Below are 1,153,433 nucleotides of genomic sequence, written 5' to 3' on the forward strand. Positions count from 1 at the left end.
TGATAGGTTTGATTTGGAGAATTTTATTTTAGCTTTGCAGTGCCTCTCAAGTACCATCGTAAATGTCCTGCACCAAATTCAAACCCTTTTTAGCCCAGTCCTCCCAAAAGAGAAGTCCACAGTCATCCTTTAGAGCCGGGTTAAACCAAAACGATGATAGGTTTGATTTGGAGAATTTTATTTTAGCTTTGCAGTGCCTCTCAAGGCTGAGTAGAGCCCGCTTAGTGTTGAGAAATATATATTTTGATTGAGTAAAGGCCGAATAATCCATAGTCAATATAGCGGATAGTGGCAGGCTGTTAATGATGGATTTTTCCACATGAACTCACACAGGAATGTATTCTTGTTGATTAAGGAACCAATTTGCTCCTTGCTTTCACAAGAATGCCGTCTGGTAACATCTAAAGTTAGGTAGCCCTACGCCCCCCCCCTTGTCTTTTGGCAGTTGAAGTTTTTACAGGGAAATTCTCGGTTTCTTATCCTGCCAAATAAAATTATTGAAGAGTTTATGTACCCTGGAAAGGAAATCATCCGAAAGCAACATGGGTAACATGCTGATTAAATAATTTACAAGGGGCCTAATCATCATTTTGAGGGTCTCCACCCTGCCCCACCAGGATAAAAACTTCGGGGACCAGCCTTCCAGAAGTGTGGATATTTTCTTAAATAATGAGGTCTCATTCATTTGAAGTGTACTAATTAAGTCCTTTTCAAAATCAATCCTTAGATATTTAAAACTCTTCTGTTGCCAGCAAAGGCCTGTATCACCCAGGACACTCCTATCATCGATGTTACTAAGCAGTTTTACTTCAGTTTTGTCCTTGTTGAGTTTATATCCGGACACTGCCGAGAATTCTGCAATAGTGGACAACAAAGCCGGTATGGCCTCGTCCGCCTTTTTGGACACTACCAAGACATCGTCTGCGTTAGCCGAAATTTTGACTACGGTTCAGTTGAAGTCTATGCCTTTAATTAGGTCGTTGTTCCTTAGAGAGAAAAGGAAGGGCTTAATTGCCAGTAGAAAAAGTGACGGAGAAAGGCGACAACCTTGCCTGGTACTTTGTTGCAAGGAAAAGGAGTCCGACAGGCATCCACCGGCTCTAACACGCGCGGCGGGGTTGGAGTAAAAGGCCGTTGCCATGTGTATGAAATTCGCGCCCGGATTAAATTTATGTAGAGTGGCTTCCAAGTAGGCCCAGTCAACCTTAGCAAAGGCCTTCTCGGCGTCTAGGGTCACGGCCACGGTGGGGGAGTCGGACGATTTAGCTCTCTCTAAAATGTGCGCAAGGGTTCTAGTGTTATCACTCGAAAGACTATTTTTGAGGAATCCCCCTTGTGATGGATGTATCAGCTGGGGTAAGACTAGTTGGATCCTTTTTGCCAGGACCGCGGCATAGATCTTGCAGTCAAGGTTGATCAGTGATATAGGCCTATAATTCTTGGGGGCGGACGGGTCTTTCCGGTCTTTTGGCAGAACCGCAATTATGGCTTCTGCCGGCGTACCAAGGACCTGACCACTGGTGCTGAAGTGTTCGTAGAGGTCCTTGAGTGGTTCCGTCAGAACATTTGAGAAATTCTTATAGAACGAAGCATTGAACCCGTCAGGGCCCGGAGCTTTCCCTGTTTTGAGGGACTTAATGGCCTGTAAAATTTCTGATTGGGATATGAGGCGGTTGAGTGCGACTTGGTCTTGAGCTGAGAGAGCCGGGAGTTCACATTTATCAAGATATGTCCCTACCTTGGAGCTGTCAATATCTTTGTTTTTACTATATAGGTTGTTGTAGAATTCCTTAAATAAATCGGCTATTTTGTTGGAATCTGAGTGGGATGTGCCTAATTTGTCTACTATGCATTTGATAGTTGATTGCTGTAGTTTAAATTTTAGATAGGCGGCAAGACTTTTGCCCGCTTTGCTAGTTTGGCACAACCTAAAATTTTTGTGATGTTGAAGGCAGACACCTGCTCTTTCACTAAGGATTTTATTATATTCGTGTTTTTTATTCAATAAGGCATTGTGGACCGAAGGCTAATATATGTTTTTTGTCTAGGGCAGTTAGCTCTTCTTCTAGTCGTGACAGGGTAGAGCTCGCGTCTTTGTTCATGGCCGCACGTATTTTGGTTATTACCCCTCTAACCGTTGATTTAAGCGCTTCCCACCTTGTGAGATCTGTGGTGTCTCTTTTTTGATTGTGGCTAAGGTAGTCAGTGATTGCTGCTTCTATGGCAGTCCTGTGTGCTTCTTTTTTTAATACTCATCATTGAATCTCCACAAGGTCGTTTTCCTACCCGTCTTGTGCAATGCCAGAGTCATTGTAATGCATGAGTGATCGGAGATCACGCGCGCTTCTATAGATGTGTGTTCAATATCCCCCTTTGAGTGCACTGATGTGAGCAGGTAATCTATACGTGAGTATGAGCCATGCGGTGGAGAGAAGAAGGTGTATTCTCTGCCTGTCGGGTTCATCAGCAGCTGTTTCAGCTCGTTAGGCCTGTCAAGGTTGTAGGTAGCAGGAGAAGGCCCGATAAGCACATTCCAGGAGGGGTGCGGGCGGCCTGTCCAGAAGCTGGCAGAAGGGAGTCACCCGTTCGACCTTGCTAATCTAGGATGAGCTAAACCAAGAGCGCTTTGTCTGCCATATATGGCCTTTCCTTTTGCACCAACCTGTACCAACCTGTATTTTTCCATCTTGGGCAATGATTCTACAAATGCAACTGTATATATGTGATGTACTGACCATGTGCCAGCAGTCTTCTTGGCGAACCTAGTGGGGTTAGGTCGCAAGGAGCTCCTCTGGCAGAGTTTGTTTGTCTAATAAATGCTTGGACCTTCTACACTGCCAACTGACTAATTATTGGTAATGGGAATGGGATTGGTTGTGAATATGACTATAATTGGGAGGTGGTAAATAATTTCCGGTACTTCAGTTGGCGACTCCACCAGGACTCCGCGTTGGGGTCGTCCCTCTGTATTTCAGAAAATAATCGGGACATTGAAAGGGGTGCTCCAGATCGGGGGGTGGGGGATTGCAGAATAAACCAACGAGAATTTGGGGTTTTACTTTACCCTCCCGATTGCGAGGACCTCAGCTGCTAGTGGCCCCACGCCGGAGTCCTTCGGGTGTGACCCGAGAACCAACCACGTCGAATTTAGCAAGAGTTGGAACATTTTCCGATAACAGTCTTATCCCTAGACTGCCTGGAGATAGTCTACACAGGTTTCTAAACCACAGACCAGCCTACAGGCCATCCAACAGCATTCATGGTTCACCTCCCTGACTATGCTGGCTGAGCCCGCTTTTTCAAGCGCCGCCCCAGATCTGTCCGAGCGCTACCCAATCTCAACTGTCGGCATTCCAGAGAACAATCCGGCCGAGTGAGAACCGCAGTCCTCACGAAAGGCGTATAGTCACTATCTCCAGTTTTCCGTAAGGTTGATCTGGACAAGCTAACCGCTTGCCGGCAGAAAAAGGATGAGAGTGTGTCTGATTTCTTCACTAGATTCGAAGGAGTTTTCATTGACTTCAGTGGGCAGGAGTTGGCTACGAAAGGTGGAATTAGGTTGTTCGTGAATAGGTTCGTTACAAACTTGGCTCCGGAAATTTCAGCACGTTTAAAAGCAGCCGAAAGTACTTGGACTACCTCTACCCCTTCTGTAATTTTGAGCATGGCCCAGTACTATGAACGTAGGGAAAATAAATGTAAGGAGAAAGTGGAAAAGAAGACCAAGGACCTTAAAACACGAGTATTGTTACAGCAGGTAGTCCGGGGACAAGGAGGGGGAAGAGGAGCTAGAGGACCCATGTCCAGAGGGGCGGGTACAGGCCGAAGCACGGGCGGGGCTCCAACTGTGGGTTTGAACCAGTGCTCCTATTGTAGAGAGGAGGGGCACTGGAAAGCACAGTGTTCGTTGTTGCTTGCCCAAAACGGAGCAGTCCAAGGGCGAGGACGTGGACGGGGAGGCCCCGAACGGAGTGATATGCGCAGAGAAGAAAGATCAGGCAAGTCTGAGCGTAATCATTTTGATAATGATCAGAGCAAACAATACTATCACAATGATTATGAATATGAAGACCAGGATACATATGTACAAGCATAGGACAGCCAGGGACAGAGTAGGGGCCAAGTGTCGATCCCGGTCAATCAAAAGGGACCCTATGTAAAAGGGGAAGTGATGGGGACTTCTGAAAATTTCCTAATTGACACGGGAGCAATGAATAGTTCAGTTGCTCGATCATTGGTTCCAGGGTCGGCTCTGTCCGGGCAAAATAATGTCTCAGTGGGATTCTCGGGAGTCCCAGTTGTCAGTCCCACCTCCAGACCTCTCCCCTTCTCGATCGGTCCCGCCACTATTGACACTCCTCTTTTATTGACCTCACACTGTGGAGAGAACTTGTTGGGTTTGGATATGTTGAAAAAATTAAACGCGACAATACATTGTTCTGCTGACGGGGTCTATTTGACAATTCGACCCTGCACTCAACACATGAAACAGTGCTTTGCCAAAAATTAACCCCTTGCCCCGGAGTTTGATGGCATCCCAGCCCCGCTCTGGGCTACAGGGGATGCCGATGTGGGTAAGTTGGACATTCCCCCGGTTCACATTACGCTGAGACAGGGTGCCAAAATACAGCGCATCCCGCAGTACAAGATAGCACCTGCAGGGGAGCCGGCTTTGCTGTCAATTATTCAAGATTTGATCGACAAGGGAGTAGTGGAGGAAACAGCTGCTAATGTTTGTAATAGCCCAATTCTTCCGATTTTGAAAAGAAGTCCTGATTCCGGTGAACCGGGTCAGGAAGCTGCTTATCGTTTTGTGATTGACCTTAGAGCTGTCAATAAAATTGTGGTGCCACAGTATCCTGTAGTAACTGACATCACCACGATCCTTACCATGATTCCACCGACTGCCCAGTACTTTTCGGTCATTGATCTGAAGAATGCCTTCTTCAGTATTCCCATTCACCCTGACAGCAGGCAGATCTTCGGATTCTCGTTATCTGGACGTAGCTTCCGCTTCTGTCGCGCACCCCAAGGCTATACTGAAAGCCCGAGCATATATAGCCAAGCCCTTAAGGCTTTACTGGATGATCTGGACTTGCCGGAGGGTAATGTTCTACTGCAATACGTGGATGACTTACTGATTGGCTCAGATATGGAAGAAGGTTGCAAAACTGCGACCGTTAAATTGTTGCACCATTTGGCTGCTAACGGAAACAAGGTGTCTTTGTCAAAATTTCAATACTGTCGACAGGAGGTGACCTACCTCGGTCATCTACTATCGAAGGAGGGTAGACGGCTTACACCTGAACGAATTACTACTATTGCTAAAATGTCTGTTCCTTGCACGCAACGCGAAGTTCACGCTTTTCTTGGCATAACCTCTTACTGTCGCCAATGGATACCTAACTTTTCTCTTCTTGCTAAACCCTTGTTGCATCTGACTACTAAGGATGTGCATGAACCCCTCCCCTGGATGGATGAATGTCAGCACTCTTTTGATTCCTTAAAAACTGCTTTATGTTCCGCTCCCGTCTTGGGCACTCCTGACTACCGTAAACCTTTTGTACTGTACGTGCATGAGGTCGACGGTTGCTCACTTTCGGTGTTAACGCAGGACTTTGATGGTGAGCAAAGACCTTGCGCTTAACTGTCAGCTACATTGGACAATGTCGCAAGAGCACTTCCAAGCTGCCTGAGGGCCACAGCAGCTGTTGCAGTGGCCATACGGCAATCAGAAGGACTCGTTCTAAATTCCAACCTGACAGTGATGGTGCCGCATGCTGTGGACACATTGCTAAACAAAACAAAAACACAGCATCTCACAAGCGCACGCCTCACTGGATATGAGCTAACATTATTTGCACCACATATTACGATCACCCGATGTGCAACATTGAATCCTGCCACGTTGTTACCACTACCTACGAGTGAACTTAATGATGACATACATGATTGCATCTATCGCACTGCAGAAGAAACTAAGGGCAGGATCGACCTGACAGACACTCCTCTAGCTGAACCCCAAGGGGAGTTATATGTAGATGGGTCCTGTTTTAAACTAGCAGATGGAACAACAACAGCTGCATATGCATTTACGACTTTGAAGACAGTGGTCGAAACATTCCGAGTCCCTCACCGGTCAGCACAAGCTGCTGAACTTATGGCTTTATTGCGAGCCTGTGAGCTGAGTGAGGGACTTGAAGTCAATATATACACAGACAGCCAATACGTCTTTGGCGTGGCCCATAGCTTTGGGTGGCTGTGGAGGGAGCGGGGGTTTCTTACTTCCCATGGTCAGAAGATCCAAAATGGCCCCTTGGTGTTGCGACTGTTAGACGCCCTCACCTTGCCCAAGAAACTAGCCATCATTAAATGCAGCGCGCACAAAGCAATAGTGGATGAGGTGGGGGAAGGGAATGCCTTCGCAGATCAGGTGGCCAAACAGACAGCACAGTCCCCAATGTCAACGATGTTTGTGAACTCTTCCGCAAGGTGGGTGGAGGAATCTGAATTGTTCGATAACACCATGGAGAGCGTGAGAGTATTACAGAAGGAGGCTACACCCGCAGAATTAGAAAGATGGGAGAAGGAGGTAGGAAGACTGGATGAGAATAATTGTTGGGTTGATCTGACAGAAAAGCAAAGATGGTTGCTGCCCAATGCACTAGTACAGGCCGTTGTGACTATGGCGCACGGTCCTGCACACATAGGAGCGAAAGGTATCTGTGGGCTTCTGGATCCAGTTTGGAACAACCCTAATATTCAAAGGACGGCTGTCCGGTTGGTCCAATACTGCATGGTTTGTTTGCAACACAATCCGGGGAAGGGAGAAAATGTCTTGAGTGGGAATTTTGCACCCCCGACGCTGCCTTTTGAAGTACTCCAAATGGACTACATTCATATGGAGCGTGTCAACAACTTGAAATACGTTTTGGTGGTAGTTTGTGCTTTTAGCAAATGGGTTGAGGCCTACCCCACTAAGGAAAATACTGCCATGGCCACAGCTAGAGCCCTTCTCAAAGAGTTTGTGCCCCGCTTCGGTTTGCCCCGCTTGATCTGGTCGGACAACGGGGGGCACTTCCATGGGGCCCTCGTCAAACATATCTGTGAGGGCCTACAGATTAAGCAAAAATTCCACGCTACCCGGCATCCACAATCAGCAGGGCTCGTGGAGAAATATAATGGTATTCTCAAACTCAAAATGGCCAAAATACAGGAAAGCACGGGGTTGAAATGGCCTGACACCTTGCCTCTAGCCCTTATGTCACTACGTGTTACCCCACATTCCCGATCTGGCCTTTCTCCTTATGAGATTATTTTCGGTAGGCCAGATAACGTATGGGGGTACCCAGGCCACGGTCTTTTTCTGACATTGAATATCCTATGTTGGTTGATTACCTCTATGCTTTGACTAAAGACCTTCGTTCTGTTCATCAGCAGGTAGCCTCCGTACTGCAGCCGCTGCCAGAGGGCCCCGGACATCGGCTACAACCCGGCCAGTGGGTACTGGTGAAGAAATTTGAGCGAGACACCAGCCTGGCTCCAAGGTGGTCCGAGCCCCGGCAGATCCTCCTGGCTACCCGGACGGCGGTTAAAGTGGATGGGAGAAAGCATTGGATACATGTCTCCCATCTGAAGAGGCTGCGGTTTCCACTTCCCTATGATCAGCAACGCTCAGGGGGAATTCTGACGTAGGAGAGTGAGAGAGCTGCTGCATTTGTACCCTTTTCTGACGCCTGTGAGATTGAAACAAGGATAGAGAAGGGAGTGGCGAGACCAGACGACTTGGTCTCTACTGAATCTGCAAGCGCTTTGAATCCTGTTCTCAGTACCCCTGCAAACTAAAATTTTCATGTGCAAAAAGTACCTGGTGTACTATTTCCTGATCAGGAAGTGCCAGGTAATGTGCGATACAACCTGCGGCCAAGAAAACAGAAAAACGGTGCCTCAGACCCCAACATCAGGAGATAAGGAGAGACTCGATTGCATAGATAGGGCTTGCTAGCTTGCTGGTCTGAGGTGCTGAGCGAGACACTGGACTGAACTCGTTGAGAGCTGGAACTTTGATCACTGTGCTCTGTTCATAAAGAAAGACTAACGTCAGCAAAACGCCAGGTTGCACCACAGAATAATTCTGACCACCCAACTTCGGTTCTCTTGGAAATGATAGGAGCCTGCCTGTGAGGCTCTGACGGACACAGGGAGAAGAACGCTCTGGCAGGATGGACTGCTAGACCCAAGTTTATTTTTGGACTTTTAGCTAGGAATGTACCCTTTTGGCCGCACTGTATTAGAGGAAGAAATTCCAATTGCCCCACGATACATACCGTTTTATGAGCCAATGTTTTCCACATGGACCACGAGGGTCAAAGTGGCGTTTGTAGTGGTTATAGCTGTCATTATAGCTGTGTTTATGGGTTTATTTGTATATCTGGAACATAAGTACCCTTTGCAAGATTTCCTACCGACCACTGTTGCCCCCTCTGAGCATTTGCTGTATACCTTAGCACCTCACAAAGAACGACATCTCCAGACTTATGCCAAGAATGTGTTCGTTGAAATACTTCACCAAACGCACAGTGTTGCCAATGTTACTGACTGCTGGGTTTGTGGGCTCTTGCCATCTGTAGTACACAACCACGATTTGTTTCTCTCGCTACCCTTGTCCTATATAGGAAGTTGTGAGGCTTGGTTCGGACTGTTTTCCGCCATATATCGTTACTGGGGTAATAATCACAGGGATTCTGAGGTGAAAGAATTTAATGTGGTTATGTCCTTTATTGATGAGCATGCGGGTTTTAATCAGTCTGGAAATGGGGGGCGAGGAACAATAGACCCGCAGGCATGTATGAACAGATACATGGTGGTTAGGAATAATACTTGGTTGCAGGAAGAACTCAAAGATTTCAATGATTTCAATGCCACTCACTATTTCCAACTTTTCGTTGCACGAAATGTAACAGGAGATCGCATTGTGCCCATTCCTATTTTGAATGTTTCCTCTGAATTTTGTGTGCAAGGGATAGGCCGTGTACGGGTTAGAGATAGTGTCTGCAACTACACCTTTCGTATGAAGAAACGCATTAGCCCTGCATTAGTTACGCCACCCAATGTGTATTTTGTTTGTGGAGAAAATGCATATACTTGGTTACCACGCAATTGGGCTGGGCACTGTTACTTGTCCTTCCTGTACCCACCTGTGTATATTGCACCATCTGATTATCACAAGACACACCAGCTGCACCCTGTACAGCCACAACATGTAAGCACAGCCCCCACCGCGCTACCCAATAGACGACGAAGACAGCTGGACATGACCGAAGTCGATCAAACTGACACCTCTCTGCAGCAATTCACAGATTTTAGCAAGGGTTTAGTGCCATTCTGGGGACCCATCTTCAATAGCAGAGAGATAAGGAGATTGTCCAGGATAGTCGAAAATGTCATCAATATAACCACTGACATTCTAACAAACCTTACTGTTGAGCTTCAGGCGACGAGGCTCGTTGCGCTCCAAAACCGAATGGTTTTAGACGTCATTTAAGCTGATCGAGGTGGAGCATGCCGCGTGATTGGCAGCTCTTGCTGCGTATATATTCCAGACTCCGCCCCCTCTGTTCATCTGGCCATTCAGAAATTGCATCGCATTGCCTCTGAGATGCATGCCGATAATGGGTCCTGGTCACTGTCTGGGTGGTTATGGGGGCTCCTGTCCACCTGGGGATGGAAGATATTGTTGATCCTGGGCGGAGCAGCCGGTATCATCTTTACCTGTTGCGTTTTGATACAATGCGGCCCGGCTTGTTGCTCCTATTGTGCTTCCCGGATCACTACCCTGTGTGTGCCGGCCAAAGCCCCATCTAAAGCTCAGATGCTGCAAAAAGAGATCCATGAGTTGATGGCCATTAACGAAGATATTTTTGATGATTAGCATCTCTGTCCTCCGTATTTAGCTACACCACGCTAAAAGGAGGGTTTGAGGAACTGGCATCGATTTCCGACTACATCGTATCTATAATCAATATTTCAATATTAGCATGATGTATCTAAATGCTTTAACATATACACGCAAACATTAGCATAAAACCCTTTTGATATGTTTTAGAGCTCTAGCTTGCACCACTCTCAGCATTTTACACTTCCTTGGCCTGACCGGCGCCATTTTGTGGCCTCGTTCGAAGCCCTGCATTAACAGACCCCCATCCATTACTTTTTGCTAAAGCGTTCTCCTGAGAAATAACCCAACTGTTGCAGAATTGCTGTTTCAGCTCGTTAGACCTGTCAAGGTTGTAGGTAGCAGGAGAAGGCCCGATAAGCACATTCCAGGAGGGGTGCGGGCGGGCTGTCCAGAAGCTGGCAGAAGGGAGTCACCCGTTCGACCTTGCTAATCTAGGATGAGCTAAACCAAGAGCGCTTTGTCTGCCATATATGGCCTTTCCTTTTGCACCAACCTGTACCAACTTGTATTTTTCCATCTTGGGCAATGATTCTACAAATGCAACTGTATATATGTGATGTACTGACCATGTGCCAGCAGTCTTCTTGGCGAACCTCGTGGGGTTAAGTCGCAAGGAGCTCCTCTGGCAGAGTTTGTTTGTCTAATAAACGCTTGGACCTTCTACACTGCCAACTGACTAAATATTGGGAATGGGAATGGGATTGGTTGTGAATATGACTATAATTGGGAGGTGGTAAATAATTTCCGGTACTTCAGTCGGTGCCGGTGTGTAGTGTGTTGCTGCAAGAAGACAGGAGAAGGAGAGGGGAAAGAAACAAGAGAGAAGACGACACAAAAGGAATCACACTTAAAAGAACCAAAAACCCAGCCCTACCCCCTCATTCCCAACCCACCCCTCCCACCCAAACAATGCATGGCGACCAGGGAGAAGCAACCACAGTGGTTGCCCTCCTCCGTGGCACAAACTAGGAGCCTGCTCATAAGTGTAGGCAAAACAGTGTTAAGGAATCAAACTATGTAAACAAACGTAACCAATCAGTAGTTCGTCTGAGACGTAGAGTCTCAAGATGGCACACATTACTAACAACATTATTTAGCTACCCCATTATATACTAAAACGAGGTCTAAGGGCTCCACCAGCATATAACAGACTAATCAAGGCATAAGATGACCAGGTTGAAGTCGTATTTGGAGTGACATATATAATCCACTGACCCAACTTTGGACAAATATCAAACAACTGTCCCGAACAAATAGTAAGCCTTCGAAGATGAAGATCATAACAGTAAAGCTCTATCACAACAGTAATAGGGTTTGCACATTATTGCATTAGTTAGATGTCTGTTAGATGACTGTGTTAAACATCACATTGGAGCAACAGTTATTCCTATCAGTACCATACAATTAAATACCTGAACAATCATAATCCCACATTATAATATATGCATATCATATGTCAGTGGCAAGCATTCTGTAGCGCCAGCAGTCCTTCATCCTACCAAAAGAAGTTCAAGGCCAGATTATAGCCATTCAGTGCACAATGTGGGTCAAAGACCCCTATAAGTATATGAACGCTGGAACATGTAAATAGGAAGTAAATCGTCCTACCATTCCTCCGGAAAAAACTCCAACCTGAGATGATGAGAACAGTAGCAGTTATGACGCTTCTAGGGGTATAAATGGATTGTGATGTAGACCACAGCTCTCCAAGACAAAATTAGTCAAAACAAGGGTCCATGACCTTCACGCTGACCGGGCTTGCAAGAAGGCTGAAAAGCTGGGCATCGGAGAACATGGATGAACATGTACGTACAGCATGGTCAAAGAATGGAACAAGAGTTAATCGTCCTTTCCCTGTGTGATTGGCGCTGCCGCAGTGTCCATTTTCAATTCTTCAGGGCCATCGAGAAATCTCTGTAGATGTAAGGGTCCGAGAATACTTGGGGGACTCCTTGTACTGTTACACGAAAGCGTGCAGAGCCCACAAAGCCGTATTGGTAGTCAAGCTGGCGAAGCCTCTGGCGAAGGGCCAGGAAATTTTTCCTCAGAGCAACAGTCTCTTTGCAGTAATCCTGGGATATGTACACCTTATTGGTCTTCCAAAGGATGTGATTGTGTTTACGCATGAACAACAGGATTTGTTCTACATGCTGATACCTAAGAGGCTTACATACAATTGGTCTGGGACCCCTCTGTTGAAGAGTGAGGCCAGTAGGGACTCTGTGAGCTCGATCGAGTTCCAACTGCGCACTAAAGGAAAGGTTGGTGGCCTGAGGAAACCGTGATTCCAGTAATGTTATACAGTCTCCATCTTTCCCTTCAGATCCTTCCGGAATACCAAAAATTCTCAGATTTCCCCGCCGATTTCTGTCTTCTAACTCCGAAAGACGGTGTGACATTGATGATGTAGACAGGGAAAGATCTTTTAGAGATTTGCTCACTTTTACCACCAAAACTTCCAATTGGCTGATCCTAGATTCAGTTTCAGAAAGTCGCATATTGGTGTCCTTGATATCTTGCCTCACCGCAGCAATTTCTTCCCTGGTGGACTTCATGATTTCATGTACCTCCGCGAGCTTGAGCAGAATCGCGTCTAGAGTGGCGTTCATGTCCCTTGCTCCCTTGACAGGCGAAGCTGGATTCGGTGGCTCAGCTTTGGCCCTTTTAAGATTTTTGGCTTCCTTATCTCCCATTTTTGTTGGATGGGGTGTAACAGCACAGGCGTACAGAAGCAACCCCAGATAATGCTGGTACCAACGTGCAAACCGTGCAGACGTGCAGACCGGAGTGATGTGTAGAGCTGCTGAGTGCCCTTAAGGTGTTCTTATAGTGGCCTCGAGGGAATGAGTAGACAAAATGCAGTAAGTAAGTAGATAAAACGCAGTAAGTGAGTAGATAAAACACAGCTAAATATGCAAATATGTAGATAGATATGCAGGCAGACAATTATGCAGGTAGAGATCAATTGGTATTCGCCTCAGAGCAGACCTCCAGGAGCTGGGATGTGCCTGGACTGGCAGAAATGCAACATCAACTGTTTGTCTTAGGCAGTGTTCCAATTGTAGGCCAACCTAGGGTCAGGCAGTGTAGTGGAGATCCTCTCTATTGCTGGGCCCATTAGGTTCACATTTAAGCATATGGGTTAAGCTCACCGCAGAGAGGGAGCACCAGGGCTTGTCCGGGGGTCAAGTGGCAACATTTAACATTTCCCCATGCCAGCCACGAGTTTTACAGGGGCTACCGCCACATCGAGCATATCAGTAGTACAAATTGCCATGTCTCCCTTAATAATAGCGACCTTTAGGGGATGAATAGATCCAGCACATCTCCTAAGCCACAGCAGTAGTCAGCGCTTCATGGGAAAGCTTCGGGGAAATCGGGAGTTTAAATCTGGTCGGCTCAGAGAGTTGCGGCTGCCATTTTGACCCTCGAGATGCCGTACCTGTCCAAGAGAGCTTCTCTTCAAATGCCTTCCTTCTCGTGCAGGCGCTCTCATCCGCTCATGCCGCTACGGTCCATTGTGTCAGGGGACGGCTCTCACCCATCTCTCTGCTGCCAGGGGTGGATGCGGAGCCCCGCGACAAAGGTAAGACAGCACTCACTGTTGCGGGCAGGGGCGCGCGCCGCTCTCCATGCGGTCGTGCCCCGTGACGAAGAAATCAGCCGCTCCAGGACATCGTCCGTCTTCACAGAGCTTCAAACTGGTCCCCGGTGTCTTCCGCCACTTTGCCTCACCATCGGAGATATCTTAGGCAGCAGGAATTCACCATAAATGTTATTATGCTTGGCACCACGGGAGAACTAAAAAGGCATCTAAGATGGAAGAAATCATAGTGAATGTCTATTTAAAATGTTATTCTTTTAAGTGCTAATGTTTTAATGGCTTTAGCTAACTACGCAAACATAAAATAAACTTAAACTTAAACAAGTTATGGTCTGAAGTATCTTAAGCCTGATTCCAGGGAGCAGATTAGGAGATAGTTTGGATTAATGATTGTGGTTGCTAAATTGTCTCATGATTTCTGAGTTATAGGCTTCTCTGTCCTGTATCACAATTCCTCCTCCTTTGTCAGAAGGTTTAATTATGATGGAATCCTCAGTCCTCATTTTGTTTAGAGACCTCCTCTCTCTGGCCAGGATATATTGTATGGAGTGTAAGATCTTGATGTTCTAAGACAATTAATGTCTTCTAGCACCACTTTTTCAAAGGCTATAATTTCAGTAGGCATCATTAGATTCAGAGGGAATGAATGAAGATAGAGGTTTAAGTGGGGATGCCGAAGAAACAGTGGAGATAACTCTGTCTGATTCTTCAAAAACATTTATGAATTTCAGTTTGTAGTCTAAAAATGTCAATTCTTTCAGTTTTGACAAAGGAGTACCCCCTTCTGAGTAAGGTGATCTCTTCCGAGGATAGCAGGTAGATGGATACGTTGAAGATGGGAATGCTTTGTGAGGTGGGTGGAGTAGTGAAAGGAAGGATCATACACTCTCTGTGCACTCTCATGAGGTCATTACACTGTGTAGTGTTAGGCTCCCTACTGTTAATATTTTCATGGTTTTCTGCCCTTCCAGGCCCCACTTGTAGTACTTTCTACGAGTTTGGTGATCGCCTGAGTACTGATTCCATGGTCTCCCTCAGTTCACCCTGTTGCCTCTGCCTCTCTTTCATGATCCTAAAAAATGGTTTGGGCTTGGATTGCCTTAGCTACTGCTAGTAACTTCTGCGCGGTCTTCTGAGGTTTCTGACCCTCCTGAGGATTCAGAAAAGGTGACTAATCTCTGGTGCTTGTATCTACCCCAAGTGTTTTCTCTTCGTGTGGGCTGTGTTTGAGTGTAATATTCATCGTGAAGGTATAGGTATGCCTTGTCCTTACTAAGTTCTTGATGTCTTTTTGGACATTGTCTGCCTTCTTCTTTAGCTCACTGGTGTTACATTTAGGAATGGTTTTGTTAAGCATGTCCAGAGCAGATTTTGCCTCATCTAGGTTGTCACAGCGGTTAGAGCATGTGATGGCTATGTGGCTGAAGCCCCTTTTGGATTTTTCGTCTTCAGGGAAGATGCCCAGGACGTTACGTACTTGTAGTCACATGGGTATTACGTCTGCCTTTAGATATTCCATGAGTATACGGGCAACAGTTGAATAGACAGAGCCTTGACAAAGTCTCATTGGGGACGATATATGTTTTGGCCGTGAAGAACCGGGTTTTAGAACCCAGCGGCACCAGGGGAAACGCCCGAAGTCTTCGAGTTCTCCTGTCTTGGAATACAGAGACACGGGATACTTCTCGGTGGCGTCAAAGATCAAATTTATTGGCTGCAACCAGGAACAGAACTTCTACGAAGTACGACTCAAGTAGGTTCGTCAGAATCTGCTCAATGTTCGTATTGCGAGACATCGTCTTTTATGCCAAAAATCACATTCCTGACAAACACTCATTATTTACGAACTGCCCAATCAAAGGTAACATTGCAAAAGGTATTGCATGACGACAAGCCCACTTTTCAGTTGTCCAGCCCACCATCAATTACACGGGAAAACCCAACATTCTTGCTCGGACAGGCCGGACAAACCCATAATAAAAAAACCACAACCCAAACCATAAATAGTCCATAAAAGAAGGACCAGAAATTGATGAGAAGCAAGATAAAGGGGTGTGTGTGTGTGCAATAAACTCAGCAATGTCCTGCTCTTTGATCTCTATCTCAATCAAGTACCGGACAAGGAACTGGCTTAGCAAGGTTAGCTTCAGGCAATGGGGTCAGTTCGCTCAGGTCACCTAGAAGTCAGCTAAAGTGTACGTGTACCAAAGACTCGTTCGGCCGTAGTCATCGGCCTATGTGAGGGCAACCACAAAATGGCTGCCGTACACAAAATGGAACCCGAAGGTTCAGAACGAAATCCTTAAATACGTAGTGAATCCATCGATCGAACATGGCGAAATCACTCATACTTGCCGCACTCGCTATTTACGGTTCGCTACCACCAAATTCGTAACGATACCATGACCTTTATGAACGGGTTCAGAATTCACGGAACCTTGAACCCTCCTTTTGCCCTTACATAGGCAATAACCTAAACTCACGTCAATCTGAATCCAGGCCTATATTCATCAGATCATCAAGATGTTGCTGGAGCATAATCCTAGTACTTAGTACCGCTCTCGTGACAGGTCTCCTTGCACACGAAGTAGCACAAAGGCCACATATAACAGGAGCACACTGTACACAAAGACAGAACTGGAAAAGAATAGCTAAAACCATCCCAATGATCATCAGAATATTCCATCCCCAAGTGTATAACAATTCCCAAAACCATCCCATTAACGACCAATCTCCTTCGTCCGCATGTACAGACTCGGAGATCTTATGTAGCTTGGAAATGGCTTGGTATACTGTTGGAGCATTGTCTGGAATGAAAATGCAGCAGCTCGATTGAATCAATTTACAAACCCCTCCTCTATCTGCAAGTATGACATCTAACGCAACTCGAGTCTGCAACGTAATAAGACGATCAGATTGGAGCTCAGCAGTCAAATTACTAAGGGCACCGGCAGTCTCAACTATGGTGAACTCAACCACTCTTATCAATTGCCGTATGTTCCTACTGTTGACCATAGGTCCCCAAAACGGCAGAAAACCCTTCAGAAAATCTCCTAATACTTGTCCTGCAGTATCTTCCTTACTGAAGACACCTCTAGCAACTCTCGTTCTGTGGTAATCTGCCGCAGCAGTATATGTAGGGGGCAACAGGAACAAAACATAACATGTTCCCGAAAAATCAGGGGGCAACCATGTATATGCTCTATCGTAGCAGACAAAATATGTACCCTTAGCTGCTAAAAATGGTGGGGAAGTCTGGGGCGCAAAAACATACGTCTCAGTGCAAACACTCTTCCCTAAATGAGCTCTCGGATTCTTGCCATTACCTTGCAGACAAAAATGACCCGATGGGGTACGATCCAAATCGGAGACGACTTTTTCCCTCGCTGCTTTTCACCCAGACTAATACCATATCCAGCCACGTTCCATCCAATATAAGCTAGTGTCTCATCTCCAGGAATAGTCTCATGGGAATTAATTCCTCTAATCATGTGTATTATTCCTTGGATTGTCTTTCACAGAACGCAGGGGGTAAACTTCACGGGCATAGATGAACATCGTCCTATATGCCCACACAGAACCATTATAGCTGAATGGCAGAACCAGATAAGGAATACCTTTATCCGTAGTACGAGGCATAAGCCCACACACCCAGCAATTAGTGGTGTTCACTACTAACTGATGCTGATGCAGAAGTTGAACAAAGGAGTTATTAGCGAATTCCAATCTTCTAATGGACTCATGTTCAGGCAAAGGATGAAAAGAATGCAAAGAAATAGTATGAAAAGGCATGGGTTGTGTGGTGGGTGCAAACGTCACTTGAAAAGAGAAGATAACATAACCCACCAAAAACATCGTCATGCTAAGTAACATCAAAAGACACATTATCAAAAAACATTTTCTACTCATTACTTTACACAGTTTCGTCTTAAAGCTCGTTTCTTCAACAGCTCTCTCAATCTCAAAAAACTCCATCCTCTAACTGTGCTGTTCGCAGCAGTTGGTTCTCTTCTGCTCAAGTGTACCTCTGAATGTCCCAGGGAACGCCCTAGAACAAACCAGAACTGTCAACCTTGTGTCTACCAGCTGTACCCTCGGAGTCTTTATACCGCGACCCTACAGCTGAACCCGGATGGCGGTTCGAAAAAGAAAAATAGGTCAAAACAGTTTTCCAGATGAGAGAGCGTAGCTTCAAAAGCAAAAAGGAATTACTTATTTATTTGTCCATCGACTCTTGGTCGTAAATTATAGCGGCCTTTACCAGGCAATGTCTGATCGCGAAACAACAACTCAGGCTCAGTAGTGTTCAATCGGACTGATGGAGGCACAGCTTCTTGCAGAATGTCGTCGTTCTCACGCTCAGAGCTTGTCCCAATCAAACGTGCATCGCTGAACGTAATAAAACGTGGCACAGTCTCAGTTTCTGAATCACCAACACCCTCCTGGACCCACTGGTCATACGGCAGAGGCAAAGGGGCCCTATTACAATGTACGCCGTGGATCCAGTTCTTTTTTCCGTGCACTCTCACTGCAGTACGCGTAGCCAACAGGACCTGAAAGGGGCCAGTCCAGCGGGGCTGATCATTCTTTGTCCGCTGAAAATTCCGAATCAACACCCAAAAGCCAGAATCATTGGCGTGTCCTGGATCTTCAGATGCTTGTGGCAATGTATTGTGAACCTGTTGGTGGAAGACACGCAATTTAGCCGTCAAATCATACAAATAATCAATCAGTACAGGATGTTCAATCTCGCTAAATTTCGTCGGTCTCGGCACTCCCCATATGTTTGCCAGGCGACCAAAAACAATCTCATAAGGACTAAGTCCCACTCGAGAATGTACTGTTGTTCTGGTTGACAAAAGTGCCAATGGCAAAGCATCAGGCCAATGGAGACCAGAGCTCACCTGAATCTTGGCTAGTTTGAGTTTCAAGGTGCCATTATAGCTTTCAACTAAACCAGCTGATTGGGGGTGATTTGCAGCATGGAATTTCTGTCTTATACCTAAACCCTCACACACTCTCTTCATAACTTGACCCACAAATTCACTCCCGTTATCACTCCACACCATCCTTGGCAAACCAAACCTAGGGAAGAATTCCTTGAGTAGGGCTTTGGCTGTGGACAAGCGGGTATTATCTTTCAGGGGGTATGCTTCTACCCATTTCGAAAAGGCACAAACAACTACAAGGACATATTTCAGGTTATTACATCTCTCCATATGGATAAAAACCAATTGCAAAACCTCAAACGGATACGTCGGAGGCGCAAAGTGACCAGCTGGAGTTGGAGTTCCCTTGCCAAGATTATACATCAAACAAACAATACAATTCTTAACCAGATTCTCCGCACACTTAGGAATTCCAGCATTCTGCCATACTGGAGCCAACAACTTACAAATCCCTTTCACACTAATGTGAGCCATTCCATGTTCCATCGTAACCACTGCAAGCACATACGCATCAGGTAACAACCATTGCTGATGTTCTGACAACTCAATCCAACAACCAGTCGAATCCAATTTTCCGGTACTCTCTCTCTATACACTCAATTCTTTCTCTGTAGCTTCAGCCTGAATTGACTTCACACTCTCTATCATATCCTCACACATTCCTCTATCCGGAACCCATCTTGCTGGACCCACAACATACATTCGACTCATCACAACTTTCGCCACATCTTTCGCAACTTCATCCGCAAACGCATTACAACGACCAACGTCATCGGTAACCTTCTTATGTGCACTGCATTTCACGATCGCAACTTGCATCGGTAACGTAAGTGACTCAAGAAGTTAATTCACCAACTGACCATGCTGAATTTTTGTTCCATGAGACGTCAGGAACCCACGTTCCTTCCACAAGCGACCAAAACTATGAGCTACACCAAACGCATACTGGCTATCAGTATACACAGTCACTCTCTTTCCTTTCGACAACACACACGCTCTCGTCAGTGCAATCAACTCTGCTGCTTGAGCTGAATTTTGTGGAATACGTGCAGCTTCAACAATCGTATGCAAAGTCGTAACCGCATATGCTGCAGTCGTATCACCATTTGGAAGCTTAAAGCATGAACCATCTACCCATAGGGTACCATCAGAACTCGCAAGCGGAGTGTCTTTCAGGTCGATTCTACCTTTTGTTTCTTCCTCTGTCCTAAGAAAGCAATCATGCTGTTCCTGAACATCTGTCTCTACAGAAATCGGCAACAACGTAGCTGGATTCAATGTGTTGCATCCCTTTATATGCACATGACTCGCCAAAAGTGTCAACTCGTAACATGACAATCGAGCACTAGTCAAGTGCTGTGTCTTGGTCCTGTTTAACAAAGTATCCACTGCATGTGGAACCATCACAACCAACATATTATCCATTACCAAACCAGCAGACTGTTGAATAGAAACAGCTGCTGCCGCTGTGGCTCTCAAGCAACTCGGTAATGCTCTAGCTACCGGATCCAAAGTCGACGAGAAATAGCACATGGACGTTGTTTATCGCCGAACTGCTGAGTCAAAACTGACAATGCACATCCTCCTCTTTCATGGACATAGAGTGTAAAAGGCTTATTGTAGTCGGGAGTACCCAACACAGGAGCCGAACACAATGCATCACGCAACTCAGAAAAACTCTTCTGCCATTCGACAGACCTAGGAAGAGGATTCGGAGTATCCTTAACAGTAAGTGCTAACAAAGGTTTCGCAAGTAGCGAAAAGTTTGGAATACATTGCCTACAGTACGAGGTAATACCCAAGAAAGCACGCACTTATCTCTGTGTCGTTGGCACATTCATTTTCGCAATCTCTTAAATTCGTTCTAGAGTCAACCTTCTTCCCTCCTTCGATAAGAGATGACCTAAGTAGGTCACTTCTTGTCGACAATACTGCAACTTCGAAAGTGACACTTTATGATGAAGGTCAGACAAATGTTGTAACAAAGAAAGAGTAGCTTCTTTACAAATCTCCTCATTATCAGCAGCAACTAACAAATCATCAACATACTGAATAAGAGCAGCACCATCAGGTAAGACAATCGTATCAAGCTGTGTTTTCAGAGCCTGACTATAGATGGACGGACTCTCACAATAGCCTTGAGGAGCGCGTTTGAACCGGAAACTTCGGCCTTCTAAAGAGAAGCCAAAAATATCTCTACTCTCCTCGGCAATCGGGATGCTGAAGAAAGCATTCTTCAGATCAATCACCGAAAAACAGGTAGCTGAAGCTGGAATCATAGTCAGTAAATCAGCAATGTGTGGAACAACAGGAAACTGTGGTACGACAATCTTGTTTACTTCTTGAAGATCAATCACAAACCTATACACAGGCGGCTGAGAAGAATCAGTACGTTTCAAGACAGGCAAAACCGGACTATTGCACACATTTCCTCTCGTCTCTTCAATCACACCTTTCTCAATCAGATTATAGATAATCGCTAAAAGTGCTCTTTCGCCATCACTAGAAATCCTATTTTGGGGAATACGTGGCAATCTAGCATCCGCTTTCAGCGTCACAACATAGGGTGGAATCTCCAAATGACCCACATCATTAGGACCAGTAGCCCAAAGAGTATCAGGGAGAGAACGCAATTCCAATGGAAGCCAATCCTTAGACAAATACATCGGAGAGATCACTCTCTTATCCAATGTAAGCTGTACTCCTGAAGGAGAGCAATGCAATGTTGCATGCAATCTCTTCAACAAATCCAATCCCAACAAATTCTCACCACAACCTGTCGTTAAAATGAGGGGTGCTTTCAATTCACGAGGTCCAACAGAAAGAGACAAAGGACTAGAAACCGGATTACGAACTGGGGCGCCAGAAAAACCTACCGAAACATTCATCAAGCCAGACAAAGGTGCGCCAGGGAGTTTAGAGTGCATGATAGAACTCTTCGCAGCACCAGTATCCAACAGAAAAGGCTCTGACACACCTGATGTAATCACTTCAACATAAGGTCCACTCTGATCTACTGGAACTGACACTACTCCCTCTCTTTGTCTATGGCTGTCCTAGCAATCATTACCGTCCGCATTCTCACTCTCAACATAGTAGTCGTCAGCATAATACTGAGTCGACCTACCAGACGCAACATTCTGCTGATCAAAACAATTGATCGTACTCTGTGGAGGAAAGGAACGTGCATTCTGGGGGAACACACCACGTCCTCTACCTCTAGGAACTTGCTGAACACCTCGACCTCTCACACCAGACGCACCATTCGTATGTTGTAACAGAATTGGACAACTACTCTTGAAATGCCCTTCTTCTCTACAATACGCACACTGATTAGGGCCTGGAGGAACATGCTGCTGAAAAGACTCGGACCTTTGAGGTCCTCTCTGAAACTGCTGAGGTTGCTGAAACTCGCGCTGATTATAACGAGGCGGATACGCCTGTTGCAAAAGAACCTTCGTCTTTAAATCCTTCGTTTTTCTCTCTGCTTTATCTTTCTCATCTTTATCCCTATTCTCGTAATATTGTGCAGTAGCCAATATCTGGGCAGACGAAGAAACAGCCCACGAACTCTCTGAACCCTTTAACTTATTACACAACTCGGGAAGCAAGTTATGCACAAACTTATCTACGAACAACCGTTGGCCACCTTCCGTACTCATATCTTGACCACTATAGTCGATGAACGTCTCTTCAAACCTAGTGAAGAAATCAGACACACTTTCATCTTTCTTCTGCTTGCATGCAGACAATTTATCCCAATTCACTCGCATAGCAGGCATTAATGTCATCATAAAATTAATAATCCTACCGGGGAGTTCCGCAACTAAAGGCTCAGGTTTAGCTCCACCACCTTGATGACCATCTGCAGCAGCAATGTTAGCCCATGTATCGCCTAACTCTTGTGCATGATTCTCATGACGAATCTTCGCCCATAAAGGCTGAGGAACCACATTACCAAACAACATGTCTATATCGGCTAAATTCATAATGCACGATTCAGCTGTCTGCGACAACTCCTTATAGTACCCTGCAAGATTCTTTCGGGGATCAGGTAAAGTCAGCTCGCTTCCAAGGAACATGTACCCAAACACGCTGAAAATGAGCCGGTACAGCTTGAATACCCAGAGGAACATCAGCCTGAACTGCATCCTTCCATACCGGAGGAACCTATCTCATAGGATACTGTAGCGCTTTTCTCCTAACAGAAGAATCAGACTCAAACAACGACTGAGAAGGACGCACACTCCTAAACGAAAGCAACTGCTTTCTCAACATCGAGACCCACTATTGTTCCTTTCACAAACTCGGACTGTACACGGAACAACTCTGATGGAGTCTGACCCAACTCACCATCTTCCCATTCCTCACGAAGGAAAGTACACATCATATCAAAGACATACCTCTGCTTTGGTGCTTCCCATTGACGGAAGACATCCATAATCGACTCTAAATTATATCTCAAGGGATTAGTAACCCATTTACGAGCCAAATGATCCAACACTGCCCTCTTCGGGACCAGGAATCTGGCTAAGCAACTGTTTACGCGCAGAAACAGGGGTCATACTCAATGACCCAAAGAAAGGAGACAAAAGACCAGTAACAGTATCAGTCATTCTCTTACGAACAGAAGGAAAAGCTGTCATAAGGACAGGAGGCAAAGCAGGTTGAGATAAAACATACGTAGGAGCAGTAGCAGAAGGAGTAACAGAAGAAGTAGCAAATACAGGAGAAAAGGTCGTAGGATTTGGAGACGGATCGGTTAGCAAAGTTGGCGGCCCTAGAGAAGGCTGAGCCAAAGGAGGAGGAACCAGCTGAAGAAGAGCTGGCGGCTGTGCAACAACAAGAGGCTGAACAGCTAGAGGTTGCGCAACTAAAGGTTGCGGAGGTGCCGTAGCACTCTGCACATAAGGGGGTGGTGAACTCAACATGTGTGACATCAAAGGATCCTTTTCAGGGTCCTTCATTGCACCTTGTGGAAGAGGTGACAAAGCTGGATAACATTTATCGATGGCCATTTTATGTTGCCTATGCAACTGCTCACTCACTTGTTCTTCTTCATTATCTTTAAACTGTATAGCAGCCTGCATTATCGATATACCCTTCTCTCTTTTATTTCTTTTCGCCAATTTAATTTCTCTCTGTTTGGCTTCCTTATGCTAAAGGCGGAAAGAGTCAAACATTGCCGGCCGGGCTTTCTTCTTGAATAGTTTAACTTCCAGATTATCTAAAATCGCTGTGTCATAGCTACCATGTTGGGGCCATTTTAGAACACCGTCTTTCCTAGTGTATCGGGCCCACACTTCATTATACGTAATGGGGCCCACACCATGTTTAGAATAGAGCTCATAAGTCGGAGTTCCAAACGGAGGTATCGGACACAAGTCCTCCAATCGGGAATCTCTGTTACAACTACAACAAAATATCTTTCCAAATTTGCTAAGACCAGGCATCTTCGCTCACTAATCTAGCTTTAAACTTCAAGGGATTACCAAACACGATAGTCTCACAAATATACGAGTCCCTCGGCTTTGGCACTTGCAAGTTCCAAATCAAAGATCCCGAAGGAAACAAAAAACTAAGGACTGGGAGCGACCCGCATATACTTAACTGAAGTATTGATCACGTCACCAGAAGTCCTGTCTATCGTCTCACTCTACAAATCGTCACAAAAGGGTCCAAGACAGGGCGACAGTCAGGGCAGCAGTCCTTCGTAGCCGTCGGAAAGTGGGGAAGCCTCGCAGCAAAAACCTTCGGACCACGACGACATACAGGGGTCGATGAAGTGGTTGGCCTTCCTCCAGAATTTTCTCACGAAGCTCCTCACGATCTTCAGGCTTGGACCGGTACCATTGATGTCGCCCTACGTTGGGCGCCAACTGAAGAACCGGGTTTTAGAACCCAGCGGCGCCAGGGGAAACGCCCGAAGTCTTCGAGTTCTCCTGTCTTGGAATACAGAGACACGGGATACTTCTCGGTGGCGTCAAAGATCAAATTTATTGGCTGCAACCAGGAACAGAACTTCTACGAAGTACGACACAAGTAGGTTCGTCAGAATCTGCTCAATTTTCGTATTGCGAGACATCGTCTTTTATGCCAAAAATCACATTCCTGACAAACACTCACTAGTTACGAACTGCCCAATCAAAGGTAACATTGCAAAAGGTATTGCATGACGACAAGCCCACTTTTCAGTTGTCCAGCCCACCATCAATTACACGGGAAAACCCAACATTCTTGCTCGGACAGGCCGGACAAACCCATAATAAAAAAACCACAACCCAAACCATAAATAGGCCATAAAAGAAGGAGCAGAAATAGATGAGAAGCAAGATAAAGGGGTGTGTGTGTGTGTGTGTGCAATAAACTCAGCAATGTCCTGCTCTTTGATCTCTATCTCAATCAACTACCGGAAAAGGAACTGGCTTATCAAGGTTAGCTTCAGGCAATGGGGTCAGTTCGCTCAGGTCACCTAGAAGTAAGCTAAAGTGTACGTGTACCAAAGACTCGTTCGGCCGTAGTCATCGACCTATGTGAGGGCAACCACAAAATGGCTGCCGTACACAAAATGGAACCCGAAGGCTCAGAACGAAATCCCTAAATATGTAGTGAATCTATCGATCGAACATGGCGAAAACACTCGTACTTGCCGCACTCGCTATTTACGGTTCGCTACGACCAAATTCGTAACGATACCATGACCTTTATGAAACGGGTTCAGAATTCACGGAACCTCAGCCGATGATCATGCACTTGGTTGGAAGTATGTAAACATAATAAAGAGGACAAAGATATATATGGCCTTTGACTTATGGCTTGACTTCCTGGCTATTTGTCCTCAAGCAGTGTTTTATGAAAAAAAAACTGTTGGTGTTCTCCAGTACATTGTTTTATGATTTAGTGCTTTATTATTCTTTGGAGTAACACCATCATTGACCTTACAAGTAGCAGGGGAGTATACTGTGATAGCACTAGTCTTTGAACAAGTCTTCTTTCTGTAGACTTTCTATTCTAACTAGTCGAGTACTTTGTGACATCTTTTAGCTATTGTCACAGCTACCTATCTGTATATAACATAAATTCAGAATGTGGTTGTGTAGCTCAAAGTCTCATTGTACAACAACCGATGATATCCTGCATTCTGATTTAGCGCAGAAAACTCACCTGGATCTGTTTACTTCAGTAACCCAGTCTTTAAGGATAGAAGTGATCTGTCTCTCCAAATTGATCGCTTTGGATTGCATACATAGACACTGATGAAGACCTAGCTGAGTAATGACTGTCAGGGAAACACTTGATGAGGGACTCTCATCCCTCACTATGAGCTAAGCTCACTTCAGTTTATCGAGTTCTGCTTCACCTTGGCAACACACATGGAGTGCACACACCACAGCACACAAGACAGGGGCAGGATGATGAGCTTTTAAGTAAGGTGAGGAGGCACTGGTGTGTTTCTATCAGATTCCCATGCTTCAAAGGAGCAGTGAGTGCAGAAAAACAGAGATGGTTTGCCTATGTCAAAGGTCATGAAGAACACACCACAGCACACTGGTATCCAGCTAGCAGTCACCAAGCAACTGTGACTGCAGTAGCAAGGCTGTAGGAAGCTGGTATGCTCTATTTAGTGATAGTGTGGGCGAGCAGTTTAGGCTTATCAGAGGGTAGTGTTAAGCATTTGTTGAAAACACACAGTCAATAAATGAGAATCACTCAAGAAGCAAATCAAGACGAATTTAGAGAAATAACAGATTTTTTAATATATTTTTTTCAACGCAACGAACTTCGTAATTGGGTAAGTATTTTTTATGTTATCAATTTGTATAGTTAAGTAAAAGTGTCACACCAATGTGTTTTTACGATGTAATGCTTTCCTATGGAGACAGAAACATACACTTCATACAGGTATTTTTTTTTATAATCAATTTTTTTGATTTTGAGAAAGAAAATTTACAAAGGAAAAAGAAATTAACCTTTACATTAACATTGCAGCACAGATGATCATCGTGACTGGATTTGCAGAAGATGTCTGTATGGTCAGCGCGTATACATGCATATAAACTACAAACCACGCTACTTATCCAGTGTTGCCAAGGAGAATGTATAGACATAGAGATTTTGTCAACCTAGTTGTTGCAACCATTTAACCCATATCCTTTCATGTTTCTTTGATCAACCTCTGGGTATGAACAGGGGTTTCTCTTGGGCAGCACACCAGTCCACCCCACGGTGCTTTGTAGCTATTCTTGGGGGTCAGATTGACCATATTGCTGCAATATCGCGTTTGGCCAATATGGTGGCCGTTCCCATGAACAATTTGTCTGCCCGGGACCCATCTAGGCCGTCCATAACTCCAAGGATAAGGTATAGTGGGTTGTGGGTTACCAGCCAACCTAGGACAGTTGTAAGTTCAGATTCTACCCTACTCCAGAACATGGTGTTCGGGGACAGGACCAAACCATGTGAAAGAAGTCTGCTGAAAGTTGCCCGCAGAGTGTACACTCTGGTGAAATACGTAGGCCTGCCTTATGAAGACGCTTGGGGGTGAGATAGGTGGTATGCAGGGAGTGAATTAGTTGGAGTTTCACGGAAGTGGTAATCGTCTTGGGGGCCATAAGTGTGTCCCTCCAATCCTTGTCCTCCAAGGGGCCCAACCATTCCTCCCATCTGTGTCGGATTGAGTCGAGTGATGCGGGGCCATTGTTAGTTAGGGTGCGGTATATCCATGATATCCCTCCCTTACCCAGGTTTCCCATCATGATTTGCACCTCTTAAGGGCTAAACTCGGGGAGCCCAGTGTGAGAAGTTAGCCTGGCTATGATGTGCACTAGTTCTAGTGGGCAAATTGCACCAGTCTAATCAACCGTTATTGGTGGTGGTTGTAAAGTCAACCTTATAGAAAGCTATCCTAGTGGTAGCATGGACCATAATGCCTTGAATACCAAATGAAAGGACACCACACAAGGTATATATCAAATATATATGTATTTATTCTAAACACAACCCCTCTGCACTCTTTATGAGGTCAGAGGTAAAAGTACATCAATCATTACTCAATTAGCATACGATAAGTTGCACAATATATAGTAATGCCGGTATACAACGTTTAGCACGCATTTTTTACCACGCACTACCACTACAACGCAGGCATTACCACGCATACCATTACAACGCATTGCGCTGGGGGGCGCTCTAGGATAGGGAATAAGTATAATTTTATATCCAACACCTTCCCTAGTGTCCACGGGGACTGGAGTTGGAATATAAAATTATACTTACCACTATCCAGCACCTCTAAGCGCTATGCGTTGTAAAGGTATGCGTTGTAAATACCGCGTTGTAATGGTATGCGTGGTAAAAGTATGCGTGGTAACGTCATACATCCGTAATGCCCTAGGGGCCTCACGAACCATATACTAAGAAAGTGGTATAAGAACCACGTTGGAAATAGAGAGTAGGCCTAGGGCCTAGGGAATCGCTGGGGTTACACTAAACAACCAAAGGTTAGGAAGTAGGAGGCCCAAAGCAGACGCGTGCAGTGTCTAAACACAGTCACGATTTACCATTGACTTAGAATGGGAAACGAAGAAGTTACAAAGTTACTGTTTTAGGACACTTCCTGATGGACTAAGATGGAACCCTTTTAAACTAGGATACTTTGAGAGTCAAGACCCACGAGAGCACTCGTGTTACCTGACCCAGGGAAGCCCGGTGCGTAGGTGTCTTTTCGTGTCGGATTTCGTTGTCGTTTCCTATGGAGATCTGCAAAGAAGTGCTGCAGGCGACCAGAGGAAAAGTGTCCGGGTGGATCCAAGGGTGGATCTGTGATGTGAAGAACCTGAAAGCAAAGGGGACAGAGTCTGGGTCACTAGCCAGTGACCAGGAAGGAACCAGGCGATGTTGCGTGCTTGAAGGTGAAGAAGGTGAGTTTGTCTCTTCAGCCACGAGGTCCAGGAGGCATCGACGATGACCAGGCGCCGGATTCAAGCTGTCCCATGATGGATCTAGATGACTGCAGTGTCAGTATCCGATTGGACCCGACAAGCCTTGGCAACCGCAACCCACGCAGGATGTCGAGATTGACTTTGTTGCAGACCAGCAAGGTCTGTGGCGCTTCTCTTTTTCAGGGAAGATGTAGCAAGCCTGGAGCAACCAGGAAAGCAAAGCAATTTCAAGATGGCATCTTCAGGGGGTTCACTAGCCAACGGGCAAGGAACCGGGAAGAAGCGTTGAGCTCAAATGCAGAGGCAGGCCCACGAGACACTCACGGAGTGTGGGGGCCTGGGCTTCGGTGCAAATGGTGCTCGGGCTGGGGCTTCTCGTACCCCAATGCACAACTTACTGAGGCTTCAGGAAAGGAGTGCAGGTAGCAAAATGCAGGATGTCCAAGATGTCCGGTCTCACGTCTCTCGTGTCCGCCACGGATCTCACCTTTGCTGTGGATGTGGATCGGGGTCAGATAAGTCTGGAAGTCCAGTTCTTGAGTCGCAAAGTCTTCGGGTTCCGACGGGAGCCTTGAAACTGCAGACCGGCGAAGTTGCTGTTGGTGCCTGTTTTGACAGGGTGGTTACTTCTTGACCACAAGGGAGATGTCTTCCGTCTTCCAGTCAGAATGGAATGTCAAAGGTCCAAGATATGTCTTTCAAAGATTCGTCCAGGATAATCTAAAGTACTGGGGACACAGCTCCTATAATTATACTAAGGATGGGGGCTGGATTACCTGGATAGGTCCCTCCTATGGGTGGACCTGAGAAGGGGGTGGTTACACCCCTTTCCCTTTGTCCAGTTTTGCTCCAGAGCTGGGGCTGGAGTGCCCCAGCAACTGATTTGAACCAGGCTATGCATGGAGCACCTTGTGTGCCCCAGGCAGTGTCTAGATGCATTCAGTGAATGCAGCCCTCCCTGCCCCAATACACAAAACCCCTGTCTGGGGCGGTGCTGGCACCTACCTGGACAGGAAACCTACGGTCCAGGCTGTCCTTGCTGGAGTTTCCCCCAGCAACCGGAGGTCAGACTCGAGTCTGTGGCAGCAGCATCCATTTTGTGATGCTGAGGCTCTGTTTAACTTTAACCGGGTAAAGCAGTAACATACATGTCTTTTCCCTAAAGAAGGGTGGAATGCTACCCCCGCTGCCAGAATTGGCGGGGGTAGAATTCCAAAGTGTTTGACACCTTACACGACATGTTTTGATGAAGCCAAACCAAAGTTAGCATTAACCGCGAGGATTATAATGCACTTAAGAGTATATGGTATGGCTATATCATAGAACAGCTTTAAGGAGATGGTTCCGAAAGCTGCAGAGGGGCTCGGCTCATGCTAGGGCACCATCTCACATAAAACCAAGCACTCTGCCTCCAGGATTGTCGAGGCCTACCATAGGAGTGGCTTATTGGTGTATATGTGTCTATATGTAAAGGTAGATATAAGTATTCTATATCTAAGTAAGGGGTGATTACACCACCTTATCCAGGCTGTGTGAACAGACCTGTGGTGTCAGTTTGTAAGGCAAACCAGGGGTGGCACAATAGATGCTGCAGCCCCTGGTAGGTCTAGCATACACCTTTTCCCTGGGTACCTATGGTACACTATACAAGGGCTCACAAGGGTGTCCCAGTAACCAATCTGGTATGTACCTAAAGTACATGGAGTCCATTTTATAGAGAATGCAGATAGTCTGGGGCCCTGAATAGCAGGTTCCCAGGCCAACTAAGTCGAGAACCAGCAAAACACCAGGAAAAAAGTTGGGGTAACCATATAGTCAGATTCCACCTTCCTACAGGCAGTGCCTGTGGATATGTGGGTGCTGAGGGCATGCCACGACTGTAGATACTTATAAAACTGTGAGGTATGGAGGGTGAAGTGCTATTGTAAGTCTTGGAATGTCCTGATGTGATCACTCATCCAAATGTCCCTAAGTTGTGATATACTGATGTGGTCCCATCCCCTGAAACCCTCCAGTGTTGCCACGTCACCCAACCATGTGCCCTGCTGGAGAGGTATTTGTTGGGCCAATTTGTTGTCCAAGTTTGTGTGTTGTAGGGCCGAGCGCCAGGCCAACAGCACCGCCCGGTTCACCGTCGGGAGTGCACTGGGTATAGGGCAGCCATATAGGAGAGCCTAGATGTCGGGGAAGTCCATGCCCCTCAATTCTGTTTTGTAGGCCGGGTCAGACCAAGCCCTGTGAACCAATCGTGGAGGTCAAGCAATAATAAATGCAGCGATCGGTCATACCCATGCTTCCATCAGGGTGGGATTCAACATCGGGCTAATATGCTTTGCTCCACCCCATAGAAACCTGGTAGCCATGCTATCGATCTCTTTGAACCAACTCCATGGGAAGTGGAAGGGGGTATTTTATAATATATAAAAAACGGGGGAGAATCATCATCTTAAATAGCGCAACCTTCCCAAGTGGATTAAGTGGTAGATTTTGCCAGCGCCGGAGATCTTCCTTGGCTTTTTTAACAAGGGGGTTATTGTTAGGTGCCCAGTGGTTTACATACTCTGATTATGGAGGAGTGTGGCTCAATGGTTAGAGTGGCAGACCCTGATGCAGAGTTCTGGCCCGGGACCAGGGTTCAATTCCCGCTTCGGAGGATTTTGGGCTCAATTTCCTCGGACCTGACAATTCTCGCCTCGGTGCCTATTCTAATCATGGGCCCCACGCTGCAACTCTGGGCAATAGCTTGCTTAACCTCCACACTGTCCCCAATAGCGCTAGGATGCCTGGCTTCACCCTGGGGGGCCCAGAAGTGGACACTTCACAGGGAAAGCCAGGAAGGGTTCCACAGCGGTATGAGTAATAGCACCAGGAAACCGTATGGTGGCAGTGCGCTCTACAAATACCTTGACATTTACATTTACATTTTACATTTATGGAAAACATCGAATTCCCCAGTCTCTAAGTCCCACCATCTCCTCAAGAGATTGCAGCATTTAGAGCTGAACTATTACAACAAGCCATAGAGGATATTTGCTCTGATCTCATTAGGGATGTATATTGAACCTTTGAGCTGTAAATAAGTTTCTTGAAAGAAGATAACATAGGCCAGAGTGGAAGAAGAATAAAAGTAGGGACTTTTTCATTTAAAAGATGGTAGAGGGCTAGAGAGGGCTTCTAAGTTGCACAACTACTGTGCAAAGCACTGCTACAGAATTCTCCAAGGTCCAAAAGAAAGCTACTCAAAGATTTGTGTTGCATATAAATAAGAGAAGGAGAAAAGAGACTGTGTGTTGATCTTCTTCCAGCTTGAATCCAAGCCACTTTAAAAATGGAGTCTGGAAATTCAAATCATAGGCACAAATGTATTATAGGCACACTAACTGTAGGGGTGATCATAGTAATGGTGGTTGTCATTACTGAGTCCATTTTAAGTGCACACAAAGTCGAGAAACAGGGTGTGGGGGTATATGGGACATCCACATCTACCACCGCTGCCTCAAAGGAGGGTACATTAGGATCTGATAAAGTATTAATAGAACAAACTAGTCACTTTCTGCATGTAGATTTGTATAAAGGTGATTACACTCCAAATGCTTATCCTAAGCTGTTGAACGAATAAGTGAACACTATGTATGTGAGAGATTGCGATGTGTGTATGCAGTTGCCTGCTTCAGTTGAGGAAGGGATTAGGTATCACCACCTGCTTCGGATTTAAGGCATTACATGTAGTTTGCTCCTTAGCCTTTTTTATGGATAGGGTCATTATGAGTACTATTTTGCGGATTTTGATTTGGTACTTTCAGAGATACCAGTCTATAAATGCCTGAACAAATATGATTATTACAAGCAATATAAGAGAATGGGAAAGTATTTTGTACCCAAAGTAACACTAGATACAGCTTAGGCACATAGGCATAATTTAAGCGGCACATTAACAGATATATTAAAGACATTTAAAGATCAAGTAGAGGATAGGCATAGAGGTTTAACTGCTAAACTCAACAATAAGGAAGGAAACTTTGAATGGACCAAGGAGGAGTAAGCTCATAAGGCTAAGGAACGCTATATATGGTCATATAGCACTATATTCGTGGGACAGAGTGAGTGTGACCACATCTTTCTGATTGTGCTTCTTCAAAGAAGTTTCTCCAAGAGCCTGTGCAAGTGGTCCCAGGAGTATATTTTGTGTGTGGGAAGATGTACGGCATCCAAATAATTGGTACAGTACCTGTTATGTGGCAGTTGTTTTCAAAAATATATCATGTGGAAGATCTGCAGACATTGGAGGGAAAATCGAACCATAGAGAAAACATGAACTAAGTGCTGGTGAATTTGTGGGAGACATATTTGGAGCGATGATACCTAGTTTGGGAGTAGTGTTGAATGGCATCAAGATTAAAAGGTTGTCTACCATTGTGGATAAGTTGTCGGTTAACACAGATCAGTCATTGTTGCTCATAGATGGAGAAATGGTTTTGATAAGGGTGTAGGTAATGCAATACCATCTTGCTTTAGATGTGTTATTGGTAAAAGAGGGTGGACTTTGTCGGATGCTGAAGGTCCAACAGTGTTGCACTTACATTCCTGATAATAGTAAGGATCTGCGAGGATATATAAGTGGTATCATTGAGATACATGACTTAGCAACCGAGGGAGTCTGGGACAAGATTGTAAAGGGAGTTGGAGTAGTTGGGAGTTAGTTTGCTAACCTAGGTAAGGGAATTCTGGGATGTATCTTGAAGCCAATCATAATTGTTGTGATCTGTGTTATCATCTTGTTAGATATGATAAGGGCACACAAATGGCACAAGGTGAGGCAAATGGAGAACTCTGTTAGGGAAAGAGAGAGAAGGGTGGAAAGATGGCAGTCAGTATGAGAAGCTGAAGCAGTTGGAGGAGTTCAGACAGAAGAGACTAGCTGCGATATCTGTGTACATTTGTCCAAGGTATAGAGATGAGTGTTTTATGATTACCAAACGTCATCAGAAGGGGTAGCTGATGCTGCGAAAATCACATCTTATTTGTAGGGGTGCATTATAATCACATGTGTAAAGCGCGCCTGCATATAATCTTTTGCCATATTAACATGAAGTGTTAGAATCTTGAAATACAATAACAAGAAATGTGATGTGTCTAGGCCATTGGAAAATAACATGAAGTACTAATGTAGAGAGTGAATGTTAATAGAAGAAAGTTTTCAAAAGCTGCAAAAACAGGCAGTCATGTCCTACTCCAAGAGGGTTTAAAATCATAGTAATCACATTTGAAAAGCTCAATTTCCCACTGATTTATATCTTTTAAGATGGCCTGATTTAGAGGTAGGGGATATAGTAGGAAACCACAAAAATGCTCTGCATAAATCACAGTCACTCTCCGTCCCCACAGTACTGCCAAGTTCCACAAATCTTTTGGTAGCCTAACACATTTACTGAATTGTTTCCGCATTACTGCAGTGCCCCGAGACTTTCACACAATGAATTTCACTTGGCAGGGCTGGCACAGCTGGTCAGTAAATCTGAGCATTGAGCTGTGTCTTGCTGTTTCTAGACACAGCCTGGTTCTCGCTCCCCTTATTGAGTGATGTTGCACAGTGGGGGGCCAATTAGAGATGATAGTATGACTGATTATGCACTCATCATCCAAGCTTTACTCAGCCCTCATGGAATGCTGCCCTGAGTTTATAAGGCCCCTCCCACTCATTGAAAGGCAATTCAGTGTAGCAGTACCAGTGCTCATGTGCACTCTCCCAGCATGGACCTGAAAGATGGGTTCCTGCCCTTGTCCCAACTGCTGGCCATCAGATGGCATAGACGTTTCAGACAACTTAGTCCCTCTGGAGGCTTTTCTACCAGGTTAGTTGAGATCACCAGTCGACGGAGGGAGCAAAGTGGGAGATTCAGCCACATTGCACCTTGATGAATGTCTGACTATAGGGCACTATATCCCCGGGTTTGGACTACGATCACTGAAACTCGAGTTCGCCATTTGGAAAGTGTCTACTAAGGTCAAGTATGGCTATTGACACCCTCCCTCATGTATGGTGACTGACTAGGAGGGAGTGCAATAAAGATTTAAGGAATCTGTATCCAGAAGAAGGCCTTTGACCCTGTTGGGCAACAATGATAGGCTGAAACATGTCGGTGCAGCAGACAGGGTAATGGAGTTGTATGTTCTTACATATACCCATTTGTAATGAGTTTTTAATCCTGTCAAGAGGGACGCATAATAAATAGATAGGCAGGTACCCACTTAGATAGTTGGAATCTTATTTGTTTTCTGCACTTGGGATCATTAGTTTGAAACCATTTGGTTTCATTTTCTTCTGGTGAAAATAATATCGCTATACCCTGAACGTAGACTTGCGCCAGGGTGTGTTAGTGGCCTTATGATGAAGCATGCCACTATCTAGTGGGTGAGGGCAATTTTCCAAACCCATGGGGTTTTCAAGACTGACTTGAGAGCTGCTGGGCAGTTGGGGTAGCTAATGCCAGGAATTTATTCAGCTAGGTCTTTGACTTTCCCTCTTTTTGGTTGGCCCCCTCCCTGTTTGGTATGTTTAGTTTAATTTAAATTTAAATTTTTGTCTGTATATAGATGTCTTGGGAGAGCGAGAGAAGGAGTAACTCTTGTCCCTCTGGGTAGTCAGTTTAATAGTTTAGACCACCACCTGCAGGCTGCCTTGCCAGGCTTTCGCCAGTGGCTTACCGGACCTACTCTAACTCAGCACAGTGCATGCTCCTGCAGTGGTCTTTCACCCCAATGTAACCTGGGCCCACACGCATGACCACCTGAGTAAATCTTTTTTTTTATTTGTACCAGTTGCATGTTGATTAAACATGATACACATTGTTTGTTTGCCCCTTAAAGATTTTATAATAAATTGTAAAATGTGAAGTTCTCTAGCCCATGGTTTGCATGAAGCAGTCACACTCTCACTTCAGCTCGCGGTCTCAACACACATCACAACAGCAGTGTATAAGTGAACAATCAAACTAGAGTTCCTGTACAACTGTACTGAAGAAAGATGCCAGGGTTCACACAATGCAGAAGTTTGCAGACCAATACCCACCTATAAATACATGGAATCATACTGAACTCTCTGCACAACTCAATGCACATACATCTCAGCCGATGCCTGGAAGTACACATATCTACCCTCTTATAGGACACAACAGCCTTCAAATTCCCCAACCCGCATGCCATCTTCCGTCCATCTTACTCTTATGTGCTGTGTAATCAAGGGTTACAAATATCCAGATCATTCTCACCCAACCCTATGCCCATAGTTAATTTACATCTCCACTTATGGATAGGCTGATGCTAGTTCCGGCCTCCGTTGGCTCATGCAGATCTGAAAATTTTCAATATTGACATCTACCTCTGCTATCCCCGTCTCAGACTCCGGTGTCTTTCCCTCATGTCTGGTGGGAGCGCAGAGGCATGTACATCGTCCAATGCTATACAATCTCTCCACTGTGGAAAAGATTACAATGCATTTCTTCTACTCAGCATGCCCCATGCAACTCCCACCCAATGTCTCAAAGCCTATCTATCTAGAATGGCCAGCCCCAACACATGGTCAAATGATGACTCCAAATAGGCTGTACATCATCACAGCTGATTTATCATTGTCAGCTTTTTAGAAGGTGACCCAAGATGACTGCAGAAGAAAACAATGTCTCCAGACTTGGATTAGGTGTTCAGATAACCTCTCTCAAAATACCAAGTGGTCTACCTCCATTGCCATAGCTGTCAAGTGGCTACGTCATGTTAGACACCTTAGCATGGCTTTTTAGTGAGAGTTACTTTGTACATATAGCATTAACACTCAAAAAGAAAAAGTTAAATTATGAGTCCCAGAATACAACATGATGTGTGTTGAAAAGCGTGAGGTTGTTGGTAGGGACTCATCGCTGTTTGCTGACATTAGCCGTTTAGCAACTAAACATTATATAACAAAGAGCTTTGCACTTAACAAGTGGATGGAGCACTAAATATGAACATGATTTACAAGGAGTACTGAAAGTAGAGAGGAAACAGAGGAAAAAAGAAGGAAAGTGGTACAAATGAAAGAGAGAGGGAAAAAGAAGGAGGGATAATGTTTGAGAAAAAAGAAAGGGTGAAAGAAGGAGGAAGAGAGGAGAGAGTGGCAAGCCGTGAAGGGAGAGGAAGAGTGATAGAGCAAAATTCCTCATTTTTAAAAATGAAACACATTTATTAACAGTACAATTTACAGTGTTAGATAACGTGAACATTTTATGCATAATTTGTAGTAGGTAATCACGCTTAGCTATTATAAGCAAATACTTCAGTTACCATGTTGTAAAGAATTAAGTTCGCTTAAATATTAATGCCATTTTGAATGTCGATTTTATTCTTTTTTAGGGATAAGAACTCTGTCACGTACTTACTCAGTTGCTTTGCACGAGATGTGTACCTTTTCTTCCTACTGCAGATGCTGTATTTTTCCAGAGCCTTCTTTTAGCTGGTGAAAAGGCATTTGATATGTATTAGACAACTGATATTGAGGTTCTCATCATGAGGATAGTAAGATGCCAGTAAGTGCGACTTTTGGGAAGAGCTGTCTGAGCCAGATTGTGTTCAGTATAACAACTCATGGACATAGCCATGTATGAACCATTGTAAAGACATGAAACTGGGAAGTTTACCTGCTCCCAACATTTGGAAGAGGTTCCTGAGAGTAGGAATGAGTTGCAATTTTGCAACTAGCATTGTTTGAATTATAATAGTGTATGTTCCTTAGACTAGTTAGAAGCAGATCTTAGAGATGCTTGCTGGCTTCGAGCTGAGAAGACCCTTCTAGCCTCTGCTAATCCAGTGCTAAGGTTTCGGGCCTACTCATTCTTATTCTCTAATTGTAAACCTTCATCTAGTTTCCTTTAGCTGACACCTTACCTTACATGGCTGAATTTAAATGCCATTCTCACCCAAACCTTCAATACTTTAGATTAGAGCTTTTCATTTATGGGACAAGCTTTTTGCATAGTCTGCATTCTATCTGTAATTCTTACCAATGTGCTGTTTTATCTTATTTTGAAATATCAACTTTTACATTATTTGAATCTGCAAAAATATTTACTAAAATGTCAATATGCATAATCAAAAGTGAGAGAGAGAAGGGTAGGTGAGAACTTGTTTATCTTCCCACCCAACCAATAATGATTACAACCAAAAAAGAATGAGTATGCTACCTATTTTACTGTTGTTCCAGAGATGGGTTTCTCATAATACTTAGGCCCAGAGTACATTGGAACTCAAAGGGTGGTTTTTTTTAAATTCTTTTTATTAACAGAACAGAAACAGTGGTGGTTGTCACATAAGATACAGTACATTGCATATATTGATTTCACTTGGAGCCCGTTAAGATAAGACATATAATTACGATCACATCTGTTACAGCTTATCACTGTGCGTGTAGTTCACCCAGTTGGTCGTCAACCGGTGTGACCTGGGGGGGTTCACAGATATGGCCCCTGTACTCATTCCATTGGGACCATACAGCTGCCCATTTCCGGGGACAGCCCTTGGCAACATAGACCGCTTGCTCCTGCAGCTTACACCAGTCCATGTCTGTTTTCCATGAGCCCAGTTTCGGAGTCTCCACCGCTCCCCACAGCCTATCTATATTCCTCTTCGCGATTGTGAATCCCAACGTGGCCCACAGCCTACCATGAGTGGACAGGTCATTAGGCTCCCAACACCTCTTTGCCTCAACCCTGAGGTCCACCTCCCACACCTCTTGCATGCATCTGTGTATACGGTGTCAGTTGGGCTGGAGCAATGGGCACTCCCAGATTATGTGGAAGAATGTCCCCACCTCTCCACACCCGCTCCTGCAGAGCCCATTCCCTCCACGACCCATAAGCTTCAACCTGGTTCCAGAAATATAAGTTCTATGAAGAATTTTGAGCTGAATCAGCCGCAGTCTGGCCGATATGGCTACTTCCTTCGGGGATGCTAGAGCACTTCTCCACTCCTCTTTGTCAATTTCCAGCACATCCGCCTCCCACTTCCTTTTTAGAGGTTGTAGTAGGTCTGGGGAGTTATTGATAATTTTCTTATATGTGAGGGATATAGCATGTTCGTGTAAATGGACGTCAAGTAATCTGTCCTCCAGGGGGGAGGCCGACGGGGGGAGAGTTCCCCTGGGAATGTTAGCTTGGAGGGAGTGCCTGACTTGTAGGTATCTGAAGTGTTCTGTGTGAGCGAGCTCATAGGTGCGCTCAAAGGGTGTTTTTAAAGAAGCCTCTCTCATGAACCTAGTTGATGACATGCTTTATCATTGGGTTCCCACAAGGATCGCCAAATGCTTCCAGGGTGTGCTACGACACCAATCGTTTTTTCAAGTTTTGCAGTTGTTCCTGCCGGCGGGTGGAGTTTTACGCCATGCACTTTTAGTGTTTCTAAAAAGATTATTTTTATGTGACCACAACAACCTGGTTCCGATCAGGAAAAAATTGTCATCAAAGTTTCACACATAAGGTATTGAAACGTTACACATAATCCCACTGCAAACAGGGGAGATGACGTGACTTAACATCTAGAGTGCTGACCTTGAAACTGGGGAACCAGGTCCGGTCTGGCGGGAGGCTCACACATCTTGCGATTCTGGGAAAATCACTTATTCTCCTTGTGCCTTGAAATGAATGTGTCTATCTGTAATGCAACTGGTGCTCAAGTAAACCACTCTGATACCTTCGGTCGTCTTTGCGCTATATAAAACTGCACTGCAAAAAAAAAAAAAACTTGGGAACACGCAAACTGAAAACTTAACAGCTATGTTCTCTAAAAATGTCTACTGGCGCCTCTCAAAGTGTTTCCAGGTGAGCAATGCACTGCCCGGCAAAGTGATTAAGGAAAGTAGCCTTTGCCAGCTCGAGGTGGAAGGACAGAGGAGGAGCTGCGGCTTGATGTGGAGGTTGGTGTGCTCAGGGTGTAGACCCCACCGGCCTATGCGGCACTTCTGCCTGTCCGAGTAGCAGCAGCAGAGAAATCGTGGGAGCAGCAGCCCCATGGGAGGTGCGCCCTGGGGGTAAGGAGTGCGGACAACTTTCCTTCCCAATCGGACAGATTGGGGAGCGACCTCAACAGGCATGAGGGCCAGCAGCAGAGGGCGATCTGGCAGGCAATGGGAGCATAGAGCGGACAAAGGGCGATGAGGACATCTGACCCATCAAAGCCATCAAGCGGCGCAGTCTGGCCGGCTCCCTCTACCCCAGTTTCTCTCCCACAGTACTTCCTTTCCTCCATTCACGTACTCACCTACACCGGCTATGGAGCTTTCTTGCCCTACAGCGCCGAGCTACCCCCTTCCCACAGCTAGAGCCCAGCACTAGCTCAAGAACAGCCCCGGGAACCAGCATGCCACCTCCACCTACCACCCAGCCGCTGCAGGTAGGAGCGGTGAGGCCAGCTGGGGGGGATTTAGAGCGACGACCAAGATGGAAAATTAAATAAATAATTCATTTTCCTTCATTGTCGTCTCTCGAAATCCCCTCAGCCGACCCCACAGCTCTCACCTGCAGCGGCCGCGGCTACCACCACCACCTGGCCTTCTACCCCTACGCCCATCACCAGCTCGGGGATTCCTCCAGGCCCAAGATCACCGAACGTGAGTGCAACAGCACCCTGAAGGCCTAGCTGTACAATCCCCGCAAGAACCCCAGCAATGGTAAGATCATGCTCTGTAAATATGTAATATATAACTGTCCAACCCTAATCGCTTCAACTCTTCTTAAAATGTAATCTTGAATGAAATTTCAACTTGTATATATGTAACTCTAACCACTAGTATCTGTAGTAGACTTATGAACTTACTACCATACTTGTGTGATTTTTTCAGTTTGTGTCTGTTATGTTATTCATGTATTCTGAAGTCGTTATGTAATGTAACTAGTTCTATTGTAAAGCTCTCTGACACCATCGGGTAAAGTTCGCACAACATAAAAACGCATACAAAAATAAATAAATACGATACTTCAGAGCTATGTATATTAGGTCTCACAGACAGCACTTAACCTGGAGAATGCGCACCGTGCTAGTCTTACGTCACACGTCACGTCAGCACCGAAAGACTGTTGAGCTTTCCCACGTCAGCACTTCTACAAACCTATACCTGTGTAGAAGAAACCAATAGGCACAATGAAAACTTAAAACAGCACTATCTTAAAGTCAATGTTATGGAGTCAAAAGAATGTAGAAAATTCGTTCTTGTTAAAAAAATATAAGAAATAACGGCTCATATTTTTAAATGCTTAGGTTTGAAATCTGGTTTACAACTTTCATTTGCTTTTTTATCAAAAAACTTAAGCGCTTCGAGTACAATTATGACGACTTTTGGTAATGTAATTTACTTGGTTAAAAATTCGTGTGGTGAGACCGTCTGATTTTCGTGGTGATGGGTATTTCTTGCAGGTAGTGATTTCGGTGCAGCCATTTAGCAAATATTAACGACCTTTCTCCTTCTTTATGTAGGTGTTGCGTGTTTCGGGTTTGTTCTTGTGGGCGATTGTGCTTGTTCGCCACATTGGACCCGGTCCCGGCATCAGTGGCAGTAAAATGGAGGAGAGCACCCCCCCAGAGGTACAGCGCTTTCCTTTCTGGGGAGTTCTCCCTTAAGTATCAGTCTTGGGGGTCTTGCAGAGCCGTGGGCTGATGAGGGTGTGGCGGGTTTGCCAAAGAGGAGGGGGCTGGAGAGCCTAGGTCTGTTGAATCCCCATGTGCCCTCAGTTCAGTGGCTCATTGTGGCAGCTGCTCAGCTGTAGTTCCACTCCCGCTTTGCCTATACGGTGGGATTTTCGTCAGCATGGCCAGCCCCCCTTGAAGTGCAATGGGTTTTGCTACTCTTTGCAGTGAGCTGGGTAAGGTAGCCTATGCAGGGGGAGGCTGGACCTTTGCAATGCTGTGGGTACGGTGTTTTCAACTCTCCCGAGGCTGCAGTTAATAGAGGCACATCTGCTCTCGCTGCCAGAGAGACTTTCTGGATTTAGAGTTTGGTGCTGAGCTGTGCTCACCTCCCCTGACACCTAAGGGCATTCGGACTCCCCGGAGATGAAACAGTGAATGTCGCATCAACCTGTGCACCAGCGTTGTTCGGAGTTACACACCTGCACCTGTCTGAATGTTAAACTGTGTAGTTGATCCAAAGCGCCAGTGGCGCTAGTTTCAGATTATAATTATGGTATGGCCGTGGCACTTGGAATGCAAAGATTTCAAGTTGCTTCATTGCCAGGTGTAAGCAGATTTCAAAGTTCTGTTTTCTTTTTTTGCTTTCTGGTACAGAGCAAGTCACTTGTTTAGTAAACCACATTAAACGCGCAGCAATGTAACGAAACTGCAGGACAACATACTTGCTTCCTAAACGGGACAAGTTTTGGCATTTGAACTCGTGCTCTATTTTCATTATGTAGTAGCTCCTTCATATTAGGTTGATACCACTCAGCATATTTTCTGGGATTATTTAATCGACCCAGTAAAATCATGCTCTACTGTATTTACAGGAGAACTTTAGCAGCAACATTTAACATAACTGGATTCCACATGGATGTAAACGCTTCAATTTGCCAAAAATAAATATGTGCAGATTTTTATTTTCTCTAGTTTTGGTCGTTTTTGAGTTGTTGGCTGCTTTGTGTAACATCTTTTATTACTGTTTTATAGTGCATTTTAGGTACTTCAGAGCAAGGGAGGATAAAGCAACACTGTATCTTTGTTTTACCTAAAGCTCTTTGGTTAGTATCTACAGAGGAACATATCTCTCGTTATAAACAGGATTATGAGTGGGGCAGATCCTGCCAGATCTGACACCGGACTGTTATTAAAAACCGATTTTGAAACCGGTCTCCACAGGGCCCTATATTTATAATCTTAACCTTACAGGCAGAACACTGATCGTTTACTTAACAATGCCTGTCAAATCCATTAAAGTAACCCATGTTAGCAGCCCAGTCCCAATTTACGTTTTACATGTTTTATTTCACCTTGCATTAGCTAAGAGTACTTGTTTTTCTAGATGTCTTTGTCATTTATTTCATGCAACATATGCCTCTTGAATAGTGTATATTGTGAACTGGATAAGTTTAGTTTGTGGATGGGTGTTCTTGACTGGGCATTACTGAGAGCTCTGGAGCAGATGCTGAAGACAGTGCGAGCTTCTCACATTGTCTGTCAGTTGGTCATAAAGGTGTTAAGACTTCACGCTCATCCAGTCCTGTGCCTCTCTGTAGAACACACAGAATAATGGTCACATACATATCGGTTGTAATTACATTTTCTTTGAGAATGTGTGAATGAGGTAGAAAGTTGTTAAAAACATTGTCACTTATTTCATCTGATATGGCAAAGAAGCATTGTCAAAGCCAATAGGTCTGGCTTTCTTTAGCCATATGTTCTTTGTTGTGTGATATGCCCATATATCATAACAGAAAATCCACAGTGATACACTGTGTGTAGCACAAAATATAATTTCACAGTTTAAACAATGCCCTTCATTAAATAGACCATGCTTCTTTTGAAACTATTCCATTTGCTCCTCTTTGTACCCACTCCTTTTACCGAAGCCCCCTACTTTTTTTCATCCCACATAAAGCATTAGTTTTGAGGCCTTTTTTAATGTAAGTGGATACATTAGGTTATGAGGTGTGGCTGCTATGGTGTAACATAAGAGTGATGCCTGGCTTGCCTGGCGCCCACTACCTCCTTACCAATAGAACCTAAAACACTGAGGGCTTGACTCACAGAAATGCTTTCGAGGAAGATATTTGATTTTCTTCTGGAATTTCAGGAGTACTACCGGAGTTGAACACACCTGCTCACAGAAAAACTGCTTGTGAATATGGCAAACACTTATGCCGATATAAATCATTTACATGGAATGTGTCTCTCCATTAGTTCTCAGATATCATACTTATGCTTCATACCGCTGTGTGTCAAGCATGTACAATCTTAAATTCAATGCTTTGTAAGCCTTTTAGGTCTCGCCTGAGCCAATGCGCTTGCCTCCAGCGAGATTATAGTAAGCGGAAAAGAAAAGTCTACCAAAACTGCTGCGGATCGCATACAGTTCATGTGATCTATGCGCGTGCACACTATCGCCAGCCACATAACACACCATTTGTCTGTGCCTCGGCATCAGACTTCAAAGGCTTCCACTCCCTCGCCCACGCCACAGCAATGCAGAGAGCTTGTTTCTGGACGAAAGTGAAAGCCTACCATGCTTGTTTACAGTAGCCTTGCTCCTCAAATGCTGGTGCTGTGTTGCCATCTCTCTAGGGACACTCAGCTTGAAAACACTCTACTTGCTAGCTGCAATGCTACATCCACTATGCTTTGCCTCTAGACACGTTGATCCCTCGCAGACTGTGCTGACTCTGCCCCTCCTGATTCTGAAACTGACCAACGCAGTCACCACGCAGTCTCTTCTCTCTGTCTTATGATGTCTGCCCTGCCACCATTTACTTCGGACCCTCACCCCCTCACCCTCACACACCTTCACCCCCCACCCTCACTCACCCCCCTCACTCTCACAACCCTTTCACCCTCACAACCCTCACACACCGCATCACTCAGGGACACCACCGCATCACTCAGGGACACCACCGCATCACTCGGGGGCACCACCACATCACTCGGGGGCACCACCACATCACTCGGGGGCACCACCACATCACTCGGGGGCACCACCACATCACTCGGGGGCGCCACCACATCACTCGGGGGCACCACCGCATCACTCGGGAACACCACCGCATCACTCGGGGGCACCACCGCATCACTCGGGGGCACCACTGCATCACTCGGGGGCACCACCGCATCACTCGGGGGCACCACCGCATCACTCGGGGGCACCACCGCATCACTCGGGGGCACCACCGCATCACTCAGCACAACCACATCATCACTCAGCACCACAACAACACTGTCCTTGCTTGCTACCAACAAGCATTGCCCTAGCCAATAGGACTCGCACCAGGAAAGTGTAAGCTATTGGCTTTGTGAATAACAATGCTATTAATTTATATATTTTCAAAGCCAACACATATTAAAAAAAATTGTCATTTACAATACCAATAGCTCACACTTTCCTAATGCAGACCTATTGCATTGCAAATGCTTGTTTTGAAATGTATTTAACCACAAATCTGTCAAGGGCCCTTATGGCAGACTACATATTATCACATTCATCCAAAGGATCTAGCGGGAGAGGCCCAACCAGATATGTACTACTCCCTGTATATCAACAAACTCACAAAAAGGTATTTCTGGTCAATAAGCAGAACAAGCATTGGCATGGCCAAAAGGTCTCACCTTTGGGGCCTTATTATTGTTTAGCCAGAGCTATTGCCTTTGCTTATGTCTTTAAGCTGTGCTGTAGAAAAGTGTGGCTGCTGTGCAGCATGCTGAAAAGTTTTAATGAAAAAGTGTCAGAAGCCTTTTTGTTATCCTTATATATGCCCAAGAAGGCATTATGTACAACTGAAAGACCATGTTAAAAAAATTATTTACAATAAAAAATGTCCTCAGTTTTCTTTTGTTCTTGCAATGCTGGAAACGTGTTTCTGCCTATTCCAATGGTTGTTTGTTAAAGCAATTTTTTTGGGGGGCATAAACAGTCTGAGGGTGAAGGTTGGGAACTATTACCTGTATTATAACACTAGCAGCAGCCAGACGCTAGGGGAGAATCAACAGATGCCAGATTCCGAGAGCAGGCTGAGGTGGTGCTGAGTGATGTTGAGGTGGTGGTGGTGACGACTGGTGCGGAGACGATGCTGAGGTGATGCTGAATGATACTCCGGTCATGCTGAGTAATGATGATGTGGTGGTGTACTAGTGCAAAGGCGATGCTGAGTGATGCTGTGGTGGCGCTGAGTGGTGTTGTGGTGACACTGAGTGGTGCTGTGGTGGCGCTGAGCCAAAGGTCTTGCCTTTGGGACCTTATAAGTATTTAGCCATGCCGCACATTATACTGGGTGCTACAGTATCTACTGCGGTACAAAAGGGGGTGGTGGTGGACGGAGCATCTGAATCAATCAAACACTCACCCAGTCAAAAGAGCTGGGTTTAATCCATTACCGTTCTTTAGCCCACTCCAGACATGGCTATATGCAAATCAGTCTGACCCTGTGCCTCATGGGAACAGTCCAGCCCGAACTGCCAAGCCATGTCTTCCCTGGACCGGAAACAAGCTTCCGAGGACCGGTTTCTGGCATTCCAGCTGTCTTCAGCCCGGCTTGCTTGAATCCAGTGGCAAAGTGAGCAAGGGACTCACGTCTGAGCATGCCCTGCCACACTTATGGCGGCCAAAAGCGGTACAAAAGGGGGTGGTGATGGACGGAGTATCTGAATCAATCAAACACTCACACCCAGTCAAAAGATCTGGGTTTAATCAGGGTCAGGGTGACGTCATCGGTAAGTTTACCTGACCTCCACCGCCACTCTGCTACGCCAATTCATTCGAGGTGAAGAGATTGTTGGAGGTTGAGGACGGTTTGGGGCATGTAGAACCGGCTCCTTGGAGACCTCTCCCCACTGGAGAGTCAAAGTCAGCGGTGTAGGGGACACCTAGAATCTACGGGTTCTTCTTGCTTAAATCATACATTACCTAATAGACTAGGACAACCAGCCGTGGAGGGAAGTAAGTTATTTATTAGCTTGAGCTAAGGACAGGGTCCCAGATTTGTACAAAGACAATTCTACGGAGACTGCTGCTTTACTCTGCAGCGCACACAACTTATAGCCCTAGCCACGCTCATTTGCACAATACAAAGTTCCACATTTTGACAAGCTCCTCATCAGACAAGTTCTTTTGTGGCCAGGGGACATCTGTCTCTGATTGCACAATGTACACAGCTTCGTGCTTCCTTGCCCAATTGTGTGGTCACGGGGCGCAGCCTCGTGCTTCCTTGATCAGATGGTGTGGTCACGGGGCACAGCCTTGTGCTTCCTCGACCAGATGGTGTGGTCACGGGGCACAGGAGTTGGTCATGACAGGCTGAGTTACCAATGGTGGGCAGGATGTGGCTAAGTCTCTGGCACAACTGGGGGTGAGGTACACAGGCAGCTTCTCGGAATCGGCTCGACCACAAGGAGTGGGGTGGGGGGGGGTTGAGCAAGTTTCAACAGGGATGTTGAAAGCAAGTCTTCACCAGTTTGCCGAGAGCATGGCAATACAAAATGGAGTCTCGTGGGTCATTTTAATTACAGTTCAACAGTCTCTCCTTTTGCCATGCAGAGGCAACAATCATTCGTCATATAGGTCAATGTCCATCATCTCCTGGACCTCTTTCTTGATCATCATCATGGCATTGTGATGGTGTGAATTCACTTGTTTGGGTGCCAAAGAGGTGGCACAGAGGCCACACAGCGCGGGCATGCATTGAACACACAGGCAGCAAGAGAAAAATGTGGCTGCAATGATTGCAATGAAAATCATTATCTTCCATCCCCACTGAGATACCATGCTCCAAAACCAGCCGGTTAGGGACCATGAACCCTCATCCTGATGGATGTCGGAAGCAATCTTATGGAGCTTCTGGATTGCTTGATAAACGGTCAGTGCATTATCAGGTATGTATATACAGCAGCTTGTTTTGATCAATGTGCAGACTCCGCCACAGTCTGCCAGTATTATGTCAAGCGCCATTCTGTTCTGTAATGTCACGAGGCGGTCTGCTTGAAGTTCAGCCGTGATGATACTGAGGGCACCGGCAGTCGCATTGATGGTGGCCTCTACCACCCTGGTGAGGTGTTGGAGACTGCGACTATTGACCATAGTGCCCCTAAAGGGGAGGAACCCTTTAGCAAAGTCACCAAATTCTTGCCCGGCTGTGTCTTCAGCATCAACCACACTTCTCTTCTGGATGTGGTGTGTTGCATCGGTTGTGTAGGTGGGGGGAAGCAACCAAGCAATGTAACAGGTGCCGGCCCAAGACTTGGGCAGCCAGGTGTAGGCCTTGTTTCCACACACAAAATATGTATTCAGTGAAGACACCAGAGCTGGGCGAGTCAAACCATTGAGCTGAAGTGTGTAGGCACAGTCACTTTCTCCCACCCATACTGTTCCACTGCTCTTCATGCAGTATTGTCCGGGATGTGGGTAGACGGGGAGGTCCCTGAGGGGTGGCAGTCATTTCTTTACCTCACCACTGGAGAGGCTCGATGGATAGAAAGATCCATGATTGTTCTCATATTCATCCTTTTCTGGTGAAGCCTTATCCATATTTGGCCTCTCCTTAGCCATAATGTGGTTAAATGCTTGTCTGCTACTGATCTTCCCCAAGGATTGTGTGGATGTGCCACCTGAATAGAATTCGTCAAAGAATACGGTATACCATCCGTAGGCTGAACCAGTTCGAGAGAAAGGAGCAGGTATCAGTGACATTCCGGTGCTCGCAGTATGGGACAGCAACCCACATACCCAACAGTTTGTTGTGTTCACCACATGCTGGTGCTGGTGTAACATTTGAATGAAAGTGTTGTTGAAGAAACCTGTCCTTCTGTTCTTCTAATGGGTGGGCAATGACAGATGTTAATGAGGTGACTTTGTAGAGGTAGGAGACTCGGGTGCTGCAAAGGCAGCGTGTGTTACCCACCAGAGGCAGGCCAGTACCAGTGAAATAGTCATGAGTACGAGCAGACAGATCAAGTACCGGCCATGTATTGTCTTTAGGTACTTTTGTTTTTTACTTTCTTTGTTTTTCAAGATTTCAGCATTAATTTTCTTTGTCACTGTCTGCTTCACCTGGTCTTCCCTAGTTGCTGCCTGTGATTGGTGGTTGCTTCACCGGTCAGTGATTCCAGGCAGTCCTATGGACACACTCCAGTCTGCTGTACCAGCTCCGATCAAATGCGCCAGTTTATCACAGCCCTGCAGCGAATGTCAGGCCAGTGCAAGCAGAGGGCAGAGACCTTCGTCTCTTCAGTCCTTTTTTCTGGGTCGGAGGTTGTACCGGGTGGACCTGGGCGTTGTTTGATCAGGAAACAAAGGCTCTGATTGTTGAGTGTCCCGCCACCTCAGATGCGGAGGAACAGCCGATTGCAGGATGTCGTCGTTCTCGCGTTCAGATGAAGCCCAGGCAATGTTGGCGTCACTGAAGGGTATAAAGCGTGGGACTTTCTCACATTCGTCGTCTCCCAGGCCCTCCTTGACCCACCGGTCGTATGGTAGTGGTAGAGGCACCTTTTTACAGTGCACTCTGTGAATCCAATTTTTTCTTCCTGCATGCTTCACTGCGGACCTGGTAGCCAGCAACACTTGCTGGGGCGGTTTCCACCTCGGCTCCAAATTCTTGGTTCTCTGGAAATTCCGGATGCAGACCCAATACCTGGCTGGATGGTGTGGCCAGGGCGCTCAGGTTTGGGTGGCAGGATGTCCTGTACCTGACGATGAATGAGACATAGGTTAGTGGTCAATTCATTTAAATAATCAATCAACAATGGGTATGCAATATCAGAATATTTCTTTGGGCGGGGTACTCCCCAAACATTTGCTGGGCGACCAAACACTATCTCATAGGGTGATCGTCCGGTACAGGAATGTGCCATGGCTCTAGTTGATAGGGCAAGGGGCAGGGCGTCCGGCCAAGGCAGTCCTGTGTCAGCCTGGATTTTTGCCATTTTTAATTTGTGTTCCATTGTGGCGCTCAACCAAACCCGTTGACTGGGGGTGATTGGTGGCATGGAATTTCAGTCTGATCCCCATCCCTACACACACTTTCTTCATTATTACCCCTGTAAAGTGGATTCCGTGGTCGCTCCAGATAATTCTGGGCATTCCAAATCTGGGAAAAAATTCCTTTAACAGTATTTTGGAAGTGCTGATAGCAGTGTTGTCCTTAAGGGGGTATACCTCAATCCACTTACTAAAGGCACACACAACCACTAGGACATATCGGAGGTTGTTGCATCTTTCCATCTGTATAAAATCTATTTGGAGCACCTCGAAGGGGTAAGATGGGGGCGCAAAATTCCCAGCAGGGGTTGGTGTACCCTTACCTGGTTATACATCAAACAAATCATGCAATTCTTGACTAACCTCTTGGCATATTTTGGGATGTTCTTGTTTTGCCATACTGGAGCTAGCAATTTGCAAATACCTTTTGCACTAATGTGAGCTGGGCCATGAGCCATAGTGACCACTGGCAAAACATAAGCATCGGGTAACAACCATCGCTGTTGTTCAGACAGATCCGTCCAACAGCCATCCTTTTCCTCTCTAGTTGCTTTCGCCTGTATTTCTTCACATTTTCAATAGTATCCTCATGCATCCCTTTCTCCGGTACCCAATTTGCGGGGCCAGCTGCATACATACGGGTAGAGACATCCTTAGCTGTTACCTTTGCAGTCTGGTCAGCAAATGCATTACCCCATCCTATGTCATTAGTTACTTTCTTGTGGGCGCTACATTTAACCACAGCAATCTTTGAAGGAAGAGTCAATGTGTTTAACAGCCTGCTGACCAGCTGACCATCTTGTATCTTAGTTCCATGAGAAGTTAAAAATCCCCTCTCTGCACATAGTCGCCCAATATTATAGGTTACTCCATAGGCGTATTGGCTGTTCGTGTAGATGTTGACGGCCATCCCTGTACTCAGTTCACAAGCTCTAATCAGTGCCACTAACTCAGCGGCCTGGGCTGATTGATAAGGTATTCTCTCACTCTCCACTACTGTCTGTAACGTGGTATAGCATTGTCAGCAGTTGTGCTACCATCAGGTAGTTTGAAGTAAGAACCATCCACATACAGGGTACCATCAGGGTCAGTGAGGGGTGTGTCAGTCAAATCCACACGGCCTTTAGTCTCTTCCTCCGTCCGGAGGACACAATCATGTGGATCAGAACTAGTGTCACCATCAACAAAGGGTAACAATGTGGCTGGATTTAGCGTAAGTGCAGCAGCGGATGGTGATATGACTGGCTAAGAGAGTCAATTCATATCTGGACAAACGTGCACTAGTAAGGTGTTCAGTTTTTGTCCCATTTAATGAATTATCAACTGCGTGAGGAACCATAACTGTAAGTGCAGTGTCAAGGACCAGGCCAGCAGATTGGGGAATGAATATGACAGCTGCAGCTGCTGCTCTCAAGCAACTGGGTAGTGCGCGGGCCACGGGATCTAGAACTTCAGAAAAATATGCACAGGGGCGTTGTCTGTTGCCAAAGCTTTGTGTTAGCAGTGATAATGCGCAACCATCATGCTTGTGTACAAAAAGAGTGAAGGGCTTCTGATAACTAGGGGTGCCTAGCACCGGGGCCGAACACAAGGCTGTTTTTAGTTCTTCAAATGCATGTTGGCACTCATTTGTCCAAGGGAGTGGGTGAGGAACATCTTTGTGTGAGGGTCAATAAAGGTTTAATGAGTAAAGAAAAATTGGGTATCCACTGGCGGCAGTAGGAGGTGATGTCAATGAAAGCACGGACCTCTTTCTGCGTCTTTGGTGGGGGCATTTTACTGATTGTTTGTATTCGTTCAGGGGTGAGGCGGCGTCCCTCCTTCGTCAGGAGATGACCTAAGTAGGTCACCTCATGTCGACAATATTGGAGTTTGGAGAGGGAAACTTTGTGATTGAACTGTGCCAGATGCAGGAGCAATTTTATTGTAGCTTCTTTACATAACGCCTCAGTGTCTGCCGCTATAAGCAAATCATCAACGTACTACTGGAGTAGTGCGGTACCTTGAGGTAGGGACAGGGAATCAAGTTGGCCATTGAGGGCCTGACTATAAGTTGAAGAGCTCTCTGTATATCCTGTGGAGCTCTACAGAACCGGAAACTTTGTCCTGCCAATGAGAATCCAAAAAGATCCCAACTCTGTTCATTTACGGGTATACTAAAGAAGGCATTTTTTAAGTCAATGACGGAGAAGAAACATGCAGACGGGGAACCATAGTGAGAAGAGTGGTGATATCTGGAACCACTAGAAACTGGGGTACTACTATTTTGTTTATCTCGCGCAAACCAATGTCAAAACGATAAACAGGGGTCTTGGAAGGATCAGTGCTTTTCAGGACAGGCAAAATTGGGCTATTGAACACATTTCCTCGTGTCTCTTCAACCACACCCTTGTCAACAAGTTCAGAAATTATCTGGAGTAATGCCCTTTCCCCTTTGGGTATTTTGTATTGGGGAAGTCGGGGAGGGCAAGCATTTTCCTTCAGTGTAACAGAAAAGGGGGGTATGGACAAAAGGCCGACATTAGTATCACCTTGGGCCCAAATAGCACGTCTGTTAATATTTTAAAGTTAGATGTCAATGAGCAATATCCACAGGACGACGGAATTGTGAGATTCTGTGGCCGTGGTGTTTCTTACATAATTATAGATTTGCACACTTATCACATCACATATTCTTTCATCGGCATAAATTCCAGATTTTAACATACAAAAATGTTTCCAGATCAAAAGGTTCTAAAAACACTGTCACCCGTGTCGTGTGCAGTGGTAGGTCATCTTTCAGTTGTATTTGGGTGTTAAACTGATACTGATAAGGTAAAGACTACCCAGACATTGTTCTTATGGGTAAAAATGACAAGATAAATATGCTGCTATGTGTGCCTCACAATGCCAGATATTTTGCCGTTTCATGCTACATAATTTAGTTGCTGCATAATTTGCTCCACCCTATTACATAAATCCAACCAGTTATCGGGTTTGAACTGCCTACCAGCCGAAAGTGTAGGTCTTGCACAGAAGTCTTCGTTTCTCCCGCTCCTTTGTTCTTTTTGCATAGGTCACTTTAAAACCACTGCCAGATGATGATCATGAAATATATTATAGTACGGAATTCGTTATAAAGAACTAGTTTCCATGCAACACGCTCTCTGTATTAAGCAGTGTGAGGCGTTAGCGCAATTTGGCCTCCAGATGTCAGTGTTCCTCCACTTTTGAACGGTGTCGAATCATTTAGAGGAGCCGCTGACGGAAAATCAAACGGAGAGGGAGAAATCGAGAAAGAAAAAGAATGAGTTGCCAGGGAGAGAATGAAAAAAACGAGAGGTAATGCAAACAAGTGAAGTTAAAAAACAGTGAGAGTTGGAAAAACTGAATATAGGTCAAAATGAGGAAGAAAAGGGAAACTGGCAGATCAGAGATATAGCGGGAAGGAAAGGAGGAAAGGCGGCAGCACAGGGAGTAAATGGAAAAACATGAGAGAATGTGAACGCTGAAGCGAAGGTGATGATAAAATAAGGGAGTGCAATAACAACCAGAGGGAAAGAAGAAGGGAGGGATAGCGCGAGCAAGACATAAAGGCGGAGCGAGGCGAGCGCACTCGGGAGAGCGAGAGGAAAGCCAGATGGTGCCTCTGCTCGTAACTGTGTGCATAACCGCACGCTCTATGCCACCCAAAAAGCTGTGGTCGACTTTTTAAAGCCCACTCACTAAATGTCTCGCCAGAGCAGCGCATGCACTGGCTCAGGCGAGACATAAAAAGCACAGCACACACCTATATAGTCCTATATGTAGCATGTTATATAGCTGACAGAAGAGAGCTTCATTAAGGACGAGAAACCTCACACACCATAAGATGACATGCATCATCATTGGGATCCCTCCTCACACCTAGATTGCAAGGTCCTTCATGGAGGCTACAACTCCCCAATGGGGAGGAGCTGAGGTGTTTTAAAAATGAGCGATGTTAGAGGGCCAGAAAAAGGTCAGCCTGGACAATAAGGCGATGGTCCTATGTATTCTAGGTCAACCATCTCTCTACACTGTCCACTCGCAAGCCAGTGGGTGCGTCTCTACCGCAAATCTGCTGTAATCAGAGCAGGATCTGCGGGACGTTTCTGCGGGAATCGGACCAGACTGCATTTTTGTGGCTAGTATATCTTGATTTAATATCACCTTCTTTTGAGCAGAGTGACTCATTTTCCAGGTCCTGATTAATGCCCATGAACCTGTTTGGGGTCAACAACTGGCAGAAACATGTTAACCATCTATAGAGGCATATTTGATTAAATTATATGAAACAACAAGAGAGTAAGGGTATATCTAAGACCACTCTTTTACCCCTTCTGAAATGTTTAATAATCAACAGAAGAGTGTCAAAGTAAATTATATAACAAAGAACAAGACTCAAAACCCATTGATGTCAAATAGACAGGAAGGGAATTACCACCGTCTAGAGAAACAGAAATTAAGTAAAGAAATAAGGTGCATGTGCTCAGTGAAGAAAAAGAACCCTCAGGCACCGCCTGTAAAGGTCAGTAGCCAATTGTCTTCATTGGGTCCAAAACAGTAGGAAAAACGAAGTGGTGATAAGGAAGTGCTTTAAAAAGAGCGTGGGCTACTCATCACACGATAAATTTTATTAAGAGGGTAGCTCTAACTCTAGTAAAAAACAGTGCAAATTAAAGGACTGGTGATTGGTTGGGTTAGTTTGAACCAACAAGTCCTTACTGGAGTGACAGGAAAACAAAGATGGTCAACATGTTTCTGCTTAAGAGCCAAGGATCGGCTCAGCATTCGTCAGGACCAAAGAACTCTATCATATACCTTAATGGGCACTCACTAGGGTGTCCAAAGCTAAGGTGTAGAGAAATAGATATAAAAAACTAATACAACCTGATTAGTGTAGACTTCCTATATTGGGTAAGTCTTCCAGCAGTCTCACCCCTAAAGGGGAGACAAAAAATATTTGTTAACCCTCAATAGGACCTCATGGGCTGGCGGTGGGGGGAAAACCTTCACGCTCGGTCCATTTGATCCGATGCGACTCCCCGCCTACGGACCTATTCAAAACCGCGACCGCCGCCCGTAACATCGATGTTACGGGCGGCGGTCGCGGTTTTGAATAGGTCCGTAGGCGGGGAGTCGCATCGGATCAAATGGACCGAGCGTGAAGGTTTTCCCCCCACCGCCAGCCCATGAGGTCCTATTGAGGGTTTACAAATATTTTTTGTCTCCCCTTTAGGGGTGAGACTGCTGGAAGACTTACCCAATATAGGAAGTCTACACTAATCAGGTTGTATTAGTTTTTTATATCTATTTCTCTACACCTTAGCTTTGGACACCCTAGTGAGTGCCCATTAAGGTATATGATAGAGTTCTTTGGTCCTGACGAATGCTGAGCCGATCCTTGGCTCTTAAGCAGAAACATGTTGACCATCTTTGTTTTCCTGTCACTCCAGTAAGGACTTCTTGGTTCAAACTAACCCAACCAATCACCAGTCCTTTAATTTGCACTGTTTTTTACTAGAGTTAGAGCTACCCTCTTAATAAAATTTATCGTGTGATGAGTAGCCCACGCTCTTTTTAAAGCACTTCCTTATCACCACTTCGTTTTTCCTACTGTTTTGGACCCAATGAAGACAATTGGCTACTGACCTTTACAGGCGGTGCCTGAGGGTTCTTTTTCTTCACTGAGCACATGCACCTTATTTCTTTACTTAATTTCTGTTTCTCTAGACGGTGGTAATTCCCTTCCTGTCTATTTGACATCAATGGGTTTTGATATTTGATTAAACCCCAGAGTCCTCTCGTTTTAACCCTGTCCCAGAGGACCATTGAATAAAGCTGATTTGGTCCTCTGGAGATAGTTTTATTCAGAATGTTCGTTGCACTCTGCCCCTCACTGAAATCAGTCTTGACCCTGTGCCTCATAGGAACAGTCCAGCCCGAACTGCCAAGCCATGTCTTCCCTGGACCGGAATCAAGCATCCTAGGACCGGTTTCTGGCTATCAGCCAGGATAGCTTGACTCCAGTGGCGTAGTGAGCACGGGACCCACATCTAGGCATACCCTTCCCACATAGGGCGAACAGCAAAACACACAAGCCTGGCTGAAGAAGGGCGACATACCCTGAAACCGGTCCCAGGATGCTTGTTTCCGGTCCAGGGAGGACCTGGCCTGGCAGTCCGGTCTGGACTGTTCCCATGAGGCACAGGGTCAAGACTGATTTGCATATGGCTGGGTCTAAACTGGGGTGGCGTAGTGGGCAAAAGAACGATGGATTTAACCCAGATCTTTTGACTGGGGAGAATGTTTGCATTGTCAGCATTCCGTCCATCATTTGTTTGCTTTAACACTTTTCGCCCTAAGTGGGATGGGTATTCCCAGACGTGGGTCCCTTACTCTCTGTGCTACTGGATTCAAGAAAAGCCTGGCTGAAGAAGGGTGACATACCCTGAAACCGGTCCTAGGATGCTTGTTTCCAGTCCAGGGAGGACCTGGCCTGGCAGTTCGATCTGGACTGTTCCCATGAGGCACAGGGTCAAGACTGATTTGCATATGGCTAGGTCGAAACTATGGTGGCGTAGTGGCAAAAGACAATGGATTTAACCCAGATCTTTTGACTGGGGGAGAATGTTTGCATTGTCCACATTCCGTCCATCATTGTTTGCTGTAATAGTGTCCACAAACAAAGCACCATTTTACCCCCCCACAGGTACCGTGGCAGACAGAACTGGGTTGAAAGGGATCCTTGTGCACTTCGGAGAGTTGCTTTGAAGTCACCCCCTACATCAAAGGTACTTTTGGGTATTAGTAATAGGTCTCTTGCCCCCTGAAATCAGACACTCGTGCATGTGAGAAGGAGAGCCTGATTCTGCCTTCCCTCCAAGTGATCCCTAAGGGCTTTCTGACTTGCCTCCTGTTTTCTGAAATCATGTGGGTACAAAAGCCTTCCTGCAATTCTGCTGGCGGGGCGGGACTCCGCCTGTGGTGAGTCCCACTCTTGCTTCAAATACCCCCTCCAAGCTCTGGGCCTCAGACGTGGGTTCTGCAGCTGTTTTTGTCAAAATCGACGCATTTTCACCACTGTGCCGATCGGAACCAGGGCATCACCCTTCGGCGTCGACGCAAAGGCTGTTCAGCAACAGTGGTTCTACAGCCTGCACGGCTCGACGACGAAGCATTGCCTTCACTTTCGCGAAACTCGACGGCGATGCAGCACCCTGACTGTGTGAAAAAGATTGCATCGAGCCCTCGGCACCAATGCTTTGCTCCATCCAAGGTACTTTCTCATCAGGGCCAGCATGGGTCTTGTAGCTGGCCTTCCCTCTTTTGTGGTCGGCCTGAACATTGGATTGGCAGCGTTCCCCAGCGACCTCAAGTAATCTTTTAAGAGCTAGTGACTTCTAAGCACTTATTTTGCATTTAATCTTTATAACAAATCATATCTCGACTTCTACTGATTGGATTTTTTTCGTTTTGGTCTCGTTTTACTCAGATAAATATTCATTATTTTTCTAAACCAGCATGGAGTCTTTTTGTTGGGTATTCATTGTGTTACTGTTCATGTGTGTGTGTGTGTTTGTGTGTTGCACAAATACTTTACACATTCCCTCTTTAGATAAGCCTGACTGCTCTGTGCCAAGCTACCAGAGGGCGAGCACAGGTTACATTTTAGTGTGTATCTAGCTTACCCTGATTAGAGTCGTGTTCCCTACCTGGCTTTTGTGCATACCTGGAGAAACCCCATTTCTAACAATGGGAATTAGCACTTTAAAGAGGGGCCTGATCTTTGTGACCAATATGTATGCATTTGTATCTATCTGTCTGTCTGTCTGTCGTGCGTACCTAGCTTTGAAGCATAAATGAGGAGATCAGGAAACGATCTAGATAATGTATATCAAGTGGGATTTAACAGAAAATTCACACAATGAGTCACAGGGAGATTCAGTGATTTGCCCAGAATCACACAGTGTTGAGTCTCGTGCCAAGGCGGAATTCAAACCTCTGTCTTCAAGGTCCAAAGGTGATAGCTCGAGCCTCTAGACAACATCTCCACAAATAGCATTCCTTAAAAATTACATTGTACTTATCATGTCTCAACTTTCACTCAGGCCTGAGGGGCACGCTGTGTAAGAAGTTTTCCATAGCAAAATGTTAACCAATTGTAGTGAGGTAGTCTGTTCAATAGTTTCTTAGCCTAGGATTGTAGATGGATGTTCTCTTACAGATTCATGTTAATAGTTAAGCTTGTGCTTGAACTTGTTACTTTTGAGCCTAGACTTATGAGTCTTTCGCTCCTGATGTTTGAACTTCTTCAGCCCACACCTCTCTTGTTCAATAAATGAACTTAGTATGTTGTTTGTAATATTTGTGCTATTCTGCTTGTACTTAATGCAACTGGGGCTTCCTAATAATTGCGTACCTATTTTAATACTAACTCGTGTTGCTACAATGATGAGCTTTTGCTTGTCAGTTTACTACGATATGCATACAAGAGTTTATTGAGATCTGGCCAATAGATAGTAGTTATCACTTTTTGCACTGGCTGGTGTAGCATATGGCCACAGCAATAATTCGACTTACTCAGTCACTAAAGATGTGAAGACTTTAAGTAAACAGCCATTTTCTTGGAATCTCACAATAAAAGAACCATTTTTAGGTCTCGACTCCAGACAGTACATGTCTTGAAAGAGACCTGTTGAATATACTTTGTGGGCTTCAGCCTGTCCCTAAGCTTCCCATTTGCTCGCTCCATCGTTGCTCTTCTGTTCTTTCTCCCCATTTGTCCATGGCATGCCAAGTGGATACAAATAGTTGTGCCAGGTGACTAAGATACGTGTTGCTGGGAGATCTGAAAGTCAGATCTTGGTTCCCTCACCCACCTGTTAGGGTGTTATGCTTCATCATTGGGCGCTCCTCGTCTGCTGGCGCTGCAATGCCTGACGGGCCTGGGGGCTTCTTCATTGGAGATCTTTTGATCTTGAGATACCGTATAGATGAATGCAAGTGAGGGAATAGATGGGTTTGGTGAGTGCATGGTGGTTAAAATGCTACTGGTGTTATGCCATCCCCCAGAGCATGGACCAATTACTACTATCCATCCCCAGCTCCCTTTTTAGCAAATTTTTCTGAACTACTTTTTTCTTTGATTTGGAGCACTTTACACAAACACTTGTTTTTTCACGATCCGAGCTTCGTTGCTCCGTTTCTGTAAACAGGGCTATAAATCTTGTTTTTATCTCGTCATAAATGCTGCTGCTCTAAAGATTAATACATTTACTAGGTCGCGCTTTAGTGTAACTCGTGTTATTGTTGTGTTGCTCTAAATAATCTGTGTCCATGTATTTTTGTGCAACGTTTGTTTTCCTGTGGAATAGTGCTTCTTTTGCCAGGATTTGAACTGGTCTCCTTTCATTCTGTTGCTTGCCGAAGCTACAGTCGCAGTGCATTCCCACAACCCTCTGACCCAACCCCCCCAAAAAAAGTAAGGGGGAGAGGCACTATACCTAAAATCAGTTTGAACTGGGGAGCCACATCAGTGCATTTTATGAGCCCGAGTTTCTCACTGCCCCCTCTCAAAGAAGAAAAAACACAAATAGATTAAAACAATGTGTCTGCCTCCCCAGGGGCAAAATTGATCCCTCTCCTATGTCGCAAGGGCCAATTGTAACAGTAAACAAACATGGATGCACTAAAAAAGTGTGAGACTACGAGGCCCCTTTGCCAGCTCCAGACCATCAGACGTGACTTGGTATCAGACCGCAGCCTACCCACAGAACATTGGGTTGTCCGTATGCTGATCTTGCGTAGTCTGCTGCAGTGTGAACAGACACATCTTTTGGCATAAACCCTGGGAGCATGAGCTGCCCATTAGCTCTTCGAACTGCCCATGTGTTTTTGTCCACTGAGATGATTTCATTAATGTATAGTGCGGGCCAGATGTTGCCCCTTGTGTTTACATTTATGTGACCCTCTTGAAATGCCATTGCAAACATACTCCATGGCAGGGGGTCACTTTCAAAACATATCAGCTCATGAGGAAGATCTGGGATGTGTGTGTCCAAACTCAGGGTTTTATCCCCGTCACTGTTTGAATTTACCCCATAACTCTGCAGACCTTATAGATCGCTCCATGACCCCATTAACCCAGTTTTCATGTTTACGCACTATATTTCCAGCCATGAAATTCTTGTTCTTTTACTCCATCCCATGTTCACGTTTGTCCATCTAATTTCACATTATGCACACTATGCAGGTGGCAGCCACCTGCATAGGCCTTCTAAGGAACCTCAGGCCCATACTTGGGCTCTTCGACTCTAAGGCTCGCCAGTTAATCGTCCAGGCCACCATCCTATCGCGCCTGGACTACGCTAACGTCCTCCTTTTGGGAGCCAATAAAGCGGAAACAACTAGGTTCCAACGTATCCAGAATGCGGCAGCCAGAATGCTGGTCGGCCTCCCACGCAGATGTTCAGCCAGAGCTACCATCCGTAAGCTCCACTGGCTGCCCGTGGAACTCCGAATTAAATTCAAGGCCTTAGTCACGATCTTTAAGATCGTTAAACAAGGAAATCCCCCTCTGCTTCGTAGCCTTGCCCAACCTTACGTTCCTGGCCGTGCTTTGCGCTCTTCCAACCAACTCCTCCTGACAATCCCTAGGATTCGACTCTGCCGAACTGGAGGCCGTTCCTTTAGCGTCCTTGGCCCCAAATTGTGGAATGATCTCCCCCTTAGCATTCGTTCCATTGATTCCCTCCCAGCCTTCCGTAAAGCAATTAAGACTCACCTCTTCCCCGCTCCCTAGATTCCCCTTTCCCCCCTCCCCCTCTATCCTCAATCTGTGTGCCTGTTTCTTAGCGCCGGGACACCCCATTGCTGGGGCAGCTGTTGCGCTTCACCAAAACCAGAAATAGAAATAAAAAAAATTAATTTCCTGCAAGACCCTGTGCTTCCAAAACCACATGCAAGGGTGTGGAATTTACTAAAATATCTATTTGTCCATGGGACAGGTTGCTTCTTTAATCTACTTGTCCTGTAACAAAATCTGCTTGTCCCTTTGGTGCCATGAAGTGCGGCGTCAAATTATGGCAGCAATCTCATTATACAAGAGCTCTGATAATAGCCTCTCCGTTTATGCCAGAGTTCAATGCTTGAATACTAGCAATTTCCTTATTTGGCCACCTTTCCGGAGATCTGCATACTGAGACTGGAGGTAGCGGCTAGCAATTGTTCCAGGGTTGGAATGCCCTTTTGAGTCTGTTCAAACCTACTAACTTGAATATTGTAGGGGGTTTCACAGCTCTTCTCTAATCTTTTCCCATACTGAGAGAGGCTGGAAATGTAGTCCTTGACAAGGGCAGAAGTAAAGCTTCTTCCAGGGTTGGAAACAATTGGTTGGAGGGAAAGTAAATTTGTAAAAGTTTAACAGGTTTTCGCATGAGCATATCTACACAGGCATATTTGATCATGCTAAAATGGAGTTCACAAATATTTTCTAGGAGTATGATTTACTGGCCTACTTCTGTAAATTCTTGTGAATTACTGGAAGCCGTAAATCTGCACGAATGCAAGGGCATATACTATGGATGCACCTTCATGACTTTCTTTAAGAATTGGGTATCTAATTTGGTATTGTGTTAATAAGGATCATCTGTTTTATTTAAATTGTATCTTTATCTATCGGCTGGCTTCACTGTGACAGTATTCTGCTCTTTCACAGGGAGCATATTGTCATGCAAAGATTTGTTTACTGCCAGGAACTACTGTCCCAATGAGTACTTTTTGAAACCAAAAAGTTTTTGCCAATGTTTGTTATAATAGTGAGGACCTGACTGCTCCCACAACAATAACATTATACAAAAACTATGTCAAAACAAGATGCGCATTGATAAAACCAAAAGGCTAACCACCAATGTCAGACCTATTGGCTTTGCCAGCGCTCATTTATTTTCATCTTTCTCATCTTGTTAAATCTGGTTACAATGATCTTCGATTATGAATATTTATTGGAAATACTAGCATGTATCAACACATTTTACTAAATTATGGTTCAAAGAAATGGTAACCATAATTTTAGCAAAACCTATTTTTCCTAGTTGCATTTGTTTGTGAACATTTTTTTAAAGCAAATAATCATCAATCTTGCTTTCAAGCATCTGCAAATATTTGCATCTAATATGAGAGCATTATTCGTAGCCTCATATTGTTAAACTTTGCAAACGTGTTAACATTTATATGCTGTAGCCACTGACAGTAGTATAGTCCGAGCTAACATTTCCTTAGAGCACTCACCCTAATAGTAAAGGCTTTGCCTTAATGAACCATAACTACTCGTTTGAACAGCATTAACACATGGACACTATTACTACTTTAATAGCAGACAATACCCTTCCCTGATCCATAATGCGTTACTGTAAACTGGCAGCCAAAAGGTTTGTGCTGCAGGGGGTTTGGCCTACTTCATCACAGCTTCTTACTGTTGTGTGGCTACAGCCTGTCAGTTATTTGGCCTGTATACCAGATGTAATATTATTCTTGGAATCGGTGAATCATTACTTGGAATTTATATGAAATCATCTAGAATCATATAAAGCCCTGAAGAAGCGAATGTTTTTCGCGAAACACGTGTTGGCTTTACTGTGTACAGTATACTTTGTCAATGAAGATTCTTTATCAAGTCTGATGTTTGAAAATAATGAAGAAGAATTCTTGGAAGTGTATCAACGGAAGAACGCGTAATAAAAATATGTATTATTGACATTTGCAGTTGTAACGTGTTCTTCCCAGCACATGATTTATTGTATGGATTCTTCCCTGAGAGGAAAACGGGAAACTGAGAAGTAGCGCCAGGCATTTTTTCTCTGTTCTTCCTACTTTTGAATATTTGTATACAAAACTGTTGTCCTTGATCCCAAACAATATGTCCTGGACATCGGGCTATAGGAATTACACACCCCTGTACAGGCTACCATTCCAATATAGTTAGTTTCGCACCAGGACACTGTTTAGTAGCCGCACACTTTAAAAATCCATTCATTCATCAACTATTACCATTTAGTTAGTCTGTGTGGCAGGTTAGTCAACTTGACACTTGGCGTTCCTGGAAAATCTGATCTAGTTATCTCTAACTTTCTTTTTAAATATGCACCCTTACTTTTAAACAATTCCAGTCGTTGTGATGGGCATGTTAAATCATACACACAGACGTGCGTCATGCTGTTCCATGTTTGCTGGTCAATGTATATTGAGAGTTAACATTGCTACTTAAAGCACGACGAAGCCCTCCTGTGGACATAGCTTCGTGCTATAGCAAGAACTTTGAATAAAATAAAAAGGAATTTGCAATTGCGCTCCTATTTACCCAGTGCTCCAAGTAACCCACCCCATTTCCTAATTAACCTGCTTCATGTTCCCATTTACTCACTATGTGTTTCGAAATTATAAGAATTAGCCCCACCCCTAAAGATTACCATTCACCCTTTCCACGTTTTAATTCTGTTTGGTTAACATTCTATTTGACCACTTACAAATGTGTTATGCAGTTTTAATGGCGGTTGCGTGGAAATCACAGCTCAAAAGTTTTTAAAGCCTTTCAGAAATTGAGATGGTAATAATTCCAACTACTGTTCTGGAATTACATTGTATGTAGAATCTCGCTTAGTTCGCATTTTTTGATGTTTGCTCATAATATATAGATTAACTATTTCTATAGCATTAATTTGGTTCCATGGAACTCCATGAAATGTCAGTTCTTATAAAGAAGTCTTTCACATAAATATAGTTCTAAACTATTCCTGTTCATATCTATAACTTTGTAGCATGTTTTTCACTGAATCAAAATAAATTGAGCTCATTTCTGAAATTGAATAGTTTTTTCGTTATCATTTGTACATTATTGTCCTTCAGAATAAATGCTCCTGGAATATTTTCTGAATGTATCTATTGAAGTTCTCTGGCAGCAGATTTATATGATCTAGTTACAGCAGCTAATGCAGTCAAACCACGATGAATTTTTGTATTTGTTTTAGACATTTAAGATGTGTCTAAACATTAACGTTTTCATGGAATTTATTTATGTGGTGTTTTTGATGAGAAATCATTCACCTACACTCGACAGTTTTCTCTATTCTCTAAGTATCGGTGTGCACTCTATAATACCTAAGGTCTTTTTTATTACCCAATGGGTTTGTTAATCTTTTAGCAAATCTATTGTAGCATTCATTTGTTTGCAAATTCCAAACACAAGTTATCCCAGATTCAGGAGATACATTTCTTTAAAGTACCACTCGCAAGTAATGCTTGCTTTCCATCCTAACACAACGCTCATTCCCAATTCCCAATTGAGAAGTGAGAATAATTTTCTTTAGGCATTAAAGGTGTTAGCAATTCATTAATAGTAGCATAGCTTGCACACCTTACCTTTTGAATAGTGTTATTCTAAAATAAAAAATATTCTGGGAAAAAACATGCTTTAAGCAAGGTATCTGCTCTTTGAATCTGCTAACTTTCTGTTCCACATAGCCATTTTACTGGTATGGTTGTCTTCCAAGCGAAATATCTTTTTGCAGCATATTGATCGACAAACTCAATCAAATAAACCACCCACCTTGTGCCTAGAAATAAACACACATGCGTGGATTGTTGCAATGTGGTTAAATGAATACATTTCAGCATAATGTTTGTGTTTAGGTGGAAATTTAACCCTTTCACTGTGGTCGCGATTTTACCGCTGTGCGGTAAACAAAAGAACAGGGCGGAGCCGTGACGAACCCCAGCCGTCATCAGCACACGCCCACCACGGGGCGTGACGGCTCGGTTTCGTCACCAGCATGGAAGGGGTTAACATACAGAACTTTGCTTTAAACCCAGTTTTACTTCTGTTACCAGAACCAGGCACTGTTTCAATCTTTGGCAATATCATGTTTTCGTTGAATTCAATAAATGTCGATACCAGTCATTCAGTATATTTAGATGCCAATCAGTGTATCGATTGTAGCAGGACATTCGCTTGTAATTATGCACATTGAGCTGAGGATCAGGGTTTTATATTAAAGTATGTGTCTGTAGTTCCATACAAAAATATTTTACACTGTGTCTGTCCCCAGGTGTGGAGGCAAGATGTAATCTAAATCAGGAAGAAACGTGTGTGGTATTTGGACAGCATGTTGTGACCCTAGAGTTTATTAATTTAATTTGTGACTACCATTCTTCTTGGAGATGCTTCTCTAGTAACTCTGAGTGTTTCGTTGTGGCTGTTTACCATTTTAGGTGCTGTCTACATCTGGCCTTTATTCTTCATGCAACATCTTCAAACTCCATTATAATCCAAGTCATTAGTTAATATTATGTTACTGTAAGCCAGACATGGTTACAAGGCAGTCTTATTTATTCTTTCATACTATCTTTAAATGTACTCCATTTATTTTATAAAGATGGCTTTTTATTAGTTTCTTTTATTTGGTAGAATCTCCAACATGAGGTCATTCAAGGGAATAGTCTCATGTGCTGAGTATTCTGCATTTAAACCTGGGAGATAAAGATTGTAGAAAATTCAAAATGTTCAGGTGATGCAGTTGGTAAAAGTGTATTGTCAGCAGTTCTTTCAATGCTTACCGCTTGTTGATATGTGCTCTGGGCTGATAGTACCTTAATTCTCTGAGGGGAATGTGACTGGAACACGTTCTGCGACAGAGTTGTCGGTTGCACCGTCAGTATTGGCTTCTGATGTTGCGCAGGTCTGCTGTATAGGATGGGCCACATAATTTGGTTTTACTGTTTTCACCAACATTAGTCTTGTCTTTTTTCTGCCAGGCAATGGTGGCAGCATCATTGTTCTGGTTTCTTTCATCCTCCATACCAATAGAAGAGCTTGATAGGTTTTAACAAATGCTCCTTGAATTCTAATCAATGTACAACAAGCTCACCAACCTTCGGCTGGATATCGTGTTGAAGTTTTAGTGCGGCATACAATATCCCGGGCTCTCTGTAAACCCTGCACCAGAAAAAGACATGATTGATCATGGGATCTTCTTGTCCTGGAAGTTCTTGTAGCTATATTTTGACTCTGAACAGCATCTTTTTCGGTGTGTGGTTAGATAGAATATGCCATGGAATATTTTTTAATGCTATTTGTGCACTAAACCGTTTATAAACCCATGAACCTCCATTGTCTCCTCAAGACAAAGCTTGTTTTAATGTGGCATTAGCTTTCTCAATGTGTTTAAACTGGGCTTAAATAGATGTGAGAACTGTAGACTTCTACCCACTCAGCTAGTGCCTCTGGTAGTGCTTTAGAGGTAAAAGCTGACCTTTTATCTGAATGAAATGTATAAACTCCACCCATCATTACTAACCCTAAAAAGTCTTTTATGACATCATGAGCTGTAATTTGGCGTTAGGGCCATACCTATAAGAATATATTTATACCTCTCTACTGTCTGAAATCCACCAATATGTGTTCAAGTACACCATTTGGAACGGGTGCGCTACTTTTCCCCAGTAGAGTTGGAGGGGGTTACACAATCCTAGAATGTTTCACATTGTAGTATCCACTGCCACTGGTAATGCTCTTTTAGGATGCATAGACTAGCAGACTCTCCAGCAAGAACAGAGCCTATTATTTCATGAACAGCTTTTTATAAGTTTAATTTGATTCATTTGGTATGTTTGTTCTCCGCTTCTAGGTACGCTGACTGTAGGGAACCCATCTTATACCAGGAAGTCATTGTACTTTTCCAGAAAGATCGGAGGCAGGGTTTTTTTTTTTTTTTTACATTTTTATTTTTGTTGCAAAAATCAAATAGCATCATCATCATCAATCACATAAATGCTTACATTCGTGAGGCCAGCTCATGACACAGGGTAAATATAAAACAGTAGGTATGTTCCCGGCCATTTTCTGGTCGTGTAGCAGCATCATTAAGTAAAGTGATCAGATGAACGGAGCGTATAAATGTACCGTAAAAAATTACAATTTGCGTTTTGTGTTTTTTGGTAGAACAGTGAACATAAACTAAAAGAAACTGCACACATGAATCAGCATGTCATTAAGGTAAATTCGATACAGCATCTAGCATCATAGTTGTCATGTGAGGGACCAATCAAACATTTCCCGTACCCTAAGCCCCACCCCATCCCCCCCGCCACAGACCCTCAGCACATACCCATCCCATTCCTCCATACGTACTGCCCATCAACCATCCCCATTCTCCATTCAGTGTTCTTCTTCATCATCAGAACCCTCAAGATCCTTCTCAACCAGTGGCTCACATATGTCTCCCCTATATGAATTCCAAGGCTGCCAGACCCCGTTCCATTTACGAGGATTGTCCCGTAGTTTGTATACTGCTCTTTCAGTCAGCATGAGCATGTCCATATTTCGGATCCATTGCGCCAATGTGGGGAGGTCAGCCGACCCCCATTTCTGTGCTATGTCTCGTTTGGCCGTGACCAGCCCTATCGTGGTCCACGCCCTTGCGTAAAAAGTAAGGTCAGTAGGCCCCCACACATTCAGCAAACACAACCGCGGGTCCAATGTGAGTGAGGTGTGAAGTGTCTGTGCGATGGTACGTAGAACCCGCTGCCAATAACTAACAATACACGGGCAGTCCCACAGCGTGTGTATAAACGTGCCCTCTGCCCCGCAGCCCCTGAGACAATAGGGATGTTCTGCCCTTTGCAGTTTATGTAGTGTCGTGCGAGTGTAGTAAATCCTATGTAGAATCTTTAACTGCACTAGGCGGAATTTGGAGGATATACCTGCCTCACGAGGAGACGCCATGGCTGCATTCCAGTCGGATTCGTCTAAATCTCCGACGTCAGTCATCCATCTGTCCTTCAGCGTCTCTAGTGGATCAGGCATGTTATTAATCAATTTGCGGTAAGTCAGCGAGGTTGCCCCCTCCTGTAAGAAGTCCGTGAGCAGACGGTCCTCTAGCGGAGAGGATTCTGGTGGGGATGTGTCTGGCGGAATTGCCGCTTGTAGGGCGTGTCTAATCTGTACATATCTGTATAGTTCGTTATCCCCCAGCTCATACTGTTCCTGAAGAGTTGCAAAAGGAACCACCCCCTCTCTCGTCCACAGGTCCCCCACAGTTGAAATCCCGATGTTATCCCATTGGGTAAAGCCCTTAGTGCGTCGCAGATGTCCCAGCGCCTTCGAGTTCCATAAAGGTGTAAGTTTTGTGATGGTCCCATCCCATTTCAGTTTTGCCTGCGCCTTGTACCATAGGTGAACAGTGTGTTTCGTGGGTCCCATGAGCTTCGCCGCAATACCGCGGTGGTACAGTGGGGCCAACAGACTGTTCGTGCCCAGTTGTGCCCTATCTGCCTTGAACGCTGGATCCTCCTGCGGGGCATGTATCCATTGATTAAGGATCTTAAGCTGGGCCGCCCAGTAATACAGCCGTATGTTGGGCAATGCGATGCCCCCATCGTACCAACTCCTGTTCAACTTTATGTGTGAGATCCGGGCTGGCCGGTTTCCCCAGAGCAGGCCCGTGAGCTGTGCCGTTATCTTTTGGAGGAAGCTGTCCGGTATCAAACGTGGGGCGTTTTCAAGAATATACAAAAAGCACGGCAAGGCCATCATTTTAAAGAGCGCCGCCCTTCCCAGCAATGTTAGTGGGAGTTCCTTCCAATGCAGCACGTCATTACGGAGTCGGAGCAAGGGAGGCTGTAAATTAAGCCGTGCAAACTCCGCCTCGTCGCGGGTAATATGGACCCCCAGATATTTAAAAGACGAGGGTGCTATCTCCAGCGGACAAGAGTCCGGGAGTGGCGGAAGTGGCCCTTTGAGCTCAAAGATTGTCGACTTTGCCCAGTTGATGGTGTAGCCTGAAACTCGCCCATGTGAATTACATAGAGCCAGGAGATTGGGAAGGCTGTCCTCCAAGTCCGTGAGGTATATCAACATGTCGTCCGCGTAGAGGGACACTCTATCCTTCCATTGCGGATTCCATTGGATCCCTTTCAGGAGCTGCGTGGTACGAATAGTAACCGCCAGCGGTTCTAGAACCAGAGCAAAAAGGAGGGGCGAAAGCGGACATCCCTGCCGCGTGCCACGTCCTAGGTGTATGGTTCGAGAAATATGGCCATTAGCTACTACTCTGGCTATGGGGTCTTTGTAGAGCATACGTATCCAGGAGATAAACACCGGACCAAAGCCCATGAGGCAGGGTTTTTTTAACAGTGAAATAACTGGACCGCTTAGGATAGGGGACATCCAGGTCGGTCCTTTTTTTCGTCCAGGTTATCACTGCTAAAGTGCAAACATGCACAGCAGATTTTGCAGCCTGCTTTATGCAGAATTGCCTTGAGAGTGGTCTCCCTCACTTTGATGTTTCAGCTTTCGCTGGATCTCCAATAATGCAAGCTGTTGTCCGAGGGAAGCTGTTCAAACCCAAAGCTGTATAGATTGTACTGGCTTTCCCCTTGAGTTTTTGTAATCATTGGCCTCTCAATGCAAAGCAACTTTGTTTCCTTGCACACAAAATGTTGAATTGGTACAATTAAGGTAGGAACAGATTGATTTGTCAGTTTTTTCTGAAAGGCTAAGAGAAGGGCATTTAGTTCTGTATTTTGAGCAGTTGGGCACCCAAGAGCTTCGCATTTATGTTTTCCATTTTGATTTCTTAACCTTAAAATCTCCCTTGCACTGATGCACAACTCCCGGAATACTGCTGGTCCATCCATAGTACAGAAACGGCACTCCTCACCGCCACAGACTTCATCCACATAGTCCTTGACAGAGGAAACCCTGCAGCCCTCATTCTCTTGAACCTCTCTGCAGCATTTGACATGGTCTCAAACCCCATCCTCATCAGGCGTCTTTATGAGATTGGCCTCCTAGGACCCACTCTGTAGTGGAACTGCTCCTTCTTAACAGATAGAGCACACACTTTCTGCCTGCACCTTACTCCCTGGAACCCAGAAAACTCTTCCGTGGAGTGCCTTAAGGTTCATCCCTCAGCCTCTTACTCTTCAGAGCATACATGGTCCCTCTGGCCAGCGTCATCCGCTCACACAAAATCAACATCCTCTCCTACACCAACACCAAGCAACTCTTACTCTCCCTCTCGGACAAGACTCCCAGCATAAGAAAAAAGTTCACCGTCTGCATAAGGGAAGTCACTATGACCAAAATCACTAACTGGATGAAAGCCAACTGTCTGAGGAAGATCTTCAAATGACTCTCATCCAATACTAGAAAAACTGTCACTCATGCCCTCGTCACCAGTGCTTTAACCCCCCCCTTCACACACACACACCTCAGAACTCATTGACACTCATCTGCCGTGTACCTTAAGGATCATCGCTCAGCCCAGCACTCTTCAACGTCTACAGTACACCCCTGGACACGTAAGTCCATATTCACGACTGTCTAATGGCTTAGCCCCTCTGAACTACGTCTTACTTACAGGCTGCATGTAAATTTTTACTTTTATCCTGACTTCCATAAAATATCACATTTCATTTCATGCTGGACCCTTATCAATGGTTACTGTTTGCTGTACACCAGTTACTCACACAGCGGAGGCGGGTACCTCTGCCTAAACCTAAGGGGTACATCTTTCCTGATTGTTAGGTTAAGTTCTGGAGCAATATTCCATTTATGTTCACAGGAACATCATCATTTCTTAATTACATCACCTTAAATTATTCGGATGTTCTAGCGCACTGTTGACATCTAATGTGCTCATACCTGTGTCCTCAGCACACACATTAGCATGTATCAATTGATGTGTAATTAAGTGGTGTATCTATTTATGTTTTTAATAACATACACTAAGTTTTGCCTGTGTATCACCATACCAGGAGCTCTATAATGACCATGATGTTGCACATGCCAGTATCTAAAAGACGCAGGGGCTAGGCCCCCTATGAAGATTACAAATATATCTCTTTTGTTTCTCAATAAGTGGATTCAACCACACTGCATTGATTCAGGTGCAGTATCATCTACTGTAGTGGGCACCCTAGATTTGATGGTGTGCCCACACACAAAAATTAAATATATAGGGTAGGAGCACACGTCTTTTTGGTCCTGATGAAATGCTGTTTAACCCTTCTGGCAACCAAGGCATTAAACATGTCGACCCTACTATATATTTCCCACATGTTAGCTATTAGGGTACATTGTGACCTCAAAATAGCATCTTTGGTTTTACTGTGTCAAGGGACCATTGCCCCATAAAACTTCCTCTGCTTCCCTTAGACTCTTTTACTCACACTTCTTCCACCACCCTATTCCTATGACCCTTGCAGCACTCATCTAATGGCACACTCAGATCAAAAGATCTCCGCTAAAGAGCCCCCAGATCAGTCGAGCATTGCAGTGCCGGCCTGACGAGGAGCACCCTATGGGTGTGTGAGGGCATTAAGATCTGACCATCTTGATCGTCTGTGAACCCCTTGGTCAGTACTAGTGATTCCACTTTGATTAGGGACCCAACTGACCCATAACAGGAAGTACCATAGTGCTGTGTTTCGTTACATTAGTCTAGGGGGAGTGCAGGTGTAGGACCTAATTAAATAAATATTTCTCCTCGTCCCCCTTGTTGATTGCATACAAAGATGGAGGGATACATCCTCCCTATGTAACTACTCATGGCCTGAAAAGCATCCCCTCTACACAATCTTGGTACGTGCAAGGATCCTGTCAAACCTAAGCTCCACTCTGAGAGTGAGGAAAGGCAAAAACATTTTTATATAACCCTTACCCACTCCAGTATTGGCATGCTTCATCATCTGGTTTACCCTGGCTCCTAAAGGCAGGGTGGGTTCAATCTTATGCCAGGAAGCACTTAAGTAAACTGTTAAAAAAGGGGGGCGTAACTTTAAAAAATCCTCATCTACTCCCAGGTATCCCTTTGTGTTGGGGGGGGGGGATGGGAAGGGTTAAAAAACTATATTAGGTATTGAAAGGATATAATGGTCCTATGACCCTAAAACATCAACATTTTGCAGCCATATACTGATGGCCTCATTGGTTCTGGGCTTTCTTCTTGATGGATTCATACAACTATTGCCTCCCCAAAGTATATAACGCTTGCTTTTGTGTATAACATGCAAATGCATTCAAGGCATGCACAGGCAGTGCTAATACTTGCCAATATGGGTAGTATCCAGAGCAAATGGAGAGTGCTACCTCCACCGGGGCACGAGCCAGTGGCCCTGTAGTCAAATCTACGCCAAGGGTCCGAACTCACTTTCCAACCTACTCGGCTTAGTTCCCCTGCTCATGGCCTCGAACAGGGGAACCAAGCCAAGTTGGTTGGAAAGTGGGTGCATGACGTACACAAAAACATGCTTTATATACATTTGTGGGGGTGATGTATGCATATACGCTCTCTCTCTATTAGTATTAGTATTAGCTGAATGAGTAGTAATCTCTCCGGCTATTTTATGCAAAGCCATGTACTTATCTACTCATCCTCTTTAAACCTAGGAAGTCTGTCAGCCCGCAGTCTGATAATATGGTGCTCTGGTATCTCCACTTAAGCGAATCAGTCTTTGTGTCTGCCCGTTCTACATTCCTGTGTCTCTTTATATCCTTCTCTCCAATGAATCTTTTTGTCGAGTGGAGAAGGAGTTGCTGTGCAGTCTTTCAAATCTGAACTTTAAAGTGTGAACAGTGCCTCAGTGAGAGACGTCTTCAAAAGACAAGTAAATGTATCAAACTCTGCTTCCTTCACTCATCCCGATTTATTCTGTTAGAGGTCAGATTGTATTGTTTAGTTCTTAAAGCTCTTTCTCACCCCATGCACCCAGGCAGAGGACACACGCTTGACCCCATTTTCACTGCCAGCAACAGTGAAGTGAAGTCATATGGACCAACACCTTCAACACATCCCACCCTGACACCGCTCCCAACCTAGATCAAGCTGTCAAGGACTTCACAGACTGCGTCATCAGTCTCCCCGTCAAGTCCAGCAAACGCAAAAGATCCACCAAACAGCCAGATGGTACACCATGAAGCAATCAACTAGAAAGAAAATGGCACACCAGCAAGGAATCTGCAGACACAGTCACCTTCAAGACTGCCTTCAGCCACTACCGCTAGCTCCAGAAGGAGATGAAAAAGAATGCCCTGACGGACCGCAGCGAAGCCAGATTCAACCACAGCAAAGAACTCTTCAACGTCGTCTTACAGAGTTCTCCAGCCCCTCAGCCACAGAACATATCATCACCCCTTCCCTGGAACTTTGCGACACCCTGGCGGACTCCATGACACGATCTCCACCATCTACAAGAGCATTGAACCCCAGCACTCCCCCTCAGACCTGTTTAGTCATCTCAGCTCCAAAAAAGCAAAACCCCACCTCATGCTCCCCACCTGGGATTAGCTTATGATGCAGAACGCCACAGGAATCTTGAACTCTGCCACTCAGGAACACCACATACTCCTGTCCCCAGCACATTTTCTACCTTGGGAGCAAGAAGATCAGCAGCAAGCTCACCACCCTCTTAAACGCCTCCATCGCCACAGTCACCTTCTCCAAACAACCCTCAGAAAAAATGGTCCGCCGACCCCTGTAAACTCAAAAACTACTCTCCTACCTCTCTGCTCCTATTCCCTGCCAAAGGACTTGAAAAAGCCATCAATCGGAAAAATCACTGACCACCGTAAGAACAACCACCTTGTGGACACCTCCCAATCCGGATTCTGCACCAACCACAGCACCAAAACCACCCTAATTGCGGACACAGATGACATAAGAACCCTCCTTGACCGAGAAGAAATGGAGGCCCTGATCCTCCTTAACCTCTCGGCAGCATTCAACACCAAGTCTTACCACACCCTGATTGAAAGACTACATCACATCGGAACCCAAGGAGAAGCACTCGAGTGGATTTCCTTTTTCCTCACCGGAAGAACACATAGAGTCCAACTACCACAGTTCACCTCGGAATCCGTGAACATCATCTGCGGCATTTCTCAAGGTTTGTCCTTCGGTCTCACTTTGTTCAACACCAACATGGTCAGAGCCCATGGATTAAACACCATATCCTACACAGGCAACACCCAGCACATCCTCTCCCTCTCCGAAGAACTCTCAACCACGAGAGCAGGCTTCTGCAGGTGTATGACGAGCATCACCAACTGGATGAAAAACAACTGCCTGAAACTCAACACAGACATAACTGACTTGATGATCTTTGGAACGACTCCTGGTGGCCACCGGAACTAAGACCCTCACCCACACAGACAGACCATGCTTGCAAATTCTGAATTATCCTGGGCAGCAAACTTGCCATGAAAACCCAGATCAACGCAGTCTCATCTTACTGCTTCCTCACTCTTTGAATGCTCTGGAAAATCTTCAGCTTCCTCCCCATCAACACCAGAGTCACTGTCACTCAAGCTACTAGGCGCCTGCACTACTTCAACGCACTCTACGCAGGAAACACCACTAACCTCCTGAAGAGATTGCAAAAACATACAGAACTCCGTGGTCAGACTCATCCTCAACCTTCCCAAATGGACCCACAACACCCCTCACCTCAAGAAACTCCACTGGCTCCCCATGACGAAGAGATGTCAATTCAAGATGCTGATCCACACCTACAAAGCCCTGCACAACCAAGGGCCAGCCTACATTAACCACTGCCTAAACTTCCACCATCCCTTCAGATACCTGCGCTTCGCCTCCCTCTCCCTCGTGCACACCTCTTGCATCCCCCGAAGCAACAGTGGACGCTGCTTCTTCTCCTACCTTGTGGTAAAATTCTGGAACTACCTTCCCCTGCACCTCCAGATCTCCACCTCTCTCCTAGAATTCTGAAAGCCACTTAAGATCTGGCTGCTCAGCTGAAGCCAACTGAAGCAGCAACAACCTCTGTGCCTGGATACCCTCACTGGTGATTATAAATTCAGCTTGATCCATCCAGGTCTGCACTGAGACTCATCAACTCTTCTTTGTATTCTTAAGGTTGTTTGGTTATTAGACGAAGATAAGGGCAAACCTCCTGAATATGTGATTCTTACCACAGTCATACTTCATTGAATGTGTCATTACCATGTGCAATTTGCCATTGTGAGAATCACATTATTGCAATGGAGTGCAAGAGGACTCTTTAGAGCTGCTGCCTGCATGGCTGTACTCAATCTTTGCATTTCACACTATAGCAACGTTCATGCCTGTTCCAGTGTTGTAATTCCCTACCAAGTGCTTGTTGGAAGCAAAAGAAGCAATAACAGCCATGCTTGCCATCACTGCCTTTAACACTGATTTTTTCACTGACTGTCACATTTAAGACGTTGCAAAACTTCCTCTCTTCGGCCTCACTTCTCTGCATTCTCATTTCCTTTACTGTTCCTTTTCAGTGTTCTGAAGTTGCATGCTGAACTCTTGCTAATATTTCTTCCGTGCCTTGCCTTCCTGTACAGTCTTCGCTCGAAGCATGTCCAGTTAAAAATATCGACTCTATAACAACTATGAAGTGGAGTACCGAAGCAAGAATAAGGGGTTGTAGATCAGTACTCTAATTTGGAGCCTGATTACTCTCTGTCCAATGTCTGGTCCTGCCCTCAAGATAGGACCATATATAGTTATAGAACTGAAGCTATTTTTTTTAGTTCTTCACTATAATTGTCGCTATAACTCTGCACGTGTTTATGAGCTCCTCCACAGTCATGGGCCTCAGCAAAGACTTCTGTACAGTTAATCATTGCTTAACTGGTGCTCCTGTCTAAATCTACTGAACTTTATTTGTTGGTATCATGCTTCTTGAAATCCGAAACCGAGAAATCTTTACAGCTTGCCCAACAAATGTGAGACTTTTTACTGCATTCATAGCCAGACAGTGGTTACTGGCCATTATTAATGGTGTATTATTGTTGTTTTCCACTGGAGGAAAAGCACTGGATTGGATTTGCTCATTTTTGAACAGCCAAAAAGAGTTGGGGGAGCTTGTAAATTTGGAAATGATTCCGGATTGTTGAGTAGTGATATATGTCAGGGTAGCTTGTGATTTGGCACCTTCTCTAAAGTCAGCTTGATCCCAATAATTTAGGCAGTCAAGAAACGCAGCCTGGACTGACTGTTGTATGCTAACGACACCCAGCTTCATCTTTCATTATCTTATCATCCTAAGAAGAAGCTGTGCTTCAAGGGGAAGAACAAGGATGCAACAAACATCTATTGATCTCCAACACTGGATAAAGTCAAAGAGCCTAGGCTTTTCGTTGGTTAGGATATGTTCTGTAACCCTACAGAATCAGCAGATGGTTAAAAAATGGTTTCTGATCAAACTAACGTAAAGGAGATCCTTCCTTTTCGATCAAGGAAACTTTGTGCAGTTGCTACAAGGACTATGATTGACCACCAGCTTTATTAAAGAAGAGCAGTGGAGGTATGCCATATGGTGGTATAATAAAGAAGAGGAACTCTAAGCTATAGAACATTGGGAATGTGGCTGTTATATTATCCAGCAGTATAAGCATTCCAGTTTATTAATTAGAGTTAATTTTTGGTCTCCCATCATTGGAACTAAGCACTAACCAGAATGTTATTTAGTATCACATATGTTGTGTCTGCATTTTGTTGTAATTTATCAATGGAACTAGGTGCTAGAAAAGATAAAATGTTTTAAACATTCATTCAACTCTCTCCTTTCTATCTGGCATACACAAGGGGTGTTGATTATTCACTACAGAACTCTTAAACTCATGTTTTGTAGATTTCTATAAGGAACCAGTTTTCTAGCAATTTTAAAAGGGAACCAAATCTCTTATGTTCTGGTGAATATGTCCTCCCCTTTATGCGGTGAACCGTTGTGCAGCACATAATTTCATGATTACATATAGTGCACTATAAATAAGTATTAGGTCAATAAATCGCCACCCAAAATCAACTGGGAATCCCATGAAGGTTCCAGCATACCAGTGACTGGGGGCATGTTAAAAAATTGACAGTTTGGACCTCCAGAATGAGATCCAAAACGAAGTACAGACCTCTCCCAATGCAAGACAAAGGAAGGATGTAAGAGATACTTCGAAATCTATAGGATAAGATTGTGACCAAAAGGGGAAAGAGAAGTTTTAAGGATCCCTGATACTGTCCCGCTACTCCAGTTGTTAAACACAATGAGGTATCCTACAGTTTGTGAGTCAGCTATGCATGTCACTATAAAATAAAATGAAAAGAGCAACTTGCACACTTTGTTAGAACCTTAGCCATTCGGTTTGAGGCATATTTTATCATAAAGTCTCATCATGGTCTCTATAAAACAGGATGGGCTCAACCATTTTCCAGGGAGCACTTTTAATAATTTTCCTGTCAGGGTTTTTTAAAAGCTAAAAATACCTTGAGATACCCAGGTGGCTCTTTTAATAATGAATGTTCATGGTATGGATAAAAATTATATATTAGTAGGGTGTTAGGATATGATGACCCTACACCCTCTTTTTAGTCCACATATTTCAGCCTTTATTTATAGGACCATAAAGTCCAGGACTTTCGTGAGGAACGCAGTTGAAGCCCCGGGATCTCTATTAATATTTTTGAGATGGGGTTGTCCTCCCGTCGGTCTGTCTAACGGTACAACATAGAACTTATATTATGCACACAAAAGGTCTACTCGCGTTGTGTTTTTTTACCCCTTGTCTTTGTTCTCTACTTTGGGATATACCTGTGCGTCAAAAAACAGGGTGATGCCATTTTTACACATGATGCACACATGCGCACACTCAACATTGAGTGGTTCACTTGTTAACCTATCTCTTCCTGTTCTTCATGGTGTAGCCTGTGAAACATGCTAGTACTGAATGTCAGCACTATGTAAGCCCTACTTATATACATACAAACAAAGGAATCAGATTGGTCATTGACACTCACATGTTTAGGCATAAGCTGGCCGTTCCAAGTGGAAAAGAATGTTGGGGCACATACAGTGACATGCAAAATATTCACGACTGGCGTTACCACGGCTCTACCAGCCTTTCAGAGGTACTTGCCAGGTGAGACTTCTATTGTGATACTTTTTAAAAAATTTTATAATTCCTCACAGCATACAACCTCAAATATAGGTTTTCTAGCACTGGAAAAAAGTGTTGGTAGGCTCAGTACCAACTTAGCAACTGGAGCCAAGGATCCTGCTGGTCAGTAGCCATGAACCACCAAAGCATTACATGAGGATGGTGCATTCTGAGTAACAATAAGTCCTGTAACACATCTCAAGACAACATATTATTAGTTAGTTCCAAATCTCTTTTCACCGTGAATAGACTCAAGAAAGCACAATAAGGATATGTTTTATGATTTTTATATAATAAGTGTCCTATCCTAGTGCATAAAATGTGTATAGTTCGAACTATAGAAATGAACAAAACATTTTCAACGAAAACAATTTATAAAGGAGTATTAAGAAAAATTGCCATATTGTACAGTGGGTCAGAATTATTTTGCTTGAAAAGATGGAGTCTATCTCTATCCTGCAACTCTTCCCTTTAGCTAAGTTGTCTTAGCATTAAAAGGGCCTGTGAGAGTTTCCAAGTAGCCTCTCTCCCGCATACCTTAATGGAACAACAGAAGTTTTGCTCTATGTGAAGATGGTCATTGTCGTTCTGTGTTCTATAGCTATGGCATCCCAGCGAGCCGATAAGTCCAGCTGGTTCAGAGAGGACTGTCTGTGGCCGCTCAAAGAATGTTTACAGCTTCTGCTTATTATATTTTAGAGTCTCCCAGGAAGTCTCAGACTTCCTCTCGATCTTCTACTTGTCTGTACCCAGCTTAAATACACTTTTCTTAATATTTTGAAAAGAACAGGTCTCACATTGAAGATGTTAAATGAAGAAGTGAGATTTTAATCTGGTGGCCCTTTCACTTCCTTTTATAAAGCATTTTACATCATGTGAATACATGTATGAGTTATTGCTGAAGTGGCACACGTGCAAACAACATTAAATGCACTGTGCGTTTATAAATGAGAAATATGCTCTCAAATAAATGAACATGGAATATATGAAATGAAATGCAATGAAAGGGGTACATACGCAGAAAATGTGACGACTATGTCAATTGTTTTCTCCACAGGCCAACACACTGGGGTTTAGTGACAATGTTTGTGATTATAGTCTGTGGTAACCATGGTTTTAATAGCCACTCTCTTCACATATGCACATTCTGCTATCCTAGTTAATTTGTTATACCATCTGCTCATCAGATGCTTTACCTACCAATGTTGGAAATGCATAGAATAGTACTAAATGCTGGTGTATAAAGATATTAAATATGCATCACTTAACAGGACTGGAGCTGCTACATTTATTCAGCTGTGGGGTGCATTCAGTGTATGGCGATAAACAGTGTTTTTCATGTTGTATTTAAGGCAAAGAGCCTAATGCTGCATGTTGGGTCTTGTAAAACCTAAGTAACATATGTATAAAAAAAACAAGTAGCATATGTTCTCAGAAATGTTTTAGACGGAGGTAAACTAGTCTATGAATAGTCAGGGGTAGCTGAGGCTCATTCATTAACAGGCCAGGCAATCGCATGTGAATAGCTTCAATATAGTCCTGTCAAACTTTTGGAGTCGGCAACATGTTGGTTAATCTCATGATTTTCCTTGGGCCTGCAAGCCTCTGCTTTGTAGAATATAGTCTAGTGGCCAAGTTAGGGACTGCATTCTCATTTCCTTTGGGTTCTCGTATTAAAGTTCCTTCTTCTGCAACTCTCTTTACCTCAATGCACTTTACTTTGCTGTCAAAATTAGGAGTTCTTAATTGGATAAATGCCAATTTTAAGCTGTATATATGAAAGGGGAAAAACCTCTAACATTAATTTCTTGACTTATGCTTGCACATATTCAAATTTTTTTTACCAGTCAGTTGGCTGTACTATAAAAGTTATGAACATTATTATTGTATTGTTCAGTGGTTACTTCTCTAACATCAAGAGAGATTTTGTTAATCGCTATAGAAAGAAACTGAGATGAAATGGTGTAAGGAGCACAAATAATCATGATACTGTATTAAAGAGAAATGGATCACAAGTGATTTCTATACCTTTTAAAACATGATCACCACAAAACAATGCATCTGTCTTCTATGTGCATTAAAAACATTGCCTTTATATTGAAGAATATAATTAGCTATATGTGACGACTGCAACATTTTGCTGGATTATGGTCTGGTCAACTCTAGTGGCGAGAGACCGCTCTGTTCATTTAAAGGAAGTTGCAAAGACTGCCCTTGCCAGTTCTAGGCAATTAACTGATAGTTTGCGACATACCTAATGACCTATAATTGTGTGAATGGCATGGTGTATGATCTGCTTAGCTCTGAAAGCTTGTAGCCTGCATGCACTGGTAGTTGTAGTGATTCTTCACCAGTGTAGTTGTGTTGAAGGATCCCATGTCCTTTTTTGTTGAATTTTTCTCAGTAATCTACCAGCCATTCTCTTTCCTTACACTGCCTCCTATCAACTTTCTGTCTAACAATGATGGGTTTGCCTCTAATCAGTAGGGCTGAGCCTCATATCAAACAACCTGTAACCTTGCCTGTACTGATATTTAGTTGAAGAAAAAATCAAATGGATACTAGAAATCTAATCAATGTCACCCAATTCCGATATTTATCAAAAATATATTTTATTCGATTTCATGGAAAAGTTAGCATTCATCATTCATTAAAATGCAATTATCTTATTTCCAAATTGTACGCAAAATACCACAAACCAAACTTGAGACCCGGAAAACATTCACTGAATTACGGTCTGTGATACAGATCATGAAATGACAACATTAATATAAACAACTCATACACATGACTAGGACAAAACATATAACATATAACAAACAACCCTTGCTCAGGTGGTGTAACACTTAATTTAGACCCCTTTTGACAAGAACCTCGCAATTGAGCAAATACGAACAGTGTGTTTTTTTTAACAAAAAACAATTCCTTCACTGAGCCAGATATTGCACTGAATTTACAAAGTTGTTCAACCAGGCAGAAAAGACATTTCTCTAATCACACATGTTTGAAAACAACAAGGTCGACGCGTTTCAAACCCTACGATTACTAGCTGAGGGCTCTCTTCAGGACCAAACACTAAAAAAAGAAGAAAAAGCAAGGGGAAGATTTACTCATAATGCCCAAGCTTCTTTCGTGTAACTGTCGTGAGACAGCAATCAATGACTCCTCCCAGAAGTTAGTTTCAATGCGACTTTATTGATTACCTATTAGTAGAGATCTGCTGATCTCGCTCAAGAATCAGTGTAAAGTTCTCTTTGTTCTAATTTGGAAGACAAACAGAAAAACAGAAAAAGAAACACAGTATGAGTTTTCTCGTCTCATTCAAAGTCTGGGTAGTATAGAGATTAAATCAAATTTAGGGGGGTTTGACTTACTCAGTGTCCAGATGGAAAGAACCTTTCTGTGTTTGTGGTTAGTGATGATTTAAATAGGCACACCTAAGGTGTGAAGAAACGTGCAATTATTACTCCCATCAATCGCTTAGAACGTTTATATTTGATCTATATTGGCTTTAACATACCTTACAATCTCATCTTGTGTCAGTGCAGTGGGGCGCTTTCTTCGACTTTAGAAGAAATCTGTGTCAGGAAATGATAATTGGTATTAGAGTCATGCGCTGGATGGGAACGTCTAATGAAAATTTAGGAATTAACCTCAAGGATTGCAATTTTACATTGACCTTACTTTAATGCAGAAGTGGCTTCCCTTTGGAATATCTAACCAAATACTAACGCTCGATTACAACCAGCCTTTTAACCATTGTGGGGGAGTCTACTAGGTCTAAGATATTTATACAAAGCGCTTTCATACCTTTTTCTGTGGATTAGGCTGCATCGCGTCCCTTCTTACAATACCCGGAGTACATCGCGTTCAGAGTTGTTGCGGCTCTGATCTCTTCCGGTCTCCAAAAATTGTGCATAATTGATTCCCGGTTGAATTGTGGGAGCTGTAGTTCTTAATTTGAAGTTTGAATCAATGAACTTCATACTTTCCTTGATTATCTCAATATTTATGGAGAAGAGAAAGGAAAATTCAGTTGTTCTTAAGCGCAAATTATCGTCCACTTGAAGTTCATTGTCAAATTCTTCATTTAATTTAAAGAAGCCACGTCTTGCCTTGAGTGGCTGTGTTGGAATGGAAATTCGAATTACATTGCGTTCTTATAATCTTTAAATTTCCGACAATTCATTCAGGCCATCTACATCTGTATTGAATTTGACTATAAGCAAAGCTTCTCGTTGAATCAGTTTTTGATCTAAATCCCCTCCTCGAGGGTCTTGTTCCACTTTTGAAATTATTGTCCCCGTCAAATCCTATTCCAGATGGGTATTGGTCTTCCAATGATTAACCAATGGGGCTGATTGTTGATTTATGTTGAGCGATCCTATTGTGGTCCTCCTGATTAGTTTTGCCAATGTACAGTTTAGGACAAGGACATAAAATTCGTAAACAACATTTTGGTTTCACAATTGGTGTAAGCCTCATGTTTCCAATTTTTATGGGGAAAAAGAGCGCCTTTCAATAGATTTGTTGCAGCAAGTACAAGTTCCACACTTGTGGTGCCCTACAATTGGAGGTAACCTCATTTGGTCACGTGAGGTATTCTTTAGTGGTATTTTCGGTAATGCAGCCCGTACTATTTGGTTTGAAATACTTCTTTCTTTTTTCAAAGCAAACAGAGGGTATGTTGCAAATGATGGGTCAAGATTTTCAATCCAATGCCATTTCTGATTTATAGTTCTTTTTAACAAGTTAAAGTTCGGGCAAAATGTTGTTACACAAACCACTCTGTTTGTGGGTGCTTTTTCTTTTTTCTGCAGTAGGGACTCTAGTGGTGTCCACCATGCTCTTTTCATGGCATTTTTTAAGACTTTTTTTTAGGATAACCCCTATCCATCAGTCTTTCCAGTAAATTGTTGGCTTGACACATATACTCGTCCTTAAAAGAACAATTACGTTTAATTCTTAGAAATTGCTCATAAGGTAGGTTTTCACGCAAACGGCACGGATGATTGCTAGTAAAATGAAGTGCTTTATTTCCATCAGTTGACTTTTTGTAAAGAGTTGTTACCGGCCTATTTTCTGAGGCATACACCTCGACATCTAAAAAAAGTCATTCTTTGCCCTGCATAGTTCAAACTGAATTTAATGTAGCTGACCTTGCATTTAGCCATCCAGGAAATTGAAGCAACTGTTGTTCATCTCCAGGCCATACCAAAAATATATCTTCTATATAGCGTACCCAATTTGAAATGAATTCTAAAAATGGGTTGCTATTATAGATGTACTTCTCTTCAAATTTGGCCATGTATAATACTGCCAGCTAAGGAGCAAATGGACAACCCATTGCTAAACCTTTTATTTGGAAGTAGAAATCAGTTCCGAATTTGAAATAGTTTTTTCGTAATGCGAAGTATGCCAATCGCAAAATGAAATCTGTAGGTACTCTTTCAGGTTTACCTCTTTCGTTAAGAAAAATTTCAGTGGCAGAGAGCCCATCTTCCTGTGGTATCTGGGTGTAGAGTGAAACTACATCTCAAGGATGTTACTTCCTGTCTCAAAATTCATTGATTCAACTTTGTTGAAAAATCTGTTGTGTTACGAATGTAGGAAGGGACATCTTTCAGAAATGGTTTAAAAAAATAATCCACGTACTTCGAAATGCGTTGACCTTGTTGTTTTCAAACGTGTGATTAGAGAAATGACTTTTCTGCCTGGTTGAACAACTTTGTAAATTCAGTGCAATATCTGGCTCAGTGCAGGAATTGTTTTTTGTAAAAAAAAAAAACACTGTTTGTATTCACTCGATTGTGAGGCTCAAAAAGGGTCTAAATTAAGTGTTACCCCACCTGAGAAAAGGTTGGTTGTTAAATGTTATATCCTAGTCATATGTATGAGTTGTTTATATTGATGTTGTTATTTCATGATATGTGTCATAGACCCTAATTCATTGAATGTTTTCCGGGTCTCAAGTTTGGTTTGTGGTGTTTTGCGTACAATTTGGAAAAAAGATAATTTCATTTTAATGAATGATGAATGCTAATTTTTCCATGAAATCGAATACAAAATATTTTTGATAAATATCGGAATCGGGTAACATTGATTAGATTTCTTGTACCCATTTTTAAAAATTATTATTTCTAAAAAGATTTCTTTTACCCATTTGATTTTTTTCTTAAACTAAATATCAGTACAGGCAAGGTTACAGGTTCCTATCAACCTGCAGCTCCTTACATCTTATATCCTTCAGCGAACAGGTAAGTGGATACTATAATATTTCTAGGTATGTATTGTATTGAGCATTGTTTTAACTGCTAAGTGTTAATCCACACCTCCCCCCTAAAGTTTTGGTAGAATTTTTGGCAAGCTTTTGATTTGTCTGGCTGAACCCATGCATTTAGCCTGCCTTAGCAGCATGGACCATGACTCTGACCCAGTGGTGTTACTGACTACAGCTGTAGAGGGCCCACAGCTGGGTTGAACTATCAAGTAAATCTTACTCTGGAGTGGCCAACTGCTCGGAACACAGATTAACGTGTTGCTTGTTTATGGGAATTATCCAGTTACTTTGAACAGTCCCTTGTCATCAACATAAGCATTGTTGGCTACTTGTGCTCAATTAGTGATTCCGACTCCTCTGAAAGTTTTTAGGAAGCGTTAATAAAGTATATACCTCATTTAAGCAATGTAACCTCCACAATTTACAAGTGTGGATTATTAATTGAGGTGGGGGAATAATAGTAATAAGGTCAAAATGCAAAACAATAAAAATTCCAAAGTAATTAAACTTCTGAAATAAAATGTAATTAACAGAATTACACAAAAATGACAAAAAACCAATAAGGGGAACCGTGGATATGATTTAATTTTTTTTAAGTGGTAATAACACCAAGAAAATTAAAGTGCAGTTGATAGTTAGTGGTCACACTAGTCTGTGACCTATGTGCAATTTGAGACTGGACGCAATGGAGCATGGATCGACACACTAACCAGGTTCATCCCTATCAAAGATTTTACCTTCTGACTTTGTACTTTAAGTCCCAATCCACCTCAGGAGGACACTTTTAAAGCTGATTGGGAACCTCAGGGGAGACACTTAGAGACTCGCAGGGTGTCAGGCAGAGGCCACTCGCAGGTAGCAGTCAAAATCCAGTTGCTGCCGGGCCGTTGCAGGAAGGACCTCCTGTAGCTTGTTGTATCTCTATAGCTTGAACAGGAGGTCAGCCTTATGAGCCTTGAAGTCCACCGCTGTCCTGGATACCAGAGAGAGCAGGTCCAGTCCCACAGGCCTTCTCTTAGGTAACAGATACCAGGTTCAGTCCTCTCCTGTTTTTTTCTCTGGTTCAGCAGTGTTCTGAAGAGAAAGGTTGGAGATGCCATATTTATGCCTTGCTTGAGCTAGTGGGTGGGAATGTGGCCTATGCATGTTCTAACCAATGGTGTAAAGGTCTTAGGGGCCAATCTTACCCACTTTAGGCATTTTCCAGTGACAGTAGTCTTTGACCACAACAAACATGGGCTCTGAGGGTGTGTGTGGGATGTGTACTGTGGTAATCCTAGTGTCCTTCTGCATTCAACACTAAAATCCAGTGTGAAGCAAGCAGCAACTGTATCCCCAACAAACTCCAATCCAGAAGTCTGGTAGGACAAAAGGAGGCTTCTTCAGCAAACAGACAGTAGGTACAGAGGAATTATCCTGGCATCCTGTTCTCTCCTTGCTACTTGCTAATGTTGCATGTGGCTCAGCAGATGTGCCAAGAAGGATTTGACACTGTGCTGTCAAAAGGAGGCCCACAGTTCACCCTGCTTATACTGTGGGGTTTAGAATAGTTATCTCTGCTCATTCAGGTCAGCCTATTGTTTGTCCCTGGATGGTATTTCAAACCTATTCAAATTATAATCACGAGGCTGAAACGCAAATGCAAATTAGCCTCCAGCAACCTCAAGTAGGGAAAAGGTAACTTTCTAAAACTTAATTTTCCGTAACATTTATTAAAATCGGACTTCGCCATTGAATTGGAATTTCGTTAACAATTAGATATTGTTTCATTATATTTCTAGATGGTCTCATTCCCAAGATACAATATTAGTATTTTAATCTGCACTTTGGTATTCTATGTTGGGCAGCTAAGCCTGCTAAAGTGAAAATAGCTTTTGGGGGCTAGTCAACTGTAAAAAAAAGGTAACATTACATTACTACACGTCCTTATTTTAAGAACTATTCACCCTGCCTTTTGGGCTACAAGGCCTACCTACATAGGGGTGAAGTGTTAATATTTAAAAAGGTGGTTTTGACCTGTCAAAAGAGTATATTTTGACAGGTCGAATTGCTGGTTTTTACATTGCTACAAGCAGGCTACAATGCTAGGCCTTAAGCTATGTTTGCACTGCCACTGTAGTGAATGGTGTAATAGGTGCCAGTGGAACCAAGCTATACCATGACTGAAGAGTCATAACTAGGGCGAGACTGGTCCTAGATTGCCTATATTCCGGTTCCGGGAAGGCCTGGCCTGTCAGGATTGGACTTTTTCCATGAGGAGCAGAGTCAAGACTGATTTCCATATGGCTGGGTCCAACCTGAGGTGGCATGGGGGACAAAAAATGATGGATTGGGGTGTGGCTCGAGCATCTGCCAGTGGCTGAGATTAATTCAAGCATTCCTTACATCCCCTTGTTGTTTTTGCAGTCCACTAGAGGCATTCAACTTCCAGGCCCTGAGTGCATCTTGTACCATACACTAGTGCCTTATATGTAAGTTAAATGTACCAATTAAGAATATGCCAATTCCAACAGGTTTATAAATGGAGCACAGGCACTTTACTTCTGGTTATCAGGCATAAAGCGCATGGAGTTCTAAAACCAGCAAATATATCGGGTCCTGCAACCGGTGAAAACTCCAGAGTGACCTATAACTAGGTTGCCTTTCTTTTATGTCTATGGTGAAATGCTGCTACCTGAAACAGCCATTTACTGGGAAAAATGATGCTCTCTTTCATAACTTTTCCCCCAAATTAACAAACATATTTCATACTAGCAGCCCGATCCGACGTTGTCCGGGTATGAGTTGCTACCGGCCAGTAGTATATTGTTTTGTAGGATTTCGTTTTGATAGCATTTCTTATCTGTGACAGGCCTGTGAAATGCTCTGATTCACAGTGCACTGCTGACGCACTTAAGAGTGCGGGCTCAGAAGTGTGTGAACTCGAGTTTCCCTACTTTATTTTTCCTTGCAATATTATATAGCGCGAACTCGACAACATGGCATGAGCACAATTTACATTACAGAAGAACACATTCATTTGTGGTAGGCAAGGGGAGACAAAGCGATTTGCCTGGAATCACAGGATGTTGAGCTGATGCAGAGATTTGAACGTAGCTCCCCAGCTCTAAAGTTTGCAATTCTAGAACTTGTGGCAGGAGGTGTGTCTAAAAGTGTATTTCGGTGCTGGCCATCAATGAGCGAGACCTGTTCCTTTTTCAAATGGGTGGTGAAAAAATATGAGTTTGTTGCTGGAGATGTGGGCCGCCGTGCCACCAATGTACTTACCGGGGGAGGGTAGACACCCATTATTCCGCAACTTTTTTTTCCGCATACCATCACTCCGCATACTTTCTTTACGAAAGTACCATGACTCTGCAATGCCATTATAACGCATGGCATTACATTTTATATGCTTTTACCACGCATACATTTACGAAATTTGTTGTAAATGCATGAATGGTAAAAGCATGTTTTTTTTAATGTTTGGATAAGTTAAGTATGGGTATAGAGGTATATGTTTTGGGGTACTGAGGTATATGTTTTGGGGTGTTTGGGTATTTTAAGGGTTCAGATATAGTTTTGGGTTATGGGGTACAGGGGTAGTTTTAGGGTTTAGGGATAGGTATGTGTTTTGGGGTACAGGGGTGTTTTTAGGGTTCAGGGCTAGGTTTGGGTTTTGGGGTATAGGGGTATTTTTAGGGTTCAGGGGTAGGTTTGGGGGTACAGGGGTATTTTAAGGGTTCAGGGCTAGGTTTGGGTTTTGGGGTACAGGGGTATTTTTAGGGTTCGGGGCTAGGTTTGGATTTTGGGGTACAGGGGTATTTTAGGGTTCAGGGGTAGGTTTGGGGTACAGGGTTATTTTTAGGATTCAGGGGTAGGTTTGGGGGTACAGGGGTATTTTAAGGGTTCAGGGCTAGGTTTGGGGTACAGTGGTATATTTAGGGTTCAGGACTAGGTTTGAGTTTTGGGATACAGTGGTATATTTAGGGTTCAGGGCTAGGTTTGGGTATTGGGGTACAGGGGTATTTTTAGGTTTTAGGGATAGGTTTGGGTTTTGAGGTACAAGGTATATTTATAGGGTTAAGATGGGTTAGTGTTTAAGGGTGTTGGGGTATTTTAAGGAGTAAGGGCAGGTTATGATTATGGGGTGCAGGGGTATTTAAAGGGAGCAGGGTGGGATTAGCACAGGATATGAGACATGGCATGAAGGGCGGAACGTACCACACGCCCCAGCGTTTGTCACTCCCCTAGCACACGCCTACAGCACAACGCAGACACTCCCACAAGGGACTACTTTGCTAGCACGGTTCTTTTACCTTTTAAATGTATATAGTGGGTGTCTGCATAGCCTATGTCCTTCTGCTGCAACTGCACTTTCCAACGCTGTATTGGTTGTTGTGATTGGTGCTGTGGTTCCTGAGAGTACCTGCCTCAAAGGTTTGGGCTCTCTCTTTATTATATTAGTATAGATTACCCAGCAGTAGCCAAATAAAGATTTATTCTTGTTCAATCTGAAGCAAACACCCTTTAACATATGTGACCCATTTCGGTTGGTTGAAGAGATTGCTAGACCTGCTTCAAAGATTTTCTTTTGAGTGCGTAACAAGCTGAGAGATCTCAGGTACTATACCATTGCAATCTATGATCTATTCCATCCTGCTGGAATTGTCACAAATGTGCCCTCACCACATATTCAACAAAGCCAGCGCCACCATCGCACCCCTTCTCCGAAAGGCCATCAACATCTCCTTCGAAACCGCAACCTACCCTGAGAGCTGGAAGCATGCCGAGATCAATAGCCTGCTCAAGAAACCCAAGGCAGACCCGAGGGACCTCAAGAGCTTCCGGCCCATCTCCCTGCTCCCGTTGCCGGCGAAGGTCATCGAGAAAACTGTCAACAAACATCTGACCCGCTACCTCGAGGAGAACAACATCCTGGACCCTTCCCAGTCCGGGTTCCGCAGCAACCACAGCACCGAAACGGCCCTCATTGCTGCCACCAATGACATCAGGACCCTGCTGGACAACAGCAAGAGCGGGGTCCTCATCCTCCTGGACCTATCAGCCGCGTTCAACAGGGTCTGCCACCACACGCTACGCACTCGCCTCCACGATGCAGAAATCCGAGGCAAAGCACTGGACTGGACTACCTCCTTCCTCTTCGGCAGAACACAGAGCATCCGCTTACCCCCCCCCCTTACGATCCGAAGCCTCCAAGATCATCTGCGGCCTACCCCAAGGATCTTCCCTCAGCCCGACGTTGTTCAACATCTACATGGCCCTGCTCGCCTAAGTCACCAGACTGCATGACCTCAACATCATCTCCTAAGCTGACGACACACAACAGATCCTCTCCCTCACCAAGGACCCTCTCACCGCCAAAACCAACCTCCACAAAGTTATAAAAGCCGTCACAGAATAGATGAAGAACAGCCGTCTGAAGCTAAATTCGGAAAAGACGGAAGTCCTCATCCTCTGCTCCACCCCATCTGCCTGGGACGACTCCTGATGGGCGCCAACTCTGGGAGCAGCACCAACGCCCACCGACCACGCACGCAACTTGGGATTCATCCTCGACTCAACACTCTCCATGGCCAAGCAAGTCAACGCCATCTCACCATCCTGTTTCAACACCCTCCGCATGCTCCGAAAGATCTACAGGTGGATCCCCACCAATACCAGAAGCACGGTCACCCAGGCCCTCGTCAGCAGCAGACTGTACTATGCAAACGTCCTCTATGCAGGAGCCCCGGCCAAACTGAAACGACTGCAACGCATACAGAACGCCTTTGCACGCCTGATCCTCGACATCCCCTGCCACAGCCACATCACACCCCATCTGAGAGACCTGCACTGGCTTCCCGTCAACAAAAGGGTCACCTTCAAGCTCCTCACCCTCGCACACAAGGCACTCCACAATGCCGGACCAGCATACCTCAACAAACAACTCGCCTTCTACACCCTAAACCGCCAGCTGCGCTCCGTCGACCTCGTCGCCGTCCCCCGCATCCGAAGAGCGACCACCGGCGGCAAATCATTCTCCTACCTCGCCGCCAAGTCCTGGAACACCCTCCCAATCCTCCTACGGCAGACCGAAGACCTATTAACTTTCAGGAGGCTACTCAAGACCTGGCTGTTTGGCAGTAGCAGCCCCCCGTGCCTTGAGACCCTCACGGGTGAGTAGTCCGCTTTACAAATGTCTTGATTGATTGATTGATTGATAAATGGTCATTGAGATGAAAGAGGTTCTGGATAGGAAAAATCTATTAGATTTTTTTTTTTCTGTTGTTTTGATAAAGCCACTTCTGAATTGCCATGTGTGTATCCCAGTATCTGAGCCAGCGCTGATTGGTCCAATGAAGCCCTTTGTTTAAGGAATAGCAGGAGTGCCAATGACTAGACACAGTGTCTGTTGCAGTGAATCTAGACAGCATGAGCCAGTGCCCATGTAAAATGTCATGTATTTTTTTTTTAAATGAGAAGGTTTTACCTTAAGTTGAAAGACTGCATCAAACTGGTATATATCAAGCCGCAGAACCATTGCCAATATTGCAGTGGCCCTTTTAACGTTCAATATACACACCTATTTTGAGGGACTGCAAATTAAGTCACCCGCTACTCTGGGTGGGTCCAGAGCTACTAAAAACCCAGTTGACATTAAAAAGTGCACAGGACATTCAGATTCCATTGTTGCAAAAAACCAAAGTCTGTAATGGATGTGGAAGGCTTAGAAATACCCTCTTGGTGTTCTTGAGCTGATTTCCTACCATTATATAGGGTTTGACCTAATGGATTCATTATACATTGATAATTCAAGGTGCGCTCTGGCTAGTGTAGCATTATCTGTCAATGATTGCAATCCTGAAACAAATGTTCTTCCTCAGTACTTTGTAAAGAGCTATGTTTTGCTGCCACTACTGCCCTATAAGCTTGGCGTTCGCCTGCAACCATTGTTACGGTTTGCCCTTTCTATATAGGTCCTGAAAGCTATTTTACCCAAAGTCTACCAAGATTTTTGCAGATGTCTTGAAAAAAGTAGAAACTGCGAATTCTGACCATTTCATTATTAGATCAGCTTCCTACTGGGGAGGAGGTTCCTGGTGTTAAGGAATGTCAGTTGTTAGCTTGCAGATAATTATATCGGCAGCAGTTTCATTTTATGTTATGTTATGTTATATCTACTTTTATAGTGCACAACTCTCTCGGGGCATCTCGGCGCTTACCTAGTGAAAGAGGGGGGGACCAAAACCGTGAATGTATAAGATTCAGACTTCAACAAAGAGAGAGATAGGGTTAAGAATCACTCTTCATCCCCTTACAAATACATTTAAACAACAAAAGAGTGACCGAGGATGTGGACCTAGGTAAGATTAATGGTTACACCCGCAAAAGAAAACCGGGGTGAGAAAAAGGGTATGTGAAGAAAAACTATTTTTTAGTAAAAAAGAACCCTCCCTCACTGACCTGGTCTGTGACATGCTTCATCATAGGGTTCCCACCGGGAAGACCGAATTTCTCCCTGGTGTGCTACGACGCCTGTTGTTACAGCGGAGCTGGTTTTTGTGTTTGAGGTGGTGATAAGTGATGATTTATAAGAAGGCAGCCTGTATCCAAAAATAATTTTAATAAAGGATCAGAATGCGTTTGTTAAAAACAAGTGGGGCGGACACCTAATGGTTTTAAAATTGAATCACTTGTGTCCTTAGTGTGAAAAAAGGATCGACAAATAGTTTTTCTTCACATACCCTTTTTCTCACCCCAGTTTTCTTTTGCTGGTATAACAATCTTACCTAGGTCCACATCCTCAGTCACTCTTTTGTTGTTTAAATGTATAAGATTCAGAACAAAAAGGTTTTTAATTGTTTCCTAAAAGCAGTATATGAGGAACATTCTCACAGTGCAATGTGCAGGTGGTTCCAGTACCGTGGGCCTAGGTACGAGAAGGCTTTACCTCCTGTGCGACTGAGACGTATTCTAGGGACTTTTAAAAGAGCTAAAGAATTAGATCTGAGGTTACGACCAGAGACCTGTTTAGTAAGTTTCTTTTGTAAGTAGTAAGAACCTTTACCATTTAATGCATTAAATATGAGGCAGCAATTTTTGCAATTGGATCGCTTCTTCACTGGTAACCAGTGGAGCTCTCTCAGCACGGGGCCTTAGGGAGAGCCTGGAGGATGATTTAAAATCATTCTTGCTGCGATGTTTTGAATCACCTGAAGTTTAGTAAGCAACGTCTCACCTACTTCAGCTAAAAGAGCATTCCCATAGTCCAAACCACTGATCATCATCGCCTGGATGGATTTTACCCATTACACCGGGAGTACGTTATAATTTTTTCGGAGTATTTTACCACAGGCAATGTGATAAGTATTGTTTTCTTACCCATAGACACTTATATTTTTATATGAGTGTGCGTAAGTAAATGTGTGTGTGTGTGTATATGTATAAATACATTATTAAACTTATTAAAATTATATTATAATTTGTAATTTAATTAAATGTAAAATAGAAAATACAATTCAAATTAATTGTGTAATCAATTCTTAATTTGAATTGATATTAACTCAATATCATTTAATATTAATACATACACACATATATGTATATAAAATGTACTTCTCAGTATTAATGGGCAACAAAACCCTCTTTGATTTAAAAATCTTTCTTTTATTAAGTGTTTATTATATTTTAATGAATTACATACATTTCTGTGTAATATTTATCTTTTTTTTTTAGCATACATTTTCTCAATGTCAAAAAATTGTTTAGGCTGTCATTTTCCAGTTCTGTGTGGTCTCCCTTTTTAAATAGTAGATGCAGTATCTGTACCTCATGAGAGAAACAAACCATTGCAAATAAAAAAGCATTGTGTAAAAAGGGAAGACACATATGGTTCAATAGCAGGTGTTTACCTTAAACGCAACGCTTGACAGTCTTTCAGGACTGGACGCAGTCGAGCTCCGATGTGTATTTAAAATGTTTCCCACGCTATTATCAAGCCGAAAAGGCATGTAAGCACTCATCTCTATGGATTCCTCCACCCTGTGACCCGGGCCAAAATATTCAGCCTGGAATGAAGAGTTCCCAAATAGTAATGTTATGTGGCAGACTCATTTAGAGCCCTGAACTACACAGAAAGCACTCATCCCATTAATTATATCCAAAGAATATACAAATGTCAAGAATCTCCTGTAGTCCCTAAATTGTCGGAGATTAGTGCTTTTTAGGTCTCGTCCTATTAATCGCGCAAGCGAAAATAGGACGAGAGTATTGAGGGCAAAATAAGCTCTGAAACCACCAGGCGGATTACATCGAGTGCATGTGCTCCTCGTGAACGCGCTTACCAATTGCTCCCGGAGCCACCTGCCTCCGAGAGCTTCACTACAAAGGCATCCGCTCCCCGCCCCCTGCTTGACACTTTTCGCGGCCGCCAGGCCGTGTCTCGCACTTCTCCTCCTCCCTCCCCACAGCAATGCTACTCTTATATGCCTGTAACTTAACAAAATACTGTTACTCTTTTCCTAATACAGCCATTTCCCTGTTAGTACAACTTTAATTTTGACAGTGATGAATGTTTTAAGCTTGAAATTACTTATGAAATTCTCTCCAGTAAACATTTCATTTGGTGCACGACGCTCCCTCATTCTTCTCTCGTTGTGGTGGAGTCCGGGCCACGGTTTATTGTTGTCCCCCCCCCAACCCTGGTGCACTCCAGTTCTCTCCCGTGGTCGACATCTGCCTCTCCCCACATCACTATTGTTTGCTGTTCCGGACTAGGTTACTTTTTTCGTCAGCTTTGGTACGTTTTTCAAGCCCTCGGATATTGTGCACGCGATGACGTGCTCTCTTCCTGGTTTCACTACAGCCTCTCATTTCCTTCCTGCACTTTCCTTACCTTTCCATTTCTCAGAGTAAGTTCCCGGCGCATCGGTTGAGCAAAGCGCTGCACGTTACAGTGGTCTGGCCGACCCACAGTCCGCATTAGCCAGGCCTCCGGGGAGCGCAGGGAGGCAGTGGTCAGCTGGCTAGAGAGGCTGCTGCTGTTATGTTATGTTATGTTATGTTATGTTATTATCATTTATTTTGCGCACAGATGCTCCAGCTAAGGAGCGTCCTGGCGCATGGAAAAGGTGAACATAACACAACGCAGAAGGAAACAAAAAGTGCAGAGATCAGTGTGAGGGAAATTAAAACAAGTGAGTTTTCACGGCCCTACGGAATGCTAATAGATCCTCTAACAGGCGGATTTCCAAAGGGAGGGAGTGCTGCAGAGATTCAACCACGGTGAGTGTTGGCTACACTGATGCGTGTATATGGGGGCGCTAATCCCAGGCCACACGATGTTGCTGCTGGGCGCAAAAGTGGGGCTTTTACATCTGCACACTTAGCTGCACTGCAGGCGGAGGTATTGCTCGCCACCAACTGAACAATTGCGCCAGCAAATTCAGGTGAGATTTTTGGTGGAGTACATTCACATACTGTACGATTCACCTGACCCTGTGGGAATAAAGATCTTGCCCTAGCTTCTTGTATGCATGGCGGGGAAAGCTGTGACGAGTCCAGGGAACTTCACTATCGGGGTAACTGAATAACGAGAGAAAGCTGGGCGGATTTAAGCATCGTAGTTCATCCAGTCACAGACAGATGACCCGCATCGTATATAACGGCCTCAGCCCGCCTTAACTGTGTTTGTTTGCAAATCAGTAGAATAGATAGGGAGGAGAGGCATTTTGTTAGCTTCTTAAGTAATGACGTGTCCGCCACTTACCTGAAGGCTCGTCATTAGGTAGTTGAAAGTAGACAGATTAGGGCAAAGTCTAAAAAACAGTTGTGTATAGAGTCTCGATTGGTGGTTAACCACAGGTAAAGTGGAGATTATTGAGGATTACCAGAAGGGTAGGAGAAACCCAAGAGTCCGTTGATCACATATTGGGCACATGAACGTGGTCATGTTTTTGCTCTTTTGGTGCAATACGGTGCTCTGCAGAGATGTTAAAGTTCTGTGGAAACACGTCACAATAAAACCAACTAGGTTCTTATTAACATTGGGAGACTCCATCTGGAGAATACAACATCTGCACCAGATCGATCAGTATAAGCTTGCATCAATCGAATGATAGCTGTCTGATTAGAAGGATAGTGGTAAGAAGGAAACCGAAGGTGAACCTCCATGCAGAGACAACTGCTTCCACACAGGTTGTACTGGAAGGTCGCAAGACCAAATGACCCTTCAAACTACCCACCCACAACAATCTGTGGCTCTGTTTTGAAACCAGCACTGGCAAAGCCATTCAAAAAGAATGTCAAAGGCTAAGAAGCTGGTATATGTGCATTGAATGCACACATCTGGATGCAGCCTGGAGAGTACTATTTGAAAGTCTGGAAAAGCACAAACAGCCTTTCATCTTTACTTGTTGGGGCATTGACATTCTATTAAGGAATACATTTTATGGCAAGCGCTATTTAAGTACTCAAACCAAACCTAAAAAAACTAGGGCTGGCTTTTCACACCCACCTCCTGATTTTTTTATTATTCGAAAGCACCCGTTTCATGCATTTCTGTGTCTGGGCAGTTACCTAAGCACATAAAATAAGAGTGACATTTATTAAATGTATTACCAGAAGCAACCAACATGTGGGGGTTAAAATGAGAGCCGGTCTCTGCGTGAAAGTGTAGCAGTCTACTACATAGTAACACCCCAACACAAACTGCTCAATCCTGGGAAGGATCGGCCACAGTTGTGCGTAAGTGAAAACTCTTGTTCCATGGATCTTTGGTGGCCCATGATGCAGTGCCTAATTTCTGACTTTGTTTGCAGGTAGGGCCCACCAGCATTTATTTTGGGGATCGTAACTTATTTTTCATCATCGACCTTTGGCCCACTGTGTAGGAAAGTAGAATCTGCTTTCATGGTTGCCCCCACTTTTTGCTGGTGTCATTCTGTTTTTCGGACTCATCTGACTGGGATCCTGCTATTCAGGACCCTAGCCTGCGTTCCTCCTCACTAAATTGAACCTTGTTGAGTACTTCGGTACCCCCCAGATTGGCTGCTGGTGTACCCTTGTAAGTCCCTAGTATATGGTACTAAGGTACCCAGTGCATAGGTATGCCAGGGGCCCCCATGGGCTGAAGCATTTATTATGCCACCCTTAGGAGACCACTCATATTGGGAGTACATGCATGCCATTGCAGCCTGTGTAAGCTGGTGCTACACTTAAAACCTATAAGTCACCCTTAAGGCAGGCCTTTCAATCCTGAAGTCAGGGTGCTTGGTTATTAGCGTGAGGGTGATCCTGCATGAGCAGGACACGCCTATAATCCTCCGAGTCCGTTCTCCAGTGTTGTAAGTGTATCAGCCATTACAATACATATAGTGGCCAAGCGTCATTACTCTAAACTGGCTGTAACAAACCCTGATGTGTTTGGTATCAAACATGTTGGAATCATACCACAACAACGTAAACGGAGTTGGAATTATTACATGCACTGTGGGGCCCCTCTGCGAAGTCCTCAGTGACTTACAGAGTCTGACAGCAAGCTGTGGCTGCTGCCAACTACAGACACGATTCTGCCCTCCTGCTGCCGAGCTAAGCTCGAGCAGGGGAAGTCAGGACAATAGGTTTCCTGTCACAGGTAGGTGGATCCTTGGATTCCACCAAACTCTTTCAGCTTCTTTGCCAGTGGCGTCTTTACTGAAGTCCTCCATTGTGGTCTACGGCATTTTCCCTAAGCCACTTTACACCTATGAACCTGGCTTCCCTGATGTAGGTATCCTGGCCCCTGGGGTATCCACGCGTGGGGTGACTCTCCAACTTTACATCTTCCACAGGGTTTCTTCAGAGACACCTAGGAAGGGTCTTTCTTCTTAAAAACTGCAACCGCAACTTCCCCATTGAGCATGTCTACGTCTTCTGGGTCCAGTCTCGACTTAGCTACTGAGTCACATTCCACTTTCTTAGTATATGGTTTGGTCTCCCCTTGGAGACCACTTTGAATTTGAGCTACTTATGTGTTCTTTTACTAAAGTATTGTGATTATATCTCTGATGAGGAGGTATTGCAATCTGTTAGTGAGTGTTTATAATAAACACATATTTTTTTAACTATACTGTGTGGTTCTTTTTCACTTAGCCTAAAGTATATGATTAGTGCTGGTAAAACAAGCTACTTCACACTCCTTCTGGACTAGGGCTGAAGACTCCTTTCCACAGCTACCACTTAGAGTGCTTTCTAAGATTCTCTAAGACCACTAAAATCACCATAAGGGTTGTCTGGATTAGTGCAGGGTGCTCCAAATAAAGTGTTCACCATATACTAAGCCTGCCGCAAGAGCGGAAAACACATACTAGTGGGAAAAGAAGGAAGTGGAAAAAGATGTCAAAAACAGCCAAGTATTGGAAACTAAAACCTGCAAGGGTGAGTGAGATAAAGGGACAGGCAGTGTCTGGTGATGGATTACGAAGGTGGAATGAAGACTAAGCAGTCTATGTAATCAGCAGCCTGACCTTCAATAGTCCAGGGGCTCCTCGGCCCCAAGCCAGCAGCTTTTAGTATTAAGAGGTTATTACAGAAAACTAAAATTATTATGATCGTGTGACTAGCCGTCAGCATCAGGGTTACCAAGCTTTACAGCCAGCGCTCAACCCACTTTCCGATCTCATTACTATTTTGTTGGACATACTATCTGCCAGGCAGCCCTGTCGCTTTAAGCCACTCCCATGTTGCCAAATGTATGGCAGTCCCCAGACACTTCCCCACCAAATCTTAACAATAAATTACACTTCTCCAAGAATTATCACACGTGAATGGAATCCCCTAAGTAAGGATCTCCGCACTACATCACGTGCAAAGAGGCCGCTGGCAGCAGTGAGGAGCCAACCCTCCAAATAAGTCTCTAGGGCACCGAAAAAAGACCTGGGTATTAGCAGGTTAAGTGTCGTCATCTTGTGATGTGATCAGAAAAGGACAACTGGCTGTTCCATGTAAAAGTCCACACACAGGAACGCCACATGAGTGACATCAAATGCCCCATCCCCGCCAATTCGACAGTGTCTGTCATCACAACCGTCGTAAATTGTGTTTATTGGAAAGCCAGCCTTTTCAAACTGACGCATTTGTAGGAACCTTCTGTATCGGAGCACCCTTCCTTCTTCTAAAAGTTCGTTATAAGGAAGATGTGATATTCTTTGGGCCCTGTGTCCGAGTTCTGTTAATTTAACAGCATACAGATCTACAAAGAACAGCTCACAAGGGTTTGATTGCTGTCATTTAATTACAAAATATTTTAGGCATACTGACAGTTGGTTGCCCCTTCAAGAACTTAATATTTAGTTAGTCAATAGTTAAGTGTGTGTAATTTCCCCTTTACAGACCGATGAATGTAAATGTAAATTGATACTTGTACAGCACACTACTCACCCGCAAGGGTCTCAAGGCGCTTGTACGAATACCGCTGTGGAACCCGTCCTGGCTTTCCCTGTGAGGCGTCCACTCCTGGGCATCCCCAGGGTGAAGGCCAGGCATCCTTAGCGTTGTGGGGGCCGTTGTGGAGATTAAGCAAGCTATTGCCCAGAGTTGCAGAGTGGGACTCTATGATTGGAATAGGCACCGAGGCGAGAATTATCGGGTCCGTGGAATTTTTGAGCCCAAGACCCGCCGAGGCAGGGAATTGAACCCTGGTCCCGGGCTAGACCTCTGCATCAGTGTCTGCCGCTCAAACCATTGAGCCACACTTCTCCACTCATGAATCATGATACCAACTCCCTCCCCCTTGGATCTAATCTTGTAATTCCTGAAATTCCCACTGCCCCATCTCTGAAACATTACATTTGTGACGTGCGTTCTGCCACCCTGAAATGTTAATTTCTGTATTCCCAGGAAATGCCCACTGCCCCAGCATGATACTACTGAAAGTGTTACCTGCCCATTGCTCGCACCAACTCTTAAACCAGCGTGGCACGGCTGCTGCCCTCCCCTAACTCCGACCTTTGCACCGTGCATGTCCCGGTTGATGCCTGTGGGTGGTCTAGCCGCTGAATGGCCGTAAGCACGCTGTCTTTTTCCTTACTTATGTTGTGTTATAAAATCATTTAAAGAAGTGGCCACAGCTGACAAATTGGTAACAGGCAAGTAGTGACCTGGGAGGGGGGTTGGGGGTGGGGGTGGGTTGTGGAGACAGGTAAAGCTGCTGGCTGGGACACAGGAGAGTGGCGAGAGCACGATTGGAACCGCTGGCAGTAACCAGACTGCACTTGAATTTCAGTTCCTTTGCTGTCCATATGTAAGGTCTGCGTGCGCGTAGCTGCTCGTTCCCACTGCAGTACTCCAGGGGAGTTAACGTTTTAAAAAAGGTGGGACATGCACCTACCATTAGCCATTTGGAGGCTGCGATTTTTAAATGACACAGAAAAAAGCCAATCCAAAGAATGGGAGTAGTCTGACCCCACAAAGTACATACAACAGATCACCTGGAAGCGCAAGCGCTGTCTGGGCTCGACCTAATAAGTCAATCCTGTGTAGGAGATTATGGGCATAGATGTGGCTGGCCAGATAGGTTTAGGAAGACAGAAACATGTAACACGTCATGATGTTCTCAAGCCTAAAGCGATGATTAGTAATACTAAGCCATGAAAACCTAAATTATTCCTTAATTAAATAGTGTGTGCTATATGGAGGAGAGGATGTGGCGCCGGGGCTAGAGCAGCCTACTTTGAAGCTGGGAAACTGGGTTCGAGTTTGATGGGAGGCTCAAACATCCTGTGATTCTGGGCAAATCCCTTAATTCCCTGTGCCTAAAAAAATGAATGTGTCAGTCTGTAATGCAACAAGTGCTCATGTAAAGCGTTTGGATACCTTTGGGTCGAGTTCGCCCCATATAAAACTACAAATCAAATATATATTTGATTTTTCATCGAGATCAATACTGTTCATTCCGGCAAGCATGTCCCTGAAGAAAATAGTGGATCGAAAGCCCACTACATATTGTGATTGATTCATAACCAGTGCAGTAAACTATATTACCATGTGTGATTATTTTTTTTTCTTCTGGACCATAATTGAGATTTTCTCTTTTTCGAGGTTGATGTTCCCAATCCCCAACCTTTCAATGCTTCACTATTGTGTAAAAAATGTTGGTTAAGTGGTGACAGAAACTGAATCTTTCAACTATCTGAGCTTTGTAGAAGCACTGAAGATTTGAATTGTTTACTTCATTACTATTTAGCATTTCTGCTGCCTGTGTCTTTGGTAGTGCGCACGACTTTTTGCTGATACCTGTACCTATATTGGTTCGGGTGATTACACACCAATTGCATTATATACTGCAACATTTACAAGTTCCGTACTTGGACATTTCAAGTTATAGACTAAATAAATGGAAATTAGATAAATGGGCCAAAGGTCATAATGAAGGTTCAAATCCCTGTGGTATTGACGAACATGCTGCTGCTCCAGTACCAGGGCTCCGATCACCCAGAAATCTGATGAATAGTACAACAATGCAACAAACGTTACATTTTATAGCTTGTAGCAAAACACAACTATTTCCATTCCTTGTAGGTTACCAACCACAGCACAAAAACTAACATACAGAGAGGCATACAACGACCTACTGTGAAGAATGCCAGGTAACCCAGGTTTAATTAAATCCATGAAAAGGCATAAAGGAATTGTGTTAACGAAGTGCCGAAACCAAGACTCTCAGCCAGTCGAAACGTGCAAAGGCTATGCACTACAGAGCCTAATCACATCAAGATCAGTCTCCCTTCAGGATATATTGAATCAGTCTGTTGACTACTAGTACTGTCGCGTGTTTTTTTTGTTTTGTTTTCGCAGAGGGTGATCAAAACGATGGATCTAAAAAGGACATAGCTTATTAACCAAAATGAAAAACTCTCAACTGTCATATGGTTACTACGTTTCTATATATTGTGTTAAGTTAGCATGAGCTTATTAAATGTTTAAACGCCATATTTTCTTTCTGCTTCAGTTTGCACACGACACCTAATTGTTATTATAGCTTTCAACCTAGACGAAAGATGTGATTTATTTGAGAATAATATGTTATTGCTCTGGTATCAGTCGTGCTTGGTACACTTGGTACAACTGTCTGCACACCGAGAACTGCACACTCTAAGAATAACCTAACACAAGGTTGCTGAAGGCCTGATCCTCGCACCACGTTAGACATAACACAAATAATGTTGCTGCCAACATTGGGCTCTACGTGGGTTTAAGATAGAGTTACAGAGAAGGAAAAACACACTTGATGCTTCACATGCAGAGAGCTGGTAGCTGTTGATGTGATCTCCTCCTACTGAGAATTAGAGGTATGGGCCTGCCCTGCTAGAACCCAGATGAGACCTTCTTAGATATAATATAATATACTGAATAGGGTGCGTGAAATATAGGTGATACAGAATTCTATAGATTTTTGCATCATAACATGCTATCACCTTTTGCTTATTATGGATTAGTGACTATGCTGCTGACACTGATTTTTATAATATGTATGTTGATATTATACAAGATACTGCGTTTGAGAATGCTGCATTGAAAAATAAACCTTTCAAACTTGCACGTGTGTTCTTGGCCTCCCAGTTTCGGTTTGTAATGATTATAAGAGTGTTCATGTGTTCCACGATACCTGAGGTACCCTAAGTTCATGTTCTGGATTGTCTAAGTCATTGGTAAGTTATTACTACCGATGAGACACTGTAGCTAGCTTGGTAAGGGGATTTCTGAAACAAAGGTGAGTTTTGGGTCATCCTAACTCACCCAGGTTCTAGATCTCTGTGCACAGTTCTGTGGGAGAACGGAAACCCTGCGACATGGCGCCCATACGTTGTTGGCCTTATATCATGACACTCGAGTAGTATATCATTCAAACCTTAACGCCTTCATTCCCGTTTCCGGAAAACGGCAGTGTCGGAAAAACCTACCTATTTTTGAAATAGGTCTTTTTCAAGCTTGAATCTATCTGTAAACGGTTTCTTTGAATTACTACCCAGTTGTGCTACAAAGTAATCTTTGTTTTTTCACTTTCCTGTGCTGACATGGCACAAGCCGTGGACATCCCGCAGCATAGTCGCATTGCGGTGCGTGACCATTTGCGGGCTTATGATGTTCCTGTGGAAGGCTTGGCTGTCGTTCTGGTAGTGAGTGCGGAACATGCTTACCCGCACGAACTGTTTTATTCGTGGGTGACATTTCCGCCAGTGGACGCTAATTCTGGAGTGTTCCATTCATACACTGCTTCAGCTGTACCGGCTGCGTATGCTCCGTACAGAGCACTGGAGGTTCCTATAGATGCTTGGCAGCATGGATTTTGGTTTGGTGGCGCCCTACCACACGCTTTAACCGCTCCGAGGTTAGGTCCTTTGTCCATTCCGGGCACACCTTGGCCCGCTTTGGCTGGATTCACTCCTCACCCTCATCGCGCCACTTGTAACGTGGCAGATCTGCGGCGGCTTCATGAAGTCGCGGTGGAAGTGATTAGAGCGCTTGTTCATTACACTAGCCGTAATGTTCAGGACGTAGCCCCTAGGGGTGCTCAGCTTCGTGCAGAACATGCTGGTCTGAAAATCAATCCGGTCATGGTGAATTCCGTGATGGGTAAAAAGCCCCAGGACAAGGATGATTTTCCGTTCTGGCTTGCTGAGAAATTCGGCCAGCTGGAGGCTGTGTTTCCCAACACGAGTCCGGGTGATAAACACCGGACTCTTACACTAAGTTTACCGAAAGATTTGGCACCTGAACTTGTTGACTGTGAGACCTTGGGTAAGACTTTTGCAGCGGTCTATTCGAGGTGCTATGGAACCCCGTCTGTGACCAATCTGGGTGCGGTCCTTAAACGTGTTCAAGACGAACACGGACCGGAGTTGGCGGTTGAATTGGGTATGCGCCTGTGTGGCACCTTTGATGTAGTTTGCGATCTGATCCTTGCGAATGTCAAGGGGGATGCAGTGAACTTTCAGGTTGCTAACGCATTAGCGTTGGTTTCTGAGGCCGAGAGACCCCGACGGTTGGCAAGGATAATTGTGGCTGCTTATAAAACGGTTGGCCGCAATGCAAAGGGGCTTAAGGCTTTTCCTGATAAAGAGAAAAAGCAGCCCCAGAGTCAGACATCGGAAACTAGTGGTCAACAAAAGTCCAAGAAACAAAATTGGCCTAAAAAGCAGAATCAGGGTAAGCAACAACAACAACAAACACAGGTTTCTGCCCCTGCGTCTCCGTTGCCTGCGCAGTCGGATCGAGTTTATGATTTGCGCGACCGCGCGATGATTAAATCGCCTGAGAGGTTTCAGGCTTCTGACCAACACTCTCCTCGTTCCTTTCAGGACTCATCGGCTCCGTCAACCGGTGGTGGAGGGAGCGGCAGGGGCCGGGGTGGCCAGCAAGGACGTGGTCAGCCCCGCCCGCGTAACAGTGGAGAGCAGCAGGAAGGCTCTACGCCCAAGAGACCACAGTTTGCCACGAAGAAAGTCGCCGCCCTGACAGCGCATCGTTATGCCCCAGATAGTGAGAACGCGGCTTCGGAATCTGACGTGGGCTCTGACCTTGCTGGACAGCGGAGCAGAGATTACCATAGTGAGAGAGGCCCTCCGTCCACTGTTGAAGGTGACAGCGACTGATACTTATGTTGTGATTGAAACTGCTGATACGCATGTTGCTCCCCCTGAACGTCTTTTTGAAATGGTCCTGTTAATTGAAGGTGACATGCAGCGAACTGTAAAAGGGGTATTTTGGGAAAATCTCTTGTCTACGTATGACATTTTGCTTTCGGAGGCTGACTGGCCCCCACCTTTTGTTCTCGCAGCTCCGCGAGGGGAGGAGGTAATCCTACCCAGTTTCGCGCACACTGTACCGAGAGTGGAAGCCCTGCATTTTGCAGAAGAGTGGGCTCTGGCGCTTGCGCCGGCTGTGTACCGCAATCAGTGTGGCTGGGATAAATTGTCACCAAGCCACGAGATTCCTTTACGGTCTCAGCCGCAGCCTCAACCTCAATATCCCATACGGCGTGAAGCCAAAGCTTCAGTCGCGGCTATCCTTGAACAATTGGAATATCAAGGTGTAATTAAAACGTGTGTGTCACCGATGAATAACCCCCTTTTTACTGTAAACAAGCCGGACGGCTCATTTCGTTTGGTTTTGGATTATAGGCATTGCCGTAACTGCGCAGTACAGAATACTCATGGCTCTGCGTTAGTGAATAGTCTTGAGCGTAAACGGTTCAAAACCACGCTTGACATTTCCAATGGTTTTTATGGCCATAGATTAGACGGTCTAAGTTCCCAATGGACCAGTTTTACATGCGGCGGTGTAAAAAAAATGTTTCGCCGTCTCCCAATGGGCTATAAGAACAGCCCTGGAGTATTCTCCGCCCGCATTGTCTCTCTTTTGGAGGGCATCGACCCAGTTGCTTGTTCGTATGTGGATGACATTTATCTCACAGACGACGATCTTTGGGAGCATCTGTGTCGAGTAAATAGCATAATTTGTAACTTTGCAGACATAGGTTACAAGTTTAACTTTGCAAAGTCGCACATTGCAGAGTACACAGTGTTGTTTCTAGGTTACGAGCTTAACAACGAGGGGAAGGGTTTAGCACCCCACTTCCTGGAGAAGTGTGCACAGTTGCGCTCTCCGACCACACTGAAAAAATTACAATCTCTACTGGGCTTTTTGAATTTCGGGAGGACTTGCATTCCGGAATATGCCCAGCGTATCAAGCCTTTGTATGCTTTGATACAACCATCTTTTTCCAAATCATGCTGGCTGCCTGAGCATTCAGCCATTTTACAGTCTTTGCAGGCTGATTTGCTCGCTTCTGAATACTTACAGACTCCTGATAACCAGACCAACCTGGTGATAAGAATTATCCCTGGGGCGGTGGGTTTCACGTACCTGACTTTTAATGAAGGAGATACAGTACCTATTGCTTACAAGTCACACTTGTACACTTCGGCTGAACTGCGCTTTTCCACTGTGGAAAAAGTTTTAACGGCTGTGCAGATGGCGATTCTTAAGGAACGTGCCCTGTCACAAGGAAAACGCATGTTGGTTGTTACCCCGTGTCCTGCCTTAGAGGCGGTTACGAAAGCCAGTGTACCTAATTCCAAAGCTTTGCACCCTCGGTGGATTCAATGGGCTGCGTCCTTGACGTCCCAGGATGTCACGTTTATTTTTGACGCCACTTTACGGTCGCAGGAGTATTTACAGTATGAATTTGTTCATCCTGCTCCATTAGCAATGCGGCCGTTGGAGGACTTCCATTGCATCATTTACACTGATGGTTCGGCGCAGGTTGCGCATGGCTCTAAACATGCCTACGTTTCCGCTTGCGCCATTGTGGTCGGTGCCATGGTGAACGATGAGTTCAAGTCCAGTGTCGTGCACACGCAGACACTTGGGGACTGCACCGCACAATTAGCAGAGCTTCGTGCTCTGATGCTTGCATTGGAGTACGCAGATCCTGGTGTGACGACTTTAATCGTAAGTGATTCTTACTACTGTGTCCAGTCTTACAATGAGAACTTGTTCTTTTGGATCCAGAATGAATTTCGTGACTCCAAAGGTAGCACAATAAAACATAAAATGATCTGGGTCCGAGTGGCGGAACTTAAAGAGAAGCTGCCACTCGTGTTTGTGATTCATACTCTCGGTCATTAGCGCGTGGGGGTCCACGCTGTTGGAAATTCGCTTGCTGATGAAGCAGCGAAGTCAGCGGTATCAAAATACTTAGTTGCAGCAGTCACGAGGTCCAAAAGCAAAATAGATGATGACATCTTGGCAGCAGTTGCTGCAACAGAGAAGGGAAGTAAATATCCTGCGGGGTTCCCTTCTAAATACACATACCACTCAAGTCCCGATAAGGTTCCTTATGTGAAAATCCCTGATGTTGGCGAACGTCTAGTTCCCAACTCGGATCGCAGGGCTACTTTGATTACAGCGGCTCATGAAGGTGTGGCGTCTGCGCATGCGGGCGTCTCAGTAACTCAGCTACAACAAAGGTTCTGGTGGCGGGGACTGTACAAACAGACGATCGATTTTATTCTTCATTGTGACATTTGCCAGCAGATTAAGCCTTCAACTGCTGCGCGTCCGCCTCAGACACAGTTGTACATCTCGAATAAACCGCTTGGATGCGTTTATTTGGATCACTGCGGTCCATTTTCTTCTGATACTGCATACAAATATATCTTAGTAGCAGTTGACTCATGCACAAGCTTTGTGTGGGTATGGCCACATCGGAGCGCTGATTCACGTACTGCCATTAAGGATTTGCGAGTCTTTGTGGGAATTTTTGCCTGTGGTACCTTCCATTCGGACCAGGGTCCGGCTTTCGCCTCTAAGGCGTATAAGGATGCTATGGTTTCGATGGGGGTCCAAGTCAAGTTTTCGAGTCCCTACAGGCCCGAGGGCAATAGTGTAGTTAAACGAATGAACCGCGACTTAAAGCAATCTTTGACAGCTCGAGTTATAGGCACTGGCAGAAACTGGTTAGCCCACCTCATGGGCGTGCAGCGTGCGCTTAATCTCCCTAGAAGGTCTCTGGGTGGGCGGACCCCGTACGAAATGCTCTTTGGTATCAAGATGTATGTCCCTGACCTCGATGGGCTAGACTGCAAGGCCCAGGCCAAGGCCTTTGACGTAGATGAACATTGCAATGTTTTACAGAATCTACAAAAGACCAGAGACAGTCTTGCAAAGGAACATTTGCCCTCCACATCAGATGATGCGCTGCAGATCCCGGTATTTGGCTGGCTACCCCAAGTTGGAGAACTGGTTCGAGAGAAGATCGATAACAAGAAAGAGTTTGGTCCCTCATATCGTGCACCGGTTCGAGTTCTTGGAGTGAAGGGCACAAGAACAGTCATTTTACCACCACTTCCAGGTCGTAAGGAAAACAGATTTATTTCTATTGACAATGTCAAGACACACAGGGTGGCCGATTCTTCATAGCATGACACCGGCTGTATCCTGTCCTTCCATGGTGAGGCACTCTGTGCTGGCTATTACATCTGGTGCAGAACATGAGGTGTCCCTCGAGATGCCTGCCATATCCAGTCCTTTATTAAATACTATTCCTGTAACTAACATTGATGAGTTGAACTACACCTATGCTGCTGATTTATCGATGCCCGATTTACAAACTCGTTTGGCTGACCAGTCCAGATTCTCTTTTGACTCTGTTTCGGAACTTTCAAGGAAACCCTCAACTATTGCAAAATATGCCACGTTGTTTAAAGAACATTTTTTAATTCCCCCTTGGACATACATTTGGTTAATCTTATTTTCATTTTACCTTTTTATGTCTATTGGTTTTGTGTTTTATTTTTTCCGCCTGATCGATGGTCACTACGTTAAAGAAAGAACAGGAATTCGGTACCTTAATGGAACATTGGCCCCTCTTTCCTCTTCACATTCAGCGCACAGACTGAAACGAAACTTAAATACAGTTAACATTACTGCTTGGCCTGTCCTTGATGGGATTGTGTGGGAAGCGGTTAGGTTTCAGATACATGGACCCACTGAAGTGATTAATGTTCCAAATGTGCTTAGAGTAAACATGGGAGATGTGATTAAACAAAATATACGTTCTGACGATTGGGATATTCAGGCCGTAGAAGCATTATTCTCTGATTTGAAATACTATGCAGCCTTCGATGCTGAGGATCTTTATTTAGATTCTATTAATTATGGTGATTTGTTTTGTTTTCAACATTATGGTAATCATTTTTTGCATAAGACAAATTCAAGGAGGGTTGCTGTAAATTATACACAATGGGAACATTGCCCTGCTCCATTAGGTGGCAGCTCCAATACGTTTCTGAAAAAATACACATATTTCACAGACTTTAATCAATCAAATCCTGAGTCATTTTATTTCAAAATGACACAAAAGTCCATGTCCAAAGTTAGACTTACCGATACAAAATTGCTGTATTCGAAGTCCTTTCTAGACAGGTTGGCTGTAGATGGCTACGAGTTATGGAAAGGAACAATTGACCTTAAATCGGTTTGGGGTACCAAAGATTGGCAGGTACAAGGCACTGAGGCTTTGCACCGTGCATGTCTCATCCCGAATCACATGTTGTTTCTAAATTCATCCATTTTCCAAACAACATGCTTTGGATTGGCTTCTGCTAAAAAATTAAATACACCAATCATACCTGATTTAGAGGAATATTTAGGTTGGGGTAATTATACTGAATTGTCCATTCATGAGTTGCAAGCTCTATTGCACAATTCATCCTTTAACATTTCCAGCTTGGATTCCAGGGGTTGGCTGATGTGGCATAGGAGTGCTGATTCTTGCCAACGTCGCTTTCTGGGTTTGGCTGATGGGTTCACAGAAGTCAGACATGATCCCCGTTTTGAAGAAGATTATACTGTCACAACTTATTCTGTTGGGAAGCTGTGTCAAAATTGGTTGCAACATTCCACATTAGCTGCAGTTAAACTACATCTGTCTCAATTAAATGATAATGTGGATTTGAACGATTTTATAAAAGGCCCAGCTAAAGGTAGATCTAAAAGGTGGCTGTATGCGATTTACAATGAAATTTGGAAAGTTTCCCAAATTGAGGCTGCTAAACGCCTGAGAGCTATTGATCAAGCAAATTTAGAAAAGGTGCTTGCAGTTGTCGATAACAGTATTAACACGCTTTCTTCCCGAATTTACACGTTGAACAATATTGTGTCTTCTGTTGTTGACATTGTACATGATGAAGTGTCCGTGTTATATCATGGTCAAAATCAATTGCGTTCTGTGATGCAGTTTGCTTGGACACTACAGACTCTGAAGTCTGGTCGAGTGCCTTGGAATTTTATGAACGTCTCATCACTATTTGCCCCATTTAATTTGACTGAAAAACAGCGCATGCTTTCAATGAGAGATGCATCATTTTCTATGTTACACATTGAAAAATTGGAATCCTTGCCCTTTTCTGTGGCTGAGGTAACTGCTGCTGCATGGCTTATCCATGGTGTTATTACCTTACCTTTTGCTCTGTATAAATTTACAAATTGTATGAAATATATGGCTATAGGGCGATATGAACCATTAGGCAGTACTTTCCTCCATGAGACATGGTCTTTACCATACACTTACAGATGCCTAAAAGAGGGGAATGAAGTGAATCTGAATGGTGAAGAATGTACATAGTCGCCTGACCGCTCACTAATATGCAGACACATCCAGTTGCATGGTTCTTGTAATCAGGACAAGCCTAATTTGGCCTGTGTTTTGAAAGGGACACCGGTTCCTGCAATAGTTCCCACGTTCACTTTATTAACCAACGGTAGTTATTTACTTTTGAATAACGAACTGTGTTGTGGGTTACAGGTCGGTATCGCTTATGTGGTAACCGTTTCAGAGAGGGTGGTTTGTTGCAAGAATGTGTTATATCCACCCACGCATGGGAATTCAGATGTTTCAATTTGGCCACAAATACCAACCTTGAAAGCAGAGTTCAATGGTTTAAGCCGTATAAGAGCCCTATTGTCTCAAAAGCCAGTGGCCCTGAGCTCTGCCCGCGAAACTTATGTCCTTCACATAGCTAACACAGGCACAGAGGTGCAGGCACTTTTAAGTACTGATTTGCCGTTTCATTTCTCCGAGCTGGTTCATCAAATCTTCAATGCCTCCTCCACAACAGGCCTGGCTCATTTTTTTAAATTGGTTAGCAGTGGTCTTGTGACTACATTTGAAAAAGTATTTGGTATTATCCCTGCGTTCTTTCATTCTATATTCGCAAGCTTGTTTGGCGGATTTCCTGTTTTGCTGGATTTGGCTGCAGGCGTTCTGATGATATTTTGCTTTCTAAAACATGGATGCCCATCCTGCGCAAGGAAATGCTCAGCCCCTACTGATGCAGTTTCGCAACCGGATGCTTGATTACTATGGCTCCTTGCCGCTTGCGACTTTAAGCACGGCTTTTGGATTATCGTTCAGATTTTCCTATTTCACATGTGTCCAGCCCATGTTTCATTGCCTGAGCTGTGATTTCGACTGGGCCATTGATTTGTGTCTCTGCTTACCGACTTCTCCTGACGTCAATTTTGATCAGCTGATGAGCCCCGTAGTTGCTCACGAGTTGGTTTGTTCTGGCGAAAGGGTTATGGCTGTGGCAGCGATGCATGGACTAATGGGTCAGTGGGACATATTCGCAGCGGCGCATGACTTTCTGGCACATAGCGTACTCGAGAACCCACTGATTGGCCTCTGATGTTGCTAGAGGAATCGGTGTTGGAGGAGCACGTATGTTCTTTCCCATTGCTTAATTGGATGGCTGAGCTGTTTTCGGATGATGACGGTGATTTCATGTTGGAAGCTGTAGCTACCTATTTTGCATATTCATTCAACCCATGAGTGACTTTGAAGACTTTCATTATTATGGCACGTGACTTTTTAGTAATTCTGAATGGTGCCTTTTTTAACACGAACATTCGACTTTCATATGTTCTGGGCCTATGAACTGGGAGTAGGCCTTAAGTTCGACTTTTTATATTTTGTGTGGCCACTATAGGCATTCGTACATATTTTTGTTATTAAAATCTTATATAAATTTACATACATTTAGCTTGGCTCAATATCATTGAACTCTGCTTTCATGTTTTGCCTCTCATAGAGTATTGGTTTATATTTTTTCTTTTTTAACCGTCCTCGGATCATTGGGGGGGGGTGTCATATGGTTACTACGTTTCTATATATTGTGTTAAGTTAGCATGAGCTTATTAAATGTTTAAACGCCATATTTTCTTTCTGCTTCAGTTTGCACACGACACCTAATTGTTATTATAGCTTTCAACCTAGACGAAAGATGTGATTTATTTGAGAATAATATGTTATTGCTCTGGTATCAGTCGTGCTTGGTACACTTGGTACAACTGTCTGCACACCGAGAACTGCACACTCTAAGAATAACCTAACACAAGGTTGCTGAAGGCCTGATCCTCGCACCACGTTAGACATAACACAAATAATGTTGCTGCCAACATTGGGCTCTACGTGGGTTTAAGATAGAGTTACAGAGAAGGAAAAACACACTTGATGCTTCGCATGCAGATAGCTGGTAGCTGTTGATGTGATCTCCTCCTACTGAGAATTAGAGGTATGGGCCCGCCCTGCTAGAACCCAGATGAGACCTTCTTAGATATAATATAATATACTGAATAGGGTGCGCGAAATATAGGTGATACAGACTTCTATAGATTTTTGCATCATAACATGCTATCACCTTTTGCTTATTATGGATTAGTGACTATGCTGCTGACTCTGATTGTTATAATATGTATGTTGATATTATACAAGATACTGCGTTTGAGAATGCTGCATTGAAAAATAAACATTTCAAACTTGCACGTGTGTTCTTGGCCTCCCAGTTTCGGTTTGTAATGATTATATAACGAAAGAGTGTTCATGTGTTCCACGATACCTGAGGTACCCTAAGTTCATGTTCTGGATTGTCTAAGTCATTGGTAAGTTATTACTACCGATGAGACACTGTAGCTAGCTTGGTAAGGGGATTTCTGAAACAAAGGTGAGTTTTGGGTCGTCCTAACCCACCCAGGTTCTAGATCTCTCTGCACAGTTCTGTGGGAGAACGGAAACCCTGCGACACAACAGGATCTATGCAAGAATTAATTTAGGATAAAATCTAGTCTAGGCTCTGGAGAGCGTGCTTCCCTGCCCTATGTTCATCTCCTGACAAGTCACTTGAAAGTTCTGTAGGTTGTCATGCTCACTGAGGTAGTGATCAAGAAAATCACACTTGTCCGCTGAGTGTCTTCATGTTGACATGGAAGGTAGCATGTATAGTACACCCTTCTTTTACAGAGAGTGGCTACCGCCCTCCATATCCAGGCTGTGGTAGACTGCCAGTGGTGGCAGCATTCATCTCTATACTCTCGGCACCTGTACCCTTTACGAGGGGCTGCCGACGAGCCCCCTCCTAGTATCAATCAGTGCAGTCTCCCTTTCCTGGGTTCTTTTCTTAGTCTTTGGTATGTGGGACGTGTGTATGTAAAGCCGATGTGTTTAGTGGGTGAGGATGGTGAGCCATTATGTTCAATGTGAGCCGAACTGGTATCTGTTCTGCTGGACATTCTATCTCCCTGTGTCCCTCCCTATTCTTAGTAGACATTTGGTGAGTTGCGGAAGGTACTAGCTGTTATCTATATTTATCTAAGACTCCCTCTGCTGGGATGACCTCCTCCCTTTCTGCTAGGTGATGGTCAGGGATTCCTGTTCTGGAGTTAATAAAAATTCTTCTCTGGGCGATAGGACAGACCGGTACCAAGAGGCTGGGTAAGCCCTCTTCACTCGGACTGATCACAGTATGAACGTAGTGAACATGCAGGAAATGTGCCCGAGGATTGGACGTGCTCCCTGGATGCAAAAGAAGTAGAATCTTCTGATTGTAGTAGCCTGTCACTCAGCGAATGATGGAAGTCTGGTCTCATCCGCCAGATGTTTGTTCAAGGCTGTTCTCTTTTCTGGCAAGGGACCCACATGGGGTTGCCGAGGAATTCGACATTTGGTAATGGAGTCCAGGGGTTGAATTGTCATTCTCCTTTCAGACCCGGCGATAAGATTTGGACTTGAGACAGTATCTCTGTGGCAGATTACAGGTGAAATTAATTTGCTAAGCTGACAAAAGGAGCAGGGTTGCAACCTAAGCAGAGCTAGAGCTCTCTGAGGCTTGTGGAAGCTTCGGAACACAATGAGATCCCAGAATGTTGCTCAAAATAAGGAAACTTGCTGCACATAATCATTGAGGGAGACTGGGGAAGCTCTATGTTGTCATTGAAGGTAAAACTGCTTCTCCCTAGAACCCACCCCTGTGCTCTGGGAGTCTGTAGATGCTTCCAGTTATCGTCTGTAGCTGGGGAAGATCTCCCTGTGGAATACCTTACCATTTGAACCCTTGGTTCCTGCCCCAGCTCGTGCATAGTCCCCAGCTTTGTTGTTGCTTGTCCTGCACTAGTAGCAAGCACTGTTGCCCCTGGCTGCCTTGCTAGTTGAAAATCTAGACTGAGACCAGTGGGCTTTGTGGTACAGGCCTCCACTTCTTTTGTGTCATCTGAGGGTATCAGGGTAGACTGGCACCCTGGCCAGCCACTACCTCCCTACAGCTAGCATAGTGGCTTCTGTTCTAGTGGGCTCCAGTAACTGTTCAAAGACATTTGGTAACCACATCCAGACTCCTGTCACCCCCAGAGCGGTGTTCTCGCCAAGGAAGGGTGAGCACTTTTGTTGGCAGGACAGTGGTTGGACCAGGAACATTTGACTTTATATCACCTTCTGAAACCCTAACTCTGCAATATAAATAATGGTATTAATGGTCTAACTTTGAAGAGTAACCCAGTGCAACGTGATTTGTTTAATGCAATGTCAACCGAGTTTTTAGTGCTTAGTGTCAAGGTGCTGTTTACTGTTTGGAGTCAAAACTCTGGATCAGAGGGTGGTAGAATCGTTTGATTTTCATAGTTTATCTTAGTTTTATGTGATGTATATTTTATTTGTGTTTGTGTTTTACAGTAGTAGTGTAGTAAAGTCTTTTGTAAAGTAGAGCACTGACTGGACATTGATCTCATCAGCTGATATTACTGTGCAAACTGAATTCTGAATGTCTAACCCACCTTGCCTCCTTGACTAATCTTTGGACTGCTCTGTCTCGCTACCCTGAGAGAGTCAAGTGCTAAAGAGGAGTACTTGGTTATCCAGTTGGGTGTCTAGTAGTACTGTGGCCCTGGGACCCCATCGGCAAACAGCTCCCATTGATGCACTAGAGCCCATTAACCACTGACTGCCTTGGTGCCGCAGGAACCCTGTTGTCACAATTACCATTTTTCGGCTAGTCCATAACTAATACCACTGATAAAACATTTTATGATATGAGAAATTAGAAACAACATTGATAAGCTGTTGTTTATATGGTCTACAATGAAGATGGTCATCTAAGAGACAAGGGTTGTTCGAAAAGGTGCTCCAGCCAGTAAAAAATAAGACATTTGTCATTGTTTGACTTAGATTCAGATGTGCTAATGTAAAAAGAAATTATAATAAACAGAAGATAACCAACGGAAAATATAATCACAAGTGCTTGTGACTATTCGGAAAAGGGAACAGTGGATAGATAGGTACACTTTTACATTAAAAAAACGAGTTATCCTCACGGTTTTACTGATTCACCTTTGATTGTGGAATATATATAATTACACCACACATGGTTGAGATTGGTCTACAAACAGTTGAAGAATTTTGTACTGGTTGAGTAATTAACTAGCATAGAACCTGTTTTTCTGGCAAGAAACCGGATGCAGACTTGGCACACAGAGTTTTGTCTAGAAATAATTCACTATGAAGAGAACACGATACACCAGGATTGGCACATGAAAGAAATGTTAACTGTCAGAAAGTGCTTAGGGATATTGAATTCCAGGCATTGACCAAACGTATATCAGCTTAAACAACTGTGATCCTAGCAAATAGCGTTTATAGTTGTTTTCAGGTATTTAGTTGAAATAGAAGGCAAATACATATACACAAAGTTGGGTCTGAATATTTTCATGACCAAGTATAAGTGCATCACAGACACAGTTCAGAATATTAGAAATAAACACTAATGACATCTTTCATCTGACTCAAATGTGTCATTCGATAAAGCAGTTACACTGCAAGTCCAAGTTTTATTTGAATCCTAGCCCTTAGTAAATTCTTTTCGTTTCACGTTTGCACTGTGTAGGGGAAGGACTTTTGTCTCCTTTCCCTGGTTTGCGACTTATAGGCAGTATGCTACTCTTACAAGCTGTATTTGATTGCTTTGACTATGCTGTCCTTTTATGTTACCTGAAGTACATCCATATTGGCAGTGTGCGGCCTTTTTGGTGGCTCTCGGACAATTGATGGTCGTTTGATTGTACCTATGATGAGTACTGTATATTGTAGATGTCCTTGTGTCACTAATAACTTCGGTTTGCTTGGATAACCAAGCTCTTGACTCTCTATTTGCAGAAAAATCAAACACTCCAGGCTAAGATACAGAAAGTCACAGAAACTATATGGCACAGTAAAACAAAAAACTGAAAGCCCAGGTGATGCTATAATACCTATGAATAATAGCAGTTTACTAACACGTAAGTAAAATGGAATAGTTCGATATATTGCAGGCTTACAAACGGAGATGCAAAAGAAACAATTGATGGACGGAATGCTGGACAATACAAACATTCACCCCAGTCACAAGGATCCGGGTTAAATCCATCGTTCTTTTGCTCACCACACCACCCCGGTTTGGACCCAGCCATATGCAAATCAGTCTTGACCACGTTGCTTGTGGGAGCAGTCTAGCCCAAACTGCCACGCCAGGTCCTCCCTGGACCGGAAACAAGCATCCTGAGCCCGGTTTCATGGCATCACCCTTCAGCAGCCAGGCTAGCCTGAATCCAGTGGTGTGGTGAGCATGGGACCCTGGTCTGGGCATACTCTTCTCACTTAGGGCGACATATGCAAAAGAAACATTTGATGGACGGATTGCTGGACATGCAAATATTCATCCCCAGTCACAATGATCTGGGTTAAATCCATCATTCTTTTGCTCACCACACCACCTCAGGATGCTTGTTTCCAGTCCAGGGAGGACCTAGCATGACAATTCGGGCTGGACTGTTCCAATTGGGCGCAGGGTCAAGACTGATTTGCATATGACTGGGTCCAAACTGGAATGGCATGTTGAGCAAAAAGAGTCCCAGATCTCTGTACTGGGGTGAACGTATGACATTGTTCTGCAGTCTGTCTACCAATTGTTCTTTTTGCATTAGAAACAGAGATGATCACAAACCCGAATACCATGGTGCCAGAGGGTCAATGTTATCCAAATGCTGTAATTCGGAATCATCAATATAGTTTATTAATGTAAGCCTAAGGGCGTAGTCAGGTTTGAGGGATTTAAATGTAGTTTAAAGGCATTTTAGTTAATGGTGCATAGATGCTAGGTTAAGAGAAGCAATATCTTTTCAAGTGAATTTGATATGTTTTCGCTAGTGGATGCCCATCTGGAAAATCTCTTTCTGCCTAGCTAAGTGTCTTGCAAAAATCTCCTAAAATCTCTTTACAGAAAGAAATCCACCTCTCAAAAAAGGAACAGCTGGCCACCGAGGTTCAAAGGACTTGGATAGTTCTTTTCTTGGTGAGCAGCTAATGAGGCTTCCAGATGTTTGGGGTTAAAAATCTATTGCACCTTCAAATTATGATATCTCTGGAACTGTAAGCCATATTGGGATGATTGCAATGATTCCACATTCAGGTCGACCACCTGCAGCTGGATGGACACAACCCTAAGGCCTGGTGTGAAGCATAGCCTTTGCTTTCCAGTGAGAATAGATGTAGGCAGATACTATTGTACGGTGGAGGTTGGAGAAGGTGCTTGTTCACCAGTCATGTCTTCCTTGGAATTGTTTCACAAACTCCTTAACATCTGGCAGTGCTTTGTCGGGTTTTGATAATTCCTCCTCGTTAGACTACAAAGGTCTCATGTCTATGGGTGACTAACACCCTCAATTCTTCCTTCATGCAGAACCTTAATCAAGTGGACCAGGGTTTGGTCTTCCTCTCGGCCATGGGGCCTGCTTCTAGACTCTGTGGGCCATTGAACATACTAATAGTATGTCAATGATGCAGAGTTGCTCCAGAGTCCTGCTCCTGTGCCTAGCTCCTAAAATGGGCAGTCAACAGGTAAAGAGGTATTCTTATCTGCAGATATCAGTTCAACGCTGGTGTGCAGAGTTTCATCAAAGTCTAGATGAAGGATAGAGTTCTTGGTACAAAATACAACTATTTATTCTTTTTTTTAGGGCACTAGCAGGAATTAGTTTCATAGACCCAGTACCCTGAACAGTGGGACAATAGGAGTAACCATCCAGGATGGAAGAGATATGTCTGTCGTAAAATATAGTTGTGATTCTCACACATAGTGCTCCAAATAGACATCAGTCCCATTACATGGATTCTTGACCAACTGCACTACATGCCAAATGAAAAGGAAAGACCTCAGTTATGGAGGCTTGATCAGTGCTAACATTTTGAGCAGGTAAGCAGCATCTTATCAAATGTACAAGCAAAAGACATGGTACCACTGGAACTATAATCCTATGCTAATCACCTCATAACCCTGTATGATGGTGCATTTCCAATATCGTTATTGCCAACAGTAGATTTGGTGCACTTCTTATAAGACGCTAATGTTCAGTGCTGATGATGTTATAAATAAAACTGGTGCACCATCAGTGAGCTCTTAGATTGTTGACCACCATAAAGAACATTGTAAACTTAAGAAAATAAGCACATGGAGATTTTTTTTTTTGTATTTCTTTTTTTATATTTGCATATCATACATTTGCCTCCCACACTTTTAGGGAACCCCAACATTACTTATGTTTGCACATCTGTTCTTATCTTTCAACAGCAGCTCATCGCATCTTTTCTTTTACTCAAATAATTTTTTTAATAATTTCTAATAGTCGACCTTGAGCATTGGAATTTGGGTAGATCACTCAGTTTGCATCTACATCAGATTGCTGTTGAGCCTCCTCCAAAGATGATTCATTTTGATGTTCTCATTTGGTCAGCACCATTTCCCAGATCCTAATTCCGTTGACCTCCCATGTCTCATATTTCAGTTGTTTCCTATCCCCACATTTGGCACTTAACCATTTCATCATGCTTACTTTTCATATTTCATACTCTGGTGCCCTCCGTTATTTCTTCTGTATGCAATTCTTCATTTAGCTTATGTCAGCCCCAGCTCCACTATTTTTGATATTGCATGGCTGCCCTTACTGCTTGGTACCAACCACAGTAAGCACTGGTGTATAGATGGGTGCAGAGCTATCCTGGTTATGGTTCTCAACTTACATGTCACTTCTTGACTCCACGCGTCTCCTCAATCATTTCCAACACATGTTATTGTACATGCTGGTGTTTGTCATGCATTTTAGGAAGGTTGTGTTATTCTCTGGGCTTATTTTATGCACCATTTAGAGCATCATATATATCCAATACATACATGAAATGGTGATTAATTAAAATTTGACATTTCTGGTGACATTGCAGTTCATAAATATCTTTTGTAATCATTAATTCCAAATGTGGCTCAGAATTTCACAAATCCTGTTAATCAATTCGCTCAATATCTATTTTACAAATGTTGGGGCTTTGTCTCTTTATGGCCTACCTTCATAAAGTTTGGTATGTTAGGGGAAAGTAGTGCGCACCATATTGTCATTTGTGGCATACACCTGAATTTATAACTTTCCTATCCTACGGTTGCGTCCCATGCCCTGACTATGCTTTGCACATGAAGGAAGCCATTTAGCTACTATCTTTGGTAGGGCAGTTAGTGCCATTGGGTGTGTCATTATATGGATTAATTTGCTTGTCAGTTCATTGACTTCTGTTCAAATCTAGTGCACCACATACTGGATCTGTATACCACATACTAGAGTACACTCTAAAATCTGGATCTAGCATTCATACCTCCCTTCTCCTAACACAGTCTCGTTTTTTCTAGTCATGTTCTAACTCTACTCCGTTCCCAATAGAGTTGCCTCATCATTGTGTCTAACTTATGGAAGCTCTTCTCTGGGATGGGCCTTGACCTTTGTTGCATCACACATAGCAAGGGATTACTATAATTTTAGTTATTGCTATCTGTCCCATTAAAAACATTGGTAACGTTAATCATTTTGTTAAACTCTCTACAAGCAATGTCAACAGTATCCCCACTTTTTTCATATGCTGCATCATAATATAAGCTCATTTGTATATCTAGATATTTAAATGATTTCACTTGCACCAAAAGCGATATTTCACTGAAACCATCTGGATCTGCACCTGTTATAGTTTACTTCACCGATTTCATTCAATTTAATTTGAGGGCGAAGACTGTTCTCACCTCTCTCAATGCATTCTGTTTCCTACTTAATTTTTCTGTTGGGTTTCTGAGTGTAAATAATATTTTGTCAGGATATAATATGGACTGTGTTCTTGACAATTAAGCCATCTCTCGTGTCTGATTCTTCTAATTTGGGCCAGGGTTTTAATTGCGAACTCAAAAACTAATAGTTCTAAAGGACTTCTCTTTCCTGTTTCTTTTTTGATCTTCCAGCAGTCGTATATATATTATTTCTTTTTTAAACATGTTTTTATTTAAACATTTGTATAATACAACATTTGCATCTTATGACAGTAAGCATACAATCACGCTACAGTAGGCCGATAGAGATTGCTTCAACCACTATCTCGCATTAGAGCTCGTGCAGTGGAACATAAAAGAATTAGGCATTTCATTCGGAATTAAGATAACAATTATCTCTCCTGATTTACGTCGATTTAGCCTGTATCCTGAATGTATCACCTCTCTAAACCTCATCATCATCGTCATCTGAGCTTTCTAGGTCTTCCTCTGGCAGTGGTTCACATAAGTCCCCTCTGTAAGCGTTCCACGGTGCCAAAATCTTGTTCCATTTGCGCGGACTTCCCCTGCTTTCATATACTGTGCGTTCGATTACCATGATTAAATCCATGTTCTTGCATCACAATGCTACTGTGGGGGGAGGGGTCTGCCGTGCCCCATCTCTGCGCTATGTCTCTCTTCGCTACTATGCACCCAAGCTGGCCGTAGCGAGTGAGATCAGTGGGGTCCCAGACATTGAGGAGGCATTTTCGTGGCTCGGGCAGAATGGAGAGTTCTAACGTTTGTGAGACGGTGAGTAGGACCGCCAGTATTCTACTATAAAAGGGCATTGCCACAGAGTATGGTATAGTGTGCCTTTCTTCCCACACCCCCTGAGGCAGAACGGGTGTGTTGCGCGGTGTATCTTGTGTAGGTTGGTCCTGGTGTAGTATACTCTATGTAGTATTTTTAGTTATACAAGTCGGAACTTGGCCGAGATGCCCACCTCCTTATTGGACGCCAGGGCAGCTAACCACTCTGATTCATCCATTTCTCCCACCTCTGTTACCCAACGGTCTCGGAGTTTGAGTGTGGGGTCGGGCATATTGTTAAGAAGTTTACGGTAAGTGAGGGATGTAGCACGCTGTTGCATGAAGTCTGTGAGCAGACGGTCCTCCAATGGCGAAGCCTCTGGGACTTCGGTATCCGCTGGGAGCGCTGTTAGTTACGCCTGCCTAATTTGCGCATATCTAAACGTTTCAGCCGGCGCTAAATCGTATTGTTGTAGTTGTGAAAATGGAATCACCGTTCCTTTATCCCACATATCTCCCACCGTGGAAATTCCAATATTATCCCATTGTGTGAAACCCTTACTGTTTCTTAGTTGCCCTAATGACTTGGTGTCCCAAAGCGGGGTGAGTTTGGTAATGATTCCCTTCCACCCCAATTTCACCTGTGCCGCATACCATAATGCCACCGTCTGCCCCGCGGACCCTATTAGTTTTGTGGCCTGACTTCTATTATACAGTACCGCCAGCATGTTGTTCGTGCCTAATTGTATTCTGTCTGCTCGGTACGCCGGATCGTCTTGGGGAGCATGAATCCACTGGTTAATGGTTTTAAGTTGTGCTGCCCAGTAATACAATTGCAGGTTCGGTAGTGCAATTCCGCCGTCATACCAACTCTTATTCAGTTTAGTTTGGGCTATGCGCGGCGGCAAGTTGCCCCATAATAGGGCCGAAACCTGTGCCGCAGCTTGCTTAAAATATCGTGATGGTATTGGAAATGGCGTGTTATCGAGAGTGTAGAGGAACCTTGGTAGAGCCATCATTTTATATAAGGCTGTTCTACCCAGTAATGTTAGAGGCAGAGACGCCCAGTGTCTGACGTCACTTTTTAGGCGCTGTAGAGGAGGTGTCAGATTGTTTTTGATGAAGTCTGCGGCTTCCCTAGTGACATGTATACCCAGATATTTAAAGGAGTCGCTGGCTATTATTATCGGGCAGTCGGCAGGGAGTGAAGGATCTGGACCTTGTAAGATGAATAGTACCGATTTGGACCAGTTTATCGTGTATCCTGATATGTGCCCATGTGTATTGCAGAGTTCAAGAAGTTCGGGTATACTATGGTCAGGATCCGTCAGGTAGAGCAGCATGTCGTTGGCATAGAGGGAGATACGATCTTCCCATCCCTCCGTCCAACGAATGCCTTTCAGTAATGGGGTTGCTCTAATTAAAGTGGCCAATGGTTCCAGCGCCAGTGCAAACAACAATGGCGACAACGGGCAGCCCTGGCGTGTTCCCCTGGTAAGCCATATAATACGTGATATAGGACCATTGGCTGTTACCTGGGCCACTGGTTCAGCGTAAAGAAGTTGTATCCAGGCCTGAAATTTAGGGCCGAAGCTCACATGTTTGAGGACCGCGAAGAGGTATTGCCATTCCACCAGATCGAAAGCCATTTTGACGTCTAGGGACATTATCACTGTAGGCTCCGAAAGTGTCGGAGCACGCGCCAGTATCCCATTTACCCGCCGGAGGTTAAGAGCGGTGTTTCGGTGTGGCATAAAGCCCTATTGATCCGGGTGGATCAGCTGATGAAGGTGGGGCATTAGTCGATTCGCCAGTAATTTTGCTAAAATTTTGGTTTCCGGATTAAGGAGGCATATTGGGCGATATGAGGCACACTCTGTTGGGGGTTTACCTGGCTTGGGAATCGCCACAATCGTGGCTGTGCGCTGGTCAAGCGGGAGCATAGTGGCCTTCAGGCTATCATTATACATTTCCAACAGCGGTGTACTTAGCGTGTCAGACATAAGCTTATACCATTCTATGGGGATCCCGTTAGGGCCCATCGCCTTCCCAGATTGTAGGGTTCCTATAGCAGACTGCAGTTTGTCGGCTGTAAGTTCTGCTTCAAGTTCCGTGACTGCCTGTGGTGGGAGTGTGCGGGTTGCTATGTGGCCAAGTGAGGCGAGGGCCTTAGGCTCCGTGATTTCCCTTTCTGGGGTGTATACGCTTTCGAAGTGATCCGCCAGGGTATGCACTATCTCCTCCGGGTGGGTCTGTAAGACCCCTACCTTAGAGTACAACTTTTGTATCCCTCTGGGCCCCTCTCGTTTGCTATCCAGCCATGCCAACATTTTCCCCGCTTTATCCCCAATGTCGTACACTCTGTGCGCTGTTGCAGTGATGTAGTTTACGGTCTGGTGTTTCAAATGATCTTGGTAGCCCTGCTGCTGCAGCTGTAGGTCATGGGCCGAGTCTAGGGAAGGATTCGCCATGTGCGTTATATGTGCAGTGTGTAGGGCGAGCTCTATTTCAGTCAGTTCCTTTTGTTGTGATCGTTTATGCCCCGTGACGGAGGCTATAGCCTGCCCTCGGAGGACCGTCTTATATGCCTCCCATAATGTGGATGGTGAGTCTACGGAGTCGGTATTTTCAGCAAAGAAGTGTTTAGTGGTGTTTTTAAGTTCTTTCCGTATGCCTGGGATTTTTAAATAATTAGGGTAGATGGGATAAATCCGCCTGCGTGATTTCTCCTTGCAAGAGAGGGTCAGTAAGATAGGTGAGTGATCTGAGATGCCTCTAGGCTTGATTTCTACTTCTTCGACGTTTTGTAGCCTTGACCCCACCATTAGAAAGTAGTCAATCCTCGATAAACTATTGTGTACTGCGGAGTAGTATGTGTACTGGGTCCCTGCTGGGTGCATGTGGCGCCAAACGTCTGTTAATCCCATTGCCTCTGCAAAACCCTGGAAGCGGGAGCAGCCCGACACCTGTGGCTGAACTTGAAATCTGTCTACTGTTGTGTTCATGGTAGTGTTGAAATTACCCCCAGAATGAGGTCCCCTTCCGGTAGGGTTAAGAGAAATGCCCCCAGTGCAGGCCATGCCACTGATTGTGGTGCCGGAGGTATGTACACCGAGACTATGTTGAGAAATTTCCCTTCCCATTGGCCTTGGATCGCTGCGAAGCGACCCTGGTCATCTATCTTAGTCTGCAGTGGTATAAACAATGAGGTTTTTTTAAGGAGAATATCTGTCCCCCGCGAGCCTGAAGTGAACTCAGCGTGTGCCGCCATCTTGTACCCCCGTCTGTCCAGCGCTTGACAAGCTTTGCCTGTGAGATGAGTCTCCTGTAAAAGGACTATTGTTGGGCTATGTCGTTTCAGAGCCTGTAGTACCAGGCCCCTCTTTATTTTGTCACCCAGACCCCTCACATTCCATGTCAGTATTTTCAGGGGTGGTACAGAGGACTCATGCGTCGCATCGGAGCGGGCATTATCTCGTGGACTGTGCGTCATGGAATGCCTATCGGATGTCGGGGATATGCTGCCGTGTGCTGACATCTATACGTCTGTGGTGTTGTTGCTGTCCCACCGCTTGTGCTCCTACTGTCTCAGTCATATTGCAACTATTTGTCCTTTGTGATTGTAGCATGCGCCCGCCATCTATTCCTGTCTCAACATTAGAACATGAAATAACCAAAACTTTCCCATCCCTCCACTCCCCCTCCCTGCTTCCCTGCTCAATGGACTTAGAACTGCCGCCACCCCAACTTGGCAGAGTGCTTTACCCCATCCCAAACCATAGTACTTGCTTGTCGGGGTTCAGAGGCAACCCTCCTTGCATTTCCCCTGGGTGTGCCTCTGTCCAGAAGCTAGAGTCAGGCCATTTCAAATAGGCGGTACAGTGTTTGGATCCAGCTGGAGACCAAAGGTTTGTTGGTCATTGTTCCAGTCTATCTTTATCTGTCTCCGGTCTTGGTGAGCGGCTCGATCCCTCTTGCTCATGCACCTGGGTTCCCACGTGGTCGCCTTCATGCTGCTGTTGTTGGTGCGTTGCTGTGGCACCACCTGCGGCCATCCCTCCAACCAGTCATACGCCATGTCCGGTGCGTCTAAGAACCATGTTCTACCGTCGGCTACTACTCTGAGCCGGGCCGGGAACAGCATGGAGTAGGGCAGGCCACGTGATCGCATTTCCTTCTTGACTTCCACGAAGCTTCTCCTGCGACAGGCTACCTCTGCCGTGTAGTCTGGGAAGTATGCAAGTGTAGAGTTTTGCACACGGATTGGCTGGGATGTTCTTGCTGCTTGTAGGATCGCGTCCACAATTGAACAGTCTGGCCAGCACCGGTCTTGGGGGCGCCCCTCGTTTTGGTGTACCTCCCGGGACTCTATGGGCCCTTTCAACTGAGAAGAAGTGGGAAAGACCCTTAGGTTTTAATTTGTTTTTAATTCGTTCTTCCACATATAGGTCCATCGCCTGAGTTCCTTCCGTTTCGGGAAGACCAAGAATTCGTACGTTGTTCCGTCTTGATCGCCTTTCCTGATCATCCAGCTTTTCTTTCAATAGTTTATTTTCTGTCTCCATCCGTGTTTGTAATTCATACTCTTGGTCACCAGCGTGTCAAAGTTCACGCTGTTGGCAATAGTCTTGCTGATGAAGCGGCCAAGACAGCAGGTGCGACATTCTCAGTAGCAGCAGTTACACGTTCCAAAAGTAAGATTGATGATGACATCTTGGCAGCTATTCCCGCAACAGAGAAGGGAGGTAATTACCCGAAAGGTTTCCCTTCTAAATACTCTTATTATTTAAGTCTTGATAAAGTTCCTTATGTGAGAATTAACGACAAAGGTGACCGGTTGATTCCCAATGCGGATCGCAGGCAGACTTTGATTACAGCGGCACACAAGGGCATGGCCTCAGCACATGTCGGCGTGTCAGCTACTGTATCTGTCGTACAACAGCGTTACTGGTGGCGCGGCTTGCACAAACAGACGCGTGATTATGTCCTGCATTGTGACATCTCCCAGCAGATTAAACCTTCTACTGCTGCACGCCTGCCCCAGACACAGTTGTACAGATTTAATAAACCACTTGGTTGTGTTTACTTGGATCACTGGGGTACTTTTTCCTCTGATACTGGGTTTAAGTACTTCTTAGTAGCAGTTGATTCTTGCACGTGCTTTGTGTGGGTGTGGCCCCAAAGGAGTGCTGATTCTCGAACTGTTGTAAGGGATTTGCGTGTCTTTGTTGGAATTTTTGTATGTGGTACCTTCCATTTGGACCAGGTTCCTGCATTTGCCTCTAAGGTATACAAGGATACCATGTGTTCAATGAGGGTCCAAATAAAATTTTCGTCTCCATATCGGCCTGAGGGCAACAGTGTTGTGGAGCAGATGAACCGTGACTTAAAGCAATTCCTGACAGCTAGGGTATTAGGTACAGGCTGGAACTGGCTAGCCCTCCTCAATAGCGTTCAGCGTGCACTTAATAATCTTCCTAGAAGGTCTCTGGGTGGGCGGACCCCATATGAGATGCTCTTTGGTATCAACATGTTTGTTACGGACCTTGAAGGTCTAGACCAAGAGGCGTCTGCCGCTCCCTTTGACGTAGATGAACATTGTACTGTTTTCCAACATCTAGAAAAGACCCATAACAGTCTTGCAAAGGAAAATTTGCCCTCCACATTTGATGCTGCGATGCAGATCACAGTAGTTGGCTGGCTATCCCAAGTTGGTGAATTGGTCCGAGAAAAGGTAGCAAACAAGGAGTTTGGTCCCTCATATCGTGCTCCAGTTCCTGAGCTTGGCGTGCAGTGTACAAGAACAGTCATTTTACCTCCACTTCCTGGTCGTAAGGGAAACAGGTACATCTCCATTGACAATGTCAAAGTACACAGAGAGGCTGATTCTTCTTAGTATGACACCTGCAGTCTTTTGTCCAGCCATGCTTCGAAACTCTGTTTTTGCTCCGAGACCTGCTGCCGGACCTGATGTTGCCATCGAGATGACTAAAGTTACAAATCCTTTATTGAATTCACAGGCTGCTGATCCTCTTGATGATACTGAGTATACTTATCCCACAGATTTCTCCATGCCTTATTTAGAGACCTGTGTGGAACAATCACATTTTTCATTTGACACTAATTCTACCACATCAAAGTCTCCCTCAAAAGTTTCAATTTTTGCTGTTTGATTTAAAAAAAGAATTTTTTGATTCCTCCTTGGACTTACATTTAGCTGGTGCTTTTTCCATTTTTTTTGTTTCTGTCCATTGGATTTGTCGTGTATTTTTTCCGTCTTGTGAATAGCCAATATGTTAAGGAAAGAATTACAATTAGACTAATTATTGGAACTTTGGCACCCCACGCCTCATCACACAGAATGAAGAGGGACCAGACATTCGTGACTATCACTGCTTGGCCTGTCTTAGATGGGATTGTATGGGATGCTGTCAAATTTCAGATTCACGGACCTACAGAGGTTATTAATGTCCCTAATGTACTTCGTGTTTCAATGGGGGATGTGGTTAAACAAAATATACGATCTGATGATTGGGACGTCCAAGCCTTAGAGGCTTTATTTTCTGATTTGAAATATTATGCTGCCTTTGGTGTTTAAGATTTGTATTTAGATTCTGCTAATTATACTGATTTGTTTTGTTACCAACACTATGGCAATCATTTTCTGCACAAAGCTAACACATTTAGAAATGTGGTTAATTACACACAATGGGAACCTTGTCCCACTCCTGTAGAAGGCAGCTTGAAGACACTCTTGAGAAAGTTTTCATAATTCACTGATTTTAATCAATCAAAACCTGGTGCATTCTATTTTAAGATGACTGAAAAGTCCTCTTCCAAAGTTAGACTTACCCACACAAAATTATTGATTTCAAAGTACTTTATTGACCAATTGGCTGTTGAGGGCTATGAACTGTGGAAAGATACTATTGATCTTAAATCTGTTTGGGGTTCAAGACATTGGCAAGTGCAAGGCACTGAGGCTTTGTTTCGTGCATGTCTCATCCTGAACCATATGTTGTTTCTGAATTCTACTAGTTCACAAACCACCTGCTTTGGATTGGCAACGTTTAAAAAATGAAATGCTCATTCTATTCCTGATTTAGGCGACTATTCCAAATGGAATAATCACACCAGTTAGGTCCCTTAGTGAGTTACAGACTCTGTTACAAAATTCATCCTTTAACATTTCCAGTTTGAATCCACAAGGCTGGTTATTACGGCAAAAAGTTCAGATTCGTGTCAACATCGTTTTCTTGGTTTAACACCTGGCTATACACAGTTTAGGGTGGATCCCCGTTTTGAGAGCGACCATTCTGTCACTATCTATTCTGTAGGCAAGCTATGTCAGTCCTGGCTCAAGCACTCCACCTTAGCGTCAGTTAAACTCCATTTGTCTAAATTGACTGATGCAGTTGACTTGAATGACTTTGTAAAAGGTCCCGCAACAGGCATGTCCAAAGATGGATTCATGCAATTTACAACAAAGTTTGGAAACTGTCCCAAATTGAAGCTGCTTCTAGGTTATGAGCTATTGATGAGGCTAATTTAGAAAAATTGCTTGCGGTTGCAGATAATAGCATTAACACACTTTCTCCCCGAATTTACACATTAGATAATATTGTTTCTTCTGTTGTTGATATTGTGCAAGATGAAGTCTCAGTCCTGTACCATGGTCAAAATCAATTTCTTCTATTATGCAGTTTGCATAGAATTTGCAAATGTTGAAGTCTGGGAAAGTGCCTTGGGATTATATGAACACTTCTTCACTGTTTTTAACATTTAATCTGACTGTTAAACAACAATTTACGTCAATGAAATATACTACATTTTAACTTTTGCATATTGAAAAGTTAGAACCCTTACCATTTTCTGTGGCCGAGACAAATTCTGCAGTTTGGCTTATTCATAGGTTAATAATGCTACCATTCCCGCAGTTTAAATTTGAAGCTTGCATGAAACACAATGCCATTGGCAGGTATTGACCATTGGGTAGAGCATATCTCCATGAGGTTTGGTCTCTTCCTCTCACCTATAGGTGTCTGAGGGAGGGAAAAGATGTTTACTTAAAAGGTGAAGATTGCACTCCCCCCATCCCCCCCGATCACTCATTGGTCAGTAGGAATTTACAATTGCATGGTTCCTGTAATACAGACGCCCTGAATTTGGTCTGTACTTTAAAAGGTAAACCAGCCCTGGCTATTACACCTACTTTCACGTTATTAGCAAACTGTAGCTATTTACTTATAAGTAATGAAGATTGCTGTGGTGTGCTGGCAGGGATTCCGTACATAGTGACTTGTAGTGTAGTTCCTATATTCCCAATAGGCTCTGTGCATTGGAATAATATATCCTATAGATTTGACGTAGGACTTATGTCTACTAGGTCTCTATCAAATATATTAAACTTAATTGTGAGTGCCAGCTAACTCAGAGGTCCCTAGAAACTTTCTTGAATGAAGAAGGGATTAGTTTCTGACAACCCCATAAACATGACAACTTTGTTTCCCCAAGAATAAACATATCTTCAGAGTTGTGGAAACAATAGATAGATATTTTATTCAGTCAATCGTGCACGCTTCGTTTAATCAGAGGTGCAGAGAAATAGAGAGACAGGAGTTTTTAGTAAAAGGATTTATTGAACAGTCTTCTTTTTCATGCAAGTAAAGTGAACTGCTACAATGGTAATACAGGCTGCAAAGTATAATGCGTACAGCAAGAAGAGTATTATGAAATAATACTGTAAAAGCATTGTGTGGTTTCTAAACCATATATAAATTCATACATAAATAAGAAAAGATAAACGTACTCAACTGGTACTTCTAAAATACGCCTACCCCAATGTACCTAACCTAAGTCTAGTACAAGGGAAGATGTAAGTGTGGTGTAGCATAGGTTTAGTTTCTTTGCCAAGAATCTATCCAAGATTTCTCTTTAGGGCCTAATCAGCTCCATACCTTAGTTTAGAATGAAGGAGGTCTGGTATCTCTGTCTCGGGACTCGATTTCTCAACACCCCGCAAGGGGAGCTTGGAAACACTGAAGCTGGATTCTCAGTGAGAAAAAGAACAGCTTCTCGATCAGTGCGTCAGCTGGAGGGTCGGTATCCTTCGGCACTTGCTGTAGCGAGCTGTGTCGGGCAAGTAGATAGTCGAGCTGCTCAGAACCACTGTGTGTTTGCTAGAGCAAGTGAAGGCATATTTATACCTTGAAGGTGCCTAGTTTGATGTAAAGTCGGGCATAATAATGTCATAAAAAAACCCCAAGGGAATGGTAGTTCTTTGAAAACTCCATGAGTTCTTGGACAAATCAATATTCAAGCAAGGGGATGTCCCTGACTGCTTAAGCCGATTTTCCAAGAAATCGTTGTGGCTTTCTGGTACGGGTGGAAGTAGCCATGACTGTATTTGGACTGCATGGGCTAAGTCTAAATATGGGTATGATTTCTATGCCTATATTAGGGCAATGTGAATTGTACCTATATAAGGGCATAAATCGGGAAATTTCGCTCGGATCCTAAAACGCCATACAACAGACTGTTTCCCAACGTCTTGTCTGCTGTACGTATGTCCTGTTTCCTCCTCCACATGGGAAGCTCGATATATATCCATCTGGCCTTCCATTCCGACCTTGAATGCAGAGTTCAACAAGATGAGTCGAATAAGGGCTCTTTTGTCTCAAAAAGAAGTCGCCCTTACATCTGCGCGTGAAACATTCGTCCTTCACGTGGCTAACACTCGTACCGAGGTACATGCCTTATTAAATACTGATCCCCCCCCCTGCATTTTGGGGTGTTAGTTCACACTGTATTCAATGCCCCCTCGACCATGTGCTTGGCAATATTTTTTATAGTAGTAAGTTCTGGCCTTGTGACCTCATTCCAAACTGTATTTGGTGTGATACTGGCATTTTTTCATTCTATTTTTTCCAGCCTCTTTGGCGGTTTCCCGTTAATTCTCGCCTTGGCCGCCTGTGTATTGCTGTTGATTTGCTTACTCCAAAATGGTTGCACATTCTGTGCCCCACGACGATCTGCCCCAGCTGCTCCAACTTCGTAACTGGATGCTTGATTACTATGGATCGCTACCTCTGGCGACTCTGAGTGTGGCATATGGATTATCTTTCAGATTTTCATATTTTACATGCGTGCAGCCACTTTTCCACTGCCTGGATTGCAGTTTTGAATTGGCTCTGGATTTTTGTCTCTGCAACATGGTGTCTCCTAACCCAGATTATGATCTACTAATGAGCCCCTTAGTTGATCATGAATTAGAGTTTTCTGGAGCCGGGATTATGGCCTGCGCAGCGGCTCATGGAGTCCTAAGCAATTGGAATATTTGGACTGCTGCCCGTGACTTCTTGGCACGCAGTTATCTCAAAGAACACCCGAGTTGTCCTCTGATGGTGCTAAAGGCTCCAGCTGTTGATGAAGATGTGTGTTCTTTTCCATTACTGAATTGGATGGCTGAAATGTTCACTGACGAAAACAACGACTTCCTATTGGAGGCCCGTTGCAATGCACTGTGCCTACACGCTGTTGGATTGAAATTATAAATTTTTTCTGCTTCAGAGACAGGTAATGGACTGATTAATTTTTTTCCCTTAATTTTTTCTTTTTTTTTCACTTCACAAGTTACAAATGTTTTGACACCTTATACCCCTGTTGGGCTTTACACTTTTTATGGTTCCTAATTCGGATTTTACTCCCAATTATCCTGTTTGGTGAAATTTTGAACTTGGTTCGGTCTCATTCGAACTTGAACTCTGCGTTCTAAAAATTGCCCCCGCTATTGTGCTTTCTCCGATCAAGGGAGTGTGTAGTGAGGGCTGGGCCTTGTTGCGCTCATTGCTATGTTCGCATTGGCTTATTAGAAGTTTAAATGCCATTTTACCTTTTTGCTGCTTTTGCACACGACACTACATATAATGTTGTTGTAAGTTAGGCTTCGTGAAATGCTTCACATGACAATGGCTTGTTTTCAGCATCCCATGACTTACATTGAGACTCTAGTCTGCACTCTGTGTTCTAAAGCTTCCAAGGTTATCATAACAAGGTAGCTGTTGTTCGGGCTGATGGGCTCACATTTTAGCCATAATATACATGCAGCTGCAGCCAACGTGATTCTGGGGCCTTTAATAATGCACTGCAAGCATGATTTCAGGCACTTGGAAGACTCCCGTTTTTCCAGAGAGACAGAGAGCTTTTGCAGAACCTAATGTGATACACTACTGCTGATCGTAGAGGTATGGGGTCCCCCAAATAAGCCTAAGAGACCTTCTATATTTTATAAAACATAGTCCCTAGCTAGGGAGGGTGTTCTAGGCACTATAAGACCAGTTTTCACAATCATTGTAATATGATTTCTCCTTTTGTGCTTTATGGATTTGTAACAATGCTGACCATATTATTTCTAATCGTATAGCTGCTTATGTTAGCAAAAATACTGCATCTTAGAGCACGTCGTTAAAATAAATATTTTAACCTTTCCTATGTCTCTTTTTACTCCTGTTGTGGACTGGTATGAGAGTATAACGAAAGAGTGTTCTTGCTTCCCAACATTCCGGAGTATAACCTAAGTCGCATGTTCTCGGTTGTCTAATCATTGGTTCCTTTGCTATTGGACGAAGAGCTAATGTGACACTGATGCTAGCTGGTTAGGGTTTCTAGGCACTCCGGTGAGCTTTTTGGTACACCACAATTCACTGAGGTCCTGGGTCTCTGTGCACAGTTCTGTGTAGGAGCAGAATCCCTGCGACACTAAAACAAAGCAGTATGTACATCTTCTCAGAAAAATATAGTGCAAGCACGAATGTATAAATTAACATTGTTAAAGTGATGTGAGCCTAAAAAGTATAAAATGTAAAACTATAATGGAGAACCAAAGTGGGCCCAAGAAGGGTCCCAGGGTCCACTGCCTGTTTATAAAAGAAAAAAATGAAATATATATATATATTTTCTTTTTTTAATTCATCACATATTCCTTTATGGAAAAAGGGCTGCATTAAAAAAAATCTTTATTTAAAAGCATTCACCATCTTTGTGATGGCAGCGAATCTTAGTGGGTCACAAATTGTGACCTACTTCAATATTCATGGGGTATTTCTATTTGTAACCCACTACGAATCCCTAATTTGGAAATAAGGGCCAGATGGGTCTGCCAGACTCCTAATACATTTTACAGCATTGAGAGGCTTCTAAGCAGCCCTTACCTCTCCCTGCTGTGTGGCAGCTGAGAATGAGTCAAACATGGTTAATGAAGAAGCGAAATGGTACTCAGGCCTGTGTAAGTTAAGTCAGAATGAGCCCCCATGGGAACATGTTGGCACAGTTTATCAGATTGTAGCATACAGTAACACTAATGCCTGGGATCCTCCAATATATAACTGGGTCTAAGATCGAAGCTCTCTCTTTCTATTGGAGGACGTGACCCATGGAATAATTTTGTTCTCTAAAGCCTCATACTGTTCGTAGACAGGACAGTTTTACAAAAGAGTTGTCAGGCGCCCAATCAAAATAATAGTTTCAGTAACTTTTTTGCTAGTGAAGTTGCAGAACTGCATTCCCCCATTTTCGAGGAGTTGGTCAAGTGGATGTTTTGTGCTCCTTCAGAATTGAGCAAGGGTCCGCCTTCCAAGGAAAACTGTGGTTTCCCAGTGCTACCTATGTCAACCTATGATAGGATCTGGAAATGTCACTTGCTCAGCCTGTCGACTTCCTCTGGCGTTTAGCGAAGTTGTTGAAGTCGGTAATGATCTTTGTAACACCTAATAGTGTTGCATTATTACCTATCTGGGTGATGTTCTGTTCAAACCTTAGAGACTGCCATTGATGGCATTGTTCCTTAGATACCTGAGTTTGTATTATTATTATTATTATTACATTTCTTATATAGCGCCAGAATCGACCCCCGAAGGGGTATCTCCGCGCTTGCCTTGGGAACCCGTCCTGGTTTTTCCCTGTGAGATAGCCCCTACAGGGCATCCCCAAGGTGAAAGCCAGGCATCCCGCCGCGGGGGGGGGCCATTGTGGAGATTAAGCAAGCTTAATGCCCAGAGTTGCATCAAGAAGCAATTATTGGTTCAGTTTCAAACATTGCAATTGTGAGGCTTCTTTGTGGATTCTACTAAGTCGGTGATCATGGAGGTCCAAGACTGGTACACCATGCACACCTGCATCGTTTTGTTCTTGTAAATAGTATACAATGTTACTGTATCCTGCATCTAGGACCTTCTCTCCTTGTTTACTAGTTGAATGTTGACCTGGGGCTATCTTTAGTCCAGACTAGACCAGTCTAGACCAAAGCCTTTAGTTGCTCCTGAGGCGGAAGCCGGGAGCCAGTGTTAGCTGCATTCACTGTTTTTAAACCTTTGACTCCTTGCTTTGCATTTAGACTTTGTTTGTTTTAAAATTGAGATCTTCACCAACCGTGTGTTTTACCTTCACTTTGAGCGCTTAGGCTCACCTCGAGTTTCGCTATACTAGGATCCCTTATCTTACCTTCTCAGCCGAGTAGGAGCTGAATTGGTTCGAGGCATAGAGGGGACGATCACTTTGGCGGCCATATTGGGTAGGAGCAGGTTGCTGCTCTAGTGTTTGGCAAGAGGCGCCTGTTACGACGCGCTCAAACACTTGAAAGTAGATGGTCTCTTTACGCGCAGCGTACGCGACAGCGGACGCGCCTTCCCGCGCCAAAGGAGCGCCTAAGAAAGCCCGTCTGTGCCCGTCCGTGCCAGGCCCGGCCAGACGGGACCCGGGGCTCTAATGATCGGTCCTTCGCCCTCGGAAATGCGGCGTTACAGTGGTAAGCAGCTACGGGAATTAAGAGATATGGCAACGATCCACTGTCCTATTAAGACTCCGTTAGAGGAGGTAAGGATACCTTGTCCTCTATGCAAACATTTAAAGTCAGGACCTGGCTTTCTGCAATCTTACTCCTTTGCCCTTTTAAACTGCCGATCCCTTCCGAGGCATGTGGTAGAAATCCGCCTACTTCTGGAGGAATAAGATCCAGACGCCCTGTTTTTAACTGAAACATGGCTTACAGAGTCATCTGATCCGGATATAGTTCTAGCGCTCCCTTCTGGTTATTCCATCTGCAGGCAAGACCGGCAATCAGGAAGAGGAGGAGGAGTGGCCATTATTTTCAAAAATTCCATTAGCTGTTGTACCTCTGAGAGTCCGCTCCTAGACTGCGAGAGTTTAGGTTTTTCCATATCCTTTTCCCCAACCTGCACCTTTTCATGCATTCTTGTTTATAGGCCCCCTGGAGATTATCATGGGTTTTGTCTAACCTTGTGGATAAGATTACTCTGTCCATTAGTAGCAACGCCAATTTTTCCATCTTGGGGGTCCTCAATATACAACTTGACGAAACTGGAGCGTCTTCTGCGCAGTGTTTGCTGGACACCCTGGGGTAGTACAAATGGAACAAATTGTCGTAGGCCCTACACATAGAGCAGGCCATCTGTAAGGACCATTTTTTTACGAATCTGGATAATATCATCTGTAACTCGCCCAGCTTTGTCCCATGGTCAGATCATGCCCTGCTTTCATTCGTTTGGACTCCTAGTGTTCAAAGCCATACAGTTAGTCTTTCAAATAAACTCTGTCGCACATGGTCCAGGTTATCCCCGGAGGATTGGGAGGCTGCCTTGAGGTGGTCTCCTCCGACTCCTTATGATGACCCGGTCCGTGCCAATGAGGTGCTTAACAAATGACTTGAGTCCACTTTAGATTCCATCCTCCCAAAAAAAGTAGTCCGTCATCGGACTGGTCCAAATAAAAAACCCTGGTATTCGGGGGATCTCAAAGTACTTAAACAACAATGTAAACGCGCGGAAAGGAAATGGAGGAAAGATTTCTCCATCTTGGCGAAAGAGGAATATATGGCATTGCTGAGATCCTATAAAATCCAGCTGAAAGCTGCGGAATCGGCATACTTCCAGGATAAAATATCGGAAGTTGCCAATAGGCCAAGGGAAATATTAAAAAAATTTCAAGAGTTGGTTACCCCTTCCCTGGCCACTAGGTCCTTAACTGATCCCATGAAACGGTGTGAAGACCTTGCATCCTTCTTTGCTGCCAAGGTCACTAATATTTACTCTGGTTTTTACGCCAGTAAATCAGTTGGCTTGCATTAGGGAGAGTGAGCGGACATCTGAGGAAGTCAGTGTGGACCCTAGCAGACGTCTTGATGCTTTCCCTCTGCTGGATTTGGCAACTACTGAACGACTTCTTAGCAACCTCAAGTCAGGATCTCCTAGTCTAGGACACCCCCGCGCCGCACGGCCACCAGCTGCTGCGTGTGCCTCCTCGCTGCCCCTGCTGCCGCCGTGTGACCACGCCCCCTGCCACCGAGCGGCGTGGTCCCCTGCGTGATAGCGCTGTGCTCCTGTACCCTGTTCTCCTGTTGTATGCCCCCTGATTGCTGAGTGTATTTTTGTTCAATTGTGGTCTTATTGTGTTCATTTGTACTGTACTCGTTAGTTCGCCGGTCCCCCTGTCTCTCGCTGTCCTCCCTGCCCGCTTCCCGCCACCGCCGCTAACCACGCCCATTTTTCTTCTGTAACCTCCCCGCTTCCGCCTCCCAGCTGCTCCGCCCTCCCTCGCACTTCGCCATATATGGCGACCGTGCGAACGCGCAGCGGTCACTCGCAGCGGGCGCGCCGATTGTGCGCCGAAGGCGCGCCAAAGGTAAGCCCGTCTGCGCCCGTCCGCGACTGGACCGCGCCCAGCGCCAGGACCCCTGGCCCCCACTGACGGATGACGACCCGACTCTCCTACAACGCCACCGAACTCACCGCTCTCAACACCGGCAGGATCTCTGGATGCTACCGAGCCACCCCGAGGCGCACCCACGGACCCTTCAGCTGCCACGCCTGCAAGTTCACCTGCATCCGGACCTGCCCCACACCATCACCCGCCAAGCCGAACACCAGCAGCAACCACCTCAAGTGCATCCTGCTCAACACCCGCTCCGTCCACAGGCACGCCGTCGAACTTTGGAACCTACTCGATACCACATCTCCTGACGTCGCCTTCCTCACGGAAACCTGGATGAACGACTCCTCAGCGCCCGACATCACCATCGCCATCCCAGAGGGCTACAAGATCACCGGGAGGGACCGCTCCGCCAACCAGATGGGAGAAGGCATCGCCATCATCCACAGGGACACCATCCACATCACGACCAACATCGACGACACCCTGAAAACGGCCGAACACCTACACTTCCAGATCCGTACCGACCCGAAGACCACCCTCAGAGGCACCCTGATCTACCGACCCCCGGGACCACGCACACAATTCAGCGAGGACATCGCCGACTTCGTCAGCCCGCACGCCCTCCCCTCCGCTGACTACATCCTCCTGGGGGACCTCAACTTCCACCTGGAAAACAACAACGACCGCAACACCATCACCCTGCTCGACAACCTCGCCAACCTCGGACTCAAGCAGCTGGTGTCCACCCCCACCCACCTCGCCGGACACACACTCGACGCCGTCTTCTCATCCAGCAAAGACATCGCCTTCAGCCACGCCACTAAACTCCACTGGACGGACCACAGCTGCATCCACTTCACCTTCAGAAGAACGACGATCCACCACCACCAGCAACCGGTTGCTCGAAGAAGCTGGAACAAGATCACAGCTGACCAGCTCGCCGCTTCCCTGAGTCAGCACCCTCCCGCCAGCTCAGCGAACCCCAGCCAGGCCGCCGACAACCTCACGAAGTGGATCAGCAACTGCGCGGACGAACTCGCCCCTCTGAGGACCCCGCCTAGCAGACCCGGTAGCAAGAAGGCCCCATGGTTCACCGACTAACTCAAGAGCTCCAAGAAGAACTGCCGAGCCCTCGAGAAAGCCTGGAGAAGGGAACCAACACCGGACAACATGACCGCCCTCAAGCTTGCCACCGGGAAGCACCACCAACTGATCCGCGCCACTAAGAAAACTGCATTCAAGGACCGGCTGGACAACAACGCACACAACTGCAAGGAACTCTTCAACATCGTCAAAGAGCTCTCCAACCCCAACGCCGGAAACAACGACATCACCCCATCGCAAGACCTCTGCAACTCCCTCGCCTCCTACTTCCACAACAAGATCGCGGACATACACAACAGCTTCAGCAGTCAACCGACGCACGCCACAACCGAACCACCGCCCTTCACCACCACCCTCCGCGCCTGGACTCCGACCAGCACCGAAGACACCATCCGCTTGATGAACTCCATCCATTCCGGATCTCCGACCGACCCCTGCCCTCACCACGTCTTCAACAGGGCCGACGCGGTCATCGTACCCCACCTGCGGGACATCATAAACACCTCCTTCGACACCGCCACCTTCCCGGAGAGCTGGAAGCACGCCGAACTCAGCGCTCTACTCAAGAAACCTACAGCGGACCCCACCGGACTCCAGAATTACCGCCCCATCTCGCTCCTCCCGTTCCCAGCCAAAGTCATCGAGAAGACCGTCAACAAGCAGCTGGCCGCCTTCCTCGAGACGAATGGATCCCTCGACCCCTCACAGTCGGGCTTCCGAGCCAACCACAGCACCGAGACCGCACTCATCGCTGCTACCGATGACATCCGAGCCCTGATGGACAACGGAGAAACAGCGGCCCAACCCTCTTCAACGTCTACATGAGCCCCCTCGCGGCCATCGCACGCCAACACAACCTGAACATCCTCTCCTACGCTGACGACACCCAGCTGATCCTCTCCCTGACCAACGACCCCGCCGCCGCCAGAGCCAACCTTCACGAAGGAATGAAAGACGTAGCCGAGTGGGTGACGACCAGCCGCCTGAAACTGAACTCAGACAAGACGGAGGTCCTCATCCTGGGCTCCTCACCCTCCGCCTGGGACGTCTCCTGGTGGCCCCCCGCCCTGGGCAGCGCACCCAAACCGACTGACCACGCACGCAACCTGGGCTTCATCTTGGACTCCTCCCACACCATGACCAGACAAGTCAACGCCGTCTCCTCGTCATGCTTCAACATCCTGCGCATGCTACGGAAGATCTTCCGGTGGATCCCCACCGAGACCAGGAAGACGGTCACCCAGGCCCTCGTCACCTGCCGACTGGACTACGGCAACGCCCTCTACGCCGGAACCACCGCCAAGCTCCAGAAGAGACTCCAGCGGATCCAGAACGCCTCAGCCAGACTCATCCTCGACATCCCACGACATAGCCACATCTCCGGACATCTGAGAGACCTGCATTGGCTTCCCGTCAACAAAAGAATTACCTTCCGCCTCCTCACCCACGCACACAAAGCCCTACACGATCAAGGCCCCAGCTACCTCAACAACCGCATCAACTTCTACGCTCCCAAACGACATCTCCGATCAGCCAGCCACGCCCTCGCCGCCGTCCCCCGCATCCGAAGAATGACAACGGGAGGAAGGTCCTTCTCCTACCTGGCCGCCAAGACCTGGAACTCCCTACCGACCGACCTGCGCCTGACCCAAGACCACTTCTCCTTCAGGAAGAAGCTCAAGACCTGGCTATTCGAGCAGTAGCAGCACTCGCCCCCCCCCCACCCCCCCAGCGCCTTGAGACCCTCCGGGTAAGTAGTGCGCTATATAAATGCCTATGATTGATTGATTGATTGATCCTCTAGATGTCGCACCACCATCGGCTCTCAAATAGGTATCCGGAACGGTTTGTCCGGCCATAATGCATGTCATCAATACCTCCTTGGAGACGGGAGTAGGGCCCCCTACTTGGAAACAGGCGAAAGTCAAGGCCCTCCAAAAAAAAACTAATCTTGACCCTGAAGATCTTGCCAACTATAGACCTATTTCCTTACTACCTGGACTCAGTAAGATAGCAGAAAAACATGTGAACCTAGTTCTCTCCTCATCCATAGAGACTACAGGTGCCCTCCATCCCTCCCAGATGGGATTTAGAGCCAAGCAGGGGACTGAGACCGCGTTGGTGGCAGTGGTGGAGGCGACCAGGAGGATTGTGGATACCGGAGGCTGCGCTGCGGTGGTCCTGTTGGACCTCAGCGCAGCCTTCGACACGGTCAATCACCTCCTCCTGCTTCACCGGCTCCGCCTCGTCGGGGTCTCCGGAATGGTCCTTAAATGGTCCCACTCCTTCCTTTCGTAGAGATTTTTCTCCGTCTTCGAAGAGGAGGTGTCATCAGACCAACTCCAAATGTTTTAACGGCGTTCCCCTGGGATCCTCACTTAGCCCCACCATCACCTACGCCGATGATACACAGTTGGTCATCTCCCTGGCGAGGGATGATGCCACAGACCAAGGGACCAGTAATTTGAACCCTTGCCTCACCAAAGTGATGGAGTGGATGACCTCTTCTTTTTTAAAACTCAATGGGTCAAAAACTGATATTATGCTTCTGGGCTATAAAGCCCCCCTCAACCTTGACCTTTGGTGGCCAAACTGTCTTGGTCCTTCACCCCCCCTGAAGACCCAAATAAAGAGCCTAGGGGTATGGCTCGACTCATCCCTGGGATTTCAAGTCCAGGTAAAGAAGGTGGCAACGACCTGTTATGGATTGATCAGGATTCTCAGGAAGGTTTTGATCCTCCTTCCTTCTGAGGCTAGACTCATGCTAGTCCAGTCGTTGATTTTGTCACGACTGGACTATGCAAATGCGGTCTACTATGGGGCCCGAGCAGGTTCCATCCAAACCCTGCAATCAGTACAGAATTGTGCAGCTCGGCTGCTTATGAATGTACCCCGACGCAGCTCTGCTAAGGTCGCTCTGCAGCTCCTCCACTGGCTACCGATTCAGGAAAGAATTAAGTTTAAAATCATGTGCATGGCGCACAAGTCCATCTCGAATGGCGGTCCAACCATCCTTCAGCCCTTGTTTCGCCGCCATCAATCCTGCAGATTTTTAAGGTCCAATCAGCGTAATCTGCTTGTAGTTCCTAGGGTGAAGCGAGCCCGAATGGGCGCTCGCCAGCTTTCCTTCCTAGCAGCCAAGTGCTGGAACAACTTACCAGACAATATCAGGCTGGAGAGCAATCACCTCGCCTTCAGAAAGCAACTGAAGGCACTTCTATTCCATTGAGTGTCCATGGTCAGCCCGCTGGTTTTAGCGCTGGGGTGCCTCAGGGTAGCTATGTGCTCTATAAAAGCGGATTCATTCATCATCAGAGTTTTAAAGGAACAGTGATCGCCCTGAAGAATACTCATTTTGAAGCATTTGACTTCTTTGCATATAATTTTAGTTTGCACAAACCAAAACGAATGCTCACCAAATCTGGCATTTCATTATGTACCAGAAATAATTTTTGGAGGCCCGGTACTTTCTGGGCTGTGGCCAATGCCTGGGACGCCTATCTTTTATTCACTATGCTGAAGCCTTCTTACTTAACTTTAGGAAGCTTCCGAATACTTTTTGACCACTAACTGGCTTAGTTAGCTAATCTTGTGGTTGTTTTTAAGTTCTGGTGTAATGATTTTCGCCATTCACATTAGGTACTCTTCCTTTGCTGCCCAAACATTTTCTTTGTTCTTCCTGTTAGTTTTATTTGCTGTTGTGTCCTCCGCGCTTGTAAACGTTTGTGCAGAAGCACATTACAAACAAAGAATAGCTCATACATCCGCATCACATGGATCTCAAATACATACATACCTAGAATCTCATGGACAGAGACCATTTTACCATTTTGTGGAAGCAAACAATGGTGATGGGCATGCTCTCATTGCCCCTCACACGGTTTTCTGGTATCGATGCAGGCGCTCCATGTCCAAGCACTAGAGTGCAGGGTACTGTACAGCTGCACAGACTTGGTTATTTTTGGCATAAGCTCCGTTTTCATCCTACAGGCTGCACTTTAAGCAGCAGCCCATTTAAAGCACTGCTTTGACTAAACAACTTCTTTTACAAGTGTTGGAAAGAGGGCAGCAACCTGTTCTGCAGCGCATGGATGATGTCATGGTGGTTTGTTACATCTATTGTCTTGTGGAAACCCTCAGTAGCACTGGATGAAGGAACGTTTGGCACTATTACCAGCGCAAAACAAATGGAAGCGTGAAGATGGGAATGGCTGCTCTGCCTTGTAGAGATAGCATCTTGTTGTTCATAATAATCCACTTTATAGAAGACACGCGGAGGAACTGGCCGAACTGACTAAGCATTTGAATGGTTTTGCACTGAAGTGGGGTAATATTGATAAAGAAGCCACAACAAAAAAAATTGTCACAAACAACCAATCGGATATAATTAACTGCTTGGACTCCACCACCCACCCTAGTGAAACTATAGTAAGTTTTCTATCAATTACAACAACCATACAAAAAGAATTGACTAAAAAGCACAAACAAAGGCCCCAACCGAAGAAAGGATGGTTTGATACAGCATGTACTAAAGCATCTACCCGCCTAAAGGAAGCTCTGAATAGTAAACATAAGGACAGAGTCGAAATCATCAGACTCAGAAAAGAGTATACAGCCGCCCTAAAAAACAGGAAAAAGGAAGTAAAAGCTGAACTATGGTCAAAACTGATCCAAAGCTCGAAACTAAATGACAGTGCTTTGTTCTGACAGATAGTTCGTTCCCCACTCCTAACAGAGAAATCCAACTCTCCATCAATTGACGTAGCTATAAGCCAACACGAATGGGTGAACCATTTTACTAAAGTCTTTGCCAAAGATCCGACCGAAGACACAGATCAGCCTAAACTTCTGCCACATATTGTCTATCCGTTAAATCTTCACTTTTCCCACAAAGAGGTCCAAAAAGCTTTAAAATCTTCAAAAACAGCCAAAGCACCAGGCCCGGACGGCGTTCCGGTTGACGTATTTAAACACCTCCCAGATCTTTGGACCCCGCTATTAACTAACGTCCTGAATGCTACCACTGAAGTAGGTATTCTGGAATCCTGGAAAACATCAACCTTGGTACCTATCTTCAAGAAAGGAGATCGAAATAGTCCAACATGCTATAGGCCGATCTCCCTCCTGGACTCACTAGGCAAAATGGCAGGACGAATACTACTTGACCGCCTCCAGGAGTGGGCCATGGATCACAAAATTATTTCTGATCTACAATATGGTTTCCGGGAGGGACTAGAAACAATTGACCAGGCCCTAAACCTGTCCCTACTGGCGAGCAAATACCTGGACGCCAAAGGGTCCTCATTCCACATGGCCTATGTCGATCTTTCCGCAGCATTTGATTGCGTGGCACACTCAATGCTGTGGATTACAATCTTGAAAATGGGCGTTCCCACGCCAATTGTGGATTTCCTACGTGAACTATATACAGGCACCACGGGCAGGGTAAGATTCGGGACAAAGGGCGAGCTCACTAACTCCTTCAGAGTGGAAAAGGGGGTCAGGCAGGGGTGCGTATTGGCCCCCTTCCTATTCACCCTCTACACGAATGGCCTAGAGGCTGCCATGCTACAAGGCAGCAAGGACCTCCCGGCAACAGCTCGTCGGCAGATACCAGCACTTCTATATGCCGACGATGCTGTTATCCTAGCAAGAACATCAAACGAATTACAAATGGCCCTGAACAGATACTGTGATTTTATGGCAAGTTTAAACCTGAAACTAAACGCAAAAAAAACGTACACAATGCACGCAGGGGAGAAAAGAAATGTAAGACATAGGAAGCTAATGGCGCAGGGCGAACACCTGGACAGGACTAAAACCTACCCCTACTTAGGGATTTTCATGGACGAAAAATTCAATTGGACCCCAGCCATTAATACAAGAAAATTGATTTTCCTCCGAGAGACATCATCGCTAAAAACCTTCTCGCAGAGATTGGGGCAGAGACCAATTAAAGAACTAGTGCAAATATATAATGCAAAATGTTTAAGCACTGCAACATACGGGGCGGGGATTTGGGGTTTTAAAAACGTGGACTCAATACAAACAATAGAGAACTCCTTCCTTAGATATTTGCTGGCGGTGCCCAAAACCTGCTCCACCTATGCCTGCCACACTGAGCTGGGCATTGACTACATCACTGACATCATAAAACTACAACCAATAATGCTGTGGCGCAGAATATGGGTTACCGAGCAATGCCACTTGACCAGGACGATTATACAAGACATTTTAACGCTAGACCACGCTAAGAAAATTAAATGGCTGTCGTACGTCAAAGCGTTATTGACAGATCTTGGATATAGGAAATACTTTGACCACCCATCGCTGATAGCGGAAATCCCAAAAAAGACCTTAAAAAGGGAGTGTCTAACTCACCTACGTCAGCTACGCTTATTATCCGAGGTCCACAAGCCATCAGTCCAACATTCCCTGCTAGTTCAGACTGCGTTCTCTGCTGAACCTTACCTAAATTTTAAAATAACACAGTTTGAAAGAATGCTGCTTACCCGCTTTAGACTTGATCTGTTCCATCTACTAGTTGCATTTCCTGAGCAAAATGCCAGGACCTCTACTGCCTCTATCTGCCCTTGCGATTTGGTATCGCCACAATCAACGATACACACAATGCTATTTTGCAAATTCTATAGCGAGCCCCGGAAGCGCTGGATACTCCCTATCTTGAAGTTCTGGGGTCTCCGTCAATGTCGCCCAGCGTATTTGGCACTACAATTCCTGGAAAATGAAAACTATGCGAAAGCGATTGTATCTTACCTTAAATTCTGTATACGCCATCGCACAAATTTATAACCTCGAACAACATCGCTTATACATATTAACGAAGGGATTGAGATAACAGAAAAACTGTACGTCTTTGCACATGTGGGAAAAATTTGCCCTAATGAAATTGAGATGCACCTGTTACCTCCATGTATTTTTTTTTAAACAAAAGGTACATTTAATAATCTTTTTAACTTATTTCTCATACAATTGTAACTGTGTTTTTATCTTATCTGAACTTTTATGGTGTTTTTACAAAACTACCGAATAAAGTTGATATTGAATTGAATTGAATTGACTAAGCATTGTTGGCGCTATTACGTGAACTACAGTATCCCCATGAGGATAGACATACATGACGCCCCGACCTCAGGTGGCCGACTCGCCATTTTTAAAGCACAAATGTCCTTATTTTAGCTTTCTGCACCTTAGAAAATACCCCCCTTAAATGAAAACAAAAATGGAATTTCCTCAATGTTCTCCCTAAATCTGCCTCTTCTGTGTTTTCAACTGTTGGCTGCCAAAACTGGTAAATATGGCTTTGGTCCGATCTTTGTCACCTCCCCCTCTGGGAATCAAGTGACTGGAAAGAGAACAACTCAGTCTTCGTAGTCATGCGAGTAATGCTGCCTTCAGTTTTTTCATTCAAATGGTGTTTTCTCGGCGACCAAAGCTAGGTAAAATTAATTTCCTGATTTTAATGGCCATTATATGAATAGTGTTTGCAGTGGGCATAAGGTTTTGCTGTGAGGAAGAAAGTTACCTGCGGGTCACTTTTCTATGACGTCATCCGCATTGTTTATACCTGCTGCAATAGCAGATGTTTTAAAACAGGATTTCAGTGACATTCAGCCATGTAAGCAGCACTTTTTAAGTACAGTCTGGGACCTTTGAAAATGATAGTTGAGGTATGTAGACAGCTTTTAAAACACTTGAGCAGGGGCCTAAATTCAGTCGCACCTGTGTGTTTGAATGGGAGACATGGCTACTTATTTCTTGTTATTTCTTGCTGTAGCTTTTTGTGAAAGCTCCTAAGACTCTACAGAGTAAACCCTCATAGTCCTTTCAATCTGTTTTCTTTTAACAAATAAACGAAAATGTCTTCTAACATAATGGTTATTTCAACCTCCAAACTTTATTAAACATATATATTTTCGCATGATTGATTTTTCAATGCTGCTCCAAGGTTAATATGTCTATATAATCGTTTGCTGCTATCTCATGTGTGTATTTTACCCACCATGGGACAGGTTCACCCCCACAATGAATAATATATGCTAGATTCCCCGCGTTCCAAAATTTGCACCTGTATGTTCATAGTTTATAACACAATATAAAAGAGAAACTTTGCTTCGTTTACTGAAAAGTTTAGGGCGTTGACTGGAGTGAGGGGCACATATATTTCACCTTTTTGTTTTAGCATGTAGGCAACCGCTCATCCTATAGATGTTATGGGTCTACAAACATCGCCAGTAAACTAAATGGTTATATTTTACTGTGATTCGAACACCCTTTGGATCCTAGCTTGTAGAGGGAGCAAGTTGTATGCACTTTATTGAGTGCCGTTCGTGTATACTTCTGCAGACGCATATACTGATGATAAAGCCTGTCAGCATTATCTGGTAGCCTATTTCTTAGCCTACTTGATTTGATCAATCTTGTGCTTTTATATTCCCATTTTTATTGTAACCTTTAGCAGGTGTATTTTATATTTTCTGAATGTCCCTGGAAAATCTAAACTCCTGATTTCTTAATCTACAAAAGCATGTCCACAGAGATGACCTCCTCTACTGCGCTCACATAAACGAGGCATTTATACATTTCACACCTGTTATCTTCATTCAGCCTTTCTCCTAGACTTTATGCCAACTATTGAATGTCTTTGGCTTCAGATCTTGCTCCTATCTGACTGACCAGCACACCATATCTGGTGGATCTCATCACACCCGACCAAGGACAAGGTGGATGAATTACAAAAAGTAAAACAAAAGCAATAGGTCGTTTCATCTTTGAACACTGTGCCACGACAGTGAAACAGTCCGGGAAACAGCAATTACAACGCAGCATTACCAAGCACTACCTTACAGTGTGATCATTGCAACGCAAATGCCTTTACCACGCATGTCTTTACCACAAATTTTTTAACACACATATACCTTTACCACGCATGCCTTTCCAATGAAAATGCAACCAGTCAACAAGTGAACGTATGTGTATTTGTTTGTGTGTGTGTGTGTGTGTATATATATATATTATATATATATATATATCTCACAGCACTTCTTTTGACAAGGATGATGACGCCACGTGTAGTTGCTTCTCAAAGCTTCAATCGGCCCCAATGAACACGTTTCAGCTGCATAGCAGCCTTGCTCACCAATGCTCGAGGCAAAACAAAAAAACATTTAAACACTTTTTACGTAAGTGAACATGGGAAAACTATAAAAGAAACAATAGTGAAGACAGACTCGTAATTTGCATATACTATTTCAATTCATTGTCAATCATAGTGATTGTTTTATTTCAAAATCAGTACCATTATTCATCATCGGATGATGATTTTCACCAAATTATTTACCATGATCTATGAAATGCTTATGGGATTAGTACCCCATTTTTTTCATTGATATAAATGTATTTATGCATCTCAGGTTCATTTTATGATATTATAATTAATTTTGTTCCCAATTATGGAAACTCAGTGGAAATGCATCATATCCTATCAAACTTTTCCGTAATTAAGCCCAAGTGGGCATATTTAGGTACTGCAAGTGTTCTCCATTCTGCTTGTCTGGCTTATATAAAATGCACAGAGTTAAAATCATACTAATGATACAAATAAAATCATTACTTGCGATCTTGGAGGGATATCTCAGTCGAGGTATCTTATTACAAGTGCGTGTGAAAATCTTCTATATTTAACCCCTCAGGGGTTTTAGAATTCAACTCAATGATATATCAAGACTCTAGTCTTATTAATTTCTTCTCTCTGCCCGACTTGAATATCAGGTGCCACTGCATCCACCACAAAATATGTCAAGCCTTTAGCATCTTTATTGTGGAACACCAAAATATGTCAAGCCTTTAGCATCTTTATTGTGGAACACCTCAAAATGGCGAGCAAATGGATACATCCCATCACCATTCTAACCCCTTGGCCGCGGGGCTGATTCCCTCGCTGGGCGGGGGGCGCGCACAGCGCCCCGGTGCTCATGACGAGGTCAGCTCGTCATGAGCCACGGTACTCTTGTGCTCATGACGAGCTGAGCTTGTCACTGCAACACCCGTTTCCTTAGAACGCTCAGCACAGCAGGGGAATTAGCCCCGCTTGTGAGCGTTCTAACGGCCATGACGAGCTCAGCTCATCATGAGCACACGAGCACTGTGGCTCATGACGAGCTGTCCTCGTCATGAGCATGGGACAGGTTAATTGCTCTAAGATGCCGTAATATCCGTTTATGGACTTCCAGAATTGTCCTACTCACGTACCGCAGGCCATAAGGGCACTGCATTACGTAGACAGCAAACTCTGTCTTACAGTTGTATTTTCCTTTGATCTTTCTCATTTTACTAGACAGGCCTGGTTTGTTTTGCTCTGTGTAAATTCCGTACCAACATGCCTTGTACTTAGAGCATTTTAAAAATCCCTGCCTTCTGCTCAACCATGTTGTTTTAGGTTGGGCTTTTAAAAAAATTGTTCCTAACTAGTGATTGTTTGAAAGATCTGACTTGTCTAAAAGTGTGACTTGTGGTTTACTTGGCACTACTTTTCCCAAAATTGGATCATAATAATATGCCACTGTTTAAGGAGAATGCTCTTTACACTGCTCTGTTGCTTGCTAAATGTAGTTATTAATCTACACTGTTCTTTAGTAGCCTTCTCCTGTTTGACTTGGTTTTCATCTTTTTTGAAAATAATTTCTTCTCTTCTCTTTTTTGAGGCTCAAAAAACTGCAGTCTCAATACATTCCTTCGAGTACCCTCTGGCCTTGAATCTATGTTTTAGATGGTTGAGCTCTTTTTTGGTTTCTGCTTCTTCACTACAATTTTGTCGTCTCGTTCTTAGACACTCATCATAAGGAATAGTCCTGATTAAATTAATCGGACGGAAACTAGTTGCATGAAGAAACGTGTTTCCTGATGTTGGCTTCCTATATAATCTTGTTTCCAGTTTTCCTTCTTTGATGTATATTGTGAGGTCTAAGAAATTCCCACTCATGGATGGCACTGATGTCTCTTGTACATTTTAAATTTAAATCATCCTCTTGAATTTTGTTTAGGAAGTTCTCTGCATCATCTACCGAGCCCCTCCACACCAAAAACAAGTAATCAATCAAACGTCTCTAGTGCATAATGTGATTCTCCCATTAATCCTGGAACTGCATATGGATCACCTGCTCCTCCCACCAGCCCATATGCAAATTCGCATAGCTGGGGGCGAAGCATGTGCCCATCGCAGTCTCGCACTCTTGATGGAAGAGCTCTCCATTAAACAAGAAGAATCTTGTGAGACACTTCTCGACCAACCGTAGAAGCATTTAAGTATGTGACCATAACCTTAAGGGTCTTGCTCCAAAGAAGTATTCTATGGCTCTAAGGCCATCCTTGTGTCTAATGCTGGTATACAGCGTGGACACGTCAATGGTAATCAATATGAAATCCTCTTCCCAAGGAAGATCATAGATCCTTCAAAGTAAAACTCCTGTGTCCTGTATATAGGAAGGCAGTGACTTGACCAGATTACACAGAAAATATATCAATATACATGGAAGTGTGTTCAAAAGCACTCCCTATAGCTGAAATAATGGGGCGCCCTGGTGGGTTAACTAAGTCCTTGTTGACTTTTGGAATTTAATAGAGGACTGGTGTGACCAGTTTCTCTATCTTCAAAAACATATACTCATCGTGGCTAATTAAGCATTGGTCAAACCACTGCTTTAATTCCGCATTGTAACTCGGATGGCCATATATACAGATGTTTTTTCTTTTGCCAATAACTTTGGCGTTGTTTGATAAATCCACACGGAATTTTCAAACGAAAAGCCCTTTCCCCATGTTAATTTCCGTAGGAAACTTTTGACACAGCTACAGCCCAGAACTTCTGAATGGAATGACACCAAATTTGGCAGAAAAGTAGCTGTTGGTCCAGGAAGCGCCCTTTTTAGGTTTCGCACTGCGAACCGATTGCAACAGTTTCGCAGCGGCGATCGCTTTGCGATCGTTTCTGCTTTCAAGGAGTCAAGGAAGACAAGAGACAAGTGATGTGCACACGCGCGTAAACGGATCAGGTCACGTGCGCTTCCTGTCTCCCATGGCTCCTTTGAAGCACACACGCACGCACGCACACACACACATAGAGACCCCCCGCCACTGCGCATACACACACTCACACACACACACATAGAGAACCCCCCAACCCCCCTGCTGCCACTGCGCATACACACACGCTCGCACACACACATAGAGAACCCCCCCGCCGCCGCGCATACACACACGCACACACACACACACACACACATAGAGAACACCCCACCCGCCGCCGCGCATACACACACACACACACACACACATAGAGAACCCCCCGTCGCCGCGCATACTCATACGCACGCACACACATAGAGAACCCCCCCACCCTCCGCCACTGCGCATACACACAAACACACACTTCCGCCCCCCGACTCACCTGGCTCTTTTGTCGCGACTCCCGAGTGGAAGCGGACGTAGCGTCCCCAGTGCACCCCTTGCCTGTAGCAGCCGCCTCTTCTGACCCGGAATCCGAGAGAGACGTACATACAATACTGCACACATTTGTTAACATCAGTCTGTCAGGAGAGGTTTCGCTGCTTCCTGTGCTGTACTTTTCTCCTCATGTGCCAGATAAGCTTGCACGGCTTCATCCTGTTTTCCCTGGGTGCGATGGAACCTTGCACTACTGCTGCCTATACTGTACTGTATCTGCCGTGTGTGAGGAAGTCTGTGCTTAAACGTCTGGTGTAGTAAGCGAATAGAGTACTTCTCTTGCCCATAGTGAGCCTCTTGTGCAAGTAAAACATGTGATGTCGATGTGTTAGCGGCACCGGCTGTAAGGGAATCTTGGACTCTGACTGCAATTTTCTGTAAGGGGGTGATTGGGCGGCGGATGGATGAAGGCACCGGTGGTGGGTGGATGGAAATGCAGATGTGTGGATGAATGTAGGGATGAACGGGTGACTGGTTGGATGGTTCCACATCCCTCTCTGCAAAAAAATAAATAAAAAGGGGGCAGTGTAGAATCACCCTGACTCCATATGCCCTCTTGGGGGTGGGGTAGAAGGGTCCCACAGGAACTGTGAAGGGCCAAAAATGCTTTATTTAAAAAACTATTTTGGGCTGGATCCTCAAATTCTGCAGAATTTTATTTTTTTAAACAAACCACAATCTCCTGCGCTCTGTTTAATTATTGGCCCCCAGTGGGCCAGATCTGGAGGGCTTTATGCAAAAAACGAGGGGGTGCCAAGCTCCCCTCTGGGGTTTATGCCTCAGGAACCACCACCTTCCCTGGGCTGCTTTTTGTAAAAAGTGCGGAGGTGGGGAACACCACTTCCACAGCGCTTAATATTTACAAAATGTGGCGGAGCCTGCGGGCCTCGCCACCTCCCCAGTTCGGCCCCCCTCCTGGATCCATAGATTGCCCTGGGGACCCCTACACCCTAGGGCTCGCTCCTGCTATGTCTCCTGGGTGCTCACCCACGGGACATACCTGTTTGCTATGGCTTGGCAGGAGCTTTACAGCTCCCGCCAAGCCATAGCAAACTGTGCTCGACTTTGAGCAAGCAAGAGCAATTGACTTCAAGCTCTCCCTGCTGTCCCCAACAAAGTGGGTGCCCTGGGTGGGACCAGGGCACCAACAAATGAGGCCCGGCTTTGGGGGATGGGTTGTATCAGTAGCTTTATGGGTAAGTGAATGTTTGGGTATGTGGCTGAATGAGTGAGTGGCTCAATAGAGGAGTGAGTGGGTGTGTGAGTATGTGTCTATGAATGTGTAGGTGAGTGAGTGGGTGGGCATACGAGAGGTTGTATGGGGGTACAAGTGGGTTTGTGAATGGTTCTGTGGATGATATCAGTGATGATATTTGAGATATCATGAGTGTTGTTATCAGTGATGTCACTGACTATCATGATTGATGTAATGTGTGTGAGGTCATAAGCAGTGCATTGCAGGGACGTGAGTCATAGTTAACACAGCTAACTATAACAGCTGAATGTGTCTGGTTTTGTTTGAGTAAAATCTGACCCTAACTATAACATCCCTGTAACCTTTGTTTTGTGTGTGAATATATATATATATATATATATATATATATATATATATATATATATATATATATATATATTCACTGAAAAAACCATTGGTTATAGACCATATATAGTTAGGGATTAGCATTTACAAAACCTTAATTTACTCGCACAAAACCATAGAAATTCGCATATATAGTTAGTTGCAATAACTATATATCGCGCACCCGCAATCCACTGCTGATGATGTCACATATTACATCATTCATGACATGGTCAGTGACATCACTGATGACATCACTGATAACACCTCAAATGACATCACTGATGACATCACAAATGACATCACTGACATGTTCCAAGATGGCGCGCCCGTTTAACTGAGGTAGTCCGTCTACCATGTTTATGATTGTTTTGCCGCTATATCCCAGGCATGACCTCACAGTGTAACTGACACTGAGGAAGGCGTAATGCTGAAACGCGTCTGTTAACTGTTTGTGATTAAACTTATGGTGTGAGCACCGCAAAGCCGTTTGGCTCCACGAGTGCGGTTCTTTGGAGAGATGGGTGGGTTTTTCCCATGTGGGAAATGTAAGGCCTGCACGGGATGCAAAAGAGTAAGGATATATGACATCCCGGGAACAGATATCACCAAACCCATTAAGAAATTCTTAACCTGCAGCACGAACTATGCAGTCTATTGCCTGATCTGTCCATGTGGGCTAAAATATATCGGGAGTACGATTCACCAACTCAAGATCAGGGTACTTGAGCATCAAAGGGCAATAGAGAAGGCGGATCCCGCATACCCAGTTGCGAGACATTTTGATCTGGTTCACCAAAGGGACAGGACCAAACTACAGTACTTTGGCTTGGATTGTGTACCTGAAAACCCTAGAGGAGGGGACAGGTTAAAAACATTGAGACGCCTGGAATCAAGGTACATAATCGACCTCATGACCAAAACTCCTAGGGGGCTTAATCATGGGGAGGAACTGGCAGTACATTTGGGGAAATAATCAATGAGCGAATTAACCTGACATTTTCCCGTGACTCCACACATAGCAGATTTTGTAAAGACAGCAGCACGTTGTTTGATCTGATAAACTGATCCTAAGATGGGTGAAGGATGAATGGGGACACTGTATATATTGTGCACTGGAGGAAAACTGGAATATAGAACTTGCCAATACATGGCATGATGGACTGTGGAAACGTTGGCCTGGGGCTTGATTTTAGAGCACCCAACATCCTCCCCGGATATGTATACACGGGTACTATGCCGATCCACGGCAAGATTTGATTTGTTTCCACACTGGGTTAATTTGCACCTAACTGTGAACTGTATTGACATGTTCCAAGATGGCGCGCCCGTTTAACTGAGGTAGTCCGTCTACCTGGTTTATGATTGTTTTGCCGCTATATCCCAGGCATGACCTCACAGTGTAACTGACACTGAGGAAGGCGTAATGCTGAAACGCGTCTGTTAACTGTTTGTGATTAAACTTATGGTGTGAGCACCGCAAAACCGTTTGGCTCCACGAGTGCGGTTCTTTGGAGGATACAATCTCTGAGGCTGAGCTGAGTATTAATGCGGGTACCCATTACCGCAAACCGCACCCGCCCGCGAGTGCCCTGACTTTCCAGTGGGGCAGGGAGCGTGATATATATATATATATATATATATAACAAGATGGCTGCCAACACTTCCTGGTTTGGAGTGTTGAGAGCCAATTAGCATTCAGCTTGTGCTTGGGAAGGTACAGAGTACAAGAAGCTTACGGTAAGCTCCTATAGATATACTTATGATTTTCTCAGGAACTACTGAACGGATTTACACCATTTAACAAAAAGCGTGATCTGCGAACCAAACTATATGTTTTTTGCCAAATTTTGTGTAATTCCGTTCAGCCGTTTAGGCTGTAGCCCGGGCTAAAGGTCCTATGGAAAATTGCATGGGGAAAACAAGTTTTGGAACCCCCCTTTTTTCTCGGCCCCTGCTTCACGAATCACCCCAAACTTTCAGGGAAGAAGTGGAGCAGAACAGGCCATTTTCTTGGAGAAATTCGCAAAGATTCGTCCACCGGCGCCAAAGTTATTTCAAATAGAATGTTGTGGATTTCCTATGGAAACTAGGTCCTAACTATAACTACCTACTGGCGACTGCCAGTAGGAGATATATATATATATATATATCTTGAAATCCTGCACGGCCGCCACCTATTCACTCACGCGATGCCAGCAAACAGGACACGGACCCAAAATTCGTGCTTTAAATTTTATTCACCCAAGAGTCAGAGACGCGTTTCGCAGCGCGAACGCCGCTTGTTCACTCGACAGTTTGTTTAAACTCGGGAAGCATTTTTAAAGGGACAGTGCATTGATTCAATGAATCACGTGAGTTACTTTCACTATGGATATAGACAAAATACTCTTTGCGCTTCTCATGTATGCGCTGTTTACCAACTGTGCGATCATTTTGTTGAATACATAATTAACCATGATATAATATGCATGTAATTACATATATATATATATTGAGACTTCATTTGATACATAAATATCCGTAAAATACATTAATATACATTTTGTACCATTTTAGTCCTCAATAATACCGTTTTTTTTTTAAAGTACATGTAAAATACATAAGCTTGATTTCAGTTGTTTGTTTTTTTATATAAGTTTGTCATCTTCCATAGCGAATATTTCTATATCGTGCTTAAATGTGCTCGTGATGTTAAAATCATATCCATTGGTATATCGTTCGTGCCATTTTTTCTCAGACCTAATGAGCCTAAGCTCGCTAATATAATCTATATCCCCATATTTGTATATAAATACATTCACCTATCATCATTGTCTCATCAATTTTATAATGTCATGCTCTGTCTGATACTATTATCACATATCAATATCATATACAATCTACATCTATTGGGGTTTACAAAAATGTACTTGTATCAGAGGTTCAAGATAATCTGATGCTTTCAAGTATTTTGTGTGCTAATCACAAAGTCAGAAAATTTCATATGCAAATTGATAACTATTTAAAAACACCAGTACAAAAAGTCATAAAAATTATTAAATAAATAGACCTAAAATTCATCTATGTGCATCATATCTATTTTCTGAAAAGTGCTGAGTTGTAGGTAGTGTTGTATTGAACACTGATTACCATACCACAGGGCAAGTGAACAGGAAGTCTGTTGATCCAATCATATTTATTCTAGACAAGTGTATAGATCTTCAGTCAGATTCTAACCATGAGAGTGTTTCGAATCTAATAATAAAATGTACCTGGTTTCCAACTTTCGTAGTTTGTTCTCCCTATCTCCTCCGCGCCTGTTGGGGGGAACTGCGTCTATTAAATAATAAGACAACCCTTTGTTGTTAGATCCGTGGCGTTCCTTAAAATGTCGAGCCACCGGATAGGTGTTGTCCAAATTAGTTATGGCGCGGAGGTGTTGGAGTATTCTAACATGAGCTTGTAATTTAGTACTGCCCACGTAGATAAGACCACATGGGCATGTTAGAAAATATACTGTGTATTCAGTTTTACAGGTTAACATTTTATTTATTGTATACGGTTTTGTCTTGAATGGGCTAAAATATATTTTTGTATTGACCCCGTGGGTACATGCCTTGCATGTTGTGCATTTTTTGAAACCCTTTAACCTCTTGGCTGCTAATGACAAGGGTAACTCGTCATGGACTTTCCATTGATTTTAATGGAAAACAAAGGGGCCTTCAAATGTTGCCTTAGCAGTAAAGGGGTTAAGTTCTGATACCAGGTTGGTTTGTTTATTATTTCTGGATCAGGTACCACCAAGCAGTCTCTCATTGAGGGAGCCCTACTGTACATAATGGACGCCCTCTGCGGTAGCAGGGGTCCTAATACGGGGTCACTGAGAAGTTTAGACCACTCTCCCTGAATTTGGAGTGCCTTATGTTGTTTACTGTATCCAATTATAAGGCGAAAGCTCTTATAATCATCTGAAGCTTTTGCTAGGCTTTGACACTGATCTTTTTGTTTGTTTTTAACCAATAAAACTCCCCTGGCTAGTGTCGCTGTTTTGGCAATGGCTTGATCTATTGTTTGTCTAGAATAGCCTCTTGCTTCAAATCGTTCCTTGCTAAGTTGTTGGGCCTTCTGTAGTTCGTCGTGTGTACTGCAAACCCTCTTAATTCTAAGCATTTCGCCATAAGGAATGCTATTCACTAAATGGCGGGGTGAGAACTAGAGGCGTGTAAAACCCAATTTCCTGCTGTTTTCTTCCGATACAAAGTGGTTTCCAATTTGTTTTTACTGATATACACTTTAGTATCGAGGAAATTTACACTGGTGTCACTGATTTCTGCTGTGAATCTTAGTTTTAGATCATTGTTGTTAATTTGGACCACAACACTTTCTGCCTCCTCTCTAGTTCCATGCCAAACTACAAAAAGGTCATCAATAAACCTAAGCCACAATTTCACCTTAGTTGACATTATATCTCTGTATGTCCCCATGAGGACCAGCTTCTCCCATTTGCCCATATGCAGGCAAGCATAACTCGGGGAGAAGCTGACCCCCATGGCCACTCCTTGAATCTGGCAATATAGCAAATGATTGAACATAAACATGTTATTATAGGGGCAACATTTTATCATTGCCAACAGCATTTCGTTGTGTTGCTTGTAGATTGGTTCTCTGTTTTTCAAATAGTATTCCACAGCTTGTATGCCATCCTCATGTACTATACTTGTATATAGTGAAGACACATCCAGTGCCATCATTATATAGTCAGAGTTCCATTCAAAGTCCTTTACTTTGTTTATGAAGTCGCTTGTATCTCTTACGTACGACGGTAAGGATTTCACATAGTCCTGCAGGAAATAGTCAACGTATACTGACGTTTTTTCTAAAATGCTATTTCTAGCACTAATATTAGGACGTCCTGGTGGTCTTTTGATGTCCTTATGGATTTTTGGTATGAAATATATCGTGGGTACAGTTGGAGTGTCATTTTTTAGATATTTGTACTCATTTTCACTTAATTGCTTATTTCGCCAGCCTGATAGTTTTTTGTAATAAGTTCGATACATTTCTTTCAGTCTCGTGACATCAGTACGTGTATAACATTGTCTATCATTTAGTTGGCTCATGGCCTCCTTTATGTATTCATCATGTGCCCACAGGACTATGTTTCCTCCCTTATCACTGTTTCGTATCACAACTTCTTTGTTATTTTTTTATTTTTTCATCAGTTGGATATGCTTATGATCTTGATTACGGTGTTTTTGGATGCTCATACCAATTTTTTTGTTTAATTTTTAGATTTTTCTTGTGATGACTTTGTGAAAAGTGTCTATGGAGTCATGCAGCATGATGGGGCAGTATTTAGATTTCGGTTTGAAGTGTGTCAAACCAGCCTCTTAGGTAGAAGTGTTGGTAACTAGAGGAGATGCCATTCCAGCCGGAGCGTTTTCTTGATTCCACAGCTCCTCTAGATCTGCCTCTGTATTAGATCCCAATGGTGTTCCTTCCACTTGCGGATCATCAATGTCTTCTCTGATGGTTTGTTTGCGTTTCATAGCACATAATTTCTTAAATTTCAATTTTCTTACTCCTTTATATATATTCATCCGGATATTTGGGTAATCAAAGTTGTTAGGGGGACAGTAAGACAACCCACGACTTAAGGTATTCTCTTCTTTACTGGTCAATGTTAGATTGGACAAATTAACCACAGTCTGTTTTACTTCTTTCTCCAGTAATTTCTTTTCCTTCTTGGTTGGTTTTGATTTTGATTTGCGTTTTGCTGCGTTGCGTCTCTGTTTGCGCTTGATGTGTGCCTGCTTCCGTGTGTTTGCGAACGGGTCATTGGCCTCAAAGTTGCCAGTCTTTGGGCGGCTAAAATTTTCATTTCTTCCCCCGGCGATGGTCTGGACCCAGCTGAGCCGCTTGGGGTATTTCTGAGTTCGGAATCGTCTTCACTGTTTGATGTTAACTGATCACTGGATGTTGTAGCTGCATCCTCATCCGCCCTCCTTTGACGATTGCTGAATTTATTGACGGTTCCTTGGCCTTGTTTCTGGTGCGTTTTACGAACAGCACCATATTTACGAGCAAACGTAAAAATTTGTCCCACTTCATAATCAACTTTGTCGCGTTGAAACTTGTGAGTTTTCCGGTCCTTGATTTTCTCCTCATCTTTCTTCAATCGGGATGTCATTTCTTTGCGTAATTTTGCTATTTCCTCGTCTTGTCCCATGGCAGCCAACTCTTCATTGAGGGTGTCTATTTCTGTTAGAAGACGAGCCCTATCGATGTCTGCATATTTAATTAATAATAGAGTCAGTCTTCGTGAGGAATCTAAGTTTACTTCTGCCCACTCACGTATTAATTCAGGGTGCGGTTCTTCGTAAGAGGGGGCGGTCAGAATACGAAGGCCTCGTGGGATTCTACCCACCTCGATGTAGCTTTGTAAGGACCTTGATTACCACCATTTAAACATCTCCATTTTCATTTTCTTTTCAAGAGTTTTCATTTTAAATGCCACTGAATCAGGTTTGGGTATGCTAGCGGCTTCATTAGGTCTTGCAGTTGAGCTCACTTGGGGGATATCTTTAAACATCCCCGTTGCTGCTGCCTCCCTCTCTTTTACAATGTCGCTCGACATCTTGGGACTTATACAGTTTTATTTAATGTGGCTAAGTTTTTAGAAACGGGTTCCTTGAATAAATTTCACTTTTCACTTCGCCACGTTTCTTGAATCAGCCTTGCACACTCCACCACCCTGCAATCCCGATTGAGCACTCGAACTCCTTGTGCGAGCGGGAAACTTGCACCCAGACGGTGTCCTCGCGCTGTAGCCTTCGGGTATTCTTCGGTGCAGGGGGGCCGCAGTAATTCCTTCTCGGACTTCAAATGTCTCCTAGGTTGCCCCAGATGACGATTCCGTTTTTCGCCGCTGGCCCAATGTCGGAAGAGGGGTCCTGTGTAAAACTGGTTTCGGAACTGCCAGTTGATTTATATCTTGAAATCCTGCATGGCTGCCACGTATTCACTCACGCGATCCAAGCAAACAGGACACAGACCCAAAATTCCTGCTCCAAATTTTATTCACCCAAGAGTATATATACACCACAATTGTCCGGTTGCTCCTGGCCTCTGAATTAGCTGCGATCCTGCGTGGGTGCCAGTCACCCTTTCCAATTATATTCGAAGTTTCTCCTCCTCCAAGAAGACAACAACGCAGGATACTTCTGGATGCTGAATAGTTTTTATTAGACAAAAAGTGGAAACTGCCTACCGACGCATTTAACTAGTTACGGCTTGGTCACGGTAAAGCTGTTATCGTGAGAGTGCTATTTACATACAAGTTCATAAACATGGAAATAGGGCTGGGCTCCGCGGCCAATGTGATAATAGCAGACCTGTTAAGCTAGTTCTTATCATACATTCGGCTGATAATCAACTTCACACTGCCTTTTCTTCACAACTATCAATGTGATATATATCTCATCAATAAAAAGGATATTATTTACATTTTATAAGAATTCTTTAACCATTCTTATTACTTAATTTCTGCTGTAACGTGAAATTTACATGCACATATCATTCGGCAGTACATATGCTTAATGATCTCATTCCATTGTTTGTACTCCATTGCAGTCTAGCCCAAGTGGGCAAACAAATTAAGTTCATTACAAATCAGCCCAAGTGGGCAAATTGATCAATGCAGCCATTATTGGACCCTTCCAGCGGTGTAAAGTCGTGATATTGTTTATGGTCCCATACATTTTTAATCGCCCTAAGCTCCAAAACAAACAAACATAAGTGTAAAAAAGTGTAAAGTGCAAGTTAAAAACAATTTTTCTTTTGGTTTATAGGTACGTTTAAAATATTTTACAATCTTTGAATCTGTTTCATTGAAAGAAGCATTCTAAGCCAGATCATTAACATGTCTCTTAATCACGCTATATGTACTGCTAATTCTTCATTGGAATTCATGCCTACAGGTTGTGATGTTTCGAAGTCAATAATGTATCTAGACTCCAATATTCTTAACTGATGTTGTCTGTCCCCACCTCTCACTGACTGTTTGACAGAATCTAACACCACGTAGGCTAACAAATTATCATTTTGGCCATGATGAATTTTAAAATGCGGAGCAACCGGATACTGCTCTTTATTATTCCGAATTGCTCTCTTATGCTCTTATACTCTTATCTTTGCCCTGTGGATCGTGCTACCGATATAATATTTTTGGCAGGGACCGATAAGACAGTATACAATTGTATTGCAATCAAAGGGCCCTTTAATAGCAAATACTCTTGTGCTGTTGGGTACTTTAATACTTGCACAGTTTTTACTTCCTTTACATGCTTTGCATTTCATACAGCATTCAAATCCCCCTGAGATTTTGTTAGGCTTACTCAACAATGATGAAATCGCATTCTTACTTAATTCGTCCTTCAGTGATTTTTCTTTCCAGAAGGTGATTTGTGGGGTATCATTCAAGCATTTTTGCAAGCAGCCATCAGTTTTTAAAATTGGCAAGTTTTGTGTTAGTATTTTACGCACTTTGTAAGCCTGTCCTGATTATGTGGTGATAAACCTTACTGTATTTGTGCTTGCCTCTGAAGTTCTTTGTTTCGGTATCAGTAGATCTACTCGCTCTACTTTGTTAACCTTTTCAATTGCTTGATCAATTATCTTTTTAGTATACCCTCTCTCTATGAATCTGCCACACATCAGTGCTTTCTCTTTCTCCAATTCTTCAGCAGTACTATTATTCCTTTATGCTCTTAGTAATTCCCGATAGGGGATGCTTTGAATTACGCTATATGGATGTTGCCTGCTGTTGTCTTCCTGTGGAGCTTAGTTACCAATCTATGATTCTGTACTTCTACTTCAACATCAAGGAATACCACCTTTTTCTTGCTGATATGTGATGTCAATTCGATATTCCAATCATTTACATTTAAGGAAGATATAAAGGTTTTTACACTAGACTCGTCACCTCTCCATATCAAAAATATGTTGTCTATGAATCTAGTCCAAAGAATCACCTGCTCTCCATGGAAGTCTTGGCTACTAGACAACTGCTCCTCCCACCAGCCCATGAATAAATTTGCGTAGCTGGGGGCAAAGCAGGGGCCCATCGCCGTGCCCTGTGTCTGCCTGTACAGTTTGTCATTGAAGAAGAAAAAGTTGTTTGTCAAACAATAATAAGCCATATCTACTAACATCTCAGTATGTAGTAATGTTGTTATGGATCTAGCCCTGAGAAAATGTCTCATAGCCTGTATGCCTAAATGATCGATGTATACAAACTTGTTACATCAAGTGTAACCAATAAAAACTCAGGTTCCCAAGTTAAGTCAGTCATTGATCATATTGAGGAAATGCATCGTATCCCTTAAATAGGCTGGGAGGGAAACTATATATTTTGATGTCATCTCCAATTGAGACCCCATTGATGACACAATAGGCCTACCTGGTGGTACTTTGGCATTTTTGTGGGGTTTTGGAACTAATGCTTAATACATGAACACAGGACCGGTGGATATTGAAGGATGATGGTAGAACATTGATGATAAAAAAGTCACAATTAGTGGAATAAAGCTGTACATATAAAAGATAAGCATTCGATTGGTAGTTAGGCTAAATGGAATAGGGGTTCTCCACTGACAAGTTAAGTAATGTTTATGTAAATTTTGCCATAAGGATGCCTTTTACTTCCAGTTTGAAGGAAGGGATGGAAGGGTTTCATCTAATTTCTGGTGGCAGGGCATTCCATATCCTGGGTACCATTCCTGAAAAGGAGCAATTATAATTTTTTTTCTTCTTGAATTATTGTGGTTTCAGAAGGAAGTTTTCCGCACTTCTTGTTGATCTTGATCCTCCAGAAATTTTGAGTTTTTGTGTGAGATAACTTGGTGCACTATGATGTAGGGCCTTGTGCGTCATGCAAGCTTTTTTCAGGTGGATTCTGGCTTCAAATGGCAGACAATTTAAAGATTTCAAATCCGGGGAGATGTGTGCCCTTTTTTTCGAGCCAGTGATGAGTCTCGCTGCGGCGTTGGTGGAGGTTCGAAGAGGAGCTGTGGAGATTTTGGGAAGACCGCATAACGAGACACTGCCATAGTCCAGCCTCGGTAGAACTAAGGCCTGCACCGCTAACTTGAAGTCAATTGGGGGTAGGAAGGGCTTAAGCTTCCTTAGTGTGTTGATCTGAAAATTTGCTCCCTTCGTTGCACTACTAATATGCTTTTGCATATTGAAGTTACAATCCAAGGTTATACCCAGTGATTTCGCCGAGTCCACAATGGTTGGTTGAACATCTAGTGCTGTAAGGTGTTTTATCATATTGTGCATATTGGGGACTTTGGCGGGGGGAGCAATAAGGAGGAATTCAGTTTTTGAGGCATTCAGTTTGAGGTGATTCACAGCCAGCCAGGTTTGGGTGGTCTTAAGAGTATTGTTGAGCAAAGTAATGTCGTCCAAGGTATTGATCTTGAGGTAGAGTTGGGTATCGTCTGCATACATGTGGAATTGCACATTGGATGTTTGTAACATATCGGTAAGAGGATCCATGAAGAGGTTGAAGAGTGTAGGGGATAGTGAGGAGCCTTGTGGGACTCCTAGCGTGACTAGAACTGGTTTGGACAGTGTGTTGTTGATCTTGAATTTTTTAGTCCGGTTTTGCAAAAAGGAGGTGAACCAATCGAGCACTGGATCTGAAAGACCCATTCTGTTTTTCAACAGATCTATCAAGTGTTCGTGTTTGACCGTGTCGAACGCTGAGGAGAGGTCTAATAGGATGAGGAGACCTGCTTGGGTACGATCAAGGAGTTGAAGTGCATCATCAATGATGTGTGTAATAGCTGATTCAGTGCTGTGATTTGCACGGAAGCCCGATTGGTGTTTATTTAGGAGGTTGAAGTGGTCAATATGTTTTGTAAGTTAGTGTTGAACACATTTTTCCAGAAGTTTGGCCACGGTGGGAATATTGGAGATAGGGCAGTAGTTGTTGAGGTCCATGGGGTCAGCTGGGGGTTTCTTAAGGATGGGAGACACTTGTCCTATCTTTAGGGAGTCAGGGATGCAGCCTTGTTGAAGAGAGCTGTTGATGATCTTGGTCCATAAAGGTAGTAACATCGGCGTAAGATCTTTAACCACCTTTGCGGGGAGAGGGTCAGTGAGGTGATTGGAAGGTTTCAAGACACTGAGAATTTTGCCTATAGCTTCTTCAGAATAGGAGTGAAAATATGCTCATGTAGCATCATTTTTCACTGTAAACTTGGATAGTATTTGTTGAGACGCTTTTGGGGATATAGGGGAGGATTTGGTGAGGGGGCAAGAATGAGAAATGAGTTCCTTGAGGAGATCTTTCTTGATGTTCTCAGTCTTTAGGTTAAAGTGGTTAGAAAAGTCATCTCAAGATGGTTGTGGGTGAGTTAGATCAAGAGGCCTTTGAGGTTGGTCCTTAGATTGTGATTTGATTAATTCAAAAAGGTTTTTTGGTCGATTTCTTGCCTGGTCAAGTTGTTGGCTAAAGAAGTCTGCTTTAGTGCGTTTGACCTTACGAAAATAAGCATTTCTCTTTCTTTTTAGAATCAGGAGGTGCTTGGTGGTTGGTACTGATCGGTATGCAACTGTTACAACGAAGTTTTTACAACGCACTACCATTACAACGCAGGCATTACCACGCATACCATTACAACGCATTGCGCTGGGGGGCGCTCTAGGATAAGGAATAAGTATAATTTTATATCCAACACCTTCCCTAGTGTCCACGGGGACTGGAGTTGGAATATAAAATTATACTTACCACTATCCAGCACCTCTAAGCGCTATGCGTTGTAAATACCGCGTTGTAATGGTATGCGTGGTAAAAGTATGCGTTGTAACCTCATACATCCGTACTGATCTCCAGTTGCGTTCGGCAGTTCTGAGAGAACGTCTGTCCTCGTTAAGGAGACCGTTGAACCAAGGTTTTAGAGTCTTTAATGGAGACTCTCTTTAGTTGCAGGGGAGCAAATTTGTTAATTATCGTGGTCATGGAGTTTAGGTAGTGGTTGGTGAGGTCGGTTACGTTAGAAGTTCCAGCAGGGGGTAGAAGTAGTTTCTTGCTAGAGACGGGTAAAGTGTTTGTGTAGAGCTTTTTCCAGTCCCTTTTCCAAACGTTAGGTTTTGTTGCTTGGGCAGAGGTCAGCCTAATTGATTCATTGATGAAGAAGGTGATGATGTATGATCAGACCAGTCGCAAGGGAGGATCGATTCAAGATGGGTGGAATCAATCTTAGAGATTATTAAGTCCAAGATTGCGCCTTTGTTGTGTGTAGGACAATTGCATAATTGAATGAGGTCTAAGGCGTTGAGGAAGTTTTTGAGGCTGTTGACCACTGTGTCACTAGGGTCATTCCAGTGGAGGGTAAAGTCACCAAGGAAAATTTGTGTATTTCGTCAACCGGTGAGTGATGTGATCAGGTGCATGAGATGTTCGATGAATAGTAGGTTATCTCCAGGTGGGTGGTATATGATGTGGAGCGAGCAGACCGGTTTACCATTACTTTTGAGGTTGAGGCTGAAGTATTCACAGCAAGGGAGTAACAGGGGTATAGCTCTGTTTATGGTGATGTTGCTCCGGTGTATACATGCAATACCCCCTCCACTCTTGCCCCCTTCTCTGTCTAGTCTGATGATGTCATAGTTAGGGGAACTAGGATGTCGATGAGGGGGAGGAAGAATCTGTATGCCATGTTTCAGTGAGAATGATGAGGTCAAGGTTAGCCGAGGTAATGAGGTCGGCTATGTCAGTTGCGTGTTTCGATGCTGATCAATTCAGGAGTGAGCATTTAAGACGGGGTTGGCAAGGGATGAGGTGTGTGTGTTCCTGGGAGAGTAGGACATTACAAAGATGATTGACGATGACTTCTCTGTTGTTGGGAGTTGAGTGCCTGTGGGGGTTTGCAAGTATAGAAGGGATGAACTATGTGTGCGAGGATCGGTGGTAGTAGAGGGCGGTTCGTATAAGAGCAGGAGAGAGAGAAGATCGGTCTCGGATGGGCGGGAGGGTAGGTTGCGTGAGGGTATTGATAACCATCTAGGAGCCATGTGTTTGGTGCTATGGGGGTGTGAGGGGGACTTGTTAAGAATGTTGGATCTAGGGAGACATGGATTTTTCGAAAGCATAATTTTAAAGGCGTGGAGGTCTTCTTTGATTAGATGAAGTGTGGAGTTGTGCGATGAATGCCGGTACAGTGAAGCAGCTTTACAAGCAGCCTGAGGCGTTTCAGGTTTCCTCTTTCTCAAAGGCTTGTGGTAAGTTTGTGCTGCGGTGTGCAGCAACTCCCATAAATGCGATAATGTCACGTTGTAGTGCACAAATATTCACTCCGTATTTTGGCGCACAGATGACTGCTGTCGATAGAGCCCCCACTAGCTCATATATGTATGTATGTATGTGTGTGTGTGTGTGAGTATATATATTTATACGTATATTTAAAAGCCTTATACTTACCTGGGTAATACTTACATTTTCTTTGGACTGGCATGCGTGGTTAAAGAAATGCGTGGTAAGGCATTTGCATTGTAATTGTCGCTTTCTAATGGCATGCTTGGTTCCATCATACATCCAAATAGTCTGCATCCACTCTCCGATCTCAGTTACCCTTCCATTACCTTTTGGCTGTGCTTGCCTTCAACCCTGTGTACTGTGCTAGTGCTGCTTGTCTAGTTTCTCGCTATAAAAGTACTATATATATACATACGGTGTGGTTGGCTACCATCCTCATCTTGACAAGAGTAACAACTGGTAGTAGCTGAATATAATAGTGAGGTACAGTCCTTATTTTAACCTGAACCCCAGTGGGGACAGTGCCTAGCGACCGCCTCTAGTATGTTTGTGCTATATGCCCTGACAAGACTCCCTCAGTCTCCCTAATTGTATGTGTAATATGTTTGTACAAGCAGATGTCAGCTTGTGTAATGTGATGTGGTGCATCTATGTTGGCATGCTCCCTGATGCCCCATAGAACTAGTAGTTGGCTATAGCTATCTGCTAGAATTAATTGTAAGGCAAGTGCAGAGTGTGGTTTTGAAATATCAGCCCAAGGAAGAAATGTTAGTTTCAGATCACTGGATCCAAAGCACTTCCAGTAGGCAAGGTGTGGCCTGAGTAGATGACAACACTTGGACATAAGCTGTGGCCTGGAAGCCTGACCTGGCGCACACTTCTCATAGAAAGACTTTTGCCCTTGGAGCATCTTGTGATTTTTTGTTGTGTCAAATGTACTGCCTGAAATTCACAACAGGGAAGGTGGAAGTGCTACCTCTACATTGGGCCAACCAAAAGGAAAATGCGCTTCAACATGATTCTTTCCCCGAGAAAGAATGGTCCTAAAGTTGACCTAGATTAGATTTTTAGAAGCACCAAAAGTCACCACATCTGGATGTAAGCTAGTCCCTACAGCATAGACATTGTTCACCTTTCCCCTTTGAGAGCTCTGCACCGCACTGTAGAGAAAGTCAAGAACTAGAAGCAGAAGCCATCCCTCTCACATTTTTTAAGAGAAAGGACTAGCCCTGTGGTGCTGAGAATAAACTATTGTCGCTGAAGAACTCTGGAAATAAACCGCCTCATGTAGCAAGAATTTGTCTGTTCAGCAAAAGGCTGAGCTCTGAGTGAGAGTCTTGCTATTCGGTGGTTGGAGAAGCAGTCTTCTGAGTCCTGGAGCAGCGAACCACTGCTGAGCAGAACTGCTTCCTCAAGTGTCTGCATCCCAAACGTGACATGCTTTAACTTTACCTGTGCCTGATGATTCTGAGAGGCCGTTGTGCCTACACCCTGGCCTGCTATCAGTTGGGGGATATTTCCCTGAATATAAATTGTGTTCAAGCATATCAGTCGGAACACATTCAGCTAGAGCAGTTGTCTCCAACCAGTCCATCGCAAGCTACCAGTAGCTCGTTGACACCTTCAGAGTAGCTCACAGCCTTAAGTTCAATTTTAAAGAAAGCACAGTGTCACAGTTTTCTTTTAAAGTTAAGGGAAAACTGTGTTTCTTTTATATTATCATATTCAGGGTGCAGATAGTAGGGACTGATAAAGAGCAGTGCCGGAGTGAGATTTATGACCCAGGGCACAAAGGTGAAGAACTGAAGCACTGAGTTATTTAACTCTTTTTAAAAAAAATGTTAAACATATTTTATTGGGTGTCTGCCAAAACATGTAACAAAAATCACATTTCCATTACATTTCCAATATCGCCCTTTAATTATGTGCAGTCTTCAATTTCTTGAGTCCATTCAACAGATTTGACCATCACTGTGTTTCTAGTTACGGTACATCTCTCCCTTATCTAATCTAATATCCTAACTACTATCCTCCCACCCCACTTCACAGACGCCTACCAGACCAGACTTTTATGAACATACCATATAGTTGCTTGTAGCTCCTCCGCCCTCTGCCTGTGTTCCCAGGTCCCCAATCCTCCTGTGTCAACCTAGGATTGCGTTAAATCATTACAACATTAATGAAGTTCTGTGTCCTCCCCTCCCCTGGTGTTCTGGGCTTCTCTATTGGGACCCCCTCTCTGAAGACGTCTCCGCCGCCTCTGGTTCTGACCAGAGCTTCCCAAGCCCTGGCTCGCTCCAGTGAGTTCCATCCCTTCGCAGGCTGCCCATTTGCTCGGCCTTCCACATAGTAATTCTGGGACTAGCAGGGGATTTTCAGTGTCACATGATTTCACTCTTAACTATAAGCAAGGCTAGATGATCTTGGAACCTGCTGGTAACCCATAGCTTGGAGCTATGTGGAAACAATCCCAGGAGGCAATATGCAGGGGTGCTTGGAATTGGGTACTTATTACCTCCCCTATGGTGGCAGATATTGCTGTCCAGTAATTCTGCAGTTCTGGGCATGCCAGCATCATGTGTAGAAGTTCCGCCCCACCTCTCCGCATCTTGTGCATTTCGCATCATCTTTCCCAAAAACTGTATTGATCAGTCCCAGAGTGAGTTATCCCCTGTGCAATATGAAAAAGTTAATGAGTCTGAAACTGGCATTTCTCGAGGTTCTGGGAATCCCTATATTGTTCCATGGGTTGCCTTCCAGTGGGAATTCAAGTCTTCTTCACATCTAACTCGAAGTGTAGTCAGTGGTTCTATCGTATCCCTGCTCAGGGCACCATATAGGCATGTGACTGCTTCAATTGTGCCCCCTACCCCGCTGCCCACATAGCCACAAGTTGCGTGTTGTGGGGGTTCAGCTGCCCCAGTCTCCAATGCACACAAATCACCGCTAGGATCCTTGCGTGTAATAAGAAGTGCCCCTGTGGCAGATCATACACCTCTCTAATGTTTGAATGGCATGAGCTCCCCACTGTTGTGCAAGTCTCCTAGTCTTGTCACCCCTGACAGCTCCCAGTCCTTGAGGCCCGTCCAAGCTGCTCCGCGCAGGAGCACCCTTAATATGGTTATGGGTAAGTCAGGAGAAAATGGAGATTTGGTATGTGTCTTGCTGAGACTTCGTCTCCAACATCGACTTGCCACTTGCACTGCATCAGATTTCCCAGCTGTGGCTCTGTCTATACCTAGTAGCAGTATCCATAGTGTTTCTATACCTGGCGTTAGCAGGTCTACCTCTCGTATCTGGGACTGAAGGTCTCCCACTCATCCCTGTAATTGAGGGGCTAGATAATATTGCTCGAAGTCTGGGACTGCTTGTCCACCTTCCGTAGTTGGTCGCGCATCGTTTTCAGAGCTACTCATCTACAACTTGCGCCCCACAAGAAGGACTTCATTATGGAGCGTAGGGCCATGTGCCATTTCGGGGGAATCCATATTGGGAGTACCATAAAGAAGTATAACAGTTGTGGTAATGCCACCATCTTTAGAAGGGCCACTCTCCCGGCCAAAGATAGCAGGCGGCCTTTCCAGAATTCCATGTTGGTCTTTAGAGATCTCAGGGCTATTCCCAAGTTATCCTCAAATATGTCCACATTGGAATGTTATATTTTTACCCCTAAGTATTCTAAGCAGCGAGGCTCCCGTTTAAGAGTTCCCAGATCAGCCGGGAGAGATGTGTTGACTGTCAGCGGAAACAGTTTGGATTTTTGCCAGTTAATTTTCAAACCGGACATCTCTCAGAACTCCCCCATCAATGTCTTCGCCCCCGGTAGGTCCTCCTCTTTTTCTGAGGAAGAGCAGAAGATCATCAGCATAGAGGGCAATGTGATGTGTACTAGTCCCCAGGCGATTCCACCTGTATCGTACTCCTGTGCGGGCCAGGAATACCAAAGGCTCCATGGCAATCGCGAACAGCAGTGGAGAAAGGAGGCAACCTTTCCAGGCCCCCCTCTCAACTACGCAGCTGTCCGATATGGTCAGACCTGTTCTGATCCTCGCCACTGGTCTCGTGTATAGCAGCCTTACCCAGTTGGAAAAGCCCTGTCCCATTCTCTTTTTATCGAAAACGCCGTATAAAAACTCCCATTCAGGGCTATCAAAAGTCTTCTCCATATCTACAGTAAAGACCACCTCTTCACCCATCCTTTCATCTCCTCTTTTCATAAGTGCCATGAGTCGTCTGACATTAAGAGCTGTATTGCGCCTTGGGATGAATCCCGCCTGATCTTAGTAAATGAGGTCAGTCATTAGCGGTTGGAGCCTCGTGGCTAATATTTTGCTTAGTACCTTAATATCTGAATTTAGCATTGATAGTGGTCTGTAAGCCTCGCAATCAGTGGGAGTTTTGCCTGTCTTGAGTCGAGGGACTATCAGTGCTTTCAGGTTGGAGCTCGGGAGATGACCCACCTCCAGAGCCGTCTCATATACCCCCACTAGCTTGGGTGCCAATTTTTCAACATGGGCAGCGTAAAGCTCTATGGGCATCCCATCTGTTTCGGGCGTTTTGCCCCTAGCCACTCCCTTGATTGCAGCTCTTATTTCCTGTATATCTATGGGGGCCCCTAGTGCATCTGCCACCTCAGCCTCCAAGGTGGGAAGTGGTATATCAGTCAGGTATTCTCAAATTGTGTTTTCTCCCTGTCTCAACCGGGATCTATATAAACCTCCTGTTTATTTCCTCTTGCGGGTATAATATATGTCCTTTGGTATCCCCAATTTCAAGAATCGGAGGGCCCCTTCAGGCCGGGTTAGCCAACCAAGCCAGCACTGTTATGGTTTTGTCCCACTCTGCAAGTGTGCGTTCCATGTACCGTTTATAATCATAGCTAGGCAGCTGCTCCTTTTGTTTGGCCACTTCCTTCTTGGCATCCAGTAGGGCATGTCTCAATTCTGGATATCCTGACCTTTGTATCTCCAGTGCCCGCAGTGCCCTATCTGCGAACTCATGGTCAGCTTGAAGGGAGCACCTTACTCTCATAGAGGTCCCCATGCATTTACCCCAGAGCACTACTTTAAATTTGTCCCATTCTGTCAATCGGGAGTTAGTTGTGTTTTTATTTATATTAAAGTAGTTCATAATACATTCTCTAACTTCCTTAAGGAACACCTGGTCTTCTACAGCCTCAGGTTTGATGCGCCACGCTAGTATTCTTTGGCGCAGTTCTCTTCACCTCAGGTAAAGGCAGGCTGGATTGTGATCAGACAAAGCGCATGTTAAGTATTCCACTGATTGAATCGGGTGTGTATGTCTGGGGAACATAAGAACGTATCTAAGCGAACATGTAGATCATGTACTGAGGAATGAAAGGAGTAGTCCCTGCCCTCAGGGTTCAGGGGTCTCCAGGAGTCTATTAAGCCCCATCTGTCCTGCTAATCTTTGAATGTCTTCGCTACTCTATTTGTTTGGACATCCCTCAATGGTGGGTGTGGTCAGTCCTTCTGAGGGTCAGCTATGCAGTTAAAGTCGCCTCCGATGATTGCAGAGTACCCGTGATCCTAGCCTAGAACGTTCCCTGATCTACGTTAGGGCCATATATATTCACAATCGCTATATCTTGCCCATCCAGTCGGCCCATCACTGCCAAATACCGGCCATCTGGATCTATCCTTTCCTCAGTACAATGGAGCGGGACAGCCGCCCTAACCCAAATCAAGACCCCCTAGCAAAGGCGGAGTACGATGTGAGATGTGTAATACAATTGACCTCGCTATCTACGTCGAAGAGCTGCTCCCTCTTTCGCAGACAGGTGGTACTCTTGTAATAGAGCTATATGGACCCACCGTTTGTTTAGAAAAGATAACATTTTATACCGCTTGGACATGGTGTGCATCCCTCTTAATGTTCCATGAGATTATCTTGTATGATTGGGGATCAACCATTGGTGGGTGGCAAGTGCAATCGCCGACAGGCCTCGAGGGCCCGCAGCCCCCTGTACTTGCAGGCGAGAGCGCGGTTTAGGCTCTAACCTTTTCACTGACTGTTCTGCGAGATCTGCAACCCCCATAAACTTGAACCAATAACATCCCAAACCCCCTTTCCCCAGGGCAAGCGAGCAAACGCTCCTCATCCAAACATTCAAGAACAACACCCAACATTTGAGCATATATGGTACAGCTGGCCCTCCTCTCATCTGGTGGATCTGACGTTGTGGCCCTGCCACCCTCTCACTCAGTGAATAGTTCAATCGGTAAGTGTTCCTAACCAGGGTGTATTCCTACCCGCCTCTCCTCAGTTGCAAAAGTTTGTTTGTGGGAATCTTCCCGCCCCTTCCACTCATCCTTTGTTAATACTTGTAATTGTTTGCACATTGTTTCGTTGGCGCCAGGATGCTCCTTTCGGGGCGATAGTTGCGCTTTACAAATAAACAATACAAATACAAATACTTGCAGCTTTTTGGGGGTCATTCAAATAATCTCATCTGCTGTGGCAGAGGTGCCCACTGGCATGTCTTGACTGGCACCTTCCTTCGTGCTGGTGCTATGGTCTCAGTCTGAATCCCTTGGATCGTCTCTTACAGGAGAAGATGCACCACTGGAACCAGTCGCACTCGGAGACGCCACTGCCACCATGGCTTGTTCATGTTTGCACTGCTTTTCGGCCTTGAAAGGGGCTGCTGTAGATATGCTGTGTTCTACTTGTGATTGGGTGCCCTCTCTCTTCTACTTCTCTAGAGGGGCACTTCTGGAGGCCTGTTTATCAATCCATTCTCATGCCTCTTGCGGTGAACTAAAAAATAGGGTGCCCAAGAGGGCCACAATTCTCGGTCTGGCCAGAAAGAGCATTGCATAATGGACTTTCATTTGCCGCAGCTTCTTCTTGGCCGCCAAGAATGATGATCTCTGCCGTTGAACATACCTAGAGTGTCGCAGGGTTTCCGTTCTCTCACAGAACTGTGCACAGAGATCTAGAACCTGGGTGAGCCAGGGTGACCCACAACTCACCTATGTTTCAGAAATCCCCTTACCTAGCTAGCTACAGTATCGCATCGGTAGTATATACTTCCCAATGTCTTAGACAATCCAGAACATGAACTTAGAATACCTCAGGTATCGTGGAACACATGAACACTCTTTCGTTATATTATCATTACAAACCGAAACTGGGAGGCAATGAAAACACGTGCTAGTTTGAAATGTTTATTTTTCAATGCAGCATTCTCAAACGCAGTATCTTGTATAATATCAACATACATATTATAAAAATCAGAGTCAGCAGCATAGTCACTAATCCATAGTAAGCAAATGGTGATAACATATTATGATGCAAAAATCTATAGAATTCTGTATCACCTATATTTCGCGCACCCTAATTAGCATATTATATTATATCTAAGAAGGTCTCATCTGGGCTCTTAGCTGGGCGGACCCATACCTCAAATTCTCAGTAGGAGGAGATCACATCAACAGCTACCAGCTCTCAGCATGTCCAGCATCAAGTGTATTTTCTCATTCCCTGTAACTGTATCTTGAACTCACGTAAAGCCCAAAGTTGGCACAAACATTATTTGTGTTATGACTAACGTAGTGCGAGGATCAGGCCTGCAGCAACCTTGTGTTAGAGTGTGCAGTTCTCAGTGTGCAGACAGTTGTACCAAGTGTTCCAGGCACGACTGATACCAGTACAATAATATATTATTCTCAAATAAATCACATCTTTCGTCTGGGTTAAAAGCTGTAATAACAATTAGGTGTCGTGTGCAAACCGAAGCAGAAAGAAAATATGGCGTTTAAACATTTAATAAGCACATGCTAACTTAACACAATATATAGAAACGTAATAACCATATGACACCCCCCCCAATGATCCGAGGACGGTTAAAAGACAAAAATATAAGCCAATACTATATGAGAGGCATGACATGAAAGCAGAGTTCAATGATATTGAGCCAAGCTAAATGTATGTAAATGTATGTAAAAATCAAAAACACAAGATTATATGTATGAATGCCTAAAGTGGCCACACAAAGTATAAAAAGACTAACTTGAGGCCTAACTTTTAATAACAGGCCTAGAACATATGAAAAAATCGAATGTTCGTATTGAAACTGGCACCATTCAGAATTACTAAAAAGTCACGTGCCATAATGATGGAAGTATTCAGAGTCATTCCTCGTTGAATGAATATGCAAAATATGTAGCAACAGCTTCCAACATGAAATCACTGTCATCATCTGAAAACAGTTCAGCCATCCAATTAAGTAATGGGAAAGAACATACGTGCTCCTCCAGCACCGAATCCTCTAGCAACATCAGAGGACAACTCAGTGGGTTCTCGAGAACGCTCTGTGCCAGAAAGTCATGCGCCGCCGCGAATATGTCCCACTGACCCATTAGTCCATGCATCGCTGCCACAGCCATAACCCTTTCGCCAGAACAGACCAACTCATGAGCCACTACGGGGGACATCAGCTGATCAAAGTTGACGTCAGGAGAAGTCGGTAAACAGAGACACAAATCAATGGCCCAGTCGAAATCACAGCTCAGGCAATGAAACACAGGCTGGACACAGGTGAAATAGGAAAATCTGAAGGATAATCCAAAAGCCGTGCTTAAGGTCGCAAGCGGCAGGGATCCATAATAATCAAGCATCCGGTTGCGAAACTGCATCAGCAGGGGCTGTGCGTTTCCTTGCGCATGACGGGCATCCATGTTTTATGAAATAAAATATCACCAGAACGCCTGCAGCCAAAGCCAGCAAAACAGGAAATCCGCCAAACAGGCTAGCGAATATAGAATGAAAGAACGCAGGGATAATACCAAATACTTTTTCAAACGTAGTCACGAGACCACTGCTAACCATTTTAAAAAAATGAGCCAGGCTTGTTGTGGAGGAGGCATTAAAGATTTGATGAACCAGCTCGCAAAAATGAAACGGCAAATCAGTACTTAAAAGCGCTTGTACTTCTGTGCGTATGTTTGCTATGTGAAGGACATAAGTTTCGCGGGCAGAGCTCAGGGCCACCTGTTTTTGAGACAAAAGGGCTCTTATACGGCCTAAACCATTGAACTCAGCTCTCAAGGTTGGTATTCTTGGCCAAATTAAAACTTCTGAATTCCCATGCGTGGGTGGATACAACACATTCTTGCAGCAAACCACTCTCTCTGACACGGTAACCACATATGCGATACCGGCCTCTAACCCACAACAAAACTCGTTATTCAAAAGTAAATAACTACCGTTGGACAACAACGTGAACGTGGGAACTATTGCAGGAACTGGTGTCCCTTTCAAAACACAGGCCAAATTTGGTTTGTCCTGATTACAAGAACCATGCAACTGGATGTGTCTGCAAATAAGTGAGCGGTCAGGCGACTGTGTACATTCTTCACCATTCAGATTCACTTCATTCCCCTCCTTAAGGCATCTGTAAGTGTATGGTAAAGACCATGTCTCATGGAGGAAAGCGCTGCCTAATGGTTCATATCGCCCAATGGCTATATATTTCATACAATTTGTAAATTTATACAAAGCAAAAGGTAATGTTATAACACCATGAATAAGCCATGTTGCTGCAGTCACTTCAGCCACCGAAAATGGCAGGGATTCTAATTTTTCAATATGTAACATAGAAAATGTAGCATCTCTCATTGACAACATGCGCTGTTTTTCAGTCAGATTAAACAGGGCAAATAATGATGATACGTTCATAAAAGTCCATGGCACTCGACCAGACTTAAGAGTCTGTAGCGTCCATGCGAATTGCATCACAGAACGCAACTGATTTTGACCATGATATAACACGGACACTTCATCATGTACAATGTCAACAACTGAAGACACAATATTATTCAACGTGTAAATTCGGGAAGAAAGTGGGTTAATGCTATTATCAACTACTGCAAGCACTTTTTCTAAATTAGCTTGATCAATAGCTCTTAGGCGTTTAGCAGCCTCAACCTGGTTAACTTTCCAAATTTCATTGTAAATCGCATACAGCCATCGTTTAGATCTACCTTTAGCCGGGCCTTTTATAAAATTGTTCAAATCCACATTATCATGTAATTGAGACAGATGTAGTTTAACTGCAGCTAAAGTGGAATGTTGTAACCAATTTTGACACAGCTTCCCCACAGAAGAAGTCGTGACAGTATAGTCGTCTTCAAAACGTGGATCGGGCCTGAGTTTTGTGAACCCCTCAGCCAAACCCATAAAACGGCGCTGGCAAGAATCAGCACTCTTTTGCCATACTAGCCAACCCTTGGAATCCAAACTGGAAATGTTAAAGGACGAATTGTGTAAAAGAGTTTGCAACTCTTGAATGGAGGAACCAGTGAAATTACCCCAACCTGTATATTCATTTAAATCTGGGATGGTCGGTGTATTTAATTTTTTAGAAGTAGCCAATCCAAAGCATGTTGTCTGCAAAATGGTCGAATTTAAAAACAACATGTGATTCGGGATGAGACATGCACGGTGCAAAGCCTCAGTGCCTTGTACCTGCCAATCTTTGGTACCCCAAACCGATTTAAGGTCAATTTTTCCTTTCCAGAACTCGTAGCCATCTACAGCCAATCTGTCTAAAAAGGACTTCGAATACAGCAATTTTGTATCGGTAAGTCTAACTTTGGAAATGGGTTTTTGTGTCATTTTAAAATAAAATGACTCGGGATTAGACTGATCAAAGTCTGTAAAATAGGTATATTTTTTCAGAAATGTATTGGAACTGCCACTGAATGGAGCAGGGCAATGTTCCCATTGTGTATAATTTACAGCAACCCTCCTGGAATTTGTCTTATGTAAAAAATGATTACCATAGTGTTGAAAACAAAACAAATCACCATAATTAATAGAATCTGTATACAGATCCTCAGCATCGAAGGCAGCATAATACTTCAAATCCGAGAATAATGCTTCTACGGCCTGAATATCCCAATCATCAGAACGTACATTTTGTTTAATCACATCTCCCATGTTTACTCTAAGCACATTTGGAACATTAATCACTTCAGTAGGCCCGTGTATCTGAAATCTAACCGCATCCCACACAATCCCATCAAGGACAGGCCAAGCAGTAATGTTAACTGTATTTAAGTTTCTTTTCAGTCTGTGCGCAGAATGTGAAGAGGAAAGAGGGGCCAATGTTCCATTAAGGTACCGAATTCCTGTTCTCTCTTTAACGTAGTGACCATCAATCAGGCGGAAAAAATAAAACACAAAACCAATTGACATAAAAAGATAGAATGAAAATAGGATTAACCAAATGTATGTCCAAGGCGGAATTAAAAAATGTTTTTTAAACAACGTGGCATATCTTGCAATGTTTGTGGGTTTCTTTGAAGTTTCCGAAACAGAGTCAAAAGAGAATCTGGACTGGCCTGCCAAACGGGTCTGTAAATCAGGCATCGATAAATCAGCAGGATAAGTGTAGTTTAGCTCCTCAATGTTAGTATCAGGAATAGTATTTAATAAAGGACTGGATATGGTAGGCATCTCGAGGGACACCTCCTGTTCTGCACCAGATGTAATAGCCAGCACAGAGTGCCTCACCATGGAAGGACAGGATACAGCCGGTGTCATGCTATGAAGAATCGGCCACCCTGTGTGTCTTGACATTGTCAATAGAAATAAATCTGTTTTCCTTACGACCTGGAAGTGGTGGTAAAATGACTGTTCTTGTGCCCTTCACTCCAAGGACTCGAACTGGTGCTCGATACGAGGGACCAAACTCTTTCTTGTTATCGATCTTCTCTCGAACCAGTTCTCCAACTTGGGGTAGCCAGCCAACTACCGGGATCTGCAGCGCATCATCCGATGTGGAGGGCAAATGTTCCTTTGCAAGACGGTCTCTGGTCTTTTGTAGATTCTGTAAAACATTGCAATGTTCATCTACGTCAAAGGTCCCGGCCTGGGCCTTGTAGTCCGGCCCATCAAGGTCAGGTACATACATCTTGATACCAAAGAGCATTTCGTATGGGGTCCGCCCACCCAGAGACCTTCTAGGGAGATTATTAAGCGCACGCTGCACGCCTATGAGGTGGGCTAACCAGTTACTGCCAGTGCCTATAACTCGAGCTGTCAAAGATTGCTTTAAGTCGCGGTTCATTCGTTCTACTACACTATTACCCTCAGGTCTGTAGGGACTCGAAAATTTGACTTGGACCCCCATCGAAACCATAGCATCCTTATATGCCTTAGAGGCAAACGCCGGACCCTGATCCGAATGGAAGGTACCACAGGCAAAAATTCCCACAAAGACTCGCAAATCCTTAATGACAGTACGTAAATCAGCGCTCCGATGCGGCCATACCCACACAAAGCGTGTGCATGAATCAACTGCTACTAAGATGTACTTATATGCAGTATCTGAAGAAAATGGACCGCAGTGATCCAAATAAACACAACCAAGCGGTTTATTCGAGATGTACAACTGTGTCTGAGGCGGACGCGCAGCAGTCGAAGGTCTAATCTGCTGGCAAATGTCACATTGAAGAACATATTCACGCGCCTGTTTGTACAGTCCCCGCCACCAGAATCTCTGTTGTAGCTGAGTTACAGTGGCCGAGACGCCCGCATGCGCAGACGCCACACCTTCATGTGCCGCTGTAATCAAAGCAGCTCTGCGATCCGAGTTGGGAACCAAACGCTCGCCAACTTCAGGGATTTTCACATAAGGAACCTTATCGGGACTTAAGTGGTATGTGTATTTAGAAGGGAATCCCGCAGGATATTTACCTCCCTTCTCCGTTGCAGCTATAGCTGCCAAGATGTCATCATCAATTTTGCTTTTGGACCTCGTGACTGCTGCAACTAAGTATTTTGATACCGCTGACTTCGCTGCTTCATCAGCAAGCGAGTTGCCAACAGCGTGGACCCCCACGCGCTGATGACCGAGAGTATGAATCACAAACACAAGTGGCAGCTTCTCTTTAAGTTCCGCCACTCGGACCCAGATCGTTTTATGTTTTATTGTGCTACCTTTGGAGTCATGAAAATCATTCTGAATCCAAAAGAACAAGTTCTCATTGTAAGACTGGACACAGTAGTAAGAATCACTTACGATCAAAGTCGTCACACTAGGATCCGCGTATTCTAATGCAAGCATCAGAGCCCGAAGCTCTGCTAATTGTGCGGTGCAGTCACCAAGCGTCTGCGTGTGCACGACACTAGACTCGTACTCATCGTTCACCATGGCACCGACCACAATGGCGCAAGCGGAAACGTAGGCATGTTTAGAGCCATGCGCAACCTGCGCCGAACCATCAGTGTAAATGATGCAATGGAAATCCTCCAACGGCCGCATTGCTAATGGAGCAGGATGAACAAATTCATACTGTAAATACTCCTGTGACCGTAAAGTGGCGTCAAAAATAAACGTGACATCCTGGGACGTCAAGGACGCAGCCCATTGAATCCACCGAGGGTGCAAAGCTTTGGAATTAGGTACACTGGCTTTCGTAACCGCCTCTAAGGCAGGACACGGGGTAACAACCAACATGCGCTTTCCTTGCGACAGGGCACGTTCTTTAAGAATTGCCATCTGCACAGCCGTTAAAACTTTCTCCACAGTGGAAAAACGCAATTCAGCCGAAGTGTACAAGTGTGACTTGTAAGCAATAGGTACTGTATCTCCTTCATTAAAAGTCAGGTACGTGAAACCCACCGCCCCAGGGATAATTCTTATCACCAGGTTGGTCTGGTTATCACGAGTCTGTAAGTATTCAGAAGCGAGCAAATCAGCCTGCAAAGACTGCAGAATGGCCGAATGCTCAGGCAGCCAGCATGATTTGGAAAAATTTGGTTGTATCAAAGCATACAAAGGCTTGATACGCTGGGCATATTCCGGAATGTAAGTCCTCCCGAAATTCAGAAAGCCCAGAAGAGATTGTAATTTTTTCAGTGTTGTCGGGGAGCACAAATGTGCGCATTTCTCCAGGAAATGGGGTGCTAAACCCTTCCCTTCATGGTTAAGCTCGTAACCTAGAAACAACACCGTGTACTCTGCAATGTGCGACTTTGCAAAGTTAAATTTGTAACCCATGTCAGCAAAGTTACAAATTATGCTATTTACTCGACACAGATGCTCCCAAAGATCGTCGTCTGTGAGATAAATGTCATCCACATACGAACAAGCAACTGGGTCGAAGCTCTCCAAAAGAGAGACTATGCGTGCGGAAAAAACACCAGGACTGTTCTTGTAGCCCATTGGGAGTCGTTTAAACATTTTTTGCACACCGGCGCACGTAAAACTGGTCCATTGGGAACTTAGACCGTCTAATCTATGTGCATAAAAACCATTGGAAATGTCAAGCGTGGTTTTGAACCGTTTACGCTCAAGACTATTCACTAACGCAGAGCCGTGCGTATTCTGTACTGCACAGTTACGGCAATGCGAGTTCAAATGCCTATAATCCAAAACCAAACGATATGAGCCGTCCGGCTTGTTCACAGTAAAAAGGGGGTTATTCATCGGTGACACACACGTATCAATTACACCTTGATATTCCAATTGTTCAAGGATAGCTGCGACTGAAGCTTTCGCTTCACGCCGTATGGGATATTGAGGTTGAGGCTGTGGCTGTGACCGTAAAGGAATCTCATGGCTTGGTGACAATTTATCCCAGCCACATTGATTGCGGTACACAGCCGGCGCAAGCGCCAGAGCCCACTCTTCTGCAAAATGCAGCGCCTCCACCCTCGGCACAGTGTGCGCGAAGCCGGGTAGGATTACCTCCTCCCCTCGCGGAGCTGCGAGAACAAAAGGTGGGGCCAGTCAGCCTCCGAAAGCAAAATGTCATACGTAGACGAGAGATTTTCCCAAAATACCCCTTTTACAGTTCGCTGCATGTCACCTTCAATTAACAGGACAATTTCAAAAAGTCGTTCAGGGGGAGCAACATGCGTATCTGCTGTTTCTATCACAACATAAATGTCAGTCGCTGTCACCTTCAACAGTGGACGGAGGGCCTCTCTCACTATGGTAATCTCTGCTGCGCTGTCTAGCAAGGTCAGAGCCCACGTCAGATTCCGAAGCCGCGTTCTCACTATTTTCGGCATAACGATGCGCGGTCAGGGCAGCGACTTTCTTCGTGGCAAACTGTGGTCTCTTGGGCGTAGAGCCTTCCTGCTGATCTCCACTGGTACGCGGGCGGGGCTGACCACGTCCTTGTTGGTGACCCCGGCCCTTGCCGCCCCCTCCACCACCGGTTGACGGAGCCGATGAGTCCTGAAAGGAACGAGGAGAGCGTTGGTCAGAAGCCTGAAACCTCTCAGGCGATTTAATCATCGCGCGGTCGCGCAAATCATAAACACGTTCCGACTGCGCTGGCAATGGAGACGCAGGAGCAGAAACCTGTGTTTGTTGTTGTTGTTGCTTACCCTGATTCTGCTTTTTAGGCCAATTCTGTTTTTTGGACTTTTGTTGACCACTAGTTTCCGATGTCTGACCCTGGGGCTGTTTCTTCTCCTTTTCAGGAAAAGATTTAACCCCCTTCGCATTGCGGCCCACCATTTTGTAAGCATTCACAATAATCTTTGCTAACTGTCGGGGTCGGTCGGCTTCGGGTACCAACGCTAATGCGTTAGCAACTTGAAAGTTCACTGCATCCCCCTTGACATTCGCAAGGATCAGATTGCAAACTACATCAAAGGAGCCACACAGGCGCATGCCCAATTCAACAGCCGCCTCCGGTCCGTGTTCGTCCTGAACACGTTTAAGGACCCCACCCAGATTGGTCACAGACGGGGAGCCATAGCACCTCGAATAGACCGCTGCAAAAGTTTTTCCCCAGGTCTCACAGTCAGCAAGGTCAGGAGCCAGATCTTTCGGCAAACTCAGTGTAAGAATCCGGTGTTTATCACCAGGACTCGTATTGGGAAACACAGCTTCCAGCTGGCCGAATTTTTCAGCAAGCCAGAACGGAAAATCGTCCTTTTCCTGGGGCTTCTTACCCATCACGGAATTAACCATGACCGGGTTGATTTTCAGACCAGCATGTTCTGCTCGAAGCTGAGCACCCCTAGGGGCTACGTCCTGAACATTACGGCTAGTGTAATGAACAAGCGCTCTAATCACTTCCACCGCGACTTCATGAAGCCGCCGCAAATCTGCCACGTTACAAGTGGCTCGTTGAGGGTGAGGAGTAAATCCAGCCAAAGCGGGCCAAGGAGTGCCTGGAATGGACAAAGGACCCAACCTCGGAGCGGTTAAAGCGTGCGGTAGGGCGCCACCAAACCAAACTCCATGCTGCCAAGCGTCAATAGGAACCTCCAGTGCTCTGTACGGAGCGTACGCAGCCGGTACATCTGAAGCAGTGTATGAGTGGAACACACCAGAATTAGCGTCCACCGGCGGAAATGTCACCCACGAATAAAACAATTCGTATGGGTAAGCATGTTCCGCACTCACCACCAGAACCACAGCCAAGCCTTCCACAGGAACATCATACATCCGCAAATGGTCACGCACCGCAATGCGACTATGCTGCGGGATGTCCACGGCTTGAGCCATGTTAGCACAGGAACTAGAAAAAACAAATTATACTTTGTAGCACAACTGGGTAGTAATTCAAAGAAACCGTTTTAGATAGATTCAAGCTTGAAAAGGACCTATTTCAAAAATAGGTAGGTTTTTTCCAACACTGCCGTTTTCCGGAAACGGGAATGTAGGCGTTAAGGTTTGAATGATACACTACTCGAGTGTCATGTTATAAGGCCAACCAACGTATGGGCGCCATGTCGCAGGGTTTCCGTTCTCTCACAGAACTGTGCACAGAGATCTAGAACCTGGGTGAGCCAGGGTGACCCACAACTCACCTATGTTTCAGAAATTCCCTTACCTAGCTAGCTACAGTATCGCATCAGTAGTATATACTTCCCAATGTCTTAGACAATCCAGAACATGAACTTAGAATACCTCAGGTATCGTGGAACACATGAACACTCTTTCGTTATATTATCATTACAAACCGAAACTGGGAGGCAATGAAAACACGTGCTAATTTGAAAGGTTTATTTTTCAATGCAGCATTCTCAAACGCAGTATCTTGTATAATATCAACATACATATTATAAAAATCAGAGTCAGCAGCATAGTCACTAATCCATAGTAAGCAAATGGTGATAACATATTATGATGCAAAAATCTATAGAATTCTGTATCACCTATATTTCGCGCACCCTAATTAGCATATTATATTATATCTAAGAAGGTCTCATCTGGGCTCTTAGCTGGGCGGACCCATACCTCAAATTCTCAGTAGGAGGAGATCACATCAACAGCTACCAGCTCTCAGCATGTCCAGCATCAAGTGTATTTTCTCATTCCCTGTAACTGTATCTTGAACTCACGTAAAGCCCAAAGTTGGCACAAACATTATTTGTGTTATGACTAACGTAGTGCGAGGATCAGGCCTGCAGCAACCTTGTGTTAGAGTGTGCAGTTCTCAGTGTGCAGACAGTTGTACCAAGTGTTCCAGGCACGACTGATACCAGTACAATAATATATTATTCTCAAATAAATCACATCTTTCGTCTAGGTTAAAAGCTGTAATAACAATTAGGTGTCGTGTGCAAACCGAAGCAGAAAGAAAATATGGCGTTTAAACATTTAATAAGCACATGCTAACTTAACACAATATATAGAAACGTAATAACCATATGACAAGAGAAGTCAGGGGGAAACCTGACCGTGCTTTTGTCCACCACCAGGGGCTCCTTCTTACGGGCCTGTTAGAGTATATGGTCTCTGTCCTTGTAAAACAAAAGGCGGGCCACCACTGGTCACGGTTGTCCTCCAGCTGGAGGGGGCCTTGCATGCACTCTGTGTGCTCTCTCCATTGCAAAGTATGGGGACAGGCCATCTGGCCCCACCTCCTCCCTGAACCATTTCTCCAGGAATGCCACTATATTCCTTCCCTTGCTTTTCTCTGGTAGCCCTGTTGGGCGCCCATTGTTGTGGCGGGACCTATTTTCAGCGTTTTCGGCCCACATTGTCAGTACCTTGACTTGGACCTCCACCACTCTCAGTTTGTCTGCAGCTGTTTTTACAATCGGTTTCAGGTCCTCAATATGCGTTTCTGTTGTGGTCACGCTGCCAACCTGAGATGGTCGGCTCGTAGGAGGCCCATTTCCTCCCTTACAATATCTAATTTGATCTCCACAGCCAGCCTCAAGGCAGTTATGACCCGTAGAATGTCTTGGACCATTGGCGTTGTTGGTGTATCTATTTGCACAGCATTAGAGGGGGCCTGTGCTGAATTGTCCTCCGTGCCCATCGAACTTTGGGCCAGGGGTTCGACCTCCCATCTCCTGCTTGTTTTCCCCATCCGTTCTCTGGGCTTATCGGGCGGATGTCTCCAAGGTCTCCTTCCAGCCGGTTCGCTCACAACCAGTAAGCAAGGAATCTCGTTGGGGGGGGGGGGGGGTCTTGCCTATCCCCCTGAGGTCTACTTTCCCAGCATTTCATGCTGCACCCAATGTCAATTACCCAGTCTCGATGGCCTCACCATGTTCCCAACTTGACCAGGTGCGCTATCAAGGAAGGATGCTCCCTGCTTGCCCGCCCCCTCTTCCTTCTGATAAGGTGATGTCTGGGGCCCCCTGTTATTCAAGGCCTTCCGGCTGTACCCGCGTGCCTGTCCGCATATTGGGCCTTTATGAGAGACCAGCCCGCCCCATACTATCAATCTCGGGGGGGGGGGGGTTCTGCTCTCCTATGGTGTGCTCTAAAATATATGTTGCCCCCAATTCAGTCGCTGGCACCTGAGGCACACCCCACTTCTCAACAGGGTTAGTTGTCCTCCGCACTGTGGGGCGCCCTTCAAGGATCCTCAGATTCAGTTCATGATGGCCGCTTCAACCTGCTCACCAAGACTTATATCGGCTCCTCCTGCTATAGGCTGTCCGCCTTCCTGGATTACTGTGCAGGGCTTCTATCCTCTCTCGGCTGTTTCCCCTGACAGTGTCCTTTCTCCGCTCATAGCGTGGTTTTAGCCAGTGTGCTCCCGGCCCTGCCCCTTAACCTGCAGCCAGTCTGGATCCACCTGAGCCTCCCCAGATGCTCATCTCTACCTCAGCATCCACTTCTGGGAGGTCCGGTCATCGGGGATTCAGCCAGTGTTCTCTCGTCACACTCTTCGGTCTACAGGCCACCGGAATCCGCTGGATCCTCTCAGCCACTCACCGCTACCTCCGCTGCTGTGGGGGTTTGGATGTCGCGGCTGTCTGCCAGGTCTGCTGGGTGTCTTCTAACCACTCCCAGTGCCGAGGGCCTCTCCCGAGGTGCGCGTCCCAATGACCCTCCACAGATTTTGCATCCACTTCTGAGGAGGCTAGTCAGTCCATTTCTCTGCCTAGGCAGCAGGGCATCTCCTCACCGCCCTCCGCGCTGATGGCCCTGCCCCTGATTGTATCTCGAGAGAAGCTCGTTGGAGCTCTGTAGGAGCCATTCACCAGCAACACTGTCCCTTCCGGAGGTCCCGTTGAAGCGATCCACCTCTGCGGCGGTGCCAATCCTCATATCCTCCTTACATCGACCTGGATTCCTCCGGAGCACTTTACTCTTGAGTGCGCCATAATTTGGGGTCCCGGCCACGAGGCTCTCGCAGCCACGGTTTTCGGATCGCTCTGCTTTCCACGGCTCACAAAGACGGGTGTTTCGGGTTCGCAGTGTTCTGAGTTATTTAACTCTTAAACAAGTTCTTGCCAACTCATTATTGGAGTGTGAGAACAAAATGATGTTTCTGAATGCTTTTAAATGGTACGAAATTTATATGAAAAGTTACCTTAATGATCAAGTTAACTTTTCATTTGAATTTTCTCCCATTTCAAAATGATGGATTTACAGACATCACGCCTTTTGCTCCCATTAGCCGGTAGATACTGTGCCATATTTATAATTGAAAAATACAGTCCTCTTTTTTTAGATGGGAGAAATTTAAAGTCAAGAAAACTATTTCTATGAACATTGTCTTAATGTTTTTCTCTACTTTTAATTAAACCAATTACTTCTTAATGTTTTCTGAAGAATGTTTCTTTACTTTAAATTCCTCCCATTTTAAGAAATGGCTTTATTTTTCTGTTATAAATATGGCACCTTGTCTACACGTAACTGGCAGCCAGATACCTGGTGTTGGTAAATGTCACCTTTGGAAATTTGATTAAATTTAAATTATGAGTTTTATGGAATCCATATAAACATAAAGTTAACTCTTTAGTTTAATATTTTCCATTTTTAATGTGTTGCCTTGACACACAGCAGGCATTTTGCTCCCAGTATGTGGTAGACAAAGTGCCATATTTATAACTGAAAAATACAGTTATTATTTTAAGTGGGAGTAATGTAAAGAACAGGAAAATGTTCCATATCACAGACATTCCCGTAGAACATTTTCTGCACTTAAAATTTCTCTCATTTAAAAAAAATATTATATGTTTGTATTATACAAGTAAATGGTGCCATATATGACGAAAAACGTATTCCCGTGCCAAAAGTACATACAACACAAGCTCCCAGTCACCCATACACATTTATCCCATTCATATGCACACATTTTCATACATCTCCAAAGACCACACTCTCACTGATACACCTGCAAGCCCTATACCAGTGCCCCAAGACAAAGTAATTAGTTGAAATCCTAGTGTCTGGTTGTATTGACATTAGGCTTAAAGTCAATGGAGCTGGGCGTGAGGGTGTCTGGTAACAACGCGCGAGTTGCTTAGCCTTCAGTAGCGTATGATGATTGTCACTGATCATGATTGTCACTGATCAGAAGTAGCTTTCACTACAGAAAAGGTTGGAGACCCCTCAGCTAGAGAGCAACCTACAGTTAAACTTTGTACATTTACCAAGCATATTTATTTAATTACACTAAAACTCTTATCAAGTGCTTGGGTAGTATATTTATTGTAAGCGCTCCGTGCAGACCTCGCTACCCAGTGCTTCAAAGCCTTAAGGAAGTTCATTGGAATTTCAGTGAACTCTTGGGTCGTACCTGGTTTTTTGCCTTTTGAGACATAACAGAATAGCGTTTACCAGGGTTGCTTATCTGCCTCTCACATGTGCTGGTCCTGGAGAACTGGTCAAACTGCACCCGTGTTTTACTCCTTTTAGATGAGAGTACACTGTATCATCAGTGTACTGTAGCCGATGCTGAGGAACAATACATTGTTGTCACATGGATGTGAAAAGAAGATAACTTTTCATTCATTATGTTAATAATAGCATAGTGTATATATTTTGTAACACTGCCGCTCAAAAAAAACGAATCTATTTTCCTTTTTATCTTTTAGTGGTGTGAGTCAAGAAGGACAACACGGCGGCCTCTAGATCAGGAAAAAGAAAAGCCATCATACGTCGTGTAAGTTTTTAGATCATTATATTAATACTGTTGCTTTTTAATAGTTATGACAGCAGGAGGTGCCTTAATTCTTGATGTACTCGTTTAAGTGCTAAAGGCATAATTGGAACCTGCTTTTGAAGGTGTTTTCCTTGCTTGTGCTTAGTGCTTTCACAAATCTATTAACCTATATACCGTTTGCAGGCTTGTAAGTATTTTCAGTGCTGAAAGGCACCCTAGAATCCCGCTTCTTCTGCTAAATGTACCTTTGCCCCGAAAGAAACGTAGTTAAAATGATTAAACATTCGCGGCAATGCCCGCTCCATGCGTTTGTAATAGTGTATTACCTGCTGCTGCTCATTTATATCCTTCCATTCTTGGATTCCTTTCAATTTACACTCTGGCTACGAGTAGAGCTGGGCATATGATTAGCTGGGCAACCTTCAGACCAAGTATATTGATGGCCAAAGCTGGACAACAGTTTAATTGGTTATTACTCATCTAACCAGGTTTTCAGCTCAAAGAGAAGCACGCTTATTCCTACACACCAAACCCAGGCACACTTGGAAGATGTTGGGAGGATTTCCACTCAATTTGTATAACTCAATGACATACAAAAAGTTGGGAGAACATGATTTTTTTTAACTTGGGTCAAAAGAGGCAAAAAGTAATGTCTATTGAAACAACTCTGTAGTAACTGCTGACGACCTCTTATTCTGTAAAGGGGTTCCATACTGCGAAAGAATCCTACTGATAATTGTAAGTATCCTTTGTATGCATTTTAATGGGTAAATGTGCACTTTGTTCAATGAGGTGGAAGACGTGATACAGATACTGTGTGTGCAAGCTCATCTGTGCCTGCCTAGCAGACAGTTTTAGGAAACAATAGGAGACTGTTAAGGTAATGCTGATAAGGTAACACAGTACAGTCCCTCATGGCCCATGTTCCTCCATTTGTGAAAGTGTTGGTTAGCACTATATCGTAGAAACCTGGAATTATTATCAATTAATCTCATGAAAAGAAGGGAACTGTAGGAAAGTGCCCCTTTTTGCATGGTTGCCCCCCACTTTTTGCCCAATGTTGCTGTACTTTGACTGGGCGTGCCCTGGGTTCCTGCCAACGAGGTGCAAGGCCTGTGCTCCTTTACTAAACTGTACTGTTGCAAAACCTAATTGTCAACGCTGGCCGCATTTAAGACCCTTGTAAAAGGTGCCATAGGTATCAAGGGCACTGTGATCATGGAAGACTTATTGTGCCACCCTTGGAGGTCCTGTACTTTTACACACACACTTCCATTGCAGGCTGCCTGTTTTGGTGCAGAACAAAGTGAAGAGTTGACATGGCACACATCCCTGTGTGCAATGCCCACATCCACTGCCCGGGCATAGGTAAGCCCCCTCAAGCTTGGTGCCCTATAACAGTGGTCATCACACTTTGCATCTTGCATGCCCTTGTGGGAGGAAAAACAACAAAGTGGACATGGCACCCGGCCTGTGTGCCATGCCAGCCAGCACTGTCTTTAGATATAGGTAAGCCACCCTCTAGTAGACCTTACAACTCTAAGGTAGGGTGCCCTATACCACTATGAGGGCATTTCTGCCTAAGCAGATATGCCCCTACAATACTTCAGTCTGTTCTTAATTATTGCAAGTGCCAGGGAAGCCATAAGTAGTACACGGGCTGGAAACTGGGCAACTCAAATTCCCCAGCACCTTGATGGCTTTCCTGAAATAATAGTGTTTGGTACCAAACAGCTCCTTGTAATAAATCCACACTGATGCCAGTGTGGGATTTATTAAAACATGTAATCAGATGGCACCTAAGAGGTGCCCCCTGAAAACCTTCTGATCCTGGTGTGGGCAATTACTGACTTTAGGCAACCTGCAAAACATAGACATGTTCCTGGACCCCTGGATGGAGAGCCTCTGCTCTCTGGAACTAGAAACAATGCACATCTTGGGCGGAGGTGTCCAACTTCCCCCAAAAAGATGGGCCAGTGTTCGAAGGGGAAGCTTCAAAGGCCTGCCGCCTTTGCAATGGGACCCCCAGTCTCTGATGCTAGCAGCAGATGGCAACCCCGGTTTACACCCTCACTTTAGGTGGGATGCATTGGGTGCCTGATGGCAAATTGCACCCTTAAAGTACCTGCCTCTGTGCCGATGTTTGATGCTGCTTTGTGGCCTTTCTGTGCTTGCCTTAACCCCAAAACATTGTCCTCGTTCAACCGATCTACATACCTGCAAGCAGTATGGCTTCGAGCATCCCATTCTCCATTGTAACACATTTAGCCGAACTCCGATTTTGACCTCTGCACCCGGCAGCCTCTGTGCTGCTGGTGGTGCAGTTTTAGTACTCACCTGACCTTTACACCTTGCTGACATTTGGGCACGAAGACTGGATTTGAAAGTACCTGTTAAGCCACATTATTGTTTTGCTCCGTAGAATGACATTGAACTGTTCCGAAATTGCACTAAGTTTTGACTTTTTATAGTAAAATGGATTTTTGGTTAAAAACATGCTTACTTTATTGCGAAGCTCTTAGTCTTAAAATAAAATGCAAACAAAACGTATTTTTCTAAAATTGGTGTGGATTTCCTTTTTAGGTCTCGCCTGTCGATGCGCATGCGCATCGAGCAAGCGAGACTATGGGGGCTTATCCACTCTTTATCCAACTTGCAAGGAATCGTGGCGATTCCTTGCAGTGCCCGTGACTTTTAAGCTCAATGCGCATGCGCATTGAGCTTAAAAGCGCGTGCACATCAGTTCCCTCAGCCGCACTAGGCCCCCGCTCCGCCCCCTCCCCTGCCCGCCGTGTCGCATTTCTCCTCCCCCTCCCCTTATCTGCCTTCCCTCCGTCTGTTCCCTCTCCCCGCTCCGCCCCCTCCCCTGCCCGCCGTGTCGCATTTCTCCTCCCCCCTCCCCTTATCAGCCTTCGCTCCATCTGTTCCCTCTCCCCGCTCCGCCCCCTCCCCTGCCCTAAGCTACCATGTTTGCCACCTGCCTAACATCAACATTTAGGATCTTGTTGCAGTCAGTCACTCTGTCCGAATCACAGACCTGAATCAGTGCCTCTTTCCTCCCTGCCACATTAAGTATACATGTGCCCTGTATTGCTCTCTCTGCCGTGACTTCTCTACAACGCCTCCCCAACCTCTGCTGCAACTCTGCCTCCTGTTCCAAATTGGCACACTTTTCTATCCGACGTATGTCTTCGGTATTTCTAAATCCCTAGCTCTCCTGTACCTCACTTACCCTCCGTTTACTCAATCGGTTAGCGATAACATCCTACGCATTAACTTTCCGGATCCAGGCGGAATGTTCCTGCATGTAAGCCTTACCTGAAAACTTCCAAATGAAGATCACAAACATCCGGGCGTCTCTACTTTAAGTCCATTTCTATTAAACTTCGATTTCCAAAACAAGAGAAGATTATCGGAAAACTGGTGTTAAACAGATTGACAGGATGATAGGCGGAGCTTGGAGAGTCTTTGTGGCTGTATTTTCCAGTTTACCCTGCCATTGGTTAGAAAACACATAACCCGCCCCAAAAAAGGTGGGCCAGCCAACCTTTCTGCAGCGGAAGAGGTCTCTCTCTAGCTGCCCCGGAACTGACCCTTGATTATCAGGAAAGAACGACCCAGCCGCACAGGGCCGGCGCACGCTGAGGTCTGCGCTGCCACGCACCACTTCCTGATGAATGGTCCTGTGGACTCTGGCATGCGGGAGGGCATTGGGCGTTCTTGTATAGAGGTCGATTAACTCACCGCAGCGAGGCCTCCTGAAGTGCACTGGGAGCTGCTGGCTTCCCGGTGCTTCTCTCGTTCCCTCGCTGACATGGTAGCTGGGGCAATATTCCCGTAAGCTCCCAAAGCGTCAGTGATAGAGTGTCTGACTTGGGACTAAGAGCAGTGTTTAATTTATTTTAAAAACAAGGGCCATTCGTCAGGAAGTGGTGCGTGGCAGCGCAGACCTCAGCGTGCGCCGGCCCTGTGCGGCTGGGTCGTTCTTTCCTGATAATCAAGGGTCAGTTCCGGGGCAGCTAGAGAGAGACCTCTTCCGCTGCAGAAAGGTTGGCTGGCCCACCTTTTTTGGGGCGGGTTATGTGTTTTCTAACCAATGGCAGGGTAAACTGGAAAATACAGCCACAAAGACTCTCCAAGCTCCGCCTATCATCCTGTCAATCTGTTTAACACCAGTTTTCCGATAATCTTCTCTTGTTTTGGAAATCGAAGTTTAATAGAAATGGACTTAAAGTAGAGACGCCCGGATGTTTGTGATCTTCATTTGGAAGTTTTCAGGTAAGGCTTACATGCAGGAACATTCCGCCTGGATCCGGAAAGTTAATGCGTAGGATGTTATCGCTAACCGATTGAGTAAACGGAGGGTAAGCGAGGTACAGGAGAGCTAGGGATTTAGAAATACCGAAGACATACGTCGGATAGAAAAGTGTGCCAATTTGGAACAGGAGGCAGAGTTGCAGCAGAGGTTGGGGAGGCGTTGTAGAGAAGTCACGGCAGAGAGAGCAATACAGGGCACATGTATACTTAATGTGGCAGGGAGGAAAGAGGCACTGATTCAGGTCTGTGATTCGGAAAGAGTGACTGACTGCAACAAGATCGTAAATGTTGATGTTAGGCAGGTGGCAAACATGGTAGCTTAGGGCAGGGGAGGGGCGGAGCGGGGAGAGGGAACAGATGGAGCGAAGGCTGATAAGGGGAGGGGGGAAGATCGAAGACTACTGATTTCAAAGCTACCCCCCAAAAACCGATTTGAACCCTCACTCACCCTCACTCACCCTCACTCACCCTCAACCCCTCACCCTCACTCACCCTCACCCTCACTCACCCTCACTCACCCTCAACTCCTCACTCACCCTCCACCCCTCACCCTCACCCTCACTCACCCTCAATCCCTCACCCTCAACCCCTCACTCACCCTCACTCTCACTCCTCACTCACCCTCACCCCCTCACCCTCACTCACCCTCAACCCCTCACCCTCACTCACCCTCAACCCCTCACCCTCACTCACCCTCAACCCCTCACCCTCACCCTCACCCTCTCACCCTCACTCACCCTCAACCCCTCACCCTCACTCACCCTCACTCACCCTCACCCACCCTCACTCACCCTCAACCCCTCACCCTCACCATCACTCACCCTCACTCACCCTCACCCTCACTCACCCTCACTCACCCTCAACCCCTCACCCTCAACCCCTCACTCACCCTCACTCTCACTCATCCTCACTCACCCTCAACCCCTCACCCTCACTCACCCTCAACCCCTCACCCTAACTCACCCTCAACCCCTCACCCTAACTCACCCTCACCCTCACTCACCCTCAACCCCTCACTCACCCTCACTCACCCTCAACCCCTCACCCTCAACCCCTCACCCTCACTCACCCTCACCCTCACTCACCCTCACCCTCACTCACCCTCACCCTCACTCACCCTCACCCTCACTCACCCTCACCCTCACTCACCCTCACTCACCCTCACCCTCACCCTCACTCACCCTCACCCTCACTCACCCTCACCCTCACTCACCCTCACTCTCACTCACCCTCAACCCCTCACCCTCACTCACCCTCAACCCCTCACTCACCCTCACTCACCCTCACTCACCCTCACCCACCCTCACCCTCACTCACCCTCACTCACCCTCACCCACCCTCACCCTCACTCACCCTCAACCCCTCACCCTCACACAGTGCAATAGGTCTCGGAGCATTTGAGTTAGAGCTTTTAGAAATGTTTATGGCTTTTTTTATTTGTAATTCTTTAGCATTGGCTACAGGAAACAAAAATGCTAAAGATTTACAAAAAAACCCCATAAACAATTCTAAAAGCACTAACTCTAATGCTGCGAGACCTATTGCATTTCCAATGCTTGTTGAGTCATGTGTTCATTATTGGTCAATGTTGTGCAATAAATGTCTTTCACTCCTCTGTGTTAGGCCTAAGGCTGCTCACCCACACTACCACCAATAGAGCACTATTGGTTTTACATTGAGCCCTGTACACTTTTGGGAAACCCCTGGACTGTGTGCACGGTATAACCAACTAGTGGTTTCTACAAACTGAGGCCGCTTTCTACAACAAGTGAGAAAGCACATTGCATTTCCTTTTTAGTATGGACTCTGACAACGGCCATGGCCCGGATGATGAGTTTGCTTAACCTTAGCCGGATGATATTTGGTATGATGACTAACAGGAGGCTGGTGGCCTTGATCGCCCAGAAACGAGCCGAGTCTCACCCCATGGACCAGCCACCGAGCAATCATTTTCCTAAGGCATGGCTATGTGTAGGGTGGCTGAAGTTCTTCACCTCCAGCTTCTCACCTCGGACGTTAAGACTAATGCATTAACAGAAGTCATCCAATGGAGGCAAACATCTTCTGATCCTTTTCTTCCCTTTAATGATGCACTGATAATTACCTTGTCGGGGTCACAGCCCAAACATTGTTCTGGACCCCAATAAGAAAATTTCCCTGCTCCACTTTAGCCTGTTTTTTGCAGCACGCTTTCCCTGGCCACTCCATGGACAGGTAAAATAAGTGGATAAAAACATTTAGGTGACAAGTCTTTTCTTCTACCAATCTTGCATTCCGATCTGTTAACACCAGCTGCTTGTTGGGACGCTATTACCACGCCCACATAGATTCGGTGGCACAAGTACTCCCTTGTGTGCTAAATAGCTCAGACCTCTTCTCACTTAGGCATTCAAGGCAGTTATGATGTGGTCAAGTTCATGATTTGTTGTGGATTTAACACCAGCGATTCCATCGGGTGGGCCATTGGCACCACTGTTTCCATTCGCTTTAATGCATGGTTGAGATTGACTTGTGTTCTCTGGTGATTTCCACTCCTCCCTGATGGATATACCCTTTGATGCACTCGTCTATTTGGGGACAAGGCTGAATCCATACTAAAGCATTTTTAGGGAAGCAGGGCTACTGCCCCTTTCTGGGCCTGTCCACTCCACCCTGGCTATCACAGCAGTTCACCTGCTCCATTTGGGATTTGGTAGAGGTACCCTACCTATACCATCAGCTATCAAGCCTCCACAAGGAAACCAGCAGTTTCGTGGTCTAGGGCTGTGATGTCTACTGCCCCAAGGTCATTGGGTCACTCAGTCCGTCCTTCCGTCTGTAGTCCCACATGCCACATCTTTTTAACATACCCTTACAGGAATCGGAGGAATATTTTCCATTTGGCAGACTAATTCATCAGACAGGTGGGTCCTACAGATCGGTTGCAGGGAGTAAAACTTACTCTTGCTCACCACACCTTCTGCCATTCTTCCAGTGACTGATGGAAGGCCATCTCTCCGTTTTGCAGCAGTAAGTGCAATTCCGTCTGGCCAAAGGGACTGTTTATAGGGTGCCAGTGCCAGAAGTAGGATGTGATTGTTATTTCTGCTACTTTCTAGCGCTGAAAATAGGATCAATCAAGTAGCTTGTGAAGTGAGACTTCCCCTCCCCCTCCCCCCAAAGGGTCTCAAGGCGCTGGGCGGAGAAGGAGGGTGACTGCAGATCTGTCGCCAGGCACTGTGGTTCAGTTGAAGAGACAGGTCTTGAGCTCCTTCCTGAATTGAGGCAATGACGGTAATTGCCTTAAGGGGAGAGGCAGGGTGTTCCAGGTCTTTGCTGTGAGGTAGAAGGAGGATCTTTCCCCGCCCGTGGTCTTGTGGATGTGTGGGATGGTGACCAGGGCCAGTTGAGTTGATGTCTCTTTTGGGTGCGGGGAACAAGAGGCGGTGATTGAGGTAAGCAGGTCCCCTGTCATGTAGGGCATTTTAGGCATGTGTGAGGAGCTTGAAATTGATTCTTTTGTTGAGTGGGAGCCATTGGATGTCTCGCAGGTGGCTGGTGATGTGGCTGCGGCGGGGATGTTAAGAATGACTCTAGCGGAGGCGTTCCGGATGCTTTGCAGTTTCTGGAGGAATTTCTGGGTGATGCAGGCATAGAGTGTGTTGCCGTATAAGAGTCTACTGCTGATGTGTGCATGGGTGATGGTCTATCAGGCCTCAGTAGGGATCCACCTAAAGATCTTTTGGAGCAGGCTTAGCATGTGGAAGCAGAATGTTTACATAGCGTTGATCTGGTAGTTCATGGTGAGCGAGGAGTCCAAGATGATGCCAAGATTTATTGTGTGGTCTGTGGGTGTGAACAGGTCACTAGGAGTTGTCCTAAGCAGAGGTAGTGAAGCCCAAGATGAGGACTACAGTCTTCTCTGAGTTTAGCTTGAGGCAGCTGCCCTTCACCCAGGGGGCTACAGCCCTCATCCCGTTGTGGAAGTTGCTCTTGGCGACTGTGGGTTCATTGTTGAGGTAGAGGATCTGCTGGGTGTTGTTGGCGTAGGAGACGATGTTTAGTCCGTGCTTCGTGATGACGGCTGCGAGCGGAGCCTGGAGCGGTGCCTGGGCAAGGATGGAGACCTACAGACTACCTGTGCCCTCTAAATGTCTTCCTCCAGAAGGGAAAATTCAGAATGCTCACCCTAGCCCAGGTCTGATTTGCTCTCAACCCCAAAGACTGGATGGTGGCTTTGGTGTTGCAGTGTGTCTAGTTCTATATACTTGTCCTACCAGCCGTCCTGCAACTACCTGCAGTTTGTAGGGGGACAGGAGCACTTTCAGTTTGTGGTGCTCCTCTTTGGTCTTACCAGTGCACCTCAGGTATTTACAAAGGTGTTGGCCTTGGTAGCAGTGCACCTTCAAAACTGAAGGTTGCCAGTCTTCTCCCTATTTCCATTACTGGCTGTTAAAATTTGGGTCGCCCCTGACTGTCGACAGCCACTTTCAGACGACAACGAGCCTCCTGTCATCCTTGTGGTTCAATATACACATGCTGAAGTTAGACTTGACTCCTTCTCAGATGTCTAGACTATGATCATAATTTCTAAGCACTGTCCTGGATTTCATTGAGGTTGACTCTGATGCTACTAGCACTGATGGTCTCCTGCATCGTGCTGGTCGAGTATACCAGGTGTCACTTGCAGGCTGTGCAGTGGGCTCTAATGTCCCAGTAGGCCCAACATCAAGGCAACCGCTCAGACTGCGCTCACATTTCAGAGGAGACTGCGAAAAACCTGCAGTGGTGGTTGCTGGACCGCAATTCTCTCTAACCCACCCAGAGGTGACAGTGGTGACCATACATCGCTTCTGGTTTGGGACGGCCTTCCGACAGAGGTGGAGATCAGAGGTCTCTGGCCCCCGGGAGTGTCCTGGCTACATTTCACCCTTCTGGAACTCCGGATCCTCCATTTGGCACTAAAAGCCTTCCTACCATCCATCAAGGTGAGGCTAGTTCAGGTGGTCACGGACAACACCACTGCCATGTGGTATTGCAACAATCAGTGTGTGCCGTGCCTCTAGAAATGGCTGGACCACCAGGAAATGTTCCTAGTGGCGAACAACCTGAAGGCTTTTTGAACAACATGGACAAACTCAGCGGTCAGCTCCTACCAGATCACAAGTGCCAATTACACCCTGAGGTGTAATTGGCACTCTTCTGGGATGGCAAGGCCTCTTTCTGAGATGAGGAGAACCTTTGATTTGATTCCTTCTACACTGCCGACATCTCGCAATGTCAGTGCTTTTGCTTGTTGGACTTTCCAAGGCATCTTTCGCTCCGAAGTGCTTTCCACCTAGAGTGGAAGCCGGTGCTTCTGTATAGCTTTCCACCAAGATACTACTGCTCTGAGTTCTCAAGAAGATAAGGACTGACTGGGCTCAAACTAACCTAGTGGTTTTAAATTGGGCACAGAGGGTGTGGTATCCTGAACTCCTGGGTTTGAGCATCTGTCCTCTGTGTCATTTGTTTTCTCATACATTTTTTCTAAACAGATATTTGTCCAACATTGTTGGTGTGGATAATTGGTACTGACCGTGTAGGGTCAGACAATTTGCATTCTTTGTTCTGTGTTTCTGTCAAGGAAGCTGGGCCTCTTTTAACATAAAAATTGGGACGCAGCGCAGTGAAGTACCCCCTTATAAACTATAAGGGATTGGAATAGTTATCAGTACATTCAGACTGGCCTATTTCTGAGTAACTGACACATGTGGATGTCCATTCGACAGGGTCTTTTGTTGTAGGTCTAGTTTTGAGTGGAGGGCGACCCTGTTTGATTCCCTCTGTGCTCCCATTGATAGTTGCTCAAAGATCTGCCCAGAACAAAGCCCACTTGGTTCTTGTGCACTAGTAGTGGCTTGGACATTAAACAAGATACCTTTGGGTGAGTGTGCGCTTTACAATTATACCATATGTTATGTTACATTATTGTCAGTCTTGTGGCAGTATTTTAGCTATTATCAAAATGGCTGTAATAATCAGCAAAATGGGTCTATAACTAGAGCTAAGATGCTGGTCTCTGGTTTCTATAGTAAGGAGAGAAACACCTTATTCTCAAGTCTTAAGCCATCAGTAGATATGGCATTGACAAAAATCCTGCTCCGCAACGGCACTCTAGTAGGGCAGTAATCATATAGAATTCAAGAGGTAGTCTTCTCCAGGAGTTTTGCAGGCATTTCTTTAATTGCTTCTAAAATATTCTGTTCCGTGACTTCCATTTCTAACAGTTCTACTGCTATTTGGGTCAGCCGTGGAAGGCGCATGGTGTTGCATTGTATTGTCAGATGTGGATGATTATAAAGAAGAGTGATATTCCTTGAATGTTGCTACAATATCCTTGAGTTAAATAACAAGATTCCCCGTGGGATTTGTATTGCTGGGATAGTTCTGAAGGCTGTGTCTTGTTTTAATTGTCACACTAGTAATTGTAAGACTTTTTCTCCTTGTTCATAGTTCTTATGTTTAAGTAAGTCAAAACAAATTTTGTCTTTGATGTGACTATGGAGTTAAGCTCAAACTTTGCCTTTAATATTTGTTTTATTAAGTCTGGTGTTGGCTGCCTGAAATGCCCACAGCCAGAGCTCCTGGAGAATACTTCGTACCACTGGAATGCTATAAAATCAGCATGCAGAGTTCTTTTTACCAAACAGTAGCATTTATGTCCCTGGATTGAGGGTTGATTAGTAATTGATCAAGACAGGAAGTCGACCTAGGCTTCTAAAATAAAGGATTCTGCTGATTAACAAATATCTGCACAGTCAATGTTACCTACGTCAAGACGACAGCCTTTGTGTGAAAGTGGATGTACACAACACCAGTCGTGAGCCTGGGAAAGACTTAAGAGCCATGAGATGAGGTGAATTGCTCCATTCTGTGTCTGACTTCTAGGAGTTCAGATGCTAGATTTTGATTTACTTTTCTTCTTTTTATATTTACATCTGGCAGCACCAGGTACCACCCATACTCCGTCATTTCTGCAAGGTCGCAGGGAAACCAGGTAATGCTCCAAAAAACCGTATCCACCTTGAGAGTAAATGCCAGCGTGGGTTTGTGATCTGGGGGAAGGTGGGAAGATGAAAAGATGAAATCGGTGCTATCGTCTGTGTACGATCACAGCAGAAATTGCCTTGGCGGCACATGTGTTACCATTTAAGGCGTAAAAGAGGATCTCAGTGAAGGCATGGGTTTTAGTGGTGCGTGTTCGACTGGTCGGGTGTCAGTCACTACAGCCACTTCTGCCCAGTTGGTGTTGGATCAGCAAGTTGGCTCTGAACGATTGTTGAAGGCGGGTATCTTTTTCGTGGCCAAACTCTGCCTCTTTTTTTAAACAGATTTTTATGAATGTAAACAGCAATCATCAGCATTGTTGTTCCTATAGGAAATAGGGGGAGCAGTGCTATCCATTTCCACTTCGCCCAGCACAACAAAACATCCACCTTCCAGCCCTCCAAGTGAGGTCCCTCAGTGCGTTCACAGAGCATAGTAATTCTACGCTTAGCCCACACAAGAGTAAGATCAACGAAACCGTTAGTAACGCTATGTTTAGCAGGGTGAGGGAAGAGACCTAGGAGGCGAAAAACGGGGTGTGGAAGTAAGTGTGCGATCTGTGGCCTCTGGAAATAAGCGCACCACCTCAATACAATAGGAGGTTAACTGGGGGTAGACCCAGAACATATGAAGGATATCTCCTATGGCAATATGACGGCGCAGGTAATCAGGAGGAGTTGGCAGAAAGTAGACACTAAGCTTCTGGAGCGTAAGGTATGCCCTATGGAGGACGTAACAGTGTGTTTATCTGAAACAAGCATTTCAGAAATTTTTAGGCTTCACCGCCCACTTTTTGGCTAAGTCTCAGTCTATCAGGAGGGGTCCCAGGACTGTTTCCCAACGATCCCGTTTCACCGAAGGGGGGAGGCAAACATCTTCACGCAATGCGCTATACAATCCCGAGACTAGCCGGCAGGTATTAGACATACCACAGAGGTAGCGGTAGCTGTGGAAAAGCTTGGGATCCACTCCGCCCCCCCCTTGAGCTCGTGTATAGCCTCAGTCAGGGTGCCATAAAGTTTGAACTGACCTGCCGGGATGTCGAACTCCTTGCACTAATCAGAAAAGGGCTTTAACATGTCGTTTGAAAATAACTCACCCACTGTATTTAACCCCACCTCTTCTCAGTTTTTAAAACTACTTAAATTGACTCAATCTACTTTGCTCTTCTCTCCCTTAGTTTCTCAACCCATTAAAAATTCCTCTGCTGGCCAAACAGAAATCAATTCAAACACACCTTTTTGTTTCAACGGTTTCAACATAGGGTAAAAGAAAAAAGTCTCAATCAGCATTTCAGAAGCATTTGGCACTAAATAAATACAATGTACTCTAACACAACAGGATGTACTATCTGTTAGAGACTTCTAACCTCAGACTCCTTACCTTAGAATTATCCCTAGACATCACACTGGATCCGGAAATTATAGTGAGCAGTCCCCCTGCATGCCGGTAGGTGGTGTCATTCAGCACCACATGGCGTCGTACCCGCTGGAAGTGACATTCGTGATGCCTCTATAGGCGCCACCCTGGCGCACTGATGTCAGTTCTTTTCTTTCCACTCCAGGCAGTGCAGATCCAGAAAGAGCTTCCGCTTTGTAATTTCTTGACTAGGTTTTTTTGACGTTTTGTCAAAAGTTTTTTGAGGGTTTCCTGGTATGGCAGTATTTCATCGAAGAAGGCCAGCTTTAAGCCCTGCAGTGCCTGCCACGGATAGATATCGGCGATGGACCTGCACCTTGTATTATAATTAAGGCTCCCGGTTTTATGGTATTTATTTTTTGTCCATTTCTGTCTGTATTTATCCATATTTATTTTTTGGGCATTTTTTCTGTATTTATCCACATTTATTTTTGCCACAAGTAAGACCGACGACACAGCTAGTCTTTTTCCACATTTATTTCAGTCCCAAAAAAACACATGTGCAACTGCTTGTGCACGGACACAAGAGCTGAAGGTTTGTCAACTGTGTTTTCACCATGGATCGACTGACCATCCAACTATTCATTTATTTATATAACACTTTAGACATGGCTTCCAACAGTGAATATAATTTGCCATGTGATTAAATGAGAGGGACATTTTTTGGGGGTTTGAGTTTAAAAGCGCTGCTGCATTTATTTTGTCTGTGTTACTGAAGCTTGCACTGCAACCATCTGGCTATGGCTACCCTTTGCCTTTCGAACACCTATGACTGGTGGTGTCCATGCATTCCTTTCTTCTGAGGGCAAATTGTCTGATATTAAAAAAGACAAAAGTACTGCCGGAGGCAATGTTGCTTACTATTTACTGATGTAATTTCGAGCTTTTAAGCCCCTTTTTTGAGAGACGATATCCCACACAAAGTATTGGTTCACAGGTGTATTGCACAGTCAGTATACCAACAAACAAGGCCTCTGGACTTTTAACGAACAGAACAAAAGCTCTAAAAATATCAACCAGCACCTCTCCTCAGAAACATCGGATCATTAGTTCACTCTGGTGAATTAAAGGTCATGGAGTTGTCTTTTCTTAATCCTTGTATCTGGTATTTCTTTGGCACCGCATCCCTATTTATTTCCCGAACTCTGAAAGCCTGGTGTCTGAGGAAGCCTTAATAGCCATACACGTAAATGATCAGGTAGTAATAGTGAACAAAACAGGCAGGATGTGAACTGAGCGTTCGTTATTTCAAGGGCCAAACTAACAAAACTATTAAATGTATCATCTTGACTATTTGAAGGCACAGCTCGCAAAATACAATGCACAATCCATGAGCTGCAGTTCTCCTAATCCGTCACATCAATGAACGTTAATTGCTGTTTTAAACAAACAAAAAAACGATACCAACCCCCCTGGTGACCTATTCATACGGGGTGGGGGGCCGGAGCCAGAGTCCGAGACTGCAGTGGGACAGACATTATGCGGAGCGGCATTCAAGGGGTAGTGTCCTGGGTCGCTGTGAGGCCGTCATTAATCTGCCCCCGGAGGCCACAGAAAAACACTTAACTTGCGAAATAGCGACTGGCTGGCACAGAGCTCACACGAGCAGCGGAGCCCTGGAGTGACGTATTCAAAAGAAGGGCTGGGGCAGCAAGAAAAGGAACAGGGGTTTAGCAACTCTGGGCTGAAGCACGGCAGCGCGGTCAAATTTACTAGTATTTTGCCGTTTCTACATATAAATACAGACAACGGAAAAATCATTTTCCGTCTGTATTTATATGTAGAAATCCGTTTAAACGGAAAACCGGGAGCCCTAATTATAATCAAAAGCATATCCCCCACATACCAATTTCTAAACCACTTTGGAATATTCACACATTCATCATAACTAACATACTCTCTAGTCTCACAACACTGAACCCAAATGTATGCAAAAATGTCTAAAATTTTTATATTATCTGAATGTACATATACATGACAGTTAAAACAATTTAAAAATCCTACTATTAGACTTAGATATTTGATTTTACTTTCCACGTTATCTCCTATGTCCTTCTAGGGTCACTACTTGCTCTCTATTGGAAAGGAAGGACCTGATTAAATTGAGAGCTGTCCCTTTTATGCCCTGGTTTCGAGATGGTTGACAAGGGAATGATGGCCAACCATATCAAATTTGGCAAACAAGTCCTGTAGGACTAAGGATGCCCTATCACCTCTGTCGACAATGGATCTTATCTCTTCAGTGGCTGCCAATAGGGCAGACTCTGTACTGTGTCTAGGCCTAAAGCCTTGTTGTGCAGAGTCAATACATTTTTTTTAATCTAGGAAGGTGATAATCTCTTGATTCATTGCTCTCTCCAATACTTTTGCCGGAAGTGGGAGACAAGAGATAGGACTGTGATTTTTCACTTCAGAAGGATCAAGAGGGTTTTTTGACAAGCGGCAAAATTGAGGCTTTTTTTCCAGGCCGTCGAAAAGCAGCCTGTGTCCAAGATCCTATTCATATTTAAGGCTAGGTGGATAGCAAGGTTTCATAAACTGGATGAAGTACCTCAGAAGATGAGGGATCTGCAGGGAATCCAGACTGGTTTTTAGAAAACAAACCACTTTTTCTACTGAAAGATGTGTTAAGAAGCTTAACCTGGAGTAAAGTCCTGGAACTTTTTTAACCAGAGAGTCCATCATCTGTGGCAGTTGTAAGAGTCGGAAAAAGACTGGTGCTTGTATTTTTAAAATCTTGAAAAATAGTATTAACTTTGGAAAAGAAAAAATTGGCTAATTGATCACAGAAATTTTGGCTAGGTGTAGCCCTGTTTCTGTTTCCAAAGGATGATAATAATTTAACGTCTTGAATAATTCCGTAGAGTAGTTGCTAGCTGCTTTGATCTTATCAGTGAAAAAGTTTATTTTGGATACTAAGGTTTTGTAGTCCTTTAATACATTTTTATATTTTAGTTTTTCTTCTGGACTATATTGCATCCTCCATTGCTGTTCTTGATGTCAGCATTTTTACTTTAGCTCCTAAGATCCTGCAAAAAACCATGGCGCAGAAGGCTTTTTCCGATGGTTTGTTCTATTTTGAAGGGGGGCAAGCTGGGAGACAGCTGCATTTATCCAAGAGTCACAGCAGACTGAAGCTTGCTCCAGGTCATCATTAACTGGAGGTGTGGACTCTTTTAATAAGGCATCTAGAATGTAGGAGTTCATTTTTGTCCATGTTTACTTATTGCACACCTCTGGCGCTCTGCTTGGCCAGGGCTAGGAATAGGGTCTTTCAGTTTAAACAAGATGGCAAAATTGTCTACTCAGGCTCCTTACATCAAGATGGCCTTTCTCGGAGCAATAAAATCCGACCGGAAGGTCAGTGAGCTGCAGGCCTTGTAATCCAAACATACTTATCTTAACATGTACTCAGACAAACTGGTGCTTCGTACAAGAGGTTCCTTTCTTCCAAAGGTGGTCACTCCATTTCACGTTGGACAAACTATCACTCTGCCTACTTTTTTACAATCCTCCTCATCCCTCCAAAAAGAGTGTTGTTACTTTACCTTGATCGTACACAAGAGTTCTTAGTGGAAGACCAACTCTTCGTGGGGTATTTCGGAGTGAAGAAGAATAAGGGTGTGCAGAAGACGACCATCTCCAGATGGACCGTGCTCTGCATTAAAATCTGCTATGCATTGGCTAAGAGACAACCCCTTGAGGGTTTGCGTGCTCATTCAGTCAGAGCTCAAGCTGCAACCACTGCGTTAGCTGCAGGCAGCAACGTGGGCTTTCTTGTGCACAGTTACCAAATGCTACTGTCTTGACAGTCCAGTCTGTAGGGATGGGGACTTTGCCTCTTCAGTCCTGCAGGACTTATTCGTGTGAAATCAGTCCTCAGACCCACCTCTAGGGAGGAATTGCTTGGGTATCTCTTCTACAGTATGGAATCTATGGCTCGAAGTCTCTGTCAGATGAACAAGTTATCCAGTATTTGGGTGTCTTTCATAGATTCACATGCCTGAATCATTCCCCGTCGTCGAGACGGGAGCCTCCGGTACATAAAAAAGTAATGTCCTAAGACATACATAAAGAGAATAGGTCTAAGGGTCTAACCTTAGTAACCTATCTAGGTCCTTATGCAGGAAGGACCAAATAGAGTAGGCTCCAGGGTCCCACCTTGGTAGCCTATCTGTGTCCTTTTGTAAAAAAAGGACCAAAACAAAAGGAACAACCAATCAGCTACTACCTCCCTCTAGAACCTTCCTGTGAGGAGCCTCAGTCTCTCAGATTTTCTACCGCACGTTGTGCTAGGGAGTCTCCACCTGAGTTCTCCTCAGGAATATCGTATTTTCTCCAAACTTCACAGTTTTTTCGACTTTCTACTATGGCTGACGTCAAGAAAAGAGCACTTTTCCGTCCCTGTGCCTCCTGTGGTAAACTAAGGCTCCACGTGGACGACGAACATGAGGAATGCCTGTATTGCCTCTACCCTCACCACAAGACCATCGACTGCAAGATTTGCCGTAAGTTCTCCGTCAAAACCCAGAAAGACCGGGAAGGGAGACTTCTTATCTGGCTGAACAGGCTCAAAGACAAACCGACCGACCTCATTTCCGAGGGTGGGAGCATGTCGGTCGCCTCACAACTTTCCCTGAAGAGGCCTAGGGCTTCCTCGCCTGGCCACTCAGCGACCCCTCCTAAGAGGTCTAAAAAGGCTTCAGAGGGCAAGCCTGCCGTATCTAGCAAGGACCTTCCTGTCCCTAGGAAGCAACCACTGCTTACGGTGACGACGGCGCAATCGGCGACCACCTCATCGCCTAAAACCGTCTCAACATCGACGACGACGGTATCGACGACGATGGCATCGTCGGCGTCCTCCTCATCGACGACTCTAACCTACTCGTCGTCAGCAGGACGACCGATTTCATCCTCCGCACCGTCGACGACAAGACCGTCGACGAGGACATCGACGACGGCACCGTCGACGAGGGCGTCGACGACAGCACCGTCGACGAAGACGTCGACGACGACACCGTCGACGAAAGTCACACCGTCGACGAAGCCGTCGACGAGGGACACTCCGTCGACGAAGGGCGCTCCGTCGACGGCGGCGCCGACGACGAAGCAGTCGACGAAGGAAACGCTGCTTAAAGCTCCGTCGACGAGAGGGTTGTCGACGGATGCACCGTCGACGAAGACTATACCGACGGCTACTGGTACCTGGAAAGAATCCGAGCTCTTGTCACACGCAATGGACGCTCAGACTTCCCATGTCTCCATTAGGATCACCAAAAGGCAGATCACTCCGGAGATGACCTCACCTAGTAAGGTCCAACAGCTGACACCATCCTGCTTCTTACAGGACCAGGAGCCGGAGGAGGAGGAGGAGTTTACCCAAGCCACTAGTCCTTCCGACCTAATTGTCAAGTGCCAGAGTACGGACGAAGAGCAGGAGGTTGAGGAATCGACCCCTCCAGTAGTGCCTACCCAAGTCCACACCCAGGTGACCCCAATGGTGTGCTTGCCGGCCTCATTGGTTGCAGACTTGAGCTTTCTCGTCCAAGACTACAAACTGCGGTTTCCGCAGAAAGCCACCCCTACTGTCCCACCAACCCCGCAGCCATCTGTGCCCGTTCCTGCACAAGGGACAAGACCTAGGCCCCCTCCACTGGTCCTTCCTAGGACACAGGACCCTGCTCAAGACCCTATCTCGTCCGAGGAAGAGGACAGAGAACATGAAGAAGGGGAAGTCCGAGATGATGATACGGACGTGGATGCGGACCAGGACTATGTTACTCACTCTCCAGCCTCTCTGGAGCCACAATCTTCTGAGTCTCCACCTGCTGATATTGGAGGTTTCCATAACCTCATGGAAAGGGCTGCCAAAAGGTTCCATATGTCAATGGAATCTCAGGAAACTGAATGTTTCCTCTATGACTTTAAAGAACCAACTAAGAAAACTACTAGATCGATTCCGATCATTGATTATCTACTCAAACAGGGCAAGCAGCTCATGCAATCTCCAGCTTCCCTACAGGTAATCGTACCCAAACTGGATAAAAAGTACAGAGCTACGTCTTCAGCTCCAGCATGCCTCACGGGTCACCCCAAGGCGGACTCTGTGGTCACCCAGGCGGCGCAGAAGAACTCGCGTAACCCTGCATCACCTTTATCGACACCACCAGATAAAGAAGGCAGGAAGTTAGATGCAGTTGGGAAACGCTTTTCCACTACCTCTGCGACAACGGTGAAAATTGCCAATTCCATCGCCCTTCTTGGGCGTTACAACCGCCAACTCTGGGCGGACATCGCGCCCTACATTGCCGACCTGCCGGAAGATGCTAAAGCGGAGGCACACTCGCTCCTCCTTGAGGGCCAAACATCGGCCTCAGAACTGATAGACTGCGCCATTGACGTGGCCATGACTGGATTCAGACAGCTGGCGGGAGCCGCTGTCCTGCGACGCCAAGGCTGGCTTAAAGCCACCTCTTTCAGACAGGAGGTCCAGACCAAGATCTTAGATATGCCCTATGATGGCGATCACCTATTCGGCGAGAAGATTGACGAAGCCCTCACTGCAATTAAAAAGGACACTGACACAGCCAGAGCCCTGGGCACTCTGCAATCTCGCACTCAGTCCTTTCGTGCCAACAGGGGGAGGGGACAATCCTCCTATAGAGGATCTTATCAAAACAAGTCCTCTTACTCTTACTCTCAGGGTAAAACGCAATTTCAACAGCGCCAAAACCAGTCGGGACGTCAGTCCTCCTTCAATAAATCGTCCTACAGAGGGAAAGGACAGAAGAGACCAGCAGGCAATCGACAATGACTTTTCCAATTGGCCAGCCCCTCCACCATCGCTTCCCTTGCGACTTGGAGGGAAGCTTTCCTTTTACCTTCAAAACTGGCGGCAAATAACGACAGACCGGTGGGTTCTACAACTCCTTCAATTCGGCCACTCTCTAGAATTCCTCTCAAACCCTCCTCAGACACCACCTGTCAAGCGTCCTCACAGACACCTGCGGCTGCTTCGGCAAGAACTAACATCCATGCTCCAGAAAGGCGCGATAGAAAAAGTTCCACACGCCCAGATGGGGGAGGGCTTCTATTCCCACTTCTTCCTCATCCACAAGAAGGGGAAGAAATGGCGTCCAATTCTCGACTTAAGAGCCCTCAACGTGTTTCTCAAGAAGCAATCGTTTCGAATGGTCACGCTACAGGAGATCCTGGGACTCCTGGAAAAAGGCGATTACATGACATCACTCGACCTACAGGACGCCTATTACCACATCCCTATCCTCAAGGGTCACAGAAAGTTCCTAAGGTTTGCAGTCGCAGGGATACACTACCAATTCCGCGTACTCCCCTTCGGCCTCAAATCTGCTCCAAGGATCTTTACGAAATGCCTTTCTCCGGTCGCAGCCTATCTCCGCCAGCAGGGACACCAGGTCTTCCCTTACCTGGACGACTGGCTGGTAAAAGCTCCGTCGAGAGCAGCCGCAGCTGCATCTTCCAGCGCCTGTCTGCATCTTTTCCGCCGCCTTGGACTGACCCTCAACAGGGAAAAGTCATCCCTGACACCAGCTCGAGTCATCACCTTCCTAGGAGCTACCCTGGACACGGATTGCACGAAGGCCTTTCCATCACAGGAGAGAAAGTCGAAACTCATCTCCTTGGCCAAGTCAGTGGCATCCAAACAGTCTCTGACCGTCCGCCTCTTCAAATCGCTCCTTGGCATGATGTCGTCATGTATCCTTCTCATCCCTCACTGCCGCCTAAAAATGCGCCCCCTTCAGGAAGAACTGTCAAAACAATGGACACAAGCGAAGGGATCCTTCGAGGACCGCTTACGAGTCACTCAACATCTAATCAACAGTCTACAATGGTGGACTTCAGACAAACACCTGTCGCAAGGACTACCGTTCCTGCTTCCGGCGCAACCACATATCATCACCACGGATGCATCCTTGGAGGGCTGGGGTGCAGTCCTACAAGAACTGCAGACCAACGGAAAATGGTCGCCACAGGAGTCCAAGCTCCACATCAACATTCTAGAGCTACGGGCGGTCTTCCTGGCGCTCCAATCGTTCCTCCCGCGCATCAGAAACTCCCCAGTGCTAGTCAGGACGGACAACACCACGACTATGCACTACCTGAACAAACAGGGTGGGACGCGCTCGCTATCTCTCTCTCGAGAATCTCAGAGAGTTTGGAACTGGCTTCTACAACATGGCATCACCCTCAAAGCCGAATACGTTCCAGGCAAGGACAATGTCCTGGCGGACGCCCTCAGCAGAGAACAGTCCCTATCCCACGAATGGGAGTTAGACGAGAGTGCATTGAACCACATCTTCACGAAGTGGGGGACACCACAGATAGACCTCTTCGCCACCAGGGAGAACGCCAGATGCCCAAGCTTCGCAAGCAGGCTTCCCCAACCAGGAACTCTAGGGAATGCATTTTCAATAGCTTGGCAGAACGTGTTTGCTTACGCCTTTCCGCCATTCCCACTGATACCCAGAGTAATCAGGAAAATGAAATCGGAGCCCTGCACTCTAATCCTCATCGCCCCATCCTGGCCGAGGCAGCACTGGTACACGGAGCTCCACCGTCTATCCGTCCACCCACCTCTTCGTCTTCACAGTCACCCAACCCTGCTCACGATGTCTCACGGGCAGGTTCTCCACCCGAACCTGGGCCCTCTGAAATTGTCAGCCTGGCTCCTGACTACCGTGAGTTCAGCCATCTAAACATCCCACAAGAGTGCAAAGATGTCCTGTCCAACGCCAGAGCTAACAGCACAAAAAAGACCTATACTCTCAAGTGGAAACGCTTCTGCATCTGGTGTGAAAAGGAGGGTCTACACCCCTTCCGGGTCACTCCCCAACAACTCCTGCCATACCTTCTACACCTGGCGCACTCAGGCCTGGCCCATGCGTCCATCAAGGTCCACTTGGCAGCGATTTCTAGGTTCACTCGAACTTCTAGGGGCCCCTCTCTGTGGGCGGACAGACTCATTAAGCAATTTCTGAAAGGCCTCTTTAGGTCCTTCCCTAGACCAAAACCTGTCCCTCCAACGTGGCAGCTCAACATAGTTCTTCACCAGCTGATGAAACATCCCTTCGAACCTATCCACAAGTCTGACATAAAATTCCTGTCGTGGAAGACAGCCCTCCTACTTGCTCTGACCTCGGCCAGAAGAGTAGGCGAGCTACAGGCCCTTTCCGTCCAGGACCCATTCCTTCAATTCAAGGAGGACAGAGTCATCCTGCGTACCAACCCACGTTTCATACCCAAAGTCCCTTCGGACTTCCATCTTAATGAGCCGGTGGTTCTTAAATCATTCTTTCCGAACCCATCTACCCCGGCTGAGAGATCACTGCACTCTTTAGACCTTCAAAGATGCCTAAAATTCTATCTTGACAGAACAAGACAATTCAGGAAGTCATCCCAACTCTTTGTCGCATTCAGCAGGCCTAGGAAAGGCATGCCCTTAACTAAACAGAGCATATCACGATGGATCTCCTCAGCCATAACTCTCTGCCACGAGAAGGCAGGAAGACCTCTGGACTCACGGGCCAAAGCCCACTCCACCAGAGCCATGTCTACGTCTGCGGCACTATTTGCTGGAGTGCCACTCCTAGACATATGTAGAGCGGCGACCTGGAAGTCCCCGCATACCTTCACCAGGCACTACTGCTTGGACGCTGAGCTGACGACAGACGCAGCAGTGGGCAGAGCAGTGCTTCGCCATCTATTCCAGTGAGGTGAGCCCTCCTACTTCCCACCATCCTTGACTGGTATGCACATTTCTTTGTTACTAGATTCTGCATGACATTGTATGCTGTTGTTTTTTTTTCCTACAGTCACAAATGTTCATTTCTTGCAGTAATATACTGTCTGTATCTTCACAGAATGTGCATATTGTATTGCTTGCTACTCTGATTCAGGCATGTGAATCTATGAAAGACACCCAAATACTGGATAAGAAATGCGTTACTTACCTGTAACTGCAGTTATCCAGTATTAGTGTCTTTCATAGATTCACATGCACCCTCCCGCCTCCCCTGGAAGGACTCACCTCTCTCTACAGGTTTACACCTATCCAACTTGGTGCGTACGAAAATCTGAGAGACTGAGGCTCCTCACAGGAAGGTTCTAGAGGGAGGTAGTAGCTGATTGGTTGTTCCTTTTGTTTTGGTCCTTTTTTTACAAAAGGACACAGATAGGCTACCAAGGTGGGACCCTGGAGCCTACTCTATTTGGTCCTTCCTGCATAAGGACCTAGATAGGTTACTAAGGTTAGACCCTTAGACCTATTCTCTTTATGTATGTCTTAGGACATTACTTTTTTATGTACCGGAGGCTCCCGTCTCGACGACGGGGAATGATTCAGGCATGTGAATCTATGAAAGACACTAATACTGGATAACTGCAGTTACAGGTAAGTAACGCATTTCTTACTTACCTTCGGTAACGCCTTATCTGATAGTGAACTAGCTGCAGATTCCTTATCAATCTACCCATCCTCCCTGCTCTGGGAACGGATTTCTAGGGACAGGGCATTCCCCCCTATCAGGTCCCTAGCTTTCCATACCTGAACATCACTTATGGCGCAGACAATGCTGATGATGTCATGAGGAGCTGAATGAATCCACCTACCTGCGTGCAGGAGTACTGTTCACAATAAATTTCCGGATCCAGCCTGACTCCTGGGGTTAACTGTGTGGTAATGAATCTGCTGCTAGATAGAGTCTCTACCAGATAAAGTGCTACCGAAGGCAAGTAACTTGTTCGCTAGTAATGTAGTGCTGAAATTATTTTTTATTTGTTGTATGTTGTTGAAATCCAAATATTTTTACCAACATGAGGACACTTTAATTTGCATAGTGTTGAAGAAATAACCTTTGTTCTTTTCCAGGCTACTATACCTACATTTTGAAAGTAAGCTCACCAAAACTGCAGTATTCAGCACAAATGATATGAACTGTGTATGGCTCAGCCCTAATCTGGTGTACCAGGTTTATCACTGCATAACTATTTAATGATTATACTGAAATCTATTTATTTGTAGCAAACATGATTGTATGGAATTTACTACCAATACACAAGGTTCTCTATGAGAGGATGGGTATAAGTAATTCTAGTGAATATGCAATAAGATTGAAGCATGTAAAAGTAATTCTTACAAAAATAACAACTGGTTCCATAATTTGATAAATTGTTTCTAAGTGATTCCAGGTCCTCAGACTCCGATTCTCCTGAGGATGATGATGAGTGGGAACCAGAAAAAAAGAAAGTTGCAATTAAGAAAAAAACTACTGTAGCAAAAGTTCCGAAACCAAGAGCACCAGCAAAGAAAACACCAGTGAAAAGGAAACCTGCTGCTGCCAGAAACAGAAAAGTAAGGTTATTCTAAATAAAAGCTATTTACAAGTGCTCTATATGGTAAACCCTTTGAGTCTATCATCCACGTAGTTCTGGGAATTTTTCTTTTCTTCAATATTATGATGCTATGCCTATGACTAACACTTTTGTAATTTTTTGGATGTTTCAAAGTAATTAATTTTAGATGAACCTTCCACACAACATCCATGAGATGAACCTTCCACATAACATCCATGACTCACCTGATTATCAAAGCCCCCCTGCTTGAATATTCTTAATCTATTTTAATACTCACAGGATGAAAGTTCTACAGGCACTGAAGGTCTTTAAGCAATCTGATTTAAGTATTTAAGTATTAAAGAATTTCATGCGGAGTATTCCAAAATATCTTTCTTGAAGCGTTAATGTTTAACCCCTTCGATGCTGATGACGAGCTCAGCTCGTCATCACCCACGGGTGGCGTGTGCTGATGACGAGCTGAGCTCGTCATGTATCGCGGTAATTTTAAAATTGCCGCACAGCGCAAAAATCGCCGCAGCAGCGATGCGGTTAATATCCTTTGTTGAAATGTGTACATTAAAATCTGCTATTCTGAATGGCCTACTGAGTTATTGTCATCTCAATACAACAATCCTTACATTGCCTTAAGTCACAAAGAAAGTGTCATTCAAAGTGCTATTGTAATGGTGTTTCTATTGCAATGAGTAGTTTTCAGCTCTAGCTTCCATTTTCCATGTTTAATGAACTGTGTTAATGCGCTGCTTCATAATCAAAACCTAACACTGGCATACTGTTTCTTGAGTGTGGAACATTACCTTTTCGTCCTGATCTGCTGTTGACCTCTACATATAGGTTCTCAAAGGACGTAATCCCACTTTGCACCGGTAAATTGTAAATCATGGCACTGTCTTGCTGTCTCAGGTTCTGCTGTCCTCATTGCCTTTGTTTGTTCTTCCGATATCTGAAGTAGTAATAGGGAGCCTGCTAAACTTCTCTTTTTCCCACTCCCCGGACTTCTTTCAACATGCCGAATTATTTTATATCTCTAAGACTCCGTTAGGGTATGCTTCTTCCCAGACCCTTGTCTGTAGTACTTCTTACGTACCGGTACTGCTTCCTAAACTGGGGCATCTCAATCTCCTCATCCATTATTTAGCTGCCCAGTAGATATTATTTGAGACCTGCAGTGAGTGAATTTTGGGGGAAACAAAATAAGAAATAACACTGGAGACCACTCCCATTATTGCATGGTTTTATATCTTTATATCTGTTCACACATTAGTACTGCAAGCGACAAATGCGTGCCAAGCTTAATTTTTATTGGTAGATCCCATGGATTACATGAAGTCATGTAATTCTATTTTGTAGCCTAGTGGGTGTCCAGACTTTTGTTAGTTTGGTAATTTTATATTACCTCCTCAACCCATTTTATTGTGCCAATAGTACAGATGCCAGCTAATTGGCTGTGGGAGTGTCTTAAGGTGATCATTAATCCAGGGGAGGTGGCTTCTGTAGGAAAGAGTTGACTCCTCGAATTGGAGGGAATTGAGGGCGATGTACCTAGCACTTTGTCACTTCTCTCATACTCTGATCCAGACAGAAGTCTTGGAAAGAATGAAAAACTCTGCTTAATCTGTTTTCCAAAATACTGTCCTTCCGCCAAATGTAAGTTGTTGAAAGGGACAGTAAATGAGTTTCAACCCAACTGACTATTTGAAAGGCAAGATAGGAAAAACAATGGGACTCTGTCCCAAAATGTTGGCTGATATGATTTTGTGACCATGTTGTCTGTCCTTTACTAGGACAACCGGATTCACCAGAAAATGAGAGAAGTGACACATCTATTCTTCCAGATCACATGATTTTAGAAAATAAGAGAATTTGTTTGTCTATTTGGTGTTCTCGGTCATGGACAGGCGGCTTCTACCCTGAGTAGGTGGATTAAATCATTGATTTCTATTGCCAGTTGTACACAAAATGTGCAGGTGCAGAGTTGAGTTTAGGGAAGATCCACTTGTGGAATGGCAGCTTCCTGGGCGGAGTTGATGGAGCTTATGTTATGTACATTGGTAAAGTAGCCACTTGGGCCACTCCATCTACTTTTGTCTCTCATTATAGGCTGCATTTGGGAAGTACAGATTCCTCAGACTTTGGGTCTAGGATTTTGGCTGTTGCTATTTCTTAAACTATTTTTACTTTTTCAGTTTGCAATAAAACAGATTTTGTTTGCCATAACCAAGAGTTTGCCTGATTTATTGAGGATTCAGGTTCTTGCTCAGCTATTGTATATCTTCATAGGACTAAGTAGTGGTACGAGGAAATCGGTTAAGGAGGTAATAATTCAATTTGTTACCGGTAATCTTCATTACTCTGAATATCTTTCTTCTCGTACCATTGCTTGTGTCCTTCCCAGCCAGTACCCATTTCACATTTCAGCTTGGGAAGATGCAAAATGTGTTTTGGACTCTGACTCTCTTTATCAACAGTATGGTGGTAAGGGCTTGGGGAGGGATGGAGAGAAAGTTTTTCTCTACACCTTCTGGTTTGTTCGAGCTAGGTCATGTGTTTCCTGGGAAGTGGTTGGACATGTCATAGGAGTAAGTATTGTTATGAGAAAAAATGTATTCAAAGTAACGAATATTACTGAGAAGTAATTGCATCATTTCATGCACTCGCATTCCAAATCCTTGCAGTGGCAATATGAGTCACGCAACCATGAATTCTCCAGTGTGTTTACTCTTCAACATTTTTTGGTATTGGTAGCATCCCCTGGGTGCCATAAATTAAATACCTTCTACAGCCCTATCTTGAATATGAACAATGTTTTTTTTTGTTCAAATCAGACTTTACCTGGCTGTAAATCTGGCCACACTTGTCCTGTTATCAATAGATTTAGAGTGGGAAAATGGGATGATGTCATCTGTATGAAACTATTATTATTTTAAGAGGAGCGATACCTTACCAACTAAATAAACACAATCCAGTTAGATCACAACACAGTTCCCTACCCTTAGTGGCAATGGTATATGAAACAGGCAATTCCCCAAAGGAATGTGTGTTGAGTTCAGGCAAAAGAACACAACAAGTGAATTGCCCAACCAAATTAGAAATCTAAAGAAAAAACTAATCATCAAGAAGGCACAAAACATTTGACAATTAATATGGGACCCTTACATGGGGTGTGTTAGTATTCAGGGAAAATGCTAAAAGAAAAACCCATATAAACAAACGAGATCTTAAGGCCCCTTTCAGTCTATGTAATTTATCCAAAAATGGCTACCAGAGGTCAACAGCAATTAACATAAGGAAAAGTTACCCTGAAAAACTTTGTGCCTCGCAGATGTCGATTCAGCATCTGTAATCTACAGTGGTACACTCCCATGCTTGCAATCACCAAGTTAATCTTCAAGGGGACTTCAGTCACAATTCCCATCTTGGACTTTTCCATGCTGATCTGTGTTCACCTTGACAAAAAATCAGTACCAGGGATGCAGATATCCATGCATCTGGGGCACTTGGGGTAGGGGTACACGTCCAGCACTGTTCAGGGAACTTTTCTGTCCAAACACCTGTTAATGATGCGATGTTGCAATAGTAATCTTGTTCAGTACTAGAGGAACAGCACATTCGGACATTTGGTGTATGTGCTTGGCTGAGGAGCCAGTGAAGTGAAGGTATCATCTTTGGGATTATGACTGAACACCTCTAAGTCAGCATTCTCTCTACACCGTAACAATCCTGCAGTGCTGTGGAGTCTCATTCAACTCTCCTTTCTTCGTAAGATGCATTCCACTACCCAGTTCCATGTTCCATATTACATAGAAACATTCCACAACTCTACACTAAGCATAGACGGAAAGGGGCCACCCCAATTACCCTTAGTGCACTGCATGTTTGTGGCACACCTGGTGCTAAATCATTTGTAGATGACCCGATTCTGGTACTTTTCAGCCTGAGGAGCTCTTTTCGGATACTCTGCCTCATGGAGGTCCAGCATATGGACCATAGGCCAGACCTAAAGGATCGCTGGCCTGGGGTCCTGGAATAGCTTTCCACCCCACAGAGACTGGCCATATTCTTAGTTGTATGTGGCTACTAGGACCCTTGCAAAATCTGGGAAAAGCAACTAATTTACCTGCAGGTGGCCCACACCCTTGTCCTGCTGCTACAGAGGTAGCTCACTACTGATTCTTGTCTCTGTACACCAAGTGACAGAGGGGGACATTGAGAAAACGTACCCGGCATCCTGGAGCCTTGACTGACCTTGAAGCCTCAAATGAGCTCTCATCGAGACTTCCAGAGCAGCTTGGAATTCCGGACATGGAGTCACAGCCTGAAATGACACCTTTTATTTATTATGTTCAGTGTCACCAATTGCACTGCCATTTTGCATAATTTCTCACACCCGTAATTCCAATTTTGCCCAAACCTAATCACAGCCAGGCTATCATGATGCTCTCTGAAGCTTTATATTTTTATTTGTGGGCGATCTAAGTGCACGCAGCAGCCCGCATATCAAATTTTAACTTTCATGCCATTGGTTCAGTTTCTTAGTCAATCTACAAAAACAGCCTTTCTAGAAGTTTAAATATGCTAATTGGGTGCATACAGTTTTAGATTACAGTTTTAAGGACAGAGCAAACCCACTGTTGCACTAAACGAAAGAGTTACATTGTACAGTCATGCTACAGATAAATGCAGAAAAACCTACTTGTGCACACTGTCCTCCAGCTTCTAGGGCATTGTGAGTAGGAGAAAAGTGTGCAAGCCGAAGAGGCTAGCTGTTATTGAGTTCTGTTGGACTTTAACATTTCAAAATTGTATTTTGTGAGGCTGCAATTTGCTAATAACTGCATCCTGGTCACATCCAACAGATTTCAGTAAAAACGAACCCAATATATCTGTAGTTTTGACATTTTCTCAACATTTGAAGTGTGGCAACCGGTGTGTGTAGTGGGCTGCTTTAATTGGAAGAAGTAGGAGAATGTCAGATGATCTTAATTTTATTGGCAGTGTCTTTCAGTAGGTGTTCAGATATAATTTTTAGGGGAAGCCTTATTTTTTAATCAGTGTATTGTAACGTCCTTTGCAGTTGGTGGTTGTGTGCAACATAGTGCAGTTTGTGGCGACTTGAGGGTAGGACAGCCTTGTACATGAAGTAAAAATCACACCTTCATGAATTTCTTTGTTTGTGTGTATTACTAAATTGATGAATTTGCTTTACTTTACCAGAGTGCTCACTTGTCCTGCTGTGATGTACCCACTTGCAGTAATGTTTAATGCCATAAATGGAAACACCTTATCTACTGCTTGGGCAATAAGCTGTATCAGGCGACATAGTTTTTACATATGGCACTGCTGCTTTGGGTAATATTCCTTGCAAGCATTTACATACATTATAATTGTAAAACTGGTACTCTATAATAATATTTTTTTATGAAACCCCGTACAACGGCACAGAGTGGTTCTTATTCTCAGTTTTTGGCTGGTGGATAAATGATCGTCACGTGAACACAATTTTGTATGTTTTTAAAATGTGGCTCACCTGCCCTGGTATCTGTAATGTTGTTTAATTATTTCCCAGTGCTCCTTCGTGGGTACACAATGAGAAGATATTTGGACTCCTGTCTCCGTTGGTAACTCTGGGTATATTCTAGTTTGTTTATTGCTTCCCTACCCTTTTCGCTGGCTAAATGCAAACAAATGAAAAAGAAAGAATGACCACGTAGCATTAAAAAGAAAAAAGTGAATTTTTCACTTTATTTTCAAAAGAACAGGTGAGTGGTGTTTAAGAAATAGTTCACGGACGACGCCCAGCTGATTGTTATGCAGTCGCCAAATAAGGACTCTGTTTCCATGAGACTCAAGAGCTGCTTAGCAAAAGTATCTGACCGCATGGCAGCCAGCTGGCTGAAATGTGATGGTGGTAAAACCGATTTTCTGGTCCAAGGAAATAATCCACCACTTTGAGATCAGATCATCTGGCCATCTCCCTTAGAAGATCGCCTATCGCCTAAGTCAGAAGTCAAATGCCTAGGGATGACCCTGGATAGCCAACGAATCCCAGGGCTAATCTTGTCCCTCTTTGGATATGACAACTCGATGTATCTAGGCAGTCCAAAATCAGAGATAAATAAACTTCAGATCAGTCAAAATGCCTCTGACCAGATACTGTTAGGTATTCCGAAAACAAAATCGGCTGACACTATACTTCAAAAGCTTCACTGGCTGCCCATAAGTTGCAGAGTACAATTTAAAGCACTATGCATTTTAGATCAGACAAAGCATAACACAGGCCCATCTGTTCTGCTGCAAATGCCATCCCCTTCAATGCTAATAAGGACCTGCGATCAAGAAATTGTGGACTTCTTTTTGTCCCCAGAATTAAGAAAGCTAGAAGTAGGGACAGGTCTTTTGCCTACCTCGCACCTAGGCTTTGAAACTCTTCCTACCAGCCTCAGATTGGAGGACATTTTCACTAGGTTCAGGAATAAAATGTAAGACATATCTTCTCTTAACTCTGTCCTACTCTCCTCTAATTCAGTAACTCATATCATTACATTAGGGCTGGGAAGCACAATTTGGGTAGCCATACGCTTTATAAGTTCTGTTCTATTCTACAAAATAGAATATCGTTGAATCAAATTTCTGAAGAAAATACACTATTTTGATGGCATTTTATTGGCATGTTAAAAATAAATAATTTGTCCAATTGTGGCAAAATTCGGAAAATTTTCAAAAGCATAACTTCCACGATATTCCCCGCATTGTATACATGTGTGTTCCCCTGCCTTGAGTACAAAACTGCATGTTTATCCGGTATCCTGATTTATTTTTTTGGTCATGATTTCACGCTAATATAAGCAGGTGTGCAACTGATTATGAGAGGACTGCGACCTGTTATGTGACCTGGAGGAGTTCACTAATTGTGCCCTTAGAACTGACAGTGAACTACTGTCCCTGTTGTGGGTATGTCGCGTACAGCGTTGATGGCTGCATTCCCTGATTAGGAGTAATCTGTATTGAAACCGGACGTTTTTATCTGGATCACTTGGGTTGAGGCCTACCGGCCCACCTGTGTAAAGTTCCCTTTCTGTGTGTGTCCCTGGGCCTTGTACTGACATCCCGTATGCTTGTCTGTATGTGTAGCGAGTGCAGCACGTGTATGGTGAGTGGTTGAGGTCGAGTCATGGAAATCAGTGATACTCATTCAGGCCTGACCTGGACTCATTCAGGATTATGCTCAATTGAAGTCTATTGCTTGCATTCCTGTAGCAGGAGGGAGGAAACTAAGACTGAAGTAAAAGAAAAGGAGACATGCCTGCCTTTAGAAATATTTGGACACTTTTGGTTAATAAATAGCTGCTGATTAGTCTTTCTGAGCACTGTCAATTGGTGGATGGTATGGTTGATGGATGAGACTGCTGACTCTCTTGGGTAAGGCAGGAAAGTCAACAGATAAGGCCTCCCCCTTAGCTTTTGCCTGATTACCCCTTCAGTTTGGCTGTTGACTGCCAGTTGCAAAAACCTTATACCTCTTTGTGCCTATGTTTTGGGGGCTCCATTATTAAGTCTGCCCCAGTGCTACCTGCTCTGAGAAACCTCACTCCTGTCTGATTGTGTTTGGAAAAGAGTCTGGAGAAAACAGTTGAAAGGAGAACCACCCCAAGCCAGTTCTCAGTTTGAGACACTAGTTCCAAATCCCTTGCCTAGGAGTTGTACATAAAAGTGGGACCCGAACTACCCCAGTTCCAAAGTCCTTTATGACAAAGGAACGGAGTTCTCTGCAGAGTACTCAAATGACAGCTGTGCACTCAGGACTGGTATCTCAAGGGATGGGTAGGAACTATGCTAGTGTAGCTGTTGACCTGCATGAAGGTAGTCTACCTCTTGCATGCCTGCTAAGAGAGGGAGGAAGTGTGCCTGTCTTCACAGGAGGAGAGAATATTCAGGAGCGGAAAGGCCCTATGCGTTCCTGGTGACTGAGGGAAATCCTAGAAGAAGCAGACAGTTTGAGAACGATTTCGGCGAAGCCTAGTTCCTGTGGACCCTAGTGTCTCACCAGGTTCATGTCAGGAACTGCAACACAGTGCTCCTTATTGTCCTGATCGAGGCAGCATATTCCAGAGTGACAAAGACCCGAAGGAGGGCTACATCTACCAGACTGAGCAGAGGTCCCTTTTATCTGTCAGACTGCTGTGGACCCGTCTGGGTCTACTCCCACTGTTAGGCCATACTTGGATTGTGAGTAACTTAGACTGCTGGCCGACAAATCGCGGGCCTTACCTGCTCAAAGAAAACTGCATCCCTGAAGGACTGCTATGGCCCAGGCCCATGTCTACTTGATCGAGGCCAGGCACCGCAACTTGGGGGACACCCTGCTTGATGTGACCGGGACTACAAGTATGTTGGCTCACTGTGGATCCCTATAAATTATGCCGAGGGGCAGAGCGGGTACAGAACAGTTCCTTAGACCCTTGAAGTATATCTTCTATCCAAGGAGGAGTGAGATATTGCAAAAGACTGAGAGCAATTAAACCATGGGCGTTTTGTTGATTGCATTAGAGCCTAATTCATGTCATTCTGATTGCCAGTGACAACCAGAGCTAAAGGGAATACCCGGGTAAGAGTAGAGATGGAGCGAGGCAGGTGCACAGCCTATAAGGAGTGCGATCGTGATGACTGACTTTTATATTCCTTGAATTTTGTAATATTTAATTGATGTGTAATGTCATTGAAGTACTTTCTTTCTATATTCTACAGGCAAGTTCTCTTCTGGACCGTAACATTATAGTGTCTGTTGGTTGATTGTTGTGTCCTAAGCAGGACCTCCACACTAACTTCCATAAAAGCATGTGGCTGCTTAACCTCCACACGTTGCGATATGCTGTACTTGGCTCACTTTGAAGAACAATGGTAGGGCAGTTCCTGGGGCGTTAGTAGCAAATCACCTCAACCCCCATGGTTGAAGTCCAGTAGCCCTGACCTACCGTATGGCCTGTGAACGCGGTCTGATAAGGATATTTATATATAATTTCCATCTTTGGGGCTACAGGCCAGGGCCGGACTGGCCGTAGCGGGCACCGGGCAATCCCCCGGTGCGCTGAACGGGTGGGGGCCGGTTTGGGGCCCCTGGGGGCCGTTTTTGTTACAGGGCCGTTTTTGCAGCATAGCTGCAAAATCGGCCCTGAAACAAAATCGGCCGAAAAGAGCTCGGCGACACCCCACTCTCCCCCCCACCCCGGGGGGGAGGGTGGCAGAGCACTTTGCCAGGACCGGTTTTGGTTCCCAGTCCGGCCCTGCTACAGGCCATTAATTGACCACTAGTTTATTTGATACATAGAAACTGTTAGAAAGGTTTTCATGTGAGCAAACCAAATGCCTTTTCTTTGGTGGTAATATCTGTTGTGAAAGCACTGTAACAATTATGATGTGAGGACTCTACCAGCATGCCTCAGATTATTTGGATGAGGTGATTCAACTTGTTTTTTTAAACTTGCCATACATTTCTTTTTAAGGGAGGTTTAAAATGTGATGAAGAAAGTGTCGGCGCACATTTAACAAAGCCAGGACAATTATTGACCTGTGAAAATGCAGATAACATACAAGATACTTCTGCTGATGGACAACCAAGACCACCAACTGTCAAAGAAGAGGTACTGTTTACTAATTTACTTATTATTGACAATGGTGATACTCAAACATGGATGTCTTCATAAATAATAAATAAATACATTAAAAAATGTATAATAATTCTTTTAACATAGCACAACGTTTCTCAATGCAATCCAGATATTATTGTGCTTGCATGTCCTTTTGCAGTAAGTCTCTTATGGAACCATTTTTACAACAAACATGTAATCTCAAGTTGTATGTGATGAATAAGGCCCGCTAAACAGTACAATATCGGAGAAATATTTATCACTCAAGGAGCATATTGCTAAGTATGATCGTCCCTGAGTAACAATCTTTGTGGTTTTCAGACAAGCCTCCTGGCTTTGTTTGCCTCCTAACGTAGGCAGCCATGACTGGCAAACACTTCTTTGTTTTAGTAATGTAGATGCTTTTTAAATGGAAAGGATTGTGAAGTTTGGCTTCAAAACCCTTTCTGAAATCACACCCCAAATCATTCTAATGCATTGTTTGCACTTACGAAAATCTGTGTAAAATATTGTTGTAACCTCTTGTTTCTCAGTAAGAGAGTTAAGTCTTATGATATTTCAGCTTCATCTCAGTACTTTAGTTTTTTCCAAAAAAGAAAATAGGAATAGAATGGTAGTCTTTCTTCTTGACCTTTTCAGGTGCTACTTACCGTTCCTAAGACGTGGACATACTAGCATGAGTTGGTAGTAATGAGGGATGACCCTTCTGTGATGTGAGAGGGTCTAGGTAGGGTAAATTGTAAACGTAGTACCTGCCTCCAACATATTCCTGTTTGAAATGTTAGTCTACCAGTTGAAAAGAGCCTACACATTTTCCTAATGATGGGGTATACTGTCCTCAACAATGTGGGTAATGTGGCTCAGTGGAATAATGCACCCATTTCATTAGGCTATGTTCAACTTAAAGGTATTAACTTAGAGGAGGAATGCCACTAATATAAGAGAGATTTGAAAAAGAACTGTGGTTCTCATGGGCATCATAATATCTCAAAATTCATATGATTTTAGAAGCAACAATAGCTATAAACAATTACCGTGCTAACAGGAATCCTTTCAATAGCACCAAAACTATTTCCGAACAAATGTTGGTAATAATATAGCCATCACTCAAAGTCATTAGTTTCGTGATATTTTGTAGCATATTACTACAGTATATATGAATACACAAAGAAAATGATAAAGTGCACTGTGTCCCTTGTGAAGAAAGAACCACTAATGTGAATAGTTATAGTTTATACATATTTACAACAAAAAAGGGAAAAGAAACAACAAACAACCATGAGTACTAATTTGTCTAAGGATTATGGTGAATCTGTGCCTGAGTTAGGCTTTTAGCAGGTTTGTTTGCGTATTTGATGCCGGTGGCGTTTTGATCTTTTTGTGGAAATAGAGTCTCATCAATGCAAATCAATATTGGGACAACCTTGAAATGTCACCTTCACTGTAGTACACAAACAATACCAGTGAATAACACCAAAGGTGCTAAAAATAATAAGTGAAATACTCACTCAGGGACCCAAACAGGATATCCCTCAGTTAAAAACACGGGCAGATAACCTAAATAGGTTAAACTTATTGCAAAGGCCTGAGGACAGGTCTTTTCAATGTCGCTGGGTCTTAACAATAATATCCTTGGGATTGGAATCTTAAAGTATTCTCAGATTTAGCATCTTGGTCAGTGTCAGTGCCACTGCCTTGTCCCTTGATCAAGAGTCTGTCTATTGTAAATATGCACTGTTGCTGTAAAAGAAGGAAATGCAAAATGAACAATTGATGGACAGAATGCAGAACAATGTCATACATTCACCCCAGTACAGAGATCTGGGTCTAAATCCATCGTTTTTTTGCTCACCATGCCATTCCTGTTTGGACCCAGCCATATGCAAATCAGTCTTGACCCTGCACCCAATGGGTACAGTCCAACCCTAACTGCCAGTCCAGGTCCTCCCTGGACTGGAAACAAGCATCCTTGGACCGGGTACGGCTTTCAGCCCTCATCAAACAGGATAGCTTGACACGAGTGGCATAGAGAGCACCGGACCCACGTCTGGGCATACCCGTCCCACTCTGGATGACAAATGCAAAAAGAACAATTGATGGACAGAATGCAGAACAATGTCATACATTCATACCAGTACAGTGATTTGGGCCTAAATCCATCGTTTTTTGCTCACCATGCCATTCCAGTTTAGACCCAGCCATATGCAAATCAGTCTTGACCCCTTGTGACTGGGGGTTGAATGTTTGCATTGTCTAGCATTCCGTCCATCAATAGTTTCTTTTGTATATGTCTGTCTGTTGTGTTTTGGTTAAATATTAAGTTTCCCCTGACTTACAAACATGCTGGTGTGAGACAAAGAAATAACATGCACATCAATAGTTTCTTTTGTATATGTCGCCCTATGTGGGAAGGGTATGCCCAGACATGGATCCTGTGCTCACCCCACCACTGGATTCAAGTTGGCCTGGCTGATGGAGGGTGATGCCCTGAAAACCGGTCCCAGGACACTTGTTTTTGGTCTAGGGAGGACCTGACTTGGAGGTTCGGGCTGGACTGTTCCTACAAGGAACCGGGTCAAGACTGATTTTCATATGGCTGGATCCAAACTGGGGTGGTGTGGTGAGCAAAAGAATGATGGATTAAACCCAGAGCTTTGTGACTGGGGGTGAATGTTTGCATTGTCTAGCATTCCGTCCATCAATTGTTTTTTTTGTATATGTCACCCTAACTAGGAAGGGTATGCCCAGATGTGGGTCCCGTGCTCACCACACCACTGGATTCAAGCTATCCTGGCTTATGAAGGGCGATGCCCTGAAACAGGTCCCAAGATGCTTGTTTCCGGTCCGGGGAGGACCTGGCTTGGCAGTTCGGGATGGACTTTTCCCACAAGTAACAGGGTCAAGACTGATTTGCATATGGCTGGATCCAAACTGGGGTGGTGTGGTGAGCAAAAGAATGATGGATTAAACCCAGATCTTTGTGACTGGGGGGTGAATGTTTGCATTGTCTAGCATTCCGTCCATCAATTGTTTCCTTTGCGTAAAAGAAGGATGGATAGACAAAACAAGATTTAAGATGAAATAATCTGAATGTAATTAACAGAATACAGACACCAGAAATTAGAGGACTTTGAGCAGCCCATGAGAGTATATCTACCCTGGCGAAGAATGTCAAAGATAAAGGGAAGGGAAAGAGACAGAGCAGAGAGAAAGAAAGAAAGACAGGGCAGGAATTGTGTTAAAAGGGGAAAATAATAGAAGTTTATTTTCAAACTCCCATGGTCAACGACCAACCTCTATCTTAAATTAACTTAAAGGGGTTAGAATCTCAGTTTGATAGTGGTCTGTCTGTTGTGTTTTGGTTAAATATTAAGTTTCCCCTGACTTACAAACATGCTGGTGTGAGACAAAGAAATAACATGCACAAGAAGAAACATGTTGCCACGCTTTTAGGGCTGAATTCGTTACACCTATTATTGAGGCACACTTACGGATAAAATATAATTTCTATTTTTATTGTAAAAATATACTTGAAAATGTCTTTGGCTGACCAAAAATACATCAGCTTTTTTGTTGAAAATATTTTATTTCAAAGAATAACATAAAACAAAAAATACAACAAAAAAAGGTGCAGTACAACGCATCGATCTTAACTTCGAATAAACGTGACATACAGTACAGATACAAGTTCAGGCATTGAGTTATAGTACAAGAGGCACATATCATTGTTCCATATGTAGATCGTTTAAATATCCTCGTCGTCCACCACATGGGAAGGAGGGAGGCTGACAGGAGTACATAACAAACCTCTACTCTCATTCCATGTGCCCCAGATTTTTGAGGTCGCTTGATAGGGGATGCAAGCGTGAGTAATATGGGCGAGTGATCTGAGTAAGTGCAGGGAAAGACCTCGCAACTCCTGATCCCGCTAAAAAACAATAGTCAATTCTAGTTTGTAAGTTGTGCGTATGAGAATAATGCATGAAGCCTCCCATCCCAGACCAGTGAGAGCGCCAGACGTCTACCAATCCTAGCACCATCATGGCATTGATAATGACCTCAGGAGCCATGGAACGGCGCCGTGGTGAGCCCCCAGAGCAGTCCAAATCCGGATTTAGAACACAGTTGTAATCGCCCCCTACCCCACTCCCCTCCCCCTTCCTTCCCCCATATCTGTGGTAAGCGAGATATGGCCAAAACATCCTGGAAGAACTGCGGCTAATCATGATTAGGGCCAAATACATTAACCAGTATGCATTCCATGCCTCTCCCCTTACATTTGGATATGACATATCTACCGTCAACATCAGTATGCATTTCCTGTAGAGTGAGTTGGGCTTTGGGGTTAATCCAGGTTAGGACACCCCCGAGCATGCATGGTGAAGCCTGCAGCATGCAAAGTGCCACAAATCCTACCTTGGGTTAGGGGAAGGTTTGCTACTGGGAGGTGCGTTTCCTGTAGAAGCACTGCATCAATGGTGTGTCTAGTGAGATACGACAGAACCTTTCTGATTTTGCGTTGGTTATTGAGTCCCCAGAATAAGAGCCTCAACCTATCTTCCATGTATTATAGGAGAATGGAAAGAAATGAGTAGCTATGGTGTCCAGTCCTGCTCTAATTATAGTGCTTATAGCCAGATTTCGTCGTCTTGCATTGCTCATTGTGTGTGCCATAAACATAAGCGTCATCGTTAGCCAACAAAAAAACAAAAGCATTAAAATCAAACATAGAATCTCAGAAATCCCCCCCATTCCCCCTCCCACGCAATGCTAACCCAATTTGAGCACAGTCGGTGTTCTCCCCCCTCCCTCCCTTAGAAAACAAGCATTGGAAATGCAATAGGGCTCGCATTAGGAAAGTTTGAGCTATTGGTCTTATAAATGATTTTTTTTTATTTGTGTTATTTTTTAAAATAGCTAAATTAATAGCTTTGTCACTTACAATGCCAATAGTTATAACTTTCGCAAATGTGACACCTATAGCATTTGTAATGCAACATGTTTTGTATTTACGTGACTTAGATGTATTGATATTACAAATAACAATGGCTTTCAATTTTTTAAAATAATTAATACTTAAATAATTTATTTAATTTGTAATGGCAATAGCTTAAACTTTTGTAAATAACTTTTGTGAAGATTATGTTCAGTGTTTTTTATTGTGACGAAAATCCAAGAACAGAAGTGAAATATTAACATCTTTTTGTGATTTGTAATAAAGCGTGAAAGCTTGAAAACAGCTTGAAACATTGAAAGAACATATTTGAGCCAGTGATGCTGTGGTTGCGCTGAGTGATGCTGTGGTTGCGCTGAGTGATGCTGTGGTTGCGCTGAGTGATGCTGTGGTTGCACTGAGTGGTGTGTGCATCAGTGGAGCTTGGTGGGTGCATTGGTGGAGCTGTTTGGTGGGTGCATTGGTGGAGCTGTGTGGTGGGTGCCTCGGCTGAGCTGTGTGGTGGGTGCATCGGCGGAGCTGTGTGGTGGGTGCATCGGCGGAGCTGTGTGGTGGGTGCATCTGTGGAGCTGTGTGGTGGGTGCATCTGTGGAGCTGTGTGGTGGGTGCATCTGTGGAGCTGTGTGGTGGGTGCCTCGGTGGAGCTGTGTGGTGGGTGCATCGGTGGAGCTTTATGGTGGGTGCCTTGGTGGAGCTGTATGGTGGGTGCCTCGGTGGATCTGTGTGGTGGGTGCATTGGTGGATCTGTGTGGTGGGTGCATCGGTGGAGCTGTGTGGTGGGTGCATCGGTGGAGCTGTGTGGTGGGTGTCTCTGTGGAGCTGTGTGGTGGGTGCATCGGTGGAGCTGTGCGGTGGGTGCATCGGTGGAGCTGTGTAGGTGGAGCTGTGTGGTGGGTGCATCGGTGGAGGTGTGTGGTGGGTGCAGTGGTGGAGCTGTGTGGTGGGTGCCTCGGTGGAGCTGTGTGGTGGGTGCCTCGGTGGAGCTCTGTGGTGGGTGCATCGGTGGAGCTTAGTGGGTGCATCGGCGGAGCTGTGTGGTGGGTGCATCGGTGGAGCTGTGTGGTGGGTGCTTTGGTGGAGCTGTGTGGTGGGTGCATCTGTGGAGCTGTGTGGTGGGTGCATCTGTGGAGCTGTGTGGTGGGTGCATCTGTGGAGCTGTGTGGTGGGTGCCTCGGTGGAGCTGTGTGCTGGGTGCATCGGTGGAGCTCTGTGGTGGGTGCATCAGTGGAGCTGTGTGGTGGGTGCATCGGTGGAGCTGCGTCAGTGGAGCTGTGTGGTGGGTGCATCGGTAGAGCTGGGTGGTGGGTGCATCGGTGGAGCTGTGTAGGTGGAGCTGTGTGGTGGGTGCATCTGTGGAGCTGGGTGGTGGGTGCATCAGAGGAGCTGTGTGGTGGGTGCATCGGTGGAGCTGTGTGGTGGGTGCATCAGTGGAGCTTAGTGGGTGCATTGGTGGAGCTGTGTGGTGGGTGCATCGGTGGAGCTTAGTTGGTGCATCAGTGGAGCTGTGTGGTGGGTGCATCGGTGGAGCTGTGTGGTGGGTGCCTCGGCGGAGCTGTGTGGTGGGTGCATTGGTGGAGCTGTGTCAGTGGAGCTGTGTGGTGGGTGCATCGGTGGAGCTGGGTGGTGGGTGCATCAGTGGAGCTGTGTAGCTGTGTGGTGGGTGCATCAGTGGAGCTGGGTGGTGGGTGCATCAGTGGAGCTGTGTGGTGGGTGCATCGGTGGAGCTGTGTGGTGGGTGCATCGGTGGAGCTTAGTGGGTGCATTGGTGGAGCTGTGTGGTGGGTGCATTGGTGGAGCTTAGTTGGTGCATCAGTGGAGCTGTGTGGTGGGTGCATCGGTGGAGCTGTGTGGTGGGTGCCTCGGCGGAGTTATGTGGTGGGTGCCTCGGCGGAGCTGTGTGGTGGGTGCCTCGGCGGAGCTGTGTGGTGGGTGCCTCGGCGGAGCTGTGTGGTGGGTGCCTCGGCGGAGCTGTGTGGTGGGTGCCTCGGCGGAGCTGTGTGGTGGGTGCCTCGGCGGAGCTGTGTGGTGGGCGCATCGGCGGAGCTGTGTGGTGGGTGCTTCTGTGGAGCTGTGTGGTGGGTGCTTCTGTGGAGGTGTGTGGTGGGTGCATCTGTGGAGCTGTGTTGTGGATGCATCTAAGGAGCTGTGTGGTGGGTGTATCTGTGGAGCTGTGTGGTGGGTGCCTCGGTGGAGCTGTGTGGTGGGTGCATCGGTGAAGCTGTGTGGTGGGTGCCTTGTTGGAGCTGTATAGCCGGTGCCTCGGTGGAGCTGTGTGGTGAGTGCATCGGTGGAGCTGTGTGGTGAGTGCATCGGTGGAGCTGTGTGGTGAGTGCATCGGTGGAGCTGTGTGGTGGGTGCATCAGTGGAGCTGTGTGGTGGGTGCCTCGGTGGAACTGTGTGGTGGGTGCATGGGTGGAGCTGTGTGGTGGGTGCCTCGGTGGCGCTGTGTGGTGGGTGCATAGGTGGAGCTGTGTGGTGGGTGCATCGGTGGAGCTGTGTGGTGGGTGCATCGGTGGAGCTGTGTGGTAGGTGCCTCGGTGGAGCTGTGTGGTAGGTGCCTCGGTGAAGCTGTGTGGTAGGTACCTCGGTGGATCTGTGTGGTGTGTGCCTCGGTGGATCTGTGTGGTGGGTGCATCGGTGGAGCTGTGTGATGGGGGCATCTGTGGAGCTCTGTGGTGGGTGCATCGGTGGAGCTGTGTCGGTGGAGCTGTGTGGTGGTTGCATCAGTGGAGCTGTGTGGTGGATGCATCGGTGGAGCTGTGTCAGTGGAGCTGTGTGGTGGTTGCATCAGTGGAGCTGTGTGGTGGGTGCATTGGTGAAGCTGTGTCGGTGGAGCTTTGTGGTGGGTGCATCGGTGGAGCTGTGTGGTGGGTGCCTCGGTGGAGCTGTGTGGTGGGTGCCTCGGTGGAGCTGTGTGTTGGGTGCCTCGGTGGAGCTGTGTGTTGGGTGCCTCGGTGGAGCAGTGTGGTGGGTGCCTCGGTGGAGCTGTGTGGTGGGTGCATCGGTGGAGCTGTGTGGTGGGTGCATCGCTGGAGCTGTGTGGTGGGTGCATCGGTGGAGCTGTGTGGTGGGTGCCTCTGTGGAGCTCTGTGGTGGATGCATCTGTGGAGCTGTGGTGGGTGCATTGGTGGAGCTGTGTGGTGGGTGCATCGGTGGAGCTGTGTGGTGGGTGCATTGGTGGAGCTGTGTGGTGGGTGCCTCGGTGGAGCTGTGTGGTGGGTGCCTCGGTGGAGCTGTGTGGTGGGTGCATCGGTGGAGCTGTGTGGTGGGTGCATTGGTGGAGCTGTGTCGGTGGAACTGTGTGGTGGCTGCATTGCTGGAGCTGTGTGGTGGGTGCATCGGTGAAGCTGTGTGGTGGGTGCATCGGTGGAGCTGTGTGGTGGGTGCCTCGGTGGAGCTGTGTGGTGGGTGCATCGGTGGAGCTGTGTGGTGGGTGCTTCAGTGGAGCTGTGTGGTGGGTGCTTCTGTGGAGCTGTGTGGTGGGTGCCTCTGTGGAGCTGTGTGGTGGGTGCCTCTGTGGAGCTGTGTGGTGGGTGCATCGGTGGAGCTTAGTGGGTGCATTGGTGGAGATGTGTGGTGGGTGCATTGGTGGAGCTTAGTTGGTGCATCAGTGGAGCTGTGTGGTGGGTGCATCGGTGGAACTGTGTGGTGGGTGCCTCGGCGGAGCTGTGTGGTGGGTGCATTGGTGGAGCTGTGTCGGTGGAGCTGTGTGGTGGGTGCATCGGTGGAGCAGGGTGGTGGGTGCATCGGTGGAGCAGGGTGGTGGGTGCATCAGTGGAGCTGTGTAGCTGGAGCTGTGTGGTGGGTGCATCAGTGGAGCTGGGTGGTGGGTGCATCAGTGGAGCTGTGTGGTGGGTGCATCGGTGGAGCTGTGTGGTGGGTGCATCGGTGGAGCTTAGTGGGTGCATTGGTGGAGCTGTGTGGTGGGTGCGTCGGTGGAGCTTAGTGGGTGCATCAGTGGAGCTGTGTGGTGGGTGCATCGGGGGAGCTGTGTGGTGGGTGCCTCGGCGGAGCTGTGTGGTGGGTGCCTCGGCGGAGCTGTGTGATGGGTGCCTCGGCGGAGCTGTGTGGTGGGTGCCTCGGCGGAGCTGTGTGGTGGGTGCATCGGCGGAGCTGTGTGGTGGGTGCTTCTGTGGAGCTGTGTCGTGGATGCATCTGTGGAGCTGTGTGGTGGGTGTATCTGTGGAGCTGTGTGGTGGGTGCCTCGGTGGAGCTGTGTGGTGGGTGCATCGGTGGAGCTGTGTGGTGGGTGCCTTGGTGGAGCTGTATAGTGGGTGCCTCGGCGGAGCTATGTGGTGGGTGCCTCGGCGGAGCTGTGTGGTGGGTGCCTCGGCGGAGCTGTGTGGTGGGTGCCTCGGCGGAGCTGTGTGGTGGGTGCCTCGGCGGAGCTGTGTGGTGGGTGCCTCGGCGGAGCTGTGTGGTGGGCGCATCGGCGGAGCTGTGTGGTGGGTGCTTCTGTGGAGCTGTGTGGTGGGTGCTTCTGTGGAGGTGTGTGGTGGGTGCATCTGTGGAGCTGTGTCGTGGATGCATCTAAGGAGCTGTGTGGTGGGTGTATCTGTGGAGCTGTGTGGTGGGTGCCTCGGTGGAGCTGTGTGGTGGGTGCATCGGTGAAGCTGTGTGGTGGGTGCCTTGTTGGAGCTGTATAGCCGGTGCCTCGGTGGAGCTGTGTGGTGAGTGCATCGGTGGAGCTGTGTGGTGAGTGCATCGGTGGAGCTGTGTGGTGAGTGCATCGGTGGAGCTGTGTGGTGGGTGCATCAGTGGAGCTGTGTGGTGGGTGCCTCGGTGGAACTGTGTGGTGGGTGCATGGGTGGAGCTGTGTGGTGGGTGCCTCAGTGGAGCTGTGTGGTGGGTGCATCTGTTGAGCTGTGTGGTGGGTGCCTCGGTGGCGCTGTGTGGTGGGTGCATAGGTGGAGCTGTGTGGTGGGTGCATCGGTGGAGCTGTGTGGTGGGTGCATCGGTGGAGCTGTGTGGTAGGTGCCTCGGTGGAGCTGTGTGGTAGGTGCCTCGGTGAAGCTGTGTGGTAGGTACCTCGGTGGATCTGTGTGGTGTGTGCCTCGGTGGATCTGTGTGGTGGGTGCATCGGTGGAGCTGTGTGATGGGGGCATCTGTGGAGCTCTGTGGTGGGTGCATCGGTGGAGCTGTGTCGGTGGAGCTGTGTGGTGGTTGCATCAGTGGAGCTGTGTGGTGGATGCATCGGTGGAGCTGTGTCAGTGGAGCTGTGTGGTGGTTGCATCAGTGGAGCTGTGTGGTGGGTGCATTGGTGAAGCTGTGTCGGTGGAGCTTTGTGGTGGGTGCATCGGTGGAGCTGTGTGGTGGGTGCCTCGGTGGAGCTGTGTGGTGGGTGCCTCGGTGGAGCTGTGTGTTGGGTGCCTCGGTGGAGCTGTGTGTTGGGTGCCTCGGTGGAGCAGTGTGGTGGGTGCCTCGGTGGAGCTGTGTGGTGGGTGCATCGGTGGAGCTGTGTGGTGGGTGCATCGCTGGAGCTGTGTGGTGGGTGCATCGGTGGAGCTGTGTGGTGGGTGCCTCTGTGGAGCTCTGTGGTGGATGCATCTGTGGAGCTGTGGTGGGTGCATTGGTGGAGCTGTGTGGTGGGTGCATCGGTGGAGCTGTGTGGTGGGTGCATTGGTGGAGCTGTGTGGTGGGTGCCTCGGTGGAGCTGTGTGGTGGGTGCCTCGGTGGAGCTGTGTGGTGGGTGCATCGGTGGAGCTGTGTGGTGGGTGCATTGGTGGAGCTGTGTCGGTGGAACTGTGTGGTGGCTGCATTGCTGGAGCTGTGTGGTGGGTGCATCGGTGAAGCTGTGTGGTGGGTGCATCGGTGGAGCTGTGTGGTGGGTGCCTCGGTGGAGCTGTGTGGTGGGTGCATCGGTGGAGCTGTGTGGTGGGTGCTTCAGTGGAGCTGTGTGGTGGGTGCTTCTGTGGAGCTGTGTGGTGGGTGCCTCTGTGGAGCTGTGTGGTGGGTGCCTCTGTGGAGCTGTGTGGTGGGTGCATCGGTGGAGCTTAGTGGGTGCATTGGTGGAGATGTGTGGTGGGTGCATCGGTGGAGCTTAGTTGGTGCATCAGTGGAGCTGTGTGGTGGGTGCATCGGTGGAACTGTGTGGTGGGTGCCTCGGCGGAGCTGTGTGGTGGGTGCATTGGTGGAGCTGTGTCGGTGGAGCTGTGTGGTGGGTGCATCGGTGGAGCAGGGTGGTGGGTGCATCGGTGGAGCAGGGTGGTGGGTGCATCAGTGGAGCTGTGTAGCTGGAGCTGTGTGGTGGGTGCATCAGTGGAGCTGGGTGGTGGGTGCATCAGTGGAGCTGTGTGGTGGGTGCATCGGTGGAGCTGTGTGGTGGGTGCATCGGTGGAGCTTAGTGGGTGCATTGGTGGAGCTGTGTGGTGGGTGCGTCGGTGGAGCTTAGTGGGTGCATCAGTGGAGCTGTGTGGTGGGTGCATCGGGGGAGCTGTGTGGTGGGTGCCTCGGCGGAGCTGTGTGGTGGGTGCCTCGGCGGAGCTGTGTGATGGGTGCCTCGGCGGAGCTGTGTGGTGGGTGCCTCGGCGGAGCTGTGTGGTGGGTGCATCGGCGGAGCTGTGTGGTGGGTGCTTCTGTGGAGCTGTGTCGTGGATGCATCTGTGGAGCTGTGTGGTGGGTGTATCTGTGGAGCTGTGTGGTGGGTGCCTCGGTGGAGCTGTGTGGTGGGTGCATCGGTGGAGCTGTGTGGTGGGTGCCTTGGTGGAGCTGTATAGTGGGTGCCTCGGCGGAGCTATGTGGTGGGTGCCTCGGCGGAGCTGTGTGGTGGGTGCCTCGGCGGAGCTGTGTGGTGGGTGCCTCGGCGGAGCTGTGTGGTGGGTGCCTCGGCGGAGCTGTGTGGTGGGTGCCTCGGCGGAGCTGTGTGGTGGGCGCATCGGCGGAGCTGTGTGGTGGGTGCTTCTGTGGAGCTGTGTGGTGGGTGCTTCTGTGGAGGTGTGTGGTGGGTGCATCTGTGGAGCTGTGTCGTGGATGCATCTAAGGAGCTGTGTGGTGGGTGTATCTGTGGAGCTGTGTGGTGGGTGCCTCGGTGGAGCTGTGTGGTGGGTGCATCGGTGAAGCTGTGTGGTGGGTGCCTTGTTGGAGCTGTATAGCCGGTGCCTCGGTGGAGCTGTGTGGTGAGTGCATCGGTGGAGCTGTGTGGTGAGTGCATCGGTGGAGCTGTGTGGTGAGTGCATCGGTGGAGCTGTGTGGTGGGTGCATCAGTGGAGCTGTGTGGTGGGTGCCTCGGTGGAACTGTGTGGTGGGTGCATGGGTGGAGCTGTGTGGTGGGTGCCTCAGTGGAGCTGTGTGGTGGGTGCATCTGTTGAGCTGTGTGGTGGGTGCCTCGGTGGCGCTGTGTGGTGGGTGCATAGGTGGAGCTGTGTGGTGGGTGCATCGGTGGAGCTGTGTGGTGGGTGCATCGGTGGAGCTGTGTGGTAGGTGCCTCGGTGGAGCTGTGTGGTAGGTGCCTCGGTGAAGCTGTGTGGTAGGTACCTCGGTGGATCTGTGTGGTGTGTGCCTCGGTGGATCTGTGTGGTGGGTGCATCGGTGGAGCTGTGTGATGGGGGCATCTGTGGAGCTCTGTGGTGGGTGCATCGGTGGAGCTGTGTCGGTGGAGCTGTGTGGTGGTTGCATCAGTGGAGCTGTGTGGTGGATGCATCGGTGGAGCTGTGTCAGTGGAGCTGTGTGGTGGTTGCATCAGTGAAGCTGTGTGGTGGGTGCATTGGTGAAGCTGTGTCGGTGGAGCTTTGTGGTGGGTGCATCGGTGGAGCTGTGTGGTGGGTGCCTCGGTGGAGCTGTGTGGTGGGTGCCTCGGTGGAGCTGTGTGTTGGGTGCCTCGGTGGAGCTGTGTGTTGGGTGCCTCGGTGGAGCAGTGTGGTGGGTGCCTCGGTGGAGCTGTGTGGTGGGTGCATCGGTGGAGCTGTGTGGTGGGTGCATCGCTGGAGCTGTGTGGTGGGTGCATCGGTGGAGCTGTGTGGTGGGTGCCTCTGTGGAGCTCTGTGGTGGATGCATCTGTGGAGCTGTGGTGGGTGCATTGGTGGAGCTGTGTGGTGGGTGCATCGGTGGAGCTGTGTGGTGGGTGCATTGGTGGAGCTGTGTGGTGGGTGCCTCGGTGGAGCTGTGTGGTGGGTGCCTCGGTGGAGCTGTGTGGTGGGTGCATCGGTGGAGCTGTGTGGTGGGTGCATTGGTGGAGCTGTGTCGGTGGAACTGTGTGGTGGCTGCATTGCTGGAGCTGTGTGGTGGGTGCATCGGTGAAGCTGTGTGGTGGGTGCATCGGTGGAGCTGTGTGGTGGGTGCCTCGGTGGAGCTGTGTGGTGGGTGCATCGGTGGAGCTGTGTGGTGGGTGCTTCAGTGGAGCTGTGTGGTGGGTGCTTCTGTGGAGCTGTGTGGTGGGTGCCTCTGTGGAGCTGTGTGGTGGGTGCCTCTGTGGAGCTGTGTGGTGGGTGCATCGGTGGAGCTGTGTGGTGGGTGCATCAGTGGAGCTTAGTGGGTGCATTGGTGGAGATGTGTGGTGGGTGCATCGGTGGAGCTTAGTTGGTGCATCAGTGGAGCTGTGTGGTGGGTGCATCGGTGGAACTGTGTGGTGGGTGCCTCGGCGGAGCTGTGTGGTGGGTGCATTGGTGGAGCTGTGTCGGTGGAGCTGTGTGGTGGGTGCATCGGTGGAGCAGGGTGGTGGGTGCATTGGTGGAGCAGGGTGGTGGGTGCATCAGTGGAGCTGTGTAGCTGGAGCTGTGTGGTGGGTGCATCAGTGGAGCTGGGTGGTGGGTGCATCAGTGGAGCTGTGTGGTGGGTGCATCGGTGGAGCTGTGTGGTGGGTGCATCGGTGGAGCTTAGTGGGTGCATTGGTGGAGCTGTGTGGTGGGTGCGTCGGTGGAGCTTAGTGGGTGCATCAGTGGAGCTGTGTGGTGGGTGCATCGGGGGAGCTGTGTGGTGGGTGCCTCGGCGGAGCTGTGTGGTGGGTGCCTCGGCGGAGCTGTGTGATGGGTGCCTCGGCGGAGCTGTGTGGTGGGTGCCTCGGCGGAGCTGTGTGGTGGGTGCATCGGCGGAGCTGTGTGGTGGGTGCTTCTGTGGAGCTGTGTCGTGGATGCATCTGTGGAGCTGTGTGGTGGGTGTATCTGTGGAGCTGTGTGGTGGGTGCCTCGGTGGAGCTGTGTGGTGGGTGCATCGGTGGAGCTGTGTGGTGGGTGCCTTGGTGGAGCTGTATAGTGGGTGCCTCGGTGGAGCTGTGTGGTGAGTGCATCGGTGGAGCTGTGTGGTGAGTGCATCGGTGGAGCTGTGTGGTGAGTGCATCGGTGGAGCTGTGTGGTGGGTGCATCAGTGGAGCTGTGTGGTGGCTGCATCGGAGGAGCTGTGTGGTGGGTGCATCGGTGGAGCTGTGTGGTCTGTGCCTCAGTGGAGCTGTGTGGTGGGTAAATCTGTGGAGCTGTGTGGTGGGTGCATCGGTGGAGCTGTGTGGTGGGTGCATCTGTGGAGCTGTGTGGTGGGTGCATCGATGGAGCTGTGTGGTGGGTGCTTCGGTGGAGCTGTGTGGTGGGTGCATCAGTGGAGCTGTGTCGGTGGAGCTGTGTGGTGGCTGCATGGGTGGAGCTGTGTGGTGGGTGCCTCAGTGGAGCTGTGTGGTGGGTGCATCTGTTGAGCTGTGTGGTGGGTGCCTCGGTGGAGCTGTGTGGTGGGTGCATCGGTGGAGCTGTGTGGTAGGTGCCTCGTTGGAGCTGTGTGGTAGGTGCCTCGGTGGATCTGTGTGATGGGTGCCTCGGTGGTGGATCTGTGTGGTGGGTGCATCGGTGGAGCTGTGTGATGGGGCATCTGTGGAGCTCTGTGGTGGGTGCATCGGTGGAGCTGTGTGGTGGTTGCATCAGTTGAGCCGTGTGGTGGATGCATCGTGGAGCTGTGTCGGTGGAGCTGTGTGGTGGTTGCATCAGTGGAGCTGTGTGGTGGGTGCGTTGGTGGAGCTGTGTCGGTGGAGCTGTGTGGTGGGTGCCTCGGTGGAGCTGTGTGGTGGGTGCCTCGGTGGAGCTGTGTGGTGGGTGCATCGGTGGAGCTGTGTGGTGGGTGCATCGGTGGAGCTGTTTGGTGGGTGCATCGGTGGAGCTGTGTGGTGGGTGCATCGGGGGAGCTGTGTGGTCGGTGCCTCTTCGGAGCTGTGTGGTGGGTGCATCTGTGGAGCTGTGGTGGGTGCATTGGTGGAGCTGTGTGGTGGGTGCATCGGGGGAGCTGTGTGGTGGGTGCCTCTTCGGAGCTGTGTGGTGGGTGCATCTGTGGAGCTGTGGTGGGTGCATTGGTGGAGCTGTGTGGTGGGTGCATCGGTGGAGCTGTGTGGTGGGTGCATCGGTGGGGCTGTATGGTGGGTGCCTCGATGGAGCTGTGTGGTGGGTGCCTCGGTGGAGCTGTGTGGTGGGTGCATCGGTGGAGCTGTGTGGTGGGTGCATTGGTGGAGCTGCGTCGGTGGAACTGTGTGGTGGCTGCATCGCTGGAGCTGTGTGGTGGGTGCATCGGTGAAGCTGTGTGGTGGATGCATCGGTGGAGCTGTGTGGTGGGTGCATCGGTGGAGCTTCGTGGTGGGTGCATCGGTGGAGCTTCGTGGTGGGTGCATCGGTGGAGCTTCGTGGTGGGTGCATCGGTGGAGCTGTGTGGTGGGTGCTTCTGTGGAGCTGTGTGGTGGGTGCTTCTGTGGAGCTGTGTGGTGGGTGCTTCTGTGGAGCTGTGTGGTGGGTGCCTCTGTGGAGCTGTGTGGTGGGTGCCTCTGTGGAGCTGTGTGGTGGGTGCATCTGTTGTGCAGTGAGATGGGTGCCTCGGTGGAGCTGTGTGGTGGGTGCATGGGTGGAGCTGTGTGGTGGGTGCATCGGTGGAGCTGTGTGGTAGGTGCCTCGGTGGAGCTGTGTGGTGGGTGCCTCTGTGGAGCTGTGTCTTGGGTGCATCAGTGGAGGTGTGTGGTGGGGTCATCTGTGGAGCTCTGTGGTGGGTGCATCGGTGGAGCTGTGTCGGTGGAGCTTGTGTGGTGGTTGCATCAGTGGAGCGGTGTGGTGGGTGCATCGGTGGAGCTGTGTCGGTGGAGCTGTGTGGTGGTTGCATCAGTGGAGCTGTGTGGTGGGTGCATCGGTGGAGCTGGGTGGTGGGTGCATCAGTGGAGCTGTGTGGTGGGTGCATCTGTGGAGCTGTGTGGTGGGTGCATCTGTGGAGCTGTGTGGTGGGTGCCTCGGTGGAGCTGTGTGGTGGGTGCATCGGTGGAACTGTGTGGTGGGGGCACCGGTGGAGCTGTGTGGTGGGTGCCTCGGTGGAGCTGTGTGGTGGGTGCCTCGGTGGAGCTGTGTGGTGGGTGCCTCGGTGGATGCCTCGGTGGAGCTGTTTGGTGGGTGCATCGCTGGAGCTGTGTGGTGGGTGCCTCTGTGGAGCTGTGTGGTGGGTGCATCTGTGGATCTGTGTGGTGGGTGCATCTGTGGAGCTGTGTGGTGGGTGCATCTGTGGAGCTGTGTGGTGGGTGCCTCAGTGGAGCTGTGTGGTGGGTGCATCGGTGGAACTGTGTGGTGGGGGCACCGGTGGAGCTGTGTGGTGGGTGCATCGGTGGAGCTGTGTAGGTGGAGCTGTGTGGTGGGTGGCACTTTTTATAAATCATTAGTAAAAGAGATCAATGAAATTCAACTAAAACCCATATTTAGCAGAAGAGGAGAAAGCTCTAGTAACGGGATTCAGTATGAATGTATTCCCTTGAAGCAAATCGCCAGCATGTGAAAGGTGTAAAATAGCAATCAGCATAAAACGAAAATGCCAGCAAAAGACTTTATAAAATTCTGTGTGGCCCTGATAAAATATTTAGAGCGTTTAATTATATCATGACCAACAACGGTTATTGTTTCAAGAGCAGCGTGCGAGATGGTTAGGCTGCAATATAAACAAGCCCTCGGCATTGCTGTGGTGGGAAGGGGGTGCGGGGAGAGGCAAGAAGGGAAGAATAGAGGCCGGGAGCAGCAGCCTTTGATGTGCCGGCCGGCCGGCCGTGCAGTGAATAATTAGGGGAGCAGAAATGCCGGCTGGGGGAAGCTTGAGATGCCTGAGGAGGCTGGTGGCTTTGATGTGCACGCGCTCTCGGGCACTGCAACAAATCGCCGAGATGGTTGAACTCTGTTTAAGCCATAATATAGCTCGCCAGCTATGCGCAAGCGCATCAGCAGGCGAGCCCTAAAAATGGCAACAAACTATGTAATGTGTAACACGCGGGAGGATGTTACCAAAGCACTACGAATACCCATCAGCATTGATCTGCACTATAATGAACGTGTTAAGACAATCAGACCTAATTAAGGAAATAACACTACTTGCAAGCATTTGGGAAAAGAAATACAGCCTAATGTAAATAATTGGAAAGAATATCTGCACCCAGCAGTACCTGCATATACACTAGGGACAATGCTGGTCATACAAACAGGAAGTGAGCATCCCCCCAACTGTTTAAAGTCCACAAAAACTTGCAAGAGTTCTGAGCGACAGCGTCGCTCTGTTGGGAGATCCGCTGGATCCCATGGATGCCAGGGGCCAACAGCACTGCAAAGTTGGGCCCAGATGAAACAAAAAGGCATGTAGTAAGTGTCAACTTGCCAGGCCCCAGGAAAGGGCGCCTTCAGTTCTGATGGCTTAGTCAGCATCATCTAGACGGCCCTCCGGTGGTCCGTCTTCCATGTCGAGTAAACTCTCCCCCACTGCATCTCGTTTTGCCAGTTTGGAGAAATCTCTGAGTGCCTTTTGCAGTGCTTTCGGGAGTTGTTGTTTGAGGGTATTAAATTGACGTCTCCCTTCTTGTACTTTCACCGTGAAGTCTGGGTAGAGCGAGATCGCTGAGCCCTCATATCGAAGCTTCCCAATTCTCTGGCACGTCACAGGGCTGAGTCCCTGTCCTGATAATTCAGCAATTTGTCTATCATCGGGCGAGGAGGTGAACCACAGCAATCAGTGGGCTCTTTCGACCACAAAAATATTCGAGAAGGTACCGCGGCCCAGTAAGGTTGTGAGGAGTTTTTCTATGAATTGTTCGGAGTTGCCTATTGAAGTAGATTCCAGAAGGCCCGTGATACGAATGTTGCACCGACAGGAGTGGGCTAACAAGTCCTCTGCCTTATCCTGGAGCGACGTGAGAGCCTTAGCCATCTGTTTTTGTATAGTCTGTTTCAGACTGCGCCTCCTCAACCTCTGTGATTCTGCGTTCCGCTTGCTTATTGAGCTGTTCCGTCATCCTGTCCATACGAAAGACCAGAGACTCGATTTATCCATTGATCACCGACAGGCTTTTCTGTAACACTGCAAACTTTTGTTTGACCTCGCCTGTTTCTTCCTCCGAGTTACCTGCTTGGGTGTCTGTGGCTCGGGCCCCCTGTCTCTCTAGTTCTGGAGCGCGTTGAGTCAAATGGGAGCTTTGTCTGCATTTTATCGATCTTGGCCATGATGCCAGCCACTCGAGGGTGAGGGGAGTAGCGTTGCTCTTGGGTAGGTTTTGGCGGTGTATGGTGGGGTGGCGCGGCATTAGCCTGCGACTTCAAGGCTCACTAGTTACGTTGCATCCAGCCTCAGCAGTCCAGTGGCATTATTCACATCTAGGATAGGTCTTTAATTGAGGTGCGTAGTGCTGTAGGCGTCCTTGCAGGGCAGGCAGGAAAATGGCGACTAGGCCAAGGTGGTTAGGGTCTTCCACGAGTTGTGCTATGCGATTTCGGCCAAGTTCTCTCCTGGGAGCGGTATCTCCGGAAGGCCGTCGTGCTCAAGTATCTGCCTGCCGTAGTCAAAGAAGTGGGTCGCTCGCGACAGAGGTCCTCTCTTAAGCAGTATATCGCTGGGGAAGGTGAAATCCCTGCTACAGGAGAGCGATTGGCGGGGCCGGGTTCGTCAAGGTGCAGCGACCTCATTCATCGGGCCCTGAGAGGATGCATTTCTCCACGTAGGCCACAACTTCAGCCACGCAATGCAGATGACCCAGCATCATGGGGCATCAGGTCTGCCGGTTCAGTCGCGTTCCAAGCCTGGACTCCGAGGCTCCCCCGCGGCTGATGGGCGGGCGTCGCCCTGGCGCTTCAGTCCGCAGCAGTTCCTCCTCCTCAGGCACCCCCCAACAGGACGGTAGGCCCCGGCTAGATCGGCCTCCTCCCAATGGGGGTAGTAGGCCATGGGGAACAGCACCACCCCACCAGTTCACCTCCGCAAGCAGCAAGGGCGCAGGTCCAGTTTTGGGTTACGAAGGAACCCCAGGCGTCCACTGGTCACTGCAATCAGTAGGCGGGAGCTGGTAGGCGGGAGCTCTTCCAGGTTCCGGGAGCAGGGCGCGAGGCACGAGAGGGGCAAGCAGGGAGGTGTGGGTGATATAGTGCCAGAGAGCGCAGTGCACCGGTAGGCACGGCACGGAAACCAATCTTCGCAGACGCGATCACAGCAGCTCACTGTGTGTACGGGTGAAGCCAAGGGTCCAGCGGGCTAATCCGGGCGTGCACCAGGCCGTCCCGCCGTGCTGTCTCCGTGCACCTCCGACCCGCTGAGCCGGATCCACTGCAGGGGCCGGCCTCAGCACCAGGTGAAAGCAGACAGTGGGTTGAACCGCAGTGTTTGTTGGCAGCAGGAGGGCCCCAGCTTCTCAGAGGGGGGAATCGATGGGCGCTACTGGGCAACGGCACCCGATATAGTGAAGCCAGGCCTGGGAGCTCCAAGGTCTGGGCCGCCCCTCTCCCACGCAGCAAAGGCCTGTTGCGTCCGTTCCGGGGTAGACTCCACCTCAAGAAGGATATCAGCAGAGAGGTCTTGTTCAGCGCTGTTCAAAAGTGTAGAAAGCGTTGGAGTAGCGGTGCCGATTGTCAGGATAAGTGACAATTGGCAGTGCTGATGGCTCACAAAGCTCTTCTGTTACGCGGCCATCTTGCGCTGCAGCAAGCTCCGCCCCCCTCCCAAACACAATAATTATTCACACAACAGCAACTGGGCCATGACAAAAACCGAGATGAGGAAAGAGAAGAGCAAGAGTACCAATTGGAGCTCACTAGTCTTCCTGTTGTAAAGCAAGATATTGGAATGGTGACATGCGTCATCACAGCACCTAGCCACACCCTGGTAGGATGATACCCCTAGGGTGGACTCAACCAGAAGATGGTCTCTGGGAGTTCTTAGATGAAATAAAACCAGATAAAGCAAGGATCTAGAGAAGAGTAGTGCATAGTGAGTAAAAATACCTCACAAGAAAGTCTTTTATTAGTAGGGTACTAGGGTTATAATAAAAAAAGAGTTATAACTCAGTTAACCTTGATTTTAAGGAATGCCAGCACGTGTTGGACCTCACAACGAGTTCAAAATGGATCTGGGGCCTTATTCAGGGCAAAAATCATGTCCCTGCTTGAAAGGACTACACATTCATTCTTTGTAAATGTAAAAGGCCTGTAGCTCTCACCTGAGTTTATGATACGTCTGTGAATTCTAAAGCTCCTCTCACTAGTGAACTCAAATATATAGTGAACTTCTGGATACCATGTGAAGTTAGTCTTACTTTTCCATTTTACTCTAGACTGTATGACTCTTTAATTATTCTTATCATGTTTCATCTCTAAACAATCTTGCTGATGTGCAAAAATATTCCTTTCCCAGTATTTGGCGCACACCTCCCAGCGATCATGTAAAAAACAATGTGTATTTTTTCCAAAAACAAGGGGAAAACATTGTTCATGCATTAAAAATGGAGATAACCAACATATTTCTTAACCTGATTATGGGCTAATTAGGAATTATTTGTGGCTGGCACCTGGTGCCATCCTGTAGTCACACTGGTTATAAAGGGAGAGACAATCACAACTTTTTACAGCTCATCTGAAATTCTTAAGGTGGTCACTTGCTTTTTTTCCTGCTACATCACCAGTTTCTCCGTGTGGCAGAAAATCGATATTGTGAGGTACGCATCCTTGTGATCCAACTGGACCATCCAATTAATGGGACAAAGGAGGTCACAGAGAAGATGAATCCCCTCCATCATGAAGTGGCGGTATACCAGCCAATTGTTGAATTCCTGGAGATTGATCACCGGGCTTTGCCCCCATCAGTCTTCTGCACCAAATACAGAATCCATAGGGATGAGGAGTGGTAGGACACATTCCTTCCTTGGTGAAGAGTTCCTGAACCTCCTGTTGAATGTGAGTAGCCTCCAGGCCGGAGAAGAGGATTGGGGGGTTCGGGGGGTTGCTGAAAGGGGACCCATAGAACTCCATGTGGAACCCTTGCACCATTTGAAGCAGCTTTAAGAGCCCGCCAATTGTCTATGAACTTTGCTAGATGACCCCCCCCTACATCAAGCAAGTGCATGAAACAATAAGTAAAACTCATTGTGGGAGTTGGCGGGTGTAGGAGAGTAGGATCTGCTTACTATGGTTACCCCCACTTTTTGCTGGTGTTTCACTGTTTTTCGACTTTATTCTGGCTGGGGCCGTGATATCCAGGACCCCAGCCTTGCTGCTTCCTCTCTAAATTGATTGCATGTACTTTAGATACACTCCAGATTGGTTACTGGGTTACCCTTGTGTGTCCCTAGTATATGGTACTGTAGGTACCAAGGGCATAGGCACCCCAGAGGCCTAACTGGGGCTGAAGCATATATTATGCCACCCTTGGGAAGCCTTCCAAAATGGCGCCACGGGTCTGCTGCTGCAGCCTGGGTAAGGTGGTGCATGCACCCCTTACTAAGATATAGGTTACCTATATCTACCTTTAATCACTGACACATATAAATCTATAAGTCACTTCTATGGCAGGCTTTATCAATCCTGAAGGCAGAGTGCTTGGTTTTGTGTGAGAGGAGAGGGTGCCCATGCATGAGCAGGACCCCTCTGCAGCTTTCGAAATCTATTCTCTGAGGCTGTTCTGTGATGCAGCCAGACCATATACTCTTAAGTGCATTATAAACTTGCCGTAAATGCTAACTTTGGAATGGCTGCATGGAAACATGTTGTGTTTGGTGTCAAACACTTTGGAATCTTAACCCCCCTTCCAACCCTCCCCCCGAGCCAGACACAAGTGTGACCTCCTGCTGCTGGACTAAGCTCCGGCAGGGAAGTCCTGGACAATAGGTTTCCTGTCACAGGGAGGTGTAACCACCTCCCAGACAGGCTTTAGTGTATTGGGGCTGGGTGGGTGCATTCATAGAATGCTTTTCAGACAGTGCTGGGGGCGCACTTGGTGTCCCTGTGCATACCCCAGTTGAAACCGGTTGGTTGCAGGGGCACTCAGCCCCTGCTCTGGCGTGAAACTGGACAAAGGGAAAGGGGTGTAACCACCCCCTCCCTGGATCCTCTCATAGGTGGGACCCTAGAGTAAGTCCAACCCCTAAATTTAGTATAAGTATAGGAACCCAGTCCTTCGGACTTTAGATTACACCTGGACGAAACTCTGCAACATATATCCTGGAACTTAGACATTCTATTTCAACTAGAAGACAGAAGAATCTCCCTTGGGGTCAAGGAGTGACTCCCCTGTTCAAACAGGTATCAAAGAAGCATCCGGCCGGTCTGCATTTCCAAGGCTCCCCCCCGGATCCTGACGGATTTGTGACTCAGGCACGGACTTCCAGACTTCTCAGAGGCCGACATGAGATCCCAGCAAAGCTGAGACCCGCAGCCCTCACGAGTGACGTGGAACCGGAACTCCTGGACACGGTGCACATTTGCAAGTGCATTGACTTCCAGAGGGTGTGTATTGGGCTACTTGTAGTCCAAGCCCCGAGCACCATTTGCACCGAAGATTGTGGGCCTACACTCCACGAGTGTTCCTTGGGCCCGCTTCTAGCATTTCCGCTCGAGGCTCCTTTGCGATGCTCTTCTTAGGGTCTTTGATGTATTTGGCTAAGAAGGTGTTCATACAAGAGGCTATCTTGGGCATCAACACCACCTTATCCTCCAAGGAAGGCCAGGGGCATTCTACCATGAGACGGCAGCAGACCTCTTGGTCAAGCGGCTTGTATAGTCTACTGGCCACATACCTGGCCACTTTATCACATGGGACCTATTCCAAGGAGCGAAGGTGCAATAGCTCCTTGGGCTCTAGGAGGTCTGACTAGGCATCCCCAGTGCGTCTGGAGGGCTTGGATGGAGAATGGGGCGCCAGGACCGGTCATGGTCGGAATCCCTGTCTGACTCCACAGGGAAAGTATCAAGACATGACTCGTCTGCAGATGAAAGGCCGGCCACGGTCTCTGGCAGAAGGGGTGGTGTGGCCCCCAGAAAGGCCTTGTTAAGCCTACTGAAGGTGTCTAGGTCCCCCCCCCCTGCTGGAAGTGAACCTTGTGTGGACTCTCAGAAGGGTGATTGGGGTAGCAGTCGGCTTTTGAGGTCTTGGAGCCAATGGCTCTAGAAGGTCTTACCTCGGTGCGAGGGGGTTGTAGCCTTCGTTGTGCCATTTACATAAGTCTCTTCTCCATTGCTTCCGAGACCACCCTGACTTTGGAAGTGTCACCCGCATCATAGAAGTAGGGCGTGACCAGGAAATAAGCTACGTCCTCCTCTTCTTCATATTAGTCCCCAAACTCCTCCATGAGGTAAGTATAAATCGCTCTGAACCTTGCTTTAGAAGGTAGAAATGGGGAACAATGGTCACACACCAGGTAAGAGGGATCAATGTGCCTAAGGTGTGCCACAGAAATTAGTAATAAGAACCACAGACCTTGTGAGGTCTTCAATAAAGTTGGCACTTTCAGCCCTTGTAAGGGTGTTAATAACCCAGGGTCCCCAAACCTTACAGACTCCAGCAAAGGGATGAAGGAACCCTAACAGGAGAGGCTCTGAAGAGTCAATGCTTTCCTAGTAATGCTAGTAGGACGGAGGCAGACCAGTCACCCTTAAAGTAAGGCATGGGAACTACAAAAGGAATAACATAGTGTGGGCCACATATGCCTACACGCTGGATTATTTTGCTTCTGCCGGTCTACCTTGAAGGGTTTCACTGCTCAAGGCTGGTGAGGAACACAGCTCGGCAGTACCAACGCCGGCGGATGCACTCCGCGAAAGCTGTGACGGACGCACTCTCCTCTCCGAGATGGCCATGTCTTGATTTTGACGTAGGAGATGCCTGCCTTCTAGTGGCCAGCGGACCACCACGCACCTTGGCCCCGGTTCCCTGAGAAAGAAACTGATCAAGGAGCTGCCCAGAAGGAGCCACACAACATTCCTACGGCCATGTAAGCGAAGCAGATACTTCGCAGTCCCAGATACCCATGAACACAGCAATGAACATGCGCAAAACAGCATTATTAGAGAAAAGGAGATCAGGATCCCACTACTCATCGGACAAAGCAGTAAGCAGAGAAGAAATAGGAAGCTAGTATGATCATCTAGCTTCCTATTTCTTCTCTGCTTGCTTTAGCCTTGGCTAGGGCAAGCTTATGAGCTTACCCTAGCCAAGGCTGCTATTAATGATAAATTGCAAAGAGAGTAGTTGAAAAATATCAGGCTGGGAGGCATGAATGTTAAGAATATAGCGAGCGTGTTGAACATCTTTTCGCAATTCGTAATAGGAAAAAAGTGTCTGCAGGGCAAATCGCCAAAGTTAGTAATCACCAAGGCAATAGTGTAATGGACTTTAAAGGGATCCGGGAGATGTTCTGGGGGTTCTATGAAGGACTTTATTGTGTTTAGGGGATGCCAGAAGAGGAAAGCATAATGCAATATCTGGATGCAATACCTGTCGATAGAATTAGCCATGAAGCCTGAGATTTTCGAGATTCACTGATCACTATGGAAGAAAGCCAGGCTGCGCTCAAAGATATTCCATCTGAGAAGGCCGTGGGAGCTGATAAGATCACGTTCGAATTTTATACTTTTTTTTACTGTCTTAGGTTCTGAGCTGTGGTAAATGATTTTGCAAGTGCAAAAGGGACAGTTGGCCACCGGATTCTTGGCCGTTCACCAATATTGTGTTTTTTCTCAAAAAAGAAAAGTCTCTGTGCAATCCTAGGTCTTGTAGACCAATTACCTTAATGAACAGCAACACCAAATTATACAAAAAAATCCTCCCCACACGTTTAAGCCAGATTTGGTATGGTGGTCTCTGCAAGACAGCATGGCTTTATTCTGGGCTGGGGCACAACGGACCATATCTGGCAAGTTATCGCACGTTTTGATGTAGCTGCTGTGTCTGGAGATCCCATGGGTTTATCCCTAATATATGTGAGAAAGCATTTGACAGGGTAACCTGGGAGTATCTGTGGGCGGTTATAGGTTGGTTTGGAATTGGTATTAGGTATATTAAGGCAGTCCAAGCAGTGTATCGTAAACCCATAGCCTGCCTACAGCTAAGGCGGGGGTCAGGGGTGCAGTTGGGTCAAATATGAATCGAGAGATGCACAAGACAGAGGTGTCCCTGTTCACCTCTAATATTTGCGTTAAATATTGACCCTGTGATCTGAAAACTTGACGCCAATATGTAAAAAAGAGCCTTACAGTTTCACTGCTGGGACACTCACGCTTATGACATTGCATTTGTAACATCTGAGCCAGATGAATCAATGAGAGCAATAGAAGAAGAGGCACTGTCTTTTGGCAAATCTTCCAGCTAAATCGAAGTTAATCCCAATTGGTAGAAAATAGCCTGATACAGTCATCTGATGCATGCATTGTTGATCAAGCAGTATATCTGGGAGTTAATGTACGTGCAGAAGTGGACTAGAGAGTGGAATCAAACTCACTCAAGTTATTCAAAAGGCAAAATGAACCTTGTGAAGGATGAATAATTTACATTGGTCAATAGTCGGCCGTTGCAATGTGGTAAAAACTTTATTTTTGCCAAAGGTCTTATATATTTTTAGGGCCATTCCTCTTGAGTTTGGGAACCATTGGTTCAATATAATCAATCGATCAAGTAGTACTTGTAAAGCATGGCTTATCACCCGAGAGGGTAACCAGGCGCTTACTGAGTGTCTCAGTCGAAGATCCAGGTCTTGAGCCAGGTCCTGAAGTGGGTCAGTGCAGATGCGTTGCGGAGGGGGAGAATGAGGGGGTTTGTGTTCCAGGCTTTGGTGGCGAGATGGGAGGAGCATCCTCTGGCGCAGCAGGGGTGTATGGCAGAGGTCTGTGAGAGGGTGAGGTCTGGGGAGCTGAGGTTCCTGGGGTGGTCGGTGGAAGAAGTATAGGCGGTGGTTCACGTAGGCGGGTCCGTGGTCGTGTAAGGCTTTGAAGTTGTGAGTCAGGAGCTTGAAGTGGCATCGCTTCTGGACCAGGAGCCAGTGGAGGTCTATCAGGTGCTGGATGATGTGAGTTCTCTTGGGCAGGTCGAGGATCAGTCTGGCGGCTGCGTTCTGGATTGTACTCACTAGTAGTATTATCCAGCAATGCTTTCCTGGTACTACAGAGCGTTGCCTTTGGGTGTTTTACTTGCAGTGCATAATTAAGTGGCCTGCACTGGCTTACACACTGTACATACTTGGTGGACAGTATGGTCATGCACTATGCCTTTTATTGCATCCACCCCAAGGGTCTATTTCCTTATGGCGGTGAATGAGAGTGGTGACTGATGACAATTAGCTCCTATGATTTTTGAACACCTTACTGTATTTGCACTATGAATTATTTTACCTTAGCTTAATTAATTATTTTTCTTATTCACATTGGGCAACCGTGCTGAATTGTTGATTGCGATTTGAGTGAATGTGTTAAAAAAAAAGTGGATTGCTTGAACTTTCTGCATTTTATATTGTTAAACAGATTCTGATCACACAATTATCCAACAAAACTAAATGCACCAAAACTTTAAAGTTTAATGTTGGCCAAAATGTTTGGAACATCAGCCTTTGTGCTGTGTTGGACTTCTTATCCCATTACCCACTACTCCTAACAATGTGCTTTACTTATAATTGTTCAGATGCATGTTTGGATGTTGGTAAATTCAATGTCGCTATAGTTTCACATTTCATGAACATGTTTGCAACTCATTTATTTTATAGAGATTGTCTGTTGGCATTGCCGACTTAGACCTGAAAACAATTCAAGATGGGTTAAAACCTGAGCCGGAAGGAACACCAAAAAGAAAACCTGCAGCAAGAAAAACAGCAACGCCTGCAGCAAGAAAAAAAGCAACGCCAAAGCCCAGGAAACCAAAAGGGGCGAAAATGAAGAAAGAGGAGGAGGAGGAGGACGACGATGACTACCCCTCAACCAGTGACCCGCATTGCAAGCGAATGAAGGGCGAAGATGACTTTACATTTGGTGAACCACCACAAAAAAAGTTGAAATCCGCACAGCATCCTGACGGACTAGGCCGTTTCAGTAAAGGCAACAAAATGCTCGGAGAATTTCAAATGCACTGGGATTTGACACAGGTATGACATTTGTAAAATTGTATAATTTTCTGAAGAAGGGGGCAATACTACTGCTTTCATTTGATTTCAGTCCTTTGCGAGTGAGTAGGTGAGAGTAAGTTGGATGATGATTTTATGGCAAGAATGGAAGTTTATATTATACTTTCTAACTTGCTGTCTTAATAGCAGCATATTGTGTACCACGTTAACCAGAAAACTACTGAAAATGTATAGTGACAGCAAATCACATTGCAGCAGGGTACAATGCTTCTTATTGCACACATCAGGGCAGAGCCCTTACCTCGTAACCTTTATGTGCGCTATAAGATTGTATATTTCATGTTCCGGAGCAATTGCAATTTATATTTCGTAGAGTATTCTCTATTTCTCTCTCATCACTGAGTGTCTTCTGTGGGGTTTCTACTGGGAGAGGCACTTTTTTAAAATCAATTTCTTTGTATTGAATTTCAAACATTGGATACTTACATAATCATTATGAGCGGTCATAGTAGCTTTTGTCCCTCTTCCATCCCACCCACAAAAGTAACACCAGCAGATATGGATCGAAGAACATCAAGTAGTACATCTGTTGCAGTTTGCAAAAGGGGAATTGCAAATTCGGAGTCAAAATTCCAACATTTAGAGAAACAACACCATTGTTTTCCACTCAGGAGGGCATGCTGTATACGGGGGGCCGCAAGTCGGATATTTAAGCAGAGGTTTCTAAAAGTGAATTCTAATGACATTGCTCGTTAGTTTTCCCTGCATGAGGCTATTCCCTAGCCTGTGGTGCCATAGCACTAGAGAGGGTGAGACTCCCCTTTTCACAAACCCTAATGAATCCAAGGGAAATGGATATCCTAGCATTTCTTTCAAAGCTTCTGCTTCCCCCCCAAAATGATAATATTCAGGGGCAGTCTCGCCATAGATTAAGTGTCGCCCATCTTAGCCCCTTCAACTATCTTGTGTAGTAGTGGGCATCGTTGTGGCAAAGTCACCATTGAATAGACTGGAGAGTAAGGGGTGGGGAATGTTGTGGCCACCATCTGCACTGCCAGTTTCTCTCATAATTGGAGATGTTTGACTTGACCACTGAGGTTCTCAAGTGTAAGTTGAGACACATTTTAGCTTCATGTTCATTAAAGGATGTCATATAAAATATAGTTCGTTTAATGAGAGTTTGATTTCTCAATGTCCATCTCAAGCAGTTCCTCACCCAAACATTGGCTTTATAATACATTACTGGCCAGAACACTAGTAAGAGTGACATAGTGTGGAAACATAAAATAAAAGGAATTCAATAACCAAGGGCTGCCGGAGATGCACACATCATAGTCTATATTCAGCATGTAAAAAGACAGATATTAGATAGCTGTATCCAGTGCACACAACCAGTAGCCATTTAGCTAATTGCATGTTCCTAACAATGGTGACGGGAATAGGAGTGTGTACCATGTAAGTTATCTCCCCATTCCAGCAGAGAGGTTGGTAACAAAATTGATGGAGGAGGAAGAATAAGGAGAAGAACAGTAAAAGGGGTAACCAAGCAGGATGGGAGACAAGGATAAGCACAAAAAAATTTGATTGGACCCTTAGGCCCCCCCATCTCACTTGTGGAGTGAGGGCAAGTAGGTGGACTGTGAATGTCTAGTTCCTACATTAGGAGAGATGGACAGTTCCTTTTCACAGTATCCTGAAAAGCCACTCAAAATTGGCATACAACCCTTTAGGTTGGTTTCAGGTTTCTGGAATTCCTCCAACTATTGAATAATCCAGAGGTGGACAAAGATTCTTATCAGGAGGGGAAATGGTTGACTCTGCTCAAGTCGTAGAATTCCCTAAGTTGCCCATCTTCTTACAGATGTATAGCTGTTCCTAATTCTGATTATAAGATTATTGGAAAGGCCTTGGCCACTCTCCTCAAGCCCCTTCTTCCCCTGGTGATCCATCGGATTATAACAGGTTAATTCCCTATAGAAACCACTTCTTGAATCACCAATGTCTTTACAAGGTTCTGGAAGCAGCTCCTTTGCATTGTACGAGATATGCGGACATTTGCAACTGTGTTAATTGCCAAATATTCTTTTTGTTTTAGAAGGATCACAAAATTAACCCGTCTGTCATGAGTCCTGCCTGGCTCTACATCCCAATAGAGACACTATTCTGTGCTCAGCAGGCATGTGAAAACACCTGCAGCTGCCGGGGGATGCGGTCAATAATCTGTTGGCCCAAAAAAGCAACTTCCTTGGCTCTGGTGTGAGAGAGCACTTGGATGATACTACATGTTTGTTCCCCAGTCTCTTGGTGACCAAGTGCAAACACATCAGTTTGTTGAAAACTGCAACAGGTGCTGCACGTCCATGTGAGAGATAAAAGGTGTACCCTTAGGGTTTCGGACATTTAAGGCTTCCATACTGGTAAGCTTCCCTCAAGGAACTTGAAAGAGTACATGAGTGCGCTATTTACCTCGCTCATTAAAGCACAATATCACAAAAGGAAAGCAAATGTTGTGCTAAGCAAAATGGAGTTCATTCTGTTGCCAGTAGATTTGAATAGAACGAACCAGAACATTTTAGACCTCATTTCCATGCTTTGATTGAGAAATATATGGCTTTGTCTGTGCAAAACACAGTCTTTTGCCATGAAGTCACTGGTAAGGGACTTTTTAAATCTTTTGCCACTGGGCTCTTTCAACCTCCAAGATTTCGCCTCTGCTGGTAAGAGGTCAGTTTCCTTGAAGTCAAACCCAACCCCCTACCCAAATCATTTATTCAATTGTCACGGAAAGCAGTGTTTCTGTAAAACTAAAAAGTAAAACCTCAATCTGCTTACATTATTCTTCCTGCCTCAGGCTCCTCAGGTATGATTTCTGGCACTTTTGGACACATGATGCACTATATAAATTTTTTGAGTGATATTCGTTATCAATCCAAATGTAGCTGCTCATAGCGGTAGACAAGCAGGTAAAAGAGAGCGCTCCTTGAAACATAACACTTATAGTGACCAACAATGCTTTGTATAATCCGGACACAAGCAAAGATGCTTTGAAGAGGAAGGATCACCAAGAAATTATCCAAGAGAACTAATGAGTCCGTTAATCTTTTTTATTCAAAACATGTTTTAAAAACTGACACACAGCCAACACGTTTCATTCCTTTGTGCAAAAGGAACTTCATCAGGGCTTAAAATGAGATGTAGAATTATAACTATTGAAACCAATAATGCACATCAGTGTAGTCCGAGAATTCAAATCGTGTTGAGGGGAGGTTGTATCAGATCCCGGCTAGATGTGTCACCCCGGAATTACACTCTCAGGGGGGAAAATAATCTGATCCCCGCTTTACAATCTGGCCGTAGTACTAATACAGAGTGGTATTTAATTTGTGTCAGCCCGGTTATACCACAAATTTCCTTCACAGAAATGTGAGAAAAATGTGATTCTTTTTCTCAGCTAAATTTCAGGTTTGCAGCGAATTCTGGGTAGGAAAACATTGGGGGATCCACACAAGCCACACTGCCCTGGACCCCCCTGGGTGTTTTTTCCAGAAATGTCTGGGTTTGGAGGGCTTCCTTAGCTGGCCGCCGAGCCAGGGACCAAAAACACTGGTGACCCTTGCAAAATCAGGTCATTTAATGATAGATTGGCGGGTACCTGTGCTTTTTGCCCCAGGCTTGCAAACATCTAGAGGAACCTAAAAACCCAGACATTTCTGAAAGCTAGACACCTGGGGCAGTCCAGGGAATGTGACCTACATGGATTCCCCAACGTTTTCTTACCCAGAATCCGTTGCAGACCTCTAATTTAGCTAAAAAGTCACATTTTCCTCTAATTTCTGTGTGGGAAAGTTATGGGATCGTCGCACGGCACCAATTTCCTATCACTAAGTGTTCCCCCCGGTCTCCCAATAAAAATGATACCGTTCTTATGTGGATGAGCCAAGTGCCTGTGACATAGAATGGATACAAATGTGTAGAGATTGAGGGGGACCCAAAGCGGGTCCAAAAGGGTAGTTTGTTTGTACCTTTTTGAGACGACTCTACTTTGGACACTCACACAAGTGAGGTATCATTTTTCTCGGGAGACCAAGGGGAACACTGACTGGTGGGATATTTGTGGCTGTGCGGTGATCCTACAAGTTTCCCACAGAGAAATGTGAGAAAAATATGACATTGTAAGTACATTTGAGGTTTGCAGCAATTTCTGGGTAAGAAAACGCTAGGGGATCCATTCAACCCACGCCGCCAACCAAGACACAGGCCACGCACACCACCAGCCAAGCGCTATCCTTGCTCACTGTCAGCCAAGCACCATCCATGCACACCGCCAACCAAGCGCCATCCATGCACCCCACCAGCCAAGCACCATTCACATACACTCCCAGTCAAGCCCCTTCCACACACACCACCAGCCAAGCGCCACCCACTCACTCTGCCAGCCATGCACCATCATTGCCCGCCAAGCACCATCCATATACACAGTTAGCCAAGCTCTAGTCCACGTACACCGCCAGCCAAGCGCCACTCCACGCACACCACCAGGCAAGCGCCAATCTACACACACCATCATCAAGCATGAGTCCACACACACCATTAGCCAAGTGCAAGTCCACACACAACCAAAAAAATGCAGACTGTCAGCCAAACTCTAGTTCACACACACACACACCAAAACTTTACCTGGTTTCTAGTGGCTTTCTGCCCTCTTTGGGAGGGGGCAGATAAGGGCCTATTGCCCCACCTGCCTTCCGGGGAGGCCGAAAGTCTGTGGCTAATTTATTTGGTGGGTGGGGGCATTGGCTTGGCCATTTTGGGCAGGCCCCACACCTACTTATAAAAAAAAAAAAACATAATCCCTGCTGCTTAGTGGGTTCCCCCCCTCTCCCCCCCCCCCTCCCCCCTGGTGGGGACAGATTAGGGGCTATTGCTCCCATCTCCCTCTCGGGGAGGCAGAAAGACTATGTCAAGTTCTTTGTGGGGTAGGGGCATTGGAATAACATAATCCCTGGTCGGCTTTCTCTCCCCCCTCTGGGTGGGACAGATTAGGGGCTATTGCTCCCATCTGCCTCCCGGGGAAGGCAGAAAGACTGTGGCTAATTTTCTTGGGGGCATTAACCCTGCTGCTTAGAGAGCTTTCTGACCCCCTGGGGGCCCCCATCTGCCTCCGGGGGAAGGGGCAGAAAGACTGTGGTAATTTTTTTGGGAGGCATTGACATGCCCATTCTGAGCAGCCCCCACCCCTACATATAAAAAAAGCATAATCGCTGCCCCCTGGTGGCAAATTAGGGGCTATTGGGGCAGAAAGACTTAGGAATTGTTTTGGGAGGGTTGTGGGCATTGGCATGCTAATTTTGGGCAGCCCCCACCCCATATACTTAAATTGAAAAAATCCCTGGCGCCTAGTGTGCCTAGGGGCTCTTGCTCCCATCTGCCTCCCAGGGGGGCAGAAAGACTGAATTTGTGCCAAAACATTTGTGGAGGGGGGAGCAAAAGCCCTCGCCCAAGGGGCCACTCCCTCCTCCCTGGTGTCGAGTGGTGGATCCCTTCTTGGGGATCGCCCTCTTGCGTTGATCCCCAAGCAGGGATCCACTAGGGAGGGGTACCCTAAGAAGGGGGAGATTCTCCCCTTTCCAATGATACCTCTTACGTCTGCCTACGTGCTCGAGGGTCTGAGCTAGCCCCACAAGCACATAGGCAGTGAAACTGTAACAAGCCGATCAGCTTGTTTTAGTTTCGGTTTCAGTGTAATGCAGTCAGCACGCCATGCGCGCTGATCGTCATTTTACTAAAAGCATCAGAACAGCCTTGGTAGCTGGGGTGTGACCTTCCCTAGCCTGCACCGGAGGGATTTCCTTTGCCATGTCGTCAGAGGTGCGGGAGCCAATCGACGCACATGAGCACTTTCGAGTCTGACGGCTTCCATGTGTCCAATACACCAAAGGGGTTACATTTTGTACCAACTCCTCAAAACCAGGGGAATTAATCATCAGAATAAACCTGATTATTAATCATCTGACGGTCCGTATAAATAGAGATGAAACTAAATAGCTTCAGTTCATTTGGAAACAAATATTTCAGTTCACCCCCTTCAATTCTGGCTGTCTTCAGTTCCTTGCTGTTTCACAAAGCTGTTAAAACCATTCAGGACTAATCTTAAACCACAAGGAATTTAATGTTGTTTTTTGGAAAACTGAAAACTACTAATCTCCCAGGTTGAAGAACTTGTATATTTCCTGCACAATCTGGGGTTCACAGTAAATCACAAAAGATCAAATCATTTTTCTTTTACTCAAATGAAGTTTCTAGGGTTTCTGATGGTCTCAGTCACTTTTATATTCGTACTTCCACATACCCAAATACCCTTAATAAAGGATGTACTACAGTCAGTTTTATGGAAGGCATGTTCCTCCCTCATGGGCATAGCCAATAATCGGTATACTCTTCGCTCTTCCATAAATAAATGTTTCCGAGTGCACTTCGTTGCTGTGCTCTCCAGAAGTTGTCATGCTTCATTTAAAATATTTACTTTCTATTTCTGACATATTTGCTTTAGATCAGGAATCAAAGGAGGAGGTTCCCGCATGCCTACAACTCCTAGATAGAAGGGGATGTAGAGCAATGTTCAGTTCTTTCCCCAGTCTATAATGAGTCGGATGCAAATTTGTTAGCTTGAGGAGCTCATTGCACCTAATTTGTGAGTGGGGCTTAGCATCAAAGATCCATAAAAAAAATTTCAGCACTATTAGCCTATCCTTTGCGTACAGAATTTCACAAAAATGCAAAGTAAATTGTCCTCTGAATGGACAGTCAAAAAAGGTTCAAAGTACAGTATAGCATTCACTAATGGGTACCTGATTGAAAGTCAAAGCAAATCAAGCCAAATATTTTTGGAGGTGTTGCCAGAAGCAGTAGTATATCTCCCACGCAGTGGTCAGACTGGCAGTCTAGAAATCTTTTAAATTACAGTGATTGGCATCTTTACAAGTCAGTTTTAAATCTCTACACATCTATTCAGATCCAATTGGGTTCCTTGTATTATAGAATCATTATTTTACTATCGATCTCTTTACATCATGGCTCTGTAATCTTTTTTTCCAATCGTCCCAAATTATGGATTCTCAGGTGTTTAAACTAGTATGAATTTAGTACAAGCTCTCAGAGATTATCCTGTATATGTGTGTTGCTAATCTCTTTGAAGTTTAGTTGGATGAAGTGGATTTTACTATAAACTAGAATATATATTATGACATTTTCCAGGCTACTGAGCAAGCGACTTTACTTTCAAGAGATTTTATTGCAACTGGTTGAACACGCCTATGTGACTGTAGTCAGTATGCATTAAACAAACATAATAGTAGCCTCTGGTCTTTCCAAAAAGTTTGGTTTTTATTTGCTATTAGTAAAGGAAGGTCCCCCCTTTTATAAACTCCAGGGAGGCGAGTATTCTCCTGCCTCCTTGTTGTTTCTTTCGATCTGATCTGCCAAAACACTCCCTCCCTTTTTGTCTTTATCTAATGGGTCATGAGCTAATTTTTCTGTTTTAAAACTTCCAGCGTCAGTTCCACAAGTTTCTGCATGGATGCGGAGGTACACGGACAGTCCCAGATTGGAATCCTGAATTCTACTATGTTGGAGCTTCCATTCTACTATTATTGGTTCTCTTGGTCACTTATTGGTGACTGCATCAAGAAAAGAAGCCCAGCGTGTTGAATTTCGGAGCTCTTTAGTGTTGCTACGTGGTTGACTGTCACTGTAAATGTTTTGGTAGTTCTTTTTACTAGGAATTTTCAAAGCATTACGATGGTGCATTGAAAATTCATAGAACTTGCTGCCATTAAATAAACAGGAAGTTAAGAAGCACAACACTAGCTTCCGTGTCTTTAATGAAATCAGGATATTTTACTGTGCTTGGAAAATCTGGATGGCCCTGCACTGAAATAATTTGAAAGTGAACCAGATTGATAGCTGAGCACTATAATGTTTAGGTTTTTACCTAGTAATGACAAGCGTGACTGAAGAGCGTGGGAAGGGTTGGTAGGGCCTTGAGACCGAGTATGGAAAGGTACATCAAATCGAAGAATTTGGAATAGGAAAGAGCATGGGCGAATTGAGTCAAGGTAGTCCTTGCTAATGAAAGATTTGGCGAAGGTTTGTTAGTGTCCTTTTAAAAAGGTCAAAGTCTTTATTATTCTTGGTGCTGCTGCCCACAGATTTAAAAACTTCCTACTTGGAGTTAAGATAAATCCAAATATAGATGATCCTATCTAGCACCCTATCCCGTTTTGAAAAATGCTCCATACTTTATTGAGAGAAGTGGTTTAAAATGTGTTTTCTATAATTTGTATTATGCTCATGCATTAATTGTCTAAAATGTATTGTGCTTTTCTATGTTCATCATAAATACATTAATGGTTGTTCCTTAGTTTAAAAACATTCATCGTTTTGTTTCCATTTTGAATAGATTTTCATTTAATAACCATTTCCAGTTCCTACCTGAAGTTTTGCCATGCCAAGGTTATTAATTCAAAATAAACATTGTTGTGGATCGTAAACCATATATATGCATTAATAGTTAGTAGCTTGCCCTTTGTTGTTATGCAGCAGTCACTGTTCTTGTCTGTGATAATGCAAGGGAACTGTATCTTCAGTTTTGTACAGTCCCTCAATTATATTACTATGAGATTTAAGGTCAGGGTGAGTATGGCAGCAGAGTTTTAGACTTTTTGGAACCTGTTGACCTGGTATTTTAAGAAGCCTATGTACAGTACATTGGCATAGCTAATGCTGACGCTCATTAGCAATCAATGAAACCATCTTTCTCAGTTGTCTCATCTGTCAGAGAGTACTCTAAGTGATGGCGCTGACATACTCTGGGTATTCTCATATGAACACCAAGTACTCATCAGTGGGTGTAGGTCTTGTCTGTTTAGAGTTTGTTCAGATTACGATCCCTTTTTGCTTGTTTGAAAAAAAGATCTCTTTCTCCCATTCACTTCTTTAAGATGGTTGTTTTAAATTTGGGTCTCTAGTTGGCAGAGGTAGTTACCTTTGTCCAAGTAGGGACCCTACTTCCTAGTCGGGATAAGGGGAATACGCTTCTAAAATAACCCCTGCTCACCCCCTGGTAGCTTGCCTGGAGCAGACAGGCTTATCTCTGAGGCAGCGTGTAAGGCATTTGCAAACACATACAGTAATACAATGAAAACACTACAGATGGCAAGCACACCAGTTTAGAAAAATAAGTAATCTTTATCTACACCAAAATGAGACCAAACAACACAAATCCACAATACAGTAATAAAGCTATGACTTACAAATGGGAGAAATAGTTCAGTTCAATGCAAATTACCGGTGCAACACTTTTCACACAAAGTACCTTGGATGCGTCGCGCACGCAAACAAAAAGGGTCGCAGGGAAGGTGATGCGTCGGTTCCTTACACTCCGGAAAGCTGATGTTTCAGTTCCTTGCTCCGGGGGAGATGATATGTCGGTTCCTTACTGCTGAGCAGAGGAAGTGATCCTCTGTTTCTTACTGCGTGGGAAGGTGATGCATCGGTTTCTTACTGCATCCCGCAGTGGTGCGACAGACTTGGCACCTCGATGCAATGCGACGATCTGGGTCGATGCGTGGATTCATGCAGCCGCATAGCAGTCTTTGCGTCTGAATCGGCATGGTGACCTCTGACTTCAAAGACTGGTGTACTTGATGCGGTGTGCAGCGGTTTCTCGAGCCACGGGCAAGTGCTGAGACGATTTCTTTGACAATGCGTCGTAAACGGGTGTGGATGCATAACACTTCTTCAAGTTGCGTTACTTTTCCAGCTCCCAGCGGCAAACAGCCTCCAGAGGTCCCAAAACAACAGCAGGTACCTCTTAGCAGGACAAAACTCACAGCAAGGAAGTTCAGGGGAGCTGGTGGTGAAGTCTTTGTATCCCTGAGACTTCAGAACAGGAGGCAAGCTCAGTTTCAAACCCTTGGAGATCTTCCTCAAGCAGGGGACACAGCAAAGGCCTTTTCCCTTTCCTTGGCAGAAAGTTGCCACTGTAGGCCAACCCCAGACAGCAAACCGCACACGAGCAGTATTCCCCCTCAGTTTCTCCATCTCTTCTCCTTGGCAAAGGTTCCTCTTAATTTCCCAGAAGTGATATAAAATTTATTGGTCTGGGTCCCTCTTTTTATACAATAAATCCCTCTGTTCTCTGAAGGCAGAGTGTGTCTGTGGCCAGCCAGAACCAGTTCTGTCCTCACTGGTGCAGCTAGCTGTGTGGAAGGCAGACTAGACCCATTCAGGTGAAAGGAAATCTCCTCCCCCCATCCCTAAATCCAGCCTATGTCTATTCAGCCAGGCCCTAACTCCTCCAGACTTAATGGAGCCATTGTACCTCCTCAGCCCCTGTCACACTAAAGCCAGACAGTCAATACACATCCTGGCAGAAGCACACTGGATGGCTAAGCAGGAAAATACCTACTTTCTTAAAGTGTTTTTTTTTGTTTAAAGTCTTTTTTATTAAACATAAACAGGCTTCAATTCAATACCCATGTAGAAGTGGTATTAAAGGAGAGATAGCCGAGACAAGTTCACAGTAAAAAGTGATGTTTTTAAACACAGAATGTAAAAATCACCCTCACTAAAAGATGCCTCTTAACATTCTGAGTTCAGGCATATAAATCCTTATTTCCCTATCTTGTTCCCTGGGGTAGTTATGTTTATAAGATGTTATAAGCAAACTCCCCATTCTATCCTATTAGAACAGATAGCCAACGAAATTGGCTCTATTTCACTATCAGAACTTGTCACACACATAGGATAGGGCATGTCCTACCTTTCACAGGGGTACCTTGGGCCCACCTTAGGGGTGACTAACATCTAAGAAAAGGGAAGGTTGGGGCCTGGCAAGTTGGTGCACTTGCCAAGTCGACATTGCAGTACTAGACTGCACACAGGCAATGCAATGGCAGGCCTAAGTTACATATACCGGCTGCTTATGTGGGTGGCAGACTTTGATTTTCAGGCCCTGGGAACACACAGTGCACTGTACTAGGGACTGACTAGTAAGTCAAATATGCTAATCATGGAATCACCAATCCATAACAACAATTTACAGAGGGGGCACTTGCACTTTGGCACTGGACAGCAGTAGCAAAGTGCCTAAAGCATCTAGACCAGCAAAACGAAGTCCAACACACAGCAAAAACACAGGAGGCAAAGGCAAAAATGCAGAGGGTAACCCACGCTAATGGTGCCAGCTCTAACACTGGTCATATCTTTAATAATATTGTTTGGAGAAGGGTTTTCTAGTAGATTTAGAGACATTTTTCTTTTCCATGTTGAAGTTGTTCTATAAGGTTTCGAATCAGGATGCCCTCATCTGGATGAGTGCAAGGTGAACACAAATGAAGTTGGGAATATGGATGGAGGTTGATGGGAAAGGAGCCGCCAAATAATTTGCGTTGAGGTGATATTGAAGATATAGGAGGAATTTAAAAATAATGTGGACTACCAAATACTTTGCATTGAGGAGAAGGGTATTCAAAGCAGCATCTGCAAATTTGATCATGGGAAGGTGGTAGAGCTAAGAAAAGATCTCGGACCAATGTGAAGAAGTGTTCAGAGAAGAGGTTTGCTCTGGGTTTGAATGGGCTGCAGATAGAGATGCTCTTTAAATGTTAGCAATGGCAAACAGTATTGTCTTATCTAGAGCGCACGGTTGGTGTTTTTGTGGCATACAAGACTGTGAGAGTGGCTTTTATTATGAGTGGGAGATCAAGTTGCATTAGTTTGTTCAGTGTTAAATTTTTTACCACCAAGAGTTTTTCTGACTTGACAGCCACTATTCCAGTAAGCTCACCAAGAATACAAGGGAGACTTGGTTGCTTGCCAGAGGGTGACAGAGGAGAAGGGTCCTCGCTTAGGAAATAGAGTCAGCAAGGGATATTTTGAGGCATTGAGAATGAGTTGTCAACAGTGGGTGACTTGACAGTGATCCTTTCTTTTTTTGCAATTGGTGTTTTTACTTCCTTTGGTGCTGGACTGGTTGACTATCTTTGTGCTGTTGTTGGGTGAGTGGGCTAGGTTAGAAGGCATCAGGGCTGCATTTGATGTGTTTGTAGCAAAGGTTGCTCTAGGAAAAGAAAGTCAATTTAGTTGGGATCTGGATGTGTGGGACAAGGAGTGAAAGCCAGGCAAACAGTGCAAAGTGGCTAGGCAGTTTAAAGAGGACATAGATTAGGCGCACTGCTCTCATCGTGCTACTATTGTACCACATATTAAATGGAGGGGTTCAACCCATGTAGTCAGTGGGACCTGGGTAATACGTTTAGGATATATAAAGGGGTCCCTGACTAAACACACAGCACTTACAGAGCATTGCTTAGTTAATTGAGTAAGACACAAATGATGGTAACCAGTGTTTTTATTATCACTGTACCAGTAGTGAAAAAGCATTAATATCACGATTGTTGGTGCAATATACAAAAATTCAAAAAAGCACCCACCAGGGAGGGGGGGGGGGGGGAGAGTGCAAGGGAAGGGGTTGTTTTGTACAGAAAATTAGTTAACTTCACTAATCAAAAGGTTCATTAGGCACCAATACACAGCTGGAAAACATTATTGTTGATCCATACTTTTGAGATCAAGGGAAACACACATGTTAAACAACAGAACATATCATATGCAACAGAAACTCCCGTGATGATTATCATTATCAGATTTGGGTTGAGGAGTTCTTGAAGGTAGATGGTAGTCTACGTTTCGACCCAAAGGTGTAGGATACTTGATCCTTACTCGCGGGTCTTCATCAGGACGTGGGGGGAAGTGGAGGAGAAAGGAGTGGGGCTGTGTCCTGGTTATAGACGCCAGGGCAGAATATATAGATTATACGATTATGGCCGCATTTCTGGGGACGCGAGCGTCCGTCCAGGGAGATAGAGACATCAAACTCTCACGAAGGCGCAGTCACGGCACATCGCCTCGGTAAATGAAGTATGATTTTCTGAACGCGTCCACGGCGTGGATCGCGCAAAAAGGACCGCCGTCCGTGGTCGGTCCGCGAGAAAGTCAACGCGTGTCTGACGGGAAACCAGGAAGTGTTACGTAAATGCGGCCATAATCGTATAATCTATATATTCTGCCCTGGCGTCTATAACCAGGACACAGCCCCACTCCTTTCTCCTCCACTTCCCCCCACGTCCTGATGAAGACCCGCGAGTAAGGATCAAGTATCCTACACCTTTGGGTCGAAACGTAGACTACCATCTACCTTCAAGAACTCCTCAACCCAAATCTGATAATGATAATCATCACGGGAGTTTCTGTTGCATATGATATGTTCTGTTGTTTAACATGTGTGTTTCCCTTGATCTCAAAAGTATGGATCAACAATAATGTTTTCCAGCTGTGTATTGGTGCCTAATGAACCTTTTGATTAGTGAAGTTAACTAATTTTCTGTACAAAACAACCCCTTCCCTTGCACTCTTCCCCCCCCCCCCCCCCTCCCTGGTGGGTGCTTTTTTGAATTTTTGTATATTGCACCAACAATCGTGATATTAATGCTTTTTCACTACTGGTACAGTGATAATAAAAACACTGGTTACCATCATTTGTGTCTTACTCAATTAACTAAGCAATGCTCTGTAAGTGCTGTGTGTTTAGTCAGGGACCCCTTTACTATTGTACCACAGCAGCACCATGCTCCAGCTGAGTCTATTAAGGAGGGTAGCGCAAAAATCATTAATCACATTGCACCCAGGTCTAAAATAGAGAATGGGTGAGTAGGAGGTCAGCTCTGTTCAAGGGGAGCACCGTATGTGAGTCATCAAGGTGGTGCAGGATGGGTGAAGTTGTTTGCTTAATCCCTGCTGCAAAAGTAGGTGGTGGGTGGTCCCTCTACCGCATCCTAACAATGTTCACTTGTAACTGGAGACTCCTGTGCACTCATTCCATTGGTCCAACAATGGGAGAGTGGCTATAAATGCCACATTGAAACATGATTTTTCAAGCCCTTTCAGGGCTCCTTCGCAGTATCAAAACTTATGCCTGAGAGAACCTTTGCCCGCAGTCACAGACAGAAATTTTTTTTAAGGCACTCAAGCATCGTTTCAAAGAAAAAGCAAGCATTCCAGTGCATTAGCAAATGTAACATTAACTTTTGAAATCATATTTTATAGAGCAAACCTATTTCTTCTGCGTTATAGAGCGTTGCTCTTTGTTTTCTTTTCGTATAGGTAATCAACACAGTCATAGTATGAAATGTATATTGGCTGTCTTGAAATTTTGGTAATGCCCACACATGTGAGCGATATATTTACCAAAGCACTTAGTGCCTCATTTAGACCCTAGTGGCCGTGATACCTTTGCCAAAAGTTAATTCCTTTCAATGACAGAATCACTTTAAGCAATTATGAATGCCGGGCAGCCCGCCATGGAGGTGGCTGTTCATTCTTTTTTTTCACCAGAACCGGTCACCCAAATCGCTGTTTGCTTTTGCTTTTGAAACCAAAAGGCTTCCTCATAGAGGGAGAATTCTCCCTATCTATGGCGAATACCTTCCCTGCCCATACAAGGAAAGACCGATACAGGCCAGTAAAGAGGCCTGTCCTAAAAACTGCAAGCCTTTCCACAATCACTGATTGCAAACCACTTGCGTATTTCTGCCTGTAGTGGCTCCCCCTTATCCCCCTAAATCACAAGTTAGGCGTGGCTCCCACTCCATCAATATGAAGAACCGGATTAACCCACTTACTGGGTCTCGGCGGCTGAGAAACCGCCCTAGCCTTCCATACCCTCCATACTTAGTAAAAGGAGACACAGGAGCCTTCGTCTGCAGGAGGAACCCAGATTTATTCAAATAACCCGGGCTATGGAACAGAGTCCCAAGCTCGTCAGAAACAAGACAGAGGAGGCTGCTGCTTTACTCCGCAGCTTACAAGCCTTTTATACTTTTTCATCTCAGTCTTTTGTCTGTTACTTCATTGTTCAATCAGGGCAGTGTTTGTAGTTGATAACCAGATCCAGACGACGTCTTTAGATGGTGACCTGGTCAAGGCTTGGTACACAAATCATTGTTCACTCGGCTTGATCAAGGCTCAGTCTTTCAGGTTATTGTTTAATCATCTTGATCAAAGCCCGGTCTTTCAGGTCATTGTTTAATCACCCTGATCAAGGCCCAGCAGTCAGACCATTGTCCAGATAACCTGATTACGGTGTCAAGGATGTTTACCAGGCTGGGAGCAGGAGATGGAAAACAAATAATTTACACAGGGTGTGAGTGTCTCATGGCTTTCTGTTGAACTGCAAGAACGATGGGGGGTTGGGTGTGCGACAGTTCCTGGGCAGAAATACAGGCTGCAAGATGGCTGTTGTCGTGTTAGTTAGATTTTCCTCAGGCATCAGCAGAAACGACCAGGTGGGTCGTGTGGAAGTGTTTGGCACGAGATGGCAATGAAAAAGCAAAGGAGTCTCGTTACAAATGATGCCGATCAGAAGAACACTTTTCCTCAAATATATGGCAGAGCTGCTGCATGACCAAACTCTAAATGATGCCCTTCATACATACCCTGGGCAATTTTAAATTCTCCACCAACCTTTGGCTCATTTTTCTTTCACTCTACTAATTACATCACATCTAAATTGTTCTCTCCCTAGTGTGTTTTTTTTTCTAACACCGATCTAGGTGACACGTCTGCCAGCCCATTCTTGGTGCTTATTACTGTAAAACATGACAGATATATCTAAAGTTATCTTGTGGTTACAGTTGAGATATGGAGGTAAAGAGTTAGGGAGACATGGTATTCGTTTTTTTTTTACTAGTTGTCACACACTTAGCTCTGCACCTCACAACCCTTGAGGGTTCACTTAAGCATTCCCATGGGATATTTTAAAATACAGTGCTTGAGTGTGACAGCTGGTAAAAAGTAAGTCATGTTTATCTTTGAGTTTTTGAAGGTATTTTTGAAAGTTAATATGAGGTTGCTATAAAAAAAAAGTTGTCTCAATTTAGTGAAAGTATTAGTATGTTCTGTTGAGGGGCCTGCTATACTTTCTTTTAACATGAGTGTAACCTGTGGAAAAATTCATTCCAGAGCAAGAGTTTCCGGCTAATTGGCATTTCTGTTTAGGTGTTGTCAGAGAGAACCAATATTGAAATGTGGGTATCAGCCAACATAATTAACCTTTTCCAAGATGAAAACACAATCCCTTTCATTGCCCGATATCGAAAAGAGCTTATCAACAATATGGATGCCGATGCGTTGCGTGAAGTACAGCAAGCGTTAGAAGAACAATGGTAAGAAATGTAATGCAGCATGTGCAAACTTCAGCAATTTTGTTTTCTAGAAACTTATATGTACTTGCTTTTTACTGTTGATATGGCTGTTTACACAAGACATATGGTCCCTGATTTTGAGGTATATTTTGTTTTCTAAACTCTAGCCTCTTTTCAAATGGCTGTTTATGCTCGATCGTAATTCTGTGTTTAGCAATAACATACGCACCCCACATTATTTACCCAAAAGCTTTAATTACAAATCTCAATTTCTATTAGCACATTATGTTAAAAAATGGTAAACTTGCATTGCAGTCTGAACTTTTACTTGGTCCTGAGTTTAATCATGGTCATGTGTCCATGTAACGGTCTCTCTCTCCTTTTGGTAGCTCGTTATGTCCGTGTAAAACCTCTAGGTTAGACCTATGCTGGTCAAGCAAAGAACAATTTTTGTTCAAATATCATGTGAAGAATTGTCTCATTGGAACGTAGGACCTCTACAATACAAATGAACTGTTATAAATTCATCGGCTTGAGATAGGAGACTTGATTGGGTACAGGCCATTTTAATGCCCAAACCCAGAATGAGTATTTCATGTAAAAAGATTCAGGCTGGTACTCACTGACAGAGCCACGAAAAGTGATTATGGCATGGCAAAACATGTGACTTACTGCAGTGGGTAAAAGATCACAGGTAGGGAATTGTTTTTTCCCCTATTTCTATATCTCAAGTCTGTACCACCTTGCCATCCCAAACAAGACCTCGACCTTGTGGTGCTGATTTTGCTTTTCTTGTGTTTTGTTCCTCATAAAGGACTACTGCCAGACCGATCCCTAAGGGCCCTGTAGGTTAGTGTTGATCATTAGTCCCTTTCCTGATCACCACCAGTTCGCGGCCATTCAATTTAAAGGACAGTGGATGGAAGGATGCCTCCTCTACCCTACTTTGTCCTTGGTTTTATAGGAAACTTCCATCATAAGGCTTCTTAATTGGCCATGTAAAGAACTGGATTGTGTATTCTATTGGATGTTAAGAATTTAAAAAATAGGTAACGTCAGCCATGTTAGAACCTGTCACTACTGGAACCATGGGAGTACTGAACTAATACAAAAATGTCACAGATGTTTATCAACCGGACACACTATGCTCAGGCACTTTCTGTAACTAGGAAAACCTGCAAAAAGTTTTAGAAACATAATAGAAATTAACATTAAAATAAAAATAAATATTATATCCAAGTGTAAATGGAAGAGAGGTACAGTAAAATGGTCTTGATCATTACCTTTTCTTCTGCAAAGTCATAAATTCCAACACTGGAAAATGCGTAAGCTGGAAAGACCCGAAACTGGAGTGTTTATGTTCCCTTACACTTGTATTGTAAAGTAGGAGATGTTATCAAAGTTGAGTGGTAGAATGTCATCTACTTAATCCTGTATGCCATTATTTTGAAACACATATGAGGGAGACTGGAAGACATAAACAGGACGTTCATTTTCCCATCATCTTGCTGGTGTTGAGGAGGGGATTTTATGAAGGAGAAAGCTAAAACACAATTTTTCATAAAAAAAGATTGTTAGCCCCCGAACCTGAAGCAGCTTTTTTAAGCGGTATGTTGAATCCGCAAGGAGGGTGAACTCCGATTCAAGCCAATGGTGCCATGAGGTCAATGAAGATGAACAATTTGATTTAAAGATTTTTATTATATTCCAATGGCAATGTGTAGGCAAATATGAGAAATATTGAGTTTAGAAAAGATTGCATAGTCACCATGTTCCAGGAACTTTTTTTTGTGGAGAGAAGTTAATTCAGTAGATAATCACTCGGATAAATTACTCTGGGTCACGGTTCTTTCATTTTTAAAGATGACTTGAATGAAGGCAATAGACCCTCTGAACTTCCCACTAGAAATCCCAAGTAACAAGTTCTGGAAAACCATTAGATAGTACTTTCGCTATTGATTTCTGAGGGTTATCCCACTCTGGAGTCACAAACCACTTTCAGTTTGATCGTCTGTGCTATTGACTAGATCTTGAGCTTCATCCTTAACTAAGGACAGTATGGCAATATGGAACTCCACACAGCCTCCTTGACCGCCATTGTGCCCTTCTGATCACTTTACTGTCCTTTTGACTCATTTAATCTGTATTTGATTTTAATAATCTGAGAGGTTGTTTGCTGGATTAAAGATATGAAGTGTTTTTATGATCCTTTCTCAAATTAAATTTTTTCTTTTCAATTGACTAGTTTCCAGTCTTGACCTGTTGGCAGAGATCGTTAACAGTCTTTATTGGTGTCTCTGAACCATTCCTCCCTTCCGCTTCAGTGGGACCACCAAAGCCCGGCAAGATAGTTTGCGGTAGATGCCTGAGGATAGCTCATCCATGATTCACTTATTGCTATTAATGCCTCAAGTTGTCAAAGTTGAATAACGATTGGTATAGGAACTGAAGACTAGTTTAAAATCTTTATCTGAGGCTAGGAATCCCGGTTTCCTTCCGATGATATTGATCTCTTATTTATAGACCTTTTCATAAATAAATTCTGCAGGCACAAATTGGAGTCCAGAACGGGGCATCACATACATTTAGGTTCTACAACATAAGATGTGTGCATATAGGTCTCACCACCTCTGGCTTTGTTGAAAGAGTACCTTGTAGGTAAGGCTGATCATTATGTCCACTAAGACCCTGAGGAGTTTCCTGTTGCATGGGTGGATCTCACCTATATCACAGAAATGAAGGAAATGCAAAGGATGCTGAACAGCAGTCAGTCCACTAGAACATGTGGTCCAATTTTGCTTAGATTCTGCTGAAAAATATCTCAGTAGAGAGCAAACAACGATGGTCTCAAGCGTCAGCCATCTTCTCCTCACACTGAATTGTATCGTAAGTAGCTTAGTCTAATCTGAAGCTTCAGTCTTAGCTGGTTCAAATCCTTTTGACAAATTACACTCTATGAAATTCATCTTCCAGTTTCCTCTCTACCTTCACTATGTTCCTCTCCCAATCCCATGCTCTTAATTGGCTATGTAGCTCTTCTGGACAGCCTCATCTGGTCATTTGGTTTAATGTTAATTTTTTCTTTTATCTTCTGCTGAGTACATGCAGACCATCATCAGAGTAAATGCATATATTATTGCACTGGCGAGTTTAAATCCCCATTGTATGTGGGTAATATCCACTTGGGTCAGGGGCCGTCCGACCCATCCTAGGGTTAATGAGTCAAGGTGGCTGGGGAACGCTAAGGATTTAAGGGAGAAAGTTTCTCATGAGAAAGGTTTTAGTTTCAGTTTTGAACGTTGACCTAGAAGAGATTCTTCTGATGCTCGGGGGGGGGGGGGGGGGGGGGGGGGGGGAGAGAGTTCCAAATTCTTGGTCCAACTCCGGAGAATGCTCTATGAAATGTTTTTTTCTTGCTGAAGCACAAAGGTTTTAAGAGCAGATTGTCGGAACTTCTGTTTTGACTCGTTAGCGTACGTTTCTGGGATGGGTATTGGGGTGTTTTGTAGTGTAAGGCTTTATGAGTGATGCAGGCCTTCTTTAGCTGTATTCTTGCTTCGTAGGGCTGCCAGGTGAGTGCTTTCAGGTGTGGCGAGATGTGGTCAAATCTTCAAGAGCCTGTTAAGAGTCTTACGGCTGCGTGGAGGCAAACTGTGGAGATCTTGGCAGGACCAGATAGTGTTGTAATCCATATTCCAGCCTCTAGATGACTAACTATTGAACTGCAGTTTTGAGGTCCGGGGTCTTGATGAATGATTTCATTTTTCTGATATAGCTGAGGTTAAAACGGGCAGTTTTAGCTAGCATGTGGTGTATGTTTGCATGTTTAGGTTCTTATCCAGCGTGATTCCAAATGATTTTTTTTTTTAAACCTTTTTTTATTGGAAGACAAGCAAAAGACAGTAGTGACGCATATACAAAGCATACAAAGATTCAGGGATAGTGCAATGCAGTAGCGTACATGGAAAGTCCAGGTGCCAAGTCCAATCGTGTAACAAGGTAGGCAGGTATGGGGTCACGATATCAGCAAATACATGAGGTGCAACACATCTGTACAGAACATACAAGTACATCAGTAGTGTGGATACAAAGCATACACCCTTACATGAAGGAGAACAGCATCAGTACAGTGGGTACACACCCATAGTTCAACAGTCCCTGAGTTGAGGTATTATAAGCATCACCGCAGAGGAGCAGGCAGTGATCCCCCGCCTCCCCCCCAATGACCATACAGTGTAACCCACGCAAGTAACCAAGCAGTAGTATAGAGAGATCTCCCCATTCGCTGTGTCATATGGCGTTTGGTAGACAGAGGTGGATTCCCATCAAACGGTACCCCGTCAACCTACCCCAACCCGATCTTCACTGTCCGAATCAGAATCCTGCACAGCCCTGGTAAGTAGGTACACCTGTAGCGGGCTCCAAAAGTCCTTAGGCCTACAGCGCACATGCATCATTTCTGCGTATACATTATATTGGTCCTGACAATAAAGGACATCCTTCAGCCAGTCCCCGAACCGCGCTACCCTGCCCCGCCCCCAACAACAGGCCACTCGCCGTTTCGCCAACAATAAAGCCACATCCACAAATCTACGATAGAGTGCCGGCACCTCCTTGGTATATCCTAATAAGAGGACCATAGGGTCGAACAATACCCCCATCTCAGTCATGACCTGAAGGGCGTCATGAACCTGCACCCAGTACTCTGAAATGGCCCCACACTCCCATGCCAGGTGAAGGAAATCGGCACCCGTCGCATGACAACGAGCACATCTATCGTCTTCCGCTAGCCGGAACCTGAGTTTCCTAGCTGGAGTGTAATAGAATCGTTGTATGAATTTATAGTGTATGATTTTTAAACGGCAACTAGAGGAGATATTGGCAGTCACACCGCAACAGTATGCCCATTGTTCATCAGAGATAGAAATTCCGAGCTCAACATTCCATTGTTCACGTACCCGACTAGACGACATAACCCGCTGTTTCCTGATGGCACCATACAACCTAGAAACCAAATGACGCCCATCAGAGAGTAACATCACGTGAAGCGGTAAAGCCACGCCTGGCTCCCTGGGGAACTCAGGTAGCAGCGTCCTCAGGCCTTGCCGTAACCGGACATAATAGAACATTTCCAACGGGGAGTATTCCCCACCACCAAAAAATTGCTCAAGGGTACGGAAGGTGCCCTCACGAAAAAGGTCCCACCAAGTAAGTATCACAAGACGTTTGCACAGGCGTTGGAACCCTGTCTCCTGCAACAAGGACAGGGCAGGGTGATACACCAGAGGTAGCGCAGGTGAGTAGAGGAATGCAAGATCCAGCGTCTTTGTAACTCGTTTCCAAGCATCAATCGTACAGGTCACCGTTGTCTGGGGAGTATCTATGTCCCCAACATTCCCCAGTACCATGCCCTCCAATGGGAGAGGATGAGCAACCCACTGTTCAGCAGCTACCTGAGGCATAAACGGTGTGGGGCGCATCCAGTGGTACGCATAGTGCGCCTGGGCGCTAACATAATAAAGTTCAAAATCAGGGACGTCAAAGCCCCCATCGACATAAGGCAACGTTAATGTAGACCATGCCACTCGCGGCTGTTTGCCCCCCCAAAACAGTCGAATCAGCTCCGAGCGGAGACGTGTGAAAAAGTACGCCCCAGGGTGATATGGAATATTCTGAAACAGGTACAGGAAGCGGGGCAACACTACCATTTTTATCAGAGATGCTCTACCCGCCATGGACAGAGGCAAAGACATCCATCTCGTTATGTTATCTGCCAGTTTAGTTATGGCGACGCCATAATTAAGCCTGATCGTCTCTTCCTTGTGCAAAGCCACCACAACACCAAGATACCGTAGCTCCGAATCACACCACTCCAGAGGGTAGTCCAGTGGGAATCGATGAACCGCTGCAGTGAGCGGAAAGAATTGGGATTTCTGCCAATTGATATGTACTCCAGAAATACCGCCAAAGGCAACAAACTCACGTAGTATCGCGTTAAGATTCAACAGCGGATCTTTCACATAAAGTGTAACATCATCCGCATACAGAGATATCCCAATTTGACGCTGAAAACAATTAAACGCACTCTGTTGATGTAATTGGCGAACCCTACACGCAAGAAGCTCTATGGCAATGGCAAACAGGAGGGGAGAGAGAGAGGACACCCCTGCCTGGTCCCCCTCGTGATTGGAAAAGGGGAGGAAAGCACACCATTCACAACCACCCTCCCCACCGGGTCAGTGTACAGCAATTTGACCCATGAGATAAATATCCGAGGAAACCCCATTCTGCATAAAACATCCACCAAGTAACCCCATTCCACTGAGTCGAACGCTTTCGTAGCGTCTAAAAAAACAGCAGCCACCGGGACCTCTGGGGCTATTGTCGGAATTAAGGAGAATAGTTTTCGAAGATTATGAGATGTTGCCCGGCCAGGCACAAATCCGGACTGGTCAGGTAAGACTATAACGGGCATAAGCTCCGAGAGCCGCGCCGCCAATACCTTCGCCAATATTTTAACATCACAGTTAAGCAATGAAAGAGGCCTGTAGGACCCTACGTCCAGGAAATCCTTTCCAGGTTTGAGCAACGAGGTGATAGCAACTTCCCTCATAGACCCCGGCAAACTCCCCACCTCAAGGTATTCCTCGAATACCTCCCGGAGCACCGGAGCCATAATATCCACGTAACATTTATAGAATTCGGCGGGGAGACCATCCAGTCCTGTAGCCTTTCCATTATTAAGAGACATAATGGCACTTCTGATTTCTTCCACCTCAAGGGGTCTACCCAGAAATGCCCTATGATCGTCCGATAGCCAACAGAGCGCCAAATCGTCCAGAAAACCCCCATATCTTACATCTCCCGAGTGCTGTGAAGTGTATAAGTGTGTGTAATGATGTATAAAGTGTCCTGAATTTCCTTCGTGTCTCTACAGCGCGTGCCATCAGGTAAAACCAGTTCCAACACATCTGAACTATGCCTCTGATGTCTCGTAAGTGCAGAAAGTACCTTCCCAGGTCTCTCACCCTTGCAGTACCTCCTCGCCGTCCAGTATTTCCCCCTATGCTTCGCCTCCCTGGCTGCCTCCTCCTCGTACTCTGAGAGTTTACCCCTAAACTGATGCATGAGGTCAGGATCAGGGCCATCCAGCATCCCGCGTTCTAGCTGTTGTAAATCAGCCTCCAAGCTTGCGAGCATACGAACAATGGTCCTAAGTACCCCACAGCTCTTGGAGATTGTGACCCCCCGAATTGTAACTTTAAATGCCTCCCATATCACTTCCACACTATCTACAGAACCCTATTCCTCGGGAAAAAAGCCTCCACTTCCTCACCTAGCTCCGCCTTAAAGATGGGATCCAACAGGGCAGAAGGGAAAAGTCTCGAAGGTAGCCGTGGTCTGTGCAGTCCAGGCACCGATAACATAACCCTAACTGGACAGTGGTCTGAGTACGTCCTGGGGAGGTGTGCCACACCATGTAATCCCGCCACAAGTCTCCTGGAGAGGAAGACATAGTCCAGTCTCGCCCAGGTACGGGCTTGTGCTGTGAAATGAGTGCCCTCCCTCCCTGTGGGGTGTACATATCTCCAACTATCAATCAAGCCTGCCTCCTCCACTATGCCCAGCAAGACATCCCTGGCTTGGACATTGTACTGAGAGCTCCCCTCCGATCTGTCCCCAAGAGCCCGCATTGCCAAATTGAAATCCCCCCCCCCCCATACAATATGTGAGGCGTCTACTGCAAGAACATGGCCCCATAGTGTAAGAAAAAAAGCAGGTGTATCAATATTCGGTGCATAACAATTCACAAAAAGTACAGTGACCTGCCCAATCCTCCCCCACAATAGCACATATCTCCTGTCTGAGTCTACGCGTGACCCCAGCTCCTGGAATGAAAGTGATTTCTTGATCAGTATAACAACCCCACGTGCGTAAGATGAGTATGATGAAAATTTCCTCACTGTGGCCCACCTCCCTCCGAACGCATGTGCAGGCGCTTGGCGCAGATGCGTTTCCTGTAGCAACGCCACCTGTATAGCATGTCGATCCAGATAGTGTAGCACATTACGACATTTCCTGGCATCATTAAGCCCACGCACATTCCAAGACAAAATCGATATCCTCTCTAACACCTCGACTGACATCACTCATAAGGAATGTGCGAAAGGGCATGCTGAAACACTGCACCAGGCAAAGTCCCTGAGTCGAAGCAGTGGAACGTTACCGCTGCATACACCGTCCCCCCCCCCCCGCGTACCGCACACCACATTCATCCATGCCGTCATCCATCCACAGAACCAAACACCCCCCTACCCAATACAAATAAGAACAACCGTGCAACAGGCACGCGATACATCCAAACAACAACGCGCGTCCAGCACAAGCATCAAGTGAAAGATAAACTGTCAGCGCAGTCTCCCCTCCCCCCTCCCATCTGACCAACCCCGAACTGTCAGGACCCCCTACCACCCCCCCTCCCCTCACACCATTCATCCATCCATCCATCCAGAAAGTCAGTCGTACAAAGAAACTCAACAATAGTCGGGTATTCCCGGTGGGGTGCCCACCAGAGGTGCACATTACCACCCTCTCACACCATGCCGATCCTCCAGCCGCAGGGCGAAGATCCGACTCAGGCGCAGTGTGGGAGTGGGTGCCCGGAGCAAAGTATTACCATCAACCATCGCCCCCACGACAACCTCAAATAGCGGACTCCCGGATCAGACCGGTGACCCACACATCCGCCCTCAACAGTACATGCCTGGGGAAACCCAGACTCCAAGGGCAGCCATTCAAGTGTCAGTGCAAAGTGTGTATCACAGCCTCCATGCCGCTAGAAACCTGTTCAGACGTCCTCCTCCTCCCCGGCCGAGCGGTGGCCATCCTGTCCTGCCCCGTCCTGGCGGCCAGCAGCAGCCCGTTCCCTCCGGAGACACTTCACAAAGTCCTCCGCCTGCTGCGGATTCGTGAAGAAAGTCTGCTTCGCCTGATGAGTCACCCTCAGCTTCGCAGGGTATAGCAAGGCGTAGTCCACCTGCAGGTCTCTAAGCTTTTTCTTAACTGCCAGGAATTTGCGTCGTTGCTCCTGCACCATCGGAGTGAAGTCCGGATATATAGTGAAATTGACCCCCTCAAAGGAAAGCGAGGGGGTAGTGCGAGCCGCACGGAGAGCAGCGTCACGATCCCGATAGTTCCGGAAGCGTGCAATGATAGGACGCGGTGCCGCGCCTGAGGCCGGCCGCGGCCCAAGGGATCGGTGTGCCCGCTCCACAATAAACTGCGTGGAGAACGCTTCCGCCCCAATTGCACCAACCAGTAGCCTTTCCACATACGTCTCCATTTTCCCCACATTCGTCGTCTCCGGCACACCTACCACGCGTATGTTATTACGCCGACTTCTCGCCTCCAACTCCTCATTCTTAGCGGCTATTACCCTCAGGATATTGTCCATCCTCGCCAACTGAGTGGTATGGGTGGCCGCAGTGTCGTCATGATCCGAGATGCGCTGCTCCGCCGTGGTCAGGCGCTCCTCATGGACATCAAGTTTTTGCACCACTGCGTCCATGCGCGAGGATAATTTGTCCACTTTGTCCACAATGGTGGCGAAGCCTTGCCGCATTTCTTGCATCATCTGCTGGAAATCCGGGGTGGTGGGCTGCGGACTAGCATCAGCGACAGGCGGGGGGGGGGATCGCGAGCTCCCTGCCTCTTGTACCAGGCGAGCGCCCCTCCTAGAAGCTGTAGAGTCAAATGAGAGCTTAGGCTGCTTATTGTCCGGTTTCCCCATGATTACACACACAAATCTCTTTCCCACAGTAATGTACAAGGAAAGGCGAAGGGATCCCCGGGTACAAGTCCACGGTCATCAACCAATGTTATGCACCAAACAGAACACGCAGCACATCAAAGTCCAAAATTGGGGTTCATTGTTCTCATATCCACGCCGTATCGCCAGCCCCCTCCAACAGTCACAGCTCGCAGCCGCCTCCGGGGTGACAGAGGGCAGCCACTATAACAGCAGACGAAAGGAGTCTAAAAGGGCACAACAGTGGCCCAACATAGCACACCACAGAGCAGAAAGGATAGCGCCACTTACGAATTGCGACAGGGGTAGTGCGCTGGTACCAGCACCGACGTCGTCCTCCAATGAGCAGGGCAGTACAAACCAAGACAGCGTGGCATATGATGCACAGCAGGAGGTAACAGTTGACAGCGCATTCAGATGGGTCTGGCGCTATTATAGCCAATGGAGCACCCCGCCGCAGTATACAGCACGGCAGGCTCCGCCATACATCAACCGCTGCGATGAAAATGGCGCCAAATGGTGTAAAGGCGGCTTCCCAGCAGTGCGGCCAGCAATCCCTTCTATTAGCCGTCTCCTCCACTACAGTCCACCTCCGCTCGTACCTGCCAGAGTCCAGGCGGTCAGGAAAGCACCACAGACGGGGGCACGAGCAGGCATGGACGCCCCGCCACTCCCTTCTGCGCAATGGCCGTCACTCAAGTCAGGGGGTAAATCGGCGCCCCCGCTGCAGCTCCTCCGCCGCAGTCAAAGGTGACACCTGTAACGGCGCTGCACACACGGCTCCACCGGACACGAGCCCCATGCACAGCCGCCGGCCGCGTCCAGGCGGGCAGCTACGGAGAGTCCCTGAGGGGGAGGGGATCGGGCCTCCACCCCACGTGTGAAGCAGCGGACTAGAGTGGGCTGAGACGCCGGAGCGCCCGTCCTCCAGAGCGCCCGGCGGTGAATCCTCCGGGACCTCTAACTCAGGCCAGCAACCTCCGATCGGCGCAGGAGTTGGACCGAGTGCGGTCAGCAGCCAACCAAGGCAGAATCCAGGGTCAGGGCAGGGAATGGTGACGATCAGCAGGATAAATGGACGGATGAGAGCTCCGGGCTGCAGGAGCCTCACGGCAGTGCGGCCATGCTGCAGTGCGCCCTCTAGCGCCCACCGTGATTCCAAATGATTTGGTGTAGTCCACTAGGATCGGGGTACAGTTTAGAGCAGTGACCATCTTGGTCCAGTCCATCAACATCGCAGATTTGTTTTAGGGGGAAATTAGAAGGAATTCCGTTTTTGCGAGTTTAGCTTAAGGTGGTTGGTGGTTAGCCAGTGGGCTGTCTTTTCAAGAGCATGATTCATCAACTTGATCTCTTCAAGGGTGGTGACCTTGATGTACAACTGTGTGTAATCTGCATACATATGGAAGGAGATATTCGATCAGTTAGGGGTTCGACGTAGAGGTTGAATAGCGCAGGGGATAAGGTAGAGCCTTGTGGTACTCCAAAAAGATTAGGAGATGGAGGAGATAGATGCTTGTTCATCATAAACCTTTGCGTCCTGTTTTCCAAGAAGGACAGTCCCTGATTTCTAGCATCTCTAGAATTTTGCAGTGGTTGACCGTATTGAAGGCGGATGAGAGGTTGAGTAGCTCTAGCAGACGAGTTTCATTCCGGTAGAGTGCTAATAGTGCGTCGTCTACAATGTGTAGAATAGCCGTTTCGGTGCTGTGTCCAGGTCTGAATCCAGATTGGCAGTCGTCCAGAAGCTTCAAATTTGTGATGTGTTGGTTTAATTGTTGTTGAACACCTTTTTCCAAGACTATGGCTAGCATGAGAATGTTGGTTATTGGTCGGAAGTTATTTGGGTCAGAGGGGTTATCTGAAGGTTTTTTCAGTATGGGGATGACAACCAATTTCTAGGCAATTCGGGATGGATCCTTGCGAGAGAGAAGCATTGATGATTTTGGTCCCGAGAGGATTGATGATGTGGTAGATAGGAGATCGGCAATTAGAGGAGAGAGGGACATTGAAGTGGTTGTTAGGTTTGATAGTCAATAAAGATTTTGAAATATCATTGAAATCGTAAAGCTTAAAGGATGACCATAGATCGTTTTTTTTGGGCGATGGCAAGGTAGGTTGGATTAGAACATGGGCTTTATGTTTCTGTGGAGTAGCTGAGTTGATTGTGGCTGTCTGAAGATCATTCTGTAATGCGTTGGCTTTGGCTGTGAAGAAGGAAGAAAATTCTCCACTGCTTAGCTGCGATTTTGAGGTAAAGGGTGCGGTTTTGGCCAGTTTGTGTGATTGTTGTTTTAAAAAGTCGAATAGTTTCTTCGGTCTGTTTTTAGCATTGTCAAGTACCGAGCAAAAGAAGTCTTTTTTTAGATTTTTTTAAATACGTTTGTTGTAGGAGTTTCTGGAGTTTCTTAGCAGTTTGAGATGAGGGGAGGAGGGATGTTGTCTCCATATCCACTCAGTTAGTCTCAGTTTGTTCCTTTCTTCATTAAGGGTTTAGTTGAACCACGGGGTTTTGTCTTTGTTCAAGAATTCTTTTGAGTTTAGGTGGGGCAAGGTGGTCAATTAGTTTGGTCATCGTGGAGTTGTAATAATCAGTGAGTTCATGACATCAGATAAGAATGGTAAAGGGGTATGCATGGCTGAGTTTGCCACTCCTCCAACCCCCCCCTCCCTCATCGTGAACCTAACCCTTAACATACACTACCCCGACATCCTACCACCCCTGTGCTGTCCCTAAAACTATCTCTACCCCTTCCACTACCCTTAGGCCTAAAACCCTAACCCTTACTTTAAAAACTAACCCACCCCCCACTGAGCCCTAAAAACTATTCCCCCTCCCCTATGCCCTAAAACCTACCCCAACTACCCATTCCCCTCCCCTGAGCCCTAAAACCCTGCCGCTCAACTCCCCGACTCATCCCAGCAGGGCCGGACTGGGAACCAGAACCGGCCCTGGCAAAGTGCTCGGCCGGCCCCCCTCTCCCCCTCGGGAGGAGAGGGGAGGGGGGAGAGGTGCCACCGCGCACTGTGACAGGGCCGGTTTTCGGCCGTTTTTGTTACAGGGCCGTTTTTGCAGCATAACGGCCCTGTAACAAAAACGGCCCCAGGGGCCCAAAACCGGCCCCCAACCATGCGGCCCACCGGGGGATTGCCCGGTGCCCTCAACGGCCTGTCCGGGCCTGCATCCCAGCACTGCCCCTTACACTACTCCAACCCCTTCCACTACCCACAGGCCTAAAGCTTTAACTCCTAATCTAAAAACTACCCTACCCCCCTCGAGCCCTATTAACTACTCCACCGTCCCCCTAGCGCTGAAAACTTCACCGACCTGCTCAGCCCTGAAAACTACTCCGATCTCCACAGCCCTGAAAATTACCCGACCCCCAGCCCTGAAAACAATCCCTGAAGCCACCCCCCCGCCCCCCCCCCCTCCCCCCCCCCGCCCCCAATCACTGAAAACTACCCCAGCCCCGAAAACTACCACCCAGCACAGCCCCACTTACCTCACCGCGCCCTCTGCATCTCTTGGCGCAAGGTTTTCCTGCTTCCATCCGTGCAGCAGCCAGCAGCTAGACCGCGCACTGCGTTGTCGAAACCAGCGTGGCTGAGGCCGTGGTGTTCCGATTGTTTCCCAAAAATAATACATTCCCTTTCATTACATTGTCTCTGTATTGATTTTTAGTTTCTGGCAGTGCAGGGGAGTTTTTTCTGCTTATAATGATATAGTTAATTTTCCCTACACTGGTGTTTACAGGTTTAAATTGCAGCTTAATTGTATTTAAATTGAGAATTGTGTTACATCAATTCACTCTTATCATTTTTGGGTTTATGGATATACACTGAAAGGTGTGCAAATGTGCTTCCAAGGGATGGCAGTTTCTTTTGTTAATACTTTTGTTATTAAACTTTCATTTTTATTTTCAGCAATGTTGCAAAGAAGGCACATTTAGCAATACAGAAATTACAAAAAGAAGGGAAGTTAAACATCCATTTACACAACGCCCTGTTGAACAGTCGAACCCTGGATGAAGTAGAATATGTGGTTAGTATATGCCCTATGTAGTAAATGTTTTTATATGCATTGTAAGGCTGCCATTTCAGTTTCAATGTCTTTAAGCCCAAAGTATTCATCTTTTTGTTATGATCCTTTATTCAGTATGCTCCATTCAAAACTGGAAGTAAAGGCACCAAAGCACACAGGGCCAGACAGCTTGGATTGGAACCAGCAGCAATTGCACTTATTGAAACCCCGGCACAACTGAACCTTTTTTCCTTTATAAAGCCCGAAGTTGAAGGTATGGATTATTGTGCTTTATAAAGCAACAATTAGAAAAGAAAACTGTTTATCAATGTACTCTTTAATACATATGACTTGGGGTATTTTCTAATTTATGTTAATCTTTTTTCGTATGATAATATATAGATATACTTGGAAATGATCATCAAGATCAAAAACAATAACCTAATATGTCTTGTTAAAAGATCATAGGATATGTGTGGCACCAGCAGTCAAAGACTTGTTAACCAGTGTTATAAAACCTATTAATTCGGAACTAGTCACATACATCCTAAAGAAGGATAACGGAATATACTTGATCACATATCACAATCAGGAATCCTGACTTAAGGTACACAGGAGATAACCTGAAAGGGAGCATAATGAAATGTGAAAAAGTAGATGGGAGCAACCTGCTACAAAGGGGAAAAAATGATAAATATCATAGAAATACTTGTGAAGTAAAGAAGTCATGAGAAACCTTCTAAACTGTATGCTCATAATCGGGGTCTGTCTGGAACTGTACATTGATTTTCTAAAGTAGATCAATATGCGCTTGGATGTCCATGTTCTCAGAATCACTGTTTTAGCCTGGAGGGGTCTCTGGAAAACGTTTCTAGTTCATTCACATCCATGTAGAATAATGTTGTGCTACCAACTGAGTTGAATTTTTATATTAGAAAGTATGATCAAAGCTTAATATTTAGAAAACATCTGACTTGTTAATGTCAGTCACAAAACCAGAAAATATTCACCCATTTAGTTTTCATCAGCTCAATATATATTTATCTTAAATCTACCAGCAGTAATGTATCTGTGTAAGAGTAGAGTGTCTTTAAAACCTTTGCAATAAATCTTTTAATCCATGTCTGTAGAAGATCTGCAGCAAATTTTGTAATATGTGGCCGCATTTTAGCATTGAGCTGAATGTTTTGTTCTTTAGCCCAGGAATTATTTATGCCTTCATGTTTCTGCTGGCCCTAGAGTTTACTAAGAATCTCCCAAAAACTGAAACTAAGAAGACACCAGCCCTTCACACTTTTTTTATTTTATTTATTTTAATCCTCATTATGCGATTGTTTAAATAAGGAGGCTTCAGGAGTCTGAGGTCCCGGGTTCTGTGCCTTCACTGCCCCGTTATGTTCGACTAAGTTTGGGGAGTATCCCTTTGGGAGTTGTGACCATTCAGTTATCTCCATTGCTCTTTATCTTTATCAATAATTCCAGAAGTTGGAGGGGGAGCTAGCCTTCCTGGCTACTCGACAGAAATGGTTTCTGTCTGGAATTATTGTCATCGCTTTAATCATTGGAATTTGTTTTCTGGAGACCCGAAAAGAGTTAAAGGCCCGTCTGAAAATGCTGTTCCCATATTTCCCAGAAATTAACTCTCTTGGAGCTTTTCCCTTTCTTGTCAAGTTTATTATGTCTTACTACAGAATTTAACCAGTTTGCGTGTGAGGGTGGTGTTGGTTTAACCCAGTTTATACAAATCTCCCTCCTCGCTAGCAGTATTAGTACGAATAGGAGGTTTTCTTGTTTTTTAGTTAGCTTGCCCGTGCCCACCTCACTGATGTTATATGTCCCAAAGATAATAAGAGGAGTACTTACAGTTATCTGTATTCCCAATACCGTGGTCAACGTCTTACCAATCTCATGCCAGTAGGAGCTGAGTGCGGGGCAGTTCTGGAACATGTGGGTGTCATCCGCCTTCTCCTCACTACATTTGGGGCAGGACTTCATGCTTGTTCCTTTAAATTTTGATAGTTTTTTTGGGGTCCAATATGCCCTGTGTATGGTGAACATATGATTTCTTTTTAGTGTAGCCGGTTTTATACAGGACCAACATTTTTCTAGAGATCTTAGCCAGATGGGTCTGTAAGTCTAGTTCTTGGTCCGGCATGTCTTTTCTCCATGTTGCTTCGGGGACTAAGAAATCTTCTTCTCCGGCCCCTATGAAAGCCCAGTACCATTTTGATATTTCTTTCTTTACCGGTGATATTTTTATCATTTCGTTTTCAAGATCCTCGTTCCCCTTTTTTCTTTCAAGTAAAGTGTTAGCCCAACTGGTTAGTTGATAGTATTTGAATTTTGATAATTTAGCTTCAGTAATTACATATAGTTGATCCCACGTTATTATAGAGTTATCTACCATCAGCTGGCCCCATCTTACAATTCCTGCTCTTTTTAGTGGTGTTGCCAGTGAGTCTTTCAAACATTCTGGCGTCCCAGGAGAATCCCATATCGGGGCCATGGTACTGTAATACGGTGTATTTACATTGTTTCTAATCTGGTTCCAAAGCCTTACCGCATTATATACGATCTTTAATTTTATTTTATTTTTAAATTTTGGCTGGCCAAACTTATATAAGAAATGGTCTGATCTGTCCGTCAAATTCTGTAGATAGTTTGCGTAAAATTGATTTTTCTTTAACAAGGTTCTGAAATTTTTTAATTGAAATGATCTGTAGTACTCATATAAATCAGGACTTGCTATTCCACCTTGCTCTTTCCTCCTCCTCAATTTATTCCAGGCTATTCTCGTGCTTTTAGAAGCCCAGATAAAGCTAGCTATTTCCCCCTGGATTTTCTTCAGTATATCTTTTTTAAATTCCAAATTCCAAAAGGTTTCTGCTGGCCCCAGAGTTTACTAAGAATCTCCCAAAAACTGAAACTAAGAAGACACCAGCCCTTCACTCTTGTACACATAGACATCAGGGATTTAATATTACAATCTGTTTATACTTCTCCATATTATGTTTTTTAGAATAGTTGGAAATTGAGTTACTAGTGGAGGGCGAGAAAACCCTACTCAAGCAGCGACCACAATCCTTGTCAGGGTAAAGTCACAAGCGAGCCCCAAATTACTCTGTGCTCAATCCTCTAGTTGCTTGGCACAGTCTGGCTTAACCTAGAGGCAATGTGTAACGTATTTGTGCAACACTTCAAACCGTAATAATGTTAAAAACACAACACAAGAAGGCTCCCACACCATATTAGAAGAATAGACAAAGTAACAAGTTCAGGCTGACCACGATGGAGTGCAGGCTGGCTACAGGGACCCAGGTACGCCTGCTGCACAAGAGTACCTTAAAACCTGGTTGCAGACCGTTGCGAGGCCCCAAGTTGAGGAAGCGTAGATTAGCTGAGGCGATTCCAAGTCCGGGTCGCAGATGCGTCACACAGCGTTGGTTCCAGAGATGTGCGAGGCTGTGATGCGAGGCCCTGCATCATCATCAAGGAGCCAGTCAATCAGGGGCTTGTGATGCGAAGCCCTGCACAAGCCCCGCATTGAAGATGCGTGTCACACCAGTGGTTCAGATGAGGCTACGGGCTACGACGGCAATGTGAAGTCTTAGTTATGTTACGTTGATTTGTATAGCACACTAATGACTCAAGAGGGTATCCAGGCGCTTGTGTAGGTGTGTGGTCCCCAAGGTGCTTATACTAGGAGCCAGGCCTTCAGCTTCTTGTGGAACTCAAGAAGTGAGGAGGAGGCTCTGATGTGTTGAGAGAGGTTGTTCCGTGTCTTAGGTGTGATGTCGGAATATGAGCGACCTCCAGTTTTCCTTTTCCAGATGCAGTGAATGTGTACGAGTGAGAGTGAGGCGGAGCATAGGTGTCTGGCGGGCTGATGAGTGTATGCGGTTTTTCAGGTATTCTGGTTCTGTGTTGTGTAGGGCTTTAAATGTGTGCACAAGAAGTTGGAATTGTATGTACTTGTGAATGGGGAGCCATTGAAGCTTCTTAAGATGGGTGTGATGTGAATGCGATGTGGGAGGACGAGTATGAGTCTTACAGTATTGTTCTGGATGGTCTGGAATCTGTGTAGGGTTTGTTTGGAGATTCCGGAGTTAAGAGTGTTGCCATAGTCGAGCCTGATGGTGATGAGTGGCTTGTGTGATGGTCCTTCGGGTATTCTGAGACAATAATTTGAAATTCTCCAGTAGCATGTGGGAGCAGGAGGTGCACACTGCGTTGACATGAGCCGTCATGTGTAGCTTGTCGTCTAGGATGATCCCTAGATTGCTTGCTTAGTCTTTGGGTGTTGGTCTTCACTTTGACGGCTACCCGGTATGGTTCCATGGGGAGGTCTTGTTGCCAATGACCAGTTCTTCTGTCCTGTCGGTGTTGAGCTGCAGGCAGTTTGTTCGCATCCAGTCTGCTACCATTGTTATGCAGTAGTTGTAGTTTGTCCTGCTGGTGGTTGTCTTGTCCAGTAGGGAGAGGATGAGGTGGGTGTCATCGGTGTAGGAGATGACAGTGATGTATTGTGATCGGATGATGTAGGTGAGTAGTGTCATATATATATTGAAAAGGATGGGGCTGAAGGACGATCTGTGGGGGACTCCTCATATCATTCTCTCGGTCTCTGATGTGAAGAGTATGCATGTTTGGGTGGCAGTAGATTAGAAGGGAGTAAACATACCCCTGGGTATCAACATGTATGTACAAACAACACCAGTCTTCTTATTCTTTATTTGACTATGGCATGCTCACCACTAACAACTTCTGCTGTACCAATCTGGAAGACATTTGAACTTGTCAACCTTTGGACACTACTTAAGGTTTTTCAAACCCAAATGGGATTTTATAGCACCAGTTTAGATTTATTATTTTGTTTCCTGCATCACCATTCAAACTTTCGTCATGACTGGTAGTTCTGATTTTCCTCAATTGCTGGTAGGCTTTGGTATAGCTCTAGGACCAATATTAGCTTCCTTGTTTTTATTCTGTAGGTGGGACGAGTGGGACAAATAGTGTCCAAACTGAAGCATTAGGCGGATGACACACAGTGATACCTGCAGGTATTGAAGATCTTTGTGTCCTGAAGTACTACTTTCAGAAGAACAGAGCCTTTTTTGACAGTTAATATTTTATTAATCCAACTTCTTCACGAAAACATATTACACATGCATTGCTTATTTTTCTTGGATCGTACATATATACCATTATGTTTCCACCTTGCAGTCAAACCTGTAACAGTGGAGGGAAACTTTTCCTCATATAACACATTGATGATTTGATGGTCAAACAATATTGATTTTAGAATACGTTACTGAAAACCATATTAGATTAAACTTAGTATTTGATGAAAGAGTGTTGAAGGAGAAGAACGTTTGTGAAGTACAAGGTTGGGGAGATATCGGGTTGTGGAACGGATTAAGAGGAATATTCCTGGGCGTACCAGTTTGTCTATTGCATTCTGTGTTCGGTAAATTTTACTGGCACATTTGATATCCACAAAGATGAAGCTATCATCCCTGTGTGTAGGATTTGGCAGCATTGCCTACTAGCTGGTTATTTGTATTGTATTGTAACTATATAGCTCTTGCTACCCCTGAAGAGGCATCAAAACTCTTTATGCCGGGCAGCCCACTGCTCCGAGAACCAGGGTTGATGGTTAGTTCAGTGTAATTGGTTACGGTTTGTTATTTATTGGGATTCGTCTTGTGCACTCAAAGCAAACCATTCCACTCAGTCATTTCAGTTTGTTTATTGTGGACTACAGTATTAGCGGGAGGTCGCAATCAGTAGTCAGAGGGGTGAACTCAAACACTTGGTTGGTGGGATTAATGCAGGAGTTAGTGGAGATTAGATATTGTGGGGTTGCATAGATACAACCTTGAGCAGAGGTAGGAGAGATTATGATCTTGTAAATGAGTTGTGGGAAATTTGCTGAAATAAAGAAACGTCAATGGTGCATCTGTCAGAGTAGGTTGTGCTCAGACAGGGGAGGCATGCTGAGGATGGAAGGTAAGGCGAGGGACATTTCAAAGAGAGAAGACAAAAGGAGAGGCGATAAGCCAAAGTTTTGATTAAAGAACAGTTTTTTCCAATGCTAGATTTAAGGAATGTAGTGAATAATTTTGAGACGGCATACAGTTTAAAGATGCAACATATAGAAAATTATTTACTTGTGAAGATTGTGGTATATTAGACATTTTAATTGGTACTAGAAACAGGTAAACCATTTCTCCATTACTAGACTACTGCTAGACCACTGATACAGCCAAGTCAGTTGTTTAGCTCAAGGGCTGAAAGAGAAAAATAATGGCTGGACGCATTTGTCGAGAAAATACATGGGAAATAATGTACACATTGAAAAAGAGGTTCTGGGATCATTCTCAGGTTTGACTAAGTACTAATTATACAGCAGAGTGGGATACATTTAAATGCCTCTGGTATGCATTGGCACCAGATGTAAGATGAGGACCAGTTCCCAGGCAGTGGAATAGTATTACCTTCATTCCATTGGCTGGCGGGCTGGGGATGCAAACACTGGTGACGTGTGAGTGAGGAGGTGGTGAAAGGGCTCCTTTTACAAATTCAATGAACACTTTGTTAGCAAACAGCTGCTGATTAGACTTCCTGAACCAGTGCTCTTTTTTGTTGATGCTATGGGCGAGTAGTGGTGAAGCTGCAGGTTGAAAGAGACCCTTTTGGTGAGGCCAAGCATCTGTCTACCTTAATGACTCTTCAGTGCAGATCCCTGTGCATCCGATGTGGGTGCTCCAGTCTGGCGACAGTCCTTTTATGAGGGGCATCACTACACAAAGGCTGTGTCTGGAGCACAGACTGGAAGACATTTGAAATGTAAACTTATTGAAATCTACCTTTCCTTAACACTGAAATGAGAGAAGATCCTATGCCAGCAACGCTTTCCTTTAAATATTCTCTCTGTTCCTCCAGTCCGCCGCCAATGCAGTGCTGTAGTCTCCTCTGGTGGTGGCTGCGGAAAGAGAGGGGCAGCTCTTGAAAGTTTGGTGCTCCGCTAGAGATGGCAGGCTGCGAAGCTGTGAGACAGAGAGCAAGCGTCTACAGTGTACTCTCTGGAAGTGCATTGCACATAATGGGCCTTTGTTGACTATGCTTGGGACCCGTAGCTCCCTGGACGTGACATGCGCTGCTTGGGGGAGCAGGTGACCTTTAGCACAAACTGCAAAATACCATCATAATAAAATACGCCAAAATAGATTACTAAATAAAAAATGCATGTAAAATAAATGCGTGGACTATATATTGTTGTAAGCCACCAACCCAAAGTCCTCAATCGGGTTAATAATTCATATAGTCCAATTGTTTGGGAGTTACTCTGGATATAAGATAAACTGGAACAAATTCCTCCTCTACGTACTAGCCGAGGGGACCCCCAAGTCTACCATCAAGTGCTAGTTCCCTAGTAATAAAAGACAAATTCAAATACCTTGGCATAATAATCTCAAAGTCAGGTAGTGAATTCCTAGAAGGCAACCTAAATCCCCAACTGGACAGACTGCGCAGAGATATACTACACTGGAGGAAACTTCCACTGTCTTAAATGGGAGTGGGCTGCCTTATTCAAGATGATGGCTTTACCAAGATTTCTATACATTCTACAAAATACCCCTTGTAAAATACTGAATAACTTCTTTAAGAAGATAGATAGTGAACTAAGGAACTTTTATGGAAGGAGGGCAGTCTAGATTCGCCCTACATAAGCTGCAGACTGGCAATTCCCGACATTAGAAAATACTATTGGGCAGCGCAATTAGTAACTATAAATGGGTGGGTGTTCACGGGACAGGAGGAACCGGCATACAGAGTTGACCATCATTACATGGGACAGAGAGGTTACTTAGCTGCGCTATACTTTAGATGGGCATGAAACACACTACATATACACACACAAACAACGGTAAGCTTGTGGAGGGAAGCAACTATATTCCTAGGCTGGAAAGACAAATTGACGGGACAGAAACTGCTGTGGGACGTGACCTGCTGCGAGAGGTGGGCCAGGTAAAGGTATTTCATAAATAGCAGATCATAGGGATCGAAAATCTAGGGGATCTATGGAGGGGGCAAACTTTGACGTCTAAGACCTAGTATAACATCACTGATTCAAAATTCCTCCGATACCTACAACTAAGACATGCTTTAAGGAGACACATTCCAGACTGAGAGCAATTAGCGGAATACACTCCACTCGAAGATAGAATACTTATTGACCCCATGTTGGAGAACGCCACTTCCCTAGTACATAAAAAGATAATGAATCTCCCCAGACCTCCTAACGGCTCTCCGCGAGGCCTGGACAAAGGATCTGGGTACACCTGAAGATGATGACTGGATAGAAGCGATAGAGAGTCCAAGGGAGGTAGCAATCTGAGCAAGGTTTCGCCTCATACAGCTGCGCATATTACACAGATCGTACATCTCAAGGGTTTTACCACCTCGTACAGGCAAAGTTGCACAGACCAGTGTGTAAGGGGCTGTGGGGTGGTAGGCACCTTTTACCACATACTGTTAGTAGTGTCTTCGTTAAGATAAGTGCCAGACGAGATATTCTGCATTTTTGCTTATTTTACTTAGTACAGGGCGTTGGGTTCAGTAGACAGTTTTTCAGGTTATTTTCTATTTTTATGATAACCACGTCCTCATTTGTTTGTATGACATGTTCCGATGCAAGTTCATCATTTTAGTGCATGTCCAAAATATGTGTACTAAATTAGCATGATTTGCAGAACACCTTGGGCATTAATCATAGATTATTTGATACATTCTGTGTAGCCAATTTTGGGTTCAGGTAAGACAATGAAGTATGTTGTGTTGCATTAACTTGGATTTAGCGTTTCTTGATACTATTTTGGGGAATTGATCTCACTCTTGCTCTGCATCAGTCGCCAATCTCTCCCTTAAAGTTTGTAATTGGGTATGGCCTTCTTTTGATTTTAGGGGATATATACTTAATTACCCAGATCAGTGTGTTAAATGTTATGAATTGGCCAGCCGGGATGCAATATTGTTGTTGCTTAGATAGAAACGTGTGACCGTTCTCACCCTTCTACCAGTTTCCTATAGCTTGTGATGCAGGCACCAGGATCCCATCCCAGCTAATACACATGCACTACAAATAGGGGCAGAAACACGGCATAGGCTGGTATATTTTTAGTCTTCTGTAACTTCCTATGCCAACAGCGCTTTGTCACCATTAAAGCATAATGTTTTCTTGTTTGACGCTTGAAGACCCTGGTTAACAGTGTTGTTTCCTCCTTGTACCTCCTATAGATGTAATGCCTCTGGGGACATCATATCTGCAGACCACTGTGCTATTCACTGCAGTTCTGCATCTGGCCTTTGTTTCCCCATTTTACACTACTCCGGCTTTCATCTGTTTTGGTAAAAACCTTTTATGAGGTCACACTGGTATTGTTTCAAAAAAACAAAAAACGGGGCATCAGTACAAACGTAATGATGGCTCTCCAATTACTGAAATGGGAACTTTATTCAAAATGGCTACTACACTCTGGTACTAGCAACAGTTCTATCTAGGTTTCCATATATCCAGCCAGGAATTTGTTGGTACATTCTAATATCCAAGTATTTAATGTGGAATGTTCCCATTCAAGAGTAAAGTTGAGGAGTTGTAGGATGACTGAATCAAGAATTAATTTAAGCTAAAAAAGGCCTGACGACTTCTTATTGACATGTAATCCCAGGACAATGTTGAATGTTTCAAGAGCTCTCAGTACACTATCAAGGCTATATTCTATGTCTTAGAGTAAAATGTCATAAGCATTTAGGGAGATAGTGTGGCTTCCCCCCTCTTTGTAGATTCCTTGTTCTGCACCTGTATTTCTAAATTTCTCAACCAGGAGTTCCATCGCAGGGGCAAATTAGAGTGGGGACAATGGACCCTCCTTTTGCGTGCCCCTTAGTAGATGTATTGGCTCAAAGATTAACCTCATAGTTTTTACGCTGGCCATGGGGTTGGTGTTTAAGAGTCTGATTGAGTTATTAATCTCCGGACAAAGTCCGATCTCTTTCCAGATCCCAATTCAAAAGTGTTCTCCATCGCCACTGCTGCAACTGAAGATATACCCTCCGTCAGTGGTGCTTCTACTCATTACATGGACAAGACATCTTTGTAGAATTACCACGATTGGCCTGGGTGTATTAGATTGCTTATTAGGGGTATAATTCTGTTTGCTAATACATTGCCAAGAAGCTTGCTATCTGTATTAAATATGGAGAGGGGGTGAGTTGATGATTCAACCAACAGGTTTTGGGGGATTTCTGGTAATGGAACCAGTAGTATTGCTTACCTACAAGTCTATGGCAGTGTCCCAATCGTCTGTGCATCTTGATATACCTGAAGCCGTATTCAACAGCATGTTTTAAAAAATGTGGGTTGGAATCCGTCGTGACCTAGTGATTTTCGTGCCATTCGTTCATTTATTTCTATGTTGATCTCCCCTGCTCTGAGATTCATCTAGTTCTGTAGTTTGTGCTAGTGAAAATTTCCCCAAGTTTACCTGTCTTAAGTGCATATGCATGATGTCATCATGGGATTCTTGCGGTGCAGTGTATTTCTTTTTAAATACAGTATAAAGTCCCCCCTGTCATATATTCTAAGGATATTACAAGTTACTGAGTTCAATGACCATATAAAGGAATGTGCCCAAGGGCAGAGTTTCTTTATAAGGTTATGGAACTCTGATGTGACTTGCAGTATCCTTATCAAGTATGCAGGGGGTACTTTATTCCCTAAAATACATGGCACGAAATCACCTTGCCACAGAGCTCTTAAATCCTTGGTGCGAAGTTCTTTCACGTGAAATAGAGAGAATGATGGCAAACATGTAGAATAAAAATAGAATCTCTAGAGCAAAATTAAACGCTTCAAAAAGCTGTAGATATTTATTGCAAAAAGATATTACAATCAGTTTAATACAAGACAGTTTTTCCTCAAAAAATACATTAGCTCGAAATGTGTAGAAGCATGTAGACAGATTCTAACTTTTCAATATCTACATAAGGAGTGCAAAAATAAAAAAGTTGGCATAAATATCTCCTTTCTGCTGGTCACTGGACAGCTGGACAATTAGTGCAGAAAAAAGAATAGTCACGTTTCGGTTGCCTTCTTTAAGCATCTACTTTATTGTGCTCCATGACCTGACCTGCCTTTCCCATTGGCTGCTGGCTCTGTGAGCAGGCAACGTGAAGTCTGGACTCGACTGTAATAAGTTGATATAGTAGCGCTACTAAGTTATTTCTTTACAAAAGGTGATTCGGTGTGTCACAGATTGCCTATCATCAACACATTAGAGTCTGATTTATTTCAGAAGGATTGCAGACCTCTTATATTATAATATACTTGCACAACTTTATTTCCTCCTACTTCTGTGTTGGCCGTTTCACCTTCCATAGTCCTCAGCGCGGAAATGGGATTGTTTGCCCTTTTTAATTTTTTTGTAAGTCTTTTTACTGACAAAAAGGAACATACAAAGCCAATAGAGCTCTACATACCGTAAAAGGATCTTAATACAGTAGTGGATGACTGGACTCCCTTCTCCCCTTACATCAGCAGCTTGCACTTTCTGGGAAACACTTTGCACTTTGTAGCGCACCTGCACCTCGCCCCATCTTCAGTCTTCTGTATGATTTCCAGCATGACCAGATGTTGCATTTATACACATGCCTCTCAGAAAAGTCAGTATGTAATCCTAGAATCCCACTCCATTCTTGCTAGCAGTACCATTCTTCTCTTTAAAGTATTGATCTGTGTATGGCTTACCCGCCGCCCGCCCCCCAAGTTGATTATAATGGAGGCACTGTGATTGTAGTCACCAGGAGAAGTAGTTGTCAAGTGGCGGCTTATTGCTGCTGCTTGTACCATGGCTATCACAAGTTTAGCAGTGATTCTCTCAGAACTGTGTTTTGTCCTAAGCAGAGAGTGTTTATTGACTTGGTGAGGCTGTCCAGCCATCCCAAATTAATAAACCCATTTCTGGCAGTAGGACACATAGAGTTGCAGTTGCTAGGGGCCTGACGTCATCCTTGACAGTTAAGATTAACACTTAAAAGGCTGAGTTTTTCCCCTTCTTTACTGTTCATAATTAGAAATATTCATCAATCTTTAATTTCCTGTCTTGACAACACACGGTATTTCCACTATATTAGTAAAAAAAAAAGGCTGAGTTATGGAAAAACTACTTGTTCTCTCAGGCCTGCACCGCTAGAGGAAAGGATTCTGTAGCAGTTCATCAGCAGACATATTTCATTTAGCCTCTTTTTTTTGATGTTCCATACTCTGCAAAGGATGATTTTGGTGTGATTTCGGTGATGGACTAATTTTCTCATCCAACATGCTCCCAAGAGATCATAGAGCAGAAGAACACAGTTCAGAGTGTGAAGAAGGGCATCATTGTTTGACGGAATCTCCCTGAACTGAAAGTACTCTTAGAACCATATCTTTGACGCAACTTTAATTTGACGCTTACATCATGATCCCCCCTCGTCTCCGCAGTCTTTTTTAAATTATTGGAATGGCAGACTCCATGGCTCATCAACTTACACAGTATTGCACCTCTTGTTTCTGCCATTTCAAAGTCCTTATTTTCTAAATAGTAATGTCTCTTTTCCGTTACTTGTATATATGATTTATTTCTGCAACAGTACATCCCGGTTCTCTATTTCAGCCGTCTTCTCTCCATATTTAGCAATAGTGGTATCTGAGGTTTGCTCCTTAATGTTCGAAACGTACCCCTTAGCAAGATATTACTTAAATGAAAATAATACATCTGTTTTAAATAGGCTTTATGACGTTTTTCTAGTGATTCTTCTCCGCAATAACAACCTTTGGTATCCCTTCAAAAGAAATCATTAGGTATGACCGGAATCCATACCAGTGCATGACGAAAACATTAAAGCAAATGGGCGGTTTGCACCAGAAGAATAGTCTAAGTAAAGGAGGTGCTCCTCTGGATGCGTTTTGAGGGTTAATGACTTGTGTTTTCCCGTTTAAGACCATGTTAAGCATTTTACAACCAGTATGATGGGCCTTTGATAGTGAATTATAAAATGTTGTCACTTTTTGTCTGATTATAGGATTGGCTTCCTTGCTTGAAGTGCAAACAGGAGTGCAGCATATTTTAGCAGACATGGTTGCTAAAGATAAAGATTCTTTGGAACGCATCAGAAAAGCGTAAGTATTGTTTTTAAAGGTTCTAATCTACCCCTGGTACCTTAGCCTCCTTCCTTGGAAAAAAACACATTTCTGTTGGCTCTCACCTGTGCTTTCTGCAGTCAGTGTTCACTGATTGTATTCTTTGGAAACAGTACCCATTTGTCTTGATCAATTGGAATCCTGATAATGTTCCCCTACCATGTATCATCCTACTGCGTGGGAACCTGTCACCCATTTTATGTCTGAACCATAGGTGTTTTTAGCTGTCTCACCAGACTGTTTTCCAAATAACTCTTAATAAAATTGCGTATATACTTGCATTGGCTTTTGGTAAGTTCCCTTCATGCATTGGTCTGTTGAAATGTCAATCACATCTTGCTTCTGCCGACACAACATACAGCATGCAGGCTGTGGGTTAGCCCACCTCAACTACTCTTCATTGTGAGTGATAGCATTTAGCTTGTGTACATCTGTCTAAAATGTAGTCCCCTAATGTGAGAGGGCTGGTAGGCCAGTCCGTTTTCTATTTTTTGCTTTTCTTCCATGTTATTTTTTTAAATGTATTTTTGCAATTCGTTATTTAGTACTTTTTTTCTTCGGCAAGAACTGGACAAAAACATTTTTTACGTTTTATTCCTACTGCACTTTTAATACCTATGGCCTATGTTTAATAAAAATAAATTTAAAGTATGCCGGATTTTCAAGGTCCACTCTAGAGTCTTTCCCAGTGTTTGTTAATATTGGAGACAGAAGATATATTGAAGTAAAGTCTTCCTTGATGTGCCTTTATTATGACAATCTTTAGGCTCTACTATTGTCAGCACCAACCCTTTATCTCTTCTATTTCTTTGGGTCCTGGGGGAGAGCACGTGTACTGGGCAGTGTCTATGTTTTTATTTTTATTTCAGGGCTCTCAGATGCTATTTGAGGGATGTAATTTAAATAAAAACTCAATATCTAGTGTAAGATGTGTCTTTGGAAAGAAATAGGTCTTTGTTTAGTGGAATGAAAGATATCGCATTTAAAATGATCTTACATATAAAGCCACAAGGCACTATCACCTCTTCAGGTCAGTCTACACACCAACTGCTGTTATAGCACTTAGGCAGTAAGGCACTGCTTTAACATAATATGTAACCCCATGGCAAATGGCCATCTATGAAAAAGAGTTTGCATACTCTACATAAACTTTGAGAACTTTCACTTTTTGCATAGTCTTTGTTTTACGGCCTGCAGTCTTTGGGTCAGTTGCTCCAGACAGTGTATCTAGTTTGCTCTGGTAGATTTGCCCTTTGGCCTACTTTTTCAACCGATGTGTCTGATGAAATTCAGGAAGCCCAGTCAATCGGTACATATGTCCTCATTGTACAGTGGGATTTATTTGCTGGAACAACCCATTTGGGGGTGACCAGGCCTCCCATCAATCCAATACAACTGCTTACCAAGTTAAGCCTACAGGAGTACCGGACTACAGGAGCTAACATCTTGGAACTAAGAAGTACCAGTTTTAGGTTAGTTGGGCCGCCCATGTGACCGAGGGCATCTACACAATTTATTTTTTATTTATTTCGAAAGTTTTATATAGCGCGAACAAGATCTTTACAGATATCAGAGCGCTTAACAAAAAACAAGGGGAGGAAAAAAACATGAGTGATAATCAGTCTTTTGAGCACAGAGTAGCTGTAGAAAGTAGGTGGGTAGCAAGATAGGGTAGGTACATCAAAGAGTTGTAGAAAATAAGATGATAGATACAACAAAGAGTTGTAGAAAATAAGAGGGTAGCAGATTAGAGTAGGGACATCATAGAGCATAGACGGTTAGACAAAATGAATGGTACAAGTAGGTGCACAGTCTCAAATAAATCCAGTGTAAATGTTCAGGTGAATTTAGCCATGAGGATAGCTTTTACTTCCTTCTTGAAAAATGCAGAGGAGGAGATAAGTCTGGTTTCTGGAGGGAGTGGGTTCCAGATCCTGGGTGCCATTCCTGAGAAGGAGTGTTTATAAGTTTTTTCCTTCCGAAATCTTCGAGGTTTCAGGAGAAGATTTTTTGTGCTTCTAGTGGCTCTTTAGCCACCTGAGATAGAGAGCTTCTGAGTGAGGTAGCTAGGCGAATTGTGGTGTACAGCCATGTGCGTCATGCAGGCGATTTTCAGATGGATTCTGGCTTCAAAAGGTAGCCAGTTCAGGGATTTAAAGTCAGGGGAAATGTGTGAGCATTTCTTTGATCCAGTGATGAGTCTCGCTATAGCGTTCAGGGAGGCTCTTAGGGGTGCGATTGTTGATAGGGGGAGTCCGCAGAGGGCGACGCTTCCGTAGTCTATCCGAGGAATGACTAGGGCTTGTATTGCAGTTTGGAAGTCCTTAACTGGGAGGAAGGGTTTAAGTTTCCTCAAAGTATTGATTTGGAGATTAGCTCCCCTAGTTGCTTTGCTGATATGAAGTTGCATATTGAGATTGGAATCAAGGGTTATGCCTAAGGAATTTGCGGAGTCTACAATGGTAGGTTGGACATTGAGTGCAGTAAGGTGCTTAAGCCATGTTTGAGTGGTGGAGGCTTTCGCGGGGGGTGAGATCAGAAGGAACTCGGTTTTCAGTGCATTGAGTTTGAGGTGATTTTCGGCCAGCCGTGATTGGGTGTTTCTGAGCGTTGAGTTCAGAAGTTCGATGTCTTCGGGGGATTGTAATTTGAGATAGAGTTGGGTGTCGTCAGCCTACATGTGAAATTGTACATTAGATGCCTGTAACAGCGTGGTGAGTGGCTCCATGACTAGGTTAAATAGTGTAGGGGATAGGGAAGATCCTTGTGGGACGCCTAATGTTACAGGCACAGGTGGGGACATCAAATTGTTACTCTTGAATTTCTGGGACCGGTTATGTAGAAAGGAAGTAAACCATCTGAGTACAGTCCCTGATAGACCCATTCTGATATTCAACAGCTCGAGTAAGTTCTCGTGTTTGACTGTGGAGAGATCAAGTAGGATGAGGAAGCAGCTATCGTTTTGGTCTAGACTTTGGAGGGCATTGTCAATTATGCTTGTCATGGCTGTTTCCGTACTGTGTCCTGCACTGAAGCCTGATTGATGAGGGTTGAGGAGGTCAAACTGATCAATGTGTTCTGTTAATTGGAGTTGTACGCATTTTTCCAGCAGTTTGGCCAGGGTGGAGATATTTGTAATAGGACGGTAATTGTTTAGGTCAGTAGGGTCGGCTGTTGGTTTCTTGAGTATAGGCGTGACTTGTCCCACTTTGAGGGAGTCGGGTATGAGTCCTTGTTGAAGTGAACTGTTAATAATTTTGGTCCAAAGTGGGAGGAGCAGTGGGGAGAGGTCTTTTACAGCGTTAGCAGGAAGGGGGTCTGTGAGGTGATTAGAAGGTTTCAGTGTTCTGAGCAGTTCGCCGATTGTTTCTTCTGAGTAGGTGTCAAAGGACGACTATGTGGCATTGTTTTTTGGTTCAGTGGGTATTGTGCAGTGGGGGCTAGAGTAAAGTCTTGCGTCATTGAGATCGCTCCTGATGTTATCAGTCTTTAGGTTAAAGAAAGCAGAGAAGTCTTCACTGGATGGTGATAGATGTATATTGAATAAGGGGAGCTTCCAGCCCCTGTGCTTCTCCAGATTCTGTGTGTTGTCCTGACCTGGAAGGAAATTGCAACGAGCATGGACCTGTTTCTGATAAAAATTTCTCCGGCTGGAACACAGTGCTTCTTTCAAGTCCAATTGATGCACAACTTTTGGTTGGAATGGAACACTATTTATCCTTCTTTACCAATGAAAAAGCCAAGGCAAAATAAAACAAAAGCTTGGTGAAAATGTGTCCAGTCAGGGCACTGCGCCTATTTTGCTTTTTTAGGTTGGCGTTGTGGATTAACTTACTGCAGATGCCAGTAACGGTCTGCCAAGATTGCAAGTTACTAGGTGACACCTCGTACTCAGTAGAAGGCGAGAGAGCTCGAGTACATTGGCAGGCAAAAACCTTTGGGCAATGACACAGATCTTTATTCTAAAAGACTATTCGGAGATGTTCAATGTAGATACTCCAGTAATGTGTACATGAAGCATGTGGCGTGGATAGCGGAAGTATGAATACACACCAAATATCAAACACTCTGGACTTGCAACACAAATTCTAATAAAGCCTCTACCCCACTTGACTATGCACTTTTCATTAGAAATTGAGTGTCTGAAAGCTGGTTACTGATTAATGGTGTGCACCTGTACAACAGAGACAACTCATGGGCGCACTAAAGACATGACAAAATCAGGTACTCTGTTCTCCCCTTCGTGTCATGATGGGGATATATAAACCAATCTTATTTGTAGGCATGAGTGAATGGAGAGAGAAATGTTATCACTGAAGTGTAGTGAAAGGATACTTTCATAAAAATGAAGTAACACTGGTGCCGTGCCTGAACCACTGTTTTATGTTGGTGCTATCCCTACATAGTAGATCTAACCGTTCTCTTTCACACCCTGAACGAGAACTAAAATTGTAGTTAAACAGCAATCAGCCATTGTCTTTTATTACACTCTGTACAAATTAATGACATGTTCCTGACCACTCCATGGAAAGTCAGCATGTTTCTCTGTCATTAGTATTGTTGAAAGAGTAATGTTAAGGAACGAAACACGTTGGTTGTGTCCTTGTTCGTCTTTCTTTGTGGAAACAAGAAATAAAAGAATGAATATTGAGACTATACACAGCTTTTTTGAGGCTTATTGATGTTTTTTACTTGATACTGTATTCATTCATTGTGGGTAGAAAATCTCATATGTTTAAAACCCATTAGACTTTCTATATGACCTTTCTTCAAATTGAGTGCTCCTCTCATTGTTTTCTATTGTTGAAAGAGTCACGAGGAAACCGCGACTTAAAACAGCAAGATCCTGGTCATGTGAGAGGTGTTATCAATAAAAATTCTGTGATACCACTGGTGACTGTATAGCATAATGAAACATGTTTACATGCCGAAAATAGTTCAAGTATCATAAAACTAAAGTGGCGTACCTTCCCTTATCCTAAACTATATATTGGCATACGCACACTTGCACCCTATTGTATTACTGAGATTCAGGATTTATTTGAAGAAAACCATGGCTGGGAAGTGTCGTTTTGGCATTAAACTTTATATAAAAAGATTTATGTACGCAGCCATCAGATGTCTCTCTGAATTCATCTCCCACAAGAATGAATGAATGAATGAATGAAGGGGCAGTTATAGAGCGCCTGGTTACCCAAAGGCATCCCAGTGCTAAGGACACTAAATCAGGATCATAACCTATCATATCAGGGTAAAAGAAAAGTTTTTTACTGTTTCTGAAAACAGTGATGATTAGATTGGGAACGAATATGGAGGGGAAGACAGTTCCACAGTTTGGCAGCAGAATATGAAAACATACGGCCACCGCTTCTAGTAAGTTTAACTCTTGGAAATACTAGAAGGTATTTGCCCTCAGATCTTATGGCTCTTTTGGGCTGATAACGACGGATCATAGCCTGAGCCAACCTGGATCCCTTTCCTTCCAGTGCCTTATGTATGATACACATTGCTTTAAATTGAATCCTTTCACAAATGGGAAGCCAATGAAGTGAAGCCAGAGCAGGATTGGCTGAGGAGCGTTTGGGAACATTTAAAAGAAGCCGAGCTGTGCAATTTTGAACAGTCTGTAATATATTAGTGGTGGATATAGGAGCTCCAAGATAAATAGCGTTTGCATAATCCAACCTAGATAGGATCAATGCTTGAATTAATAGTCTTCTGGCCAGGAAAGGAAGAATAGGGAGGATTTTTCTAATCATCCGCAAAAGGCCGTAGCAAACGTCTGCCACTTTCCTCGTCTGTTCCTTGAAGTCTAGATTAGCGTCCAATGTAACTCCTAGACTTTTTATTTACTTTTTTGGGAGGGGAGCGGGTCCTAAGTTGTTGGGCCACCAAGAGTTTATGTTAGATGGAGCCATTTTGCCAAGAAGAATAATTTCAGTTTTGGCTCCATTAAGTTTCAAAAAGGAGATATCCATCCACCTCGCCACTTTTTTCAGACAGGACGTAAGGGCCCCTTCTGTGTTGTCAGTTTTATTCAGTGAAACGACTAACTGAGTGTCATCTGCATAGGTGACAATCTGCACCCTAAACGGGGTGACAATATGTGCCAGAGAACTCATATAGACGTTAAACAAGGTGGGACTTAATGCCGATCCTTGAGGGACTCCACAGGTTAGAGGCACTGGGTCGGAGATGCAGTCTTCTTCAAAAACCAAGAAGGCTCTGTCTTCCAAGAAAAATTCCAGCCACTTCAGGGCTCCTCCCATGATCCCTACCTCCCGAAGTCTATTAATCAAGAGCGAGTGGTTGACTGTATCAAAGGCTGCGCTGAGAACACCATTTGCAATCAAAACACTGCGGAAAGATATGATGGTCATTTACTTCTGCAAAAATCAGGGAAGACGAGTGAAATATGCAGGGAGGAGAGTTTAATTAGACTCCGCTGATCATATTACTGAGGATAAAGGCCAATGCTTATTGTCAACAGATGTTTACCTATGCACACAGTTAATAGATGGATGCTCCAACTTATACCTGCTACTAGGAGTCTGAGGTACTGACGGATGACACTCTTGAAAGAATGCTGTCCAGGTATTAAATAGAGCAGTAGTCTCAATACTAGCCACAGCCACATAAGGCTTAAGCATGAACTGATTTCAGCGCAGCTGCCACTTTGAAGAAATTGCAGAAAACAAGGAGCCTGGGACTGAGTTTTCTGTGTAACATATTCCAATCTATTGAATGATTCCAATCTTGGGTTCTGATTTTTTTCTTTAAACACTAATTTCTGCCCCTTAAAGAATAGAATAGTAGCAAGGTTTTCAACACTTCTAGCAGGATTTACTTGTGCCAACGCAGTCCACCTGATATCATGAAGGAATTGATTAGGTAAACAAAAATGTGACATAAGTTTGGTACTGAGTGTCTTCTGACGGGCATGCACCTATGTTTCTCTATGCAGGTTTAGCTCAGTGTATGGTCTTATTTTTGTTCCATAGATTTCTGTTAGAGACTTCTACCCGCAGATTCCTCACTTCTTTCTGAATATTCCCCAGGTGGCAGATTCTATCCAGAAACTTTTCAGAAGTACCTCTGCGTGCCCATAAGTGGTTCTGGGCAGCTCCCACTGACACCGTTCCACTCTGCAAATGACGTGTGGACTCACTGATGTCAGTTCCTCTCTGCGCCACTAGACTTGGATTCAGAGCTACCTCTCATCTCTTTGAGGTCCTTACCTCAATTAAAAAACTGTTTTACAGCATGCAAAGCATGTCAACGCCCTAAACAACAGGTTTGAAGCCCTGTAAGGACTGTTGGAATCAGATATATCTGACAGAGCCTCACGAGATTTGCTAGTGGTGCCTGGGGTCGAGCCACAACTCTGTGCAGGGACTGCATGTTGATAACCCCGAAGGCCATATGAGACCACAAGGCAAAACTCTACATCTCCAAGCACCGTAAAACTCAGTGACAAAACCGGTCCAAGTACGATCGTCCAATCAAGCCCTCGCCGCGATTCCACGCATCCAAAGATCCACCATGGGAGGAAGATCTTTCTCCTACTTAGCGGCCAAAACGTGGAATTCTCTCCCCACCCACCTCCGCCTTACACAGAACCACCTATCCTTCAGAAAACAACTCAAAACTTGGATATTTGATAAATAACGTACCCCCCCTCCCTCAAGCGCCTTGAGACCCTCTGGGTGAGTAGTGCGCTATACAAATTTTAACTTGACTTGACTTGAATCAAGATCCAGAAGTTGCCAGGGTCGTTTATAGGTCATTCTTCATCTCGATCCAGGTCATTGGGTGATTTGAAGACAAACCACAAGAAATCTAAGCAGGATTTGTCCCCATCCCACCTCTCACACCCCCCTGGGAAGGTGCAGGGGAGACACCTTAAATCTAGATCTCGCTCACGAAGTGTTTGACTTCAAAAGCCGATCGCGCAGCTTGTTCTGGCTCAATCTGAAATTCTGGGGCCATCCATCACTACTTAGCAGATTGAAGAGTTCCAGAAGGCCATGCTGTGAGTTCTCAGATCTTTTACTGACCCCGTATGGCGTGCCTGCGGGCCCCACAGAGCAGAGAGATTCTTCACCTGGGTGACTGCAGTTGGTTTCTCCCTCTGCACAAGCTGGACACTAGGAGCTTATAACGGGCACCTTTAACTCCACTCTCGACTCCACGTCCAAGCCATGTTCCATGCCGGTTCCTGCCTCATTGATGTCAATGCAGACTCTGTCGACGCTGGAAGACGAGGCCCCATTGTCCTCTGTGATGTCCAGTCGGAGCCAGTTCACCCTCCATTGAATTTGCACCTGGGCACCATTGAGGCTCCATTTCTTCCACTTTAGCACCACACCCTGCATTCCCTGTTTAGCATGAATTTAGAAATTATTATGATGCCGCTGTTAAGATTGGCCAACCTTATCACATGGTGAATTGGTATGATGACCTAAAGGAGGCTACTAGCCTTGATACCTGGCCCTTCCACTGAGGACAGTGCTTCCTAAGCCACAGTTATGCGTAGTGTAGCCAAAGTCCTTGTCTGCCATCTCTCTTCCCTGGAGGTCAAGAACAATTAAAGTGGTTCTCGGCTGAGGCAGACGTTTACTGAGCCCCTCTTAACATTTAACTAGGCTGTCACTTATACTTTGTTGGGGGCATGGGCCAAACCTTGCTCTGGCCACCCGGTCAACTGCCAAATTCCACAAAGCCACCTCCCTGCCCCAGGCGACCTAGCATTTTTATCTCCGCACCCGTGACCTTAAAGCTGGGTGGTGTAGGCATTTTAAAGCAAGACTAATCCCAATTAATTCCCAACAACTCCCCTTGATGGGGATTAGAAATGGGCGAGACGTTTGTGAAAGGGGTTTCTCATCAACCAGCTTGGTACTTTGCTCAAGAATGCCAGCTGCCTGCTGGTGTGCTATTTTCACATCCTTTGAGACTCTTGACATCATCCCAGGTATCCCTGACAATCTTTGACCGTTCCTCGCCAGAGGATGGTCATAACGCAGCCACGTACAAAATTCTTTGTCTGGTGGCACCAGTTTCATTGGGCGGGCCGCTGGAACCGTGTCACCATTCGAGGTCACGTGGCTGCGGACTACCAGTGTTTGAGGCAATTTCCATTGTCCCTCAGAGACATGCCATTTGAGGGGACTCACGCGTTTGTGGACAAGTCAGACTCTTCTCTCAAGCAATTTAAAGAAGAGCAGGACCACGGCACACTTCTTGGGCATACCTGCCCCAACATGCCAACGACAACAGCCCTACCTTTCCTTTCGTGACTTTGGCATAGGTACCCCATACCGTCAGTCAATACAACCACAGCACGGCACACAACAGTTTCAAGGTCTTGGTGTGGTGCCCACCACCCCTATGGTCAAGTTTAATGGGCCACCCAGTCCACTACCTCCTAATAGCCCTACCTGCTAAGCCCCTTTAGCGTGCCCTTAGTGGAGCAAAGCTACCCAAAAGGAGGCTGTATTTGACACTTCTTGCTGGGTTGGCAGGCCATAACATCCGACAGTTAAGTCCTGTAGATTAAGTGGAAGGGCTACGTCCTACCTTTCTCCTTTCTTCAACACCCTCTCAGTGACTGGCAGAGGACCATCTTTCCTTTTTGCGACAGGAAGTGCATGGCCTTTTGGCCAAAAGGGACATTGAGAGGGTGGACATGTTTGGTATTCCCGCTGTTTTCTGGTGCCAAATAAGGACTAAGGCCTTAGCCCGATTTTAGACCTGCGTCCTCTGTCTGAGTGGGTGGAACTCACAGTTTCCCTCCATTGAATTCCATGGAGCTCCATTAAAAACTCTGTGATGTACAGCGGAGTTCTGCAATAGGGTGAAGTTAGGCTTGTTGCTCTGCTTGTGCTGATTTTTAGCACCGGGAGCTTGTTCCATGCTGAAAAATGAGCATGAACAACAGCACGCCGTGCATCAGAGAGCTCTGCCTCTCAGTTACAATTTGCTGCTGCTCAAGTGGATTTTCTATAAGAGCAGCAGCTTTCTACCCGCAAACGGTTGCGACAGCCCACGACCACCCGCGTTTGCGAAATATCACCAGGGGCCCTCCTTGTCACTGAACATGACGCTAGAGGATGCCAAATTTCACTTGTGCTCGCCAACTTACTGTTGATGAGCCGCACGCAAGAAAAAACTCTGCAAGATGGCAGTTGGCGTAATTTGGCCAGAACCCCACATTACATGCTTAAAGTGGAGTGGCCAAAACTTCACCAACTCTGCCGGAGGAGAGGAATTTATCCCCCACCCCTAGTCCTCTCAACACCTTCCTCCAGTAGGAAAAATTCAAAATGTTCATGCTGGCCCAGGTCTTATCTGCCCTTGATCCTCGAAATTGAACGGTGGTATTGGACCTGCAGGATGCCTATTCCCATATGCCGGTTCTGCAGGCCCATCTGCCCTACCTATGGTTTGTGGTGAGACAGGAGCATTTTCAGTTTTTTGTTCTCCCCTTTGGTCTCACCAGTGCTCCTCGCGTGTGTAGGAAAGTGATGGCGGTATCTTCGGAGGTCAGTGAGGCCATTCTTTACCTAATTCATCCACTGGTAGTTGAAGGCAGGCTAGCCCCAGGTGCTTGTCAACCACCTCCACACTAGGGCGATACATGTGTTCACAGATAACACCACCGCCATGCAGTGCTGCAACAAACAGGATGCGGCAGGGTCATGGACCCTGTGCTAGGAAGCCGTGTGATTCTAGAAATGGCTGGACCACCAAGGAATCTTCTTTGTGGTGAATCATCTGACAAGATCATTGAATGCCAAGGCAGATGAGCTCATCTGTCTGCACCTAGCGGATCACAAATTGCAGTTACGTCCGGAGGTGGCACACAGCCTCTTCCCCGAATAGGGAGAACCTTTGCTTGATTTGGTCACTGCCATCCAGAACTCACAATGTCAGTAGTACTGCATGTTGGAGTTTCTAAGGCGTCTCGTGTTCAGAGCCGCACTCTGCCTCGAGTGGAACTCAGGTCCTCTGAATGCCTTTCCACCATTACCACTCCTGCCCCAAGTTCTCAAGAAGATCAGGACCGACCAGGCCCAAGCCATCCTAGTGACATTTGACTGAACATTGAAATAACACACCTAGAATTCCTGGGCATGAGCATCTATTCTCAGATCAGGGTGCCCCTCTGGTAGAATCTGCTGTCGAAGCAGCTAGGCAGGGTTCTGCAACCGGGCCTTCCCAATCTTCACCTTCATGCTTGGAGATTGAGCAGCGACAGCTAAACACCTTTGATCGTCTTTCGAAGTTTTTTAATGTCATCTTAGGAGCCAGGCGTCCTGTCACAAAAACTACATACACCTGTCATTGGGTGAATTTTGTGGCTTGTTGTGGTACTCAGCAGATAGACCCTCTTCAGGCAAAGTGATCTCAATCAGTCAATCAATCAGTCAGTATTTGTATAGCACAACACTGTCACCCCAGGGTATCAGGACATTAAAAGTGCAGCGTCTCAGTTAAACAGCCAGGTCTTGAGTTGCTTTCTGATATCCTTCAGGGACGGGTGATGTCCAGAGGTGGAGGGACACGTTGTTCCAGGCCTTGGTGGCCATATAGGAGAAGGAGCGCACCCCTCCACCTCCTCCTCCTCCCCCGCTGCAGCTGCAATGGATTCAGAGCAGTGTGCGAGGGCGGCGGAGAGCAGGTATCTTATGAACAGGTATAAGTTCAGTGGATGGTTGATGTAGGAAGGTCCTTCGTTATGTAGAGCTTTGTATGCGTGCATGAGGTTCTTGAACTGGCATCTATTCCTGATGAATAGCCAGTGGAGTTCTCTGGTGTGAGAGGTGATGTGTGTCCTTTTAGGGAGGCACAGGATGAGTCTGGCTCTGGTGTTCTATATGGTCTGCAGTCTTTTGAGGAGCTGGGCGGAAATTCCGGCATAGAGGGCGTTACCATAGTCGAGGCAGCTGGTGATGAGGGTCTGCATGACTGTTTTTCTGCTGTTAATTAGGGTCCATCTGAAGATTCTGTGAAGCATGCACAGGGTGTGGAAGCAGGAGGAGGCAACTGGGTTTCTTTGTCGTTTCATGTTTAGTTGGCTGTCGAGGATGATGGCAAGGTTGTGTGGGTGTTGGTCCGAGTTCTTCTGGCTACAAGCTGAGCTGTGGTCCTATTCAGAGGTGTCTTTTCTGGAGCTTAATTCTTCTCTTTTGTCACAGTTGAGTGTGAGGCCGCTGTTTCTCATCCATTTGGCTACATCAGTCATGATGTTGGGGAAGTTGGTTTTGATGATGGAAGGGTCTTCATTGAAAGGGAGAATGAGTTGTGCCATCAGCGTAGGAGATTGTGTTGAGTCCATGGGATCTGACGACATCTGCGAGGGGGACTATGTATACATTGAACAGGGTGGGGCTGAGGGATGAGTCTTAGGGCACACCGCATATGTTAGACGGATGCTCTGTGTGCATCCTGAAAGGAAGGAGGTGACCTACTTGAGGACGTGTTACTGTATGCCGATGTTGTGGAGTCTGTCATTGAGGATGTGATGGGAGACGGTGTTGAACACCACAAAAAGGAGGATCAGGGCCACAGTCTTTCCGTTGCCCAGGAGGATTCTAATGTCATCTGTGACAGCGATCAGTGCAGTATCAGTGCTGTAGTTAGCCCTGAACCCTGATTGTCAGAAGTCTATTAGGTTGTTTCATTCCAGGTAATCAGTGAGCAATTGGTTGATGACTTTCTCAAGTTCTTTGGCTGAGTATGGGAGCAGGGAGATCAGTCGATAATGTTTTAGGTCGCTCTGGTCAGTAGAGAGCTTCCTTAGGAGGGTTCTGACCTCTGCGTGTTTTCATTTGTCTGGAAAGGTCGCTGTGGAGATGGAAGCGTTAAGGATGCTGGTAAGGTATTTTATGCTTGATTTGTATATGGCTTTTTTTAATATCAAAAAGATATACAGATATCAGGGGATATCAGGCGCCGGATGGTGCACAAGGAGGTATGTAGAACTAAGGCACACGCGTTTGAGTGTTTAAAAACGTTGTTCCTTTGGTTACATTCTTTGCATGGCTTGTGCCTTATTTATTGTAGAAATTAACCACAAGTACAGCATAACGCCCCTCGCGTCGATACTAATGAAGATACCGCCAGCCTAAAAGATAAAGGTAGATTTTTGATGATTCCACAAGCTGTGGGTGACAGTGTTGAGGCGTACAGGTTGTCAATAAAACTTTATTGTTTTTTGCATCCTATACAGACAATTAACAAAGCCCTGATGAGGGTTCGAGAACTGGTTCCTCGAACCTGAAACGCGTCGGCATACCAACAAGAGTTAACTATATCATTGAGTGATATATCAAAAACAACTATATACTACTTTACTCTTGTGATCAAATGTCGCTTAGCTTGTCTTTAATAAGAAATTGATTTGTAAATATGAATGAAATGCTTTTTGTAATGTTTAATGTTTAGTGTTAATTGGATGCACTGTTGATTTTTGATTTATGTTCTGTTTGTCAAATGCTTAGTTTGTAATATCATGTATATGTTTTAAATGTACATTCTTTTTCGCCTATGAAAAATAAGTTTAAAAAAAAAGGATATAAACAAAAAACACGAATAATTGGTATAAATAAAAGTACCTGACCAGGTCTAATTAATTGGCATTTGGTCTTGATGAAATAACTGTATGACTATGATATGAGGTTTGGGCACCTCCCCTTTTTTCTGTATCGGTATAACGGTCCAGCCCACCCTCAGTCCCGCTAAGGACCTAACTCCTTCCTGTTCCAAATTGGATGAATGACATGATGGTTTTGGTGGTCTGAGTGGTGAGTGGAGTCCAGGTTATTGGTCGCATGGTGTTCGCTGGTTGGTTGAGGTTGTCGAGGCTGAGAGTGGTGGGTTGGGGGTCAAAGTTTTTGTAGATGGCAATCTTGCTGTGGAAGTGGTCTGAGAGGGTGTTGCAGAGTTGTTGGGATGGGTAGACTGTGTTCTCTGTGGCTGCCCGGTTGGAGAATTCTTTGACAATCCTGAAGAGTTCCTTCATGTGGTTGACCATGGTGTTGATTCGGTTAGTAATGGCTGCTCTTTTGTCCTCCTTGATGCACAGGTGGTAGATGCTGAGGGCTGCTTTGTGAGCTGGTCAATCGGAGGAGTCCTTGGTGATGCTCCATCACTTCTAGAGTCGGTAGAAGTTTTGCTTGCTGGTTGTGAGCTCTAGGTTGTACCAGCGGATTTTCTTTAGGCTTTGTTGGTATTTGCCGGCTTCAGTAAGTCGACTCTGTTGGCGTATCTGTAGATCCAGGGTGAGCAGTTGTGGATGCCTGGTCAAGATCAGCTGCTGGTGGAGCTGAGCGTCTGAGTCCATTGGGTCTTGGTTACCTTGCCCCAGCTGCAGTGGTTGGTGCTGTGGTGCTTGGTGATGGTCTGCTGGATTTTGGGGATGGTAAAGTGGACAATGACATGGTCGGTCCAGGTGGGCTCTGTGATGTGCGTGAATTTGATTCTGTCGCTAGAGGTCAAGATTGCGTTGACTTTGTGTCCGGCTTTGTGCATAGGTTCGGTGACTAATTGGGTGAGGCCAATGTTGTTGAGGTTCTCCAGGAGGGAGGTTGAGTTGGCGTCCTTAGTGGGTCGACGTGAAAATTAAGCTCGCCGAGCAGGACGTAGTGGAGGTAGTCAATGGCTAGGGGGGCGATGAGGTTGGAGATGGTGTTGCAGAAGGCTGGTCGGGGCCCCGGGGGTCTGTACTCAAGGGTGCCTCCTATTGTGGTCTTGGCATTGATTTGCAGTCGGGAGTTGAGGTTTCCTTGAGAGGCATTGTGTCATCGTTTGTTATGGTGCATCGAATGGATTCCTTGAAGATTATGGCGATTTCCCCTACTGTGTTTATTGATGCGGTTTCGGTGTATCATCTTGTAGCCATCGGAGCTTGGCAGTGGCAATATCTGGTGTTTGAGGTGGGTGTGAGCCATGTCTCTGTGATGAAGGCCATGTCCAGGGTGAGGGTGGTGATGGTGCCCCAGATTTCTGTGGCGTGTTTGCTGAGGGATCGGGTTGGATGCAGTGGAGTGGTTCCGGGTTGTTAGTGGTCTTCTGAGCGGTAGCGGTGCCTGGTCCAGCGTGGACTGGAGGTCCTGTTTCGCAGGAGTAGTGGCAGTGATGGCAGGTAAAGGATCACTTAGTAGATCATGAAGAGGATGTGAATCAAAGGGTTGTTGCAGCGTGTATGGTTCAGGGTTAGGAGCCCCATTTTGGTGTTGTGGCTAATGGTGAGAGGACCTGAGGTCCTGGCGCTGGGTGCGGTCCAGGTGCAGACGGGCTTGTCTTAGGTGCGTGTAGCGATCTCCATAACTAGTCCTGGGAGGTGGGAGGGGCTTTTGGGGAGTTGGGATGGTGGTGAGGCAGGGGCAGGAACAGCGTAAGAGCAGGAAGAAACAGCGGGAACGGGAGGGTGGGACACCGGTGAAGCTCAGTGAGTAAATGAGCTAACCAAACACTAATGCAGTACCAGTAATCAAATTAAAACCCAAAGGAGACCAAATCAGGTCAATACTTGGAGATTACCAGCAGTAGGTAAATACATTAATAAAGCTCCTACTCTTAACCAGGCAGACCTGTGAGCAGCAGGCTCGAACTGGGGGCAGCGGTGACAGAGCGCGGTCGCAGGAGAGCTGTGAGCGGCATCGTTAGAGTGATGCTGGTACCAGGGAGGGGTCAAGGGCTGCCTCCGACCACACAGGGTAGTCGGAGGCAGTAGCCATCCTCAGCTGTGGGTGTGGATGTGCTTTGGGTGCCACCTCTGGTGAGCAGAACCGTACCTTCTTGGAGCTACTCCACTGGGCTCACAGATTGCCATTTTGACTGTGGAACAAATTACAGGAAAGGCCAGAATAGGCAGACGGGTGCAGGGCGCACAGCTTCTACAGCCAAGAAAGGTCTTTTCGTAAGAGTGAGAAGTGGATGGCCTGGTAGGAGTGATCACTGATCCCAAGGTGCCTTCTCCAGCCTCTAGCTCCTGTTCCTACCACTGATGTTTCATGTGCCAGCAAGGAAACAACTCCTACCTTTGCCATTTTCAGTTTGCTGTTCTTATTTTAGTTTTGCAAAGGCAGCTCGACTATTACTTCATAGACAACCTAGAAATTGAGTCTCAGGTTTTGTTTTCCTTTTTTAGTCTTTCTACCTTGTCTTATATAGTCTTCAGAGATTATCACCTTTGACAGTCTTTAGCTTCTAATGCATTTGTACAGTGAAGGAGCGGGCATGGTTACTGCGTAGGAGGTTTCATGCTCTTCCCAGCCCTTGCTTCTCATTCACCCTGCAGAATATTTATTTATTTTATTTTATTTATTTTTTTGCACTTATAATGCGCGCAGATACCCACAAAGGGTTTCCCGGCGCCAAGATTGGGAGGCTGAAAACACAGAAAGCGCAGAAAGCAACGCGGTCAAAGACCGCGATTATTTATCAAAGAGCCAAGTTTTAACGCCTTTCTTAAAGCTGGCAAGATTTTCCTCCTTACGCAGGGCTAAGGGAAGGGAGTTCCAAAGGACTGGTCCCAGATGGGAAAAGGACTTTCCCCCCATACGGGCCAGTTTAAATCTAGGAACCACAAAGTTTGCTCCATTTAAAGAGCGGAGGTTGCGTGCAGGAACGTAGGGCCTAACCAGTTTTTGCAGGTACTTTGGTGCGGTTCCTGCCTTGATCTTAAACATGTAGGTCAACGCTTTGAACCGAACCCGGTTCTCAACTCTAAGCCAGTGCAGGTCCTTTAGGTGCTTCGAGATCCTAGCTGTCCTAGGGATCTTACATAGCAGCCTGGCTGCGGAGTTCTGGACCAGTTGAAGCCGCCTAATCACAGCTAAATTGGAACCCAGATATAAGATGTTACCGTAGTCAAGCCTAGATGTAATCAGTGCATTGACTACGGTCTTCTGGGTATCCACAGGCAGCATCCAGATGATCTTCCGCAGCCATTTGAGGATAGTGAAGCACGTACCAGCTACTTTATTGACCTGCTGTTTCATCGATAAAGAATCATCGATGCATACCCCTAAGTTTCTGACCTGGGTAGCCGGGCTGGGAAAAGCACCCAAGGATGGCGGCCAATGGGTATCCTGCCACAGATCTCTCTTTTTACCTAGGAGAAGAATCTCCGTCTTCTCCCCGTTGAGCTTCAGCTGATTTGTTGACATCCAGCTGAAGACTTCGTGAAGACCTAATTTCAGCGCAGAGGGGGATGAAGGCTTTGAGTTGGTAAGAGAAAAAATAATCTGCGAATCATCCGCATATGTCATGAGTTCTAGACCTACTCGCTCTGCTAAATCGGCGAGAGGGCGGAGATACAGGTTAAAAAATAACGGACTCAAAATTGAGCCCTGAGGCACGCCATGGGGTGAGAAAAAGGTGTCTGACTGAGCTTGCGAGGACGAGATCTGAAACGTCCGGTTGCTCAAGTAAGACGCGAATATAAGGGGAGAGTCAGCAGTTCTGTCAATTGAGCAACTTCTCACAGCCTAAACATCTTTTCTCTCTCCTTCCATTTGACTACTTGGTAGCAGGGGCGAGTGAGGCCTCATTCTATCAGTCTGGCATCTCCTCGGTGACGATGAGACGGTGCTGCTTATATCCTGTTTGTGTTCGCCTGTAGATTCCACCTCTAAATTGTGACTAGGTAGGAAAATTGACCCTCTCCCTCGAGGCTCTTGATTGATAGCACGGCGGATATGAGCCAAAAATCTCCACCCCCTACATCATGAGACTCTGCCGCTTTCAGTCATTTCTCTGATTGGGAGATGGAAGCTCTGGTGTTTGCCTGTGTATGGGGGATTAACCCTGCAATAGCACAGCCCTTGCAATATAGGTAAGTATACTATGAGGTCCCTTGCTATGATGGTACTTCTCGATGCGTCTAAACGGGTTGAACCGGTGATCCTTTCGCAAACTACCTGAGAGGGCTGGAACACCCTTGACTTTATCTGAAATGGTTGCAGACAGTTACCTACCTTTAGAGGCCACTGCCTCATCCGTGGGACAGGTGAGACTCCAATCCCGATATGAAATAAAGAGCGGTGTTCTGGAGGGGCTGTTACATTACATGCCCCTGTCTAAGTACCCCCTTTGGGGCGCATGCAGGGTTACACTCTCAGTAAATGGCCAAAAAACATAGGGTGGGAGTGTGGTAAATAGTAATTTACCGTCTGAATTTCTATGCGGTAAAGTTCAATAATAATAACTCAATCGGAAATAAAGAGACACAAAGTCCGTGGCAGCTGAGTTTCAAAGTGGGTTTTATTCCATGAAATGGAATGGTTCGAACATGGATATCATGTTCCTGTCCCCATAGAGGATCAGGAAGGGATAGAGCATACTTTATTGACAGAACATAACTTTTATAGTTAATGTACAGAATGGAGGCCAATACAGAAGGCGTAACAGCTGAGAGAAAACGTGATAAGGACACATGTGCATAGCAAAACGTAATCAGAAGGCGTGCACTAGGGCGTACACAGAGGCGTGTGCTAGGGAAACGTCACATGAAAGTGTCACAAGTGGGTGGATACTTAATGGAATTTTGCAGTGTCAGCAGGAATCTGTGGCAAGGATGCGCGCGCAGCAGCATGACGTGTGACTGACGTGAGACTGGAGGGTGCAGGGGACTTGACATTTAGCCCTAGAGGGGAGAGACAGAAGTCTGGCATGTCAGATCAACTCGTTCCTAAATCATATCTGATATCTTATGTTTAAGGAACCATATTATCTAGAAGGAAAAGGTCTCTCGGGCAGAGGCTACTCTATACTGAGTGCATATGTGCCTACGTGTCTGCGTGTAATGAGAGGAGCCATAGGCCTACCATGGTAACAGAAGCAATGAATTACTTGCATGGAGACAGAGAGGCCGGGCCCTTTGCTCTGCAGCCGGGGAATTGTTTATCTACTCTGCTAGACTGGAATGTGTTTTCGAGGAGCTGAACTCGGCTATACTGATAACTTGAAGGCAAAATACTGTCTTTGGCAGGCAAGCAGGCCGAGCTGGGCACCGCTCGCCGCGCAGGGAGTAGGACAGAGGTCAGGGAGCATCCCACGTTGAAGCGTTTCAGGAGACGGAGAACAGAAGGGCTTGATGGCAGAAATCAGGGCCTAGCCCTGACTAGGGAAAAACGTGAGAGTGCATCATGTAAAGACGTTGGCAAGGTATACTTAGGAACTGAATTATCGATCCATTCATGGCGGATCTGAAAGAGGACATGTTAACGTTGGACGCAAATGTATTTGCGTCTTCATAGCTGGCACAGGAGGGAAGTTACATGCACTTTAACTCGTACATGGAGACGGTGGGGTACACGTTAGGGAACATTTCTGACCATAAAATTTTATATTTCCTCATTCCCTCCTTGTTCCCTACGGACCCTTCATGATACATCAATCCTCATTAGTCCATCTATTTGTTCATATAACATCATTTGCTCTTCTTTTTTTAGACGGGATTTAGAACGCGGACTTGGATGAGGAAAACAGGATGTGGCGCACAGACCGCAAATCGCCGGCCCACATTGTATACATAGGCAACAACTGAATACTATGAGAAGAGCTATTCCGAGGAAGGATAGGACCTTCCATCCCCAGGCTGACAACACGCTCCAGAACCAACCGGACCAAGTCCAAGTACCTGGATTCTGGTGTATCTGACTTGCAATCTTATGGAGGCGTGTAATGGCTTTATATACTGATGGTGCATTATTAGGAATGAAAACACAGCAACTCGATCCGAGAACTTTACAGGCCCCGCCCCTATCGGCCAGGATGACGTCAAGGACGAGACGATTTTGAAGAACGACAAGTCTCATAGCAGACTGTTCCTCGGTCAAGTTACCTAGGGCGGAAGTAGTTTCATTCACTACTGCTTCAAGGGTTCTGGTCAAGTGACGTATAGACTTACTATTAAAAATGGCACCTAAATGGAGAAAGAAACCTTTATTGAAATCTGTATATTGTTCCCATGCCGTTTCAGTATAATCAACAAGCGGGAGATCTCTCTTGGGTCTGTTAGGCACTAGTCGGGAGTTTCTATGATAATCAGGTGAAGCTAGAAAAACAGGTGGCAGAAGGAATGCATCCCAATCTAGTGGCAAACGTATGTAGGCTGTATGACCACAAACGAAATAGGAGTGACGGGTATCCTTGAATGTAGACTGGCCTCTGTCACTGAATTCGATCACAGTAGTACATTTACTATGACCTAGAGGTACTGAACCATTCTTTCTGACACATAATTCACCTTTGACAGGTAGTACTGACATAGAGGGTAAGTCTGGTCCTGTATCAGACTGAACATTTAGAATCATGAGGTTGAGTGTATAATTACCTAATCCATATACTTCATTTTCTAGGTCGGTCCCTGTCCTTTGTGGAAGACCCTCCTTGTTAGGATAACATGCTTTATGCAGAACTGTATTCAGATTTCCCCATATCCAACTACCTTTGTATACTACGGACTCAGAGTCTAAGGAATTTATTAAACTAAACCATGCACCACAGGAACCATTATGTGTGAATGGATACGGGAAAAGAGGCAAGACTCCATTGTATTTCTGATAGGGAGGAAGTCGGCCACATATCCAACAATTGGTAGCATTGCTAGTCTGATGAGAATGATGTAACATACTGATGAAGGTATTGTTGCGCAGCGCAAGTCGGTAAGACAATTCATGAGGGGGTAGTTCACTGAAAGTATGCTCGACAGTGCTGTTTGAAAAGAAATGTGCATGTACGGAGAGAGGGAAATACATATGCAATAGAATACTTGCAGCAATAATCGTAAGACTCAGAAAAAACATAATCAGTAATGTCACTATACAGTGACTACGAAGAGATTTACAATATTCTCGTTTCTTGAGCTGTTTCTGTCTATCTCTCTCTCTAATGGGGTCTAACGGATACATGTCAGAAACTGTCTAACCGATTCACCTAGGGGAGGACTTAAACAATTAAACTGTCTGACTTGCTAGACCTCAGCTTTAACCGATACTCTTGTTGAGGAGTTTTCTCTACCAGGGGGAGTTTAGAGTCACTAGAATCTGGGCAGTCCTTAGAGGGGGAGGATGAGTCAGTCTCTGGCGGTGTTCCGTAAAGTTTTTTAACGTGACTCATATGGACCCATCCTTTGCGGCCCTCCAGCTTCACTGCCGTCCTCGTTGTCAATAAGACGAGCTTCGGCTCCTGCCAGCGGGGCTCCAGCGGGCTTTTCCTGTCAAAATTGCGCACGCAAACGAATGTTCCTGGTGTAATCTCGTGCGGCTTCACCTCGGTGTTGTCGGGAAAGGCTGCATCTACCTGTGAACGACATGATTGTAGTGCAGACATCAAGGAGGCAAGGTAATCTGTCAACATATTACTATCAACATCAGTTAATTTTCTTGGTATAGGCGTCCCCCACATATTCGGTGGCCTACCAAAGACCACCTCATACGGAGATAGCCCCGTTCTCGAGTGCGCAACCATTCTCATGTAAAATAATGCAACTGGCAAGGCGACTATCCAGTCGACCCCTTTTTCGGCACATATTTTCGCAAGACGGGTTTTCAGTGTCTGATTGTGGCGTTCCACGAGACCTGCTGCCTCGGGATGTCGGACGCAGTGGAATTTCCACTGATATCCTAGCAAGAGGGAAACCTGCTTCATTAATTCAGATGAGAATGGCTGGCCGTTATCTGAATACACGACACGAGGCAAACCGTACCGTGGGAAAAATTCACGAACCAGCTGCTTGGCAGTGGTCGGAGCAGTATAATCTGGGACTGGATATGCTTCTGTCCAACGGGAAAGTGCACAAACAACTACGAGGACATATTTGAATCCTCTACATCGTTCCATCTGGATATAATCCATCTGGAGGACTTCAAAAGGGTAATCGGGAGGATGAAATCCACCTTGCTCTACGGGAATGCTTTTGCCTGGATTGAACTGACAACAAATCATGCAAGTACGCACTTTCTGTTTCGCTGCTGCTCGTAAATGTTTGTTGTACCAGAGATTCTGTAAACTGTCTAACATAGCTTTTTCTCCCAGATGTGCTGGACTATGTGCAGTATTGATCATAACTTGAACCATAGAGTCGGGGAGAAACCATGTGGCTTTTCCCTTCGTCATCCACCCCTGATCTGTCTGGACTCCTCCTAGTTCAGTCCATTTCTTTATTTAGTCTGGAGTAGCATGTGTCTGTATGTCAATTACATCTAGTGCGGGATCCTTAACTGTCATGCAATGTGTCGATGTCGGAACTATTGTCTTTGTTATATCCGCTGCAGATGAATGAGTCAGAGCTGTGTGTTTCGCGGTTTGATCTGCCAGGTCATTACCCTGGGAAATGGTATCGGTAACTTTAGTATGTGCTTTACATTTCATGATGGCTATGGCTGAAGGCAGATGTATTGCTTCTAAAAGTGCTTGAATGAGGGGACCATGCTGTATTTTTGCTCCGTGAGAGGTCAAGAAACCTCTCTCCTGCCAGAGCACACCGAAGTCGTGTACGACTCCAAAGGCATAACGTGAATCTGTGTATATGTTAACATTCCTATTTTTGGCTATTATACAGGCTCGGGTCAGAGCAATAAGCTCTGCAGCTTGAGCAGACAGTGTATCAATACGGTGTGTTTCTTTGACTTCAGTTTCAGTAGTCACTGCATATGCGGCCACTAATTCTCCTGTGCTTGTTCTCATACATGAACCATCCACGTAAAGTGTCAGGTCTGGGTTAGTCAGTGCAACATCTGTCAAGTCTCGTCGGGGCTTTGTTACTGCATTAATGATCTCTATACAATCATGTGGAGCTGGATCTGTAATGTTTGAAGGTAACAGTGTGGCAGGATTGAGTATGTTACAGCGTCTGATTTCTATGTGTGGCTGGAACAATGTCAATTCATAACCTGTCAGTCGTGCTATAGTCAAGTGTTGAGTCTGTGTTCTGTTTAAAAGAACTTCCACAGAGTGTGGATTTTGTACTGTCAGAGGGTGTCCTAACACTATGGAATCACTTTGTCGGATTGCTAAGGCTGTTGCAGCAACTGATTTTAAGCATGCAGGCAGAGCCTGGGCTACTGGGTCTAGTGTACTTGAAAAATAAGCACAAGGCTTATGTGAACCTGCTTGATCTTGTGTGAGGACAGACAATGCTGTACCATCACGTTCTGTAACAAAGAGTGTAAAAGGTTTGCTGTAACAGGGTGTTGCTAAAACTGGTGCCTGACATAATGCTTTCTTTAATTCTTCAAAAGCCTGTGTATGTTCCTGAGTCCAAGGGAGGACAGTCGAAGTCGCTGCCTCCTGTGTTGTCAACTGTATAAGTGGCTTGGCTAGGAATGCGTACTGGGGAATCCATTGTAGGCAGTAAGAGGTGAGGCCAATGAAGGCCCGCACTTCCTTTTGTGTCGTGGGTTGCGGTAAGTGTGCAATTAACTCGATGCGGTCAGGTGTTAGCTGTCTCCCCCTCTTGGACAGCAAGTGCCCAAGGTACACCACTTGCTGAACACAGAATTGTAATTTTGAAGGGGAAACCTTGTGTCCCTTGTCAGCTAGAAAGTGTAAGACTGTCAGTGATGCATGTTCACATTCAGGTTCGCTACGAGCGGTGATCAGCAGATCATCGACGTACTGCAGCAAGGCAGTGTTAACTGGCATTTGAATACTGTCAAGTTGTCTTTTTAAGGCTTGGCTGTAGATGCTGGGGCTTTCTGTGAATCCTTGAGGTGCGCGTGCAAATTTGAAGCTTCGTCCATTTAAACAGAATCCGAAGAGATATTGGCTTTCCGGATCAATGGGGACACTGAAGAAGGCGTTCTTAAGGTCAATTACAGTAAAGAACGTCGCCTCTGAATCAATAGCAGTCAATAGGGATGAGATGTCGGGGACCACAGGGTACTGCGGCACAATGCATTTATTTAGTTCTCGCAGATCAATCACCAACCGATAAACAGGTGGTGCATTTGGGTCAGTACGTTTAAGAATCGGAATGATAGGGGAATTACATAGATTGGAGTCGGTTTCGACAACCACTCCCTGTGCAATGAGCTCTTCAATGATTTCCAGTAAAGCCACTACAGCATCGGGTGGTAAGTTGTATTGTCGTATTCGGGGCAGAACGACACCTGGCTTGAGTGTAACACGGTATGGTGTAATGTGCATACAGCCTACATCAGTTGGCCCTTTTGCCCATAAATGCTTTGGTACATTTTTCAATCTGTCATCAAAATCTCGTAATACATAGTGACCCTTAAAGTCACGCAGAAATAGTCTAACTCCTTCCGGAGAACAACATATGACCGCTCCTAGAGCCTTCAGTGTCTTAATACCTAACAAGTTTTCTGGACATGACTTCGTGAGTAATAAGTCTGTAGTACGTGATAATGGACCAACTGCTAGGGGGACGGGTTTCGATACTTCATTAACAATAGGCTGTCCTGAAAAACCAAGGGAAACATTCTGTGTGCCTGAGAGGGGTGCCCCTGGAACCTCATTGTGACTTATCGTTGTTTGACTTGCCCCTGTATCAATCAGAAACCTTCTATCCTTTCCTAAAACTTGACTATGTACATAAGGACCATCTTGATCTACAGGCACTTCAATAAGAGGCAAGCCAACTTCCCTCTCTAGGCTGTTTCATGTGTATCGCTGATAATCGGGATAATCAGATTGGGCATACTGGTACATCTGTTGTGAAACTTGCTGTGCAGCGGCAATAGGCCGAGGCTGTGGTACTGCTACTGTCTGTACTGTCTGTTGGGGAGCATGCATCGGCTGTGTGTTCTGTGGAACATGTTGCTGGACCTGATGTTGGATCTGGTCCTGTCTAGGCTGACGGGGTCTCTCTTTAGTTTTACCTGTGGATATGTTGTGTTTCAGAACGGCACATTCATTTACATAGTGACCTGGCTGTTTGCAATAGTTGCACGTCCCTTTAACGGAGGCTGCCACATTACTAGACTGTGTCACTCCCCTTTTCTGACCGTCAGCTGGGACTGACTGGGCAACTAACATTTTCATTTTCGTATCTTTCATACGTCTTTGTTCATGATCTTGTTCCTCTCTAATCCTGTTCTGGTGGTACTGTAACATTTGTAACATTTGGGATGGGGAATTTGCTTGCCATGTACTCTCGACTTTATATACACGGTTCTTAACCTGGGGCAGGGAATTCTCGACTAATTTGGTTACAAAAAGGTGCGGGTATGACTCGCTACTTGGTTTCAGACCACTGTTAATAATAAAACATTTCTCGAATCTAGAATAATAATCACTAGTTTCTTCATCGTGTTTCTGTTTACAGGCTGAGATTGCATCCCAGTCTTCCTTTTTCGTTGTCCATAATCTTGGCAGAACTTGTACAATTAATCCTGGTAATGCTTTAGCTTTTTCCCCAAGGCCTACCCCTGGAGTACGACCATTTTCTTCGTCCTCTATTTCGGTCCAATTAATCTTTTTATCTCCCACCTCCCATTCTTTCTCTTTGAGTTTCTCGTAAATGCCGGCTGGCAACAGTACTTTTAACATTTTCATAATATCTGAATATGTGTAGTCACCCATGAGTAGCATATCTTTAATTTCTCGGTGAAAACCTGCAGGGTCTTTATCGTGACAGGGTACTAGTTTCTTCATCTCTAGCAATTCTATTTTTGTGAGGGGTGTATATACATACACACGTTCTAGTGTGTCATCTTCTTTTCTTACTGGATGTACTTCTCGTAAGGGGTTCTGTCTGTCGAAGTAATACATTTTTCTTTCTTGGGGCGATGGAGCTGACATAAACTGTGGTTTCAGGAACGTATTATACTTGAGTCTTTGTTCTAAAATTTCTTTAATTAAATCGGTACCTAGACCTCTCCATTTATTGGAGAGTAGTTCTACCAATATGTCCGGTAAGGGACCTGGATCAGAATGTTGGCTTTTAAACAGACTAATGAGATGCTGAATCATGTATACACTAGCTAATTTCTGTTCATCAGGGGAAAGGCTCAAGAACGTCTGAGCTACTACATCATCATTGTACGTACTAGAATTGTCGGCCCATTGTACGTCGGACCGAGCTAGTTCTTGTTCATCCATAGAATTGAGTACATGGTACCCCATTCGATCTTGAAGTATTTTATCGGTAGCCTGAAACAAATGTTCAGGAGTCCTTGGATTTGACATGGCTGCTTGAAAAACTCTCTTACTTTCTGGACGTACTGGACGCATATTATTATTAAAGTATCTTCCCTTACCTACATAAGCTATCACTTCTTTAGCTGGTAATTGCAATGTTTGTGTCACTGTCTCGGGTTGCTCCTCTTCTCCCGAGGATTCATTCTTGTCTGAATCTATTCCTATTTCACGTTGTCTTCTTTCGTGTATTTGTACTACTGCTTTTCGGATCTTTTTGTACATGCTATTTATACAATTCTGTTTATCATGTTTCCCATCTGCTATATTCTGACCCCATTTGTTAAGTGCATTCATCTCATCTTGGTCTACACCGGGCCTGTCTTGATCTCTTATCAAGCAGTTTATGAAGAAACGTAATATCATACCTTGGATGTCAACTTTCTGATATGCCAGGGCCTCGCCAATGCTTTCAGGACCTACCCCCGTTTGGACAAAATGATATATTCTGTCTAGATGATCAATCATTCCTGGCAGTAACATTAAGTGGTTGGCAACTCGCCGTAGACGTACTGATGCTAGCATCATTCTGTCGTCTTTACCGGGCACTGGATCATATCTACAGTCTGTGAGAGGTTCCTTAAGTATGTCATAATTCACTGTCTGGGGTGTACGTTGGTGTGCTAAATCCCTATAAGTCAGTCTATGTGCTTGTGGTGGTGTCTGGAAACCTCCTGCCGCACCTCCTGAGGTGCCAAGTAAAAAGGGATTCAGTGGATTCGTGCCAGGAATAATAGGTGCAGGAAGAACGGGAGCTGGGAGCACAGGCGCAGGATGTAGAACGGGAGGAGGAGTTTGTTGTTGCGGAAGTGGTTGGTCATTTCGGGGCGGAGTGCCATCAGCGGGTGGCGCCTGGACACGTGGATTTGTATATGCGGGAGCTACATCGTCTAAATAGGATGAAAGGAATATGTCCTTTGCAGTCTTGTGGCGTACTTTGGTCGGAACTAATGGAGGGGGCAGGTCTTTCGGTATTTCCGGGGTGGCCTTAGGTAAACCCTCGGCCAAGACAGGATACATACCATTCGCAAGAGTATTTCGCTGTCTGTCTACCTGTTCTGCTTTGACTCGTATACCCTCCTCAACTAATTCATTTTCTCGGACTTTTTCGGAATCCTCCCTATGTTTCTCGGCTTTCCTGAATTCTTTTTCTGTTCGTTTATGAGATTCTTTACGCCATAATTCTATGGCGTCTTTCTGTGATTGTCTAGCTTTCTTTTTCCACAGTGCTTCCTCTACTCTCATGATGCAATCTGCATCCCATGTCCCTGTAACGGGCCACCTATATTTCTCTTCCAGATGTTTGGTGTAATCGGCCCATAAATCTAGGTATAATATGGCCTCGAAGCCATGTTTATGGTACATAAAATTTCCAGGAGTGTCCCTAGGGGGGACAGGAATCGCTTCCTCTAATATCCCTTTCCTAGTTCCTATCTGTCTCAATTTATTGGACAACGGCATCTTGATATTTGATACTTGATACTTACTTGAACCTGAACACAGTAACTACAATAAACACAGTAATGAAGATCGAACAATCACTCATACCACGACATTTAAAACACACTGAAACATTTTTAAACATGAATAATAATGATTAGAGTGAAACTAGCTAACTGCATACTGGATATACTGCTAAACAGTACAGATACACCGCTAAAACAGTGCATACCGGCACAAATTAATGCGCTCGTCTAGATGCGTCCCCAGCAACGGTACTCACTGGGAAGCACGGAACAGAAGGCCTCGGAAACTCGACTGGGCTGGACCGGACTCGACTCGTGACGTAGGTACTTCGGAACTGGTGGGCCTCTAGATACCTCGGACCTTGTTCTCTTTGGCTGGGCTCTGGTCGGGATCCTCCGCACTCCTCACCGCCTCGTCTGGGTGCTGATCGCAGTCTCCGTCACCTCCGTAGGCCTGAGGGAGATACAGGAAATCCTGCGGGTACGCGTAATTGTCCGTCTTGGCTGGAGCAGGGGGCGAAGCCTGCAACGCACCTACCGGCGCGTGGGGTGGGGGAGGGGTCCCTGTTCGGGCGCCAAATTATGTGGTAAATAGTAATTTACCGTCTGCATTTCTATGCGGTAAAGTTCAATAATAATAACTCAATCGGAAATAAAGAGACACAAAGTCCGTGGCAGCTGAGTTTCAAAGTGGCTTTTATTCCATGAAATGGAATGGTTCGAACATGGATATCATGTTCCTGTCCCCATAGAGGATCAGGAAGGGATAGAGCATACTTTATTGACAGAACATAACTTTTATAGTTAATGTACAGAATGGAGGCCAATACAGAAGGCGTAACAGCTGAGAGAAAACGAGATAAGGACACATGTGCATAGCAATACGTAATCAGAAGGCGTGCACTAGGGCGTACACAGAGGCGTGTGCTAGGGAAACGTCACATGAAAGTGTCACAAGTGGGTGGATACTTAATGGAATTTTGCAGTGTCAGCAGGAATCTGTGGCAAGGATGCGCGCGCAGCAGTATGACGTGTGACTGACGTGAGACTGGAGGGTGCAGGGGACTTGACATTTAGCCCTAGAGGGGAGAGACAGAAGTCTGGCATGTCAGATCAACTCGTTCCTAAATCATATCTGATATCTTATGTTTAAGGAACCATATTATCTAGAAGGAAAAGGTCTCTCGGGCAGAGGCTACTCTATACTGAGTGCATATGTGCCTACGTGTCTGCGTGTAATGAGAGGAGCCATGGGCCTACCATGGTAACAGAAGCAATGAATTACTTGCATGGAGACAGAGATGCCGGGCCCTTTGCTCTGCAGCCGGGGAATTGTTTATCTACTCTGCTAGACTGGAATGTGTTTTCGAGGAGCTGAACTCGGCTATACTGATAACTTGAAGGCAAAATACTGTCTTTGGCAGGCAAGCAGGCCGAGCTGGGCACCGCTCGCCGCGCAGGGAGTAGGACAGAGGTCAGGGAGCATCCCACGTTGCAGCGTTTCAGGAGACGGAGAACAGAAGGGCTTGATGGCAGAAATCAGGGCCTAGCCCTGACTAGGGAAAAACGTGAGAGTGCATCATGTAAAGACGTTGGCAAGGTATACTTAGGAACTGAATTATCGATCCATTCATGGCGGATCTGAAAGAGGACATGTTAACGTTGGACGCAAATGTATTTGCGTCTTCATAGCTGGCACAGGAGGGAAGTTACATGCACTTTAACTCGTACATGGAGACGGTGGGGTACACGTTAGGGAACATTTCTGACCATAAAATTTTATATTTCCTCAGGAGTCCACAGCTCTTCTTTTTAAATTCCCTTCGGTTGTTTTCCTTGAGAAAGAAAGGATTGGAGGATATGTGAAAAAGTGGATGGCTGTGGTGAATGGGAGATGGGATAGGCAGGGATAGGGTGAAGGGGAGTATTTCCTAAATGCATAGAGGTAATGAGAGATCAAAATTCACCAAATTATTGAAATTAGGATCAGTTGAACAGACTTGAGTAAAAGAGAGATCTAGAATAGAAGCAAATTAAAGAGAGCAAGTTCACTGAACTGAGTGAGAGAATGATTAAAGGCGCAGATGTGACATACTTTATCCACAATGGTGAATAAGAAAGAGAGGAATGACTGGGAGGGTGAGCAGGATCCAGACCTCAAAGTGACAACTATTCATTAGTGAAGTGCGCACAACTTTGCAAACACATGCCCAAATCTACCCAAGTGCTTCAAAAATGAAGAAAACATTTTCTTTTCGTTTTTTTATCCTTGTGGCTCCTACTTCAGTATTTAGGTGTCTTATATACATTTTTATTTCCATATGCTGATGAATACTTTTAACTGCGAATTTGTCACTTGTGAACGTACCCCAGGCGCCAGACTGGATCTGGAAAACTCTAAAGCAGTACTATGTCATGTGGCTCTACGTCAACTTTGTTCTGCGCTACAAGTGACAATGGAGTTGCACATAGGCACCACCCATGCACACTGATGCCAGCTCATTTCTTCCCGTACCTTCAGACACGGATCTAGAGCTCTACTTCTTCGTCTAGAATGAGATTTTCTTATCTTTCATTTTCAAAATGTAAAAGTGTGTAAAGAAACTGTCTAATCCTTTAAAAACAAAAAAAACAGGGTTTAAACATTGTAGGGCTTGTCACATGAACATGTCTGTGACAGAAACCCTGTTTCGCCTTTCCTTCACCACACACGTCTTTATATCGCAGATTTTACAGCATATACCACTACCACACATTTACATTTACTCGCATTAGAAACACCTTCACCACGCATTCCTCTACCATGCATATTTTTACCACGCTTTCTGTTTCTGGAAAATCCTGTCAGTCTAACACTGCCACCTACTGTTCATAAATTACACATTCATTATTAATGCATTTTTAATTGCATTTGTCGTTTACTGGTTTGGTACTATTTAGAAATGTTATATTTTTCGGGGGAGACCAACCAAGCTCCTTCTTTTAATTGCCCTCAAATGTGTGCTTTTGTCTTGCATTATAAAGACTTGCGTGCCAACAGTCTTTACGATGTGAATAATGGGTGTAAAATGTAATACGAAGTAAAAATTTAGGATTAAAGGCTGTTTCCCCCACCAAGTAGGTCTTTGGTGCTCGGGGTCAGAACTCAACTTCAGTACCTGCAACAACTATACCCAGATACACCCAAAGGCCATAAGGGATCGCAAAGCGAAGTGCTATCTTGATAAATGCCACCGGACTTCAGTGACCGGTCGAGGTAAAAAGGAAGGTCCTGTTTCTGCAGCAGATCTTGGTTGTGTTCGAAGTCTATGGGTAAGTCCAAATAGAGCCGTAAGAAATCTAAGTGGGAATTGGCTGCTTGCTGCCCTCTTGGTCTTTAGAGACAGTGCAAGGGTGTCAGTGTGCAACCCTGTCTCACTCCTAAACTCCTAAGGAGCTGAATCTGAGACTGAGAAATTCTGGTACAGTCGGTGACATAACAGCAAGTTGAGGCCTTCGGGAAGGCCCTGGTGGTTGTTTTTGCTGCTTCCAATTCCCTCTGGCACCTCTTTGGGCCCCAAGGAACCGCAGGGGCCTTTGGTCAGACTTATACCAGCAGGTTTACTCTTGGTGCCATCTGTGCCTCTTGAACCCGCTTCTTGTTCTGTACCAGTTTTTCGTCCTTTTGACATAGATGCTGGCTGCAATGCCAGAGGAGGTCGTTTTGCAGGGATTATGTTTAGAAACAGAACCATGCCTGGGATCACAGAACGTCCGAATGTAGGGTCCCACTACCACAACAAGCCCAGATCAAAGAAGCTCATAGTACCTTACCTGCCCTCCTTACCTTCCTAGAGTATCAGGTAAATTAGTAACCCGGAACACAACTCTCATGCAAGTCCATAATAAGCAAAAGAAAGACATGAGGAAAGCTTACAATATTTATTGAAACTATCAGGCTCTATCATGAAGCTACAGTGCTGCAATTAGAAAACATATACCAGTGAGCAAAGTAATCCGCATGACAAGCAAACTTTATACAATGAAAAGCCCTACCATGTTGAATAATATATCTCCCATAGCTTTTCCTCACTACATTAGCTCAGTGATATATCAGAGATCTCTGGGATTTGAACCGGAAAACATAGCTGGCATTTGTAGTTAAGTGGACTGATCTCAGATTGCGCCAGGCTAGTGCGCCCATTCCAGGACCTTTCCCTCTGCCAGAGATCCTTCTCTCTGTTTTCAAAGAGGCAAGTTTTTGTTTATGGCAGCTGCACCCCTGTGTTGTGTCTAAATGTTAGAATATGTTTCTGGCGGACCGCAGAAAAACAGGGCATGATGTTGTTTGACCTTGTACAAAATGTTCAGACTGAATCCCAGGAAGAAATACTGAATACCTAAACGGAACTTAATACTGTTGCGGACCCTACAGTGGTCTCCAATTCCTAGCTGAAATCGTCTCTACCTCAGCTGAGGTCTCGCTTCGAATTCACAGAGCCCTGCCTATTGGAAATTCTTTTGCCACTTCCTGTGCCTCACGGCTGTGCACACATGCTACATCGTCTCTGATTAGATTTTGATAATATCCAGCACTATGACGATGGGGACAAATTTGTCCCACAATATGAGTACAATTGGTGTAAGGGATTACAAGATGCTAGTGAGTTGGGTTCCTCCCCAGACACAGTCCTTTTTTATCCCCGGGCCCTGAGACAGAAGAGGATGCATCTTTTGCATTTGTGATCAAATGAGCTGCAGAGTTCTTAACCTGCAGCTCCACACCATGGAGTTTAAGTCTAACGTCCTCCCTGAACTTCTTCCTCCCTTAGTGAATCTCATGGTCTTTAGCACTTGGACAAAACCCTGTTTTGTCCCCTGCTCAACAGATAGGTTGCTCGCCGCCCAGCCCAGCTCCGGGACACCCTGTATTTCTCAAGCATACACAGCGTCAGAGAGCTTAGTGATTCAGGCATCCACCACTAGAGTTAATCTTAATGCCTTCCCTACAGCCCCACTTGACAGTGAATCAAAATCGATGGAAGCATTTGGTAAATGCATGTTTTCTTCTGCCAGCTGTGCCTTAAACTCAGTGAATGTCGCTCGCTTTTTGACTCCTACACCCAAGCTTTATGGGGCATGGTAGGTATGGTCTTACCAGTGCGCCCAGAGGACTTTACGATTCTTATTCCATCTAGCCTTGATACAACCATTGGCTTTAGTCGGCTATTAGCACAAGTATGATGCTTTCGTGCCATGCCTGGATGAGGTCTACTGGCTTCTCAGGGGATTTCCAGACATCCTAAATGGAAATGCCATTTGATGAAAAAGCAGATTTGCCCCTAGAGCGATTCAAAGAGAGTCGCACCAAAATTCATTGTTTGAGTATTTCTATACCTACTAGATAGTTTTCACAACAATGTCATCGATTTTGGGGATAGGCCAGGGATTTCCAATTCTGTCCATGTCAGACCCTGCTGCTAGCACAGCAAACTTCTTAGCCCTTTCGGGGTTGAGGACGTGTCACCCAGGTCATCAGGACCACTCAGTGCCCCACCCTCCATCACCCACAACTTCAAAACTGGTTTATTGTGTTCTGTCTGGCACATAGTCACCCATTTTTTTACAAGACTGTCAAGCCATTACGTCTGACAGATGGGTTCTTCAAATTGCCCAACAGGGTATGCTCTCCCCTTTCTTTCAACTCTGCAGCACTTTCGCTCTCCATCAGGTTTACTGATGGAGAATCACATGTCTGTTTTGCAGCAGAAAGTACATGTTATTTTGGTCAAAGAGGGCCATACAGAGGAATCCTGACTCTGAAGCAGGATCTGGTAGTTAGTTCGGCTACGTCCTTGCGCCTTAAAAGAACAGTGGTCTCCGGCCTATCTAGGGCTGTTACCCTCTCAATACCTTTCTGCAAAAATACAATTTCAAGATGCTCATACTGGTCCAGGTTCTTTCTGCTCTGGAGACTGGATGGTAGCATTGGACCTGCAAGGATCTTTTTACACATTCCGTCTTACAAGCCCACAGGCATTATCTACAGTTCACAGTAGGTCAGAAGCATTTTCTGTTTGCAGTGCTCCTGTTTGCCTCACCAGTGCCCCTAGGGAGTTCACAAAAGTGATGGGAGTAATTAGTAATTATTTTGCCCACTATGCCACCTCAAATTAAACCCAGCCATATGCAAATCAGCCTTGTTCTTGCTCCAGTAGGAACAGCCCAACCCCAACTGCCAAGCCAGGTCCTCTCTTACCCGGAACACAAGCCACCCAAGGCTGGTTTTGCACTGATTTAGTCTCAGTTGGGTGTAGATTGGTTCTAGTGGCACAGAGATCACAGGACCCATTGATTTGCATATGGCTTGATTTGCATATGGCTTGGTCCAAAACTGAGGTTACAAAAAGATAGTGGGTCATTGTGTTACCCAAGTGCTTGCCAGTGGTTAGACTTATTGCAAGCATTTCTCACATCACCTTTTGTACATTTTTTAAATCGAAGACCAGTTCCAGATGCCGGTGAATCTTCTAACATCATTAGTTTTCACTACCAACGTGCCAAAGTCACACCTCACTCTTTCACAGATGCTTCTGTTCACTTATCCCATATACAGTGCAGTTGTGTGCCTTTCCCCCGCAGTGGAGAGTCCAGAACAATCGGCTATGGCCCTGATGTTTCAGCCTTTGTCCTGGACTTCGGTGACTTAGACTCTGAGGCGACCAAGGCTTTTGGCCTCTTGCATCCTGCTGGTCAGAAATGCCGGATGGCACAGGCTGACTTTACAGTGGATTTCTGAGATTACCAGTGGGCAAAGCATCAACGGAAGCGATTGGATTCCATTAGTGTTTCGGGGAGACTGCAAAAGCTCAGCAGTGGTGGCTGCTTGACTACGATTGGGCCGGTCGCGGACACCTCTCCTTAGCCCAATCAGAGCTGATAGTGGTGATGTACACATTGCTGCTGGGTTGGGAAGGCCATTGTGGAGAGGTGGAAATCAGAGGACACCTGTCATTGGTGGAAACCAGTCTCAACATCAATCTTTTGGAATTTAGGGTGATCCACTATGCATTCAAGACCTTCCTGAGAACAATCAAATAGACGCTGGTGCAGGGTTTCACTGACAGCACCACTGTGGCACTGCAATAAGCAGGGATGTGTGGCGTCTTTGGACCTGTGCCATGAAGCCATATGCCTTTGAAAGTGGTTGATTTGCCAGGGCATTTCTCTGTTGTGCACCCTGGCGGGGTCTCTAAATGCCAAGGCAGACCAACACGGTCACCACTGCTTAGCAGATCACAAATGGCAACTACATCAAGGAGGTGGTCCAAGGTATCTTCCAGCAGTGGGGACAACACTTCCTAAATCTTTCCGCCACTGCTGAGATTGGGCAATGTCGACACTTTTGTATGTTAAGTTCTCAAGAAAGCTCTCCCAGAGACTCTTTCCACTTAGACTGGAGCTCGAGACTCTAATATGCCGTCTTTTTTCCCCTGCCTCTACTGGCTGGAGTTCGGAAAAAGATCAGGACTGCGTTGGTCTAATTCATCCATCCTATTTGCCCCAGATTGGGCTGGAAGTCCTGTTCATGATCATCTGCCCTCTGAACAAGCTGCTGCTTTGGGAGGATCTTCTGTCACAGCAGCAGAGCAGGAACGTTTCCCAGGGTTTGAGAAACCTGCATCTTCATTCATAGAGGTTGATCAACAGCAGTAGTTGGTTCCATTTCATCTTCGTCCCAAGGTCGTCGTCATCCTGCCAAAGAGGTGGCCGTCCACAAAGTCAGTGTATGCCCACTGCTGGGACGAGTTTGTGGCTTGGTGTGGCTACCACCAGTTGGACCCATTAGGGGTCAAACTGTTGGATGTTTTATTATTTGTTTTATCTTCGGCCCAGCCTTGCATTTGGCCCTGTTAAAAGTTAGTTCACGGCTCTACCTGCTTTTTTATTGTTGCCGGGTCAGCCTTCCTTGTTAAAATCACCTTTTTTGATGAGCTTTCATAAATCTTTGCAACATATGTTCCCTCAAGAGCTTTTTGTGATGCCGCAGTACGACTTGAATTTGGTTCTTACTTTTCTAACGTGTGGCCCTTTTGAGCCAATGCACAGTTGCACACTACTCCTCTTTGCCCTGCAAACGGCCCTTCTAGTTGCGGTAGCATCAGCTCGTCCCATGAGTGAACTGCAGGCACTCTTAGTCCAGCTGCTTTACTACATATTTATTCCAGACAAACTGTTGTCGAGAACTCAAGGTGCATTTCTACCAGAAGTAGTGACACTGGTCTATGATGGACAGGCTGTCACACTTCCAACTTTTTTTGGCATGCCTCACCCCTTGAAAGAGAGACTGTACTGTTTGGACCCAAAGAGAGCCCTCAATTTCTACATTGATTGCACCAGGGACCATTGGATGAATCATTAACCCTTTCAGTGCTTCTCTGGAGTGAAGAAAGGCAAGACAGTGCAGAAAGAGTCCTCTCTTGGTGAATAGGCCTCTGTATTGAAATCTGCCTCTTGTTAACTAAGAAGCAGTCTCCTTAAGAATTAAGGGCTCAATCCAGGCAAGCCAAGACTGCTAATACTGTGCTGCCACACAGCGCGCCTGTCCTGGATATCTATTGGGCTGCAACATGGACTTCAGTGAATGTGTTCATGAAGCTCTATTTCCTTGTTAATTTGGTCCATCCACACGGCCATTTCACCAGATCGTTCCTGCAGGACTTGTTGTTCTGAGGCATTCCATAGACCCTCCACCTGGGGAGGTACTGCTTTGGTATTCATTCACAAGGTGTGGAATAGCGCTTAGAAGTATATATCAGAAGAACAAGTTACTTACCTTCGATAACACAGTTTCTGATAAAATCTCTGATCTAACCGTAGATTCTTCTCCACAATCCCTCCTCCCTGTTTAATAGAATAGACTTCTTTACATGTAAAAAGTTCCCAATCTAAAAATCTGTACTCTAGCCATTCTGGTATGCTGATGGACTCTCCATCTGAGGGTACATATGAGTCTACTGATGTCAGCATGCACAGGTGGGGCCTACATTCAGCACTGTAGCCACTTCCGGAGTGAAATTACATCGACATAGAGCCATATGATGACACCTATTGGTGTCCAGAAGAACTGCTTTTGAGATCCAGTCTGACACCTGGGGACAAGCCACAAAGTGAGGAATCTGCATTTAGATAGATTATCCACCAAAAAGAGCATTACCGTAGGTAAGTAAGTTGTTCGTCCATACATAACAATATAGCAGCAGTTCTTAACCTGTAAGCTGGAGATTAGGGTCCGCGACACACATTCCGGAGGCCCATGACTGCTTAGTAAATAAATAATATTAACAGAATAATACAGTGTGTATAAATAATGAAGCACTATGTAAAAGTGTTAAAACAGTTCTCAAAATGTTAAATAATTTGAAATTGTAGGCTAAAAATTAAGTTGGTGACCTCAGATTGATTTGTTGGAATAGTGTAAATGCGTCAAATACAATGCAGTATGGACAATGGGTGGCCTCAGATCTATTTAGAGAATCCCCAGCCTTCTCATTAAAATGAAAACATTGTATTTTTTTTTAAACATATTTTATTTAAAGAAGATTGTACAAGAGTCGCAGGGCTCTGAACTCCAGAGGTCACTGCAGTTTCAATTTATACATATGTAAGACTGCATCCGACTTTTTTTGTTTAAAAAAAATAAAAATCAAATAAATCATCCACAAACGATGGCTTGAAAGATTCGTAGGATTTAAACCCCCCCCAACTAACCCCTCCTTCCCCCTTACCCACCCCCTAGTTGCGCAACATCTACTGAGACCAGTCCATACCCATGAACCATCAGACTGGAAAACACATCAAAGGCAATGAAAGAGAAAATGCTGCAACAGAAAATCCCAATCTTGACACACACACCCCCAAGCCACCCCGACCTCCCTCGTGCCACACCCAGCAAACACGCACCAGCCCTCATTCCACTGGAAGATCATCCACCTCATTTGGAGGCTCCAGCCACAGTCCCCTATTGTCGACCCACCTCTTCCATATTTTATAATGCTTATGCGGGCATCCCCGGGCCACAAATATCGGCTGTTCCAGCCCCATGGAGAAATCAAGGGCATTTTTACAGGCGGCCAATGAAGGGGCCCGTGCATCTTTCCACATTCTGGCTATATTGCGTTTCGCCAACGTAAGACCCAACAGCATAAGATGTAATTTGTACACGCTGCCCCCAATCCCATCCATCACATACAGTAGGGCGATCTGTGGTGTGCGAGGAAGCGACCACCCCAGAACCTCCGAGAGACAGGAGAATACCCCCCTCCTGAAACAGTCGAGTGATGTGCATTGCCAGACGGTGTGCAAGAATGTGCCCTCCTCCCTGCCACACCGGAGGCATTCCGGGGAGGCAGTCAAACCCGCCCGCCACAATCGTACCTGAGTGAGATAGACCCTATGGAGGTACTTAAATTGTATAAGGCGGAGCCGCATCGCTATGGCCGCCCCCCGGGGGGCCTCTAAGGCCTCCCTCCAGTCCTCCTCCTCTAGCGTGCCCACGTCCTCCCCCCACTGCCCCGAAGCTTCTCAAGCGTAGGCGCGCAGTGGATGACCAGGGATTGATATATCTGCGAGATCTTCTTGGTTTCCAAGTCCCCCATAAAAACTTTTACCTCTAGTGGGATAAACTCGGGCAGCGAGTCGAGGCCCTCCAGGCTAGGGGAAAGCGCGTGGCAGAGCTGAAGGTACCGATAAAACTGGGACCGGGGCAGGCAGTATTCCGCCTGTGGATCCCAGAATGACCTGAGGGACCCGTCCGGCACCACGTCCCCCAGGGTGGAAATGCCAATGGCATCCCACCCCCTGAAGCCCTGTAAGGCCGCCAGTCCTGGCATGCGCCCATTGTGCCACAGGGGAGTCTCCCCAGTCAGGGTGTTCCACCACCCCATTCGCTTCAATGACTGTTGCCAGATTTGAAAGACAACCTGTGTCGCCGGTGGTAACTTACTGTGCAGCGCCGCTGCATAGAGTATCGTGTGCAGGGTGTGAGGCCCCATAAGGTGTCGCTCCAGCGCATAAGCCTGATTCCCCCTGCCCCTACACCACCACTTATTTAGAACTAAGAGATGCGAGGCCTGGTAATAAGAAAGAATATCTGATGTCGCAAGCCCACCACAGTAGGTGGAAAGAAAGCAAGTGTGTAATGCTACGCGCGCTGCCCCCCCACACCCCCCCCCAAGAAATTGCCCCAAAACGGAATTCACCAGCCTAAACCATTTGGGCGCGATCAGATATGGATGATTCTCCAACTGGTACAGCGGGCGGGGGAGCGCAGCCCTCTTAAAGATAGACGACCTACCATATATTGTTAAGGGCATACGCTACCAGGTCTTTATATCTGGACGAACACGCTCCCAAACCGGCACCAAGTTCCGTTCCCAAGAAATGGCTGGCACATCTGACTGGAAGGCACCCAGATATCTGAGACCCCCACTACCACCTGCAACGCTGATGCCCATGCGCCCCATACCCCGGAGCCCCCACAACCCACAACGTGGACTTTCGGGGGTTCATATACAGCCCAGTCGTTTCCCCGAAAATTTGCATAATCTGCAATATTTGCGGCCGGATCTATCCAACGCAGTTAAAAAGAAGAGAACATCGTCCGCATACAATGCGATCTTATCAGAGAGACCCGGAGCCCACGCAAGCCCCTTTAGCTGCGCATCGATGCGCACCCAGGCCGCCAATGGTTCCATGGTCAGGGCGAATAAATATGGCGACAGGGGGCAACCCTGTCTGGTGCCCCGCCGAATCGGGAAGCTGGACGAGACTGCTCCCGCCACACGCACCGACAAATCAGTGTAAAGAAGCATCAGATACGACAGAAAGCGTGAGCCGAAGTTAAGGCGACGTAGAAGGGCAAACAAGTAAACCCAACTCAAGGAGTCGAAAGGCCTGTCCATGTCCGCTAGCAAGTGTGCAGCCTGCTCCCTGTTTCGCCGCCAGTGCCACGTGCGCACGCCTGATATTGTGTTGCGTCGCCCTCGGGCATGAATCCGGCCTGATCCGGGCGCACCAAGGCCGATATATGTGGCAGGAGACGGTTAGCCAATGCTTTGGCCAGTGCCTGGGGATGGAATGCCCCCTGACAGAGCCGATGTAGCATCTTACTCGACTTGTCGCCCCATTGACAGATTCTGCTCTGTGATGCCAGGCATACCTGTCGGGCCTCATCCAGTAATTGCGAGGTGTAGGACTGCTGCGCCTGAAGTAATAGTCGCACCGCTGGCCCCCCATCCTCCTCTCGGCTCCAACGCTCCAACGCTCCAACGCTACCACTTCGGCCTCAGCCCGAACTAATTCCTCGCGCCGCCTCCTACGGGCCTCCATGCAATGTCAACCCACGCAGTGTGGGCTTCAGCGCCTCCCACAATGTCACGGCGCTGGATACCGACCCCACATTGGCGGTGAGATAGTCCGCGACTGACCCCCTCATGTGCCTCTCGCATTCCCCACTTCGTAGGTTCCACACAAGGAGGCACCACCAGAAGGGCTGCCGACACCTGCAGCTCAACAGCAACCGGCGAATGATCCGACAGCCCCCGGGGGAGGCTCTCGGCAGAGACCACATTTGCAACGTCGCCCGGGGAACGAAAACACAGTCAATCCTAGAGAATGACTTATGGACCGCCGAAAGGTATGTAAACTCCCTCTTTTCCCTGTACATGTGCCGACAGGTGTCTACCCAGTCGAGGCTCGAAACCAGTGAATGTAGTTTCGTGGGTCGAGTTCCACCGCGACCCCACATTCAGCACGTAATTCCAATTCCCAACCACCACGGAGGCCACATCCGGCATGTCAGCCCACAACGTAAGTAGCCGCTCTACCAAAGACCACTGCAACGGGGGGAGGGGCGTATACACAGCTCAACACTATTGGGTCTCAACCAATCGCGCCTCGGAGAAAAAGATACCGTCCCTTTACATCCAGCCACTGCTGCTCATGTACGTATGGGACCCTGCAGTGTATTAAAATTGATACTCCCCTGGATCCCTGTGTGAATCCCATGTGAAAGACCTGCTGAAAACCAAACCCCTGTAAACACAGGACCTTGGAGCCCATTAGATGGGTTTCCTGCAAGAAAAGGACATCAGCTTTGGCCCTCTTCGCCTGACACAGGACAGTCCCACGCTTTATTTTGTCCAGGACCCCACGCACATTCCAGCTGACAATGAGGAGGACACCCGGGGACACCAGCCCTGCTACAGCCCCACTAGCCATCGAGTAGCTTGTAGTAAAATGAAACGGAGACCGGGACCCTTAAGGTGGTGTGTGCATCCTAATGTACCAGTGCAACTCGTAACCCCCATCCAACCCCTTCCCCCAACAACAAGCCCCAACCCCAACCCCTCTCACCTCCCTCCCCATACCTCACAAACATTGAAGTATCTGTTGCGGCAGGACTAGTCCCCAGACCCCAACGAGAGAAAGAGGACCGCCCTGACCAATGGATCCCCAACTCACAGCCCACGTACTCTGGGCAAACCTCCAACCAGCACTAGCTGGAGTGAGAGACCAGCCCCTTACTTGACTCCCCACAACAAAGACAACAATAGCACCGGAGCACCCCTAGAACTTCACTCATCAGGGTTCAAGAGTACGAGTCCCCAAGGTAGAGTTCCCCCTAGAGGAAATGCTGCAGGACTGGAACCTCCGCCGGGACCTCGATTATCTGCTGCCTGTCTGTTGCTGAGTCCGGAGGCCCCTCCCTGCCCCCGCGCCTGAAGAGGAATACGAATCTCTTCCTGGAGGCGTATGCGGCTGCACCCCCACAGTCTCATCTGTCCTCTTGAAGACCTCCTCAGGGGTGTCGAAGAAGTGAGTGCGTGATTGGAAGACCACCCGCAGGCGTGCTGGGAATAGTAAAGCATATGGAAGCTTAAGGTCATGCAATCGGGCTTTTGCCGCCTCGAAGGACTGGCGCTGCTTCTGGACCAACCTTGTGTAATCTGGAAAGATAAGGTTGCGCGCGTTTTCGCATTGCAGGGGTTCTTTGATCATCGCGTGCTTCAGGCTAGCGTCCCGATCCAGGTAGTTCAACATCTCGGCAATTACAGGTCGGTGGCGAGCCCCCACTGGAGGCTTCTGCATGAATGCTCTGTGGGCCCTCTTCACTATGAAACATCGGGGCATGGCCTCCGGGGGAAGCCAGCTCTCCAGCCAGCTGGTCAGAAACTGTGCCATGTTGCCCTCCTCGCAATCTTCCAGGAACCCCACGAAACGGAGGTTGGAGGCTATAAGAAGTCAGTCACGGAGCTGCCCTGCCTCCCCTCCCCGGCCTGACCCAGCCGCCGAGCCTCCTTCGCCACCTCCCACTGTGGGGAGGCCGGCACTAGCACACCCAGGATCCCAAGTCAGAAAGGGGGGGTTGGGGGGGGGGGAGAGAGACCACCCCTCAGAGGTCAGTTGCCAAATCCTAGAGTTCTGCCCCCTGCGGCCCGATATCACCGCCGGTCCCACTCTGTGCCCCCAAGGACACGTGGGCCTCAATCAAGCACCAGGCAACAGTCACAGGTCTCAGAGGCAGGGGCGCCCAGAGCCAGCCAAGGGCATTTAAAAAATATATATTTATTCATGAATTAAATAAAATATTTCATCATTTGTGTATTTGCTTTACTAATGCTTGTTTTTGTATTTTTTTGTATTGTTTTTAAGTTCAAATCATCAAAAATGCTTTAGGCGGGCTTCCCTGTTTTTAAGTCATGACTCTGAGAATGTCCCGTATTCCAATAAGGATTCATTAGGGGTCCCCAGATTCCATTAACTATTTTGTGGGGGTACACAAAAGTCAAAACGTTAAGAATCACTGTTAGGGCTGCATTACCTCGTTTTTCTTGTGAGCTTGTCTCCAAATGTTTTGGATTTTCGGTAAATAATCATTTGACTGCCATCTTCTGCTTCTTTCTAATCAGTATCAACGTAGGTAAAGGTCAGTAGTTCATTACATTTGTCTTGCCTTGTGTTTAGATGTATTGTTATCCATTATAAATCTTATTGCATTGCAATTATTATTCATATACATCTTTTTTTGTCTTCTGTTTAAATAGCAGTTGATTTGGTTGTTTGGAGTTTGCTCTTAGGAAGACTTCCTTCTACACAGTTTATGGAGCCTTCTCTGGGCCTCAATTCTTCGGGGTTGAGCTTTGGGGTTTTGAGCCGCCTGGACTATTGTAATGGCTTACTCCTAGCTGCCAATGAGGGAGTGCTCAATAAACTACAGGTGGTGCAGAACACCGCAGCACGGCTGGTGACCAACACCCCCCCCAGAACACCGTCCCTCCCCCTCCTTAAGGCCCTTCATTGGCTTCCTATCCGGAAACGGGTAGAATTCAAGATCAGCTGTGTGATACACAAAAGTTTACACAATCTGGGACCACATTACTTGACAGACAAATTTGTTTACCACCGCCCATCCCGCATCCTCAGGTCCTCTAACCAACAGCTGCTTCAGGTTCCTAGACATTATAAGACCAGACAGGGAGGCCGTGCCCTCTCCATCATGGGTCCTCGTCTATGGAACAACCTCCCCCTCTCCCTCAGAGAATGCCAGAGTCACTCAGCTTTCAGGAAACGCCTAAAGACTGTACTATTCTAGGAGGAGCTCTTCGACCTGTTCACCTCACAGCACCGCGCGGAGATACACCTTCGGGTGTGATGCCGGCGCGTAACAAGCCTATAAATAAATAAATTCTTACCATACGCCATACTCCTTTTTATATATGGTGTATGATTATCCCCTGTACATAGCATATTGTTAGTGGCTGTGTCCGGTGAATCAATATTTGTATCTTGCCATTTTCAATTCTTATCTTCACAGCTAAGCATATTGCTTCTCCAGTGTAGGCTCTTAATTGATTATCCTAAATTTTAGAATTACTGTCACCTGCATGTGAGGATCCTTGAACACTTCTTATGATTGAAGAGTACAAATGGCAATATGAAATGCACATAACCACAGCACACCCTATTTAGGATCAACTTGGCACACCCTATTTAAGATCAACTTGGCCATATTTCTTTTTAATATGCGAAGATCAATTCAAGGGAAAAACATTGCACAAGATAACACTGCTTCATAAGGCTTAGTGTTGTTGCTCAGGCAAAACACGTATACGCTAAAGAAAGTGAAGGAAAATACAGCCAGATAGAGAGCACTGCAATATAGACTAACATAATTAGGCTGTCTCTTTAGGGAGCCAGAAACTTCACTACCCAGCAGGTCTTGTACTGGCAGTTGTTTCATAGGGTAAGTTTTTTTCCCCCTTGCTTTTCTAAAATTTTTTAGAATCTATTTAATATCCTACATTGAGCAAATTTGCTCCGAAATTCTTATTTTTTATAACTTGCCCACTAGAAGAGATAGCATGGTATCCACCTCAGTGAGAAGTTGGAGAACCTAAAGCCCAATGAAGAATATGAGACATGGAGACCAGGGAAAGTACCCTTCTATTGCATTCCTAAATTCTCCTCCGAAAGGGGGAGGAAGTTTGTGGGAATCACAGTAATTACTGACTTTTGATGTCAACGAGACCAACATTGAAGACTGGAACAACTGCTACATGCTTGCCCATTCAAATCAGGTACAGATTATTAATGTTTATCTTTGGGGAGAAAGCAGATACAGCATTGAATCATTTGTCATAAAGTGGAGTTTAGAGTTCAGGGAAGGGTAGCATTTCAGGGTAGTAAGTGTTTTTTAGGGTTCAGGGCTTGGTAGTATTAAGGGACACGTGGAGGTTTTTGTGAATCAGTTAGCACCCCAAGTTAGGAGTTAGTAACTGATCAATGGTTTATGACCAAAATTACAGTTACTAACCATTCAAATATATGGTAGAAATTTGGATGGAATGCGTGAAAAGTCCTCCTTCTAAATTACGAGCCGTTAACCAATTCTGAATCCATTTTTCGATTCAGTTAAAATCTTACCAACTCGTAAAGTCAGTTTAGTATATTAGCAAAACGCTTTTTATCAGTCGCAAATCTTGTTTAGCCCATCACCATATTACTGACCGGTGAAACTCTTTGTTGTTCTGACCCTTATTATTTTGTTAATTGTTCTATACTGTTGGGATTGTAATTTTCACTGAATAACAGAGTGCCATACCTGTAATGCTGCTGTTATTTACTGTTGCAAGCAAATATAACGCTGGTGTCACTTTGGACAACAATCCCTAAAAAAAAATCAACATTTGGTGTCCCGGAAAACAAGACAATTTTTTATTGGTTAACATTTTGGCATTCATCTTTGAGAAGTTGTTTGTAGTTAAGAGACTATGAGTCAGATGTATTAAAGAGTTTTACTCATTCTGTGTCTATGGCAAAAAGTGTTTGTACATGTGCCCCAATGTTGTCAAATCACAGATGAGTAGGTATTTTGTCCATTGCGAGCCCTGTTAGCTGCGTACATGTGGTGTTAAAATTCTTTAAACTAATCCTGTAATCTGTTTATTAATGCTTGATGCTGAAGCATGTTCCTTTTTGGCTTAGTTGAGGCTAATAGTGTCAAACAAATACAAAAGGCTAGAAAAACCGGGAGGAGATAACACACAAATAATATCCATTGTTCAATGTGTTAGACATTAGTAAAATTCAGATTGGATATTCATCCGAGTGAAAAATGCACAACATGCATGTGTTAGAGACTGAATGGAGAACACACACAGAAAGGCTACAAGATGTGTAAATCACGTTTGTATTTAGCATCATTTAAATTCCAATCAAACTTTAGTGTCAGAAAATCTTAAATCATCACAATCATCAGAAAATATATATTTTTTAAAATGTTCATTATCAAACTTCAGAATTTATAGTAGTTTGATGTGGCAGTTTTGGTGCCACCATTTTAGTATAAGATTGTGCGAAAAGGAGCAAACACATTTTATGGTGTTGGCAAGAAAGCCAGTTTTTCCCTGCTTGGAGCTTTATGCCACACTGAAAACCGGTGAACTGGGACTTTGTGGTAAAGGTATCTGGCCTTGTAGAGCCATGCTGGAAAAGTTTAGAACCACAAATGTGACTACTTTTAGGGTAAAAGCATGGACCAGAGTGAGACAAATCTATCGCAGTGGAGAAGCCACCTTGGCATTACCAAATCCAGCTTTGTCTCACTAGTAGCATGGGGCATGCCTAAAGCAATGGCTTCAGGAGGATCATGGCGAGAATGTGCTTAACATCAAGAACCCTTTGCCGACTAAAGTCTGGAACTTGCCTCACAGGAAGACTTTGATCTCCAAAAGTAGACTAAGTGAGAAGGTAAAAACATTGACCTGAACATTCTGCTTTATGTTTCGGACCTCTGTCTTACTCCAGTCAGCCTGAAATATCATCAAAGTCCTGATGAATCGCAAAAAAAGACTTTACCTTGGTGCTTTACTTTTTCTGGTCGCTTCTTGGTTAGAAGCTTTTTTATTATTTCATGCTTTTGTATTTTTGTAAATTGGTTTGGTAATTGTATTGTGTTGTCTGGAGTTGAAAATTGTTAGTACTGCTTGAGCTGTCTGGGGTATTGTCTTCTGCTAGTTACCAGGGTTTGACCAAAGTTTCTATGAGACTTGGGATTAGACCTAACTCAAGGTGTGTATTAGTTTAGTAGGGATTTCTCCTTCCCAAATTAATTGCAGTCTTCCTGACAGAAAGGAACTTAGTTCTGGTAAACAAGAAAGCATCTTCTTTAGCTCAGGTTATAAAACACATCACAGATGGCATATTTCATGCCCTTATTTATAAAATATATAAATAATAAAAACTGACTGTCGTATCTTACCATGCCTCCAGAACTCAAGACAAATCAAGCTGACTGGAGAAGGGTTGTTACGATCATTGCTTACACAAACAACTCATAATTAAATCTTTACTCAATCCTGAGAGACAAATCCTCATATGCATATGGACATATACATTCTTGCATAGGCATCACAGACACAGATGTTGGCATCACTACCATGGGTTGCATGACAGATTGATACTAATCTGTAAGAACTCACTTGCAAGTAGGTCTGATTTTGCTGTCTGGCGCAAACGTGTAGCACATCTGCAGTTATCTTTAGCTTTAAACTGCAAGCCATGTATTGAAGCAGCTTTCAAAACAAAATGTTGTAATTGTCATGGTTTACTGGTGAAATTGCGTGCAATGGGAAAAAATGGAGACTAAGACTCCTGGTGAAAAAAATGTTCCAAGTCTACCTTGAGGTAGAAAATTAAGAAAACATAAGTTAACTAATCTAAAAAACAGATGAATTAAGCCTTGTCAATGCCAATAGGTATCTTTGTAACTGGTGTCTATGGCCATACAAACTTCAAACCTATTCACTTTGCCAGTGCTTCTTACAGCATTGCTGATTGAGCAGTGATGGACAAAACTATCTGAAAAGTGGATGTTAAGGAAACAAACATTGGCAATGCCTACAGGGCTGGCTTATGAATGAAAGTGCCTTTTCAGACATTGATGAGTTTAGGCACTCCATAAATCATCAAACATGCACTCAGTCACTCATCACTGCACTCGCACAACTATTTATTCACCCACTGACTCCTTCTTGCATACACCCACTAGCACAACCACACTGAAATACTCACACACACTCAAAGCATATGTATTGTTAGTATATGCTTGCAATAAATAAAATGAAACATTTCAGTGGGTAGCTTCTTTACAGTGATATTGTCAGTTATTTTAAAGTTCCACCATGACTGCCATTCCTAAAACCAACATGTTAGCCACTGCAAATAGTAAAACAATTATACACTATGGGCAAAAAACTACCACCAGTTCCTTGATGGTTTACTGGTTTATAGGCAGTGGTAGCACAGTATGCCGTATGCTGTGGATGGAATGAGTGGCAAGCAAGCAGCACCTTAAGAGTGTCTGGGGAGCTGGAGTATGCTCTAATAAAAGAAAATAGAAAGAGAAGGAAAGAAATTAAAGGGGGTATATAAAATGAGAAAGTAGAAAACTGAAGGAATGGCCCTCTAGCCCTGGCACTAAACACAGGGAGTAAAATGTGTGAATGTGATCAGACAAATTACACAGGGCAAGAGACATATGGTTGAAATGGACTGACCCATTACTCCATGCTACCATGGATGAAAACTGAGCGTTAGTGACACTCATACAGACCAATGGCTAGAGAGAGCTGATACAAGCTTCTCCCTGTATGTGTGACAGACAACAATGCCTGCCGGGCCCTCAGAAAAAGATTCTAGCAAGAATTATTATTGTGAAAATCTTCTACCCAGAACTCTATACAATCCTTGGCTATAAAGGTAATCTGTGAAATTTCTTGTAGCAAAATATGTCTGCAAGCTTTAACATAATGCAGTAACAATCCATGGTTAAAAGCCAGTTGGCTTTTGCTTGTATGTTTCATAAGAAATAAGCCAGACCTACTTCCTTTGTCGTACGTTTCCTTAGACTTTTGGCATCTCAAATAACTTTTCCCAATGAGCCGTTCAGGATATACCCTTTATAGTTGGCTTTTCAGCATGTTCAACTCAGACCTACTGTTTTGAGCGTTTGCTTTACAGTGAGGCATTCATCAGGTATTCCTTAGTAAAATTACAAATATGTTCAAAATTACAGTTGTCAAAACAATGTAATCTCCCTGCTGAGAATGTTAAAAATGATTATCATAGTGCAAATATCTGGTCTTCTAGGATTTGTTCAAATGTGTAATCACCACCAAACCCCTTGCAAACTACATTCATCTTTGAGATTCCGTGTTTCAAAATACCGGCCTTCTGGCTATTTCTTTAACACATGCCTTTCAAAATAAATAAGTGTTAGTAATAAACAGATCAAACCTATGACATTCCTTTTTCCCAGTGAACCAATACGCCTGCAGCCTTTACCTCTGGCTTGACACCATCTCCAACAACGGCCTGAAGAAGTGTGAATACATTGACATTGATCATACCTATACTTATTAAACAAATAAGGACAAAATTACAGTTAGTAAAACATACTGTTCCTTCAAAGAGACCCGACAAGGATTTTCTATAGGAAAATCTTTTACCCCAAGAGTTCATCAGAGGTGGTGAGCAACACCAAAACCTTTGCCTAGCCTATCGCAGTAATTTGTGAGATTTCATTCAACAAAGTACCTGTCTACATCTTGTAACACAGTGTGATATCACTTTACTGTTAGAAAACTATTTTCTTTAAATAAGGCTTTTCTTAAAGGGTCAGTAATGCCTACTGCTTTTGTCAGACCTTTTCCTAATAAACAGATCAGACCTATTGCATTGGACATAACATTTCCAGTGAATTAATCTGGCCTATTTTCATTATCATTGACTTGTCACCGTAACCAGCTCAGGCCTTCTACGTTGAATATAAGCGCTCCCATAAGACAACAATCAGGCATATAAAGTTATAAAATGACTAATGTACACATCAGACGGGGTAACCAATACCAAACCCTTGCCTAATGCAGGAATCTGAGAGTTTCCATGTAACCAATACCACTCTACAGGATCTGATAAAGAGCAAAAATAATGCACTTTTAAATGCTTATTGGCATTAACACATGCTTTTCACTATAAATGCTTGGCCTATTGTCTTTATTGTAACTTTTCATAATAAATGGATCTGACCTAAAGCCTTGATCATTTGCTTGCCACCATAACCAACTCGATATTACTGTATTGAGCGTAAGCTTTCCCACAAAGAAAAAAGTGTAATATGGTCACTCTTTTTATGTGGAAGTACGCAATGTCTGCCCATACTTGTTTAAAGGTAACCATATTGAACAAAAGAGAAACCCATATGCTACTGGGCACTGGGTAGCCGTACATATAGAGATCAATGGTTCACCAATGACTCTATTATTAAAGACGCAAGAATTTGAATAGTAATTGAAATGCAATCAATGAAATACAAAACCACAGACTAGCCTCTGTGTGTGCTGGATTCCATTTAATTTTGGATACAGTGCACAGTGACTAACCAAAATAAAATTTAATCACACATGAAGAAATCAAGAGTGCCTAGTGTCCGCAGTGAACACACAAACAATGTAATAAAACTCTAAGTTCATGTGTATATACAATGAGCTAATAGGTTTTTCCGGGGGTGTTTCAGCAATCTTGTATACTTTTGTAAGAGTGTAAAAAATGAGTATCTGTAGGTCTAATTGTCATTTATTTACTCACTTTGAGACTCAAAGGAATTTTAACCAGCCAGGCTTACGTTGTAGGGAACAAAGGTTGTTCCATTTTTAAGGTTGCCAAATCTTTAAGGACCAGGTTCTCAAAGGTAGTACTTTTGGTAGTACCAACGAGTTAGGGGGAGGAAAGTATGAGGGGGGGGTATGAGATTGGTGGTGGCCGGTTGTGTGGTGTGCTCATTAGATGAGAAAAAAAATCAGTCTTGTCTTTTTGAACAATTGTAATATATTGGTATGTAGGAGAAAAAAAGCAGGTGTTTTTCTGTGATGACAAAGGATAGGCCTTTATTAAGTAAGGTTGTCTCACTGGATGATAATGTATGGCTTGATGAACTGAACGAAGGAGTGGTGGTCAGTGGGTACCTTATTTATTTATTTATTTATTTATTTATTTATTTATTTATTTACGGGTTTATACCGCGCTAGGATCGCCTCCCGAAGGAGTATCTCCGCGCCTTGAACACCTTTACAGCTTGTGGCAGTAAGTACACAGATATCACTAGTTGGAAAATAGGAAGGTTTTTAACAGTTTTCTGAACGGGAGATAGTCCTGGCATAGTCTCAGAGAGAGAGGGAGGCTATTCCACAACCTTGGTCCGGCTATGGAAAGCGCCCTTCCACCTTGCCTGGTCTTTCTAGCTCTTGGGACCTGTAGTAAGGCTTGGTCACTAGATCTCAGGGACCGTACAGGTTTATAGAGGGAGAATCTGCTGTTTAGATACTCAGGCCCTCTGTTCTGGAGACTCTTATATATAGTACATCCAATCTTGTACTTCACCCTTTGTTTAATGGGTAGCCAATGTAAGGTGTTCAAAAGAGGCTTCGATGGTGTACGGGGTGGCTGATTTAGTACAAGACGGGCCGCTGTGTTCTGGACTACTTGCAATCTCGCAATAACTCCCTCATTTGCTGATAGGAGCATCCCGTTGCAGTAGTCCAGACGACTCAGTATTAGGGCCTGCACTAATGTTCTCCTAGTTGAGTCAGGGAGTATAGGGAAAACTTTCCTCAGCATGGCGATCACATGGAAGCATGAGCTCACCACTTGGTTGCTGTTTTGTTTCAGGGAGAGCTCCTGATCCAGGCGCACGCCAAGATTTTTTACCACCTGCTTTGGCTCTGGGACTGGGCCTAGATCTTGCGGCCACCAGTCTGGGGACCATAGGAGCTTTGCCTCACCGAACAGCATCACTTCCGTTTTTGCAACGTTACATTGCAAGAAGTTAGATGCCATCCAGTGGGCCACTGCCTTCATCCCCGAGGAGAAAGAGTTCCTGACCGTCTCAGTGAGATGTTTGAACGGAAAGAGGAGTTGGGTGTCATCCGCGTATGACATAGGGATGAACCCATGAGATCTCATGATGTTTGCCAGGGGGGCCACATAGATATTAAAGAGGGTCGGGCTTAAGCAAGAACCCTGTGGCACCCCCTTTGAGATCTCCAACTCCTCTGACCGGTGGGGACCCAGGATGACTGTCTGGGTGCGGTCAGTCAGAAAACTCCTTAACCATGCCAGAGCTCCACCTTCCAGACCGATGTTCACAAGTCTGGTGGTCATGATGTCATGTGACACGGTGTCAAACGCCGCAGACAGATCCAATAGAACCAGGATGACGGAGTAGCCCCCATCCTGGTACATATGTAGGTCGTCTGCGACTGACAGCAAGGTGGTCTCGGTGCTGTGGCTTGGCCTGAAACCCGATTGAGAGGGGTCCAGGCCATGTGTATCCTCAACGAACCTGGACAGATGTCTGTTAACATATTTCTCTATTATTTTACCCATAAAAGGGAGAAGAGAGATGGGGCGTAGGTTGGCAAGATCCGTCCAAGGAATGGTGGTATTTTTCCTTAGCGGTCTTACCAGAGCCCGTTTCCAATCTCTCGGAACTTCTCCCGTATTTAATGATAGATTAATTAGTTTCTGGATATCAGGACCAAGAGTTTCAGCTAACATGGGCATGATACGGGCGGGAACAGAGTCCTGCGGACTGCCGCTCTTAATCACTTTTGTAAGGGCGATGACTTCCTCTAAGGAAATAGGGGGAAAGTTTTTTAATTGATTGGCCTGTGTGTCCCGCTGCGGACTTTTGTGAGAGGGAGTATTAGGATCGGCCACTTTAATCGATTTAGCGGCCAGTATCTTTGCATAAATTAAATCGATTTTGTTCATGAAGAAGTGTGAGATCCCATCACATAATTCTTGTGAAGCAACCTCCACCGTCTCGCATGCTACAGGCTTGGTGAAAGTTTGCAGGATTTGAAAAAGAACTTTAGAGTCCTTCCCAGCCTCTGCAAGTTGCATAGCAATGTGACTTTTCCGGGCCATCCTTATGGCTTTATGATAAGATCTAAGGGATGTTAGATAACATTGTTTGTCCTCCTGACTCCGGGATTGTCTCCACACTTTTTCCAGCTTTCTGGACTTTTGTTTCATATGTCTCAGGTCTTCAGAGTACCAGACTTCTTGTCTGGCTGCTTGACGGGGTTTATACACTTTCAGCGGAATAATGCCATCAATTGTTTCATTGACAGCATTTACAAACCGATTGAGCTCAGTTGACATCATTCCCTCATGCTCATTAATCATAGGGGCTTGATAAGCTTCTCGAAAAGTGTCCTGTGTTAGTTTGTGCCAAGGTCTTCTCTTGGTGGCTAAGGTGGTCGTTACTTTAGATTTACCCATGGGCTTAGTGTAGAATGTTAAAATGAAATGATCTGTCCATTCTACTTGAGTGGAGGGTGTACACATATATAAAGGTGAGTTGGAGAACACCAGATCCAACGTGTGACCTGCCTCATGTGTGGGTCCCTGATTCATCTTTTTTAGACCAATGTGTTCCATATCCATAAGAAGTGTTCTGGCCTCCAAGCATGTCTCTAATTCACTGTGGAAATTGAAGTCTCCCACTAATAGGAAGTTCTGGTCATTTAGGATAAACGGCGCAAGAACCTCCATAAGTGAGATTGAAAAATCCACGCTTGAACCTGGGGGTCGATATAAAACCGCACCCCTTCTATTCTCCCCAGAGGCGGAACAGAGTTTAAAAATCATTAGTTCCATCAGAGGGGTGCTGATTTCCTCCAATATTGTGACAATTAGTTCCTCCCTATAAACAATGGCTATTCCACCACCTATTTTTTGTGGACGATCCAGTCTAGAGACCTTATAGCCCATCGGAATGCCCAGAGTGATAGCTGAGATTGAATGAGGCTTGAGCCAGGTCTCTGTTAAGAAGCAGAGATCAGGCTTCTCTGTAGATATCAGGTCCCACACCTGTGATGTGTGCTTTGGTAATGAGCGCACATTACATAATAGATGTTTGCTTCCTATGGGGGTGGGATCCTTGATAGTTTTTACGGGGCCGGTTTTATATGTGGACCATAGCGGTTTGATAGGAACTCGCAAAGGAATGTTATCCACTGCCTCGAGGCCAAAATGTGTATGACAGTAAGAGCATGTAAAAGGCCCTTCAAGAATAGAATGGAAAGTTACATCACAAGTGGAACCTATACTGGGACGTAGATCCCATAGTACCTGTGATGAGTATGTTAGATGGCCAATATCAGGGGTACTCGTGATGGTAGTTGGGACAGCCATGGTCTCCTGCCCCTGGCCCCGTCCAGGCCCGGACGGGCACAGACGGGCCTCTCTCTGGCTTGTCTCAGGCGCGTACTCTGGCGCTTCCCTGCGCGTGATCGCTGCGCGCTCAGGGTGACGAGAGGGCTAAGTAGCCCCTCCTAACAATAGTCTAGAGCGCTAACCACTCCGCTAATGCAGAAAGCGGAAGTGGTGTAGTCCCGTTGAAACGCGACCCAGTGTTCCCCCAACAATAACACAAAGAGTGCAGCAAGCTGTATGTTCCAAACCAATTGTTGTGATTTCGGTCGTGTGCAGCAGGTAAATCCCAATTTAAAAAGTGCAAGTACAATTTTTGCCAATTCCGATTTTAAAAACGTTCTCTCTATTAAAATACTGCTCGGAGCTCTGTCAGGCGTCAAGTGGCTCGGTCAACACTGCCACTGTCTCCCTTACCACCGTCGGCGGCCGGCTCCTCGCTGCCTAAGTAGCCCCTCCTAACAATAGTCTAGAGCGCTAACCACTCCGCTAATGCAGAAAGCGGAAGTGGTGTAGTCCCGTTGAAACGCGACCCAGTGTTCCCCCAACAATAACACAAAGAGTGCAGCAAGCTGTATGTTCCAAACCAATTGTTGTGATTTCGGTCGTGTGCAGCAGGTAAATCCCAATTTAAAAAGTGCAAGTACAATTTTTGCCAATTCCGATTTTAAAAACGTTCTCTCTATTAAAATACTGCTCGGAGCTCTGTCAGGCGTCAAGTGGCTCGGTCAACACTGCCACTGTCTCCCTTACCACCGTCGGCGGCCGGCTCCTCGCTGCCTAAGTAGCCCCTCCTAACAATAGTCTAGAGCGCTAACCACTCCGCTAATGCAGAAAGCGGAAGTGGTGTAGTCCCGTTGAAACGCGACCCAGTGTTCCCCCAACAATAACACAAAGAGTGCAGCAAGCTGTATGTTCCAAACCAATTGTTGTGATTTCGGTCGTGTGCAGCAGGTAAATCCCAATTTAAAAAGTGCAAGTACAATTTTTGCCAATTCCGATTTTAAAAACGTTCTCTCTATTAAAATACTGCTCGGAGCTCTGTCAGGCGTCAAGTGGCTCGGTCAACACTGCCACTGTCTCCCTTACCACCGTCGGCGGCCGGCTCCTCGCTGCCTAAGTAGCCCCTCCTAACAATAGTCTAGAGCGCTAACCACTCCGCTAATGCAGAAAGCGGAAGTGGTGTAGTCCCGTTGAAACGCGACCCAGTGTTCCCCCAACAATAACACAAAGAGTGCAGCAAGCTGTATGTTCCAAACCAATTGTTGTGATTTCGGTCGTGTGCAGCAGGTAAATCCCAATTTAAAAAGTGCAAGTACAATTTTTGCCAATTCCGATTTTAAAAACGTTCTCTCTATTAAAATACTGCTCGGAGCTCTGTCAGGCGTCAAGTGGCTCGGTCAACACTGCCACTGTCTCCCTTACCTTGGGTATCGATATCCCGATTATGTGAATGAATGAATGAAATGTATCTTATCATGCGCAAACTTAGCCCGCATGGGCGTCAAGGCGCCTACTTCAAGTAATACAGCTCGCCAAGTCAGACAGCAATCTCTCATTGGTAGGCTCTAACGAAGAACCAAGTTTCAAGAGCCTTTTTAAACAGATCACTTGAGGGTAGGGTTTTAATCTCAATTGGGAGGGAGTTCCAGAGCTGAGGAGCGGCTGCAGAAAAAGCCCTTGCTCCCCATCTGGCCAGCCTAGTACGGGGCACTACGAGTTGAGAAAGGCCGGCAGATCTAAGGCATCTTGTTGGAACATAGCGGGTGAGCAAGGTACCAAGTGCATCATCGGGGCCCGCCATCAGTGCTCTGTAGGTCATACATAGGATCTTAAAAGAGATTCTATACTGAACAGGAAGCCAATGGAGGTCTTTCCTAGCAGTCGTGGCTGATGATGCCATAGGAAGGGCCAGAACAAAGCGTGCAGCGGCGTTCAGCAAGATTTGCAATCGATGTATAAGGCCCTTGTTGAGCTCTACATACAAAGAGTTGCAGTAATCGATTCTGGAGCCAACTAGAGCGACTGCAATCTGTTTGCGCGCCTGAAGGGAAAAGTAGTTGCGTATTCTATTTAGGATCCTAATGACACCCCAGCACGTAGCCACAGTCCTGTTCACTTGGAGAGTCATAGAGAGTGAGGTGTCGAAGACAACACCCATATTTCTGGCTGATTGGGAGGGAGTGGGCAGGTGCCAAGAGATAGAGGCCACCACTCGCTCGACCACACATCTTGGTCTTTCCCGAAGACCAAGACCTCTGTTTTATCGCCATTTAGCTTGAGGGAGTTGATGATCATCCACTCTGCCACATGCTGCATGCATGACCTAAAGCTAGAGGCGGATGTACGGACAGAGGAGTGAGCCAGCGATACCATGATCTGGGTGTCGTCTGCGTAAGACACCACCTCCATCCCCTGTGATCTTACTAGTCTAGCAAGGGGGGCCACGTAGATATTAAACAGGGTCGGACTCAAGGCCGACCCCTGTGGCACCCCGCATTGCAATGACTTGGCAGGGGAAAGGAAATTTCCGAGCATTACTCTCTGTTCTCTCCCATGGAGAAAGGAGTCAAGAAGGCTCAGGGCCGACCCAGTGACCCCTGCCTCCCTAAGCCGAGATGTTAGAATGGTGGGAGACAGGGTATCAAAAGCGGCTGTAAGATCCAGTAGGACCAGAACTGTGGTTTGGCCACTATCAACTTTGCGGCAAATATTATCTACCACAACAGTGAGGGCGGATTATGTGCACTTATCATGATTACCGAAATAGAAGTTCTCCGCAGATTCTCGGGGATTCAATTATACAGTTTCTGTCTTGCTGCCCACTCCTCGATTCTGGTTTTGGTAACGGCCAATGCTTTTCTTTCCTTTTTGTCATCTGTCTAAAAAAGTAAGTGTTGGCCTTGAGTGGAAGAGGCTAAACTTGTACCCTGTAACGTGTCTGTCACTCGATGGTTTTGAGAACATGGCTGACCTCTGGTTTTTGTACCATCCCCTGTGCTGATTTCAAATATGATAGTTGTAATCAGTTTGGGTGTAGTATTCATCAAATAGACCGAGCTAAGTTTTTTTTCTTTACTGCAATATCTTTTGTTACTTTGTCAGGCATTTTTCTTCAGTTCAGTTTGGTTGAATTCAACAATGATTTTGTTTAATTTTTGTAGGGCCAGTTTAGCATCAGCTTTTGCATCAATGTCTAGAAACTGGTTGCTAGACTGTTGCAGTATTATTAAATGAGCCCTTAGTGAGCCATTGCACTCAAATTAACCTTCATGTGGGCGTAGCGTAAGCCCCTCTCAGTTGTTCAGAAAACTTGTTTTCTTTCGATCATATAAGGGCTCCAAGAGCTGTGCCGCCAAGCCAAACCTATAATGGATTAGTTTTGTTTCTGTAGCATCCATTTTTCAGATGCTTTTGACAGTCCTTACACCTCAGTTCTACCGGGTAGCTCTTAGACTGATTTCTAATGCTAAATAGGTCCTCATGCATTCTAGCGGAGGGAGAAGAAAACACCCAAACCGTGATTGCAGAAAACCATGAGACTAAATGCCCCTGTGGTCTGATCCAAGATGAGGTTGACAATGGCCTAAAGATCTAGACTAGTGCAAAAAAGTTCACTATGAGAGGATTGGTAACTCAGTGTCCCTAAATTATACAATGCAACGTACAAGTTGCATTTAAATGCCATAGCCAGAACTTATGAAGAAACAGGTAATATTAATGAGGAATAAAACAGAGAGAACATGTAATAATAATGTTTAATATAGATCATAAACATGAGGTTGAGAATGGCGATTCTTCAATTGTTGTGAAAAGAAAATCAAGATTGCATTAAAGACATGGAGGCGTATATTATGCATAAATTCTTTTAATGCCACTCCTGCCGCAGCTTTAAAGAAATACATTGCTTCAGTAATAATACAATCCAGAATTAGAACACTCATAACCCATAAAATGTCCCCATGTAGAATGTTCATCTTCTTATAAATGTCCAAAAACTCCAGTGCTCCATAATCCTTAAAACCTTCTTGTGCAGAACAATCTCCAAAACTTCATCTTGTCTCCCTCAAGATTATCTAAAAACAGAAACAAGTTGAACTTTAAATTGTTTTAAAGTAACAAATCAACATCCTGCAGAAAGAAAACATATCTTCTAACAACAAACTATTAAGCCATAATTACACAATAAAATTTTCCTTTCCCTTTAATGTATTATTCTCTTTTTGTATATAAATGAGAGAGGTTGGAGGGATAGTGGTAGCCTCCATGTCTTTAATGAAATCCTGATTCTCTTTTCATAATTGGAGAATTGCTTTTTCATTACAAGACCAGAGGCTACCATTATGCATGTTGCAATCCCTTCAAACCCCACACTTGCCGTATGCAAATGTTTTCGCATTAGACTAAACAGCCACCTTCATAATCTCCTCCAATCAGGCCTAAAAGCTTTATTTGCCTTTGCCACTCTCATAGAATGTGCTTTAAATCTGCCAACACTTACTCCTGCAGATTCCATAACCGACTTAAAGTATCTAGCAATTGTGGAAGAATTCACTACTCTTTAAAGTCTAATCCTTGATCTCCTATCCACAATAGTATTTACTTGATCCAGCAAATGCTCCGCTCTCAAACTTATTTTGTGTTCCAAACAATAAAACCAGAACTCTTTTCTGAAATCCGATAACCAGATTCATCTCCCTTATACATATTATTACATAACTGCTATTCGTACTGTGGATTTTTTTCGTAAGGTCGTGTGATAATTATATAAAGATTACTTATTTTTTATACATCCCGGTGTGGTGTCCATTTGTAGTGGTTCATCTATATTACTGTATGTGTTCACAAATACTTAATACACTGCCTCTGAGATAAGCCTGTCTTCTCGTGCCAAGCTACCAAGGGGGTGAGCAGGGTTATCTTCAGCGTGTAATTCCTTTGCCCTGACGTAGAAGAAGGGGCCCTAATTGACAAAGGTGCATACCGTTGCCAACTAGAGACTCCGGGTTCTAACAGATAGACTTTTCAAGTGTGGTGTCTCTGGACTCAAAATTTAAAATCACTACTTATAGTAATGTTGGATTTTAAGTTCCAAATCTGAAAATGCCACTTTTAGAAAGTTGGCATTTTCTTACTTTAATCATTCTGTGCCTTCCGCCTGTCTCTGAATACACGTCTGGGGTGGGCGACAGCTGGGCTTTGTGCATTCCCTCCAGAAAGCCACACATAAACGGAGCTTAAGTGTGACTGATGGGCCATCAACATCCTGAGCAGGGTGGGAAGGAGTAGCTGACACTCACACCTGAATAGCTGTGGCTGTCCCCACACAAAGGGCTGCATACCCCCTAGTAGTGAGTCTGGAGCCAGGGCAGAAACTCTGTGCACTCAAAAGGCCTCTTTGACGTGTCCCAATTTCAAAACACAAATGGGTATACGTCCTGGACCCCCAGACACCATCACTTCAGTACACTTCTGACATGTGGATACTCAGGCAAGAAGAAGGACTGCTGTGCTGCTGAAGTGACTGTCACTCGGCTGGACTCCTGCTCTGCTGTGCCTGCCCTACTGCCCTCTCTGCCTGGGAGTGAGAAGGACTGAACCTGTATGTCTACAACCGAGAACCAAAGTGACTCCAAGGGTTTGCTGGTGTGCCTCCTGTTCTGGAGTCTCAGGGGCATCAAAGACTTCCAACAAACCTGCTACAGCACCTAGACTCTGCCACTTGTGTGTCTTGCCCTTCCAAGTGGTGCCAATCCAGTCCTGGCCTTTCGGAAGTGGGTTTTCTGTACTGCACTGAACAACACACATTGCTGTTGTTGCGCTGGTCGAAATAAAATCAACTCCTTCGGTGCAGACGCATCGCCTGCTTTGAGGACATCGCATAGCCGGCTGCGCAGCTCGACGGCAACACATCGTCTACATCGGAAGAAGCCGCCATATCTAGAGCTGCTCAGCTCTGAACTGACGCATCGCCTACATCCAGAAGGATCGACGACGCATCTCTCCTCTGCTCCATGCATCGGGCCCCATCGACAGAACAACAAGGTACTTTTTCAGTGGGACACGGTTTGTCCCCGAATCCAACCTGCGCTCCATCGCCATCAACCTGAACATTTGGATTTGACTCGGTCAAACACAACCAGATAGCCCTGGTTGGCGCTTTATGCTTTTAAGCACTATGGGCCAGATGTAGGTGGCCATTTACCGGCCGGTAACGGCCGATTTCCGCCGTTACCGACCTGTAAATGGGTTATTGGGATGTAGGGGGCCAATTTTACAAATCGGTAAATTTACCGAATCGGTAAACTACCGAATCTGTATTTTTACCGATTCGGTAAATTCTAGATGTAGGTGTGACTCTTCTGAGTCCCAAAGGCCTTTCAGATTCGGTATTTTACCACCCAATCCAATGGGTGGTAAAATACTGAATCCAGGTGTGCATGCGCACCTATGCCATGTGACAGACAGACATGCCACATGGCACACATGCCTGTATTTGGGGTGCTAGAGGGTGACAAAGTGACACCCCCTGCACCCTTGCTGGAATCGGTATTTACCGATTCTGTAATACCTACACCCCCCCCCCCCCCCCCCCCCCCCCTCTATTTTACCACTTCTTAAATACCGAATCGGTAAAATTCGGTATTTAAGAAGTGGTCAAATAAAATTACCTACATCTAGGCCTATATTTGCAAATAATCTCTAAACATTCATAACTCCGGTTCTACTTATTAGATTATGCAATTTTTATCTTGTTTTGATCATTACATTATGCTCCACTTCTGCAACCTGATTTGTATTCTTTCTGTGTGGTGGTTTCACTATTGTACGGTTTTAAGTGTTGCACAATTACTTTGCACATTGCCTCTTAATTTAAAGCTGACTGCTCTGTGCCAAGCTACCAGAGAGTGAGCACTTGTTAATTTAGGGTGGGCATCTGACTTACGCTGACTAGGATGTGGTTCCTGCTTGGACAGAGTGCATACCTCTGCCAACCAGAAACCAAATTTATAATAGTACTCTACATAATTGTTTTTCTTTTATATCTTGAGTGTGCATGCAGATTGCACCAAAATATAGCCTTGGTTAAGCAGGAAAAGAACCGATCGACTTTGACTGGGGGGCACTACTAGCTAAATCTGTAAATGTGTTAGAAAATGTCTTAGAAAAATGTACAAACACAAGTATCCTGCAAAGATTGCCCATGAACTGTCAGGAAATCAGTTTGGTTGCTCCCACTCACTGTAAGTTATAGTAACCATGTAAATTGACTACAAATTCAACTTTGATTACATTTTAAGAAGTTGACCTGCCTGATCCTCTTTCCAGTAATGAATAAGCGTGTAATGTATAGCTCCTTCATTAACGCCTCTCCTGATAATGGTGTCGCATTACCACTTTGTGAGCGCAACATATATTGTATGGACTATAGGTATGCTCTGCCACTGACTAGTTGCATTTAGTAGCACTAATGTCAAGTTTAAATGTACTGTTTTTTGGTCTGGCACCGATTGCTTTAGCTGTCAATCATAACAAAATCATCCAAGTATAACCCGTGGAGAGGGGCACTGAGTTGGCCCGAGTTGGCCATTACATGTTGCTAGTGTTATTTACATTTTGGCTCAGCCCACCCAAATGCCATCTGAACTTGGAATTCTCAGCCGTTGCGGATAGTTTCTTCTCTTGCCTGTTTGACTCCGCAAGGCAAATGAGTTCCTCTTTCGGTTCACAGCTGATGTGGTGCATGGTTATGGCCGGGCCACTGGAATTATTCGATGACACGACTTTTTCCGAAAAATTTATGTAATTGCCACATAATCCATCATCTGCTGCATAATCTTCAGTCTTTAATAAAGAAAAATCTGGCGCAGACTTATTAAAAATATGGTGACGTTGTTTTGCGCGCAGTGGGAGGTCGTTTTCAAAGGTTAACTGGTCATCTTTCCGTTGCTTCTTTCTGTATTTGGTTGTTGAACTGGTATTAATTAGATGAAATCGTTGCCCACTCAGTATTACCTTGTGTATTAGTTACAACATTATTAATTAATAGTATTAAAAAGTGTGCCACATTATGCTGCATAATTTGCCTTTTTTTGACTTTACGCCAAATGTTGTCAACCCTTCTGCATACGTTGGTGCTTTTCTGTGTGTTTCTAAACATATGCTGCAGACTGTTATGTTTTGAAAGTTTTTACCTTTTCCCCGTGAAATCTTAAAAAGACAGGAGAGTGTTTTCGGTTCCATTTGTTTATGGTATACGTTTACATCATCCTAGCTTTTCTCATAAGTGGGTGACGAATCACGTGAGATGATATATATCTTTTAAACAAACAACAAATTAACACCGTCCCCTACATTATGTTTTCATTTAATAAACTGAACATCTCCATTATTGTTATTTCAAGTTGTTTACGTGCTGCTAACATATTGCGTTTGCTTGTGTTTAGATGCCAGCACAATTACATTACTCTCCAGTCAGCCCTGGCTAAATTGACAGCAAAAGACGGACCTGTTAAAGATGTTGACAAGTTCCACCTGTACCACAACTTTACTGCCAATATAAATCGAGTCCAACATCATCAGGTCAGAAGTTAAGCCAATTCTCATGTTAAATATTTGTTTCAGGTGTATGCCTTTATTCCAAACCAGCTAATACGAGAAGATTGACATAGATACATATTTAGACTTATTGACCCTGATTTCTAGGCTCTACTACTCTACACAACTATTTTTCTTTCATGTATTTGTACGTTGGGAGGTGTAGGCGTGGGAGGGGGGCTGGGAACGCTCTCTATGCTGGGAACAGGTGCTGCAACAGTAACAGGCTGACCACTATATTTCTTCAGACTCGGTTTTATTTTTATGGTACGCCTGGTTCTGAACGTCAGTCTCTCTCTGGCAAACTCCTGTTTATCCGTGATGGTGGTGTCTTGTGACCGGGGTGTCTTCAGAGGTCGTCTTCCCGGGTGCAGCGTCTCCGGAACCCAAGGAGAAAGAAGACCAACAGAGGGAGGCCGTTAGTTATTTGTCTGATACTTTCGTAACCCCAACGGGACCCGGTGTTTGTGAGGGAGCACCTGTGCTTTATACCATTCCACACGTGTTCGTGCTCGGGCGAGGGAGGAGTGATGTGAGGAACGTAGGTAGGGGAAGGGAGGGGTAGTGGGAATCGGGAAAGACACAGGAAAGGCACGCACAGGGGTTTTTACACTATTTACACGGGGCGCTCTTTCTCCCCACCCAGGTTGCCCAACGCCACCGTACCTGAGAGAGCCACACTTCTCCCTCGGGAGTGTGGCACGGCGGATCACGGGGTCGTTGGCCTCCTGGCTCTCCTCCGCTCTCGGTTCTCCCGTCCTCTCCGCCTTCTCCTTGCTTCGCCTTCGGATTCTCCTCGCCTTCTCCGTCCCTCTCCTCCGCCGCAGTGACGTCACACGCCGCATACAGGGCTTCCCCCTCTTTCATCCATCCAGGTCCTCCTACGTCAGCCGGAAGCGTGGTCTCGCCGAAGTCATCGTACGCCCAATTAAAGGAGCCGATATTATTTTCCTTTTCCGGTTCCGGCTGTGTTCCCCATTCATCCCTCGATGTGCCAGTCTGTGGGGAAGGAGGGGAGTTAGGGTCAGGGGTCCACCAGTCTTCCCGGCCTCCCGTCCCGACCCCGTTACAGGAGGATAGTAACATTATTTGACTATTCTATCAAGAGTTCTAAAGCCTACTTGCATATAGATTTTCGTTAAAAAGTTGTAAAACTTTTTTTTGTAAGGTTTACCTTGTTACTTTAAGAAAACTGATACTACCTATGTTGTTTTTGAAATATTTATAAAGTGTTTTTCCGCCATCTATTTCCTCATCTGGAAATCACTTTTTGTATGTTACTTGATTGTTAATCTTGGGGACTTTTGTGTTGAACGTCAAGAACGGTTCTAAAATAGGAGGCATTCTTGATCATTTTATAAAAATCATTTAGCACTAGATCGATATCGGCATAGGAAATGTGGTTTTTGCCCACAAGCCTCAAGTGTTATTTTCTGAAGTTCTCTCCATTTTATGTTCATTTTATGTATCTGAAGTTTGGTCTCACACCCAATGAAGTGGGTACTAATGTATTCTCCAATATTTAAAAATAAATGTTAAAATAAGGGTAGATAAGTTACAAGCTTAGCAGAACCACAGAGTGAATAGAAACAGTAAGCATCATGCAAAATGCAGGATCTGGTACTCCTGTAATGACTTCTCCAAGCTAATGAAAGTGCCAGCAGTGCTTCTTACGACAACAGTGACAATATTTTTATTTGTGTGAAAACGTTACTCGTGGTTAAGATAATCAGCAAGAATGAATTGCCTCTTGCAAAACTCTGTCAGAGCTCGCCTATTGTCAGGCTTTTATTTGGATCTTTGGGCTGTCACAGGTTACTAGGAAACACTGTCAGAATGACTGGTGCCAGGGCCTTGGGTACTCTTTCACTGTAAATGGATAACCAAGTTACTCCCTTTGTCATCTCTACTCTTCTATGTGCATTCGTTGAGTAGTAAAACCTAATTCCAGGAGATGGTTCTAGGTTTTCAACTTGAATAAAGTAGCCTGATACGGAATCTAGTTTCTGATCGAATGCTTAATAAAATGCAAGCTACATATAATTTGTTCACTGTCCACAAAACGACTATTCGGATGAAGGCCAAACGAACGTAAAAATAGGTGCATCTCACTACCGGCTAAAATTGTTTTTCTAGTAAGGCCGCTTCTTGTTGAAGATTATAGGGCCCAAACGTGTACAGGCTATGGTGGGGGACAAACTGGACCACTGTAAATCCTTCCTTATTTGCACCATAAAATGCAACCTATCTACTTTGTAGGGAAAACCGCAGTTAGACGTGACACATTTTTCCATTTGTGGTAATTCTTGCAAGTTTGGAATGTTATTCACTCCTTTTGTGTAGAGACCAGAGTAACATTCGAAACCATTAAAATCACACATAAAAACAATTTACAGTAAAGCTTTTTATGGTAATGGTCCTAATTACCTAAAAAAAAAACCTGTGCTTTGTACAACTCCAATAGGTCTCTTCATAGAAATGGGAAACAATTCCTTGAAACAATTCCTTCATCATCCTAATGACAGCAGAGTCCAGGAGTGAGGATAGGTGTTTTGAACAATAACTTGTAATCTCTGTAATTTACCACTCAACTGTTTACAGCTCCCGAACCTTTGATCAGAAAACTATTTTCTTTTAAGGACTCACATTTTCAGCTCAAAAGCTTAGTTGCTTTTGGGTCTTACAGCTAGATTCATCATAGTGCCGTTTTGCGAGTCCTTAATAGCGATTATTAAGGAATCACTATTAAGGACTTGCAAAACGGGATTCATGTAGGAATCGCTAAATAAATTGCGATTCCTACACATTCCTTATTTGCGATAAGCAAATTGCTAATCGCAAATAAGGAATAACTCCCCATTCATTCCTATGGGCCTAATGGCCCATAGGAATGAATGGGGAGTTATTCCTTATTTGCGATTAGCAATTTGCTAATCGCAAATAAGGATGCGATTTCAAGGGTGCCAGGGGTGTCCAAAGGACACCCTGCAGCACCCTTGAAATGTAATCTACATTGGTGTTGCGCACACACATGTCCAAAGGACATGTGTGTGTGTAACATGCAACTTAGAAAAATGCATTTAAATGCATTTTTCTAAGTTTTCGCTATTTACCACGAGGTTTGACCTCGCGGTAAATAGCGGCCCAAAATTGCGAATTCGCAATTTTAAAATGGTTCATGAATTGCATTTAAGGAATCTCAAATAGAGATTCCTTAAATGCAATTCTTCGCAATTTAGCGATTTCGCAATTAGCGATTTCTGCATTTGGGATGATGAATCCCAAATGCAAAAATTGCGCTCGCAAAGGGCCAGATTCTCAGAATCTGGCCCTTTGCGAGCCCATTTTTCTTTGATGAATCTACCTATTAATTCCTAGGAGCTTGATGAGGATTGACCGAGTAATCACATGTAAGAAACTCAATGATCTGTCAGAGCCGTTATCTTTAAAGAAATGTATGTCTTTGTTTACAGTTAGATAAAATAGGTAAGTTAGAATGATGATCATCCAATAAACTCAAGAACTTAAATCTTTCTTGGGCAGATAAAGGTCCTCGGAGTGTTTACAGCATTTACTGAGACCGCTCCATAATTGTGTGTGTGCTTGTAGTTTATGGGCATTGTTAGCCTATGGAATGACAAGTCCTAGGTATTCCCTACACATCTTTGAATTTCATTTGTTTTTCTATAGACTCTGTTTCTCTACAAATTTCGGTGAAAATAAAATGTGACAGAGTATACCACATGTTTGTTCCTCAGTGGACCCAGGTGCGTGTTTGTTCAAATTACTTGGACCAAGACAGCTGACAATCTGCCTAAAACACAAATCTCATCACTCAAAAGTGTTCTCGGATTCCCAACTCATATATTGAATATTTTCTGCTTGACGGATTGCAACTGCTTCCAATTAAAAACCACAAATGACCAGTTAACGGGGTAGCCATGGGCAATTGAGCATGTACAAAGGACCAAGGGATTTCTCTCAGCATGAGTGAAGCATGGTAAGGGCTTACACTAATTCTAGTGTGTTAACGAGCAGTGCTGGTTCTCCAACTGTTAAAGTCCTTCAATAATTGTAACACATCTGCGACCGCCAGGTGAAGCAAATGTCATCAGATTGTTTATGACTAAGGGTGAAGTTCCTTGCAGCTTTAGGAATATACACCGTTCCTCAGATCCCCTTTCCACAAAACTCAATCAGCTGTACTTTCTTGCTTTCCCTCCAGGTCAGGTCGTGTCAGTACGGATCCTCTACCCTTCGCAGCCCAGCAACTGCTTGTCCAGCAGGGCAAAACTACTGATTTTAAGGTCTCTCTGGCGTATTTCCAGCCTTGTTAGGAGGGTGGGTTTGGCAGTAATGTCTTTCTTGCCTTGAACATTAGACCTTCTTCTGAAGTCGGAGCAAATAGAAGGAACTAGCTCTTGAGAAACATTTCTTATACAGTACATGGGAGTCTCTCGAGAAGCTGTGGTAGAAACCAAATTATGTCAAACTAAGAATTTATAGTTGCATTGAACTAGAACAGGACTTATCCTCCGTACTTTCACCAAATAGTCAAAGTCGATAAACATTACAGAGATGTAGTGTAGACAACCTGAACAGGTTCCCTCCTGTTTTCAGAAAGCTTTTAACACAACAAGTGGAAGGTCACAAAGAGCTACGGGGTAGTGTATTCAGAAAGACTTCTGAGCAAAGGTAGGCAGTTGCTGGGCTACAAGGCTCACAGCCAGAAGTTACATGCAGGTTGTTAGATACTCAAAGACAACTAGAAGGAGAGCCTCCATCTTGTTATGATCTCATCATGTTCTCACGTGAAAATCAGTGCACCAAGCACATAAACTCTAAAATCTGCTCACCTCACATACATATCCTATGTATGACAACCCTGGCATGCATGCAGAGGAAACTGAACTTCCCCACTTTTAAGCACCTAAGAGGATTTTCCGCATTAACCTAGGTAGACCCTCTCTCAGGTATACCTTCTATCATGTGCCTCTTATTTTAGATAGGGAATCTTGGCCTCACAGCAGTAGTGGTTACTCTGCTTGGAGAGCTTCTCTAGTGGTCATGGTTCAACTGAGGCAAGGGTCAGCTAGTAGACCAGAGAGGGCAGTAAATGATTAGCACGGCAAAGTTTACTACCCTTGCAAGGACTTACATCTGTTAACATAGACATTTTCTAGAGTATCTGTCAGACACCCTGCCTTTCTTCATATTTCATGCAGATCTCTTTTCCCGTATGGCAATAGACTATAATTCTATATACGCAGTTTCCAAACTTTTGGATCGTGTTTACAAAGTCAGAATGAGTGTGATTTTGTAATTAATTCATCTGATAGAGACATCTAGCTGCAAATTCCTTAACTTAGAATACCCCCAGGCATCAGACTGGATCCGGAAAACTTTCAGGAGCGACACCTCTGCGCGCCGGGGGCGGCACCGCATGGCTCCGCCCTGCCGTCGTCCACAGACGTGACATCAGCGGACCCATATATGCCCCCCCACCCCTGCCGGCGCACTGATGTCAGTTTTTCTTCTTTTCCGCGTCCCAACGCGGATCCTGGAAAACCAGTGGTTCCTTGACCTGTTTTACGGGTCTTTTCAACGCCTTTGGCGTCCCGGAACAGTGTGCGATGCCTTCGTACTTTAAGGTGTGTGAGACCTGTGCACGTCAGATGTCCGTGACGGACCCGCACTCCATCTGTATGTGTTGCCTTTGGGTTTATCACGACCCGAAGAGTGTGACGATTACGGGAGCATCGGATGAAATTGCTGGCCGCACGGCCGTCCGGTCCTGCGTCTTCGAATCACAATGCACCCTCTCGGGATCGAGCTCACTCCCCGAGGTTGTTCCGGCAGACGTCGTTTGGAAGGTAAACACAAACGTAAGTCCAGTAGGTCTTCCTCCCCTACCCATGACGCTGACGCTTGCTCCTCTCGCTCCCTGCCGGGGACGGGCGTCTGGCGGTCGTCTCCTCGGTACCCCCCCTCTCCGGGTGCCGGAGCAACACAAGCCCAAATGGAGGCTTATTCTGAAGCACTCCGCTCCTATTTTGGGTCAACCCTCTCCCTGGTGCGCCTTCGTGTCCCATAGAGGTGGAAGGCACTCATGTTGGGTCTTTGCCGGCGGATTCGTCCTCTGCTCCGGCAGTGTGCATCGACTCCGGTTCCGGAGCTGATTTGACGCCGACGGAACACGGCCCAGTGGGTCCTCCCAGTCGTCCGTCTAGCCCACCCCGTCAGACTCCGCAAAGCCCTGAGAGGCTCCTTGCGTCGATGTAGATGTCGGAGTCGGCGCCAGGCTCAACGCCCTGTTCCCCACATGTTGCTGCGGTTCAACGTCGGACGGCGCCCAGCCCGAGTCCCCCTTGTAGGTCATCGACATCCAGACGACTCCGGCTCGACGTCCATCAACGCCGGTATTGACGTCCACGTCTCCTCTATTTCGGGAGGTTGATATTCCACCCCACTCCTTGGACGTCGATGCGACTCCCACGCGGCGTTGGTCGATGCCGGTGTCAGCACCCATGTCTCATCTTATGCCACACGCTGACGCTCTTCTGGACTCCCCTGATCTGCGGCCATTTTGGCCCATGGTGCAGGTACCTTGTGTGGCAGGGGCTCCAGATCAGCCCCTGTCTCCTCCACTGCTGCTGTCTAGTGGACAGGTTAGTCTCCAGCCATCCCTTATGGATGGGTTATTGTCAGCTCCCCGCATGGCAACTGAGGCTAGTGCTGCCTACGCACGGGCTATTCCCAGGGCGGCTGCTATTCTTTGTTTTCAGCCCCCTGTGGTTTCTCTGCCTTCTGATCCTTTGTTGGATCTTCTCCATATGGAGCCGGTTGAAGTGGAGCCTTTGCTGTCCCTTGGGGCATCCCTGTTTGACATCATGCTGGGCACATGAGCAAGGCCTTCCTCGGGTGACCCTGTTGATCAGGCCATACCTCGTCGACACCCTCCTGCCGCTAATGATCCGCTCTGTCTGTCCCTTCACCCTAGGCCTCAAGGCCTAGTTGTTCAGGCAGCCTTCGACTTAGTCTTCCTCCGCCCTGCCTCTGTTGCCTCTCGCCAGGGAGTCTAGGTGGTTAGACACATTTGGTCGCCAGCCTTTTGCCTCTGCCAGTGCTTGCATCCGCGCCTTGAATTCAGCTTGCGTGTTCGCGCGCGCATCCTCTTCCCTTTGGGACTTGGTCGAGGCTCTTCTACCTTCAATTCCAGAAGGCCCGTGGGTTGAATTAAACCGCCTTCTGCATGATTGCAGGGGCATGGCGCAATTCTCCCTCCGCTTTTCTCTTGATGCCACTCACTCAGTGGGACGAGCTCTTTCTCTGTCGGTGGCTTTGCGCTGCCATGCTTGGCTGCGTGACAGTCGTTTCCCAGACAATGTTCGGGATGCTCTTAGGAATCTGCCTTTCAATGGCATGGACCTTTTTGATAGCCTCGCAAATTCAGCGGTCTCCCGCGACTCTTGCTGCACGCTCTTTTTGCCTAATCAGGATTCTTTTATTCTGCGTAGGCGATGTTGCCTTGTTGGTCTGATTTCGTACATGTCCCGGTACTCTGCGTACCGGGAAATGTACGAGGGTAGTGTAGGCGGTGGTTACGACATCTCAGTATTCTGTACGTGCAGCCGTACAGCTGGCTCTGTCTTTCCTTTCAGTCCTCTGAATGTGTACTTTGCCCAAGAGGACTCCCCCTCGCAGGGGTTGACACTTACCCTATGTGGGGTATTCATAGGCTATTCGGTGATTGTTCGCTCCTATGGAGTTTTTCGCCGCAATCTTGCTGTGGGCTTCTTTTTTATGCCGTTCTGTGATCCTGACATTTGCATCGCTCCATTACACCTTTGGTGCAGTTGGCTCTGGAAATTCTTCACTACCTCGGTATGGGTTCCTTAAAGTATGGCTTCTGCCTCGCCTGTATTCACGAGGCATTTTTCAGCGTCACTGTGATCCTATGCCCTTGATGGCTGCTCTTCTTTTGCCAATCACTATCTTAGGGCCTTGTTTTGTTCAGTTCAGGCGCAGTAGTCGCCACTGACGCCCTATCCTCTTTTTGCTCCAAGATACAACCATTGATGGTACGCTTCTTAGTGTTGATGCAACCTGGGAATGCACCCTGGTATGATTGCTATCATAGGGTGTTTGCATTGAATCTTCCACTTCTGTGGTGCTGGTTCTCCCCTCCCCTTTAAGAGCTGGGGTAAATAATTTTTGTCGTACTTCAGCCATTACTGGGCTTGTCTTTCAAGGTGGCGATTTTGCCCTGTACCACTCTACTGTACCTTTCCTTGTGCCCTCGTGTTCGGGGCACTTTCCCAACTGGAATTTTTACACATGTCCCTGCTGCTTTCAGCACAGGTGTTTTACACACTTCTGCTTGGATTTCTGCTGTACCCCTCTCAAGGGTAGTGTTCTCCTTAGGATACTCGCTTCTTGAGACCTTGGACCATTCGATTGGTCCTGACTGTTTCCGACTGTCGTGTCTAGCTCCGTCTCCTCCTCTATCTTGCGGGGGACCATTGCTCCTCCCGGGTGCAGGACTAATGTGTTCTGTCTACTTCTGCTTCATCATCCTCTGTCTAACGCTTCATTTTTGGGCATATTTCTTTGCTTCTATTTCTGCTGTGCTGTTACACAGCAGAATAGTGCTATCAATGTTCCTTCATTCGGTGTCCATGGTCGTTGCCCCGGTTTGCTCGTCTAAGTGCTCTTATGTGGATGTCCAGCTTTCTTGGTGCCCTTTTTGCCGGTTACCTTCTTGCTATTGCGTCTCTCACATCTGGGCTGCTCACACAACCCTACATTAGTGTTCTTAATCTACTTTGTGTGGTTCTACCGTGCGCACAGTGTGCTTCTGTTTCGTCCAGTCTTCCACTTGACTATCATTCTTACTGTAGTCCTGTTTTGGGTGCTTCTGATGGTTGCCGTCAGCCCTTTCACATGCCTCATAACAGAGTGACTCTCCAACGGCATGTCTTCTGTTTTGACTACTACTGGCACTTTATGTCTTTATGTTCATGGATCGGCATCCTACCAATACGGTCTTACGTATTTGGCTGATACAGGATTCAACTGTGTTTTTTCCACTGTTGTGCATACTGGACCGGTATGTTTTGATTCTGTCATACCTGTTGTCTTCCCTCTGGGTTTTATTTACGGTCAGCACATCAGATGCTGCGGATCCTTCAGTCCCTGGGTTCAGTTCCACTTCTTGCGAAGTCATGAACTTTCCCTTTCTCACAGACATATCTAGCGTATGTTTTTTTTCTCTCACCCTGTATATATACAGGGGTTTTCATGCTGTTCTTTGACGGCTTGTGGTACCTTTGCTTCCCAATGCTTTTCGCTCTTTCTGACCTTCATGGTCTAGTATGGCTGCGCTGGTTGCGGTCCCCACCGTGGGTCGTCGCCTTGTTGACAGCTATGTTGCCTCGGCAGCTTATTGGAGTTCAGTCGCAGACCCGCCTCCTCTATGGGTATGGCTTTGGTATCTATTCTAAGTTAAAGAATCTGCAGCTAGACGTCTCTATCAGATGAACGAGTTACTTACCTTCGGTAACGATGTATCAGGTAGAGACATAGTCTAGCTGCAGATTCCTTAACCCCCGCTCATCCCCCCGTTCTGCGAGGACCTTTTCAGATTGGGCTTTTGTACTCTCGCCTCCCTCCGGGTAGCTTGATCCTTCTGCAGGGTGACTCTTTCATTTCACTCCAACACGGGATGCTGATACTTCATTCTGTTTTCATAGCTCTACTCCACCCGGGCAATTAATTGACCGGTATGCTCATGTGTCATGTATTCTTTGCACCACTACAATCTGGGATGTACAGTGTGGTTCTATTCGTATTTTTTCTCACCCCCGCTCTCCCCTTTTCTATCGCCTTGGGGGCTCTTACCACACCTGTGCTCCATTGGTTTGAAGTCTATTGGCTCTGCCACATTTTACAGGTCTCTTATTGGGGATACAACGTCTCTTTCTGGTGACGTCTTCTGGTCAATTGTCCTGGCTCCTGTGTTCCGGACTTGTTGTCCTTCACAGTTAACAAAAATTGACGTCAGCACGCCGGGGAGGGGGGCCGGGATATACGGCTCCGCTGACGTCACGTCCGTGGACGTTGTCAGGGCGGAGACGTGTGGTGTCGCCCCTGGCATGCAGGGGTGCTGCTGCGAAAAGTTTCACAGATCCAGTCTGACGCCTGGGGATATTCTAAGTTAAGGAATCTGCGGCTAGACTATGTCTCTACCAGATACATCATTACCGAAGGTAAGTAACTCGTTCAACAGCCTGATTTACTAGACCTTACTAAATTATCTTTTACTGATTTCAGAGTGTGACTACAGGGGTCCCTCAATTCCTCACTTCCCATGGGACATCCCAACCCCTAACTTGGGGTAAGATTGTGAGCTGGACTCACAGTATTCGTTTACATGTGCACCACGTTTGCAGTGACATGTGTGTCCACACCTACATGCATTATAATGATTTTCTACATGATACAAGTCTAATTCTTATTTTTTAAGCTTTATTTGAAACTGGGCTAAACCTTTACCTTTACAGGTTACGAAGTAAAGTTAATTGAATTCTCATCACACTATTTCCGTATCTTTTCTAATCTCAATTGATCCTACGTACTGTTGTACCAGAGATCCCTGGATCATGCTGAAAGTATTGCAACCTAAAATCACAGGTTACGTTTTAGATTTGAAGGCATCTTGACCACTATGGTTAGTGGAGTCAGCTGAGCTCCCCCACTGTATGAGCTTGTTAAATTGCTAGTTTATGTTATGCATTTTAAATGTTGTTGGATGTCTTGGTTATGCTCTGCCTTCATTAGCCAAAGTGTTTGGAAGACATCTGCAGTGCCAATGGTGCCTCTCATACAATGTGACTCCCGTACCTACCTAACTGTAGCAAACTGACAATTATATTGGAATTAGTCATAAATTCAAGGGATTGGGTATTGTATCAGTCACTTTCTTTTTTTTTGTTTAAGATATCTTTATAAGTTTTCACAAGAAGAACAAGAGCCTGTGCGCTCCGCAAACATCGGGAACAACCCGGCATAGTAGGATTGTGCTTCTGGCAAAGAAACAGTAAATGCAAACACAGAAGACAACTCCCCAAAACCAACAAACCCAAATGAACAGTCATAGGTGGAGTTCACAAGAGTCCCAGGCAGCCGCCTGTGGTGAGACATGGGATGGATAGCAGGGGTGCCCGCCGCCCCCACCAAGCCGGTGCCCACCCCACAATGCTAGGTCAGTCCCACCGAAACTCAAACTAAGAGGCATAGGCGGACAGCATGTCGGCAACAAACATCTGAATCAGTCAGCGGAGGTAAGAGTAGAGTCCTCCGACAAAGAGCGAAGGACCGCTGATCTTTCTTTAGCCATAGTCTCGGTGTCCGGGCGAAGAATCGGCCTCGAGCTCTCCACTTTTTGCCAGCGGCCACTATCCTCGCGTGGAGCGGGGCTTGCAGAGGTCTCGGGAGCACCACCGGTCGCCTCCGGGATGCGAAGGAGAGAAGATGCTTCTGCCACTTTGCTGACCTGACGGAGCCTACCCTCCGACTTGATGATAAGTCTAAATGGGTGCCCCCAAGAGTAGGCAACGTCCTTGGAGCGGAGAAATGCAGTGACGAGCCGGAAATCGCGTCTCTTCTGGAGCATGGAGGCAGCCAGGTCCTGATAGAAGAGCAGCTTACAGGAGCGGAACTCGACCGGGTGTTTCGTCCACGCCTCCCGCAGGATATGTTCCTTGAGCTTAAAGTCATGCACGCATGTCAGGATATCAGGAGGGGGAGCCGTCGCCGACCTCCTGAGGCCCACACGGTGCGTGCGATCTGGCCGGATCTCCAAGTCAGGAGGACCTCCCAGGACGTGCCGAAACAGGTCTATGACAAAACCCTCTATGTCCGGAGTCTCCAGACCCTGCGGGAACACGCGGATCCTGATGTTGTTTCGACTGGAGCGGTTCTCCAGGTCTTCCGCATGGGTCTGGAGATCTAAGTGCTGCTCACGGAGGCGCAGCACCTCTTGCTGAAGCTGAGTCAGTTCTTCATCTCTGGCTGCGGTCTGGTTCTCGAGGTCATCCACACTTCCGCCCACTGAGTCCAGATCCCTACGCATCTCTCGGATCTCCGACATGAGATCCCTTTTCATGGGTGGAACTCTTTGGTGAGGCCTGCGAAGAGCGACTCCAAGACCGAGCGCGTGATTGGACCGTCGATCTCTGCCGGAGCCTGCTTGTCGGCCGCCTCGGCGATCTGCGACGGAGTGTCTGCCCTTCCCATGGCAGATTTGAGAAAAAAATGGTCCTTGACCGTCCTGTCCTTCCGATTCCTGGAGGTCGCCATGGGGGCGCGATCGCCGAGAGAGAACAAAGGAATCCCAGTTGTCCTCGGATGGCGCCCCCACACCGCACTAAGCCAATGTCAAGGAAAAAGTAGCAGTGCTCTCACTCACGCACCAGTGACGATCTATGTCGCAGGTAGTAGTAGCAGTCCCGGGGAGACCGAAGATGAGCTCTTCCAATGCTGGCCAGCCACAGAGCAGGCTGTGGGTGTGCAGGATCGCAGCCTGTATGTAGCTAAGCCCTTAGTACAGCGTCCGGGGCTCGAAAATCCTGCTTGTGCTCTCAGATACGGCAGCCGGTTATCTGCTGTGTCCACCCCGTCGTGTAGCAACCCCCGCTCCAGGAAGCTCCCAATCTGTACCGCCGCTCCGGGTGTAATGCCACCAATCAATCACACTAACTGGCTGTGGAGAAGCCAGCCGTTCTCCTAGGGGGAACACAAACGCACCGCTCCACCCCCCCCGTGCGCGGGTTCCTGTCAATGGCCTCACTTGGCTCCTCACACCACTGCCAGGTACTCCACGTCTGTCCGTGCCATCTTCCTTGGCCACAGGCTAGGCTCAGGACGTGAGCCCCACACCACTAACGCCTGCACCTCACCACAGGGGCCAGTAGCTATGCGCCGGCAGGCCCGTCCCCACCTGGCCCCTCAGGCACCACCAAGCTCTCTCTGCCTCTGCAGTAGTGGCAGGCCTGCTGGTTCCTCCGCTCTCCTCCTCAGGTCAGTCGGGTCCGCCTACCACACACCGCTGGACCACCCACCAGGGCAGCAGCAGCAATCTCCTCAGTCGAGCAGCAGCCCAGCACGTCCCAGACACTCCGTCTTCAAACAGGCACCACAGCTCTCAAACCGCTTAGTGCTCGGCCGCCATCTTAGCGTGGACTGGGGCTCGGCACTTCAGCAGCTCGGATTCCGACCCGGACAACGGCGACCCCCGTGGGGCCACCAAGACTCACCGGGGCGGCGTCCAGTCACTGCGACGCCTTCCGCTCCGCTCCGCGCCTCCGCCGACACCGCTGCTCTTCAGATGCGGATGGGGGCTGCCATCTTGTCCCGACCGCCGGGACCCACCGCCGGCATGCAGGCTCCACAGGATCTCCTCAGGTAGGTCCCCGCAGCAGGGCTCCGGATTCGCACCTCAATATAGGATCAATAGGGCTGTCTGGAGCGACCGCGGCACCTTCCGCCACCACTTGCCGACAAACGCTGGAGCTGCCAGGAGCCACGGACCGCCTCAACGCGGCCGCCTCGGAGCTCAGGCGCGAAAGCCAGATGTCCGCCTGCCGTTCTGTGATTAGGTAAGGATCACAAAGTATCCTCGTGGAGTTATTTGCTGAGGGGTGACACTCTAGGCAAGGCTATGCATGGAAGGCCACGGGCAGGAGCGGCGAGCAGGAACGTCCTACTCGTCCGCAATCTTGAACATGCCCCCATCAGTCACTTTCTTAAAGCTTCATCTTCCAAAAGCATTATTCTAAGTTTTAAATGATCTCTTTGATTGCTACACTAAGCGCTGTCAAATGTAATGTGCATGCTTTGTGAGATAAATTAGCTACATTTTGGGACAATTATTAAAAAAAGACTTGCACCAAATTATTTTATTAGATTCCTACAATGGCCAACATCATACACCCACACAAAGCTCTATGCTGGATACATTTAACGACTCCACCCCACATCTCCTCTGCATAGAAGAGCTGTTTGACCTCAATCGATTTGGAAAATGTTCCCTTCAAACATTTCGGAGGAAATAGCAACTGTTCAACTGCAGATTTGCATTGATTATGTGGATATTTTATTTTTAATCCGGTTTCAAGGAATCAGAGGGGAATGAGACTCCCCTTCTTGGTGTTTGACATGTGCTGGTGACAGCAATATACATCATTGTGGGACCACTTTACATCATTTTTGTTGAATAGCGAGTTGTGTAATGTCAGATGGTGTGCATTCTGACTCGTTCCCTGTCACTTGTGGAATCCTGAAGGGCTTGGTCTTATAGTCTTCACTGTTTAATAATTTATCTATAGTCTCTGTAGGAACTGCTCAGAGCTTATCGGGTTTGTTTGCACACCTCACACAACCAATTTTGGATTATGTGAATTCTTGGCTGATCTTTCGCATTTTCAATCTGAGGATGGTATAATTCACAATTGGATCAAGGCAAATTGGTTTAGTGTAAATGATGCTAAGATACAGTTCTTACTGTGTTCCACATCACAAAAATATTTGGGCTGCATTGCCTTGTTTGTTGGATTCTCTGGTTTCAGTGGTCATGAGTCCCTTAGCAGGAAACAGATGTAAACAGGGCTCACAGGAGACTGGTGAAGGCCTAACAGTGTCGAAAGTAGTCAACAGGGGACAAAGCGTGCTTGCTGTCACGTCCACTAATCAGTCATTGTGGTTTTTCAACTTGAGTGTTATGCCAGGTCCTTAAGATAATTAGTTAACTACTGCATTCACTTACGCATACATTTAGATTATTACTTCATCTTTTCTGTTGTATGAAACCTTTTTTTCTTTCAGGCGCATGTGGCCATGATTGATTGTGCCTTCAAAGGCATATAACTCGATCATAACAATGACTTGTGTTGCACCATTCCCAAAATCTTTTGCTTCGTTTTTAGATGCTGCAAAGCAAATGATGCATATGCGCCCTGATTGGCGGCTGGAAAGCTAGCATTACAATAAAAATGTTGGCACTGACCTAGCGAGATATATATGACAAAGTCATACAGTATCTTAGACAGAAAATTTTCCTATATAACCTTAAGTGAAATCCATTGGAAGGTTCTTTCTGAAAGTCCCACAGTGTAATTTTTCTCGATCACTTGCCAAGATATTTTTCTGTTAGGCAGCCCAGTGCTAGAATGATTTTCAAGAGTTTGTTGAAAATGTCTTAATCTCACAGTTCTTCAACAGGCAAATGAAGACTTTATTGCTCTAGATGGTTCCTTCTCTTGTCCTTCATAATGTTTGTTTGGTGCTTGGATGCCATTTGCAAGGTCCTAGAACTCGGGTACGACACAAGAATTTGGGCCTACTGGTATCCCCCAGTAACTGTTCTTTCTGGTGGATACTTTTAACTGTAGATTTCACCCTTTTTCAATTTCCCCATGTACCAGCCTGAATCTGGCAATTTCTGCAACTGCTCCCATGCACTGATAGGTGGCTCCCCTGGACTTGCAGAGACTTCGCCCTGCCTCCAGTAGTGAAGATCTGGAGCTGGATATAGCCGCCTCCCCTGCATGCTCGTGTCGGTACCTTTTTTTCTGTGGCCTTCGATGCAGGGACTGGAGCTCAGCTTCAAGCTGTGTGCTGTGCCTGTAGGAAGCAGATGTTGCAAAGCAGACTCACAGGACATCTGTCTTGGATTCCTTAGATCCAAGCATGATCAGAAGTCATGCAACAAATGCTCCCTGGTGTATCCAGAGGCCATCATTGTGTGGCAAGCGAAACTTCACATAGCTTCCGCAGCTGGTAATGGCCTTAACCCCTTCGATGCTCATGACGAGCTGAGCTCGTCATGAGGCACGGTTGAGCTGTGCTGATGACGAGCTGAGCTCGTCATGAACAATGGAAACTCTGACTTCAGCACCGGGGGGGAAAACCTCTAGCAGCCAAGGTGTTAATTGAGGCAATGCTTCAGCTGTTCCAGACCTCAGGAGCACCTTCAGAACCCACTGGGACCCCAGTATGACTCTACCGGCATTGCTTTCCCTTACACTGATGGACACCTTAAAGCTTCCACCGGCATCTTCAGGCCATGCATCTGCTTCCTTGCAGGAGGCCATGTCTGTCTGGATCGGACCACCGCCAGCCCCATCTTCAGAGACGGAGGTCCTGGATCCAACCCTGATGCCGATTTTGGATCTGATGTAGAGTTTGGCTGGGTCACAGCTAGTGTCTCACTGTGGGATCAGAAAGACATAAATAGTGGTTTTAGAAGGTTCTATGGCAGTGCCTCTACCTTGGCATTAGTACTTTCAGCGCCTAGTGGCTTTATTTGGCTTGGAAACATTTGTATTGAAAGTTCCTGATATGTCAGGAACATTAACACTCTGTGTCTCGTCTGCTGTGATTCCCAGAGGGGACTCGTTACTTGGGCCAATCAAGATAGATGGAGGGGGGATGGATATTGAGTCTAGGTTATGAAATCACATCTGTTTCCTAAACAAATATGCCTTCTTAGTGTGTTTATATCTCTGAAGTTTTCCTGACTTAATCTCACTATCAAAGCTAGCAACAGTAGCATTCTGTGCTTCCAACCAGTATGGAAGATGTTATGAATAAAAAGACTTGTGCTCTTTCCCAATCAAAGATGGTGGCCCACTGGAGTTGAGTTTTTGAAACTCAATAGAACACAAATGTAAACTAGTTGGTGGCAGCCATCTTTGAATATTTAGTATTGTAAGAAGCTTACTGTGGAGAGCCTTGCTTCCCAATCATTTATTGTAGTCTGTTCACATCTTCAATGGTCATCGTTGGGGTCTGTGTTTCCAGATGTTTGGAGTATCCACGCTGACTACATCTTTAATCTATGAAGTCATCTACCTGAGTCTCAAAGGACATGGACTTTAAAACAAGTGGGATAATGTGATTCTGAATTCTATTTTGCTGAACAATTCCTATTTAGTTAAACATTTAGGTTGTGATGCTAACAAACCTTTCTGCTGAAACACCGTGAACTAAGATCTTTGGTTGTGTCATAACCATACGGTGAGCTGCATTCAGTATCCTTTTTATTTATCAGGTGGAATATGAGAACTATTCTTGCATACATATTACACTGCTACAAGAGTTAGTACTAAAATCATGTTAACTAAAGTATTATATGCTATAGAATGACTTAATCTACATAAAGCACTTGCACCTGTAGAGTGTTTACCCTACTTTAAAAGTACATCATAATGCAATAATCTTTAAATTGTTAATCCACTAAGATTCCTGAGTCAAAGTTTTGGGTGGTACCGTTTAGGTATCTATTTAAATGGTTAAGAATCTGCTATTAGAAATATCCATCAAAAGAACAAGCTACTTATTTTTGGTAATACTCTTTCTGGTGGATACTCTGTGGAGTGGACGTCTAGGTTTTAATAACGACACCTTGTTAGATGCTGCACATTTAATGATATGTGGTTAACTGACATCAGTGTGCAGTGGTGATGCCTGGTCTCATCACGTCTGGAATTCTGTAGGTGAAGACTCTGTGGTTAAATGGGATTTCCACTAGTAAGAGCAATACTGAAGGGAAATAATTTGTCTACCTCCTTGACCCGTTCAATCCTCTGCCTCCAAGACTCCTAAGCGTATTTGCATTAGCCAAACATCCCACCTTTGGCAGCCTGCAAGTACCCATCATACATTTCTTGATGAACTTTCAACATGTTCCTTCAAAGTAGTAAGGAGATACTGTTTCTGAAGTCTGCTTATCGTTACTAAACTCACCACTGGGCTTTTTTTAGGTTATTTCTTTCTGTTGCCATATTTTTGTAATTGTTCACTTGTTTAACTTGTCGCTCCATTCTGGCATTTTTGTAGGAATCCTGTCTACTCATGGAGATCTTAACTTTTCGCTATTTATCATTAGTTGTTTATTTTCTAATCTATTGTTTTCATCTCTGTTGGTTAACATTTTTTTCATTTTTTTACACTGAATTTCATATTCTTCTGCTGCCTTTATTATATTTTAGTTGGAGTCATTTGTCAAATGCTATCCTCTCACTTTATTTGCCTTCTCAGAGATGTATTTTGTATATTATTAAAGACTATATTCGTGGAGCGATTACATTCATTGCATTACATTTATTTTTTACACAAAATGCATCTTCAGACCTGTAATGTGCTGGAAAAGACAGACTGATGTGCCTGAGAAAGTCATGTGTGTATTGTTTTGAGCAGTGCCAGAATGCTAAACACAAACGCTAGCGTGACACGAGTCAACACTGTAAACAGTCATTTACCGTAGAATGTCATTTAAATTCCAGTTTGTAGAGACGGTAACTTAAAGAGTTTTGAAAGACCAGAGCAGGTGAATCGGAGCGACTTTGATTTGTTCAAATGTCTTTTTAAAATGCGAGTATGAAATATAATAAACCATTTGTTTTGGCAGCCTCTGTACCCGGTGCTATAATATTTCACATGCGATTTTTATTATCGGTCTTGTTATTCAGTGATATGTCAGTCCTAGTATGTCACTCGCTCTGGCAAGCTGAGGAATACACATTGGTACTATATCCTGCAGTCATTTTAAGCCATTGTATTTAACATATGTGACATGTCTGACTTAGCTAGTGATTGAATTAAAGCCCGTGATTGGCACAGGATGCTCTGTTGTGACAGTGCTTAGGGCATTTAAAAAGCAGGAAGCAACATGTGCAGCGCTAAACCCTGGCCAGCTTTCAACAGCTGTCTTGTTTTCACGGTTTGTGTATGCTCCTGGAAGTTATAATATTTCAAGGAAAACTTTTGTTTGTGTGCATCTGTTGTGTTTTTGCAGACATATGTTGGCAAGCCTTAGGCTTTTAATGGTTATCCACTAGGGCTCGAGGCACTGTGCTTCAGTACCATTGGCAGTTTCATCTATACGAAATCCATCGCAGAAAGACAGTCATGGTTACTCGAATGAGCCAGAATTATTGGCTTCTTAAGTCATCTAGTGTTATGGCCTTTACTCATTGGAATGCATTGATGCCGGTACCCGACTGCCTGAATAAAAATAACTAACAAAATTTTACCAACAGTTTAAATCCTCAGCTAGCAGAGGCCAGCGGCAAAACAATCTAGTGAAAGTGTGTCAAAGCGGAAATGTGGCTCGTATGCTATATTTGATTTTTAAAAGCATTGAAAGGCCTGTTCCGAATTTGTTTGCAATAAGAGAGACTGCTAATACACGAGGCTTTTGAACTCAGCACTGCCAGACGGTTTGTTTCAGATTCTGAATGAACTGAAGTCACAAGCAAACACATGTAAGGTTAATCTCCGATGGAAGTGTAAACTGTCTGCAAAATCCCTCTCTTGAAACTCAGTCAGACTTGATTTTTCATTAGAAGGATGTCAGTTACAAGTGGTTTGTTCGGCCTAATTTATGTAATTTTCCATTGTCCTAAGTGACAGCAGACACAGAAGTTATTCTCCTGTGGAAGTAGATCATACTAATGTGGTAAATGCATATAAAAGTAGGGGTGGGCAAAAACTTTCCCTCAGCCGACGGAGTTCGCCCAGTTTTGCTCACTTCGCGTTCTGCTTGGAACTCAGAGTTCCAGCAAAACTCTGCTGCCATACTGTAGTAACCACAGAGACAGTGGTTAATGAATGAATGCCTTTATTCATGGAAGTACATCTTCACAAGTGTACAGCGACCTCCAGCTTCTTCAACTGACTCTCTTCACAGAATCTCTCAGTGATGTCATTCTATGGCATCACTGAGTTCAACAATGAAAGAATGAAATTTCCACACATCTCCCCCTTACAAGGAATTACAATAAAACATAAAAAATTATACATATTATAATAAATAATAACAACATAATCACTCAATAGAATTTGGAGCATCAATTTTGCATAAGTTACTCAATAGAATTTGGAGCATCAATTTTGCATAAATTACCCATGCTCCACATTTTACCATCCTCAAGAGTTACCACTGAGTTCATTACTTTTATTACTCTTTGTGGTCTGGAAAATTTACTTTCACCTTTTCTCACAAATCCCATTTTCTTTGTAACCACCCAGAACCATTAACGATTTTGACATCCTTCACCCCTTTTCTTCTGTCATAATCATTCTTATTCCTTTCTTGAGACCCCCTAACTTTTTCTGTAATTCGTTCTCGATCTACCCAGACCTGATCTTTCTTTTGCAGCCACACAGGAGATTCTTTGGTTGCCGGTTCTTTTCCTTTTAAAGCCACGAAAGGTGATACACCTGTGTGAAGTCACCCTATGAGCCCAGATCATTTTGTCTAATTCCTCTTTCCACTTTAAACCATTACTCAAAGATAATTGAATATTATCCACTACTATGCGATTAACTCGCTCAACCAATCCATTTGCCTTTGGTCTGAATAACGCCACCCTTTCATGCTTGATACCCAATCCTGTAAGAAACCTTGCCATCACAGTGGGAACTAGTTGAACTCCATTGTCCGTAACTAAGCCCGTAGGTTTTTCTTCTTTCAAAAATGCATTCCTCAGAAATTCAATTACAACTTCTGACTTAATATGTTCTACAGATTTCACTAAAAACCATTTACTATAGTAATCAACTAAAGCAATTAAAAATCTACTCCTTACACCTGACCTATCAATTGGACCCAAAAAATCCATCGCTAATTTCTCCCAGGGTCGATTAGGAACACTTACACAGCCCAGTGGTGGTTGCCGGATCACTCAACATTTGTCGCTATTACTACACGCTCGGCAGTCTTTTACAACCTCTTCTACCTCCCTATCCATTTCAGGCCACCAAAAATTCTGTCTCAATCTTCTTTTGCAGATGCTTCTCCCTAAGTTTCCTTCGTGTACAAGTTTGACTAATTTTCCTCTCAACATCCTAGGTGGAACTACACAATTACATCTCAATAATTTATTCATTTGAATACTCAACTGATCTTTGACCTTCAAATATTTTTTTAATTCTTCATTCAAAGTCATCACATCTTTCCAACCATCACGTATGACATCCTTGAGCTCCATGTACTCCCTATCACTACTCAAGGCTTTATTCCACTCTTCTTGTTTTAAGGCCAAATCTAAATCATTGATAATGCATAGAGATTCCACTTCAGATACCAAGGAAGAATCCTCTTCTTCTTCCTCAACTGGCATGCGCGACAAGCAATCGGCTATGGCATTCTTGCTACCCCTAACAAAATCAATTGAAAAATTGTAATCCATTACTGATATCAACCATTTGAAATGTGTGGAGTAGCATTTCCTTCAAGACATTTTCCTCCTTTGAAAATGTGCACTAAGGGCTTGTGATCTGTCTTCAGAACAAAAGGCAATCCCCATAAATAAAACTTAAAATGATTTATCGCCCAACAGCACCCCAAAGCCTCCTTCTCAATAGCTGAGTAAGATCTCTCTGCTCCCTGCAAGCGTTGTGACGCAAACCCAATCACACTTTCTCCATCTGCTGTTCTTTGAGTCAAAACAGCACCCAACCCCACATTACTATCATCAGTCGTCAATATAGTTTTTCTTGACACATCAAAGTGAGCCAAGGAAGGTGCAGTAACCAGTGATGTTTTGACTCAAATGCTGCCTCACATGAAGCATTCCATTCAAAAGCCCTCACCCACCAACCTAATTGGTGGCATGCTTCATCATCGGGCCCTCCACAGTGACACCTAGCGTGTCCCGGGTGTGCTTCAACGCCAGAGTTACTGCAGAGCTGGTATAATTGCTGAGTGTGCAGCGTAGTGAGTGAGAAAGTGAAATTAAAAGCTATACAGTGGGTCCCAGTACCCCAGGGTAAGATGAGTTAAATTTTATTAACTGGGTCTCTGTTAGCGAATAAAAAAGGCAGTAGGACGTGTTGGTGAATTTATGATTCCCTACGTCCAGTGTGGTCTACATGTTTCAGCCAGGCCTTTAAAAACTGGCTTTCCTCAGGACCAATAGGTGAAAAAGTGCAATTAAATAATACTACATTATAGTGGTTGTGTTTTTTTTTTAGAATGTGTCGCAGAGAAAAAGACCGGAAGTGCCGGTCTGGTTCCTCCTTGGACCTGTCGTCCTTCTGCGGAAATCTGGGCACCGCAGAAGGACGACTGGTTCAAGGAGGAACCAGACCGGCACTTCCGGTCTTTTTCTCTGCTGAGTGACCCAAGGAGGCTTTTACAGATACTAGCCTGTAAAAAGCAAGAGGGAATCCCCCTCTACATATAGACGCACTTTAGGGAGTACGACACATTCTAAAAACAAACACAACCACTATAATGTAGTATTATTTAATTGCAATTTTTCACCTATTGGTCCTGAGGAAAGCCAGTTTTTAAAGGCCTGGCTGAAACATGTAGACCACACTGGACTTAGGGAATCATAAATTAACCAACACGTCCGACTGCCTTTTTTATTCGCTAACAGGGGCCCAGTTAATAAAATTTAACTCATCTTACCCTCGGGTACTGGGACCCACTGTATAGCTTTTAATTTCACTTTCTCACTCACTACACTGCACACTCAGCAATTATACCAGCTCCGCAGTAACTCTGGCGTTGAAGCACACCCGGGACACGCTAGGTGTCACTGTGGTGGGCCCGATGATGAAGCATGACACCGACTAGGTTGGTGGGTGAGGGCTTTTAAAACAAACCCAATGGTTTTCCAGATAAAGGCGTACATAACAGAGTCTCGCACCTTTAGCTAGTCCTTATTGATATACCATATATAAACTGGGGATCCAGACTAGCTTACCTAGTCCTCACTCTCTCCTTTGATCAGGCACTCCTTTTTTTATTACATTGTCATAGGTTCCACAGTATTCGAGAAGTTAGGTACAAACTTTGAACAGTACTCAGCTAGGCCAAGGAATGATTTTAACAAGTCCTTATCTGATGGTTGGGGAGCATCTATAATCGCTTTTACTATACTTTTCTTTCTTCTAATACCGTCAGCAGATATCTCATGACCTAGGTAATTTACTCGCTCTTTTCTCAGTTGACATTTTTCTTTCTTTATAGTCAGCCCATGGTCAGCAATTCTTTCCAAAACTTCGCGCATTAACTCATCATGATCTTTAAAAGACTTACCCATGATCATTATGTCATTGTGAAAGCATTCCCTGAAATATATTTTGCATAACTCTTTGAAACACCTCAGAGGCTGAAGCTAACCCAAATGGCATACGGCGGTAGCGATAAGCCCCTAACGGTGTGACAAAAGAAGTTAATGGTCGTGACTCTGGATGCAAATTTATTTGGTGATAAGCAGCGGACATGTCTAGGATGCTAAAAACTTTTCCACCTCCTATCACAGTCAACATCTCTGTTATATTTGGTAGTGGTTGCCTATCAACCCATATGTTCTGATTTAAGTCTATACATACACAAATCTTATTTCCTTCCTTGGGTGTGCCGACAATCGGAGCAAGCCATTCTGCTGATTCGATTGGCTCAATAATCTTACATTCAAGCAATTTATCAAGCTTCTTTTGTAATGGTTCTCTCATTAACAAAGGTATGGGCCTAATCTTATGCACAACTGGACGAGCATTCTTTTTCAGGATATTGCGTCGCCATAAAATGTAGTAACCACAGAGGCAGTGGTTAAGGAATACAAGCCTTTATTCATGGAAGTACATCTTCACAAGTGTACAACGACCTACAGCTTCTTCAACTGACTCTCTTTACAGAATCTCTCAGTGATGTCATTCTATGGCATCACTGAGTTCTACAATTAAAGAATGACATTTCCACACATACCCTGTGTGGCAGACTTTTATTTCCCACACGCTGCTCACCAACATTAAGTTTGCGAGCATGAGCAAGGATTTGCATCCTCTAGCACCATTTTCAGGCGCTAACACCCCTCCTCACGAGATTTTTCAATGCAGGTGGTCTGTTCATGTTGAGAAAGCTGCCGATCTAAAAGAAACAGGTCAGTATTAGATTCCTTACCTTAGAATGTCCCCAGGCGTCAGTCTGGATCCGGAAATGTTTGTGTAGCAGTACCCCTGTGCGTCGGTAGGCGTCTTCTGCGGCTCCACGTCCGTCGTCGGCGTCGTTGGCGCCCGGATGACGTCGCCGGAGTACTTAGACGCTGCCCTCGCGCGCTGACGTCAGTTCTTCTTTTTTCCACACCAGCAAGCGCAGATCCGGAAAAAGTGGTACCCTTAGTCAATTTTTGACACAACTTTTTCGATCTTTTTGATCTGTTTTTCGAGTCGTACGGCTCCATCGGTGCCAGTAGGGATGCTCTGGTTCAAACCCTGTTCCGACTTTAGCCGACTGATGTCGGTTACCGACCCCCATCGCCGGTGCCTGCGTTGCTTGGGGCGCGACCATGATGACAAGTCGTGCCCCGACTGCTGGGCCTTGACGTCGAAGGCTAGGTGGGAGCGGTCCCGAAAGCGCCTCGAGCTCCGGTAGTCGGCCCCGCGCCGATTCAGGTCCCGGTCCTGGAGGAGGTCGAGGGGCCGGTCGCAGGGCCGGAGTCATCACAGCTCGGCAAGTCAACACCACTCGTCGGGCTCCAAGTCCTCAGGTAAGAGGCACAAGAAGTCGGAGAGGTGACACTACTCTTCTGACTACTCCCGACGCTCGCGCGACGCGGCCGGGGGTTTGGGCGACGCCGCCCATGCAGCTCAGCCGGAGCCGCAGGCGTCGCGGCCTGCTCCATACCCGCCGGTATCTGGGCAGAACGCGACGCCGGAGGAGATCGATGCCTTCCTCATGGCCATGAGGTCGCTCACTCCTCCGTCGGGTTCCGCGGCGCCTCCGGGCCCCGCGGTCCCGGCTGGGAGCCCAAGCGGGCCGGATGTTTCAGCCCCGGCGCTGTCGGCGACTTCGGTTCCTTCGCCACAGGGCCCCACTGGATCCGGTTCCGGATCCGGGTCGCCGCTGGTTGACCTTATGACCCTGCCGTCGGCCCATATGGTTTCGCCCCCGACGCCGTCCCTGGACGACGTTGTCCCTGGTCCCCCCCCTTGATCCGGTTCCGACGTCGGAGCGGCGTTGCTCGACGCCGCATTCGACGTCGAGAAAAGAATATTCCTTCTATGATCCGGCCCCATCATTTGAACCTGAGTACCAGGAGATGGGAGGCGGGGCGGATTGGGAGAGGTCTGAGGACCCTCTGGCACAGGAGTGCCAGTCTTTTCAGGACTGGGCAGGTTAGCTAGGGGAGGCCAGTGATTTAGACACTTTGCCCGATACTGGATTTGTCTCCCCTCCTACCGTGGCTACGGAGGAGGGGGCTGCCTATAGTGTGGTGTTGACGTGGGCGGCCAAGGCCTTAACTCTTGAACTCCCCATCGCGGCCTTGAGGACTAACCTCCTGTGGTAATCACCAATACAATGACCAGAACACACGGAGGTGATAATTGGGGAAGTCTTTAATCTCAAGGTACAACACCTGTGACCCCAGCCACAGCCTCGCTCAATCGAGCCGCCTCACGCAGTCCCCGGCGCTCGCCTTGGAATCCTGGTCGCGGTGACATTCTAAGTGATGTCACCGCGAGCAGCTCCATTACATGCGAGGCGCCGGGGGAGTTTACATGTGGAAGATGCCACACATCCCCCTTCCCTGCGGAAAGAAAAGCATAAACAATAACAAGAACTGAAGAGCGCACCAGGTGGCACAGAAACACCCAACGGGGTGTGAGATAGTCTGACTATCCTAGGCCTGGTGAGAGGATTGACAAAACGGACAGGGTAACTCCGTCACATCATTACATACTGATCAAAATGTCTAGGTGGTCTGGTCACCCTCTTGCTAGGCCTGATGGTAGGATGGGGAATCATGGTTTGCCTCTTAGTGGTGGAACTAGGGTCCCGCCTGGGGTCTCCCTCCCGTCCCCTTGAATTCTCAGGTGAATGGTACTTTACAACCCTCCCAAGGTTCCATATTTTTCCTTCTTGTGTCTTGACTGCATTTTTGAACAGCTTGGTGATCTTGGTAGGGTTGGTGAACTCTGACCAACTTGCCTTCCCTGTTGGAGCTCTGATTTTGATGCTGTCTCCCACCTTGAATTCTACTTCCTGTGTGGCTTTGTGCCGGTCTTACCCTTCTTTTCTCTTTTCCATGGCTTCCTTTTGCTTCTTCACGCTTTCAGCTTCTTTGGATCGGTCTGACCACCCCTTGTGCCACTCCATCCATCCTGGGGCTAGCTTCGTGTTGGGTATCCTGGCGCGGAGCAATTCAAACGGGGTGACTCCCGTCGTCTGATGTGGTGTGAACCTGTATGCCTCTAGCCGCCTCCACGCCTCCTCCTTCCAACTTAATCCGCTTGCCCTGGCCAATTGGATGCTCTCTTTGAGGGTTTTGTTAAAGCGTTCGACCATGCCATTAGTTTCGGGGTGGTAGAGGGCGCACCGCTTGTGTCTGATGCCTCTTCCCTCCAGGAAGTCTTCCATCTCCTTCAAACACAGTTGTACACCGTTATCAGTCAGAATGTTGCTTGGTAGCCCTTCCCGGATAAACACCTCCTCTAGAAAGCTGATGACAGTTTTGCTCGTGACTTCACTGACAAACTTTATCTCTGGCCACCTGGAATACAAATCCACAAGCACCAGAATGTAGGGTGTCCGCTGTTCCCCTGACATGGGGCCCACGATGTCCAAGGCTAACTCTACCCACGGTCCTGAAGGGGGCGGCCTGTACACCATAGGGGGCGTCTGTTGCTTCAGGACTTTGTCACTGCTGCTGCACGGAATGCACTCCCTGATTCTCCTTTCAGTGATCAGATCCATGCTCGGCCACCAATAGCTCTCCCTGAGTCTCTGCTTGGTTTTTGTGATGCCCAAATGCCCTTCGTGGGCTAGCTCGACCAGGTCGTTTCTCACCGTCGCAGGAGGTACGAGTCTCGTACCCCTGAATAGACATCCGTCCATTATGGACAACTCATCCTTAATGGCCAGGTATGGCCGCAGGTTTTCATCTTGTTTGTCACCGTGCTTCCAACCGCCTCTTACTCTTTTGTATATCTCCTCCAAGACTTTGTCTTCTTCTAACGCCTTTCTCCATGTTTCTTCTCCCAGCGCCCTCTGGATGGTGCAGACATCCTCCATCTGAAGGTCCTCTTCTTCTTCATCTGCCCTCTCCAGCTTCACTCCCGCTCCTTCATCACCGACGAGCCTAGATAGACAGTCAGCTGCGAGGTTCCGTGTCCCGGGGACGTATTCGACGCCAAAGGTGTATTCTTGAAGGCCGACTACCCACCGCCTTATCCTGCTGGAGATGGCATCCAAACCCTTCTTGCTGAAAACTTCCACCAACGGCTTGTGGTCGGTTCGGAGGGTGAACTGAGTTCCCCAGAGGAAGTCTCTGAACTTTCCTAACGCCCAAAACACTGCCAAAGCCTCTTTCTCGATCACCGAGTAGTTGTTCTCGGACTTCTGGAGTGACCTCGAGGCAAAGGCTATGGTTTCTTCTCCTTCTTCTCCAATTTGGGTGAGGACAGCTCCCAAACCTTTCGCGCTTGCGTCGGTGGTGACTATGGTTGTCCGGTTGGGTATATACGACTTCAAACTGGGGGCCTCTGCGAGTGCCTTCTTTACGTCCTCGAACTCCCTCTGGCACTCCTGACTCCACCGGAATTCATTCTCCTTTTTCAACAGTAGCCTGATAGCAAATGTTCTTCCCGCCAGGTTCCTTATGAACTTTCCGTAGAAGTCTAACATCCCCATAAAAGACTTGATATCGTCCTTGCTCTTGGGGGGTGCCAGGTTCACGATGGTGTTTTGCAATTCAGCTTTTGGACATATGCCTTCAGTTGTCACCTTGTGTCCCAGGAAGTCTAATTCAGCACAGCCAAACACACACTTGTCTTTTTTCACTGTGAGGCCTTGAGACTGAAACCTCTCCAGCACGCTTCTCAGTCTACCATCGTGCTTTTCATGGTTCTTGGCAAATATGAGCACATCATCCTGGTAGCACATGACGCCTGGGATGTCCTTCAACATGTTGCCCATGATCCTCTGAAACACGGCGGCCGCCGAGACTAGCCCGAACGGCATCCTTTTGAATTTGTAAGCGCCCATGGGTGTCACAAATGCCGTGAGCTCCTGAGACTCCTTGTGTAGCTTTATTTGGAAATAGGCCGAGGTGAGGTCGAGGGTGGAGAAAACTTTTGCACCTTCAAGCATGCTCATCATCTGGGTGATGTTGGGTAAGGGGTAACAGTCGACCACAACTTCCTTGTTAAGTGCCCTTAAATCAATGCAGAGCCGGACCGATCCATCCTTCTTCTTGGCTGCCACAATGGGGGCCAACCATTCTGTCGCTTCCACCGGTTCAATGACTCCGGCCTTGCACAGTTTCTCCAGTTCAGACTTCACCTCCTCCTGGATAGCAATGGGAAGCCTCCTGACTTTTGCCACGACAGGCCTGGCGTTCTCCTTCAGTCTTATTTTGTGGCAGTAGGTTTTCAGGCACCCTAACTCTTCCCTGAACACCTCTTGGAACTCTGCTACGACGTCTGCTTTGTGTTCAATTATTTCTTGTATCCTGATCTGGGGATCACAGTTAGGATTCAAGTAGACCCCTAGCTCTTTCTGTGCCTGCCACCCCAAGATGTTGTCTCCTACCGTGGACACATATACCTTTGAGACCGTTGTTCTGTTGCAGTATTCTACCTTCCCCAGGAAATACCCCTTCATGGAGATAGGGCGACCAGCGTACCCCCTGGCCTAAGATCCATTCTTTTCAATGTTATAGTTCCCTTTGACACTCGTGAGAACTCTTTAGCATTGATGATGGTAATTCTTGAACAAGAGTCAAACAATGCTTCCACTTCAACCTCCCCAACCTTTATGATGTCTTTTGGACTGCTGACTTGTCCTCCCTCGACCTGCACCACTATTTCCGCACACACAGGGTTGTTGGGACTAGGGGCTCGTAACTCTTGTACCTGCACAACAATCTCGTCGCACACCACATTCGTCCTGTCTCTACTCTGTCTGTTGACTCCCTGCCCACTCTTGCAATACTGTCTGAAATGTCCTTTCTTCCCACACTTGTTGCACGTGAATCTAAGAGCAGGGCATTCTCTGTCGTTAGCTAGGTGCCCCTGCTTGCCACACCTATAGCAAGTGCCTTTAAACGTTCCCCCTAACCTGCCCTCTTTGTGTTCTTTACTCACTATCTTCTGGCCCTTGACCACTGACACAGCTTCACATTCAGTCACCACCTCACTGACATTGGCCTTCTCATCATTTTTCTTCTCCCCCGCGTCTTGCTTTATTTCTTTGATGCATTGCAGCATGTGCTCTACCTGTTTGGCTATTATGAGCACCTCCCGCAGTGGCGGGTCGTCCTTGAGCCATAGCTCTTCACGCACCCTTTCCATCCTGCACGCCAAAACAAATTGGTCCCTGATTCTCTCCTCGCTTGCTCCACCAAACTTGCAAGTGGCGGCTAACTTCCTTAGAACGGATACAAAATCTTCTATTGATTCCCCCTCTTTTTGTGCCCTCTTCCCAAAGTGGTACCTCTCCATAATCGTGCTAGTCTTAGGAAGGTAGTGTAGGTCCAATTTCCTAAGGCTCACTTCAAATTCATTCAGACCTCTAGCCTCCTGCGCCCCTAAATCTGGGAGATGATCCAAGACCTCCTCACCCTCTGCACCAAGATAATAGGCTAACAATGCAACCTTTCTTTCTAAACCCAGGTTTGGCCCACAAACAGTGGCGTAATTTAAAAATACTTTTTTCCATTTCTTCCACTGGATATTGGGATCACCTGGGGTGGTCAAGGAAAAAGGTGGAGGGGTCACACTCTGCATTTTGGGTGCTCAGTATTCCCTGCTGGCACCCAGAGGAAATACACACTCACTGGACACAGTGACGAAGAAAAGGAAAAGGTAAGTTAGCATACACCTTAAATAGTACACATTCCCTTGTTTCACATTCCCCCAGTGACATCAACCAAAAGCAGACGGAGAGAATAACTCTTGCACAGTTCTTTAAATATGGAGATGATGAGTAGAAACTTTTGAGTGCATAAAGGTGCTGGCTATGCTGCTGCGTGGTCCTGATACACCTCACTAAGCTCTATCAATCACACAAAGTTATCTGACTTTGACTTGTGGTGGAGAGACAGAAGAGTCCAGAATCTTTCAGGGTATCAGGGTGAACACTTTAGGTACAAAATTCCTTCACAGTCAAAGCTTCCACCCTAGTTGTGCTCTCACGGGTGCTATTACAACACGGCTGCTCTTCCAAGCGTTCTATGCTCTACTCCCGCCGTGCTGTTAACCGATACCAAAATCCTTTGAGCAAGAGCCGAGGAAGTCAACACAACTGCTCAGTCACGCTGCGCTCCTATGCTCCTCTCCGTCTCCTGCGTTGCGCTTCTCAGATGCCCTCTGAAGTGCTGCTCATAAACTTCCCAGCCGCCGTTAATACTCTTCGCTTCCTCGCTGCGCTCTCACTCAGTCGCTCCTCGCAGCCCCCCAATTCATTCCACTCCGGTATCCAGCGTGGTGGGATTCTTCACACACCAACCACGCTAAACTATTCTCACGTGCCCCCCCAGTGCTTTTCTTGAAAAAGGCTTTAAGCTGACACGCATCACAATGACACCAGAGTCTGTGGAGATTTCACGCGCCCCTGTGGTGTTTATGCCAAACGCTTTCCTAATTGCGCGTCGAGGGGACACGCGATCACAGTCTTTACTTCAGTTCAGTGACAGGGGGCTCGAGCGGAGCTTGCGCCAATATCTTAGAATGTTCCTTCAGGGATAATTTCCTCTCGGCTAGCCAGGCTGATGCACAATGAAATTCCGTTAGTGTCAGCGCTTTATACATGCAGCGCTTGAGTCAGGGAGTACGTCAAAGTGCTGCTAGGGTGCGCGCTGAGGCACGAAAAAAGTCACCTTACTTTGTTTGATGACCAGGGCAGTTCTCTTCTTCTTCACACGCCTTACACCGCTTACAGCCGCCAGCTACCAATTGGTCCTCGGGTCACCGTTACTCGTCGCTAGAATCGGAGGCTCACAGCGACGCTTGCTTCCGTGTCAAATTCTCAGCTGTGATCCTTCGCGTTTCCTAGACGTGTTGAGGTCACAGGATGGTTTCCCTCGTCGCCAGTGTGGTAATCACCAATACAATGACCAGAACACACGGAGGTGATAATTGGGGAAGTCTTTAATCTCAAGGTACAACACCTGTGACCCCAGCCACAGCCTCGCTCAATCGAGCCGCCTCACGCAGTCCCCGGCGCTCGCCTTGGAATCCTGGTTGCGGTGACATTCTAAGTGAAGTCACCGCGAGCAGCTCCATTACATGCGAGGCGCCGGGGGAGTTTACATGTGGAAGATGCCACACCTCCTTACTGAGGTCCTTAAACCGCAGGCAAGCTCTTCGGAACCTCTACTGCCGTTTAATTAGGCCTTAACTGACGTTCTTTTGGGCACTTGGTCCAGGCCCGCTACTGGTCCTCCTGTAGATAGAAACGTGGCCAGACGCCACCGCCCGGCACCGGGCGACCCTTGCTTCCTGTCCACCCACCCCACACGAGAACCCGGTCATCCAGTCCTCTAACTCCCAGACCGCATTCCCGACAGCTCCCCCTGATCGGGAATCCAAAAGGTACGAACAATATGGTAAGAAGATGTTCTCACTGAGTTTGGGGTTGCGGTCAGTTAACACCACGTGCCTTTTGGGCCGTTATACCCACTCTCTGTGGGACACGGTCGCAGACGTGCTGCCACAATGTCCGGAGGAGGCCCGGACTAAACTCGCCCAAGCCCTTGCGGAGGGTCAAGATGCAGCACGGTATTCCATCCGATGTGGGCTGGATACAACGGACTCGCTAGGCAGGGCGATCGCGACGACGGTGGCGGTTCGCCGCCACGCCTGGCTGAGGTCCGCCAACTTTTCGGCTGATGTCCAGAACGCCCTTATGGACATGCTGTTTGATGGCCGTCGCCTTTTTGGCGACAAGGCAGACAGAGCACTTGAGCACTTTAAGGACTCCAGGGTATGGCCAAGTCCTTGGGCCTGTCGGCCCCGCGCCAGCAAGCTACTGCCTTTCGCTCCTTTCGTGGCCAAGGAAGGGGTGCCCCCACACATCCGGCAGCCAAGGGCCGCAGACTAACATCCAGCGTGGTGTCAGATGTGGTAACCGCCGTGGCGGTGCCCGGGGACAACGGCGAGGCCAGTCCACATCCACCCCCGCAGCCTCCTCCTCAAAGCCCTCCTAGTCCGAGCTTTCAGGCCCATTTGACGCCAGTGGGGGGGGGGGGGGGGGGGGGGGGGGGGGCAGATTAGCAACATATTCAGGCAGAGGTCGGGTACGATCAGGCTCGGCCTCCCAGGCCTCGTGGGCCATGTCCAGGAGTGCTCTAGGGGCCCTCCCATAGAGGAGTTCATAGGAAGAATACCCAGTACTGCTCTGGACCTTACAACGAATAGCGAACAGGGCCAAAGGCAACATTTCCTCCCAGCGACAGCTTTCTAGTCCCAACAACTTCTTGAGGGTGGTCTTCAGGGTAGCGTTATACCGCTCCACGAGTCCGTCGGTCTGGGGGTGGTAGGCAGAGGTTCTAATTTGTTTAATGCCCAACTGGGAACACACCTGGCGCATAAGAGAAGAAACAAACGGGGTGCCCTGGTCCATCAATATCTCCCGGGGAAAACCCACCCGAGTGAAGATGGTTACAAGGGCTCTCGCTATGTTCTGCATGGTTGGGTGTTTTAACGGAACGGCCTCAGGAAACCGGGTGGCATAATCCACCAGGACAAGAGCATACCGACATCCACTCCTTGAGGGTAACATGGAGCCTATCAGGTCCATCCCAACCCTACTGAAAGGGACATCAATGAGAGGGAGTGGCTGAAGGGGTGCCCTTGGGGGTCGGTACCGACTGTTCTTCTGACATATAGGACACTCTTTGCAGTATTGGCTCACTTGTTTATATACCCCAGGCCAGTAGAACTTGTCCAGTATTGTTTGTCCTGTTTTGTCGTCCCCGAAATGACCCCCTAACAAATGGCTATGGGCCAGGAACAGTACTTTCTCGCGAAAGGGACCGGGAACGAGAAGCTGAGGGTCTTGTTGGGGTCCGCCTTTTCTATACAACAGACCGTTCCGTTTAAAGAAATAAGGACATACGTGCAAGGGATCCTCGTTTTCCAGGGCCCGCCCCCAGGCGTCTTGTAGTACTGGGCCCTCTTGTTGGGCCGCACGGAACTCCCGATCGGTTTCCCATGGATGTTGGTCCACCTGGACAGGATAGGCTGTGGTGTGTGTCCTTTTTTCTTTCTTCTTTTGCCCTCTTGTCTTCAGTACTTTGTTGGTTCCACGGGAGGAGGGTTTCGGGAAAAGGGAGCCTCGGACCACCATCTTTCCAAGGAGTTTGTCGCGTCTTGTAGCAAACCGGGCAGCCCGTTATAATCGCTACCCAGGATAACTTGTTCAGGCAGGTTGGGAACCAGGCCGACAGTAAGGGGGCTTCTTTCCCCCGAGGTGTGCTGTACCTGTACACGTGTGGTGGGATATCTCTTGGTATCACCGTGTACACATTGAATATCCACTGTGCCAGTCATAGGCCCCATAGGTCTGGGCATTTCCTGTGGCCTTAGTACACTTTGCCGGCAACCGGAATCGGCGAGGGCCATCATAGGGTGTCCGTCAATCTTCACCGGACACCGGAAAGGAGGAGGATTGGCATCCGTGGTAAGACACACATAGTTCCTAGCCATTCCGACCTCCATAGGTTCTTCCTTCTGGGGACAGAACCGGGCGATATGTCCGTGCCCTCTACAGTGGTAGCACTGCGGACCGGGAAGACTTGGTCTTGGTGTCACTGGAAACGGAAACAAGGGAACAGGTTCAGGTTTCCGGGGAACCACCGGCCTCGGGGTTCGAGGATGACTTCCATGGGGCATCCGTGTAGGGTGTTCGTCCTTTTTCTGGAAGTCTTGAGCTCGACTGAAAGCACTTGCGATCTCGACAGCAGTGCCTAGAGTGAGTCGGGAGTGCTGACGGACCCATTTCTGTGTGGCGGGGTGTAGGGAGGCTAGGAATTGTTCCAAGTATATCTTGGACAGGATCTCATCTTTGGTGGCCGTGGCAGGCTTCAGCCAGCGGTTGGTCAGGTCTTGGATGCGGAATGACAATGCTCGGGGAGTTTCTTGTGGTCCTTCACAGGCCTGTCGCAGTCGTACTCTGTAGGTTTTGTCGTCAATCCCTAGCCTCTCGAGGATACAGGTTTTGATGTCCTGATACGGGGTCTGCCCTTGTATGTTGGCCTGTTGGAATGCCGCCTGTAGTTCTCCCGTCAGCAGAGGCCCCAAGTAGTGGCTCCAGCGATCAACCGGCCAAGCAGCAGCCTGAGCCAGGCGTTTGAAGTTCGTAAAAAAGAAGTACGGTCTTCTCCCGGAACGTATTTTTGCAAAACCACAGAGGGCAATGTAGTCGCTGGCCTCTGTTGACCCATGACGTCGACTAGCTTCCCAAGGGCTCGGTCTTGTGCGGAGCCCTGGTCTTTCAGGACATCATGAAGTTGGCCTCGGTCGTCCTCGGCCGTTTTGAGAAAGCGCTCCATCATCTTCCCGAGGAGTTCCTGGCTTTCTGCGAGTTGCTTCACGGCGGCCTCCATGCTTCCGGATCCCTCTTCTGACACCAAGTGTGGACTGGGGGTTGGTGCGGACCGGAATAACAGGCGTGGAGGCCGTATATACTTGGCTATGGTAGCTGTTTTTATTGCTGTGATTGACAAACGGATTAGGTACAAAGTTCAAGGTATGAAGCCGTAGTCTGTTCCCTGGTGTCCGCCGGCCGATGGATCTTCCGGACGTCTTCAGGTCTTCCGGGGAGGCGTCGGAGTAACCTCGGAGGGAAACAGAGAGGCAGGGGTTTAGTCCTTTCTAGTTCGGACTTCTGGAGTACCAGTACCAGCACCCGGGTCGTGAGGGGACAGAGGTGACCGTGAGGAGGGGAATGGATGGGAAGGGTTAGACGGAAGGGAAGAGATGTGGGAACGGGGTAGAAGAAACGTGCTCTCGTGAGTGGCCGGGGTGTAAGGTCTATGGTACAAGTTATAGGTGCAGTGACTATACTAAATCTATATACAGTGCAAGGGTGATCTATCAGTGCGTTCTACTTCTATACAAGTATTTACAATTATCTACAAGGGGACTAGGAGACGGTAACAAGGTACTCACGTGCCCTGCCGCAACTCTCCAGCGAGCCACGGCCGCTCTCCAGCCACCTCCAGAGGACTCCACCACTCCTCGGTCCAGACGTCCTCCAACTCTTCGTCTTCGATCCTCTCACCCCGTCCGCTCTCCTTCACTGGTTCACTTCGCGCTGTCTCCAGCCACGAGTCGGCTACCTGGAACGCTCTCCTCTCTTCGTTGCCGGCTTTTCTACTTCTTGGCCCGTGGTAGGGGGCGGGACTTCCGGGTTCCCGGCAGGCTGCTTCCGGTTCGGCACTTCCGGGTTCTCGGTGCTTGGGGTCATCCGCATCCGGGTTGGGGCTCTGTCCTGTCACTTGGTCGGGTTCCTGTAGGGAGAAAAAGAGAGAAGGATTCCTGGTCGTCAGAGACGCAGGGGGGTTAGGGGTCATGGTATCCCCACTCGGGCGCCGCCCGGTTGAGGTGAGTGGCGTTCCCCTTCCACATAGTGCTAGAACTGCAAGTCACTGAAGCGATTATGGTTGTTTTTCTTTTCCTCTACTTTTCTAAAGAACATCAGTATGCTGCTGTTTACTATACACAGTGCTTTTGTTATTCGTGCACCCTTTGGTTAGAGAAGCCTGTATCTTGCTGTCTAATCATTGTTTCAGTTTTCTTGAAAATCTCTATATCCCTGGATAGATATATATACAAATATGATTTCTGCAAAATGCAATTACATTCCAATGAAAAAACAAACATCGTATTAACTGGTGTACATTTAGCTTTTACTATTCCAGGTTAATACCCACCTGCGTAAGTTGTTGCAAAATCTCTTAAGAGTTCGTAAAAATGCTCACTCTCTAGCTTTATCTTTTGAGTATTTTGTGCGTCATCTGTCTGTGCCATTTATGTTTGCACTTAGATTCTGGCCATTAACCGTGGGGAAAATCTGAAGATCCTGACAGTGAAGGTCAACATTCCTGACAGGGTGAAGGATGAATTCTGTAGGTGGTGTGTCAATGAAAGGTCTGTTAATGCTCCTAGAAATATCATTGTATTTATAAATTCGCCACAAAACATGATAGTTGTACTATTTTATTAAGAAAATATATGATGAATGTAACAGTGATTAAACCATATAAAATTATATACGTTTTAACTTCTATTTGTGTATTTTGCAATCCACCAAATGATGGGTGTTGTAGTGTTGTTTCACGTTTTCATAGATGATACCTGAAGACATTCTGAAGTACTTTTCTAATCCAGAATTATTTTGTGTGGTTCTTCATAACAGTATGATGTACTTTATATTAAAATCTTATGCCATATCTGTGTATGCATACTGAACGAACACTGAAAAAGCCAATAGGTGTGGTTTACAAGCAAAATCCATCGTTGATTTGCAAGTTTCTGTGTCTGGTTTTGTTAGATGAGTGCGAGAACGATTCAGTGGTTGGAAGAATTAATGTCAGAGGTTGTGTTCATGGATCTATCCACCATGCACTTACTCATTCACTCACTCATGTAGTCCTTATTTATCTGCCCCCGCCGATACAGCCGTTAATCCCTGAACTCCCTCGCCCAATCACCCATGCACACTCACATTCTTCCATTCATGCACTCATTAATTTACCATTCACCCATTGAATAATTCTCATTCACCCACTTGCAGTAGCACAAACTCAAACTTGCTAATTCCTGAAAAAAGACCTTTCAGTTCTGCCTTTGTTATTCAACAACTTAAGGCAGATCTTTTTTTTCTCAGCGCAACATCCGATAAACATCAGGTTAATATCAGTAGGGAATACCAGTTAATGATCTTTCTTAATCATTAGATCCTCTAAAAAGTTCTGCCTACCATATTTTACAGCAAGAGGCTATTCCATTAGAACTGATAAATTTAATGTCTTTACACTTATTTATTTGACTGCGTAGAGCCAGTATTCCAGGTATGTCTCCTTATAGTATGCACTCAAATCTTCCACAATATTGTAACACTACATGTGCTGTTATGAAGTTACATGCTTCCTTTTCCAAACCAGTGTGCTGTAATACAGTTCTATGAAGTAGTGATGCTAATATCCTTTTTTTCCAATCACTGCCAGGAAATAACCAGATGGATATCCAGGTAGAACAAGAAAATGGGGTGGTCTTGTTTTTTTTTTCTTTGCAATTTGCTCTCCGATGAGAAATGAACCTATAACTTTCAGAAGGAAGGAAACTAGCAGACACCATTATCTTGTTAAATGTAGGCATCCTGCTTGGCAGATGCAGTCTTTCACAAACCCAGTGGCTGATGGAGAGAGAAGCGAGCACTCCACTGCTGCACCTTAATGGGGGGAGACACCTAGTTGAATCTTCACCTGCACCACCCATGATCCTTATTGGATGTATGGCAAATGTGGTGTGTGGCTCAGCCCTCGTAATATTGCCATATGCTTGTAAAAACTGATGTTCCCCACTTGTAGAGGTATTTTTAATTTGCTAATATTATATTAAGACATGGAACGAGTAACTTCGTTCTGGGTATTATCCTATGTTTTTACTGGTAGCTGCATTTGATGGTGTAGGCTAATAGCCCAAGTCTTATTGATCCTTTACTGACCTTTGACACAGCCACCTGCAAGAGTTAGGGTAGCTTCACAACAATCTTAGTTCCTATCGTGCCTGTGTAATTGACAGGAAACTGTTCAACGAAAACATGTTTGATTCTTGAGGTCAGTTTTGTGGTCTTCCCATGAGTTCTTTTACTGTCCTTGTTAGAAATTGGTTATTGGTAGAGTAGATAAACCTCCACAATCCTGATCAGGTACATTACCCTGTGCTTAACCCTCTGGTAGCTTGCCACAACAGCACTCAGGTTTAACTTAGAGGCAACATGTAAAGTTTTTTTTGTAGCACACAAACGGTACTAAAGTAAAAACACAAAAAAACACAAACCAATTTAGAAAAAAAGGTCAATTTTAATGATAAAATTACACAAAAATAAATTACATCAAATCAGTGGAATTGGAGTTATGAATTTTTAAAGTTTTTAGTGCAAAATATCAACTGCGGTTATGTGGTCATGAAAGACCCGGGCAAAGTCAAAAGTTAAGGCTACAGTGATGCGGTACTGGGCCCGGTCTTAACTTACCTTCTTACTTAAAATAAGTTCCTGAGAGGTAGAGTTTAGCAATGCAAGGCAGAAGACGGTGTCCGAGGAGGCATCGGCATAGGGGAGCCGCTGGATGGGTTCGTTGTAAAGATTTTTACCTTCATACTTTGTAACTTGATAGATGGAGGCTGTAGCCAACGAGGGCTCCAAAAGACTGTATACCTTTGTTTAAGTCCCAAGTTTTAGGGTTAGGCACAAGCAACACCTCTAATACCACATCCAAGGGCCCATGACCTGCGGACACCACTGCAGCAGAGGCTAGGTGCAGGACCATGGTCTCTGTAGCTTTTTGTTTCCCTATAGCTCACACATGAGGATAGCCAACTAGCCCTTGGATTTTCTTTTGTTGGTTCTGGGTTCAAGGAGATTGTCCAATTCTCCTTTAAGCAGCAAGGCAGGACTTCAAGAAGCAGGACAGTTCTTTGGTAGCCGGAGGGTGGTCCTCTGAGGGTCCAGGCGGTCATTCTGAAGTCTTCCACAGGACCAGAAGTATACTGAAGAGGTATTCTGATAGTCCAATATTTATACCTGGTGCCAGCCTTGGAAGTGGGGTGACAGCCTGGGCTACCCCTATATTTGGTTCTGTAAAGCTCTTCCCTTCCCCTGCCAAGGCTCCAAGAAGTGTGGGGCGACAAAAGGCTGGTGCCCGGTTCCTTTGTGTGCCCTTTGAAGTGTAAGTGAGTCAGGGAACAGTTCCACCCTCAACAATCCAGGCAGAATGGCCATCCTGCCTACACCCAGTCCCCTTTGTCTTTCTGTCTGACAGGAATACACAACCCCTAACAGCAGATTCACTCAGTCATGTGACCCAGGCAACTGGCAGCATGGACCAAATGGGTAGGGTTAGAAAATGTCAACTTTCTAAAAGTGGCATTTTCAGATTTGTGACTTTACAGTTGAAGAGTATTTTAAATTACAATTCATTTGAATCCAAACATGACATTGCAACCTGCTCCCAATCAAAAGGTAGCATTTATCAAATGAAATGTAATAATGGAACCCAATGTTATCCAATGGGAGAGATAATCCAATCAGTAGTGAATAAAGAACTTAGGGGTTTTTCTCTACCAGGAAATGTAAAATTAAACTCACATGTCCTACTTTTTAAATACAATGCACCCTGCCCATGTGCCTTTGGTGCCTACCTTGGGGTTACTTGTATGTAAACAACAACAATTATTAAATTAGGGTCAAAGGGGATTTTAAAGACCAAGCTCCAATACGCCCCATGCATACAATGAACGACAAAAAATATCAGAGGGTCTGGAAAAACTAAGAAGTGAACGCCAGATATGAACTAATAAGGAACTATATCACCATGCCTCGTGTTTAATCTAACTAAGGTCACCCTACACCAAACCCACATAGTGGTCAGGTAAGCATGCCCATCAGTCACCACACGGAACCGCCCTTCATCATTTGGGTTTCCTTTAAGACCACCATTAAGGGTGCCACTTGTCTTTCACAGGGAGGGCTCAGATCACAAGTAAGTCCTCACCCGATCAGACAGATCTTCCGTAGTCTTACTACTCAATTAAGAGGATGTTAAAGTAACAAGGGGGGGACTGATGTCGCAGTGCACAAAATAGTGTGTGAAAAATAAGAAAAAATGTGTGCTAAAATTGGATGAGGGGGTACTGAAAATGAGTTTTATTCTGGTGCTACCCACTCTACCAACATTAAAAAGTAGTCAGTGACAATCACAATATTTTTGGATTGTCTAGATGTACTGTGAGGTCAACATGTTTCAGCAATTAACGACACATTATGCCATTGCTTTCTTCAGGACCAATTAAACTGATAGCTACTGCAAACAAGTGATAATGAAACAAAAACTGTGCTCAAAACCATATAAAATAAAACTGATACAGAGATCACCTGAATCCACTAGGTGTCCGCATCGTTTTCTCCACCTTTCCAAGTCATTAGAAATTTCTAGGAATAGTGAAAACATGGGAATTAGAATAGATATTTTGCCAGTAAACACCACATCACAAACTCATGATGGTATACCTGGTTCGAACTTGACAATCCTAGTAATAAGTGTCATAAACAAATACACCTATAGCACCGTATTAATCCGTGCTGGTATCTCAACAGTGAATTGATTTTTCAAAATGCCAAAGGAGAGAAACAACTTACCCGACTTGGAAGATGCACAGACCTCGCCCTATCCAATAAAATACAGAAAGTGGTCAAACGACGTTGGTCCATCCTGAACTCCGATCAAGCTGCAATACAGACCCCTCTCTTCTCCTTCAAAAGGGGACCCAATCTTAAAGATCTTTTGGTCCATACTAGACCACGTACAGTAGAACCCAGGGCTCTGGGTTCCCTCTGGGACCTTCCCCCAGTCACAGGTCATCATCCCTGAGGGTCGTGCCATTTCTGTCCATAGACTAAGAAATCAACCGAAATAGACATAGGCACCACGAGACCGTGGATTCAGACTAAATTCACAAACTGTAACAGCGACAACCTTGTCTATCTCATCACATGTCCCTGTGGGCTTTAATATTTAGGGATGACCACCCGCAAGATTAGGGTCAGAATATCGGAGCATAAGAGCACCATTAGGTGCAAGAGACAAGCCACGAAATTAACTAATCACTTTTTGGAGGCACGCCATCCATCCACGGCGTTTCAATGGACAGTGATTGAACAACCTCACATTCCCGCACATATTACTGACGTGTCCAAGTATCTCCTACTTATAGAACAAAAGTGGGTTTTCAAAATGGGTACAAATCGTGTGGGCCTTAATGATGATATACCCTGGGCCTCTCTATAAATTCTATTTTTGGAATACTGTATTCTTGCTACTACTGTAGATGAGTCTTACCCTTAGTATAACAATAGCAACTGAGAATGGTGAGGGCTTGTCACGGTCATTATATATGAATTGGCCTCTGTGTGTGAGACATTACAGACGTATATTTCCCTGGAATGTGTGATTAAAATCTGAATGTCAGTCCATAATTCACTCCTAACTATATAATAAAAGGAATAATGGACCGTTCGAACATGAATTGTTCGATTTTAAGATCATCCTTTTCTTATGTGCGCTTAGTGTTCTGTGGTTCACGATATGCGTCTCCTACCAGTAACAACTAATGGAGAAAGCATGTTGTTCTTTCGAAATCGTGTGCTAACGTTTTCTTTATCCAACTTGAAATAAAAAAAAAACCCTCTTTCTGAAAATCCCACGAAGAGCACTGTTTTTGCTCCTGACGAGGATCCAATCCTCCAGCTAGTATCGCTTTGCGAGTGTTCTGATTGGCTGTCTTTTCGGCCAATCAGATACTGTGTTTGAAGAACTCGGGGACCACGTGACCGGCAATCGGCAAATGAGCGTCATATACCAGAGCCGGTGCCTTTCCTGGCACCTCCCCGATCGGCTCGGATGCCGATTCTCGAAGTACCGACGGACAGGTAGGGTGCTTTCCAAGAGAGTGCGGTTGCTTTGAGATGTTAACAACTCGCTAGGCGGCAAGACAGAGGCCGCTCCTGTCTCCCACTGTGTATACATGTGTGCTTGGGTCTGCGCCTTTGGTTTGACGGACATCTTGACTTGAGTAAATGAGAGTCCGAGCATTTAACTTACTACACAGTCATTATTTTACATTAGCGAAGCAGTATTTCTCAATGAGTGGCGCTGACTAATTTGTGTTTAAACAACAATGAAGGAGCTCTTTGCCTCCTTCTTCTGCTTCCCCCTTTCTCCCTGAGCCATGGCCAGGTGGGGTGAGGTCTGTGCATCTTCCAAGTCGGGGAAGATGTTTCTCTCCTTTGGCATTTTGAAAAATCAATTCACTGTTGAGATACCAGCACGGATTAATACGGTGCTATAGGTGTATTTGTTTCTGACACTTATTACTAGGATTGTCAAGTTCGAACCTGGTATACCATCATGAGTTTGTGAATGCAGGGTTTACTGGCAAAATATCTATTCTAATTCCCATGTTTTCACTATTCCTAGAAATTTCTAATGGCTTGGAAAGGTGGAGAAAACGATGCAGACACCTAGTGGATTCAGGTGATCTCTGTATCAGTTTTATTTTATATGGTTTTGAGCACAGTTTTTGTTTCATTATCACTTGGTTGCAGTAGCTATCAGTTTAATTGGTCCTGAAGAAAGCAATGACATAATGTCCTTAATTGCTGAAACATGTTGACATCATAGTACATCTAGACAATCCAAAAAATTTGTGATTGTCACCGACTACTTTTTAATGTTGGTAGAGTGGGTAGCACCAGAATAAAACTAATTTTCAGTACCCCCTCATCCAATTTTAGCACACATTGTTTCTTATTTTTCACACACTATTTTGTGCACTGCGACATCAGTCCCCCCCTTGTTACTTTAACATCCTCTTAATTGAGTAGTAAGACCACGGAAGATCTGTCTGATCGGGTGAGGACTTACTTGTGATCTGAGCCCTCCCCGTGAAAGACAAGTGGCACCCTTAATGGTGGTCTTAAAGGAAACCCAAATGATGAAGGGCGCTTCCGTGTGGTGACTGATGGGCATCCTTCGCTGACCACTATGTGGGTTCGGGGTAGGGGTGACCTTAGTTAGATTATACACGAGGCATGGTGATATAGTTCCTTGTTAGTTCATATCTGGCGTTCACTTCTTAGTTTTTCCAGACCCTCTGAAATTTTTTGTCGTTCGTTATTTATATGTATTCAAAAAGAGGCTTTAGGCCTGGCAAGAGGTTTATTTTTCCATGTCGAAATAGCAGCTTAAAACTACACTACAGTCGGCAGTGGCAGACCTGATACAAGTATCTGATAGAGACTTCTAGCCGCAGATTCCTTACCTTTGCATTATCTCCAGGCATTAGACTTGATCGGGAAACTTTTCTTGAGCAGTACCCTGTGTACCGGTAGGTTGTGTTGATCGGCTTCACCTGGCATCATCCAAGCCAGAAGTGAAGTGCGTGGTGCCTATATAGTCATCACCCCAGTGCGCTGATGTCCGTTCTTTTCTATCTGGCCAGTCAGTGCAGATCCGGTGAGAGCTATTACTTCAATCACTTTTTGACTGTGCTTTATTAACATTTTGTTGAAGCTCCTTTGATGTCTTCAAGTCTCTCATCAAGCACTGTGGCGCCTATCATCAACAGATGTCGGTGACAAATCCGCGCGTTGTATGCCTCTGGTTCTTGGAACGTGACCACGACGCAAAGACTTGTGCCGATTGCCGCACTATGTGCCCAATGGCCATGAGGGAGCGATACCTCAAGCTCCTTGCTGCCCGGTGAGCAAAGCTGCAACGTTCTTGATCCCGCTTGAGAAGAAGGTCCCAGGATCGGTTGCGGAATCCACAATCTTCATTGCATTCCAAGTCGTCGGTCCACTTGGGTAAGTACCACAGAAAGAAAAATAGAACGGAGGTGAAGAGTTCTTCAATTTCACCGTATCTGTCGGCTAAAGAGATGAGGCCTGGCTCAATGGTTGAGCCAGTGCCTGGGTCAGCTCTGTGCTTCCCCGAGGTTCTGGGACCTGAGCGACTCCCGCTCAATCCTTTGGTTTTATGAGGCCATGCACCTCCTATTTGAGCAGACCTCTCCAGCTGGTGCACCTGAGGAATGTTTTAACGCATGGGCAAAGTGCACTCTTGCCCAGTGCCCCAGTCTTTCAGGGGTTCCCCTGATAGATCTGACTCTGTTCTCCACACAGTCCTGCTAGGATGACCTTGAATTATTTTTAAACATAGACTGTTTTAAATCTGATTTTCCTCTAATTTATGTTTAATACGGGTAATGTGTTGTAGTATATTAGAGACATTTTGCAGAGAAATGTTTTGTTTTTTTCAACACCATGCAACATTCATTCTTTTAGATCAAAACAGGACCTAACATATGAGAAATGTCAGTGGGTAACAGAAATTATTTGCTATAATATTAGTTAGCTGTTGCTATATTACAATATTGAAAACACACATCACTATCCCTGCATATTAGATGGAAACACATTAAGAATTTGGACCAGTCTGCCTGTCTGTGACCTGGCCAAAGGTGGCTTGGAAAAACTGAAATTGAATTGTAAATTCAAAGCTGTTTCGAATAGGGGTCGCCAAAATATGTTTGGCCCAGCCCTCAAATCCTTAAGATGTCCCTGGCGCGCCTTCGGGCCCTGTGGGTTTGGGAGGTGCCCCTACAGGTTCCACATCGGCGACTCCGGCACCACTTGGGCCCCTTAGACCCACAGATGGATCCGAAAGAACACTGGTCGTACCACCATGACCTTCTCCAGCACTTGTTCTGATGCCAATGCTCATGAGGACGCCATTCCCATTCTGATCCCCGACTGGAGCCATGCCTTTCAGGCGGGAGCCTGAGCCCTATTCCTTTGGGCTGGGACTCAATGAGGATTAGGGGGTGTGTTGCTGAACCCTGAGGAATGCCAGCCCTTAGATCCACAGATGGACTGGTTTGAGGACTTGGAGGAGCCCAGTGGACTAAACACTTCTACAAATACTGACATTCTTTCTCCTCCTACTGTGCTTATGGAGGAGGTAGTGTCTTTCCAATGGTGGTAAGGAGGGCAACCGATGTCCTGAACCTTAGCCTGCCCTCGGTGGCAGTCAAGACTGACGTCTTTATGGAGATGCTTCAACCGGATTGACCCGCTCTGAACCACTTTTCCCATTCAATGAAGTCCTTACTGACATCCTGCTTGGGACCTGGTCCAAGTCTAGCACAGGGGCTCCTGTGAACTGGACGATTGCCCACCACCACTACCCTGACCCCGCCCCAGGGAAACCCAATTTCCTTAAACAGCACCCCACCAAAGAGAGCTTGGTGGTCCAAGCCTCTACTTCCCACATAAATCCAGGCGCATTCCGGTAGTCAAAGCCTCTACTTCCCACGTAAATTCAGGCACATTCCCTACACCTCCCTCCGACCCCCCCCTCATCCCAATCCAAGAGGCTGGACACCTTAGAGAAGAAGGTGTTTTCATCCACCAGCCTGGCACTGTGGTCCATGAGCACAGCATGCCTTTCGGGCTGTTACTCCCATTCAGTCTGGGATTCAGTTGTGCAGGTGCTGCCCATGGTCCCGGAGGCGACTCAAGCCGTTCTCTCCCAGGCAATTGCTGATGGGATAGACGCAGCAAAATTCACGATTACAAGTAGACTGGATGCCACCGACTCGCTGTGGAGAGCGGTTTCATTGAAGTGGTGCATTGCCTGGCTGAGGACAACTGACTTTTCAGGGGGATGTCCAAGCATCGCTTATGGACATGCCCTTTGATAGCTCCTGTCTCTTAAGAGATAAGGGGGATTCAGCACTAGAGCTTTTAAAGGGCAACAGGGCTACGGCCTGGTCGTTGGGCCTTTCCATGGGCCCTCCCCACCCCTGGATTACTTTTCGCTCCTTTCGTGCCCACGGAAGGGGCTTCCAGCTGCGTCTATACCCATCCAGTCACTTCACTGTGCAAGCTTCCCAGCTTATGTGTGGCTGAGGACACGGTACCCACAGACCCTGTGGATCGGGTAGCCAGAGGTCAGGCCAGTCCACTACCCCCTGGCAGCTGCAGCCGCCAAACCCTTATAGTTTGCCCTCTTATCATCATGGGCATCCAATGGGAGGCAGGATATGCCATCACTTGCCCCAGTGGAGGTCTAGAACATTAGACTGATGGTTCCTTCAAAGTGTCAGAAGGTGCTTCTCCCTCCCTTTCATGTCTCCCCCCTCCCCCACATGCCTTCTGCTTGTGACAGGCTGACAAAGGACCATCTCACATTTTGCCCCCAGGAGAGAGGGTGCACATGTCAGAAGAAGGTTGTGTTTGCTATTCCAGCTACTTTCTGGTGCCCAAAAAGGACGGTGGCCCTCATCCTATCCTATCCTATCCCAGTCCTGCGCCCTCTGAATTTCTTCCTCAAGAAGCAGAAGTTCAAAATTCTCACACTCGCTCAAGTCTTGTCTGCCTTGGACTTGAGAGACTGGATGGTAGCATTGGACTTACAGGACGCTCACATCCACTTTGCCGTCCTGCCTGCCCACATATGGTGCCTGCAGTTCATGGTGGGCCACATGCACTTTCAGTTTACCATGCTCTCCTTTGGCCTGACCAGCACACCTCTGGTGTTTACCAAGGTGATAGCGGTGTGTAGAGCTTCTCTGCAGAGATCGGGGTGCCAGTCTTCCCCCTATCTCGACGGCTGGCTATCAAAGGCGGGCTCGCCCTAGGCTGTAATCTCCCATCTCCAGACTACGACAGATCTCCTGCATTTGCTGGGGTTCACTATCAATGTGCCGAAGTCACACCTGACTCCATCCCAAATGCTCCCTTTCATCTGAGCTGTTCTGTATACGGTGCAGTTCGGTCTATATCCTCCTGAATGCGAGTCCAAGAAATTCGGGCAATATGGCATATGCAGGCTCTGCAGTGAGACTTGAAGTTCCAATGGGTGCAGCATCAGGGAAATCTCTCCGACATGGTCCATATCTCTGTGGGAACTACACAGGATCTGCAGTGGTGGTTAACGAACTGTGATTGGGTCAGCTGCAGACTTCTCTAGCTTCCCGAACAAGTCTGATAGTAGTGACCGATGCATCACTCCTTGGATGAGGTGGCTATCTGGGAGAGGTGGAGTTCAGAGGCCTCTGGACTCCGGCAAAATCTGGACTCCACATCAACCTTCTGGAGCTCTGGACAATCCAGCTCGCATTAAAAGCCTTTCTACTTTCCACTGAGAGAACGTTGTTGATAGTGTTAACGGACAACACCACCACCACCACCATGTACTGCAACAAACATGGCAGGGTGGTTTCGTGAACCCTTTATCAAGAGGCCCTGCATCTCTGGACATGTCTGAAAAAGCAGGGCATTTCCCTGGTGGTTCAACACCTGACAGGCTGTCTGAAGGCCAAGGTGGACAAACTGAGCCAAAGATGCCTAACTGATCACAAGTCGATACAAAAGGGGATGATGGACGGAACGTTTGAGCCAATCAAACACTCACCCCCAGTCAACTGATCTGGGTTTAATCCATCACCATTCTTTAGCTCACTCAGCCACCCCAGTGCAGACATGGCCATATGCAAATCAGTCTAACCCTGTGCCTTATGGGAACAGTCCAGTCCGAACTGCCAAGCCATGTCTTCCCTGGACCGGAAACAAGCATCCTGTGACCGGTTTGGGATTCATAATCCTCATCAGCCAGGCTATCTTGAATCCAGTGGCCAAGTGAGCAAGGGACTCACGTCTGAGCATACCCTGCCAACTTAGGGCGAACAAAGCGATACAAAAGGGGATGATGGACGGAGCGTTTGAGCCAATCAAACACTCACCCCCAGTCAACTTATCTGGATTTAATCCATCACCATTCTTTAGCTCCCTCAGCCACCCCAGTTCAGACATGGCCATATGCAAATCAGTCTGACCCTGTGCCTCATGGGAACAGTCTAGCCCGAACTGCCAAGCCATGTCTTCTGTCGACCGGAAACAAGCATCCTGGGACCGGTTTCGGATTCATAATCCTCATCAGTCAGGCTATCTTGAATCCAGTGGCCAAGTGAGCAAGGGACTCACGTCTGAGCATACCCTGCCAACTTAGGGTGAACAAAGTGATACAAAAGGGGATGATGGATGGAGCGTTTGAGCCAATCAAACACTCACCCCCAGTCAACTGATCTGGGTTTAATCCATCACCATTCGTTAGCTCACTGTGACGGTGCGGGACTCGATACCCCTACAGGGGACGTGGAACAAACACAGGACCCCCCTCTCACCTGCTTATGTCCCCTCTCACCAGGAGTCCCCTCACTTCCAACAGGATGAATGGTACGAGCTGGAAAACGAGCCCCTTTGGTCCCGCGGCATGATTATCAAAGACGGGTCCTTTAACGGAGGGTTCGAACATGACAAGACTCCTCCCAATGAGGTCACCACGATGCTGACAACAAATGCGAGCGGAACCAGGAAGTCGGCGGACAGCGTTTTCCCGGAGGACAAGAGCAGCGTTGGAGAGCAGATAAGAGGAGAGGAGCGAAACTTCACGAAGGAAAACGAGACGGTAGAAGATCCCCTCTGTAATATCAGCAAGCCCGGAGGCTAACGTCACCACGAAGCGCCCCGCCACGCTCCCACGGGAGGAGCGTGGCTCCAATAGGTACGGGGCAAAGTGGCCGGTTGGGTGGGGCGAAACAGCCTGCCTGATACCAGTAACCAGTGTAAATAGTGTACAGATTGCCCGACATCCCCTCCCTTTCACAAGCACTCGGAGCACTTGTAGAGTTTGTAGATAGCACTCCTCCACTGGGTTTCCTCCCTGCCCCCCCGCCCACCCCCCCGGACCTTATTCAAAATCTCCCGATATCCCTTCTAAATACCCCTACTTGTCTCTTTCTCTTCTGGTTGCCAGACGGAGCGGAGAACCTGCTGTCAGCTGAGCTCCCAGAGACCAAACCATTCACCACCCGTGGCTTCTGTCACAATATGAGGACCATATAAAAAAACTGACCGGAATGTGTTTTGCCACTTTGAGAATGCTCAGGAAATTCTTTCCATTACTCCCTAGAGAGGCGAGGGAGACGGTTGCCCGAGCACTCATTCTGGCAAAACTGGACTACGCGAACTCCCTGTTCAGCGGCATTCCTGCTTATCTGTCCAAACGTCTGTTGGTCATTCAGAATGCCGCTGTTCGTCTTCTTTGCAACGTCCCCAGATGGAAGAGTGTCCGGTCCCATATGTCCGACCTCCACTGGCTTCCAGTTCTGCAGCGTATCCTTTTTAAAACCTTGGTACTTGCGTTCAGAGCGACCCATGACAAGCCTATTTAAAGAAAAGATTTTCACTATATGCCCCCACAAGAGCTCTCCGATCATCTTCTCCATTTAAAATGACCCTTCCCCGATTCAAGCGAACCAGACTAGGGGGACAGTCCATCGCTGTGGTTGCTGCCGGAGCCTGGAATGCTCTCCCCTTTCATCTGCGCTCCAGTCAAACAGTAGCCCAATTTAAAAAGAATTTAAAAACCCACCTATTCAGTAGTAGTTTCTAAGCCGATCCCTGCTCATCTGTCTTTGCCTCTTCCACCGCGCCAGGATACTCCCCAGTAACAGTGCGCGATACAAAACCATTTATACATACATTTTTTACATACATATCAAGACGGATCCAGCAACATTCATCAGGGAAAGACTGACAAGCCGGAAGAGAAAATCATATATAAAAATAAAGCCTTCTTTAAGATCCTTACTTAAGGCCTCTGACTCCCTTCCTTCTGCCCCTTCAACCCCATTACACTCACTCAGCCACCCCAGTTCAGACATGGCCATATGCAAATCAGTCTGACCCTGTGCTTCATCATCCCCTTTTGTATCTCTTTAACTGATCACAAGTGGCATCTCCATCCGGAAGTTGTGCAAGGTCTCTTTCAGCAATGTGGAGAGCCTTGTTTAAATCTCCACTGCCGAGAACATGCAATCTCAACAGTTCTGCACGCTGAGTTTCCAAGGCGGCTCTCTCTCGGAGGGGCTTTTATTTTGAGTGGAGCACACACTTCCTGTATGCCTATCCACCCATACCACTCCTGCCCAGAGTTTTCAAGAAGATCAGGAATGACCTGTCCCAAGTTATTCTTGTGGCTGCAGACTGGGCTCGGAGAGTTCGGTATCCCAAGCTATTGAGCATTGCCATTGGTCCTCTGATCAGCTGGCCTGTCGAGAGGATCTTATGTTACATCAGGAGGAGGGATCCCCCACCTGAACTTGTAAACACTTTGCCTTCTTGCGTGACGATTGAGCGGTGACTGTTGATAGCTTTCGATCTTCCGTCCAGAATCTGTAATGTTATTCTGGCAGCAAGGCATCCCTTCACCAAAACGATATATGCCTACTGTTGGGGCAGGTTTGTTGTATGGTGTGCAGAGAATCAGATTGGTCCCCTCTCTCAGGACATTCTCTCTATTCTCTTGCCCAGCAGAGCTCCACTCAGGGCACACTTAAGGGCTATTTTTCTGCTATTTCAGCCTTCCTGTGGGTTCCTGATCAGCCATCCCCATTCAAATCTCCTGTTGTTACCAGATTCTTGAAATGGTTATAACACATTCCCTCCTTCACTGTTCATCATGCCTCAGTGGAACCTTAATCTTGTGCTCACTTTACTTATGTGCAGTCCCTTTGAGCCTTTACATTATCTCCTCAGGCTTCTTACCATCAAGACGGCCTTCCTCGTGGCGATAACATCAGCCCAAAGGGTCAGTGAGCTTCGGCCCATATCAATGTGGGCCTCCTTGAACTCGTTCACTAAACACTATCTCTTGGACAGTCCGATCTGTCAGAATGAGCACATTGCCTGTTCTGTCCCTCAGCATTTTTAAACCCAAGTCTGTCTCACAGACCCACCTCCAGGGAGGTATTGTGTTGGTATCTATTCAAAGGTAAGGATTCTGCGGCTAGAAGTCTATCAGATGAACATGTTACTTCGGTAGAGACTATATCTAGCTGCAGATTCCTTACTGACCCACCTATTCTCCCCGCTCTTTCAGAAGATTCTAGGGTCAGGGCTGTTTCTCTGACAGGGCCCTAGTTTTCTAGACCAGTGACCAGTGTTCTTCGTGGCTCTGTACTCCTGGTGTGGAAAGTTGGGAAAAGTAACTGACGTCAGTACTCTGGGGTGGCGCTTATATAGTCACTTCCACTTCCGGTGCCAACAATGCCACACAGAGCTGATTCACGCTACATATCGGCACACAGGGCTACTGCTCATGAAAAGTTTCCTGATCCAGTCTGACGCCTAGAGATAATTGAAAGGTAAGGAATCTGTGGCTAGATAGTCTCTAGCAGAAAAGGCGTTAACGACGATAAGTAACTTGTTCTTTAATGGGCTTTCTCGGTGGGTGGCACAATGAGTGCAGCAGGACCACTAGTGCATTTAATTTACCGTCCGTGGGTACCATATAGTTCCATAAGTAGGGACGGGACGTACAGGTAAATTTAATGTACCAATCAGGTATATGCCAATTTACCTTCTTTTAAGGAGAGTGCCCAAGACTTTAGATCAGATCAGCAGTGATCATATTCTTAATGCCTACGAAAGAAAATTCAGAAAAATAGAAGGGGTGAAGACATAATTTATGGGGTGGCTTTGCAGAGAGGGCCAGGTCTAACAATTCTCCAACCTGTGCAATGCCTGAGCAGTGTGTTGCTTGGTTTGTGAATCCCATGATTTCATTTTTATGGCACTAAGATTCTCCTAAATATTCAAGACGAATAAGGGTGATGTTCATGTATTTATTTATTTATTTTATTTATTTATTTATAGTGTTTTGTATAGCGCGAACAAGACCCGTGGGTATCAGAGCGCTTAACAAGGAAAGAATTACATATAGACATTATAAAAGCATTACTGCCAACAAGAGAATAATGAGGTAGAAAGCGATATACAGTATGGACGAGATTAAATAAATATATTCGAAATGACTGTGCAATTAACAATAAGTGGCGAGCAAGGTTTGGCTTGTGTCAGAGTAACAAGCCGTGCTCGTTGAGGTAGGGTTATAAGGTGTCCCAGTGCATATCAAGGATAATGAGTATAAATAAATCAGGTGCGGTAGAAGATATATAGTATGATTGTGACATATAGATAAATGTTCCACATATATGGCTAAATAAATCAAGTGAGAAAGAAGGTCTATAGTATGACTGTGAGATATAGTTAAAGTTCACACATATATGAGGTAGCAGCAAAGTGCCAAGTCTCGGCTTGTGCACGGCATCATTTTCTTATCCGCTGATGATCATCCAATTTTCCAGGAAGAGGGCGGTCCTTAGTTAGCTGAAATGAACATCCCAGTGATCGGTAGGTTTCTCTAAGTAGGGTATTTACTCATCAAGTGGCTCTTCAGTTCTCGTTTGAATGTTGTTGTATTTCGAATCTTCCTGATGTTTGGAGGGAGTGAATTCCAGATTCTGGGGGCAGCTCCAGAGAATGCTCGGTTGTAGGTCTTTTTCTTGTGGAAAAAGGCTGGTCGTAATAGCAAATCTTTTGCGCTTCTCGTTGTTCTGTTACCTCCTGAGAGCTTAAGTTTCTTGGCTAGGTATCTAGGCGTGTTGTAATGTACAGCTTTATGCGTAATACAGGCCATCTTCATTTGAATTCTAGCCTCGTAAGGTAGCCAGTTTAGTGCTTTCAGGTGAGGAGATATGTGATCGAATTTCTTCGTTCCCGTAATGAGTCTCACCGCTGCGTTGAGGCAGGCTTTTAGTGGTGCTGTGGATGATTTTGGTAAGCCCGCTAATGTGGTGCAGCCGTATTCGATCCTCGAGATGACTAGTGATTGAATAGCCAATTTTAGATCTGTCTCAGAGATAAAGGGTTTCAGTTTTCTTAAGTAATTCAAGTGGAAGCGGGCGCTCTTGGCCAACGAGTTAATATGGTTTTTCATGTCGAGGTTCTTATCTAGTGTAATTCCTAGTGATTTGACTGAGTTAACTAGGGTCGGGGTGCAGTTCAGCGCTGTCACCAATTTAGTCCACTCTTTAACTTCCGATTGGCTCCTTGTTGGTGAGATAAGTAGGAATTCTGTTTTCTGGGCGTTAAGTTTCAGATGGTTCAATGTTAACCATCGCAACGCACTCTTTAGTGTCTTGTTCATTAAGTCAATGTCCTCAAGGGAGGCGATCTTTAAGTATAATTGCGTGTCATCCGCATACATGTGATAGGATACCTGAGATTCTTGGAGGATCTCCGTGAGAGGTTCTACATATAAGTTGAATAGGTCTGGTGATAGCGTTGAGCCTTGTGGGACCCCGACTGTGTTGGGGCTCGGGGACGAGATTGCTTGGTTAACCAGGAATCGCTGAGACCTGTTCTGTAGGAAAGAGTTGAACCATTTCAGCACGTTTCCAGACAGACCCATCCTGTCATGTAGTCTGGTCATTAGCACTTCGTGCTTTACCGTATCAAATGCTGAAGATAGGTCTAGGAGGATCAGTAGGCAAGATTGATTTCGGTCTAGGGCTTGTAGAGCGTCATCGACAATGTGCAGGATCGCAGTTTCAGTACTGTGCCCTGTTCTGAAGCCTGATTGGCAATCGTCTAGAAGAGAGAATTTAGCAATGTGTTGACTTAGTTGGCCCTGAACGCATTTCTCAATGAGTTTAGCCAGTAGAGGGATGTTGGTCACTGGCCGATAGTTGTTCGGGTCTGTAGCATCAGCTGTCGGTTTTTTGAGTATGGGCATCACCTGCCCTGTTTTTAGACAGTCCGGGAGGGTTCCTTGTGCCAGTGAGGTGTTTATTATCTCGGTCCAAATTGGAACTAGGGTGTGGCTGATTTCTTTTACACACTTTCCTGGTAAAGGGTCTTGAAAGTGGTTATTCGGTTTGAGTTCCGCCAGCGTTCTGGCGATCTTTCCCTGGTCGAATAGATCAAAAGTGTCCCATTTTGCCTTATTTTTAGTTTGGGGACTCTCTGGGGAGATATTGGTCTCTTTACTAGGTGGAGGCAATGTCTTAAGGTTAGTTGCTGCATTAGTAAGATCATCTTCAAGCAATTTAGATTTTTCCGTGAAAAATACGGAGAATTCCTCGCAGCTTATGGGAGTCTTCGTATTCTCTAAAACCGTTTTGGCTAGTTTATTTGATTGTTGTTTTAGAATCTCGAAGAGTTTACGTGGTCTGTTTCTGGCACTGTCCAATTCATCTCTGATAAATTCTTTTTTGGAGTTGATTATTTTTTTGTTGTATTCTTTCCTTGTTTTTCTGAGTGCTTTCAGCTCGGGGGAGGAGGGATGTTGTCTCCACCTCCTTTCGGCCATTCTCAGTTTGCGCCTGTCCTCATTTAATGATTCGTTAAACCAAGGATTTTTAGATTTCTCTGATACCTTTTTCACTTTTTGGGGCATGGTGTCATTGACGATATTACCGATCGAGGTTATGTAGTGATCCGTCAACTCATTGACATTTTGCTTACTGCTGGGTGGCTTCAGGTCTTTCTCACATCTTTTCACCAGTAGATCAATGTTAGCCTCTTTTGTGTCTCGGGTCAGTTTCTTGAGCTTGCGTGGTTGCACGGTCCTGCCCTTTGTCATTGTAGGTATCGCGAATGTTATGATGTGATGGTCAGACCAGTCACATGGGTCTATAGCAAGGATAGATGTCTCATCCTTTCTTGAGATAATCCAGTCTAAGGTCGCTCCTCGTGAATGAGTGGGTTGGTTGCAAGCTTGTACAAGTTTTAGCTCATTGAGGAAGTCCTTAAGCGAGTTGACCAGTTTGTCACCGCCGTCATTCCAATGGAGGTTAAAGTCACCTAGGAATATGTTATTGGCGTCCGAATTAGAGTTGGTCGTTAAGATCTCCATCAGTTGTTCGGTGAACTTTGCGTTCTCTCCTGGTGGGTGGTAAAGTATATGCAACTTGCAACTTTGATTCGTTGGTGTTCTCACATTAATACCAAGGTATTCACAGGATTCTAAGGGGTCAGAATGGAAATGGCCGACCTCGATCTCCGACCGGTGAATGCAAGCTATGCCTCCTCCCACATTCCTTGGTCTGTCTAGTCTGACGATGTTATATTGTGGCGGTATTAAGAGATCCATGGTAGGAGAAGATGATTCATTGAGCCATGTTTCCGTGAGGATGGCCAGATCAATTTCCTTATTGATGATGAGGGCGGCTATGTCTGTTGCATGTTTAGTTGCCGAACGACAATTAAGTAGAAGGCAGGTCAGGGGTTTCTGTGATTTAACTAGTTTTCCATTATCCACTTCAGATGCAATTAGCTGGATATGTTGTAGATTTTGGTGAATTGCTTGCCTGTCATATTTTCTGGCCTTTCTACTAGGGTCAATAGGTACTGTTTTGATATTCTCCTCCTTACTACGGGCAGGTTGTTCATAAGACCTGAGTAAGGCCCTAGTTTCTTCCTTCGACAAGGGCTTGGTCCTTTTAGGTCTATTGTTTCTAACTACCAGATTCTGGATGTGTGAGATCTTGGTGTGAGTACTTATCATCGTCTCCCAGATTTTTCCAATTGTCTGTGAGACTTTCAACGAGTTTTGCGCCAGGTTACCAACAAGTTTCTGAAGCTCCTTAATTTCTTTCCGTGTTCGGAATGCGTTCTTGTGTGAGGTAGACATGGCCGGATGAGTATTGCAGTTTGCTCTTCTCTGCAACTGATCTGATCTCATTCCCACAAATCTTTCCTTGGTAAGGGATGTTCTTCTTGTGTACATTCTAGTTACGCATGGTGGAAATCAGAAATTTGGTTGGCAGCCAAGCCAAGGGCTACTGACTCTGCAGTGTTTGTTCCTTTGTGTGATTGCAAATCTAACTCCATATCCATATAGTTTATGCCCTTATTTACCTCAAGTCCCACATATTTGAAGTAAATCATATCCTCTGAGTTTCTCAAAAGGCTCGATTTCCCCACCTTCCAATGAAGTGCCACAGCTGGGAATTTACAGGTACATTTTAAAACGTTATCCTTTGAGGCCAACATTTGATTCTCACCCTTTTGAATTTTTTTATCTGTTCTTAAAAGTTTCTCTAAAAAACACTTTGCATGATACAAAGACCTCATGAAGAGTTTGATCAGATGAAGTGATGCACACACATCACAATTTCCTCCTCAGGTACATTTGCGAACTCTGCAACATTAATCACCTGTTCTATATTACATTTATAAAGTGTGCTGTCACCTTTGAGGCCAATAAAGGACAGTTAAAACTAGACAAATGTGGTGCCTTTCTTTCACAATGGAGAATTCTTACTGCAGTGATACACTGTTTGGCCTAGAGGTCTTCATAAATATTTACAATTCCACTAGGTCGATGGAAATGAACTGGTAATTGGCCTTGGGTAACCATCCTACCCCCAAAACAGAGATCATAAGCTTAGGAGACAAGCTAGACGGAAAACTGACAATGGAAAACAATGTCAAGAAACTAGCAGCCACTTACTTCGGCCTACTCTGCACCCTAAGAAGACTTCTGAGATGGCTACAAGACCCAACATGTAGAGTGGTGATACAAGGCTTGGCCATTTCTCGACTTGACTACGGCAACTTCTTATACCTTGGAAGCCATAAGTCAGTCTAGAAAAAAATGTAAAATGCTGCAGCACACATTCTCCTAAAAATACCCAAACACCAATCAGCAAGGACAGTACTTGCGCCCCTGTACTGGCTCCCAATGGACAAAAGAGTTAATTTTAAAACTCTATGCCTTGTACATAAAGCAATCCACAATAAAGGTTCTAAATGGATCCTGGACCCTATTTCCCCTGAGATCCAGTGAGATCGTTATGCACCACTACCCAGTTGCTACTCACTGTCCCCAGAATCAAGAGAGCCAGAGCCGGTGGTCGCTCTTTTGCTCGCATTGCCTCGAGACGTTGGAACTCTGCCGCCACAAATTAGACTAATGGAACTGAAATTTACAAAGCTGCTAAAGTATAAACTGTTCGGGTAGGTTTCGCATAATAGTTGTCTTGTGGCTAGTTAGCGCTGCAAAGCCCTTCTAGTTAGCCATGCGCTCTAGAAACCTAGGAGAACAGAATAGAATTTTATTGTTAAAATCTTTGTCTGACTGATGCTACCGGGTCTATTTCTTTATTTTCAGTTGCTTTGGGCTCTTCCCACAGCTCTTTAAGAGGAGTACAATGAAGTTGCCATCAAAGTGACCCTTACACCTTGTTGTAATCTCTCGTATTGCCTATATCGCTCCATCCACCCCTCTGTCATTCTTAAAAATATCACACCACATCGGCTCCTTGTTCTTGAGTTATAGACTAGGGCTCTCCCCTGTTGGTGATAAGATGATGTAACTGTAGATGTGCAGTTCTGCCTGTGTTGTTTGACAGGTTTGAAAAAGTTCTAATTACACCATTAGGTAGCCTTTGGACGAGGTGTCATCGTATTTATTAAGCCTAACGTGTTCAGTGTTCAAACCACTTGTGGCCACACTAGGGTACAGAATGTAGGGATGGGCAATATTAAAAAAGGAAATGAGGTCACAAAAGGTTTGCTAAGGTGCAGAAAAGTATGTTTTTTATCACTCTTTGGAGCTTCAGCTAGTCTTCTGCCAGTCAAAGTTGATGGAGGTGCAAGCGATTTATAGAGGGAGGAGTTTTGGAATGATGTGGGTTAATAAATAGCAGGTTTTGGGAAGTAAAGCTTAGGCATGTGGTTGACTGGTAGCATTGAAAGGCACCAACAAGTTATTTAGAGCTAGGCCGAAACTCACAAAGAGATTCACCCAGCAAATGCCTGGGTGTGAGTGCTGGGTGATGGAGCACTTGAGACGTGAGATGAGATGGGCAACCTGTTATATTACATTTGTGTCTGAGTACGTGGGCCTGTGTAAACTGCATTACTCTAACCAAGAGTGCATACCATTACAGCATCACAAATGCGGTCTTATGGTACAATATGAGAACAGGTCTGACATCTCTCAAGAACCTCAGTAAATAGAAGTCCGACTTTACTGCATTGCTCTGTGTTTCAAGCAGCAGCTCTGAGTTACATTTGATACCGACGTTTCAGACTTGATTTGTACGCGTCGGTTTAGGTGATGGAACCATGGGAATTTAAGCGTGCATAGGGCCACAGAGCTGGTTAATAGAATCTAATTATGGTAATCTTATCCTTAACCTTTGACAAGTTCTCCAGATTCGTATTCACTGCCTCCTCCTAAAATGGTTCTTTCTGCTCTACAAGTTCTTGAAATAAATGAGTCCCTGAAAACATTCCTTTCCATGTGCTTGTTTTATATATTTGAAGTACTCCCAACCTTTGAAAATTGTGTAGTCCATAACCTTTTTTTGTGTTTTAAAATTATTGGCTTATTGTTCTGGCTATTTATGACGTTACCTATTCTAAAATATGTTTTGATTAACTACCTTGGCATACAGTCGTATATAAGATATAGATAAAGACTATTTTTATAGACAATATACAAATATTTCGAAACATGCTTTATCATTTCTTTGTAGCCAACTCAAAATAAACTAATGTTCATGCTAGTGCACATTCGTGCAGGTAGATACAAATGCTGACAAAAGGAAGTGAGTAGAAATAAAACTGAAATGTCCAAACTACAACTTACTGTGACCCATAGAAGCGCACATCGAATCATTTTAAATAGAGCTGCCAGAAAGTAAAAAAAAAATCTATCAACTTGCATTTGAATGGGAGATTAAATGTTCTATCTGTACCAAAGTACTACTGTTTTATTATTAAGAAAGCATTAAGCGACTCAGAGGATGGATAGTCTAAGGAAATAGAGGTTAAAAGTGGTTGGTGTAACTTGGGTTGGGATCTCTCCCATGTGGTCGGATGCCATAAAAACCCACATTTCCCCTCATATTTTCAAACCAGCTGGGATTTTATCTAAATCAGCCCCACCATGCTCATTTAATTCATCCTGCTGTATATTCCAGAAAAATGACCTTCAGGAGTGTGTCACGTTCGTCCTGAAAATTTAGAGTTAACACTGTTTGGTGAAGCTGTAGTTGAACACTTGGTAATCAAGTGACACTGCTGCTGCATTTGGAAATACTTGCTTGACCATTCATGTCAGATGCTTTTCTCTCATGGCTGTCGAAGATATTTGCTTACTGGTAGAAAATATGTCCCCATTTAGCTTCAGGAACACTTCTCATACTTTGTATGAGGAAATCGTGAGAGAAAACCGTTTTCTCCCATGCATTGCTTATCAGATCCCATCAATAGATCATCATGTTTCACAGGGGGAAATCACTTTAGGTTTCCCGACAATTCCTAAAATTAGTTTTGGACTTCCAACAAATTATTTACTTTGTGACTAAAATCTCTTATCCTCCTCTATGTTTGCTTCTTATTGTGGCCCTCAGAACGAGGTAAACATGGCAGACCATTATCACAAAAAATAAAATCACAAAAAATAAAATCCCTAATGTGATCCGTCTTGTAAACTTTCACCTAAATAGCCCAATAAAAAACACACCATCGAACTAACAATTATGTGAATTCCAACCCACATTGTAATGGTCGGATATACCGTAGCAATGTAATCAAATGGGAGAGAGCCCTCAAATGTAGTTATTGTCTAAGGTGGAGTATGGCCCAAAGCGAAGGCCAGTGATTTATTACCTTGGAATGCCCTCTCCCAAGGATAATTGTGCTTAATTTTTAGTTGACAGCGGATCCCTGACAGACTGTGTTGGACTAACAAGTTAAAAGAACTTTGCTTCTTGGCACCTCTTTTTTTATGCTTCTGTGGTCACTACCGAATGTTTTTTTTAATCGGCCAGTTGCTTAAGTTGGTGTACAATATGATCACATGAGGCTAAAACTATTGTTTTCCTTTTTTATTCATGTCACTTTTTTGAGGATGTGTTATTTCTTGATTCAACATGCTTTTTATATTAACATGCGTTTTATGTGTATATTTCTACAGATGTTTTTATTTTTTTGTGTAGGTTAAGCCAACAATACAATATTGCTTGCTTGTTTAATTAGTGTTTTTTTGTGCCACAGGTGGAGACCGAAGCAGTATGCGAAACCCGAGTTCATGAACATGCTACGTAGTTCTGTTGAAGATTCATATAAGCGCCTTATTTATCCTCTTCTCTGTAGAGAATATAGGTAAACTGAATAGTTTATTTGAAATTAAATCGTTAAATAGCAACAATGTGTTTGGGAATAATGTGTATTATGCAAAGTTACAGCAGGGACTAGCCATTAGCAGGAATAAAGTGGTTTGTATTTATGTTTCGCCTGAAACAGCGCATGTGCTTTCATTTGCGAGACACTTTGTTTACTTACGGGGGATAAGAGCCCGCCCATTGCTTACCATGGCTTCATCATCTCACTCATTTCCTGGCTTCATCATCTCACTCATTTCCTGGCTTCTCTTTGGTCAGCGCGTGCCAGCTTCACATCTTCTTTATGTGTTTGCCCCTCACCAAGAGCATAGCCCAAGTACTGCTTCCTTGCCCAGTGTCCTTATACTACTCGAACTTTCAGAGCTACTTTTTTAGGTTGCGCCTGGGCAGCGCTTGTGCTGCTGATAGTCATTCAGTAGTGGAATGTGGCTTTGAAGATCCGCCCACTCTCCACCCAAATATTTAATTGACTTGTGACATTGTCCTTTGTAAATGCTGGCTTCCGAGTCATTATTAATCTTGCTATCCCTCCTTTGTACCGTCTTGTCTGCATTTATAACCTATGTCAACAAAGAGAGAGGTAGGGAGAATCAAGGACACTCTCTTAGTCCCCAGTTAAGTATCAAACAACAAGAAAAGAGAGGTCTGGTCAGTCACAAGGCTGCCAGAAATATGGAGCAAGGAGATAAGCGGGTTTTGTTTGTACACAGTCACTCTGATTGAGTAGGAAAGCCCTCACACACCGACCTGGTCAGTGTCATGCTTCATCATCGGGCCCCACCGAAGAGACCGAGTGCCTCTTCGGTGTGCTGCGACGCCAGAAAGACTGCGGAGCTGGTCGTGTGGGGAGGACGTGATGTGAAAATTAGAAAATTAAAAGTGCCTAACAGGGTATCAAAAAAACTTTTAATGAGTGATCCCTAAGACACGTGTGGGTGGTTTATGTGTCTGAATTTACGTGCCAAGGTTGTTACGAGTTGGGATAAATTCAGCTAAATACCACGCGTTTTAAAATTAATCAGTCAACATGTTTCTGCCGTACTTGTGGTATGTATTCACCAAGGCATTCTTCAGGACTATACCCCGGCGGTATGGACACTCTAATAGTCCACCCTGACCTGGGGGCGTGAAAGTGAAAAAAGGGAAAAGTGAAAAAGTGCTTAACCTGCAAGAATCCTCTTAATCGTCGGGGTCCGGTTAAGAGGATTCTTGCAGGTTTAGAAGCGGATTGTGAACGCTGAGGGCGATGTGCCAGGCGCGCTCCAATCCTCCTCCCGAGACCCATGGTGCTAGTAGCGCCCTATTTTAAAGTGCTGACACACCCCTGAATTTGGGGCTTTTTTAGAATGAGCAATTGCTCTTCTAATTTTTAAGCACTTTTTCACTTTTCCCTTTTTTCACTTTCACGCCCCCAGGTCAGGGTGGACTATTAGAGTGTCCATACCGCCGGGGTATAGTAAATTCAGACACATAAACCACCCACACGTGTCTTAGGGATCACTCATTAAAAGTTTTTTTGATACCCTGTTAGGCACTTTTAATTTTCGAATTTTCACATCACGTCCTCCCCACACGACCAGCTCCGCAGTCTTTCTGGCGTCGCAGCACACCGAAGAGGCACTCGGTCTCTTCGGTGGGGCCCGATGATGAAGCATGACACTGACCAGGTCGGTGTGTGAGGGCTTTCCTACTCAATCAGAGTGACTGTGTACAAACAAAACCCGCTTATCTCCTTGCTCCATATTTCTGGCAGCCTTGTGACTGACCAGACCTCTCTTTTCTTGTTGTTTGATGCATTTATAACCTCCCATGGCGACTGGCCCTTTTACTTCTGTTTCGTCATGATATGTCTTATTTAGTCTGTAAGCTCTATTTTCTTTAATGAGTTTCTCCTACTGCAGGCACAACTTTCTTTCCTCGCCATGCATGCTTTCACTTTCGAGCAGCCCCGAACAATGGCGGCTACTTCTTTGAAATGAAATAGATCTCGCATTTACAAGAATTTGAGCTATTGCCATTGTAAATGACAATAGCTGCCTTAAACTCTCGTAAATGCGAGGCCTATTGCATTGCAAATGCTTCTTTTGTCAGTGGTGATTCTGACTATATAAATGGAGTGTCGCTGTAAAGAATGCAAACTAGCAGACTGCCCCCTTCCCCCACCCACTAGCTTCGCCTGCATTTCTCACTGGCCTGTGATCGTGATGAATTAAACCGGGCATGCCCTCGGGCACAGACACTGACTTCGGAAATGCCACTCATTATCCCATGCTATTATTACAGAAGTTATTTACGTCCCTTCTTTAGAAATGTAACTTAAAATTCAAGTCTGAGATAAATCGTGACTGCAAGTACAGCTAAGAAGCCAAGAACTGAATGGGCAGGTTCTGAACGCCCTTCTCACCGTTGAGTCACATGGTCCGCACTGGTTTTCAATGACAGAAGTTTTCACCCCAGCACTCTCAATAGGGCACCATTCATAACTCCTTATAACCCTGACAAATTTTATTTGTGACACTGCCCCAACCCTGCGGGCCTGTCAAGGACATCAGCTCTTGAAAAATCTCTCTATTTTTTTCATACACAAGAGACCGTTTGAGAGCCAATAAGGTTATGGTTGTGTAACAGCCAATCATAAGTCAGGCTGGGGAGGGGGTGCCGGGAGTCTATGGGGTGTTCTCCAAGCTACTCCAGCCTGCGTCACCCAATGATAAAGCTGAAGCACTAGGTGCATAACAAAAGGCAGTCGCTCAGAAAACGATGTGCTTTCTAAGGAGCTGCAGGGGTGGTGTGTATAAGGGTAGCATGCAGCACTGATTGCCATGTTGACACCACTGGTTGAAGCTTGCACATCTGACGCCCATGCAATACCTATACTCTCTGGCTGAGCAGGGAGGCTTGCATGGCTGATACCAGCTCTTTGTGTATAAGGATAGCGTGTATTACTGATTGCCTTCTTGACGTGTGTTCTCCATGTGACAAGGAAGCTTGCACTTCTCATCCCCATGTAGCACCTATCATGTATATGCAAGAAACAATTGCACTGCTGAGTGCCACATAGAGGCTTATTGTCTGTGTGTGCAAGGGAAGCTTGCACTGCTGCTGGTCAAGTTCGTACCTTCTGTCTCTGTGGACAAAGGAAGCTTGGCCTCCATCAAATACATCTCACACCCAGCAATTGCTTTAATTATGCTTTGGAACTCAGGGGTGTCATAAGCTACTGGCAGCAAGCGGAACACTGGCTTGAATCCTCAGGCATTGCATTTTTTGTCGCAGACTACAGACCGCTTGAGCTGCAAGTTGTCGAAGAACTATAGTCTGCAATGCAGCATGCATAGAGTGGGATTTGGACCAACCCACTACTCCTGATTGGATGGCTTTCTTGTCTGTTTCAGCTCTTGGATCTTTATTTGGTGGCTTTCCTTCCTATCTATATGCTTGTCCTGCCTCTAAGCAATTCAGCTTTACTATTCTTAGCCCTCGCCTGAGACCGCCCAAGTGCTGGCACTTGTGAGACATTTTGTTTACTTACAGGGGGCTTAGAGCCCACCCATTGCTTACCGTTTGGTGACCTCATTGTCACTCTCATGTCTTTGCTTCTCTTTTATCAGCTCGTGCTGGCTTCACTCCTTCTTCCTTTTGCCCAGTATGTGTCCTTCAACTGCTCTTCAAGATTTCGGAGATACTTTTTTTTTAAGTGGAGCCTGGGCAGCACATGTGCTGCTCTGTGAGCCATGCTGTATTGGAGTATGGAATAGAAACCCCACCCACTGTGTGTCCATATTTGTCATTAGCTTGTGTCATTGTCCTTCGTAAGTCCTGGCATCTGATTCGTGCATAGGCTTGTTAATCCCTCTTTAGTACTGCCTTGTTTTCATTTGTAACCTCCCACGAGGACTGGCCCTTTTACTTCTATTGTTACACAGTGAGTATTTTTTAGTCTGTAAGCACTATTTTCTTTAAATGGTTTCTCCTACTGCATGTGCCACATGTTTTCCTGCAACATTCAGTGTGCCATGCCCGCTTTCACTTTCTAAGCAGCCCCGGGACAATGGTGGCTGCTTCTTTGAAAATGTCTCGCATTTAGAAGAGTTTGAGCTATTAGCATTGTACATGACAATGCCTTTTATTTATGGGGTTATTATCAAAACATATAAATTAAAGTCATTGTCATTTACAATGCCAATAGCTTACACTCTCGCACATGCGAGGCCTCTTGCATTTCAAATGTTTGTTTTTTAAGCTGTAGCACTCCATTAGAGTGCCTTTTTTTGCAGGCTGTCATACCACTTTGTGTTCTTGTTTGTACCTTCTCTTGATGTTGCTTGCCTAATCCCAATCCAACCCACTACCTGCATTGTTGCTTACTTGCCCTATACCACCTGCCCTTCTTGATTTGTTGCTTGCTTGCCCCATCCCTTCTGTGTCGTTGCCTGCTTGCCGTGTACCTCCCGCATTGTTGGTTTCTTGCCCCGTTCTTTATGCCCCCTTCCTGTCTTGTTGCTTGCCGCTCCCATCTGTCCCCTCCTCGTGTGTTGCTTGTCGGCCCCCTTCTGTTGTGTTACTTGCCTACCCGTCATTCTTGTCCCCTCCTGTGTTGTTGCTTGCCTGTCCCGTCCCTCATGCCCCATTCCCATGTTGTTGCTTGCTTGTTCAATTTCTTCTATCCACTTCCTGCGTTGTTGATTGCTTATTTCGTCCTTGCTGCCCCTCATGCTTATGTTGCTTACTTGCCCCATCACTCCCATGTTGTTGCTTGCCCCATCCTTCCTGCTTTCAATCCTTTTCGTGTTGCTTGCCCCGTCCCTCTTGTGTTGCTTTTGCATGCCTGTCGCTCCCTCGTTGTTGTTTGCCACGTCCTACCTGAGTTGTTGTGGCTTACCCCATCCCACCTGCCCTCTTTTTGCATTATTGTTGTTTGCCCCATCTGTCCTGCCCCCCTCCTGCATTGTTGTTTGTTCATACCATAATATCTGTTTCAGGTCAGGGGAGCTGGGCGTAAGGATGTCTAGTAACAATGCACGAGTTGCTTAGCCTTTAGTAGCTCACAATGATTTTCACTGATCAGAAGTAGCTCTCACTACAGAAAAGGTTGGAGACCCCTGCTCCAGAAGCTTCTCCTCACTTCAAAAGCACAACTCTGTATAAAAGAAGGACCTCAGACACTACCACTTCAATATACTTCTGGACCTGTGGATACTGTGCCAGGAATAAGGACTGTTGTGCTGCTGAAGGACTACCACTCTACTGGACTGCTGCTCTGAAGGAATTGCTGCCCTGCTGTGCTGCCTGTAGGCCCTCTTGCCTGTGGGAGAAGAACTGGACCTGCATCTCTTGAACCCAGAGTGACTCCCGGGCTAGTTGGCTCACCTCCTGATCTGAAGCCTCGGGGACATAACAGGCTTCCAACAATCTTGCACCTGGATTCAACCATCTGTTAGTCAACCTTATCAAGTGGTGCCACTCCAGTACTGGATTCTTGGAAGTGGGCCTGAAGGTGCTCTGTCTGCCCATATGTGGATACAGCAGAACCAACGCATCTCCTCTGCTATGTGGCACAACTCTGAGCAGAACTGATACATCGCCTGACAGGACTTTCTCAGTGCAAGGACTTTGCATCATAGTCCGCAACGTCAGTGTTCTAGTGCCCACAGTAAAAAAGAACAGCCGCATCCGTGAACAAAAAATAAGGGTAACCATACAAAAAGAGACTCTTTCACACACTTGCAGATATTTTTAATGTTAATTAGCAATCTTCCACCCCATGGACATTACGCTGATCCATCTCCCTAGACATTGGACTGCCTCACTTTCTTTTGATCCCTTTCTACCCCAATCTTCACATTTTTTGGCAATTTGCCCTCCACACCTAGGATTACTCAAGCTCCTCTAACCTGCGCTGCACCACCTCCCCCGCCTGTTACCTTCTAGTCCTACTTTCCCTGATCCTGTGCTGCAACCCAACCCAAATTCTGCATCTCTACCCCTCTTTGGTGCACCCAGAACACTATGATGCTCCAGCAGCTCTCCACCATGACTTTATGCTTCTCCTCCTCCTAATTCCGTGCTGCTCCTCCCCCACGCCATGTACTGCTTTGTCGTAATCTGTGCACCTGGAGCCTCTGTTGCATCCTTAACCCTGGGCTACTCCCTTCACCTTGGATCATGTACTCCTTTTTCACAATCCTCCTGTGGTGCCTGTTTTTTGTGCCATGAAAACAAATTCAGCATGCTTCACTAAAATAGCACAGTCGTACTTAAACGCAGCTGCAGTGCAACCTTCACCATAAGTGTGAAATAAGCTGAAAATGACCAGCTGCTACTGCTACCCATGAGCCGCCTCTTCTATTTATAACACAAGCTCGCAAATACATTTTCAAAATCCAAAATGGTTAGCATTGCCAATGCTTGTTTACCCTTCGCACAGAAATGTCTAGTTGATAACAGGGATATATTTTTTACCAGCATCACACGAATGTCCTATTATCCAACCATTTTCTTTTGTTTAATATAAAATACTGAAGGTGTACCTCCCCACAGTCAGAGTGGGACTAATGAGTGTGCCCAAATGGGTCATGGTTTGTTTTCTGTACAGAAACAATATAGTCCTAAATAATTTGGACCATTTTTTCTTCTTTCTAAGATCAAAGTTAACGTCTGATGCAGAGAAGGAGTCCATCATGATGTTTGGAAGAAACCTTCGTCAGCTGCTTCTCGCCGCGCCCGTCAGAGGACGCACTTTGATGGGAGTCGATCCGGGCTATAAGCACGGGTGTAAACTAGCGCTGATCTCTCCCACAAGTAAGCAATTTAATACCTTAATCACATGGTTTTAGAGATGGTGATTCACCTGTTATCTTTTCTAAATACCATCATGTTTTAACGTATCTGCACTACTCTAAGTTGAAAAATGGCATTCATACACCATCACTGCTCCCACTGAATTTTCTAATTTAAGTTGTTGTCTTTTTCAAAACCGTTGTTTTAACTATTTATCTAATTTTTCCGAAATTAAATATATTTTCCTTCTGCTAACCCCACTTTCTGATCCTCGTCTATGTCCTGCATCTTTAAAAAGTGCAAAGCTAAATGTATTTGATTTATGTTCTTTCATCCTATTTTTTCATTATGTATTGGCATTAAAAACACTTGGTAACCGTGTATATCTCAGTGTAGCTCATTCTTAAAAGCTGAAAGTGCTGAAACAAGCAATACTTATCAAAAATTGGTGCTTAAAGTAAAATAACACAGACAGATTAGTTGACCTTTCATAACAAATACTACTTAAAAGAGTTAAATCTAGGATAGGGTTAGTGAAATTTTAAAATGTAACTTCTTGCAGTCAGTGCTTAGGATTCGTCAAAAGACCATAAATCCATAGCCTTATAGCATGAAGTGTATCAAATATGGCTAACGGTGGGAGAAGTATTATAGGGGCAGCACTGGCAAAGCCAATAGATGTGACGTTGACTGCTAGTCTTTTGTATTTGTCAATTGAATTGTTTTTATCATTGTATTTGCAAAACTTTATTGTTTGGCTCCTCACCAAACTAAGGAAAAATGTTGTTTGGTCTTAAAAACACTCATTGCATAATAGTCCCTGGCACTCAAGGGAGCGCTGTTTACTGATGTGCTCCATGTGAACTCACAGTGAAGTTAGACCAGAGTTCTTCAATCTGTGGGACGCGCCCCCCTGGGGGGGGGGCTGTAACCGTCTCAGGGGGGGGGGGCGCACTCAACACTAAAACCTCACCTTTGTCCTCTACTGATTCGAGGCAGAGTTGAGCTGCAGGGCCCCTAAGCAGGGGTGAAATCCATCAAAGCCTCATTAACAAGAAAAAGGTCTTTGAAAGACCTGTGAAATACTCGGGTTGGCTGTGTGCGCGCTGGGAAGCTGTCTCATCAGGCTGCCACACACAGGGTTGGGGGGGTGGGGGCTATCCTGGTTATTCCTACAGCTGAAATGCTTTAGCTGCAGTGGGAGGCAAGGAGCACCCTTTGCTAAAACTGAAAGTGACGATTTCATAGCAGAGGAGACTCCTTGCCTCACACTGCAGATGAAATGAATGTCTGTTACTTGCTTTCAGTTTTAGCAGAGAAGGCTTCCTACCTCCCACTGCAGCTGAAGCATTTCAGCTTTAGGAATTTAACCCCATCCAGGGAGGGACAGCTCTTCCCAGAAAGGTGACAATGTTGCTTTTTAAATTACACCAGCAGGAACAATGACCACAAAGCTAAAAAGGGTTTTAAGTTGCCAAAAGACAAATCCCAGTCAGGTGTTTAAACAGCCTGCAAATTGCTTCTCTTGACATTAAATATGAGTTATAAAGAAATATGTATTCATTTATGTTACTTTTCTGTCTTTATTCCCTTTAATTAGACAACTTGCTCCTCATTCTCGCCCTTCACTTTCATGCTCACTCTGCACACACAGCTATCACAATTCCCTCACACTGACCCCCATGCACTCACACCATTCACCCTGCACTCAGTGATCACTCTGCTCTCACAATGCACTTGCACGGTTTTCCCTGAACCTCAACCTGCAGCCACACAAGCACACTACCAACTCATGTGACACTTCACTCACCTGTCCCCCTCACTGCTCAATCTGCAATCTCACTTAAACAATCCCATCACTAACCATGCATTCATTAGTCCCACTCTCCACAAACATGCACACCCAAATTCATATGGTCACCTCACCCTGCAGTCACTCCACTTACCCTACTCTCACACTGTTGCATAGCTCACTGTGCACTCACATGAGCACTCCTGCCACCCTCACAGCACAGAGGGTTAATGTGCCTGCTACAAAGAAGGTGTACCATGCAGATCAAAGAACTGAGGGGCATATGTTCAAGGAAGTTGCGGAGTGAGGCGTTAGCAGTCATTGGTTAATGCCTCTCTCTGCCACTTCAGAAAAAGAAGGCTGCACCATATTTACAACAATATGGTGCAGCCTTGCGTTTCCCCTGCGCTGGCGCTACACTTAGCAGTGTAGCGCCAACGTAGACACCATTGCACCATAGTGCAAGGGTGTCTGGGTGCAGGGAAAAGATTGTTTATGTACAGGAGGGGACCTTCCTGTACATACACAATCTTTAAATGCCATTTGTTCCACTTCCATGTGTGCTGCTTAATGCAGCACACACAGAAATCACAAAATGGATTTGTTTTTTTAAACATTACAAATACAAGGCATTTTGCTTTTTCCATGTGTGCTGTTCAAGGCAGCACACATGGATGAAGCAAAAATGCGGAGAAATAATGCATTTCTCCTAGTTTCGCCAGCTTAAGACCAGGTTTTCCCTGATCTTAATTTTAACGCTGCCTCACTTTTACGCTGCCCTTCTAAATAGGGCGCAACATCAAAATCAGTGCCTGTTGCAGTGGAATGCCCACCGCAACACCCACTGCCCACCCTTTCACGCTAAGCATAGCATGAAAAGGGACCTTATTTACAAGGAAGCGTTAAGCCAAGTTAAATGTCTTAACTCTGCCTTGTAAATACGGCAATGCCCCTATCGCCACCACAACATCGTAAAAGGTGACGGTGTGGTGTCTATAGGGGCTTGTACATATGCCCCTGAGTATGATAAAACTATGAGTAGCACTATAAAAAAAATTATATGTTTGCCAGGAAGGTGCTATAGAGAGATGAGGTGCATTGTTGGTGAGTGGTAGTGAGGGAATTAATGGAGGATGAAACACTCATTGTTTTGAACATTATTTGCCAGATATGGCCCAGGATATGTGGGTGGCGGTCAATTATGTAGTGTACCAGATTCCAGAAACTTCTGTCAGGTGGTGGGGGGCGACATTTAAAACAATTCAGCTGGGGGGGCTTAACCTTCAAAAGTTTGAAGACCTCTGAGTTAGACAATGGTTGAAGTTGGCTGATCCATTGTCCCACACTGTATGCTGAACTTGGCTGGAAAAAATGGGAATGACACAATAGTTGACCAATGGATGAAGAGGGCTCCCTGAAAGCCAGTGTAAGTAAGCATATTATACATGTCATTTTTGTAAACTCAAAAGGGCTTGGCTAGCACCAGTGCTAAAGATATTGGCGATGCAGGTGAAGGAAAGTTAAGAGAGGCAAAAGGTTAATCACGTTGAACAGATATTTCTTAGATGACTATTTACTTTATTCGCTTTTTATTTACTCTCAAGCTGCGAAACATCAGTCAAGAACATGAAAAATTATCCAATAGCTCTCAATTTTATACACAAAAAAACATTGATTTTACAAATGTTACCCCTAACATTTTCCTTTCATGCTTGTACGCAGTCGGGCGTTTAAGAGTTGTACACAAAAATGTATTATTATTTTATCATATTTGTATGCATTGTAACACTTGTTATAGGTGTGCAGCTCCCAGAGTCAAGTGAGCCAATAACAAAAAATGCCTATATTAGTTTGGAAAGAGGTTCATAGACATTTTTTGTTTTGTTATTAACTTTCGCAAAGTTTGATGAATCTGCACTAAACGTTCCAAAAAATGTCTTCTACGGTGGCTCCATCATGGAAACTTATTGGCAGTGGTGGCCAGTGTGTTGACAGTGGCGGCGTGGGGATGGGGGTGATGGTGAGGGGGGGGGGGGTTGTGACTCTGGGATGACGACGGATGGATGAGACAAATCAAAAAAGATTTTAAAAAACGCTAACTTGCCAAATCGCCATATTGCATCCCTCTCTTCTGCAGGCACAGGTTCCCAGAGTGCACTGCTGCCAATCTTGACGCTGCTTTCATGCTGCTGAATGCAGTGTCAGGATTATTTGCGCTCCCAGTTAGACTGGGAGCCTGCTCTCCCCAACTCTGCAAAGCAGCTGGGGTTGGACAGAACTTCAGTGTGCATGATGGTTTGGCTGGCTTGAGATGGCTTGCCAGACAGCCATGCACACTGAATAGCAGTACAAAACACTCCTCCAACAGCCTGTTATCCACTTGGACCCACCCCAAGCATCAGCTCTGAGAGAAAAAAAAAAAATGAAAGACAAGGGTGTATTATCATTTTATTGTTCATGTTTTTTGGCTGCTGGCAGGTGGGGTGGCGCTCCTCAGCCATAGTGGAGAAGCCGCCACTGTAATTTGCTGGTTTAGTGAATCATGTTTGTTTTGTAATGCATGTACAGTGGATGTGGGAGAAGTGGAGGCCCTTTACGCATGGCACATTCAAAGTTGAATATCTGTATAATGGTTATGGATGGTGAAAGGGGTGTTACTTATATAAATAGTTACCAAAACATATCACAAATGTTTTGTGGTAGGCCCCATTGTGAGGAACTATTGACCAGATGATTATATTTTGAGTGTGTTGCCATGTCAGACTAAGCTAATATGAGCTTTAATACTTTAGAGAAGCCATCATTGTGGTGTGGAAAACGCACATTCTTCTTTTTTTTACATATCTATTTATGCCACTCAGTAAACCTCACTTTTAATGTGACAAACTCTCTAACTAATTGCATTATGTTTTTTTAGACCAGATACTTCACGCTGATGTTGTCTATTTACACACTGGATCTAATCTTGCCTACCGTGAAGCAGAGAAGATAAGGAGTCTTTTGATAAACTACAAGTACGCTAATTTTATTACTGTATGAGTAGTATAAAAATAAATGAATTTATGATATATTGTTCTAGTTTTGCTAGAATTAGGATGTTCTCCTATGAAAAAAAGAGTATGAAACATAACCATGCTTGGACAGATAGCAGTAGAGTGTTATGTACCCACACTAAGTTGTACTGCCCGAGTTTTATTTCGTCTTCTGTGAGCCAGTTGTTGAGAACCTCATCCCCTCTTTGTTCTCCCTGCCTACGGACATTTGAATAAAACAGGCCCAAATCATGCATTTTACGGCACAATTTTCAGTGAAACTGCTTAAAAATCCAACAGTTCTTAAGGGGGATTAGTAAAATATCCTACACTTTCATAGTCTGCTTTCAATAATCCTCCAGAGCTCAACACGAATTATCACCTAAATATTAATTTTCAGAAATGTACCCTTTTTTTTAATCTCCAGACATGGTTATGAAAACGCACATATTTTTGTTCAATTCCAGACAAGTTGTATTAAATAAAAGTTGCATTTTTCCTAAATATAAACCTGTTATTTTCATGATTAGAATTCAGTTGTTTTCATTTTGTATAAACCTGTGTCCTCCCAGTTATTGGTTGTGTTTATCATTAGGTGCTCCTATACAGCACATAAAATGATTATGGCCTTCAGCCCAGGGATTCTCACGAACCAGCATTATGCCACGGAGAGCTAGAATTATGTGAACATGGGAACACTATGGCAAGAATGGGTCGATTATATAAATGCCTCTAGTTTGCAGTGAATAGCCACAATTATGTCATGAGTGGTCACAGTAGGTCGAGAAAATGCACCATCATGGCAGGGCTAGCCAGAATTATGCCGAGAATGCCTCTGATATGTGATCATTAGGCTACTATCGGGTCAGTGAAATAGAAAGCCTGGCTGTTAGATGATAAAATATATAACATGTTATGTAGGACATTAATCAATTATTAGAAAAACAAGCATTGGCCAACGGGTTCCGCCTATGGGAAATCTATTGCATTTGTCAATATTTACATATTGCACAGAAGTGCAAACTGTTGTGCAGGCTCAATTGCGTGGCCCGCATTGACCGCGCCAGAGTTTTTTTTTTTTATCCTTTAAGCAATGTCTATAGGTATAAAAACAGCAAGGGTGTTGGGGTCAAGAAACACGAGGGAGGAGGGTGTGAAACATAATAGAGAGTGGGAGGAGGGGTTAGGTAACATCACGTGGAATGGGAGGAGTGCGGGGTGCTGGGTGACACGGAGGAGAACCGAACGAGGGGCTGACTGAACGAACGTAAAGCTCTGTGCAGGCGATACCCATTCAGAAGCACTGCGCAAGCGCTGCACAGGCAAAACCAAAAATCGGTTGGGTGGTACTTGGCGGATAGATTTAAAAACTGCAGCTTTCATTGTGTGAATGAGAGATGCTTAAATGATTGGTGTTAAGGTGTTTTCCTGCTAATGTTGCGCCCAGCATCAAAGCACCACAATCCATCAAAGTTAATATCAATCAATCAATCAATCAGGAGTTTGTTAAAGCGCAACTACTCACCCGTAAGGGTCTCAAGTCGCTAGGGGTGGGGTGGGCGTAGGTTCCATTCCATCAAGGAGGGGGTCTGTCGAAGAGCCAGGTTTTGAGGTTTCTTGCGAAGATGGGGAGCGATGTTGTCTGTCTGAGGTGGAGCGGAAGGGCATTCCATGCTTTGGCCGCGAGGAAGGAGAAGGAGCAGCCTCCCGATCTGGTCTTTCTGGTGCGGGGGACCTCGGCGTAGGAGAGCTGGGCTGATCGTAGGGTCCTTTGGGGTGCGTGGAATTTGAGCTGGCTGTTCAGGTATGCTGGTCCGGTGCCGTGGAGGGCCTTGTGGGCGTGGGTGAGCATCTTAAAGGTGATTCTCGCCTCGACGGGGAGCCAGTGGAGTGTGCGCAGGTGCTGGGAGATGTGGCAGTGTTTTGGCAGGTTGAGGACCAGTCTTGCGGCGGCGTTCTGGATGTTCTGTAGCTTGCGGATGAGGTTTTTGTTTATTCCGGCGTAGAGTGCATTGCCGTAGTCGAGTCTGCTGGTGACCAGGGCGTGAGTGACAGTCTTTCGGTGTTCGAGGGGGATCCATTTGAAGGTCTTACGAAGGAGGCGGAGGGTGTGGAAGCAGGAAGATGAGACAGAGTTGATCTGGCGGTCCATTTTGAGCTCGGAGTCCAGGATGATTCCCTGGTTGCGTGCATGGTCTGTGAGGGTTGGCGGGTTTCCGAGGGCGGTGGGCCACCAGGTGTCGCTCCAGGCGTCGGGGTTTGGGCCCATGATGAGTACTTCTGTTTTGTTGGTGTTTAGTTGTAGGCAGCTGTTTTTCATCCATTTGGCGACGGCTTCCATGCCTTCTCGAAAGTTGCGTCTGGCGGTGTTGGGCTCGTTGGATAGGGAGAGGATGAGCTGGGTGTCGTCTGCGTATGACACGATGTTGAGTCCATAGGTTCTGACGATGGGGGGCAAGTGGAGCCATGTAGACGTTGAAGAGCGTCGGGCTGAGGGAGGAGCCCTGGGGGACTCCGCAGGTGGTAGGTGTGGGGTCTGAGAGGAAAGGGGGGAGTCTGACCCGTTGCGTCCTGCCGGAGAGGAAGGAGCAGATCCAGTCGAGGGCCTTGTCCTGGATTCCTGCGTCGTAGAGTCTGCGTATTAGGGTGTGGTGGGAGACTGTGTCGAACGCCGCTGATAGGTCTACTGTTTCTCCTTTGTCCAGTAGGGTGCGGATGTTGTCTGTTGCGGCGAGGAAGGCGGTTTCCGTACTGTGGTTTTTTCTGAAGCCGAATTGGGAGGAGTCGAGGATGTTGTGTTTCTTCAATGAATGTGGCGAGTTGGCTGTTGATGGCTTTCTCAATGACTTTCGCTGGGAAAGGGAGCAGGGAGATGGGTCTGTAGTTTTTGAGGTCGGTGGGGTCCGCTGATGGTTTCTTCAGGAGGGGGTTGACCTCGGCGTGTTTCCAGTCGTCGGGGAACGAAGCTTTCGCCAAGGAGCGGTTGATGGTGTGGCAGAGCATGGGTGCGATGGTGTCAGCGGCTCTGTTGAAGATGTGGTGGGGGCAGGGCTCTGTGGGGGCCCCTGAGTGGATTGACTTCATTGTCTGCAGTGTGTCTTTGGTGGTGAGGGCTGTCCAGTCATCAATCACTGGTTTCCGGGTGTCGGGGGTGGTTGGTGAGGGTTCAGTGTGTTGGTTGTCTTCGTCGAAGTTGTCATAGATGCTCTTGATTTTGTGGTGGAAAAAGGTGCTGAGTTTGTCGCAAAGGTCTTGTGAGGGAGGGATGTCGGTAGACTCGCTGGTGGGTTGGGCGAACTCCTTGATGATGCTGAAGAGTTTGTTGCTGTTGTGTGCGTGGGTGGAGATTCTGTCTTCAATCGCTTTTTTCCTTGTTTTTCTGATGAGTTGATGGTGAGCGTTGGTGGCGGCTCTGAAGTTGTTGTGGGCTTCTGTGGATTTGGTGTTTCTCCAGGCCTTTTCGAGGCGGCAGCATGTGCGCCTGGACTCTCGAAGTTCGGTGGTAAACCATCTGGCTTACTTGGCACGGGTATTGTTGTTTATCTTGAGGGGGGGCTATGGTGTTGGTGCTGTCCGAGATCCATCTATGCAGGGTTCGGGCTGCGGTGTTGGGGTCGTCGTTTTCCGCGATGGTTGGGGTGGATTTGTTGAGTGAGGAGATGAGCTGGTCGTCGGTGATTTTGGTCCAGTTTCTTTGTGGAAGCAGGTGCTGGTGTCTGTGGATGGTGGGTGTTCTGAAGGTGAAGTGGACGCAACGATGGTCGGTCCATGGGAGTTCGGTGGTGTGGCTGAAGGTGATGGAGTTTCCTGTAGTGAAGAGGGGGTCGAGGGTGTGTCCTGCTGAGTGCGTGGGCTCGGTCACGATCTGGCAGAGTCCAGTGCTGTGGAGGTTCTTCCTGTAGATCTTGTATCTTTGGGGGATGGCGATGGGGGATGGCGATGGCGATGTCCGGTCCTGAGGTGGCGTTGGTCCAGGTTTCGGTGAAGAAAGCTACGTCCGGGGTGGTGCTGTCGAGGAGGTCCCAGATTTCTGTGGCGTGTTTGTGGAGGGATCGGATGTTGAGGAGGATGCATTGCAGGGTCTTCGGTTCGGTTGTGTTCTTGTGGGCGGGTTGTGCTGGATCCGTGTTCTTGGCGGTGCTGCAGGTGTGCCGGCAGCTGTGACAGCTGAAGGGTCCATGGGTGTCGGCTGGTGATGCTAGCTTGCAGTTGTTGTTGCAGCCTGGGTTGAGTGCGTGGAGTGCTGCTGGGTCGTAGCGTTGGCGGGGCGGAGGTCCAGGGTTCCTGGTGCTGGTCGTGGACGGGCGCAGACGTGCTTGCCTTTGACGCGCCTTCGGTGCGCTCAGTGGCCACCATTAAGTAGGGGTTGGGGAGGGCTGGACAGCTGGGAGGCGGGAGCGGGGAGAGGAGCTGGATTGGTCCAGTCGCGCTGGGGGGGGAGGGGCCACGGGGGCAGCAGTGGCGGGGAAAGGTAAAGGGAGGAAAGAAGGGATAAAGAAAAAAGGGAAAATAAGCAGAAATAAGGCACAAAAGAGCAGAGATGCAGAAAAGGGCAGAAAGGTGAAGGATAGAAAGGGTAGAAAAACGAGTGAAAACGAGTGAAGGAGCAGAGGGAGAGAAAGGGAAAATTGGCAGAAATAAGGCACAAAAGAGCAGAGGTGCAGAAAGGTGAGAGATAGAAAGGGTAGAAAAACGAGTGAAGGAGCAGAGGGAGAGAAAGGGGAAATGGGCAGAAATAAGGCACAAAAGAGCAGAGATGCAGAAAGGTGAAAGATAGAAAGGGTGAAAAAACGAGTGAAGGAGCAGAGTGAGAGAAAGGAGACAGAGGTCCACTGGACCACCAGGGATGAGGCGCAGGGAAACCTGCGGGTGGAGGAGGGCCTCGATCACTAACACTCAAGAGTGCAGCGGCAGGGGCACCTCACTTAATGGTGGAGCTGCGAGGGTGGGAGAGCAATTTCACTGACAATGAGTCAGTGGTCTTGCTCATTGTCAGCCCTACTCCACCCCATGGAACAACCTTGCAGTTGCATGAGATCGCAAACATTGCACGTGAGAAGATGGTTAATGCAAGGACACAAGGGAAAAGCCTCAGAAGTGTCCCCCTTTCAACCGAAGGCTATGACTATCCGTGAGATATTGGCGATTTAGGGAGGCCCATAAAGAATGGGCGTAGGAAGTGTGGGGGACGAGGGGGATATATCCCCCCCCCCAGATTTTGAAGTGGAGGGGCACGGGGGACAATGGTGGGGGGGACGAGGGGACAAAAGAATTTCCCCTCTCCTTACTGTGATTCTCAGGGCCATTAACACGCGAAAGCGCTACCGTTAATGGCCCTACACTTTACCTGTGATCTGCCTCCAGTCAGTCAAGCCTCGTTACGTCACTGGTTCTTAAGGCCCTTCTCACTCTTTAGCACAATTCTGAGCCAAGCCTCCATGATGGGGAAAAACTATTATAAAAAGTCATCATTTAAAGAGTGAAGGAAGTGTTCTGCACACGCATCCTCGGAGGGACTAGATTAATCCGGGCTGTCCCTGAAATAGCTCCGAGTGATGTAAGCGTTGAGTACAGGGTACAGTACGCTTTGAAAATTAAATGTATAGGTAACAGTTAATGCTATGTCCTGATGGTTAGCTCTGATTTATGTTCAACAGTGCACTGGTGCACATTCTTCTCTGTTTCCCTGTAACGTCCTTAAATGCGCATTTTAATGAACAGCAACTGGGGCGCAGCTTCCACTGCACAGCACAATATAGGGGTGCGATTCTAGTGCGTGAATCAGACTGTCGGGTGGAGCAGTCTATTCTGTGAGGGTCGCTGTGCTTATAAAAAATGAACCTAAAAACCCAGCATCTTAGGCACAAGTCTCTAATGATTGGCTCCAAAGTGGAACTGGTTTTGCACAAACATGAGAGAATCAGTTTGTACACGAATTCTTGTGCTTACATGTTACTTAAGGATGGGCATTGACGCAAATCATAGGACAGAGGCTGCAGACGCACAGCACACGTGAAGGCAGAATTGTGGCATTCATGGTGTTTTCATACGCACAGAAGAGCACACATACCGACAGTGTGGCGAGAAGTTGACATGCACATTTACTACTGCCCAACTCTATAAGAACTGCCATATCGAGGGAAGCAGGAGGGTTGAGGTATTGTTTGCATGAGAACTCCTGCCTCTGAAGACAAAGTGGACGATGAGCTGGGAGAGCTTCCTGTGTTTCAGACAGACACTGCTGGTAGCACCGCGCCAGACAATGCGCACACGCTGCAACTATAACCAGAGTAGATGCAGGGCTTTAAGTAGGATACAAAAAACTAGGGTGGTGGGGTGGGGGTTCTCCCCTCGGGGCGTGGCCATTGTATTTAAGGGTGTGGCTTAAAACACCCGCTAAATATATGTGCTGAGCATAGTGTGCCGTCCGACTGGCATTTTGCTGCTTCTTTCCATTCATCCAGATATGTAATACAACAAGTAACGTTACACATACACATTAGTTACACCTATGACTTCGTTGTGTATAATATTAATAATTCTTGGCTCTTGTAGGCGAGGTTGTGGCGTAAGGTTAGAGCTACTGACTTTCGATCCTGAGAAAGCAGGTTCAAGCTTGACATCCGCTCAGCATCCTGTGATTCAAAAAATGAACACATCTTTGTGTAAAGAACTGGTGCTCATGTTAGTGTTATATAAAACTGAAAAACCAGTCACTTTGAAGTTACATCAAAAGCGGTGACGGGTGCTATTATTGCCTCATGGGTGTGACACAACATTCCTCCCTAAAAACAATAAAACCAAACAATACCAACTACGACTGTTCACTGCATGGCGAGTTAATGACCCAAATGTCCCCAAAGAATTTAGAACAGTCTTACGTGAAATAGTCTCTCAGCTTACGCGTCGGCTCTGGGTTTTGTCGGATACGTTATTGTAAGCTTCCACGACCACTCAGTCCTTCCTCCGCATCACCACCTTGAGAGACACTTCGGACCTCAGAGGGGAACCCTGGTGCCTCAACGTCCCCTTCAGCCTGGGACGCGCCTTCTGGAGCCAACTCCCCATCAAGGACCAGGCCATGCTCCTTCTCCTCTATCTGTTTCTAGCCGAACTTCTATCCGGGGCATGCTTGAGTTTTCCACAACACCAGACGATGATGAGGACAATGAAGGATGAAACCTCTTGAAATGTGAAATGTTCCAGGTCACTGTTTCCCCACACCTCCTTGCGGTGTTCCGTGTACCTTTCACGTAGGTTATGGTCCAGGTATTTCTTTCATAGGGGAGATTGACTTTGCTGTTCATCATCCTGTTCTTTAATAGGACCAAGTCACCCTGCTCCAGGTGCACCGGCGGGCCCTCCGGCGTTGACTGACTTGAGCATGCGCCTGTTGTCTGTGCGCCTCCACCTGATCATTGTTCGAAGGTGCCGGGCACCACTGCGAATGGTAGGGGGATAGAGTTGGTGACCACCCGACCCATAGACAGATGCCCAGGGGCAACCCCTGTGGTGGAGTGAGGGTCTGCCAATAGCTACGTAGGATCGTGGAAATGGCTAGCCCCACTGGCTGTTGGCATTCATGACCTTTGCGTATTACCTTGTTCAAAGTCCACATAAATCTTACCACTTCCCCGTTGGCTTGCGGCCACCGAGGGGTGACTCTCCTATGCTTGATACCTAGCGAGGTCAGGTACGTAGCCATTTCCTGCCCCTGGAATGGGGGTCCATTGTCGGTTCTCAGTTCCTGAAAGATGCCATGAGTCCCCATTATTTTCGGTATTTTCGGGATGACCACTGTGGCACTGTGTTGATGATATCCACCTCAGGATATTTTGAGTGATAGTTAATGGCCACGAACGTGTGCCTCCCATCCGGGAGACTTCCGAAATCTAGGCTAACACTCATCCAGGGACGCTGGGGCCTTGGCTCTGTTATTATTGGAGCAGGATGAGGAGTTTCTCTGGTCACTTGACACCACTGACACGCACGGACGGCCGCCTCTACCAGCTCATCCATCAGCGGGAACCATACCTTGGTCCGCAGTCTTGACTTCGTTTTGACCATTCCTTGGTGACCAATGTGCACAAGTTGAACTACTCGGGCTGTCAGGGACGAGGGGATGACCAATCGTTGTCCTTGCAGCAGGCACCTGGTAGCATCTTCCGTTAGTTTCTCTCTGATGTGATACAGGCTTTCCAGGATGCGTCGCGCGTCAGCGGTGAGTATCTTTAACTTTTCTTTTGCTCGGTGCCAGTGTCCATGCTTCATAGCTTGTCTTGCTCTCTGCAGGCACTCATCTTTGTCCGTTTCTTCTCTCAGTACATCCATGGAGAGTGGGAGGGGGCATGACCTCGCTGTGTTGCAGTGGACATATTCCTCGGTGTCAGCAGCGTCTTCTTCTTCCTGAGCTGTGGCTTCTCTCGGATGGCAAAACAAGTAGTCCGCTGGATTTTGGGAACCTGGTTGGTATTCGTGGCCTCGAAGTACACCAATAGCTGCTCCACCCATTCTTTCCACTTGGGTGCTTGGGCAGAGGAGGGCTACTCCACCACGAATGGTTCTATGGATGGAATGGAGGACATGGCGGGCGTCTGACTTGTTGCGCTGTCGGGCAGTCCCTTGTGGATGAGCCAATGTCACCCTGTTCAGCAGGGACTTCAACCACCGTCTGGGCCAGGCGGGAAACGCTGTTCGCCACCTCATGAAATTGGAGCGACGTGTGCACAGGGCCACGCTCTAGGGCCGTAGACGAGCTGGAGTCCTAGAGACACTGACGCGCATGTGCGTTGCTGCGGGCCTTGCGCGGAGCAGGGGTGAGTTGTAGCTGCTGACAGGGGGCTGTCCCTGTGGTGTGCGCTCACCGTGTGGACTGCGGCGTGCTTCGGCGACGTCACCGCTGCCTCCAGTCTCTTGATTCCCGCAGGTAGGGCCACACTGCTGATGGGACGGGATACATGGGGAGAGTTGATGGTACGAGCACCGCAGGGCGCAGAGCCCACACTCGCGGCCACCACAAAGATGTAAGGCGGGGCACGCCCACCCTCGTCGCCATTTGTAATGTTGTCGGGGGTAATGCTGGCCCCTCGACAGGTTCGTGTTAGGGTGTAAGCGCAGCGGCAATAAAAAATGCGTGGAGCCGGTGTTGCTGTGTCTGTGGCTTCCACGTCTGCATGCCAAGTGATTTCACGTCCGCGGCAGCCTATTCATTAACATAATTTCGCATGACCTGGGCCATACTATTTGTCCACTATCCCATGGGGTAGACTACATTGACACCCCTCCCGATGGACCGGGGTCTGCACGCCCTGTGGGGCGCACCCATTGCCTCATGGGTGCGACACAACAACACCCTATTCGCCACTGTGGGCTCCTCAGTATCACCCAATGGTATCCGTGCCATGACGATGGAAAGCGTTTATTAATTCAATATACACTCAAATGACAGGTACCTGCTACTTAAGCCTTTCTTCTAACTTTGGAGGCTTGGAACAGCCAGAATTGTCTCACTTGTAAGAGTGTATCGTTAGTAGTTGTGTTGGTACTACCATTGGCAGTGGCAATGGGAGGTACAAGCTGCAGTGGCCGCCTGACGAGAGCCCAGGCACCTATTTAATTTTTCATTTGTATTTATTTTTTGTTTTTGTTTTACAAATTAAGCACTGCATATGGCTTAGGACTGTAGGCCAAACCTCGATAATTTATTTGGAGAGTTTTCCTTCAGGGCCTCCAATGTGACCTTTTGGAGGTTATAGCTCTTTCTTAAATTGTGTTGTGGTTTTTCGTTTCATCTAATGCATTATGGAGAGTATCTGCTTTCTCATTGAATGCAATTATAATAATGAGTGCCTCAAACATACGGTATTTATTTATTTACCATTATTTTACGAAGCAGCTTATTTCAACCAATTAGTATTTAAAGTGTGATGCGGGCGGCTCCACTGAATTCAAAAAATGTTTTATTACTAGTCATAATTTTGTACTTTTAAGTATGAGCATTATGTGCCGAAATGTTGTCTTCTGATAAATAGAAGAGGCATGCTAAACTCAAGCACGTGCCAGGCAGAGGGAGTCAAGAGACCTTGAAATCCCCTTCCTGCTCCAGACAAAGAACACAACCGATACTACTACTCTTACCCGTTGCTTCAGTGACCCGGCCCCGCAGTTAGTCACGACCTTTTCCACTCTGAAACCATTTCCATACAAGAAGGTGGTGAACAGACTGCATTGAACAATCCAACCCTTGCTGTGAGCTCGGAATGCTGGCCTGGCGTCGCCTTGGCCTTCACTGGGCAGTTTCTCGTAACCTCCCCTTACCCATTTAAGTATGCATTCACTGAGCATTTGCATTACCTTCCTCTTCTTTGAATGCACACCGTGCCCAGACACTCTTGTATAGGGGTGCTGAGCCAAGGGCAATACCTGTATAGACCCGTGTACAGTCAAAAGCCAGACCAGGTTTGGTTACTCTGCCCAGCTACTATTACCCTACTCATGAGTCACAACGATATATTCCTTTCTCTTACTCTTTTTCCTTCTTCTGCTACTATCTGGCTTTTCACCACTCAAAATGTCTGACCATATTTCTTGTCAACACCCCTAGTTCATCCCATCTTTCCTTCTCCTACCACCTTATGCCTTCCCACATCTCACCGCCCTCTTGAATGCTCATTCTGTATGCAATAAAGCTACTACCATTCTTGACCTATTTTTTCGGCTTAATTTTCATTTTCTATAATTGACTAAAACAAGGTTTCTTTCCTTCAGCATAAATGCAATTTTCTAACTTTTCCTCCTTCATTTTTCATAGCCACTGAAAAATGCGGTGACAGTTAGACTTTTAGACCCCTGTATGGCTTGTTACTCTTATTTTTCGCCATTGCATTCTTGACAATATTTCTTTAGCCCCTTGCTCTTAGCTCCCTTTTAACAACCTTCGTTCCCTTCCTAATCAACATCCACATTTTTTTTCCCTTTAGTGACATAAGTAGTTACTTGTGGTCTACCCCACACCTCTTTGGTCGTCATTCCTGTACTCTGATTTTACCACTGCATTCAACTTGCTATCTCTTCAGGGTCACATCTTTTGTTAGTCCTTATTCAACCACCATCTTTTTTATTCCACTTTGTTCCTCCTCCTCCAGACCCCTTTACCTCAGACTCCTTTCTACATCATGATCTGAATTGTCTGAACATTGCTTCTCTTGCATCTTCCATTCTCTCACCTTTCCCTTTCTAATCTGCATGCAGCTTTTGAATCCTTCAGTTATAATCTCTTCTATTTCTGTCTTACTTTCCTAAAGGTATTATATATATAGTGTCATGTCCAGAACATTACTGGATTCTTAACATTTCTGGTATGATGTTCACTGGGTTTGTTCTTGCTCTTATTCCCTTTCACATCTACAATACTCATGCTTCTCCTCTCTCTGTGTGTACACTTTTTTGTCACTACCATGTGGACAACTTGGCGGTCTTTTGCTTCCTAGGATACATAACTTAATAATTCCATCTCTGGCTGTCTAGCATCCATTCAGTATTTCACGCTATCCTTCCCTCTTTATTTTTAACCATCCACAGCTGAAATTTTTTTCTTCCTTTTATCTTGTCTGTGCGCTTGTCCTCCACCTCTGTCTGTCTTTCTTTCATGATTCTCTTCTATTATCATCAGCCCTTGACATATTGGTATTATTTTACCGATGCAGTGTTATGGTATCTGGATTTGTATAGCGCCACTTATCACCTAGTAAGGTATCCAGGCGCTGAAGCAGGCATAAGCATGGGCCTTTACGGTGTAGTGCGCACGCCTCAGAGAATTAGTTGAAGAGCCAGGTTTTCAGCTTCTTGGGGAATTCAAGAATTCGAGGATGCAGCCCTGATGTGTAGAGGTAGGTAATTATAGGTTTTGGGTGCAATGTGGGACATTGCCAGTCCTCCCATTCTGCATTTTACGGATACGTGGAGGAAGTATGGGGGGTACTAGTAAGTAAGGCTAAGCACAGGTGTCTGGTGGGTTGGTGGACGTGAAGGCAGTCATTAAGATATGTTGGGCCTATGTTGTGGAATGCCTTGTATGTGTGTCTGAGGGTTTGAATTGGCAACATGTATGTATGGGGAGTCAAAGGAGCGCTCTAAGATGTGGTGTGATGTGAGTGTGCAGTGGGAGACTTTGGATTAGTCTTCTTGTGGTCTTCTGGACCTCCTGGAGTTGGTGAAGCAGGTGGTTAAAGATTCAGGCATAGAGTACGTTGCCATAGTCTAGTCAGCTTGTGATAAGGTCTTTTGTAATGGTTTGTCTGGTATGGAAGCAGGAGGAGTTGCCTGCGTTGGCCTCTGCTACTATGTTGTTTGTCATTAAGGATGATTCTTAAGTTTCTTGCATGGTTAATTGGTGTGGGCCTGAGCTCTGAATGCCATCAGGTGGACTCCCTAGGGTGTGGGGGGGGGGTGTTCCTTTTGTCGAAGATCAACACTTCCAACTTAAGAGTTGAGTTTCAGGAATTTGGCTTTTATCCAATCTGCTACGTTGACCATGAAGTCACCAAAGTTGGTTCTGGAGGTGGTGGACTTGTCGGACGATGATAGGATGAGTTGGGTGTCATCGGCCTAGGAAATGATGGAATTGCCATGTGCTCTGATTACGCCAGCGAGCACAGTCAGGTAAATGTTCAACAGGTTTGGGCTGAGTGATAAACCCTGGGGAACTCTGCAGGTCAGGTTCTTGGATTCCGGTGTGTAGAGTGGTAGTCGTATAATCTGTATTCTTACTGTAAGGAAGAAGGAGCATATCCAGTTGAGGGCCAGTCCCTGGATGCCTTTGTCGTGCAGTCTATTGATGAGGGTGTAGTCTGATACTGTATTGAAAGCAGCGGAGAGTTCGTGAAAAATGAGGGCTGTAGTTTCTCCACAGTACAATATAGTGCAGATTTCATCCATGGGTACGACGAGTGCTGTTTTCATGCTTCGGTTGCTTAAAAAAACAGATTGGGTGTGGTCGAGTAGGTTGTGGTGTTCGAGAGGGGTGGTGAGTTGATTTTATTCTCTATCCTTTTGGCGGAGTATGGGAGCAGAGAGATAGGTGGGACATTGCTCAGCTCGCTGGGGTTGGCTGATAGTTTTTTGGGGAGGGTGTTGACTGCTGCATGTTTCCAATCTTTGGGGAAGGTGGCTGATTTAATGGAGGAGTTAATCATGTGGGTGATGATTTTGCTGATCTGTGATCCTCCCATGTTGTAGATGTGATTCAATCACAGGTCTGTTGATGGCCTAGAGTGGATTGTTTTCATGATTGCTATGGTGTCTTCCTCAGTTAGTGTTTCCCAGCTGGTTAGGTGAGTGTCAATGTCGTTGGTGGGCAGGTTGGCGATGAGATTCTTAGGGTTGGGTTGTTGCTTGAAGGTGCTGTAGATCTTTTTTATTTTGCTGCGAAAGATGTTGGATGGGCTGTTGTAGAGAGCCTGAGATGCTGTGATGGAGTTGGCTGTGGCATCTAGGGTGGTGAACTCCTTTACAATAGAGAATATCTCAATGCCTCAATATGTTCAGTTAAGGCTCTTCTTTTGGTATCTATCATTAGATGGTGGTAGTACCTGAGTACAGCCTTGTACGTAGTTCAGATGTCGACTTCAGGGCTGGCTCTCTTTTCATCTGTGTAAGTGGTGGTTGAATTCCCAGAGTTCATCTGTGTATCAAATAGCCTGGCTGGTGGTTCTGCCTTGCCTTTGAAGTTTGAAGGTGAGAGTGAGTCGGCACAGGTCTTAAGCCAATGGTTGAAGTTGGTAGTATCCTTGTCTAGGTTGCCCCAGGTGTTGGGTTGGTTCATTTCAAGGGTGTTGCGGCACATAGCGTCTGTCTTTTTGTTCAAGATTTAGTTGGGCAGGTTGATACTGGTGGGTACTTTGGCTTGCAGTGTGGAAATTTGGAAGTATAAAATCGATTTGTCGGTCATGTGAGCTGGTGGAAAAGATTGAATCCAGTGTTTGTCCCGCGATGTGTGTTGGGTTTTTCAGGCTCTTGATGAGGGTTGTGGAGCAGGGATCAGTGGGGTCTTCCAAGTGGAAATTGAAGTCCCCGAGGAGTATGAAGTTCTTGGAGTTGATGGTGAGGGGAGCAATTAAGTCTGCAATGAGGTTGCTGAAGTTGATTTGTGACCCAGGTGGTCTGTATGCTACGGTTCCTTTCAGGGTGTAGCTGTCGTTTGTATGTAGGCTGAAGTGCATGCGTTCCATGAATGGGATATCTGAGTCTGTGGTTGTGGCTCATTTGATGGTGTCTTTATAGATAATTGTGAGCCCTCCTACTGGACTGTGGGGACATCTTGGCGTGCAATTTTGAATCCTGCTGCAATTGCCATGGTAATGTCGGGGGTCGATGTTGGGTTCTGCCAGGTTTCTGTCAGGAAGAGGAGTTCTGGTGTGCTGTTGGTGAGGGGATCCCAGATTTTGTATAACATGTTTGCTGAGCGAGTGGGTGTTGAGGAGTATGCATTTGAGCGTTTGCTGAGATTCTAGTGGGGCCTGTTAAGTGGTGATAGTCTGAGTGGGTGGTGCGGGTGTAGGAGTATGAGGGGGCAGGTGCAGATCTGCTTTTGCAAGTGAAGTGGGAGTAGAAGCAGAAGAAAGGTCCTACCATGATGTGTGGTGTGGTGCAGCAGCAGGTGGTTTGGCACCCTGAGACGAACTAATGAAGGGTAGCTTCTGTGTAGCGGTGGGGGCTGATTGGACCAGAGGATGTGACACTGGGCGCAGTCCAGGTATTTAAGGGCACAGATGGCCTTGCCTTTGGTGTGCCAGCAGCCCCCATTAAGTAGGGTGTAGGGATGGGGGTGTGTTGTGCAGATGGGCAGTGCTTTGGGGCTAGAATGGGTTGGGAAACGACACAGTAAGAAGCAAGAAAACACAGTAATCAGGTAAGAGGCGAGGCAGAAAGGGGAAAAAGAATGGGGGTGAGGGAGCCTGACTGGGCAAGCCGGGCAAGAGAATATGAAAGAAGCAGTACCAAAAAAAGCGGAGGCTGAAACAGAGAAGGCACACGAGGGGTAAAGGCCCAAAGAGAGACACAAGAGTGGAGAGAGAGTGAGTAGAAGAAAAGAGCTGAAGGCTGAAAGTCACTTAGTACAAAAAAGAGAGCACAAGGAGTTTAAAAAGCGAGTGAGAGGCACTACAGCAACACACTCTACGCAGGAATCCCGGCCAAACACCTACAACGACTACAACGCATCCAAAACGCCTCCGCCCGACCAATCCTCAACATCCCTCGCCGTAGCCACATCACCCCCCACCTGAGAGACCTACACTGGCTACCCCTCAATAAGAGGATCCGTTTCAAGCTCCTCACCCACGCACACAAAGCACTCCACAACACCGGCCCAGCTTACCTGAACAGCGGACTCAGCTTCTACACCCCCATCTGCCAGCCTCGCCCTCGCCGCCGTCCCCCGCATCCAACGAGCAACCTCCGGGGGCAGGTCCTTCTCCTTCCTCGCCGCCAAGACCTGGAACACCCTCCCTACCCAACTGCGGCAGACCCAGGACCTGCTCGTCTTCAGAAGACTCCTCAAGACCTGGCCCTTCGACCAGTAACAACACCCTCTTCGCTCAGCGCCTTGAGACCCTCACGGGTGACTAGTGCGCTTTACAAGTGATTGATTGATTGATTGATTAAAGTATGAAAAAAATAGACGAGAGCATGAACAAAGCGTGAGAAAGAGGGCCAAAAACCCAAAGATTGGCAAAAAAAGAGAGGGACGAAGACTCAAAAAGAGTGGCAAAGAGGCCCTGAAGAGAGTGAGCATGGAAAGTCGGGAACAGCATAAGAGAGAGAGTGAAAGCAGAGCAAGTGAGAGAGAGGAGTCTGTAGAAGGAGCGAGACAGAGGCCTCGAGGCTCAAAGCCGGGTTTGAAATGGCATAGACTGGTCAGAGGACCAGTCCCAAGTAAGTAGTAGGGGAGCTGGGCCCACGCACAGTTTTTTCCCTCATTCACATCTCCACTGTTTCCTACTGTAATTTCCAAACGAATAATCCTCGTGGAATCCATCCTTTACTGCTACTTTATCTTGCATCTACTTGATTACTGATTCTTCGTTCTTGTTGCTGTCCCTGCCCAATCTTTCGACCCTCTTTGATCTATTTTCAGTTCCTTAGTTAGACGTATTTTTGCCTTCTTTTGACAATTTCTCATTCTTTCTCCTTGCTCATTTGGCTTTCATTTTACTCTTGTATGCTGTTACGACTCCTCTGCGTTCATGGTATCTCTCCTTTTTAACTTTCACATTTTGTTACGCTGTATATTTTCACTTAGAAGCTGTCTCAAAGCAGTGTTTATTTAAGGCATTTGACTGCTCGATGGTCCTTTTTTTTGTCTCCTTTTCTCCATTCAGTAACATCTGTCCATAGATTGGGAATATTAGAGTCTGTACCAATAATATGGTTACATTTCTTTAATTGTTACAGCTTTACGCCTATTCCACATGCTTTCTCTCAATTCCCACATACTCCTACCTACCCACACAATTATTGTAACCTTCACACCATTAAGATCCTAATGAGCTAAAGAAAACCGACAATCATGAGAACAACCCCAGGGTTGGAAGGGTTATGGCTTTCCACATGCACAGTACCATATCCTAGTACTCACACGAGGTGACAACTGCCCACAGTCTGAAGATAGTAGAAAAACCCACTAATTAGGATTTACAGAGTCAGTAGAAGGTGACTTTATAATACCAAGTTGTCATTAGAGCTACCTTGTTATCAATTCATGCTGTTGTAGCTTTCACGGATGTGTGAAATGGTTTCAGTACTGATTAATGTGCAGTTTCTAGCCACCAAAACTCATTTTGACCCACGAGCTAGTTTTATCCTTTTGTACATGCGAATGAAGTGCAGCACTATTTTGAAGCTCTTGTTAATAATATAACTTTCGTGCAAATGGACACGTTTTAACATTTTTCATAAATAAAACATAATCAAACTTGCATTTTTATAACAAAAAATATTGTGTTTCTTTTGGCCATAGGTGTAGTACAGTTGTAATTGGAAATGGAACTGCCTGCCGCGAAACTGAACGCTACTTTGCTGATTTAATTCAGAGGAGATTTTTTAAACCACTGGATGTTGTCTACTGGTAAGAAAACTGTGCAATTTATATGTTCAACATGGTGAAAAAGCAGTGCCCCCATGTGACTTTTGCATGAAGCTAGGTAGTATGCTTGGCAAAGTCTAGTTTAGTTTGGAATGTTGTTTTAAATGGTAAAAAGCAACAAAGGTAGCAAGATAGAACATTAATAAATGTTGACAATGTAGACCTGCTGTTATTGTAGACGATCTCAATACTCAGGAAATCTTCATTTAGGTGAGAAGATTTAGTGCTACCTGAGACTTCCCGCTACACAATCTGTCCTGAATTGCATTGTACATGAGCACTTGTAGGGCTCTCTTATTCGTATCTGTGTGATTGTCTCTATCTATTTATGGTGCATGCTCTTCTCTAGCTCTTTATAGGATTTGTTAGAGCCGTAGAGAGATTTCGACATCCCGTATAAATCTCCCCCTCCCGCCACCACTCCCACTTGGTGCAGGGGTGACAGTGACATCCTGAAGCCCCCTGCTTTAGGCAGCCACTTGATTTTTACTTTTACTATTGCTAGACCTTCACAGTCAACTCCAGGTCACTAATCACCATCAAAGTTCCTATTATTGCACGAGGTAATGTGGATAGGACGCGGATTTATGATTTCTGGTTATATTTGTACGAATCTGTAACTTGATACTGCAGGATATTGTTGCCATCTTTGGAAAGCACTCTCTCTCTCTTGCCACTGTGCTGCAGCTGGAAAAAGTAAAACATTTTTATCTGTGTAAAGTGCTAGTGCGAGCCACCGAAGCATATTTTTAACCATCCTTATAATGTGGCTTCAGATTCTCTGTAGGTCATCTGCAGAAAGCCTGTGTCATCTACCCTATCGGAAATCTATCCTTAGCACTTGGAAAGCAAATCCGAAGAAATACCAGGCAGGGGAACCTTTGACTTTAGTAGTGGTCTTTCCGGATCAGCAATAGGGCCAGTGGGCCACTGCTTTGGGGATTCCACTTAGGTCCTGTAGCTACAACCAATGAGTATGACCTCAGAACTCAAAGGTCAGGTGCAGTTTGTTAGTGGCCCATTCTAAAGCAAAGGAATCTTCACTCTTAGCATTTTGTTCAGGTTTTGCTAGTACAGCCGACTTGCATTCCATCTTTAATGAATACATTAGGTCTTTGTTGTTTTCAGCATTATGCCATACCAGTTACTTTTGTACCACATTTAAAATCAGATTGTACATTACATGTACACCTGGCTACTTATCGTTTACATTACTTAGGCAAACTAAAGTACGTGCTGTTGTCTGCATAGAAGCAAATTATTTTGTAAAACTAAAGGCTTTGTACAAATACAAGAATGAAAACACTTACTGTTAACCTTTAGGTATTTCTGCTGTCTTGGGAAAAAAAAAACAGGAATCCTGGACATAGCCAGATTGTTCATTAGCCTAACGCTAATCAACAACGTTCGCGTGCTAATATGCCATTCAGAGGTCAAAATGAAGCCTAAAATTTGAAGCGAGGCTAATAAAGAATGTGCAAAAACGCATACAAATACTGCTAACGCTATTACACAGCATAATACACTAGCAGGGGGGAGCTGTTCAATCTAGTGGCGAAGTCAACATAGCTCATCACCCCCACCATAGTGACTTGCATTTGTATAGCGGTAATATATAATTTAGTCCTTGTGGTAAGTGGCCAACAAAGTGAATGTGCAATCTAGCCAGTAAAGTGCAAATGCACTGAGCAATCTAGAGCCAATACGTGTGTATTAAAAAGGTGTTGCTTCGACTGTGCTAACACGCAAACGAATAGGGTAGATACTGGTTGGGAGGCATGCATCCAGAACGAAAAGAACTGACTGGGCCTGTGCCTGATTAAAATATCCTAATGTAAGGTCGCAATATATCCTCCTGCCAGTCTGTGTGCCGATGATTTTCAAACAGGATAGCTGCATCGGACAGCATCATTCTAGAGCTGAGAGCTTGTACAATTATGATTAGCAGCTCCCTGCATTTAGGGCTGAGCAGCTTTTATTTTACAGGCAGCATGGAGGTATGACGGTACCGCTATGAAGATCTCCTTTAGATCTGATCTGTAACAGCATGCTATTGCTTCTGTCTGCACATCGTATGTTGCGTTTTAGAAGCAGGAGGGGTTGTAGGTAGTATCTCTAGATGCTCACGTAACTTTTCCATAACCGCTTTGAAATGTGTAACCGTTTGTGAGCCACCCATTAAACAACTACATCAGTGTAACATGTTAGGTGGGGACTTCGACCACATTTTGGTATAAGACAGAGGCTGAAGGGATCCAATTCTGAAGTTTATGTACAGGGCTCTTTTCTCATCTGGGAATATGAAATCCAGGTACGCCTCAAGACAAGGCTCTGGTTTTGTATTAAAATATTTTAGAGAATGATATTTTCCTTGGCTTCTTCCTTTCTTCGTAGTTTTCCCCTAAATTTTTGCCTTCAGACCTCCTGTTTTGCTGACTTCGTTTTTGCTGGCCTTAGGACTCCTCCTACTTTACCTCTGCTAACCACTGCTAAAGTGCTTTTGCGCTCTCCTTAAAACGTGGTAAGATTGGCTTATACCCATAGGGCTTATTTTAATTTGTGCCCAGGGCCTTGTAAATTGGATGCTACTAGCGGCCTGCAGCACTGATTGCGCCACCCACTTATGTAGCCCTTTAATGTCTCAGGCCTGCTATTATGTCTGTGTGTGCAGTTGTAAACTGCCATTTTGACCTGGCAAAATAAACCTTTTGCAAGACCCAAATCTTTCTTTGTAATACGTATCCTCTAGGGTAGGCCCTGGACCACCGCAGTGCAGGGTGCAGTGTGTTTGAAAAGTTGGACATGTACTTTTACATTTTACATATCCTGGTAGTGAAAAACTCTTACATATGCTTTACATATGCTTTTCACTACTGCAAGGCCCCCTCTTCCATAGGCAACATTGGGGTACCTTATTGCATTTAGCTGTAACTGCTAAATGGGAAATGAAATGAAATTAAAAAAGGGACTTACTAAAGCGCACTGTGGCCAAGCGGCTTCCTGGCACTGAGAACTAGTACATGGCTCTACAAAGCATCCAAGGGGGCTAACAAGGGAAGGCCTTGGAAAAAAGGAAGGTTTTCAGGGCTTTACGAAAAGAGGGGTAAGTGGGATTAGAGCGAATGGAGAGGGGAAGACTATTCCAGTACTGGGGGGCAAGAACCGAAAAACGGGTACCCCCTGTGCGGGATTTACGAAAGCGGGGTACATGGAGAAGAGAGAGAGATGAAGAACGGAGAGTACGAGCCGGGGTGTAGGGAGTGATTAAGGAAGCAATAAAAAGGGGGGCAGAGTGGGTATAAGCCCGGAAGGCTAGACAGGCCAATTTAAAAAAAGATCTAAAGTGCACAGGGAGCCAATGAAGGGACTTGAGTACAGGAGTAATGTGGGAGGATCTGGGAAGGTAGAAAATAAGACGGGCTGCCTGATTTTGAATGGCCTGTAACCGTCGAGTTTCGAAGGCCGGTATGCCCACATAAAGGCCATTCCCATAGTCAAGGCGAGAGGTGATAAGGGCCATGACTATGGATTTGAGGGCGTCCGTGGAGAAGTACCGGGATATTTTTCGGATGAGTCGGAGGGATAGGAAACAGGATGAAACGACGGAGCTAACTTGGGCATGCATGGTAAGGTCATTACTGACCTTGATTCCCAAGATGCGAACAGAGGAAACCGGTAGGGGGGGGGGGGGGGGACCAAAGGAAGGGGGCCAATAAGTCGGGGACCAAGGATTAGAGGGACCACCCGTGAGGATGAGCTCCGTCTTATCTGGATTCAGTTTAAGATGGTTAATGCTCATCCATTCCGAGATAAAGACTAAAGTGGAGCTAAGAAAAAGAGGGGAATCTGGAGAGGTGGAAAGATCAAAGACGAGCTGGAGGTCATCCGCGTAATTGTACACGGAGACCCCCTGCTCGCGGAGGGAGAGAATAAGAGGATAGATGTAGAGATTGAAAAGAAGGGGGGAAAGAGAAGAGCCTTGGGGGACCCCGCACACACCTGGGCGGGGGGGCAGAGAAGCCTGAAAGATGGACGGCTTGTGACCTGCCTTGACGGAAGGACGCTAGCCAGGAGAGTGCTGCTCTCCTAATGCCGGCTGCGCTGACACGGTCGAGAAGAATGGCATGGTCGACCGTGTCAAACGCAGCCGACAAGTCGAGAAGCACCAGGGCTTGGGGAAGGTTAGAGTCCGCTTTCCCCTTGAGTTCGTCCAGAACAGCCATGATCACAGTCTCCGTAGAGTGGCCCGGACGAAAGCCCGCCTGATGGGGGGCCAAGAGGCAATTTTCCTCGATGTACGAGGACAGGCAAAATGTTACGTGACTTTCCAAAATCTTCCCCAAGTAAGGAAGGAGAGAGATAGGTCTGAAATTGGTGGGGAGGGAGGGATCCAGGCCTGGTTTTTTAATAATAGGAAGAACCATAGCTGTTTTAAAAGAAACAGGGACAAAACAGAGAGCCAACGAAGTATTGAGCAAGGTAAGGGGGGGAGCAGGGCAGCTAGTCAAAAGAGTTTTAAGAATCCGGGCCGGAGCACAGTCGGCCGGAGAGCCAGACTTGACTTTAGAAAGCAATTGAAGGAATCTGTCAATGGAGATGGAAGGAAAGTGATCCAGAGAGGCAGACGGCGAGGAAAGGGAAGAAATGACACGGGATTGAGAGAGTGCGGGGATGTTAGCTTTAATATTGGCAATCTTGTCGATAAAATAATCATTAAGTGCAAAACAGAAGGATTGAGTGAGGGTGGGGCTAGTGCTCGTGCGATCGGAGGTGGCAAGTTGCTGAACAAGGGAAAAAATTTCGCGAGATTTATTTACAGAGAGAGCAACTTTCTCCGTAAAATAATTTGTTTTAGCCAACAGGATTGCTTTCTTGTAACTGTTGAGCAGAAGTTTGTATTTAGCACGAAGCAGAGGGCAATAGTTTCGTCTCCAGTGGCGTTCCGAGCGCCTGAGATTGAGTTTAAGGTCTTTAAGGTCACTCGTGAACCATCTGTGTGCGTCATGTGGACGGACGGATTTGACTTTCTTAAGAGGAGCGACCTGATCACAAGAGGAAGAGAGCCAAATACTGATGGCATTAGCTTGAGATTCGAGAGAGAGGTCCGTCAGGTCAGGCGCTGAGGAGGTCAGGGAAGACGAAAGAAGAGTGAGGTCCGTATGGTTCCAACTACGGGCTAACATGTTCTTGGGTAGGGGGGGTTTAGCGGAAGAAGCAGAAAAAATACTAAAAGAGATAGTGAAGTGATCCGACCACATACACGGAGAAATGGATGGAGAGGAAACTTCGCGGCGCAGTGACCAAATTTGGTCCAAAGTGTGGCCTTTGATATGGGTGGGGGCTGCGATGTGAGACATGAAATTTAAGGACTGGAGAGTGGCAGAGAAATCTTTAGATGAGGAATTTTCTCTAGGGTCATCAGGCCAGTAATTAAAATCTCTGAGTAGGATGACTGACGAATTATTGACAGCCAAGGTGGCCAGAAGGTCCTGCAAGGAAGCTACAAACTGAGGCATGGGAAGGGGAGGGCGATACATAAGGACAAAAATAAGAGGATCTGTGAGGTTAAGGGACCGAGCCACAAGGTAATTCACATTAGGTATGGGTGGGTGGTCAAGGAGATGGAATTTAAGGGTGGAACGAAGAATCATTGCCACACCACCTCCGGCCTTTCCGGCCGGGCGATCCGCACGAAGAGCATAATAGGTGTCGGGAAGGATGGCCAGGAGATCCGGAAGCGAATCTGTGGAGAACCAAGTTTCGGTGAGAAATAGATAGTCAGGAGAGTCCAAGCTTAAGAGATCGAAAAGCTCGATTTGATGCTTGACTGCCGAACGAGTGTTTAGCAGGCAGGCTGAGGCTGCAGAGGGAGAGAATGGGGGTGAAAATGCTACTGGCGGGGCGGGAGGGGAAGAAGTGAAGCTATGTGAAGAGGAGGATGACCAGGGAAGGTGGGGCGCGAAAACAAGTGTCAAGACGTTGCACCAGTGGAAGGGAAAGCGGGCTGGGGACCAAAAGTGCAGAAAGCTGAGCGAATGAGTAAACCAGTGGACGGGCAGGGTAAGTGGCCCCTGGTCTCGGCCGGTCGCGGACGGGCGCAGACGGGCTTGCCTTAGGCGCGCCCGCTGAGCCCGTCCGCTGCGTGTACGGGGGAGACACATGATTTGTAGTGACGTTCAGGGCGTGGCCTGGCGGAGGTGGGCGTGGCTGGAGGGGCGGCGAGCGAGGGAAGCCTGACCCGCTGCAGCGCCAACCTCGGCTGTGCGGGGGGCCACGAGGCAAGAGAGAGGTCCCTGAAAAGGATAATGGTAAGGTTTAAAAAATAAGAGCAAAGTAATCGCAAAAGAGTTAAAAAACACAGGGCTTCGCTAAGCTAGGCTCCCGCGGAAGGCAGGGGAGAATCAGGTGTGTCGAGCTAGTAGTCAGCACTTCCCTATAAAGTGAAGTGGGCGTGGCCTGGCGGAGGTGGGCGTGGCTGGAGGGGCGGCTCGCTGGTGGCCGCGAGCGAGGGAAGCCTGATCCGCTGCAGCGCCAACCTCGGCTGTGCGGGGGGCCACGAGGCAAGAGAGAGGTCCCTGAAAAAGATAATGGTAAGGTTTAAAAAATAAGAGCAAAGTAATCGCAAATGAGTTTAAAAACACAGGGCTTCGTTAAGCAACTGGGAACAAGCATTTCATTCATTTTTGGTGTCCTTGGAATTGTAATGAAAAATCCTAACTTATGGTGAAGCCGGACTTTAAAATTTGAAAATGGCACTTTTTTGAAAGTAGGTATTTTTCTGCCTTAGCCATTTGGTGCCTGCAGACTGTCTCTGGGTCACACGACTGGGTGTAGTTAACAGTTGGTCTTGTGTATGCCTCCTAAACTGCCACACATAATATAGAGCTTATTTTAGCCTGGATAGGCCATCACTGGCAGGATGGGAGGAAGGAGCAGGGCACAGCTCCACTTACACTTATATAGGCTCTGTTCTGCCTCCACACTAAGGGCTGCCTACTCCCTGTAGTTAGTCTGGAGCCAGGGCATGGAAGACAGGGCGCCTGTGCACTTCAAAGGCATGTCTCCAGAAGGTTCTCCCCACTTTAAAGGCAGAACTAGGTATAAATATTGGACCTCAGACACCACTTCTTCAGTACACCTCTGAACCTGTGGATACTCTGCCAGGGAGAATGACTGCTGTGCTGCTGAATGGACTGCCACTTTGCTGGACTGCTGCTCTGAAGGTCTGGTGCCCTGCTATGCTGATCTGCTTCCCTTTTGCCTGGGTGAGAAGGACTGGACCTGCATCTGTTGAACTCAGGACCCCGGAGTGAATCCAAGGGCTAGTTGGCTGGCTTTACTTGCTCCTCGGGGACAGAAGGCTCCATCATCCTTGACCCCCGCACCTGGACCCTGCCATCTTTGAGCCTACCCTGCCAGGTGGTGCCCCCTGTCCAAGTCCCTTGGTAGTGAGCCTAAGTTGTTCTGCCAGCCTCTGTGAATCCAGAGGTACCGATGCATCCACTCTGTTGCATGGAGCAATACAGAGCAGAACCAATGCCTTGTTCACTGCTGTGTGGGTCTTCTATCGCAAAGACCCGTATCGCAGGCTTCTGCCTTATCGGAGCTGCGACTACGCAAAGCATCCTTGGTGCTGGCCCTTCCATCCCTTGTCGGCAGCAGCCTCGACGACGATTCTGGACTTTACATTCCAGCCTTCAGCTCCTCGTAACTGACGCATCGCTCCGAGTGACCGACACATCCTTGATGCTGGACTAGGCATCACAAGCCCTCGTCGACGTGGTGCATGTGCCCGATAATCATACAATTGTACTCTTTCGAGTCACCTGTCATAGATTTTATTGTGGCTGTGAAGTTTGATTTTTGTTTGACAATCATGAATGTGGTCTTTCCCATATTGATGGTAAGCTTCCTTATGCCACAGAAGGTCTCAGATCCCAATAGGGGGTGATGCATTGAATTTCCTGTGCATACAAGTATTACCGCTTTATCTGCAAATATAGCAGAGCTGGTATGTGTTCATCATACAATTTCAGAAGGACGAGATTGATTAGTTTAAAAATGTCCTGCACCATTTATATAGATGTTAATTCCAGCTTATACAAACCTACTCTGATGTTCCTAGAAGCACCTGTCTAGGAGCTTTCAGAGGCTGCTTTATTCCCTCATCAGGGGTGTTGCCTCCAAGAGTTATTCTTACTAAATCCTTTTGAAAGAATAAAGTTGATAGGGCTGGGGTGGGGTAAATAATGCCAATACTGTACACAGTCCATCAGTAAACCTGAATCTACTGAAGATAGTCTGAAAATATTTTGGATGCTTTTCCAGGTGGCTTCTGTTGATACAGAAATTGATAAAGTGAGGTCCAGTATGGAGAAGCATGAGTAAGGAGCTGAAACCCCTGAGTCAATCTAGAAAGTTGGCATGTTGTCCCCTAGATCTTTGCTACATGTTGTCCATCTTGAAAGCAAAAAAGATGTGCTACCAGACAAGTATTATAGAAGCATTTCTCATTGCAGCATCTGTAGAACTATTGAGCTACACTGAATCACACAGGTTATGCAAACGTCCTGCAGATAATGTGACAGTAATACCTCTCTACTCTTGGCTGACTAGTAGAAACACATTGTTTTTCCATAGAACTTGATAATTTTGAGTTATGTGTTTGCTTTCGACTACCTAAAAGAGCACTACACTCGGCAAAGGCAAAATTGGTTTCAGTACCCATGGTAAAGATAGCCAATAGGGGCGGCAGAACATTTGCGGTTGGTGCAGCCAAGGCATGGAATGGCCTCCCGCTGCACCTTAGATGCATGACTAATCTACTCGCTTTTAGGAAAGCCCTCAAAACTTTCTTTTCCCTGGCCAGGGTCCCTGAGGACTTCAGGTAGCGCCAGGACACCTTTGGGTAGCAGTTGCACTCTAGAAATATTCATAACATAACATAACTCCTACCACATTAGAATATTAGGGCATCTGGCTAATTGGTGAATTGTAAAACCGTGCCACGTTTTGAGTCTTGCTGAAATGGATCTTGTGGATTGTGGTACTCTCATACTGCTGCTCCTTGTTTGCAGCCCTCCCAGTAACACCAGTTCTGTACCAGCAAGACTGGTTCACAGACGAATTCTCATTCATCCCCAAGGTCAATGTGTTAAAAAAATGTGTTCTTTTAACTTCATCTTCTTGACCTGATCCTAGTTCTTCTGTCGACACTCCATTGCACCACCGCGCTTATCTTAAGCAGTACCTACCTTTTCCCTGTTTGACTGATTGCAGATTTGTTTGTGACTGCTTGATAGTGGGGGAAAAAGAAGCACCTACAATTGTACGACTTTAAGCTTCTCCTTGGCAAAATGCATGAGCTGTTTAATATGGTCATCATGACATTTGTAAAATTTGTTTTACTTTTTAAGTAATTATGATAGGTTACCAGTTAAATATTTTAATCTTCATCTAAAGCAGTAACTCTAATTTAATAGAAGGAAACATTTATGACAATGAATTTAACATCATCCACTTTTCCGCAAACATCTGTTTTGTGAAAAAAACTATATAATAATCCCAAGCTTCACTTTCAAATATATGCACCCTGAGCTTGTATTTGCATCAGAATCTGCAAAGCAATTGTATATTCAAATCAGTAATGTGTAGATATTCAGCTGAAGTGCTTTCTGAATGTGCATTCAAATACAATTCAAGATGTCCTGGCCTCAATCATCTACTTGGTAAAGTTCGCAATTTGAACAGTGCAAAGGAAGAACATGGCCGAAGTCGACACAAAAGGGCTCTATATCCAGTACACAATTTTGTCGTCGGCAACATCATGCTCAAAGCAATAGTGCAAAGCAGTCAATGGAAAAAACACACGTTCGCTGAACTTTAGACTTTGCGCTATTTCACACAAGAAAACACACATCTTTTTAAAGCAATCGTTCTGCATGGATCGTAGAGATTCTTCAATAATTATTTCTACCCCTTGTTGCTTGTAGCAATCAGTTGTGATAGTTTCCTTTCTCTTGGAAACGAGTCTCATGATAATGTCCGTAACAACATTACCACGTTCACTTTCCAATTCCTTTTCTGTGAACCTGCAAAAATAGGACTTCAAAGGTACTGTGGTATATCCACCTTAGAAGCTAAATTCACTTTGAAAACATGGACTACCCTTTGCAGGTGTAACCTTTTGGTATTAATGGGACGGAATCAGCAGCCATCTTGTTTGAAAAAATAAGCGCTGCGTGCTGAAGAAGTCGTCAAGGCGCTCTTACTTTGCCAAAACACACTCAGATTCTTGTCTTTTGCAAATTAAAAGCTCCCCGTTTCTATGGCCAGGTACAGCCTAGACCCCCTCCTCCCTTATCAATACCCAGATAGTAACAAAGTTTACCACGGGATGAACGTTTTTGGATTAGGGAGTTGTTAAACCCCCGGCCGTAGTTATTAACATAAATTTAAAAACAAAATGTATCTACATTATTTACACAAATTCTTAGAAAACCATTGCATTACATTGAATACATGGATAGGTACAGATATCACATTGCTAACCTTAACATATCTCTAATAAAACGTAAACCTATCCGAATCTAAACATACTATAATCAATAGTCATAATAGCATTTTAATTTTTCAGCATATCCCTGTTTGAGCCTACGGCAATATCAATAACTAGCGTCAGATCCTTATCAAATTATGCGCACCCTCCAACTGGAGTGAGCGTGCGCAAAGGGCCTGTTCCCCGTGAGTGTACCCCCCCCCCCCCTTCCTTCCAGGTCACCCCTGTACGCCCTGTAGATTATCTCCATAATGGGGTCCTTGCAGTTATGCGCCGTTTATTTGTGCCATTGTGCACGTGCAGGGTGGCCAAGCAGCCTACCGAAAAGCGTAACTCCCCCTCCAGCCAACCGGCTGTAACTGCCCCTGGAGTTCTATGAGAGACCACTTGCCCCTCCCCCTTGGGTGACCACATTCAAGAATGGCGCCACCCTCTAAGGACCTTCAATTTACTGCTCACCAATCATGACCTTACCGCCTGACCAAGGAATAGCACTAAATACGACAATAAACATCACCTGCAAAGGAAAATCACCTTGTACAACAAAGGGAGAGAAAACCGTAACACACATGATAAACATACGATGTTGATCCTGAAAATAAAACTCACAACAATACACTCTATAAACCTTGCTTTTGCTGGATGATGGTTGGGGAAATTAAAGTACAGCCTCCTAGCGAGGCTGGCGTATAAGGCAAGTTGTGGGAGCCTACCTTTTATTACCCCCTCCAGATTCCAGGCCCGGCCAGTTCTAACAGGCCTGACGTTAGACCAACAAGCGACCGGGAAGTGATTGTAATCACTTCTGGGGCCCGCATCGACCAGTTGACCAATTATTGGTGGGGCGCGCCTGTCGTGTCATCGTTGCGCGTAAACAGGCCCGCCCTTCATTTTTGTTGTCATCGGGGGCCGGCACAACCGCCATACTTTTGCCGTGGCCGATGCCGGCCCCGCCTTTCTCTTTCATCCCCTTGAAGTGCGAACAGAGGCCGGCTCATTCGATGAAGAACGTGGGCGGCGTCCATCTTCGCTTGCAATAAAAAGATATGTGTGTTTAAGACGTTTAGTCTCACATCCCAGTTTTTACAGTAGTCTGATACTGTCATATTCTACACACAAAGGCCATGCCCCCGGGCTGCACATGTTGTTATGGCTCCTGCTGCTTCTTCAAAGGTAAACACTGAGAGATGGCGTAGACGTGTGTTATGTTGATTTTCCTGGCTATATGCAGGCTCCAGGCTTGGAGTCCCTTCGATAGATGCACGTCTCCAACAAGCATTTGCAATGCAATAGATCTCACAGTTACGCGAGCTTAAGCTGTTGGCATTGTAAATGACAATGCCTTTTATTTATGTTTTTAAAACGAAAACAAAATTAAAAAGCTTTGTTATTTGCAATGTCAATAGCTCAAACGCGTAAATGTGAGAATTATTGCATTGCAAATGCTTGTTTTATTTATTATGAATTCCCAAAGTTGGTATGCAGTAATAAAATCTTAAATTTACAAAAAAAAAGACCAAAAACTGTAAGAAAATCACGTTGTTGAGAATGGAGTTAAAATGCTTTTTTCATGAAATGTTACAGAATTTAAATACCCCCTCCTTCCTTCACCAAACTTTTAGCTCATCACTTCTGTTACTGTCCACTATCTCAGGTCACCCACTACCCCGAACAGCTGGCCAGAAGCCCAAGGGCACCTACTCACAAAACATGATCGTTTCGCACAGTGGCATACCAGCATTTGTGTGCGGATGACCCCATCCATGAGGCAACTCTCTGTGCCCCTCTTGTTTCCACACAGCTCCTCTTTCCTGATCCTTCTACTTGAATCTCTTGTGCTCCCTTCAGCGCTACTGAAGGAAGCCAGAAGGCACTACACAGAATGAGCACAACCCAACACGACATCCCTCTGATATCCTGCTATTTCCCCAACACTATACCCGTCTCGCTCCCTTTGAAATCATTTGCATACAGGTGTTTACACGCCAGAAGCACTGTTGATTATTAATCATGCACAGGGCTCAGAATACAGCCACTTACTGGATGTACATGTGCATTTGGCACTGCTTCTGTTTTAAGTTCACAAGTCTGGCTGCATTGAGTGTTTGCGAGGGGTGAGGGGCGGAGCTGGCACAGGGGTACCAGATGCAAATCTAAAGGCCAGAGCGGTGACTGCTGGGAGGGGCTCCCAGGTGTGAGTGCGAGTCCGTAAGATTCAGCCCCTCCCCATCAGGGATGTCCTCAAGCGGCTTCTAGATGGGAGTCGGTGAATAATGCAGAGGTATGCCTGCTTTTGAAACTGGTGAAGATTGCCTAAGATTTAAACTTTTCATTTGTGGCGTTATGTTACACAAAGACACTGTCATTTATTTTAGGCACAAGGACATGAAGTGATTTTCCCAGAGTCACAGGAAGTTGACCCAGCGCCGAGACTCTCCCGGTTCCCCCGTTCAAAAGTGGGCACCAATGGCCGTTGCGACCCATCCTCTCCCTTGGCAGTGTTTGCTCTGCGTAATCTCGTGCGCGTAATGGAGCAGGACTGACTGGCACAGAGAAAGAAGCTTTCTTGCAGGAGTAGTGAACCCCTCTGCCGTCCTTGGCTATAAGTGCAGGGCAGGGTGAGCTGGCCCATGGCAGTCCTACTTTTTGGAGCTGTGTGGGGCGGGAGGAAGCTCTCAGGTTTTGCCCTGGGGCTTTTGCTTGAAGCAGTCTCTCTAGCGTCAGAGCTCTGGGGGAGGGGTTGGGACCGTTGGGCAGGGGTGACATGCACCTCAAGGGTGGGGTTGCGGCTGCAACCAGGGTTCGGACCAGGTGACTGCGGACCAGGCACCGGCACACACCGAGAATTGCGTGCCACCCCCTCTCCGCGTCGTCAGGCAGCAGAGGGTGGGCATGAGGATGGGTGGGGGGGTCTTTGCCCAAGAGGTGATGGCTGTTCTGGCTCCGTCCCGCTCCTGGTGTCCATGGATGGCGGGTCAGGGTAATTGTGCTGATTGGGAGGGTTCACACAACACCTTAAAAAAAAGGTGGGGAGTGCTGATTTAGGGATAATAGCGCTCTGGGAGGGAATTGTAAGGGAGGGACGGCAGGGTGATCACGAGCAGAGACCAGGAGCTCATTGACTAATAATGAGTATCTCTTAAGAGGGGAATCATTGATGCCAATTGGCAGAGTGCAGAGGAAGGCAGTGCGTATTTTCGGTCTTCATTCCTCAGCCTTTCATCCTTCTGGGGCTGGTTGGATGGGTTATGGTTGCTATCAGCCGCCGTGCCTGCGGGAGCTCGGGACACAACCAACGGAGCCGGCGTAAGGGGCAGCGAAGAGGGATTCTCCTGATAGACTCGCAGCAAGGAAGCACGAGTAACCCCTACGTTATCACGGACTCATGGAGTAACAAGCTCTACACAAAACAGTCAGCTAAATAGCGGTTGTTCTGTAGGTACATTGATATACCTGCACTTGTAAATTTCACTTTTAAAAAAAATTAAAAAAACAGAAATAGAAAAACGTGAGTAAGGTGGGGATTTGTGTACCCCAGTCCGGAAGAAGATGTTTTTACATCGAAACATGTTGACGCACACATAGGAGGTGGCGCACATAAATAACGCCAATACCTCCATCCCCTTTTTAATAGTACCAGCCCGGGGGCCAATTAAAGTTTTGTTGCCACCCCACGAGCCAGGCACTTTTTAATCTCACTCACTATTTAAACCCCACCACAACACTCACTTACACTCTCCCTCACTAACACCACACATAGTCAAATCAGTGCTCCCACGCAACCGTCGGTCGCAGCACGCCGCATCCCGTAGAGGGATGCGAGGACCCCGATGATGAAGCATGACACCAAGGGGCCTGTTGGTGTGTGAGCAGTGGCGGCTGGTGACATTTGAAAGTGGTGGGGCGTAAATACTGCACTGTGGCGAGCGAGTGCAGCAAGCGAGGCCGAACAACCTACGGAGGGTTCGGGGGGTCTCCCACAAGAACATTTTGAAAAAAGAGTGGGCAAACTGTGTATTCTCAAGCACATTTGAGAAAGAGGTGGCTTGACGAATACATCTCTGGGAGTAGACAGACAGGTCTCTTTGCACAGATACATCTCTCTCCCTGCATTCACATAGGCACAGTCACCCTGCACTCATAGACCCATTACTCACCCTTCCCTGACACATTACTAAGCCAGCAATCACCCATCCACATCACTCACTCTGGATTCACACAGGTACACTGCTCACCCTGCACTCACACAGACATCACTCACCCTGGACTCACACAGGCACACTGCTCACCCTGCACTCACAAAGACATCACTCTCCCTGCACTCACACAGACATCACTCACCCTGCACTCACACAGGCACACTGCTCAACCTGCACTCACAAAGACATCACTCACCCTGGACTCACACAGGCATCACTCACCCTGGACTCACACAGGCACACTGCTCACCCTGCACTCACACAAACATCACTCACCCTGCACTCACACATGCATCACTCACCCTGGACTCACACAGGCACACTGCTCAACCTGCACTCACACAGGCACACTGGTCAACTTGCACTCACACAGGCATCACTCACCCTGGACTCACACAGGCACACTGCTCACCCAGCACTCACACACACATCACTCACCCTGGACTCACACAGGCACACTGCTCAACCTGCACTCACACAGACACACTGCTCAACCTGCACTCACACAGACATCACTCAACCTGGACTCACACAGGCATCACTTACCCTGGACTCACACAGGTACACTGCTCACCTTGCACTCACACAGACATCACTCACCCTGGACTCACACAGGCACACTGCTCACCCTGCACTCACGCAGACATCACTCACCCTGCACTCACACAGGCACACTGCTCACCCTGCATTCACACAGACATCACTCACCCTGCACTCACACAGGCACATTTCTCAACCTGCACTCACAAAGACATCACTCACCCTGTACTCACACAGGCATCACTCACCCTGGACTCACACAGGCATCACTCACCCTGGACTCACACAGGCATCACTCACCCTGGACTCACACAGGCATCACTTACCCTGGACTCACACAGGCATCACTCACCCTGGACTCACACGGGGGAACACTGCTCACCCTGCACTCACACAGACATCACTCACACAGGCACACTGCTCACCCTGCACTCACACAGACATCACTCACCCTTCACTGCACTGCACTCAATAGGTTTCCTTTATTACAGCCTGTCTAGGCCTGACATTGCCTGGTGACAGACTACAGTAGATAACACCACGTCTGCTGGGGCCTTTGAGCAGGTAGGGGTGCTTAGCACAGACCCGAGAATGCAAGCAACCTCCCCACAGACACTGGCGTTATTGTAGTTGTAGGCTGTTAGTTACTGCATGCGAAGACGTTCAGCAATTGCCCCCAGCCGTGTGTGCGCCCCGAGAACTGACATCATTCAACCACCATCTGTTAGAGCCAGGAAAACCAAAACAAACATCGACAAATAAGTTTCCTGGCTCCCCATGAACTTGTCTCCAAAAGGTAGTAATGGGCTAAAATCTAAATACGCTTTATTTTCATCTGGTATTCCATCAAAGAAGAACCGGTTCCCCTGACTCGCCCTCTCCCCCTTCCAACTTTCTCTCTCCTCTCTGGGTGTTCTGTGTTACTAGAAGCCCTTTGCAGATGTGTAAAGAGAGGTTAATACCGTTAATTCGCAGCTTACACACGCAAATGCTTTTCACCTACAGCAAATATTGATCCACTCTAAGTCCGTTTGTGTGGTATGCACGCTTCATTTTGATTTCACACACACCCTTACAATCCTTGCTTCTCTCGAGTATTCACAAGCAAAGCATTGACGAGACTTTGCAGCTATTTCTCTCTTCACCCCTTATGGCTCCCAGAGCACTTCACAGCTGTAGTGGCTCCCTACATGCTTTGCTGGCATACAAAGCTCTTTCTTAAAACCCCACTTATTTTTCCTATTTACCACCTAGCTTGAAAAGGCTATTTCGTACTTTGTTATTTTGAAACCATTTGTATGCTAAAGCACCTAAATAAATACTCACTCGGACCCAAGCTGCCGACTTTAGAACTTGGGGTCGGACCCAGGTTCGATTCTCGGCGTGGGCTCTACTTCGTGTCCTTGTTTACTAACTGGAGATTGTGTAAGCGCTCCAATACCCACGGTTCGAGTTCGTGCAATATACAACTGCAATAAGTGTGCCTTCACCGTATCCTCTGCAAGTATGGAGAGTGAAAGGTCATGTCGTAACGATCGCATTCGTCAACTTAAATATGATGTATGGAAGTTGGTTAGGAACTATCGTTTCTTGGTAAAAGTACACATATGAAAGACCGAGGCCTCACGAGCATCAGTTACATACAGGTCAGCCTGGTCTAAATGTCATGGGGGGCCACATCAGCACAGCACAGACCCTGCTGCGGATGTAGGTGGTAGACATTGCCCGAGGGAAGAACGTTACAATCCTCCTTTGAAATTGACATATTTTGCACTGTTCGGTCCTTTTGAATGTCACCTTCAAATTCCGATATGCATTTTTTTAACTACTTTAGTTGATTGCCGATTCACATACAAAACTCCGTCTAGTCTTAACATAAATCACCCACCACCAGGAGAACACTAGTCTTAAAGCACCGTATGCTTACATTAGCCTGGGTCATGTCGCGCAGGGCCGGGGGTTAAAATGAAACTTTTAAAACTTACCAGTTCCGCGCCGTCTGTGCTCCGGGTTCCAGGTCCCATTGCTGTTGGCGCCTAGCCGCCTACAGGAACATCCGCCGATCCTTCACAGCCAATCCTGGCGCCTTAGGGCACAGTTACTCTCTGCCCGCCCAGCCCATTAAAAGACGGAGGCTTGAGCCTTGCGCCAGCCACAGCAGGCAATAGTGCGCATGCGTGGGCACGGAGAAAAATTGGCCCTCTGTCCCCACTCCTGCGCACTTGTGCTGCTGCCCTGGTGTGACAATGTAAATGCCTGTCAGTTAGCATGACGTCGGGCCGCCCAGGTGGGCGGTCCCGGTCCGATGTCATGCTAACTCACAGGCATTGTCATGATGCATCTCAGACTGAACTTAAGTAAACTGACTAAGAGTTCAGTTTACTTAAGTTCACAAAAGCCGAGGGAGCTGCGGTCCGGACGGCTGGTAAGGCAACGCCCCAGCGCCCTTAATGGACGCACCGCCACTGTGTGTGAGGGATACCCAAAAACAACAAGTGTGTTCCCAACCACAGTAGGGACACCTTTTTCCCACTTCCCAATGGATTCCTCTTGTTAAATGTGTATAACTAAGGGAGAACGATCCATTTCAAAAGAATACTCTCTCTCTCCCTCCTTTTGTTGATATTTGTTAGTAAAGTTAAACATTGCATGGTATCTCCTATACAATACAGTTAGTCGGATTACATAAATATAGATTTTTATTGTCTAAAGGATCTATACAGATTAACCCTGTAATTTTAGACAAATATGCTCCTTTAGTAATATTTTTGTATACACCTTTATCTCTTAAGTTAGAAAATGTTCCTTCAGGATCTCCTATCTGGATGCTGTTCTGTTTCATTTAGCAGAATATTTTGTTTACATAGAGCAACTTTGTTATTTGAATTGGTATTGTTTCAGTACACTTTGCATGGCTGGCAGTGAAACCGATGCGTCTCCTCTCTGCATTTTATCCTGAGTCCCTAATATGTTGTGTGTCCTTATTGTGTGACATGGTTCATCCGCCATTCTATTCCTAGCTCTGGGCAATTGCCCATGGTGAGCTTCAGTAGCGTCTTGTGGCTACTGCGTGTGGTATATATGTGGTTACCACATTGGAGGGTTAATAATTGTTAGAACTGTGTAATTTTTTATCTCCCTAACACAAAATTTAATTGCAGTGATTGACGTAAAGCAGGTCATTAGGACCCTTATTTCTCTTTAATGTGAAGTCAACGGGTTTCTGCTCTGTCAATAGCCTAGGTAGGCCTTGAGCTTTCTTCAGGATAAGGTGGATCCATGTGTCATAAAAATGCAGTCCTTGTATAGTCATTGTTGTAACGCACCAGTTTGGATATTTCCTGTGGTCAAGTAAGATTGAGTAGCTATTCTAACTAATCAATGCATGCGGGGTCAGGGTGTTTTCTTAAGAAAGCCCTACATAGCTTCACAAGGATCCCTCCTTGTTTTGCACATAGGTCTTCTCCGCCGCTCCTAAAGTAAGCCTATAGTTTATCACATAGTACAACATGGTGCCATTCTATATGCGTAAACAGTTAATAAAGGCAACTTACAACATTTTGCTCTATGAGTAATGTTTTTGTAACTGATTTTTCTACTTTGAGGCCCACTTACACCAACTAGAATTTAGTACTAGAAAAAGTACAATACTTATGAATATAGGATAAATGTTTCTTAGTCACATACTTATTGCTGATTGATTTTAATCTATAGTTCCTACAGCATCTTTCAGCAGATATTCAACTGCATCAGTTAATTTTACCAAGTAGTTAAATCCTCCTCCTCCATCCTCTCCTGCTCTGAAGCTTCACTTCTAAAGTGACAGTGTAGCACTTTTGGGTAATATTCCTGTCTGCATTAGATTATCCATAGGCTTAGAAATTTTAGGCATTCAGACTGAAAACAGTTTCAATGGCAAATTAATAGCGTGGTAGTACGCATATACAACTCTCTAGGTTTGGATTTATTTTCAATGTTTTACTCCTTTTTATATCCCTAGTTATTCCTCCTTTATTTTAAGCAATCTATATCTTTGAAGGGGATCACTTGCCAAAGCTTAAAGATATTTGTCCTAAGTCCATATTATTCAAAAGGTGTGTCTGGTAGAGTCACAGACTGACCCGTTTCCTCACCATTCAAGTGTTTCTTGATGGTGTAGTTAAGGAACGGACTCTTAAGATGAATCTGGGGCATATATTTCAGATTCTCAGCATACTCCTCAGAATTTGGAATTAAAATGACTGCTGACATAAAGAAGCTAAAATCTAAGACTCACTTCACTTGATTTGAGACCCACAGCTTGCTGCTGGAGATAAAACCATGTTGCCATACAATTATACTAGTCATAGAGCAACAACTTTATTTGTAGGTGGGGTTTTCAGTCTTGCATCGTCCACAGCTTTCAGCCATACAAAAAGGACAACTTCAAATGTGCCTTTTGCTTGGAGTCTTAGAAAGGGATACACTGGCGTCACCACCAGTCCACATAACTTTAGCAACTTAGGAAACGTCTACAGCTTAATTGCGTACTAATAGGAAATGGACCAACGCACATCACTTGACTAAAGAAGTGAAGAACCTGGTGCTCTGAAACCCACGTGCATTAATAGAACAAGATGGTAGCGTGAGAAACTGGGTTATTGAGCGGGATGGAACCTCCACTCAGGCAACAATCACAATCCTTGTCAGGGCGAACCGCAACAGTCACTAAATTAACCTGTGCTTAAACCCCTGGTAGATAGGAACAAAGCAGTTAGGTAATTTGTAAAGTGCTTATGCAATATGCAAACAGTAACAAAGTGAAAACACAAGAAAAATCCCAACCAAATTAGAAAAATAGAGTACATTTTCATAAACACAATGATACCAGAATGGCAAAAATTCAATCAGTAGAACTGTAGAAAAGCAATTTTAAAGTGTGTATGTAGATAGCACCAAAAAGTATATAGCGTCGCTCACGGTCCGCTGGTTGTACTAGGCCAGTGGAAAATAGCAAGTTCAGGCTGAATGGGATGGAGTGTTGGCCGCATATAGGGTCTAGGTTGGCCCCCAATCAAAGAGTTACCTTCTCAAAGTCTGGCGTGCAGAGTTCCGCTTGCGCTGGAGGAGGCCACGAGGAGCAGGGAGAGCATTGCAAAGGGTTGACACTGTAGAGCGAATAACAGGTCGGGCGTCATGAACAGTTGTTGCTGAAGCTTTGCGGTGGCGGTTACCACAAGCAGTCATTGCTGTAGGGCGGAGTGAAGGTATTGTATTGCGGGTCTTGGCTGGCAATCTCTGTTGCTCAAAGAGCAGGTCTAAACTGAGCTTCATGTTGACTGTTGCCATGGGTGGCAGGGTCTCTGCACAAACGGGCTTGTTCACGGTCACGAAGAACCCAAACTGCAAGATTTCACCTTTTTGTGTTTGGAGAAGCTAAAACCAATGCCAGCCAAGGGTCTAGAACCTGGGGGCACCCCTTGGGAAGGAGGAACTCACTCCAGCAGAGGGCAGCAAGGCTCAGGCAGGTCCAGTTGCAGGGCCAGTGCAGCAGGTCTGCTGGGCTGTTGCAGGGGGGCTCTGGAGCTTGGGGTGTCCCTGTATCTCACACAGCAGGTCAGCCAACTGATCCATGAAGTCACTCAGGTTAGTCTAGGATGAAGTTAAGCAGGTCTAGTGTTCTTCTCAGGTTGCAGGGCAGTCCTCAATAGCTGGACAGTCCTCCTGTAATGTCCACAGGCACAGGAGTATTCTGGCGAGCTGGTCGGATGGTCCAGTATTTATACCTGGTGCCCGCCTTTATGAATGGGGGTCAAACCCTGTTCTACTCCCATGTCTGTTTCTGGAAGGTTCTTCCCTTTCCCTGTCAAGGCTCCACATTGTGTGTGGTGACAATAGGCTGGTGTGAGGTTCCTTTGTGTGTGCTAGTGGTAAGGGCACAGCTCTGCCCCTGCCATCCTGGTAAGATGGCCCTTCCTGTCCACACCTTGTCCCTTACTGTCTGGGAGGACTGCACAAACGCAAACAGAGCCATTCACAGTCATTTCACCCAGGACACTGGCCGAAGGCACAAATGATTAAAAGGAGAAAAATGCTAACTTTCTAAACGTGACATTTTCTCAATTGTGACTTAAAATCAGTCTGTACCATTTAAAGAGATTTTTAAATTGCAATGCATGTGAGTGTAAACAGCATATCTCTGTCTGCTTCCAACTCAAAGTTAGCACTTGTGTAATCCAGTAACCCAGTGTAAGCCATTGGGACACATAGGCCTTAGAGAAGTGAAAAACCACTTAAGGAGTTTTTCCCAACTAACTCATGTAAAACGTAAAAGCACATGTCTTAATTTTTAAATGCATGGCACCCTGCCCCATGGACCTTTAGGGCCTATCTTAGGGGTGATTTATGTGTAATAAAAAAGGAAGGCTTTGGCCTGGCAAAAGTCTTAGTTTTGCCAGGTCGAAATGACAGTTTAAAACTTCACTGCAGGCTGCAGTGGCTGGCCTGAGTATATAAATGTGCCAGTCCGGTGTAGGTCAATTGTACCATGTTTAAGGGAGAAAGTACAAGCAATTTTGCTCTGATTAGAAATCGGTAAGTTCATAGAGTCCTAAACACAAATTCAGATAAAAGGAGGGGTGAAGGCAAAAAGGTTGGGGGCTACCACACCAACAATGTCAGATCTAACAGGTAAGGAACTATTTGTCAGAGACGGATGTCCGTCTGTTGACGCCGGTCGCACTTAGCTGTTGATTACTGAAGAAGAAACCTTCGTGTTTTAAAAGCTAAGTGCAACCAGAGTCAAGGAACGGACATCTTTCTTTGACAAATAGTTCTTTTCATATAATTCAATAGTGCAATCCCAGACATTGCACTTTTTCACCGGGACGCACATTGAAGAACTTAAGGCCGCAAATTGATACAACTTATCAATAATAGTAGTGCTCATCAGTAACACTAATAAGTATCGATCTAACGGGTAACCAGCTTGGTGAAACTCACTATTAAATAATTATCACACATACTAAAAAAGGAATATATATCCCGGACGTCGTCCTACCTCAACATAGGGATGCCAACTCCTGTTCCAGCACTGTCTTTGGTTTTGTGCTGACTCTGGTATTTCAATAGAGAATCATTACAGTAGGTTCAATGAAGTCTTCGTTTGAGTTGTTCCATTTGAGTTTGCACTTTAATGTGCTTCTTGGAAACTCATGTTACAAAAAGTCACTTTTTTAATATTCTTAAGATTCCATTGTGAATAAGGAGCTCTTTGTGAATGTGAATATTGACTAAAGAAAATAAGTCTAACCAGACATCATATTTGTATTTTAAAAAGGTTGGCGAGGTTCTCTTTTAAAGTTTTGATATAAAGCAAAATCAGTTACAAATTTTATGAGAAATGTTTCATACATAATACCACCTTAAATAACTGTAATACTATAGTTTTCCATGCAGATCATTGTTTATTAACTTGGATTGCCATTGGACTAGTGCCCAAAGACAGTCAGTCATATCTGGTCTTCTGGTTTTTTGTTACAACATGCACTGTTTTGTGCTAGCCAATAAAGTTCCATTTAATAGTGTCCTGTTGCCAAAGACACGGTGTATGGTACCCTAACCAAAACAGAATTTTTGTTTATACAAGTGTATTTACTTTATTGAAACTTAAAACGACCATTAACCTTTTTTTTATTATTGAATGGCACACTGCCATTATAGAAACCGTGTCCCTTATTTACTCCATATGTCATTCTTGATTGTTCGCTTTTTTATTCTGAACGTATGCAGCATCTTCGTGGCACAGTCTTACGAGAGACATCAGTATAAGTGACAAGTTACATGTTTTTTAGTATTATATGCTTGCATCCATACTTTACTTTTCAAACAGTGTTCACTTTTTAGCCACACTATTAGTCTGGGATGCGTTTCTAAGGATGATTCTGATGCTTAATAAAAAAAGGTGGTCAGATGGAGGTTACTTGGAGAATCTACTCAGTCATTTGAGAGAGAAACGTGTTTCCCGGTCGGAGTTGATTTTATTAACTGTTTATTTTATTCTTGCCTTCACATGGATGTAATTTTTCTCCAGCCTTAGGCTAATGTCTTCTCCTGTTGTCCTGATCAGTGACATTCTGATTTCATTTGTGAGCAATGAATGTTAAGTTTAAGCTCTTCTGAGAAGCCATTTGCGAACGTTCAGCACACCTTTCCCTACTGTCATGGTTCATTATGATCAAACTTCTGCTGAGTTCTGATGTGTTTATTCTCACAAAGTAACATTTTCACAACTTGGAATTCAGATGAGAAAATCGGTACTGAAAATGTTTTCTAGCTAGTGTATAAAAATGTCATTTTATACTAAGTATTATGAAGTGAAGAGTATTATCTCAGCGCACATTTTAAATAGCCACTTCTTCTGTTAATTAATGTAATTACAGTTTCCACTAATAAATTCTGCTTATACATTTTCAGACCTGATAGAGCCACCACTTTGCCTGGGATAGTCAGGAATTTGCCGGGAATGTCCACAATGTTTGAAGGAACTGCATATATTGTCCCTGAGGAAGTGACAGTTTTGACAATAATGCCCACACTATGTGAAGGACGCGGAGACTATGTCAGGGATATCCAGAATGTTGGCAAGAAAATCGACAGTTTGCCCAAAATGGGCCACTAGTGTGCCAGGGAAAGCCAAATAGCCACAATATTCTAGGGCCACAACGTGCCAGGTTTACTGTCAAGTCCACGTCAAACATCAGTCGCTCACCACTGGGAGGGCGGGAAGGAGACATTCAACTTTTAATCTGTAGACTATAGCAACCTGACTACAGGACCTTCCCTAGTTTGTAAGCCCTCATTTAAAGTTGTACAAAAGGGGGTGGTGATGGACGGAGCATCTGAATCAATCAAACACTCACTCCCAGTCAAAAGATCTGGGTTAAATCCATCACCTTTCTTTAGCCCACTCTGCCCCCCAAGTTCAGACATGGCTATAAGCAAATCAGTCTGACCCTGTGCCTCATGGGAACAGTCCAGCCCGAACTGCCAAGCCATGTCTTCGCTGGACCGGAAACAAGCTTCCGAGGACCGGTTTCTGGCATTCCAGCCGTCTTCAGCCCGGCTTGCTTGAATCTAGTGGCAAAGTGAGCAAGGGACTCACGTCTGAGCATACCCTGCCACACTTATGGCAGCCAAAAGCGGTACAAAAGGGGGTGGTGATGGACGGAGCATCTGAATCAATCAAACACTCACACCCAGTCAAAAGATCTGGGTTTAATCCATCACCGTTCTTTAGCCCACTCTGCCACCCCAGTTCAGACATGGCTATATGCAAATCAGTCTGACCCTGTGCCTCATGGGAACAGTCCAGCCCGAACTGCCAAGCATATCTTCCCTGGACCGGAAACAAGCTTCCGAGGACCGGTTTCTGGCATTCCAGCCGTCTTCAGCCCGGCTTGCTTGAATCCAGTGGCAAAGTGAGCAAGGGACTCACGTCTGAGCATACCCTGCCACACTTATGGCGGCCAAAAGCGGTACAAAAGGGGGTGGTGATGGACGGAGCATCTGAACCTATCAAACACTCACACCCAGTCAAAAGATCTGGGTAAATCATGGATTAAACCCAGATCTTTTGACTGGGTGTGAGTGTTTGATTGATTCAGATGCTCCGTCCATCACCACCCCCTTTTGTACCTCATTTAGAGTTTGCAGATTAATGGCACTGCACCCGGCTTCAGAAAATATGTACCTGACTCCCGGGCCCGCCTAGTAAGAACATAAGGTAGTGTCGCCTGCTACAGAAAACTATTTGTGTCTGATTCCATTGACCTCTGGTAATTCCTAAGGTGCTGCAGAAAATTATGTGTTTACTGTACTGGTTATACTATTTTAATTTTACCAGCTTTGACAGTGCATGTAAATATTTCTGTTCATTGACTGCTGCCTTTATTTTGCTGTAACTATCTCTTTAGTCCTAATTGCGCCTTCTACATGCAAGTGCTTGGGATGAGCTAACAATGTTAGGGTGACTCCTTCTAGAGGTTCTAAGTGCATTCTTATGTGTTAAGAAAGGTATAGAATTTGTTACAGCCTAACATTAGTACATTTATGTAAGACCTAGAAGATGTGTAAACATCGCTAGACTTGTTGAAAATGAAACTGCAGATTTATGTTGAATCCAAATCCTCTCTGTGATTTGTCCTACTAAAAACAAAAACCCAGTTAATTTTGTGCCGTTTTTTCTTTCCACTGTCAACCAAAGACATTGAAGGTCCTCAGCTTCTATTCACAACTTTCGAAAGTAGGGTTTCTGATAAGAGACTTCTAGCCGCAGATTCCACACTTTTTGAATATCCCCCGGCATTAGACTGGATCCGGTAATGATTCCATAGCACTTCTGGGTGCCACAAAGTGGCGTGGTGTGGCTCCTCACTGATGCCGTTCCACTCTGGAAGTTACAAGCAGGTTTATATATATATGCATCACTCCTGTGCACTGATGTCAGTTCCTTTCTTTTCATGCCACCAGCACTCCTGTGTGCTGATGTCATTTCCTTTCTTTCCACGACACCAGATGCAGATCCGGAGCTTCTTCTCATCTCTTAGATACCTTATCTCAGTTTGTTTCTAAGAAAAATGTTTTTCAGTGTGCAAACGATGTCACCCCCTAAGATGACAGGTTCTAGACTCTGTATTAACTGTTGCAAATAACACCTAAACCTGCAGAGGCTGCATGTCGATGATCCTGAATGCCATCATGGAACACAAGGTGAAACGTTGTTGCCAAGCACAAGAAGACATAGCATCAGGCTCACTCCAAGTCTCACTTCAAGTCCAAGGCTCAATCCCCCTCCTGGAATTGATAGTGCCGATCAAGAGGCCACTATATGTCATGCTCCAAGTCCTCCGGTAAGCATAAAAAAACCAAGATGTGGAATTTTGCTCCTTCTTGCCATTGCAACTCCCCTGACGAAGAGGCTGAGCACGTCATCTGTCTCGCTCCTGCTCTGTCTGCCGGAGCCGATTCACAGTTCCTGGGGCCTTCATCCACACCGCACCAGATCGAAGAGTTCAGCGCAGCTATGCTCCAGCTCTTCAGCTTTCTACCGACTCGCACTGGGACTCCGTTGGGCCCCCTGGAGTCTTCCTCCTGGACTTCCCCTGGCGGGTTCACCCTCGACGTCAGCTGGACCCACCATGCCACTTCTGCCTTGGGCTTCAGTTCCCACACAGCCCCCAGCACCCAAACCCACATCAGGCTTGAGTACATCAACACCGATACCGACTAACCTCGCAAAGAGGCGCTTCTAATCGTCCTTTCTGATGCTGTATCCACACTGGTCCGAATGCGACCAACTCTGTGCCTTAATCCAAATGAGGAGCCAGCCCCTGCACTTGAAAGTCTTATAGCAGGCAACATTATTTGTGTTCCTTATTCGGCACCGACAAAGACCAGGGTGAGGAATTCACCCTGCCCTATTCGTTTCAATAAGGCCCTGTCTGATATTCTCATTGGGGCTTGGGCCAAGGCTTGCATTCGCCCTCCAGTTTACAAACAGATCCCCAGATGCCATTTCCCTGCACCAGGTGACCCAGCCTTTTTGTTGCAGCACCTTTCTCCAGAGAACCTTATGGTGCAGGCTTCCGCCAGCAGGACCAACCCTAACAATTTTCCTACCACTACCCCTGACAGAGAATCACAGCGAGTTGAGACTTTTGGCAAACGCCTCTAATCAACCAGTTTGGCCCTGTGACCTATCTTTGTTGGGCCGTTAATCTCATGCCCTTTGAAGACTTTGGGTCACAAGTCTTCCCTGGTGTACCAGAAGACCTTTGCCCAGTCCTTACACAGGTGACCCTAGACAATCGTGAGAATCGGGAGATGACTAAGTTCCCAATTCATTTTGGCTTTGACACCACCGCCTCTGTGGAGTGCGCTATAGGCACCAGTGTTACCATTCATTGCATGCATAGCTCTGATTGACCGGGCTCTTGGGTGACATTAAGTCATCCCTGATGGACATGCCCATTATATGGGAATCACCTATTTGGGGACATGGCTGACTCTGCCCTTGAGCCCTTCACTGAGAGTAAGGCTACAGCTCTCTCTTTGGGCCTCATTGTCCAAGGTTACTGTGCCTATTAGTCTTCCACCCCATACCCGCAGCCCTACCAGCCAAATCTCTTGAGTGTGCCCTTGCAGAGCTGCAACAACACAGTAGGAGGCAGAATCAACCAATTGTCCCTATATTGGCAAACTATCACGTCAAAAAAGTGGGTCTTGCACATTGTACGGATTATGCTTTACCCTTCCTTTTGTTCCTGCCTCACCTTCCACCCAGTGACTGACCGACAATCATCTCTCCATTCTTAGACAGGAAGTGCAGCCCCTTTTGGCTAAAGGAGCTGTTGAGAAAGTATCTGTGCCAGAAGTAGGGCGTGGTTGTTATTCCCACTACATTCTGCTGCTAAAGAAGGACGGAGGTCTTCAGCATATTCTAAATCTGCGCCCTTTTCAACGTTTTGTTTTCTTCCATAAGGAAAAATTAAAAATGTCCACCTTGGCCCAAGTCTTGCCTGCCCTTGACCCCTGGAGTGGACGGTGGCATTGGACCTACAGGATGCCTATTTCCACATAGCTGTTGTGCTGACCGTTTGGCGCTATCTGAGGTTTGTGGTGGCATAGTCGCATTTTCAGTTCACAGTTCTCCCCTTTAGTCTCACCAGCACTACTTGGGTGTTCAAGAAGGAGTTGGCGATGGTGGCAGTGCATCTTCGAACGTCTTGGGTTCCCCTACTTCGATGACTGTCTGTTGAAGGCAAGCTCGCCCCAGGCAGTCAACAACCATTTCCAGACTATGGCAAACCTCCTGTTATCCTTGTGATGTACTATGAATGTGCCAAAGTCACACCTGACTCCTTCTCAGATGCTCCCATTCATCGGAGCAATTGTGTACACTGTCTGGTTTTGTGTCTTTATCCAGGACATTCAAGCTATGATCCCAGTCTGTCAGCTTCGGTCCTGGATTTCAGTGAGGTCGACTCTGAGGCATCTGTGTCTCATGACTTTTTGCAACCTGCTGGTCAAGCACATCTGGTGGCATAATAAGTCTCTCCATTGAGATCTGAAATCCCAGTTGGCCCGACATCAAGGAGACCTCTCCGACCAAGTTCAGATTTCAGAGGAAACCATGAAGGATTTGAAGTGGGGGTTATTAGACCATAATTAGGTCAGTGTCAGACCCCTCTCCCTTCACCACCCAGAGTTGACAGTGGTGACAGATGTGTCAATAATGGGCTGGGTCGGCCACCCTGGAGAGGTGGAGAGCAGAGGCCCCTGGTCTCTGTCAGAGACCGACTCCTTATCATACTTCTCCTGCTGAGGGACATCCGCTTGGTGGTGAAAGCCTTCCTGCCATCCATAGGGGAGGCTGTTGCAGGTGTTCATGGATGACAACACAGTCATATGGTACTGCAGGGTGGGGTGAGGTCATGGACCCTGTGTCAGGAGGCCTTGTGCCTCTGGAAATGGCTGGACCACTAAGGGATCTTCTTGGTGGTGAACGACTTAGCGGGCTCATTGAATGCCATGGCCAAATACCTCAGCTTTCTGCGCCTAGTGGATCACGGTTACAAACAGATGTGGCGCAAGGTCTTTTAAATGAAAGAGGAGAACCTTGGCTCAATCTGTTCACCACTGTGGCAAACACACAATGCCAGCACTTATGCATGTTGGAGTTTCCAAGGCATCTTTCGCTCGGAGATGTGTTTAGCCTTTGGTGGAACTCGGGACTCGTTTACTCCTTCCAGCCGATACCACTCCTGCATGAGTCCTCAAGAAGATCAGACTGGCTGGGTCCAAGTCATCTTAGTGGTTCTAGACTGAGCATGGGGAGAGTATGGTATTCAGAACTCCTGGGCTTGACCATCTGGACTCTGATCAGACTGCCACTCCAGGAGGATCTGCTGTTGCAGGAGAAAAGCCGGGTTCTCCACCCCCTTCATGGATGGAGATTGAGTGGTGCCAGCTGAATGCCTTTGTTCATTCTCCAGAGGTAGTTGATGCCATCTTGGCAGCCAGATATTCTTCGACAAAGATTGTTTATACCTGTTGTTATGACAGCTTTGTGGTTTGGTGTAGCACATGCCAAATTGGCCCCCTCCAGGTTCAATTGTCTGATATCCTGTTTGGTCTATCCCTCGCCTGGCAAGGTCTTGCTTTGGGCATGGTTAAAGGTAATCTTTCGCCTCTTTCGGCCTTCCCGAGATTGCCTGATCACCTTTCCTTGTTTAAATCTCCAGTTGTGATGAGGTATTCGAAACGGTTGCAGCACCTGCTTCCCCCTTCTACTTTTATGATGTCCCCGTGTGATCTCAATGTCGTCCCTACTTATTTGATGTGTACTGTATTTTAGCTGCTCCATCGCTGTTCCCTACGTATCCTCAGCATCCAAACTACTTTTCTAGTTGCCATCACCTAGCACAGCATGTGATATAGCTTCAGGCTCTGTGTGTACATCCACCAGCATTCTTTCCATCATTTGTGTGTTTTTTGATAAAGGACGTCAGCCTTCATCCCATTTTAGATTTCCACCTTTTAGATACCTTCTTGATGGTGAACAAATTCAAGATGCTCTTACTGGCCTAGGTTCTGTCTGCCCTGGATCCATGTGACTAGATGGTGGCTTTGGAACTGCAGGACAACTACTTTCACTTACCTGGTCTGCAGTTCCACAGATTTATTTATTTATAAAGTTTTATATAGCATGAACTTGACCCAAGAGGGTATCATAGCGCTTTTCATTTAGGATTGTTGCGTTAGAAGTTACATCTGATACAAAAGCATAGTAAGGAACAGTACACATAAACAATGTTACAGTAATTCGAAGGCGGTAGGGGAGGAAGGAGTAATAGCGTGGAAATGAGCAGGAGCAATGCCCAATGTCCGGCTGGGTAGGTGACGGTCAAGGGAGAGCACCAGGGCCAGACTCCTCATTAGCTGTCAAACAGCTCCAATGGTCATCAGCCATGTTGCTCAGGTCTCAGCAATCAGGAATAGCCCATTTTTAGGTAATTTGATATGTGAAGGTTATATAGCGCTATCTAGACCCGGAGGTATCAGAGCGCATAACCAGGTGAACGTTCAATTATAAGGTACATCAAAAGAATTATAAAGCGCTGGCTAGACCTATAGGTATCAGAGCCCTATAGCAGAGGAGGATTGCGTTACAAATTACATCAGTTGCCTCTGCGAACCCCCCCAGCCCCAAAGCTCGGTGCTTGAGGCCGATATCTGATGGCTTTGAATTGTCGCAGTCTTAATGCCTTGATACTTGTTGTACCACTGTACCCCTTGTGTGATCGCCTGTACGCCTTTGATGCTCTTTTGTATGACCATGTTGCCAACTGTGCCTTAATTTCAATAAAAAGAATTATATAATAACAAATTACATCAGTTACAATAGCGTAGTAGGTACAGTAAACAAACAACGGGAGGAGGAGTAATAGCAGGGAGACTAGGAGGAACAATGCCCAGTGTCCGGCTGGGTAGGTGACGGTCAAGGGGGAAAACCAGGGCCAGACTCCTCATTAGCTGTCAAGCAGCTCCACTGGCCATCCGCCATGTTGCTCAGGTTTCAGCGTTCAGGAAGCAGTTTTTAGTTTAATTGATTTGCGAAGGTTATATAGCGCTATCTAGACCCGGAGGTATCAGAGCGCAACACCAGGGGAACGTTGCATTATAAGATACATCAAAAGGATTATAAAGCGCTGGCTGGACCTATAGGTATCAGAGAGCTATAGCAGAGGAAGATTGAGTTACAAATTACATCAGTTACAATGGCGTAGAAAGGTACGGTAAAACAACGAGGTTGAGAGAATTTATAGGAAAAGGCAGGGAGGGAGGAGACATAGCCGGGAGACAAGGACGAACTATGTCCAAAGACCGGAGAGACAAATAGAAAACGTAAGGGAAGAGGTGGAGTGAGAGGGTAGAGGACCAGGGGGAAAACAAAAAGGAGATAAAGGTAAAGTCAGCCCAAAAACTGTGTGTGTAGGTGACAGCCAGGGAGATAATCCAAGGCCAGTCTCCTGTATAGCTTTCTAGGAAGCTCCAACAGGCATCGGTCAGAAAACTGGAGAGAAAGGAGACACGGAAAAGGCAGAACAGCAGAATACGCAGAGGGGGAGGGCGAGACAGGGAGAAGGGGAGAAACAGTGTCCAGTGTCCGGGCGCCTGCAATGTGTCTGTGTCAGTCAGCGCCCTAGTTTTGCTGGTCAGTATAGATTCATTACGGGAGTGCGGCGCAGCCCCAAGTGCTCCCTCAAACAAAGAAATTGTTTGTGACATCATAGTCTCCTCTGTAATGCATAGCGTAGCAGCCCGACACTCTGCTGTGTGGCTATGATGATCTGATCCGCACTGCTTCTTCTCTCTGTGCAGGAACGTGTACCTCGTCCACTCTTCCACTGATTCTGAAAAGGGAGGGACGGCCGCCATTTTGGAGTCAGGTGGGGCGCCTCAGGGTTTTCAATTTTCCTTGTTCTCCTTACGCCTCATCAGTGCCCCTCGGGTATTCACAAAATTGATGACGGTGGTCTCATCACACACTTAGAGGTTGCGTGTTCCAGTTTCTCCCTACTTCGACCACTGGCTGTTGAAGGCAGGCTTACCGCAGGCAACCTTGGGCCACCTCCAAGTGACTGCAAACTCCTTATAACTTTGCGGTTCATAATCAACATGCATTGTCATCTGACTCTTCTTTATATGAGCCGTCCTGGATATAGTGTAGTTTCGAGCTATCCCTGCTTGAAAACATGTCCAGGACATTTAGGCTGCGATCTCAATATTTCAACCCCTGTCCGGGGTCTATGTTACAGTGACTCTGAGGCTGCTGGGCCTCTTGACATCCTGCATCCTGCCATTCGATTGCAGCAGGTGGCATATGTAGGCTCTGCAGTGGAACTTCAGGTCTCAGTGGAACCACCCCCCAAGGAACCTTTTGTATGCCATCCAGGTTTTGGAGTAGGCAGCAAAAGACCTGCAGTGGTGGCTCAACCACAATTGGACTGGCATCAAACACCTCTCTCTCTCTCCCTTCCAGAGTGGACCACAGTGACAAATGCATCACTGCTAGGATGGAAAGGTTATCTGGAAGAGGTACAGCACAGAGGATTCTGGGTGCGATGGAGACCTATCTCCACTTCACCCTATTAAAGTTGCAGGCCATTCGCCTGGTACTGAAATCCTTCCTACCATCCATCAAAGGGAGGTTGGTTCAGGTCCTCACTTACCAACACAGCCATGTGGTACTGCAACGGGCAGGGTGGGGTCCTGGGTACTGTGTCAGGATGTGCTGTGCCTCTGGAGGTCGATGGAGCTACGAGGTATTTCCCGGTTAGTGACCCAACCAGTGGGATTTTTATATCACCAGGGTGGAAAAGCTCAGCCGGTGGGGCCTGGCGGATCACTAATGGAGGTTAAACTCTGAGGTGGCACAGAGCATCTTCCAGAAATGAGGAGTGCCCTGGTTAGACCTTTTTACTGCTGCAGAGAACACTCAGTCAAATCTTTTGTGTGCCTGAGTTTCCAAGAAGACTCTAAGACACATTCTACTTACCTTGGTGCACGGTACTACTGTATGTTGCTGCCTTTCTTTCCCCCGAGTTCTGAACAAGATCAAGAACGATCAGACCTAAGTCATCCTAGTAGTTCCAGTTTGGTCAAGGTGAAGATAGTATCCAGAACGCCATTTGACTGTGTTAAAACTTCTTCCTTAGGTTGCATATGTTATACTTGCTGCACAGCGCCCCTCTACAAAAACTATCAATGTCGGTCACTGGGAATTGTTTGTAGCCTGATGTACACTCTCAATACTAACTTGTTACAGGCCAAGCTGTCAGAAGTCATATGTTTTGTTTTATTTGTGGCCCAAGGAGGATGTCCTGCGCTGTTAAAGGTTATTTGTTGGCCCTTTAGCCTGTATTAAGTTTACTGAGCTATCCTTGTTCAAATCACCTGTGTTAATGAGGTTTCTAGAAGGTTTCACTCATTTGTTTCCTCACTAACCCTTTGTGGTGCCACTGTGCGATCTCATCATCATCATCAAACCACTTTATTCGGTTAAATTAAAACCATAAAAGTACAGGCACAAACATACAAACATATAAGTGCAAAAATACAAAATACAGTGTCAACAATGTAATGCAATCCGGCAATAACAGTATATGGGCAAAGGTGCAATACAGTACTGGTCAAATACCGTGCATTCTAGGGCAAAAGTGACAGTGCATCCAGAAAATGTAATATAAACATCATAAAAATTTCGACTATAATTAAAATAGTTTAAAAAGGGTAAAAAGCAAATAATCTAAAACCCTGTTAATTATGGGCTTTCCTCACGGCTATTCCTCAGTCTAACAGCTGCCACTAGGAAACTGGCTATATAAAAAATCTTATTGGGATCATTTAATAACTGTAGATACAATAAGGCTGGCTTCACTTGAATAAAACCCTTTCTTTTTAGTAGTGGGAATAGAAACCTCTTTCTGATCTCACTATACAAATCACAAAACATTGAGGTGCATTGTATCCTGAACTGAAAAGTTATCACAAATACAGGGCCCTAACTCTTTCAGTCTGCACCACCCCTTAGAGCTTCCTAAAGAAAGATAAATTAAATTAAAACAAAAACGTGTTAAAAGCATACAGTGAAAAGGCCTAATAACAATTTTTAAATAGGGTTCCAACGTGGATGAAGTCTTTAAAAGGTAGTGTGCTTTTACCGTTACTTTTGTCAACTCCAATTCTTCCCGTTGTACCGCCCATAAATTTAAAAGCTGTTTTTTTCACCCAACTAAAATCTGTTCTTGTAATTTTCTCGGGGTCTTCAAAGAGGTCCTGTCGGCCAACTGTTGCCAATGTTTCCTTTACATAAACAAGCCACCTAATCTTATGTACATGATCCAAAATGAGACAATCCATGATCAGTCTATGGATAAGATCTAATTAAGATTTAAGCCATAATTTAAGCCAAAAAATAACTGGAGCCAGCATAAGTTTGTCCGTTATATAGCCCATCCCCAATTCCTGATGAACAGCATAAGTGGGTGTTGACTGGGGGACCGCTAATATTCCCCGTAGAAATGTATTCCCCTCTAACTGTATTCCCTCCATGGGTCTGTACTCCCAAATCGAGGAGACATATGTGGCAATTGCAATACATTTTGATTTTTAGATGTTCAACATTGCCTCTACAGGTTTGGCCCCCAGCCGTTTTGAAAACCCATTTACGGCCGCAATTGCCCTAGCCATACCATTAACCTTAATCTTGTGTTGAGCAGCCCATGTGCCATTCTCATCGAAAAGAACCCCCAAGTACATAAAGGAAGTTACCCTGGTAACTTCGGAGCCTTCACAGTAAAAAACCCTGCAATTTCTTTTACTCTGGTGACCTATACTCATCACATGTGATTTGGCTATGTTTACCTTTAAATCCAGTAGTTTCATAAAATTTCAAAAACCCTCTAGCAGCTTCTGTAGGCCGACTGCTGTGCGCGATAACAAGACAGCGTCGTCGGCATACAGAAGCACAGGGCAACGCTCCTGACCAATTTTAGGGACATCTAAACTAGCTACATCTAAAAACTTACCTACATTATTAATATAAAGAGTAAAAAGTAATGGGGCTAAAATGCAACCTTGTCGGACTCCACGACCAGAACTAAAGTGCCTAGTGCAATTTCCATCTTGATCAATCCGTATCCGTGCAGAAAGGTTCTGATGCAGGTCAGCTAAAAAATGAACAAGAGTCTTTTCCATCCCCATCTCTAGAAGAACCTGCCAGAGCTTTGACCTGTTTACCAGGTCAAAAGCTGACGATCAATCCATAAACGCCAGCTGGAGTACTCCCCCTTTGGCTAAGGTGTATTTACCAATTAACAGGGATAAATTAAGGCATTGGTCTTGAGTCCCCCTGCCACTTCTAAAACCATATTGAAAATTCGATATTACATTATTCTCGTCTAACCATCCCATCAATTTGCCCAAGACCACCCTCCCCAAAACCTTTACAGCAGAATCGATTAAGGAGATTGGTCTGTAACATCGAGCATCTCCTCTACTACCCTTTTTAAAAATAGGGACTATAATAGATGTGGCCCAAGAAGGTGGATGGTTTCCCTTTGCTGCAGTATTAAAGATTTTAGTCAAAACTTGTGCCCAGAAAACGGGATTTGTTTTATATAAATCGGCTGGGACACCGTCTGGGCCTGACGCCTTGTTACTGGACATAGCCTTAATGGCCAGAACTACTTCCTTCTCATTAAAACTCAAAGACGAGGTTGAATCTCTTAAAACAGCACAGGGGACAAAATCTGTAGATGGGGGAGTCTCATATATAGCCTCAAAATGTGCTAGCTAGCCACTGTACTTCGGCGATGTTACATTCTGCCACAGTATTATCACTCTCAGAGAAAAATGGCTTATTTACAATTTCCCAAAAACTGCAGCTATTTTTTAGAACATCAACCGACATCAGGGCCTCCCAAGCTTCCTTTCTAATATCTTTCTTCCTTGCTCTTACAGGTAACTTGTAGTCCTTTCTGAGTATGGCCAATTTAGTCCTATTTTGTAGGATCTGTTTAATAGCACTCATTAACTTGCAATGTGCCCGTTAACATGTGCCATCAAACGATTTCTCAGCCATTTGTTGCCCCCTTTTTACCGGGGCCATTAGATTCAAAGAAATTTGTTTACAAATGGCCGTAAAGGCCTCAATAACAGCTGTGCCCTCAGATGTTACATCTAGACATATATTCAGCATGTCCTTTACCGACAAGAAAAGTGTATCTGAAAAAATCTCTGGGATGATCTTTGTCCATTTCAGCCTTCTCCCCTGATCAGTGGGTTTAATACTGACCTCCACCCTCGTGTGACTCGTGGGTCGCCCCAGACCACAATCTTTATTTAATTCCAAAATGACCGGATTATAATCACTAAAATGTGAATATTTTGCACTATAAAAATAAACACTGGACAACAGAAGGGGGGACAAAAAAATGTAATCAATCACAGTATTACAGCCTCTGGCAGTAAATGTTGGGATCCTGTTAGTTGGTTCGATTGTACTGGGTTCATAGATATCCACTACTGCTAGGACCTCTTCCAGGCATTCCCCCTGTCTGTTATGCTCAAAGTGATGTGTAGCATATACTGTAAAATCGCCACTATCCAAACCCCCAAACCCCCCTGACAATCCTGCTCGCACGGATGTATATTAAAATCACCCAAAATAATAATCGGATGATAAGTGGTTTGATTTTCCCTATACTCCTCTAAAAAGGATTTTAAAATTAACAGATGTTCGTTTCCAATTGAACAATCTGCTGAGTTATAAAAATTAACTACCAAAAGTTTAATGGAGTTATGATCCCTCAATTCTACTGCTAAACAATGGGTTGTCCCCACTTCAACCCTTTTATACATCCACAGCAATTTAACAGAGAATAACAAAAGGAGCCCCCCTTTGGCTCTACCAGAGAAAGCAAATTCCGCTGGCTCGGAAAAAGATGTTTAGCCATCCAGCCACCATTCCCCCTCCGTATCCCAGGTCTCCTGAAGCCCCACAAGATCATATGAGTTAATCAGCTGTAGCCACTTAGGGTCATCTTTTTTAGATCTTAAGCCGGCAATATTCCAGCTCAAGATACCAAACTTGGGCATGTTTAGATTACTTGGCCCAAAGGGCTCAGTATTCTCAGGGTTACTACTCTGGTTAGAAATAACTGTTTCCAGTCAATCATTCTCATCCAAGTTAGTCGGGTGGTGATCTATTTACATTCTGGTTTTCTTGACCCACTGCACTTAACATCAACTGGCTGGGTACTCCCCCCTGTACATTTGCTACACTCCTTTTCGGTTGTGCACCAGATGGTAATCTCCCAGTGTTTGGGTTATTTACATATTGACTGAATCTTGGTGAGGTGCCCCCAAAACCTGTCTTATCCCTAGGGGTCCCAATATTTAGAATTTTCCCTTTATTTGGTGGATAGGAAAAGGCCTGGGGGAAAACCTTAATGCCCCCCTGAACCCCAAGGTGTGCAGTCCTGCATATCTTCCCTGCTAGGTCATCTCTATCAAAATTTACAACCACACTGTCGCCCTCAATTTCCTTTGGGTTTGGTCCTACCCAAGCAATATGTCTTGCCATGATAATATGAGGCGATACTTTGAAGCTATTTTCCCACTAGTTACAATCTAGCCAATATTTTGCTTTTCTCAATAGATCCGCAGTTGGTTTGTGGGTATTGACTTTCAGCGGTGGTACACCCGTGAGAACAACCACTAAGTTATTTGCTTCTGGTGGCAAAAAAAGTCGACCTACAGTAGGGACAGGTATGTTGGTACTCAATCCAGGTTTAGGAACGCTAGATGTTTCTCTAGGTTTTACATTTAAGTACCCAGCAGTTTCCTTGGACACATCTTGCAGGGCCCCTTACTTTCTTTAACCACACCTCTGTTTAATATACCAGCCTTTCTTTGCCCACTACTGTTACCCCCGTTAATCATAGTGCTTTTGGCTCCCTCCTTACACCAGGCTATCGGTTTATCAGACTGTGGTTTCGTTGCCAAACAGCAATTAGGGCATGTACCACTGCCAAATATAGCTTTATTTACTGTGGTAGTAAGAACTTCAATCTTAAGTTGCATGCCCTCAATTAGCTTACACAGTTGATTTACTACACTAGTCAAAACAGCACTATCACCCCCTAGGGGAACAGAAAGTGTAGAAGAAACGGCGGGCCCCCCTTGTTCCATGGCACTAGTTCCTGGTACAGAATCTGGAGAACATGGCTGATTTATGTGGGCCACAGTCTCAGTATCAAGGCTTTCAATGTTTGCTAACACGGAAAACCTATTTTTACAGACTATAATGGGCTCAATTACTGGTGGACAAATTACTCCTGGTTCTCCTGGTTGTAGATCAGTACTACCATTCTCATAACTTCTGGGAGTGTCGCTCCCTTTTCCAGGAGCACGATTATATTGCTTTTTCCCTAAGAACATATCAGGGACCACTATACTGCCCTGTTTGCCAGCCCCCCTTGGCTCATCAGCCACTCCCCCTACATTTTCAACAACGTTCCAGTTTGGCGGGTCATCTAACATAAGTAAAGTTTCACAATCCTCCACCAAACCTTCAATGCAGCTCATAATACAATTTTTCCCTGCGTGCTTTGGGGCTTTCTTAGACTTCCTTGGCTTTTTGACTTTTATCAGTGCATTAGGACCCCCTTCCATACTTTTTCTTTTCCCCATTGTCGATAGTAGAATGTCAACAGTACCTTTACAAGCCCCCAGGAGAAAGTTAGGGGTGTGGCCCGGCCCGGCCTCCTCCGGCTGCGGACAGCCACAGACTGTCCCGCCCTTGTCCCGGGCTTCTCCCGGCGCTACCCGCGCGCGTCCTGCGGGGCGGGAGGCGTTCCCTGCTCCTAATGCGCCTCTGGGCGCGTCAATGGTGTCACTACCGTTGCGCCGGACCCCGGGGCTTCTGGGAGTTGTGGTTCGCCCGCTGCCAGTGGGTCTGGCGTGGTCACCCTGCAGCCGTTTACCTCACGGCACGAATCGAAGGATGAAAATGCCGTTGCCCTCACGGCAGGAGAAGAAGAATGCAGATGAGTGGAGCCGTTGCCCTCACGGCAGAAAGAAATCATCAGCTGAGGCCTCCGAGCGCGTTCGGCGCTCCCTGCTCTTAATGCGCCTCCGGGCGTGTTGATGGCGTCACTACCGTTGCGACGGACCCCGGGGCTTCTGGGAGTTGTGGTTCGCCCGCTGCCAGTGGGTCCGGCGTGGTCACCCTGCAGCTGTTTCCCTCACGGCACGAAGCGAAAGATGAAAATGCCGTTGCCCTCACGGCAGGAGAAGAAGAAGGCAGGTAAGTGGAGCCGTTGCCCTCACGGCAGAAAGAAATCACCAGCTGAGGCCCCTGTGCGATCTCACTTTGGTTATCACTTTCCACATGTGCAAACCATTTGAACCCATCTACAGTTCTCCTGACTTTAAATACTGTTTCTTTTTGTGGTGACTACAGATTGTCGCATGAGCGAACTCCAATATCTCTCGGTGCCACAACCTTATATCATCTTTTTCCCACATAAAGTGGTACAGTGCACCAAGGCGCCATTTTTGCCTAAAGTTGTTACTGCTTTTCATGTTGGACAGTTCATTACTCTAACAATGTTCTTTGCCCCTCCTCACTCTTCGAAAGAGAAGGAGAGATTTTACCAGCTGGACCCCAAAACAGGTTTAAGCTTTTGCATCGATCGCACCAAATGCCATCATGTAGACGATCAGATTTTTGTGAGTTTTTTTGAGGCAAAGAAAGCCTATGCAGAAAGGCAGTGCAGAAATGGATATTCCTCTGGATCAAGATCAACTACGCTCTGGCCAAGAAGCAGCCTCTGGAGGGTTAAGGGCCCCTTCCACCAGGGCTAAGGCTGTGCCACTGCGCTAGTGTGTTGTGTACCTGCACTTGACACGTTCACAAAGGGCTAATGCCTTGACAGCCAGGTCTGAAGGGAAGGGCATTTGACTCTTTCGCTCCTGAAGGACTTTTTGAACTGAGCCATGCCACAGAATCACCACCTTTGTAGGTACTAATTTGGTGTCCGTTCTTATGGTGAGAAATCTACGGTTAGAATTATCCAAGAGAAGTAAAACTCACGTGCCTTGGGTAAGGCACTTTCCTAGGTATACTCTTATCTAACCGCAGATTCCTGTCCACCCACCCTGCTCCTCATTCTGTTAAATGATCTCCTTTCCCTCTGGAAGGGTCCTCACCTATCTATCTAGGAATCTTTATACTTGTATTGCTGATTAGTGTTGGGCTCTGAGGCTGTGGACAGAGTCCATAAAGAAAGTGGCATCAGTGTGCAGGCATTGTGCGTATATGCAGCTTTGTTCATGACTTCTGGGACACAACGAAGGTGGCGCAGAGCTGCATGATGCTACCAACCGACACAGGGAGCATTGCTGTTAAATCTCCTGTATCTAGTCTGGCACCTGGGAATGTTCTAAAGGTGAGGAGTCTGGGGTTAGATAAAGTATCCACTAGACAGAGCATTACAAATGGTAAGTGAGTTTGGGGGAAATTAATTATCTCTATAATTCATGTAGCCATGTTGTTTGTGCTTCTCCGATGACACCTGTTGGCAAAGTCTGCATGTTGTTTCCCCCCCCCCTCCCCCCCCCACCCTATTATCTGATCATACCAGATTTTTAAATCTGTGTTACTGAAGTGTCCATTTTTCCTCACTATTTGCACTTGGTGTTAATATGGGGGCTAATAGTGTAATTGTGTGCTTTGTTAAGCAGTGTTCTTGTATTGTGATACTTGTGTACATTTTGTTGCTATTTTATATTGAGCTTTGCGATGAGAGCGTTATTTGTTGATGCCTATTATTTCTATACTACTTAAAGTATAATGGTGGTTTTACTCAGCAATGCATATTTGACGCAGAAACTTGTTCTACTTTGTAGTGACTGACTGACTCCAATCTGATGTCTTTTCCATCTGACACTTGCCCCACATTATCGGAATTTCCATCCTTATCAGAATCTACCTCTCTGGATCTTTTACTCAGGATTAAATCAGGTTCTCCACTTGACCCCTGCCCGGCGAGTTTTCTTGCTAGCAATGCTAAGATTCTAAATTCCCTGATCTACCCGGTCTTGAACTTATCCTTGTCTAGCGGCAATGTTCCCCCTGCCTGGAAGAAGGCAATGGTCGTTCCCCTCCTAAAAAAACCAGGCCTCGACCCAGAGATTCATGCCAACTATAGGCCCATATCTCTCCTGCCCAGTTTAGCTAAGATCGTCGAGAAGCACGTCCATTCTGTGCTTTCTTCCTTTCTGGAAGATCATGGGTTACTCCACTCTACCCAATCTGGTTTCCGTTCCAATCTGAGCACTGAGACCGCTCTATTGGAGGTTAATGAAGCCATTAAGGAAGTTCTCGACGCAGGTGGAAGAGTAATGCTGGTGATGTTGGATCTGTCGGCGGCCTTCGACACCGTCCCACATGAGGCCCTTCTGAGAAGACTTCATGAGATTGGTCTACGTGGGACGGTGCTTAGCTGGTTGAGATCTTACCTAGCTGGTCGTCGACAAGTGGTCTGGGCCCCTCCTTACTCCGCAGAGGTGCCGCCTATGGATGTCGGAGTCCCACAAGGGTCGGTGCTGAGCCCGACCCTTTTTAACATCTTCATGACTCCATTGGCGGTACTTGCGGAGTCCATGGGTGCCCAGATCATATCATACGCTGACGACACCCAGCTTCTCTTCACCTGCAAGAAGGGCATGGAGTTTGACGGGGAGAGCATCCGTGGTTGCCTTGGGGCTGTCTTCGACTGGTTTCAGCGAAGCAGCCTCAAGTGCAACCCTGATAAATCTGAGGTGCTCTTCTTCGGCTGTCAGGCAGATCCGCCATGGCAAGAATGGTGGTCGGTGAGCATGTCTCCACCTTCTTCTTCCTCTGTGGTCGCGAAAAACTTGGGGATCAAAATCGACAACACCCTTCCGCTGAAAGTACAGATCACAGGTCTCACCAGCACCTGTTTCGGTCTGCTAAAAATGCTGCGAAAATTCCTTCCTCTGCTTCCTCTAGTTCACAGGAAGCTGACAGTACAGGCTTTGATTTGTTCGAGGATTGACTACTCGAATGTTCTCTACCTGGGTTTACCGGATTATCTCCTGCATAAACTTCAGGTAGTTCAAAACTCCGCGGCTAGGGCTATTTTTGGCCTACCTCGGCAAGCCAGGGCATCAGAGCTGCTTTCGTCCCTTCATTGGCTTCCTGTCAAGAAGCGGATTACTTTCAAGGCTCTCACATTGACACACAAGGCACTCCATTCGGTTGGGGCCTCGTATATTAAAAAACGGCTTGTTTTTTACAAACCCACCAGATCTCTCCGATCGGAAAGTCTTGGCCTGGCAACGGTTCCCCCCATTAGGAGGGCCAGGATAGGAGGACGTTCCTTTAAACATCTTGCCCCTAAACTTTGGAACTCCCTACCTGTTGATCTCCGTCGCACCTCCAATCTTTTTGCCTTTAGAAAAGCTTTGAAAACTTGGCTTTATAATCAGTAAGTTGTTATGTTCTGTTTCTCCTTTTCAGTTGCGGGTTAGAAAGCGCCGGGACACTCCTTGGAGTAGCCGTGCGCTATATAAGCAACCCCATTAACATAACATAACATCTGAAAGAGACACGTTAGTGATAGATTCCTTACCTTAGAATATCCCCAGGCGTCAGACTGGATCCGGAAATTTTTGCGTAGCAATACCCCTGCGCGCTGGTAGGCGTCGTCTGCGGCTCCGCGTCCGTCGTCGGCGTCGTGAGCGCCGGGATGACGTCATCGGAGTATATAGACGGCGCCCATGCGCGCTGACGTCAGTTCTTCTTTTTTCCGCGCCAGCTAGCGCAGATCCGGAAGAAGCTCTACCCCCAGTCACTTTTTGACTGAAAACTTTTTTGATCTTTTTGATCCTCTATTTAGTCGCTTCTCGACTATAGGTGCCAGGGATGCCCGGGTTCAAGCCTTGCTCGAAGTGCGGCCGACTCATGTCGGTCACGGACCCCCATCGCCGGTGCCTGAAGTGCTTAGGCCTCGACCACGACGATCGAACCTGTGACGACTGCCGGGCCCTGACGTCGAAGGCTAGGCGGGAGCGGTCCCGCAAGCGTCTCGAGCTGAGGCAGTCGGCCCCGCGCCGCTCCAGGTCCCGGTCCCGGTCCCACGGGAGGAGGGACAGGTCGCGAGGTCGGAGTCATCGACGCTCCGGGAGTGGTCACCGATCGTCCGGTTCCAAGTCCTCAGGTAAGAGGCATGAGAGGTCGGAGCGACACCATCGATCCTCCGACCCGCCCCGTCGCTCGCACGATGCGACCGGGGACTCGGGCGACACCGCCCACGCGGCTCCGCGGGAGTCGCAAGCGTCGCCGCCTGCCCCACACCTCCGGGTCCCTGGGCACGGCGCGTCGCAGGAGGAGGTCGAGAGGTACCTCATGGCCATGAGGGCCCTCCCTCCTCAGTCGGTTCCCGTGGCGCCTTCGGGCCGATCGGCTCCGTCTGGAGGTCCTTCCGGGTCGGGCGCTTCGGCCCCGACGACGTCGGGTGCTTCGGCCCCGGCGCCGCTGGCGACTTCGGTCCCGGCGCCGCGCGACCTCGCTGGATCCGGCTCCGGATCCGGGACCTCGCCGGTCGACCTTACGACCTCACCGGCGCCGTCCCTTCAGGTGTCGTCCCCGGCAGCCGATGTGGTTGCCGACCCCAATGCTTCCTACGGTCCTCCTCAGGTGTCGGAGGGGCGCCGCTGGGCGCCGATTCCGTCGGCCTTCGGAGACTTCTATCTCCACGAGGAGGCCCTGGCTGTTAATCCTGGTCTCCAGGAGCCGGGTGACGAGGAGCAATGGGAGGGGTCCGAGGACCCTCTGGCACGCGATTGCCAGTCGCATCAGGACTGGACATATGAGCTTGGGGAGGCCAGTGGTATTGACACCTCGCCAGACACTGGATTTACGTCGCCCCCGACTGTGGCTTCGGAGGCGGGTTCTGCTTACAGCGTAGTGTTGACGAAGGCAGCTAAGGCCTTAAACCTTCAGCTCCCCGTCGCGGCCGTGAGGACTAATCTCCTCACTGAGGTCCTCAAACAGCAGTCCGGTTCCACGGAGCCCCTTCTGCCGTTCAATGAGGCCTTGTGTGACGTTCTGCTGGGCACTTGGTCCAAGCCCGCCACAGGCCCCCCTGTGGACAGGAACGTGGCCAGACGCTACCGCCCGGCACCGGGCGACCCATGCTTTTTGTCCACCCATCCCACCCCCGAGAGCCTGGTCATCCAGGCCTCTACCTCCCAATCCGCATTCCCGTCGGCCCCGCCCGACAGGGAATCCAAGAGATATGAGCAGTTCGGGAAGAAGGTCTTCTCGTCTGTGAGCCTGGGGCTACGGTCAGTGAACACCAACTGTCTCTTGGGCCGCTACACCCACACTCTGTGGGACACGGTTGCGGAGGTGCTGCCACAATGCCCTGAGGAGGTCAGGGCTAAACTCAGCCAGACCCTTGCGGACGGCCGAGATGCGGCACGCTTTTCTATCCGGTGTGGGCTGGATACCACGGACTCACTGGGCAGGGCGATGGCAACGACGGTGGCGGTTCGACGCCACGCCTGGTTGAGGTCCGCCAACTTCTCGGCCGATGTCCAGGCCACCCTCCTGGACATGCCGTTTGATGGCCGTCGCCTCTTTGGCGACAAGGCAGACCATGCGCTGGAACGTTTCAAGGACTCCAGGGCCACGGCCAAGTCCTTGGGCCTTACGGCCCCACGCCAGCAATCGGGTGCCTTTCGCTCCTTTCGTGGCCACGGAAGGGGCGCCCCTCCACGGACCGCCAGCCACACGCCGCAAAATGTCCAGCAGCGCGGTGGCGGACGTGGGAACCGCCGTGGCGGTGGTAGGGGTCAGCGGCGAGGCCAGTCCACACCTCCCTCAGCAGCCCCCGCCTCAAAACCTTCCTAGTCCGAGTTTTCAGGCCCATGTGACGCCTGTGGGAGGCAGGGTTCGCCATCACCTCTCCCACTGGCATACAGTCACTTCGGACAGGTGGGTGCTGCAAATTGTCCGAAGGGGTTTCTCCCTCCCCTTCGAGTCTTCCCCTCCATCCATGCCACCTCAATACCACCGTGTGTCGGGGGATCACTTGCAACTTCTGCAGGAGGAAGTTTCGGCCCTCTTGGCCAAGAGGGCCATCGAGCGCGTTCCTGGGCCAGAAGTAGGACGTGGTTGTTACTCCCACTACTTTCTGGTGCCCAAGAAGGGCAAAGGGGGCCTACGCCCTATCTTGGATCTGCGGAACGTCAACGGCTTCCTCCGGACGGAGAAGTTCAAGATGCTCACTTTAGCTCAGGTCCTGGCTGCCCTGGACCCAGGAGACTGGATGGTAGCGTTGGACTTGCAGGACGCCTATTTCCACATCCCCGTCCTGCCGGCCCACCGGCGTTACCTGCGGTTCACGGTAGGCCTAGAGCACTTTCAGTTTACCGTGCTCCCCTTCGGCCTTACCAGCGCCCCACGGGTGTTCACAAAGGTGATGGCGGTGGTCGCAGCCCATCTGCGCAGGCAGGGGGTATCAGTCTTCCCCTACCTCGACGACTGGTTGTTGAAGGCGGGCTCGCCCCAGACAGTCGTCAGCCACCTCCAGACTACGGCGGACCTCCTGCACTTGCTGGGGTTCTCCATCAATGTGCCGAAGTCGCACCTGTGTCCCTCTCAGAAGCTCCTTTTCATCGGAGCGGTTCTCGACTCGGCGCAGTTTCGGGTTTACCCACCCGAACAGCGGGTTCGGGATATTCAGGCTCTGATTCCTGTCTTCAGACCGTTATCCCGAGTCTCGGTCAGGTTGACGCTGCGGCTTCTGGGACTGATGGCCTCCTGCATCCTTCTGGTGCGTCACGCCAGGTGGCGGATGCGGGCTCTGCAGTGGGACCTGAAGTTTCAGTGGGCCCAGCATCAGGGCAACCTGTCCGATCATGTCCTGATCTCGGAGGGCACTGCGAAACAACTGCAGTGGTGGCTCACGGACCGCGAATGGGTCAGTGGCAGACCCCTCTCCCTACCCCAGCCGGAGCACGTAGTTGTGACGGACGCGTCCCTCCAGGGCTGGGGAGGCCACATGGGAGAGGCGGAGATCAGAGGCCTCTGGTCTCCGGCGGAGTCCCGGCTCCACATCAACCTTCTGGAGCTGCGGGCGATTCGTCTTGCACTGAAGGCATTCCTCCCCTCTGTCAGGGGAAGCGTGGTGCAGGTGTTCACCGACAACACCACCGCCATGTGGTACTGCAACAAACAGGGCGGTGTGGGGTCGTGGACCCTTTGCCAGGAGGCTCTGCGCCTCTGGCAGTGGCTGGAACATCAGGGCGTGACCCTGGTGGTTCAACACCTGGCAGGCTCTCTGAATGCCAGGGCGGACGAACTCAGCCGCCGGTGCATGATGGATCACGAATGGCGTCTGAACTCGGACGTGGCGCAAGGTCTCTTTCGACAGTGGGGAGAGCCTTGGTTAGATCTATTCGCCACAGAAGAGAACGCGCAATGTCAGCAGTTCTGCGCGTTGGAGTTTCCAAGGCGGCACTCGCTCGGAGACGCTTTTCGTCGCGAGTGGAGCTGCGGTCTGTTGTACGCCTTTCCGCCTATACCACTTCTGCCCAGAGTGCTGAAGAAGATCAGGCGCGACCGGGCCCAGGTCGTCCTTGTGGCTCCGGACTGGGCACGAAGATACTGGTATCCCGAGCTACTCAGCATGTCAGTCGATCCCCCGATTCGTCTGCCTCTTCGGGAGGACCTTCTGTCGCAGCAGCAGGGGACGGTCCTGCACCCGAACCTGTCCAGTCTCCACCTACAAGCTTGGAGATTGAGCGGCGGCAGTTGAGGCCATTTGACTTGCCTCCCGAAGTCTGTGACATCATTCTGGCAGCCAGGCGTCCCTCCACTAAGTCGGTATACGCCTGCCGGTGGAACAGATTTGTGGCATGGTGCGCAGCAAAGGCTGTGGATCCCCTCTCTGCACCCCTTTCGGAAGTGCTGCTCTTTCTTCTTTCCCTTGCCCAGCAGGGCTCTGCTCTGGGCACTCTTAAAGGGTACCTCTCTGCTCTTTCAGCCTTCTTGAGGCTACCAGATCAGCCTTCTTTGTTCAAGTCCCCTATAGTGAGTAGATTTCTGAAGGGCATCACACACATGTTCCCTCCTGTTCCCTTCGTGATGCCCCAGTGGGACTTGAACCTTGTTCTCACCTATCTGATGTGTGCTCCCTTTGAGCCACTTCATAACTGTCCTCTTCGTCTCCTTACACTGAAGACGGCCTTCCTGGTTGCCATCACCTCTGCCAGGAGGGTGAGTGAGCTCCAGGCTCTTTCTTCTTCTCCGCCTTTCCTGTCTGTTCATCCTGATAAGGTGGTGTTGCGTACACAACCTTCCTTTCTGCCCAAGGTTGTCACGGCCTTCCACATCGGGCAGTCCATCACCTTGCCCACCTTCTTTCCGCCTCCGCATCCCTCGAAAGAGGAAGAGAGGCTCCACCGTCTGGATCCAAAACGTGCGCTCTCCTACTACCTGGACCGCACTCGCCAATTCCGGGTGGATGACCAACTCTTCGTTGGTTACGTGGGCGCGAAGAAGGGAAAGGCTGTCCACAAGAGGACCATCTCCAGGTGGATCATCTTGTGCATCCAAGCATGCTACTCTATGGCGAGGAAGGAGCCCCCGGCTGGATTGCGGGCTCACTCCACTCGGGCCACGGCAACGACAACTGCCCTGGGCCGCGGTGTCCCCCTGCAGGACATCTGTCAGGCAGCCACGTGGGCCTCACTGCACACGTTCGCAAGGCACTACTGCCTGGACGGTCAAGTCCGGAGGGATGGCTTCTTTGGCCGTTCCGTCCTCCAGGACTTTCTGGTGTGATATTGGTTCGCAGACCCACCACCGGGGTTGGTATTGCTGGGGTATCTATTCTAAGGTAAGGAATCTATCACTAACGTGTCTCTTTCAGATGCACAAGTTACTACTTGTGTAACGATATATCTGTAAGAGACATTAGTTAGTGATAGATTCCTTACCGCCCTCCCATCCTCCCCGTTCTGCGAACCGATATTTAGGGTTAAGGTCATCCCCTTCCAGGGCCCTAGTTTCAATGGCACCAGTGTTAGTTCTATCATGGCTCTGCGTATCTGGCGCGGAAAAGCTGTGTTATCAGAACTGACGTCAGCGCGCATGGGCGCCGTCTATATACTCCGATGACGTCATCCCGGCGCTCACGACGCCGACGACGGACGCGGAGCCGCAGACGACGCCTACCAGCGCGCAGGGGTATTGCTACGCAAAAATTTCCGGATCCAGTCTGACGCCTGGGGATATTCTAAGGTAAGGAATCTATCACTAACTAATGTCTCTTACAGATATATCGTTACACAAGTAGTAACTTGTGCATTAACAGTGAGGAGCATGCAAATATTCATTAGTCTCGAGTCTGCTTTGAAACATTATTTGTGATTTTATTTTGTAGTTTCTAAAGCCTTTTCACGTCTGAAAAAATATATTGCCCAGAACCCAGGTGGGTCAAAAGAAATTAGAAAAGTGGTGAATAATAATTAGTTGAAAATAATCAAAGAAGAACATTTTGGCCCATAGCTTCCTCAAGTTAACTTAGCTGAGTTGGCACCTTAAAAATCCTATATTACAAAAGAATAACAAAGTCTAACTGTTACCAATATATGAAAAAAATGTGTATGCTGAGCATGCATTGGTTTGAAGGATGTGAAATCGTACAACTGCCATCTCTTTAAAGTTTATTTTAGATGTGAAATTCTTGGCTACTTCAGATTATGAGCCAAAACCAATTAGTAGCTGGGTATACAGTTTCACGTATCAAAGGTTGCTACAAAGAAATTGACAAATGAAATCAAAGTTGTACACATCAAACCCAGTTGTTTGTCAGAGTGCATTAGCATGATGTTTTATTATAACCTAGAGAGCATTTCTTCTAATCAGTGGCTGCTCATTGTGATTGTTAAAATTAACTGGAGATAGCTTGAGTTACCATAGAGTGACAGTTGGAGGCGAAAACACATTTTGTGTTGACACAGTTTAAACTTGTTTTTACTGCACATTCTAGTACATTGATTAAAGTATTCCTATGTTTTCAGGTATTTGAAAAAAATCTTTAAATTTATGAGTAATGTAGTTGTATGTAGTGGTCTATGAGCCATATCCTATATGTTATAAAAGCAAGTATAGTACCTTTATTCACAAAGTGGAAATGCATGAAACAACCTTCACTTCTAAGTTTCCAATCCTTTCAAGTAGACCATGGCACTATGATGACCAATAATCTATTATAAACTGCAGCATCCAAATTCGAAAGTTACGTGTTTAATAAGAGTTGTCAAACTGGCACGCTATATCTCAGGTTTGACAAATCTCAAAGTAAGCATATCTCTTACTCAGGCTAAGGCATCCTGCCGCCACAGTATTATGTATAGTGGTAACATGCTGTTACGGCAGATCATTAAATCCCTCTGCATGAATACAAACCATATACTTAAGTGTCCTGTAATGCAAAGGAAATAATGTGATAGCTTACGTTTTAGGTGCCTTAATTAAGTTTGAATTATCAATCAAAATCAGCTTTAAGTATGGTATTTACCTGTTTATTATAATTCTACTCCTTAAAATATATTAATTCTATCTATCTATCTATCTATCTATCTATCTATCTATCTATCTATCTATCTTAACTCCTTAAAATATATATTCTATCTATCTATCTATCTATCTATCTATCTATCTATCTATCTATCTATCTATCTATCTATCTATCTATCTATCTTTCTATCTATCTATCTCTTACTGGCGAAAGCCAATAGATAGTTATAGTTTAGACCAACTTTTCCCTCTATACAAAGTGTTTTCTGTTTTGCCAATAACTTTGGCACTGTTTTACAAATCTACACAAAACTTTCAAAAGCAGTGTACATGTTTCTTTAGCTGCTGTCTGGAAAGTTTTGGGGTGATTTACTAAGCGGGTGGGGGTGAAAACACTATTTTTCCCTATACAGTGTCTATGGGGATTTGGCAATTTGTTGGCACTGCTACAGCCTGAACGGAATTACACCAACGTTTGCAGAAAGCTAGATCTTGGTCCGTAGACTGTGTATTTTGTGATTTGGGGGTAAATCTGTTCAGTAGTTAAGGAGATATTTTGGAAAGAAATTGATGGATAGCTAGAGACACAGACCTACTCGGATTTGCTGGTACCTGCAGATCTGAAGCCCGACTGCAAAACAAAATCTTACCTACTTACACACCATACCCACACTGTGTGGGATTGGGTGCATTCGGGAGGGTTCGCAGCAGGGCCTGCCAGCAGGCCAGCCAAAGGCTATGCGTGGCAGGGTTTTATTAGTGTACAGTAATTGTATATTACTTGTCATTAAAAAAAATTGCAATTCACCCTATGACACGCCATTCCAGTCCACTCTATGACACGCCACTCCAGTCCACCCTATGGCACGCCACTCCATGCCACGCCACTCCACGGCACGTATCTCCCCTCTACGGCACTCCACACCACTCCAGTCTACTCTATGACACGCCCATCCACTCCATTCTATGCCCCTCCTCTCTACGCACCTCCACTCATTACACCTGCACTCCACCTCCACTCCAAGATATTCCATAGCATGCCCGTCTGACACTCCACTCTGACATGCCATTGCCATTCTACTCTACCCTTTTCTGTGCCCCTCCACTCAACTCTACTTCACTCTGTCACGCATCTCCACTTAACAGGCCACTACTCTCTACAACAAGCCATTCCACTCTACACCACTCCACAATTATTATACCTCATTCTATGCCATTCTAGTCTACACATCTCAACTCCACTCTTCTCCACTCTATGACACGCCACTCCACTCTACGACACGACACGCCACTCCACGACATTCCCCACCACTCTACAACATGCCCCTCCACTTTACACCCCTCCACTTTTAGATACTCTACGGCACGCCTCTGCATCATGCCACTCCACTCTACGCCACTCCATTCTACAACTTTGGTAATGTTTTAATATGTATTCTCCTTTAAGGGAAACAAGTTTATGTTTGATAAGTTAGAATCAGTTAGGTAAACTTAGGATGTTGAGAAGTACTGGAAGCTGTGATGGCAGTATCTGTGTATGCTATTTGCTGCTGTGAAATTTGTTCATAGCGGTACCCCTGCGCTTGGGTAGGTGGGGTCAGTCGACTCTGTGTTCGTCATCAGCGTCGTGATCGCCGGGATGACATTGCAGTATCTACTTATTCGCCACCCCTGCACGCTTCGGTCAGTTCTTCATTTTTCTGCGCCAGCCAGCGCAGATCCGGAGCGAGCGGTAGCCTTAGTCACTTTGTGACCAACTCTTTTTCAACGTTTTGTCAACATCGTTTTGAGTAGTTTGACTCCTGGTGCACGGAGGGATGTCCCATTGACGAACTGGCTTCAAACATTGTGACTCCTGTCACAAGTTGATGTCAGTTACGGACCTGCACCTCATGTGCCTTTGGTGACTGGAGTGCGACCAAGACCCGAAGCCGTGCTCCGAGTTTTGGGCCATGAACCTGAAGTCTTTGCGGGAACAGTCCTGAAAGCTTCTGGTGGTTCGGCAGTTAGCTCCGTGCCGCTCAAGGTCCCGACCGGTCGCGGAGTCACCACCACCACTCTTCGAAGTCTTCGGGTAAGTTGAAGCACAAGAAGAAGGCGAAGAAGCACCGTTGCTCTTCTCCTTCTCCTCGTCCGTAGGCGCAACGTGGAATGCTGAAGGTTGTCGTCCTTTGGCGCCGCTCGTGGAGCCTGTTGGATCAGCTCCGAGCTTTTCTCCCTTTCCGGCCCCTGCCCAACTCCGTACATTCTACGAAGCCCTTAATTTTTAGGCAGCCCGACGCCACCGGCGTGCCTTCGGGCCCCGTGGACTTGGCTGGGGGTTCTAGGCCTTCGATGCCGGAGGATCCGCATCTGGCACTGCAGGGCCCCCAGGAATCCAGGCCTGGATCCAGATCGGTGCCGGTCTATCTCGCGACACCTCCACCAGTGCCGCTTCCACTGACGATGACTCCGCCACCTCCAACGCCACTGCTACCATTCAGTGAGGCCCTCACTGATATCCTACTGGGCATTTGGTCCAGTCCCAGCACATGGGCTCCTGTGGATAGGATGATTGCCCAACACCACCGCCCGTCTCCAGGCGGCCCTAGTTTCCTCTCCCAACATCCTACCTGAGAGCTTCGTCATCCAGACCTCGACGCCAAAAGGCACTTTCCCTACTATTCTCCAGATAGGGATTTCAAGAAGCTGGATTGTCTTGGGAAGAAGATGTTTTCTTCTACCAGCTTAGGACTGCGGTCGGTGAACACCACATGTCTCTTGGGCCATTATTTCCACTCTGTGTGGGACGCGATTGCGCTGGTGCTGCCACAGTGCCCGGAGCAGGCCCGGGCTGTACTCTCTAATGAGGTTGTGGAAGGGAGAGACGCAGTAAGGTTCACCATATGATGTGGGCTGGACCGCCGACTCGCTAGGCTGGACGATTTCAACGTCAGTAGCTCTGCCATGCTATGCCTGGCTGAGGACCACTGGCTTCTCGGGTGATGTCCAATCAACACTTTTGGACATGCCTTTTTATGGCTGGCGCTTGTTTGGCAACAAAGCGGACAATGTGCTAGAGATCCCTGGGCCTTGCCACCACCTCTCGCCCCGCGCAGTCTGCTTTTCGCCCCTTTCGTGGCCTCGGAAGGGGTGCCTTACCACGTTCTAACCAGAGCCACAGGCCTGCACAAGCTGCCCAGTCTGTCCGCGGACGGGGACGTGGGACCCAGTGCCGTGGGTCTGGGGGCCAACGGGTGGGCCAGCCCACCAGTGCCCCCTCTGCAGCAGCCTCCAAACCTTCCTAGTTTGACCTTTCAGGGCCACCAGTTGCCAGTGGACAGCAGGATCCGCCATCACCTCCCCCGCTGACAAACTATCACGTTGGACAGGTGGCTTTTGCAGATAGTCTGAAGGGGCTACTCCTTCCCCTCCGAGACTACCCCCACTCCATGCCTCCAACATTGCATCGCATGTCAGGGAATCACTTGGCCCTTCTCCGCCAGGAAGTTATAGCTCCCTTGGCCAAGGGAGCCATTGAGCGAGTCCCTGTGCTGGTTGCTACTCCCACTGCTTCCTGGTACCCAAAAAGATCAAAAGGTCTGTGTCCTATCTTAGACCTCAAGGACGTCAACTGCTTCCTCCGGAAGGAGAAGTTTAAAATGTTGTAATATGATCAGATTCTGTCTGCTCTCTACCCTGGAGACTGGATGGTAGCGTTGGATTTGCAGGACACCTATTTCCACATCCCTGTTCTACCGGCCCACAGGCGATACCTATGGTTCACGGTAGGCCACGAGCATTTTCAGTTTACCGTGCTCCCCTTTGGCCTTACCACGAAAGTGATGGCGGTTGTCGCAGCTCATCTGCGCAGCTCATGGGTTCCAGTCTTCCCCTATCTCGACGACTTTCTGTTTTGAAGACGGGCTCGCCCCAGGCTATCGTCTCCCCCCCTCCAGACTACTGCAGACCTCCTGCATTCACTGGGGTTCACTATCAACGTGCCAAAGCACACCGGATTCCCTCTCAGAAGCTCCGTTTCACCGGAGTGGTTCTGGATACAGCGCAGTTTCTGGCCTATCCTCCTGGGCAGTGAGTCCGGGATATTCGGGCTATAATTCTGATGTTTCAGCCTCTATCCCAAGTTTCAGTGAGAATGACCCTGTGGGTTGTTTTTAAATGTTGCTGGAGTGCTGCTGTGCTCTCTGTACCCCTTCTAAACACAAAAAAAATGCCTGGTGGTGCCCCAACCCCTTCTAGGGCCACCACCAAGTAGAAAAAATATAATCTAAAAAAGCCATTGCAGGGAATTACGGGGTGTTTCTTTCAGGAGCAGAGAATAATGAATGAGTAAATCTCTCTTTAATCGGTTATTATTCTTTTTTTTTGGTTTTGGTGTTTCTTTAATGGATGCCCCAGTGGCCACATGGGGCACACACATCTTTGATGTTTACATTGGGGGCTTTGGGGGTAGCCCCACGACCCGCAGTCCATAATGTCGTTATGGCTAGCACAAATAGTGGGTGCCAGCTATTTTTTTAAAGTGGGTGACCCAGTTCCCACATGGGCATCCACATCAGCCAAAATTGTTGGGGGAGGGGAAGCCCCAATGTCCTGTGGCCCCAGCCTACTCCCCACCCATAGAGGTGATAACAGAGCCACATATGGTTTGAAAGTGAGTGTTCCTGTGCCCTCCGGGCGCACCCACAACAGCCAATATTGCTGTGTGGATAGCCAGAAAGGAACTGTGGTGGGTTCACTTTTTGGGGACTTTTACATGAAGATTCGTTAAATGGTGCCAAAGTTATTAGCAAACAAAAAATGCTTTCAGAAAGTGCCCCTCTACCATGTACATCGTTATGATAAATTAGTTAATTTGAGATGTTATGAGTGTTGTTATGAATGAACAAGTTTCTTACCTTCGGTAACGATATATCTGTAAGAGACATATATTACTTATCGGTTCCTTACCTTAGAATAACCCCCAGGCATCAGACTGGGTCCAGAGAATTTTTTTCGTAGCAGTACCCCTGTGCATCGGTAGGTGGCGTCGGTCAAATACATAAGGCCTTAGATTCAATGCTCCTGGCCACCGGAAGCCAATGGAGGCGACGGATGGCGCTTGACGCAGAGCAGGACTTGCGCAGGCCTAGAAGTGTTCTGACTGCTGCATTTTGAGTTCTTTGCAGCCTCTGAACCTCTGCTTTATTAGACCCTAAATAGAGGAAACAGGCATAGTCAAGTCTGGAGGGAACCATCGCTTGAATAATGACCTGACGCTTAGAGGCATCAAAGAAGCCCATTAGTGGCCTGAGCCCCCGTAAAAGTCCAAAGCAGATCCCTGCTGTTTTTTTGGTTAGGTCTTGATAGTTTAAAGATGAGTCCAGCCAGACGACTACGTTTTTTACCACTTGTTTGGGGGAAGGGGGCGTGCCCAGACTTACTGGCCACCAGAGATCACTCCACAGACTATGGTCTCTGCCTACCAACAATACCTCCGACTTGTTGGAATTCAGTTGGAAGCAGTTAGCGGTCATCCACTTGGCCACTGCCGCAAGATCGCCCTGAAACTTGAGGGTGTCTTGCTTGGTGTTGTTAGAGAGTGTCACCACTAACTGAGGCCCCTACTCAAGGCTACAGCAGCCGAAGGTTGCACATAGATGTTAAAGAGTAGGGGACTGAGAGAGCATCCCTGTGGCACCCCTTGTTTGATACAGTATTCACTGGACACAAAGGGGGACAGATATCGAGAATGACCTCTCATGTAAAAAATGAGGCAAGCCACTCCAAAGCCAGACCCGCGATTCCTACCTCCGCCAAACGTCTCAACAGGATGTCATGCGACACCGTGTCAAACGCGGCGCTTAAATCCAACAGGATCAGCGCCAATGTTTGCCTGCATCTATGGCTGACCAGAGATGCTCTGTCACAGCCAGGAGGGCTGACTCCGTGCTGTGACCTGGTCTGAAGCCATTTTGGGAGGGATCCAGTATGTTATTAGGAGTAAGAAAGTCAAGACAGGAGAGTTCACAAATGCCTCTGTAATCTTAGCTGCCCAGGGAAGCAGAGAAATAGGCCAATAGCTTTCTGCTTTTGTTGGATCAAGAGCAGGTCTTTTTAAGCAATGGTATTACTTTAGCCTGTTTCCAGGCCCTAGACTCTGTAGCAGTACTGAGAGATTTATTGATCACCCGAGTCAGAGAGGGTAAGATGGTCGGCAAAACCTTCGTAAATTGGTCAGATTTAAGGGAGTCGGCCGGAGAACTCGACTTGATCTTACTACACAGTACTCGCAGCAGATCAGCCGAACTCGGGGGGGAAAAGAAAGGAAAGTATTTAGCCGTTGACAGAAGGGTGCCGCCGGCAAATTACTCTGTACGGCCAGGAAGGAGCTGTAGATATCATCCACCTTTTTAAGAAAAATGGTGGCCAGCTTCTCGCACTGCTTATTGGACTTGCTGTTGGACCCAACACAATTTTGCTGGGATTGCATAGAAAACATGCTCTTAGCGGGATTGGCACTTTCGCGGATTTGTTTAGAGAAAAAAGCCGCTTTGTCCTGATGAATGGCTTTATGATATTTTTTAATTGCTGCCCTATAAATGTCCTTGGCTACCGGGCAGAAATCCCTTCTCCAAATCCGCTCCAGTTTCTTGCATCCCTTGCACCTGTCGGCGAGTTCAGTCTTATACCAGGGCCTAGTTTTGGTTGTACGACTACCTGACCATTTCATGGGAATTAGGCTGTCAAGTGGATGCCTAATCCATTCTGAATGTAGCCTGTGTGCCTCATTGGTGTCCTCTGGCAGATCAGGCCGAGTGGCCTAGGAGACCAGACTCGTATTGATCCCAATCCAGTTTATGCCAGGGTCGTTTCAACGAGGTCAACCGACCCTTGGTCTGGGCGGGAATAATTCAATGAAGGGACATAGAGACCAAAAAAAGGTCCGTCCTACCCATCCTACAGGAACACACATAGTGATATATTGTATGTTGGTAAACACAGGATCTAATAGATGACCCACACTATGCATAGGGCCTACGACCAACTGCAGCAGTTGACACTCTGCGAGGTCCACTATAAAACTCGCTATATCGGTGTCCTCGATGTTGTCCAGATGGAGATTCAGGTCCCCCAAAACCGTAAGATTAGCGGTGCTAACTGCCAGTGTGTTAACCGTATCTACAAGGGCCTCTCTAAAACCTGGGGATGTTAGGATGTTAGATGGCAGTAGTGTTATGAAAAGAAAACTGGGTGATTCTTCATGTGCTTGTTGGGAATACTAATTATTGAAACCAGTGAGCACATTAACGGTCACAGGTCTGAATTGCAGGGTCTAAACCCAGGTATTCATATTGCCCGAATTTCTTCATTAAGTAAAATTAAGGTGGGTGAGGTGGGTGTAAGTCAGACAAAAATTTAGTGTTGCTGAAAAGCCAAGGCCAATTAGTTCTTTGTAGCTATGATAAGTCCCTCAAGATATCTAGTTCCATGTCAGTCCACTGTGCTACCCAGTTTCTCCTTCAAGGGCCAAGACATGAATGGAAGCATCTTCCAAAATGTGGCTTAAAAGACAGTTATTAGTATACAGTTCTGATAGCTACTTCTAACCACAGATTCCTCTCCTTAGAATATTCCACAGGCATCACTCTAGAACCAGAAACTCTTGAGCAGTACCTCTGAGTGCCGTTAGGTGGCATTGATCATCTGCATCAGAAGTGATTTGTGCTTTGCCTATATAGACGCTACCCTTTCATGCTGACTTCAGTTGTTTTCTTTCTGCGCCAACAATGCTGATCCAGGGAGCTACTCAAGTCACTTTTTTAGCATTTTGTTTGGTGTCTCTTTTTGAGTAATTATCCCCCCAGTGTGCTATGGAGCTTGTCCCCGAACAAACCCTCAAGTGTTTAGCCTTGTGTGGAATGCCACAGACGGATGTCTGTTTCTGATCTCCACTTGGTCTGTCTCTAGTGTCGGACCATGACTCCAAGACTTTCTCCAACTGTCAGTTGATGATCACGAAGGTGATCCACGAGCGAAAATTGAAGCTCATAGTGTCACAGCACGGCTTCGTTCCGGATCCCAGATTTAGGCCTGGCCGCAGAGTCAGTCTTGCGATCGGTCCAAGACGTCGTCATCAAAGTTGGGCAAGTTAAAAAAGCACAGGAGGAAGTACAAGCGTACTTCACCTACTCCCCCTTGATCTCGTACTTCTAAGTCCAGCTTCCACACTCCTGCAGCAGAGGCCGGGTCTACACTGCACCCCCTGACTTTCCTGGAGCAAGAGTGACCCCTGCCAAACTTAAGGAGCGTTAGGTAACCATGTACTCCATTTTTGGGCCCCTGGCTCTCTCTGGGGTGCCTTCAGGCCCCATGGAGCCGAGAGGTGCCCCAGCTGGGGTACCGCCGACGAGCCTGCTCCCGATGCCAGGTTGGTCCTATAGATCCCCTCTGGATCCGAACCGACTCCAGCATCAAGGCTGAAGCTTATGCCGGGGCATGTCCTCCTGACGCCACAACCGACTTTACCCGCACCACCCAATGACGCAAACTCCATTGTCCTCTCTGACTCCAAGAGGGTGTCATTCAACATCCACCCCAACGCCGCCGTCCGTACCTTGTCAACCATCTGACTCAGACATGCTGCCCCTGCCCTTTAACAGTTTTATTACCGAATAGGACATTGTGGGGAAGATGATGCCGCCTACCAGTTATTTGCCCCCTCGGACAAGATGGCCTATCCCTACCAAGACGAAAACTGGTATGAACAGGTGAGAGATGCCAGTGAACTTGTGGGGCCTGAAGGCCCCCCAGAGAGAGCCTGGGGATGCCAGTGAACTTGACACATCCCCAAATGCTGGCTTGGTCTAATTTTTAATTACCTGCCATGAACAAAGGTGCCTCCTTTGCTACAGTGGTAAGGAGGTTGGTTGACTTCCTAGACCTTCAGCTTCCCTCCATCCAGGTTAAGGCCAGGTTCTTAACAGAGGTGCTTCAGCCAAGGCTATCCTCTTTGGAGACCCTGCTTCCCTTTAACAAAGCCCACACTGACTCTCTCCTGGGGACATCAGCTGAACACTGACCAGGTGTTCCACTGCAAAGGATGATTACCTATCACCACTGCCCTGCTTCAGGGGACTCATCTTTCCTCACCCAACAACTTTAAGCCTGGTGGTGCAGGCCTTGAGTTCTAAACTTCATCCTACAATGTTCACCACTGCTCCAGACAGAGAATCCAAGGGGCTGGACTCATTGGGAAAGAGAATCTTCTCTGTTAGTGAAAACACCATTCCTCTTGAGTCGATCCTCCCACCTTGTGGGACTCAGTCACCCAAGTGCTGTCCATGTACTCAGAAGAGGCCCAAGCCATTCTGAACCAGGCCAATATTGATGGCAGGGATGCAGCAAAGATTTCCATCCGGTGTGGGTTGGACACCACTGAATCACTCTTCAGGACCATCCTCTCCATGTTCGCAGTACGCTCCCAAGCGTGACTCTGACCAACCGGCTTATTGGGGGTGTCCATTCATCTATGATGGACATGCCTTCGATGGCTCTCGCCTGTTCTGTGTCGAGGCCAATTTAGCCCTCTTTAATGCGAATCGGGAAACTACCAGATCTTTAGGCTCTTTCAAGGCTTTGCGCCAACCACACTTCTCCTTCCACCCCTTCTATGGCTACGGTAGGCGTTCCCATCTGCTCCTGCAATTCCATCTATACCCCCAGGGTTACCAGGCATCCCAACCTTTTTGTAGCCATGGACTCAACAGCGTATTGTCCAATCACTCGCCCCCTTCAGCATCCCCTCCACACAGCACAGCTCTTCTTTGGGTGGCAGAATCAAATACCATCTGCCCCACTTGCTAGCGATAAGATCATCAAGACTCGGGCACCCAGGAATTAAAAATGGGAATTGGCAAAGCCATAGGTCTCACCTATGCAGGATCTTTTGGCTTTGCCAAAGTGTTTTTAGTATTTTGTAGACCAGTGTGGTTACTGTTCAACATGGCTGAAATTTAGTGGAGTGAAGTAAAGTGGAATGTCATAAAGTGGAGTGGTGTAAGCAGTCATAGAGTGGAGTGGTGGCTTGAGCGTCGTAGAGTGGAGTGTCGTGTCATAGAGCGGAGTGTCGTCGTGTTGAGTACAGTGGAGTGTTGTGGAATGGAGTGAAGTAGTGTGAAATAGAGTGGTCTAGAACCAACTAGAGTGGTGTAGACCGAGGTGGTGTAGAATGAAGGGTCATAGAGTGGAATAGAGGGTCATAGAGTGGAATAGAGGGTCATAGAGAGGAGTGGCACAGAGGGAGTTGCATAGAGTGGTGTGTCATAGAGTGGAGTATCGTAGAGTGCAGTGGAGGGCCGTAGAGGGGAGAGTCATAGATTGTAATAGAATAGAATAGAGTGGAATGAAGTAGTATAGAGGGAATTGAATAGGGTGGAGTATAGTATCGTAAAGTCGAGCCTCATAGAGAAGAATGTCAGTGTGGAGAGGTGTTGATTGTTGTAGAATAGAATGTTGTAGAGTGAAGTGGCATACAATGGACTAAAGTGTAGGGAAGTAGAGTGCCGGGGTGCAGAGTGGTTGGGCATTGAATGATGTGGAGTAGAGTCATAGAGCGGAATGGTGTGCCCTGGAGTGGAGTGCCCTGGAGTGGAGTGCCCTGGAGTGGAGTGCCCTGGAGTGGAGTGCCCTGGAGTGGAGTGCCCTGGAGTGGAGTGGAGTATTGTAGAGTGGAGTGTCATAGCGTGGAGTATTGTAGAGTGGAATGGAGTGGAGTGTCATAGCGTGGAGTATTGTAGAGTGGAATGGAGTGGAGTGTCATAGCGTGGAGTATTGTAGAGATGGAATGGAGTGGAGTGTCATAGCGTGGAGTATTGTAGAGTGGAATGGAGTGGAGTGTCATAGCGTGGAGTATTGTAGAGTGGAGTGTCATAGCATGGAGTATTGTAGAGTGGAATGGAGTGGAGTGTCATAGCGTGGAGTATTGTAGAGTGGAATGGAGTGGAGTGTCATAGCGTGGAGTATTGTAGAGTGGAATGGAGTGGAGTGTCATAGCGTGGAGTATTGTAGAGTGGAATGGAGTGGAGTGTCATAGCGTGGAGTATTGTAGAGTGGAGTTTATTAGAGTGGAGTGTCATAGCGTGGAGTATTGTAGAGTGGAGTGTCATAGCGTGGAGTATTGTAGAGTGGAGTGTCATAGCGTGGAGTATTGTAGAGTGGAGTGTCATAGCGTGGAGTATTGTAGAGTGGAATGGAGTGGAGTGTCATAGCGTGGAGTATTGTAGAGTGGAATGGAGTGGAGTGTCATAGCGTGGAGTATTGTAGAGTGGAGTTTATTAGAGTGGAGTGTCATAGCGTGGAGTATTGTAGAGTGGAATGGAGTGTAGTGTCATAGCGTGGAGTATTGTAGAGTGGAGTTTATTAGAGTGCAGTGTCATAGCGTGGAGTATTGTAGATATTTGATATTTTGATATTTATGGGTATTTGTATAGCGCGAGCGTTCGCCCCCAGGGGAGCATCATGGCGCTGGGCGAGTTACAGAGGAATAACTGAAAAAGTGTGGTGAATGGAAGATAAGGCTAGATGGCAGCCAGGACAGAGGAGTCTGGTAGTTTGTAGACCCATGTCTTGAGAAGTTTCCTGAAATTATTCTCATTGTTAATGGCTCTAAGGTCAGCGGGTAATGTGTTCCATGCTTTAGCTGCCAGAACATTAAAGGATTTTCCTCCTCTGGTCTTATATTTAAATCTGGGAATTTGAACAAGGTTAGTCCCAGAAGATCTCAGGCAGCGCGAAGGATTATATCGCTTGAAGCGGTTTGCAAAGTAACGGGGTCCTGTGTTTTGCATGGTTTTGTGGACTGTAAGAAGCAGTTTGAAAAAGATTCTTTTGTAGAGTGGAGTGTCATAGCGTGGAGTATTGTAGAGTGGAGTGTCATAGCGTGGAGTATTGTAGAGTGGAGTGTCATAGCGTGGAGTATTGTAGAGTGGAATGGAGTGGCGTGTCATAGCGTGGAGTATTGTAGAGTGGAATGGAGTGGAGTGGCATAGAGTGTCATATAATGGAGTGTCGAATAGGGGAGTGTTGTAGCTTGGTTTAGAGTAAAGTTGCATAGAGTGTTGCAGAGTGGAGTGTTGAAGTGTAGAGCTGAGCTGCATAGAGTGAAATGAAATGACAGAGTGTTGTAGAGTAGTGTGTGGTAGAATGAAGTGGCATAGAGTAGCATAGTGTGGAGTAAAGTGGCCTAGAGTAGATTGGAGTGGCATAAAGTGGGGTAATTTAGAGTGGCATAGAATGGAATTGAGTGTCATAGAGTGGCGTAGAGTGGAGTACGCATGATGCGGTAGTGCGCTGTCATTAAAGACAACACATTTTCAATTGAAATGTTGCATTTGCACAGACACACAGTTATACTGCTAAAACTATACAGCACACATACAATGATGTGTAGAAATGGCATCACCTAGTGTATTGATTTGTTTTGATCCTATTAAAATATTTGGTTTCACCCCACTTTCAAAAGAATGTGCTTCGTTGCTGCTTTTCTAATTCTGGTATAACAGTTTATTGAAAGACTTTTACATTGTGTGTTGTGCTAGAAATAAGCCTTTCCATTCACATCACCAGATTGCCAGGTAAGTCCTCTGACTTTGAAGTTAGAGAAAGACAATTAAACACAATCTCCCTCTGTTGGACCTGGGGTCACCAGTCCACATAGGGTAGCCTGGCACCGAGTGGGAAGATCGAATCTATAGGCAAAAGTGTTAAGCTTGCGTCACACCCTCACAGTATCTCAGCGTCCATCCATCCAAAAATTACACTACACCAATTTTAGAAAAATACGGTTTGCTTTTATAAAAATTCTTTTTGTGCGTTCTTATCCTATCATACTATTTTGGTAGTTACTCACATCAAATATTTCTTCCCCTATCAATTCAACATTACATTGCTTCTTAACATCTTGGGGTCAACAAGTGCCAAAGGAACTTCCCAATACAGGCAGTTTTGTGGTTGATCAGTCTTGGCCCCTTAGGAATAAAGAGTCTTTACCTTCAAAGGAACAAGGAAATTTTCCCCAAGCATTTAGATAGAATTCACTTATTACAATCTGTATAATTGTTATACTAAGCAATTGTCAAGCAAATGCCCAAGTTATTTTCTCCCTTCCCCCTCTGTAAGGTAAAGCATAGACTCCAATCTAAATCAATTTTAGACTTATAATGATTTAGTAAACTCGTTGAACACTAGCACCCTACTTCACTTCACTTTTCACATTCAGTTCAAGATCAGGTGGTATCCCAGTCACAGTTTGAATGTCTCGCCAGCCCGGTTTCTTCAGCCAGCACTAGGGTAAACAATATTCAAATGGGGGGGTGGGAGGGGTCTCCCTTCTAGGACCTTCCACCTCTGATCCCAGGACCCTCGTCAGCCCCCAGATCACTCCTTACTTGAGGTAGTTAGCATTCGTCTCCAAAGCCTTTGTCCGCTGTGGGCGGCCAGAGGTTTTATTTGACCCCTATCTGCTCCCAACAGCGCCTCCCCCGCAGGTCAAGCCGCTCGTTCACCAGGCTGACACAGTGGGTAGGTCGTGTGGGAAGAAGGGAAGCGGCGGTAGCCTTTCTCTCACCGCCCTTCGGTAAGCCGTCTCCGTCGTCCTCGGGATTAGCGGCTCCAGTGAGCAAGCGCAGGAGATCAGTGGCTCTTCTCCGAACCTGCTCGAACGCGGCAGGTCTCCTGTTGCCACTCCGCCCCCTCACAGGGATTAGCGATCGCTTCACAGGGCCTGCGCAGTAGCGCGCCTGCTCGATTCTCTCGGCCACTCACTCCGCCCTTTTCCTCAGAGCGGCCACGCTACCTGTTGTCTCTGCCACTAACTCCTTCCCCTCCTTCACTTCCAGTGTATACCACACCACCGTCCCAGAGTGCGGAACCAGTCTCGGGGCTGAGAGACAGGCAGTACACTCTACGGGGGTCCCGCTATCTTCCACCCGGTCTCACTCTTGAGAGAACAATCACGCGTTGGCGCTAATAAGCACAGGAGAGAGGGGAACAGTTGGGAAAAGCGTGGAGTAAATATGGATATAAATGAAAGGAGTAGGGGGTTATCAAATCCGCTCTTACTGTCCTCTCTTCTATTGTGGCAGTGCTCTCAAGGGTTCTAGTAGATGCTCACCCACTGGACAACGGGGGCAGAACTACCTCTCAGTTCAGTCTCCAAAAGTCATTCCAATTCCCCTCAGGCTAGGGGTTGACTTTCTGGTCTCGGGACCAGAAAGTCCAGGGACAACTAGAAGACAATTAAGCAGGGACAGGTCTGCAGAAGAAGGGGGAAGGGTGGTGATAGCAGTAAGGAGGCAACCCTTAAAAGGAAGTCAACCCTCTGAATGTCCTACCCCCACCTAGCGCCACAGCCTGTACTCCAGCTGACTGTCTCTCTCTGTGTCAAAATGGCCGACCTGTCACTGGCCTTATATAAGCTGGCCTCAGGCTACTAGAACCAGCTGGAAGGTTCTAGAGTGTCCCAATGTTATCCTATGGGACCTTTTTTCTGAGGTGAACAGTTATGGCAGTTACTAGCCACCATTTTGTAGAACTCGTTTTTCATGATACCAGAGGGACATCCAGGCCTAAGAAAAACTATAGGGTCAAGAAGTATCTAACCCCCAGGACAACACCTAGAAATTCCAGTGGACATAAAAATGAAAGGAATTGAGGGGCAAAAAGGGGACATAAATAAATAATGGGAGGGACCACCCAAATGGCTGACAGGTCTAACACGCGTGCCCACCAGCTGAAAGTGGGGAGAGCTACCCAATCCCTTGGGAGTTCTCATCACTAAGGCGGAAATACCTGGAGAGACCGTCTGCATTGGCGTGGTCCACTCCTGGCCGATGTTCCACCCGAAAGTCCATTCCCTGTAGGGAGATGGACCATCTCAACAGCTTGGGACTCTCCCCCTTCATTTGCATCAGCCAACAAAGGGGTCGATGGTCGGTCTGAACCAGGAAGTGCGAGCCAAACAGGTATGGCCGCAACTTCTTCAGAGCCCATACCTCTGCAAAGGCTTCCCGCTCAATTGCACTCCACTTCTGTTCCCGGGGTAGCAGTCTCCTAGACAGGAAGACAACAGGTTGATCCAGACCCTCTTCATTGAGTTGCGATAACACTGCCCCAATGCCATGCTCTGATGCGTCTGTCTGGACAATGAATTCTTTGGGAAAATCTGGGGCCCTTAGGACCGGTGCTGCACACATTGCTTGTTTCAGCTTATCTATGGCTTGCTGACAAGCCTTCGTCCAGACTACCCATCGAGGTTGCTTCTTGGATGTGAGCTCAGTTAGGGGTGCCACAATAGTGCCATACCCCTTCACAAAGCGACGGTAGTAACCTGTGAGGCCCAGGAAGGCTCGGACCTCAGTTTGGGTCTTGGGGGGCTCCCAGGCCATGATGGCCTCAATCTTTGTCTGGAGGGGCTGCACCGTTCCCCTTCCCACCAAGTGGCCTAGGTACACAACCGACCCCTGCCCGATCTGACATTTACTGGCCTTGATTGTCAAGCCAGCCTGTTTCAGGGCCTGGAGAACAGCTTGTAAGTGACACAAATGGTCCTCCCAACTGCTGCTAAAGACGGCAATGTCATCCAGATAAGCAGCAGAGAAAGCCTCCATCCCAGAGAGGACCTGATTCACCAGCCGCTGAAAGGTGGCAGGGGCGTTCTTGAGCCCAAAGGGCATTACGCAGAACTGGTAGTGGCCCTCAGGCGTGGAGAAGGCTGACCTTTCCTTTGCTCCTTCTGTAAGGGAGATCTGCCAGTACCCTGAAGTTAGGTCAAAGGTACTCAAGTATTGGGCAGCTCCCAGCCGGTCAATAAGTTCATCCGCCCTAGGGATTGGATGTGCATCAGTTTTGGTCACTGAATTCAGTCCCCGGTAATCCACACAGAACCTTAGTTCTGGAGTGGTGCCCGGTGGGGCAGCTTTTGGTACCAGAACCACCGGACTGGACCAGGGGCTACTAGAAAGTTCAATTACTCCTAGCTCCAGCATCTTTGTAACTTCACTGTGGATGCTGGCCTTCACCTTGTCTTACAGCCGGTAGGTCTTGGATTTCACTGGTGGGCTGTCTCCTGTGTCCACATCATGGGTACACAGGTGGGTCCTTCCCGGGACAAGGGAGAACAGTGAGGAGTACTGCTCCAGGACCTGGCGGCAGACCCTCTGCTGTTCAGGAGTCCGGGATGGTGAGAGAATCGCTCCTTCCACCGACCCATCCTTTTCCTGAGACGAAAATAGATCCGGGAGAGGCTCGCTTTCCGCTTCCTCTGCTCCATCAGTCACCATCATTAAGATGACTTCGGGCCTCTCATGGTGGGGTTTGAAACGATTGGCATGCAGTACCCGTAGGGGCTGTCGAGGGGTCTTAAGATCCACCAGGTAAGTGGCCTTACCCTTCTTCTCCATCACCTCAAAGGGGCCTGCCCAGCGATCCTGGAGGGCACTAAGCTCTCCAGGTTCCATCACCCACACTTTCTGGCCAGGCTCCAACTCCACAGGGTGAGCGTTGTGGTCATACCACTCCTTTATCACTGCTTGGCTGGCTTCCAAGTTGTCTGAAGCTTGCTTCCACAACTTAGCCATTTGGTTCTGGAAGGCCAGCATGTAGCTCACCACATACTGGGGAAGCTTCCTGGGAGTCTTTTCCCATCCGTCTTTCACCAGGCTGAGAGGTCCATGCACAGGGTGCCCATACAGAAGCCCGAAGGGGCTGAAGCCCACTCCCTTCAGTGGAACTTCCCTGTAGGAAAACAACAGACAGGGTAGGAGGACGTCCCATTTCCACAGCAGGCTCTCAGGCAGACTTCTTATCATGCCTTTCAAGGTCTTGTTGAACCTCTTCACTAGACCATTGGTCTGTGGGTGATAAGAAGTGGTAAACCGGTAGGTAACTCCACACTCCTTCCACATGGACCACATATATGCTGACATGAAGTTGGTCCCCCTGTCGGACACAACCTCCTTGGGGAAACCCACTCGGGTAAAGATCCCCATCAGGGCCTTAGCCACGGCAGGTGCAGTAATGGTCCTCAGAGGAATTGCCTCTGGGTACCGTGTGGCGTGATCCACCAGAACCAGGATAAACCTGTGACCAGCTGTAGTTGGTGGATCCAATGGCCCACAATGTCGATGACCACCCTTTCAAAGCGGGTGCTAACGACAGGAGGTGGTTCCAGGGGAGCTTTCAGCTTCACCCCTGTTTTCCCACTGGCTTGGCAAGACAAACATGTCCGATAGTACGTGTCGGATGCCACCCTCATCTGAGGCCAATAAAAGTGCGGGACAAGCCGGGCAAAGGTCTTGTCCTGTGTTAAGTGTCCTGCCAAGGGTATCTCATGAGCCAGTTCTAAAAGAAAGGCTCGGTAACGTTGAGGGACAACCAAGGCCCGTGAGGAACCGTGCACGGGTGCCTTAGGTTCACTGTAGAGGAGTCCATCCTCCCAGTAAATATGGTAATTCCCAGTAATGTTCCCTGCTGCCTGAGCTTCGGCCTGTCGCCTCAGTCCCTCAAGGGTAGGGCACTCCTTCTGGCCCTTACAAAACTCCTCCCTGGTAGGCCCTCCTTCCACATGCCACTCAGTAGGGATAGGTAAGTTCTCCAGGGAGACAACTCCCCCCCCCCCCCCACGAACTCCTGGTCCACCACCACAGGTGGCCTATCTGTCTCATGGGGCGTGGAAGCCGAGGTAGGCTTCTCCTGTCCTCGGTTCTTTCCCTTTTTGGCAGCTGGCTGGGCCTTTGTTCCAGGCTCCAGTCTAAGCAAACTCCTGCTCCGGGTAGTCGCAGACCTTGTGCTAGCACAGGCCCAGTCAGGTGTACCCAGCATCTCAGAATGAGTCCAGTATTCCACCTCCTTCCAAGCATTGTGCTCCATATCATTCCCCAACAGACAATCGACTGGCACGGCAGGGCTTACGGCAACTCGAAGTGAACCTGCAACCCCTTCCCACTCAAATGGAACCTCGGCCACAGGGTAGTGGCCCAATCTGCCGTCAGCCATCGCGGTGGGGTGGAGTACATGTGGAATCACCTGCTCTGGAGACACCAGTTGACTTCTTACCATAGTCCTACTTGCTCCTGTATCTCTCAGAGCTTCCCCTCTTTGGCCATTGATGGTGACCCATTGCCCATACTTAGTAGTATTTGAGGGCACCTGAATCTTAGGAACCATCTCCCAACCGCCCAGGGACCCTAAGGTGACGCCCGCCCACTCCCCCCCTTTATCTAAGGGCAACTCCTCCCCGAGCACAAAACTAGCTACTCACGGGGCTTTTCCTTCAGTATGAGGGGGTGGTCTCTTTGGGCACTTGACATCTCCCTTATAGTGTCCAACACCACCACACTCAAAGCAGTGGACAACCCTTGGCTGCTGACTTTGGCCAGGATGAGGGTTTCTGGGCGGGTTAGCCTTAGGGATGAATCCTGTTCCCTTTCCCTGGAAACTGTTTTGGGGGCCTCTTGAGAACTACCTCTTTTTATCTCCCCCCTCTTTCTTCTGGGGGGGGGGGCGCACTGTCCGGTCCTTTGGGAATCCCCTCCAGTCCCCTTTGAGGACACCCGGGTACTAGCCCAGATGTCTGCCTCCTCAGCAAGCTTCCATGGGCTGGTCAGCTTGCTGTCCACCAGGTGTTGTCGCAGCTCGGGAAAACATTTCTCGAGTAGGTGCTCCTTGAGGATAAGGTCATACAACCCCTCGTAGTCCCCCACCTCGCTGCCCTGTACCCAACCCTCTAATGCCTTTTTCGCGTAGTCCAAGAAATCCACCCAATTCTGTGTGCTTAGTTTATGGCTGCTCCTACATTTCTGCCGATATTTCTCTGGAGTCAGCCCAAACTTCTTGATCAGCGCCACTTTCATGGTGGGGTAGTGGGTTTGCTCTCCCTGCTCAGGCCAAAAGTGTATCCCTTCCTGCAGGAGGCATGTATTTATACAAGCCACCCCCCCAGTGTTTCCCCAGTATCCTATGGGCTCTTAAGGAGACCTCATAGGCAGCCAGCCACTTGGCGATGTCATCCCCTGCGCTGTAGCTGGCGACTACGTCCTTTGGTAAATAGGGACTGGGTTCTCTGGTCAAGTCCTTGGATTCGCTGCCACCTTTAGGAGAACTTGAAGTCCCTACTTGCAGGGCCTTAAAGTCTAATTCTCTGAGACTCAACTCATGAGCTAGCCTCCTCTCCTCCCTTTCCTTCTCTAATTTCGCCAACTCCCATTTTAACTGCCTCTCCTCCCTCCTGTCCGCTAGTTCAGCTTCAGTCAAGCTCCTCACAGAGACACTGCTGCCCTCCCTTGAGAGTGTTCTGGGACCTGTCAATAGGTTCTCCCCCTCAAGTCGGTACAATACATCTACCCCGATGACAGTGTCCCAGTCAGCCTCTTCCTCCTCCTTCCCATCGGGGTGAGCTGCCACCCACACTCTCAAGCTGGTCTGGAGTTCCCCCTTTTTAGCACCACTCTTAAAAAATACTCCCTTACTCTGACAGAATTCCCTAAGTTGGGCCGCAGTGTAGGTCTCCAACTCCTCCAAAGCAAATTCCATCTTGTCAGTAGGGACTCAAACAACCACTTGGAGGTTAAAAGGAAGGGCTTTAAGTAAGGGCTACCTCTGCCCACCACCAGGAGTAAATTTGGAAAATCAAAAGTTTAATTAGGGAGTCCGCTTGGAGAAAACTCCAGGTATAGGTCTGTGGAGTACACTAGGCTACTGCTAGATGGACGCAAGCACAGTTCTCATCCCACCGCTGAACACCAATTATGTTGGACCTGGGGTCACAAGTCCACATAGGGTAGCCTGGCACCGAGTGGGAAGATCGAATCTATAGGCAAAAGTGTTAAGCTTGCGTCACACCCTCACAGTATCTCAGCGTCCATCCATCCAAAAATGACACTACACCAATTTTAGAAAAATACGGTTTGCTTTTATAAAAAAAAAATTGTGCTTTTTATCCTATCATACTATTTTGGTAGTTACTCACATCAAATATTTCTTCCCCAATCAATTCAACATTATATTGCTTCTTAACATCTTGGGGTCAACAAGTGCCAAAGGAACTTTGCAATACAGGCAGTTTCGTGGTTGATCAGTCTTGGCCCCTTAGGAATAAAGAGTCTTTACCTTCAAAGAAACAAGGACATTTTCCCCAAGCATTTAGATAGAATTCACTTATTACAATCTGTATAATTAAGTTATACTAAGCAATTGTCAAGCAAATGCCCAAGTTATTTTCTCCCTTCCCCCTCTGTAAGGTAAAGCATAGACTCCAATCTAAATCAATTTTAGACTTATAATAATTTAGTAAACTCGTTGAACACCAGCACCCTACTTCACTTCACTTTTCACATTCAGTTCAAGATCAGGTGGGATCCCAGTCACAGTTTGAATGTCTCGCCAGCCCGGTTTCTTCAGCCAGCACAACAAGGGTAAACAATATTCAAATGGGGGGGGGGGGCCTCCCTTCTAGGACCTTCCACCTCTGATCCCAGGACCTTCGTCTGCCCCCAGATCACTCCTTACTTGAGGTAATTAGCATTCGTCTCCAATGCCTCTGTCAGCTGTGGGCGGCCAGAGGTTTTATTTGACCCCTATCTGCTCCCAACAGCGCCTCCACCGCAGGTCAAGCCGCTCGTTCACCAGGCTGACACAGTGGGTAGGTTGCGTGGGAAGAAGGGAAGCGGCGGTAGCATTTCTCTCACCGCCCTTCGGTAAGCCGTCTCCGTCGTCTTCGGGATTAGCGGCTCCAGTGAGGAAGCGCAGGAGATCAGTGGCTCTTCTCCGAACCTGCTCGAACGCGGCAGGTCTCCTGTTGCCACTCCGCCCCCTCACAGGGATTAGCGATCGCTTCACAGGGCCTGCGCAGTAGCGCGCCTGCTCGATTCTCTTGGCAACTCACTCCGCCCTTTTCCTCAGAGCGGCCATGTTACCTGGTGTCTCTACCACTAACTCCTTCCCCTCCTTCACTTCCAGTGTATACCACACCACCGTCCCAGAGTGTGGAACCAGTCTCAGGGCTGAGAGACAGGCAGTCCACTCCATGGGGGTCCTGCTTTCTTCCACCCGGTCTTAATCGTGGGAGAACAATCACGCGTTGGCGCTATTAAGCACAGGTGAGAGGGGAACACTTGGGAAAAGCGTGGAGTAAATATGGATATAAATGAAAGGAGTAGGGGGTTATCAAATCCGCTCTTACTGTCCTCTCTTCTATTGTGGCAGTGCTCTCAAGGGTTCTAGTAGCTGCTCACCCACTGGACAACGGGGGCAGAACTACCTCTCAGTTCAGTCTCCAAAAGTCATTCCAATTCCCCTCAGGCTAGGGGTTGACTTTCTGGTCTCGGGAGGACCTTATGTCCAGGGACAACTAGAACACAATTTAGCAGGGGGAAGAAGAAGGGGGAAGGGTGGCGATAGCAGTAAGGAGGCAACCCTTAAAAGGAAGTCAACCCTCTGAATGTCCTACCCCCACCTAGCGCCACAGCCTGTACTCCAGCTGACTCTCTCTCTCTCTGTCAAAATGGCCGACCTGTCACTGGCCTTATATAAGCTGTCCTCAGGCTACTAGAACCAGCTGGAAGGTTCTAGAGTGTCCCAATGTTATCCTAATGGACCCTTTTTCTGAGGTGAACAGTTATGGCAGTTACTAGCCACCATTTTGTAGAACTAGTTTTTCATGATACCAGAGGGGACATCCAGGCCTAATAAAAACTATAGGGTCAAGGAGTACCTAACCCCCAGGACAACACCTAAAAATTCCAGTGGACATAAAAATGAAAGGAATTAAGGGGCAAAAAGGGGACAAAAATAAATAAATAATGGGAGGGACCACCCAAAGGGCTGACAGGTCTAACACCCTCGGAAGACAGACCCTGACATTTGACCTCTGTCTTTTAATGCACAGCAAATGTGATAAGATAAGAACACAATGTAAATGCCTGTTTACAGAAAGTGAGCCCACGTGGAAGAATACAGTAAACTGGCTATTATCCATATAAAGGACAAACACCTGCTGTACAGCCTAAAACAAATAAAGCAGGCAAATAGAGATCAAGCAAATGTGTGTTAGAGACTGCAAAGCCAATGTTAAGCGATGGGCAGAATACATCTTAGGGCAGCTTTAGGACTATCCCCAAGAGTTATTTAGCAACCAGACAGCTGTGCTGTCTGGTTGGCTTCGACCTATAAAGGAATAAACATGTGAAGTTAAGCCGTCTACCTGTTTGCAGCAGGAACAAGCAGCTGAAATAATATTCTCTCGTTTGTAAAGGAGTGCCACATAAAGCACAGCACAGCCTGTATTTGTCCATTTTTGCTTGCTCGTGGTGCCCGAAGGACGTGCAAGGGTGTCACCAACGTTCATTTAATGTGTTGGTGCAGCAGCTTCCCTGGAATACTTTATAGAAAATTAACTCTGTCTTCCAAGAAATTGAATCCCTGTCCTGTGGAGCAGCTTTCCTTAATTTTCGAAGTACTTGCAGAACTGAGCTTTTGCTTTGATGTTCTGGAATGCATGGACCTTAGTGTTTGGTCCTATGGCTGCATTATCTGGCTTGAAGTGGTAAAAGAACATGTTTAATATAGTTTTGAATACAAATGCTTTATTGACAGCTTTGTTGATGAACAATGCATTGCTGATTGATGCCTTTAAACATAGTTACTAAATCAATTGGTTTTAATGGTAAATCAGAGCATGTGATGATTGCCTTATCACTTAATCTTATGACCCTGTGACAACGCCAGTAGGCTTGCCTTATATGTTAATGTAGTGATGCCTTGACAAAGCCAATAGGGCTTTGATGCTGTATCTGGTATATGTAGGGGAGTATTTTGATTTTAGGGTCATGGCCCACTAGGGGTCAAATGTAACTTCCAAATGTCACCAAAGGTGGTATCATCTACATTATTTATATGTTTCTAATTTAATGTGTGGTATTTAGTAGTGTGTGTGTGTGTAATAAATGTGCTTTCCCAAAGTACAAGCGCTAACTGGATTATGATTTATTGATTGTTGTTATTGAGTATCAGCTGCAGTTTACTACTAGCCCACACCTCCTCCCCTCAGTAGGCCTTAGGCTGCTCTGCTTTGCTACCATGAGAGAGTCAAGTGCTACAATAGAGTACTTTGTTCCCAGTAAGGAGACATTTATGGGGCCAACTTGCGCTGGACTCACATCCTGGACAACTAATACCCCAAATTCTTATAGACCTATTTCCATTTGATATCCAAGGACAGAGAGAGATCTACAGGATCACTTGGCTGGTTTCAGGGACATAAAAAAAGCCGAAGAAGGCATTTCTGAGAAGTATCGCAGCTGACCAGTGGAAATTGGGCCTGGGAAGGACTTTGCTATTGCCCTCACTTTGACTCTCTGATGTTCATCCTGAGGTCCTGGGTTCCTTGAAAGTATACTTGTGTGGTTGTTTTGGCACCAAAAGGCGTTTTTAGATTTATTTTCAAAACTTATGCTCAAGAGCGCCAAAGCTGCAAGTGGACCGACCATGAAAAGCATCCAAATGGCAGTTCCACTGCGTTGGACTTAATTGTAGGTTTGTCCTGCAAAGTTATTTCTTCACATTTAGACTTAGAAACTTTTTGGAGCTTCCCTACTTCCAAGATCATCTACTTGGTGTATCCGAACCGTGCTCCATAGTGGTCAGCCTCAAGTCAAGCATATCTCCTAGTCTACTGTGATCATAAACTGCCATTGGCGATATTTTCACTTACATTTTTAAAAATTCATCTTTCAGTTTCCTGTTATTGGATTTTTGTCATTTTTGTGTTATTCTGTTGATTACATTTTACTCTGTTTTTCTAAATGGTAGTGGGATTTTTAATGTGCTGTGTTTTCGACTTTTTAACTGTTTTGGTGCTTCTAGATGAGTGGTACATCCCCCTGTCTTTTAAAAAGTTATTCTTTTGCCATTTCAGGCCTGGGGGTGGGCTCCCTGATGCCTTCGATGGCTTGGGAGTGGGGCCAAACGGCCCCCCTGCCCTTAGTTAAAAATGTATTGACCTCTGGCCTTTGAAGGCACAGGGAGGAGCTCCCTCCCCTTATGTAATGGAACCCTGGGGTGGGCTCCCCGGGCCTATAATGGCTCGGGAGGGGGACCACGTGCCCCCTCTCCTTGAATAAACAATGTGGACCCAGTGGTCTGCTCACCTAGGCCAATAATTGCAGAATGTGGCCCGTCCACCATTTTGGTTTTTGGCTTTTTCAATCCTGTAGGAGTCGTGTGACATTGTTGCAAAAATTGATGCATTTTTAAAAATGTGTTTTTGGGACCCTTCATGGGGCCTATGGGGGCAGTGTATTCCTACCCTGCCCACTTATAAGTCCCCGAGGCCTGTAATGGCTGCCAGCAACATTTTTCTCATGTTGCTGACAGCCAATCAGAGGCTTGAGATGGCCCAAAGAGAAAAAGCTCCGTGGGCCGAATAGAACGCTCTCTTTTAAAACTGGTGCTTTTGCGAGGTCTCTTGAACCTCTTGCAGACTCAACCGTACAGATATCTATCTATTTTTTTTAACCCTAAATTCTCAAAAACTACAGAACGGATTTTCCCCAAATAAAAAAAGCGGAATCAGTGTACTAAGATATATCTTCCTGCCAAATTTAGTGTAATTGTGTTCAGCAGTAGTTGCTGTAACCCTGTCTAAAGATTTCTATTAAAAATGCATGGGAATTTTGTGTTTTGGGGCCCTCCTTTTTTTCTCAGCCCCTGTTTGACAGATCACCCTAAAACTATCCATGCACAACTAGTAAAGACTTAGCACCTTTTGGAAAGTTTCGTCAAACTGTGCCAAAGTTATTAACGACACAAAAAAAGGCGTTTCTTATGAAACAGCTGACCTAACTATAACTACCGATTGGCGAGCGCCACTGGTTAATATATATGTATTACACGGAAGCCTGCAATCAGTGTATGAAAAGAGTTTAATTTATTTGTTATAGGTGACTTCTGGCCTGTCTAGTCGCCTTGTGTAATAAAGAATTACACAGCTGTTCAACTATAATTTATTACAGTTAAGTTCTGATGTCACTGTGCCTGTCTGTTTGCATCAAATACGTAACTGATTTTTGGTGTGTTTAATTTTGCATTATAGTTTCTTATATTATTATTCATGTTTACAAATGTTTACAAATATCCTAGGTCTTTAATACGCAACACCACCACACCAAGTATTTAAGTTATTTGTGGGAAGGGTGATGCAATGACCATGTATTATTTATAATGATTAAAGTGTCGCTTGCCATACATTATAATATAACATGTGCTTTTGTAAAGGGGTATCTTGGCGCTGAATAACGGATGCTTATTGTTATCCAACTCAGTGGTGCTCATTTTTTTGAACTCGGAAAGGATGAGAGGCTGAGTGGACCCGCCGGGATTTAAACCTGTGACCATGAGGTCGAACGCAGGCCTCTGCAGTAGATGCATTAGTCTACTAAGCCACCAGACCCGGCGATAACAATATTGCATGTCACTGAGGGGGCCCGTGACCTAATAAGACACCCAGCCTTTGGCCTCGTTCCTCTATATAGTAACTGACCTCCACTGTGACTTGTAATATCCTTATCTTGTGTGGCAGGGAGTAATGTAGCCCCCATATATATTGCACATCAATTAATAGCGGTGTTCTAATTATACATGTCTCACTGATCAAACATAGCAGCGATATTCAGCGAGAGTAAAAAGTAATATAACTCAAAATCTAACACTGTTGGTACAGAATAAAAAATAATGGCGCTGTTTTGAATTTTAGGGCAATGCGTATGAAAAATATCATAAGTAAATCCCCTTTTTCTGAACCCCGATTTTTTTTTTCTTTGATAATGTGTTTGCTTGCTTCAATGTACTAAGCTTCCAGCCCATGCCATTTAACATCCCGAGTTTGTGAAGGCGCTCGTCTCCGCAGGTAGATCTGCAGTGCAGCTGCCACATTGCTTCTGACAGGCGCATGTCCGCTTTGCAGTCTGCGGACTCCAGGAAACAGGTAGCTGTCACCTGTAAGCTTGCGAGGTGCCGTGCCGGCTCTTGACTTTCTGTCCGAGGCTCGCGGATGTGTCTTCACCCCGGGATGTATTCTGTAATGATAACCGCATCTGGCACTGGATTGATTTAAGCGACTGTGAGGTTTGCTCTTTTCAGACGCGCCCTCTTACGGCAGGGCGCGCGCGCCTCTGACAGGGCCACGCGCGGCGGCGCTTGCTCTCTGCCTCCCAGCTCCGCGCGTGAAGCTAAAGCTCTGTGACACCTGCCATTTGGACCCTTTTCTTAGGGAAAATGTCATCGTTTTCTGACGAGATAAAGACAGATATCTGATCGCTCTTCGCTTTACAGGGATGGACTGAGGGCACGAGTTTATTGACAAATGAGTCCATGATTCCAGAGTCCTAATTGTACAGCCTGAGAATATGTAGACAAAAAGCCATATAGGAATTGCCATTGCTTTGATTTTTAATTTACAAATTGAACACGTTGTTGTTACTTGCATTCTGACGTGGTTTGCTGTATTATTGCCATAACTTGTCATTTAATGTCGAATTCGTATTTTCCACAGTTTCTTTCCCATGGAAAAGTGTAGGTGAAAACCATTTTTGTGCGTGTATGAAACCATCATATTTTTTACTACATTCTATGAGTTTGTGTTTTATGAGCTGGATAATTCCCAAAACGTTTCACTAGCAATTCTATGGGTGTCCGTGTCGTGAGCAATTGTGTGTCCGTGTCGTGAGCAATTGTGTGTATGTCCGTGTGCGCCACCGCCTCCCTCAACACACGTGATCGTCGTGGCCCTCAGAGCCCATTCCTGAGCTCCTTGTATATTGGAGCGGTTATATGTCTTTCAATGACCCCGAGAAAGCACACAGGAACCTGTCTGCTGTAAATCAATTTCCCTCACTTTCAAGAAAAAATAAAGTCATGAATGTTTGTTTCCTCGAAGGTTCAATTAAATGCCTCTTCGAACCGCCTCCTAAAAGTTCAGCCTATTTAGTATTTTATTTGATTTCATACAAGGTGAATTACTGCGTTGGAAATAAAAGTGAAATAGATCAATGGGTTTAGGAGTACGAACACTCAGATTGTGAAAGAAATTAGAGAAATCAGTGAGTCTAAAATAATCCTTGAGAAATCCAGCTTTTTGAAAAACGCTTTTAGTATCTTCGGGCAGGCTAAATATGAATTATTTCGAACATTAAAAACAAATCAGGTTCTGAAAAGTCCTTTTGAGGCCTTCTCTTTCTGTTTTGGGGTAGCTCATGAGTACTGTCATTTACCACTGTTGCTACAGATCCACCAAGACAGCAGCTCTCCAGGTGGACACAATCTAGGATCACGCCGGGGGCTTGACTCTCTGGGGTTTCTACAAGGTCTATACCCTAACTAGGATGCGATGTGGGTTACAACCTCGTATATAGCATGTCACCGTAAAGAATATTTTAAAAAGGAAATGTACAGCCAGCACTATATCTTTAAAAATGAGCAGGAAGCGTATATGCTGATAAGTAAAAATGCACTGAAAATTAAAATAAAGGAAGAAAACCTGAAGGTGCTAGTGCTTACCAATTGTTTAAAGCGTGTATAAACTAGTCACTAGATTTTCAATGGCCTTTTCTTAATATTATTTAATGGAGGAGCACTAAGGTGATGTCGGAGTAAATTGAGCCTCCCCAGTTTTCCTTCAAAAATGTATACAAATAGTCAGTGAGGCAGAGGGGCCAGACAACAAATGCAGCAGCATTGCTCAGTGTGGTCCTCTGGTTCAGTGGTTTCTGGTGCAGCGCCTGACATCTTAGTGGTCTGAAGCCACAGTGTCTGTGTTTACAGTAGAAAATTGTACAAATCCCCTTCACCAAAAATATAAATCCTAAATATTGGATGCATACTATCAGCCAATGGTGACGTGTGAGTACCAAGAGTCTCATTCTCCTGGTAAGTGGCAACCGGGGGACGTGGGATGGGCTTCGCTGGCCTGAGGGGGCAGGGCGACCTTTCCCTGATGTACTGCACAAAAAAAGTCACATTTTAATGCTTAGGGAAACTGAACCTGACAGAGTTTAAATAGTAGAAAGCGGGAAGTGCTGGTAACTGAAGCTCTGGGGACACAGTTCAGGTTTTATCAGCCATTTGCCCACTCAGCTGGCCTTTGTGTTTTCTGTCAGGACAAATGTTGTAAATCAAGCATTCACTATAATTTCCCCTATTCCCCATGGTACAAAAATGTAGCAGCCTTTGTCTCAAAAAGGGCTGGATTTTTTTATCACAATTTTCTGGTGGGCGAGTTACTCTTGGGACTACTGGCACCCACTGAACCCCAAGGCTTTACCAGCTGCCACGTGGAATGATACTTTATGGGTCATGACCAACCTTGATCTTGAATAGTGAAATCATTGGACCACGTGGTCCAGAGAGATGGTTTCAATGGCTTTGAATCTTGACTGCCGGATCCATCCTATGCGACCAGACCCACTCTAGGTTTGTGCAGCTTCAGAGCACACAGGCTCCTCTGGACTGGGACTGGGTAGATACAGACCTCCTCAGCTTACAGTGTGGACTGGGGATGGAGCAGGGTCTCTAATGTTGATGCAGGAAGGTGTCTCTGCCAGTCGCTGTCTGATGCAGTGCTTGTCACCTGTCTTAGCTTTTGTTTTGCTTCGTGGCCTTCAGGGATATCCAAGCACTTAGGTGGTTGGCTTCCTGAGTATTCCTCCATGCATGTTTTCAGTCGACTAGGGGGGGAGGGCATGCAGACATGGGAGCCTGCAGCAGAAGGGCAAACTTACCAAACTAGGGAAGCAGTGATACCTGCAGTTTGAGACCGGTTTTTAGAGGCAGACAGGTACATAGAAAGGCGAGGAGACCACATTCAGTACTGTAATCAGCCATCCCGGCATATGAGAACTCTGCATTAGATCTTCTTTGTGGAGGTACCAATTATCCACCTGGGCATCCTGGCCTGTGGATGCATGCGAAAGAGGGAAAGGAGATAGAAGTGGAAAACAAAACAGCAAAAAAGAGAGATGGCAAGGGAGCAAATTGAATGAAATGTATTGAAAATGAAAGAAAGATGAAGGGACAGAGAAGAGAAAGTGGGTGCAGAATTGGAGAGGTGTACGGGGCAAGAGAGGGTGATGGAACTGAGAATGAGAGAGAATGGATATGAAACGGTTAATAAAAATGAGGCAGAGAGGGGGAAAAGATCAGTTTGAGAAGGATTACTTTATTTTGGGTAGGGGGTAACTTTATTGGTGATGATAGAAGAGGTAGGTCTGTTTACAGAGAGGGCCTTGTGAACATGCTGAGAGAAGAGACAGGCAGACACTTACTGAAAGTTTAAAGACAAATGTGCCATAAATAGGGAGCTTTGCCCACACCTTAGTCCCAGTGCTGCCTCTCTTCACTCCCTGCTGTACCACAGTGCCACCCTCTCTCCCGTCTGTACTCCTCCTGTTCTTAATCCTGGTCTTTCCGTTCCCAAGCCTGCTCACTTCTCTACTTCCAGAGCTCTTCCACTCTGATGCAGAGATATATATGAGTGGTCGAGCAAAAGGACTAGAGCCACACATTCCTACTGATGGACCCTCGTGAAGGTTTTTCAAGCCTGTCTGCAGTTCTTGCAGATGGACAGGGTGGAAATTGGGCAGAAAGATTACAGAAGAAAAGGCAGAAAGTAAGGAAACAGAGTAAAAGGCAAGAGTGGAGTTTGTTATTCTGCTCAATCTCTCTCTGTCCCTGCATTGGACAGCTGAGGTTGATGGACTAGAGCAGCCAGTGGCGTAACGAACCTTGAGGGGGCCCCCCTGCAGGGTACGTGAAGGGGCCCCCTCCGGACTCAATCTAGAGCTCCCCAGCAGAAGTGCGGTGTTGACGGGTCCCCCTGGAGGGTGAGGGCCCCCGGCACCGCGGGGGCTGCAGGGGCCTGTGTTACTCCCCGAGGAGCAACCATCCAGGGAGTGGAGGCCAGTGGAGTGATTTGGTTGGCTCTTTCTGCCTTTCAGGCCTTGCCATATATATCTCAGGCAATTAGTTTGGTTATGGTGGTCTCCCACTTGCCAGGCCCAGTTCCTCGGAAGATGCCCTCCTTCAGGCAGCACCACCCTTGAGTTCTATATTTCAACAGAGTGTCGATGTGGCCAAATGGGAGAAGGGACGTTAGGGTGAGTACTGCAGGGAAGGTGGCTTGGAAGGAAAACGCTTAGTTTTACTTTCACAAAGAACTGTTTTACATTTCATACAAGAAAAAGCTGGTTGTTTCCACCAAGAGAGCAATTTCCAGAATTACAGCTTCTTCTATTAAATAATAAGTTCTTGATATTCTGAATCAAAAGCTGTAACAGTTCTTTTGAAGGTTCATTGTGAGTTCCCAAAGCAACCCTATATATCCAAAGATAAATCTGTACTCAAGGTAAACTGTGAGTTAATTCCCAGTGTGTCTCTTGTGCTATCGTTGGGTGCTCTCCCTCCACCAACTGCTAGTGCAGACCTAAACGTGCCCCTCAACTTGCCACCTTACGAGAGTGCTGGGATGGTGCAGTGAGCTAAAAAACGGTGATGGATCAAGCCCTGATCTTTGGACTGGGTAAGAGTGGTCTGCTTAATTCAGACACTGTTCATCACCACCCCCTTTTCTGAATCGTTTTTGTCCATCATAAGCGTGGAAGGGTATACTCAGATGTGAGTCCCTTGCTCATTGCACCATCAGGATTCAAGCAAGCCGGGCCGAAGACGGCTGAAATGCCAGAAACCGGTCCCCGGTAGCTTGTTTCCTTCCCAGTATAAGAATTGGCTTGGTAGTTTGGTCTGCCCTGTTCCCATGATGCACTGGGCCAGGGTCAGACTAATTTGCATATAGCCAAGTTCTGAGCTGGGATGGTGCAGTGAGCTAAAAAACGGTGCTGGATCAAGCCCTGATCTTTGGACTGGGTAAGAGTGGTCTGCTTAATTCAGACACTCTGTTCATCACCACCCCCTTTTCTGAATCGTTTTTGTCCACCATAAGCGTGGAAGGGTATACTCAGATGTGAGTCCCTTGCTCATTGCACCATCAGGATTCAAGCAAGCCGGGCCGAAGGCGGCTGAAATGCCAGAAACCGGTCCCCGGTAGCTTGTTTCATTCCCAGTATAAGAATTGGCTTGGTAGTTTGGTCTGCCCTGTTCCCATGATGCACTGGGCCAGGGTCAGACTAATTTGCATATAGCCAAGTTCTCAGCTGGGATGGTGCAGTGAGCTAAAAAACGGTGATGGATCAAGCCCTGATCTTTGGACTGGGTAAGAGTGGTCTGCTTAATTCAGACACTCTGTTCATCACCACCCCCTTTTCTGAATCGTTTTTGTCCACCATAAGCGTGGAAGGGTATACCCAGATATGAGTCCCTTGCTCATTGCACCATCAGGATTCAAACAAGCCGGGCCGAAGACGGCTGAAATGCCAGAAACCGGTCCCCGGTAGCTTGTTTCCTTCCCAGTATAAGAATTGGCTTGGTAGTTTGGTCTGCCCTGTTCCCATGATGCACTGGGCCAGGGTCAGACTAATTTGCATATAGCCAAGTTCTGAGCTGGGATGGTGCAGTGAGCTAAAAAATGGTGATGGATCAAGCCCTGATCTTTGGACTGGGTAAGAGTGGTCTGCTTAATTCAGAAACTCTGTTCATCACCACCCCCTTTTCTGAATCGTTTTTGTCCACCATAAGCGTGGAAGGGTATACTCAGATGTGAGTCCCTTGCTCATTGCACCATCAGGATTCAAGCAAGCCGGGCCGAAAACGGCTGAAATGCCAGAAACCGGTCCCCGGTAGCTTGTTTCCTTCCCAGTATAAGAATTGGCTTGGTAGTTTGGTCTGCCCTGTTCCCATGATGCACTGGGCCAGGGTCAGACTAATTTGCATATAGCCAAGTTCTGAGCTGGGATGGTGCAGTGAGCTAAAAAACGGTGATGGATCAAGCCCTGATCTTTGGACTGGGTAAGAGTGGTCTGCCTAATTCAGACACTCTGTTCATCACCACCCCCTTTTCTGAATCGTTTTTGTCCACCATAAGCGTGGAAGGGTATACTCAGATGTGAGTCCCTTGCTCATTGCACCATCAGGATTCAAGCAAGCCGGGCCGAAGACGGCTGAAATGCCAGAAACCAGTCCCCGCTAGCTTGTTTCCTTCCCAGTATAAGAATTGGCTTGGTAGTTTGGTCTGCCCTGTTCCCATGATGCACTGGGCCAGGGTCAGACTAATTTGCCTATAGCCAAGTTCTGAGCTGGGATGGTGCAGTGAGCTAAAAGACGGTGATGGACTGGGTAAGAGTGGTCTGTTTAATTCAGACACTCTGTTCATCACCACCCCCTTTTCTGAATCGATTTTTCTAATTAGGCAGGAGAATTTAGGCTTGAGCATCAGAAGACTGTACGTCATCTGAACGTCTGAAGAAGGTGAGCAGGGAGTGGAAGCACGCAGTCCGAGAGCACAGTGTCTGGAAACACGTGCCACCTTGATCTGTAGGAGGACTGGTACAGCTCTCTGAAACTGAGAGAACCTCATGGGTGTTTGGCTCCTCGACGTGGCAGCTCCTTTCAAAACCAAACATGAATAGCAAGTGCAGGTGAAAGGACAACACATTTTTAAACAGAGTTGCCGCCTCAGAAGGGTGTGCCCTTAAGCATGTTCCAGAACTTGTACCTGATGCTGAAGGAAAACAACAATGAAGTAATGTTGAAAGATTATGCTCTTGAATCTGGCGACAAAATAAAGAACTTCAATCTGGAAATGAGCAATTGATTGCCGAAATACTTAATATTGAACAACAACTCTCTGAAACTTTACTAACAGGGGCAGAAAATTTAGAGACTTTAAATTTCAAATTAATTGAACTGAAGGCAGTGATGAAAAATAACTTTAGGGAAAAAAGCATTATTAAATTAAAAAAATACCAACTTAACCAATATGAAAATGGGGAAAAAATTGGCAAAATATTAGCTTATAGAGTGGCTGAAGATCGTGCTCAAAATGTTATTAAATAGATTAAAGGGGATAATAATCAGATTTTTCAAGATCCTAAGCTCATACTACAGCAATTCACATCTTACTATCAAGAGCTCTATACAACAGAAGCTGTAGTTAAGGAAGATAATATTAAAAATTATATAATAATAAATAAAGTTAAATCATTGGAGGTGGAACAATCTGATCAGCTAGGGAGGGATATTACAGCAACAGAAATTAGAAATGCAATTAATTCACTTGCAAACAGCAAAGCTGTAGGGGAGGATTGTATCCCACTAGAGCTATACAAAAACTGTATGGAAGAGCTAATTCCATTACTAACTAAGGTTATCCATGCAATCGGTAATGGAGAGCAAGCCCCAAAGTCCTGGAACCTTACCCAAATTATCTTTTTTCTGAAGAAGGGTAAACCACCTCAGGAAAGAGGTTCCTATCGCCCAATTTCGCTTATTAATAGCGATGCCAAAATATATGCAAAAATATTGGCGACTCGACTTGCACCTCTAATGTCCTATATTGTTTCACCTCAACAGCACGGGTTTATACCCAAAAGAGATACTACGGAGCATATCAATATGGCCATCTCTGCATTTGACCTAGCAAAGACTGAATCCACCCCACTCGGTATGATTTTACTAGATGCTGAAAAAGCATTTGATCGAGTGGGGTGGGATTTTATTTGGGCAGTGTTGCAAGCATTTGGCATAAGGGGTAAATATTTGAAATGGATCCAATCATTATATGATTTGCCGCTGGGTAAAGTTTCTTATATGGGCAAATACTCTGCTACTTTTATGATTGGAAGAGGGACACGACAGGGGTTCCCTCTCTCACCCTTATTATTTGCTTTAGGTATGGAACCTTTTTTAATTTCTCTTCAAAAACAAGCTTTGATTAAGCCCTTTGTAAATGGTCCGAACTCTTTTGATATAACAGTATATGCGGATGACATTGCTGTCTTTTCTACGAATATACCTGAAACTATGACAGGCATCTTGGTGGAAGCGGGGAAATATGGTTTAGTATCCGGGTATCGCTTGAATACTAGTAAGACTCAAGTTATCCTGAATCATCAATTACCATCACCGATGACAGGTATATGTGCGGTAGCAACTTACTTAGGGGTAAAAATTTCGTCAAATATAGATGAAATTGTGGCAATAAACTATGAACCACTATTGAAGGAAACTGCTGTAGTATTTAAGAAATGGCATAAACTCCCACTTAGTATTATTGGCCGTATTAATTTAGTTAAAATGAAAATATTACCTAAATACCTTTATCTTTTTCGTTCTATTCCCTTAAGGGTAAATAATTCTTATTTTAGTAGATTAGAGGGTATTATTAGCAGTTTTATTTGGGGCTATAAAAAAGCACGACGAGCTATTTCTCTTCTTAAAGCTCCTTATGATCAAGGTGGATTGGGCCTTCCAGATATTAAATATTATTATTGGTCCTTCTTTATGATTCGTTTTCGTAGCCTGTTGATCCCTGACAAATGTTTGTATTTTCATAAATTTCTGTTGGGCACAAATGCAACTATGTTTTTTTATAGACTGAACGACCCCAATTACTTCAAACGTGTTAAGTTTAAGACGGTGCGGGATACCACTTATATCTGGCGCCCCATTCTTACCAAGAGCAAGATATCTATGTTTCATGATAAAACTCCACTATGGTCTAACCCTGGTCTTCCAGAAATATTTCAAGATATGATAGGTGGTGTATTTTCTAATTCTGGCATTAATTTACTTGGAGATTTGTATGATCATAGGGTTTTACTTTCTTTTGAAAGATTGAAAGGTTGCTATAAATTACAAGAAGGGGCAAGATTTAAATACTATCAAATCAGGGATTATCTTCTGAAGAAGATAGAACTTACTTGTCTGGCTGAATCTGAAGTATGGAACTGTATATATAAGGAAGAGGATAAAGCAATGATTAGTAGAGGGTATAAATTATTCTCAGGATATAATATCAATGATATACATAAACTGGCTGAAAAATGCACTAATAAGCTTACAACGGAAATAACACCAGACTTTATTACTTCTTCTTTTAACAGTCTTAATCTTGCGGTTCAATCCTCAAATCTTAAGTTACAGCTATTTAAAACCATATGTCATTTATATCATACACCAGATCGGATTCTTAAATGGGCATCGAATAATAATAATTTCAGCGATCGTACAAACTGTCCTAAATGTGACTTGCAAGGAGCTGATATTATTCATATGTTTTTTGGGTGCCCAAATCTTGGCGAATTTTGGAATGGAGTAACTAAAATTATTTCTACTAAACTTGGTATTCCTATCACGTTTTCATTAAGAGATGTATTTATAGGTACCTCAGGGGTAAATACTGTATTTTGTGATTTATTAAATATCTTAGTTGCCTGCGCACGATTGACTATTGCCAGAGCATGGATTCAACAAAATCCACCAAAGGTTTTTGAGTGGTGGAGCCTTGTTAAAGAAATATATAATATGGAATATGCTCTGGCAAATACTAGGGGTGCACAGGCTAAGCAAAAAGTGGACAGAATATGGGGTCTAATTATGTCATAAAATTGTTTTTCCTTTTTATCTTTTTTTTCTCTTGTAACTGCTTTTGCTTTTTGTTTACTGTCTATATCTTGTTGTATAATGTGCTTAATTTACCCCATTGATGCAAAACAATAAAAAAAGTTAAAAAAAAAAGAAAGATTATGCTCTTGAGAATGTCTCACTCTCCACAAAACATTATAATGCAAACCGATTGCTTTCTGAAGAAATTCAAGGCTCCGTTAAGAGTGCCAGTGGAAAACCATGGAGAAATCATCAGTGATGTCATCAATAATGTAATTTAGCATATAATGAGTGATTTGTGAGTTCATAAGTAGTGGCGGGGGCTCAAGTTATAGTTAGCTTAGTTAAGTTAAACTGGTGAACTAAGAGTTTGTTTTGTTGTTGTTATCTCTTTTAAACATTTAACTATATTGTTACTTTAACCTTTGTTTATTCAGTTCAATTCCAAGTTTTGTTTGATTATATATTTAAATTTGAGCAGACAAGCAACCCTTTTGGGCATCCTACAAACTCCGGTCAGGCCCTGCACGCAACTCTACTACAGCTTTCCAATGCCTGCGCTGAGCATGTCCTTCAGATGCACACAGCAGGGATTTTCCACTGCACCCAACCGCACCATGGGCAGCCACTCTCCCTCTCCACATGGCGTGTGGCTCTGGGCACCATTGGGTTGGTCACGGTGCCTTGCCTCCTGTCAGGGCATGTGGCTATGCGCAGCAGGTGGTTGGTGGGAGGAGGCCAATCCCTGCATCAAATGCCACAACAACCTTCCACCCTTGGTACCATTATGAAAACTTCATTAAGGAACCCCTCAGAGAACCCAGGACTCCCTTGGCCAATTAGATGTTCCTATTTTCAAAATTTCAGTACTGCTGAACTCTCATGGAACCAATTGTCTAGATATATTTTACTTTTAAGCCCCTTCATACCCATCAAGATCAGCTTTATAAATGTTAATTTATTGAAAGCGGTTGAACGAATTTACATTAGCCACAAAAAGCAGACTTTCTGAAGTTAGTCCTAAATTTCTGCCAAATGTGGTGTTATTCTGTTCAGCTGTTTTTTTTCGGAGAACAAAGTTTCCTATGGGATTTATCATAGGAGAGAGAACAAGATAGAAATACATAAATCGGTAAAAGAAACAATAGGCAAAAATATGTAAAAATTAAATGGAAATGAATGTAGGTGAAATAAATGTTTAGGCACTTACGACTTCGAGACAAAAGTAATCCGAAATTAATCTGAAAGCCTTCCAGTCTGAAATTAAGGAGGTCGAATTTGTAGAAAACAACCTCTGGATATGCAAGAAACAATTAGCCATCTTGACACTTTAACTGGGTTGAGTAGAGCATATAACGTGTGGATGGAATTATTTAAGCGCTACCTTATTTCCCAGCATGGGTATTAACTTGAATCTGTGAAATATGATTTTTAATGATGTGTTACAGTTTCAAATATGTCTAACTTAGAACAGCGGTCATTGTTCAAGGGCATCATGATGGGCTAGGAGCTGCTTCTATGAGGATGACAGTCATCCAACCGGTTAATATAAATGTCAGTTCTGGAAAGGGTGAGTTTTTGCCTCGGGAACGAGGAGGTGATCCTTGATATTGTTGCCCTGCATTCTTAGTTACATTGCTGCATTTGTACATTGATATTGCTAGACAATGAAGCGCAATCTACAGCCTCCATACCCATGGGGTATCTCGTTTAAGTCAGACAAAAAAACAGGTGGCATGCTTTGGCAAGCCACCTTCTCCTTTACATCGAAGATTAAAACCCGTCTTTTCCTGCTGGATTGGCGCCTTACATTGCGGTCACAGATTCTTTGGGTCCCCTCTATCTGTAGTCTTCCCCATAGAAACACAAGACTGTACCTGGCCTCCTTCTGTGCATCACAAACTCGTAAGACAGGCCCTCATCTTTGCATGCCTTGTTTATGGCTAATCTTTATATCTCACTGTGCCTTAAATGTCTTCTGAATGGACTCGAGTTGATTCAGAAGACAGCTGCTGCTGGAATGATATGATGTTTGGCCTTCTTAAATCTGCATGTTCCAACCTTTTTGCAAAGCTTCTTTATCTTCCTGTGGAAAGCCACGTTTTTTGTTAATTCTTTGTACATTTGTAATTGTGCTTTTGCCACTGGAGGTTCTTTAATTTTCCACCAGAGCTCCCTTCAGCATACCCGAACTATGCTCATCTGGTCAGCCACTGAGGCTCTGTTGAAAGTTTCTTCTTTCAGATTTTCCTGGATGGGTGGGTGGATGTTCCTTTTGGATTCTGCCTGCCAAATTTGGGGGCATTCTTCTTTCGCTTTGTGTGTCTCGTGATCATCTGTGTTTCTTTAAGATGCTGAGGACATGGCTTTTGCCAAATGATTGATGCCTTTTGGCTCTCCCAGTTATCACCTCAACGACAGCCTTGAGGGGCATTTACACACTTTGCAAAAATCAAAGCAAACCTTTTTGGATCCTATCGAGGAAGGAGAGCACTCTGTTTTTTTTTTTGTTTGAATATTTTTATTGTTACAAAATGTAGACATTAAGCCATTTGACAATACTTGAATAGGAACTAGTCCTCTCGGCTAAGCTTGGTTACATGTCTGTACTCCTGGGTATGCATATTTTGAAAGTAACAGCAGTCAGCAATAAATCAATGGCGGATAATAGAGTATAGCTTGTCAGTAGTTACATATACAATCTATGTTACAAGGTATAATGGAAGCAACGAAGAAGAGCACTCTGTTACCGGAAACCTTCGTTTTGGCAGCCAGTGTCCTATGTGAATGTACAAACGCACCTTGTGTTAGTAACAAACAGACAAGTTAAGTGAGGAGGAGGTATGATCTGTCCTCTTTATAACAAGACACTGGGATTGACATACTAGAGTGCTTCAGAATGAGGATTAGAGGCCTAATTTATATCTCTATTATATTGGGGCATTTGTGTACCATATAGCTAGCCTGGAGAAGCAAGAGAGGGTTTACACAGCACAAGGAGCACGTGCCAGTCAGCTGATCTCCATAGCGCAGTCTGAAGATGCATGCCAGTACAGAGCCGCGATGATGTGCGGGGGTGTGAGGCGGGGAGAGGGGGGGGGCAGGCAGGGGGTAGATATAAGTACATTATTCAGGAGGATAGGGGGATGGTCATAAGTCTCACGTGAAGGAAGAGTTTCCTCCGGGGGCTGGGCACAGCAAGCGAAGGTTTATTCTCTCACTTTGGCGCATCGCCTGTAGTATCAGGTGTGTGCTGTCTGGTTGTTGCTGACACTTTTAGGTGCACTTGTGTATCTTCACCCTGTTGATGAAGTGATGTCCCATTTGACCAGTCCAATCCCCAGACTTTTCATGTAGAGATGAACTGTTTGAGTGATGAGCACGCGAGTGAAGTGTGTCCTGATAATTTCTAAAAGTGTTATGCATTAGTTAAAACAATAAGGCGTGTTCTGTGGATTCTCTGCAATGTGTTTCATAAGGTAAATCTTACTTCACCTTCTGCAAGTTGTCCTCAGCTTATTGCTTAGGACGGGATACTAAAGCCAGCTACTCCCATCACTCTGGGTTCATATACTTTTCAGACATCTTTGTATATGCTTTTCTTTGGTACTTGAATGAACGGCATACTTAAGTCGGTAAACTTCTCAAAGGGTTCCAGCTAAAATGTATGTTATAGCCATTTGGAAAATATTATCATTTCAGGCGTGTGCCCACGTGGTCATTGTTAGTGCTGTGCTGTGAAGTGAGGTGTCAATTATGAATATTATGCATGTGACAATATGAAGGGTGTTTATTGCAGTCTTTTGATCATAACATGGCAGACGTTGAATATTGACTATTCTGAAAAAGTTCCCCGTAGTTCAGGAGAAGCCCACTAGGGGGTAGCATTGCAACATATTTGAATACAACTGCTGCCTCAAAAAGGCTTGATATATGTCGGAAATGTATTTAGTCGCCAGTTGTACAATGTTCCAATTCAGCTAGTTTGCTCGGAAATGTGTAAACAAGTAAAATTGTGGGTGGAAAGAGCAATCGGAATACAATATGACAGGTGGAACTGGGAACGGGCTGCCCTGTTTATAGCAGCTGTGATTATATTTACCTCGTGTGTTGTGCCTTCAGATAATGTATTTGTTCTGTGTTTTAGTGATCCGTATTAATACTATAATTAATGTCAATTAGTGAAATTAGAACTGTGAGCCAAGGGAAGAGGAGACTCAAATATTTTACATATTTCCCTATCAAGCCTTTTATCTGATATTTAACAGACTGGGCTATCATGTAGCTTTCACTGGGCCCCAGAATAAAACACTAAACCAGGATGATCTGTTACACTTAATTATTTCCACTCTCTTGGTCCTCGATGGACCTTGCTATGTGCCAAGAATGTTTGGATGTAAAGTGTTCCAACAAGCATTCAATGAGGACCAGGAATCGGATAACTGAACCACACATTTGAAATCAAACTCATGTAAATGAATCTCAACACAATGCTGTAAAGATGAAGGATTAATACTGCAGGCCCAATTCTCCGGAAGAAACACAGGCGAGCCAGAATCATACACACTAAGAGTTCAGATAAAGCAATACAAAACAGTAACATTAGTATTTGATGTTCTGAATTTTCTCTAAACTGATACCCCTCAGCCATCAATAGACTTGAGATTGAGAATGGTCATTCCATTTTAGTGACCTAAATATAACTGAGTCAATTTAGTTAATAATTTAGTTTATAAAATATTTGGAAGAATAAGTGCATCAATAGATGGCAAGAAATAGGACATTAGTAAAGATCAAAATTAGTGCACAAAGTTCACAAGTTTCAGGAAAAGACATGACATTTGGCAGTTCTACTAATCCCAGAAGGAAGGGACCACTAAACGCATGCGCCAATTTGGAAAGCAAGCCCGATGAGTCTGCATCAAAAGGTTCCACAAATCTCTTCAATCAGTCCATAATTAGCAGGCATGTAGAACTGCAGCAATTTTTCACATCATCGACTGCATAAGTACTTGAGAGTCTCCAAGAGCAACCGCCCAACAATCCAACAAATCAGTCAATATTATATTCTTATGGTTTCCGGAGATGACACCTCCTGGTGTCACCTCATCTGATCAGACCACTCGGCCCATTGGTCAGTTCATGGAGAATGTGGATTAGGCGACATAAAGAAGACACAAAATGCAGAGGAAATAGGTGGAACTATTACGCAATCCTTAAGTCACCCTGAATGCGAAACGTTAAACAATGCTTCTTTAGCTAGAGCATTCAGAAGAGTTCGAGGACAGTTCCTCAGGCCGATGTCCTGCAAATATAACATAATTGTAGCAAAATCTTTATACAATACATGAGAACTCAGGGAAAGTAGAATTCGGTTACTTACACATTTTTACATTGGAGAATCCTCTCAGATTCAGTTTGCTTAGTGAGGCAGAACACTTCATGAATACAGTTTGGCCTATGGTAACTTAGGCTAATCATGATATATTTATACGAAAACATGAAGAAATTGAGATTTCAGTGTAACTTCTGAAGTGCATAGAAACATTTAGTATGATCAAAAATAATTCAAGTAAAAATGAGGTACTACTATAAGTACCATGATGTAAGTAAAGATCAAAAATGTATATTCAATCTTTGTTTCAAGCAAATATTATTAGCACACAAATGAAAAACATTCTCTAAAAGTTTATTTTAGTAGAGAAGTGTAGTACTTACTTTACTCTTGTCATTACGGGTGCACATGTTATTACATAGAATAGTAAGTTTATAAAATTCACGATCAAAATCAAGATTAATCATACTTTTTCATAAATCTGATTAGTTATTCTTCTGTGCAAATGAAATCTACAACAATTAGAGGTAAATTCCATGTGTGAATTTCACCATGTACACATTTTCTAACCCACACTAATAAAATATATACTTTTTAAATAAAATACAACCTATGTTACTTATACGTAAATTATCTAGATTATTTTTTTCAGTATGCTTTTACTATGCAGTAATTACATTTCATCTGAAAGAAACAGGTTAGTATTAGATTCCTTACCTTAGAATATCCCCAGGCGTCAGTCTGGATCCGGAAACTTTTGCGTAGCAGTACCCCTGCGCGTCGGTAGGCGTCGTCTGCAGGCGTCCCCTGCGGCTCCGCGTCCGTCGTCGGCGTCGTGCGCCGTGATGACGTCGCTGGAGTATATAGACGCCGCCTCCGCGCGCTGACGTCAGTTCTTCTTTTTTCCGCGCCAGTAAGCGCAGATCCGAAGAGCAGTACTCCGGTCTTTTGACCAAGTTTTGTAAACTTCTTTATACTTTTTTGGTGCCGGTAGGATGCCCGGTTTCAAGAATTGTGACGGTTGTGACCGCACGATGTCGGTCACGGACCATCACCGACTCTGCCTCCGGTGCCTGGGCCCCGACCACGACGTGGACGCCTGCGTCGATTGCCGGGCCTTGACAAATAAGGCTAGACGGGAGCGGTCCCGCAAGCTGCTCGAGCTCCGGGTGTCGACCCCGCGTCGAGAGCGGTCCCGGTCCGGCCGGAGGTCCAGGGAGCGTTCGAGGGAGCGGTCGCGGAGCCGTGCCGAGCGCTCCGGAAGTCGTCACCATTCGTCTGGTTCCTCAGGTAGGAAGCACAAGAAGTCGGGGCGTCGTCATCGTACCCCCGACTCCCCCCGACGCTCGCGCGACGCGGCCGGGGGTTCGGTTGACCCGCGGCTCCGCGAGAGTCGCCGGCGCGGCCTGCTCCATACCCTCCGGTCCCTGGGCTAGGCGCGACGCCAGAGGAGATTGAGGCGTTCCTCATGGCCATGAGGGCGCTCACTCCTCCGACGGGGCCTACGGCGCCTTCGGGCCCAGTGCTGCCGTCCGGGGGCCCTAGCGGTTCGGGTGTCCCTGCCTCGACGCCATCGGGTGCTCCGGCCCCGGTGCCGCTGACGGCTCCGACCCCGGCGCCGCAGGGGCCTCCAGGGTCGACGCCGGCTGGGCTACCGGCCTCTCCGGCGCCGATTCCATCGGGGTTACCCCCCGACGCCGTCCCCGCGCGGCGCCGGTTCTCCGGTGCCGGCTCCGGACGGCGTCGTCCCCATGCCCTCCCCGAATCTGGACGCGGAGTCGGACCGGCGTCGCTCGACGCCGGCCTCGACGCCGATGGGGCCTATGAACCCCGAGGAGCCGGTCTACATTGTTGACTCCGAATATGGAGATGATGTAGAGTACGGAGAGGGTTGGGAGGGGTCTGAGGACCCTCTGTCACGTGAGTGTCAGTACGACGTGGACTGGACAGGTGACTTGGGTGATGCCAGTGGTCTGGACGACTCTCCTAACCCTGGCTTTGTCTCGCCTCCTTCCGTGGCATCGGAGGAGGGGGCTGCTTATTCAGTGGTGTTGATGAGGGCTGCCAAGGCCTTACACCTTGAGCTCCCCGTCGCGGCCGTGAGGCCTAACATCCTCACTGAGGTCTTCAAACCGCAGTCATGCCCACAGGAGCCACTGCTGCCGTTTAACGAAGCCTTGTCGGACGTTCTTTTGGGCACGTGGTCCAGGCCCTCTTCAGGTTCGCCTGTTGATAGGAACGTGGCCAGACGCCACAGTCCGTGCCCGGACGACCCCAAGTTCCTGTCCACCCATCCCACCCCTGAGAGTCTGGTGATCCAGGCCTCGACTTCCCAGACCGCATTCCCGTCGGCCCCGCCCGATCGGGAATCTAAGAGGTACGACCAGTATGGCAAGAAGGTCTTCTCGTCCCTGAGTTTGGGACTGCGGTCTTGCAACACCGCTTGCCTCTTGGGCCGTTACACCCACTCTGTGTGGGATACGGTCGCGGACCTGCTGCCAGAATGCGCCATGGAGGTGCGGGCGAAGCTCGGCAAGGCTGTGGCTGAGGGCCGAGACGCAGCAAAATATTCCATACGGTGTGGTCTTGATACGACCGACTCGCTGGGCAGAGCGATGTCCACGACGGTGGCGATTCGTCGCCACGCCTGGCTGAGATCCGCCAACTTTTCGGCAGATGTCCAGAATGCCTTGATGGACATGCCTTTTGATGGCTGTCGCCTGTTTGGTGACAAGGCGGACCACACGCTGGAGCGCTTCAAGGACTCCAGGGTCACGGCCAAGTCCTTGGGTCTCTCGACCCAGCGCCAGCAAACGGGTTCGTTTCGCTCCTTTCGTGGCCAAGGAAGGGGCATCCCCACACGTGCTGCCAGCCACGCGCCGCAACAATCTTATCAACGCGGTGGCGGCCGTGGAATCCGCCGTGGAGGCGGTCGGGGTCAACGGCGGGGTCAGGCCACACCTCCCCCCGCAGCATCAGCCTCCAAATCCTCCTAGTCCGTGCTTTCAGGCCCATGTGACGCCAGTGGGTGGCAGGGTTCGCCATCACCACGCCCGCTGGCGCGCAATCACATCGGACAGGTGGGTGCTGCAACTCGTCCGAAGGGGCTACTCCCTCGCCTTCGAGACCAATCCTCCAGCCATGCCACCGCAGAACCACCGTGTGTCGGGGGACCACTTGACACTTCTGCAGGAGGAAGTTACGGCCCTCTTGGCCAAGGGGGCCATCGAGCGCGTTCCTGGGCCAGAAGTAGGGCGTGGTTGCTATTCCCACTACTTTCTGGTGCCCAAGAAGGACAAAGGGGGCCTACGTCCTATCTTGGATCTACGGAACGTCAACGGCTTCCTCCGGAAGGAGAAGTTCAAGATGTTGACATTGGCTCAGGTCTTGGCTGCTCTAGACCCGCAAGACTGGATGGTAGCGTTGGACTTGCAGGATGCGTATTTTCACATCCCCGTCCTGCCGGCCCACCGGCGTTACCTGCGGTTCACGGTAGGCCAGGAGCACTTTCAGTTTATCGTGCTCCCCTTCGGCCTTACCAGCGCCCCACGGGTGTTCACAAAGGTGATGGCGGTGGTCGCAGCCCATCTGCGCAGGTTATGGGTTTCAGTCTTCCCCTACCTAGACGACTGGTTGTTGAAGGCGGGCTCGCCCCAGACAGTCGTCCACCACCTTCAGATGACGGCAGACCTCTTGCACGAGCTGAGGTTCTCCATCAATGTGCCGAAATCACACCTGTGTCCCTCTCAAAAGCTCCTTTTCATCGGAGCAGTTCTGGACTCGGCGCAGTTTCGGGTTTATCCTCCGGAACGGCGGGTCCGGGATATACAGGCTTTGATTCCCATCTTTCAGCCGCTATCCCGGGTTTCGGTCAGGTTGACGCTGCAGCTGATGGGGCTGATGGCTTCCTGCATCCTTCTGGTGCATCACGCCCGGTGGCGGATGCGGGTTCTGCAGTGGGACCTGAAGTTTCAGTGGGCCCAGCATCAGGGCAACCTGTCCGACCACGTCTTGATCTCGGAGGGCACTGCGAGACAACTGCAGTGGTGACTTACGGACCGCGATTGAGTCAGAGGCAGATCCCTCTCCCTTCCCCAACCGGAGCACGTTGTCGTGACGGACGCTTCCCTCCAGGGCTGGGGAGGCCACTTGGGAGAGGCGGAGATCAGAGGCATCTGGTCTCCGGCGGAGTCCCGGCTCCATATAAACCTGTTGGAGCTACGGGCGATTCGTCTAGCACTGAAGGCATTCCTCCCCTTTGTCAACGGGAGTGTAGTGCAGGTGTTCACGGACAACACCACCGCCATGTGGTACTGCAACAAGCAGGGCGGGGTGGGGTCGTGGACCCTTTAATTATTTCACGCCTGCACTCTAATTCTTTCTTTTTTACAAAAGGTTGTTGCGTGCTCCAGGGTGTACCCTCCCTCAGGGTACTAATAATCAACAGAAATGCGTGACCCTTGATTAACGTCCCCTGGTCACAGCCTGAGCCCCATGGTGAGGGTTGTAGTTATTCACAAAAGGTTTCAAAAGCGGATTCCAGATATTTCAGTATATCTTTATTTCCATTTGATTTCTCAAAGTTCATTCATCATATTCAACCATCCGGACTTCAAAATACATTGATGATATGTCCAATGCATTTCGGCTAGGTCATAGCCTTCGTCAGGGACATGCTCTATAAATGAAATAATCACAATTAGGAATCCATCAGAGGCTACATAAATCATACATTTTCTATATCTCATAAGGCAATCAACAGTATTAGGCTTTCATTACCTCGTGGTTAAACTTAAAATAACTGAAAGCGAAGACCAATCGGTGTTTACAGAAGATATACAAATGTCCCTTCACCATCATGTGAGCGGTAAAACTCTGTGCTAAACATTGCGGATTAATCATATCCTAATCTATTAAAAAAAACGGAGTTTGAAAGCAACATCACAAAACCGTTATGACAGCAAGTTATCAAACAAATTTGTCATTGGCGCTAATAGCAACCTGTGCTTATAACCAAGTAACCAAAAGAATTTTTATAATTGACCGCAAATGGACTACGTTCCAAACCCGATGGAACAGGGCTTGGTGCACGCTTACCAGTTCCAGGTAACTCCTGTTCCCAAACGCCATTCCCAAAAAGTGCTGTCTCCCGACGAGGACGGGCGTGTGTGTTAAATCACTGTGTGATTCCGTGGGTATCGAAAACGGACTAAGTCCGGAGGAAATTCTTTGCGGCGGCCATGTTACGTTGGGAGGTAAAACTTAAACATCGATGTCCAACAGTGCTGCAATGCGTGCCAATATTAATGGTGTAACTTGCATGCGAAAATTAAATAAAGACAAAGAGGTGAAGTAAGTAAAATCGATACCCTGTCTGCACCATAAGCCAAAACATTTCTGATATTATGCAGTGTCAAAAAATTATAACCATGTACATTTATGAAAACATGAAAATATCATCATGAAAAAATCATCATAGTGAAATAACGGGTAAACATTAATGGCAATTAATCGAAATCATGCAAATACAGTGGTGTTATCCATTAGAAAACGAACTGTCATTAAAGATAACAACTGAATTCAGTCCGATCATTCATACCAACTGGTTTCAAGGTTTCCAGTTTGAAAATCCAGAAATTTTCTCTTTGTAAAAGAGTTTTATGGTTGTCAACACCTTCTCGTTTTTTCACCACTTCCAAGATAGTGTATCTAAGTTGGCTGATGTTATGTGAAGCTTCACAAAAATGGTTAGCTACTGTCGATTTTGTGTGTCTATTGCGAATGCTTGATTTATGCTCATTGAGCCTGATCTTTATCTTCCTCTCAGTTTTGCCCACATATCCTTGTCCACATGGACATTTCAATAGGTAGACGACATTCATTGAGTCGCATGTTGCAGATACTCGTAATTTTATCTTGGAAAGAACAGTTCTATTTACAACTAACTGGAACTGCTATGGGAAACTCGGCAGCTCCTGTCTATGCGAATCTGTACATGGAATACTTCGAAACTAATCATATCTTGAGTCAGGAACCTTGGAAATCTAAGACCAAAACTATACTAAGGTACATTGATGACATGTTCATAATATGGACTGGCCTGGAATCTGAATTAAAGGACGCCATCAATGAGTTGAATACTCGTGACGGACGCATTCAATTCACATCGAAGATGAACACTGATAAAATCACATTCTTAGATGTGGAAATACATAGGAAAGGATCTCGTTTTGAAACAGATATCTATCGCAAATTGACGCATCGCAATAATTTATTGCATCACAACAGCTTTCACAATGATCCTTTGAAAAAACATTTACCATACTCGCAAATGCTAAGAGTGAAAAGAATTGTATCACCACCAGAAATGGCAGAAACTAGAATCAAGGAGATGGAAATGAGATTTAAAATGAGAGGGTATCCGCAGAAAGTATTGGATGAGGCCAAATCCAGATGTGCTCAGAAAGACAGAAAAGACCCTTTGATTCAAGCTACCAAAAAGGAAAACACAAGAATTGTGGTTGTATCAAAATACACAACGAAAAGCAAACCGTTTAAGAGCATCATCATGAGACACTGGCCAATATTATCTCAAGAGACAGAATTCAATGATATTTTCAAGGAACCACCTTTATTTGCATATCAGAGAGGAACAAACTTGGGTAACATGATCAAACCAAAGACGGAGAACGTCAGCGAAACTTATCATGGAACATTGCCTTGCCACAATTGCAGTCACTGCAACTGCATAATTAGAGGAAACAGTATCACTCACCCCAGCAAAGGATATAAGATAAAATTACGAGTATCTGCAACATGCGACTCAATGAATATCGTCTACCTATTGAAATGTCCATGTGGACAAGGATATGTGGGCAAAACTGAGAGGAAGATAAAGATCAGGCTCAATGAGCATAAATCAAACATTCGCAATAGACACACAAAATCGACAGTAGCTAACCATTTTTGTGAAGCTTCACATAACATCAGCCAACTTAGATACACTATCTTGGAAGTGGTGAAAAAACGAGAAGGTGTTGACAACCATAAAACTCTTTTACAAAGAGAAAATTTCTGGATTTTCAAACTGGAAACCTTGAAACTAGTTGGTATGAATGATCGGACTGAATTCAGTTGTTATCTTTAATGACAGTTCGTTTTCTAATGGATAACACCACTGTATTTGCATGATTTCAATTAATTGCCATTAATGTTTACCCGTTATTTCACTATGATGATTTTTTTCATGATTATATTTTCATGTTTTCATAAATGTACATGGTTATAATTTTTTGACACTGCATAATATCAGAAATGTTTTGGCTTATAGTGCAGACAGGGTATCGATTTTACTTACTTCACCTCTTTGTCTTTATTTAATTTTCGCATGCAAGTTACACCATTAATATTGGCACGCATTGCAGCACTGTTGGACATCGATGTTTAAGTTTTACCTCCCAACGTAACATGGCCGCCGCAAAGAATTTCCTCCGGACTTAGTCCGTTTTCGATACCCACGGAATCACACAGTGATTTAACACACACGCCCGACCTCGGTCGGGAGACAGCACTTTTTGGGAATGGCGTTTGGGAACAGGAGTTACCTGGAACTGGTAAGCGTGCACCAAGCCCTGTTCCATCGGGTTTGGAACGTAGTCCATTTGCGGTCAATTATAAAAATTCTTTTGGTTACTTGGTTATAAGCACAGGTTGCTATTAGCGTCAATGACGAATTTGTTTGATAACTTGCTGTCATAACGGTTTTGTGATGTTGCTTTCAAACTCCGTTTTTTTTAATAGATTATGATATGATTAATCCGCAATGTTTAGCACAGAGTTTTACCGCTCACATGATGGTGAAGGGACATTTGTATATCTTCTGTAAACACCGATTGGTCTTCGCTTTCAGTTATTTTAAGTTTAACCACGAGGTAATGAAAGCCTAATACTGTTGATTGCCTTATGAGATATAGAAAATGTATGATTTATGTAGCCTCTGATGGATTCCTAATTGTGATTATTTAATTTATAGAGCATGTCCCTGATGAAGGCTATGACCTAGCCGAAATGCATTGGACATATCATCAATGTATTTTGAAGTCCGGATGGTTGAATATGATGAATGAACTTTGAGAAATCAAATGGAAATAAAGATATACTGAAATATCTGGAATCCGCTTTTGAAACCTTTTGTGAATAACTACAACCCTCACCATGGGGCTCAGGCTGTGACCAGGGGACGTTACTCAATCAAGGGTCACGCATTTCTGTTGTCGTGGACCCTTTGCCAGGAGGCTCTGCGTCTCTGGCAATGGCTGGAACGTCAGGGCGTGACTCTGACGGTTCAACACCTGGCAGGTTCTCTGAACGCCAGGGCGGACAAACTCAGCCGTCGGTGCTCGATGGATCACGAATGGCGTCTGAACTCGGACATGGCGCAAGGCCTCTTTCTGCAATGGGGAGAGCATGGGTTAGATCTATTCGCCACAGAAGAGAACTCGCAATGTCATCAGTTCTGCGCGTTGGAGTTTCCAAGACGGCACTCGCACGGCGACGCCTTTCGGCGCGAGTGGAGCTGCGGTCTGTTATACGCCTTTCCGCCTATACCACTTCTGCCCAGAGTGCTGAAGAAGATCAGGCGCGACCGGGCCCAAGTTATCCTTGTGGCTCCGGACTGGGCTCGAAGGTACTGGTATCCCGAGCTACTCAGCATGTCAGTCGGTCCCCCGATCCGCCTGCCCCTTCAGGAGGACCTTCTGTCACAGCAGCAGGGGACGGTCCTCCACCCGAACCTGTCCAGTCTCCACCTCCATGCTTGGAGATTGAGCAGCGACAGTTGAGGCCATTTGACTTGACTCCTGACGTCTGTGATGTGATTCTGGCTGCCAGGCGTCCCTCCACAAAGTCGGTATACGCCTGTCGGTGGAACAGATTTGTGGCATGGTGCACAGCAAAGGCTGTGGACCCTCTTTCTGCCCCTCTTTCCGAGGTTCTTCTTTTTCTTCTCTCTCTTGCCCAGCAGGGCTCTGCTCTGGGCACTATCAAGGGCTACCTTTCGGCCCTTTCAGCCTTTCTAAGGCTTCCTGATCAGCCTTCTTTGTTCAAGTCCCCTGTTGTAACGAGATTCTTGAAGGGCATCACACACATGTATCCGCCTGTTCCGTTTGTGATGCCTCAGTGGGACTTGAACCTAGTTCTGACCTTCTTGATGTGTGCTCCCTTTGAGCCACTTCATTCCTGTCCTCTCCATCTCCTGACTTTCAAGACGGCTTTCCTGGTTGCCATCACCTCTGCCAGGAGAGTGAGTGAGCTCCAGGCTCTTTCTGTCAAACCTCCCTTCCTGTCCATTCATCCAGACAAGGTGGTTCTGAGAACTAGACCTTCTTTCCTACCCAAAGTTGTCTCTGCTTTTCACATCGGGCAGTCCATCACCCTCCCTTCCTTCTTCCCGCCTCCGCATCCTTCAAAGGATGAAGAGCGGCTCCATCGTCTGGACCCAAAACGTGCGCTTTCATTTTATATGGATCGCACACGCCAGTTCCGGGTGGATGACCAACTGTTTGTTGGCTACGTGGGTGCGAAGAAGGGACGGGCGGTACATAAACGGACCATCTCTCGATGGGTCGTTCTCTGCATCAAAGCATGCTACTCTTTGGCTCGGAAGGAGCCTCCTGTTGGGCTGAGGGCCCATTCCACTCGGGCCACGGCGGCTACTACTGCCCTGGGCCGGGGAGTCCCCTTGCAGGACATTTGCCAGGCGGCTACGTGGGCCTCGCTGCACACCTTTGCGAGGCACTACTGCCTGGACAGTCAAGTCCGGAGGGATGGCTTCTTTGGCCGTTCGGTCCTCCAGGACTTTCAGGTGTAGGATTGTATTGGTTCGCAGACCCACCACCGGGGTTGGTACTGCTGGGGTATCTATTCTAAGGTAAGGAATCTAATACTAACCTGTTTCTTTCAGATGAACAAGTTACTTACCTTCGGTAACGATATATCTGTAAGAAACAGTAGTTAGTATTAGATTCCTTACCGCCCCACCCGTCCTCCCCGTTCTGCGAACTGATACCTAGGGTTAAGGACATCCCTTTCAGGGCCCTAGTTTCGAATGGCACCAGTGTTGGTTCTCACATGGCTCTGCGTGTTCTGGCGCGGAAAAGCTGTGTACAAAGAACTGACGTCAGCGCGCGGAGGCGGCGTCTATATACTCCAGCGACGTCATCACGACGACGGACGCGGAGCCGCAGGGGACGCCTGCAGACGACGCCTACCGACGCGCAGGGGTACTGCTACGCAAAAGTTTCCGGATCCAGACTGACGCCTGGGGATATTCTAAGGTAAGGAATCTAATACTAACTACTGTTTCTTACAGATATATCGTTACCGAAGGTAAGTAACTTGTTCTTTATTTTCAACATCTTTTCTATAACGTGTATATTGACACACGTTTATTTTCTTAGATAAAGTGTCATGTCCAGTTTTGCTCGTTTTTAAAATGTAAATGTAATTTCATCTCTGTAAGCTTCATCATACAAATTCTATAAGCCTTCCATTTCTCATAGTTGACAGTTGTCAGAAGATCTAGCTATACTTAGAATCACTGAAAAAGCCAAAGGTCAAAGTAACGTTATAGTTAGGTGAATATGTCAGTGACAACGTTAATGTTTAAGCTAAAAAATGAAAATAAAATGGAAATTCACCAGTTATGGTTAGCAGAGCTAACTATAAATTGTGCCTGCACTGTTAAATTTGGGGGTCTCTAGTTGGCACAGGTAGGTACTTGTGACAAATAGGGACCCTCTACTCTAGTCAGGATAAGGGGTTGTAAGTTAAGCAGTTGTGACCACATACAGTAACCCAGTGACAACACTACAAATGGACACCACACAGGTTTTATATAAAAAATAAGTAGACTTTATATAGAGTTACCACAAGACCATAAACGACAAAAATACACACTATGATTACTTTAAGATGGTAGATTTAAGCTTAGTTCAGTTCAGTTCTTAGATGCGACACTCTGCGTCAATGTACCTTAAGTTGTGTTGAGGTTCCACGATAGGCAATGTCGCAGCGATGGGAAATGCGGCAAAGTTCAGATACAAAGAAATAAATACACGAAGATCTTCCAGATGCGGCACGCTTCTCTGGGATGCGAGAAGTCCTCGGTGCGATGCGTGGACTGCAGCGGCAACACCCTTACGATGCAACAGCAACAGCTCGAGCGGCGACGCTCTTCTCCACGATGGGTGAAGCTTCCACTCAATGCTACAACTACAGCGGCGACGGTAGCAGCTCCGACGGCGGCACGCTTCTCGGGATGCAAGGTGCTCTTGGTCGATGCGGTGCAATGCGACAGTTCCAGCTGCGACACTCTCCTGGAGTTGCGATGGCAGGCACAGCGACGGCGACACGCTCCGACCTCGTTGCGAGATTTTTCTCCGGATGCGGTGCAGTGCGACAACCACAGCAGCGATACTGTCCTCCGGAGTTGCGACGGCGGCAGCAGCAGCGACGGCGACGCGCTTTCTCTTAGTTGCGGCACGCTTCTCTCCGATGTGGTGCAGTGCGACAGTTCCAGTGGCGACAACCTCCTTCGGAGTTGCGACGGCAGGCACAGCGACGGCGACACGCTTCTTCTCATTGAGTCGCGCTTCCAGCTCCTTGCGACACGCAGTTCCTCAGAAGGCCCAAAACAGCAGTAGGCACTTCCAAAAGAACTTTGGGGAGCTGTGGGGTGAAGTCTGTTGTCCCTGAGACTTCAGCAGGAGGTAAGCTCTTTTCCAAACCCTTGGAGATCCTTCACAAGTTGAAAGCAAAGTACACAAAGTTCCTTTCTTCTTCCTTTGGCTGTAAGGCAACCACTGCAAGCCAATCCCCCAAGCAGCACTTCAGCTTGGGAATAGTCTCTCCTAAGTTTCTTCACGTTCCTTTACTCAGTAAAGGTTTCTTCTTGTAGTCCAAAATGATCTAATTTCATGGGATCATGGTCCCAATATTTATACCCCAAAATCCTTTGTTTTCTGAGGCGAGAGGGGCCTTTGCCTAGTCCAAACCAGTTCTGAAGCACTCTGTGTACCAGACTTCTCCTTTCCTTTAACAGCGCAGGGCAGAAACATCAGACGCCCCACAGGAGGTGGAGCCAGCATTGTGGAAGGCTAGTACAGTCCTGGAGCACTTTGTTGACAGGACTCCTTCTCTTCTTTCAGTGTACAGGGCAGAGGCATCAGCCACTCCCCAGGGGTTGGCGCCAGCATTGTGGAAGGCAGGCACAGCCCTATCCAAGGTTCAGGTGCAACTCACCACTGGGTGACTCAGCCTGTCTCCTGGAATTCCCCAGTCCTGTCACTTACAAAACCAGACATAGGAATACACAACCTAGCAGAGGCAGGTTTGAATAGTTAGACAAGCAGATACCTACTTTCTAAAAGTGGTATTTGCAAACACAGAATATTAAAATAAACTTTACTAAAAGATGTATTTTATAATTCTGAGTTCAGGCATACTAAACTCTAATTTCTACCATGTTTTCTGAGACAGTTAGGATTATAAAATGTTATAACTCTAACAGCCCATTCTGGCCTATGGAGAACAGGTAGCCTTGCAATAGTTAAAAACGAAAATGGCTGTAATTTACTATTAGGACATGCCACACACATTAGGGCTTGTCCTACCATATACGTATAATGCACCCTGCCCTTGGGCCTACCATAGGGGTGACTGATATTAATAAAAGGGAAGGTTTAGGGAGTGGGAAGTGGGTGCACTTGCCCAGTCAGCATTACAGTACCAGACTGCACACATGCTCTGCAATGGCAGACCTTAGGCACATTTTGCATGGCTGCTTCTGTGGGTGGCACAACCAGTGCTGCCAGCCCACCAGCAGCATTTGGATTTACACCCCCTGGGCACACTCAGTGCACTGGACTAGGGTCTGACAAGTAAACCAAATAGCCAAACATGGAACCACTGATTAATAAATCAATTTACAATAGGGAGCACTTGCACTGTGGCACTAGATAGCAATGGCACAGTGCCCAAAGCATCAAACACCAGCAAAAATACATGAGGCAACAGCAAAAATGGAAGGTAGACTCACGCCAATGGTGCCAGGTCTAACACGCACCATGCACTGCTTATGACCTTACATATTGCATAACTCATAACATGTTCTATGACATCATTTATGACATCTCAAATGACAAAATCGATGACATCACTGATGACATCATCCAATGAGTGTATTAGTTTGTTTTATAGTTTACATAGTGGTAGGTGATTACCGTATTACTTCTCTACCAAATTTTGTACATCCCGTGTCCAGCTAATGGTTATAAATGTTGACAAACACATATGCTCCTAATGCATCATAGGTGTGTAGAGATATTGAACATGTTATACATCTTTGTATTGAAGAGAAACTTTGTGTGAAGATGACAGTGGACTACGTCTGTCCAGTATGTTCCTCACAAGTTTTTTTGGTTCTGTAAAAAAAGCTTCCAACTGGGCACAGATTCTACGTAGGAGATATTAAGCATTGTAAGCAGCCATGAGTTAATAGACAGAATCACCTCAGCATGACAATTTCCACATAGCATGGAAGACTGTGTGCACCAGTTACAAACCTATGTACATGTGCTTCTTTTGCTTCAGAAGATGGGCTATCTGTGAAGTTTTCACCACATTATGAAGGCTGCAGGTTGTATAATCTTTAGAATCTTCACTAAATATACACTTTTCTAATGCTTTGTGGTCTTTTTCTCATGAGAGTTCCACTGTCTGCAAACAGTGCGGTACAGAGGAAACTTTCTCCATCGAGTAAACCCTGTTTACAGTACCCACTTTTCCACTCAAATCAACGTAAGTTTTTTCTGAACAGTTCTATACATATTGAACACCATGTGCAATGAAGGTTCCATTGTATCTGTGGTTGATTATTAATGTGAACTTGGCTACCCTTGAAGTGTATGGTTTGCAGGTCAATTATTGTTAGAACTCGGGGGTCTCTAGTTGGCAGAGGTAGGTACCACTGTCCAAATAGGGACCCTTTCTTCTAGTCAAGGTAAACAGGATACACTCTTTAGATAACCCCTGCTCACCCCCTTGATAGCTTGGCATGAGCCGTCAGGCTTATCGAAGGCAATGTGCAAAGTATTTGTAACAACACTCACAGTAACACAGTGAAAACACCACAAACTGACTCCACAACAGTTTAGAAAAGTAAACGTATTTAATCTAAACTACACAAGACAAAAACGACAAAAATCCAACATACACAGTTCAAGAATATGGTTTCAAATGAGTTCTTAAGGTTGCGTTAAAATAATCCACAGTTGCGTCACGTTTTTAGCCAACAGAACCTTTAGATGCGACAAAAGTTCCAAGTGAAAGCTGTAAAGTTGAAAAGCAAGCGATGGTCACTCCTGAGACCCTTTGGAGGCGATGCAACAACCCCGCTTGACGCAGCAGGCATGTTGCGGTCTGTATGGGGAGGGATGCGATACCTTGCGTGGATTCCGGTGCACAGGTTTCGGTGGAAGCGGCTGGCAAAAAGAACAATGCGACAATCTTCCGTGCGGCGACGATGCGCGGCTCAGCGTCGATCTTCTCCCCTCGCAGCCCATCGATGCGATGGCTCTGCGACGACTCGCACAGCAACGTGATGTTGTCCGCAAGCAAGCTGAGCGATGATCTCACCTAGTGACGACAGGCTATGCGACGATACTCGCAGCAATGGTAATCTTCCCGCACCAGACTAGTGCATCCCGCAAACGAAGGATGCGACGACTCTGGCAGTGGCAACAGGCGCTGCGACGATCTCGGCCTTCATAGCGGCGGGAATTTTCGCGCACTGACGGGGATGCGCTCCACAAGCGAACGATGCGATAAAACTTGCAGAAAGTCTTTAAAATCTTGGTTTCCAGCTTCCCAACACAGGTACAACTTCCTGTGGCACCAGAACTGGCTCAAGCACTCTAGGAAGGACAGAACTCTCTCAGCAGAGTTCAGGGAAGCTGGGGGTGAACAGGGAGCCAGCTCTTCTCAGACCCTTGGAGATTCCTTCAAGCAAGGGGACACAGCACAAAGCAAAGTCCTTCCCCTCTCCTAGGCAGCAAAGCAACTGCAGATCAGTCCAGCAAAGCAACAGCAGGACAGTCTTCCTTCTTCAGTCTTCCAGCTTTCTCCTTGGCAGAGGTTCCTTCTTGATTCCAGGATGATCTAAAGTTCAGTGGTCTGGGGCCCTGTGGTTATACCCCAAAAAGTATTTGTTCCCTTTGTGCAGGAGGGCTCTGAGCCCGGTCCAAACCAGTTCTGGGGCACTCTGTTTACATGACTCCTTCTTTCCTTTCACAGTGCAGAGCAGAAACATCAGACGCCCCACAGGAGGTGGATCCAACATTACATTGTAGAGGGAAAGCACAGCCCTGGAGCACTTTTTTGACATGATTCCTTCTCTTCTTTCACAGTCCAGGGCAGAGACAGCAGACGCTCCACAGGGGGTGGAGCCAGCACTGCGGGGGGGCAGGTATGGTATGTTATGTTATGTTATGCGTTTTTATTTGGCGCACAGATGCTCCAGCCAAGGACAGTCCTATTCATGTCCCAGGTGCAACTTCTCCCTCCCATCTAGATGCAGATCTCTCTATTCACCACTAGGCGGACTCATTCAGTCTCCTGGCATCCCCCAGCCCTGTCACTCACAAACCAGACAGTCTATTCACAAACAGCCAAAGGCACACAGGAAGGTCAGACAAGAAAGCAGCCACTTTCTAGCCGCTTTCAAACACAGGATTTAAAAACCATCCTTCCTAAAAGATAGATTATTAAATTCTGAGTTCAGGGATTCCAGACTTTAATTTTCAATCTTGCTCCTATGGGAAGATATGCAGGTGAACATTATACACAGCATTCCCCATTATAGCCTATGGGCAAGATAGCCTTTCAATAGTAAAAAACGAAAATGTCTGTAATTCACTACCAGATCATGTCTCACACACTAGTACATGCTCTACCTTTCACATTCACTGCACCCTGCCCATGGGGGGTACCTTGGGCCTTCCATAGGGGTGTACAGAAAGGGAAGGGTTAGGCCTGGCCAGTGTGGACACCGGTCAGGTCAGCATGGCAGTTAGCAACTGCACACAGACACTACGGTGGTAGGCCTGAGACACCATTTTAGGGCTACTCGTGTGGGTGGCACAATCAGTGCTCCAGGCCCACTAGTAGCATTTGTATCACCAGCCCTGGCACATTCAGTGCACTTTACTAGGGACTTCTTGGTGATACAAATATGCCAATCATGGATAACCAATTACAATAACAATTTACGCAGAGAGCATATGCACTTTAGCACTGATCAGCAGTGGTAAAGTACCCAGAGTCCTATTGCCAACAACCACGGGTCAGGAAAAATAAAGGAGGAAGAAGCAAAAAAGTTTGGGGATAACCCTGCAAAAAGGGCCATTTCCAACAATTATGCACATAACACATGCTTGCTACACCTAAAAAAGGTATGTCTGTGATGGCATTAATGATGCTTCACATTATTCTGAGCTTTTGCACTTACATTTAGGCTTCTAATGCCGTGCCAGTTTATAGAGTAGCTTGGCTGAATCCATTAGTAATGTCAATAATGATGTCATAGAAGATGTCATTAGTGATGTAATATGTGTCAATGTCAATTTTATTGTTTTAGCCTCTGCGGTGCTCAGGACAGCCCCCGGCTGTCCGACGTCATGGTGAGCGTGTGCTGAGGACGGCCGGGGGGGCGTCCGAATCCCGCCCACTTATTAATTCTCCCGCCCAGCGCCAAGGGGTTAGTTAATCAAAACCATAACAATTTGGATACATACATTACAGTCTTAAAATTTCCATCCAAGCTAAAATTGGTAAAATTAGTACCCTTATATAACTATTGCATTAAAATTGTGCTTAAGAGACCTGGCTCCACTACAAAAGCCAAGGAGAAGGTAAAGTTTACTTTCTGTGGACCTCTTGAGCTACAAGTGCATAAACAGTAGGGTGAGCAAAGGGCATAGTATAACATAAAAAATGGGTTGTGTGAAAGATTGGTGTGTTCAGCAGAACACGAACCGAGCAGCTAAGTCTGAGGAACACAAATTAGTAGCTGTGCTAGCCCATTTATCACAGAGTAGACCCTTCACCTCACCCCTCCCCCATGAACAAAGAGGGCCCCTTAACCACATCAGCGCGGCGCAGATTCCTGCGCTGTGCTGAACGTTCTGATGAGCCAACGGGCTCATGACGGAACGGTTCCATCATGGGCACAGGCCAACCGACGCTCATGACGGAACCGTTCCGTCATGAGCATCGAAGGGGTTAAACTAAGATACATAAGAAGAAAGAGCAGAGGAACCATAAGCATCATATAGTGCAAAAAGATAATTCTCTCAAAAGTTGCCACCTTATTGTGGCCACCAAAAACTGCAGGATGGCAGGGTCTGAAAAGCCTTCACAGATCCCCATGGCAATCGGAGAGACAAAGTGCTTTGTGTAGTGCAGATAGATGTTACATGTGAAGGCTAGTACCTAAGCGTGACAACAGAAAATCAGCAGGAGTGCAAGGTCTGAAGAGTGCAAAATGCCCCCACCAATAAAAGGAAGTGTCAATGAACACAAAGGACACAAGGTAAAAATGGGTGATTAAAGCCATATATAGCAAAATGTCACCTCCAGAATGATATCCTTTTAGGTGGAGCGCGGATTGGTGGAAGGGACCATCAAGATGATGAAGTGATGAGAATGTTATTTTACACGGCTCACTACTCAAACAATAGACATACTAGTGCTTCCTTCTCTCCCTCCTGCGTTCCCTCAGTTCGTCCAATGACCTCCTGTCCACACCATCGCCATGATTCAAGATATCTGCGGGCAGTAGTCCGTTATTAGCTTTTGAATCGAGGTACTATGATGACACTCGGAAGATTGGGGTCGAAGCTGAGCCCTGACTTCCTTGACAATGTCCCCGTGCCTTCATAAGGCTCTTACATCAATTTGGATAAACCATAACGATGAGGCCTCCAGGCAGGTGCGAACCGCCTGAGTCAGGTAGATTGGTGTCAACGCAGACCTCCTGCAGGCGTCCTGCTTAGGGCAGCAGCACAGGAGATGGAGCCATACACCTGTGAGATCATTGAGATCATAAGCAGAGCATGAATTTGAATTCCGTTTTATCTGATAGTTAAAATCTTCACAATATATTCACATCAAACAGACCATAAAGAATAAAAAGACAGGATTTCATACTTACCAAAAATCAAGCAGACTCAAATACTGTATTGTCTTAGCCTTGATATATATCAAATGTACTAGTTACAATTTGTGTGCTCATTAGAACCATGCAAAATACAGTACGCTCACAGGGCTAAGATCTGTTTTTTGTGCAAGCATAGAGACAGAAACTTTCCAAAGCATCATCTATTGTTCTATCCCATACTAAAAAATATCTTGGACTGATCATCCATGAACTAACCTCATTATTGGTCTGAATGTAATAAAAGGTTGCATTTGAGTTGAAGTTAATTCATGGGGATTACAGCTATGTTTGTAGTAATGACAGTAACAAATTCTGCAGATGCAGTTTAGCAAAATTTCGACTCATTAAAACAATGGTGCCGGTATTAGCAGCATTGTCCTAGACCTGGCATCACTTCACTATTAGTCTTAGTGCAATGAAAAAGGATGCGTTAAAGAACTTCATAAAAGTTTACGCTGTATGTGCAGTCCTGGCACTGGAAGATTTTTACAACTGCATTGTAGCAAAATAACGACTGATTAAAATCATGAAAACTAAAGTACGAAATAAATATATATGCAGTTCTAATTATAGCTTTTTTAAACAACATTTTTAAAAACTATGTGCGCACTGATGGCTATTTTGGCAAAGTTATCTTAAACGTGACGTCGCTAGTTTCTCTCGTATTGTAAAGAACTTGGAGATTCTTGTTAAGTCTATCAGATTCGTGCATGAATAAACATGATAGACAGCCTCCTTGCATGATCTTATTCCTTGCAAGGTAGTTATATTTGTTTGACTTGGAGATATTCATTTGGCCATTGTTCCATGTCAACTGTAGTTTTTTGACCCGTTGACCGAATATAAGGACTTTTGTAGCATTGACCAATAATGAGTTTGCGATGTTGTACCTGTGTAGGATTATCAAGAGCCCTCCTCATTTTGACTGGAGTGTGGTCGAGGATTACCAAATCTTTGGTGTACTGCATGATACGAAGCTTGTCTTACCCTGCTTATGGGCTCATCACCCGGGTACAGAAACCGGTCCTGGGTTGCTTTGTGTCCCAGGTCAGGGAGGACCTGGCTTGGCAGATGGGCCTGGACTGTTCCAGTGATGAACCAGGTCAAGACTGATTTGCATGTTGCGGGGTCCATACTGAGGTGGTATGGTGAGAAATGAAAAGTTCAAGCAATCATCACACTTTTGTCACAATGAAACCTTTATCTTACACATACATTCTACAGAAAGCAATCACTACGGCAGTCCCCTTTGATGTCTTTTTTGGTAGTCGCGAGTAATGGCTGCTTTGATGGCTTATCTTTTTAAAGAACAGAACAACTTCTCCCCCGTCAGTTTGTTGTCATATTACCCCAAACCCCAACTTTCATCTATACATCTACATGAAGTAAAGACTGTTCATTCTGAGCCAGAAGGGAACCTTGGCTTTTCTCTTGAGTGTAATGCTGACCCTCAGTTGGTTTGAGTTTGTGATTTAAATAATTGTCATTAACTTTTAACACTTATTTCATATTCTGCAGTCCATTCCATAAAAACATGCTGTGAATTTCTATGTTTTTACTTCAGTAGTGTGATGTTATACAATGGCTCGAATTGTCTTATTGCTGGTGTTGATTGCCAGCCCAGTGCGGTGGCTCACTCTATCTCTTACCCTTTCTCTGGCTTGCGGGTCTTGATTGACATAACAAGACACTATGTTGATGAGGCATACTAAATATTCTTATGGCCATTTGCGTTAGCAGTAAAGGTATTCTTTTCATTAACTGTGTATATTTACTTCCAACTTATCACACTACCAGTGGGAACTGTTAGTATCTATTTGCGAAGGTGCCTACCCAACATGGTGTTTTACTGCCACACTTCCACATCCCAACAGGCACTTATTAGCCCCCATCATGGCGACGCCTGGCAGCTGAAAACACCCGTGAAGTGAAAGTGGTGAAACAGCGAGTGAGATCCCGGAGCACACAGACCGCCCCAATACATACCTGGCAGTGATCTAAGGTGGCGCCATTTGTGGTTGTAAGTGGCGGCTGCCTCAGAATGGGGGTAGTGGGGCGGATGATGGATACAAAAAGTAAACTTATGTTCCCTTCGCTGGCGCTGCCGTACGCTTCTCCTCCGTCCTCTTCATCTGCACGGGCAGCACCGGAAGCAGACACTCCCAGCCACTCACGACGCTGCATGAGCAGCATCATGATTGGTCTGAGTGGCTTGCTTGGCTGCTCAGGCAGTACCTGGGAGCCTGGACATATTCTCCATCAGGCTGTGCAACACAGCCAGTTGGAGAACATGCTTAGTGCGCATGACTGTTTGGCCGGCCCAGGAGTGCAAGCCAGTCATGTGCACTTAGGGAGTGCAAACCATTCCTCACTCTGCCCTGGCAAGCTCAGCCTTGCCCCGACCTTGCTCCACTCCCGCACAGAAAAATAAAGTGATAATAACGTCTTGTTGTTATCATTTTATTTTTGCAATGCTCAAATAGCAGTGGAGTGACTCTTCTCCGCCTCAGCGCAGGAACCCCCACCGGTGGTTGCATGTGATTACTTGTGCCATTCAGCAACATAGTGAGATAAAACAAGAACTACCAAGATAATTTCACCAGACATACAGTGCTCCGAGTCCCAATCTTCCCCTTCAACTGACCTTCCATTCACTGAGCATGCTGCAGTATACTGTGCTATTGCACACACGCGGTATTTGTCCCATGCTGACAGAGGTTGGGCGCACATATGTGTCCCTCACTCCCGGACAGTGTCACTGCTCCAGCGTGCGAGTCTAGGTTGTGGAGAGTGACCTCATATCATACGTCAGCACCCTTCTTTGTAAAGTGTTGCCTTCCTTACGCACTTTTCATACTCCGAGCAGTTTGTATGCCCTCCTCACTCTGACTTTAAGATCTCGCTGCAAGAGCATCTTATTTTGCCTTCCTTGAGAGATCCACATTTTTCCTTGTTGCCATTGACACCATTCCCCCAGCAGCAAAGAGGACATGCCAGCGCGCCACCCCAGACTCCCACAATACTTGCATAACCCTACCTGAATTTGACCAAGTTGCTCCATATTCTGCATGTGCTGATGACACTGTTTCCTCCTTCCATGATCTAGTAATTTCCAGCTATTCCTGATCTTTGTAACAGTGCTCTCTCCCACTCACGTCCACTGTTACAACACAACTCAATTAGATTCCCTTCAAGGAGAAGTGAATTTGATAGTTGGATACCCAAAACCTTGGGGGACAGTCAGGAATCAAGTTTGTGCCAAGCATCAAACAAGAGTTGCCTCCCCCTTTATTCCAGTGGAACACATTCACCTAACCAAGGCACACAGGCGGAAAACCGCAATCGTAATAAATTACCTTTGTTTACTGCTATGCCACAGTGTTGCTGTATTAATGAATACAAATAAATGTTGTTAGTGCACAATTTAATGGTACTCATTATATCGGCACTGGAAGGATGAAATGGCCATGCTTATATTTGTGCGTGTGGTATACATAGACAACTTGCTGTCCTAACCAAATCGTAGCACAGTGACCATTGGAAGTTGTGTTGTTGTTTGCATTCCCGAAGCACTCTCACTCGTACGCATGTCAGCGTCTCCTCTCTTAAGAAATAGAATGTCAGAACAGGGGGAAAAACTTCTAGTTTCAGTTCCAATTAAAATACTTGTGCTGGCCTTGCCAGAATCCCACTCCTACCACTGTGGCATTTGTTATTTGAAGCCTCAAGAAAGGTAACACCTTTCGGAAGCTCTCCATTTCTGCTTATAGGCCACCATCTTTAAGGTAAACAAGTCCTACGTGACAAGACATTGTCATTATTAGGTCAGATCTAATGAAATAATGCACATAAACAAAGGCATGCTCAAATGATGTCTTCCTGAAATGACACCTAAAGGCCTGACCAAATAGCTTTGACAATGCTTGTTTCTAGTTCTGTTCGGTGCACTGTTTAAAAGCATGGTGTTGCTGCGGGTTTAGCGGGGGTAACGCGCAATTAATTGAAGATGTGAACACCAAATACACTCTGCCCTTGTCTGGGCAACGTCACACTGCTGATCTAACGACAGTCAGAGGATATTCCTGGAGCAACAGCACTACACATTAAAAATAGCAGCGGAAAAGTCATGCCTGACTTCCAGAGTATTTCTTTTAAAAGAATCCTACTTATTTTTTGCTTCCTATTAATATTTTTCAACCTCTGAACCAGATCTGAGACAGCATTTTGTCATCTGCTTAAGCCTTGGTACCACGAGGGCCTGCACACTTCTCTAATGGAACATTTATATTTCCCCCTCATATTCGGCAATTATTTCGAGTAGGAACACATTTCATCATTGCATGGGACTTTCAAGCCATTGTTTGCTTTAAAATACAAGCGCTTGTTTTAAAATTACTAATGTAAAGATTATGATCGTTGACAGTGTTCCCAGTCCAAGGGTAATTGTTTGTCTATTTGGTAAGGTGTTGAGAGGTAAAGAGAAGTGTTGTATGAAATAAGGTAGCCTTTGTGCTCTTGTGAAAAATCTGAAAGATTAGCTAAGCTCAGTAAACATTCTGGGAAGGCGTCTGGCCTCGCGGCGCCACAAGAGAAGCATCTGGGGCTTAGCATGATGCTGGTGTCGGCATTAAAAGGTCGAGGCGCTTTAAATCCAAAGACAATAAAAAAAAATCCTGCTGCACTGTACTACAATATTAAATGATACTCCTCATTGTGCAGAGACATTATCATTTTGGTAGGCTAAACATCAATGCTTTTATTCATGGAAATTAAATGCGAATTTCGACTTGAGGTTTAAATCTCTCTTTAGCCTTTTTAGAACCATAAAATACATGGTCCGCAGAACCGACCTTGACTTAGAGAGCTTCCTCTGGACCCCGCCTAGGGCCACTTTTTGTGGAGAATCTGAAATATGCGTTCCTTGTTTTCTTTTCCTGGATAAAGCAACTCTCCACCGGCTGTAGATATGTTTTGGCCGGTTTTTCACACTGACCTTCTTCTACTCTAAGGAGCAGGTAATTCAAGTGACTCTGGGATCCCTAAGAGGAGACTAGGCTTGCAAATGAGGCGGTTTTGGGACCGCCTCTAATGACTGAAACCCCAAAACGGGGAATATTCTGACATGGTGAATTGTAATATTCTTCTTCTTTTTTTTTGCTAAACCTTTTTATTTGCATGTTAATACTCTTCAGTAAACATCGTAATACAAAGCTGTAGTTTTTGCAAACATCCATGCACCTCTAAAATTATACATGCTCACCACGTATGCAGACACCAGACAACTGTATTCAGTTTCAGCAATGAGTGTAGGAAAGTGTTTATTTGAGATGGAGCCTTTACACAGGAGGGCCCCGGTATTCCATTCATGCCCCCCAAATTTTATTGTGCTTTTGCGAGGAGCCACGAGCTTCGGACACTGGTTTGTCCATTAATCTACATGGATCCAATCTTGCTCTTCATTTAAAAAGGGTTGGACCTTCTGTTGCCCTCCGATTGTGGACAACTACCTGACGAAAGCCCACAACGCCCGACTGCACTTCTGCAAATCGAGGTCATCAAGAATGCTACAGAGAGCATGCAGGGGTAGGAGTGAATTGGCAACTGATACAAAAGAAATTACCCTTTCTATTTCTTCCCCAAATTCTCTGAAGACTATGCAACTCCACACTGTGTGCAGGAAGTCCCTTAAACCATTGGGGTGTGGGTGGGTGGGGAAATCTCTTCCCATTGCCTTAACCTTGTTCTAGTAGTGTATGTATAGTGGAGGTAAATACATTGTAAGAGCCTAAAATGCAACAACAGCAGTTTTTAGAAGGACCCTCAGGGCTGTTTGTTGCTCTCTTTCTTTCATACATTCAAAGTCTTCCTTCCATGTCTCCCTGAGTGCATGGGATGTATCAGGTGTATGTATAACTGGGGCTTTATAAATTCATAAGATATTTTTTATCTGGTAATTTAAATAGCATGAGCTTTGCCTCCAGTGGGTTGAAGTTAGTTCCTCGAGCGTGGTCAGGTGGGGTGTGACTCAGTGACAAAGCTGTAAAGGGTAAAAGAACTGGGATTGAAAACTGTGGGGAGGAGGAGCAGGAGACCCCATACGAAACGGAACAAACGCAGACTTCCTGGTTGCCACCACTAAAGAATCCGAAACTGAGTGGCAGCGCTCTAGCGTTCAAGCAGCTGGTAAGGGAGGAGTCGCGTCTGACAGCGGAAGAGAGAGGAGCGAAGGCGGAGATAAGAGGTGAAGGTGGAGAACGGACGGTGTGCAGTGAACACGAGGAGAAAGCGGAGCACCTGGAGGAGACCGGAGCGGGGAGTCAAGTTGAGGAGGAGGTCCGAAGAGTGGAGAGCGAAGAGGACGGAGTGGAGGAGGTCCGAAGAGTGGAGAGCGAGGAGGACGTAGTGGAGGATTTCCAAAGAGTGGAGAGCGAAGAGGTAGGAGCAGAGAGACGACGCGAGCAGCAGGAAGGCGTATCGATGGAGGAAAAGCAGAGGGCGAGCCAAGACAGTGTTCTATACACCGCTTCCATACCCGGTGGGCTGACAGAGGAAGAAGACGCCACGGGTTCCTATGCTGCAGTCTGAGAGGCGGGCCGTAGCCCAAGGCAAGTTCCGTTACAGGGGGCATTTTGGTGGGGTGTGTGGGGAGGAGGGAGGTATAGCTGTATTGGGAGGCGGGAGGACGGACACGTCAGGAGGTGCCGAAGATAAAAGAAACCACACAAAACCCCCCCCCTTTTCACAATTTTTGGTGATGGTAACACAAACTTATATAAACGGAGCATATATTAATTCCCGGTTCCCACCTTCTTATCTTCCCTTCTGAGGCTCAGAGACTCCGGGATCCTTAAAGAGGCGAGACGGAAGCCCCATTTAATCCCGAATTCGTAGACCAGACAGGACACTGCTACGCCCTGCAGCACAAGACCTTGTTTTGAACTCTTTCTATACCAAATAAAGTAGTCCTATAAGACAATACACCGTGGCCTTGTGCTCTGTACCCCACAACCCCTCACAAATTTGTTTGAATTCTTTCTGCAGATTTACAGAGGACTTTTAATTGTGTAAAAATACAGATCCCAAAAGACAAAAGTTTGTCCCTTTCCTGGAATCTTCTCAGTGCCATGGCCTCTAACAAAAATTGCCCTGTCCAGAGGGTGGGGGGTATTTCCATTGTTATTTTCGTGGACCTACTGGCGTTCTTTTCATGTCCTCACGACTGCCTTATAAGCTGTCATGACCCCTATGAGTAGCTGCACCAATACAGTAAGTGTGTAGGTGTGAGCTCAATCATTTCCCATATATTGGTTTTGTGGTCTTGGTGTGTCCTACCAATCGGGAAGCAGGGGCCGTGCAGAAAATGTCATACCCACGCCTCCATCAAATGTCAGTTTACAGCATTTGACCACTGCCACTATTGAAATGCTATTGTTCCAGGGGAAAATTGTGGTCATTGACGTGAGGCACTTGAAGAATTGGGATGGGATTTTTTAGGGAATATTCTACATGATGTGTCCTATATTATAATCTTAAAATAATCTGCTACATAAAATTAAATATGCAAAAATGTTGGTAATTCAGACCAATATAATGCTAGATGTTCACTCTAGATCTTCGGTATTCGAGGTTGTGCCAGGGGAGTTTTGCAAATATTGTTTCTTTTTCAAATGAACTATTAAACAAAATTGCCTATAACGTTGTAGCTTGAAAGTATTGAAGATGTTTTTAGTTTTTTAATCATTTTGTAATTGATCACATCAACCATTATGTTTGTTAATATTGTATCACAGCACAAAACATGGTAAAACGAATTGTTGTCTAAACTGACCTTTTAATAAAAGACTAAGCATGCTTGAACGAATAAATGAAGAAAATTAAGATCTCATTTAAAAGAAAAGATAGTACCTTGATATAAAAGCAAAATATTCTTCCACCAACATTCTTTTTCCGCTAAGAACCATACACTTCTGATTATTCAACGTTGACAAATTCTAGTCCTCTTTTTTTTTTAAGAGACCCACTAATCAATGTGGGTTTTAAATAACATGGCTGGCATTAGATTGTGTCACATCTTGTTGATATCATAGCCTTGCTTAGCGTTGAATTATTTTTATAGTTAGTAGAAAAATGAACATGCAATTTGCCATTTAAGAGCCACATTTGTGATCACAAAGAAGGCAATAATACTCGCAGAGCCTTTAAACTGACCTACCCTACTGTTTTCCTCAGGCCACCATTCCTATTATTTATAGTTGTTTTATAGTGCGAGATTCACCCAGCAGAGGTTTAGAACGGTTTACATCGCACCATTGAACATACAATTAGTCATATATAGTCTGAATTAGAATAAGTCCATTAAAATGGACAGTGATTATTTTAATTATCAATAGAGCGGTCTTCATTTTACGGTATATCTCGAGGCTGGTAAGCATGAATAGCATTGAACCGTAACAGAGAATAGGGGTAAAACTGCACCAGGGAAAAGAATGTATAAAAACAAGTTAAAGAAAAGCTTTCTATGACTGATTTCAGAGCAACTACTAATGGTATACAACTGAAGAGCGGGATAGCAGTTTTGTCAGTCACTAGGTCGCATCTGTTTGCAGAGCATCATATAACATTCTTCCCATAAGTAGGGCATGATATTAGTTACTTAAAAAATATATAATTCCCTTGCAGGAGAACAGTGCAGTATGAGCTAACACTGACAAAACCTATTAAGGAGTAAAGTCTACAGAGAAGCAAAATACAACTGGGCTGACTATGATAACAGAAAACAAACGGCATGGATGAGAGGGGTAAAGGGACAGGGAGAGAGCATGAGCACCTAAAATTGGTACACAGTATCTTAAACGTTATATTTTAACTTAAGATGCACATCAGAAGATGTTTAGACTACACGGAAAGGTTAAAACATTTCTGTAGCACCATGTCCTTAAGAAGTGATTTAAAATGCGGAAAGAACGAGCATTTCTGACTTGTATAGGAAAAGTGTTTCAGATTCAGGGTTCATTACCTGTTGAAGACCTGTGTAGCATACCTTTTCCTGAAATGAAGTTAAACCATCCTGCTGCCACGGGCTTCGTTCTAAGTAGTGAACCTTCCGTTTAGTGATGTAACAATAAATGGTTACACGGTATTTTAGTCTTTTAGTTCTGTATTTTTGTAAAAGGTTGAATGGGCTGGTTTTCATTACCTTCCAATCTGTTGCACCTTCTAATAATGCCTGTCTGTAAGTGCAGTTAATGTAAGCAGATTCATGTTTCATCTCATTACATTGGCTTTAATGTATGCTCGGGTGTTAGTTTTCTATTCAATATTTTAGTCACCTGGCAAAGAAACTACATACAAAGAATGCACACATTCAACATTTTGATGCTTACATGATGTTTTAATATTTTAAACGTTTCTTTAAATGAAAATACACATGTAACCCCGCTTTAGTGTGGTTGGAAACCGGTGATTGATTCCCCCAGATTTTTTATTTATATAGATCCATTTTACAGACACTCTGGACCTCAAAGCAGTAACCAGTTCATACAGCACGTGCTTTTCCCCCATAAAAACGCTAACACTTGGAATGTAGTAATTGACACGTTTAATGTTTACTCAAGTGCGCAGCAAAAAGTGCAAAAGCTTCACAAGTGGCACAAGAAATTCTCCCTGCCAACTGCACAGCTGGGTCTGTAATATCTATGATCTTGTTCAAGTGCAGCAGATGTAATATATAGAATCTGTAGCGGTGGTGCCCTAGGCCTATGAGTTTTCTTACTATTGGTTGACGCGCCACAATTTTCACACTTCCTTTATGGTACTATTTGTGCACTCATAGTACTCCTACTACCGTCTTTCACTTTCTTTCTAGCAAAACTTCCCATTAAATGCCTATATGCACAAGGCTATCAGTTTTACTGAAGCCCCAGTTCCTAGTTAGTTCTTACTCAAGGTGTCCCTAGCTTCTTCATGCTGTTCCACCCCAGTAGGCAAACACCTTCATAATCTTCCATGCATCTCTTTTGCTACTCCACCTCGGTGAAACCCTTATCCTTAAAATTATAGTAGCCAACTCCTTGTCCCCTTCCTTCTGTCTTCGCTGTTCCTCATCCCTGTGTTCATGACCCATCCTGATGAATGATCTGTCACTACATTGTCCTCTCCAGCCACATAATTTTCTAGAGCGTACCGTGGTTATCATCATCGTGGCCTTACTTGAGCCTCTAGTAGAATGTAAACTTCATTTAAACCCAGTGTTTGAAACTGCATTTTATAATACCTTGTAAGATTGCAAACTGAGATGAAAGTGATGTTGATGTTACCATGAAGTGTAGAAAACATGGACTTAGTTCATGCAAATAAATGATTGCTGTGATGTTATTTTATAGTATTGCAAATGAAGCAGGAGCTTCGATCTACAGTGTGAGTACTGAAGCTGCTAAGGAGATGCCAGGACTGGACCCCAACCTTAGAAGCGCTGGTAAGCATGATATTGGGATGTTGTCTGTTTCTTTCATTTTGCAAATATTTGTGGTGTTGTTTTCCAGGACGCTGCTTTTAGTCCATGCATCGTTCATATCTTCTAGTAAGTATGTCCTTAATTTGTACAGTAGGAAGAGAAACCAAATTGCATTATTGCTTAGCCTCATTTTAAAATATTGTGTTTAAGGTATTACTTTTTTTATTTGCATTTGAATTTTGAGTAACTGATCTTGCAGTGTAGTCAGTATGTTCCTTCTATGCGGTTTTCCTTTGTGCACTAGCTTTATTTTAGTATATGTTTATAGAGTATTTAACACAGTGCCATAAATATGTTACTTAGGGCCTTATTATGAGTTTGGCGGTCCAAACCTATGGTGGAGGTCTGACCACCGGCACATTTACAGGCCCGTCTGCAGTATTATGAGTGTGGTGGACGGACTGCCGCAGGATTAAGGATCTCGCAGCAGTTGCGCAGCGGTCATGAGCACTAATATTCAGGCGGTGCCGCTGCGGCACCGCCAAGCATATTAGGAATTGCCTGTCCACTCCCTTTTCACGGCCCCATGAAAAGGGTGGGGGCCCTTACAGAGCCCTCTGCTGCTCCTTGGGCCTAAGGGTGCATGTAGTGCCTGCCTGGTTTTGCACCCCTAGTTCCTACACGGTGTTGCATATATGCCACACAGTGCAGGAAGGTGCAGTCAGTGCTTTGAGAGCGGCGGTCTGCATGTCTGGCTATTCAATGAGCCTGACAGACTGCCATCCTAGACCACCGCAGCACTGTCCGCCAGACCAGGATTTTACTCCTAATCTGGCAGGCTGAAGCACCACCGCTTTGGCAGTCCTACAGCGGATGGTGCATTGCACCATCCGGTGTAGGACCTCGAAATCCGTAAAAAAGACCTAGGCACAAAGCTATTAAGTTCCTATTCAGAAAAAACAAAGGAAAAGGGGTTGTCCCTTTTAAATCCACAAAGGGCTGGCTCTATTGTACTTTAGTAAGAAAAACGAACACCAAACTCAGATTTTGTGCTGATTCTTTCTTTCGAGCAAAGCACTTCTATTGCTCATTTGTTCCTCAGAAGGAGTAATTAGTCTTTAACCATTTTTCTTTAATTATTAGGTGCCCTTGTCATCTGTAGACATGAAAGCGAACATTTTCAGTGATTTAATTTCATTGCTTTATTGTTCTGTGTCTTACTATCTCACTTCATTTTAGAAAGTGTAGGGAAAAGTGGGCCTAAAGCTGTGAAAAAAAGCTTGTGTTCAAGAAATAGAAAGTATTGAAAAGAAATACATCAATTAAAGACGTAGTCACCTGAAAAAAACCAGCGTGAGCGTAGGTATCACACCAATCGCAGCATTAATTTCGGGGAGGGGGGGAAAGGGGGGAGGCGGGGATGAACTGAGGTATTTTTTCAATAGCCTCCCATTCCTCTTTATGGTTAAGGGAGCTGTTCATTGAGTGTAATGGGGTTTGAGTATCTGATCCTCTTATTCACCCCAAGATAGTTCTTCATTTCTTGAAACCGGAATCCTCAGACACCAGAAAAACTTGAATCCACCTGCTGGTAGAAGCCCAAGAAATAAAAACGGATCAACCTTGGGTCAATGAAGTCTATATCAGCCTCCCTTCTACAACCCTGTGCATAAACTACTGGGTTGGCTCAACTACATGCTTATCATCCAGCAGGGCATCTCTCTCCTTGTTGATTCTGCCAGGGTTCTGCATGAGTGGGCTCTCCGTATTGTGGATTAGTGCTGGGAGATCTTCCTGCTCAATGTTGAGGCCAAGAACGATATGCGTCCACCCTAAACCAACACTTTTGTGAAACCCATCTGAATCAGTACATGTATATACCCACTAGGTGTGTCCTGCCTTTCCTGGTGCACAAGATCCCCTTTCCACCTGACGTGTCCACCGGCCCGACCCCCTTTTTCGCATATGCCTCATCATCCATATTGCTGGGAAAGACTCATGAGCTTGTTTGCTTTGTTTTTAGGTTTCGCCTGGGTCGTAGCACTGCGAAGCAGTGCTCCGCCCAGACGAAATCTTATGTCCTACAGTGTGGTGCTTTGTCCCGCCTCTGTCTTCCATTGGCTAGCTCCATAAATGGAGGCTAGCCATTGGAAGACATCATTGTCAATCACTTTTTCCCGGTCAGAACACGAATCGTGGGCGTTTCTGACTCTTTTTTTAAGTCCCGCCCCTTGTTGCCGTGTGTCCCGGGCCGCGCTGGGATTGGCTGCCGGCAAGGGACACCCCCGTGACGTCATTCCCTGGGCCGCGCTGTGATTGGCTGCCGGCCCGGGACAAAAAAAATCAGGCTCGAGCTTCCAGGTGCTCGTTCACCGCTACTATAAACATTATTGATAGAATCGAGTCAAACACCTCAACAAAGCCTAAATAACATGGCTCGTTGAAAGTGCGTCTAAATGACAGATTTGAAGTCCAGCATGGTTCATATATTTATGCCAATAAAGTGAGCACCATTAAGCTGAGTAATCGCACATTTTATCTAAGAGCCTAGAGACAGCTCATTTAGGCTCTATAAATATTGACTATTACATTGCTCTCAACGAACTGAGTCTCTGAGGAGACCTATTAGAAAGCAACATTTTTTACGTGCTTATTTGGCTAGGGTGTCCCTCTGGAATGGCTGCTGTGTTTGCGGCTCGGGATGTCTTTAGTGTGAGATTTAAGAGAGAGCCCTGCGAGGGGCGGGCGGCGTCGAGCGCCGCGAAGGGGCGGCCCAGTGAGGTGGAGGAAGCCCCAGGCTCGGGTGTTCTGAGAGGCCGGGAGGGAGAGGGGGCTGGCTGTGCTGGCGCTGTCCCTGGTAGGCTCCCGGGATAGGGGACTCGGACGCGGCAGTTATTATCGGCGGTGGCTTCTGCTCGCCCTGGTCCTGGGAGTGCCCGGGCTGCTGGGGCAGGAGGAAAGCAGCAGCGCCATGGAGGAGATCGCCACGGAGAAGGAGGCGGAGGAGAGCCACCGGCAGGACAGCGTCAGCCTGCTGACCTTCACCCTGCTGCTCACCCTCACCATCCTCACCATTTGGCTCTTCAAGCACCGCCGCGCGCGCTTCCTGCACGAGACCGGCCTGGCCATGATCTACGGTAAGGGGCGGGGGCTGCCGGCCGGCCGGGGGCGTCTCTCCGCCTTCACACCCTGCCGGCTCCGTTGTCTGGTGTCCGTGCAGTGCAGCACAGCAGGGGCGTCCGCAGACCCAGTGTGAGGGCGCTGAGGGGCATCAGGTGGAGGGGAAGTCGGCTCAGAGGACAGTCCGGGTGGCGGGGTGTTATACTAGGTCATTCACAGACCCGGTTTGAGGATTCTGTTGTACTGCACCACTGGGGGAAGCGGGTGTGGGCCCGCAGCACTGTCAGAGGTGGGGTAGCGTTGCACTACTGAGGGGACATCCACAGACTCGGCGTTGGGGCACTGAGTCATTACTAAATGTATTTCACACAATGCATCTGTGAAGCCAGCATCTACACTGACTTCCCTGCCGGGTTGAGGAGGGGGTGGTATTCACGCTATTATGCGGCGGTGATTTGCATATACGCACACTGCGCCACACTGTCCCCGGGGGTGGGACATTCAAACATTTTATTGGGTCTGGGAATTAAATCCACACCACTGATAAAGAGGTCTCCGTCAACACTGCCAGCAGGGCTGTGAGGAGGGTGTACTTCTCTCTCAGACATCTTTACAAGGATGTACAGATTAGTGCCACGGTATAGCGTACATTCTAGGATGCATACATGATACTGCAACTTGTATCCTTGTAAGTTTCTGCACTCAGAGCAAATTCGGCACAAACTTGACCAGATTTGTCGCATCTTGTATCAGTATATGTGGGGGTGATGCTCTATGACTGCGTCTGTGGGAGCTGAAGAGGTCTGTGACGACCTCAGATCTTTAAGGCCCTGCTGATAGGAGTGGAATTGCAACCCGTGTTATGTCACTTTGAAGACATCCAATGTCATGGACATAAAATCAGTGTTCTGTTGGCAGGCCTTCTTTAGTTTCATTAAGATACAGACTCACTTCCTCCTGATCAAGGCTCATCTTTACAATATCAAGCTTTTCAACACCTAAAGTCTGTCTCATGGCTGTTTGCTTCGTGGCGAAGAATGGGAAGAGAGGCAGAAGGTGGACTGGAATCAGTGGCGGCCCGTGCAGGTAAGCGTAATGGGGAGAGACAGGGGGTGAAAGTGACAGACGACGGGATATGGAATGTAAACTAAATAAATAAAACCACTTACAGGCGAGTGCAAGGTAAGTTGTTTCACTTATTTATTTTACATTCTCTATCCTGTCGTTTGTCACTTTCATTGCCGCCCCCCGCCCACTGCGCTTTACTGCATGTGTGAGCGTTTGTGTGAGATTGTAAGTGTGTGTGCACGATAGAGACAGACAGATTGTGTGGGAGAGACATAGACTGTGTGTGAGAGAGAAATTGTGTGTGGTAGTAAGATTGTATGTGTGCGTGTGACCCTCTGTGTATGTAATGTAATTACAAGTTGTATGGCTATTGACATTGTAAATGACAATGCCATTTATTTATCTGTTTTCAAAACCAACACATAAATAAAAAAGTTGTCATTTACAATGCCAATAGCTCTAACTTTGGCAAAGGCGAGACCGTTGCATTGTAAATGCTTGTTTTATTTACATTTACATTGTGTTTTTTTATTATTGTTATTGCCATGGGCGCGATTGTGCCACCATGTAGACTGTTTGATGTGGATACGTGTGTGCCGCATGCCTTTGCAATATTGACAAACAAGTGTTGCCTATTGCAGTTGTAATGCTTCTTTTTTGTTTGAACTCGGAAATTCAATAAACACATTTTTTTAAAAAAAACAGAAAAAACTCTGCCAGGGATCTCGCATCTAGCAAAGCTAAACAGAATTCTATGGGAGGAATGATGCTTGCCTCTTGCCTTCGAAAATGAGTGCTTGGGTGTTAAGGGCCTATAGCTGCAGTCGAAAGTAGTACACCAAGCATTACCCTCTGCCCATTTCAACTGATAATGACTTCTCATCAGATCTTAATAAGGTGCTATTGTCAAACGTCTCCCTTAAGAGAGTGTATGTTACAATATTTAACACACAGACAGTATTGCTAGGGGAGGGTCTTCCTTTAATCCAGGCTTCTCCAACGAGTAGCTCGTGAGCTACTGGTAACTCTCCAGCTAACTGTGAGTGGCTCTCCTGTGTGTTGTCCAGCCTACTAAATTAGAAGTTTTTGCTCGGTTGAATTAATGTCATACCTGCCAGCGTACAACATATTTTCACTGTATGAGGAGACAGGGCCTTGGAGGGGGCAGGGCCTGGTGCAGAGGCACTCTGACCCTCACCAAGTCCCCTACCCACTCCGGTTTAAACAACAAAAAAAACAAAGGGTCATCAAGGCTGTCCCCGATGTTCTGGGGTATTTTCACACCTTTTATGGACATTGGCTGGTTACTGCCTCCAAAAATGAGCTGTAAATACACTGTTTACAGTGGTTTTCAGCTAGTTTTCCATACCACTGTGTGATTTCAGCTCCTCCCTGGGGGACGTGTGAAGGGAGCTGAAATCGTGTGACACACGATGGCACCGTGTGAGTTGGCAGGTCTGTAATATATGTATCAAATCCAAAACAATTGCCCATTTGTGCCTCCTATCAATGTTCAGGATCTATTGTTAACCAATCAGAATGCACTTGAATAAAGAACTTAAATTATCTCGGCTCTTCCAGAAATAATTACCGTTTCCTATAGTGAAAAATATATTTACTTAAATTATTTACATGAAATGTATGCACAAATATTGTTTCTGAGCAAGTCATTTATAGAAATACTGTCAAATCCTTTCTAGAGATATTGTCATTGAGGCTGTCCCCGATGCTCTGGGGTTTTTTCACTCCTTTTGTGCACATCGGCTGGTTTCTGCCTCCAAAAACAAGTTGGAAATCCACTGTTTACAGTAGTTTTTAGCTCATTTTCCCAACCACAGTGTAATTTCAGGTCCTCCCTGGGGGCGAATGGAGCCTAAATTGTGTGACACACAGTGGCACCATGTGAGTAGGCAATATATGTTTACCAAAATTGAAAAGTGTGTATTTGATATGAAAATGTATGTATTTTCAAAACCCATAATTTCCAAAATCTTTTTGAACCTGGTATCTGAATGATAAATATGAGATATAAAATGATAGACTGTTATGTATTGCCCTTGTAGAGGCATTCCAAATTGCATTACTGCTGGCAATCCTACACTGAGGCGATCGTGGCTGGTAACCGTGCATAAGGAGACCACTAATATACTCTATTAAATCTCTGTACTCAGTGCCCTTACATTCAGTCTCTAGCCCTTATTTGTGGTCTAACGTGTCTGTTATGGTGGACTCTGTAATTATTTCCCTTCTCTGTTTAGGCATGTAATAAGTCGTTTTTCCAGCGTCTACATTTAGGGTCGCCTCATTATCTTTGGTATCTGTAAAGGCAGTCACCACTCTGCAGTTGCTCAATAATAAACTTGAAGGACTGAGGGCAAAACCTTGGGTGCCTTTTTGGATGTGAGTGTGCAAAAACATTTAAGAGACGCAGCTGCTTTCGTCGTGCATTTGAAACTCTGTGAAAATATTTTCACAGTGCACATCTTGCAGTGAGTGAACGTGAATAGTGTAGCAAGTGAAACAAAGACACTTAGCCGTCTTCACACTATCAGTCCAGCTGCTAGCCCCTTCAGAAAGCACTAATGGGCCTCTTTTAGCAGTGACATTCACCTTCAAAGTTCTGGAAAGTGTCTATTTCTTAAAAGGCCTCTTCAATGAGTTCTCTTTCCATTTCTTGTTGTGCCTTGAGTTTCCCATTTGTGACCCAGAGCACCAGTCATTCGTATTATTTTGTAATCTAACTAGAACCATGTTATCAGCCTTTTGAATGGATTGATAAACTCACCCTGTTAGAACCCGGCTGTGGAAGGCTCAGTCTAATGGTGTAATTACAGACTTTCGCTTTAGGGCCTCTTACATATATGTGTATGCATGTATGTATGTAGTATGTATGTAGTATGAAAGGCAGTGGAGTTCTGTAAGTAGTCAAAAGCACAGGTATGTGAATGGGCGACCCGAGAGAGAGCTGGATTGAGGGTAGATGTGCATGAATCCTAATGTGAAGCTAGTAATGCTGCAGCCCTAAATACCTTGTTGCTGCTCCATTCCTGGAACTCAGAAGAGCTGGACTATGACATGTTCCCCTCTGTTTTATTAAGTGGGATCTCAAAACCTTTTTGAGAGTCCCTTGTTTATCAGTGTTTTAACACTTGATGTTATCTTCTGACTCTGAAAGTATGTCTACTCTCTCAGTAAAATGTAACTCATGATTTTACAGGAAGCCTCATGTCCTAGCTTGCACAGGGGTCCTGATGAAGCGCAGCGCACCTCTGTTCCTTACTGCACAGAGTATCCTGTTTTAGATCCTGATGAATGTGCTTCTTCCCTGTTTCTTGTAACGGAACCTGATTTGGCAATATCTTTATTTCTTTCTACTGGATGGCATTTCGAAGATGGCGCTAGTGCTACCGCTCTCAAGATTCAGTTGAAGAGCGTATACAATATTAGTCTGTTCAAAGTAGGGAAAGGACCAGTGCTGTGCACCCAGCCACAATTCCCAATAGGCTCAAATGCCCTGGGGCCCTTTCCCTGCCTTTCGGCTGACCTTTACATGGCTGGGTCCCCACCATGAAAAGGTCCGCAGGTGCTGGCATTGGCCCCACCTCCCTAGACCGCCGTTTCCTCACTGCCGCGGGATCCGAGATTTTGGCGGTAGTGGTGGTCTTGTGGAGGTCCGACCACAGTTCTCGTAATTGGGCGGACAGACCACCAATGGTGGCACGGCGGTCCCAAGACCACTGTACTCGTAAACAGGCCCTTAGTCTCCTGCATATAAACAATGTCTGTGACCTTGTGTAATGGAACTGATGCTCATGTAAAGCACTCTAATGCCTTGGGATCGAGGGCATACTATTAAAAATTGCAGAAAATGCCAAAAAAGGTAAAAACATAGCCTTAACATAAGAAAAAAATGGGGGTCTCTAGTGGGTAGTGGCTTGCACCCTGTCCAAGTAGTGACCCTTACTTGTACTCAGAATGAGTAAACTACACACTTAAGTTTGCCTGTACTCACCCTCTGGTAGCTTGGAACAGAGCAGTCCGGCTATGCTACAGATGCAATGTGTAAAGCATTTGTATATATATCCCACAGTAACACAGTCAGTGAAAACATTCCACAGAGAAAAAGGTCATGTATACAGAATCGCTTCTTATTGTCAAATCCCATCTGCCTTGCACATCTCTACAGGGCAAAATATATTGGATTTCATCGCTGAAGCACAGCAGACCACTTGTACTTTCCCTAGCTCGAGAATAGCTTGTAGGCATTTCGGGCTTGTTACAACTTCTGAGCCTGCATGGGCCATTCTCTCTGCTGGGATTTGCTAACAATAGAGATGTAGAGATCTGGGCTGTCACAGTAATGAACAGGTGGAAGGTAAACCTGCTAACAACATCAGTTTCTTTGATTTTATCTTAGGGAAATTAAAACTGCTTAGTGTTTGGATCAGTGCGGCACTGCACCTTAATGACAACTGTTTGTACAAATCTCGTCTTCAAAGAGCAGCTAACGGGAGGGGGTGTTGTCATACAGAGAAGTACTGAGGAAAGGTTTCTGTGACTCTTTATAAGGAGTTTAAAAACATATCTTGGAATTAGGGTGGATGATTAAAAAAAGTTTAAAAACATATCTTGGAATTGGGGTAGATTTTTTTTTTTTAAAGTGTAAACATTAATAAATGAAGGTCCAGGTTTCCATGTTCCATTGTGTGCACCTAGATTTGATTGGCCAGCTCCATATTCTTTAGCTACTCTAATATGAGTGGGACAGAGTCTTCCTGACAGGCTTAATTGGTAGTGTAATTACATAGCAGGCCAATGGTTTTCCTCCATGTTCACACTACCATAGCTGAGCATTAGTTTTAACATCCTTAAATGGGTGGAAGTATCTTTTCTTCTAAGGAAAGTCAGCACTGTAAGAAATGTAACTTTGTTTTACTTAATATAAGTTTTCATGACTAGAAACATACTGACAATTAAAAAATCTATATAATTCCAAGTATGAAAATCTTTTCCAAAACGGTAAAACTTGTAGAATTCATCCTCTCGCTGGGATTTATGACATGTATCGTCTTTTGCCGAGGGTACATGGATTCACATTGCATAAGTGATGAAATACAGCAAATGCACCCAAGCTTTTCAGTCATAATTTGTATTTTTTCATTGCACCACATTACTGCTTTAAATACCGGGTATTACTGTGATTTACTCCAATATGCATTTCCAGGAAATCTAGCCTGTGACACTCATCAGACTGATCTTGCTTCTCTAAAAATTAAGTGTTGGTTGGCCCAGTTGACGAGATACATTGAGCAGGAGATGAGCAGTGGCGGCGGGGGGTTTCTGAGCTGCTTTCACCTAAGGAGCCAAATCTCAGCTCACATGAGAAGATGCACCTGGGGCTGACTGCAGCAAGATGATGAAACACTGATCTAATATTGAGGACAGTCCCGTTGATCCTGATGAGGTATGCTGCTGGCTTCTTGGTGATGGCTTGAGGGCTGTACCCGCCTAATATTAATTGAGTTGTCTGTTAGCAATAGTGGATACATGTTTATGTGAGTGATGCAAAGGTGAATAGCTTTGACTTATTTGACTGGTAATGGTTGCTTTAGTGAAGGGCCCCTGTAAGAAAAGGTCTCTTTTTGCATCATCACCCCAAATGTTTGGACTTTTACTTCTGGCTTTTCAACTCCGTTGCACCAAAGCCCTGCTAGCCAGCTCCCAGTGCATGTGTCATAACCCCTAAAAGATGTGTTCAATTGCCTAATCCCCGATTGGCATAGTTTGAACTGCCAGTGAATGCCTAGTATATGGTGCCTTGTGTAACCAGGGCCTGCAAGTTAAATGGCTCTAGTAGAATGGAGCACTTATTGTGCCACCACTAAAATGACAATGTGAAACATGACGCTAGGCCTGACACAGCTGCCTAGAATAGCTGTTTTAAAACAACTGCCATTTTAATCTGTTAAAATATCCCTTTTAACAGGCCTAAATCTTCCTTTGTAATAATTTTACGTCAACCCTAAGGTAAGCCCTAAATACCTATGTGGCAAGGGGCTTGGCATTTAAAAAATAGGATGCATGCTTTAAGTTTTTGCATGTCCTGGCAGTGAAAAATCTTCAAAGTCAATTGTCCTTGTGGCAATGATAGCTGTCCCATGGAAAAGCACTGGGTTACATTACAACACATTAAAATGGATAACGTCAGTTTGGTAATAGCTAAAACTGTGGTTTAAAGACTCAAGTTGATAATAATTTAAAATTCAATCTCATGGTCAAGTGGGATTTTGAATTATTATTTTTCAAATGCAACTTGTGGAAAGTTGGCATTTTCCTGCATAAAGCCTCGGTAGCATTTTTCAGAGTTAATCCCCAACTGTCACTTGGCAGCCTGTTGGGAGGTGTGAATAGCTCCCAGGAAAGGGAACAAAAGGGCCTTGGCTGGGGAAAGGCATGCCCTTCTCCTGCCAGGACAACTTCAGGAATGTGCCCACCAACTGGGCAAGCGTCTAATGGTCATCCCTGTCACAGGCAGATGTAAATGTCACCTAGGCCTGACCCACCAGTGTTCAACTAGCCAGAGTGGCACCCGTCTAGTGGGGTGGGGGGAGTGGGGTGGGGTGGGAGGGGGGTGGGGTGGGAGGGGGACCTGTTCCAGAACTGGTTTATTTGGTGAGCTCCTCATTTCCCTATGCACACTCAGGGGTGTGCTCAGAGCTCCGAACAGGGAAACAACAGTTCTGACATGTTGGATTTTGGTAGAGCATGGCACTGTGAGATTGTTTAAGCTTAACCCCGCCAGGAAATTCTGTCAAATTGGGTTGGGTGGCCCCTGAGAACTTGTTTCCTATTAGCCAGGAAGTTTTACCCACCCAAAGCTAGTGACAGACATCAAAGTGGCACCGCTGGGTGCGTTCTTCAGAATACTGCTGGACCTGAGGAAGACAGAGGAAGTACTGAACCTACTTTGAGGACTGAACCTACTGTAACCTGTGGAAAGAAACCCAAAGGGCTGAATCTACTCCCACTTGAACCTAGGACAGAAGAATGGGCACCACGGGCTAGTTGGCTAGCTTACTGTTCAGCTTCTGGAACACAAAAACTGCTAAAAATCTGTAAGGTCTAGAGCCCAGAAGACCAATTTCGACTAGATTTTCACTGGACCCTGTTGGTGACCTCTGAGAGATTGAGTCCTCATCCTCCAAGTGGTGCCCACAAGGTTCTGGACCTTTAGTTGATGCTAAATTGTACTCTTCTCCTTCAAGAACTGGACAACTGGACACTTTTTCCAAAAAGAACCAGAGATTACCGCTGGACTACCACTGACATCGCCGGTTGAATTCATCTTGCTGGTTTTCTCTGTTGGAAGAAGTCTAACTTCCAGAAAAGTTTCCAAGTTCAAAAGTAGAGGGTCGACTCCGAGGAATAGCTGTCTGCCAATGAGACCCTCTGGTTCATAGACTTTGCCCTTGCTGAACGTTCCCACTATTGATGCCACAAGCCCTAAACTTTCCACCAAAGCTGAGGCGACCACGAAGGTCCTGCAGTTTGGAAGGCAGACGACGTGCCCTTCTTCAGTTTCAGCTTTCACCCCAACCTGCCAACAGCTTCATGAAGTAGGATTTTCCCCAAGAAAAAGAAAAAGTCAGAAGGTAACCATTCCACCAGCCCAAAACTGGTCTCTCTATCCATCTTTCGCGGTCTGCCTTAAATGTTGAGTTTTATTCAGTCTAGCGTGACCAGATACCCGCGGTTGGCACTTTGCAATTTTTGGTGCTAGAAACATCTCAAACTTTGAAAAAGCCTATCTTAGGTTACCTATATCCGATTTTTGTTATTTTGGCGACCTCTATGTTTATCACAATTTTCTCTATTATTTATGAATTAGAGTGAGACATTTAGTGTATTGTGTTTTTTTTTCTCACTGTTTTAGTACCGGTAAATGCTTTAAACATTCCCTAAGTTAAGCCAGTCTGTTGTGTGCTACAGCTACCAATAGTTGAGCTCAGGTTTAAATTATTGAGACGTAGTAAGGAATAGTGCCATTGTTAATTGAAGAGGACTACCATTCACTTCAACTAATAATTCACTTTATCACATCCCTGCCCAGCCACCAGCCCACATGAAGGAACTGTGTACTTTACCTGTACTTTCATATAGCCCCTTATCTTATTCAGTTGGGAATGCTTGCTTATTTTCCTTCCTCGCGAAAAATTATCTAACAATGCAATCTCGATCCGTGATACCTACGTGGAACCTTGCTCTGCTACAAATAGAGTTATAGCACCAACATAAGTGCACTTTGCTAAAGGGCAGATTGCAAGTGAACAACTCTCCATCACTATACCACTCTCTCTATCGTTTTAGTCAGCCTGAATAAACAGTAGAATGATGGGGACATCTGACTGGACACATACTGTATAGGGCTGACCTCTAGTGTTTATTAGCACATTACTGTTTGCTAATTTCTTGGATGTGACAAGCAAGCAGAAGTGATCCCATTTGCAGGAAAACTATAAATGTGGCTGTGAGGAAATGCCTCTTTTTGTATGGTTACCTACAAGTTCTTCTACTGATGATGCTGGTTTTTCGATTCTGAGAGTGCACTGGGTGAGACCTGCTAACCAGACCTCCGTGCCAGTGGACTGACCCTAATGTTTTTTCCAAATTGTCTGTACCCGATTAGAAGTGGCTAACTTGTAAATGTTAACCTGGTACCCAGGGCACGTATGTTAGGGGTGTATCCCAGGGCTTGCTGTGCTGGTTGTGCCACCCTTGAGGCTCCCCCAAGTAAACGAGGCCCCTAGTCCACCACTGCAGACTTGTAAAGCAGTCCCACAGTGCTAGTCCACCTTCGCCATTGAAAACTATGGCAAAGCCACCCCTTCCCCTTTACATGTGTGTAAGTCACCCTGTTGGCAGGCTTACCAAGTCCTAAAGGCAAGGTGTTATATGACACAGGTAGGACATGTACTGTCCGTGCCAGGACAATAAAACCGGAAAAAAGACTGTTTTTACTGTGGAAAGACTTGTTCGCCCAATTGACAAGTACAGGGTTACACGCTGACCCCTCAGCTGTGCTAACTCCTGAACGGTGCAACCAAAGTAGGCATTCCAAGGTATGGAGGAACTCGTTACATTAGGCACAACTTGCACCTCAAGTCGAAAATATTGCAGCTTGTTGTATTTGCAGTTTTAGCAAAGCTTCCACCTGGTTGCCTTTTAAATCTCCTGTGCCTTCCCTGCTCAACGAGACATCTCTCTGTCCTCCTGTAGAGATCTGTTAACGACTTTAAGGAATGTGAACAATGAGGGATTGTTGGCCAGAAAGGGTTCCCCTCCCTCCTGCAGGAAGCCACTTGGGCGTTAGCCCCAAAAGCAGGCTTCAAAGGGCAAGCTGCCTTTGAAGGGCAGATGTGTAACACCCATGTGCTGACCCATTGTTGAGGCAGACTAGCTGGCATGGTAGGTAGAGCGGGGAAACCAGTTTCCCCAGAGACGTGTTGCCAAGAGGTAGCTACAACTCGGGTGGGCTACGGAGGTCTGAACACAGAGAGAGGGCTTTTGCCATCTTGGGAGTGGGCAAAACGGGGCATACTGTGATAGCCTGACACCACACTCCACAGGAACAAGCTCATATGTGTGCCTGATGCAAATTCTATTGGCCCTAATTAAGGGAGCAGGGTGGGGATCCTGGATTGCCAGACAGCCTATTTCCAGCTAAAGATTCTTCCCCTCCTATAGACATTGCCTGAGGTTCACGCTAGAATCCCAGTGCTATCAGTTGGAGTTTCTGCTATTTGGGCTTATGACAGTCCTCAGTGCTGGTGGGTGTGGGAGATTCATTCCAACAGTCAAAAGTCCATGTATTTTATTACTTTTTCATTATTTGAATAACTGGCTGGTGAAAGCGGAATCCCTGCCACTGATCAGAGATCCCCTTTTGTGGACAATGACTCTTCTCGATGACTTGAGCTTTACTACTAATGCACAATCAAGTTCCACGTCTCTCCCTCTCAGACGCTAACGCCCGTGGCAGCGGTGCTAAACAGCATCAAGGCTTTTCCTCTTTTAGAGGACCACAGATTTTTGTGCTTTCTGACTTCTGCTCAGATCCCAGGGCTTGCGGTCTTGTGTCTGCTTGTTCTCATGGCCTCCTGCACCATGGCCTCCTATTATACCTCAAACTAGATGGCAGATCAAGGCCTTTTAGTTGTGTCTAATATTGCGATTGTTCCCGCCATAGGAGAGACGCTGTTTAATCAGATCTGCTATTGTCCCTTCATCCTTCTGCAGGCTCAGAATACTGTATTCATAGATGTCTGCTTGCTGGCCTGTGGTGCACACCTGCTTGGCATGGAAGCCTGGGGGCTTTGGGCAGCATCTGAGCAGTGCCAGCCCACAAATGTGTCAAGATGCCTTCAAGGTGTTCTTTGCTGGAAGATTCCTTCAGGTTCAGCTGGGCTGGGAGTTATGCCAATTCTGCTTCTGTTAAGGGTATCACACAAGGTTCAGGAGGATCCAATGCAATTGATATTTATTGCCTCAGACAGGGCTTGGAGGGTCTGGTGTGCCAATCTGTTGACACTCAGCACTCTGCCATCCCTTCCTCTCCTGTGTGGAGCAGATCTACTCTCACAAAAGGATGGTCATATCCTTCACTCCAGTCTTGAAACCATGCAGCTGCACAAGTGGAGATTGAACAGTGGCATTTACAGGCAGAGGCTTCATCTTGGCGGCCTGGAAGCCAGCCATAAAATCCATCTACATAGGTTTCTTGGGTAAGAGTTTGCAGTGGTGAGTTTTCAACCACTTTAATGATTACCTTTCTGTAATTTTACAGTTTGCTTTATCTCTTGAAGAGCAGTGTACTGCAGTGACAACAGTTAAGGACATTGTATCTGCCTTGACTGCTTTCATGGCTTTCGGGTGTTTGTCTTATCACTGTTTACTGTTTTGATTGCCCGTGTGGCGTGTTTTCAGCAAGGTTTGCTTTTTTTGTTCCCTACCACTTTGTTTATTATTCTTCAGTGGGATTTGAACCTCTTCTGACTTTCTGGAAAGCATTTCCATTTGAGTTGTTGCAGAGTTGCCTGGTTCAACTTCTTACCCTGAAGGCAGTTCTATTAGTGTCCATAACTTGAACACATAGGGTGCACTCACATCCTCTTTATTTATCAAGATCTGCTATACCCCGACAAAGAAAGACACTGTGGAGGGCATACGTACCCACTTCGGTGAACCCTTGACTGCCTCCATGACTCTTTCTAAAGGTATCCAAGTTGCTGACATCTTCCAGGTGTCTACCTGGTCATATTTCCATACTTTCTGGGTTAACGGGCACTACTCCATCCCACCTCCCTGTGGACGACAATCTCAATATGAGGAATCTACCGAAAGATCTGTACATCAAAAGAAAAAGCCACTTACTTTTGATGGTGTTACTTCTGGTGGACAGATAATCTTCTCGTATATTCCTCACCACGCGTCTTCCTCTCCTGGGGAGCTAGTCCCATGATTAATAAGATAACAAGGTATGCAAATATGTGATGTGCTGCATTTGTTGCTTTTTCAGTCCATCGCCGCATGTCTCACTGGTGTATGGAAGCATTTCTGGAAACAACACCTGTGTGTGGGTTGATGCCTAATCTGCTCTTGTGACTTAATATCCGAAGGTGGAGTTACAGGTTCTAGCCATTAGAAATATTGTAACCATAAGTGTCTTTTTCTTTTGGAGTTCAGTACAAGAGAAAGTAGGAAATGTTTTCCCATTGAGCCTTGGCGAAATCTATCCATCTGGTCTCCTGAGCCTTAGGTGAAATGTTTTTTTTTCCCACTCGTTTTTGTTGTGGATTCACATGAAATCCTACCAGTGCGTCCGCCCATTTATTAAGGCCTGAACACCATTTATGGACCAGTGACCCTGTGACCTCTGCTCCACAGTGGAGTCACATGAAATGGTTATGCACTAATCCATTTATACTGGGTACTTTTTATGTTTTTTCATGATGATTTTTGACCCACTTTTCTTTCCTGTCTGGATTAGTAAAGCATTTTAAATAATAAATACCTTCTTGATTGTCTTTGAATTATTAGAGCAAAGTGAGGATCCAACATACCTAAACTTTCCCGGAAGGCTTAGCAGATCTGAGTCAGCTTCCATGTTGGCCCTTGCTTGTCAGCTATGCCCATGGGAAGGTTGGTGAGACTTGTATGCGTCTTTCCCACTCAGTAGATTCTTAGGCTAGAAACATGTCTCTGATAACTAAGGGAAGTATTTTTGGTTGACCAAATACCCCATTTACTTATTCACTTCATACATTCAGATTCTCGATTTCTCTTCCTGAAACTTTTGGCGAAATGTCACTTTCAAAGTTTGTTAAATATCTTCCCTCCATCTATCCATCTATCGTGAACCCTTTTCCCCGGATAAACCTATATGCAACCAGACCCTTTTCTGGAGCATGCAGTCAGCACAGTGTAGGACATCTACTTTATGTGTACTTTGCCACACCCTTTTGTTCTTTTGACTTTGATTTTTTCCCATTGAGAATAATTGTCATTGGCCTGGAGCTAGGGAACATGCTAGGCTGGCTGGCTATCTTACATTGCAGTTTCTGTTGTGTTGCAGCATTGACTTTTACAGCATAACCCACACAGTCAAAATAATTTACACAGACTTTTACAGTATATTGCCTACCTGGCTCTAGAAAGGTGAGATTTGAGGATATCATGAATGTAATGATGCTGATAGTATTAATCCTATCATGTATTTATTACAATAGAATGTGGATTTTTTTTTTTTTTTGCTGACATGATTTTGTCACTGATCCTTGCCTCTGGCTTGTTCGTTGTCAAGGTTTTTAGTTCATAAAGAAGGAAGATGTGTTTCATATCTGCTTTTGGACAGCATGCCTATGAAAGATTCTATTTTTTTCTCAGATGTTCTCCAAATCTGGATATTAAATTCCTGCAGCGTTTTTGGTGGTCAGCAGGCGCAAAGATATTGTTTGTTTTCGTGCCAAATCATATCAACGAGTAGATCTACTTATCAACCTATTTTCTTATGGCTCATCCCTTAAATTACAAACTAAATTGGAGTTTGTTAAATACACCAGCCTACTCAAGCACCTGAGCTAAAAGTGCCAGAACGGGTGTACTGCTCTCTGGGTCTGTCTGGGATAGAAAACTGTCTGGAGCACCAAAATTAAACTGGCCCCCATTAGTGAATTGGATAGCTAAAAAAAAGTGGACAATTTGTGCAAATTGGGGCAGTTCTGAACTTGTAAAGGCACGCTGTATAAGTGTTTTGAAAGGTATGGAAGACTCCATTCATTTGAGCTTGCTGCAGACAATGTTTGTCATTATGTCAGGGAACATAAAACAAACATTGGTAACGGTCTATTCTCTTTGGCAATGTTTCTAACACATGTTGCACAGCAGCCCAAGCTGTCGTGCAACATGGCCTACAGTCAAGAAAAAAAAGCATTATGACATGGCCAGTGTAGACTGTCCTGGCGCTTTTTTTTTTGCCCCTTTCAGGAGCCGTTAGATGTTATGTCATATTTCTCAGTTTTATGGGGTTCCTGTAGTCCACAAGCCGCTTGCTGGTGGCAACTGAGTCTGAGCTGGTAGACGCATTTTACCTTTATCTCGTTTCCATTAATAACGGACTAGTGAGTTAGAAAGCTTGTGTGTGAATTGGCCTTTGAAACAGGAAAGGATTGTATTTTGTACTATCCGGTTTTATTTGATGAAGCAGTATACATTGTGTAATGCATCTGGAATTGTGCTGCAGTTCCTGAACATAAACTGTTCTATTTGCCCCCTGGTGGCAAGTAAAGCCAAGAGTTTCTTCAGAGCCACATTCCCTGCTTGGACTTGTTCAGTAGCTGTGTGGATGCAAGGTTCTGACACAAAATCTCAAACGATAACCATGCGCCGGCTGCGTTTTAAAGCAGTCAGAGTTGGAGTGATTTATGTTTCTCGTTCTTTGCATTAATTTGAAGCAGAACCGTGTTCAAAAGAGATTGATGGAATCCTATAGAAAGTATACATACCACACCGGAAACCCTAGAACGACAATGGTTTAAACTTGCATCTCGAACCCCTTATGTTCGTTTCTTTAAATAATAAATCCTTTGCATGTCAGTGAAATACAAATTTGGAAGCTTTGGGGTGCATTGGCGTGAGGTGTAGAGTAACACGTCATTTGATCTCCTCTGAAGGATGGGATCTGCAGATGTCCTAACGACTTGGCCGACTTCACAACCAAGGGCTCATTATTTACATTGACATGACTTCAGCTGTATCACATATGTAATCTGGAAAAGAGTGACCTTTCTTTCCTAACTAGCAGAAAAACCACTACAAGTAGCTTCCAGTTGCCAGACACAAAGCAGAGGCTGTGGCTGCTAAGATGGAAAAGACTCTACAGCGAGTTTTGTGAGACGTAGTGCAAACAGAACCTTAATTGGATGGGCGCAACATACAGAAAGCCATATAAACACTTTCATTTGCTCCTAAAGCGTTTCTTAATTAGTGACACCGTGCCAGCATGGAAATTGTTGTTGTTGGCTTAGACTTGAACTGGATTTGTTGGTTCTTACACATAGTCTGAGGTTTAACGATTCAGGAGGCCAGCATGGTCTTTCATGACTCCCAGAGTATGCGGTCATGGCCTTATGCGTTCTGTACCCTGCATATTGCACGGGCTCTCAAACACGCCTCAGTAGAATAGGGACCTCAAGTATACGCGGGCACAACTTAGAACTCTCCCCTACAAAGACTGAACAAGCCTAGAACCTGTTTACCATAACCATTGGACCAGGATCGGCCAAGTATTCTCTGATCCTCAGTCATACGCGTCCTGTCATGCCTGTAGTAATACCCAATGCCTCCTTTTGGCACCTCCAGAGCCCACCTTGCTCAATACACCCAATGCACATTTGTGATTAGATTCAGTCTATGCAACATTTATCCCAACTGCAGCAAAAATTCACTCATGAGCATAAATACATGTGAATACTGTGCAGTTGTGTTGTGGAACACTCTGCAGATCATTTTGGGTTCATTCTTCGATGATCTTATTGCAGTCCTGAATCGACTGTACTAACAGTGCTTCACTGGGTCTGCACAGTACCCGCTGCTATTCTGTACTTATTCTAAAATCCTGCCTCTATAATATTGCTCCATCTTGGGCAGCATGACCCTCTGATTCCAGTTCTGTATGTTCCAAACTGGTTGCCAGTATGTGAAAAAACGCAATTTAGTGTGGTGTGCCTAGTATCGTGTATCATGCACTACTAACACTTTCTGCTATTCGGGAACAAAAGATTTGCTTTTCGAGAATTGGCAAGAAAATTACAGACTGTCAGTCTATGGAAATTCAACTTCCAAATTTCAAAAAGCACTGGATGTGCAAGACAAGTTTTTTCTATCCAAGTGCCTCCACAATGGAACTCTCTCCATTTCAACCTGAAAGGGAATGAGTATTATTCCTTGTTCACATGGGCTCTAAAGACTTTTCTATGCTCCATTTGACGAACTAGCAGTAGTAAACGGTTCTATGGAGGAATTCCTGACTTGTGCTAACAAGATCTCATATGGGCTCACCATTGTATTTAACATAAGACAATTTTCGAACTTTGACAATCCCAACCATTTTATTATATAAATAATGTATTTTTCTATTGACATATGGGTAACTGGAATGCCCCTGAAAATTGTTCAGTTGTTACCCTCCTGAGAATATGCGCCAGGGTGGCTAGCTCATCATAATAGTGCAAACATAAGGAATCATAAAACAAAACACAGATAAATTACTTCACTTCATTCTCTGAATTTTAAAAACTCTCTTCATTTTTTACTGTTAAAAACGCTGTTTCTTACTACCTTTAGGAAAATTATTCCATTTTTTAAGTCTTAGCAAGATCACTGCAATTTGCTAATTCTCCTACATTTGATGAACCACGTCCTATTTAATAGAGGGACTTGTTTTGTTCAAATATATACGTGATCTGTTTAATTTGTTTATAATGTATCTTTTGTGAAGTTGGATGTGATACGCTTTGTTATGGGCATGGCGGTAACCTCCTTAGTACTACTGTGTGTGCTCAAAAGGCATGATTAGCTATCTTGTGGAACATTCCTATTATGGATAGCAGGTGCTTCTAACACTTTCCAACCGGGGCAGCATCATAGCTGCATACTGACATCGGTGGTCCATCTGGTCACAATCTGGATGAGGATATATTTTTTAATATATCTTTTTTTAATACATATGTATTATATGCTCTATCACGTCAAGGTCTCTCAGTGGATAATACAGCTGAAGAAGAACTGATTAATGTGTGTCAAATCAGTTTCTTTTAGACTTACCATTATTTTTAGATTATCAGCTACCACTCGACATCACTCTACACCACTCTACTCTACTCTACCACACTCTATTCCATCCATTCTATACAGCTCTACAAGACTCTGCCATACTCTGTGCCACTATAGCTAAGTGTACACCACTGTACGCTCCTACACTACACTTTACAACTCTCTACTCCACTTTATGCTGCTATACTCCACTGTACAACACTGTCCTCCACTCTACAACACTTTCCAACACTCTACAACACATCACTCCACTCCACTGTACTGCACAACATGCCACTCCAATTTATAATACTTTACTTGACTCAACGCTACTCTTGTCCACTCTATTGCACTCCATGCAACTGTTTTGTAAAATACTCCACTGCACTCTAACACTGTAGTCCACTGTATGCTAGGCTACACCATTCTACTCCACTCTACAATACTCCGCTCCAACACTCTCCTCCACTCTACTGTATGGCACTCCACCTGACAACACTGGACTCTACGATATAAAACACATTTTTATTTTTTAAACCAAATTCAATGAAAAAATAGCAGTTAAACCTTTGCTATGGTTAGGGAAGCTTTGTTTATTCTTTCTATACGAACCAAACTTAAACTACACAAATATTAAAAATACTAAAATTGTAGTTATAGCTGACAGTTATAATGAACACACCACCTGTAAATTACTCCAGCTTTATTTATTCTTTCTATACAAGCCAAACTAACTTTACACATTTTTAGACATTTTAAACTTATTCTTATACCTTATATGCATAATTTATGCATCACCTTCATATTACTAGAAGTCGTCCACCTCCGAACACAGTATTGTCACCTTACGCGCCACACTGCATTAATTACAACTCACCACTCTGCCATGCACTGTGCTCTCACAAAAAACGTGATTTGCAATGCCATAAGTGCTATCCATGCTGTGATTTCACATGCTGTAAGTGATGTAATATGCAAGGATATAACCAGTGCACGGAGAATGCGCAAGTTATAGTTAATGTGGGGTGGCCTGGGAGGTGGCAAAGTTATGTACGAAGGTGTGCCACTTATAGTAATTTGAAAGATGTTGTGTAAATCATAAATATAAGGTATAAGTATACATTAAGAATTTCCAAAATGTGTGTAGTTTGTTTGTTTTGTATTTATAGAAATAATAAAGAAAGTTACAATAATTTTAAGGTGGTGTGTTAATTATAAATGTGAGGTATAACTATAACTTTGTATAGAAGGAATAAATAACGTTTTCTTATTATAAAAAAAGTTTAAATTGTGTTGTTTTCATTGGATATTTGTATGTGTGCGAATTCCCGTTATTTCTGTTGTTGCGATAACATGCTGGTGGGTCTGAGCGGAGCGATCTTGGTTCTTCTCTTTAGTCAGTCAGGGTCCTGTGCAGAGAAGTACAGGCAGTTCCCTTTAAAGGGCCCAGGAGTACATGCTAATTGCTTAAATGTTATTTTTTCAGCTGCTCATGATAAACCAGCGTTTTGTTCCTAACTTTCCTGCTCCGTGCCTTAACTGCTAGTTTGCATTATGGTTGTATTGGAAAGAGGCAAATGATTACCTAAATTAATATTGGATTGTTTTGGAAGTTGAAAGGCTTCCTCTGTTTTTTGTGTCTCACACTTGATGCACACGCTCAGAAGTCTGTTGTTTTATTGTTTCTATTTTACAGGGTTTTCTTGAATCGCTGTACACTGGGGCAAATTCATAACATCACTGCACTGCACATTTCTTGCATTTATGTCTGAACGTCTCATTGTGTATACATTTCTGTTAAAACGAATGCTCTGTTACTTTGAGCACGGTTGGTTTCCGCGATAGACATGTAGTGTTGTAGAATTTATATCACTTTGCATAACACTTGGAAAAGCCTGTAGCTCCGCGCCTCAGGCGAGGTCTATTGGCTTTAGCTACGATTATTCATGATCTTAATTTAGTTGGTTTAGTGATAATGTATTGTTTGAAGCAAGGAGATTACAATGTACTTCTAAGGAATGCTGACCTATAGTGCCTCGGCTGTAGAGGAATTGCTGCAGCCCTTGAGGAAGCAGATTTGTTTTGATCTTTATTGTTCTGTCCCCTTCCCTCGTATTCTCAGCCTTTGTACCAGGTTAGCGAGGTTCTCTTTACAGGTGGTTGGATTCAAAGAGATCCGAGAGGCCCTATCAACTACTTTACCTGCTCTTCAGGCAGCATCAGGAACCATCATCTCCTTTAGTTTGGAATTAAACATGTGTGTAGTATTTTGTGAAGACATTTGCGGTGTTACTTTATCTATTCATGTGACAATTGTGTCATAAGACCTTCGCAACAGAATGAAGATCCGAGTTTTCTTCAACTCAAGGCCCTTTAAGGAAAAGACCCGACTATGGTAGCTGTTCTCTTCACTTCTGTTTTTTATATTGATTCTGTTATATGGCCGTTAGGGTCATTGTCAACATTGCTAAGTTAGCATGAGCTCTCCTGCCATGATGTTGCTTTTGCGCATGTTACTACGCGACTTTATTTTGCAAGACTCGTGCCTTTGTGCCTTTCACATGAGAACTGTCTGCTTTCTGTGTTCTCTGCTGCTCCTGGAGTTTAGTCTGAACACAATGTGGAAGGTCGATAAACATGTCCCTTGTTAATCTGTTCTGGTCAGTCCCTAGCACTTAGACAAAACATGCTAAACACAGCTGCACTGCTGGAGACTCGAGCTTTGATATTACAGGCTGCATGTTGTACACACACACACTTGGAGAGAGATCTTTCCTTGGAGAAGAGCTATGCTATTCCTATGATCTAGACCTTCCATCTAGGCTCTAAGTTAAGGGGTCTGCTGACAAAGCCCAGAGATCTTCCTTTGTATAATAAACTTCAACTTACCAAGGGAAAGGTGGATAGGCCTATAGACCTTTTTCCATTGTCTGTATATGATGACATCCCCCTTTATATTCTATGGTATTGTAACAATGCTGTTTTAGGTTTGTGCATTTTGATGTTGTAGTGGCTCGTATACTGCATTATAGAGCAGGATAGGTAAAATAAACATTTCGAACTATAAAGTGACTCTGACAATCCTTATTGTCGACAAGTATGAGTGAGTGAGCGAAAGGGTATGTCTTGCTACCGCGATTCTTGAGAGAGTCGGGATTGTTGTGTTCTGAGTGGTCTAACCATTTGTAGCATCGTGATTATGTAGGAGAACAAATGAAACACTATAGCTAGTCGGTTTTGGGATTTTGGGTACTAAGGTGGTAGGAAGATACAACCCCTATGCACCAAGGTCCTGTTTTCCTCCGCATAGTTCTGTGTATGTGCAGATTCCCCGCAACAATTCCTGTTTTCCAGCCCCACACTCCAATATACTTTGTTGTGCCTCCCTGGAGTAATCTGTTCTCCTATCAACAGGGATACTTCAATTTTATTTGAAGCAATAATATTGTACTCCCTTCTATCTCCCAGGACTGATCTAGTACGCTGCTCTACTTTATTAATTAAAGTACAAAACAAATGTTGTCTCGCTGTCACAGCCGTACACAAGGCAATGTGTTGACTTTTGCTAAAGCCTTCTTAGATCACTCCCTCAATTTTGCTGATTCTTCTTTTCAACTCTCTGTCCATGTCAGAGCTTTGTATAGTAAAGTCCAAAAGACTAGAAATCAAATGAGGGACTCAGCATCCCTAAAGTGTATCATAGACTGCTGTTCAGTCCAGCTCTTGCTTTATTCCACTTTTTTACTCTGCTAGTTAAGGACCTGGGAACAACTAACTCAGAATATCACACTTTTACCTTCATGGTGGGCTTGTTTAGTTTATGGTATCGTAAACCAATATACAGAATACGCCATGTTGTAGCTCTCATGAATACCAAGAACCCAGGATACTATGAACAGCAAGAAGGTCTTTGTAAATGGAACATGGCAATTATGCATCAGAAAAACCATGTATCCATGAGAATGGCACAAAGCTCCCAAAATGCTGCCTTAGCATGAGGCCATACTTAGCAACCTTGGAGGCATTATATATGAACTGGTAATTTGTACACCAAGCTGAAAAGCAAAGGAACACTTTACAATAGTGAGCAGTTAATTGCACCAGCAGAAGTTGGGGAAGATGCTGAGTGTAGGTGGGTACTGCAAAGGAGGGTGGAAGCATTCTAGGTATGGGTGCGCTGCGGGTCTAGTGACCGTTAAATACAGTGGGGTTACCCTGTGTCCCTCAGAACCAGGGTTTCAATGTTATAAGCTACAGTGTGTTCTGTTGGGTGTCACAATTCTATGACAAAAGAATTGTGTGATGTTGAACTGTCTATTTCTATGTCAAGTGGTCAAAGTATGATCTCCTTATTCAACACAATAGGGGGTATGTGTCACTCTTATTTATCTTCCACACTCAAATGAAAAAACAAATACACAACACTTTTTGAGTCTGGGTCTGATGACAGCAAGAGGCAGAGGTAGGCTGTGAGATGCGGAATCTGTCATGATGGTGGAAAGGGTTGCGGGTTGCAGTGGCATTCTTAAACCTTGGCTGGTAACTAGGAGATTAGACTATGATGGGATATTATAGCTCTTTTAGTAATCGAGGAATGGATTATGTCAAGCATGTTTCGACTGGGATAGAATTCCACAGCATCAGCATATAGCAGATAATGCTTTACATCTGGTATTATCATTGATGTATTTTCTGAACTACTGTCTGGTGATGTTGCTGCTCCTTGTCTTTTGAGTCTTTCAAGATATCTGCACCTTGGTCACCAGGTTGTAAAGGGTTGCTGTTGTTGTCTTCCTTACTGAGGATAGAGTAGGTCTTGAAAGTGATAGTTTTCTGTGAGGAGAGCCTTCTTTTATTAAGAATGCTGCTCAGAAGTGTGAGGTGCAACATGCCTACCAGAAGAGTGTAACCACCATTGAGATGAGTTCCAGCTGGGTGGCAACTTTTCAATAGTGGCTCCCAAAGGGATTTGTTACCAGGGGCTTTATGGCATATACCTTCAGAGAACCCTTTGAGATGGCAAAAAATGGCACTTGTTGAATTTAGAACAAGTGCCCAACTAGAATATTTGAATCAGGGCCGGTTCTAGGGCAGTGCGACCGGTGCCCCCGCACCGGGTACTGGCTTCCTGGGGGCGCTGTGTTTGCAAGTTTATTATGTTTTTAAAGCACCTGCTGCCGCATTCCTTTCCTCCGGCAATTACCAGGCATAACAAAAATGCCAAGATAACTCCTGTGATTAATGTTCTTCCTAGACAGAGATCGGAGTTTAGTGTAGTAGCGGTTTTGACTTATGTGAAGGTAATGCAGAGGGTTAATGTGCCTGCTGCAAAGAACCATGTAGATTATAAATTGCATATAATGTAAATGGGTCAGCAGGTTACTGCTTTTAAAAAGACACATTTTTGTTACTAGCAACTTATAACTTAAAGTCTTAATATAGAACAGTGAGCATTTAACTTTCTTTCATCATAGAACTGCATACATACTGCAACGTATACATTAGAGCATAGATTAATGTTGCAAAAAGGGTTCATTTAGGTAGAAATCAATTCTTATTATTAAAGAAAACTCCCTACTATGCTGTTTCTTTATCTAATCTGAGTTTGTTTGTGCTTCTCCACACCAAGCACTCCTAAACTATACTGCCTACCAGGATGAATGACATGTAACTCCAGCACTTGTAATCCTTTGGCTTATGGAACAATTCCTATGCACTGATTTACACACATATGATTGAGTTTCGCTGTGTAATATGTGTGTGATGCAAAGTGCTCTGATATCCTTTACTGGTATGAGTGCAACCAGGGCCGGTCCTAGAACTCCTGGGGCCCCGGGCGAAAGAGAAGATGTGAGGCCCCTCTAATTTGCATATATCTTCCAGTCGCAGCCGGCATGACTCGCGGGTGGAGGATCTCGTGGGAGTTCGTAAGGGGGGGTGGAGAACAGGAAGCAGGCAGCCTCCCTCCCCTCCCCTAAGCCAAGCATAATGCTGCAATTGCAGCGTTGTGATTGATCAGGACGCCGACCAGCCAGGCGCCTATGGGGAGGCCATTTTCCCCATGTAGGCTGCATTGCAGCCTACATAGAGAAAGGCCAGAGTGCGCATGACTGGTTTGGCCGAACAGTCAGCGCCCTTAGCAGTTGGCAAGGCAATCCTCTCCTGCCCTAAAACAGACCCGCCTGCCCCCAACGAAACACTTCTGCTTCCTCGCAGTGCTAGAAGCAGAAACATAAAATGGTCGTTTTAGCATTTTGTGTTTCTGCTTTTGCGAGAAAGTTGTGGGGCGGCGCTCCTCCGCCCTAGTGAAGGAGCCGTCCTTGGTAACATCACAAGAAGTGACATCATAGAAAGTGACATCGCAGGACTATTGATCTTATTTGGCATCCCTGAAGAGACCTAACGTGGATATCAGTAACATGGACAAAAAGATAAATATACAAATGAAATAAGTCCATATATTTTAAAACTGTTAAATGGATTACATTTGTCTCATTAGATGGAAAAGCTAGGTGCAGGTCTCACAAAGATGTATATTATTGATCACCGGAGTTTCATGACATTTTTGTTGTTGTCAAAAATTCCTGGAGACCAGGAAGGAGGCAGCAAGTGCTTTTAGAAACATAATATATTTGCAAACATGACCCAAAGTCAGCGCTTAATGCTATCTCACCGTTTGCACCGTCCTAGAGCCTCCCTGCTCAAGGGTCCTGTGACCTCAATGACAGAGTCACTGTTGCTCTAGGGTGTGCTGCTTCGTAGGCCTGCCCAAAAGACTTGCGGTGGGCTTCAATAGGGATTGTGGTAGACAGGCCTTCAAGGTTAACCCACACTTGCCACTGCTAGGGTTCACCTGCTGGAGCTAAGACACCAGGGCTTCTAAGGTCGTGCGGGTCCTTTCAAGGTCTAGCATGGAAATGTGCTCCCTCAGGGAGATTGGTCTGGTGGACTGGTCATGAAGGCTGAACCTGGCTCCCCAGTTCCAAATTCGGCAGCTCTGACCATAGTGCCACATCCTCTCTCCACTGAACACCATACTACCCCACTGAGAGAAACTCGCACTGCCTTCAACTAAAACCCAATTGTGCCCCGCTACTAACACCTAGAGGCGACTCATTTCAAATTACGCACTAGACAAGAGCAATATGCTGCCTAAAAAAAAAGTGACAACATTCTGGAAAAAGCAAACACTCATAAGGAATGTAAGATTAATTAAAGCATGTGAAATGTAAGCAGGAAGAACATGGTTACCTTAACGCTTTAGCCCTTATTCAGAAATTAATGAGTGCTTTTGCATGAAAAGTTAAGGCCATGACTAGAGGGCAGGAACGGACCTGCTTCAATGCCCATTGAATATATCCTTACAAAACAAAAGCAATATGGTTTAAAAAGACCACATTTGTGAATAAAGAGCAGCGGTATGCACTTTATTTTCCAGTCCCCCCGTTAAGGAGGAATTGCAGTACATCCAGAAATGGTGCACTTCCCCACCTGGGGAAAACAATGCTGTTTAGAGAAAGACAAGAAAACAAAAGTAGCGCTTCACTGGTAAACTCTGTGTAGTGGCACTAATGTGATTTGGGCGTGAATAAAATCAATCTGGACCCTTTTCGACCCACTCTGTCTTGCTTTAGTTATTTTTTACAGTTTGAATTTTTTATTTCTCTCTTTCCCAAGGCTGCACTTTGGAAGTGAAAAATGTCACAAAAAAGATGACCTTTCCAGCAAAAAAGTTTTTCTTTTTTGGATTCATTTCACAGGGGAACAAATAAAGGAAAGGAAAAGAAAGAGGGAGTAGTGGCTACAAGGAGCTGGGAAGGGGGCCCCCACACCCTGACCTTGCAGATTGCTATAGTGCTTAGAGGCCCAGGGAAAGGGGGCCCCACACCAGGACCTTGCAGCTTGCTCTAGTGCTTCGAGGCCCAGGGAAAGGGGGCCCCCTCCCCTGGGCCTGAAGCAGTAACAAGGATTTTCTTAAACACTGCCCCAGCACCAGTTTCTCTGGCTGCTCCCTCCTCCCCTCACCCACTGCTCCTTACCTGTGTCCGGCTGGTCCTGGAAACAAAGGATCCTTCTGTCACTTAGCAACAAAATGCAGACAGGGAATGGCTGGCACTTAAGAGAGGTGTTGCCTCGCCCCTGACACTCTGAGCCCTAATAGCTGGCCCTGCCGCTTTGACTTCCCCACTCTGTTTGTCCCTCCCCCCACCCCTGCACCCCCAGGAATGCCACCACGTGGTCCCAGACATCTCTGATGTGTATTGTAATGTGTGGGGAGGGGGCCCTCAGGGGGGGCCCCCTGCCTCTCACCTAAGCGCGAGGCCCTGGGCGGCTGCCCACACTGCCCATGCCTAGCGCCGGCCCTGAGTGCAACTATATAACTCATTCAATGCATCTGAGAGAAAGTGATTATGGAGACGTGGTAACTGTTAAACCGTGGTGGTGAGAGAATCCGTGGTGGAGGTGGTCATTGGGGGCGCCAACTAGCAGTGTCGCACTGGGCGCCACCAGTGCTAAAGCCGGCCCGGATTTGAATTTGAGTTAATAGATTTCTTGTCTTTTTGTAACTAGGGCTCTGCAAAATTAGAGTAAATATATGACATTTTGGCAAAATTATGCAATACAAATCTAGCATTTAGCGCAATATTTTAGCGTGAAATGTGACTCTGTGTCCGTTTTTTACATAGTCACCTTTTGTGCTGAAAAATAGCATGAAGACCGCAGGTACTGCAAACAACAGATGCTCGAGTTCTGGTTGTTTGCATTGCTCACATGCTATAAGTTTGCCACGAATGTCAGCATGATTATATGATGTGGCATAATTTTGGGAATTTTGCAGAATAAGTTTAATGCGAAACTTCAGAAATTATGCAAATTACGCCGCATAATTTTAATTTCCCTCTCCTACTTGTACCATGTGAATCTGTATCTGTAGTCAGTAAAAATATGTAGCTATGCAAATCTGCCATCCTTCTTGAAATGTAATTTCTTTAGCCTAATACTGTCATAGTTGTCCAAGTTGTTATTTTTGATTTGTTTTTTAATGTAAGGGTTATGTAACATGTTATGTAACATTGTAACATCATTGTCAAATCATAAGATTTCCCATAGAGAAGATATATATTAAGCGAAATGAGCTAAAAAATGCCATTCCTGTCTCAAAATCAATTGACAGTCTTTTTGGTTTAAGTGTTTTGTTCCCCATATGGATTCCATGGCATTATGATAGGTAGTTGCTAGTGGCTTGGAAAGTAATATGTGGTTCAATCAGAGTCTGTTCTCGCCGGTGACCGCTCCAGTTCAGATAGGACTACAGGAAATAGACTTTTTTCTGGCTATTGTATGTGGTAGTTTAAATAGCATCTTTCCGTGGTGTATTATGGTATTGGACTGCATTCCATTATTTTGTTGTTTTCAGGTGTACCCCAAAGTTAGTGTCTGTATTTGTCCATCTGTTCAATTTAATTCTGTGAATATCCTTTATTCTGTTTTCTCTTTTTGGTAGTGTTGATAATGTATTTCTGAATTTATTAGTTGAATGGGGAGGAAGAGTGGCAGTCTGCTATGTTGTGAGGAGTGGGCTTTGGATAGAGAAAATAGAATGAGAACATAGTCACTAACCCTGCATGTTGATTGGAATACAATGGAAGTTTGGACTGGGTAGTGAGCTGGAGGTTCTTGTTGATGGTAGTCATGTTATCCCCTATCTCCTGTCAACAGTAAGCTATCTTCAACCTTACTTGATTTTGTCTTTTTAGAACACGCCAACCTTTTAGGAAAATATCTGAAAACCAAAAAGAGATGTAGAGTAATTTAATACTATAGCAATCTTTGCAGGTCTGCTATGTGGGTTCATCTACAGAACATGCTACAGTCGTGAAATGTCCAAGCACTCCCCGGATTCAGCTTCCTGTTCTATGTGGAAAAGATTTGATTAACAAACACATAGTTATAACCCGCACTGTGAAAAAGATTTGAAGGTGTAACTGAGAGTTTCCTACTTTGTCTTTTTTTTCTTTCCGTCTTTTTTCTTTCTTTCTTTCTTCCTTTCTCTCTTGGAAGATATGGCTTCAAAGGAAGCCTATTTGCTAAACATTTTACAAAAGGTTAACATTTGCATTAAAGCACTAAAATGTCTTAAGCGTTTACAAAATAAATACATTTTGCCCCTATGAGTATTATACTAGAATTGCTAAATGGCCAATGTAGTTTTACAGTTTAAAAAAAAACAAAAAACGTAGCTCTGGATTATGTCCTTTTTATTTCCACCTAGGCTGACCATACAATTGAATGTGGCTCATATAATGTATGGGTCTAAATTATAGAGTTTAAAAATACACCCTTCATTTAGAACTTGAACTTTCCTGTAAGTACCGACATTCAGCTGAATGTACATCCTCCCCTCAAGCTAAACGTTTATTTTATTCCTCCACATCTCTGGTTGCATCTTAGCCAAAAAGTACAATTCCACTTCACTTGGTCCAGTCAAGGTCTCTGGTAGTAAACTCCGACTCGAGCTGCAGTACATATAGTCTTGAAACTCTCCTTATAGATAACTTATTTTGAACAGCTTATAAATAATGATTTTGTCAGATACTCGTTCAGATGCTCCAAATATATCTATAACATTTTTGAAAAGCAAAAAATGGCCTGTACAGTTATTCAACTGTTTCAATTACTGATATAGAAAAAGCTTTGCCGAGGAGGCATTCCGATATTTTAATACTTAGTTCATCATTTACTTTTCATTGCCCGTACTCCTAAATCTATTTGTAGTTTTAAATAGGTCGGGCTTCCTCAAACTGTTGATAGTGTTTTTTTCCATACTTTGCCTGCCAAAGCTATTGTATGACAGTCAGCGCCGTAAAGGAGGGCGGAAGAAAACTGCTTCAATAAGCTCTAGGTCCACCGACATGAGCACTTTTACTTTCGGTTTTACAGAAACAGATATTGTAACCAATAAATAAAACATTTGAGCGCCTTCTCTTCGAATCAGATTTTAATATTATTGTGAATTTACTCAAATATTCTGCCGTTTACCACCCACCATCGTATACGTTGTTTTCTTTATTGTTAAAACCATTATTTGTCCCTGTAACGGCGGTCAGTTCATACGTATCAAAGCGCGCCATTTAAAATGACAACGGTAAGACATGAGTGTTCGCGGTTGATGGGGACTATACAAGATGTATTTCAGGCTGAGCGCTTTACAAACTTGTGTCTCCCACACTGTGCAGTAAGTGAAACAGCGGTTCCAAGAATCGCCCGTAAACCTGGCTCGGTCTCGTCAGCATGCGAGGTGATGCTACCTGTTGTAAAAGTGTTTAAGCTCAGAGCATGTGTATCATATTAAAGCTGTCACGAAACAGCTTTAAAAGTAAAGCCTAAGGGCTGGGAGGGGTGACATGATGTCACCGAATGCGTTGGACGCAGCGCCCTCGCTTATCTGGGAGAAGTCAGTAATTTGCCTTTGCTTTATAGTGCAGGGGCCGCTTGAAAAATCGTGTTACTGTACATTTAAAAACCAAAGCAGTACACATGAAAGAAAATAACATTCTCGAATGCCTGTTGTTGTTTGGAAAACGAGAACCGGATGTTTATTTTTCCCCACAGCATGGCCCCTGTAAGAAGTTCCTCCTATTTCCCATGCTACACTGACCATTAGTCTGCATATTTTTTCATCATCTCTGGGAGTCTCTGAATAGAAACGGAGATGTGCTGCCTTCTTTATGTTGTATCTAAGTTTTTATCATTTTTTTTCTACTTGTTCCTTTGTTATATTTGAATACAACAGCTGCTTATTGTCAGATTCCCCTCCAATTGCAAAAGCTATATTTTCTGTATGAAGGTAAAAAGAAATTCCAAAACACATTAAATGCTTGCACTCTCAAGGTCTTCTTCGTGAAAGCGACTTCATAGATCCAAACTGCAAGAAACATATAAGCTCTATTTATGTCCGTTCTGAGTGCAGCTGTATGATAGGATTCAATATTGGTACCGATGTAGGTACATTATAGGAACACAGAGCTTGTGTGGCCAATCTAATTAGGGGCATGGCTTAAATCATGAGAACTAGCACTGTGTGCCGCCTCAATATAATGGTACAGTTATTGGCGCACAGTTTAGCCTGCCTAGACGGCATTGTTTACAGCATGGTAACATATGGGCTTTTCTTCATCTGTGCATTGACCACAACCAACTAAATAACGACAAATCAAATAGGCTAAAATAAGTCACTGACATTAATAAACAAGGCACGCAGTAGAGATGCGGAGTTTAACAATATTTACTCAGTTTGACAAATGCACATTGAAATAAAATGTCAGCTCTCGGTCGTATTACTATAATTAAATTTGTGAAATATTACTGACTGGGAGCGTCAAACGAAACAGCAATGTGCACAATCATCCTTTCCTCCGTAGCTTATCACTATCAATGTGGTGCAATCACTTTGTGTCTTTAACAATTACAAACCAAGCTTGAACAGTGATCACTATACATAAATTCAACCCACTGTTCATGAACAGGAGCTCTCCATCCATGCAGTCAGGGGTAATGGACAGTCATGGGTTCAACAATGACTCCCTCGTTCCTCGTCGCTCGTTCCAGGCCTGCCTGATGCCTGAATGGCAGTAGCTCTGGGAATGACAAACCATTAAAAACTGCTAACCCTATTCACTTCTGACAGCAGAGACTGTGACGATTTGCACCAGATTCCATCAATTAATGCCCACTTTTGTTGAAGATTGGAAGGCCCTCGCTTTAGATAATGTATTTCTCTTTGATGGATTGTGAACAAACTCAATTTGCAAATATAAATGTGATGCTAGCTGCAACATTTCACATTTCCTGTGTGCACCAACCCTTTAAGGCATAGAGGGGATATAAGGACCTCTCAATAACTGATACCACGATGATGTTGCTGCTCCTGTGCTGCATAAAGAGAAGAGAAATTCTGAGAGAAAATCCCGCTCTTTAAAAGATTTTCCTGCCCCTACAGCACTCACCTAGCATGGCAGCTGTAAATTCCCCTCTAGTGAAAAGTGAGCAAAATGAATACAGGCACATCGATGTGCATGCTCTCACTGCAGTCTGGAAAAAAACGGGCCACTTGTGCCAGGGGATAAAACATAGACCGATAGGGATCCGTTTCAAGGCCCCCTTTTAAAACTGCTGGTGCTCAACACCAGCAGGCCCTGGCACACTTAAACCCCTGCAGGTACCCGTACGTACAGAGTGTGGCATAATAGGCATCTTTGCAAAAGTTTCAAACTTTTAACAACTTTTAATTTGTGCTTTACTATATGTGGGGATTGTTGAGCATATGGGGAGCTGTGGAGGCAGTAGAATTTCTGTAAAGGAGATGGCAGTTTTGACAACGGTGTCCCTCAACATTTTGAACAGGTGCAGCACTGAGGCCAGATTGCACCTAACCTGATGCACATGTATTCAAAGCCTTTTCGAAAAGTTGTCATCTGCATGCCTGTCTAGAGCATAGTACTAAGGCTGTGCCAAGGTTTTTTTTTTAAATAACAATTTCCTACTATGTTACTGTAGCTTATCAATATATGGAAAAACAAAGAATCAGTAAGAACAGGCCTCAGAATGTCAGCAACAGGATTTGACTTGGAATATCACCCAAGTGAGAATGGTGTCAGAAATCACATAGTGCGCAGAGTGGGCTAAAGAACGGTGATGGATCAAACCCAGATCTTTTGACTGGGTGTGAGTGTTTGATTGATTCAGATGCTCCGTCCATCACCACCCCCTTTTGTACCTCTTTTGGCCGCCATAAGTGTAGCAGGGTATGCTCAGACGTGAGTCCCTTGCTAACTTTGCCACTGGATTCAAGCAAGCCGGGCTGAAGACGGCTGGAATGCCAGAAACCGGTCCTCGGAAGCTTGTTTCCGGTCCAGGGAAGACATGGCTTGGCAGTTTGGGCTGGACTGTTCCCATGAGGCACAGGGTCAGACTGATTTGCATATAGCCATGTCTGAACTGGGGTGGCAGAGTGGGCTAAAGAACGGTGATGGATCAAACCCAGATCTTTTGACTGGGTGTGAGTGTTTGATTGATTCCGATGCTCCGTCCATCACCACCCCCTTTTGTACCGCTAGTGGACTTGCAGCACTGATTGTGCCACCCACACAAGCAGCCTTTAGACATTGACCCACACTGACCCACCAGCCCAGGGTCTGTACCCAGAGGCTGGACAGCCGACAGGGGTGGGCTCTCCCACACACAATGTCCTCCCTGTCGGGGTCCTATACCCTCCACTGTGGAGAGGTACCCCCAGACTCCAGAACTGTTAGGGCACCTGTGGCAAGTGTTCTGCACAGTTCCTCTACCAGTTCAGGGGTGCTATCCTGCAACTGGTTTGCCGGCCTAGGGTCTGTACCCTGGGCCCGGACAAGAGACCCCTCTGTCCTCCTCCTGGGGTCTTTGCACCCCTCCCCCTCACCTGGAGCTGTACCACCAGAATCCAGAATTGACACGGCACCAGTGGCAGGTGTCCTGCACAATTTGGCCACCAGTTTAGGGGTGCTATTGTGCAACTGGCACACTAGCCTAGGGCCTGTACCCTGAGGATGAACAAGGGACTTGAGTGGGTTCCCCCTCACCCTATCCTCCTCCCTGTGGCTCTGTACACTACCCCCGAAGGCAACCTAATAGGGGTACTGTTAGCAGACGCCCCTCCCCCCAGGCTAGGGTGAAGACCCTGAACCTGGCCCTTCAACCCAGGGTCTGCACCCTAAGGCTGGGCCTGTGCCTGGCAACCCAGGACTTCCGGTGGAGTGCACCAACTCCCCCGCCCCCCTAAGAGAATCACACTCCTCAGGAGTTGTGCAAGAGCTGGCCTTGCGCAGGTCTCTAGCCTCCTATCCACTCAACAGAGCATCAAGACCCCCATGCCAGAAGTGACCTCACCAAGGTCAGTCCTGGGGTGCTCTGATCTCAGAGCTGGTAACCCCTGACCCACTGGTCCTTCCACTGGGGACTGCGTCCCCCCCATCACCACTCTCTCTGGACTCATGCACTCTCCCAACTGGAGTGGTGCTGCCAGACACCAGAACTGGACGCTTGTTACATACGCCTCTCCTCCCCCCAACTCACCTGACACCTTGGTATCCTCCTCATGGAATGGCCTCCAGTTACAGACCAGGCCCCCCTCCTGGTGTTTCCTCATGGAACCTACCAGGCCTTGAGACTGGGTTTCGGGCACCTTGGGACAGGGCTCGCTCCCACTCCTCCTCTGAGACAAGGACACTACTCTCGGACCTATCTGGGCTACCACAACCCTCCCCTACCTCAACTAATTGGGAGAAACCTGAGCCACCTCATTCAGGATCACCCCCATATGCTTCTTGAGTCCCTCTGGAATGCACCAAAAGGTCTGCCTCCGGTGCGAGTTCACTGGGATCAGAGAACTCACACTCCACCAGGTGTTGGCATAGCTCTGGAAAGCAGGTACTTAAAATATACTTTCCAACAACTGAATCACACAGCCCTACACAGGTGTTAACCAAGCTACTCTTTGCCTCACCATCCAGTGCCTCGCACAAGTACCCCACATCACTCTCCTGAGACTTGCAAGACAGTGTCTGACTGTCTCAGTCACTCGACCCACACTCTTCGTGGTGGTCTCCAATCCCACATACCAGGACTTCTACCATGATGGGAACCCCTCTCTCTGCACCTCTCATCTAGAATCAGTAGAGTGGCCCTTCCACCACTATGAATATGATCCCCTGTGCCAGTTCCCTAATCCACCTCAGGGACACTGAGCACCACTGGAGCCACCTCATAAACCTGAAACCTCTGGTGTATGTGAACCCCCTTCAAGTCAGGCGTCACATCTCTGGGTGTGTGTACTTCTCCCTCTGCACTAGGTAACACATTTTTACTGCCACCATCTGAGCTGAACTCCACCTCCAGCCCAGTCAACCTCACTTCCTGAGCGACACACTTTTTTTTCAGCTAAGGCTCGCTCTATCTCCTCGCACTCCAGGTCTACCTCACGAGCCAATCTTTCCCATAATGTTTCCTCCTCAGGGCCACTGCCCTCTAGGTATTCTGGCTGGGGAACCCACCCCTCAGATTCCTCCTCAGAGTCGTCTGATAATGTTGCTTCCCTGCGTAGTACCTCATAGCTATGCAGGTCTGTCTCAGGATCCTGCCTTGTGGATCTCCACTTCACAGGGAGCTCCCTCCTTGCAAAAGCCTTTTAGTTCCCTCATCTTGTAGATGTGCAGGTGCTAAAAGTTGATTTCCATTTTGCCAAGGCCCCACAGGTGCAACAACTAACCAGAGTTCCAACAAAATTCTGAAGGCAAACATGGAAAATTGTATGTGGTTGCATAATGGTCAGCACTATACTAGTAGTGTACACCAATCACTGTATGTTAGGCACAAATGCAAGTTCTAATCCTCACCGCTGACCATCAATGTTAGAAATGGAGGTCTCTAGTTGGCAATGGTTTGCGCTTTTTTCCAAGTAGGGACCCTTGCTTCTAGTTAAGGTAAGGGAGTTACGCCCTTAGACAACCCCTGCTCACCTCCTTGATAGCTTGGCACGAGCAGACAGGCTTATCCCAGAGGCAGTGTGTAAAGCAGCTATGCACACATACAGTAATACAATGAAAACAATTAAAACACTACAAATGGACACCACACCACTTTAGAAAAATAAGTATTCTTTATCTAAACCAAACAAGACCAAAAGGACAAAATCAAACATACAATAATCAAAATATGCACCTCGCAAAAGTAACCTCAATAATGCAGCTCTTTGAAGTTGGAAGATCTGTCTGGGGCAACCGCGGTATTGAAAAAGACCTAATCCAACAGTTTTGGTCGACGGCGTCGGTGCGGACCGTTGTTGTTGTCAGAAGCCTTGTAAACAGTACCTTTCGTTCCGGCTGACCACGCCAGTGTGGTCCGATCGTGGCAACCATCGCCGTGTGAAGTGGAGTGGTGTGGCATGCAGTGCCCTCAGGTAGCTGTGCAGGCAGTGGCTCAGTGATGGTCATCCAGCGTCGTCGATGAGACCAGGGTGGCAGTGCAAAGTGGGGCGGAGCTCGTTGCGGTGCTGACAGGTCACGGTGCAGGCGGCAGTTTCGGTCAATGGAAGCTGGCGTCTGTGGGCCCAGACTGCAGTGTGGGACGGGGCAGTGTGTCGGGTGACTTACGAGCACTTAGCTCCTTAGGAATTTCTTTTGAGACCCGGTCGGCTCTTTAGAATGTTCATAGATATGTGCTTATTGTTTGCACAAATTCCATTGAAATATAAATCCATTTGGATTTGGGTAACTGTACAGTTTATGTGTTCTTGTCACTTTGAAGGTTATATGGCTGCATTCACTGGTTTATGGATCTTCTATTTAAACTTTTCTGGCAGAATTTGCTTGAATTAATCAGTGTATGCCCACTACCATCTTCTATGTTTTTTAAGGCTCTAAGGTCACTTACCTATTGTTCTCATCACTACCTTACCTACCTTCACAGTTTGTTTCTTGGTCTACGTGGTGGCTGTATATGTCTCACACATGGATATTGTGTCTTTTTCATTTGTTATTTCTTTTCTTACTACGAGTATTACTGGTTGTCATGATGATGATTGCAACACATCATTGTGGGGCATAAGGATTCTAATCTCATCCACCACATTTTAAATTGTTTTAAGAAAGAATACTGTTTCTTAAATTCAATGTTTTATCTTTCTCATATATTATCTACCTTGAGAAAGTCCCAATGTAGGTACAACACACTTTTCGGCTGAAATAGTCTATGAAACAACGGATGTATGTCGTTACTACGCAAGCTTTTACAACGCATGCCTTTACCACGCAGGTTTTACAACGTAAGTCGTTACAACGACTTGCGTTGGGGGGCGCTGGATAGTGAATAGTTTAATTTACTATTCCAACTCTAGTCCCCGTGGATAGTAGGGAATGCTTTGGATGGTAAATTAAACTATTCCCTATCCTACAGCGCCCCCCAGCGCAAGTCGTTGTAACGACTTGCGTTGTAAAAGTTGCGTGGTAAAGGTACTGCGTGGTAAAAGTTGTGTTGTAAACGCTGTTCCCCTGAAACAACACTCTAAAAGCATCTGCAATCTTTCTTATACAGTTATAACCGTAGTGGTGATATATTTGTACATTTGTGTTAAAGAAAAAATTATTTTTTTCTATTGCAACATTAGGAAGTTTCTGATAAATCATTTGTGTACCTAAATAAGCTGTCATTATATATATTTTTAAACGTTGAATCCATTGCACCATGACTAATACGTTGAAACATCATATACACCATATGAGTCCTTCGCTATTTTCTTTTTCTAAAGGTTGCACTGCTGCTGTCCCATGTTTTACCCTTATGGTGTTGTGAAGTTCAGTATAAGACTTTCCGCGCTACATCAGAAAAAAAAAATCATATTGCCAATTCTTGTTTTAGTGCAGGATGTGAGTAAAAGAGCGAACCGTCATAAAATATGTGAGCAGAGTTTCCAGGTTTCTGCCTTTTTAGGTTTTGCCTGCTCAGCGCTTAAGCTGTGGTTGTGAAATCTCTTGTATTTAATATATCTTAGAAGGTGTCTCAGACCAGTTCCCGTACCCAAATTACTGTGTTAATTCGCTTTTGTGTCGAACTTTTTTTTGTTAACTTCCCTGCATGCATTTACGATACTTTTACTAAAGCTGTTTACACTGATTAAGCCCCATGCACTGTCAAGATAAGATCTCTTAGTGTGGAAAAGGTAGGCAGCTTCTAACAGTATGCTGGAATGTTTGCTTTTTATTACTTAGCTATGTAAAGCAGATGCTTTTGGCATTTCCTATTCATGCCTCAGTACCTTTCTTTGCACTTTGTAGGCATTATCGGATTGATTTTTTTCGACTAAATCTATTTGGTCATTATGGTCAAATTCTAAATGTAATAAACATTGCACGCTTAACATAAAGTTAATAGACAAGAGTTATGATGTATTTTACAACTGAACAGGCAGCCACAAGTGAAGCTACCATGCAGACAACAGGGTCATGATTTGAATAGTGCAGCAGGTGCAGTAGCACTGGTCCCAAATGTCAGGACTCCTCTAAACACATAATATTGATATATTTGACTACTAAACAGGCAGTGTCACTTGCAGTTAAAATAGACTTTATTTGAATGGTGCAGCAGGTACTGGGGATAAAAGCTCTAGGAACCCCTCTAAACCCAGATTATTGCTAAAATGTTAAACTTAACAGACATTCACAAGTTCAGTTACCTCGCAGACAACAGGGTAATGATTTAAATGGTGCTGCAGGTGCAGTGGCACTGTCCCCAAAAGTTATCAGAACTCCTCTAAACACCTACTATTGCTATATTTTACTACTAAACAGGCAGTCTCAAGTGCAGTTATCTTTCAAGCAACAGTGTCATCATTTGAATGGTGCAGCAGGTGCAGTGGCACCAGGCCCACATGTTGTCAGAACTCCTCTAAACGCTTATATTGCTATATTTTACAACTAAACAGGCAGTCCTAAGTGTGGTTATCTAGCAAGCATTAGGGTTATGATTTCAATAGTGCTGTAGGTGCAGTGGCACCGAAACCAACACCTCCAGGCATCCCACAAAAGACCTAATATTTCTATATTTTATTCCTTAAAAGGCTACCACAAGTGCAGTTACTTTGCAGACACATAACATTGCTATATTTGACTACTAAACAGGCAGTCACAGTTGCCTTGCATTTAAAAGGGCTGTGATTTGAATAGTGCAGCAGGTGCAGTGGCACTGGGGCCAAAAGCTCTAGGGACCCCACTTAAACCAAGTTTATTGCTAAATGTTTCTACTAAACCAGACAGTCACAAGTGCAGTTATATAGCAGGCAACAGGGTTGATGATTTGAATGGTGCACCAGGTGCAGTAGCACCAGGACCAAAAGCTCTAGGCACCCCACTAAAAACCTAATATTGCTATATAATTTCTAAACGGGCAACCTCAAGTGCATTTACCTTGCAGACAACAGGGTTACGATTTGAATGATGCAGCAAGTGCAGTGGCACCGGCCCCAAAAGTTGTCAGAACTTCTCTAAACACATAATATTGCTATTACATCAATTAATTCTGTTTCCCTCTTTTATTTCATTTTTCAAAACTTTACTATTACTTACCTGCATTATACCACTAGTAACAGCACATTATATTGCCTTTTTGTATGTAAACAAGTCATAACACTTTAACAGACTTTCTGTAACTTATATTGTACAACTACTCAGCAAGCTACAACTTACAACAAAAAAACTGCTTATTATTAATCACATAGGCGAAACATAAAGCATTTACCAATGGCTGTTTTCTGTTGAAGGCAATCATGGTTAAACAGATCAGTGGGGAGATGGCAAAGATAGCCTTTCAGATGCAAGTGGCAGCATCTCCTGTTAAAGGGATGACATTGCCACTCCTTGGAATACCAGCTTACTGAAATGATCTATTTACCAGAACAATGTCAGCATCAGAACGTTTGAGGGTCAGAAACACAGAAAAGAAAAATAATGACCTTTCACCCTCTCTTCTTCCTCTGGGTTTTGTGAGATTTAGGTGGCGCTCACAACACCGCTGTGAATGTGATGCATCCTCCTGATAGAAGTGCAGCACAGGCTGCAGGTGCTACCCCGTGTGGGCTGCCAGTGAATTTGGATCATGATTGTCAGAAGCTTTTTGTGCAGTGGCGGTTTCTCCCCGAGGGCGTCGGGGCTCCGCCCCATTTCCCAAAAGTGTGCAAACATATTTTATTTATTTTAAAAAGAAATATGTTTTTGTACTTCTAATTTTGTCTCCACAATAGTGAACACATCCACAACACAGCCACTGTCAGCCTGCCGGCCATTCACCAATATTACCGTTGCAGGTCGTGACTGGAAGCGCAGCATGTCACGTGACATGACTGACTCCCCTTGCGGTCCAAAGAAGCCTGAGTGTTTGCCAGTCCAACAACCTCACAGCCCTGAAGGCTGTGATGTCATCAGCTCGGCAAAGACCTAGCTTCAGGGCCCAGTCTCCACCCCCTGATAGCTTGGAGGGAAAGTTAGCCCCGGGCGTTTTAAGTCCAAGCCCCGGTATCGCTAACCCTCCACATCAATCAGAGCTTGGAGACTGTCACCCAGCCCTTTCCCAACTCATTACAGGGCGTGGTGGGACCCACCCCTGTGACGAGTTGGGACAGGCTGGAAGCCGAGGATTCGAGTCTGTGCAGACTCGACCTCAGACTGCTTCCTGCGCAGGTCTGCACACTGAAACTTTCTGGAAGCCACTGCGTCACTCAGACAGGACACGGACTGCATGGGTTCGAGCAGATGAGCCCCATACCAGTGGAGGACGACAGGTGGATCATTCATCTCTATGACGGAACAAATAAATTATCAGTGAGTGCGTGGCATACCCTTAGCGTCACTGAGGAAAAATCTAAATAACTACACTAATCATCAGGGGTTTTCGTAATGCTGTCACCGCGGCAGGGTGCGTACTGTAGCTGCACAATGTGGGATTTGCCATCTCAATAAAGCTGTGCGTATATCATCAACGTGGACTCTAGCACAATTTCGAATTCGAGTGGTGCTTTATAAACCAGGACAGTGTGGGTGTTTGCACTGAAAGGGCCTCTAAACTGAAGGGTTGGACTTCACGACAGTGCGGTATATTACTAGGCAGTATGGATTAAGGTATGGTATTGTTGCTGTATATCCGAGGACATTTTTGTTTCTTGCATGACAATCTTTGTGGTTCCTGGTAACACACTCATATTTATATAGTGGAGGAGTGTAGAAACTGCCATGGTGGCGTTTGGTGTTCCTACTGGGACAGAATAAACACTGGCACCTTGGAAGTACCAAGATAATTCGGTTTCTACTGTGACATTGATGTTTTTCGCATTCCCACAAGTAGTGCTTTGGATATTGCACTGGTATTTTGTATAAGAGGGCAGTTTGAAGCTGATGGCATTGGCAATGCTGGGTTGCCCCAGGCAATGTTAACACTGGCATCATGGTGATACTGATGGCCTAGCAGAAAACCAACAGTGACAGCTGAGGTTATATAATGAGAAACCTGCACTAGTGTTGGAACATCTTGAATTCTACTTTATCTCACATAGGCACTAAGTCAGTAGACAGTTCTAACCTATTTATGCAACATTAATTGTGTTTTTTTGCAATTTTAAATGGTTTATTCATGAGGCCTTGGAACTGATGATAGTTTGAAGGGAGGCTGTGGCCTGTTTCTGTTTAGCAAAGTGGCTTCCGAAAGTCTTGAAAATGCACCATTTGTCCACTAATTTTTCAAAATTTTCTCCTTAGGTCGTTCAGGCTCGCTCGCTCGCAGCGGTGTGCTCCACCACTAATTTTAAGCCTCACCACTTTCAATTGTCACCAGCCACCACTGTTTTTGTGAGGCTCAAGTCACAAATGTGATGCGGGTCACTTCTCTGGGTTTAATGGGCACACCAAGTGGTGGCTGACGTTACATTCCTGGCAAATGCATCGCAAAAGCAAGCTCCGCCTGCTCTGTGATGTCTAAATAGACCTAGCGGTGGCAACTTTGGGCCGTAAAAAGAGTGGGCAAGAGGCAAAAAAGCTTTAGCTCCTCCGGATTGCGAGGGCCAGAGTGAGATTACTTTAGGGAGGCTCTCCACACTTTGCTTGTTCTAACGGCAGTCCGTGGTGTTATGACTTATTTTCTCTGCCAATCCTCTCTTCCTCGTACCCTGTTCACCTCGGCACTTATTCTCTCCCTTTTTTTTCCCTTCTCCAGCTTTCTTTTTCTGTACATTCCTCCTTAAATCCACCTCCTTCTTCCGTCATCATTTTCTCTCTTCATGATCACATCCCTTCCATTTCTTCTTCTCCAATGTTCACCCTCTTACCTTGCATTTTTCTTCAACTCACAGCCCCGTCCCTCTCAGCCTTTTGTTTAACTTCTCCCCTCCCTTTCTCTCAAATTGCATTTTTGCCTTTAATCCCTAGTGATATCTAACTCCCTTGAACCCGTCCCTTTATCTCCATCGCTCTGTCATTCGCTTTCATCCTTGCATTTGTTTCTTCAACTCCGATCCTTCTTCACTTTTTTGTCTTTAGTTCTCAAACCCTCTCTCACAACCGTAGGCCATTTTGTGGAATCCGGTACATGCGTGGGAAACATTTTTGTGGCTACTACAGTTGCTTGGTGGCTGGTGATTCTGATGAAGAATTAGCCACGGTGGCTAAAGCTTTTTGTGTGCTAAATACTACGAAATACCGTCTACTAAACGTTTAACTGGGTATTCTTATTGCATGTAAATTGAGTATCATAGTAAATAAATCTGCTGTTTAAGCGGCCTCGGTTTCACATAAAGTCACAATTGTTTTTACATTGTGTTTTTTTCAGTTTCCATAGCGAGACGCGTCCAGGATCCATTAGCCGAGCTCGTGAAAATTGAGCCCAAGCACATTGGGGTTGGAATGTACCAGGTAAGTCAATGCTGAGCCCCTAATCCCCAAAATCCATCACTTTAGAAAGTTAATTCGAAGCACTGCTTTACAAGCAGGCCTGCTCAATTGTATGCTACATTTTTTCCAGTTTAAGTTACTTCACAGTAATACGGAAATATTTTCTTGTCAGTACTCTTAATGAAAATTGTGCTCAAGTTGTTACTGCCATGAATGAGGTTCTAACCCTGCATCGATTGATTTGTGGCCCTGTAAGCACATAAACAGTGGACTGATAGCCCGACCGTCCCTGCCCTCTGACGTCCAACTCATTACACATTGCGAGCTTTTGTACAAGCTAGCAGGGGTAATGATTGTGATAACCACGCCACGAGTTTGCATCACTATCGTTGTGCTGCTTAAACACATGTATGTCACCAATGCCAACTGCTGTGTACTGTGGGGCTCAAACACATCTTCTTACACGGGGCTGGTGTTCTTATTCCTCTTAGTTGTGTTTGTGTGTTTATAGTGGTTAAACTCAAAACCACATCCTTTTCTAGCCTTTCAGTATTTGAAATCATCAAAGACGGTCCGTAGTTCACAGTGAGCAGTATCTCATTCTAGCTCGTGGTTCTTTACAATACCAGGAAATCATTTACGTCTTTTCAGTGCCTAGATGCACTGCGCCAGTGACTTCATCATTACCGGAATCTTGGGACCCCCATTGAGTTAATATTGGAATTTGGGGACCCTCAAATGAGTCAGTTCACTATCATTTGACCCGCAAACCAATGCACAAAATATGGAAACAAACATTAATCAAACAAATACTGAAATGATGAAATGTTATATTTAAGTCACAAACAAATATAACAACATCAACATTTTAATGTTAATGGTAAGGTTGAGGCTTTTCTAAATTAATTTGAGGTCACTCATTGTCCTTACTGTGTTCTGTTTGATGCACATGCACCTCTCCCACAAATCAATCTGAAGATTAGAGTGTAATTTCTACTCTCCAATTTCAAATACCTTCACGTTTACAGAATGGTTTAAAACTTTACTATTTAGCATGTTATTAATCTGTTAATATTTTCTAAGCAGTTACAGGCCCCCTGAGTAGGCATCGTGGACTCCAACAGGCCCCCTGAGTAGGCTTCGTGCACCCCAGGGGTCCCCAGATCACAGTTTAAGAACCAATACTGCATTAGGTGCTGTGCAGAAGTAGTTGTTTCCTTCCTTAGTGTTATATTCCCCTATACGTGACTGGTGGCAACGCCTCTGCATGAGCAGTGCAAATAAAAAACCAAAGAAAATGAAAATAACAAGAAGTTATTATCACTTTATTTTTCTTTGCTCCAAGGTCAGGAGGGGTGGAGCTGGCTTGCCGCAGAGGGAGCAGGAATGGTTTGTACTCCCTCCCTACGTGTGCATGACGCCTTGAACGGCCCTCTAGGCCAGACAAACCATCATGTGCACTTGGCATGTTCTCCATTCGGCTGTGTTGCACAGCCCCGTGGAGAACATGCCTATCCTCCCCAGGCAATGCTTGAGCGGCCAACCAGGCTACCCAGACCAATCAGATTGCTGCTCTGGCAGCATTGTAATTGGCTGGGTGACCCCGGAAGCCTGGGTGCTTAAGCCTAAGTGCTTCCGGTGCTGCCAGTAGATGGAGGAGAGGCGTGCGGCGGCGGGAGAGGCTTACAGCAGCAGCTGTGGCAGTGTAAAAGGTGTGTTTATTTATTTAATTTTTTCACCCGCCACCTACTTTCAGAGGCAGCCAGTCCTGGTTGGCATTCAAACCAGAGACTATGAGATCTAAACAGATTCCTGCGTTTGATGTAAAAGTCGACTGAGCTACCTCATCCGGCCAGAGTACTCCACCTCCCATGCTTTCTAGGTCTTCGGTGTCCCTCATGGATCATCATGTTTACCAGCCTTACAAGTCCTTTCGTTGGCCTGGTGTCGGAGGTATGGATTGCAGCTGTTCATTGTAGCTCTGTACCAACAGCTCGTGTACCTTAGGGGAAGCCTTTTTCATTCAATAACTCTGCTTGCTGTAAACCTCGTAACCCATGCATCTTCAGTAGCTAAACTGTATAGCCTCCATGAGAATGCAATACAACTGGAATTTATGGCGTTTCTTTCTCTATCAATGAAGTGAAATTGCTAGTCACCAACCATTTTATCCAAGGAGCAACCAAGCAAAAGAGTCATTCAATATAATGCAGTGGTTTTGATTTGAGATCTGGGCAAATTTCTTAGACTCCCTCCACAGGAGAGCACAGAAGACTTTTAAAAGCTTGTATCTCAGAAAAAGTTTAACTTATTGGAGCATTACTTCTCCTCAGATCCTAGGGATAATGTACTAGAAAAGTCAAAGCATAGTGTCACAAGAGAGTTGAGTAATAGTTTTGACACCTTGGCTAGGACACAGCTTCGAGACAGATTGAGGTGAATGATTAAGTGAACGGAGTCTGCACATAAATTGATTTGAAAATGAGATCTAAAGTTTTCATTTTTACAAAACTGTTGAGCGAACTTTGCGGACTCATGTCACAATGCATCCTAGGTGAGATACATTTGTGATCTGATTGGAGACAGACACCTGACTTAGTCATCAGGCGTCCTCATTTAGCTGAATAACCATCTCTTTTTACCTTGAGTTTTTTATTTGGGTTTCCCAGGGTAACTATCTGACACGTATGTTGACCTTTTACTGCAGTGTTCTGATATTGCTGTTTAGGTCTCGCCTGAGCCAGTGAGCATGCGCTGCTCTGCAAGGCATTAAGAAAGGGCTTTTGGGCTCTGAACACAAGCTCGTGCGTGTGCTTTTTTTTCTTAGCCCACAATTGGCCTGTGCATGTGCCTTTTTTAAAAACACAGCACGCAATTGGTGCAAGGCGGGTGATTGTCCCGCCTTGTTTGGTCGATGGCCTAGGGTCCGCAGGAGCGAGCTTGAACCCCATCTTTTTCCAATTATCGCGTTGGCGGTAATTGCAAACAGATGGGGCTTGCGTTTTTTTCATGTTTTATTTCCGACTTACGCTGAGTGGCACTGAGGTTGGTGATCTCCACAACTCATCTGTTTCACTTTACTTGCACTGTGTTAAGTGCTGTGTGTAACCGGCAAGCCACATGCCCGGATCCTTTCAACTTGCAGAGCTCGACGAAGCGAGTAGCGCAGAGCAGCATTTGGTAATTACAACATCTTTTATTTACAGCGCGAAGAAACTGCAGCGATGCAGTAGTAAGCCCATTTCTAAACTAGCAGCACATCTTGTTCACAGTGCCAAGAAGTGGCAACATTACAGTAGCAGGCTCTGTATGAAAAAAAAGTTATTGCCGACTGGCAAGTGAAGGGGTTGATGCCGGCTCCGTTTGTAAAAGGAGTCCTATCTAGCCCCTTTCGGGGACTTCCGCTGCCAGCGCCAAGACATCTTGGTATTTGTGCGCTCCACAAACGTTTTAACTACTTACTCACGAGAGGGTGGTGCCCGCCTTTACCTGCCCCTGGCGTGGATGACACGTGCTTCAGGTGAGTCAAGCTCGGGTTTGGATGAAAGGGGGGTACGTCAAGCCATAGAGCTCCTTGGTACATTCAGAGGGAGGCATTAAAGCAATTGAGGGGCCGTGGCCAGCACAAGCGAACCCACGAGATATACAGCACCTGTTTTATTTCAGGGCAAGCAGCACGTGCGCTCTGGGCACGGCTCGGTGGGCACCGTGGCCAGGACACGCCTGCCCTGCGGTCTAGAGGCCCTTGTACTTTGAGAAGAGACCCCAGTCACCCTTTAAAGGACGACACATACTTGTTTTTATGCAGGTGACTCGAACCCGAGCCATCCAAATACTCCAGTAACAAACACTACTTTTACCAAATAGAGTGGGGCTTGCACAAGCCGCACCCTACTACTGGAGAGGAGGGGGGGCTGTGGGACTTTTGAGCTGTGCGTACTTGTGTCGGCACTTCTGTAGTGCACACCAGCCTATGAGTGGCATAATAAACCGCCTGTGCGCAAGCACAGACCAAGCTGCTGTGTGTAGTTGGTGCCCGTTGGGCGTCGGCGATGGGCGATGTCCACTAAGTCCTGTAACTCCACCACTGTCCATTCATTCACGACCCCCATAGTCCACGCCCCAGCGAGGTCCGCCGTTTCAGCTGGACGTGTTTCCAAAAAGTGGCAATTTCTCTCTCCTCTCTGTACGTAAAAGGCCTTGAGTTGGCACCATTTGAAACGTGCAGGAAGATGCCACCTGGGCTGTCAGTGTGCTCCCGCGGCCAGGGCACAGTGCTCTGGTTTACTCTTACCAGGTGTGATTTCGGGTCCGCGGCTCTGGAGTTTGTTCTGCTCGGCTGGCGTTTGTTGGGATGGTCAAGGAGAAAATTCAGAGGCGGTAAACTCTGGCTCGGAGTAGGCAACGATCATTCCTGAAGTGAGCACAGGACTGTGAGGTGCCAATGTGTGCCCCCTTATCCACTGAACTGCAGGCTGGGGCCCCCACAGTCCTCCAAGGGGTGCAGCGCAGATACACACACTAGGACGTATTCTGCGAAGTGCGGCTGTACTGTTGAAAGGAGTTGTCCACAGAGCGACCTGAGTTCTAGTCCCAGCTCTCCTGCTTAGTAAGAGTGTGTGATCCTGGGCAAATAACGTATCTTTTAGTGCCCTAACTCTCTTCTCTGTCAAAGTCTAGTTTAACAACACTGGATTGACGGGCACTTCGGAAGCGCAACGTGCCATTAAACATTCTATGCCCGGTGAAAACGAGTTGAAAACATTAAAAAGGCACACTTTACCTGCACCAACCAGCGGGTTCACGTATAGTCTATATGTATGGTATGCAGAGGCGGCAGCGGAACAGTTCCACAAACCACCTCAGAGCAGTAGTGGGCACAGTGTAAGGGGTGCGGTTCTGTCAGTTACAGGCAACCGCATATCATCAACTCTTCGGAAATATCACTGCAGTTATGGAGCCTATCTTATGTTTTTTATTTATTTATTTATAAAGCTTTATAGACCGCGAACATGACCCTTGCGGGTATCAGAGCGCTTTACAATAATCAAGGCTTCAGTATCTGTGTTTGTGGTGGGGTAAGCCGGGGGTAACGTGATTGCTCCAGGATCAGACAATTTAGTGCAGGGATGGGGTTGGAGTAAAGGAGGATTGAAAAGGGGGCATTTTGGACTGATGTGTGTGGTCTGCAGATACCGTCACGGGAGTTATTTTTCTGTTGCCTGCTGCTCGAATTTAGGATGCACGAAGCGCCGACAGCGAGACAAGGCGTCTTCTGACTGCTAAAATGCGCACTTTCAGATTCCCCAAAGAGTACTATCTATATACATGATATAAAACATAATATACAATATGATGCCGGCTTAGTGTTTTTAAACAATTGAATAGTTTGAATACATATTATTGCTAGTAAGAGTGATAGTGGAGCTATTGATTACAGGTATTTATAGTGTGTAAATCTTCGTTTATGGGTCATGGAGCGCCGGATATACCATAGGGAGGGATGCAGAGGTAAGAAAGTCAGAAGCCTGATCCTGACAGTGTCAGACAGAGGCAGGGAGCCATTTTTGCAAACCCCAGCTTCAGTGCGACCTGGGACCGGCAGACACCCCGGTCAGCCATACAAGGTGCTTTATAAAGAGGTCTATAACCAGCAGAAGGGGAACTGTTGCATTGGGTGGGGCTGTTGCTGTTTGCCTGAATAGACGTTGAGGCGCTTTATGCGGCACAGCCATCACTTCACTCACCCGTGCTGTTTAAGAGAGTTTTAGTGCACCCGAGCAGTGGTGAAACAGGGGCAGGGACTCGACTTGTAGCTTGGTGACATTCCTGTGTCTGCCGATTACACAGCTAACCTGTCCCCACCATCCTCAGACTGCGGTCCATCCGAACACTGCCGACCGTGCCACCCTTGGGGCTGCTCTCTAAGTTATCACCTTAAAAATCCTCACCTCGAAACCCAAAGAGCCCTCTTAAGAAGGACACCTCTGGACAGCGCATAGGCAAAAGACCCCCAAAGGCCCGCAGACCATGCTCTGGAGAGAGTCTGTGATGTACCTGGTCTCTTCATAGGACCCACCATTACAGCTCATACCTCGTACAAGTCTAAAGAAACTTAAAATCCTCATGGTACCGTATTTTGTATACTCTGCCCTCTCCTATAATTCAGAAGGGTACTGCAAGTTACAGAGGCCGAGTCCCTTTAACAATGTCAAAAAACTCCGCCTTGGTTTGATACATATCCTATTTTTTTTTTTTTTTTACTTTTATGGGTATTTTATTAAAACACATGGGTATAGAAAAGCTCACAAACTCCTCCTCCATCATGTCGTTGGTCTCTTGCGTTTCTCAATCAGATCTTCAGGTTTTAAATAATGAACAATAAATTAGGGATTCCTACTATAAATATGAACACATAACAAGCATTGGCATAGCCAATAGGTCTCGCCTTTGGGACCTTATAAGTGTTTAGGTATCCAGCACAATATCCTTGGTGCAACAACAGCAAGTGTTGCATGGCTAAACACTTAAAAGGTCCCAAAGGTGAGACCTATTGGCTATGCCAATGCTTGTTTTCTTAGTGAGATGAAAGAGACATAAACAATGAACACCCAAGACGCTGCAAAGGTGGTTACATACAGTGGTGATATATTACTACTATCTAAAAGTAAGATTGCAAGCCTACCAGTAGCTTTATTGTATTCTTTTCAGCCATCTTTAAATGGCCCTCCATTTTGAACGCCCATTTTCCCCTTTCTAAATGAATGGTGCACTGTGTTTATTAGTGATCCTTACACCTCAAATTAAGTGTTTTACTGTTTTTCCTTTTCAAGGCACTTTTTTCTCAACTATTTAATTTGCTTTGTGTTTGACCTTAATTCTTCAAATGTATTTCTTCAGCAGAGCATTCCTTTCCTACAAAGTACTTATCATTCTACACATCTTCTTAAGGCATCATGATTTTATTCTCTTTGGCAACCTAAAAGGATTTTATAGATAATTTTGAATTTGTTATAGTTATTTTGATATTGTTCTTTGTGTGTATTTTTTCCTCTGCTGTAAAGAATTCAGATATTATGGCGGACAGTAGTTTTCCCCCCCAGGCCGCTGGCAGTGTTTTTCCCCCCTAGGCCGTTGTCAGTGTTTTGATGTGATGCTTTCAAATGTTTCTTTATTTGAAGGACTTCTACATCGATATGCCACAGTCTTTCTGCTTTCCACCTAGTTCTTCTGCATCTGCCCACTCTGTACCCTTGCCAGGGTGAGAGTGAAAATGTCTCATTCTTTTCTTGCTGCGAGCCAAAATCAGTCCAGCAGAAGAAGGTAAATTCTTTTCAATCACAATAAATCAGCTGTACCATGCTGAACTGTGAATTCCAGCCCTTTCCAAAATACCGCTTTTAGAGTTCATTTAGACGTCTACATATCACCCTAGAGTTGCCCAACAGGCAGTCAGTTTTCATAAACATTTTCAGAGGAGGATCCTGGGCTAAACATCCACCTCATTTATCAGAACATTATCCTAGTCCGCTGCAAGCCATACCTCCTTTTCACCATGGGACTAATGTCCTGGTTCAAACAAGCTATATATATATATGCATGACTGCTGGCCTATGCGACAAGCCTTAGTATCACCATCTTCTTTGCTCCAGTATATCCTCAGGGAGTGACAAACATAGTAAGTAGCACATAGGATCAGTCACCTGCATTATGCCGCTCATGAATGAGAGCTGGAAGTCTCGCGATCTTACAGAGATTTGTACATATCGATGCTTTCCCCATAGCATTTTCTCTCTACAAGCAACTTGGTGGCCACGCTAGTTTTGGATTGGCCCATTATTTACTTTGGGGTGGAAAGTTTTATTTTCAAATGCATTTGTAACTTAGCTTCTGCTACCATAGATTCACTTCAAATAGCACCAACAACTCTATTAGAGAACACAATTTAAAGCAATTCGAAAGTATTTAAAAAAAATGCACATAAGTGCCTGCTGGAAAAGACAAATGTGTGGAAACTGAGAGCTTGGCGCCTTGCATCATTCATTTCCAGAGTTTAAGAAAACAATTTAGTGTGTGATCTCTTATCTATCAACATGCACTTGAGTATGCAGTGTTTTGTAGACTGGCTTTTGTTTTGTGAAGAAAATGTATGTGTTTCCAAAGGTAGTTTTGTGACACTCTACTGATTCTCAAGTGCTTGCTTATACACACATGGATTCCATTGTTTAACTTTTGTAGCCCAAAGAAATAGGCTGCTAGACTCCACAATCTGACTGCTGTTTAGTATAAACCATCTTTAAACGATAAAATGCCTGTAAGGTGCTGTATGTAGTCTTATGTCAAAAATTCAAGTGCTGGATTATGAAAAATAAACAAGGCCCTTGCATGCTTGATTGATAAGACATGTTCATGCAAAGCAAGAAAGGTGCACCTTTTCAGTTCTTCTCACTGTATCAGAATGTAATATGAGAAAACATTGCATACATAACACTCTGACCAAAGCCAATGGCTGGTAGTTTAAATATATTCAGTAGTATGTGCTGAGAACGACTACTGTATCGTGCCCCTATTCATTAACCCCACTGAAAGCTGGTGTCACATACATACTGCTGTATGTTGTATAATCACAATTACCATGCTGCCAGAAACACTGCAGTATTGTGACTTGATGTCTGTGAGTCACACCCCCGTGCCAGCGCTAGTTTTCTATTTTTAGGTAACCATACAAGAGTTCACAAACACAACTGTCAGGCAGTTGGGTCACAGGTCAGCCATTTTATTTTGTAAATCAGAGCTCAATAGCTGTTGTATCAAAATGTATTTTCCAGGCATTTTAAATAAACTGTTCATTCAGTATATTAAGCCTTCATGAAATACTAGTAGAAACCAACTCACATAACAATACATTTCCTATAATTGAAGAAGTGGCAACAAGGAGAAAGTACCCGGGGTGTTTGTTCAAGAAAACCGCCTTCAAGGAACGACTAGATGACAACGCCCACAACAGCAAGGAACTTTTCAACATCGTCAAGGAATTTACCAATCCCTCGGCCAACTCTAACGACATCACCCCCTCTCAAGCACTCTGCGACTCACTAGCCTCATTCTTCCACAACAAAATTGCAGACATCCACAACAGCTTCGACAACCAACCCGGAGACCAACCCTCCCAACCATCTACCGGACCTGCACCCCCCGCGAACACCCTTAATGACTGGAACCCTATCTCCACTGAGGACACCATCCGCCTGATGAACTCCATCCACTCAGGATCCCCCACAGACCCTTGTCCTCACCACATCTTCAACAAAGCAGACTCCATCATAGCACCGCACCTCCGAGACGTCATCAACTGCTCCTTCAAATCCGCCACCTTCCCGGAAAGCTGGAAACACGCAGAACTTAGCGCCCTTCTTAAAAAACCCACAGCGGACCCCACCGAACTCAAAAACTACCGCCCCATCTCGCTCCTTCCATTCCCGGCCAAAGTCATCGAGAAAGCAGTCAACAACCAGCTCGCCGCCTTCCTCGAAGCCAACAAATCCCTAGACTCCTCACAGTCCGGCTTCCGAGCAAAACACAGCACTGAGACCGCCCTCATCGCAGCAACAGACGACATTCGAACTCTACTGGACAATGGAGACACAGTCGCCCTCATCCTCCTCGACCTCTCCGCAGCCTTCGACACAGTCTGCCATAGCACCCTTCTACAACGCCTAAGAAACATCGGAATCCAAGGAAAAGCACTGGAATGGATCACCTCGTTCCTCACCGGAAGAACTCAGAGAGTCCGCCTTCCACCATTCAAGTCAGAGGCCACTGAAGTCATCTGCGGCGTACCACAGGTATCCTCACTCAGCCCCACCCTCTTCAACGTATACATGAGCCCCCTCGCGACCATCGCACGCCAACACAACCTCAACATCATCTCCTACGCTGATGACACTCAACTAATCCTCTCACTCACCAAAGACCCGAACACCGCCAAAACCAACTTGCATGAAGGAATGAAAGAAGTAGCTGAATGGATGAAACACAGCCGTCTAAAACTGAACTCAGATAAAACAGAAGTCCTTATCTTAGGCACCTCCCCCTCTGCATGGGACGACTCCTGGTGGCCACAAGCCCTTGAAAAAGCACCCATCCCGACTGACCACGCACGGAACCTGGGCGTCATCCTGGATTCCTCACTTTCGATGAACAGACAAGTCAACGCCGTCTCGTCATCTTGCTTCAACATTCTTCGCATGCTCAAAAAAACATTTCGTTGGATCCCCACCGAAACTAGGAAAACGATCACCCACGCTCTGGTCACGAGCCGACTGGACTATGGAAACACCCTCTACGCCGGTACCACAGCTAAACTCCAGAAAAAACTCCAACGAATCCAAAACGCCTCAGCCAGGCTCATATTAGACATCCCGCGTAAAGAACATATCTCTGATCACCTGAAAAACCTTCACTGGCTTCCCGTCAATAAGAGGATCACTTTCCGGCTCCTAACCCACGCACACAAAGCACTCTACGAAATCGGATCAGAATGCCTCAACACACGACTGTCCTTCTACACCCCCTCCCGCCAGCTACGAGCAGCCTACCAGGCCCTTGCCACTGTACCCCGCATCAACAAAACCACCATGGGAGGTAGATCCTTCTCCTACCTGGCAGCTAAAACCTGGAACTCACTTCCCACTCACCTTCGCCTTACTCAGAACCACCTAGCATTCAGAAAGCAACTTAAAACGTGGATATTTGACAAGTAATTCCCCACCCCTCCTCAAGCGCCTTGAGACCCTCTGGGTATGTAGCGCGCTATATAAATTCTTTGACTTGACTTGACTTGACTTGACTTTGAAGGATAAGACTGGGTGATGTTTGATTTTTTTTAAAATTAATTTATTTATTGGATTTGTATTGCGCATGGCTGCCCCAGCGACGGGGCGTCCCAGCGCAGACCACCAACTCCCAGACGAGAACCTGAAGCAGAAAGCATTAAGCCGGAAAGAGCCAGGTCTTAATGGCCTTCCGGAACGCAAAATGATTTTGAATTGCTCTGATGGACCGAGGGAGCGAGTTCCAAAGTTGCGCACCCAGGCAGCAGAAGGAGTGGCCACCAGCTCTGGCTTTCCAAACACGTGGGGTGCATACCAGCGCTAAGGTGGCAGATCTTAAAGGACGTCGGGGTGCATAGAACTGCAGCAGCCCCCTCAAACCATCCGGTGCCTGCGGTGATAAGATCTTATGCGCCAAACAAAGCGTCTTAAATTGGATACGCTTTTCTATCGGCAACCAGTGAAGCTTCAGCAGTACATGGGAGACTGAACAAGTGTACGGGAGGGCCAACAGCAAGCGGGCAGCAGCATTTTGTGCCCTTTGCAGACGCTTGACGCTAGCCTTATTTGCGCCTAGATATAGGCAGTTCCCATAATCCAATCTAGGCAAAATAGTCGCCTGAAGGATGATTTGGCGGACCTTCGGGGGGAAAAAACCCAACAACGGTTTCAAGCCCCTCAGAACACCAAAACAAGTCACAGCCACAGCTTTAGATTGGGCGTCGAATGTTAGGCCACTTTCGAACCAAATACCTAGATTTTCCACTTTCTCCTTGGGCAAGGGGGCAGGTTTCAAACGGTCGGGCCAATAACTCTCCGACCACAACCCCCAATCTTTCCCAAACAGCAGGATCTCGGACTTGCCAGCGTTCAATTGCAAGCAGTTTGCTGCCATCCAGTCGCAATCACAGCAAGATCCTTAAACTTAAACAAGTTTGAGACGTTTTTTTTGGAGAAGGCGATCACCAGCTGGGTGTCATCAGCATAAGATACCAGTGCCAAGCCCCTATCCTTAACCAACACAGCCAGAGGCTGGACGTAAATGTTAAATAGTAGGGGACTTAACACTGAACCTTGCGGTACACCCTGGTGCAAAGCGAACTCTTGCGACTGGAAAGGTGGGACATGGACTTGGAAGGACCTATCTTCCAAAAACGACCAAAGCCACTCCAAGGCCAGGTCTCTGATGCCAATTTCCTGTAGGCGTTGTAAGAGTGTCGCATGGGAGACAGTATCAAAAGCGGCACTTGGGTCCAACAGGACAAAGGCCGCTGAGTCTCCGACATCCGGGTTTGCCCAAATGGCCTCAGTGACAACCAATAATGCAGACTCAGTGCTGTGTCGGGCCCGGAAGCCATGTTGGGATGAGTCAAAGATGTCATTCTGCTCCACAAACCTGGATAGTGTGTAATTCACATGCGATTCCGCCACCGTAGCCAGGAATGGCAGTTGGGAGATTGGACGATAGTTAGCTGGCTCGGCGGGGTCCAACGAGGGTTTTTTGAGCAAAGGAATAACTTTGGCATGTTTCCAAGCTCTGGGGACAGACGCTGAGGTCAAAGAAAGGTTGACCAGATTGAAGTTCAGCGGAACAAGAAGCGAATGGAATTGGCGGAAGTGAGCAGGCGTCAGTGGGTCCGCTGGCGAACCGGATTTAATCTTAGAGCAGAGAACCTTAAACTCCGGCTGAGTCACTGGAGGAAAAAAGGAAAAAAGGATGGTTCCTAACTCCAAAATACTAGATTTGAACAGAACGAAAGCCAATACTGTTATACCAAATCCCTGTTAATTCTCACAGCACATTGGAATCAAACCTAATGTGGGTTTTTAGACTAGTAATTCAGTCTGAATGAATCATTGTTTTTTATTTTCACTTTGAACACATCTGTGAATTTGTTAATACAATTTATACAATTTTTGATCCCTCCAATCAAAAACACATTATATACAATGAACCATAAATACAAATATACATATTCCAAAACATTTATAACACATCCATTATGTCTCAGTCAAACCATGCATTCCACATTCACTCAGTCAATATACAAAAAATCTAAGGGAAAAATTGCATATTTACATAAAGCATACAAAAACGCCATAAACAATACTTTTTTGGGATTTTGTGCTTCCAACAATTTTTTTTAAAGTAATTGAGATCTATTGGCGTGTAAACTGGCGGTCTACGCGTTTCGAACTCCTAATTGGTTGGGGAGTTCTCATCAGGACCTCATAACTGTGGAAGAAACAGAAAAATCTGTTTATGTCCAGCTCTAAATTCTGTCTCATTAGCCTCCCCTGCATGGTGCTTCCACCTCTTACCTCCTAATGAAGAGGATCCTCAATAACCGAAAATCAATCCGACGAAACAACACTATAACAAGAGTAAATGAGCCAACATTACTTGACCTTGTAACTTGCAAAACACTCTTTTTTGCGTGAAATATACATCAAGCACTCAGACAATACTCACATCTGTTTAAAAACGTCTAAGAGCAAGACAATTGCTTGTTGTAACCTTGGGGCGCTGTGAATGGAGCCTGTATGGGAAAAGAACAGAGGCTGCTGAAAGATGCAGTGTTCTATTTGGGCGTGGGAGGCTGTCTGTGGACAAGAGAGAGTGTTTTGCCTTTGTCAGGGGATCTTTAACTCCAAAATACAGCCCGCTTTATCCTGTCATCATTAGTTAACCCCTTAAGTGCTGCTGACGGCCAATGGTCGTCAGCAGCGCTACCTCCGCAGTGCTGCGCACGACCATTGAACGTCCATTCAGCACTAGTTCTAATGGACAGCGCAGCACTGGGGAGAAATGTTTACACGCAGCTAAGGTGTTAAGATTAGATTTTGGCATTGTATTTTTAGAGATGCATAGAATTCCAATATATTCTTTGTTGAAAAGATGGATCTATGTCCGCTGAAACAACATGTTATTGTAACTTTCCCCTGTCCCTATACGGGATCACAAAACCATGAAAACAAAGCTAATTGGAGGCCATCTCCAATGTTCCATTTTGCTTAAGATGTTTAATAAATAGTCATATACTAGCTCCCTAGTAACATAAAGTCTAATAATCTGTGGGAATAAAATAATTTCGGTTTAGACTTTAGATGTGCCCACTACACTCAATAAGCTCTGATAGATTTACATGACTGGTGTTTGTGAGGACATCCAGCAATGCTGATTTTATTAGTCCTCTTGCTGCATTCCAAACTGTAGTGCATCAATTTATTTTGAAGAAGTGATTACAAAACTGGATGAGTCATATGGGGTCCACTTGGTACTTCAGTTTCCTCTTTGTTGGCTGTTCATGTGCTGCAGGCGAAGTTGACACAATCAATCTCTCGCAAACACTGTAACCGGCTCTCTTCTTGTTTTAGGGTTTGCCGACCAGACTGCATAAACTGTCTGGTTACAAAGGACCTTTTGTGAATTTACAGAGGACTTTACTTTGCTTACAACTGGTTGGCTTCGTTGTCACTCTGATTTGCTTGCTTCTTATTCATTGCCGTGGCTTGTCATTTTCCTGCCTGAAACCAAAAGGTTTTCCACAGTGTCCAGCTGTCACCTGACAGCTCACTTGTGGTCAAATGTGTATTGCTCTCAGACCATGAACAAAGAGACCTGGATGTGTGGAGGGCATCTCCCACCTTGACAGGATGACCTTGGAGTTTTGCTCAGCCCTTCCTGAGCTTCAAATGTTGCCTACCCTGTACCTACCTGCGAAGATGAAGTTCACACCTAGGCCTGTCCCCTTTTGTCTTACTAGCCACGCTGGCACCAAACCCAGTTGAATAAGAGGAACTGAGTAGAACTGTTTTAGGTGTGTGGATAAAGACTAGTCTTCCACCGACAGTCTGGCATAAAAGACCTCTCCTCAGAACACTCCCAGATATGCGAAGAATCAGATGAAGCACTGCCCTGCTGTCTAAAGAATCAGAAGGAAGACTGGATTACTGAGCCGCAGTGAAGAGAAATGGTGAATTTGGGTTTAATGCCTGAAAGCTCAGTCAGATTGAAATACTTCAGTGCCTGGTATTAAACTGTACTAATGTTGAACGTACTGGGATCATTTGCGGAGCCGCATTGGCGATCATCGCTGCACTTGAAGTTGTTCGGAAGGTCCCATAAGCATTCCAAGAAGTCAAAGAGGTCTTCGACTTCACTGCAGCCATCAAAGCCTTCCAACGAGGCGCTGGAGCGTGGGCACTCTAGGCCTCACTCTTCGGCAGAGCCTGATTTAGGGTCCACTTTGTGTTTCTCTGATTTTGTCAGAGTGACCCCCGCCTAGCTTAATGAATTTTATGAGGCCAGGCACCTCATATTTTGGTGGCCCGGCCTCTCTGGAACGCCTTCGTGCCCTATGGGTTTGGAAGGAGCCCCCACTTGATCCCCACCGGTGGGTTTGCCCTCGGCTCCAGTCGGGCCACATGGATCCATTGTTGGATCCAGAACAGACCCACCGGCAAGACCGAGGCCTATCTTGGCTCCTGCTCCAGTGCTATCCCTATCGTCATTCTCGACTCTGATACGGAGCCGAATGGGCATCTCCCGACGCTGGTTCCGGTCTGACCTGGATCACATGCTGTCCTGATCGGCGCCAGTGCCCTTTACTTTTGACACGCCTTAACCCCTTCCATGCTGGGCCGTTTCCGCCGCTGTGCGGTAAACAAAAGAACAGGGCGGGGCCGTGAGCAACCCCAGCCGTCATCAGCACACGAGCACCGCAGAGCGTGACGGCTGGGGTTCGTCACCAGCATGGAAGGGGTTAAACAGTCTAATGCCTGAGAATATTCTAAAGTAAGGAATCTGCAACTAGATAGTCTCTACCAGATAAGGCATTAGCGAAGGTAAGTAACTTATTCTTTTAGACAAAACATTCATTGTTCATTCATTATCCTCTGTGACGAAATAACTAGATATATTAGCGCCTTTTCATTCTATCCCACCCATCAATCATATAGCACAAGCATAAACAATATTGCTAATAAGTTTGGGAAAGAATTAAGAATAAATTATGTACAGCATGGTACAATTATGTATTTCAAATGAGAAAATATAATCACGAGGTCAGAGCAGTAAAACATTGATTCTATTCACAAACAATAAGTCCTGCTTTCTTTGTTCCCAAGAAACTATTCAGAACTCTTGAATTTATATCGAATCCTAGTGGTCAGCTTAGTGAAGTTGTGCCCTCTTCTGTTTTATCTCTGTATTTACTTTCATGAAAAGGTTAGCAATATCTGCAATGAATTTGCGATTCAGGAGGAAGGTAAAAACGCCTAGGCAAGAGCAGTCTTATAGATTCGTTTTTGAGATGTTCTTCCCACTCTCAGTAGCTAAGCTTTCATAATTTGATGGCCAAAAGCAAGTCTAGAAGTTCCTGCCTAGGCACCTGTCTTTGTAAATACTTTCTGTCACTGAAAGTGGAAGTTGTTCTCTTACTTTCAAATGTAATAAATGTTTCCTTTAAGTTGGACCTGCTGCCTTTCATTGATATCTTTGCTGCCTTATCTATGTACATTGTAGAAAGGGCTGCCACTTCCCTGTTTCAGAAGATCATGGCGGTCAAAGGACTGCTTGACAAACAAAAGTCCGAATTTAGGTGAGGAATGGGATCTGAGGTGGTTGTTATGTCTGTAGTAGATCATTTGGGGATTATAGAAGACAACAACATATTGTTGCACTAATTGTGGTGGATTTGTCACCCGCATTGGACAGTGTCAACTACTAAATGTTTGTGCAACACTTGGTGACTTTCATATATAGGGTAATACTTTGAGATTAACTAAAACCTTCCTGAGTGATGGGACGCAATCAGTCAAATTGGCTTCAATGTCTTCTGCCCAAGGCATCTCACTCACACCCTAGTTTTAAATAGTATCAGTAGGTTTTCCTAATACATTGGTCAACTCTGATGACCAAAGCCAGTTTGCATCAACTCAGAATGCATTGTAGAGCTTCACTTACTTTCTTTTCATCGAAGTATGATGACCGTTCTAGTGTTTCAAGTATTAGAAAAGTTTACAAACAAGTGGTGGATGGAGTCATGGAATTACTCTGTCACTGGTAATTATTCAGACAGCATCCCAATCCATCTTTATTTTGCATACCATGCCACCTCAGTTTGCTATATGCCATATGCAAATCAGTTTTGACCCTGCTCCAATAGGAACAGTCCTGACCACACTACCTGGCTAGATCCTCCACAAGCAACCTAGGACCGGTTTCATCCTAGTAGGGGGTCATCAGTCAGGTATAGGTTTGTTCTAGTGACACAGTGTGAACGGGGCCCACGTCTGGGCATACCCGTCCCACTTAGGGGGGAGTAAAGTATACAAAAAAGTAATGGATGAAATGCTTGAATTAATCTCAGCCACTGTTAATTATGCGGGCCGCATCCCAATCCATGGTTATTTTGCACACTATGCCACCTCATTTAGGACTGAGCCATATGCAAATCAGCCTAGCCGAACTGCCAGACCAGGACCTCCCTGAACCGGAGCACAAGCAACCTATGACCTGTTATATTTTTCTTTAGTCATGTGTTGACTTAAGTAGCTTCATATTCCCGGATCTGCATAAAAGGGATATCACAATGCTGCAGTTTATTCAGAACTCTCCTCCTGCCATAGCTTGTTTTTCATAAATAAGTTTGACAATGTATAAAATCCTTTATGCTAGTTTAACTGGCTACCTGTCACCAAATGTATAGTGTTGCAAGTTTTTTGCGTGATGCACCTCATCGGTTAGATACATGGTGCAAAATTCTTTAGGAACAAGTTTGTCAGCTGTGTCACTTGAATGAAATTTAGATCTGTTAGTACACTTTGTGTTCAAGAGCCCCAAATTCAAGTTGAAAAAATGAGGTTATAAAAGTCTGTAGATTCGAGGTATATTGTTATAGAACCCCATTACTTTTAAAACTGTGGATGAAACCTCCTGCTTGAAATTCCCAAAAATGTAAAAGAAATTGATTCTTCTCTTCTGAAATGTCCAGCTAGAATATCTACAATTGTTGGACCGCATGTACTACAACAGTTTGCTTTCTTGGGTATCACACTGTATGATGCACGTAACAACTTTAATAATCATAATGCTAATGTAATAATAATACTGATAACCACAGTATCTGTAAGAAACAGGTTAGTGTTAGATTCCTTACCTTAGAATATCCCCAGGCGTCAGGCTGTATTCGGAAAGTTTTCGTTAGCAGTACCCTTGCGCGTCGGTAGGCGTCGTCTGCGGCTCCACGTCGTCGGAGTACTTAGACGCCGCCCTCGAGCGATGAAGTCAGTTCTTCTATTTTCCGCACCAGCAAGCTCAGATCCGGTAAGAGCAGTACTCTAGTAATTTTTGACTAACTTTTTTGATTTCTTTTGATCACTTATCGAGTAGATTCTCGACTCGTGCCTTTACTGCCTCGGAGCCGACCATGATGATAAGTCGTGCCCCGACTGCCGGGCCTTGACTTTGAAGGCTAGACGGGAGCGGTCCTGTAAGCTGCTCGAGCTCCGGCAGTCGGCCACACGCCGCTCGAGGAAGAAGTTGAGGGACCGGTCGCGGGGCCGCAGTCATCGCCGCTCGTCGAGTCACCACCACTCGTTGGGCTCCAAGTCCTCCAGTAAGTCGAGGCATTCAAAAAAGAAGTCGAAGAGAGGTCATCACTCTTCTGACTCCCCCCGGACGCTCGCGCGATGCGGCCGGGGGTTTGGGCGACACCACCCGCGCGGCTCCGCGTCCAGCTCCATACTCACCCGTCCCTAGGCTGCACGCGACGCCGTAGGAGATAAGTGCTTTCCTCACGGCCATGAAGACTCACTTCCCTCCGTCGGAACCTGCAGAGGCGCGGTTCAGGCCCCGGCGTCGTCAGGTGCTTTGGCCCCGGCACCGTCGCCGACTCCGGTACCGATGCCGCAGGGCCCCACAGGATCCAGGCCAGGATCCGGGTCGTCGCCAGTCGACCTCACGACTACTCCACTGGCGCCGACCCCGAGGGTGTAGCTCCCGGTGCTATCTTCGGACGACACCGTTCCCAGTTTCAGTCCCGGTCTTGGCTCTTAAGCTTCCTGTCGCAGCCGTGAGGACTAACCTCCTCACTGAGGTGCTCAAACCGCAGGCAAGCTCCTCGGAGCCTCTACTGCCGTTTAACGAAGCCCTCAGCTACGTTCTGATGGGCACCTGGTCCAAGCCCTCTACAGGCCTCCCTGTGGATTGGAACTTGGCACGGACACGGCTCGCCGAAGCCCTGGCGGAGGGGCGGGATGCAGCACGGTACTCAATTAGATGTGGACTTGACACCACGGACTCGCTGGACAGAGTGATTTCCACGACGGTGGTGATTCATCGCCACACTTGGCTGCGGTCTGCCAACTTCTCGGGGGATGTCCAGACCACTCTCGTGGACATGCCCTTCGATGGCCGTCGCCTCTTTGGCGACAAAGCGGATATTGGGCTAGAGCGTTTCAAGGACTCCAGGGCTACGGCCAAGTCCTTGGGCCTCGGCCAGCGCCAGCAAAGTTCCGCTTTTTGCCCCTTTTGTGACCAAGGAAGGGGCACCCCCACCCGTACAGCCAGCCACAGGCCGCAGAACCAGTCTCTTTTAAAAAAAAATATATTTTTATTAGGTTTTTACTCCACTTCACCCCACCACCCCTCCCCCCTGGCTGCATGGCACTTTACAAACAAATACTATTATTAATCTACATACATATATTCAAGAATTACAACAAAAAGCAAAAAATAAGAAAAAGAAAATGAGGTTTCACCTAAAAAAGTACATAATGATCATAGAGATCGTAAGGAGCATAAACATGGCACCTATTGAGAATAAGAATTATCCTTTCAGTCTTCCCACCTTTCTATCTTTTCTTCCAAGTTTCCATAGGTTCCCATATTTTTAAACCTAGTTTCCTCCCACTTTTACCTTTTCTTGCATATATCTCCTTCTCTATGGATATATAGATAGTAACCTGGCCAGCCATTGATGAAAAGTGGGGGGTACCGGATCTTTCCAGACTGTCGCGACGCAGAGTCTCAACGCTGCCATTGCTATAAACAAAAAGTTATTGGCTACACACTGCCCATCCACTCCCAGGACCACCCTTGCTGGCGACAGTACTGTAATAATACCCATCGCATTTTCCAAAAACTTTTCAATTTCCTTGTGTAAGGAGAGCAATACTGGACGGGTAGCAAACATGTGTGTCACCCCTGCTTCTGAACTATTACAGAAATACCTCCCCATTGTGCAATTTTTGCTGGCGTGTTATAGAGTGAAAAGATAGTTTTGTAGTGTTGCGCCTGCAAGGCTGCACAGCACAGTGTATTCCTCCCTAATTCTAATGAAAGCTGAACATTTTCCTACCCTACACCCAATCTCTCTACCCATTTATCTCCTTGTTTCCCTTGTTTCCCTAGATCATCCTCCCTACTTTTTATCAATTCAAAATAAATTCTTTTGATCGTGCAATCCCCTTGTTTCTCAACATATTCCAGCACCGCGTTTTCATTAAATCCCGTCGGGCCCCCCTTTTTCGTGGCCAAGAAACTCCTCACTTGTAAATATTTATAAAAACTTTTTTGTGGCAACCCCATAAAGTTGTTGTAACTCAGAGAATTGATACATTCTCTGTTCCCCCATCAAATCCTTAATCCTCAGGATACCCTTCTGATCCCACTCTCTAAATACTGAGTCAGCGAATATCTCTGCCGGTAACACGTTGTTGTCTAATAATCGTGTATAGGCATTGTATCTTCCCAATCCGTATTTCTTTTTAAATGCTACCCAAAACTTACATGCCGCGATCAGGTTTTTAAATTTCGTCCTCTTGTAGTAACTAAATTCAGTGTACTTTAGAAACAAGTTTTTTATTTCACCCCCCCATCAATCCCTCTTATACCGAAGTAGCCTCTCCTGCTTGCTCTGGTGCCCCCCAATTAATTCAGTCATATATTGAAAAGCTGCCGCCCAGTGATACATTTTAAAATTCGGGACTGCCCAACCACCTTTCTCTCTAGGGAGTGTCATGTATCTCAAAGCCCGCTTCGTTTTCCCGTGCGCCCATAGAAACCTATTTACCATCTGCTCCAGAGCGGTATACCATTTTTGTTCAAATTTTAACGGGATTGCCCGAAAGATGTATAATAGTTTTGGCAACAGCATCATTTTTACTACGTTTGCCCGTCCCACTAATGAGAAATGTAGGTTATGCCATCTATCCAGAACTTTTTTTGCTTTTTTAATTATTGGTTTGATATTCCTTGCTACCACACTATCTAAGTTTGCGGGTATTTCTACCCCAGGTAGATCCCTGTGTCTACCACTCGACCATCTGAGCACTGAACCTTGTTGTTTATAATTATTTGTGTTTTTGTTTTATTCAATGAATAACCAGCTATTCTACCAAACAGTACAGCTTCTCTCTCAATTTCCCTTATCGCTTCCATGGGAGCCGATGAAATAACAGCAACATCGTCGGCATATGCCAGCACTTTATCGTCACCCCCCCTATTTCCCATTAATTTTCGTAGCAACGGGTCCAAATACACAGCGAAGAGCAGCGGGGAGCATGGACATCCCTGTCTATTCCCCCGCCTAATTTCTAATGCATTTGTGTATTCCCCATTAACCCTCACCCATGCTGTTGGAGCTTGATAAAGCACCTGAATGGCCCGTATGAAATTATTCCCTATGCCAGCCCAACGCAGAGATGACCGGAGATAGTCTCAAGAGACTCGGTCGAACGCTTTCTCTGCGTCTAAAAGCATAACCGACATTGGGTCCCCTGAGACTTCTGTAGCATCAAATAATGTAATTACTCTCCTTATGTGTTCCGCTGTCCCCCTCCCTAGGATGAAATCGTGTTGCGTTTGGGACACTATTGTGTCTATCACCCTTGAAATCCTAGAGGCAAGTACTTTAAAATAAATTTTGGCATCTGCTTTAATAATGTGATTGGCCAGTAAGACCCTGCCTTTGTTGGTGCCTTGCATTTTTTAAGAATGATTACCATTTCCGCCCCCGCCCACGACTTAGGGATTGACTGACCTTCCTACGCCTGCGGCAATGTTTCAAAAATGTACTTAAAAATTCCTGCCTGAAAAGTTCTATAGAATTCCGCAGAACCAGTCTCAACGCGGTCGCGGACGTGGTTACTGCCGTGGCAGTACCGGGGGACAAAGGCAGGGTCAGTCCACATCCGCCCCGCAGCATCTGCCTCAAAGCCTTCTTAGTCCGGCATTTCAGGCCCATTCGATGCCAGGGTTCGCCGTCACCTCCTTCACTGGCGTACCATCACGTCGGACAGGTGGGTGCTGCAAATCGTCCGAAGGGGCTACTCCCTCCCCTTCGAGGCGACCCCTCCACAGGCCACCGCAATACCACCGCATGTCCAGGAATCACTTGCAACTTCTGCAAGAGGAAGTTACGGCCCTCTTGGCCAAGGGGGCCGTCAAGCACGTTCCTGGGCCAGAAGTAGGGTGTGGTTGTTATTCCCACTACTTTCTGTTTCCCAAGAAGGGCAAAGGGGGCTTACGCCCTATCTTGGACCTCCGGAACGTCAACGGCTTCCTCCGAAAGGAGAAGTTCAAGATGCTGACATTGGCTCAGGTCTTAGCTGCCCTGGACCCTGGAGAATGGATGGTGGCGTTGGAGTTGCAGGACGCTTATTTCCACAACCCCGTCCTGCCGGCCCACCGGCGCTACCTGCGGTTCACAGTAGGCCACGAGCACTTTCAGTTTACCGTGCTCCCCTTCGGCCTCACCAGTACCCCTCTGGTGTTCACGAAAGTGATGGCGGTGGTCGCAGCTCATCTGCGCAGATCAGGGGTTTTTAGTCTTCCCCTATCTTGACGACTGGTTGTTGAAGGCGGGCTCGCCCCAGACAGTCGTCTCCCACCTCCAGACTACACCCAAACTCCTGCACCTGTTGGGGTTCTCCATCAACTTGCCAAAGTCGCACCTGTGCCCCTCTCAGAAGCTCCTTTTCATCGGAGCGGTTCTCGACTCGGCGCAGTTTTGGGCTTATCCCCCCGAGCAGCGGGTTCGGGATATTCAGGCTCTGAATACAATCTTTCAGCCTTTATTCCGGGTCACTGTCAGGTTGACGCTGCGGCTCCTGGGGCTGATGGTCTCCTGCATCCTACTGGTGCATCACGCCAGGTGGCGGATGCGGGCTCTGCAGTGGGACCTGAAGTTTCAGTGGGCACAGCATCAGGGCAACCTGTCTGACCACGTTCTGATCTCAGAGGGCACTGCGAGTCAGTTGCAGTGTTGGCTCACGGACCGCGATTGGGTCGACAGCAGATCCCTCTCCCTACCCCAACCGGAGCATGTAGTAGTGACGTATGAGTCCCTCCTGGGATGGGGAGGCCACATGAAGGAGGCGGAGATCAGAGGCCTCTGGTTTCCGGCAGAGTCCCAGTTCCATATCAACCTTCTGGAGCTGCGGGCGATCCGGCTTGCACTGAAGGCATTGCTTCCCTCTGTCTGGCGAAGTGTAGTGCAGGTGTTCACGGACAACACCACCTCCATGTGGTACTGCAACAAACAGGGCGGGGTGGGGTCGTGGACCCTTTTTCAGGAGGCTCTGCGCCTCTGGACACGGCTGGAACGCCAGAGCATTATCCTGGGGATTCAACCCCTGGCAGGTTCCCTGAATGCCAGGGCAGACAAACTCAGCCATCAGTGCATGATGGATCACGAATGGCGTCTGAACTCGGACGTGGCGCAAGGCCACTTTCAGCAGTGGGGAGAGCCTTGGTTAGATCTATTCCCCACAGAAGAGAACGCGCAATGTCATCAGTTCTGCGCGTTGGAATTTTCACGGCGGCACTCGCTCGGAGACGCTTTTCGTCGTGAGTGGAGCTGCGGTCTGTTGTACGCCTTTCCGCCTATACCACTTCTGCCCCGAGTGCTGAAGAAGATCAGGCGCGACCGGGCCCAAGTCATCCTTGTGGCTCCGAACTGGGCACGAAGGTACTGGTATCCCGAGCTACTCAGCATGTCAGTCGATCTCCCGATTCGTCTGCCTCTTCAGGAGGGCCTTCTGTCGCAGCAGCAGGGGACGGTCCTCCACTCGAACCTGTCCACTCTTCACCTACATGCGTGGAGATTGAGCGGTGGCAGTTGAGGCCATTTGACATGCCTCCTGAAGTCTGTGATGTGATTCCTGCAGCCAGGCGTCCCTCCACAAAATCTGTATACGCCTGTAGGTGGAACAAATTTGTGGCATGGTGCACAGCAAAGGCTGTGGATCCACTCTCTGCTCCCCTTTCAGAGGTTCTCCTCTTCCTTCTTTCTCTTGCCCAGGAGGGCTCTGCTCTGGGCACCATCAAAGGCTACCTCTCGGCCATTTCAGCCTTCTTAAGGCTTCCTGATCAGCCTTCTCTTTTCTAGTCCCCTGTTGTAAATAGATTCTTGAAAGGCATCACACACATGTTTCCTCCTGTTCCCTACGTGATGCCTAAGTGGGGCTTGAACCTTGTTCTGACTTATCTGATGTGCGCTCCCTTTAAGCCTCTTCATAACTGTCCTCTTTGTCTTCTGATTTCACAAGGATTGAAGCACTCCACATGTAATAGCCCAAATTCAGCTTAGTCCATATAAAAAGACATCCAGAGAATCTCCCATGCAGATTATCTTCTTTTATTCCATTAAAGTTCTGATCCAATCCCAACCAACGCGTTTCGCCGAGGTTACTTTATACCTCTCGGCTTCGTCAGGGCTGGAAACAATACAAAATAATATGCTCTTACCATATTATACATTTCCGTACATATTTTGAGAATAGATAGAGCCCCACATGGCCCAGTAGAAAACCCGTGTACATATTTACACACAAAGGGGTGATTACATGCTCGTTCTCAAAAAATATAGCAACTTATTATTTAAAACAACACAAAAAACCAATTCATTAATTTCCAATGTGGAAACAAAAACTGCCTACACCGATTTGGTGAGTTTGTTCATGCACAATGTCAAGTGGGATAAACATCAAGTGAAATTGCTCCCCCAATTCCTAAAGTCTTTTTAAACACAAATCAATGCTCATGGTTTACCTTATCTTCAATTCAAAACTGCCTAGAAGGAGAAACAGACCCTTACTCTCAAGGTGTGACCGGAAGACCTGTTTGATTAAGTTTAGTTGACAAATAATCATTGTTTCATACCTTTAATTTCTCACTGGGGTGCTTGAATACATTAATCTCTGCAATCTTTGCACTTTTTTTTAGCGGAGGGAACAGTATCCTCGAATTTGTGAATTCTAAAAGAAAATATACAACCATGTATAAAACAACTCACTCTACCTCTATTTGTGCTAGGTCTTAGCATTTCCTTGTGTTTGAAAATGTCAAAGCCTCACCTCAGCTTGTATCTATGTGTTCCAAAATCGAGCACCACTCGTGTTGTTTCCAATTATCCAATCCACCTTATCTGTAAATAAAGAACCATTATCATATTCGCCCCGATCTTAATCTGACCATACTGATTACTTTTTGCTCTCTATCATCGTAATTCTCCATACCTTTTACCTTCTTTCTCCACTGCCGAATAACAATCCGTTCTCTCCGCTGCCCTCATTGATCCGCACCCTTCTTCTGTTAATTCAAAGGCGCGTCGTTACAATTATGAAACCTCAAACACTCACTATTTTTTATATCTTAGTTCCTGTAGCGCCCTTACCTCGCTCGACCGGCGTCCCGTGTACAGGCAGCGCCATTGCCCTGTCTCACGCCCATTATGTGGCGTTCCTGAACATAAAGAGCGGACTTGCTCCGAAGTAGACTAAGCGCCATCTTAGAGTGGGGAAACTCACTTTGCTCACATTTTGCATTCTGTTAACGTATTTAAGCGGGTCCTTCCGTGCTACAAACAGCATTGTAACCATATTACCTAATTTTAGGAAATATATTCCCTATTACGATCCTCTTAATTGAATAAATGATGTAGTTATTTGTAAACAAAAATCTGTAGAATTTACCAATTTAAGTCGAGTATTGTTTTAAATCGAGCACATTAATTTTCAAATGGTAATCACACTGCATCAATATAAATATAGTCCCACTCTATTTTGGATGCCCGGATCTACTATATACTCATATTAGGATTCTGAATCTAGAATAACATTTCTTGTCATGGATAAAACATTTGATAGGTGTTATTTACATAGTGCTTATACTGCTCTCTACTCATCTTTTTACATAAGTATAAATTGGTAAATTCTAGAAAAAGATGAGTAGAGAGCAGTATAAGCACTATGTAAATAACACCTATCAAATGTTTTATCCATGACAAGAAATGTTATTCTAGATTCAGAATCCTAATATGAGTATATAGTAGATCCGGGCATCCAAAATAGAGTGGGACTATATTTATATTGATGCAGTGTGATTGCCATTTGAAAATTAATGTGCTCGATTTAAAACAATACTCGACTTAAATTGGTAAATTCTACAGATTTTTGTTTACAAATAACTACATCATTTATTCAATTAAGAGGATCGTAATAGGGAATATATTTCCTAAAATTAGGTAATATGGTTACAATGCTGTTTGTAGCACGGAAGGACCCGCTTAAATACGTTAACAGAATGCAAAATGTGAGCAAAGTGAGTTTCCCCACTCTAAGATGGCGCTTAGTCTACTTCGGAGCAAGTCCGCTCTTTATGTTCAGGAACGCCACATAATGGGCGTGAGACAGGGCAATGGCGCTGCCTGTACACGGGACGCCGGTCGAGCGAGGTAAGGGCGCTACAGGAACTAAGATATAAAAAATAGTGAGTGTTTGAGGTTTCATAATTGTAATCACGCGCCTTTGAATTAACAGAAGAAGGGTGCGGATCAATGAGGGCAGCGGAGAGAACGGATTGTTATTCGGCAGTGGAGAAAGAAGGTAAAAGGTATGGAGAATTACGATGATAGAGAGCAAAAAGTAATCAGTATGGTCAGATTAAGATCGGGGCGAATATGATAATGGTTCTTTATTTACAGATAAGGTGGATTGGATAATTGGAAACAACACGAGTGGTGCTCGATTTTGGAACACATAGATACAAGCTGAGGTGAGGCTTTGACATTTTCAAACACAAGGAAATGCTAAGACCTAGCACAAATAGAGGTAGAGTGAGTTGTTTTATACATGGTTGTATATTTTCTTTTAGAATTCACAAATTCGAGGATACTGTTCCCTCCGCTAAACAAAAGTGCAAAGATTGCAGAGATTAATGTATTCAAGCACCCCAGTGAGAAATTAAAGGTATGAAACAATGATTATTTGTCAACTAAACTTAATCAAACAGGTCTTCCGGTCACACCTTGAGAGTAAGGGTCTGTTTCTCCTTCTAGGCAGTTTTGAATTGAAGATAAGGTAAACCATGAGCATTGATTTGTGTTTAAAAAGACTTTAGGAATTGGGGGAGCAATTTCACTTGATGTTTATCCCACTTGACATTGTGCATGAACAAACTCACCAAATCGGTGTAGGCAGTTTTTGTTTCCACATTGGAAATTAATGAATTGTTTTTTGTGTTGTTTTAAATAATAAGTTGCTATATTTTTTGAGAACGAGCATGTAATCACCCCTTTGTGTGTAAATATGTACACGGGTTTTCTACTGGGCCATGTGGGGCTCTATCTATTCTCAAAATATGTACGGAAATGTATAATATGGTAAGAGCATATTATTTTGTATTGTTTCCAGCCCTGACGAAGCCGAGAGGTATAAAGTAACCTCGGCGAAACGCGTTGGTTGGGATTGGATCAGAACTTTAATGGAATAAAAGAAGATAATCTGCATGGGAGATTCTCTGGATGTCTTTTTATATGGACTAAGATGAATTTGGGCTATTACATGTGGAGTGCTTCAATCCTTGTGAAATCTGATTGTGCCTAATCATTTGATTACGCAGCGAGGAGTTGGGTGTTTTTCCTCCTATAACTTTGAAGCACCCTTAGAGCTTTTTTTGTTGTGCTTGAAATAGATGGTGTGATACTTCTTTAGCGCTTGCAAAACTCCAATCAGCACCCGAGGTTTAGCTCTTTGTCTTCTGACTCTTAAAACTGCATTCCTGGTTGCCATCACCTCTGCCAGGAGAGTTAGTGAGCTCCAGGCTCTGCCTTCTAAACCTCCTTTCCTCTCTGTCCATCCGGACATGGTTGTTCTGAGGACTCGTCCTTCTTTCCTGCCCAAGGTGGTTACAGCCTTTCATATCGGGCAGTCCATCACCTTGCCCACCTTCTTTCCGCCTCCACATCCCTCGAAAGAGGAAGAGAGGCTCCACCGTCTGGCCCCAAAACGTGCGCTCTCCTATCTAGACCGCACACGCCAGTTCTGGGTGGACAACCAGCTCTTTGTTGGTTACCGGGGCGCTAAGAAGGGACTGGCGGTGCACAAGCGGACCATCTCTCGGGGGGTCGTCTTATGCATCAAGGTTTGCTACTCTGGCGAAAAAAGGAGCCTCCTGTTGGGCTGCGTGCCCATTCCACTCGGGCCATGGCAGCTGCTACTGCCCTGGGTTTGGGTAGTCCCTTTCCAGGACATCTGTCAGGCAGCTACGTGGGCCTGGCTGCACACGTTTGCTAGGCACTACTGCCTGGACAGCCAAGTCCGGAGAGATGGCTTTTTCAGCCGTTCCGTTCTCCAGGACTTTCTGGTGTGATCTTGGTTTGCCGACCTACCACCGGGGTTGGTATTGCTGGGGTATCTATTCTAAGGTAAGGAATCTAACACTAACAGGTTTCTTTCAGATGCACAAGTTACTTACCTTTGGTAAAGATACATCTGTAAGAAACATTAGTTAGTGTTAGATTCCTTACCGCCACACCCATCCTCCCCGTTCTGCGAACCGATATCTAGGGTTAAGGACATCCCTTTCAGGGCCCTAGTTTCATGGCACCAGTGTCGGTTTCTATCATGGCTCTGCGTTCCTGGCATGGAAAGCTATGTACAGAATTGACGTCAGCGTGCGAGGGTGGCATCTAAGTACTCCGACGACATCATCCCCGCGATCACGACGACGGACGCAGAGCCGCAGACAACGCCTACCGACGCGCAATGGTACTGCTGACTCCTGGGGATATTCTATGGTAAGGAATCTAATACTAACTACACTTTCTTACAGATATATCGTTACCGAAGGTAAGTAACTTTTGCGTTAATAAGCATAACAATGCCAATTCTTATCATTCTTGATTATTGGTATTACTTCACCATTACTATTGTTGGAAATTGCGTTACTGGTTGAGGGGGGTGAAACTACTCAAGCAGCAACCACAGGGTGAAACACAAGGAAACCCCAAAGTAACCCTTGCTTTAACCCTCTGGTAGCTTGGCACAAAAGCAGTCAGCCTTAACTAAGAGGCAATGTGCAAAATATTTCTGAATTACTTCAAACAGAAATAACGTTAAACACAACACAAGAAAAATTGTGCCCCAATTCAGAAAAATAGAGTATAATTTATTAAATTGAGACCAAAACGTCAAAAATCCAATCAGTAAAACCGGAGATATGCAATTTAAAAAATGTAAGCTGTGGCTGTGGTATGAGGTCCTGCGCCTGAGAATGATCACTCTGCAGTGGTTCCGATACTGCTGCGCTTAGATGTGCTACGTCTGTTCTGGACACAGGATAACAGCTGGAATGGCAGAGCACCTTCAGGCCCACTTCCAAGGGTCCAGGACTGGGGTGGCACCACTTGGAGGGTAGGACTCACAGCAGACAGAGTCCAGGTGCTGGGTTCAAGGTGGTTGGAGCCTTTTTCGTCCCTGAGGCTCTGATTCGGAAGCCAGCCAGCTAGCCATTAGAGTTACTCTGGTGGTCCTGGGTTCAAGATGCAGGTCCAGTCCTTCTCACTCAGGCAGCAGAGCAACAGAGTATTAGTCATTCTTGCAGAGCAATGCAGCAGTCCTTCTGCATCTTCCACAGGTCCAGAGGAGTACTGAAGAGTTGGGTCTGAGGGTCCATTATTTGTACCTGGTGCCCACTTTCGAGTAGGAGAAGGTTCTTGAGGTTCCAAACCCACAGATGGTTAGAATGTTCTGCCTCCTTGTCCTGGCCCCAGGGAGTCACAAAGGACTAGTGTCAGACCGTTTGTGAGTCTGCTCAGACAGAACCTTTGTGATTTGCAAGTGTGGTAGGTGACAGCTCAAGTCTAGGGGCATGTGTGCACTTTAAAAAAAGCACTTTTGTGCATTTTTCAAAAATTGCATATGGTTACCATTGACGTGGAGTCAATGGTGATAGCATTTCCAAAATGCACAGTTTGCATCTAGAAAATGCTTGGGTCATGTGGTAAGGGAATCGCAAATTGCGATTTCCTTTTTGCATTTGCACTTTTAAGTAATCGCAAAAAATTGCAATTATCTAAAGTTGCGAATACAAAGTCTTTTTTATATCTCGAAAGGCTATTTTGTATTTGGAAAAGGGCAAAATTACCGGTTTGCACCGTTTGGGAATGCTAATTTTTGATATATGTGACCCTCTGTCTTACACAGTTTGAGTTAGTAAGTCATCACCTGTTAGCCAATCTTATTTATTTTTGATCCAGTTCAGCCTTATTTTCAAACTACTGTTTCATCATACATATCCAGAATACAAACTAGTTATAACAGTCAAAAGTCTATTGTCCTCTAACTCTGTCAATCCGCCTCTATCATATGTGGATGCTCATCATGGGCTTTTCCACTGTGCGCCTTAGTTTCCTGTGTTATGTCATGACAATATATTCCCTTCAACTGTTAAGTATGGTTATTGTGAAATTATAATACGCCCTAGTATTGAAGAAGCTTCGCATATGATCATGCAAACACGACCACACATCCTCCGTCATACGCACACTCACACCCAACTACCATGAAGTGCCACTGATAGTTTCATCTACAATATTTACAAAAATCTAACTTAAGTCTTGCCATTATGGCAATACCCGATGATCCATCAAGTTTTAGCACCCTGATGAATTGGCACATGTAGCCAGACTTGAAGCGCTATACAGAGTGCTCATTTATTCAAGGAGGCGAGATGTATGCTGTGCACTACAAAACTGGACAGAATTGACCCTTGTAGTGAGGGCAGTAGTTCCAGATTGTATGCACAGTAATGTATTGTAATGCAATTTGTACTTGTAAAGCGCACTAATACCTCAACTGGGGTGTCCTGGCGCTGTAACGCATACGGCTGTGGAACCCTTCCTGGCTTTCCCTGTGAAATGTCCACTCCTGGGCACCCCCAATGTGAAGCCAGGCATCCCAGCGCTGTTGGGGCCGTTGTGGAGATTAAGCAAGCTATTGCCCAGAATTGCAGAGTGGGACCCATGATTAGAATAGGCATCGAGGCAAGAATTATCAGGTCCGAGGAAATTGAGCCCAAGAGCCGCCGAGGCGGGAATTGAACCCTGGTCCTGGGCCAGAACTCTGCATCAGGGTCTGCCGCTCTAACCATTGAGCCACACTTCTCCACGGTGATAACAATAAAATCATATATGTATAGGTAGTACCCAGAGAAGGGAGGGCTCGCTTTACAATGTTCAGGGATCAGAGGGGATAAATCAATAAAAGCCAAAAATATAATTAAAATAAAACTGTAGGAATAGGCAGTGTCAGGAAACGGGAGGCTAGAGTCAGGACTGAACAGGTTGAGAACAATGAGGTCGGCGGTGATTGTAATTCATAATACATCTCGAGAGCTGACAGAAGCATCGAAGGTTGGGCACACTGCCTTTGTAAACATTGCTGTCTCTACCCATCAGGTACTAAGAGACGATTCAGACAACTGTTTTGTGCACGAGTGTTACATAGTTATGCAGTACGTTTAATTTTCAGCCCGAAATCCCAAGCCCTAAGCCACAGAATCTGGATTTGTTTATTTATCCGGCCAAACTGTATTTATTATTTGTTTGTAGAGAGCACTATGGCCCTTTAGTATCATGTGGCGAAGATTTACTAGCAGTTGGTGCAGATTTAGGAGAGAGTAGGCTAGGGTTAGAAATAGAAACACGGATGTTTCAGGGGTATGGGCAGTGTGTGGAGGGCTTGCATAAAGTCATAACATAGCAGATTCACAAACATACCATTTTGTTTTTACGCTATTTTCCTATGTACATCTCCTTCAAATACATTCGGATTGGTGTACAAATAAGGTACAATGTTCTCCTAACAAGCACATATTTTGAGTGGGTATGTGGAAGGGGTTTGCTCCTCACGGAAGATTTTCCCAAGAAAACCCAACTGCACCACGTTTACCATTGCTTGTCTGTACACACGCAGACAGGCCTCAGGAGTGTGTTTAAGGCAGCTGTGGGGTGCATGCAAAGCTACCATTCGCCTACCTTTACCTGTGCATTCCTGAGTTTTTTGTGAATACTATAAAAGCTAGCGATGTATGCAGATTATAGGAGGAGCACTCCTACAATATATCGTTACAAATCTAACCAGTAGATTCATCAAGCCGAAATCGGCTCGCAAAGGGCCAGATTCTGAGAATCTGGCCCTTTGCGAGCGCTATTTTTGCATTTGGGATTCATCATCCCAAATGCAAAAATCGCAATTCTAGAAATCGCTAAATTGCGATTAATTGCATTTAAGGAATCTCAATTTGAGATTCCTTAAATGCAATTCATTAACCAATTTAAAATTGCGAATTCGCAATCTGGGGGCGCTATTTACTGCGAAGTCTAACTACGTGGTAAATATCAAAAACGTAGAAAAATGCACTTTAGTGCATTTTTCTAAGTTGTACGTTACACACACATATGTCCTTTGGACATGTGTGTGCGCAACACCAGTGTACATTACCCTTTCAGGGGAGCTACAGGGTGTCCTTTGGACACCCTGGCACCCTTGAAATTGCTTCCTTATTTGCGATTCGCTAATTGCTAATCGCAAATAAGGAATGCCTCCCCATTCATTCCTATGGGTCTTTAGGAAGGAATGGGAAAGCCATTCCTTATTTGCGATTCGCATTTAGCGAATCGCAAATAAGGAAGCAGTAGAAATCGCATAAAATATTGCGATTTCTACATGCATACCGTTTTGCGAGTCTTTAATAGCGAATCCTTAAAATTCGCTATTAAGGAATCGCAAAACATGACCATGATGAATCTGGGGGTAAGCATCTTGGCAACATTTACATTTTATTTTCAGTCATGTTTGCCATGTCCCTGAAACATCTTAAGTCTGATAGTGTACTAGAAATTTTTTAAAATATTCAATACATTCTGTGCTTTAGAGATGCCTTTCGTTAACTGCTTTGTTCTGTACCTAAAGAGCATTCATGCTGTGTAATATGCCAGTTCATAATGTTCATAGTTCCACTTTGTATGCCAGTCATTTGAACCCTTCACCATTCAGATGCTTTTTTGTAACTTTTTTTTTATAGAAGACACAAGCATTGCCTGAATTGGAATTGAACATTTCGCATACATAAATTGTAAAGATTTGTTTTTAATCAGATACTTTCCTGTTAAAAATAATAGCGATAACTCTGCGTGCCACTGATTTTCATGAGTGTGTTAGTCTGCAGAAATGCATGCTTCAGAAAACACACTAAAAGTAACAAGCATAATGTTTAAAAAAGCTGCAGATGGTATGCCTTAATATTCTTAACACTTTTTGAAAACGTGTAAATAATCGTTACATTACTTAAATATATATGTTTTTGTGAGTACCATCGAGTTGGTTTGTTTTTGCAGTGTTAGCCGTCGTAAATCAAATCATATTTTCTGCAGTGTAATTTGGTTAGTTTTCATTTTTGCAAAATAGTCATTTCGAAAGCTTTTCGGATTACACGTGAATGGTAAGGTGTTTGAGGCCCAGAAGTCTCTTTTTATTTTTGCAAGTGCCTGTTATTTTCAAATTTGTGGACATTTTGTTTTTAAAGTGACCAATCCTACTTTCTCACAAACATCAGACATTTAAATAAACATTGTTTTCGAGAGACCTCAATCATCTTTCAGTAGGCCACAATCAATATCCGTGATCTTTTGCTGAATTAGCTAAGTAAATATAAAGGTCAGTCCCTGACCGTCACTGTCTCAAATTTCATCTACTTTCCCCATTCCAGTTCTGAATTTAATTCAGTGGCTACTTTAAACAGACATTAACTTGCCCTTATCCAAAGTTACATTGTTTGCTATTACAACTTAAGGTGCTTGGAATTAATTTTCTCTTTGAAAATTAATTAATTAATTTGCTCTTTTCGGTAGCATCTTATGTTTGCGTTGCACTTTGCGTAGTTCAATTGCGTCTGCATGTTGGCCTCAACTCCTATAGACCTCGTATCAAAACAAATCCGCATTTATTCAAGTAGAATTCAGTCTGGCTATACTCAAGCTGAATGGATCCTTTATTTCCGTAATCGAGAGGCAGCGGCCAAGATATGTATTCAAAGGTGATACCATTTCGAGCTTACAAGCAGAGGCAAATATGTTTGAGGAAAGAGCCTGTACCACTGTATAACAGTAATTCCCTCTGTGTGCACGGTTTCGGTATACAGATTCCCATATTCTTTGCAAGATCATGAACTACAATGTTTAGTAATGTGCTTTTTTCTACAGTGGAGTTGTCGATTCCTGCGGTGACTTTTTTTTAATTCTCCTAATATTTTGTGATATGTATTAAGCAGGTAAGAGTACAGCTAACTCGAATCTACGATCAGCAACTCCCAACGATGTATAGCTTTGTAACTATTGAAACTCTGCCAGTGTGGAATATGTAATAGGGTTTTGCCTGCCAGAAACTAATTAGTACTTTTTTTAGACACCAAGTTTTGAATTGTAGGATGTTTATTATACTGCTTTGCTTATTGTGTGTGTGTGTATATATCTATCTATCTATCTATCTATCTATCTATCTATCTATATCACTGCAATTTTCTCCAAGTAAAGTGAAAGGCTGCACTCTGAAACTTGAGCATTCTTCGTTTATTTGGAGACGGTGCTTGCCACAGGAACGTGTTTCGGCAGTTCACTCAGCCTTTGTCAACCTTCAAAATACACATACACACACACACACACACACATACACACACGCACACACGCACACACACCGCACAATGCTTCAGTAGAGGAAAGCGTACAGTACAAACAATTGTGGCTTAGGTTATAAATGTATGCCTGTGTCATTACATTTGTACCCGTTTTCTTCACTGCAGGCGAGTGGATGCTTTAGTTTAAGCATTTTGGAAAGCGTCAGTCATTTCTGAGTTAAGCATGCAACTTCATTGCTTTCAATTTTTCCATCTGTCATTTACTTCTCAAGGAAATAAACCCAACAGCCATGTACAATAAATATAGGGTCATATTAGCACGTAGGAGCTCGAGATCGTACCACCCTCCGGGTGGTATTTCAACACAACTCAACATGTTATATAGTGTACTCTACTAGAAATTAGTCAAACGGAGAGAATGCTAAATGCTTTTCAGTACCAAGATTTGACTCAATCCACAGATCAGGACATAAAGCAAAAGCAGACAAGAGATGTTGCATCTCCAGCTCTTTCCCAATAACATCCTGGCCAGAACTTCTCGTACTTCGAGATATAGTTTTATTTGGTCTGCAAATAAAAATCAAATCTCCTGGCCCTATTTAAATGTATTAGCTATTTTTACTGCATATAATGAACCAGGCAGGCGATTGTTTGTCTTTTTGGTTTTAAAGAAGTGTCACTCATGAATATTCACACCACTTCCCCGGTCTTCACCATTGAACCTCTATAGGACAATCTTTCTTTTTTATTTAAAGTACTTTTTTTCCTATAAGGTGACAAGAGATATTTAATATTAATGAGCCTAATTTAGGGAACCCTGAAAGTGAAGCTTTGAAATATGCTACAGGAGGATTGCTCTTGTGTACATGTATGTCTTTTATGGGATGCGCAATGAATACTAAGACTCCTGGTAGGGATAGATTTCCATGAGTACCCAATCTCACAAAATCTATTCATGCTGGAACTCTGCATACGCAATGTGGAATCATGCATTTGTGTTTGTACTAAAAAGGGACAAATGCTGCATTTGAAATGACTACATTGTGTGCGGTACCACGGTGGGAAACTGCCTGCAAAGGTGGAAATTAAAACAAATGCAAGGGTTCGTGCATAATGGCCTACTCCAAAAAGCCTTTTGGCCCAGCTTAATCCAAATTTTAAACAGGAGGTAAAGCCCTTATATGAATTCATGTTTGTAGAGTACGTCCCTCAACTCTTTGAAGCATGCCTAATGTATTCAAGGGTTTGGCTTTGGCTACTGTCTACATTGTGCTGTGTACACAGTGGCAATGTACTTTTTGATCTGCCAGCCTTACATTGAAAAGATTGTAAGTTGGGTGAGTGGTCAGTGATGTATGGTGGCTGTGGTTTATGATGCTCTTCACTGAGCATGTGCTTGCGCTTCTTATACTTAATCATTTTTGCCACAAGGAGTCATTAGATGGTAAATGGTAGTATGAGTTTCTCTTGCATAGACTGGTGAGGTGGGTATTGGTAGGATATGAGTGTAGAGCATTAGTCCATGAGGGTCATATTCATTCCACATTTTCTGAAGAACTACCTGCTATGTACATAATACCCACTTGTATTAAATATATGTGAATGATATACTCAAAATATGGCATTGTTCCAGCCCTGTAAACAGACGTATGCGTTTTAGGAGGACATTGTAGCAATAGTTTTGTTATTCTCGCAGGATTCATGAGAGTAAATATAATCTACTCTCTAAATTACTGACTTGAAATCTAGAGAGATTATTTCTAATTACCTGCTTCTGTACTGGATTGAAAGTCATGTGAATTTGGCCAAATGGCCGTATCTTGCTGTGCCTCATATTGTAAATAAGTGTTGTATAAATATTTTTAATGGTAAAAAGCCAGTAATGTAAAAAAGACAAATGTAATACTTTCCCATTTACAAGTTTCCTTCTACCACTCCCTTCACATACACATTTCTTTAAACTGATCTCTTTTCAGCTGCTCGGAACAGACATACTGTTCTGTATACATCACCTTGTGTTTGAGATATTTCTTATGCACTGATCCTTTGGGTAAGGATCGCAAAATCTGTCCTCAATCTAGCTGCACGACTTATCTCTGACTGCAAAAGATTTGACCACATATCCCCTGTCCTCAAAAATCTTAACTGGCTCCCAATTGAAGGAAGATCCGCTTACAAAACCGCTTGTATCACCCACAAAGCTCTTCACCAAAACACCACCTCCTACCTTGCAACCAAACTAAAAAAAGCAGGTTGCTCCAGATCCCTGAGAAGCACCAACTCCCTCCTCTTGATCCCACCCAGACTAAAATGTCAAAAAACCCAATCACGCACATTCTCTGGCAATGCTCCTACCATTTGGAACTCTCTCCCCAAGGACCTTCGCTGCATCCCCTCTTACTCCCTTTTCAAAAGTGAACTCAAAGCACTTCTCCACAACAAATATTGGGGCATATAACAATACTATCTCTGAGCTTGTCCACTCTTCTCTCCTCTCTTATCCCCTCTACTATTCTGAATGCAACTTCATATCCCTTTTTAACTGTTTTCTCCTCTGTGTAACTTTACCTTCCTTTTATTCCCCCCTTTTTAAAAGATGTATTGCAATACTGTATCATGTTGCTAATTTTGCACCTATTGTTATCCTGTATTTTGTTGTTCTACCTCTGTTGTAAAGCGCTCTGATACTCCAGGGTCCAGCAGCGCTATATAAAACCCTTTAAATAAATAAATAAATAAAGATTAAAAACCATCACTAGCAATAAAAAATAGGGCCTGATAAGCAAATCTTCAGTCCTCATCAAGTCGTCTAGCGCCGAGAGGGACCTACACCCTGCTATGCTGCTCAGAAAATGAAGTGCGAGTGGCTGATTTAAAACATCATTAGATTCCTTCGATTGATATCATATTTTAGAAAATAATATCTATTAACACAGTTCGAGAGAGTGCCCAGCATTTGCAGATATTCCAATGCCTTCTTTGACCTTCTGATGCCCCATTTCTGATGCCCCATTTCCTTATAATTGGAAGTAAAAAACGTTCGCTAAAATCGCAATGAAAGTTACAAAAGAACGTGAAATGCAGCAGGCTCTGGGGAGAGAATTCATCATCAAGGACACAACAAAATTTTTGAGGGGGCACATTTCAAGTAGGGGAACCCCAGGTGCCAGCGCACAAAACCCAAGCTTAAACGGGTGAGTAACATTCTGTCCTAGGAGCAATCAAACCACTCCAGATAGCATTCCACACCGAGTGCGCAACATAGTGAGGCATATTCCCTGACAGAGGTTTTTAGTAAACTCAAGGGATTTCTGCGGTGATGACTATGATTTAAATGAGATTTTTACTTGTGCCATGTCTTGTTTATCCATGGACCCAGTCTTAAGAATAGATGTGACTCACCCAAGTCTCCCAAAACAGTCTTAAAGTGGTGCAATGTTTACAGCTCTATCACATAAAAACAATATTTGACAATTTTCCTATTGAGGATAGCATGCAGGTTAGTCTGTATCGAGCTCCACAGCCGTACGAGGCCAGTTTGAGTATATTTACTACGTATTCAACCCTGAGCTCCTAATGCAAGATAAAGGTCGAGCCTGCTGGTGGGGCACCCAATAATCTCCTTAGCTCTCTGTTATGTTCTCCTTGAAATGGGTTTGGATTGAAATAACCCCAAATACATGAACATACAGTAAGGTGGGGAGGCATTTTTTTCTATAAATTTCCAACATGGGTTCACTGTTTTTTTTGCCAATATGTCTGGCAAGATTAAATATATATATCCAACCTAGCTGGTGAATTTCTGTCGGACTTTAGCAGTGCAAGGGCCCCAGTTGCCCCTGGTATAAAAAAACAACATCCAAATAGGGGCAATTCTGCTCAATGGTAACCGGGTGGCCTTGGAGCGAAACACCCTGCAGCTTAGTTTGCTTTGGATTACATGCCATTGGGAAGGTTTTAGTATGATTAGTGGCTAATCCAGGCAAGCCTGTAAAGGAGAGAAATTCCTGAAACCGGATATTGAGGCCATTATGGGTTCTTGATAACAAAACAGTGCCATTCACATATAACAGAACAGGAACCTTTTGCCTGCCAATACAGGGGGCATCAAAGACTTTAGCAGTCGAGGCAGAGCCAAGACCGTTGATGTACATTAAACAATAAAGGTGCTAGAACGCACCCCTGGCGTACCCCTCTCCCTATCTTAAAACTATCTGTCCGCGCTCATGCAGGGCCAAACCTAAGTGAAGCAGAAAGGCCATAGTGCAGTGCTCTCAGAAACCAGACCAGGTCAATCTCTACCCCCATATTAGTCAAATACTCCCAAAGTTTGGACCCCACCATGCTGTTGAAGGTGCAGGAGAGGTCCATAAAGGCTAGGTAGATGATGCTTAGCAATGGTATATTTACTGATCAGCTTGTGCAAGTTAACCACTTGGATGCTATGCTTCTTCTGCTGCTTCAATGTAATTTCCATTGAAATCAAAGGAAACTCCATGACGAGTTACCCTTGTCATTAGCGCTGAAGGGGTTAAGGCATTGCTCCAGTACACCTTGGACATCACGATCCCATGCTGCGCCTCTGACAGAACTTCGGCCTCCCTGACCCAGTCCAGGAGATGTTCCAGCACCACTCTCCCCGCCAGCTTAATCACAGAGTACAGCAGGGAATTCAGACAATAGCACTCAGGAGATTAGGGATCGCCCTTTTTTTAGGTCTCGGCTAGCGTAGGCTGCGCACATGCGCGGTCTCGCTGGCGAGATTTAATGACTCTGAGTAGCGAGGATAAATCCCGCCCCTCTTCTCCATTTGCTGGCCTCCTAAACGGGGCCAGCCATTGGAGAAGAGGTCTTAGTGTTGTCATTCTCTCCATCTAAGCCCCGTCTTTGAAAAACACGCCCCCCATTCTGAAAAGGACGGGGCTTAGATGTTAGGATTTCCTGGCGCGCCGCGCCATCAGCGTTTGTCCCCAGCAAAGTATTGCCTGCTTTGCTTGGCCCACAAGTGAAAAGTGACTGCGGGGCCTGCAATGAGATCGGTCCATGTGCAAACCCTTTGCTATTCCAGGCCCCACATACCGTGACCTGCGCCTCAGTGCAGCTCTGCCGGGCTGATCCTCGATCCGCCAAATATCCACTTGAAATCGCGGCATCAGTGCATTAAAACCTGCTGGTCTGTAAGGCGAAACATCCCGAGCTGAGTGGTGGCATTGCGGACTGCAAACGCCGGAGCAACAAGCAGAAATCCGCTGTGGAGTGCTCGGACTGCGAGGGGGCAAGATGGCGGCTGCCATCTCTCGGTGGTGAACCGGTCCGCAACGCTGCCCCGCTGCGAGTTGGAGACAGACGGTGACCAGTGCCCTGCAGATGGAGATTGCACATTTGGAGCGGTGCTACTAAGCAATCTGCCTCGTGGGCGCCCAGCGGTCCCCGAATGGCTGCGGAGGCCCTGACGGAGCTGGGACTCAGTGTGGAGGCCTGATGTTATCGGTGGGGTGCAGCGCGAGGCATAACTCACTGCTGCAGGAGGATAGTGGTGCCGGAGCTGGTTGCAGTGAGTGGGGGTGCGGCCTTGCATGGGCCTGCAGCTGTGGAGGCGGGTGTGGGCTTAAGTGCGGGGCCGCGGTCTTTGCTGAGGACTGCTGGTGGTGTCGCACGCTTGGATTGGGCCTTGGACTGAGGGTTATCCCCAACTGACTCTGCTATGTAGATTTCCTGCATGGTCCTGGGTTCGTGGTGCTGCAGCCGCCAGAGTGGCCTTTCATGCAGTAACGTGTAAAGTGTGTAGGTGCTCCCTACAACCACTCCTGGTGCCCTCCTTCACCACCCCTGGTGCACTGCTCCCCCCCCTCCCACGAGCCCTCTCACCTCTTTTCAGCGAGGAGTCCCGGGAGCCTGCCCCCGCCGCTGTGTGGCCAAGAGCTGTGGCAGAGCCATGGAACCGGTCTCCTTAGCTTGGTGGGTGAGGCAGTTGTATATGTGTGTGTGGCTCTATGTGTGTGTGTGGCTCTATGTGTGTGTGTGGCTCTATGTGTGTGTGTGTGTGGCTCTGTGTGTGTGTGTGTGTGTGGCTCTGTGTGTGTGTGTGTGTCTCTGTGAGTGTGTGTGTGGCTCTGTGTGTGTGTGGCTCTGTGTGTGTGGCCCTGTGTGTGTGTAGCTCAGTGTGTGTGTGTGTGGCTCTCGGTGTGTGTGGCTCTGTGTGTGTGGCTCTGTGCAATAGGTCTCGCATTTGCGATAGCTAAAGCTATAGGCTTTGTAAATGACAATGCCATTTATTTATCTGTTTTCAAAACCAACACATAAATAAAAAGTTTGTCATTTACAATGCCAATAGCTCAAACATTTGCAAAGGTGAGAACGTTGCATTGTAAATGCTTGTTAAATATTGGCACAATGACTGCTGTGTGCCATGAGCATGGCGAGCCTGTCTTGCAGATGGCGTTAAAAAAGTTCTACATAAGAGGGGCCCACAGATCCAGCGCCATTTTATATAGGTCCTTTGAACCCCATATAACTTATAATGATTTAAACAGTTACAAAGAATGTAGTAAAACAAACAACAAATTACCATACTGATAAAAACTGTAGTGATGCACAACAAAGTGTGCGTTGTCCATGCATTTTGAGGTTGTAAAGTACGAAACAATCCAGGCATGAAAACATTTACAGTTAGAACCTTTTTATTTTGGGATACTGAGTGAATCTGCTTAAATTATTTACACATGGTTTTAATCTCATGCTCGAGCTCCCAGCATGCCTGTTTTAATTTCTTTGACCAATTACAGTCTCAATAGTAAGGAACTGTTCAAAATTATTTAATGATAGGGAAGGTGCACCAAAAACAGTCAATGTCCTCCATAGGTATCCAAACAGTATCCTTTTATTGTTCTTGATAGTAAAACATGGACTTCAGCCAACGCGTTACGTTCCACTGAAGGAACTTCATCAGGGCTCATATGACAGTAAGAGGGATAATAATATGTCCATGCTCTACATCAAAGTGTATCCAAATGGAAGTAAGTAAAAATCATCCAAAGTCCTACTGACACGTAGGTAAAAGAAAAAAGTATATTCAGTGGTTGTCGTTTGTAGCAAAAATGCCCCACAGTAGGGGTTGCATGTTATCGGCCAGGATCCTTGATACGATATCTCCACTGTCAGCAGCCGCACTTCCTGGATGTCAACTTGGGATTTGATGTGCTAAGCCTGTGGTCAGCCATTGATGGAAGTGTTGTTTTTAACTGAACAAAATTAATACACAAATCGGAGTTTGGACAAATGAAGAAATCCACAATGGGAAGTTGCTGCCATACTTTTAAATATAGACAAAAACATACACACCCGTGCAGTTCACTGTGAAATAGCCAAGAACACTCTCTGCTGTGACTAAAGTGAATGTCCAAGCAGGCTGCACTGCATGTAATAAAGGAGCACAATGGAGTGAAGCCACGCAGTATGCTCTGAAAGCACTATATAAATACTGCTCTATTCGTTTTTGGTATGGCTTTGTAATATTTCAGAGTACAAGATAAGACACAATTATGAAAGAGGATACAAACTGGTGTGAATGGTTTCACCGGAGTGCTGCCTTTAGTTTTGACTGCTTTAAGAAGACAAATCCATTTGTCCACGGATGCTTGTGTTCAATAGCCAAGCCACCAACCAGAACTCATTACCACAGTTGCATAAATGTGTATAACACATGCGGAACAAGTAACATAAGAGGCGGGGCACTGTTCTGTGTTTTTATGGTGCAAGTTATGTCGTATGTTTTTAAACAAAGGGAAAAGGGTTGCAATTGTCCCAAGAAATACAAGGGCACTGAGCCTTTCACCATGACCCCCATCCCCCCCCCGAATGATTGCGCAGGTACTGTCATGCTGTCCCTACTTCTGGGCAGATTTTGAATGAATTCAGGGATATTGGTTGTTTGGTTTTGAATGCCAAAACCATTGGGTTGCCCTGTAACACCATGTCCCACAACTGTCCAAACAACAAGAACATTAAGATTCTTAAAGAACATGCACAGTAACCACCTTCTTGAAGGTTTTACATACAACATGAATAAAGAGAATATTAACCATCTGTTTGTATGGGTAAACGGTGTGGGGGGCGGGGTTGGGGGGGTCTCAGTGGCCGCATAAAAGCAGTCAAACTGAGGTCCCCAACGCGGGTAAATCCTCCTGGCCGAACCCCAGGAGTGACCTAACAGCAATAGTCTAAAAGCTGGCAATCACACCTATTAGTGCAATTGCCATGTTGCCCCAGGTCCACCCCAAGGCTGCTAACTGGAGGAAAGGGGGGGGGCTCGTGCAGGTGCAAGCACGGGAGTGCAGTGCTATGGGGTTGTCCATCAACAGATAGCCGTGCTTGAGACACTGGTAGCAACAAAACAGTGCATAATGTAAGTGGATTTTACTTACTAACATGAAAATACATTCAGGTGGGAATACACTTTGTGAGATGAGCAAACTATGTAAACTGTTTTGATCTGCCAAGGGAAATAGCCATGTTCCAAGTCTAATCCTAAAACTGTGATTGCAGTAAATCTGCCCTGCATGCATTCTTTCTGTGGGTGTAAGCTCTCTCTGTGTATGTAAATGGCTGGCATCGGTCAGTTTGTGCATCAGCCCTTCTGTCTTTTAACCATGTTACTGTAGAGGAAAGGATTTTCACGTCCTCTTCGTTACCACTGCAGTGCAGAGGAAGTGGCTATTGCATCTTCCTTGCAAAAGGTGAAAATCCATCTAGAGGGATTTTCTTTTTAAAAATATTCTTGAGATGCGAGGGAAGCGTTTCCCTTGGAGCCTGAGATTATTTTTTCATAAGCACAGATGCCATACAATGTGAAAGCAGCCGGTACCATTAGGCATGGGCTGCATTCAGTTTGATCAGGGCTTATGGGGCATAACCTCCCCTCGAACCAATCAAGACAGGAGAGGTGCAGTTTCCAATGGTACCTCTCTCTAATGGATCCCTGATGGAGGATCGCAGCTGGATCACCATTAGACACCAGGGGTGGGACCATTTCCTCAGCATAGGCAGTTGCTCCCCTCTAACAAGAACATTGCAATGTTTCTTCCCCTTCACCCCCGGGGCAGGAAGGCCTCAAAATCTAGGGCCAATATTTTCTTTAGAAGGGGGTGAGGTCTTGCAGTTCATTTGTCGGGCTTTGACTCTAATTAATCTGCCCCAAAAGTGTTTCTGCCCACTCATTGACCCTGTATTGACTTCACACCGTCCAAGTTGTGACTGCTTCATGTTGGGGGCAATGGCCACAGCCACATAAGTGGGGTACCATTGTTGTCGGAAGAAGTGTGGGAAAGCTGGGTGATAAGAATATAGTGGATCCCTTCAGATTTCAGACAATTCCCTCACACAAATTGGAAAAAAGTCCGAAGTTTGACAATTGCTGGGCTTTTATGGGGTAAGGAAGCGTAATTTGTTCCACACAAGTTTACCACCCTGGACTCCCCTGTGTGTCTAGTGTTAAAAAAATGTCTGTCTTTGGTATTTTTCTATTGGTGGCAACCGAGCCCAGGCCCAAATAACGCAGCAATCCACATCCCAAGAATGGGTCAGCTTGAAAGAAGAAAATTAGATTTTCCTTGTTCCATTTTGGGCTCCTCCTGTCATAGGTGATAGCCCTCACCACACAAGTGTGGTTCCGTTTTTATGGGTATAAAAGTTAGAACACAGAATAGTAGAACATTGATTTTTATCAATTGAATGTATTTCCATATTTGACTTCCAAATGTAAGAGTGTGCAAGAAATACAATATTTTACAAATAACTTCTGAATCACATGATTGTATGAGTAACTCTGAATTCAAAGTTGTACACATAAGCCTATTCCTAAACTCATTGTTATAGGCACATCTGAAAAATGCATAGGTTTCCTTCATGCTCATTTTACATAAAGTAGATTTTACCATATGAATAGATTCGCTGTCCGTACACAATAAATAATCATAACCTGCATCGCAGTTGTTGTCTCTGTGTATCATGTGCTCATGGACAACTAACAAACAATTTCTATCCCTGCGACCAGAAAAGTCTGACAGACATGACAGTGTATTACTTTGTAAACCAGTAATAAAACAAAGAAATTCCTTTCTGTATTGTTCAATCTAGTTTTGACATATCAACCTTCATTAGAAAAAACGTAACTTTCTGACCCCTATATTGACACCATTGGTTATAGATACACAGACCATTTTAAATTGATAATTTCTCTCAAGACTTTTTATTCTTTAAAAAAAATTGTTTAAAAATTGTTAACACACATTTAATAACACATAATACATTTGAATCCTCAGATATAGGTTTGTTTTAACAATTTTTGTTTGGAAACATTTCATAATAAAACAAATCTCAGAGTAACCACTCAGTATAGTGAAGTGAACAGTAAATACACAAATTACAATAAAAAGTATAAAATAGGGTCCATGTGTCGACGCGTTTCGGTGCTTTCTTTCTTATCGTGTAAACACCTTCCTCAGGACTGAACTTTTAAAAACAATACTTCATTATGAATCGCCTATCTTTGGATTCCTTTCATATACTGATGGACCTTTCAATTAGTTTCTTGGTCCTCCTCGTGAGACTCTTTTCATAAATTCTGCACGTCAATCCTCTATTCACATGGTGAAGCTCTTGATAATGCCGCTTATTCTTTATGGGTCTCAGTACTTATGAGCCATCGCCTTTTCCTTATTGGTCTTCTATCCAGGAATTTTATATTTCGATCGCCCTTTAATTCTTAATTAGCGGGGTATTTTGATATTCCCTCAATTTTCTAGGTACCAACAGTTCTTGTTGCTCTCTTCCGTGGAAGAGAGGAGACGAGAGAGTAAGAGACTGCGCCAACATCCTGCCCACAGGTTTTCAAAAGAAAATAAAGGCAGGTTCCAGTCGGTGAAAGGGTTAGAATTGATACAACCCAAAGAAAAACGACCTGCGAGCAACAAGAACTGTTGGTACCTAGAAAATTTAGGGAATGTCTAAATATCCCCGCTAATTAAGATTTAATGGGCGATCGAAATATAAAATTCCTGGATAGAAGACCAATAAGGATAATGCGATGGCTCATAAGTATTGATACCCATAAAGAATAAGCGGCATTATCAAGAGCCTCACCGTGTGAATAGAGTATTGACGTGCAGAATTTATGAAAAGAGTCTCACGAGGAGGACCAAGAAACTAATTGAAAGGTGCACCAGTATATGAAAGGAATCCAAAGATAGGCGATTCATAATGAAGAAGTATTGTTTTTAAAAGTTCAGTCCTGTGGAAGGTGTTTACACGATAAGAAAGAAAGCACCGAAACGCGTCGACACATGGACCCTATTTTATACTTTTATTGTAATTTGTGTATTTACTGTTCACTGCACTATACTGAGTGGTTACTCCGAGATTTGTATTATTATGAAATGTTCCCAAACAAAAATTGTTAAAACAAACCTATATCTGAGTATTCAAGTGTAATATGTTTTATTAAATGTGTATCAACAATTTTTAAACAATTTTATTTTTTTTAAGAATAAAAAGTCTTGAGAGAAATTATCAATTTAAAATTGTCTGTGTATCCATAACCAATGGTGTCAATAAAGGGGTCAGAAAGTTAAGTTTTTTCTAATGAAGGTTGATATGTCAAAACTAGATTGAACAACACAGAAAGGAATTTCTTTGTTTTACTGATATTACCCAGTCCTTTGTGGTTTATCTGGGAAACTCTTCTTTTGGAGGTTACTTTGTAAATCAGCCACCGGGTCAGAAAGATACAGATGTAAACATGTTACCCAGTCCTATTTTTCCTACCTATTTTTGTTCTTTTTATTGCAATGATTAGTTTCTTTGGGAAAACCATGAGGGATCTATGCACATAAATCATTGCTAATTTCTAAACTTTGTCTACTTCTCAGACACATAAAGCTTTCTTAGTTCATCCATTTATTTCACACCTGTTTCCACCACAACCTGCTGGGGTCCTGAATGAAGGGGGCTCCCTTGGACTTTTGTGCTCTCTTCCATGTTTGGGGGCATCCCAGTAGTGGGTACCACATGTTCCATGTGAACACTCAAGCACCCAGCAAGTGGCTTCAAGACTTGGGCCCTTAGAGAGAACAAGCAGGTAGAGTGGTCCGCGGAGTGCTGCAGCAGGTTACTGCCAAGGGCTGAACAGAAGAGTAGGTCCAGGCTCTCAACAGTAGGGGAAGCAGAAATGCCAACGATTACGAAAAAATCTGCTAAAATTGAGGACGAACATGGTCAGGAAGCCAAAAAGAGCTTTACTGGTGACTGAAGTGTAACACTAAGAGCCCACCAGAGAAAATACTGTGTCATTTGGTCCAATGAGGTTGGAGTTATAAAAAGAATCAGCTGCTAGTGTGCGGCTATGAAGAAAATAGCCTCAAGCTCTCTGTGAAGGAGACTACTCACAGCAACAAATCTGTTCTAAAACTGATTGTCTAATTAACCCTAGGTAGACAATGGCAAATTGTGTCCCTGGAGATGACAAAGAGCACTGTTTGCATTTTTTTAATGCCCCCATTGGAGGAAGGGGCTTGGCCACAATATCCATACCACCCGATGAACCCAGGGGCCTGACCAACTTGGTGTCTCTGTGATGTGGCACATCCCAGGCATACAGGGTCTGCCATATTTCTTATCCATTCCCTCGTCTAAGTACAGGCAGGTGGGGGTAGCTGGTCCCTGGTCTCATGCACCTGTTGCTGAATGAAGAACTGCTGAGGTGGGGAGCCAATTAAGTTCATGTCTCTCCGTACTGTGCATAGTTGCCACACAGAGGAAAAGGGGTACTACATGCGGCTGAAATATTGCCAAGTGAGTGCATCAAAGACTGAAACAGAAAATTGCCAATTCAGTGACTTCAGGAGTTAGCCTAGGTGCAGGCTAAGGGAGCACCACAAAGCCACTAGACTCCTTAAAAAAATGTGCAACTTTCTCCTGTGATGTCTGTAGAAGGGGCATGGGCACCGCAGAGTGCTTTGGTGAGGTTCTGGGTTTGCCTGGAATTGCAGCAAGCTCTACCAGTTTAGGCTGTAATCTCGCTCATTCTCCTGAGTGAAAGCATTATTGACCCCAGGAGAGACTTAGGCTGTTTTCATGTGCTCTCAGGGTTGACATTGGTTTGCTTTGGGACTGCATGGGACCCATTGTGTTCTTGGTCTTGCAAGGTTCATTCAGCAATAGGAATAAGAAGACACATGTAGAAATCCATTTCCCGGTCACACGCCCTCGGATTCACAAAATCATCGAAATTGTTACCACAAAATGAAATATTAAACGCAATCTGCAAGTTGGGAACGCATTTCAGACCCACAAAATGGTTTTATGAAGACATTCGGAAACACAAATAGGAGGGAGAATGAAAGGTATATCCTGTCCTAGTTGTGATTCGAAATTAGGGTTGCCAACTGGCCCTATTTTTATCTGGTCCGGCCTGCATAAAATTCAAGGTCGGTCAAATTACTGGAAAAACCAGTGAAAACTAATATTTTTATCATTTTAAACGTAACCCGAAAAAATAAATCACATCAGCTAAAAAGCATTTTAGAGATTTCGAATTCATTTCAGAATGGCTACTAAAACAGACGGGCGATTACAACATTACTGAAGCATCCTAAAAATTTTACATGAATTAGTTCCCCTCTTGGATGTTCCAGAATTGCAAAACATAAACAAATGGTTGGGCTGTTCTGCCTCACTACTCTGAGAGCAAAGTTCTAAAAGGGTGCTTCGTGCCCAATTTGAGTGTTTGCAATATGGGTGTGCTAGAAGAGAAGGGTCTCGGTTGTCACAGTTGGGGCCCAATATATTCCGATTGCTCAGCACCCTCCAACTGTTTTATGTGAAACATAATTCGATAGCTTGCAAGAGACTGTTACTTCACTGTTCCAAGAGCTTTTTATATAGTGATATCCTAAACCATTACTAATCTTAATCATTTCTTTAATGTGTAAATGAGTCATTTCCCCCCATTCTTAATCTGTTTGATCTCATTCACATTTTCACCTTTTACAATACCAACTGCAATCGCTGACTTCCTCCCTTCAGTCGTTCTGGTCTTTATCACCCCATTGAGCTTAATAATAAGGCCAGGGTGAATTGCAGGTTGTACTTGTAAAGATTGCAATGAAATTCTTTCTTCATTGTGGGATTTTGTGTAGGGTCATATTCTTGGTAGTCTGTGGCCAGTTGAAGGTTTTGGAAACAGTTTATTGCATCTTTTAATACTACTATTCTTTATATTTTTGATATTCTTTATATCTCAATCAACGTTGCAAATTTTGTGACTATACATGCACCATAAGATCGGTTGATCTATTGTTACTTTACATGTCCAACAAGGTGGGTTTCTGCTCTTGTTTGGTATTTGTGCTTGTTAAATTACTTTATCCTTCTGTATTTATGCCTTAAGTTCCTTTCTGATTCTGCTCCTCTGTACAGCACTCTAATACCCTCACGGGTCATGTTCGCGCTTTATAAAACTTTTCAAATAAATAAATACTTCACCTTTTTAAGGTGTCAGTTCTCTTTTAACAAACACTTTTTTTAGGTTAATCCCTAGACCCAGTGGGCCATGATTAAGGCATTTTGAGTTTTCAGGCTTTCTCTTGTGTCCCATTCTGTTTCGTATGCATTAATTTTTCTTTTTTTCCAGAGTGATTGTCCTCATTCAGCTTCAGGCCTATATTTTTAATTTAATTTGTTTGTAGTTAGGTCCTCACATCTACTGTTGATGTGATTGCATTGACACTATATATATATATATATATATATATATATATATATATATATATATATATATATATATATATATATATATATATATATCTATATATATCATTGTCGAGCCAAAGAATAGCACGTTTATTAAGGTTTTGACACTTTGGACAATCAAAGAGAAAGACCAAATAACTCACTTAAATGTTTAGAAGGATGGCTCCTACTAATATTCTGAAGCCAGTCTGTTATAACATTAATTGGTAAAACCGGGGTGAACTTATCCACCTGTAGGTAACTTTAGCCAGTTTGATTAGAGTGTATAACAAAATCGTTGATATTGGTATTGTATTGGTTGTTTATTTGATTTGCTATAAGGATATTGTAATTCACATCGGTTAGAAAGGGTCTCTAATAGGGCGAGGAAGAACTAGTAACCAAAACTAATGGTTATATAACCCTTTATTAGGTAATTAGGGCATTGAGGGAGTGAGTCACCCATGAAATATGTATGTTGAAATATTTTATTGTATGTTTTTGATGGTTATTTCTAACTGCAGATTCCTTACCTTTAGAATATTTACAGGCACAAGACTGGATTGAGAAGATATTTCATGATTGGTCGCATTGTGGTGGCTCCATGTCGACTCCACTCTGCCTCGGAAGTGCACCTTCGTATGCAGAGCCTGAGCTATCTCCACTTTTTTCTCGTCACTTGAAAAACTTCTTTCTCTCAAAAAACGTTTCTAGTGTGCAAGGAAAAGCTTTAAACCTTGTAGGGATTGTCACAAGCAAATGTCTGTGACTGATCCACAGGACATGTGTCTAGAATTTGGCTACAACTCAAAGTTGTGCGGGTAGTGTGCCCCCCATGAATCTCAAATGCGATCTGAGCGGAGAAAGCGAAGCATTATGTCCACTGGGACATACGACCTGTTCCTGTTCTTTGTACCGTACAACAGAACTTATTCGCACTCAAGCATCATGTGTCCACGCTCCTTCTGAGAAGTCACAAGGATGTCAAGGTGCTCTCAGTTCTGCTCTTGAACCAAATTCCACTACTGGTTCTACTGCACCCTGAGTTTCTGGGTCTGACAAGAATGCTGCAACAAACTGAGGCATTTAAGGAAGCTATGCATTGCATATTTGGCACTTTACTGGTTTCCTCTAGCATGACTTTTGGCCACACAGATCTGTGATGCCTCCAGTCAGATTACTGACATCGGGTCCACACTCTGATCCAGCTGTGTCTCCTGAACCTGCTTCAGCTCTGACTCAGGAGCTGATTCGGCATCCAGCGCCACTATCCACGCCAATTCCTGCAGCGTTGAATTGGACACTGATGCAGACAACACCAGAGCCAAGTCTCCAAGCCAAATTTCTCACGAACTCAAAATGAACTGCATGTATACTCAGTTCCTATGTGACCTGCCCTCAAACTTTCTGCCGCAGGCAAGACCATGCCTTTGCCCTGAAGCGACCCTCCAGTACTTCAACAACTTGTGGGTCGGACCCTGATCAGAGACAACTTGCTTTTGGCTGTGATAGTAACAGTGGGGATAAGTCTTCCCCACATTACTATGATAATTTCTGTATTGGCCTACAAGAGGCCATTAGGCTGGACACTTCTCCTAACACAGGTCTGGTGATCCCCCCAGTCTTTCCACAGAAGAATCAGCATCCATTGCCATGGTAAATTGAAGAGCTGGGGAAGACCTAGATTTGCAACTACCTTTCATCAGAGTAAAGATTAATGTCCTCTGTAACCCTGAAAATTTTCCTCAGAACCTCAACTATCCTTCAATGAAGCTCTGACTGATACCCTCAGGGGCCCTTGCGCAAAAGCTTGTTTATGCCCACCAGTTAAAAGACAAGTGGCATGTCGCAATAGGCCAGCTCCTGGTGAACCTGCCTTTTTATGCAGCATCCTACTTAGGAGAGCCTGACGGTACAGTCTTCCATCAGGGGAGTCAACCCCAATTCTTTCCCAATGACGCCACCAAATAGAGAATCAGAGGATGGAGGCGTTTGAGAATGTTATCCTCTACCAGCCTTTTCCTTAGATCCGTCAATGCTAGCTGCTTACTGGGACATTACTCCCAAGCATTATTGGACTCTGTGGCTAAAATGTTGCTGGCTGCCCCAGAAGAGCACAGGGCCGCTTTAGCACAGACCATTCAGGATGGACAGAATGCAGCCAATTAAGTCGCCAGGACTGCACAGAACACCATGCTTGAGTAGAGCAGTCAGTATTAGTGTGGTGCTCCAGTGCCAGTGACTTTTCGGAAGACGTCCAGATATATCTCATGGTTATGCCTCTCAATGGGTCCTGACTCTAATGAGAAGGCTGAATGTCTTCAGTGAAGGACATTTCGTCCATTCAGTCCTGCAGGACTTTTTGGTGTGTTTCTTTCGAAATACTCATCACCTGGTGAGGTACTACTTTGGTATGTATTCTAAAGGTGAGGAATCTGCTGTTATAAGTAAACATCCGAAGAGCAAGTTACTTACCTTAGGTAATGTTCTTTCTGGTAGATATTCTTTCTAACCACTGATTTTCTCACTGCCCTCCCACTTCCCCCTTCTGTGGTATGGGCTCCTTTCCATTTAGATAGACCTAATGTATGAACACTGGCGCAATTGATCACTATTGGGCTCCTCATCTGATGGTGTGGACGATATCCAAATCGAAACTGACCTCAGGGTGCCTGGGTGGCTCCTATATACAGATCCTGTCGTCACTGGACCGAGGTCGATGTGGCGCAGCACAATACCACCTATCGGCATGCAGAAGCTATGCTGAAACATTTTACGGATCCAGTCTGCCTCCTGGGGATATTCTAAAAGTCCGGAATCGGCAGTTGGATAGCGTATCAACCATAAAGAGCATTAGCACAGGTAAGTAGCTTGTTCATTGAGGTTATATATGAGCTGGCAAGCATAATTTTAGTTCACATAATAAAATTGACTACCACGTTTCATTATTTGCTGATGACTTACTCTAATATGGCAAGAAATGCTGTTCAGGTGATGCTGAATATTCATAAAATGTGACTGGTATGTGGGTCATATATTAGTAACAAAAGAAACCATAAATACTTAGATTTGTAGAGTTTCGTGTATGTTAGTGCTTGATTCAATTTGCGGTCTAAACTTTGTGGGAACCTCAATTTTCAAATGTTATGATCACATTTTCACATACATTTTAGTAGAATGATTGACATAATATTATTATTGACGAGTACATAGAAATAAAAAAAAAATTACTCTCAAAACCCTTACTTATGCTTGGTCATGCTCTCCTTTGACCATGCTCCACACACATCTGGCCACATTCTGCTCTTTGTGAGTCTGCACAGCCATGCAGAAAAGTATCGGGTTTATAAGTATTCTATCAATCTAGTATTATGTTTCTGACCAGGAAATAAGACTGCCAGAAGCCAAAGTTCCATGCCATATGAGAGTTAGATCTTCAACTGCATGCATTCGAGTCTTCAGCGAGGCCGCACTCAGCAGCTCATTCATCATTCTCATTCCAAAGAAATTGCCTCGCCTGACATTGTCAATGGGGAAAACATGCCTCTTTATTCAACAGCCCAGGGATGTGCTCATAACACTCTTACTCATTTCGCTAGTGCAGTTAGAATGTTTAGTAATTCAGCACTCAACAAATGGAAAAAACACATAAGAGCACTCAACCAGCCATGCTGTGCACACGCATAACCGTGATCTGCACACTGTCCTTCAGACTCTGCCAAATTCTGCACATCTTCATCCTGACTCATTTGAGAGCCAGAGGGAGATTTTATGTTGACGTGCATCATGATCTGAGAAGTCATGAGGCACAAGCAGAGGTAGAAGGAGGAATTTGGGGAAACAACAGGAAAGTCAGAGAGATACCCATCTGATCAGTGTCTATTGCAACTGAGAGTTCCATGCTGTTCATTAATAGATCTGACCTTCCCTCAGAAATCACCTGGGACACCTGGAAGAATTAGAGACAAGAATACAATTACAAGAGCTGTAAATTAAGTGTGATCATGCAAACGTTTCAGCTTTTAGCCTTTGCTAATCCCAGCCTTAAGGGCTAGTTGCAGAAGCCCAGCAAAGGGAATCAGTTACTAAGGCTCCCGAGCCTGCTCAAAACTTGCTCATTTCGAATCTTGCTTGATAAAATTAATTTTGTCTTGATAGACATTATTTCTATTTGGTTGTTAATTCCAGCACTACATTTTATGCAATATTGAACATTTTGTTAAAGAAATTAAATAAAATAGTTAGTGGGCATGTTACACTTTATTGACACTGAACAAAAAAATCAACATAGTGGTCAATGACTGCTCAATTTTGAGCATTAGAGGGTATAAGGCTGAACACTGCTCGAGTAACTATATACGTGTATACTAGAACATCAATAGGGATTTCATTAGATTCTAAGTATATTTGTCATGTTTGTTCTATGTGTATATGGCTTCGATCTTCATCCAAACATGACACTACCAGAACTTCTATATTTATTGTCTAATTAATGCAAAGAAACTAGCTAATTTACTGCTTAAAATGAATGTGCATTAAGGACGAATTGCTTGGGCAAAACTCAAAAGGGCTACCGGATAATCCTCACAGTAATTTATAGAATTTTGAAGAATAGTTTTGCCATTGAAAAGTATGCCACTTTGACCTCGTTTAAGAAAACTTGAATTAATCTTAGCTCGAATTATCCCTCATAGTAAAGGTCAATATCCTATTTTAGGGAGACTGATTTGAAGGATCCAAAAGGCTTTAAGCTACAAATTTCACTACAAATAGAAAGTTGGTCAAGGATTGGTATCCATGAAATCTCAGTGAATCGAAGTATGTTCAGTTGCCAGTTCAGCAAAATGAAGTAACCGCATGAGACCCATTCTAATTACAATGTATGCAGTTATCACTGTACACACAAATATTAGGAGGGTTTCACCCCAGCAGATCAGAAAGTTGTCCAAGGTGTATAAAAGACACTAGCAATCTGTCTCATATCTGAAAATTCCCCATGCTGATTCACTCCTGGGATAATGTGACTGATTTTGACATGGGGTTCTTTGTATATCACTCCATTTGCAATCAGTTCTGTATACTTTGTATTCATTTAGAGATTGCTCTTTATTGCGCCAGAAAAATATGTATTCTCCAATTATACAGATCATGGATAAATCCTAATCTACCATCTACAAATGCATTCTGGAAAGATATAATCAGATTATGAGCAGGCCATTTACGTATGACAGATACAAGATTTTTAATTCGAATAGAGCCTGCTAGTAGTAACTGGGTTGCTTTGGCCAATGTTATGGGAAACTGTGAAGTTCCACGACGTGCACAATGGGTTAATTAATTCTTGATATTTCTGTTGTGCACTATACGGGATTGTTGAATCTGACCTGCTGCTCGCAGATGCAAACCTTTTTCCATAAGACAGAAGGCACGGCTACCCATCCTAATAATGCTCTGTGTGCATTATTTCTGTAAAATCCTTTTGTAAGTAGTGCAAAATGTCTTCCTTTTAAGTATTCATTTGTAACCAGCTTCAAAGCATTTCAACGAATGACGTTTGACCTCACAGGTAATGGTTTTAATATTTTAATATGGTGAATCGACTCAGATCTTTAAACAGTGTGTTACCAGTATTTACACAGATGCGTTGATACATGCAGCAACATGCACTCACGGTAGACTCGCACTGTAAAACCGGCATACCCTTTATTATTTGAAACGTCATCCGTGACCAAGCCTCAGTCAGACGAAAGAGTGCACATCAGCTTCTTCTGGAATTCTACATTCCACTCTGCATTTCTTTCATGCAGTATATTTTTGTTTTCTTTGATGTTTTAGGTTAACCTGCTTTCAACGAAATGCTCTTAATGTAATGTTTAGGGAGACAAGAACATGCATTGTAATTCTACATAACTTAATGAAGCCCCAAAGCACAACAAATGTGCATAAAATGTTTAACGTTATGTGACCAAACGCAAACACGTAATCAATCCATGGAGAAGTTGTTAACTCATTTGACAAAAGAAACTTGAATTATTATGCTGACCTTATAATACAATAAGCATTTGCAAATACAAATAGATCTTGTCATGAAACCTCTTTTTCTTACAGAGGAAGAAAATTCATCCAAATATCGCTGCCACCTTTGCATGCATAACCTCAGCAGCCATCTTTAAAGGATTTTTCTTTAGTCACGAGCACGAAAGAGCAATAATCTTCTTTGAATGACTTTTGTTAACCAACAATAATCATTCAAAAATTGCCTCAGTGCACGCACCTGCATACTCAAAAGCCGTTTTGATACTTTTCTTTAAATTTACCTTTCCAAGATGGCGTATGGCCATTTCAATATGTAAATTAATAAATAAAGTTGCCTGGGACAATGCACACATTAGGGCCCTCAAGCAATGCCGTGTGCAGTTGCCTGGTGTGCACAAAAAATGGAAATGTATGAGCACTAGTCCTCTGGCCAGGCTACCACTTCGAGAGGATCTCCTGTCGCAGCAGCAGGTCAGGGTCCTGCAACTGAGCCTACGCATTCTACACCTCAAAACATGAACACTGAAAGGTGGCAGTTGACAAATTTCAATATTCCTACAGAGGTTGTGAACGTTGTCCTGGCTGCACGGGCCCCTGCTATAGAGTCTGTCTTTTCCAGGCACGGGCGCAAGATTGTGGCCTGTTTACTTTTACCTGACCAGCCATCCTTGTTCAAATCACCTGTTTTTGATGAGGTTCTTAAATGTTTGACTCCTTTATTTACCTCCAAATATTTTAAAATGCCACAGATGGACCATAATTTGGTCCTCACTTTCCTCACATGCACTCCATTCAAACCCATGCACAGCTGTCTACTACGTCTCCTCATTCTGAAGAATTAGGTTCTGGTTGTAGTGACATCGACTTGTCTTGTGAGTCAATTCCATGCTCCCTCTGTGCAACCACTCTACATCCCTTTTTTCTGCCTACAAAGTGGTGCTGAGGACTAAGGTGCAATTTTTGCATACATTTGTGACTGCTTTTCATGTTGGGTAATTCATCACTCTTTCAGTGTTCTTTTCCCTGTCACGCCCCTCAAAAGAAGAGGAGAGACTCCTTTGACTGGACCCTAAAAGATCTTTAAGCTTTTACATCAATTGCATCGAGGACCATTGGGTGGTCAATCAACTCTTGGTGAGGTTTCCTGGGCATAGAAATGCCAGCCAGTGCGGAAAAGGTTGTTGTGAAGGTAGATAACCCTCTATATCAAAGTCAGCTACGCACTGACTAAGACAAAGCCTTTAGAGGCGTTGATGGCCCTTTGCACCAGGGCCAAAGCTGCTGCAGCTGTGCTGGCACACAGATTGCCTATCCTTAACATCTGTCATGCTACAATGTGGGTGCCAATCAGGCGCGCAACACTCATTGAACTCACCGGGCTTCACCCCCCGCCTCCCCCCCTCCGTCGTGTGTGGCAGCCCGGGATGAGACAGATCTCGGGCACACACAGAGCCGCACCCGAACGTTTCACAGGTCTTTAATAGACCATTTTAATGTTAATTAGGCCTTGCAGTTGTTTTCACCCCTTCTAAGAGCCCCTGCAGCTCCACTCTGCCTACTGATTAAAGGCTCAGCCCCCCCGAAATTTTTTCTTAGCCCCCCCCCCCCCCCAAAAAAAATTTGCCTCTAATTGCGCCTCTGGTGCCAATGCACACATTCACAAAGCACTACTGCCTTGACAGCGAGGTCTGAAGGGAAGGCCATTTCACCCGTTCAGTCCTGCAAGATGTTTTGTTATGAGCCATTTCAGAGGCCCACCACTGTGAAGGTACTGATTTAGTATGTATTCTAAAGGGGAGGGATATGTGGTTAGAAGTATCCATCAGAGGAACAACTTACTTGACCTTCAATAATGTTCTTACTGGCGGATATTCTATCTAATCGCAGATTCCTTAACGCCCTTCCTCTTCCCCATTCAGTAGAATGGTCTCTTTTTTTCCTGATTTTTACAGGTCTCAAATTAGAGATCTACACCCTGGTACTTTTGATTGTTGTTGGGCTCTGCATCCGAGGGTGTGGACAGCGTTCAGAAAGAAACTGATGATGAGGCACAGGGGTGGCGCTTATGTGCTGCTCTATCGTCACTTCTGGTGAAGAACAATAATCACACACAGCTGCACAGGGACACCTACTGGCGCACAAGAGCAATGCTGTTTAAATCTTTCAGGTCCAGTTTGGCACCTGGGAATATTCTAAAGGTGAGTGATCGGCTGTGAGATAGATTAAGCACCAGAAAGAATGTGTCCAGAGGTAAGTAACTTGTTCATCTCTCCATTCTTGATAAACGTCTGGCAGTTACTGACTTGAGAGTGACCCCTCATTACAAATTGGGGGCATTTCTGGCAATATTGATTGTCCCTGACATTAGAGAGTATATTATTGCCGCATTGAGGCCATTCCTAACAAAATCATGGATATCCCTGTCATTGCAGCAAACTATCTATGGCTAATTGATCCATTCTTTACATAATTCTGCCTTTCTCTTGCATGATAGAGATGAACACCTTTGCTACATGATGAACACCCATGATGATTATTAATTATGATAAAAGGGCAGGAATGGCAACCTCTTTTCATGTATGATTATATTTAGGATTGCTTGGTGAAAGTGACATGCTGATGTTTTGAAACCAAAAATATATTTGCAATAATTAGAAATCTTGTATTTCGTTGTAATTTTTTTTAAACTAGAAAATGACAAGCATTTCTGAAATATTAAGAGTTGATATTAGAGTGATAATTTATGCTGAAATCTGGAGGCTTATTGCTGATTTTGTTCCTTATAGCCATGGTTGGTATTGCAAGACTCGTGTGAAGGCATCTTATCATCCACATTTATAAAGCTTCCTCTGGTATTATTGCGTTTGCTGTGTGAGCTAGTAAAATAGATGTAATCTGCCTTCATGCTGAAACTATTATGGTCTCAATCTAAATACGCACTAGCATTGCTGTCTGTAAGATCTCTCCTGCTCTGTTGCCCATGACCGGTATTTTTGTAAGATTTCTGTTATCTTTGATTTGCTCACCCTGCGCCTCCCATCTAGAGTTTCAGCCTAACATGTGACTTGTGAATCTACTTGCAGGGGACAGCATGAAACAATGAAGTGCAGAGAGATGGTACATACATTCTGAAAAGCGATAGGCCCCGTGATCTTGCATAATCAGGTGTCCATAACTGATTGTAGTAAATGTAGATCTTTAGCTGTCTATTAGGGAATATTACTTTGAAAATATTTATAGGTAAGAATAAGTACAAACACCCAGGGGGTAAAGCACACCAAAAACTTTTGGAATAGGTCATTAGTGCTTCTTCATCATCTCGGGATTTGTATCTAATGTAAGTGAAATTGTGCAGTTCTTCTCTTGGGGACCCTCTCCCACTTGCACTCTCTTGAAGGAGGTCACGCTCACTCGCATCGCTTAGTCCAATATGAGGAAGGTATGTACACCCCTCCACTTTTCGTTGTTCACCGGTCCACACTGCATTGGACACTAACAATCTCGATGCTAGTCTTGCATTTAAATGTACAGGTACCTACAGCAATTTGCGGAATAAATTTGCTTTGCAAAATACCTTAAAGCGAAGGAGGTATATTGTCAGCAAAGGTGCACCATGCCAAGAAGTATTGGTACAGGCCAAGACAGCCCTTCCAGTAGAGGCTATCAAGAAGCATCTAATGATTGACATACATTCTAGTGGGGGAAGGAAGGTTTTGTGGCAGTGTGGAAGTCAGTCAAAGTCTGTCCTGGAGGCTGAGTGGATTCTAGCTCCCCCAGCACTGGGAGATTCTTTTTTCAGGAAGTCTAACTGAAACCAGATGTTGTGCCTAGACTTCGAGTTTGTTGCTGCCAAGCATCTCATCAGAGGTCAGAGTTCTGGGCAGCCAGCCCTGCTAGAATTCTTTCACAAATTGCTATTCAGTGAGGTTTTAATCCTAATGGAAAGAATAATGTGCTTGTAAAATCTGCAGTTATTAAAGACACAGTCTACATATTGTGGACTTCAAATGCCTGCATATTTCATTCCTGTAAACAGGGAATGTAGATGAATGTTGCCTGTAATAGCTCTAGACACCTTAACCTAAACCAAGCACATACTGCATACAGCCATTAATCATTCGACTCTTAGCACCCAGTAACAGGCAATTTTACCTTGTGTCTGTTAACACCATTCATATGTATTTTAGGCTGCAGACCAGATTCTGAAAATTACAGTGTGCAGTAAAAATGCACGTTTGCAGTGTGTTGGCTAGGAAAAAGAGAGCCTGTTTTGAGCACCTATGCCAGTGGTGCACTGCAGCCATGTTCCAATAGGTTCAGCTCACCTGGCTCTTTTGGCTGCTGGTTCTTCCCCATGATGCACCTTCACAGCTACCAGGCTGCGCCAATGAGCGCGCTGCTGCTAATGAGGGCACTGAAAACTCCCAGGTAGCTGCAGCTGTAGGAAAGGAGAGAAGCATGACTAATGTGGACGGGAGTTGTGATAATTAGAGCAAGGCCCCCTGAATGAAATACATGTGCCCACGCCAGTGGTGAACATACGAAGACCTTTTATTCCAGCACTTTGAAAAGAAGCTGTATCACCTATCAGATGTTTGACGTCTGGAGCCTGATCTGCTACAGCGAAATGGACACTCTAAATATATTATTAAATAATTCAATTACCTAATATTGGATTAAAATCCCTTTTAATTTGTACAAGTTATTTGATATGTTCGGTTCTGAAAGGTCCTACATTTTTACAATTGGAAACATGTATGTTATGATGTGTCCTTTGCTTATATTTCTTTCTAGGATTAAACATTTATAGATGGTCAGTGCCCGTAATGCATAATGCAGTATTCGTCTTGCTGTAAATTGTACTCTTACTCAGATATAAGATACGTACATTTTCTAGAGGATGCTTCGTCAGTCCTACTGTTGAGGAACTGTTAAATTTCGAATAGAAATGCGTCGGAGTGTCCCTGCCTTGAGATAGACACACGATTGTTCAAATAAATGCGTTGGGAATTTTACAGTAATCAAAAAATAACATTTTAAGTAAAAAAATTGTTTTCCCCAAATGGTTACCATTCCAACTGAAGCTATTTCTGTGAAGAAATTAAATTGAAGACCCGAATGTAAAGCCCTAAAGTTAAGATTTCATGTGCAGTAAGCTGGTTTGGGATTTTATAGAAAACAGTCTGTCCATTAGATCTTCTGCCTGAGTCGGTGAAAGATGTGTTGGTAAAAAGAGAGCTTTTGATCGGCAGGGGCCAGGGCATGTCTATTCCCAAGTGTAAATAATCATTTACCCTATTTTTGTTTGTGTTCAGGAGGCTTCTGTAATGTTGGCACTCACGTCATCAGAGTGGTCTGTCCGTTGTCCAAGGCCCCCTTAAGAGCCCAGAGCGATGCATAATAATGTGTCAGTTTGTTAGAATATAGTTCTCTACAATTCCCTCCCCATTTTTCAGTAATTCGGCCATTGTAACTTGAATCGTTCATCTCCACTGCAAATGGCTCCTTTACGACCCTATTTGCAATTCCATTTTCTGCTTTTGTCCTTCATGTTGTAAAAATGGGCGTCTAATGTTACAGGCACGAAAAGAGATCTCCTTCAAACATCTTTGTGCTTCCACTTCCAGTGGAAAAATGTTTTTCAAACCTGCAGCTGGTTAATTCTGCAGGAGTTTCCCACTTATTTCCAGCCGTGATTGACGTTTTGAAATGGCAGCTTTGCATGAAAGGCTGTTAACTCGTAGAATTTGCGTACGGCCCTTAGACAGGCGGACTTTGTTCTGCAGTTGGGGGCTGTCCAACAAAAAGAGAGCCCTGCATCTGAATGTAGTAGTATTTCACAGTTCAGATAGTGAAAGCAATTTAGTGTACTTGAGTTTCTGAAGTGTTTTTGAACCTGACTTGATACAGAAGTCATCCTGATGTCTTTTCTCCTGAATAATTGCTTTCCTTGGCCTGGGTGATTTTTGGCCTTTTTTTGCCTCTCAGTATGGTATATCCATAAAATATGAACATTTGAAAACCGTGTTTTTGTTATGTCTATTTCAGTTAAAATATGTCTCTTATGATTTTTTGTATGAAGTACTTCCCTGGATTGGTTACTAGAGTGACAGTGTTGGAAATTGAATGCCTCACATTTATACACAAATCATAAACAGAGCCTGCAGTGTAAGCAGCCTCTTACCTCAGCTTTGCTGTTCCTCTGAGCAGATCTTTCAAAATGAGCGGAAAATACCACTCACCAAAGCCAAAATGCACGTATATGTTTCATTAAAATATTTCTGCTATGATATATAACCGGTTTTATTTGCAATGATGTTTTAAATGTTCTCACTGTGATTTATATTGAGAATTAAGTAAGGGCATCTAATTGGATGTCAGTGGCTACAAGTTTCGAATGGTAACACGTATACATGCTTTGTAACCTATATGAAAATGCATAATGGCAGCCACACAGTCAACCAATTTTAGACAACCAGGTCCCTTTAAAGAGAGAAATGGCTCCTTGATAGCACTATTCGTATTAAAACTCGGACATTGCCTGAGTTCCATGAACCTTTAAATATTCAGTCCTGTAAAAAACGTACACACTGCCATAATTGCTTTGAAAATAATATTAATTTGTATTTATCAATGTAAAGAACTTTTTTTTTCAAACTTTTTTTATTCACATTTCTTTTATGCATACATACTTTGACAGGCCTGTGTTGAACAGGCAGTACAATATGTGTTAATTTTGTATAAGCTTAACTCCGTCTTAATGGTTTACATTTTCCCAGATAGCAACCTCTTGCTGTAAATGATCTTATGATTTCTGGCCTCTACCATGTGGTGAGGCCTTGTTGGGATAAGTCCTATCATAATTTTCCTGGGGATTTTTGGCCCTGCCGTCTAGTGCGTTCAACGTTCTTGTGTTCATCCAACAAAGATATCTTACTGTGAATGTATCGTAACACTAAAAGAATGAACAAGAAAATAATAATAAACTCTGGCCTTTCAGGTGCAGCTCTGCAGATGGGCAGTTTGTGATGTAGCTGTATTTGGTACTTAGATGGGTGCGTGCTACTTTTGGAGGGCGATGGACAGGAATTTGTGTTTGGTATCGGAACCTACACGAAGATCGGGTCACTATCACTAATACTTTGAGTGGGCTGTGTTTCTGTCTACCTGTAGGTACTCCTGCAGGCATTGTAAGAACTCCTTTATGTTGATGGAACACCGAGCCCTTCACATGGACACCCGTAGGCGATCACTCTTGGGACTGGCACTTATTTTTCCTCTTCGGATATTTCCAGAGAGTAAGAGTGAGAAAAACAAACACAGGGGGAAGAAGGAGAATGGTGAAAAACCGTCTCAAAGGGAGAAAGCGGAAATCTGCAAGAGTCAGATAAAGGAGTAGGGAGCGCCTACTAGTCGATTAAGAGGCATGAGGTGATTTCCAGACTACATAGCCTTGGTATTCGGCGCGCTAATATGCAATAATACCCGCCGCTTGCTTCTGAGCTGAGCTTTGGGCACCAACACTCATTCTTTAACAAATTAAGCACTGTACTGATTCCATATCACGGGTGCAGAGGGTTGATTTGCAGCCTCCTCAGGAAACTTGTCAACAGTGAACCTTTAGCTCTCCTTGAGGCAAATGTCTGATTCTTCCTTAAAATAAGCAAGGTACTTTCCTTTTCTTTCTTATTATGTATTGTTCACCATAGTTGTAGTGGTAGAGCTTTACTTTTGAATGTAGTCCGCATCAGAGGATTTTCCTATAGCAAATTGCAATTCCTGATGGGCTCATATTTGTTTAATCTTTTCTCCTTTTGAACCAATTGCATTTTTTCATTTTTATTAGATATATTTTATACTGTAATCACCAGATGCCATTCGGTCAAATTGTTGTGTTAGCTGTATTACACATTCAAGGAATAGGACTATAATACCTAGTTCATATTGTTGCTGCCTGTAAGCAGGACGTAGTAAGGGTTCCTCCTGACTCACCACTGTGTTCGGACATCACCTTCGTTTTTAGGTTTCGCCTGGGGCACGGAGCTCCTAGCTTTGGAACAGAGATCTGTCCGTCATGGCCAGACCAGATTTGTGGGCGTTCCTGCATTTTTTTCCCTCTCCACCCTTTTTGCATCGTCATTGGGCGGTGGGCGGAGTTTCGTTTTTTTTGGGGGTGTTTGTTTTCCTCATTTCATGCCGACCACGGCCGCCGGGAGAAGTCCAGGTGAGTGCGTTCCTCCCCCCCTTCCCGCTGTCCGTGTATTTCCCGCCCCCGCTGTCAGTGTCTTTCCCGCCCCCCCCCTCCCGCTGTCCATGCCTTTCCACCGGGCTCCCTGAATTCCTGTCCCCCGCCCGGGACCACCCCCCCTCCAGGACTGATGGATATCCTGTATCTGCTGAGATCAGCTGAGAACTTGGCCCGGACTGTCCGGGGGCGGAGCCGCGAGTACCCAAGGCCGGGGATTGAGGCCTAACCCCGTGGGACGGACCTATCCTGACGTGGGAGGACCCACTGCCATCGGGGCCTCCCGCTGTGACTGTGACACCAGAGCTGCACCGGGGACCCCTAGCCACCGGGGCCCCGGGTTGGACGAACCTTGCCTGGCCCGGAGCGGAGGGGACGGCCTGTCTCCCCGGGAGCGGGGCCGCTCCTACTTGAGGTTGGGGTCTGGGCCTGTGGTCACGAGTTGCGGGCGAACAAGAACCGGGAGGCCCACTGACATCGGGCCCCCCTGGGTGTGGCGCGAGTAGGCGGCGGATCGGGCCCTGGGTGAGCTGTGCCCGGCGGAGGAGGGTGCACTCTGCACGACTTGAAGACAGGGCCTCCGGGAGCTGTGGCCCGGGACTGAGGTTGTACCTGCGACGGGCGGCGGATGAGTGACAGGGGACCCGCTGGCAAAAGGGCCTTCTGCCACCGCGTGTGAGCTTGAGCGGATCGGAGCCTGCGCTGCCTGGGGCCCTGCAGAGGTGAGGAAAGCCAGCGGGGGGCCGTGCCTGCGGCTGGGGTTCGCGGCCGCCCCGCATGAGAAGGAGGCCTGACACGGGAGCCCGCTGCAATTGGGGCCCCCAGAGACTGGTGCATGGTACCACGGGGCCCTCTGTTGGTTGGGGCCCTGGCGGGGAGGACACCCCCTGAGACCGCCTAGAGCCTGGGAAGGGAGCTGAAGCGGCCCTCAGAGCCGGTGCGCACCTGACGTAGAGAGGCTGAGTCGGTGACCGGGGTCTTGTGGGCCGGCCCATACGAGGCGATTATCCTGGGAGACGCTGAGTGCCGTGGGGGCCGCCGCGGTTTCGGACGGTGAGGGGCCCAGATATTGGAACTTCACACATCTTTGATAGTCTTGGGCATATCCATTTCTTTAATAACTCCAAGCCCTCCCTTTTCAGTAGTACAATGTGTTTGCGTCACTATGTGTACTGGCGCTGACGGGTGAGAGGGGGCGGCTCCCAGGCTAAAGCTGCCGGACACCCTGCTGCTCTAAGCACAATGCGATTTCAACTTTCACTTTTAGAAATCTAACCTCTCAACTCTCAACACAGGTTGGTAAATGGCAGTACAGAACTCTAGATTCATGGCAGCCTCAGTACTTCTGCCATTGGACGGGTGTGCCTGCACCTGTAGTGTCAGCCGTTGGCAATGTAAATAACAATGCCATTTATTTATAAGTAAAAAAAAAAAATGTCATGAGTAATGCCAATAGCTCGAACTTTTCCAAAGGCGAAACCATTGCATTGTAAATGCTTGTTCTACTTCTCTTTCCTTAAATTGATCTTCTTCAAATGTGTTTTAATGAAACCAATTGGTTTTACTTACAAAATAGACTTACCTCACTTTTCCTATATCGTTTGAAAGCTGCGTATACATTTTTAGAGTTCGCACTTGTGGCTGACCATTCAGGGGCCTCCCTCATCCTGCTTGTGGATTCCTGGCTAATCAGTTCCTGTTCATTCTGCCAAGGAATCCAGCCTTTTAACTATGAGGATGAAACTTCTGTTGATATCAAAGGTCAGTTCAGTGCTACATACTACCAGTGATTAGTACATCACCCATTTCACCATTGCCTTTCAGTGCTAAAGTGAGAGCCCCCACCCCCTTTTGTGTAGCATTTTACTTCTTCTTGAGGACTTTTCCCTTCTAGGCCCTTGTACCTCCATAACCTCTTGATTGAAAAGAACCCAGCCCCAAACTGAGTTTATCAGTCAAGACGGCCGATTTAGACTGGCTACAGTATTAGTCCTTTGACTACAAGCCCCATATCACAGGGACAGAGGGTTAATTTTCAACCTTCTCAGCAAAGTACCAACATTGAACCTTAAGCTCTAAGCTGAAGCAAATGTCTATTTCTTCCAACTATCTTATACGTACACCTGATCATCTGTTTAGTTCTTCAAAGTTATTTCCAAATTCCTTCTACTGATCACTTATCATACAATAAAGCACGCTTCTTTGATATCATTCTTCTTGTGTTTTCGTGGCCATAATTAAGGTTGGTAGGCCTGGACTGTTCAGTGTTTCCAATAGCCTCCTAAAACTGACTGTTTTCCAACTTTGTCTACTCCTGTGACCTTGACAGGAGATTCGGCAATATTACCATGTCAGTTTTAAAGTGGATAGTACAAAGAACAGGGGTTCCTCAATACAATATCCTGCACACAATCTAATACTAATGAGTTTAAATGTATCTGATTGCTTAGTGACTATTGTAGTGATCTAAACTATCACTAAATCAAAATAAGTCTGGAGCCACCCAGCCTAATGTGGGCCTCTAGCCAGAACTAGTTCTGCAGCCTGCGGAACAACCTCCCTTTCTAGGCCAAAGTGTATACCAGTTTAGATATTTGTTCAGCTGACAAAAAGTACCATGCAGTAATGCAAAAAACAATGCTGACGGTGGCTTTTGCTCTTCCTTCTAGTCTTTGCTTTCACAGACTTGTATACTGTCACAGTCTGCTCCGATTAGCCCTCTACTTGCATCGGCGTAATCTATAATGGGATAGTCCATGAATTCTTGGATACAACTCCATTCCAACCAAGTCCCCTGAGAATGAGATTTCTGTTGATGTAGATGGTACGACCAGTAGCATGAGAGGCCACTACATTTCTAACAGGATGTCATTTGTCATATATGGGTAATAAAGATTTGGGGTGGGGCACGCTGACCATTTTGGCATCACCTTAAAGTGCCAATGTGCAGGATGCCATTTGCCTGCTAGTTCATGAATGGTTTGGAAATCATTCTGTGCTGCCAGCAGCAAGAGGCTACTAGAAAAAAGGGAAAGGAGTCCACATGATTGGAAAGCACAGTGACAATATATATTTTTTGAGCGACCAATAAGGAATACAGTCTCATTGTATGCATCACTTGGCTGTTTGCTATTGGACTGAGCCCTCCTGCACAACATCTTCCCGGGAAAATTTTCGTCTAGAAGGAGAAAATAATCTTAAGGAGTCTTCTCCAATTTAGCAAACCACGCCTTAACTTGTAAAACTTCTAATCGTGGTTAGGTTCAACTGGATGTTGAACACCTAATATGATGTGAAAGGCAAGGTTTTCTAGCGTTAGCACCACTCTTCCTGAATCAGGAATCAACATGTTTCACAAAGCAACTACGGAGAGCAAGATCCTGCCACTCAATACCTATTAAAGTAAAACATTTTGAAAGAAGAGCCGTGAACCGCTATGAACCATTGATGTTCTGTCACCTCAAGTGCTTCCCACCTACTTCTAAGAAGTAAGTTAAGAAAGTGCAAGCATCTAACTCGGAAATCTTTGTACAACCTGAAGGTGGCATGGTTGAATTTTGACTCTTTCATTCTGTGACCAAGAACACCATAAGGACTGTTAATGTAAGTGACATCAATATCGGTTATTGATAAGAGTATGATACCCCGTCTATGGTTGCTAGAATTTTTTTAATAGAAAGTTGAGGTTGTGGCAGGGCGCACACCCACCAAAGTGCATCATTGCTGCGCTTGGGCCCGGGTGCCAGGGCCAGGGCTGCTGTGGGCAGAGGAGGGACACTGATGCAAGACATGCAAGCCGGCAATGGAAAAGTGGGGAAGAGCTGGGCATTCCTGCGAGGCAACGAGCCTGATGGTAGTTGAGTCATATGATGCCAGAGAAGAGGCCAGATCAACAGTCTGACTCCAAAACTCCTGCCTTGGATGAAGCTATATTGCTGTGCACTGGGCATGAGGCACAGTGACTTTAAAGAAGGACCTGGGCGGGGGCTGAAGCGGAACTAACAGGTACCAGCAACAGGCAACAATGGGGAGGTGGGCGTGGCCTCGATGACCAGTAAAAGCGATCACAAGGCACCAATACCTATTGAAATAGACCACTCAGATGGAGAAGACCATGAATTCGCCGCCAGCAATCAAATCAGGTGATGCCTTAAGAAGTTCAGAGAGAAGCAACACACAGAAGAAGCACTGATCAAAGAACTCCATGCAAAGATACAGGAACAGATGAAGCAAGGCAGCTCAAGAACAGAGTGCGAAATGCAAAGACTAATAAACTCTCCCAGGTAATCCGAGGCTAGTGTGGCACCAAAACATATCGAGAGAACCCAGTCCCAGAGATGAGAATAGAAGGGGAGACAAAGCCCTTGAGATTAGTAGCCAATATAAGTGACATTGGATTGTTAAAGATAAAAGCAGAATACATCTACAAGACTGACAAAGGATCATGCCATCATCCTTCGGTAGCTTCCAAATATAGGTCTTCAAAAGACTGTTGGCCAGGTCCTCTCCTACTGAATGGACGTGCAGCAAATGTTCAATTAACATTGAAACTATAAAAGGATCTACCAGTCACATTCAGTGATGGCATCTTCCGAAATCAAGCAGTCTAAAACTTCCTGCCGAAATGCATGCTACATAATCAAAGGCTAGACAAACGAAAGGGAGCGCGGGCCTGAGGATGATATGGAACCCAGGACATAGAGTGCTGTTCAGAACCAGCAAAAAGAAATGATAATTACCCCTCTAAGGCAGTTTAAAGCTCTTGCAATGTGGTAACTTTGCGCGTGAAAGTGTTCTGATGCTTCATAGGGGATTTGGGAGGCAGGCGAGTCTAAAATGAGAGAAATTCTCAACTAGCATTAAGGCAAACCAATACAGCCTGACCAGTTAGAAGATTAGAGTGCAAAACATGTTTTACAGCTCCCAGGCCCCAACCAGTACCAGAATGCTTGCCTTGTTATTGTATTGTGAAAAGGAGCATACAATAAAGGTCACAGCAAAATTGACCCAGACAACATAATTTGACTCCAAGGACCTATTGGCAGAACCTTTCTTGAGAACTTAAATGCACAATACATTAGAGCAGCAGACAGCCCCAAGCAGCCTGAATACCCTAAATTACCATCTGCTAATCAGTCACCATAACCTAGTAAAACTGAAGGGATACGTTTTATTACCCATCATGGCTACCTTTACCTCAAATGGCATTTCAAAAATGCATCTTCCATCACGTTTTGCCTAAACACCAGGTGCTTATCAGTGAGGAAAGCTTGAAGTTTTATGACGCCAGTGGTTTGATTATCCACAAAATGGTTTAACCTAACCAAAAAGTAAGTGTGCTGTCATTTTATGAAAAAGAATAGACCTAATATGCATTTGTAATCTAGTAACAACAATGTTATAAAAATAAAGAGTGAGTTGACAACGTTTTTAAAAAGTGAGATTACAACACTAATCCCAGTTCATCCATTCGGATTCCAAAACAGCTGCTGCTGAACGGCAATTGTGATTTTGTTTTCTTTATGATTTTATTAGAAATATCAAATACATTGTAAAATCATAATAGAAATATCAAGCTGTATAAAATAATTATTCCACCGGCTCGCTATATTTCGATGCAGACAAGCAAGGTATAACATAATCATATGAGTTAATCAAACATAGGCACATGGTATGAAAGTATTTTTATGCAGTGAAAATCTCTAAAGTGGCAATCGCACTGAGAAAGTGGCAGTCTTTACCTCTCTTTAGTGGCCATTAATAAACAACGCCTCTCTTCCAAAGCATATGAAAAAAAATATGAAATGCCAATATGAAATAAGCTCAATTCTATTGAGACAGATTGGCTGGACGCTGTTGTCCACCTCAGTGTGTCTCCTAGGAAGATTATACAGAACAGATGAAGCAAGGCAGCTCAAGAACAGAGTGCGAAATGCAAAGACTAATAAACTCTCCCAGGTAATCCGAGGCTAGTGTGGCACCAAAACATATCGAGAGAACCCAGTCCCAGAGATGAGAATAGAAGGGGAGACAAAGCCCTTGAGATTAGTAGCCAATATAAGTGACATTGGATTGTTAAAGATAAAAGCAGAATACATCTACAAGACTGACAAAGGATCATGCCATCATCCTTCGGTAGCTTCCAAATATAGGTCTTCAAAAGACTGTTGGCCAGGTCCTCTCCTACTGAATTTCGATGCAGACAAGCAAGGTATAACATAATCATATGAGTTAATCAAACATAGGCACATGGTATGAAAGTATTTTTATGCAGTGAAAATCTCTAAAGTGGCAATCGCACTGAGAAAGTGGCAGTCTTTACCTCTCTTTAGTGGCCATTAATAAACAACGCCTCTCTTCCAAAGCATATGAAAAAAAATATGAAATGCCAATATGAAATAAGCTCAATTCTATTGAGACAGATTGGCTGGACGCTGTTGTCCACCTCAGTGTGTCTCCTAGGAAGATTATACGCTGTCTGATGTGCTGAAAACGGAGCACCGGCGCAGGTTCAGTCCTGCAGGTAACACTTTTAGCAACTGTAAACTGTGCACTCAGCATTAGCACCCAGACACGGGCAGAGCAATGCGCAGTTTATGTTGTCCAGCTCGCTGAGATACAATGAAACATGGCCTACAAGCTGAGTCTTAAAACCCACCCTCAAAAACAAGTATTCTCACATTCTCTTGTACAGTCACTCAATCTTTAAAGGGCTAATTTTAACGCTTAGTTAAAGACATACAGACAAGTTTATAGATGCTCAAGGTCCGCTTCTAAAAGAAATTCAACAGGGATGGAAGGACTGACAGGCCTACCGCTGCTGACGCTGGAATTGAAACGGGGAAGAAGAAAGAAAATAAATAGAAAATAGCACCTCCATTGCATCACTAGCAGCAGAAGGACTGTTACTCAAGATGAAGCCTTCAGTACTTGGTCTCTGCTCCAGCTGAAAGAAGCGGCAGTGCAGACAACTTGCACTACCCAATTTGAAGGCAACAAATGAGAGTTGCAACGAAGCCCATGGATGGTAAGTAATGGGCGGACTCTAAGCCCTTTGCTCAACACAATACCTCTCGCAAGCGAGAGCGCATGCAGGCGAGGCCTAAAAGGGCTTTGAGTACCTTCTTTCTGAGAGTTTCTGGTCCTCCTCCTGTTTTCATGACCACCTAGACCAGGTATAGGGAGGACAGCAGAGAGGTTGTGGTGTTACTGCCAGAGATGCCAACGTTTCAGCTGGGGAATCAGGTTGAGTTTTAGCATTCAGTCATCATTCTGTGATTCTTGGCAAATCACTCAGTCTCCTTTTTTTAAATGAGCATGTCCTTGTGTAATGTAACTGGTGTTCATGTACAGCACTTAAATACCTTTTGTTCATGTTCGTTCTGTTTAAAACAAAAAAGAGGGTAATGGCATCAGAAGGTAAGGAAGGTGAAGTAGCTGCTGCTCTTGGTACCCCATAATGCTAAAGTACTCACGTTATGCAATTAGTAGTGCTTCACAGCTCCCCTTTCTAGCTTTTCTCTGACATCACTGGCCCCCTGATCCATTCCCATTTCTCTACTGCTGGGGCTTTTCACTGTTTACACTCTTACTTTCAATTCCAAATGCTATGCCTCTAATCTTATTTTAATATCTTTGTGATCATGTTTTACTGCTGGAGGCTCAGTTCTGTTATGGGGAGTGTAGGAACAGTAGAAGTCTTAAATGTACATATTGTGGTATGTACCTCATTTGTGAAACAATTGTATGTTATGTCGTGTGAAGCATGTTACAGGTCTTCAGCTGGTTCTTGTTTTTAGTTTAGTTTCTATTTTGTATTCTTTTATTTTTGATGCACACTTATGCCAGATTCGTCTGTTCGTGCCATGTGGTGAAATAACAACCTTTCAAAACTAACGTTATACTCAGTGTTCCTTTCCGTGCAAAAAAATAAAAGAAACAGCCATTTGGCTGGCAGGAGTAGTTTAACATGGCACAATACACCTTTGAAGTATTTTACTAGCTTCGAGCTGAATACATTTCCTCACATTTGGTTCCTGCATTTCCAGATGGCTTATGTTCATGAATACGTGTTGGAGAGAAAGAATAGTGATGCAACTGGCACTGTACATGGATTTATATATCTATAAAAGGTGTCGAGTTGTATTTGAAAAACAGATCTATTTGTTTGCATTTTCCTGTTTACATGCATTTCAGATTGTGAACTTGTACAATTACCTAAACTCTGCTGTACTCTGTGTGGTTTACTGAACAGTCTGACCTATACATCCGTTGTTTTTACTATAATCACAACAATGCGGGCTACACATCTCTGCTTTCCTACGCTCTGTCATCACCCTGGTCACTTAACGCCAGGCTGGCCTTGAAATAGACCTCATAGGATATTTGGGATAGGTTTCACATTTTGCCACCAGAAAGAAAATATAACAGCACTATATTGTAAGTCATGTTTAAGCAATTATATAGCTGTTAAACCAGCGGACGTCCAAGTTAATGTTCTCATTGGGCTCTCCAAATCTATATCTATCTATATATATATATAAAAACGAATGTATGTCTGTCTGTTTATGCATTACTACTAAGCATGGGCGGAAAATCCGTTCCGCTCGCGGATTTTGCGGATTTTCGGTAAATTCGCAATCAGCAAGATTAGCGAATTTCCCGCAAAATCCGCTAGCGGAACGGATTGGGTCAAAAGTTCAACCTGACTTTTGTAACTCTTTTATAATGGCGCCGGCAAGCTGCCAGAGCCATTCTAAAATAGTTAAAAAAGTCAGCTTCAACAGGAAGCTCTAGTAGATAAAGTAAAGCAGGTGCTCGAGTTGAAGCTCAAATTCAGTTACACAATCATTAATCACCCCAAACTTGGGGTGATTAATGATTGTGTAACTTAATTTGACCTTCAACTCGAGCACCTGCTTCACTTTATCTATTAGTGCTTCCTGTTGAAGCTCTTTGTAGCTATTTTAAAATGGCGCTGGCAGCTTGCCGGCGCCATTCTAAGTGGGGCTGAGGGCAGAAGGGCACAAAAGTGGGACAGAGGGCAGAAGGGGATAAAAAATGAGTGGGGCAGAGGGACGAAGGGCACAGAAATGAGTGGTACAGAGGGCAGAAGGGCAAAAAAACCGAGAGGGTGGCAGTGATTAACCAGGCAAAAAAACCCGCGAACACGCAAAGCGCCCCGCGAACACCCGCGAACACGCAAAGCGCCCCGCGAACACCCAAAAATAAAAAGATTTGCACATGCTTAATTACTACACCATTCATCCGATCGGCAAAAAAAAATGTTAAATATCGGCCCCCAGGGACCTCATAATCTTTCCAATACTGAACGTTTACAGTTTCCGGTGCGACTCGCTTTTGCTATGACCATCAACAAAGCACAAGGACAATCGCTGCAAGTGTGTGGACTAGATTTGGAGAATCTGTGCTTCTCACATGGAAAACTGTATGTGGCCAGCTCACGTGTCGGAAAACCTTCTGATTTATTCGTGTACGCAACGTTTACAGTTTCCGGTTCGACTCGCTTTTGCAATAACCATCAACAAAGCGCAAGGACAATCGCTTCAAGTGTGTGGACTAGATTTGGAGAATCTGTGCTCACATGGCCAACTGTATCTGGCCAGCTCACACGTTGGAAAACCTTCTGATTTATTTGTGTACGCACCAGACGGAAAAACAAAAAAAACGTGTATCCACAAGCACTCGAATAAATAAACAGAATTAAAACAACACTTTAAAATGTTTTCCATATTAAAATGAATACGTTTCAATAAAAATGACACAATGTAAATTGAATGTTATCATAACAAGTTTCCTTACATTTCCTTTCTTCTGAGATCGCAGCAACGCGCGACGGGTAAGCTAGTCTATATATATAAAAACAAAAGTATGTCTGTTTGTTCTTTATGCATTACTACACCATTCATCCAAACGCCATGAAACTTTGGGAAGTTATTGAGTACACTCCCGCGAAGGTTTCTGGCAAAAAAAAAACAACAAAAAAAACATTTGATAAAAGTTGTTGAGTACACTCCCGTGAAGGTTTCTGGCAAAAGAAAAAAAGTTAAATATCGGACCCCCAGGGCCCTCATAATCTTTCCAATACTGAACATTTACAGTTTCCGGTGCGACTCGCTTTTGCAATGACCATCAACAAAGCACAAGGACAATCGCAAGTGTGTGGACTAGATTTGGAGAATCCCTGCTTCTCACATGGACAACTGTATGTGGCCAGCTCACACGTCAGAAAATCTTCTGATTTATTAGTGTACGTAACGTTTACAGTTTCTGGTGCGACTCGCTTTTGCAATGACCATCAACAGAGCACAAGGACAAGTGCTGCAAGTGTGTGGACTAGATTTTGAGAATCCGTGGTTCTCACATGGACAACTGTATGTGGCCAGCTCAGGCGCCGGAAAACCTTCTGATTTATTCGTGTACGCAGCAGACGGAAAAACAAAAAATACTGTGTATCCACAAGCACTCGAATAAATAAACAGAATTAGAACAACACTTTAAAATGTTTTCCATATTAAAATGAATAAGTTTAAATAAAAATGACACAATGTAAATTAAATGTTATCATAACAGGCTTCCTTAAATTTCCTTTCTTCTGAGATCACAGCAGTGCACGACGGGTAAGCTAGTCTATATATATAAAAACAAAAGTCTGTCTGTCTGTTTGTCCTTTATGCATTACCACACCATTCATCCGATCGCCATGAAACTTTGGGAAGTTGTTGAGTACACTCCCGCGAAGGTTTCTGTCAAAAAAATGGTTTAAAAATCACCCCCCCCCCCCCAGATCCCTCATAATCTTTTGAATACTGAAATAGACAGCGAATTTGCGAGCATCATCGACAGTTATGACCCCCAAACGGAAATCGATTGGCCAATCTACATCAGAAGCAAGAAAGAAAAAGGCATTACGAGCTTCAGAAACAGATGAGCATCGGGAAGCAAGATTAGAAGCTGTTCGAATACAAACTGCTCAAGCCCGTAATTCTCAAAAGAACGAGCAACGAGAATCAAGATTGGAAGCCGATCGAGTACGCACAGCTCAAGACCGTTCTTCTCAAACGAACAAGCAACTAGAATAAAGATTGAAAGCCAATCGGGAACGCACTGATCAAGGCACACTTAGAAATATTTTCAAAAATAAAATGAATACGTTTCAATAACAATGACACAATGTAAATTTAATGTTATCATAACGAGTTTCCTTAAATATCCTTTCTTCTGAGATCGCAGCAACGCGCGACGGGTAAGCTAGTTAAGTATAAAGTAGTCTATGTAAATCATCTATGTGCCATTAGGACACTTTACATAGTCAGGTAATCATATTTTTTTTACTGTACACTAACCCAAGTTAAGTGTAGAATGGTAAAGTTTTACATTTTATCCTTTTTTAGATCACAGCTACCAATACATACAAAGACATATGTTTAGTTTAGCCATTGCTCATGCTTGCATGGCTTATTTTTGACTCAGTTCCTTTCCTCTCTGTTCTTTTATTTGTCCTGTGAGGAGCATTTCAGTCTGATTTTATTTGATTGCATGAGTTGGATCTTGCCACTGCTTACTCGAGGGGGACTCTTTTTTATTTTATTTTGGGAGCTCGATCCAAGTATATATGTTTTCTTTTGTCTCTCTTCTGGTTTTACAGGTTCTTAGGCAGGTTCCAGAATCTTTAATAAACCCTTTACTCTACCCACTCCTTTGCCTTAAATTCAACCTTACTCCCTTTAGCTCTACCCACCCCTGAACCCTAAAATCGCCTTTTCTCCCTTAATCGCTACCCACCCCCAAACCCTAACAAACCATTCTCTGCGCACTGCAAGCCATGAGAATACCTTTACCTTTCTTTACCCACTCCTAAACCTTAAAATAATCAATGGTCTCCCTTTATCTCTCTCCATCCAGAAAACCACCCTTGTGTCCCTTTACCAACTTTTTCACCCTAAAATCATCCCTCTTCTTTTTATCTCTACCCACCCATTCATTTTTCCCTAAATTCATCCATAACCCCTTTATTCGTACCTACCCCATGAACCCTATAATCACCTTCCATCCCTTTTCCACTAACCTCACCTTAACCCTAAAAATCACACTTTACCACTACCCACCCTTTAACCCTAAATTGTACTAGAATCCCTTTATCTCTCTCCATCCTTAAAACCACCCTTGTGTCCCTTTACTACTTTTCACCCTAAAATCATCCCTGACCCCTTTATCTCTACCCGCGCATTAATTTTTCCCTAACTTCATCCATAACCCCTTTGTTAGTACCTATCCCAAAAAACCTAAATTCACCCTTCCGTTCCTTATCCACTAACCACACCTTTACCCTAAAAATCACACTTAACCACTACCCACCCTTTTACCCTAAATTGAACCAGAACCCCTTTATCTCTACCTACCCTTTAATCTTAACATAACCCTACCCCCCTTTACTTCTACCCCCCCACCTTTATCTTCAGAGTAAACTGAAAGGTTACGTGGTACATACCCAAGGAGTAAGAGTCATGCGGAGCAAAGTCAATGGAGTAAAGGCCACATACCATTTATGTATGTATGCATGTCTTATTTCTATAGTACAAACCTAGCCAAAAGGCAGTGAAGGCAGTACAGGTTCAAAGACAGGAATGAAGTCAACGAGTTATAAGAGCGGTAATCAGTTGCGGAATGTTAATGCATTGTGATGTAGTGTTCTTTAAAGAGGTGTGTCTTCAACTCTATTTTAAATTTCTTAGTTTGCAGTCTAATAATGTCCTTTCTGCAGGTGTGAACCATCAGAGATGGTGAGCATTGTCTGTAACATAAGAGAGGGAGTGCTGGTCGTAGTAGCCATTATAAGCGATGCAGCTGGTTTTGAATATAGTGCGGGCTGGCAAGGGGAGCCAATGAACTTCCATCTGCATCGGGTGATGTGAACATACACCATTGATCACTAACTACTAGGTAAAATCTGAACATAGTCTCAATCCACGACATATTGTGGGTGTGTTGCAATAATTGAGTCCATCGCTGGTGTAATGGTTGCAGTGGTATAATGGCAATACTTCTTTAGGTTTTGTGGATATTCTGCACATGATGATTCCCAGCATTGGTTTGATACTGCCCTTATAGCAGTAATTCTTAGCATATTTCTCTATGATTATTACTAGGGCTGACTCATCCTGTGAGATTAGAGTGACTAGTCTGCATCCATTCACACACCTGCCCATCCATCCATCTGTTTGTTCATTGATCTTTGCTCTCAACCATCAAACTGTTGTTGTATTCTAGCAATCACCCATTCACACAACTATGCTCAAAGACTATCAGATAGCAGACCTATTGCCTTTGCCAGTGCTTGTCTTATATGATTTTGTGTCTTCTATTTTTCTCATATGCTCCTGGATGGCTTTATAATGCGCTTCAGACTCTTTGTTCTGAAGCTCAACCAGAATCCCTCAGAGTAGGTTGGTGGTTCACCATGTTGGCTTGTTTTAACCCCTTGGCTGCGGCGGTAATTCCGACGCGGAGCTGGGGGGAGGGGGGATGCGCGGCGCCGCCATGCTTCCGTCAAGAACCACGGGCGTGCTGTGCTTGTGACTGAGTGGTTTCGTCACGGCCCTGCCCGCTCAATAAAACTGCCGCACAGTTGCGGAAATCCTGCAGTGTGAGCGGGGCGGCCGCGCCTTGACGGAACCACTCTGTCACCAGCACAGCGCATCCGTGGCTCGTGACGGAGTGGTTCCGTCACAACCACGGAAGGGGTTAATCTAGTTCTAACAAACTAACGTTTCCCGTGAACTTCTTCTTTTGGAATCCAGAGGTCAGTCAAACATGCTTTAATACTGCATGTTCTAGTGTCCACAATGAACTGCTTATTCTTTCAGTCCTCGGTGGCATGGCAATCTCCTGCTAGGTGTGAGACAAAGTTTCAGGTGTAGAAACCACGTCCTACCTTCTAGTTGCTTGAAACCACATGTGTTCACAACCCTTTGAGAATGTGCAGCCAAGTGTAAACTGTAGTTGATATCATAGGAGGTTAGAGGATGTCATCCTTTTATATTTGGCTAGTAATAAGACTCAACTCTCATGTGTTAGAGAGTATTGCTCTTCTTTGAACTACTCTTTCCAACATGACTTCTAGTCTTCCTTGCTCTTACAACCATCCAAGATGATTGCCTTATCAATTATCTCCTGTTGTCTTTTGCCAGAGAATGACCTCTCGGCAGTCTTTGAAATGTAGATTAACAAGGCTTGTTCAACATTGTTTCAATATGTTTGAGATTCGCAAACCCTGAAGTTTGTTTATTCTTCACAGTCTCGGTCACTGGTTCCACTTCATCTAGACAAGCATTTACAGATCTCAGATCTGTTACCAACTAATCCACCAGGATCCTTCCCTAATTACTTTTCCCTCCATAGAGAGACCTCTCATAACTCTTCATATCAACCACATAAGCCACATTCATCTGGGGCAATAAACACACATTTTGCTGAAATCTCAGCAGTCAATAATATAACGAAGAACCTCCACCAGCTAAAGGACAGTTTGATTGTAATCCAAATGTGCTTGTCTAGCACCTATTTCAAACACTTTTCAGCATTGATCTTCTGTGCCATCAAAACCGGACAAGTGTAGATCTGCATGAAGCTTGACCGGTTCATTCCCACAGAGGCTAGGCAGCTAGAATGCTTTATTCACACTGGCCTCTATTTCTAATACGTCAGATGCCACATCACACTGCTGCTGTCTGTTCTCTACATGTGTATTTGTTTGTGTGTGTGTCTGTATGTCCATTTGTGTGTGAGTGAGAGAATTTTCAATACTACTGTACGTCCTCTACCTGCTCTGTGATTGAGGGAAGCTAATACTGCTGCTGCCCGTGCTATACCTGTGTGCATTTCTGGTGTTGGTGTCATTCACTGCTGCTGCTGTTTGTGGTGTGGGTGTCCCTCTGTCAAGTCAATTTTTTATTGTATAAAATTATTAAAAATTATTACAAAAACATTTCTAAAAGTTAAAAACACATATGTAACTGTTACTTATATTAGAGTCTGTTGATCATATGAAGAATAAAATGAAATATATTTCAGTTTTTTGCTATGATTCCCTGTTCGGCTTGCTGTAGGAGGGATTGGGCTTTCATCATATATTTAACCCCCCTACATGCCAACATAGGAGATGAACCATCTAGCCATTGAATTACTGCTTGCCTACATGTCCGAATGTTCAATTTGTTAAAAATGTCCTTTAAAAGCCGTCTCCTCAAATCATTAAGCGCCGGGCAAGCACATAGTAAGTGAGTTAATGATTCATTTTGATATCCACATAGATGACAATGAGAGTCAAGGTAACAATTTTGCCAGGATGGTAACAAGTCCTTTGAAAACTGTAGGCCTAATCGATGGTTTATATATCTTTGTTTTAGGAACCTATTGAAATGACTTTCCAGATAGGTCTGTGGCTTTGTCCCGGAGTATGAATTTATCACGGTCCACCCGTGTCGTCGTTTTGCTGTACTTGTTTTATCTTCCAGATGGGATTCCCATTTGACAGCATTGTTTGTGATTTTGTCAAAGGTATTTCTATCGGGCATTGAGGCCCAGGTTTCTTCAATTCCTATACAGGTCAGGGATTGGGACAAAAAATCTCCCCAACTATTTGGCACGTGTTGTTTCTGCTGAGTGGCGATTTCTTCCCAACACAGGTTATCCAGTGAGCCTTTTTCTGACATTCGTAATTTGTGGCAGAGTTTCACAAAGGTTCCCATACTGCGAAACTTCTGGTTCAAAAGGCTAAATTCTAGACGAATCTGCGCCGGGGCTGCCGATTTAGGGAGATTTAGGGTGGCTTTATATATCTTTGTTTGTAAACTGTTTAACCGTCCCGCTTCCTTACCACGCCAGGTGACCAATGCATATGACAAGATGAGTAGGGATTGTGTTTTCATCACTTCCAGCAGATGTCTGTAGTTTGGGTAGCTTAGTTTTTTTTGCAAATGTCGGTATGCGTAGATCAAGGACTGTGTTTTTGCTTTTAGATCTGTTTTGTGTTCTTTGTTTGTTTGGCCTCGCCCCAGTTTCAGACCTAGGTACTTATATGATGTTTCCTCCTTTATTGGGGTACTATTTGCGTACTATTTGAATGCTGTCTGTTTTGGACCCACGATGCGGACCGCTTTGGTTTTGTCTTTATTTAGTTCCAAGCATTCGTGTTCCAAATAAGTTACCAAGTTGTTAATCATCCTTTGCAGGACTATTGGCGTTTGACTCAGAACGACAATGTCATCTGCATACTGCAGGAAGGAGATTGGGATTTTTGACAGATAGGGATGATGACCTTTCCCCACCTCCATGTGACTGACGATGTCTGCCATATATAGGTTGAATAAACTTGGTGCCAGTACACAGCCTTGTTTCAGGCCCTGTTGTGTTGTAATTTCGGCTGTGACGCTGCAACCTCCCAATTTAACTCGAGCCCATGTGTTACTATACAAGCTTATAATTGCATCCAGTAGTTTCTTCGGGAGGCCCCGTGATCTCAGTTTTTCCCACAGTCTGGTTCCATTCACCCTGTCGAAGGCTGCTCGCAGGTCTATAAAACAAGCGTACAGTCTTGTCTTCCTTTTTTCTGCTTTTTCTTTCAACAGAGACAGGGTTGTCAGGTTTGTTAGTGTACCGGTTCTAGGCCGGAAACCCGTTTGGAACATTGGTATTATATTTGTGGTTTCCATCCAGTCTTGAAGTTGAGATAGTAAGCATGACCCATACAGTTTTGCCTCCACATCCGTCAGTGAAATCAGCCTATATTTCCCAGGCTCATTGTGATCACCTTGTTTGAAGATGGGGTGAATTATGCTCCCGTTCCAGGATCTGGGCAGTTTTTGCTGGTTGTAAATTGCGTTAAAAAGTGGTGTTAAATATTCTGCCCAGAATTAAGGTGAGTGTTTAAAGATGGAGTTTGGAAGCCCGTTGGGACCCGCTGCCCCCTCTTTTTTCAGGCGATTTATAATTGTTTTTAGGTGGTCTGTTGTTACTAGGGTATCGGAAACTATATCTACTAAATTTTCTGATTTGTCCCTCTGGATCTTTTTCTAATCTGCTGTCGGCAATGCCTCACCTTCAGTTATCAAGGAAAGTTTGCACTGATGAAACTCACGTTGTTCCTGTTCTGTGTATATGAATTCCCATGTGAATAACATATCTCTGCAAAAGTTAAAATGATGGGTATTGTGAGTTTTTTTTTTAAAGAGTTTCATATAATGTCTCAACTGAGGGCAAATGTATTTGTTTTGCTTTGAAATTCTCATACCAATGCAAAAGGCTGTAATGTGGGCCTGGCATTTCTCTAGCTTCTACCATGGGCCTCAACATCAGGATGAAAATGTAATCCTTGAACCTAAAAGGGAAAAGCAAAAGTGGTTAACTGATTGCTCTTCTTCCTATCTCTTACATATGTAGTGGACAAATGTTATCCCATCAAATCCAAAATTATGTGAGTTAGTCAATAACCTTTTATCACAGTAATATCTTTACCTCATATTACTGCTCACACCTTGGTATAAAGCCATTGTAATTAAGTTGACAATGTATGATATTGTTTATAAGAAAACAGCAAATGTTCATACGTTGTTGGGTTAACATCAAACAATGTTGCAGAGTTTAGGAGTGAAGTGGTTGCCCAGTTGTTTCTTTGAGAAAAGAAGCAGTCTTCAACCACGCTTACATGAAAATGGAACATAGCAACATGTGGGAATGGTTTACTCTGATAGACTGATTGGGCATCTTTGTTAATTTCTCTTGGATATTGTGTGGGTGATGAATAGTGAGAAAAATATTTGTAGATATTTAATGTTTGCAAAAGTTGTAAGTTGAGGGGCAGCTCAACACCCCTTAATTCTGAAACACCCTTTTTACTCCTTGTCTGTACCCCTTACAGAGGCCCACAGGGCAAGCAGGGGTTACTGGACCCAACAGGTTGTGGCCTTTTACACCTGCTGTGCAGGTTCTCGACCTACTGTCGGTCCAAAGTACCTAGGCCAAGTATTGCTTCTTTCCAGCACTTAACGCTCAGTGGTAGCATGGGCCTAGCAGTCCGAGGCTCTTCGAGGGGGAGGTAGGTGTGAGGCATACACAGGCTCAAGACTCAAAGTACAAACAGTAACTGCAATAAATGTATGCTTCAGTCAAACACTTGCTTTTATGTGATAAGTAGTATTTTAATATAAGCACACAAAGCACTGAGGCAACATACTATTCGTAGTCTCTTAAGGTCCGCCTGCTAGCATTGTCCTAGACAATATCCTTGACTTCCTGTGTCACTTCTAGTGAGATTGGTAATTCCCTTATTTGATACTGAAGGGAACTGTCAGGCAGCCGCAGCCCGTACAGGTAAGTGCTGTGGGCCGGGTGGAAGGAAATTCGACCGACGACGATGAGGGAAAATATTTATTTAATTTTCTCTTGTAGTCATCTGTCGAATCCTGAGCTGCCCCAACCCCCTCCCCTATTTCCCCCCACCCAACCTGCCCCACCGCTCTTACCTGCACAGGCTGTGGCTACTTTCAGGTGCGTCCCATGCGACAAATCTAAGTTTGGCTATAAAAGTCAACTTCAAAAGCACTACGCTCTAAACCTTGCAATTCCCCAAGAGGCCACTGGCCTCAAACAGTTTTAACCAACCCGATGGCAGCTGGCTAGTGTGGGAGGACCAGGGTGTCTCTGCAGGCGGCAGTCTCCCGATGCTGAGGTTCTGCGACTTCATGCAGTCTTTCCATGATGACGTGCCAAGCTTCCTCAGTCTCCAAACAGCCCACATCTGTATCGGGTGTCCTTCTACATGGCTCCTCACTATAGGTAAGTGTTCTTCACAGCACCCGGGGCACAGCAATCCAGGGCAACTTCCCTGCTCCCCCACCCTGTGGCCCTCTCCTGGCACAAGGGGTCGACGGCATCCTCTGTATGAGGGTGAGGACCCTTACTTCACAATGGCCACTACCTGCCACCGGGCAGACAGGGTTTGCCGACTGGTCCTGCACAAGGATGATGACCTCTTCACTGTGGCCCCCTCCTGATATACAAGGCTCACTAACCGATTCGGCATCAGGGTGAACGCCTGTACATCAAAGTGTCCCCCTCCTGGGACATAAGCATCACTGACTGGTTCCACACATGGGAGATGGTCATTACTTCACGGTGTCTCACTCTTGGCACGCAGCAGTTGCTGACTTCATCCATGCAGCGTTCCTGACTGTACCAGGTATCTCACACTTCACTCACCCGGATCCATCCGGCAACATCCCCACTGGGGACAGCCCTTACTTCACGGCAACACCGTCTTGGCATACGGGGATTGTTAACTGGTTCGGCACCCGGGGAAACAGCTCTTACTTCTTGGTGACCCCCTCCTAGCACACGGGGGGGTAGCTAACTTCATCTATGCCCCGGCCCCTTCGGTGTAGACTTCTTTAGTCGATTCTCTTTGCCTCTGCACAGCACTGGAGTAGAAGAGCTCTTTCTGTAGGTTTCGACTGTGGGACCAAATTCTTTCTTCTTAGTTCACCTTAGGCAAACGTCCTTTGCAATAAGACCATGTAGATAAACTCTGTAGCCATATCAAACAGTAAAACATATGAGCAGATTGTTTTGAAAAAACACTGTTGTCAGGTCCTGGAGAAGAACAATGAAATCTACTTTCAACAATTTCTGATCAACAGTTCATTGCTGTTGTTCCATCTTTAGATTTTACATATGTATTAAGTGAATTGTAATATTTCTGGAAAGTGAACACAAATGTTAGGTTCATTTTCCAGGAATAACTTTGCTATTGAAAGAATAATCCGTCCTAGAAAAGGAGCAATAGCTGAAGAAAGTTACATATGTTCTGCATCCACATGACGTTTCTTGTTCAAATCCTCCTTTAATCCTAAATTCTGAGACCGCAATTAATTTGCCTTCCACATCTTTGGTTTCTGTAAGGACTGCCGTCTAGTTAATTTGACAGCCAGGGAAGAGCGCAGGGTCACTATCTTGTAATCTGTATTCTAGGACACAGCAGGGAAATCTGAATTAGGGCCAAATTCACCCTCCTGCCAGCAGCGGGGCCGGCACAGATTGGAGGTAGGGGGGCAGAAGGGGGAGGCCGCAGCAGGTAGGGTGGAGTATGCAGAAGAGGGGGGAGGATGTTGAAGCGGCTATAAAAAAAACTTTAAAATAATAACTTACCTTTTCGCTGCTTCTTCACGACGTGTCTCCTCCGTAGTCCTCCCTCACTCGGCCACAGGAAGCCTACCCAGGCTCCCATCAGCCAATGACAACATTGTGATTGGTCGGAGCGCCGCGTTTCAGTGCTCAGACGCTGACTGGAGGCCTGGGCATGTTCTCCACATAGGCTGAAATACAGCCTGCGGAAGTGCGTAAGACTGTTTTGGGCGGCCCAAGAGGGCCGTCCAAGCAGTCATTGTGCACTTTAGATGGGTACAAACACTCCTCCCTTGCCCCCGCCCCCTCACGCAAAGCTGTGGGCAGAAGTAGGAGAAAATAAAATGATAATAACGCGAGTTATTAGCATTTTATTTTCTCAGTTTTACTACAAAAAAGCAGTGGGGCTACGCTCCTCCCCCTTAGTGGAGGAGCCGCCACTGCCTGCCAGGGTAGCTGCGTCCCATGTGTGCTGAGTACCCGCTTCAAATGCAAACAGTTGTGAAAATTTTTGTGCCCCAGACCAGCCACTCTACTTTCCCTCTCTAAAACCCCAATGTAGCTCCCTGTCTCTTGGGGACCTCCCACAGCTGTATGTGAGATACTGAAACTCAGCTTCTGTTTTGGAGTGGAAACTAGTGAACTCTTACCCCCACAAAAAAAACGATCTTATAATGTAATAAAGTTGTCAGAAAATCTTCAAATATATTTATCTTTTCAGCACACATAACAGTATGAATCAGGATTGTGGCAAAAAGCACGTCGTGGAATCAAAAATAAGGAAAATTAAGTTGTTGGCTATTTTACTTTGGAACGTGTGTGTGTCACTTTTAAATCTATCACGCCAATGCTGACACAACCATCAAACCACATTTATTAAAATTGAGGTTACTGCATAGACCGGCCTGATTTTGGAAGCTGAAGTAAAAGCGGACAGAACCCAAGCGTTGTGGTCTCAGATTGCAGCTTGCTGTCCTGGAGGAGTGTATCCCAAACCCACCGCAGAGCAGGCCAGATTGGAATGACTGATTTGTGGAGGCCTGGAGCACAGCCAACATGGTGATTGAATTAGCTCCAGCTCCAAGGAGTTCTGTATGCAGCTCAGGCCCGCGAACAGCACTACATGTTGGGAATTTAACATTGTTATTGGGCATTTCATCTGTTTTGTAAACAAAAATATAATTGGAACGTATAGGGTTTCGCTCTAAGCATTGCCAGCAGTGCTATTTACCATAAAGCGGAAAAGTGGGATAAAGAGAGAAACTTAAACTACTCATTTTCCAAAAAAATACTACTAGTTTCCATGGCTGCTTTCACTAAAAATGAATACTTTCACTTCAACGCATCAGTGCACTGCATTATCTCTGGGTTTCATCATTATGTAAGTTTCAACCGAGCCCACCCTTCTTCTTGGAACCCATACCTTACAGTGAGGCTAACTCTCTTTTCAGGTTTTGGGGGAATTTAACTTGATTTATCGTGTTCTACATGTTAGTGTTTAATGCTGTCGCCTGCTTAACCTGCTGTTAAGTTCTATTATTGCACCAAGATCTCATTTTTATTGCATTTTGCCCTCCTCCGAGTAAGCTGATACACCTTATTGTCTAAAAGTTTTGCCTTTGCAGACGTAAATACATTTGTGACGGTTTGTGAGGGTTTTCTCATGCACTGTAAAACGGCGAGGCTCATGCAGGCTTGTGCCAGTCTGAGAAGGTTGTGAAGGGTTTCGACATATGTGCATGTTGGACTTGGCCCTTTTTGCAGGGTCATCCCTAAACCTTTTGCCTTCCTCTTAGCCTATTTTATGACATTGTGTTGGTGGTTTTAGGACTCTGGGCACTTTAGCACTGCTGTCCAGTGTAAAGTGTGTGTGCTCTCTGTGATAAATATGGTAAGATTGGTCTACACCTGTTTGACCTACTTTATTTACCTGTCAGTCCCTTGTAAAGTGGTATCTCATATACCCAGGGCTGGTAGAATAAATGCTACTGGTGGGCTTGCAGCGCTGTTTGCGCCACCCACCAAAGTAGCCTTTCAAACCTACCTCAGGCCTCTGCCATTGCTGGGCCTGTGCGCATAGTGTTACTGCTGCTGTGACGTGACACCTAAAGTGTGTGCCATGTCTGTGACCCCCTTTTGCTGCATGTCAGTCACCCCTAAGGTAGGGCCTAGCTAGCCCTATGGGCAGGGTGCATTGTAGGTAAAAGATAGGACATGTATCTTAAGTGTGTGACATATCCTGTTCGTGACAAACAGCCATTTTGGTTTCTCACTACTGTGGGGCTGCTCTCCCATAGGACTGCATTGGAAATTCCCTGATAAGTGTTTAAGTGGTAATTCCTGATATGAGAGGCGCAGCGTGGTCAAGGTTGGTATGTTTGGAATAGTGATAATAAATGCTACGCAATGGTGTGCACAGATTTATTATAACTATTTTAGAAATGCCACTTTTAGAAGTTGGCATTTCTGTGTGCTATGTGTCTGCCTGCCTGATGTGAATTGAATGTCTGTCTTTTAAATGACCAGGGCTGAGAGGTGTGTGTGGCTTCAGGAGGGGCAGGGTGAGTTAGCACTAGGCTGAATGGGACACCTGCATGGGGAGTAGTGGGAGGAGAAGTGAAGTATTTTTTATTTGTTGATTAATTAAAATCATTACAAGCAAGGAAAGATAAAAGCAACCGAGTAAATCAGGCTTATACTATACACAGAGTTTAACCTTAAATTATGTTTCTTACCTATTTTATATCGCAATAAAGTTATTTACCCGTTCTACTCCTTTGAATTTTTTCTCTGCAATAATGATAAACTTAACAAAAAGATAAGTAAGTTTAATATTGGCCCCACACAATTCAATGAAGATATCATTGACTTCATCAGCCCACATGCCATCACCTCCGATAACAACATTCTACTGGGAGACCTCAACTTCCACCTGGAAAAGAAATACAACAACACCACCACCACCCTTCTGGACAACCTAGCCAATCTCGGACTCAGTCAACTTGTTGACACCCCCACCCACCTCGCCGGACACACGCTCGACCCTATCTTCACCTCCAGCAAACACATCTCCTTCAATCACACCACAGCTCTCCATTGGACGGACCACAGATGCGTTCACTTCAGCTACAAAAAGACCACGACCCACATCCCACCACAACCTATTCCTCGAAGGAACTGGAACAAAATCACCACCGACCAACTCTTCACATCGCTTAACCAAAACCCCCCCACCATATCATCGGACCCAAACCAAGCTGCCACCAAACTCACACAATGGATCACCCACAGCGCTGACGAATTAGCACCCTTGAAAAACCATCAGATCAAACAAGGTAACAAAAAGGCCCCCTGGTTCAATGATGACCTTAAGAAATCCAAGAAGTTATGTCGTACCCTAGAGAAAACCTGGAGAAAAAACCCAACCACTAACAACCTGACCACCTTCAAGGACGCCACCCGCAAACACCACCAATTGATCAGATCCACCAAGAAATCAGCATTCAAAGATCGACTCGACAACAACGCCCAAAACAGCAAGGAACTATTCAACATCGTCAAAGAATTTACAAACCCCATCGCCGGCACCAACGACATCACTCCCTCCCAAGACCTCTGCGACTCTCTATCCTCTTTCTTTCACAACAAAATCATCGACATTCATAACAGCTTTGCAAACCTGTCCGAAGAACAACCCACTCCACCCACCTCCGATCTAATACAGCACCCTCACAACCTCTGCGCCTGGAACCCAATCACTACTGAAGACACCATCCGTCTGATGAACTCCATCCACTCAGGTTCACCAACTGACCCATGCCCACACCACATCTTCAACAAAGCAAACTCCATCATCGCACCCCACCTCTGCGATGTCATCAACTGCTCCCTCAACCCTGCTACCTTCCCAGAAAGCTGGAAACATGTCAAACTCAGCGCCCTTCTGAAGAAACCCACAGCGGACCCCTCTGAACTCAAGAACTACTGCCCCATCTCACTCCTCCCCTTCCCGGCCAAAGTCATCGAGAAAGCCGTCAATAGCCAGCTCGCCGCCTTCCTTGAATCCAACAACTCACTCGACCCCTCACAGTCCGGCTTTCGAGCCAAACACAGCACCGAAACCGCCCTCATCGCTGCTACGGATGACATCCGAACGCTCCTGGACAACGGAGAATCAGTTGCCCTCATCCTACTTGAACTCTCTGCCGCCTTCGACACCGTCTGTCATAACACCCTCATACAACGCCTCAACAGCGTCGGAATACAAGGTAAAGCCTTGGACTGGATCATCTCGTTCCTCGCCGGAAGAACACAAAGAGTCCGCCTCCCCCCATACAAATCAGAGGCCACCGAAGTCATCTGCGGCGTACCACAAGGATCATCACTCAGTCCCACCCTCTTCAACGTGTACATGAGTCCCCTCGCAACCATCGCACGCCAACACGACCTCAACATCATCTCATACGCTGACGAAACCCAGCTAATCCTCTCCCTCACCAAAGACCCCAACACCGCCAAAACCAATCTACACGAAGGAATGAAAGAAGTAGCCGAATGGATGAAGAACAGCCGTTTAAAACTAAACTCAGACAAAACGGAAGTCCTCATCTTAGGATCATCCCCCTCTGCTTGGGACGACTCCTGGTGGCCACCGGCTTTGGGTACAGCACCCATACCTACAGATCACGCACGGAACCTGGGCTTCATCCTAGACTCCTCCCTTTCGATGACCAGACAAATCAACGCTGTTACATCATCATGCTTCAACATCCTACGTATGCTCAAAAAATTCTTCAGCTGGATCCCCACCGAAACAAGAAAAACAGTCACCCACGCATTAGTCACTAGCCGACTAGATTATGGAAACAACCTTTACGCCGGAACCACAGCCAAACTACAGAAAAAACTACAACGCATCCCAAACGCCTCAGCCAGACTCATACTCGACATCCCCGTCAAGCCCACATTTCCGGTCACCTGAAAAATCTTCACTGGCTTCCAGTCAACAAGAGAGTAACGTTCCGTCTCCTCACCCACGCACACAAGGCCCTCTACGACCTAGGACCCGAATGCCTCAACAAACGACTGTCCTTCTACACACCCACCCGCCAACTACGTTCATAAAAATCAAGCCCTCGCGGCAATTCCGCGCATCAATAGATCCACCATGGGAGGAAGATCTTTCTCCTACTTAGCGGCCAAAACCTGGAATTCTCTCCCCACTCACCTTCGCCTTACACAGAACCACCTCTCCTTTAGAAGTCAGCTAAAAACCTGGCTATTCGATAAGTAATGCACCCACCCTCCCCCAAGCGCCTTGAGACCCTCTGGGTGAGTAGTGCGCTATACAAATTTCTGAACTTAAACTTGAACTCAAACAGGTAATAATTGCTTACCTGCATGTTCTAATTCCTAGTTGATTAAACATCGGTTTCAGAATGGACTTCCGAGCGTCTGCCAAAGCTGGACATAAGGTTCCTATATGAATTATTGTTTCATCCCTTTGCCTACAAAGCCTGCAAATGCTCGATGACCATTGATTCTCCCATTTTGGTATGCCATCCTTTGTCGGATATCTTCCCAACCTTAAGTGCATGAATTTATTCTTAAACCTTGGTTTTAAATGATATGCCAAATAAGGTTGAGGCGTCAGCTTACCAAAGGATTTAGCAATTGTCCAGAAATTATTTCTTTTCCTTAATTCCTCCTTATCATCTATAATCGTTAATAGGATGGCCATTCGATTCATTTCTTTTTTTTAAACTACTTTACTCCTAAACTCTTCCCCACATACTTGGGATGAGTAGCACTATAGAAGAAATTAAATACACATGAGAGAGGGTCTATGTGAAGATGAGGGCTGCCATTGGAGGGTGGTATCAAGGTCAGACTGGCCGGACCGGTACATCAGGTGTTTTCAATGGGAGCTGGAAAGCTGGGGGCGGTTTTTTGTACCACAAAAAGACCTGCACATTTGCTTAAAGCTGTGCGTATACTGACAAACCATGAAGTGCACAATTGTCTCAACCTAATATAAACTTATTTTCACTTGTACTTTAGTGGTTGTCTATTTACTTACTTATATACTATTGCGCAACCTTCTCTGATGTGTCTGTAAACCTTACCTTTTGTCCTGAATTTTGACCGCCTGTCCTGAATTTTTGTCCCAAATTTTGACCCTTTGTCCTGAATTTTTACACTCACTGTCCTGAATTTGCACCCATGCCAATTGGTCACCCTAGATATCACGGCGACCCCTCCAGGTGCCGGTGGTTGGGGAGCGGGGCGGTGATCCTCGGCGTTTAGATGGAAGCAGGGGGCTACCAATGACAGAGGCATTAAGTTCAGGCGCCCTGAACCCACTCATCACCACCACATGAAGAAAGAAAAGAACCTGATTAGCTCGTCGACCCAACTTCCAGAAAAAAACTTTGACGCCATGGAAAGGCAGCAGCATTTGCTGTCTGCAAGTCTGTCAAATTAGATTTGTACAATAAACCCATTTGAAAAAGAAACTGCGTTAAATGTCTGCCCCATCACAGTCACCACTCTGCATCTTTAATCCCTCGTTCACCCCTCTTTTAAACCTCAGGTCAACTCGTCTCCCTAAAATTTCGGGAGGGGGTGCTAATTCATCCAGCCGAAGCCATGTGCAGAGTGGAGATGCAGGGGCTTCTAAGTAGGGGTGAAAACACAACAAAGCCTCATCACCAAGTAAATGGTCCTTTAAAGACCTGTGTGAAGTACTCTGGTGCGGCTGTGTGTGTGCTGTGCCGGGAAACTGTCTCAGACAGACACACACATTCTTATAACATTCACACTCATCAGAATGACAAATCACCACTTCTAGCTGCCTCGTCATGGGGTGGGAGTGGGAAGATGTGCACAGCAGGGGGAAAGGGATGGCCAGTGCAGGTGACGCTTTTCTTTTGTATAGGAATTTTTGCTGGCTTCATAGCCCAGGGTTTGCTGTCTGTGCACTTGTAAAGATGCGCACTTGTATAGATGTGTATTCCATACTAGTGCACAGAGAGCACACCCTGGGCTATGACGCCAGCAGGAATTACTTTACAAAGGATAGGTGTCACCTGCACTGCCATGCTGTTTGTGCACTTGTATGGAATACACATCCATGGCTCTGCTCACCAGATAAATGGTGAACAGGGCCATGGATCTGTCTCTTTTTGCATCCAAGGGCACCGACGAAGAAGCAGAGGAGACCCAGGCAAGGAGAATCCAGGAGACATTTGACCCACACCTATCTAGAAAGTGAGACCTTCGGGAGGGGCTGGATGCCAGGACGACAGTGCTGCTGATCAGCCAGACTCCACTGAATAGTATCAGAAGAGCAGGCAGCAGTTTTTAAGTAAGTTCCAGTAACTTTAATGCATTATACAGCATCACCAGCATTACCTACTGGCTGCATATCTAGGTTACGGTGTTTTAGACTTACATGCATGGAAACGTCAAAGAGGACAGTCCCCTCCGAATATGCAAATGTATTGTAAGCTTGTAGGGGCAGATTTACAAGCCCCTTGGGCTACTTTTGCGTCACTTTTCCCATGTTAAAAGTGACGCATAAGTGGCGCAAGGGGCTTGTAAATCTGCCTCGTAGCTTTTGGGATGCCAGTGGGTTAACTTTAGGGTTCAGGGTGGGTATGGGTTTTGGGGTGGCAGTGATAATTTTAGGGTTCAAGGTGGGTATGAGTTTTGGGGTGCCAGGGGTAATTTTAGGGTTCACGGCGTGTATGGGTTTTGGGGTGCCAGGGGAATTGTTAGGGTTCAGGGTGGATATGGGTTTTGGGGTGCCAGGGGTAATGTTTGGGTACAGGGCGGTTATGAGTTTTTGGGGGGCAGGGGTAATTTTAGGGTTCAGGGTGGGTATGGGTTTTAGGTTACCAGCGGGGTAATTTTAGGGTTCAGGGTGGGTATGGGTTTTGGGTTGCAAGGGGGGAACATTTTAGGGTTCAGGGCAGGTATGGGTTTTGGGGTGCCAGGGGGACAATTTTAGGGGTCAGGGCGGGTATGGGGTGCCAGGGGGCTAATTTTAGGGATCAGGGAATGTATGAGTTTTAAGGGGCCAGGGGGGTAATATTAGGGTTCATAAGTGAGCTCTAATTGTTGTTCACTTTCAAATGCAAAATTCCCCATTTTTTTTCTCTCAGCTTGGCCTGAGCATTAACCGATCCTGATTGTCTACCATTTTAGCCCCGCCCCTATTGATTAACATTAGCCACGCCCCTTCGTTTGCCAGGTTAGCCCCCCCTGGAAAAATGTCTGCGGATGCCCATGAGGGGGTCTACCGTCACCCAATGATGCATGAAGGTATATCCGTTTTCCTGCTTTTCGAAGAATCGCGTTTATTCAAGTTGAGGACATGCTGCATTTAACATTTTGAGGACAAATTCAGGGTGTTTTACTCATGGGATTTAGATTGGTTCTCAAGTCCCGTCGTGATTTCAGTATTGTTAGCGTCATCAAAGTCACTAGAATCACAACAATCAACGCTAGTGGGTCTATTACTTGCAATACGCATATTGTCTTTGCTCCTGGAGTGTTGACACAGCTCACCAGGTCACACTTGTGTTTAGAGCCAATTCAACATTGCTAATTTTAGCATTGGTGGGCATATTTTTATGGAAGCATTTTATCATCTAGAAAACATCAAATAACAGGGTCTGATGCATGTTCTTTTGCTGTCCCATTGGTTTGATGCATTTTCTGAAAAGACTACATGTATTATAACATACGCAGCAAAAGATACGATTCTGCCTGATTCTGTATGATTGAGTAGAAAGTACATTAATAAACCGAAGCAATGTATTCAATCGCTGTGTGCAAGTTGAGACAACCAAAAATACCCTTGTTGTGTATCAGCCTGTGGTAGGACCAGAAGTTTAACAAATGTTGGGGTTTGAGAAGGGCACTGTTGATGTGGTGCGGGGCATATTAATATGATCAGAAATTGAATCCGATCTAGTACAAGGCGTAGTACGATGTGAAATGGCGGAGAAGAATGCACCAGGTTGTAAATGCCTGAGGCACTTAAAGATTTGTTACCTCTCTAAAGAAATCTAACAGAATGCCTATAAATTAATATTTTCAGCTTAAGCCAGGATGATGTGAAGTGTGATCGGCAAGATGGCTTTATAATTTATAAAGCTATGCAGCCCACGGCCATTCTTCATGATTTAACATGAAGATCCCAGGTTGAATGGCTTAACAATCGGCTGTCATGAGTGATGGATTCATTGGTGTGTAAGAAGGCCCCTCAATTGGTCCCTTCCCTCATTTCCTCATCAGAGCAGTGACAAGCTGCAGGGAGGAGTGGGGGTTCAGTATAATGCCTGATCAGGCATTAACAGAGGTGGCTCCCACATTCTGAGGAGCTGTTCCGTCAGTTTGGTTAGGTGCGGATGCTGGGGGATTTGGGGTGAGGGGTCAGGTGTAAGGGTTGTGATTTTTGGACTAGGCTGTGGAAAGGAGAACACTTCATCAATGCGTAACAAAACACATACAGGTGATCATCATTTGGGGTGGAGGGAGGTTGTTTTGAATAGGGTGCTATCAACAGCGGACCTTCTACTCCACAACACAAACAGTGCTGCTTTTTGTGCAAGTGCTGTCACACCGCACAGTTAGGGGACAGTTATTTTATAATTGTGCCCCTCCCCCACCGAGGTAGACAAACTAAGTCACACACCATTCAGTGACTTAGAACCCAAACAATACCATGTACTGAAGTCCTGGTAAAGCTGGCGACCCCAGTAGGCTACTGTAAAAGGCTGTAAGGCGTAACCGTTCAAGGGTAGGAAACAGAGAGCAGCTTTTGCCACTGTGGACTGGGCTTCAATTGTATGTCTTCCATGTTGAGATAATAAGTCAATCGCATTAAACTCCTCCATACACTTGTTATATAAATATACTACTGCAACTGCTCCAGGACGGTATTCTGGGTAGAGATTATGCAGTGTTTCCAAATACACTCTGACAGTGTTTCATCACATATTTAAAACAAATCCCCAGACTAGTACACCATTCCACCAAAATGATAGTCTGTTAGGTACCCCCCACTCACTATCTGCAAAAGCTATCACCCTAAACATAGCGCTCCCTCAGGATCCCCCGGCTAAAAGAAAGCGAAATGGGGTTACATATCAGGGAAGCCAGGCAAAACAACTGAAATTGTGCTCAAGCCCCCCTTTGGCCAACACCACCCCCTCTCCCCTCCCCCAGCCCCAGAGGTTGCCGAGATTCAAATTCAAATTCTTCTGCTCCTTCTATCGATGCAACCCTATTGGTCCAGATCGAACACCTGGTCAAATCTATAATATCTCCGGTGATAGAAAAAATGAACATTCTAGGGGATAGGCTTACGGGATTAGAGGAAACGATTAAGGCCAATTCGATACTCATAAAAAGCATTGCAAAATCTAACCAACCCCAGTCTCTCGCTACCACAGAAGTGCCTAAATCATCTGCACGAAGTACTAAGGTCCAAATCCAACCAGTAGCCTCACTCACGCCAGTTCTAAATACTCCTAGAGTATCCACTAACTCTACATTAGTACAGTGCACTTCCGCCAGAGTAGGATGGAGCAAAGAACCAACACTCCATAAGGGGACAGTTCCTAACCATGGCAATATGCCAAGATTATTTAATCATATTCACCTACCACCGGAGGCCGCTCCATTTGTGTGCGTTCTCTCTGGAGTGCCAGCACTCACAAGTGGAAAAGTCGAAAGGCATCAGGACCTAATAAACAAGGTTACTTTTTGGCTAACAAAAAACAGACCCCTGTCCCCCACTATAGATGGAAGAATCATGAGTGTTAGAAGGGTGGGCTGACTAGGATCCCTCCCAAAAGATATCGCCGGTGACCTGGTTCTAGTAAAATTCAGGAACAAACACGTTGTCCCAAATCTTCATACTTGGCAGCCCCAAAAAGGAGATGGCCCTATATCCACCTGGGATCTACATGACTTTTACCCTACTAAGCCATACCTTTGCTCATTAAGACCAAGCCCTAAGTATAACCACCCGATGGGCAGAAGTGTCCGCGGATTGAGTGGCTGCAATATCTCCACATTTAACCGTTTGAACCATTGTATAACAGCTATCCTTGACTTGCATATGGAAAGTTTTCAATAGATTCACCTTGCTTGTCATCAATTGTTTTAATTAAGGGACAACTAGCTGTAACGGTATTGTCTCAAATGCTAATCCTATAAAATGAACGTAATTAGATAGAAATTTGCATCCAAAGGATGGGCTCACATTTTAACTTGTAGATATTTTGTGTTATTGCAATGTATGTTTTATGATTGTTATGCTTTTATGATTTGAAAATTTAAATTGAATAAAGTTGTTACTGACTGATAAAACAAAGTGAGCCCTTTATATGTTGGGATGCAACAGCCAGTAGTATTTTTAGGTCTCTCCTACGCAGCGCGCATGCGCTGCATAGGCAAGAAGACCTTTAGCGATCGCTTCGGCTTTTCAGCCACAAACGTGCACGCGTTCCATTGCCTTCAATGGCAACGAGTGCACGTTTGGTGATTCACTTGCAGGAGCGCGCAGCGCCATATGGTAGCAATTATCGCTCCTGGTGCTGCTCGCTCTCGCAAGTGAAACGCTTTCACTTTTGATGCCACTTGTTTTTTTTTTAGAGTGTGCACACACAACTCCCAGGCTTGTTTTTCTGGGTGACCGTGTGAAGAGTTACAACTTTTTGTGACGAATGGAGCATCTGCGTGGTTTGAAAGATCTGAAGCAAACCGCATGACCCGTGGATTTCAGAAGGGGACACAGTGCACCAACCAATAAGCAGTGATTTATTCACGGGGAATGTACAATGCGCCTTTAAGCTGTTTAAGTCACTTCCTCTGTACCCCATACAATTGCCCTGACTAAAACCACCCTGCCCCCCCCCCCCCTCTTTTGGAGATTTTTGGAGAACTCTTAAACTTGAAAACGAGGGAATCATAAACTGTGTCTGTTCTGTGGGTGTTAGGGGTGGGTAGCTTGTAACAAACACTACTTCAGTAGTGCAATATTGCACCGCTGTTTCTGTCAGACTCTTGTCTGTTTTGTGCGAGGGAATCCTGTACAGTAACTGCCAATGTTGGATTTTTGTTTGGGAAGATAGCTAGCTTATTGTACGGCAGCGAGTGTAGTTATGCCTTCTCCCCGCCCTACCAATTCTCCCCACCTTAGATGTCCGTGTGCCCAACATGCACTTAGCTGCAGGTCTACGTCGTATCTGTGACGTTTAAGTGTGCAACTTGCTGCTTACTCTGGTTTTTTTTGGGGGGGGGGGGACAGTTCACTACTCCAGCCAGGGTTGTGCCTTGTATCTGTGTGCTTGCCGTCCTGCTGTACCTGTTTTGTACAGAAGACATGCTCGGTCCGCGCCTGTCTGCACGTCTTCCATCTCTCTCGGTGCCTGTCCAATTTCTCTGAGCAATGCCCTCTACAGTACGGGTTTTGTAACTAAAGTTACTCTGCTGTGTGTGGTGGAAATATACTGCACCTGGGACGAATGCTTTACTGCTCTTCGTACTGAACTTGTGTTAGGGTTGCAAGGATTGGTTCGGTTAAGTTCTGGTGTGTATTTAATAGTTTTATTGCACATAAGTACCGAGATGTGAACAAATGAAGCCTTGCTGTCTGTGCTTTACCCACGCTAGTCCCTAAAACTAAATTATGCCGATTCGGCATGTGCAAAATATGTACTACGTAAATAAGGGAATCTTGCACGATCCTTGTCTGTGCGTTGTCAGGCTCCCGATATCTTGGTTCGTGGCGTTTGTTACTTTGCGCAGGAGGACAGGAAGATTTCTACAATTGAGTTGTATCATGATCTCTTTGGATATAATATAAAGGACCTACAGTAAAGACTGTTTGTATGGTGCTGATTCCTGTATATCTGTTTGTTCCTCCTGTTGATTACTACTTTTTCGCAATCAAATTTTGACTATGATTTGAAGTGGCCACGTATACTGCGGGACTATCATACTTAGATCCTGGATTTTACGATAGAAAATAGGATTTGGATTGTCACGTCCAAAGCCGTAACTTTGGGTCCATTCAACAAGTCTACATATAATTTTTGCCCTGAGGAAGTTCCTTTCACAGGAATGAAATGCGTTGGCTGTTGTCCAGTGTTTTGTATGAAGATCAATAAAGAATTTTTTTAAATTAAGTGAACGGTCTGTGACTTCATCCCTGATGCTTCCGCCACTTCTGTATTGAATTTCGTCTCTGGATTTCCAGTGGGACCGAGCTGCAGCAGGTCCCATGGTTGGCTGGCATAGGACTCAATAATTTATGGGACTATATGATTGATGTGCTCATCTTAAAGTCGGCTGTTGGTTTATTTGTTGTATTGCGTAAAAGAATGTTTTTTATTGTTGCTGTTGTGCCCTATACGCCTGTAGGGAAGTAAATATGCACTATTCTGCGCGTGGAGTTAATCTGTTTATGTCAACACTGTACCTGTGGTGAGCTTTAATGAAGATTAAGAAACCAGTTTCTCTGTACTACAGCAAAAACTGACATGCTTTGTCGTCTCTTGTGTTTGAAAACACAGTGGAACCGTTTTGACATGGTTTCACATCGTGGAGAAGGTACCTCGTTTGACGGTAGGAGGGCCGGGGCACGAGGGGTGAGCTAGACGGTAGGAAGTGCTGCTTCTTCCATGAAGCATGAACTTGTGGTTCGGCTGTTGTTGTTGTCCTGAATCTACCTCTGTCCAACCTCCTTAGGTTGCTCCACAAGGTCACTGTGTTATGATTCCACACTGCTTATCAGCCAGCTAGTGATTGGTGAGGTCTGGACTTTGAGGAAGAGAATTGTATTCACAATTCCTCTCACGAATTCCCCTCAACTACTTTATTTTCTCTCACCCTTCATTTGTGCTCTTTTCCCTCATTTCCACCTCCTTCACCGGACATTGTATCATTTGAACAGATTCAGTTCTCCTCTTCCTGGTATTAAAACAGTAATTAGATGTACAGAAATCATCATTACCTCTGCTTCTGTCTTTAAATGTAACCTTGTCAGTGACGTTTTACTACCAATTCCAATGTATTAAGGAAAGGATAGAAGTGCCATTTTGCCATCCTTCCTTGTGGCATTATATGCTTTTGAGCTCTTGCAGCGGAGCTGTGGTTGCTGCTGAGTATGGAAAGAAGTCCGCTCTGACACACTTCTGCATGTACAGGTGGCATGCAGGAAACCCTGTGCTTGGAGGCACCACGTCATCATTTGCTCTAGCACAAGGAGAAGTCATGAGGGAGTTGGTGATTGGTCATCTGCCATTCCTTCTCCTCCCTTCTGCTCTGTGAGTGGGGAAGACCTTTGAAGCAGAGGCTGACCCACACTACATAATCCAGTGTTGTTGCTAATTATTCAGCCAAACCCATTCACTACAGTGCGTTGAAATCCCCTCCTCTGTAGTGATCCGCAGTCCGCAAACATCAAGCTAAAAATCAGACTTACTCACAAGACCCAGTTTACTTGGATTATGGCGTTCAAACTGCTCTGAGTTTCTTATGGACTGGCAAACAACAAAGAAAACAAGCACTGGTATAGCCAATAGGTCTCGCCTTTGGGACCTTATAAGTATTTAGTTATGCTGCACAATATCATTGGTGCAACAACATTAGCTGTTGCATGGCTAAACACTTATAAGGTCCCAAAGGCGAGACCTATTGACTATACCAAAGCTTGTTTGAGGGTTGGGATGGCCGCTTCAAGGATCCCATCATTACACACGAGGAAGACAGAATCTTCTGCTTCAAACTCCATGTGGAAGGTCTTGTCACTTTCAGATTAGAGTTAAGGGATTGAAAAAGTAAAACATAGACCGGAAAGACTGGAACATGGCAAATACAACTGGTTTCTGTGAACACCCAAAAAACCAGTGGAAAGCTCCAGTGACCTTCATTGAACAATAGATCCCAGGGTCACATAACCAAGCCTTACAATATCCACTGTCCGTTGTCTCTATAAGAATGTTTGTTTCCAGAGGTATCTCATGTTTTCTGTTAAGGACATCCCTGGAATCTTGAACAGACCAGTAAGGTAGGAACGTAGGGAATTAAAGAGTTTTAAAACAGCATTTATGGAATAGTCCTAGAAGATATAACAATGGGCCACAGATCTGTTTTTTTCTCATCTTATACATTCTAAAAAATAATTGTGTGGTGGGAGGTATTCAAATTGTACTGATTAGAATTGATGATTGTTAATTGCCAATCAAGCCTATTAAAAACCAATAATTTAATTTAGTATTAAGTTCAGTTTTGAAAAGAAATGGTAGGATCTTCTGGTGTTTTGTAACAAAAAGGATCCATCCTTTCGTTCATGTATATCGATTTGTGAAAATACCAGGTGTCAAAGGACTTGGCATCACCCACTCTTTAAATCCAGTCTCACTGCCAGGTTGATGCTTATCCTACCCTAACCCCTCGACAGCCTCCTCTGTGTTGCTGAGGGTCAAAGTCAACGGTACTGAGGGGCAACCTCGATAAAGTAAACAAGGTTGTTGGAGAGCTGTTTTCTTTCTTTTTATTTATACCTTCATGATCTCTGACATCAGGGCAATAAGGACTCTGCTAGGTGTACAAAAGGACAACCCTGGACAACCCTGGACCAGCTCCTGCTACCCCTTATTGACATATGCGATCTTATTTTCTTAAAGCCTCAACATCATGATTATTAGTATCGAGAGAGACTCTACTGTTTTTTTGGTGAACTGCTTAACCATCATGATAACGTCATTTCTTAAATGAAAAAGGTCTGGATGCTTGCATAAGCATTGTAAGGAGCCTGACCCATAGCTACGGGACGTAGTTGTGTTGATTTTTATTGAAGCTCTTTCTTAAAATGGTACGTAAAGTGGCTTGTAATGCTCTTATTGCATATCATGGCTTTGTATTTGTCACTTCAAAACGACTTATGTCCAGCACCTTCGGATTATTGAGGGAATCTGACACCCAGCAACTTGCAATACTTCCTGTTCTTTCCTCCAACCTCTTTCTAAGCATGTAAATATGTTGCTGGCAGACGTCCAGTTGGTTCCATACTCGTGTTAATACCGATATTTGTATTCACTGAGACATCCAAGGGGCCATTGCAATGGTTGTTTAGCATTACAGAACCACAGCCACTCTCCTAAATCTCAGTTTGGAGTGCCTTCTGCTTTGGTGAACTATAGCAATGAGATTAAAGGAACCTTTGGGCTACCTTCAGTGGAATACCAGAGAGAACTGCCTGTTACCAGGAGCATACGACTCTCAAAGTTTCGAAGTACTTCTCTGTTTGAAGCCTGCATGTAATGGTATCTCTCCAAAAGTGACGTGTTACTTTGCACTTAAGTACTCAGTGACTCTTCAAGTTTTCCTGCCTATACCTTACATCCTCCGTTGTGGAAATATTGCTGGGCAACCTGAACATAGGGTTCGCATCCTTTGTTCTATACAATAGCAGCTTCCTCGATATTCTTCAGATGGATAATGGTGAAACAGGCATGCAGATCTTACAGTTGCGGTTCTTGTCATACTTTTACAAGGCACACTGAACAACTAAAATACTGATACAGTGAAACTAACACTCCTAAATGTGATGGTTGACCTCTGAGCTCTCGCATGGCATTGTGCACCCTCTTCCTCTCCTCTTACCTCTGGCGTCCCACTGAATTACCTGTATCCTTTCAGCCTACTGCGGAAAACTGATTTTATGAACCTTTGTTTAGGGTCCTCATGCGAACCTAGCTATAAGATCCAATGTATGCTTTATACTGCCATTTGACATGAACTAGAACTAAGTTGTGGCCATTAGAGAGTAAAGGTATGCGGGATATCATCCCGCGGGATAACGTCACATATTCCATTAGAAGGGCTAGCAAGGGCCTACGGTGATTGCATTCACAGTATATATTCTGTAACAAACTTCATCTTTTCTGAAACAAGCTCAGAATGCACCTTCAACTTGGAATATTTTAGGTCAGGTGCCTTCGCACATATTGGTGGTTCACTCAGTCGGGTGGTGGGGGCGGGGGGCTTCGGGAATATCACATTACAGGTAAGTGTCATTTCGTCTCGTTTCCCTCTTCCAGTCCTGGGGGTCTCCTTAATGTGAGCCCTCATGTACTGATGAGTGTGTCTGTTCCTTCCTACTTTTTTTGCCTTAATGTTGCTATATATTTATTTCATGTCTTTTTTTCGCAATAATTTTCTTTTCCCTGTCCTGTTGCTCTCATCTTGTAACAGAATCTCTGTTGTTTTGTCCCTCAGCACGATGTGTCGCAGACCCTCCTCAAAGCAGCCCTGGACAGTGTGGTTGAAGAGTGCGTCAGCTTCGTGGGCGTGGATATTAACATCTGCTCGGAGATCTTGCTGAGGTGGGCCTGCTTTCCTTTCCTCCTCTGTGGCTTCAGGTCACAGGGTGGCTCTGTTCAGTCTGCTGTTCACCTTGTTTTAACCTGGAACAAACGGATGCAGCTCTGGCTGCCAGTGAATGCTTCACCTGCCTGCAGAAACTGGGCCTTTCAATAACGCGGTACACGTCTATGACTAAAAGCTAATATTTGTTGCCGGTTGTTGAGTAATGTTTGTTTTCCGAAGATAAACAATACGATTTAAACAGCATTTTGGCTCATAAAATAAATGTCGGCTCCGTGGCATTAAAAAAACGAATAATATCACAATTCAAACTTTTCTTTTTGTAAACGCTGAAATGTGATTGTTTCTGAGCTGGTTTGTGATATTAGTGTTTTGTGTGCCCAGGGCTAGAGTTATTGAATCTTTTCAAATCTGCTATTGACGGTATTACCTCTGTTTAGTCACACAAAGACCCATCATACCGAATTTCACATACTGTCTGAAAAACTACCTGAAAAATGTAATCCAAAATGTTGTCAATTTCTACGCTACCTGCAGTATTTACTGGAATCACAATGCATACCTCCATTTGAATAACTATATTTTTTAGACTTTTTGTGGGACACGCTGTGACTAAAAGGGCAAACAGATTAGGTCTGATACATTAAAAGACACACTGGCATACTCTTTCCTAGGGCTCATCTGCAGACACCTTTAGCTGTCTATTAGCAAACAGACCTATTGTATCAAATGCAGGCTTACAAAGGGCATTGTTGCTAACCCAAACTCATGATTAAGTAACTTTCATGTTCGTCTCAGTTCACTACGCAAGTTTTTCAAGTTTCAAAAGATATGTTTATTTAGACAGTTGGCCTTTAAACAATGCAACAATTTATGTCCGATGCATTTTAAAATACATTTTGAAGCATTTTTTAAACAAGAGTGAACAGGTAAATATTAAGCAATCTCTTTCATCTAATAAGTTATAAGAGTCTCCCCATTTAAAATATATATTCACATAAAATGTTTAAAGCTAGTCCCATAAAATACCCAAACCCTCATAAATACTAAAACTCGATCAACATTCTGCTGACTGCCCTCATGAATCTCCCAATGGCACATACTATGTCTAAAAACCACACGTCCGTTAATATTTCTGCGGCATATCCACGAGTCACAATACCGTATTTCAAGAATATTGGGCGTAACCACTGTCTCTGCTGCTGCTGTTTAATTTTTTGCAAACCAAACACATATCAGTTCACTACTCCTCATTCAATGGCTTTCATCCCTATTCTTTTGTTTGTCCCGCCCAAGAAAAAGTTTGGTTTCACCGTGTTTTGTGTGGATGAGGTGTTTCCTTCCAATGATGAATTCAGAACGTCATATTATAGTGCATATGGGACTGTCTATGGGATCCTCCACCTCCATTGGGTCCTCAGTTCTCTTTATAAATACTATGCCACCACCATTGTACACTTACCCCATTATGTCTCTTGTGTGGTAGCTTCTGCTGTATTCGTGGGCAAAGTTCGAGTAGTTAAAATCATTACAATATATGTCAAAAACAATAAATACATACATTAAAATGATAATACTTCCTTATTGGGTTAGGGAAGGAAAATGCTCAATATCTGAGTCAGTGGCTAAAAAGTTATAGTCCTTCTTTGTGCCAATGTGCAAGGATAAGCTAAAGAAACATATACAGTGATTTGACATTGTTCCACCTGAGGGACACAGGCTAGTCTGCTTCTGCAAAAGACAAAGTTATGCAAGGATTGTTTAGCATATCGGTTGGAATGATTGCTAATATTATCAGTTCAGACTTGCAAATAATTTATGTGACCCGCTTGGGAAAAGTGCTTTGTGCTAGAAGGACTTGTGCAAATGGTTATTTGAGCACAGCAGGTAAACCAAGATAGCTTATGTCCGGTACTGTAGTAGTATGGCTGGGAGGGTACATCAACCCATCCCCATGGGTGGTGGGCTGGTAAGTGTTCAACACTATATGAACTGTTCCATTTGAAAGGGTGCTGTTTTAGGGCTCGGAGATTACTCGGCAGGGGGGGGGGGGGGGGGGTCTCTGGAGTTTAGGCATGCGATAATAGTGTGTCTTAAGAAGTGCACCCCTGCCTGGTTCTTGAAGGGCCGAAGCCAGCGGCGGCACACATTTAAGGTGGAACTGCAGAGGCTGATGATGTGGATTGCGTCCTCCTTTGGGTGATCACACAGTCTGCATGGAGCCTCCCCTTCTGCCCTTGACCATGGCGCTGCCTGGTAGGCATTATTTTAAGAAATTCCCTTTAATCTTGCTGCTGAAAGCCGCGCCCAGGTATTGCTGTGGTCTTGGGGAGGTGTAACATTTTAACATCATCCACCCGTATGCACGGTTCTCGAGAGATTTCCTGTCCTCCAGGGATGAAATTAGTTTCGATGTTTTGTTAGGGATTCATTGAAACTTGGCTAGGCGTTATAGATCATTTTTAAATAAAATTCAGACCATTCCAAATTGGCTGCCTGTGTGTGTATTGTAGCAGCATCTAGGAATGTTTTTTGTTGTTGTTTTGTTTTAAGAAAAGTAATTCAAACATTGCTGTCGCAGGTGTCCCCAGTAGTCATCTTTGAATGATTTTTCATAAATTAAAAATTAAAAACATTCACAGATTGCAGCCACTTGTGTGTGCACGCATATGCAGCAGCCACCTTTGAGTGATTATTCTTAAAACATAAAAGGAACCATTCCATGAAAAGTGCACACCTGTGTTCACAGGCGTAGCAGTAATCTGTGGAAATAAAACACGTATTGGTAATGCTAGTAGGTGTAACAGGCTAGACCCTTAGGTTTGCCAATACTTGTTTTACTCTGCACCTTTTTTTATACATCCGCAATCTCGCAGCTTACTGTTTTTTACAGTACTTCCATCTCTGCAGTTCGTCATTTGGGTCTGCACGGTTACTTTCCCAATCTCTGTGGACACTGCTGCCTTTATCTTTTAGTTTCTGCTGCCTTTATCTTGCGATCCCTCCAGTTTCTCAAGAGTCTACTACCCTTGCTTGCACTGAAATAAAGCCACAAGAAACAGTGCAAATGTCAGTTTACTCTCAATAAATGTGTGGTTGTCATGTTTTCCTGTGTCTTTTAGTTATTGTTAATATTTTAGGAGGTTTGGTATTCCTATAAAAACATACACTTAATTCCATATAAAAGAACATTACAATCATAAATCACAACATCAAAAACATTTAAAACTTTTTGAAAGTACAATATACAAAGTCAGTGCAAAAGAATACATTTGAGGCTGCAGGCTTTTTTTTATCCATGCACCCAAGATTCTTTTTTATTTGTTTTAAAAGTAAAGTTTATTAAGTAGGAAAAGGGGAAATAACAGATAATAGGTTCACAATATAATATAATAACAATGTATTGAGAACATTTGAAAAATCATAAGATAGAACAGGAACGTTTTTGCAAATATTTCTAGAAAACAGGATAGGAAGGGGAAGAAAAAAATAGAAGGGGTAAAAAAGCACTTCTCATGTAATGAAATTAAAATAATTATAAACAGTACTGAAATTAGAAAAATCATAGAGTGCATATCAGTGAAACAAAAAGCAAAATATATTACCATTAGTATGAAAGCTCTAAGAAGAAAAATAATATATTCAAGCAGGTTTAGATACTCTATCAGTTAAGGGTTAATGTATGAAAGTCCTTGAAACTGAGGAATCTAAAAAAAATTGTTACTCAAGATAATTTTGTTTAATGGTAAGAGATACTGGGACAGTATAGGCTCTATCTAATCTAGGTTTATAACAAACACCATACCGCCATGCTTGAAATGAGATATGCAGAGCATTCTTCCAATGTTAGCAATCTATTGAAATGTGACAGCAGTTAATACGTCTAAAATTTGTATATTAAAAGTACAACAATGCCAAATCATCAGAAAGGCTACCTAAAAATAAATTAGTAAAGAAGAATGCTATATGTGTCTGAAAAATAGAGTTAATTTGTTTCCACACTTGTAAGCAAAATTGATAGGTGGCAGGACATTCAAATATAATATGTTTAATATCAGAAATTGATGCAGAACAGGACCAACAAGACGATGAAGTAGCACTATAAAATGCATGTAAAGAAAGAGGAGTGATTGGAAGGCAGATATAAATAAAAAAGAGCATTTGAGTTGTGTTGGTAGCACGTGATGTCTTGTGAATATTAAGCCATCATTTGTTCCACCAAAGAATAGGAAAAGAGGTGTGGAGATCTGCTTCCCATTGTAATTCTAGGGTTGATTTTTGTCGATCAACTGGGGGAGAGAGATAAGGTGGGTGTGTATATATATATATATATATATATATATATATATATATATATATGAGAAGCAGTAGTGGCAGTTAGCAGTAATGTTGGTATAGGTGAAAACAGGAAGAGGGGAAATGGGTAATGAATAAAGTGAATGGTATGTGGTAGTAATAGAAGAGATCAGTGACTAAAATTTGTGTTGATATGAAAGAGGGAAGTGAAAGGTGGTTTGAACTTGCAAAAAAGAGATAGGTGAATGGTTATGTACTAACTGATGAGTCCATAATAGACCTTTATCTCTCGAGGCTTTCTAAAAGATAGTTCTGTTATTGATTTTATTTATACCAGAGCAAGAATTGAGGGAATTGATCTAGAGGGGAAAGGGAAGAAATATAAAATGGACGTAGTATTCTGCAAGCATTTTTGAGAATAGGAATAGACATGGAAGAAGGGCGTTGAGTAAAGGACAACAATTCTGCAAACGAGAAAGGATGAATAAAAGATAACTCCAATTCTGACCATAAGGGAGATAAAATTGTGGGTTGGCCATATTGAAAATGTATTGACTGTTTTAAAAAGAAAGCATTTTGATAAGACAGTAAATGAGGAAAATTAACTGCTGCTGGCTGCATTTGCCTTTGTAATTAGGACATAGCTATACAATGCTTTTTATTATTCCATGAGAATGCAGTGAAAATAGAATACTTTTTTTTTAAGTAGAGGTAGGAAAGTTCATTGGAATTGCCGAAAGAAATAAAAGAATGATGGGGACTAACATCATCTTAATAGAATCTAATCTACCTCACCAGGAGAGAAATAGCGGATTCCATCGTGAAGTAAGGTTAGATAAAGTAGACAGTAACATAGTAGATTTGAGTGATATAGTGTCTTTCATTGCTTGGGATCATCTTCATTGAATACATAGATGATGAGCCACTCGCAATAGATGAACAGTGATTGTCGGCAACCCATCAACTTTCGAAGGTAGCTATCTACAACTGCACTTTCATCTGAATTATAGCCAAGGAACTACCACAAATGCAGGCACTGATACACAGAACATTCAGCTTTGGGACAACACCACCTAAAGTAAACTGGAAGGGTTTACATCCTATTTGAAGGAGACACACAGTTTGATGAGGAAACAATGGACGGAGAGTGCACCCAAATGAAACAACAGATCACTTACCTTATGGTATTCTCAATTGAAAAGACTGTCGTAGTGAAATGATAATACTGAAATGACTGAGATTCATGTCAGGGAATTGATAAGATGTTAGCCACCCTCAGGTCTCTTAAACCTGAACGATTCAGCCAAAGGATGTTCTGGTCCTGAGTATTGTAGAGCCAAAAGCAGATACATATATGCATTCTAATCTGTGGCTAGCGCCTGAACACACACAGTATAGATGTTGCATTACGCTCGCTCGAGCTGGCACATTGGAAAAGTGGATGCTTGCCACCTGACATTCAGATAAAGAAATGTCCTTTCCTCACCCAACAAAAAGCCAGCTCTCATTTGGGATGCACAACTTCTAAAAAAAAGCAGGGTGTTGCGCTGCTGCAGATCACCATTCTCCCTCCCACAAAAATAATTAACAGGACCTGCCTTAAAATACTAAAGTAAATGCTCTGCGCTCACTTTTGTAGTTATGTCATACCAAAAAAGCAAGGTACGGCCCCCCCGCGACGCCAAAGAAATACAATTTTAGTATTAATTCCAACCCACACCCACACAAAAATATGCTTTGCGGATGGCCCCAGAAAACTCTGCTTCTTGACAAGCCTATTGCAAAAAGAGGCATGCTCCTCCCTGAACCCTGCTTTTCAGGCAAATAGTCTATTCCAAAATCCTTAATAAAATTTATAGGCAAAATCAAGCACCCCCTTTTACACATAATGTTGAAATAAATAAAAGAAACTGTACACGTCAGATTATCAAATAAATTTATTAGGATAGGGAAAGTGTACGTCTAAATAACTGGATTTTAAAATATTTAGTAAAAGATATCAGGCTCCAACCTTCATGAACAAGCATTGCCAATGCCAAAAGGTGGGCTTATGAAGGCACTGTCAAACCAGCCTTAAAAATGAATGTAGGTTAATGACTGCCCTCCTCCCATCTGTGCTGCGGCTAATGAAAAACACAATTTCTCATTTAGTTGTGTAATACACTTTACTAGCATTAAATTGGCACGTCTGTGCCCTGAAAGTACAACCTCAGGCAGCTGGATAAACTAACAAAACAATCACAGCTGTGTAGAGGGTAAGCACTTTTTTGTGGAAATACACAACTTCAACCCAATCAAAGTGTGTACTCCTGGCTTCTTTTTTTTTTGTTGCAGAGTTTTATATAGCGCGAACTTGACCCAAATCGGGTATCAGAGCGCTTTACATAGCACCAGTTACGTTACATGAGGACACGCATTCATTTTTGTTAGGCACAGGGAGATTAAGTGATTTGCCCAGAATCACAGGATGTTTGACGTCGTTACCGAGACTCGAACCCAGATCTCCAGGTCCGAGGTCGAGCGCCCTAGCCAAAGCCCCTCTTTAGTAATGATTATATAATTGTCTGGCAGCAGCTGCATTGTCAAGCCAGCCTATAAAAAGGAAACCTACTCTAAAGTTAACTAATGTCCAATGAGAATAAGCTACCCCCAAAAAATGGACTTAAGTAATTAGGAAGACTAATACGCATTCAGTAATTTTGAAAAAAAATAAAGATTTATACCCACTTCACTAGTTTAATAGAACTTCCAAAACAAGAGAAAAGCCACAGTGTTATTATGTTACACTTAAATGAGCTTTATCCTTGATATGTATCGAGCAGGGCTCTTTCAGGTCTGATGTAATGTGCTGGGATTTTAGTGTATCCAAGAAAAGATAAACATCAGGGTCATGCAGATGTTGAACTTTGGAAAGCAAATCAGCGGAAAGATCAAGAATAAACAAGTTGGAATAGCCAAGAGATGCCTAGAAATATGATTGAGCTGTTGTGCAGTTATACTAGATGGAGAGAAGCAGCTGTTTTAGCCAAAACTAGAATCACCTGTACTGAATAAGATAGATGAAAGGTTCATATATACACCTCTGCTTATTCTGGACAACAGTTTTAGAAAGGCAGAAAATATTGACTTTGGAAAGGGGCGACCATTCGGTCCCCCCGAACGTATGGTGGAGTACCACGATCCCCCCGGGAAGCCATCTTGGGCGGGAGGCGTGTCTCGGCTGGTATGCCCGAAGCGGCGTAGCCGGGGCGCGCCTTTTTCCCGCCCTAGAGTGGGCTGGCCTAGACACCAACGCGGCCGGCCACGCCCTCGGAGGCAGGCGGGGGCGGGTTTACGCCCACCCTGAAGACGGATAAAAGGAGCAGAAGCCAAGAAAGCATCCTCTTGTTCCTGTGCTCTGAAGCTGCACCTCCCCGCTGCACGTGAGCTCGAGACGGAACGAAGAGCCAATTTTGAGCGTTGTAATCCCTCTTTTTGTCTTACAGATATCCCGTCAAAAAATGCCCAAGAAGGTCGGAAAGCGGGTCGGTACCGATGAGATGCTCCGTATGCTCATGAAGGAGATAGCCGATCTGAAGAGAAAGGTTGAGGCCAAGGACGGGGAGGGAGGACCGAAACGGCCTTTACCGGGACCAATTCCCGGGGGAAAGAGCAAGAGGCCTAGAAGGGGAGCACTTGGGGGGGAGACCCCGGTTCCCGAAGCGCCACGAGAGGAGCCAACCCCGGCGCCAAAGGAGGGGAACCCAATCCCTGTAGTGGTCACCCCTGCGAACAGGGAGGATATGCCCCCCGAGTTGGCGGCACAATTGGCAGCGTGGTTGGGGAACGATAGCGAGGGCGCCACGGCTGACGACGCCCGGGCAGTGATGAGACAACTGCGGGAATCGAGGGAGGCTGCGAAAGCTCCATCTCCTGTTCTCCCGCAGGTCCCAGCGGTTGGAAGTACAGCAGGCCCAAGTTCGGCGACAAGCGTGGGGTCTACTTCAGGTAAGCGGCCATTGCCGATTGCAGGGGGGGACTCCGCACCTTCTCGAAAGGAGAAGATTGCCCAGCACGTCCCACTAGAAGTCAAGGAGTTGATTTGGGCGGACAAATATGTAAACATGTTTTCATTGCTTACCGACCATTACGAGATCGAGCATGTAAGGAGTCAAAAGGAGCTCATGCATCCGAGTGTTTGGCGCGCAAAAATGGCCGCCTTTAAGGTTGATGAGACCATCGGTACTTGGGGCAGAGCGTGGGGAATTTTTACTTCCATCATGGGGGAACGCAGACCTGAGTTGTTGACCGAGTTACCCATCTATCAGTCACGTATTATGGAGTATTCTGTGGCATATGGGGGCAATCAGTGGTTCTGCTATGATAATCTGTTTAGAAAAGCTAAGGAACATAACCCGTTGTTGTCCTGGGACTGTTACGACTCTGTGTCTTGGCAAAAAATGGAGAGTTCAGGGATGTTGAAGGTGCCATTAGTAGGGAGTAACGGGGGGGAATCCTCCCGCCAGAACTCTGGGACGCCCTTTCGGACAAGTTCAGGTAACGAGTCCCACACGAAGCCGAGTGGCAGCACAGGTAAAAGGGGGATATGTTGGAATTTTAACAGGGGCAAATGCACCAGGCCCCAGGGGTCATGCAAATTCAGACATGAGTGTGGGGGATGCGGGCAGCCATCCCATCCTGAGTCCATGTGCAGAGCCAAAATGGGTGATAACGGTGGTAAGGGAGGCGCCAAACAGGTCTAATATAGTCCGAGGGGCGCCTTTACCCACCCCGATTGATACCATGGCAATGATTCCTTGGCTCAGCGAATACCCAGATTATGCTTCCGCTGGGGTGTTGCGGAACGGGTTTTCATATGGTTTCCGCATCCCAGTGGGGGATTTTCAGGGGGTACCGGAAGAATCAAATGTCGGTCTTGCAGCACACAGCGGTGGTTCAGGTAAAGATTAGGAAAGAGGTGACTCGAGGTCGTGTCGCCGGTCCATTCGATTTTCCGCCAGTTGCTAATTTTGTGTGTTCTCCTCTAGGGGTGGTTCCCAAGAAGGACCCGGGGGAGTTTCGGCTGATACACAATTTGTCAGCCCCACATGGTCTTTCCGTAAATGATGCGATAGATCCGGAAGTATGTTCGGTGCGGTACGCATCTTTCGATGAGGCCGTCGCCATGTTGAATCGCCTGGGGCCCGGGACGCTGATGGCCAAATCGGACATCGAGTCAGCGTTCCGGTTGCTCCCGGTACACCCAGACGATCAGCGTCTCCTTGGTTTCCAGTTTCAGGGTCGCTATTACATGGATAAATGTATGCCAATGGGATGCTCGATTTCATGTGCCTATTTCGAGAAATTCAGTTGTTTTCTGCAGTGGGTATTCACGAGGAAGACAGGTTTTCAACATGTTATGCACTATCTCGATGACTTTCTGTTTCTGGGGGCAGCCGGGGATTCTGAGTGTGGACAGGCCTTACATGAATTTTGTGTCCTAATGAATCAATTTGGTGTGCCATTAGCACCAGGTAAGACTGTCGGTCCCTCGACCTTGATCGAGTTTCTGGGGATCGAGCTCGACTCAGTGGAAGGTTGTTTTCGTTTACCTAAAGAAAAGGTGTTAAAATTCAGGTTATCCCTTGAGACATGTATTCGTTCAACGAAAGTGAACTTGCATCAATTGCAACAGGTGGTGGGTCAGTTGAATTTTGCTCTAAGAGTAATGCCGATGGCGCGCCCCTTTTCCCGCTCAATTGCACAGTCCATGGTCGGCTTGAAGGAAGGACATCATCGTACGAGACTCTCGGCAGAGGTTCGTCAGGACATGCGCATTTGGATTGCATTCCTGGCGGATTTCAATGGTCGAATTGTCTGGAATAAACCGGCAGTGTCTTCCGAGGAGTTGGGACTATGGACAGACTCGGCGGGGAGTGTGGGTTCTGGCGCCATATTGGGTACACAATGGTCGGCGCAAAAATGGCCGTCATGGTGGCACGAGTGCGGGTTGACGAGTAACATTGCTTTTCTCGAACTGTTCCCTATTCTGGTGGCCTTGAAAACATGGCCAGAAGGGTTTAGGGGTCACTCTGTGGTTTTCTGGTCTGATAACATGACCGTGGTTGAATGTATCAATAGTCAGGCAGCACGTTGCAAATTGATTCTGAGACTACTCAAGGAAATTGTGTTATTGTGCATGCAACTAAATGTACTGTTTAGGGCGCGGCACGTGCCGGGGGTGATGAACCAAGCGGCTGATGCGCTCTCTCGTTTCCGTATGCAGGCCTTCTGGGGTTTTCTGCCCACAGCGGACCCGGTGGCGGCACCCTTTCCCGAAGCTCTCTGGTCTCTCGGTGCCCCGAACTACAAGACCTCGTGGGAGAGAGTTTAGCACCCAGGACGAGGAAGGCATATGAAGGGGCGTTCCGTTCCTATTGGGCCTTTTTGGGTACTGCCGGGAGGGAGCTTTGGGGTCTGGAAGAGTCTGTAGTAAGATTCCTGCTCTCTTTACGTCGCGCAGGCAAGTCAGTGGCTACGGCCCAGAGGCATCGGGCCGCCATTTCCTTCATGGCAAGGGCTCATGGGATCCAGGACCCGACAGCGTCTTTCGTTGTGCAGAAAGCGCTACGTGGGTGGCAACGCCTTGAGGGTCGCAAAGTAGACGATAGGCACCCGATAGGTTTGGATAGGTTGGCCTTGTTATTTTCCGTGCTACCGGTAACATGTTCATCCCAGTACGAAGCAGTGTTGTTCCGAGCCGCATTTGCATTAGCATTCCATGGGGCTATGCGGGTAAGCGAATTAGTGGCAAAGAACAAGCAGGATACGATGGGGGGACTGTGCCGGGAACACATTCAGGTCAGAGGGGAGACAATGACGGTCTCTTTTGTAAAGTCCAAATCCGATCAGGATGCAATCGGGGACTGTGTAATCATCCAGAGAATCCCCGGGTCTGCCATGTGCCCTGTTGGGTGCGTAGAAGCATATTTAGCGCAGAGGGTGGCAGCATGGGGGGGGACATTGTTAAGACACGCTGACGCCACCCCACTGACGAGGTTTCAGTTTCAGCGGGTGCTTGCGATGTCGATTTCTGCCGCGGGCTTGAACCCTGGCGATTTTGGGACCCATTCCTTTCGGATAGGGGCTGCTACGGAAGCTACAGCCAGGGGTCTGAATGTTGATCAAATAAAACGTGTGGGGCGTTGGTCCTCGAACTGTTATAAGAGGTATGTACGGTTGCACATGTTGTGAAGCTGTAACGATGTACTCACGCTTCTTGTTTTTTGTTTGGTTTTCAGTTGCGCAAGCCTACGAGGCGGGGCGGACTGTTCAGTCGACCCGACACCGGGGGGCCAGCGGTCAGACATTACCGGCTGTGAGAAAGGAGGTGTGGGTCGTGGGCCACTCATACGTGAGGCGTGCCGCGGACGTATTCAAAGCAGGTGACATGATTCACGTGGCTGGGAAATACGGGTACAGTATGTCCTTCTACGGAAAGGGCGGTCTCTGTATTGACCAGTTTCAAGCATTTTTCGAGGGTTTGTTAGGGCGGACAAGGTCACCGCCGTCTGTAATCATAGTACATCTTGTCGGCAATGATTTGGTGACGGCTGGTAGACGACTTCTTCTTGAGGCGATGCTTTCCACGGTAAGTTGGTTGGCAAGAAGAGTTCCAGGGTGCACAATTGCATGGTCCCATATGATCCCACGGAAAGTGTGGCGGGGGGCTATTTCTGTTTCTGCGCTGAATCATTCAGTAAGGAAAATTAATAATAAAATGAGTAGATTGTTTCGTTCAAGTACACTGCATTCTGTTTCGCATGGTTGTATTAAAGGGGACAGTATGTATTTGGGGGACGGTGTTCATTTGTCCCGGGTGGGGAATGAGTTACTCATAGGAGACCTCTTAGCCTGGTTGAAGGGTTTGCAGCATGACCTTTAGGTAGGAGTGTTTTGTGGGGGGTCCGGATAGCCGGTCAACTATCCGGCCTGTGGCGGTAAGGTCATGATCGGTGAGCAGTAATTGGAAGATCCCTATGAGGGGGCGTCACCCATTACGGATGGGAGCGCGTGGGGGAGGTGGCCAATTGGCCCCTCAACGGGGAGGCGGTCCTGTCTAAGGAGAGGCCGCCGGAAGGAAAGGAAAGGTGGTCAAGGCCCCTTCCTGGATAGGAGGGGCTACGGCCCCTCCTGGAGAATTTCCCGGGGCCAGGACATCTGCGACGGCAGATGGGTAAGTTGTGTGGGGTGCGGGAGGGGGTTTACGCTACCTTTTAGACACCTCACACGAGTCCTCGAACGACCGTTAAATGGCGTTGAGTCTATTGGGGCCCCTGTCAAGTACAAAGGGAAATTGGTAGATGCACTTGAGGTACGCCTCGGTGCGGTCGCTCCTCTCACAAGTGAGGGGGGTATGTCTGGGTTAGGGATCTGACACCGGTTACGACCTTGCCGTTGGCCCTTAACGTTAGGATGTACAATTTCAAGTCAAATGTTTTGTAGGATGTTAGTTCGGCTAGGAGAACCTCTGTATTAGAGATCTGTTAAGGTTAGCCAAACATCGTAATGTGGAAATGAAATTGTACATAATATGAAACTGTTATTTTAATGTTTTAATTTTGTTTCATATTTTAATAAATACGGCCGGGAAGGGTTTACTCCCTTCCCGCCTTCCAAAAATTCAAGAACTGTTTCCGGTTTCCCAATTCTTGGGGATTGTGTTGAGAGGGGGTGGCGGGTATCTCGGCCATATGGAAAGGGGCGACCATTCGGTCCCCCCGAACGTATGGTGGAGTACCACGATCCCCCCGGGAAGCCATCTTGGGCGGGAGGCGTGTCTCGGCTGGTATGCCCGAAGCGGCGTAGCCGGGGAGCGCCTTTTTCCCGCCCTAGAGTGGGCTGGCCTAGACACCAACGCGGCCGGCCATGCCCTCGGAGGCAGGCGGGGGCGGGTTTACGCCCACCCTGAAGACGGATAAAAGGAGCAGAAGCCAAGAAAGCATCCTCTTGTTCCTGTGCTCTGAAGCTGCACCTCCCCGCTGCACGTGAGCTCGAGACGGAACGAAGAGCCAATTTTGACCCACCCACCAGCCCCTGAGGACAGCTAGTTGTGTTGAGTAAAGATTTGATCTGGTAACTCTGTTTCTTGCAGGTTGTAATGATCGTCGTGAAATTTTGAATATGCAATAAAGATTGGTTAATTTCAGTTTGTTTTGCAAATAAAGTAATGTTGCACTAATGTCGATCAGTATTCATGCTTGTAATAAGTCATGTTCGTTTTATTGTTTAGTAAATTAGATAGAATTGTCGTATTTATTTTGGTCGGGCGGTAAGGTCATGATCGGTGAGCAGTAATTCGAAGATCCCTATGAGGGGGCGTCACCCATTACGATGGGAGCGCGTGGGGGAGGTGGCCAATTGGCCCCTCAACAGGGAGGCGGTCCTGTCTAAGGAGAGGCCGCCGGAAGGAAAGGAAAGGTGGTCAAGGCCCCTTCCTGGATAGGAGGGGCTACGGCCCCTCCTGGAGAATTTCCCGGGGCCAGGACATCTGCGACGGCAGATGGGTAAGTTGTGTGGGGTGCGGGAGGGGGTTTACGCTACCTTTTAGACACCTCACACGAGTCCTCGAACGACCGTTAAATGGCGTCGAGTCTATTGGGGCCCCCGTCAAGTACAAAGGGAAATTGGTAGATGCACTTGAGGTACGCCTCGGTGCGGTCGCTCCTCTCACAAGTGAGGGGGGTATGTCTGGGTTAGGGATCTGACACCGGTTACGACCTTGCCGTTGGCCCTTAACGTTAGGATGTACAATTTCAAGTCAAATGTTTTGTAGGATGTTAGTTCGGCTAGGAGAACCTCTGTATTAGAGATCTGTTAAGGTTAGCCAAACATCGTAATGTGGAAATGAAATTGTACATAATATGAAACTGTTATTTTAATGTTTTAATTTTGTTTCATATTTTAATAAATACGGCCGGGAAGGGTTTACTCCCTTCCCGCCTTCCAAAAATTCAAGAACTGTTTCCGGTTTCCCAATTCTTGGGGATTGTGTTGAGAGGGGGTGGCGGGTATCTCGGCCATATAACAATAGTGCCAGCAGTTACTTATTGGTTTTAACAAATTAGCTGTCTGTCTGTCTGGACTTTAACTTGTGTAGATTTAATAACTTTCAATTGCAGCCATCAAACAAATGTTTCGAGCATAAGTGAAATGTCTGGTTTTAGGGATGTGCTCCTAGGGATTCCATAGTCTAGATTGTTCTTGGTGAAAAGCAACAGGATATATCATTTTCAAGAATGCGCTATCAAGAAAACCCCAAAACATTTAATGGAAGTGTATATAACCCATCTACTGAGGGAACACTATCAAGATACCTGTGGTCCAGGTTATATATGAAATGCAAAGTTCTAGAGGAACAAGTGTGCACAGGCTTTCTTTTCCTTGATGGTAAGATGATCTGATAAGAGATTTCTAGCAACACATTCCTTACCTTTTGAATTTCCCCAGGGATCAGGCCGGATCCAAAAGATTTTTCATGAGCAGTGCCCCTGTGCGCCGGTAATTGGCGTTGATTAGCTCTACATCTGTTGTAAGCGTTGTCCACGCCGGAAGTGACATTGTCGTTCCTATATAGGCGCCAACCAGGCTTGCTGATGTCACTTCTTTTCTTTCCATGCCACCCAGCGCTGATCCAAGAGAAGAGCTACCCCTCAGTCAGTTTTAGGCTGAACCGTTTTTGATGTTTGGTCTACAGTTTTTGAAGTTTTGGTGTGTCGAGGATGTCATTGCGTAAAACAGGATTCAAACCCTTCAGAGCATGTCACCTGATGTCAGTGACGAATCCGCACCCCTCTGTGGTGTTTGGACCACAACCACGACCCGAAGTCATGCTCGGATTGCCAGACCATTCACCTAAAGGTTTTGAGGGAGCGACTCCTAAGGCTCATGGCAGCCCAGTATGCAAGTCAAGGTTCCTGTCAAGGCGAATGTGCCCGGGAACGATTGCAGAGAAGTCCACATCGTCCAACAGAAAGTTGTCAGGAGATTCAGGTAAGCTGAGGCAGAAGAAAAAGAAGTTGTTGAAGCGTTCTTCAACGTCTTCTTTGATGATGCGTTGAGGGAGCATTGGCATGCTAGGCCTCATTTCCGAGAACGTGCACCTTGGTCAACTCCTTGCTTCCCTGGCTTAGCAACCCCGCCCAACTGAAGGAGTTCTATGAGGCCATGTGTCTCATATTTGCGTGTCCCGACCCCTCTGACATGCCTTCAGGCCCTGTGGGGGCAAAGGGGGCCCGAACTGGTTCAGCTCCGGTTGGCTCATACAATTTCGACCTTCCCCAATGCCAGTCCCGATGCAGGCGCTCCTGTTGCCAACCAGCGGTGCCATACCCATTGTCATCCCAAACATGGAGCTGGGTGGGCATCGCCCAACGCCAAATCTGATGCCTGCAGGAGCCTTGTCTCCTAGATCATAGCCTGATCCCTATTCTCTTCGGCTAGGCCTTGAGGAGGACTGGAAACAGTCACTAGCCCCTTTAGAATACAAGCCCTATGATGAAGAACAGAATATGGATTGGTGTGAGTAACCGAGTGTGGCCAGCAGCCTGGATTCTTCTCCAGATGCTGGTCTGCTTTCTTCGCCTACTATGGCTACAGAGGAGAGACCTTCATATGCAATGGTGGTGCAGACTGCAGCTGAAGTCCTTGACCTTCAGCTACTCTTGGTGGCAGTCAAGACTAAACTCTTTAGAGGTGTTTCAACTGGGAGTCTCCACCTCTGAACTCCTACTCCCGTTCAATGACACCTTTACTGACATCCTTTTGGGTACCTGGTCCAAACCCAGCACACAGGCTCTTGGGAATAGGACGATTGATCACCACCAGGGCCCTGCACCTGTGGACCCAAACTTCCTCACGTAAAACTCGACCCCTGACAAACCTCCCTAGGCACCTTTATCTATCTCTCCAAGGAAAGCCAAGTGGCTGGAATCATTTGGGAAGAAGATGTTTTCTTCCACCAGCCTGGTATTGCAGTACGTGAAAACTGCATGCCTTTTGGGAAGTTTTTCCCACACACTGTGGGATACAGTTGCGTAAGTGCTACCACATGTCCTGGGGAATGCCTGGGCCATACTCTCCCAAGCTGTCATTGACAGGAGAGATGCATCAAAGTTCACAATTCGATGCAGACTTGACACAACCGACTCACTAGGCAGAGCGGTTTCCACAGCAGTGGCCCTTAAGCACCACGCCTGGCTTTTCAGGGGATATCCAAGCGTCCCTTATGGACATGCCCTTCGATGACACCTGTCTCTTTGGAGAAAAGGCAGATTCAGCGCTCAAGCTTCACCGAGTTGTTTTAATTCCTTCACAACCATGGTGTGTCCGTCAGGTGCAGTGGTTCTTTGTCTCCATTTGGGCTCCATAAGAGATTCTGGTGATTACACTCCACTTGTCACTTTGATGAGATACTTACAGTCGAGGCATTGTGCTTGCCTCAAGGCTTTTTTCAATGTGAACAGTGCATGGGCAATGTTGGAATAGATGTTTACTTAGGTAGAATAGAATTTAGAGTTATGTGTTTGAATTATTATTGTAGATATACCCTTGTCTTGATGAAGCCGCAAGAAATGAATGGCTGAAATGCAACCGCGACTGCGTCTACAAAACTAGGAGGAGTCTACTTAATTTTGAATTTTTTCCTTATAGTAAGGGCGCCTAAAGATAAAAAGGATAAGAGGAGTGATACCTCAGGCGCATAGGTGACGTCCTCAGATTGTATTACTCAGAATAAGGAGTGTACATTTGTTCGAGTTATATTTAGGGTTTTTTGTAAATGTTTTATATATTGTGTATATGTATTGTTCTACATATGTGATTGTGATTTATATATGACTTTTTGTCTTGATATATGTGTTGTATATACTATGTTTGATATATATGTATTTGATTTTCTGTGCATCTAGCACCATCCTATGACGTGTATTTGATAGAACTTTGTTTAGTTCGTTGTAAGAAATTTGGAAATGACAGGGTAATTGAATGTGCCTTGTACAAAAATACAAAAATAAAATAGTTGATTGATCCCTCCTTACTTTTTCTATTATACATCTTTGATGTTCAATGCCCAGGTAAAGGAGGGTCATTTGGGCATACCCCCTTTATTGTCAATTGTTCTTTACACTTTATTAAAGTGTGAGGGTAGTTATTAGTAGATGTCCTAATTGTATTAGGTTTTTTATTTAAAATTGATTGTGTGAGGTACTCGTGCCAGGGGTTGGGTTGGGTGTTAGGTTGTTAGAATATTTTTTGCTGATAAACCAGCACTACACAGACATTGCATTCACTCTACCGGTCCCACAGTGCAGAGAGTTGAGTATTTGAGATATAGAAACACATGAGATAAAAGGAATATGTCTGAACCCCATATGGTAAGCTATACTGATGAAGAGATAAATAGATTAAAACAGATCCCCCTCACTGTTAGGGGCAGATAGCGCAGGAGAGAGGCCAGTCAATTCGGATAAAGGAGAAAGACTGATCTAACTTAGAAAGAAAAACATTAGGACACAGTTGCACGCCCAAGTCCTATTGGAATATTTAAAGACAAATACTATACCTGTTGGACTTCAGGTAAAGAACATTCCGATGATCTTTGTTCATGATAAGCCGTATTTGGTTGATTTTAGTGAAGTTGGGACAAAGTGCACACGTGATTGGATTGTCCTTTCTATTAACACTGCACTACGTATCAGTGAAGAAGAACTGAAAGAAATAAAGAGGTTGGAGGAGGAGCGAGACGGTGACTCCACGATTGTGGATGCTAAAGATCTTTCAGAAAGTATAAATAAAACTTTGACTGATTTCAAAACCCATACGGTGAACCTGAAAACAAAAAAATTGAGGAAGGATATCAAAAATGTTAAACAAGATCTAGTATACCCTTACCTGAAAGAAGATTTCTATAAAAATAACAACCCAAGTTCTCTGAACTTACAGTATAAGGGGAGGTCACGTACAAGGTTTTTGACATTTTCTGATTCATCCTCTGATTCAGATCAAGGAGCAGGAACATATTACCAACCGTATCACCCATTCTACCAATACCCCAATGCCTCTCCACCTTTTTTAGACAGAGGGGGATGCAGGGGCCAAGGGTACAGAGGGGGATGGCGGGCCACCAACCACCACCAGAACAGAATTTCTTTTGAACACGCCAGAAAGTGTACAGACAATAGCGACAAACAGGGCATTAACTGTTGATACCACTAGTCAACCCACTAATGAACTACTGCCTATATACAACTTGTCTAAACATCAACTGACCCCATTTGAAACTAAGGTCCTACAGAAGGGTTTGTCTTTTGTCCCATTGGTAGTACAAGACCCTGTCAACACTAAAACTGAGAGGTTGCAATTTTTGCAAAAAATTAGTTTGAAAGCCTTCTTCGCTAACCAAAATGATACCCCAGAGGTGAATGTGGGTGGGCTTAAGAAGAAATCTTCCTTTTGTCCTGACAGTACGAGCATACCTGATGAGATAATTTTTTTTCGAAAATCAAATCCTGCGCGAGATAGATAAATTAAATGGGAAAAATCTATTGTTTAAATTCAATTTTTCCAAACAAGAACATACTGCCTTAAAAGATCTAGCCAATAATCCCCTAACGGTAATAAAATCTGTCGACATGGGAGGGGGGATTGTCCTATGGGACAGTCAGGATTACGATGAAGAAATTTTGAAACAACTTTACATTATCGTACAATTCAAGACAACCCCACCGCTTCTTTAAAAGCAAAAATCTTGTATTTGCTCACGCAGGCTTGGGATTGTGGCTATTTATGTAAAAAAAGAGTATGACTATTTAAACTTTACAACCTAAAAAGTACCCACGATATATGTACTACCCAAAGTACATAAGGATGCTGAGAAACCACCCGGGCGGCCCATAATTGCTGCTTGTGGTTCATTACTGTAACCTTTGGCAAAATATATAGACACATTTCAAAAGCCATTTGTGAGTGCCACACAGGCATATGCATGTGATACCATGGACCTTATTTCCAAGATTGAACACTCGGTGTTCGAGGTAGACGACAGTTGTTGGTCTCCCTCGACATCGAGAGTTTGTATACTAACATCCCCCAGGATGAGGCTTTATTGGTCATGGAATTTGTTTTGGAACAAAGAGCTAGACCCCACCAGGTTCCCATAGATTTTATACTTGAACTGGCTAAAAATTGTTTGAACAATAGCTTTTTTTCTTTTAAGAGTGAGTTGTTTTTGCAAATAAAAGGCGTGGCGATGGGTTGCTGTTTTGCCTGCGGTTTTGCCCCCGAAATAGCAAATCTTGTAATGGATCAGTTTGAAAGAAGAAACATCTTTGATGAGGCGGCACCATTTAGAATTAACATTCTTAGATGGGCGCTTCATCAACAATGTATTTCTTATTTGGAATGTAAGTGTAGAAGAACATGAACAGTTTCATTTATGGTTGAATTCTTGTACTCCCGATCTGAAATTCAACAAAGCTGTGAGTAACACTCGGATTAACTTTCTGGAACATGGATTTTCGATAAGGACGGCAAACTGGAGGTTAGCCTTTATACAAAATCCACCGATAGAAACAATCTTTTGGAATTTTCAAGTGGGCACCCCTAAAGCTTGAAAGAAAATTTGCCCTATGGGCAATTTTTAAGGATTTTCCGGAATTGCTTGAATAAGGATGATTACTTTGAAAACGCAGAAATATTACTAAAGAAACTCTGTGCGAGGGGTTACCTGAAGAAACTGGTGAGAGCGGCCCTTAAAGGGCGTGGTATACCCCAGGGGAAAGTTTAACACCTAAAACTAATGAAGAAACAGAACAAATGGCATGCGTTCTTACCTTTAATCCTAAATCCAACAAAGTGAAACAAATATTTGTAAGGAATTGGAGATTGATTGAACACCTGAATATACCCAAACCGCTCTTTTCCTTTAGGAAAGGTAAAAACCTGAGACAACATCTGGTCAGAGCGACTAGGGAACCACTGATACAAAAAGGCACAAAAAGTATGCTGGGTCTTCCAACATTAGTTGGACACTTTAGATGTGCCAACTGTACAGCTTGTTCAAGTACGACAGATTCTAAATCTGTCTTGATCAATAACAAAAAACACACGATGTAGACTTTTTCCAACTGTAACACCATAAATGTGGTGTATGTGGTGACGTGTCCGTGTGGAAGGTCATATATCAGTCAAACCACCCAGGCGGTCAAAATGGGAATTCTGCAACATAAATCTCGTATTAGATGCAGGACCTTGGGAGCGCCGTTAGTGCAGCATTATATCGAGTCTGGGCATTGTCCGGATGACTTGGTTTGGTCTGTAGTAGTGGTCATTAAGGCCTGCAACAAAGGAGAACTAGAGATTAAATTGAACCGCACAGAAGCGCGCTAGATAGAGAGATACCACACAGCTGTAGATGGTTTAAATGATAGGGATGAGCTATGGGCACTGATTTAGTTGAACCCATCCCTAGAAATATGGATTTGTGGATTCCAGAAATGTATAAGTACATGGAGGTGTTGGGACTGTATAGTTACCTTAGGGTTTAGATATATAGATATGAAATTGAAAAGCTGTATTGTAACATGCATGTTTTTCTTTTGAATGGAAATTGATGAGTTCGAAATCTATATGGTTTTGGAATACTTAGTGACATAGTGACTTCCCGTCACACAAATGTTGAAGATGTGAGAGTGTAAGCCTGTTTGTTCATGCATTGCATCAGAATGGTAGGTGGACGATAGTTGAGTGAAGAATAGATCGTCTTGTATATATTTGCGGGCGGCATGGCTCTATCTGTGTCATTTTCAGTACGGGCCTCTTTGGATGGAGGTATTGCTAACAGTGTTATTGAGTACCGTTTGTGCTGCCGCACATAGGAGGAAGATAATAGGTGTGCCACCCTTTGCCTATCATGCTAGGGGTATGGGGCAGCGCCTGCTAAAACTCCTTGTGGAGTTCCTCTTGTTAACCCGTTTTGAAATACAGATTATGTGAGATCCAGATTTGGCCACCATTTCTCTGAACCCGAATACTACAATATATATATATATATATATATCTCCATCCATCCATCCATCCATCCATCCATCCATCCATCCACCAACGTTAGGGGAATTCATGGAGGCAGCCTTTATTTAAACAAATGGCGAATGCATTTCGGCTTATGTGCCTTCTTCAGCGCCAGGTAAGATCACGAGGTGCAGGCGCGAACGTGGATTTAAATGTCCTGCATGCTTCTTCGCAAGTGCTCAGGCTCACCTGCCACAGGAGCCCCGAGGCAGGCGAACTCCCAGTCCCAGAATGCTGCATTTAGACCAGGTGGGTGAAACGGAGAATACCGAATGTTTGTTGCCCATGTTCAACATTGCTCAGCTTGAGCAATGTTCCTCCTTTAATGTTGAAATTCAGTGCCCCCTCGAGTCCCCAGACTACAACAACCGCCGATACTCAGGAGTCCAATATACGGGGGCAGAGTCGGGCAATCCATCTCGCCCAGCGAGGAGTTAATAACTCCTACACCGTTGCATCTCTTCCTGATCACGGAGGTGGGCCACAACGCATCCAGTTCCCTGGAAAGTCCAAAAATGCGCCGAAGCAGCAGATACCAGTGATGTCCAGGCCACTTGATGTTGCAGGGGCCCCTGTAGCGCGCCTCTGGTAAACACGCGTAATAATCCAAGCAAACTCCTTACAAGAAAGAGCAGAGGCCAACGTTAGCGGAATTCATGGAGGCAACCTTTATTTTGAACAAATGGCGAATGCATTTCGGCTTATGTGCCTTCTTCAGCACCAGGTAAGATCACGAGGTGCACATATATAGATGTGTTTTTTTTATTTTATTTATATCTCGTCATGGGTACAGTCCCACATGTTATGAGCCTATATTTAAATTAATGCACACTTTTCCACCTATGTGGGGATAATAGAGAGTGATGGCTTTTGTGGGCCTGGTAATGACAAAGTGTCTCGTGCGGAGTCTTTTTTCCCCATTGTCTTTTGTTATGGTTGGCATAGTCTTTCGTTCATGTCAACACCAGGAAGTTAGTCATGTGACCGCACGTACGTCGTTATACCCGGCGTATGCGAGCGACCGCGACTTTGAAAAAGGAGCATGCAGATCTTGGAACGTTTGCCCGCTTTGTGGATGGGGATCCCGTAAATAGGTCATTATTATGGATTCCGCCTTAATCCACGGATACAGGGCCTGAGGAATCGCGTATTTACATGGGCTACGTTTTATTGCAGGCAGCGAGGTGAAGGACTTTCTCCGACTAATAGGGAGACGCCCGGTGACTACATGGACCGGCACCAAGTCCCTACACCTGTCAGATACCAATCCAATCGCCGGGCCTCCGCAGGAGCCGACGCTTAACTCCACAACTCCCAAACTCCACTTCCCAGTACATATAGCACTTGGAAGTGAAGAGGGGGAAAGGGGCATTGGGAAGCGAAGAGAAACACGCCAAGCTTCTTCTGCTGGACAGGTCTGCTGTCTTCCGATATGAGTCTCCTGTGAAAAGAACCAGTTACAACATATTCTAGACCTTCAACTACTACAACATAACTGCCGCCTGAGCCGCGAAAGTGACCCCGCTGCGCCTCGGCACAGTCCAGCTGAGGTACCCAATGGTTCTTCAGCACAAGGTTCGGCGAGTGTGATTCATCGAGGTCATGAGGCAGTGCAGAGACTGACAGTGTGTGCCAAACCCACTTGGGGTTCATTATGCATAAAGACTGTGTTAGAACTTGGCGACTCACGGTAGTAACACGGCGGCACTACAACAACCATGAGGCCATTGTAATGGACACGCCCATCCGGGCGGGGTTTAATTGAATCGATGTAGTGCGCGGAAACCGCCAACTTATAACGCTACATCAGCCAGTGCCCTTTGAAGAAGTGCTTCATACAGCACGAAACGCGTCAGGGATTAACTAATCTGGTGTCACGATGTTTGCCTACTGCGACTGCCCTCGATGAATTAAAGGTGTCCAAATTGAACTCGCTGATGTGTGGTGCTTTTTGTTCAACAGGCAACTCGTTTGGATTTACTGCGGCCCGCCTGAGCCGTGAAAGTGACCCCGCTGCGCGTCGGCACAGTCCAGCTGAGGTACCCAATGGTTCTTCAGCACAAGGTTCGGCGAGTGTGATTCATCGAGGTCATGAGGCAGTGCAGAGACTGACAGTGTGTGCCAAACCCACTTGGGGTTCATTATGCATAAAGACTGTGTTAGAACTTGGCGACTCACGGTAGTAACACGGCGGCACTACAACAACCATGAGGCCATTGTAATGGACACGCCCATCCGGGCGGGGTTTAATTGAATCGATGTAGTGCGCGGAAACCGCCAACTTCTAACGCTACATCAGCCAGTGCCCTTTGAAGAAGTGCTTCATACAGCACGAAACGCGTCAGGGATGAACTAATCTGGTGTCACGATGTTTGCCTACTGCGACTGCCTTCGATGAATTAAAGGTGTCCAAATTGAACTCGCTGATGTGTGGTGCTTTTTGTTCAACAGGCAACTCGTTTGGATATATATATATATATATATATATATCTCCAAACCTACTTGATGGTATTCAGTTCTGCTCTCTGCTGTCAGTCTATGATATCACTGTTCTCCTGACTGCCAAGAAGACTGTTCGTAGCTTACACTGTTTTGCAGTTTCTTCCTAAAGTCTCTGGTAAGTTCTGCGCAAACTCAATGTTTCCAAAGTCTCTTAAAACATAAGGTTCACTACAATTAGCTTGATAATACTGAAGACATACCCTTTCCAATCAACCAGATAGAATCATTTTCCTTTCTTAAACTTGGAATCCACTATCCTCCTGACTTCAAATTCTTCTTCTGACTGAACTTGAATAGATTTAGGAGGACCCTGTCTTGTCAAATTAGGTGTACTTTTCCTGAGCAAAGAAACATGGAATACTGAATGAATTTTTAACCTTGGAGGAAGTCTAATCTTGACACTAACTGGGTTTACCAACTTTTCCACTTGGAAAGGACCAATGAATTTAGGTTGGAATTTGCGGTTCCCCTTTAAGCGCAAAGTTCGTGTGGAAATCCAGACTTCTCCCCAGGAATATACATTGGACTAGCACGTCTCTTTTTATCAGCTTGCTTTTTGTAAGATACTTTAGCCTTAATGAGGTTTTCTGTAGCTTGTTGATAAGCTCCCTTCAAATTCTGAACTACCTCTTCCACAGCGGGCACCTCACTCTCCTGTTTTCCTACTAAGGTGTTTGGATGTCGAGCTGAATTTAATTAGAAAGGAGTATACCGAGTAGAAGAATGCACAGCATTTTTATAGGCGAACTCAGCAGCCCAAAATATTTCTGGCCAGTCTCTCTCATGATCCATCAGAAACAAAACGCAAGTACTGCTCCAGTTCCTGATTAACTCTTTCTGTCTGTCCATCAGTTTCTGGATGGAAACTGGAAAACAAACGAGAGTCAACGTCCAGTCTTTTCAAAAATGATCGCCAAAAGTGAGAGATAAATTGGGTCCCCGATCAGAAATCACCACCTTGGGAATACCATGTGCTTTAACCACAGATTGCGTGAACAGAGAGGCTAACTGAGTGGCATTTGGAATCGACTTTAAGGGGACAAAATGGCTAATTTGGTGAAATGGTCCACAACCACTCAAATGGCGGTGAAACCTTGACTGGAGGGAAGTTCCACAATGAAATCTATGGAAACCGTATGCCACGAATACGGGGCTGGGGGCAATGGTAGCAACAAGCCCTGAGGAGCCATTCTCACAGATTTTCCCTTAATACATTGTTCACAAGTGGCTACATGTTGTCTCACCTGAGTTTCCATGGTTGGCCACCACAATTCTCGTCGTACCAATTCCAAGGTTTTCCTGACTCCTTTGTGCCCAGCCAATAGATCATCATGAAAATATTGAATGAGCATGATTTGAAGTTCTTTATTTGGCACAAAAAGCTTCCCATTGACCAAATGTTTACCATCCTTTAACTCTCGATTCAAATATTGTTTGACCCAAGCTTCAAGATCTAAACTAGTAAGAGCCTGATTCAATTGATTCTCAAATTCGGGAAACAGTATTACTCCAATTATCTTGTTCTTCGGAATTATCAATTCCTTTTCCATATCTGGGGAATCTTCTCCTGCATCTAATCTTGATAAAGCATCTGTTTTGCCGTTGGCGGAGCCTGGTTTGTAAGTTAACACAAAATCATAATCAGCGAAAAATAAAGACCACCGCAGTTGCCTGGGAGTCAAGGTTCGAGCTGATTTTAAAAATTGTAGATTTCGATGATCCGTATAAACAGTAACTTTATGTCAAACGCCCAACAAATAATGACTCCATTCCCGAAAAGCACCCTTGACTGCCAATAGTTCCTTATCTGCAATGGAGTAATTCAACGCAGCCGGAGACAGTCCACGAGACAGGTAAGCCACGGGATGTAGCTTCCCAGTATTCCGATCCCGCTGAGATTAAATCCCTCCAATCGGCAAGTTAGAAGCATCGGCTTCCACAAAGGAAGGCTCTTCCGGGTTTGGATGCAAGAGAACTGGGGCCGACACAAAAGTTCTTTTTAACTCACAAAAGGCCTCTTCGGTTTGCATTGTCCAATTAAATTTTGCTCCTTTTTTCAGCAAATGAGTCAGTGGAGATACTTTTTCAGAAAAATTTTCAATAAAGCGCCTGTAAAAATTGGCAAACCCAATAAAACTCTGCACTTGCTTCCCACTTCGCGGAGAAGGCCATTCTTTGATTGCCTTCACTTTGGCGTCATCCCTTGTCACTCCGTCAGGTGAATGTACGAAGCCTAAAAATTGTACTTGACTGGAATTGAATAAACATTTTTTCCAATTTTACTAAAATTTGTTTCTCCAATAGCTCGGACATGTTGGATATGCTCCTTCATAATCTCAGAAAAGATGAGGATGTCATCGATGTAGACTACTGCAAAACAGTACAAAAACTCACTGAGAATGTCATTTACAAAATGCTGAAAGGCTGCAGGAGCGTTACACAAACCGAAGGGCATAACCAAATACTCGAACAAACCAAATCTGGTGCGAAACGCTGTCTTCCATTCCTCAACTTCAGCCATGCGAACTAAATGATAAGTATTGTGCTCCTTGCACCTGATCCAGCATCTCGTAAATTAATGGCAACGGATATCGATTTGTTTTTGTGACAGAGTTTAAAGCACGGTAATCAATACAAGTTCTCAGGCTTCCATCCTTCTTCGGGATAAAAAAAAGCGCAGAAGAAACTGGCGACTGAGAGGGACGAATTAAACCGTTAGCTAAATTCTGGTCTAGGTATTCCTTGAGATATAGATTCTCTTCTCTGAAAGAGCGTAAATACGACTGCAGGGTAAAGAGGCTCCTGATTCCAACTCAATCTTACAATCATAATTGCGGTGTGACGGTAATTTATTTGCTTCTCCTTCATCGAAAACTGCTGCCAAATCCAAGTATTCATTAGGAATTTCATGAGTTTCCATTACACAAATTGTCTTGGACTGACTAGCCAAAATCTTAGGTGGTGACGCAGGAAGAAATTCCTCTCTCCAATCATGACAATGATTCTTACAATACTCAGAATTCATGTCAATAGTTCTCTTAGCACAATCTATAGTGGGGTTATGCTCAGTCAGCCTTGGAAGACCCAGAATAAGCTGAAACTGAGGAGCATTTATGAGACTGAACTTCAAAACGCTCACATGACTACCTGGTCCAGTCAGCCAAATCATCTCCGTATCATGGACAATAGGGCCCGACGACAGATTTGTACCGTCAACTGCACGAACAGATTCTGGTCTTTCCTTCTTGACAAATTGGATTCCCAAAGATTTCGCAAATTCTATGTCACAAAAATTTCCTGTTGCCCCCGAATCAATCATCACTGAAATGTCATACAACTGCCTTCAACTAAATCGAATGGAGCTGAAAACAATTAAATGAGGAGCTGATGATTGCAATGTATTCACAACTTGCTGTGGATCTGGAGTTGACTTCTCAAGAGCTTCCACCAGAGCAACTCCCTTTACTGGTGGAGCCTGTCTTTTAACCAAGCTGGATTCTTCAGTTTCTTAGGGCATTCTTTAATAAAATGACCAGCCTCTGTGCAATACATGCATAGTTTGCCATTTCGCCTCTTCTCTCTTTCTTCCTTGGTTAATGGACCACGCACAGATCCAATTTGCAATGGTTCTTCTTCTGTCGAATTTTCCTTGCTCTTAAAATTTTCTGACCTAATTCGATCAAAACGAGGAGGTAAATACTTATCATCCTTCTTGCGCTCACTTCTTCTCTCATTCTGGCGCTGGTCAATTTGCAAAACTAAATCAATAAGCTCAGAGACATCAGTTGGTCGCTTCGGAATCTGCGTCAAACCATCCTTTAACTCGTCCTTGAGCCCACAATAAAAAATGGAGGCTCTCTTGGCTTCTGGCCAATTGGTTTCTACGATCAATTTGTTAAACTGAGCCAAGTAAGTGACTAACTCCCTATTTCCCTGCTTTAACTCCAACAATTCATTGTCTGTAGTTTGTGATACTGACCATCTGTTAAAAATTCTCAAAAATTATTTTTTGAACTCCCCAAGATCATACAAATCGGGTCATTATTATTTACAAGAGGCATGGGCCATGCAGCCGCATCTCCACTCAGGTAAGACAACATGAACGCCACTTTAGACTAATCCTCCTTGAATATTATTGGCCTACAGAGATAATGCAAAGAACACTGTGTAAGGAAGATCTGGGCCTTATGGGGATCCCCACTAAACCTTTCGGGGGCTGCTAGTGGAATGGTGGGAGAAATTGCATGGATGACCTGAGTGGTTAATTCTGCTGCCGATGGGGCAGGAGCGAAAGACAAGGTTTTGGTTTCTTTAGAACCGGAAGCTGAGCTAACCGATAATTCCTCTAATCTTTGTCGCAAAAACTGGGTTTCTTGACTAGACTTCCTAACTTCTTCTATAAGAGAAGAGATTTATTATCTGACATGGCATCACTGAGCTGAGTCTGTAATCCCTCAAGAACTACTGCTAATTTCTTCAAATCAATTCCCTCAGCCATCCTGCTCAGGCGGAAGACCCCTTTTGGAAATGGCACTTCAATCTGTCAGATACCAATCCAATCGCTGTGCCTCCGCAGGAGCCGACGCTTAACTCCACAACTCCCAAACTCCACTTCCCAGTACATATAGCACTTGGAAGTGAAGAGGGGGAAAGAGGAATTGGGAAGAGAAGAGAAACACGCCAAGCTTCTTCTGCTGGACAGGTCTGCTGTCTTCCGATATGAGTCTCCTGTGAAAAGAACAAGTTAAAACATTTTCTAGACCTTCAACTACTAAAACATAACTGCCTTCAAGCTAAAATTACCTCTCCCTACAGAATGGCTAGCTCTTCTCTTGTAGATGTTTTGATTGAATTTTGCTACACTGTTTCTTCCCACGTTGAGGTTACTGCAAAAATTAGACAATTGGTTAAGTTAAGTGCGTGCTATAGGAACTTTTCTCTAAATTGCTGAATTTCTACTAACTAATGCCTGTAGGGAATTGGTGCAGCACTTTCTATTCTTTGGTTGTATGCAATATTGAAAATGGTAGAACCGCTCTCTGCAGCTAGCTACTGGTGGGAACTACTCGATAATCCAATTAAGATGGTAAATATACATATATGTCACAGCTACTCCTCCGCTCGGGAGAAATGACAGGACACAGCGGGGAATCTTTTACGGATTCTTTATTAAGACCAGCTTTGCATGACCGGTTTCGGCATTGCTGCCTTTCTCAAATGCTTGCAGTCTCTGCTTTGCGTTTCACGATCTTAAATTCTGTCTGGCTCCTCCTTGCCCAGTGGTGGTTGGCTCCCCTGCACCTCGTGCTGACTCCTGCGAATAGAAGGGGACTACCAGTCCCATGATGACGCAGGATGCCGCATTAGTGCAGTGCAGATCGGGAACGCAGTTTTCATAAAAATGTCTTTGCCCCTTCTCTCATCCACCAACCTCCGAAGCCTTTTTCATAGTCCCAACCAGCGACTTGTCGGGGGATGCAGTGGAGGGCCAGGAAAATGTTCGGTTACCACGGTTGAAGTCAAAAAAGTTGTCCCATGATTCACTGGCCGCAGTTCTGAGAGGGTCCTGCATGCGGGTCGTGGGCAACGTGAATAACATCAAGTCACAGCTACTCCACTGCTCGGGGCATCTTTTACGGATTCTTTATTAAGACCAGCTTTGCATGACCGGTTTCGGCATTGCTGCCTTTCTCAAATGCTTGCAGTCTCTGCTTTGCGTTTCACGATCTTAAATTCTATCCGGCTCCTCCTTGCCCAGTGGTGGTTGGCTTCCCTGCACCTCGTGCTGACTCCTGCAAAAAAAAATATATATATATATGTTGTGATCAAGACAGTGGATACTGTCGAAACGCGTAATGGCGGGCATGCTGGGCGAGACTGAGCAAAAATAAACGCACTTGTTTGGCACCATTTCCTGGGTTCCTTTCTTCGTTTGTCCATGGCTGTGTGAGACTTTGGCAGCGTTGGATGTTGGAGACGAGTATTTCCCTAATATATATATATATATATATATATATATATATATATGTATGTATATATATATATGTATGTATATATATGTATGTATATATATATATATATATATATATATATATATTTATATACACATATATATATATATATTTTTTTTTTGAAGAAGTGCTTCATACAGCACAAAACGCGTCAGGGATGAACTAATGTGGTGTCACGATGTTTGCCTACTGCGACTGCCCTCGATGAATTAAAGGTGTCCAAATTGAACTCGCTGATGTGTGGTGCTTTTTGTTCAATAGGCAACTCGTTTGGATATATATATATATATATAGCCACAGCCAACCAATTAAGTGGAACCAACATCACCACCAACCCCCGAGATAACCCTATCATTAATGACATGGCTACTAACCTAACGGTGGTCAATCTCACTCCGAAAGAACTGACACAAGAAGAAGAACAAGTCCTAAGTCTGGGACTGACCTTTTGTCCAAGCAGTGAGTTGGAATACACCCAAACAAAAATTGATTTGTTCCGCTTCACCCGCAAACTTAAACTACATAAGCACTTTAAAATGCGGCCACATCTACAATCTAAAGAGAACCAAGGGCAAAGAATAACAGCATCAGACGTACTGAGAGGCAAAGATCTACGCTCAGTTGAGATTTTAACAGATCTGGAAATGGAACAAACACAGGACCTTGCAGATTTGGATCTAGCACAGAGAGCTGAACTGCAAGGCATTGAACAGGACAGTGAAAATAGTGGTTTTAAACCTCCGTCCACCTTTGTTCCTCAATCCCCTTGGGATGCCATAGATGTGTTTTCGGAAGCGATGAATGATGACCTATTAAGATTACGGAAAAGTAACCAAACCAACCCCCACCACAATATCACGGAACAACAGAGAACTGCTTTGAAAGAATTAACGATGGACACGAAAATAATTGTGAAGCCCTCTGACAAGGGCGGGAACGTGGTTTTGATGACCCGTGAATACTACACTAAGGAAGCATTGAGGCAACTCTCAGATGAGAATTTCTATACCAAATGCACCAATGATACCTACCAACAGAGTATCATTGAATATGATAAACTCATCTCCAAATGGTACAACCAACATATGCTAAATAAGGATGAACATCTGTTCCTGCGCACCACTTGCCCAATGATACCAACCTTCTACCACCTCCCAAAACTTCACAAAAATCGTGACCACCCACCTGGACGCCCGATTATTTCCTCTATCGGGAGCCTTACGGAGAACATGTCTCGCTTTGTGGACCACACCTTATTCCCTCTTGTGTCTAATTTGGACTCGTACATACGAGACACAAAAGACTTTTTGATAAAATTGAATAATTTGGTGTGGGAACAGGACTACCTTCTAATGGTATTAGACATCACCAGCCTCTACACTATCATTGACCATAGCCATGGATTAGAGGCGGTAAAATGGGCATTAGAACAACGCCAACTACGATTTTCCAGACACAATTTAATGATTCTGGAGTTCGTAGAATTCTGTCTAAAGCATAACATATTCCTGTTTGAGGAGCAGTTATATATCCAGAAGTCTGGCACGGCGATGGGTACTTGCTTCGCTCCCAGCTACGCGAACTTGTTCGTGGGCTGGTGGGAGGAGCAAGTACCCAGGAGCTGTAAAATTGGGGAAGAAGAGGGCAAAGTAATTTGTTGGCATCGATATATCGATGATCTTTTCATCGTGTGGAGAGGCACACCTGAGACAGCTCGGGAATACATCAATGTACTGAATAACAACCAACTGAATCTGCAATTTTCTGGGACAGTGAGTCCGGTGGCAGCGGACTACCTGGACCTTAAAATATATGCAGAAGGCGGCCAACTCCACACTAACCTCTTCAGAAAGCAAACTGCTGGTAACTCTACGTTGCACGCCAGCAGTAGTCATCCACCCCAATTAATCAGAAGTATCCCCTATGGGGAACTGCTAAGACTCCGCAGGAACTGCTCCAAACCCTCGGATTTCGAAGCGGCTGCTTCGGAATGCATATCCCGATTTAAAGCTAGGGGATACGGCGAGAGCATGCTCAATAACACCCTGAAAAGAGTAAGGAAAATAGAGAGACAGTCCCTCCTTACTAACAACATCGATCAGGTTAACCGTAGGGGCAAGCCAGGTGAAGATCAAGGCAAGTTCAGAGTCATAACTCCCTATTCAACAGGTGCAGACAATCTCAGAACCATGCTACGTAAGAACTGGCACATTCTTCTAACAGATAGTGTGCTCAAAGAAGATCTCCCACCTCACCCACTCCTTACCTTCAGCAAAGCTAAATCTTTAGGCGATACACTGGTGCACAGCCATCTCGAAAAGGTGTCCTTGAGAAGGAACACTTTGAAGGAGCAACGAGGCTTTTACCCCTGCGGCCGCTGCAAAGCGTGCGCAGGTAGTAAACGCGTACTCTCATATACCATACCGGAGACTGGCAAGAAAATCTATATCAATAAATTTATCACCTGTAGCACCCAGTATGTTGTATACTGCCTACAGTGCCCCTGTGGCTTACGCTACATTGGGAGCACTATTAAGGAGATCAAGCTCAGGGTATTGGAACACCATCGAGATCGGAGTAAACTCCAGTACTTCGGCCTCGACATTGCACCCCACAATGTTCGTGGAGGGGACCGACTACGCAGATTAAGGAGACTAGAGTCCCGCTACATTATTGATCTGTGTACCAAATATCCTAAAGGCCTCAACAGTGGGGAGGAGATGGCCTTCCATCTAGGGAAGTGAGTAGCGTTAAGTCTGATTTACAACATTCCAAGGTGATAGTGCAACTGATGATACTGATACTAGAACCTATCATATTATCACACTTGGTTAGCTCTGAATAGTATATCCATTTCGTTCTTTGTACATAGTAGCTCCATGTGCAAAGCAGTATGTGAGAAACATCATGCGGTTATTGGATTGATATTATATGCTTCTCCTGATGGAACCCATAATCAGGCACGTGATAATGACCATCAATACTTTGTTAACAGTGTAGAAGCCTATTTCCAATGCCTCCGCACATACACAAGTCTCACTGTATATAATAGCACTTTATCAATTTTGTTTAAGATTTGAATTTGTGTAAAATTTTCGTTCGACATATGGTTCATATTGAGAACATCTACACATGCCCAGGCCGAATTTGCACATGATGCATCTCACTTAAATACCCACTCACATGAAACCCCTCTTTTAGCTATGTTCAGCTCATAGTGTGGTTTGAGAATTGATTTAATTTAATTTCTTTCTATACAGGTAATTTGGCACACGTCCATATGGGGACTTAAGCCGATCCACGGCTTTATTTTTGTTAATCTTTGTAAATATATTATGTTTTACCTAACTGGATACAATGCAATTGCCCATCTGGGGGCGTTATGCAGCGAATACCTTACTGTTGTGTCATAATTTTATACACTACAAGATGGCCGCTTTGTTTCATGTTGGGCCTCAGTCCCCTTGTTTGTGTCTACACCTGACTAGGAGTGGGAGTGATTATGTATGATAAAACATTGTCGGTTACAAACACAGTGCATCACACACTGACGAAGGCAGACCGCCGAAACGCGTCTGTGTGCACCCCTCCGCTGATTAAAATCTAAGCGCGTTTGTATACCTCTACTTCGAGTGCTGTCATTCTTTCCAGGAGAAGTGGGAAGGACTTTGGAGCGTAATATATATATATATATATATATACACCAACCTCCGTTCTCCTCTCGCAATCGCCTTAGCTCCCGATCGCGCTGGAAACAGACACGGACCAAACATGAGATGCTGGTTTTTAAGATTTATTCAGCTGTCGTTGTCGCCATAACGTTTCAGCACAAAGCCTTGATCATATATATATATCCAAACCTACTTGATGGTATTCAGTTCTGCTCTCTGCTGTCAGTCTCTGATATCACTGTTCTCCTGACTGCCAAGACGACTGTTCGTAGCTTACACTGTTTTGCAGTTTCTTCCTAAAGTCTCTGTGGAAAGTTCTGCGCAAATTCAATGTTTCCTAAGTCTCTTAAAAAAATAAGGTCCACTACAATTAGCTTGATACTACTCAAGACTGAACCTGAGTTTAGCGCGCTACCCTTAGGCGCTATACTGGAAAGCTGTTCTTCTTGTAATTGCTCCCAAATAGTTCGAAATCAACCAAAAACGAAGTTGACTAACTTACCGCTATCGCGGGATAGCCTGTCCATCAGTAACAGCTTCCGAAAATACTCACAACAGGTTACCGAAACGGAGCTCAGAAGAAGGTATCCGTTTCCTCAAAAGTCACAGTTGAAGTGCACACTTCTCTGAGCGTGAGCGAGTGATTACAGCTGCGCTCGCTAAAGATAAAAAGACTAGACCGGGCAGATCAACAATTGCCGCCGGCAGCTATCTTGGAATTCCGCCGCGCTGAGCGCAATTGCTGACTAAATAAAAAGGAAGACCAACGATTAGGGAGGAACCTATAGGGCCTGACATGATTGCCCCAATGGATTTTGAAAAGAACTGGGACACACTTGAGACTGACTGTATACTTCTTTTGATCAGTCCTGACAATACCCAGGTAACTTTGAACTTGGAGCATGTTAGCATAGGTGTAGACGCGCTTAAAGGTTGAATGACGCATAGGGACAAGTTTTTGTTAGGACTGATATCATACCTCCTGTTACCGCAGTATTCAAGAGAGTCCTTGGATCCAGCTGAGGCGGGTATTTGTGTACCCACGTTATATTTGATGGATGGTGCCAATTTTTGGTGATTGAAGAATTTACTTCAGGTACTCCAAGCTTCACCGAGTTGTTGTAATTCCTTCACAACCGTGGTATGTCCGTGGGGTGAACACTGAGGCATGCGCACTGGCAGTGGTTCTTTGTCTCCATTTGGGCTCCATAAGAGATTGTGGTGATTACACTCCACTTGTCACTTTGATGAGATACTTACAGTCGAGGCATTGTGCTTGCCTCAAGGCTTTTTTCACTCTGAGCACTGCATGGGCAATGTTGGGATACATGTTTACTTAGGTAGAATAGAATGTCGAGTTATGTGTTTTAATTATTATTGTAGTTCTACCCTTGTCCTGATGAAGCCGCAAGAAATGAATGGCTGAAACGCGACTGCGTCGACAAAACTAGGAGAAGTCTTATTAATTTTGAATGTTTTCCTTATAGTAAGGGCACCTAAAGATAAAAAGGATAAGAGGAGTGATACCTCAGGCGCATAGGTGACGTCATTAGAGTGTATTACTCAGAATAAGGAGTGTACATTTGTTCTATTTAGGGTTTTTTGCAAATGTTGTATATATTGTGTATATGTATTGTTCTACATATGTGATTGTGATTTATATGTGACTTTTTGTCTCGATATATATGTTGTAAATACTATGTTTGATATATATGTATTTGATTTTCTGTGCATCTAGCACCATCCTATGACTGTGTATTTAATAGAACTATGTTTAGTTAGAAATGACAGGGTAATTGATTGTACCTTGTACAAAAATAAAATAGTTGATAGGCATTAGAGCAAAACAATGCAAAGTTATTTGTTATTTAACCCCTTCCATGCTGCCGACGGCAGCACTACCTCCCCAGTGCTGCCGTCGGCCAATGGTCGACGCGGCCTCGCCCGTTTTACGGAAGTGCCGCACTGCCGCGAAATCGCGGCAGCATGGAAGGGGTTAAGACTGTTAGCATGTTTATTCTTAGGGATCTTCAATATCGCCTATACCTAGCTCATATTTTCCAAAGCTGAAGCATACCCCACACCGCACACGGTACTAGAAAAGTCTGTTTTTGTAACTACTTCTAAAATGTCACTATCCGAACATTTCATGCTGTTTTCCCTGGCATTTGCAAGGTGCCAGTGTAAATAATGCTTATGAATTAAGAACGTTATCTCCTTTTCGCTTGTTTTATTGGTTAGTAAAGTGAACAAGCCAGACAAGCCTTCCCGGAAGGGAGCACTGCATTCAGACAGTACTTGTTATTAGCTCCAGCACTTCAGTTGTAATGTCTCACAAAGCAGTGGTGGTCTGGAGTCCTGCCATTGCTATTGTTATCTATTTCCCCCATTATACTCATGACCAGATGCTAGTGGAGAGCATGAAAGGACTTATTGGGTGGTTCTATTACAATTCCTTATATTCTCCATGTTCTTTCTGCACTTTGTGATCCTAATCACAAATATTGCTTTTCAATAAGTAAGAGCACGTCATTGGTAATTAGTAGGTGCAGTCACACCTGGCGTTAAGAGGCGGAGCCATAAATGTGATATCTTTATTTTTTTAAAGGGCGTGTTGGGGCTGCTTGTTTCCACGTGCTGACTTTCACCTGCCAGTATAATTTGTAAGCAAGCAAGCACTGCAGAGAATTAGTATGGGTTCCCACCTGCATCACCTCACTCTTGCGAGAGGAGCAAGACCCCGCCTCGACTATGATTGCTTCGACAGTCATTCCAGCCTGTCTGGCAGTACTGCAGCCTCGACCACCTGATCTGGAAGTTTCCCTCAATGGTTTCTAAGAAAATAACCCTTGTTGTAGCTGTTGAAATAAATGATTAAAAAGTAGGAGGTTCAGCTAATTAAACTCGCTGATAGCTATATTTCCCAGGATTTTTATCTCCGAACTTAATTGCGTGTTGGCTTGCATCTTTGTTTTAGTTTTTCTTATCATGTTTGAATAGCAAAATAGTACGCTACGGCTGCCATTAATATTTTAGGGAAAGTTGTTGTTTAAATATTTTGTGAAGCACTTTGTTTGAACCTAATTGTGTTAATGATGTTTTTTCAAAGGACATTACTTCTTTATAGTAAATATGGTATAATTCTTTATAATATTAATCCCTGGGCGTAGTTCGCGTAGTAGCCCTACACGAAGTGCACTACTCAAACTATGCGAACTGCGTAGTGCGGTAGGGATAATGCTGTTTGCACTGATTGCACAGTGCCAGATGCTTGTCTGCACTGTGCAATCATTGCAAACGGCATCTTGCACAGTGCAAGCGGTCATTTTCTGCCACTCAAGTAGATGTGTACTCGAGCTGCAGCTTTCTCAATGCGGACTGGTAGTTTCTCATTGCGAGTGGTCGCGAGCATACGCGACCACTCGCAATGAGAAACTTGACCTCCCCGCATTGAGAATCTTGCTGCGGGGTTTATTTACCACTCTCGCGATCGGCAACTTAATGTTACTGATCGCAAACGAGGAAAAAGTCTCGCCGGAATTGTGTTTTGCTCGCTCGTGGTCGCCAACTTGACGTTGAGGACCGCGAGCGAGCAAAAAATGCCGGCTGCGCGTTTTTGCACTGTGCTACGTGCGGTTCGAGTGGCGCGTAGTTGCACAAACTATGCTCACTCCGCGAGCGTAGAGTAGTGTTTCGCCCAGGGTTAATAATAATTCCGGTTGAAAGTTGCACAAGATCGGAAAAGAATACACGTCAGAAATGGAAAGATAGCTTATGAAGCTTATTGATAATGCAGCGACTGAAGACGCCAAGCATGTATCATTGCGAACATGGTCTTGATAAAATAATAATTTGAGCACACACTCATTTAAGTATATTTGAATGTTGTGTTAATCTGAACCATTCTCTCTTTTTTTTTTTACTAGACATATTGCTGGTTTAAATGCAAACAGAGCAAAAAATATAGTTGACTGGAGGGAGAAAAATGGACCATTTGTAAATCGAGAGCATCTTAAAAGCGTCAAAGGACTTGGACCAAAATCGTTTCAACAATGTGCTGGTTTCATCCGAATTAATCAGGAATATATTAAAAACCATTGCAGGTAAATAAAACATATGTTAATTTGCTAATCTAAAATGACATAGCTGCAAAATAATGCGAAATTAAACACGTTTTGTTATATGTTTGTTTTATATTATGCTGGGACAATTCGATGTAGTGGCAACTAAAAATCGGAGAATGCTTCTGGATATTAAGTTAGGAAGTTGACCTCGAATAAGAAGGCTTTCATTTTCTTATAAGCACAAAGTAGGTTACTTGATTGTTAGCAAAAAAACATCCAGAAGCTAGTTCTTGTATAACAAATGCCTGACCTCTTAAAGTTGACATGCTAAAAATCGGAATATTTGTTTCTGTGTCTCTCTTGATGGGTGGTACCTGTTCATAATTGTCTTGTTTTCCAGTTTTTAATATTTTGTTTTTAATGTTTTGAAATAATACTTTAACATTACCATAAACGCTTTGTTAAAACCTAAATCTATGTTGACAGATAATTATAAGATCCGGGGCGAATGAGGTCAACCAAACCGAATTTTCGTTCTAATCCGAATTTGCCATGCTCATAATTTAGAAATATGGTTTCTGAAATTCAAATGTAGGATTCACTGTAAGGCATACTAGATCCAGAGGACGTGGTCTTTCAGAATAAAATTTACATTTCTGTACCTTGTGTCCGTGTTTTTTGAGGATTTGGTGCTGGACGCGTGATTAGACACTGAGAACGCTTCTTTTAAACTGCACTTGATTTAATCATGCTATAATGGGTCTGCACTATTGGTTTCTTCGATGCAAAAACAGAGGGGCCTGCTTGGTGCGACACGGCACCACACAGCTTGACTGGAAATTTGGTGCTAGGTGCTTGATCTCTTCTCTCGCTTGAATCCTTTACAATCTGTTGCAAAATCTATTTTTGTAGGTGGGAGTATGCATGGATAACATGAGACTTTGCCAAGAGGTGCTTCTTGTCTCATTATAGAGCATGCCACATTTCTTTCTTTTTTGTCAGTCATAATGTGTCAATTCTCTTTGTCCTCGGTAAAAATAAAATTTAGAAAATCTTCAGAATTTCTTAGAAAGATCCCTTTACTTGCTTTTATTTTTCAGTTAAATCTTAGATTAAAATGCCCCCATTTATAGACATTCTTGTAAATCTTCTGTTGATCCTAATGTATTTGTTATGGATTGGGGATATCCCCATTATCCCTGCTCCACCATTGTGAGCAAGTGTATTCTGTCTTCCGCAGCTCTCTCAGTGACCCTCAGGATCTGATCGGACTTCCACATGCTTACATGAGGTGTTGGGTGTTAATTTGTGATGTGCGATACACAATAAGATTGTCTCTAAGAGGTTTTTTTTTTCCAGGCGTGTGTCACATGTCTTGCCTTAATATGGCACTGATCTTGCAAGTAGTAGGATTTTGGAACCTTGCAAACCTTTATTCTATGGCAACTGTCTTTAGTGATGCCTGTGTCTTTCAAGTCCGTGTTCTTTAAACAAACTGTATTGGACACATGCGAGGCACTTTACCACCATCAGCATTACAACCTCATTTCCTCGCTCTGAGGCAGTAGTGTTGTTTCCTGGTGATTACTTTATAGTGAAATGAGATGCAGGCTGCATTTGTCTTTTCTCACTGTTCCTCTGGAGCCTTTGTTTGACCTTACATTATTACTACAACTCATTATGCTAAAACTGTACTGTTGATGTTTAAAGTTTAAATAAAAGTATAGTGAAAATCAAAGAAAAACAAAAACATTTGTGTTTTCTGATCATGAGATTGCCTTATAAAGTATCTGAGGTGGGTGCTTTTCAGGTTTTCAGAAACTGACAATGCACCAAGGTGAAGTGTACTAACTGTACAGAGCTTTGGTATTAAGTAGCTTAAGGGGTCTTTCCAGTCTGATAGTGGTACCACCCAAGTCAAGTCAAGGATTTGTATAGCGCGCTACATACCCGGAGGGTCTCAAGGCGCTTGAAGAAGGGTGGGGAATTACTTGTCAAATATCCAAGTTTTAAGTTGTTTTCTGAATGCTAGGTGGTTCTGAGTGAGACGAAGGTGAGTGGGGAGTGAGTTTAAGGTTTTAGCTGCGAGGTAGGAGAAGGATCTACCTCCCATGGTGGTTTTATTGATGCGAGGTACGGTAGCAAGGGCTTGGTTGGAAGATCGTAGCTGGCGAGAGGGGGTGTAGAAGGACAGTCATGTGTTGAGGCATTCGGGTCCAAGTTCGTAAAGTGCTTTGTGTGCGTGGGTTAGGAGGCGGAAAGTAATCCTCTTATTGACGGGGAGCCAGTGGAGGTTTTTCAGGTGACTAGAGATGTGGTCTTTACGCGGGATATCTAGAATGAGTCTGGCTGATGCGTTCTGGATGCGTTGGAGTTTTTTCTGGAGTTTTGCGGTGATACCGGCGTATAGGGTGTTTCCGTAGTCCAGGCGGCTTGTAACCAGTGCATGGGTGACTGTTTTTCTGGTTTCGGTGGGGATCCAGCAAAATGTTTTTTTGAGCATGCGAAGAATGTTGAAGCATGATGATGAAACGGCGTTGACTTGTCTGTTCATAGAGAGTGAGGAGTCCAGGATGACGCCCAGGTTCCGTGCGTGGTCCGTCGGGATGGGTGCTTTTCCAAGGGCCTCTGGCCACCAAGAGTCATCCCAAGCGGAGGGGGAGGTACCTAAGATAAGGACTTCTGTTTTGTCTGAGTTCAATTTCAGACGGCTGTGCTTCATCCACTCGGCTACTTCTTTCATTCCTTCATGTAGGTTGGTTTTGGCGGTGTTAGGGTCTTTTGTGAGTGATAGGATCAGTTGAGTGTCATCCGCGTAGGAGATGATGTTGAAGTTGTGTTGGCGTGCGATGGCCGCGAGGGGGCTCATGTATACGTTGAAGAGGGTGGGGCTGAGTGAAGACCCTTGGGGTACGCCGCAGATGACTTCAGTGGCCTCTGAGTTGAATGGTGGGAGGCGGACTCTCTGGGTTCTTCCGGTGAGGAACGAGGTGATCCATAACAAAATGTAATGTGTTGTTTAAAGGTTTTCAGTTGAGAGCTTCCTGTGGGAAACATCCTTCTCAAAAACGGGTCAACGCTGTTTCTCTGCCTCTTTCACAGTTTCTCCTGCTTTTTAGTGTTATCTAATACTTCAAATAGCCGCAGGCGATACATTTTTTGATTGTCATGGCTTGGGTTTGGCTGACATAATTTTCTAAATGATGTCAGAAGTCCCTCCTACCTCCCACGAAGCTACACGTGGGCCTCTTTAGAAAAAAGGGGACCCCTATATGTCTAATGAACAAGCTATACATAGGGAAAAAAGACACAGTAGGTAAAGGTCTATAGCTAGTTAAGTCAAATGGTTGACAAAAAACTCTAGGTACTCAAAATGATATATAAGCAACCACTGATTAGAATCACTCCAATCATCAGAATTGCACAATGTCTATAAAAATATATATTATTTTATTATTATTCATGATTAATTTTGAAAATCACAATAATTTTTTTAATTTTTTTTTTTAATTCATATAAAAAAATACAAACAATAACATAGACCAATCCATGAGCAGAACACATATTGATTCAAATGCAATAATTCAGATGCAATAATTCATCTAATTAGAGAAATATACGATAGATGTAAAGTTGATGGGGGGCAATGCGATAGATGTGACTTCGCGTGTTTCGGCATTGCTGCTTTCATCAGGAGACCCTCTATTGCACTGAAACTACACAAAAACATATAAAATACTGTTACAATGTGGTTACAAAGCAATATTATGTACACAAGCACCTAGAGAGAAACACTACGCTCAAGCACGTACGGCTAAATATCTTCAAAATACAACCATGCACAAAGCTCCTTTTCATACATTAGTAAATGGAAAGGGGCGACCAACTCGGTCCCCCCGAACTTATGGCAGAGTGCCTCGATCCCCCCGGGAAGCCATTTTTGGGCGGGGGGCGCGTCTCGGCTGGTATGCCCGAAGCGGCGTAGCTGGGGCGCGCCCGTTCCCGCCCTAGAGTGGGCTGGCCTAGACACTGACGCAGCCAGCCACGCCCTCGGGGCAGGCAGGGGCGGGTATACGCCCGCCCTGAAGACGGATAAAAAGGGACGCAAGACCAGAAGACATCCTCTTGTTCTTGTGCCCTGAAGCTGCACCTCCTCGCTGCACGTGAGCTCGGGACAGAACGAAGAGCCAATTTTGAGCGTTTTAATCTTTCTTTTTGTCTTCTAGATACTTCGTTTGAAAGATGCCCAAGAAAGGCGCGAAGAGAATAACGACTGACCAGATGGTTCGGGTCCTCATGAAGGAGATGTCCGAAATAAAGAAGCGGTTGGCGGAACGAGACGGGGGGGAGGGATCGGGGCGTCCACCGGCTGGAGGGAAGCCAAAGAGGCCGAGAAGGGGGCCAGCCGGGGGAGACGTCCCGGTCCCCTGTTCCCCGCTCGAGGCGCCAGCCCCGGTACCGGCCCCGGTACCGAAGGAAGGGAATCCGATTCCCGTCGTAGTCACCCCGACATCCACTGAGGATATGCCTCCCGAGTTGGCGGCACAGTTAGCAGCGTGGTTGGGGGACAGTAGCGAGGGCGCCACGGCTGCCGAAGCGCAAGCACTGATGAAACAGTTGCGCGAGAAACGTGATACAGCCAAGGTACCCGCGCCGGCTGCGGTGATAGACAAGCCACGAGTGGCGGAAGCAGCGTTCGGTGCAGGTAAGCGGCCATTGCCGATCGCGAGGGATGAGTCAACACCCTCTCGTAGAGAAAAATTGGGGCAACATGTTCCTTTGGCAATAAAGGAGAAGATTTGGGCGGGGGAATATGTAAACATTTTCTCCTTGCTCGTTGATCATTATGAGGTTGAAACTGTTAAGAGTCAAAAGGATCTGATGCATCCAAGTGTTTGGCGCGCAAAAATGGCCGCATTTAAAGTGAATGAGAATATTGGCAACTGGGGCAATGCATGGGGAATTTTTACGTCAATTTTGGGGGAACGTAGGCCTGAATTGCTCCCTGAGTTTCCAGTATATCAGTCACGAATTATGGGGTACTCGACATCGCACCAAGGTAACCAATGGTTCTGTTATGACAACCTTTTCAGGAAATCGATGGAGCATAACAAAAGTTTAACCTGGGACTGTTATGATTCTTTGACATGGGATAAAATGAAAGAGTCAGGGATGTTGAAAATGCCGTTGGTGGGGAGTACTGTTGGTGAATCTTCCCGCCAATATGGGGGGACGCCCTTTCGGTCGGGTACGGGTACCGACGATTATCCGAGACCCGCCGGCAATGCAGGGAAGAAGGGTTTCTGTTTCAATTTCAACAAAGGTAAATGTACTAGGCCCCCGGGATCGTGTAAGTTCAAGCACGAATGTAGTGGTTGCGGGGCACCCCATCCTGAGTCCTCGTGCAGAGCCAGAACGGGTGAGAATGGGGGTAGAGGAGGCGCCAAACAGGTCTAATGTAGTCCGAGGGGCGCCTTTACCAACCCCGATTGATACCTTGGCGATGATTCCCTGGCTCAGCGAATACCCAGATCGTACTTCCGCTGGGGTGCTGCGGAACGGTTTTTCATATGGTTTCCGCATCCCGGTGGGGGACTTTCAGGGTGTCGGGACGTGCAAAAATCAACCTTCCGTCTTGCAGCATACGACTGTAGTGCAGGATAAGATCCGGAAAGAGGTTATCCGAGGTCGGGTTGCCGGCCCGTTTAGTGTTCCCCCGGTACAGAATTTTGTCTGTTCTCCTTTAGGGGTGGTCCCCAAGAAGGACCCAGGTGAGTTTCGATTGATCCACAATTTATCAGCTCCTCATGGCCTTTCTGTGAACGATGCAATTGATCCAGAGGTATGTTCGGTGCGGTACGCATCATTCGATGAGGCCGTAGCCATTTTGAATCGCTTGGGGCCCGGGACGCTGATGGCGAAATCAGATATCGAGTCAGCGTTCCGTTTGCTCCCGGTACACCCGGACGACCAACGTCTTCTGGGATTCATGTTTCAAGGTTCGTATTACATGGATAGGTGTATGCCGATGGGGTGCTCTATATCTTGTGCATATTTCGAGAAATTCAGTAGTTTTCTACAATGGGTTTACACGAAGGGAACGGGTTTTCGAAATGTGATGCATTACCTAGATGACTTTCTGTTCCTTGGGGCCGCTGGGGATGACGAATGTGCCCGGGCCTTGACTGAATTTTGTGTATTAATGGATCGATTTGGCGTGCCATTGGCACCAGGTAAAACTGTGGGTCCCACGACTTGCCTCGAGTTTCTGGGGATCGAGTTGGACTCTAGTGAGGGTTGTTTTCGTTTACCAGCTGCCAAAGTGTCGAAATTCAGGGCAGCCCTGCAAATGTGTATAAATGCATCTAAAGTTACGCTGCATCAATTGCAGCAATTGGTGGGGAAGTTGAATTTTGCCCTGAGGGTGATCCCAATGGCCCGCCCCTTTTCCCGTTCAATTGCCCAGGCGATGGTCGGCCTAAAGGAGGGTCATCATCGCACGAGACTATCGGCTGAGGTCCGCCAAGACATGCGCATTTGGTTAGCATTTTTGGCGGATTTCAATGGTCGAGTCGTCTGGAACAAACCAGCCTTGTCCTCTGAAGAGCTTGGTCTATGGACGGATTCAGCGGGAAGCATGGGCTTTGGCGCCATCTTCGGCACAAAATGGTCGGCACAAAGGTGGCCAACATGGTGGCATGAAGAGGGGCTGACGAGTAATATTGCTTTCCTTGAACTGTTTCCCATTTTGGTGGCCCTCAGAACCTGGCCCGATGGATTCAAAAATCACTCTGTCATATTTTGGTCTGACAATATGACCGTTGTAGAATGCATCAATAGTCAGGCAGCACGTTGTAAAATGATTTTAAGGCTGCTTAAAGAAATTGTCTTACTGTGTATGCAACTGAACGTGGTATTCAGAGCGAAACATGTCCCAGGGGTGATGAATCAGGCGGCTGATGCACTGTCTCGTTTTCAAATGCAGGCTTTCTCGGGTTTCCTTCCCTCAGCGGACCCAGAGCCGGCACCCTTTCCCGAAGCTCTCTGGTCTCTCGGTGCCCCGAACTCCGTTACCTCGTGGGAGAGAGTCTAGCACCAAGGACGAGGAAGGCATACGAAGGGGCGTTTCGGGCCTATTTAGCCTTTTTGGGGACTGAGAGAGGGGGGCTTTGGGGGCATGAGGATTGGGTAGTACATTTTCTGATGTCCTTGCGTAGGGCTGGGAAGTCAGTGGCTACAGCCCAGAGGCATCGTGCTGCCATTTCCTTTGTTGCCAGGGCTCATAATATCCAGGACCCGACAGCGTCTTTTGTGGTACAGAAGGCGCTGCGTGGGTGGCAACGCCTTGAGGGTCGCAGAGTAGATGAGAGGCGCCCGATAGGTCTGGATAGGTTGTCCCAGTTGCTGGCCACACTCCCCGCCACATGCTCGTCTCAGTTCGAGGCCTGTTTGTTCCGAGCTGCTTTTACGCTTGCATTTCACGGGGCGATGAGGATAAGTGAGCTGGTGGCAAGGAACAAACAGGATGTGGTGGGGGGTTTGTGCCGGGAACACGTTCAGATCTGGGGTGAGACGATGACTGTATCCTTTGTCAAGTCCAAAACCGATCAAGGTGGGGTAGGGGACTGCATAGTCATTCGCGGGATCCCAGGGTCCTCCATGTGTCCGGTAAAGTGTTTAGAAGACTACCTAGCACGAAGGGTGGCATCATGGGGAGGGACATTGTTGAGACACGCGGACGCCACCCCACTGACGAACTTTCAGTTTCAGCGGGTGCTCGCGATGTCAATTACCGCAGCGGGCTTGGACCCGGGCGAGTTTGGGACCCATTCCTTTCGGATAGGGGCTGCCACTGAAGCTACAGCCAGGGGTCTCAATGTGGAACAAGTGAAACGTGTGGGGCGCTGGTCCTCCAATTGTTATAAGAGGTATGTGCGGTTGCACATGTTGTGAAGCTATGATAATGTACTCACGCTTCTTGTCTTTTGTTTGGTTTTCAGTTGCGCAAGCCTTCGAGGCGGGGCGGACTATGCAGTCGACCCAACACCAGGCCAGCGGTCAGACATCACCGGCTGTGAGGAAAGAGGTGTGGGTCGTGGGCCACTCATACGTGAGGCGTGCCGCTGACGTATTCGAAGCAGGTGACATGATTCACGTGGCTGGGGAATACGGGTACAGGGTGTCCTTCTACGGAAGGGGCGGCCTCTGTATTGACCAGTTTCAGGCATTCTTTGAGGGTTTGTTAGGGCGGACGAGGTCACCGCCGTCTATAGTCATAGTACATTTAGGGGGCAATGATTTGGTCACCACCGGTAGACGACTTCTCCTAGAGGCAATGCTTTCCACTGTAAGTTGGTTGGCGAGGAAAGTTCCGGGGTGCATAATTGCGTGGTCTCATATGATCCCACGAAAAGTGTGGCGGGGGGCTGTTTCGATTCCTGCTTTGAACCATTCTGTTAGAAAACTTAATAACAAAGTGAGTAGGTTGTTCCGTTCCAGGACATTGCATTCTATCTCGCATGGTTGTATTAATGATGACAGTATGTATCTAGGGGATGGTGTGCATTTGTCTCGGGTGGGAAATGAGTTACTCATAGGAGACTTCTTAGCATGGTTAAAAAACGTTGAAACATGACCTTTAGGTAGGAGTTTTGTGGGGGTCCGGATAGCCGGTCAACTATCCGGCCTGTGGCGGTAAGGTCATGATCGGTGAGCACTAATTAGTAGATCCCTATGAGTGGGCGTCACCCAACACGGATGGGAGCGCTCGGGAGAGGTGGCCATTGGCCCCTCAATGGGGAGGCGGTCCCTTCTAAGGATGGGTCGCCGGAAGTAAAGGAAAAGGCGGTCAAGGCCCCTTCCTTTGTAGGAGGGGTTACAGCCCCCTCCTGGGGAATTTCCCGGGGCCAGTGACATCTGCGACGGCAGATGCGGTAAGTTGTGTGGGGTTGGGATAAGGTCTACGATACCTTCTAGATACCTCACACGAGTATTCGAACGACCTTTAACTGGCGTCGAGTCTTTAGGTGCCCCCGTCAAGTCAAGGGAAATTGGTAGTAGTTGCACTCGAGGTACGCCTCCGTGCTGTCGCCCCTCCCAAGTGGGAGGGGTAAGTCGGGTTAGGGATCTTGACACCGGTTATGACCTTGCCGTTGGCCCTTAAACGTTAGGATGTACAATTTCAATATGTCAAGAAATGTTTGTAGGATGCTAGTTCGGCTAGGAGAACCTCTGTATTAGAGAATCTGTTAAGGTTAGCCAAACCTCGCAATGTGGTAATGAAATTGTACATAACATGAAACGTTTAATGTTTTAATTTTGTTTTAATAAATACGGCCGGGATGGTGACTCCATCCCACTTCCAAAAACTTCAAGAACTGTTTCCGGTTTCCCTCCTTTTGGGGATTGTGTTGAGAGGGGGTGGCGGGTATCTCGGCCATATGGAAAGGGGCGACCAACTCGGTCCCCCCGAACTTATGGCAGAGTGCCTCGATCCCCCCGGGATGCCATTTTTGGGCGGGGGGCGCGTCTCGGCTGGTATGCCCGAAGCGGCGTAGCTGGGGCGCGCCCGTTCCCGCCCTAGAGTGGGCTGGCCTAGACACTGACGCAGCCAGCCACGCCCTCGGGGCAGGCAGGGGCGGGTATACGCCCGCCCTGAAGACGGATAAAAAGGGACGCAAGACCAGAAGACATCCTCTTGTTCTTGTGCCCTGAAGCTGCACCTCCTCGCTGCGCGTGAGCTCGGGACAGAACGAAGAGCCAATTTTGACCCACCCACCAGCCCCTGAAGACAGCCAGTTGTTTGTAATAAAGTTGATTAATTTTGCTTCCATTTCGTTTACAGGTTGTGGAGTCATGTTGATGTTGAGTATAATAAAGAATGGTCGGTTTGAGTACGTTTTTGCCATTAAAGAGATTCAGATATAGTGTTGAATGTTAAGCATGCTCTTTCGGTCATAGTGGCCAATGTATTCTTAGGTTTAGTTAGCACTGTCGTATTTATTTTGGTAGGCGGTAAGGTCATGATCGGTGAGCACTAATTAGTAGATCCCTATGAGTGGGCGTCACCCAACACGGATGGGAGCGCTCGGGAGAGGTGGCCATTGGCCCCTCAATGGGGAGGCGGTCCCTTCTAAGGATGGGTCGCCGGAAGTAAAGGAAAAGGCGGTCAAGGCCCCTTCCTTTGTAGGAGGGGTTACAGCCCCCTCCTGGGGAATTTCCCGGGGCCAGTGACATCTGCGACGGCAGATGCGGTAAGTTGTGTGGGGTTGGGATAAGGTCTACGATACCTTCTAGATACCTCACACGAGTATTCGAACGACCTTTAACTGGCGTCGAGTCTTTAGGTGCCCCCGTCAAGTCAAGGGAAATTGGTAGTAGTTGCACTCGAGGTACGCCTCCGTGCTGTCGCCCCTCCCAAGTGGGAGGGGTAAGTCGGGTTAGGGATCTTGACACCGGTTATGACCTTGCCGTTGGCCCTTAAACGTTAGGATGTACAATTTCAATATGTCAAGAAATGTTTGTAGGATGCTAGTTCGGCTAGGAGAACCTCTGTATTGGAGAATCTGTTAAGGTTAGCCAAACATCGCAATGTGGTAATGAAATTGTACATAACATGAAACGTTTAATGTTTTAATTTTGTTTTAATAAATACGGCCGGGATGGTGACTCCATCCCACTTCCAAAAACTTCAAGAACTGTTTCCGGTTTCCCTCCTTTTGGGGATTGTGTTGAGAGGGGGTGGCGGGTATCTCGGCCATATACATATATACATTTTTTGTCCTGACCCAGAAACAACATAAATATAATCAACCTTGTGTCACTTTACACCTCTATTTACAATTAAAGAAAAAGAAACAAAAAATTAGTTATAAACACAATATAATCATATCTAAACATATTGGTTAGAGGCCCAGATTCAAAGTCTCATTGAATTTGTTAAGCTATATACTGTGATATTTCTTACATTAAAATACACATAATTTCCCATATTTTACCATGTTCTAATAAAGAATCTCAGAAGACAGCATCTCTTGGCAAAACCATAGTATACACAACACAACACTTGTATTTCAGATATCTATGTAAAGTTCATACATATGGCTTGAGCTGTGGCGAGAATCCAAACAAATGCCTATTATCAAGAGAAATCCCATGATGGAACCAAACTCAAGAGACAAAGGTAATGGCAGGCATATCACCAGTCATCTTAGACCAAGATTAGAACTGAAAGTATGAAGTCACCACTTACTTCAGTATCTGTAAGCTTGGTTCACAAACGGGAACCGTGATGTATGTATGCTCAGCATCTAATTTGAAGGCAACCGTATATGCAATGGATAAAACGCTGAAAGAGACATAACAACAAAATGATGCTTATATTTGATTATTATTCTAAACCAATATTTCATTCAATCCTGAGTATGTAATGCCTCATGTACTCAACCCATAAGCTACGAATAATTTCAAAATGTACGTCCAGAAAGATAGCTAAAGGGCTAACCAGTGATCTATAATGCCACAAAGAGACTGATGATCTCCAATGTAGGGCAATGATATTAAATAGATAATACCCAACAAATATAGCGCCAACTCCAATTAGATTAGGTCTAACAACTTTATATGGGCATGAAAGATATAACAGATAGAATTGTCTACTTACATAAAAAGAAGAGAGAAATGACTAACTGTGCCGCAGCTCCACTTTTAATGTGGATATATGCACAGGATATCAAACGAGGAACAGTCCATCCATATTGTTATGAGTAAATACTACATTGAAAACAAATCGACCCAAATATCAGTGCGTGGCCATGTGAAAGTGAAGATAACAGCCTAATTAGGGAATAAATAAATAAAGAAATAATGGGATTTCGATAAGGACTTACTAAATTCCAGTAGAAAAACTGGATACTAGTTGGTCAGGAACTTAGATGCCGGATAAAGTAGTCCCAAAAAGGCCGGAAATCCCAGCTTATTAGAGGCAACAAGTTGACCTGAAAACATACATGGATGGATGTTGAATATACGATATATATAAACGATTGCTCCTATAATGGGGGGCACACAAATTATTAAATAATTCTAAGGCTAATCTACGTTCCATACCTTGGTACCAAAGGACTGACGTCTCAACGAGACTCCTGTATATGAACAAACGTCCGTAATGCATCTAGAGGGCTACCATAATGAAAGAGGCTACATCTGTAAACGCGCGCCATAACGGATAGGGGTCCGTGGACTGACAGAGAGATTGAAAACGGACTATATGTATAATCTGTGTATGTTAAGCACTACGGTTTATGTAGCGGGCCACCCAATAAAGGTATAATGCAACCGTTATCCGTTCATCGCTCTAAATAAAGTCGGTGCAATATACATAAATGGTATAAAGCATATCGCCAAAGACAAAAATCAAAGACATGCTTTGATCGATGGGGTTACATAAAATATGGATTCAATGTAATGCGCAATTGCACATTATGTGCCCATAACGACAATATGATGTAGTAAAAACAGGTATAGTAATATGAGTGGCAGACAGTCTATTACCTTATTGAATAGACTATATGCTGTAATTCCCATATTCAATCCAATGGTGTGCCTATAGCATAACAATGTATCAAAGTTGACAATAAAATGTGAAATCCTCCTGCTAGAAAAGCCAGATCTACAATGGTTAAAGGTATGAACTAAGCAGCTGTAGGTATGAACTAAGCAGCTTCTGGAATCCTATACACAGCCAAGCCACAAATAGACTCTAAGATGGGACCCACACAATAAAATGCTCCGTAGTGAGGTTGGCACAGCCTTAAGGATATAAATAACAAACCCTTGTGTATATCATTAGCGACATCCAAAGACATTTAGTATCATATTTGACAATAAACAGCAAATTCATTCTACTAAACAAGCCATATCTGCGACATCAAAAGGCATTTAGTGTATATATACAGGGGATAGTATCTTAGAGTCTCCAAAATAGGGAGCTCTCTAATCAAACACAGTATAGTCCAAATTATTTATTGGATAGAGCAGTCTCCACATACAGAGACTAACGAGTACTCCTGAAGTTAAAATCCAACTGGACCATCATTAAGGATATATCCTGAGCCCAGGGTACATCCAAATTCAGTATCTCTAATAAAAGAGAGGGACACCAGCAGCCAAAGTGGTAGGCTACCAATAAAGACAAATGTCAAGCAAAAATACCCCTTTGGCCAATATTACACAACAAGCATACTCACATGAGCAATAGTGAGTTCACTACAGAAAAAATTAACAATGAGGAAATGTGAAAATAAATTCTTAAAAAAGTATACCATTTATTCAGACAATCATTAAAAACATTGTCCGCCCTATTATCAATACAGTACTAATCAGTAAAAAGGTTTCAATACATTAGAACACATATTTTAAAAACACAGGAATGGGAAACTCAATAAGGAAATATAATTCCTATTTAAGCGAGAGAGAATACAATGGTCAAACAGAAATGAACTCTGATTTATAATCCAATTGCAGTCAGAGTTATTGTCTCCACAGACTTAGCGTATTTTCTGCTCATAAGTGCATCAACACGTTTCGGTGGGCACATAAATTAATAGCCAACACCTTCTTCAGGAAAGAATATTTTGTTCCCAATCTAACAAATTTGATCTTGATAAATGGGGTTTTCAAAGACCTTCAAGGATGCGAACCGTATATACTTCAAAAAACAAAAAAAAACAGAGACACGTTCTTTCCGGTTTCTTCGTTTAGTTTTCTAGTTCCAAGGTTAAATTTCAAGCAAGTGGTCATTCGACAATGGACATTGACAGCCCACTAGCACCAACAACAGTCTGAAAATATAGTAAGAACACCAGAGGTGCACACTCCAAATCCCTCCAGCGTCACAGGTTACTTAATAATCCCGGCATTAATTAAAAACAGAACCGCCAGCAGTCTGTATAGATTTTAACAGCGGGCATCTCGGGCATACGCCTCCGTTAATATGCTGATATTTTTTTTTAAAGTATATACGGTTTGCATCCTTGGAGGTCTTTGAAAACCCCATTTATCAAGATCAAATTTGTTAGATTGGGAACAAAATATTCTTTCCTGAAGAAGGTGTTGGCTATTAATTTATGTGCCCACCGAAACGCGTCGATATACTTATGAGCAGAAAATACGCTAAGTCTGTGGAGACAATAACTCTGACTGCAATTGGATTATAAATCAGAGTTGATTTCTGTTTGACCATTGTATTCTCTCTCGCTTAAATAGGAATTATATTTCCTTATTGTGTTTCCCATATTCCTGTGTTTTTAATGTATGTGTTCTAATGTATTGAAACCTTTTTACTGATTAGTACTCTATTGATGATAGGGCGGACTGCGTTTTTAATGATTGTCTGAATAAATGGTATACTTTTTTAAGAATTTATTTTTACATTTCCTCATTGTTCATTTTTTCTGTAGTGAATACACTATTGCTCATGTGAGTATGCTTGTGGTGTAATATTGCCCAAAGGGGACTATTTGCTTGACATTACATCCAAATTCAGGCCTAGCATAATCAAATCACGGATTATTTTCCAAAGTAACAATATTCGGGTACATGGACTAACCCTGAATGCAATGGTTATAAACAAATTTGATCCTCATTTAAGTTATAGCCCGATCCCAGGGTATATCCAAATTGAGGCCCTTATTTACAGTGTCTAACCAAAAGATCCAGAAAACCTCTCGTTTTTTTCTGATCTTGTCTGGACAAAGTCCTGTCTTGGTTACAATTCTTTCCAGAATGTACCATCTTAGATCATCAGCACAGTGGTTATGTTCTAAAAAATGTGACCCCATCGGTGAGGCCAGTGTTTTTGTTCTAATTGCTGACCTATGTTCGGTCAATCTAACATTTAGTGTCCTCGATGTCTCACCTACATAACCCTTGTTGCACTGACAAATTAGCAAGTAGATAATGTTTTTAGTTTTACAGTTACTCATACCTTTACTTACTATTGCTTGTCCATTAAAATGTAGTTCGTTGGCTTCTATTGCAAAAGGACATACTTTACAGGTACCACATCTATAGCTACCTTCTCTAGGATCCATGCCTACAATACCTCTCTGTATTGGCTCTTTTAAATCAATGGGCATGCGAGATCTAACAATGAGGTTCTTAAGATTTCTATTTTTGCGGTAAGCAAACATTGGTTTCTGAAGTATGTCATTTTTGGCTCTATTAATATTCAATAGATGCCAGTAGGAACTGATGATTTGCCGAATGTGTTCATTCATAATAGAACGGCGGTTCACAAAAACCAAATTGGCATTTTGTTTTTGATTAGTTCTTTGTAGTATATGTTGTGGATCGTGGGCCTGCCACAGATAATAAAGGCGAAAATCATAGCCATAAAATGGTGGTGTTTACCTTAGAAGCATTGTCTCTGAAATTATAGAATCTCGCCAAACTAATTCAGTAATGCATGCTACTTCGTCAAGAGGTTATGAACCCTTTTATTTTTTGTATTGGTAGATTAAAGTCAAAATTGAATTTTGAACTGCCTCTGTGTATTTTTTTTTTACGATTACTATTCTGTCCACATTTTTTGGATTCATTTCAAATAGATGTAATTTTATGTGAAAGGATGTTTGTGTTATTGTGAGCAGCGGCTAGGCAGCTGCTAAAGGAACCATTTAAGCTTAAGAGTTCTTATTAATACTGGCATGCCTATTCTAGGAATATTTAAATGTACTATGGAAATTATGGGCTCCCCACATTAGCTTTTTAAAATGCCTTCCTTCCATGGGAATCATGTTTGAGTGACTGGAAAGTTTAACTCGGGCCTAAGCACTGATATATTAACTGTAAAACAGATCCGATGAATGTTTCATAGCTAGTCACTTGGAATACCTTTCTCCAGGTAAGATACCTGATTACATCAGTTTCTCATCCTATAAGTAGTCATCTCTTCCTTTACAGGACAGTGCATGAAATACAAGAAATGTGTACATTCCTGAAGGTGAAACATTGGTGGTATTCCATGTGGTGCACTACAATATTGGTTATTGTAAATACATAGCCAGTTTGAACTCGGCATCCATAGCAGCTCATCCCATAACATGGTCTTCTGGGCGTCAAACACTAAACTGATATGGAAGAGTGCTAGGAGAGACTGGACAAATCGAGCAAGGGCACCTTCTGCTAATATCACTGGGCTAAATAAATGCCTCGATTAGGTTAGATTTTTCCTATGGAGTGCTAGTTGTGCAAACAACATAAGCACAAGGAATAGGTTCTTATTTTTAAATTATTTTATAGAGGATAGGTAGGTGCAACTAGTGTAACAGAAGTCACAATTGCATTTATTTTGCAAGGAAAGCACATACTTATGACATCTTTCCATCTTTGTATTTCATCAAACTCTAGGCCGTCTTTATGCATGCTGTGTTTTCACTTTGGGCATTTGGGTTAGAGCTCCTTACTCCTCACAGGTAGGCGAGGTGATGTGCGTGATACAGTAGTGTCCCTACCCATTGTGTTTTCCAGCTTTCATCCTTATGACGGCAGTCTGTTCTGTAGCTGGGAGATGGTTGGATGTTGCAGTGGTGGCCTATTCTGTGATATGACAGTATAGAAACAAGTGGTATTTATTCACTCCGAATAAACCTTTAGGAGGAGGCATTGTGTCATAGAATGAAATACACGTACTAATGGAATCCCCTCAGTTAGTCATCCCATTGCTGGCTTCTGTTTCCTTGTTTCTTGCTGTTGATTGACGGTTCTGTATTGAAAGCATGCTAGACAGAGCCACTTCAGATTGCTATGCGGTAGCTAATGGCCTGGTTCTGCCTTTCGCCCCCTTAGAGGACAATTCACTTTTCTGTTCGCCAATAAATTGTTTACTTTCATATTTTGCTGAAATCTATTTATCATTCTTAGTGATCTACATAAATACTCATCTGGAGACTATTTGTAATGCTAAAAATGCAGGCAAGTGAAATATTATATATTTATCATATTGCGTTTGAGCAATTCCAAGCAAGAATAAAAATGAAATAAGAATGTGTTGACAATTTTAGTGAAACATTTTTCAGCCTGTAGAAGTCGGTGACTTCAGATTACATATATTCCCTGTTGTGCTAGCCACACCACCTCTTTAGTTGCAGTTTAATGTTTCGATATGAATAATCCAAATTAGTTTAAAAAATATTCAATGGTAATCAAAATATTATATCGATAATGTTTTGCAGCTGACCATTTTTTGTTGCTAGGGATCTCAGTTCGAATCATGTGGTTTAATTTTACATTTAGGTGAAATTGTTTTCTTATCTTCCCCTCACTCTCACCCTAGCAATTGCCTTTATCCTAACCCTAACTCTGTTCTTCCCTTTAACTCTGACGCGCTCTCCCTAATCTTGTCCTATACTGTAACTTTAACATTATGCTTAATCCTATCCCTGAACCTAATGCTTATCGACAGCCATACCTCAAACCTAACGCTCAACCTAACTAATTCTGAGCCTAACCCACATTGCAACACTAACACAATGGCACTCTGTAATCTGAACCTTCACCCACACCCAGTGTTTAATTTGTAAAAAAAAGAAATACAAAATAAGTTCCAGGGCTCTTGTCAGGAGGCCACGGCAATGTGCACCACACTCCTACAAGTGTGATAATTCGGACTATTTCAATTAGCAATGAATGTTACTTTATGGAATCGGAAAATAGACTATTTAAATATGTGACATTAACAGCAGTTACATTTACCTAATGCTAGAATTTACGCAAGAGGCAATTCAAACATACTTTTGTAATGGACCATTATGGATGTCAAATTTAATATATATCTGGCAATGCAGGTGATACGTTCTCTTAAGAAAATGGGCATAGCTATTTTCTTCATGGGGTACAGTTAACCGTAACAGGGTTGCTGCACTACTTCTCTTGGACCTCTCAGCTGCCTTCGACACAGATGACCATGACACTTTAATACAAAGACTCTACAAAGCCGGCTTAGAGGGGACTACTCTCAACTGGATCACGTCCTACCTTCAAAACGGAACTGATGTAATCCATGCCGCCCCCCCGCCCCTTCCCTTTCTCATCCAAACTGTACTTCACAAAATCAGGTGTGACTTAAGGCTCTACCATCTCACCCATGCTTTTCAACATTTTACCTGAAGTCATTACCGGCACTGATCAATTTAACCTCCTATTCTATAAGTAAGCAGATGACATACAAATACTCCTTAAACTGGAAAGCCCAAAGACATTGGAAACTCACAAATTTGCAGTTGTCTCGGGGCCGTGGATCAGTGGATGGCATGGAGCCACCTCAAATTGAATGCTTCCAAAACGGAAATGCCCTATTGTGGTGATTGGAAAAATTATGATTCTCTCTCTCTAACGATCTGGGAAAACCACCTAAAGTATCTAAGGAAGTAAGAAACCTTGGGATAACCATGGGCTTCAAGCTATCAGTGGACGCCCAACTGGGCAAACTATCAAGATCAAGCTTCATTACTATTAAAAACCCTGCGATGCATCTTCCCCCAACCTGGGATTTCCACACAAGATCCAGGCTTCTATCTCTCTTGTTTTGTCTAAACTCGATTACGCCCATAGCCTCAACACGGATCATCTTTAACAACTATTAAAAGACTATAACGGATTCAGAACTCGGCTGCCAGACTACTTTTACATATAAAGCCACAAACCCACAACTCCCCTGCTTGAAGGCCCTACATTGGTTACCGGTTGCCAGAAGATCCACATTCAAGCTGCTTTGTATCACTCACAAAGTGATACATGGAACTGGACCGCTTTTCATCAGGAATAAAATCCCCAGATACATTCAGCAAAGGAACCTCTGCTCTAGATTGGCATCAAGCCTCAAAATCCCAACACACAAGAAAAAAACATAGGTGACACATCCGTCTCTTTTCAAGCAGCCAAAGTATGGAACTCTTTACCCCCCAAACATAAAATCTACAGATAACTACCTTATCGTCAGTAGACTACTCAAGATGTGGCCAACTTCTCCACATAATTACCATACATATATGAAATAAGCATATCCCTCTTAATATAAGCATTTATTTAGATTATCGATGTGTACCTACAGGTGTGTTGCTTTGAATAATCATGTTTATAAATATTCGTTAGTTCTTCTTAACAAATGTACATTTTACTTATCAGGGATGTGGAATGACTTTAGCCCGAGCCCAGGACATATTGTTTGGGGTCAAGGGCAACACGTTTTCATGTGTATTTTGTACTTGGGACAAGTAGGCCCAACCCCCTACAGTTGCAGTTAAGGTAATATTTGCGTCCATGTGTTAATGCTGTTCAAACTTGTATTTATGGTTCATTAATGCAAAGGCTTTATTATTAGGGTGAGCACTCTGAGTAAATGTTGTAAGCTCAGACTCCACTACTAACAGTGGTTAGAGTATAAAAATGTGTACACACGTTTTTCATGTTTAGCAATCTGAGACTATGTATACTGCTCTAAGAATGCTCTCTGATTACATGCAAATATTTGCAGAGGCTTGAAAGCAAGAGTGACATTTTTTTTGCTTTCAAAATAAAATGTTCACCAAAAAATGCAAAAACATTTAGATAAACTACTGAAATCCTTTAGGCACCATTTCTTTGCAGCATCATTTAGTAAAATGTCTTCATGTACGCTTGTATTTCCCAAAACTAATCATAATGGAAAATCAGTGTAACCAGTTTTAGTAAAATTATGGAAAACATACAAATAAACAAGCGTTGGTAAAGCCAGTATGTCTGAAATTGTTGGTGAGCCTTTTGGTTTTGTAAATGCGTGGCTTGTTTTGGCATGGTTTCTGTAAAACCTTATTTGTGTGGGAGCTGCCGGGTCTCACCATTATAACAAACATTGGCAAAAGCAAAGATTTTTTTGGTCTCAAAAGACACACTGCACAGTAGTTCCTGGCACTGAACAAAACGACTGTGTGTCGATATGCTCCTTGGGAAAGAACAGAATGCTGTCACTCGGAGAGAAGCTAGCTGATGGACAGAGAGAGATATCATTTTAATAAACACAAATAGTCATGGTTAACACCAGACTTAATTAGGGGCCCCATTTTTAAGTAAAGTGCACCCATGTCCTTGGATTGAGGGCAGATATACGACTTTTGTTAATTCACAAGACAAAGAAATAGTACCCTAGAACATATTTGTGAACTGTATTTTAGCATGAGGAAATATGCAGGTGTAGATTTGCTCATGCGAAAATCTGAGTGTAACTTTACTTTCCCTCCAACCACTTTTTCCCCAACCCTGGAAGAAGTTTTAGGTCTGCCATTCTCCGGAGTAAATATCCACCCTTTGTCAGTATGGGAAAAGATCAGAGAAGAGTTGGTGAAAACCCTTAAAACATGCAAGTTACTAGGTTTGCACAGACTCAAAAGGGAATTCCAAACCTGGAACTGTTGCTAGATCTGCAGGAACGTAGCCAACGTAGGGGAATTGCTAGTATTCAAACCCTACTGTGTAACAAACCCTGGCATAATCAGAGAGGCTATTTCAAAGCTCTTATAGAATGAGATTGCTGCCTTAATTTGTCGCCGCATTACATGGCACAAAAGGGACAAATGGATTTTGTTACAGGACAAGTAGATTTATGAAGCAACCTGCCCCATGGACAAGTAGATATTTTTTTAATTCCACAACCCTACTCATGGGTATATTATTCTATGTTTAACATGTATGTAGGTAACTGCATAAATGAGTACATCTTTTATCATAACTATATAGAATTGCTTCATATTGAATTACAAAAAAATATATAAAAATAAATAAATTAACTTAAAGTACAGCAACACTTGAAAGTCTGAATTTCTGAAATACAACTTAAATCCACATATCTTACCTTCCTTATACATATTTACTGTCCATATGCTTATGTATCCTTATATTTATTACTTCTAGTTCAGCTTCTTCAATGCACTACCCTACATCTCATGCTATACCTCTCATAATATATCCTCTACCTCCACTCTGACTCATCCCAAACCTCATTCTATTACTATCTCCAATGCACTATCCTATTTCACACCCTATACCTCTCTCAAAATGTTGTCTACCTGCACTCTCTGACTCATCCCAAACCCCATTCTACTGCTATGATCCACAAAAGAACCATTTCTTGACTTTTCAGCCCTCTGCCTCGCCTTTCATCCTCTCATACCTCTTTTACTGTTCAGGTCTCCCTAACTAATCTTTCATAACCTTTCCCTCTGACTCTTCCCCCCCACCAACCCTTTGCTCATTCCAAACCTCCTCCTTCTTCTATGATCTCCAAAACAAAAAAAGAAAAAGCACACTTTTTACACACTTTTTACACACTTCCTTCTTTTATCCCTCTACTATCCTTTTCAATCCAACTAACAAACTAGCATGTCCCCCACTCAAATTAATTTCATATTTCCCTATATTAATTCCCCACGAATCCTGTTTGGGTTCCAGAGTAGCTTGCTACCAGCCAGAAAGCACTTAGACACCTCATCAGGGGTAGCAAGCTCTATATAAATGCAAACCCTTCCTTCTTTTAACCCTCCATTATCCTATTTCAATCCAAATAGCAAACTCACATGTCCACCTCTCAAATTAATTTAATATCTCTCCCTATACTAATTCACCACTAATCCTATTTGGGTTCCGGTGTAGCGTGCTACTTCCCGAAAGAGCTTTTTGATGGCTCGTCAGGGGCAGTCGGCGCTATATTAAGGCAATTATAATTACAAGAGGGCTCACTGATTATAATTTGCTTGGAACTGAATAGAATGGAGACTGACCGACGCTAAATTGCGGTTACATAACTTGAGATATTCTTTTATGATTCCTTTAGCGAATGGCACTTATTTTGCGCATGTGGGATTATGGGCTGATTAATACTTTTGCCACTGTATTAAAATAATTCTAGTTAGGAATAGCTAATTTCTACATGGGATTGATGGGTGTTAAGTGGGTATTACATATACCTAGTGCTGTATTTTCATGATTATTGTAAGGAAATGGTAATTAGCTGTTTTACATATGAGGGATTATGAGCTTCAAAAGACAGTTGAATGCATTTGTCGCTCTGCTGTAAAGTTTCCTATTGGAAAAATGGAATATCTAATTTTTATATGGGGGTTATTGGTGGTAAATCACACTTATATCCCAAATTCAGTGTTTTCCTCATTCCTCTTTGGATAATGGGCATAATGATATTCTTCCATTTGGTGGATGTTGGGTGGTAAATGGCTGATACATGTACCTGCTACTGTATTTTTAACATTCCTGTAAGGAAATGTTAATAGCATGCTAAAGGGTTGTTAAATACCATTTACAGTGTATTCTAATGGCTCCTTTTAGGGAAATGGAAGTAACACATTTTTACATGAGGGATTATGGGTGGTAAATGGCTGTTACATATCCTTGACACAGTGATTTACTTCTTGGCATAATGGGCATCACAGTTTTCTACATGGCAAACGATGAGTGTTAAATGACTGTTGCATATGCCTCGCACTGTATTTTCATGAGTCCGGTAAGTAAACGTACTTAGCTATTTTACACCAGGGAGATTATAGGCTTGAAAGGGCTGTTAAATAAATTTGTGACTATTTGGTAATATTTTCTTTTGGAAAAATGTAATTAGGTAATTTTTACATGAGGATATTATGGGTAGTAAATAATTTGTTACATATCCAGGGCATGGAGGTTTCCTTTTTCCTTTTGGGATAATGGGTCATAGCGATTTTATACATTGGTGATGATGGCTGCTAAATGGCGTTTTCCATAATCCTGGCAAAACTTTGAATAATGACCCATTTTACAGAAAAAAATTATTTGGATCTGTAACATGACCCATTAATAGATGCACATAGACCGTAACCTCTTCCATGCTCACGACGGCTCCCGGCCGTCATGAGTCACGGTGGTTGTGTGCTCATGACGGCCGGGAGCCGTCGCGACCACGCCCCGCGATTGGAATGTCTAGCACTGCGGTAGAATAACCGGTGCAGTGAAGACAATAAATTAAGCTTATGCTTGCACGAAGCAGACACAACAAAACAGAGGAGCCGTCCAGACCGTAGTCTTATGCGCGGAGTGGTGGAGGTGGTGCTCCGGGGTCTCCTGGAGCTGCTGCATGGCCGCAAGAGGATCGTAAGAACGAGCAAGGTAACAAGAGAAGCTGCTATGTCTTCTGTTAATTAAATGAGAAACAGACTATAAAGGATCTAGCTTTTGCGTGACGAACTATTTTTAAACAGGACAGAGTGGACGAAGTAAAAAGATATGGCAGACGCATATATGCTGGGGACATTTACACAGTAACACACAGACTCCCCCGAGAATCCTGACTACTGTTTTGTGATATGGATATTTGAATTTCCTGAATCGTTGGGATCCTCAGTTCGTTATATTGTGTGGCTTGTGATATACACACTTTCTCACAAATAAGCAGGGCCCACACACATCTGTGGGACTCATTTACCTTTCAGAGCAAATTCTTATTCAGAAGCAAACTCCTATTTGCAAACATGGGATTAGACCAAGTCCACCTATTGCCATTCCTTCTAGTTATTGTCTGCCTAATTTGCACCTAGAGGTGGATGAGCAGCTGAAAGCTTGAAGCTGAAGACTGGCTCCGCTCGAGGTTCTGTTGGAACCTGGAACCCAGCTTTTAATATGGCTTCTGCCTGCCTGCACTGTCTCTCATCTGCCTTCATACTCAAAGAGGTAAAACAAAGCACTAATATTTGATTTACTAAGGAGACACAAATATCTGTTTAGTGGCTGGTTTGTGCAAAGTAAAACCAGAAAAACCTGTATCAAACACAGATTCCCCGCTTAACCAAACTGAGTGATCTTAGGCGAAGATTTTATTTTATTGATCCTCCTTTTTCTTCATTATAGCAAATGTAAGCACCTTCAAAATCCTGTGTTACAAATATAAGCTGTACAAAAGAATATTGTGTATGATTTAAAGACAATAATGTTTCATTATCTTCAAGAATTTCGGCCACATAGAGGGTGCATGTGTCAACTGTTTTGCCTCGTAGTTCACTAATGGGGCTTTCACTAGGGTAGGGACAGGGGCAGAAAGGTACTAAGTTCCTGCTTAAAAACTATCACTTTTAATAAGTACTTCTCAGTGCACTGCTTTAATCGACATAATGTCAAAGGTTCCACATGTGAAAGAAAGCCACTTTTTGAACTGTGATTTAACGCAATCATATTTTATTTGATATTTGTTGTATGATTTACAAGACAAACATTTTCAGAACTCAGCTCGCACAGTGGCTCAAAGAGCCAAGCCAGACCCTTAGCTCGGTTCTGGCTCAGCTCACTCTGTTAATTTGCTGGCTCACCCACCTCTGTTTGCACCATATACAATATGGCATAATTCCTGAGTTTGAGCATGTCCAAAACGGATGTGGACGGAAGCATGGGCAATTATCACATCATACCCATCCAAAATCTGAAGCTCGCACACTTGTATACAGTGCATACCCGTGCCCATGGTATCGGTATTTACCTGATACGCAATTTGCAAATCAAATTATGGGCCGCTGGTATTAAAGGCCCCAAAATTTCCAGGTCTCTTTGATTGGTGCACGCACGATAACCCGCTATTTCAGCATGTACGGCAGTGGTATTATCCTCTCAAGACTGCAGTTCAACATAATTGGGTCTGCTGGCGCTCATCACACTTAATGACTTGATGGACGTATTGTTTAAATCTTTGCACTAATATTGGCCAGAAACGGTTTCTCAATAGATACCTATATAGCGGATGTCTTAGTCGAAATTTTTTAACTAGTGGCGAGCCGCTGCATGGTCTGGAAAAGCACACCAGATGTGGGAAGGTGAAACAGGGCTTACCTCCACCATACAGGGCTCCGACCCTCAACCAGTGGCCCTATATCTCCATGGCCTCTGTCGGATGTAGGCTGTGTCCAGCAGATCTGGCTCTCCCCCTGCCCCACTAGTGGGACAGGATTATCTGCTTGGCTACTATCCACTCAAGAGGCGAGCTCAGAGGAAGCTAACATGGCTGAGTGCCCCCTGTTCGTCCCCTTATTGAAGTTTACCCATGGATGGGGAGAAGACAAGCAGTTCCACAATTACTCAGATGCTCAATAATTCTCACCTATCTGATGAACTGTAGTGGCAACTTCAATGACTGTGACCTTAGAACATCTAAGTAAGTCTCCAACACCACTTGCTGACAGCGGTCAACCCACCAGTAGCCTGAGGGCCTAAAGGACAATTACTGGGCCTTGAGGCGAAGCCAAGGTGAACAAGAAGATGCCTCTTCAGGAAGAAATGGAGCCTGCCTCTCTGGTTATGGAAAATGGGTGCCCCACCTCTACTCCCAATCTATCCACAGAATTCTGCAGCACACCATGCCACATAATTAAACTACACAAATCCACTCCACACTACACAAATCCAAATCAATCAATTCCAGAGCCAACTAATCCAATCACACCCACATAATTCCATTACACACTACATACATACACTCTATAACACACAATGAAAGAATTTGCCATTTACAACTGACGCTCCCAAACCCATGGCCTGGACTGACCACTCGCTAGTAACTTTTTCAATCCCGAGCACCTCCCCTCCCGTAAAAAAGGCACCCACCTCATGCCTAAAACGGCCTTGGCACAAACTCCAACATTGTGACCTCGCGGTCAGCCTAGGTGAACCTAACCTGGAGGATACAAACGACATTGAAACGTCATATGCGTCTTTCCAGGACTGGATCACCAAAGGACTGGACGTTATTATACCAGCCAAGTGGACTAAAGGACGGAATACCCCTTCCAACCCTTGGTACAATGAGAACCTCAAAATATTGAGGAAAGCTTGTAAGAAAGCGGAAAGGCAATGGAGGAAAGACTACAAGCAGGAGGACAAAAACGCATACTTGGCTGTGCTTAGAACATACCACAGAGCAATACGCATAGCCCGCGCAGCCTTCTACGCTCACGAGATCAAAGCTAGCCCCAACCCCACGAAAACTATTTTTCGAATCGTTCAAAAATTGCAAAACGTAGACAAGGCGGCATCTCACATCACCTCCACTCAGCAATGTGAAGATCTAGCCACCTTCTTCACGGAGAAAGTGAAGAAAATTTACAATTCCTTCACCCAGTACAGTCCAGAGGACATCAGCTCTCCCAATGCCACCTTCGAGGGCTCCAGGCTCACTTGCCTACCTGCTATCTCTGGCGAGGAACTTACCAAACTGTGCAGGAAGGTGAAATCTGGCGCCCCCACAGATCCGATGAGGCCAATCCACTTCCTGGGAGCCTTGGAATTTTTCCTCCCATCCCTGACCTCACTCCTCAATCTCTCATTCGCCACGGCCACGGTACCCACCTGCTGGAAACAGGCCTGGGTTACTCCCATTATAAAAAAACCTTCCCTAGACCCCTCCAAACCGGAGAACTACCGGCCCGTCTCATTGCTCCCATGGGTGGCGAAACTAGCGGAAGCCCACGCAAACAAAATACTCAATGATCACATGGCGAAAAACAACATCCTGGACCCCTCCCAACATGGGTTCAGGCCGGGCCACAGCACGGAATCCGCGCTCCTTACCTCCACGGAAAACTTACGGGAAATTATGGACACCGGTAAAAGTGCCGCGCTGATACTGCTCGATCTCAGCGCGGCCTTTGATACGGTCTCCCATGCCATCCTACTAAAACGCCTGGAAAACATCGGGATCGTAGATTTGGCACTACAATGGTTCCGATCGTTTCTGACTAACAGATCCTTCCGGGTATCTGCTCCTCCGTTCATTTCCCAACCCCAAGACATAGGACAAGGAGTCCCACAGGGCTCTGCCCTCAGTCCATCCCTGTTTAATCTATATATGCAACCCCTGGCGGAGGTTGCCAAAAAATGGGACCTCACAATAATGTCGTACGCCGACGACACACAGTTGGTCATCAGCCTCAACGAGGCTCCCTCTCCCGATGCCACTAGATTCAGGGATGGACTGACCGCCGGCGCTAAATGGATGACAGCTAACTGCCTCCAACTCAACGGTGGCAAAACCGAGGTGCTGATCTTGGGGAAAAACCCTAACAGCTGGAGTGACCTCTGGTGGCCCCACTCATTGGGCCCAGCACCCCCCCCTGAAAACTCTGGCAAAAAACCTAGGAGTTTGGCTGGACTCTGCACTTAGCTTCCAGTCGCACACTAAAAAAGTTGCCGCAACTTGTATTGGATTATTGAGAAGCCTCAACCCCATCTTAGGCTACTTTGATTCCAAAACGCGGCAACTTATCGTACAATCAACCATCTTGGCCAGCCTGGACTACGCGAGTGTACTGCTGCTAGGAGCAAACAAAACTGAAATTAAGAGATTCCAACGGATTCAGAATTCGGCTGCCAGGGCAATAGTAGGCCTGCCTAGTAGGTGCTCCGCGAGAGCCATCATTCACAGACTACACTGGCTGCCCGTGGAAGCACGCATCCTATTCAAGGCCCTCATCTTTGCCTTTAAAATTCTGAATACCGAGGGTCCAGAGCTCCTCCGCCCGCTGCTGACGCCCTACAATCCACAACGCAACCTCCGGTCCAAGGGGCAACATCTATTCATGGTACCCCACACGAAGTTCTGTCGCATCGGAGGACGTTCTTTCAAATTACTGGGGGCTAAGTTATGGAACTCCCTCCCCCTCCACATCCGTTGCATCGACAACCTACTAGCTTTCCGCAGAGCTATTAAAACTCATCTCTTTCCCCCCCTGTAGGTCTCCCTCTTTTCTCTACTCAGCTGGTTGTGTTATGGTTCTAGCGCCGGGACGCCCCGTTGCTGGGGCAGCTGTTTGCGCTTTACAAAATGCTTAACATAACATAACATAACAATGCCAATAGCTGTAACTCAAACAAATGTGAGACATATTGCATTTCCAATACTTGTTACATGAGGGATTATGGGTGGAAAATGGCTGTTGCAATACTTGGCACTGTATTTGCATGATTCCTGTCAGGAAATACTACTTCGTAATTTTACACATGGGGGGAATATAGTTTCCTAGCTCTCGTGAAGTAAAGTTTCAATTCTGTTAAGGACGCGGAGGCAAGGATTATGCTTATCTCATCCATTTACATCCGCTCAGCAGCCTTAAACAACACATTTTATTAGACAAAAGACAACCTATCTCATGAGTCTTTGTAATGATGGGAAACAACCATAGAATCAGTCCCAACATCAAGGAACAGCACTTCCTCCTTCTTTGAGCTAAACATGCATCATTCCACTATTCTGTCAATGGTCTTGCTTCTGATCCGATGCTGTAGAAAAACCAAAGATAACCAGAATAAGTTCCAAGCGGAATAACATATTTCATCACACAGTAACAGCACTGAGAACCAACAGTAAGTTTTATTGCAGGAACCATCCCTCCATTGACCAGCAAATCACCAGTTTACAATGACATTGCTAACTCATTATCTCAAACCCTCCTTGCACCAGTTATACTTGCCTAACGTGAAGGCTTCAGTTCATAGTGGAAGGATAAGGAAAATATAACTTGAATTGGGAGGGATAATCCTCACCTCTGCGTCCTTAATAGAATTACAACTTTCCTTCACGAGATCTAGGAAATGTTATATTCTATGTCAGGGCCGGAGGCACAGATTATGCTAGTTCAAAGCTGATGGGCAACTAGAGAAGCAATGCCAATGATAGGCGTGAAGTTAAATGTGGAGTCTGAGGAGCAGTCCACTGCTCGGAGGATGTCCTCTAGACAGCTCCAGAAGGAGAAAGCTTTTGAGGGCATAGCTCCCCCAACTGGCAATAATGGTAGCTGATACTGGCTTGAAAGGCTTCTTGGGAGAGAGAAAAAGTTGTGATACTCCCAGACGTCTATATTCCACAGTCATAGATTCATAGGCCCTGAGGAAGCGCACCATGCACAATTTTGGGTGCCCCGGAAATTCCGGTTACTGCACCAACCTGGTGTTAGATTTGGTGCGTTGACCAATCGTTAACGACACCCCCTTTCGGGGGAACATATGTGAAGTGATTTCCAGTGCACGGACATCTGACCTTCGTTTACCCGAGATGAAGCATAGTAGTACCGCTAACTTACCTGTTAACTCCTTTCAGGAAAGGTAGGTATTTTCTTGCCATAATTGTAGTAGTCTTAGAACCACATTAAAGTCCCACAGTCAAGAATAACTTGGCTGATGAGGAAAGGACAAGCAAATGCCTGTTAGCAGTCTACAGACCAATGGTTGCCCCCCCCACCAGAACCTCATGTACTGGGACGTGACCCGCTGAAATTGCAGAACTACTCACATTAAGTGTGCAGTAAGCTAAACCCTTGTTGACCAATTCCGACAAATAGTTGACCACCTGCACTGCATGGGATCAGTAGACTTAGGATTGTCCCCTCTGCCTTACTTTTCCTTATTTTACACTTCCTGGTAACTTGTGTCCTGTTTTCATGTTACATGCTACATTGAGTAAGTACAGCAGTGGTTGGAGCTACGTTTATGATGCTCTGTTAAGTGATTACTGCAGTGTTGGGCACCCCTAAATGAAGGGCTTGCCCTAGTTTGTGAAATACCTTATGCTTTGTGCTGTACCCACTCTTAGTGGAGGGCAGAGAGGAAGGAGAAGGAGCTAGAGAGCAGCAGCAGAGAGGTGTAGAAACCTTAGGCGAGGAGCTGCGTCTGAAAGGGCCTTGACTGATCGGAAGACTAGCTGAGGTAAGTCTGGGACCGAGGCTGGGCCTTTGCACCTGCTCAATGGGGCATTAAGTAGGTCTTGGTAGGAGGGAGGCGCAAGGGGATGTGATTGTGGCTATCAGTGTGGGAATAAAGGCGCAGCAGAAGAGAGGGGAAGGCAGAAAGAAACGCAGGAGGGGGTGCGGAGAGTTCAAGGTGAACATGAAGAGATGCTCAGAAAGGGCAAAAAAAGGTTTCAAAGTAGCCCAGAGAGGCTGAAAATGGAGGAGAAAGAAAGGCACATAGAGTGAGAGAGGGCGGAGACCGAAAGAGGCACAATAGGCCAAAAAGTGGGGATGGAGGCACAAAAGGTGGCAAAGTAGCCCAGGGAGGGTCAAAAAAGGGGGAGAGTAAAGACACGGAGCGGAAGAGAGCGAAGAGAGAAAGTGGGACAAAAGGTGGCAAATGGACAAAAGCACAAGAGTATGCAAAAAGAGACAAAAGAGATGGGCCTTGGCACCTGCTCAGTCAAAAGGAAAAGATGAATATGTTTCTGTTTAGGAGTTTTATAGAGCGCATTGCTGCCCGGGGGCTTCCCAGCGCTGAGGAGCAGACTAAAACAGGTGATGCGGAGAGTTATCCAGGGAACAGCGATGCCTTCAGTTTTTTCTTGAACCTCATTTCATCCATGAGCAGTCTCATTTCTTTAAGCATGGAGTTCCATAGCTTTGGCACCAGGTGTGAAAATTATTTTCCTCCCCTTCTGGATCTCTTTATCCTTGTAGTTTTGATAAGATGATCTGAGGAGGATCTTAGAGCTCTTTCGGGCACATATGGGGTGAAGAGTGCTCTGAGGGGGCCGGACCATTGTCGTTCATAGCTTTGTGCGCTATAAATAATGATTTCAATTTGACCCTGGCCTGGTTCGCTAGCCAGTGAAGTAGCCTCAGTGCCCCTTTTGCTGATTCATGCCTCGTTATACTTCTAAGTAACCTGGCTGCTGCGTTTTGTACCACTTGTAGTCTGTTCACCACATATGTGGGTGATCCCAGATAAAGGGAATTCCTGTAATCCAATCATGAGACCACCAGGGACTGTATCACTGGTCTCTGGGTCTGCTCGGGAATAAAACCTAGAATTTTACGTAGCATACATAGTATTCCAAAACAGGTGGCAGCTAATTTCATAGCTTGTATTTCCTTGGTGAGGATGTGATCCAGCCACATTCCCAGATTCTTTATGGAATTTTTATGGATGGGAGGACATCCCAATACTTTTGGCCAGTTAATGGTGACTCGTGGTGGGGGATTATTTCCTAAGAATTTACGTTCTGTTTTGCCACCATTCAGTTTTGCCTACAGCTAGTCATCCATTCTGCTACTTTTTCCATATAAGGAACAACTTGATTATAGTTTGATTTGGGACCCTCTGCTACTGAGACAACCAGTTGGGTATCATCAGCATAGGATACGATTGAAAGCCTGAATTCCTGGACAATCTTGGCCAAAGGTTGCATGTAGAGATTAAAAAGTGTGGGACTGAGGGAGGAGCCCTGTGGAACTCTGCATGCAATCTCTAGGGGATCCGAGTAATGTCCGCTTTCCGTTGTCTGAAAGGATCTGTCTTTTAGGAATGACATTATCCATTTTAGGGCGCTGTCCTGTATCCCTGCTTTCTTCAGCCTGTAAATCAGTGTTTTGTGATCCACCGTATCAAAGGCTGCACTAAGGTCGAGCAGCAGGATTGCAGCAGTACCCCCCTGATTGAGGATTCCCCTGAGTTCCTCTGGGACCAACAGCAAAGCTGACTCAGTGCTGTGCAGTGGCCTGAACCCCATTTGGATCCAGAGTAGCACCTCGTTGTCCTCTAGGAAATGGGGCAAAGCCAGTTTGACATGTTTTTCTGCAATTTTTCCTACAATGGTTTGGAGGGAGATGGAGCGGTAATTCCCCAAGTCTATAGGGTCTACGTGAGGTTTTTTAAGTAGGGGTCGGACTATAGCATGCTTCCATGCTTTTAGAACTCTCCCTTGAGTGAGGGATAGTGTTAACAGCCCTGTGGCGGTGGTCAGCTTGACATCCCCACCCTGTAGCAAGATGTGTGGGGGTATTGGGTCTTGGGGGGAGCCTGATTTAATGTTTCGTAGAATCATGCTTGTGGTTTCCTTGCTTTTTTAAAAATATATATTTTTATTAACATATTCAAAACAAAGCATTAGGTGACGAGTAATACAATCGCAAAAGTTATTCATACACTTTCATATTTCCGAATACATATCAATGATTTTGCTCAGGGATCATTGAGATTCCAACACTACAGTATCTTCATTTACAGTTGGAGGAGTACATATTTCCCCTCTGTAGCTATTCCACGCACCCCAAATTTTCCCCCACTTCCCGGGTCGACCCCTGGCCACATACATTGACCTCTCTCTGAACATGCACCAGTCTAAATCTTCCATCCATTTCCCCACCTGCGGCACTTGGCTGGCGCCCCACAACTGTGCGATATTACGCTTAGCTATCATGCATGCCAGAGTCACCCATTGCTTCCCATGAGCATTCAGATCAGTCAGCTCCCAGACATTCAGGACACAACGTCGGGTCTCCAACAGCAATTCCACTCCCAACACCTCTCGAATCTTGTCATATATCTTGACCCAGTAGTTCAGTATTTTGGTGCAGTGCCATAAAACATGCATGAACGTTCCGGTCTCCCCACACCTCTCCTACACTTCCCATCTTCCGCCAAGCCCATCCGCAGCATCCTAAAACCTGTGATGTAAGACCGGTGTAAAATCTTCAATTGCACTAACCTAAGTCTCATTTGAATGGCTACTACTTTCGGAGACGAGACCGCCTCTCTCCAATCTTCATCATCCAGCACTAGACCATCAGCACCCCATTGCTCTCTAATTTTTACCAACGGATCCTCAGTGTGGTTGATCAGTTTTTTATAGATCAGAGAAATAGTTTTGGTTGGGAGATGGTGGTCCAATACCCGGTCCTCCAGTGGGGAAGCCTCCGGGGGCACCGTACCTCGGGGAATATTTGCCTGCAAGGCATGTCTGACCTGGAGATACCGGTACCTCTCACTCTCTTGCAGCTAATAACTTTCTTGCAGGGGGTCAAACATGAGAACTCCGTCTTTCCCCCACATATCTTTGACTTGTGAGATCCCGATAAGATCCCACCTGTCAAAGCCCTTCGTCTTCCACAGGCTACCCAGACCCTCCGAACTCCACAACGGGGTAGCTAATGTAGTTCTCCCGTCCCACTTAAGATATCGATTAGTCGCGTGTCACACCTGAACTGCGTGGGCTGCTGGCCCAACAAGGGGAGGTCGGTTCTTTCTGGCATAAAGGGCTCTCATATAGTCTCCGCCAGGCATCTGACCTCGATCCATCGCATATCCAGGGTCCGGGGTGATCCATAGACCGTATGGTTGATCGCCGCCAACTGGGTGGCCAAATAGTATTTCCTGAGGTCTGGTAACCCGATCCCTCCGTCATACCAAGGCAAGGTGAGTTTGGGAAATGCAATTCGCGGTCTGCCCTCCCAGAGGAGCTGCCGCTGGAGAGACTCTATTTCCTTGAAATATGAGGGAGGCGCAGGGTCCATTGTATTTTGGAGAGCGTACAGGAAATGGGGAAGGGCCATCATTTTGAACAGTACTGCGCGACCCAACAGGGAAAGCGGCAATGTTTTCCATCTCGCCACATCCCTACGGAGTCTGGCCAACGGGGGCCCCAAATTATTATCGTATCGTAGCTTCGGGTCCATGGTTACATATATACCCAGGTACCGAAATCCTACCGACTCTATCTGTAATGGGCAGGAGCTCAGAATAGCCGGTGGTTCACCGCTAAAAATAAATAGCACTGACTTCCCCCAATTGATAGCGAAGCCCGAATATCTTCTAAATATGGCCAGGACGTCAAGAAAACTAATCAGGGATTCCCTAGGGGTCTTTAGATAGAGCAGAATGTCATCCGCGTAGAGCGAGATTTTATCTTTCCCTTCGGGCATCCACCGCAGCCCTCGAATCGTCCTGTCCCAACGGACCCACGCCGCCAGTGGCTCAAGCGCCAATGCAAACAGCAATGGGGAAAGGGGACATCCCTGTCGTGTGCCCCTTCCCAAAGTGAAGTCAGCGGATTTGTGGTTATTCACCACTACTCTGGCGAGGGAACCTGTATACAAAAGGCGGACCCAATCGACAAACTCCTTTCCAATACCCATCTTTCCCAAGACCGCAAACAGATAGGGCCACTCAACGCTATCAAAAGCCATGGTAGCATCCAATGATAACAGGACAGCCGGTTCGCGTAAATGTGACGCACCAGCCAGAATCCCGTGTAGCCTCCATATATTAAGGGCTGTGTTACGGCGGGATATGAAGCCAGATTGATCCGGATGGATAAGGGTCGCAATGACCTTGACCAGTCTGGTCGCCAACAATTTTGCTAGCACCTTCGGCTCAGCGTTCAAAAGTTAGATTGGCTGATAGGAAGAGCACATCGTCCGAGGCTTACCTTCCTTATGTATAACGATTATATTGGCTACCCGTTGATCATATGGGAGCCGACCCCTCTCCTTGCTCTCGATAAACATATCGCGGAGAAACTGCGCTAGCTTATTTGCATTCAATTTATATAATTCTATGGGGATTCCGTTCGGGCCCGTGGCCTTCCCAGAATGTACCCTTCTGATAGCCTGCGCAACCTCCTCGTTCGTGAAGGGGAAATCAAGATATGCACTGTCTTCCTCCGAGAGTGCAGGCATCTGAATATCTTGTATCTTATCTGCATTATCGGACGCTGTATACGCATTGGAAGCTGTTTACACTGAGGTATAGTAAGCAGAGAACTCCTCTACTATCTGCTGCAGATCTGTAAGTCTACCTAAGCCCTCTGCCTGCAACTCTGGCACCAGCCGAGATCCCCACTCTCCTTTCTCTAGCCACGCAATCAATTTCCCGGCTTTGTCTCCGTGTTCATAAACCCTGCTCTGGGTGTCTGCATGTTGCTCCTTAGCCCTATCTCTCGCCAGGCTCCTATATTCATCTCGGCGGAGCTTCAGACGGTGCAACCCCCCTGGGGTACCATCCCTCGACGACTCCCCCTCCAGGGCCCTCAGCTCTGCCTCTACTCTATCTACCTCTGCCCAACCCCTTCTCCTCTTTCCTGAGATTAGTGATAACACTTCCCCTCTGACGACGGTTTTGTATGCCTCCCACAGGGAACACGTTGACTCCACCGTTCCCACATTATTCTGGAAATACTGTCCAGTGACCTGCATAATCTCCTTCTTGGTGGAGGGGTCTCTCAGGTGCCACGCACTTATGGGGGCAATCCTACCCACATCTCTCTGTCCCATCTCTACACTAAGCCAGATCGGTGAGTGATCGGATATTCCTCTGCCCAGATGTTGCACCTCTCGGATCCCAGCCACTTGTGACGTCGGCACCAAAATATAGTCAATTCTTGAGAGAGAGTGGTGCGCTGCAGAAGCGTGTGTGTAATGTATTTCCCCTGGGTTTCTCAGTCGACACCCATCCGCAAGCCCAGTGGTTTCTGCAAAATCCGATAACCACCTACGTGACGGTGGCAGGATTCGGACGATGTGTCTATCAACTTCGCCATTCATCACCGCATTGAAGTCATCCCCCACAATCAACATCCCCAAAGGCAAAGTCCCAAACATTCTGCACAGGTCACGAAAGGGCAGGGCAGGTGGGACATATACAGACAAGAAGGTAACAGTTCTCCCTTCCCACAACCCCGAAACGCCTATGTATCTGCCCCTATTATCCGCCCATGTGGCCTGAATGGTCAGCGGGAAGGAGTTCCTCACTAGGATCCCCACCCCCCTGGACCCCGAGGTAAATCCAGCATGTGCCACTAACTTGTATCCACCCTTATACAGCGCCATACAGCGATTACCAATCAGATGCATCTCCTGCAACAACACCACATCCGGGGAGTGCCTGTGGTTTCCTTCCTTAATGCTGGAAAGTGTGTTAGTACGGGACCTGCGACCTGAACCGAGGTGTCCATGATTCCTTTGAGTAGGTCTGGGTTATCTGTGTTCCCTTGCATGGAGTTATAGATATTTTCTATTTTATTTTTGAAGTAGACTGTCAGTTCATTACATCTCTCCTTTGATGAGGATTGCAGGGAGACATCTGGCTCTATGGACGTGAAGGATCTGACCACTTTGAAGAGTGACTGTCCCAGTTTATTTTCTCTTGGAAATACCTGGCTTGGACTAATTTAATTTCATTGTGGTAGAGTCGGAATGCTTTTTTGTATTGGCCCTTGATGGTTGGGTCATATGATTTCCACTGATTCCTTTAAATTGTTTTGCAAGTTTTTTTAGAGACATGAGGTGGTTGTTAAACCATGCTGCTTTCCTCTCTGTACGGTTGATCACTATCCTCTCTTTCCAACTCCAGTTTTCTGCCGCTTCATTGAGCCAATTGGTCAAAAGCATGTCTGCATCCTCTACATCCCCTGTCAAGATCAGGATTTGCCTTTCTAGGGACTTGATTACACTGTCCGGTATGATTCTAGGCCACTTCCTACCTGGCTTTAAGGCATTGCCCCCTATGGTTTGTGCTTGTGTTTTGGCCAGAGTAAAAGAGATAAAGAAATGGTCTGACCAGGGAACTGGTATCAGTGTGGCTGCCTGTAATTTAGTCATTAGAAAAGATTGCGTATATTATGTGCCTTTTTTCATGTGTTGCCGAATAAACATGCTGTCTGAGTTGCATGGCATCCATGTCTTGTGTTAGTCTGTTAGTGGCGGAGTTATTGTGTTAGTCTAGGTGAATGTTAAGGCCGCTTAGTATTTTCGCAGCACCTTTACTCCCGGTAATGTCTGCCATGAGATGGGGGACGGACACAAGGAAGGCATTACAAGGTCCTGTTGGTCGATAAAGGAGTGTTCCTGAGAAGGTTTGGGTGGGGGATAGACTGATGCTGAAAAGTATTGTCTCACAGTTGAGTACAGACTTAGGTGAAACGCTGCAGCTTTACATTTCTTGATGTAGGATGGCCACTCCCCTCACCCCCGACTTTTCCCACCCTATCCTGTCTTCTAATGGCAAATCCTGGAGGGAGGGCCATGATTAGGTCTGGTGTCGAGCCAGGTCTCTGTCACAAATAGAACATCTAGGTGTTCCTCCTCAATTAAAAGCCTGATCTCTGTTTTGTGTCCTGGGATGGATCTACCATTTATTAGCTCCATTTTCCACTTTATTTTCCCTTCTGTCTCTAATAGGGGCAGGTTTATGTGGTCCAGTCACTTCTTGTTTCTTTTTCTGTTTTGGGTTTCGGATCTGGGGAGTGGATACTCCTCCTGTACCCATAATATCATGCATCAGGTGATTGGTTTCTATAAGACTGTTTTTTTTTTTACCAAGATCCAGATCTTTTTTATGGCGCACGTGTGGATTGATGGTGTTGGTCATACTTGGTATCTTCCAGTTTTTGGCGTAACCTCTGTTTTTATTAAATTACATATTGCTATGTATCGTTCTAAATATTGAATTGTTTGGAGCCTTGTCCATAGGACGAAACATGTGTCGGCTGCCAGTGTTTATTATACTACATTTAGAAGAAAGGAATGAGAAAATAAAGAGAAAGGAAAATGCGAAAAGGACTTCCTGTGATTACTGATTTGGTTACTGCCTTCGAAACAGGATGGACTGATTTTTGTGTGCCTAGGCATATGTGTATATATTTGTATCTCTATACAGACTTTTCTCTTTAGAGTGTGTCTCGTTGTGGGTGGGAGGAGACTTACTGCCTTGAGAGCACCATACCCTACTGTACAAATGTCCATATGACCACCCGGTTGACTTAATAAATAGATGTGCATGCGCATATAGGCATTGCCACCTTTGTGCGCTTGTGTAAATCAAATTCAAACATATGGTCAGTACACAATATAACAATACAAAAGGACTGTCAATGGTCTCTACAACTAATGGGGGCAAAGAAAAATGTGACGGACTCTGTGTCTACCTGTAAAGTGTGTACAACAAAAAGGAAATGAATCCCATCAGCCCACCCATATGGCAGAGCTTCATCATCTGGGATAGAACCAAAGATGGTCCGATTAAGGAGCCACACACCTGTTGGAATTATGTGCTTCTCCAAACCCAAGGAACCACCAGTGATGGATCGTACCAAAAGTCAAATCAGTTTGAAATGGTGTGGGATGTTAAATTGCAGTGAGAAAAAATGTGTGCAAAAAGAATCAAAAAGTGAGATGTAAAATTGGCTACCGTGATTTAAGGAAAGTTTTATTAGGGAAAATCATGGTGTCAAAATTAAAATGAGTGTGAGACAGTTGGAAATAATAACTGTCTATTAAGGATGGTGTTTGGTCAGTGCTTCTAACCCGCCTTATGCGTCTTCTCCTCAGCACATCCGCTCTTCAGCCGCCAAAAGTAGGCCTTTTTCCCCATGAGCAGCTGGAGCGCTAACTTCGCTCCATCTATGGTAGGTTGGGTATGTGATGAAGGCTCACCTCCTAAAGAAAACTTCATTACAATGCATTAACCATTCTCAAACCAAATCCATCTTCTCTTACTCATTGATTTCCTCTTTTGACTATGTACAGCACTCCAGTACCTTTTGGCTTAGAGTTGCTGTAAAGAAATACTATATGTATACATACATTTACTGAAACTGGCTAAGGAGGGGACTGAGTTGGTGCAAACGAGGGGTTCTCTTCTGCGGGTTGTCAACTTGAACTGTAGTACTGAGAGAGGAAGAATGATTTTATCGAATTTCGGTTGCAGAGATACAGGTGTGATGTCACCAGTTTTGTCAATTGAGGGAACTTGAAAATGCATCATTAGCCAATTTTTTCTTTCAGTTTTGACTGTCTTGTCTCAGTTATGTGCTATGTTTTCCATAAGCACATTAAAAGTATTTCCAAAATTTCCAATTCAGATTTCTGGAATACTCTGCAGCATCATTTTGATCATGTACCATACATACCTAAATTAACCTGTCCTTTAAAAAACGGGTGCACATTTTGAATAGTGCTTACAGAATGTCCTGTAATAGCTAGAGCACCATTAACATGATCATATATCTTTCACTTTAAGCGGTAAACACATTCTATTATGCTAGTTACAGAAATGTTTTTTATCCAATTAACCTGTGCCCCTTAGAAGTGCATTCATGAAACTGAGGTCAGTAGAAAATAAATGCAAAATAAAAGCTGGCAACCTAAAGTTTGGCTTAGGAGCTTTATGCCAGTGCTGCCAAATGCTTTGATTGCTCCCTACCCTTGATGTTTTCTCCTGCCTCTTTCGTCGACCACCGTACTCATCCTCTCTCTTTATATATCTCTTGAAAGTTAATGTCATCCTTGCATTTTCCTTTTGTGACAGTTTTTTTCCTATCTTTCTCTTTTCCCTCCTTTTTCTCTTCTTGTTCAAAGTGAGACGAAGAAAAAGAAGTCTAAGTCCTCAAAACTAAGTGCCAGTGTCCACCATGTCTAAGCACAAATGAAGCACTAAGTTGCTCCTGCAATGTATAGTGCCAGAAAAACATGTTTTGTTTGTCCTGAAATGTCTTTTATTAGCTTTTTTCTCTTAATTGACTTAACATGTTTACAATTGTTCTATGTCGCTTATATTTAGGTCTCGCCTAGGCAGCGCCTGCGCTGTCTCTTCAAGACATGCTGTATTCAGGATATGGACATGAAGCTCTGCCCACTTTCCACCCTGCTTTTTAATTGTCTCCTGTCAATGTCCAATGTAAATGGGGTCTTTTCATTGGTCAATAGGTTTAGTAGACCTTCCTTAGTACTGCTTTTTCTCTTCTTGTACCCTCCATAAGGACACCCCCGTTATATGTGTTGCTACTACTTATGTTTTAATTATAGCCTTCAGCACTATTTTCTTAAATGCTTTTTTCTGCCTGCTGTTGCAGGCAGGACATGCTCTCGTGCAACGTTTTTTATTTTTTTATTTAATCATTGCGGCACACCTCAAACTCTTTTTACCAACCAGCTTTACGGTGGTAGATGGTGATCTTTTAAATTGCTGGGGCATAATACTTGCTTTGAGAGGTTGTGGGTGCCCCTGATTTAAATAAATAACTTCAATTGAGCCAGGACCTGCATTTTGTCTTGGATGCTAACACCCAGCCCTCCTTTATTCCCACAATATACATACCTGGTCCCTCCTTAAGCCAAAATTTACATATAATTCGCTGGTGCCAGAATGTTGGCATTGATGCCATGCATATGCGACGGGTGATCGTTTTGTCCAAAAATACCTCTAGTATGTAAGACATGTGTCTTCCATTATACCAGGGATCACCTACAATATGCTCCATTTTGCTGGTGCTTCCCAGTATTCCTGATATTTCCTCCAGTTTGTCAGTACCAGTATTTTGCCATGGTTGTCCCATATGCCAGGTGTTGCCTCTAGTAAGCCAGTGCTAGTTTTCACAAGTGCCTGTTATGCTAAGAATTGCCTCTTATATGTCGGGATCAACATTTTTCTATGGGTGCCTTGAGGCAAACAGCAGACTTACAAACATACCACCACATTCTTAGACACATGCACATTCACTCACATCTCTCTCACTCATTCACACTTATCCTTCCGTATTCACATTCATTAATTCTCACTCACTGTCTGGTACTAACTTTTTAAATCAGTCCCTCACGATCACTCATTCCTGCACTCACTCTTATTCACTCTTATTCACTCATTCTCACTCAGTCTCACTTATTCTCACTCCACCTCACCTATTCTTATTCACTCACACCGTCTCACTTTCACTCACTTATGGGCTCTCATTCACTTGCACTCACTCTCACTCATTCTTCCTTATTCTCAGTCACTGACCCTCTCACTCACTCTTTTTCTCACTTACACTCATTCTCACATTCCCCCACACTCATATTCCAACACACTCTTACTTCACTCACTGTCACTCATTCTCTCACTTTGTCTGTCGTGTCGCTCACTCACTGTCACTCAAACACAAAGATATGCCCTCTATCTCTCACACCCACACGCACTTACCCACAAGCACAGAACATATTTGTAAACGTTTATTTTTGTGTTTACCTCAGCTTCCTGCGCTGATCTTATTCCAGCTCCTGGTGCTGTATTACACCTTGGGGTAGGCACACAGCTGAAACAATTGACTGAAACCTTGAACCTGCGCAGACACCAGGTTTTCACCCCAACCCTTGGCTGCCTGTAATCATTTAATACTTTGTGAACACAGGGGCAGGGAAGCAGGTACAGAACATGTGTGCATTTCCTTGCCAGCCAAAAGATTGGAGACCACCCCTTCTACATGCAAGTTTCGCAATATGTGCAGTAATACAATCTGCACATTTGCACATTGCGAAAGACGTCTTTACAACACATTTCACAGCGGCGCCTTTGTAAATATGTAGCCATTTCGTAAAGATCGCCTACTGTTTGCTAACACAATTTGTAATTCTTAAATTTGGCAGATCACTTTGTGCAATACACTGCAAGCATTGTGAATCCTTAATTTTCAGTGTTTTGAACATCAGAAATACAGTTTTCATTTGAGATTTAATTTGCAGCTGTTTTGAGAAAGGCAAATGATTGTTACAACTAGTCTAATATTTCTGGACTAAGGACCGGTTGACATCTGCTCTATTTTTTGTGTTTGTGCAGATGGAGTGAAAAGTGTCACTCAGCTCAAAATAATGCTTTTTTTTATTTTTTAAATCAGCCAGCAGAATGAACTACCCGGAAATCAGGCCCAGGGACCAGCTGTTGGAACCAAAGCAAGCGCAGTTGGTAAACCAGTCAAGAAGAAGGGCAAAGCAGCAGCAGCGGCCGCTCCTCAAAAGCCAAATCCGCTGGACCAAACTTGTATTCATCCTGAATCATACGAGGTCGCCATGAGGTAAGAGGTGAAGTCGGTACAAAGCCATTGAATTAAAGATAGTGGCCACACCTGCAGAATAGAACAATGAAAAGTATTTCCATAGGTGACACCTCAAAGGCGTTTAAATAGGAAAGTTACTATGATACCGCTTACCTATGTTTAGACCCAGAGGTACTGTTGGAAAAGGTTATGCAGCACTTATAAAGGGCTGCCATCTGTGCTCAGCACATTGCCAGGGATCAGCGTATTTGTTGTATTGATTTAAGGAGTCCTGTTGATTCAAGGAGTCAAGGAGTGATGCTGTAATTTCGTAACCGAAGACACGATATGTAGGTTCGCTAAATTGAACTCTCCCTACCCAAATGCAAAACGCTAATTTACTATTTTATTTAGCACAGCAATCACCCCTGAAGGGGTATCTCCGCGCTAAAGGAGCGATATATGCAGAGCCAGGTTGGTCAGTTGATGAAAAATTCTGTCTTTAGGAGTTTCCTGAAGTGGAGGATATTATTGCACTTCCGTAGTTGAATGGGCAATGAGTTCCAGTACACGATGTCCAAATATGCAAAAGCTTTGCCCCCTGCCCAAAGTTTTCTGTAACGAGTGAGAGCTAGCAGCACTTTATCCCAGAACGAAGAGATCTACCAGGCAGATAGTACTTAAGTTTTTCGTCGAGGTAGCTAGGGCCTCTGCCATTTAATAACTTGACAGGAGCCCTGTGGTACCCCCTTAGTGAGCTCCAAGGTATGAGACCGGAAAGGGCCCAAGTTGACAGTTTGGGTAAGCTGGTCCAGGAAACTAACGAGCCATTTGAGTGCCAGTCCCTGTACACTTATCTCATTCAGTCTTTAGAGTAGCATCTGGTGAGCCACGGTATCAAAAGCTGAGGACAGTAGTACTAGCAGTACCACCTTATTTTTGTCCAGGGCAAGTTTGATGTAATCTTTGACGCCTATGAGAGTTGTTTCAGAAAAATAGTTGGGTCTGAAACCGGATTGAGAGGGGTCAAGGTTGCCATGAGATTCCAAGTAACCCATGAGCAGAGTATTAATATGTCTTTCCAGGAGTTTGCTCCTGAGTGGGAGGAGTGAAATGAGGCGGTAGTTTGTCAACTCAGTTGAGGGAATTGGGAGCACTTGTGCCAACTTCAATTTGCGTGGGAGTCTTTCTTCACTCAGGGATGCATTTAATATAGTGCAGATAGTGGGGGCTAGTTGCGTGGCTAGTAAGGCAAACAGGTTGGCTGGCAAAATATCGAGGGGTGATCCAGATTTAGCTGTTCTCAACATCTCTTCTACTTGAGGCACCTGTAAAGCATGAAAGCTCTCAAGGCAGCCCTCGTTCTCTCTCTCTGAGATGTAAACAGTAGGACAGAGAGAGATATCAGAGAGTTTAGAGTCACTAGGAAATTGATCATATATTAATTTGTTCCTCAAAATGGTTGGCAATATTATTACATAATGTCTGAGGGGGGTGGTCTGATTAGTACAGGATATGGGGTTGGTAAAACAACTGTGACCTTTGTAGAGTTCTTTAGTAGAATTTCCAGCTTGGCTTAGCCTAGAGGTAATATGGAATTTTTGTGCCTTTTTGGGTTTCGCCTGCCGAAGGCTGCGCTCTGCGCAGCTTTTCGGCGCAGGCGAAATCCTTTGCTTACAATAAGGACTCGGGAACGTGCCCCGGCTCCCATTGGCTAGCTCCATAAATGGAGGCTAGCCATTGGGTGCCGGATCTGTCCGTCAAGGCCGGACCAGATTCGGGGGCGTTCCCGAGAATTTTTCTCTTTTGCCCACGTCATGCGGCGGTGGGTGGGGCTTTTTTTTTTGGCTGGTTGAGGTTTGTTTGGGCCATTTGCCGGCCGACCGCCGGCCGAGGAAGTCCAGGTGAGTGGTTCCTTTCCTGTCCGTTCCTTTAGTTGTCCGTGTCTTTCCCGCCCCCCCTTGTGAAGCTCGTACTTCAGCCCGTGGGCCTGGTGGACGTTGCTTGGGGGATGGGCTGGAGAAGAGGGGGAAAGTGGGTCAGGGAATGGTATGTAGTAGCGGGAGAGGGGAGAGATATGTGTTCGTTTTACTTTTATTTATGTAGCATTCATTGTTCGTGTGAAAAAACGTTGCTAAATCAAAACACAGCACTTTAACGTCGCATTTAAAAAGGTTATTCAACGTGTTAGGCCTATTGGTTGGAGCAATGGAGTTCAGCGTTTCAGGGCGTTTCCCAGAGAATGATTGGAGTAGCGCTTTTGACTTCTTGGAGAGGGGGGGTGAGAAGGAGCCGTAACTTGTCGTGAAGCTCCGGACATGGCGCTGGGCAGTAACGTTCTTCTCCGTGGAGAGTTTGAGAGCGATGCAAGCAGCCTTGAACACACTTCTGGCGTCTATGGGTAGCAAATTCAGAGAGAATACAATTCCAGAGAGCTGTCCGATCTTCTGGAACTCCGAAGGAGGGGAGCAGCGTCTAGAAGTGTAGCTGCGAGGGCCCCACGTGAACCTTCGTCATGCGGATAGGAAAGCGGTGCCGTAGTGGAGTCTCAAGAGGTCTAGAGATTGAACTACTATTGTACGCTCATCATGGGTAGGAGATGCTTCATTCTCCTGAGTCGGGTTATTTGGACGCGTGCACTTTTCGCTCATGCACTTACGTGTGCCTTTAAGGTCAAGTTCTTGGCAGAGATTTGTCTTTTTTTTTTTTTTTACCTGGCTGGGCTTGCTGTCCAGTAGCAGGAGGGCATCCAGTGGGGTCTGAGTAGCGGACGCCAGGCTCCACCATCATGCCATGTAGATGCCCAGAGCATTGTCCTCTGTTTGGAGCGTGGCTGTCTCAGTGCATCTGGGTATAAATCCTGGTTTAAAACCATCAAGGAGGCAGCTAGCCTCGCTGCGTTTAACAAGTGTTTTTGCAACACGGAATTTAAAGGAATTTGGGGAGAGGGGTGAATTTGGCCTAACATTCGCATAAAGTGCATGACAAGAACCCGAAGGGTAGAAAAGAAGTATGGGTCTAGCCGAGAGAGTGATGGAAGACATAAAGGATACGACCTGGAATGAGAGAAGGAAAGACGAATTAAAACTGAAGACAAAGACAGGCAGAACCAGTTAGAGAAACCGGACAGGAGTAATGAGTTAAAGACAGCAGAAATGTCCAGCGAGGATGATGAGGGGAGTGATGAAGAATGGGAGAGCGGGGGGGTGGGTGCGCAGTGGAGTAGGCTCCTCCCTGGGTTTGTTTAAAGTTCAGCAGATGTTACCCTGGGGGCGGAGGTGTTCATGGAGTCCGAGGGGCCCTGACCTGGGAGATAAAGAGATGTGGTTTGACCCTGCCCGGGCAGTGCGGAGTGTGTGTGTGTGCTGGGAGGAGGGGCGCTGCAGCCCGGCCTCAAGGGTCAAATATTAGAACAACGCTGTTCGGGCAGGGCGAGTCCATACAACTCTGCTGGCAGGAAGAAGGCCCCTTCCCGCCCCCTCCCACCTCTAGGTACATTTTACAATCTGACACCCCTCTGTGACATTCAGCACCTCTGCGGCCATTAGCCCCTTTCATGATTGACACATACTGGGCTCCCTTAAGGTCCAGGACATATGGGGGTGAAGGCAGCAGGGACTGAGGCCGCTGCTGTCATACACTAAAGAACAGCATGGGTGTACCGGGACTCTCCCGCTGTAACAAAAGAGACCGCAGGCTCCCATCACAAGGTACTTAGGAATCAAACAGCCATATACAACCGATTCTGAAAAGGATTTTGCTTTCCCCCAGAAAAATGTGCATACAATTAGTATATTTATGCTAGTCGTAATTTATTGTATTTTATTCCTGCTGCTAGGCCTCCTAACTGGCAGTTCTATAGAAAAATACATTAGACGAAAAGTCCACAGAGAAATATTACCTTCTAACATTGGGTAAAAGAAATAATTCTGTTTATTCATGAGTGTGTAGATGATTACATGTGATAGAATACGGTCTCCTCCAGGCGTCTATGTGCAACAAACAGGGCAAAGATTTAATGCTGAGTAGAGACGTCTCAGTGTCTCACTATACTGAGATTGATACCAGGGGAAGCATTTGTTTGAGTTAGAGGAACACTTCTTACTTAAAGAGCTACATAATAGCAAAATGCACCATACCAAGCGTCACGTGATTTGTTTAATGCTGCAAAAAAGACTTTTTTATCAGAAAGTTAAAGTTTCAACTGTTGTGTACAACTGCAAACCAAAAGGAACAAATCTAAGAAGCACTGATACACACCAGTTGAGGTGCTTTCTAAAAAAGAAAATGCCTCATAGTGCTATACAGATGTCTTCTTTATTAGAGAATTACGCATTAGTCATAGTGTGGTATATTGGTAACCAGGCAGGGGCCGTTACAGGTAAGAGTGGTTGGGTGGTGGGGGAGAGGCAGGGGGCTGTCGACATACAACAGGATAGGGAAAATAAAATAAATAAATAAAACCACTTACCTTGAGCTTGCTGCATCACTGAGTCGGCGATGCAGCAAGTGCAAGTTGTGTTTTTTATTTATTTATCAGATTTAAATAAGCATTTGGTATAGCACTATTATGTGTTTTTTCAGAAGTGCCTTTTACTAGTTTATTTCAGTGCGGTTCAGATTTGCGGTCTTCACCCATTGTAGCCTTAACTCCTATTGAAATAGTTGCATTGAATGAAGAAGCAAAGTATAAAGGTCATTGTGAGGTGGCTATTGTTACACAAATGACAAACGTGGTCAGAAGTCTGGTTATAAAAAATAAGATCTCCTAAAAGACTTTGTTGTCTGCTCCCAAGGCCAGACTGGCAAAAATGCGAAATTCAGCCACCATGTGCAGACAAGCTAATGAGCGCTAGAACAAGAGCAACTATTTAAAGTTGCTGCCAGGATCATGTAACGTGCACCACCACTCCCGGAGGCCGAAACCAGCCTCCAAGCGTCAACAAGCATTTAGAATGCAATGGTCTTGGCATTATTAAAGGTAGAGCTATTGGCATTGCTCATGAATTTTTTTTTCATTTTCTTTTAAAACATAAATAAATGGTATTGTCATTTACAATGGCAATAGGTGAGCATTAGACAGTAGTAGAGAGTATTCCCAGACACAAAACCACGCGCACACACACACACACACACACACACAGACAGAGCCACGCACACACACACAGACAGACGGCTCTGTCTGTGTGTGTGCGTGGCGCTGTCTGTGTGTGTGTGTGTGCGTGGCTCTGTCTGTTTGTGTGTGTGTGGCTCCGTGTGTGTGTGTGCGTGGCTCTGTCTCTGTGTGTGTGTGTGCGCGCTTTGTGTGTGTGTGCGCGGCTCTGTGTCCGCGAATACTCTCTACTACTCTCCAATGCTCACCTATTGCCATTGTAAATGACAATACCATTTATTTAGGTTATTTAAAAAAAAATGTCATGAGCAATGCCAATAGCTCTACCTTTAATAATGCCGAGACCATTGCATTGTAAATGCTTGTTTAACAAGGTTAGACGGAGGCTAATGGGACGTGCTAATTCCTCCTGCTTCTCCAGACCTCTCTCCCGCTCTTCCCCTCCCTCCCCCAACCCCCATCTCTCTCCGAGAAGACTGATCGGGAAGTGGTGTAATGGGTCTTAACGCTAGCTCTACATTTTTTCACTGCTTTCTGAGAGCTCATTTTCCTAAAGTGTGTTTTTGGGTTTCGCCTGCGTGAACCCTGCCAGCATTATCACTTGCACCATACAAATGACCTGAAATGCGAAGAAAAAAATAATAATAAAATAAATAACACCACAGAGCCATGATGCAGAAACTGAACGCTGTGCGGCAACGAAGTGCATGGGGTGTTTCTCGTCACCGCCACCCGGGCCAATAGCAGGCAAAGCAGCAGGCGGCGTCAACATACTGTATAGCTCTATGGATGTATATATGTGTATATTCATGACGTAGACGCCGGGGGCGTGGGCGGGAAAGAAGAGAGGGCGGGGGTATGTCATGTATTTACTTTGGCAATACTTGTCTGACTTGTCGTGCCAATAAAGTAGATTGTATCATGTTGTGAAGGATGGGCGAGCAGAGGAGAAAAAAAGGGGAGGAGGCAGGGAGGGTAGAGGAGTAGAGAGGGCAGAAAGGGGGCGGCAGGGCAGTGCAGGGGAGGAAAAGAGGGAAGGAGGAGGGCAGAAAGGAGGGGAGAGGAGGAGGCCGCGAGAGGGAGACAGACAGGGGAGGTTGGAATGAATTGCTTGTCTTGCCAGCTGGAAGGCTCGGCTCCCTGAAAGTTTTCTCGGTGTCCTTTCGCTTGTCTTCTATCGGAGCGGGCCCTCAAGGTGACATCTGGCCCGCCCCACCGGCTCCGCGGCAGTGCACACGCCCCTTAGCCCCGGCACCGACCTACCAGTCGGGCTCCCCGGATGTGGCTCGAGCGCTGTGCCCGGCTTCCCACCTGCTCTCCCGGGCCCGAAGGCGCCTCGAAGCCTTGTTCATCTAGGCTGCATCACATTGTTGCCAGGCTTCAAACCTCCGATTGGCACAAGTCTTACTGTATTTAACCAGCTTGTCTTGCTTTTGCCCAGTTCTTCTCTTGGATACTTTATTGTCTGCGTGGGTTTATTTCGGGTGACGCGCGCTGCTGAGTATCTCCACTCGTAGCTTGGACCAGCCCGTGGGTTGCAGGTTATATTTTTTTTTAATAGAATTTCTGTTCTGACTGCCACCGACCCTCCGTTTTCTTTAAACTGGATTTATTTAAAAGATTTCCGGTGGAATGCACGTTCGCTAATCGCCACCCTCAACCCCTGGCACGGAGCGTCCCAGGGAGTGCCCGGACCTCCTCGTCGCTTCAGTGGATATCAGTCTGGGGCGGGAAGGCTGGCTGCAGTGCTATGGAGTGCTAGAGAGTGCCTAGGGAGTGCTAGAGAGTGCAGAGTGACCAGGGAGTGCTAGAGAGTGCAGAGTGACTAGTGAGTGCTAGGGAGTGCTAGAGAGTGCAGAGTGACTAGTGAGTGCTAGAGAGTGCAGAGTGCTAGAGAGTGCAGAGTGACTAGTGAGTGCTAGAGAGTACAGAGTGACTAGGGAGTGCAGAGTGACTAGGGAGTGCTAGGGACTGCAGAGAGACTGCTAGGGAGTGCTAGGGAGTGCAGAGTGACTGCAGAATGCTAGGGAGTGCAGAGTGGCTGCCGAGATTTACCTAATAGCAATGTAAATGACAATGCCATTTATTTATCTGTTTTCAAAACCAACACATAAATACAAATTTTGTCATTTACAATGCCAATAGCTCTAACTTTTCCAAAGGCGAAACCATTGCATTGTAAATGCTTGTTAATATTCCTATGGTAGAGTGCGAGAGCCGTTTTATAGATTGTTTTCACTTACTCTGTGTTTTATGCCGTGTTTTATGCCGCGTTTTTTCCAATTTTTTAAAGTTTGATTGTTCCCTTCAAAGTTTAGAGGTGTACCAGGCTCCATGTGTTCTATGGGAATTAGTGTGCTGCTGTTTTAACAGCGCCAGAGTTTCTGTGACTGATTCTACAGCCTCATGGAATGTCCCAAGCCTAGTCTCGATGTCGAAAGGTTCCACAAATGAAGGGGGTATAAAACCTTTCCCAAAGGAATCCTGCGTAATCTTATGCCATTGTCCTCTAAAATTACGAAGGGGAATGAAAGGAGTGTCACAAGACTGAATACCTTTTATCTGAAAATTAATCAGAGAATGATCCGACCAGATCACTGGGCAAGATGGTTCTGCAAATATATGAGGAGAGTTGGAGAGGATATTGTCCAGAGTGTGGCCTGCCGAATGAGTTGGGCCAGCCTTGATCATTACTAATCCTAAGGAGGCCATATCTGCGAGGAAGTTAGTGGACTCACTATTCCCACTATCTTCAGCGTGAATGTTAAAATCCCCTAGCACCAGAAATTACTAGGAGGAAATGGTGTGAGGGGCAATACTTTCCATCATTTAAATAGTGAAATCCTTGAGAGGGCCGGGAGGTCGCTATACAAGAGCACCCTTCCAGCAATCCTGTGGCGTAAGTTCTATCTTAAAAATACAGATTTCTATGTCATTGTCTGAAGTAGAGTCAATGATGGACACTTTCAGTGCTTCATTATATACAATGGCAATGCGTCCACCCACTTAAGTCTTCCTATCCAGTCTGATAATACAGTACTTTTCAAGAAGGGCTAAGGTGATGGCTGGAGTTTAGGAGGGTTTAAGCCATGTCTCTGTGAGAAAATCTTGCTCGGGAGAAACCGAATTTATTAAGTCCCATAGTTCGGTGGAGTGCTTGGGCAGGGATCTGCCACTGGCAAAAAAACATCTCAAATAGGGAATAGAGCTAAGGGCTACTGGACGGGATATGGGCCAGGGAGTGGAAGCTACCGACTCCAACTTGTCCGGGCTGTTATGTCCGGCCCTCTTCTCTGAAGGCTTCTAAATCTCAATAAAGCTCTGCCAATGACAACATTTGCAAGTAAACAGACCTTCGAGGTTTTTAAAAGGAATAGTCATATGACATGAGTCAGAGGTGTAAGAAAAGTAGGCAAGACGTCTAACCAGTTTGAGTTGAGTTGCTGAGTAGGAGCCCCTGAGAGGGGTGCCTGGAGCCCGAGAGACAGGAGCCCTAGCGACGGACGGGCGCAGACAGGCTTGCTTTTTTCGCGAGTGTGCGGAGTCTTCCAATTTAAGTAATGGAGTCTCCGGGACGACTAGACCGTCAATCCTGCAGGTTCCGCCACTAGTGGAAGCAGCCGGAACTTCCGGTGGCACGCTCGCTCTCTCCACACAATCGTGAAAGAAGCCCGTGGTGGACCAGAGAGCGAACAGGAAGAGGACGTTGGCTACTTTGACCCCGGTGGGTCTGTGCAAAGAGGCAGCAGGCATTCTTTTAAAAACAAGGTAAAATCAAATAAAAATACCAGCAAGCTCAGATATGTCCCAATAGGCGTCTACACTACTGCACATCCGCGGAGTCAGCCAATTTAGGTAGTGGAGACTCCGGGACGACTAGACTGTCAGCCCTGCAAGTTCCGCCGCAAGCAGAAGCAGCTGGGACTTCCGGTTGCACGCTCCCTCTCTCCACACAATCGGGAAAGAAGCCCATGGTGGACCGTAGAGAGATAAACTATAAAATTATATATTAGAAACTATTAGTATTTGTATATTAAATAATATATTGTAAGATATAATAGTGCTCCAGTTAAGCACTACATTGAAAAAATATTGATAAACATAGTGATAAATACTATTCAAATGTACTAGAACAAAAATGTAAAGTGATCTCTAATTCTTGTACCTACTGCAATGAATGGCAAGCTTTTTGGTAAAGCAAAGCTTATTCACATAGATAACGTAAAATAATGAAAGCACACGCCCCTCGTAATGCACATTAGAAGTCTTACACCTGTGAATGTGGATAAGTCAGCATTCCTACATGCTATAGCTTTTAACTTCTTCGTTCTTTCATTTCCTGACATTGGACATTTGCTGGGAGGCCCTTAATAGTTAATCCTTCTGCTTGAGTCGTTCTTACACATTCGTTCTTTCACCCATATATCGTGTTTTTCATGGTAATATTTAGTGCATATTTGTTTCCGGTGGGCGTGCCCATGGGCAGCAGGCATTACAAAGCATTAAATGTCAAGATTCCTGACCTCATGTTGATCTGTCGGTCGACCTAGGAAAGCATGTTGATATAGAGGTCACATGCACTCTGCAATGTCAGTTGGAACAATGAGTTTTGGAAATTTAACTCGCACTAAAATCGTGCATTGTTTATATTTAACTTAACAATCTTTATTTGAAAAACCCTCCACAAAACAATGTATAAGGACAATGGACCGGCTCCCTGCCACTGCGCCTTGTGAAGCAGTAATAGGGAGTCTATCAACTATTTCTATGGATGATATTCATGCCCAGAAACGGGAGTGGAGGCTGTGCCAGTCAGGAGGTGTTAGGAGTGAAAGAGGTCCATGGCAGGAAAGCAGGATCGAACAGAGGAGAAAGGATCCATTGGGAAGTGAACGCCGACATTAGGAGGTTTGTGGGAGGGGACACATGGGAGTTGGGTTAAATGAAGAAGCAGTGGTCAGAGTGCACAGCAGTAGAGAAGGAGGCTTGTGGTACTCATTGAGCAGTTTAGGAAATCGTAAGCTGATCTACATTTGGGGCAAAGGTGGTCTCCCCTATTACAAGAAAGCAAGAAGAGTTTAGAAACAAGCCTTCACATTGCATTCATTTGGGTTTAGCATATAGAACTCCCTCTTTTTACATGCACCCTGTATTGTGTTTAATGCAGAATAAAATATATCTACATCCATGATGCAGGGCAGAAAATGCCCTTTACCTGGTTCAATTGCAAAAAGCATCATTTGCAGCAGAAAAATACACAATATAGCATGCCAACCTTGGCCTGAATACCTATTTCCTCAACAGTTTTGTTATACTGATAAATAAGTTCTAGTTTGACAAACTTTTGAGGATTGAAACTACATTTGTTAGTATCATTCTTGAAATATTAAACCTTTCTTTTTAGGGAAGGTGATAAAAAACATATTTACTGTCATACCAGAGTAACCGCAGTGCATCAGTTAGTCTAGTTTAATACATACAACCAAAGATAGTTGAGCAGAGACTCCTACTTTTTCCAGATGACATGCTGCAGCTTTGAGTCAGCATCTCACTGTGCCAACAAGTAACACTGATGGGTTGTACCAAATGGAATAGATGTATGCGTTGACCTTAAATCCCAAAATGGTTTTCTCCCAGGGATTCAAACCACTGGAAACACTTATTTAAATTTAACATGTAAAGGAGATATGAGTCTTATTGCTGTACAATTTCTGGAATGCCTGGGACACCATTTACATCCAGATACAAGCCCCTGAATAATTTTGCTGATCTTATCCATAAAGCAGTTTCTTCTTTTACAGCTTTGTAGAGTAAGGAGGCACTTCTCTGTGACTTTATCGATAATACATTGTTTTGATGCACTACAGCGCGCTCACTTTTAAGTGCGAGTTTAAAAGCTACCTGCTGAAGACAAATAATTGCAATACCCCAGGGTTGGAGTATATCACTATCAGCATAATAACACTGCAAATCCTTTGGATGTAAAGAATACCTCACCTCTGCTTCTCTCTTCCGTGGTGTCAGAAATCTGACCCTTAAGGCAAAGCCTTGATAATTTTCTGTCCAGGCAGCCAAAAGGGCAGAGAAGAGCAACTTTTTTTCAGTGAATTTACCTTTATTTTTAAGTCCGTTTGTGGGATGCTAATGACTAGGCCAAGCGCATAGATGAGCAACAGGGTCCTGTCAAAAGCCATCACTTTAGAAAATGTATGTAAGTGTTCTAAATTTAGTCTCATTTCCTTTTTTGAAAATGTTCTCTACGTGTGCAGGTTTAAGAAAAGGTAAGACAATCTTCTAGACATCATATAAAAAATTGTATTTTGGGAGTTTGAGGCATATCTCCAAAAATGTTTCAGAGCTATTCTGTACAAAGTTTATGAAAATTGATATCAGTTACATTACCATTATGCCAAACATGAAGAAGATTGATCCACATGTGCCATTCTTTGCTTTTACTAAGTTATGCTATTTGATGTTAGAAAATTGTAAAACTTGTTTAATGAAGTTCACCATACACCCTATCAGATACAAGATAATGTAAGGGTTCTAAAGTTGGTAGGCTACTATGGCCTGTGACTTGTTTCTACCCATCAGTGTCATGATGTGAGTTGGATAATCGACTACAGCCTTTTTTATGGTGACCTTCAAATATTCTTGTGGTAGCTCTTAAAAATTTGGGAACCTGTAAATATTAGGAAGGTCATGAGGCCCTTGAAGTTCCACTCCCTTTTTTCAATCTATTTTTGTAAGCCTTAGAGGGTAGGGCAAGCGACTGTATGGTGATTGACACTTTTTTTTAACAAATATAATCTATGGAAGATCAGGCATTCTCAGCGCAGGGAAGATATGTTTTTTTGGTCTTTCGTGAGTTGACAGCTCCAACAGGGCAGTACAGTGTTGTTCCCACCCTTTGGTCCTAATGCCGTCCTTATTCACTGACATAATAGTCCTTCTCTTACATCTTTGGCCAGAGGTAACCCAGAAAAGCTGACAGCTGCCCTTATGGTGGCCTGGGGCAGTTGATATCTGTCCTGGGCTTGTATTCACAATACATGTAAAGGACAGATTATTATGTTTCTCCTACTGGGTAGTTGCAAAAGAGGGCAGAGTATAGCTGACTCGCCAAATTGTGTGATTGTGTGACTGGTCTCCAAACTCTCGACTCTGAACAAAAATGTGGGCGATCAAGGGATTGGACTAGTACTAGACAAGGTTATGCATATTCATTGTAACTACTTAACTTGATTTGCTTTTCTTTATGGATTTGCTGGTCTCGCTGCTTAAGTCCTTTGTTTGGCATAAACAAGCTTGATGTTAGTGCAAAAATATGAACATTTGATTGGAGATATGCATGAGACAATGTTTGTAGCGCAGCCCTGGCTATGCAGTTCTCATATGGAAATTGGTACCTCAGATACACTTTGGAACATGGCTTGCCCCTCCCTTGTCACCCTCCGTTTGAGCTGCATGCCGTGACTGAATCCACCCACCATTGTGGGCATGGCCGGACTGGGGAACAAAAGCAGCCTTGGCAAAAATGCTCAAACCAGCCCTCTTCCCTTCATCTTCTAGCGCTCTCTTTCAATCCATGATCTTTCCTTCACTCCTGTCTCTCTTCTCCCTCTCTGATCACTTTGTCTCTGCCTTCCCCCCCTCTCTTTCAGCCTCCACTTGTCTGCTGCAATTTGTCTTGAGGAGATGGGGAGTGTCCCTTGGCTTTCGAAACCAGTCTCCAGTGGCTGCAGCCGACCATTGGAGTGCTTGGTCGAGTAAAAGACCTGTCCGTCCCTGCTGGTGGGGGCCCGAGGCACCCTGAGACTGTCCCTACCATCTCACTAAGCCCCCTGTGAGCACACTTCTCTTCCTGCCACCTCATCCGTGTTGGACATTCTTGGCGGCTTGTCCCCCGAATGCAATATCAAATTGATTCGGCAGTGAAAAATCAGCACAAATGTTGTGCACCCAGAACAACTTGTATAACATATTGTGTCGTAAACAAATGGTGTGAAGTTGATCCATTCCCTATAATACTTTTCAGTGAAATAGTCTTTGTTTCGGTGATTTGAGAGGATCCGTCATTGGAAGATTTCAAACACTTATCTTGACGCTATACATAGCAACGTTGCCTAATCCAAAGTAGGCGCGCCTTTTAGTGTTGTAGTGCAGCATGACTGCCTGTGAAGTTCTCAGACGTATTCAGCAATCAGGGACACGTCTAAGATATTTGACCCCAGTGACCTGCACACTATAAAGAAATTGGTCCCAATGATTAAATGTGTTACCAGGTCAAACATATTTCTATACCCAACTACTAAATTGCATGATATTTTTATTATCATATACAGTCCATGTCGCTGGATGATAATACTACATAAATGTTTGCACAAAGAGGCCATAGTGCACAGTCTGATACTATTAATCAGAGTTTATGTGTGTTACTAATACGAGGGGCGGGCGCAGCTGGTAAATCTTACTTTAGGATAGGTTCCTCTCTGTCATCACCCTGTGGCACAGCTGAGCTCTGCCTTTCCTTTTGAGAAAACATTATCTCCCTTCATAACCTAGACTGAATGTATTTGTTTTTTCAAGCGCCGCGTGGTGAGCATGTTCTTTACTTAAGCGGGGCTGAGGTTCCTGTGATAGACAGCTAGATGTTTTGCAACGTTCACACTATATGTTTTTTGTACTTAGGGAATCTCACATTTGGCACAAGAAACTGCTGTGGTTGCAGCTTTTAAAATGAGAGATTGAAAGTAAAACCCACACACTTTTTTTCAGACCTTTTCCAATGGTTTTCTGTGAAAGCAGATCATCTTTATATATTTGCCAACATACTTTGTGTTCCTGTTGCGAAATGACTTGAATGCAAAGATGTTTAAATGTCTGATTGGTAGGCTGAACGTTTAGATGTTAAAGTTGCGAAATCTCCTTCCAGGTTGTTGGTTTAACCAGAATGTTTTCCACTTCGCTTGCATGGATGCATGCGAGTTTATATCTCACAAGCCTGGTTGCAAAGCAAGAGGCGGGATTTGCAGTGAGGCCTGAGCACCACTGGGGTTTTAGGGAAAAGGGTGCAGGAAAAGGAACATGGGCCAGTCCGTACTCAGTGGTGCATGGGAGTATACACGGGAGGGATTATTCTTACTAGGGGTGACTGGCTGGCACAGTACTGCCAGGTCTTGTGTGGACTCCAGCTCCTTTGAGGAGTGTTTGCCGAATCTTCAGCAGGGTAGAATTCCAGACTCAAAGTGCATGTAAAGTCGGAAGCCTTTCCTACTCTTTCCTTCACTTTGTGATTTCAAGCTCGGCGATGGTACTGTTGTGGGTGAATTTGTCCGATCCACCAGAGATATCGTGCTTGGTTAACAGTTGCAGTGGGTGACTACATTGACTGCCTTTTATGGTTGCACGGCAAGCCTTCACTGTGTTACACTGGAGCAGTGACACCTGTTTGAACGCTTTTATTGATTAGAAAAATAATGTTGAATTCACATAAGATTAAGGTGGCATGACTAGGACTCAGCCAGCTTACATTGACATCTATTCCTATTTTCAGAAAGAAATGTGCACTTTCATTTCATGTGAACAGGTTTTTCCCCCATGTATGTCTGCTGTGTGCTTTACCATTTCAGAAAATCGGTACAATAGAAGCCTAATCCATGGTCTCGGTATAAATATATATTAATGTGTGCTCTGTCCAGGAAGCTATGTTCAGGACCTTCCTGGCTTTATAACTTTTAAGGTCCTTGCTTGCGTCTTTTCAATGAACCATTCATTAGATGAGCTTTCTACTCTTTTTTGTATTATATAAATGTATTGCACTTTATTTCATTCCCTATGCACACATCATTCGTTAATATGCAGTAAAGTAAGTGTTTCTAGATGTATCTTATTGAATGCATCTTATGTATTAAGATGTTCTCTGCTACATTGCTAGTTCAACCCTGTTGTGTTGTATCTTACCACTGAATGTGTCTGGCTTTACTGTCTAAACCACTATAAAAGATTGTTTTTGGGATATTTGCCAGACATTCCTGGGCTTTTAAACTGAGCAGACTCCGCTCTAATCTATTTACTTTATACTGAAGACTTTCTTTGCCTCTCTAACTGTTCATACTCTACACTAGTCTGTCATTTGATTTATACTTGGTTCTGGCTGCTTGTTTCCTTTGGAGATTTACCTTATGTTGAGCCACTCAAATTAGTTGATTTTGATCTACTATTGAGATAGTGGTTGTTATTAACTAACCACTTTCTGCAAGGAACTTAATTTTGGATAAACATACAAGGTTTAGCTTGGAACTCTTCCCCTCGTAAAGTTATTTGAATTGGCTTGGACTTAGTTTGTTGAAGACTTATTAAATTCCAATCCTACATCTCAACCATCTTAATTATTTATTTAGGGCATCAACACAGCTAATGGATTTTCTCTGAGGGTAAGTGTGATTCATCATGCTTCTGACGACCTTGGACTAGGCTCTTCAGGAACAACCAGTGAATCTCAGAGATGCTGCTCAGCAAGACATTGAATCCTGTGAGATGAGCCAAGACCAATGGTTAGACAGCAGTCCCCAGGTCCTATTCCTATAGAAAGGCCTTCACTGTGCAAAGCAGACCAAAGTAGAGGGAGTTGTATGTTTTTGATCTTATGTACAATTTGAGTCTGCATCATAGCAGTAAGCCTTTCTCAGTAATGTACGTATGACAGTGGTGCAGTTCTTTATATGAATTATGTCATGTTCCATTGAGAACTTCAGGTAGAGCTGTGTGTCATTGCATACACTTGGATTCTTTCCAAGTAGATATGGGTGAGATTTAAATGTCCAGTAGGTTCTTCCATAACCTTTAACAGCACCTAGGCCTAAAACGGGGGACCAGGATTCGATTCCCGGCGCGGCAGGTTTCTGGACCAGGGTCAGCGGACTTGATAATTCTCTCGCCTCGGTGCCCACTCTGATCAGCGATCACACTCGGCAACTCTGGGCATTAGCTTGCCTCATCCTCACTAACGGCCCCACCAGACTGCCGGGGATGCCTGGTCTCACCCTGGAGATACCCATTAAGGGACCATCTCTCAGGGAAGCCAGGAAGGGTTTCGCAGCGGTCGAAGCGCCTTGGGACCCTCCGGGTAAGTAGTGCGCTATATAAATGCCTATACATTACATTTACATTACATTACTTGGCCGAAGAGTCTGTTAGTACAGTGAGAGACAGTCTGACCCCTTTGGCCGGTGCGGTAAGCTTCCTTCATGGACTCATTGATTCTCAGGGAATAACCCTGTGATGTCACCCATGTTCATGAGTGAGCATGGGGATTATTGATCCCATGAATAGTGTAAGGTAGGGCTCGGCAGCCCTGAGTTGGAGGGATGTGCCATTAAGTTTAAAAGTTAAAATCTGGGATACCATGAAACTGAAGCCCCCACTATTGTTTATCGTGATGGCTTAGTCTCAGCTCACTTCTAAATCAGGTGGGAGCATCATTCCTTGTACGAAAAGGCTAGCACCTGTTCTCACTGAAGTTAAAATGTGCAAATTACCAAATTACTCCCACCCCTAATTGGTACCCCTATGAAAAGCAACTGTTGAGCAGAGGGTGTGCAGCAGCAGGTGGAGAAAATGAAGAGAGGTAGCATCAAAATGTTAGTAGTGTTTGTGATGAATTTCAATCCATTGCTTGACATATGTATAGAAAATATGATTTTATACAATACACTTTTGGGGGGGTTATATAGCGCAAACAATACCCAAAGGTATCTGAGTGCTTTACATGAGCACCAGTTGCATTACAGACGGACACTTTCTTTTTTTTGTGTGTGTGTTCGGCATGGGGAGACAAAGTGATTTGCCCAGAATAACGGGATGTTGAGCGTCCGTGCCGAGACTTGAACACGGTTCCCCATCTCCGAAGTCAACCACTCTAGCCACTAGGCCACATCCTCTCCCCACTTGTGAGGAAAAGCTTACTTTACCAAGCCACATGGTTACTGATCCCAAGATTGTTATTTTCAATGGAACTAAATCTACATATGTGCTGAGCACCTATGGAATTTGGATAGAATAAAATACAAAGCACTAGAATTAAGAAATCTCTTACCTCCGTCCCACATTCTTTAAACCTAAGGGAATTCATTTACAAGAGTAAAGGAATATACAATCACACTACATTAGCTGTTAGCGGTATATTGCAGCTGGTTGTTTTACAGTAATTATTGAGGTGTCTAGTTTACTCTTTATTTAGTACTTGCGCATAGGAATCCACTTTATTGACCTATTTGAAGGCAGTGCTTTGTACTTTCTTAAACTATGGCAACATGACATCCTCTTAAGCTGAAAAGTCAGTAGAGCTCAAAGATATATTTTTTTCTGCAATGGTGGAAAGTCACAGATGGAGACATTGTCTACTACATTTTTAGATTATTCCAAATAATTGTGGAAAAGGACAATTTAGACTTAGTAGGCAAATGGCCACATGGTTTAATTTTAAAAGTACATACATGCCTCCAAAGATATCTTTGAGATTAGTGCAACAGAGGGATCATCAGCAAGAACAACAGTGCAGAAAAAGCAATACAAAATTAATATCTGTTTGAGAACTGTGTGTTGTGCCTTATTATTGTAGCCTTATGGTTTGTTGACCACATATATTGAGCCAGTTGGTGGTAGACATTGCAGGTAGCCAATGTAGAGTGAACCCTTTGTGCCCACTACTACTTCCTGTATGGGAGATGTTTGGGAAAAGTAGATTACATTGCAATTGTGCTTTCAGCTTTGAGGAAGTTGCTGAATGCACCGCTGTGCCAGCTGTCAGCCGGGCAATGAAAGTTGTGTTTGAAATGCTCTTTTTAGGGGAGATTGGGAAACCTTTCACCACTAGCCAATAATCAAATGTCTGTCTGAACAGTAACATTTTTGATTGTTTATTAAACTAGTGATTCATAGCTGTGGAGCTCAACAACAGGTTCTAGTTGTTCCACAACCCGAAGTCCTTTCTCCATTTCTTATTCTCTTGACCCCCTTAAGATAGATCAGTTGAAATTGGATAACACATAAATATTCGAGGTTTGATGTGTGTTCTTTGATTCACTGTAAGCCATTGTAGTGCTATCAAGGGACGAATCGTGCTAATTGGATTTGAGGTTTAGGCACACAGAGTCAATCAATCAATCAATCATGACACTTGTATAGCGCGCTACTCACCCGGAAGGGTCTCACGGCGCTGGGTGGGGGGTGGGGGGGGGTATGTTACTGCTCGAAAAGCCAGGTCTTGAGTTGCTTCCTGAAGGAGAGATGGTCCTGGGTTAGCCGGAGGTGGATGGGGAGGAAGTTCCATGTCTCGGCTGCCAGGTAGGAGAAGGATCTTCCGCCGGCGGTGTCTCTGCGGATGCGTAAAACGGCCGCGAGGGCGAGGCTGGTCGACCGTAGCTGGCGGGTGGGCATGTAGAAGGTCAGGCGGTTGTTGAGGTACTTGGGACCCAGGGCATGGAGAGCCTTGTGTGCATGGGTGAGGAGTCTGAACGTGATCCTCTTGCTGACGGGGAGCCAGTGCAGGTCTCTCAGGTGGCCGGAGATGTGGTTGTGTCGGGGGATGTCCAGGACGAGTCGTGCGGAGGCGTTCTGGATGCGTTGGAGTCTTTTCTGAAGTTTGGCTGTGGTTCCGGCGTAGAGGGTGTTTCCGTACTCCAGTCGGCTGGTGACGAGCGCCTGGGTGACCGTCTTCCTGATTTCGGTGGGGATCCATCGGAAGATCTTTTGGAGCATGCGCAGGGTGTTGAAGCATGATGATGAGACGGCGTTGACTTGTCGGGTCATCGAGAGGGAGGAGTCCAGGATGAAGCCCAGGTTACGTGGGTGGTCCGTTGGCTTGGGAGTGGTGCCCAGGGCAGGGGGCCACCAGGAGTCGTCCCAGGCGGAGGGAGATGATCCTAGGATGAGATCTTCCGTCTTGTCTGAGTTCAGTTTCAGGCGGCTGTTCTTCATCCACTCGGCGACGTCTTTCATCCCTTCGTGTAGGCTGGCTCTGGCGGTGGCTGGGTCTTTGGTGAGGGAGAGGATCAGCTGTGTGTCGTCGGTGTAGGAGATGATGTTGAGGTTGTGTTTGCGTGCGATGGCTGCGAGGGAGCTCATGTAGACGTTGAAGAGAGTGGGGCTGATTGATGATCACTGTGGTACGCCGCAGATGACTTCGGTGGCCTTGGATCTGAACGGGGGGAGGCGGACTTTCTGGGTTTTTCCGGCGAGGAACGAGATGATCCACTCCAGTGCCTTCTCTTGGATTCCGATGTTGCTGAGGCGTTGCACTAGGGTGCGGTGGCAGACAGTGTCGAACGCTGCGGAGAGGTCCAGGAGGATGAGAGCCGCTGTTTCCCCGTTGTCGAGCAGGGATCTGGTTTCAGTGGCTGCGATGAGGGCGGTCTCGGTGCTGTTGTTGGCGCGGAAGCCGGATTGCGAGTGTTCGAGGGATCCGTTCGTCTCGAGGAAGGCGGCAAGCTGTCTGTTGACGGTCTTCTCGATGACTTTGGCAGGAAAAGGGAGGAGCGAGATGTGGCGGAAGTTCTTGAGGTCGGTGGGGTCCGCTGTTGGTTTCTTCAGGAGGGCGCTAAGCTCGGCGTGCTTCCAGCTTTCCGGGAAGGTGGCGGTGTTGAAGGAGGCGTTGATGATGTCCCGGAGTTGGGGTGCGATGATGGAGTCGGCCTTGTTGAAGACGTGGTGGGGGCAGGGGTCGGTTGGGGATCCAGAGTGGTTGGTGTTCATCGTGCGGGTGGTGTCTTCAGTGCTGACCGGGGTCCAGGCGCAGAGGGTGGTGGTGGGGGGGCGTAGGTTCGGTGGTTGAGTGCGTGGTTTGCGCCGAAGCTGTTGTGTATTTCGGCGATCTTGCGGTGGAAGAACAAGGCGAGAGAGTCGCAGAGGTCTTGCGAGGGAGTGATGTCGTTGTTTCCGGCGCTGGGGTTGGAGAGCTCTTTGACGATGGTGAAGAGTTCCTTGCTGTTGTGGGCGTTGTTGTCCAGTCGTTCTTTAAATGCTTGGTGGTGCGGGTCATTTGGTGGTGTTTGCGGGTGGCGTGCTTGAGGGCAGTCATGTTGTCTGTGGTCTGGTTGTTGGGCCAGGCTTTCTCGAGGGTGCAGCAGTTCTTGGAGTTCTTAAGTTCGTCGGTGAACCAAGAGGCTTTCTTGCTGCTGTGTCTGCTGGGAGGGGTCTTCAGTGGTGCGAGGTCGTCTGCGCAGTTGGTGATCTACTGTGTGAGGTTGCTGGCTGCTTCGTTGGGGTCCATTGTGCTGGCGGGAGGATTCTGGCTGAGGGAGGTGGTAAGCTGGTTGGTTGGTGATTTTATTCCAGTTCCTGCGAGGAGCCTGTTGCGGGTGGTGGTGGGGCGTGGTTTTCCTGAAGCTGAAGTGGACGCAGCTGTGGTCAGTCCAATGAAGTCCAGTGGAGTGGCTGAAGGAGATGTACTTGCTGGAGGAGAAGACTGGGTCCAGCGTGTGGCCGGCGTAGTGGGTGGAGGTGTTCACCAGTTGCTTGAGACCGAGGTTGGTGAGGTTGTCCAGCAGGGTGGTGGTGTTGCTGTCCTTGTTGTTCTCCAGGTGGAAGTTGAGGTCCCCGAGGAGGATGTAGTCAGCGGAGGGGAGGGCGTGCGGGCTGATGAAGTCTGTGATGTCTTCGCTGAATTGTGTGCGTGGTCCCGGGGGTCTGTAGATGAGGGTGCCTCTAAGTGTGGTCTTGGGGTCGGTGTGTATCTGGAAGTGGAGGTGTTCGGCGGCGGTGAAGGTGTCGTCGGAGCTGGTCGTGATGCGGATGGTGTTCTTGTGTATAATGGCAATGCCTCCTCCGGTCTGGTTGACACGGTCCCTCCGGGTGATCTTGTATCCGTCCGGGATGGCGATGTCGGGTGCTGAGGAGGCGTTCATCCAGGTTTCTGTGAGGAAGGCGACGTCTGGTGATGTTGTGTCGAGCAGGTTCCAGAGTTCGACGGCGTGTCTGTGGATGGAGCGGGTGTCGAGCAGGATGCACTTGAGGTGGTTGCTGCTGGTGCTCGGCTTGGTGGGTGCGGTGCAGGTCCGGAGGCAGGAATATTTGCAGGCTTGGCAGGTAAAGGGTCCGTGGGTGCGGCTCGGGGTGCCTTGGTAGCAGGCGGGGGTTCGGCCGGCGTTGAGTGCGTTGAGGGTGGCGGCGTCGTAGGTCCGTTGTGTGGCCTGGCGTCGGCCAGGGGTCCTGGCGCTGGGCGCAGTCCAGGCGTGGACGGGCATAGACGGGCTTACCTTTGGCGTGCAATCGACGCGCCCGCTGCGCGTGAATGCTGCTCGTGCCCGCGGACTCTGCCATAAATGGCGTAGTGGGAGGGGTGGAGTGGGAGGGAGGAGCAGCTGGGAGGTGGGAGCGGGGTGGTGCGGGGAGGGGATCGGGGTACAGAAAGCAAAAGGGGGGCGGGGCCGCAGCGGCGGGGAGGGCGAGAAAAGACGGCGAGAATGAAACAAAAACAAGCACTGGTAGCGAGCAGGTAGAGGCAGGTAGGGAGACCGGGCACTCTCACGGAGAGCCGTGCGGCGGGTGGAGCGACCGTCACCGACCAGGATCAGGTCAGGTCACAGCTCCCCGTTGCGCTGGAACACCTTAAGTATCCGGAGGGAGGGAGGAGCAGCTGGGAGGCGGGAGCGGGGTGGCGCGGGGAGGGGATCGAGGTACCAAAGGCAAAAGGTGGGGCGGGCCGCAGGGGAGCAGCGGCAGGGAGCGGGGAGGGCGAGAATGAAACGAAAACAAGCACTGGTAGCGAGCAGGTAGAGGCAGGTAGGGAGACCGGGCACTCTCACGGAGAGCCGCGCGGCGGGTGGAGCGACCGTCGGGGTCAGAGTGCACCTTATTAAGTAGTGTCTGCAGTTCAATTCTTACTTAAGACTGCAAAATAAATCATTTTAGTGGGATCAAAAAACCACCCTGGGAATTCTTTACATTATCCAAGTATATTGCAATGGCAAGATGCTACTCTTCACTATATTAAAAGAGGAATACAACTTCCTAAAGGCAAAATATCTTCTTTGAGAAACTGTGTTACTAGTTGAGGGGTGAAACCCCACTCAAGCAGCAATCACAATTCTTGTCAGAGTGAAGCAGAAGCAAACCACATATTAACCTCTGCTCAACCCTCTGGTATCTTGGCACAACAGCATTCAGGTTTAACTTAGAGGCAATGTGACAACTATTTATGCTGCACACAAATAGTAATAAAGTGAAAACACAACTCAAGAAACCAAGAAAAATCCTACACTAATTTAGAAAAATTGAGTAAAATTCAGTACATTTTATGACACCAAAAATCCAATATGTAGAACCAGAGATATGTAGTTTTAAAGGTTTTGCAGGAATCAAGCGCTAAAAAGCAAAAGCGCCAACCACAGATAACTGGTCGCAGTAGACCGGGTCCAAGTTACAAGTTCAGGATGACTGCGTTGGAGCATGGGCTGGATACAGGACAGAGTTTAGTCTTCTGACAAAGTACCTTGTGGCCTGGGCGTTGAGTTGCAAAATCCTTGCATCAAGCTGCGTGGGCGTATGTCGAGGAATCATCGATGAGGAGCTGTGATGTGAGGCCCGGCATTGAGATACGTTGCGTACCAGCAGAGCCAATTGGCCATAGTCAGGAGCATGTGATGGGGGATCCTGCGTCATCAAGAGAGCCATTGTGGCTGCGAAGACCTGACCTGAGATGCATTGGCCCAGGGGACAAGATGCATCATGTTGGGCCTGTGTCACTTTCGAGCTGGGTTGACGTCAACAGAGACACTGAGGCTTGCGAGGGCTTATGCTGCGATGCATTAGTGCAGTGTTCCAAGGAATGTACAGAGTTTTGCAAGGACTTGCGCTGCAATGCTTTGGTGCAGGGGATGAGATGTGTTGTGCTGGGTAGGCATCTGTGTCAAGATGCTTAGAGTTGCGTCGATGTCAGAGAACCATGTTATGTCCCTGTGGGTTGACCAGGGGGACAGTTGACTGACTCTTGGTGATTTACTGGAGTCCTGGGTATGCATAAATATGGTGGTCTCAGCAGGGCAGCTCACAGCAGCAGAAGTGTCCTCGTGCAGCAACAACAGGCCATGGATAGCAAAGCAGTCCTTGATCAGCAGGGCAGACTTCACAGCTGGACAGTCTTTTTTCCTGGCAGAGTCCACAGGTCCAGAAGTGATCTGAAGTGTGGGCCTGAGGTTCCTTTTTTATTTATTTATACCTGGTGCCTTCTTTAAAGTAGGTGAAGTTTCTCGAAGCCCCCTTTGAGAAGTGTTTATAATTTCCTGTCTCCTTGCCCTAACTCCATCCTGGGTACAGGCACAATAGCATAGTGTGAAATCCTTTGTGTGAGCAGGATGCAGCCTATTGAGTTGCAAGTGGGGCTATTCCCAGTCCCAACCTGCCTGAGATGGTCAATCCAGGCGCACCTAATGCATGGCTATCTGGGAGGAATATACAAAGGCCAGCTGCCATTCACGCCTAGTCATGTGACCCAGGAACAGGCTGCAGGCAGCAGATAGGGCAGGAAAATGTCAACTTTCTAAAAGTAAAATACAAAATGATGGATTTAGGCCCAGATCTCTGTACTGGGGTGAATGTATGACATTGTTCTGCATTTTGTCCATCAACTGTTGTTTTTGCATTTGTCACCCCGAGTGGGACGGGTATGCTCAGACGTGAGTTCCGTGCTCTCCACACCACTGGAGTCAAGCTATCCTGGCTGATGACGGCTGATAGCCAGAAACCGGTCCTAGGATGCTTGATTCCGGTCCAGGAAAGCCATGGCTTGGCAGTTCGGGCTGGACTGTTCCCATGAGGCACAGGGTCAAGGCTGATTTGCATATGGCCATGTCTGAACTGGGGTGGCTTGGTGAGCAAAAAAACGATGGATTTAGGCCCAGATCTCTGTACTGGGGTGAATGTATGACATTGTTCTGCATTCTGTCCATCAATTGTTGTTTTTGCAACTTTCTAAAAGTGGCATTTTCAAAATTGTGACTTGAAATCTAACTTTACTATTAAAAAGGGTTTTTAATTACATTATCTCAGACACCAAACATGACTTTCCTATCTGCTTCCAATCAAATGTCAGCACTTATTAAATGTACTAAGGTAACCCAATGTTATCCTATGGAAGAGGTAAGCCTCACAATAGTGGAAAACTAATTTAGGAGTTTTTTACTACCAAGACATAAAATTTTTAAAGTACACGTCCAACATTTTAATTATGATGCACCTTGCCGTAGAGGCTGTCAGGGCCTCCCTTAGTTGTGACCTAAGTGTATTCAAAAGGTAGTTTAGGCCTGGCAAACTCGGTTATTTTTTTAATTGAAGACGCGAGACAAATTGTCACTACCTGACCCAATGCACAGCTCAGATCAATATCTTCTTCTTTTCAGATTTAAACTTAGTTTCACTGAATAGACATATGACTCAATGTGCTTATATCATTCGATATTTGTATTTTAACATTTTTTGATAGTCATACTTGTAAACTTCAAACCTATGTACACATGAATCCTGTATTTACATCATACAGATTTTTCTTCATAGCATAATACATCAAGCTTTACTTATCCTTAACAATGTGTCAGAATGCAACTCTTTGGTAAAAATCCATTGAAGAGTGCGATGCTTTCTTGCCTGGCCCGATGCACTTCGGGACATACAGTCCCTTCCTCGGGGGCCTTTGTTGATAAAGAGCATTGTAAGGACCAAATGCATTCTATTGCTTCATCACATGTTCATTTTAAATGCATTAAACATAGCCACAAACTGTCAAATCTCACACTAAGTTCAGTGATAAAATCAGTGATAAAAATCAGTGTTGCACATGCAGTCAGTCATTTATTCATGGATAAATAGGTGCCTAACACTTTGGCTGCTATGGGGTTTTCCCCTCCTGTGCTGCATTCATTCAATCACCATTGTTCATGACAAGGTCAGCTTGTCAAACGCACAGCGCAGGTAACACCCATGACGAACTGACCTTGTCATGAGCATGGAAGGGGTTAAAGTACAATGTGTCATTCGTATCGACAGACGGGTGGAAATACGATCTTCTCATGCCTTGGATAGATACCGGGTGCTTACTGTGCTCGTGAAAGGTCGAAGTTGTACTGCACTGCGGTAGGAGCCGGGTGCTTACCATGCTCGTGAATGAGACAAAATCATAAAGTGAACCAACGGAACAAGCAATGCTGAAGTTAATACTCGGTGTGTAATACTCGAGTGGCTAACCTTTATCACGGCAACAGGAGGACTGAAGGTAAATGACACTGTGTGGAACATACAGCTACCAAGTTCTACAAAATGAAAAATGAGCGGTATTCAAGATATGAAACCTGCGTAACGACCAAACTGTGATGAAGTACCACGCTAAAACAAACTAACCTGAAGCGAACTTTCCTTTTCACTAAAGCCAAAATCAACAATAAAAAAAATTAAAATTCACTGCGTTATACCCTGACTGCTCGTAGTGCAGCCGTTACAGAAAACGAGGGATGCTTCTGAACGATATGTGGCCTAAGTTCTAGCTTACCTAAACTCAAAGAGTTGCTGGCGAAATCTTCCTTTCCAATGTGTATCAACGCGTGCAATAAAGTTGCATGAAGCGAACTGGTTCCGCTAGCATTTTGAAGCAGTAAGAGGGTGGCGATCACGTGACTCGTAAAAGACATAGGACTAACTAAACAGTACTGAAATCCCGAAACGGGCAACATGGGAGCCATGTTGAACGAGGCTGGGTTTAATCGACTCACATTTCAGTGGTGCAAAAAGCTAAACAAAAAGGTGTGCAAAAAATGTGCCAAACGAAAATAGCGGCTGTAAAAAACATGTTCTCAAGCTCACATACATAGTGAATGAATAGACCATGCTCAATACGATATGTTGATAAGAGATTGAAAATACAGCATTAATACTTGCACAGTGAGATAATACCATAGTTTCTGGTTCACTTGAATAATGTATCTCAGCACTTCTAAATGCATGCGTGTGTGCAGCTTATTCTTTACAAAAAACAACTAAGATCTATTTTATCATTTAACCCTAAGGGTTCCATAGTTTGAAATTTCTTAATTAATAGCACTTCTCGTTGTGATAAATGCTGGCTGGCATTTTTTCCTTCTATGTTGATTATTTTTTCGATTACCATGAATCGGACTTGGGCAATGTTATGTTGGTGTTTGAGCGGGTTATTTTGCCAAGTTGAGTTGTCCATTTTAAACTGCTAGCAGGCTGTAATGGCAGGCCTGAGACCTGTTTTAAGGGGCTACTTAAGTATGTGGCACAATAAGAGCTGCAGGCCCACTAGTAGTGTTTAATTAACAGGCCCTGTGTATATGGTATAGAGACTTATAAGTAAACTAAATATGCCAAGCAGGTGTAAGTCAATTTAATATGCTTAATGGAGTGAGAACATGTACTTCAGCACTTGTTAGCAGTGGTAAAGTTAACAGAGTCCCCAATGCCAAAAAATGCAAATCAGAAAAAATAGGAAGGTTGAAGGCAAAATGTTTGGAGAGATACCACCTTAAGGTTGACCGGTCTCATGCCATCAAAATTGTGGTCTTTATGCTGTTTTAATAAACTGAATCATAAACTCAACAGACTTTGCTGGGAACAGAAAATAGGTCTTCCACATTAACTGTCTCATATCAGAAAGGGATGAAGGGCCTGATGTACAAAGCAGTTTTGTGATTTCACACCATGCCATTCACAAAATGATTGGGTTGGCGACCACAAAAATGCTGTTTGGTGTCAATTAAACCAGTTTTGTCAGGTACGAAAGCATTTCTGACTCACAAAATGGGTTTAGTAGTCCCAACTGAATTACAATTAGGAAGGAGTGTGAAATGAGTGTTCCTTCCTAATTGCGATTCGTAAATTGTATGTGTCAGCGGCTTGCTATTGAAGTCACAAATCATTGATCAGTTACCAATCCCTTAAAGGAGGTTGCAACTGATTCACAAATGAGAAGGTGTCCATTTGGGACACTCTCCCCTTTGTGCATTTTGTCTGCAGCCTCAAGGGAGGGATCCAGGAGACCACTGCCTGCTCTCCCCGAGTATTCCCAAAAGGGCAGAGTACCTAATTATTCATTAGGCAGGTCATTCTACGCTCCCCTGTGACTTGACATTTTGCAATGTTGTCTATTAATATTTAGGCTGCATCGCAAAATTATAAACTGGTCGGAAAAGGTCTGCGAAGTTGCGTCCAGTCTTTTGATACATTGGCCCAAGATGTCTCATAAACTTCTTTGAAGACTGTGAAAACGAATGAAACTTGCCTGTAGGCTCCTTCTCCTGGTTGAATACTAGCATCATACAACAAAAACTAAGCTCTTATCTCCAGCTCCTGATAATACTGAAGCAAATCAGATTCCATTAGACCTACTTGATGGTTTATAATCTAACCATAATGGAAAATGCTCAAAACGGAAAACTCAAAGACGTTAGTCCAGGGTACTTGTATATGTTAATGGTCTATGATTTGATTCCGGAATGATAGGTGATTTTTAGCACGACAAAGTTGATGGCAAATGAAGAGTTCCTGCTGCTTCTGTACTACTGCGGAAAGACCTCTCCTGCTGACATCTCAAATATTTTTTGTTTTTGCGCCCTTTGAATTACTCTGTAAAATTCCTCCTTTGCTATTGTATAAATGTTGAGAATTGGGTTACTAACCTGGCCACTCAAGCAGATCTTGAGAAAGTCACCTAAAGTCGGAGAATTGATTAACTCACCTTCATTTCTATTTAGTCCAGTTTTTTCGATGTTAGTGTGTATTTCTTTGCATACTTAGTGCAATTTCTATGAAAACGGAATTCGTCTATTTCTTGTTACTGCTGCTAAAAAAATAGTCTCTCCAGCTTTTGAACATAAGTTTCGAGAACTCCTTTATGAACATTTTTGCAAATATCTAGTTAAGATTGGTAGTTACAACAATTGCATATAATCAGTAGCAGATGATTCCTTTGACTGGCTATAGGAAGGATAGTTTGTTTTTTAGCACCATGCCCACTTTGTATATACGCATGTGGTATTTCTATAGCAACAACATAGCCAAAATGTCGCAGAGCACGCTACGGGGCCAAAGTCAAGCATAAAGTCAGCAAGTGATGTGACAAGCAGCTGGTTTGTGGACTATGCTGCATTATAAAAAATAAATAAATAAATAATGTTCTTTATAGAGATGTATCTTCACCTCTCTTAAATTAGAGCAACGTTGGAGTGGTCCTGATGGACATGGGGATTTTATTCCAGACCCTGGGTGCATAGATTATAAAGGCTCCTCCTGTATGTTTATTCATTTTTACACTTCTTAGACTGCAGTCTGATGGTGCACTGGCCACGAATGTGGCGATAACCATTAAAGGGTGTGAGCTTGTCTGCATGTTAAGCTGAAGTGCTGGTTGTGATTAATTTGCAAATTATGTGGCTCGTTTTGAAAATGGTGCAGGACAGCAAGAAGAGCCAGTGGAGTTCCATCATGACGTGGGTCAAGTGATCAGATTTCTTCAGGCCCTAGATGAGACGTGCTCCAGCATGTAGAATGCTCCTAATGTGTGCCAGTGTGAAGTCTGGTAGGCCATGGAGCAAGGCATTACCACAGTCTACATGCAAGAGTAGGTGGAACTGATCAGCTGTTCTGAATGTACTTTCTGGAAGAAACATTTCACTTTCGTTAGAAGAGAAACCAGGCTGTTGTTTTTTTGGCAATGTGTTCTTTGACAGCAAGGTTGGTGTCCAGAGTGAATCCAAGTAACATGACATTCAGTGACAGCTGGAATTCGAAGTTGCCAAAGTTCACATCACTGAATCAGGTTAGTTCTCTTTCTTGACAAATAACAGAAATTCTGTCTTGGGTGGGTTTAGCTTCAGGTAGGTGCTGGACATTCAGTTCTGGATGATTTGCAGGCAGCCTTTGAGGCAGAGGAAGCTGTAAAGTAAGAGTTTTTCAAGTAGGTCTTCCTGGTCTTCTCCACTGCCCTCACCCAGCATCTGTGGCCAGAGTGAGGAGAAGACTTATGCCCTGTTAATTATCAACTCTTTGATTTAGCACTCATTAAGAGAACAGTACCTCTGCAGTTGTGGATATATAAGAGGTATTTTGAGACACCATTCTGAGATACTGTTGATTGCAAATTAAAAAGAGTGTATAGCTGGGCTGTGTTATACACCTCTAAGTGCCAATCCGAAAATAACAATAAGGACTCAACCAATGAAACTTCAACATCAGAGGTACATTTATTCACAAGCCCCTGACTGAAAGCTGATGTTACAACAAAAAAGAATGAGGAATCACTGAAATAGACCATTAATATCAAAATATACAACTTTTTTGTCCAAAACGTCTTGCATCAAGTGAAAAACCCACAGAAGAAAATGGAAGAAGAATCCTCAGAAGTCAAACAAAAACCTCATGTTAATCATCAAGAATAAGTTCATCATCAAGAGTAAGTATCAATTTTATGTATCTGTTAGAAATGGGATTTCTGGTTGGCTAGGGCTTGCGCCTAAGCCAGGCAGAAACCACCACTCTAGTAAGGGCAAGGGAGTTACACTCCAAAGATTACCCCTGCTCACCCCCTTGGTAACTTAGCACGAGCAGTCAGGCTTATCCTGGAGGCCATGTGTAAAGCATTCGCACAACCCACACAGCAACAACATACTAGGCACACCACAAAAGGAACTCCACACAAGGTTATATCAAAAATAGCCTCTGTATTATCATAAAACACATTAGAATACTAATCACACAATATACACTGGGCCAACGGGCACTGGGCAATATTTACAGGGGATTATATACATATGACAGTGCCACTGTCAGAACCATCACTTAGTAAAGATAGTAAATGTAGAACATATAATAGACGTAGAACACAACCAGTAATTACTGGCAAACACTGTACTCAGCATCATCCTGTAACACAAACCATATTATGCACAGTATTACATTTAGGCGTGAAATACATTCTGCACCAACCTCACCAGCATAAACACATTATGCAATCTTTCTCATAAGTCTAAACGCATTAGACCATAACCTCCTAAGCATAACTCACATTAGAGGTATACCTCACAGTAGGGAATAATCTCACTAGCATAAACCACAGTATGCAAATATCCTCTAACCTACACCATATTTAGAGGCATAAATATCAGTATAGAATAACTCAGACATAAACACAGTATGCACAACCTCATAATCATAAAACCTCATTAGAGGCATAAATCAGGGTGTGTAAATCATAATACATGCATCACATTTCCTAGCACCACATAAATCACACTAGGGCCTGGCGCCCTATTGACCTAACAGTTTCCCTGGCCAACTGGCCTTCTCAAAGGGGTTCAACTGCCCTGTGTCCAGAATGCGCACAACTGCGCTGGGGCAGAGGAATGTCTCTCACGCCTATCTCACACAATGCCCCCAAAGGAATGACGATCTAAACGTTGCAACTGCCCACTACTTGCTGGGCAGCTGTGAAGCGGAACGTGGGCCTGGGCACTCAATGTGCCCTCTGAACAAATGTGTGCAAAACGTTGCAGTCGCCCACTGTCAAGCGGGGCAACTGTGGCCGTAGCACAAGCACCGACAATGTGCTCCGATCAGGAGTCCCCACAGAAATGTGGCCTAAACGTTGCAGCTGGCACTAAGTGCTGCACAGCTGTGGAAGTACGGGGCTTAAAGGCGGGCACTCAGTGGCACAGCTCCTCAGCTGCAGCGGCCCACAACAGCGATAGCGATGATTTTCGTACTACGGCAAATGTGAGCACTCAGCTGCACAACTCCTCAGCTGCAGCGGCCCCAATAGCGGTAGCGATGATTCTCATAGGACGCCAAATACGGACACTCAGCGGCACAGCTCCTCAGCTGCAGCATCCCGCGATAGCAATGATTCCCGTAGGACGGCAAATGTGGGCACTCAGCGGCCACAACTCCTCAGCTGCAGCAGCCCGCGATAGCGATCATTCTCATAGGACGGCAAATGCAGGCAATCAGCGGCCACAGCTCCCCAGCTGCAGCGGCCCACAATAGCGATAACGATGATTCTCTTAGGACGGCAAATGCGGGCACTCAGTGGCAAAGCTCCTCAGCTGCAGCGGCCCACAATTGCGATCACAATGACTTTGGTAACACAGGCAAATGCGGACTCTCAGCGGCAACAGCTCCTCGGCTGCGGCGGCCCACAATAGCGATCACGATGACTTTGGTAACACAGGCAAATGCGGGCTCTCAGCGGTAACAGCTCCTCAGCTGCGGCAGCCCACAATAGCGATCACGATGACTTTGGTAACATAGGCAAATGTGGGCTCTTAGCGGCAACAGCTCCTCAGCTGCATTGGCCCACAATAGTGATCACAATGACTTTGGTAACACAGGCAAATGCGGGCTCTCAGCGGCAACAGCTCCTCAGCTGCGGCGACCCACAATAGCGATGCAATGACTTTCAGCCCGTGATCCCCGCAGAGGCTCTGGAATTCTCAACAGAGGCTTCACCTGCGAGTAGAATCCCCCTCAAATAGGAATCTGGACGGCTGATGGGTGAAGTCTAATGTCCCTGAGACTTTGGCAGGAGGCAAGCTCAAATCAGGACCGAGGTTCATCTTGCCATCCCAAAGTAACACGTTCTTCCTCCAGGAAATAATTAAAATATAGCGCTCACAAGGCGCAGGAAGCCATAGCTCCAAAAGCAAAAGTCAGTTGCAATCAATCATGGCAATGCAGGGTCCAGGGAGGCAAGCCTTTATGGCAGTTCCTCCTGGGCCCCAGCAGCAGCACATCATCCTAGAAGAGCACCATGGAACTGAACAATTTAATGGGGTCACAGCCCCTTTACTTATACCACCAAAACATTTTGTTCTCAAAAGTCACACGTCACTGTTCTTAAAAGTCACAAGTCACTGAACCCACCCAGAACCAGTTTGGTGTGGTGCTGAAGCACTTTGTTTACAAGGCTGCATCCTGCCTTTGAGGAAAAGGGGGTCTGCCATCAGCCGTACAGTGGGAGGTGGAGCCATCATTCACCTTCCCAGGCACAGCCCTGCTCAGATCAAAGGGTCACCCCTCCCCATACTTCAACTGCAGATCTCTCTATTCAACCCACATCTGGCTCAGCTTGCCCTGTCCCTCCAAAACCAGACATGCAATTCACATCAGGCAGGCGGACACATAGCACACAGAAATGCCAACTTCTAAAAGTGGAATTTCTCACATAGTCATAATAAATCTGCGCACACCATTGTGCAGCATTTATTTGCACAATTTCATACATACCAGGCTTGACCATACTGCTACTCTCATAACAGGAATTACCACTGACACACACTGAGCAGGAAATCCCCCATGCATTCCTATGGGAGGGCAGGCCACTCACACTCCCACTAAATGTAACAGAGAGCGCACGCACTTTACACTGGGCCCCCGGCTAAAGTGCCTAGCGGCCTAAAACCACTAACACTACACAGAGAAAAAGGTTGGGAGAAATGCAAAAAGTTTAAGGGTGAGCCTGCACAAAGGGCCAAGTCCAACAGTATCCATGTGAAATGCCAAAACATTTGAGTTTGAAATATTTGATCAAGAAATTAAAACACTGGAGTGAGCTCTGCTTAGGTATGGATCAAAAGGTATAAATCTAGTTTTTGTGTTGAAACATATACCCTTCCTACTGTAACACAATCATTTTTCATGAAATGAGTTTTTTTCAACTGAACGAGATATCCATGGGCATCTGCACAGCTCCTACTTAAATAAACATTTTCAAGTCTATATTAGAGGAAGTATACCTCACCCAAGACAGCAGTTGAAGAGCTGGAGTCTTAAATGCTTAGTGTCCTTGAGGGCGAGAATTTCTCTGGCGCCTCGCTGCTGTTCGCGCTGGTCGCGCGCTATTCTGCCCAGTTAATTTTTAACAATTCCCGTTTTTCGGATTTTTGTAACTTTTAATTTTTGCCTTCTTCCCTGCTTTTAATCGGTTCTGGCCCCTACCTTGCACTGTAATTCAGGAATCACCACCGCTGTTTGGCGGGTCCGGGTTACCGGGAGGTTGTGGGTTCAGCGCCATCTTGGTTTGGGAGGAAGCGCGAGCGCCATCTTTGAGCGTCCAGGTCACCTGGGACGCCGAGACGACGCTATTTAGGGCGAGCTGACCGGAAGGTGAGCCTGCTTAGTGTCCTTGAGGGCGAGAATTTCTCTGGTGCCTCGCTGCTGTTCGCGCTGGTCGCGCGCTATTCTGCCCAGTTAATTTTTAACAATTCCCGTTTTTCGGATTTTTGTAACTTTTAATTTTTGCCTTCTTCCCTGCTTTTAATCTGTTCTGGCCCCTACCTTGCACTGTAATTCAGGAATCACCACCGCTGTTTGGCGGGTCCGGGTTACCGGGAGGTTGTGGGTTCAGCGCCATCTTGGTTTGGGAGGAAGCCCGAGCGCCATCTTTGAGCGTCCAGGTCACCTGGGACGCCGAGACGACGCTATTTAATGCTCGCTGATAGCGCGCAGCGGTAACGCGCAGCGGAGCGCCTTCCCTGCGCCTGAGTCGTGCCAGAGTCCTGCCCGTCTGCGCTCGTCCGTGTCTCGGATGTGGCCGCGGCCGGTCTCTGGCTCCAGGCTCCACCATCTTGTACTGGGTCCCTGCCGTTTGCCTGCCTAGTGGCTGACTTCCTGCTGTTTCAGGATGATCTCGTATAGCGCTGCTACCTTGTTTGCTCTGCGCCCCCCTCGCTCTGACTGTATGTCTCTTTTCCCCGGCGGTCGCCGACTAGGCAAGGGTTGCCCTGTGTGCAACTGGCGCCCTACGTTGACATCCATTCGTGTTCTATCTACCCCTCCTTTGCATTGTCACTGCGCGTTGCTCAATACTAGGTCCCTCCCTCGCCATACCTCGGACATATGGGATCTTCTCGCGCACTCCAAGACCTCTTGCTTATTCTTAACCGAGACCTGGTTGGGAGTGGTTTCGGAACCCGATATTGCCTGTGCTATCCCGCCTAATTACGCCATCTTAAGGAAGGATAGAACTGAGGGAAGAGGAGGCGGGGTGGCTTTGATAATGGACAAGGCCTTAGATTGTTCCTCCTTTACGGTGGACAATATTGCTGGATGTGAAGCCTTAGGTTTTATGCTCTGCCTATCGGCGTCTCAGACCTGTACCGGGATTCTCCTCTACAGACCCCCTGGACCCATCGGGTCCTTTTTTGAGGACCTACAGTCGGCTTTATCAGTACCTTGCATGCGTTCTGCGCATTGCTTGCTATTAGGTGATTTAAATCTGCATATGGACTCCCTAACTGATGCTGAAGCTGCCAAACTACGAGACATTACGGCGCTGTTAGGGCTAGCCTCTTTTATTCACAGTCCCACTCATGTGAAAGGCCACACTTTAGATGTGCTCTTTTCCTCCGTGCCTATTGAGGTGTCCCCCCCACTCCCAGTCCTTTGGTCAGACCATTATCTTATAAACTTTGCCATAGTGCTTGAGTCTAAGCCTAGCCAACGAGCACTGAAGGAAGGGTCCCGGCAATCTAGAGCCTTTCACCTAGTGACAGCATATATGCTTTCTGATGCTCTCTGCCAATACCCGTGTCAACTGACAGGGGTTTTGGAAGCTGACTTAATCCTGGTCCAGAACTGGATGCAGGCAAGATTCGAGGAGCTGGCCCCACTGAAGTCAGCTAGAACAGCCCCTCATCTCGATTCTGCTCCTTGGTTTTCCTCCACACTACGCACAATGCGCCAAGACTGCAAAAAGTTGGAAAGGCGTTGGCAGCGCAAGTACGATCTTGTGGAGAAAACGAAATACCGCGATGCTATAAAGTCATACCATAAACAGATTGCTGCAGCTAAAAAGAATTATCTCGAGCAGAGAATTGACAAAGCCGATAATACGAGCCGGGAACTTTTTAGGATTGTGAAGGAGTTTGTCAATCCTGTTGTAGGCACCCCTGTTCATTCACATACTGAAGAATGGATCAAACAGCTTGCAGACTTTTTTGTGGCCAAAATCTTAAAGATTCAGGACACATTTCCACCTGTGGATCCTCCGACTGTTGCCGCTGTTTCAGGGGGTAAGTCGAACTGTATAGCTCCCTTACAAGCAGAATCCGGGCCCTTACTATCTGTCTTTCCCCAGTTGTCCTGTGAAACATCGCTCGAGCTGCTATCCCGGCTGCAATCTGGCTCGCCTCTGGATGCCTGTCCGGCGAAATGCTTGGGCAGGGTGGCTTCAGCTGTGAACAGCTTGCTGAACCCCCTGCTTAATCTATCATTGAGCTCAGGGGTGGTTCCTCGACAATGGAAACACGCACTTATTTTGCCGTTGATTAAGAAGCCTCTGCTCGACCCCCTGCAGTGGGCTAACTATAGACCGATCTCCCTCCTCCCTGCTCTGGCGAAGGTGCTGGAGAAACATGTTCAGCATACTCTTACCACCTTCATTGAGAATAACAAACTGCTGCATGACTCCCAGTCTGGCTTTCGTGCGAATTACAGCAGGGAGACAGCTCTGGTAGAGGTTACCGACGCCATCAGGGAGATGCTCGATCACGGAGGAAAGGCTATGTTAGTCATGTTGGACTTTTCGGCGGCGTTCGACACCGTCCCACACGCAGGTCTCCTTTCAAGACTCAGGGAGATCGGTCTGCGGTGACGGTGTTGGACTGGTTTCAATCCTTTCTTGCTGACCGCCGACAGGTGATCTGGGCTCCGCCGTTCTCGGCTGAAATGCCTTCGCTGGAGGTGGGGGTGCCTCAAGGCTCTATCTTGAGCTCCACCATCTTTAACATATATATGGCCCCTCTGGCGGAGGTAGCGGAGGCGTTTGGGGCCCGGGTCATCTCATACGCTGATGACACCCAGCTCCTGTTCACCTGCAGGAAGGGAGAGGTCTTCAACGGCAGCAGAATCAAAGACTGTCTGAGCGCAGTCTTTGCATGGTTTCAGCGGCACAGCCTCAAATGCAACTCAGACAAGTCTGAGCTGCTCTTTTTCGGCTGTGCCCCTGATCCGGGCTGGAAGACATGGTGGCCCCAGGACATGTTCCCCCCGGAGAAACCACCTTCTCAAGTAAAAAATCTTGGAGTGGTGTTCGACGATGATCTTTCTTTCCGTCCACACATTCTGGGACTATCAGGGAAATGCTTCGGCATCCTTAAGATGCTTAGGAAATTCCTCCCTCTGCTTTCATTGCAGTATCGTAGGAATGTAGTCCAGGCGCTTGTGGGATCCCGCCTGGACTATGCAAATGCGCTTTTTGCAGGCCTACCTAAGTATCTCTTATCCAGACTGCAAATTGTCCAGAATTCGGCGGCCAGAGCCATCTATGGCCTGCCCAGGAGAGCCAGCGCCTCTTCGCTACTAGCTAGGCTGCACTGGCTGCCAATTTCTGGTAGAATCAGATTTAAACTCCTCACTCTGGCGTTTAAAGCCCTTCATGCGATTGGTCCCAACTATCTTAGGAAGCGTATTGCTTTCTATGTGCCACGGAGGACGCTGCGGTCAGCGGACTTGGCCAAAATGGAGGTGCCTGCGGTCAAACGTGCCCGGATGGGAGGCCGATCCTTCCAACACGTGACAGCTTGTTTGTGGATCGAGCTCCCACTTTCTCTTCGGAAAGCGAACAACCTTCTGGCTTTTAGGAAGGAGTTGAATACTCTGCTCTTCACTAAGTAACCATCGTGACTGTAGTGTGTACGCCTTTGGTTTCTTGCCTCTCTGGGCCTCTTTGCTAAAGCGCCGGGACACCCTTTTGGGGTAGCCGTGCGCTCAAAAAGTACGGCTTAACATTAACATTAACATTAAATACAAATGTATAGATCATGTCATGAAGAAAGGATTTGCCACAAACGTATAATTTGATGAGTTGAACACAAAGAATGATCACTTGAGAGATACAAGTTAAAAACGTTTCATTTCTGGATGTCAGAATAGCTGCTACTACCAACAAACGGATATCTACAACAAACCTACAGACTGAAATATTTTGTTTCCCTTTGAAAGTGTTCACCAGACAACTATAAAAAGACATCTACTGTAGTCTCCGCTGCCAATATCGAAATGTATTGGATCCGAACCACAAGAGTATCTTACAAAGAAAACAATTATTTGTAAAAATGTTAGAAACTGGTGGTATCCAGAAGGAATTTTGCAAACAGCTAAAGACAGAATAGCCAACAAAATACAATAATCACTTTAGCGAAAGAAAAAAATACATCATAGATTATTTTATTTGTAGCAAAATACAATAAGTAGAAAAATCAAATTGTGATCCTATGCAAATCAGTTTTGACCCAGTTCCTAATGGGAACAGTCCAGTCCGAACTGACATGCCACATCTTCCCTGGATTGGCAACAAGCATCCTCTGACCCGTTTCGGGAAGACCTGGCTTGGCAGTTCGGGCTGGACTGTTCCCATGAGGAACTACGGTCAAGACTGATTTGCAAATGGCTGGCTCTGAACTGGGGTGGCAAAGTGAGTTAAAGAACAATGATGGATTCAACACGGATCTGTGACTGAGGGTGAGTGTCTGAAAAGCTTCAACGCTCTGTCCTTCATCTCCTTGTGTTTGGATTGTTCGCCCTAAGTTGGCAGGGTATGCCCAGACGTGGGTCCCTTGCTCACTTTGCCACTGGATTCAAGCTAGCCTTGCTGATGAGAGGTGTTACCCTGAAACCGGTCCCAGGATGCTTGTTTCCGGTCCAGGGAAAACCTGGCTTGGCAGTTCAGCCTGGACTGTTCCCATGAGGAACAGGTTCAAGACTGATTTGCACATGGCTGGGTGTGAACTGGGGTGGCGAAGTGAGCTAAAGAATGATGATGGATTCAACCTAGATCTGTGACAGGGGGTGAGTGTCTGAAAAGTTTCAGCACTCCGTCCATCATCTCTTTGTGTTTGAATTCCAACATAATACACAACTCCTAATTTGTATGTATGTTATTATGAGTTTGGTGGTCTTGTAGCGGCCCGCCACACTAGCGCCCTGCTCCAAGACTGCCAAACCCTTAATAAGACCGCAAGCATTCAGAATGGAATTCAGGTTGGGTGGTCCTGCGCCGACTGGCCCTCGGCGGTGCCGTGCTAAGGCTCATATGTGAGGATGTATGACGTTATAACGCATACCATTACAACTACCTACCATTACAACGCGACCATTACAACGCATACCATTACAACGCATAGCGCTTAGAGGTGCTGGATAGTGGTAAGTATAATTTACTATTCCAACTCCAGTCCCCGTGGACACTAGGGAAGGTGTTGAATAGTAAATTAAACTTATTCCCTATCCTAGAGCGCCCCCCAGCGCAATGCGTTGTAATGGTATGCGTTGTAAAAGTTGCGTTGTAATGGTAGGTAGTTGTAAAAGTTGCGTTGTAACAGGTGTATACCATATGTGAGCTTTCGCAAGGCACAGCAATAGGAACACCATTGCACGTTCCTGCAGGGCATGGACTATTAAGTCCATGCCTTGTAAAAACTAGGGGTGCAGCATTCATGTGCCCCCCTAGCGCAGAGGCAACAGTTTCCTCACTGCCACACTTCCATGGCAGTCACACCACCATGAAAACTGTTGCAATGAGGAAACTAGTAATATGCTTGGCAGTTGCGCAGCGGCACCGCCAGGATATTACCAGCCTCACACTGCTGCAAGACCGCCAGGGATCGCGGATCCCTGACGGTAGTAGTGGTTCTGTGTCGGTAGGTCCGCCATAGTCAGACTATGACAGGTGGACCATCAGTCTTAATAAGGCCCTATATTTCTTTCTCACCCTCTTTAGCCATCTCCACTGTAAAGGTATACATTCTCTTAACCTCATGCGCGCTGCCTAAGTACGCTCGCACGCTGAGATTTGTGAAAACGCACTTTACATGACGAGCTGGGCTCGTCATCAGCGTGCGAGGAGGCTACGCCATGACGAGCCCAGCTCGTCATCAGCGTGGAAGGGGTTAAATGAGATGAGCAAATGACAATTTGATTACGAAAAAAGAAAAACATTTTTACCACATTTATTTTTTGGTCAAGATGGCCGCCTGGTAGGAGCTCCTCGAAGGAGCTCCCCGTGCTTGGGATCCCTTAAGCGGGTATATCCCTGTTAGCAGCAGCCATCGACCTCCCCAGGAACAGGAGTCTTGTTCTGGACACCGCCGTGACCCGCCAGCATCACAACGGAGAAGTCCGTGAAGGAACGTGCTGTGATAGCGGAACAACAACAAGGCGGAGTGAGGCTCCGGTCGGTTGTAAGAGACACCCGATTTCCTCCACAGCCGGGGACAGAACAGAACGCACACCGGAGTGTCCCCTCCCTCCTCCGAACGGAAGGCAGACGCGGAGATCGGGAGCCAGGGAGACACCTCAGCGGACACCCCAGGACCGAAGGGGGCTGAGGCAACAACAACAACATCGGAACATCCGCCTGTTTGCTGCTGAGGACGCCGTTCGCTGCACCTGCACCGGCATCGACAGGAGATCACCGAGAGCAGCGAGGAGCTAGACGACAACGGAGCCCCCCCACCCCCCTTTGCACCACCGCCGCAGCAGAGGAATCAGAGCGGGGCAGAGGGCACCAGGAACAAAGCGGAGCATCGGACCCCTCTGCACAGCCAGGAACAGAACAGAACGCACACCGGAGTGTCCCCTCCCACCCCCGAACAGAAGCGGAGATCGGGAGCCAGGGAGACACCTCAGCGGACACCCCAGGACCGAAGGGGGCTGAGGCAACAACAACAACATCGGAACAAGACGACAACGGAGCCCCCCCACCCCTTTGCACCACCGCCACAGCAGAGGAATGAGAGCGGGGCAGCGGACACCAGGGCGAAAGCGGGAGAAGCACCGGACACGGTCGGTGGTCGGTCCCGACGGCAGCAAAGGCAGCACCGGGTCACGGCGACCCACCCCCCCCCCTCCCCCGCACCCCTGCCGCAGAGGAGCACGAGCGGTCCGGAGAGCCGGGAGGGACGTTGGTCACAGGTGCTTGCTCACACGGTGGGGGTCACAAGATCACGAAGCGGAGCCGTGAGAGCTAACACAGCTCACAATCAAAAAGAGCAAATTAGGACCAGTTGGGGCGGCGGAACACCGAAGTCTGCCCCCGTGACATCGGTATACTGCTGGGATGCATTTTTATAACTAGTCACATACACCCACGAAGGGGAAGGAAGCCAACCATGGATTTTTGTAATGCTTCTGTATAACTCTGCTGGCAAGATGGACTGAATCACAAAACTCAGGTATTTACTTTTCCCACCCACCGACTCTCTTTTTGAAAAGCCTAACTCACTGAAAAACTCTATTCCTTTGTACAAAATGGCGGGGGCCATAAAACTGTAACAATAAATCCCCCCATACCTTCTGTCTTCCATGTGCCCCTTCAGCTCAACTCCCCCACATAGAGATAAGATTCCCAGCCAGACTTGAGCTCTGGTTGCTTGAACAGAAAGTGGAATCTCTTCCCCGGTGCTCAGAGCACTAGCAGCAAAAAGAGGACTATTCTCTCTTTCTCCCAGCCTGCTTAGCAACAAACAAAGGACTACTTTCCTGATCTGAACTATTTGGCGGCCATCTTAGTCTAGTCTCCAGTTTCTATGGGATTATAGTATTTTAGACTAGTAGAACAGAATGCCGGCCTATGCCTATATTATTATACTCTCACTATAGTTTTATTATATGTTTAGACCTGATTACTACCTCATATATGAAAGAATGCCTACCTATTACTATATTTGTGCAATATTGCCCTTTTAGCCTTTTCTGAATGTATGTACTACACAGACTGCTACCTCATATAGGAAAGAGTGTTTGCCATCACTGCATTAGTACGCTCTAGCTCTACTCTAAACATTTGTATTGCTCAGATTACTACCTTATATAGGCCAGAGTGTTTACACATCATTGTAGTACTACACCTATATCGGTATTTTGAACACCTGTATGCACAGACTATTACCTCGTATATTAGGAGCCCTCACTAGTGCCACTTTCACTTGTATTCTGAACATTTGTAAATGCACAGATTTCTACCTCACACTAGTTGAACCGACAATCAGTGTCACCCTCGATTTTTGAATTTTGAGTCTTGTAAATTGTGTATCTGGATCCTTTCCAATATCAATATTATCAACTATAGTATAGTGCACTCACCCATTGTACCCTACCCTTATATTTTATCAGTATTATGCCTATTATTACACCTTGTACCTTACTAGTTACCGTATGTATTTGCCCTACTGCTCACTCTCATAGCCTGGAAAGGCTGGCTGAGTACTAGTGTCACTTTTTATAACATCTTGCTTGCTGTAACTTATCATTGTGTTTCCAACTGTATGCACCCGTTTTTCTGCAAACATGTCTTTCTGCACATTGGTACCACTATAGTCCACTACTGCATCCTCCCATACCCACCTAATCCTGCAACGCAACATGGACCCCATCGGCAAACATACATACAAAATCATATACCCACCATCACTCACCAAAAAAGCCGCCAAACGCTTTAAACACAACTTCCTTAGGTCACACTCGGAAAAGCCCTTCGCTGACACCTACTTCTCACCGGTTAATGGATCCCTGAACACCGATATCATTTTCCACACCACACGCAGAGCTCAATGGAGAAAAGCGTTCTTCACCCTACTCACCGTCTCCTCGACTAGAAAATCCGCACACAGCCAAACTCTCTCCATCTCCCCATCCCGGGTCTTTCCAGGCAGAGCCACCATCACTATTTACAATACCGGGATTGTCCTATTACAATCCACAGACAAGAACCTGGAACTGCTAGACAACATGTTCCCCACCTTCAAAGAACACCTCTCCAAGTCACGGACAAACACGCATATCTCCCCCAATCCCACCAACCATGACCTCTCAGCTGCATACTTTTCAATCAGGGACACACCTACCACCCCTGACCTCCCATCCCCTACCCACAACCTCACTATCCCAACTCAGCACCCCATCTCAGACATAGATCGCTCCCCCTCATACGCCGCCCGTTCCCCCGCCCCCTCCACCAACGTCCGGACCTCCACACATACCCTCAACACACCTTTCACACCTACAGCGGGCATTAACACCCCGCTCGGCGCTGACAGCACAATCCCCACACTTAACACTCCCAACTTAGTCCAGCACCAGAATTACACGCATTCTGACAATTCCCCCCTTTTATCCCCCCCCATTCTCAGTCCTCACTACCCACCAATCAACTGCGCAGAACGTACTCCCTCTCTTAATTTAACGCCCCCTCCCCTTAACAGGATCATCTCCACTCCCACTCCCCCTCCTACTCTCAGCCCCTACTAGCCTCCTTCCAACACAGCTACCAGTCTCCCAGCCTACACGTTGTCCCCCACGCCTACCGCCAATGCCCCCACCCATAACATCAATTTCCTCCCTACCCCATCCACTCCCCAACAGTCCAGAACCTCTCACCTCCCTAACCCTATCCCACGCTCCAACACAACGCAGACCTGCCCGAACACCAGCCCTCCCCCCCGCCTGCACACGAATTCCCTGGCCAGCCAATCACCCCTGACTGCCACCCCCACCCCCACCACCTACCCTACGATGGAACTCATCATGGCCACCCTCACTCAGATCAAAGAAGACATCCAGGTCATCAAAGAACGACTCTCCACACGCCCTATACACCACCCAGCCACCTCCACCCCCCTTCCCAACCTGCCTCCTACCCCCCCGGCGGTCCCCCACCCTCACCACGCCCCACACCAGGCTTCAAACCCTGCTCATAGGCGCAGCAATTCCCGTAGTCCCCAGCATCGCCCCTGCAACGCCTCACACATCCACACCTCCCCGCCAAATGTGTCCCCCACCTCTCAGACTAACTCTCGCACTCAGCTATGCCCCAAGCTGACATCAATCCCAGCTCTTAATCGCAACAACCGCCCTCGCCGCACCCACAACTCTTCTTCTGACCTCGACACACTCACCCTTCTCCGCTCCTATGAACCAGCCCCCCAAACTCACACAAGCACCCCACACCGCAACATTCCCACGATACACCCAAATCCCCTTAGACCACCCACATTAAACAGCAGAGCCTCCATCCCCAATAACCTTAGAGAAGTCCCTCTCTCGCTAGAACAATCTAACACCCTCTACACACCCCGTCTCAAATGCGCGCTTCTCAACTGCAGATCGGCGACGAAACACTCAGCAGCCATTGCTGAACTCCTCTTATCGCAGGGCCTTGACCTAATCATCTTGACTGAAACGTGGCTAACTGAATCCTCGACACCCATAATGGACATTCTGGTTCCTCCCAACTTCCACATTATCAGGCTCGACAGAACAGGCCAAATAGGTGGCGGAATCGCATGCATATACAAGAACAACCTCTCTGTTCAGAAAGTCATTTCCACATCCCTGCCATCCCCAACATCCTGTGAATACATCTGCCTCGACATTATTAGTGAGGGCAAACCGATATACACTCTGCACAGCATATACCACCCACCCAGGGACAACCTCACCTTCTCCCAACAAATCATGGATATGATCTCAACCAATTCCGGTCGCCAGCTCACCCAAATATACCTTGGTGACTTCAACCTCCGCTGGAATGATAGCAACGACGCAGTGGTAAACAGTCTTAAAAATTTCCTCGATGCCCTGAACCTCACCCAAATATGCAACAGTCCGACCCATGAGAAAGGCTCTACCATCGACCTGATCATCTCCAAGGAGCATTCTATCCAACTCGAATCCATCCAACCTTGTGACTGGTCAGATCATCACATTATCACATTCTTTATCAACGAAAAAGTCAAAGTCAACCCTGTGCAACTCTCCAAGCCCAAGGTCTGGAAAAGAAACTCGAAAAAGCTCAACCCTGGCTCTCTGCCCCCTAACAGCTGCAATCTCCTACTCCCTCCTGCAGGCGCCTCGGACGTCCAAACTCTGACTGACCACTATCTCAACACTATGACTTCGATAATCAATGAGGCTGCACCTATGCAACTAAAAAGAGTCGCCACTAAAATCTCCAAACCATGGTACGACGGGAGTCTCAACGAAGATAGAAGAGACATGCGAATGGCAGAACGGACCTGGAGATCAGCCCCCTCTGCAATGCACCTAAAAGAGTTGAAGAAGAAGAGAAACGCCTACTTCAGGAAAATAAAACGCTCAAAATCGGACTTCTTCCGCCTCCAACTTAACCAAGCAAAGAACCGCCCGAGAAAACTGTTTGAGCTAATCAAATCGCAATCCAAAGAGCTACCACAACCACTCAACACTGGGCGTGTGGTACCCTCATGTGAAGACTTCGCTGCTTTCTTTATCCAAAAAACCGACAAAATAAAAAGCGATCTCCTCACTGACGCAAGCCTCTACTCCAAACCCAAATGCCCAGCACCCGTTGAACCAAAAAACAATGCGACATGGTCAACCTTTGACACATATTCGGAAGAAGAAATTGGCAAATTACTCAGCACCCTGAAACCATCCAATCACCTCACGGACCCCCTCCCTGCCTTCGCAGTAAAAGATTTTACCCCACTGATTCTCCCTCTCTGGACTAAAATCATCAACAGCTCTCTCCAACAAGGAAGCATACCTGACTCCCTCAAAGTTGGTCAGGTCACACCTCTACTAAAGAAACCAACAGCCGACCCCGCGGATCTCAACAACTACCGTCCCATCACCAATATCCCCACTCTCGCCAAACTGCTGGAAAAATGCGCACAACTACAATTGACTAAACACATTGAGCAATTCGATCTCCTCAACCCTCACCAGTCAGGTTTCCGAGCAGGACACAGCACAGAAACGGCTATGACTCACATAATTGACGACGCACTTCAAATGCTAGACCAAAATGACACCTGCCTCCTCATCCTTCTTGATCTCTCCTCCGCATTCGACACCGTTAAACATGAGAATCTACTAGAACTACTAAACAAAAGAATGGGCTTATCTGGAACTGTCCTCAAATGGTTCACTTCCTTTCTCCGCAACAGGACGCAGAAATTCAAGAGCAACAACCTGATGTCCACGCCAGTACCTGTAACGCTAGGCGTCCCCCAAGGATCTTCTCTATCCCCAACTTTGTTCAACCTAGTCATGGAACCTCTCACCACTTTGCTACAAGAATCCAATGTACACTTTCACATGTATGCCGATGACACCCAACTTTACCTCAAACTGCAATCACCCAATGACATCCTGCTCCTGAACTCAACGATCAGATGCACCCAATCCTGGCTTGCCGACAATCACCTCAAACTCAATGCCCTGAAAACAGAGTTCCTTCTGATCGCACCTCCAGCGAAGATATCCACCACTCAACATTGGCTTAAACTCCTAACCGCACTCAATGTCCAACCCACCATCGTGGAATCAGCAAAATCTTTAGGCATAACACTCGACACCAATCTCAACATGCAGCAACATGTCAGCAAAGCTACAAAGGGAGCGAACTTCCAGATCAATACTCTGAGGAAACTTAAACCCTACCTCCCAGCCAAAGACTTCCAAACAGCGGTGCAAGCACTAGTCATCCCACGAATTGAATACGGCATCACCTCCCTCTGCGGACTCCCACTAACTACAACCGCACCACTAAAAGCATCTCTAAATGCTGCAGCGAGACTCATCACAGGGTCAAAAAAGCACTCCCACATCACCCCTGACTTGAAATCCCTGAATTGGTTGCCGTTTGAAGCCAGAATACATCTGAAAATATCCTGCATGACACACAAGGCTGTACACCTAAACTCACCCGGCTACCTTGCTCAGAAATTGACAATCTCTGGGGGAATCAGAAACACGAGAGGCGCAAACAATCTTCTGCTGAAACCTCGAAGATTCCGGAAGGAGAAAACATACAAGCGCTCTTTCTCAGGAATGGCGCCTAGGATTTGGAACTCACTCCCTCCCGAAACCAGGCTTATCTCTTCCACTACACTCTTCAAAAAAGAAGTAAAAGCTATCCTCATGGCTAAATTCACCTGTACTACTATCTCGAACCCTATCAACACCCTGCGATGATCTGTATTACTTGCTTGACCCCTTATCTATTTGTACGAGCTGTCTTATCACCCACGTGATTGCTTTGCAGCCACCCAATTGTATTATTTGTATTGTATGATCTACTGATTTACTTATTTGACTCTGTTCCCTCATGTTCCCTTCTGTACTCTGTGAACTATCGACCTACCTATTTGACTTTGTTCCCTCATGTACCCGTCTATGTAAAGCGCTCTGATATCTGCAAAGATCTTGTTCGCGCTATATAAAACTCTGAAAAAAAAATAAATAAAAAAAAAATTCTCCATCTGTTTTAAAAAGCACAGAAGGTGCTAGTTTGGGATTTTTTGTTAAGCAAATGTTGGTATTATTGAGAGAAAAAACACAACTAATTTTAAAAAAAAGGTATTTACATTTCTTCTAAATGGGTAAACAGGTCTCTAAAACCTTTTTTTTTCATCACTAACATATATTGAAAAGGAAATATATATTTTTTATCTGGTACTGTTCCATTACGGAAAATGTTATCTTAGTTTGATTTTAAAGTTTTTTTATGCTGTTGTCTTTTATGGTTTTATCTGCAAAACAATAACGATCATGACTGAGTGACAAAAATAATTTGCATCGGTGTCAGCCATTACCAATATTTTATTGAAGTTTGCGCGAACATATTTCAAGGCTTCAGAAAACGGGGTTACAGTTTTGTAGAGCAGGAAATATGCTCATCCTTTCATAAATGTCGGTGGTGTAGAGGCATTTATTTCCTAAAAACAAACGTTTCGTTAATGCACACTATGTTTATTCATTTGCACTTATAAAGCAATTGAATGCTAAGCAGATTGGCGGTAAACTATCACATACTTGAAATATAAATGCTGGTTATCTGTGTACCTTGCCTTTTACAATTATTTGTTTAAGTCTACTGCATTAGCCGTACAGATGTAAAGCACGCATGCTTTTTCAGACTTAATGCATCAGTACATGTACAAACAGATATGTTTTTTGGATTTGGAGTAGTTCTGTTGACTCAGAGTATTTAAACAATGCCTATTTGTAGTTGCCTTAATACAAAAAGCAGCTGTTGATAGGCTGTATAAAGTGTGGTCCTGTTAGCGTGTGTAAAGCAAACAAAACTGTTGTGCATTCAAGGGCATTATGCCCCATTCAAAATATGAAAGCTAGACGCTGGGGAGGTTTTGAGTTGTTTTTGTTAATCAATACGTTCTGTTTGCTCTCATCCTTCAAACAAATTAGCAATCGCTTGGAGCTAGTGCTTCAAAAAAATCCCAAAAACAAATAGAGCAATTACCATTCTCAAGAGCGTTTGTTCAACAGGCATGGTATTTCTGCACACCATTTTGCAGACTCAATGTTAAACAAGCATTTACAATGCAATGGTTTTGCCTTTGTTAAAGTTAGAGCTATTGGCATTGCTCTCGACATTATTTTTATTTATGTTTTTTTTTACATAAATAAATGGCATTGTCATTTACAATGCCACTAGCTTTATCTATCGCAAATGACACACACAAACACACACAGAGCCCCCCCACACAGAGCCCCCCACACACAGCCACACAGAGCCCCCCACACACACAGCCACACAGAGCCCCCCACACACACAGCCACACAAAGCTTCCTACACACACAGCCACACAGAGCCCTCCACACACACCAACACAGCACAAGCAGGCAACAGGGGCACACGGAGGCACAAGCAGGCAACAGGGGCACACAGAGGCACAAGCAGACAACAGGGGCACACAGAGGCACAAGCAGGCAACAGGGGCACACAGAGGCACAAGCAGACAACAGGGGCACACGCAACAGGGGTACGAAAACGGGGCACAAGCAGGCAACAGGGGCACGAAAACGGAAGCACAAGCAGGCAACAGGGGCACACGGAAGCGCAAGCAGGCAACAGGGGCACGAAAACAGGCACAAGCAGGCAACAGGGGCACGAAAACTGAGGCACAAGCAGGCGACAGGAGCACAAGGAGGCACCAGCAGGCAACAGGGGCACACGGAGGCACAAGCAGGCAACAGGGGCACACGGAGGCACAAGCAGGCAACAGGGGCACACGGAGGCACAAGCAGGCAATAGGGGCACACGGAGGCACAAGCAGGCAACAGGGGCACACAGAGGCACAAGCAGGCAACATGGGCACACGGAGGCACAAGCAGGCAACAGGGTCATGAAAACAAGCACAAGCAGGCAAAAGGGTCACAAGCATGAATTGTAATTTAGACGGGGCTGAAGTGGAGAACGGTCAGTAGGGAAGTAGTGCGGTTGGTGCAGTGGTACCAGGCCGAAAGGTGAGAGGGGCTGTCTGCACCCCAGTTTGGACAGTTTCCACTACCTAACAGGGATTGGTGGGAGGGGGGCGTACTTCTTGCTTGCTTTAGGGCTGTTACTTCGGCTGTTACCTGCAGGAATTTGTGTGCAAACAAGGAGAAAAAACCTTAAATGTAAAATGCAATTATCTTCTTACATATGGGTTTTAGTGGGAATGTGTGGCACTAATATCTAGCCAGGGTGCTGTGGACCCTACAGCAAGCAAGGCGTAAGAGCCCCCTGCCCTTCTGTCGGTAGTAGAGACCACTCATTTCTCATAGATCTGGCCCCAAGTGCCACCGCGCCTGATGCAATAGCTATGCCCCTGGGCAATAATGCTCGCATTCTAGGACTCCGCAGACAGAAAAACCCGCAATCTAAACGGCACAAGGTCAGAGTGTCCTCAGAAGCCCGGCTCTAAAATGGAGCATTCGCACAGAGCACTGCTCCGAAAATAATCTTCAAAGGGTCACCATTTATGTCAAGCTTACCGACCAGCAGACCTTCGGAATCCATGATTTGTCCAGTGTTTACAGACCATTAGATCTTTTTTGGGACTGCCTCCAAAACAAAGGTGAAAACGTATTTTTGAAAATATCCCTATTAATGTGGCTAAATATGACGAATCACTGGACATCAAGCTGCTCCCCCAGAAGTAAGTTTACACCACCATTTATTTTTATGTGCCTGCTTTAAATAGTATAAAGTGAATCTATTTACAGATATGCTGCACGTTATGTAGGCAATGTTTATGTTAGCAACCACATCTAAGGATTAATGCAGATCAAGGGCAACGACAAAAGTAACAGTATCAACATAAGTTTCATTTTTGCATTTCGCGTAACATAGCACTACAGTGGCAAACCGCATTACTAACAGTTCAAGCGATGACAAGCAGGGCACGCCCAAATGATTCCTTTGAATTAATACTTGTATTAGCATTTTGCAACATTAGCCTCCAGGTACCAGCTTACTAGGCAGGCCTCACACTACAGTTAAGGAACAATCATTTCTGAGGGGACGATTCAATGACACTGTCACCGGGGGGGGCGGGGGGACTAGAGGGCAGGCTAACATGATGGCCACACTGTAGTGAGGCTCTGTCAGCCCTGGAGGGAAAATGCATAAATACCTTGAAATTGCGGAGGTACCTTCGCTGCAATCACCAGCATAAAGCGGTGGAAGGTCCGGAGAGTCAATAACACCCGCTGGTAGTGCAACAGAAGCAGCAGCGAGCCTGCTGGGTGCCGGGACTGGTTGCGGCCTTGGCGGCAAGGCGCCGGGCGGTCGGGCTGGGATTAGAGAGAGCCTGCTGTCACCCGCGCAGCGGGTGTGCTGGTTGGGGTGGCGAACGGACGACATATACCTGCTGGGAGCTCCGAAATCTGGCTGTGGCGAGGCAAGTAAGGCGCAGGTCCAGCAGCGGGGCTGTATCTTCCTCAACACGCGCCTATGCCCTACATTGGCTTCGGGTCGGGGCGTCACGGGCTCTGCAGCACCAATTACCTTTCAGTGAGTCTGTGACGGTCAGAAATAAGGGCTCTACAACACCCGCTGCTTGCGTCGCCTACCCAGCCGCACAGTGGAGGTGCGAACGCACTGCCCATCTGCTGGAGGAGCCACATAACGGAGAACGAGAGACACCTACAGAGCAACCCAAGCTCGCCCGCGCAGCGGTAAAAAGCAAACAAAAAAAGCAAGCACTCACCTGGACTTCTTCAGGGTGCCTTCAATGGCGGACCAGATTCGGGGGCGTTCATAAAACAGCAGATCTTGGTTCCCCTTGGTGATTTCTGCCCATTACCCAGTGTAACTTAATGGTCCACTTGTTGTTCTTCTAAGCCCTCCCAGGCTCATAATGCAGGAACTGGGTGCAGTTCTCTGACAGATTTATCATTATACTGGTTAAGGCTCATCAAAAACGGCATCGGGCTCTGTACCCAAGGAACGCATGGTAATGCTAGTATCTAATAATCCAAAAAGAATTGAGCCCCGTTAGATGCATGCAGTTTACAGCAATTACTGAAACCACCATCACGTTCAGACACCATCCTTCTTAACGCCATCTCCATTACACTTAAAACGCCAGTCACAGACTCGATGTAAAAACCTATCCAGGTTGACAACTCGTTTAAGTGTTTAGCCCTCTTGCTGCACCAAGTGACGTCACAGCCATTTTCAGTAGTACAATTGCAGAACTTAGCCCCATGTCCACCGTACCAATTTAAGACACATTCCCTCTGCCTGCAGCATTTGTTGTCAACCCCCAACCCCAAAATGATCCCCCTCACTTGTGCAGTATCCAAGTGAGACCCACAACACTTACAACGGAATCAGAGGTCGCTAGAATTTATCGTTTGAAAATTCGACTTGCAGGCATATCGCTGTAAATGAAAATGACACGTTTCCTGATGAGAACCATGTCGATGGTTACATAATCTACTTCACGTTAATGCACGGTTCAAGATGAACGAATAACTGCACAAAAAAGGTGCACCTACTACAACACTTGTAATAACGGTTAGAAATATATAACGTGAGCAGCAGTGGGGAAAAGACAGCGCTGACAGACTTCCGTGTGCTGCAATGTAAACGCTTTAAATAAACACTGTCTGGGTAAAACAAGTTCAGCTCGGAATTCTGCTGCTTCTGTCTGCATGTGTAAGGAGGCGAATGCTTTCTGAAGACGGCCACAGTGCAGGACTGTACACACTGCCATGGGTTTTTAAAAATTGCACAACGCATGGAGTGGCCGGCAGCCATGTGGTTGGGTTAATCTGCTGCCTGTCATGCATGGGCGTGAGGCAGGCGAAGGGGCGGGACAAACCAGGTGACAGCGGCACTAGGAAGCAGCACTGTGAGACCTGAACACAGAGGGTAGCCACTGGTTTTGATCTAGCTGCCAAGAACCGGTTCCCCTCCCAGATGTCACGAGGCCCCGCTCCCTGCCCAGTCGCTTGTGAGCGGACTCTGCGTCCTGGGACCGCTCCAGTTTTCTGTCTTTTGGGAACGAGTTTGGGAGTGCAGAGATGCTGAACGCTGTGTTCGGAAGGGACCGCTTCTCCTACGAAAGGGTGCACGCACAGGAGAAGGTAGGGGAAGAACTTCAACTATTGCATCTTGTATTTGTGCAGCTTTCTTGGAGTGAATCTGTTAGCTGGGTGTCGGATTGCAGCATGTAACAATGCCCTACTCCTCGCAGCTACCTGCAATCGATATTATGGTTTGTAAGTAATCCTGTTTCTGTAAAGTTTCATTGAAATGCCGCCCCCGTGCTGTCTGTTGCTCCCTGTGCGTGGTTCCCGGGCGGAGACGCTACAAGCAGTTCAGCGGGATGCAGCGGCTGTCTAGTTTCGAAACTCTAATAATAAGCACCGGCAGCCTCACTGTGATGCAGGCGTTTGTTTACACGCGTGACTGAGGGGAGGAGCTGTGTCATCACTCACTGCTCCGCTCTCAATCATGCTAATAAAACCCTCGCCTTGCTACTGGCACCAGTGCCTGCGCTGCCGCCGCCCCTCTTGTTCTTCCTGCGCTTGGCTCCTCGCTTAGCGTCTGCAGGGCTCATGATCAATGGCGGGGCGGGCGGGGAGGCTGGGATTCAGCCGGCTGGAGGAGACCGGACAGAAGAAGCTGTCAGCAGCCAAGGGTTCACGACAGGAACTTCCAGCCTCGGCGCCAGAAGCAGAGTTGGACTTCAATATGGCGGACACAAGGGGGAACAAGAACTGCCGTGACAGGGCATCTTGGCTCATCTAATCCCTCGGGCAGCTCTTCGCACAGCGACGGCGAAAGGGGGAGGCCAGCATCAGGAAACAAGTGGGAGGGGGCGGGAAAGGGGAAGGAGAGACACAGAAGACGGCCGGAGCAGGAAGGCGATGCAGCAGAGCAGATTAACGGGCATTGTAGAGCGGGAACGGGGGCCGGAGACACGGGGGCGGGAACGGGCATTGTAGAGCGGGAAAGGGGGCCCGGAGACACGGGGGGCGGGAACGGGCATTGTAGAGCGGGAAAGGGGGCCCGGAGACACGGAGAGCGGGAGGGGGGCGGGAACGGGCATTGTAGAGGAAAGCACGGTCACCAGCGGGAGGGGGGCGGGAACGGGGACGGGAGACGCTGCGAGCAGGAGAGGGGGTGGGAACAGCGGAAAATTAAAGCAAGCACTCACCTGGACTTCTTCCGGGTGCCTTCAATGCCGGACCAGATTCGGGGGCGTTCCCGGCTTTTGGCTGACGTCGCGTGACGTCGGCAAAAGCCAAAGAATCTCGGGAACGCCCCCGAATCTGGTCCGGCATTGACGGACAGGCCCATCGTCCAATGGCTATGCTCCATTTATGGAGCCAGCCAATAAATGACGAGGGCCGATCCAAACCACACTACAGTTCTCATTAGGTTTTCGCCTGCGCGAAAAAGCTGCGCAGAGCGCAGCTTTCGCCAGGCAAAACCTAAAAAATCGGTTTTTACATCATTTTGATTAAAAAAATGTTGTTAGTTATCTTCTGACTTTATAAAGAGTGAAATACCCAGCTGTGTAACTTATAATGTCTGAACATGAGAAAATATGTAAAACGTTGTGGATAAGAAGTGTCTTTGAAGTCACCTCTTTGTACCTAGAATGTGTGTGTGGAAGGCATGACTGCGTGACCGGATGCACTTTAGTCACTTCTGATGTGTTTGTTTTAGGTTTTTAACTCTCATTGACGGTCGAATTGCTGACATCGGAAAACCAGAAATGCACAACAGGGTAAATGCAATAATCCGCGCTGAAGGAATCGAAAATGTTGCAAAAAAGCTGGACACAACAGGACCTACTCTGCAGATAATCCTGGACGGCCTGTGCCAGCCCGAAGGGTATGACCTCCGAACAGGTAAACATCTATTTATTGGCCAATATGAGCCAAAGCTGTGAAGACCAATGCCCACCATACATTACTGTATAAATTGTACAGGCTTATAGCTAGGGTGAACCCGACTTATAAAAATCGTACAGCAAGGGTTGGGAGAAAATGGATTTTCTGTGATAAAAGTTATTGGGAAACTTGTTAGTTGGGTTATTATGGGATGCAAGGAAGAGGGAGGCCAGTATTTTGAGTTAACAACATTCCTAAAAGCTTTTAGCCACTTAAGTGTGGAGAATGTGATGTTTAACCCCTTCGCGTGGCCTCCCTCCAACCCCCACCCCCACAGTGCTAAGCCTTTTTTTAGTTTGTTCTATTTGGGGCAGTTTGCCCTTATTCCCCCATAACTTGTTGTCCACATAAGGTATCCACGCCAACTTTGCATAATTTTTTTCCAACATCCTTTGGATTCTAAAGGTATTACAGGTTTGTGGATTCCCCTGGAGGGGACAAAGAAATTAGCCAAAATACTGCTTAATTTAGATTTTTGTTGGGGAAAAAGTGCTGCAGACCAAAGTGTCTATTTTTTTCCCTTGCAAATGACATCAACGAAGAGTTTGCGGAAATCACCACCCTTCCAGCATTTAGGAATAGACAGACTTGAAGAAGAAATCCGCATTTTTCAGCACATTTTTGGCACTTTACTGGGACATAGCCCATTTTTCCTATGTTTTGTGCTTTCAACCTCCTTCCAGTTAGTGGTAGAAATGGGTGTGAAACCAATGGTGGATCCCTGAAAGCTAAACATTTCTGAAAAGTATACAAAATTCTAAATTCAGCACTTTTTTCCCAGCATTTTAATCGGGTGCCCTGGGGGAACACTTGCTGGTAAGAAATGTGTGCCGGCCCGATGGTCCCACAACTTTCACATACAGAAATGTGAGGAAAATGTGATTTCTTTATTTTTAGGTGAGTTTAAGGTTTGCAGGAAAATTCTGTGTAAATTTGGAAAATCCACGCAAACCACACCTCCGTGGACTTCCCCGGATGTGTAGTTTTCAGATACGTCTGAGTTTGGTAGTTTTCCCTGGATGGCTGCCGAGCCCGAGCCAAAAATGCAGGTGCCCCCCTAGGAAAACCAGGTTGCTTTGTGATAGATACTTTTGATGTCCCCACAATACTTTTTGGGCCCTTCCCGGTCACATGCACTTGCCCCACCCACACAAATGAGGTAGCATTTTTATCAGGAGACCTGGGGGAATGCTGAGTGGTAGGAAATTGTGCCGGCCCGCTCATCCCACAACTGTCCTACACAGAAATGTGAGGAAAAAATGTTTTTGTCAATTAATCAAATTTACAAGGGTTTCTGGGTAAGTAACCCTTGTGGGAGCCACACAAAACATACCTCATATTACTCCCTTAGTCACCAGTTTCCAAAGAATTGCGAGGGCAGAAGGTGTTTTCTACAGAGAAAGTATGCACTGACAGTAAAACATGTAAACATTCCAAAAGATTATTCCACACCCATCCGCTTGTCAGTCACAGGCATACTGATTGGATTTGGCATGATGGTAAGTAAATGGGTCATAAAAAAAACGTAATTCACCAATGGCTTTACTAAATACAATTCGCAAAAGTAATTGTTGATCTGAGAACCACTGACCTACAGCTCGTGAGGTGTAAAGCCGTGGCAAGGCACCAACAGGTTTACATTACAGTGCATTGACACCCCTTTCATGTGTTACACACAGAAAACCATTCACACGGCCAGCTGTGGGCCCAACACAGTTCAACACCTACATTTATAAACCGCTCCATTCAGGGGCCCATCGTTCTCATACAACAACAGAAATAAAATCAATCACACCAACATACACCCAAACCTCAGACAACTTACAAAAACACCTCTAGCAATTTAATACACTTATTGGCTACCAGCCACCAACACACCGCCAGCCCACAAACACCACCAGCCAGATGCCTGTTCAGACACAAGAAATCACACCAACTGTAAGCTGGTGGAATGTGTGGACTGGCATTTCAGTGGCGGTGTGTGTATAGTGACTTGCTGCTGGTTGCAACACACAAATAGACACACTCACACACAAAGCCAAATCACAGTCCACATACACTGCCAGCCACACACACCGCCAGGCAAGTGCCTGTCCACGCACGCCTTCAGCCAAGCGCAAGTCTATACATACCGCCAGCCAAGTACCAGTACACACCGACCTTCAGCCAAACTCCAGTTCGCACACCCACAGAAACATTCCCTGGTATCTAGTAGTTTCCCTCCCCCTCATTCCTACCCTTCCTCCCCCTTGGGGCAGACCCAACTAAACACAAGCATTGGCATAGCCAATAGGTCTCACCTTTGGGACCTTATAAATGTTTAGCTGGCATGGTGTGGAATGTGGTGGTGCGTTGTTATATGGTGTGTGTTGGAGGGATGCATGTGGGTGGTATAAGCATCTTTACTACAAAAAACACTAATTGTAAAGAGATAAAGAGCTAATGTAATATACATCTCCCCATGGACCAATCGAACATGTATATAATAGTAAACTTTCAATTGAAAACAACAAAACTACCGGCCTGTTGGTAACTCTTACGTTCAGGGTTTAGGATTGCTTATGTGTGACATTTTCATAATTTCAGTAAAATTATGAGTGACATTTCACCAGCTATGAGTAACACATTCTCGCAAGTAAAATCCAGCCACGAAGAAGAGGGAAAACCTTTAAATATCAGAAGTTACAGCCATCCGAGGAACCAGAAACTGTAGGAAGGTTCTAAAACCGCTGCAAAGCACCAGAAATGGAAGGGCAAGAACTTCACAGGAGGGCCTGGTAGTGATAAATTAATGCCAAATTGATGGTTTATTAAAGTAAAGGAGCTGGTGAAGACGTGCACTACAGACCCCACCTAATGAACAGTCGAAGTTCTAGACTACTGAGCACAGTCAGTACAGAACTGTGAGCAGAGGTGTACTTAGCTAAATCAAATAAAATTAGGATACAAGTACTTTGGCACTAGTGTAAGTGACAGAGCGTGCATCACCACAGTACAGGCCAGCTTAGTCACTACGACTGCGGTCACACTATGCCTTTTACATGCAGCGGATGTCTTTGATAATAGTTTGTAGGCCAGTGTGTAGAATTGGATTGAAATTTATGATTCCAAGTAAGTAAAGCATCTTTGTGACAAAAGCAGTATCCTCATGAGCTAGCCAAATAAAATACTGTTCTTTGATATCCATAATACATGTTTGTTGTGGCAGGCATGTTAACCCTCTGTACTACTGGTAAGTCAAAAGTTGCACGAGACAACTCTGATCTCTTTGTAGCAGGAACATTATTAATTATCACTTTATCTTTCACTTACCCACGGATTAATTGAGTGCTTGGTAAATCATTCCTGCTGCTCAGCCTGGTCGCTGTAGCTGGAGAATGCTGGGTCACTTGGTGCAGACAGGTAATCTGACAGTGTTGTGATGTGCTGGGGGCAATACTGGCCCATCTGCAGATGTAGATTATAGTAAGGGTGAGTGGTCTTGGAGTGGCGTAATTTTAGAGCTGTGCCCTATGCCTTTCGACACAGTGCGCCTGCTCTTAGTCTCACCATGACTTTTATCGTCACCATGGAACCCCCATGACCAGGAGCAGTATGGAGGAGGTTTTGGAGTTTGTTTAATATTTTTAATTCCTTGGGCGGCAGAATCAGTTCTTGGTCGTGACTGGAATTTGAAATCAAAACAACCTGCTGTCACTCAACCTGCATGACCAGAAGTCTCTCAATGACAGTGCCTATGCTGTAGGGCTGGAGGACAAGAGTGACATCCTGCAAGATGTATTTCTGTCTCAACCAAGCTGTTAGCTGAGCTTAGCGCATATGCATCAGCCAGCGCCAGCCACAACAGAGCCCTGGACCTCTGGTGCCATGATTAAGGTAGCAGCAAAACTCTGGTAAGCACACACTGTGTCCAGCAGACAACTAATTAAAGGCACTAGTGTTAGCGATCTCCCTCTGACGGAACACCGGCACTTAGATGACAGAGGTGGGAGACAGTGTTTATTCCTCACAGTTTTTTGCTGCATCACTTTGCATTAGTCAGAATGCTTTAAGAATGTATTTTCATGTAACACGATGTGGCACAACATGCCCTGGTGCAGTACACTGTACAGCAATACTTCACACAGTCACACTTGGTCACTGCCCGCAGTTGGTAGCCTCTCCTGCAGCTTTGCCACGACTTCTACCCACAGTTCTCTAACTCCGGGGCTGGCGCTCACTGACTGCAGGCAGCCTCTAAACAGCAATTACGTAACTCAAATACTCGGGTGCAAGCACTAGTGACTCACAGCTGCGAAGGTCTCCGATTGCCATTGTCACATTTTCCTAGTTTCAGTGTAATTATGTGTGATATTCCAATGACTACGAGTAACACTTTTTTGTGAGCAAAATCAAGCAATGAAGGCGAGGGAAGCATAACAAATATTAGCAATGACTTCTGAGAATTACCCTTTCCGTATTTTGCCCCTTACATCTTTCCAGTGCTGCTGCTTGCCCCTATCCCATTGCTTGCCCCTGCCGCTGTTCCCTGTCACGTTGTTGCTTGCTCTCTCCACCCCATCTACATTGTTCCGCGCAGCTTACTACCTTCCCGTCCCATGTTATTGCTTGCCCCCTAACATGCTCCTGCCTCATGTTGTTGCTTGCCCCCTCCGTCCTGTGTTCCTGCTGGCCTCCTCCCGCCCTATCCCGCATTGTTGCTTTCCTCCCAACCTGCCGTGCATTATTGCTTGCCCCCACCTTCCCCATTCCTGTTGTTGCTTACTCCTTGCACTCTCCCACCAGCTCTGCATTGTTGCTTGCCTCCTCCCACACTCCTGCATGTTTGCTTACTCCCTCCCTACCCTGATAGCAAAAAAGCATTGCCTAAACAAATAGGTCTCACCTGTTCGCACTATTGTCAATATTTTTTGCCTAGTTGTATAGAAGAAAGGGTTCTGAGCAGCAGGACTGAACATTGATTTAAAAAAACAGAGCTATGATGTGGCTAGTGCTGGCCGAGTCATAGCTCTTTCTTATTGCTGTTGTGAGGGTGAGTCAGGAGGCATCTGCACCCTCCATGTTGCAAGTCCTCCATTTCTCTGTGATGCCTAACGCCAGCAATAAAAGAGTGCTATAGCAATAAAAATAAAAGTACTATGATGCATCCACTCACAGGAGCTGTAATGCTGTTTAACATGGCTAAAAACATTGACAGTCTCAATAACTTACATAGGCGATACCTGTTGGCCTTTGAGTGTTTTTGTTTTCTAGCTCTCACGCTCATATGCTTTTCAGCTGTAACAACCAAGCTTGTCACTTTTTTTCCACACCCTTCCCATGGCTTTTTTGTTTTTGCCACCCCTGCGCTCTACTTACAAGAACTCCATTTGTTATGGGCGCCCGAGAACCGCGGTACCTTATATAGTCCCCCTGTTCTTTGTCTCAAGAAATGCTGCAAGAAGCCCACAGTTTGGGACTGCGTTTCATTCACCTGGCGCTGCCTTCTCTCATGCTCCTGGCCTCTTAGCTGCTGCTCCTTGCTCCTCCAAGTTCCTAATGAAAATAATCTGCCTGAATATTTGCTGCTACCTTTTACAGCAGCTCCACTGTTTGTCCGCTTCCAGTTTTCATTCCTAGTCTTTCCCTGTTCTGTCATGGTTCCTTCTTTACTGAATCATTTTTGCTTTTCCCAGCCCTTTGTGCTCTCATGTGACATCTGATGTATACAGGAAAGTAGTAAATATAAAAAGGGCAACCCAATATTCCCCAAGGAACTGGGTAACATATAGTTAAATAGAAAAATGTACCTTGAGGATTTATTTTATCCAATTAATTACTCTTTATCTAGTCATAATATGTACATTGATTCTTAAGGAACATACAAAACGTGGTATCTGATTCTTTTGTTTTTTATGTCATATTTGAAATAAATTCAGGTCACAAGTCTTTTTACAAACAGAGAAGAAATAGGCAACAAAAACACTACTATATTGAATCCAGCTTTTTGTAGTGTATAATACCGTTGGTACAATATGCATTAAACCAATATATACATAGCGTGCTACTGAAGCATCAGTCAGCTCATTCATCAGATCTTATTGAGACTGTTGTTATCAATAATTGTAACCCAAACAGTATGTAGGCGTCTACATACTGTTTGGGTTACAATTATTGATAACAACATTCTCAATAAGATCTGATGAATGAGCTGACTGATGCTTCAGTAGCACGCTATGTATATATTGGTTTAATGCATATTGTACCAACGGTATTATACACTACAAAAAGCTGGATTCAATATAGTAGTGTTTTTGTTGCCTATTTCTTCTCTGTTTGTAAAAAGACTTGTGACCTGAATTTATTTCAAATATGACATAAAAAACAAAAGAATCAGATACCACGTTTTGTATGTTCCTTAAGAATCAATGTACATATTATGACTAGATAAAGAGTAATTAATTGTATACAGGAAAGGGCTCAAGATTTGGAAGTTGAATGGAACATTCCCCCCTCCAAACCCCCCTGCCGGATTCAAAGCGCTTGGATAACCTCACGGGTGATTAGCCACGCTTTACAAGTCCTGTTTGATTGATTGATCCAATTTCATTTTCCTGTTCTTTTACTATATGAAGTCCTCGATCTGGTTAAAGGGTGTGTCGCAACAAAGCCCTCTACTTGCTGATCCTGACTCTTCCCTGCAGAAGAATTCCACCGTTTGATTCCCGATTCCTGGTTTTCTTTTATTTTAAGTCTTCGTCCAGCAAGGAGATTTTTATAGCCTTGACTTTTTCCTCCTGAGTGGGTGGCATCTTCTCGAGGGCACTTGTATGCTATTTATTCCCGTGTGTGGTGAGATTGTGCCTTCTGGAAACAGTGGCTGTTACCATGGAGAACAGAAGACTTGGTCTCCGATTGCAGAAAAGCATCCAGCCCTCAACAGGTAGCGATGCATAAAATGTATGACTCTTTATGACCTGGATCCTGGTGTAGTCCTGGCCGCTGTCCTTCAGCAACAAACCTTGGATTAGGAACAGTTAAGGACCAAGAATGCTGCCATTCACCAAGCAGTTCATTCCAGGTCTTGAGACCTTCCTGCCATCATTCCTTCAATTTCTAAATAATTTCTAGAACTTTCAAGATTACAGGAGTTTTTGGATGGCCTGATGGTTCATTTTGCCTTTTGCCCTGAACAGTTTTCCTCTGAAATATCTAAAGTGGGGTATTCAATTGTTTTTTTGGTCAGTGCAGCTGTGGCTTGGGCAACTCCTTTTGTTGTCAACGAAGACCCCTGTCTAAACAAAGATGCCAGTTTCTTACCAAACTTCAAGTAGATGTTTGAAAGGCAATGCCATGAAGCTTCCTCAGGGGACACATTGTGTGGGTTATCCCAGGGAAACTTGGATGTACTCTCCTGTTGTAAACAAATTTGATCTTGCTGCTGAAACCACTTGGATAGAATGCCCTCGGATGACCTTATTCCAAAGAGGGTTAAAAAGGTAGTTGAAGGATGAGTTAAAGTAGGAGTTATTAAAAATTCCCAGATATTCCTCACTTGTCGATCTCCTGGATCAAGTAATCCTGATTGAACCTAGACTTATAGAGGATAATGGAAAAATGGAGACACCGGAAGTACACTTATACTCTTCTTCCCTGAGTTTTTGGGCAAACTGAGCCAATTAAGCTTACTAATCATTTGCCTGATATTCCTGATAAATCAGTGCAGGTTGGGTCTGCTGGAAGCCTTTTGTCTAACGCAGAAGGGATCAAAGGCGTAAGCAAGGTATGTGGCTGAATTGTGCAAGCCCAAATCCCCAGCTGCGACACTGTACTATTCAACCTTCCAGGTCGCAGAGAAAAGATTCTGTCCTTTGTAAGGGAGAAGCGGGCAGAGGATTCTACTATCCTTAAAGTGTTCATCTCCTACGGTGGATCCGGTCCACACTTGCTTATATTGGATTTAATTCTTCAAATCCATCCTGGTCAGTCCATCTCTGTTCCAGCCTTGTTAGATTCCAGTAACTCCAAAATGTGTATGAAGTTGAGTTGTACCCAGAGACTCCAAATTCCTGTCAGGAACAAGTCTTCTCCAGATCGTGTACAAACTATTGATGGGTCTCTATGGGCATCTAGTATAGTGACCTCTATCATGGTTACTCTCTTAGTGTCTTTAGGCAGTCATAAAGAGATTGTTACCTCACGACTCCAAACTATACTATAGTGCTTGGGATACTCTAGTTGGAATGACACAATTGTTTCATCAATTGGGAGACCAGCTGTCTCTCTTTCCTCCCAGTACTCTTGTCACTCCCTCCTCAGGGATTTGGATTATGCCATCCTGACCATACCCTGATCTCCTGTGGAGTATATTTTTCTCCAGCACAAGAAGTGGGTTCTGGGGAAATATTAGGATCAAAATCTGCAGAATGGAATGGTCAAGATTCCCCACTGCTGCTCTTCTTTTTCTCAAAGACATTCAAAGAGCTTTTATCTGTTATCTTGGATTGTATAAAGTCATGATTAAGGCCCATTACCCACTTCCTATCATCAAGGTCAACCTTGAGTCTGTTCAGGGTTCACAATATTTCAAAAAGTTTGACCTCTGTGGAGCATAACATCTGCTGTAAAAAAAAGAAAAGCAGGGTTATAAGTGGAAGACTGCCTTTCAGACTCCCTTTGGGTGCGATGAATATCAGGTAATACCCTTTGGGGGTAGCAATGCTTTAGCAATTTTCCAGAGATTGATGAAGAGTATATTCTCTGACATCCTGAACCAGTTTCTTCTGGTGTACCTGGATGAATTCCTGTTCTTTTCTACTTCCCTTCCTGAACATAAAGTCCATGTTAGTTTCATCCTACTACGTCTCAGGGAAAACTATCCATCCTATAAATCTGAGAAGGGCAAGTTTGAAAGTATATTAGTGGAATGTTTGGGGTATCGCCTATCTGAGAGTGGATTATCTCTAGACCGCTGCCCTCTTGGACTGATCAGCTCTTAAGTCCATCATGGAGACCCAGTATTTTTTACGACTGGCTAACCTTTGTAGACAGTTCATGAAAAACTTTGGTGACAAGAGTAGACCTTAGTCCACCACTTTGAAGAAGGAGAACCAAACTACAGGTTTGGACAGACCATTGAAACCCCCATTGTCTGCAGAGCAAGCAGTGTAGAAACAGCAGACAAGTTTGTGGCCCTATTTCTTTTCTCCATATGATTTCTACATTACTCACATTCCTGGCACACAGAAAATCCAGTCTGGTGGCTCAGTGGACTAATGCTCCCGCTGTAAGGGCCTGTGTTTGACCTCATGGCCACAGGTTCAAGTCCCGGTGGGTCCACTCAGCCTTTCATCCTTCTGAGGTCGATAAAATGAGTCTAATCACAAAAACGCTGTGACACCCTGGTGCTCAGCTCAGTACTCTACTTTAGCAAGACATGAGGCAGAGATGTGTTTTCATCCCTGCTAGCGCTACCTACTTTTACTCCTAGTTCTTTCTGGGGCAATTCCAAGAATTGGATGAGGTTGGCTCACTCACGTAATGTGACATGTTTCATGATTTGCCACCTCATCCCACCCTCATAAGATGTTACTACCAGGGCGGACTCAACCTCTGGCTTACCTGAGGGAGTTCTTAGATATATCTTATCTGGATAATACAATGATCCAGCTGACTGATTAAATATACCTTAGGATAAACCACAACAGTGTCCTTTATTCTTGTGGTGTCCCAGGTATATTAAAAAGTTACTAAAGGCGTAACTACAGGGGGTATATGTAGGTGTAATGACCGATATGCGTCTCTGTAAATATTCATGCCACCATGTTTCTTCCTTCTGTTGGCATATTCGCCTATGGTATTAGTCAGGGCTGTATCCGTGAGTCCCTATACTGCAAACCGTCAGTGCAGAGTACCCAAAGAAAAATAATGTGTGTATAGAAAGGACCTACCTCTCATCTATGGAATTTCCAGTTAGGAACAACCATGTATAGTTGCGCTATTTGCTGCATGGTCTGCTCAGGGTGGGTCTCTCCTGTAGTCACACTTTCGTCAAGGTAGAGTACCCACTTTTAGTCCTACCGTGCCCCTTCGAACAGCCGACTGGTGGAACGATAAAATGAGTACCATTGAGTTGGGTAACAATAAACATCTGTTATTCAGCGCCAAGATACCCTTCTGGGTGAACGAGCACTTTACAATTACACCTGTTATATTTAATGTTTGTTACGTTCTTGCTGATGCCGTGTATGTTTGGACATTTTGGTTGAGGATTCTGAGACTCCCGACCTTTTGCTTTATGACAAGTTTGTCTGGCAATGTTTTTACAGTATGTGAGAGTGTCTCATGCTCAGAATACTCCAGAAGACCATAATGCTCTGCGTAGTCGGCCTTCCACCAGAATCTGTATTTTTGTTAGCAGGCTTTGTTGAGCTCTATTAATCCTTCACACCGAAGTTCTTGAAATGTGTAAAGACACTGCAGTAGCAGATATTCGTGGTATTAAGTCAACCTCAGAACTACTCCTATGTTCCTTCTGGTGGCCTACTGTTTGCAAGGATGCAGAGGACTATGTTAAGCGCTGTCCAATTTGGGCACAAAAGGCAGTCTACGGTAAACCTTTTCGCTTTCTCTAGCCTTTGATTGTTCCTTCTCATCCATGGCTGGAAACCGAGTGATTGTGGTTACAGTAGACCTCTTTTCTAAAGTGTCTCACTTTTCTTAGTTCCGGATGCTTCCATCTGCCAACATGATAAGAATAACATTTCTGGCGGATATATTCCACCGGCAGTGAATGTCCAACACTATTATACCAGTCAGAGGCTTCCAGTATATTTGTTTGGATTCTGGAGCTTAATTTGCTGTAACCTGAGTATCCATCAAGCTGTGACTTCAGGTTACCTTTCACCATATAATGGGCTGATTAAAAGGGACAACCAGAGTCTTGAACAGTATCTGAAGTGTTGCAGCAATGCCATTCAGACTAACAAAATCTGTTCACTGTGCTACCAAGGTTTCTCCATTCTGTTGAATCCAGGGTTCCCATCATTGTTCTCTGTTGTCCATCATTTCATAGAGAGACTTCACTCTGAAGGAAGTAGTTGCCTAGAATTTAGAAAATTCTAAAACCGCTTTGAAGGCTAGAACTAATAGATTGAGAAGACCGGTCTCAAACCTCAAGTAGGGAGGAAAGGTTGATTATCTTCCAGGTTCTTGCCCACTTGAAAATTGCCATTCTGGTTTTGTCCTCGATTATTTGGGGCCCAATGTAAGTGACCGAAAACTCCCTTTGTGTTAGCCCAATAATATTCAAATCAAATTCATAAATGACCATCTTTGGTTTCTATATTTCTGCTGCCCCAAAGACTTGGAAGTGCTCCTGTCAAAGCTTAACATCCTACCTACATTGTTAACACCATTCAAAATTAACCATAATGGAAGACTTCCAGTGTTTTTTCAAAGGTCTCAAATATTCCTTGATAAAAAGGTTTTGCATAGCGTGGTTCTTAAAAGGGATCCTATGTTTTTTTTTGTACAAGAACCAGGTTCCTAATGTTTATTTATTTTTGTATTTATTTAGATGTTTTATAAAGTTGTTTGTGTAGCTTCAACCAAATAATGTGTAACTTTTTAAAGTAATTCAATTGATATACCACTAAATATATTTCTATGTCTTTTTGGTGTTATCCGAGTACTTATGGAGAGAGGGTGTGGCATTACGTCCAGAGCTGCCGACTTTGGAACAGGGGAACCATGTTCCAGTTTCAACGTTGGCTTAACATCCTGTGATCCTGGGCTAATCACTTAATCTCCCTTTGCCTAAAAAAAATGAACGTGTCTGTGTGTAATGTACATGGTGGTCTTGTAAAGCGCTTCAATACCTTCGGGTCAAGTTCGTGCTATACAAAACTGTGCGGGGAATGAGATTTGGATACCTTTCCTGATCACTTAGATACCTATCTCATTCATTCAATTTTGGATCGATTATTATCTGTCATTGAGTAAAAGGCAAACCCCACATGAGTTAAATCAACCCCATAGACTGACGCAACTCTGAAGAACCACTTACGACTGATAAAGTTTAAAAGTTTAATATAAAATCAGAATCAACTGCATATACAATCCTCTCAGGATAAGATTCAACAAGTATACAGGAACTAAAAGGAACATAAATTCCCTAAAGAATCTCAATCTACAAAAGAATACGATTAAAATCAATTCCAGAATCAGCAAATTGAAAAGCATAGACACAAATTGAATCTGATGTGTCATTTACAGAAAGAGAATAAACAAGTTAAATCTGTCCCTACTCTATGCTAGATGACATCCCTACTAGCAAGTCCTTTTACCTAAAAAGGTGTCAGCAGTTTGACTTCCAAAAGAAGTTCAAACTCTCTTAGTCTCTGATGGAAACCTATGTCGAGAAGCAGTACCCTTTCTGCCTACCCATCCGCTCTCTAAGGGTCCTCGGCCTACTGCTCTCTTCCCTCTGCTCTGCGCTTTGTCTTCAGGCCATCTGCTCTGAGCTAACCTCTCCCCTGGGTGCTGTCCCTAAATACACAATCACAGTATAGGTGGAACGCCCCTTTGACGCCCACCACGTACACATTTCACATGATCTCATTCTAGTTCTTTCCATAGCTTCGTCTCTTCGCGTCGTCCGTTAAGTTGACCTTGCTTCTTAGGCGCCATCTTCATCTTCGTGCTGGTAACCTCATGACATTCCAGTTGACACTTTCAGAGCAAAGTCTATCACCTCAACAGAACTCTATTCATTACAGTTGTGATTATAACCTCGTTTAGTCCTGTGAACAGTCACTTAAAACAAGACCCCAAATTCCAAGCGTCTCTTATCTCATTTTGGGCCATAAACTTCGTCCAGCATTGTCACCTTAAATTTAACAAGACCTTTGACTCTTGGCTCGCACGTTCAGATCAAAGCTATCCCCTATTCCTGTGAGCCCACTAAATTACATGCAGTGAACTACACTCTTGCGAACCCTTGGTCAGTTAGGTTAAAATCACACATGACCACACTATTCTAAAATTCCTACAACTCTTCTACACAGTATAACTTTTAACACACATATATATATATAATCAAATTAGCAAATCATTTGATTATACTTAAATTTATATTACATAAGATACAACGTTATACTCTCGTTTCTTACACAGTGCTATATAGTCTGCACATTTCTTCACTTTGCATTTCATTTTCTTTCTCCGCTTTATAATTACATACGTACATCTATTCAGCACGTTCTACTGTTCTTAAGCATTTCTACACATTTCTATATTAGCCCAACCTATATGTATACGGGCCTTTCTAATACTAATGCATTCTAGTGTAAATACAAGTACATTTCCTATTACATTGGTTACATCGGCTAACTTTACGCTACAAGTGCTAACTTCACGTTACAAGTTCTAACTTTATGCGATATGCTTGTAAATATGGTACAGATATACTTTTCATTCAAATTGCGCTCTCTCAGTTCCCCCCTTTGATGACCTCTAGGGGTCATCACTAACACCTCAATTTGAATGTTACTTTACACAGAACTAGTTACAAGGCTCCCTCTTTTTATCGTCTCGAGAGCTCTCAAACTTTTATACTGCTGATCTTGTAAAGCAGCTAATCTCCTCTCTTGCTCTCTCATGGACCTTTGTAACCGGTTCGTCCTATACCATTTGTACAGTTTCACTAACCCCAACAATATGATTATGCAAATCAATATTATTAAGACAGTTTTCAATATATACCACACAACACTTTTACCAAGGTTGGCAAACCAACTTCCAACCTTTCCCATTCCATGACCTACTTTTTCCCAAACATTTATTTTTGTTAAATCTTCGATTTCTTGATGTATCTCTGTAATGTTATGTATGACTTTCTCAAGTGGTTTTGAATTGTCTGGAATGTAAGTACAACATTCTTGGACCTTCAAAGCCTTGCAGACTCCGCCCTCTTTTGCTAGCAGAACATCTAAAGCAAGACGGTTCTGAAGAACCATTGCTCTAATCGACTGCATCTCTCCTTCTACTAGCATCAATGGCCTTGCAGTACTTGCAGACAATCTATCCACAACTGTAGCTAGTCTCCTGATCTTAACATCGTTAAGTACCAGACCTAAAATAGGAAACATTGCTCCAAATATGTCTCCAACTACTTCAGCATCTCCTACTTCCCTTTTCGCTCTTATCGAAGCCTTTCCTTCTATAATCTCTAAATCTTTCGCATGATATATTTTGGGGAAGACAATTGCCAAATAACACGAACCATACCAATTGTCAGGCAATTTTACATAGGCATTTCTTCCACATACAAAATATACATTAGGAATCGCTTGCATCTCTTTCATAAAATCCTTCGTATAGTACTCTAACCTAAAAGCATGTTCGCAATTAACTTCACCTACAAATGCACTCTCATAATATGTCTTGCTTCGAGTTAAACATAACTTTCCTTTCTGCGTTCTATCCAAAGCTATTGGACCATTGCTACCTTTCCTTTTGTGTGCTTTTTCTTCTTCGGTCCAATCTGTTTTCCACTGTCCTGACATCTTTAGAATCTTCTGCCTCCTATACCTGTCATCTACTTGTCCAATGAATTTCTTCTCTACCTCTGACACTTTGCAAGTCAGATTATTTCTGCGTGCATATGAAGTATCTAATGTATCCCAAGGAAGAAAGAATTTTGCCAATCTATCTTCCTTTTTGTAGTAGTCTCACTTATTCATTTGTTTATAATTCGGGACTTCAGGCAGTACCGAATCATAATTTGAAAAGTAGTACTCGAACCCTTCTCTACCATAAAATATACTAAGCAATAAACTACATGTTATCCCATATGTCAGTGGGAGATGATGATATCTGATGCCTTCATCTACAGAAGCCGGCAATTGCATACAAACATAACAATCTTTGGCCTCCATGGCATCGATATACTCGTACAATAGTTTGGCATATGCGTTTGATCTAAAATTTCCCTGTGACTCGTCTATGTGTAACCTACGAGCTTCATTTGCCAGTAACGCCTTTTCACGGATTACATTGCTCTCCTCCTTCTTCCCAACAAGAGCAGGTTTCAAAGTCGTTACAGGCTTTACATCTGTTGTCTCCTTTACGCTTGTATGTCCTACTATGTATGATATGGTAACTACTGTAATAATGAGAAAAATTACTACTGCTATTAGTGTACCTATTATGTATTTGGCTTTTCGGTTTGGGTTGCCATTCTCCATGTTATCAAACAGCATAGCTCCTTCTTTCTCGTGGAAAAGTTTTCTTCTTCAGATCTTTATTTTCTTTGTTTTGATTTCTCAGTCTGTGAAGCGCTCTTAATCAACAAAAAGTCTCTTTTTTCATAACAATGTCTTTTTATCTTCAGCAACAGACAACCCTAACCCTTCTCCGTCCTCTAAATGTAATCCCTAATTTTATTCTTCTTTCCACTCGGCGCTAGGTTATCTTCTTCTTTATAGCTTAAACACAAAAGTCTTTATGCATCTACAATGATTCTCGTACCTGCAGCTTTAATAACATGTTCCAATAGTTCCAAACAAATGACTTTTTCTTCTTGTGCTGGTATTTGATGCCCAAAAGTCGGAAACTCTAATCGATTTAGCACTAGGTCTTTGATCCGACTTAGGTAAAGGGGAATGGGAAGTGTGAAAGTCAGTAACCCCTCAGTCTCGATTCCAGGCGTCAACATCCATATCTCCACTGCCACAATCGGATCGAGATTGATCACTTGCACTTCTCTCACTCTCCCAGATCTCTGTCCCCAAGACATCTGCTAGATAAGTCCACACTGGGGTGGCGTATCTTCTGCAGGGCACACGTACCCTTCTTGATCTTCTCGGACTCTCAGAGCCTGAATCCGTAGCTTCTTCGTCTAGATCTGGATCTTCAGAGATCGGGACAAGGGTGCTCTCTGGATTTGCTCTCAAGGTTGACCTTCTCCTTCTTTCCGGCCAACTAGCTTCTCCATTCCTTGTCCTCCTGCTCCTTGTTCTTGGACTCGTCTCTTGATCACTTGCAGCTTGTTCGGTGTCTGACTCGAATTCCCAGCTACTTTCTTCTTCTGTGGGAACTTCGGTTTCACTGGTGTCTTGACCGTCATCAGCCCGTTCCGACACAGGCTCAGCCTCTTCAATCACCTCTACAGCTTGACTCTCCCTCTCTGTGGCTTCTCCGCTTTCTGCTGGATTTTCATCCGAGAGAGGAGCTGTTTCTTCCAGAGGTGCTGGAACTCTTCGGGTGTGTGAGGCGTGTATCCAGTTGGGCAAGCCTCCACACTTTACTGCAGTGTTCGTAACTAGTATGACTTGAAATGGTCCACGCCAGCGCACGTCTAGACAGTTCTTCCTGACATGCTTCTTCACCAGGACCCAGTCCCCTGGACACAGGTCATGGCACAGGTCTTGAGCTGATGGAACCTCTGCAGCCTGGACCTGGAGGGACACAGAATGAATGGCATCAGATAGTCCCTTGCAGTAGTCCAAGATCAAATCGTCTGTGATGTTCAACAATGCTGCAGTCGGAACCGATGGCAGTCTCATAGCTCTCCCCATTAGCACCTCGTGTGGAGAGAGACCTGTTCTTCTATCTGGTGTGCTACGTATGCTCATAAGAACCAATGGAAGTGCATCAGGCCAACTCAGGGATGTCGATGAACAAACTTTGGCAAGTCTGGACTTTATTGTGCTGTTGATTTGTTCTACAATCCCCGAAGCTTCTGGTTGATAACTACAATGGAGCTTCTGGTCTATGCTCAAGGCTGAACATAACATCTTCACTATTTCACTGTTGAAATGAGTTCCTCTGTCCGATTCCAAAGAGGCTGGCACCCCAAACCTCGGTATCAACTCTCTAAGCAACAATTTTGCTACTGTAAGTGTATCGCACCTACGTGTAGGATAAGCTTCAACCCATCTGGAAAATATACAGACAATCACTAAGACGTATCTGAGTCGATTGCACTTAGGCATTTCAATAAAATCCAGCTGCATCCTATTGAAAGGCCCCCCAGACCTCCCTATGTGACTCAATGTGACTGGGGTTCTTTTCCCTACGTTTAGTTGCTGACAGATCGCACACCGCTGACATACTGCTTCTGCCGCTACTCTAAACTTCGGATTATACCACGTTTGTCTGAATACTCTCACCATGGCATCTCTACCTATGTGTGCTGGTCCATGCAATCTCCTTGCCATTGGACTAACAAGTTCGTTTGGTAAAACTGCTCTCCCATCTGCAGAAATCCAAAAATTCATTTCACTTTTGGTACACCCAGCTGTTTCCCATGCTTTCTTCTCAACATCTGGCGCATTCTCCTGGACACACTTCAATTCATCCCACGTATCTACAGTGTCTAACAACATAGTCAAATCAGTTCTTTCCTGTATTCCCCCCACTTCTACCTTGGTGAGAGAATACCCCTGTTCCGCACAGTAACGTGCGACCTCATCTGCGTATCGGTTACCTTGCGATACAAAATCTGTATTTTTTGTGTGCGCGGCACATTTGACAACCGCAATAGCTGTTGGACCTTGTAATGCTTCTAACAATAATCTCACGAATTCTCCATTCCTAATAGGAGAACCCGAGGAGGTCATGTAACCTCTTTGAGACCACAACTGCCCATAGTCATGAACTACCCCGAAACCATACTGGCTATCGGTGTATATGGTAACTCGAATTTTGTTGCCTGCCAAACAGGCACGGGTCAAAGCAATGATTTCAGCTACCTGAGCGGAATGTACTCCTTCCAGGCAGGCGGCTTCCACTACTCCGGTAATTGTACAAACTGCATATGCTGCTCTCAGCTGACCGATATCGTCTCTTACGCATGAACCATCAACAAAGAAAATTTCATCGGGGTCAGTCAATGGCTCATCTACGATATCTGGTCTCGGTTTGGTGCATAGTTCAGTCACATCAAGGCAGTCATGATCTGTACAAATTTCATCATCAATATCATTTGGAAGTGGCATCAAAGTAGCAGGATTCAAAACAGAGCATCTCTTTAGGGTCACATTCTCAGCAGCCAATATGACTTGCTCGTAGCGTGTGAGCCTGCTATTCGTCAGATGCTGAGTCTTGGTCCTGGTCATTAACAATTCCACAGAATGCGGCACGTACACCACTAACTGATGTCCCATAACCACATTTTCACACCTTTCAATGCTGACACCCGTTGCAGCAACGGATTTAAGACATCCGGGCAACGCTGCGGCTACTGGATCTAAGGTAGCCGAAAAATATGCAACTGGTCTACGGGCATTTCCGTGTATCTGGGCCAAAACTGCTAAAGCGCAACCTTCTCTCTCGCAGCAGTAAAGCAAGAATGGTTTTTCATAGTCAGGCATTCCCAAAGCCGGGGCACGACACAAGTCTTCCCTCAGCTGCAAAAATGCCATCAAACAATCTTTGTCCCATGGTACCGGATCACTCACCCCCTTGTGCGTCAGTTTTTGTAAAGGTTTTGCCTTCAGTGAAAAGTTGGCTATCCACTGCCGACAATAACCGACCATACCTAGAAACATCCTAACTTCTCTTTGTGTTTTAGGCGCATTCATTTTCATGATCGCCTCTATTCCGTCTGGAGACACCTTCCGTTTTCCCTTTTCAATCCTGTGGCCCAAGTATTGCACTTCGGTCAGACAATACTGCAATTTACTTGGAGACACCTTGTGTCCGTTCTCGGCCAAGTGATTTAATAGGGTGATGGTGTCTGTTTTGCAAGCTTCCTCAGTTTCTGACGCCACAAGTAGGTCGTCTATGTACTGGACCAGAACCGAGTTCATGGGCAGCACTAGACTTTCAAGATTTTTCTTCAACAGCTGGTTAAAAATCGATGGGCTTTCTGTATACCCCTGGGGAATACGACACCATGTTAAAACGCGATTTTCCAGCTTAAAAGCAAACAGATACTGGCTCTCCTCATCTAAAGGAATCGAAAAGAAAGCCTGGCACAAGTCTATCACTGTGAACCATTCAGCTTGGAACGGTATCTGAAACAATATCACTGATGGATTCGGTACCACTGGACAACATGAAACAACGATATTATTAATCTTTCGAAGGTCCTGCACTATTCTGTATTTTTTACTAGGCTTCTGCAAACCCATAATCGGGGAGTTACATGGGCTTCCCACGATCTCCTTCAGTATTCCCTGTTTAATCATGGATTCGATCACAGGCTTTATTCCTGCAATCGTCTCCGGTGTCAACTTATATTGTGGTGTTCTGGGATACTCGGCATTAGGCTTTACCATGATCCTTACCGGTTCAACTCCTTTGATCAGTCCTATTTCTTCTCCAGTAAAATCCCACACCTCAGCTGACACAGTCTCCTTCAAGTCCTGTGGAAGCTCCTCCACCGTTAAGGTAGGATATAGTTCCACGCATCCCTGCGAGTTTACAACCTTAAAATCGGCATCATCATCGTTAGTCTGCACTTCTACTCCTTCAGGTGTGCAATATATTGTGCAGTTTAGTTTACACAACAGATCTCTTCCTAGCAGACACACAGGGCTAGAATCACAAATCACAAACTGATGTTCATCACTGTAATTCCCTATCTTCACTGATACCGGTTCGGTCAGAGGATTCGTCATTCTCCTATTTGCGACTCCTACCACCTGGATCGTTTCTCCTGACATTGGCAGACCTGGGACTACCGCCGATCTCAAAGTGGATCGAGTGGCCCCCGTATCCACCAAAAAGGCCGTAGGACATCCAGCTACTTCAGCTTCCACGTATGGTCCTCTCTGGTCTACCTCCAGGGCTGCTCCTAGAGTACATTCCTCTTCTCTATTCACTCGTTGTCCCGTAAGAGGATCAACGTAGTAGCATTCTTCTCCTCCTACGAACAGTGGCAGTTGTCTATAGGTTTTCCCTCCATTTGCAATTCGAGGCGGTTGAGGGAACTGGGCTCGAGGAGTCTGAGTTCTCCCTTTGATAAACTTCCCCTTCGGAACCACTGTTCCCTTTACCATGCTGTTCTGAACCTCATCCTCCTCCTGTTCTAATTCCCCCATCTCGACATTATAGGGACACTCGCGTCTCCAGTGTCCCACCTCGTTACACTGATGGCACCTCGTTGTCTTTTTCAGTGTCGCGATATCTATCCTCGGTCTCGGTCTTTCCTCCTCATCTCTGCTTTGATTATTCTGTTTCTTTCCTAGTGTTCCTGTTCCCTGTTGTCGCTGTCCACCCTTTCCAGCTGATTGCATCTGCACCAGCATCAGCTTCTCCTTAAGTTTCTTTGCTTTTGAATCTATTTCATCGCTACAGTACCTCGCATACCTCAGGATCTCATCTAAAGGTTTGTTTTGCCAACAGATCAAATGCTGTTGAATCATTAAGCTTATGTCTGGTCGCAATCCTAGGACAAACTTCGACACAAACTGTCCTATGTCTTTGGGATCCATCACGTCCAATCCACTGTACTGTTTGAACGCTTTCAGCAATCTCTCATAGAACTCGTGAACGGTCTCTTTAGGTTCCTGAGTTGTTCGATCTATCTTAACCCAGTCTATGTCCTGCAACGGCACCTTCTCTTTTAACCATGCAATTACCCTCTCGTACTTTTCCATGACTCTCTCTGATGGTCCATTTGTCCGGGGATCCCTCTCGGGTTCACAAATGGGCCATTCGACATTAAGTTTACATGCCGTCCACAAATCTCCGGGTACTACAATGTCAAACAGGGTGTTCAAGTCGACCCACAGCACCTTAGAGATCTTCACGAACCTCTCTACCTGTTTGCACCACTCGACGGGATTCTCCCTTAGCTTTGGAAAGGAATTGGTAAATGCCGCTAAATCCCCCCTACTCCAGGGCACATGCACGTAGCTTCCGTTCGCGATTTCTCGCAAAGGGAAAGCTTCCATTCGCATTAGCTCTCCATCTGGGGACCTCGTAAGTGTACTCCTTCTGACGGATCCCCTCTTGGACCATCTTTCCTCCCATTTATCCAAATTCCTCCACAATCTGATACTCAGGATCAGTTCCTATATGTGTATTTTCAGCCCAATCGTCCTACGCTCATCTAGATCCTGATCCGTGCAATTTAGCCTATGGTTACCCTGTAAAGCTTTAGTTCGTGATAGGTCTATCATATATCTGTCTGCCAACTCAGATAATTTTTCATGAACTGACCTCGCTTTCCGAGTAACGTCCTTAGACATAAACAGTATTTCATCCGGTTCATACAGCTCTATCCTTTCCATTGGCAATGTGCCGTCTATTATTTCATTCAAATCTGATTTTAAACTCATTACATCGAGCCGTTTCGCTTTTATCTCAGCTCTCAGTACTTCACTCCTAGGTGGTTCTTTTATATCCCTCTCACCCCCACTACGAGTCCTACGTCTGGGCACAGGTGAGTTATGAGGCGTCCTTCTTGCTTCTCTTTGTTCCCACCTCTCTAGATCCCAAGCTTTCTCATCTTCCCTTGGGGTATGGTGGAACAATGATCTATTCCCCATTACTGCATCCTGTCTTTTCGGTTCTGTCTCTTTTGATGCGAGATAGGATCCTCCGTTCTGTTCTATATCACTGCAACTCCCTTGCTGTCTGGTGTCGCTCAGTAAACGATAAGATCCTTCACGGCCCTCCATGTTTCCGCGATCCCGTCCGTGATCACCGGATGTATGGCGAGACCCTTCACGACTCCCTATATTCTCGTGATTCCAATGTCGCACGTTTTCGCCCGGGGCATGGTGAGTGCACCTGAAACTATCTCGGTATTCCTGCGTCTTTCGTTCTCCCTCACTAAGGATGAGGCGAGGCACTCCCCCACACCCTATACTCTTGTCTTCACACATTTGTCTATTGCCACTGGTGGTATGGCAAGTATCTCCTTTGCTTCCTTGACTCCCTCCCTCCCACTCCGGACTGCTTTCGCCAGCTCCGCAGTGAGAGAGGATCCTGTTATCCTGATCTCTCCATTCTGCTTCTGTTTCTATTCTTTTATTCTGAGTCTCTACGGCAGCATCCCATTCTTTCAAGTACTCCCTTAATTCCTTAAAGGATTTCGGTTTCGGTCCCCTCAGATCCATCTGTCCTCTCTGACCCCCTGTTCTATCCAGGGACCCGTTGCTGAATCCAATGGGGTACTCCGACTCTTTGGTCCTAGCAACTGCCTTTGGGAATTGATCGTATTATTCCTACTTTCCATCTCTGCCCTTTCCCTGTCCCACCGTGCCTGTTCCTCCTGCTGGGCTCCCTCTGGGTTGTAGATTGACACTATAGGACCTATGGTAACAGGTACTTGTAGAGCATCGGGCAGTTGATACGACCTTGCATGCTCCGTTTCTGGCACCTTCTGGACCACGAATCTTCCTACCACTCTCTGTACGGGACTAGATTGAGGTACTTCCTCACCTTTCTTGGGGTCCCACTCTGATGTGGGGAGCGGTTTATATTCCCCCCACCTAGCCCCGTCCCCTTGCTGTAGTTCGGGACTTTCGGCTTCTCTGTTGTACGGAGGTGGTCTATCTAATAATAGCCTCTCTATCAGATCCTCATCCGGCTCGCTATCCTCATCTTCTTCTAGAGGCTTCTTTTCTCCCGTAGCCTCTAACATTGGGTACAGTTTGTCTGCTTCTATCTTTTGCACCCTCCATTTTTTAGCTTCATCGTCCGATTTAGCATCCTGCACTGCTTTTACCGATCGTCTCACTCTTTCTTGGCGTCTATTCAAGCTCTTATCGTGTGCCGCTCTGAACCATGCATTGAGGGCTTCGAACTGTGTTGGCCTCGGTAGAGGTCTCGTTGCGAGCATTACCGCTTTCAGTTGGTTCAATGCTTCTACCCTAAACGTCCCGTATCTCGGGAACGTCAGTTCCTCATTTCCTTCTGTTAGCTTACTCCACTCGGAGATCCATAGTATTGAGTGTAAGCCTACATTCACAGCCATATAATAAGCTGGTGTGCCTTCTGGTGGGGCTTCTTCCCCTGCATACAAGTTTCCTCTATCTCTCTTAAAGATCGCCCTTAAACGCTTAAAACACTTCATTTTTCAAGAATCTACGATTTTCCTTAATTCTCTTCCTTATTTACTTCCCGATGACAAACCACCAATCCCTGCGCGGTTCTTTGCTAACCAGCCTATCCCAGCGTGGTTCTACGCTGACCGGCCAATCCCAGCGCGGCTCTACGCTGACGTCACTCGTCCCCTCTGCAGCAGTTCCCCTCCTTTCTCAGCTCGTCTCGCGGTCTTGCATGCGTCTCATTCACACACCGAAAAATGACTACTTCCGTCCAAGCGATCACTTTTCTTGACTGTACGTCCACAGTCTAACTGTAATTGTCACCTCAACTGGCGAAACGTCTTCCTCTCACTTCGGACGCTCGCCTTAACTGATAGGTTACTTACACACAGTAATCGTACGACCAGCGTCCGTTACTCATACACTCACTCAAACTTTCCCCCTATCATCGGTCCTGCGGGCGATCAATGGTACCTCATGACCCCCTTTACAATGGTAGACAATTACTCTGGGTGTTCGATACACCCGAACCACTTAAGCCCTTCTCTGGACTTAAGATTTTATCCGGTTGCGCGCGCTCACAACCTTCCCTCAATCACACTACAGGCATTCAAGTCCGCTTGACATTACAACACAAGTACAACACAAAACACCGCAATCTGGCAACGCATGACCCTTATACTCACTCTCGACCGACTCTGCTGCTTTTCTCTCGCACCGTCAGCACCTTCTTCGGCAGGGATTCTTCTTCTGGTCGTCGATGACTAGGGACCTTGGGGTAATCTAAACCTGACCTAGGTTGCCTTCCTCAAGAAGAAAACCATCTTTCTCTGCTACCAACTGCGGGGAATGAGATTTGGATACCTTTCCTGATCACTTAGATACCTATCTCATTCATTCAATTTTGGATCGATTATTATCTGTCATTGAGTAAAAGGCAAACCCCACATGAGTTAAATCAACCCCATAGACTGACGCAACTCTGAAGAACCACTTACGACTGATAAAGTTTAAAAGTTTAATATAAAATCAGAATCAACTGCATATACAATCCTCTCAGGATAAGATTCAACAAGTATACAGGAACTAAAAGGAACATAAATTCCCTAAAGAATCTCAATCTACAAAAGAATACAATTAAAATCAATTCCAGAATCAGCAAATTGAAAAGCATAGACACAAATTGAATCTGATGCGTCATTTACAGAAAGAGAATAAACAAGTTAAATCTGTCCCTACTCTATGCTAGATGACATCCCTACTAGCAAGTCCTTTTACCTAAAAAGGTGTCAGCAGTTTGACTTCCAAAAGAAGTTCAAACTCTCTTAGTCTCTGATGGAAACCTATGTCGAGAAGCAGTACCCTTTCTGCCTACCCATCCGCTCTCTAAGGGTCCTCGGCCTACTGCTCTCTTCCCTCTGCTCTGCGCTTTGTCTTCAGGCCATCTGCTCTGAGCTAACCTCTCCCCTGGGTGCTGTCCCTAAATACACAATCACCGTATAGGTGGAACGCCCCTTTGACGCCCACCACGTACACATTTCACATGATCTCATTCTAGTTCTTTCCATAGCTTCGTCTCTTCGCGTCGTCCGTTAAGTTGACCTTGCTTCTTAGGCGCCATCTTCATCTTCGTGCTGGTAACCTCATGACATTCCAGTTGACACTTTCAGAGCAAAGTCTATCACCTCAACAGAACTCTATTCATTACAGTTGTGATTATAACCTCGTTTAGTCCTGTGAACAGTCACTTAAAACAAGACCCCAAATTCCAAACGTCTCTTATCTCATTTTGGGCCATAAACTTCGTCCAGCATTGTCACCTTAAATTTAACAAGACCTTTGACTCTTGGCTCGCACGTTCAGATCAAAGCTATCCCCTATTCCTGTGAGCCCACTAAATTACATGCAGTGAACTACACTCTTGCGAACCCTTGGTCAGTTAGGTTAAAATCACACATGACCACACTATTCTAAAATTCCTACAACTCTTCTACACAGTATAACTTTTAACACACATATATATATATAATCAAATTAGCAAATCATTTGATTATACTTAAATTTATATTACATAAGATACAACGTTATACTCTCGTTTCTTACACAGTGCTATATAGTCTGCACATTTCTTCACTTTGCATTTCATTTTCTTTCTCCGCTTTATAATTACATACGTACATCTATTCAGCACGTTCTACTGTTCTTAAGCATTTCTACACATTTCTATATTAGCCCAACCTATATGTATACGGGCCTTTCTAATACTAATGCATTCTAGTGTAAATACAAGTACATTTCCTATTACATTGGTTACATCGGCTAACTTTACGCTACAAGTGCTAACTTCACGTTACAAGTTCTAACTTTATGCGATATGCTTGTAAATATGGTACAGATATACTTTTCATTCAAATTGCGCTCTCTCAGTTCCCCCCTTTGATGACCTCTAGGGGTCATCACTAACACCTCAATTTGAATGTTACTTTACACAGAACTAGTTACAAGGCTCCCTCTTTTTATCGTCTCGAGAGCTCTCAAACTTTTATACTGCTGATCTTGTAAAGCAGCTAATCTCCTCTCTTGCTCTCTCATGGACCTTTGTAACCGGTTCGTCCTATACCATTTGTACAGTTTCACTAACCCCAACAATATGATTATGCAAATCAATATTATTAAGACAGTTTTCAATATATACCACACAACGCTTTTACCAAGGTTGGCAAACCAACTTCCAACCTTTCCCATTCCATGACCTACTTTTTCCCAAACATTTATTTTTGTTAAATCTTCGATTTCTTGATGTATCTCTGTAATGTTATGTATGACTTTCTCAAGTGGTTTTGAATTGTCTGGAATGTAAGTACAACATTCTTGGACCTTCAAAGCCTTGCAGACTCCGCCCTCTTTTGCTAGCAGAACATCTAAAGCAAGACGGTTCTGAAGAACCATTGCTCTAATCGACTGCATCTCTCCTTCTACTAGCATCAATGACCTTGCAGTACTTGCAGACAATCTATCCACAACTGTAGCTAGTCTCCTGATCTTAACATCGTTAAGTACCAGACCTAAAATAGGAAACATTGCTCCAAATATGTCTCCAACTACTTCAGCATCTCCTACTTCCCTTTTCGCTCTTATCGAAGCTTTTCCTTCTATAATCTCTAAATCTTTCGCATGATATATTTTGGGGAAGACAATTGCCAAATAACACGAACCATACCAATTGTCAGGCAATTTTACATAGGCATTTCTTCCACATACAAAATATACATTAGGAATCGCTTGCATCTCTTTCATAAAATCCTTCGTATAGTACTCTAACCTAAAAGCATGTTCGCAATTAACTTCACCTACAAATGCACTCTCATAATATGTCTTGCTTCGAGTTAAACATAACTTTCCTTTCTGCGTTCTATCCAAAGCTATTGGACCATTGCTACCTTTCCTTTTGTGTGCTTTTTCTTCTTCGGTCCAATCTGTTTTCCACTGTCCTGACATCTTTAGAATCTTCTGCCTCCTATACCTGTCATCTACTTGTCCAATGAATTTCTTCTCTACCTCTGACACTTTGCAAGTCAGATTATTTCTGCGTGCATATGAAGTATCTAATGTATCCCAAGGAAGAAAGAATTTTGCCAATCTATCTTCCTTTTTGTAGTAGTCTCACTTATTCATTTGTTTATAATTCGGGACTTCAGGCAGTACCGAATCATAATTTGAAAAGTAGTACTCGAACCCTTCTCTACCATAAAATATACTAAGCAATAAACTACATGTTATCCCATATGTCAGTGGGAGATGATGATATCTGATGCCTTCATCTACAGAAGCCGGCAATTGCATACAAACATAACAATCTTTGGCCTCCATGGCATCGATATACTCGTACAATAGTTTGGCATATGCGTTTGATCTAAAATTTCCCTGTGACTCGTCTATGTGTAACCTACGAGCTTCATTTGCCAGTAACGCCTTTTCACGGATTACATTGCTCTCCTCCTTCTTCCCAACAAGAGCAGGTTTCAAAGTCGTTACAGGCTTTACATCTGTTGTCTCCTTTACGCTTGTATGTCCTACTATGTATGATATGGTAACTACTGTAATAATGAGAAAAATTACTACTGCTATTAGTGTACCTATTATGTATTTGGCTTTTCGGTTTGGGTTGCCATTCTCCATGTTATCAAACAGCGTAGCTCCTTCTTTCTCGTGGAAAAGTTTTCTTCTTCAGATCTTTATTTTCTTTGTTTTGATTTCTCAGTCTGTGAAGCGCTCTTAATCAACAAAAAGTCTCTTTTTTCATAACAATGTCTTTTTATCTTCAGCAACAGACAACCCTAACCCTTCTCCGTCCTCTAAATGTAATCCCTAATTTTATTCTTCTTTCCACTCGGCGCTAGGTTATCTTCTTCTTTATAGCTTAAACACAAAAGTCTTTATGCATCTACAATGATTCTCGTACCTGCAGCTTTAATAACATGTTCCAATAGTTCCAAACAAATGACTTTTTCTTCTTGTGCTGGTATTTGATGCCCAAAAGTCGGAAACTCTAATCGATTTAGCACTAGGTCTTTGATCCGACTTAGGTAAAGGGGAATGGGAAGTGTGAAAGTCAGTAACCCCTCAGTCTCGATTCCAGGCGTCAACATCCATATCTCCACTGCCACAATCGGATCGAGATTGATCACTTGCACTTCTCTCACTCTCCCAGATCTCTGTCCCCAAGACATCTGCTAGATAAGTCCACACTGGGGTGGCGTATCTTCTGCAGGGCATACGTACCCTTCTTGATCTTCTCGGACTCTCAGAGCCTGAATCCGTAGCTTCTTCGTCTAGATCTGGATCTTCAGAGATCGGGACAAGGGTGCTCTCTGGATTTGCTCTCAAGGTTGACCTTCTCCTTCTTTCCGGCCAACTAGCTTCTCCATTCCTTGTCCTCCTGCTCCTTGTTCTTGGACTCGTCTCTTGATCACTTGCAGCTTGTTCGGTGTCTGACTCGAATTCCCAGCTACTTTCTTCTTCTGTGGGAACTTCGGTTTCACTGGTGTCTTGACCGTCATCAGCCCGTTCCGACACAGGCTCAGCCTCTTCAATCACCTCTACAGCTTGACTCTCCCTCTCTGTGGCTTCTCCGCTTTCTGCTGGATTTTCATCCGAGAGAGGAGCTGTTTCTTCCAGAGGTGCTGGAACTCTTCGGGTGTGTGAGGCGTGTATCCAGTTGGGCAAGCCTCCACACTTTACTGCAGTGTTCGTAACTAGTATGACTTGAAATGGTCCACGCCAGCGCACGTCTAGACAGTTCTTCCTGACATGCTTCTTCACCAGGACCCAGTCCCCTGGACACAGGTCATGGCACAGGTCTTGAGCTGATGGAACCTCTGCAGCCTGGACCTGGAGGGACACAGAATGAATGGCATCAGATAGTCCCTTGCAGTAGTCCAAGATCAAATCGTCTGTGATGTTCAACAATGCTGCAGTCGGAACCGATGGCAGTCTCATAGCTCTCCCCATTAGCACCTCGTGTGGAGAGAGACCTGTTCTTCTATCTGGTGTGCTACGTATGCTCATAAGAACCAATGGAAGTGCATCAGGCCAACTCAGGGATGTCGATGAACAAACTTTGGCAAGTCTGGACTTTATTGTGCTGTTGATTTGTTCTACAATCCCCGAAGCTTCTGGTTGATAACTACAATGGAGCTTCTGGTCTATGCTCAAGGCTGAACATAACATCTTCACTATTTCACTGTTGAAATGAGTTCCTCTGTCCGATTCCAAAGAGGCTGGCACCCCAAACCTCGGTATCAACTCTCTAAGCAACAATTTTGCTACTGTAAGTGTATCGCACCTACGTGTAGGATAAGCTTCAACCCATCTGGAAAATATACAGACAATCACTAAGACGTATCTGAGTCGATTGCACTTAGGCATTTCAATAAAATCCAGCTGCATCCTATTGAAAGGCCCCCCAGACCTCCCTATGTGACTCAATGTGACTGGGGTTCTTTTCCCTACGTTTAGTTGCTGACAGATCGCACACCGCTGACATACTGCTTCTGCCGCTACTCTAAACTTCGGATTATACCACGTTTGTCTGAATACTCTCACCATGGCATCTCTACCTATGTGTGCTGGTCCATGCAATCTCCTTGCCATTGGACTAACAAGTTCGTTTGGTAAAACTGCTCTCCCATCTGCAGAAATCCAAAAATTCATTTCACTTTTGGTACACCCAGCTGTTTCCCATGCTTTCTTCTCAACATCTGGCGCATTCTCCTGGACACACTTCAATTCATCCCACGTATCTACAGTGTCTAACAACATAGTCAAATCAGTTCTTTCCTGTATTCCCCCCACTTCTACCTTGGTGAGAGAATACCCCTGTTCCGCACAGTAACGTGCGACCTCATCTGCGTATCGGTTACCTTGCGATACAAAATCTGTATTTTTTGTGTGCGCGGCACATTTGACAACCGCAATAGCTGTTGGACCTTGTAATGCTTCTAACAATAATCTCACGAATTCTCCATTCCTAATAGGAGAACCCGAGGAGGTCATGTAACCTCTTTGAGACCACAACTGCCCATAGTCATGAACTACCCCGAAACCATACTGGCTATCGGTGTATATGGTAACTCGAATTTTGTTGCCTGCCAAACAGGCACGGGTCAAAGCAATGATTTCAGCTACCTGAGCGGAATGTACTCCTTCCAGGCAGGCGGCTTCCACTACTCCGGTAATTGTACAAACTGCATATGCTGCTCTCAGCTGACCGATATCGTCTCTTACGCATGAACCATCAACAAAGAAAATTTCATCGGGGTCAGTCAATGGCTCATCTACGATATCTGGTCTCGGTTTGGTGCATAGTTCAGTCACATCAAGGCAGTCATGATCTGTACAAATTTCATCATCAATATCATTTGGAAGTGGCATCAAAGTAGCAGGATTCAAAACAGAGCATCTCTTTAGGGTCACATTCTCAGCAGCCAATATGACTTGCTCGTAGCGTGTGAGCCTGCTATTCGTCAGATGCTGAGTCTTGGTCCTGGTCATTAACAATTCCACAGAATGCGGCACGTACACCACTAACTGATGTCCCATAACCACATTTTCACACCTTTCAATGCTGACACCCGTTGCAGCAACGGATTTAAGACATCCGGGCAACGCTGCGGCTACTGGATCTAAGGTAGCCGAAAAATATGCAACTGGTCTACGGGCATTTCCGTGTATCTGGGCCAAAACTGCTAAAGCGCAACCTTCTCTCTCGCAGCAGTAAAGCAAGAATGGTTTTTCATAGTCAGGCATTCCCAAAGCCGGGGCACGACACAAGTCTTCCCTCAGCTGCAAAAATGCCATCAAACAATCTTTGTCCCATGGTACCGGATCACTCACCCCCTTGTGCGTCAGTTTTTGTAAAGGTTTTGCCTTCAGTGAAAAGTTGGCTATCCACTGCCGACAATAACCGACCATACCTAGAAACATCCTAACTTCTCTTTGTGTTTTAGGCGCATTCATTTTCATGATCGCCTCTATTCCGTCTGGAGACACCTTCCGTTTTCCCTTTTCAATCCTGTGGCCCAAGTATTGCACTTCGGTCAGACAATACTGCAATTTACTTGGAGACACCTTGTGTCCGTTCTCGGCCAAGTGATTTAATAGGGTGATGGTGTCTGTTTTGCAAGCTTCCTCAGTTTCTGACGCCACAAGTAGGTCGTCTATGTACTGGACCAGAACCGAGTTCATGGGCAGCACTAGACTTTCAAGATTTTTCTTCAACAGCTGGTTAAAAATCGATGGGCTTTCTGTATACCCCTGGGGAATACGACACCATGTTAAAACGCGATTTTCCAGCTTAAAAGCAAACAGATACTGGCTCTCCTCATCTAAAGGAATCGAAAAGAAAGCCTGGCACAAGTCTATCACTGTGAACCATTCAGCTTGGAACGGTATCTGAAACAATATCACTGATGGATTCGGTACCACTGGACAACATGAAACAACGATATTATTAATCTTTCGAAGGTCCTGCACTATTCTGTATTTTCCACTAGGCTTCTGCAAACCCATAATCGGGGAGTTACATGGGCTTCCCACGATCTCCTTCAGTATTCCCTGTTTAATCATGGATTCGATCACAGGCTTTATTCCTGCAATCGTCTCCGGTGTCAACTTATATTGTGGTGTTCTGGGATACTCGGCATTAGGCTTTACCATGATCCTTACCGGTTCAACTCCTTTGATCAGTCCTATTTCTTCTCCAGTAAAATCCCACACCTCAGCTGACACAGTCTCCTTCAAGTCCTGTGGAAGCTCCTCCACCGTTAAGGTAGGATATAGTTCCACGCATCCCTGCGAGTTTACAACCTTAAAATCGGCATCATCATCGTTAGTCTGCACTTCTACTCCTTCAGGTGTGCAATATATTGTGCAGTTTAGTTTACACAACAGATCTCTTCCTAGCAGACACACAGGGCTAGAATCACAAATCACAAACTGATGTTCATCACTGTAATTCCCTATCTTCACTGATACCGGTTCGGTCAGAGGATTCGTCATTCTCCTATTTGCGACTCCTACCACCTGGATCGTTTCTCCTGACATTGGCAGACCTGGGACTACCGCCGATCTCAAAGTGGATCGAGTGGCCCCCGTATCCACCAAAAAGGCCGTAGGACATCCAGCTACTTCAGCTTCCACGTATGGTCCTCTCTGGTCTACCTCCAGGGCTGCTCCTAGAGTACAGTCCTCTTCTCTATTCACTCGTTGTCCCGTAAGAGGATCAACGTAGTAGCATTCTTCTCCTCCTACGAACAGTGGCAGTTGTCTATAGGTTTTCCCTCCATTTGCAATTCGAGGCGGTTGAGGGAACTGGGCTCGAGGAGTCTGAGTCCCCCCTTTGATAAACTTCCCCTTCGGAACCACTGTTCCCTTTACCATGCTGTTCTGAACCTCATCCTCCTCCTGTTCTAATTCCCCCATCTCGACATTATAGGGACACTCGCGTCTCCAGTGTCCCACCTCGTTACACTGATGGCACCTCGTTGTCTTTTTCAGTGTCGCGATATCTATCCTCGGTCTCGGTCTTTCCTCCTCATCTCTGCTTTGATTATTCTGTTTCTTTCCTAGTGTTCCTGTTCCCTGTTGTCGCTGTCCACCCTTTCCAGCTGATTGCATCTGCACCAGCATCAGCTTCTCCTTAAGTTTCTTTGCTTTTGAATCTATTTCATCGCTACAGTACCTCGCATACCTCAGGATCTCATCTAAAGGTTTGTTTTGCCAACAGATCAAATGCTGTTGAATCATTAAGCTTATGTCTGGTCGCAATCCTAGGACAAACTTCGACACAAACTGTCCTATGTCTTTGGGATCCATCACGTCCAATCCACTGTACTGTTTGAACGCTTTCAGCAATCTCTCATAGAACTCGTGAACGGTCTCTTTAGGTTCCTGAGTTGTTCGATCTATCTTAACCCAGTCTATGTCCTGCAACGGCACCTTCTCTTTTAACCATGCAATTACCCTCTCGTACTTTTCCATGACTCTCTCTGATGGTCCATTTGTCCGGGGATCCCTCTCGGGTTCACAAATGGGCCATTCGACATTAAGTTTACATGCCGTCCACAAATCTCCGGGTACTACAATGTCAAACAGGGTGTTCAAGTCGACCCACAGCACCTTAGAGATCTTCACGAACCTCTCTACCTGTTTGCACCACTCGACGGGATTCTCCCTTAGCTTTGGAAAGGAATTGGTAAATGCCGCTAAATCCCCCCTACTCCAGGGCACATGCACGTAGCTTCCGTTCGCGATTTCTCGCAAAGGGAAAGCTTCCATTCGCATTAGCTCTCCATCTGGGGACCTCGTAAGTGTACTCCTTCTGACGGATCCCCTCTTGGACCATCTTTCCTCCCATTTATCCAAATTCCTCCACAATCTGATACTCAGGATCAGTTCCTATATGTGTATTTTCAGCCCAATCGTCCTACGCTCATCTAGATCCTGATCCGTGCAATTTAGCCTATGGTTACCCTGTAAAGCTTTAGTTCGTGATAGGTCTATCATATATCTGTCTGCCAACTCAGATAATTTTTCATGAACTGACCTCGCTTTCCGAGTAACGTCCTTAGACATAAACAGTATTTCATCCGGTTCATACAGCTCTATCCTTTCCATTGGCAATGTGCCGTCTATTATTTCATTCAAATCTGATTTTAAACTCATTACATCGAGCCGTTTCGCTTTTATCTCAGCTCTCAGTACTTCACTCCTAGGTGGTTCTTTTATATCCCTCTCACCCCCACTACGAGTCCTACGTCTGGGCACAGGTGAGTTATGAGGCGTCCTTCTTGCTTCTCTTTGTTCCCACCTCTCTAGATCCCAAGCTTTCTCATCTTCCCTTGGGGTATGGTGGAACAATGATCTATTCCCCATTACTGCATCCTGTCTTTTCGGTTCTGTCTCTTTTGATGCGAGATAGGATCCTCCGTTCTGTTCTATATCACTGCAACTCCCTTGCTGTCTGGTGTCGCTCAGTAAACGATAAGATCCTTCACGGCCCTCCATGTTTCCGCGATCCCGTCCGTGATCACCGGATGTATGGCGAGACCCTTCACGACTCCCTATATTCTCGTGATTCCAATGTCGCACGTTTTCGCCCGGGGCATGGTGAGTGCACCTGAAACTATCTCGGTATTCCTGCGTCTTTCGTTCTCCCTCACTAAGGATGAGGCGAGGCACTCCCCCACACCCTATACTCTTGTCTTCACACATTTGTCTATTGCCACTGGTGGTATGGCAAGTATCTCCTTTGCTTCCTTGACTCCCTCCCTCCCACTCCGGACTGCTTTCGCCAGCTCCGCAGTGAGAGAGGATCCTGTTATCCTGATCTCTCCATTCTGCTTCTGTTTCTATTCTTTTATTCTGAGTCTCTACGGCAGCATCCCATTCTTTCAAGTACTCCCTTAATTCCTTAAAGGATTTCGGTTTCGGTCCCCTCAGATCCATCTGTCCTCTCTGACACCCTGTTCTATCCAGGGACCCGTTGCTGAATCCAATGGGGTACTCCGACTCTTTGGTCCTAGCAACTGCCTTTGGGAATTGATCGTATTATTCCTACTTTCCATCTCTGCCCTTTCCCTGTCCCACCGTGCCTGTTCCTCCTGCTGGGCTCCCTCTGGGTTGTAGATTGACACTATAGGACCTATGGTAACAGGTACTTGTAGAGCATCGGGCAGTTGATACGACCTTGCATGCTCCGTTTCTGGCACCTTCTGGACCACGAATCTTCCTACCACTCTCTGTACGGGACTAGATTGAGGTACTTCCTCACCTTTCTTGGGGTCCCACTCTGATGTGGGGAGCGGTTTATATTCCCCCCACCTAGCCCCGTCCCCTTGCTGTAGTTCGGGACTTTCGGCTTCTCTGTTGTACGGAGGTGGTCTATCTAATAATAGCCTCTCTATCAGATCCTCATCCAGCTCGCTATCCTCATCTTCTTCTAGAGGCTTCTTTTCTCCCGTAGCCTCTAACATTGGGTACAGTTTGTCTGCTTCTATCTTTTGCACCCTCCATTTTTTAGCTTCATCGTCCGATTTAGCATCCTGCACTGCTTTTACCGATCGTCTCACTCTTTCTTGGCGTCTATTCAAGCTCTTATCGTGTGCCGCTCTGAACCATGCATTGAGGGCTTCGAACTGTGTTGGCCTCGGTAGAGGTCTCGTTGCGAGCATTACCGCTTTCAGTTGGTTCAATGCTTCTACCCTAAACGTCCCGTATCTCGGGAACGTCAGTTCCTCATTTCCTTCTGTTAGCTTACTCCACTCGGAGATCCATAGTATTGAGTGTAAGCCTACATTCACAGCCATATAATAAGCTGGTGTGCCTTCTGGTGGGGCTTCTTCCCCTGCATACAAGTTTCCTCTATCTCTCTTAAAGATCGCCCTTAAACGCTTAAAACACTTCATTTTTCAAGAATCTACGATTTTCCTTAATTCTCTTCCTTATTTACTTCCCGATGACAAACCACCAATCCCTGCGCGGTTCTTTGCTAACCAGCCTATCCCAGCGTGGTTCTACGCTGACCGGCCAATCCCAGCGCGGCTCTACGCTGACGTCACTCGTCCCCTCTGCAGCAGTTCCCCTCCTTTCTCAGCTCGTCTCGCGGTCTTGCATGCGTCTCATTCACACACCGAAAAATGACTACTTCCGTCCAAGCGATCACTTTTCTTGACTGTACGTCCACAGTCTAACTGTAATTGTCACCTCAACTGGCGAAACGTCTTCCTCTCACTTCGGACGCTCGCCTTAACTGATAGGTTACTTACACACAGTAATCGTACGACCAGCGTCCGTTACTCATACACTCACTCAAACTTTCCCCCTATCATCGGTCCTGCGGGCGATCAATGGTACCTCATGACCCCCTTTACAATGGTAGACAATTACTCTGGGTGTTCGATACACCCGAACCACTTAAGCCCTTCTCTGGACTTAAGATTTTATCCGGTTGCGCGCGCTCACAACCTTCCCTCAATCACACTACAGGCATTCAACTCCGCTTGACATTACAACACAAGTACAACACAAAACACCGCAATCTGGCAACGCATGACCCTTATACTCACTCTTGACCGACTCTGCTGCTTTTCTCTCGCACCGTCAGCACCTTCTTCGGCAGGGATTCTTCTTCTGGTCGTCGATGACTAGGGACCTTGGGGTAATCTAAACCTGACCTAGGTTGCCTTCCTCAAGAAGAAAACCATCTTTCTCTGCTACCAACTGCGGGGAATGAGATTTGGATACCTTTCCTGATCACTTAGATACCTATCTCATTCATTCAATTTTGGATCGATTATTATCTGTCATTGAGTAAAAGGCAAACCCCACATGAGTTAAATCAACCCCATAGACTGACGCAACTCTGAAGAACCACTTACGACTGATAAAGTTTAAAAGTTTAATATAAAATCAGAATCAACTGCATATACAATCCTCTCAGGATAAGATTCAACAAGTATACAGGAACTAAAAGGAACATAAATTCCCTAAAGAATCTCAATCTACAAAAGAATACGATTAAAATCAATTCCAGAATCAGCAAATTGAAAAGCATAGACACAAATTGAATCTGATGCGTCATTTACAGAAAGAGAATAAACAAGTTAAATCTGTCCCTACTCTATGCTAGATGACATCCCTACTAGCAAGTCCTTTTACCTAAAAAGGTGTCAGCAGTTTGACTTCCAAAAGAAGTTCAAACTCTCTTAGTCTCTGATGGAAACCTATGTCGAGAAGCAGTACCCTTTCTGCCTACCCATCCGCTCTCTAAGGGTCCTCGGCCTACTGCTCTCTTCCCTCTGCTCTGCGCTTTGTCTTCAGGCCATCTGCTCTGAGCTAACCTCTCCCCTGGGTGCTGTCCCTAAATACACAATCACCGTATAGGTGGAACGCCCCTTTGACGCCCACCACGTACACATTTCACATGATCTCATTCTAGTTCTTTCCATAGCTTCGTCTCTTCGCGTCGTCCGTTAAGTTGACCTTGCTTCTTAGGCGCCATCTTCATCTTCGTGCTGGTAACCTCATGACATTCCAGTTGACACTTTCAGAGCAAAGTCTATCACCTCAACAGAACTCTATTCATTACAGTTGTGATTATAACCTCGTTTAGTCCTGTGAACAGTCACTTAAAACAAGACCCCAAATTCCAAACGTCTCTTATCTCATTTTGGGCCATAAACTTCGTCCAGCATTGTCACCTTAAATTTAACAAGACCTTTGACTCTTGGCTCGCACGTTCAGATCAAAGCTATCCCCTATTCCTGTGAGCCCACTAAATTACATGCAGTGAACTACACTCTTGCGAACCCTTGGTCAGTTAGGTTAAAATCACACATGACCACACTATTCTAAAATTCCTACAACTCTTCTACACAGTATAACTTTTAACACACATATATATATATATAATCAAATTAGCAAATCATTTGATTATACTTAAATTTATATTACATAAGATACAACGTTATACTCTCGTTTCTTACACAGTGCTATATAGTCTGCACATTTCTTCACTTTGCATTTCATTTTCTTTCTCCGCTTTATAATTACATACGTACATCTATTCAGCACGTTCTACTGTTCTTAAGCATTTCTACACATTTCTATATTAGCCCAACCTATATGTATACGGGCCTTTCTAATACTAATGCATTCTAGTGTAAATACAAGTACATTTCCTATTACATTGGTTACATCGGCTAACTTTACGCTACAAGTGCTAACTTCACGTTACAAGTTCTAACTTTATGCGATATGCTTGTAAATATGGTACAGATATACTTTTCATTCAAATTGCGCTCTCTCAGTTCCCCCCTTTGATGACCTCTAGGGGTCATCACTAACACCTCAATTTGAATGTTACTTTACACAGAACTAGTTACAAGGCTCCCTCTTTTTATCGTCTCGAGAGCTCTCAAACTTTTATACTGCTGATCTTGTAAAGCAGCTAATCTCCTCTCTTGCTCTCTCATGGACCTTTGTAACCGGTTCGTCCTATACCATTTGTACAGTTTCACTAACCCCAACAATATGATTATGCAAATCAATATTATTAAGACAGTTTTCAATATATACCACACAACACTTTTACCAAGGTTGGCAAACCAACTTCCAACCTTTCCCATTCCATGACCTACTTTTTCCCAAACTTTTATTTTTGTTAAATCTTCGATTTCTTGATGTATCTCTGTAATGTTATGTATGACTTTCTCAAGTGGTTTTGAATTGTCTGGAATGTAAGTACAACATTCTTGGACCTTCAAAGCCTTGCAGACTCCGCCCTCTTTTGCTAGCAGAACATCTAAAGCAAGACGGTTCTGAAGAACCATTGCTCTAATCGACTGCATCTCTCCTTCTACTAGCATCAATGACCTTGCAGTACTTGCAGACAATCTATCCACAACTGTAGCTAGTCTCCTGATCTTAACATCGTTAAGTACCAGACCTAAAATAGGAAACATTGCTCCAAATATGTCTCCAACTACTTCAGCATCTCCTACTTCCCTTTTCGCTCTTATCGAAGCCTTTCCTTCTATAATCTCTAAATCTTTCGCATGATATATTTTGGGGAAGACAATTGCCAAATAACACGAACCATACCAATTGTCAGGCAATTTTACATAGGCATTTCTTCCACATACAAAATATACATTAGGAATCGCTTGCATCTCTTTCATAAAATCCTTCGTATAGTACTCTAACCTAAAAGCATGTTCGCAATTAACTTCACCTACAAATGCACTCTCATAATATGTCTTGCTTCGAGTTAAACATAACTTTCCTTTCTGCGTTCTATCCAAAGCTATTGGACCATTGCTACCTTTCCTTTTGTGTGCTTTTTCTTCTTCGGTCCAATCTGTTTTCCACTGTCCTGACATCTTTAGAATCTTCTGCCTCCTATACCTGTCATCTACTTGTCCAATGAATTTCTTCTCTACCTCTGACACTTTGCAAGTCAGATTATTTCTGCGTGCATATGAAGTATCTAATGTATCCCAAGGAAGAAAGAATTTTGCCAATCTATCTTCCTTTTTGTAGTAGTCTCACTTATTCATTTGTTTATAATTCGGGACTTCAGGCAGTACCGAATCATAATTTGAAAAGTAGTACTCGAACCCTTCTCTACCATAAAATATACTAAGCAATAAACTACATGTTATCCCATATGTCAGTGGGAGATGATGATATCTGATGCCTTCATCTACAGAAGCCGGCAATTGCATACAAACATAACAATCTTTGGCCTCCATGGCATCGATATACTCGTACAATAGTTTGGCATATGCGTTTGATCTAAAATTTCCCTGTGACTCGTCTATGTGTAACCTACGAGCTTCATTTGCCAGTAACGCCTTTTCACGGATTACATTGCTCTCCTCCTTCTTCCCAACAAGAGCAGGTTTCAAAGTCGTTACAGGCTTTACATCTGTTGTCTCCTTTACGCTTGTATGTCCTACTATGTATGATATGGTAACTACTGTAATAATGAGAAAAATTACTACTGCTATTAGTGTACCTATTATGTATTTGGCTTTTCGGTTTGGGTTGCCATTCTCCATGTTATCAAACAGCGTAGCTCCTTCTTTCTCGTGGAAAAGTTTTCTTCTTCAGATCTTTATTTTCTTTGTTTTGATTTCTCAGTCTGTGAAGCGCTCTTAATCAACAAAAAGTCTCTTTTTTCATAACAATGTCTTTTTATCTTCAGCAACAGACAACCCTAACCCTTCTCCGTCCTCTAAATGTAATCCCTAATTTTATTCTTCTTTCCACTCGGCGCTAGGTTATCTTCTTCTTTATAGCTTAAACACAAAAGTCTTTATGCATCTACAATGATTCTCGTACCTGCAGCTTTAATAACATGTTCCAATAGTTCCAAACAAATGACTTTTTCTTCTTGTGCTGGTATTTGATGCCCAAAAGTCGGAAACTCTAATCGATTTAGCACTAGGTCTTTGATCCGACTTAGGTAAAGGGGAATGGGAAGTGTGAAAGTCAGTAACCCCTCAGTCTCGATTCCAGGCGTCAACATCCATATCTCCACTGCCACAATCGGATTGAGATTGATCACTTGCACTTCTCTCACTCTCCCAGATCTCTGTCCCCAAGACATCTGCTAGATAAGTCCACACTGGGGTGGCGTATCTTCTGCAGGGCATACGTACCCTTCTTGATCTTCTCGGACTCTCAGAGCCTGAATCCGTAGCTTCTTCGTCTAGATCTGGATCTTCAGAGATCGGGACAAGGGTGCTCTCTGGATTTGCTCTCAAGGTTGACCTTCTCCTTCTTTCCGGCCAACTAGCTTCTCCATTCCTTGTCCTCCTGCTCCTTGTTCTTGGACTCGTCTCTTGATCACTTGCAGCTTGTTCGGTGTCTGACTCGAATTCCCAGCTACTTTCTTCTTCTGTGGGAACTTCGGTTTCACTGGTGTCTTGACCGTCATCAGCCCGTTCCGACACAGGCTCAGCCTCTTCAATCACCTCTACAGCTTGACTCTCCCTCTCTGTGGCTTCTCCGCTTTCTGCTGGATTTTCATCCGAGAGAGGAGCTGTTTCTTCCAGAGATGCTGGAACTCTTCGGGTGTGTGAGGCGTGTATCCAGTTGGGCAAGCCTCCACACTTTACTGCAGTGTTCGTAACTAGTATGACTTGAAATGGTCCACGCCAGCGCACGTCTAGACAGTTCTTCCTGACATGCTTCTTCACCAGGACCCAGTCCCCTGGACACAGGTCATGGCACAGGTCTTGAGCTGATGGAACCTCTGCAGCCTGGACCTGGAGGGACACAGAATGAATGGCATCAGATAGTCCCTTGCAGTAGTCCAAGATCAAATCGTCTGTGATGTTCAACAATGCTGCAGTCGGAACCGATGGCAGTCTCATAGCTCTCCCCATTAGCACCTCGTGTGGAGAGAGACCTGTTCTTCTATCTGGTGTGCTACGTATGCTCATAAGAACCAATGGAAGTGCATCAGGCCAACTCAGGGATGTCGATGAACAAACTTTGGCAAGTCTGGACTTTATTGTGCTGTTGATTTGTTCTACAATCCCCGAAGCTTCTGGTTGATAACTACAATGGAGCTTCTGGTCTATGCTCAAGGCTGAACATAACATCTTCACTATTTCACTGTTGAAATGAGTTCCTCTGTCCGATTCCAAAGAGGCTGGCACCCCAAACCTCGGTATCAACTCTCTAAGCAACAATTTTGCTACTGTAAGTGTATCGCACCTACGTGTAGGATAAGCTTCAACCCATCTGGAAAATATACAGACAATCACTAAGACGTATCTGAGTCGATTGCACTTAGGCATTTCAATAAAATCCAGCTGCATCCTATTGAAAGGCCCCCCAGACCTCCCTATGTGACTCAATGTGACTGGGGTTCTTTTCCCTACGTTTAGTTGCTGACAGATCGCACAACGCTGACATACTGCTTCTGCCGCTACTCTAAACTTCGGATTATACCACGTTTGTCTGAATACTCTCACCATGGCATCTCTACCTATGTGTGCTGGTCCATGCAATCTCCTTGCCATTGGACTAACAAGTTCGTTTGGTAAAACTGCTCTCCCATCTGCAGAAATCCAAAAATTCATTTCACTTTTGGTACACCCAGCTGTTTCCCATGCTTTCTTCTCAACATCTGGCGCATTCTCCTGGACACACTTCAATTCATCCCACGTATCTACAGTGTCTAACAACATAGTCAAATCAGTTCTTTCCTGTATTCCCCCCACTTCTACCTTGGTGAGAGAATACCCCTGTTCCGCACAGTAACGTGCGACCTCATCTGCGTATCGGTTACCTTGCGATACAAAATCTGTATTTTTTGTGTGCGCGGCACATTTGACAACCGCAATAGCTGTTGGACCTTGTAATGCTTCTAACAATAATCTCACGAATTCTCCATTCCTAATAGGAGAACCCGAGGAGGTCATGTAACCTCTTTGAGACCACAACTGCCCATAGTCATGAACTACCCCGAAACCATACTGGCTATCGGTGTATATGGTAACTCGAATTTTGTTGCCTGCCAAACAGGCACGGGTCAAAGCAATGATTTCAGCTACCTGAGCGGAATGTACTCCTTCCAGGCAGGCGGCTTCCACTACTCCGGTAATTGTACAAACTGCATATGCTGCTCTCAGCTGACCGATATCGTCTCTTACGCATGAACCATCAACAAAGAAAATTTCATCGGGGTCAGTCAATGGCTCATCTACGATATCTGGTCTCGGTTTGGTGCATAGTTCAGTCACATCAAGGCAGTCATGATCTGTACAAATTTCATCATCAATATCATTTGGAAGTGGCATCAAAGTAGCAGGATTCAAAACAGAGCATCTCTTTAGGGTCACATTCTCAGCAGCCAATATGACTTGCTCGTAGCGTGTGAGCCTGCTATTCGTCAGATGCTGAGTCTTGGTCCTGGTCATTAACAATTCCACAGAATGCGGCACGTACACCACTAACTGATGTCCCATAACCACATTTTCACACCTTTCAATGCTGACACCCGTTGCAGCAACGGATTTAAGACATCCGGGCAACGCTGCGGCTACTGGATCTAAGGTAGCCGAAAAATATGCAACTGGTCTACGGGCATTTCCGTGTATCTGGGCCAAAACTGCTAAAGCGCAACCTTCTCTCTCGCAGCAGTAAAGCAAGAATGGTTTTTCATAGTCAGGCATTCCCAAAGCCGGGGCACGACACAAGTCTTCCCTCAGCTGCAAAAATGCCATCAAACAATCTTTGTCCCATGGTACCGGATCACTCACCCCCTTGTGCGTCAGTTTTTGTAAAGGTTTTGCCTTCAGTGAAAAGTTGGCTATCCACTGCCAACAATAACCGACCATACCTAGAAACATCCTAACTTCTCTTTGTGTTTTAGGCGCATTCATTTTCATGATCGCCTCTATTCTGTCTGGAGACACCTTCCGTTTTCCCTTTTCAATCCTGTGGCCCAAGTATTGCACTTCGGTCAGACAATACTGCAATTTACTTGGAGACACCTTGTGTCCGTTCTCGGCCAAGTGATTTAATAGGGTGATGGTGTCTGTTTTGCAAGCTTCCTCAGTTTCTGACGCCACAAGTAGGTCGTCTATGTACTGGACCAGAACCGAGTTCATGGGCAGCACTAGACTTTCAAGATTTTTCTTCAACAGCTGGTTAAAAATCGATGGGCTTTCTGTATACCCCTGGGGAATACGACACCATGTTAAAACGCGATTTTCCAGCTTAAAAGCAAACAGATACTGGCTCTCCTCATCTAAAGGAATCGAAAAGAAAGCCTGGCACAAGTCTATCACTGTGAACCATTCAGCTTAGAACAGTATCTGAAACAATATCACTGATGGATTCGGTACCACTGGACAACATGAAACAACGATATTATTAATCTTTCGAAGGTCCTGCACTATTCTGTATTTTCCACTAGGCTTCTGCAAACCCATAATCGGGGAGTTACATGGGCTTCCCACGATCTCCTTCAGTATTCCCTGTTTAATCATGGATTCGATCACAGGCTTTATTCCTGCAATCGTCTCCAGTGTCAACTTATATTGTGGTGTTCTGGGATACTCGGCATTAGGCTTTACCATGATCCTTACCGGTTCAACTCCTTTGATCAGTCCTATTTCTTCTCCAGTAAAATCCCACACCTCAGCTGACACAGTCTCCTTCAAGTCCTGTGGAAGCTCCTCCACCGTTAAGGTAGGATATAGTTCCACGCATCCCTGCGAGTTTACAACCTTAAAATCGGCATCATCATCGTTAGTCTGCACTTCTACTCCTTCAGGTGTGCAATATATTGTGCAGTTTAGTTTACACAACAGATCTCTTCCTAGCAGACACACAGGGCTAGAATCACAAATCACAAACTGATGTTCATCACTGTAATTCCCTATCTTCACTGATACCGGTTCGGTCAGAGGATTCGTCATTCTCCTATTTGCGACTCCTACCACCTGGATCGTTTCTCCTGACATTGGCAGACCTGGGACTACCGCCGATCTCAAAGTGGATCGAGTGGCCCCCGTATCCACCAAAAAGGCCGTAGGACATCCAGCTACTTCAGCTTCCACGTATGGTCCTCTCTGGTCTACCTCCAGGGCTGCTCCTAGAGTACAGTCCTCTTCTCTATTCACTCGTTGTCCCGTAAGAGGATCAACGTAGTAGCATTCTTCTCCTCCTACGAACAGTGGCAGTTGTCTATAGGTTTTCCCTCCATTTGCAATTCGAGGCGGTTGAGGGAACTGGGCTCGAGGAGTCTGAGTCCCCCCTTTGATAAACTTCCCCTTCGGAACCACTGTTCCCTTTACCATGCTGTTCTGAACCTCATCCTCCTCCTGTTCTAATTCCCCCATCTCGACATTATAGGGACACTCGCGTCTCCAGTGTCCCACCTCGTTACACTGATGGCACCTCGTTGTCTTTTTCAGTGTCGCGATATCTATCCTCGGTCTCGGTCTTTCCTCCTCATCTCTGCTTTGATTATTCTGTTTCTTTCCTAGTGTTCCTGTTCCCTGTTGTCGCTGTCCACCCTTTCCAGCTGATTGCATCTGCACCAGCATCAGCTTCTCCTTAAGTTTCTTTGCTTTTGAATCTATTTCATCGCTACAGTACCTCGCATACCTCAGGATCTCATCTAAAGGTTTGTTTTGCCAACAGATCAAATGCTGTTGAATCATTAAGCTTATGTCTGGTCGCAATCCTAGGACAAACTTCGACACAAACTGTCCTATGTCTTTGGGATCCATCACGTCCAATCCACTGTACTGTTTGAACGCTTTCAGCAATCTCTCATAGAACTCGTGAACGGTCTCTTTAGGTTCCTGAGTTGTTCGATCTATCTTAACCCAGTCTATGTCCTGCAACGGCACCTTCTCTTTTAACCATGCAATTACCCTCTCGTACTTTTCCATGACTCTCTCTGATGGTCCATTTGTCCGGGGATCCCTCTCGGGTTCACAAATGGGCCATTCGACATTAAGTTTACATGCCGTCCACAAATCTCCGGGTACTACAATGTCAAACAGGGTGTTCAAGTCGACCCACAGCACCTTAGAGATCTTCACGAACCTCTCTACCTGTTTGTACCACTCGACGGGATTCTCCCTTAGCTTTGGAAAGGAATTGGTAAATGCCGCTAAATCCCCCCTACTCCAGGGCACATGCACGTAGCTTCCGTTCGCGATTTCTCGCAAAGGGAAAGCTTCCATTCGCATTAGCTCTCCATCTGGGGACCTCGTAAGTGTACTCCTTCTGACGGATCCCCTCTTGGACCATCTTTCCTCCCATTTATCCAAATTCCTCCACAATCTGATACTCAGGATCAGTTCCTATATGTGTATTTTCAGCCCAATCGTCCTACGCTCATCTAGATCCTGATCCGTGCAATTTAGCCTATGGTTACCCTGTAAAGCTTTAGTTCGTGATAGGTCTATCATATATCTGTCTGCCAACTCAGATAATTTTTCATGAACTGACCTCGCTTTCCGAGTAACGTCCTTAGACATAAACAGTATTTCATCCGGTTCATACAGCTCTATCCTTTCCATTGGCAATGTGCCGTCTATTATTTCATTCAAATCTGATTTTAAACTCATTACATCGAGCCGTTTCGCTTTTATCTCAGCTCTCAGTACTTCACTCCTAGGTGGTTCTTTTATATCCCTCTCACCCCCACTACGAGTCCTACGTCTGGGCACAGGTGAGTTATGAGGCGTCCTTCTTGCTTCTCTTTGTTCCCACCTCTCTAGATCCCAAGCTTTCTCATCTTCCCTTGGGGTATGGTGGAACAATGATCTATTCCCCATTACTGCATCCTGTCTTTTCGGTTCTGTCTCTTTTGATGCGAGATAGGATCCTCCGTTCTGTTCTATATCACTGCAACTCCCTTGCTGTCTGGTGTCGCTCAGTAAACGATAAGATCCTTCACGGCCCTCCATGTTTCCGCGATCCCGTCCGTGATCACCGGATGTATGGCGAGACCCTTCACGACTCCCTATATTCTCGTGATTCCAATGTCGCACGTTTTCGCCCGGGGCATGGTGAGTGCACCTGAAACTATCTCGGTATTCCTGCGTCTTTCGTTCTCCCTCACTAAGGATGAGGCGAGGCACTCCCCCACACCCTATACTCTTGTCTTCACACATTTGTCTATTGCCACTGGTGGTATGGCAAGTATCTCCTTTGCTTCCTTGACTCCCTCCCTCCCACTCCGGACTGCTTTCGCCAGCTCCGCAGTGAGAGAGGATCCTGTTATCCTGATCTCTCCATTCTGCTTCTGTTTCTATTCTTTTATTCTGAGTCTCTACGGCAGCATCCCATTCTTTCAAGTACTCCCTTAATTCCTTAAAGGATTTCGGTTTCGGTCCCCTCAGATCCATCTGTCCTCTCTGACCCCCCTGTTCTATCCAGGGACCCGTTGCTGAATCCAATGGGGTACTCCGACTCTTTGGTCCTAGCAACTGCCTTTGGGAATTGATCGTATTATTCCTACTTTCCATCTCTGCCCTTTCCCTGTCCCACCGTGCCTGTTCCTCCTGCTGGGCTCCCTCTGGGTTGTAGATTGACACTATAGGACCTATGGTAACAGGTACTTGTAGAGCATCGGGCAGTTGATACGACCTTGCATGCTCCGTTTCTGGCACCTTCTGGACCACGAATCTTCCTACCACTCTCTGTACGGGACTAGATTGAGGTACTTCCTCACCTTTCTTGGGGTCCCACTCTGATGTGGGGAGCGGTTTATATTCCCCCCACCTAGCCCCGTCCCCTTGCTGTAGTTCGGGACTTTCGGCTTCTCTGTTGTAAGGAGGTGGTCTATCTAATAATAGCCTCTCTATCAGATCCTCATCCGGCTCGCTATCCTCATCTTCTTCTAGAGGCTTCTTTTCTCCCGTAGCCTCTAACATTGGGTACAGTTTGTCTGCTTCTATCTTTTGCACCCTCCATTTTTTAGCTTCATCGTCCGATTTAGCATCCTGCACTGCTTTTACCGATCGTCTCACTCTTTCTTGGCGTCTATTCAAGCTCTTATCGTGTGCCGCTCTGAACCATGCATTGAGGGCTTCGAACTGTGTTGGCCTCGGTAGAGGTCTCGTTGCGAGCATTACCGCTTTCAGTTGGTTCAATGCTTCTACCCTAAACGTCCCGTATCTCGGGAACGTCAGTTCCTCATTTCCTTCTGTTAGCTTACTCCACTCGGAGATCCATAGTATTGAGTGTAAGCCTACATTCACAGCCATATAATAAGCTGGTGTGCCTTCTGGTGGGGCTTCTTCCCCTGCATACAAGTTTCCTCTATCTCTCTTAAAGATCGCCCTTAAACGCTTAAAACACTTCATTTTTCAAGAATCTACGATTTTCCTTAATTCTCTTCCTTATTTACTTCCCGATGACAAACCACCAATCCCTGCGCGGTTCTTTGCTAACCAGCCTATCCCAGCGTGGTTCTACGCTGACCGGCCAATCCCAGCGCGGCTCTACGCTGACGTCACTCGTCCCCTCTGCAGCAGTTCCCCTCCTTTCTCAGCTCGTCTCGCGGTCTTGCATGCGTCTCATTCACACACCGAAAAATGACTACTTCCGTCCAAGCGATCACTTTTCTTGACTGTACGTCCACAGTCTAACTGTAATTGTCACCTCAACTGGCGAAACGTCTTCCTCTCACTTCGGACGCTCGCCTTAACTGATAGGTTACTTACACACAGTAATCGTACGACCAGCGTCCGTTACTCATACACTCACTGAAACGTTCCCCCTATCATCGCTCCTGCGGGCGATCAATGGTACCTCATGACCCCCTTTACAATGGTAGACAATTACTCTGGGTGTTCGATACACCCGAACCACTTAAGCCCTTCTCTGGACTTAAGATTTTATCCGGTTGCGCGCGCTCACAACCTTCCCTCAATCACACTACAGGCATTCAACTCCGCTTGACATTACAACACAAGTACAACACAAAACACCGCAATCTGGCAACGCATGACCCTTATACTCACTCTCGACCGACTCTGCTGCTTTTCTCTCGCACCGTCAGCACCTTCTTCGGCAGGGATTCTTCTTCTGGTCGTCGATGACTAGGGACCTTGGGGTAATCTAAACCTGACCTAGGTTGCCTTCCTCAAGAAGAAAACCATCTTTCTCTGCTACCAACTGCGGGGAATGAGATTTGGATACCTTTCCTGATCACTTAGATACCTATCTCATTCATTCAATTTTGGATCGATTATTATCTGTCATTGAGTAAAAGGCAAACCCCACATGAGTTAAATCAACCCCATAGACTGACGCAACTCTGAAGAACCACTTACGACTGATAAAGTTTAAAAGTTTAATATAAAATCAGAATCAACTGCATATACAATCCTCTCAGGATAAGATTCAACAAGTATACAGGAACTAAAAGGAACATAAATTCCCTAAAGAATCTCAATCTACAAAAGAATACGATTAAAATCAATTCCAGAATCAGCAAATTGAAAAGCATAGACACAAATTGAATCTGATGCGTCATTTACAGAAAGAGAATAAACAAGTTAAATCTGTCCCTACTCTATGCTAGATGACATCCCTACTAGCAAGTCCTTTTACCTAAAAAGGTGTCAGCAGTTTGACTTCCAAAAGAAGTTCAAACTCTCTTAGTCTCTGATGGAAACCTATGTCGAGAAGCAGTACCCTTTCTGCCTACCCATCCGCTCTCTAAGGGTCCTCGGCCTACTGCTCTCTTCCCTCTGCTCTGCGCTTTGTCTTCAGGCCATCTGCTCTGAGCTAACCTCTCCCCTGGGTGCTGTCCCTAAATACACAATCACCGTATAGGTGGAACGCCCCTTTGACGCCCACCACGTACACATTTCACATGATCTCATTCTAGTTCTTTCCATAGCTTCGTCTCTTCGCGTCGTCCGTTAAGTTGACCTTGCTTCTTAGGCGCCATCTTCATCTTCGTGCTGGTAACCTCATGACATTCCAGTTGACACTTTCAGAGCAAAGTCTATCACCTCAACAGAACTCTATTCATTACAGTTGTGATTATAACCTCGTTTAGTCCTGTGAACAGTCACTTAAAACAAGACCCCAAATTCCAAGCGTCTCTTATCTCATTTTGGGCCATAAACTTCGTCCAGCATTGTCACCTTAAATTTAACAAGACCTTTGACTCTTGGCTCGCACGTTCAGATCAAAGCTATCCCCTATTCCTGTGAGCCCACTAAATTACATGCAGTGAACTACACTCTTGCGAACCCTTGGTCAGTTAGGTTAAAATCACACATGACCACACTATTCTAAAATTCCTACAACTCTTCTACACAGTATAACTTTTAACACACATATATATATATAATCAAATTAGCAAATCATTTGATTATACTTAAATTTATATTACATAAGATACAACGTTATACTCTCGTTTCTTACACAGTGCTATATAGTCTGCACATTTCTTCACTTTGCATTTCATTTTCTTTCTCCGCTTTATAATTACACACGTACATCTATTCAGCACGTTCTACTGTTCTTAAGCATTTCTACACATTTCTATATTAGCCCAACCTATATGTATACGGGCCTTTCTAATACTAATGCATTCTAGTGTAAATACAAGTACATTTCCTATTACATTGGTTACATCGGCTAACTTTACGCTACAAGTGCTAACTTCACGTTACAAGTTCTAACTTTATGCGATATGCTTGTAAATATGGTACAGATATACTTTTCATTCAAATTGCGCTCTCTCAACTGCAAAACATTATCTAGCAGTAAACCATGCTATTTTTTGCCCGTGAGATCGTGCTATCAACTCCAAGACGAAGCTACTGCAATCTTCGGGTGCGTACCACTATTCAAAGCATACCAGGGTCCTAAATGTTTCCATGCGCATTCTTTTACTAAGCACTTCTGAGAGGGCTCTGGCACAAGCATAGAGGATGATTCTACTGGAAATTAGTACATAAATTTTTGGTCAAAATGTAAGATTCTGAATTACCCTACCTCCTGGGGGTGTTCTTAATGCTGCTAAGTGATTAGAAAAGAGGTATCACATACATCTTGTTCTCGTAATTCTTTACATCTGGCTTAAATCCAGACCCACCCTTCTTTTAGCCTTGGTAAATCAGAAAATCTATTACCAGGAACGTTAAAAACTTCTCAGAACTAACGGATCTGAAGGGGAAAGGTAAGGTAAGGGCCATAGAAATACTAAAACTCCGGGGGGGAATTATACTGCTCTTATTTTAAAGGTAGATTACTTTAATATGTATTTACTGCCCGTCTCCCCCTCCTAGCAGTGTAAGGTATTCAGAACGGCGATGGGACCTGGAATACAAAACCTACTGCCAAAGACTTCTTTAAGTGTTGTGCATTGAAATATATTGGACCAGAAAGGCCCGAAGGGTGCACTCCATGGTCACCTTGGTTGTGTGGAAGGACCCTGTGGCATCCAAGTTTCTGCTGTACCCACAGTCTGAACAGGCAACATATGGACATTATAGGATCAGTGGTACCAGCAGAAGACTCCTCTTCACCATGCCACTACACACTAACCCACGTGTGTCAATACACCTCTCCTGCACCCCAAGGCAGGATGCAGTTCTACAGTCCATGATCCAGTGGAGCTGAGGGCTCGGATGAACTTGGTGGTGGTATGAGTAAACCTGTTGAATTGAAAGAGTGACTTCCTTTCCCTTATCAAAGCCCTTCACTCCTTGTGCTTCAAAGCAGACGGGTTACACATTTTCAGCCTTTCTGTTAGTTTGTAAAGTGCAGTGCCCAACAGTAGCATAGCTGCCAAGTTTACGGATTACTTATGTGTGAGATTTCTATGGTTTCAGTGTACTGTACTATGAGTGACATTCAACTGCCAAATATGTGGCCCTATCAGTGACACTTTCACGCAAATAATACAGGGAAAAGAGATTAATATGAGAAATTGCGCTTTTTTAGCAATGATGCTAGGAGTGTTCTTCAAGCGTATTTACTGAATATATGTTTTTCTCAGAAAATATATAGTGGTTTCCTTTTGACAGTCACATTAGCATGTCTGCCTGTACTCGCACTTGGATTTCTTGCTGTACATTGCTAGGTGTAATGCAATTGCTGCAACTTTAGTGCACTGCATCCGAGGAGGACTATATTATATTTCATGGGATTTCATGGGATGCTGACGGCTTGGCTTTTTCAGCTGCATGGAGCTGGAGGTTGCTGAATATCATTCATCATAATTAAGACATACCATTTACGGTCATTAATGATGAACTCTAAGGTCCAAGTGAGATGCTTTCTTTAATTCCAGGGGAGGAAGTGGTCTCTTTATTTTCTTTTGCACTGTTTCTCTAAAGAGGTTTTTATTTTTAATATTATGATACTAGACACTTTCTATTTTAGCAAAAACAGACGGCTGGGTTATATAAGGCTGTGATACCAGATCAGGAGATGTACATTATCTACACGCCCTCTCATGAGGAAGTGTGCAGGGGACTGAGGCATATGCATAGCCTGACAAGAAATTGCTATTGGATTTTGCGTCTGAAAATAGCCAAAAATGGCATGCCTCTGGTTGTCAGGACAATATATTATACTGGAAGCGAGTGGGTTAATGCACATGCTGCAGAGATGAGTGGGTGACCCGCCCCCACAGATGAAGATATCACCCCCTTGACTCATCATGAGTGAGCTATATACTGCTGGACTTACCTGACTGTGCCACCAGAAGTGCCTTGTGACTGGGGAGAGTGGTAGTCGGTTTGACTTTTGTAACTGACAGACAGGCCTCTTGCTGGTGATTCAGGCCCCTGGCCTAAGTTCAGCTTCCTCCTTGAGCCTTCTCTCATGCAGCAGGCTGGGCTTCCACTGGTCTTCTGAGAAGGTTGTGGAGCAGGTGGCTTACTGGCCTGGTTGTATGCTGCACTGCACAGTCGTGCGTTGTCTCCCTAGTGTTGGAAGGTCCTGAGATCTCAGAGAGAGCTTGAGTCAGACAGCCAAAGCATCCCTGCGCCCCGCACACATGGCTGCCCAAATACACAAATATTTAATGTAGTTTGATGTTGTTGACTTCAATCATGTTCAGGGCGGGAGAGCCATGAGGGTCTGAGCAGGGAGAGCCATGTGATAGCACTCCCTGAGCTGGCAGTAAAACTTCCTGCTCTGCTCCCGCCGGATAGCTCAGGAATTATTTATGTTGTTGTAGAACCCAGACATGACATCCACAGTATGAATGGGTCTGAAGACGCTACAAACACAGGTCATAGGGGTAACTGGTGCTCACAATGGTGGTGAGTTCCCAAAGATCAGCGGCTGGCATTTGTTCTTCTTGCTCAACACAATATTGGATTTACCTCTTTGGAGAGACTGGTACCTCCAGTCACTTTTTGATGACTTTTGCCAACATAGTTTTTTGAGTCGGAGCGGTTCTGGACATGACTCAGTTTCAGGTCTATCCTCCCCAACAGCGAATCCGGGATATTCGGGCTATGATTCCGATCTATCCTGGGTTTCTGTCAGGATGACCCTCAGGCTACTGGGTCTGATGGTCTCCTGTATCCTGCTGATAGACCATGCCGGATGGCATATGCGGGCTCTGCAGTGGGACCTAAAGTTCCAGTGGGCCCAACGTCAGTGGAACCTGTCCGATTGCGTCCAGATTTCGGAGGGCGCTGAACACCAATTGCAGTTGTGGCTAATGGACCAGGATTGGGTCGAAGGCAGATCCCTCTCTATTCCTCAACTAGAGTTCACCATGGTGACGGTTGCATCACTTCTCGGATGGGGCGGCCGCATGGAGGTGGTGGAGATCAGAGGCCTCTGGTCTCCGGCAGAGTCTGGGCTCCATATCGAAACCTCTGGAGCTTTGGGTGATTCATCGTGCACTCAAAGCATTCCTTCCCTCTGTCCGGGGAAGAGCAGTGCAGGTGTTCATGGACAGCACCATCGCCATGTGGTACTGCAACTAACAGGGCGGGGTGGGGTTGTGGACCCTATGTCAGGAGGCCCTCCACCTCGGGACATGGCTTGAACATCAGGGCATATCCCTGGTAGTTCAATACCTGGCAGGTTCCTTGAACGCCAGGGCGGACAAGCTCAGCTGCAGGTGCATGATGGATCACATATTGCATCTTCACACGGAGGTGGTGCAAGGTCTCTTTCAGCGTTGGGGAGAGCCTTGTATAGATCTATTCGCCACCGAAGAGAACGCGCAATGTCAGCAGTTCTGCATGTTGGAATTTCGAAGGCGGCACTCGCTAGGCAATGCTTTTCATCGCGAGTGGAGTTGCGGTCTGCTATACGCCTTTCCACCTATACCACTTCTGCCCAGAGTGCTGAAGATCAAGCGCCACCGGGCCCAAGTCATTCTTGTGGCTCCAGATTGGGCACGAAGAGTCTAGTATCCCGAGCTGCTCAACATGGCCATTGATCCTCCGATCCGACTTCCTCTTCGGGAGGATCTTCTGTTGCAGCAGCAGGGGACGGTCCTCCACCAGAACTTGTCCAGCCTCCACCTCCTTGCATGGAGATTGAGTGGCGGCAGTTGACGTCGTTTGACCTGCCTCCCGAAGTCTGCGATGTTATCGTGACAGCCAGGCGTCCCTCCACTAAAACGGTATACGCCTACAGATGGAACAAATTTGTGGCCCCCCTTTCTGCCCCTCTTTCTGCGGTTCTGTTGTTCCTCCTTTCTTTGGCCCAGCAGGGCTCCGCTCTGGGCACTCTAAAGGGCTACCTCTCGTCCATTTCAGCCTTCCTTAGGCTTTCTGATCAGCCTTCTCAAATACAGATAAACAAATCCTGTAAAAGAAAAAAAAGAAAAACATTAACAAAAAAAAGAGGAAAAAAATGCATTTAGATCCAATCAGTAATCGGTACCCAAATCTTTTTTCCCATGTCCCTTCTTTTCAGCCCCTTGGTTTTCTAAATAGCTAATTCTATATTGTACATGTATAGTAATCTCTCACGCAAGTTGAGAAAGGACGGGGGATCGGGATTAATCCAGTCTCTTGTAATGCAAGCTCGGGTTACCGCCATACAAATGAAAAGAAAGCGAGTTATAGCTTTTGATCTTGGGATGCCTGAGCTTAAACCAATCAGTACCATCGCTGCGGTTATATTAATATTGCTCTTTAAAATAACAGCCAAAAAAAGTTTGATTTGTTGAAAAAATTCCGCAAGCTTAGGACATTGGAAAAACATGTGTATTGCATCAGCCGCATAAAATCCGCAGCGATTGCACTTAGTTCCCGTTGTCGTACTCCATTTGACAACTTTACTGGGGGGTATAATAGAGGTCATGTATACTCATAAAATGTTGCGATTTCATCATCCCAGTTATAAGAAATGTATTAGCAAGCCTGACTGACTTGCGTATATGGACTAATAACCTGAAGGGTCGCAGCAATACAATAAAAAAGAAAATTCCACCCTCCACACTCCTTACTAAGAATCATCTTTTTAAAGGCTTTACGCTGTCGTTTGTATCCCCACAAAAATCTAGTTGCTGCCCTTTCTAAATGTTTAAAACAAATAGGGGGGAATTCTAATGGTACTGAGTGAAACATGTATAGTAATTTAGGTAAAATTAGCATTTTTAAAACATTAACTCTTCTATGTAGTGATAAATGAAGATGGTCTAGACGTTATAACAGAGAATTAATTTTAGCCAGAGTTGGATTGATATTCAGTTCAGGGATATTGGATATCGGGAGTGCAATCTTAATTCCAAGGTACGTGTCTTCCGCAGCAAGAGAAATATTAGCAGAGGGGTTATCCCCAGAATATAAGATCTGAGTTTTTCACAGATTAAGCTTATACTCCGAAAAAGTGCCCGAACTGTGAGGCTAAATCATTAATTGCTGGTAGCGCTGTCTCAATGTCAGTTGGGGACGACAACAATATCGTCAGCATATGCTAACGCTCGATAATTTACATTAGCTACATAGACTGGCTTTATTTTTTCCTCCATATTAAGACGGTTAACTAAAGGATCGATGTAAAGTGCAAAAAGTAAAGGGGAGCCTGGGCACCCTTGTCGGGTACCACGGGTGATGGAAAAAAAGAACGATACTTGAGTATTAATGCGAATACATGCTCTGGGGGCAACATACATGGTCCTTCGCGCGGTTAAACCCGCACAAAATCCCTTTCTAGATATGATGTCCCATAAATAAGCCCAGGCAACCCTGTTGAATGCTTTTTCAGCATCCAACAGGGTTAAGCCAATATTTGATCGGGTTGCCTGGGCCCAATCCAGAAAAGTAATAAGGCGGCGAATATGGTCGTCCGTGTCACGTGCAGGAATAAATCCATGCTGATATTTAGAAACAAGTGGGGTAATAATGCTAGAGAGTCGCGAAGCCAAGATCTTAGAATAAGCTTTACTATCTGCATTAATCAATGAGATTGGACGAAAAGAAGATGGAGAAAAGGGAGGTTTGTCCTTTTTCAAAAAAAACGAGATTGTAGATTCTTGCCAGGAAACTCACATTTTTATACTGAGCGGAACATCCTGAAACATTCAAGAGGAATAACATCGGGTCCTACAGCTTTGCCCGAAGCTAGTGACAAAAGGGATAGTTCTATTTCTTCCCAAGTAATAGGTAACTCCAGTTGTTCAGCCTCTTCCGGTGATAAGATGGAATTAAGAACAGGATCAGTAAATTCAGTTACCCTTCCTTCAATTTCACCGGCGCCATCCTCCGTATATAGCTTAGAATAAAAGTCACGAAACACTCCCAATATCTCTGTTGTATTGTCATACATTTTCCCTGAGTTATCCATTATTTTATCTATATTAGCTGAGACTGCCTTTTGTCTTAATCTTGTGTGCTCCCTTTGAGCCGCTACATAACTGTCCTCTCAGACTTCTCACTTTGAAAACTCCATTTCTGGTGGCCATCATCTCTGCACACAGGGTGAGTGAGCCACAAGCTCTTTCTTCCATTCTTCTCTTTCTGGCTGTCCATCCGGACAAGGTCGTCCTTAGAACTTGACCTTCCTTTCTTCCCAAGGTGGTTACTTCTTTCCACATTGGCCAAACCATCACTTTGCGCACCTGCTTTCTGCCTCCGCATCCTTCGAAAGAGGAAGAGAGGCTCCACCGTCTGGATCCAAAACGTGCGTTTTCCTTCTACTTGGATCACACCAAACAATTCTGGGTGGACGACCAGCTCTTTGTTGGTTACGTGGGCACTAAGAAAAGTTAGGCCATGCACAAACGGACCATCTCCAGGTGGGTCGTTCTGTGCATCAAAGCCTGCTATTCCTTGGCAAAGAATGAGCCACTGATGGGGCTGCACTCATTCCACCAGAGCGACGGCAGCTACTTCTGCTTTGGGACGGATGAGGAGTCCCCCTAAATGAGATCGGTCAGGCAGCTACGTGGGCATCGCTGCACATATTCACCTAACACTACTGCCTGGACAGCCAAGTCCGGAGAACCGGCTTCTTTGGCCGTTCTGTTCTCCAGGACTTGGTGGTGTGAACTTAGTACGCAGACCCACCTCCCGGGTATAATTCGATTAACAAATTCCGAGTAGGACGGGAGGAGAGTTCTCCTTACGCATGTCAATCCATGGCACGAACGGGAAACAGCGTAAGCCTGCTTTGCTCCGTTCGTGCCGTGGATTGACAAGCGTAAGGAGAACTCTCATCCCATCCTACTCGGAATTATATCGAGACACTTTAGACAACAACGCCTGTTGCACACCAGTAATCTTCACTTTGAAGACAATGTGTGACTAATTAGGTCACATCCTTTTCAAATTCATTACCAGAGTTCCAGTAAACACTATCATCCTACCAACGCTGTAGTGTGGCTTCAATTGTACTTCAAGACTCTGCTAACCACTGACTGCCAGCTCTTCCCCCACTCACAATTGGGCTCCCGTCTGGGTCCTATTGTGAGTATTCCTTGTTTCTTTCACTCGTGTGGCACACACTCCTCACGAGGTTACGCAGTCATACCATCAGGTGTCCCTTCATCCCTAGGTCCTGATGAGACCCTTCATTTCACAAAAGGGTAGAAACTTCGTCGACACAAGATAAAACGAACCATTAACCAGCACATATCACTGTATATAGCTGGTGTACATCTTATATCCATTTAATGGTCGACTTTCATACAACTTTGGAAACCTTGTAAAAATTGTCACTAATTTTTCACTATTGCCCTAGGTTCCTTTTTTCACTTGGGACACCACACACAACTGTTTTGTATTTCTTTTTTCATTGTATATATCAAAGTTCTTTGTAAACATAAAAGCGTGAGTGTGCAATACAGAACCATCGGGGTATGTGGTTTCTTCGCCCTGTGACATTACTTAAGCCCTTTTTCATTGCGATTGCGCATCTAATTGCCAAGATAGATCATACAATTCCACAAGAACCACTATTTTCCTTAATAATGTAGTATAGGGGGGCAAAGGTGGATTGCAGGTCGGGTCAGGCCTGTTACTTAGAAGGGAAGCTTCAGCTGCTTCTGGATATCCCACAGACGGAGAAAGTGCACAGAGGTCCCCTCCAAACACAGAAGGGTTCCAAGCCACTTTTCTGGCCGGCGAGCGAGACAAGAGTTAGTTAGGAAAAACACGCCCTTAAGCAATTGCGTCACACTACACAAGCCTTAAAACAACAGCTACCTGCTTGTTGTTTATTTGGAGGAAACTCTATTATTTCTATAACAGACTGTGCTTAGCGCCGCCCCCGGATCTACATCACAATAATGCAGGGCCCGACCACAGCAGTTTTAACTTTCGCTGTGCTGCAGAAATGCAATGTATCAGTGACACGCTGGTCATCATAGCAACAGGCCCAGGCTGGCAGCAGTGAAGTGGATTTGCCTGCAAAAGGCAATTGTGATTTATAGAGCACTTAATACCGACAGGCCACTAAGCGCTGTGAGAGGAAAGCTACCGCACCCCCGGATAAGTGTGGTCCCTAACTGAGGGACATTAAGCCCAGGCTTCAATGAAAAGGAGGGTCTTCAAATTTTTCCTTAACGGTAGGAGGGCCTTTTCAGATGGAAGATGGAGGTGGAGCCTTTTCCACAATTGTGGGATACAGACTAAAAAGGCCCGCCCTCCTTTTTTCATGAGGTTGAACCACTGGAGTCTAACCTTTGACGCGTGGTACTTGGCAGGGCTGCAGTATCATGTTCCATAGGCCTCCTGTCACCTACTGACCATGTTTTGTTTAACCCTTTCCATGCGCCCGTCGGCCAAACACTGTCGCAAGCACTACCTTCGTAGTGCCGCGAACGTCTGTTGGCCGACGCGGCCCCGCCCACCTAATCAAACCTCAGCGGTTAACTGTAACACAGACAGTTGTAAGCCCTGTGTGTACACAGTGCACAATACTATTAGCCTCTTCTACTTTCCAGGACACCTGGGCATCATGTGTCTTAGGCTTTGTAGAAAATGCTTCAATTAAAGCTGGACTTCCCCAGTGCTACTGCTCACATGGAATGCACATAATGAGGAGATACATTTCTCTATCAAAGGTATACATATCAATCAACAGTATTTGATGTTTTCGTAATGGTTGTTATAACAAGCACAGATATCCAAATATAGACGACAGAGTTTATACAAAGATTACAATTGATAGGAACGAAAATTGTCCCACCTGTGACTTTTCTTGTAGGCTACTATTAATTTAGAATATTAGCTATTTTTGTATTTTCAAATACGGGTAGACCAGTATTAAAGCTGTTATAATGTCATGACCTAATTTAAAACATGGCACGTCATAAACTGTACCAAATATATTACCAATTTATTAGTGTTACGTTGAGTTTAAACTAGGAAGCGAAATGTATCCTGTGTGTAGTAAATACATGCTTACCTACTCCTCGTGTGTATCTGAATGTCACTGAAGTATCCTCACTCACCGATTTTCTCTACTCGTTGGAGAATACATCTTTAATGTAAAGAAAACTCATAGAATTTAGAATATTAGTGAATCATATCACTGAGAAAAATGGTCAGAAAAAAAGATATGTTCCAGTTTTATTACAAAATCTTTAATAAAAAATATTTAAGTTCGTGTTGCATTTTTTTGTACTTATTTCACCACCTTATCTTTGTGTTTATTTGTTGCAGAATTTGACAAACCTGATTTTAAAACAAACATAGTCTGCCTTGAGGATTTGAAAATCGGAACAGTTCTAACTGGAAAAGTAGAAAATGCCACTCTGTTCGGAGTTTTTGTTGACATTGGAGTGGGCCGCCCTGGATTAATACCCATGCGCTACATAACAGAAGCAAAACTGTCCAAAGATCGAAGACGGCGAAGCCTTGGGCTGGGTCCTGGGGAAAGAGTGGAAGTCAAAGTGATTAACATTGATATACGGCAATCTAGGATCACATTGGAACTTATTCGTGTTTTATGATTTATTTTTTATTTTTTAATTTGTGTTTTGTTTTCATGTTGCCAAGATAATGAGTATAAAACATGACCACGTTTTTATACACGAAGGATCAACTATTCTATTGGCGTTTGTAGCTAGCAATCCTAACTAATGACTCAGAGGACCACATGGATTTGTTCTGTTATTGCTGCACAATACATCAATTTATGAAGAATTTGTTTCTGTGCATTATTTAGACCGAACTCAATGTGCCATTTTATTCAGGGAAACAGTCAGCATTGCATTTAAGTGAAAAAGGAAGTACATCTGTTTACATTGACATTTAGATATTGACAGCCAGTTTAATCTTTCTGTTTCACTGACTGCTTTTATATTATAGACCCTTGTTTCCATCTTTGGCCTTGCTCTGACGCTTTATTTTCCTTTTTCTGTCCTCTGCCTTTTTTCAGGTCGGTTAATGGTTCTGTTTCTTCCTCTGGCTGCTGGAAGTTAATCCCACGCGTTTGCCATTATTTGTGTGCGCACCCCCACCTCTGTCTTTGAATCGTCTCTGATTTATCAGTGTTCTCATTAGCTTGTCACTACTGGAAAGAATACACAAGGATGTCTTTTCTGTGTGATGTTTTCTTATAGTCTCTTTGCGTTTTTGTACTATTGTACAGGATCTGCACTCTCTAAATATAACTGGTTTCACTCGGCTTTCGTTACCACATTTTTGGCCACTCTTCAACTGTTCATAACTTACTCCTTATTTTCCCACTCATCCCATGGCACTAGCTGTGCCTCTCACTGGCATGTTTCTTTCCTCTTGTGCTCCTGCACCGTTTACTATCCTGATCCCCTCGATGTGCTCTTCCTTTTCTTGGTTTGCCACGCTCCTGTGTTGCATCGTTAGTGCTCCTTGTGCTATACTCTGTTTTCCCACTGTGCTCACTCCCTTCCCCACCCCCTTTGTACTGCACCTCAGTTGTGCTCCTTTTGTGTCATAAGTGCTCTTTTCCATCCTCCTCACTTTTCCTCCTGTACCCCTACCCCACTGTACTACAAACCTGCTTTGCTTCTTTGGCATTTCATCTGCTTTGCTTCCCATCCTCCCCCCCCTCCTCCCACTGTGTGTGCCCTCCATGCTGGTTGCTTCTTGTATATCACTGTGCACTCCTTCCATTTCTTCCTAACCCTCTCTTGTTCATGTGCTCATCTAGTGTCCCTTGTGCTGCTTCTTCCATTTATGCCAATACCCCTATGGTATTCAGTCTCCCCCTGTTGTACATAGCCCTCTGGTGTCCTCTGTGTTCATTCCAATCATCAGCACTGTTTTAGCTATGCTGTCCTCCCCTATTGTCCACATTGCTATTTCTCTCCTCAGGTACTTCCCTATGCTGCTTCCATCGTCTCTGCTTCTCCTACTCTGGGCCGGACTGGGAACCGAAACCGGCCCTCGCAAACTGCTCGGCCGCCCCCCCCTGGAGTGAGGAGGGGGGTGCTGCTGAGCTGTTTGACACGGCCAATTTTGTTACAGGGGGCCGATATTGCCAGCCTCCGGTTACAAAACCGGCCCGCCCTGGCAGCCTGCTGGGGATACGCCCAGTGCTCGCTATGGCCAGATTGGCCCTGCTCCTACTGCTCTTGTCTCCCTTCCCCAATGTACCCTCTTTCCAGCCCCTTAGGAAGACAGGACCCGTCTCTCCGCTGCCATAACCCATGCATTTGCTGGTTTGAGACAGATGTACCCACCCGTCTCGGAGTCAACTGTGACTCACTATCGCTGATTCTTTCAACCCAGACCACAGACGCCGGTTGGAAATATCACTGGCTATACGGACCGTTACCCCATTTGTGCTTACACCCCTGAAGAGTCACGGGCTCCTTGGCCGCTTGACGAAACACGTGTCGGCTGGTCATTTGCTTTTGAAGTTACCTTTCAACAAAGGAAGGTCAAATACAATCCTTTGAAGAACAAAAGACTTTCTATTGTATCCACTTTGTTTCATTTACTACATATTGTGTTCTTTTGAATAAGCATGATACATGTATACACCTCGCTTAACGTGTGCACAGGATTCTCGTCATAATTACCGAGGGGGCCCTGGCCACTCTCTGCAGAGGTTTCGGGGTCTCCTCTGACTTTGCTGCACCGTCTTCATTATTGTTGTTTTTTAACTAACACACACCGCTGCCAGTTAAGGCGCCACACTTCCTGTACACGTCAAAACCCTCCACCGAACCCATGGCCAGTCCGGCCCTGCTCCTACTGCACTGTCTCCCTTCCCCAATGTACCCTCTGGCAGTCTCTGTGCTAATTTCCATCCTACTCACTCCTGCTGCTGTGAGATCCGTCCCGTGTTATACACAACCCGCTTTACACCACCCCTGCTTTGCTCCCTTGGAGCTTCATGCACCTCCAAGTTTACGGACTAAGAGGTCAAATCCGAGCCTTTGAAACTGCAAAATGACATTTTTAAATGTACAAAATCCAATTCAGTCACACTTAGCGTTTCTGATTCAATACCGATTTGATATTTAGAAGGGTCATGTAAAGGGCATCCCTTCCAAATGCCGGTCCTTTAAGTTATGTATTAATGCTTGCCCCAGTATTGGAACTTTCATAGATTCCCATGCTTTTGGATCATTCCCCGTCGTTGGAATGGGAGTCTCAGTAACAAAAATACCATAGCAGTAGGTACAAAAGAAAAAGAAAAAGGACTAGGCCTCATTCCCTTTTGTAGTATATCACCCTCTTTTTGTAAAAGAGACCAAACTTGGGCATCAGCCAATCAGAAGTGCCTCACCCCTTAGAACCCTCCTGAAGGAGCCTCAGATTTGTTCTACCGCACGTTGTGTTTAGGGAGTCTCCTTTGAGCTCTGCTCATTTCTTCTCTATTCAAAGGATTTTCTTCAGACTTTCTCTTCAGGATTGTTTAAGGATGGCTGACAAGGATAAGAAGAAGGCCCTTTTCAAGCCCTGCTCCACCAGTGGCAAGAAAAGGTTGTTTGTGGAAGATAGGCATAAGGATTGTATCTATTGTCTTTATGCGGATCATAAAGCGGAGGACTGTAAAATCTGCCGCACTTTCTCTACCAAGACCCTCCGGGATCGTGCTGGTAGACTTTTGACCTGGCTTCAGAAACAGAAGGAGAGGAAACATGGAGTTTCCAGTGACAGTGAGATGTCATCATCAGCTGTGTCATGTAGAAGGTCACTCAAAAGGGGTAGGGGTTCCCTTTCTCCTTCGTGGAACATCCCTCTAAGGCCTCAAAAAAGACCCCCAGAGAGTCTGAGAGCCTGGATCCAGGCGAATCTCCCCACCACAGTGAAAAGGAGAGGGTAGGACCAGCTACGCCTTCCAAGGGTGCGAAGACTGACCCAGCCTTCAAGAAACCCTCTTCCCAATCCTCTGAGAGGAGTTCCAAGTCCTCGACGACGAAGGCGTCGACGGGGGATTCCTCGACGAAGAGATCGTCGTCGAAAAAGGAAGTGTCGACGACAGGTCCATCAGCGTCGACGGGAGGTTTGCCGACGACGGCGTCGTCGACCAAGGCGTCGACTAGTACCACAGCATAGACGACGAGAGTGACGTCCGACGACGACAGTGTCGTCGAGGAGAGCACCGACGACAACAACTTTTACGACGACGACAGCTGGATCGTCGACAATTTCATTGTCGACGACACCAATCTCGTCGACGAGTGTGCAACCATCGTCGACGGAACCGTCGACGATACTGTCATCTGAAAAAAGGATTACAATCTCAGTCACAAGAATAACGCCGGAGATGACATCTCCTAGGAGAGTGACCCCCTTGCCACCAGCTTTGCTCTTTGAGGAAGGGGAGTCAGATGAGGGTGACCAGGACTCATATGGCTATGTCAATAGTCCCTCTCAACTTCTGGTCAAATGTCAAGAGACGGACTCTGAAGGGGGATATGACCAGGAGGATGGTGAACATAATCAGGTGGCCCAGTCTCAACATTATTCTGGGCAGGATATGGTTACAGTACCATCTTCATTCCTACAGGACCTGCATAAGATGCTGCAGGACTACAAATCTAAGGCTACTAGGCCAGTTCTGGTTCCTGCACCGCCTACAACGCCTGTCTTGGCTTCTGCCTCAACGGCTACTGCTGGATTACCTTCTCAGGCGTCCCCTCAGCCTCAGGCATCCTTTCCGCAAAAACCTTCCAGGCCGGCAGACGCCCATGATGATTCCTCTGATGAGGATCAATATTCGGATCATGAAACTGATCATAAGGCTGAATGGGATGAATACATCATTCCGGACCCTTCATCTCCAGTTCCGGATCCAGTAGATTCCCCGCCAGCGGACATAGGAGGTTTCCATCAGCTGATGGAGAGAGCAGCTGGCAGGTTCAAGTTGGCTATGCCTACGGTGGCCACGGATTGTTTCTTGTACGACTTCAAGGAACCCTCCGGACAAGGAAGGGCGGAGATTGGATAATGCTGAGAAAAGATTCTCGTCGATGGCGAGTCTTCTAGTGCGAGCTGCCATTGCCCTGGCGATATTGGGCAGATACGACCGCCAACTTTGGTGTGATGTTGGTCCGTTCGTGGACCAGCTACCTCCAGAATCAACATCAGAGGCAAAAAAGATCTTGCAGGAGGGAGAGGCGACGTCAATGGAGATTATTGGCTGTGCCATGGACATTGCAACAACAGCGTTTCGTTCCTTGGCTGGGGCTGCAGTTCTCCGTCAGCAGGGGTGGCTGAAAGCTACCTGGTTTCGACCGGAGATTCAAAACAAAGTCCTGGACCTTCCCTTTGATGGGGAAGCACTGTTTGGGAAGCTAATTGATGACACTCTTCAGGAGATCAAAAAAGACACGGAACCCGGCAGATCCTTGGGTACCCTTCAATACCGCAAGTCTCCTTTTAAGGGTTCCAGAGGCAGAGGTAATAACTACAGGGGATCATATCAACAGCAGCGTTATTCATCCACTGGCTCAGGTACCCAGCAGTACCGCCAGCCTTATCCACAGAGACAAGGCCAATCTTCTAACTACTCCAGACCTTACAATAAGGGGAAACAGGCTATGCTTGGACGGGATACGTCCAAGCACCAATAGCGGCCTGCTGGCTCTTCCTACTGGATCCTCCTCTAAGAAGTCATCAGTTGGAGGCAGGGTAACCAAATACCTTCAGAATTGGTTCAAAATTACATCGGCCCCTTGGGTGCTCAACATCGTTCGGAAAGGACATACCTTGGAATTTACGCAAGTCCCTCCACCCAAGCCCCCGGCAGCCATTCCATCGAAACACCTGCGTCTCCTGCGGCTCGAAGTCCAACAGATTCTCCGGAAGGGAGCAATAGAGCCGGTCCCCTCCAATCAAAAGGGACAAGGATTCTTTTCCAGGTTCTTCCTGGTAAAGAAGACGCTGGAGAAATGGCGCCCCATTTTAGATCTCAGGGAGCTCAACACCTATCTCATCTCCCTGTCCTTCCGGATGGTCTCTCTCCAAGACATCTTGCGGCTCATCAGCCCGGGGGATTTCATGGCCACGCTCGATCTCGAGGACGCGTACTTCCATGTCCCGATTCACCCTGTACACAGAAGGTTTCTACGATTCACAGTAGCCAAGAGCCTTTTTCAATTCAGGGTTTTACCCATTGGTCTTCGCTTAGCCCCGAGGATTTTCACAAAGGTGCTGGCGCCTGTAGCGGCATTCCTACGAAGAAACCATTTTCAAGTCTTCCCCTACCTGGAGGACTGGTTGCTGAAGGCCCCGTCCAGGGAAGCAGCGCGGGATGCTGTTCGGGCCTGTACAAACTTGTTTCAAAATCTGGGACTCACTTTAAACAAGGAAAAGTCATCCCTAGTCCCGTCCAGAAAAGCGTGTTTCTTGGGAGCCATCCTGGATTCAAAGCTCTGAAAAACCTTTCCGACCCTGGAAAGGAGGAAGAAACTACAAACCTTGGCTCGGGACTTAAAAGAAAGAAGGTGTCTTTCAGTACGCCTCTGCAAATCTCTGCTGGGGGTAATTTCATCATGTATTCCCCTGATTCCTCACTGCAGACTGAGGATGCGTCCTCTGCAGGAGCAACTGGACAACCAATGGAAACAGGTTCACGGATCATTCGAGGACAAGGTGACCGTCACTCCAATGATGAAGGAAGCGGCCTTATGGTGGACAGATCAAGACAACTTGTCCCAAGGTCTATCCTTCCTTAACGATCCGTCTCCTCAAGTAGTAACAACGGACGCGTCATTGGAGGGTTGTGGAGCAGTGAAGCAAGACCTACATGTCAGCGGCCATTGGTCTCCTCAGGAGCGACGGCTCCACATCAACCTTTTGGAACTAAGAGCAATAAGACTGGCTATGCAAGCCTTTCTTCCCTGCTTAGGAGGTTCGGAAGTGCTCATCAGGACGGACAACACCACGACCATGCACTACGTGAACAAAGAAGGAGGAACCAGATCTCTTCCGTTGTCGCAGGAAGCTCCACAGATCTGGGAATGGGCGATAATACTTCACGGAATATCGCTAAAGGCGGAACACTTGCCAAGAGCTCTAAACGAGAACGCCGACAGACTGAGCAGGTCATCCTCAGTCAGCCACGAGTGGGAGTTGAACCAGCGAGTTCTGGAAGAGGTCTTCAGCCAGTGGGGCAGACCGGAGGTGGATCTCTTTGCCACACCGATCAACAAGAAATGCCGGTCTTAGGCAAGCAGATTTCACCACCGAGGGTCATTGGGGAATGCGCTTTCGATAGCCTGGTCAAGGACATTTGTCTACGCCTTCCCCCCATCCCTCTGATCCCGCGGCTCATCAGGAAGATCAAAGTGGAGCCGTGCAGGATGATCTTGATAGCCCCTGCTTGGCCGAGACAATTCTGGTACACAGAATTCCATCTGTTATCGCTAGTTCCTCCTCTTACTTTGAGGACTATACCAGATCTCCTCACAATGTCCGAAGGACAGGTTTGGCACCCAGATCCACAGTCATTACACCTGACAGCATGGCTCCTGAGCAGCGAGAGTTTATGAATCTCCCCATCTCAAGCGAAATTAAGGAGGTCCTCTCCCAGGCAAGAGATCCTTCAACGAACAGGACTTACCGTATTAAATGGAAAAGATTTTGTATCTGGCGTAGGAGAGAAAAAATTGACCCTTTTGCTTCAAAACCTCATCAGCTCCTACCTTATCTGCTGTCCCTGGCTAAGTCGGGACTAGCCCATTCGTCAATAAAAGTTCATTTGGCGGCCATTTCGAGATACAGAAGGTCTGGGTCTGGACCTTCCTTGTGGTCTTCCAGGATTGTCAAACAATTTCTTAAGGGCTTGTTCAGAGTCTATACACCAGTGAGGCCTCCACCTCCTACTTGGCATCTAAATCTAGTCCTTTCTCAGCTCATGAAAAGCCCATTTGACCAAATTCATCGTTCGGGCATAAAGTTCCTTTCATGGAAATTGGCTCTCCTCCTCGCCCTCACATCGGCTAGACGTGTTGGAGAGTTGCAGGCCCTTACTATCCAGGAGCCTTTCCTACAATTTAAAAGGAACACTGTAATCTTGAGAACTAACCCAAGATTCATACCCAAGGTACCCTCAGACTTCCACTTGAACGAGCTGGTTATTCTGAAAGCGTTCTTTCCTCAACCGGCTACACCAGCGGAGAAGACGCTACATTCTCTGGATGTACAACGGTGTTTAAAATTCTACTTGGATCGTACTAAGGGATTTCGGAAATCCTCTCAATTGCTTGTTGCCTTTAGTGGTCCAAGTAAAGGGCTCCCGCTGTCCAAGCAGGGGATAGCAAGATGGATCACAAGTGCCATTCTGCATTGCCATACTGCGGCAGGGAAACCTCTGACTGGCAGGATTCGTGCACATTCCACAAGATCAGTGGCATCTTCAACGTCCCTCTTTGCGGGGGTGCAGATTAAAGACATTTGCAGAGCTGCTACCTGGAGCAGCGTTCACACCTTTACTAAGCATTACTGCTTGGAGTCCTTACAGCAAGAGGATGCGGCAGTGGGCTAGGCTGTCCTGAGGAACCTCTTCCAATAATTGGTGAGCTTTCCTTTCTATCCCACCTTCCGTTGTTTGCACATTTTTTATCTTTGTCATGTTGGCTATTGCTATGTGTTTATTACACAAAATGTGTTTTTTATTGCTAACTGCTTGCTACACTGATACAAAAGCATGGGAATCTATGAAAGTTCCAATACTGGGGCAAGAAAACAAGTTACTTACCTGTAACTTTGGTTCCCCAGTATTGGTAACTTTCATAGATTCCCATGCGCCCACCCACCTCCCCGAGGAAAGCTCAGCCTACAACAGATATGGTGACTGATACACAACGGCTACGAAAATCTGAGGCTCTGAGGTTCCTTCAGGAGGGTTCTAAGGGGTGAGGCACTTCTGATTGGCTGATGAGTAAGTTTGATCTCTTTTACAAAAAGAGAGTGATATACTACAAAAGGGAATGAGGCCTAGGCCTTTTTCTTTCTCTTTTGTACCTACTGCTATTGTATTTTTGTTACTGAGACTCCCACTTAAACTGTCTGATGCTCTGCTCCATACAAGCAACACTCTTCTCCATAGCGCGGGGACACGTCGAGAGACGTCACCAGGCGCTCTATAAGCTCCTATAATAATATTTCAGACGACGGGGAATGATACAAAAGCTTGGGAATCTATGAAAGTTATATAACCACAAGGGTCCAGAAAATGGCTGGACCGAGGGAACCAGAGGCACGGGGTACCAGGAGCGAGCAGCCTCCAACAATAATATTATAACCCACTAGAGCTGCTCCCAGTATTAAGAAAAAATGTGCACTCAGTTCATATTTGTGAGTGCTGGCATCTCACAAAATGTAAAAGACTGGTCTCACACACCACCTGGTGTCATGCTTCATCATTGACCAGTCCTCTCCCTCTAAAAACCTGGTTTGATAGAGGGCGGGCATACACCTGACAACAGGGATGCACTTCTAAACTAATTGGGGGCCCAAAGAAAACAAAAATGTGAGTTAAAAGGCCACTACAGATGTCTCATTATTTTTAATATTACTGACATCTGTATGGTGATTTAAAATCGTGAGTGGTGTATTGAGGAAATAATGTTCCTCTCACCAAGGTCAAAGGGTCAACATGTTTCTTCCTAGTGGCCCAAGTGGGTCCTTGGCATTCATCAGGACCTATGTGCAAGGGCTCCACTCTCACCGAGCTACGGACTGAGGAAATCCACTTGGTGGGCTGTAAGGACACACTCCACAGAAATGATAACTTTGGTTTCTAAAATCTGAAATGAAACATAAAGGTTTTTTGAAAGTAAATGCACATACAAGCCCAGTATACAAGACATTAGCTGTATAAGGCTCTATGTGTGCGCTGATGGCAAATTCATACATCTGTGCAGAAAAGAAAAATTATTTAGTATTTGTGTTGCTTACCCTATCAAAGGAGCTAAATGCCCCATAGGAGGGCGAGGGCAGGGACCCCTTTGGTCCAGAGCTAGACTGTAGGCGAGGAGAAAGGAAAAAACAGGAAAGAAATCTCTGTAAACATATATATATATACTCTGATTAGGAACCTAGAGTTGATAAAGGTTCCTACTGTTTAGGCACTACCTGAAAAGTGAAAACACACTCATTCACACAACCAGACTCTTACTGTATGTCGATACACTCTTCGCCGTTTCACCTGTCTGCATCCTCTTCCTCTCCTCGATGTCGAGTGAATGGTGAGAGTGGAGCGCTTATATAGTAAGCTAGTGAGGACTAATTGGTGCTAGTTAATGTTAATCGGGACACGTTGTGTAGTTACCGGTTTCCAGCGAGCTGCTGCTACGCAAAGTTGTCTGGTTGTCTCTGCGCCCATAAAAGGTTATTACTGGAAGTCCGGAATAGTATCAACCAATGGGCAAGCCTTATTGAAGTATGCTTTACGATGAAAGAGGCCGGTACTTATAGTTATGTGACTGCGCGAGAAGGGAGTGTCTGGTTACCCCGAGCGCACGCATAACATCTGTGGAATCTCGCCACTAAGAGGGCGGATCTGATTTCAGGGCCCTTCTTCGTGTTGTACGAGAATGCGCAAAGCAGGTAGAATGAGGTCCTGCTCTGTGTGACATTGGTAGCGACTGCGCATGCACAGAAATCTGCCAGGTGGAACACTAACAGAAAAAGCCGAGTGCTATCTGCTTTCAATGACATTCAAACCTAAGGGAGATAGAAAGCCCAAAAGAAAATCAAACTAATGGGTTGGTACACAAAAAGTTAAAAGCAATCACAGATACTGTGGTTGTGACCCCAGCAGGACAATCATGTCTCTGACTTTAGCCAATTGTAGTGGGTCGCAAATTTGCGATCTACCTCATGCATATTAATAAGATAGGTCAAATTGCGGCCCAATAAGATTTGGTATTATGTGAAACACCAATATATTCAGAAGCAGTCAGTGCACACAAATTGTGACCACTTCTACCCAATACATTTTAGTACATTCCAAACAAGAAATCGCAAATTGTGAATCATTATTGTTCATAATTTACAATTTCTTATTTTGAATGTTAGTACATGAGGCCCTTGGTGTTTACTGTGATGATGACCATCATGCCAGCGTCACCACACTGATTTTACCACACCCTGTTTTACTCTGGCCTTTCCTTGAATTTATTACCTATTTTTCTTCTCTGGTATCCCTGTGCTATTTATTGGCAGCACGGCCATCAGTGTATGCTCACTCGCATTGTTTTCCTTTTTTCATTGTACTACAATCTCTTGTTTGTTTGGTTTCTCCTGTGCTGGTTCCAATCTTTCATAACTTTGACATTGTGCTTTCTGTCTTCCATTTTGTGCGGCACACATGTTTTGCTCTGGCAGAATTCCCTGTAGGCTGGTTCCCGTCCTCCTGGTCTCCCCTGTTTCATTACATCTATTTTGCTCTTCTCTGGTACCCTCTGCTGCTTCTCACCTTCTCATTCATTGACTGTCCTGTCCTTCCATTGTACTACACTTCTCTTTCGTCCATTCTGCATCTTTCCTGTCTTGTTTTGTGTCATAGCACTTTACAGATACAATAGAGATTTTACAACATTTACTATATATATATATATATATATATATATATATATATATATATATATATATATATATATATATATATATATATATATATATATATATTATAGTAATATGTAGCAGTACAGTGTCAAATATACATTACTGTGCCATTAGTGTGCAAGTAGAAGTTTATTTTATTCTAGGAGGTCCATTAGAAACTAAGTAATGGGGATAAAACAGATATATAATTTTAGTGTGGGATTGTTTGGAGTGTAGTCTTTTTCACATGTATGGCTGGGTGGTTTTGGTTGTGATTTCGTCCAGGTTGTTCTTGTGGGGCCCTGAGGTTAATGACACTCACTATGTTTGTGCCTCTTTAGTATTAGGAACGTCAGAATCACAGTGGTACCTTTGGTACCAACAGTATGTATACCAATATCATGAGAGTGTATATATAACTAACAATGTTTAATATAACATTATATGTAAAAATATATATATGTACAAAACTGACTGTGGGGTGAAGAACACCGCCCGGTCATTTTTCTACATATATTGCCTTTGGATATTATGTTCTATTAACCCGTTGACCGCAGCGGAAATTTCGCTCCAGTGCGGGTGATTTATGAGTGGTGTGGTGCCGTCCGACACACGCAAAGGGTTAAACATTGTTTGGTTATATATTAATGATGATACTGTTCTAAATAATATTGCTTTCATATGGACCATTGTTCTTCTGAAATACCGTATTACCTCACGTCCCAATGAATCCCAGGGTTTTCCTTGTACTTTGAAATATAGTTTACATTTTAGAGGTCAGCAATTGTTTTGGTGGGGCCCTAAGGTTAGAGTGGTCAGTTTGTGTTTGTGCCATGTTAGTGTGAGTAGTCATCAGATCAGTTCTGTTCTCTCATGCATTTGGGGTCTATAATAGGAGTTGTAAATGTATCTATATTTGTTCAGTTGTTGGGTTATACTTCATTTTTTTTAATCTCTATTGTTTTTTTCATAGTTTTCCATTTTCTTATGTTACATGACAAAACAAAAATGTCAAAAGCATTATTCCACTCACATATTACAATGTCGCAACAGTACTGTTGTGAAATAACTACTCGTGTTACAACAAATTGTTTTCCGATGCGTTACAACACACCAACTTATCATCAAGAGACCATCTCTTATAGCGTCTTCATAATTGCTTGTCCTGTACTCCTCCCCACAGTGCCCAGTCGCCTATGAAGAAAGAAGAGTTTGGCAGAGAAAAGAGGAGATTCGCCAATACCACATAATACCATTGCCTGTAACATTAAAGCCACTCATGTCTAACTACCATAGAATTAGCAGACGTTAAAGACAGTCTCATTTGGCCAGTTCAATAGGCCGACAAAAGGATATTTCTCAAGAAAAAGGAATAAGGATAAAGGCAAACGCACCAATAAAGTGTATCTTATCAATATAACAACTGTTAACAATCTATTTAAAGGGCTGTTATCTAGAAGCAATTAAATGAGCAATTACATTACTAAGTGTTGGACTGTACAGTGTGCGAGTTACGACATGACAATACACTAGGGTGGCACTCTGACTTGTATGGGTGTTGGGGGCTAGCTTCACGAGTCCAGGTGCCGGTGCAGGAGGGAGCAGGGGTATCGCTACACCAGGCCCTATCTCTCCGAGGTGACATCTAATGGGGTACAATTGTTTGCTTCCATACTCCCGTCCCCAGCCTCCTGGGACGCTCGGTATGTGCATCATGAAACAGCTGGTTCGGTGTCATTGTCCTCCCCGTTAAAATCAGTACTAAAAGCTGCTAGTATGGTGTCCCATTGTTGCGCTATGGGACATTTGCGGAGCCCCGCCGTTTCCTCCCTGTGCAGTGCTGTACTCTCTGGCTTTGCCCATATCTCAAGTGAGTTTGTCCAGCTGATCGTCTCTGGGGGGTATGCCTGCTTCCATCATTTTGTAATTAAGCGCTTGGCAACTATGAGTCCTAAAGCTCTGAATCGTGATGTAACTATATTCCTCTTGGACCCGACATAGACCCCTAATAGGCAGAGTTTCCATGTGTGCGGCAAGGATGTCTCGGTATAGAGCGCTCACGCTGCAGCAACTTCTTGCCAGTAAATTCGGAGGGAGGTGCAGGACCATAGCATGTGGAGCAGATCCTTGTTGAGCTATTGACAACGTGGACACTCAGATGTAGCAATGTTAAAATATCTGTTAATTTTGTCAGGAGAGACATACGCCCTTTGTATTATCTATGTTTGTAATAACTTGAATTTAGAGCTTCTTGGTATATATGTAGCACCTGCTAAGTTGGTGGCCCACTCCTTGTCTGTCCAGGGTCAGCCTCTGTCAGCCACCCAGCTGGTGCGGAGTGTCAACATTGGCTTCAGCGTGTGCGTTAGTAAGGCTATCACCAGCCAGTGTACTATGTGTGAACCTGCCCCCATTACGTGTAGGTATTGCAGCAGCAAGTGAGTTGGTGGCTCGGACGTTAATTCTCCCAGAAGGGCCGAAAGGGCTCTTTTGAAAGAGGTATGTAGAAGGAATTGTCCAGCAGGCAAGTCAGTGTCTTCCGCCAGTTCCTCAAATGTTAAGAGTGTGCCATCTCTGTAAAAGTCACCCAGAGTGTCTATTCCTGCTGTGTGCCAATGCCTGAGAGCAACTTCGGAGATGCCCATGTCCCCTCTAGGCGTCCCCAAGAGTGGTAATATCGGGGCGTATGGGAGTGTTGCACGGGTAAGGTATAAGCTCCTCCTATAACATCTATGGGCTAGACCCAGATGCAGTTGGAGCGGACGTGGGGACCTGGCAGCCGGATGGAATAAGTGATATATATATGAGTGTGATTCCACGGTTGCTGTAGGGTCGCTGTGTCTTCCAAATTAGTGCCATTGAGCCACTTCGTTACCCACTGCAGCTCAGGTGATATGTAGTACAGCTCCAGATTGGGAACAGCTAGTCTTCCCTGAGAAGTGGGAGCATATAATTTCCAGAACTCGACTCTGGGTCTGCCTTTGTTCCATATGAAGTCTCGGGACATACGCTCCACCTCAGGGAAAATCTTAGTTGGGACGTAAACCGGGAGATTTGAGAAATAATACAATAGTTTGGGAAGGACAATCATTTTTAGCAGGGTAACGCGACTCATGACATTCAACGGGAGTGACTTCCAGAGGTGCACTTGGGCCCTTACCATCGAAATTGCCCTAGTTAAATTGCCCTCCAATAAATCATCTGGAGTTCGATATATGTGGACTCGTAGATATCGAAAAGTAGTGCGGTACCATGGGGGCCACAAACCATTTATGAACACGTCAGTTTCTGTCGTGGCCGCACTTAAGGGGTACACTCCGTACTTGGCCCCATTGACCCGGAAGCCGACATTTCTTCAAACACCCTCACCACATCCACTATGGATGCTGGTACGTCAGTGACATTGCGCACATACAACAGTAAATCCTCAGCATACAGGGACACAGCATGTGTCCCATCTCCCAGCTGTATGCCCCACTCCTCACCTCCTCTGCTTAGTAGCATCACCACTGGCTCCATGGCTAGAGAGAAAAGTAGTGGGGCCAACGGGCATCCCTGGCACGTTCCTCTCCCCACTCTAATGGGAGCAGACACGAGCCTGCCAGTGCGGACGCGGACAGTAAGGGGCTGATACAATAATTGGACCATATTGTAAAAAAGATGTTGGGTTATACTTCATATAATGAGTGGTCTCTCTTCCTTTTCTTAGTTTGGATAAATCAGGAAATTTGACTTCTAAGGGAAGGTAGCGGCCCATTGAGGAGAATTTGTGGGAAGAGTAGCTTTTTCATCTCAGTTTTGGAAACTGAGAAAGAGGGGGTGGTTCTGATGGGAGGAGGAACGTTGTTCCGGACCCTGAGGGCGCAATCCAGAGAAGGCTTCTAGAGGGTTCTTCTCCTAGGATATTATGGCAATAAAGTCAAGAATAAATATAAGCTTTGGTCAACAAATATTTTGACTCTTCTGTTGTCCTCTGCTGTTTCACAATTCTGCTACTTTTCCTGTAGTACCACAGCCTATTTTGCCCCAGTCTGTATTTTTTTTTTCCACTCCCAGGAGTTGTTCGTTTTATTGCTTCCTGTACAGCTCCACTTTTCCAGACCTCCTGAGTTAATCCATCCTATCAAGGTAGTTTCTTGGGAACTGATTCTTGATTATTCATCAGAGTGTGACTCCTATAAGCCTCCTGTAACTGATTGATTGTGCCTTAAACTGGATGATCAGGAGACCGCTTCCTTTAGGTGACCCCTATGCCTGGGCACCCTCCCGGTGAAGAGCTTCTGAAGTTAACAATATCACCCTTTTGAAACTTTACATTAGGGTCTGGAAGGGCCTTAGGGTAGAACCCCATTTCCTTCAGTGATCCACCAATTTTTTCCCAGCTAGAATTTCAAAAGAACAAAATGCCTCATTGACCATCTCACATGCATGGCCTGGTAATTCGTTTAGTCTCAGCATAATTACAGTGATGGAGTCATCACGTACATAATACATCCCAAAAATTGGTGAACCACATACATCGCACATTTTTCATATTTTATCTTTATTGGAACAGATGAATAATTTTAGCTCCCTAAAAATAAGTTTTAGGTAAACCTATCAAGCATTCTATTGGGACTGTAAGAACCCTCAGTATATATTAACAGAATACCTCTAGAGGGCCTAGATTAACAAGTGGCCAAGAGCATTCCCATCAAACAAAGTCTAGCTGAACTCACCAGCTACCACCTTAAGAATTGGTTAATTACTCATTCTTTTTAAGTCACTTTGGCTAGAATGTAACAGATATTGTAACAGGGAGCTGACACCCAGTAGCATTTCAGCGGACCTCCAAAGTGTTTTCCCGGAGACCCAAATTACTTTCAAAGATCAAGTGGGTAAAAACTACCAATGCTTTCCACAGAAACCGAGCATTGTTCCTTGCTCCGAGGTCTTCCTCACAAATATTTGTCTTTCAAGCTGATTAATTTTCATATTCCTGCCGTACCCAGAGGAATGAACTCTCTAATAACATAGTACTGTAACCTGAACTCACTTGTAACTACCATGCACTTCTCATACTCTATGCTAGCCCTAATGAGATATAGAACAGACCACACACCTAATCATATAGAGATCGCTGCTACGACGACTCTGACTAAGCTGGGTGACACATACATTTCTGACCTTCCAAAGACCAACTCTTGCTCCCCATTTTCACCTTTATCTCTCTTTGATCCTCCTCACCATTCAATCAACCGTACACTCCACGTAATCCCCTCTTATCCAAATACCACAATGGGAGATATTTCTATGCATCACAGAGCTATGGCCTTCAAACTTTGGGGCATGGCCCAGGTAGGGCATCTACTGATGTAGGAGATGCTGCCCAAGAACAGCACTTATCCAGTATTAGGGGTGTCTTTCATAGATTCACATGCCTGAATCATTCCCCGTCGTCGAGACGGGAGCCTCCGGTAAATAAAAAAGTAATGTCCATAGACATACATAGAGAAAAAGGGTCCAAGGGCCTCCCCTTAGTAGCCTTTCCTTGTCCTTATGTAAAAAAGGACCAAACTCTCACAGTCAGCCAATCAGCTCCGACCTCCCTCTAGAACCTTCCTGGGAGGAGCCTCAGTCCCTCAGATTTTCTACCGCACGTTGTGCTAGGGAGTCTCCAGTCTGAGCTCTCCTCAGGATTACTTCAAACTTCATCAAACTTTCTTGAAAGTGTTCTCTAAACCTTCAACTCTTCAAAGAAGACTTAACTACACTGTCTGGGCAGTAAGTGTGTTCTTTCCACTGCTTTTTCCATGTCTGACTCGAAGAAGAAAGCCCTGTTCAGGGCATGCTCTTCCTGTAGCAAGAAAAGAATTCATGTGGATGATCAGCACGACCTGTGCTTGTATTGCCTTTACCCGGACCATGTCTCAGACAAATGCAAGATCTGTAGGTCTTTTCCTAAAAAGACTGTGAGAGACAGGGAAGGTCGCCTTCTTATATGGCTGGACAGGCTTAAGGACAGAGACCACCTGGACTCCTCCGTGAGTAGTGCTTCCAGGGCATCAGCAGTCTCTCAAAAGAGGCCTAGGGTATCTTCCCCGGGCCCCTCAGACACTCCTCCTGCGAAGACTCACAAAAAGTCTTCAGAGGCAAGATCTGCGACATCTTCAGTGTCTGCTAAGGAGGATAAAACCTTTAAGAAACGTGCTCCGTCCTCTAGACAAGCCCAGAGGACTACCTCAGTCACAACCACAGTGTCTACCACTTCAGCTTCGTCGCCTTCAGCGTCGACGACGACGACTATGTCCTCCTTATCTTCAGGTAGACCTGTTTCTTCAATTATTAGCCTAAAATCGTCATCGACGACAAAGACCTTGTCGACGACGAAGACTACACCGTCGACGACGCCATCGTCGACGAACCCATCGTCGTCGAAGCAGTTATCCAACATCCCACCGTCGACGACCAAGGCGGCGATGAGAGAATCGACGACGAGGACATCGTCTACGAAAGCACCGTCGACGAAGGCGTCGACGACGACTGCGCAGTCGTCGACGACCAAGAACCCATCACCATCGACGAGGACCTCGTCGACGACTCCGTCGACGACTCCGTCGACGAGGGGCTCGTCGTCGGCGACGGCCCCGTCGACGAAGACTCCGTCGAGCAGGGACTCGACGACGACACCGTCGACGAAGACTCCGTCGACGAGGGACTCGACGACGACACCGTCGACGGAGGGCTCGTCGTCGAAGGGGACAATGCCGGAGTCCTGGAAACAATCGAAACTAGTGGAGGTATCAACCCTCATGCTACCGCCGTCGACGGTTCCCTCGACGACGACAGGCTCGGTTGTGCAGTCTACAAAGCCTGCCGAACCACAAATTACCCCAGAAACGACGTCTCCAAGCAAAGTGGAGAAGCAACCACCTCAGGAAATCTTCCAAAGCGAAGAATCCGAAGAGGATGACCACCTGGATCCCGCAACTTCAGTCTCGGACCTGCACATTAAATGCCAAAGCACTGACGAGGAGCAGGACGACTTCACCTATCAGGAGCACTCTATCCATACTAGTGTCCGCAAGGAAGTCACCCCCATGATATGCTTGCCTGCAACCCTTGTTGATGACTTAAGGTTCCTTGTGCAGGATTACAAGCAACGCTTTCCAGAGTCAAACAGAGGCGGTCACGCGCCTAACATTCATGCGCCTCAGGACAAGGGGGATCAGACACCTAATATCCAAGCTCAGGTGTCCACCCCGAAACAAACTCAGCATCACCCTCAAACCCACCATGACGTCCAGCCTCAAGTGGTGGTCTCTTCGGACGATGATGAGGAGGAGGAGGAATTAGAGGACGGGGAGGTCCAGGAGGTACACTCTGACCACTCGGACCAGGATCACTCAGACCACGATGAAGAGGATGAATATGTGGCGTCATCCCCAGCTTCACCACAACCGCGTCATGCGGACTCCCCGCCTGTGGACATTGCCGGCTTCCACAAGCTTGTGGAGAGAGCAGCGAAAAGATTCCATATGGCGGTGGAATCGACAGAAACGGACTGTTTCTTGCTGGATTTTAAGGAGCAGACTCACAAATCCGCAAAAACTATTCCAATTATTGAATTTCTGTGGGAACAAGGAAAGAAATTAATGCTAACACCTGCTTCTGTACCGGCGGTTGTTCCACGCCTAGACAAGAAATACAGAGCGCCACTTACGGCAGCGGCTTGCCTCAATGGTCACCCCAAACCAGACTCAGTGGTGACACAGGCAGCCCAGAAACACTCCCGCAACCCTTCCTCACCTCTGTCCGCCCCCCCGGACAAGGAGGGCAGGAAGCTTGACACGATTGGGAAACGTTTCTCATCCACATCGGCCATGACCATCAAGGTGGCAAACTCCATTGCCTTGCTGGGGCGTTACAATCGCCAGCTCTGGGAGGACATCGCCCCTTATGTACAGGAACTGCCTGACGCAGTACAGGGTGAGGTGAAGGCCCTACTAATAGAAGGTCAGTCTTCAGCGGCGGAACTGATTGATTGTGCTATCGACGCAGCCATGACAGGCTTCCGTCAACTGGCGGGGGCTGCTGTCCTACGACGCCAAGGATGGCTAAGAGCGACATCATTCCGCTAGGAAGTACAATCGAAGGTGCTGGACATGCCCTTCGACGGACAACACCTTTTTGGAGAAAAAACCGACGAGGCACTGCAGGCCATTAAAAAGGACACGGACACGGCAAGGGCACTGGGTACTCTGCAGTCCAGAAACCAGTCCTTTCGGGGCAACAGAGCAAGAGGTCAGTCCTCCTATCGAGGCTCCTTTCAGAACAGGTCCTCGTTTTCATACAATCACAAAGGCCAATACCAAAACAAACAGCAACAAGGCCGCCAATCTTCATTTGGAAGATCTAGCTACAGAGGTAAAAATACCAAGAGGGGCGCTGGCGGCCGCCAGTGACCGATTACTCCAGCCAGTCCATCCACCCTCTCCATCCTTTCAAATTGGAGGAAAGCTGACCCATTTCCTCACCAATTGGCAATACCTCACCACGGACAAGTGGGTTCTTCAAATTATTCAATTCGGCCATTCTCTCGAATTCACCTCCATCCCTCCCAATACCCCCCCACGCAAGCGGACGCACAAACACCCGCGCCAGCTTCTAAAGGAACTTTCGACAATGCTACAGAAAGGGGCAATCGAAAGAGTACCGGCATCCTCAAGGGGGAAGGGATTCTACTCTCACTTCTTTCTGGTACAGCAAAAAGAGAACAAGTGGAGGCCCATCCTGGATCTCCGGGCGCTCAACGCCTTCCTACGGAGCCAATCGTTCAGGATGGTGACAATCCAAGAAATTCTGGGCATTCTAGAAAGAGGAGATTTCATGACATCCTTAGATCTCCAGGATGCCTACTACCACATCCCCATCCTCAGAAGTCACCGGAAATTCCTAAGATTCGAGGTGGCGGGCCGTCACTATCAGTTCAAGGTCCTGCCATTCGGCCTCAAGTCCGCGCCACGTATCTTCACGAAGTGCCTTGCGCCAGTAGCAGCCTTCCTCCGTCAACTGGGCCACCAAGTCTTCCCCTACCTAGACGACTGGCTGGTGAAAGCACCCTCGCCCGCAGACGCAGTCACATCCTCCAACGCCTGCACCAATCTCTTTCAGAGACTGGGATTGACGCTCAATCTCAAAAAATCCTGCATGGTCCCCACAACGAAAATCACCTTCCTAGGGGCCATCTTAGACACGGAGTCCACGAGAGCCTTCCCCTCGAAGGAAAGGACGGACAAGATCTTATCCCTGGCCACGGGTGTGGCGGCAAAGACACACCTAAAAGTTCGGACTTACACCTCCCTCCTAGGTATGATGTCTTCCTGCATACTCCTCATCCCGCACTGCAGACTCAGAATGCGGCCCTTGCAGGAGGCACTCACAAGCCAATGGACTCAAAGTACTGGCTCCTTCGACGACATTATTCGATCACACCAAAAATGTCCAAAGGTCTGCAATGGTGGAAACGTCGCCGGAATCTAACTGTCGGCTTACCGTTTCTCCTTCCAGCATCACCTCTAGTGATAACCACCGACGCCTCCCTAGAGGGATGGGGCGCTGTTCTCCAGGACCTTCAGATCAGCGGCAAGTGGGACACTCAGGAGAAATCGCTCCACATAAACCTTTTGGAGCTAAGAGCCGTGTATCTGGCTCTCCAGGCCTTCTTGCCACGCATCCAGAACTCCCCTGTGCTCGTCAGGACAGACAACACCACGACGATGCACTACCTAAACAAACAAGGGGGAACGCGTTCGCTCTCTCTCTCACGCGAATCGCAGAAGATCTGGAACTGGCTAGTGATGCACGGAATCCCGCTCAAAGCGGAATATGTCCCGGGAAAGGACAACACCATCGCAGACGCCCTAAGCAGGCAAAAATCCCTCTCCCACGAGTGGGAACTATCCGACAGTGCTCTGACTCACATCTTCTCTCTATGGGGGGTCCCGAACATCGACCTCTTTGCCACCAGGAGGAACGCCAAATGCCCAAGCTACGCAAGTTGGCATCCCCAACAGGGATCACTAGGAAATGCATTTTCCATAGGATGGTCCGGCGCCTTTGCGTACGCATTTCCTCCATTCCCGATGATCCCACGGCTCCTCAGGAAGATGAAGGTGGAGCCCTGCACCCTGATCCTAATTGCCCCGTTCTGGCCGAGGCAACACTGGTTCTCGGATCTGCTTCGACTCTCCATCAGATCACCGATCCGCCTGAAACAGCACCCGGCCCTCTTGACGATGTCCAACGGACAGGTACAACACCCGAACCTCCAATCGCTCAAATTATCAGCCTGGCTCCTGAGCACAGAGAGTTCGGTGCCCTGAATATCCCACAAGACTGCAGGAATGTATTAGCAAAAGCAAGGGCAGACAGTACGAACAAGACCTACACTCTCAAATAGAAGAGGTTCTGCATTTGGTGTTCGGACCAGGGCCTGCGGCCCCTCGCCATCACCCCTGAACAGGTATTGCCATATCTCCTGCATCTGGCGCAGTCTGGACTAGCGCATGCATCCATCAAGGTTCACCTGGCGGCTATCTCGAGGTTCACCAGAACTGTCACAGGGCCGTCTCTGTGGTCCAGCCGTCTGGTCAAGCAATTCCTAAAGGGGCTCTACAGATCCTTTCCGAGGCCTCGGAAAGTACCTCCTACATGGCAGCTTAATCTGGTACTCAACCAACTCATGCGTCACCCGTTTGAGCCCATTCATCGTGCATCTCTTAAACACATCTCGTGGAAAACAGCACTCTTGCTTGCTCTAACATCTGCCAGAAGGGTTAGCGAACTGCAAGCTTTATCCATTCAGGAGCCATACATGCAATTCAGACAGGACAGGGTGGTACTGCGACCAAACCCTAAGTTCATTCCAAAAGTACCTTCGGACTTTCACCTCAATGAACCAATAGTCCTTAGGTCCTTCTTTGCCAACCCTTCTACGGCGGCGGAAAGGTTGCTGCATTCTTTGGACCTTATGAGGTGCATAAAGTTCTACCTGGACAAGACTAAGGCTCTCAGGAAGTCTTCGCAGCTGTTCGTGGCATACAGCAGACCACAAATGGGCCTGCCTCTCACGAAGCAAAGCATATCCAGATGGATCTCCTCTGCGATTTCATTCTGCCACGACAAGGCCGGCCGGCCTCTGAATGATCATGTTACTGCTCATTCCACCAGGGCGATGTGCACGTCTGCAGCGCTGTTTGCAGGAGTGCCAATCCTGGACATCTGCAGAGCGGCGACCTAGAAGTCACCGCATACTTTTGCCAGACACTACTGCCTGGATATCGAACTCCAGAAGGATGCGGCAGTGTGCCAGGCGGTGCTTCGCCATCTCTTTCAGTAAGGTGAGCCTTCCTACATCCCGCCTTCCAGGTATGCACATTCTTGCTCTGATGTTATTCTCTCTATGCTGTCTCATTGTTGTATGATTTATATGCATTATCTACCATGACGGCAGAGCAACTTTACCTTACGAATGTGCTACTATGACTGCTAGCTACTCTGATTCAGGCATGTGAATCTATGAAAGACACCCCTAATACTGGATAAGAAATGCGTTACTTATCTGTAACAGCAGTTATCCAGTATTGGTGTCTTTCATAGATTCACATGCAACCCTCCCGCCTCCCCGGGAAGGACTCACTTCCCTCTCGGACTATATTACGCCAACCTAGCTGGGTGCGTACGAAAATCTGAGGGACTGAGGCTCCTCCCAGGAAGGTTCTAGAGGGAGGTCGGAGCTGATTGGCTGACTGTGAGAGTTTGGTCCTTTTTTACATAAGGACAAGGAAAGGCTACTAAGGGGAGGCCCTTGGACCCTTTTTCTCTATGTATGTCTATGGACATTACTTTTTTATTTACCGGAGGCTCCCGTCTCGACGACGGGGAATGATTCAGGCATGTGAATCTATGAAAGACACCAATACTGGATAACTGCTGTTACAGGTAAGTAACGCATTTCTTACTATGCCCCTTATGAGCACAGATAGTGCCAAAAACAGAGTGGCTCTGAGCCACTCTGTAACGGACTATTAGTAACTTATTTTCAGTTATATCCCGGTTGGGAGCACGTGTGAACATGACGTTGGCCCTCCAAATAACAATCAAAGTCTCATCCACTATTTTAGATCAGGCTATGGTATGGACCCTTAAACATTTATCTGCCCATTTTTCAAACTCATAGATTAACAATAAATTTGAATTGTTAAATATGTTCAGAGCTGCCAATTGACCCCATTTCTTGTGAAACATCTTCAGCCAGTCCTGCTACTTTAGCCACCACCGCATTGCATTTTGGGATTATAGTTCAGTATTCAAGTCACTATTTGACTTGACTAGATTTGCATTTAAAGTTGTAAATTAAGACTCGAGTTTGCAAGGTGCATTTCTAAAAAGCCGTTTATGGCTGAAGTTGTTGCATATGGCATGGGGCCACATCCCAGGCAGTTAGAATATCATGGCAAAATGAAAGGCAAGAAAAAACATGTTTTTGTCAACATATTTTTTAGCCCTCTGAAATCCCTTGCACTTTTTTGCTTACTATAAATTATTAATTTCACATATTTGATTTATTGTTACAAAAGTAGTAGGATAGAGGGCTTATTTACGGTAATTGTTTTAATATGGTCCCCAGCCCTGCAATCTCATTTTGTTTGTTTAGTTTGCTTGTTATGTTTTACCCTGAATGTATTTATTATGATAAAATTAACACCACCACAGAAAATCAGTTTTGTCTTTATTCGTCATTAAGACCCTCTAAAACCATTTAGCTCGGTTTTGCGGTATTTTCACATTTTATAAAGAAAAGTATTGGAATTTAATTTCTGATTAAATTATTTTATGATGGCATGGCATTAAAAAGCTTGCACACCAATACCATTGAGTTAGTCAACACACTTTTTTAAATAACAATGACACTGTTACGAAGCACTCATACCTTGCAAACTACATAGCTAAATTGTGAAAAATAATGTTGTTTTGAACATCAAATCAGCTTTGCAATTATAACAAACTGTCTAATGTTAACACAGCACATGCTTTGAACTGTAATGTATCAAATGGAAAAGACATTTAGGGTTCAATCAAACATCACTGTGATTCCCACTCTTTTGTGGCGGTGGTACTAGCACATTGGAATGTTTATTTAAATGTTCCTTATCTAAATGTTCCTTATCAAACTGAGCGCCCAACGGGCAGAGAGGCAATGGAGGAAGAATTACAATCCCTTATCAAAAACCCACTTCATATCAGCACTGGACAAATACAAAACAGCAATCCTGGCCGCTAAGACCACCTACTTCTCATCTAAAATCACTTCTGCTGAAAATAAACCCAGGGAAATCTTCAGCATAGTGAATGACCTGGCATTCTCAGACCGAACCTCGCCCAATATCCCTCCCTCCCAGCCTCTTTGCGACCAGCTCAACACTTATTTCTTAGATAAAATAGCGACCATCAAGCCTCCACCTTCCACCCTCTTCTGCCTTCGTCGATCCCTCCCCCCCCTCCCCTCCCCCACCCTCTTACCTCCATCCTCCCCCTCACTCAGGACTCTTTTCTGGAGATACTCCCTAAAGTGAAGTCGGGGTCTCCCGCGGACGTCTGCCCAGCACGAGTCCTGCAGCAAATCTACTCCAGCTGCCCTGACCCCCCCATTGCCTTCCTCAACAGCTCCTTGGCACAGGGCGTAGTGCCCTCTGCGCTCAAGGCAGCCACCATAGTGCCCATGCTGAAAAAACCTGGCGCTGACCCTTCTATCTCGGCCAACTATCGCCCCATCTCCCTGCTACCCTTTCTGGGCAAGGTGTTGGAACGCCACGTTACCGCGGTGCTCAGCGCCCATGTTGAGGCAAATGGGGGACTGGCATCCCGCCAAGCCGGGTTCCGTCCCAGGCATTCGACCGAATCAGTCGTGGTCTCAGTCTTGGACAAACTCAGAAAGGGTATGGATGAAAACAAACACCAGGCCCTGGTCCTCCTGGATCTTTCCGCCGCCTTTGACACGGTGGACCACACCATCTTACTTACCCGTGTCAAGGCGGCCGGCATCGGGGGATCAGCTTTGATCTGGCTCTCCTCCTTTCTGAGGGAACGCACTCAGGCGGTCCGACTAGGCGACTTCACGGCCACTCCCCTCCCTGTCACCTGTGGTGTTCCCCAGGGATCCTCTCTCTCCCCCTTACTTTTCAACCTCTATATCTTTCCTCTCATCTTTGCACTACAGCAGCTGGAGGTCACCGTCTATAATGACGCGGATGACCTCCAGCTCATCTTTGATCTGTCCCCTTCTCCTCTCTCGGTCTCTAACTTCCAGTCAACTATGACATTCATCAGGGACTGGATGAACCACAACCACCTTAAGCTGAACCCGGATAAAACCGAGCTGGTTCTCACTGGTGGTTCGTCCAGTCCCTGGAACTCTCTCTTCTGTCCCCCCTCTCTTGGCTCTGCACCGACCCCCTCCACCACGGTCAAAACACTTGGTGTCAAAATAAACAGCCAACTCACCCTCCACTCACAAGTCAGTTCCGTGGTGTCCTCCTGCTTCCTCTCTCTCCGCACTATCCGCACTGTCTCCCGCTTCTTTTCCCCCCAGGCACTTAAGATCATCATGGCCGCACTTGTGATATCGAAACTGGACTACGCAAACGCTCTTTACCACGGTATCCCCGCGTACAGTTTGCGTAGACTCCAGACCGTCCAGAACCAAGCAGCCCAGCTGGTGTACGGCCTCCCTCGATATCACCACTCCACCCCTCTTCTCAGGGAGCTTCACTGGCTCCCTATAAAGGAACGGGCCCTATTCAAGATCGGCTGCATGGTCTTCCAGGCCCGCCAGGGCACTGCCCCCGCCTTCTTCTCCTCACTAATCAGGTCTTATGTACCTGCAAGAGAACTTCGGTCTTCCTCCAAGTCTCTCCTCCAGATCCCTCGCTTCACTCGCAAAAAGTGGGGCGGGGCCAATTTCTCCACCCTGGCTCCAACCTTTTGGAACTCACTTCCTGACCACCTCCGCTCTGCCACTCAGTATCTCCCCTTTCGCAGAGATCTGAAAACGTTCCTCTTCAGCCAGGCCTTCCCCACTTAAACTCCTTTAAATTCCCCTTCACCTCTCCCTGGTCTTTTCCCCCTCAGTTGCTGATCCCCCCAGCGCCAAGAAACCGCAAGGTGTACGCTGCGCTCTAGAAGTATTTTAAATTAAATTAAATTAGAAATTAAGGTACATCATTTTATAGTCATGTTTGTTAAGTCAAGACTGTCTTAGCAGCACATCTCTTAAATCTAACGTTGCTATGATGACAGTGAGTCAATGTGATCAGTACGAATCCCAGGAGACCCAATTTGAGTGATCCTTGTGTGGTAGTTAATTGACTCCTCCCTCCATCTCACTCAATTCATGGCTGACTCCTTCATCCCTCCCTTCTATACTGCTAGAATAGTATTGTAGATGAGTGGATCTTGCATCTGGAATAGCTTCTTGCATTCAATATATGGGAAACATTAGATAGCACTTTCTCTAGTTGCAAACCATATTGTAGCTGCTCTGCACTTACAGTGCAGTCAAAACTGGTCTTTGTATTATTTGATTATCTTCGCGTATCTCACTGCTCCCACTCCTATCTCACTTGGGTGGATTAAGTATGTTACAGCCAATTCTGCAATTGTTTTGTTTCCTGTATTTTAACTTTTCCCCTATTTCCATCCCGATATACGTATCCGTATTCCAATAGAAAATACTAGACACACCATTAATGTACACAAGTAAATATCTTTGTTATATAGCTAGACAGTAGCAGCTGCGACGGGAGTGGTGGGGATGGTGGAAATGGAAAAAAAAGCACTTTTCTGGGCCGGCCGGCCGACCGCCGTCTCTCCTCAGTCCTCTTCCTGCCACTGATGGCAGCGGAACGCACCTGGTCTCCCAGGCTCTCCTACGCCAATCACAATGCTGCAAGGCAGCATTGTGATTGTCTGAGCGCCATGGTTCAGCGCTCAGACGGGTACTGGGAAGCTTTGCATGTTCCTCACCAGCTTGTGTAATCCAGCCTGTTGGGGAACATGCAACATGCACATAACTGATTGGCCAGCCCAAGTGGGCCGACCAAGCAGTAATGCACAGTTAAGGAGTGCAAACCCCTCCTCCCCCTGCTCTGGCCAGCCCCGCCCGAGAGCTACTGACTTCAATAGGAAAAATAAAATGATAATAACAATATGTTATTGGCATTTAACTTTTTTGTTTTGAGCAGTGGAACAACACTCCTCCGCCTCAGCAGAGGAACCGCCACTGTGATAGTTGCTTCAACAGCAGAACCATATCGAAATTGTTTTCTCCTTACCAAAGTAATACATAACATACGGCCTATGACACCGTCATGCACACATCATGGCATCAAAGCCAAATTAGTGATAAAGCCCTGCCATCTCAACAGCACATAAAAATCCTTTCACCACATTGCATTTGAGATCCTTCAATTACAAGCCAGCTTAATGTTGAGACATCCACAGACACCCAACATAGCATGCTTGCTACATATTCCACTAATGTTCACACCTAACTGAATCTGCCTCCTTAAGTTAATAGTCGACTACTTTGCTCTAAGGGTGGGTGGAGTTGGCGGAGTGGCGGTATGCAAAATTCCACGTAGTTGCCCGAAAACTCAGTGGAATTCTGCTCCACCCTGCTGCCACACCGAACATACCATTGCTCAGGTGGCGGTCCTTCCGGACCCCAGGCTGCCTGCCTGCCTGCCTGCCTCCACGGCGCAGAAGGATTCTTCTCCTCCAGTGGTCTGTAAAATGGAAATCCCTTCCTGCAGGACTTTACAGCATCATCAGTGATGGCTGTTGCTGGCGGCTGTTCACATCACTCCATTTCCCATAGCATCTTTTAGTTCCTGGCTACCATTCACTACTTCTCCCCATCCTCTCTGAGGCACAGGCCGCTAACTCAAGGGTGCAGGTTGCGATGGTTCCGATATAAAAAATGATCACTTCCAACCAAGGGTATCTACCGGGCTTCGCCTATCGCATTATTAACTCACAAAGGTCATGGGACAATGTGGAAATATTATATTGGAAACTGTATTTATACAAAACATAAAAGAGATATTTTTGATCTTCTCGAATCGGCAAGTCCTGCCGCCATGTTTCTAACGGAAACATGGCTTAGCAATAGCTCTGGCCCTGACATTGCTATGGCTCTCCCTAAGAACTACACCTATTTGGGGAGAAATCGTGTGCTCAAGGAGGGAGGAGGCATAGCGATAATTTTTAAAAGAGAGTTTTCTTGTAAATGGGAGGACTTAGATTTCCCAAACTGCGAGGCTGGCCTCTTTAAACTTTCTCTCACTCCGCATTATACTTTGACTGGGACCCTGATTTATCGCCCCCCGGGCTCGGCCAATACATGGGCTTCTTCCTTTCCCGAGCTCATTGCCCCTCTCATTTTACAATCCACTAACTTTTTAGTAGTGGGTGACTTAAACATTCATTTTAATCTCACATCTTGTCCCATTAGTATGCGTTTACTTCAGGACTTAGCTGCCCTGGATCTTCACCTACACAATTCCGGCCCCACCCATTAAGCTGGAAATTTATTGGATCCCATTATCTCAAACCTCAACTGTATTACTTACCACTCTTCCTCTCCTGTCACTTGGTCTGATCACTTTATTATAAACTTCTCAATTAGGATACCAGCTCACAATAATTCCTCTAGCTCTCACCCTTACAAAGCTAGTAGGAACTGGAAACGTTTGGATATAGACAAACTAAATTCCTGCCTCGACAACTCTAAACCAACGTCTCCTATTATCTCTACCAAGGAGGTACCTGTGATCAATTCCTGGCTAAATACAGCCCTAGATTTGTGTCTTCCCACTCAGAGGAATAAGTCACAGTTCCATCACCCACCAGCTCCCTGGTTTAACGACTCATTGCGTCAGGAAAAATCCCGTTGCAAGAAATTGGAGCGCATATGGCGTTTGGACTATTGCACACTTAAGAAATCAAACTACAAGGCTGCCCTTCGGGCATACCACTCCGCCTGTGACACTGCCAGAGCCAATCATGCGAACAGCATCATACTCAAGGCCCAAAATAGACCTAAGGCTTTGTTTAAATTAGTAAAAGATCTTTCTGGCATGTCCTCTGCACCAAAAGATCCTTCTCTGGATTCTTTCCAATGCAATGTTCTGGCTGAATTCTTTTTGGACAAAATTGATAAGATCTATGCCATCTTTGACGCCACTCCCAATGCTCCTACTATCCCTGAGCCCTTACTTCCCACCCCCTGCTTCGTTGCTGCTGATGATGGTATTCTTACTACTTCACCAATTCACTCTTGGAAACCGATATCTCTCCCGCTCCTCCAGAAATATTTACATGAAATAAAATCGGGCTCCCCCCTTGACCCTCTGCCCTCTCAAATAATGGGCACCTTGGACCCAAACCTGCTTCAGATCATTTTAGATATGCTGAATGCCTCATTGGAGGAGGCTACAGTCCCCAGTGAATGGAAACACGCGATGGTGGTTCCATTGCTAAAGAAGGTCAATGCGGATTCTAATAACCCTTCTAACTTTCGTCCTATCTCTCTCCTCTCCTGTTATTCTAAAATTCTTGAAAAACATGTGAATTCTCTTCTCACCTCCTATGTCGAATCTTCTCACCTCCTTCACTGCTCTCAGTCTGGGTTCAGGGCTGGCTTCTCCACGGAGACTACGCTTCTTGGAGTGTCTGAGACCATCAGGCGACAGGTGGACAATGGGGAGACTGTGGCACTCATCTTGCTTGATTTGAGTGCCGCATTTGACACCGTCTCCCATCCCATCCTATTGTCCACCTTGCAATCCGTGGGGATTGATGGTACAGCCCTGGCTTGGATTGCTAGTTTTCTCTCTAATCGCACTTTTCAGGTCTTTTCCTCTACTTCTGTGTCTTCTATCTACTCTTCTCCTCACGGTGTTCCCCAAGGGTCGATTCTTAGTCCCCTCTTTTTTAATCTCTATGTGAGACCGCTTGCTTTCTTGGCAGAGCAGGCGGGTCTCACAATATATTCTTATGCTGACGACACTCAAATCGTCTACTCACTCTCCACCAAGAACCATTCGCCTACGTCTTCCTTGCAGTCTGGTTTGGAACAGATCGCCAACTGGATGCAGAGACATAAATTAAAGCTCAATGGGGACAAAACGGAGCTGCTCCTATTCGGTCCCAACACATCTCTGTGGGGCCCGCAACATTGGCCTCTGCAGATGGGCCCGGTACCTACCCCCTCAGATTCAGCCCGTAATCTCGGGGTTCTGCTTGACAACCAGTTGTCATTGAAGCAACATGTAGTAAAGGTCTCTGCCACCTGCACCACCATCGTCAGGTGGCTTAGAAAAATCACATGGATGCTTCCAGTGGATACCCTGAGAACCGTGGTCCAAGCCCTTGTCATCTCACGGATGGACTACGGCAACGCACTACTTCTGGGCGCCTGTAAGGAGGTATTAAAGAAACTTCAGGTGGTTCAGAATATGGCTGTGCGCCTGATTTGTAATTTACCTGCTAGGTCTTCGGCTACTACCCATCTGCACAAATTGCATTGGCTACGAATTGAGAGCCGTATCAAGTTCAAAGCCCCCTGCATTATGCACCGTATTAAAATGGACAAAGCCCCGAAATACCTATCTTCCTTGGTCCAGCATTATGCCCCATCCCGCACTTTAAGATCTTCTACCCAAAACAAGTTTCAAATCCCACGTGTCAAGCGAGCCAAAATGGGTGGACGCTCGTTCGCCTTTTTGGCTCCTTCTTTATGGAACTCCATGCCCCAATCTCTGCGTTCGGAATTATGCTATATGACATTCCGCAAAGGTATTAAGACCTGACTTTTTAACATGTAACTGCCATGCCTATGGCCTTCTTCACTGGTTCATCCTCCGTTTGCTCTAGCGCCGGGAAACCTCCGGGTAGCTGTGCGCTCAATAAATGCAATTATAATAATAATAATAATAATAGCAATCGTCAATTAGGAGCTTGAAAGTGGCCGTCTAGAATAGCCGTTTTAAATTTCAATAGAAACAATGTTTTTACCACCAGATATAGAATGCACTTTTAAATATAACCAATAATATTTAAAAATAATTTCTTTAGAGCAACATAGTGAGTTATCAGACTTAGTATAAAATAATCAAAATTGTAAGCAAGAGTGCTTGAGAAAAGATTACATGTGTTTTCCCTATAATTTAAAAGGAAGGAAGAAACCATTTCGAAGTTCCAAGATGGCCGCGCTGTTTGACGATGTTCAGCAATATGCGGAATCCATGGACTATCTGCATTTCCTGATCATTGGCTAGCTTCAGAGCTCTGTCCTGTTGTATTGCAACTCCGGTACCGCCCATACAGGAAGAGGTATTACTCAGTTCTGCTTTAGCAGGAGCGGATAACAATTAAGGGTGGGTGGGTCAGGGGGGGAATTCGCTATGTGGCGGAATCTGAGGTTTTTTGCCACCTTCGCACTCTCAGCGGAGTGCTGAGTTGACAAAACTCCACTGCCGGAGCGGAGTTCCCCACCCAGGGTTACTTTGCAATCCTGTGGAATGGAATAAATGACTTAGTCCTTCGTCATATACATTCACACATTTAATTTGAGATCCATTCCAGGTTCTGGCACATATTTGCTGACGAGCCTCGAATAGAACATTACTAAACAATATGTTGAGCAAAAATATCTTATTTAATCAAATAGCAACACTAGTACTCTCAACAGAATGTACCAACATCGTCAAAAAAGTGGTTCAAAATGAAACAAGAGTGCCACAGATGAAGCATTATTGGTGCTAGTCACTTTCTAAGGAGTGCACAGCATTTTGCAAGACACAGGAGAAGCAACCAAATGAGTAATGAATGTTTATATCGTCAGACATAATAGGCACTTAAAAAGGATTTATTCAACATGTATCAGGAATTGACCAACCAAGACCCTTTAGAGGCTCCTGTGTGTTTTCCAACAGCAGTGCAAGAACCTTACTGAAGTTCCTAAGAAAATATTAAGCATGTGGGGCTCTATGCCCTACATACAAGGGCTATAACCCTACCCTCCTATCTCCCCTCCCAAATACTTCTGGTTTATTTCGCTTCCTTCAAACAAAAGGAAGGAAATATGTATTATCAATTTATGGTAATAAAAAAAAAATACTGCTTAAAACTTGGTGGTGTGGACCATGTTCTGAAGCCTGCATGAAGGAATTGTTTCTCAAAATAACCACTGCCATAGGCAAACTAAACGTATACCTCACTAATGGATTTGTCCCCTACCAAATGAAGAATTCCATAATTTCCGCAAGCCTGATAATTATATTGCATTTCAGCAAGTTTTATTTCGACAGAGCATGTCCTAAAAGCAGGGGCTACTCAGACCGCCATCAAACACAATAAGGTTCTGGTACTGGGTGACCTGAACCTACACCTAGAGGACCCCGTACAGAAGGAGGCAGAGGATGTTCGCCTTGTATTACAAGAACTACAGCTGACCTTGCTAAGTACAGCAGCGACACATCAGAGGGGTCACTGTTTAGACCCTATCTTTGCGAGCTGGGACAAAATAAAAGTACTTACCCCTCGTCAGCTCCCTTGGACTGACCACTTTCTGGTCCCTTTTCAATGTTTCTATCAGACCGCTAGGACTAAAGACAATGGGGAAGGATACATTATGAAACGCAAATGGAGACAATTCTCCAAAGAAAACTTTGTAGGTGCCATCCAGAAAGCTCAACTTATAAGTGCCCTGGATAGTGATCAGGCGAACAAGGAATTTAACCTACTTGTTACTGCCACTCTGGATGAGCTAGCTCCCATGTGTAAAGGTAAAGTCAGAGATGGCAGACAACGCACTGCCCCATGGTTCACTACCGAACTCCAGCTAATTAAATCTAAATGCAAAAAGCTAGAAAGGACCTGGAGAAGGAACCCGACTGAGCAAGCAAAAAATAGCTATAGTTCAGCACACCGGAGCTATCAATATGCGGTGCGTAGAGCAAAAGCCAAATATTTTCAGACTCGTATTGAGGATGCCGAGAGCTCCTCGCGGGAACTGTTTAAAATATATAAAGAAATATCTCTGGTCTCTAGCTCCAATACCCCCATAAAATCTTCCAAGGAGGGATGTAATAAAGTCGCTGACTTTTTCTCTAGTAAAGTTAAAAAGATTTATGCCTCATTTTCTCAAATACCAGATAAGGGCACAGATTTCAGAGCAGACAGCTCAGTGGCAGCCCCGGATTCCTCACTCCTAACCTTCGAGGTTCCCGCAGCTGACAAGCTAATTAACATCTGTCGGAGTGTGAAGTCCGGCTCCCCTAATGATCCGGCCCCTGCCTGGGTCATATCAGAGGGCCTGACAGCCTTGGAACCTCACATTAGACACGTCCTACAAACCTCCTTTTCCACTCAGCAAGTCCCTAGGGAGTGGAAGAAGGCTATAGTACTGCCAATAAGGAAAAACCCAATGTCAGCTTGGAGGTACTAGAAAACCTTAGACCCATTTCCTTATTGCCGTACGTGGCGAAGGTAGCCGAGAAGGTGGTTAATGCTCAGCTCACGGAGCACCTGGAAAAATGTAACTTACTCCATCCCTCTCAATCAGGATTTAGGGCGGGCTACTCTACGGAGACGGCCCTCCTAAGAGCCACTGAGACTCTAAGAGCAGGGGCAGATGCTGGTCATACTATGGCCCTGATCATGCTCGACCTAAGCGCGGCTTTTGACACCGTAGCGCACTCCATCTTGCTACGGTGTCTGAACGAAGCTGGGGTCGTTGGTCCTGCGCTGGGCTGGCTGCAATCTTTCCTTACGGAGAGATGTTTCCAGGTTCAGCAGGGGACCTGCCGCTCAGGGGAGATGTCATTAGACCAGGGAGTGCCTCAGGGCTCTGCTCTGAGCCCCACTCTTTTTAACTTATACATGGCCTCTCTGGCGAAAGTTGTACACTCTTTTGGGGTGGAATTAGTGTTGTACGCTGACGACACTCAGCTGCTGATCTCCCTATCACAGAGTACCTCCAACACCCCTAGAAATTTTAAATCCTGTATGCAGGCATTAGCAGAGTGGATGGATGCCCATTGCCTAAAACTCAATGGCTCTAAAACAGAGGTGCTGGTGGTAGGGGGAAAAAGCGAAAAATGGTCGGATGAGTGGTGGCCTCCATGTCTGGGCCCTACCCCCATACCATGTCAGGAGGCCAAGAATCTGGGAATTTGGATGAATCCCTCGCTCTCATATGAAGGCCACATAAGGCGCCTTGTGGGCAAATGTTTTGGAGTCCTAAAGACCCTAAACAAAACCTTAGACCTCCTCCCTTTATCGGCCAGAAGAACACTAACGCAGGCACTGGTGACCTCGCGGTTAGATTATGGCAACATTCTGTTCCTTGGGGCAACCGAGGGCAGCATAGGTCGCCTACAAGTCATCCAGAACTCCGCCGCCAGACTGGTGTTAAGAAAACCCAGGAGAGCTAGCTCGAAATTGGCGCTGGATGCGCTTCATTGGCTGCCGGTGAAGAAGCGTGTGCTATTTAAGTGCCTCCTTTTTTGCCACCGTATTGCCTGGGACAAGTCACCGACATATCTGAAGGAGCTAGTTAGCCGATATGAACCTACTAGGACCCTCCGTTCAGAGGGTACCGGTTTGCTGACAGTCCCCAGGATCAGGAAGGCGAGAATAGGCGGACGTTCCTTCGCGCTACTAGCAGCTCAAAATTGGAACAAACTACCTCCTGTGTTAAGACTGGAGGGCAATGAACTGCGGTTTAGGGCTCTGCTCAAAACACACCTATATACTGCATAGAGTCTGGGTTTTCTATGCTGTTTTCACCTGTAGCTTAGCGCGGGGACACGCCGTGATGGCGTTACTGAGCGCTCTATAAGCTCTTTATTATTATTATTATTATTATTAGAACAATACATATAGTAAAAATAGATAAAAGGTTTAAAACCTAATAGTTGAAATAGGACATCATTACATAGGTCAGAGTGTCAATCCCATAGAAGTGAATCTTTATATAACATAAAATCACAGCAAAGGCAATATGACAAAAAAATACATGTATATATTAAATTAGTTTAAACCAAATACCATGTACCATCATGTGAACAAAGAGCAATATAAGAAGTGCCGCAAAAAAGGTACTAGTTAATAGCTTCATACACTAACAAGAAGAAAGCTAAGATTCCCTAGGATGCCTTTAAAAAAGATGTTGATAGCTTACGCTTTATGGCCCAAATTCAGGCTAGGAATTTACTAGGGTTGGCATATGCAGGACAGGCAATCAAAACATTACCAGGGTTTCACTAACAGCAGAAGGGACAACACTCATTAAAAAAAAAATTAATAAATTAATTTAAAGTGAGCGATCCAGTCCTAAATTGGAAATAAAGTTTCCTATCGGAAGGTATTGCTATGATATCCCAAGAAAAAATAGAATTTAAATTCTAGGAACCTTCTAAGTAAGGGATGCCCCCTCTACCACTTGGTACTCTTCCAATAAAACCGATGACCAATAAAGCTCTCTTAGGTTTTTCAACTGAAGGGATTGAAGTTCCTTTAGGAATGTTCCAAATGACTTCGGGCCCATGTCTGTCAGTGTGTTTTTTACATAACTGAGCCAAGCAATCCTATTGGAGTGGTCAGCGTCAATTACATCCTTTAAACCTGTGGCATAGTGGGCCAACTCTGGATAGACCAAAGTCGTCTCCTGCGTAAAATAGAGCAATGTCGGGCCTTACTTGTCACTGCTTTCCTTCCAAAGTTTAGCATCAACAGTTTGATAGGAGTGCTTTCCGGGAGACCCCGCACACTCCTCAAGAACTTGTTCTCGTAGGCTGCTAGAGTGCATTTATTGGGGGGAAAACATTATTCAGAGCTGTGGAGGACCGACCCCAAAACTTTTCCATCATAGATTTCAAGGACTGGGCTAACTGGCTTGGAAAAAAGAGCAATTACATTCTTTTAACAACATTCCAGAAATGTGGCCAAACTTCATAGCCATTAGTTTCTACCTGGTGTTTCGACGCATATTTAAAGCTAGTGTTATGCCCAAATAACTAAAAATGTACTAAATGTCATGTATTTGTCTTGTCAGAGTTGATTACCCAGCCCCGCATTTTGCAAAATTCTTCACAAATTGATCAAGGTGCGCTGTAAGCCTATAGGGTTTTTTTAATTAAAAGCATACCACCTGCAAACATTACAATAGAGGTTTTAAAATCTGCCAGAGGAGCACCAGTGGGAAAACAATTAAGAAACTGGACAATGCCGTTTAGAAACAGAGAAAAAAGAGTCGAGGCCAAAACACATCATTATCGCACCCCTTTACCAATAGGGAATTGATCTGCAAGATCACCCTTAACACCCCAGCGAACCTAGGCAACATTTTTGCCATGTCACCGGATCAAGATAGATAACTGTATCCGAGGCAGACCTAATTTTTCTTAAACTGGCCAGAGCCTATTGCATGGGACCAGGTCGATTGCAGACTTGTGGTCGACAAAGGGAGCATACATGCTGCCTTTGTCGATCACAACCGTATGCCGGTAAAGCACAAACCGAGAAACCTGCTCAGTCGTGCTGACCAGCTTGCGAAAACCCACCTGAAAGGGTGAAAGAATATCATTTTCCTTGACCACGTCTGTTTTTTGGATAGAACCATTCTAGTGGAGATCTTTTGGACTGAATCAATAAAGTGTATGGGCCTATAATTGCCTGGCATAGATTTATCCCCCTTTTAAAAAATCTGATCAAATTCCGTACCCTGGCATGAATCCGCTATCGGAGCGCCACATGCTATAGCGCTGGCCAGGATGAGAATATATCTACACCAATTTCCTCTATCATGGAAGAATAGGTCAGAAAGTACACCGTCTGGACCAGGTGATCTACCAATCATAGCTGCATCCAATGCTGCTGACAACGCCTGCTTGATAAAAAAACTGGTCTACTATGATCAATGGACGGGTGATGAGAGGAGCATTCGATTCAATCTCATCAGAATACAATAGTGAGAAGTTGGCAACCCAAGCTTCAGGTGCAATAAAATTGGATGGGGAAGGTGGCCTCCCGCCATTACACCACTTGAACAGAGACCAAAATTTTACCAAATCTTTGGTCCAGCAAACTCTCGTTGTTCCAGTTTTTTTTGGGCCCTGTCCTAACAGGATTTGTAATGCTTCCTGACTGCTTGAAACCTGAATAGACCTTTAGCGTTTATTGTTACTATTAAAGAGTTACATGCTAGCATGCACTCTTTATTAAACCAGCGGCACTTTACAGAGGGTGTTTATTATTCCCTACAATAGGAATTTAGAAGTGTGCTTTGATTGGCTTAAACAATTTTATATGGATTTCCGTAGCTTCGGCAAGCCCCGCCTTGCTATTTGCAAGGGCATCCATCACAGCTATGGATGTGACCTCTTCTTTAATGGCAAGCCTAATACCCGGGTTGTCAATGACGCAGGACCACCTGACGTGCCGCATGTTGTTAGGAAGATGCGCATCACTAGTTGAGGTGGTTGGGGGGTACAGTGGGCAGCCTTTTTGAGTCAAACAGCAACACAATGAGACACAGCGGATTGTAGTCACTTGCTTGTCTTTCTGGAATAGACATGTCACCAAAAAGGGGCCCAGCTTAAGGTTAATAAGACATCATCAATACGATGCATGAAAGAAAATATAGTACGCGTTAGCTCTTCCGTGATGGGATTTAGACCTATGGCTTAAGGGTAGATGCCTTAATTGTAGTGCTACTTGCGACCATTTTCTAATACCAGATAGCTCTAAGCGAGTGATACCCCACTGCTGATCCTCATCTATGGCCAGATCAATATCTTTAGTGTCCAGGGGCTCAAATGTTGAATTAAAATCCCAGCAACTATTAGATGGAAGCATTTATCTTGCAATCTCAGGAGGTTATGCAAAGCTCTCTAACAGAAAGGCTTTCACAGATGTCAAATGAACAATATTCAAATGTATATAGAGATCTATATATATTTATATGCAAGCAATAATAACACACTTGGCAATTGTAACTGTTAAATGCGTGAATAATATTAATGAATAAACTTGGCAAATGTATCTGTTAAATGTATGAATAATATTAATGAATAAACAAGCAGCAAATAATATTGGACGCCTGCAAGAAATCAGAAAGATATATACACTAACAACATCAAACGATTACTTTGGACGTGCACTCTGACTCACTCACACATCACAAATAAAACACCTCAAACGATCATAGCCACTGGCCACACATCATAATGGCAATAATCAAAACTCAAACACTTCACCTGGCGCAAACACTGCATCCCAGCCCACTATAAACCGGGGGGTTCACAGCCAGAGTTAAGAGCCTCAGCAACCAGGGTTCCGCTGTACCAAAGTAGACATGTCCTTCCCCATTCGGATGCCAAAAGCCCAGTTTCTAAGTCAACAGCCCTCATCTTTATAGTCTCAAAACACACTAGTAGGTTTGAGAGTCTTTCCTTCCACGCCAAGGAAACTTACTGAAATTGGCCACCTTCCATGCAAGCATTTCATAGCAAATGGATTTCCGATGTTCCCTCTGCATTCTAACATGTTCTGGCCTTTATCCTAATGAAGCTTACGAAAGCCTTCGGTACATTAAACAATCTCTTCTCCAAAAACAAAACAACCTTGAAAGTGATTAACCCAAACAATTACAAACACACTAGGGGCCTGTCTGTGCGCACAAAAGAGCTCAAGCAAGACAGAGTCAGAATTCAGGATGACATGAGGCCATGTCAAAGACAATAGCAAGAACTTCATAATACTTCCCAAAGTACAACGCAATTAACAGTTGTGCACCACTGCTGATAACACTGCACTTCGAGACCAAGAAGTAAATTCCACACCTCTCTCATGCTTTCAAATGCACATCCCACACGTTCTGTTCTTGGCATGCTGTTCAACCCTGTGACAGCTCCCACCTTATGACTGCAAGATTAAAACTTCAAGAGAAACAAGGCATATGCAGGATGTCATACATGCAGGCTAGGGTCATAAGATAATTAAAATAATGGTAGCCAAAGGTCATCATGTGGTGTCAAACCATAAAAGTGCCTCTAGCGCTACACCAGGTTTCCTCGAGCAAACAAATATCGAAAGAGTCAATAAAGATGTTCCAGTCTTGAGAGTCTAATTTTGATCTTAGGCTGGCTATGTTCCAGGAACCCTTAAGACAACAGGGGTTTACCCTGATTGGAATCTGGGAAGACAGTATGTCCTGGCCTGTCCAATTATTGGCCGGCCTACCTTTCATGTGTCAGATGGAGTATAGTTAGAAAGTGTGGGAAACAAAAGTTCACAACTGACAGAAGGTATTGGCCGGTATGGAAGGGTCCATGGTGGATGTCAGTTGATCTTTTGAGTGGGTGACCCTGAATTGTCTACAGCTTGGGACCCTTGTGAGCTGGACACTGGACAATTCTATTTAAAGCAGATATTTCATTTAGACAAACTGAGAGCTACTAAGTTGGCCTCTAGGTACCTTGTACCAACTATAAGTTCCCTACTATCAAATTGAGAGACTTGGAGAAAGTCTTTTCAGGCAGCCAGTATGTCTTTTCTAATAATTGAGCAACAGCCCCTCACCCATCTTATCCAGTGGATGCTTTCGTTGATTAGAGACTCGTCTGGTTGAAGTGTGGCCCGAGAGCTTAGGAACATTATTCAAAAATGTAGAATGGCAGTGCCCAGGAGCTGCTGATACAGACCAACTTATAGGATGGCATCTAGTGTTAGACAGGGGCCCATATAGGTGCCCTTCCTCCTGAGGTACACCAGAACAACCAAGGTTGGAAAGGGATAGAGTATAATTTTATGTAACCCCAAAGGGGGTGGTAGCACCCAGCATCCCCGATCTTCATAATTTATCTCCTTGAGTTGGCTCATGCAAGTGGGCAGAGAGAAGCCCCTGGCTAGAGGCAGCAATGGATTTTCATTGAGGACCTGTAGTGGCCAAAGGTTTTGTTCACAGAGAATTTTGACTTTTACTTTGTATAGAAAGGGCTTTCAAGCATGTGGTGTAGAGTAGTGAATAAACTAAGCAAGATAGATTTCAGATCACCAATCTCCTTCCGAAGAACGCCAATGTGACGGCATAATGAAGCTAGTGAGGGCTCCGTAGGGGAAATCGGGTGTATGTCCAGTAACTGTCTTTACAGGTGACATAGTTTGTGGAAGTTCTACATGGGGAGAAAACGGTTACTGCAAGGGATTTGAACAGAAGAGGGAGCGGTATCAGAGTCAAATTACTCTGTTAGATAACTATGTTTGGGGCGTGAGGGGGCTTAATTTTGGTTCCATACTGTCCTCATAAATATCTGTCATAAGTGGCAGATGCAACGTCCAGTTTATCTGTTGGTAGTTTCTGGGCTGATATATGCCAGAAGTATGCTTCTTTTTAGGAATAGCTCCCTGATGAGATACACATTTTGGAGTGGGTTTAAATTGGCATTAACCTCACTCTTCCCAGATATGGTGCAATCAGGGCCGATCAACTGTTCCACCTCTTCAATCAGATGACTTATTTCGCCAAAGGTATTTTTGTTCTAGTTAGCTTCGTGCTCTAGGTGTTTAGCTGTGCCCTGGACCTAAGCAATTGCTTTTCATTTGTCCATTGCCCCAGTCAAGCCTCCGTGACCTGTACAATTTGCACTCAAAATAAACAATAATGACCCAGATATCCTAAACAATAAATAATGGAAATGAGTAAGTAAAAGTCAAAGAAACTCAAGAAAACATACATGGGTCATAAGATGCACTAATAACATAATATAACATAATAAACACTGTTTCTAGATGAGTGCAAAGACTTGAAACTCGGACATGGGGTGGATTATGATAGGGCCATTCGTTAAGTTGGAGTTAAGTCCTATGCACAATACGTTCACCGAAGCACCGACCAAGAGGGGAGGCCCAGACCTGCCTCCTCTGGTCGCTGACAGGAGCAGAACTGTGCGACCCTTGAAAGTTTAACCCTTTCTGTGCTCATGACGGCTCCAAGCCGTCATGAGTCACAGGCGGTGTGTGCTCATGACGACTTGCAGCCGTCATGTCTCTGCTGCTCCACCCACGTGGCCCTAATTCACCGCCTGTGCGGGTGAATTATTGAGTGGGCGCGGTCATGAGGGCTCCACACCGTCATGAGCACACTCCGCCCGTGACTCATGACGGCGTGGAGCCGTCATTAGTACCGGAGCGACACGCCCACCCCCTAGCCCTGCCAGCGCCACGCCGCGTCGGAATTCGCGGCGCAGGGAAGGTGTTTATGGCAAGTTAACATCCATTTTCCAACATATCATAACTCATTAAAATCCCACATAAACAAGTCACTGATCAATTTGCTGAGTACCGCCATCTTCACAGGCAGCAATCAGAATTCAGACTCGAATGCAATAGAGACTGAACTGGCAAACGATGCGTGATCTCCAGTTAACCGTGGACAACCCAAATCAAGATTCCTTTATGGTTCCTCGACTCCATACATCCTACAATTTCATGCACTATGAGATGTATTTGGAAAGGTGCAAGGAATGGACTGGGATTTTGGGCACAGCTTTGAATTGGTTTTGTTCCTCCATCACTGAAGCCAGTAATTGTGCGTTGTGCACCTTGGATTGGAGGGATCGTCAATATGAAGTGTGAGGCAGGGCTCTCTCTCCTGCAACTACTGTTTCACATATACCTGCTCCCTGGCAATGCTGCGAGTGCATGGGGTCTGAAGACACCTTTATTTATAAGAAGACATTTGTAATTCTTCATACGTTTTTGTGACTTGCATTTTAAGTAAACCTCAGACACCTAGGTCTAGATAGGATCCAAGTTTGAAGATATTTTAGCCAATGAAACGACAAGGTATACGTGGGTGTCATCAGTACATTGATCAACAGCAATCTCTCATTCTCTATTTGGAGATCTACATTGATAATCATAAGCACTGAATAGTCCCGCCCATGTGCGGGTAACATGGAGCAGTTCTTTCATAGTCACTTCCACTTCACCTTACTTCGGAAAAGCCAGTAGACCTATTTTACACAGATGTTAAATTGTGCAGCCTTATAACAGACTATATTGCCAATACTTTAAACTTTAGATGGAAAGAAGAGTCAAACCTTTAAAAGTCACTAGAGAAACATAAACGTGACATTTTAAAAACATCATCCACAAATGCTTTTTAGTTTTCAAAGTAAGAGATAGGATAATATTTGGTAATGTTGCTGTATAGGCTGCAGCATTAAAAAGAATGAGAATTGGACATTGTGCCTTTAAGCGCCTCTTGACCTCCAGTTTCCCCATCCAGTCCTGTAGGTGGCAGTTTACTCAGTTTTATTATTTGCATCTACTACTGACGGTCCTGGAGAAGCACTCTGCCTTTTTAGGTTGTTTTCCTCAAAAACCTTCATCTCAGGCTTTTCAAAGCAGGTTCATTCGGAGTCCTTTAGGACGTAGAGTATTTTTAGATAGTTTCCTGACCGTAAATATAACAAATATTTTGCAAAAGGCAATCTCTTTTTGTAAACTGCCCAGAATGTGACAGGAAAACGGCAAACATAGACCCACACAGGATCTGTATCTTGTTTGCCAGACTTTTATGACCCCAAGACTTGCCATCACTGCAAGATCCTCTCCAGGCACACTTTGAGCGAGAGAGGGAAGATTCACCTCCATGGCCAAGTGCAGCATCACAGCGGGAAATCCAAAAGGAAAAGATCTGATGAAAAAAATATTCCAATTCATCACCGAGGAGATAGATGTCAAGAAGAGGTATGGCACCAACTTGTTTGCCGTCAAGGTCTGGTTCGACGTCAAGAACACTTACGAAGTTTGGGAGGAGAGCACCATCAATGTTGAGAGATACATCAATGTTGAGACACCATACGATTTTGAGACATGGCCCAACATTGAGACATCATACAGCCTCCTTGACCAAGACAGCAGAGTGGCTTTCGTGGATGAAAGCATGCAGACTTCCATCAGAGTCTGATTAGGAGTACTCCAGGGCCCTTTAGCCATCCAGGCTGAGCTCTCCACTGACCATTCCGGATTCACCAACACTCTCTCAGGCTCCAACGGAATCTACCCCCCTCCACATTTCTCTCCTCCACCTCCTCATGTACCTCCTAATCTTCAACCAGATATTCCAGCAGTACTTCCACTGCCAATACCGCTAGTCACCCTTTCTCAGCCACTATAGTCTCCTGTTTCAGTGACCCCTACACCAAGACAACCCAGATCCTGCTCCCATCACACCATACCTCCTGGCTATAGAGCAAGATCAAGATCCACTGTCATCGTCCAAAGTTTCACAGAGGCTTACATTCAAGACGGCTAAGATATTCTACATCCAGATGTACATCCTCACAATCTTGTAATACAAGATAATTTTTAGAAAGGGGATGGGGGCAGTACACCCGCTCCTGCCCTGACCCCCTCCCGCACCGACTTCCTCCCGCCCCCTCCCGCCCAGACTCACTCGCGCCCCCCTCCTGCCCAGACTCACTTGCGCCCCCCTCCCGCCCGGACTCACTCGCGCCCCCCTCCCACCCAGACTCACTCGCGCCGCCCTCCCGCCCAGACTCACTCGCGCCCCCCTGGTATACGGCTGCTTTATCGAACCTGCCAAGAGAATGCTCCACCACATGGCAAGACACACTGCACAAGCCCTGCCGCCCAGACTCACTCGCGCCCCCCTCCCGCCCCGACATTTTCATTTACTGCTGCCTCCTTACCTGTGCCGCCTCCTCACTGCACAGCCGCGCTCGTCACTGCACCGCCCTCCTCCTTGTCGTCATCACGCACGTCGCGTCGTGGCCAGCGCTAGGTCCCGGCCGGCGCTACTTTCAGGGGACTACTTTGTTTTGTAAATTAATTTTTTTATTTTGCTTTTTTATTTTATTTATATAGCCTATGTCCATCTACAAACCTTGACATTTTCAAATATGTATCGGGTGTGTATCGGGTGTGTAGATTGGCGCTGTGGTTTCCGAGATTAACTTGCGAAAAGGTGCAAGTTCTCTCTTTATAATAGTAGTATAGATTTGCCTACCTTAACAGATTCTCACTTAGAATATCTCCTGTAGTTAATATTAATACCTTCCTGGAAGTACTTATCATGGGTGCTAACAAACTGAATATTGATTTACCGACCAGTACTACATTCACGTCAGAAATTTTTAAGACACTTCATCAAAAATCCAAAGCTAGACCACTACTACCTTTGGTTTCAGGCCTTTTAGAACCTGTGATGGAACTTTTTCTTACTCCGACTGCTCCATCACAGACAAAATACAGACTACTACAACAAGATCTTTTTTCTTCACTCAGATCCCATACCAGACTCAGTTGCTCAGAAATTTCATGCCACGGCTTCATCTTGTACAGTACCTCCTGATAAAGACAGCATGAAATTGAATTCAGAGGGCAGAACAGTCTGCCAAACCTCTGCAGTTTCTTTGAAAGCTGCTAGTGCAACTGCTTCCTAGAGTACTGTGATAGGTTTCTTTGGGACTCCATTCAACAGTTCATAGAAAATCTTCCCAGAGACTTGTGTCAGGATTTCCAAGAGATCGTTAAAGAAGGCATGATGATGTCAAAAAAGTTATCTGCACTGCAACCGATTCCTCCACTCTAGCAGTGCATGGTTATTGTCATGGCCTAGCGCTTCTGCGTTCATCTTGGCTGAGACTCAGAGACTTGAAATCTGAAGCCCAACACTGGATTCTGAACCTGCCTTTTTCAGGTAGCACGTTTGTTGGTTCTCATGCTGACAAATAAATCTGAGCTTGACTCTCTCAAAACTGTTGGATTAGAGAAATGGAGGGACTATAGGATACATTCCTATAGACCCAATGATTGCTGCAAATTCCACAAGGTGGTTCAAACCCTTCAAGGACAACAACAACAATCATCTCAGCCACATAGACATCAGCAGCAACACCGTCAGTCAAGAGCCAGAGAAAGACAGCAAACATCTGCCCAAGTCACTAAAACAACTGGTAACAAACAAAGAGGCTTCCCTTCCCCCTCCTCTGTTGCGTAGTCCAGTAGGGGGAAGAATAACATCTTATCTTCAAGAGTGGCAAAAGATAACCACTGCCAAATGAGTTCTGAATATTGTAGAGCATGGTTACTCTCTCAGAATCACGTATTCTGCCACATCCATTCCTCTGAAAAAACCATCCCTTTACCATATGGAAAAACTGCAACAAGAAGTCTCCATTTTCATGCAAAGCAAGCCATGGAAAAGGCCCCCTCTTGTTTGATAGGAATGGAATTGTAATCCCTTTTCTTCCTGGTGAAAAAGAAAGGACAGGAAAACGTGTGCAGACCCATTTTAGACCTCAAGAAAGCTAACAAGTGGATATTTGTGAACAAATATTCAGAATTTTGTTTCTGCACCAAATCTACTCCCAGCTTCATCAGGGAGTCTGGCTGTGTTCAATAGACCTACAAGATGCCTACTTTCCCATCCGATAGCCAAGAAATATAGGAAATTCCTGATATTCACTGCAGGAAGATATCATTACCAACACAAGTTACTTTCTGTTGTACTCAAATCTGCACCACAGACTTTTTCCAAATGCATTGTGGTTGTTGCAGCCCACCTCAGAAAAATGAAAATCTTAGTCTATCCATATCTAAATGATTGTCGCATCAAGGCATCTTAGTACCCACATGCAAGTCAACATTATAACCTGGCTGTCAAGACTTTCACTCAGCTGGATCTGCATGTGAATCACAACAAATCTTCTTTCTTTTCTTTTTTTTGTAAACGTTTTTTATTGACAAACAAGCCAGGGCAGTATACAATGTCAATTTTCTCTCTTAAATACAATACCAACCAGAAAAGCAGAACAGAAAATGACCCAGCAAATTTCCTGAAGTCTATGTTTGACGACCAAGATGATTTAGAAAAGGGGGTGGTGATGAACAGAGTGTCTGAATTAAGCAGGCCACTCTTACCCAGTCCAAAGATCAGGGCTTGATCCATCACCGTTTTTTAGCTCACTGCACCATCCCAGCTCAGAACTTGGCTATGTGCAAATTAGTCTGACCCTGGCCCAGTGCATCATGGGAACAGGGCAGACCAAACTACCAAGCCAATTCATATACTGGGAAGGAAACAAGCTACCGGGGACCGGTTTCTGGCATTTCAGCCGTCTTCGGCCCGGCTTGCTTGAATCCTGATGGTGCAATGAGCAAGGGACTCACATCTGAGTATACCCTTCCACGCTTATGGTGGACAAAAATGATTTAGAAAAGGGGGTGTTTGACCAAGATCATATCCAAAAATAATAACACATAAATAAGCGTCTCATCTGAGTACCCCAGACCATCAATAACCTAGACCAATAATAAGTCTTAAAGTAAGTTGCCCCAAATTTTGACAGATTTTCCCCTTGATATAGTCTATAATCTTGGCTAATGACAATTCCATAGTATGGATTTCATTGACAAGAGCCCACCATTCCATCATATGAGGTGGATTTACAGATATCCATGCTCTAGCTATAACCAATTTGGCAAAGGACAATAAAATATTTAACAGATCTTTGCTTAGAGTATTAGGTGAGTGAATGTCCAGTAAAACAGAAGCTGCTGACAAGGCAGCACCGATCACTTGTTTTTGAGATAAGATATTTTCAATTCCCAACCAATACTCAGTTAATGATGGGCATGAGTAGAGCATATGTTCAAGGTCTGCTGCCACCAGACCACTTTTAAGGCATTTAGTACGATCACTAGCTATATTATTTTGCGACCATTTGGAAATTCTTTTCGGAGTGTAGTATAAGAGACATACGGTTTTATATAATTGAAGCCTTAACCTTGAAGATTGTACCACTCTATTTATGTTACAGAATGAAGAAGATATGTTCTAAGTGGTTACGTTTAAACCTAATCTAATAGTCCATTTTAAAGCCAATTTAGGACAATCATCAACTTTGTATTGACGGAGGCACTTATACCCTGCACTAATTAACGATTTCTTGTTTTCCGAGTATAAGCATGACCAAATGTCGGAATCACTTACTTCTCTCAAATTCATCTTACGTATGAAGAAATCTCTTGTTTGCATATATTTAAAACGCATCAATTCTGGCAGTTTATACAAACGTTTAAGTGTTTCAAAATCAAACAGACCCGCTGTACCATATAGATCTCCTAAAGAATTTATTCCAAAATTGGCCCAAACACGCCCTACTTTATCACTAAAAATTCATGGTAGCCACTGACGCCTATAGTTGACAACCCGGAGTTCCCTCCGGGATGCGCCTCGCTGGTCTTCCAGCGATGGAGGGAGCTAGGCTGTAAGAGGGTGGGACACCTCTTTCAACCGGAGGGACTGATACCGTTTTCCACTCTCCGCCGGGAATATTTCGAGCTGAACGACGCGGATGCCTTCCATTACTCGCAGGTCGCACATTGGGTAACACTCCCTACTAACATTGCTGACATGTCCCGTCCTATGACGCACTTGGAACGCTGGGTAGCCTTTAAGAAGGATGATCGCAGACTCATCTCTGAACTCTATGTTTTCATTATGAAGCGCCAACACACGCAGCGCTCCAAGGTGCAGGTTAGATGGGAGACGGAGTTGGGCTGACCATTGACGCGTAAGGAATGGGACAAGATACATTATCGCACACACCACACCGCAGCCAACGTAGCCGGAGCTGAGGCAGCCTTTAAAATAGTTACATATTGGTACCACACGCCTGCGAGGATTCACGGGTGGGACCCTAATGTGTTCGAGTCTCTGTTGGAGGGGTTGTGGCGCGACAGGCACTTTGACACATCTGCTTTGGCACTGTCCTAAATTAGTGCGTTACTGGAAGGAGGTTCTGGACGACATAGACAATGCTTTTGGTATCACCTTTCCCAGAACCCCAGAGCATGTACTGTTGGGCCTACCTCATCCTAAGGCGTTTCCCCTGCGCTCCCCGCGGGGTAGGCAGATAGCGCTGGCGCTCCTGGCGGCGGCTATCTCGGGACTTATGAGAGGTAACCTGCCCCAAGTTCCTACAGATATTGCAACTCATTCCGCTAGAACCGCCAGGGGCGAACACTTGAGAGTCCATGGCTCGCCCTCGGTATGTAACGGGGGCCCTGGGAGTGTGGGTTTAGTTGGATGCCTGGACCAAGCTGATGCCGAGGGGGTGGGTGGGAAGGAGGGAGGGGGGTCCTGGGTGGATGGGTGGGGGGGGGGGTAGGCTTTTGTTTCTTTTGTGGTGTTTTTTTTTCTCTGGTTTTATAAAAAGCAGCATCGACGCCCTACTTGGTTGCACCACTTGGCTGACAGCCCACCTTCGCCGGGTCGCCCTCTGGGTTGTAGACCTCATGGCTGTGTTTTTGTGCTGTTCTTCTACGCTCTGCCGGCCAGTGGATGTAGGCAGCCTAGCTGTGTTCAATGCTACATGTCTGCAGAATAAAAATTGTTTGATTCTAAAAATTCACGGTAACCATGGATTGTCCCATAGTGGCAATTTAGAGTGGAAAAAAGAAGTTCTGCAAATAGTCAACATTAAGTTCCAAATTCATTCCGCATCGTTAGCAGTCTTAAATTTTACCCGTTTAAAATAATTTGGGTCATGCACTCTTGCCAAAAATTGATTCACATCGCTACCTAACATAAACTGGTGATAATAAAATTGGTTATTGGTAACAAAAAGACTAAGAAGATGTCCCAAGAAGGTGGCAAAAAAATATGTTCTAAAGTCTGGGAAGTTAAGGCCGCCTTTATCAAGTGGGAGTTTTAATATAGAAATCGACCTTCGAGACTTTCTATATCCCCATATAAAACTGCTAAGAATGCCATCCAGTTTTTGAAAGAAAGAATTATAAACACATAAGGGAATGGATCTGAAAAGAAATGGAAATTTCGGTAAGATCTTCATCTTGATTAGGTTAATCCGCCCTGAAAGATTAAGTGGGATCTTGTGCCACTTTTTCAAAAGGACTGCCACCTCTTTTATTACATTTCTTATATAGCGCCAGAATCGACCCCCGAAGGGGTATCTCCACGCTTGCCTTGGGAACCCGTCCTGGTTTTTCCCTGTGCGATAGCCCCTACAGGGCATCCCCAAGGTGAAAGCCAGGCATCCCGCCACAGGGGGGCCGTTGTGGAGATTAAGCAAGCTTAATGCCCAGAGTTGCAGAGTGTGAACCCATGATTAGGTCAGGCACCGAAGCGAGAATTATCGAGTCCGTGGACATTTGAGCTCAACACCCTGCCGCATCGGGAATCGAACCCTGGTCCTGGGTCTGACCTCTGCTTCAGGGTCTGCCTGCTCTAACCAGTGAGCCACACTTCTCCTTCTCCTCTCTTTTAATAGAATATCATATTTAAGTGAGTTTATGTCCCCTACTTTAGACAATATTTTCACCCCTAGATACGTGGCGGCCTGACACATTCCATGCACTGGAGAAGGAGATTTATAGTTCATTATGACTTGAGTTTTATTCAAGTTTAATTTATAGCCAGAAATGGCTCCAAAATTGTCAGCTTCCTCAGTAATCCCTTCTATGGCATCTGCCACATTTGTTGTAAACACCGCTAGATCATCAGCGTATGCTGTGATTTTAAGGACATTTGCCCCATATTTGAAGGGAATAATATTAGATTGTGTCTGGAGAACATTTATAAATGGCTCCATTGAAAGAGCAAACCATAAAGGTGATAACGGACACCCTTGCCGTGTCCCTCTTAAAATTGGGAAATTAGGAGACATCATACCCGCATAGCTTATTTTTGCATTGGGATCCCTATACAGAGCCTGTATACTTCTCAGATATAGGCCCTTCAGGCCAAATTGAGTCAGTGCTGGTTTATTCTTTTTTAAGAAGAACATAATCTTGGCAGTCTTCCATGAATCAGGTGCCTTCCCTGTTTCCCCAATCTGGTTAATGACTGAGCAAAGAAGTGGCAGTAATTCATCTGCACAGATTTTATAGACCTCTATAGGGAGTGTATCCTAATGTGAGCTTGTTAAAGGGAAGAGAAGTAATGGCAAGTCTTAGCTCAGTTAGTGTAATCTTTTCCTCCAATCGCTTAGTGCTTTCTTTCTCTAGGAACCCATCCTTTGGCAAATTCTTACTAATATATGATTGTATATTCCCCTCGATAGGACAGTTCTCAGGGGTATACAGCTTACCATAATATGCGACAAACTGCTCCATAATTTGTGCCGGTTGGCTATACATAATATCATGGGGCCCCTTAACAGATTTGATTAATGTAGTTGCTCTATCATCCACCACGTTGTACGCAAGGATCTTGCCTACCTTGTCTCCGCACTCATTTTGTGATAATTTATTTTTGTGAATTTTAAAGCTATTTCTCTCCCTAAACGAACTTTTCAAGGCAGATCGGAGAGCTACTAGTCTAATTTCTAGTTGAGCAATATTTTGCAAGCTTTGAGCCCCAGATCTAAGGGTATCCGCCAAGTGTTTTTCAAGTATCATAATATTAGATGTTACAGTTTTAATCTCTTTCTTACGATCTGCATTTTGTTTGAGTATAAACTGCTGGGCAAATCCTCTTTTACTGGCCTTACAGGCATCCCATACAAATATAAGTGCTGCTGTAGTAATATTTATTTCAATAAATTCTTTGATATGCTCCTTAAGTTGTGACGTGAAAGCTAGATCCGCTAATAAATACCTAGGAAAAGAAAAAGATCTGGGTTCCGGAGTCCTTTGCGCTATATTAAATAAAAAAAGAATTGGGTTATGATCTGATGCTATTCTTGAGCATATATCCATAAAACCTGATTCTAAAATGTTATCCGAAGCCCAGGTCAAATCGATACGTGAACACAGTTTGTGAGGTGAAGAATAGTAGGTGTACCCAGCTATACTAGGATGTAGATTCCGCCAAACATCTTTAACATTGTGTAAGCGTGCAAGTTCCAATATAGCGCCACGTGTCTTACGCATACGTTGAAACAGACCTTTTTTAGTAACATCATGATCATAATTCATGACACAATTAAAATCCCCCATAAGTATCAATTCGCCCTCCCAAGCTAGTAATTCAATATTCAACCAGTTGAAAATACGTGGATCGTCCATATTAGGTCTGTATATAGCACAAAATACATATTTGCAATTTTCCAGTTCCATTTGAACTATCGTCCATCTACCTCCACTGTCTGATGCTGTTTTAAATATTTCTCCTCGTAATTGCCTTTTCTTCAAAATAGCCACACCACATATAGGGGCATTTAATGTTGTGCAAATCACTACTTCGTAGCTAAGTTGCCCCAATAATTTCTTATCTTTATAGCAAATATTGGTTTCTGTCAGCAGTGCCAAGTGTGGGTTATACATTTTCAGCTCCTCACATACAAGCCACCTTTTGTTCTTATTAATAAGGCCCGCGACATTCCAGGCTAAACATCTGATTTGATACATTTAATGAGTTTGACTATTCCATCATTTTTCTGTAATGCCATAAATATAACCAATCTACTATATTCACCATTAAACACCCTGGAGCTTATTTTGTCTTTTTCCACCTTCTCCATCCCCCCTTGATCCCTACCCCACCCTCCCCACACCTTCCCCCACCCCTATGTACCTAGAGGCCTGTCTGTGCGCGCAAAAGAGCTCAAGCAAGACTGAGTCAGAATTCAGGATGACATGAGGCCATGTCAAAGACAATAGCAAGAACTTCATAATACTTCCCAATGTACAACACAATTCACAGTTGTTCACCACTGCTCATAACACTGCACTTCGAGACCAAGAAGTAAATTCCACACCTCTCTCTCTCTCATGCTTTCAAATGCACATCCCACCCGTTCTTTTCTTGGCATGCTGTTCAACCTGTGACAGCGCCCACCTTATGACTGCAAGATTAATACTTCAAGAGAAACAAGGCTTATGCAGGATGTCGTACATTCAGGCTAGGGTAAAAAGATAATTAAAATAATGGTAGCCAAAGGTCATTATGTGGTGTCAAACCATAAAAGTGCCTCTAGCGCTACACCAGGTTTCCTCGAGCAAACAAATATCGAAAGAGTCAATAAAGATGTTCCAGTCTTGAGAGTTTAATTTTGATCTTAGGCCGGCTATGTTCCAGGGACCCTTAAGACAACAGGGGTTTATCCTGATTGGAATCTGGGAAGACAGTATGTCCTGGCCTGTCCAATTAATGGCCGGCCTACCTTTCTTGTGTCAGATGGAGTATAGTTAGAAAGTGTGGGAAACAAAAGTTCACAACTGACCGAAGGTATTGGCCTGTATGGAAGGGTCAATAGTGGATTACAGTTGATCTTTTGAGTGGGTGACCCTGAGTTGTCTACAGCTGGGGGCCCTTGTGAGCTGGACACTGGACAATTCTATTTAAAGCAGATATTTCATTTAGACAAACGGAGAGCTACTAAGTTGGCAACTAGGTCCCTTGTACCAACTATAAGTTCCCTACTATCAAATTTAGAGACTTAGAGAAAGTCTCTTCAGGCAGCCAGTATGTCTTTTCTAATAATTGAGCAACAGCCCCTCACCCATCTTATCCAGTGGATGCTTTTGTTGATTAGAGACTCGTCTGGTTGAAGTGTGGCCCGAGAGCTTAGGAACATTATTCAAGAATGTAGAATGGCAGTGCCCAGGAGCTGCTGATACAGACCAACGTATAGGATGGCATCTAGTGTTAGACAGGGGCCCATATAATAGATGCCCTTCCCCCTGAGGTACACCAGAACAACCAAGGTTGGAAAGGGATAGAGTATAATTTTAAATTACCCCAAAGGGCATGGTAGCACCCAGCATCCCCGATCTTCATAATTTATCTCCCTGAGTAAGCTCATGCAAGTGGGCAGAGAGAAGCCCCTGGCTAGAGGCAGCAATGGATTTTCGTTGAGGACCTGTAGTGGCCAAAGGTTTTATTCACAGAGAATTTTGACTTTTACTTTGTATAGAAGGGGGCTTTCAAGCATGTGGTGTAGAGTAGTGAATAAAGTAAGAAAGAAAGATTTCAGATCACCAATCTCCTCCAGAAGAACGTCAATGTGATGGCATAATGAAGCTAGTGAGGGCTCCGTAGGGGGAATTGGGTGTATGTCCAGTAACTGACTTTACAGGTGACATATTTGTGTAAGTTCTACATGGGGAGAAAACGGTTACTGCAAGGGATTTGAACAGAAGAGGGAGCGGTATCAGAGTCAAATTACTCTGTTAGATAACTATGTTTGGGGCGTGAGGGGGCTCAATTTTGGTTCCATACTGTCCTCATAAAAATCTGTCAATAGTGGCAGATGCAACGTCCAGTTTATCGGTTGGTGGTTTTCTGGGCTGATATATGCCAGAAATATGCTTCTTTTTAGGAATAGCTCCCTGATGAGATACACATTTTGGAGTGGGTTTAAATTTGGCATGAACCACACTTTTCCCAGATATGGTGCAATCAGGGCCTATCAACTGTTCCAACTCTTCAATCAGATGACTTATTTTGCCAAAGGTATTGGTGTTCTAGTTAGCTTGGTGTTCTAGGTTTTTAACTGTGCCCTGGACCTAAACAATTGCATTTCGTTTGTCCATTGCCCCAGTCAAGCCTCCGTGACCTGTACAATTTGCACTCAAAATAAACAATAATGACCCAGATATCCTAAGCAATAAATAATGTAAATGAGTAAGTAAAAGCCAAAGAAACTCAAGAAAACATACATGGGTCATAGTATGCACTAATAACATAATATAACATAATAAACACTGTTTCTAGATGAGTGCAAAGACTGAAACTCGGACATGGGGTGGATTATGCTAGGGCCATTCGTTAAGTTGGAGTTAAAGTCCTAGGCAAAGTACCCTCACCGAAGCACCGACCAAGAGGGGAGGCCCAGACCTGCCTCCTCTGGTCGCTGACAGGCGCACAATGGTCCGACCCTTGAAAGTTTAACCCTTTCCGTGCTCATGACGGTTCCAAGCCGTCATGAGTCACAGGTGGCGTGTGCTCGTGACGACGTGGAGCAGTCATGCCTCTGCTGCTCCGCCCACACGACACTAATTCCCCGCCCGTGCGGGCGAATCAGTGAGTGGGCGGGGTCATGAGGGCTCCACGCCGTCATGAGCACACTCCGCCCGTGACTCATCACGGCGTGGAGCCGTCATAAGTACCGGAGCGCCACGCCCACCCCCTAGCCCTGCCCGGGCCGCGTCGGAATTTGCGGTGCAGGGAAGGTGTTAATGGCAAGTTACCATCCATTTTCCAACATACCATAACTCATTAAAATCCCACATAAAGAAGCCATTAATCAATTTCAAGAATTAGCTGAGCATCACCATCTTCACAAGCAGCAATCAGGATTCAGGCTCGAATGCAATGGAGACTGAACTGGCAAACGATGAGAGATCTGCAGTTAACCGTGGACAACGGAAATCAAGATTCCTTTATGGTTCCTCGACTCCATACATCCTACGATTTCATGCACTATGAGATGTATTTGAAAAGGTGCAAGGAATGGACTGGGATTTTGGGAACAGCTTTGGTTTGGTTTTGTTCCTTTCTCCAGCAGTGAAGCCAGTAATTGTGCGTTCTGCACCTTGGATTGGAGGGATTGTCAATATGAAGTGTGAGGCAGGGCTCTCCTGCAACTACTGTTTCACATATACCTGCTCACTGGCATATGCTTCGAGTGCATGGGTTCTGAAGACACCTTTATTTAGAAGAACACATTTGTATTTCTTCATACGTTTTGGTGACTTGCATTTGAAGTAAACCTCAGACACCAAGGTCGGATCCAAGTTGGAAGATATTTTAGCCAATGAAACGTCAAGGTATACGTGGGTGTCAGCAGTCTCTCATTCTCTCTTGGAGAGCTACATTGATAATCATAAGCACTGAATAGTCCCGCCCATGTGAGGGTAACATGGAGCAGTTCTTTCATAGTCACTTCCACTTCATCCTACTTCGGAAAAGCCAGGAGACCTATTTGACACAGATGTTAAATTCTGCAGCCTTATAACAGGCTATATTGTCAATACTTTAAACTTTAGATGGAAAGAAGAGGCAAACCTTTAAAAGTCACTAGAGAAACATAAACGTGACATTTTAAAAACATCATCCACAAATGCTTTTTAGTTTTCAAAGTAAGAGATAGGATAATATTTGGTAATGTTGCTGTATAGGCTGCAGCATTAAAAAGAATGAGAATTGGACATTGTGCCTTTAAGGGCCTCTTGACCTCCAGTTTCCCCATCCAGTCCTGCAGGTGGCAGTTTACTCAGTTTTATTATTTGCATCTACTACTGACGGTCCTGGAGAAGCACTCTGCCTTTTTAGGTTGTTTTCCTCAAAAACCTTCATCTCAGGCTTTTCAAAGCAGGTTCATTCGGAGTCCTTTAGGACGTAGAGTATTTTTAGATAGTTTCCTGACCGTAAATATAACAAATATTTTGCAAAAGGCAATCTCTTTTTGTAAACTGCCCAGAATGTGACAGGAAAACGGCAAACATAGACCCACACAGGATCTGTATCTTGTTTGCCAGACTTTTATGACCCCAAGACGTGCCATCACTGCAAGATCCTCTCCAGGCACACTTTGAGCGAGAGAGGGAAGATTCACCTCCATGGCCAAGTGCAGCATCACAGCGGGAAATCCAAAAGGAAAAGATCTGATGAAAAAAAATATTCCAATTCATCACCGAGGAGATAGATGTCAAGAAGAGGTATGGCACCAACTTGTTCGCCGTCAAGGTCTGGTTCGACGTCAAGAACACTTACGAAGTTTGGGAGGAGAGCACCATCAATGTTGAGAGATACATCAATGTTGAGACACCATACTATTTTGAGACATGGCCCAACATTGAGACATCATACAGCCTCCTTGACCAAGACAGCAGAGTGGCTTTCGTGGATGAAAGCATGCAGACTTCCATCAGAGTCTGATTAGAAGTACTCCAGGGCCCTTTAGCCATCCAGGCTGAGCTCTCCACTGACCATTCCGGATTCACCAACACTCTCTCAGGCTCCAACGAAATCTACCCCTCCTCCACATTTCTCTCCTCTACCTCCTCATGTACCTCCTAATCTTCAACCAGATATTCCAGCAGTACTTCCACTGCCAATACCGCTAGTCACCCTTTCTCAGCCACTATAGTCTCCTGTTTCAGTGACCCCTACACCAAGACAACCCAGATCCTGCTCCTATCACACCATACCTCCTGGCTATAGAGCAAGATCAAGATCCACTGTCATCGTCCAAAGTCTCACAGAGGCTTACATTCAAGATGGCTAAGATATTCTACATCCAGATGTACATCCTCACAATCTTGTAATACAAAATAATTTTTAGGATTCTATTTGCCTACCTTAACATATTCTCACTTAGAATATCTCCTGTAGTTAATATTAATACCTTCCTGGAAGTACTTATCATGGGTGCTAACAAACTGAATATTGATTTACCGACCAGTACTACATTCACGTCAGTAATTTTTAAGACACTTCATCAAAAATCCAAAGCTAGACCACTACTACCTTTGGTTTCAGGCCTTTTAGAACCAGTGATGGAACTTTTTCTTACTCCGACTGCTCCATCACAGACAAAATACAGACTACTACAACAAGATCTTTTTTTTCCACTCAGATCCCATGCCAGACTCAGTTGCTCAGAAATTTCATGCCACGGCTCCATCTTGTACAGTACCTCCTGATAAAGACAGCATGAAATTGAATTCAGAGGGCAGAACAATCTGCCAAACCTCTGCAGTTTCTTTGAAAGCTGCTAGTGCAACTGCTTCCTAGAGCACTGTGATAGGTTTCTTTGGGACTCCATTCAACAGTTCATAGAAAATCTTCCCAGAGACTTGTCAGGATTTCCAAGAGATCGTTAAAGAAGGCATGATGATGTCAAAAAAGTTATCTGCACTGCAACCGATTCTTCCACTCTAGCAGTGCATGGTTATTGTCATGGCCTAGCGCTTCTGCGTTCATCTTGGCTGAGACTCAGAGACTTGAAATATGAAGCCCAACACTGGATTCTGAACCTGCCTTTTTCAGGTAGCACGTTAGTTGGTTCTCATGCTGACAAAAAAATCTGAGCTTGACTCTCTCAAAACTGTTGGATTAGAGAAATGGAGGAACCGTAGGATACATTCCTATAGACCCAATGATTGCTGCAAATTCCACAAGGTGGTTCAAACCCTTCAAGGACAACAACAACAATCATCTCAGCCACATAGACATCAGCAGCAACACCGTCAGTCAAGAGCCAGAGAAAGACAGCAAACATCTGCCCAAGTCACTAAAACAACTAGTAACAAACAAAGAGGCTTTCCTTCCCCCTCCTCTGTTGCGTAGTCCAGTAGGGGGAAGAATAACATCTTATCTTCAACAGTGGCAAAAGATAACCACTGCCAAATGAGTTCTGAATATTGTAGAGCATGGCTACTCTCTCAGAATCACGTATTCTGCCCCATCCATTCCTCTGAAAAAACCATCCCTTTACCATATGGAAAAACTGCAACAAGAAGTCTCCATCCTCATGCAAAACAAGCCATGGAAAAGGCCCCCTCTTGTTTGATAGGAATGGAATTGTAATCCCTTTTCTTCTTGGTGAAAAAGAAAGGACAGGAAAACGTGTGCAGACCCATTTTAGACCTCAAGAAAGCTAACAAGTGGATATTTGCGAACAAATATTCAGAATTTTGTTTCTGCACCAAATCTACTCCCATCTTCATCAGGGAGTCTGGCTGTGTTCAATAGACCTACAAGATGCCTACTTTCCCATCCGATAGCCAAGAAATATAGGAAATTCCTGATATTCACTGCAGGAAAATATCATTACCAACACAAGTTACTTTCTGTTGGACTCAAATCTGCACCACAGACTTTTCCAAATGCTTTGTGGTTGTTGCAGCCCACCTCAGAAAAATGAAAATCTTAGTCGATCCATATCTAAATGATTGGCTCACCAAGGCATCTTAGTACCCACATGCAAGTCAACTTTATAACCTGGCTGTCAAGACTTTCACTCAGCTTTCTTTTTTTTTAAAAACGTTTTTTATTGACAAACAAGCCAGGGCAGAATACAATGTCCATTTTCTCTCTTAAATACAAAACCAAACAGAAAAGCAGAACAGAAAATTATCCAATCAAAATGACCCAGCACATTTCCTGAAGTCTATGTTTGACCAAGATCATATCCAAAAATAATAACACATAAATAAGCGTCACATCTGAGTACCCCAGACCATCAATAACCTAGACCAATAATAAGTCTTAAAGAAAGTTGCCCCAAATTTTGACAAATTTTCCCCTTGATATAGTCTATAATCTTGGCTAATGACAATTCCATAGTATGGATTTCATTGACAAGAGCCCACCATTCCATCATATGAGGTGGATTTACAGATATCCATGCTCTAGCTATCACCAATTTGGCACAGGACAATAAAATATTTAACAGATCTTTGTTTAGAGTATTAGGCGAGTGTATGCCCAGTAAAACAGAAGCTGCTGACAAGGCAGCACCGATCACTTGTTTTTGAGATAAGATATTTTCAATTCCCAACCAATGCTCAGTTAATGATGGGCATGAGTAGAGCATATGTTCAAGGTCTGCTGCCACCAGACCACATTTAGGGCATTTAGTACGATCACTAGCTATATTATTTTGCGACCATTTGGAAATTCTTTTCGGAGTGTAGTATAAGAGACATACGGTTTTATATCATTGAAGCCTTAACCTTGAAGCTTGTACCACTCTATTTATGTTACAGAATGAAGAAGATATGTTCTAAGTGGTTACGTTTAAACCTAATCTAATAGTCCATTTTAAAGCCAATTTAGGACAATCATCAACTTTGTATTGACGGAGGCACTTATACCCTGCACTAATTAACAATTTCTTGTTCTACGAGTATAAGCATGACCAAATGTCGGAATCACTTACTTCTCTCAAATTCATCTTACGTATGAAGAAATCTCTTATTTGCATATATTTAAAACGCATCAATTCTGGCAGCTTATACAAAAGTTTAAGTTTTTCAAAATCTAACAGACCCGCTGTACCATATAGATCTCCTAAAGAATTTATTCCAAAATTGGCCCAAACACGCCCTACTTTATCACTAAAAATTCACGGTAACCCTGGATTGTCCCATAGTGGCAATTTAGAGTGGAAAAAAGAAGTTCTGCAAATAGTCAACATTAAGTTCCAAATTCATACCGCATCCTTAGCAGTCTTAAATTTTACCCGTTTAAAATAATTCGGATCATGCACTCTTGCCAAAAATTGATTCACATCGCTACCTAACATAAACTGGTGATAATAAAATTGATTATTGGTAACAAAAAGACTACGAAGACGTCCCAGGAAGGTGGCAAAAAAATATGTTCTAAAGTCTGGGAGGTTAAGGCCGCCTTTTCAAGTGGGAGTTTTAATATAGAAATCGACCTTCGAGACTTTCTATATCCCCATATAAAAGTGCTAAGAATGCCATCCAGTTTTTTAAAGAAAGAATTATAAACGCATAAGGGAATGGATCTGAAAAGAAATGGAAATTTCGGTAAAATCTTCATCTTGATTAGGTTAATCCGCCCTAAAAGATTAAGTGGGATCTCGTGCCACTTTTTCAAAAGGACTGCCTTCTCTTTTAATAGAATATCATAATTAAGTGAGTTTATGTCCCCTATTTTAGACAATATTTTCACCCCTACATACATGGCGGCCTGACAAATTCCATGCACTGGAGAAGGAGATTTATAGTTCATTATGACTTGAGTTTTATTTAAGTTTAATTTATAGCCAGAAATGGCTCCAAAATGTTCAGCTTCCTCAGTAATCCCTTCTATGGCATCTGCCACATTTGTTGTAAACACCGCTAGATCATCAGCGTATGCTGTGATTTTAAGGACATTTGCCCCATATTTGAAGGGAATAATATTAGATTGTGTCTGGAGAACATTTATAAATGGCTCCATTGAGAGAGCAAACAATAAAGGTGATAACGGACACCCTTGCCGTGTCCCTCTTAAAATTGGGAAATTAGGAGACATCATACCCGCATAGCTTATTTTTGCGTTGGGATCCCTATACAGAGCCTGTATACTTCTCAGATATCGGCCCTTCAGGCCAAATTGAGTCAGTGCCAGTTTATTCTTTTTTAAGAAGAACATAATCTTGGCAGTCTTCCATGAATCAGGTGCCTTCCCTGTTTCCCCAATCTGGTTAATGACTGAGCAAAGAAGTGGCAGTAATTCATCTGCACAGATTTTATAGACCTCTATAGGGAGCGTATCCTAATGCGGGCTTGTTAAAGGGAAGAGAATTAATGGCAAGTATATTTGATGAGTTTGACTATTCCATCATTTTTCTGTAATGCCATAAATATAACCAATCTACTATATTCACCATTAAACACCCTGGAGCTTGTTTTCTCTTTTTCCACCTTTTCTATCCCCCCCTGATCCCTACCCCCCCCCCACCCTCCCCACGCCTTCCCCCCACCCCTATGTACCATAAGGGAAAGCCCCCCTCTGACTCCCGCTGCCGCTGGAAGGGCAGCCAAACATGGGTGTAGCTATCAAAAGATCCGTCTCCTCTCCATATCTCCATATCTCGGACTTGCAACGGCTAGTTTCAAAATAAAAATATCCATACAAATAAACTAACAACATCCGAAGTTTCTAAATATCATACTTATATACATTTTCCTACTTCAAGCATTTTTTTATTCTGTACTAAATTTAGAAAGTACAAACTCCGCTTCTCTAATATAAGTAAGATAATAAGTATGGCCAGCTTTAATGACTTTGAGACATGCTGGTTCCTGAAGGTGTACCTGGGAGCCTACTGATTTAAAAGAATCAATTAATTGTCGCAGCTTCCAGCACTTCTCCATAGTAGCCTTACCAAGGTCTGATCTCACAAAAAATGTTACATCTTCTGTTACCACTGAGGAGTTGGGTCTAGCTTTGAAAGAGACTGCCTGTCTAAGTAAAAAATTTCCAAAGTGAATCAAGAAAGGACGGGGAAGTTTACTTCCTTTGTTTCTATTAACTAAAGGCAGTCTGTGTACTCTTTGCAATTGCGAGTCCCAGCCCCAATAGGTCAGATCTGTGAAAGCACGTTGGAATAGTTTGACTACATATGCACGAGGGTCCGATCCCTCTGATCCCTTAGGAACACCAAAAAGTCTGAGGTTCCGCCTCTGCTGTCTGTTTTCCATATCTTCCAGCTTATTTTGAAGCGCCCTGATCTCTGTTTCATGCTGAGCAGAAAGCGTCTCTGTATGCACCGATTATTCTTCCACACCTACCACTCTCTGCTGAAGCTCTTCGATTTCTTGCGTGACTCCACCCAGCTTACTGGTCACCTCCAGTAGACAATTCTGCATTTTGTTATTGTCTTCTCTTAATTGCAAGAAGTGCTGCTGTGCTTCCTGCCGTTGTTCTGTTAGCGTTTTAAGGATTAATGCTAATGAAGAGGACTCCGTAGTAGCTGGAGAAGTCAAATTAGCTATGCTAGTAGAGGCGTCGAGTATTGAAATTGGAGCAGTGTGCATACTCAAAGGGCTTCTTTCATTTACTCCAGGGGCTGTTGCTGCTGTGTTTATGGTTGCAGTTACAGTATAATCTGTGCTATTTACACTGTTATGTTATTTACCACTTGAAGATTTGCCCCAGCAATAAGATTTGTAACCAGATTCGTTGGCACTGGAGGAACTGCAGGTGGGGCCTCAGACAATATCCGGGAGGTGGCATTACAGCTTGCGTCTTCAGAAGGATGTACTGTCTCAGTGGGACTATTCCCTGACAATCGCAATGCCATGGTTTTTACCCCGCATTTAGCCTGAATCCACTTGCGTAGAGGACTCTTATCTCTGATGGGCTTCCCTCGTGTGTTCGAGTATGATATCATTGTAGAGAGAGTAGAAGGATTAGTATTCTTCTTATTCTTCAGTTTGCTCTTTGCCTTCGATCTTCCTTTTTTCCTGGATAATTGTTTGGCTGAATCTGCGGGAGACCCCGTTACTAGCTCTTCTTCTTCCACAATCTCTTCATATTCATTGTTGAAGAATCCATCCGCTCTCTCACAGATACTGGTAGCATTTTTCTTAGTACCAGTTGCACCGTCTATAACCTCGTCCTCCAACTCTCCACACTGCTCGGAATGAATAATTTTAAATACCTGGGGACTACTGTTATCAAGTACATCACCCGCTTCCAATCCGCTCAGCCCTTCCTTCATGTCCCCTATATTCTCTTCCAGATCTGCAGCCACGGTGTTGTCATGTGCAGGAACACAGTTCAGCGCTTCCCCCTTATCACCACCGAGAGACTCAGTAACCTCGGTGTCTAGTTTCTTGCTGTTACCCTTAGCCGGAGTGACAGTTTTAACCTTAGTTACTGGAGACTTGTCAGGGGCGAAGAAAAGAGGGGGGTGTAGTAATTGCGGCTTACCGGTCTGTAGATCCGGCTTCTCAGGCTTCCCTGTGTCCTCCGATGTTGTGGGCAGATGAGGGGCTCTCCCAGCTCCCGCGGCTGTTCACGTTGCAGCATTCTCTGTATTGACCGCAATGGCCACATGATCGGACCCGTCCTCAACTGTGGGCGCCCCCCTCCCAGTCCGAGCAGACCTAAGTACATTCTTTGGAGCCATAGAATTGAAGACCCAGCAGGACTCTCCAGAGCCGTTCGGTGTTGGTATCAGCGTCCCTGCCGATACTACTAGTGAAAAAAGATGGGGGCTAAGACCAGAGCAACCGAGCCATGAGTCGAGCAGCCTCCGAGCCCAGCGCAGCGTCTCTGGATACCGAGCGTCCAGCTGTCTCCTGCCGTATTGACTGTGGAAAAACAGCAGCTGAAGCATTGGCAGGTTAGTGGTTTGAATCCTTCGTACGTTGGATTTCTTCCTTCCGTTCAAATATTTTCCGTTCAATTGTTCAGTTCAAATGCCCACCAAATGTCAAGCATTAAAGCATTGAATTCCGTCCGCATTCAAGTCTTTCTTAATAGATTGTATCTTTAATGTAGAGGAGTTCAGGAGCTTCTGACCCTCTACACCTCCGTGGCGTCTTCAATCTGCCATCTTGCTTCAACAAATCTTATTTCAAGCCCAGTACAATTGCTGCACTATCTGGGTGCAGACCTAGACACAGTGCACACAAGCGTTTCCTTAGGAGTAGATACAATAATCTATTGCAATCTGCAGACCCTAAACCCATCCAACAATGAGATAGGGCTCCTCTCTGCTGGGTTGGATGGCATCATGCATTTTCTGATTCCGAAAGCGCATCTCTTCAAGCGATCTCTCCACCAGTGTCTAGAGGATCAATGGGATCAACTTTCAGGAAGATGGGAAGACAGAGTGATGCTAACCACTTATGCAAAGCTGTCACTCAGGTGGTGGTACCATTTAGAAAATCTTCTCAAAGGAATGAATTTCCATCTATGCATTCCAACTCAAATCATTAGTGACAGATGTTTCTCCAATAGGTTGTGGTGCTCATAAGCACCACCTACAGATACTAGGCATATGGTCTCAGAAGTAACAGTCTTACCACATCGACCTCAGGAACTTGGGTAGTACATCTATCCCTGAATACTTTTTTTCCATTGTTCATAACAAATTCTCTCCTTGTTCGGACAGACAATACAACAACCATGCATTATCTGAACAAGCAAGGAGGGTCGAGATCCAGACCTCAGTGCTTGGAAGCAAAAGCAATCTGGAAGTGGCTCATACCTGGAAATCTCAAGATTACAGTGGTACATCTACCGGGACACCAGAATGCTCAAGCAGACATTTCAGCAGAATCATTTAAGGAAATAATGACTGGGTACTAAAAGATACCATACTTCAACTCATTTTTATCGAATGGGATTTTCCCCAGATAGATCTTTTCTCAGACGGAGAAAAGAAGAAATGCCCAAGCTTTGCCTTGAGGTTCTACCAACCAGGCACACTGGGGAGTGCCCTATGGATAGACGGGTCAGGCAAATTTCTTAACGCTTTTCCTCTGATTCCCCTACTGCCAGTTTGATCTTCAGGCTGTCACACTCGAAGGCCAGATTGATTCTCATTGCGCCAGAGTGGCTCCGAAAGTGGTGGTTCATGGATCTCCTTAAACTCTCAGAGTTCTACACTGTAAGCTGCTGTGTACACTGGATCTTCTTCAGAACTATGGAGGCTGGATTCAACATCCCAATTGTATACTAATATAAGTCACCTGAGCCTTCCTCAGGAATGCATGCAGGTTCTGAGAGAAGCCAAAAGACCATTCACTAGAAATTGCTACTCCAAGTGGAAAAGATTCTGCATCTGGTGTTCTCAGAACATTTTTAATCTTCTTACGTGTCAAAAAGAGGTAGTTCTACAATACCTCCTCCATCTGGCTAAAGCAAAGTTGCAATTCTTCTCTATTAGAATTTATCTCACATCAGTCACAGCCTATCGAAATTGTCCTTTACAAATGTCCTTTTTCAGAATGGCTGTGTCAAGGATTTTCTGGAAGGCATTAAAAGATATATCTTCCTTTTAGAAGACCTGCGCTGCCTCCATGTTAGTTAAACATTGTCCTTTCTCGCCTTACGTGTCCTCTCTTTGAACCCATTCAAAAGGCTTCTCTCCAAATCCTATCATGGAAAGCTTTATTCTTGGTAGCTGTTACTTCTGCTCATAGTACTAGCGAGATACGGGCCCTATGTTCACATGCACCTTACACGGTATTCCATAGCAACAGGGTAGTGATGAAAACCCATCCTAAATTCCTTACAAAAATAGTCTGACCTCATTTCAATCAGACTATTGCATTACCTACATTTTTTCAAACTCATTCTTCTTCTGCAGAGAGGTCTCTCCATACTCTTGATGTTAGGAGAGTGTTGATGTGTTATCTAGCTAGAACAAAAACTTTTAAGGAAGTCAAAACAATGGTCCTTTGTGGACAGGATTTCCCACTTGTAAAGAATTTATGTTTAGATAGACTATCTTTTGCATAATACTTTGTTATCAGAAGGCTAACAAAACCTTACCAGGTAGATCTATAGCTTGCTCCACCAGAGGTAACTTGTTATAGGGGTGGGTAACTCAATAAACCCTTGCGGGCTTGGGCAGTCAAAGTGTTTAAGGAAAAAAGTGCCAGCAAGGGATTTGTTTACTACTTAAAGTTTAACAGTGTAGTGAAGTCTGTATTATTTAGACTTATCAGCTGAGTGGAACAGCAACTGTTCAACGTATACTCAATCTGTTTCAAAATTTTATAGAAGCTACCACACTAGCCCCAAACCAGTACAACAACTTGAACAGATTCACAGTAACTTTTATGGTTATACACCATAAATGAAATATTGAACACAAGAACAAAAGTGGAGCAACACGGAAAGGTTTGTTCTTCAAAGAAAATTATTATTTATATTCTTCCAAATGTAAATTGTCAAAAAATCAAGGGTATACAGTTAATGATGATTGCATGTGTATCTTAAGTAAATGGAGCTGACAAACAAGCAATCCTCTCCCAAGCAACAAGATTAAGCAATAGTTTTCAAGAACACTTAAGAATTAACTATATCCTCCACCTCCTCTCATTCATAAAATATCTAAAGACTCATCTTTTCAATATCTAGCTAGAAGACTGAGTTGTTCTTTTTGTCTAAGTCGTTACCTCTCCATGTATTTTCCATACATTGTTATAATATTTTATGTTACATTATGTTATGTAAAGGGCTATTTGGAGCGCAGCGTTCACTGAAAAGGTCTCATGGTGCTAAGGGGGAAAAACTGAGAGGAGAAGAGAAATGTTGTCAAAGTATTTCTGAATAGAGCAAAGAGTGGGTCGACTTTAGATCCTGAGGAAGATGGTAGACGTGAAGTCAGAAAATAATTTTACGCCAGAGATTTTAAAAAACGTGGGGGCATATTACCAACAACTAGTGATATTTATCGCTAAGTAGGCTTAGCAGCAATTTTTTGTATCGCCGCGCATCGCCAGATATTATCGCTGAGATAACGTGCTATTAGCAACGTTTATCTCAAAAGCGATAATATTTCCTGTGATGGCCGCGAAATCCGTGAATATCGCTGAGAATACAGCGATATTCACGCATTATCGCTAACAGGGTCTTAGCCATTATATCTTCCTCCCATTGGATATAATGGCTAAGAACTGGTCTGAGCAGGCGTTAGTTTTTGGAGATATTCGCGTTTAGCGCAAATATTTCCATCACTGCGCCTGCCTTGATAATAGTCGATAGCGATGTTAGCGACTGCTTTCAGTCGCTAACAGGTTGGGTATGCCCACTTTGCATGTCATTAGCGATAAATATCGCTGACATGCAAAGCGGGCCCCAAACCGCTCGCTATCGCCTACAAGCTGTCGCTAACTGCTGTTAGCAATAGCTTGCTAATAGGGCGATAGAATTATCGCCGCTTAGCAGCCAAAAACAGCCGCTTAAGTGGCGGTAATCACATATCGCCCGCCTTGGTAATATGCCCCCTTGTGTTGGAAGAACGAAGCACCCAAGGAGGGGTGTACAGCTTAAAACAAATCTTTAAAAAATATGGCACATTTGCATAAAGACATGTATATGAACATAGACTTGAGGATAACCCTCTTGTGAATAGGAAACCAATGTTGTAAGTGGAGGATGGGCTTTGCATAGTGGTTTCGTGATGTCTGAATGATCACTCCTGCAGGTTGATTTTGGATGAATTGAAATCTAATCAGGTGTTTCTTAGAAATGACGCAATACAAGGAGTTACAATAATCGAGGTAGGAACCAATGGTTGCCAGCAATGTTTTTCCGAGTATCTATTGATAGTGAAGGAAGAATGGATTTAAGTTTCTGGATGATCATACAATGGGAAAGAGGACAGGTGAAAATTGTAAGTTTAGTTTAGACTGGTTTCGACTTTGCCGCGCTTTTTACAAAAGGTTCAGGTTCCGGGAGTATGCATACAATTAAAGGCCAAGAGATGGATAGCCAAGGCAAGAGACCATTTTCTCCCACCACAATATCCATTTCATCTAGATTCGTGTTAACTAGTCTGCATATATCTTGCATTTACAATCATTGCGATATTCTGGTAGATAAGACGAAATGATCAGTTTAGGTTGCAAAAAATGAACTGGGTGTTGCCTGTATAAAAATATAACATGCTGCCTGATTTCCAAATGATGAATAAAAGAGGTATTTTACATAGATGTTAAAAAGTAAAGTTGATCCATTTTGAACACCAGTGAACGTTGTGGAAGAGGACGTGGTTCATTTTCCGAGGGTGACTTTACTTTCTAGGCTTAATGCGTGAGAAAAGACTTAAACCAATCTAAATGTAGTCCTTCGATTCTGCAGTCAGATAGGTGATCAAGATATTATGTTACACCTTATTGAAGACTGCTGACAGATCTAATAATGTTAATATGCTGGTAAAATTACTGTCTGTAGAAACTAAAAGATCATCAAGAACACCCATTAATGTTGATTAAGTGTTGCCTTACAGCTTGAATAGTCATTAAATGTGCATGATTGTTAGATGTAACGTGCCCTATTGCTCTTTTGGGCATTTCCGTGCTGCGTAAATAATCTCAGTACATAAATACTATTGATTGGAGCTTAACCAACCCATAAACAGGTACATAATGCAACATTAACCTCTACCGCGCTAGCGGGTTTTCCCGCTGTGCGCTGAAATTTGAAAATCGCACGGTTTGTGACAAAGCCAGCTCGTCATCCGCGTAGTGCAGGTAACGCTCATGGTGAGCTGGCTTTGTCATCAGCGCTGAAGGGGTTAAGTAACCATGAGTAGACACATATGTGACTACTCATGGTTACTTAATGTTGCATTATGTACCTGTTTATGGGTTGGTTAAGCTCCAATCAATAGTAGATGTGAGCTACATCTTTTTATGGTAAACATGATGGGGTAGTATATGGCACATGGGGCAGTTGTTCTGCAAAGGTGTGTTCCATGTTTATGCTATCATTTCTTGTGGTGTGCCACACATTGTGAAAATGGAAGGCAATCTCATTTTGATTTACCAGTAATCTTGATGAGCCCATTCCTGCTGCATTTAGAGTAGTATTTTGCAATTATATTCATTTATGGTTGGATGTGTGACTGTGGTATTGGGTTCTCCAGGCCTACATATTCCGCAAAACCAGCTACACCATAAAACAGACATTGGCACGGAAACTGGAAAATGCAAAAGACAAGTTTATTAAGACCCCATGGGGTGGTGGTACATTCCTACAACACCCTTCGGTAATGCAAGAAGTATCACACCGAACATCGATGTGAGACCTCTTTTATACAGTTTTACAGTAATAAAAAGAGTAGGCGGAACACATTTGTTCAGTTTAGGTACATATAAGGTCATTTTTGGAACACAGCCAACTCGTGGGAGGAGTTACAACACCACTGGTCAGTTTGAAAGAACATTCCTAAGTGATGACTGTCCACTAGTACAGAGGGTTTTGACTGCGCATGTGCGAGCTTGACCAGTACTAAAAATAGCCTGTTGCTGGGCAAGTTACGCGGTCAGTGGTACAGAGAAAGGACAAAAGGGCATGCTGACCACGAGGCAGCATGTTCATCCAAAATGGACGCCAGTGTTTCTCAAAATGGCCTCCGACACTTTAGTCAAGATAAGGGAAAATTCGTGTAGCAAAGCTTAATGCTAACCCGATCACTGTCAAATTACTACAGACGACCCTTTTAGCGTTTAGCTGAAGCTACCTCATAGTGCAAATAGTCAGGATATTCATCATCAATATTTATCAACCTAATGTTTGCTACTTCTCTATGGATCATTTGTTCATTCTTAACAATAGCTCTTTGGAGGGAATACAAGCAGAAAGGCACATGGAACATAACATAGGGCCACATTGGATACACAGACATAGGAAGAATAGCATTCCAATAATTACGCATAGGATAGTTAACAGTTTCCAGCCCCAAGTGCTAAGCAGTGTCCAAAACCACCCCGAAAGTGTCCAATTGCCATTATCAGGATATATCTCAGCAGCTATTTTATGTAATTTAGAAATTGCATCATACACAGAGGGTGAATTATCTGGCACGTACACGCAGCAACTACTTCCGATAATGCGGCATGCACCCCCACGATCAGCTAATACTACATCTAGAACCATTCGATTCTGGAGCGTTACAATTCTGGTAATTTGAAGTTCCTCAGTCAAGTTCCCTAAAGCAAAAACTGTCTCATTAGCAACAGCTTCTACAACACGTGTCAGTCGTCTAATTTTTCTGCTATTTAGGGCAGCACCAACAAATGAGAAAAGGCCTAAATTAAAATCAACATACTGCTGCAGAGAAGTATCAGTCTGGTCGATGTCATCGAGAGCTAATGTTCTCTTCACTCTATTCAGTATAAAATCATGATATAAAACAAAATCATTATGGTACATAGGTGGCGCAATAAACACAGGGGGTAGTACAAAGGATATATAACATGTTCCTAACCATCCTATAGGGAGACAGTGATAACCTTTATTTCCACAGATAAAGTAAGTGTTTCGTGAAGTCACAAAGGTGATACCATTTGGAGTGTCAAAGGTGAGAGTAGTGTTACATTCACTTCTTCCTACTGGGATTGTTCCTTTATTTCGAACACACAGGTCTGCTTTTGTATCAATGACGGTGATTACATGCAGGCTGGACATATTTACATTTCTTTGATTAGTATAAATTCGAGGCGAAGATACATTATCTGGTCGATATTCTTCCCATTCAAATTTAGTTCCTTCAGCTTGTGGATAACCATCTCGATCATTAAAGCAGACTTTATTAAGTCGGAAAAGTAGTCCACCTTTTGTCGGCCATCGCAAAGTGAATAGAAGAGTATACCAAGCATTACAGGTGGAGAGGTGTGGCTCACTGGTTAGAGGCGGCAGACCTGTAAGCAGAGAACGGCCCGGGACCAGGGTTCAATTCCCGACGCGGCAGGGTCTTGGACCAGGGTCAACGGACTCGATAATTCTCGCCTCAGTGCCTACTCTAACCAGGGAACACACTCGGTAACTCTGGGCATTAAGCTTGCCTCATCTCTACAACGGCCCCCCACAGACTCCGGGGATGCCTGGTTTCACCCTGGAGATACCCAGAAAGGGACCATCCCACAGGGAAAACCAGGACAGGTTCCCCAGCGGTCTACAGCACCAGGACACTCGGGTAGAGTAACAGTGCGCTTTACAAGTATTCCCACATTTACATTTACATTACAAGAACCATTGTGAGAGAATGGGAGTGGGATAAGCGGAGTGCCTCCTTTCTTTTGATGTCCGGGCAACATCCCACATACCCAACCGTTCGAAGTGTTCGTCATATCATGGGTGTGATGCAGAATCTGGATGAAACTATTATTCAGATAAGTCTGTCTGTGTCGTTCTTCATGATAAGGCAAAGTAAAATAAAAATGTTCGGATGGAATTGGGGTAGTTGGCAATAAATGTTCTCTTGCCGGCACCAATAGTTCTACCACCCAAGCTATTACTGCTATCACCACAATTGTCATAACAAAAAGTACTGCACCAAGAATTCTCTTATTTCGCATTGTAGAAGATGGCATAGTTCAAAGTTCAAATGTCTCAAAAAGAAAGTAACTAAAAAGATAAAAATATGAGTGCTGAGTTCCGAGGCAGCCGTTGGTTTCTTCTCCGAGATTCAAGACGGGTGTTGCTACACTTGGCAGAACTGATCCCCCCCCTTGATATTCCCAGCTTCCGTTTCACAAACCTGGAGCGGTAACTCAACCAGTCTCGCACAAAATAACTGCTTCTCTCGGTCGTAGAATGTATCTCTCTCTACCAGAGACGGTGTGGTCCGGGAAGGCTCCCTCCGATTCAGTGGACGTAACAGCTGGGCTCTTCTCCTCGTCCAAGATGTCTCGATAATCAGACAGCACAGTTGGGCTCACCAGGTCCGGAGAGACACGACGACAATGGGTCAAATGCACCCAACGTTTCCTGTTAGTAACTTGCATAGCCATTCGAGTTGCGAGTAGTACTTGCTCGGGGCCACGCCACCTTGGCTCCAAGCTACTTGTTCTCTCAAAGGACCTGACCATCATATGGTCGCCAGGATGAAGATTGTGAGCCTCTCCAATGGAATTGTCGGGGAGCGCTTCTCGAACCTGTTGATGAATAGAAAGTAAATCATTTGTTAATCGTGCCAAATAATCGTTCATCATTATACAAGGCACATCATGTATCAATCGAGGCTTAGGAACTCCCCATATATTCATAGGCCTTCCAAACACCACTTCATAAGGTGTGAGGCCAGTTCGGGAATGGGGGACTGATCTATTAGATAGCAATGCCAAAGGCAGAGCATCCGGCCATTTCAAAGACGTGGATGCTATGATCTTTGCTAGCTTCAATTTCAAAGTAGCGTTGTACCTTTCCACCAGCCCTGCTGACTGCGGATGAAATACAGCATGGAATTTTTGCTGAATTCCCAATCCCTTCATGACGTATTCCACAATTTTCCCAACAAAATGAGGACCATTATCGCTCCACAAAAATTTACAAACACCATAGCGCGGGAAGTACTCTTTGAGCAAAACCTTAGCTGTTGTCAGCGCTGTATTATCCTTCGTGGGGAAGGCCTCAATCCATTTACTGAAAGCACACACCACCACTAAGACATACTTAAGGTTATTGCAATGCTCAAGCTGGATGTAATCCATTTGTAGCACTTCGAATGGTACAGTAGGTGGAACAAACCCTCCTTTCGGAGTATACGTCCCTTTAGCAGGATTGTGCTGCAAGCATATCAGACAGGTCTGCACTACTCTTTTGGCCGTATTGGCAATCTCAGGATGCTCCCAAACTCGCGTAAGCAATCTAGTAATTGCGAGAGCTCCAACATGTGCCAATCCATGTGTCATTTGAACCATTGCTTGCAAGTAAGCTGCAGGCAATTTCCATCTCTCCATGTCCTTACTCCTCCAGCAACCCTCATCGTCCAACACTCCCTCCGTTGCCCAAGTTGCGAGTTCTGCTTCAGACGCTGATTTCTGAATGTCTAGTATCTCCTCTCTAGCATCATGCCATCGCTCAGCCTGCGATTTCACTACATACATTGGCGAGGCATTTCGTGACATAGCAGTTTCCCTCGCTATGTGATCTGCAAAGGCATTTCCCTGTCCTATTTTGTCTGTCACTTTCTTATGTGCACTACATTTAATTATCGCCACTTTCTTTGGACATAGTAGCGCATTCAGGAGATCACGCACTAGTTCTCCGTGCATGATGTGCACTCCGTGTGAAGTCAAAAACCCTTGCTCTCTCCATAGTAGGCCAAAATCATGCACTACTCCAAAGGCGTACCGGCTATCAGTGTAGATGTTCACACATAAGCCAGCACTCAATTCACATGCTCTTGTTAAGGCTATCAGTTCCGCTGCTTGGGCCGATTTCTGTGGTATTCGTGCTGCTTCTACCACTGTCTCAAGTGTCGTGATCGCATATGCTGCGGAAGTTGTACCATCTGGCAGCCTCAAACACGATCCATCAACCCACAGTTCCCCATCCACATCTGGAAGTGGCATATCCTGTAAGTCGACACGACCCTTTGTTTGTTCTTCAGTCAGGAAAACACAATCATGGTGATCTTCCTCCTGGCCCTCAGCAACTGGATACGGCAATAAAGTGGCAGGGTTCAGATTAGCACATCTCTTTAGTGTGATATGCGGCGCCAACAGTGTGAGCTCATATCCTGTTAAAAGTGCACTCGTGAGGTACTGAGTTTTTGTTTGGTTTAGCAGAGCATCTACCGCATGGGGAACTACCACCAACAATTTGTGTGACAAAACTATTCCCTCGCTCTGTCGTATAGCCACTGCTGTTGCTGCAACTGCTCGGAAACACCCAGGTAATCCTCGTGCTGCGGGGTCAAGTATTGCTGAGAAATACGCACAAGGTCTCTGTTTATCCCCGTGTGTCTGCACTAGGACTGACAATGCACACCCATCCTTCTCGTGTACATATAATGTGAAAATCTTCGTATAATCTGGGGTACCTAACACTGGTGCGGAACAAAGAGCTTGTCTCAATTGTTCAAAAGCGTTCTGACATTCATCTGTCCATTCAAGGGGCATTGGTGTAGTCTAGGACAATAATGCTAATAAAGGCTTTATAATGTGTGAAAATCCCATTATCCACTGCCTACAAAAAGACGTCAGGCCAATAAAAGCACACACATCTCTCGGAGTGCGTGGGACTGGTGTATCTAAAATCGCTTGAATTCGATCAGATGTCAATGCACGTCCCTCCTTAGACAAAAGATGACTGAGGTAGGTCACCTTTGGTCTACAATATTGAAGCTTTTTCCTAGAAACCTTGTGATTGTTCTGAGCAAGAAAGGAAAGCAAAGCAAGACTACTCTCTTCACACAGTTCCTGCGTATCTGCTGCCAGTAAAATGTCATCGACATATTGAATAAGAGCAACTCCAGACTGTAGATCGAAAGAATCGAGCTGTCTTTTTAGAGCCTGGCTATAAATGCTAGGGCTTTCTGTATAGCCTTGAGGAACTCGACAAAATCTATACGATTTATTATTTAATGTGAAGCCAAATAGATATCGACTATCAGGATGGATGGGAATGGAAAAGAATGCATTTTTCAGGTCGATCACGGTAAACGTGGTGGCAGTAGGCGGAATCAAAGTAAGTAAAGTAGTAATATTAGACACCACCGGGTATTGGGGCACTACTATCTTGTTAATTTCTCTCAGATCAATAATGAATCGATAGATCTTGTCATCAGCGTCCTTCTTTAGAATCGGAAGAATAGGGCTGTTACAGACATTATAGGGAACTTCCTCCACTACACCTGCAATAATCAAATCATGTACAATATGTGTCAAGGCAACTTCACCTTCCCTGGAGATTTTATACTGTGGTACACGAGGCAGAGACGCTCCCTCCTGTACAGTTATTCGAATAGGGGGAATAAGCATCTGTCCCACATCCGTGTCTGAAGTAGCCCATAACGTCTGTGGGAGAGAGGCCAGCGCTTCAATTTCTTGCATAGTGCACAATCTCTCTACGTCTGGGTAATTGTCATTCAAAATAACCCGCACTCCTTCAGGAGCGCAGCGTATTGTTGCTCGAAAATATTTAAGCAAATCTATTCCCATAATATTGTCTGGAGTGTTTGGTGACAATAAAAATGGGCACGGGCCAAATAATCTGTCAATGTAAAATGTAAGGGGTTGTGACAATGGGCTAAGAGAGGATGTTCCATCGAACCCTGTCGATGTAATCATTTCGCCAGACAGGGGAGCCCTTGGAACCGCGTTTTTAGACAGAGCACTACGAGTAGCTCCTGTATGAACCAGGAACTAATCAGTAGAACCCAAAACGCCCGCTGATGCATATGGACCTCTTTGATCTACTGGTACTTCAACCGATTCCACACCCCATCCTACGCAATCCTATGCATGTACATAGTCCTGAGACTCCACATTCTCCCCCTCCGCTATCTGATACTGATTCCGTTGATCAAAAGTATTATTATCAGCCTGACCACGACCCCTCGCTTCAAACCTACCACAATCACTTGCTCCCCCCCTCGCTCCTGAATAACTATTCAGTGTCCTTCCACCTCCTCGACCACGCTGATTACGTTGTTCACGAAGCACTGGACAATCTGAGGCCCAATGTCCAAACTCTTTACAATATGCACACTGATCCTCAGCAATGTCGGTACGAACAGAAGACGTACCATACGATCCACGCCTACCTCTATCATTCCCTCTCGGCTGTGTAGCATAAACCTGAGCCAACATCACTTTCGTCTTTAATTCCTTCGCTTTCTTATCAGTACTTTATTTAGCCTCTAATTCCTGTCGTTCATAATACTGAGCCATAGTCAATAAAGAAGCAGGGTCGCCGTGTTCCAAGAACTTTCACTAGTCTTTAAGCGTTTCGAAATCTCTGGTAAGAGATTCGCTACATACTTATCAACGAACAAGTGCCTACCCGTGTCTTCTGTTAGTAACTGCCTGCTATAGTCATGAAATGCTTCTTCAAAACGTGAGAAGAAATCAGAAACCGACTCATCCGCCTTCTGCTTACAAGAGGCTAACATGGTCCAATCAATCTTTTTAGCGGGAACAAGCATTTTTAATTTATTCAAAATAGCCGTCGGGAGATCTAAGTTTAATTGACATGGCTTACATGCAGGCTCCCTGTCTAAATCAGCCTGGGATAAATTTTTCCAATCCGCCCCCAGGATCGCTCGATCATCGAACTTACGAATCGCCCTCCACATATCAGGAGGCAATATTAACCCAAAGAAAAGATCGATATCAACTAACGTCATAACACACAAAGAAATAGCCCCTTCCACTCCCTCATAGAAAGCTGCCGGATTCTTACGGGGGTCAGGCAAAGCATTTTTTAGTGCCATAACATCTGCTCTATTCCATGGTGTATAAACCCAATTATATACAAAATATCCCTTTGCATCCGCAGACATTTTATCGTCATTTGTACCTTGCCCTTTAGGAGGGACATATAAAGGTGCGGCTTCACGCATAGGCATAACATGAACTGTAGAACGCTTATCTGCTCCAAAGATAGAACACTCTTTGGATTGCTCCGTCGATCCCGGCGCAGGCGCATCTGATGCTTTTCTTGCCTCCCGTAGTCTTGATGCCTCATCCTGTAGCTGGACCAACCACTGAAAAAACCGATCCGCATCTGCAATAACAAAAAGACCTTTACGCATATTCTCACGACCAACTGATACATCCTTAGGCTCTAAATCATTTGAATGCTTTCTAAATTGTTCTACAACTTCGTCTCCAAACTGGCTCAAGAAATACAGTCGTTCTCGCTCGGACCACTTACACATTTGGTCATTAATCTCTGAAATAGTTATTTTGTTCAAATTGAGTTTGCGAGCAAAGCTGCGCAATTCCGCAGCTTCACTGGCACTTAGCCTAACATGACTACTCCCTTGACCATCTCCGTCCGAATCCTCATCTGGGGCCGTAGGTAGAACATACGGAGGCGGGCAACGATCTAATAATGAAAAATCCTTCTCCCGGCGTATGGAGGTCCCCCTAGCCAAACCCGGAGGTGTGGCTACCAAGGAGGCTACACATCCCTGTAAAACTGGTTTGGCATCTGGTTCCCCTCTCCTGTCTCAAGTTCCAGCCAGTCTGCCTGAACAATGGAGCAGCCCCTCTCCCAAGTGTTACCAATTTGCCCTTTAAAGGCAGCTTCTCCTTTGAAGCTCGCCTGTGGTACCAACACCTGTGTGGTTTCCTGCAACATGAAGGTTAAACCTCCTTCCAGAGAAGGGGGGCCCTTTTGTATCCTTTCATGGGAGTCAATAGCATGTCTCCCAGGCGACAGGACCCCGTTTGCAACCAGTGTGAGCACAGGTGACTAAAGGCAACAAATTAACAACTTTGCTAAAGTGCACACTATAAGGTTTTACATTATTTGGACCTAAGAATGAAGCCGTGCTTACTGTAACGAGTTGTTTGATACATTGGATGACCCAATTTGGTCGCACAGGTCCAAAGTTAGCAAAGCTGAGATGTCAGCATGTAACTCTACAGTCGCCACTTGGGCAACCAAGCTATTCCACATTAAAAAGGACAGTTTTGTGGTTAAACTATCAGAACATTGAAAATACCATGTTCTGCCTGTGTGATAAGTTGCACCCTGCATTAGGACTCAATAGGCCTGCCATGGGCGTGATTTACATATATTCTAGCTTTGCCAATTTTTTAAATGGCAGTCGGGCCAGCAGTAAAAACTGCTCTTCCAGCCTGCAAATGTTCATCTAGGGGGCTCGCTTTACTCATGTCCCACCCAGGGTGGCATAACCATTGCTGCAACCTTTGGGGGACCCTCTAATATACATGCACTGGGTACCATTTACTAGGGTCTTCCAGGTAAGTTAGATTTGGCCAATTGGGTGGAAGCAATTCAGTTAAAGGGCAAGGGCACAGGGCCTGAAGTCTGGTTAGAAGGTCTCTGCATACTCGGAGTCAAAAAGCCAGTAGCATCAGGCATTTCCTCACACAAATTGACATTCAATTATAATTTAGTGTTTTGTTTTTTTTCTTACCTATATGCACTCTTTACTTTGCTAAAACAGTAAAGGAGGAAAGTATGTTAAATTACTGGTTTGTACTGGTCAATAATTGCAGATGGTTTTTCTGTTTTGCATTACCATTGGTAATTTATGATGTATGTGTTTGCAGAATGAAAGTACCGTTTTGAGGGGCAGCATTCTTCTGAAGGGCAGTTGTCAGCTGGAGTAAGAGTCTGCGCCTGTGCTATTCTTGTTCTTAAGATGTTTCATGAACTGTCAACGCCGAAGACTTAACTTCTATTCACACCCGTGGTCTTTGTGCTCAGAAACCTGCTCACCAAGCATGCAATGGTGTGTATTTAGTGAAAAATAGCATAGCTATTGTGAAGGACAGTTTCAGTTCTATTAAGGACACGAGGTAAGGATTATGCTTTATCTTTTTAGGTCTCGTAGAGAGACCTATTGCCGCCCATCCACAAAGCTGACTTTTACGATCCGGATTTGTAGAAGTGCATATGCTCGTGACCGCGCTTATATCCCCCTGCCTTGCTCTTTAAAGGCTCTCCTTACCGTGACTCGCATTTCTGCCCAGCCATCTGTTCCACAGCCTTACTCGGATTTCTCCTCCCCCTCCCCTCGTGGACGAGCATGCCCGAGCCTTCCCACTGCCAGCAGCATTTCTCCACGGCCGCCAGGCCACATCAAAGGTTTCCCCAGCACTGCCCCGCATATCAATCACCCTCCCACGCCAGCAGCTCCTCCCGCTCTGCCCCCTGCTCTCCGCCACCCGCTGCATCAAAGGTTTTTTAAAAAATTTAAATTACCATCTGTTCCAAAGCCTTCTTCGAGAGCAGCTCTTCCCGCTCCGCCCCATCAGCCATCTGTCCTTTATTTTCTCGCATTTCTCCTCCCCCTCCCCAGCCGCCAGCACCTCCCCTCTCTCCCCTCGCACACAGCCTTACTCTTTTGTTTTTATTTAAACCTTTGCTTCATCGATTTCATGCACCTCTTATTGGGTACATTTCGGAAATGCACTCTTACCACAACACTACGCATATCGTATTCCCGTGCAGCTTCTCAGAAGCGGGAGGTAAGATTGACTTACACTGACGTGACAATCGGTCATAAGATGTTCACTTTCACGGCAGGCCGTGCATTTCTCTTCCCCCCCCCTCTCCACAGCAATGCCAAGAGCTTGTTTTTTTAAATCTCCCACTTTGCTCTCCTAAAATGTTGGCATGTATGACGTTGTGCTGTCTCGTGCAAGCCATAACCCCAGCCTTCGAAACTGCTCGTATGAGAAATGAATGCCATCCTAATGATGTGTGTGCAGCAGAAGGTTTGCAACCTGTAGAGGCACGAGGGTGTTTTTCCGTTCCCCTTCAACCGCAAAAGGAGCAGCTCGGCACATCGCAGTACAAACATATGTGTTTAACCTGGCTCTTTCGTACACGTCAGACCCTAAGTGTTATTCTTGCAAGTGGTGTGGGTGCAAAGATTTTTTTAAGCCTATCAAATGTGTATGAAATACTGTACTTCAGCCTGAAAATTGGTTCTTTGGAGACACTTTTAGTTCGCAGACTGTTAACCGTAGACAAATACCCGGTCCCACCCCCATCAGACTTCAAAGGAATGCGCACCCCCCACAGCAATGCCGAGTGCTTGTTTCTTTGAGTATATCCATCCCATAACTCCATGTTACTCTCTGTTGTTGCCTGATAGCTTCTCCCTGCTCCTCTATTTTGCACTTGCCTATGTTCCTTTTGCTAATGCTGTTCCCCACGCTGCCTTCGTGTCCCCTCACCAGCCCTACCGCTGTTGCTTTCGTGTCCCACCCTTGTTTTTTCAATGTTCTACCCCCATCCTCCCCTGTGGTGCTTCGTTGTATGCCCCTCCCTCTGGTATGTTGCGTCACAGTATCTAGTGTTGCTTCTTATACCATCGGGACCCCCGCCCCTCCCATTTGCCCACTTCAGGAAAAAAACATTTTTGGGTCCTTTTCTTTTCTTTTAGGTTACCGATCCAATTCCGATGGCAACTAAAAAGAAAAAAAATGCTGTCTGCGTATTTTTTTTGGGTGGCTGCATCGGTATTGCGCACTTCTACAAAAGAATGTGCGGCTGTGTCAAAGGATTTTAATTTGCTTGTTTTATTATTATTTTTTTACTGTTTGATTGTGGGGCGCATGGACGTTTTATTTATCATGAGTGGACTTGAAAAAACAATATTCGCAGAAGGACTAAGACGAAAATAGTTTGAACTGTTGATGGTGCACAATTAACTTCAGATCTCGTAAGAAACGCTTCTTTAACACCTTGGTTGCTAATGGTTTTCCCCTCCTGTGCTGATAGATCTAGAACCCTATAGTTTCATGACGAGCTCAGCTCGTCATCAGCACAGCTCAACCGTGCCTCATGACGAGCTCGTCATGAGCATCGAAGGGGTTAAGATAACAGGTCTCTTTTGAAGAGTGTATTGACGGTACTTTTGGATAAAATAGCCTCTCCTAATTATGCTATGGCTTTTGGCATTCCTTGGCTAAGGAGATATAGTCCACATGTCAATTTCGCTGGTGTGATCATATCTGTCATGATCATTCTGGAGTCTAACTGAGGAGACGAAAGAGATTTCCTATCAACTTCTATTTTAATTGTGGCTAAACTCTCTTCTGTGCTACATCAGTTCAAAGCATAGTCTATAATCTTTGCTAAACCTGAGAACTGCTCCATTCGCCTACACTGCACTAAATGCAACATACACTCCAAATACTACTCAGTGCCACATAATTACACGCCACATAATTACACTGAACTCAATGCAACATACACTGCAAATACCACTCAGTGCCACATAATTACACGCCACATAATTACACTGCACTCAATGCAACATACACTCCAAATACCACTCAGTGCCATATAATTACACGCCATGTAATTGCACTGCTCTCAATGCAACATACACTCCAAATACCACTCAGTGCCACATAATTACATGCCACATAATTACACTGCACTCAATGCAACATACACCAAATACCACTCAGTGCCACATAATTACACGCCACATAATTACACAGCACTCAATGCATCATACACCCCAAATCCCACTCAGTGCCACATCATTACACCCAACATAATTACACAGCACTCAATGCAACATACACTCCAAATACCACTCCGTGCCACATAATTACACAGCACTCAATGCAACATACACTCCATGTACCACTCAGTGCCACATAATTACATGCCACATAATTACACTGCACTCAATGCAACATACACTCCAAATCCCACTCAGTGCCACATAATTACACCCCACATAATTACACATCACTCAATGCAACATACACTCCAAATACCACTCAGTGCCACATAATTACACACCACATAATTACACTGCACTCAATGCAGCATACACTCGAAATCCCACTCAGTGCCACATAAGTACACGCCACATAATTACACTGCACTCAGTGCAACATCCACTCCAAATCCCACTCAGTGCCACATAATTACACAGCACTCAATGCAACATACACTACAAATACCACTCAGTGCTACATAATTACACGCCACATAATTACACTGCACTCAATGGAACATACACTCCAAATACCACTCAGTGCCACATAATTACACAGCACTCAATGCAACATACACTCCATGTACCACTCAGTGCCACATAATTACACTGCACTCAATGCAACATACACTCCAAATCCCACTCAGTGCCACATAAGTACACGCCTCATAATTACACTGCACTCAATGCAACATACACTCCAAATACCACTCAGTGCCACATAATTACACACCACATAATTACACTGCACTCAATGCAACATACACTCCAAATACCACACAGTGCCACATAAGTACACGTCACATAATTACACTGCACTCAATGCAACATACACTCCAAATACCACACAGTGCCACATAATTACACTGCACTCAATGCAACATACACTCCAAATCCCACTCAGTGCCACATAATTACACGCCACATAATTACAGAGCACTCAATGCAACATACACTCCAAATACCACTCAGTGCCACATAGTTATATGCAACATAATTACACTGCACTCAAAGCAACATACACTCCTAATACCACTCAATGCCACATAATTACACACCACATAATTACACTCTACTGAATGCAGCACACACTCCACACAATACCACTCTATCTATCTATTTATCGCCCTCTATCTATCTATCTATCTATCTATCTATCTATCTATCTATCTATCTATCTATCTATCTATCTATCTATCTATCTATCTATCTATCCCCCTCACTCTATCTATCGATCGGCCTCACTCTATCTATCGATCGGCCTCACTCTATCTATGGGCCTCACTCTATCTATCTATTGGCCTCACTCTATCTATCTATCGGCCTCACTCTATCTATCTATCAGCCTCACTCTATCTATCTATCTATCGGCCTCTATCTATCTATCGGCCTCACTCTATCTATCTATCGGACTCACTCTATCTAACGGCCTCACTCTATCTATCTATCGGCCTCTATCTATCTATCTATCTATCTATCGGCCTCTATCTATCTATCTATCTATCTATCGGCCTCTATCTATCTATCGGCCTCTATCTATTTATCGGCCTCACTCTATCTATCACCCTCACTCTATCTATCGCCCTCACTCTATCTATCGCCCTCACTCTATCTATCTATCAGCATCACTCTATCTATCGGCCTCACTCTTTCTATCGGCCTCACTCTATCTATCTATCGGCCTCTATCTGTCTATCTATCTATTGGCCTCACTCTACCTATCTATCGGCCTCTATCTATCTATTGCCCTCACTCTATCTATCTATTGCCCTCACTCTATCGCCCTCACTCTACCTATCTATTGCCCTCTCTCTATCTATCTATCGCCCTCACTCTATCTATCTTTCGCACTCACTCTATCTATCGCACTCACTCTATCCATCTATTGCATCACCCAGCATCACTCAGAGGCACCACAAAATCACTCAGGAGTATCACAATATCACTATGCGCTACCACAGCATCACTGAACGCCACAGCATCACTCGTCGCCACCACAACATCACTCAGCGCCACCACAGCATCAATCTGTGCAACCATTCAACAACAACTGGTTCAAATATGTTCTCTCAATGTTTAAAGCTTTATTACAAATGTCACAAAAAGATGTTAATATTTCACTTCTGTTCTTGGATTTTCGTCATAATAAAATACAATGAACATAATCTTCACAAAAGTTATTTACAAAAGTTTAAGCTATTGCCATTATAAAGTACAATAACTTCTTTTTTAAGAATTAATTATTTAAGAAATTACAAGCCATTGTTATCTGTAATATCAATACATCTAAGTCATGTAAATACAACACACATTGCGTTACAAATGCTATAGGTGTCACATTTGCGAAAGTTAAAACTATTGGCATTGTAAATGACAAAGCTATTAATTTCTCTATATTCAAAACCAACACATAAATAAAAAATTGGTCATTTACAATACCAATACTCAAACTTTCCTAATGCGAGACCTATTGCATTGCAAATGCTTGTTCTATTTTATTTGTGGGAGTCATTAAAGAAAAAACTGTTAATTGCACAAAACCCCCAAGTGTGAACTTGTCGTTATATTCATGGACTGTGCTTTTATCAATTTATGTCTATTTTATTCCTGATTATGAAAGACTTTTTCCCTCATCGTCCCTGGAATGACGCGTTATTCCTTTTTAATGTAAATGTGTTTTAAAAATGTAACTCTTTTTTTCTTTTTTAATGTTGTCAGCTTGTATATAACATGTATCTTTTATGGTCTTATAGACCGAAATAAAGAATTTTTGGATTGGATTGGAAAATAATAACATGTTAACCCAAAGGGCTTCATGACCCATGAGGCCATCAGAATTTGTTTTTCTAAAACCAATCAGATGCAAGCATTTCCAAGTCTACAATCTTCAAGAGAACAGCACTTCCTCATTCTTTGCGTAACCTGCATCTGGCCACATAGCCCTCTTCTGGTTTCATTGAAATCCTGTTAATCTGTTCAGTCCCTGTCTAATACAGAATTGTTCAACTCTGCTAGATTCTGTTTTGCGCATTAACAAGATAATAACTTGCTACTGCTACATTTCATAACCTGTAATGATCACGTTATATCATTCCTGCATTCTTTCATTTAACCAACACAATTTTTATACCAAATATCTGAACTACCTCTATGTTATTGTCCGTGTGGAACTGCAGCTTGCAAACATTCTGGGTGGAATAATCCTTGACTTTTTAATAGAACTGAAGCTTTCTTTCACAATAGCGGTGACATTTTACATTCTATGCCATATTTGAAGGCAAGGATTATGCATGTTAAAAGCGAACTAACAACCATTGATGAAACCTCCATCTCTGGGTTAAAACAAAACTTTTTAAAAGTAGACTCCATGGATCAATCTGCTGCATTTAGGATATCCTGTGGATGACCTCCCAGAGAAAACGCTTTAACGCTTTTGCTCCTCTTGCACAGAAAGATCAATCAGTGCTTTACTCATGATCCAATGTACCCACCTAGCAATTGTCTGGGATAACGCTTTCACCAAGGGATTTCAAATGGATATAAAGATTTGCCCCCCTGTATGTCTGACCTCCTTGGTCTTTACCTCATAAGTCTTTTAATCAGAATGTAACCTGCGGAAATTGCTGATCTGTATGCACTTTACTTTCTTTCTTCAAGATTTTTTTCTTGCTTATTTGGAGAGGAAGTTTAAGATGTTGACATCCTCAGTCTCTTAGGGATCCAGATTTCTTCACTAATACCAACAGAGACAGGCTGTGCTGTGATACTTGTGATCCGCACGGGTCCCTTCTGATGTCCTCTCACATTTGGAGTGAACGTCCTGGCAATTCCCAGCATCTCCTGTAATCCTTCCAGGCATTAGGCGACGCGATCCTCCCGGGTCTTAGGTGATGTGCCTTGATTACCCATCAATATAATTAGATAAAGGAAAAGAAGGATTGAAAAATCCTAAGAAAGTTGCAACAGAACTGGAACTACACAATCAATTTCCAATACAGTGTCATCAGGATTATATTCCCCCGAATGCCTGCCATCGACAGCTGCATGATAATCATCATGAACAGTGAGAAGGTATAATTATGATTCTTCTACCAATCCTGCTTGAAGGCATCCATACCCTCAGTCAATGAGTCTGGCCTCGCACTGAAATATGAAACATACAAAAGGTGATGGGAGGAATGCTTGCAGTTTGTCTAACCTCTGAAAATCACTCGGAGTAGCATCCCAACCCATCGTTCTTTTGCTCACTATGCCACCTCAGTTTGGACCCAGCCATATGCATATCAGCCTTCACCCTGCTCTTTATGTGAACAGTCCAGCCTGAACTGCCAAGCCAGGTTCTCCATGAACTGAAACACAAAACACCCAGGACTGGTTTAGCCCTAGTTATGAGTAGTACAATAATCTGAGGGAAGGACCTCTCCTCACAAGTGGTCAAGTGGTCAAGTGGCAGCACTTATACTAATTCTTATCAGAGATTGGAATTTATGACATAAATTCAGGAATGTCTAACATAGATTATGTGTATTAAGGTGGATGTCCCAGACAATTATTTATTAACATATTTTGGCTATATGTCTGTATTTGTTCTTATTTGACCTTGACATGGGGATAAGTAGACACTTGTCCCAAACTGATGTCGCACCAGGTGTTATATCTATGTCATTAGCCGAATGACTTCACACTTTCTTAGTTCTTAGAAATATAAGGTCAGACGACATCTGCCATAGCAGCTGATATGACAATGATTCTGCATAAAAGTGGGAATATGGTGAGTCCTGTTATCTTAGATGGTGTTAGGGCACGCTCAAAATGGGATCGGACCTTATGAGCTTTATATCATCCCTGGCTTGTACGTCTGAATGTGATGTCATGGGGGGGTATCTAACATGTAGGATTTGGTTAACGTGTCCGGAAATCCATGTTCTCAATATTCTAGGACATGCTGTATCTATAATATGATACATATAAAATATATAATAAAATACAATATTAATGTGGTTATTAAATGATGAACATGATTTCCTTTTATGATACAGACACTGCGAAGCATGAATACTTTGAAGCCTTGCATTGTTCGATCATACGCATAAGGCAATTTGTCTAAAGTGTTTCCTAAAGAAGGATGCATGTTGGTGATTAAACATACCAGTGATGATATGGAATAGGCCAGAATAAAAATACACTGCATAAGAAAGAAAAACAAAATATAAAAAAAGAGTCTTGTTTGAAATTATCCTCCCATTTTATAGTTCATAGTTTATGGTTGCTGTGGTATCGGTGATGGACGTGTGTCATTAGAAGACTCACATGTTGATGTTAATCCTCATCAACGGACATTTTGACATCCATTTATTCACACACCACATAATTGTGGTCTCTGTAGGGACCAGGCAATGTGTGCTTGTAATCGTGAGTTCACACAATTGAAGCACCAGCAATTAGTTGCTTGTCTGAGGCACTTTGTGGTGATTGTGGCTCCTCTTTAGGAGGCTCAAAGTACAACAGAGAATCAAGCCATTCATCAAGAGCTGTGCTATAACGTGCCACTGGTGATATTGCTATGCACAGGATGTATCCAGTAGAAGGGACAGATGCATTGCTTGGCATTGTCTCTGGTGTTCATGTAGAGGTCGAATGATTGCTTCCATAGCAAGATAAGCCACTGGGAGCTGCTCCAGTTATAAGTCAAAGATTATTTCAGTCAGTTTATGCACCAGAACACAGGTTTTACTTGTGTAGCGTCCATTTGGCAAAATGATAGCATCCAGGGTTCGCTGAGTTAAGATAGCCAAGCACGTCCCATACACGTGCTAGAGTTTCTCTGCATCTTTGTTTAGCTGGATATGGGTAATTCCTGTTGTTTATTTTTGTATTAGAACAGGAGAAACATGACGATACTGCAGCCAATTAGCAGCATGATGGTTGGAAATCCTCCAAAAAGACTGGAAAATAAAGAATAGGAAAATAATGAAATCATTACATATATTGCTTTAAAACCAGTCACCAGACCAAATCCAATGTTCTTAAAAATATACACAACACCAGTTGTCAAAGGCAAATTAAATATCGTTTGCACAATATCAGCAAAGTGTGTTGGGTATTGCATAAGTAACAGCCTCTGAATTTCTGACGCTGTGCTGGCTGGCTGCAGCTTATATGTTTTACCTGCTGAAGTCAAAAGGACTTCTGTTTGTAATAAAATGGACAATAGCTTGTTTAGGTCATCATAATCTATAGATTTCATATCTATGCTTGTCCAAGTGATGTTTCTAATTGTTTCTGCAGCTTACAACAGCGGTCCCAAGAAGACCGCTGTGGCGGCAGTCTCTTTCCCACCTTATTACGGTGGCACTGCAGCGGTGTTTCTGATGGCAGTGAATGTTTTTTCATTTGTGTCGATGTATGTGTGTATATTTTGACTACACATGTGTTGAATGTACACATATGCATGACACGTGAAAAAATACCTACTACCAGTACTTTCCCATTGCTAGAGTCTGAACCATATGTGCTCAGTCCAGACAATGAGAAAATAGTACTAAAGGGACTTTCCTGGATTTTGGTGCCAAAAGGGTTGTTTTCTTCGGGGTCAAGATGCTGTTGTGAAAGGGGACCTGGAGGAAGGGTTCCAGCTTGGAGACTGAAGGGAAGAAACGGAAATGGGTGAATATGCACCCCAAATCCTTTGATTTTGACAACTCAAAGCAGGCAGTTTTCCCTTTAGGGTTGGCTTGTTGGAAAGTCAATTCGTAATTCGGAAAGCGGTGTACTTCTCTGTACTGCCCTTTGATAGCTGCTTTACCCCTACTGATGCCACAGCGGTCTGCGAAGGGCTGGCGTATACAGCAGTGCTCCGGCGCTCTTTTGTTCTCAAAACGGATAACATTCTAATACAGCTGGCAGACCGCCCAGTCGGCAGGCGGTGAATCCAATGCTACGATGGTCCAAAGACCACCTAACTCGTACTCTGGCCTGTATTGTTTCATAAACCTTTATCAGGTATTGCTGGCTAGGGTCCAACCCACAGCAAGTAAAATATATTACAAGTGAATAAGAACCATTGTTCACGAGTTCATGATGTGTGGGGATGGATGCAGTGGGGGAAGCAGATAAAATACCAACTGAACCCTGGCATGAAAGCGCTATGCATTCCATTCAACAATTTAGTATCACACAGAAGGAAGTGACCCAGGGATTTCATGAAATTCTCTGTACTATTATATATACACAAGGTCATCTTTGTTTACAACAATTGTGAATTGTGCATAGTTTCATACCAGCCAATTAATTTGTGTTTCTAGCAGCTGTGAAGATGAAACATTGCGATGCTTAAAAAATTATACAGTATATCAACCAGGTAATAGATGGAGTATCACTAACCGTAAATGGTGCATCTTCCATTTCTTAAATACTCAAAAGTGTGTATGTGGATTCTTTCTTTGCCATTGTTTTTGGGTAAGTATCAAATTATATGAATCAAACAAGGCTGTTTCATTGAGAAGTTTCCAAAGCACAAAACCTGATCTGAGTGTTTGTAATGTTCAATTTAATTGTATGATCACTCTTAACTAAGCATGTCCGTGTTGTAATAACCCCAAATCCCCTTTGATTAGATCTAAGGCTGAGGACAAAATATGATTTAATGACTTTACCATTTCAGAAAGCATGTGCTTTCCACTGTCAATACATTTAAAAACTGCTTGCAGGTTTTCTTGATCTATATGACTAATTCCTTCTGCAGCATCGTTTTCTAAATATTGGTTCAGTTAATTATAAATGGCATATATTCATGGAGCCAGGATTCTTTTATTTCTTCTAGGACGTGGTCGCCGAAGAACTTTATTAAGAACATTTCTTTTACAGCTGAAAGACTAGAATTTTCCAGCCAACGTTGGTATAACCTACCTACACTATATGATGTAACTACTATGGGTGTCTGTGTGTTATCACAACACATCCGAGTAGGGTAGGGTCCAAGGGAAATATTTAGAGACCCAATTAAAGTTATAGCCCCTTAAACAAGATACTATATACACAAATAATAACTGTGGGTCTAAAGAAACTCAAAATTCTGTGTTGAGACAATGTCGTGTCCACTACTTGATACGCTTGGACCTATCACTCTATGGTACAGAATCCCATCAGTTACACGATCTGGACCGCCCTGTATGTCATCATTTGGGTCAGTCTCAGCAAGTGGTATGTCCACAGCGTACAGTCAGTACACTCAAATACAGGTAACTGAAAAGCAGTGCAAAAAGGAAAATCAGTGAAAGTGAGTGATTAAAAATGGATAGTGGGTGCAAAAGTGACTTTAACGAGGAGCAAACCACTTCCAAGATTAAAAATGTGGAGTGCAAAATAACAGTAGTTCAAACAAATATCTACTGCCTGTTATATAGAGGTCGACATGTTTCTGCAGTTATAGATACTGTGTGTATCACCTGCTTCTTCAGGACCAAAGGTTAAATTCTGCTACTGCTGTAAAAAGTGAGTGTGTGTATAACATAAATCAAACAAACATACAGGATATCACCTGGTTAGGCCTTCTCAATGCTCCTGTTTAGTAGAAGCTGTTGATTAAAGGCAAAAGGAATCAAGTGCGGAGGACATATATGAAAGAAAACAGAGAGAAACACTTTAGTGAATGTTATCCATAATGAGTTCCAATGATTAACATTTTTTGTGTTCTTGCATATTGCAAACACAATACCCAACCATTACTAATTAGCAAACGCCTCTCACTCACCTAGAATATGAGAGACCGGCGCCGCTCCTCGCCTGGCCACAGCTCAGGAAAAATAGGGGCACTGCTCTAATGTTTAAGGAAAATAGACCACAAAGACAACAGTGAGAAAACCTCACTGCGACCGCCCACCCTCTAGCAATCAAACTTTGCGTTCAAGCAAATAGTGTACACTACTCCTATGGCATTGTATATATTCTTTTTTCATGAAAAATGCCAATAGGAAGTTATGAGGTGAGGTTTTCTCACTGTTGTCTTTGTGGTCTATTTTCCTTAAACATTAGAGCGGTGCCCCTATTTTTCCTGAGCTGTGGCCAGGCGAGGAGCACATGACATACGTGTGCAGGGACATTACTAAGAATCCTCATGCATAGTAAAAGAGGCTGGTTTCAAGGAAACCAATGGACATGTCTTCAGCACATAACTGGGTAAAATGTCAGTGTTAGAATCGCTTTTGCAGAGCAAGGTAGTATAAATGTAGGTAAAAGGTCACTTTGCTACTTAGGCCTAGGTTGGGGAACATAACACTTGGTGTCTGCATAGGTCTGCATCAGAGGACTGGCCACATAGTTCTTTTTAACATGGTTGATGGACACCAGTCTGTTTCTCCTTTAGGATGGAGGCAGAGTGACAGTTCTGTTGCCTTTCACTCAAGAACATTGTCAGGTGATCTGTGGGATGGTTCAAAAGCATGCTTATCATTGATTTTTTCATGAACTAGGTCCACAACTATGGTAAACCACCTGTCAGCACAGTGATAATCTTCTCTTGACAGGTGGTGTTGTCTGAGTGGTTCACGTTAGACAGCTTGTCTTAAAAGTTTTGGATTCTCTACACCGCGTTCAATTGTTTCTCCAAGTCACATTTTTCTTCATCCACCTACTTCCCAAGGTTATCTAAGCCTGGCGAATGCGTAGAAACTTGGAAGAAAACATTGTATGGAGTGTTTAGTCCTACTTCTCTTCTAAGCAAGTTTTTCAATTATCTCTTGAATCCAAGCAGATTATGCCATCAACTAAGGCCTGAACTTAGTACCCTAGCATTTGAAGCCTGTGTAATCATGTTCTTAGCACACATCAACAATGTCATTTAATTCAGATTTAAATGGGTTGCTGAATTGCAGACAAACTCCCAGAGCAGAAATTGAATCCCTGTAAGCCCTGGAGACAAACGTAGGACTGTTATTTGAATGAAATGAATTAACTGCCCCAAGCACTATCAGACACTGCAAATCTTTTTCTACTGCTGAAGCACTCGCATTTCTTTGTGGCCAAACCCACAAGAATCGAGAACATGAATCAATTGCCACCAATATATACTTATATCGGTTGACTGAATGAAGTGGACCAATGTAATCCAAATAAATCACCCGGAAGCTGATGTTAGAGATTGTGATAGGAGTTGGTGATGGTCTTTTGACATTATAAGGTTTAATCTGCTGACCAATGTCACACTTCCTAACATAATCCCTAGTCTGTTTATATAAACAGGGCCACCAGTTGCATTGCACAGTTGCATTGACCCCTGCATGAGCAGATGTTAATCCCTCATGGGTTTCTATGATTACATTTAATCTGGACAAATAATTAGGTATTATCCTGTCTCCTACTCCGGATAGTGTAACTACAGGAGTGTTGTCTAAAGTAAGGGTGTAGGAGCATTTGGGAGGAAAGCCTGCAAGAGGCTTACCACCTTGCTTCGTTCTGTTTATGGTTGTTAGGATGTCTGTGTCAATCTTTGTTTGAGATCTTGGTAGGACTGCTATTCCAACAGTCTGAATCGCAGCCTTATCATATAAGGCAGCTGCACAGTTCCCTTTAGCGTGAACACCATAATGCTGATATCCCACACTGTGTCTCACATAGACCACTGGAGGTTTATCTTGTAAGACAGCTTTCTTTCCCCAAAGCTGTTTAACTTTTATAGATTTCCCCTTTGAATCCTTGAATCCCTTCAAACACCAATTTTGCAAGTCAACATTGTAACCTTGCACACAGAAGAATTAGTCAGACACAGAGCTCGAGTATTGGGGATGCTTGCCTTGGTGGCGGTCTCTACTGCTGTTATGAGAGAAACAACAATGATAGGTTTTCCCTGCACCAAAGGGCGCTTGTTCAGGATAGTTGTTTGCACAGCTGCTAAGATTTTTTCAATGAAAGAAAAATACAGTTCGGCTGAGGAATTCTAGTGAGATTTGTAAGCAATATGCACGGTTTGTACTTCGTTTTGGGTCACATAGGTATAACCATACTGAGTTGGTATGACTAATAACTTGGTTGGCCTTATTGTGCCTAGTCTGTACATAATTTGTCTCAAGTATGTCTGCTTGTAGTGCATGCAGGATATCTGTGTGAACGTTTGTCTGCTGTTTGGCTGAAAATGTGGAAGCAATTAGGTCGTACAAGGACTTCACTCAGCATAGTTAGGCAAGTAAGTACGTCCAGAGTTAAGAAATCTCAACAGAGATTGCATTTATTTTAATGTATTAGAAGGCTGCAAGGTAGCACTGTTCTGGAGGAAGTCCAGAGCTAGACCCTTGCCCATGCTAAATAACTCGTATCTTAGGAATATCACTGTCGGGTCAGCAATATTCGATGTTTTTTTATTAGGTTTGTAACTATGTGATATTATTATGCTCATGACTCTGTTCATCCTAGTTAGTTGTAGATGTAAATCATCATCGGTAAGATAGAATGTGTGACAATACCACGGGCTCTGGTTGTAAGAACTCCATAATGAGCTCTGAGAAGAAACCAGGACTGTTATTATAGACCATAGGCAAGTTTCGAAATGAGAACTGTACCCTGTTGAAACTAAAAGAGGTTAGATACTCACTTGCAGGTGCTACATTTAGACTCAAAAACCCATGGGAGATGTCAAGGGCCATTTTGTATTTTTTCCTCACCATGATGGTCATTAAAGCTGTGCTGCACACATTTTGCTCTGCATAAGTTTGCATATTCGAGTTTAGATTCCTATTGTCTTAAACTATCCTATAGGAGCCGTCGGGTTTGAAATGGGAATAAGGGGTGTTTAATTGGTGACATAAATAGCGCTATGAATCCCTGGTATTGCATGTGATCTAATATTGCTTTTATACCATGTTTTACTTATGGTTTTAATGGAAATTGTGCCTGTGGCTCGCTGTGTAAGGGAATGACATGAGAATTTGAGTGTTTTTTTCTGTCTTACAGCCTATTCACTGGTATAAATGTCCCTGATGTCTTCAGGTACTATGGGAGGAAGGGCTACACTTATAATATCCTACCCCAGAGCCCTTCCCTACTAAAGACTGGAGGTCAGTCCTCTTCAGCTTGAATAATGTCATAATCATTGGACAATTGTGAACAAAAGACTTCTTTAAGGGTGCATGGTCTATCCCCTTCAATTTGTATGCTTAAGTTATAAACACTATCAGGAGGATTTAAATGTTTATCTAGAGTATCAATTTGTGAAAAATCATCAGCTGGGTTTGCATCCAGAAACCTCTGAAGCATTGATACACTATTGTGTTTTCTATTGTGCTGTCTAGAAATGGTTTTGCCCAAATCCTGTTTCGCAGGAGAACTCGTAACTGTATTGGTATGTTTCTTACAAAGTTCTGCTAGTTTCTTCTTGTTCATGAAGCTTTGAAGAATAATCCTTTCACCTCCCGCTTTACGCTGACGTCAGTCTTGCATCCTGCTTCACTTTTTCTACTGTACTTCTCCTTTCTTCTGTACTCAGAACGACTCCCCCTCTCTGTTAATTTACCGTCATTGTCCTAAAAAACATGAGGAATGGCTATTAGAATAATGATATCATTCAGGTTTTTGCTTTTTTTCGTGTTCCCTTAAATTATAACCACCTGAATACAGGTGATCCAGTCTGTCTTTTCTATTTATCCTTCTGTTTCTTATTCCTTTCAGTTGCTGATTTCTCTTTAATGGAAGCCTCAGTGCCACCTTAGTATTTTAAATGTGGCTAAATAGATCGTGTACCTTAGTTATCATGACCCACAGAGGTATAAACGTCCGCAATTATATTTGATAGTGCCTTATCTTGAACCTTTTCCAGTCTCCTATGTATAGCCAGAACTGAAGTATCTCCCTTAATGTTGCTTAGGATGATAGAGAAACTGTAGTAGAAAGGTTCCTCAGTAGTTTCATTCCTAAATCCAGACCTGCCCCAGCTAATTCTGTACCTGCATGAGCATATCAGGGAGAACTGCCAATGAAGGCATGCCGTGCATGCTGGTGTAAATGCATGCAAATATGCTTCCCCAGCTGTTTCACTCCTTGACGGCATCACATTCCAAGTAGAAGACACATAGTCAGTATTCTATGTTTGTCTTGCAGTCTAGTGTACAGATACACTGCTACTAACTGGTTGGTCTTGCGAGAAATCCAGAAAGCCATTTCATCATGATTTGTGGGTGCTTTTCCCTCTGATAGCATTAACAATTTATGGACTAATGGTTTGTACTTGTGTAGGAGCGCCGTGTCCCACTGTGAGAGCAGTTCTGGAGCACAAAGTATATTGCTCAAAATGTACGAGTCTCCTGTATAAAGTGACTAAATAATTTAAAACCCCAATCAACTCAGCGGCTGCTGGGCTGTTGTGATGTGAAATGGATGTATAGCCAGCCAAGACTGGTCATGTAGGCTCTTCGTTGCTCAAAGGACCTAAGAAAACACTTCTGTACCTATATGGTTAGAGCGGCAGACCCTGATGCAGAGGTCTGGCCCGGGACCAGGGTTCAATTCCCGACATGGCAGGGTCTTGGGTAAAAAATGTCCCCAGGCTCAATAATTCTCGCCTCGGTGCCTACTCTAACCATGGGTTCCACTCTGCAACTCTGGGGAATAGCTTGCTTAATCTCCACAACGGCCCCTTCAGCGCCGGGGATGCCTGGCTTCACCTTGGAGATGCCCAAGAGGGACCATCTCATAGGGAAAGCCAGGACGGGTTCCCCAGCGGTATACAGCGCCAGGACACTCCGAGATGGAGTCACAGTGCGCTTTACAAGTATACACATTTACACATTTAAATTTACATATGGCAATTGACCAGAAAACCAGTTCTGGTGTTGCTGGTAAGTCAAATGGATTTCCAAATCTTGGTAATCCCTATAGTGTACCGGCGAGTATACCAATGTGTAGACAAGAAAGAGTCCTGAGGCAGCGTTCATATGCTTAAACTACACCCATGAGTAAAAATGTCTCAAAGGTCTCCATCTATTACAAAAGTAACTGCTCCCCTTCATTAGGGACACATCAAGCTTTGAGATGCTGAGTAACTGATTCTCTGTAATTGGCCCCTATCACAATAGGTGCCGCCATGGTGAATGCTTTAAATTGAAAATGTAATTAAAGGGGAAGGGGCCAAGGTGGCAATTGAATCAGATGTGTAGCCTGGAGCTCTGATGCTGCCGGCCTGCTAGTGTAATTATCCCGCTGGTGCTGCTCAATCCCTGTGCCGCAAAAACATTGTGGAGAAGCCTGGAGTGGTGAAGTATTGCATGTGAAGCTCCAAGGACTGACCCGGGGATAATTGTGGAGGCTTGCCTGCCTGGACCAAAGACTAGCGAGATGGTGTCCGCCACCGGTTTGGGAGCTTCAATCATGTGACAGTGGTCTGGCGAGGGCCCTCAACTGAACGTTTCTCCATCACAGAGGAATTGATGAGGCCTGGAGCAGTAAGGAGGAAATCACTGAGGCTGCGCCCCCTAAGACGGGCCCAGAGATGGCTGCAGAGGCACTGCCCGCCCAGATTGTAGACGAGCAAGATGGAGGGTGCCACTGTTGTGTAGTTCAAATAAATCCATATAGAATCTGTGTGTTTAGACAACATAAACTGTGGGATTGGTGTCCAGAATGATTCCAGACACCCCCACCAGATATGTCTGCCTGTAGACCAGCTAGCTCACAGTATCACTATGAACCCCTCTTACCAAGGAGCAAAAAATTTCTGGCAACGGTCAAACATGACTAGCCTGTCCCCTCAGGGATCATGGAAAGTACAGTACTTTTTGCTCAGTCACTCTGGGTCACTTTTTCTCAGAGAGATCCACAGAATAAACGATGGGGGCATTTTCAATAATCATTTATTGAACCAGCATCATTCTAGTGTAAAATACGTGTGCTACAACAGCCATAAGACAGAAACAGATTTGTACGGTTATAAGCACCAACAGAGTAAACAGATCGTAGAATTCTACCATTGTGCTAAAACAATTAATATATACAGGCATATAAGTACATGACAGTAATAATGCGTGCTCCTACGATGCTAGCCCTAACTAGATGTACCTAAGTGTACCTAGCATGTATGTAGGTGCATAGGCAAGAATCCCCCTAGGATAGAGTCAACCGCATTACCTGATGTGAGAGAATGAAGGACCCCATCTTGGTCTCGAGTTGGACACCCCACGAGGGATGTCAGACCACTGCGTGCTGGAGTGTCTGCATGCAGGGACCTCAGCGTCTCGTGTCAGTGTGTCAGCATGGAAGCCTTTCTCCCCGGCCTGGCTCAGTGAAGATGTGGTGTTTTTATACCCAAAAGGTACCCTCAGGGGTTCTACATTGCTGTGCCATGTCAGCCAAGGATGACAATAGTGATGAACCTTATACACAATTATATGCAGAAGATGGTAATCCTGCTGTGATTCTGAGAATCCTCATGCATAATAAATTAGGCTAGTTTTAGGAGAAAACCACACAAAAGCACCTAACTAGGTAAAAGGTCAGCACCAAAACTGTAAATGTAAGTGAAAGGTTAGGTGACTACCCAGGCCTATGTTGGGGTACATTGGGAATCATAACACCACCGGCACGGTAATCTGAGCTGACTGGTGGTAGTGGAGGGAAGGCCTGTAGGTGCATGTTTCCCCCTCGCGGGGATGAAAAAGGATCTTTAGAGGGCGCAGTGGTATCAGGGAAAGCCTGGAGCCTAACGCCCTGTATCTGGAAATCAGGGGTGCTGGTGGATAGCATATATGACTCCCCCTCCTCTACCTGCACCAGAGAAGTGGAAAACAGTGAAGGTGTGACAGGGAGACCTGGTGACACAGGTTAATGTGCTTTTTGGTGGTACTTCTGAGGATTTGCAAAGCCTATACCAAGGAACAACCCTCTGGTGCTAAGACTGTATAGTGCGGGCTATGGGCGGGGGCTTCTAGGGGGTCCCACAGAAGGCCCCATGAGGAACTTGGCGTTGGAATAGAAGAGACTGGTGAGTGTTTCCCCCCCTTATCAGGTTTGTGGTGGAAGACCTTAAGGTTGCCCAGTGCCGCGCTGCCAGTTGAGGACCCCATTGTAGAGCTCAGGCTTGACCTCAGTGTGAAAGTTGATTGCATGATGAAGATGGGTGGAAGCCGAGGGATTATTATCTGGACTGCTCTTTTATGGGGGCACCAGGATTATAGCAGTGGTGAATGGCATCTACAGGGAGGGGGCAGGCATGTGTGCCAATGATTTGAAATAAATATATAAATCAACTCTTACCTAATATGTCCGCCTCGCTCTGGACCTTGGACCTCTTCTTTCGTCGACTGAGCACTCTCCCTTGACCAATCCAGAACTGTGATGCCACTTGATTGCTCATATTACAGGAAAGAAGAGAGACAAACTCTGTACGGGGGTGGAACTGGAAAGGGAACTGCTGGAACTGCTGGAAAGGGAGGCAGACTTTGTGGCAGCATCGGACCCTGGGCAGGTGCTGAGCCAAACACAACTTAGGGAGGAGTATAGGCGTTTGCTCCATCAGCAGGCAGGATGCTTTATAGAGCACAGCAGAGCTGAATCTTTGAGACAGGAAATAAAGTATGAAAGATGCTAGCCTGGCTGGCTAGCAATGGATTTCTGCAGTTCGCACTCATGGGGGAGCTGGTGATTACAGAAACTCACCTTTGGAGTACCAATTTTAATTACTGAAACTCCCGGCAGCTGGTATGAGCAAAGGGGGCTGCGTGAGGTTGACATAGAACAAGTGTCCAATAGTGGTGTGGCAGCAAAGTGTGCGGCCCTGATGAATCTGCCAAACACACTACGGCAGAGAAACATGTCGGCGTTAGGTAATGGTTTGCGAGAATAGCTACCAGGCTTTTTGTTTCAACAGTGCACACCCATTTTCTATGAATAAATTCGCGGAGAGGTGTGCCTGCTGATTTTAAGCACTTTTGTTTGTCACAAGCAGATCCTCTCTGCTACCACGTTTTCTTGCACTTCTTGGTTTGTTGTTTTGGACATATTTTCTTTTGAACCGAATGATGACCAATGATGAGATAGGGGCCCAGTCTGGAGATTACATACCAGTTTCCCCGATGGTGGTGTTCCTGTGAGGTGTCATTCGGTTCTTCACATATTTTTCGAGTAGGACTCTGCCTGTTTTCCTATCCTATGTGGTGTACACTTGGTATTGATTTAGGTTCCAGACAGTTGTCTGGTTTTGTTCTATGTGACTGTCAAAGAACTGTTGGCCATTGGGTTTCCCCTTTTTATTCTTCAAAACTTTGGACGCAGTGCAGTAAAATATCCCCGAAAAAAAACAAAATATATAGGGGAGTATAACAGTGATCAGGACTATTTCACTGATCCGTTATTAAATCTACTGACATAACTCACGGCTGCAAGACAGGGTTTTTTGTTGTTGAATAGCTTGAATCATGTGACAGTGGTCTGGTGAGGGCCCTCAACTGAACATTTCTCCATCACAGCGGAATTGCTGAGGCCTGGAGCAGTAAGGAGGAAATAACTGAGGCTGGGCCCCCTAAGACGGGCCCAGAGATTGCTGCAATGGCGCGGCCCGCCCAGATTGTAGACGAGCAAGATGGAGGGTGCCACTGTTGTGTAGTTCAAATAAATCCATATAGAATATGCATGTTTAGACAACATAAACTGTGGGATTGGTGTCCAGAATGATTCCAGACACCCCCACCAGATATGTCTACCTGTAGACCAGCTAGCTCACCGTATCACTATGAACCCCTCTTACCAAGGAGCAAAAAGCTTCTGGCAACGGTCAAACATGACTAGCCTGTCCCCTCAGGGATCATGGAAAGTACAGTACTTTTTGCTCAGTCACTCTGGGTCACTTAATCTCAGAGAGATCCACAGAATAAACGATGGGGGCATTTTCAATAATCATTTATTGAACCAGCATCATTCTAGTGTAAAATACGTGTGCTACAACAGCCATAAGACAGAAACAGATTTGTACGGTTATAAGCACCAACAGAGTAAACAGATCGTAGAATTCTACCATTGTGCTAAAACAATTAATATATGCAGGCATATAAGTACATGACAGTAATAATGCGTGCTCCTACGATGCTAGCACTAACTAGATGTACCTAAGTGTAACTAGCATGTATGTAGGTGCATAGCCAAGAATCCCGCTAGGATAGAGCAAACCACATTACCTGATCTGAGAGAATGAAGGACCCCATCTTGGTCTCAAGTTGGACACCCCACGAGGGATGTCAGACCACTGCGTGCTGGAGTGTCTGCATGCAGGGACCTCAGCGTCTTGTGTCAGCATGTCAGCATGGAAGCCTTTCTCCCCGGCTTGGCTCAGTGAAGATGTGGTGTTTTTATACCCAAAAGGTACCCTCAGGCGTTCTACATTGCTGTGTCATGTCAGCCAAGGATGACAATAGTGATGAACCTTATACACAGTTATATGCAGAGGATGGTAATTCTGCTGTGATTCTGAGAATCCTCATGCATAATAAATGAGGCTAGTTTTATGAGAAAACCACACAACAGCCACTAACTAAGTAAAAGGTCAGCACCAAAACTGTCTGTAGTGCAATGGCAGGGTAAATGTAAGTGAAAGGTTAGGTAACTACCCAGGCCTATGTTTGGGTACATTGGGAATCATAACACCACGGTAATCTGAGCTGAGTTGTGGTAGTGCAGGAAAGGCCTGCAGGTGCATGTTACCCCTCGCAGGGATGAAAAAGGATCTTTAGAGGGCGCAGTGGTATCAGGGAAAGCCTGGAGCGTAACGCCCTGTATCTGGAAATCAGGGGTGCTGGTGGATAGCAGATATGACTCCCCCTCCTCTACCTGCTCCAGAGAAGTGGAAAACAGTGCAGATGTGACAGGGAGACCTGGTGACACAGGTTAATGTGCTTTTTGGTGGTACTTCTGAGAATTTGCAAAGCCTATACCAAGGAACAACCCTCTGGTACTAAGACTGTATAGTGCAGGCTATGGGCGGGGCTACTAGGGAGTCCTACAGAAGGCCCCACGAGGAACTTGGCGTTGGAATAGAAGAGACTGGTGAGTGTTTCCCCCCCTTATCAGGTTTGTGGTGGAAGACCTTAAGGTTGCCCAGTGCCGCGCTGCCAGTCGAGGACCCCATTGTAGAGCTCAGGCTTGACCTCAGTGTGAAAGTTGATTACATGATGAAGAATGGTGGAAGCCGAGGTATTATTATCTGGACTGCTCTTTTATGGGGGCACCGGGATTAGAGCAGTGGCGAATGGCATCTGCAGGGAGGGGGCCGGCATGTGTGCCAATGATTTGAAATAAATAATTCAACTCTTACCTAATATGTCTGCCTCACTCTGGACCTTGGATCTCTTCTTTCGTCGACTGAGCACTCTCCCTTGACCAATCCAGAACTGTGATGCCACTTTATTGCCCATGTTACAGGAAAGAAGAGAGACAAACTCTGTATGGGGGTGGAACTGGAAAGGGAACTGCTGGAACTGCTAGAAAAGGAGGCAGGCTTTGTGGCAGCATCGGACCCTGGGCAGGTGCTGAGCCAAACACAACTTAGGGAGAAGTATAGGCGTTTGCTCCATCAGCAGGCCAGGATGCTTTATAGAGCACAGCAGAGCTGAATCTTTGAGACAGGAAATAAGGTATGAAAGATGCCAGCCTGGCTGGCTAGCAATCGATTTCGGTAGTTCGCACGGATGGGGGAGCTGGTGGAGACACCTACTGCTATAGGCCTGACCTTTGCTAGATACCTAAAGGACTTGTATACCTCCCGCCTCACCAGTCAGGCAGAGGAGGGCAATTTTGTGTGCAACCTCCCAGTGATGCAACTTGGTAAGGAGACCAGAAAGATGCTAAAGGCTAACATCACACATAGAAATTGGAGAATCTCTGGTCCAAATCAACAGCGGGATGGCCCTGAGTCCTAACGGATCCAAGCCATCCTGCGTTTTTTAAATGTGTCAAGAGCAAGGTGATCAAACCTCTGTTTGACATGTATTGTGTAGCACAGGCATGGGTGAACTCCTGCGGGATCTTAGGAAAGCAATGATTGTGCTAATCTAAAAACCACAAGCCTCCGTCGGAGTATGCCTCATATATGCTGATATCCTTCCTAAATGTGGAGACAAAATTACTTGCAAAGGTGTTTGCAAACCGCCTATTGCAGGAGACATATGGCAGAGTGGCTCCGGACCAATCTGAGTTCGTGCCCTATAGGTCCACAATACACAATCCCTGGAGGGTCTTTGTTTGCCTCGCCAGATGCCTGGTTATAAAACGACTGCTGAACTGGATTCAGCGGGCTGAACCGCTGTGCAGCTTCTCAATGGATGGAGACTGGGAGGATGTGGTCTCCCTATATGCGGACAACATCCTCCTATACCTTTCTGACCTGGACCAATCCCTGCTGCGAACCATGGAGATCCTACTGATCTTCAGGCTTTTCACTGGCATTATGATCAATAGGGAAAGTCCATAACATACCCATTATCTCAGGAAATGCCATAGGGCAGATGGCTTGTCTCCCTAAAGTGGAGTGCCATTGGGTTTACCTATATGTGTGATCACATGAATAAGGGGCAAATCCTATTGCATTTTTGCAGCAATGTAGAACATTGGCACCCCACCCCCCCCCCCCCCTTTCCCTACTAGAAGGGCAGCCCTATATAGAATGCTTCAGCGACTAAAGTCCTTTATGTGTTGCAAAACCCAACATTCAAAGTCTCAGACCACTTTATTCAGGCAGTAATGGGGATATTGCTTTGCCAGACTGACATTTAAACTACTGGATGGCCCGTCTACTGATAGTAAAAGTCCATTGTGGACCAAAGGTATCCGGTCCTGGTGGCCGATAGTCACAGGATCTCCTCGGCTTCACACAATAACTCTATAGTACAGGAAGAATGACAACTCACCTGGAACCGACAACTGTGGTTGTTCAAACCTTTTTTTTTTACCATATCTTTTTTATTGAGAACATGAGCAAACAATCAAGATAGCATACATTCCTGAGCAAACACAGTGCTCGAATCATGCTTTAAAGGCAACAAACCTGGATAGACATAATCAACATTGTAGTGTAATTTTAATGAAGCAATGGCAGTTCTACTAAATCATCACATCCATTAGCTGGCAGAAATCACATATTCTGCCCCTGTGGTTGTTCAAACTTGAAGACGTGTGACACAGAGGCTAGGATGGGAAGACCAGCTGTCACTTGAGACACCACTGTGGAACTCAAGTGCACCGGAGGGTTGCGCAGAGTCTCAGAACACCGACAATGGGATATGATTTGAATTTCAAAGGTTGGGTATCTATGGGGAGATACCGGGTGGTTGACATTCGCAGATTTACAGAGTCAATACAACATGCTAATATACTACTGAAGGGAATTTTAGGGTTCAGATAGTTTGGGCGCACTGCCTCAGGTTAGACGTTCAAGTATGAAAGAGCATAGATGGTGAATGGGTGGTGCGTTAAGAGCAGACGGAAAATTACCCCTAACCGTCTAAGGAGTCAAAGACCAAACACAATTGAACAGCTGAGCTCTCGCAACCACAAACAAAGTTTCACAATTCAATTGATTGTTAATAAACAACACAAAAAGTAACGAAGAAGCAGATCCTTTGGTGTGAGTCCTGTCCCAGCAGGATGGAGTTTTAATGGGTCCAGACTTGAGAAGTAACAGTCAGCCGACACGTGTTTCGTCGTGTGCCGTTGAGTCAACACGACTCTTCAGGGCTTAGAATCAACCCTTACGATGGGGTTGAGTGAGGTCTGGGCCTTATAACGGTGTACCACGTAGGTAAATTGTCGAGATGCACTAGGAATAGTGGAATTCTAAGAAATTTGGTTGCACAAGGATGGATTATCTTGTAGTCTCGAAAATAAAGTCACGTGCTAATCGCCTAGTGACGTCTGTTTCTCAGTGGTGTCAGAGATTTCCTGGTGCAGGGCCTCTGAATTAGGTCATGTAAATTACGAAAACCGGGAGGGGATCCATAAAGAGGAAAACCATGGAAGACGGGTGTGCTCCCTGGTTAGCGGTAAGCTATTAGTCGGTATCCCTCCTCCGTGTGTTCCCGGTGGCCGTCTGTCATGAGCGGCTCATGACAGACGGCCACCGGGAACACACGGAGGAGGGATACCGACTAATAGCTTACCGCTAACCAGGGAGCACACCCGTCTTCCATGGTTTTCCTCTTTATGGATCCCCTCCCGGTTTTCGTAATTTACATGACCTAATTCAGAGGCCCTGCACCAGGAAATCTCTGACACCACTGAGAAACAGACGTCACTAGGCGATTAGCACGTGACTTTATTTTCGAGACTACAAGATAATCCATCCTTGTGCAACCAAATTTCTTAGAATTCCACTATTCCTAGTGCATCTCGACAATTTACCTACGTGGTACACCGTTATAAGGCCCAGACCTCACTCAACCCCATCGTAAGGGTTGATTCTAAGCCCTGAAGAGTCGTGTTGACTCAACGGCACACGACGAAACACGTGTCGGCTGACTGTTACTTCTCAAGTCTGGACCCATTAAAACTCCATCCTGCTGGGACAGGACTCACACCAAAGGATCTGCTTCTTCGTTACTTTTTGTGTTGTTTATTAACAATCAATTGAATTGTGAAACTTTGTTTGTGGTTGCGAGAGCTCAGCTGTTCAATCAATACAACATGCTGAGGGGACAGTTTCTAAGATATTTGCAGATTATGGCTATTCTGCTACAACAGATAGCCTGCCCCAGGACCTGGAGGACAGGAGCTGATTGGAGTATTGGGAGTTGGGTGCTGCACTACATAAACATCCTTACTAATAGTCCAATCCCGCTACAGAAGCTGTGTGAGAAATGGGAGAGAGACTTGGGTAGATTGGAGGACGATGAGTGAGGAGTGGCCTGTAAATACTCTGGGGAGGTCTCCAACCGGACCAGGTTCCAGCTGATACAATTGAAACTACTGCGTCAGGCATATTTCACGCACACAAGGCTCTACGCTATGCAACACAAATCGCTTCTTGAAGGGATGTGGTCAGTGGAGTATGCTGGTGCACACACCCTGGGAATGTCCAAGAGGGAGAGTCTTTTGGTCGGGGTACAGTTTAGGCTTTCAGAGGTGGTGGGAGATGCAGCTGATTTTCCTGTATATCTCAAGAGAGGTGACCCTAGTCAGGTACACACTTCTTTGTAATACAGCACTGGCAGTTGTGAAGTGAGATGTGATTAGATACTGGGAGTGTGCGCAGACCTCAACACTGAGGGACTGGCAATCTAATATGAACTGGTGCTGACAGGCAGAGGAACTAATATATTAAGCGAGAGGCTGCCCTGGAACTTTGCAAACGTATGGGACCAATGGTTGGCTACCGAAGGGGAGTAATGGAAGGTGCACCCCTGAAGCTATTGATAGTGGGAAGAGGGCCCGGCGGCTGCAGGGACTACCAGAGGGAAGAGGTGTTTATTGGGAATTTGGACACACGAGAACTTGTGGGTGGACCCATAGAATCTATGGAACTAAGTCTTACATAATTTATATTGAGACCAACCCCTTGAGATATCCTGAATACCTGTATGCCACAGCAACAAGGTTATATTTGTTCATGCTAGGTATTATTATTATTATAATTTTTTTTTTGAGGAGTTTTATATAGCGCAAACTTGACACAAATTGGGTATCAGAGCTCTTTACATAGCACCAGTTGCATTACATGAGGACACATTCATTTTTGTTAGGCACTGGGAGATTAAGTGATTGCCCAGGATCACAGGATGTTCAGCGTCATTGCTGAGACGCCTACCCAGTTGCCCAGATTCACTGTCGACCCCCCTAGCCATTATGCCAACTCCGCTCCCTGATGTATTGTTTGTCTTTGATAAATGCACAGTAAAAAGATTTAAAAAAGAAAACGGAATCAAAGAATTAGAAATGTTCCTGAATGAGGAATAGCCTATTAAAAGTCAAACTTGACAAACCTACGGACATAGGTGCTCCCTTTTCCCCAGTAGGAGGAAACCATAATTACTATAGATATCTCCATCATGATGTAATATTGTTTTATGTGCGTGTGAATAGCGGAAAACTACTCAAGGCGTACCCATAAGATGTGTGTCACGCATTGGGCGCCAACTGTTGCGTAAACTCCGACTTTGGTGTAGTACTACAAGGTTTGCTTTCCAACCCACGGGTGACACAGGTGAACTTAGTTCAATGCACCAGCTCTGAATATGAAAGACAGGTTATTTTAGTCCCGCAAAAACCCATGAATACATAATTAGAGTTGAGTTATTGCTTTTGGGTTACTAACAATCCCTACAATGGAATCGGGGGCACTGTTGTAATAGAAACAAACCTATTCACAATATCACACACACACATTGTACTAAAAAGAATAGACACTTTTAACTAAAAGCATGTATTACAACAGGATGAACCTGTTTCACAGCAAATCAAAAACAACTGTGCAGGATATTATAAAAACAACAAAAAGGAATGCTATGAACAAAGATAATAAAATGAACATTTCTAACAATGTTAAAATGCAATCTAAAACCTAATGCCCTAAATCCTATTTTTATGCCCTATGCTAGGATAGCTTGGAGAGCAGAGCAACTTGCAGTCTAGAGTTTCTTAGAGAGAAGGAACACACTGCATACCTGGTCGACAGCAAAAGCTGTTGTTATCAGCAAAGAAGTGAAGACCGTTTTTCCTGCGCTGGGCAAACACATGCTGCGGTAGTGGTCTTACCCTGGGACTTAGCTTTATCAGGCGAGATGCAGCAACTTCAAAGCAGGCTGGCAGTAGGGGAGACTGTCTCCGGCAGAATGTTGCCCGATAATCTGGGTGAAGAGCCACTCCTCACAAGTGGCAGCCTTTATATACTAAATCCTATCTGTGATTGGAATTTCTGACATGCGTTTTGTAATGTCTGACAGAGATTATGTATATTAAGGTGTATGTCCCAGATGTTTCCTTATGAACATATACGGTGAAAGGGCATCAAATTCAGATTACATTATTTTGGCTATATGTCAGTTTTTGTTCTTATTTGACATTGATGTGGTAATAAGTAGACACTTGTTCCCGACTGATGTTGCATCAGGTTCCATTAGCAGAATGACTTGGCACTTTCTTAGTTCTTAGACAGATAAGGTCAGACAACATTGTGACAGTGGCAAACATGACAATGATGTTGCATAAAAGTGGGAATATGGCGACTCCCGTTACCTATTATGGTGTTAGGGTGTGCTCAAAATGGAGTCAGAACTTATGGGCTTTACATAATCTCCTTGATTTATTAATCATTTTCTTGGGATCCTTCACAAACTTGACAAGTAATGTGGCATTTTCCCATTAACCCCGGAAGTAAGGGTGACTTTGGTGTTGAAAGAGGGTCTGTGAAAGTCTACCCGTTGACAGCCTGTAATTTCCTTGTGCAGCTTATTGGTGACATATTGTGCCACCTCTACTGATGGAGCTCACTCAAAGCATCACAGATGATACATGGCCTTGGGCTCTAGCGTACTCAATCCTACATTGTCCCTGTAGCCTGGGAAGTTTAGCCCCTGTGTCTGAGTGTCAGGATTGGCTCAGACCAGGTACTTTCTCCTGAATCATCTCCTCAGTCATCTGACCCACTGCCATCATCATTGTCCCCCACAAGAAGGGGGTTGTCCTAACTGGGGACTATGCACAGAGGTATTATTTACAGATACACCCCACTTCAAAAAAGCCTCTCTGAGGAGTTCAAAAGCATCTGCAGAAGCTACTGGATCACTCTTTTTTTTATAATGTGAGGCAGTGTTTGAGGCCCTCGGTGTTCTGTCGGCTTGATGGGCTCCCAAGCATTCGCTCATTTGAAGGTGTATGCTTTTTATCACTGCTATAAGCAGTATATGTTTAAGCCCCTGGGTTTCTGTAGGCTTGAAGAGCCCATGTCTTTCCTCATAAGAAGTTTCATGCTTTCTATGGCTTCTAGAAGTAGCATCTGTTTTCTCAGGAACTCAAGGGCAGAGCTGGCTGCTCTTTGAGGAGAGGAATCTAAGGCTTCTCAGAGGTTCTGCCCTATTGGGAGGCAGTACGTCTCCCTCTGTATTTCCTGAAGGAGGTCTTGCTGCTGAAACCCTGCCATGGAGTTCATGGTGTTATTAGTATATTAATATGTTTGGCACATCCACTTACTGTTAATTACTGCTGAGGTACACTCACTCTAATATTTCCCACAGCAACACTCACCTAGAGCCAATTAGACGCTCTACTTTTGCACAAATATGTAGTTACCAAAGCAGGCGTCGGTGGTATCTACACAGAGAGTCAAAAAACTCCCAAGGGACTCTGGGTTGAATTAAGGGGAAATGGCACCTAGGGCAACATCACTCTCTCTCATTCATAAGTCCACAATGGCCCTTCATCGAAGAGAGAGAGATTGAAGAGCAGTGGTGCCTGCTGCCTGCAATGCCCCCTGGTGGCCAGGTCTCATACAAGAAATATAAGAGATGACACCCCCAGTGGCAGCAGCGGTGTGAGGACCCGTCTGCAGACAAAAAAGGATGATTAATATTATATTCAGATGATGAGCTTGTCACTTGAACAATATGTAACCGCAAATGCCAATACCACAGTATCAGTTCAAAACAAGAACAGAGTTGCCAGACAAACACAATGAAAATGCTCCTCGACAACAATTTCTAACAGAAAACACTTAACTGGCTTGTTGAGCAGCAAAGAGCAACAAAGAAAAGGAAAGTGTTGTTCTCTTGAGAATTGTGTTGTTGGAACTGCCAGTATCGACGGGTTGTTTTTTATGAGTTTTATTGATGAAATCATGGGTCATGTTGTTCTCTAGGTTAATGTGTTATTGTTTTTTTATGACTGTTGAGAATAAAATGGTAAATCATAGTTCCGACATAGAATTAAAAATAGTCCACGTCATCTGAAGTTTCACATAACCTACTTATACAAAACACTCCTTGCGACTTTTAATATCTAAAATATGCTCTTTTCTAGCGGAAACACGTGAACCCTAAGATTTTATGCCAGAGAAACCTCTGTGCTCTTTCTCCCCCACGAATAATGGCCCACGGCCTCCTTGAAGGAACAGAGCTCTCATCCCTGCAACACTATATTATTCATTATGACAGGGTTGCCAGAGGTAAGTGACATGGGGGTCAAAACTCTACAGGTGCTTCTTCCGTTTTGGCCAGATGCGATAAGTAGCATCGGTTTCTAAATGTTAAAAATGTATATTTCCGGGAAATTAAAACATAGTGTCTGGAGCCATCTACCGCTCTAGCTACACAAACGTCCTCGTTATCATTGAAGACTGCAAGCTTCCTTGCAATTAAAAAAAATGTTCTAAAAAGAGAACGGGGTGCTGGAAAGCCGGGACACACTGCCCTCTAATCCCCATCCGCATTCCACTTTATATAGCGCCTTGATAGATGGCGGGCAAGTCAGGACACCCCATAGGTGCGCATCTTTAGCACTGTTATATTTTCCAGTAGAATCCAGTTTTGTGACGCTAGAGAGAGTTGCAAACAAGTTCTTGTTTATGTAGCTCTTGTTATTTAATTAAGTGCTTAATCGTGTGGAGAGCTGTGCTCCCTTTGGGCACCCCGTCCCTACAGTTTGTCGGCTTTATCAATGCACCTTCCCAACAGTCGGGTTGTCACGTATGTTACCTCCCCAGCAACGGACTCTGACGCATCACACATTAGCTTAGAAGGTCAAAATAGTGGCTCAAGTTACGGACTACCATAAACATATCTACTTAATTGTAATTGATGAAAATTCCCCTCATAATGGAAGACTCGGGATAGAAGAATGACTGCACAAAAGGCAATCGCAAGGACTAGTGTGAATTCCAGAAACATGGTTGCAAAACATTGAGGAGTGACATATGCTGGAACGGGTATGGACCAGGGTAGGGCTCCACCAGGTAGAGGAGGACCGCTGCCAAAAAAGTTCTAATTATCTGTCATATTATTAGTGATATAATTTAATTGAAGTTAATTAATTCTCCATACTAATAAATGTTAAACAATTTAAACAAGTCGCATAGAGGTCGCGCTGCCCACTCACTTGTCCTGGGTTTAAAATTATTTCTTCCACACTTTTCCCTGCAAATGTCTTGTAGTTTGATGCTTAGGAGCTGCAGGCACAGGTAAGAGCGGAGGGGCGGTTGGGGGCTGGGGGGGAGTCGACATATGACGGGACAGGGAAAATAAAATAAATAAATAAAACCACTTACCATGCCCTCGCCGAGTTGACGATGCGGTGAGCTCAAGGTAAGTAGCTTTATTTATTTTATTTTTCCTATCCTGTCGTATGTCAACTTCCCTGCCGTGCCCCGCCCCACATCTCTTACCTGTACTGGCTGCACCTGTTGATGCTTGAATTAGTGAAACTACAGCCCCTCTAATTCACTGATTTATTTCTTACGATAACAATTGTTATTCTGTATCTAACCCAGCCATGAAGAGGCTGGGTTTGCTAGAGTAGGTTTTTTTACGGCGTTCCTTCCTGTTCAAAAACCATGTCCATGAATTTGAAATATTGCGCATGAAGGTTTTGCGTCACCTTTGTGACACACAAGGGGTCTCAAGGGCGACGCCAACCCCAAGTGGGATTTCATATGCCACGCAAGGCCCCCTTACGTTGCCCTGAATGGCTTGATAAATCCAGAGTAACACAACGCAAATCACTGTGTTGCGTTACTGTGCCCCAGGGAGGCGTTCCAAGGGTGTAGCGTGGTTGTTCCTATGCACCCACCTGAGAACATTTTCTGCATTCTCAGACCTGCACTGGCTAACCGTCAGCAAGAGGATCAGGTTCAGACTCCTCACCCACGCACACAAGGCTCTCCACGGCATGGGACCCAAATACCTCGACAGCCGCCTCACATTCTACACACCCACCTGCCAGCTCCGATCCGCCAGCCTCGCCCTCGCCACCGTCCCACGAATTCGCAAAGCCACCGCCGGAGGAAGATCCTTCTCCTACCTGGCAGCCAAGACCTGGAACTCCCTCCCCAGCCACCTACGGCTGACCCAGGACCATCTCTCCTTCAGGAAACAACTCAAGACCTGGCTGTTCGAGCAGTATCGACCCCCTCCCCCCCCTCCCAGCGCCTTGAGACCCTTACGGGTGAGTAGCGCACTTTACAAGTTTGTTTGATTTGATTTGATTTAACACTACTGCTAAACCTGGGAATGCATCAAACTGATATGTCTCCACAGCAGAGGCGTAAGGAGGAGAAATATCTTTAATTCTCCTTGTTTCTTCCTCTTTCTGTGTGTGCTGCAGAATGCAGCACAGATAGACAGAGGACATGTCTCAGGGGATTATTTTGTGCAGGAAGGTATATATATATTTTTTAAAATAAACTTTAAAGACTAAAAGGGACTTCCCATACGAAATTTGAGCTACTTGGCCTTGTCATTAAACTTTCACTGTCCAAATTGCACAATAACATCTTGCTGCTGTCTGGTTGCCATGGTAAAATAAATCAACTAGGTTGCAGAGGCCTCCCTCACCTGATAGATCTGTTATTATTGCAAGCTGAAAATATTTGTACGAAATCTTGTTAAGAAATTCATGAAACCTCTCGAATTATTGCCCAAAAATGGTCGAAAGTATGCATTCTGCTGCAGCTCCACAAAGCTAACATTGTTTCCTCAAAAGATTAGCTATTACAAATAACAAAACTTGCACATTTCAAGCAGCAGCCTGTTTAAATAATAATTCGAAACCTATTTTCCAATTGACTCTGCATCATAAGAATGATCTAATGCTAAATTATGTAAGTTTTTCCACATGTGCTATTTCAATAGTAAAAGCAGATTTTTCCACTGGACATGTGTCTTGTTATATATGTGTCTTGTTACATAAAAAAAGTATGAAGTATTGTAATGAAAAAATACCTTTGCATTTTAATGCATGCAAGAATGTTTATTGCTTTCCTTCTTTCTTTCTTTCCTGGTGCATATGATCATGCATAGTCCGTTCATAACGGAAGTGGCAATTTCCCAGGTGGTCCATTGTCCAGTCAGTGGTCCTCCTTTGGTGTCAAGTAGGAATACAGCTTCTATGCTAATTGAATCAGTAGTTATGTGGATTTCGTATAGAGTTCACCGCCAAATAATTTACCTCTTGGAACTATGGTGCAAAGCTTGTCTGCCTCGCCAGCAGGCTCTCCGTGGACATGCCCTGGCCCAATGACTAAGCAGTGTGTGGCATGATAGTAGGGTTTATCCTAAGTCAATAAAGGTGTGAGCTTTGTGAACTGCCATCCAAACCTGGGTTGGCCCTATAGAGTGTATCGCAGTGGATTGGAAGGGCTTTGGCCAGTCAGGTGTAGTAATTGTAGTCTGTCACTCGGAGTCTTGTTGCACCTCATAATGAATGGGATAGATAATATTTTCCTATGTTTTGATGGATAACTTTGGGGTGATTGTGAGGTGGCGGAAGTTGCTATTAGTCCTTGAATAGTTGTCCTTCAACTGGATCTAGAGCTTCCTGGATGATTGGGGTCAGAGAGCGATGTTTTTATGTTCCCCAAAGGCATTGTGTTCTACTTATTTTGATAGGCCCAACACAGAGTCACGCCTACCACCAATATCCAGTTCAATATTGTCATACAAGGACCATATCACAGGATATATTGTAGATGTGCTGAAGCTTGGGGGCAGTTAGCGAATCCTAGCCTACCTTGTATTGGCCATGTATTGTTGATCTTCCATAAGGCATTACCATTTAACTAACCATTATCAGTTGACCTCAAAGAAGCCTGATGTGGACACACTACTGTGCATTTGTGACTCAGCTATCAGGTTACCGCTTATCTGTCTGATTAACCCTCACTTGCGTTCCCATCTGTTTATCAGGAGCACACCCCATCTAATCCAACAAGCTCTACAGAGAAGTTGTATACATTTGCATGGCCCGAAAATATGTTATTCTAAACTATAAATGATGTATGTAAAAGTTTTAACACAAGCAATTGCCATCACTTCCTATTAATGCTTCATAATTACCAACCCACAACAAAGTTGTGCCTAACTGAAGAAGGGCCTGCTGTACAAAAAGTTGGTAGCAAAATACAAGTCATAAATTGTGAGCAGTATTTTTATGATCAGTGTGGTATTTTGTGAACCAACAACACTTACAAATGGATCAGGTTTTAAAATTCATATTCAGTTGCAGTGGGTTGCAATTTGAACTACCCCAGCAATATTAATGAGGTAGCTCCCAAATTGAATCTCAATCCAATTGGGGATGCCCCATAGGGATGGTGACATGCTGGTATCAGCAGACCCCATGCCTGTGATTACATTTACACGAAATAAACCTTTTTTTAAATGTAGTCAATTTTCCTTTAAAAAATTGGGACTGTTTGAAAGACAATGTTTACTTTTTTAAAAAAAAGTTTGAGAGCTGGCTGTCGTGTCCTATACTGTGCCTCTTCACTTTTGGAAATAGCTTACCACAGTTGTATGACGGAATTCAGCATGTGTTTAGCACACATGCCTTTACAACGCCAGCATTAGAACAAATGTGTTGTTACAACACATTCCTTTAGCATGCAAGCCATTACAATGACTTGCCTCAGGGGGGTGTTGGACTTTAGAATAGTATCATTTACTATTCCATCTCCAGTCTGCGCAAAAGCAGGGAAGGTGTTGGACTTAAAATCCAATACCACTCCACCAATGCGATAATGGACTAGCGATAATTTTTAAAAAGAGTCTGCGAGTGGTGGGATCCGCAGCAGGGAGCTCTGCGGACTGCAAAACTCTGTCCTTTCAGATTCCGCTGACTGACAATTACACTCTAAATGGCCTTCTTTTATATAGGCCCCCTAGAGCATGAACCCCCCTTCTAAATGTAATCAATCCCTTTTTGGAGTCTAGTCTAGATGGGCCAGACTATACAGTACTCGGAGACTTTAACTACCATATAGAGAAAAGGGGGGATAGTAGTACGACCTCACTGACTGATACAATGACTAGTTTTTCTTTAAACCAGATCATTACACAGGAGACACATGTCGCTGGCCACACATTAGACAGGATTTTTACCTCCAAACCCACTATTAAAATCATTGAGGTGTTACCCGTAATGTGGTCAGATCATAGAGTGATAATGTTCTCATTTAGTGCAGGCTAACCACAGTATATGAAAAAACTATGTATAACAACGGGTCAGAAAAGCTAAATGAAGCTATCTATACAACTATGTGCTGTTGATAGGATACGATTCGTGAATCCAAGGTATTCATGGTCAAAAATATGTTCCCATCAGATACCCGTCCTGTACCGCCCTACATCATTTAGGATCCTTCACCCGAAGGAAGTGGAAACAAGTCCACTGTGGATTAGGTGGATTGTGTCCTAATCGTATTTGAAGGATGCAGTGATGTCTAAATGAAAACTATGTGTTGGTATCAGGGGGCAAAAATAATTAGCAGTGCAAAAAGTGCTATATGTAGCGTGTGATCAAGTGAGTTAATATTGGGTTGTGGGAGTGGAAAGAAGAATTTTAATAAGATCCTACCCGCACCCAAGGTTAAAAAACAGTGCAAAGTAGTGTTAACAAATAACTACTTAGGTCTAATCTAGGTCGACATGTTTCTGCAGTTTTGAAGGCTCACAAGATACCTGTCTGCTTCATCAGGACCTTAATAATGGTATGCTACTGCTGATAAATGTGTATTAAGTGATCAAAATCATATCACCTGAGATCGCCAGTCAAAATGATCCAAATGGTCACCAAAAGACGGACAGACAAACACACAAAAAGAGGTACACAAAGTCAATAACGATAGCTTCAAACACAAAGAGAATATCTCGTGATGTTACATATTCTGCCAAGTGATGTTGGTCAATGGTTGTTTAACAATCAACCTAAAAGTCAGGCAAACAAATCCTGGTGTGAAAAAAGATTACATACACTCACCCACAATCTGGGGAATGAGCTCTCCAACTCACCCGGCTACAGCTCAGGTACAAATGGAGCACCGCTCTATTAAATGTGAAAGGAAAAAATAGTGAAAGAGGAAGAGCTCTCTTAGAACTCAATTAAAACACACACACTTTCCCCAACCTGTTCGCTTTTCGGCTGTTTTATATTTCAGCCCGGTATCGGGAAAGCCAATAATATTACAATTTGGCACTTTAAACCTTGATATTGCGGCTAGATTTAGTGCTTAGATGAATGTAAGCACGATCGCTTTCATGTAAACAAGGATCGAACACGGTACCCTTGTGTATTTATCGGGTGTTTAGGCTAAGGGGAACCAACGAAAAAATACAGAGTTACGAAGGGATCTCCCTCTTAAGCCTGAAATCCCTTTGTTGCAGAGGGGTCAATGGAGCCCGTTCGTTGCGTTGGTCCTTCGTCCCCCACCCGCTTACCTGTCCGTCGGTACTCCTCGCCTTTGTCTAGGCTGTCAATGGGAGGTACCGGAGCGGACAGGAAGCAGAATATTTAAACTCCTTCTTATTGGCCGGCGGGGAAATCACGTGACACTCCTTGTCACGTGCGCCGGGACTACACCGGTGATGGGACTTGTAGTTTATATGCTTGGATCCTGTCGCCCATGGTTCTATATGGTCGATTTAAGCGGCAATATAGTGCGTTGGCAGATTTAAGCTACCACGCCCGATCTACAGTGGATATTTGAAAAAATATACGAGTGCCTGTTCCATGAACTTGCTAAAGTTCTTTGAGAACCGAGGTATATGTTAAGATCTCGGTAGTTAGGATGCCATTGTTGCTCGATGTACTGTACTATCCTACAGGTTGGGTTTAGATAATAAGGAAACCAGTAGACCTTTATCTTGATTTAGAAGCCAATTGCTATCTTATATATGCATTGTTTATATTGTTTTCAAATCTCCATTACCATGATGTTAGTGAATGGGTAACAATAATCATAGTAGGAGGTGGAAAAATGCATGCTGATATTTTGCAACGTACTAGCTCAAAGGTGCAAAATCTACATCACCTTATGCAATGAACAATATACCAGAAGCCTACAGCGACATCCATGGGATGTCTTCATTCAGACCTGTTATATCAGTTTGAAGTTTGTTCACCCATCTTTGTTCTCTTTTATGTAAGAAGGTGCTTATGTCTGTAATGTGTTTAGGGATTACTGGTTGTTCTAGCACTGTCCAGTGCAAATCGGTGGGGGCATGTTGGGCCTCTAGGAAGTGTTTAGTCATTCGTGTTGTTTGTTTGTTACAGCGTATCGAGCTCTTGTGCTCTGAGATCCTGGTGTTTATTTTTCTCATGGTCATCCCCACGTATTTCTTATCGCAGGGACAGCTGATTAAGTATATGAGGTTGGAAGTATTACAGTTCGTAAACCTGCGCTGTTCCCACGGATGTTCTGTCCCAATGTTGATCGTAGTCGATTTACGAGTCTTGGGGCATGCTGCACATTGTCCACATGGATGGTGTCCGATTACAGCAGGCATATCCCACAAAGTGCCTCTCGTCTTTGGGATTTCGATCCTAGGTCTTGTGTGGACCAATTTGTCCCTCAAATTTTGTCCCCTTTTGAAGGCAAATAGGGGGACAGGCAGTTTGTCTTTTCCCGTATTAAGAATGCCCCAGTGTTTCTTGATGATGCTAGTGATTTGGTTCGATAGTGTACCAAATGCCGTTACACAGGTCATTCGTTCTGTCTTTTGTTTGGGAGGCATTATTTCCAGTAGGCTTGCTCTATTATTGTTTGCTGCTCTTTTTTTGGATCGGTTCACCAGTTGTTTCGGGTAATCTTTGTCCAAGAGATCTCGTGTTAAATTCTTGGCGTGTGTTTCAAAAGATACCTTGTCTGTGCAGTTTCTCTGTATACGCAGAAATTGCCCATAGGGCAAATTATCCCGAAGGGACTTTGGGTGGCAGCTATGGTAATTTAACAAAGAGTTCCGGGCCATGGGTTTCTGATAGAGCTCCGACCTGAGGCCATTGATTGTACCAATGATCATTAGATCTAGGAAAGCCAATCTGCATGCATCATATTCCATGGTGAATTTAAGATAACGATTCTTCTGATTCAGCCACTCATGGAATTCTTTGAGTTGGGTTTCATTCCCACGCCACACCACAAGGATGTCATCGATGTAGCGTTTCCACGCTCGCAGACACAGCAGATGGGGGTTGGTGTCTGCAAGCACGTGCTGTTGTTCAAATTGGTGCACGTACAGATAGACTAGGGGCAAAAACGCTGCCCATACTAGTCCCGCTAATCTGTAAATAAAGAGAATCCTCAAAGGCAAAGAAGTTCTCCGTCATGGCCAATGTTGCCAAGGTCATAATGAGTCTGACAGGAGTTATGGAGTTTAAGTTTCGTGATAGTAACAACTCTTCTATCACTTGTAGAGTCTCCGTTTGGGGTATGGACGTATATAGACTCTCGACATCGAATGACACCAATAGGTCTGTGTTGATGTCGTATTCAATGTCGGGTAACAGTCTTAGAACATCTTTGGTGTATTTCAAGTAAGAGGGCATCTCTTGCACCATAGGTTGGAGAAACACATCAACAAAGGTCGATAAAGTTTCCAATAGTGAACCTATCCCAGATATTATGGGGCGGCCCGGTGGTGGGCGTTGGACCTTATGTATTTTTGGCAATTGGTAAAAATACGGGGTAACCGGATTAGATACTTGTAGGTATTGGCCCTCTTTGGGAGTGAGCCAGCCTTCCGCTAGTACTTCTTCAACGATGTGAGCTATGATATTGGTTAGTCTAGCCGTCGGGTCTTCTTTGAGTTTTCTGTACGACCGACCATCGTTGAGCTGACGTAAGCACTCATTGCGATATGTTTCCACATCAAGGATGACCACCCCTCCCCCCTTGTCTGCAGGTTTTATCACAATGAGGGGATTCTCAGTTAGATCTTTAATAGCATTTTGTTCATCTCTCGTCAGATTGGAGAACGTTCTCTGCCTAACAGTGAAGAGTTCTCTTGTGTCATGATTGACCGCTTCTTCGAAGGTGAGTACCTTAGGAGGTTGGCCTAAAGCAGTTGGATTAAAAGTCGAAGGCTTCTTCAATCCAGAGTTATTTAGGGCACTACCTTGTGAATTTTCAATGGTTTTATTGGCAAACAGAAAATGTAGCCTGATCATACGGTAGAGTCTACTTAATTCAATTTGGGCCTGGAAAGGATCCGTGCGATTTGTTGAGACGAAACCAAGGCCTTTGTTTAAAACTTGCTCTTGGGTCTCTGTTAGTTGTTGCGAGCTCAAATTTATGACTAAACTGGTCCCACTGCGGTTGATGGTTGCTCCTGTGGGATCTTCTTCCCACTCCTCAGATCCATGGTCTGGGGTGGTATGTTCCAGCGGACCTGTCCTTGTCTGGGAGTTCTTTGACGGCCCCGGCTTCTCCTGCCCCCCCCTAAAAAAGACTGTTGGTTGTGGTCTGCATAGAATGGGGGCAGACCGTATGGGTTCATCATAGGCGGAAAAGGGGGTTGTCCCCACGGTGAGGGTTGCCACCAAGGTGGAAATTGTGGTTGAGGGAAAGTTTGATTGAATCCTCTCCACCCTCTCCTGTTCCCACCTCTACCTCGCTGTTTAAAAGATGACTGGCTGGTATTTGATCCATCGGAATCACTAGAGACTCCATCGGAGCTAGAGCTCCCATAGTTGGACCCGCCTTTGTATCCAGCTTTTTGGTTGGTGGGACAGAAGGTGTCGCTGGTGTATGGATACACCTTTTCCATTGCAAATTTAGCAAGATCTTTTTAAACTTCTCCAGTTTTGTGAAGAGTATTGAATCTCTAAACTCCTTACTGGACTTATTGCCATCTTCTTGATGTTTGGTAAATATTTTCCTAGATGAAATCGTTGTCTTAATCTGGCCCTCTAAGACCTGAATCTCTACCATTATCTTGTCTGCTGTCTTTTTTGCTGTTTTAATGATCAGGCATAACCAATCGCGCGTACATTTCCACGCTATAAGCGACCAGTCATGAAGAAAGGCCTTGTCGTCTAAAAAGAGACGGGGGACATTCCCTACTATGAGGCCGTTTGGTGCACAGTTGTTTCTCAAGTAGTCAGCCATGATAATACCATGTACGCACACTCTCGCATGGTTCTTTTTCAGAATGAGTACCTTTGCCCAACCGTCCTCAGAGCCGGTAGAAGTGGCGGGTATCGGAGTGAACATTTCAAGCATGCTAGGATTATCTGCAAGCAGTGTCTGGATTTCATCCTCATCAAAGGCTAGGCCTAAATTTGTGGCCATGATTCTTCTGTGTGTCTCAAACTGTGCTCCACAAGCTCCTCTACTCAAACAAAACTAAATTCCAAACACATAAGTGAGTCAGAAAATTAATAACGCCCGCAGTCAGCTGACTACACTAGAACATTAATACAATAAGGAGTTGTGTAAGGGAAATATTTATTGACCTTGCATTGTTATAATCCCTGCAAACAATGAAAAAACTATGTATAACAACGGGTCAGAAAAGCAAAATGAAGCTATCTATACAACTATGTGCTGTTGATAGGATACGATCCGTGAATCCAAGGTATTCATGGTGAAAAATATGTTCACATCAGATACCCGTCCTGTACCGCCCTACATCATTTGGGATCCTTCACCCGAAGGAAGTGGAAACAAGTCCACTGTGGATTAGGTGGATTGTATCCTAATCGTATTTGAAGGATGCAGTGATGTCTAAATGAAAACTATGTGTTGGTATCAGGGGGCAAAAATAATTAGCAGTGCAAAAAGTGCTATATGTAGCGTGTGATCAAGTGAGTTAATATTGGGTTGTGGGAGTGGAAAGAAGAATTTTAATAAGATCCTACCCGCACCCAAGGTTAAAAAACTGTGCAAAGTAGTGTTAACAAATAACTTCTTAGGGCTAATCTAGGTCGCCATGTTTCTGCGGTTTTGAAGGCTCACAAGATACCTGTCTGCTTCATCAGGACCTTAATAATGGCATGCTACTGCTGATAAATGTGTATTAAGTGATCAAAATCATATCACCTGAGATCGCCAGTCAAAATGATCCAAATGGTCACCAAAAGACGGACAGACAAACACACAAAAAGAGGTACACAAAGTCAATAACGATAGCTTCAAACAAAAAGAGAATATCTCATGATGTTACATATTCTGCCAAGTGATGTTGGTCAATGGTTGTTTAACAATCAACCTAAAAGTCAGGCAAACAAATCCTGGTGTGAAAAAAGATTACATACACTCACCCACAATCTGGGGAATGAGCTCTCCACCTCACCCGGCTACAGCTCAGGTACAAATGGAGCACCGCTCTATTAAATGTGAAAGGAAAAAATAGTGAAAGAGGAAGAGCTCTCTTAGAACTCAATTAAAACACACACACTTTCCCCAACCTGTTCGCTTTTCGGCTGTTTTATATTTCAGCCCGGTATCGGGAAAGCCAATAATATTTCAATTTGGCACTTTAAACCTTGATATTGCGGCTAGATTTAGTGCTTAGATGAATGTAAGCACGATCGCTTTCATGTAAACAAGGATCGAACACGGTACCCTTGTGTATTTATCGGGTGTTTAGGCTAAGGGGAACCACAGTATATGCCTGCAGGCACGCCAGCCTTGGTTACCTACCAAGAGTGGGGAAATATAAGTAGATCAGTTCTTCAAGATTCTCTCTTGAACTTTAAACCAGATCTCCAATCCGATACTAATACAGCGGCATGTAGACTATCTTCTTGGGTCAAAGCAGCCGGTGACATCGTGACCCTGAAAAAGACCTTTATTTCTAAAAGATCAAACCCGTCGGAGCCATGGTTTACAGAAAGGCTTAGAGTACAAAAGCAGGCTTGTAGGAGAGCCGAAAGAAAGTGGAGAGCTAACTATGAGCAAGTCAGGAAAGCTGAGTATGCTCAGTCATTATCAGTATATAAGAAAATGATCATGGAGGAAAAAAATACCTATTTTACAACAAAAATTTGAGAAGCTAAAAACTCCGCAAAGGTACTTTTTGCCACAGTGAAAAAAATTAGACAATATTTCAGAAAAAGGCCCTGTGACGAGCAGCCCGAATTCTGCGACACTTTGGGAAAATTCTTCACTGATAAAGTTGCCTCAGTCTATAAAACTTTTAAAGAGAATTATAACATCCCCAGACACAGGCAAAAATAGGGGTAGGTAACAACACAACTAAGGCAGGATTTGCTTCCCCCCCCCTTCGTTAGATCAGATCATCAAGGTGGTAGGAAACACGAAGTCAGGAGCCCCTTCAGATCCTTGTCCCCCTAAAGTCTATCATATGTGTCAGGATCTCGTTAGTGAACAATTAAATTTATTGTTCACCAAGATAATTCAATCAGGCATTTTTCCGGAGACCTGGAAATCAGCCTCAGTACTGCCATTATTGAGGAAGCCTAACTCAGACCCAAAGGAGCCTAGCAGTTATCGTCCAATTTCAAGGATTCCCTTTCCATCTAAGGCGCTAGAGAAGCTGCTAAATATCCAGCTTACAGAATTTATAATAAAGGAAATCTGCTGGACCACACCCAATATGGCTTCAGGGAGGGCCATGAGACTGAGACGGCGTTAGTCATGGCAGCTGAGAAACTCAGGATTATCCTTGATGCAGGGGGGGTCGGCCGCCTTGATCTTGTTTGATCTTCCGGCGGCTTTCAACACCGTTAATCATGAGTTTTTAGCTAGTATATTGGCAGAGATGGGGCTTAATGATTCCTCACTGAAGCTTCTGTCATCATATTTAGTTAACAGAACCTTTTTGGTGGAATCAGGAGAAGCTGCCTCCAAATGATTCAAACTGCCATGCGGGGTACCTCAGGGTTCTTCACTTAGCCCCACCCTTTTTAATTTATATGTGGCGCCATTGGCTTCTATTATTAGACAATGTGGGTTCTCCGCTATCTCTTACACTGATGACACACCAGGTGGTGGTGTCGGTCTCAAATGACCTGGAAGCGACAGCTGACTGTTTCAATCACTGCATGATGCAGGTAAAGGAATAGATGCAGGCCAACTGTCTTAAGCTAAACGGGGAAAAAACAGAAGTTATGCTGTTAGGCCCCAATCCTTCCTTTTGGCCGTTAAGATGGTGGCCTGATAGTCTGGGCAACTGTCCCATCCCAGTCACTAAGGTTAAGGGGTTTGTCTTTGATGACAAGCTTACTTTTTAGTGCTCAGATTAATAAGCTAACTTCTACCTTCTGGCTTATTTTAAGAATGATTAGGAAAATTTGTCCTTTCATCCCACGTGAGGCACTGAAGACAGTAGTCGCAGCTCTCGCTTTGTCCAGATTGGACTGTGGCAATGCTATTTATGTTGGGTTGCAAGCACAACCGTTGCTGAAACTGCAGAGATTACAGAATGCAGCAGCAAGATTGCTACTTGATATTCCCAGACATGAGCCGGTTGCCCATAGATTGGAAGGGTTACATTGGCTTCCAGTGTCAAAAAGGATAATTTTTAAATTGCAATGTCTGGGCTTTAAAGCATTAAAAGGCATTGGCCCGCAGATTTTGAAGATGCATCTGAAATGGTATATACCAGGTAGGAGTCTAAGATCTTCTCACTCCAAGCTGCTGCAAACACCTAAGTTCAAGCAGGTTCGTTGGGGAGGAAGAAGTTTCCTAGTGGGTACAAACAAAATCTGGAACCTCCTCCCAAGTGCAATTAAGAGTAGCACATCGCTCATGTCATTCAGAAAAGCTTTGAAGACCTGGCTCTTTACAAATAGACTTAATGCGTATCGGGCATTATAAATATTTGGTCCTTCTGTCCCTAGCGCCAAGACGCCTCCGGGCATTCCTGCACTGTATAAATCATCAAATCAAATCAAATCTAAAGCAAGTCGTTGTAACAACTTGTATGCAAAATGAATGCATGGTAACGGCACAGTGTGATTCCAGCTTCGTAATAAAGGATGCTTCCCATTTACCACCGCAACTTGGGAGTCTTTTTGGGAGTCTTTACATTTTCAATGTCTCATAAAGAATCGCTATTTGTAAGGGGTGACTATCAAATAAGGATTTCTAATGGAGCAATAACCTATTTTAGGAGTCAGTAATAGTTTACTAACTCCTAAAACAGGGTATGTACATGTTAAAAAACAGTACAAATTGCTGTTGGCAACCATAAAAACATTTTGTACATCTGGCCCCAAATTCTTCCAAAATGCTTTAACGGGCTCCCATCATCATACCCTGCACTACTACAAAAACTGCTGCCACAAACCACATTCAGTCCTTCGTTGTCATCATCAACCATCTCTCACACCATGTTTGTTAATCGCCTTTCTCAAGGATGTACTTGCCTAAGCCAACCTGTTGGAAATGGCCCTTTTTGCAGGGTTATACCCAAACGTTTTGCTTCTTCCTCCCTTGTTTTTCCTGACCTGTGGTTGTTGGGAATAGGACTCTGGGCACTTTACCACTGCTGATCAGTGCTAAAGTGCAAATTCTCTCTGTATAAATTGTAATTGTGATTGGGTATCATGATTAGCATATTTGTTTTACCAGTAGGTCCCTAGTAAAGTGCACTGAGTGTGCCAGGGATGGCAATTGAAATGCTACTAGTGGGCCTGCAGCACTGATTGTGCCACCCTCATGAGTTGCCCTAAAAAGGTGTCTCAGACCTGCAACCGCAGAGCCTGTGTGCAGTTGCTAACTGCCATGAGGACCTGACCAGTGTCCAAACTGGCCAGGCCTAGCCCTTCCCTTTCTGTGCACATTGGACACCCCTATGGAAGGCCCAAGGTCCCCCCCCCCCGGCATGGGGCAGTGTATGTGAAAGGTAGAGCATGTACTAATGTAGGTGACAGGCTCTGATAGTGAAATACTGCCAATGTCGTTTTTCACTATTGAAATGCGAACTAGCCCACGGGCTAGAATGGGGAATGCTGTGTATACTGTTTACCTGCATATCTTCCCATAGGAGCAAGATAGAAAATTTAAGTCTGGTATCCCTAACCTCAGAATTTAATAACCCATCTTTTAGGAAGGATGTTTTTTAAATCCTGTGTTTGAAAACAACACTTTTAGAAAGTGGCTGTTTTCTTGTCTAACCTTTCTGTGTGCCTTGGCCTGTTTGTGAATTGACTGTCTGGTTTGTGAGTGACAGGGGCTGGGTTAGCTCCATGGAGCTGATTGAGTCAGCCCTAGCCTGAATAGCTTCATCTGCATCTTGAGTGAAGGGAGGGGATAGCACCTGGGCCTGAATAGGCTGTGTCTGCCTTCCACAATGCTGGCTCTACCTCCTGCTGAGCGGCTGACGACCCTGCCCCTCTTTCAAAGGAAAGAAGGAGTCAGGTAAACAAAGTGCCCCAGGACTGACCAGAACTGGTTTGGACTAGGCCAAGGCCTCTCTGCCCTCAGAGAACAAGGAGAATTTTGGTATAAAAAGGGATACCCAGACCTCAAAAGATCAGATCATCCTGGAATCAAGAAGGAACCTCTGCCAAGGAAAAAGCTGGAAGACTGAAGAGGAGATACTGTCCTGCTGTGTGTTTATGGGCTGACCTGCAGTTGCTATTATGCCAAGGAGAGGGGAAGGACTTTGCTGTTGCTGTGTCCCCTTGCTTGATGAGATCCCCAAGGGCCTAAGGAGAGCTGGCCTCCTGTTAAGAAGTCCCAGGAACAAAAGGACTTCACCCCCAGCTTCCCCCCTGAACTCTGCTGAGTGAGTTCTGCCCTTCCTAGAGTGATTGATCCATTTGTGCGGGCTCTGGAGGTTGCTGCCTGCTGTTTGGGGATCTGGAAACAAAGAAGACAAGAAGAGCTACAATTTTGCAGGCATCTCTCGCTTGCAGAGGATGTGCCTGTGTCCATAGCAGCCTCCAGGGCTGGCAGCAACCATTCTGCTAGCAGTTGTTCTCCAGAGGAGTTGGAGGAAAACCAAAGGGCTAGAGATCATGAGTTGGAAGTCCTGAGGCTTTAGATGAAGCTGATGGAAATAGAAATCCAGAACAAGGCAGAGGAGAGCAAGAAGATGTATGCCTTGGAAGAATTGAAATTTACCTTGGCACATGAATTAAGAATGAGGGAGCTTTATTTGGAGCTCAAGAGGCTTGAGGCCATGAGGGTCTCATCTGAAGAAGAAAAATGTGTAGCTCAAGAAGTGAGCTTTGCTGGGCTGAAGTCCAGCTCAGATGGTGGCAGCAAGATTGTAGTGTCTAGTATGGAGAGAAAGGTACAAACACCCAGAGATGTGGCACATGACTTGAAGAATGGGGTTGACATACACCAGGGGGTTCGGGTTTATGAGGTAGCTCCAGTGGTGTGCAGTGTCCCTGAAGTAGATAGTGGTGGGAAGGACACTCTACTTATTCTAGATGAGAGGTGCAGGGAGAGGGGTTCCCCCATGGTAGAAACCTTGGTGTGTGAGTGTGAAGACCGCCCAGAAGAGTGTGGGTTGTGTGACAGAGACAGTCAAATACTGTCTTACCAGTCTCAGGAGAGTGGTGTGGGGTACGTGTACAAGGCACTGGATGGTGAGTTGAAGGATGGTTTGGTTTACCCGTGTAGGGGGCTGTGTGATTCATTTGTTGGCGAGCATATTTTAAGTCCCTGTTTTCCAGAGCTATGCCAACACCCGGTGGAGTGTGAGTTCTCTGATTCCAGGGAACCTCTTGCAGGAGGCAGACCTGTTGGTGGATTCCAGAGAGTCTGAAGAGGCATTGGGGGGTAATTCAAAAAGGAGTGGCGCAGATATCTTCCAGACCTGTGAGGTGGAAGAGGTTCAGTGTAGCCCAGTTAGGTCCGAGTGTAGTGGGAGGGGTGTAGGGGCTCACGTCCTGTCTCAGTGGAGAAAGAGTGAGTGTGGGACTGTGGGTCCTAAGGTGCCCAAAACCCAGTTTCAGGGCCTAGAGAGTTCCTTAAGGGAACACCAGGTTAGGACCTAGGCTGTACTTGCAGGCCATTTGAGGGGGACCTCCTGGTGTCAGGAGAACCAGGAGCGTCTGTAACCAGAGCTCCAGTGGTTCTAGTGTCTGGCGGTACCGCTGTAGTTGGGAGGGTGCAGAAGTCCAGACTGAGGGGTGAGAGGGGAATGTGTTCCCTAGTGGGAGAACCAGTGGATCAGGGACAAACCAGAAGGGCTGAGTCTCCCACGAGTGACCATGGTGACACCACTTCTGTCCTGGGGGATCTTTGCGCACTGTCAGGTGGACAGGGGTCGGGAGATCTGCGCCAGGCAGACTGGCACAAGACACATGAGTCATGTGTCACCCTCTGGGGAATACGGTGTGAGTCCTCAGAAGTCCTGGCATGCCTGGCATGTGTGTAAACGCAGGGTTTAGTCCCTGGGTTGGAAGGCCAGGTTCAGGATCTGCCTAACCTGGAGGGAAGGACATCTGTAACCAGCCTCCTGACCAGTTTGGCTTCTAGGGCTACCACCCCAGTTGGGGGGGGGATGCAGCCCTCTGGAAGGGGGTTCAGAGAGAGGGAGCTCTCGCCTCTGACCCAGGAGAAACCCAAGGGTTTAGACCCTGGGTTGGGAGACCAGTTGCTGGAGAAAGGTTCTGAACTGGTAGGAGAGTTGTGTTCTGAGGATGCCTCTCCTGGGAGGAGAGTGCGGGACACCAGAAGGAGGGGTAGGGAGAGGAGAGCCTCACCCGTGACCTCTGGTCAGGCTGAGGGTACAGACCCTGGGCTGGCAGGCCAGTGTCAAGAATGCCCTGCCTGACTTGGCAGGAGAGAGAGTGGAGAAGAGGTGCCAGGCCCCTGGGGCTACTGCCCCCACTGTCTGACACCACAGAGGTTAGAGAGGCCTGAAAGGCATGAGGCCTGGCTCTCATCACTGACCATTGTCAGGGGCCCTTGTGGCTGGTTGTCTTGGTGGACAGGGTTGCCCCTGGGAGGGGGTCCGGTGTCCCCCCTGGGGTTGGACTGGGCCACACCATTGTGTTGGCCAGGTGGGTGGTGTCTATCAGTGTGGACACATCCGTGACTGAAGTCTTGGTGCGCTGAACAAGTGTTCAAGCGCAGAGGTTGGTCACTGGAAGCCAGGTTCAGGTGTTGCCTGACCTAGAGGGAGGGACATCTGTAAGCAGTGTCCCTACCAGTTTATCGTCTAGGGGTATCCTTCATCCATCTCGATCTGCCTTTAGGTCCGGTTTCTCAACAGAATCTACTCTGCTGGGGGTTTCAGAAACCATTCGATGTTGAGTGGATGGGGGGAAACCGTGGCACTCATTTTGCTCGATCTGAGTGCCGCATTTGACACGGTTTCCCACCCCATCCTTATCAATACTCTTAAATCATCTGGCATCACTGGCTCAGCCCTCAATTGGCTTGTTAGTTTTCTGTCAGACCGTACCTTCCAAGTATTCTCCCCCTCTTCTATCTCTCAAACCTATAAATCGGCGTATGGTGTCCCCCAGGGCTCTATCTTGAGCCCCTTACTTTTTAACCTGTATGTCAGATCTTTGGCTACTATTGCGGAACAAGCTGGGCTAACCATTTACTCATATGCCGATGATACACAGATCATCTACTCTCTCTCAACAGGACCTCACTCCACCCCCTCTTCCCTCCGTGTAGGGCTTAGCAACATCGCCACGTGGATGCATGAAAACAAACTAAAGTTGAACGGGGAAAAACAGAGCTTATTTTGCTTGGTAAGAACACTACCCTTTGGGGGCCCCAACATTGGCCCACACAAATGGGTACCATCCCCGTTCCCTCTAAAACAGCACGCAATCTTGGCATCATTTTTGACGATGATGAGCATCTGACAAGAAAATTGAGACACGTGGTGGTAAATTACTTCATAAGTACAAAACACCTGCAGCCTATATGGAAGGCGAATATGGCTATCATACTGTAATTTGGTTTGATAACTGGATGCATTCTACCAAAAATGATGGTGTACTAGCCTGGCCAGAAGATGGGTCATTTAATGTGAAAGTTTTACAAAATCTGAGAGGAAAAATGATGGATCTTGTGCCAAAGCCAAGACCTACATAATTTGAAGCCTTAGTTGAATGGGAGGTTGAGATGATGGAACTTGAACGTGAAAGCAAGTGTTCAGCACCTAAATATTCAAAATATGTTGTAAATAAGGAAACACATGAGGATCAAGTGAGAGAAGCTGGAGAAAGGCAGACATGTATGATGGTCTGTATCCATTAAGAATAATGATTACTGAAGATTTAGAACAAAAGACAGCTGGAAGAAGAATTGATGAGGAATTAGATGATGCAGTTTTCGAAGATATTTATGCCACTAAACCTAAACCGCCACCTTATCAAGCAGGTTCTCAATCTACCCCGAGAGTTTCTACAGAAACTTCTCCAAGTGCACCTCCTAGAGAAGTTGAGGAAGGTTCTCCTAGATTTTTAAAATTACCTGAAAGGGTAGGCTAAGTAAATAATTGAGCTAATTCAGACAAGCAAGACGATTCTGCATAACCATACTTCTGGTAGCAACAAGTTCTGTGCTAACCAATTGAAAACCACTTGCAGTATCAGTTGACAACCTATCTACAATTGTGGAAACTTTTCTAATTTTAATTGAATTCATAGTAATCCCCACCATAGGAATAACAGCACCAAAGATGTCTCCCAGGATTTCCGTAAAACTTTCTCTTTTGTACCTATTCAGATTCAAGTGTTCACCAAATTCAAAGGTACACTTTTCATTTCTGTCAACATGAAATATTTCTGGAAAGACCAGGCCAAGATAACATGTCCCGTACTAGTGGGCCGGAAGGCTAAAATATGCTTTATTACCACAAATAAAATAAATTCCAGGGAAAATTGGATCCTTCCCACCTTTAAATCCCCACCCCCCTACAATACGATAAGTATCTTCACATTGACTAGCACCCACAAAAAGATTATCATAAAGAGTATTATCTCTTCTGATGCAAAATTTACCACTAACTGGTTCATATATATGTATTGCTGCATTAGTATTAACACCATTTAATTTTGCGTCCTCTAACTGCCAATATTTAGATTTAGCATGTTTTAGCATTTCATTTCTTTTGTAAACAGCCCTTCTCTCCTCAACCATGTTAAGGAAAGTCTTTTCTTCAGCTCTCATTTTGCATGTTAAATTATTTCTATAGGCGTATTCATAATTAAGTTCATTAGTAACTAAAAAGAATTCCCTCATCTGCTTCGCAGGCCTAACTTTGTTTAAGCTATTTACAACTTTGAGATTTGCAAAAACCTCATCAAAGTCTGAGTAATAATACTCCAGACGACCAGTTTGATAAAACAGGCTAGCAATCACACTACAGGTAATGCCATAAGTGAGAGGAAACATATTATAAGTCACCCCCTCTGAAACAGAAGCAGGTAATTTTACACACACATAGCAATCTTTAACATTCATTACTTTGACATATTCAGATAAAAGCCTTGAAAATGAATTACTTGAAAAATCTCCAATAGCTCTATCTTGATGAGACTCTGGATCATGATTAATAACTCTACTGGACTTGCCAGCATGTTTCTCATGTTTAGACTCTACTTTACTTGTTATATTAGTCTTGGATGTTTGCTTATTAACATCAAAAGGATAAACCACAGCTAAAATTAACCAAAGTAGAATTAATAATATCACACAAATTAAAGTCATTTTACAACATCTCTTAAAAATTGAACACCTAGAAGTATCTGATCTAGGCATTTCTAAATTCAAAAACAAAAATGTTAAATTCAAATGAATGTAAGTAACTAACTAACAAAAATTATATCCCCCTTTAAAATTTTTTTTTTTTTTAGAATATAACCCTAAACAGTTTTTCTTCGACCTTGTGTCACATAAATATGTGTTCTTCAACTAAACATAATTTCTTCGACCTAAAGTCACCTAACAAGTTTTCTTCAGCCTTATGCCAGGAAACAAAAAGATACCTAACAGATTTTCTTCAGCCTTATGCCAGGAAATAAATCCTCAACTAATTTCTAACAATTTTAATCCTTGTCACTTTCTAAAAATTCTTGATTGCTGATTTCCACTTCAACAATTGGTGGAATAATAATATAGGTCCACTCTGGGGACTTATATTTCTGATTTGGCCTAATTACTCTTTTTGTCTTACGAGAGATAACCTCTATTTTTTTGTTTTCGTTCTCGTTTTTCTTTTCAAGTTCACTTCCTTGACTAGAAATCTTATTTATTTGTTCTTTTGATTTCTTCACTAGTTTGAATTTCAAATTGTCTTCAGGCCAAATGTCTCCTTTTCTCAAGACTTTTTTCTTTGGCACACATTCGTTACATGCAGATTTCCAAGCTCTTTTTCTGTGTTTTTTAATTTCAGATTCTTCATCACTTTCGTCAGTGTCTGTATCAGAGACTTCAAATCTGTACCTAGGAACTTCTTTACTCGGCAGCTTCACTCCATTTGAAACAATACCTTTACTGGTACTTGGTAATTCTTCTTCTTCTTCAGGAATCACCTTCAGCTTCAAGCTTCTTGTTCACAGAGTTACTCTTTTGCCTTTCAATATTATGGCTCAGATTTTCGTCTCGGTCAGAATTTTCTGCTTCTTCTGAATCTCTCTTTTCTTTTACAGACTCTTCTTCAAGCAAATCATCATCATCAACACCTCGATTTCCAGTTTTCAGATCTTCTTTATTCAAGTTCTGACTCTCATCTAGATTCTCTTGATGTTGATTTTCTTGTTGATCATCAGAATCAGAATCAGGATCTTCTGGATCTCTTTCTGAATCTGAATCAGCTGTTGTATCACTTTCTTCATCAGAATTTTCAGGAGGTGGCACACAAATTGTGTGGCTTGGATGAATCCACCTTTTCAGTCCTCTGCATTTAATTGCATTTGTTGTAATTAAAACAACCTGTCGCGGTTTCTGCCACCTTGGGGCTAAACAGTTCCTTCTTCGATGAACCTTCGTCCTCACCCAGTCACCAGGTAGTAAATCAAGAGCTTGTACCTGTTCCTTTGAAATAATATCAGTTCCCACCTGATGAAACACAGAATGTACTACATCAGATAGGTTTTGGCAATATTCAATGATTGCGCTGTCATTAATACTCATTAATTTGCCAACTGGAACAAATGCTTGCCTCATCACTCTGCCCATCACGATGTCATGAGGGCTAAGACCTGTCTTTTTATCTTGAATGCTTCTCATTCACATTAGAACAAGTGGAAGTGCATCTGTCCACTTTACTCCTGTAGCATCACACATTTTTGAAATCCTATTCTTAATTGTTCCGTTAATCTGTTCAATAACACCTGATGCCTGTGGTCTGTAAGCACAATGCAATTTCTGTTCAATATTCAAGGCTTCACAAACCAATTTCATCAAACTGTTTTCAAAATGAGTTCCACGATCACTTTCAATAGTAACTGGAAATCCATACATGATCTCCCTAAGAAGTAATTTTGCCACAGTAACTGAGTTAGAGTGACGAGTTGGGAAAGCTTCCACCCATCTTGAAAACAGACAAACAAATACCAGAACATAATTTAGACCATTATGCTTTGGCATTTCAATGAAATCCATTTGTAATCTGGTAAAAGGACCACCCTCCCGTCCTATGATTCCCATGCTTACAACAATTTTTCTGTTGGGATTCATCTGTTGGCAGGTCAAGCATCTCTGACAAAGTGACTCTGCAATTGTTCTAAACTTTGTGTTGAACCATGTTTCTCTGAATAATCTGATCATGGAATCTTTACCGATATGTCCTGGACCATGACACAACCTTGCCATATCAGCAATCATGCTGTCTGGCATTACAGGCCTTCCATCTTTGTGTACCCAAATTCCATCTTCCTCTCTTGGTCTGCAATCACTTGTTAACCATGTGTTTTTCTCTTCCTCACTTGCCTCATCTTGTAAGTCTTTTACTTCCTGCCATGTTTCAACTACAGAAATTAGCATGAGAGAACTCATTATGTGACTTTCGTCTTTTTCCTGATTGATTGCGTAATTGTTTCTAGCACAGTATTTTGCCATCTCATCCGCGAAAGCGTTTCCTTTGGTGATGTAATCATCACCCTTTTTATGAGCTGAACATTTTACCACAGCAATTTGTAATTTGTAACTGAATGCCATCAATCAATCTCTTAATCAATTTCGCATTTCTTATCGGTGTTCCTGCAGAAGTTAAATAACCTCTATTGGACCACAGTTGTCCATAATCATGAACAACACCATAACCATATTGACTATCAGTCACTATGGTTACTCTTTTGCCAACTGCATTTTCACAAGCTCAAATTAAACCAATCAATTCTGCAATTTGAGCGGAACGAATTCCATCCAAAGGTGAACCTTCAACAACGTCTGAGACTGTGCACACTGAGTATGCTGCTCTCAGAATCCCTTCATCATTTCTCAAACAAGATCCATCTACAAAATATATTATGTCTGATTCAGGTAATGGAACATCTTTTATGTCCTGTCTTGGTTTTGTGCAGTAATCTACAACATCCAGGCATTCATGATCAATATCATCTTCGTTACTTACCTCAGTAATAACTCCATCAGGTAATAATGTGGAAGGGTTTAAGTTCACACACCTTACAATTGATACGTTTTCTGAACCCAAAATTGTTTTTTCATATTTTGTCAGTCTGCTACTTGTTAAATGTTGAGTTCTACTTCTGGTAAGGAGAATCTCAACTGAAGAGGTACATATACCTGTACAGGAAATCCCATAATGATACCCTCACTTTGCTCAAGACTTACACTTGTTGCGGCCACTGCTTTTAAGCAACCTGGCAAAGCTTTTGCAACAGGATCCATAACAGCTGAGAAATATGCAATTGGTTTTCTCAACTTTCCATGCCTCTGAATTAGCACTGACAATGCACAACCTTCTCTTTCACTGCAGTAGAGTTCAAATTCCTTCTCATAGTCTGGCATTCCCAGAGCAGGGGCTTCACATAAGCTCTTTTTTAACTGCTCAAAAGCTTCTAGCTCAATTTTTGACAGATTAATTGGATCTTTTATATCTGCTTTTGTTAGTCTCTGAAGTGGTTTTGCAATTACTGAAAATCCACTAATCCATTGTCAACAGTAACCAACCATTCCTAGAAACATTCTCACCTGTCTTTGTGTTGTCGGTGGTTGTATTGCTCGAATCATTTTGATTCTCTCAACTGTCACTTTTCTGGTTCCCTTTGCAATTCTGTGACCAAGATATTTCACTTCTTGTTTACAAAACTGCAATTTTGCTGGTGACACTTTATGTCCCTCATCTGCCAAACGATTTAACAGGGTAATGGTATCAGTAACACAATTTTCTCGTGTTTTGGCTGCCACAAGCAAATCGTCAATGTACTGCACCAATGTGGAATTACCAGGCAACACTAGATCTTCCAGGGATTTCTTTAACAATTGATTAAAGATAGATGGACTCTCAGTATACCCTTGAGGGATACAACACCATCCTGGGATCCTATTTTGGAACCTAAAAGCAAACATTTGCTGGCTCTCTGGATGTAATGGAACTGTAAAGAAGGCATTACACAGGTCAATGACCGTGTACCATTCTGCATCATGTGGAATCTGGTAAAGAATTACTGCAGGGTTTGGAACTATGGGACAACATGAAACAACTATCTGATTAATTTTTCTTAAATCTTGAACAATTCTGTATGTTCCATTCAGCTTTTTAATACCCATAATTGGTGAATTACATGGGCTGCTTTCAATTTCTTTTAACACACCTTGACTTATGAATTTTTCAATCACAGGAATGACTCCCTCAATTGTCTCTGCTTTCATTTTGTATTGAGGAACATTTGGAAAATCAATTCCCTGCTTAACAGTGATTTTTACTGGATCAATATTTTTCATAAGACCCATATAATTTCCTGTTAGCTCCCAAATTGCTGGATTAACTGGCTTTTTAAGTTCTTCTGGTAAATCATTTTTATCAAATACAGGAAATATTGGTGTTTTCTCCTCTTCAACCATTAGCATAGTCCATTTATAAAGCTCATCTTCTTCTGCTGTTTGCATTTCAATGCCCTCTGGTGAGCAATATATTCTGCAATTCATTTTGCATAATATATCACGACCTAACAGATTCACAGGACTGCTGTCACAAACTAGAAATCTGTGTTTATCTTTGTAGTTGCCTATCTTCACCTTTACTGGATCTGTCAAACTTGTTTTAATTTGCTGATTAGCTACACCTACAACTTGAATGGTCTCACCCGAGAGAGGAAGGTTTTCTATTTCTGCTGATCTAACAGTAGAACGGGTAGCACCTGTGTCCACAAGAAAAGTGATATCTTTGTCATTCACTTTACCATTAACAAATGGACCAGACTGATATACCTCAAGAGTGGGTCCAAGCACACACTCTTCTTCCTCTCTCAGGCACCGTCATGAGTAATCCTCTGATGAATCACTCCCCTCTTTGTCTTTTAACCAAAATTGAGAAGCACTTGACATGTTAACTTTTGACACATTTTTAACCGAATTACTTCCACAGAAACCTGTTTCAGGAGAAAATCTCTGTGTGTTAGCACTACCAGGGAATGGTGCTTGAGGTAACTGACTCTGCTGAATTTGATTCTGCTGTACCTGATTCTGTTGCTGAAACTGGCTTTGCTGTGTCTGGTTCACTATCTGTCGCTGTAGCTGTCGCTGCTGACTTAACTCATTCAGCTGCTGTTGTAGCTGTTGCTGTTGCTGCGGATTTAACTCACACTGCACCTGTGGATTCAATGAATTATTTTTTAAATTTCTGGACGGGTTTTTACACTCTCGTTTCCAGTGTCCAATTTCGCCACAATTAAAACGTGGGAGCTTTTGTTTCAGCTCTTCAACATTTACATTAAATTTTGGCTTATTATTATTAGAATTACCCTTAAATTTTCCTTGTTGCATAGAGCCTAACTGTTGTTGTTGTTGCTGCTCAGCTACCTTCACTTGTGCCCACATTGCTTTTTCCTTGAGATTCTTTTGCCTTGCATCTATCTCATCACTGCAATATTTTGCTTTCCTCAGGATGTCATCAACTGATAGTGCTTGCCAACAAACAATTCCATTTCTAATCATGTCACCAATTTCAGGTCTCAGGCCATATACAAATCTGTATATAAAGTGGCTCGTGTCCTTTTCACTTAATTTTTCATAGCCACTGTACTGTTTAAAAACTAACAGTAATCTTTCATAAAATGAATGAACTGATTCTTTTGGTTCCTGATTTGTTCTGTCTATTTTAACCCAGTCCACTTCTTTTGGGGGAATTTTTCCTTTCAGCCAATAAATTACTTTATTATAAAGATCCATGACATCTTTTGATGGGGCACCTGTAATTTTGTCTTGGGCAGGTTCTTCTTTTGGCCAATCCACAGAAATCTTGCATTCTGCCCAAAGATCTGATGGGACAACAATGTCAAAGAATCCATCCAGATCAATCCACAGAACCTTTGACACCTTTATAAATCTGTCTACCTGTCGGTACCACTCAACTGGTTTTTCCCTCAAGCGTGGAAAATCATTAGTAAACAGGAGAATATCCTGTCTGGACCAAGGAACATGTACATACCCTCCTCCAGCTATTTCTCTCGTTGGAAATTCAGAAATTTCATCATTTCTTAGTCTTTTATCTTGTTCTTTCTTTGACCATTTTATTCTCCATTTACCTAATTCGCCTAATTTTCTGAGAAAACTTATTAATTCTCTTATATGAGTTATTCTTCCAGCAGCATTTGAATTATCAATGTCCCTCTCAGAGAAATCCACCCTGTAATGTTTCTGTAAATGTTTCTGTTTGCTCAAATCAATTTCTAACTCAGCAGCCATTCCTTCCAGTTGTTCATACCTGTTTTTAGTTTTCCACTGAATGCTTTTACAAATAAACAACAGTTCATCATCTTGATACAATTTCAAATTATCAGTACCAATTGTGCCAAAGATCAATTCCTCCAGGTCAGCTTTTAATTTAGCTACATCAAGCTTTTTATAATCAGGAGCTTCAGGGGACTTTCCATTTTGAGATAATTCTGTTCTGTTTAAGCTTTTCTCTGACAAACCTGAATCTGAATCTGCCACAGTTGGTGTTTGTGAACTTGACAAACTTCCATGTAATGTTAAATTTGGCATCATAGATTTTTCTCTATGAATCTCTGAAAGTTCTGAATAAAAATTTTCAGCAACCTTTTGAATTTCTGCATTTAATGGAGCTGTTAAAGCTGTTTGTCTATTATCTCCTTGATCAAAAAGTGGTACCACAGGACCAATAGTTACTGGTACTGTAACTGCTTCCATGCCTTTTGTCAATTGTTGAATTAAATCTTGCTTTGCTTTATTATAACTAGAAATTTCTTGATCAGCAGGTAATCTTTCCTGATTTCTCACAAAATTATTTTCTTGTTGAGGAACTCTGCTTCTTCTAGGTGTACTACAATTATTTACTGAGCCTACCCTTTCAGGTAATTTTAAAAATCTGGGAGAACCTTCCTCAACTTCTCTAGGAGGTGCACTTGGAGAAGTTTCTGTGGAAACTCTCGGGGTAGATTGAGAACCGGCTTGATAAGGTGGCGGTTTAGGTTTAGTGGCATAAATATCTTCTAAAACTGCATCATCTAATTCCTCATCAATTCTTCTTCCAGCTGTCTTTTGTTCTAAATCTTCAGTAATCATTATTCTTACTGGATACAGACCATCATACATGCCTGCCTTTCTCCAGCGTCTCACTTTATCCTCATGTGTTTCCTTATTTACAACATATTTTGAATATTTAGGTGCTGAACACTTGCTTTCACGTTCAAGTTCCATCATCTCAACCTCCCATTCAACTAAGGCTTCAAATTGTGTAGGTCATGGCTTTGGCACAAGGTCCATCATTTTTCCTCTCAGATTTTGTAAAACTTTCACATTAAATGACCCATCTTCTGGCCAGGCTAGTACACCATCATTTTTGGTAGAATGCATCCAGTTATCAAACCAAATTACAGTATGATAGCCATATTCGCCTTCCATATAGGCTGCAGGTGTTTTGTACTTATGAAGTAATTTACCACCACGTGTCTCAATTTTCTTGTCAGGTTTAAAATAGTTTTTCACCTTTTGAAACCATGTAGGCTTTTTCTTATAATCATCCCAATAACTCACGTTTGTAACTCAATGCTGTTTTATCAAAGACTTTTAATGCTTTCTTAATGTACAATACTGTAAATACTATAACTTTATTTGCAACTCTAAGCAACTGTTTTTACCTAATATTGTACTAATTAATAATATCAATGTCCTTGCTCTAATTACTTTTGCTGCTATTGTCCTAATGTATCTGCTGTATTATTCACTAATTAATAGCAAATGTGTTATGGTAAATATTAGAAACAATTGATAATAAAAAACGAAGCTTTGGGCATTAATAGCGTGGAAAACTAAATGCTCGGCAAAAAGTAAACAATATGCATCAGCACGAGTGTTTTGACCAATCAGCGTGTGGCTGCACAGCGCTCAGCCAACCACAATGCCCGCCAGAGCCTCAACCAATCCGGTCGCGGCCCTTCTATGACACTGCGCGATTTCAGCAAATTGAAGCACAGCAGGTCAGCGCGTCACCAGCCAATGGGTGCGCGACTCCTTGATGACGCGACGGGGGACCTAAACAGGGATGCGCGTCACCAACCAATGGGTGCGCGACCCTGTTCCAACACGTCGGAACAAAGGGCGTCTCCCTTTATGACACGCGCACTCAGTCTCCCTCCACACGCGCTCCTCTCAATGCGCGCCACACCTCAAGGCAATACACACACCGAGAACCACCAGAAACAACAATTTAATACGGGGACATTACGAATACAACTCGAAACCTCGCCCAATCAGAACGCGGCTCTCCTCCGTGACTTTGACAACACACGGAGCTTCGCCCAATCAGAGCGCGGCTCTGTGTATGACGCGTCGGCCCTTTAGCCAATGACAGCGCGGCGGCTGACGTAGACAGCCGCTGCAGCTGACAGCTCTCTGACTCGCTCCTTAGCAGCCCCACTCCTTCACAAAAATTGCTCGGCACACAGTTATCTGTATATTGAAAAATTAAACAGTCAATGCGCAAACTCGGCGAGGAACAAAACAATCTGCCAGCTGTTCAAATATAAACACAAAACAAGCAGAATGAGCGCGTGTAGCAAGGCGCGTTGTCAAGAAGATGAGGGGCTCAAGCTTATTAAAGAAATTTGTCAAAAGAGGGAGCGCAAACAGCAGGAAGCTCGTGTCACCGATTCCGACACCATACAACACCACGTGTGAGCTAAATGGAAGGAAAGCACACGCAGCAGTGTAGCAACCAACAGAGAATCTGGGGATGGGGTCGAGCCCACTTAACCACGCTTCACCAAACAAACCAGTATTTTCTAAAATAGCGCAATTTGCGAGAGAAAGACAAAAATCAGAACAGGAAAAAATACTTATAAAATAAACAGTATTTCGAACATTGATCGCGCCTCAACCAATGAGAGCGCTGCTTTGCTCAGACACTCCAGGCATATTAACCAATCATAGCGCGGCAGGCTCTGACGTATGCAGCAGGCTGCAGCTGCAGGCTCTCCCCACACACTCTCGCTCTCAAAAATAGCCCCTCCCTCACAATTCTCGATCGGGGCACCTTTTAATGAATTTAAATAGCGCGCAATGCTTTTTGAAGGTATTTAAATAGCGCAAAACACCTTTCAATGCTTTTATTTTACCCAGAAGGGTTTAAAACAAAACGCAATTAATAACTACATGAAAACAAACCATTTGCCTGCTTCTCTAACAAAGAGATAGTTTTACACATTCATTCAAGTATTCTCAGCGTGGAATAGACAACGCTATTCTCACAGAATAGTTTCAATTGCAAATAGAGTAATTCCTACCCTACCCTTCAGTTTACAAACCATTCACACACTTTCAAACAAGAAAACCCTGATCATACACACACAAATTCTTGGCAGGACTTGAACCAACCACAGAAAACGTCAAGCGTTGATAAGAATAGACGTCACTATCTCACCCTTCTCTCAAGCTTGAATAAATCCTACTACTCTTTTCACAGAAAGCTTTAAAACAGGCTCACCAGGTCCCTCTGCTTAATGCTACAATTTCATAGGCAATCCTCACTATACATTCAACCAGTCAATCTAAGGTCCCTAAACTTGTGTTGTACGTCCACAACACGTGATATATTCTATACCACAATTTTGAAACAGACAAATGCACTGTGTAACTCTTCTAGTCACACTACCTTGCCGGCAATTAACCAGAAATTTTTCACACTGCTGGAAAAATTCCTTAAGACTACATATAACAATCTGACAAAATCAAAAACTTAACATTTGTTAAACATCAATCCTATGACTATACCAACATATATGTAACATGCATGTCAAAAACAACATATAACCGTCTGAAGCTACCAAATTGATCCAGCGCTGCAACTAAAATACTTTATAAATGATGTCACAATCCACTATCACACTTACCAATAAATACCAGGCCCATAAGAAACAATAGAGCAGCTGAATCATGAGGTGAATGGATCTTATATGTATTTGTTTTTGAGCTATAAACTATCTACAATAAACAAGACCAGCTTGTCATTTTAAAAGTTTATTTTTAAAATTCATAATTGAATAATCTTTATTAACTCTCTTTATTAAAATCAAACATTTAGTTTATTAATTCAGTTAAATGCATTAAACATTGGCACAATGTCAACTGACAAATCAGCATTGATCAAAATAATGAACTAAAGAAAACATAAATCTTATTCTCTAAGTTAGTTTTCTGACCTGAAAGGGAAACAAATAATAAACAGTAGAATGCTTACAATCCAAAGGAAATCGGACAGCACTTCGCCCTCTGGAACAGACAGCCCCAAACCCTTCAAGAGAGCCAATTTTATATCATTTTTGCTCTCAAATTTAACTAAATGTTATATTTTAGAAAAGTTCAGCACTGTGATTGGTTGATGGCTGTCAGGCCACCACAACTACCACATCCAGGGAATAAGCGTCACCATGCCATTGTCCATTGACATAGAGTGACATCAGCTTCCGAGCTTTGCAACATTAAAAGTTGCCAATCTGACTTCCACCAAAGCCCGGCAGAATTATGCCTGCCACTTCCTCGGCCTTGTAAAAGAACATCCAGAGCAGTCCATGAAAACAAGCTCCATTGTTAGAGCCATAGTTTTTTTCAAAAGTCAGAGCCACAATCCTTTCAAAGGTAAAACAAACTTGGCATGGAAGATTTCCAAAACGTGTACACTTGGCTCCAACTCTGCTCAGTTCAGGCCGACCAACTTTTCTTCAGAAACAGAGACTAGGCCTCAAACCACTCTTGAGCTAATATTTAAACAAACACAAAAAGAGTGATTAATTCAGGTAAAGCAAACCCTTCTGTACCACCCAATCCCTTGCTAATTATTAATTAACCCACTAATAGAAAAACATTTAGCAAAAGCAAACAATTAAAGCAGCACATAAAATATCTACCATTCTTCATGTAATCCAGCTTTATGTTTCTGAAAAAGTAAAAAGATAATTAAATGATACACAGACAGACAAGCACAACATAGGACATACATGTAAGCACATATAAAAAGCACATGCCATGAATGATCAGCCGCATATTAATAGTGACAAAGACAATAGGACAGACATAACAAACAAGACAATATTAATCATGTGTTACAAAACAGACTTGCAAATGCAACAAGAGCACATGTAATTAGTTTCCCGCGTGTATATGTGTGGTACAAACTTAATCTAGGTTGTGTTAATTAAACAAATCATGCAACAGCTCATTAATTGTTTAGTTCATGTTATGGGGAATTAAATCCACGAGTCAGAATAAAATATTTTCTGAAGCCCGCTTCATCAACGACCAACTCTCCATGAAGCACCATGTGGTTAAAACCTCCTCTACCTGCATTACCATCATCAAGTGGCTCCGTAAGATCATTTGGATGCTCCCTCAGGAGACTCAGAAAACCGTAGTCCAGGCCTTAATCACCTCTAGACTGGACTACGGCAACATTCTTCTCCTGGGGCGTGCAAAGAGGTGACCCGTAAACTACAGACAGTCCAGAACATGGCGGTTCGGCTGCTCTTAAAACTTTCCAACCAATCCTCCACTTCTAATTCCCTTCGTAATTTACACTGGCTCCGCATTGAAAGCCGCACGAAATTCAAGGCTCTCTGCTCTATGCACAGAATCAATGTAGGTCGTGCCCCACCCTACCTTAGTACTTTGGTTCATCGATACTGCCCTGCCCGCACTCTCCGCTCATCCAATCAGCATAGGTTTCAAGTTCCCTGAGTTAAAAGAGCCAGAATGGGTGGTCATTCTTTCTCCGTTCTGGCTTCTGTCCTCTGGAACTCTCTCCCCCTATCTCTGCGTACTGAATCTTGTTACCTCAAGTTCCGCAGAGAAGTTAAAACTTGGTTATTTAACCAATAACCTACCTCCTCATCTCTCAGTTTGCTCTTCCCCTTAATCTGGTTCTTAGCGCCGGGAAACCTCCGGGTAGCTGTGCGCTTTATAAACTTAAATATAATAATAATAATAATAATAATAATAATAATAATAATAATAATAATAATAATAATAATAGGGGTACCGCTCCAGGTGGGAGGGTACATAGTCCCAAGGAAGAGGAGGACCGGGTATGGGAAAACCCACCCCAGCCTCTGTCCAGCCGTGGGGTACAGGCCCAGGGCTGGTGGGTCAGTGCCAGGATGTCAGACCTGACCTGACAGGAGGGAGAGTGGACAAAGGGTACCAAGCACCTGGGGCTACTGCCCCCCAACCTCTGATGCCACAAGGGTTTGAGAGCCCTGAATGGCATGATTCCTGGGTCTTATCCTTCACCACTGTCAGTGGTCACTGTGGCTTGCTGTCTGTCTGTTGGGACACACCTGTGTGCAAGTTAAAGTTAGGTGCTGCACAGGTGGTGTCCTCAGAGGAGGAGAAGGGTTCTACATGGGTTGGCTTGGTGGACCCTGAGAGTATGGTTAGAGGGATACAACTGGGTTCAGGAAGGCGTAGAACAGGAATAGTCCCCTGCTGTTTGGGCCAGTTTCTGTGTTCTTTCGCCCTAAGCAGGGAATCCCATCGAGGTATCGTTTGGTCTACCCTGGCTTTCGGCTGGAAGGGGGTTGTGTTGGAAAAGGCCCATTTTGCAGGGTTATACCCAAACTTTTTGCTTCTTCCTCCCTTGTTTTTCCTGACCTGTGGTAGTTGGCAATAGGATTCTGGGCACTTTACCACTGCTGATCAGTGCTAAAGAGCATATGCTCTCTGTATAAATTGTAATTGTTATTGGTTGTCCATGACTGGCATATTTGTTTTACCAGTAGGTCTCTAGTAAAGTGCACTGAGTGGGCCAGGGCTGGTGATTCAAATGCTACTAGTGGGCCTGCAGCACTGATTTTGCCACCCACAAGAGTAGCCCTAAAATGGTGTCTCAGGCCTGCAACCGCAGAGCCTGTGTGCATTTGCTAACTGCCATGATTACCCGACCTGTGTCCCCACTGGCCAGGCCTAACCCTTCCCTTTCTGTGCACATTGGACACCCCTATGGAAGGCTCAAGGTACCCACCTGGGCAGGTTGTAGTGTATGTGAAAGGTAGAGCATCTACCAATGTAGGTGACATGCTCTGATAGTGAAATACTGTCAATTTCGTTTTTCACTATTGAAAGGCTATCTTGCGAACAGGCTAGAATGGGGAATGCTGTGTATTATGTTTACCTGCATATCTTCCCATAGGAGCAAGTTAGAAAATTAAAGTCTGGTATCCCTGAACTCAGAATTGAATAACCCATCTTTTAGGAAGGATGGTTTTTAAATCCTGAGTTAGAAAACAGCACTTTTAGAAAGTGGCTGTTTTCTTGTCTAACCTTTCTGTGTGCCTTGGCCTGTTTGTGAATTGACTGTCTGGTTTGTGAGTGACAGGGGCTGGGTTGGCTCCAAGGATGTGAGTGAGTCAGCCCTAGGCTGACTAGCTTCATCTGCATCTTGAGTGGTGGGAGGGGATAGCACCTGGGCCGAATAGAGCTGTGCCTGCCTTCCACAAAGCTGACTCCACTCCCTGCTGTGCGGCTGATGACCTTGCCCTTCTCTCTCAAAGGAATGAAGGAGTCAGGTAAACAAAGTGCTCCAGGACTGACCAGAACTGGTTTGGACTAGGCCAAGGCTTCTCTGCCCTCCGAGAACAAAAATAATTTTGGTATAAAAAGGGATACCCAGACCTCAGAAGTTAAGGTCATCCTGGAATCAAGAAGGGACCTCTGCCAAGGAGAAAAGCTAGAAGACTGAAGAGGAAGGACTGTCCTGCTGTGTGTTTGTGGGCTGACCTGCAGTTGCTATTCTGCCATGGAGAGGGGAAGGACTTTGCTGTACTGTGTCCCCTTGCTTGAAGAGATCTCCAAGGTCCTAGGAGAGCTGGCCTCCTGTTAAGAAGTCCCAGGAACAAAAGGACTTCACCCCAGCTTACCCCTGAACTCTGCTGAGTGAGTTCTGTCCTTCCTAGAGTACTTGATCCATTTGTGGGGCCTCTGGAGGTTATTGCCTGCTGTTTGGGGAGCTGGAAAAGAAGAAGACAAGAAGAACTACAATTGTGCAGGCATCGCTCGCTTGCGGAACGCATCATTGACAGTGTGAGAAAATTCCAGTTGCTGCAAATATCGTCGCAGCGCCTGTTGCCACGGTAAGACCCAACGCATCGTTCTCTTGCGGAGCGCATCGCCCCGGTGCGGGAAGATTCCTGTTGCTGCGAATATTATCTCAGAGCCTATCGTCGCAGTGAAGAACCGTCACACCGCTTGCTTGCGGACTACATCATGTCGCTGCGAACATCGTCGCAGAGTCCAACCCCATCGCATCGAGGGGCCGCGACAGAAGAAGATCATTGCTGCGCCGCGCATCGCCAGCGCCGCGCATCGCCAGCACACCAAAGATCGCCACTGTCCTGGAGATCGTCGCATCGTGCCTGTGCGAGACGCCTCCTATCGAGCCTGCAACCCAGAATCCATACAAGGTATCGCATCGCTCCCCGTACGGTTCGGATTCAACACAACCCACCCGCTGCATGCAGCAGGGTTGCCGCATCGCCTCCCCAGGGTCTCAGGAGTGACACATCGCTTGTTTTCCAATGCAGCAGCTTCCACTTGGAACTTTTGTCGCATCTCCAGGTACTTTGGGCTAAGAGTGAAGCAACTGTGGATTTTTTGACGCAAACCCTAGAACTCTTTTAAAATCATATTCTTGAACTGGGTATGTTGGATTTTTGTTGTTTTGGTCTTTTGTAGTTTAGATAAAGATACTTTATTTTTCTAAACTGGTGTGGAGTCCATTTGTGGTGTTTTCACTGTGTTACTGTGAGTGTTGGTACAAATACTTTACACATTGCCTTTGATAAACCTGTCTGCCCGTGCCAAGCTACCAAGGGGGTCAGCAGGGGTTATCCAAAGAGTGTATCCCCCTTACCCTGACTAGAAGCAAGAGTCCCTATTTGGACATTGGTAACTACCTCTGCCAACTACAGACCCCCAGATCTAACACAACCCCAATCTAACAATTCACTAAGCTATGTGGCACTGGAATCACTTTTTAAAAAAAAAGGCTATCCAGCACCGGGCCCATAGGCGTGCTGAATGTCACAATCTTCTTGCTATACTTTTACCACAGAAGTATTGGTCCTCTCATGAACCTTTCTTAACTGTAGTAAGGATAGAATCTAGGATAACCTACTGCTGACTACCCAATGAGGACCAATAATTGGTAGTCAATTCCCAAGCACAGTTTCAAAGAAAGAACATTAAATGTCAAATAACTGACCCACAACAGTTCTTTGAAATAAATGAATTATTGTATTAGAGATTCGAAATTAATGCAAGTAACATTTTACACAATTCTATCATGCATACTAATGAGGGCAGCAAACATCTAAACATTTAGTCAATCAAATCAAAGAATGCAAATGATGTTTCCAAGGTAAAGAATTAGACATTTCTCAAAGGGACAAAGGATTCAAATTAAAGTTGGCTAGGGGAAAGTCGATAGGTATAGGCCAAAGGAATGGAGCATTTATTCAGAAAGTTCAAGTCTGGATTCTCACCAGACAGCTCCAAATAGTTCGGCAGTTAAGTTCATTAGCATATGGCAGTAGCAACAATAAGCTAATTCTTCAGGCACAATAGAGTCAACGAAGTGATGGAACGATCCCATGTGATCACTCTTCTGTTCAGCAGGTACAAATTGATACTCCAGGATATTTTCTCATACGGATCATGAGAAGAACAGAATATGCTTTATCACAGGTTTGGCACCAGCTTTAAAATTGTTGCTTTGTCCATGGGCACGGACAATAGCTTAGGTTCTGGAGAAATCCACACAAAAGAGAATTTAGGAAAAGTGTCCTTTAAAGATTGTGGCATGATCAGAACAAATAAGCAACATTTAAAAATGTGTCAAAGTTAATTGCATCAGGCCTAATAGAAAGTGAATTCAAATTTCTTTTAAATTCATACTTCACTTAGTGTAAAATCCCTAATTCATTGTAAAAGGCATTATAGAATCATTCAAATATATCAAATATAAGCATTCTGTAATGTTTTGTCAGTGATTAATACACAGATATGCAAGTATGATTATGGCCGACTGCTGCATTCTCAAAGTAGTAACATCTAAAATAATATTTTAAAACATTTAACATAAATCATTTTCATAAATCTAGAATCTGTCAAAATGTCAAAGCTCTAACATGTAACCTAAAAGTTTTGCACTGATATATGTTGACAAGTAATTCTGTAAGAAATGCTAAGTTTGTATGTTTCATTTTCACTAAATCTTTGTTAGAAATGTAAGTAATTACTCATTAAATTAATCCCAAAATCACAATGTTTATTGATTCCACCATTCTCTAACTAACCAAGCACACTTTTATGGTGCTGGATTGTTCAACTTAACTCATTCTCAGTATTATTGTCCTACACAGGTGGAAGCTGCACATTTAAACTTCATTGTCATTTTCTGTAGTTTTGTCTCAATCGGATAAATCTGTATTTTCGCTCTAACAGCTACATCTAATGTTCAACCCTTCAAGCCACTATCCCTTTTCTCAGACAAAAGCGTCAGCCTCCTTACCACCCAACCATACTTCTTTTGTATACATTCTACGAGGTACACCATAAAATATGAGAATAATAGTATAACTATAAACATGAATTACTATGTGCATAGCAAGGAAATATATCAAAACTAAATGTCTAAACTGTTATTTATTTAGTAAGGTTTTATATATTACAGCTCATGATACAGGGCTTTAGAGGATTCATTACATTAGACAGAACACAAGTGAAAATCAAGCATTGACAAAGCCAATAGTTCTCGCGTTTCTGACCTATTGACTTTGCCAATGCCTTTTGGCGATGCTGTACAGCGTCAGGGCGAAATCAATCAATCAATCAATCAATCAATCTATTTGTAGAGCGCACTATTTACTCAAGGCGCTGAGGGGGGGGGGAACTTCGCTACTGTTCGAAGAGCCAGGTCTTGAGAAGCCTTCTGAAGGCGAGTAGGTCTTCGGTCTGCCGTAGGTGGGTAGGAAGGGTGTTCCAGGCCTTGGCGACAAGGTAGGAGAAGGATCTTCTGCCTGAGGTTGTTCGATGGATGCGGGGGACGGCGGCGAGGGCGAGGCTGGCGGACCGGAGCTGGCGGCGAGGGGTGTGGAAGCTGAGTCTGGTGTTCAGGTAGGCTGAGCTGAGCTGAGTGTCGTCAGCATAGGAGATGATGTTGAGGTTGTGGTGAAGGGCCACTTGTGCGAGGGGGGCCATGTAGATGTTGAACAGCGTCGGGCTGAGGGAGGAGCCCAGGGGGACGCCGCAGATGATGTCATTGGCTTCGGATCGAAAAGGTGGGAGGCGTTCGCTCTGGGATCTGTCGGAGCAAAAACGTTTTTCCCAATGTTCTTTAGCACTGATATAAATAAATTGAACAAAACGACATGATGGCACAAATTCTGTTGGTGTGCGCATACTTGATGCTGTGGGAGCCATTTGCTTTGTTTTTGAGTTACTGTTCAAAATGCCAGATGCCAATTGGATTGGATTGGTAAATAAAATGAAATCTAGAAAATAGAAAAAAGACCATGCAGGCAGGTGGGGGAGGTGGGCAGTTATAGGGTATTAGGACGGAAAAGGCAGCGCATGGAGGTGAAAGAGCAACATGGGGGGAGAAGCACATGATTTAGTGAAGAATGCATGGTCTGGGAGAGAAGCACAGGACAGAGCGGGCAGGATATGAGGGTGACAACAAAACATGAAACAGAGAGAAGCACACAAGGAAGAGACCAACACAACACAGAGGGATGAGATGAGAAGTACACAAGAGTGGAACATGGAGCACTGGGGGTGGGCCTTTTGGGTGAGCACATTAGGGAAAGAGGGAGAAAGCTGGAAAACACATGCACTCTCATTGAGTGTTTAATCATATAGGAAAAAGTTTTCCCCTAAAAGTAGCAAGGGAAGCACACAAGTCATCGAAATCAAAAGAATGGTAAAACGACTATGCTCTAGGGAGGGACAAACACAGGAAGGACAAGTAAAGTCATCAAGTAAGAAGCAGGCAAATGAAAGTGACAAAGTCAACCAATGGTAAGCAGTAGGTGGGCTAAAATCCTACTGTGGGCTCTGATAAGCAAACAATAGGCCTTTTCTAAACTGACAGTTTGTGCTGTCTGGTAGGCGAGACGTAACAAGTTGTCAAATACACAACTGAAGAACAACTGAGAAGATGAATTATAGGCAAAAAGTTCAATTCAAATCTATTTCAGTGATTAGGATATTTTTGAGAGAGTAAGTCAGGAAATACTGAACAAGTGGGGAAGGGACACAGGTGAGGAGAAAGGTTAGCAATGGAAATAAATTCTGAAAAGGACCGTTTTTAGATTTTTCATCAATTTAAACAGGTTTTTTCTACCTTAGTCCATTTACCCGATTAGTCCATGATGGAGGGAAGAATGCATGGTCGGGTAGAGAAGCACAGGACAGAGCGGGCAGGATATGAGGGTGACAGCAACACATGAAACAGAGAGAAGCACACAAGGAAAGGACCACCACAACGCAGAGGGATGAGATGAGAAGCACACAAGAGTGGAACATGGAGCACTTGGGGTGGGCATTTTGGGTAAGCACATAAGGGAAAGTGGGAGAAATTTGGAAAACACATGCACTCTCATTGAGTGCCTTTAATCATATAGGAAAATGTTTTTCCCTAAAAGTAACAGTGCAGCACTCAAGTCATCGAAATCAAAAGAATGGTAAAAAGACTATGCTCTAGGGAGGGACAAACACAGGAAGGACAACAAAAGCCATCAAGTAAGAAGCAGGCAAATGAAAGTGACAATAAAGTCAACCAATGGTAAGCAGTGGGTGGGCTAAAAGCCTGCTGTGGGCTCTGATAAGCAAACAATAGGCCTTTTCTAAACTGACAGTTTGTGCTGTCTGGTAGGCGAGACGTAACAAGTTGTCAAATACACAACTGAAGAACAACTGAGAAGATGAATTATAAGCAAAAAGTTCAATTCAAAACTATTTCAGTGATTAGGATGTTTTTCAGAGAGTAAATCAGGAAATACTGAACAAGTGGGGAAGGGAAACAGGTGAGGAGAAAGGTTAGCAATGGACATAAATTCTGAAAAGGAACGTTTTTAGATTTTTCATCAATTTAAACAGTTTTTTTCTACCTTAGTCCATTTACCTGATTAGTCCATAGTAGGGGAGCAACTGTTAGCAAGTGGTACTGGAAATACTGCTTAACTCCTACCCTGGCTCAAGCATGGGGAAGGGTTATTCCAAATGCACTGCTGATGCATTTCTTTTGGCAAACGGAGGGCTGGAGGCCCTCACGGAGTATCTGCACTATTTGGACTCAGGCTGCACGCATATGTGTAAGGAGAACACGCAACATGGCAGCGGGATGACCCTGAATTATGATTCCCAGCAGGCCAGAAACTCAAGAGAGATGGCACCCACTTTATATTACCGAGTATAACTTCCCTCATATTTCACAGCATGTACAATTAGGAAATTAGGCTCCTGCGCCAGGACTTCATTACAAGGATTTCTGATTTATGTTGCCAAAACCTTTGCTTCCTATAGATTCATTGTCATGGGTACTGGGAATGCAGAGAAGTATTCTGAAAAGTTGAGTTGTTGTTTGAAAGTGAACTTTAAAATAGTTTCTTGAAAGCGTATGTGAGGTCTTCTAAAGACTGGGCTTGTTGTTAGACTGAGCTATCTTGTGGCAGAACAGATATGATTCTTGGATTGAGCGGTGTTGCACATTATTTGAATGTCATGCACAACTTATTAGAGCTCTAGTATGTGATAGAATAGCTAAAGATAGAGAAGAAAGATGCTTATTATTTTGTAATTATAGGTTTCCTCTTAGTTCATGGTGTCCTGATCAAGGACGCATTGTGGTAGCTGGTTCTGTACTTCAACGAACCTTGACCTGCTGATCGGGGTTCAGTGAGGGTGCTGGCCTTTGAAGGGAGAACCGTGCACTTCGGTCAAGCTTCAACATGTGATCAATGTGTTAATTCATGAGTAGGTGGGGCCTACCCAGTACCATAGGAGATTGATCTCAAGCTAAATTATATAAGCCGGGGACAGAAATCAAGAATTTGCAGTTGTAATTGTTTATTATACAAATCTCTACTTTGCTGGTTATCATTAATATGATCTGAACCTCATTATGTATTAACATGAACTCATACCTAAAATTCGACCTTCATATCCGTATGGAAAATCTACATGACATAGCGTTCAAATTTAACCAATGATGAGCTCTGTTAATTGAATATCACTAATGAATAAATAAATAAATCCTGCCACTTATTAACACATTCCTAGGAAATATCAACCTTGACTGCAACAACCGGGTGGTGTCCCCCCACCCTTTATCCTTGCTAGTCACAACACTCTCTCCGATATTGCTAAGATTTTGTATTGTGTCTGCATTCCTACAACACTTTGTGACCCTGGGGAGGTGCGAAAGAACCCTCGTGGACAGAGAGCACTCTACTCCGTAGGTTGTGCTTGGTAGGAGGATGTTGGTATGCAGTGTGTTAGAATAGAATAGAATAGAAGGGTTTTTGTAAAGCGGTGGCTACCCGGAAGCATCTCAGCGCTGTACGGTCACTAGAGTGGACTTACCCTCTATGGAAAGAGCCAGGTCTTAAGTTGTTTACGAAACGCTAAGTGATTAGGTTGTCTGCGCAGTTACAGCGGCAGGCTGTTCTACAGCTTGGATGCATTATACGTGAAGCGACGGCCTCCACTTCTGGCCGTCCTGATCCTTGGAACCACTGCAAGATATATTTCGTCTAAGCAAAGGCTTCTGTTAGCCTTGTAGGGGTGGATCAAAGACTTGATAATTGGAGGCCCATATCCACCTAGCGACTTGTGGGCGATGCACAGGGCTTTAAAGTTGATCCTTTCCTGCACCGGTAACCAATGGAGCATGTGTAGTGCCGGTTTAGCAGAACATCCTTTCTGGGTTCCTGTGAGCAATCTTGCCGCCGCGTTCTGCAGGGTCTGCAGTTTTGAGATGACATAGTGGGAGTGCCGAGATAGAGGGCATTACCATAGTCTATTCTTGATAGGATAAGTGCTTGGACCAAGGTTTTTTTTTGCCTGATCAGGTAGTAGCAGCACAATTTTAAGAGTCATTCTTAGCAGGCCAACAGTAGCCCAGCAGGTGTGTTCTGTGTGGGACATGTTTTCAGTGTTGTATGTGATGACCAGAGTGGCGATATTATCTTGCGATATCATGCTGTGTGGGCTGGTTCTGTTTCACTAACAAGTCGAGAGCCAGTTTAGAGGGATTATTCCTTTTTTGGCACTTTCACAAATCCATGTCCACATTTAGAACTGTCAGTGTATTGATCCTCTTTTGGAAAGTCTCTTTCTCCATACTTCACTGTTTCCAGGTTCCATCTACCTCTTGAAAATAACCACCAACCTGAAGTTGGCGGTAATTTGTGATTTCTTATGCCAAAATTGCACAACTTGGGTGCTTCCTACATTGCATTTAAGGAATCACAATTTGCAATTCCTTAAATGCAATTGCAAAATTGGGAATCGCAAATTTGAGATTCCCCATTTTGCAATGGCCTTTTGGGATGAAAAATCGTAAAAGGCTTTTTCCCGGGCGCAAACATTCCAATTCTGAGAATCGGCCCATTTGCGAACGGGAAAAGGGTTTAATACATATGCCCTTAAGTTCTTTATTCAGTACTGATTAAGATACAAATTTAGAAGAGTTTCGTTTTTCTATGAATCGTAATGTAGAACGTGACATCCTGGTCAAGATTGTCTGGTCCTCTGACTCTGATGCCATTTTTCTCCAGATTGAACTAATGAGCAACTAAGATCAGACCACAAAATTCAACCAGCTGTAGCAAAAACTATCTTTTAAAGCAAGATTTCATCTTATCCCTAGAAATCCTTGACACATCCTAGTTAAAAGAAGGGCCTGATTAAGAGTTTGGCAGAAGGATTATTTACCGCCCCCATGGCAGATTACGTTACTCCCACTATAGCAGGGATACTCCTCCCACCAAATGTAGGTATGTCTGCTGGCCCAGCGAACGTCTCTGGCATTTCTAAGAACCGCCGCCATAGTGGTTCCCTGTCATTGCATTGAAAGTTTGACAGTCAGTTCCATCAACATGACAGAGTAATAAGTCAAAATCAACTTTTTTTTTTATTTTCAAAAACAAAATCCCAAAATTGGATTTTGTTTTTGAATTTATAAAGAGCAGTAACATCCTCACCATGGGAGTCTTCTCCATTGGTGTGGGGATCATTTTGCAGTTTTCACTGGCCCTTACCGCTATGTTTTGCCTGGTAGGGAAGGGCAGGGAACACTTGCCATTTCTCAGCTCACTTTAATAAGGGCGGGAGAAAAAATGGCAAAACCTCTGATGGCCATTAATCTATTGGGCCACCTAAGGTGTATATTGGCGGCAGAGATGGAGTAGTCTCTGTCGTCAACATACCGAAGGTCCACCTGACTAAATCAGGCGGTTGGATTTTCCGTAGTTGTTCCGATTGAGTACCCTCCACAGCAAGCTCCAAATCAGGCCTTAATCCTTGCTTATTAACACATTATCTATGTTACAGCCAAATTTCTGAAAACAAAACTTTGAACAGCCCCCTGTAAAGAAAAGCTGAACTTCCAAATTACAAGATTTGGCTGTTGGAAAGGGCAAATCAAACAAAACTAACTATATCAGATCAAAACAACCAGCTCAAATCTTACATTGACAACAGCTGAAAAGTGTTCACCAAAACACTTATCTAATTGTATTCTATTTTTTTTAAAACAGTACTTATTATGTTAGGGTAGGTAATAATCTTGTGTTGTACGGCGCTTATATTCCTTGAGCTAACTCCGAACTTTGAAATTACGCAAATAAAATAAAATGAAAAGAGAATATATTAGAAATTGAGTTTCAGATGTGTGGGAACATTTTCCAGTCCAGAACAACACATCATAAGTCCAATGTTGGATACCCACACCAAAATTAAAATCACTACTACTTCTGGCTTTGCCTTAATTGGGATGCATTAGATGACCATCTGACCTCCACTGTCTGCATTTGCTATTGCTAACCTCTGGAGACAGCAGTCTGGGTACTACTTGTCTTTCTGTGGCAGACAACCACAACAATATGAAAGTCCTGAACTCACATTATGTAGATAACCCTAGGATACTGACTACATGTCCTTCAATGCAAACTTCACAGATCTGTTTTTTGGAGAAAGGGAAGATGTGAACGAGGCAGATCTTGGTATCCCACACATCCTCCTTTCCCTATGCGCATGGGGCAGTGTGTTTCCTGGATTGGGGAACAGCATGGGAAAAGTTATCAGGCAGGTGTAGGTAAACTACTAGCCACACACACAAGCCGAGGCCTGCAGAATAATCACTCACATATACTAAAACAAGCATTTGGAATGCAATAGGTTTCGAATTTGCGAGAGTTTAAGCAGTTAGCATTGTAAATGACAATGGCCTTTATGTTTTAAAAAACAAAACATATATGGCCTTGTCATATACAATGCCAATAGCTCAAACTCACGTAAATGCGAGACCTATTGCATTAAAAATGCTTTTTATGGATGGTTTCACCTTCTGATGTTTTCCTAGATCCCCCTTGTTGTTCTGCAACGTCTCTGTAATTAGCTTTAACTCTCCACTTTTTTGTGGGCTTTAAACATACCAGTCTGTATTTTTAGGTTTGATAATTTTCAGATTAGTGACGTCCCTAATTACCTCACAGAGGAGGAGGAACCTGATTCAGTTGTTTATAAATGGCATGTGGCACTTCCTTCTCAAGATCTTTGCTGCTGGGATTTTACTGCAACTGGGGAATTTTACAGGCACCAGAGATGCGTGCACTCTGTTGCATGGGTGATGCAATCTTTCTTTTGCATGCTTCTCCGACAGATGCGCGAGAAAGCTGAACACGCCTTCTCATTTCCACCAGTGTGAGCCCTGTGAACAACACTAGACTTCGCATCATTCTTGTGAGAGTTCGGTTTCTTTGTGATCTTACTTTTGTGACATGTTGCAAGAGAGAAGGGCACAGCACTGTTATATTACGGCAAGATTACCAACTACATCTCAGTTCTCGAACCTTACTTTACATACTTTAAACAGGTCTCAGCCATTACTGTTATCCTGACCAAAGACCTTCCTATGCCCTAACCATCCTTTTGAAAATCATAAAAGTGAACCGTAAGTCTCTTGACCGTTCAGCCATCAACCAGGTCAATTGCATAATGTCAATGAGGTCTGTAAAATGGCAACTGGAAATTCAGAATGTTAGCTCATTTTTTAAGTCAAGCCTGGGCAGCGCATGTGCTGCTTTGCGAGGTACTCTGTATTCAGTTAGGGACTTGAAGCTCCGCCCATTTCCCCGCTCATCATTTCATTTAGCTCCTCTTATTGCCCTTTCGAAATTCTTGCATTTGATTCCTGAATAGGCTTACTAGTCCCTCCTTGGTACCTCCTTCTCTGCATTTGTAACCTCCCATGAGGACTGGACTTTTTACTTCTATTGTTACATGGTCTGCTTTATCTAGTCTATGAGCACTATTTTCTTTAATGATATTCTCCTATTCCACCCATGACGAGCTTTCCTACAAGTTAGCATGCCGTCTGCTTTTATTTTTTAATCCGTAATGGCAGTCTGCTTTAATTTTAGTGGCTGTGCACTTCTTTATTTTCTTTGGTAGCATGGCCTGCTTTAAGTATAGCGGCCATGTTTTACTTATTTAAATTGCCAGCGTGGCCCGCTGTTAAGGCAGCACTTCTTTATTTATTGTATTTTCAGCACGGTCTGCTTGAACTTTAGCGGCCCTGCTATGGAACGTTCTTTTTTTTCGCCTTTCTTTTCAGTGTAAGTGCCCCAGAACAACATACTTTCACTTTAATAGTGGCCATGTCCCTTTCTCTAGTCTAGACGCTGCTCGCTGTATTCAGGTTACAGCGAGCTGCGTCTAAACAAAGGGGCACTGCTGCAATTAAACTGAAAGTTGGCATGGGGCACTTTAAAAAAAAAAAACATTTGTGAACGTCACAAACACATTGTTTTCTTTTTTAAAAGCACCCCATGCGAAGCACTCACTTTAATGGTGGCTGAGTCAGAGGTGTTCAGGGAATCTAATGCCATGAACCCCTCTGTGATGGGTAAGTCATGGTTGCCCTTTTACCTGCCTGGATCTTGGTAAGTAAATGCAGGAAAGAGTCCATTCGCAAATCTGCTTCTCATGATCCACAGATTTCAAGAATTGATTTTCTTTTTGAGACTACTGGTGTGAGTTTTTTTTCCGAGATAACAAACAGCAGCCTGTGGTAGAGAAGGGCCCGTCTAGCTGACTACTTTGTGAGTAACCAGAAGTGAGAGTCCGAGTAACCCACGTCGATGATGGAAGGTGGGAGAAAATGTCACCTAATATACTGGGGGGGAAATCAATGTTCCTCGTGTGTTGCAAAGCCTACATTGTGCACTCTCTTGCCTGCGGCACTCACCAAAGCGGCTTTAAGTTTAAAAGTAAAAACAACTTTACTGAAAACACCCCTACATTTGGTCTGCAAAATCACGTGTTTTTATGTTCCTGTATAAAAATAATGCCTTTTAATATCGATAATACCTTTGAGTGCTGCTCTCGAGACCATTTTCCCCTTTGATAGAATGTCATAGATCGTGGCCTCGTGCCTGTTCAGTTCAAAATTGAGTACGTTTATAATTATAGCCCAGAGTTGGCTACGAGCACCATGAATCATTGTTGGTCCACGGGCTCTCCCTGGCTGGCTAGCCCTTCTTTGTACGTGCGCATGCGCTGTATGTTATTTGTTGGATTTATAACTGCTCCCGCCTCTGAGTAAAAGCACGTAATGTGTGCCAAGATATCGTGCTCAAGAAAGTAGGCGCGAGGAGGGCAGCAACAGCATAAACAAACGCTGAGGAGATGCGGTGAGACGCACCAGTGATGTGGCAAATCTCCTAGTGAGAGCTTAGGCTTGCAGAGACGCATTGCTCTCCGCACATACCTGTGTCAAGTCACGTGGAATTTTTTTTTCTTCAAATCACATATTTGTCTACTCTGAAATGGAGCGGGTCTGAAATTTGCATCCAAGGTGCTCTGATCAGCGGGGTTTGCCACATCCAGACTCATCGTTTTCATTCTAATTTATACTGCTATATTATAGTTAGTTCTTTTGTGCAAGGAATGTTTCACTAGTCAGGAACGTGGACGAGTCGTCCCGTCATGTATTTTTAATTATTATTTAGGTATCTCATCATTGTACGCAATGCCAAATGCTCCATAGAAGGCCGTCTTCCTTGACATGCTAAGAGTTGTGACCGTGTTCTAAAGTTTATATCGGTTTATATTTTCTATAAATCTACTCGTTGAATCTTTATCTACTCGTTGCTCTTACAGTGTGACTTTTTTTTTGTAAGGAAAGTGCCCAATTTATTGTGGCGCATTTTCGTGCGTCATATTTCTTATCTGTAGAAAAATGGCAAGTCCTGGGAGGTGGTTGTGACGCGAGTATTTCCCATATGTATGTGCCACCCAAAACGAAAGAAATCTTTTTCAGAGTGGGGAATCATTTGATGGCTTGAAACAGAGGGAAGATACTTTTAAACTGTAGTTTTTTTTATATTCAGCATAGGACACAGTAAGTGGTGTGACCTAATAAAAATGAATGTGTCCGTTTGTAACGTAACTGGTGGTCATGTAAAGCGCTCTGATACCTTGGGTCTAATTCGCGCTATATAAAACTTCCCCCCCGAAAAAGTGCAGAGAGAGAAAACAAGTCAGGTCCCGGGCCGGCAGCCAATCACAGCACGGCCCGGGGAATGACGTCACGGGGGTGTCCCGGCCGCCAGATTCGGGGGCTTGTTTTTCGCCCTCTCCCCTTCCCATTGGCTGGAAGGTAAAATTCCAGCCAATGGGAAGAGGAGAGGGCAGGACTTAAAAAAAGACACGGAAACGCCCCCGAATCGCGTTTTCACGGGGAAAGCGTGATTGACATCCACTCTCTTCCAATGGCTAGCCTCCATTTATGGAGCTAGCCAATGGAAGAAGAGGCGGATTCAAGTCCCCCATACTGTAAACAAAAGCTTTCGCCTGGGCGGAGCTCTGCTTCGCAGTGCTCCGGCCAGGTCGAAACCTAACAATGCCACCCAGAAATTTTGTCAAAAAGGGCCTGCTCTTTTAATTAATATCCTCATCCTCACTGAGAGCTGAGGAGTGAATTCTGGTCTCTGGCAGATGCTTATCTTTGGCTCTCAACTCCCAAAAGGCATCCTCGACCACCAGCATCTACTGCTGGTGACTACTGGTGATGTAAACTCAGGTGATACCGTAAATCCATCTTTGCAAAAGGTGGTAGATTCCCCATCAAACGGAGTACCTTTACGGATCCCTACATTGTCTAATTTTTTAGGAGGATCCTTCCTTTTTTAAATCTACACTATAATACTATCTTTTATTGTAGTATGCTGGTCTCGTCGCCTGCTGACTGACTGGCAACTTGCTGTGGTCGCAGGAAGTATGTTGCCACCAAAGGAAAAAACATCTAACAAAACAAATTCTAAAACATCTTTAGATTCCTCTGTCAGCATTCTTCTGACACCAGTATGTTGAAGATTTCTATTCTTTTTACCTGCTGTACTCTAGATGCTTTTATTCTGAAAATTGCATTGACCCTGGTGAGTGCTGAAAGCTTTTCTGGGCTTTGCGTCTAGTCTCATCTGTTTAAGTTCCACAATAACTATTTTTTTTGTGGCCATAGTAGCTCCAGCAAGAAGGAGTAGGTCCTAAACATACCATAGTGATGGATTAAAGCTTTGAGTGTTTTATGTAACAAGAACTGGATTGTGGGCTAAGAAGTGGTGTTAGTATGCACTCACAGGTGCCCTCTACCTTGGGCCTGACCAGCCAGAATGCACAGGTTGCTCTAACAGGGAATGTATCCTGCTGTACAGTCTCATGGAATGCCGTGCTAGCATTACTCACCATCTAATAAGTTATTCAGGGAGGCATCTATGACATAATATTGAGGTAAGAAATGCTACAATAGAAATATTGCTACAATATTTCTAAGGATAAAAAATCTACTTTACATAATAGGTAAAATACCAATATATTGACTACTAAAATACAGTGGACAAAAATATCGAAATTACAAAGGCAAATATACTTAAAAGTATTTCTCAGAATAGTACCTTTAAAAGATACAACATTAAAAAATATATAAAATATGGAAAAGTGTAAGATATATTTACCAACGTAAAAATACCAAAAGTCATATAAAAATGAAAAAATATTAAATCAAAATAATAGTAATTACAAGAAAAATAAACAGATCAAAGCAAACTGCTCTCACTGGCCCCTAGAACATCCAGTAATGGCACACATTCCAGGGTTGATGTGCAAAAGATGATTTATTGTATAAATTACAGGTAAATTATCAGAACCAACCCAACGTATTTCGCTGTTACTGTCTTGATAATTTGTTTCATACATAAAAAAAATCCCAAGTATAAATAGGTGCCTATAGTAAACAATACAAACAAATGCTTGGGTGCGTTACCACAGAAGTTGGTCACAACCTTAGAGTTTGTTTTACATACTCTAAGCACTATACTAAATACGAATGAACTGCTTAGGCAAGAAAAATAAGCTATTCAGGGAGGCATCTATGACATAATATTGAGGTAATAAATACCTCAACATGTAACTCAAAATACTGCGGCTGAGATACAGTACATGATTACATTAATTAAAAAATCAGAATACTTTGGGTATTATTTACAAATCCCAATCATCCATGATAAATGTTGGAAAAAATACAAGATTACATGTACTGTCCTCGCATGATACAAGGAGAGCTGTCACTTGCAGAACACAAAGTTGATATGTATACATTATGAAATTATTAATCTTATTAAATGTAGAAATATAACATATATAACTAAAATGTAATTTAGCAAGCAAAACATCTAAAAATCCTGTAACAAGTACAATGCAATAAACAACATAAAATAAATAAATAATTTACAATATTCACAAAAACTAATACTATCTGTTGGAAAGGATTATGTTTGACGTGAATTCCTTCCAATTTTGTGCTCTTTCTGTTTTGCTAGACTTAGAACTCTGTGCACTTTGTCCCTGATAAACAGAAGTAAAGAGTCTATGCTCACCCTTCAAACATGATTAAATTGACTTTCCCCTGATTGACACATTATATTTAACTTTACTACTAGTCACTAGTATATGGTGTAGAAATGTAGCTGGGGTCTGACGGTTAAATGCCGTCCGTGCAATACAGCACCAATTGTGCCATCCACAGACTGGGCCTGTAAAACATGGCTTCATGCTTCCCATTTGTAGCCTGCCTGCAGCATTCTACAAACGTGTTCTCCAACGCTTCCTAACAGGTGGGAAAAACGTTTTGTAAATTTTAATAAGTCACACTAAGTACAACTTGTTGCCCACACAGTGCAAGGGTGCCTGATTTGTAAGAGTGAAGTGTGTGAAATTAAAGTTGCCATGTTTCTCCAGTGACTATATGTATCAAGCTAATTAGCATTCGCAAAGGCCGAAATTCTGCGAATTTCGGCCTTTGCGAATGCTAATTACTTCAATGGTATGTATCAAACATTTTTGCATCAAAATAAGGAATCGCAAAATTTGCTATTCCTTATTTTGCAATTGCACTTAAGGAATCGCAAATTTTGTGATTCCTTAAATGCAATGTATCAAAGAAAAAATATGCAAAAAATGCCATTAAGGAATCGCAATTTACCACCAACTTCTAGTTGGTGGTAAGTTGCGAATTCTTTTAAGAAAGCTTTTTTCAAAAAAAAACAAAGGTGCCATATGACGCCCATACATGCCCTTAGGGCATGTATGTGTGCCATATGCCCCCAAATGTCTTTTTCAGGGGTGCAGCAGGGTGTTCTTGAGACACCCCTGCACCCTTGAAAAAAATCCTAATTTGCGATTAGCAAATTGCTAATCGCAAATTGCCCCTTCATTCCTATGGGCCTCCTGGCCCATAGAAATGAATGGGTAATTTGCGATTAGCAATTTGCTAATCGCAAATTAGGAATGGTAAGGAATCGCTATAAAAAAGCGATTTTGTACATACATACCGTTTTGCGAATTCCAAATAGCGATTCCTTAAAATTCGCTATTTGGAATTCGCAAAATGGAACTATGATACATATGGCCCTAACCTACAAAAGATATTTACACTGGAAGTGTTGGAGCTGAATCCTGGAAAGTATCAAAGCAGAGATTCTATACTTTTATCTATAACGTTTAATAGGGAAGTCTATTTTTAATAGCTAAGAAAAAATCAAATGTATTGGTAACATGAGATTTGTAATAATTATTTAGGAAAAGTAGTGTTATACTTTACATTATACTCTGTCTACCTGCCCCAGCCCCAGTAAGGCTATAAGCATTAGCTTGGGATAGTGGGCCTGACAGTGGACCCCTGACAATGGTGCGTGAAAACTGCTCTCACAGCAGAGACAATGGTCTGGGCATAGGTAAGTGTTTTTCCTCCCCTTGTAAGATGGTCAGATAGGGTGAACCTAGGAACTTCCTAAACTTGTAAAGGACCAAGGGGAGGAGTGCCCTTTCACACGTAAAGGTTAGGTGAGACCTGAGGGAAGGAAAGCCTTAGTTCCCTATGCTCACACCAGCTAGCCCACACCAGCCAGCCCGCACCAGCCAAGCTAGCTCCAAACCCAGTGGGAGGGAAGCTGTTTGTAGTGGACACAGAAGATGGGATCTGTTTATTTCTATAGACACACCACTGGGAAGGCACAGAGGTTCTGCACAAGAGAGGAAGGGTTCTTTTTTCTTGGATTTTAGTAGTAAGGTTCGCTCGCTGCTGGATTGTTTGCAGTAGGGTGAACAGGAACTGCTGAAAAACTGGGTAGGGTAACCCCTGGGAACTATAACCCCATTGGTGAGGGAGGGGCCATGATCCAGCCTTACCCATTGGCTAGTGTAAATCATGAATAAGGCACCATAAGTAACCCTCATCAGAACACTTTCTGGATAAGAAAATGAGACGAGGATTGAACTCTGCTTGCTGTAATCTGAAGGGTTTGACACGCTCCCTCTTTGATTTAGGACAAAAACAGAGACTCAAAGGGTCAATAGACTGACCTACTGTGTAGCCACAGAGATACAATAAGCTGAGGAAACCACTTTATCATGAATGCCCAGTTGCCCAGCCCCAAATGAACGTGGACTGGCTCAAGGCCCTTGCTGGAAGGCACTAACACTTCTAAGAGCCTTCCATGAACTCTGGGAGCCTTAGGAAAAAGGAGACGTACTATTGCAAAAAATGTAAAATGATAAATAACCATCCAAAACATAAAAACACAATAAAATAATAGAATAATAGAATAATAGATAATAACACTTTATTTGGCCAATGTTGGCCATAAAAGCACCTTAATAAAACATCAGCTTTCAAATATAGCATAGAACAAAGATATGAAACATCACTGCGAAGCAGTCATTCCATAAGAAATAGTGTTGCATAGTTGAATATACAAAAGAAACTGTGATATGGGCACTGTGCAGCCCTGGCGGATCCTTCAACGTAAACCTTACAACTAAAAACCTCAAAAAGGGTCCGCGCTGTTATAAGGAGAAGGTATGGGCTCCACCTTGGTTAAATTAGTGACACATGAATGAATGAAAGAGTATTTCTATAGCGCCTGACTACCCGGAGGTCTCGTAGCGCTTTGAAGAACAAAAGCCGGCACAGACAGAATTCTCAACTAAGAAGACCGGTCAAATAGGTGTGTTTTCAAAAGCTTACGGAAGGACGTCAAATTGCGATTCTCACGTAGAGACTGAGGAAGAGAATTCCACAATCTGGCTGCCGTACATGAGAAAGAACGCCCTCCCCATCTTGCCTTCTTGATCTTACTAATAGAGGCCAAGTGTTGGGTGCTAGAGCGGAGGGGTCTTGATGGTAAATAGGGTGAGAGCAGGGAGTGGAGGATGGCCGGGCCCGTTTTCCACCAGGCCTTATGGGTTATGCACATCGCCTTGAACTGTATCCTGGCGGCCATAGGTAGCCAGTGAAGCTGTTGAAGGGCTGGCCTTGCAGATTGTCTCCTGGGAATCTGCAGAAGCATCCTTGCTGCACTATTCTGGACCACTTGCAATTTATTTATAGTGGCCAATGGAGCTCCTAGGTACAGCACGTTTCCATAATCCAGCCGAGATAGTATCAAGGCCTGGACCATTATTCTGCGTGCTTCAAACGGGAGTAGCGGGAAAATTTTACGTAGCATCCTCAACAGCCCATAACAGGTAGCTGATAGGACCGTGGCTTGGTGTCCAAAATTAAGGGCGTCGTTCAGCCACACACCTAGGCTCTTTATGTGCGGCTTTGGTAAAGGAGCGGGGCCTAAACATGAGGGCCACATAGGGACGGAGATTGAGGGGGAAGAATTGCCCAGTAGCATAATCTCCGTCTTGTCTCCGTTAAGACTGAGGTAGGAGCCCTTCATCCACCTGGCTACTGCTTCCAGGTAGGGAGCCAGCATGCAAGACGATCCCTTGTCGTGGCACAAAGATACCATTAACTAGGTGTCGTCTGCATAGCTGACGATCTTGAAGCCAAATGGGTGGATGATTCCTGCCAGTGGCCTCATGTACACATTAAAGAGCGTCGGACTTAAAGCCGAGCCTCGCGTTACCCCACACTCCAGGGACAGACTAGAGGAGGCCACATCTCCCTCAAAGACTTGGAAGGGGCGGTTACTGAGAAAGGAGGTGAACCAGACCAGTGCAGCGCCCGATACCCCGACACTCTCAAGTCGGTTGATCAAGATGGTATGATTGACCGTATCGAACGCTGCACTAAGGTCCAGGAGAATAATGGCGGCCCTTCCCTCTTTATCCACCAGCCTCCTTGCCCCTTCTGTTAAGAACAACAGCGCGGTCTCCGTCCCATGATTTGGACGGAATCTGGTCTGTGTATCATCCAACAATCTGTTGGATTCTAGATGGTCAACCAGGATGCTATTTATGTCCTTCTCCAATAGTTTGCTACGCCATGGCAGAAGCGAGATAGGACAGTAATTCACAAGTCTGGATAGATCCAGGCTGGGTTATTTAAGTAGTGCTTTGACCATCGCGCACTTCCACATAAGAGGAACCGCGCATGTTGAGATGGAGGAATTTAGGACCTCTATGATAACAGACTGAACAGATTCCATGACCGCCCTAAGATGTTGGGGCGGAGCAGAGTCCAGCGGCTTAAGGCCTGGTTGATATGAGGCATACGTCCTCCTGATCTTGAAGGCCCAGTGAATATAGCTAATCACTGAGTCACAGGTAGATTCCATGTCTAAGCACTGTAAACATTGAAAACACTCTTTATAGTATACAAAACCTTGCTATCGCAAAATTAGGCACAGGAAACATATTCCCCGGGTACTATACAGTTTGCAAAAGAACATGAGATGAACAGTTTATTGTAATGAAGTCGAGTCATATGAGCAAAAGGGCATATTATTTGGCCTCATGCAGTCCTCCAGGGCTAAATGAGAGAAGTCGGTCCCGGAACAGTACCATATTTTGATCCACAAGAGCAATGGAGACATTTTCACAAGTCCACCAGGTAGCGGATTCCCAATTCTGTTTGTGCGATGTGGCTGGTGGTGGTTCGGGGAACAGATAAGAGCCATAAGCAAGAAATTATTTTCTTGGGATTGCAGACTTCTTAAATGAACATAACCCAAGACTCTTACGCTGTATGTCCCCTTTGGGAGACATTTGCGTTTCCACAATGAAATCAACTGTTTAATGGGCTTGTGGCATCATTTCCCTGTAAATCCCAAAACTGACTAACAGGCCCGTGCAACCTTCCGTACTATTTGAATAAGTAAATTATCCCATTTTAGATTAGCCTCGAGTAAAATAGATAAATAATAAAAAATGGGAACCATGGCCATTGGAATCCCCCTTATAAGGAATTTTAGGCACAGGCATTCTGAGGATCACAGGTCATGATATATGATTTTTAGTTATTTACCTTCAGGTCAAGGTTACTCATAAGATCATTAAAAGAATCAAGCAAAGACTGAATTCCATTTGTCATGCCTGCTATCAAAACTGCATCGTCGTTATATAAAAGGACAGGGACAGGACGACACTCAACTTTAGGTAAATCTTTATCTGTTTTTACAAGCAGTGAATCCAGGGCATTGATGTAAACCCTGCCTTACACCTTTACGTGACCAAATCGGTTAGGTGCAGTCTACATTTTGATTGAAACATACTCTAATGGTGGCATGCCAGTTCACCCGCTAAATCAGGTGTATCAGGGATACATTGATTCCTGCCTTTTTCATCAAATCTCAAAGCTCTGCCCCATTCACCTGGTCAATGGCATAGGAGAGGTCAGTGAATGCCAGGTATAAGGAACCACTCCTTGCTTTGACTTATTTGTCCAATATCAGGAGTAAATTTTAAGATTTCTCCACCGGACCCAGGCCTGATCGGAATCTGTATTGGAAAACTGATAAAAAAGAGTTAGCCTCAACCAAATTTTCCAACTTCTCATGTTAACTAGTCCTAAAATCTTAACAGATTCGCCAAACAGCAAGATGAGGTTATAATACCTGGGAGAAGCCTGTCCCCTTTTTTGAAGCTAGCCACAATTATTTCCTCCCTCAATGATTTCATCGGAGATCCCTTGATTCCAGTATGGAATACGTTTGTAAAGGGGCCCAAAAGGTGGGATTGAACCTGTCGGAGATCTTAAAATGGCCCTGATGAAAACGTCAATCGAGTCACTCTGGGACACTTCGGGCTGGCTAGGGTGCGGGGGATCTAAGGTATATTGATTTATACTTGCGTAGTTATTTGGGTCAAAAATGTTAGTAAAGTGGGATACCCAATCTTTCGCCAGAATATTACAAAACAGTTTCGGTTGGAGATCTTTTGAGAAAAAGGGACGATTTATGACTTCCCAAAATAATCTATTGTTTCTGATTTGCCAGGCCAGTTCCTAATCAGCCCAGGCCTTAGATCTAATTTCTTCTCTTCTTCTGTGTAAAACTGTATTGCATTCCTGTATAGCCACTCTAATAGCTAATGTGTTAGGTGTTAAGGTATTAGTAACCTACTTTAGAGCGGCAATACATGCGGGATCAAACCATTTCTGGGCTGGTGGCTCCTTGGGGGGGGTTTCTTAGCAGTCAAAATATGCAATGTGTTATGGCAAACTGCCATGAAGCCGTCGATAATCTTATCAGGCTCTGTCTATTCAGACAGGCAAAATATAATGTCTTCAAGGTTTCCTATGATAAAGTCTTTAAAGAACTGGTTAGGGTCGATACTGTCCCATCTCACACAGGTTTCCTTGTTAGGGTGATAATAAATAGGGGGGCCTACTCCTGTTCTTGATAAACTTGGGGGAGGAGAATAAAAAAAAACAATTTATGAGGTTATGATCACTCATATTGGTCGGACTCACAGTTTTAGCTACTAGATCAGGAGATAATAGCATCAAATTAATGATACTACCACTTACCCTTCCAGTAAAAGTTGGAGGACAGGCAACCTCCACTCCATGTAAATCTGATGTATGACGATACATCGCAAACTAAAACAACGCATGCTTTTACAACGTGGTTTTTAGTTCGCATGTACCGTCACAACGCATGTCTTCACATGGCATGGCATTAGTTCGCATTTCCTTTGAAATGCATACTAAATGCCTTTACAACAAACCCAAGTTTCCCGCATGTATTTAAAACACAAAATATCCCACCAACACTAACACACTATCCTACATAACACACAGTCCACATAATACCCTACTGTAAAAAACAGTAAAACACTCAAAACACGACCCTACCCCTACGCACAGTCTGTCCCATTTACATGAAACACTACCATACCGGACCTGCTTACACAACCCTAAACCAATACCATACACTACAACCCCCTGACACTATCCTAAGCCCTAAATCCTTAAACACTAGATTACACTACAACCCCCTGAAACTACCCTAACTCCTAAAACACTAGCATATACTACAACCCCTGACACTACACGAAGCCCTAGGCCCTAAAGCCTAAAATACTTGCATACAATACAACCCCCTGACACTACCCTAAGCCCTAAAGCCTAAAACACTAAATTACACTACAACCCCCTGAGACTACCCTATACCCCAAATCCTAAAACAATAGCATACACTACAACCCCCTGACACTGCACTAAGCCCTAAAGCCTATAATACTTGCATACACTACAACCCCCTGACACTGCCCTAAGCCCTAAAGCCTAAAACACTAAATTACACTACAGCCCCCTGAGTCTACCCTATACCCCAAATCCTAAAATAATAGCATACACTACAACCCCCTGACACTACACTAAGCCCTATATCCTAAAGCACTAGGTTACACTACAACCCCCTGAGACTACCCTAAGCCCTAAAGCCTACACTACTACCACCTGAGACTACCCTAAACCCTAATCCCCCTTACCTCTCTCTCCTCTGCTCCTGTTTCCTGTGTTCTGGTCCCGTTCCCAGCATCGCCGTCTGTGCTCTGACGCCATTACATCACATGCGTTTTAAATGCGCATGTGATGTAATGGCCTGCATCGTAATGTGTATGCGACATAATGGCATGCGTAGTAACAGCCGCGCTGTAGTGGCTGTTTCCCTGTAAATCAAATGAAAAAGAGAGATTGTGTGTCATGACAATCCGGTTTAAGGCTTCCCCCATGAGGGGTATGTGAGAAGTGGGGAATATTATTTCCCTGTGAATCCATTACCCCACAGATACATTCACTGCTGAAGCCGCACTGACAATATTAGAATTCCTTGGCCAGATAAGGGACACTTGTTTCCCTATAGTTTGCACATGGTTCGAGATATACTAAAATAGCGTAGGCCTAATCAGGCAAAGACAATCCTAAAATTAATACTTGAGTAAAAAAACTAATGAAAAACTGTACTAAATAAACAAATTATATAAACAGTCAAAATAAACACATAATTAACAAAATTGTAAACAATTTCCCTAATTATTAATTAATTAATCAATTTTAAAATTAATAATTAATACAATTGCATGCACTTCCATCTCTGCTTCCTTGAAACACAAACACCCCAAAAAGAAAATGCAATAATCATAATAATTCCAATGTTTTAAGCTAAATATACACAAATACAATATAATGAAATTATTGTTTTACACCTTTCAAAACAAACAAATATTCAAACAATTTTCAGAAAAAACTGTTTTAATAACCTACATATTTAATAGTAAAATTAACCACTTAAAATTGAATCAATTTAAAATTAAAATATATATATATATATATTTAAAACCCATACTATTTCCCTAGAAATCCAACAACATGCCCAAAAAAACGTTGTGGTATGCAAATAAACATTACACTAACAAAAAATATGAAATTAGTACATAAAAAATACACACAAATTTGCATAGTAAAATGAATTATTTTACATAAACAATCAAATTAACAAATACTTTTTTTTAAATTGAATTAACAATTTATTTATTAGTATAACATATACATGGTAATACAATTCCCACCCTACTGTGGTGGTGAGTCCGGTAGCGTGCTCAGGTGGGGGGCTGCTGGATTGAGCCCTCGTTCAGGCACCTGTCTCGTGCCATAATTGAATTCGCCGCGGTCACCCCAGTGCTGCACTTAAGAAATATCAGACACCGGGCCCGGACAGGTGAGGAGTGCGGCAGTGTTTCCGAGTGGGCATTGCTGGCCTGGACCCCCTTTCAGGCCCCAGAGTTAGTGCCATAGTCGAGGCATGGGGGTAAATCCACTGCTAGAGAGCCGGGTTCTGTTTATTCATGATGCTCCTCTGCTTTCTGATCCCTTGGCCCAGAGCACAGCGGAGTGGGGCTTATTTGCTGGCTCCCCCCGATGTGTGTCTCCTTACAACGCTTGGCCCTCGAGTCAGCACCAAAATCGAGGCACGGGGGTGTGCTCCTGAAGGGATGCTGAAATCCAGTGACAGATTCCCATCACTCACCGAAGTGACATGCTTCATCATCTGGGTCTACTCCTGGTTGCAAATCTAGTGCAACCAAAGGCTACAACCCCCTCACTGAGAGGGAGGAGCTCAAGGATGTTTTAAAAAATAATCTAGCTTTGCTAGGATTTCCTAAATCCCAAAAGATGTGAAGAATTACGATGAATATGAGCGATGGGAGTAATGCATGGGTGTGTAAAGTGAAGTGAATATAAAATTGGTTAACAAGAGAAAACCAAATTAAAAACAGTGCAAGTGCAGATTTGAAATAATAACTGCATGAGTCCAAAAACAAGGTCTACATGTTTCTGCCATATGGATTATGTGTAATCCTGGCCTTCCTCAGGACCTCAATCTAATATTGCTACTGCGTAGTGAATAAGTGAAAAAAACCAACAACACAAGGTTGGAACAAATACAACCTCATAACCTCCGTATGCGACTTAGAAGTGGCCCGAGGTACCGACGGACAGAGTGGGGCCTCACTTCCTGAGCCGGTGCCACGTGAGGTGAGGTTGTTTCCTCGTGAATTACGCGTGCCATTAGCATTCTGTAATCCATGGTGGACCTGGATATCAGGTTATAAGGTTGTATTTGTTCCAATTTTGTGCTGTTGTTTTTTTCCACTTATTCACTCCCTAGAGACCTGGTTCAAGTCATTCACGCCCGCCTCGGGCCTCAGCCCCTTTTTCTCCCTTGAAAGAATTCATCGCGTCCCGGCTCGCCACCCACCTTCAGGCTCCCCCCGGTCTGATACTGGCAAAAACTCCTTCACTTCAAAGACACGGATGCAGTGCTTGGAGCCTCCAGGCAGAGTGGAGAACAAGCACATCATGTTATTCCCCAACTACACCGCGCTGTTCAGTGCTAGAGATCCTCCTTCCTGGAGGTGAAGCGTCACCTCCGCTAGTGGGGAATACAATACGCGTTGTTGTTCCTAGCACGCCAAAAAATCATCTTTGAGGGGGCTACCTTCTTCTTCACTGACACCACTGAAGCATGGGACTGGACTGATCAGCATTCAAAAGATTCTCGGCTGAGGGACGCTGACTGCACCTTGCAGGCCCAGGGGCCCCGGGGCAAGCCAAAAAGCATAAAAGGTACGTGGGCATGCATGAGGTCCTTGCCCAGGGGATCTGTGGCTAGCTCTACCAACCTGGAACAAATGATTGCTGACCGTAGTCTGACAGTAAGCGCGCCCTGCAGGTGGTAGTCGATTTGGGACCCGCCTCTGCGGCCACAGATGATAAGAGGGGCCCTCCCACATCTTCACTTCTGAGGAAGCCCCTGCGGGTTGGGCACCTCCCGGGCCGATTGACAAACCCCTCCCATTGTGACTCCCCCAGACTACCTGCACTCTCACCTAACTGTCCCTAGCTATTCCACCCTTGTCTCGACTCCAGTAATAATTTGACACTGTTGTTGCATTTCCCTGTTGCTACCAACCTTTCTTTCATATTGGGGTTCTTTTTTATGGACAGTTCTCCTTGTCTGCTCTGGGTACATGCTTTGCTGGCTCCCCACAATATATTAGAGTAGCTGCATCATGTTCTGTTTGGATGTACCATCAGTTGCAGAAGGTCCCTGTTATTGGGAATACTCCTCTCCCCAGTTGCTACACATCCTTGTTGCCCCTTTCTTTCTTCCATCCCCAACAATGTGGTGGGCGGATAGTACCGGGCTTTGGGATCAGGCGCAACTCCAGGGGGACAAGGCCCACCTGTGTGTTCTCCACATACCGCTAACACTTTGCCATAACTCCTTCCACTAACATCCATCTCCTCACTCTTAACACTCGAGGCATGCACACTGCTCGGTAGCGCTACTCAGTGTACTCTTACATCAAGCGTCAGGAGGCATTGATAGCTTTTTTGCAGGAGACACACCTCACCACCGATGAGCTGAGCCAACTGTGCGAGTGATGGTGGGGTATATTTTGTGCCACCACCTTCTCAACACATTGGCCCACTACATAGAGACGCCGTGGATACTAGGGGGAGACTACAATTGTGTGCTCGAACTTTCCCTAGCTAGGTCCCACCCCCCTTTCTCCGCCCTATGTGCAGATGGAATGCTTCTGTGCTTGGGTACACCACTGGTTGCTAGTGGACGCATGGAGTTCCTGGCACTCCATAACAAAATGTACTCATTTCACTTTATTCTGCATAACCTCTACATACACTTCGACCGCTTCCTCTTCTCTCCCACGGCTGTCCCCCTAATCCAGCCTGCAGACAACTTAGGCTGGTTCCTCTGTCACCACGGCTTGCATCTTCTGACTCTTGGGTGGAGGCCCCTCTTACTCCCACTTGGAGGCTGCCACAAGATTGTCTCAAGGACCAGGTCTTCCGTCAGGAGCAGGAAACCAACATCCCCTCTTATTTTTCCCAAAATCACAACAGGGGGTCCACTAGTACACTGGAATGGGATGATTTCAAAGTTGTGACCAGGGGCGCCTGCATCAGACAGATAGCGGGTGCCCACAGAGTGCTTGAGAGAGACCTGAAGAAGGCAGAACACCATCTGGCCACCCTTAGTAAGGCAGCCGACACCACTCTGACTTCCGCGACTGGGGCGGGCTGAGTCAAAGACCACCTACACAGCACTTCTCAAAGGCTTGAGAGGCTATAACTTTAAGGCTCATGCCGCTGCTCGAAATAAAACTCCATGCATGGATGGCTTGCCTTTGGAACACTACCACACTTTTTCAACTCTCTTGGTGCCGCGGTTGGCGGCAAGCCTGAAGGGAGGTGAGCTTCCCCACTCACTTTGTGAGTCCCTCTTAACCTCGATCCTGAAACCAGGTAGAGACCCAACCCTGTTAACTTCCTATAGGCCAATTGCTATCCTAGGGGTGAACTACTAAATCCTGATCAAAATACTATCCAACCGCTAGGCCCAGGTCTGCCGGAGCTCATGCACTTAGACCAGAACTGCTTAGCCCCGGCATCAGCATCTCCCAAAATATCCACCATCTTTTCCATGTCCAGAATTGGGCGGGGTTGGTTTCCTTGCACCGCCAGCCTCATTGTCGACTTGGAGAACACCCTGTCCTGGGCTTATCTCTTTACTATGCTCTCCGTATGTGTGTAGTACCCAAACTTTTAGCATACACAAAGCTATTATACTCGAACCCTCCTCCCAGATCCTTTTGGGCCGCTACATCTTGGCTCCCTTCCCAGTGAGCCGCGGAATGCACCAGGGATGTCCGCTCTCCCCCCTATTCTTCCCCCTAGCTATGGAGGCCCTGGCTGTGTGCCTTTTGGGGAGGGAGGGGAATGACTGGGGTATCACCTTAGTGGGCGAGACCCATAGTATGTCCCTCTATGCAGACAACCTGCTCCTCTACATTAAAGATGTTTCGGCTGACCTCAACCCTCATCGGGTTACGCTGTTGAACTTTGCTGCTGCAGCTGAACTGCGGGACGATTGGGAGAAGTCTGCTGTTTACCCTCTCAGCCCAAACTTCCCCTGTGAGAGGAGTGCATTGGAGACTCGTTATCTGGGTGTTCATCTGTACTATGCGCCCCAAGATTCGTAAAAGGGCAACCACCGCAGAGCCTCAGCAGGTATATGCTCCCAGGTTGATATTTGGGGGACCCTTCCCATACCCCCTATAGGAAAGATCGCCCTGGCAAATATGGTCATTTAGCCCTCCCTTCTATAATACTTTGTGAATTTCCCGGTTATCCCTGTTCCTTCTTTAAGGAACTGGACACATTGCTCCACTCCCTTATATGGGGTAATGCGCGCCTACAAGTCGCACTCGCAAAACTGCAGCAGCCGGTGGACAGCAGAAGCCTCAGGGCCCCATCTTTTGAGGCATACTTTCTGGCAGCATAGTTCCAGTGGCTGTCTCAATGGGCAGTGGGGCATTACCTTGGGGAGACCTGCTCAGATTCTGGACCTTTACCGTTGCCCGTGATTCGGCGCTTACTTTTTGCAGAAACCCTGCCCGCCTCAACCTAGCCCATACAAGTGACTATAGCACGGGCAAGTATGCTTCGGATCCACTGCCTTTCTCGGGGGACCCCACTATACACCCCATTGTTGTGCTGGCTGGCCTGCCTCAAGGCAGGGGATATTACACAGCCAGGAATTATGAACCTGGACTGACCACTCGCTTTTCGTTGTGGAGGCCCCATTCTCCAAGGGCCAGCTTCCCCCTTTGACCAATTGACCAAGGAAAGCGGCTTGCCCCGGGACAGGTCCTCTTCCATTGACAGCTTATACATGCTTTCCGGCATCTCTGGGACATAGCTGGAGGCCAGCCCGCCTCTCACCCAGTGCTCCATGTGGTGTTAACTATGAGCCTTGAGTGCCATCGCATTACCTGGCTGTATAGGGCCATACAAAAACGGACACAAGTCCCTCTCACCCCACTTTGCCAAAAATGGGAGAACGAACATGGGAGGTCCCTTCATGACAAAGAATGGGAGCAAGCTCTTGAATTTCCAAAGAAAGTCTCCCGGAACTCCCGCTTTAAGAATATACAGTATTTCATACTACGTCGGGCCTATCTGACACTGGCACAGCTTCACCAGCACTTACCGGAGTCACAATTTGCCTGCCTTCATTGTCACGGTCCTAACATGGTGCACTTGCACATGTTCTGGGATTGTCCAACTTTGCAGCACTATTGGCACATCATTCATGCTACACTGCGAGCGGGCACATGAGTCCCGGACATCGATTCCTGGGAAGCCTGTTCTGTAGGCGTAGGAAGCAGCTCCAGGTGCAGACCCGCTTTGCGGCCCAGGCCCTCCTTTTAGCCAAGCGGGCTATCACCATGTATTGGAGCGCATCAGCAGGCCCCCCCTAGAGGCCTGCACAGGAGCTGTACACAAGGGGGCGCTGCAGAGGAAGACACGTTCAGAAACGAGCCCGAGTGGGCCATGCTGCTCATGCGCTTCTGCAAAACAACTACCAATGATGCTACACCCCCACCATCACAAAACCTGCAAGGCTCGCCCAGATAAATGCTCTCCCAGGGGGTGAGACCTGCTCCCCCATGAGGTCCCCTTCTCCTCACCCTGTAACAGCCTCTTCTGTTGTTAAGGTCACTGAGACATCACGGGGCGCTCCCCTACACCAGTCCCTGTACCCCCATCATTGGAAATCTGTTGTAACATATGCTTCCAGATCCGCACATTACTGTATTCACATCCCACTTTGACAGTTAAAGTTCCTCTCTTGGGTACGATGCCAGGAGGCGACGTTTCTCACAGTGGTGACACCCCACTACTAGGGACCCCATTGAATTCTTCCGTTTGCTAGCTACTTAACTATTGTGTGTAATACTTTCCTTCAAATGTACTAGTGTATCTCCTATGCACTACATGAAATTCTATGTGGCTAAATATGTAATGACACTTCTACATCGAAAACCCAATAAAATGTTTATTAAAAAAAAATGATTGCCCCTGCATGCATACCCTGGCCCAGAGGAAACAGGGGCCCTATAGGGCCCCCTCAGTTTCCTCACTGCCCTACTTTTCATGGCAGGCTCACCTAATCTCTGACATACATGTGTAGATGATGCGTCTGCCATTTGGAGATTTTGGTTCCAAAATACACACACCTACTGGCATTCAAAGAAGAAACACTTGCAGCAAGTCTCCAAAATGTTAATTTCTGTACTGAAGCAAAGGGCACTCAGACAAGTTCTGCACTATAGGAAGACTTTCCCCCTTGCTTGAGTCTAATTAATAAAAGTACATATCAGTTGCTGCTTGTGTCAAGTTAAAGAAAGCATACATCACTTGTTATACAAAAGATTAACTCACGTGACATCTCTGTGTTGCAAACATTCTTGTACCAATGGACTTCCTTTTAAAAAGCTTCTTGGTTTAGAAGTCAAGGACCCCTTTCTTCCTATAGTCTGCAATATTTCCAGGAGATCATGTCAATGATCATGTTCTTAAAGAACACCTTTGTAGATTCAATCCCATGTTGCAACCAGGGGTCAATGCCATCACTAGGTGTACATTTGCGCATGTGTTATTCATGTTTTGAACTGTGTTTAAATGCCACCATCTTTTTCATAGATTCAGGATGTTACTAAGAATACCCTTTTATCTATTCATCAGCATGCAAATTGTTAAAAAGATTTCCACATTGGTACAATTACACTATTTGTTAATGTTGTGCTTCTTTTTTAGGTCGAGTTTACTCGAACCTATTGTTGTCAACCTAAAAATTCCTTTCCTAACAGGCGGATTCGGCGGATTTTGGACAGTGCACGAGAGAGTCACGTGACTCTCTCGTGGAGGAGCATGCCCGAGCCTTCCCACTGCCAGCAGCATTTCTCCACGGCCGCCAGGCCACATCAAAGGCTTCCCCAGCACTGCCCCGCCCATCAATCACCCTCCCACTGCCAGCAGCATTTCTCCACGGCCACCAGGCCACATCAAAGGCTTCCCCAGCACTGCTACGCCCATCAATCACCCTCCCACACCAGCAGCTCTTCCTGCTCTGACCCCTGCTCTCCGCCCCCTGCTGCATCAAAGGCTTCAAGAAAAGTAGCCTGGCTTAATCTTTTCGGAAACCGCATGCTCTCCTGTAGACCCACTGCTTGTTGAGAGACCACGTTGACCCTTCTGTCGGGCAACCCTGAATCTCACTGTAGCCAGAAGCCTTTCTCTCTCTTCCCCTCTCCCACCCCCTCGCTCATGCAGCCAGCTCGGTTTTATGTACCTGGCGGGGTGTGTAATTTCCAATGCAAGTTGCTTATTTAGTGCTTCAATTGTCAAGCCAATTCCATAGTAGTGACTTATTATACCATTTCTGTAATGATCCTTCCGGTACAAACACGCCATTACGGTATCCATTATTGCACCAGTGCTGTTGCTTGCAGTCACTTCAGCGGGCTTGTTTAGCCAATCCATTAACGATGTGTAAAATGATAGCAAATTCTTTGTGTTGAGTTAGTTGAGTTTTTAGAGGCTGACCCCGGGTCCTTGTGCCCACCTTCGGGCTACTCGGGGTCTTCTGAGTGCACTTAAAATGGTTTGTTCCTGAAAAGTCATTGAAAACAGCCTAGCACTGCCCCTTTACGGCCACTCCCCGCTGCCCCCCCCGAACATGGCCTTTACTTACTGTTCAGTTCCTTCAAATCATTTGCAGTTTAAAAGTACCATGTGGACTATATCAGAACGCTGCCAAAATCGTATTTTTGCCATGCTGAAAGTATAATGAACAATTGTGTTATGATCTCTCGTTGTTAAAGGAGCCGCTCCTCCTGCTGGCTCTTAAACACAAGGAATCCGCAACCCCGGCCCCCCCAGCCCCGCCACACAATGCAGAGAGCTTGTTTTATTTGAGAGAGCTTTTCACCAGCGCCAGTTACAATGTGCTTTTTCCCTATATCCTTCACTTCACCTTGCCTTATATCAGTCTTGCCCCTTGCCACTTTACTTATACTGGTGCACATTAAGCCAACTCAGGCAGCACTGCACTGTTGTAAATAACACCTACTGCTTTATTAAAAGCACAAAAGTATTCTCAAGACGTGCTTCAGCGGGTATACTGGGGAACATCTGACTGGCTCTAACATGACCAATATTGTCTTAAATGCTGATCATATCATGTGGTGGTTGAAGTGCTGTTCCTACCACGGCATCCATTGTTTATTGTAATAATAAGTACATCACGAGATCAACATTCAACAAAGATACAGAATAACAGTACTTCATACAGCAGCACAAATATTGCTTTTTAAGTGTTCGCCTTGAGCGAAATTTAGAAAAATTATGTCTCAACAGACCTAATTTCCCCTCCACTTAGAAATATGTATATATAGTACTCTGCATTTTTTAATAATTCAATTTAAAATGGTGACCACTTCAACAACCCCCCCCACACACACAACCCCGCAAACACACACCACCCCACACACAACCCCACACACACAACCCCCCCCACACACACAACCCCACACCACACAATCCCCCACACACACAACCCCAAACACACACACAACCCCACACACAACCCCACACACAGCCCCCCACACATACCCCCCACCCACAAACACACAACCACACACGTGCAAACCCCCACACACATGCAAACCCCCACACACACAGCCCCACACACACAACCCCACACACACACAACCCCACACACACAACCCCACACACTCACAACGCCACACATACCCATACACACACACCCACACATACCCACACATACCCACACACACCCACAACCACACACACCCACAACCACACACACTCACAACCACACACAACCCCACACACACAACCACACACACGCAACCACCCCCACACACAAACCCACATATCATAACAAAACATAGCATAGCATAATAAAGCATAGCATCACAAAATAAAGCATAGCATAACAAAACATAGGATAGCATAACAAAGCACAACGAAACATAGCATAACAAAGCATAGCAAAACAAAACACAACAAAGCTTAGCATAACAAAACATAGCATAACAAAATAAAGCAAAGCATAGCATAACACAACGAAACATAGCATAGCATAACAAAACATAGCATAACAAAACATAGTATAGCATAACAAAGCACAGCATAACGAAACATAGCATAACAAAACACAACAAAGCATAGCATAACAAAACATAGCATAGCATAACAAAGCATAGCATAACAAAACATATCATAGCATAACAAAACACAACAAAAAATAGCATAACACAACAAAACATAGCATCGCATAACAAAACACAAAAAACATAGCATAACAAAACATAGCTTAGCATAACAAAACATAGTATAGCATAACAAAACACAACAAAGCATAGCATAACAAAACACAACAAAACAGAGCATAACAAAATATAACATAGCATAACAAAACATAGCATAGCAAAACAAAACATAGCATAGCATAACAAAACATAGTAGTAGCATAACAAAACACAACAAAGCATAGCATAACAAAACACAAAAAACAACATAACAAAACATAGCATAACAAAACAGCATAGCATAACAAAGCATAGCAAAACATAGCAAAGCAAACCATAGCAAAACAAAACATAGCTAAACAAAACATAGCAAAACAAAACATAGCATAACAAAACCTAGCATAACAAAACATAGCATAGCATAACAAAATACAACAAAACATAGCATAGCGTAACTCTCTCACTAACTGACTCTCCCACTCTCTCACTGACTCACTGTCACTAACACTCTCACTGACTGACTCGCCCACTCCCACTCCCACTCACTCACTGACTCTCCCACTCACTGACCGACTCACCCACTCACTGACCGACTCACCCACTCACTGACTGACTCACCCACTCACTGACCAACTCACCCACTCACTGACCGACTCACCCACTCACTGACCGAATCACTGACGACTGACTCACCCACTCACTGACGACTGACTCACCCACTCACTGACGACTGACTCACCCACTCACTGACGACAGACTCACCCACTCACTGACAGACTCACCCACTCACTGACAAACTCACCCACTCACTGACCGACTCACCCACTCTCTCACACTCACTAACTGACTCTCACACTCACTGACTCTCACACTCACTGACTGATTCCCATTCATTCTGATTCACTCATTGACTCACTCACTCACTCTCATCACATATTGCATTACAAATACAATAGGTGTCACATGTGCGAAAGTTTAAGCTATTGGCATTGTAAATGACAATGCTATTAATGTATCTATTTTCAAAAACAACACCTAAATAAAAAATGTGTCATTTACAGTGCCAATAGCTCAAACTTTCCTAATGCGAGACCTATTGCATTGCAAATGCTTGTTCTGTATTGAACTTGTTATCACTCCAGCTGGACATTTTCTGAAGGAGCAGTTCTTTGAACTGCTCTAACCACAGCTTTTGAGTATCATTTTGCTTTTCTCTATTCTATCATATGCCGTCCTTGGGCCCCTTATCACTTATCCTCACATATATTTGGTTTTTAAGGGAAACATGTGGTGCTACTGCTTATAAGACGTGTCACTCAGATACCCCTCTCTTAAGATACTTGAATAATAATGTCACCCTATCCAATCTTATTTTTGTTTCTTTACTAAGCTTTCTATTTGTCACTTAGCTTACTATAGCAATTGTTGAATTAAATTCGCTTTAAGTTTTGTTCTTCATTTAGAAAATCATTGGCCCTGATGAAGCGACATGTTGTCATGAAACACGTGTTGGCCTATAAAGGGACTCTTAAATCAGTTTAATAAAAACCTCTTAATTTCATTAATCAATTCTTAATTGTAAGTTATTACATCTGAAACCTTAAGACCTAAAATACAATATGTGTTTACTTATGTAGAGGTGCAGCACAACTTTGTTGAGTGTTGACAAGGGTCTTTATTTGCACCAACAAGTCCCATCCAAATTCTTTCAGATTGCTCTGGTTACTCCCCTCACATTTCATAACAATACATTCTCCTCTACTCCAAGTTCTTTTTCCATCGTACATAGCTAACATTCTATCAACTCTATGTATCTTAACCCTTTTATAATGAAACATAATGTACACATTTATTCAAAAGAAAATAATAACTTCAATACATGCAACAACATGAAATTAAAGAAACAATATACCCATCAATAATATACATATGTTTCCTAGGATATATGTCTCTGTGTCTTATGACATACATGCATTACATGGTATATATGTCTTTATGTGTCACTCACAACATTACTTAAATAGCTTGTAAGCTCACATACATTCCCCAAACTCCATACGGATCTATTTTCCAATACCACCACACTCCGTTGTACTTTCCTCACTTTGAATGGTTGCGAAAATGTACTGTCCCCTTTCCTGACCATACCTCCTTTCCTTATCACAACCTAGTCCCCCACCTCCAAATTTACATTCTTTGCTCCTTTCTTGACATCATAATATTTCTTGGCTTTTTGCTGTTTTAAAGTAACACTTTATTTAATTGCACTGAGATCAACCCACCCATATTTTTTACTCTTCAGCCATGCAGGAATTTCCTTCCTTCCAGGCTCCCTTCTTTTCAGAGATACAAAAGGTGACGGTCCTGTCACTGAATGTGGTGTTATTCTATATGCCCAAGTTGGTTTCCTTAGTTTTTCCTTCCTTGATAATCCATTAGCCAAAGATAGCTGCATTTTTTCCCTGACCAAGTGATTAATCCTTTCCACCAAATTACTGGCCTGAGGTCTGAACAAGGCCACTCTCTCATGTACAATTCCTATTTTCATTAACAATTCTGTCATACTCCGAATACCGACTTGCACCCCATTATCCCAAACCAATGGCTTGGGAATGCCTTCATCCATGAATACAATTTCCAGAAATCTAATCACATTCTCTGTATTAATCCAATCCAAGGTTTTTGTCTCAAATCACGTGCTGTGATAATCAATTAAGATAACCATGTACTTGTCCCTAGAACCTAATCTAGCTATTGGATCCCAAAACTCTATGGCTACTCTTTCCCACGATTTTCAGGCAGTTCCATGCATCCCAAAGAGGTTGTCTCATGTCCTTTGTCTTGTCACTATTAGCACCCATATAGTAATCTCTTACAACGTCATCAACATCATCATCCATTTTGAGCCATCATAATGACTGCTTAATCCTCCTTTTTGTCATATTACGACCTGAATGTTGTTCGTGTGCTATCTGAATATCTCGCTTACGAAGACTCATAGGTGAAATTATCTGGCCTATTCTCATCAATTTTCCTTCACACATGCTCAATTTATACTTTACATTATAACTTAGGTTCCCAGTTTTCCATTGTTGCTGATTTGTACAGATAAACACAGACAGAGAGCAACATGTTTCATGTCTGTTTTTATATTTAAAAGTGGAAAAATTACAGAAAATTGTGCTCCCTTTGAATGACTCTCCATGCTGTTCTTCATGAATTCATAGCCAACAACTGAGCAGATAGAAAGCATGGGAAGTTAAAAAATCAGTGGGAGATTTTCTTAAATGCAAGTATTATTTAACATTTATTTGTACATAATGCTATATTTATATGTGGGCGAAGTGTTTTGTTATATTTTGTTGCTTAATTTGCTAAAACTCGATAAGCATCATAGTATGAGTGCATGTTTATCAGTAAAATAAATGTGGAAAGATACTATTTTACGACTCTGTTTATTCTCAAAACACAAAACAAATATGTATAAATAACAATAAGATGACCAAAAAATAAATATGAATCAATACAGACAGAAATGTCAAAAACAAAATACCATGAAACCAGGAGCCCTAATTAAAATATGCACTAATTTCTTTACTCTGACTCACACTATTATTTCAGCCCTGTCTTACACATTCTTCCAACTCATTCAGCAAAGAATCCTCTTCTCCAGAGCCACTTCTTCTTGACCATATAATACTCCTTCCACATTCATTTCCAAAGTCTGTTCCATTTTGTTTATAGACAGCCTTGTATAATAGTCCGCCACAACATTCTTTAACCCTTTAACATATTACACCTCAAAATTATGTTCCATCACAGACAGCATCCATTTAGATAATCTAGATGTCACATTTCCTTCTAATCTTTTTCACCATTAAAACAAGTGTATCAGTGTAGGAAGGTGGCTTTGTATATACTATACCAAAAGGAAGGTATAGAGTGCACAGAGTCATGGGAGTCCTCAGAGGTACAGCAGAGGCTATATTAAGTAATTACTAACAGCTCTCTTTGTGGTCATGTGGTTGAGAAGTTCGGCTTATCCAGAGGGTGTGTTAAGCCTTTATTGTCTTCACTCACTCAAGGAATGTTTACACACACTCAGAGACAGAATCCAGACAAATTGAATAAGTATAAAGAGGTATACTTATATTTTATTTCTAAAACCAAGCAGGACTTGGTACACATAGGTAAAATGTACATTAAATTGTAAACCTTGACACAGAAATGCAATTGGGAATAGATTTGCAATTGTTATGGTTGGTGTGGTTTCAAAAATCCGTTTAAATTATACAGCAATTACTTTTAGAATAATTTTTGATTACTTTCAGAGTACATAGACTACTTGGCGTGTATGCCTAGAAACCACACCGAGGGATCTCACAATACAAGGTAAGTAGGACTTTGCATGGTTTAAGGTATACTTACTTTTTCCTCCATACAAAACAGCAGTTCAGCACTTAGAACATTTCAGGCAAACAACCTCATAACATGGGTTCCTAAGGGAGAAAAATAGTTATCGCGTTTACGGGTAAATACTGGACTTACGATTGGGAGTTTTGGGGGTTATGACCAAGGTTCCCCAAGGTTTGGTTAGGCACTCAAGTTGCACCACCAGAGGCACTGAGGCAGCCTGGTGCAGTGTGCAGGGGCCCAAGGTTAACCAATGGGGCTAAGGTGTCCTTCAGTTAGGGACAGCTTACGAGCTGGCCACTCATGTGTGGAAGCAAAGCTCCTGGGGTTACGTTCAGCACTGCAGGGGCCAATGATCAGCACAGGAGCCGCACCATGAGTGGCACAGGGTGCAAGAAGTTGCCGGGGACCCAGTGTTTTCCAATGGAGACATTCGGTTCTGCCACGTTGATGCAGGCGCAGGCAAGGAGAGTTCCTGAAAATGACCACTGGGTGGAGAGATAAATTGGGTTCTTGAAGGATGCCTAGACACCATTGGTTGGGCCACCCAAGGCTGTGGGGTGTCAGGTGCAGGGGGTGTCTTTTGGTGTTGGGTTTCTTTACCAGCTCTGGTGCCAGTCAGGGGGACCCTTCAGGTTGAGGCTGCAGGCATATTCTTGAAGCTTGTGGGAGGTTGGGGATCACCAGATCCCAGGTTAGGATTGCTGGGGAGACCTCCTCATGGTGTTGGGCCACTCGAACTCCTGCCGTTGGCATCAGGTGCAGAGTGGTTTAGAATCCCAGAGCCATCTGCATCTGGATTCTGTGGGTGAGCCTTGGTGCTCACTGGAGACAGAGTTGGCTAGATAAGTGCAGGCAGATCTCCAAGGCTCTGGGGGTTGCTATCTGCTAGACATGCCAGGGTTCTTGCTGTAGGCAGGTTGTAGACAGGACAGACAGGTAGGGCTGGGGACAAAGCAGTTGGTGTCCTCTTCTTCCTGGGTCAACCGGTTCTTTGGTCCATCTTCTTTCTTCCTCGAATCTGAGTAGTCAAGGTTCAGGGTGGCCCCTAAATACTAGATTTAGGGGCGTTAAAAGGGGTGTGCAGGTCAGGACCAATGGGTCCCTTCCTTGGGCTTAGTACACCCCCTGTTATACCACCCACCAGTGGGAGGGGGTATGAGCCTCTTCCTAATTGTCTGAGTCCCCTTATCTTCATGATGGAGGGGACTGAGATGTGTGCTTCACCTCGCCTCCCCCATCTGAGAGGTGGGGTTGGCAAAGGTGGGCACGTCTCTCTTCCTAGCTTGGTTTTTCCGCTGATTCTCCTGCCCAAAGTGGGGGCAGATGTCATGATTCTCCTTAAAGAACTATTCCCCAGACTTCACTAGCCTGAGAAAGGACAGTTTGTATAAAAAACCCGCCCCTTTCCCGTGCACCAGCACCTCGTTTGTGTATGAATGAGTAAAGTGTGAACTTAATGTTTATGAATCATAGTTGCACTTTTAAAGGCATGTTACATGTTTGAGTTGAGCTGCAAGGTTCTTAGTTAATGGCGATTTAATCTCATGTTGTGCTTTTTGTACAGACTTAAGCATGCAGCGCATTGAGGAGGTTTGTCAGGTGAGTTCCGTTCTATTGAGAGAACAGCCGCTTTCTGCGTGCGGTGCTCTGCAAACTAACACGCGTGCGTGAGCACGTATCTTCTGGGTGGGGTTCCCTATTTAAACTGCACCCAGGCTTCTCGAAGACGCTTTGCCTTCAGCCACGGCAGGAGGAAGGTTCGCGTCCGGAGGCATTCATCTCGTCACAGGGGGAAACGCGCTGAGACATCTCTTCCGGACTTCATAGTTGCTGAATTCCCCATCGACGGCCAGATCTGCGAGGAAAAGAGAGAAAGAATAAGATAAGTACAATTTAATTTACTGAGCATGGCGCCCACCGCAAGAAAGATTTAAAAAGACTTTAAAGACTCGCAGATGCCTTCTTGTTTAAGGACTTCTGAATTCATCATTTGTGAATAGAAATGGCACAAAAAGAAGAGCATTGAGAGACAAGTGCCTTTAGGCTTTTAATCAAAGAGTTTTTGGAACATTAGAAGAGATTGGAACTAAAGACAATTGCAAGACTATATTGCAATGTGAGTTTGTTGTTTCATTAGAGTTGCTGAAACTATTTTGTATATTTGAAAACATATTTAAGGAGTCTGGAGTTTTGTTGTATTTTTTCCCCTATTGTGTTACAACAGGTTTGAACACAAAGTATTCACAGATCCCCACGGTATTCATTCTACAGGAATCATTTGCAAGTAGGTTACGGCGCTAAAGGGAAATTTAGAGAAAATCATAGTCAGAATATTTGTTAAGTACTTTTCTTTGTTTTCTTCAGTGATTAATACAGAGACACAGTAAACAAACTGCAAACAAGACCCTTTGAAGACTTCACACTACAACCAACCAAGACCAAGAAATACTGGACGAAAGTCAGGACAAGTTTGATCGCAGGTAGGAGTTTTAGTAGAATCTATCAGCAAAGTATTAGGACAGGTTCAGCCAAGGGGAGGGGATTGAATGAGTTTAAGTATTAGTAAGAGTCTCCTAGTAAATCTCATTTGCTTGTTGTTTCGCAGGTCGACAACAACTTCCACTCACCATCACGTCCAGTACCAGCCCTCCTCCCAAAAGTCTAGTTTTATTCTTAGCTGTAAATTAGAATCAGCAAGTTTAATAGTTAGATATTTGGGAAGTTGGTCCCTTGCGTCTCTGCAAAATCCTCTGCATCGTCCAAGATCTTTTGAACAGCTCAAGGTAAGGGACGACGCAGTTTGGTCTTTGACAGCAGAGTTGGCGGCAGCCAGTTGCTAGGGGCAGCAAAAGCCAGGGAAAATTTCCAAAAGCCTGTGAAGCTTCACCTACGTGCACCCAGCCCATCATGGGGGAGGGGGCATGACACCTCTGCCCAGGATGGGCTTTAGTTTCTTGACCCAGAGAGCGGAGGCTCTCTACCCAGTGGTCCAGAATCGTGCATGGTGGTGGCAAGTGGTGGGTAGCCATTCAGGAACCACACCAGGGCTGATCGTTTTTCAGGGGGCATCTCTTAGATGTCCTTTGAGAACTTTTTATATTAAATCCCACACTGGTATCAGTGTGGGTTTAATGTGCTGAGAGGTTTGCCACCAAACTTTCAATAAAGCCATTATGGAGCTGTGGAGTTTGTAATGACCAACTCCCAGACCATACATCTTTATGGCTTTACTATACTTACAATGTCTAAGAATGGACTTAGATACTGTAGGGGTGCAGGGACAATCCACTGTACCCTCACCTGGGGGCTAGTGCACCATCTAGAGCACCCCAGGCCTCATGCACTGGATTGTAGGCATGGCACACAGGGATGTGTAAATTACAAAAAGAATAACTGTGGATCAACTATATATCTATGTGTGTCGAGATGACTCGAAGTGTACTCTGGGTGTGTTAGTAGAGCACACAACAGGATATCACACTGTGTGGGAAGATATCCATCAGTTACTCTCCCTTTACCGCCCTTTCATCATTTGAACCACTTCCCAAAGTGGAGAATCTTTTTTGTTGCCACCTATTATGGGAATGGCTACAGTTGTACGGTAAAGAACTTACAGGGGAATAGTATTAGTAACTGAAAGCAGTGCAAAAAAGTGTTGTGAAAAAGAAAATGGGCTCTATGATAAAATTGAATAGTAAACGCAAAAATATTTTATTCTGGTGCCGTCCACTTCCAAAATTAAAAACAATTCAGTGCAAAATAGCCAGTAAGTTGAACTAATAGTTACTGGCCCGATGTAATGGTCGTCATGTTTCTGCGGTACTTTTTATATTAAATCCCACACTGGTATCAGTGTGGGTTTAATGTGCTGAGAGGTTTGCCACCAAACTTTTAATAAAGCCATTATGGAGCTGTGGAGTTTGTAATGACCAACTCCCAGACCATACACTCTTTATGGCTTTACTATACTTACAATGTCTAAGAATGGACTTAGATACTGTAGGGGTGCAGGGTCATTCCACTGTACCCTCACCTGGGGGCTAGTGCACCATGTAGAGCACCCCTAGGCCTCATGCACTGGATTGTAGGCATGGCACACAGGGATGTGTGCCATGGTGACTCTTCACTTTTCTCTGCAACAGAACAGGCAGCCTACAATGGTAGTTTGTAGATGTTAAGGTACAGGGCCTCTAAGGGTGGCACAATAGGTGCTGCGGCCATTAAAGGCCTTCTCTGGTCAAGGTGCCCTTGGCACCCGTTGTACCATTTACAAGGGGCTTACCTGTGGCCAGAGATGTGTCAATTGTGGATATAAAGGTAGAGTTTTGGGAAAGGACACAGGACCTGGGAACTTGATTTGCAGGTGCCCAGGGCACATCAAGTCAGGTTGCATCAGATGTCAGGCAAAAAGTGGAGGGTAACCAATGCTAAAAGGGGCACTTTCCTGCAATCAGTAATTTGTGATCCATTCTAACCTTGAAGGGCGATCCACACACAAAATACTTAAAATGTTTGATGCCTTAACTACACACTACAGCCTCATTCTAAATCACTGAATGCGAGGCCTGTTAACCCCTTCCCTGCTCATGACGAGCTCAGCTCGTCATGAGGCACAGTTGAGCCGTTCTTATGACGAGCTGACCTTGTCATGAACAATGATAAATCTGACTCTCCAGCACAGGAGGGGAAAACCTCTAGCAGCCAAGGTGTTAAAGGAGCCTTGATGCAACCCCTACTACAAGCTCCTGACCACCGTTTAATTGTGTCAACACTGCTCCAATCTCCACATTGCTCTCATCTGTTACTTTATATGTTCTAGTTGTCACATCAAAGTGTCCTAGTGTTGGAACCTACAATATGCCATCCTTCACTCAATCAAAAGTTTTTTTCACATTCACTATCCCATTCAAAGATGGCCTTATTTTTCACAAATACCCTGAGAAGTCCCACAAGCTCAGTAAAGTTAGCTACTAATTTTTAACAATACTCCACTAACCCCAGGACTGACTTCAACTGATCCTTGATTTTTGGTCTAAGCGCTTCTTTAATTGTCATCACAGTACTTTTCTTTGGTTTGCTACTCTCCTTAAATATCTCATGCCCCAAATAGGTGACTTGGTTCTTCCTCAACTGGCGTTGCTCTTTTTTTGTTGTCAAATTATATTTCTTCAACCGCACCATTACCTTCCTAACTAGTTCATCATGTTTGGTTTTATCCTTTCCTACTAGAAGAACATCATCTTGAAAGCATAGGACGTGCTTATGACCCCCAAAAGTTTGTTTCATCATTCTTTAAAACACCACTGAAGCTAATGCCTGTCCAAAAGTCATTCTAAGCTATTGGTAAATTCCCAGTGATGGTACAAAAGATGTAAGGTGCCTAGAATCTTCATGCGAATCAATGTGATGATAGCAACAGACATCTGGATTATGCTAAATACAGATTCTCCCCCATGGGAGCAAACATTTCAGAATTATTGATGAGGGTTGCATATCCACCCACATGTTTTTATTCAAACCCCACAAGTCTATACAGAGTAAAATCTTTCCCCTTTCTTTTGGTGCCACCACCGCCGGTGCCAACCATTCCGAAGACTCAACTGCCTCAATGATTTTCTGTTTGAGCAACTTATCCAATTCCTTTTCCAAAGGTTTTTTCATCAAAAGTGGAACATTAGTAACCCTGTGAAAAAATGGCACTACATTCTTCTTCAGAACTATTTTATGAGATAACCCTTCAATTTACCCAACTCCTTTGTGAATACTTGTGGACATTTTTCCATCATTAGTTCTTGTTACAACTCTGACTCTTTGATAGGTGTTTTAATTTCTTGGACTTCACCAGCATTTTAAAAAAATATATATTTTTATTGATTTTCAACCTGAACATATACCCCCATACACGACTCATATGCATTAAGGGCACTGTACTGGATACATTGTAAAAAAGTTGTTTTCAACAGTGAAACTCGTTTCTGTATCAGAATCAGTATCATGTTAGTCTTTTTTGGGCAAGTATAATCACCACTACATGTCTCCAAAACACCCATCAGCTCAGTGGATGCTCCGCTTGAAGCTCCCACAATCGTTTGCCTCCCTCCCCCTCCCACTTAACTTCTTTCACTGGTGTGCTCTATGTGGTCTGATCCAGGATTTTCAGCCCAATGCAACCTGTAGGTTGTGCCAGTATCCTAATGTGTCTAGGTTTCTTCCTAGTTCCTGCCCTATCCCCTACCTTGCCAACTCTCCTCAACAGCCACCACAAGCCTGTCTACATGTTGCATGCTTCAGCATTTTCCTGAGAGGCCTCTATAGAGTCAGAGTCCGAGTCCGGTTCTGGCAACGTCAGCAGCACCACCAGGGCTTCCCATGCCTGCGCCGTCTCCATCGCCTTTTCATTACTTGCTCTTCTGGCCAGTTGGAACCTGACTGTACTCTCACTAGCCGCCCAGGCCCTGAATTCCACTCTCCATCTCTCCTTGCTTGGGCCCAGCCTGGAATTTTAAGTTCTGGTAAGTTCCTGTTTGGCTAACAGTAACCCCAGATCGATGAATTTGCTTGTTACCTTAGTTCACGCCGTATGAGTAAACCAATGCAGTATGCATGTGCCCATGCTGGGTTCTATCTGCCGATCCGTCACCCCGCATAAGACCTCAACCACCTCCTCCCAGTACGTTCCAAGTTGCGGGCACCTCCACATCATGTGCTGGAAGTCTGCCGCATTCAGCTGACATCCGGGGCAACATGGCGACTCCACATTAAAGTATGTTTTTATCTGAGCCGGGGTTAAGTAAGCTCTGTGTATGATGTAGAAATGAATAACTTGGAATCTAGCATTTCGCGTACCCTTCCACGCCAGCTCCACTAGTTTAGCCCAAGTCGATTCATGTATATTCTTGCCCAGGTCCACCTCCATTTACCTCGCGCTGAGTCAGTGGCCGAAGCCCCTCCTCCACCAGTTGCCTATATCGGCACATTACACCCTTTACTGTCCCTGCCGCCATCACTACATATTGGCATGTCAAGGAGGTTTGTGGTTCCAGCAGCCCTTCCCCCCCAGTGCTTCTGAATCGCCGTTACCAGTGCAGCGTGCAGCAGGAAGTCACCCCTGGGCAAGCCGTATCTATCCTGTAGTGTCTGGTAAGGCAAGAGAGCTCCCTCCTCATATAGGTCGCTGACCATCTGCAACCCCAGCCCCTCCCACTCTGCCAATGCTGACCAATCTCCCCCATGCGGTAAGGCCGTACACATTCCAGGGGTATCGCCGGCGCATATGGGCGAACGCCACCTATCCTAAGCTTGCTTCTATACCAGCATGCTCTTAGCGCTCTCTCTTCATGGGTCAATGAATCAGCATGGCTCCCACCGTATTCCCTTCAATCCATCAGGGGCTCTTGCTGCTCGGCACGCCCGGAACAGGCTGGTCTTCTCCCAGTTCACGCACAGCTCCGATGCCACCCTAAATGCTCGCAAAAACGCAAACGCTCCCGTTAAGTCCTCGCCAGGGCCCACAAGAAACATCAGCAGGTCATCCGCATAGAGCGACATATAATGTATGTCTCTCCGCATCTCCCGCCCTGTGTAATGTCTCCCTGTTCTAGCTTGCACCGCCAGGGGCTCAATCGCCAGTGCGAACAGCAGCGGGGAAAGCAAGCAACCTGTTGCGTCCCTCGTCCCACCACGCAGGGAGCTGACACCACCCCGCCCGTTCTCACCCGGGCCGTCACTGAGTCGTACAGTATTTGCGCCCATCTCATGAACTCCTCCCCCAGTCCCATCTTTCGCATTACCTGAAAGAGAAAGGGCCAGTCCAGGCTATCAAATGCCTTCTCTATATCCCCCGACAGAATCAAGGCTGACGGCACCAGGTCCCGGCAATGCTCCAGGATCCTCAGCAACCGTCTCACATGTATAGACGTATTACATTTGGGTATGGAACCCAATTGGTCTCGATGTATCAATTGCGCCAAATACGGGAGTAGGCGAGTCGGCAACATCCTGCTCAAAATTTTGTAGTCGGTTGTTCGTATCGACAGCGGACAATATGCCTTCCTATTCGTAGCTTCTCTCCTTGGTTTCAGGAGGGGAATAAAAATAGCCTCCCTAGTGGTCTTAGGCAACCTCCCTGCTTTGTGCGCCTCCCGATATATCGATTGCAATCACAGCACCAAGCAATTTGCATATTTGCAAAAGAGTTCAATAGGGAGGCCGTCCAACCTGGGCGTCTTGTTGCGGGCCATATGTTTAATCGCATCCCGAATCTCTCTCACTGTTACCTCACTACCCAGCAGATCCCCCTGCTCGTTTCCCAAACTCGGCAAAGCCACCTCCTCCAAATATTCCCTTGCATCATCGGATCCCGGGGACAGCTGGCTACGGTAAAGCCCACTGTAATACTCTAGGAACAAGCTGTTTATCCCTGATTGTGTGTACACCACCTCTCCTTCGGGAGCCACCAGGCCCAATATTGGCTTCCCCCGGAGGGTTGGATTAGACAGCCATGCCAGCAGTGCACTTGATTTATCCCCCTCTGCGTGCATCCTTGCCCTGTAAGTCTTATAATCAAAGGAGCGCAGCCTCTCCACCTGAACCGCTACTGCCTCTCTAGCTTCCGAAACCTCAGCCTGTGCCCCCAGGTTCCCGGGCCGGTCTTTCTCCGCATCTTGAAGGTGGCCTTCTGCTTGTTATAGGTCAGTTAAAATCATTTTCAGTACTCCCCTCATCTTGCTAATACATATACCCCTGAGCACAACCTTAAACGCATCCCACTCAATTGCCGCTGATGTCGCTGTCCCCTCGTTCTCTTCAAAGTACTGTGCAATGCCTGCCCCCAGCTCCTCACCAAAAACAGGGTCTTTCAGTGCCTCTGACCTTAGCCACCAGGTCGGTATTGCCGCCCTCTCCCGGCTCCACCGTATCCATATTAACAACTGGTTGTGGTCCGATAATGTCCTCGCCAATGGACTTCACCAATATTAGGGCCTTTTCAGCAGTGGGATTTAAGATTATCTTTAAATCCTTCTGATGATGCCAACCTAATAAATCTGAACCATAGTTTGGTATATAGACTCATCCTAATACTATTTCCTCTTCAAACTCTATTGCCATCCATTTCAACCCCAAAATCTAAATTCTCCTTCTTCCATATCCCACAGCGCTAATATCTGGCGCATTCCATATGATGTCTTTAACTCCCCTCTTCTGGTAGTAAGTATTTTTGGACAATAAGGTATAGAGGCTACCAGAATCAGCCAATATTCTTACCAATTGACAATCAAGATTAACGTTACAGTGGGGTTTCCCCAATTTATCCATGCTCACTTTTTTTAGCTCCTTTCTATCAGAAACCGGAGGTATTGTCAGTTTTTCTTCGGCAAGTTCTTCTACAATTAATACTAGTTCCTGTATACTTTCACAAACACCATCAACTTCTTTCATTTTAGCAGCCCTGTTTTTTGCTTTACAAACTTTGGCAAAATGTCTCCTTTTCTCAGCAGTTGTTCCATGTAATATTCCTTGGTGCACACATAGTGCTAAACCCAATGTGACCAGGTGCTCCACAACTATAGCATTTTTATCACCAAATGCGCTGTCTCTTTGACTTGCACCTCTCATTGAATGTATTTTTCCTAACTTCCTAATTTATTTCTGTCACCTTAGACTCTTCATATGATTTTACCAGTTTACTACATTGTCTTTATCAGACTTATTCATAATCTTCAGCCACATTGCCATATGCTCCATTCCTTTGGCTATTTGAATAGTCTCCTCGAATGTAGGATCCTTATTTAACAGTTTCTACTTCACCCTTTTGTTATTTGTTCACCTAATGGTTTGATCCCTTATGAGAGAATCACACACGTTACCAAATTGGCATTACAAAAATCACCCTCTTAAAGCAGATACATATGATACAAATTCTTCATTTCACTTTTGTACATGGAAAATAACTTTTAACATTCTAAAACTACTTTCACTTTTGTGGTAAAATGCATATCCAGTATTTGTATTGCCATTTCACATAAATCATTAGTTTACCCATCACCCTTTCCCAAGGACGTTTTTGGCAAATCTTAATATCACCTCCTGCCTTCGATCCCTAAATGATGAAGTAGGATTGCCTGTTTTCGTACTGGACCATATTGGTCACCACCAGGTGCCAAAATGTATGTCCCCAAAATGTTCTTTCTATTGTTTTCAAGGTATTGACGGGTCACCATAAGTTGCCAGAAACATGGAAGGGGTGCTATACTTTGGTCAACCATGCCTTATACACAAGAATGAAAGGTAAAATAATCAAGTAAAATAAGAAATTCACACAATGGACTAAAAAAATAATTACCACAATAAGCTAACATAAAAACAATTTACAAATAAGTTAGAGCCATTTTAGGTGTCAGCATGGTCCTTCCTTAGTGAAAATGAAGCTTTACACTGAGCTTTCCTCAAATACTCTCACAGTCCTTCTTCAGTCTCGATGGAGCATGGTAGATAAGGGATTTTCCTCTACTAGCTGTGAGAGCTCAAGACTGCTTTATGGTAGCTGCATTGCACCACAAAGGCTGTAAATGTGAGTTTAATTTTTTTCCCCTTCTCCCTCAGTGTTATGTTATGTTATGTTATGCTGAACTTATAAAGCGCACTGACACCATAAGTTTCCTGGCGCTAAATTGCTTTTGCTGATGCGTATTCCTAGCCCATTCTCTGTGCAGGCTGTATCACGTAGGGAGCACGTATTCCTAGAGCATTCTCCCTCAGTGATGTTGGTGCATGTCCCTAGTGCTTTCTTTTCACAGAAGCTGCACATGCATAACCACAATAACAAAGCAGGCAGCACCAGAGAAAATCTATGTGCACAGTGCTTGAGATTAATTCAAGCATTAAACGAATCAGCTGTTTTCCCCTCAGTTCAACTCAGTAAGTTCCTAGACGTGGCTCCCATGCTCCATGTGCCATTGGAATCAAGCTATATCTCTCTGATGAGGCCTGAATAGGCCTGGAGTTGCTTATGTTCCAATATATAGGAGACATGGCTTCGCACTTACCCGTGATCTAACAACGAGCCGTGAAAGATGTTGATGCGCCAAAAATCTCAGACATAGCTAACAGGATGGAGAAGCAAAGGTAAGAGAGAACATGACCCATGGCAATGGTCTCAATAGCATAGGTAGATATACAAGCCAGGGTTCCACCACTCCGGGTGCCACAAATGGACGAGCACTTGTCTAGTATTTGATAGGACCATCCACAATACCCCCATGGACCCAATCACAAAATGCTAAAGGTGTTCTGAGGTGACAGTACAGGACAGTTGAAACTACAAGCCTCCCTAAAGGACAACCCTCTAAATCACTCAAATTGACATTTGGGGCTTTAATTCTGGCACCCATCCCTTCTCTGACAGTGGGCTGGCCTTCCTGCTGTACCCCTTTCTGTCCTCTGCTCTGAAAACCTTCAAAACATTTCCTGTTGTAAATATTGCCTTTCTCCAGTGAGCATCTCCTGTTGTGCCCATACATCCCACCTCCACTCTCCCATTTATCACCACTGTTTCATCCCTAAGGTTTGCTACTCTGCACTTTCCATCTGGGTTGCTCCTCTTTGCTTTTATGGTTAACCTGATGCTCAGCCCAGCTCACCTTCTCACTTTTCTAGGGCCCGATTCTATTGGCCAGAGTAGCCCATAAATAACCGATGTCTCATTGTTTGCAAGGGACTGCACTTCTCATGCTCTTCTACCCTCGCTATTTTCCTCCATCTGAAGGAGTATTGCTGATCTGTATGGGGTGTTAATTTGAAATCTGCTGGTGAAAAAATATCAATTGTTCACCTCATGTGCCCTTAAAGAGCTCCATCAATCATTATATCCACTACACAAAGTGTAAAAGAACTGGGAAGGTAAGGCAGCACTACATCATGCTTGAAGTGCCTTCCTGGGGACACTTGCGACCTGAGATGGTCTGCTATTGCTTTTCCTTTCAAAATCACTAGGATCACATCTTACAATGCTGTAATCCAGTTTACTGGAACTTTGCATGGGTTGCAGCCAGCACTCTCCACTGACCCTTAATCAGCTTCCTTTGAGGTGTCCCTATCTAGAGATAGCTTCCCTTCCACCCTTGCAGGCCCTGAATGTTCCTCCCCCTCTGGCCTTGGTAAATCCACTCTGCCACAATGGCTTTCTCTCTCAGTACTCTGAGATTCTCATAAGCTACTCTGAAGCCAGTTTAGCTTAACTCATTTCTCCCTTCTGTTATGGCTTTATTGATGGCTTAGCCTTGAACTACTTCACTGACTTACTTTACACTGGGACCCTCCACCTGCTTTCAGACTTCTCTGTCTTTCCTACACTTTCAAGTGAATTTGGCACTAAAAGGGGGTTGGACAGTAGCGCTGGGTCAATCAATACCTTTCCGCCACTTAGTGGATTGTTCTTGCTGCTGAGTGCCTTTGATTTTCAAGTAAATTTTTCATGTTAGATATGCCACAAATTGAAACTGTGTTAACAGGGTCCCAGTGGGTGGGGCGTGGCTAAGCGCTGAATATGGCGGACGCGTCTTGCTGACGCTCCGCATTTAATCTCCCGTTTATCCTGAGAATCCACTTTCAGCGACGGTATTCCCTACCTCGTTGCGCATCTACCATGCCTCGGAGAGGTGGCTGCATCAGTTAAGGGGTTTCCCAAGCTTCAGCAACGTTCTGCGGAGGCTCCGGGTGGTGCGGCCTGTGGTGCGGCCTGTGGAGCGGCAGGCACCTGACCCTTCCAGGGTGTGCGGCACGGCTATGGCACCCTTGCTGTTCCCATGACTCGCGGTGGTCCCGGTGAGGATTCAGGACTGCCGTACGCTACTTCCCCCTGCCTTGACAAAGTCCCAGAGCGGTGTAGGACGTACGAGGGCGGTGACTGGTGAGGAGGCGGTGATAGTGCCTGGACCTGCTGCGGATGATGTCTGCAACCAGAGCCTGAACTGTAGATGCAGGGGTCGATCCCGCTGCCTACCTGGCGACAGTTGGAGGAATCTCGGCCATTCAGGTAGATCTATAGACTGTGGCCGCAGTGTCTGCTCGTGGGCGGGGGGCACAGGGGTCGGTTGGACCCAGGGAGGTCCCATCTGGGCGCACTGCGGAGGTCACCATGCGGCTGCTGAGGCTGGTGCTGTGGCATATTGCGGTGGGTGGCCACGAGGGTCGGTCGGGCCTGGGGCCCCCACCGGGTGTGGAGCTGGGTATGCTGTAGGCCTTGAGCTGCGCCTGCTCTGCCTGGTCTGTGGTGGGTGGCCACGATGGTCGGTGGAGCTGGGAGCGATGTGTGCCCTTGAGCTGCACCTATTTTGCCTGGCCTGTGGTGGGTGGTCAAAAGGGTCGGTCGGGCCTGGGGCCCCCACCAGGACGTGGAGCCGAGATTGCTGTGTGCCCTTGAGCTGTGCCTGGTCTGTCTGGGCTGTGGTGGGTGGCCTCTAGGATCAGTCAGGCCTGGGTCCCCCACAGAGGTGTGGAGTTGAGACCACTGTATGTGCCCTTGAGGCGCCTGCTCTGTCTGGCCTGTGGTGGGTGGCCATGGAGGTCAGACGGGCCTGGAGCTCCTACCTGGACCTACTGTGGAGTCAGTGGTGCGTCAGGACATACAGGAGGTGACCATGCCACTCGTATTGGTGTGAGGGCCTACCTGAGCCCAGCGCAGAGAGCGGAGACTGGCCTAACTTCGTTAGAGCCTGCACTTGCCCCTTATTTGCAAGACTCCCAGTCCTGCCCCCACGTGCAAGACGGATCCCATTCCCCGAGTCCAACGGCCAAGGTGTCACCCAAAGACGGTACACGCTTTAAACGGCGCAACCCGCGAGTTATCCGGATACGGGGGAGATTAGCCTCTGGAGGGTCCCCACAATCGCTATGGCCGCGGTAGACCACAGCACTGACTCCAGCGCTATTGCCTCTCGGGGACTTCGGTCCTGGGCGTGACCTCGGACACTGAGGGGGAAAGTTGCAGAGGTCTGACGCCCTGGCCTCACTTCCTATGCGGAGTGCGCAGCAAATCGTTCTGGGCCGACTACGCGCCACTACCCGTTGTGACATACCCCCTGGTGAAGCTGGGACGACACAAGCGGCTCCCGGATCCATGACAGGGGTGAGTCAGCCCGACCTTGCAGCTAAACTAGACACTGTCTTAGTGGCGGTTGAGCGGATCGGTAATGCCCTGGACCAGACCCGCACCTCTCTAAGAGGGTCGGGTGGACACCATCACCTCAGACTTTGCGCTCCTCCGGGTCGGCCAACATATACTCTCAGACAGGGTCTGTGAGACTGAGACCACAAATATGGACCTTCAACCCATATCCCGGAATCACTCCACACTACAAGATCTGCTGGACTGGGTTTGCACCCTGGAGGAGAAGGTGGACAGCACAGAGGGCCACTCACGCCGTAACAATGTCCGCGTGGTCAATCTCCCTGAGGGGTCCAAGGGGCAGGATCCTGAGACCTTCACGGAACCCTCGATGAAAGAACTCATGCCCCCCGGATCGCTCTCCCCACAATTTGTAGTGGAACGGGCCCATCGAATACCTCGCAGGCCCTTTCCTGGGGCTCGCCCTCGTCCCTTCCTATTTCGAGTTATGAACTTCAGAGACAGAGATGCTATTCTGTGAAAGCTGGGCAAACACCCCGGCCCTAAGGTACAAAATGTCATCGTCTCCGTCTTTCCAGATTACAAGGCTCAGCTACAAAGGAGACGAGCCACCTTCACCGTAGTAAAGAAACAACTCCATGATCTGGACCTCCGCTACTCCTTACTCTTCCCGGCCCGCCTGCGAGTTATTAAAGATGGCAACACAAAGTATTTTGACTCCCCGCGGAGACATGGGACTGGCTTGAGGAACAGGGGCTGGCGACAGCGCCCAAATTGTCTGATGAGTCCCGAACCTGTGAGTGCCCCTCGCGGAGGTAGACGCAGGGGGAGAAAAGCCAAGGACATGGGATCTAAAGTGGCCATCCACAGTCCTGACCAAATCCGATTGGAACGCCAAGGGACCCTACAGGCAATGGCGTCCCTCCAGTCCACCAGATCTCCGTCCCCGGTGGACTCTGCTGCCTCTCTGCCCTGGTCCAGAGCCTCTGATTCCACGCCTGAATGGTCCTTGGTTGCAGACTTCCCCCCACTTCAGGGTGTCACCCCACAAACTGCAGACAGCATTATTTGATTTTTGATTCTTGTACATATTAGAATGCCATATTGCTCCAGGGCATGTTTCTTTTAGTAATTTTATGATGCTCTATCTCCTGCTCTCTTGGGGTAACTGAAGGGGGACAGTCTCTACACCGGCTCCTCCCTCTCACTGGTCTATTTTTCCCCCAAAGTCATACAACAACACTATTTCCGTAGGTATGATTTGGCATGATTGTTTGGGCAATTCCTCACGTTGGGGTTCTGCTCTTTTCCTGTTGCAAGGTTTCCTGCTGGCCCTCCTCCTTACTTTTCTCCCCTGCAATAGTCACCATCCATACAGACCTGCTGCCTCTCTGTCCTTCCCATCCAAGGGGGTCCACTGCACGTGGGGCTCTGCACCACACAGGTAGGGCACACTGATTTCACTTGTCCCGATGACTGACCTTAACGTCCTAACTTGGAATGTCAGGGGCATCCAAACACCTTCTAGGAGATACGCCATGTACGTCTATTTACAGCGTCATAAGACAAGTGTTGCGTTTTTACAGAAGACGCACCTGGCAGCCATGGAAGCTTCCTGCTTACGCTGACGTTGGCGTGGCCAGATATTCAGTACCAACTATTCGGCCATGGCTAGAGGGGTGATGATATGGGTTAGAGCATGGGTCCCGTGGGAGGAGAAGAAAGTCCTGACAGACCCAATGGGGCGGTAGGTCCTGAAAAGTGTCAGACTGAACGGCCAACCAATTTTTCTGGGTTTCTTATACACCCCCAATGTTGCTCAGGGCACCTTTCTGAGTGATCTCTCAGAGATACTGCTCCGGTGGAGGGATGTCCCGTGGCTCCTGGGAGGTAATTGTAATGCAGTACTTGAAGTGTCCCTTGATCGCTCCTTTCCCCCCTCTCACTAGTACTACAGGTTCCTCTAATGCTCGCCTTTTAAACGCCTGGCTGGGTAACTGGGCTCTTTCAGATGTTTGGCTGGAACATCATCCTCACTCCAGAGTATACTCCTTTTCCTGCCCGGTCCATAAGTTACATGTGCGTCGCGACCGTATACTTGCATCCGCAGCCCTCCCCCCCTTGATAAAAATGACTGATTATCTTGGTGGGACACACTCCGATCATAACCCCTTGGTATTGCACCTGGCCTAGGAGGCGCACCCCCCTCCGGTTCCAGCCTGGCACCTGCAGACCGCGGCTCTGGAAGACCCCCCCTCTTCCGAAATTCTCTGGAATCAGCGATAGCTAGCTATTTTGCATTTAATACCGATTCCATGGACTCGGTTCTCACTGAATGGGAGGACTTTAAGGTGGTGGTTAGGGGTCATTGTCTGGGACAGACTTGGAGCATTCGCAGACAATTGGACACCTCAGTGGCCCACATTGAGGGGCGGCTGCTCTTACTCGATTCGCAGGTTGTCACCAACCTGGTGCGACAACAGACCCTCGTTGCTGCCCATACCGAAGGGGAGGCACTTCTTGACCGCCTGCGATGCCATACCTACTTGGCTTATTCGATCCACTCTCACTCGATCGCAGACAAAGCTGGGAGACTGCTAGCCTATTTGATTAGACAAGAACATCCCCAACCCCCATATATTTCTTACTAAATGACCGTGGTCCGGAGCACAACACCCAGAGAGATATTCACACACTGATGACTGAACACTACACTCGCCTATATGAGACCCTCCTAACGGGCAACACCCAAGATGTAGGATCCTTCCTGGACACGGTGGAGTTGCCCACTCTAACGATAGACCAGTCCCTGGAGCTGGACTCTCCTCTAGCTGAAGACGAAATATGGGACGTGTTGCGTTCCTTATCCTCTGGTAAAACTCCGGGGCCGGTCGGCCTCCCAACAGAGTTTTTCAAAACCTACGCTGAACATTTGGTGCCGCACCTATACTCGATATATCTGGAGGCAATTTCGGAAGGGACTCTGCCTCCAACCATGCATACCGCTAATTGCAATATTGAACTCGGATTATAAGATCCTGGCAAAGGTCTTGGCCAACTGGCTAGCCCCACTGGTCCCTGATCTAGTACACTCTGACCAGAATGGCTTTGTCCCGCAGCCTAATACAGCTCTGAATTTACACCGCTACTTTCGGGTGGCGGAATATACCCTGATTGCCTGGCCGAGCTCCAGTTGCATGTTATTAGACCTTGAGAAGGCCTTCGATTCGCTGGCCTGGAACTTCCTTTTTACTGCCCTGGTTCGTTTTGGGGTTGGTCCCTACTTACTAGGCTTGGTGCAACTGTTATATCGTAATCCGTTGGTTCGGGTTCGGACGAGCCCATATATTTCAGATCCGATTGGGGTGCGATGTGGGACCCGACAGGGATGCCTGGTGTCCCCGCTACTATATCCGCGCACACATTGATATGGGGATTGAGCTAGGTGATGGCATGCACACCATTTCGCTTTACGCAGATGACCTGTTACTATATGCTCAGGACCTTCATGACATTCCCCCTTCCCCTGATTGAGCCCTTAACCATTTTGCGCGTGCCTCTGGGCTATGAGTTAACCCGACAAAATCCACTCTTTCTCCGTTCTTAGGGGATGCTCCTGATCCAGGCTACACGCTCGGGGGGACGCCTGTGGCCTGGTGCATCAACTCTTTTCGCTACTTGGGGGTCCGGGTTTATCGCACCAAAGCTAACCTCTTTAATGGGAATGTTGTCTGAGCTGCCACGGAGATTCGATCTCAGATGGGTTTCTGGAAGACTCTCCCATTTGCGATCTCTGGTAGAATCGCCCTGGTTAAAATGGTGGTTCTTCCCTGCCTTCTCTATTACTTTGCCACTTTACCCCTTATCATCTTCCCTCCCTTCTTCAAGCTATGGGAAAAGGTAATGCGGGATTTCATATGGGGGACATCATGCCACAGAGTATCCATGGGAAAGCTTTATCTGCCTACTGAGCTAGGCAGCCTTGCGGTACCCAATTTCGTACATTACTACCTGGCCTCTCAGCTGCAATGGATTGCCAGGTGGATGCCCTCCCTTTATTTACTGGACACAGCTTCTCTGCAGCCTCCGCTACCGCTGAATACCCTTTTACAGATTTTCCATCCTTGCTCCATACTTAGACCCCCCGATATTTTTCTCCTCACTGTTGCGCACAAATGCTTCTGTAGGAGCCTCTTCCTCACTAGAACCACTGTCCCATATGCACCCGCCATCCCGCTTTTGGGAAACCCATGGGAGGACGCTTACACGACGGCGGCTGAGTTACCTCGCTGAGCCTCGGAAGGGATACAAGACATGGCCTTTTTCAAGAGGGCACTCTTATTCTATTCCAGGAACTCATAGCAGAGGAGAATCTACATCCTGGGCAGTTCCTATTACACAGAACACTTATAACTTCGTTAGCGTCCAAATGGGGTGCACTCGCTCAGGAACCTCCCACACACCACACTTTGCAGTAGCTTCACATGAGGGGGAGAGGGGGACATCTCACGCGCTGGTTCGCATCTTCACTTGAACAACACACGGAAGCAGATCTGACCCGACTTCGACTCCTTTGGGAGGGAACCCTGGGAAGGGAGTTTACAGATAGGGAATGGATGGATGTCCGAGGCAGTCCGACCCGCATCCCTCGGAATCAGGGATTCAAGCAGATACAATTTTTCATACTGCATCAGGCCTACCCTACCCCAGCGCAAATCAACAGGTATTTCCTCTGCATACAAGCAGCATGTCCCCGTTGCCGGCAATTAGATGGCGACTTGCTTCATATGCTTTGGGGTTGCTCAGTCCTGACTGACTATTGGAACACGGTGACGGCTACCCTCACAAGTTGCACTTCCCGCACCATTCCCCCGATCTGGGAAGCCCATGTGTTGCACCTCTTCAGCAGAAACAGGAAATATAGAGCTGCCACACAGTTTCTATACCTAGGTCTAATAACAGTCAAGCGCTTGATCACAAGCTATGGAAATCCGCCCCACCCACTTGCTTGGTGCCAATCCCTGCTTAACTGGGTGAAAGCGAAGGGTGCAGCGCTACGCAGAGAGGACCTGAATGGCATTCGAATGTTCCCCCTGGTGCCTCGATGGGATGGGATGGGATGGTCTCCAAACTCTTGGGGAAGACACTGACACAGGGACCCAACTGCATCACAGAGGATTATCACTCAGGGTACAATTATTAAAGACAATGGAAACCATAGGTGCTGCCATGTCCTACCATGCGGACAAATTGGACACGCAAGTCGACCTGCTCAACCTCCTATCCTTCCATGTTCAGTGAATTGAATCAAATTTACAAGACTTAAATAATATGATCATAAAGGTGCAACTTAATAAGGACTCCACCTTTTATACTTGCCACTGCTCCGATATAATAGACAAACTGGCTACAGTACCCAGTCTGATGACGCAGATATTGGGGGCTGTCACGGAATCCTCAATGGATTCACCTTCGGAAACAATTACATCCATAAGCCAAGCATCTGGCCAACAGTACGATATAGAAGGTTTAGGCAGGCCGACTGAGGTCAGCAGTGGCAAAGCAAGCTCGGAACCCCAAGATCAATTAGACTCCCCCATCTCTAACGACACCGTGACGCCAGCAAACTTAGACGAACACAACCCAGCAGATCATGGAGAGGAAGCACACCTAATTCAGGCGCCACTACTAAATGCTGTACCCAGTCCAATCTCATTGTACAGGTACACACGCTTACTAAGAGAGAAAGGAAGCGCTTAAGTAAAGCTAGAAAAGCTAAATTACACAGCCGACGTGTACTACCAACACTTCCCAATAAACTCAATAATAATTCCAACAACATCGAAGCTAAGGAGCAGCCAGAGGGTGTTCCACTTCAAATCAGAACAACCTCAGAGCAACGGCCCATTTCAAAAGTTCACCCTCCTGACAAGGAAACTACTATTCCAAAAGGAGCCACAGATTGCACAAATTCAATCCAGAATGCAAAAAAAGTGTTCAGTATTTTTAACCCACCCGGAGAAAAGCCAAATCGCAAATCATCAACACAAGAGCACCAATACAAACATTAAGCAAAGAGACAGATCAAAGGATAACATATTATCCATTCAAGCACTAGAAAATAACAGACAAGTCAATATAGATAAATCCGCAAAGATCAAGGGAATAACCTCACAAGATAGGCAGTGTGGAGAAACCCAAGCACCACCAGCTCCAGCCCTCAACGGACAAGAAACTACAAGTAGCCTACAGACAGTCAACCTGCATACATCAGACTCAGAGGTCGACCGGGCAGGTACGGCTCCTCTAATCATTGAAGAGAGCAGACAACCAAAAATCCAAAAGCGACACATTTTAAGCAACAAAATCGAGCTAACTCCACAATACTGCTCAAGAGGGACCCATGACATCTTGAATAGAGGGGCCATTTTAAGACTCTTAGAAGAACTACCAGGCCTGCAACATTTAAAATCAAGCAACTTGGAATCAGTAGAGTTCAGACCAAACCCATTCCAACAAGACTCTGATTCCACGATAACAACATAGACTGACCACATCGTCACGGAATTGATCCTGACTTATCGGGAGGACTTTGCCTTATGGGGTATTGATCTGAAAAAAGTGGAGCCCGCTCGATATCCCAGCCCGCTGCGGAAACAAAATCCAAAACGAAGTGTCCTAAAAAGTGCCAAAGGCCCAGATTTAAGAAGCAGCATAGAAGAAGAAGGTCACCAAGTCAGGCAAATTACAATCACGTTTGCCCATCAGGAGGCAGACATGCCCGAAAGGCACCAACATGCCCCTCTGGCATCGATCCAAGGGAACAGAGAATGAATTAATAGTAGACCATCGGCTGGGAAAGAGCAGTGCTGTACGATCTGCTCATGGAATGTCAACGGACTAAACGCGAAGCTGGTGTTGGTGATTTTAGGCCTCTGCGCACTTTTTCACTGTGGTACAGTGTAAAGTGCTTGAGCTCTCTGGGTATGTGTGGTGAGTGACCTGCCCTCCCATTGGAATGAATGGGGAATATGTATGCCCATGGTAGTTCCTGATGTGTGGGGAGTGCAGGGGCGAGTTTGGTATGAGAGCACTCGTGAGACTGAATGCTGCAAAATGGTATATGCGGCATGAGTGTGTCTAGTCTAGAAGTGCCACTTTCAGAGGTTGGCATATTTGTGTAATTTGTTGCTGGCGTGTGATTGGCTGGTGAGCCTGGCCCAGAGTGCCTGGGCCTGCTTGTGGATTAACTGTCTGGTTTGAGGGTGACAGGGGCTGGTGAGCCCAGGAGGTTGTCTGAGTCAGCCCGTGGATGAAAGGCAGCATCTGCTGCCAGGGAAGTGGAAGGAGATAGCCCCTGATAGTGAAGGGCTGTGCCTGCCTGACTACAAAGCTGGCTCCACCTCCCGCTGGGCGACTGTCACCTCTGTCCCTGATACTGAAGGGACTTCCCTATAACCAGTTCCAGCTGGTTCTCACACTGCCTGCTTCAAAGGACTTCAAAGGACTTCAAAGACTTTTGGCTGTATAAGAAGGGGCTGTGTCCCCTTCCAATCTGTTCTTGTTTCTAACTTGAATCTGCCAGAGGCATGCTGCTGCTGGGGCCCAGGGGAATCCCTGGGCCCTGCCCAGCCTCTGGACCTCTGATGGACTTTCCTGGACTTCTGGGGGACCCCTCTGCCTTGCTGGGCTGATGGGGGGACTTTGCTTTGCCCTGGGATCCCTTTGGACCTTCTTCCTATCCCCCCCAGGACTTGCTGCATCCCCTGAGGAACTTCGGTGGACCCTTCTTGTTATAGGGGTCATTTCTAGGGGCCTGTGGGTGCTGCCACTGCCCCCAGCGCGAGGGAAGCGCTTTATTTTTGTCCCATAGCGCTTGAGAGCGCTTTATTTTGGACCCGTAGCGAGCGTGTCGCTATCACGCATTTTGCGTGAGGTTTTGCAGGTGCCACCCTGCTTCAGGCCCGATATCGCTATTTGCTTTGTTGCGGGTGCCACCCCGTTTATTGGATTGTTTGGCGAGTGCCCACCTCGCTTCTGCATGTTGGATACTCCTCGAGGGTGCTTACCCCTCGTTATGCCCCTTTGTTCACCGCCGCGGCCCGAGCTGGGGTTCATGGCCGCCGGGGGAAGCTGATCGAAGGTGCCGCGCTGTGATTGGCGGGCCTGGGAGGCTCGCCCTGTTAGGCCACGCACTGATTGGGTCGCTGGAAGAAGCGACAACGGCGTAACAAGGGGCTCGTCTCCAAGGCCGCGCTGGGATTGGCCCAGGGTTGGAGGAAGCCCCTGGAGGAGAAGAAGATGGCGGCGTCTGTTGTGGGGCTCCCGTGACCGAGAGGGAGCCCCGAGATAAAGTGCGGCAGAGAGGAGCCCCGCGCTGCCCAACCGAAGAGACCGGCCATGAGTGCTTTCCTGCCCCCGCAGCAACCGCAGACAGCCGGTGAGTGAGTCGAGGGAGAGGGGGCGTCGGGGCACATTGCCGGTGCCCGCCCCTCTCCTCCAGTGTGAGCGCCTGGGTGCTCAGAGGCCGTGGAGCTTCCGCGGCTGCCGAGTCCCCCTAGGGGGACTCCTCCTATTGTTTTGGAGCCCAGAGAGGCTCAACCCGCCTATTTTGATTTACGAGCCTGCGAGGCTCGTGAGGGCATTTGTTGGTGTCGAGTCCCCCGTGAGGGACTCCAACGAGGGGGGCAGATCTGATTTACGAGCCCAGCGAGGCTCGAGGGCCATTTTGTGTTTAGAGCCACGGAGGCTCTAGGGGGCACAGTTGTCTTGAGAGCCTGAGGGCTCCATAGAGACTATTTTTGTTTAAGAGCCTGTTTGGCTCCAGCGTTTGGCCATATTTAGTTAGAGGGGGCGTCATGGCACATTGCTGGTGCCCGCTCTCTCCTACCTGCAAGGAAGGTGTTTTTAGAGCCTGTGTGGCTCCCACAGTGGGTGCAGTTTGCGCCCCAAGGGTCAGTAAGGACCCTGTCGCAGTTTCTTTGAGGATTCTCCAGCTGCCCAGCAATTAGTGGGCAGCTGCACCGTTTAGGTTTTGGGATGATTCCAGGTGCCCAGCAAGTAGTGGGCACCTGCTACGTTTAGGCTTGTGCTTGGACTGGCGCTGCATGGCAGCACCCCCTGACATTGAGACTCAGGGCGTCTTAGCCCCAACAAGGCCAGTTGGCCTAGGGACTGCCACAGGTGGTGGCTTATGTGAGTTTTTGCGCAATTGTATGGTTATTGCACCTCTGAATGTGATTTCTTGCATCATGTGTTATTCCTGCACCTCTGAATGTTTTTAGACATCATGTGATTTTTGCGCTATTGTGTTGCTCTGGCACCGCTGAATGTTTTATGCATCATGTGTCTTCCTTTTCCTTGCGCTGCACCTCTGAATGTTTTAGGCATCATGTGTCTTCTTGCGCTGCACCCCTGAATGTATTTTATTGCATCATGTGCTTTATTCTTAACACCTCTGAATGTTTTAGGCATCATGTGTTTCTCTTTATTACTCCTCTGAATGTATTTCATGCATCATGGGTAATGTGTTCTTGTGTAGACCCCTAAATGCTGTGTGATACTTAGGTGGTTGTTCTTTTTAGTACAGGTGGTCCTAGTGTGGTCCTGGTCCCCTGCGTGACATGCTCCTAAGGTGTTTAGGGTTGCGCAGGTGGTACTTACCTGTTACCAGTAGGTACTGGTTGTGATTTCTAACTGTTACTTTGTGTTACAGTAATTTTATATTCTTTTATTCTAATTTCTGACAAGTATTTCTATTTCTAAAAGTGCTGATTCTGACAGTGGCCCATGTGGCCCTGTCTTGTAAATAATCCCTTATGAATGTTGCCCGTGCCAGTTGGCACAATGTACATGTGTGATTTTTATCTGATATGTGTTTTGACAATACAAAAGTTATTTTATAATAACCTTGTGTGGAGTTCCTTTTGTAGTGTGCCTAGTATGTTGTTGCTGTTGTGCGCTGGCGCAAATGCTTTACACATTGCCTCCGAGTTTAGCCTTACTGCTTGTGCCAAGCTACCAAGGGGGTGAGCAGAGGTTATCTTGGCGTGTGACTTCCTTGCCCTGACTAGAATGGTGGTTTCTGCCTGGCTTTGGCGTCAGCCTTAGCCTACCAGAAATAGCCAGTTCTAACAATGACTTACACCGCTTTCAAAAAGTTAACCAACAAAGCAATTAAACAAGCGTCATTACTAATGGACAAAGCTGCAGTGGTTGGTAAAAGCCACACTTGGATTGTCTTGCCATCATACATCCACCTGAAACCCCATTCGTATTTGAAAGACTGCTTCAAGGACTATTACAAAAGGAAATTAAGGGCCCGATGTAGGTCAGTCGGTAACGGCCGAAAATCGGTATTTTTGGCCGTTACCGATCGGTAAATAGGTGACTGGCATGTAGGGGGCTTTATTTTACCGAATCGGTAAAATTACCGATTCGGTAATTTTACCGATTCGGTAAAATAAAAAATCGGTAAATTTACCGAATCTGAGCCACCCATATGTAGGTGGGACTCTTCAGAGTCCCAGGAGCCTTACCGAATTGGTATTTTACCATCAAATCCAATTTGATGGTAAAATACCGATTCCGGTGTGCATGCACATGTGTGCATGCACACCTATGCCATGTGACAGGCAGACCTGCCCTTAGGGCATGTATGCCTGCCACATGGCACCCGAGCCTGTTTTGGGGGTGCCAGAGGGTGTCAAAGTGACACCCCCTGCACCCTTGTGAAATTCGGTATTTACCGATTCGGTAAATACCGAATCGGTAATGCCCATTCATTCCTATGGGCTTCAAAGCCCATAGGAATGAATGGGCTTTACCGATTCGGTATTTACCGAATCGGTAAATACCGAAATCATCCGATTCGGTATTCCAGCACATCTGGAATACCTAAATGTCGCCCCCATAGATTTACCGATTTTTAATTACTGAATCGGTAAAATTCGGTAATTTAAAATCGGTAAATCTATTTTACCTACATCTAGCCCTAAGTCTGCTAAGGCTGGGCTGCTTTTCGAGTAAAGACCTCACCCCCAAATGGCTACGGTCGTGGCCAACACCCGACTGTCGCCTTTGTGGCAACGGCCTAGAGTCACTACTGCACTTAATATGTATATGTCTGGCACTTCAGGAAGTAAGGAAAACGCTCCTGTTACCACTCTTAAGAGACGCTCAGGTGAGAACTTGTAGGGCGGCCGTCATTAAATGCCTTAGTAGGTCTTGGATCCAATTATCCTGCAATACTATAAAATTTCTGGAGTATGCCACTCAAGAGTTGGAAAACAAGGTACCAACCAAAGAGGACTCAGGATAATAGGCCTGGCTATTCCCGGTCATGGACCCTCTTTTATTTTACTCAATGGACACCTTTTTCTCCACTCACTAGTATAGTACAAGCATTTTTAATTTGAGTTAAAAAAGTATAACGTGATTCAATTCACACCACTTTCCTAAGTTTTACTTTTCCCCCTAGATCATTCTTTGTAAAGCTTGCTTAATTTTATGTTACTATTTTTTTTAATCCGAGTTGTTGTTTATTTTGTGCTGTTTTAAAGATGTAAATGTTGATCGCATGGTGGTAAGTTCCACCCTTTTATGATTTTTTTACAAATCAAATAAAAGTACATTAACTAAAAACACTCAGGGTACATCCCCCACTGGTGTGAATACGGACTAATGCCGACACCCGAGCTGCCACTGCCCCTCTACCTAAGGGCCTCACTGTCACTGAGTCTTGGTGTTTGAGGCCCCTCAGCTAATTCAAATGCGTCAGCTGGTCTTGAGCGACTCTCCCCTACCCTTCCTTCGCTTTCGTTGTCCTCATTTTGTTGTGCCCTACGCCCCCGGTTGTGTTTGAACTGCACTGCTCCTGCTTTGCTCACATGCTGCCTGATGCCGTGATTTGTCAGCACCACTCTGTCCCTCTTGAGATATTGCCACAAGCTTTGATGTACTCAACATACCCTGCATTTCCATTTTCTTGTTGCTATTACTCTCATGTTAATTTTCTCTCTTTTTCCACCTGTTACAGGAGTGCTGCTCTGACTGTATGCTTTATTGAGAAATGTGCAGAAAAACAAACACAAAGGTTAAAAAAAACGATTTAAACAACAAGGTGCCAGTGGGCACTGAGAGGTGGAGGCAGAATGAGAAGGAATGTGGAAGACGCTTGGGCAGGTGGAAGGCAATGGGCACAGCCAGAGAAGACATTCATGTATTCAATCTTTATATTCGACTTGATTATCTGAGTGTTGAGTGGAGGTATATCACTGCTTAGACTGCCAGATGTTATGTGGCAGGTGTTCAGCTTTCGCAGGCCCTCTGCTCTGGCAGGCCCTCTGTGGTGGGGCTGATGAACACATACCTTGTTTCTCCGCTGAAGGAAGGACAGCAGGGGAAGCACCTGCAGTCACGACCAGGAAACTAAAAGAAAAAGTGAGGGTCGGGGATCAGAGATGGGCCAGCTGTATGGACAAAAGACAGAGTAAAAAGACTACAGGAGGTGAAAGCGGGGAAGGTGGGTTGATGGAAGGAAGACGGAGAGAGTGAGTTAGACTTAAGAGGAGAATGATGAGGCTGGCGGCACATCATAGGAAAGGAGACAACCCAGCATGCAAATTGAGTGAGGGAGAAAATCGTGACTGGGGTGAGGACACCAAAAAAAAGGAACTAAACTTCTCAATAGATCTTGACGGCCTAGGAGACATTGAAAAGGAGGAAGACACGGAGGAGAACTTTCTAGCATATGCCAGTGACGTCCGAGAGCAGGAATGACCTCGAGAAGGAAGGGAAGCAGCCCAAATTGAAAGCAATGACGAGGGTAACGGCAGCTGCAGCAAACGAGACTGGTGGTTCTCACTGTCCACCAGAAGAAACTGCCATAACCGACATCTCGATTTGATGAAGGGTCGTGGACAGGCTAGTGACGAGAAGAGGATGGCACAGGGTGGGAAAGACTTTTATTTTTATTTTTAATTTTTGTGGACTAATTGGTATTTTTTTCTTCTGAGGGTGTAACATTTCTTTGCGTTCAAAATAAAAAAATAAAAAAATCATTCTTAACTGTTCATTAGAAAGGGCAAAACAGATACGGCTAGTTTCAGATATAAAAAAAAGAATATACCAACAAACAGCAAGACACATAAAAGAAGTCTTGCATATACATACACATACAGCTCCACGATTATTCCTTTGGAAAAGGCTCTTCACTGAATATTATTTTTAGAGGACCCTTAGGGTCAATTTGTGTTCTTACGAAATGGATAGAATCTATCTGGTATAAGGGTAATTAAAAGTTTCAGATAAAAAGAGGGAAAGATGTGGAGTAAAAGAAGATAAGTTACAAAGCAAACACAAGAAATCTCTGACTTTTCTTTTAATTACATTCTAAAATAATATGTAATGTTATTAAGGTAGTTGCCTGTCTGACCCACTGTCCTACCTGAACTGAATTTCCTAATATGTCCCCTAGGGTAGATAATAGAAGTAAGTGACGATGTAATGCAAATTGTATAAGAAAAATGTCTTTGCGTTCAAAATGTTTTCTTTGTTTTCGTAATAGAGAGCAAACAATACATAACAAGAAAGCAAGGGGGTAGAAATGAAATGAACACGTTAGTATTCAATAGTATTAGGTTCAAGGTGAAGGTAAATTATGCCCTCACAGTAGCCCCAGCCATTCCATGGTTATTTAATCTTGCCAGGAGTACAATCACATTAAAATTCGTTCAATATCTCCTAGACAGTTTTATCTTATTTTTCTTCACTCCTACGTACACTGTCACCCCACACATTTAGGACGCCCTCATACTTGCACCCTTCATCATACAGCATAAGCAACAAAAGATCTCTGCACCTACGAGACATGTTGTGGGGCCGGTAGGGCATTACAGTGCCAGCCCTATGAGGAGCAATGCCGAAAGATTGAAGAAAGACTTCCCCAGAGAAGAGTGAGGGCAACAAGAAATAGTCTGTAGGATTCCCCTACAAAGGTTCGTTCACATTTTTGTCTCTCCCTCTATTTCTTTTTATAGGAACAGTACCTTCCCAGTTCATCTGAATACTGCTTTCAGAGCCTAGGTACTGGACCTTTATTTGCTCCTAGTCATCCCTTCTTTTTGCTTTGAATCAACCTTCAAGGTATCCATTTGGGTGCCTGCCAGACTTTCTTTGACACAAGATGCATGTCAGGAGACAGAAGGCAAGTTGTTTAACACCAAACTCAACATAGTTAGGTGGCGCCATAAGGGAACTAGCAACCCGGCCATGCCTGGCTACTAGTCCCATGTTCTCCTCTGGCACACATATCACATATAGTTCCCTTTAATGGTAAGGTCAAAATAAAGGTAAGAAGCTTGCACTCACATGTCTTCCCTCTTAACTTACTGCACCCTGCCTCCTGGGCTCAAGAGGCCTGCTCAAGTGGTGACTGACATATATTAAAAGCAGTGCTGGGACTTTGTCACATATGGTAAGGACAAAGTCGAATTGGAGCAGTGAATACTGTTCCTGCGGTATGCAAAGGCAAGCCTGCTGTCAGTTTACTTGGGTCACTCAGGGTGCCACAACCAGTGCTGCAAGCCCACAGTACCCCTTTATCAACCATATCCTAGGTACCACAGGTACCACTTACCAGGGACTTCTAAGGGAGGTAAGCTCTTGTCAATTAGGGATGCCAATTACACATGACACTTTAGGGGAAATAACACTGGCACTGAAGCCCAGTTAGCAAGCTTTAGTGCACTGTCAGGGTAGAAAAACATCATCTAGCAGTGCAAATGGGGGCAAAAAGTGGGGGACATCTGCAAATAGTCCAGTTTCCTACACCCTTCATATACTACCACACTGCCGCTGATAAACTCAACCTAGAGGACAGCCACACCCACCAGCTATGTCAGAAAGTTTATGAATATTCTCTTCCCCTCTCTTGCAGGTCTGACAAGCCACGTGATTATCTCATGCAAAGCATCATAGTGTGTACAAGGTGGATAGCACCTGGAGGCACACCTTGCATATTTGTAGACTGAAGGGGTGCAACAAAGATGCAAACCAGTTATAAGGAATTCATATGGCATACTAAGTGCGAGGGGTCACTGTCCTGATGGGAACTGTGAGCTTGCACATTGCCTGCCAAAATAGGAGGGACCACAATGATAAATAGGTTTTCATTAAATGTAACTTTGGCTCACATTTGGTAGCTTAGTCTGAGCAGCAAGTCAGTCTGAACAGAAGGGTACATGAGATGTTCTATGTAATAGATCAGCTGCACAATAATACAATTATAAAAATATAAAATTTTCGGAAATAAAAATACAATTAAAGGAATAAAGAACTAAACGACCCAAACCAAGTTTAATTACAATTATAAACATTTACCCCCTTGCATGCGGCCGCGATTCTGCGCCTGTGTGGCAAAATCGCAAGTGGGCGGGTTTATGACGGCCCCAGCGGTCATCAGCACACGAGCACCGTAGTGCATGACGGCTGGGGGGTCGTCATCAGCATGCAAGGGGTTAATAACACAAATTCTAAAATGTGCAGAGTAAAGAAGGAAGATGGTAGCACAGACTGCAGGGTATGGTCAGTGGTAGAAAGTGGGCTTTGATTACTGCCCTGAACCTGACACACATCAGAATAGGGTAGCATGGGTTGATGGGTGGGCAGTTCTATAGCAGCAGGGCAATGGATGGCATGTCTGTCTCCGTTTTTATTTTGCTTTGTTATGGTCTGGCTTGAGAGTGTAGCTGTCACTAAACAATTAGGTGAGCACCACTAGATAGAGGGGCTTTGACTCGCCCACATGTTGGGAGCCAGGAGTACATGTTTAATTGGACAGAAGCTATGTGTTTCCACAAAAAAAGTTCTTGCCCTCCACACAACTGTAATCATTTAGTTTATTTATAAAGCTGCCTGACCTTGAACTATCATATATACGCACATAACCTTGCAATGCTATTAAAGTGTCTTAGATAACTAGATAATTTATTGTGTCATTAACCTAGTGGTATTTAGGTCTGGCTTCACAGCACAACTGTTGCCTGAATTTTTAACTACACCAATATTGTTCTATATAGAGTTATTTGCTTCCACACAAATACTTATCCATTGCAATGCTATTTACTTCTAACCCTTCTCATCATCATACAGCATTTCATAAAAGCCATTGCCATTGCTTGTTTTAAGAATGCTAGGGAGGTTAACTTTAGTTGAGTATATAGTGCAATTGAGATGGTCAGATGATTCAAATGATTCTGTTGTTTCAAAAATTCTTTGAACAGTACTGTTTTGATTCTCATAGATCTTTCTGTATCTTGAAATTACTCAAAATCATTTGTATATTTTTTTATAGCAGATGTGGGAACGTTTCCTATTTCAAAAGGGCATTTTTTATCTTAATATCTTCAGTACCTCATATTTTATTTGTATAATTTCCTTGAAGCAGCTTATAGTTGTGGTGGTAGCACTCTGATCAGCCTTGAAGACACCTGAGTATAATACCTGTTAGACCTTTCAGCCTTAGGGTAGTCATATTGCTTGCTTGCCTCCAATTTTGCTAACATCGTTTTTGCTGGCCTTGGGACTCGGTGCACTTTACCACTGCTAGCCAGTGCTAAAGTGCTTGTGCTCACTCCCCTAAACATAGTTTGATTGACATATACCTAGTTGGCATATTTTAAATTAACGGTACGTCCCTTGTAGAGTAGTAAAATGAAGTGAAGAGTCGTGGTCCAGGAGCAAGGATTAAGTAGATTTATTAACAGATACAGCAGTACAAGTATAAACTATCCTGCCTCAGCAACCGCCAGGATCAGAATGCCGAGCATGGAATCAAACAGGTAAAAGAACACAGAATTCATGCTAACTAACACTCTAAATAATGATGACAGTATGATGAGAGGCACAACATATCTCCTCCCCTTAAAGAGAAAAAAAAACACTTAAAAAAAAACAAGAAAAGAAAAGGGAAGAAAGAAAAGAGAAAAAAAAACAAAAGAAGGGAAGAAAAACAACAAAGCAAAACACCATGGAAAAATCAATATCTAACAAATTCATCAAATTTCTTAGGAACACGATGAGTTCTCCCATAGGAAGTCCGACCCAAACTAGAAGTCGCTCCTTCTGGTGACCCTGGTACTGAGGAAAACTTCTTAGAACAGGTGGGTGTCAGTAGGGAAGGATTTGGCAATGGAAAAGTACTCTGAGAAGGATCTGAAGCAAACTGAGATTCCCCGAGATGAGAGTCCCCCTTCAAGGACACATCCCTGGAAGATTGCTCAACCAACCCCCCATCCGAAACCTCCTTCTTGGCGTACAAGGCAATCCTGCGAAAATTCCAATTTTGTCCGTTCTCTAGCACAACATGCCATTTATGGACCTCCTTGACCCTCATGGGATCGGAAAACTTATTCATGCCGAACTCCCTACGACCCAACTTGATTTTGACAAGGTCACCCACTTCAACTCTACCAACCTTTCCAGGAACTACCTTAGAAGCAACAGTACCTTCCCACAACCACTGCGGGGCAAGCTTAGTTCTGGGAATTCTACCACGCATGCATTCAAACGGGACCAGATCAGTAACTCCATGGGCTGTGGTATTGTAAGACCACACCATATCCTCCACTGCCCTGCGTATATCTTTTTGTCCTTGCACAGACAACTGTATGGTACCCTTGATCAATCGATTCATCCTTTCCACCAAGCCATTACCCTGGGGGTTGTAAAGGGAAGTGCAAATGTGTTTGATTCCATGATTGGCTAAGAAGGAACGCATGGAGGACGAAGTAAGTTGGGTGCCATTATCTGTAATAAGGATTTTTGGAAAACTTTCCTTAAAAAATAAAGACCTCAATTGCTTTACAACAGCATCAGTGGTGATATTCCTCATAAACTCTACGCACAACCACCGAGAAGATACATCAACAAGAACTAAAGCAAACCTACAATCAGCAGGTAAGGAATCCATGGGCCCAATGAAATCTAAACAGATCTTATCCCAAGGCAAAACACCTGTGCTGACAATGGAGCCCTGTGAAGGAGAGGAAATCTTCAACCTCTTTTCGCTCTCTTTACACAGAAGACAAGACTCAACCCACCTACGCACATCATCGTCAACTCCGGGCCACCAAAAGTTCTTTTTAATCCTCTTAAGAGTCATGTTCTGCCCAAGATGTCCCTCATGAGCTAAACAAAAAAGTTTCCTCCTAAGAGAGGACGGTGGAACAAACCTCTCACCACGCAACACCAAATCATCAGAAACGCCCAAACTCAACTCTTCTTGTAATTTAACAAAGGAACGCAAGGAAGGCTTAACATTCCCTTCCCTTCTCCATCCCAAGCGAATAGCATCAACCAACTCACCAAAATCAGAATCTTCTAACACAGCTTGATGCCATTCTTCTCTAGAGATAGAGTGAAACTCAGAAGAACAAACATCCTCGAAGGCAGCAATTAAACACACACTCTCGTCTTCTAGATCCTCACCAACATTCTCAGGAAAAACAGGAAGACGTGACAAGCAGTCCGCTTGTGTGTTTCTCCAACCTGATATGTGCTCTAATCTATAAGTGTAATCTTGTAGCTTGGCAGCAAACTTCATCAGGCGGGGAGAACCATTATTAGCCCCACCTGGTGACAGGATTTTAAGGAGGGGCTTATGATCAGTTCTTAGACAAAATAGCATTCCCCACAGATAGGTGCGAAAGTGCGAAACACCCCATACAGCAGCTAGGGCTTCTCGCTCGATAACAGCGTAGTTACGCTCAGAGGAATTGAGGCAGCGAGAAGCGAACGCTACAGTCTTCTCGCTTCCACCACACCTCTGAGATAATACGGCACCAATTCCATAAGCACTTGCATCAACTGTAACATAAGTATCTCTACCTGGTTCAAAAGTTGTCAAAATGCCCGCATTAATAATATCACTCTTAACCAGTTCAAAAGCTTGAGACTGTTGAGTTCCCCACTCGAAATGCACACCTTTCCTAAGTAACATTCGTAAAGGTTCAGTTTTGTGTGAGAAATTAGGTACGAATTTGGAGTAGTACTCCACTAAACCAAGAAACGACTTTAATTGGTCTTTGTCAGTAGGAATAGGGGCACACTTGATTGCTCTGAGAAGATCCTCTTTGGGCTTTACGCCATTCTGTGATATGGTATACCCCAAGTAGTCAATTTCGGTTAACAAGAACTGACATTTGTCTTTTCTCAATGTAAGACCAGCAGTAGATAAAATTTGTAAAACTTTGGACAAATTGCAATTGTGTTCAAGCTCATCTATACCTGTAATCAAGATGTCATCTTGGAAAAAGTGGACACGCTTTAAGTCCTTGAATAGGGAATGCATCATGCGTTGAAAAACGCTTGCCGCAGAGGCTAAGCCGAAAGGCAATCTTTTGAACTGGAACACCCCTTCAATGGTAACAAAAGCAGTAAATTTTTTGGAGTCAGGGTGTAACACAACTTGATGATAAGCGGACCTTAAGTCCAATTTGCTAAAGAATTTAACCTTGTCCATTAAAAGAACCATTTCTGAAATGTTGGGCAAGGGAAATTTGTCGACTATAATGTTCTGATTAAGAGAACGAAGGTCAACACAAAAACGAAGCTTACCGTCCTTTTTCTGTGTGACTACAACTGGCGAAAGCCACTCGGAAGCTTCCACCGGTTCAATTATGTCCTGCTTTTGCATGTCGTCAAGCATTTCCTTAACCTCTTTTCTAACGGCAATGGGAATTCTTCTTAAAGCGTGTCTAACTTGAGAAGCATTTTCTTTAACCTTAATCTCATGTAAGTAACCTTTTAATTTACCCAGAGTAGGACGGAAGACATCAGTAAACTTAGAAAGAACATTTTCAACACTGTAGAAATCCTCAACTGCAAGTACCACATCATCAGATCTTGGATCGAGAATGATATGTAAGTCATACTGTTGTAACCACCCAAGAATAGCAGGGCCCTCTTCAGAAATAAAAACTTTGCCCATAGTAGATCTCCCTTTAAATTGAAAAGAAGTATCCATGACTCCCTTTAACTTAATAACTTAATAACTTTCCCGGTATAACCTTTTGGCATAAAGTCACTGTGTAAGAGTGGTATTGATGGCCAATGCTCCTTATACATACTGTAGGGTATAATAGAAAACATTGAGCCAGGATCAACCATAAGAGTAACAGGAACATCGTTGAGGATAAAAGAAGCTCTTGGCCTCTGTAAGACAAAATGAGCATTGTCATCATCAGCGTCACCATCAACACATAAGGACATTTCCTGAGAAGCAAAATCATCTTCAACAAAATTAGCTCTATTAAATGCAGGTGATTTGCACACTTTGCTAATGTGACCACGCTTATCACATTTACGGCAGGTTTTGTCTCTAGCAAAACAACCCTGAAAATCAGCAGCATGAGACATATCACCACAACGAAAACATCCCACAAATTTCACCTTCCCACCAGGATTATTAGAGAAAGACCTAGATTTGGGAAGAAAAACTTTTGGTTTAGAGTTAAATTTGTCTACATTCGGAGCAGGTTCTTTATCAGACTTGGTGACAATATTGACAGTCTCCTCCTTCTTTATTTCAAGAAGCCGCATCTCTTCCATGCATTTGTCAGATTCCTCGACGACTTTAGCAATAGTGATGGCTTCCAACAAAGTAGGGTTTTTAGCTGCCCAAAGTTTCTGCTGCATCCTCTTGTTTTTACATTGTACTATCAGTTGATCGCGAATCATCTGGTCTGCCATAGCTCCAAAGTCACATTTTAGAGATAACTCCCTTAAGCGAGCAACCATTTGATCAACTGTCTCTTTGCCTTTCTGGGGAGCAGTATAAAATTTGTGTCTTTGCATGACGATGTTTATTTGCTTTCCAAAATACTTTTCTAACCTCAACTTCGCTTCATTGTAGGGGTTATCAATAGGTTCACCATCATCATTTAGAAGTTCTGGCAGAAATTTGAAAACATGTTGTCCAACTTTCCCTAAGGAGTTTAATAAGATAGCCTTCTTTCTGGTCGCAGGAAACCTAAGGCCATCTATGGCTTCAAGGTAATTTTCGTAGAATCCTAACCACTCTTCCCATTCAGTGGTAGGAATTTCACCTTCAATGAGAAATGCAGGTGGAGGAGAAATCGTATGATTGGCAGTAGTAGCCATCAAAATGTAAATATGCTTCAATGTGTACTTGTTGCGGATTTAAGCTGAGGCAGGTGATAGATACAAATGAAAGAATATTAATGTACTTGTATTAAAAATGTATATTGAAAGTACTGGTAAAATGTAAAATGTATTTTAAATGTACTTGATCAGGAAGAGAGTGCTCAATAAGTACAATTGAATTGAATAAAGTTGTTTGCCGGTAACAGAAAAAACGTGGTTGGCAAAACGGCAAGGTAATGTTCATTAAAGTCAGTTTGCCGGAGGAAACAAATGCGTGGTTGGCAAAACGAAGGAGAATCCAAAATGGCCGCTAGACACTGTGCGCGATGACGTCAGAGCGCATACGGCGTCTCTGACAGCGCAAGCGGAAGGCGCTCTGATGAGTAGTCGCGCTGGGATGCGCACAAGAGAACGTACGCGCTGTGAGTTGCTCGCGCTGTGAGCACGAGAGAACGTTCGCGCTGTGTGGTGCTCGCGCTGTGCGCTCGAGCGTATTGAAGCGCAAGGATCCCAGGAAATCCCAAAAAATGTAGAAACAGTACCTTGTGAGCGCTGGTTACGAGCGGCAGGTCAGCAAACAGCGAGCGCCAACCAGAAACGAACAGGGAAGGGCCAACCGGGAAAGCAGACAGCGATGAAGGCAGACGTGCAGATCAACACTTCTCCAGGAACAGCTGAGACTCTCCAATGACGTGGGAGGCCAAATCGTCGCCAAAATGAAGTGAAGAGTCGTGGTCCAGGAGCAAGGATTAAGTAGATTTATTAACAGGTACAGCAGTACAAGTATAAACTATCCTGCCTCAGCAACCGCCAGGATCAGAATGCCGAGCATGGAATCAAACAGGTAAAAGAACACAGAATTCATGCTAACTAACACTCTAAATAATGATGACAGTATGATGAGAGGCACAACATATACCATATACCCAGGGCTTGTAAATTAAATGCTTCTGAAGGGCCTTCACTACTTGTTTTGCCACCCACCTAAGTAGCTCTCTAAAACTTGTTCCAGGCCTGCCAACGCAGCTGAAGGCTGTGTCACACTGCCATGTTGACTTGGCATTTAAAACCCCTCTGTCAAGCCTTAAAACACCTTTTTATTATATGCAAGTAACCCCTAAGGCAGGCTCCAGATAGCCCATAGGGCAGGGTGCTGTGTAAGTAAAAGGTAGGATATGTACTTTTAAGTTTTACATGTCCTAGTAGTGAAAACTCACGAATTAGTTTTTCACTACTGTGAGGCCTACCCGTCTCATAAGATAACATTGGGGATTCCTTATTACATTTACAAAGCTGTAATTCCAAATTGAGAAGGAGTATATCTGTCATATTTGGTACCTATGGACTTGTAATGATAAATCAAGTTGGATTAATTATTACAATTATGAAAATTCTATTTTTAGAAAGTTGGTATTTTCCTGCTCTTAGCCCTGTGTGCCTACAGCCAATCTCTGATATACATCTGCAGAGGGTGAAAGCTGGGCTTTGTGTATTCCCCCTAGACAGCCACACACCATGGGTGCTTTTATGTGACTTGAGCCACCCTGGGAGGATGTGAGAGAGGAGCTGGGCACAGCCTCACTCTTACACCTGAATACGCTGTGTCCTGTCCCCACAAAAAGGGTTGCATACCCCCTGTAGTGAGTCTGGATCAGGGCAGGAAGGGAGGGCCTCTGTGTACTTCAAAGACCCATCTTTGAAGTATCCCCCACTTCAAAGGCACCACTGGGTATAGTAACTGGACTTCAGACCCTACCACTTCAGTATACTTCTGGAATTGTGTTTCCTCTGCCAGGAAGAAGGATTGCTGTGCTGCTGAAGGGCGGCCACTCTGTTGGATTGCTGCTCGGGTAGAGAACTGCTTTCTTGCTGTGCCATCCTGCTCCCTGCTGTCCTCCTGGTCTGGGTGAGAAGGACTGGACCTGCATCAATTGGCCCCCAAAACCCAGAGTCTCTCCAAGAGCTAGTTGGCTGGCCTCCTAATCTAAAGTCTCAGGGTCATAAAGTAATTCCAACTATCCTTCTTCTGCACTTGGACTCTGGCATCTGTGAGTCTACCCTGCAAGTGGAACCACCCCAGTCCTAGACCCTTGGAATTGGGCCTAAGGTATTTGCTCAGCAGAACCAATGCATCACCGCAGCTGCGGAGACCAGAACTGGCGCATAGTCCCCACTGCATGTGTCACCACTGAAATATCGCTGCTACTGCGCGGATTAGAACCGGCGCATCGCCACTGTCACGTGGACAGGATCCGGCGCATCACTGCTGTTGAACCACCACTGGGCGACGCCCTACCAAAACAACATCCTTGCATCTCTGTGGAGGACAGCCTCGACGACGACGTTGAAACTCTGCATCGCAGCAACCCACAGTATATCTAGTAATGTGTTTCTTTGAAGTTGAAGTTTGAATGTAATAATTTCCTGAATATTGTATGGGATCTCTTTTTTTACATCTTATTCAGTTTTACATAACCGAATAACAGAGGGAAAAGAAAATAATAAAGCAAGAGTGTTCTTAGGTAGGTGAATTGTTGGTACAAGCCAGTATAACTGAAATGTATAACTGAATAGAAATCTAGAGAATAGTAGCACTAAAGCAATCAGGATATTACATGAACAAGAAATAATAATTTAAACAATCTCAGTGTAGAAAAACAATGCAAAACTTGGCAAGCTTAAATCGAAAGTTCAAACTGTTTTTTTTTACTGAAACATTAAAACATACTCTTACCAAAAGAGCACAGCTCTAAATAAGGTTGTTTGCCAGTTGATAATAGGAATCGTTTCTCTTAAATGAGGTATTTCTGAATTCGCCAAACAAGTTTCCATACTTTATTTAACTGGGAACAAAAAATACATATCAAGAATTAATGTCATACAAACAATGCATTGCCAGTCTCACGTCTTTGTCAGATTTAAGAGATAGATGTGTCCGGTGCTGTTTATAGAGAATAAAGTGACATTTGTGCGCAATCCTTCTGTGAAAGTTCCCTGTGTATTTCCTCTGGAATTAGAAAACAGGTAAATGTTGGCTGTAAAGTGAGTTAGCCATTAATGGCAACATCTTCTTTTTATAGCCGAGCAAATCTGTTTTTAATGGAACATCGGTTCATAACTCATCCCATTAGTGTCCCTAAAATATTAGTTTACAGTTCCAACAGCTGCAACACTTCTGTCGAAAGTCCAGGTGTTGTGTGTTTATTATACCTTCCGCCTCTGGGGAAACCAGTTTACACTCACCCAGATACGGTATTTCTTCAAACAAGATGTACGGGCTTTCTTCCTGAAACCCAACAGGGAATTCACACTAGTATAAAAATAAACAGCCAAATACCTGGATTTAAAGAGAACGGCGGAAAACAGCGTGTAAAACGTGATTACCGGTAGCGAGGTTTTGTCGATTTCTGTCTGTGTATATTGCTTTGTCTAACAGCGTGCCCCAGCAGGCCTCCACCGGTGAACTCTCCTGTGAGCCTGCCAGCTACGAGGGCTGATTGACGGGCTCTCCAGGCCCATGCAGATGCCAGACTCCAATAACACAGGGGCCCTGGGAACATCTAAGGTAATTATTAATGAGAAACAATCCACTAATCAGACAATTTCAAAATTAATCCCCAAATCCCTCATTGCATTAACTTCTGTTCTTGTTTGCTTTTGCGCATCGAATGCTGGACTATATTGAAAAGGTCCCCACTAGCCCAATTAGGGCTCTCAGAGGGAAGCAGATTAAAAAAGAATAAATATTGAAAGTGGCTTGTAATTAGTTTCATTCCTTCAAGGTGCCACATCCGTTAACAAGTAACTGAGAATAGAAGCCTGGTGCATTACAGCAAGCAATGGCGTCGTCCCCAAAGCAGTGTGTTTGGCACACCGAGGAAGTCTTGTGAAGGTTTTTATTGTCACTTATTTAAGCCGCTGATGTTGGAACCCGGAGACTCGGGTTCGAATCCCCTCTCGGACACAACTGATAATCATGTCTTTTTGGCCAAATCCTCTAGGGGCCATATGTAGGTAAAACGTTTTTTGCGATTCTCAAATTGTGATTTTTAGGGAATCGCAATTAGAGAATCGCAAAACGCAATGTAGGTAGGATTTGCAAAATATTTTGCGAATCCTACATATTCCATATTTGCGAATCACAAATTGAGATTCGCAAATAAGGAATACCTTCCCATTCATTCCTATGGGCTAGAAGGCCCATAGGAATGAATGAAAAGACATTCTCAATTTGCGATTCCCCATTAGAGAATAGCAAATTGAGAATGCAATTTCAAGGTTGCAAGGGTGTCAATAGGATACCCTGTTGCACCCCTGAAATAAGCATGTGTGCACATGTGGCGCACATACATGCGCAAAGAGCATGTAAGTGTGACACATGGCACTTTGAAAAATGCAAAAAAGGTAATTTTTCAAAAAAATTGCAAATTACCACCAACCTGAAGTTGGTGGTAGTTTGCGATTCCTTAAGCCAAAATCCACAACTTAGTTGCTTCCTATATTGCATTTCAGGAATCGCAATTTGGGATTTCTTAAATGCATTTGCAAAATACGGAATCGCAAATTTTGTGATTCCTTATTTTGCAAGTGGGTTTTTGTCTGCTAAATGGCACACTGCCCAAATTGCGATCGCAAACCCTGAAATTCTACAAATTTCAGCGTTTGCGTTCGCAATTTGGCTTTTTACATATGACCCCTAATCTCTTTGGAGCCTATTTACAAAGGTATTTTTATTCGTAAAGGTAAGTTTGTGGATGAATATAAATCCCATTTTTTATGTCTGCTCGGAATTCATAAAGAGATTTTTAGTAGACGTGAATGCAGTTACTATACAGTTCTCAACCATGAGTGTGGAGAAATCCGCAGTAGTAAACCCCACCAAAGGGGGGGAAATGGCCATCCCATCGTGTTGTTTGCCATACAAGTTTGGAAATGCCCACAAACATGTATGTTTATGGACATAATAGGGAAAGGATAACCCACAGATTGACGGGGTGTGGTGTAACTCTTTTCTCCATGGGGAATAGTAATTTCTCCATGGAGAAGAAAATGCATTTCCACAGAAGGCTCTGTTTCCCTATGAGGAAGGCTGTCCTTTTTTGCGGTTCTCCTTTCTATAAACTTGAACGAAATACGGAAAATGGCCTTCACTCCCATATTCAGACAGGATCTAAAGACTAGTAGCCTTCTGTACTATTCTGACAAAACACCCTTGTTCTCTGGAGAACCATTCCTTTGGGCAATGTGTTTTTCTTGTAGAGCGACTGCTAGGCCTAAAGAGCCTGTTATTTAATAAAGTGTATGCTGGTGATGAAAACAATAATGCATGACTGTACATATATTTTGTACAGGGCTTCATAACACACTTTTGCCACTTCTAAGTGATATGAAAAACACGTGTTTCTATTATCCATTTCAATGGAGCTGTCATGATGACATCTGAAGGTTGGGAGCTGAGTTCCATTTACAGCATTCTGAGGTTCCGTGACGATTTGAACCCGTGTTTTCAACATTGTCGTAAATACATAATTTTGGCATCAGCGAACCGCAAATGATCCATTTAGCATATCCTGGTGTTTTCGCTATGCTATGAGCAAGAGTACTCCTGTTACAAACACATTTCCAATCTACCCATGGCATCCATCTTAGATCATGGCAGCCATTTTGTGTTTCTTGCCCTCACATACGCAATGACCTCTGATTACTTCATTTCGATTAAGGACACGTAGGCTTAGCCGGCGATTCACCTCTCTAGTGACACGTGCACCTTAGAACAGAACATGCTGTGGCTGCATGACTCGACAAAGGCTGCCTCCTCTGCCCGAGGCCAGCCCTGCTATACTGGTTCTCGTGTTCGTTGGCCTGATCATGATTAGGCGGCCGAAGCTGGTAGCCTTGCCCATTTACGACCCACAAACATCTCTTATCCTGCTTTTCTATCTTCTACACCTGGCTCTGCTCCTTTCCTTCTGGGCCTTTATTAGGGGGAGGTAACAAAATTTACGATGAGGCGGTCCGGCTCTTGAATGAAATGTTGACATGGGATTGTGATGGAATAGTGGGAACCCCTCTTCGTAATGTTTGACATCAAATATTATCGACGATTCCTGTACAACGCCAAATATTTATTTAGGACACAAAGGTTTGGGAATGTACTAGCATTGTGAAGAATTCGCCTGAAGGTTAATATTTTGGATATAAGGAGCAACCCTTCTTGTACAAATCGAACAGGCTCCTAGACACTGCCCGTGTGTAGTTTCTGTGACTTCTGTGTCCCTGCAGTAATAAACCTTTGGTCTTTGACGCCACCTCCGAGAAGCCCGTGTTTCTGTTTATTTGTGCACCGAGACAGGTAGAACTCCGTGGTCTTCGGGTGTTATCCCTGACACCTCTGGACGGAACCAAAAAGTCCAGAACTCCAATTGGCGCCCAACATGGGGCGACGTCATTCGGTACAGGTCCAAAAGCCTGAAGAGTTCGAGAAGCTTCGTGTGAAGATTCCTGAGGGAGGCGCCCCACTTCATCGATCCCGGCATATCGCAAAAGTGGCCCGACATTCTCTTCCACGAGGGTTCCCGTTCAGGACGGCTGCAGTGGTCCGTTGCCTTGACCGTCGCCCTGTCTTGGACCCGAGGTGCAGTCCTTAGTACGGCGAGACGTGACGGGTTTCTCCTTGGTGACGTCTTCAGTACCTCAGTTAAGTATTTAGTGGTTGCTAGTTGGTTACTTCGTAAGGGTTGTTAAAAATCCTTTTAGTTCTTGGTTTGGTTTGGTTTCATAAGATTATCACTGGTTGCTCTGGTTACGATAATCTATTGGTTTAGTTTGGGTATCGATACATTTGTTCGCTTTTGGTAGGCCTAAGTTCTTGGTTCAAGTGCACATTCCTGTTTGTGTTTGTTTGTTCTGCGTTCCGGATTACAAAATGGTAAGTCGGAAAAATTGTATGTTGTCGTGTTTTGGTTGCAACAGTGATTCCCGGTTGGAGGACTCATGTCTGGTTCCTCCGATTGGAACTCCTCTATATGATCTGTATTGTAAGTATGGTGTGGGTCCTATATCTTATAATGAGGTGTGGGTCCGATACACCGAAAAAGATGGTGTCCTTAGTTGGCCACTGCATGGAAGTTTCGAACCTGAAGTCCTTGACAATTTAGAAGTGAAATTGTTTAAAAAGAAAGCCCGGCCGGCAATGTTTGATTCTTTCCGTTATTGGCGAAAAGAGTCTAAACAGAGAGAAGTTAGAAGATTGAAGAAAGAACAAAAAGAGCAAGAGTTGACTTTAGAACAGGCGGCTAAGCAGCTGCAAGTTAACGAGTCTGAGAAGGCAATGGAGGTGGCCACTAGAGAGCGTAATTTAGCGATAGACAAGTGCTATCCTGCCTTGCCATCGAGTACAACTAAGATAGTAGAGGACCCCGAAAACGATCCTCTGTTGTCTTACTTGTTACGGTCACCCCCACCGTATGAACAGGGTGCTACGGCTCCACCTGTACCGAATGTTCAATTGCCGGTTGCTGGACAACCTGGTATTCCTGCTCCTGCCCCTCAGAATCAAGCTCCTGTACCTCCTGTGGTTAATGTGAATGTTCCTACGGCACCCCCTCTTCCTGGGTTGCCGACTTCTTTGCCTATACCTGTATCGCTTACACCTACTGTTTCACAAGCTACCTTACCCGATACTCCTACTGTCTCTGTGCTATCTGTTCCAACTGCTACTGTGTTCTCTACATCTGCTAGTATTATGACTCCGCTTTCTGTTCGTCGAAGAATCACTGATTCTGTCTCTAGCATTCTGTCTCCCTTCTATAAAACTTTAATTAAGACTCCTGCCTCTGACTCTGTACAGAGACGTAGTCAGCTCCCAAGTACTGAGGAACGGGGAATATTAGATTCTACGGCTCTCAGATGGATTTCAAAGAGTAGAAAATACAGTACTAGAGATGTGTTGGATACATTTATGCAGTGGAATGAACCAACACAACGATATGTGTTCGACGAGATGTGCTCTCTTTTACGAGAGGAGTTAGAAGAAGATGATTCTGACTCGAGTTTAGAAGAATTGATTAAGGTCCAGAAAGAGTTTGCTGCTGGTATGATAGTAGGTCAAAATATAAAAGAAGCGATGGAACTAATTTTAAGTTATAGGAATGATCCATCACTCCGTTCACCAAGGGACTTAGAAAAGAGTAGTACTAAGCAGAATCGCCAATATCCAATGAGAGAGGTTCCTCCAATTTGGCGTGAAGCTGTGCAAGCTAATGCAAACCTTGGTATTGCAGCCGCTCCGGCGCAATTCCAAAGAGTGTGGATACACATTCCGTGGAAGCGAGCCGAAGTATTAGCAGTGAAACAGGCCTTGCCAGATCCGCGTAAAAATCCTGCCGGATATTATAAGGAGTTAGCACAGACAGTTGAGGCTTGTGTAATGAATCTGGCGGACATTGACATGCTATTTGGGAATGTAGTTCCGCAACCAATTTGGGCTAAAATTCGTAAAGAAAATCATCCAGTTGCTCTAGGTGGTGATTGGGCAGCTATTATTGCGGCAGATGGTCAGCAAATAGGTGGTTCCAAACCCGAACCTCTAATTGCTAATCTTCCAGGTAGGATTATCAATTTAATGAAGACTCTGATGCCAGCATTGCACGTTAACTGGGACAAGTTGTCCGCATGCAGGCAGAAGAAAGACGAAAGTGTCTCCGACTTTTTCACGAGGTTCGAAGAGACTTTTGTAGGTCACAGTGGTCAGGATATGAGCACAGAAGGAGGACAGAGATTGTTTGTCGATAAATTTGTACACAATTTGCTACCAGAGCTCTGCAATAAATTAAAAGATTCTGAGAGTGCGTGGGCTGTTTCTACAACTGCGCAAATACTTGCAACTGCACAGTATTATGAAAACAGGGATAAAGAGGAGAAAGAGAAATCAGATAAGAAAACGAAAGATTTAAAGACTAAAGTTCTTCTGCAACAGGCATATCCGCCTCGCATGAATCAGACCAATACACAGCAAGGGTCGTATCAAAGGACAGATTATGGTTCTCAGAGACCGCAATATCAGTGGAATCAATGTGCGTATTGTAAGAAAGAGGGTCATTATAAGAATGAGTGTCCAGTCTTAGCGCAGAATAACGCTGCAGCAGCTCAGAGAGGTCGTGGTGGTTTTGTACAAAATTCTAGAGGTCGAGGACGAGGTGCTATGCCTCCACAAACGAACGATCGACCTTCCAATCACTTTGATCAGCGAAATGGACAGTCTGCTCAACAGAATAGGTCACAACAGTATTATGTTGAAGACTATTGTGAAAATAATGAGGGATTTCAGCAAAGTGAGTACTAGGACAGCCATAGACAGAGAGAGGGAGTAGTATCAGTTCCAGTGGATCAGAGTGGGCCTTATGTCGCAGTAGCAACATCAGGTGTAGTCGAACCGTTTCTGTTGGATACTGGTGCCGCAAAAAGTTCTATTATTCATGCGAAACTCCCTGGCGCACCTTTGTCCGGCTTAACAAATGTTTCCGTAGGTTGTTTCAGGCGCCCCCGTTTACAACCCTGTATCTGGTCCTTTGTCTATTTCTGTTGGACCGTGTCAATTGAAAGCACCTCTGATTTTGACGACAGGTTGTAATGAAAATCTGCTTGGTTTAGACTTGTTAAAACGACTATATGCGACATTGTACTGTTCTCCGGAAGGAGTACAGCTTACATTGGGTAGAAGAATCACCTCTCCAATGTACTTGTCGATGGATGCGCTCCCACCAGAGCTGCGTTCTCTCCCTGATACTCTTTGGGCGACTGGTCCTAACGATGTAGGCCTTTTAGAAATACCACCGTATGTTGTCACTTTGAAAGCAAATGCCAAATTTCCAAGAATACCTCAATATAGAATATCTAGTGAAGGTGAACGTGCACTCTTATTGATTGTACAAGATTTGATTAAGAAAGGGGTGGTTGAAGAAACTAGAGGAAATGTCTGTAACAGTCCTGTATTGCCAATTTTGAAACATACTGATCCTTCAAAGCCTCCAGTATATAGATTTGTTATCGATCTCAGAGAGGTTAATAAGATTGTGGTTTCGCAGTTTCCTGTGGTTCCAGACATTACTGCATTGTTAACATTGATTCCTGCAACAGCCACATGGTTTTCAGTCATCGACTTGAAGAATGCCTTTTTCAGCATTCCGATAGCCGAGGAAAGCAGAGATATTTTCGGCTTTTCTCTAGGAGGTCGAAGCTTCAGGTATAAACGCGCTCCACAAGGCTATTGTGAGAGCCCATCCATTTACAGCCAAGCATTAAAAAGTCAGTTAGATTCCTTTGTACTTCCTCCAGGTTCTGCTCTAGTGCAGTATGTAGATGACCTTCTGGTGGCTTCCGATGACAAGGAAACTTGCAAAGCAGCTACAATTTCGTTATTGCATCATTTGTCCAATTTGAATCACAAGGTGTCACCTTCGAAAATGCAATACTGCTGCCAAGAAGTGACCTACCTAGGTCATCTCTTGTCAAAGGAGGGAAGGAAGTTGACCCCAGAGAGAATAAAAGCAATTACGCAGATGAATGTTCCTCGCACACAGAGAGAAGTACGTGCCTTTTTAGGTATTACCTCTTACTGTAGGCAGTGGATCCCACATTTTTCTCTTTTAGCAAAACCATTGGTAGCTTTGACTGGGAAAAATGTTCTGAGTCCGGTGCCATGGTCTGCTGAATGTCAGGAAAGTTTTTCTGAGTTACGAAATGCACTATGTTCAGCTCCTGTATTGGGTACACCCGATTACAGTAAGCCATTCACGCTCTATGTTCACGAGAGAGAAGGTTGCGCGTTGAGTGTTCTGACACAGAGATTTGGTGATAAACAACGCCCTTGTGCGTATTTTTCATCAACATTAGATCCGGTAGCTAGAGCGTTGCCTAGTTGCTTGAGAGCTACAGCGGCAGCTGCAGCTTCCATTTGACAATCTGCTGGTTTGGTGATGAATAACATGCTAGTGGTCATGGTTCCTCATGCTGTGGATACACTCATGAACCGAACTAAGACGCAACACCTTACCAGTGCTAGATTATCTGGCTACGAGCTGACATTGCTAGCGAGTCATATTCAGATCAAAAGATGCAATGTATTGAATCCAGCAACATTGTTGCCGACTAATCAGGAGTCGAGTGATTCTGAACCCCATGATTGCTGTTTCAGAACCGAGGAGGAGACAAAAGGACGAATTGATTTAAAAGACACTCCATTGTCAGATCCAGATGGCACGTTGTATGTTGATGGGTCATGCTTTAAATTGGAGAATGGTGATGTGACTGCTGCTTATGCAGTAACGACTTTGAGTACGATTGTGGAGACTGCAAGAGTGAGTCAGAATTCTGCCCAAGCTGCAGAGTTAATCGCTCTAACGAGAGCGTGTGTTTTAGCAAAGGGAAAGAGAGTGAATGTGTTCACAGATAGTCAGTACACATTTGGCGTGGCCCATAATTTTGGCAGTTTGTGGAAAGAACGAGGTTTCATTACGTCCCATGGGACTAAGATTCAACATGGTCAGCTAGTTAACGACTTGTTGGAATCTTTAACCTTGCCGACTGAAGTTGCGATTGTGAAATGCAGCGCTCATAAAGCAATCACGGATGATGTTGGTCGTGGGAATGCTTTTGCTGATGAGACCGCTAAACAGACAGCTAGAAATATGATGAGTAGAATGTATGTGGCTACGTCTGCGAGATGGATTTCTGAGTCTGGAATGTGCGAAGACACAGTGGAAAGTGTGAAAGAGATTCAGAAAGAGGCGACTGAGGAGGAGAAACGTGCATGGAAAGAGAATACGGGTAAATTGGACTCGAGTGGGTGTTGGATTGATTTGTCGGAACAGCAGCGTTGGATGTTGCCTGACGCGTATGTGCTTGCAGTAGTGACGATGGCACATGGAGTAGCGCATATTAGCTCTAAAGGAATCTGTAAGATGTTGGCTCCAGTCTGGAAGAATGATGGGATTAGTAAATGTGCAGAGAGAGTGGTGAAAAATTGTATGGTATGCCTGATGCATAATCCTGGCAAGGGAATCCCCACGCCTGCTGGTCACTTCGCTCCTCCCTCTTGTCCCTTTGAAGTGATTCAGTTAGACTTCATTCACATGGATCGTTGCAACAACTTAAAATACGTCCTGGTGGTAGTTTGTGCTTTCTCCAGATGGATCGAAGCATATCCACTGAAGGACAACACTGCCCTATCAACTGCCAAAATCCTTCTCAAGGAATATTTCCCTAGGTTTGGAATGCCATGGATTGTATGGTCAGATAACGGAAGTGAGTTTGTAGGGAAAGTTATGCAGAGTGTGTGTGCCGGTTTAGGGATCAGGCAAATATTTCACAGTGCAAACCACCCCCAGTCTGCAGGTTTAGTTGAGGGTTACAATGGCACCCTCAAACTGAAACTTGCTAAAATACAGGCATCCACGGGTTTATCCTGGCCAGTTTCATTACCCTTGGCTTTGCTATCCACGAGAGCGACTGTACATTCTAGAGTAGGGCTTAGTCCTTACGAAATTGTCTTTGGTCGTCCCGCTAATATTTGGGGAGTGCCAAGGCCAAAGGAATTTTGTTCTCTGGAATATCCAATGTTGATTGATTACCTTTACGACTTGACTGCTAAATTGAGTCTTATTCACCAACAGGTTTTCGATGCATTGCCAAAGCTACCGGAGAGTCCAGGCCATCAGCTGAAACCAGGAGACCACGTGGTGGTGCGCAACTTTGCGAGGACGAAGAACCTTCAACCCAGATTTGTCGGCCCCTACCAAGTACTGCTGGCAACGAGAACTGCTATTCGTGTGGCCGGTCGCAAGCATTGGATACATACGACGCACGTCAAACGTGTGCCCTTGCCACTTCCTTATGACGACTGGGTTAAGAAGGGAATTGGTGCCTCTGAGTCCGAGCAAACACCCAAGTTTGTCCCTTTCAGCGATGCCGAACTGATAACTGACACATCAAACTCTGACTCTCCTCCTGAAACTACTTCTGTGACTCCTGAACATTTGCCCTCTGCATCAGAAGAAACTTTGCCCTCTGCGAACTTGAACATTGCAACATCTGCTGATAATACACTGTTTCCAGATCAAACAGTTCCTGCAAAACTGAGATACAATTTACGGTCTCGCAATATGGACAAATAAAGCAGGAAACTGCCTATTTTACACATTTGAAATTTTGACACTTTGCCTTCAGCCAGGAAGTTTGCTATTGTTTTATTATTTTTAAAATTGCCTTGCCGTCTGGGTAGCCGTAGGGTCGTGGCTGTGTGCCTAGTTGAATTTGCGGAGGTCAGACACAAGGTCGATCTTTCTGTTGGTTCTGGGAACTCCCAGGGCTGATAGAGGCATTTTCATCTACGTACACATCATCAGTGGTCGCGAGCGGATTGTAGAAGATGGAGCTTCCTGCGCTGCAACGAGAAAATGTGATTTATGTTCGCAGAAACAGACTTTACAGAATTCTTCATAGCAAATGTTTCCTGATGCAATGTGCTATTACATTTTTAATTATTTTGATAACGTTGGTGGGTGGAATCGTCTTTGGTGTGAACCTAATTTTTATGCCAGTAACTACAGTACCTCCCCTTGATCCTGCTACTTCTACTGTTTCTTCTATGCACTCTTTTCACTCGTTCCCTGAACATGAGCAAGCTTGACGCTCAGAATTCATCAATAACACTTTCGTACAGCTCTTGCACCAACACCAACTGGTAGTTAACACTACAGACTGCTGGGTGTGTGGCTTGATACCCCACACTATGGATAAGGGCATTCCCTACCTGGTTTTGCCTTTTAGCTATAATGGATCATTTCAGGCCTTTCAGACTATTTTTGCCTATGCCCTTGAAACCTATCCTCTGCGTCCACCACGTTCCACTAAATATAACTCTGCCAACAAAGCTTTAGTCCAGGGAATTATTGACATGATCAAGGACGTCAATAATACTCCATCTTACCCTAGAGACGAATTGCGAGTATATTTGAGTTGGAACTCTACAGAGTATCGCCTTAGTTTGGGAGAAAGCAAGCGTAAAAGCTCCACTCCAATCTGGGTCGTACCTCACCGAGGTCAGGTCTGTTTGCAAGGAAATGGGAGAAATCCGAGAGCTCAACTAGGGAGGAGTGAGTGCGTTGAGACTTACGTGTTTCCGTCTAACTCTTCCCCTGCCTTCCTTACTGCTAGGGGTACCTACTTCATCTGTCAAGACAGAGCGTATACATGGTTGCCCGCTGACTTTTCAGGTTCATGTTATATTGCTCGATTGTTGCCTCCAACGTACACTGCTTCTTCTGACTATCACAAGACCAGAGTAGCAAGAGGTGTTTTCAGCAAGGAAGATACCGCTGGTCAGGAAGCTGGAGACTTCTTCAAAGGTTTCCTTCCGTTCTGGGGGCCTATGGCCAATAGTAGAAACATACGTCAGGTAACACGGGTAGTTGAATCTACTATTACCGAAACTGCTGGTGCCCTTAGCAATTTGACAGCTGAGCTTCAGGCGGATAGACTCATGACGTTACAGAACCGTATGGTTCTAGACGTGATACTTGCAGATCGAGGTGGGGTATGCAGAATGATCCAATCGAGCTGCTGTGTCTTTATTTCCAATAACTCTCCAACTGTCTATGAGGCGATCTCTAAGCTACACAAGATTTCCGACTCTATACATGTAGACAAGGGAAACTGGTCCTTCATGGAGTGGTTTTGGACTCTGATATCAGCGTGGGGATGGAAGGTTCTGATGGTCATTGGTGTCATCTTAGTAATCCTATTCTCATGCTGCCTGATTATCCAGTGTGGTCCCGCTTTGTGTAGTCTCTGTGCTGCAACCTGTTTCAGAAAACCACCTGCGTTTGGAGAAAAGGCGCGAGAAAGGATGATGATACAACAACATGTCACTGACCTGATGAGCATAGAGTTAGACTCTGACATAGACTGAATGATTGCCTATGTAAGGGCAAAAGGAGGGTCTGAGGTTCCGTGACGATTTGAACCCGTGTTTTCAACATTGTCGTAAATACATAATTTTGGTATCAGCGAACCGCAAATGATCCATTTAGCATATCCTGGTGTTTTCGCTATGCTACGAGCAAGAGTACTCCTGTTACAAACACATTTCCAATCTACCCATGGCATCCATCTTAGATCATGGCAGCCATTTTGTGTTTCTTGCCCTCACATACGCAATGACCTCTGATTACTTCATTTCGATTAAGGACACGTAGGCTTAGCCGGCGATTCACCTCTCTAGTGACACGTGCACCTTAGAACAGAACATGCTGTGGCTGCATGACTCGACAAAGGCTGCCTCCTCTGCCCGAGGCCAGCCCTGCTATACTGGTTCTCGTGTTCGTTGGCCTGATCATGATTAGGCGGCCGAAGCTGGTAGCCTTGCCCATTTACGACCCACAAACATCTCTTATCCTGCTTTTCTATCTTCTACACCTGGCTCTGCTCCTTTCCTTCTGGGCTTTTATTAGGGGGAGGTAACGAAATTTACGATGAGGCGGTCCGGCTCTTGAATGAAATGTTGACATGGGATTGTGATGGAATAGTGGGAACCCCTCTTCGTAATGTTTGACATCAAATATTATCGACGATTCCTGTACAACGCCAAATATTTATTTAGGACACAAAGGTTTGGGAATGTACTAGCATTGTGAAGAATTCGCCTGAAGGTTAATATTTTGGATATAAGGAGCAACCCTTCTTGTACAAATTGAACAGGCTCCTAGACACTGCCCGTGTGTAGTTTCTGTGACTTCTGTGTCCCTGCAGTAATAAACCTTTGGTCTTTGACGCCACCACCGAGAAGCCCGTGTTTCTGTTTATTTGTGCACCGAGACAGGTAGAACTCCGGGGTCTTCGGGTGTTATCCCTGACACCTCTGGACGGAACCAAAAAGTCCAGAACTCCAATTCCAACATTATCCCTAAAGTGTATTCCCATAATATTTGAATGAGAACTGGGGGATGTTGTGCCCTACCTAACAAAGAGGGTGGTGAGGCTCTTGTGTCATAACAGGCTAGGTAACATCAAAGAGCCTTTCACATCGGTGGCAGAGCTATGGTGAACAATCGTTATTGGCATCTAGTGTGTCTTACGTGAAGTATATGAAATGGGTGCAGTGCCCTTACAGCCACATGCATCAAAGGAAATTGCATTCGCAAACAGTGTGAATAGCAAAATTCGGCCGTTTGCGAATGCAATTCCCATTTTTGGGATGCATTAACATTTTTGTAATTTTCGCAATTTAAGAAATCGCAAAATTGTGATTTTTGCGATTGCATTTAAGGAATCTCAAATTGAGATTCCATAAATGCAATGCATCAAACTATAAAAATTTGCGAATTCGCAAATAAGGGGAGCAAATTACCATGAAGTTGACCTTCATGGTAATTTGCGAAAACTTTGAAAAATGCACTAAAGTGCATTTTTCAAAGTTCCATTTTACACACACACATGCCCTTGGGGCATGTGAGTGTGCAAAATGTACTCCTAAGCAGATTTCAGGGGTGCAACAGGGTGTCCTTTGGACACCCCTGCACCCTTGAAATTGCATTCTTAATTTGCGAATTTTTAATGGTGAATTGCAAATTAAGAATGTCTTTCCATTCATTCCTATGGGCCTCTAGGCCCATAGGAATGGATGGGGAAGTATTCCTTAATTGCGATTCTCAATTAGAGAATCGCAATTAAGGAATTTTAAGAAATCGCTATTTTTATAGCGATTTCTTGATGCATTGCAGTTTGTAATTCCTTAATTGCGATTCCTTATTTTTCGCAATTAAGGAATCGCAAAATGCAATATTGATGCATGTGCCTGTTAGTTCATGCCATACAAAATATCGCCACCAGTTAGTGTCGATATGCACACTCATTGGTTTACCCATTTGTGAGGTCACAATATAAGGACAATTATTCTTCATTTTTGCTAAGGGCCTCATTTTGGGGGCTAAAGTAATAGTGATAGACCACCTTGTCTAGGGCCTGAAGTGTTCAGTCTGTTGGGCTACACAGCCAGAGGGCCATTGTAGCAAACATAACCAGCCCAGTACAAAAAATTCCAAACTAGCCCTAGTCTGCATGAGCCCGCAGCTAGAATAGGTCATGGTGGGCTATCATGCTTCCATCATGGCATCCCATCCAGCTATGAAAGCAGGCCTCCAGCCTGCAGTTCACTGTGGCATATTTATTGCAGGTATTAGCACATTTCATACACTGGAGCATGCCAGGAAATCTGTGAATGTCCTGAAATATTTCCAAGTCCTTCGTCCGAGAATGACAAAAAGTGTTAAAATGGGCAAAATGATTTTTGTGCTACGTTTTGCATTGGTGCCTCTTAGGAGATAAGTACAAATACTGCTTACCTGCTTGTTGCATGGTCAGTCACCACTGGCAAAATAGTGCCATAGGGATAATAACATTAGGAAAAACCAGGTGCAAAACTGTTTACTCAAGTTATTCCCTATTGTTACTATAAGTCATGAAAGGATTCAAAAATGTATTCAATCGTAGAGCGCAAACAGGATTATAACCTGGATATTTTTGCATGCGCTCTTTCTGCCCACCTCAGTATGAATCCTCGAGGATACTTTGTGAATCTCTAAAACGATGCAAATCTGCTAAAAGCGAGGAGCATGATCGAATTTCTGTATTTGTAACCTAAGCTTTTAAATCAGATCCAATGTTAAGTGGCCCGATTCTCAAAGGTATTTGCCTATTTATGTTAGATTAACATGTGTTAAAGGGCTTCTGAAAAGTTGTTTTTTGCTTTAAAATATATTTATCAACACAAAGATGTTAAAGTGACTAAATCTGTCATCAGGCTGGGAAGTTGGAGGGGAGTGGTCGTTACACAGTGGGAATGCACTGTTAGTATACGAACAACCACAAATGTACATTCTTGTCAATACTGGCCTCTGACCGCACTACACATCCTCTAAAGGGTGAATTTACGATAGGGATAGGGCGGGATAAGTTATTTTCCAAGGTGGAAGGAGGGGCAAAGCTTGTTCCTCTTGGAGAAAAAAAAAGAAAGGGACAATTATTTCATTTGAATACACATGTGCATATAATTCTGCATGTGAAAATGGAATTCAGAAAAGATTTCCAGTAGTACATCTGGAAACCTGAGGCTATTGCAAGCTTCGTAGGGTAACCTGAAAAATATTAGTGCATTGAAAAAACTGAACATTGTTGGTGTTTTTGTGATTGATGCCTGGTGTGGTCGTTCAAGATTCTGTTGGAAATAGAAGGGTGTTTCATTTTGGGAACTCGGTTTTACCCCGATTTACCGAGGAAGGATCCACTTACTCAGCCATCTACAAGCAAATGAAGAACCGTCTGACATGAAATGACTGCAAACACCTGAACATGGGGCTGGATCAGTTTTCAGAGTGGGTGTGCTGCTATTAATAGGACGTCACTGACCGAATATGGATGATCAAAAAATCCAAGCGTCACCCAAAGATCAAGTGCAGCCTATGAGCCGTTCCTGTTAAAACATAAAGTGGTAGTTTGGAGCACATTAATCTGTGGTTAACCTGTGGTTCATCTTGGAGCACACTGTTCCGAGTGTATTACTAATGTTTGGTGTATGAGGGTACAACATTTACAAAGAGCACATTTCTTCATTGAAATAGGCTCTAGAAAAGGTCACTAACAGACATGCATCTTTACTGCTAAACGTATATGGCGAACAAATGATACATGAACATTTGGTAAACTGGGTATCAACTCATATTACCATTTGTATTGGTTTATACATCTTCGTTTCCTTCAGAACATATATTAACAACAAATACGAAACGACCTCATTTTTAATTTCCTTGCTGCTGCTATTAAAAAAAATTGTATAGTTCGATTACAACTATTTACATGCTGTTTGTGGTGTGTTAGAAAACATTTAACATCCTACAGCTTTTCCTATCACCATACGGGTACTTGAGGGACATTGTTACTTGGCTCACATTACAAATCCCCCTCACCTTGGAGAAATGAAAAGTAAATGGCAATCTTCATACTAAACGAATAGGTAGCAATGTGTCAAAAGATTTTGCTTGACATTTGACCTCTGTCTTTGAAGGCACAGCAAATAAAACAAAAGGCCCCTTTTTTGCTCATTTTCTTAAAAACCTCCTGAAAGATTATTTTGGGGGTACTGCAGAACCCCCGGCACCCCTACTTCCAGTACCGAAGAACATTTCAATTATGCATCTCATTACTGCATCATGGAGGATTTACAAAAATGATTGCATTTAAATGCATTTTTAAACATTGGGCGCCCGGTTTTCAATTGTTGTAGACAAGCTTTTTGCACAGATCGCATGTGTTTCCTGAGCAACGTCAAACGCAGCCCTGACCTTATACAAGGCAGTGCACTGCACAGCGTCCCCTGACGTGGCCTGCACACTGGAGCAGGCTGTCATCTAAATAACGTGCTGGCCCTGCAGAGTTTCTTTCAGCAGCACGTTACCTAAAATTTATGGCGCGGTGGGTAAGCAGCACATGAAATACAAGACATTTAATTGGCTTTTCAAACGCAACGACACTTTTATGCTAGTACTGATTTTAAAAAGTCAAGTCGATTGAAAGCTTAAATTTCAGATGTATCTGAAATGGGCACAGATTATTTTTGCCAGAGGTGAGGGTAGAAGGTTCACACACAAATATCACAGAATGTTTCCGGTTCAGATTGAGACCTATTAAAGTACTACCCCTGCAATACTGTTTTATGTACACTTGCATGCCTTTGTGAATGGCCCTAAAACACATACAATGGAAATATTCATCCTCATACACAATTAGTTCAAACAGAAAGAATTGTGCGCTGTTTGCATTTTTAAAAATAAAAATGTGGATGTTTTTTTGGCAAATTCACCAAAACTAGTTAGAATGCATTAATAGGGTACACCTGTTGCACTACTTTCAATGCTCACAAATGCTTTTTTGAATCAGCCCCCATATATTGACAACACTTGTCAGTCCTTTCAGCTCTTGGCTAACCCCTCCTCGTACTGACCAAGACTGACCATTTACTCAGCCAGGACAATGATCAGTGGGCTGGATAGCAATGGAAGCTTATGTGCTGCTTCACTGCTGGTGCAGCGCTGCTCCTCTGGTTGTCCAGAAACCCTTTACTGTAAGTGTTCAGATTACTCCTTATTAACAACACTGGAGGTAAAAGCATGTTACTAAATCTTAGTTTAACAGGGTACCTCCACTAAGGCTCATCCTCTCTCCCATTTACCATGTAAATGAATACTGTCCCTCAAAGGCACCTCTGTGCTTGCTCGTGCTCAGCGTTCAATGCTGCAAAAGGAGCCACTTGGAGCTTCTCTGTCTAATCCTAATATTGGGTCAAGTTGTAACCAATCTTCTAGCTGTTGGTTGACACTCAAGGGCATATTTATCAAAAAATCATGCAGTGCAGCAGACCACCTTGCTGTGCTGTGTGATAGAGAAAGAACAGGAATACGTCATATTTAACATTATGCAGTGCATTCCTGACTTTTTCTTGCACTGGCACCCTTGCACTTTGACTGAGTTATGAGCAGAATTGTTTTTGTGCAGGAAGGGGTATCTTCCTGCACAAAAACAATCTTCTGAGGCATTTTCCTCTTTCTATGTGTGCTGCAAAATAGGAAACAACAAGGAGAAATTAAGATATTTTTCCTCATTACACCTCACCTGGGGAGGTGTAGAATTTTAGCGTATACCCAGGTATGCCATTAATGGTAAATCTGGCAATGCGCCAAAATTCATGAGTGGATGCCTTGGTACACTCCACACTCCAGAGATGAAAACCTCCGTGGGGCAGAGTAACCTAAAGCTGTGATTTTTGATGTGTTGCGTTACTCTAGATTTATCAAGCCATGCAGGGCCATCCAAGACGACTTATGTGGTTTGATAAATCTTACTTAATAGCTGCTTAGCCCTTGCGCCCCATTGCATGGCGGCAGTGCAAGGCAACATCTTGATGAACCTGCCCCTCAGCTTTCTGCCATGCTGCTGCAAGCTCTTGCCATGCACCACTTGAGGTGCATCTCCATGTCTCCTGAAAAAACGCGTCCTCCTGTCATGCAGGGGATTCAAAAAAGAAAACAGAACAAAGTGGCTGGGCAGGGAAATTTTAACTAAAGCAAATTCCAATCACGTAGTCAAAATGTACCACGTGACCACCGGGTCTGAATACCAAAGTAAATTTATTTTTTCTTAGAAATTTAAATTCAAATTCAAGGGCACAGGCAAAAACAAGACAACTGTTATTACAGTGAATTCATGTGGACACTATCTACAACTATACAAAATTTACAAATGTACAACACTTACGAGGATACATTACGCAATACAAGTGAAAAGGACACACCAAAACGATACAAAAATCAATAAACAACATCAATTGCCGTTATATACAGTGAAAAAACTTTCAAATGCAAAAGCAAATGTATAGCCAGTCCATAACAATATGAAACCATGTGACAGGCGGAACAGATGGAATGTGATGCCTGCCTGTCAACCAATCCTGTGGATAAGTGTTTCTAGCGGGTTAGCACAACTAGGATCCAGAAAAAATTGGAGAGGTTCTATCCTAGGGGCACCCTTAGAGTTTGCCACAGGGTGGGAGTGTCGACGCGTTTCGAACCTTCATTAGTTACAGGTTCTCCTCAGGACGGGGACTGGGGACAGGAATTCTGCACAATGGCAAGGAGATAGTCGTGGTGTCGGTTGGACTCAACCAGGAAAGGATTTTTCTGTACTTCAACCAGGGCTGGGGTTGGGGTGCAGAGCCCGCAACACGGTGCCCGAGCGGAGGAGTGGGGAGCTCACATAATGAACCGTCTCAATTTGGGATCTGGGAACCCAAACAGTCACAGGGGACTCCTCCGCGCCAGCAAGAGAATGAGGATTGCGCTGGTGCTTTGTAAGAAGGAATTAATCCGGCGTTCTTAGAGCAGCGCTGCGGTCAGTCTGTACCGCGCCGTGCTCAAACACTGTGTTGGGGATTCAAGCATGGCAGAGAGAAGTGGAGCATAGGTGTCTGGAGGGTTGGTAGAGTTGGAGGCGGTCGTTGAAGTAGCCTGGTCGTGTGTTGTGGATGGGGTGTAGGTGAGTGTGAGCAGCGTGACTTTGTTTTTGCTGGCCTTAGGACTCTGTGCACTTTACCATTGCTAACCAGTTCTGTAGTGCTTGTGCTCTTTCCCTAAAATATGGTGAATTAGCTTATATCCAATTGTCCTATTTAATTTATATATAAGTCCCTAGTAAAGTGCTCTACGTGTGCTCAGGCGCTGTAAATTAAATGCTACTAGTGGGCCTGCAGAACAGATTGTGCCACCCACTTAAGTAGCCCTTTAAACATGTCTCAGGCCTGCCATTGCAGAGACTGTGTGGGCAGTTCACACTGCCATTTCGACCTTGCAAAAATAAGGTTTTTGCCAGGCCCAAACCTTCCATTGTAAAACATATCAGTCGCACCTTAGGTAGACCCTAGACAGCCACAATGACAGGGTGCCAACATGTAGTATTAAGTTTTACATTTCCTGGTAATAAACAACTCTTAAATTCATTTTTTAGTACTGTAAGGCCTATCTGGCCCATAGGATAACATTGGGATTAGCTTATTACATTTTATATGTGTAATTTCCAAATCGAAAGATAGACTGGTTCAAGTTTGGTGTCTCTGGAATCCTAACCTAAAGTCCTAACTAATGGTAAACTCGTATTTTAAATTGCAATTCTGAAAATGCCACTCTTAGAAAGTTGGCATTTTCTTGTCTTAGCCATTTGGTGCCTGCAGCCTGTCTCTGGTCACATGACTGGGTGTAGTTGGCAGCTGGGCATTGTGTATTCCTCCTAGACCGACACACAATGGGAGGCTAGGTGTGACTTAATCGGCCATCACTGGCAGGATGGGAGGGAGGATTAGACCCAGCCTCACATACACATGAATCTGCTGTGTCCTGTCCCCACACCATGGGCTGCATACCCTCTGTATTTCGTCTGGAGCCCGGACAGGGAAGGCAGGGCATCGCTGCACTTCAAAAGCATATCTCTAGAAGTTTTTCCTCACTTAAAAGGCACAACTGTGCATAAAAGAATGACCTCAGACTCCACCACTTCAATACGCTTGTGGACCTGTGGATACTCCTCCAGGAAGAAGGACTGCTGCGCTGCTGAAAGAACTGTCACTCTGCTGGACTACTACTCAGAAGGACCTGCTACCTTGCTGTGCTGACCTGCAGCCTGCTGCCCTCTTGCTTACGGAAGAAGAATTGGACCTGCCACCTCCATCCTGAAGCCATGACCCCATAGTGACTGAAAGGGCTAGTTTGAAGGCCTCTTGATGTGAGCCTCAGATAAACAGTGAAAAGGACAAGGATCTGAAATATTTTAACTCGAACTCATGCATTCTACTATATACCACAGTAACTTCTCTTGGAACAAGGAGTATTACACTCAACTGTCCGGCACATCTATGGGCAATTGCGCAGCTCCTGTGTATGCTAATCTTTTCATGCATCGGATTGAGTTAGACCCTATTTTATCTCAAGAGCACTGGGCAAACAACTTAGGGGCATATCAACAAGGCGGCGATAAAAAACTATTGCGGCTTTTGCCGCCGTTTTCGGCTGAAAAGCAGCGATAATTTCATCGCAATATTAGCAAGGTCACGCTACCGCGTGAATCCTTGCTTTAGCGCCCTTTGCTGTAACGCCCACCTTTGCATCTCTAATGAGATGCAAAGTGGGCTTTCCATCTCAAAATAACTGAAGAAATGTTGCTAACGGACATTTCTCCAATTATCAATGGGCACGCTAACAAGCATAGCGATAAGAAAAGTAGCGCTAACCTTGGTTATCGCTACTTTCCTTACGCCTGCTTTTCCTTTGACTAAACAATGTTAGTCAATGGGTGGTGGATTGTAGGGCTGAGACCACCCAGCCCTATCAACAAGGATATCGCCCTTTCCCATGGAACATCGCTGAAAAACCAGTGATGTTCCATGGAAAACATCGCTATGTCAACGCTATGCGATGGTAATACGGCGCTAGCATGGCTATAATTATCTGAGATAGCAGGCGATAAAATTCCTCCTGCTAAGGACGGCCAGTGATAATTATTGCTGCGGCTTGTTGATATGCCCTTTAGTTGTCTTTTACAGATACATTATTAATATTTTTTTGATTTGGAAGGGTTAGCAATCTGAACTTCTTTCATTTATCTCACGATTGAACACCATTGATGAACGAGTACAATTCACTTATAACATCAGCACAAATCATATTTCATTTTTGGACGTTGACATCAAAATACAACACAATCAATTGATCACTTCAGTATTTACCAAGTCAACTGATCGTAACAACTTCCTGCATTTTTCTAGTTTTAATCAGAAATTCCTCAAAAAACATTTGCCGTATTCTCAACTTTTAAGGATCAAATACATTTTATCCACAGAAGAAATTTATCATCCAAACAGTCTAAAACTTATGAACAAATTCAAACAAAGAGCATACCCCGTTTCTATTTTACAAGACGCGGCCGACCGTGCAAAATGGAAGAGCAGAACTAAGCTTTTCAAACTCAAAATCCATGGAGATTTCAGAGACTCTAGAACAGTATTTGTGTCCAAATTTTCCACTCAAAGCGCCAAAATAAAAAATCATTAGTAAATATTGGCCTCTTATACAAGTTGAACCAGACTTTAAAGATATTTTCCATCAGCCTTCAATTTTTACTTATCAACGTACCAACAATTTGCAGCAATTACTCAACAAGAGCACCCCACAATACCAGCAGAATTATAGGAGTACTGTTCCTTGTCATAATTGTGGCAGCTGTAACAATATCATTAAGGGTACCATCATTATACATCCTACCAAAGGCACATCAATCAAATTACGAGTAACTGCCACTTGCGATTCCAGAAATGTAGTATATCTATTGAAATGCCCGTATGGATTACCATAAGTTGGTAAAACTGAACGCAAAATGAAGATCCGACTCACGGAACATAAAAGCAATATACAAACAAAAAATACTAAGTCTACAGTGGCGGCACATTTTTAGAATTGAACCATAACATCAGTCAACTTAGATTTATGGTGTTGGAACAAATACCAGTAGGAGATGGAAGAGACAACAGGAGTTTTCTCTTACAACGTGAACTGTTTTGGATCAGCAAACTTAATTCTGTACACCCTATGGGGTTAAATGAGCGTTCAGAATTTAGTTGCTACTTATAATTTTATGAACTGTGCTAGGAACGTGACCATTGTTTACTTAGATCATGCAACACAACATGTACTGTATACTGTCTTTTGCAGCTTTATGTATGCCATTGTTTTACATTACAGTTTTGACATGATCATTGCTTTTTCTCACATCCTACAGTTTTAATTAGAGTTTCTTTTCCATTCCTTCTATTTTAATAGTGGCCAATTTGTTTTCATTCGGAACCATTCGGATGCACTATTTTTGTCTTTTTTCTATGGTTTCACCGGCATTTCTCCATGCTAGTGTTTTTTCATTGTTTATCTGGCACACCGGTTCACTTCTGACTTCTTCGTTATTTTATATCCGGGTCTTGAGGACAGTGGGTTACACCATGTTTGGTTACTTGAATGCCGAGAGGTGTACGCCGTAGCCAGTACGCGTATTTGTTTTAACGGTCACTTTTGAATGGTTTGCACTTGAGTCCCTATAGCGCACAATGGTTTTGTCTTTACACAGAATGACTCTTTATTCTCTCGTGTCACACGGTGGTTCACTCGCACTTATTTGAGTATTTGTCCACAGCTCAATTCTCGTGTCAAGCGCCCCCTCTCTTGCACTTACACCAATGTTGGTTTGAATCATTCTTCGTTTCGATATCACCCACGTTACACTACGTTTTGTGTTTGGTTCTCTGGTTTTTATCCTCGAGCATTGTTAGATTATTTAGACAAATATATTTATTTCAAATTTTTCACTGATTCGCTGTATCGTATAGCACTCTTTGGGTGTTTCTTTTTCTTTTGACACCGCTCTACTCAGTACATGATTTTCGACTTTGGACAGTCTCTGATCTCTTGCATGATTCCTCTAGTCACCTGCAACATTAGTGTATCTTTTGCTTTGTATTCAGGAGCTCTTGGATTTTAGCTCATTAAGCCATTTCTTATTTGCTTAAGGAAATTTCCCCTGACGAAGGGTTTGTCCTGAAATGCATCGGGGACTCTATGCTACTCGGTACTCCGGCATACCAGTGTAATGTGCAATTATAATGGATCCTCAAATATGAGAAGTATCATATGACGAATGGGAAATACGAATTGCTAAATAAATCTTCTACTTGATTAATAATTGGATTGAATCTTTGTTTACTTGATGAACATTCGAACTGCGACCTCATCGCCATTTCAGAGTGCTGTGTGAGCACGTTCTTTCCTTGTAGGAGGACGTTATTGTGCATTAGCCTCAGAGACATAACAGGTTTACCACAGCCCCTGGCCTTGACTTCAATGAGTTCCTGATTCCCAGGAGGCTCCTCGCAGGTCCTGGGACCGTGGTGTGGCTCTCGAGGTCTTAAAGTCAAGCTTTTGCGCTCTTCTCAACTGCAAATGGGCCCATTTGCACTGGAACCATGACACTTGCACCAGAAACCAGTGCAAGCCGATGTAAGTGTGTTTCTTTGCACAGCAAGCATCGTCAGCCTGCATGGATTGCCACTGTGAGGCTCCAGCCCGTCCATCCGTTTAAGTCTGTCCTGCTCTTCGTAGTCTGCCGTGCCGACCAGCAACGCTCTTCTTGCCTTCTCCTCAAATGGGTCTCTTCACACAAAACTTGAAGAAGGTAAAGCTTCAGCTGGTCTAATCTGAGACTGTATCTGACCCACGCTCCATCATGGTCAGCCGGAGCTTTTGGTTTTGACAGCACTATTTTATTGTTTATTCTTTAGAAATTCATATCTCCTCTTCTACTGATTGGACTTTTGTCATTTTGGTCTTGTTTTATTTATTCAATTAAGCTCTATTTTTACCTGGTGTGGGATACCTTTTGTGCAGGATTTTCACTGTTTGAAGTGTAGCACAAATACTTTATACATTGGTCTAAGTTAAACCTGAATGTTCTGTGCCAAGCTACCAGGGGCTTGAGCAAATGTTAATTTGGGGATGGCTTGTACCTTACCCTGACTAGGATTGTGGTTGCTGCTTGACCAGGGCTCACACCCTAGTCAATCAGTTCCCAATTTCTAACACTGACATATAGTGCATTGCCATAGTCAAGTCTGCTGGTGATGAGGGCTTGGGTGACCATGCGTCTGGTGTGTGTGTTCGGGGAGACATTTGAAGATTTTGCAAGTATGGTGAGGATGTGGTAGCAAGAGGATATCACGACGATGACATGTCCGTTCATTAAGAGCTTGTCATCAAAAATGATGCTGAGGTTCCTGGCATGGTCTGTGAGGGTGGGTGTAGGACCCAATCTGTTTTTATTTTGTCTAACTCAAATGAGAGCTTCTGGTTGACAAATAATTGCAGACCTTACTGTGAAATGTCTTTATTGACATGTCCCAACATGATGTATCAATATTCTCATGCTTATATTAAAGTGTGCCACAAAACTATGAATTAATGAAGTTGTGAATTAACATAAAGTATTAATATTATGTCATGTTGTGCCAACATGGAAGACAGCTTTCTATTTCCATAGTCATTATTTCAGTTCTTGGCTCACAGCTCACTGGTGATTAGTTGAAAAATGGTAAGCTAATGAGAACTGCAGAACACTGTTGACTGAAAGAGTTTTCTTATAGTACATTTCTTTTGTCCATAGTGACCCCCTCCCACACTGGGACCTTTATCATATTATAGAGCAATCTCATATTTCATCTATAACAGTTGTGAGGTCCTCAGGTCTAAAATAGCGTAAACATCAAAGTCCAGCTTTTGGCAGAGACAGTAGAGAGGAGGATGGTCTTGTCTTTCAACTGTTTCAATCTGAATTTAAAGGCCCATCTTCTAGAAATTTAGAATGCCTGGAGTGCCTTGATTATAAGTATCTTTTGATTGACTAACTTTTAAAGCCCGGCCTTTCTTTTCCAAAAGAACATGTTATAAAACAGCTCACACTGCAGTTGCCCAGACCCATACAATTGATATGTTCTGATTTGTATAAAGAACTGTCCCACCAGACCCATTTGCCAATAATAATCAAATTCAAAGGTAACTGCAAACCTTGCAGACCGTCACATTTTGTAGCCAACATTTTCACATATTAGGATTCTGCCCAGGTCTTGTAGTGGATGCAGCTTTTCTAGGTTTTAGTACAAATTCATCCGCACAGTATCAGTAAAAAGGATTGCTTTCATCATTATTTTACTAGACATATGACACCCTAGAAGTATGGTCTCTATATTAATCTTCGTCAATGAGCAAGCCATGTTTTCATTGATAAGGAATACATTCATTTAGAGACTTCTAATCACAGATCCTCACCTTTTGAAAATTCCCCAGGTGTCAAATCTGGATCCTGAAACTTTTTTCTGCAGTACCTAGCAGGACCAGCACCTGCCGGCTCCACACTGATGCTGTTCCTCTCCGGAATATATATAGGCACCACTTCTGCACACTGATATCAGTCACTTTTAGTTCCATGCCACCAGACACCGATCTGGAGCAACCTCTTGTCTATTTGAAACCTTCTTTACCTCACAATTACGGTGTGCAAGTGAAATGTCACCTCCCACAATGACTATTTTTAAACCTTGTAGGAACTTTCACAAGTAAATGTCTGTGACAGATCCTCATCAGGTTTCTGTGTGGTGCTTGGGGCTTAGTCACAACTCTAAGGCCTGCAGTGATTGTGTGTCGATGAACACAAAGGCCGTATGGGACAAAACTCTACTTCACCAACAAGCAGGTGCCTCCTCGATGAGATCGGTCCAAGTCCTATGGCCGGTCTCTGTCTTGCTCCCATGTTTAAATGTTGCAGGAGTCAATCCCGAGGTCGATCATCGTTGTGCTCCAAATCTTGGGTAAGTTAAAAAAAAACATAAAAATCATAGCGGGACTCGAACCATTACTACCACCCTTGTAAACCTGAGAAAACACATGGGTGTCACTATACCTCTTAATCTTGCTCCTGAAGTCAGCAGACTTCTGAGCTAATTTCACAACTTATCCCAGAACAACCAGAGTTTCTGGGGCTGTTTGTGACGTGGAGGCAGATCAAAAAGTTCTGTGAGCCCATGCTCCGACTCTTCAGATCCCTTACATCTAACTCTGGTGCACTTACAGGCCCCAAGAAGCTGAGAGACTTCCAGCTGGGAAACTCTACCGTCTAATTCACAAACTTCCAGCGAGATCAGCTTCTGTCCCTCTACTACATACACTACACTGGTTGCCGGTGCGGAAGCGGACTACCTTTAAGATCTGTGCAAAGCACTTAATGTCAAGGGACCTAGCTACTTGAAGGAAAAACGTATTCCCCATCGGCCTACTAGAGCTTTGAGATCTGCCAACTAGTCTCTTCTTATGGTACCACACATTTAAAAAACATGCTCAGGGGGCAGTGCTTTCTGTTTCTTGGCACCCCATCTTTGGAACAAACGTCCCCTACACCTTTGAGAATGCACCGTTCATTACAATTTAAAAAAATTATTAAAAACTGAATTATTTTAATCTTTTAAGCTCCTTGCCCTGCATTTTTTTTGATCCAGCTGTGCTGAGATATCCCTTTGGGGATGATTCATGCGCATTACAAAATAAATAAATAAATAACAATGTTGTCCCTCACCCAGGCTTTGCTCTGGGCTAAGTTAAAGGGTACCGTTCAACTCTTTTGGCTTTTTACAGTTGCTTGACCAGCCCTCTTCATTCAGATCACATGTTGTGATGAATTTTTGGAAAGGCTTACATCTGTTTCCTCCCTCTCCCTTTCTCATGCCACAGTGGAACCTTACCTTGGTCCACACATATCATATGATTTCCCTTTGAGCTACTTCACAGCTGTCCCCTATGGCTTCTAGTTCTTACCCTCAAGTCAGTGTTCCTCATTGCCACAACATCGCAGACGAACTGGTTCTGCAGAAGCACGAATCCTTCCTTCCAAAAGTTGTGAGACTGTTCCACATCGGTCGGAGCTACTGGTATTTTTAAACTATTTTTATTGGGGATTCAGTTAAGCACAAAGACAATGTCACAGCAGCGCTTAGGCAGTACAAGACATAATGTAACCTCATCACAAAACAGGTTAAGTAGAAGCGTAGGTGCTGAATAGGGAAATAATTGAGGCAACTGTCAGAGTGTCCCAGTAGTGGGTGACTGGTGAAGGGGTGTTGCAGTATTGCTTACCTATTAGGCTGTCTGTCTGGCAAACAGGGGTAGTACCACAAGTGACTCAAACCTGGGGTGAAGATTGAGTTGTTACTGTCAAGAGTACTGGCGGAGGACCAGTTCAGGGCCTCCCCTACTATGTGATCAGGGACTTGGTTGGGTTGGGGGATGGGCCTGACCATTTGAGGTCATCAGCCGGGTCGGTTGGTCAGCGTTTGAGCTAGGAAACTCCCAGTTTGCTGTTGATCCTGCACAAAAAGACCTAAATTTGTTTGGCCAGTCTCCGGTCTAAGTCTGGGGGGCCATAAGGAGGGTGAGGTGGGTGGAAAAGTGGAAAGATGGGGGAATTGGCAAGAAGGATTATATGAACATAGTGGATTGTCCTAGGAGGTTAACAAGAGTAGGTTATTATTGTGGGTAAGTTGCTGGAAGTGTTTCCAGGAGGGTGTACCAGGCTGCAGAAATCGTCTGTTTGCGAATATGTCGAACCTCTTCATAATGCAGGGCCTCACCTTGAGCCTATCCCCATTTCCTCAGCACTCCATGCCAGGCATTGAGCGGGGGCACCTGCTCAGCCCTCCACTGCAAAGTTAGAGTTCTCTTGGGCATCAGGATGGTCAAACCAGCAAAGCGTGCCCGTACCATATGTTGTTTCCTGCTCTTGAAAACACAGAGGGCGTGGTCCTCCCATGATTAGAGATCAGTGAACATGGTGACCCCCACTAGCACATCGTAAACTGAGCACCAATTGGAGGCGAGGGCGAAGCAAGACCCCAACATATGCTATAGATCAGCTGACACAGATTGGCAGTATGGGCAGCATACATTTTCAGTGGGAAAGTAGCGATTGAGCTGCTCAGGTGTGATACAGGCTCTGTGTAAGATAGAGAACTGATTGTTTTTTAATTTGGAATATCTAGACACCTGTTGGGGGAATTCCAGTGCCTTTTCCCATTCTGCATCGTCCAATTCCTGGCTGAAATCGTGCTCCTGCTTGCCCTGTAAGATGACAAAAGGGTCCCAGTGTGTTCCCGTATGACCTTGTAGATGCATGCTATCAGGTGACGCTCAGCCAACATGTGTAGGAGACATTTATGAAGGGGTGGGTTTGAGGCTCCTCGTCACATGTGGACCAAATGTTTAGGGAAGTTTGACGTATTTGTTTGAAAGTAACAAATTGCCCTGGGGGTATAGCGTAGTCTAAGTGAAGTTGGTCAAAGGTGAGAAGGTGGCCTGCAGCAAAAAGGTCACAGACTGTCAACAAAGATTGCTCGAGTTTCATCCGCAGGTTAGTGGTGGAGGAGGTGCCAGGGAAGCGTGGGCGACCCAGCAGGGGAAGCGCCGGAGCATACAGTGGTATGTGACATGTCAGATGAGAGACTCTAGCCAGACACCTGTGGGCTATAGTGACCTGTAGTGACCAGGTAGATCAGGGCATGGCTTTGGGAAGCAGGAAATTTTGGATCATGGACAGGCGAAGGGGGCCGGAGTCGGTGCATATTCCCCCCAAGTGTTGCGCTGCCAACAATCTTGAAACCCACTGTAACTGTGCGGACAGGCAGTAGGCCTCGGATGATGGGGCTTCAAGCCCTCCCCTGCCCATAATAGAGACATTCACAAAATAATAAAGGATCTTTGGTAAAATAATAATTTTGACTATAGCTATCTTCCCAGTAATGGCTAGGGGCAGATGCTTCCAAATCTGTACTTGGAGGTTTAAGGCGGAAAGGGCTCTTTTCAAGTTACCCTCGTTGGCAGTAGAGTGGTAAAGGTGAGCTCCAAGATATCGGACAGTAACTTCCTTCCAGGTCAGAAGGGTACCGACGAGCGCCACCTCGAGAGACGGTGTAGTAGGACTGAGCGGGTACGCACAGGATTTGGCCCAGTTGAGTCAGAGGCCTGCTGCCTGGGCAAAGGTATGAAGCGTGTCTCCTATAGGGCAGAGCTCTGAGCAGATGTCCTGAAGGTATAGGAGCAAGTCGACTGCATACAGAGACACCATGATCCCCCGCGAAGTTAGAGAGCAAGCGGTTCCATAATAATGGCAAACAGCAGGGGCGACTATGGGAAGCCATTCTGAGTGCCCCTTCTCACTGTGAAGGGTGGGGAGGGAAACGAGCCAGCCCAGGCTGATTCTGGAAGTAGGGTCAGTGTATAATTGTTTAGTATTCACTAAGAGATGTTCCCCAACCCCATCTCGGCCAGCACCCGGAAGAGATAGTCCCAGATGAGGGTGTTGAAGGCCTTCTCTGTGTCCAGCATCAGACATTCTGTATGTGGGTACCTTCGGGCGTGATTTATGACATGAAAGAGATGGCGGTTATTCTGAGAAGTGTTGCGTCCCGGGACAAAACCATATTGGTCTAGGTGTATTAATGTATTAATTCAGCTATGATTTGTGCATATGTATCTTATAATCAGTGCCTAGGGTGGCAATCGGCCTGAACGTGGAGAGATGGATCGAATTTCTGTCTGGCTTCGGGAGACACACTGTGAAACTAAGAGGTGTGCTCTTCTTAAAAGGAGAAGGAGAAAGGTAAGGTCCTAACCGAGGGGAGTGCTCCTATAAGGCGCAAGGGCTCTCACACACCCTGAGGGATGTCATGCTTCATCATCGGGCATCTCCTCATTGGGCCGGTGCTACAGTGCCCAACCGGCCACTCAGGGGGCGCTTTGCCGGAGATCTTTTACCTGTGATCTTGGCCGATGATGAAGCGGGTATGTGTGGTATGTGAGGTGAATATAAAACGGTGAGTAGAATGTGGGAAAAATGTGAATTAAAAATAACTACAGGAACCAGTTGAACCAACTTTAATTAACGGGTTCCATGTCATGATTAAAAACCTACTATACCTGCAAGAGGAGGATCTAGTAATCTCATCAAGCAATTAAGTAAGGATGTTGGTAAACATGTTTCATGCCCTCTAGTGTCTTTAAGATTGTGGCATTTCTTCAGGATCTAAAAAAACCCTACTAACTACTCACTGAAGGGCAATTCATATCTATGTATAGAAATAAATAACCATACCCTCACCAAATTACACCAACCGCAACTGGGTTCCTCTGACTAGGGGCCTAAAAGAAAAAGGGGACAAAAAAGGGGGGGGGCGGGAGGGCAGAGAATCAAATGATACAATAAAGAAAAAAATCAAAGCAATTAAAATGATCATTGTTCCATATCGGTGGTTGAGGTATCTAATAGTGGTTCGACACATCATCCTCTTAATCAAGTTTTGTGCATAACACTCGGTGCACAATGAACTAGATAAAAAATGTCCATGTAGTGTTTAGGAGAAGGTAGAGACTCAATGAACATTCTTATCAATTGTGCCTCATGGAGGATGTATACAACAGTGGCCTCATAACACACAGTGGCCCCTAGAAATGGAAACCCCCAACTCAAAGAGTGCCATTCGGGGGGGTCAGTGGTCCCCCGCAACGGCGTGGACTGTTTACAAGGGTGCATCAATGGCAATGCCACAGGGCAGAACAAGAGGGGTGCCCAAGGAGATTAAAAGAACTATACAAGCCAAGTTGACAGACACCCGTGGGGTGTTAGGGGAGAGGTGACTTACCAGAAAAAGGCAGTGAATCAGAGCCAAACACTGCGGTATGCCGGGACGCTCAATGGCGTCTCGTCAAACTCCTGTAGGGTCAAAGGAGAGGTGCAGTGAAGGAGCTGCGTGGCAGGAGGCAAGAAAGGTTAGAAAATGGGACATGTACTTACATCCATCGGTTGCACAAGTAGGGACCGACCTAACCTTCGTGCAATCTGGAGTGGAGCAAGACCCGAAGGGGACCGGTGTATACGTCCAACCGGTCCTACAAGGTTCCGGGTCAGAGTGCGTCACCGCCACGGAAGAATGCTAGAATGTCTGCTAGCAAAGGCGTTGGCCCAGCACAAGGGGAGCGCAGGCGCCATCTTGGAGGTGATGAGACTAAGGAAGGGCCAAGAAAAGCGATAGAGAGGGGGAGAGGAGTTAGGGGAGAGGAGTTGGCCTAACAGCTAGGGCGGTCAACCTGGAATCTGGGGAACCGGGTTCTAGTCTCGGCAATGACACTGAACATCCTGTGATTCTGGGCAAATCACTTAATCTCCCTGTGCCTAACAAAAATGAATGTGTCCACATGTAACGCAACTGGTGCTATGTAAAGCGATCTGATACCCAATACTGGGTCAAGTTTGCACTATATAAAACTCAATGAAAAAAAAGAAAGAAAAAAAGGGATCCTAGGGGAAGGAATTAGACAGGGTCAGTTCTGTGTGGCATGTAGTAGAGACCCTGATGGGTATTTAACACAGAAGGGGGTGAGGCCATCCTGCGGGATGGGGGGTGTTTAATTAAATAGTCATGTGGTGGTGAACCAGCACAGATGTGCTGGAATAATGGCAACGTGATCCCAGAAGTATGGGGGGGCAATACCATGTTATCTACCATATGATGCCATACTGATAGTGCCAAGAACTGTCCGCCACACAGGGAACAGTAATGTCACAGACATGTAGTAGTGGACCAGCACTGGATAGCCAAGATGAGTCAATGGTGACATACTGGGTGAGCCAAGGACTGTCTCGCACAAAGGGAACAGGAATACTGCCTCAGACCCAGCATTAGGTAAATGGGGAGGGAGAGGATGCCATGCAGAAAAGCCACTTGGGAATGGATAGCTGGACAAGTGAAGTGTCAGGTACGGCAGGCCGTAAAAGGGACACCACAGGAGAGAAGGGGAATGGGGCAACACTGTAGTGTCAGTGGGGTGGCGTTGAAGATAGTTACAGTTTGACTTCACTGCAAGGTATATCATCATTGAGGCCTGTCAAATTAGTGGCGAGGTGAAAAATCCAGCGTTGTTTCTTGAGGAACAGATTGTCTTTATCTATGGGTGCATGGGCTTCTAAGATCATCCAGTTTAGATTGTAAAGTGAGTGGACCTTTTCTTTTTAATGGGAACTCATCTTGGTAGTGTTCTTCCTGCATCTGACATTGCTGCAATGTTCAGTTATCCTTGGCTTAACTTGTCTGGTAGTCATGCCTATACAGTATTTAAGGCATGGACAGTTGATAATATATATGCAATTCTTTGTACCGCTCTGAGGTAGACAGAGGGCTGACCACTCTATTGGTGCTACTTGATCTTACAGCAGCATTTGATACCCTATCCCCTTCTATCCTGGTGGACCAGCTGAAGGGGATAGGGGTGAGGGGAAGTGGCCTAAGTCTCCTGTCTTCTTTCCTCTCTCAGAGACAGCAAAGGGTCCAGCTCTGTAGTTTTCTGTCTTCCTTCCAGGCCGTGCAATGTGGGGTTCCTCAGGGCTCCTCCCTGAGACCTCTGTTATTCAACATCTATGTAACCCCAATTGCCGAGGTGATAAGATCTTTTGGGTACCAAATATTGTCCTATGCAGACGATACCCAAATTATCATCTCTACCACCTCACCGACCAAAGAGGCTGCTTCCAAATTTCGAACTTGCATGGAAGCAGTCTCGCAATGGATGGTGCGTAACTACCTAAAGCTCAACGGGGAGAATACAGAGGTCCTAGTCTTTGGAGGAAACCATTGTATTGTATTGTATTGTATTGTATTGTATTTATTATTTGTAATGCGCAACTGTCACCCTACGGGTATCCTGGCGCCCAACAGGAAGTAGTCAGATGGTAATCAGATGGTATACAATACACTAGCTGTCATGACCTATAAACCAGCCGCCAAAGCTATTAAATAGAGTCAGGGGGGTTATACTTTGGCGAACAGCCAGGTTTTCAGGCTCTTTCTGAAACCCAGTAGGGTGTCAATTTGTCTGATGTTCTGGGGAAGCTCATTCCACAGCCTGGAGGCAGAGGTACAGAACGCTCTGCCTCCCATCCTTGATCTCCTGATCCTGGTAATTGCTGCCAAACTCTGGCTAGCAGAGCGCAGGGACCTGGACGGACTATACCAGGAGATCCTTTCCTGTAGAGGGATAGGTCCTGTATTGTGCAGGGCTCTGTACACGATACATAGGGACTTGAAGGCAACTCTACTCCCGATTGGCAGCCAGTGTAGATCTCTTAGCGCCGACGTAGTGGAAGAACTGCGAGGTCTTTTAAGTGCCATCTTGGCCGCTATAGACTGGACCCTCTGGAGCCCCTGTAGGATATATAAGGGGGCCCCTAGATATAGCGAGTTACAATAGTCCAGTCGAGCCAGAATCACACTCCTAACTACTAGTGGTCTAGATTCGTCAGGCAGGAGGGGCAGAATCTGTCTGAGTGCCTTCAACAATCCATAACAGACACTGATGGTTTTATTGGTCTGAGAGGTCATTTGAAGATCCGCATCAAACAGTACCCCTAGATTGCGCACGGTCTTAACTGGGATGCAAGGTTCTGCTCCCGGCGCGAGCCTGATCTCATGGGAGGGTTGTTGACTCAGCTTGGCTGACGAACAATAGACAACCTCTGTCTTCCCCTCATTAAATTGAAGGGAGTTTATTGTCAACCACCTGGACACCTTGTTCATGCAGTTCTGGAAAGTCTCCATAGACACCGCCTGTCTTCCTTCTAGAGAAAACACCAATTGTGTGTCATCGGCGTAGTTTATCAGATCTATACCGAAGGATTTGATCATGGGGATCAGGGGCTGCAGATAAAGATTAAAAAGAATAGGGCTGATCGAGGAGCCCTGAGGTACTCCATGACTGACCAGGGACTTGGGCGATGAAAAGGGTGCTAGGGTTACCATCTGTTGTCTCCCTGTCATGTAGGATTGTATCCACCTCAGGGCTTTGCCCTTCACGCCCAGTTTTTCCAGCCTGTTTAACAGAACTGCATGGCTGACCGTATCGAATGCGGCCGACATGTCCAACAGCACCAAGACTGAGGAATTGCCATTGTCGGCGCGCATTCGAAGGGTGTCCAGCATGGTTGCTAATGCAGTTTCTGTTCCGTGGCCTGGGCGGAAGCCGAACTGGTCCTTATCTAGCAGGCCGTTATCTTCCAGATAGCCTGACAAGGATCTACTGACCACCTTCTCCAAAATTTTTATCGGGTAGGGCAGGAGGGAGATGGGTCTAAAATGCGCCGGGATAGTAGGGTCAAGCGAAGGCTTCTTAAGCAGGGGGGTAACCACTGCCTGTTTCCATGCTTCCGGCACTATGCCTTCTTCAAGAGATTGGCGACAGATCTGATGCATCCAGGGGAACAACTCTGGCCCATATTCTTTCCAGATCCTGTGCGGAAGGGGGTCTAAAGGGGACCCAGATGATACATTCTGGGCCAGTCTAAGAAAGAGCTCTTCTGTGAGAGGGGTGAAGTTTTCCAGTGATGACAATATTGGTGAGAGTTCCTCTTCTTCAGTCTGTGCCTCTGCATCTTTGCAGCTATCCCTTTCCTCATTCAGCCCTCCCACAATTTTAGCGATCTTTTCCTGAAAATAGGTCGCAATCTCATCACAAAGTTCTTGTGTAGCAACCACCTTATTACTCGTACAGGTGGGATGTGAGAGATCCCTTATTATGTTAAAAAGGGTTTTAGTACTGTTAGGGGACTGAAGAATAGTAGTGGCATAGAAGAGAGCCTTAGCTTTGGCGATGGCTCCTTTGTATTTAGCCTGTTCCACTTTCAGCAGTTTTTTGTCCATCTCTGAATAATATCTACGCCATTTCTTTTCTGCCTGTCGGCGTGCATTGCGTAGGGATTTCAGCTCCTCATTAAACCAGGGGGCAGATGGTTTCGTCTTATTTTATATAATTTTCAGAGGGGCAAGTCTATCTAGGGTCTTTATGATGTAGTTACAATATTTTTGATAGTTCAGGTCTACCGATTCCTTTGGATCATAGGAAACATTGCTCATGAAAATAGGCTTTGTTTTATCCTTCGGTAATTTAGACCAGTTCCTTCCCTTCCTATAGGTTACCGGTCGTTCACTTCTATTCCCCTCAGTAGATATGGAGATCTCGAAGTGGATTAGGGAGTGGTCGGTCCAGTGCTGAGGTAGGATATCAACCATCCTAGTCTCAGTCTTGTTGGCGAAGACCATATCTAGGATATGTCCCCCTGAATGGGTTGGTTTCTGTACCAACTGATCCAGACCCCAGTTTCCACAGTTGTCCTTCAGATCCCTCAGGTGGCTCCCCAGGGTCCCGTTGTCCCATAGGTTAAAATCTCCTAGAATCAGCATTCTGGAGTGGGACAGGGCGAGGTCAGCAATGGTATCATACAGCGCCTGGTATTGTGTTTCCGCACCAGGTGGTCTGTAACATATCAGTCCGGTCAGGATCCTACCTTTTGGTTCTTGCAGGGAGAACCCCAGTAGCTCTACCCCCGCCACCCCATCGGTCTGTAGAGGGGAAAAGTCCCACTTATCTTTGTAGATCACTCCTAGCCCTCCTCCTCTTCCCAGTGGCCTAGGTTTATGAAATAACTTATATCCTTCAGGGCATGACAGACCCAACTCAACAGTGGTATCCATAGTAGTCCATGTCTCAGTGATGAATAGGACATCTAGGTCCATATCATTTAGCAGCTCTGACACTTCCAGGTGATGTTTTACTAGGGATCTGCTATTGATCAGTCCACAACCCAGCACTACAGCGGACTGTGATAGGGTATTTTGAGGTGAACCCTCTACACTCTTCTCTATGGCTAATAGCTCGTCCCTGGAGTACTTACAGTAGGCATCGGTCCTGGACCTGAGCCCGTCCGAGGCACGGACGGGCACAGACGGGCTTTCCTCTGGCGCTCCTCCGGCGCGACGCTGCGCGCGAGCGCTGCGCGTTGGCATGCTGGACTCTAAATAGCGTGTGGCAGAAAGGTGTTTGCAACCACTAGAGCGTTAGCCCCTGGAGCGCTTCTGAGCCCACACCCAAAATGGCGGTCGGGAGTGAGGCGGCGCTGTGTTTTCCCAATTAGGTAAATCCTGTTAGGTCTGATGATTTTCTAAGCGCTACAATCAAGGGGGAGCGAGGGGCACAATTTTAAATCAGCACAGCGTCATGTAGTGCAATGTAGCACCACCACACAATCAATTTTACAATTCCGAACAATTTTATAAAAACGGGCAGAGTGTTCCTAAAATAATTATCGGACAGCAATGGTTTTAAAATAGCAGCAACAGCGTGACAATCCTGTGTGTTTGTCCGCGCGAGGCTGCCTAGTCCCCTAAATAGTGTTTGCCAGAAAGGTGCTTGCAACCACTAGAGCGTTAGCCCCTGGAGCGCTTCTGAGCCCACACCCAAAATGGCGGTCGGGAGTGAGGCGGCGCTGTGTTTTCCCAATTAGGTAAATCCTGTTAGGTCTGATGATTTTCTAAGCGCTACAATCAAGGGGGAGCGAGGGGCACAATTTTAAATCAGCACAGCGTCATGTAGTGCAATGTAGCACCACCACACAATCAATTTTACAATTCCGAACAATTTTATAAAAACGGGCAGAGTGTTCCTAAAATAATTATCGGACAGCAATGGTTTTAAAATAGCAGCAGCAGCGTGACAATCCTGTGTGTTTGTCCGCGCGAGGCTGCCTAGTCCCCTAAATAGTGTTTGCCAGAAAGGTGCTTGCAACCACTAGAGCGTTAGCCCCTGGAGCGCTTCTGAGCCCACACCCAAAATGGCGGTCGGGAGTGAGGCGGCGCTGTGTTTTCCCAATTAGGTAAATCCTGTTAGGTCTGATGATTTTCTAAGCGCTACAATCAAGGGGGAGCGAGGGGCACAATTTTAAATCAGCACAGCGTCATGTAGTGCAATGTAGCACCACCACACAATCAATTTTACAATTCCGAACAATTTTATAAAAACGGGCAGAGTGTTCCTAAAATAATTATCGGACAGCAATGGTTTTAAAATAGCAGCAGCAGCGTGACAATCCTGTGTGTTTGTCCGCGCGAGGCTGCCTAGTCCCCTAAATAGTGTTTGCCAGAAAGGTGCTTGCAACCACTAGAGCGTTAGCCCCTGGAGCGCTTCTGAGCCCACACCCAAAATGGCGGTCGGGAGTGAGGCGGCGCTGTGTTTTCCCAATTAGGTAAATCCTGTTAGGTCTGATGATTTTCTAAGCGCTACAATCAAGGGGGAGCGAGGGGCACAATTTTAAATCAGCACAGCGTCATGTAGTGCAATGTAGCACCACCACACAATCAATTTTACAATTCCGAACAATTTTATAAAAACGGGCAGAGTGTTCCTAAAATAATTATCGGACAGCAATGGTTTTAAAATAGCAGCAGCAGCGTGACAATCCTGTGTGTTTGTCCGCGCGAGGCTGCCTAGTCCCCTAAATAGTGTTTGCCAGAAAGGTGCTTGCCATGACATCTGGTCCAAAGACTGGTGGCCCCCCTCTCTGGGAGACTGCCCCCAACCCACCAACTCGGCCAGGAACCTTGGCATTCTCATTGATTCGGCCCTCTCCTTTGACCTTCAGGTTAATAGAACAGTATCCACCTGCTGCAATACCATCCACATGCTGAAAAATATCGCCCCCTACTTGTCACCTGACGCCCGCAAGCAGTCAATAGTTGCCCTGGTATCTTCCAGGCTTGACTATTGCAATGCGCTGTATGGGGGCATAAACAAGAAATCCCTCCATCGTCTTCAAATGGTTCAAAATTCTGCTGCTAGGATGGTCCTAAACCTACCCAGGCTATCATCTGCAACTCAGGCCAGGAAGGATCTCCATTGGCTACCCATACATGCCAGGATCTCCTTCAAGCTCATCTGTCTGGCCCACAGGGCTGTGTTTGGTTCTGGCCCCGAAGGTATAAAGACTCTGGTTAGTCCCTATTCTCTCAAGAGAACCCTTCGCTCATCCTCAAGAAATCTGTTTGCGGTCCCCAGATTCAAAAAGGCGAAATGGAGAGGAAGAGCCTTTTCTACTCTGGCCCCTAAACTGTGGAATAACCTCCCCCAGAACCTTCCAACCAACCCTCCTTGATGACTTTCCGGAAGCTCCTGAAGACTTGGTTCTTCTCTCAGGCCTACTAAACTACTTTCTTGTTTGTATTTTTATATACTTTTATGTTGTAGTTTGCCCCTTGATGACCTTTGGGCTAAGTTCGCGCATTATAAATAAACGTTCATTCATTCATTTGTGGAAAATCAATACAGTTTAGTGAACATTATCTACGCCATCTTGCCTTTCTCCGATGCCACACTTTCCGTCATGCACATCTGCCATATTTTAGCCGTCACGATCAGAATCACCCTCACGTAAGACCCCCCACACCGGTCATTCCCACTCTCACCTGCCTTGCGCATAGGCAGCAGCCATTTTGAGCATCATGGTCTCCCGGCCCCTCGCTGATAGCCAGCGCGTCTCTCTCTCTCTCTCTCTCTCCTAACCTCGCAAACATCCCCCGCACGTTGACAACCCCCGCTCTCTCATGCCTTGGGTCATAAACCCCTCGTCAGCGCAGCTCCGCCACAGAATCCCATCCTGTTCCCAGCGCGACACCCCCCTTCATTCCTTTCATGGTCTCAGATCCTTTTGATGCAAACCCCCTTTTCCTGTGTCCCCGTTTGTCTTCCTTATTCCCAGGCCGCCACCTGGCCCTGCGGATACTGTTTATTACCCCGTACAGTAGGAAGCTTCCCCTCCCCATCAAAAGACCCTCGAGCCGATCAAAGCCCCCACCCTATGAGATCCGATCAACCCCATGCATTCCGTGAATCGGCGGAATGCCCTGCTGCGTGACAATCATCACCTGTTGTGACCGGGGTGGGGAATTCAACTGTAAATGTATGTGGGAACGGGCCTGTAGGGGAGATTCCGAGGATGTTCTTTCAAAATATCAACGTGTTGCGAGAATGTGTTACGTGCAATAAAGGTCATAAACCCTAGTATAAGAGGCCAGGCCTCAGAAATGTGGTTAGAGCACCTCGTGATGATACTTGCTGTCTGAATTGATGTGTTCTCCTTCGGAGAGAATAAAATCCTCGTTTCCTGCCTTCCAGTCTCCAGCGCCTGCTTCTTCGTTGATTAATATTGGTGGGTCATAGAGGCGACACCGCCGGGCAACATAAAAGGGTCTTTGGTTACTGGTTGTCTTTGAACCCCTTTTTACAATTGGCGTCCCAAACGTGGGGCCCATCAGCGACTCGTGGATCCAGTGGGAGAGGTCCTGACGACAGAGTGAACGACTGCAACGATCGGAAGGTACCCTGTCCGATAGACCCTCGTCTGACAGCCGATCATCCGAACTTCACTGGTTCCGAACAGACCTCTCCCGAGTGATCTGCGGTCCTGACTGGGAACCATCAGGAGTGCCACGTGGATTACGAAGAGAAGAGGACGATCGGGCGCTGGATTCGGAAGACAAGAAACTGTCCATGCGGTCCGGGTAAGGTCGTGTAAACACGACGAATTTCGAAAGTGATTGATAATTGAAAGTGATTGATAATTGATGAGAAAATACTAGTATTACTTTTTGTTAATTTATTTGGAGATTCGCTGTCTGCAAACGGAGAAACAACAGGCTCTCCCTTTATAAACAGCGAAGGATAGGTACGCATCCGTCGGACCTATCTTTCTCCCCCACTGAACAATTGCCCCTCCCCCATTGATTAACTGTTATAGATTGTTTTCTGGAGATTCTCTGTCTGCAAACAGGGAAGAATAGGTCCCCTCTTTGCAGATAGTGAAAGGGTAGGTGACGCGGACCTTTGCGAGCCTACTTATTCTCCCCATTGACCATATTGATTTTTTATTTTTGACCTAACATTGATTGCTCAAGATTGGTTCATGAGGTATTCACTACCTGCAAACAACGTAGAATAGAAATATTCTGTCTAGTCTTTGCAAGCAGTGATAAGATAGGTAGTGCTGACTATTA

General features: G+C 45.0%; 1 protein-coding gene and 1 long non-coding RNA gene across 3 annotated transcripts; one reads left to right on the forward strand and one right to left on the reverse strand.

Moving 5' to 3' along the window:
- Nucleotides 1–40,991: 40,991 nt before the first annotated feature.
- Nucleotides 40,992–896,262, forward strand: SRBD1 (S1 RNA binding domain 1). Of its 2 annotated transcripts, none has more exons than XM_086927787.1 (22): nucleotides 40,992–41,055; nucleotides 184,672–184,739; nucleotides 208,761–208,932; nucleotides 218,435–218,572; nucleotides 245,452–245,826; nucleotides 261,922–262,088; nucleotides 275,800–275,917; nucleotides 276,032–276,170; nucleotides 289,019–289,115; nucleotides 351,043–351,178; nucleotides 387,261–387,364; nucleotides 410,979–411,086; nucleotides 417,750–417,907; nucleotides 422,596–422,692; nucleotides 439,728–439,835; nucleotides 558,953–559,044; nucleotides 602,983–603,065; nucleotides 704,425–704,531; nucleotides 742,045–742,221; nucleotides 783,647–783,823; nucleotides 836,908–837,092; nucleotides 895,780–896,262. In XM_086927787.1, the coding sequence occupies exons 1-22, from the start codon at nucleotides 41,032–41,034 to the stop codon at nucleotides 896,067–896,069; spliced, it is 3,120 nt and encodes a 1,039-aa protein (XP_086783913.1). In that variant the 5' UTR covers nucleotides 40,992–41,031; the 3' UTR covers nucleotides 896,070–896,262. The 2 variants fall into 2 exon arrangements, with proteins under 2 accessions (XP_086783913.1, XP_086783914.1); XM_086927788.1 differs by having other exon boundaries at nucleotides 208,770–208,932.
- Nucleotides 745,768–809,467, reverse strand: LOC147709212 (uncharacterized). Its single transcript, XR_015296685.1, has 4 exons — nucleotides 809,437–809,467; nucleotides 754,071–754,178; nucleotides 753,434–753,529; nucleotides 745,768–745,898 (listed from the first exon to the last, which is right to left on the reverse strand). It is a non-coding gene; the product is annotated as an uncharacterized LOC147709212 (long non-coding RNA).
- Nucleotides 896,263–1,153,433: the final 257,171 nt, after the last annotated feature.

The sequence above is a fragment of the Lissotriton vulgaris genome, chromosome 6 (assembly GCF_964263255.1).
Source record: "Lissotriton vulgaris chromosome 6, aLisVul1.2, whole genome shotgun sequence".
Classification (NCBI taxonomy): Eukaryota; Metazoa; Chordata; class Amphibia; order Caudata; family Salamandridae; genus Lissotriton; species Lissotriton vulgaris.

Coding starts and splice junctions, on each gene's coding strand:
- SRBD1 (XM_086927787.1), top strand. CDS start 41,032: ATGGAGGAGAGCACCCCCCCAGAG. Junction 422,693..439,727: donor AGTCTTTTGATAAACTACAA/GTACGCTAATTT, acceptor TTTTGGCCATAG/GTGTAGTACAGTTGTAATTG. Junction 603,066..704,424: donor TTGGGGTTGGAATGTACCAG/GTAAGTCAATGC, acceptor TTTGTCCCTCAG/CACGATGTGTCGCAGACCCT.